Raw genomic sequence first — 944,117 nt, 5'->3', positions numbered from 1 at the left:
ACACGTGTCCAGTCGTTCACGGACCAGTGACGATCGATCGTGGTGCTAATCGTTCACTGGTGAAATGTGTGGTATATTGGCAGGTGGTTGAATTTTTAATCTCAGTCCTCGTTTCTCCAGGCGCTCAGTAATAATGCCATCTGCAAAAATTAATGGCAATGCAGAGATCACAAGTTTTAGTACCGCACGTTGTGATACCATTTAAAAAAAATTATATTTGTTCGTGGCGTCGGCCTCTGCAGATCCTTTGCCATTACTTTCACCATATGATAGGAACTTGCGTGTAAGTGTAATTGCGGAAGTGTAGAGTGTTGAATGTGAGGAAAGGGACGTTAAGGACGACCCAAACACCATACTCAAGGATGAATAAAACTATACCGAGTGAGATGGCCGTGCGGTTAGGGTCGCGCAGCTGTGAGCTTGTGATTGGGAGATAGTGGGTTCGAACCCCACTGTTGGCAACCCTGAGGATGGTTTCCGCGGTTTTCGTGTTGTCCTATTCCTATTTTCACTCCATCAAATGTACCTGGAGGCCAAAAGAAATAGAGGGAGCCAAGACAACGAGGGCTAGCCTCAGTTTCTAATGATTAAAAATAAGAAATATGGAACTAAACGAGACCATGGACCTAGTTACAAATAGATGATTGTTGGATGCAATTAATTAATTTACAGAGGCTTGCAGACTGAATGCCGAAAGGCACAATACTCTACATTGAAGATTATTATTGTTGCCATTGATGCTTTCACGGCCAGTACTTATAGACATGATATAGGCTTTTGGGCTTATACCGTGTCAAGAAAATAAAGTGAAATTCTCAAACGAGAAGCCTTTCTCGTGAACAGTCGATATTTTCTTCTGAAGACGCAGAGCAAAGTTCTCTGAGAAACGTAAAGAATTTCACCTCATTTTCTTGACACTGCATAAGCCCAATAGCCTACATCATGTATATAAGATTATTATTATTATTATTATTATTATTATTATTATTATTATTATTATTATTATTATTATTATTATTATTATTATTATTATTATTATTTTCTTTCTTAACCTGTTTACCGTCCAGGGTTGGTTTTTCCCTCGGACTCAGCGATGGATACCATCTCTACCGCCTCAAGAGCAGTGTCCTGGAGCGCGAGACTTTGAATCGAAGGGATACAACAGGGAAGGATGGCCAGTACCTTGCCGAGGCGGCCTCACCTGCTATGCTGATCAGGGGCCTTGTTGGGGGGATGGGAAGATTCGAAGGGATAGACAAGAAAGAGGGAAGGAAGCTGCCGTGGCCTTAAGATAGGTATACCATACCGGCATTTTCCTGGATGAGAAGTGGGAAACCACGGAAAACCACCTCGAGAATGGCTGAGGAAAGAATCGACCTCACTCCCCCCTCTCTATTCTGTTAACCTCCCGAGGCTGAGTGGAACCTGTTCCAGCCCTGGTACCACTTTTCAAATTTCGTGGCGGAGCCGGGAATCGAACCCGGGCATCCGGGGGTGGCAGATAATCACACTAACCACTACACCATAGAGGCGGATATTATTATTATTATTACTATTATTATTATTAATAATAATAATATTTAGTGTCCGGCTTCGTGGCTAAATGGATGGCAAGCTTGCCTTTGGTTCAAGGGGTCCCGGGTTTGATTCGAGGCCGGGCCGGAGATTTTAACTTTCATTGGTTAATTTTTCTCGCTCGGGGGCTGGGTGTTTCTGCCGTCTACAACATTAAAATTCATCTTAGGTAGGGACCATCCTGACAGACGAGCAGGTCGTCTATAAGAACTTCGAAGACCAGCACCAGCTCTCTACGAAGCCCACATACTATTATTTATTATTAGTTGCTACAATCTATTAATAACTCATACTTTTCTGCCTTTCTTAATCTGTTTACCCTCCAGGGTTGTTTTTTCCTCGGATTCAGCGAGGGATCCCACCTCTACCGCCTCAAGGGCAGTGTCCTGGAGCTTCAGACTCTGGGTCGGGATACAACTGGGGAGGATGACCAGTACCTCGCCCAGGCGGCCTTACCTGCTATGCTGAACAGGGCCTTTTCCGGGGAATGGGAAGATTGGAAGGGATAGACAAGGAACAGGGAAGGAAGCGGCCGTGGCATGAAGTTATGTTGCCTGGAGGAGAAGTGGGAAACGACGAAAAACCACTTCCAGGATGGCTGAGGTGGGAATCGAACCCCCTCTACTTAGTTGACCTCCCGAGGCTGAGTGGAACCCGTTCCAGCCCTCGTACCACTTTTCAAATTTTGTGGCAGAGCCGGGAATCGAACCCGGGCCTTCGGGGGTGGCAGCTAATCACACTAACCACTACACCACAGAGGCGGTCAATAACTCATACATCAGTTTTAAAAATTCAAGAATGGAATAAGCCAGAAGCATAGTGAACTTTGTACAAATATTTCATTATGTTTATCTCCTTACTCTGTTATGTCTATTGCGTCATAGTGCTTCCCAGTTGAATGAAACTACTGTGAATTAGTCTGCTCGAACAGAGCCTACGTCTTTCTGCCGACCCATGGCCCATAATGTTCATTTAGATTTCTTTTCCTTCTGGAGTGACAGCACATTGTTGACCCAACGGTCTGTGCCTTGGCCTACTTGTTGGTCTAAGAATGCAGTCAAGTGCTGTTCGGCCATGAGTCAATTCTACACGTCTTCCTTCCTCTTCCGGTCCCATTCGATTTATCGTGTTGTTCCATTAGCGGACTTCATTTCACGCGACGTAATCCTGTATAACCTTCCTCTATCAGCGCTTTGAAACATCCTCATTCATGACTTAGCTAGGTTCGGGTCCCAGTAATCGAAAATGTTTATGTCCCCAGAATAACTTCGGCCGGTACACAGGCCTACAAAGCGCAATACGTATTCATCAGAACAAACGCCTGCATCCAGTAAGTACCTCCCCACAGAATACCGACGGGGTAGTTGTGAATCCTGATAGATTTCACATGACTTTTGACAGGACGAAACTACTCACCGCGTTTGTTATAAATAATAATAATAATAATAATAATAATAATAATAATAATAATAATAATAATAATAATAATAATAATAATAATAATAATAATAATGTTATTTGGTTTACGTCCCACTACTACTTTTTAAGGTCTTCGGAGACGCCGAGGTGCCGGAATTTAGTCCCGCAGGAGTTCTTTTACATGCCAGTAAATCTACCGACACGGGGCTGTCGTATTCGAGCACCTTCAAATACCACCGGACTGAGCCAGGATCGAACCTGCCAAGTTGGGGTTAGAAGGCCAGCGCCTTAACCGTCTGCGCCAGTCAGTCCGGCTTATAAATATTTGTTCACTCCACAACAACCTTCAGTATGTGTTATTATTATTATTAATTTTATTATTATTATTATTATTATTATATTATTATTATTATTATTAGCCCGCCTGGTGTCCATGATCGTTAAGGTATTGAAGTCTAAACGGTCTGGTACCGTGGTTAGCCGGTTCGAGTCCCGTCGCTGGAAAAAGTAGGCAGAGTAGGGGAGGTGGTGGTATACAATTTCTAATCACTAGATTGCGTGCGGGTTTCATCCGCTCCCTTCTTTCTTTCTTTCTTTCTTAATCTGTTTACCCACCAGGGTTGGTTTTTCTCTCGGACTCAGCGAGGGATCCCACTTCTACCGCCTCAACGGTAGTGTCCTGGTGCGTGAGACATTGGGTCGGGGGATTCAACTGGGGAGAATGACCAGTACCTCGTCCAGGCGGCCTCACCTGCTATGTTGAACAGGGGCCTTGGTGGGGGATGGGAAGATTAGAAGGGATAGACAAGGAAGAGGGAAGGAAGCGGCCGTGGCCTTAAGTTAGGTACCATCCCGGAATTTGCCTGGAGAAGTGGGAAACCACTTTCAGGATGGCTGAGGTGGGAATCGAACCCACCTCTACTCAGTTGACCTACCGAGGCTAAATAAAACACGGTGTAGCAATAAGATATAGCCATACTTTCAGAATACATTCCTCACACGCAGAAGAAGAAAATATGTTATATAGACGTGGGTCCGGAACCGATTTATTTCCAAGTTAGAACTAATTTTCTACAACTCTACACACCACATTAATCGCTTGAATCGCACAGGAGCAGAACGTACCAGGATACCCCATGACGCTTTTTCTTACATGAAAAGTCCAAAATGTCCTCTGTTAGATTTGCGACATGCATTGTCCCACCGTCGCATTGACTCCCGGATGCGCTGATGTATCCCTGGAGTACTGCGTAATGGTCTCTTCGTTTTGTCTGGTTAAGTTGTAAAAGAAAACAACATACCTATGCAAGGAATTGACAAATATATATTTAAAAAACTTATATTTTACAATAAAACTACGTTTTTACATTACAACTAAGCAAGAAATAGACACATGTACACATTTACACTCACAGATCCCCAGAACACATCATATCTTCTCATCAAAGAAACCCCTCTTTCCTGCAAGTACACTTTTAATTATTCTCGGCATTCTCAGAAGGAGTTATTTTTAACACTGATGCAGGTATACTTTGCCAGGCATTCTGCAAGAGACCCACAGCTTTTCCGATGAAGAAAGACACTGTTTTTGGACTTGCCGATCCAACTCCTCCCACAGCACCTCAATTGGATTTAAGTTCGGGGTTGGAAGGCCATTCCATTAAAAACAATTGGCCAGAGTTTTGTTTGTGTTGCAGATAATTCATGCAATAGCGAGACATGTGTCTGGGGTCATTGTCTTGTTGGAGGACAAACCCACGTTGTTGTCCAGACAGAAGAGCATACATAACAAGATAGGATGGAATGGTAGCCGTTTTTGACCAGTGTTCCTTGAATTCGGTGCAGTCTGCCAACTCCACTGAATGTGAAACAGCCCCAAATCATCACAGAGCCCCTCCATGTTTCACTGTAGGTTTTTGTTATACAGTAGGATGCAATTATTTTTCCTATGCTGAACGTCGAACATAAACTCGTCGCCTTTGTACGAAAACCTTCGAAACTTGGTTACATTGATATATTCTGTCATTAAACAATCATTAAACATATTTGTGCGGGTACATATGTTTTGTTCGGAAACTTTTGGCCGGCAGTGTATATCAAGGAGCGGCGTAGCCAGGGTAGGGGTGCGGGGCGGGGTTACTGGGGGTTAGACCCCCCCCCTACCCCCATGGAATTTTTGCAAAAAAATAAATAAACATTCTGAGTTATAATTGTAGAACCAACAGATCTGTTGAATCTATTTCCTAAGAGGTATCAAAAGTTGGATGTTAGATTGTAAACTGAACATGTTCTTGTTCTGTATTTTATTGAAAGATTGTGTAGTGTACTGCAATCTAAATCTCAACATAATTCACTTGTATTAGTGCCCTTATAATGACAGGTCATGCATGCGCGCACCACACAAGTATCTACACTGTGTTTTACCATCATTTTGTAACTATAACCAACCACCACCATTGACCGATCCTGGCTACGCTACTGATATCAAGTGTAGTAAGTTATTATTTAGGCCAGGGTGAGTGGCTCAGACGGTTGTAGCGTTGGCCTTCTGAACCCAACTTGGCCGGTTCGATCCTGCCTTACCCTTAGTCACATGGTATTTGAAGAGGCTCGAATACGTCAGTCTCTTGTCAGTAAGTTTAATGGCACGTAAAAGAACACCTGCGGGACTAAATTCCGGCACCTCGGCGTCTTCGAAAAGCGTAAAAGTAGTTAGTGGGGCGTAAAAACGATTATTATTATTATTATTATTATTATTATTTTGGATTTAAAATGTTACGGTAATAATATTGTATGATAGGCTGCAAATATGACATAATTTAATTACTAATCAATGAATAAATGTCTCATTCTCATAAACAAAGAATTAAGTTTCAAAAGTATTCCAGCCGGGCTGAGTGGCTCAGACGGTTAAAGCGCTGGCCTTCTGACCCCAACTTGGCAGGTTCAATTCTGGCTCAGTCCGGTGGTATTTGAAGGTGCTCAAATATGTCAGCCTCGTGTCGGTAGATTTACTGGCACGTAAAAGAACTCCTGCGGGACTAAATTCCGGCACCTCGGCGTCTCCGAAAACCGTAAAAGAGTAGTAAGTGAGACGTAAAACAAATAACATTATTATTATTATTATTATTATTATTATTATTATTAAAAGTATTCCAAGTTTGCAGACTTGTTTTCCTTCAGTTATATACCCACGGCACTTAACGCCCTTGAAATGGCCTTGGCCTGCCCAGCGACCGCTGCTCAGCCCAAGGGCCTGCAGATTACGAAGGGTCGTGTGGTCAGCACGACGCATCCTCTCGGCCGTTATTCTGCGCTTTGGGGACCGGGGCCGCGATCTCACCGTCAGATAGCTCCTCAATTCTAATCACGTAGGCTGAGTGGACCTCGAACCAACCCTCAGGTCGAGAGAAAAATCCCTGACTTGGCCAGGAATCGAACCCTACACCACGGGGCCGGCCTTCAGTTATATAGAAGGCTTAAAATTTCACTGTATTTAAACCTTAAATCATTAGGCCTACCATGTTTAGCCATTTCTACCACATAAAGAAATAGAACACAGACTTTCTTCTCTATGTGTGGAATCGCCCACGGCCTGGCAACATTGTGGTGAATACAAAGGCGGTGGCTTGTTGTACGAAGATTAATGGCAAGGGTGTAGTGTGTTGTCGGCCGGTAATCTTGCCTGGCGTCATACGTCTGATTATTTTTCAAGTCCATGGTTGAAGTACAGCTAAAAGATAACGTAATGGACTTGAAGGAGGTCAGTGCCTGTAAAAGAGTTTCTCCTTCCGCTGAGAGAACTCCACCCAGTCAAAGGCACACATCCGGCTTCGATGATCATGATGATGATGTTATTTGCTTTACGTCCCACTAACTACTTTTACGGTCTTCGGAGACGCCGAGGTGCCAGAATTTTGTCCCGCAGGAGTTCTTTTACGTGCCAGTAAATCTACCGACACGAGGCTGTAGTATTTGAGCACCTTCAAATACTACCGGACTGAGCCAGGATCGAACCTGCCAATTTGGGGTTAGAAGGCCAGCGCCTTAACCGCCTGAGCCACTCAGCCCGGCGCATCCGGCTTCAGAGACTAGTTTAAAAATATAGAAATTACTTTATAGGTAGCTGATCTAAAATGTATTGTTGTGTTGCATGTGAGACTACATTCAGGTTCGAACCAGCATTCTCTGACACAGTCTTACGAGCGATTCTCAATCAATCAATCAATCAATCAATCAATCAATCAATCAATCAATCATTACTGATCTGCATTTAGGGCAGTCGCTCAGGTGGCAGATCCCCTATCTGTTGTTTTCCTAGCCTTTTCTTAAATGATTTTAAAATTGGAAATTTATTGAACATCTCCTTTACTAAGTTAATTCAATCCCTAACTCCCCATCTTATAAACGAATATTTGCCCCAGTTTGTCCTGTTCAATTCCAACTTTATCTTCATATTGTGATCATTCCTACTTTTAAAGACACCACTCAAACTTATTCGTCTACTGATGTCATTCCACGCCATCTCTCCACTGACAGCTCGGAACATACCACTTAGTCGAGCAACTCGTCTCCTTTCTCCCAAGTCTTCCCAGCCCAACTTTGCAACATTTTTGTATGCTACTCTTTTGTCGGAAAACACCAAGAACAAATCGAGCTGCTTTTCTTTGGATTTTTTCCAGTTCTTGAATCGAATAATCCTGGTGATGGTCCCATACACTGGAACCATACTCTAGTTGGACTCTTACCAGTGATTTATATGCCCTCTCCTTTACATCCTTACTACAACCCCTAAATACCCTCATAACCATGTACAGAGTTCTGTACCCTTTATTTACAATCATATTTTTATGTGATTACCCCAATGAAGATCTTTCCTTATATTAACACCTAGGTATTTACAATGATCCCCAAAAGGAACTTTCACCCCGTCAACGCAGTAATTAAAACTGAAAGGACTTTTCCTATTTGTGATTCTCACAACCTGACTTTTAACCCCCGTTTATCATCATGCTACTGTCCATCTCACAACATTATCGAGGTCATTTTGCAGTTGCTCACGATCTTGTAACGTATTTATTACTCTGTACAGAATAACATCATCTGAAAAAAGCCTTATCTCTGATTCCACTTCTTTACACATATCATTGATATATAAGTAAACATAAATGTCCAATAATACTGCCTTGAGGAATTCCCCTCTGAATGATTACAAAGCAAATCAAAGCAAAGCAAAGTCTTCTCCGTACAGGCCATGAAGGTCCTTGGAGGAGTGGAAGGTAAAGGCTTCCACTATCCGTAACCTCGGCACTTGACGGGGTAAAGTGGTTAGCTCTACCCCCGGCCGCCTTTGCCCCCAGGAATTAACCTGGTAATCATTTTTGGTGTAGGCTGAGTGAACCCCAGGGACATATGCACCATCGGAAGTGGAAATCTCAATTCTTAAATTTTACGACTTCCTGACGCTGATTTATTACAGGGTCAGATAAAGCTTCTCTTACTCTAATTATATGAATTCTATTTGCTAGAAATTTAGCCACTCTTTTTTCTAGTCCAGTTGCACACATTTTTGCCAGTAGTCTCTCATGATCTACCCTATCAAATGCCTTAGTTAGGTCAATCGCGATACAGTCCATTTGACCTCCTGAATCCAGAATATCTGCTATATCTTACTGGAATCCTACAAGTTGAGCTTCAGTGGAATAACCTTTCCTAAACCCAAACTGCCTTATATCAAACCAGTTATTAATTTTGCAATCATGTCTTATATATTCAGAAAGAAAGCTTTCCCAAAGCTTACCTACAATGCATGTCAAACTGACTGGCCTGTAATTTTTTGCTTTATGTCTATAACCCTTTCCTTTATATACAGGGGCTACTATAGCAACTCTCCATTCATTTGGTAAAGTTCCTTCATGCAAACAATAATCAAATATAAGTACTTCAGATATGGTACTATCTCCCAACCCATTGTCTTTAGTATATCTCCCGAAATCTTATCAATTCCAGCTGCTTTTCTAGTTTTCAACTTTTGTATCTTACTATAAATGTTATTGTTATAGGTAAATTTTAACACTTCTTTAGTATTAGTCACCTTCCCTATCTGGGCATTATCCTTGTAGCCAACTATCTTTACATACTGCTTAATGAATACTTCTGCCTTTTGAAGATCTTCGCATACACACTCCCCTTGTTCATAATGATTCCTGGAATGTCCTTCTTGTAACCTTATTTCTGCCTTATAGTACCTATATAAACTCTTCCATTTTTCACTAAAATTTGTATGATTGCCGATTAAGCTTGTCATCATGTTATCCTTAGCTGATTTATTTGCTAGATTCAATTTCCTAGTAAGTTCTTTCAATTTCTCCTTACTTCCACAGCCATTCCTAACTTATTTCTTTCCAACCTGCACCTCCTTAATATCTTTATTTCTCTGTTATAATATAGTGGATCTTTACCATTCCTTACCACCTTTGAAGGTACAAATCTATTTTCACATTCCTCAACAATTGCTTTTGTACCCGTAAAAATGTGTTCATATCTTTAAGGCGCTTGATATTAAATGAACGAGCATGATTCTTAATCAAAGGAGTGGCTTTATCATTGGAGCTGGTACAGAGAGAGGTATAGTTATCAATTTGAGGGATTATTTTGATAAATTGAGTTTATTGATCATCAAAAGCAAGTTCATATCACCTTCGTACAGCAGCGTGGAAGTGTCATGGCTGGTTGGTACCTCCAAGTCCTGGGATGGTGCTGGACATCGACTGGGCACGGACCACACCTGCTCGGATGAGGAGTTCTGGAATGTCTGGAGGTTCTGGAAATGTCTCGACGTTCTGGAAGTCTCGACGTTCTGGAATTTCCCGACGTTCTGGAATGTCTCGAAGATTGGCACACGTTCCTGGGTTCGATTCGAGACGTAATTCACACCTGAATTTCCTGCACGGCACTCCACACATTCAGGGCGCTGTCTGAACAGATATGACCCTTTAATTATGGTTACTGCACTCTAGATATTAAATCGAAACGTTCTGGAATAATCACTCGAAGAACAAGTACTGGTAGAAATGCAAGTTCATAATGCAAGCTCACTGTAAGTCAGAATGTTCTAGAGGATTACTGTCACTGCAGTCCTAAATGCATAGTTCTGAAGATTTAAAACATATTGGCAATGAACTGAATAAGTAGCACTCGGAAACTGTCCTGTTGCATTAATAAGCGAAGTGAATAGCCATTAAAGAAAATAATATTCGAAAGAAAAAGTCTGACTTCATAAATTATGGATCACTCAAAATACTGGAAAGTTCTAGGCTTTCGGGAAATGTGATATGCGTATTCCGAATTGTCACAGTCTTTAAGAATCAAAACATAAGTCCCTGTGCAGCACTTGGAAAGCATTGCATATTTCACAATTAAACGTAATGTTGAATGTCCCCTAAGTTCAATGTTCCAGAAATTGATTCAAAAATATAAGTTCGAATAAGTTCGAAACGTAAGTTCAATGCGATACACAACACACGTGAAATTCAATCGTCGTCGAATAAGTAAGTCCTTATGTAGCACTTCAAAAAAAAAGTTCCAATGTGTAGAAATAACAAAGTTCCAATGTGCCAAAATGTTAAAGTCCCAACACGACATTCGAAGAAAATAAGGTTCCGTGGTGTCGAAATGTTAAAGTCCCAACACGACACTCGAAGAAAATAAAGTTCCGATGACAATGTTCCAGTACGTCACCTTAAGAAAATAATAAAGTCTTATCGCGACACTTGGCGAAAATAACTAAGTTCCAATGAGACGCTTCAGAAAAAAAACAAAGTTCTTATATGGCACTTTAAGAAAATATCAAAGTCCAATCACGACACACGAAAAAAACAAAGTCCCAATGTGGCAATATGACAAAGTTCCAATACGATGCTCTCAAAAGTAAAGTCCCATTCAGGCACTTCAAGAATATGATAAAGTCCTGATACAGCACTTAGAGAAAATACCGGACTTGGATTTCGCAGACTGTCGACTAGAAGTTCGACACGCACAATACTTCTCCTGTCACCCGTGTCACAGAGACGGCGGAGTGACAGACACTGAATTCGTAGGTCGGGTGGTCTTCCTTTTATACACGTTCGCATGGAAGTGTCTAGAACTCGGGTACTGTTTACCCTAATAACTTCTATAATACTCGGTGGATTTTCTTGAAATCTTAGGAGACGATGTCCATTGTAAAGGCTTTTAAGTTGGCAGTGTCAAAATAGCGATAACTTAGCTTTTGAGGACGGGCTGGATCATTACCATATATGGTAGCGGATAGCTGGCTTACGGCGGCCACGTCACTCGCTGGGTACGTCACTGCGTTCGGCGGGCTGCCTACCTTCCATCTCGCGCGAAGTTCAACAAACATACTTCGGACTTCTGTCGTAGCGGTGTTCCCGGTACATGTCCCCCCTCTTAGGGCAAAGAAAATTCGACAAGGATTTTCTTTAGGCTTCTCTCTCGAAGTATGTTTTTAGGCTAGAAGCATTATATATTCCCTCGGCGGTTCCATGATGTGTGTTCTTGCTTATGCTCTGTATCTCCATACTATGGAATAGGGACGTCTTTTATAAGTGGAAGTATCCTTGACATCCAGATGATATTTAAAATCTCGGATCTCTCCGGGTTTATCATTGAACACGTCTGGATAAGTTTCGAAGATTTCCTCGACTGAATCCGCAACGTCTTTGTTGGCCACTGGGTCTTCAATCACACTGATTACGGAGCTGACATAGTCTGGACCGTCGTCGTACATCTCATCTATCAGGGGTACATCTTCGACGGGTCCCACTTCTTCGGGATCACCCTCTTCATCTCCGACTGGTGCAGCATCGCTATTTCCACCATCGAATTCTTCTTGCGGGGTATCTATCCCTTGTATCCGACCGTCGTCTCCTTCGATCAGCTGTAATTCTACAGGGTCAACGTTATAAAATGTAATGACATTTGCTGTGTAATCAATCACTCCTCCATATTTGATGAGAAAATCCGATCCAAGGATAACATTGAATTTCATCTGAGAGATTACTAGAAAAACATGCTCAAATTGAACATGTCCCACGACGAATTCCATAAAAATCTGTAGTTTACATTTAATGCACTTATCTGGAACAATCCCTTTGATCCTAAGTTGGGAAACAGGCATCATAAGTACATCACGTCTCTCCTTTATGGCTTCTAATAGTCTGGCTGAAATAAGTGAGGCTTGAGCTCCTGAATCTACCAATGACATAACTTTAATATTGCCAACCCTAATGGTGATTACTGGCAGGCTACGTTGGATTCTTGGCCTAGACGGTGTCATGTTTTCATGGAGTAGTTCCGAGTCCTCTACGTGCCAATAATGTACCTAAGTTACGCAGAGCGGCTCTTCCCTCCTTCCATTTTCAGGCAATCTTCTTAAGAAAACATTGGAGTTTTTTTCACCCGTTGTGTTAGGGTTCGGGGCAGGTGTTTCGTTTTTCTTACCAGCGGCTTGCTGATACTCTAGCGAGGCGGATCCTTCTTGATCCTCACTTTTCCGCTGTTCTTTCAAGTACTCTTGAGTATCTCGCCATCGTCTATTCAATTCATCTCGATAAGAAACCCTATCCTCTACTTGTTGGGCCTCTGTTGGCTTTTTCCATGTTAATCTATTTTGGTATGGCACTTTCCCTCGGTCCGGCCGTCCTTTATACCCTCGATATCGGGTAGGTGTGTTTCGTGATGTAGACCGTTCCTCTGGTACTTCCGGATCTGGACGTCCTTGTGTCACAATGGCGACAGGACTGGTAGTCATTTCTTTAGTCTTACTCCCTTTCGGTAAACATTGAGCTTGGGCTGTGTCCAATCTACGAAGTATCCCATCCATTTGTTCTAAAGATTGTATGTTAGCAGCTACCAAAATCTCCTGAACTTGGGCTGGGAATTGCAACGTGATCGCCTGGATCAGCTCTTGCTCAGGCAATGGTGGCTCCAAAAATTGCATCTTCTTAAGTTGCCCGATGAAATAACCTGAGTAACGGGATGTGTTTATAGAAGTATTGTACTTCTTAGTATACAACTGCAACTTAATTAAATGTTGCGTCTCTGAATTCCAAAAACGCTTCAATAGAGCTTCCTTGAATTCAGAATAAGTGTTAAAGCAAGATTTAAAAGCGGAATACCATGATAGAGCGCGTCCCTCTAGTAACTTGGAAACGACACGAAGCTGTCGATCGGGACTGATTTTAATTTCTTGAAAATATTCTTCAGTGTTGAGTAAAAATTTCCTAGCGGTGTATTCCTCCTTCCCAGAGAATTTAGCAGGTTTTTCATCGGTCATTCGGATGATAGTGGTAATGTTTGCGTTTTCATTAGTTTTTAATAGACTAGAAGAAAATAAGGGAGTATCCTTCAGTTCTAAATTAGAGACTTTACTACCAAGGGTTTCTATCTGTCCTTGTAGTTCTGTTTTAACATCCTTCACCTGTTGTTTAATAGTATCTTCTACTACCTTAACTTCATCTTGGAGATCCTTTTTTAATTCGGATACGTCTCGACATATACGCGTAACCTGAGTGTGTGTAGTATCTAATTGAGATGTAAATTTTTTATCAAACTCTCCCTGTTTACTCTTTATAAGACTGACTTCATTGTTTACTCTTTCAATGTCATTTTTAAGCGTATCTCTAAGGTTCTCCTGAATAGAGGCTATTTTAACCTGGGCTAAAGATAATTGTGAATGTGATTCCTGTAACTGAGCTTTTAAGCCTTCCATCTCTTTAGCAATTGCCTGAGAAGTGGGGAGAATGGCTTTGAAGTCATCTTTAAGAAGAGCTACAACTTGGGTTTTAATTTCTTCTTTCATGACCTCCATGTTACTTTTCAATTGGTCATTGATTTCGGAAAATTTTTCATCTGCCCTAGCGTTGGACTCTTTAAATTTTTGTTCAATGCGAGCACCAGCCTGAGTAAGCCTTTGTTCTAGGTTGGCATTCGCTTCTACAAACTTCTTATCTACTTCAGCATTAATTTGAACTACGGATTCCCTAAATTGACGTTCAAGATTAGAACTAGATTCATTAAGTTGACGTTCAAGATTAGAATTAGACTCATTTAATTGTTCTCTCAATGACTGTTCAAGATTAGAACTGGACTCAGTAAGTCGGTGTTCTAAGTTTTCATTTGCTACTTTCATACTAAGCCTAAGGGCTTCAATCGCTGCCATAATCTCCTCCATTTTATTAAAATATATAACGCTAGTACCAAGTACAGAAATAATGATTGACACACTTAAAAAAAAATTGAAAGATTTTCGAAACTTGCATTCAGTCAAAAGTTCAAAGTTTTAAGTCCTAGTGCCAATGTTTCAACACACATTAATTAAACCAAGTCTTTGCAAATCACCTCTACCAAATCACTTATATTATGCACTTATATTTCGGTTAAGTTAGTGTCCACTGAAATTTGAAAACACTCCTATTCTGATTGAATTTAGTCACCATAGTTTGAGCTGTATGTAAGTCTTTCATGTTAAGCTCCAATGAAATCTGGCCCCTAAAGGTGGGCGCCACGTATACTACCTCCTCTCTGTACCCGTAAAAATGTGTTCATATCTTTAAGGCGCTTGATATTAAATGAACGAGCATGATTCTTAATCAAGGGAGTGGCTTTATCATTGGTGCTGGTACAGAGAGGGGTATAGTTATCAATTTGAGAGATTATTTTGATAAATTGAGTTTATTGATCATCAAAAGCAAGTTCATATCACCTTCGTACAGCAGCGTGGAAGTGTCATGGCTGGTTGGTACCTCCAAGTCCTGGGATGGTGCTGGACATCGACTGGGCACGGACCACACCTGCTCGGATGAGGAGTTCTGGAATGTCTGGAGGTTCTGGAAATGTCTCGACGTTCTGGAAGTCTCGACGTTCTGGAATTTCCCGACGTTCTGGAATGTCTCGAAGATTGGCACACGTTCCTGGGTTCGATTCGAGACGTAATTCACACCTGAATTTCCTGCACGGCACTCCACACATTCAGGGCGCTGTCTGAACAGATATGACCCTTTAATTATGGTTACTGCACTCTAGATATTAAATCGAAACGTTCTGGAATAATCACTCGAAGAACAAGTACTGGTAGAAATGCAAGTTCATAATGCAAGCTCACTGTAAGTCAGAATGTTCTAGAGGATTACTGTCACTGCAGTCCTAAATGCATAGTTCTGAAGATTTAAAACATATTGGCAATGAACTGAATAAGTAGCACTCGGAAACTGTCCTGTTGCATTAATAAGCGAAGTGAATAGCCATTAAAGAAAATAATATTCGAAAGAAAAAGTCTGACTTCATAAATTATGGATCACTCAAAATACTGGAAAGTTCTAGGCTTTCGGGAAATGTGATATGCGTATTCCGAATTGTCACAGTCTTTAAGAATCAAAACATAAGTCCCTGTGCAGCACTTGGAAAGCATTGCATATTTCACAATTAAACGTAATGTTGAATGTCCCCTAAGTTCAATGTTCCAGAAATTGATTCAAAAATATAAGTTCGAATAAGTTCGAAACGTAAGTTCAATGCGATACACAACACACGTGAAATTCAATCGTCGTCGAATAAGTAAGTCCTTATGTGGCACTTCAAAAAAAAAGTTCCAATGTGTAGAAATAACAAAGTTCCAATGTGCCAAAATGTTAAAGTCCCAACACGACATTCGAAGAAAATAAGGTTCCGTGGTGTTGAAATGTTAAAGTCCCAACACGACACTCGAAGAAAATAAAGTTCCGATGACAATGTTCCAGTACGTCACCTTAAGAAAATAATAAAGTCTTATCGCGACACTTGGCGAAAATAACTAAGTTCCAATGAGACGCTTCAGAAAAAAAACAAAGTTCTTATTTGGCACTTTAAGAAAATATCAAAGTCCAATCACGACACACGAAAAAAACAAAGTCCTAATGTGGCAATATGACAAAGTTCCAGTACGATGCTCTCAAAAGTAAAGTCCCATTCAGGCACTTCAAGAATATGATAAAGTCCTGATACAGCACTTAGAGAAAATACCGGACTTGGATTTCGCAGAATGTCGACTAGAAGTTCGACACGCACAATACTTCTCCTGTCACCCGTGTCACAGAGACGGCGGAGTGACAGACACTGAATTCGTAGGTCGGGTGGTCTTCCTTTTATACACGTTCGCATGGAAGTGTCTAGAACTCGGGTACTGTCTACCCTAATAACTTCTATAATACTCGGTGGATTTTCTTGAAATCTTAGGAGATGATGTCCATTGTAAAGGCTTTTAAGTTGGCAGTGTCAAAATAGCGATAACTTAGCTTTTGAGGACGGGCTGGATCATTACCATATATGGTAGCGGATAGCTGGCTTACGGCGGCCACGTCACTCGCTGGGTACGTCACTGCGTTCGGCAGGCTGCCTACCTTCCATCTCGCGCGAAGTTCAACAAACATACTATACGCGCACTTTTTCTTGAGCCCGGAGCTCCCTAGTGCTGAATCGGTAGACCTCGGTTATCTTCGACATCCATATCGGCAACCTTTGAAACACAAACAATGAATTGCTTATTCATCGCTGTGCGACATCTGGCGTACACTTTGCAAACTAGTACTGTTGTTGTTTACACAGCAAAGCCAAACTATATAATTAATGCTAGTAACAAGATTCGCATTGAGCAATGTTATATAATGTTAAATAATGTATGTGTGACACAATTGTTGACGTAAGATAATAAATGTTTAGAAAATTCATATCGATCGATCATATTATCGATTCAATTTAGATTTCATTTCCATCCAGTTGGCAGTATAACCGGAACTGGCAGCACACCCTCCTTGCTCCTCACCCCGTAAAAATCGCGCTCAAGAAAAAGTGCGCGTATAGTACTTCGGACTTCTGTCGTAGCGGTGTTCCCGGTACACTTTAAACCCATCCCAGAGTCTGTTTACATTTTCATTTACCGTTTTCCACCGATCATAGTTACTTATTAGAAACTCCCTCATGCCTGTTTTATCAGCCATATGGTACTGCCTAATAGACCTAATTTTAATACCTTCATTTCTTTCACATTTATTTTTAACTACGACAAAAACAACTTCGTGATCACTAATACCATCTATTACTTCGGTTTCTCTATAGAGCTCATATGGTTTCACCAGCACCGCATCCGGAATGTTCTTCCCTCTAGTTGGTTCCATCACTTTCTGAATCAGTTGCCTTTCTCATATTAACTTATTTGCCATTTGTTGGTCATGCTTCCTGTCGTTCGCATTACCTTCGCAATTGACATTTGGTAAATTGAGATCACCCGCTACTATCACGTTCCTTTCCATATCGTTTCCCACATAGCTGATTATCTTATCAAATAATTTCTGAATCAGCGTCTGCGCTACCTTTTCACGGTCTGTACACTCCAAAGATATCAAGTTGCCTATTATCTTTAGAGATGAGCCTTACACCTTCTCTAGAGAACGCTTTCTACAACTTATAAGTTAGCCGTAAAAGTGCAATGTTTGTTTGGTTTCAACATGAACAAACTGTAAATAATAATAATAATAATAATAATAATAATAATAATAATAATAATAATAATAATAATAATAATAATAATAATAATAATAATAATAATAATAATAACAACAAAGCTATTGGTTTTATGTTCCACTAACTGCGTTCGTAGTTTCTAGAGACGAACATGTGACTTTTATTTCTTAGGAGTTCCTTTATGTGCCAGTAAATCTGTTGACACCAACCCTGGTGTATTTGCTATTGGCTTTACGTCGCACCGACACAGATAGGTCTTATGGCGACGATGGGACAGGAAACGGTTAGGACTGGGAAGGAAGCAGCCGTGGCCTTAATTACGGTACAGCCCCAGCATTTGCTTGGTGTGAAATGGGAAACCACGGAAAACCATCTTCAGGGCTGCCGACAGTGGGGTTCGAACCCACTATCTCCCGAATACTGGATACTGGCCGCACTTAAGCGACTGCAGCTATCGAGCTCGGTCCCTGGTGTATTTGAGCATCCTGAAATACCACCGGACTGAACCAGGATTGAAATCGCCAACTTGAATTCAAAAGACCATATATCACCATAGCAAGCGAAATTTTACCGGACGTTTCCTATGGCTGACTCAATGTTGTCAAGTGACACCGACTGTGCTACCAGAGGTGGTGGTGATTATTGTTTTAAGAGGAAGTACAACTAGTCAACCATCCTCTATATAACGCAAATCAGAGAAAAATGGAAGGGATCCGACACTTCGAAAAATTAAGATATCGGCCAAAGAAAAAGGCCACGATGGCGTGAAAATGAAAGACTCCCTAACCCTCGAATGTTCTAATAGCGTCGGGGTCGGAAAAGAATAAGAGTTGACCAAGGGAAGTCTGGTAGGTTAGATGAAAGTGAGGAGCCTGGCACAAGTAAGTGGAAGCAATGCCAGGACTCAGCAAAGGGCCCCGTGGTCGCCAACGCACGCTCCCAAGTTTAGAGCCCCTAGGGTCCATTTTAGTTGCCTCTTACGAAAAGCAGGTGATACTGTGGGGGTTATTCTACCGCCCCTACCCACAAGGAGAGATACGCCACCAGAGATCTTAACATGCCAACAATGACACGGTGTCTTAAGATTTCTGAAAGTTCTTCAATAAGTCGACATACACTCGCCATGGTCGATGGCAGCATCTTTCAGGGCCTGGATTGTAATGGTACGTCACATGAGGGGTCGAAATTGATATAAAAAGGTCTCTGTTAGTGTAAGATGGCGATACCATAACGGTTGTTCAACGATTGTTAGGGGAAAAGTTATGAGGTTTCCAAAATATGAACATTTTTTAATTTGCTCCACATCGACTTCAGAATTAAAATTCCGACGCATGACGCGTGAATCATTGAACAGAGAATATTACACCCAACATAACGGTGCCGTTGCAGTAGACTCAGGATCATTAGGACAGATGTTACATGGTGATTGTTATATAAGTTACCAAATCGTTATATGCTCGGACTACCGGGCGAGTTGGCCGTGCGCGTAGAGGCGCGCGGCTGTGAGCTTGCAGGGCTGTACCTTAATTAAGGCCACGGCCGCTTCCTTCCAACTCCTAGGCCTTTCCTATCCCATCGTCGCCATAAGACCTATCTGTGTCGGTGCGACGTAAAGCCCCTAGCAAAAAAAAAAAAATGCTCGGACGACTGTAATTAGTCATCCATTTCAGTAGGCGACCAGCTAGATACGCAATGAATAACATAATTAACATTGCAGCCTTGAAAAGTAATTAGTTGTATTTTTATTTATTCATTTATTTATTTAGGTGGAAGTGTAGTAAGCCGGCCCCGTGGTGTAAGGGTAGCGTGCCTCTCTCTTGCTCGGAGGCCCCAGGTTCGGTTCCCGGATCTGAGGGCTGGTTCGAGGTCCACTCAGCCTACGTGATTAGAATTAAGGAGCTATCTGACGGTGAGTTAGCGGCCCCGGTCTAGAAAGCCAAGAATCACGGCCGAGAGGATTCGTCGTGCTGACCACTCGACACCTCGTAAACTGCAGACCTTCGGGCTGAGCAGCAATCGCTTGGTAGGCCAACGCCCTTCTGGGCTGTAGTGCCATGGGGAAGAAGGAAGGAAATGTAGTAAGCTGTTTGGCCTATGCCAAAGACTTGGTCTTAATGGCAGGCTGTGTTGAAAGCCTGCAATCTAATATATTGGAATTTGAAAATATGATCAATGAATATGTATATGTATGTTCAGTCCACAGCCTGAAAGCTGTTTGGACCCTCAACAGATCCACCATTAGCTGTACATAGATGGCCTAGGTATCACTGAAGAGGCGTACTAGGGAAATGAGGAGTGAGGTAGTTTCCAGTTGTTTTCGTCGCTGAGCCAGAAGTTGCTATTACATTTCAATCTGCCAAGCCCACTGCAATGCAGGCATCAACTATGAGCAACATTTTCACACTATTCATAGTAGGGACTGACGACATGAAGAATGGTACTAGCATCGCTCATACCTCAGTCGCTTTCATCTTTTCAAAGCCAAGGATAAGACTGAGACAGATCAACGAAAGTAACAAAATTCCTCTAGCCCATACCAGAAGATATAGTGCACTGTAAACACAAGGTCTCTCCAGCAAAGGCAAGTACAATGCGTATCATATGAAAATTGACCTTTCCAAGACTATAATAATAATAATAATAATAATAATAATAATAATAATAATAATAATAATAATAATAATAATTGCTTTACGTCGCTTTACGTCCCACTAAGTACTTTTACGGTTTTCAGATACGCCCTTTCCAAAGCGATATCAGTGAGAAAGAAACCTAAGAGAAACAAATGCCAGGTTGGGAATACAAAACAGGAAATAACAGGTAAATAATTTCAAGTATTTATGATGTGCATTTTTCCCAGGATGGTAGTATCGTAAGTAAGATAAAATAAAGGTGCAGTAAAGCTAATGCAGTGAACTCTTGGTCGCGATCAACAGTATTCTGTAAGAAAGAAGTCTGCTCCCAGATGATACTGCCTTTGCACCGGTCTATTTTATAACCAACTTTGCTTTACGGATGTGAAATCTGGGTGGACTTAATAAGTTAGAGGTAACAGACATGAATGTAGCGAGAATGATCGCTGCTACAAACAGGTGGAAATAATGGTAGGAGGGTACTCAACATGAGGAAATAAATGTTAAGTTAGGAATGAATTCGATTGATGAAGCTGTACGCATTAATCGGTTTCGGTGGTGGGGTCATAGAAGGTGAATGGAGGAGGATAAGTTACCTAGGAGAGTAATGGGCTCAGTCATTGAGGGTAAAAGAAATAGAGGGAGACCAACATGATGATGGTTATACACAGTTTATAACGATTTAAAGATAAGAGGTATAGAACTATAAAGGCCACAGAGTTAGTTACAAATAGATGATTGTTGTGGCATTTAGAACATTCACAGAAGTTTGCAGACTGAACGCAGGAACAAATAACCGTATATAGGCTAATGAAGATGTATTTATTTATTTATTTATTTATTTATTTATTTATTTACGTGAAAGTTGCCCACTACTATGCCATTCATCTCTGTAGTCCACGAACCTGCTACGCAGGCGTAGCAGGGGGAGAGGTGATACTCCCACGTGGCGCGTCCCAGGTGGCGGATAGGGGGGTCCTAACCGGCTTGCGGGCAGACTTGAGGAAAATAAAATACCTCTCGCGGACCAAACACACACCTCCTGTGGGTGGGGGAGGCAAACGAAGAATTCACCCACGGTATCCCCTGCCTGTCGTAAGAGGCGACTGAAAGGGGCGACCAAGGGATGAATGAATTAGAACCATGAAACTACTCTTGATTCGTACCATCATGCGGGGAACACCATGGGTTGCATGTACTTGCGAGTAGTATCGCTAACTTGGTACGAAATAGGTTTGTGATTAGTTGCAGTAAAAAGCCTGGCCTGGTGGATTCCAGTACCCATGTGGGCAACACCGCGGGTCTGGGCGTAGCCTGTGAGTTGTACCACTATATGAGCGACACCGTGGGTCTGCGTTGCCTGTGATTAGTACTCACTATGTGAGAAACACCACGGGGCCCTTGGGACCGGCACCCGTGACTAGTACACCTAGGTGAGGAAACTCATCAGTTTGCGTTGGCTGTAAGCGGCGCCATTGTGTGCGAAACACCATAGGTCTGCGTTACCTGTACGAAGTACAATACTTGTGAGTAGTACCATCTTGTGTGGAACACCGTGAGTCTTCGCTACTTTTGATTAGTACCCCAAAATGACAAATACCATGGTTCTACTTTACTCGCGACATGTACCATTCTGTGGGGCCTTAGTCGTGGATTTTGCACCCCTATTGACATCAAGCATCATTGTGCTTTATAAGTGGTCCCTTGGTCAGTAATACTATTATTCACGATATTTTTTTGTGTCTGATCCACTGTTTTTGTTTGTTTGTTTGTTTGTTTGTTTGTTTTTTTTTTTTTTTTAGGGTTCATGTCCATCCATTCATTCTTCATGACATTTTTTATTTCATTTTGGTCAGTGGATGCGTTTGAAATTTTTGTTATTTCATTTCGTACCATTAGGGGCCGATGGCCTTCGATGTTAGGGCCCTTAAAACAACAAGCATCATCATCATCATCATCATCATCATCATCTCTGTAGTTATCATCGGTCACTTGGAAAGAAAATCGTATTGAACTATCCTATTTCGACCGAAGGCAGACTTGACCCGCGCGACGTTGTCACGAAAACCCAGCGGCACCGATCTTACCCGTATCTTTTTTTTCAAAGCTCTGTCTTACAGTTTTATGTACTTAAAAGTTTTCTGAAAGTCCAAATCATTTTTAACATCAAACCGTAGAAAAGAGTCGAGGGAAATCTTTGAGATATTCAGGAGATATAATATCTAACATGCTCCACTCTAACTTAGTAATATGCGTTCGTTGTTTCTCTTAAAACTTACTGTCATTTGTACCCGCAGCAAAGCGCACAGATAACATTAGTAGACAGTAAAACGGCAGAACGTCCGCCTCTGTGGTGTAACGGTTTGTGTGATTATCTGCCACCCCTGGAGGCTCGGGTTCGATTCCCGGCTCTGCCACGACATTTGAAAAGCGGTACGAGAGCTGGATTGGGGTCCACTCAGCCTAGAGAGGTCAACTGAATAGAAAATGGGGGTTCGATTCCTACCTCAAGCATCCTCGATGTGGTTTTCTGTGGTTTCCCACTTCTCCTTCAGGTATCTAAAGGCCACACCGCTTCCTTCCCTCTTCCTTGTCTATCTCTTCCGATCTTCTCATCCCCCACCAGGCCACTGTTCAGTGTAGAAGGTGAGGCAGCCTGGGTGAGGTACTGGTCCTCCTCACCAGTTATATCCGCGACTCACAGTCTCACGCTCCAGGACACTGCCTTTGAGGCGATATAGGTGGGAGTCCAAGAGATAAACCAACACTGGAGGGTAAACGGATTAAGAAAGAAAGAAGAAAACGGCAGAACACTTCTCTTAATCCGATTTCAATTTCGAGCCGTCCTGGTTTACGTACTCGCGACTAGACACAGTTGGAAATATACTGTTACAACAACTACGACATATTATGATACTCAATTTGAATTAATATCCTGCAGAAATTAATCAAAAGTTTGTTTCTTGACCATCCACGACGAAGATTAAAATCGATCAAAATACATATATAGAAGTAAAATAATTTATCCTTAGAGCTAGTTGCCAGGGTTTACGAATGCCAGCATGGCTCAGTTGCAACAACACTGCCGTGAGACATTTCCCACATCGAGGGAAAGATTGTTTAATATTTATTTGCGTGGGAACAAGTAGGGAAATACGCTATGTGGGAAATGTCCGAAGTCAGTGATAAATTTCACGGTTGCTAGTTACTCATGATTATTTTTCACTTAGCTAAACAGCACACAGGTTCTACATTTCTCGCGTAGATGTAGACTACTAGATATTCATTTCTTAACGAACATTAAGATCTGGACCGGGAAGCATTGTGAGAAAGAGACCAACTATCATTACCACTGTTGAGACTTACTCTAATTCAAATTGATTCGCCTAATTTTGTTTGCTGGGACCGGGCTGAGTGGCTCAGACGGTTGAGGCGCTGACCTTCTGACCCCAAATTGGCAGATTCAAACCTGGCTCAATCCGGTGGTATTTGAAGGTGCTCAAATCCATCAGCCCTGTGTCCGTAGACTTACTATCACGTAAAAAAACTTCTGCGCGACAAAATTCCGGCACCTCGACGTCTCCGAAAACCGTCGAAAGTAGTTAGTGGGACATAAAAAACATAAAAAATAGTTTTATTTGCTGGTGGTTTACTTCGTCTGCAAGGCATAGCCATGCGAACAAATGAAGCAGAGGAAGGCAGAATTGTCGGAACTGGCCGAGTAAACTCACCAAAGTGTAAAAGCTTGCATCGTAATAAACATAATCAAGATAGCGATCAATACTCTATCAGCACATTTGTCACCTGGGCACATGAGAAGCTACGTCACATCCAGCTTCATCCAGATAGAGGGAGGCATTTTGGAATATCTGTTATGCAGCCTGCACAGGATGGTTATTGGTTTTACATGTCCGACTCCTTGGCTGAACGGTACATGTTGAGGCCTTCGGTTCAGAGGGTCGCGGGTTCGACTCCCGGCCGGGTCGAGAATGTCAGTTGCGTCTGATTGATTCTTCTGGCGCGGGGACTGGCTGTTTGTGTTTTTCCCAACACTCTCCTCTTCATATTAAGACAGCACAATACACCACACTATGAACCAACTACAGAAAAACACAATTGTGATTACAACTCTCCATATAGGGTTGGCGTCAGGAAGAGCATTCGGTCGTAAAACAGGGCCACGTCCAATATGCGACACAGTTCGCACCCGTGACTCCACAGGTGTGAGAAAAGTGGTAGAAGGATTTTGGTTTTACGTCTCACTAACTAAATCTATATGGTTTTCGGAGAAGCCGAAGTGCCAGAATTTTGTCCCGCAGGAATTCTTTTACGTGCCAGTAAATCTACCGACATGAGACCGACATATCTGAGCACCTTCAAATACCACCTGCCAAGTTGGGCTCGGAAGGCTAGAGCTATACCGCCTGAGCTAATTAGCCCGGCGCATGATAACACACGACCTCTACATAAAGATTTTTTTCTAGGTAATCAAATGTGCCCCGTCGAACAACTGGAAACTTTTCGTAGTATCTGAGTGTGTGTTGATTGTGCCTATCACCAATTTACTTCGTATGACATTCCTTTTTACATTCTGCGGTTTTCGCTCGGTGCATTCCTACCGCCTTCTATATTAATCTGCAGTAGCTTCACTTTGACAGAATGGTCAGCTTAATGGCCTTCGACACCCAGCTGGACCGAGGATTTTAGTCAATCAATCAATCAATCAATCAATCAATCAATCAATCAATCAATCAATCAATCAATCAATCAATCAATCAATCAATCAATCAATCAATCAATCAATCAATCAATCAATCAATCAATCAATCAATACTGATCTGCATTTAGGGCAGTCGCCCAGGTGGCAGATTTCCTATCTGTTGTTTTCCTAGCCTTTTCCTAAATGATTTCAAAGAAATTGGAAATTTATTGAACGTCTCCCTTGGTAAGTTATTCCAATCCCTAACTCCCCTTCCTATAAATGAATATTTGCCCCAGTTTGTCCTCTTGAATTCCAACTTTATCTTCATATTGTGATCTTTCCTACTTTTATAGACGCCACTCAAACTTATTCGTCTACTAATGTCATTCCACGCCATTTCTCCGCTGACAGCTCGGAACATCCCACTTAGTCGAGCAGCTCTTCTTCTTTCTCTCAATTCTTCCCAACCCAAACTTTGCAACATTTTTGTAACGCTACTCTTTTGTCGGAAATCACCCAGAACAAATCGAGCTGCTTTTCTTTGGATTTTTTCCAGTTCTTGAATCAGGTAATCCTGGTGAGGGTCCCATACACTGGAACCATACTCTAGTTGGGGTCTTACCAGAGACTTATATGCCCTCTCCTTTACATCCTTACTACAACCCCTAAACACCCTCATAACCATGTGCAGAGATCTGTACCCTTTATTTACAATCCCATTTATGTGATTACCCCAGTGAAGATCTTTCCGTATATTAACACCCAGATACCTACAATGATCCCCAAAAGGAACTTTCACCCCATCAACAGAGTAATTAAAACTGAGAGGACTTTTCCTACTTGTGAAACTCACAACCTGACTTTTAACCCCGTTTATCAACATACCATTGCCTGCTGTCCATCTCACAACATTTTCGAGGTCACGTTGCAGTTGCTCACAATCTTGTAACTTATTTATCACTCTATAGAGAATAACATCATCCGCAAAAAGCCTTACCTCCGATTCCACTCCTTTACATATATCATTTATATATATAAGAAAACATAAAGGTCCGATAATACTACCTTGAGGAATTCCCCTCTTAATTATTACAGGGTCAGATAAAGCTTCACCTACTCTAATTCTCTGAGATCTATTTTCTAGAAATATAGCAACCCATTCGGTCACTCTTTTGTCTAGTCCACGTAAGATTAATTCCTGGATTCGATTCCCGGCTCTGCCTCGAAATTTGAAAAATGGTACGAGGGCTGGAAAGGGGTCCACTCAGCCTCGGGAGGTCAACTGAGTAGAGGTGGGTTCGATTCCCACCTCAGCCATCCTCGAAGTGTTTTTCCGTAGTTTCCCACTTCACCTCCAGGCAAATGCCGGGATGGTACCTAACTTAAGGCCACGGCCGCTTCCTTCCATCTTCCTTGTCTATCCCTTCCGATCTTCCCATCCCCTCACAAGGCCACTGTTCAGCATAACAGGTGAGGCCACCTGGGTGAGGTACTGGCCCCCCTCCACAATATCCACCCGACCCACAGTTTCACGCTCCAGGGCACTGCCCTCAAGGCGGTAGAGGTGGAATCCCTCGCTGAGTCCGAGGGAAAAACCAACCCTGGAGCTTCAGACTCTTTGGTCGGGGATACAACTGGGGAGTATGACCAGTACCTCGCCCAGGCGGCCTCACCTGCTATGCTGAACAGGGACCTTGTGGAGGGATGGGAAGATTGGAAGGGATAGGCAAGGAAGAGGGAAGGAAGCGGCCGTGGCCTTAAGTTAGGTACCATCCCGGCATTCGCCTGGAGGAGAAGTGGGAAACCACGGAAAACCACTTCCAGGATGGCTGAGGTGGGAATCGAACCCACCTCTACTCAGTTGACCTCCCGAGGCTGAGTGGACCCCGTTCCAGCCCTCGTACCACTTTTCAAATTTCGTGGCAGAGCCGGGAATCGAACCCGGACCTCCGGGGGTGGCAGCTAATCACGCTAACCACTACACCACCGAGGCGGACAAAGGAAGAAAGTAAATAATTAATTGTCATTTTCTACCTCAGTACTCATTCAATATTAGACAAACTTTTCTGATATCAAGTACGGAACACTTCGCAACCTTATGAGAATAAAATACGTATATCGTCTGATAATAATCCTATCCGTTCGTAATATATATAACTGTACAACACTATAAATTGAGACTATTTTGATCAATCCACGGAGGAATAGAATGAAGACTAAGTGTATTCATTCTCCGCCTCACATTGTAGTTAGCTGGATGCATGTTTCCGGTTACAGCGGAAACCACGGAACACGATACACGGCTGGAGATACCTGCGTGCGAGGTAAGCGGAGAATATTTCCTAAAACGGCTGCTTGTTGTTCGCCTGTGTGGTGTAGTGGTTAGTGTGATTCGATTCCCGGCTCTGCCAGGAAATTTCGAACGTGACACGACGGCTTTAAACGAGGTTCACTCAGCCTCGGGAAGTCTTTGCGAATGAGTGATCCGATCAAGTTTATTCTATGGGCAAACTGTATAATACCCCATGATGTTAATGCTCCATTTTACGCGGCGAACTTGACAGTATAACTGTTTTTATCATGGGAAGAAAAAAAATGATTCCAAGAAGCTGGCTGTGCTAGAAGTTGTCAAGGTGAAACGGGACATCCTTTATGGCAATTTTAAAAATAACCTCTCAAATGATGGCAAGCATCAATATTAACGAGATTACCGTCAACACATCCACACACAGAAGGAAATTCACCCTTCATTAGAAATTCCATCACTATATTATGTGGATCATCGGGTCAACATACTATGTTAGGAAAAATTACATTTACTATAACATCTACGACTTTGGTTAAGTTCTTTAAAAAATTGATTTTGATGTCCTATGTATTGCTGCTACAATGTGCAGCTGGGCACCATTTCCTAACCAATGTAAGCATATAAGAATTTGTTCTTTTTCGGAGATTGCCTTCTTTTTGCTGCATGTTTCAATAAATGACCGATCATTTCAAGAATATATGTAGTCAGCCTGTGTTAGGGTAATACGAAAACACTTGCGAAGTTCCGTCCAAGTGAGGTCATGAAAATTAATCCTGTCTTTGTACGTTCTCTTGTTGGATTCTTCATCACTGTCCTCACTTGATAAGAAAAGCTCTCGTCGTAACATGTTTATATCACTAAACCACAAAGAAACAACTTGTGTACATATTTGTTAATAACAGATGAAAACTCAATCATCTCTTTGCAAGATTTATGAAAACTTTTCACTTCATTTCTTTGCACTTTGCATTTCTGTACCAATGGAGGAACATAACAGGCTTGGAAAGTGAAAAGATTCTTAACTTTTCACTTTGCAAGCTAAAACTGAAAAGTGTTGGTGGAACGAAATCTGAACTGAAAAGTGGAAAGTGCAAAGTGAAAAGTTGCAAAGTTGTTTCGTGAAACAGGCTCCTGGAAAGTAAACGGATTAAGAAAGAAGCCTGCTTGTTACTGTAACTGCTAAACTTAGAGTATTTTATTACGAATAAGAAGCATATAAATGGGTATTTGACCGTTAGCGCCCCCTTTTGCGACTTTTAAAATGTATTTTACATTTTTTAATTCGTTTTACGTCATACCGACACAGATAGGTCTTATGGTGACGATGGGGTGGGAAAGGCCTAGGAGTGGGAAGGAAGCGGCCGTAGCCTTAATTAAGGTACAGCCCCAGCATTTGCCTGGTGTGAAAATGGGAAACCATGGAGAACCATCTTGAAGGCTGCCGACAGTGGGGTTCGAACCCACTATCTCCCGAATGCAAGCTCACAGCTGCGTTATCCTAACCGCACGGCCTTTTTAATGTTTATACTTTTCTTCGATATATCTTGTTATTCTTCAGAGGGTATAGTCCAATTGCATCATATGAACAACATTCTATCGATTTAGAAATACCCTGACTAAAACAAGGCTCAATTTTAGGCCAGAAATTCTTTGAAAAATACGCAATCATCAACTAGAATGCATCTGGAGATTGAGTAGTTTTTGTTTCAGTGTAGTTTGATTATGTCTTCACAGATCGAGATCCATAACAAGCCGGTACTTCCAAATACACTGCAACCCCAATTTAACATAATAACAGAGTAAATAGTCAAGTTGTTACAAATTTCGTAAGGCAGACTCGGAGGGTGGACGGCAATATGCCGTGTATGGGGACTGCTTTTTATTGTAGTGGAGGATAGTGTTGTATGTAGTCTCCGTCCCGGCCGTTAATCGAACCTTGGAACCTCTTATCCGAAGACGACTACGCTGTCCATTCACTCAAGGAACCGGGCAGTTATGTAGTTAATACCAGTTCATACAAACATTGATACTGTCCGACTCTTTGGCTGAATGGTCAACGCAGTGGTATTCGGTTTACTGGGCGATTCCCAGCCGGAATGGGGATTTCAACTTTGGTTCTTTGCTCTAATTCGGTGGCTGAGTGTTTGCGTTCGTCTATAGGGCCGGTTCTACCACCTACTGGTAAAGTAGTGCGTAACTTGCCGTCCGGATATTTCCGTTCGACCGCTCCCAGGTAGCGCTATCGGCAGCATAAATTGTGGTTAGTTACCCGGCGCGTGATTTATCGGCCACTTTGAAGGCCGGATAAGACTTTAACCTGCCGGCAAGTTTCGAGAGCTGAACATTATTAGCTGTATTTCTGGTGACATACAACTTAAATTAGCTTAGTATATTGATAAAAGCATGATACCGTAACAGTGATCGATATTGTATTGCAGGATTTTGAACACTAATGCAACGGTCAAACCAGCCTCTCGCAACGACGGCGTCGCGGACACGTTTTAAACGTCAAGCTTTCGCAAAGAAACTCTACAAGGACATAGAAAATGAAAAAGGAAAACCTACAACCTGTTTTCCAGTCATTGACCGGGTCAGGGATGGAATGAATGAAGCAGATATAGGCTATTAGTACGATAGGGTCGCCACTCCCAACGTGATTTATTAATGACTGATAGATGCTATGAAATGAGAATGGAGAGTGTTGCTGGAATGAAAGATGACGGGGAAAACCGGAGTAGTCGGAGATAAACCTGTCCCGCCTCCGCTTTGTCCAGCACAAATCTCACATGGAGTGACCGGGATTTGAACCACGGTATCCAGCTGTGAGAGGCCGGCGCGCTGCCGTCTGAGCCACGGAGGCTCCTACAAGGACATAGAATGAAAACCAATTTGAAAATCATCTCAAATGGGCTTTCTTCATCTCTTTACCCTCCAGGGTCGGGTTTTCCCTCGGACTCTACCACCTCAAGGGCAGTGTCCTGGAGCTTCAGACTCTGGGTCAGGGTATACGACTGGGGAGTATGACCAGTACTTCGCCCAGGCGGCCTCACCTGCTATGCTGAACAGGTGCCTTGTGGGGGAATGGGAAGTTTGGAAGGGATAGATAAGGAAGAGGGAAAGAAGCGGCCGTGGCCTTAAGTTACGTACCATCCCGGTATTTGCCTGGAGGAGAAGTGGGAAACCGTGGAAAACCACTTCCAGGATGGCTGAGGGGGGAATCGAACCCCCCTCTACTCAGTTGACCTCTCGAGGCTGAGAGGACCCCGTTCCAGCACTCGTACCACTTTTCAAATTTCGTGGCAGAGCCGGGAATCGAACCCGGCCCTTCGGGGGTGGAAGCTAATCACACTAACCACTACACCACAGAGGCGGACTCAAATGGGCTTTAATTTTCTTATTTTAATTTTTCAGTTTTCAGACACCGGTTATAAGTTACCGCGCTCACTTCGTAGTATAGGGTATGCAGATTCGAGTTCATTTAGCCGAATATTTTTTATTTTCTTTATTAGTATTGTATTCATCTGTATGCCTCCTTTCATACGTTCTTTGATGCTGCTACTTGTTGTTTTAAGGGGCCTAACATCGAAGGTTATCGGCCCCATACGTTCTTTGAAATGTTTAATCACAATATAATGTTTAATAGGAAAATGCTTTATATGTGTGCTACTTATAGAAAGTGATGTTATAATTCGTTCCAATCAGCATTATAGTAGTAAAGCATTTAGCCCATAGTTCTGTCACCCAGGTAGCATATTCCCTATCAGTTGTTTACCTAGTCTTATCGCAAGTGATTTCAAAGAAATTGGAAACGATTCCATTCCCGAATTCCTCTTCCTATGAATGGATATTTACCCCGATTAGTTCTTTACATTTACAGTATCTTCCAACTTTATCTTCATAAAGTTAAACATCAGAATGAAATGTAACATCAGTAAATGGAAGCATGTGGAAATGAGGTCACAGAGCTAGTTGCAAATAGACCGAGCTCGATAGCTGCAGTCGCTTAAGTGCTGCCAGTATCCAGTATTCGGGAGATACTAGGTTCGAATCCCACTGTCGGCAGCCCTGAAGATGGTTTTCTGTGGTTTCCCATTTTCACACCAGGCAAATGCTGGGGATGTACCTTAATTAAGGCCACGACCGCTTCCTTCCCACTCCTAGACCTTCCCTGTCCCATCTGTGTCGGTGCGACGTAAAGAAAAAAAAAAATTGCAAATAGAGGATCGTGGAGAATGGAGATACTTAATCAATTCACAGAAGCCTGCAGATAGAATGCTTAAAGACAGTAAGTCCATAAGGAAGATTTGTGTGTATATACGCATATAGAAGCGCGTAAAAGAGAGTTAAGAACAACGGCAGGGAACGAAAATAAGTTTTTAACTGTAAATTAGAAAGACGAATAGAACCTGCGTACCTTCCACTACGGAGCGAGCGACTTGACCAATCTACTACGAAAATACTATCCAAAACACTGCTTTACATGACAAGTTATAACCGGCGTAAGAAAATGTAATCTCGAGATTTTAATCCCAATTAGGTATTGATTTTGAAGCTCATAGATTAAAATCACGAAATCTTGACATAAATCGTTGTCCAGAACTCTTAAGACTCCCCTTATTAGGCTTTATGGTGACAATCAGCAGATGCAAGCACAGGAAAATAAGACAATCGAAATGAGCTTCATACATCTAACGATAGATAGCACCTCACTCGAAAGCGAGAAGTCGCTGAAAATCAGTCTAGGTCTAGCCAACCCCGTATATCGGTGTCTAGCTCCGAGTAGCTACCTAGCGCTTGTTCGGAGGTGGTTGCACGCAAGCCGAAGTACGTACCAGCTGATTTACACCCCCCAGATAGTTTACTTCCCGCGCAGCTGCCAGCCACGTTACCAGCAGATGGTAGAACTGGCCCCACAACTTTATGGGTTAGAGTAATAAATGTCACTATGTTCAGGACCTACGTAAGGCATCCGTCACATACACATTTTATCATAGACAGAGTTTACATCAGGCTTCTCAGAACAAGTCCTTTTGTGCTTATGTATCTGCCCGTAAGATTGGCTGCTTACAGCAGGCGCAGTAGAGACGAGTACGTTATGATCCCCTTCTATCCACGGCACAACAAACGGAAAACCCGATCTGCAGTGTGCGTATAAGAGGCTCTTCTTACCCTGTGCAGCACAGGCTCAGTATCAAGTACAAGTCAGTGCAACCCAATTCTCTGATGGCTGGACTAGAAGAATGCGGTACGTACTATTGTTATATTTTACTCAATCAGAATGGAATGTTTTATAACATAACCTTGACTCATACTATCAGTGTTGATTTGAAATTAATGGAGTCACTTAGTCACGATACTCCGATAGCTCTATTGTCTGGAACCAGGAATTTCATGGCAATAAAAACACACAAACTATTACAAATCGCAGACAGATACTATAGCAATAAAATCCCTAGTTCCCATTCAGCACTATGGAGTTCAGGGCTCAAGAAAAGGTTCGCGTACTATACACAAATGATTACAAACATTTTTTTATATTCATAATTGAAATAAAAACATGGTAATGAAAAAATACTAGTCCATACAGGTTTTCGGTGACCGTCGACGGTAAATGGCTAGAAATGAACAGAGGGGCCGATGACCTAGATGTTAGGCCCCTTTAACAACAAGCATCATCATAATCATCATCATCATCATCAGAAATGAACAGGTGGCGATGGTTGTCATGATTAATATCTCTCTCATTCTTTCATTCTCCTCAACCTGATGGTTGGTGGGTAGCATGTCTGTCCTCGTCCAACGACCTTCTATCCTGAGCCAGCTGCTTGATTAGTTGATATGGACGTCGCCCTTTAATGCCTTCGAGGAACCGTGCTTTTGGTCGTCCTCTTCTAGTCTTTCCTTCCAGTTTCCCTTCAAGCAGTGTGGTGCACCATGATGAATGGCGGTTAAATGTCCTATCTAACTGCATCTTCTTTTCACGATCATTTTCTCTAGACTGATGGTTTCTTTAGCTCTCTTGAGAACTTCTTCATTTGTTAGCCTGCGAGTCCAGGGAATTCGTAACATTCGACGTCAGCAGCACATTTCAAATGCATCTATTATTTTCTTATCAGCCTTTAATAGAGACCAGGTTTCAGAGCCTAGGTCGCAATGTTCCAAATGAAGCTCTTAATGAAATGCTTTCTTTTTATTGAAAGCTTCTTTAACCTGGGCTATTCGAGAACGGACGTCCTTTTCACACCTCCCATCAGATGTAATGATGCTTCCCGACTGAAATGATACAGTATAATACACAGCCTTGGAATTTATCTGGCATGAAAATGTGAAACAAAAGAAAATCATCTTCAGGGCTATAGACAGTAGGGGTTCGAAGTCATTATCTCCTTACAACTACATGGGCCCTTTGTCTACTCACTAGCCTATAATAATAATAATAATAATAATAATAATAATAATAATAATAATAATAATAATAATAATAATAATAATAATAATAATAATAATAATAATTGTTACCGGGCGAGTTAGGTGTGCGGTTAGGGGCGCGCAGCTGTGAGCTTGCATTTGGGAGATAGTGGGTTCGAACCCCACTGCCGGCAGCCCTGGAGATGGTTTTCCGTGGTTTCCCATTTTCACACCAGGCAAATGCTGGGGCTGTACCGTAATAAGACCACGGCCGATTCCTTCCCCTTCCTAGGCCTTTTCTATCCCATCGTCGCCATAAGACATATCTGTGTCGGTGCGACGTAAAGCAAATAGCAAAAAAAAAAAAAATAGCAAATTTTCGTGGCAGAGCCGGGAATCGAATCCGGGCCTTCGGGGGTGGCAGCTAATCACTACACCACACAGGCGGACAAGTGTAGTAATAATAATAATAATAATAATAATAATAATAATTTTTATTATTATTATAGTAATAAGCGTAATCGATGTTATTTGTTAATTGATATTAATTGCTAAAAAACAGTCAAGCTCTTGGCCTTTACAATCGTGAAATTACCAGCTTTTCACCCAGTGTAGCAGTGGTCTCATTGGTTGGATTGCCCCACGTTTTCAAAATGCTGGTGGCCAATGCGCCATTGAGATACGACTACTAAACTGAAGGGGGAGGCGGGCCTCTTAGACGGTGACGCCAGAGTACAGAGCATATGGGACAACAACCCACTCTGCATCTACCGACCCATTGAGACACCACTGGAAATCTCCTATGTAGGACAGTGCAGTGCTGGTGCACCAGGGGAAGTATGTACCTCCAGTTGTATAAAAGCCTGCATTTATGTCAACATTATTTGTTGTGCGTGACATTAAAACACAAAAGTAAATATCTTCACCTATTAATATTAATACAGCAATAATGAAACGCAAATCATATTCTCTTTAGTTCGTGAAACAGAAACTCGCAGCCATTATTACACACTGAGGCAATTGCCTCTCACTGCGACTTACAATCCGTCGACGAGAGGTCTGATCTTCGAGCTCTCGTCACAGACATGTGGCAAAATGAGAGCGAAAACCTCCATTGAACGTACCTGACAACGCTGTCTTAAGAAACCGCTCTGGCTCTATCCTTACTGTCAGCCCAAGAGGCTCTTAACTTGGGAACGTTGGTTGGCGACTACGGGGCTCTTAGCTGAGTCCTGGCATTGCTTCTACTTGCCTGTACCAGGCTCTTCACTTTCATATATCCTATCCAACCTCTATTGATCAGCTCTTGTTCTTTTCCGACCCCCATCGTATTCGAGGCCTAGGTATTCTTTCATTTTCACGCCCTTCGTAGCCCTGTCTTTCTTTGGCCGATACCTACATTTTTCGAAGTGTCGTATGCCTTCCATTTTCCCCTCTGATTGATGTTAATAAAGGATGGTTACCGAGTTGTACTTCCTCTTAAAACAACGATTACCACCAACACCACCACCACTTCAATGACACTTTCTCAAGTGTACTTGAAGTATGGATTCCCATATTAGTATTATTTATTTACCATGATTCTGTTCAGAAATATGGAAGGTCTAGAGAAAAAGGGTGATCCTCCATGTAGGCCTACATATAAAATGTTCCCTAGACCTACTCTATTTTATCATATCATCGTACGTTCTTTAAGGTAATAGAATAATGGCAATGAAAACCTTCAACCTGTTTTCCAGTCAATGACCGGGTCAGGGATGGAATGAATGAAGCCCCTATCTTGCGGCGAGGATAGGAATTGTGCCGGCTGCCGAAGCCTGTCGCACTCCTCTGGGGCAATGATTAATGACAGATGAAATGAAATGATAGTGGAGAGTGTTGCTGGAATGAAGGATGACAGGGAAAACCGGAGTACCCGGAGAAAAACCTGTCCCGCCTCCGCTTTGTCCAGCACAAATCTCACATGGAGTGACCGGGATTTGAACCACGGAACCCAGCGGTGAGAGGCTGCCGACTGAGCCACGGAGCTAAATAGAATAATAGAGTTCATATTTGAATGTTTATTTCATTCATTCGAAGATTGTTATTTCAGAACACCCAATTAATAATATTTTCAATTTATATAGAATCAGTGAATACTCCCATTCTGTGCTGGTTTTCGACAGTCTTGTACAATCTGAACTTCACGTGTGGTCTGACAAGAGCTAGTCACTGCTCTCTCAGCTATTTATCCTTGTTAGCACATCCACAAGGTTACACAGAGAACTGAGATAAGGCGCTCTAATTAACTGTTCTCACATTCCACTCGCTTTCACTAGTCTGACTCACTAGACTTGATGTAGACTCACAACAAAACTCAAACTTCACCTTTGGTCATGTAATAACAGGGTGGAGGTGGTAGTGGTGGTGGTGATTATTGTTTTAAGAGGAACCACAACTGGGCAACCATCCTCTTCCAGCAAAACTTAATTTAAGTATCAATAGAAGCTGTCTGTTGGTCGTCCACACTTTGTAGTCCATCCAAGAGCGCCAGACAGGGGCGTAACAAATGCGTTATGGCCCGCCTGGCGAAATAAAAATTCGCCCCCCCCCCCCCAAATAAAATGTAAAACCTATAAATAACTTGATATAAATTTAATTACAGCAGGTTGAAGCAATGCAATATATTGTCAAGTCATATGAATGAATGGATTATTCGTTATTGTAAGATCATTATTGTCCGGTATCGCGGTGTAGGGGGCAACGCGTCCGCACGTCACCCGGCGGCCGCGGGTTCGATTCCCAGCCGGGTCAGAGGGTTTTTAATTGAAAATGATTAATATCCCTGGCCTGGGGACTGGGTGTTTGTGTCGTCCTTAACTTTCCTTTCCTCACATTCAACACACTACACTTCCGCAATTCTTATTACACGCAGGTTTATATCATCTCTATAGATCTCTATAGGTCGACGTCCCGAACAAAAATCAATAAAAAAGATTATTATTAAATAATGCTTAATAAATGTTATTTGACTGCCTCCGTGGCTCAACGGGTAAGCTGCTGAACTACCAGACATGCAAATGGCAATGGTTACGTCTCAAAACTCACGAGTTTCAAAACTCACGGGCTAAAATTAGTAACAAATAGCATCAAAACTCATGACTACAAACTGGTAGCTAAAGTAAACATTCTAATGAGCCTCAAAATTCACGACTCCGGACAGCTGGTGCGTGCGATGACCGCACCACTGTTCGTTCATAACTTTAGTTGGTTTCATTTTTTTTATCGATTACAACACAGAAAAATATACGAACAAAATTAAATCAAAAGCTGTTCAAATAAAGTTTGAAAAATATCAAATCGTACAACTGATAAGCCTATTATTAACTTCACGCAAAGAGAGCTCGTTCGAAAGTGATTGAAAAATACACCAATTTCTTATTGGCATTACAAATTGTTCGTTCGTTCGTAATCTGTTTTCCCTCCAGGGTCGGTATTCCCTCGGACTCAGCGAGGGATCCCACCTCTACCGCCTCAAGGACAGTGTCCTGGAGCTTTAGACTCAGGGTCTGAGGATACAACTGGGGAGAATGACCAGTACCTCGCCCAGGTGGCCTCATTTGCTATGCTGAACAGGGGCCTTGTGGGGGATGGGAAGTTAGGAAGGGACAGACAAGGAAGAGGGAAGAAAGCGGCCGTGGCCTTAAGTTAGGTACCATCCCGGCATTTGCCTGGAGGAGAAGTGGGAAACCACGGAAAACCACTTCCAGACTGGCTGAGGAGGGAATCGAACCCCCCTCTACTCAGTTGACCTCTCGAGGCTGAGGGGACCCCGTTCCAGCCCTCGTACCACTTTTCAAATTTCGTGGCAGAGCCGGGAATCGAACCCGGACCTCCGGGGGTGGCAGCTAATCACGCTAACCGCTACACCACAGAGGCGGACGTAAACATTCTAATGAGTCTCAAAATTCGCGACTCCGGACAGCAGGTGTGTGCGATGGCCGCAGGAGGGATGAGGTGCGCGGTGACTCACGCACCAGGCCTCTCCGGAGACCACATACCATTATTATAAATTTATGCCAAAAGGTCCGGCTCCGTGACTAAATGGTTAGCGTGCTGGCCTTTGGACACAGGGGTCCCGGGTTCGATTCCCGGCAGGGTCGGGAATTTTAACCATCATTGGTTAGTTTCACCGGCGTATGTATGTGTCGTCTTCATCATTATTTCATCCTCGCCACGACGCGCAGGTCGCATACGGGAGTCAAATCAAAAGACCTGCATCTGGCAAGCCGAACTTGTCCTCGGACACTCCCGGCACTAAAAGCCCTACGCCATTTCATTTTTTTAATTTAATTTTAATTTAATTTTTTTAATGTCAAGTTTTAAGACCACAGCAAAATATTTTAATAATAAACCTCTGACACATTTTTTTTTTCAATTTCTGTACGTCGCACTGACACAGATAGGTCTTATGGTGACGATGGGATAGGAAAGGCATGTGAATGGAAAAGAAGCGGCTGTGGGCTTAATTAAGTTACCGGTATAGCTCCAGCATTTGCCTGGTGTGAAAATGGAAAACCACAGAAAACCATCTTCAGGACTGCCGACAATAGGGCTCGAACCCACTACGGCATCTCTCTGATGCAAGCTCACAGCTGCGCGCCCCTAACCGCACAGCCAACTCGCCCGGTCCTCTGACTCTTTCATTCTTCTTCTTCTTCTTCTTCTTCTTCTTAATCTGTTTACCATCCAGGGTCGGTTTTTCCCTCGGACTCAGCGAGGGATCCCCCTTCTACCGCCTCAAGGGCAGTGTCCTTTAGCTTCAGACTCTGGGTCGGGGGATACAATTGGGAGGATGACCAGTACCTCGCCCAGGCGGCCTCGCCTACTATGCTGAACAGGGGCCTTGCAGGGAGATTGGAAGATTGGAAGGGATAGACAAGGAAGGAAGGAAGCGGCAATGGCCTTAAGTTAGGTACCATCCCGGCATTTGCCTGGAGGAGAAGTGGAAAACCACGAAAACCACTTCCAGGATGGCTGAGGTGAGAATCGAACCCACGTCTACTCAGTTGACCTCCCGAGGCTGAGTGGACCCCGTTCCAGCCCTCGTATCACTTTTCAAATTTCGTGGCAGAGTCGGGAATCGAACCCGGGCCTCCGGGGGTGGCAGCTAATCACTACACCACAGAGGTGGACTGCTCTTCCATTCACCAACCCTTATTTTCTCCTGTGGGTTGGGATGGCAGAATAACATCCACAGTATTTTCTACCTGTCGTAAAAGCTGACTAAAGGGGGGCCCCGGCCGGGCTGAGTGGCTCAGACGGTTGAGGCGCTGGCCTTCTAACCCCAACTTGGCAGGTTCGATTCTGGCTCAGTCCGGTGGTATTTGAAAGTGCTCAAATACGTCAGCCTCGTGTCGGTAGATTTACTGGCACGTAAAAGAACTCCTGCGGGACTAAATTCCGACACCTCGGCGTCCCCGAAAACCGTAAAAGTAGTTAGTGGGACGTAAAGCAAAATAACATTATTATTAAAGGTGGCCCCAGGGGTTCTTATTTAAGAAAAGGCTGGATATTTTAGATAAAATTTAAATTTATTATTTGATAAATTTTGTGAGAGTAGTCAATACTATATAGCGTTGCACTTCGTGTAACCGCGTGGGCGCGTGATACAATATATTAATATATGCATTTTAAGTAATGGCATTTGAAAGTGTATGACTTATTCATACGCGTGGAGGATGAGTTCGTATTATTTTCGGAAAGCTTATAAGAAACCGCCCGTCGTATCCGCTCGCTTCCTGTAAGAGAATGGAGACAGGGCATTTTAATTTCCTTGCGATGAGATTGATGAGTTGATGACAACGTTAGGATTACTTTTCATTCGATTATTTCGAAAGCATTCACTATTCAATTGCCGCAGTCATTCTAATGGAATTTCAAATGAATACTCGAAAAAAATAATCGATTACTTTGTATTTGATCATCCCATCAGATGAATGTCTAAATTTTGAAACTAAATGAGTGAATTAACACTTAAATATGTCTTAATATAAAGTTCCTTGTTCAAGTAAATGCCGTCTTCTGGACGCATAATGGAACTAAGCCCCAGTACTACCGATTGGCAGTTTATTTTAACTAGCGGCAGGCAATATATGTGTAATGTTATGTCGTCCGGCTCCATGGATACATGATTAGCCTGGTGCCTTTGGTCCAAGGGATCTAGGGGGTCCCTGGTTCGATTCCCGGCTGTGATTTTAACTTTCATTTGTTAATTCCTATGGCTCGGGGACTGTATGTTTGTGCCGTCTCCAGCATTAGACTTCATGGATGGGGAGAAAGGCGTATTTCTATTTTTCGTAAGAGCTCATCTATTCGCTTATTTCAATCGATTATCCACCCGACACACCTAAGCCAAAAAAATATCCATAGCGCATCTGATTATTCTACGTAATATAACTGAATGATATTTGAAACTCATTCGATTATTTGATTATTTATTCGGTTATGTAAATAACCGGATGGAAGTTATTCGATTACTAAAAGTATTCGATTATCCCATCACTACTGTAGGATGGGCATTTATCCATTCAAAGAAGAACTGGCCCTGCTCGTTAGTTTTGAGGTTGGCCCAAGCTGGCCCTGCTCTTCTTGGAATTCGTGAATTTTGAGACTCGTAAATTTTGAGACTCGTGAATTTTGATACTCGTGAATTTTGAGATGAGTTCTGAGACGACACGACGGCAATTCTTCTGCCTACAATTTGTAAAAAACAAACTACTTCGACTGATGCTACAAAACTGACCTGATCATTTCCGTGCAGCGTGACAGGATATACAGGATGAAGCGAAATTCGCGCACTCGGGCGTCGCAGCGCGACTCCTCACATGCCAGCAATAAAAAATGTCTCTCACATAAGTTCGTCCTGCGAGTGCGCGAATTTCGGTTCATTCTGTATATTATATTTTCGCGAGGAGACCGAGGGGCCCCTTAAAGGCCCGGGCCCACCTCCATTGCAGGCCCTAAAATTGCACCCCTGGCGCCAGAATATGTTCCAGATAGTGAATTATTTTGAATAAAAATCCAAGAATCAGATATTCATTTATCTGATACAAGCTTTAAGGTTTCGACTCCATTTCTCTCAAACGAGATGTTGAAATATTTTTCGGAAATCAGAGAGCATTATGCAATCAGAGACCATTAGATAGCTCGATTTTATTCCTAAATGTCAATTGTCCGGTCTTATTGTTGAACTTGAAGGTATACAATTATGACTCAGTTATGCAACCACACAAATACTTCTTATGATGAACTATGGTGAACTACGTAAATTCAACAAAATAGTTTATATTGTTTCTGTAGTCCATAAATTTTTCTCTCTCCTTGTATCCAAAGCTGATAACAAAATTAGCTGTCTATAAAATGTTTAAAGGTTGTGAAATGATCGGCTGAGAGTTATACGATTTGTATTCCGAATTCCTCCAACTACTACGCGGTTCTTCACTGCTTTGACCGTTCGCTGGCGCCTGGACTGGCAGCCACAGTACATACAGTCATTTTGTTTTCAAGGCAAAATAAAACTGGCCCGGATAATATTTACAAGAGTCCTGACGCGTGATTCTCTTGTTAATGAACATGCTGAAAATTGCCACCGTTGACGTCATTGCAGCGCTATGCTCGATTTATCAGACTGTGAGACATGCGTAGCAATAGCTGTAGGATTACAGTCTTATTGCAGTACACCTGTTGCTCCGTCTTGCTGAAAATGTCCATACCGGGCGAGTTGGCCGTGCGGTTAGGGGCTGTGAGTTTGCATCCGGGAGATAGTGGGTTCGAACCCCACTGTCGGCAGCCCTGCAGATGGTTTTCCGTGGTTTCCCATGTTCACACCAGGCAAATGCTGGGGCTGTACCTTCCCACTCCTAGGCCTTTCCTATCCCTTCGTCGCCCATAAGACCTATCTGTGTCGGTGCGACGTAAAGCCAATTATCGTATGTATATTTAAAAGAAAGAAAATGTCCGAATAAACTACTCTATGCCACTTTGTGCTTTCATTACGGATGGTGGTAGCCTTGACTTCCCATTTCTTCAATGGCCTTCACAGGTTGTACAAAAATGGTTTTGCTTCTCTTCAGAAGAAAATGATTATTTGTAGATGGTATTATGAAACGATCATATTTTATGAGAATGGAATAACTTGCTCTAATTGCCTTGAGTTGGTACCTTCTTCTACTTCTACCATAAACATTATCTGCTAAGAAGGTGACGTCCCATTGCCCAGATCTCCATGCTGCCGGTATCGTCGAGAGGGGTGAGTGCACGTCAGCCTTCCCCCGTGTTCCTAGTTCCCAAGGACACAGGGGCCGCTCGGGTTATCTACGACCTGAGCGCCTGGACTCCATATATCAAACATCCCCCTTTCTCTCTCCAAGGCCCAGCGCCGGCTCTCACCTCTATTCCTGCTCATCACCTCGCTTGCAAGCTTGACTTGCGATCGGACTTCTTTCAAATCCCCATTTTCCGCGATACCCGGTAGTATTGGGTACTGAATGCATGATTCGAAGCAGTGTGCCGATTCATTCAAGTGTCCGAGTGAATCGATTCACAGGAACGGCGAGCTCACGGCACACGAATCAGCTTACATCCAGCGGACAATGCTGAGTGGCGCACTCACTGGACGTTGACGGGGAGCCGAGGTTCCGCTTCAGCGAGACAGTGAATCATGGCACATCGAAAGAATCGTGAACGAGCGCGGCTCAGTGAGACGCAAGACACACACGACTCCTTATCGTCTCACTGGACACGCGGAGAGCCGAGCTTCCGCTGCAGCGAGACATACTTACAGTGAGCCATGGCACACCGAAAGAATCGTGAACGAGCACGGCTCAGTGAGACACAAGATACACACGGCTCCTTATCGGCTCACTGGACAATGGCGGAGAGCCGAGCTTCCGCTGCAGCGAGACATATGGTGAGCCATGGTACACTGAAAGAATCGTATGCTATAATGGACTCTCGATCTCAGCTCATTTGAAAATAATACCCATTTGCATTCACTGTCCTCTTCTTACAGGGAGGTTGAAATAATAGATGGATTTATTTGCAGTGTTAAAAAGGTAGTCAAAACATAATTCTGAAGTAGCTAGTAAGTACGTAGGCTATTAGGTTATACTATTTATTAGTTTAATGAATCTTAGTATTATAACTTAGTTGACATTTGACAATTAAACTCGACTCTAGCTTGCCCTATGACCATGAGCCATGCTCATGACCACTCAAAAGTACCTGTTTTATATTGGGAAGAACGGCTCAGTATTCTCTCAGTTCATATGTCACATCGTTGCACAAGACTTCATTATATGTGGACAGACGCAATAACTTAACCAACAGTATGTTGAATCAGAAAACCAGCGGGCTACTGTACATCTGGGGTAGCCTATACAAAATACGACGATTTTGAAAATCCTCAGCTGATAGAAAAATACATATTTTCAAAAATGACTGAGCGAGTTGTCGTACGGTTAGTATCGCGTAGCTATGCGCTTGCATTCGGGGGATGGTGGGTTCGAATCCTACCGTCGGCAGCCGTTAAGATGTTTTTCCATAGTTTCCCCATTTTCACACCAGGAAATCCTGGGACTGTACCTTAATTCAGGCCATGGCTGCTACCTTCCTAATCCTAACCTTTCCCACCCTGCGTCGCCGGAAACCTTCGATGTATTAGAGTGACTAGCAATTTTTTCTAAGAAAGGAGTTCATAGTACGAAGACCAGATGGCAGCTGCGAGTGCTGAATGCTGTTGCTGCAATAGAAGCGGTGACTAATGTGCCGTGAATCGGATCACTGTATCGATTCAGTAATGTGAACGGAATCAAATGAATCGAATGTCTCATCACTAATACCCGGCACCCCTACGGTATCCTATACCGGGGGGTCCGGGATCGCTGAACTCGCCTGCCGATGGGGCATAGCCTGGCCCCATCAGTCATGCAACGCTGGGCCGTAGCAATGCAGCAGCTTCTTCATCAAGAGTTCGGTAACCAGATGACTCCCTATCTGGATGACTGGCTAATTCACAGTCCCAGTCTCACTGACGCTCTCATGCGCGAGATTGATGTATATCTCACCCACGTCTGGGCGTCACCCTCAACTATTCTAAGTCAGTGCTGCACCCGACTCTTATCTTGACCTACCTAGGGGTCACCATTGATATCCCTAGTCTGGAGGTGACTGTGCATAATGTCACCCAGCAACGCACCCTCTGCCTCGTGCGCGAGCTGCCCGACCTCACTCCTCATCAACTCCAACAGGCGGCGGGCTATTTCACTTGGCTCTGTTGGGTCATGGGATAGACCGTTTTCCCTGCGAAGCATATTCTAGCAGGCGACTTCTTCTGGGTGCGACGCCTCTTTACCCCTCAGTTCATCGCCAACCCACGCCAAATGGCATCTGGAACGCATCCCATCGCTTTGTACTCGGACGCCACTCCGCAGAGCATCGCAGCAGTATGTCCTCGCCTGGGTCAGGCTTGGGCCCAGGCATTCGAGCGGCCACACCGCATCAATGTGGCAGAGACGGCGGCAGCAGTGTTAGCAGTGCACCATTTCCTTCGAGAACCCGGCATGGATATGTTTGATCACCTTATTGTATATGCCGACAGCTCCGTGGCTCGATACACCATGCAATAGGGCCGCGGGGCTGACCTCCATTGTAATTCTTTCTTGCTTGATTTGTATCTCTATGTTTTGAATAAAGTAGCACAAAGGGGCATGCGCCTCTCGTGGCGCCTCATTGCTTCGGCCGATAATCCGGCGGACGCTCCCTCCCAGGAAGTGCTGGCTACAGTACACGCGAGCCTCGATTCTATATAAGGAGGCTTGCCCCGGGAGGGTCGTCAGTCGGCCGTCGGTCCGGGCAATGGGACGTCACCTTCTTTATGGTTTAAACTGTGTGTGGACATACTGGTTACCTTTAACAGTTTAGTAAAAGAATCGTGTCACGATGCGGACACCAGATATTATGCACCCAACACCGATCTTGAAATTATGCAACGGCTTTTCGATATACTGATGGGGATTTTCTGCTGCATAATGGCGCGTGTTCTGTGAGTTCACATACCGTGACAGGCTGAACGAAGCCTCATCTGAAGAAATGAAAAACTGAGGTTCCAAAAGTCCTGACTCCACTCAGAAACCACCGGCAGAACTCAACACGTGAAGGTTCGCCTGCACAACAGTAAATGTCTCATGTTATTAATATACTGTTAAATCACTCATCTTACTGTCCGACTCGTTGGCTGAATGGTCAGCGTATTGGCTTTCGGTTCAGAGGGTCCCGGGTTCGATTCCCGACCGAGTCGGGGATTTTGACCTTCATTCGTTAATTCCAGTGGCCCGGGGGCTGGGTATTTGTGCTGTCCCCAACATCCCTGCAACTCACACACCACACATGACACTATCCTCCACCACAATAACACGCAGTTACCTACACATGGCAGATGCCGCCCACCCTCATCGGAGGGTCTGCCTTACAAGGGCCGCACTCTGCTAGAAATAGCCACACGAAAATTTAAATTAACTCATCTTACTATTGATTTCAGTGGTTTCCCATCTTGAGTTGAGCCGTTGAGTGTGCATATATTCATTTTCAAAATATTTTCAGTATCCTTCAACATCGAGAACCACAGTATATGTTCGCAATGAATTGTTAGGGTAAAACGGAAGGCAACAAAGTAAAAATTGAATGGAAGTATACAATTATAAAATTATGTATAAGATATTTTGACGAGATGTAATTTAAATTGCTATTGTATATTTTAAATACTAACCATCCTATCGATTAATGTAAGGTTCGCATCTCAAAAATCTATGGTAATAATATTAATAATAATAATAATAATAATAATAATAATAATAATAATAATAATAATAATAATAATAATAATAATAATCTGAATGGATGACAAACGACTAACCGAATATATCATGGAATTAAAGTCCACTCCAAGTGGATAGAAGAGGTCAAGAGGGGTGCAGAAGAAGTTGGAATTATACTGCAGATGATCACAATAGAAGAGAGTTCAGAAGAAGAGTCGACAGTCTAAAATCGTTTGAACAGAATAAACTGAAATGGAGGCCAGAACGGATAATTTCCGAAAAGGAGAAAAATATGAGAAGTGAAAGAATGAAGAGGTTTTGGAAACAGAATAGAAGAAAGGCCAAGAAGCCTTCAGTTCTATGTGATCCATTGTTGGCCAAATTCGGGAACAAACAAAATTTAAATAATAATATATTTTCTCAACTACTGTGTGCAGATATTTTGATATGATACCATTTCGGCTGTCTACGTGTCAGTTTCGATGATCCGTTTTATTCTACCAGATAGAGAGTCGAATCTCTGCTGGGTGATCTAAGACTGAGTTTGAATTAATTGTATCGAATAAACACCAAATGCGTTGCCAGAGATCTACATGCTGACATCGTACGACATGGAGTTCTGAATAGACTTCTTTCCGCCCTTCAAAAATTCGACTGCGTACTTCTGCCGGCGATCTTGGGATCCGCAGGCCGACAATCTACCGTTGATCCTAAGAGGGAGCTAAATTCGCTAAAAAAAATTGTAACTTAATGTTCCTTATTTTCGTGCTGAAACATTGGTCACCTTACCACAGTGACACGTGAAACTCTAAGTGTCCTTTCTTCCTTTGTTCAAATGCACTGAACCATCCAAGTCGGTCCTGTGTACAATAAATAAGAGAACAAGCATATTTACCTATACTGTGTATGTCCTGCTGTGATGATAGACTGCGCCTGGTCTGCACCTGCTAACTGAACCTCCACAAGTGTCGCACTATCTCTGATCGTGGGACTTACCCACCAGTTCGCTGCTACTCAGTGTTTGATTGTTGAAGGAGCCACGGAACAGTGCTCTGATATAAACAGGACTCACTGGAAGAAACTAGCAAGAGAAAGCTTTCGTATGGCATGTGAGCTCAGGGTTCAGAATGTGTGGTAAAAATAGGGAATGTCCTGAGGCATTTGTATATAAAATAACTGTCTACAACGATCTGGGCGGCACGCAAAATGTAGACACCCTAGATTTAGATGCATCTCAAGTCATCAGACATTCATTCACAGGATTCGAGGAGGGAAAGAAATAGCATTTACCACATCTCCCCACTCTGAAAAGTTGACAGCAGACTATGTACGATCGCCGCACAAGATAATAACGCCCTTAAAGTAATAATAATAATAATAATAATAATAATAATAATAATAATAATAATAATAATAATAATAATAATAATAATAATAATAATAATCCGCCTCTGTGGTGTAGTGGTTAGTGTGATTAGCAGCCACGCCCTCCCTCCAGACGCCCGGGTTCGATTCTCGGCTCTGCCACGAAATTTGAAAAGTGGTACGACTGTTGAAACGGGATCCATTCAGCCTCGGGAGGTCAATTGAGTAGAGGGGGGTCCGATTCCCACTTCAGCCATCCTCGAAGTGAATTTCCGTGGTTTTCCACTTCTTTTCCAGGCAAATGCCGGGATGGTACCTAACATAAGGCCACGGCCGCTTCCTTCCCTCTTCCTGGTCTATCCCTTCCGATCTTCCCTTCCCCCCTACAAGGTCCCTGTTCAGCATAGCAGGTGAGGCCGCCTGGGCGAGGTACTGGTCCTCCTTTCCAGCCGTATCCCCGACCCAATGTCTCACGCTCCAGGACACTGCCCTTGAGATGTAAGAGGTGGGATCCCTCGCTGAGTCTGAAGGAAAAACCAACCCTGGAGGTAAAAAAGAGATATAAATAAATAAATAAATAAATAAATAAATAAATAAATAAATAAATAAATAAATAAATAAATAAATAAATAAATAATACAGTAACAATAATAGGTCCAGACTGGACTTCAAGAGCATTGACCCGATAATAGTTTGCCTAGCTTATGCAAACGATCTTGAGATATTCTCTGATTCCCTAGACAGTTAACTGTGGAAGAGGGGAAAATCAAAGGGGCAGAAATATTTAAGTACTTAGGCTAGTGCCTAACAAGTTTGAGAAGAAAGCATTCATATCCAGGATCAACAAGATAGAAGTAGTATACCAGCTAACTGCAACAAAAGATCAGTGTCCATCAACGCCAAGCTTAGGCAGTATTGTTCAGTCATTCGTCCAGAGACCCTGTATGCAACAGAATGCCTTGCATTGAGTCGAGTCTGATGAGAAGTTAGAAGTCACAGAAAGAAAAATTCTGAGAAAGATCCTAGGACCCAACAGAGGAAATGACGAATACAGGAGACGGCATAATAACGAATTGTACCTGCATGTGGGAAGGATAACAGACACCATTCAGAAAAGGAGAATCAATTATTATGGCCACATAACACGTATGCGCTTGCAGAGACTGACCAACCGGATCTTTTTCTACTTTGTAAACAAGAAAGTCAAGGGGCCCTGGTTCAATGAAGTTAAAAAAGACCTCCGATAAAAAGGGATTACACATGAAGACATCCACGAACGTGTTGCTCTCCAGAAGAAACTTCGAGCTTACCAGCAATTGCAACAAAAAGAAAAAGTTGAAAAAGGGCAAGAAGTGGCCTGTTGAAAGAAACGAGGCTCACAGAAAGTGAATGCGGGAATACCGGGGAAGAATTAAAGATCAAGGATGCAAATGGTTGAAATAACGTGCTCCTCAGCAGGCTGTAATAATAATAATAATAATAATAATAATAATAATAATAATAATAATAATAATAATAATAATAATTCGGCTCCATGGCTAAATGGTTAGCGTGATGGTCTTTGGTCCAGAGGGTCCCGGGTTCGATTCCCCGCCGGGTCGGAGATTTTAACCTTCATTGGTTATCTCCGATAGCTCGGGGGCTGGGTGTGTGTGCCAAATTCATTATTGGAATTCATCATAGGTAGGGCCCCTTCCTTATAGACGCCCAGGTCGCATATACGTCAGCTCGAAAGATCTGCACCAGGCCTCTTCGGAGGCCACACGCCGTAATAATAATAATTATTATTATTATTGTCCGCCTCTGTGGTGTAGTGTTTAGTGTGATTAGCTGCCACCCCCGGAGGTCCGGGTTCGATTCCCAGCTCCGTCACGAAAATTTGAAAAGTGGTACGAGGGCTGGAACGGGGTCCACTCAGCCTCGGGAGGTCAAATGAGTAGAGGTAGGTTCGATTCCCACCTCAGCCATCCTGGAAGTGGTTTTCCGTGGTTTCCCACTTCTCCTCCAGGCAAATGCCGGGATAGTACCTAACTTAAGGCCATGGCCACTTCCTTCCCTCTTCCTTGCCTATCCCTTCCAATCTCCCCATCACCCCATAAGGCCCCTGTTCAGCATAGCAGGTGAGGCGGCCTGGGTTAGGTACTGGTCATTCTTCCCAGTTGTATCGCCCGACTCAATGTCTCATGCTCCAGGACACTGCCCTTGAGGCGGTAGAGGTGGGATCCCTAGCTGAGTCCGAGGGAAAAACTAACCCTGGAGGGTAAACCAATTAAGAAAGAAAGAAAGAAAGAAAGAAAGAAGAAAATATTATTATTATTATTATTATTATTATTATTATTATTATCGTATGGATTTAGCTAACATCTGCAGGTATTTTAATTTTACGCCATCTGGCTGTTCGTCAATTTCGACGTTCCATTTTACTCTAGGCCTACTACATAGCCCAGTAAACCGAAACTGTCTTGGGCGTCTATGACTGAATTTTTATTAATCCTTTCGGGTAAACACCAAATGTGTCACCACAGATCTTTTACATGCCGAGATCGTACGACATGGAGTGTCGCATGGACTTTCTTCCACCTTTCAAAAATCCGACAACCTCTGCCGTGTTTGAACCCGCTATCTTGGGATCCGGAGGCCGACACTCTACAACTGATCCACAGAGAAAGCTAGATTTTCAATAATAATGATGCAATTTCTCAATTGCCATAGATTTTAAGGCGCCTGAAGCTGGAGATTTTGTCCCGCACGAGTTCTTTAACGTGCTGTGCTTCAACGTAATGTTTCGGATTTGTAGCATCTAGACTCTCCAAAATGTCACCATCCTCAACCGGTATAGAACTTGAAAACAAAATAATTAAGATTATACGACTGAGTCACTATTACAATTATTAATCCATTGATGTAAAGTCCGGGTTGTGATTTGAAGTAAAGTGTGTTTTGAATTGCTTACTGATTATTCCTGATTGTTACATGTAACAATAAAAAGTAGCTAACTGGAAACCATATTTTCCGTACCGAAGATCACATTAAGACACTACTTTACAGTATTAAATGTATTCTAGTGTGAAGTACTGAGATTAGGAACCTGACAGATAAATCAACACCGAGATCGGTAGCTGCAGTCGGGGTTCGTCCAGTAACCAGTAGTCGGGAGATAGTGGGTTCGAACCCCACTGTCGGCAGCCCTGAAGTTGGTTTCCCGTGGTTTCCCATTTTCGCACCAGGCAAATGCTGGGGCTGCACGGCCGCTTCCTTCTCAGTCCATGCCCTCTTCTGCTCCATCGTCGCCATAAGACCTCTCTGTGTAAAGCAACTTGTAAAAAAATCTTACTATATATATATAAATGGACGTGTGTGTGTGTGTGTGTGTGTGTAAATAACACATCTCCTCCTAAACGACTGGACAATTTCCACCAAACTTGGTACACTTATGACTTACTATCTGGAGACGAGCACTGTGGGGGTAAGCCATCACTAGCACCCTTAGGGGTGGGAGGTCAGGGGGGTTAGCTATAAACTAATCGAAAATAGTGTCGAATCCATAGTTTTCGGGGTCGCTGAGATAAATGGTAACACTCCCAATTTTTTAAAGCCGAAGTTCAGCCCCCTTTAGCGTGGGGGCGAGGGGGGAGTGAGATACAAAAATAATCGAAAATAGTGTCGAATTCATAGTTTTCTGGGGGGTGAGATGAATAGTAACATTCCGAAATTTTTGAAAGTCCAAGTCTGGCCTCCTTTGGCACAGGGGGTGAGAAAGGGTGAAAAAATAAATGGTCCAAAATGACTGAGATATTGGACGTATGTATGTTCCAGCGTGCTATCAACCAACATGTTTACAAGTATGACTTACTGCCTGGAATATACACTGACTGACAGAGCAAATGCAACACCAAGGAGGAGTGGTTCGAAAGGGATGAAAGTTGGGGGAAAAACAGAGTCGGCACGGAAGAATAATTGATGTTTATTTCAAACCGATATGCAGGTTACACAATGCGCACGGCATCGACTCAGTAGGATGTAGGACCACCGCGAGCGGCGATGCACGCAGAAACACGTCGAGGTACAGAGTCAATAAGAGTGCGGATGGTGTCCTGAGGGATGGTTCTCCATTCTCTGTCAACCATTTGCCACAGTTGGTCGTCCGTACGAGGCTGGGGCAAAGTTTGCAAACGGCGTCCAATGAGATCCCACACGTGTTCGATTGGTGAGAGATCCGGAGAGTACGCTGGCCACGGAAGCATCTGTACACCTCGTAGAGCCTGTTGGGAGATGCGAGCAGTGTGTGGGTGGGCATTATCCTGCTGAAACAGAGCATTGGGCAGCCCCTGAAGGTACGGGAGTGCCACCGGCCGCAGCACATGCTGCACGTAGCGGTGGCCATTTAACGTGCCTTGAATACGCACTAGAGGTGACGTGGAATCATACGCAATAGCGCCCCAAACCATGATGCCGCGTTGTCTAGCGGTAGGGCGCTCCACAGTTACTGCCGGATTTGACCTTTCTCCACGCCGACGCCACACTCGTCTGCGGTGACTATCACTGACAGAACAGAAGCGTGACTTATTGGAGAACACGACGTTCCGCCATTCCCTCATCCAAGTCGCTCTAGCCCGGCACCATGCCAGGCGTGCACGTCTATGCTGTGGAGTCAATGGTAGTCTTCTGAGCGGACGCCGGGAGTGCAGGCCTCCTTCAACCAATCGAAGGGAAATTGTTCTGGTCGATATTGGAACAGCCAGGGTGTCTTGCACATGCTGAAGAATGGCGGTTGACGTGGCGTGCGGGGCTGCCACCGCTTGGCGGCGGATGCGCCGATCCTCGCGTGCTGACGTCACTCGGGCTGCGCCTGGACCCCTCGCACGTGCCACATGTCCCTGCGCCAACCATCTTCGCCACAGGCGCTGCACCGTGGACACATCCCTATGGGTATCGGCTGCGATTTGACGAAGCGACCAATCTGCTCTTCTCAGCCCGATCACCATACCCCTCGTAAAGTCGTCTGTCTGCTGGAAATGCCTCCGTTGACGGCGGCCTGGCATTCTTAGCTATACACGTGTCCTGTGGCACACGACAACACGTTCTACAATGACTGTCGGCTGAGAAATCACGGTACGAAGTGGGCCATTCGCCAACGCCGTGTCCCATTTATCGTTCGCTACGTGCGCAGCACAGCGGCGCATTTCACATCATGAACATATCTCAGTGACGTCAGTCTACCCTGCAATTGGCATAAAGTTCTGACCACTCCTTCTTGGTGTTGCATTTGCTCTGTCAGTCAGTGTATACTGTGGGAGTAAGGCGCCCCTAGAACCACTAGGGAAAGGGGTGAAATATAATGCATATTAATAAATGGAAGTCGGTTCGGAGCAATCTATATATACAGTATTGTATATATAAATTAAGGTATAAAAAGAAAATAGGCGTGAGTTAATGAGACACTTCCAGGCACCTCAGAAACTTAAAACTTGGTACCAGAAAAAAATCGAATATTCTCAAAATTCCCTGAAGGGGCCATGCTGGGAGTTTGAAATTTGCATAAGAACGCTGTTGGGTATATTTACCTAAAACGATATCCTATAGGTTTCATGGGCTTAAAAGTTTCCTGAAAGTCCTAATTTTAACCCCCTCCCCATATCAAGAAGGGGGCAGACGAGCAATAAAATTGAAATTTGGCAGCCTGTAACCGAAGGAAAAATGACGAGATGTTTACAATTTTTATTTTTACTCCCGAAAAATATCGAAATTTTAATGACGGTACAGAGCTTCCCAAGATGAACTACAACCTATCAAACCTTAGTGCAGAATCCAACATGGCGGAAAAACTGGGCAACTGTCTGCTGTGGTAGGCAATTGGGCATTAATTCCTAATAATATAATTAACGCCGATAACGTTCATAATCTTCGTAAAGAAGAATTAGTACATGATATATAAATCATGTTTCCATAGTTAGAAAACATGAAATAAGTAGGAATTTGACCAACTTACATAACCCTACACCAGTACATCTGACAATGACAAAATGTAAATACTTTAATTAATATTCGTTGGTAAAACAACACACAACACATTACAAGAGAAACAAAAATCATCCAAAACAGTGAAATGTCATATCGTACTCAGTAGATAAGACTACTTTAAATATGCACATGACTCGCCAATATAATCCTACAGCCAGTACGCTTGAAAATGACAACATTAAACCAACATGTGTTGGTAAATCACATCAATGCACAACATATTACAAGAAAAACACAAATACACGGGACAATGAAATAACATTCTTAACAAATACACATTCACCAGCCTAATACTGCTTGAAATATGCAATTGAAGACGTATTTATAAAAAAATCATAATGATTGATAAAAACATTTGCTAACACCTTAATGCACTTTCATTGTTTTCAACTTTACACTGCACTGACACTCATCATCAAGGTTACATACACTATTCTCAATTAACTGAAATCCTAACACTACCGTACCAGTGTCTCTCTTTGATTCTGTAACTTAAGACATTCTGGTTTGTAACTGCTACTAATTAACACCTGGAAAAGTCTGAACACGTTGCAACACAAGGACATGACCAACAATGATGGACACTCCAAACCACCTCTCTTCACTATCTTTCACTATCCGCAAACAATTCATTTTCAGCCTGCAACATTGTAGTGCAAACATCACACGTTTTACATAATATTTCAATGACTTGCAAACTGGTGTAGCTGACAATGCAGACCAAAATCCACAGCGTTTTAAGGGGAAATGTGTGTTAAGTACTTCTTCTAATATAGGCTCTAACACATCTAAATTATCAATAATTCTATCATGGCTATTGATATAGACATTACGAGCAAAGTCTTTCAAAGAAAATTCACCAAGTTTCACAGACCTCATCTTCAATACACCTAGCACTTTGATCTCTATTTAAGACTCAAGAATTTGTTCCACAGAAGCATTAAGAACGCAACCACTCAATCTCCTGTAGACACCAAATCTTCCCTCTAAACTGTCTGTCTTCAATTTGGCAGTAAACACATAAGACCAGTGGTACTTATTGAAAATATATTTACAAATTCTATCACTGTGATAAGTGTGTGTGTCAAAGCAGTTTACATTTCACTTGTCAATCTTCCTTCTGTTTATGACATATGCCATAAGTCTATGTATGTTTTTAAACATGTAAAGAATGAAAGATTCATGTTATCAGGACCAGTAATTGAAGTAATATCTTCATTTATGGTATATGTACCTTTCATGGGATGCTGTTCATTACAGACTGACCACTATTTTTGAATTAATTTTAGAAATTGGATTGTGCCATCAGAAGCATCCACACCTTGACTTTTAAACAATTACAAACCAGCAATATTCTTATGATCAAAGACTTTACTGCTAATGATACATTCTGTTTCCACTTTTGTTGGATACAGAACCTTCCTAGATACATTTGAAGCCATTTTTTGTAACAATCTCTTCTCTGAATGAAACAACACTTTAAGGTCTGAAAATTTGGCCTCAGTAGTTGTAAATTTACAGACTGACTCTGTACCAACATCAACATTGACCACTTCACTTAAAACAGCAAATATCTTATCAACGTTTGATAAGAGAATGTAACAGCCCTTATCAGTAGTTCTGGAGAGTATCTTATTTGGTTAGTTATAGAGAGCTCTAACTTACTGTTCCAGGACAAATTTTATTTTACTAGTTCTCTCTGCATTAAAATCACAGTCTAACTCAAGTCCATTTTTCCGAAAGATTCATCAAAAAAAAAGTTTGTCAGTGAGACCAATATTATCACCAGAATAACTTGTGAGATGACTTACCAAAGTGTAAAACTTCGTCCATCTGTCACAGTTCAGATCTTCACAAGCATCATATTCAGATATAAACCTAAAATGGTCTGTAGGTAAACACACATTTTTGCGAAACACTTGAACTGCAAATGAACTTGAAACTTGAAACTCACTGATGGAACGTTAATAAATGACTCATCATCCACCTTCACAAACAATACATAATCTTCCTCCACTATTACAGTGAATGGTTTAAAGAATTTCTTCTGAACCTCACAGGTGAAAGAGGTAAAATAAGTAATTTTGTCACTTTCACACCACTTACTGAAATAACCTCTAAATACTAAAAGCATCACTAACACATTAAAAATATCTAGATAACCAATAAAAGAACCAATAAAAGGACACTGTTACACTATTCAATACACAAAAATAATCGGTGGAAAATTAAATCGCGAATTCCAGTGGCAAGATAACCTCAACCAACTACACACGTGAGCTGTATAAACCAAACTGAAAGTAAACATGGCCCCACACGCCGGCTACACGTGGCCCAATGTGGCAGGCATTTTGTCACGTATCGATATAATATGCATTCAGGTCTGATAGTATTGCAGTTGCTCTTGACTTTCCTTTCGAGGTATTTGGTGACAACACCATTCTAGAAGAAGAAGAAGAAGAAGAAGAAGAATTTGGTGGCTACACAGTAAGTCGTATCACAACACGGATGGCACAATCTCAATTCAATTTGGAGTGATCTGTAACTTTGGTCTTATGACTTTTTGTCGTATCTCTATCCCTTATACGTTAGATTTGTCTCTATTTCTAAACTGTATGTACATTTTGCACTTTTTACACGTATAAATGATAGCTTCAGCTTGGATCACTTAGAAGAAAGATAAGATCATCAAATTCTACACGAACATTGGCCCATCCAGTAGCCATATGTTAGCCAAATTATATGTTTGTAGCTGTCACATAAGTATCCGAAAAGTAATGCACTGTGTGAAAACATTACCGGTACTCAAAGTTTACACTATTCAACGTTTCTAACTCAGTCTTACCATTAAATAGGTCAGATACGAGAAAATTTCATAGGACCAGCCATTTAGATCGCTAAATGAGGCCAGAGGCGTCTTATCGTACACTCCGTTTTTCGATATGATGCACCGTTTAGCAGCAGTTATTGTGTAAATGAAGATAAACATACACATACTTTCATGTTTCGATTTATATTTATTCATTGAAGTAGATATGTAGCGGTCTAGAAAGGGTGTGTCTGCCATTGTAATTAATACTTTACAAATCAATAGTGACTGTCAGCAGGAGGACGTCTGCTATTGTAATCAGTACTCCCCAAATCGACTTTGACTGGCAGTAGTTTGTTTGCTATTTTGCTTTACGTTGCACCGACACAGAGGTCTTATGGCGACGATGGGATAAGAAAGGCTTAGGAATGGGTAGGAAGCGGCCGTGGCCTTAATTAAGGTACAGCCCCAGCATTTGCCTGGGGTGAAAATGGGAAACCACGGAAAACCATTTCAGGGCTGCCGACAGTGGGATTCGAACCCACTATCTCCCGGTTGCAAGCTCACAGCTGTGCGCTCCTAACCGCACGGCAAACTCGACCGGTCAGGCAGTAGTAATGGGGTTCTTCTCCAATTCCTGTGTACCATTGTAATGAATAATTCCCTTCTCGATTTGACTGGCTGAAGGCAAGGGAGCGTGCATTTTTTTCAAAACTCCTTTACCCGATTCTGTTTGGCAGTAGACAAGGATTCCCACCATTATAAAGAATTTTACCCACCTAAAACGACACTAACGTTAGGCATAGTGGCCTGCTATTATAATGGAAACTCACCAACTCGGTGTGACTGGCAGTAAGATGACTGGCATTAGGAAAAGTGGTCTGTCATTATAATGATAACAACACAACTCAATTTTGACTGGCAGTAGAGAAGGTGTCTGCCATTATAATAAATATTCTTCAAATGTAATCCGTATGGAAGTAGGAAATGGGGCCTGCCATTGTAACGAAAACTCCCCAAATCGATTTTGGCCGCACAGTAAGCAATGGGGCCTGCCATTAAATTAAAATTCCGAACTCCATTGTGAATGACAGTAGACAAGTAGACCTGCCGTTATTATTACAACTCCGCAACTCGCATTTTAAATTGGAAAGGTCAAAGACTATCTTCTTTAGGTGGGGTGGCATGTTGGATTTGAAGATTGAAGAATTTCTTCCGTAGGCTTGCCATTCTAGTTTGATACGTCGGAAGATTTCCGGTCTTAAGTCCCCTTTCATGTTTACAAGTTGCCCAAGATAGACAAATTCATTGACCTGTTGTAATGTGGTGTTTCCCACATGCAGCTTTCCTGCTGGGGCCCATTTGTTAAGCATCACTTTGGTTTTAGAAAGGTTCATGGATAGTCCCACTTTTTGACATACATACATACATACATACATACATACATACATACATACATACATACATACATACATACATACATACATACATACATACATACATACATACATACATACATACATACTTACATACATGTATACATACATACATACATACATACATACATACAAACATACATACATACATACATACAGACTGAACCCTTGAACTTACCGTTCCATCGTTGGTCGTCTGCCACAGCTGCTTCAATAGAGCAATATTGAACTCTTGGAATTTGGGGTCGTAGCGGGTTTATTTCTGTCACTACATTGACCACACGATGGGGTTCAGAAGAGAGCCTAACTACTTTAAATGAGGAGCAGAATGTGCCTAGGCTCCTAAAGTTTTATTCAATTAAATCACGACAAAAATATTTATTAAAATCAGCCATAAAAATCACTTAATCATTTATAATGTTTTAACGGAGTCACAATACATAACGTGAGTGGTATCTTCTTATTATAGTTTAAAATTTGTTTCAAAGAATGAAAATGTATTATAAAATTCGTGGACAGCAAAACTAGAAAACGAAACTAGAACTTGAAAATCGGGCACCATTAATCCAAAAGATAACTGAGAGTTAATCCACACGATCCATGGAAAATCTGACTTTCAACAAGTAGAATTCCAGATTTACATTTAATTAAGGTTATCCACCAGTCTGGTATCCTATCGGATATTGGAACATCCCCGAATGGATCCTTAATCGAACCAAATCGACTATCAGTTGCTTTGGATAGATTGCGAAATATTACTAGAAAGCATGGTGTTCATTACAAATTAATAGCAATGGTCACCATCAAAAATAAAATTCCACCATGTATTGTCATCTCCTGACGTCCTTAAGTTACAGAATAATCTCGATGCTGAAACATGCATCACCCAAACAGATGTTCAGAAGGAACCAACAACAACTTTATCCGAGGGGACCTTACGTTACGTCGTCCTGAAGGAACAAAACTGCGAAATGCAGGAAAACACTAATTAATTATGCATTTAGAAGAAATGCCAAACACTGAAGTTACAGAAAAGTGATAAGTCACTTGAAAATGTTCTTACTAAACCGACTTCCAGGTCATGAATACTTATGTCGTTAAGTTTATTAACATACAAGCCCACATTATAAACAAAGTAAAGGAATTATTTCCAATTTCTATAACTACGACTACCATTAAAAATCTGTCTACCTACACTTGTCCCATTAAATCAAACTGCAAGTAATCGGTAGACCAACGTCTCACCTAATATAAAGTGAAATAACGAAAATTGAAAATAAAATAGATTAACAGCTGACGAATCGAAACCACATTCGTAGCGAAAATCCAACATAAATCAACTAAGTGTCAACATACGGCACTATCAATAGATACCGGACATCCGAACAATAAATTTAAAAGTAAAGAAAAAGTAAATAGAAAAACGAAAGTTCATCGAACTTGAACACGTGCGGCTAAGCAGTAATGATCAATCTCCATTAGCTAGGTTCCCATGTTGGACAACCCTCACATTCATGCCACTACTGCTGCAACGCTATTATGGGAGCACCTTCTGGCTAGTAAGAATTATGCCGAAACATGGCCTGGATAATACCTGCTAACACTCTTCACATCCGTATTCACTGCTGCAGACACTAACATCGTTCAAGTCGATTCGCAAAAATGACTAACCTATGGCTTGACTATATACAGACGACGCCCTAATCCTGTCGTTAAGCCTACGTAGTGTCTACACATACTTAAATTTATATAATACAGGCAGCATCCAAAATCTATCGTTGAGCCTACTTTGGGATGTCTACACATCATTTATACTGTCAGGCGAAATCGAAACTTCAAATACAATCCCGGATATTTAAATCTAATCCTCGTTGAAACTCTAACACAATGAAATGAAATTCGCCACAGAGTGAACCGGAACCTGGAAATATAACTATGCCCATTTCTTCCAATAAAACGTGAAATCGAAATGAAACAACATGTCCGAAGTTCGCAAAATAAAAATGAAATCAACTCTCATTTAATTTTACGTAATATGACTGAAAAAAAGTAATCTTCACCATCACGAAATTCACAGCATAACTTAAGCGTGAGGCTCCAAATAGCCTTTCGTCTCACCGTTCCAAACATGCATTGCCATGAACTATCCAGAGAAGTAACTTCCAATCAATCTACTCAACCTAGACTATCATTCTGATAACATTCAATTTTCTCACCCGCAATGTTTCTAGTCAACGATAATTTCGTCTCGAAAAATACAGAATAGAATTCAGTTTATAATAATCAAGTAATACATTGACCGTGTGTCAGAATGTACTTTGTTCGTGAGGCCGACTATCACCAAATTGCGCTATGTTGGTTCTACATAGAATCGTCACTTGGACTTAATTGCCAAAACCTACAGTCTCATACAAAAGTAGTAACCATGGGAGAACGTTGACTTGTAATTAAAAAAGGCGTTGCAACCCAGTCAACTGTTCTGGATTGCTTACAGGGCATCGCTATCTTACACAGCCTATCTCAGAAATATTACATCTTAATATACAGCCTGTCACAAAATTCATCTCCATCGACAAACATAGCCTCTTATCCTCGGCTTCCTGTTCATTACACATCACTCATAAAATACAGACTTGCTCTGCCGTTAACATCTTCCTAACTATTCTCGTAATATTTCATTTCCATTACAATCCATCTCTTCCTGTTCGAAACTTTCGAATATACTGTATGTAATCCCCTGATCGACACCTTTATAAGAATTTCACAATTAACTTCTTTACGTTTCTCTGACCTCAAGAACAAAATAACATACCGTGCTTTTCTGTATCACAAATACACGATGTCACAAAATTTAGGTTTCCAAAAATAAATGTTAACTTTATCAGACTTCACTGGATTTCGGTATAAATCGCAAATTTCACTTGGCATTACTGTTGAATATGTAATTTATCATCTCAAATATTTCCTGACGTGAATATTAATTTTATTATTATTAATATTTTATTAATTTGATATTTTGACTTTATCACGCTCACCACGACTATTCTATCGTTATCATTATTGTAACGTTTATCAGCCTGAAAATATTTAATTGATTTTCACATTACAATATTTAAAACTTCCCACATTACATTAATTTTAAAATAAATTTTAAACACATTTTAGAGTTTCGCGTACTGACGTGAGTAATAGATACTTCGCTTCAACATTTTCCTATACATTTAATACATTTAATTTACACACGACACATAGTAATTTAATGGGACAAGCATGTACAATTCTAACTACCAGACATGAAAATAAAATTAAACAGACCTGATAATGCGTCGTAGACATAGGGCTCCTGGCTACATTTTAGCCAGCTCGTCTCAATCTCAGGCACACATGATTGAAGAGTACATTATTTTCTTAAATATTAATTATAAGTACATTGATTCTGCACTTTAATTGGTATAAAACACGTAAATAATGAATTATTCTGGATGCCCACTATATGTACGACTTCACTGTTCCTCGGAGAAAAATCAGCTATCCGTGAGAACTCCCCTCGTTCTCGCCTGTCGCCAGGTGGTCACAATATATGAGACCAGAAGCTTATCTTGGCCTGTTTATGTTTCCCTTCATTGACTGCAAAGATGCAAAGTAATTTAATGAATGCTCTCTATGCACTCGCGGTTTTTCATTTGCAGAAGTTCAGGAACTCTATGTCAGTTCCACTAAACATTTTATCTCGAACCAAAAAACTCAATAAATGTCACAAGTTTATTTGAAGAAACAGTTCAAGACCTCTACTTGATATTAACACGCCGCGGATCCACCCTCGCGACAACCGAGCAAGTGAGTGTAGCTACTGTCCAGAGGTAGGGATATTTATAGCTTTTCTAACGACGCTATCCTGGTCATGATGTCTTGTGGTGTAAGCATACCATTTGATAACCACGGGACCGATTTCTTTGAGATTCACCCTAAAAATCCCACCAAAATTCCAAGACATGATGGCGTTGTTTACTGATTTTTCGCCATGCTTTTAACGGGCGTAATTAATTTCGTGTAGGGGATGCCGCGCGCTTTCTGACTGCTTTACCTTGGCACGTGCTGCAAGGCTGGCGGTATGGACGTCAACATTTCTCCAGGCTTAATTGAAGACATTTCCCCCTGTAGATTTTAGCTTCATTTACATTTCTTACAACTCTTAATTATTTATTTCTCGGTTAATGATATTGCCGAGATCTCTCGCAATGAAGGTTTATTATATGGAAATTAATGATGTATTACTCGAAGTCGGCCGAAGTGTTCCGACACCGTCCGAATGGATGGCTCGCTCGCTCCCACGGTGACTTCTCCCGCCACGGGGGGTGATATGAGCTTGCAATAAAGAATTATGCATGCGCTCGTAGTTGCATCTTGTAGTTATAATTTTCCAGCTGCAATATTTATCAGGGTTAGAATTATGGTTTCAATACATAATTATAGACCGTTATGCCTTTCAGCGTTCAGTCTGCAAGCCTCTATGAATTTACTATACGTCGCCACATTCCTCCATTTGCAACTAGTACTGTGGCCACATTTACTTCTATACCTCTTATATTTAAATCGTTAGAAACAGAGACAAGCCATCGTCGTCTCGGTCTCCCTCTACTTCTTTTACTCTCAATTACAGAGTCCATTATTCTCATAGGTAACCTATCCTCCTCCATTCGCATCACATGACCCCAACACCAAAGCCGGTTTATGCGTACAGCTTCATCCATCGAGTTCATTCCTAACATAGCGTTTATCTCCTCATTCCGAGTATCCTCTTGCCATTGTTCCCACCTGTTTGTAACAGCAATCATTCTCGCTACTTTCAAGTCTGTTACTTCTAACTTATGAATAAGATATCCTGAGTCCACCCAACTTTCACTCCCATAAATCAAAATTGGTCTGAAAACAGACCAATGTAAAGATAGTTTCGTCTGGGAGCTGACTTCCTTCTTAAGAATACTGTTCATTGAAACTGCGAGCTCACTTCATTAGCTTTACTGCACCTTGATTCAATCTCACTTACTATATTACCATCCTGGGAGAGCACTCAACCTAAATACTTGAAATTATCTACCTGTTCTAGCTTTGTATCACAAATCTGACATTCAATTCTGTTGAATTTCTTACCTACTGACATCAATTTAGTCTTCGAAAGGCTAATTTTCATACCATACTTATTGCACCTATTTTCAAGTTCCAAGATATTAGACTGCAGGCTTTCGGCACAGTCTGTCATTAAGACCAAGTCGTCAGCATAGGCCAGACTGCTTACTACATTTCCACCTAACTGAATCCCTCCCTGCCAGTTTATACCTTTCAGCAGATGATCCATGTAAACTACGAACAACAAAGGTAAATGATTACAGCCTTGTCTAAACCCTGTAGTACCCTGAAGCAAGAACTCATTCTACCATCAATTCTGACTGCAGCCCAATTGTCAACATAAATGCCTTTGATTGATTGTCTAATCTACTCTTAATCCCATAGTCCCCTAGTATGAAGAACATCTTTTCCCTCGGTACCTTGTCATATGCTTTCTCTAGGTCTACGAAACATAAACACAACTGTCTATTCCTCTCGTAACATTTTTCAATTACCTTGTGCATACTGAAAATCTGATCCTGACAGCCCCTCTGTGGTCTGAAACCACACTCTCAACCACTGATCGCACCGTCCCTTCCAAGATGCTAGTGAATACTTTGCCCGGTATACTAATCAATGAGATACCTCGATAGTTGTTGCAATCCTCCCTGTTCCCTTGCTTGTATGCTTGTAATTACTGCTTTTGTTCAATCTGAAGGTACCTTACTAACACATCATACTAATTTTGTTACTCCTTGAAGCAATATCTTCTCTGCCTTCCGACTATACTTCACCATTTCAGGTCTAATTTCATCCATTCCTGCTGTTTTATGAAAAGGAGTTTACTTACCACCTTTTCCACTTTCTCAAGCGTAATTTCACCAAAAGTATTTTCCTTCTCCCCATGAGCTCGGTTGTTTGCGGCACCACCAGGAAAGAATTCCTTTTACGTTGAGAAGATTTTCAAAATATTCCCTCCACCTGTCCAGTGACTCCCTGGGATTTATTATGGGTTCACCTGACTTACCCCAAACACTGTTCATTTCCTTTTTACCTCCCTTCGTAAGATTCTTTATTACTGTCCAGAAAGGTTACCATGCTTCTTGATCTAACCTTTCCAAGTTATTACTAAAAATCTTCCCACGACTTCTTTTTGGATTCAACAACTATTTTTTCGCACTGTTTCTTTCATCTATGTACAATTCCCTCTTTGAATCAGCCCTTGTCTGGAGTCATTTCTGATAAGCCTTCTTTTTACGTTTATAAGCTGCTCTAACTTCGTCATTCCACCAAGATGTTCTTTTTCCCCTATCTTTACACACAGTTGTTCCAAGGCATTCCCTTTCTGTTTCTACTACAGCATCCCTGTATGCCACCCATTCTCTTTCTATATCCTGAACCTGCTTACTGTCCACTGTTCAGAACTTCTCACTAATCATGTACTTCTGTCTAATTTCCTCGTCCTGGAGATTTTCTACCCTTATTTTTTTTCAGACAGTATTCACTTTCTCCATCCTAGGCCTAGAGATACGTAGTTCACTACAGATCAGTTAGTGGTCTGTATCATCGAAAAATCTACGAAAACCCATACATTCCTAACAGATTTCCTGAATTCGAAGTCGGTTAAGATATAGTCTATTATGGATCTGGTATCCCTAGCCTCGCATGCGTAGCGGTGAATAGCCTTATGCTTGAAGAATGTATTCGTAACTGCTAAACCCATACTAGCACTGAAGTCCAGCAAACGCTTCCCCTTCCTATTATCTTCCGTATCTCCCCCACAATTACCAATCATCCTTTCGTATCCTTCACTTCTATTTCCAACTCTGGCATTGAAATCGCCCATTAGTACTATCCTATCCTTGCTGTTGACCCTGACTACAATGTCACTCAATATTCTTCATAAAACTTGTCAACTTCACCCTCATCTGCACTCTCCTTTGGATCTATTCGATAGGGAAAGGCTATGTGCCGACACTGAGTTTCACCCTCTCGCTTCCTACTATCATATATCACGTCATTCATCTCATTAACTCACCTGATGACGGTGAAGTCAGTAAAGGCAACCCATCGTAAAAACTCGCTACAAAGATTCATCCCACTTCATGCCCAACCCCGTAGAGAAACGGGACAAAGGTTGGACGTACATAAACAAATATATCTGACTCAACAAAAGAGGATGTTATGTTTTTTTGTCCCGCTAACTACTTTTACGGTCCTCGGAGACGCCGAGGGGCCGGAATGTTTTCCCGCAGGATTTCTTTTATGTGTCAGTAAATCTACCTACACGAGGTTGACTTATTTGAGAACCTTCAAATACCATTGGACTGAGCCAGATCGAACAGTGGCGACTGGTGCAGAAAATCAGTTGTGTGTGTAACCCGTCCCCCTCCAAAAATTAAAAAATATTTTGAAACATATCGGCATGCGATTTTCAAGAGGCTCTCCACTGAGTTTCCCACACTGAACAAACACTGAGCAAACAACCCCAACACATACACACATTCCTCATACAAAATTATATAACTAAACACACAATAACATCTGCAATGGTAAAATATTCACGAACTCAAACACTTAGTGTGAGCGCACAAAAACATAACTTCCCAATGTTACCAAAATCATTGAAATAAAACCAGCAACGTCGACACGTCATGTTTTATAGTGACATTTATAAACTAGGCATTTTATTAAAGAAAATCACAGTATCATGTCCTTATTTTGACATCATAAAAAGTACAATTTTTATAGTTCGTCGATTTACGAATGTGGCTTTGGAATTGGCAAGTTGGGAGTATTCTATCATATTTGGTATTAAAAGACGTGGCGGGAACAGCTGATGGTTAGCTCTACAGTATGTTGTTTTCCCGTTTGCTTTGAGCGATCCCCTCTAAAATACTACCGCTGAGTCAAGAGGGTGCCACCTGCCACGACCTCATTTCGATCGTAGTGCAATTGTGACTAGTGCTGTGGTCGAACGAAGAATCGCTGTGAACTGATGTCTTGGCGGTCTTGGCTGTTGTTTCCACAGCGTATCGGAAAAGTTGGACACTCATGCGCAAAAGGCAGAGTTCCTGCTTTCTGGCAAAAAGCTTAGAAATTTTCGCTGAGCTGTGATCTCACAGCCACCCGGCGTGGAGCACACGACTAGTTACCTGGTTGTGAGGGGAGTTGAATGATTTCCTATTCTTTGGTTGACGTCTTTCTCAATGCACTGTATTTGATTGTAGATAATATTTTAAAAGTAATTTATTTTTCAAATAGGCGATGTGCTGCAGCACTTCAGCACATAAGGTACGGCCGCCCCTGAGATCGAACCTGCCAAGTTGGGGTCAGAAGGCCAGCGCCTCAACCGCCTGAGCCACTCATCCCGGCGAGCCCCATAATGCACCAGCCGGCAGTTACCAATGCACATAGCTTTGTGGCCAGTTCTAAACTTTACATTCCTTACAGTTTTTCAAAAAGGAATAGCAGCCATATTTTCGTTTCCAACACAAAGCTGACAAATTAGTCTCTTTCGAGTCGTAATAGAACGCAAGTACGTTTTTAAGGGACGAAGAATACTGAAATGTTTCCATGCTTTGCACGTTGAATTCGGTAAAACCATCATCAGTCGAGGTATGTCTCATAGGAGATCTTTAATGTGTCAGAAGCTCACGACTTGGAATTACCGCATATAAACACCCTGAAATGCCACCGAGTTCAGCTAGAATCGAGCCCACCATCTTACGAACAGAAGGAAATTGGATAACCGACGATGCCATTTAGGTCGGCGCCAGTCTACCAACTGTCGGTTAGAAGATTTTTCTTTGGTGATAGACAATATTTACCCGAATTCGGGCTCTAAATTTTTTATTTATCGACTACAGTACATTCTTATACACTTCTAAGAAACTATGTCCAAATAGATTAATATCCTCTCTTTTCTTACTAGGACGTGAGAGGTATAGGCAATTTTTTCTTATCCTTTTCATTAGACGATATCCATTTCCATTTCTTGAGGAACAATCTCCTGTATTTACAGGCTGTCATTAAAAACAACGTAAAACATATAACATTTTATCTATACAGTTCTATTAATGAAAGAAAACTCTAAATTATGAAAGAGATATGGTAAACAGTATATTAAGTGCTGTAGAGGTGGTGTCTTGATGGAGCTGCGGATGACGGGATTCACAATTTCGGCCTTCGGGTATGAGCTTCATTGGAAGTTGGAAGCACTTACACGTGGCGATGAAGTGACGAAATACGGTACGACGAGCTCCCACCGTTGTCCCTATTATTTCAATTTCCTGATGGTAATGTGTAGTGGGTTCGTATTTTTAATTTATATGCAAACTAAATTAAAAATGCTATTTGTAATAATTTTGCTGATAACAGCGGATTGAGGTGACAATAAAATAATAAATATAGATAAAGCAATTTAGTGAATCATATACATTTGCCTATAACGAGACTAATCTAGTTAAGAAGAAATCTAAGACGATTGAATATCAGGTAGGGTATGCAAAATTTGAACAAGTTGATCATTTCAAGTACTTAGGTTGCGTTTTCTCCCAGAATAGTAAAGTATCAAATTAAACTTACATTAAATTAAAATGACATTTTGTTTGCGAGTGTTTCAACCTCGCACCGATTCAGGGCTTCTGTTGGTGATGGGAAGGAACCGGCCGTGTCCTTAATTAAGTTTCATCTCCAGCATTAGCCTGGTATGAAAAAGGGGGAACTACGGAAAATCACCATCAGGACTGCTGACGGTAGGGTTTGAACCCACTACCTCCTGAATGCAAGCTCACAGGTATATGATACAAACCGTGTAGCAAACTCAGTTGGTAATTAGAGTGTAGGAAAGTTAACGCAGTGAGTTCGTAGTTATCATGAACAGTATTCTGTAAAAAAGAAGTGAACTCTCGGACTTAATTATCTTCACAACTCCGGTGTACGGGAGCGAAAAATAGGCGGACTCGGGATATCTTATTCATAAGATGGATGTAGCGGACATGAAGATAAGCGAGAATTATTAGTGGTGTGAACATATGAGGGTAATGGCAAGAGGGAACTCGGAATGAGGGGATAAAGGTTGAGTTAGGAATGAACTCGATGACTGAAGCAGTGCGTACGAACCTGGTTCGGCGGTGAGGTCATGCGAGGTGAATGGGGGAGAATAACGGACTCGGCCGTGGAGGGTGAGAGAATTCAGTGGGAAATCAAGACGATGATAATTACACAATAGTTTTATTTAAATACTAGCCGAAGCACCCATCTTGGTGGGAAGGGACAGATTTCCACACAGCACACCTGAAATCGATATATATTTAGAACATGTAATGTACATGCTCAAGTGGGGAAACAGCAAGCTAACTTAAGAACCCCTGGTGAAAGACCGCTATTATCGGACAGTGTGTTTCGATTGTCAAAACTCGTGAGTAGCGTGAACATCGTTCGTCTTTCATAAATGATAAGTTCCACTTCAGAGATCTCCATGGCCCATAGTAGTATAATGGGAGAGTTCGGCGGCCACCGCCACCTCCGGCTCCCAGTGGCCACCTCCACCTCCACCTCAGCCAGAGGCCTCCCAGTGGCCACCTCCACCTCAGCCAGAGGCCTCTTCCAGTGCTGCCAACTTAACCTAACTAGCGCGAAATTTGAATTTGTAAACAAAGCCACGTGCTTTTTGACAGCTGACATCGACAACAACGCATCGCTAACCTCAGTACTGCCATCTTGACGGGCCTAAACCTCAGTAGTGCCAACTTAACCTAACTAGCTCGAGATAAACAAAGCCACGTGTTTTTTGACAACCACGTGCTTTTTGACAGATTTGTAAACAAAGCCACGTGCTTTTTGAAAGACAACAACGCATCGCTAACCTCAGTACTGCCATCTTGACGGGCCTAAACCTCAGTAGTGCCAACTTAACCTAACTAGCATGACGTAAACAAAGCCACGTGTTTTTTGACAGCCACGTGCTTTTTGACAGATTTGTAAACAAAGCCACGTGCTTTTTTGACAGACAACAACGCATCGCTAACCTCAGTACTGCCATCTTGACGGACCTAAACCTTAGTGGTACCAACTTAACCTCACTAGCGAGAGGTAAACAAAGCCACGTGCTTTTGACAGCTACATGCTTTTTGACAGCTGCCATCCGCCATCTTTGAGCACCGTGCTGCCCTCTTTCGTCACCTGTCATCGGCAGTGCTGCCATCTTGACGGGTCTAAACCTTAGTGCTACCAACTTAACCTAACTAGCGCGAGGTAAACAAAGCCACGTGTTTTTTGACAGCCGTCATCCGCCATCTTTAATCCATAGAGCACAGTGCTGCCCTCTTTAGCTACTTACCTTTGAAATGTGGTGGCGGATAATTTGAAAAATGCTTTTTGACAGCAGCCATATTGCATCGCAAACCTCAGTGCTGCCCTCTTTAGCTAGATACCTGTGGTAGCAGACAATTCCACGTGACAGCAGCCATCTTTAATCAAGAGAGCACCGTGCTGCCCTCTATGTGGTGGCGGCAAATTCCACGTGCTCTTGTTTGGAAACAAACTCACGTGCTTTTTTGACAGCTACCATCCACCATCTTTAATCAACAGAGCACAGTGCTGTACTCTTTAGCTAGATACCTTTGAAATGTGGTGGCGGCAATTTGAAAAATTCTATGTGCTCTTGTTGGGGAACAAAGCTACGTGCTTTTTTTGACAGCTGTCATCCGCCATCTTTAATCAATAGAGCACTGTGCTGCTATCATGCGGGCAATTTCGTTAGCTGTCATACGCCATCTTTAATCCAGAGAGAACAGTGCTGCCCTCTATGTGGTGGCGGCAAATTGAAAAATTCCACGTGCTCTTGTTTGAAAACATACTCACGTGCTTTTTTGACAGCTGTCATCCGCCATCTTTAATCCAGAGAGAACAGTGCTGCCCTCTATGTGGTGGCGGCAAATTGAAAAATTCCACGTGCTCTTGTTTGAAAACATACTCACGTGCTTTTTTGACAGCTGTCATCCGCCATCTTTAATCCAGAGAGAACAGTGCTGCACTCTATGTGGTGGCGGTAAATTCCATGTGCTTTACAAACCTATGTGCTTTTCTGACAGCTGTCATCCGCCATCTTTAATCTAGAGAGAACAGTGCTGCACTCTATGTGGTGGCGGCAAATTCCACGTGCTTTACAAACCTATGCGCTTTTCTGTCATCCACCATCTTTAATCTAGAGAGAACAGTGCTGCACTCTATGCGGTGGCGGCAAATTCTACGTGCTTTACAAACCTATGCGCTTTTCTGTCATCCACCATCTTTAATCTAGAGAGAACAGTGCTGCACTCTATGTGGTGGCGGCAAATTCTACGTGCTCTTATTTGGAAACAAATTCTACTCGCTCTTCAGCTGTCATCTACCATCTTTAATCAAGAGAGCACCGTGCTGCCCTCTTTGTGGTGGCGGATAATTTGAAAAAATTCTTTTCGACAAGCAGCCATCTTTAATCCAGAGAGAACAGTGCTGCCCTCTTTAGCTACTTACCTTTGAGGCGGTTAATTTGAAAAATTCTTTTCGACAAGCTGCCATCTTTAATCCAGAGAGAACAGTGCTGCCCTCTTTAGCTACTTACCTTTGAGGCGGTTAATTTGAAAAATTCTAGCTGCCATCTTTAATGAAAAGGGCATCGTGGTGCTATCTTGCGGGTAATATTTTACGTCACAGCTGTCATCCACCATCTTGCATTGCTAACCTTAGTGCTGCCCTCTTTAGCTACTTACCTTTGACAAGCTGTCACCCGCCATATTGCATCGCAAACCTCAGTGCTGCACTCGATGTGGTGGCGGATAACTTGAAAAAATATTTTTGACAAGCAGCCATCTTTAATCAACAGAGCACCGTGCTGCCATCTTTAGCTACCACCATCTTACATCGCTTACCTCGCTGCTGCACTCTATGTGATGGCGGTTAATTCGAACAAGTTTAATCACGCATCGGGTAAGCTAGAGTAAGCACGTGCTGCAGTGATGACGTTATCATGCATGTTTAAACCCGTTCGTTGACTAAAAGCTTTAGTCTTCGGAAACAGTGATAGAGTGTGGAGTGCAAACATGACGAAAACATTAATAGTTGATGTGCAAGGCTTTAAAGTAAACGGAAACAAGTTTGTGTTTAAAGAGGTGGCTGTGTTAGATTGCTGTGTGTTGTGGGCACCAAAACTTGTTAGTTTAGTATTTAGTCCACCGTTCCCTTACTGTTTGCAAACAGATGAAGATAAAAAGCAGACTCAGTGGATTGAAAACAATTTAGGTTTGAAGTGGGAAGAAAAAGGAATACCTTATCGTTTTCTACCTTTAATGATGAATGCACATTTGTCAAGAGCAGATCTTGTTCTTTTAAAGGGTTGTGAAAAGAAAGAATGGTTGCGTGATTTTCTACCATCATCATGTGAAGTTATCGACATGCATGAATTGGGGTGCCCATCATTTAAAACTCTTCTGAAAGAGCATAGTAGAGAAACAACTAAACAGTCTTTACAACATGTATGCATGCTCTTTGATTGGTTGTGTCGCAGTGCATGTCGGGAAGTGAACAACATATGTAAAGTGCAGTGTCGAAATAACCTTAGTGTAAAAGAAACATTTGTAGAGTAAAGACATCATGTCATTTCTAACAGATACTAAGTGTAACGCAGTTGAAAAGGCGATCGTAAAGTTTTATGCATGCAAAAAGAAACTAAACACTTTTACTGAAGAAGAGTTAAATGCATTACCAAAGGCATTTTTGGTCAATGTAGCTGCGAATGCTGTAAAGAAGATTTGGGATAAGGTGCCTCGTGAGTGGACTCAAGATCCTGTTTTGTCAGAGCTTCAAACGTGTAGTTTACATCATGAACACGTGAGTTTAGCTAGAAGACCTTCTGTGAGACAGTGCCGTACATGTCAACTAATTAAACTGTATCACGGACCTAAAACTAACGAGTTGTCTTCGCTTATAAACACTTATCATGGCTGTGGAGAGAGTAAACAAGGAAAAGGTGAAGAAACGTGCTGGGAGAAAGATGAGGAAGCATGTTGGGCGTGGACTCATCAATAGAGTGATTGATCTTCTTTTCTTCGTGCTTCATCTCCCCTGCGGCCCTAGAACACGTTCGCCTGATACGTAGTTACATGCTGCCTGCATAGAGTGTAGCTGTTAAAATCTGCTTCGTAAAGTTATGCTGTGTGTGTGTGTGTGTGTGTATGTGTTATTACCTAGTGCTTTAGCTGCTCAGAAGAATATAGCAGCACTTGTCGTTGTTGGTGCAATAAAACGAAAAACTGAGTGACAAAGACCGTAACATGAACAAAGGATAAAAATGTATGTATATAGTCTAAAATAAATATGAATTGTCAAAACATATTACAGGTGTTGTTTAATCCTACAGCATGTCTTAGTGACTTAGAAGAAAGGAAACGTAGAGGATTAAAAGAAAACACACATAAGATTTAAAGTACATCCTCTTTATTAATCCATGAATTAAAGCTGTTATTAAAACCAAGCCATTTAACATACAGTTTATTACCACGACGTCGAATAACACGTTCAACTAAATAGTGATCAGGATATTTTGTTTTCTGCAGTTCTTCGATGTAGAATCCTCCTTCAATAGGCTGTCCTCTGAGATCGCGAAGTAAATACGTAACTGGATTAGTAAGCTTAACACTTCTGATTTGAAAAATTTCAGTGCTCCAGTTAGGTGTGTATCCTTTTGCAAAGATAGACTTGTGTTTGCTGATGCGAACGAAATCACCTTCTTTAAAGCGATAGCGACGTGGATCAGCTGTTTTGATTACAAGATGAATAGCATCTAGACGAGGTGTATTCTTTGTAACAAGACGTGGCTTTGTTCCGATAGTGCGATGAGGTGTATCGTTGTAGGTAGATAAAAGTCTAGGTAGCAGATCAATCCAACGATATGAACCTTGCGCTGTAAATTCTCGCCACATCATTGTTTTGAGTGTACGATTAAAGCGTTCTACAACACTTGCCTTGAGATTACTGAACGTAGAGTAGTGTTGAATGCCAAGTAACTTGAGGTAAGAAGAAAAATCCTTGTTGTAAAACTCTTTACCTTGATCAGTTTGAAGAAGCCTTGGGCAGCGTTTCGATTCTTCAACAATATGTTTAAATGCTTCTTTAACTTGAGCTGCTGTTTTAGAACGCACGGGTTGTGCAAAAGCAAACTTTGAGTACACATCGATAACAGTAAGTAGATACTTATAGCCCTTATTACTAGAAGCATATGGAATCATTTCTACTAAGTCTGCTTGCCAGAGATCATCTTTTCCTCGTGTAATAACGCGTCTGCGACAGTAGGTGCGACGTGCTGGTTTATGTAACTCATGTGCGATGTTTACCTTTACAGGTGAGATCTTCTCTTGACGAGCCATTATAAAATAATACCGGCATAACGTAGTTCTCTTTCTATTTCTAGAATTTCTGATCCGTGACCAGTGTGACCAGCCTCTTGCGATGCTCTTAAAAGTTGTAATCGTTCAACGAGTAAGTTTGGGTCATTCCAGTATCTTACATCCACATACGGCAACAAAGGCTTGTAGATAACGTCTAGACTACGTGCAGTCGGAAACAGCTTAGAAATAAACTCACGATACTTGTAACTCTTATTCGCATTTACAGCTTCTGTTCTCTTGTAATTACGTCGTGTTGCATCGGTAGCAAAAAGTATTGCTTTATACTTTTTAAGATCATCTTGTAAAATTATATCCTTGTCAGGTATTCGTGAGAAAAGAAGTTCTAAGAGTCCTTTCGTAGGTTTATAGGTAACACCTTTTACAATGAGTTTGTTGCTATTAATCTTAACATTTGAATTTCCTATCCGGAAACAGTCATCTTCGTAGCGAATACCATAGGTAGTGTCAGTTTGTCCTGTAAAAAGTTTTTCTATATAAGGTGCAAAGAGAGATCCATAGGTATCTTGAATAAAAGTTCTAAACTGATTGCGATATTCTGGTGTAATCATAACCTCAGACAAAGATGGTAGATTTTGCGTCGATGTAGTAGGTGTTTCTGCAATAACATCTGTAGTTAAAAACTCAACACGCTTAGATGGTGATGCATCATTAAGTTCTTCTTCTTCTTCTTCTTCCTTATCTTCCTCTTCTTGATCTACATCCTGCTTCTTCTCTTCCGTATCTTCTTCATGCTTTTCTTCTTCATGCTTCTCTTTATGATATGATGTTTGCATAGAAGCAAAACTTGAAGTAGACTGCGGTAATGAAGTAGAATTAAAAATTTCTTTGAGTGGTGTACTTAGTTGTGTTTTTAAAAATAAATCCGTGTCTGCTTGAATACGTTTAAGCTCTTTAAATTTCCGTCGAATATTGTTTCGAGCTTGGATGATATGTTTTGTGATCTCCTTGCTAGATGTTAACATGATGGTGGTTTTTAATCAAGTAGTTACTGTAATTCTGTGTTAATGCATATAAAATGATCGAAACCCATGCGATATCGTCCATGCTGTACATCACTTTCTTTATCAATAACTAAAAAGCTGTAACGGTGTAATGACCAACATTTAGCACACATACGTTTAAAGTCATCGAATGTCATATCAGTGTTAACATGATCGTTATACACATGTCGCATGTTGCGCTCATCTTGCCGAAAAAGCACAATAACATTTGCGTTGTCGCGTATCAACTGCTTGGGCACACGAGAATAGGTTTGGCACAAATAGATGCAATCAACATATTTATGTCGACCCATACTAAAGAATGCACGAATAACGTTTTGCTGTTCTGTTGCGACATCATCAAAGATCATTAGAGAATTAGGAAGCACATCGTCTGGTGATGGTACTTGCTCATGTGAATTAAATTTAAAATATCTTATTCCATCTTTAACTAGATCGTGCATTACAGTTTGTAGAATAGTATATAGCGGCTGATAGAGTGACTTTGCGAAAACGTAAATATTCTCGAAGCGTATACCATTTACAGAAGTAATAAGTGTGAGTAAAAGATTTGTTTTACCGCATCCCGACGGACCTGATATAATACATCGCACAGTAAAAGGAAACAACGTTCCATGACGTTTTCTTGTAGTTGTACTAGAACTAGGTAAGAGATGTGGTACAATGTCGGTAACAGGTAGCGTGTCTTGCTGCTTTATAATCTTCATGATAACTGAATCATAAAGTACGTAATAGTAATATATATATATTAAACGAAACAAGAGGCAACGGTTAGTTTATGATTTGCTCTTGACTAGTAAAGTCGTGTCCAGCATGGTGAAACAACGATATCCAAACGACATGAAGAAGAACAAGAAAGTAAAAACTGTTGGATGGAAAGATGTTATAAAGGCTGCGCAAAAAGCTATTCGAGGGGAATACAATCCTCGTGTAGCTATTACTAAGGCGTTACGCGCAGCAAGAGCGAGAATTTCTCCAAAGTGCAGAGCAATATTTAGTAAACGTGCGCGAATTATTCCTGTACCAAAACGAGGAGGATTTCTTCCTGCGCTGTTTGCTGGCTTAGCAGCTTTAGGGTCATTGCTAGGTGGTGCTAGTGCTGTAGCGAGAACTGTCAAAGCTGTAGAAGAAGCGAAACAACAGTTGAAAGAGAGTGAACGTCATAACAAGACGATGGAGGCAATTGCGTTACGAGGCAAAGGTGTGAACATGAAGCTAGCGCCATACAAGAAAGGGCTTGGTATCTACATTTCTCCAAAAAACGTCTACTGAATGCACTGCCATATCGAGCTCTAACGCATGATGAAGTTTTTACGTTTGCTAAACAACTAGGAATTCATTATTTTCGAGGAGTGCATATGCGTGATCAACTACCAGCACGTCCACGTGAACGTGAAAGTGCCGTAATTAACTTGGACGACAGTCGTGGACCTGGAACTCATTACGTTGCTTATGTAAAACGTAAATCTAAAGTATGGTATTTTGATAGCTATGGAGATTTACCTCCTCCTTTTGAGCTCATACGTTATTTCGGAAGCAGTGCAGACATTGTTTACAATAAAAACCGTGTGCAAAACTTTAATACACGCATGTGCGGACGATTATGTCTTATATCAAACCCAGACAGTAGAGAAAGTGCATTAGTGTATGCGTGATGACGAACAGTGAAAGAACGTTTGCTGTACGTGGAGAAGGACCTGAAACAACCGTCTATTTTAATCCACCAATCGAACTTAGTTATCAGCCGCATAGTCTTGGACTAGTATCGTTTGAAAGCTACAATAAAATCTATAATGTGCGTGATGGTTTAAACAAGTTCTATTACGATGAGTATGTGCTAACACTACCCTCAGGTAGTTATACAGTAGATGATATTCACGACTATATTGAAAGTACGTTAATTGATCAGTTTGGGGAAGATAGTTTTAGTAATCATAATTACAAGTTCTCAATCACTATAAGCAACATTACGCACAAATGTGTTATTGAATCATCATTTAAGATTGACTTCAAATCACAACCTGATTCGATTGGACCACTGCTTGGATTTTCATCGAGGGAGCTCCTACCGAACGTACGTTACGAGTCTGATCAACCTATAAAACTCTTCGATGATTATAATGTGAACATTACTTGTAATATTATTACAGACTTGAATAGTAATCTACAACCTTCGCACGTCCTGCACGACTTTATTGTTACAGAGGAACGTGGATATACTATTTGTGAGAAACCAGCAGTAGTTCTTTATCATCCTGTGTCTGTAAAACACATTAGCAACATTACTCTTAGACTTGTAAATAAACATAATCAGCTTATTCATTTAGATCAGCACGCGTACGTAGCTTACAAACTACATCTTAAACCAGTATGAAAACCATCTATAAAACACGGTGTACATTCCGAAGGCATACTACATGTGTGCAGAGACTCATCGAGTTAACAGATACCCATAAGCAGATACTCCAAGATTTAGGATATACACTACTACAACAGAATGGAAGAAATGCTAGACATTACGAATACAGTAGAAAGTCGTGAAGGTGTAGTACGAAGTGAGCTTCATTCTTATCAACCTTTTACGTTTGGATTAAATAACAATGATGAAATTCATTTTATTATTAATCAACAAGATGTTTACACCTTACCACACGAAAGCTACCTCTATATTGAAGGACGATTAGAAAAGTCTGATGGAAGTGGACCAAGCACTTCACAACTAAACAACCATGCTCTAGCTTTTCTCTTTTCTGAAGCGCGATATGAAGTAAATAATGTTGAAATAGATCGAACGAAGAATGTTGGTATTACAAGCGCAATGAAACTCTACCCTTCTTTCTGTGATGAAGAAAGTAATCTTTTGCGGATGGCTGGATGGTGTCCAAAATCTACTAACAACTGGATGATTAATGAGGATGGAACTTTTACGGGTATGTAATCACTGAAACATATTTTTGGATTCGCAGAAGACTTTACACGTATTATAATCAACGTAAAACAAGAGCTTATTCTAATCCGTGATCGAAGTGATTACAATTCTCTTAAAGCAGTAGAAACACCTGTAGAATCGAAAATAACACTGCATCGTATACTGTGGCGGATCCCACATGTAACCTTATCTGATCGTGAAAAACTTCGATTGCTCAAGATTGTAGAAAATGATACACCATTACCTATACGTTTTAGAAGTTGGGAGCTGCATGAATATCCTGTGTTACCACCTACAAACAAGCATAGCTGGGCAGTTAAAACATCACGTTTTACTGAGAAGCCCTTGTACATTATTTTTGGATTTCAAACTAATCGTAAATTCAATCACGAAAAAGATAGCTCACTGTTTGATCACTGCAAATTAAGACACGTTAGACTATATCTCAATGGAATTACGTATCCCTACGAAAACATCGACATTAACTTTGAGAAAAATAAGTTTGGGATGCTCTATGACATGTTTTGTAAATTTCAATCATCGTATTATCAGAAAGAAGATCGTCCGCTATTTACACCTCAAGAATTTAAAAATAAAGCACCGATTGTAGTTATAGACTGCTCTTATCATGAAGAATCTATAAAAGAATCTCCAGTTGATATTCGTTTAGAATTTGAAACATCTGAAAACATTCCTGCTAACACAGCAGCCTATTGTCTTATTATTCATATGAGTGATGTTACTTACCATCCGCTAACGAATATTGTTACGAGACTATAAATAAGAATAGATCTTTATCATTTTCATTAGTGTGTGCTTCGACATCGTACGCTATGGAACAAAACTGTAAATGTGCATGCTGTTTGCATGCTCATACGCGACATCTTATTTATGTTTCACGAGTGAGTGAGGCTATTAAGATGTTCTATAAACGTAGATCATCGATGCCGAAACATCTTATTCAATACTTACCACCAGGATTTTTATATACGTACGCTGCCTCTTACGTACATAATTTTTGGGACATCCTTCCTCTACACAGTAAGATGTCAATCGAAGTAGCTTTATGCAGAACTTGTGAGCGACATTACAAGCATCGAGGAGAAAATGGTGATGATGATTGGGATGGACCAAATCCGAGGATTGAACACTGTACACAGTGTATGAATGAACTTTCTCTAGTACTTCATGATGATGATGATGATTCCGAAAAGGAATAACAGCAAGGTAAGAAGTACATGATCTTCTCTGTAAAGCATAACATACTTAGTATAATATATTTCTAAATGCTTTGTTTAATTTGAATGTTGCAGGAGGCATTTCGGAAGCATACGTTGTTAAGAAGCACACCAACCTTGTCAGCAGCAAAAACGAACACTGTTGTAGTACATTTGTAAATAAATATTTGATCGCATTCAAAAAATGTTGTACTTATTGCATTGCTTTACACCGACTTACTCTTAAGAAAAACGATCAGGTCTAAACATGCACAATGACGTCATCACAACAGCACTTGCTTACTCTAGCTTTCCCGATGCATGTTTAAACTCGTTCGAATTTACCGCTACCACATTCCTTTACATCGACTTACTCTTAAGAAAACGGACAAGTCTAAACATGTATGATGATGTCATCACAACAGCACGTGCTTACTCTAGCTTACCCGATGCGTGATTAAACTTGTTCGAATTAACCGCCATCACATAGAGTGCAGCAGCGAGGTAAGCGATGTAAGATGGTGGTAGCTAAAGATGGCAGCACGGTGCTCTGTTGATTAAAGATGGCTGCTTGTCAAAAATATTTTTTCAAGTTATCCGCCACCACATAGAGTGCAGCACTGAGGTTTGCGATGTAATATGGCGGGTGACAGCTTGTCAAAGGTAAGTAGCTAAAGAGGGCAGCACTAAGGTTAGCAATGCAAGATGGTGGATGACAGCTGTGACGTAAAATATTACCCGCAAGATAGCACCACGATGCCCTTTTCATTAAAGATGGCAGCTAGAATTTTTCAAATTAACCGCCTCAAAGGTAAGTAGCTAAAGAGGGCAGCACTGTTCTCTCTGGATTAAAGATGGCAGCTTGTCGAAAAGAATTTTTCAAATTAACCGCCTCAAAGGTAAGTAGCTAAAGAGGGCAGCACTGTTCTCTCTGGATTAAAGATGGCTGCTTGTCGAAAAGAATTTTTTCAAATTATCCGCCACCACAAAGAGGGCAGCACGGTGCTCTCTTGATTAAAGATGGTAGATGACAGCTGAAGAGCGAGTAGAATTTGTTTCCAAATAAGAGCACGTAGAATTTGCCGCCACCACATAGAGTGCAGCACTGTTCTCTCTAGATTAAAGATGGTGGATGACAGAAAAGCGCATAGGTTTGTAAAGCACGTAGAATTTGCCGCCACCGCATAGAGTGCAGCACTGTTCTCTCTAGATTAAAGATGGTGGATGACAGAAAAGCGCATAGGTTTGTAAAGCACGTGGAATTTGCCGCCACCACATAGAGTGCAGCACTGTTCTCTCTAGATTAAAGATGGCGGATGACAGCTGTCAGAAAAGCACATAGGTTTGTAAAGCACATGGAATTTACCGCCACCACATAGAGTGCAGCACTGTTCTCTCTGGATTAAAGATGGCGGATGACAGCTGTCAAAAAAGCACGTGAGTATGTTTTCAAACAAGAGCACGTGGAATTTTTCAATTTGCCGCCACCACATAGAGGGCAGCACTGTTCTCTCTGGATTAAAGATGGCGGATGACAGCTGTCAAAAAAGCACGTGAGTATGTTTTCAAACAAGAGCACGTGGAATTTTTCAATTTGCCGCCACCACATAGAGGGCAGCACTGTTCTCTCTGGATTAAAGATGGCGGATGACAGCTAACGAAATTGCCCGCATGATAGCAGCACAGTGCTCTATTGATTAAAGATGGCGGATGACAGCTGTCAAAAAAAGCACGTAGCTTTGTTCCCCAACAAGAGCACATAGAATTTTTCAAATTGCCGCCACCACATTTCAAAGGTATCTAGCTAAAGAGTACAGCACTGTGCTCTGTTGATTAAAGATGGTGGATGGTAGCTGTCAAAAAAGCACGTGAGTTTGTTTCCAAACAAGAGCACGTGGAATTTGCCGCCACCACATAGAGGGCAGCACGGTGCTCTCTTGATTAAAGATGGCTGCTGTCACGTGGAATTGTCTGCTACCACAGGTATCTAGCTAAAGAGGGCAGCACTGAGGTTTGCGATGCAATATGGCTGCTGTCAAAAAGCATTTTTCAAATTATCCGCCACCACATTTCAAAGGTAAGTAGCTAAAGAGGGCAGCACTGTGCTCTATGGATTAAAGATGGCGGATGACGGCTGTCAAAAAACACGTGGCTTTGTTTACCTCGCGCTAGTTAGGTTAAGTTGGTAGCACTAAGGTTTAGACCCGTCAAGATGGCAGCACTGCCGATGACAGGTGACGAAAGAGGGCAGCACGGTGCTCAAAGATGGCGGATGGCAGCTGTCAAAAAGCATGTAGCTGTCAAAAGCACGTGGCTTTGTTTACCTCTCGCTAGTGAGGTTAAGTTGGTACCACTAAGGTTTAGGTCCGTCAAGATGGCAGTACTGAGGTTAGCGATGCGTTGTTGTCTGTCAAAAAAGCACGTGGCTTTGTTTACAAATCTGTCAAAAAGCACGTGGCTGTCAAAAAACACGTGGCTTTGTTTACGTCATGCTAGTTAGGTTAAGTTGGCACTACTGAGGTTTAGGCCCGTCAAGATGGCAGTACTGAGGTTAGCGATGCGTTGTTGTCTTTCAAAAAGCACGTGGCTTTGTTTACAAATCTGTCAAAAAGCACGTGGTTGTCAAAAAACACGTGGCTTTGTTTATCTCGAGCTAGTTAGGTTAAGTTGGCACTACTGAGGTTTAGGCCCGTCAAGATGGCAGTACTGAGGTTAGCGATGCGTTGTTGTCGATGTCAGCTGTCAAAAAGCACGTGGCTTTGTTTACAAATTCAAATTTCGCGCTAGTTAGGTTAAGTTGGCAGCACTGGAAGAGGCCTCTGGCTGAGGTGGAGGTGGCCACTGGGAGGCCTCTGGCTGAGGTGGAGGTGGAGGTGGCCACTGGGAGCCGGAGGTGGCGGTGGCCGCCGAACTCTCCCATTATACTACTGCCCATGTACTATGTAACTTTTAACGAAGCTGGAAAGCTATGCGTCATTACCATTTTCTGAAAATTCCGCGCTATTGACCTTATCAATGTCGACAGTTAGTATCTTATCCCCGAGCCGTAGGAGTACGAGCAAAGCATGTATCTGACTCAACCGGGGACATAAAACAACGAGTTTGTCCAAATATTTATCGTTTGGTTAGTAGGTCGATGAGAGTTTTCAATTTCAAGTTCAATACACACGATATAATGTCACGACGATCATTGGGCGACTGACCATTTTAATCAGCATTTATTCCCACTTTGAGTTCATTGTAATTGTCATTGTAATGGAAAGATCAAGACAGTAATATGTACGCATGTAACCTATCCAATACATTCATGTACTGTATACAGCGAGGTCCTCAAGTGAGACTGTTTGAAAAGAAAGTTATCTCGCCCTGGCTTAGGATATCATTAAGGTGAATGTAGCTTTCTTGCTGAGTTCTTTTATATACCGACCATTCAGTCTCTATCTTCGCAAGCATGTCTACCCGGAAATGATCAGACATTTGACAACATAAGTGCCAGTAGGTTGTCTCAACTTGCGTAATCTGATAAGAATAAATAGTGAAATGCATTTTCTTTACATGAGGCTTTTGTTCTCTGGAAAGTCTCGCTTATCATATTCCTTCCACATCACCAACATGATTACCTTGTCTGTTGCTGATTGATTGCAGTGGTTTCGATGATAATCTCGTGAAAGTCACTCTCTGGCATGTTTCCTAGTCATCTTCAGCTGCTTCACATGCGGGCAGCTAGTGATTTGGAATTTGCTGTTGTAGAATCACACGGAGTAAAAGAAATGGCCAGAGCCTGCACGTGTCCCTTCTGAAAGAGAAATTTGACATTCCGGTGGATTATCTATAGGATCCAATTCAGTTTTGCAGGAGGACTAGCAAATTCCTTCTAATTCGTGCTTCCATTTGTGATCCATTTTGGGCTGATGAATGTACGTATTCGATGAGAGGATTATATACAAATATACTTCGCTGTTACTTCTAGGTTCAGTTGAGGTTGAGCTAAATGTTCTAACAATTACCAGCCTTGCTCTGTCTGCTTCTAAACGCCTGTGATCTTTACCACTGATCTCTGATCTCTGATCTGTGTTACTCAGCTAGTCGTCTCTCTTGTTCCTGCTGAGCATTCTGCATCTCGTATGTTGATGTTTAGCTATTTCTTCGTCCTGCAATTAATATTCCTCGGTGTTTTAATTTTCGTGTCTGAGTGAAATAGCTCTCCACTAGTTTTCAATGGAGCAATCCAACAATGTTTCCCTTAAACGGTACTATATAATCCTCTGAGAGCTGAACTTCTGCACATACTCTGAATCTCGAGCAGCGTTCTTCCTTCGTCTGTTGACAGAGAGCCTGCCTCACATTCTGAAGCATTTTTGTTGTGCTGAATGGATTAGATAGTAGAGCGCTGGCTAGCGACTAAGGTGGTAGGTTTGTGGATTTGAACCCACCGCAGTTTGGTGGTATTTGAAGAGGTTCCTATATGCCAGCCTCTAGCTGCATAAGTGAACACTTACGGCTCAGAATTTCTGGCTCTTCCGCGTCTTCGGATATCTTACAGTACTTAGTGAGATGTAAAAATAACAACATTCTGCAAGCTGAACCTGGCCTGCTATCAGCATCGCTCTCCAACGTCTTTCTAAATCTATCTGCATTCGAACCGGTCTCACGTTCGGAAGCATTATCAGACGCCCTAGACGTAGAATATGTTTTTAAAGCTTTGAACGATGACTTACCAAGGGTAACTCATTTTTAGTGGTCATGGTAAAAGGCACCAACTCTGAAAAGTGTCACAGCTTACCCACTGACTCTAAACAAGTTCCAATAAACGGTACGTTATGTGACTTCAGTGAAATCATAGACTACAAAAGAAAAAAATCCACGAAATAAATAGTGCATATCACTAAAGAAAAGGGAGTCCAGTTTTCAGGATTAGCTCTCCCATACATACGGATAAATTAATACACGTAACTGGAAAATTGAATATAATTGAGATAGGATAATGTATAAGATCACAGATGGTTAGAACACACATGTAAATACCATGTGCATGCACTGAAATAAATAAAATGTCCCTCACTAAATTCGGATCATATTAGTTACTGATTTTTGAAATCGGTAATAGAGGAGAAATTTAAGCTCATGGCGTGTTAAGTATTCATATACGATGACTGATTGTGTTATTACTTAAGCCTAAAAGGTAAGGCAGTGCTGGGAGAGACAATCAAGAAATTAAAGCAGGAAACGGAAATAGAGGGGAAGTACAGTATCAATCATAGCAATTGCTAGAAAACATCCTAGAGTATGAAGTAATAAGAGTACACTACACAGTACTGTTCAAATATTAACAGCCACGCTTAGCACTATTCGAATACGACTGTAACCGCCAAGCGTATTCCGCAACAAGCCCGCAGAAGGGCAACTTGTTGCCTCTCTCGCCTACTACCCTACGAACAACCATGAGCTTACACGAATGATGACAAACGTGGCATGACGTTACTTGTTTGCTGGCAAGTGGCCTAAGACGTTGCCATGGCAACCAGTAGACTCGCTGTCGAGCTGTGAGCGTGTCCGCCAGTGCGACAGAGTATAAATTCCGTAAAAACAGTAATTTTCTTCGTCATTTGAGGAGTAAGCAGAAATATGTACAGAACAATAAAGATCTAAAATGAATGGACGTTTCACGTATAGTCTACAGATTTTACAAAAAGTCAATAATATATGAGAAAATATTAAGTAACTCTCTTGGTCTTTCTCTAAACCCTAGACTATTAAGTGATGTTTGAATCGTAAACGTACCAAAATGTGCTCATGGATGAGTAGACTCCAAATATGAGTTTGGTAGAGATTCGTTGAACCGTTTTCCCGTGATGGTGAAGCAGACAAACAGACACAAAAGCCAAAAACCACTGATACAATCTTCAGTTAATTGAAACGAATACATATCTCAAAATATTCCTAAATAAGCAAATGCACAGACAGCAAATTCTTTCTTATTCGTACTTCCATTTAGGTGTAGAACTACAGTAAACGGGGCCATAGAATCAGCGGCAAATAGAGGATTGTGAATGCACATAGTTAATTCCCACAAAGGCTTGCTGGCTAAACGCTGAAAAGCAAGTTATACATGCACGTATGTATGTGTACACATTTATCTTAACGGATACTTTTTAAATATGCTTCAACCGTTAAGAAGTCCGGCTCCATGACTGATTGGTCAGCGTCCTGGTCTTCGGTTCAGAGGGCCCCGAATTCGATTCCCGACCGGACCGAGGAATTGAATTGCATAGGTTAATTTCTCTGGTTCGGAGACTGGATGTTTGTGTTGGTCTTAGTACACTTCTCTCCATATACACACAACACACCACACTACTAACCGCCACAGAAACATGCAATAATGGATACATGCCAAATTAGAGTTGGCGTTAGGAAGGGCATCTGTTCGTAAAAATTGGACCAATTCATATCAAATGCCGGCCTCAATAAATTGGGAATAAAGCCAGGAATGAGTAGTTAAGGAGCTACTAGGCCCATCCAGAAAGTAAATGCCGAATAATCCGCAAGGCGGCGTTGGTGCTTTGCGCGAGACAGTCTTGAGCAGGGGTGAAAGAGGAACCAGTGGCAACAGTCTGGTGCGTTTGCAGTTTTGTGGGTGCAGCTGTGTTAAGCTATACGAAGGTAAACATAGCTACTCTAATACAAACAGGCAGGCTCTTCTGCAGCAATTCGGGTGAGACATCTTCGATCATCCTCCACATTGCCCCGACAACGGGCTCAGCGACTTTCATCTCTTCCCTCAACTGAAATAGTTTCTGACTTGCCAACGTATTGTCAGCGACGCTACGTTTCAGATGGTGGTTAAATGAGGTTAGAGTCTTCGTCGGCACACTCATACGACAATGGCATTCAGAAGTTGGTGCCCCGCTACGACAAGGGTGGTTCACATGTAGAGAAGTAGGTAATGCATTACTGAATCCACAAAAATAAAAGAATAAAAATATTATCTTCTGATGTTTTTGTTTGCTATTACGATTCACTGAAACGTATTTCTTGGACGAGCCTCGTAGATAAATATTTAATAGGTCTCAAGAAATAGTTTAAGTGTCCTTTCTCAATATACTACTAATAATAATTACTAGGGTTCGGAAGTTTAACACCTAAAGAAGTACAAAATATGGAAGTAAATATGCCCGAAGACTTGTCAAATATGACTCAAAATGGTAAAAAAAAGAAAGACACGCATTTTAGGGATGGGCGGAAAGTATAAGAGTATTACTAACATTGAACGTGTCAAAAGGTGATTAGCGGTAATATAGCAGACACATTTAATATTGCAAACTGACAAGAGCTACAGTAGGTACGTTAAAACTTTTATACACTCATTCAGTATCATAGCCCTGAGATTCAGTTCTCACTCCTTTTTCCTAAAACAACAACCAAGAAAACGAGGTTTTTTTTTGTGTTGCTATTTGCTTTACGTCGCACCGACACAGATAGGTCTTATGGCGACGATGGGATAGGGAAGGCCTAGGAATGGGAAGGAAGCGGCCGTGATTTTCCTGGTGTGAAAATGGGAAACCACGGAAAACCATCTTCAAGGCTGCCGACAGTGAGGTTCGAAACCACTATCTCCCGATTACTGGATACTGGCTACACTTAAGCGACTGCAGCTATCGAGCTCCGTAAAAAAAAAAACGAAGTATTAGCATGCTGTTTGGTATCTGTCGGCGTACGTTCTTACAGCATCTCTTTTTCGGAATCAAGTCTTCTAAATATGTGACCTATAAATTTGGGGGAAAAGAAGGAAAAATACATCTACTACACTATTTTTAAATGCTTTGTTTGAACCTCGACGCAGATAAAATTTACCTTGTTAAAAATGACGCCTCAATGTATACAAAAACGCTCAAAATATAACCAAATATAACCAGGCAATACAAATAAAAATGGCGGAAATATGCATTTATATGAAACAATAAATTGCTTTAAACGGGGTCAGGGATCCATCATTCACAGTTATTTTTCAGATTTCGGGTAAAGTGACCTCAGGAAAGAAATATGACTTATCCTTAATATCCGAACCTTCATAAATATTGTGTGTTTAATGAAGCTCCAACTCCTCTCGATTTTGAGAGACCAGAAATAAAGCAATTTTGTACTAACCGGAGTTCTTTAATGTGATAGTATAAATCTACTGACCTGGTCTCACAGACTTCACCAATCTTGAGCTGCTAACCACTTGCACCAGGTCTCAATCTCACAACATCGAGTATAGGAGGCGATTATCTAACCAGACTTCAAAATACTGTACTGCACAAACAAGTTGTACCATGAAAGATAGTGTTAACAATGAAGGATTGGAGTTACGTTTCTAAGATATTATCATGTACATATTTGCTCGACGATAACAAGATTCTGATACCAGTACTGTTATTTTATATCTTCGTGCACATATTAGGCTAAACACAAATTCTGTTTCAATATGTGTGTGCTTCTAAAAGTGACATATAAACAATATTTTATTTTGCTATTTGCTTTACGTCACACCGACACAGATAGGTCTTACGGCGACGATGGGACAGGAAAGACCTAGGAATAGGAAGGAAGCGGCCGTGGCCTTAAGTAAGGTACAGCCCCAGCATTTTCCTGGTGTGAAAATGGGAAACCAGGGAAAACCATCTTCAGGCTGCTGACAGTGGGGTTCGAACCCACTATCTCCCGGATGCAAGCTCACAGCTGCGCGCCCCTAACCGCACGGCCAACTCGCCCGGTAATAAACCACACACACCTGTTCAGCTAGCCATTCTCACTGTCAGCACACGAACAAAAAAGGGTAATAATAATAATAATAATAATAATAATAATAATAATAATAATAATAATAATAATACCTTCCCTCTTCCTTGCCTATCCCTTCCAATCTTCCTATCTCCCAACAAGGCCCCTGTTCAGCATAGCAGGTGAGGCTGTCTCGGCGAGGCACTGGTCCTACTCTCTAGTTGTATCCCCCGACCAAAAGTCTCACGCTCCGGGACACTACACTTGAGGTGGTAAAGATGGGAGCCTTCGCTGTGTCAGAGGAAAAAAAAACAACTCTGGAAGGTAAACGGATCAAATAAATAAATAAATAAATAAATAAATAAATAAATAAATAAATAAATAAATAAATAAATAAATAAATAAATAATACATTTTTGGAATGCTAGAAGTTTCTAACATAATAAAGACAAAGACACCTCCATACAGGCCATGAAGGCCCTTGGAGGAGTGGAAGGTAAAGGCTTCCACCATTGTTAACCTCGACACGTGATGGGATAGAGTGGTTAGCTCTACGCCCGGCCGCCTTTGCCCTCAGGAATTAACCTGGTACTCATTTTTGGTGTAGTCTGAGTGAACCTCAGGGCCATATGCACCTCCAGAAGTGGAAATCTCGTTTCTTAAATTTAACGACTTCCTGACGGGGATTTGAACCCACGTCCTTCCGGGCGAACCGAGCACGCCTTTACCGCCTCGGCCAGGCAGCCCCTTTCTAACATAATAGTTATGGGAATAATCATTCGGGAAGTTCCAAAGTATCATGCTCAGTCTCACTAAGGACAAAAAATTATTATAATGTTATTGGTTTTACGGTTTTCAGAGACGCCGAGGTGCCGGAATTTTGTTACGCAGGAGTTCTTTTGCGTGCCAGTAGATCTACCAACACCGGGCTGGCGTATTTGACCACCTTCAAATACCACCGGACTGAACCAGGATCGAACCTGCCAACTTGGGCTCAGAAAGCCAGCGCCGTAACCGTCTGAGCCACTCAACCCCGCCTTCACAAAATGAAACGATATCTATCATTCTCTTTGCAAACTTTGGAATCATTCCAGCCTCGTGCGAAAATAATAACGGTGATCTCTTTAAGACAGCCGTTCTGTGAAGTATTGTAATTTTACTGACTACTTGTAACTAAAAATATTTCCAAGGTAACTGTAATTCAGCCCAATTACTTTTTTCTTGTACTCTTCTCATGACTGAATGTATGTACCATATTATGTTGACTTTGGTTAGAATAAGCTCTTACTTCAAATAATTTCTCACTAAATCTCCTAATTGTTTGCCTGCGGAGTCCACTAATACGCAATAACCACATTCCATGTCCGGCTTCTTGATTAAATGGTTAGCGTGCTGGCCTTTGGTCATAGGGGTCCCAGGTTCGATTCCCGGCAGGATCGGGAATTTTAACCATACGTGGTTAATTCCGCTGTCATGAGGGCTAGGTATACGTGTCGTCTTCATCGTCATTTCAACCTCATCACGACGCGCAGGTCGCCAGCGGGTGTCAATTCAAGCGAGCCAAGCATGTCTTCGGACGCTCTCGGAACAAAAAGCTATACGGCATCTCATTTTTACCACTTTCCATCCGGTACAGTATTTTAATGTCATAGTGAACTCAATGAAACTATAAGTCAGTGGCGGTTTCTGGTATAGCGCAATGGAGCAATGCACCTCCAGTTTATATCAAATTGTACTCAGCTACTTAATTTTCACGATTCCCTTGTCATTCTCAAAGCTCGTGCTAAGCCCATCTGTCCGTAATATACTCGTACTGGCTTTTAATTCATGTGAGCTGCGCATAGTCTGTGGCTGGAGACTCGTCTGGAATGAACCCCCATACAAGGCGGCATCTCCGTCCGTACTTAGGCGAAGGGACCAGTGAGGTGCGGGGGAAGTCTGTCAGCATTAAGGCAAGACCTGGATATCGCAGAAAAGAATATCCGTGGTGTAGGCATGCGCAGTATGCCACTCTCTCTCACGTCTGTCGCAAGTCGTGTTGTTGGGGTAAGAAAACTGTAATAGTATGTGCCTGCCATCTGTTGCCCTTACACGAATTTAACCAGGCAGCAGAGAATAGTGCACATAATTAGCGCTAGTGTTGAACAGCATCATTACTACCAAAAGTCATATTAAATTGCCAAATTCCAATTGATACCTTGTCCCAAATATTTCAATACTTACTAAACATCTATTCATTTGCCTTCTTTGGAATAATTACTTTTTTGGAGAGAAACATAGCTTAAAAATCATTGAGGCAAAGAGTAGCGGGAAGGTAATACCAATGAAAACGCTAATTGACCAGCTCACACTAGTTCTTAAAATTAAGTTACCAACATTGTGAAAAGTGCGAACATTCATTCCTATAGTTTCCTCGTGTTTTTCAAGTGTGAAACTAGTGTTTGTAAACGTTTGTACTTAGCAATTATCATAATTCGTAACATTATTGTACGCTGTGCAAGCGTGTGAGTGTTTTTCTGCACCGTTGTGCCGTTCTGAAACTTAATTTTTAGGATATAAAGAAGTTACAATCTTTTGTCCGTGTGCGTGTGTGTTTTTGTGCGTTGTAGTTACGTCCACAATCTTTGTGCCCCGGAAAGGTAAGGAGCTACAAAATGAGTTTGAACAGTGTCCAGATACTTAAGAAGACAAACTTTTCTTGTCTCTCTCTTGAGCGAAAACTTGAGATTAAGAATGCCGGGCGCCCAATGCCTGATCTTGTTATAACGAGGCAGACTAAAAGTAAAAGTAAAGAAATCGTGCGTAAATTCAGAATGGATATATACAAAAGAACCGAGTGGATCTGTGGGTGCGAAGTTACTAACAGGTTGTTTTGTTTTCCGTGTTTATGCTTCGTGAGTGATGAAAGCGAAGGGACTTGGACCAAAGTCGGAGTGGTAGATTTAGGACATTTGTCCCAAAAAATAAAGAAACACGAAAGTTCTTAATCTCATATGCTTGCCCAGTTAGAATTCGATCTTCTGGGAAAACACGATATCCGGCAGCAACTTGATTGTGCTTACAGGCAGTCTGTCGAAAGACACAACGATCAAGTACGGAAAAATCGTTATGTGCTGTCAAAAATTATCGACTGTGTAAAGTTCTGTGGCGCGTTTGAGTTGGCATTGCGCGGGCATGACGAAACAAGTGAATCGTCGAATCCTGGCATATTCCGAGGCCTCGTTAATTTTAGTTCTGAAATTGACGTTGCAATAAAGGACCATCTGTCCAAAGCTACTGTTTTCAAAGGCACCTCGAAAGACATTCAGAATGAACTGCTTTCGTGCATGTTTGAAATCTGTCGCGAGAAAATAAAGAAAGAAATCACAACTGCGCCCTTCATTTCGGTAATCGCAGACGAGACCACCGATATATCAACTACAGCACAATTAGTTATTGTACTGCGCTACGTTCTTCCCAACGGTAAGCCAGTTGAAAGATTTTGGGGTTTCCTCTCACCCGCTAGTCATGATGCTAAGACAATAGCAGAATGTTTAAAATCTTCTTTGAGCGATGTTGTTGATAGCCCAGATAAGTTAATTTCACAAAGTTACGATGGGGCGAATGTAATGAGTGGTCGCCATTCAGGAGTGCAAGCTCTCATCAGGGAAGATTTTAAGCATGCACATTATGTTCACTGTTATGCCCATTCTTTGAACTTAGTCATGGCACAAGCGACAAGCCAGAATACGGATGTCCGTATATTTTTTGCAGATTTAAGTGAAATCCCCAGCTTCTTTAATAACTCCCCGCAGCGATCAGGTGTATTGACCGAAGTAGTTGGTAGAAGAGTACCGTACCTCATGCTTCAAACACAAGGTGGAATTTTAAATCAAGGACCGTTGAAGTAGTTTACGAGAACAGAGATGCCCTCATCGAATGCCTGGATCAACTGGAAACTACCTCTCGACAGCCTAACACCATATCGCAAGCAAGAGGTTTGCGTTTAAAATTGGAGCACCCGTTATTTCAGTTCTGGTTGGCTGTTTTCCATCAGATAATGCCTCATGTGGACATTTTATACAGTCAGCTACAAAAGCGAAATTCAGATCCGTTGGAAGTCAAAGGCGCACTTTCAGGTTTCGAGGCTGCTATAAAAATGGTTCGGGAAAATAAAATTGACCACATCGCTGACGAACATGATATACTGCCCCCGCCAGTGAAGGTATCACGAGGGCCGCTGCGTACCTCGAAACGAGTTGCGGCAAAAGAAGTTTGTGACACAGTCATTCTTCAAGCAAAGGAACGGTTTCAATTCACAAACCACCTTCTTGCAGCAAACTTGTTTCAAGCTGAAAATTTCGGCAGCTTTGAGAAGCAGTTTCCCCACTCACTTCTGTACAAAGCGTGTGAGGCCTACCCATTTCTCGACAAACCGAAACTGAGAACCGAACTTGAAATATTATACATGAGAAATGATTTTCGAACTGTTTCTGGGGCTACGACTTTGTTGCAGTTTCTTTTAGAAAATAAGTTGCAGAGTGTCTTTGGTGAAAGCATAAAACTTTTAAATATAGTTATTACTATTCCCATGACGACATCTGAAGCAGAAAGGTGCTTCTCAACCCTGAAAAGAATAAAGACTTTCTTGCGCAGCACAATGACCGAGGATAGACTTAATGCTCTTGCTATGCTGTCAATTGAAAAGAACTTGGTTCGAGACTCTGTGGACTTCAACGAAGCAGTTATAGATAAATTTGCATCCCTCAAGGAGCGCAGGATGGATTTTTTGTATAAGCTGTCTACATAGGGTAAGTCGATTGTGAAACATTTCTAATTTTGCATGTGGTAAATATCAGCATGTATTGTCTGCTTCTCTCGTATTCGATCACATTTTCAAAACTTCTATCATCTTATTTTGGGAGGTTACGGCCCACGACGGAAGAGGTGGAGGGGGGGGGGTGCAATTTTTTTCTTCTGTTGAACCCCCAGTGATGAAAGTCACGCGCCGCCACTGCTATAGGTGCAGTCAATAAGAAGGAAGGAAGGAAGGAAGGAAGGAAGGAAGGAAGGAAGGAAGGAAGGAAGGAATGAAGGAGTAGGTTAACATCTGATATATTCAAGGCGCACTCGGGAACGTGTTCAAATGCGCCAAATAATAAAACAAAGGACCTTGAAACGTAAACAGAAGTGTACAGTTGGCAGGCCTGCCTCAGAAAATAGCGTTAGTGATCTTTTATCTCTCACGAAATACAGTACTTTTGCAGTCTTTAGAGACGCCAAGATGCCGGACCTTTGACCCACAGGAGTTCTTTTACGTGCCAGTAAAATCTACCGATACGAGATTGGCGTGTTTAAACACCTTCAAAGACCACCGAACTGAGCCGGGATCGAATCCACCAACTTGAACTCCGAGAAGATTAGTTCTTCTACCGTCTGAATCACTCAGGCCGGGCTGTGTGGCTCAGACGGGTGAGACGCTTGCCTTCTCACCCATGCTTAGCAGGTTCGATCCTGCCTCAGACCGGAGGTAATTGAAGAGGCTCAAATACGTCAGCCTCGTGTCGGTAGCTTTGCTGGCATGTAAAAGAACTCCTGCGGGACTAAATTCTGGTACCTCGGCGTCTCCGAAAGCCGTAACAGTAGTTAGCTGGACTGTTAGTCAAAGATAGTGTAGAAAGAACCAGAATCTCCCTATATGAACATTACTTCCGAAGCAATCTAGTTTATTTGGGTACAGTAGGTCATATTGTTCTCAGTGACTCCATTCCAGCAGCTTGTTTCATATCAGATTGGTTGGGTTGAGTGACTCGGGCGTTAGAGCGTTGGCTTTCCGAGTTCTTCGTTGTGGGTTCGATCTCGGTTCAGTTCAGTGGTACTTAAAGGTGCTCAAATATCCCAGCCTCCTGTCCGTAGATATACCGACACCAACGCCGAAGTCCGGCACCTCAGCGCTTCCGAAGTCCGTAAAAGCATTTGATGAGACGTAAACCATTAAAATGATTACCATGATTCATATCAGATGTTGTTTTACTTAGGCCTATGCTATCATTCACCGAAGAGGTTACGTAGACGAGATGGTAAAACCGTGTTCGGAACACCCGGAAGGTTATGGTGATTATTGTTTTAAGAGGAAGAACAACAACTGAGCAACCATCCTCAATTAACACTAATCAGAGAGAAAAATGGAGGAGGTCCAACACTTCGAAAAATTAAGGAATCGGCCAAATATATATATATATATATAACTGTCACAAAGTGTGTGAAAATGAAAGACTCTTTAGGCCTCGCAAACTAAATACCGTCGGGGTCAGAAGAGAACAATACTTGCTCAAAGAAGGTCGGACAGGAAATATTAAAGTGAGGAGACCGGCATAAACAAGTGGAAATGACTTCAGGCTCAGCACGGGCCCCGTGGCTGTCACCCACGCTCCCAAGTTGAGAGCCTCTGGGCCCCTTTTAGTCGCCTCTTACGACAGACAGGGGATATCGTGGATTTTATTTTACGCCGCCCACCACAGGGGGAGATAACCCGAAAGGACATGAGTTCTGTTCCTTGTCAGGACCAAGACATCTACTCGCCGAGAGGTACACGGTCATAAGGATTACTCAACTTCAACAGATATTATTATTTTGTTAATTCCTGAGGACAAATGTGGCTGGGCATAGAGCCAACTTATTTAACCAGCTTAGTGCCGATAATACAGATAATGGAAACCTTAGCTGCATCTTCTCCAAGGCTTTCAGTGGCCTGTACGGATATATCTGTGCTTGCACTGCAATTCGCTGTTGTCAGCAGCAATCAGACGTATAGCAATTTTAGAAATTTATGGCAATAATTTGATATCAGAAGAATCTTATGAATATAGATACCGAATGTGTCTGAACTTCGTTTGTTTCGTTTGTTACTCCATGTGATTAATTCCAAACTTGACTCATGAGCTCGAGTAATTGGCTGTTCCTTTCCAAACCCGTTTGTACCTAATATTTAAAGTGCTACAAGGCCTAAAAGTACGTAAAAACGTTAGACCATGTCGAGGTTTCAAGATCTTTGCGGTGTGATTCGGATTATTGTCATTCTGACTGCCGAGGAAATATCAATAGAGGAAGAACAAGAAAATCTATTACTCTATTTTTTATTTTATTTTACTTATTTAATTAATGAATGAATGAATTAATTAATTAATTTATTTATTTATTAGCGGGCGAGTTGACGCGCAGCTGTGAGCTTGCAACCGGGAGATAGTAGGCTCGAACCCCACTGTCGGCAGCCCTGAAGATGGTTTTCCGTGGTTTCCCATTTCCACACCAGGCAAATGCTGGGGCTGTACCTTAATTAAGGCCACGGGCACTTCCTTCCCACTTCTAGGCCTTTCTTATCCCATTGTTGTCATAACACCTGTATGTGTCGGTGCGACGTAAAACAAATTGAAGGAAAAACTATTTATTTATTTATTTATTTATTTATTTATTTATTTATTTATTTATTTATTTATTTATTTATTTATTTACTTGTCTATGAAAGAGCCTATCTCCAATTAAAACATATATTTAACACAAAGTTTACTAAAAGCAATTCGGTTCTAACGAAATTAACAGAAAAATAACAAAAAAAAATCATCATGAATTAAAGATGGTACCGTCAAATATCTAGGTGCAAAAGTAATGTCATAAAAATACTTCAGTTAAATGATAAGATTCAACAGTTGAATGTTCAACAACTCAGACGTAATTACGATTAATCAATAGCAACCCTTCGATACAAACTTACAATAATTGCAACAAACACTAACATTGTAAGTAATATCAAAATTGTAAGACTTATTTTTTCCTCCTTACCGTTCCTCAGTGACAGTGAACGAACTGCTTTCACTTGATGATTTATGGATTTCCATTGCCATATAAAGTATATCTCCGCTATGGAATGGAAAGAGACAGAGAGAAAAGCGCCAGCCAAAATTGACCTGGGTGAAACGTGAAAATATGCACCTGATACGCACTCATTTCTTTACTTAGTTCTCCAGTCATTGCATGAGAATATTCAATCCAAGAGATAACGTGAAAGGAACATTCATGTAGACCATCTCATACAGTGACTTTCACTTCATTCTCTTGTCCGACTGATACACTGATGTTACTGCCAGTCAATCTCTAGTTGGCGCCAGACTGAGTGGCTTAGACGGTAGAGAAGGTATATTAATACATGACGGGGAAATAACTGAAACGAGTGATTTTAACCCGCAAGTTTAATAAAGTCTAGAAGAAGATCGATAATGAAAACAATTGTGTTAAAGAATTATGTAGGGGACAGATAATAATAATAATAATAATAATAATAATAATAATAATAATAATAATAATAATAATAATAATAATAATAATAGCGTGTGGCCTCCGGAGAGGCCTGGTGCAGGTCTTTCGAGTTGACGCCTTATAGGCGATCTGCGTGTCTGCGAGGATGGGGCCCTACCGATGATGAATTCTAATGCTGAATACGGCATAAACACCCAGCCCCCGAGCCGTAGGAATTAACTTATGAAAGTTAAATTCCCCGACGCGGCCGGGAATCGAACCTGTAACCTCTTGGACCGAAGGACAGCATGCTAACCATTTAGCCATGGAGCCGGACTAGAGGACAGATAATTGCAACGAATATTGAGAGAGAGAGAGAGAGAGAGAGAGAGAGAGAGAGAGAGAGAGAGAGAGAGAGAGAGAGAGAGTACGTCCAACTCCTTGGTTGAATGGTCAGTGTAGTGGCCTTCGGTTCAAAGGGCCGTGAGTTCAATTCCTGGCTTGGACGGGAATTTTAACTGGGTATTGTTAATTCCTCTAGCTCGAGGACTAGGTATTTGTGCTCGTCTTAATCACCATAGAAACACGCAATAGCGGATGCAACCCTCCACACAGGGTTGTCGTCAGGGAAGATATTCAGCTGTAAAACTAGAGTAAATCCACAATAGTGCCGACTCTATTTATTTATTTATTTATTTATTTATTTATTCACATATTTTTCCGGTTTATAATAGGGCGAAACCACCCCAGTCACAATAAACCTACGCTATAATTACTTTAAGCATTATTTTAATTATATATTATAATCTAATCTAAAACTATTTCTAACATACATATTATACTGCAAAAACTCAAGCCACAGTGTTTAATTTGTCAGTGGGACATAGACCAGGAAGAAGGAGGGCAATTGCGTGGTATTAGTGCTGTGTTTGGAGTGCTTTTCTCCTACTCTGATTATGAGGGCACTGTTCTCCGGGACCCTCATCGGTACCAGCCGCCCTAAATGCATGACAAATAACCAGGCTGTAGCTTGATTGAGTAAATAATCCTTGTATGCTTATGAGTAGAGCTCCGATGTTTAGGCACTGAAAGATGCTAAAACAGACGGCCAAAAATGTAAAATATGCACTTCAGATTATTAAAAAAAAGTGGCGGTAGGCTGTCACTATTGTAACGGCCGCAGGGTTTCGAGGGTTTCGTAGACTTAAATATTTATCGCTGTTTCCGCTAACCTCCAAATGAGCGCGCGAGTCAACACAGCGCCATCGTATAGGGTATGCGTGTGACGTCGCATATTTAGCACAAATTTTGCCTTACTTCGATGCGCTATTTCATGACAATTCGCTTCATATTTACTTTCTTCTTCTTCTTCTTCTTCTGCTTCTTCTTTCTGTGCTAACGGCCGTAGCCGTCTTGAAACACCGGATCCCGTGAGATCTCCGAAGTTAAGCAATATTGGGCGTGGTCAAGTTTTGGATGGGTTGCCAGGCGCTGTTGGTGGGGGGTAAGGGAATGTCGTATGGCTTTTAGTGCCGAGATATCCCAGGACGGGTTCGGCTCGCCAGGTGCAGGTCTTTCTATTTGACTCCCGTAGGCGACCTGCGCGTCATGATGAGGATGAAATGATGATGAAGACAACACATACGCCCAGCCCCCGTGCCATTGGAATTAACCAATTAAGGTTAAAATCCCCGACCCGGCCTGGAATCGAACCCGGGACCCTCTGAACCGAAGGCCAGTACGCTGACCGTTCAGCCAACGAGTCGGACCTCTCGGCGATGTATACGTTCTACTCAAACACTAAAAGCGTCTTAAAATTTTCCTTTCCATGCACCCGTTTTCGAGGAACCGTCGGTAAATGCAGAGTGGGTCTTGGCCCTTAAGAGGCTACGGCTGGTCCGTGGTCCAACAGCTCTGCACTCTGACCGGCCAACCGAGCAGAGGAGGGGTGGCCACGGCTCTACCGTGGCTCTACGCCTCTGCATTCGGGAGACGGGCCAGGGCTGGACCTCACGGCTGGCCCCAACCGTCGGCTGTCCTGAGAATTGTTTTCCGTGGTTTTCCGTTCTCCTGCTCTAAGGCGAATGCCAGGACAGTTCCTAGTATAGGCCACGGCCGCCAACCTCCTCACCTCCGTGCATCTCCTTCACCAAAATGCGGGCGAGTTGGCCGTGCGGGTTAGGGTCGCGCAGCTGAGAGCTTGCATCCGGGAGATAGTGGGTTCGAACCCCACTGTCGGCGGCCCTGAAGATGGTTTTCCGTGGTTTCCCATTTTAACACCAGGCAAATGCTGGGGCTGTACCTTAATTAAGGCCACGGCCGCTTCCTTCCCATTCGTAAGCCTCTTCTATCCCATCGTCGCCAAAAGACCTCTCTGCGTCGGTGCGACGTAAAGCAAAAAAAGCATCAACGTCTAAAAGGCCCGCCTCTCCCTTCAGGGGAGGAATGAAAACATTTTAGTAGTAGTAGTTCGAGGAACGTAAGTCTACGTTAAAAGCCAATTTGAAATTATATCAATAATTTACATATTCTTACATAAGAACTTAAGAATTTACACTTTTATATTATATTGCACACTACCGCACGTCATTTCTTCAAAATATCAGTGTTTCAACTCACATTCCCCTCGCCGCATTAGAACAATAACATTATTACACAGTACCACGAGTTTATTTGGAAAACTCTCATGTCCATATTCTACTTCCAATCAGACAAAGTAGTTTTCATTACTAAAGAAGCCCATTCCACATGAACTAATGTAATGGGGAATATTTAAAACAAGACAGTGTAGATGGACTTACGTCGCCGGTTAATGAGAGATCACCTCTTGAAAAATTTGTCTTACTTCCTGGAATTCCAGATTTTCTGACGTAACACGTTTATATTTTTCACCGCGCAGCAAATTCGAATAGCACAGTTCTGTTCTGGAGAGGGTATCGTAATAAAAAGTGGGAAAATTAAATACAATAAAACCCCTTTATTACGCGCTTCATGGGACTGTGGTTTAAAGACGTAATAAGCAGGACAGCACTATAGACGGGAAATGATTTGTGACATGGGAAAATAATAGGAAAACAATATTTCAGTAATGTGTTTTAATTTAATGTGTTAATATCATTACATTATTATTATTATTATTATTATTATTATTATTATTATTATTATTATTATTATTATTACTACAGCACAGCAGGTTATTGTGCGTTACTGTAGTTCCGATGCAAAATGCAAATTTTATCTCATTTCCTATTAAAAATGTATTTGATTGATGCTTGTCGAGTGTGAATGTACCGGACGAGTTGGCTGTGCGGTTAGGGTTGCGCAGCTGTGAGCTTGTATCCGGGGGATAGTGGGTTCGAACCCCATTGTCGGCAGCCCTAAAGATGGTTTCCCGTTGTTTCCCATTTTCTCACCAGGCAAATGCTGGGACTGTACTTTAATTAAGGCCATGGCCGCTTCCTTCCCATTCCTAGGCCTTTCCTATCCCAACGTGGCCATAAGACCTATCTGTGTCGGTGCGACGTAAAGCAAATTTTAATAAAATGGTGAATGCTCTTTTTGCTTGGAACTGGCTGAAAGGAACATACGTTGTAATATGGTGAAGGCTGGAACAAAGAACATTCACCATTATGGCACTTTTAATATGTTCTATTTTCACTCTTCAATTCAGCCAAGATATCTGGGCTCTATTTATTACTATTTTCGTTGTTTGTTGCAAGTTGGTTTATGTCGCACCGACTCAGATAGGTCTTATGGCGACGATAGGACAGGAAAGTGCTGGGAGTGAGAAGGAAGCGGCCGTGGCCTTAATTAAGGTACAGCCGCAGCATTTGCCTGGTGTGAAAATGGGAAACCACGGAAAACCATCTTCAGGGCTGCCGACAGTGGGGTTCGAACCCGCTATCTCCCGAATACTGGATTCTGGCCTCACTTACGCGACTGCAGCTATCGAGCTCGGTATTACTATTTTCACGTGTGCGTAAGATGCGCACTATCAGAGTATCAAGAAACACCAATAATATATGGCCCGCTCACTTCTTTTACGGAGATGCTGAGGTGGAATTTTATACCTCACGTGTTCTTTTACGTGCTGGTAAATCTGCTGATTCTCAGCTTTTGGCTTTGAGTACCTTCTGAGACCAGCAGACTAAGCTAGCTCTTTAACTAAAATATGTAGGCTTCCATTCGGAAGACAATCAATCAATCAATCAATCAATCAATCAATCAATCAATCAATCAATCAATCAATCAATCAATCAATCAATCAATCAATCAATCAATCAATCAATCAATCAATCAATCAAACAATCAATCAATCAATCAATCAACACTGGTCTGCGTTTAGGGCTGTGGCAGATTCCCTATAGTTTGTTTCTCTAGTCTTTTCTTTACCGAGCTCGATAGCTGCAGTCGCTTAAGTGCGGCCAGTATCCAGTAATCGGAAGATAGTGGGTTCGAACCCCACTGTCGGCAGCCCTGAAGATGGTTTTCCGTGGTTTCCCATTTTCACACCATGCAAATGGGGCTGTACCTTAATTAAGGCCACGGCCGCTTCCTTCCCACTCGTAGACCTTTCCTATCCCATCGTCGCCGTAGGACCTATCCGTGTCAGTGCGACGTAAAGCAAAATAGCAAAAAAAAAGTCTTTTCTTAAATGATTTCAACCGGGTGAGTTGGCCGTGCGGTTAGGAGCGTGCAGCTGTGAGCTCGCATCCGGGAGATAGTGGGTTCGAACCCCACTGACGGCAGCCCTGAAGACGGTTTTCCGTGGTTCCTCATTTTCACACCAGGCAAATGCTGCGGCTGTACCTTAATTAAGGCCACGGCCGCTTCCTTCCCATTCCTAGGTCTTCCCTGTTCCATCGTCGCCATAAAACCTATCTGTGTCGGTGCGACGTAAAGCTAATAGAAAAAGAAAAGAAAATATTTCTAATAGGCTATGTGGTTCGAACCCCACTGTCGGCAGAACTGAAGATGGTTTTCCGCGGTTTCCCTGTATCGTTGCCAGGCAAATGCAGGGACCGTACTGTAATTTAGGCCACGGTCACTTCCTTCTCATTCCTAGCTCTGCCCTATCCCTTCGTCGCCGGAAGACCTGTCTGTGCCAGTGTGACGCAAAAAAATACATAAACAAGTGGAAACTTTGAGTTTGTTTTTCAGTAGTTAAGTTTAAATTGAACATCACCATAGTTTCGAGGATGAAGGTCTCTCAGGTAGTGAGTATACCGTATTTTGTTAATGGTGACTGTAATTCGGCCCGAGTATAATAAGCTACGAGTAAGACTATCTACTGAGTCTTTCCTTAATTCTATAGATCTAAGCAAGAATGCATTTACAGTCGAAGGATTTGAATTCTGGCCTGAGGACTGGAATGGGATTCACGGAATCTCGTGGGAACTACTGAGTAGCGGCCTGATACGAGAGGCTACGGACCCCGTCAGGGAAGTCAATGAATACGACTGAGGATATCGTCACGCAATATCTGAAGGCTGGGCAGCAGTCGTATTGACAGGCCAAGGCATAAATAGAGTGTTGCACGACGGGTTTTTGTTTAACAACGTATTAACTCATAGGTTTTCTGAAACTAGGGTCAGGACTGGGCAGAAAGCGGCCGTGAACCTAATTAAGGTACAGCCCCAGCATTTGCCTGGTTGCAGCCACACGACGTAAGCTGATGAAATCATGAACTTAACCGCTGGACTCCAGAAGAAGCACACCTACATAACTTTCCAAATCAAAAATCTCTCATGCATTGGCCGGTATTCAAATCGCGGTCGCCGTGCTGCTATGTAGTCTAAACTGACGTATGTATTTGTAAATCACCCGGAGGCCCCGGGTTCGATTCCCGGCCAGGTCAGGGATTTTTACCTGGACCTGAGGGCTGGTTCGAGGTCCACTCAGCCTACGTGATTAGAATTGAGGAGCTATCTGACGGTGAGATAGCGGCCCCGGTCTAGAAAACCAAGAATAACGGCCGAGAGGATTCGACGTGCTGACCCCACGACACCTCGTAATCTGCAGGCCTTCGAGCTGAGCAGCGGTCGCTTGGTAGGCCATGGCCCTTCAAGGGCTGTAGTGCCATGGGGTTTGGTTTTTTTTTATGTATTTGTAAATAATGAGGCAGAGAATAAATCGACAAAGCGACTCGAACTCACTTGCTGTCGAACTGCATTAGTAGTCAGCTTATTGGTGACAGTTATACTACATCGGCTGATGAGAGAAAGCTGCTGTATAACTTTCTACATTTACTTGGCGTATCTTCGAAGAAGATTTGTTCAGTATTCTTTCCTGAGTTTATGTCAAAGCCATAATTAGATTATGGAGGAGTACTGTTCGTACTATTACAATAACACATTCAACGTACAGTCGCTTAAAAATAAGTTTACCGAGCTCGATAGCTACAGTCGCCTAAGTGCGGCCAGTATCTAGTATTCGGGAGATAGTAGGTTCGAACCCCACTGTCGGCAGCCCTGAAGATGGTTTTCCGTGGTTTTCCATTTTCACACCAGGCAAATGCTGGGGCTGTACCTTAATTAAGGCCACGGCCGCGTCCTTCCCAGTCCCATCGTCGCCATAAGACTTATCTGTGTCGGTGCGACGTAAAGCCAATAGCAAAAAAACAAAAACAAAAACAAACGTAAGTGTATGGTATCGCAAAGTTCCTCGCAGGAGCACTTTCCTCAGAAACAATTGAACCTGTTAATATATGTTTGTTGTGAGTATCCACAGGGTTTATATCTAAATGGGAGGTGATTTATGTTTTGGTAATTAAAATTAAGTCCTGTCCGCCTCTGTGGTGTAGTGGTTAGTGTGATAGCTGCCACCCCCCGGAGGCCCGGGTTCGATTCCCGGCTTTGCCACGAAATTTGAAAAGTGGTACGAGGCCGACTGAATAGGGGGGAGGGATCGATTCCCACCTCAGCAATCCTCGAAATGGTTTTCCGTGGTTTCCCACTTCTCCTCGAGGCAAATGCCGGGATGGTGCCTAACTTAAAGCCACGGCCGCTTCCTTCTCTTTCCCTTGTCTACACATTCCACTCTTCCTATCCCCCACAATGCCCCCATTCAACATAGCAGGAGAGGCTACATGGGTGAAGTAATGGTCCTCGTAAACAGTTGTATCCCCGACTGAAAGTCTAACGTTCCAGGACGCTGCCCTTAGGCGGTAGAGGTGGGATCCCTCACTGAGTTCGAGGGAAAATCCAACCCTGGAGGGTAAACGATTTAAGACAGACATAAAGAAAGAAAGAAAGAAAAAAAGAAAGAAAGAAAGAAAGAAAGAAAGAAAATTAAGTCTGATAAAAAGTTAAATGCTTGGAACATGTAATACCATGCGCTCGTTTAAATACGACTATACAAATGATTGGCTTTCAATAAATATCCTTTCGGAGTGAAGCCTAGGTGCTAAGCCCTTAATCTCTAGTCGAACAATTTAATTTAAGGCCTTGCTGTCAGGTGACTACTCATACTATCATACAACGAAGTTTCATTTTTTTTAACTTCCTGATGTTGTCATTTGTCTAGACATGTATTGTTATGACTTATGATGTCTTTGAGTACACACTTATCCCTTGTACCTGATGTACGTATGTATGTATGTACGTATGATATTGTTTACATTGCGTAAATTAGTCAATGATTAAACAATGGTGATGTTATGAACAAATAATGAATACATTAGTCCTGTCCGACCTTTTGCCTGAATGGTCAGCGTTGAGGCTTTCCGTTCAGAGGGTCCCGAGTTCGATTCCCGATGCCTAGTCTGGCGCTGTGTTGCCCGGTAACAACAAACAACAGTTTAAACTCGTCCGTAATGCATTGCCTAGCCTTACGCTATCAAATGCTGTGTGATGTGACTGACGATCAGATACTCAAACGGCACCTTAAATCATTATCTCTATTTCAAAAATAAATTGTCCGATTTTGAACTTTTTTTTTGCTATTGGCTTTACGTCGCACCGACACAGATATGTCTTATGGCGACAATGGAACAGGAAAGGGCTAGGACTGGGAAGGAAGCTGCCGTGGCCTTAATTAAGGTACAGCCCCAGTATTTGCCTGGTGTGCCGATAGTGGGGTTCGAACCTACTATCCCCCGAATACTGGATACTGGCCGCACTTAAGCGACTGCAGCTATCGAGCTCGGTATTTTGAAAATACATCTTTGAACTCGTAACAATTTGATCCTTTACGCCAGCTGTATTCATTAATTCAACTCTAGTAAAAATGAAGCTGGTACCGATTTCTCCGTTGTTAATCATTCCACGGGAAAACGCAGTACATCTTATAGGAGCCTCTCATTACCATTTTAAGAATATGAGAACATCATATGGATATCTTCAACGGATTGGAAGTTATATGGCTGTAACAACTTGGGTGACTAACCCTGTATAGCACAGCTAAATCCGCATATCATTCCACTGTCATTTATAGTCAAATATGAATGCAATTGCAACACTGCTAACGTATTCCCATAGGAAATTCAGTGTCACTAACATTCCCAGAAGGGTCATCGTATTTGAAACAGTGCTATTGTCATCGTCATCGTCGTCATCTGTTTACCCTCCAGGTTCGGTTTTTCCCTCGGACTTAGCGAGGGATCCCACCTCTACCGCCTCAAGGGCAGTGTCCTGGAGCTTCAGACTCTTGGTCGGGGGATACAACTGGGGAGTATGACCAGTACCTCGCCCAGGCGGCCTCACCTGCTATGCTGAACAGGGGCCTTGTGGAGGGATGGGAAGATTGGAAGGGATAGGCAAGGAAGAGGGAAGGAAGCGGCCGTGGCCTTAAGGTAGGTACCATCCCGGCATTCGCCTGGAGGAGAAGTGGGAAACCACGGAAAACCACTTCCAGGATGGCTGAGGTGGGAATCGAACCCACCTCTACTCAGTTGACCTCCCGAGGCTGAGTGGACCCCGTTCCAGCCCTCGTACCACTTTTCAAATTTTCGTGGCAGAGCCGGGAATCGAACCCGGACCTCCGGGGTTGGCAGCTAATCACGCTAACCACTACACCACAGAGGCGGACCAGTGCTATTGTTCCTTACCTAAAAGGCTGCTAGCACTTCACATCCCGCTCCCTTCCCCAACCACAAATATACACCCACAACCAATATTCAGAATAATTCGATTTTGTTGCATAGATGGCTTAAGGTGTTCTCCTTCTATGTTCCAGGTGATGGGGTCGAATCTCGGTGCAGTCGACTGGAATTTTAAGAGCAATAAAATAGGTGAGATCTGTGAAAATCCACAACCTGTTTTCCGGTCATTGACCGGGCCAGGGATGTAATGAATGAAACTTATATAGGCTGTTATTACAATGGGGTCGCCGCTCCCAAGGTTATTTATTAATGAGTGATAAATGCTATGCAATGATAATGGAGAGTGTTGCTGGAATGAAAGATGACAGGGAAAACCGGAGTACCCGGAGAAAAACCTGTCCCGCCTCCGCTTTGTCCAGCACAAATCTCACATGGAGTGACCGGGATTTGAACCACGGTATCCAGCGGTGAGAGGCCGACGCGCTGCCGTCTGGGCCACGGAGGCTCCAGGTGAGACCTGTATCAGTAGATTTTCTAGTACGTTAAACATAAATAATTCAAAGGCAGGCATTTATACAAGTGGAGTAGTGCACCGTCACTGCATTGTCCTACATAAGAGGCTTGCAGTGGTGTCTCAACGGCGCACTAGCCGCCAGCGTCTTGGAAAGGTGTAGCAATATTATTATACATATAATTCGCTGGGGCCATCAAGCACCACGTTAAGTCTTGTTGCATTTGACACTGAACTTGGCCTTCTTTAGAGCCCAGATTTCCCTCATTCTTTGCGAGTGGGCCTGCTTACGCTCCTCTGTCCAAGGGGCACCGTGTCTTCTCTTCGGTTGCTCGTCTCGGTTTAGCCCGTTCGTCAATATTTTCTTGCGGAAGAGATCTCTGTTAAGGGCGTCTTCAGCTGAGATATGTAGCATTTGCAGGTCTTCTTTGGTATTTCTAAACCAGGGAATTGTGGTTTTGGGGTTTGAATAAAAAAAGTGAAAGATTTCTTTAGTTAACTTTCTTCCGTCCATTCTTTTCAGATGACCGTAAAATCGTGCCCGTCTTTTTCTGATTGTGTCGGTAATTTTCTCTATTTTGCTGTGGACTTCCTTGTTGGATCTCTTTTGATGGATTCCATTTCTGTACTTTGATCCCAAGATTCCTCTCACACTTTTGCGTTCTCTTTTCTCCAGTTTTTCAAGGAGTCCTTTGTTGGCATTTAGAGACAGGGTTTCGGCTGCATATAGCACTACTGGCTTCAGAACTGTTTCATAGTGACGTATCTTGGTGTTTTGGGAAAGGCATTTTTTATTGTAGATTGTGCGGGATGTTTGGTAGGCTATTTCCAGTTTGCGTACTCGCTCCTGAAGTGCTTCTTTGTCCAGTCCATTTTTCATGATGATCTCACCCAGGTATTTGAATTTGTCTACTCGGGTGATGTCCCCGTATTTTGTATGGAGTTTTAGTGGAGCCTCTTTGATGTTAGTCATTACTTCTGTTTTCTCAAACGATATCTGCAAACCAGTTTGTTCGGCAATTTCCTTTAAAATTTCAACTTGAGCTCTAGCGATTTCTATGTCGTTTGAGAGAACAGCAATATCATCGGCAAATGCTAAGCAGTCTGTTGCGATCCCCTTGGATTTGGTTCCTATTCTCAATGGACTGTAGTTGGTTTCCTGTAATCTCACCCGCCAGGTTCTGATGATCTTTTCAAGAACACAGTTGAAGAGTACCGGGGATAGCCCATCACCTTGTCGGACTCCTGTTTTGATGTCAAAGGAATGCGAGAGACATCCGTGGAACTTCACCTTGGATTTTGTATCGGTCAGGGTGGCTCTAATTAATGCCAGCAGTTTCAAATCAACTCTAAATTCATTTAAGATGTTTAACAGGACTTCCCGGTCAATGGAATCGTACGCTTTCTTAAAGTCCACAAAGACAGACACATACTGCTTGGACCTTAGTGTACAATATCTGATGATCGTTTTCAGATTTTGGATCTGTTCAGCTGTTGAGCGACCTTTTCTGAACCCTCCTTGGTATTCACCTATTTGATGTTCGACTTGTGCTTCCAAACGCTCCAGGATGGCAAGTGATAGAATTTTGTAAGTCACGGGTAGCAAAGATATTCCTCTGTAGTTGTTGATGATCTTCATGCTGCCTTTTTTGTGTAATGGATGAATCAAAGCTATCTTCCAATCTTCGGGTAGGGTTTCCTTGTTCCAGATTTCTTCTATTTGCTTTTGCAAGATATCAAGTGATTCCTCTGGGGCATATTTCCATAGTTCTGCTAGTACTGAGTCTTCCCCCGGCGCTTTGTTATTTTTGAGACGGGCAATGTGGCGCTTGATTTCTTATCTATCGGGTGGTCTGGAATCTGGGTACCTGAGTAAGGGTTCCTTGGTCTCAATGGCGCTTTGCGGCTTAGAGCAATTAAGTAAATTCTTGAAGTAATCTGCCAGAATGCTGCAATTTTCTTCATTTGACGTCGCCAATGTGCCGTCCTTTCGCTCAAAGCATAGAGATGGTGGTTTATAGTCAGTGAGTTTGCGTTTGAAGGCTCTGTAGTACTCTCTGCTTTCATTCTTCCTAAAGTTATGGTCTATCTTTTCAATGAGAGATTTTTCGTATTTACGTTTCTCAGTTCTGAACACCCTAGCTGCTTGGGCACGTTGGGTTTTGTAGGTTTCCCAATCATTTTCTGATTTCGTAGAGTAGTACTGTTTCCACGCATTGAGTCTTTCTTGGAGGACTGATTCGCAGGTACTATTCCACCAGGCATGCTTTTTGCTTCTCTTGATTTCTGCAACGTCTTTGGCGGCCTCAACAAGGAGACTTTTGGCGTTGTTTAAGTCACAGTCATTTGGTCTAGCCTTCTCCTGGAACTCCTCGACCCTTTGCCGAAGTTTATCATTGTCGAAGCGTGTGATCTGTTTGGTTGTCTTCCTTGTGTTTGCGGGAATTGGTTTGAATTTGATAAGAGACATATAATGATCTGAGGCCACATTGATGCCTTTCTTTACCTTGACATTCATAATCTCAGGGCTGTTTCTCCTGGAGATTGCAACATGATCAATTTGGAACTCTCCGAGAGCTTTGAACGGGAGAACGCCAAGTCATTTGCTTTCTGGGTAGATGGCGAAAGTGGGTCGACATGACCTGCAGGTTGTGATTTTCGCAAATGGACACCAGTCTTTTGCCGTTGGGATTTGTTCTTTTGTGAGCAGGGTAATTTCCTATAACTTTCTTGTACTTCTGTTCACGACCTAGTTGGGGATTGAAGTCACCCAAAAGAAGCTTGACATGGTGTTTGGGGATTTTGTTTAATTTTTCATCCAGTAGGTCCCAGAAATTATCAACTTCGTCTGGATCAGACTTGTTCTTATCGTTTGTAGGAGCATGTGCGTTAACTAGGGCGTAGGTTTTGTTCGCGCATTTAATTGTGAGTATAGACAATCTGTCATTCACAGGTTCGAAATTTGCAACCGATTTAAGGATCTTGGTTCTAACAGCAAACGCGGTCCCAAGCATCACAGCTATATTGAGGATTCCTCTTTGTGCTTTGCTCTTGAAAAATCGGTAGCCTTCGGATTCAAAAATCTCTTCATCTGGATACCTTGTTTCCTGTAGGGCCATTATGGATATCTGATTTTCGTGAAGAGCTTTGGTGAGGGTTTTCAGCTTGCCAGTTTGTGTAAGTGAATTTATGTTGAAAGTTGCTAGAAAGGTTTTAGATCTTGGCCCGAGTTTTTGACTCTTCGGGGTACACCGAGACGCTCCGACTCGTCTCTTGCATGATGTCGAGTCTCCCCCAGAATCCGAACGAGACTCGTGTGCCGTTATTATTATTATTATTATTATTATTATTATTATTATTATTATTATTATTATTATTATTGCGGACTTTCCGTGGAGCATAGAGGTATAATAAGGTGCGGGCATGAATGGGTGGACAGATAAAAGATCAAATCTGAATTTAAAACTCTAAAATTTGAAATTTTCTTTCTTTCTTTGTTTTTCTCTTTTCAGATTTTAAACTTTGTTAAACAATAACAAATAACAGTTGGATAAGCAGAAGTGGAGCTCTTCAGCTCATATAACAATAGTTATTTCAAAACCTAAGAATGATCAGGTACAAAAGACATAATGATTTTTAAGAGATGAGTTAAGTAGCTCAAACGTTACACTATTACAGAGAGCTCTGCTGTTCCAATCAATTACAAGTAAGCAGACGAGGCTCCAAAATTTACCACATTCTAAAGAGCGTATTTGCTCCACACACAGAAGACTATTCTCCAAAATTTACAAGAATCAAGCCTTTCCAAGGCACAGTGTAACTTTTACATTAGGTAAAATACAACAAATTTTCACTGTCTTATTCGCTCAACACTCTAAGTTACATTTAAATAAGAATAGTTAAACATTAACAGAGTGCCCATTCTACCTGGCCTTAGTGAAAAAAGAAGAGATTTACTATGTCGGCCGTAAACCAAAATGTTAGGAAGCGAAAACTTGCACTCCTTTGAAGTTCACTTGAAAATTCTTAAAATAATCTGTGGGCTTATGCCCTGAAGTTACAGAGGCTAAGCCTATACTACAGAGGCGAATAGATGGAGAAAAAATTTTAAAATACGAAAGGAAGAGTTAAATTTTAAGTTTACGAAATCATAGTCACCCCAATACCAAGTTGAATAGGAATTAAAAGAGGGTTCACACTCTTTATTCCCTAAGTTAGAATAAAGTCCTTAGACCTATTTCAATTTACATTGAAAGATTGAAATTTACATTATGAAAGAATTTTGAAACCTTCCCCTCAAGTTAGCTTTCTGAGGCTATTACATGATTAAAAGGTATCTGCCATCACCTTGAGCTGGTGGGCCTTCCGGAGATGGGCAAGGCAAGCCCTCTACCTCTTCTACGAACACACTTTAAACCTCTTGACTGTAGTGATCGAAAGACAACATGGCCCGAAAGGTCGCACCTTTTATAACGGAGAGAAAGGATCCAGAACTCTCTCGGCCGAAGCCCTGTACACACCCACAATTTCTATTGGTTGATTTAATAAATGTACAAAATTCCTGATTAGTGAAAATTTTAAGAAGGCGGGAAGAGATAGAAGTACTAGTAACCTTAGAACACCCAAACAATCTACAAACAATTCAGTTTAGAAAACTTATGAACACCAAAATTTTCTGGAAAATTAGTTGTCCATCCTTCCACCAGAGGGGGCACATAAGTCGACATTAGAGACATCTGACGATAAACGTTCGAGCTTCTTCCAATACACAGTTTGAAGTACAAGTTACAGATGGCCTTCTAAAAGGCGCTCAGTTTAAATGCACGGAGTAGGTGTACCTTCAGTACAGACCTCCACCCCCGGAAGTTCTTCCACGGTTGATACAGTTTTGAAATTTAGCATTTGAGAAAAATTTGAAATTAAGAGATCGAAGACAAAAAAATTGATGGAGAGTTCATTCACCAGATATTTTAAGAAAAATAATTCTCTGTGATTTGTGAAGTTGTCGAAGTCCGGATAGTTATGTCCAAGGTTGACAGCAGGAGCGGCCGCCTCTGCCGATGCCAGGGCGGTGTCCCCCGGACCTCCCAAGTACCCTCAGATACTTTTATCCCGCTATCTTGAGAGGGTTAGCCATAGTGATGGTCGCCACGGACCAAATCTGGAATTCTGCCCAATGATGAAGTGGGCGGTTGAGGTGCCGCGTACTGTCATTGCCACTAATGATGATGTCCAAGAATGTCGTAGTGAATTAGGATGGGCCAGAGCGAGGTGGGCCCTTACCCCACGCTAGTATCTCTCGCAAGTTGTTATGGCACAGCCTCAGATGACATTAGGGCACTGCAACTATAATTTCCTAGACAACAGTAACTGGTTTGATGGAGAGAGTTTGTTTTTTATTGGGGGTGCAGTTAAGGCGTACGGCATAGAGGGCGAGTGCGTGGAATTCAGGCTCGGGCTTGGAGGCAGGGGAAAGGCAATGACAGACGGGAAAGGAAAGAGAAAAAGTTACTGAAGGGAAGGTTTGTACAAAAAATAGAAAAGCAAAAATAATACATTACACACGTTCTACAGTTAACAGGAGCAGAAGGCCTCCTCTTTCAACCTTAAGGTTCTAAGCTGTTAAGGAAAGAAATGTAATTACATTCGCAATGCCATGACTTAGTGGCTTATACTGAACCTAGATTTATACAGGTTTTACTTCGGACAGATGAACCCTAAAGATCCTCTCTCTGTCTGGATTGCTCACCAAGGGAATGACCGGCGTTAAAAAATCCAGAATAATGCACAGTCCATGAAATCTGGGGGCAAGCTTGCATGTAGGTACGAAATTTTTTACCATGACTTGGTCTCCAACCTTTAAATTGTGGGTCTCCGTCCACGATCATATATTTCTTTCACTTTCTCATGAGAAGCTCTAAGATTACTTTTGGCTTTTCTCCACAGATTCCTGATATTATCGGGATCTATTGTCTCTGGCAAAATCTCGTTCATTGACCACGAATTGGAGAACGGCGTGTTAGGAATGAATTTAAACATGAGAGATGCAGGTCGAAACTTGTGTGACTCGTGAACTGCCGACTTGAATGCAAAAGATAACCAATGCAGCGAAGTATTCCACCTAGAATGGTCTTCATGATGAAAGGCGTTAAAGGCACATCGAAGATTACGGTTAACCCGCTAAGCAAGAGATGGCTGTGGGTAATAGGCGGATGTAGTTACATGTGAGATGGATAGGTTAAAACAAAATTTGCCTTGGCATTATCAGAGACTATATATTGACAAGGACCAAAAGTATAAAACCGTATTAAGGCAAGAAATTGTAGACTGAGCGGTGGTCAGCTTAGTCGGAAATAGCCATGAAAACCTAGTGTGTTATTCCGAGAGTAAAAAACTAAGTCGGATAGAGACAAACGTGATTACCGGTAACGAAATTGAACACAATGCATAAATGTTGTAAAATGTCAAAGGAATACGGTGCAGTGCGAAGTCGAAATGGTCAGGATCATAATGCCAGTGACTGTGATAAAATGAGAGTTCGAATTGTTAAAGCCACTGGTGTCTGGTTGGCCATTTTTGTTCTGTACTTAACATCTCTTCAGCGAGTACTAAATATACGTAACACGACCTAATAGGTTGAAAGTCGGTTTCGATTACAATGTGGTCGTGAAAATTCAATATTCATTGACTTGGCCCTCAACGGGCAACTTAAACGCATTCTACAGTGTGATGGTGGTAGTAGTACCAGACCTGTAGCTTAGATCCTTTCCAACAGAACAAAGATGGCCTACGACACCATAGCTCAACTGGTAGAGCAACCGACGCGAAGTCGGGAGGTTGTGGGTTCGGATCCCACTGGAGTCTGGTTGGCCATTTTTGTTCTGTACTTAACATCTCTTCAACGCGTACTAAATGTACGTAACACGACCTAATAGGTTGAAAGTCGGTTTAGAAGAAACTTATCTTTATCCTTAAGCTCAAATTCAGTGATACTTCGGAGATAGGCGCAATATATAGCATCTGTCCTAAGAAGAGAAGAACTACGATACTGACGCGAAATAATGTACATAAATAAGAATAATACCTTAATTAAACCTAAAAATTTCCCATGCAAGTTTGCATTAATTATTATATTTTTGATATTTTTTAATATTATGTATAAATGAGGTACTAGTTAATTTCAATGCTGATACTTTGTAAAATATGCAACAGATCTAACAGTGATCAATGGCAACGATTCAAGCTATCAAAGCAGGTTTAATTAATTAATTTTATAATTTCAATTCATTGATTTTATTTGTTTATTCATTATTTTTCTGAATAAATGATAATAGTTAAGACATACTTGGGTGTTATCCATAGCTTCGAAAATAATAAGGCACATCAGGATTAAGGTGTTTGCTAATTAATACTCCTGCGTTATAATGATAGGCTTTTAATCTATACTTCTTCAAAAGCAGGAAGGAAGTAACAAAGTTCTAACAAATTAGCAATGATCCAAGGTTTATTCTTCCTCTCAAAATACCAATGGTGTAAAAGGTTTAATGATGGTCTTGATATCATCTTCAAATATTCTTGTATACTTAGTGTACTGTCGACATGAATAAATATGGTCATCTGTTGTTCTCTGGGCGCAAGTGAGTGGGTGTGTGAGTGAGTGGAATCTCATACTGTGACCACCAAACAACAGTTTACGGCAAACTCAAGCGAGGTGTGCATCGCGAACTGACGGAAAGGACAGGCTGTATTCCACCACTCAAAGGGCGAGCAAGGAGCTACTTGGCTGGGGTTGACTGTTTATTTGTCCCATCCTCTGCCCTGTAAGTCTCAGTTGTTAGTAGAGCTATATTCTTGTACTAGCGAGACACGTGACTTGACACACTCAGTGATTGTGATTATGAAGTGCACAGTAACAGTTATCCATCATATACTACTACTGTCAGTTGCTGGGTTCCGTAGCCGTGCTGGAGGGGACAGACCATCTCCCGCGGGGAGAGAGGGTTAGTTTAACTGCTTGTGTCAGGGTAATTGTGTGCAGTTAGGACGACATATTTCTGGAGTGTGGTCACCCGTACGGTGAACACTCGGGCTATATTTTTTGGTTGGGCAGTACCACGCTGTCACTATAGCATGAGGCGTACTCGTCACCAGCTGTTTTTCTTTCTGCGAAGCCAAAACCTCACCAACTAACAGTATTTACATTCTATTGATTGATAAGGAACCTATACTGCTTCAAGGTCGGGAAGACACTATGATATTAATATGATTGAAAACACCACACAATGTCTAGTTCGCATGTACAATATTAGCAGACAAAGGAAAGAAAAATGATGAAAGTTTACTTTGGGGTAGTGCGAAAAGCATATAGAGTAACGGGAGGTGTGTTTGTGATGCAGGTAAATTCGTGATAAGTCTTTGAAAAAGTATCATGAATTTCCCTTTTGCAGACTAAGCATTTCAGCATTACTAATGTAACTATTCTGTTACTGAATTTACTAGTTGCTTGCTTTATCTAATTGAAGCTCACCAATTGCAGCTTCCGTTGAAGTCATCTGGTTTCCGTGGTTACTCGTTCTCTTCTTCTCGATGTAGAATTTGCTCCATGGACATCCTTCCTTCCTTCTCTGATATGGTACGGGCTATCGGGACTAGCACTCCCTAATTGCCTAGTCTTTAAATTAGACATTGGCCCTATACTTGTAAAAGCTGATGAGCGTTGATCGTATGAGGAGAAAATTCAGAGATATGAATTTTTCCATATTAGTAGAAATCTCAATCCAACTGAGCTATACTATTTATACGGTACAGACTTGTACCAAATTCCGCAGACTTGAACTAAACATAGTTCTTCGTCCAGAAGATTTACTGAATATAACACAAGCCGTAAGCTCGTTTCGTCTCACGCAGATCCGATAACATGACCGCATCTAAGTACTGTATCGAAGCGATAACACATTGTACAAAAATTACTATGTCGCGGAGCGACCACACACTGTTTCAAAAATCAATAACGTCGTTCACAGTAGATGTTCTAATAGTAGATAGGTTCACAGCAGAAGTAGTAGTTAGGTTGTTAGGCGCCGTTCTCGTGGTGAGAATCTCTATATATCCGGGCTCACCCCCACTCTTGGTAACAGTTCAATCTCAAAACTCATATACAACGAAGTATCTGATTCGATAGCTCGAATTATCAACTCCCCTTCTCTTCTTTCTTGATAAGTCCAGTAGGCGTGGCGATGATGTAGGTGACCAGCTTGCAAGCCTCGCGCGCGGGTCGCTGTTTACTAGCCTTGACTCATGAGTTAAACCCAGTGAGTCATGCAAACTTCCACGCTCAAGAATAACCTTTTCCGTATATACAAATATGAGATGAAATGACAACAACTATATTTCAACATATTAACCAAGTCCAATACATAATGAATTCCTATCTTTCATAATATAATAAAAAATAATAAATGATGTTATAATATATATAATATGATTGCAAAAACCTTATTTACAAATGCTTGACGTAGGATAAATATGTTATTACGAATAATTGCCGATGGCGGATAAACTTGATATCAAATGATATCGCGTAAAATGATATTATATTAAATTAGTAGGGCTGGAGAAGCCTGGACGGTTACACTAATAGTTCCCTGATTTCTCAACAGATGTCTCTAGCTAGTTGCATGGGTCTTCATCACTCTAGCGGACACATCATACTTGTTCAAAGATTTATCACGAACTTACCTCCCTTTACCTTTTGTAGGAGTTGTGTTTGAGCTTGCATCCTGGAGATAGTGGGTTCGAATCCCACTGTCGGGAGTCCTGAAGATGGTTTTCCGTGATTTCCCATTTTCACATCAGGCAAATGCTGGGGGCTGTACCTTAATTAGGGCCACGGCCGCTTCCTTCCAACTCCTAGGCCTTTTCTATCCCATCGTTGTCATATGACCTATCTGTTTCGAAGCGACGTAAAGCAACTAGCAAAAAACAAAAAAAACAAAACAAAAAAACAAAACCCTATAATAATGACTACCGTCAGCGATGGAGTAAGACAATTTAAATAAATAAATATTGTCTGCATTTAGGACTGCCGCCCAGGTGCCAGATTCTACATCAGTTGTTTATCTAGTCTTTTCTCAAATAATTTCAAAGAACTTGACAATTTATCGAAAGTGTATTTTAGTAAATTATTCCATTCCCTAATTCCTCTTGCTATACATAAATATTTGCTCCAATCTGTCCTCTTGAATTCCAACTTTTATCTTCATATCTTTTCTACCTTTGAAATCTCCACTCAAGCTTATTCGTCTACTAACGTCTTTCCTCGGCATCTCTCCACTGACATCTTGGAACGTACCGCTTAGTCGAGCAGCTCGTCTCCGTACTCCCAAGTCTTCCCAGACATTTTTGTTACAATTTTTTTTTTTTTTGCTATTTGCTTTACGTCGCACCGACACAGATATGTCTTATGGCGACGATGGGATAGGAAATACCTAGCAAGTGGAAGGAAGCGGCCGTGGCCTTAATTAAGGTACAGGCCCGGCATTTGCCTGGTGTGAAAATGGGAAACCACGGAAAACCATCTTCAGGGCTGCCGACAGTGGGGCTCGAACCCACTATCTCCCGATTACTGGATACTGGCCGCACTTAAGCGACTGCAGCTATCGAGCTCGGTGTTACAATTTTTACAGTTTGCTTTACGTTGTACCGACACAGATATGTCTTATGGTGACGATGGGAGAAGAAAGGGCTTGTAGTGGAAAGGAAGCGACCGTGGCCTTAATTAAGGTACATTTATCTCGTGTGAACATCGAAAACCATCTTCAGGGTTGCCAAAAGTGAGATTCGAACCCACTATCTCCCGAATGCAAGCTCACAGGTACGTGACTCAAGCCGCGTAGCCAAACACTGGGTCTTCCCAGCCCAAAATTTGCAACATTTTCGTAACACTACTCTTTTGTTGGATATCACCGACAACAGATCGTGCTACTTTCCTTTGGATCTTTTCCAGTTCTCATATCAAGTAGTCCTGGTGAGGATCCCATACTTTAATTGGGGTTTCACCAGAGCAGTAGCGTAGTCAGGATCGATCGATAGGGGAGTTGAAAAATCCACAGCCTGTTTCCAGTCATTCTACCGGGTCAGGAATGCAATGAATTAAGCCCCATCTAGCGGCGAGGATAGGAATTGTGCCGGCTGCCGAAGCGTGTCGCACTCCTCTGGAGCAATGATTCATGAATGACAGATGAAATGAAATGATACTGGAGAGTGCTGCTGGAATGAAATATGACATGGAAAACCGGAATACCCGGAGAAAAACCTGCCCCGTCTCCGCTTTGTCCAGCACAAATCTCACATGGAGTGACTGGGATTTGAACCACGGAACCCAGCGGTGAGAGGCCGGCGCGCTGCCGCCTGAGCCACGGAGGCTCTGATAGGGGAGTTATAGTTACAAAATTATGATAAAACACAATGAAGGTGCTTGCGCGTGCGTCATTATAAGGGCACTGATACAAGTGAATTATGTTGATATTGAGACTGAAGTGCCGGTGCACTACTAAATCACCGGGCGAGTTCGCCGTGAGGATAGGGGCACGCAGCTCTGAGCTTGCATCCGGGAGATAGTGGGTTCGAATCCCACTGTCGGCAGCCTTGAAGATGGTTTTCCGTGGTTTCCCACTTTCATATCATGCAAATGCTGGGGCTGTGCCTTAATTAAGTCAAGGGCCGCTTCCTTCCAACTCCTAGCCCTTTTGCTATCCCGTCGTTACCATGAGACCTATATGTGTTTTTTCTTTGCTAGTGGTTTTACGTCGCACTGACACAGCCGCACCATTTTCCTGGTGTGAAAATGGGAAACCACGGAAAACCATCTTCAGGGCTGCCGACAGTGGGATTCGAACCCACTATCTCCCGGATGCAAGCTCACAGCTGCGCACACCTGACCGCACGGTCAGCTCGCCCAGTATCCTATCTGTGTCGGTGCGACGTAAAGCCACTAGCAAAAAAAGAAAACACGACTAAATCTTAGATTAACGTACAGAAGAAGAAGAATATGATCAATATCAACAGTTTTACAACGAATGGCATATTCAGACTACAACCCAAAATACAATTTTCGAGGCTTCTTATAAGACGGATTCAAGAGATCCGTTGGTTTTTCAATTATGTCTCTGTGAATGTTCTAAAGAATAAACACATTGAATCGACTTTCACTTGTTCATTGCCAGTTTCTGTTTATTTTGTTTTGCAAACATTCCATGGGGGGAGATATTCTAACCCCTAGTAACATCCAGTAGCGGCGATTGGGAATTAGAAGTGGGGGAAGGGGGGCAAAAAAATATACAGACAACAGAAAGTAGCCGGGTTGTGGGATATAGCAGGCGGGGGTTATACGCATCAATACTGAACAAAAAAACTACAAAATGGTAAGTTTTTTATGCTCTTTGAGCGAATTTCGACAGAGAGGTAAAGGCTGACAATTTACTAACTTAAGTGCGGTAATAATAATTTTTTGAGATTTTGATTCAATACTATACAATAAGACTTTCACCGAAGAAACAATATTATTACACGTGTATTACAATCAAATAGATGTACTGCGTGATTATAACATTAAAAACACCATTTAATATTTGACTACACTCTAAGAAACTAACAGACAATATTAAAAGAGACTGCCAGATTAACGAATGCACGCGGCAAGCAGGCGAATCATATCTCAGTGTCCACGACCTTGACAAAAAATATACCCCTGCTACCCTTCCTCATAGCATTTGCGAAGTTTCCACTACTTGCTGTGGCGCTATACAAATCGATTAGCCGCGACGAACGACATTTTTTGCGTATTTACCAATAATAATTTTGTTAATAATTGAAAATTTGCACAAATTGCTTTTTTAATGATTCCTAGTTTCACCCGGCTAAATTGAAATAAAAATGTAGTCGCCTCTACTGGCAACATCCCCCGCCCCTCCCCACCAATACCTACGCCCCTCTACCAGAGTCTTATATGCCCTCTCCTTGCTCTGTCTTGAAAGCAATGCTGGGTTCTAAACTAATATCCACAAAGAAGAAATTTCTAGATTTCTTATTTCAGTAGATATAAGTTTTTTTTTGCTAGGGGCTTTACGTCGCACCGACACAGATAGGTCTTATGGCGACGATGGGACAGGAAAGGCCTAGGCTTTGGAAGGAAGTGGCAAGGCCTTAATTAAGGCACTGCCCCAGCATTTACCTGGTGTGAAAATGGGAAACCACGGAAAACCATCGTCAGGGCTGCCGCCAGTGGGATTCGAATCCACTATCTCCCGGATGCAAGCTCAGAGCCGGATATAATCTTTGACTAAGAGTATACTGTATATCCCCTGTGCTGGTTGGTCCCTAGGCAATTCTGAGTGAGTCTGAATTTCAGACATCTTCAGTACACGAGAGCATAGGCGACTGTATTGTTAGTTCCGGCCTTGGAACAGTACTCAAATATTGTTATTCTAGAACACGCTGAGTTTCTCTTCCTATGTTGGCAGCGTAGAGGTGAGAAAAGCGCGGGAACATCCTGTAATTCTTGGCAATGTCAAGAGCACGGAGACAAGGCTTTCTGAGGTATCTCACTCGAAGCTGCCTGCGGTCAAGCAGGTTCCAAGTAGGGCAGGAGAGTCGGTGGTGAAGGTGAATAGACGGCTATTCCGAGAGACTTACCTTCCAAGGAGCTACGCCTGTGATGTGAGAACGAGATTAAGTTGAAGACTATATGCCTTGCCGGCCGGGTTGAGTAACTCAGTCGGTATAGCACTGGTTTTCCGACCTCAAGTTGGTGGGTTCGATCCCCGCTCATTCCGGTGGAATCTGAAGGTGTTTAAATTCGTCGGTGCTGGCCCCGCGGTGTAGGGGTATCGTGCTTGCCCGGAGGCCCCGGGTTCGATTCCCTGCAAGGTCAGGGATGGTTCGAGGTCCACTCAGACTATCTGATGGTGAGATGTCGGCCCCTGTTTAGGAAGCCAAGAATAACAGCCGAGAGGATTCGTCGTGCTGACCCCTCAATACCTCATAATCTGCAGGCCTTCGGGCTGAGCAGCGGTCGCTTGTTTGGCAATGGCCCTTCGGGACTGTTGGGCCATGGGGTTGGTTCGTTCGTTCGTAATCTGTTTTCCCTCCAGGGTCGGTTTTTCCCTCGGACTGAGCGAGGGATCCCACCTCTACCGCATCAAGGGCAGTGTCCTGGAGCTTCAGACTCTGGGTCTGGGGATACAACTGGGGAGGATGACCAGTACCTCACCCAGGCGGCCTCACCTGCTATGCTGGACAGGGGCCTTGTGGGGGGATGGGAAGTTTGGAAGGGATAGACAAGAAAGGGGGAAGGAAGCGGCCGTGGTCTTAAGTTAGGTAATATCCCAGCATATGCCTGGAGGAGAAGTGGGAACCACGGAAAATCACTTCGAGGATGTCTAAAGAGGGAATTGAACCCCACTCTACTCAGTTGACCTTCCGAGGCTGAGTGGACCCCGTTCCAGCCCTCGTACCACTTTTCAAATTTCATGGCAGAGCCGGGAATCGAACTCGGGCCTCTGGGGGTGACAGCTAATCACACTAACTACTACACCACAGAGGCGGACATGGGGTTTGGTTTGGTTTAAATACTTCAGCCTAGTGTCGGTAGATTTACCGGCACGTAAAATAACGCGTGTGGGACATAATTCCGACACCTTCGCGTTTCCGAAAACTATGCAAATTGCCAGTGGTTCGTAAAACCAATAACATTATTATTATTATTATTATCATTATTATTAGGCCTAGTAGTAGTAGTAGTAGTAGTAGTAGTAGTAATAGTAGTAGTAGTAGTAGTAGTAGTAGTAATTTGTTACCGAGCGAGTGGTTACGCGGTTTGGTCATGTAGCTGTCACATTACACTCGGGAGATAATGGGTTCGAACCCCACTGTTGGCAGTCCTGAATAGCGTTTACAGTGGTTTCCCATTTTTACATCAGGCAAATACTGGGGCTGTACTTTCATCAAGGCCACGGTCGATTATTTCCCACTCTTAGCCCTTTCCAATCCCATCGTCGCCATAAAACCTACAATCGTGCTCTATTTAACAGTAATCAGAAGAGGTCTGATCCTTCGAAGAATGAGTGTGTTGGCAAAAGAAAGGGAAGGGTCAAGAAAGGTGTGGTAATTAAAGGCTCCCTAGGCTTTGCAATTCTAATATCGTCAGAGTCGGAAAAGAATAAGACGTGGTGGGATAGGAAAGTTGAAAGTGAGGGGTGTGTTATAAGTATGCTGTGTATTGAGTTCATTTGTCGGTGCATGTGCATTGACGATTGTACATCTTTTGTTTCCTGATTTGAAGGTTATTGTAGAGATCCTTCCCGACACTGAATTGAAATCTAAGATGTTGTCAATGACTGATTTATGCACTGCAAATCCTGTGCCAAACATTGTCGGCATTCCTCGTCTGGCAGCAGGGTTTCCTTTATATATAATGTAATTTTCTGCGTTGAAGTGGTTTTCATCGGCGAAACGTGTTTCTTGTATAGCAAGGATTTTGATCTGAAATTTTTCTAGTACATTTGTCGGCTGTTTAAGTTTGCCTAGCTTGACCAGCGTATTTCTGTGGCCAATGTCAAAAAACCTGTTTTTGAGTTATGAGCATTTGAAGTTTTGCTTGTAGTTTTCCAATGATATTTTCAACAACTAACTTTAAATAACTTTATACTTTCTTTGTGGAAGTCATCTTATAAAACGCTAATTTCTATCGTATTCTTTAAAAATTGCCAGGTCTCTATTCTTTATTGGTAATCTAACATTATTGGCAAGGGCTTATTTAATTAAACATTAACTGTTCGTTTAGTATTTAACAGAGACATTGGCCCTTTTAACATGTTGCAAGCCAGGATAAAACGCGTTTGTATGAGTTAATATTTCATTTTCGATAAAAAATGACATTGGCCCTTTTAGAACCAAGCCAATATAGTGTTTGCGAAGAGATTTTGGGAAGCTCCGACTCTTCTCCTTTTCATGATGTTCCTGGTCTTCCACAATCCGATGACCAGCGAAGTCCAGTAGTCCTGGGGTAGTGGATATATTTCCTGTTGTTCCATCATGATTTCTTCAAGTTGAAGGTGATTGTGGTGATCTCCGTTGGAGATCACAATTAGTAAAGACTTGATTGTTGAGATCAAGACAAATTTGTAACAGCCGATCCCACTTGGTGAATAGACGCTGACCATTAGCCGCTGTATGTCAGAACAGACACTAATGGGTGTAGACTTTTACTCTTATTGATCCCGAATAATAGGACGCCACTTCCGCCAACAACGCTGTTCCGAATTCCAGCTTCTCCACCGCAGTTACCGTTGTGGACTTAACTCATAACCCAGAGTTGGACCCTCCATATTTATGACCCCCGGAGGGAGGATGTCCCATTATTGTAAAAACCCCCAGGAATTGGGCTACCTGTTGGTCCGCGGATCCGAAGATCATCCCTATAGGGAACCCCCTATCCGCCACCCGGGGACGCGCTCTGAAGGGGTTAGGTTCCCCTGGTGTACTTAATGGAAGTTAACCCCATCCACAATGGATGAAGTTATTTGCAGATTATTATTATTATTATTATTATTATTATTATTATTATCGTATTATTATTCACGTGAAGTTACGGCCACCTTGTATACAAACGAAAATTATGGTCAGTGGCAGATCACCGGTCGATCTAAACTGCGTGGTGAAGTTGGATAGCCGCTCGCCTTCTGTACTGTAAGTTACTACATCGAATCCCTGTGCAATCCGTAGGCATTTAGGAGTGCGTAAGTGCCTAAGATACATGAAGCGATTATAGTTAAAAGGACATACTATACATAGCATTTTTATTAAAAGTTACTGTATGGCAAGGAGTTCCAACTGACGCACTCGGAAAAGGGACAATTGGAAGTGTTCTTTTACTCATGGAACTCACGTTCCCTTTTGATTTGTTAGTGACCTTTTCGGCTTAATACAAATTTTGTTTAATTTTGTACTTCGTTCCGAAAATCCTTCGTTGGATAAATAATTTTGTTTTATTTTATATTTCTTTTCTACTTAATTTGTTCAGAAAGGATGATTACCTGGTTGTACTTCCTCTTGAAACAACATTCATTACAACCACCACCACTTGGTCCGGCCGTGTTTCCATCCCAGCGCATCGTCTGCCGCTGTATGATCGTCAAATCTCTTCTTTCGTCGCTTCCTATTGTACTTTACCTTATTTGAGTAAGGGAAGGAATTCATCCACGGTATCCCCTGCCAATCGTACGAGACCAGTTCCACAAATATCGGCCGCGATTAGAAACATGAGAAGTCAGTGATGATATAATGTGGGAGTTTTTAGAATAATGTCCCTGTGATTCGGAATTCACGTAAAACTGGGGGTCCTGCCGCTGTGATCATGACATCAATATCAAAAGCAAAGTCACCTCCGTACAGGCTATGAAGGCCCTTGGAGGAGTGGAAGGTAAAGGCTTCTACCATCGTTAACCTCGGCACGTGATGGAGTAGAGTGGTTAGATATACGCCCGGTCGCCTTTGCCCCCAGGAATTAGCCTGGTACTCATTTTTGGTGTAGGCTGAGTGAACCTCAGGGCCATATGCACCTCCAGAAGTGGAAATCTTAAATTTTACGACTTCCTGACGGGGATTCGAACCCACGCCCTTCCGGGCGAACCGAGCACGCCTTTACTGCCTCGGCTAGGCAGCCCCTATATCAATATCAATAGCCATGTAAAATGACAAACTTTGTTATTTTAACTGCGAAGTCTATGAGAACGTTGCCCTGCCTGTACTAGGCTACACTTACCACCACCACCACCACCACTATTAAACTTACTTGAAAGTAGGGCATAACCTTGTCTCTCATGTTCGAAATGAGGCTCTACCTGTCTGTTGCCTACTCCTTCGTGCTGCAAGGGTTCTGCCGTTTTTCACAGAGCATTTTCTATTATAGATGTAAGTCACTACACCTACCAAACGGAGCGGCACCAGGAATGGAACATTGTAAACACTAACCCTTCAGTTCCATTTAAAGTAGCTGCCCCAGGTGTCTGAATGACAAGATATACAACCTTCAGTTCCACTGAGCTATGTTTACTTTTCTAAAACAGCAGTTCATTTTATGACTGTATCTTATGAGCATTTACTGAAAGTCCTGATTTTAACTCAGTTCAATTTTAGCAACATTTTAATCACTAGGAGATGAATTCTTGAATTATAAAGAACTTATTTATCGTATGCTGTTTCATACCATTCAGTTGACTTAGATTTCGAGTACCGAGCGAGTTGACCGTGTCGTTAGGGTCACGCAGCTGTGAACTTGCATTCGGGAGATAGTAGGTTCTAACCCCACTGTCGACAGTCCTGAAGGTGGTTTTCGGTGGTTTCCCATTTTAATTTCTCTGCTTCGTGTCAAACTAACAACGTTGCGAACTACAAACCAATGACATTCTACAAGCTAACGCCATGCCATGCCATGCCATCCCCATGTTCGATGCTTTGAGCCGTAGGCTCAATGCGAGAACTTTTTAGCCCGTCGACCGATACCGGTCTTGAGCGCTATGTCTTTAATATTTAATCCCATGGCTGTAAAATTGCTGGTGAATGGGGTTAGGGTGAGAATCTAGACAATCTTTGGCCAGAGTATGGCCGGGCGCGTGAGCGCTGTGTTACATAGTTAATTGTACAGTAGTGGCGCTAGGCACGTAGAAGAGAAAGTAAAATGCGCTAGGTGCGCGGAGAAGTTTACGTTACGAGTACCAGCGGTCTCTTGTGTTTGAGGCCGCGAGTATCGTAGGAGCCTAGATTGTGAATAAGAGGGTTACCACTTAGTGGGGCCTTCCTGTAGATTGTCTTGGCTAGGTTTATCATTCTCACCCTAACAGTGTCTATCTGACACAGGTCGTGGAGGTGGGTGATACGTGTATACCGATCGCAACCCGTAATAAGCCGCAGGGCCCGGTTCTGAACGGACTGCAGCCTACTCAGGTGGCAATCAGCGGCCACGCCCCATATAGGACAGGCATACTCGAGTAGCGGCCTAACCATCGTCGTGTACAGGAGGAGCCTGTTTTGTGGTGTGAGGCTGTTTTCAGCATAGATCAGAGGGAATAATTTTGATACCCTTGCATGGGCGGTGCCAGAAATGTTAGTTACATGCTGACGGTAGGTCAGTCCGCGGTCTAGGGTGACCCCCAGGTACTTGGCGCTGTCGGACCATCTGATTACCTCACCAAAGAAGTTCAGACCGCCCGCCAGTCTGCCGCGTCTCTTCGTGAAGAGCGTGGCCTGACATTTCCCTACATTAATTTTGATGCGCCACTTCTCGAGCCAGGGCTCGATAGTGGTCAGCGCTGTCTGAAGGTGGTGTTCGACTCTCGGGGCCTGCCATGAGACCGCGGACAGAGCTGTATCGTCAGCATATAAATATAGATTGACATTCTCAGGTTTTGGCATGTCGGAGGTATAGATTTTGAAAAGCACTGGGGAAATTACCCCACCCTGCGGTACTCCGGCTGTGATGGGGCGTGCTGTCGATAGCTCCTTGTTTACGGAGATTTGGAAGCTACGGTCGCTGAGGTAACTTGCGACTAATGCTGTGAGATACCCAGGGAAACCAAGGGTTCTTAGCTTATATACTAGTCCGTCATGCCAGACCTTGTCGAATGCCCTAGCGACGTCAAGAAAACAGACTCCTGTGTACCTGTTGTCGTTAAAGTTTTTCGTAATGTCCTCAGTCAGTCGTAGTAGTTGGTGAGTGGTGGAGTGGCCCTTCCTAAAGCCGAACTGCTCGTTCGGTTCTATATTGAGGTCGTCTATTACAGTCTGTAGGCGGGAGAGGAGAATAGCCTCAAACAGTTTGGAGATAACTGAGAGCAGGCTAATAGGTCTGTAGTTCTGTGGGAACGTCGGGTTAGCTGTTCCTTTTCTCAGCATTATAACCTTAGCCACTTTCCAGCAGGCTGGGAAGTGAGCAAAGCGAAATATTGCGTTGAAAAGTTTAGTCAGAAAAGTAATGGCCTTCTTAGGGAGATTCTTAAGGAAGGTAGATGAAATCCCATCCAGGCCGGGGGTTTTCCTGTTTTTCAGGCGCTGGATGTGACGTACTACCTCCCTGGTTGAAACAAATTTGAAGTCCCTAGGAAGGTCATTATCGTCATGTTCGAGGAGGCTGTCCTCGACCTCATCTATAAAGTCTTCGTCTGCTGGCTCCTCATTCGGAGAACACGTAGATTCGAACGTGTCTGCGAATGCCTCTGCCTTGTCTTTGTCTGAGTGGGCCACTCCACGTTGTCCGTGCAGTGGGGGTATGCCTGTCCTTTCACCTGTAAATTTACGTGCCATACGATAAATGGAGCCATCCGTAGAGCTTAACTCGGCCAACCTCGACTGGAATGCAGCTCGGCGATGGTGTTCCATTAGTACTCTAATGTTTCGCCGGTGTCTATTCCATAAGATCTTCATATTGGGGTCCCTGGTGACGTGCCACAGCTTCCTAACTCTATTCTTGAGCTTCAGAAGCTGGAGTACTGCAGAGGGGAGCGGGCGCCGTAGCGGGGGTCTGGTCTTCGGTCCCACGGAGGAAGTTTCAGCTGCATTCCTAATAGCTGTGGCAATTAGTTCAGCTTGGACGTCTGTGTCTTCCGAAGAGCGAATGCTGGGATTGCCTGTGATGTTCTCTGAGAGTGTGGTCCTGAAAAGCTGCCAGTCAATTTTCCTTCTATGTAGTGGGATGAGGGGGGGGTCGGAAAGGGGCGTGGCGTCTAGGGTGAGTAGGACGGGGCAATGATCGGAGTCTAGTGGGTCTTGGGTATAGAGATTAGGGTACATATTGAGGTTACGGGAGATAGCGATGTCTATTGTGTCAGGACGTAGGCCGGAGTAATGGTAGTGGGTGGGTTTATCGGGTGGGTGGGAGAGTAACTGATGTCTGTCCAAGTAGCTGGCAAGCTTCTTCCCACGGTCGTTGAGAACCCTGCTCTTCCATCTCGGATTCTTCGCATTGAAGTCCCCAGCTAGGATGATTCTAGGACGTCCATTATTTACTGAGTCGAGGTCGGCCGGGAAAAACTCTACATTGGGCGGTAGGTAACACGAGGCAACGGTCAGGGGTCCTTTACTGGTCTCAACCTCAACGAGGGTGGCTTCTAGGGTTCGAAGGTCGGCTGGAGTGGGTATGCGGGTATGAACTAAGGTGTTTTTAATGAAGATAGCTGTTCCCCCACCGTCACGATCACCGGGGCGATCGTTACGGTAGAGAGAATAGTTTGGAAGGAAGATCCGGTTTACAGGTTTGAGTTTAGTTTCCCCGATGAGGATGAGATCTAAACACATCTCCTTGGCAATCTGACTTAATTCAGTCATTTTTCCAAGGATCGAGTCCGCATTCCAATAAAGGATCCTTAACTGCTGGGGTCTCGTGTTCAGTCTACGGGCCATTGCTGAACCATTGGAGGGCTGCACTCATTATGACTTCCATTTGTTCTGACTTGGAAGTCGCGGCTTTGAGTCGAAGAAGAGTGGAGTGTATGAGGGAGAAGAGTGGCTTGATTGTGGGGTCAGACAGAAGTTTAAGGATATCTATGAAACCCCCCTCAGACGGGGAGGGGGAGGGGGTGGCGGTAGAGGTGGAGGGGGGGGGAGGGAAATTCTGTGGCGGAGAATATTGCAGTGGAGGTAGAGGAGCTGGGTGCGGGGTTCGATCCCATGCTCTGTGAGTATGTGACGTCATCCCGTCTCCAGGCCTGTCGCTGAGGGTCGATAGGTGCCGCTTCACGTCTCTTATTGCCAGGAAGACGTTGGTAGCTTGATTCTATAATGCGGCGGTACACACTACAGCCTCCGAAGTTGGCTGTGTGCGACTCGCCGCAATTGGCGCAGGTCGGCCGCTGTTCCCTGTCGTCTTTCCTGGGGCATTCTCCTGCCCGGTGGTTCTGGCCACAGATCACACATCTGATTAGACAGTGGCAACCTGACGTGCCGTGACCGAACCGCTGACATCGGAAACACTGGACGGGGCCTTGGGTTCCCCGGAAACGTTCCATCTTAACTGCTATTCCTTGGATGTGCTTGATTTCAAACACGGAGTTCTCCTGGGCGTTGGTCCCGTCGTACGTGACGAGGAACAGCGGCATTTTCTGTTTAGTTCTGTACGAAGTCAGTTGAACTACGGAAGATATCACGTAGCCTAGCTCTGTGAGTTCGGCCTTGATATCCTCTGTCACGTTGGTGGAGTGCAGCCCTCTAATAACTACCTTCCTGAAACGTTTCTCCAGGAGAGGACGAGTGTGGAACTCAGCTTGGTAATGTTTAACTAGTTCCGTCAGTAGCAGGTAGTCCTCTCTAGTGCGCGTGTCGACTCGCACCCCGTCGTGAAGAACTTTCATTCTATAATCGATCTCATTTTCTCGTAGAAGAGCGATGAGGTTATTCACGTCTTTCACATTCCTGATGTAGACAGGTGGAATATTGATGCGCCTAGGCTGAGGCTGGGCAGCAGCTGCCGTGGCAGGGGACGAGCCCCCGGGGGTGGCAGGAGTAGCTGAGGTTGAGGGTTGAGCGGTGGCGCTTGTCATTAAAGGGTTGGCAGTGGACTTGGGGGTGGTAGAGGTGGCAGAGATGGCGGAGGCGGGTTTGCGGACTTTCAGGTTAGTGTAGGAGGGAGTGTCTATTGAGGGGGAGTTAAACAGGGAAAATCTGTTCCTGGTAGTGATTGGTGCACGGTTGGACGTGAGCTTGATAGGGGTAGGAGGTGGGGAGCTCGTACCGTCGTTCTTTTTCTTCTTATTTTCCACTAGGATGAAGCCGACGTCTTCACTTGGTGGGTCAGTAAGTGGATTCGGCGAGGCATCAGGGCTCTCGGGGCTGTCGCGTTCGGGGTTTGAGTTGGCCGGCGAGGTGCGGCCGTTTTGCCGGAGCGATGACGTCATCGCTGCACTAGAGGGAGAAGGGGTCGCTGATGACCTGCTCACATTTGTCGTATGGCGAGTTGTGGCCCTCATTTCTGGCCCGTGCTTACCCTTAATTGAAACATTGACTTTCGGACCAACTTTGGTCATTTTGACTACAATTTAATAGCAAACATAAAGGAGTGACTCCTGCCGAGGTCAGGAGGCGTGTAAGAAAGGTGTGGGGCGGAACCTCACGAATACCTGCGCAATAGTACAGCCATATCCTAATTGCTAAAAATAGCAGTGGTTGTAGGGGGGGGGGGGTGTCAAACACGCCTGAGCGTGGACACAAGGAACCGCGCAGCGGCTTACCACTGTGAGACAAGGTTATGTTGACACCGTTAGGTTTCGGCGAGTCTCACAGTGGGACCGGCTAACGAACCCAGCTACGTTTGCAAGATATGTTGGCCGCTAGTCGACTAGAAAAATAATGGGGGGCCTGGGGCCGCCGCCTGGCGCTGAAGTGACACCTAACTACCAGCCAGGTGGCGGTAATCCCGCGGTGGACGTTAGGTATGCCACCTAGACCAGCGGAAGGCAGACCAAGTAGCCGTAAGACATGTTTTGCTCTTTTGGAGTTGCTCTTTTTCTGAATTAGGCTACTGGGCTGCTGTGCTGGTTAGGCGGGACAACCCGACAATTTGAGTTTGCCCGCACAGTGGCAGGCAGGCTGGCAGCTGGTTCTGGTGTCGTTGGCGACTGGTGTGGATATGCAGGACCGCAGATACCATTAGAAATTAAAAAGCCCCCTCCTCCCGCCGGGAAGAGGGGTTTGTTTCGGTTGCTAGTACCGGTGCGTAATTACGCTCCTCACCTAGCAGTTTAGTGGTTGTATTTTATAAGGTAAATTTTAATTGTTGTGTGGTATTATTGGTATTTTTGAGAAATAGCTATTTGTCTAATAAAAGGAATATCTAGTAATGAAAGTTCTTAGTCGTTGGGCACCCATCCACTGGGTGACCACGCAGAATGTTGCTTTAGTTTAATTGCGGTTGAGAATTTCTTAATAAGTGATGGTAGTTATTAATGTGGGTTGGATGGAGCTCTAGCGAGTCCTCCACCCTAATTATTGGGAGAAGCTATGTATTAATGTGTTTAAATGGTTAAATTTACTCGTTCGTTTAGTGTATGGCTGACACAGGAGTGTATGTTACAGATATGTGATTGGGGTGGAATGGTAGCCCATCCAGCCTTCAACCACGCCTATAGTTACCTTTATTGGGTAGAGGCATGTATCTGTGTCTTTAAGCAGTGACTGACATTTAGTAATCTTGTGATTACATTGCAACGAAAGTATGCTGGTGTTGATTTAAGTACAGCATGCGCGCCAGCGTTTGCATATATGAGCCTCAGGCGATGTTACTTGCCGCCACCCTGTTGCTCGCTGTGCGTGGGAGCAGAGGTTGCAAAAACAGCTGTTTTAAAAGTAGTTTTGGTGTTTAGGAGTGTTATTATGATATAAACGGTGACTTGCCCTGTTTATCTGTTCCTTAGTATGTCTTTAACAATAAGGATGTACTTAGGGCGTCTTTTTAGTGTGTCTTGAGGGTGAGCGTCGTAGTTTCCTAGTTGCTGTATGAGTGGGTTTGTGTGAGTTTGTGCTTGTCGGTAAAAGTTTTTAGTGAGTTTTATTGCGTAGTCCAGTAGATATGGTACTTGTGTTCTTATATGAGTGTCAGTGGTGCGTATTATTTTGTGTTTTACAGCTAGACGAAGTAACCAGTTTTGTATGCTTTGTAGCTTTTTGAGATTTGTTATGGAGATAGTACCTATTGCAGGCATAGCGTATGTTAGGATAGGCCTAATGAAGGTGGTGTATATGAGCACTGTGTTTTTCTGAGATAGTGTACTGTTTCTGTGTATGAGGGGGTATAATGTGAGTATTATACCTTTGGCCTTATGTATTGTGTTTTGTACGTGTTGGGTTAGTGTCAGGTTGGAGTCGAGTGTGACCCCTAGGTATGTCTGTGTTCGTGTCCATTCAATGTGTTGGTTGTGTATAGTGAATTGTTGTGTGGGTCTTATGCGACGTCGGGTGAAGAATAGGGCTTTAGTTTTGTTAGTGTTAACTGCAATTTTCCACTTTGTGAGCCATGGTTCCAGTAAAGTTAGGTGTTCCTGTACGTTCTGCATGGCGGTTTCTGGTTTGCGGCTTTTTGCAAGTATAGCTGTGTCGTCGGCGTAGATGGCTGTCATTGTGTTGTTTGTGAGGGGGATATCATTTATGTATACGAGGAATAAAATGGGGCCCAGTATACTGCCTTGGGCTACGCCCGCGTGCACGTCTACTAGGTCCGATTTCACTCCGTTAATGAATGTATAAAATTTACGGTCTTTTAAGTACTGATTTATTATTTTAATATAAGTTGGGTGGATATTTAGTTTTATTAGTTTGTAAATTAGACTTGGGTGGTGGACACGATCAAAGGCTTGTTTATAGTCAAGGAAAATTGCTGTGGTGGTTTGGTTGTGTTGGAATCCGTGTGTAATGTATTCAGTGACTCTGAGGAGCTGGTGTGTGGTAGAGTGTCCTTGGCGGAAGCCGTGTTGTTCGTTTATTATGTTATTATTAATTTTGTTGACTATCCTGAGATACAGTAGCCTCTCAAAGATTTTCGAGATCATGCTAAGGAGGCTGATTGGTCTGTAGTTCTCAGGTAGTCTTGGATTTTTGCCAGGTTTGGGGAAACAGATAATTTTGGCAATTTTCCATTGTTGAGGGAAGTATTCATGTTTAAGCATACTATTAAAAATTGATGTTAAGAGGTTTATCATGTTGCTGGTTAGGTGTTTTAATAACGGGTTGGGGATTCGGTCGTCCCCTGGGGCTTTGGCATTAGGTAGGTTTTTAAGTATGTTTTTAATTTCTATCGGTTTAAATGGAGGGATTTTTGAGCTGGTGGGCGTATGTAGGAAATTTTCGGTTGTTATTTTGACTTCATGATCATGCTGTTGATTTATTAGATGGTCGTTGGGTTTAAATTGCTCCTTGAGCGCATTAGCTAAGGTTTGAGCTTTTTCTTTGTTTGAGGTGGCTGTGTGGCCGTTAGGGTTGTTTAATGGGGGGATGTCTTTTTCAGTTTTAGTGAAGATTTTTGATAGTCGCCAAAGGTTTTTCGGATTTTTATTACTAGTATTTAGTTCTTTTAGTTTAGTGTTCCATTGACTATTACGGTATTTTATTATTTCCCGTTTACTTTTGGCATGAAGCCGGTTGAATTCAATTTTATGCTGGAGGGATTTAGTTCGCTGGTATTTAGTTCTGGCTCTGTTTTTGTCTTGAATTATTTGTATTATATGGTTGGGGAGTGTGTGAGGTTTGGGTGGTTGGTGATTTGTGCTGGCCCTAGCCGCGGTTATCAGAATGTTAGTGAAGGTTGTGATAGCGGTGTCTATTTCATGTGTCGTTGTGGGTTCTGGCAATGTGTTTACTTCGTGTAGGGAGTCGAGTTGTTTAGTGTACTCTTCCCAGTCTATTAGGGCAGCATTAATGTATTTAGGGTCGTATCTGTGTTGTATGTGTCCTCCTAGTTGTATGAGTACGGGGCGGTGGTCTGATCTGAGTGCTTGCATAGTGTCAATGGAGTAATTGTGAGGGATGTTTTGAACTATGGCTATGTCATTTGTGTCGGCATGTAGTGTATTATTTCTTGTGTAGTAGAAGGTCGGTTCAAGAGGGGCTGTGACAAAGTAGTTATTGTTTAAGTTGTGGTTGCGAAGTATGTTTCCGTTTCCATTTATTTGTTTACTATTCCAGTCAGTGTGTTTCGAGTTTAAATCGCCTGCAATAAGTACTTGTGGGTAAGTAAGTAGTAAATCGAGGTCTTGTGTTTTAAGGCGCTTTTGAGGGGGTAGATAGGCAGAGATGATTGTTGTGGTAGTATTATTGTTATCGTTAATCTGTATGGCTGTAGCTTCGAGGTTTTGCATGGCTGGTAGGTAGATGTGATTATGAGAAATATGACGTTTGATGGCTATGAGTGTACCTCCTCCGGCTCTTTCGCGGTCTGTCCTGTATATACAGTATTTTGGGAGACTAAATCTTTTCCTGGGAGTTAATTTAGTCTCTTGGAGGAGAATTATGTCTATATCGTTATCTGTAATGTATTTTAGTAGTTCAGTGCGTTTGGCGGGGTCGTTGATACCATTAGCGTTCCAGGTCGTTATGCTTAGTTTGTGTGTACCCATGATTCGCTAATGGCAGTTGAGAGGTCTGTAAAAACTTTGTTTAGGTTGTGTAGTATGTCAAGGAATTTAGTCATTATCTGATTGAGAGATGTTTGTAAGTTAGTGAGTGTGATTTGTAGTATTTGTGGTAGTGTTGTGTTTATTGGAGTGTGTACGAACTGTAGTGTGTGTGCGTTGGACGGAGGTATTGGGGGGTTGTTGAAATGTGGTGTTGGAGTTGCTGTGGTATTAGTTATGTTTGGTGTGGGGGCGGCATTTGGTTGCACTGGAGTGTTTGTAGTTATTGTTGAGAAAAGTGGTTTTTCCTTGGGCTTAGGGGCAACTGTTGAGGTTGATGGTAGTTGTTGTTGTTGTTTCAGCGCCGTCGTTGATGTTGATGGTAGTTGTTGTTGTTTTCGCGCTGGTGGGGACATGGTTTGTCGGCGGCGTGATGGCGAAGTAGGTGATATATGGGGAAATTCTTGGAGGCTGTTTATGTCGGGAGAATCATTTTCCCCTACTTCCAGGCTTAATACTTCGTATCTGTTTTTGGTGGTGATGGTATTTAATGTTGTTGGGGTACTGTTTGTTCGCACCAGATGGTTGGTGGGTGCTTGCTCGGGGTTATGAGTTTCTATTGGCTGTATTGCTTGGTCATTTTTGCGCCTTCGCTCTAGTTGTCTGAGGTAGACGGGGCATTGTCTGTAAGACGCAACATGCTTGGCGTTGCAGTTTGCACATTTGATTTCTTCGGGGAGTTTAGCAGTGCAATTATATGATTTGTGGGGCCCTGCGCATTTAACACACTTAGGGCTCATAGAGCAGTACTTATGTGAGTGATTTAGGGCTTGACAGTTGTAGCATTGTACGATGCGTTCTGTTGGGTTGGTGTGTTGCTTAGAGTCTTCAATGGTCACCGGGATATTGCAGAGTGTCTTAATGTCCCGTATACCTTGGTTATAGGGGAAATCATCGTATGTGACTGTGAACAGTGGTAATTTCTCTCTGTGTTGTACTACTGCTTCTCCTTCTTGGGTAGTTGCTTGTTTTGTTTTACTGATCTGGTATACATGTAATGGCTTAAATGAGTATTCCCTGATTCCTTCCATGATTTCTTCAGGGGACATATCTCTTGGCAGACCTCGAATTACTATGTATTTGTGATTGGTTTTAGTGAATGGATGAGTGAAGTAATTTATGTTCAGTTCAGTGAGTTTCTTAGTGATGGCGGCATGGTCGGTAACGGTTTGTACCTGGACTGTCCCGCCTTCTGCAGTAGGTTTTAGTGTATAGTTCGAGTTCTGAAGGGTGTCCTGTATGAAGGTTCTTAGGTCCTTCCATGTTTTTGAGGTTCTGATGTGTATTGGTGGCGGTGGCCTTTGAGTGCTAGGCTGGTTTCCCACCTTCGACATTACTGATGTAATTACTGTACTTAATGCTGAATTTTAATGATTGAACGGTGTGTGTTTAATTGATTGTTTGTCTGCAGCATCCGCAGCCGCCTCGGCTGGCGAGGGGCCCTAAGCCACGTGCTGGGCGCTGCGTCGAGCCAGGTATCGTTTTTATGAGTGGTGTCCCCACGACAAGGCTCGAGCCAGCGCACTGCGTGGGTGGTAGATTAAATGAAAATATACCCGCAGAGCGAGGTGGATCTCGTAGCCGCGCTGTTGTCTGCAGTGGCTCCGGAGGTGGTGGCAGCGCGGACCCCGCGAGCGGCAAGCGCCCCAGAGAGTCCCCAGGCGTCGAAGGTAGGCGTAGCAGTTTGGCGCAGTTTGTAGTAGCGGCGAGATGTCGAAGAGTGCTAAGCCCAAGCGCACTCCCTAGCCGTAGCTGGGTGGATGGCAGGACGATCGCTCGGGATCTAGTAGCCAGAGCCACACCTAAATTGCCCTGCAAAAGGAAGTGAGAGGAGATACAGCGAGTCACAGCCACGTCTGCCCTGCTCTCCGTCTTCCACCCGAATGTTCAATGTGTGAATGTGAATGTCGAATGTCGAATGAATCAATGAATGTGCAGGACCGCAGAATGGTGGTTACAGGACGGTATCCAGAAGATCGGACCGTCCTGTAAATTCCAAGATGGCGGCCGTTGCCGGTCGACCCTCGGAGTAGCTGGCGGCGAGCGAGCCGGGACTCGTGCTGGCAGGCAGTCCGGTGAAGCGCTCCAAGCGGCCGTGGGTGAATCAATGGCAGTGAATGGCTCCGTCAGTGAGTAATGGCTGGCTCCGAATGGCCGAATGATGGCTCGTAAATTTTGCGGGCCTCTGTGAATGGCTGTCTACAAGCTAACGTTACAAGCTAACGATGTTTAACGCACGATATTTAAGGTAGGTAGATAATACTGCGTTATTCAACTGTTTGTAGTTCGTGTAGCTGCCAATCTAGTGCCTATTTCCACCAAATCCAGTACCTTTTAATGTCTGCCTGGTGGACATTATTTCGACTTATATGTCTTTTTTCTTCTTTCGAGAGCTGGAGTCTGACGTTGGCGCTGGTGTAGCGAAAAATGGCGTTGTTGTCATGGCAAGGTAAGCAACGTTGACATGTTTATGGCGCTAAACCGACCGTTTATTTCTCATTGTCCCTTGGTGTCCCTTGCCGGCAATTTCTGTTTTATACACGTTTCCTGTTATATTATTGTGTGTGCGTAGTTTTTATTTCATTCCACGTGTGCACTTATTCTTTCTGCTATTCATAATTAGCTTACCATTAATTTATTCATATTTATTAGTGAAAAGTTACTTTGAAGTTATTTTAATTACAGTTGGTAGTGATTGTCATTGAGTTACGAACTGGTTATTCTGGTTGTTTTTTAATTATGCTTTGTGGTTCCTAGCATTTAATTATTCTGTTCCACGTCAAATATTCCCGTCGTGATTTTCTGATTTATATTTATGTGACGTGTTGATCAAATGTAGCTTTTGAGGAAAGGCAATGCGAAACAGGGGCGGTTTTTCAGGTGAAGTAGGTGAAGTGCCACTTCACTTATTACCGGGCGAGTTGGCCGTGCGCGTAGAGGCGCGCGGCTGTGAGCTTGCATCCGGGAGATAGTAGGTTCGAATCCGACTGTCGGCAGCCCTGAAGATGGTTTTCCGTGGTTTCCCATTTTCACACCAGACAAATGCTGGGGCTGTACCTTAATTAAGGCCACGGCCGCTTCCTTCCAACTCCTAGGTCTTTCCTATCCCATCGTCGCCATAAGGCCTGTCGGTGTCGGTGCGACGGAAAGCCCATAGCAAAACTTCACTTATTTTTACCATAATGAATTACTTAAATTTATTTTTCTTATGTCATTTGTTGGTTTTACGGAAAGAAAATGTTTTATTGTACGGCGTTTGGGGCACCTCATCACCTGATGAAAACCAGGGGAACTCACGAAAGCGCCGGCTGTCGGCCACAGTACTGCGCGAGTGAAGACGAGAGATTCCGCAGCTGGCCTCTACCTCCCAAGTGCTCCCTCCTAGCGCTTGGCCTTGGCGGTTGCCATGACAACTGTGACGTCACCCGCGTACTTTCCACATAGCGGAATGTGCTAGTGAAGTTGTCGGAAGAGCGGAATGTTTCGTCTTCCCTGCGTCATTCTGTGTGAGGTACGAGTACTTACGCCTCGTGGTTCATTCGTAGTGTTGTGCTGTTTTATTTAAATATGTATCCTATTTATGACATAGTGTGCATTTTATTATAAACACCATTTTCACGTTGGAGAAACGTTTTGATCGCCTTACTGAATCACTGCAAATTTGTGCTACGAAAGAAGTGAAACATTCCGGTAAATCTTACAATCTTAGTTTCAAACGATCGTGGTTTAAGGAATTTCCATGGTTGTGCTCCTCTCCAGCTCTACAAAAGTTATTTTGTTGGGCCTGCTTGCCTTTTATCAATAAAAATAACGTTTGGATTAAAGAAGGATTTTCAGCCTTTTTGAACATAACACGTTCTTTACATAAGCACTCAGACTCTGCAGAACATAAAATACGGCAGCTAGATTTCAAGACATTGGAAACAAACCAAAATACGATCTCTGATGTCCTGAAGGAAAATGCCGGACTGTATGTTGTAATTGTACAGTTCAGTGACAATGTACATTTAAATAGGCTTTTCCTACAGTTGGTAATTGATGCAGTGCTCTATTTAAGTAAGCAAGAACTAGCTTTTCGTGGTCATGACGAAACATTAAATTCAATAAATCGTGGTCACGTGCTGGACCCTCCGCCAGTCACAGGTACGAGGTACGAGTACAAAACAACCAAAGACAACACGTAGTTCCTAAATCTTGTCCTTCTCTGTGGTGTAGTGGTTAGTGTGATTAGCTGCCACCCTGGAGGCCCGGGTTCGATTCCCGGCTCTGCCACTAAATTTTAAAAGTGGTACGAGGGCTGGAACGGGGTCCACTCAGCCTCGGGAGATCAACTGAGTAGAGGTTGGCTCGATTCCCACCTCAGCCATCCTGGAAGTGGTTTTCCGTGGTTTCCCACTTCTCCTCCAGGCAAATGCCGGGATGGTACCTAACTTAAGGCCACGGCCGCTTCCTTCCCTCTTCCTTGTCTATCCCTTCCAATCTTCCCATCCCCCACCAAGGCCCCTGTTCAGCATAGCAGGTGAGGTACTGGTCATCCTCCACAGTTGTATCCCCCACCCAGAGTCTGAAGCTCCAGGACACTGTCCTTGAGGCGGTAGAGGTGGAATCCCTCGCTGAGTCCGAGGGAAAAACCAACCCTGGAGGGTAAACAGATTAAGAAAGAAAGAAGTTCCTAAATCTTCACCCTACTTTACAGCCAGGTGCCGCCACTGATGCGAAATATTTGAACTTACGACTAAGTTGTTATTCTCGTTAGCGTACTGGCCTTCGGTTCAGAGGGTCCCGGGTTCGATTCCCAACCGGGTCGGGGATTTTAACCTTCACTGGTTAATTCCAGTAGCCCGCGGGCTGGGTGTTTGTGCTGTCCCCAGCATCTCTGCAACTCACACACCACACATAACACTATCCTCCACCACAATAACACGCAGTTACCTACATATGGCCTTACAAGGGCTGCACTCGGCTAGGAATAGCCACACGAAATTATAACTTATAATAAATCTTTAGAGAATGATTCATGACTTTCAAAACAACGAGAGTTTGCGAAATAGGCGTGGCACTACCTATTCTTGGCGACATTATTTGGTAGTGTTTGTTTATTTCTGTAGTTCAGCTCAACTCCAACTCTGGAAAAAAGAGTATAGTTGTTAGTGGGATTTGTAGTGAATTCTGTCTAGTAACTAATGGAAATATAGTGACTTAAATTCAATTACTAGGCATTGTATCATAAAAGACTAAATTCGGAAGCATAAAACAATCCCTTCATAGAATGTATGGTTTCTTCATTAAGTTAGCAGAACATTTACTCAATACTTCTGTTGTTCCTGTTCATTGATTTAACATTAGCAATGACTTTTCAACATCAAAGAGTGTTAAAGAGACTTTACCTTCTCATATTCTCTCTGAGGTAGCCTGTGTCAATAATATGGCACCACTTCTTTACGTCTCATTTTAATGTACAGATTATTTCTACCATTAATAACCAACGACACAATCTGGGATTGGTGATATGGAAGTATACGAGTGAAACTAGATATTTGATGCGAAATTCTGATGCCGACGGAAGAAATCAATTGAAAACATTTAGCAGAACATTTACTCAATATTTGTACGGACTCTTCATGTTCAAACGAAGTGGGGTTGCCAAAATAATGAATTATATTTTTGTAGTTTTGCGGAAGTCTTTGTTGGAAAACACAGTGTTATCAGAACTATGCTCCTTCTTCACTTTTATTGGAAATGGAAAAATAAATACCATGGTAGAGCTCCATAACTAAATGGTTAGTGTGCTGGCTCTCTTTCACAGGGGACCCGGGTTCTATTCCTGGCAGGGTCGGGGAATTTAACCATCATTGGTTAATTTCGCTGGCACGGGGACTGGGTGTTTGTGTCGTCTTCATCATTTCATACTCATCACGACGCGCAGGTCGCCTACGGGAGTCAAATCAAAAGACCTGCACCTGGCGAGCCAAACTTGTCCTCGGAGACTCCCGGCACTAAAAGCCATACACCAATTAAAAAAAAAAAAAACATGGTAGATTTGTAAAATACAACGTCTTCTCCTCATTCTTAGCCTTTATCTAGCCACTACTGAACGTAGGCCTCTTCCATTATTTTCCAGTCTCTTCGATCCTGAGCCACCTAATACTACTGTGTTCCTACTGCCTTCCTTCCACTCCTAGCCCTTAGCTATCCTATCGTCGCCATAATACCTACCTGCGTTGGTGCGACGTAAAACCAGATTGTAAGCCGTCTGTTCTTTGGTCTTGTTATACTCCTTCTGTATTCCCACTGTCTCGAGTGAACAATCCTAGGAGTTCATCTGTTGGAATCTTGTTTTATCACGGGTTCTAGCCATAGCTATTTCAATCCTCTTTCTTCTACCGTTCAGCCTATCTTCATCGAACTTTATTTTTAGCGGAACTCTGGTGGATGTCGAGCAATGATTTAGTGAGAATTAGTTATTTCAAGTTGGCAGCACTTCTTGTAAACATTGATGTGATGGATTCATAAACATCCAAGTTTGAACTTTATACCCGTGTCTCTAAAAATTATTTTCGCTCTCTGATATTGTTCTTTAGCTCTTCCAGTGCAGTTTGATAGATGACTTTTAAGAGGGCTATGGACGATCACGTCGATCAGCATCTACTACAAATTAGGTGAGTATTCCTTTTAATCATTTGTAATGCCTTCGTTTACTGGGCAGTGGGTACTAAGTTTTATATAATCGTCCACAGTAAGCTGATAATTCATTTTCACTTTATTCCGCTGGAAACCCTAGTTTAAATCCCACCTAACAATCATTCTTCGGTACATAGAGGACTTGTGCTCCTAAGAGGGGAAATAGGGGTGGGAGGGTCGCTAACAATATTAAATCACGGGGAAGTGGTCGGGTGGGAAGGAAAATAATATCATCTGCCCAATCCATTATTATATTCCGTCACCCATACTAACAGCCGCTCAACCATACACCCTTCGACTCATCAAACAGGTACCCACCGTCTCAATCATCCACAATCATCCACCTTCAAACACAGCCCCATTCCATCATTGCTGGCCGGGCTGAGTGGCTCAGACGGTTGAGGCGCTGGCCTTCTGACCCCAACTTGGCAGGTTCTATCCTGGCTCAGTTCGGTGGTATTTGAAGGTACCCTAATACGTTAGCCTCGTGTCGGTAGATTTACTGGCACGTAAAAGAACCCGTGAGGGGCAACATTATGGCATCTCGGCGTCTCCGAAAACCGTAAAAGTAGTTAGTGGGACGTAAAGCCAATAACATTACTACCACAAGTCATACAAGAGTCTTCTCAAATACTCATCTTCATCCACCACACAGCCAAATAATATTATTTATTTATACACTTCGCCTTAACTAAGACGCCAACAATTCACTTTATAACAGTAAATATCTTTTATCCCACTGCACTCATTTTCTAAATAATCTCAACATCACCTCTTCTTCTGGCTAGAGAGACGATTTTTCCCTCTCGGTGGCCTGGCCCATCCCCCCGGCTTGGGAATGAAGGCGTTATTAGATATAATAGTATAGAATGTATTGCCATTAAACAATGTACGTTGTAATAGAAGAAATTCCAACAATCTATAAAAAATTGCTCTTTTAAAACATGACTATACTTATATACCATTGAACATCCTTCATCCCCTTGGAATATATACTGTACTATTTTATGCTATACTACAAGTAACATATCTACTACACATTTATATATTTATACACATATTTACACATCTTTAGTACTTTATACGAAGGTGCACCAATTTTTCTTCAAATTCCTGTAAACTTTAAATGCTGTTCCCCATCATCCAGCTTTTTAGTCTTTTGAAAGGATATCACAGACATATCTCTTAATTCCAATAGGAGCTTGTTAAAAAGTATCATTCCTGTGTGTTTTGATGTTTTTGGGTTTTCTTTAATCTAACATGAGGTGTTCCTGTATGATTTCTTCTTCTTGTGTTATGTTGATTTACCTCCTTACTTAATGGGTACCGGTAATTAAACAGGCTTTCTTTAATGCCCATTATGAATCGGTAAGGATATATTGAGGGAAGCGTCATTATTCCCAGTTCTCGGAAAATGGCCGTCTGAAATTCTCTTTATGCACCTGATTGCTTTCTTTTGCCATATAAAGATATCCTGAGCCTCTGTGGAATTCCCCCACATTATTGTTCCATACTGCAGATGTGATTGAAAGAAAGCGTAGTAAGCAGATATAATTTGAGGTTTGCTAACACAGTTCTTCAGTTTTCACATTTTAAAAAAAATACTCTGGACAGTTTCTACATAGTTGTTGAGTATGAACATTCCAGTTCAGTTATGAGTATAAATGGAATCCTAACGTTTTCCTCCCTAGACGTACTGTGAAACTTTCTTCAGTGTTATTGGAATTTAAGACCAATTCATTCCCCTTTAACCATGTCAATGATTCCTGAGAAACCTCTCCCTGTTTTGATTAACTACATTTCTAATTCTTTATCTGCTGTTATGAGAGTAATGTCATCTGCATAGAGTTCAGACTTGCCTGATAATTTCCCAGGAAAGTCACAAATATATATATATTAGACAAAGGACTACTGACCCTTGGACTACTCCTGCTGTTACTTGTAGTAACTCCGCGTGTTGATTGTCAGTATTGTTTTATATATATATTACTACCATCGCTATGTCTAAGTTCCCTAGGTGAATAAGAGGGAGAGATTCTGACTCATTATCAGGGCTCATATCTGGTTACCTAAAACATATGAAGGTAGTGCTGTGGACAGGAGACGGCTCTCCGGTTGATTGAATCGGAAAATGCGATTACAGTGCTCCTCCGGTGGTCTCCTGTACTACGAGCGGAGGCAAGGCAATTACGGAGCTTCCGCTTCCTGCTCACAGCACTACTTCCGACTGTGACGTATTGGGCGGTAATTTCAGACTTAGGCCTTCGTCCATGAACGTAGGCACCCTATAAATAGCGTTGCCGTCAGTGCCGAATCGTGACGTTTCAAATAGGAGGGTTTAAATACAAACACACTTAATATAAGTCTAAAATACACATACATATTTACACACCGAGCTCAATAGCTGCAGTCGCTTAAGTGCGACCAGTATCCAGTATTCGGGAGATAGTAGGTTCGAACCCCACTGTCGGCAGCCCTGAAAATGGTTTTCCGTGGTTCCCCATTTTCACACCAGGCAAATGCTGGGGCTGTACCTTAATTAAGGCCACGCCCGCTTCCTTCCCACTCCTAGCCCTTCCTTGTCCCATCGTCGCCATAAGACCTATCTGTGTCGGTGCGACGTAAAGCAACTAGCAAAAAACAAACAAACAAAAAAAACCATATTTACACATGCAAATATAAATATTAAAACTAGACTTACTTATGACAGATCCACCTTTCTTTCTTTCTTTCTTTCTTTCTTTCTTGGCGTCTCCGAAAACCGTAAAAGAGTATTTAGTGGGACGTAAAACAAATACCATAATTTATTATCTTTCTTTCTTTCTTTCTTTCTTTCTTTCTTTCTTTCTTTCTTTCTTCGGCTGTAGCAAATCTCTCGACAATAGCCAGCGCATTTTTACCTCTCATTTGTCATTACACTACTCACGAATATGTTTGATCTGTTTAATATAGAGAAATACCTTTCTCTTTCCACAGTACACATTGATATGGTTTTATTATTGATTTCAACAACAGCACATTCTGAAATAAAGACAGTGAATTATGTAGCTTCTTTTTCTCCAGAGAACTACATGCTACCCTTCTAGGCCACAGTTTGCTTGTGATCGAGGCTCTTTCATTACAGAAGGCCTTTTCTCCAAAGTCGGGCTGAATGACTCAGACGGTTGTGGTGCTGGCCTTCTGACCCCAACTTGGCAGGTTCAATCCTGGCTCAGTCCGGTGGTATTTGAAGGTGCTCAAATACATCAGCCTCGTGTCGGTGGATTTACTGGCACGTAATGGAACTTCTGCGAGACTAAATTCCGGCACTTCTGTGACGTCTCCAAAAATTGTAAAAGTAGTTAGTGGGACGTAAAGCCAATAATATTCTTCTTTTCTCCACAAAACATAGCCATGGGCAACGTTTGTAGACCTTGAATTTTAAACGTTTGCTCCACGGTCACATGAGTGTTGTGACCGGGAATTTATATATACGATTTTACGCTCTATACCGAAACCAGACTTTCTCAGTTTAGAAGTACTACTCACCTTCATTATGAGGTTAAAACCTATCCCCTCTATATATTATATTGAGAAGTAAAAATTAAAATATTACTGTTTATCCGGAATGCACGTGACCGCTGATTGCCTTTATACACAACGCTGAAACTTATCTATATCACTGACATGTACACTAAACCCCACAAAAGTGGCCGGGAAATACATACTTAATTTTATAATTCTCGAAATACGAGACGTAAACTTTGGCTTAAGAGATGATACTTTGAACCGTACCACCTTCACAATATGTTCTGAAATTAATAATGTTATTTAAAAGTCAGGTTGTGAGTTTCACAAATAGGTCAGTTTTAATTACTGTGTTGATGGGGTGAAAATTTCTTTAGGGGGATCACTGTAAGTACCAAGGTGTTAATATAAGGAATGATCTTCATTAGGGTAATCGCATAAATAGGATTGTAAATAAAGGGTACAGATCTCTGCACATGGTTATGAGGGTATTTAGGGATTGTAGTAAGGATGTACAGGAAGGGCATATACGTTTCTAGTAAGACCCCAACTAGAGTATGGTTCTAGTGTATGGGACCCACACCAGGATTACTTGTTTCAAGAACTAGAAAAATTTCAAAGAAAAGCAGCTCGATTTGTTCTGGGTGATTTCCGACAAAAGAGTAGCGTTACAAAAATGTTACAAAGTTTGGGCTGGGAAGACTTGGGAGAAAGGAGAGCTCGGTTAAGCGGTATCTTCTGAACTGTCAGTGGAGAGATAGCGTAGAATATTAGTAGACGATTACGTTTGAGTGATGTCTTTAAAGGTAGGAAAGATCACGATTCGAAGATAAAGTTGGAATGCAAGAAGACAAATTGGGGCAAATATTCATTTATAGGAAGGGGAGCTTGGGACTGGAATAACTTACCATGGGAGATGTTCAATAAATTTCCAATTTCTTTGTAATCATTTAAGAAAAGGCTAGGAAAACAACAGATAGGGAATCTGCCACCTGGGCGACTGCCCTAAATTCAGATCAGTAGTGATTGATTGATTGATTGATTGATTGATTATTGATTGATTGAATTCATATTCTTTGACAACCAATTTTTCTTTTACAAGATCGTATTGACGGTTTTTATTTTACAATAGAAAAGTTTTAATTACGTTCTCCTGTTCAATACATGTATCCATCTTTTGATGGAGTGATTTTTGAACAAACATGATCGCCTCATTTTGAGCCATCTTCAGTGAAAAAAAAAAAAAAAAAAAATTAAAAGCTACATGAATTGATTTTGAAAGATTATTATTAAAACCAATTTTTCTGAGGTTGAGTGTTCATATTTCTAATATTGGCATTACTTATTTACTGCAGACAGACACATTGTTTGTGGAAAGTTACGAAACTCAAAATGTGATAATAATAAAAGAAATAATAAAAGAAATAATAATAATAATAATAATAATAATAATAATAATAATAATAATAATAATAATAATAATAATAATGTTACTGTTTTTACGTCCCACTGACTACTTTTATGGTTTTCGGAGACGCCGAGGTGCCGGAATTGTTTCCCGCAGTTCTTTTACGTGCCAATAAATCTACCGATACGGGGCTATATTTGAGTACCTTCAAATACCACCGGACTGAGGCGGTATCGAACCTGCAAACTTGGGCTCAGAAAGGCAGTGCCTTAACCGTCTGAGCCATTCGTCCCGGAAAACTCAAAATGCTTCTGGATACTCAACCTATGTTTCGTGCAGAATACACCTAGTAGAAAACTAAATGGTAGAAAATGAAAGACGAACTCGTACTTGCCCATAAGAATTTGATAAAATAACGCGTCACGGGCGCTAACAATTAACTCATTAAGCATTGTTCTGAACTACAGTTTGAACGACTTGTTGAGTATTGTCTAATGTTTTACTGTACATTATTTCATTTAACAGAGGAGTGTCCAATGTTGGTAGAAATGTTTGAGATAACCATCCCGCAACAGACCTCCATAATACTGTTCTGTAGGTCAAGCAGTACCGGTACGTGACTTGCTCACAAATAATTTATCTCGTCCGGAACTGAAGAAAAATAAAAAGAAAGTCAGTGAGAGAAGAATGCGAGCAATACTTAACGTCTGTTAGACATCAGCTCCGACCGTGATAGTCTAGGACCATGATAGCACTGCTCTATTGGTCGTTAGTACGCGACTTGTTCACAAATAATTTTTTTCTCGTCCGGAACTGAATAAATTAAAAGGAAGTCAGTGACAGAACTATGCGAGTGAGGTATTTAACGTCTGTTAAACATCATCAGCTCCGGGTGCGATAGTCCAAGACCATGTTAATAATAATAATAATAATAATAATAATAATAATAATAATAATAATAATAATAATAATAATCATTGTACCGGAAGGTACACCTCAACCCCGTGAATTTAAATGAAGCGCCTTGAAGAACGCTATCTAACACATAAAGTGGCACATAAAAATTCTGTGTATTTATTTTTCCTGCCAATCATAGGCTTCTTGTAACTTTTCGACCGTCCAATAAAAATGAGAGGGTGTGTCTGGATTTAATCCAGAGCCTTCTCAAACCTTCCTCTCGGGTATAAAATCTGACGCCTTTTCGAGCTAACTTGTCTTATTGATCGTCGTGTTATTGAGTATGTGTGCTAAGAGAGGAGGCGGAGGCCTTATCCATCGGTAGACAGAACATCAGCTAAGGTAATGGCCACCATTTTTCTATCTCAGTAGTTATCTCTGCAAGCTGACTCGAGGGGAAGGTTCCAATCTTTAACTATGCAACAGTCAATTTACTAAAATGTAAACTTTCTTCCTTCTCATGTAAAAGTTCAAGTAAGTCAAAAGTTCTTAAACTGAAAACCAGAGATAGAGAGTGCGTTACCCTCTCGAGTTCCCCTTCAATTAGTCTTGAGGTGACTACGATTTTGTAACTGTTTCCACTATTGTAAATTGTAACTTAACTTGTCCATCGAGTCTCTCAGTAGTGTGGGATTAGCCTCTGCATCGTCGGGCCACAAGCCCAAGTGGGGTTTTAATCTTTGATTTCAAAGAGCGCAAGTTTCCGCCTCCATACATTTTTATTTTTGGCCCAGTAACTTTAACCTGTACTTTTCACGAAGGCCAAGTAAAATGGTACTCGATACCCCTGTATTATTTCTTCAAATATGACTGATAACAGTCTTGTTGAATGTAGGTTGTGCCTAGAGAGGCCAGAAACTGTAAATTTTATTGAGCAATGACGCTCTAATCTCTTAACTTAAAGGTTGCCTTGTGTAGGCTGTAAGGGTGTGTCTGGTATTAGTCCAGACCCTTCTCGAACCTTCCTCTCGGGTCTCCTTGGTAGAATTGTAGAGCATTGAGACTCTTTTCTTCAATTGTAAAATATATTTGTGTGAATATTGAATGGTGCATTTGGAAGGCCATAACTTGTAATATTTGGAGCAAAGTGCTCTTGACAATTGTGATTTAAATTTCTGTAAAACAAATTGGGGGATTCGTCTCCTTGCCTATCTAACTAAACGCAACAGCAGTGATGAAGGGACCTTGTAAATAGGAAGCTTGGAGCTCAAAGTGAAACTAACCATTTCTGGGTTTTTCTGTTTTTACGATTTTGTACCAAACTAGCTTTGTACCTGAAATCTTGTTCTTTCACCAAGTGAATAGTTTTGTTAAAATGTAATATCTGAAAAGAAATATAACCTTTATTTTTAAAGTTTTAAATTAATCTTTGACTATCGTAGATAGACCCATTCCAACCGGCACCTTCTTTCAGCTCTCTTTTCCACGGAAACTCCGTAACAATAATAATAATAATAATAATAATAATAATAATAATAATAATAATAATAATAATGCATTTGTTTTACGTCCCACAAAGTACTTTTACGGTTTTTCGAAGACACTAAGGTGCCGGAATTTGAATTCTATGGGGCAAGGAGTCACCCTCTTACACGGAGCGGAGACCCCAGGTTCTGTTCCTGGACAGGTCAGGAATTCTTACCTGGATCTGAGGGCTGGTTCGACGTCCCCTCAGCCCACCTATTAACAATTGGGCAGCTATCTGACGGCGGGATAACGGCTTTGTTTTTAGAAAGCCAAGAATAATGGCCGAAAGGATTCGTGGCACTGACCACGCGCCATACCGTAATTTTCAGGACATGGGGCTGAGCAGCGGTCTCTTTGTAGACCAAGGCCCATCAGGGCTATAGTACCGTGCGGTGTGCATTTTAAATACAGGTTCTCTCTTTTCCATTTCTATTTCCACAAATATATTTATTATCTATTATACTCTTTCATAATTATTTTGATGGAGGAATAATTTATGCAGTAGGTAAGGATGTTTATGATCACAGTTCCTCCGTGATTCCATTGTCTGAATTCTGCTTCAGTGTGAACATATAATTTATTGTTTTACAAACAATGTGAAGTAGACATTAGAACTTTCACATATATCCCAGTGTTATATTGTTCTGAGACGTCTGTGCGGATAGCTCACTGACCTAGGGCAAAGTACGTCCCCAGCAGTCGTTCGCCGTGACTACCATGTTTTCCACAACCCTCTCGAAGTGGCCAGCACCCTAAACACTGCTTGGCACTTTCTTCAGAGAACAGAAATATTCAAGCTTATTAGAAAAGTGTGTTTTGGACAAATGTATATATATAAGATTAGCCGGGCTGAGTAGCTCAGACGGTAGAGCGCTGGCTCAGTCCGGTGGTATTTGAAGGTGCTCAAATACGTCAGTCTCGTGTCGGTAGATTTACTGGATCACAATGAAATATTTGACATTTCGTAATGTTTCTCTTAATAAGAAATGTATGTTCAGTCTTCAGCCCTAAGGCTGGTTGGATACTCAACAGCTCTGCCATCAGCTGCCATACATGAAGAGGCGTACTAGGGAAATGAGCTGTGGGGTAGTTTCCCGTTTCTTTCCTCACCAAGCCAGAAGTTGCTATTACATATCAGTCTGCCAAGCCCACTGAAATGCATGCACCAACCGACCCTATGAGCAACATTTTCACACCATTCATTGCAGGGACTGGCTGCAGAAGGAATGGCATTACTAGCATCGCTCATACCTCAGTCACTTTCATAGCGTCAAAGCCAAGGATATGACAGAGACAGCTCAATGACAGTAACAAAATTGCTCTAGCCCACAGCAGAAGACATAGTGCACTGTAAACACTAGGTCCTGCCAGCAAAGGCACAATAAGAAATATATATTGAACCCATGACCTTTGTGCCATAAGAATTTTATGTATGAAAATTATTACAGGAGGCCCCATGTCAATTGTAATAGGAAGCTCGAAATTTTATATAGGCCTATATCTCGGGAGTGACACGTGGCAAGGAGGTAGCTACTTTCCGTCCCACGCTCTGAGATGTCACGTCATCCGCACGTGTCGGCAGTGGAAGGATACAGAAGAAAGTTTATGTTGAATAAAAATAATTAAATGAAAGAATTAGTGGTGAATGGGTTATAATGAGGGTCCTGTATTTATCTGTAAGACAATTGGTCTTCAGTAAGACGGATTTGAGACTGCTAAGCCATTTCTGGGGATTTTTTCAGATGGACGCGCGTGTCTAGCTTACCAACGCTAAATCGACAAAAAAGTAGTGCCTATCAAAGGAGGTCATTTAACCAGTTAATTTAATAGGAATAAATTTTAAATGTCCAGGAACACTACCGTTAGCAATGTAGCAAGTATGTGGTTACATCAAAAAACTCTTTTAAATACAGTTCATTTGAATCGAAAAAGTTACGCAAAATTTCTTGGCGGCAAAGGGAAAATGCCTGGAGAGAGGGGGTACTGTCTATAAATATAGAAGGGATGCCTTGTTGAAACCCCTGCATTTTGTATCGTGAGGCTGAAGACAGAGGGTTGAACTGTTCTGTAAATCGATCGACAAGTAAACTAAGTCCAACCAACAGATTTTAGCCGATGCGGCTGGGGTCTTGACTCCATGTGGAGATAGTTTATCTTTGAGCAGAAGTAATTGTATAAAAAGGACGGCCAACATACCGAAGAAGTATTTATAAATCTCTGTGTGGTAAGGAAAGTAATTCGTGTGCGGGTAATAAATACTATTAGTCGAGTGGGATCAATAAAAATGACAAGTGAAGGGCATTTCATTTTTTATGCTTTACTTCCAGGAAAAAGGAAGGGAAATGCAATGTACAGCCAAAAATGTAAAAATGGCTAAATAAATGACAGAGGGTCGCCGGTAAACCCAAAGATGAACGCTGGCGTGACTTGAGGTAGGTGACATGCCATCTTACCGCCTACTATATCTTGTTTCATGATGTCAAACGTGTGTGTATTTGAAGTGGGTATTTATGACGCAGTTGGTCACCCATATTGTTTCTTTGTGAATGTCAGAATATGACAAAAAAGGTCATCTGCTTTATTTTCTGCTTGGATAAATTTTTAAAGTATTGCGAAAGCCGTGTAATGTTGTAAAAGTTACTAATGAGGGTTTCGAAGTGATATCACGTCCAAGGTAGATCGTCATTTCTGGGTATTTTATTGCTTATATTTTGTGATGTCCAAATAAGATGTTTATTCGACGTAAAATTTTCTGTTGAAATTTTATGGAATTGGTGCGAAAGGGATCCGTGGTTACCCATTTTCAATCGGATGGAAGCGCTGTATGTAGTGTTGAGTAATGCAGATCGGTGAATTTGTCACGAAGTGTAACGTACTCTATGTCCGTTTAAACTGTGTCTGAGTGAAAATAATAACAGTAAATTTGTCAGTCATTTTCGTGAAAATCCAGTTTTAAAATAGAGATCATTTTATGTGAAGTTGTTCATTATTAAAGTATTGTGCGTTATTAGGCGTCGTGGATTCTAGTAAGGGTTTTTATTCAAGTTCCTTTGTTAGTGAGAGTCGTCGATTTTGAGAAACAGAGATTAGATTTGTCGTATGAGTTGAGATACGATTTGTGAATCAGATGATTGGAAGCCTGTAGATGATGCCGGGACTTTGTGGGAGCCCGAGGAAGATTTTATAATGTTTGGGAAGGAAAGTAGAGAATCCGCGCCGGTATTAATTTGCGACGTGTTCAGTTATTGTGGGACATTTTAAAGTAAATCTATGTACATATTTGGTTTGGTCAGAATATCGTATTTTGTTCTATTTTGCGAAGTCAAAGGGGTTCATTCTTTGAAGCCAGTCATGTATGACGATGACAGGTGTTTCATGTTGAAACTGACAGACAGAGGAGGGTCGTCTGTTTCGATACCGCCAGCTGATCGATAGGGGACATTTAGTATAACGGAAGACGTGTAGAGCGTTACGTATTGAAACGAGATTGCATTCTTGGCAGCGGATATCATTCACTGCGGGATCTAGTTGAAATTTCATCCGGAAATAACGTGTAGGTTATTAGATACTGTGAATTTGTTTAATTGAGATTGTAATGTATATCTGAAACCCTAAAGTTAGAGTATAATGAGCGAGGTTAGCCAATTTCAGGGTTATCCAATATATAAAGTGGTGGTAGTGACGATTGTTTGTTCGTGAGGGTGCACAAAGTTTATGAAATGTCATGACAAGATATGATATCGTAATCGGCTTACACTATACGGCGAGTTACTTTTGGTTTGTACTAGATTATTAGGGTTATCCAAGTATTAATAATGGCTAAGGTTAGGTTAGATTTAAAGTGTGATGATATGAAACAAGATATCATACTGGAAATGAATAATGTAAAGACATTTCCAGCTACAAAATAATGCCAGATGATAAATATTAAACATGAATTGAATATAACTACGTCAAACGTTGAGTAGGGACTTGTGAAAGAAACCACTCGTCCGTGAAGATAGAATGTGTTGTTCATTAAGATTTCATTAAATCATTTTTATTTAATTATTAAATTCAGTGGAACCGTATTTGTGAAATAACTTTAAAGCAGGCGAATAACTTGGAGATGCGTTCTGGAAAACTTAGTTTATTTTCTGGGAATATTTAAGTGTTAACGTAACGATTAAGGGAACATATCCGAAGGTAATGGATTTTACTGCCACAAAGTATTGTGAGCGTTGTTGTTGTTGCATTATTTGACTTTGATTGATTGAGCAGTAAATGTGCTGGGGTTAGTAAAGTGGAAAATTTGGTCATCAACCGATCTAACTTAATTGTGTTTAGCCTTCAGCTTAGAAACTTGGATGGTCATGGGGTCATCAACCTCAGGGACTTAGATTAGGGCCATATGCCACTGTAGCATCATTTTCCTTGCGTTCATCATCCACAATGACTTTAAAGTAACTTAGAAGTTTAGAGGTCGGTCCGTGACATAGTCGCAGGTCACATTGACTCAATTAATGGTCCATGCCGTATAACCACTGTGTGGCACACACCGATTGGATTGCCTTAATTATACCCAGAGTCCAGAGTTCGTGTTACGAGGGTTGGACCATCAAGAATCATTATGATGGTACATGTAGTCTCACATGGAAGCCGAATTAAAGGATTTCCAGACTTTCCTCTCTTTATTTAATAATCGAGACAATGGTTTCTAGTAAGGATGCACATCAGACAGTTAAGTTAAAGGCTCGAACCAGCGTTCGGTCCCTCTGTGCAAAAATGATTGTGGTGTTAAATGGACAAGATAGAGTCCGAATTATACATGGATTTCAAATTATTAGCTTCTTCAGTAAACTTTTCCAAAATAAAATACATATATTTTATGAATAGACCTTTGATTTGAGTAGATAGATTAGGATTGCTGAACCCTATCTTTTACCTCAGCAAGTGACGAAGAACGCGAAACGACCCAAGAGACAGATCTCATGAAAATTGTTGATAGGTAAGGAAGGTAGGTATCCTTTGTAGTGGACCAAAGGGATCAATATGTATAAAGAAAGTTGTAGGGGGTCCGGCGTCTGTAATTTCGTTTGTTTTTTCCAATTTTTCAGATATTTATCCGATTTAGGTCAAATCAAGACCGTGTCAGTCGTTTTTAGCTTTCGTGTCTGTTTGTCCGTCTCTTTCCACCATCACGGTGAAACGGCTGGATAGATCTCGACCAAACTTCATATAGAGAGTATACTTATCCAGGAGAAGGTTTAGATATGCAAATGATTTAAAAATCACTGAATAGACGGGGAGAGGTGTTATAGGGAAACCACAACAGTTTTCTTCCGATTTCTCGTATACTATTGACATTCTGTAAAATCCGTGGAGTATATGCGAAACGTCGCTTCATATTACACAACGTATGTTATGTATATAATTTCGCTTCGGCACTGGATACTCTTTCCTTTGAGGGAAATTTCCAAGCTGTTCAAATGTAGGCTATAACTTTTAGGCTCCGAAAAAATATCGAAATATGGAGGCATTTTCAAAAACAGTGCTGACCTTCGCTTCGTGGTAACTGCTTTCTAAACGCAAGTCGTTTCGCAAAGCATATTACACAATTGCTGCTCAATTTGGAGAGACTTAAACTTTGGCCCTATGCCTTATTGTCTTATCTCGATTCTTTATACTTTAGATAGCGCTACATTTCTCGATTATAATCAAATCTCTCCAACACGATTATGACTGGCATTAGGAAAAGGGGCTTCTCATTATAATGAAAACTGTCCATCTCTATTGTGAATGGCAGTTGGCAAGTGAGTCTGCAGTTTATAGTAGAAACTCCCGAACTCGATTTGAATGGCAGTAGAAAATGTGGCCTCCCATTATCATCAACATTTCCCCAACGTTCACCTTACATCGGAAACGACGTTTTGTTTCTCGGATAGCTCTAAGAGACATGCAATTTAATATATATATATATTTGCTATTGGCTTCACGTCGCACTGACACAGATAGGTCTTATGGCGACGATGGGACAGGAAAGGGCTAGGAATGGGAAGGAAGTGGCCGTGGCCTTAATTAAGGTACAGCCCCAGCATTTGCCTGGTGTGAAAATGGGAAACCACGGTAAACCATCTTCAGGGCTGACGACAGTGGGGTTCGAACCCACTATCTCCCGATTACTGGATACTGGCCGCACTTAAGCGACTGCAGCTATCGAGCTCCGTCAATTTAATATAATCTTACTCACTACGTGTACAGTAATTTACTTAGAAATCCGTATATAAGGTAGAATAACGTAGCGAAGTACGGGTACATTTGCTAGTTAGAAATAAATAAACAAGATTTTGCTTCCATTCAATGTCTGGTAATAGAAAACTTAGATAGTTGTACAGGAAGACGCAGCGAAAAGTCACCAGGCTGTGCAGGGGATGAGGTGAGAACAAATTGCCCGCAGTCCATTGTTAGACCCACCGGTAAGCTGCATAAGCGTGGACGGGTGTTTAGTTTCATTACGGTAAGCCTTAGTTACTAGTTATGAGTTAAGCATGAATGAAGTTGAAAACTAATGTAGATCTTACCTTTCATTAAAGCAGCTGTTGAAAATGATGCCCATTCGATACAAACGTTGCATCGAAGTAAAAATTTCCGAAACACTCGCTGTTCCTCCAGCTCTAAAATTTAACCTATTGGTCGTCTGATTTCATTCTTCAGAGTTTCAAAACTACGTGGATTGTTCTAGTACACTTTCTGTTTTTAAGTTCGTCACAAATAAAAATCACAAACAAATAAATTTGGGGAACGAGGGAGCCAAAATCTACGATCAATTTTATTCGCTCACCGGACTATAGCTCAGACCCTAGAGCGCGGGCCTTTTGAGCTAAGTGGTGGTGATTATTGTTTTAAGAGGAAGTACAACTAGGCAACCATCCTCTATATAACACTAATCAGAGAGAAAAAAATGGAAGGGGTCCGACACTTCGAAAAATGAAGATATCGGCCAAAGGAAGACAAGGGCCACGAAGGGCGTGAAAATGGAAGACTCCCTAGCCCTCGCAAACCTAATAGCGTCGGGGTCGGAAAAGAACAAGAGTTGACCAAGAGAGGTCAGATAGGATAGATGAAAGTGAGGAGCCTGACACAAGTAAGTGGAAGCAATGCCAGGACTCAGCTGAGGGCCCCGTGGTCGCCAACCCACGCTCCAAAGTTCAGACCCCCTGGGGTTTTGAGCTAAGTTGCTCGATTCCTGTTCAGTCTAATTGTATTTCAAGGTACTCAAGTACGTCAGCCTCGTGTCGGTAGATTTATTGGCACGTAAAAGAACTCGTGCGGGACATTCTGGCACCTTGGCGTAGTGGGACAAAAAACCAGTGTCACCATTTGTTTGTTATTATTAAAAATGCGCTCATCGAATACCTGTTCTAATGCCTGATGAGCTGTATGGGCAGTAACGTTATCCTTCCATTTCTTAAATTAACTTGGTTGTGTATTGTCTCGAAGGCATTGTAGCGCCACGGAAACGACTTCGACGTTCCGTCATACGATTTCTTCTTTAAAAGAAATATCTCGACTAGAAATATACGTTTTCCGGTAGCCTGCTATACGTCCACCATAACTAACGTACGTGTCGTTCAACAACAACGAGCGCTCAACGAGAACTCAACTCGTAAACTAAACACTCATTCCGTACGCTTACCGCTAACCATGTTCGCTGCACTGCCTGACCGCGCACTCTATCCCCGCCAATCAGGAGCAAAGCAAGCATTTCTCCAGTCCACCTGCGTGACAGCACCGGCTGAAGTGCTGCTAACTTTTCGCTTTCCCTACCACTCCCTGTAGATTAATAAACAGACTTTCTAAAAATGAATAAACAACTATTTTTAAAAAACAAACACGATATTAACTTTTCTTTTGCATACATAGTAATTTTACTAATTTTGTTTCGGTTGTAGAATGCGTAATCAAAATAGGACCACATGGAAGACAGTCAAAGCCATTACCACTAAACCTCTTGATTGCTATTAGCAGACAGGGAACAAATAATGGAAAAATACTATTTCAAGATGTTAATGATGTACTGTATTTGACAATATATCCGAATTATTCGCAGCGAGTGAAATTTCGCTCGAGGGCACGTAGATTCATGTAACTACAAAACAAAAATAATGCGAACTAGGTTTACATTGAGTATATCATCGTTCGGTTCTAAACCTTCAGCTCAATACTTAGACGCTCCATTGCAGGAGTAGGAAGGCGTGCTGTTCAGAGGTCAGACGTTCGAGTATCGGTGCCTACGAGTAATTCTCGGCTTAACTACGCGTGATATTACAGACGTCCCAGAAACATAGTTATATGAAAATGAAAATCTACACCGGGCGAGTTGGCCGTGCGCGTAGAGGCGCGCGGCTGTGAGCTTGCATCCGGGAGATAGTAGGTTCGAATCCCACTATCGGCAGCCCTGAAGATGGTTTTCCGTGGTTTCCCATTTTCACACCAGGCAAATGCTGGGGCTGTACCTTAATTAAGGCCACGGCCGCTTCCTTCCAACTCCTAGGCCTTTCCTATCCCATCGTCGCCATAAGACCTATCTGTGTCGGTGCGACGTAAAGCCCCTAGCAAAAAAAAAAAAAAATGAAAATCTACAACCTGATTTCCAGTCTTTGACCGGGTCAGGAATGTAATGAATGAACTAGATATAGGCTGTTATTACAATGGGGTCGCCACTCCCAAGGTGATTAGTAATGACTGATAAATGCTATGAAATGATAATGGAGAGTGTTACTGGAATGAAAGATGACAGGAAAAACCGGAGTACCCGGAGAAAAACCTGTCCCGCCTCCGTTTTGTCCAGCACAAATCTCACATGGAGTGACCGGGATTTGAACCACGGTACCCAGCGGTGAGAGGCCGACGCGCTGCCGTCTGAGCCACGGAGGCTCTAAACGTAGTTATAATACGAGTAAATTAGAATACCCTTATTATGGATGGCCATCAAGTGGGGAGAGTTTGTTTACCGGTGTTTATTTTACTTATTACTAACGGATATACATGGTCTCTCATATAAAGTAAGACCAAACACACGGTGTTTGCACTCTGCGCTACAGCAGCTCCCTCAGCCGAACTTACGTCGCGCGCGGCCGCCGTACTTTAAGCGTGAATGCAATTGTATATGAGATCATACCTTATGAAAGATGCTGGAAGTGTCGTCCTTCCTGGGTTGTACAGGCATTGTATCTGGTAACAACATTCTGGATGACGCGAGTGAGGTTTGCCAATGCAATGTTTCTGATTTCATTCGTAATGTTTTCTTTCAGTTTCTCCAATGTGTGAGGGTTTTTTCGGTACACATTTTCTTTCATTTTAGCTCACAAGTAAAGATCACACACTGTTAGATCCGGAAAACGAGGGGGAAATAGACCAGCACTGATCACTCTGTCCGCAAACACTTCCGAGATTGTAAGAAGGGAATCTTCTGCTGTATGAGCAGGGGCTGAATCTTGTTGAAACCACCCACGCGATTTTTCTTCTGCCCTTAACGGCGTCAAAATGTCATCTTGGTACCTCTCCGCATTTACTGTCGTCTCAAAAGATAGGTCCAATTATTCGTCTTGCATTAACAGCACAAAAAACACCAATCTTCCTATCATAATCAGGGACTTCATAAACACCATTCGGATTTTCTGCACGACAACAACGAGAGTTATGGCTGTTCACACGACCATTAAGATGAAACCAGAACTTTAACATACGAAAATACAGTGTTGCAATGTTAACTGTCTCACCTGAGATTCAAACTGGCGACTGATGTCTGCCAGGTCGAACACGTTCAGGTTGCTTGCAAGGTCAAGAACTATGCGCGCGCCTCCCATACTGGAGCTTACGTATCGGAGAGTAAAAACGCCGCTTCGACGGTCTTAGTTTATATGAGAGGCCCTGTATACGATATACACTACAAACTGTATTTGGTAATACTTGAGTTATTAATATTAGTACGACCCTAAAATCTGGATTTCTAAAGACATACTAAATCGTATATAGGACATATGTAAGTAAACTAATTATATATGGTAGAGTGCCCGGCTCCATGGCTGAATGGCCAGCGTTGATAGAGTCCTTGGTTCGGTTCCCGGCCGGGCTGGATATTTTAACTGCGTATATTGTCGCGGCCACCAAATTAGGCGGGTGAGGAAAACTGCGCTGTCGTCAGATATGGGAACGGCAAAGCGACAGATGGTCGAGAGTCGCATATCTCCGAGCACGGACTGGCAACGCTGATCGTGCAGTGCTGTCTAGTTGAAGTAGTGCAGTTCAAATGGATAGTGAATGTGAATTGATTTGGGCTCAAGTTAAGAGAGAAGTGGCAGAGAGGACCAAAACATTCAAAATAAAGGACGTAGAAAAACTCACGTCAGAAGCCATCGACCGTGTGACTGCTGCAAATTGGGAAAAGTGCTTCAATTGCACGGAAAATCTTCAATCAGACGATTGGGCCAACGTAATAGTAAGGGACGAAAGAATGGAACCATTCATCAGTGTAAATGACGACTCGACAGATAGTGAGATGTGTGATGACAGTGACTAACAATCTTTGACTGTCTTGAAGCTGGAACCCGATTCTTAATTCATTGTAAATTAATGTTAACCTATTCTTTAAAGTAGTTCTTTTTCCATATTACTCAGTACAATATACAGTATTCAAATATTTAAAGTTATAATGTAATAAAACTGATACGGATTAATATGTAATCCGAAAGTATTTACGGCGTCCTGCAGCCTGTGCTGGCGCGCGCGCTCCGAACTGCCTCAACCAGCGACATTTACATGATCGCTTTCCGGGCCATTTTCCAGGAAAATTACAAGACTCACGGAAATATGTTTCAGATAAAAAATATAAGTCAGGCAATTTTTTACGTTTTTTCCGCAGACAAAATTGTATTGGCTGAAAAAATAAAACCTTGGCCGCTTACTGAAATTTTCAATACATGATTCTATGGATTTAAATTTACTCGTTCAATATTTTATTTTTAATAATTATCTGAAGTGGTTTATATGGAAAATAGTTATACCACTGAAATCAGCAATCTTTTCTGAAGCTTGTAGTATAATTTGTTTTGAAACTTTGTATGAAGTAACATCAGGAGCTTGAGAGATAACAACTTGCCTCGCGCTCCAAAATGATGTGTTCGGTTCGCCAGTTGCTACATATCCTTGGCAACAGCGTAATTTCTCTGACCCGCCTAATTTGGTGGCCGCGACAATAGTTAATTGTACGGCTCAGTGTCTGGGTGTTTGTGTTTGTCCCAACACATTCCTCTTCATATCCACACATAACACAATACACTACCAACGACCACACAAACACTCCATAGTGAATACATTCATCCATATATACGTTTGGCGTTAGGATGGGCATCCGGCTGTAAAACCGGGCCAGATCGACATGTGCGACACAGTTCACACTCGCGATCACACCAGTGTGGGAAGAGTGGTAGAATAACAATGATAATGCACAGTATGTTGAGTCGTCAGTCCAAAGGATGACGGAATCCTCAACATTTTCACTACAGGAAAAGATGTCCTAGCGAAAGGAAGAGTGAGTTCTCCATTGCTTTTCACTACGAGTCAGAAGATGTTATTACTCATCAGTAGTGGCCGGATGTTTAGGGAGTAATAAATTAGAGTGTAAACTATTTGACTAATAGGGAGAGTAGCCTAACATGTATAGCGCTGGCCTTCTGAGCTGAAGTTGGCAGGTTCGATCCTGACTCAATCCGATGGTGTTTGAAGGTGCTTAAATAGACAGACCTCGTATCGATAGATTCGCAGGCACGTTAAAGAACTCCTGCGGGACAAAATTCCGGCACTTCGGCGTCTCTGAAAACAGTAAAAAGTAGTTAGAAGTACGTAAAACCAATAACATTATTATTATTATTATTATTATTATTATTATTATTATTATTATTATTATTATTATTATTATTATTATTATTATCCAATGGATAAATTATTAGCGTTCTGGGGTCCCGGGTTCGATTTACGGTCGGGTTAGGGATTTTAACTTTCATTAGTTAATTTCTATGGCTCGGGAGCTGGGTGTTTGTGCCGTCTTCAGCATTAGATTTCATATTTTGCAGGGCCCTATATCCTCACAGACGTGCAAGTCGCCTATACGGCGTCAAGTCGAAAGATCTGCACCCGGCCCCTCCGGAGGCCACACGCCAATAATAAATAAAAATAATATTTATTTATTTATTTATTTATTTATTTATTTATTTATTTATTTATTTATTTATTTATTTATTTCCTATCCTAACAGTTTGAACCATATTGTGCATGAGTATACTAGGGTTAAAATTCTGATAATTTTTTTTTTAATTATTGGTCCTTGACACAAAATTAGGTAACTAAATGGTTGAAGGTGTGGTGAATGAACTTAAAGAACTGTTTGTAGCAACAGGATTTTCAAAACAGATTGTATAATGGCTTTGAAAGTTCCACATTACAATTGGTTAGGTGACACTCAAGTTCAGATCTTGTCCTTCCAAACATGATACAGTCGAACAGTACATGGTCCACTGTTTGTGAAAATCCACAAAAGCACAAGTTAATCATCTGCAATGTTGACTTCGAAGCGTTCAGAGTAGCACTTAGACTTTCCATGGCCGGAGATAACTGAGTGAGAATAAATTCGGACATCAATGTTTTCCACTGGGGTCGGATAAATAATAATAATAATAATAATAATAATAATAATAATAATAATAATAATAATAATAATAATAATAATAATAATAATAATAATAATAATAATAATCCCAATCTTCCGCACTGTAGCGAGGGTAACATAACTTGTAGGGTTACTAATAGGCCAGGCCCCTAATGTTTATGCAACTACCATAGCAAAACTGTTGTCCGGGCTAGGGTATACTTGTTACTTGCGTCAGTAATTTGTATTGTGTGACCTATAAATGGCAAACATCCGAGCTTTACTCACCAGTCTATTAAGTCACTGATATGCACACACCAAACGACTTTACAAACGAGACCGTCACTCCATCTGTTATAGCAACTGACTGTGTCAAACTTCACTGTCAAAACCAAAGGTAAGACGTAAACTTAAACAGATCAATGGAAACAAGTTTACTCTAACATGCACTAAAGTCATAGTGCACAGTATAGATCTAGACCACGTGGTTTATTATCAAAGATGGACTTAGCTTACAGTACAGTGGGAGATGGAATTAATATGCCTAAAGGTATTCTTCTTCTTCAAGTGGCATCTCCTCACAGAAGACTGGTTATCATCATAGAGATTCTTGCTGCAATGCGAAACAGCTCAATAGTGGAACAGTTGAACCAAGTTTCCAGATTATCAATCCAAGAAATGAGTCTTCTTCCTGGTCTTCTTTTGCCTTGTACTCGTATCTTCCCTTGAATGACCAGCCTCTCATCACATGACCGAGGCATTGGAGCGTTCTGATTTTGAAAGTATTCAATATTTCCTTTCTCTTTTCCATTCACCTCATTACCTCATCGTTTGAGACCTTTATCTGTCCAATTCAACAGCAATATCCCTCTGGATGTCCATAACTTAAATGCCTCTACTCTGTCATTTCTCTTTTCTTACTGGCCCTGGTCTTAACTCCATAGAATAAGGTGAAGAAGATGTAGCATCTCAGAAGTCTAATTTTGATACAATATACAATTATTAATAATAAATTTCTGGCTCTGAAATATGCCTTTTTTTTTGTAGACAATTAGACTAGGAAGTTCGCAAACTGATTGAATTTACAAGACGATTGTGACTCGAAGCCAATGTTTCAAATCTCTTCTTTGCAGCTTGGGGCTCGTTAAAATAGCAAGCAACGCCATTATCTCAGTGGTTGTTGCAGCCGGTGCAAAATGTTGAAATCTCTCCCAGCAACAGATGTAGGAATAATGTTTTCTACATGCCGTTAATGAGCTTCCCTTAACGACAGAGATTATCTCCCTAATGATACAGACGACTAAACCTCCCGGCACATAACATTAGCAAGATGTTCTCCCCGTCATCACTCTTAATCAAGAAATTCCAAGATTAAAGATGTTTTAACATATCTTGCGTGGAGGAGTTCTTTACAGCTGACTGACTAGGCTCCTTTCACACTACACGGTTTCGACCGTACGGCAAAAAAACCGTACGGCGACATTCCATTAGTGGCGTGAAGAAGAGCATTAGACCTTTCACATTACACGGCACGGCGACCGTGCCGTTGCCGTGCCGTGTAGCAGCCGTGTCTTGCCACTGGAATGGACGGCTGCCGTTGACTCAGTGGCGCACGCAGCTAAATGCGTGCTTTCACACTGCACGGTTTTTTAATCGTACGGCAGCTCTCGAGCAGCTGTAGAGGAGATAACGCGAGGGTATCTAGACACAACTTATACGTATTGGTATCGTAGTGTTTTATTGTTTTACTTTGTTATTAAAATGTTCAGTGCATTGCTTTGTAGGATTTATCGTTGGTTTTGTGAAATGGCTGATGCAGATTCTGAAATTCTTATTACTCTGGTCCATTCTGGGACATAACGCTAGACATTTATACAGTAGTGGCGATTGTATTGGACGTGTGTGTTGGGGGGGAGGGGGGCGAAATGTACAAACAACAAAACGTACCCGGGTTTGTGGTGTATAGCGTGGGGGTGTCGGGGTGTGTATATACACCAAAACTTTTAAGAAAAGCTCAAAGTGGTAGGCTAATATCGACAGAGAGGTAAAGATTGTCAGACTACCAACTTAAGTGCGGTAATAGTTTTTTTTTTTTTTTTTAGATTTTGATTCAATCATCATCATCATCATCTGTTTATCCTCCAGGTTCGGTTTTGCCCTCGGACTCAGCGAGGGATCCCACCTCTACCGCCTCAAGGGCAGTGTTCTGGAGCTTCAGACTCTTGGTCGTGGGATACAACTGGGGAGAATGACCAGTACCTCGCCCAGGCGGCCTCATCTGCTATGCTGAACAGGGGCCTTGTGGAGGGATGGGAAGATCGGATGGGATAGGCAAGGAAGAGGGAAGGAAGCGGCCGTGGCCTTAAGTTAGGTACCATCCCGGCATTCGCCTGGAGGAGAAGTGGGAAACCACGGAAAACCACTTCGAGGATGGCTGAGGTGGGAATCGAACCCACCTCTACTCAGTTGACCTCCCGAGGCTGAGTGGACACCGTTCCAGCCCTCGTACCACTTTTCAAATTTCGTGGCAGAGCCGGGAATCGAACCTGGACCTCCGGGGGTGGCAGCTAATCACACGCTAACCACTACACCACAGAGACGGACTTTTGATTCAATACCATACAATAAAACTTTCATCAAAGGAACAATTTTACACATGCACTAAAATTAAACAGAAGTACGGTGTGATAATACAATTAAAATTCGTTTAGTATTTGACTACACACTACGAAACTAACACACTAACGAGATTTCCAGATAGACGAAAACGCGCGGCAAGCGAGTGAATCATACCTCAGCGTCCATGACCTTGGCAATAAAATATACCCCTGCCACCCTTCCTCACAGGACATGCAAAGTCTTCACTACTTGGTATGGCGCTATACAAATCGGTTAGCCGCGACAAACTACATTCTGTGCGTATTCCCGCTAGTAATTTTATTGATAATTAAAGAAAATAAAATAAAGATTTATCTGATAAGACAACAGGGCTTGTACAAATTGCTTTTTTAAACAATTAAATTAAGTCCTAGTTTCAGCCACCTAAAATGGAATAATAATGTAATGTCTTCTCCATTAAGGGGCTGCCTGACCGAGGCGGTAAAGGCGTGCTCGGTCCGCCCGGAAGGACGTGGGTTCGAATCCCCGTCAGGAAGTCGTAAAATTTAACAAACGAGATTTTCACTTCCGGAGGTGCATATGGCCCTGAGGTTCACTCAGCCTACTCCAAAAATGAGTACCAGGTTAATTCCTGGGGGCAAAGGCGGCCGGGCGTAGAGCTAACAATGGTGTAAGCCTTTACCTTCCACTCCTCCAAAGGCCTTCATGGCCTGTACGGATGTGTGTTTGTCTTTTTCCTCCACAAAGTGGAGCGGGGGCGATCGCACCCCCTCGCCCCCTAATCGCCGCTGCTGCATTTATAAAGATCCGAATGCGACAAGAAAAGCCTGGCGTGAAGTTTACTTAGAAATAAAACCAGATTTTGATCTAATTTAAGACAAAGAAAAAAGTGTGTTTGGTAACTTAAGTGTATTTTCAGTATATATATAGTGTATATTATTACATAATACAGATTCACAAATATATACTTATGATACAATTTCACAGTTTAATATTCAGCCACAAACTACTAATATTAAGAAATCATCCTATTATTAAAATGACTCTCTTGTATGACTAGCATCAAGACATGCACTGAGCTTCCCACGGCAAAAAAACCGTACGGCAAAAAAACCGTTGCAGTGTGAAAGCAACATCCACGGCGAAAGAGCCGTACGGTTTTTTTGCCGTACGGTCGAAACCGTGTAGTGTGAAAGGAGCGTAGATAAGTGAGATTACAAGCGCTTCCAAATTAAAATTATTCATTGTGAAAGATTTGGATTTTAATCTCTCATTAGCTGATGGACAATATTGTTCCTGTTGTTCATTAGGGGCGTAACAGTGTCGAAATTAACTGAAGGTTTTGCGGCCAGAATCCCCTTGCCGTTTGTAAAAGCAACCCAAATGAGCACATAAAGTTGTCTGTGGAATGAATATTCTCGGTTAGCACGAGTAACGTCATATTTGCGAGTCAGATGGCATATGCTCCCAGGGGGTCATGAGTTGTGAGCGTGAAGTGGTTACCGCGAGTAATGGTGGTGGTTAACGTTTTTTTCTTTTTTAAGAGTCAGTGCTACTGGGCAACCATCCTTTGTAAATAATAATGCGTGGGCTGAGTGGCTCAGACGGTTGAGGTGCTGGCCTTCTGACCCCAACATGGCAGGCTCGATCCTGGCTCAGTCGGGTGGTGTTTGTATTTGCCCAAATATGTCAGCCTCGTGTAGCTAAATTTACTGGCACGTAAAATAATTTCTGCGGGACTAAATTCCGGCACTTTGGCGTGTCCAAAAACCGTAAAAATGTAGTTAGTGGGACGTAAAGCAAATAACTTTTTTTAAACACTACTGAAGTAAGAAAAAGGAAGTGAGGTAGTCCTTCGAAGAATGAAGGTATCGGCAAACGAAGGGGAAGGGCCACGAAGGGCATGAAAATGAGAGACTCCTTTTAGGCTTCGCAAACCTAATGCTGTCGAGTTCGGAAGAGTACAAGAGTTGACCAAGAGAGGTGGGATGGGAAAGATGAAGGTGAGGAAACTGACGCATTTAAGTGGAAGTGGACTTAGCTAAGGGCCCCGTGGTTACCAACTCACGCTCCCAAAGTTCCATTTAAGTAACATCTTACGACAGGGAATGGATATCGTGGATGTACTCAACCACAAGGGGTGGTTACCACGAGACCCTAGCGGAGTAAAACATTGCTTCCACTCACGTATGCCAGGGAAGTATGGGGAAACGATCTTAGTCTTGACTCCTGGATCTTGTCTTTAACTCTATTCACTTTCACCCAGTCCTTTAGAGCCCTGTGCGGATATACAAAATATTATCCGCATCCGCAGTTTCTTCATTCGCACCCGCATCCGCATCCGCGAATGGTCGCCCGCGAATATTGTAAATATTTAATTACAGTATATTACACCCAAGGTATTGAAATGGATAGATTTGTTAACATAATACAATAGGCCTGATATCTGGCACCAGAACCTCTACAGTCACAAGTTTATGAGGGATTTTCTCTTGCGACAACTACCGACGTATTGACCTTAGTTCCTTTCTTACATTAATTGCGGGCAGGAGCCAATTAGGCTACAGCCATATTTACGGTTTTATGGCCTCAAACCTCTTTATATATCACCATTCTCCCATGCCACAAGCAAAAAAATGAGAGTACGCCTGAGTGGAAATTAATGAACTTCATTATTTAGAAATTATCTACAAAGTTATCCGCATCCGCCAAGACACTAATTCGCGGATATCCGCATCCGTACGGGTCTCTACTTATAACTTACTACCAAATAGGTTATAAAGATAACAGCGGAAACTCTCTCGAAAGTGCATAATTTTCCGACGAGACAGCGCCACTAGCACTATCTAGCGGTTCACAGTATAAAAACGAACAGTTGTCGATTGCTCCTTGTTGCTACTATGACACAATACTTGAACCGGAGATCTCGACATTTCACCTGTACACGAAAATGTATTGGTTTTAAGTTTTAAATAATTATGGAAGAGCTTTACAAGTACAAAATGTACAAGATGTTTATAACATTTTGTTAGTCACGAAATAAGGCATGAAAAGTAACATCCATTTTAGGCCTACAGCTAGACCAAAACTACTGGATTTTTCATGTGATAGCCTATTTACCATCTCCTTATTCTTACACTTATCCCCAACCCCGTCACCTCTCCTGGCCAGAGAGAAGGTGGCCCGCCCCACCCATTCTGGGTGGGGAATAAAAACATTCTCAGCAGCAGATAGCCTACTGTCTACAGTTTTCACCTATTTTATGAAGAGTGACAACAATATACATTCAAAAATAACTTAGCCTACTGTATACATGCTTTTTTTCCACAAATTAAAGTTTAGACATTACAAATGTCTGTAACAGTTTGCATACAAATACAGGCCAGGCAGACATATGTACTGACATCCATGCACATACCATAATTATATGTTATTATGTACATCCAAATGCACTTGAACATGAAATTACATATACGTTACTTCCTGTAATTAGGCATTTTTATTTTTCTGCTGAGACGTGTAGGAACCTTTGTTTTATTTACAAAAGCTTTATCGAGGACTGCAACGTATTTATAGGCCAACACGGAATAACAATTGTGCCACATACCTTCTACACTAACACATTCATTAAGCTCTTCACTAACTTGTCTTTGACACCTTGAGTGCTTTCACATACGAATTTATTTACATTATTCTGAAAAACAGTGGACATTTTAGAACACAACATGTGAGAATATTCACTGGGGAAAATCATGTTAATTGATTCATATTTCTTCACTAATATGCGGAAGATTTCAGAGTCATAGGAATTCAGTTCAAGTGACATCAAAACACTTTACACACATTGTGTGGCAGTCTTGAGATTGCCCAACCAATAATATATCTGTCTGCATTTCCCTGTGTAGTTTGCACATTACTGTCGATTATCTCATTTTCTTCATGACAATTAGGTCTCTTATCACAAATATTTAATCTTTCATTCACAGTGTAATTCATTTTCAAATAATTGTGCTTGGTTAGGAATACTGCAGCATCAGCCTCACAATTGCTGTCTTGTGATGGGGATAGTACGTTATTTATCATAATAGTTCTTAATGCACTGCGAAATTTAGATACATATGGAGTGACATTATTGCCCCCTTGAAATTAAATGGCGTATGGCTTTTAGTGCCGGGAGTGTACGAGGACAAGTTCGGCTCACCAGGTGCAGGTCTTCTGACTTGACGTCCGTAGGCGACCTGCGTCTTCATCATCATTTCATCCTCAATGATGGTTAAAATTCCCGACCGTGCCGGGAATCGAAGCCGGGACCCCTGTGACCAAAGGCCAGCACGCTAACCATTTAGCCATGGAGCCGGACATTGCCCCCTCTACCCCTGACAATGAAAAATATATTTTCCAGACAATCTTGTGTCAGTCTTCTAGTGAAGAGAAATTGAACATCAAATCGCTCCCTCAATTCTGACCACAAAAGCTTAAGAGCAGTGATATTATCTATCCAACCTTGATTATATATTGGGTTGAGTTTACTATTAGCACCTCTGTTTAACACAATGATCTGCCTTAGACATTTTTCAATTTCTATCAATTTTTATAGATGATTAGAATTACTGCAAAGGGGTTTTCTATGCTGCTTAGGGCTACTATATTTTGAGGAATTGAAGATGGAATATAGTATGTCACACATTTCATTGAAATCAGCTGTAATAACTGCAGAGGGTGGAAGAGATTTAAACTGAACATGTGCACCTTTATGACACAAGCAATAGAATGACTCAAAGTCTGAACAGCTAAACATACTCTCATTGGTGAAAAGGGAGGAAGTGAAATACATTGTTTTGTTCATTTTGGGGCTATTCTGGATACAATGGTTGAATCTTTGTTATACAATTATTCAATGTGAGACCAGTTACAAATTTCCCCTCCTACATTGAAATCATACCGTACTTCTTTAGATTGTTTCTCAGTTATTTAATCAAGTGGGGGGCATCATCGAAAAAGTACATATTTTCATCATTTATTTGAATATATGGTTTGTCTGAAGTGACCCCTAGAATTTTCCTCATTTTGACACTGTGTGTCCCTTGATCACAAACTACAATCTTGGGTACTAGTCCAATGCCCTGAATTTTCACTAATGCATTAATTAACATATCCTTAATAATCTGCCCTGACATGGCATTTCTGGTCAAATAATATCGTATGATTTGCTTGAAATTGAGGTACAGACCTTTAAACCATTATGACCAAAGCCTGATTACATAACTCTCTTTCAGTGACATTTATGTCAGACAAGATTTCTGAACCTGTGTCTACAAACTCTTTGAATATGTCATTTTGAGCACTATAGGTCAGCAGACACTTAAGATATATTTCATCGATTACCACAGGTACGACTTTTCCTTGGGATTTCATATTTTCACAGTTAATTTGTAACAAATCAAGAACCATGCAGTTTATACCAGGCTTTTCCTCTGAATTTTGTAGCCAACTTTTTAATGACTTAGTAGTAGGTAAACAAAAGTATGTCTGCAAGAACCGTATGATTTTGGAGAACAGAAATGCAAGGCCAAAGCAAAACTCTTATCTTTATATGAGTATCACCTCCCCTGAGCCTTTCTATACTTAAGTTTAGCCTGAAGTCTGATAAAGTTATCTGCTACATCACTACAAAAATTACCTTCACAATCACTAATAATATTATTTTCTGTAGTTTTACTCCTCATTTTAGTATGATTTAAACTACTTAGCCTAGCTTTCAACACACAATTCTGTTTCTTATATCTGGACACTGTTTTTTGCAACGATCTGCACTTTTTGCCGTTCGTGAATTCTATGTGCACTCTTCCTTAACTTCCTTAACTCACCACTTCACTTTTACCACACACTGTTGTTTCTGACTCCAGTTCCTCTTCTCTCTTCCTCTTCTTTGGGCTTCTCCTGGGCTTGATTTCCTTCGCAGATAGCAAAACTAAGGGGATAGATCCAGGCCAAAGTCTGAAAAGATCAATTAAAGTTAAAAAGCATTAAAACTATCTTATACAAAGTATACATAATCTCAAATCGTAATGTGTTCGAAATACTTACCCCTGACTTAATAAATTCTTGTTTCTAAAGTCTTTCTGTACAAAATGACCTGAACATACAATATAACTTTTGTTTAAATGTTTTGGTCCATCTCTTTTGAATATATAATCCAGGTCTACTCGTCTGCTCCGAATAACCTATTACTTGCATCTAATGAAATCAGTAATATCAATTAGTACATCACTTTCTACTGCCGTAAAATCAAGTATTCATTCTATATAAACTGAAGTTGTGTAAACATAAATCTAAGCAAACATCTAAACTCGTACTTACGTTTCTTTATTTTTTGGAAATCTGTAGAAAGACTTTGACGCACGTGGCCCTCTGTAATTATTGCAACCATATATAGCGTAAATACTGCCTATTCCAGCCATATTTTCTTTAAACAATTACATATTATTAACATTTGTCACTGAATTACTTCAGAGCTGTTGGTGCCCAGTTTTATATCTACACTGCGAGTCTCCAGAGTGAGCCACAGACGCTGTCACAAGTTTTCACGCCTACTTTCCGCTATTATCTTCATAACCTATTTGTTATTACTAGAGATGGGAATTATAGGCACGAATAGGTTAGAATGCAAAGTGTTTGAACTAGGCGCAAATGTTTTCTACCCGCACGACGGTCCTGCAATTAGATTTGCATAAATATTAGCGATCTGAAATATCAGAACCCCTAAAGTTTATGCAACTCATCTTACACAGTTGTTGAGCGGCTCGATGATACTTGCACCTTGTTCAAATACTTTGCATTCTAACCTATTCGTGCCTATAATTCCCATCTCTAGTTATTACTAGTCAATCATTTCATGGTTTCGCGCCTACAGTACAGGCAACTCAGCGTACACGCAAGTATTACAGTCAGTAACTTTATGGAGCGGCGCTTACAATGTAGCCTAACAGTGTACACCTGTGTACATACCACAGTCAATATGTTTGTGAACTAACACTGACATTTCAAGGATCACATAGTCTTTTGACCCGCCTTTTTGCGTCTTTTTCCGGTCGTGGTTATGCGGGCGATTTCGACTTGATCATCTCAAATGATTGGATAGCGGATTTGCACAATTTTTGGCAGAACTTGATATTTTCCTGTTGCTCAAACGACGACATTCTCAAGTTCCACCACTGACAACAAACTACCCTTCACAACAAAGATCGTAGTTTTTGCCTATAACTGTACGAAGCAACTGCTTCTTGCTGGGACTAGCGAAAACTGTCGCGACAACATCCTGTGGTACAAACTCTCCGCTGTAGTGCACCATAGCGACACTAGACGGCCAGTTTCATTTCTGATCCGATCTCTCCTTCACACGCCGCATGCCCGTCGTAGCGTTTTAATTTCTACCACCTCCAGCTTTCTTCCAGACGCTTTTGTCTTATGCTTGTTGTACAACATCAAATTTTCTTTCAGTTCAATACTTCACAAGAAAAGTAGTCAAATCTTGTAAAGATTGTTCAACATTGCTGAAGATTTGACAAAATTTGAAACGATTTTTGCAAGGTTTGATAACATGGAGGAAAGGCAAATAGCTGTTGTGGTTCTTGGACTAGTAGTGGAATACATTTTTTTAAATGAGAGAAATGCGCAATATATCATAATTTGCATGGGGAAAGTATTAATGAGGTTATCTTTAACATAATTTTTGCAATGTATTGACTGCCATAACAACATTTGCAATGGTTATGTTATATTGCATTTAGTCACATAAATTGAATAAAAATTATAGTAATGCAACAGAAATTAATATCCTATTACATGAAAACATACTGGAATTCAATAATAACAATAATAATAATAATAATAATAATAATAATAATATGCGAAGATCCTCATAAATCGACCATTGCTGACGGTCTTTACTTATAAGTTACCGTTCAGTAATAAACATAAAAAGCTCTCCACTTCCTGTCTATATTTAGAAAAAGTCCTTGTCACAGGGAAGGAAATATGAAAAATTAATTAATTAAAAATTAATGCCTTCCGCTATAGGTTAAACACTATGTCAACAATCGCTACCTTTTCAACAAGGCAACATCAAACTACGTCTTAAAAGAGGGATTGATGCTAAATAAATTAAACAAGCAGAGATCAAACTACGAACAGGCCAGGAATCAATTAGATTTCAAGCAAAGTGAACATTAAACAACGAATACTATAGGGATATCGAAAACGTCATTCATGATCACCAAGAAACAACATGACAACTATATACACTGACTGACAGTGACAATGCAACACCAAGGAGGAGTGGTTCGAAAGGGATGAAAGTTGGGGAAAAAACAGAGACGGCACGGATGAATAATTGATGTTTATTTCAAACCGATATGCAGGTTACACAATGCACACGGCATCGACTCAGTAGGATGTAGGACCACCGCGAGCGGCGATGCACGCAGAAACACGTCGAGGTACAGAGTCAATAAGAGTGCGGATGGTGTCCTGAGGGATGGTTCTCCATTCTCTGTCAACCATTTGCCACAGTTGGTCGTCCGTACGAGGCTGGGGCAGAGTTTGCAAACGGCGTCCAATGAGATCCCACACGTGTTCGATTGGTGAGAGATCCGGAGAGTACGCTGGCCACGGAAGCATCTGTACACCTCGTAGAGCCTGTTGGGAGATGCGAGCAGTGTGTGGGCGGGCATTATCCTGCTGAAACAGAGCATTGGGCAGCCCCTGAAGGTACGGGAGTGCCACCGGCCGCAGCACATGCTGCACGTAGCGGTGGGCATTTAACGTGCCTTGAATACGCACTAGACGTGACGTGGAATCATACGCAATAGCGCCCCAAACCATGATGCCGCGTTGTCTAGCGGTAGGGCGCTCCACAGTTACTGCCGGATTTGACCTTTCTCCACGCCGACGCCACACTCGTCTGCGGTGACTATCACTGACAGAACAGAAGCGTGACTCATCGGAGAACACGACGTTCCGCCATTCGCTCATCCAAGTCGCTCTAGCCCGGCACCATGCCAGGCGTGCACGTCTATGCTGTGGAGTCAATGGTAGTCTTCTGAGCGGACGCCGGGAGTGCAGGCCTCCTTCAACCAATCGACGGGAAATTGTTCTGGTCGATATTGGAACAGCCAGGGTGTCTTGCACATGCTGAAGAATGGCGGTTGACGTGGCGTGCGGGGCTGCGCCGATCCTCGCGTGCTGACGTCACTCGAGCTGCGCCTGGACCCCTCGCACGTGCCACATGTCCCTGCGCCAACCATCTTCGCCACAGGCGCTGCACCGTGGACACATCCCTATGGGTATCGGCTGCGATTTGACAAAGCGACCAACCTGCCCTTCTCAGCCCGATCACCATACCCCTCGTAAAGTCGTCTGTCTGCTGGAAATGCCTCCGTTGACGGCGGCCTGGCATTCTTAGCTATACACGTGTCTTGTGGCACACGACAACACGTTCTACAATGACTGTCGGCTGAGAAATCACGGTACGAAGTGGGCCATTCGCCAACGCCGTGTCCCATTTATCGTTCGCTACGTGCGCAGCACAGCGGCGCATTTCACATCATGAGCATACCTCAGTGACGTCAGTCTACCCTGCAATTGGCATAAAGTTCTGACCACTCCTTCTTGGTGTTGCATTTGCTCTGTCAGTCAGTGTAAAAAAATAATAGGGCGCAAGATCCCGACAATACCGGGGATACGCCCATGCTAGGCTGAGATTAAGAAAAGGGAAAAATTACAACCAAACGATATTAGAAGGTTAGATTTAGAAAAAGTCCTTGTCACAGGGAAGGAAATATGTAAAAGGGAAACGAGGGTCCACACTCGTACTTTCTTTGGAAGTTCATAATCCTTTTTGACACCTACATTAATCCTAAAAAAGGAAATTTAGCTTGAGAAACCCCTTCATTATTAAAATAGAAAAGTGAAAGTAGCTGCCCTAACCTTTTACATTATAAGATCACTAGGGACCTCCGTCGGCCACTAGATTTAAATAATCACATGACGTTTCAGAGACTAGAAGCTGCCGTTTTAATCATTTTGTTTTGGTACTGTACGGAGTCCACTGAATATAAGCACGGATGTGCCACATACTTAGCAATTAATACACATACAACATCCCCCTGTCATGAAGAAGCCATTTTTTGTTTTGATTCCCGCCCCGGCAATCCCAGCATGCCTAGCGGTATAGCGCGCACCGTTTATACTCGAATTCCATTGGTCAATTTTGTCAAAGACTTGGCAATTCTTTGATCGATTAGAACATGTTCTAATTCACTTTCAAGACTTTTGAAGACTTTTCAAGACTTGTCAAGTATTGCAAGTGATTTGAAAAGTAAACTTGTGAAGTATTGAAAATTCTTGTGAAGTTTTGTGAAGTCTTGAACATGACAAACATTTGATCGTGTACAACAGGCTTTACGTTAAGGTAGCCGAGCTGAGTGGCTCAGACGGTTGAGGCGCTGGCCTTCTGACCCCAACTTGGCAGGTTCCACTAGATTTAAATAATCACATGATGTTTCAGAGACTCGAAGCCTACCTTAAAATATAATGCCCCAGCGGACAGCTACTCGACCTTGGAGAGGTCCGCACTCCAGCAGATGACGATCAAAAATACACTGAACAAACGTGATCGGGGCAGTGAGATGGGCGCTGATTGGGCGCAGGCAGGGGCAATTAAAGAGAAATAAGCAGGTGTGCCAACTACTAACAGTTAAAATTCTCGCTAAAGGTTTACACAGCATCTCCTAGGTGGAAACACCAGTTGATGAAAGCAATGCGTATGAGCAGGCTAAGGGAACTGAACCAATAGCAATGGTATTTTGATGGAGCTCCGCGTTTCACCACTGGATGAAACTAAGACAAAATGTTTAAAGAGTTGTTTAACAGCAGAGGGGTACTCTTCTTCATGTCACACTAATAATAAAGGCGTGCTGTGGCCTCCGGTGAGGCCTGGTCCAGGTCTTTCGAGTTGACATCCTGTAGGCGACCTGTGCGTCTATGCAGATGAGGGTCCTATCGAATACGAATTCTAATGGCGTAGACGCCACAAATCCCCAACCCCAAACTAGAGGAATTAACCAGCGAAAGTTAAAAATTCCAGCCGGTAATCGAAACTGGGTCCCATTGGAGCAAAAGTCAGCATGCTAACCATTTAGCCATTGGAGCCGGACTATTTTGTATTGTTCAGTCTTATACCTCCACTATTCTGAGCAGATCTGCATTCCTCCAAAGACGCATCCAGTTCTCCAGACGATTCAGTTCACAATAAAATATCGTCGGCATACATCATGCTCCAACGGGCTTTTGAACTGATCCTTTCAGATAATGAGTCCTTAAAGATGGTAGACATTAGTGCACTAAATGTTGAATCTTGATTAAGTCCGACTTAGAAAATGAAACTTGTCCTGTACCTTACATAATTATGTACCGGTACTAATATTAGTGTACATATCATGGACTATCCTATTGTACTTCTCTGTAACTCCTTCATCCCGCATGTAATTTCATATCTCCTGTTGTGAAACCTTGTCGTATACTTTCTCCAAATTGATTGAACACACAGTGCAACTCTTTCTATCCTTCTCAGTAACGTTTCACCAGCTGACGCTGGGCAAATATGACCTGTGTTGTTCCTCGTCCAGGCATGAAGTCGAACTGTTTCATTGTGTGCCTCATCAAACTGATTCCTCAGTAGTTATTGCACGAGGCCACATTCCCTTTATTTCTATAGATGGCAACTAGAACACCCCTTCTCCAGTCATCTGGCATCCGTCCTGTTTGCATGATATTTCTGAATAACCTTTCAAGGAAAAAGTATTTCTTTGGTGTCCTGCGGGTTGGAGTGCGAAGGAAGCGATTGCGGCCTTAATCAAGGTACAGCTCAAGCATTTGCCTGGTGTGAAAATGGAAAACTACGGAAAACCACCTTCAGGGTAGCCGACAGTAGGGTTCGAATGTAAGCTCACAACTGCACTGCCAACTCGCATGGTTTAACGCCCTCTCTCTAACCGGAAGATTTGTGGGGGTTGGGAGAGATTTGATGGATATGGGAGGTTGGTGAATAGATGTGAGGGAAGGCATATATAAGTGTTGTTGGCCTCTTGGCTAAGTGCCTTATTTAATTTCATTAACGAGTATATAATTATATGTAAAACATGTATAAAACTGCATAAAAATTGTTTCAGATAACGTAACAAAGGAAATGGTTGGTGCTGAGTGTCGTGAGAGAAAGCTTCATGAATAATTAAAAGAAATTGCATAGGCTTGCTTACCTACATTATTGGCCTTTTAACAATGACTATCTGTTTTAGTAGACCTCTGACTATATACAAACATCTTTTCTACCGGGTGAGTTGGCCGTGCGGTTAGGAGCGCGCAGCTGTGAGCTCGCATCCGGCAGATAGTGGATTCGAATCTCACTTTCGGCAGCCCTGAAAATGGTTTTCCGTGGTTTCCCATGTTCACACCAGGCAAATGCTGGGGCTGTACCTTAATTAAGGCCACGTCCGCTTCCTTCCAATTCCTAGGCCTTTCCCGTCCCATCGTCGCCATAAGACCTATCTGTGTCGGTGCAACGTAAAGCAAAATAGCAAAAAAAAGAATCTTTTCTCTAAACTTAGCACAAACATGTTAGTACACGGTTATTAACATATATTAACACATATTAACTGTGACATTGAAATAACTTGTTGTTTTCCTTAAAACTCTGAATATAGGCCTACACAAGAATATTTTTACAACACATGGCAGTGGGTTCGAACCCCACTGTTGGCAGCCCTGAAGATGATTTTCCGTGGTTTACCATTTTCACACCAGGCAAATGGTGGGTCTGTACTTTAATTAAGGCCACGGCCGCTTTCCCTCACACCACTAGCCCTTTCCCGTTCCATCGTCGCCATAAGACCTGTCTGTGTCGGTGCGACGTAAAGCAACTTGTAAAAAAAAAAAAAAAAGCAGTATTTGTTATTTGTACAATGCTTAGATACAGAGCAGAAAGCTTGATACCCGATTAACATCGATGGCGGAGCCTTGCTTATATACTGTATTGAACCATTCTGTTCATGGACCAATAGTATAGATTTTAGTATTAGATATTGGGATTACATAAGACCACCCATGAAGTCATTGTCTTATAGTTTATTTCATAAAAGATTCCAGAAGAAGCGTTCTCGTGGGAAGAGAGCTAGAGCGTCATTATGAAAATCTCCAGAACCTCATTAAAGTGAGTTATGTCCCAAGCCAAGCCTCTTAATGAAGATTGGGGACGCTTCCCGGATCCCGGCAAAACTAACCTTCGGAGGGAAGAAGGTATTAAATTAATATCTTTGGTTACGAAAGAGATGCATTGGATCTGATACAAGAATTGCAACCTGCAAAATTTATGCTTAATTTTGATATGCATTAGTGCTGCACTCATAAATGCATTTGTTAAGTAGGGTACTTGACGTGCTTTGTGCGGGAAAACTTCGAGTCGCGGGCGCGCGTATCCTGCACGCGATCAAGCGGCGTGGCTACGCCAACTTGATTATAAATGCAAGGCCGCCTGGCACATCAGCTTCATTCTCTGACCGTAAGGCTGCTTGAACGAAGTTGTCATGCTGCAAGTCTGCGCCGCGAACAACGTTTTATCTTCGAGCTGCACATACAACTAGTACTACTGAATCTGCGAGGAAGTAAGTAATCAACTTGCATATTCAGCTAAATTCTTGATATTACCTGTGTTGGTATGCTATGGTGAGATGAGGTACTGCCTATTATAGACTGATGAACTAGTAGCTTCATATTTCTGTGAGGTCAAGTTGTAACTGACGTAATGCTAGAATAAATGTAGGCTCAGGGTAGTTCTTATACCACGACATGTTGTCCGAGTGAAAGAATAATAACAGTGTTACTAAGAGTGGTGAAGAAACTATAGTGTACCAGGTTTAAAATTCACAACAAGACTTGGTCAATGTAACGTGTGAGGCACGATAGTAGTGGAAACAGGCATCGAGTCTGGACAGTCTGTAATAAATGAATTTGTTTTCAGTTACCCCTGCATAAACCAGAACGAGCTTCTACATCATCATTGCGAGGAAGCCACAACGGGAGCTGAAGCCGGCACGACATCGGGAATCGATCCAGGAACGTTGGGCGTACCTGATCAGCGCGACGTCGAAGGGGACATCTTCCAACCATCTAAGGAACTGTACGAAGGAGTCACGCAAGATAGAATGTCTCCAATTGTTCACCAGTATCTGCTGCAAGCGTCGCAGTTTGTCATGATGTGGTAAATTCAGTGGTCCACAGGAAGGGCCGCTCCGTCATGTCATCAATCATATAAGGTCAGAGCTTTCCAATTCTGTTTCAAGCATGTCATTTAAATTTAGATAGGAATAGGGGGGCCGTCAGCCAACAGGTTAGTTTAGGGTAGGAAAATTCTTGGTAATAAAGAGCTAGGCCTCAAGCTCGAACCCCGTACATTAGGGTAGATGATAGTTTGTAGATTCCTTATTGGTGTGTTTATATTACATTTCGGTAGTATTATATTAGCGTACGTGTTATCTTCATGGGTCAGGTCGAACTCCCTTGGTCATGGTAGGTTAGTCAAACAGGCAGGCACTATTTATTGTGTCGCTTTAGGCATTTGTCTCTGCAGACGTAGGTTGTGTAGTTGAGACCAGGATTTACCCCGTAATTCACCTAGCTTTACTGACAGGGCGAGCGAGTCCGAATGTTTGAGAGATGTGGGCATTATGCATGTAGCTGACTGTATGAATTGATATGAGAGAGCCCCAGCACAGTTTGAGAGTGTATTGGATGCATTTGAGATGCCTTATTATGGCCATGTGACTATAGCTTACTGTATTGTGCCTTTGTATTATCAAGGTTAAGCCCATGGGAGGCGGAAATAAGATTTGTTATATTGCTGATGATATTGAGATGAGGGCGGATAGTGCGGAGAGTGCTTTTAGCGGCCAGATTATGTGAGGTACTTTGAAAGGCGAGGTTTCTTAGCACGCAGTCAGTCAGCTGGGCTCATAAATTGTGTGGACTGCCGCTTGTCGAGTGCACGGCTGGTGAGGGTTATTGTGCCTGACGTCACAGTCTTGAAACTTGGTTATATGGCTGTCTGTAGCTTGTCGAGTGTGTAAGGGGGAGAAGACGACCTTGATGTTTTGAACGCAGGGAGAGATTTTTGTTCTTTTTGTTCTACTTTAATTTTAACACTGGCCCGTTTGATACTGACCCCTTGGACATGTTGGTTGTGTTCCTTTTTATATTGTTTGTATATGAATATTCTACGCCTTACTCTTCATGGGACCAGGGTTCGAGACCGGGTCAGGACACTGTACTTTATGTGTTTATATTTGTTTGCACCGGGGTTCGATGGTACGAGGCGTAGTAAATTTTATGGAAATTACTGTTAGATGTGTATTTCAGCAGATATCCATTTTTCTAGATTTTATTACTTACACAATTGTAACATGCTTATTACAGCACAGCTGTTTCGTGAAGGCAGTGAACTGGTTGTCATCGGCTCAACATTATCTTTACCCCAATCATATTTGAAAGCTCTTATATTTGTAAATAGTATATTTTTATGTAATAAATCCCTGATTGTAAAACTTTGAATGCAGCGATGTTTTCTGTTAGATATTTTTTTCATTTATTTTAGCTGATTCTTACCTGATTAGTCACATATCCTAGTGTTTTATCTTAATATTGCCCTTTGTCCTCCCTTGTCATCCCTGAGAAGTGCGCGATTGTGCGGCCGAGCGTGGATATGTGTTCAGGTAAGACTATGTGCACAAGCTCACGTTTGTGAGAGTTCTTTTACTACTGTACTCTGGGTTCGAGACCGGCATTCGCCTGGCTGGAACTATAGGGTCCTGTAGGGCACAGTATACATACAGTACACAGATGCTTTTTTTATAACTTAGAACAATCTGCATAAACATAGACTTCTTCTCATAAAATATAAAAGCAAATATGATGTACATAATGATAATAAACGAAATAAGAAACGTCATACATTAATACTAATGGTAGAGGCTTGTCCAAATGCATACAATAATTTTATATAAATATCTTACAGTAATACGAAATTTGGCCCAGAGAATTTAATTATATTCAGTTCATAGAGGTATGAAATTGGAATATTTTGAGCTAACCAGTATTGAATACTTCACTACCGCAATTGCTTGAAGCTTACAATAGACTCAATACATTTTTATTATTCTTACCATAGAATATTTAAGTGATCATCCTTCTACAGTACACAATCTTACTTGCAAAATGTATTTTGAATTTACAGGCATACTATATCGGAACATTTATTACTAACCATAATTGAATGTATGAATAATATAAATGTTTATGACTTGCATAATATTCATATTGAATTAAAAATATCGGGCTTTATTTATATGAGCTTATTTCACAAAACAAACTTGCACCTGTGGTATGTAGATTGAATTTACAAAGATGCTATATTGGAACATTTATTACTCACCTAATGAACACATGATTAACGCAAATATTTAAGTCTTACGTAATAACGAAATTAGATTTAAACCCACGATATTTATTTAATATTTCTTTTTTAATTCTCTTTTTAATTTTTATTATTTTTTGAGTGGAAGATTATTTATATATAACATTCTTCTCACAATACATTTTTCGACCGGATAAAATTCTAATACCGGATTATGGAAGAAAGTGAACATTTAAAATAAACTTCAGACCGCTCTTTCTTCTTTCCTTTTTGTTTTTCCTCACGTACTTACTAGAAGAGTAATTACACAAAATGCTATATTATAGAATATAACCTAACTTACTAGTGTTACAAGAGTAAAGATTCAGCACGACATTGTATTATTTATTCTTCCTGTATTGTACCTGTAAAAGTGATTGACCATTCTGAAATGCTTAAATATTATTCCACATCATGCTTACCTCCTCTATTAAGCGTTGGTCTTCTTTTCGGACCTCGGTCCCCGTTTTCTCGTGATGCGCGTACATAGGCTACATGCAAAAAGAGACATAACGGAAATTTAAAATTTGCATATCCTCTTTACTGTATTCTGGTATGTGAGCGACACACAAATTTAAATCTACAGCCTGTTTCCAGTCATTCTACCGGGTCAGGAATGGAATGAATGAAGCCCCCATGTAGCGGCGTGGATAGGAATTGTGCCGGCTTTCGAAGCCTGTCGCACCCCTCTGAGGCAATGATTAATGACTGACAGATGAAATGAAATGATTTTGATGGGTGTTTCTGGAATGAGAGATGAGAGGGAAAACCGATGTACCCACAGAAAAACGTATTCTGTCTGCTTTGTCTGGGATTTGAGCCACGGAACCCAGCGGTGTGAGGCCGGCGCGAGCCACTGAGCCACGGAGGCTAGCGACACACAAACACCAGTTTAAAAATAATAAAACCAAGCTACAGGAAAAGCACTTTTATTATTTATATAGATGTTCCCACATGTGCGTTTATGGTTTCAAGAATGCTTTTTCATCATCAGCAGCATCATCTGTTTACCCTCCAGGTTCGGCTTTTCCCTCGGACTCAGCGAGGGATCCCACCTCTACCGCCTCAAGGGCAGTGTCCTGGAGCTTCAGATTCTTGGTCGGGGGATACGACTGGGGAGTATGACCAGTACCTCGCCCAGGCGGCCTCACCTGCTATGATGAACAGGGGCCTTGTAGGGGGATGGGAAGATTGGATGGGACAGGCAAGGAAGAGGGAAGGAAGCGGCCGTGGCCTTAAGTTAGGTACCATCCCGGCATTTGCTTGGAGGAGAAGTGGGAAACCACGGAAAACCACTTCCAGGATGGCTGAGGTGGGAATCGAACCCACCTTTACTCAGTTGACCTCCCGAGGCTTTGTGGACCCCGTTCCAGCCCTCGTACCACTTTTCAAATTTCGTGGCAGAGCCGGGAATCGAACCCGGACCTCCGGGGGTGGCAGCTAATCACGCTAACCACTACACCACAGAGGCGGCCAAGAATGCTTTTTAACTCCCAAAAGTTGAGTGATTTTATCAGAGAGGACATTCTGATGTCATCTGTTATATGAAATGTAAATAATCTCGTTCAAAACTGAACTGTAGAGTGCCGAGCAGTCATGACTCCTCGGCTGTCCGAGGAACTACCGCTGCAGCAGTTCAATAATAATAATAATAATAATAATAATAATAATAATAATAATAATAATAATAATAATAATAATAATAATAATAATAATAATAATGTTATTGGCTTTACGTCCCACTAACATTTTTTTTGGAGACGCCGAGGTGCCGGAATTTAGTCACGCAGGATGTCTTTTACGTGCCAGCAAATCTACTGACACGAGACTGACATAATTATTTGAGTACCCTCAAATACCACCGGACTGCGCCAGGATCGAACCTGCCAATTTGGGGTCGGAAGACCAGCGCTACAACGGTCTGAGCCACTCAGTTCGGCTACAGCAGTTCATGAATGTACAGTAGTATTACAATCTTTGGAACGAACTAACCCATCTGAACGACTCCCAGCTGGGAGTGGGAACGAAAGAGTTATAGTGGACGTCAAACTTGAGCTTTTTAACCTCTATACTCCTCCACGCATTCATGAACCGGACGTCCGCTGCGTTACCCCGTTGGAAGGAGAATTTTGTCCCGCAGCAAAGCGTAATTATAAATATCCCCACCTAGACAGATTGATGATGTTACGAGAACAATGGGGAACTACGAATATAGAGTACCAGCACAGTTTTATGAGAGGTCTGGTAACAATCTTCAGTAGATTCTGACCTTAATATAAGAGATCACTGGACACGAACATTAAATGTCCACAAGACACACGTGTTATGTTCCTACTGTGAGCTTTACGATAACTTTAACAAATGCAGGGTTCCCAGCAAAGATGGGAAGTGACTGAGTAAAAGTAATATAATTTCTTGTAACGAATACTTTTTAAATACATTTTTACTCTTAATCGTTACTTTTCCTAAAATGTAACTTTTACTCGTAATTTACTTCTTGTCCGCTTCTGTGGTGTAGTGATTAGAGTGATTATCTGCCACCCCCAGAGGACCGAGTTCGATTCACATATGCCACGAAAATTTGAAAAGTGGTACGAGTTCTGCAACGGGGTACACTCAGCCCCGGGAGGTCAACTGAGTAGAGAGGGGTTCGATTCCTACCTCAGCCATCCTCGAAGTGGTTTTCCGTGGTTTCCCACTTCTCCTCCCGACAAATGCCGGGATGGTACCTTAACTTAAGGACACGGCCTCCTCCTTCCCTCTTCCTTGTGTATCCCTTCCAAACTTCCCATCCCCCAACAAGGCCCCTGTTTAGCATAGCAGGTGAGGCTGCCTAGGTGGGGCAATGGTTCTCCCACCCAGTTGTATCACCGACCAAATGTCTCACGCTCCAGGTCACTGCCCTGGAGGCGGTAGAGGTGGAATCCCTCGCTGAGTCCGATGGAAAACCAACCCTGGAGGGTAAGTGGATTAAATAAATAAATCTATATATATAAAATAAGAGTTTTGTCTGTACATTGCTCAGAATTTGAAAAGAATGGTATTTCTGTATCGGTCATGTCCAAAGTAACAAGGAAATGCATTTTTTGCTTTTCCGTAATTTCTGTCTGTCTGTCTGTCTGTCTGTCTGTCTGTCTGCTCACGCATCACGAGAAAACGGCTGAAGAGAATTTAATGAAAATCGGAATGTAAAGTCGGGTGATGAACCACTACAATCTAGGCTGTAAATTATTTTATTCACGCTGAGTGAAATGGTAGTTTAGGGGAAGGTCTGACATTTAATTCTCAAATATTTATGTTATTAGTTGTCGTGTCTTAATGGAAATCGGTATGCAAAGTCGGGGTAATAAGTCGATATAATTTAGGCCGTAAATAATTGTTTTCACGCTGAGGGAAATCGCAGTTTAGGGGAATGCTTAAAATTTAATTTTCAAATATTTATATTATTAGCGGTGATATCTTAATTGAAATAGGTAGACAAAGATGGGAAATAAGCCGCTACAATATAGGCTATACATAATTGTATTCACGCTGAGAAAAATGGTAGTTTAGGGGAAGGCCTACAATTTAGTTCTGAAATATCTATGTATATAAAATAAGAGTTGTGTCTGTACATTGCTCAGAATTTGAAAAGAACGGTATTCCTGTATCGGTCACGTCCACGGTAACAAGGAAATGCATTTTTTACTTTTCATGAGAAAACGGCTGAAGAAATTTAATGAAAATCGGTATGTAAAATCGGATGATGAACCACTACAATCTAGGCTATAAATTATTTTATTCACGCTGAGTGAAATGGTAGTTAAGGGGAAGGCCTGAAATATAATTCTCAAATAAGTTATTTATGTTATTAGTGGTAGTATCGATAAATACTACATAACTAACATAACTTTAGTTATGTCGTAAGTTAGTGGTAGTTATGTAAGAAGTTGTTAAATTTCCGATCACTTACGTCTTATACATTGTTACCGTACCGCATATAATCACAGAGATATTCATGAATTCGGATTTTTGTTGCTAAGTTCATATCAGCGCCGAGTCAGGAGAAAATGGGTAAACAGAATTTAGTGAAAATAGGTATGTAAAATCTGAGAATAAGGAACTACAGTGTATGATATAAATAATTTTGTAAGACGCCCTAATATCACAGAGTCGAAAGAAAACTAATGTGAAGGCCTGCAATATATAAAGCTCATAAACTTTATCAACAATAACATTACATTGACCATTGTTTGTTGAGATGTGCTTTTTGTCTTCTGTTTCCGCTCATCCACGATAGATAGGATTACTGCAGCGTGCCGAGTTTTTTTTAAATTTGCTTTACGTCGCACCGACACAGGTGGGTCTTATGGCGACTATGGGATAGGAAAGGAATAGGGGTGTGAAGGAAACGGCCTAGGTACAGTCTAGTGTGACTGGTGTGAAAATGGGAAACCACGGAATACCATTCTCAGGGATGCCGGCAGTGGGGTTCGAATCCACTATCTCCCGGATGCAAGCTCACAGCTGCGCGCCTCTAACCACACGGCCAACTCACCTGGTCGTACCGAGTGTAACAGCCTGCCTGTATATTGGCGGGAAGTAGCTGGGGAGTTAGATAACTTTCTTCTTTAGCAGGCCATTCCTCTGGTTCATACATTTTCTGATATTACTGGTACGTAACACACTGGTTCATCATAGCATTCGAACTATTCAATCCCTACTCTGAGCCACTGATTGGAATGAGTAGTGTGCTATTTAACGGAATAATGACAGAGGAGTGTTCACGGCAGTCTGCGACCTGGTTGTTCCAGCTCTGGAACTTTGGACTGTTAGATCGGCACCGTAGTACTGTTCGTTGAAAGTGAGAAAGTGTGCGGTTTATCATTTGATCGAGTATTTTATATTATAACATTGCTTTCAATTGCTACATTCCTACTGGCATTTTTGTAATGACCTATGTTGAATTCAGTTAGAAAAAGCACCACGTCAGTCTTTCTGAGAATCCCGTAGCGAAGCACGGGTACATCAGCTAGTTAATAAATAAATAAATAAATAAATAAATAAATAAATAAATAAATAAATAATAACAATGTCCGTCTCTGTGGTGTAGTGGTTAGTAGAGGCCCGAGTTCGATTCCCGGCTCTGCCACAAAATTTGAAAAGTGGTACGAGGGCTGGAACGGGGTCCACTCAGCCTCGGGAGGTCAACTGAGTAGAGGTGGGTTCGATTCCCACCTCAGCCATCCTGGAAGTGGTTTTCCGTGGCTTCCCACTTCTCCAGGCGAATGCCGGGATGGTACCTAACTTAAGGCCACGGCCGCTTCCTTCCCTCTTCCTTGCCTATCCCTTCCAATCTTCCCATCCCTCCAGAAGGCCCCTGTTCAGCATAGGAGGTGAGGCCGCCTGGGCGAGGTACTGGTCATACTCCCCAGTGGTATCCCCCGACCAAGAGTCTGAAGCTCCAGGACACTGCCCTTGAGGCGGTAGAGGTGGGATCCCTCGCTCAGTCCGAGGGAAAAACCGACCCTGGAGGGTAAACAGATTAAGAAGAAGAAGAAGAAGAAGAAGAAGAAGAAATAACATTCTGTATGTCTGAATTCGGATCCAACACCTAGAACCAGTTGTTCATCCTCTCAGCATAATCACAAATATATTTAATCTTACTTAAACTCATTATTGCCCATTAATTTCCAGTTATGCGGTTTCATTTTTTCTCTATATTAGTTCCAATATAAATGAATCGTTTGTTCCAGAAACGACACTTCTCCAACGTACCAAATTGTTCAGAAAAGAGGAAAACTGTCTGTAGTGTGTAATGTCATATCTATCTTTCCGATATTTATTATGCTTATTCTACTAATGAAATGACTATGATAGATAGGTTATTTGTATCAATTAGTCCAATACGTTCCTTTACAGACTTTGTTGAAAATGGTGGAGACGTGCTCTTTCTGCAACAAACGCCATTATTGAGAATATAAGGAAGTGTAACATTGATTTTAATGTCATATCAATTTCAAAAGGAACTTTATCAAATAAAGTACAAATTTTGTACTGAGGAAATACAGTGTTTAAACCCATTATTTAATAGTTATTTGTAACACTTGTCCGCCTCTGTGGTGTAGTGGTTAGCGTGATTAGCTGCCACCCCCGGAGGCCCGGGTTCGATTCCCGGCTCTGCCACGAAATTTGAAAAGTGGTACGAGGGCTGGAACGGGGTCCACTCAGCCTCGGGAGGTCAACTGAGTAGAGGTGGGTTCGATTCCCACCTCAGCCATCCTGGAAGTGGTTTTCCGTGCTTTCCCACTTCTCCTCCAGGCGAATGCCGGGATGGTACCTAACAAGGCCACGGCCGCTTCCTTCCCTCTTCCTTGCCTATCCCTTCCAATATTCCCATCCTTCCATAAGGCCCCTGTTCAGCATAGCAGGTGAGGTCGCCTGGGCGAGGTACTAGTCATACTCCCCAGTTGTATCCCCGACCAAGAGTCTGAAGCTCCAGGACACTGCCCTTGAGGCGGTAGAGGTGGGATCCCTCGCTCAGTCCGAGGGAAAAACCGAACCTGAGGGTAAACAGATGATGATGATGATGATGATTTGTAACACTTACTTAATTGCACATATTATGATTAGACCACCTTGTATAGAAAAATAAACAGAAGAATACTCCTTTTATGTGCCTTTCCAAAGTTCGTAAAACAAAACAACACAATATAATACAAGTAACATGCAAGTCTCTTATCTTTGAACAATGCTTCTCACTTCTATTGCGCTGATGTTGCCCATGCAAACAGTTCATTATAAAACTCATGGTGTTCTTCTGGTATGTAAGATTCCAACTTCTTTATGTCTGCTAATTTCTTTTCATTCAGTGGAACACAGCCTTGTGGATAGGCAAGTCTAGTTGGTAACACGGGTTGCAGAAATAAGCAACTTGAAAGTATGAACGCACAGTACATCAATGCAGTATTTTCCTAAGACATAATTTGCCTCATACTGAAACTCCATAAATTGATTTAAATGAAACGAGACTTTTGCATCTCTTTTCACACCTCTTCCTAGCGACTGAAGTGAAATAAAAACAATACCTCTCCAGGAGGGGTTCTTTCTGCACAAAACGGAAACTTTCATTCGCGACTGACAGGCAGGGATATATGGTAGAAGTGTTTTTCATCATCATCATCATCATCTGTTTACCCTCCAGGTTCGGCTTTTCCCTCGGACTCGGCGAGGGATCCCACCTCTACCGCCTCAAGGGCAGTGTCCTGGAGCAGAAGTGTTTTTTCTGCACAAAATGGTAGCCCTTCGTGCATTAATCATGGCAGTATTAATAACTCATATAGTGTCAAAAAGTGGAGAAGTGCTGTTTCTGCAACAAACGATTCAAATTAGGGAGAATAAAACACTTCTAAGGAGGACATTACTTTATAGGTTACGAATGTTACGACCAACGGCAGAGAGTGACTGTGGGCTCGTGTTAAGACAAAGACCTGCGGCTCGTGAGAACGTAAGTTCGATTCCGAGATTGTGAGGAAATTTTTATTCAGTGCAAAAGTCTGGCCGAATTCCCAGTAATTTACAAACGATACCGTTCTTACATGCGCACTTAGAATTCTGTCGGGGCGAGATGTATTTATTGCGCATATATAGAGAATATATAGTCTATAGCTGTACATTTCGAATACGGCCTTCAAGAGTGCCTCGTGGTCTAGCGGTAACTGTACTCGCTTACAAAACGCAAACACTTGAGTTCGATCCTGGGAGTGATAAAGAATTTTTACTTGATAGTAAAGGTATATATAGTATAATAATTGAGTAAGAATGGAATGAGACTATCGGAACAGCCAAGAGGAAAAGCAAGATGGAGGATATCAGGGGACTTGAAGGACTTCAAAGGAAACATCGGAAATTCGATAAGATGTCAGAAATGGAAATTGTAAATTCAGAATGAAGAAGTCCTGGAGCAAGATGGGAGAGTGATTGGGTGCCGTAGACGGGTTCGGGCGAAAAATTGAGAGTAGCGCCTATGGCTTAGGCAACCTGGCTTAGCAGGGCTCAATGACCTATTTTTAAACAGGCCGACATAGAGTCCCCCCTGTAATTAAGACAGCTGGGGTAATGGCTCCGGTTAGCCCCTGGTGTCAGACGACTGCTCGCTTCGACGTGTTCCCAAGCCACTAACCCGCCCTTGGCCCTAACTTTATCAACAGACCAGAATACGATCATTTCATTCTAGTTGCCCATTGGCAGTTGAAGTCATGTGTCTAGGCATGCGCACTTAGGTAAATGTGGAACTTGGTAATATATAAGGGAAAACGTTTCAAGTACTTGCTATGTTGGCTGCCTAATTCACAGGCGCTGAACTCAAGTCTTTTTTAAGGAACTTAATAAAATTACAGTATATTCGAGTCTATGACGCCTACTTCATGTACATACTCTCAACTCAAGTGTTACTCTGTCCTCTGCTGGCCCCTTTCCACTGCCATCCGTCGCTATCACCCTTCTGCTTTACTCGACACGAAGACAAACTATTCCCTCATATTTTCAATGTTTCTTTTTTTCTTTTTATTACTGGCAATGTTTTATTCGAAGAACCACAAATCCACTATATTGATAATACTACTCTCCAATAAAAAATCACTTAGAATTCAATTACTGCAACTATCTCACTTTACCACCACGCAAAATATCTTACTTTTGCGTGAATCGGACTTCGTGAATCGAACATCTGACTTCTTACTTCATACACTAACCATCTCAATGACTTCGCCACTTACAAATGACTTCGGAATACTGAGTTGTAGGCATAATGGCAGTCGTTTGAGATGTATAGTGCCAAGTACCGTGTTACTTCACTGCACATGTCAGCATAAGTAGCTCACTACTAAATCAGGTAAGGTTTATTTGTAAATACATTAAACTCCCTGGCAGGCAACACTGTTACTTATTCACTTAAACAGTTCAATTCAATATACATTTTTGTACAACCTCTTGACCCCTTCGATAGGATTTTAGGGTTTATCCAGTGGTAATAACGAAATTTCTTCACTGTATTAGAATAATTATTTGATATTCAATATCAAAATATAGTAGGCAGCACACGCATGTTCACAGATGAGTTATTCATTTAGATGGCAATAGTAGTTGCCATTTTTTTTGGAGTCCAGTCTGATTTAGAATTATAATCGTCTGTAAAATGTATTCTTCCTAAAATAAATCTTTTAACTCTTTCTTTCTTAATCTGCTTATCCTCCAGGGTTGGTTTTCCCCTCGGACTCAGCGAGGGATCCCACCTCTATCGCCTCAAGGGCAGTGTCCTGGAGCTTCAGACTTTGGGTCAGAGGATACAGCTGGGGAGAATGACCAGTACCTTACCCAGGCTGCCTCACCTGCTAATCTGAACAGGGGCCTTAGTGGGGATGGGAAGATTGGAAGGGATAGACAAGGAAGAGGGAAGGAAGCGGCCGTGGCCTTAAGTTAGGAGAAGTAGGAAACCACGGAAAACCACTTCCAGGATGGCTGACGTGGGAATGGAACCCACCTCTACTCAGTCGACCTCCCGAGGCTGAGTGGACCCCGTTCCAGCCCTCATACCACTTTTCAAATTTCGTGGCAGAGCCTGGAATCGAACCCGGGCCTCCTGGGGTGGCAGCCAATCACGCTAACCACTTTTAACTCTTACTTACTTATTTACTTACTTACTTGCTGTTTGCTTTCCAGCCCATTAACACATTAATTAAAATTTCATTTTTGCCCTACTTTAAAACGTTACAAATGCCAATGATGTAAAACGTTGGTCAGCGTCTATACTCTATGAGTTCGAAGGACAGACAGTTCAATGGCAGCATTGGCCACGCAACCAATCGGTTTCTATAGTTTTCAACTTCAGCTTCAGACAAATGATGACCTCACAGGCTTCTATTCCTTGAGGAACCACAATCCACGTAAATTTATTGTTTTGTCATAAATTGTGAGACTACGAAGCAACTGGTTGATCTTTAAAATAAGCTTGAGTGTTAACTGATCACCAAGAATTTTCATCTACCTCGAGTGTTGAAGTAGAATTTGGAGGAAAATTAGACAAGCAAACACAAATTATGAATGTGATTGACAGTGTCATTGGTGGTCGGGGATATTGGAAGGGTCAATAAAATGACACATTTACTATTTTATTCATTTAATTACCATCAAAAATAAAATTATTAATGCAAAATCTGCGATACAGAGTATAACGAAATCCACAGCGCCAGTTTAAAACAAGGTATTGAATTATACAAATATGTATAACATCTTAATGACTCTTCTGAGTTACCGCTATCATTTAAGCCAGGTTTGTCAGATTTTACAATTGCCGAAGATTGACACTTTTCTAGCATACCGATACTTAAATTTATTTGAAGGGATACTGACATAGTCATACACAAGGTGTTGACAGCTAAATAAAACTTTTATATGAATTCTCCATTCATGAAATATTATTATTTATCTGCTTTAATGTTTAACGAGTGTATACGTTGCCCAACACCGGACTTGGTATTATCAACAAGTTTATTTTTTATTCTCAGAATGTAAACGTTGCTTGAACTGATGACATGACAGACTTTTAATAATAATTCACTCGCAAGGGTTTCAGACTTCATGAATTTGGAGGAAAAGTAGACAAGCAAAGACTAATGACGAGTGTGATTGACAGTGACAATGGTGGTCAGGGATATTAGGCAGGGTCAATAAAAAGTCATATTTGATATTTTATTCATTTAATAACCATCAAAAATAAAATTAGTAGTGAAAAATCTGGGATACAGAGGATAATGGAGTCAACAGTGCCATCTTAAAACAAGGTGTTGAATTATATAAATATTTATAACATCGTAAAGACTCTTCTGAGTTACCGCTATCCTTTAAGCCAGGTTTGCCAGATTTTAGAATCGCCGGAGATTGACACGTTTCCAGCATACAGATACTTAAATTTACTTTAAAGGACAGTGGCATAGCCATACACAAGGCCGACAGGTACATAAAGCTTTTATATGATTTCTGCATGTATGAAATATTAGTATTTATCTGCGTTATTGTCTGTTTAACGAAACTGTACATTGTCCCAAACTGGACTTGGCATTATCAACAAGTTTATTTTTTACTAGCTGTAGTACCCGGCGTTGTCCGGGTAGCTTTTGAATGTTTACCTTTAGTATTTGTATTTCCAGTTAAGTGTGAAGTGGATGCTTATTGATTTATTTTTGAGATATTGATTTTACGACCTATTATGTAGTTTTAGAGTTATTTAGATGTATCTGATTTCAGGTTTTAGATTATTTAATTTTCGTGTAAATCGTCGTCCTTGTGGAAGCTAGAATTGACTGGGAAGTATCTGATTCTTTCCAAAAGGAAAAAAGTAATAATTATATGTATTTACCCGTCACACTATACATAATGATGTACACAATTTCGGCAGTCATTGAGACTGTCACAATAAGCCTAATGAGCCCGAAAGCAGTGTATTCAACACTAATCTCGGTCATTTTATACTATATACTTTTAAGCCCTACTCAGATCCTGTCTCAATGGAGACTGAACGTGGACTTAAACGGTATCAAGAACATCACAGTTCATATAAGAGACACATGAACAATGGCTTTCGACATTCATATCGGTTATTTTCCATCATTTTTGCACGTCAGCCGCTCTCATTTCTCACACCCAGCGGAGGCTATGATTCTTCATCTCCATAGTATTTTTTCTAAGATGGTAAGTCATATGTGTACCAAGTTTCGTTGAGAGCAATTCTGGAACATACCCACATGCAGCACATCCATAATATTCGTTATATTTACATTCATTTTCACCCCCTCTCAAGTGATTGCGGCTGAAGTATGACAACCATCCAGAGTGTCACAGATCAACTCTGTGACCTTGTAAAGGAGTATTCGACATTAATATCAGTAAAACGTTTATTTTTATAGTTCACAATTTCCCGTAGGTGTGCTAGAGGTGTTTACCCCAACACTATTTTTTTTCAGATAGCAAGTCATGCGTGTACCAATTTTATATGAGGGCTATACTTAATGAAAAATACATCCTTATTTTTGGTCATTTTGAACATTTTCCTTTCCACCCTTCCTAATATCCATGCCGATAGGGGCTGAACAACGACAACCGGATTGTGATTATTCATCTCAGCGACCTCGAAAAGTATGGCTGTACCTTAATTAAGGCCACGGCCGCTTCCTTCCAATTCGTAGGCCTTTCGTATCCCATCGTCGTCGTAAGACATATCTGTGTCGGTACGACGTAAAGCAAATTGGCAAAAAAAAAAAAAAAAATAGAAATGAATGGATTCGACACAATTTTCGATTATTTGTATATATCATTCCCCCATCGTTCCCCCACCCCGAAGGAGGCTAAAATTAGACATTAAAAATTTCCGGCATGTCACTGTTCATCTCAGCGACAGCGAAAAGTATGGATTCAACACTACTTCTGATGACTTTTATATCTCACCCCCTCGCCCCCTACCCCTAAGTGTAGGTGGGGAGTCTAACTCCCACGTGGTTTGTCTCATGATAATAAAAATTCGGAGTGCCGCTATTCATCTCAGTGACCCCGAAAAGGATGGATTCTACACTATTTGCTATTACTTTGATATATCACTCCCCCCTCGCCCCCTACCCAAAAGGCGGCTGAATTTGGACTTGGAAAAATTTCGGAGTATCACTATTCATCTCATCGAATCCGAAAACGATGGATTCGACACTATTTTCGTATATTTTTATATGTGACCCCACTCGCCCCCCTCGCCCCCCGCCCCTATAGGAACATGGGGTGTCTTACCCATACGCGGATTGTCAAAAGAAATCCGGGGTGTCACTATTCATCTCAACGATCCGGAAAAGAATGGATTCAATACTATTTCCTATTACTTTTGTATATCACTCCCCCTCGCCCCCACCCAAAAAGTGGGCTGAATTTGGACTTGGAAAAATTCCGGTGTATCACTATTCATCTCAGCAAATCGAAAACGATGGATTCGACACTATTTTCGTATATTTTTATATGTGACCCCACTCGCCCCCCTCGCCCCCCGCCCCTATAGGAACATGGGGTGTCTTACCCCCACGCGGTTTGTCAAAAGAAATCTGGAGTGTCACTATTATTTTCAGCTACCCCGAAAAGGAGGGATTCGGCACTATTTCCTATTACTTTGATGTATCAGTTACCCCCTCGCCCCCACCCAAAAGGGGGCTCTATTTGGACTTGAAAAAATTCCGGAGTATCACTATTCATCTCAGCGAATCCAAAAACGATGGATTCGACACTATTTTCGTATATTTTTATATGTGAACCCCTGGCCCCCCCTTCGGGGTATCTTACCCCACGCCGTGTGTCAAAACAAATCCGAAGTGTCACTATTCATCTCAGCGAATCCGAAAACGATGGATTCGACACTATTTTCGTATATTTTGGTATGTGAACCCCCTCGGCCCCCGCCCTTAAGGGTACTTCGGGTGTCTTACCCCAACACGGCTTGGATTTAAAAATATTCAGGAGATTCAGTATTCATCTCAGTGACCACGAAAAGGACGGATTCGACATTATTTTCTATTATTTTGATATATCACTTCCCCCGCCCCCAAGCAAAAGGGGGCTGAATTTGGACTTGGAAAAATTCCGGAGTATCACTATCCATCTCAGCGAATCCGAACAGCATGGATTAGACACTATTTTCGTGTATTTTGATATGTGACCGCCTCGCCCCCCCTATGGGTATGTCGGGTGTCTAACCCCAACGCGGTTTGTCAAAAAAATCCGGAGTGTCACTATTCATCTCAGCGAACCCGTAAAAGATGGATTCGATACTATTTTCGATTATTTTGATATTTAATTCTCCCTCGCCCCCACCCCAAAGGGGGCTGAAAATTGACTTTAAAAATTCCGGAGTGTTACGATTCATTTCAGCGAGCACGAAAAGTCTGGATTCGACACTATTATCGAATATTTTATCTGTCACCCCCTCGCCCCCACCACTATTTTCTATTATATTGGCATATCACTCCCCCTCGCCCAAAAGGGGGATGAATTTGGACGTTGAAAAATTCGGGAGTATCACTATTCATCTCAGTGAATCAAAAAATGATGGATTCGACACTATTTTAGTATATTTTTTATGTAACCCCCAAGAACCCCACATCCATCCCAAAAGAGGCAGAAGTTGGACTTCAGAAAATTCCGGAATGTCACTCTTTATCTCAGCGACCATAAAAAGTATGGATTCGACACTATTTTCGAATATTTTAAATGTCACCCCCCTTGCGCCCCCCAGCCCCTAAGGGTACATGGGGTGCCTTACCTCCACGCAATTTGTCAAAAGAAATCTGGAGTGTCACTATTCATCTCAGCGATCCCGAAAAGGATGGATTCGACACCATTTCCTATTACTTTGATATATCACTTCCCCCTCGCCCCCTCCCAAAAGGGGGCTGAATTTGGACTTGAAAAAATTCGGGTGTATCACTATTCGTCTCAGTGAATCCAAAAATGATAGACTCGACATTATATTGGTATATTGTTATATGTGACCCCCCTGGCCCCCCGCGCCCCTAAGGGTACATGGGGTGTCTTACCCCAATGCGGGTTGTCAAAAAAAAATCCGGAGTGTCACTATTCTTCTCAGCGACCCCGAAAAAGGATGGATTCGATACTATTTTCAATTAATTTATATATATCACTCTCCCTCGCCCCCCATCCCAAAGGAGGCTGAATTTGGACTTTGAAAAATTCTGGAGTGTCACTATTCATCCCAGCGACCCCGAAAAGTATGGATTCGACACCATTTTAGAATATTTTTAAATATGACCCCCTCGCCCCCCACCCCTAAGGGTAGTTGGGGTGTCTGACCCCCACACGGTTTGTCTCCTGATACTAAGTCGTAAGTGTACCAAGTTTGGTGCAAATCGCTCCAGTGGTTTAGGAGGAGATGTAGTACATACATACATACATACAACGACATTTATATATATATATATATATATATATACATTCTCAGATGTTAAACATTGCTTGAACTCATGACATGACAGACTTTTAATAATAATTCACTCTCGATGGTTTCAGGCTTCATGAGTTTGGAGGAAAAGTAGACAAACAAACGCAAATTATGAATGTGATTAACAGTGACAGTGGAGATCAGGGATATTGGGCAAAGTCAATAAAAAGACGCATTTTATATTTTATTAATTTAATTACAATCAAAAATATAATTTGAAGTGCAAAATCTGGGATACAGAGGATAACGGAACTCACAGTGCCATCTTAAAACAAGATAATAAAATATAAAAATATTTCTAACATATTAAATGCTATACTGAGTTACCGCTAACGTTTAAACCAGGTTTGCCAGATTTTAGAATTGCCGAAGATTAGCTTTAAGGGACACTGGCATAGTCATACAAAAGGTCCACAGCTAAATAAAGCTTTTATATGATTTCTACATGTATGAAATATTAGTATTTATCTGCTTTATTGTTTTTTAACGAGTTTATACATTGTCCAACATTGGACTCGAAATTATCAACAAGATTTTTTCTAAGAATTTAAACATTGCTTGAACTCATGATATATGACATGACACGACATGGCCGAATTTTAATAATAATTCACTGTCAAACGTTTCATGCTTCATATTTTTTCCCTGAAAAACACATTAATCAGACTGAAAACTCTTTCTGAAGAGGCATTAGAATGAGGTATACAAAACACAAAAGGAAGATTTTTTTCTTCAACTGAGGAGCTTCATGTTAAAAAAAAGGCACCAAATTTCTGTCAGTTTCCTCCCAACAGAAATCTTCAATTCCAGGAATTTGGAACTCAGATATAATTTTTGAGATAAAATCAGGACCACTCGAAGATAAAAGTGGCAAATGACTTTCTATTATAGTCAAACTCAAAACGTAATTTATATTATGAAAGAAGTTGCAAGGGATGACAAAAGTATTAAAGTGGTGTACATTTTTTTTTATTAATTTGAGGCTGTTTGCATTCCCCCTAGATTCGAAGAGAGACATGTAAATTTTGTCTGGAATTCGAGACATGCCCCGCCAGATCGGGATGTCTGATAATATCTACATTCATTTGTTATACAGTTTCCTTTAGACAAAGATTCAGTCTCTTCGTACAGTTTTACTGAAGTAGGCTATGTTTGCGGTGAACACGGGAAATCTTATGTTCGATACATTCCGCAGAATCATGGTCCTCACAAAAACGATAACGGTCGCCATCTTAAAAGTATCTGAATTGTAACTTTGTCATCCCACATTTCCAGTGAGATTTTGGAGATGCCAGATTAATCAGACTGATCACTTACCAGGCGGAGGGGCCACCCGTGTTAACGCCCTGGGGCTATAGAGTCAAGCTCTGCATCCGCTGGGTGGACACCGTTTCACCCCTTCGTCCTTGATTAACATTCTGAATAATAATAATAATAATAATAATAATAATAATAATAATAATAATAATAATAATAATAATAATAATAATAATAATAATAATAATAATAATAATAATAATACTAATAATAATTCATATTTCGCTGTTTTTCCCACACTCTGCTGGGGTGGGGGGGTCGCGGGTCTGATCTGTGTCACACGTATGGACTTGGCTTCTCCAAAATGTTTGGAAAATTCTGGAAGATTGTGCATTTTGATGCAGAGTTGAACTTTGGAGACGTCGGTAATTAGAAATTATGTGAGTAATCAAAATTTAATTTTGTAATTAAACACTGATAAAAATGCCTGTGTGGCTGAGCCCGGTGGTATTTGAAGGTGCTCAAATACGTCAGCCTCGTGTCGGTAGATTTACTGGCACGTAAAACAACTCACGCGGGAGTAAATTCCGGCACCTAGGCGTCTCCAAAAACCGCAAAGAAAGGTAGTTAGTGGGACGTAAAGCCAATAACATTATTATTAAAAATGCCTGCACAAAGAAATAAAGGATTTCTTTTCAAGTTAGTGTACAATAGTTCTGTAAATACTGAGAAAGTGGCCCGCAAAATGTCTTCAGACGTTGTAACCTCTTGCTAATCAGCCTGTATTATTATTATTATTATTATTATTATTATTATCATCATCATCTTGCGTCAACCACCGAGTTTCACATCTTTTGATTGTGCTGCTATCTAGCAATGGAAGCAGAATTCTACTGATTGAATATTATGGCCGAGTGAATTTAACTCGGTTGACACCGAGTGAAGTCTTTAATATACCACCACCGCCACCAACAACAACAACAACAAACTGGAGTGCCAAGATTTTCAACTCATTGAAAATAGCGAGTACATCAGCTGGGGGTTGGACTGACATCATTATTTTATTTTACTACCACCTATTCAATACAATTCAAAATGTTAACGTATGACTTAAAAACATTGTTAAAATATAAGTTGATTAATTTAGAAACATTGTTTGTGATGAACTGTCAATTTTGCTTCAACATATCGTCGTTGCCGGGACGAAACCTCCTATGTGTTAATATTTTTGGAGATATACTGACCCGCAGCACATACATTACGAAGAGCGAGAATGCCTTGACAACTGTCACACAATATTGCACCTTAGATGACAGAACCTTACTGGCCAAAGTTCTAAGTTAAAATATTTCACATAGGAGGTTTTGTCCCAGCAACGACGATATGTCATTTTATAACATATTTTAGAATAATTTTTAACCAGGTACCTGGTAAAATTGAGGTTTTGATAATGACTGAGGATGCTCCATAAGAAGGGGCAAAACATGTCTCAATTATATATATATATATATATATATATGATACTTTCAATACGGACCTACAATGATTTTCATTACGTGTACCGACATCATCAGTCAGACACTCTACGATAATGCACTGACTCAGCTATCATGAGGACAAAATCATAGGTGAGAGTTAGTGAAACACCAGACTGTATTTAAATACAGCCAAGAATATTGCAGGAACAAGTACATTACTTACCTAAATTTGAGAACAGCATAAAATAGTTGTTACTTCCAAGCTTCATGTTGATTTTAGACCTTCTCAGCATACATCTACGAGTATCAACTTACCTTTCTTACTCTTCTTCTTGGCATTTAAATAGGGATTTCACCCAATTTAACATCCGGATGCCCTCATAACACCAACCATATGTGGAGGAATGTATTAATTATTGTGTGTTCCTGTGGTGGCTGGTAGTGCAATGTGTTGTAGGTAGATGAGGAGAAGTGTATGAAGACGAACACATACGGCCAGTCCCCAAGTGAGAGGTATTAACCATACACAGTTAAAATACTTAAAATACAGTCCTCTGAATTGAATGCCACCACAGAAAACTTTAGCCAAGGATCCCAAAGTTACTTACCTTTCTCTGTTCGAATATTTAGATCTGGGTAATTTCACCCAAGCCAAGGAATTACAAATTTTCTATTTTTTAGAGTATTACCAATGTATTGGGTTGTTCACAGAATTGTTTAACAGTGGAAATAGCAGAAAACCATGACAAATATTAGATCCATTTCTTCCTGTTTTGTGCTGATGCTTCTAATTCTTTGAGCTATCCTTCATCTTCATATTTCTCATGTGTCAAAGGAACTGTCATATATCCCACAACACAACAAGCACAGGTAACATCTTTACTGTAGGGCAAATTCAATAATTGGATATGTTTTGCTATGTATATCTATTTTTGGGATGATAATTCTATGGGTTTCTTTTCCTTGAAACAACAATCCCTGCCTTTCGTTTTACTTGCCTGAATAAGTTTAAAAAAATTAGGTCATGTACTGCACTGCTGTTTGAGAAGTTTAAAGACCAAGAAGGATATGCAGTAAGGATCCATTTTTTATTATTTATTAAATGAAAAGCGCACAATGTGCAAAAACAGTTTTTGTAGAGATGGTCAACTATGCTAATGCAAATTCTTATTATTGAGGTTGTCCTCATTTTGCAGTTTTGTGCATGGTATCTTTCACAACGGTCATTGCACAGGTTACATATACAGTCTTCGTTCGACTGGTGGAAGTTTTTTGTTTGGCAGAATCTGTGGTGAAATCTGTGAGTGGCGTGATATGGCTGTCCTGAACAGTAGCATTGCTGTACCCAATGATATTTGTTGAGGTTGTTGAATGTTGTAGATGGCTTTTATTGCTGCGGCTGCTCTTTCTTTGACGTGGATATTGTAGGATGTTAGAGTAGATTTATTATGAAATATTGAAGAAACAATTAGAATATATTCTGCTGCAATATGTACAAGTTATTCTTATTGTTTTTTCTGCTGTTAGTGCTGCTTTGTGTAAAAAAAAAAAAAAAAACTTTGAATATAGTGCTCAATAACACTGCTTGAAAGAGGAAAGAATGCTGTAGCTATCAGCTTGCATTCAAGAGATAGTGGGTTTGAGCAACACTCTTGCCAGCCTTGAAGATGGTTTTCCATAGATTCCCATTTTTACACCAGGCAAAAGCTGGGGGCTGTACTTAACTAAGGCAACAATTGCCTCCTTTCCATTCCTAGCCCTTTCTTACCTTGTTGTCGCCATAAAATGTGTCGGTGTGACGTAAAGCAAATTGTAGAAAAATGTCACTGTTACTAAGTCCAACATTATGATAACTGATCGAGCAGCTGCTTTTGAGTATCTTGGATTGAAAAATAAGTGACACAGGGGGCTCAGAGAAAGTTCACTCTAGGAGGAGTTGCTATGAGAAAACTCACTAAAATGTGGCAAAACCATGTAGTAACAAACAAGACGATACACCGGATGAAACCCTTGTGTTTGCTATCTTCTCATATGGCTGTGAGACTTAGACAGTGAAGGATACTAACAGGAGGTGCACTGATGCCTATGAAATCTGATGTTGGCGTTAAATGCTGTGCATACCTTGGACCACCTGAAGAACTAATTCGGCCATCATCGACAAATTCAAGATCCCTAAATGGCTTTTATCCATGTTGATCAGAGAATTCTCAGGTTTTTTGGCCACATTATGAGGCAGGAAGGAAGCACTCTGGAGAAAACCATCACGGAGGAAAAACTGAGGGCAGTAGACCACACAAAAGGCCTCCATTTTTGCTTTACATCGCACCGACACAGATAGGTCTTATGGCAAAAATGGGATAGGAAAGGGCTAGGAGTGGGAAAGCAGCAGCCATGGCCTTGATTAAGGTACAGCCCTGGCATTTGCCTGGTGTGAAAATGGGAAACCACGGAAAGCCATCTTTAGGGGTGCTGGCAGTGGGATTCGAACCCAAATGTAAGCTCACAGTTGCGTGACCCTAACCGCATGGCCAACTCGCTCGGTACAAAAGGCCTGCCAACAGATGGATAGGACAGGCGATGTCAGTCACCGGCTTGCCTCTTCAATGTGTTTTGAGGACAGCTGAGGACTATGGGATTGGGTCATGACACTGAGTAATGAGCTTAATGAATAATGATGATGTTGCTGATGAACATGGAAATTGTAGTTAATATGAACTGTCTGATAACCTATTTGCATGTGTTGTATGTATTTATATGTTAGGAAAGGTAGTGGCCATAGCAATGTTCTCATATGGCATCACTTTCCATTTCTAATTGATGCACTATTTTCTTCATCATCATCATCATCATCATCATGTCTGCTTGTAGTGGTCCTTTTTAATCTTTACCTCAAGCATTTGAAATATATTGTCAGTGTTCTGCCATTTTTGGACTTAGTGACGTCTAACAAGATGACAATGATATACGTAACACAATATGAAAGAATTTGCATGTAATATGAGTCTAGGAATAGAAACATATTACATGGGAGATAGATGGGTAGAGATGGTCTTAAACTCTCAATAAAACAGTTATTAATTACTGGGTGTTTATTACTGCACCTATTTTAAAGACACTTAAGTTACATTACAATCAACTTAAGTATACAGTAAAATCTTTACAACTTTTTAATGCCAAACATCATTAAAGTTTTAAATCAAAACTGATATGATACTTAACAATTTAAGGTCTCTGAGACCATACAGTACTAACACACTGCAGAATATCACAAGGAATAAAGTTATGTTACACAACTGAGATATAGGCCTTGTGGAACATGAATACATCAACTGTGTTACACTAAGAGGGCATAACCAACATTTTACACACTATTCATAAGATACTTTTGATTTATCCAGTATGAAAAGGTTTCAGACTTTGCAAGAGGGCATAACCAACATTTTACACGCTATTCATAAGATACTTTTGATTTATCCAGTATGAAAAGGTTTCAGACTTCATTTTCTGGTTTATAATTAAATTTAAAACTAGTTCTAACAGCCAATAAATCTGGAAAAACGTTTTATTTCAGTTTTCTTCGTCTATTCTTTAAGACGGTTTTGAAAATAACAAAGATTTTTAGTATTGTTGAAATGTCTAAGTTAGAGAGCAAACCAACAGTCTGTTAATCATTAACATGTTCGTGGCCAATGATGACACGTGTGCATCACGACTCCACCTTCACTTAGTGCCAATAACAACACACGTGTCACACTCTGTGCCAAAAATTAAAGCTCTTATTTCTGCTGGTACCTATGTAAACAAGCGGACATCTTGTCTGTGCATTGTTACGCTATTAATAAACATATTGCTCCAACTGGTCATTAGGTTGAGTGTTAGTTACCTGTATATCTGTAGTCGTTACAATTCAGTATAATTTTCTGCGATGTCAACAGAATAGTGAGGTTGCAGGGCCTTCTCAGTGGAAGAAGCATCGCCTCGTAGGCTGCCAAAATGTATGAAACCGCCTACAAGAATACGTTTTCACATTTTACCAGTAACTGTGCGGCTAAGAAGAATGAGCATAGATCACGGAAGCCGTGCAGACAGTGTTAGAAGAGGCGGCGGTGCAGGACTGCATGTTCTACTGTAGAGAGTGTACAAGACAGCCAGCCTTATGTCTTGAGCAATATTTCATGGAATTCCACAAAAGACAGAAGTAGTTGACTCTAAACAATGCCATATCTACCTGTGTTTGTTGCAGTGCACTGTTAGAGGCTACTGCATTGACTAGGTTCTCTGTACAGCGATTGTTCACACAGCAATAACATTGATTTTAGCACACAGCATTTTTGCCAGAAATGTTCATAAACGTCTGTTGTAGGAAAGTTACTGAACATCTACGACCGAACAAAACATTCTTTCCCCGATTCCACTTCATTACCTATGATGACACACATGCTGCGTCAAACGGCACTGCAGGCGAAAATCTCATCGGTAGTGCCACTGATGCATTGTGTGAGTCATGGCTGCCATGCACAGAAATATTATTGAAATAATTCAAATGATAATCTAAAATGGATAAGGACACAGAAATAAATTCTGTTGAGCAAGAAAAAGTATTATAGTAAAGGTTACCCATATTCAAGCACCTGTGAAACTGTTAATGTTACCATTTCCTGCTCTCCTCATTCTCTGTGTACAAGCTGAACAAGGCTGTTATGGCAAGTATCATAATCATTTACATTTACATGACAGGCCCTTGTGGGCATTGGCATTCCTCGGAAGTTTCTCCCTGCCTCTCCTATCCTGTGTGTTGCTCCTCCATTTCTTAATTCCCAGGATCCTTATGTCCTGATGCACACATTCCTCCCACCTCAGCTTTGCCCTATCAACTCTTCAAGAACCTTCTGGCAACATATTAAACCTTCATTATCCTGTTATAACGATCTTAATGCCTGCATCTTCTTCTTCTTACTCATTTTCTTCTATTTGCCCGAAAACGCATTTCAGAATTGTTATTCTTTCAAAGATACCAAGCAGTTCTTTCATCAGATCTCGACAGAGGCTGTATTTCTCTCACACAGACAGGTATTAGTTCTAATATTACAGAAAATATGTCTAATATTCAGCTTACATACTTTCTGACACATGCCAGATTTCTTTGACCTATCAGCTGATCTGTTTGGATATCAAATATCCAAGTAAATAGCCAATGTCAGCTCTTTAAAGATATACAATGAAGTTTTGACCCAAATGGAGACAGCCTAATATGACAAATTGTTCTAAGCATGCTGCTAGGAAAAGCATTGAAGATATAGATAGATATTTATTCTCTCATTCCTATTTTTCAAGCTTTATTGCTTGGCACTTCGTTGCCAACTCCTGCTCCTGTAGGTAAATGTTGATTAGCTCTTTTTGATTTGACACAGTTGATGTGTATGGAAATAAACACAGTCAAAGTAGAAACACTTAACATAATATTCCTTTTCCTTCAGTATTTGCGTACATCATGACAGGGTTTAGTAGGGAGGATTATATTTCAGAAGAATTTTTTGAATAATCCAATTCTCTTATGAGAACGTTTAAGTCAGCTTACTGCTAGTTAGCAAGACAAATTACATTATATAATTAATCACATTTAAAGAAAATTTATTTATTGAACTTCCAAGGTTTTAAGACAGGGTTAAATCTCCAGTTTTCTTTATTTTCATGGAGAAATTACTTCCTAAGGGATTTTACATTACTGGTATTTATTTGGAGGTTCTGCACTGCTTTGACCCATTACTGGCAGGATGGTGAACATTTGACCCACTATAAAAATTCTGATACTGTATCAAGATTCCATCAATTTAAAAAAAATATTACTTTCATTTTATAGTAGAAATCAGATTGCCGTATGTTCATATACCATTATGAGCTCCCATATACCCCCATACTTGTACCTCGTATAATCACAGAAAGAGGTAAAATAAGTTTATTAGAATTTTAAGCACTATATCAACCTAAGATAATTATTGATTTTTTTTTATTGACATTACAATAACTTCCAGTGGCTCTAAATCTACCACATGTTTCAGAGCACAATTTTGATCAAGTTCTTCTCATATGAAAAGTTGTAATTCAAAAGAAAAATTACTTGCAAGTAACTGGATGTACAAAATATGCTACAGAAATCCATTCCCAAATGGAACCTGAAATATTTGTTCTGAATGAGTAAATGCAAGATGCAAGGCTAGTGCATACCATGAAGGCCACTGCATAGGCTACTTAGAACCACCAGCAGTGCCAATGCACTATGAGAAACTTCATCTCTGTTTCAAAAATTGATGCTTGCTAGGTGTGCTAGTTACCAACTGATGAGCCCAAATTGGCACACTGGTGCAAAATACTGACAACAGGAATGAGTTAGCTTGAAAATTTATAATGTCCAATAACGAACCAATTATGTTGTACAAAATATTTCCAACAGCCACCAGTACATAAAAATTTTAAAACTATATTACAACTAATATAGTTGATTTTAGCTGTCACAGAAGAATCATTACCTTGGATTAGGTAGTGGTCACTGATTGTCTCGATAAAGAATACTGGAATGCATTTAAACATTGACAACCTGTACATAAGTAATATACATAAAACAATGACATGTTCCAAACAGAATGAAGAATGCAATAGTAGTTTAACTGATTTTAACTCCATATTACAACTATACTTGTACCTCCAGATTGTATTCTGGATTCTTCTCAGTAGAGTTATATCCTATTCACAAGGGAAAAAAAAAATTGCCTATGCATTCTTACAATTCTGACACAAACCTGCAGATGTCAACCCAGGCATAAAAACTTACTAGTTAGATTTTTGTTTCTATATCTACCGAATATAATTATTTCCTCATACATCTTATATTCATTTATCTTAAGGAAAATATATCATCTTTTTGCTACGCAAAAGTAATCTCCCTACTAAGTTTCTGCAAAATTTCAGTTGCACTCCTCTGCCAGAGAGTAACAAGATGTATTTCGATACATATACAGGGTCTTTCTTATAATCTAAGACCATCGAAGCAGCGCTTCTACTCTCCGATACCTAACCTGCATTATGGGAGGCGTGTGTATAGTTCTTGAACTTGCAAGCAGTTTGCACGTGTTCAACCTCATAAACATCAGTCACCAGTCTGCATCTCAGCTGTTAAGATGGTGAGACAGTTACCATTGCAACACCATATTTTTGTATGTAAAAGTTCTGGTTTCATCGTCTGAACAATCATGACTCTCGCTATTGGTGTGCAGAAAATCCTAATGGTATTTGAGAAGGTCCCTCATTATGATAGGAAGATTGATGTTTGGTGTGTTGTTAGTTCAAGATGAATAATTGGGCCTAATTTTTTTCAGGAGGATAATAAGTGCAGAGAAGTACCAAGATGACATTTTGATGCCATTCTTCCATCAGTTAACGGAAGAAGAGAAATCACGTGGGTGGTTTCAACAAGATTCATCCCCTGCTCATACAGCAGTAGATTCCCTTCTTACAATCTCGGGAGTGTTTGCAGACAGACTGATCAGTGATAGTCTATTTCCTTCTCGTTCTCCAGATCTAACAGTGTGCAATTTTTACTTGTGGGGTAAACTGAAAGAAAAAGTGTATCGAACACGTCCTGACACATTGCAGGAACTGAAAGAAATGTTACGAATGAAATGAGAAACATTACAGTGGCAAAACTCACTCGCGTCACCCAGAATGTGGTTACCAGATATAATGCCTGTATCACCCAGGAAGGACGAAACTTCCAGCATCTTTCATAAGAAAAGATTTCATATAAGATTGTACACAAGCTTAAATCAGGGTGGCCGCACGCGGCATAAGTTCAGCTGAGGCAGCTGCCGTAATGCAGAGTACAAACAGTGTGCGCTCGGTCTTAGCTTATGAGAGACGCTGCATTAGCCATTCTGCTAAACTGTAACAAATGATTCTATTATTAACTAATACATTCTTCTGCAGTATATAGCACCACTAAGCTTCAGGTCTCAAAAAAGAAAAGGAAATTATTAATAAATTTAGCTTCAAAGTATGTAAACATTTTATAACATGAGTTATATCTCTACAGCAAACACTTAAGGGAATGTGCAGTTTTTAAAATCTTGCTCTCTTGCACATTCAAGACAATACATTACATGCATACACAGTCTTAATTAATACAGGATGATATCTGAAAACTTAAAATAATGGAGTACACTAAGCTCTCCAGTTATTACATGCAACTTTATTTCACAAAGCTGAATTTCTACAGCAAGACTGATACTATTCATAAATGTAACGTTCAATAAAATTTACAAACATCTTAATGTACATTCTCCTTTCTAAATGTTCTATCAGAAGCCACATTTTCCTATCTCACGAATAATATCTAGAAGATACACTCTCTTCCTCTAGACTTAATATATTATCATAAAAGGATAAAAATAACATTATAAAGCCTATTTTATTTACATAACTTTTACAGTAGATTTACATTAACATTGCAGAAATATTCACAGCATTCCTTTAATATTATTACTATTTACAACTTTTCGTTACAAACGAGGCACTCGATACAAAAGAGAACACAACAGATGCAGTAAATCAAAACATACGGTTCATTCATTAGAGTTCTGCTTCATTTAAGTAATGGGTACTTCTCTTAAATGGAAAGCCCGCAACATAACGTTCCTTTAACAGAGGATAAAGATGAGCTTAAAGTCAGGTGGAAAAATAGCAACAATAATAATTATTTATTTTACTTTATCAACTGTATCAGATGATAACAATGACCGTACTCATGAAATTTCTTAATATATCCAGACAAGAGTTTAAGGGATGAAGGATCAATAAATATCAAAGCAACTGTCAGGCGACATCTAAATATAATATTTAACACTGAACATATTTAATTTTTACAAGTTATTCACATTTTCATTATTATTTTCCAAATATACTGTACACACAGTTAGAAGAGCAATATTTTAATTTTTATGGTATATAAAAGGTAAATGAGAACCATTTCTACAGGGTCATTCAAAAGTTTGCACAGAAACGGAGGTAGTCCACTGTGGGGTCAAAATATTCAGTAACTTTTGAATAGTAACGGTCTTAGACAAAACCCTTTGTCAGGGTAAGCTTGGGAATGTCAGAAGAAACATAATGGATAATTTATTGTTTATTTTTCCAAAATGCTCTACACTCCCAGCCAATTCAGAACTGACAATCAATGAAATGATAGTCTTTGGTGTATAGAGTGAAGTTAGACTCTAAATGTTGTTTACAGTATGTGTGCACACGACTATCACTTCATTGATTGTCAGTTCTGAATTGGTTAGGAATAGAGCATTTTTCAAAAATAAAGTAGCCTACTATACTGTTCCTGACATTCCCAGGCTTGTCCTGATACAGGGTTTTCCCCTTGAATATATATTCAGTAGCCTCCTTCACTTCGTGGAGAAAACATTATATTTTAATTCCCCTTTTAACCAGCTGGAACTAGAAATTATAGGAAAATTATAGAAAATTATAGAAAGAAAAAAAAAAGTAATTTGTACAAGCTTGTTGTCTTATCAGCCAATTCTTTCCTTTATTTTCTTTAATTAAACGAAATGTTTAGTGGAAATACATACAAAATGTTGTTCATTGCGGCTAACAGTTTTGTATAGTGCCACAACAATTAGAGGAGACTTTGCATGTGCTGTGAGGAAGGGTAGCAAGGGTATATTTTGTTTTTAAAAAAGTCATTGGACACTGAAAATTTAAGAAACGAGATTTCCACTTCCGGAGGTGCATATGGCCCTACACCAAAAATGAGTACCACATTAATTCCTGGGGGAAAAGGCGGCCGGGCGTAGAACTAACCACTGTACCCCATCACGTGCCGAGGTTAACAATGTTGGAAGCCTTTAAGGCCTAGGAGTTGGAAGGAAGCACCCATAGCATTTAATTAAGGTACAGCCCCAGCATTTGCCTAGTGTAAAATTGGGAAAGCACGTAAAACCATCTTCAGGGCTGCCAAAAGTGGGATTCGAACCCACTATCTCCAGGATGCGAGCTCACAGCTATGTACCCCTAACCGCATGGCCAACACGCGCGGTAGGTACTTTTTGTTGTCTGTACCCTCCACTTCCAATTCCCAATAGCCGCTACTGTACACATTCCTCTTCAAAAGTTGTTGTTCTTTGAACACTGTGGGCTACTGCAGTTTTTGTGCAAATCTTTTAAATCACCTGATATTGTAGCTGATAAGCTCAACATATTCTTTTTGTTATTTTATGCATTTAACATCCTTTTAATCAATTATGCATGTTCTTAGATATTTTCCCACAAGAAGTTTGTTAAACATGCCAACAAATTTCTATCAACATATATGTCAAATTTTAGACATACCTCTTTTCACAAACCAATTATGCCACAATTTTGATCCTACAATCATGAATAGAGGTGATGGAAATCACACCAAAATGTCATCAGAACCAATTTGGGTGCATTCATCTGTGATAATTCTTTACTTAAATTTTTTCTTCTTTTTTTCTATTTGCTTTACATCGCACCGACACAGATAGGTCTTTGGTGACTGTGGGATTGGAAAGGCCTAGGAATGGGAAGGAAGCGGCCGTGGCCTTAATTGAGGTACAGCCCCACTAACACGAATTTGGAAATGTCGAACCCTGGAGCTCTGCACAGTTTCGTATACAGTCGATTTGTCCACATGTTTTCAACACATTTCCATTGCCTCAGTAACAGGTATTACCACGTCTAGCCGCAGTTACAGCTGTGATTCGATCAGGCATGTTCAGGATACAATCTCGAATGTTCGAATGTTCTCTTGTGGTAAGAGCTCCAATTCTGCCTGGAGCGAAGCCTGAAGTTGAGCCAGTGTATCAGGGAATGACTCCTAACACATCTCTCAAGCATATCACAGACATGCTCTATTGACTTTAGGTGCGGGACTACAAGCAGGCCACATCATGTGCTCAATTCCAACTTCATGCAGGTACTCCCGTACCCAAACGGCAATGTGTGGACAAGCATTGCCATAAATCAGGATAAAGTTCTCGCTGATGACAGGTGCAAAAGGCACCATGCAGTCAGGCTTCAATTCTCGATGAATACAAGCTCCGTGCGTCCCAGCCCAGAGCCTCCACTTACCGGCGTCCTTGCAGAGAAAGTACAGGGTAAATAATATTCCCATACTTTCCCCATTCCATTTGGTGCCCTCAAACAGAATCTGGATTTATCCAGAAACAGTACTGAGCTCCACTGCTCCACAGATGAGTTTTGATGGATGCTGGTGAATTGCATCCGAGAAGCATGTGCAAGGTTTCAAATGGACTGTTATTAAATTTTGTCTGAAATACGCAGTGTTTCACTTTTCTTTTTTTGCTGGTGAGTGTACTTAAAAAATAAATTTACAAGATAGTTTTATTTCTCTTCTTATTGACGATCAGTTTTGGATAATATATTTTTATTTGAACTATCACTCTTCAGTAATCAGTGCCAGTTTGTCAAGATTATAAATAATTTACTTTAATTTAATATTGTGCACTATTTTTAAGCACCTAAAACTGATGTCTTTTTGCCCTGTTTTATTTATTGAGCCTTCATCTCTTATCTAAAATATTACGGTATGCTAGAATACATAAAACAAAGAATTCCTATGTAATCATAGCCTCATCAAGAAATGTATTCACAAAGCAGTATAAAATAGTATGAATCTCAAGAATATTATTTTATCAAAGGATTAGAATACTTTCTTTGCAGAGCAAAGCAGTATTGTCCAGATTTTTTGGGCACAAAAGGTGAAATATCTTTAGATATATTTATTGTGCAATACCTAAAATGTATTCCTAAAACACTAAAAACCACTAATACCACATCATAAACCTGTAAACTACCTCTGTCATTTGGCAAGCAACATTTATTTTTGGCACCCGTAAATGCCATCAACCTGAGCCAGAACCAATCAAGGGCTTAGAAGGCCAACTTTTAACCAACTAAGCTATATTATGCAGTCTAAATCAATGTCTAAATGTTAAAAAAATTCTTACATCAAAAACTTCAGACAGGTTATGCATCAGTAAAAGAACCTATTTCTTGACATTTCTAAATTTCTCTTGATAACTTATTTACCTATTCAATTACAGCGAACAGTCAAAGGGAGTATTGTCACAGTTGGTAGCATATTGTCAGCAGTTTTAAAACAAATTCAGCTTATTTGAAATCATACTGAAATTTATAAAAATGGTCAAGTACAGGATTCTTTTTTTAATCACAAAGATATTATCATTAATAGTAATTTTGGTTCATTCAGTTTTATTGATCACAAGGGATGATTTTGCACAATCTTTTAACTTGCCTGCAATTGTACTTGAGAAGTTCAACATATTTTTTGTTGCTGTATGCATTTAACAACCAATTATGCCATAATTTGTTCCTGCAATCATGAAATAATACAGCTGGCACGACTTCTGAAATGACCCGTGTTACAGAAAGCAAGCAGACATTTCAATTTAACGCCATCTGGCTGTCTGCTCATCAATTTCGACGTTCCGTTTTGCTCTAGGCCCCCACTAGATGGCAGACCGAGTAAACCGAAACTCTCTTGGGCGTCTATGGCTGAGATTTTAGTGAATTTTGTCGGGTAAACACTAAATGTGTCACCAGAGATCTTTTGCATGCCGACATCGTACGACATGGAGTGTCGAATGGACTTTTTTCTGCCCTTCAAAAATCCAACTACCTCTGCCGGGTTTGAACCCACTATCTTGGGATCTGGAGGCTGACACTCTACTGCTGATCCAGTACTGACAAGATTCATTTGACTGAGGAGAGTAATAATAATAATAATAATAATAATAATAATAATAATAATAATAAACAGCGGTCACTGCAGATAATATTGGTTTCACGTCTCGCTAACTACTTTTATGGTACCGGTATCTGGAGACACCGAGGTGCCAGAACTTTGTTTGTTAGGAGTTCCCTTATGTGCCAATAAGTCTACCAACACTAGGTTGGCTGGCATATTTGAGCACCTTCAAAACTCACCAGACTGAGCAAGGATAAAAACTTGGGTTTAGAAGGTCAGCCCACATATCATCGGGGCCACTCAGCCTAGAAGATAAGGCATTCAATTATGTAAGTGATACTATAAATGTGAAGAGTATGTTCTACTGGTGGCCACAAGTATCTCTAGAGTCTAGAGCATTTGTTCTCAATCTTTTATTGTTCATAGCACTTTGCCTTTTGTAGCAAGTTTCTGCAGCACACTAATGTAAGAGTTGTTAATTCAGTCTTGTATGCACACATTTCCTTCAGCAGTTGGTTGGTTGTAGGCTTACAATCATAATGCCATTTCTTTTGTATTTTGGTATGTTTGGATGTCATTAATTTGACTTGTGTTATATTATTTTGTTAATTATTATTGGTTTTTATGTGACAAAGTAGTGTGCTGCAGCACATCCTTTGAGACAGTTGCAATATTCACAGTATAGATACATTCCTGATTGAAAGGAGAAAACCTGAAAATGAATAGGTGATGGAATATAACAATTAGAACGAATCGATTCCAAATGTAAATGTCATAAAAGCAGTATAGAAGGAAACAAAGCAAAACCTAGCCCAAACTCCATGGTGCTACAGCACTAATGGGCCTTAACCAATCAAGAAACTGCTGCTCAGGACGAAGGCCAGCAGATTACATTGGTGAAGCGTGGTCAATCGAACGTATCCCCTTGGTCGCTATTCTTGTCTTTCTAGACCAGGACCATCATTTCACCACCAGATGTCAGATAGCTCCTCAATTGTAATCACAAAGACTGAGTGGACCTTGGAACCAGCCCACGGATCCAGGTAAGAATTTCTGACCTGGCTGGAAATCGAACCCAGGGCCTCTGGGTAAGAGGCAGGTACACTACCCCTATACAGCAGGGCCAGAAGAAGACAGTATATTTTATGAACAACACTATACAATATATTGAAGGTTTATATAAGCCATTCTTAAAAGTCAATGAATAGGTCTCGTTCATGAATGTTTAGATCTATAGCTCTGTGAGTAAGATTAAGCCTGTACTTGAAACCAATCAGCTGTTGGAATGTTTGTTTTCATGCTAGCTATGGAGGGTAACAAGTCGAAACTGACAGCAAGTATAGTAAAATGCAGCATGAACAGCAGACACAATAACAGACAACCTTTCAAGAACATTCATACACTATGACTAAAGTTGTCAACCACATATGAAGGTATTAACACATTTCAGAATTTTTGTTTCTGACAGGTAGGTTAGGTCAGATGTGAAGGGAATTGAATCCATAAACAAGTACTTCTTTCCATTTTCATCACTCTTTTTTTAACTTTTGATTATCCATGATAATTTGTAACTGTCAGGCTTTTCAGTCTGCTGAAACTAACTTTCAGTACATAAATTTATAAACTACCTGAAAAAGAAAACATATGGACTGATGACTCAAACAACAATAACATGGTAACAGTATTAAACCTGAAAAATAATCAACTTAATTTTGGACCCACACCAATGACAGAGCAATGGTTTTTCAAACACCTTGCAATGTATGCTGGTGTAGAGACAAAAGGAGGACATCTTCAAGATAAGTTCCGGATTTCAAGTTCCTAAGTATTTAAACATAAATATTTATTTCTAAATATTTGAGTGTAATTTGATAGGATCTGATGATGTTCTTTCAAGAAATAAACATGTCATTCTATTTTAATACTGCATTAGGCACGTCCTACAAGTAGCATCAGTGCTTGCGTCGTATATGAGAAATACATAAATAGAATCCATCTGTACAACCGCTATATAATATGTGGAAGATAGAAACTAACAAAAAGCACACTTTAAGGTTTATTTACAACATATCCATTGAAATATTGAGGAAAGGACATTGGCATTTTTGAAACAAACTAATTATGTGATTGTTCTTTTCACAGTCTTCAGGATCCTGATTGTAATGTTAATGGTTAGTCAAACAACTCACTGAATACAATACAGTTTTACAAATCTTCGTTTTCAATTTCAAAAGATCTTGAGGTGCGAGCACTAACACAATAAGTGGCATCGCATTGTGCTTATCACATGTATAGCTTACAGTGGTGTGCTAGCCGGCCAGTTTCTTGGGAAGGTGCGGTATCCAACTGCACTGGGGTGAAACACTGGTTATTCTTTTGATTATTGAATTTCCTGCATTTTATTTAATAATTAAATTCACAGCAAATTAAAATGCATTAGAAATGCATTGAAAGGATCTGATGGTGTTCTTTCAAAAACGAAATATCTAATTCTATTATTATTATTATTATTATTATTATTATTATTATTATTATTATTATTATTATTAACAAAAATACACACAATGTGCAAAATAAATGTCATTCTATTTTAAACTGCATTAGGTGCATCCTGAAAGTAGCTTCAGGGCTCAGAGATTCATAAATACAGGAATACTTTAAAAATTTATGCGTGTCGCATCTGCAAGATAAAGCTGGCAGCAGTTTGTGACATTTGTATTGCGTGTAGGTCACAACACTACCAGACGTCACCATTTCCGAGACAGGAGGCTAGTAGGGGAGATGGGCTTCTAGACTCAAGCAAGCTCAAGTTACAGCAAATAATCACCATCATATATCTCTCAGATGACACGTGACTAATGCAGTGTTAATTTTTATTCTTTTTCAGGTATAATACTATCACCATACGTTTTTTCTCTTACAGGTAGCTTATACATTTATTTACTCAAAGTTAAGTTTCACCAGACTGAAGAACTTAACAGTTACAAATTAAATGAGTGGAAACTAAAAAGAGATGGCTCCAGATATTACAAGATTATCCATGATAAGGCTGATATTGTAGTAATATACTTATTATGTTTAGTTTTAATTACAATTCAACAAATACCTTCACCTAAAGTCAAAGGAAAATGAGTAAGGAAGCCAGTGTGGAAATTGTTTCTCGTAGACCAAGACTGTTGCCAATGAGGGTGATGTCCATCCTCTTTACTGGTAATTTTTGCCCTTGACATAATAATACTGGACATTTTTCTATTAGTGGGGCACAGCCATGCAGTTTTCCTTTCATAAAACTATGTTCACCCTTTGTCATCATATTTTCCCATTTTAAGAGAAATGTTACACTGGCCAGTATATCTATTCCTTATAGAGGTTGCATATTCAAGGCAACAAAGGAATTTAAATTGCCAAGAATGATGCAGATTCAATTTTCTACATAGAAATCAAAGAAATTTTAAAAAAATGCATTCATTACCCTGAAATTTTTTCAGTATCAGCAAGATGGCCACATATAAAACTAATCATTGTAACCCAAGGTTATAAATAATGAAAGCCTATACCTCCCTCTCTCATGATACCAACGCATCATGTCTTACCTGCTACAACCTCTCATTCATGAAATCATAAAATCCAAAATTAATTCATCCCTTATAACTCCCTCTACCTCCCTTACTATTTACTACAGTACTGAATTTTTTGATTACCTCATCATGTGAAAAAACACCTCTCTACTAATTAGGCCATCACACATGTACAGCTTTGTACAAGGCATACATTTTTGATTTAGCCTTTATATTCTTGTTTTAACCCTCTATTTTATGAATTTTCTTATTAAATAAACATACAATACATATTATTTTTAATATTGTATAGGTGCTTATCATAAAATATGCTTTTTGGTACTAGAATTGTGTACCAGTATGATACTCTCGGGGAACTGTATGCTGTTATATACACACTCTACCTCAGCTATGACTCCCGAATAAAAATTCAGTTGAGCTGTGGCACAGGCTATGATTGGCTCTGTGTTACCGGTACATAAAAGTAACAACATACCTCAGCTTAAAGACTTACAGTGGGCAAACAGGAGCCAGATAATGGTCATCACCCTCTGGTGACATTGTGCAATAGAGGATTAAATACTCTACAGCAATTTTGCTTCCTCTTCATCACACCAATCCTCCTTGCTAAGTATATATGGTATCTGCAGCTTGTAACTTAGATAACTGAAATCCAACTTGTGTGACAAATGAACGACTGTATGACTGAAAATTAATGACATACATTTACTATTATTTTAAGGTGTCAGAGTGCAGGCTTTGGCCCTAAAAAAGGATATTAAATATACCAACACAGATATGTTAAATTTAAACACTTACAAATGCCAACCTACTATACCAGAATTTGATCATGATTTCTTGGGCATGCACAACTGCACCATACAGCTTTCAAAAAAACAACACAAAAGCAGTTGTAGTTATGAACCTAAAATACATAATATGTTACAAGAAATGTCTGTTCAAAATAAAAAGCTAATTGTGTATGTTACTTTCTCAATGTTCACCCTCAAAACAATAATTTTAAAAGAAATTTCAAATTTCAAAATAAATTTCAAATTTTAAATTTATCTTTCATCATTTTCCATTTACATACCAGTCAGAAACAAATATTGATGAATTTCAAAAGCAATGTATTTTTAAAAGTAAATATCTGAAGTCTGAATGAAACAGGGGAATTTAGTTGACAACTACAGACAGACTTTCCATAATTCTAATGAAACTGACCTCAAAAAAATGAAAAGAAAATCAACATTTATTTACATCTCTGAAGCAATGTTTTATACACCAAGTACGGGTACGCAACTATCCATTTGATACAATCCAACATTTTACACAACATCAGGAATGACCAAACAGTTGAATTGCTCTATTGACAACATATTTTTTTATGACAAACAGTTAAAATCCAAACCAGTATGCTGCCATTTTCAGCCATGAGGGAATTGCATTTTGAAGAGATGAAGTGGCTTGCGATACATGATGCTGTGCTGACGACAATCTGGTGGGGTAGACTGTAGAGTTGTAGCAGGTCTGAAGAATCCTGCATCGGAAGTCTGCGATATCACTTGTCGAGTACCTGTGGAAATTATTCTTGAAATTAGTTACAAATCTCCAGGAAAATGTCTTTTGAAAGAAAGAAAGAAAGAAAGAAAGAAATCAAATATTATTACTTTTATTTTGTCGTCAAAATCAGAAAGAGAAAAATGTTTAACTAAAGATTTCTACTACACAAAAAATATAGAGTTTTAAACATCTGTATATACAGGGTCCCTCTTATAAAACCACACTGTCCAGCGGCGTTTCTACTCTCTGAGACCTAAACAGCTGTACAGGAGGTGTGTGCATAGTTCTTCACCTTGCAAGGAGCGTGCATGTGTTTACCCTAGCATCAATAACCAGTCTGAATCTCAGCTGTTAAAATGGTGAGACAGTTATCATTGTAACACCGTATTTTTGTATGTAAAAGTTATTCTAAGTAAGAAACGGCTTGACGGGTACGCGATGCATTTGTTCAGCAATTTCCTGGTGCAGTGCCACCTTCATGAGCACAGATTCAAGTAATTTTAAATAAATTTGAAACTACTGGCTGAGTGCTCAATAAAAAAACATATGGCCGGGCTGAGTGGCCCAGACGGTTAAGGCGCTGGCCTTCTGACCCCAACTTGGCAGGTTCGATCCTGGCTCAGTCCGGTGGTATTTGAAGGTGCTCAAATACGTCAGCCTCATGTCGGTAGATTTACTGGCACGTAAAAGAACTCCTGCGGGACTAAATTCCGGCACCTCGGCGTCTCCGAAAACCGTAAAAGAGTAGTTAGTGGGACGTAAAACAAATAACATTATTATTATTATTAAAAAAACATATGCGCACATGAACAGTTTTAACAGAGGAAAAGCTAGATGATATTGGTGCGAATCTTGTGAACGGTCACCGAATAAATCACCCACAACATTAGCACAAGTAGGGGTTTCGGTTTCTTCTGAACACAGAGCTACAAAGCTGTTACACATCAAATCATACAGGTTCACACGAGACCATTGTTTAAAACCTGCTGCTCTAGCCACAAGAGCGAGATATTGTGAGTGGTATCTTTCATCATTAAATGATCGTTCTCCGATCCACTGCTTGTGTTCTTTTCGGATGAGGCCTGGTTTAATCTTAATGGTCGTATGAACAGTCATAACTCTCACTATTGGTGTGTAGAAAATCCTAATGGTGTTTACGCAGTCCCTCATTATGAAGGATAACACTTGCAGCATCTTTTATAAGGAAAGATTTCATACAAGATTGTATACACGCTTACAGCAGGGCGGCCACGCACAACGCAAGTCACCTTCAATTACTTTTTCAATGGACCGAAGATACGGATGAAGTGTTAGCACTTCTACTCTTGACAGTGAAGTCATGGATAAATTTTGCTATTGGTTCCAATCTCAGTCACAGAAGTTCTATGAGCAGGGTATTCACCACTTGGTGAAACGGTGAGAGAAGCACTTGTATAACATTGGAGATTAATTTTGAAATAAACCTTGTTAATTTTGTTCTGTGACCCCTGTTGTGTTTTAATTTGATACACCCTGATAAGGACCTTAATAACAGGAAATTGCAAATGACCCAAATTTAAATTTCATTTCTTGTAAAAATTTACAATGCTCCTAACACAAAGGTTCATTAATATCAATGCACTTGTTTTGCTATTGCCATTTCCAACAATATTTTTAGGATGTAGACTTAACCTGGAGTCTCTTAACTGTCTTTATTACAAATTATTATAGTCTTTGTTGCTAGTGGTTTAACATCGCATTAACAGACCTAGGTTTCTGGTGATACTAAGATGGGAAAGTAGCAGCTATGGCTTTTATTTACTGATAATACATCTACACTTCTTCTTCTTCTTCTTCTTCTTCTCCTTCTCCTTCTCCTTCTTCAGCACAGTCTCGCTTCAGTGCAAGGTCCACTAATCTAATCTTGGAACACCATTTATCATGGTCATATGCATCCTTGGTATGACAGCTGATAATAAATTTCACATCTGCATTGAATGTTTCCATTCAAAGCTGCTTTGGTCAACCATGGGGATGTCGACTGTCGACTTCTAGGTGATGGGGCATTGGTGACCATGGTCGGTCCAGTGCAAATTATATGACTAAATCACTGAAGTCTCCTTTGTTATATCTTGTCAACGACTGGCACAATGTTTATATATTTTTGACTTATTTCATTGTTCTGTATGTGATCAAGAAGGGAGAAGACTAGTGACTAGCAAGCCATCTTCATCTCTATCACACAGAGGCGGCACAGCTGATTTGGTGGTTGACCAGCACTCTCCTCCATGCAGTGCTACTCAGAAAGATCAATGTACGGTAGATCTTGGAGTTCAGTCAGACTGGCATCCTCTTGTTGCACAGAGATCCTGCGATTTCTCTCCATCGTAGCCAGATCACGCTAACTCTCGCTCACACTTTTACCATCAGTATTGCCACAACACTGTAGTGAGGATCCCAAGTAATGGATGTGAGTGACTTTCTTAAGTTCCTCGCTGTTTACCATGATGGAGCCTGCCCTGGGACTGGTTTATAGCTATTCACTTTTAGGAATGTTCATACAGAGAGTGAACTGCCTGGGATTGCCATGCCAGGGCTGAACTTCTCGTTGCAGTTCTTCTCTGGTGTTAGCTGTCAACATTATATTATCCACATAGAGTTGTAGATCTCAGGGAATTATAGGGAAACTTAACTGACACTCCAGCTGCACATCTCACTCCTTTTTTTTTTTTTACAAGCTGTTTTACGTCACACCAACACAGATAGGTCTTACGGCTACTATGGGGTAGGAAAGGGCTAGGAGTGGGAAGGAAGCAGCCACGGCCTAAATTAAGGTACAGTCCCAGCATTTTCCTGGTGTGAAAATGGGAATTCATGAAAAACCATCTTCAGGGCTGCCGACAGTGGGGTTTGAACCCACTATCTCCCGGATGCAAGCTCACAGCTGCCTGCCCCTCACTGCACGGCCAACTAACCTGGTACATCTCACTTTACTGCTGGTATTAATGTTCAACGTCTGAATCCAGTTTATAAACATTTCAGAAACCATGTAATCATGCAGTGCACACCAGATGAATAGACGGGACATGCAATCAAATGCCTTCTCCATCTCGAGGAAACTTTCCACGCTGCTGTTGCCTCTAGTAACTTCTTCAACTGAGATACAAGGAAGGGGAATAGCATGAAAATAGCCTTCCAGTATTGGCAGATGTTCATATTCGAGGATGGATATTTCTCGGAAATGCTATCAAAACTTATTACACTTTCAGCAGCCACTGTCCAGTTTAGCCCTTTATGCATATTCGAAACATGTTTTTAAAGTACCGGTAAGTACCATTTTTAAACATGGCCGTTGCAGTGCTTCAGTCATCATTTGGCACATGTGCGCTTAGTACGTACATCTGTAGACTAGCCATACACGCCATTATGGTAGTATTTGTTCGTGTTTACATTTCCTTGTGCATACTGAATATGCCTCTGACTATTAATGGTCCCGCCGAGTGTAAAGTACATACTGTGACTGGTTTTCTAAATGCAAAAGACATGGAAGCCGCTGAAATTCATCGGTATATTAGAGAAGTGTATTGGGAACACACTATGAGTAAAGGAATGGTAAGGAAATGGATTAGAGCAATTAAAGAAGGCTGTCCACGATAAGAAGCATAGTGGGTGATCATCTGTCATTACTGAAGACTTGGTGTAGAAAGGTGATGCAAAGGTTTGAGAAAACGGACGCTTCACAATTTTGTCGTTTAGTTATAAGTTGCCTGAAATTTCAAGGAGTGTTCTTTATGAAATTGTGGGAGAATGCTTGGATTATCAGAAGTTGTGCTCATGCTGGGTACCAAGGATGCTGATGGAGGTGCAAGTTTGAATTTTTCTTGAGTGGTACAGTACTGAAAGCGATGCATTCCTAAGCCGAATTGTCACCGGCAATGAAACATGGGTGGCTTATGTTACGTTGAAATCAAAACAGCAATCCATGGAATGGAGATACTCAACATCACCTAAGAAAGCGAAGTGCAAGCAAACAATTTCAGCTCAGAAGCTCATGTGTTTTGGGATAGGCAGAGTGTGTTGCTTGTGGATTTTTTGCACCGGGCTGACGCAGTAAGTGCCGAAACTTATTGTGAAACCTTGCATAAACTCCATCATGCAATCCAAAACAAACGGTTTGGCATGCTTAATTCAGAAGCTGGTTTCACGATATAAGTGCCTTAATGTGTTTGGAACTTATGCTGAGAAGTAGTTTAAGGTACAGGCTTAGGCCTACATGTAAAAATAACGTTTAAAAATTGCATTACTTTTTTTTTCTATGTCAAAACTGTACTTAATAAAAAAACCTGCCTCGTATAATGCTCAATATCCTGTGCTGCCAGAGCTTGAGTTAGTCAACAGATGCTTTTATTGTTTATCACCGTCCTTTGTGTCCGACTCGTTGGCTGAATGGTCAGCGTACTGGTCTTCGGTTCAGAGGGTCCCGGGTTCGATTCCCAGCCGGGTTGGGGGATTTTAACCTTCATTGGTTAATTTCAATGGCCCGGGGGCTGGGTGTTTGTGCTGTCCCCAACATCCCTGCAACTCGCACACCACACATAACACTATCCTCTACCACATTAACACGCAGTTACCTATACATGGCAGATGCCGCCCACCCTCATCGGAGGGTCTGCCTTACAAGGGCTGCACTCTGCTAGAAATAGCCACATGAAATTTAAAAAAAAAAAGTCCTTTGGGTCAAGCTGCTTGTACAGACTTTTGTTGTGGTCATCTCACTGGGCATTTTCTTTTCACAATGTTTCTTTAGCAGCTGACAAGTGGACAATTTCATGCACATATCTTTTAATACCTTTTAATGTATGGGACAAAAGATACATAGGTAACCGAACAGAGTGTTGGGCTGCCTTTGTTCTTATATACTGCCACTATAATACTGTAGTAGTAGGCCAATCCACTGGTGCATGGCCACAGTCTACATCATCATTTAAGAAGTCTGCCAGCCAGGTGGCAGTGGAGTTACAAAGTTCCTTCGGTTTCCACAGGACTGCCAGTAAATCATCAGGGCCTGGTAATTTGAAATTTTTCATTCTGTTGATGCCTCTAGTAAGTTCCACAACTGAGATTCAAAGGAGGTCACCAGCCTCTTCAGCCAACGTCATGCAGAGGGTATATAGAAGACAAAATAAACTAGTCAATTTTGTTCAGTCAAATTATATTTCTGCAACAAAAATGTTTCTTAATTTTGATGCAATAGCATAGCCATAGGGTGGATCATGAGAGACTACTGGCAAAAATGAGTGCTATTGGACTAGACAAAAGAGTGACTGAATGGGTTGCTATATTTCTAGAAAATAGATCTCCAAGAATTAGAGTAGGTGAAGCTTTATCTGACCCTGTAATAATTAAGAGGGGAATTCCTCAAGGTAAGGCTTTTTGCAGATGATGTCATTCTGTATAGAGTAATAAGATACAAGATTGTGAGCACTTACAACGTGACCTCGATAATGTTGTGAGATGGACAGCAGGCAATGGTATGTTGATAAACGGGGTTAAAAGTCAGGTTGTGAGTTTCACAAATAGGAAAAGTTCTCTCAGTTTTAATTACTGCATTGATGGGGTGAAAGTTCCTTTTGGGGATCATTGTAAGTATCTAGGTGTTAATATAAGGAAAGATCTTCAATGGGGTAATCACATAAATATGATTGTTAAAAAAGGGTACAGATCTCTGCACATGGTTATGAGGGTGTTTAAGAGTTGTAGTAAGGATGTAAGGTAAGGCCCCAACTAGAGTATGGTTCCAGTGTATAGGACCCTCACCAGGATTACCTGATTCAAGAACTGGAAAAAATCCAAAGAAAATCCGCTCAATATTTTCTGGGTGATTTTTGACAAAAGAGTAGCATTACAAAAATGTTGCAAAGTTTGGGCTGGGAAGAATTGGGAGAAAGAAGACGAGTTGCTCGACTAAGTGGTATGTAATACCAATATAATGGTCCATTATTGGACGTTATAAATTTTCCAGCTAACTCATTCCTGGTGCCAGTGTTTTGCCCCCGTATGCTAGGCTGGGCTCATCAGTTGGTACCTAACACACCTACCAAGACGCTGGTTAGTGCATACCGTGGAGGCCATTCCGTAGGCTACTTGAAGCCACCGGCAGTGCCAATGCATTATGAGAGACTTTGTCTCATTAACAGACCATTGTATTGGTATTACAAATTTACTCATTCAGGACATATAATTCAGATTATCGTCTCTAACATAAGTGGTATGTTCCATGCTGTCAGCGGAGAGATGGCGTGGGAGGACATTAGTAGGCAAATAAGTTTGAGTGGCGTCTCTAAAAGTAGGAAAGATCACAATATGAAGATAAAGTTGGAATTCAAGAGGACAAATTGGGGCAAATATTCATTTATACGAAGCGGAGTTAGGGATTGGAGTAACTTACCAAGGGAGAGGTTCAATAAATTTCCAATTTCTTTGAAATCATTTAAGAAAAGGCTAAGAAATAACAGATAGGGAATCCGCCACCTGGGCGACTGCCCTAAATGCCGATCAGTATCGATTGATTGACCGATGGGGTTGAGGATGGTTATAGTTGCAAAATGATGACAGAACATGATGGAGCTGCTTGTGCGTGTGTGGTGTGCGAGTGTCATAAGGACACTGTTACAAATAAATTATGTTGATATTCAGATTGCAATACTGGTACATTATAAAATCTTATATTAAAATACAGAACAAGAACAATATGATCGAGTAAACAGTTTTACGGCGAACAGTATGTGCAAAATACAATCTAAAATCTAACTTTCGAGGCTTCTTAGAAAATAGATTCAAGAAATCTGGTGGTTTTACAATTTTGTCTCTATGAATATTAAAAAGAACCAAGACTTTGAGTCAACTTTCACTTGTCCATTGTCAGTTTTTGTTTATTTCCTTTTATAAAAATTCCATTGGTGGGTTGTTCTAACACCCAGTAACCCCCACCCCCTGGCTATGCAATTGTTTTAATGGCAAATTTAGATGTTGTTTATATTAGTATAGGAAAGTAACAAACAAAAAAAAAAGAGAGAGAGAGCGAGAGCGAGAGAGAGAGAGAGAGGGGGGAATGAGAAAGGAACACCTAATGGGATGAACACAACGGCAGGTCAGTGTGGGAGCAACAGAAACAGGAGACGAGGACAAACATGCAAACAAAAACAAGACAAGGATAATCTCCACATCTTCACGCTGCCATCTTAGGCTTATCTGACTTTCTTCTTATGCTACACTTAACCCACATGAAGACTAAAGATCTGTCAAGATGGCCCCTAGGTGTGCGTTGATGTCCGCCCTTCTGATGAAGATGGGAGGCAGAAACAAGCTCACTGGGGGCTGAGAAGAGATGAATGTGGAAGAACTGGGGTTGAAGAGAGGGATGTGCTGGGGTTGTTAGCCTAGGCCTTGAATGTCCTAATATTACCAAGCCAGAAGAAAAAAAAAAAAAAATGATGGATCACTATCACCTAACCTCCTAAAACATATCAGCAATGAACAGCACTGTTTTTTGTAAATGTAAGTTTACCAACATTTTGCCAACTCATTTAATAACACAAGAAAATTTTGATATACCAGGCTTTTGAATTTGAAACTCCTGTTCTTTTATTTTTGAAAAATAGATATTTTCTACATGTATAAAAGAAATCAAAATGAAACATTAATGGAAAGGTAAAAGGAGTTTTAAAATGCTTTACTTTTCACAAAAGGCTTCCAAATTGCACTCATCACATTAGTGTTGTCATCTTCACGAGTTTGTTCCATACTCTTCATATCTATTGCCACATGCCTGCCTTTTAGAAGTCAGGAATTGTATGTTAAGCAATGAAGGAAACACTGGTAAGTCTATTTAGAAGCCATTGAAGACCAAAAGATATTCTTGGCTGGGAAAAAGAGAGTAAGGAAAAAGCCCCAGCAATAACAATAACCGACAACTGACTGCCTGTTATTGTTAGCAGTAGCGGCGATTAGTGGGGGCGAGGGGGGGCAGTCCCTCACTTTGTGGAGAATTTTTTTTCCACTTTAGCCGGCTGAAACTAGGAATTATTAAAACAAGCAATTTGTACAAGCCCTGTTGTCTTATCAGTTATTTTCTTTAATTATTAACAGAATTATCAGCGGAAATACGCTAAAAAATATCGTTCGTCGTGGCTAACGGATTTGTACAGTGCCACAGCAAGTAGTGGAGACTTTGCCTGTGCTGTGAGGAAGGGTAGCAGGGGTATTTTTTTGCCAGTTTGTGTTGTAGTCGAATACTAAATTATTTTAATTGGACAATCACGCCGTACTTCTATTTAATTGTAATACATGTGTAATATTGTATCTTTGGTAAAAGTTTTATTGTATAGTATTGAATCAAAATCTCAAAAAACTGTTATTACCGCACCTAAGTTGGTAAACTGTCAACCTTTGCCTCTCTGTCGAAATTCGCTCAGAAAACATTAAAAATCTTGCCATTTTGTAGTTTTTTCTTTCAGTTTTAGACGTATATACCCCCACCCCCACTCCCACCCCTACCGCGCTATATTCCACAAACCAGGTAGTTTTTGTTTTGTGTACAACTTTTTGCCCCTCCACTTCTAACTCCCAATCGCCACTAGCGATTGTTAGCTGAAGTGAACTCTGTCTCTTCTGCTGCTACTCAACTCAGTTGCATGGCATTACTATTGTTTAAACAATAGTGCATTATTATTTAAACATTTGGCCATTAGAACATGTCTCTCTGATGGTACCGGTACATATGGCACAATTGTAATTCAATTCATGTTTCATAGCCATACGAACAGCTGATTTTTCACCAGTATGTTCCCTGATATGTTACTATATTTATAACTGGCCAACAACAATAATTCAGAATGTATATATCACACCATAGTATGTGCTTTTCCATTTTGGTTCTAGGTTAAGTTTAACGGCTGATGATGACCCAACTGTCGGTCAAAACTAGTCCCTTTTGTACAAATATGTACATAAAACAGTAGTTTGTAAAAACAATTTGGCATTGATTAGCACTAAAACCTTTGCCATAGTCATCTAACATCAATACGGAACATGAAACTAATCTAATTTAATAACTTTGTTAGTCATTTAGAAATATGACCTTTGATATATCCTAAATCTTAGCCTATTGTCTACATTTATTATTTTATAGGGACAGTGTATTCACTCTCATGATCATCATTTTCAGTATAACATGAAAGAAAGGCTACATACATGTCAAGCTAAGACGAGGAACTGCAGCAGGAAGTCAGCTGGGTGAATGCGAGGCCAGCTGTGCCTTGCGACAGTTGCACAACCACTTGATGATGCGAGCATTTCGTTCAACGATGGATAACTGCTCTGCTGGGCGCTGCATATTCCCACTTGTTCCACCACTTTCTGGTCCCCATGCCACTGCAGAGTCTAGAGAACTAACGCTATCAAAAAATACAGGAGATGAGGAGCCTGAGAGTGGAGCTGATAAAGACCTGTGAAAAGAAAGATACAGATTTAAAATGTAGTCATTCGTTTTACGTTGCACCAACGGAAACAGATCTTATGACAACAATGGGACAGGAAAGAACTAGGACTGTGAAGGAAGTGACCATCTCCCCCAATACTAGCTTACAGCTACATGACCCACTGTGCATAGCCAACTCACTGGATTGGATGGACTTAAAACAGAAACACACAGTATCAAGACTAGAACAATTTAAGGGTATCTTAATAAATAACCATACAAAATCAAAAGAAAATTGTAGGAGTGATCACAGATGAGAAACATAACATGAGAGCACTTTTACTGAAGTAATGAAGGCCACCCACAATGGTGATGAATATGATAAGAGGATTATGTGTTTATGAATTGTTGATGTGCTATTTGAGTGACATAGTCGCATGCTCACAAAATAAATGTTTTATTCAACTCGGCAATGTTTACCTGATTTCAGGGACCGCGAAGTCAACCAAACTATCATGGCTACCTATACTAGCATACACTGCTCCATGTAGTCTAAGATGTAAAGCTGCTGCTGTCCAGGAATAAGTGAACTGGCAAACACACAAAAACTTCATGGGTAGGAATTGGAAGAACCTCCATCTCGTAAGACTATGTTCAAGAAGCCCACCATGGTTAATAGATCTGGCCTCTCTGGTATTTATTTCCAAAACAAAGACAAACAGAAGGAAATTTGGAGTGCTCTACTACCCACAAATAGCCACCTTGTCCATCAAATATCTGAGATATTCTCATTTGGTGCACTCTTGCAGAGAGAGTAGCCTCTCGTTACCAGTGTCGTGTCCAACTCCACGACTAAAAGGTTAGCATGCTGGCCTTTTGTTCAAGGGCACCTGGGTTCAATTCTCAGATAGGTTGGGGATTTTAACCATGAGTGGTTAATTCTATTGGCTCGGGGGATGGGTGTATGTGTGCCGTCTTCAGCATTAGAAATTCCTCATAGATAGGGACCCATCTTCAGACACACAGGTCGCCTATTAGGCGTCAACTCTAAAGACCTGCACTGGGCCTCTCCAGAGGTAGAGTTGTTGTTGTTTACTTCTTTCCCCCCCCCCCCCCCCCCGATTCTCTCCGCCTCTTGTAGCGGACTGCCGATATCCGTATTTTGGTACCATGTTCGGTATATTTAAGACATGTAATTTAGCTGTGTTTATTAATATATATTGCTTGTTAATTATGCGGGGAATAATACTCCCGCATCCCCTATGAAAGTGATTTGAACGAGATTGTTGTTTTAAATTGCAGCCTGCTGTGCTTGGCTATTCTCCTTGCCTCCATGGCAACATGCCACACCCCTTTTTTGGCTTATTGTTGGCCGTTTTCCCGTCCCTTCTGTTAGTGAGAGAACATTGTGACGGGAACTGCATGCAATGAACATTTGGAGTCTGTCACCTCGCAAGAGGCCACTGCTCTCATAGGCACGTAAAGTTGCGTGTCTTCAATGGGCTAGAAATCATCAAACATGGACAGTAACTGACTGGCGGAACGTAATGTGGTCTGACGAATCACACTTTTGCTTGTATTCCAATAACGCATGTCGTCGAGTGCACCGAAGGCCAAATGAAGCATTTCGTCCTGGATATGTGCAAGATCAGATTCAAGCCGGAGGTGGGTCTGTGATGTTTTGGGGTTGTTTTTTGTATCATGGATTGGCCTCACTCACTGAGGTGACCACTAAAATGAATCAGCATGTTTATTTAAACATTCTGTACGATTAGGTGTTGCCTTTCAGTCAACATCTGCATGATGAGTATGCTATTGATACCTCAATTTTTTTAAGATGACAACAGCAAAGTTCATCGGGCTGGATACATTTGTAACTGGTTTTATGAACACTCCCCCACCCTATTACATCTCGATTGACTTACAAAATCACCTGACTTGAACCCCACTGAAAATCTGTGGGACAGGTTGGAACAGCGGGTAAAACGCCGACATCAGCATCCGCATAATTTGGTGGAATTGCGCAATTAAATGCTCAGTGAGTGACTTAACCTGGATGTAAAGTACCTGCACAACCTTGTGGATTCACTTACTAACCGAATCCAGGCGGTTATCAAGTTCAGAGGCAGAGTTACATGGTATTAAATGATGCTTGTAATGATATCTACAGGGGTGACTAATTTTTTGTCCAGTGAGCTTACTATGCAACAATAACTCTAATCATGAAAACAATTACATACTATTTTCAGGAACTACTGCACCGATTCTAATTTTTTGTGGCTTTTGGCTTTACTAACCAGCATTTCGTCTTAGGTCTGACACTAGACTCATCAGAGTGGGATGTGTCAGATCCTACCCACTGACGCTGGGGTGTATGCAAGTGAACTTATCAGAAGCCCTTATAAGAGGCACAGACTGATAACTGCATACGGGAGATAAATCTCCACAATGGAATTATTTCCCACCGAGCAATTCCGAATGGAAAATTCTAAATTCCCATGGAGGGAATTAGATATTTTTCACCAATAGAGCATGTAAAAAATGCCAAACACCCACTTCCACTTTACCCGGCTCGAAACATTAGTATAAGCATAGCCCACAACCCACCCTGGTGAAAGTGGGCCCCACCCCGCGCCTTAACCCTCATGACCTAGATCAACATTAATGTTCTTCCCACTATACCCTAGACCAACTCCTAGGCTGAAATCCCCCTCCCCCACCCCCCACCCCACCATTTTCCAGGCCCCCACCCGATGGCGGTAACCCATAAGGAAAATAAGCTGTGACACCCTACCCACCACCCGAACTCCTATAACCCATAGATATCCCCCAATCCCCCCTCCCCCCCCCCAACGAAGCACAACGAGCCCTCATCGAAACTCCCCCTCACCAACCAAACAGCAGATGTAATCAATATATGTACTAATATAAGTCTCATATGTTTCAGAAGCAGTCTATCCTCAACAAGGCAAGAATGCACTATCTGTAAAAAATCAATACTGTAATTTAACATTTGTAAATAGTACAGCAGAAGTAACTGAAAAACCTTATAATGTAAATATGGCAAATTCACTAAATAACGCAAAACACTGTAGAAGTTGTAAATATGATAAAATCTTGTAAACATTTACTGTAAATAACCTATGTAAATAACAGCTATCCAAATAGTGTAAACATTGTAAATATTGTAAAAATAAGCAATCAATCACTGTAAATATCCTAATAGCCCCCCAATAAACTCAATAATAAAACCGGAGGCAAGGGATATATTTCCAAACAAAACTGTAAAGCCTTATATGCTCAAATCAACAACACAGCAAGAAGAATGAAAAATGTAAGAACCAAGAAGAACATTATAAAAACAAATTGTAAAACAGAAAAATTGTAAATTGTAAATATTCTGTATATACTGAAAAATATCAAATACTTAGCCGAGAGGTCAAAACCCCCTCTCAACTCCTTCACCGAATCAAAGCCCATCCCCCCCGCCCTCAAACCCAATCAATCCTCTAAACCCGCCGAATCTCCTGGCCAGAGAGAAGGCGTTACCTTCTAGGTGGCCAGCCCCTTCCCTTCGGGGAGGGAAATGAAACTTTCCCCCTAGTTCACCTGCATACACCCCAGCGTCATTGGATAGGGTCCGACACATCCCACTCTGATGAGTCTAGTGTCATACCTAAGACAAAACGCTGGTAATAGAGCAAACGCCTGAAAAGCCTTACATCTGATGTGTTTTTGACACTTTTGACATGCTCTGTTGGTGAAAAATATCTAATTCCCTCCATGGGAATTTAGAATTTTCCATTGGCTTTACGTCGCACTGACACAGATATGTCTTATGGCGACGAAGGGACAGGAAGGGGCTAGGACTGGGAAGAAAGCGACTGTGGCCTTAATTAAGGTACAGCCCCAGCATTTGCCTGGTGTGAAATTGGGAAACCACGGAAAACCATCTTCAGGGCTGCCAACAGCGGGGTTCGAACCTACTATCTCTCGAATACTGGATACTGGCCACACTTAAGCGACTGCAGCTATCGAGCTCGGTCTAAAAATTCTTTCACTAATACAAAAATACAATATCCCTGAGTGCTATAGGCTATATTTTTTTTCAAAACAATTTGAGGGGTGGGGGCAACGTGGGGAGATATAAAATACTAGGTTAATATAGGCGAAATATCAAATTTGTCGTACAAGGATGAGACAAAGCTCATTTTAAGTCCCTTGACACCAAGAACAAAACTCGGTAAGCCAACCGTTATTGAGATATTGGCACCACAGTACCCCTGCTCTAGGAAATGGATAAAGAAATGAACTGCCGTAACTATGGCAACATCAGCTCCAGTATGCTTACAGCAGCGAGATTATCTGCAAAACAGTATATCACAAAAACCTAACATGTTGAAGACATCAAAACTGGCATTTGGAATCACCTTTAAAAATAAAAAACACACATTTCTGTTTTCAGAAAATCCAATTAAGGGGTGTGGGCGGGGTGTGAAAAGATGTTAGGAAGGAATTGAATTCTTTATATGAGGACACATATACCTCAGAAACTTAAGATGCTACAGACGTTAAAACTGGTACATGGAATCTCTTAAAAACAAATGAACATAGTTTTTTTTTGGAAAATCCACTTAAGGCGGTAAAATAATTTTAAAAAAGCGGGTGAATTTATAAAATGAGTATCTTCTACTTCTACCGCTATTCCCACACCTGTGGGGTCGCGGTTGCGAACTGTATCACACATATGTAGATTTGGCCCTGTTTTACGGCAGGATGCCCTTCCTGACGCCAATCCCGTGTGTAGGGATGTAATTATTATTGCGTGTTCCTGTTGTGGTTGCTAATGTGGTGTGTTGAGTGAAAGTGTTGGGACAAACACGAACAACCTGTCCCTGCACCAGATGAATTAAGCATAAGCGATTAAAGCTCCCGACCCAGCTCGGAATCGAACCCGGGACCCTGAGAACCGAAGGCCTCAATGCTGACCACTCAGCCAAGGAGTGCGGCAGTTTTTAGAATGATTTTATCTACAGTATATCTCATAAACTTAACATTTTATAGACGTGAAAACTGGTATTTGAAATCCCCTCTAAAAATAAAGAAACACGTATTTTTTGTTTTCGGAAAATGAAATTGAGCTGGAGATCGAAAATAAGTGAAGAAGGAGTTGAATTCTCCTTATGAGAATACTTATATCTCAAAAATTAAGAAGTTACAGACATGAAAATTGGTATCTGGAATCTCCTTTAGAAATAAATAAACCCTTCCTTTTTTGACTTTAAAGAGGACTGTTTCTCACATGTAGAGTTCCAGGTCACATGTTCCAGATTTAGCTCAGCCAGTAACCTGGTCATATTAGCCCCAAAAGCCAATGCCACAAACAAGGTTTACAAAGAGGTTCTGGGGTAAATGAAATGCAATTTTTTGGTGAGTTTTTATACTTTAGGAATTTTCAGATAATGTCTTAGTGCAGTACTGAGGAACAATTAATTTTTATCAACTTACCAAATCTTCATGAGCAAAGCCGTAGGAAATGGCTAGTAATTAGATAAAAAGAGGAACTTCATTAAAATATCTATCAGGAAAAGAAAAAATATTCTGATAGATATAGAATCAATGAACTGACTGGGAATCAAACTTCTGTGACTTGCAAGTAAGAGCTAGCAGTTATACACCCTCTGATATGATGGCATGGTGAATAAACATGATCAGACCTGAAGTAATACAATATTCTCTACAATGTAGTGTTGCAACATTACATTTTTTAACTCTCTGAGAGGAACTTTACCACACAGGGTTTAGCTGGACATTCTGTTCAGTACCAGCTTGGCTTGCCACATACCTGAAATCACTTGTCTCCAGTCCTAACTGTTCAAAGAACCTCTCCAACTGCTCACTGGTTTGTGGTTCACTGGGCACAGACCTCTGGGCGGAATGCGGTGAACCTCGAGAATAACGATGACTGATGTCCGACTTAGATCTCAGAATAGGTCGGCGACGTTCTGGGATGTAAGTTCTATTAACAACCCTAAAATGATACAAAATAGATAAAATAAGTCACAATTTGGTAACTTCCCTTTGAAAATGATATGAAACAAAAATATTTCTTGCCAGTATTTCTGAACATCAGAGAAACTATCGTGTCATTTCACTAACTTTACAAGAAAGTGGAAAGAATCTGCTGAGGTGTATATTTTACTACCCTTAAGGCAGGTTGAATCAACAGTTCTGACCATATAAACTATTGTTAAGAGCCAATACGATAAGGAGTGCAGCGGATGGCATAAGGCTAAACTGTTGTATTATCACTTACCACTTGGCACCAACACAGATAGGTCTTATGGCAATGATGAGACATGAAGGGGCTAGGAGTGGGAAGGAAGCAGCTGTGGCCTTAATTAAGGAACAGCCCCAGTATTTGCCAGGTGTGAAAATGGGAAATCATGGAAAACCATCTTCAGGGCTGCTGTCAGTGGGGTTTGAAACCACTATCTCCCGAATACTGGATACTGGCCGCACTTAAGCAACTGCAGCTATCGAGCTCGGTAAAATTATTTGGTAATGTGACTTATAATCATAAGAATTTATGTAATGTCAAACAGGAAGATTACTTTCTTTAAATTTTAATTAGTGGTTACCAAAATTCGAAGGTGGTATGTAGAAGTAAAATGCCAATGTCCAATCATGAAGGAACAATTTCGGAATGGATAATATGACTGTATATAAATCCAATAGACAGAGAAAAACATTGATTTCATTTACGAGGGGTGTAATGTAGGGTGCACTGCCTGCACTTATCCACAGATTTTATATTGGAGGAGGTATCACAAGACACTAAAGGACAGAGGTATGGTTATGAATTAATGGAAGGTCTTCCAAAAATCATACTACGTGGTTTTTCAAATGACACAGTAATCATAGCAGATAATAAAGAAGATGCTATAACCCTTACAATATAGCAATTCATCATTTCCAAGAAACTGATTTAACTTTACAGTTACCATAAACATTGTTAATGGAAAACTTAATAACAGTCCATTACACTCAAATCCTAAGGATTTATTTTTCTTAAAAATTAATTTTAGGCAAGAATGAGGGATCTAATGAACTAAAAAAATAAAAAATATTTGGATCAGCAATGTGGGAGTCCTCTTTCGAAATTGGAGCAAACATTTACAGCAGGTAATCAGGTTATATTGCTGTCTGTTTTATAAGTTTTTCAAAATATTAATAAATTTAATATAAATCATTTCTTTAACAAAATTATAAACCATACCTGTGAAGAAATCATACTGCTTCCTATCGATACACCACATACAATGTTCAATGTTATATTCACCTAGGAAGTTTCAAGGACTAGATTTATGCAAGTTGCAATGGGAATCCTTCACTCAGCAGTGTAGTTCTTGTAATGTATTGCTCAAATCTAACAATACAATAAGCAATGTTTATCAGAGTTGGGTTTTTTTTTTTTTTTTTTTTGCTAGTTGTTTTACGTCGCACCGACACAGATAGGTCTTACGGCGACGATGGGACAAGGAAGAGCTAGGAGTGGGAAGGAAGCGGCCGTGGCCTTAATTAAGGTACAGCCCCAGCATTTGCCTGGCATGAAAATGGGAAACCACGGAAAACCATTTTCAGGGCTGCCGACAGTGGGGTTCGAACCTACTATCTCCCGAATACTGGATACTGGTCGCACTTAAGTGACTGCAACTATCGAGCTCGGTGAGTTGGGTATCAATGAAGTTACAAGTATAGAGACCTCCGAAGACATTAGAATGATCCTTAAGTATGAGGATTACAAAAAATGTTGCCAATTGCAAATCCATGGTAAAGGTGTGATTTGTTACCAGGAATGGCTTGGGACCAGGAAAGGTTTAGTCCAGAATGGTGTGACGCTTTAAAATTACACACAAACATAGCTCCAGTGAGGGCTCCCCATGACAGAAGTCAAGATGGCAACCACTGCAGACAATATAGCATGTTTGAAACTTCAGCACACATACTTGGCTCCTATCCACATGGAGAACTGTTAAGAAATACACAACACCATCACATAAGAACAAGGATAGCAACTTCTTTGGCAGAAAACAATTGGGAAGTTCACAAAGAAGTCCACTGTGTAGCTCAAAATGGTATTACACCAAGAGTGGATATAATTACCATCAATAAAGTCCAAAGAGTCTGCCTCATCATTAATCCCAGTGTGCTTCAAAACATGTATAGACCAAACAACAGCAGTCAACCAAGAGAAGAAAGAAATACTATATATGAAACAACTGCAGACTTCTTCAAACCTGCATGCAATTTAACGAGTGTCACAGTCATTGGACTGCTAGTGGGTTGCAGGGGTGCAATTTCAAGATTATTCCAACAATTTTGTTCTCATTTTTGTCCTGGAAATAATCTATATAAAGACGTGGCATTTTTAGCCTTAAGAGGCTCTCTTCACTTTCTAAGGAATAATCTTTATAACCAGCAATAAAGTCTTGGTCAAAATTTCTTAATCTTTCTAAATTTATAGATTTATATACTGTAGTAACACACTTTTTATGCTATACTTTGTACTGTGGTAACTCATAATTTGGGAAGTATGAATAAGTAAAATATATTACTTCAAGACAGACTGACTTTTCTTTTAGGTCAAGCTAATAATGTTTCTAAATCAGGACTAGTCCCTGCTACGACAACTTTGGTGGTGGTGGTTTTAAGAGGAAGTACAACTGCACAATCATCCTTATTGGCATAATATTAACAATGTTATTTACTTCACGTTCCACTATTTTTACAGTTTTCGGAGATGTCAAGGGCCCGGAATTCAGTCCCCCAGGAGTTGTTTTACATGCCAGTAAATCTACTGACACGAAGCTGATGTTTTTGAGCACCTTCATACGCAGTCTCACGGGATTGAACCAGGATCAAACCTGCCAAGTTGGGGCAGAAGGCCAGCCCTCAAACATCTGATGATGATGATGATGATGATGATGATGATGATGATGATGATGATGATGCTTGTTGTTTAAAGGGGCCTAACATCGAGGTCGGCCCCTAATGGTACGAAACGAGATGAAATGTTATGATAAATTAAAAGTTCAAAATCCTTCACTGACCAGAATTCAAAGCGTGAGGATGAAGAATAAGTGCCTCACATGCACAGAAGCTAGCACAAACAATTGTATTACTGACCAAGGGACTGCTTCTATAGCACGATGCTGAATATATTATTCGTGTAGTCGAAACGGGTCCAAAATCCAGGTCATCAGCGCCTCCTAATAGTACTTATCGCTAGGAAAGTAGAACCATGTTATTTGTCATTTGGCGGTACTAATCAAAAGTAGCGTAGACTTGCGGTATTCCACACATTATGGTACTATTCACAGGTAGTGTAATGCGCACACATAACACAGACCTATGGTGTTTCGCACACTGCGGCGTTATTTACAGCCAACGCAAACCTATGGCGTTCCTCACATAAGTGGACTAACCACAGGGACTCGTACTATCCCGTGGTATTCCTCACATAGTGGGAACTAAGCATAGGCAAGGCAGAACCATGGTGTCGCTCATCCCATGGTGTTGCTCATATAGGGGTACGAATCACAGGTACTGTAAGACCCACATCCTGATTCACACTGTCGCTACTAATCACAAACCTATTGCATACCTAACATAGTGGTCCTACGCGCAAGTAAATGCGACCCATGGTGTTCCCTGCGTGATGGTACTATTTACAAGTAGTCCCATGGTTCTAATTTGATCGTAACTTGGTCGCCCCTTTTAGTCGCCTCGTACGACAGGCAGGGGATACTGCGGGTGTATTCTACACGTGCGCCCCCCACCTGCAGGGGGAAGTGTGTTTGGTCCGCGAGAGGTATTTTATTTCCCTCAAGTTCGCCAGCAAGCCGGTTAGGAGCCCCCTATCTGCCACCTGGGACGCGCCACGTGGGAGTATCACCTCTCCCCCTGCTATGCCAGCATAGTAGGTTTGTGGCCTCAAACATCTAAGCCATTCAGCCAGGCATTAGCAGCTTCAAGACCTCAAACATGATATGTACCGTATTTCAACATATCCATAACTGTATTTCAACATATCTATAGATACTGGATACAGTGAAATATGGGATGCTGTGAAATGCTGAATGGCTTGAAATGAGGTTTGGTTTTTACTCCAGGGGTGTAAATGAATATAAGGAGAATAAAGTTTAATTGCTGTGCAATGCTGGTGACAATTGTTCCAAAAGAAAAGAAAAGAAAAGAAAAGAAAAGAAAAGAAAAGAAAACAATTAGATCAACAATCCCTCACTGTAATAACTGAATAAAGGAACAGGATAGTTTCAACCCTCTCTTATCATCATCATCATCATCATCATCGTCATCATCATTTTCCAGCTCCAGTTCCGGGTGTGGTGTACAAGCGCTCATCACTTCTTCGTGTCAAAGTGTAGTTTCTATTCCTCTATGTCCTCCCACTTGGCATTCCTCTTGCTGACCTCCGATTTCACTGTGTCTATCCATCTATTTCTTGGTCTCCCTACTAGCCTCTCCCCTTTTACTTCTCTGTCAAAGTAATTCCTTGCTGTTCTTGCTCCATCCATCCTCATAACATGCCCAAACCATTGCAGCCTGCATCCTCCTAAAAACTCTGAAACAGGTATTTTGATGCCAGCCTCCTTCCTGTTTACTTCATTTTTAATCTTGTCCTTCCTCATCTTTTTGTTCATTGTTCTCACATGAATTTCATTTCTGTTGACTGGATTTTACTATTTGCTTTGTTATGTAGGGTACATGTTTTGGGTCCATACATGAGAATCGGAATGTTTTTTTTTTTTGCTTTACGTCGCACCGACACAGGTAAGTCTTATGGCGACGATGGGACAGGGAAGGGCTAGGAGTGTGAAGGAAGCAGCCGTGGCCTTAATTAAGGTACAGCCCCAGCATTTGCCTGGTGTGAAAATGGGAAACCACGGAAAACCATCTTCAGGGCTGCTGACAGTGGGGTTCGAACCTACTATCTCTCGAATACTGGATACTGGCCGCACTTAAGCGACTGCAGCTATCGAGCTCGGTGAAGAAGGTATAAACATGGTCAGTTTTGCTTTCTGAGACATTTTATCATCCCAGAGTAGACTTCTCAATTGAATAGGACTCATAACGCTTCTCAATTTTATTTTAAGTATTTCTTGGTTTACAGGGTTATCCTTTGAAATGATACTTCCAAGGTATTTGAAGTTAGAAACAGACTGCAACAGAGTTCCCTGCAGGAAAATGTTTGAATCTGTGCCTTGCCTGTTGATAAGTTATTTCAACAGTTTTTATTTTACTCACTATAAAGAATAAAAATATTCAATAAAGTCAGAAAAGTGAAATTGCTTAGGCTTGCTGGGGGTCAGAAAGAGCTGGAGGTGTTCTATGACACAGGATTTGTCTACGAACAGTTAAACTGTTGTAATAGAATATTAATTCAGCTACTGGTAATACCATGAAATAAATTTAATGTAATACTGTATCCATTTTATGGAATACCAAACAAGTACCAATACAAGAAAACTAATAGAGTATTAATTTAATGTTGAAGGGTGTTACCTAAGTGGAATGGGTGAGGTAATGTCTTCTGCACCACTGTCACTGAAACTGCTGGACATATCTGCAGCCATCCTCTCGTTAGCTGAATCAATGGTCCTACCCACACTGAAACAGAAGGGATACATCAAATTAATTTCTATATTCTCTAAATTTCTTCTGGAAAAATATTTCTAATCTATCATCAAAATACTGTAGAAGGAAAAATAATGTACTTCACCAAATTCACCAGTCTTTCTTCAACAACCAAAACACAGAAAATAGATTTAGAAACATGCCACACTTTTCAATACAGTCACAAGTATCAGTATTTCTGCAATGGCTGTCTTACAAGAGTGAACAAAAGGTAATTTCTTTGCTGGTTGTATACCAGAATCAAGCTACACCTTGTCAATACAACCATTTCTGTCTATCATCAGCTGTAATGTGGCATAGATCTCACATCCCTTCTTTTTTAAATATCAATCAGGAAGGATCTGCCTTTTCCCTTCTTCCCTCATACCTGACCGTTGTGACATTACTATTCAGCACATACAGTATATGCCAGCCCCGTGGTGAGGGGTAGCGTGCCTGCCTCTTACCTGGAGGCCCCGGGTTATATTCCCAGCAAGGTCAGGAATTTTTACCTGCATCTGAGGGCTGGTTCGAGGTCCACTCAGCCTACGTGATTACAATTGAGGAGCTACCTGATGGTGAGATAGCGGCCCTGGTCTAGAAAGCCAAGAATAACGGCCGAGAGGATCTGTCGTGCTGACCACATGACACCTCGCAATCTGTAGGTCTTCGAGCTGAGCAGCAGTCGCTTGGAAGGCTATGGCCCAATATAAATGGTCCGTTATTGGACATTATAAATTTTCCAGCTAACTCATTCCTAGTTGCCAGCGTTTCCCCCCGTGTGCTAGGCTGGGCTCATCAGTTGGTACCCACACACGTACCAAGACGGTGGCCAGTGTATACTGTGGAGGCCACTGCTTAGGCTAATTGTAGCCACCGGCAGTGCCAATGCACTATGAGAGACTTTGTCTCATTACCAAAAATTGATGCCTGCTTGGCCATCAGATGATACAGATGTTGATTCCCATAGGGAATCTGAAATGTTTGTTCCGAATGAGTAAATTTACAATACCAATATAAATGGTCCGTTATTGGACCTATGAGACAAAGTCACCAATGAAACAAAGTCTCTCATAGCGCATTGGCACTGCTGGTGGCTACAATTAGCCTATGCAGTGGCCTACGCAGTGGCCTACGCAGTGGCCTCCACGGTATGCACTGGCCAGCGTCTTAGTAGGTGTGCTGGGTACCAACTGATGAGCCCAGCCCGGCACACGGGGGCGAAACGTTGGCAACCAGGAATGAGTTAGCTGGAAAATTTATAATGTCCAATAACGGACCATTTATATTGGCATTATAAATTTACTCATTTGGAACAAATATTTCAGATTCCCTATGGGAATCAACATCTGTATCAGGCTAAGGCTCTTCGAGCTGTTGCGTCATGGGGGTGTTTTTGGGGGGTATGCTGTACAGTATATACAAATCTGGTCAGACTAATAATTCTTTCATATCTAAACCTGTACTGGTTCTTCTGTAATTCTCAAGCAATCATTATAATTTCATTTTCAAAATATCCTAAAAATATTTTATGTGATATTAACAAAATAAGTACAGTGCCTCATTAGTTTCTTTGAGATTAATATGACTACTACTTTCAATGAATCAGAGGGCACTCATAAATTGTTTTGTAAGTTACCATATTCATCCTTGGGTTATAGAAGGAAGTCAAGTGTTCCTGGTTGGATTTGTTTGAACGAGAACGAGAAGCCATATGATGTGAATAAGGTATGGGGTTTAATTCCTGCCAGATACTTTTGTTGAGTGCCTATTATCCCACGGATGTCATCAGCATTGCCAACTTAGCAGATTTTCCGCTAAATTTGGCGGAATTAGAAGACTGTCGGCGGAGAAATATATCATTTAGCGGACAGCAGATTTTTTGGTGGAATTCTAGATTTATTATAGCGGAATTTAGTGTTTTATCCATTTTACATTTTTTTACAATTTGTACTCCAGTCTGTCTCTAAGCCATTCCGTCTTTCTTGTCAGGAGCTAGCAGTAACATGAGGAACCTGCTATTTGGATTTGATGTTATGAGATCATGGTATCATAAATTTGTAATGCGTGGGGAAAGGGTACTTATCTCTTAGTTGACGAATGACGACAGGTAATGAAACTGTGAGAGAGTAGCATTTATATATATGCTATGAAGGTAGACCATTTTTAATGAACTGGTCTGTTCTGTGTGTGGCCCTTGAGGTAGGGGATTCACCTAGTTTGCACCCGGCAGTAAAACGCCTACAAGTTTTAGCTCACCAGCTTGCAGGCAGGGGGTTAATCCCAGTGAATCTCACAGATCAGGTGAGTGCAGATATTTACTTGTATTATTATTATTATTATTATTATTATTATTATTATTATTATTATTATTATTATTATTGCTCGTTTGTATTGCTCATTATTTGAGATCAGATTTCTTGGCGGATTTTTAGTAGTATTTAGCGGATCTTGAAAATATAAGTTGGCAACATTGGATGTTATACTCTTATTCACTCCAGGAAAATTCTAGGACAGTACTTACAGAAGAATCCTGTTTATCTGAATCCCATTAATCTGGATATCTGGTTTAATGTATACATTAAACTCGCTCTTAAAAAAAATTATGTTAATCTAAGAGGATTTCACCAACAACATAAACATTCTTCAAAAGGCAAATATTTTGATAAGCTCCAAAATATTCTGAGCTAATTATCATTCATGTTTCACTTCCATACAATTTCACGCTTCAGATGAAAGTTTTCAACATCCTTCTAATTCCCAAATCACAGTTCGAAGTGAGCAAATTTCTTTTCTTAAGAAAGGCTTTCCTTGCTTGAGCTAGTCTGCATTTTATGTCCTCCTTACTTCTGCCACTGTTAGTTATTTTACTACCCAAGAAACAGTATTCATCTATTTCTTTTAAGACTTCATCTAATATTTCCTGCATCTCCCGACTTCGTTTGACTGCACTCCATTACTTTCGTTTTGGACTTATTTATTTTCATCTTGTACTCCTTCCCCAATACTCTGCCAATACCATTCAGCAATTTATCCAGATCATCTGCAGACTCAGATAAAATAACAATATCAGAAAATATCAGGGGTTTGATTTCCTCTCCTTGAATTGTGATTCCCTTTCCAAATTCCTCTTTGATTTCCTTTACTGCCTGTTCTATATGAACACTGATAGGAAAGGGGGGAAAACTAAAGCCTTGCCTCACTCCTTTCTGTATTGCTGTTTCTTTTTCAAAGCCCTCAAATCTTATCACTGCAGACTGATTTTTATACGGATTGTAGATAAATCTTCTTTCTCGATACTTGATTCCGATCACTTTCAGAATTTCAAATAGCTTAGTCCAATCAACATTATTGAATGACTTTTCTAGATCTGAATTATTTTATTTGCATTTATTGTTAAACTTGGATGTACAGCTTTGTACTCTTATCGTGTTCTAAAAGTATGGTAATATAAAATGTACTATATAAACTGTATTATTTATATAGTCAATTTTCTGGATCGGATCTGGTCCCGTTTGAGTCGAATGAAAAGAGTTATACTTCAATACAAATATAAGGTACCTTCCATGTGCTCGTTCCACAAATACAGACCTCCTATACGTCAGACAGCTAAGCTGAAAATACACTACATAAGCTACATAGCAGAGAGGTAACATTTCAACATGATCTGCTTAAAAGAAAGATACTTAATGGGAGCTGAAATGCTAAAACTGCCAAGTTCTTGTTATGAAATCTCATCAATTATTTTTGATTATTTAGATCCATTTTAGGCATCTATTGTAAGTTCACTGAATCACAATGAAGTGATCTTTCTAATTTGATTATGATATGTTATATTTTATTTTTTACTTTTGAGAGAAACAGTACTTAATTCACTCAGAAAATCTTTGCAGTGATTTTTAGTTCAGGGGTCCCTTTCTGTTGTTCAAATGTCAAAAGTTATCAAAGTAACGCATTATTTATAATTGTACAATGAACCACTAAATTCCAAACCAAGCCTACACATATTTATGGCAATGTTACCGACACTAATAAAGAAGCTGTTTCTACAAATCTGTGGAAATGAAAGCCTTCCCTGTCTTTTGATTTTGGAAATACAATTCTCTTAAGGGAAACATTGGAAAACTGGAGTTATTTTTATCTATAACTTGGTAAACACCCAACAACTTGTTACCATGTAACTGTAAGTTTGCATTCGGGAGATGATGGGTTTGATTCCTATCAACGGCAGCTGTGAAGATGCTTTTTCCACGGTTTCACACCAGGCAAATGCTGGGACTGAACTTTAATTAAAGTCACAGCTACTTCGTTCGAATTCCTAGCACTTTCCTATCCCATCATCACAGAAAACTTATAGTGCAATGTTAAACAGCAGAAAGAAAGAAAATAATTTCCATACCAAGTTCTTTTAATAAATCATAAGCCAATTTCAAATTTAATTAGGAAATTGCAAGCTTCTCTGTGGGAAAAAAAATTAACAATGCCAATTTTCTTTACTTCTGAAGTTCAAACTAACCCCCACCCCCCTTAAGGAAAACATTTGAGAGTTACAGCAATATTCAAACTCTCTGCTGGTGCAGAAGTTATTCTAAGATTCACTTACCTGTGCCTTTCAGGAGCAAGTTCCACCTCTATACATTCTCCTGGAGATGGACCTGCCCTGCCACTGTCTGGAGACTGGGGTCCATTCTTTGAAGTGTGTATAGCTTCAGGACTACCGGTACCTAGAGAAGCTGAAACAGGGAGTCATCTTTATTAGATTTTGACAAACAGAATTGAAGAAGTTCTAGAATTAAGACAAACACCTAAAAGAAACTACCCCTTAAAGTGTTTATGCTTTTATAATCACCAGAACAACTTGCAGAAAACAACAGCAATACAATACTTCAATTCATGAAAGTAGTAGTAGTAGTAGTAGTAGTAGTAGTAGTAGTAGTAGTAGTAGTAGTAGTAGTAGTAGTAGTAGTAGTAGTAGTAGTAGTACAGGGCGTACAATTAGGCAACCATACCCCACCTCGTAACTTATATTGGAAAGGAAAATTAAAGAAAGATGAGGGTCATGACGGGCATAAAAGTGGAAGACTTCCTAGGCCTCATGAACCTAATACCATCAGGGTCGGAAAAGATCAAGAGATAACCAAGGAAGGTCAGACCGGGGGGGAATTGAATGTCAGCAGCCTGAAAATAATAATGATACTACTGCTTTTGTGTTCCACATTAGCTACATTTTCCCTGCAGGTGTTCCTTCTTGCATGCTGGCGAGTCTACTGACATGAAGCTGACATATCTGAGCACCTTAAAAATGCCAATGGACCGAGCCGGGATCAAACCTGTCAAATTATGGTGAGAAGCCTTGGGCTTCTACTGTCTGAGCCACTCAGCTCATCTAACCTGACAGAATCATAAGTGGAAATAATGCCAGACATAGCTAGAGAAATCCTGGTCATCAATCCATGTTCCCAAGTTGAGAACCCATAGCGGATTTCCCTTTTTTAGCTATTTCTTCCGGTATTATACTACCCTGTACCATAAGGAGAAGACGACCTAGGCCTTGCTAACAGAATACCACTGGGGCTGCAGAGAAGCAGAGTTTAGGGAAATTGAAATTTAGGAGACTGACATAAGTTGAAGAGAGCCACATTAAGGTAGAAGTACAGTTTTCAATACTCCAGGTTCCTAAGTTGAGAACCCCTGACGGGAGTGGTTGTTATTTTAACACAAGCATGCCTAGGGTTTATAACCTTCCTATAATGCCCAAAGGGAGTCATTTTGACTCTACACTTGATTTTAACCCAGTTTACATGTATGAATGTGATATTTTTGTTTTTCTGTTTTCTATGATTTTTTCATAACTTGAACATTCTTTGATGCAGTCTCTAAAACAATTGTGAGTACAATAAGTGGAATTATAAGTTGTGTAATTATATTTTTGGTAGTTTTTGCAAAGTTTGTCAAGACATTGCATGGTAATTCGAGTTATGGTTTTTGAAGAGGATAAGTGCAAGAAATCAAATAATGAGCAACCATTTTATCTAAGTGTTAAAAATATGAGTTACATCAATAACTTGGTATAGAACCCTAGTTGTAAAAATTGTTACATAGATTGTACTTTTTACTATACTGTGAAAGGAATGAAGTAAGTATGAACAGTTCAACACACTACCAGTGGCCACTGCATTTCTTGACAGTCTCTAGTACAGATGGCAGTGCAAGATCCACAGACTGCTTCATTCTCCGCTTTAAAAAAAAAAAAAAAAAGCTATTTGTTGGGGGTGTCGATCTAGAAAGATCTTTTAGCCCTACTTGCACCATATGTGAGGAATCTGCGTGTATTTTGTAATATTTTGTAAATGGTGGAAGTGTAAAGTGTTGAATGTGAGGAAAGGAACGTTAAGGACGACACAAACACCCAGTCCCCAGGCCAGGGTTATTAATCATTTGCAATTAAAAACCCCTGATCCGGCCGGGAATCGAACCCGGGGCCGCCAGGTGACAGGCGGGGCCGGACCATTCTCCATTTACCTTGATGCACAGTAAGGGTCGTATCATAATTCTTGTAGACTTTTATTGAGTACAGCTTGTGTTTCATCGTTTTAAAACACAACAGTGTAACGTCATCCAAAACAATAATAAACTAAGCCATTACAGTGTTACGTTCTACACCCTGATTGTCTACTAATGTAAGTCAAAGTAACATGAGAAATTGTATGATTTGTATGCATATTTCTCTAGGAGTCAAAATGACTGCATTGGGCATCTAAGGTAAATTCAAAGATTACAAGAGTAATTTTTAATTAAAGGTGTTGGTATAATCCTCCACTTAAATGATGAAAAGTCACCAAACACACTTTTTGAATTCAGAAAATTACGGGCTACAGCAAACTAAGGAAATGACTGAGGAGTCAAACTGACTCCATCGGGCGTTCTAGTGTTAAGAGGAAGTACAACTGGGTGACCATCCTCTATTGACACTAATCAGAAGAGAGAGAGGAAGCTAGGTTTAACACTTCAAAGAATGAAGGGATCAGCATACCAAAAGTTACGGCCATGAAGGGCATAAAAATGGCAGACTCAAGAGTAGTTCAATGGGTGACTACATTTATAGAAAGTAGAACTCAGGGAATTAGAGTGGGTGAAGCATTATCTGATTCTGTAGAGATTAAGAGGAAGGGGTGGTGGGGAGACTTGTCCCACTGGGCAGAATGATTGGACCTTTACGTTTTCTTATGAATATAATGTTAAGAGTAAAGAACTGGATGATGTTATAGGGAAAGCCCTCTCAGTTGTAATTACTGTATTGATGTAGTGATGGTTCCTCACGGTGATCACTGGAAGTACCTAGGTGTCAATATAAAGAAAGATCTTCATTGGGGTAATCCCATAAACAATGTTGTAACTAAAGGTTACATATATCTTCATATGGTTATAAGTGCAGTTAGGGGTGGCTGTTAGGATGTATAAGTCACTGGTAAGACCCCAACCAGAGTATGATTTCACACTAGTATTATTTGATATAAGAACTGGAAAGGATCTGAAGGAAAGCAGCATGATTTGTTCAGAGTGATTTCTGACTAAAGAGTAATGTTACTTAAATGTTACAAACTTTAAGCTAGGAATACTTGGAAGTAAGGAGACAAGCTGCTTGACTAAGTGGTATGTTACAGGTCATTATCCTCATGGTTAATCCATATTGAATACTGTTATTAACAACAATTATAATAGGAAATCCCTTTGATATTCAATTGAAAAATTCGCAGCGATGGTCCAATTCTACGAACTTGAGGGTCCTGAAAAGGACCACACATCTCCTCATTCGCTCTTTGACCGAGAGGTCATTTCCGATAGTTCGGTCTCATCTTGCCGCTGTTGCTTTCTTAGCACAACCCGGCGGACACAAGTAGGGCAGTGTAGTGGTTAAACCTACGGATGTGAACAATAAATAATTTCTTATTTAATTTATTTTCCGGGTTGAACCGTGTTGTACTTGTATGCATATCACGTACAGTTTGCCGACGTTTCCACCAGTAAAAGACACAATAGAATTACAGGCCCCCGGAGTGTATCACATTGAATATAGCTGCGGAGCTTGTTATGTAGGTGAGACAAAACGTCTGATCTCCACCCGCCTAAAAGAACATATCCATCACACCAAGAACCAAAACACAGATATTTCAGCAGTAGCCAAGCATTCCTACGAAACTAGGCACGGAATATCATTTGACAAGACCAAGATCCTAGCAGCTATCCCCTGGAATCTGGAAAGGAAAATCCGCGAGGCTATCGAAATCAAGAAACATCCGAATAACATAAATTTAGAAGAAGGATACAAAATCAGTAATTCTTGGATGCCCATCATTCATAGTTTAAGACATACAGACCACAACATAAACACACGAGCCGCAACCCCATTACATAACAGCGCGGGCAAGCCCCCACTACCTGGCTGTGACATAAACTTTCCAGAAGCCTCGCGAGACAGCCAGGGCTTACGTCAGCCAGATAGGCTAGGATATAAAAGGCCAAGATCAAGGCCACTCTAGTAGTGTAATTTCTGCCTGGGAGACTGATTACCTCGGATCGAGTAGGGGTATTTCAGTCGCCTTGACAAAGAATACTGCAATGTATTCGAAACGTCGGCAAACTGTACGTGATATGCGTACAAGTACAACACGGTTCAACCCGGAAAATAAATTAAATAATTCTTCACACCGTGGAAGCTTCACTTCTAAAATAAATAATTTCTTATTATAATTGTTGTTAAGTGGTATGTTCCAAGCTGTCAATGGAGAGATGGTAGGAAATTACATTAGTAGATGAATAAGCTTGAGAGGAGCTTTTAAAGGTAGGAAAGATAAAGTTAGAATTCAAGAGGACAAATGGGGAGGGGGGGGGGAGAAAAAGTATTAATGTAAGAGAAGAGTAATTAGGAATAATTTATCAAGGGATATGTTTGATAAATTTCAAACTTCTTTGAAATCATTTAGGAAAAGACAAGGTAAACAACTGATAGGGAATCTACCACCTGAGCGACAGCCCTAAACGCAGATCAACGATGACTGATCGATTAACTCCCTAGGTCTCGCAAACTTAGTACTGTTGAGGTCAGAAAGGAACAAGAGTTGACCAAGGGAGTCAGATATGAGCCTGGTACAAGTAAGTGGAAACAATACCAGACTCTGAAAATAAATCAATGTATGTGTGTAATTTTGGATTATGTGGTGGTAAGCAAGTAACATTCCCACTGGTTTGAATGTAAACATGGGCGCCCGCAGGATCTTTTCCAGGGGAGGGCACATTAACAATTTTCTTGAATATAAAAACCAATATAACGTCAGCAACATTAAACTGTTACAGAAACTTCCAGTTATAACATATGCTAGATGACTGTCAGTAATTTCAGTTTATTAAATAATCTGGTATGATATTAAACAATTGAACATCAACATTTTTAGAATTCCAGGGGGGGGCAAGTGCCCCCCCTTGCCCCCCCTTGCGGGCGCCCATGAATGTAAATCTAACAAAACTGAGCTTATGGGAGTAGGGAAAGGTCATATGTAGGTCAGAAAACTTAGAAAGTCTCAAAACAGTTTGTTTTGGATGGTACACATGCTTACCCTAATTGGTGTATTGGGATATAAAGTAAGGTTCATCAGAACTGGGAATCAACTATGAGTAGCTAGCTTAGACAACATGATGATGTAGTCTACTGTAAACACATCTGACCACAATCATTTTGCAAGAAGATCATTCTATGATTACTTCTGTCAGAACTTGTCAATATTCAGAACATCTTAATATATTGTCTCTACATTATCCTTTCTGATTTTTCACAACTTAATTTCTTCTTGGGTTGTTTCCATTTCCATGGTTACCATGAAAGTTTCCAATAATATAATGGAACAACTCCATAAGCCAACCCAACAATGGGATCTCCTGTCAGTGGACATCAGAGGAATGTCTAGCAACTCTGCTTTTAAACATGAATGAAGCATTTAGTTGCGACCTTTCAACTTCCACTTCTTCTCTTCCTTCCTCTCCATCATCATTCCTCTCTTCCTTTTAACACGTTGACTGCCAGGACACATAGCAAGAAATGTCCCGGTGGCCAAAGCATTTTTTCTAAAAGGCATGTAGTAAATAAGCAGTAAAGCAAAATTCGAAGTGATATTTCACTTAAGTGTTCAATGTACGTACGAAATACAATAAAAATTCTCAGCACCCCGAGGTACCGCCGTGGCCCCACAGAAAAGTTCACTGCATGGTTTTGCCTAGACGGCCAGAGCGGTACCAGAAGCTTGCATCGCATGATAGTACACATTGTAGATAACAGAGTGTGCCACGATTTGTTTACTAGCGCTTAGGACTACAATCGCAAGGCACTCATTCTTTTACAGTAGGGTGTGTGTGAAATACTTGCGAGATATTTCTAAGTTATTTTACTAGTGAATGGAGAGGTTAGTTATAAAAATGAAACCGTTTTCTTCTCGAACTCGGAAAATAATGACGCTAGCCCTTCAGTATGAGATCTCTGGTAAGTAGTGTCCATGTCAAACTGGTCTATTACATTTTGCAACACAAATAACTCTTCACCAAATTAAATTTGAAGGATATTTATTTCCTATTTACTCCTTGCCAAATGCTCAGCGGTAATGTAAAATTTTGTTATGTTGTCAATACAAATACGCTCATTTTTACGCTATATTTATTGCGATAACCGTAGAAATCAGCTCAGGTATGGGTGCAACAGTTTGGAAGGAATCAGTGTGGCCTATTGATTAGGTAAGCATAAGCTTGGGGTGAAAATGGGAAATCACAGAAATCCATAACCAGGTTTCCCAACAGTAGTGTTCTAACCCACAATCTCCAAAATCTTGAGCTTGCGAGTTAGCTAACCCGGCACACCTAAGCGCATGGCTAAACTGATTGGACAAATACTCACATATTGCCGATAAAAGGAGGTTGGATTAATAAAAAATAAAGATTATATTTTGGAAACCAAGCATGCCAGAATTTGTTCCGAGGCCATAGCGGTACGCTAGCATAGCGAATTCAACGGCTCAGCGGTCCGCCGGCCCGGCAGGGAAAGTCAAATAGCAACACCTGTCAGCGGTACTTTGTACCGCCGTGGCCTCGTGAGACACTCACTCAGCGGTACAATGTACCGCTCTGGCAGCCAACGTGTTAAGTGATTATTTTCTTCCCCTTCAATTTCCTTCTTTCACCAATATATTAAAAGGAATATTTTAGTACCTTTTTGAAATACAAATATTTTTCTTATTTTTTTAATTAGTAAATTTACTTAAGCATTACTACCATTACCATTTTTTTCTTTCTTTCTTTCTTTCTTTCCTTCTTCTTCTTCTTCTTCTTCCTCTTCTTCCTCTTCTTCTTCTTCTTCTTCTTCTTCTTCTTCAGTTGTTACTAGTAATGGCGTAATTGGTTAAGACTGGTTAAGTGTAAGGAAGGGAATATATCCCTGACTTTGCCAGAATAAATAAAACTAAGTCAATATTATACACCTAGAACAGGGTAGTAAATATTCTATTACTGAAAGAAAAATAACATTTTGATATTAACCTCCATTATAAATGATAATGATGATGATTATAAAATTATACATATTTACACTAGCTTCACTACTCTTTTCCCAATGAGGATCAATTACCTTGCTGTAAAGCTTGCCATATAGCAGAAAGCACTCCAGTAAGATAATTTATTTCTCCTTGAAAAAGATAAGGTGAAGAAAGTCCAACTCTGTACCAGTTGATATTATTCACATCTGGAGTACTTAGTCCTTAGATTTACCTCCAATTTTCTAAGGTCTGGACACTGATATTACAACTAATGTAGATAATTCTCTATTTTTAGAATGATCCAATTATTGAGGTAGATGCAACTAATGTAGATAATTCTCTATTATTAGAATGATCCAATTATTGAGGTAGATGCAACTAATGTAGATAATTCTCTATTTTTAGAATGATCCAATTATTGAGGTAGATGCAACTAATGTAGATAATTCTCTATTATTAGAATGATCCAATTATTGAGGTAGATGCAGCACACCCAACTTTTTTATGAAGTTATCAGCTGTTCAAAATTATCAAATAAAATAATAATAATATTTGCTTTACGTCCCGCTAACTTCTTTCACAGTTTCCAGAGATGCCGAAGTGCCAGAATTAACTCACAGGAGTTCTTTTAAGAACCAGTAAATCTACCGACATAAGGATGATGTATTTTGAGCACTTCAAATACCACCGGACTGAGCCAGGATCAAACCTGCCAAGTTGGGATCAGAAGGCCAGCACCTCAACTGTCTGCACCACTCAGCCTGGCTTCAAATACACTACAGCACCCAGCCATGCTATAAATTCTGCCCATAGTCTACAGAGGTTCTTATAATAAAAAGTTTGATTTGTACACCTGCAGGAGCATGTGCTATAAAAGTGATATTATAATCGAAGGCTCTGCAAAGGAAGCAGTTGAAGTTCAGTTAATGTGTGGTTGACATGGAGTGCAGAGGAAAATATAACTGTATCACACGTTATATAGGTGCAACAAGACTTCAGCGGAGATGTACTGTGTACTGAATCATTACAAGATACAACAAGATAATCTGTGTTGATGATGGGGCCAAAAGGGGTTGATTATGTAAGGCAAGAATACTGGTAATCATCAAAGCTATTGCCAAGAAAATTTGAGAAAAATTCACAAGCAAAGACTCATGGCATGGGATATCAAGATCCCACCACTAATTATGTCACGTATCATTAAGGAAATATACGGCCAGAGTATACCAAAGAAGCACAGGGCAGTGACTACATCAGATAAGAACCACAAGAGTGAAGTGACTCTTTTAGAAATGAGGAAATGGCAGTCAGTGCCAAATTCTCTTCAAGAATGAGAAACTTTTTTACTGTAAAAGAAAAGCTGAAGTGGGAAAATCCACAAGAGAAATAGGTTTGTAATACAGTTATTCAATGTTTTTCAATTAAACAAATGCATTGCATACATTTACTACTAAAGACAGCAACAAAATGAGATAAGAGTAAAGTTTAGGCGGCCAAATTTCCTTCGAGGTATCGTAGGGAAAATAAAAGATAGGATCAGAAAAGAAGAGATTAGGGAAAGATTGGAGTTTCAAAACTACAAGATAGGATAGAAACAAGCAAGGTGGAATGGTATGGACACATGATGTGAACTGGAGAAGGCCAAGTTCCAAAGAAAGTATTTACAGAGAAACTATCTGAAAGAGGAACTTTCAGGAAGGCGTCAAAAGTGGTGGACAGATACAGTGGAGAGAGGAGGTGAGACAGAAGAAATAATGGAAGCAGGAAAAGAGTGGTGGAGAGACAGATAATGATGGAGGTCTTTGATTCATAACCAGGCCTGGGAGAGAACTGGAAATGCAAACAAAGAAGAAGAAGAAGTATATACAGTAGAAATGGTGTGTATTCTCATTCAAAGAACAAAAATTTAATGAATAAAAGTTAATGAACATGTAATAAAACTTTGGCATACAAATCTTCGTACATATTCTAAATAAAATACCAACCTACAAATGCAACGTTTAAATTGGTCTTTTTCATCCATCACAATAACAAAACCATCCTTAAGCACAAACTAAAAAAATTAGTCCTTGTTATTCATTAAAACCATTCCATATGCCTCTGTGGATCCATGGTAGAGTGTCGGCCTCAGGATCCTAAGATAGCGGGTTCAAACCCGGCAGAGGTAGTCGGATTTTTGAAGGGCGGAAGAAAGTCCATTCGACACTCCATGTCGTACGATGTCAGCATGTAAAAGGTCTCTGGTGATACATTTGGTATTTACCCGACAAAATTAATTAAATCTCAGCCATAGACACCCAAGAGAGATCTGGTTTACTCTGTCTGCCATCTAGCGGACCTAGAGTAAAACGGAACATCAAAAATGATGAGCAGACAGCCAGATGGCGTCAAATCGAAATGTCTGCACACGATAGCTGAGGCCATGCGATTATTATTATTATTATTATTATTATTATTATTATTATTATTATTATTATTATTATTATTATTTATATGCCCATTTTAACTTTAGATTAACAAAAAAGGAGAGAAAAGAAATTCAGAAATTACTTGCAATTAACAGAAGTAATAAAGGACATGTGTCTTAAAAACACATCATTCCAATTTCAAATTTAAAAAATATCAACTCCCATCTGGAACTGCAACTCCTTGCAAGTAATTCTGCCAGTGCCCACAATTGAGTGTGTATTCTCAGTTCTTGTTTACAGATGATGGTCCTTTACACAAGATAATTCAGTAAAATCATAAGTAACGGAAAGGAACAAGTACAGCAATATAACAGCATAGGCTTTCAAGGGCGGCATCTCAATAAATATAGAAGAAATTTTCCAGGGTCATTGGTCGTGCTTGAATTCGGTTCCTAGCTGTATTCATTTTACCAGAAACTGTGCCCTACATTTTCAAGGGTCAACAAACAACAACAATCATCAATGATTTGCATTTAGGGTGGTCGCCCAGATGGCGGATTCCCTATCAACTGTTTACTTCATATTTACATTTACCGGTATTTATAATTGTTTACCTAGCATTTAAAAAAAAATAATTTCCACGAATGTGGAAATTTATCGAGCATTTATCTTGATAATTTATTCCAATCCCTTACTCCTCGTCCTATAAATGAATATTTGCCCCAGTCTGTTCTCTGGAATTCCAACTTTATCTTCATATTATAATCTTTCCTACTTTTAAAAGCTACGCTCAAGCTTAATCTTCTTAAGTCATTTCACGCCAACTCACCAATGACAGCTCAAAACATACCACACTTGATAAAGATGTTGATTCCCACAGGGAACCTGAAATATTTGTTCTGAATGAGTAAATTTATAATACCAATATAGTTGGTATTACATACTGCACAGTCTAGCATCTCGTCTCCTTACTCCCCAGTCTTCCCAGCCCAAAGTTTGCAACATTTTAGTAACACTACTCCTTTGTCGGAAATCACCCAGAACAAATTGTGCTGCTTTCCTTTGAATATTTTCTAGTTCTCATATCAAGTAGTCCTGGTGAGGCTCCCATACACTGGAGCCATACTCTAACTGCAGTCTTACCAGAGACTTATACACACTCTCCTTTACATCCTTACTACATCCCTGAATACTCTCATAAACATGTGAAGTGATCTGTAATCTTTCTTAACTACCTCGTTATTATGATTACCACAACGAAGATCATTCCTTATATTAAAACCTAGGTACTTACATGGTTTCCCATGAGATAATATAACCCCATCAACACAATAATTAAAACTGAGAGGACTTTTCCACCTGGTGAAACTTATAACTTGTCTTTTAATCCCATTTACATTCATACCACTGTAAAGCTCATGGACTGGAATCCAGGCTAGCCATAAGAAACAACAATAACAACAACAACCACCACCACCACCATTGTTTACTGTCTATCTCACTACATTGTTGAAGTCCCCCTGCAGTTGCTGGCAATCCTCCAACTCATTTACTACTCTATACAGTACAACATCATCCGCAAATAGCCTTATCTGTCATTCCACATCTTTCCTCATATCATTTATACATATGAGAAAACATAAAGGTCCAATAATACTTCCATGCAGGACCCCCCTTTTAATCATTACAGGATCAGATAACGCTTCACCTACTCTAATTCTCTGAGTTCTATTTTCTAGAAATGTAGCCACACATTCAACACTCTTTTGTCTACTCCAATTGTCCTAATTATTTTTTTGTAATCTCCCATGAGCTACCCTATCAAAAGCCTTTAATAGGTCAATAGCAATACAGGGTTCTCTTCTCTTCAAAGTTTTGTAGTCCTGGACTGTCTCCTGTGAATCTTATCTGATGTAAAGCTATTATTAGTCACTGTCCTGTGCATCCTTGGTATGCTCCAATTGCAGGCACAGTTTGTGGTGAAAAGTTAGGACCTAGAAGCTCAATTGAACCAAGAAATGTAGTACCGGTATTTGACCAATTCCAAGAATCATATCCTTATGAAAGTGAAGCCTCAAAGGCAAAATCACTGATGAAATGTCAGATAACATTTGGAACCCAAACCCTTTTCATTCAAAGCATTCACTCTTTACTCATAGCTAAAAAAGCTTCACATAATCTGATATGGACAAAGCAAAGATTATTCCTGTATCCACAACTCTTATTTTGCACAAATTCATAAATATCACTGCTGATACAACTGCTCCATATTGAATGATATCATGTAGATGTTCACCTTTTGGAAATAAGAATATTACAATGTTTTATTCGCATAATACCACAATTCCAATTTGTAGCTATTTTGTTCACATATTCACCACATGTACTTTTTAATAAAATGTTAGTTTTACACAGTGCTTTTTTTTTGTAAGAAAAAAGGTGGGGGTATTCAACCAAACTTTTTCATTAACTGAATCTCACACTTTGTTCATATTTCCAGATGTACTGTCTTCTTCCCTTCCAAAGGTACTGACTTTACCACTCCTCTATGCTGCAGATATTTTAATTTCCATTTGTTTTTCTGGCTTTAAACTTGTAACATCATGGCACAGCTTATAACCTAGCATGTCCATTTTTTTTTTGCATTAAGCCACTCATTTCTCTGGAAGAAGTCTTTTTTTTTTTTTTTTATAGTTAATGTCCAGCAATCGGGCCCATCATTGTCAGCATTGTTTCCCTCTTGAACTGCAGTAAATCTATCAGTACTTGCAATGTTCTCTTCACATTTACATGATTCACTGTTCACAGGTTCAGACAACGCTTCAAAAGATCATCATACTTTCTGTTACTGTGCACCAGTACAAAATAATTAGCTCTCTTACTCATTTAACTTCTCTCTAACTTGTGAACCACTTGCACCCCTCTGATCCTACTAAATAACTATGAACTTGCTTGCCTCGGCAGCACAAAACAAGAGTTTATGCTTTTCAAATTATTTTAAAACAACAAAAGCAGTTAAATTTAAACATACATTAACCAAAGATTAATTATGCTGGTTAGCTATATACTAGTTGTTTGCTGCTACATTGGCATTAATGGCACTTGGTGCAATACCAATACAGTTGGTCCATTATTGGACCTTATACATTTTCCAGCTAACTCATTCCCGGTTGCCAGCCTTTTGCCCAAGTGTGCTAATTTGGGCTCATCAGTAGGTAAATTGCACACCTACCAAGATGCATGGCTTGTGCATACTGTGAATGGCAGGTTATAGAAACTTCATGTGCTCACACAGAAGTGCAACAAGAGCACATGAGCAAGCTTGATTATAAACCAAAACTTACTATGTACCTTATCAGTTATGTTTAAAAAAACTAAATACTACTCCCTGTTTATAAAGTACTGAAGGTATAAATATAAATGATACTCACTGAAAACAACCCTCTGAGATCGAGCGCCAGGCGAACTGTTGCTGGACCCATGTCGACGACTCTTCTGGGTATGGACACTGGAGGAGAGTGTGCTCATGGCGGAGCCCAAAGAACGCCGGCAGTGCCTGCTGCTGCAGCATGGAACACACCCACACTGCCCTGAATGCCTCTTGCTTCTACATTAGAATAGCATGCACATATTAGTTTTAGCATGCATAGTATTAAAGACTGCTATTACTTGACTGACCACATGCATCATATCCTTATAACCACTGAAATAATAAGATTCTGAAAAGAAAGTTACCTGAATATAACTCAGACAACATATGACATTACATATAGCTATCACAGGCACTCAGATTCAGTCGTTAGTTTGAGACAAACATGTGTCCAGATTCAACAAGTGTGTCAGCTGCTTTATATCATTATTGACTACAGGACATCTTAATCTACTGAGCAAGTGGCCGTGTGGTTTGTGTTGTGCAGCTGTGAGCTTGCTTTTGGGAGATAGTGGTTCAAATCCCACTGCTGGCAGCCCTGGAGATGGTTTTCCATGGTTTCCCATTTTCACACCAGGCAAATTCTAGGTCTGTACCTTAATTAAGGCCATTGCCACTTCCTTCCTACACCTAGACCTTGCTATCTCATCATCGCCACAAGGCCTATCTGTGTTGGTGCAATGTAAAAAAAACTTGTTGGAGGTTGGTGTCGTAAGCTTTAATGATTAAAAATGGATTCTTTATCAATTGAAACATGTGTTAGAATTGTATCTTTAAAATACTGGGAGGATGGTTGCCTAGTTTTACTTCTTAAAACAATAATCACCACCACCACCACCATTTAATTACTGGTTGATAGTGGTGGCTTTTTAATGGGAAAAACAAGGATATCACCAGCCTCTCCTCACTTTTTGAACAGTATGCACCAATGACCCAAAACAAATACAGCATAAAATTTTATATACAGAGTGGCCCACTTAAACGTTTCACCGCAGATATATCTGGAACAACAAGAGATATTGAAAAATGACTTTCACAGGCATGAAGGCAGGGAAGGGGCTAATTAAAGTAAATACTATGAGTCAGTCAAAAACGTAGGAAAATAGTATTTTCAACATCAACTTACGTTTTTTTAAAATAAGAGAAGGGTTTCCTGCCACAGCAAAAGGATATATAAATAACGGTTTTTCTCTTGCGTGTTTTATTTACCTACACAGTACATTGAAGTACTCTGTACTGTACTACTTCAGAATGTACATAATTCGTACAGCAAAGTTACTGTAACGAAATTCTCTTATTTTCATCCCTCTTGATAGCAGTGCAAATAGCATTAAGTATAGCGCCTGACGCATTGTAGTTCGGCAATCATATCGCGAGTAAGAGGACCGTGAGATTCGTGCTGGAATCTCAGGATGTGCAACTGCTGCGCGTTTTGTTTATCTCAAGCGTCAACTTCACGTTGCAATATCTCGGGATGTAATTGACCTATTGCGATGAAACAAACGCCATTACTTGTGTGATTTTCCATATTAACGACTGCTTACGAAATAATACAGGGTGTCCATTAAAAAAAAACGTAAGTTGGTGTTGAAAATACTATTTTCCTATGTTTTTGACTGGCTCATAGTATTTACTTTAATTAGCCCCTTCCCTGCCTTCATGCCTGTGAAAGTCATTTTTCAATATCTCTTGTTCCAGATATATTTGCGGTGAAACGTTTAAGTGGGCCACCCTGTATTTTAGTATATATATATGGATTTTAAAATACAATATTCATAGTGCAGAGGTCCCCCAGTCTGCACAGTCTAAATTTAAACTTAAAATCTCACCAACCTAATTTTGCAAGTTAATTTGCTATTTGTTTTATGTTTTACTGATACCGATAGATCTTAAGGGGACAGTGAGATAGGACAGGGCTAGTAGTAGGAAGGAAGCAACCATGAGCTCAATTAAGGTACAGCCTGAAGATATGCTTGGTGTGAAAATAGGAAAACACTGAAAATCATGGTCAGGGTTGCTGACAGTGAGATTCAAACCCACTATTTTCCAAATGCAAGCTGACAGCTACATGACACAAACCGTGTAGCCAACTTGTTTGGCTACTTAAAAGCAAGCTTGTAGCTTCACACAACTCTTGATATTGTGATATGGTACCTCCAGTTTTAGGAGGAATCTGAACAACTGGTATGTGACCTTCCTTTTCAAAAATCCACATGCACTGGCTGAAATCTGATACATAATATTACTAGCTAGACAATTATATTTACTATTACAATATCATTTTCTCCATTGTTTTAACTACCAATACTCCCATGCTACTTTCTCTACTGGCAACATAAGCATGGCATATCAGAAAACTACCATAACATAAAATTTAACTAGAAAGAGATAGCTAACATCCAAATTAATTTTATGGTATAAGTCCAGACATGCAATGTTACTTACTGATCAAAACATTTCAATCAGATTTGCACAGAGATACAACTCTTTTTATAGCTGCCTAGTATGCTTAGTTGACCTGGAAGGATGTGGGTTTGATTCCACATGGGAAATTAAAAAAATGTAGCTATGATGTTACTATTTCTGGAGAGGTTCATTTAGTCTTCACCAAAAATGAGTGACAGATTAATTACTGTGGGCATAGATCTAACCAGTCTATCCCACTTAATGCCAAGGTTACAAATAACGGAACCCATTAACTTCAACTCTTCCAGGGGCCATCATAATCTGTATGGGGTCAATCAATCAATCAATCAATCAATCAATCAATCAATCAATCAATCAATCAATCAATCAATCAATCAATCAATCAATCAATCAATCAATCAATCAATCAATCAATCAATCAATCAATCAATCAATCAATCAATCAATCAATCAATCAATCAATCAATCAATCAATCAATCAATCAATCAATCAATCAATCAATCAATCAATCAATCAATCAATCAATCAATCAATCAATCAATCAATCAATCAATCAATCAATCAATCAATCAATCAATCAATCAATCAATCAATCAATCAATCAATCAATCAATCAATCAATCAATCAATCAATCAATCAATCAATCAATCAATCAATCAATCAATCAATCAATCAATCAATCAATCAATCAATCAATCAATCAATCAATCAATCAATCAATCAATCAATCAATCAATCAATCAATCAATCAATCAATCAATCAATCAATCAATCAATCAATCAATCAATCAATCAATCAATCAATCAATCAATCAATCAATCAATCAATCAATCAATCAATCAATCAATCAATCAATCAATCAATCAATCAATCAATCAATCAATCAATCAATCAATCAAATGCATTTAGAATTGTCACCCAGCCTTTTCTTAAATGTGTTCAAAGAGCTTGGAAATTTATCAAACATTTACCTTGATAAATTATTGAACTTTCTTCTTCCACATCATATAAATGAACATTTGCCCCAATTTTTCCTCTTGTATTCCAACTTTAGCTTCATATTATGTTCATTCCTACAATTAAGAACTCAACTCAAGCTTATTTGTCTCTTATGTCATTCCATGTCATCTCTCCACTGACAGCTCAGAACACACTGCTTAGTCAAGCATCTCGTCTCCTAACTTCCAAGTCTTCTCAGCACGAAGTCTGCAAGGTTTTTGTAACAATGCTCTTTTGTTGGAAATTACTAAGAACAAATCATACTGCTTTACTTGGGATTTTTGCTTGTGATCCACTAAATCAGAGCCATACTTATTGTGTGCTAGTTGCAAAGTTAACTCGTACTCTTACATCTAGAACTGTATGATTAGTGGGTTGTATTTCAGAGTTGTCTAATTCATGTTCAGTGAGTACCAAGGGCAGATTTCTCTACTAAATGTTGTTGAGCAACGGATGCTGAGGCTATTTTCAAATATTCTCCTCTTTGTATGCATATAATTAGGACTACACATCATCTTTCCAGCAGTTGATATTTTGTGGCACTAGTAATGAACAAATGGTTTCATCTCTTCAAATCATACACAGCATACGTGAGACAACTGATACTATATGACGAAAAGGAACAACTATGCACTGTTGTCGCAGAAGACTGTTTTCCTTTAAAATTCAACATATCATTACCAGGCCATCCAGATGCGGCAAGACAAATCTCACACTCACTACCTCTTCAAAAGGTATGTGCTCACAGAATAATTATTTACATTTTTGCAAAGTCACTATCAACTGCTGTATATGGTCTTCTTCATAGCATCAAAGTGTCAAGAATAGGATTACTTTACTGAAATATTGTTTACAAGGAAAAGTGACTACTAAAAAGATAACAGCAATACAGCTTCACTATACAAATTTCATTGTATTCGTGCCAAGTGCATATTTACTTGAAAACTTGCCTATAATCAATGAAAAACTTTAAGCCTGTGTGCCTTAGTTTCATTGAATTTTTGGTCATTCCACTACTGTATTGCATCCAGATCTAAAATACTGAACCTCAGGTACAGAACTATATTGAAATTATACAGAATTTCTTTTGCATTTTTAGCAAATGAAAAATAAGTCAAAATAGAGTGAAGAAATATACCTGACTGATCGCGAGTCACTGGTGTCAGTGGATGATGGTGGACTGGTGGGCTGAGGACCAGCATGTAGGTCTGGCAGGGATTTGTGGTGCACACTGCATGTGACGGGAGAACTTCGTGGACACGAATTACTTCGCATAAATGGTCGCTCATCTCCAGCCACCTTAAATAAATAAATAATTGAATAATTAAACAAACAAACAAACAAACAAACAAAGAAACAAACAAACAAACAAACAAATAAATAAATAAATAAATAAATAAATAAATAAATAAATGCTCATAGTTGAAAGAGAAGGCAAAGTGTTAGAGTTGTCCCATGATAAGAGATCCTTAAGCACCAGTGACTCTATTCTGAAATGACAATGAACTTGCCAAGATTAGATTTCACAAATATGACGCAGGAAATGGAGTCCCTCGTCAAATTAATGTGCTACACAGCCAGCCATTCACAAAAGCAAATACGTACTTCTAGTCATCCTCCAAGTGTTTCCTTTTCCTCGGTGTTCCCACTTGTCAAACATATCGGGAACCTTTCCCAAGCCCAAATATAATTACAACAGCAAATTCTAGTACCCACAAATCACCAGACGAACTAGATGGTTGTAATTATATATTGTCGCTAGCTCATACAAAATGCAATAACATAAACAAAAGAAATGGGAAACATGTTAGGTCGTATCGTTGACAATATCTGAAGTCCATGCATCACAAACTTTTCTCCAAGTCCATATCAAACTCTGGATTTTGCTCCAATGCTTTCACTGGTTAACTTCTTTCACCTGCTGAAGCAGAGATTCCTTCTTAAATACATTTACAAGGTCAGATCAAAATGTTTCAGGTCTATCTCTGTTGACGAAAAGGAATATTTTGTACCTCAGATTGAACATCACCTTCAAATAGTCGCCTTGTGCAGGAACTGCTGAAATGCGGCCTGGAAATCATTTTGCGTGGGAGTCCAGAACCATTTGGGATTCGCGCGGGATCTCGGCAATGGGCCTTTCGGCTGCACCTTCATCTTTAGGGAAAAGAAGAAGTCGGTAGGACAAAGAAATGATAGGGTTCTTCCATTGCGACGACTGCCGTTTTGTTTCAGACCCAAGATTTGTCACCGGTGATAATCCTCTATGTGAAAGATGGATCATCCGCTGCACGCTTACTGAGAACTTGGTACACTTGCTGTACGATTTTTCTTCCACTCAGGGGTCTGCAAGCGACACGCCGCATGTTTAATTCCTGCACTGGCCCGTACGGCACATCAGCAATGTCGCTGATCGTCCTCTGACGATCCTCAAGCACAATTTCCTGAATTCGTTCCACATTTTCGGGGGTGGTGCTCGTGGAAGGAATTTCCAGATCACTCCTCGTCTTCAACGGACGAGTGCCTACGCCACTTGAAACATTGCGTACGGCTCATTGCCTCATCCTCGTATGCTTGCCAAAGCATGTTCAATGTCTCTCTGTGGCCGATTTACTTACTTTAACGTAAATTTCACGTTGGCTCGTTCTTCCACCTCTCTGCCCATGATGTAATCACGGACCACACACACATGTTCACAAAAACACCACTTCCGATGACAACCTTCCGATTTCTCTAATAATAGTAATAAATAATAATAATCATAATAATAATCACCACCATCATTTATGGAATTTTGATTTGACGCCGTTGAAGCTGCCTGCTTGTCAATTTCAACGTTCTGTTTCTCGCTGCCGCAACGTCCTCTATTTGCTCAACCAATGGGAGAGTTTAAATGTAGGCCTACTTCATCGGGTACCGAAGATTACCTCTGCTGGGTTTTAAAGGATCCGGAGGCTGACACTAACAGTAGTAGAACTGCTCATTTTTGAAATAAGAGAATTAAGTTATGAAAACAATGGAAGTCTACTGATTTATTACTTTGTTTCCTGTAAAAGTAGCAACCAAAACCTGTTCAAGGTAGGGCTGGGAAGAGTTTGGGCAGCTGTCAGACATTCGAAGTCCTAGACCAACCAACTGTTAGTATTAGAAATTCTGGCAGAAATTATAAACATGATAAACCAGTGTCCAGGGTCAATATTTTCGAAGTCTCAGCTGCTCTACAGTAACAATGTAGCAAAATTTAAAAAAATAAAAAAAGGAAAAAAAAGAGAAAAGAAACCCAACATTTCCACAGCTCTTTTACGACTTCTGGTTTCAACTAGTGACAATTTTTTAAAAATTACATTTTGAAAGAAAATCTAGATATTCGCTGTATTCTTCTTCTTCTTCTTCTTCTTCTCCTCCTTGTAGATGATGTCTTAACAATAATGATGGCCACCACTGCTCGAATTGCTTCAGTTAGAGGTAATCCGTAATGTAAAATGTAAATTATATTCAAACATGTTCAATTTTCAATAATTTTTCTCTCATTTTTCTTATAATATTCTGAGTAAATTTAATTGTTTTAAAAATCTTTGTATATAATTTGCCTCTTTAATTAATGTACTAAGTGTCAATATTAATTTCCACTAACAGGAACTAAACGGTGCTCAATCTGATGCCATAGATTAAAACCCATGGTACATTTGGTTAAACAAAATTCAGGTGATGTCTGCATCGACACAGATCTCACAGAATGATATTTACACCGGTGTGATGACGAGAAACCCAATCTTGTCTCCTAAGAATGTAGCTGTCGGTCAGAATGTCCCAGCACCCATGGCACTTTAATTATTTTATGCGCACGCTAACTTACAATTGACACGAACTGTTCCCGAGATCAGTGCCATCTTATGTCAAAAGTTCATTAAGGAATTTTTTACTGTTAAACAATCGAAGGAAAATTACAATGATTCTCTGGAAGAAATCACCCTCGGCTTTGTTTTCCTGGTTTTGAAATGACTGACTGAAAAGGATACGTGACATAATTCTGCTAAACAATGTACCTGAAGAAGAAAATACCGCACATGAAGACAATGTGTTCAAAACAAGTCGAGTACTGTTAATTTCATGATTTCTGTTTCTATGACAGATATATTTTTTGAAATGTGCTTCAGGACAATTTCACTGCAGATCTTTCTTGTTTCAGGACAGTACTGTATTTATGAGGTGATTATTTGACTAGTACGTGTCAACATCATCCCGTAGATCTAGAGATGCATGTTTTGTTCTTCATTACACCTCATACGTACTACTTAGCACCTTTAGATTCTAGATTTTTGATGATATTTGGGTTCATTTCACTTGTGTCTTTTTCAATTTGATTTACGTCGCACTGACACAGATAGGTCTTATGGCGACGATGAGATAGGAAAGGGCTGGGAGTAGGAAGGAACCGGCCGTGGCCTTAAGGTACAGCCCCAGCATTTGCCTGGTATGAAAACGGGAAACCATGGGAAAACTATATTCAGGACTGCCGACAGTGGGGTTCGTGTTTTATATCTGCATACCAGTTTTGGTGGAGAGCTGAGTACCCTTCTTACTCTGCATTCGTATTATCCAATCAATGAATGTTTCATTACCAAACCAAACGGTCCATTAGGTTCTTGGTCCACAAAGACGACTGCTGCCCAGTCAGACAGCCTGTAGATATTGGTGGTCAGTGTGACGGTATCATCAGCCGTATTGCTTAGCTGCCTCCCGTATCAGACAGCTCCTAAAATGGCCTCACGGGGCTGCGCGAATCTCGTTTCAGCCCAGGAATCAAACCTGGGCATCCGGAAGAGAGTCAGGCATGTTACTTCTACACCACGGGGCTGGCTAATCTTTCATTATAGTAACTGAAGTCAAACAAGCTCTCATAGGTCATCTTTTACCTGTAAAGCCATAGTAGGATGTATTACCACGTGTATACTATTAGCTCTTACTGTACTTACTGTATATCTTACCAGATGCAGTAACCTATTATTCAGAGCCCCATCCTACAAATAAATCTCAACGTAACACATTTATTGCTGCTAATAAATGACTTAATTGTAAGTGGTTTCCTGGAGAGATTCTCATACGATCCACATACTTATAAGGATGTGTGTGACACTGCGAGACTTAGTCCTTATTGCACGCCATTTCACCATGTTTAAGAGAGGATTTACAGAAAGACTCGGCTATGAAGGGCTTATGGCTTTTGTTCACGGTGCACTATCCTTTGTAGCGAGTCCACATGGTACACTAAAATACGAGCTGATAACACGACGAAAGGCTCGATCCTGAAGAGAATATGACACAATATCCTATTGCAAGTAAAGCTTACAACTTTTAACATTAAGTCATAAACACAGAACAAATTTATATGCAGATCATCTTTTTACAGGAACCAATAATTATTCAAAATTTATATAATTTTTATGAATCAGGACATTTGGTATATAATAATGTGGTGTATTTCCATATTTTCTCTACATTTACCGTGTTATTTACAGTATACACCCTACCGCTCATTAATTTCAATACACCTAATAATTTACATCTAATTCTCTGTAGATACGGTTTAATGCCATGGTTATGCTTGAGTAAGCAAAGCAACACTTGTATAAACAAGTCAGGTTTGTGTGTTCGTTTTCATCTAGATGTAAAGTTACACCAAAGGAAAGTTGTGTACATAAAGCATAGATACGTGAGCTTGTATGTTGGTTTACCTAGTTGATGAATGAAGGCCAATTCGATACACCTCTGTTATACCCTCTTAGTGTTGTGATGTCCGCATTATACTTCAAGCATTGCTAAATACATACTATTTAGCTCCTGCATAATTATTCGAATTTAATTTTCTTGGTTCCTATTTCGTTCCTTAATGAGAGTTGACAGTGTGCACATCGTTATTATGGCTCCAAGAGGAGAGATATCCATAGAAAAACGTGCTTGAATTTTAGTACTCAGACAAGCAGGTGTATCAATTCGCTAAATTGCGAAACAATGTAGTGTGTCTATATGGGGAGTGCTATCTATCCTTCACCGCCAGACGACAACAGATAGCAATAAGGACAGACCACGACGAGGGCAACCTCGTAAAAAAAGTTAAAATTGTTTACAAATTTAACAGAAGTATTAGTAAGAGAAATAGGTTCAAAACAGCGGCACAAATTCGCGCAGAACTGTTAGAAATGAACAAGAAACAAATATCTGTTTCAACAGTAAAAGGGAGACTGATTGAAGACGGCTTGAAAAGATGTGTGGCAGCAAGGAGGCCTCTGATGAAACCCATAAATAAAAAGAAGAGACTCGAATGGGCTAGAAAAAGTCGTAATTGGAAACATGAAGAATGAAAGAAAGTGTTATTCTCGGATGAATCGAAACTCGAGATTTTTGGAACCTTTTTGCTAGTTGCTTTACGTCGGACCGACGCAGATAGGTCTTATGGCGACGATGGAACAGGAAAGGGCTAGGAGTGGGAAGGAAGCGGCCGTGGCCTTAATTAAGGTACAGCCCCAGCATTCGCGTGGTGTGAAAATGGGAAACCACGGAAAACCATCTTCAGGGCTGCCGATAGTGGGGTTCGAACCTACAATCTCCCGAATACTGGATACTGGCCGCACTTAAGCGACTGCAGCTATCGAGCTCGGTAGTTTTTTTTGAACCAGAAGGAGGAAATTTGTCTGCCGATTTGAAAGAGAAAAGGTGGCCCAGCAGTGCGTTCTACGTATGGTTAAACACGGTGGGGGTTCTATTATGGTTTGGGAGTGTTTTGTAGAAGATAAAGTTGGAGACATTGTGAAAATAGAAGGATGTATGGATCAGAAGCACTACGACGCATACTTCGGTATCATACAATACCATGTAGATTGCGCTTAATAGGAAAATGGTTCACTTTACAATAGGATAATGACCAAAAACATCGGTCAACGTTCTGTAAGAAGTACATTGCATAAAAGGAAAAAAACAGAAAGTACTGAGAGATATGGTCTGGTCGTCCCAAAGCTCGGACTGTAATTCATTGAAATGGTATGGGATGAAATGGACAGACTTATCAGGAAAGTTCATATATCCAGCAAGGAACACATCTGGAACGTTGTTAAGGATGTGTGGAATCATACAGACTTAAAATACCTACCAAACCTGATTGACCGGACGCCTCGAGTTTGTGAGGCAGTCAGTAAATCCAAGGGAGGATACTTTGATGAAAATAAAATACAACTACAGTGGAACCTTGGATTGCGAGCATAATTCGTTCCGGCAACATGCTCGTAATCCAAATCGCTCGTATATCAAAGCAAATTTTCCCATAAGAAAGTATTGAAACTCGGATGATTCGTCCACAACAGAAAAACATTTATTCGCATAACATTTCTAAAACAAAATATAACGTAAAACAATTAAACTGCACTTTACCTTACAATAGAATCATTGTTGGTGTGAGGGAGACTAGAGATGACATGAGAAGAGTTACTGTGTAGCACGAATTTCACTAACGGAATCACTGCTATCGGTTGGCTCATTGGAAGCGTTTTCTTTTCGTGCAACTTTAACGAGGAACCTGTCCAATGACTGTTGCTTTTGCCTCTTTTTGAGAATTACACGAAAATGTGACATTGCATTGTCATTGAACAGATTCATCCACTGTAATCATCTTCTTCTTCCGACCGAATTCCTTTTTAGCCTTCTTTTCGTTCACAGGGCCCATCGTTGCAGAACAGATATCACAAATGACAGAAACAAAACATGTACACTCGTTATTTAAAATATTTGCTCGTTTTGCAAAACACTCGTAAACCAAGTTACTCGCAATCCGAGGTTCCACGGTATTCTGTTTGTTTATATACTTATAGTTTTTGGAGAAATACATTTTGTTTTGTATTCATATCTGAAATACCAGATCATAGTCATGGTGTATTGAAATTATTGAGCGGTAGGGGATAAATAAAGCCTTTTGGGTTTATATTTTGTGAAATAAAACAACCCGCAGGAAAACTTGACGTTTCAGCATTATTATAAAACTCGTGATCTATTTGTGAGGAAGTGAAATAAGATCTTTGTGAAACGAAGTTTTAATGTAGTTTCATCACAAAGCATAAACCCAATAGATTATCATGTCCATTACTACGGGCCTGGAAAGTTTAAATTGAAATAATTTAATAATAATAAATACTGTTATTTTCTTTACGTCCCACTAACTAATTTTTAAGGTCTTCGGAGACGCCGAGGTGCTGGAATTTAGTCCCGCAGGAGTTCTTTTACGTGCCAATAAATCTACCGACACGGGGCTGTCGTATTTGAGCACCTTCAAATACCACCGGATTGAGCCAGGATCGAACCTGCCAAGTTGGGGTCAGAAGGCCAGCGCCTTAAGCGTATGAGCCACTCAGCCCGTCAATGAAATAATTTATAATTGTCTTGGAGAACATCAACAACGATGACAACGATTCTCAGCTTTAGAAAAGAAGAGCTGTAATAGAAAGGAAAGATTGAAATCTAAGCAGATATTTTTCCAAAATTAGAACCTTCATGTTACTTACCGTCTTAGCATCCTCGTCATCCCAAGAATCGCCAAGGAATACATTCTCTTTGGAGTCGGCGTTGAGTAGTCGCCGTAATTTGGTCTGTAGTTGATCGCTACCGGTCGAATGATGTGATCCTGAACGCCTCTGGGCGGCGGATACAAGCCTTGGGCTCTTGGGAGGTAATGCTGGTGGTGGGGCGGGGGTGGGAGCGGGCGTCCGTGGTACCGGAGCGGGCGGCGCAGAGGGGCTGAGAACTAACACATGCTGATGAATATCTGAAAACAATAACATAACTGCTTGTATTCTACAATACATGACTCAATGCAAGTACATTTCTTAAGTAAGTGTAGGAGTATCTATGAATTACGTCAGACATAACGATGGTTTGATACAGAAGTTTCCAATTTGTAAGGGCTCGAAGGCCACATTGGAGACCTTAGGCATGATTGTGATCTGCACGTTAATAATAGCCCAATTTCCGTAAAATTCCTTAAATATAACAGAGGTACCTGATGAAATAATAGTCATAGTTCAATCGAAATGAAAGTTTAATAATTTTAATGCTTAAAACTGTATTTTACAATTTTATGAAAGAGTGACATTAAAAATAAACACTATTACACCCGGGTAATTGAATTTTGAAGAGCACCCTACAATGTCAGTTAATTTAAATTAATATTTGAGAAATGACAAAAAAGTAAAAAAAATACCGAAAGACAAATTGAAATTAATAATGTAGCTGAAACAAAACTTAAAGAAGAACAATTTAGTGGAAATGGTGTCAAGGGAACAATGATATACAGTTGTAAGAGTCTTAAATCCCAACAATGTACTTCCAGGAGTACTTCACTGAAAATTTCTTCAAGTGTGCAGCACTGCGTATAAGCCAGTACTACCAATGAAAGAAAAATTGTAACCACTTCTTACACCAATAGCATTGCATGCTACGTTTCATAAAATGGCCACCGTGGTTAAGACCTAGCACCGACATCTATAAGGGCTCATTTTCCGCCGAAGTTTGGATTTTAATTCTTTAAATAAACAATCATCTATTCAGCCCAAGTGAATACTTAAAAACAGGAAATAACATTAAAGAATGAATTAGTTCTGACTTGAGTCTATAAAGGCTATACAAATTAATACATTCTTGAACGAGCTATGAAATAGTTTTTGTAAATTTTCTTGCCACTTCGAAACCCCTGTTTTAAAATTTGCAGAAAGTTCTGTCTGGAACTCTTTGTTTTATGATAGTGGGAGTAGAACTTTGGGTTGGGGAAAGAGGAAATTGGAACAGTAGAGATGTAGGTATGGAAAATGCATGTAAGCTTTGGGAAAGCATTCTTTCTGATTATATTAGACATTAATAACTGGTTTGACAGAAGGCAGTTTGCTTTGGGTTTAGGAAAGGTTATTCCACTGAAGCTCAGCTTGTAGGATTTCAGAAAGATATAGCAGATATCCTGGATTCAGGAGGCCAAATGGACTGTATTGCGATTGACCTATCTAAGGAATTTGATAGGGTAGATCATGAAAGACTACTGGCAAAAATGAGTGCAATTGGACTAGAAAAAAGGGTGACTGAATGGGTGGCTATATTTCTAGAAAATAGAACTCAGAGAAATAAGAGTAGGTGAAGCTTTATCCGATCCTGTAATAATTAAGTGGGGAATTCCTCAAGGCAGTATTATTGGACCTTTATGTTTTCTTATATATATCAATGATATATGTAAAGAAGTGGAATCAGAGATAAGGCTGTTTGCAGATTATGTTATTCTGTACAGAGTAATAAATAAGTTACAAGATCATGAGCGGCTGCAGGGTGACCTCTATAGTGTTGTGAGATGGACGGTGGGCAATGGTATGATGATAAACGAGGTTAAAAGTCAGGTTGTGTGTTTCACAAATAGGAGAAGTCCTATCAGTTTTAATTACTGCGTTGATGGGGTGAAAGTTCCTCTTGGGGATCATTGTAAGTACCTAGGTGTTAATATAAGAAAAGACCTTCATTGGGGTAATCACATAAACATGATTGTTAATAAAGGGTACAGATCTCTGCACATGGTTATGAGGGTATTTAGGGGTTGTAGTAAGGGGAAGGGCATATAAGTCTCTGGTAAGACCCCAACTAGAGTATGGTTCCAGTGTATGGGACCCTCACCAGCATTACCTGATTCAAGAACTGGTAAAAATCAAAAGAAAAACAGCTCGATTTGTTCTGGGTGATTTCCGACAAAAGAGTAGAGTTACAAAAATGTTGCAAAGTTTGGGCTGGGAAGAACTGGGAGAAAGAAGACGAGCTGCTCTATTAAGTGGTATGTTCCGAGTTGTTAGTGGGGAGATGGCGTGGGAGGACATCAGTAGACGAATGTTTGAGTGGTGTCTTTACAAGTAGGAAAGATCACAATATGATGATAAAGTTGGAATTCAAGAGGACAAATTGGGGCAAATATTCGTTTATAGGAAGGGGAGTTAGGGATTAGAATAACTTACCAAGGGAAATGTTCAATAATTTTCCAATTTCTTTGGAATCATTTAAGAAAAGGCTAGGAAAACAACAGATAGGGAATCTGCCACCTGGGCGACTGTCCTAAATGCAGATCAGTAGTGATTGATTGATTAATTTTTTTGTTTTGATAATACAAGCTTGGCAGGGAGAAAATCAAATTCGGCTGCACTCAAAGAGGTCAATGAAGACCGAATACTGTTCAGCGTAATGAATGAAAGAAAAATAAAATTCATTGGCCACTTGATACAGAATAACAATTTTCTTCTGAACATCATGAACGAGAGGAAGATTAAGAGGAAGAGGGCGGATGAGAAGGAAAGAGTGTATGTGGACAAGGTCAAGAGTATGATGGTGTTCACAAAACAAGAATTAAAAAGACTGGAGGCAAGAAATAGAATGGACTGGCTGTAACAACAAGGTGAAGCAAAAACTCCTGGCGGTAGGCAACCTCTTCAACACCTTTACGGTTTGGGTTGCATTTGAGGCTGCGAAAAGTCACAACAGTGTGACTGTAGTAATACGAGAACTAATGCTAGTGTCTTTCAGACTAGAGATATTCTACTCTTTCGTGTCTAATGAAAAGTGAAAAGGCTGTAACGTTGCGGTCTTGACGCATTTTTACTCATACGCTCAAAATTTGCCGATCTTGTTGCTCACTGGTCTATGTTTTCTGTGAATTTCACTGTTTAAGCCAAAAAACATTCCTTTTTTTTTTTACGAAGATACTTTTGCATAAGAGAAGCTGTTGAACAACGTTTAATTAGAAACAATATCTTCTAGTATTATGTAGCTCGAAATGAAAGATGATTAGCGCTATGCAAAGTGCCGTTTATTAATTTAAATTAGGTAACCTAAAATTTATAGCATGTATTTCTAGGACGTAAAAATTGCGTTCTTGTTCACACCCTCTTTAATATTATTAACTTTTTCCTTCTTTTAGTTTTTGTCAACAGCTCTTAATTTTTATATTGTTTATATCACAAGTGTATTTGTTATATATTTCATTAGCCGAATTTCTGGTCGGAAGATAAAAAAAATCATTCATAAAAGAAGGTCTGAGAGTAAATATGAACGAGAGCAGCCTGATACTAAGAATTCCAGACACAGTTGGCTCCTCGAGGTCACCAATAATCTAAAGCAAGCTTGTTGTCTTTTAGTGACTGTTGATAAAATGATCATAGCCACGGGACCCCTTACTTTATGAGGAATCTAAACCGCAGGTATCTGATTTTTGATTTGAAAAATACCATATGCACCGGTTCGGATTCTAAACTCGCCTTCCTTGGTTGTATGCCAGCGACGTTGTCAATGAGCTATCTGTACCTCCACGCCAAGTCATACGGGTTGTGAGTCCCTGTCTAAGGCACCAATACGAGATCAAGTGTAGCTGATACCAACGTCTCATCAGTTTATACTCAAAGGTAGAGGGTTGATTCTATACTTACATCGGGATTCCGAGTCGCTGCGGGTACGTGGGCCACGCAAGAACACTGTGTCCACCGCCGAGGATGTAACCTGCAGATGTCCAGTATGCTTCAGTTGCTGTTGTCGATCTAGTACCGTTTCTGACTTCACGTAGAAAGCCTTTGACTCTTGTAGCAACTCTACGGCACTTTTCCGTTTCGCTGCAACAGAAAAACACGTCATAAACCATCTGCTAGATCGAGGGAATGAAATTTGAATAATTACAAAACTTAGAATAATCTTTATAGAAAAAGCCCACAAAGCACATCTAACAGCAGAGCTGTGTTTGCATCTCATACAGTGATACTGTATTATTATTATTATTATTATTATTATTATTATTATTATTGCTAGGGGCTTTACGTCGCACCGACACAGATAGGTCTTATGGCGACGATGGGATAGGAAAGGCCTAGAAGTTGTAAGGAAGCGGCCGTGGCCTTAATTAAGGTACAGCCCCAGCATTTGCCTGGTGTGAAAATGGGAAACCACGGAAAACCATTTTCAGGGCTGCCGATAGTGGGATTCGAACCTACTATCTCCCGGATGCAAGCTCACAGCCGCGCGCCTCTACACGCACGGCCAACTCGCCCGGTATTATTATTATTATTATTATTATTACTATTATTGTTATTATTGTTTAACATCCCTTCATTTTCATCAGTCAAACTGTGGGATGCAGAAGGGAGCAATACTACAGAATCATTTTACAAGATTTGCCGTTGTATGAAATCGCAAGCACTAGATTATTACGGTAAAACAAAGAAGATAGTAGAGGTAAAACATTACATATGTAGACCCTACATTTTTCTGGTAATCTGTTTTTCGCCGGACAGTCTCAGACAGGTCTTATGGCAACGATGGGATGGGTAGAAAGTGACCGCAGCCTTAGTTCGCAGCCTTAGTTAAGATACAGTTGCAGTATTTGTCTAGTTCATCTAACAAACTGTGAACTAACAGCTACAAGGCCCGAACCGCTTTGTCAACTTGTTCGGTTTGTGTGCATTTAATGGAGATAATCTCACTGGAAGTATTTAAGATGTGTATCATTGCATGGAGAACAATTGCACTCGTCGGACCACGGAGCCTACACGTTTGGACGCACTTCACAAAACTATAACACGACTGCTGGACAAAATATAGTGTATGCATTAAGATATTACGATTAATATGACAACTGGACGGATATATTCCAGGCCGAGAGAAGTAGCACGCTATGTCCTGCGGCCGTATAAGGACAGCGAAATAGCAAGTAACTCGGCAAGGTCATACTGCATGACCTATCCTCATATCTGTACGTGTTGTGGGCAACTATATACCTTTAAGGAGATACTTTCTGTGTCCGCAATATTGTATATGAAACTACCATAATTACCGTTAACACGCCCAACAACTGTTTAGCGACGCCTGCTTGTCAAAATTCTCTTTCAAGACAGGAAAATCATATATGTTGATCTTCATTTCTAAGGAGGGGACATCACGACCACGAGTGTACGTCTTGTAGCAGTGAAGGCCGTGAGTGTGTGGAGGTGGATGAAAATGCTGGCGGAGCAGCGACAATGTGTGCAGGCCAGCAACGAGGAAATCAACAGCGCTGGCGAAATGTTGAAGCTCGCGATAAGGAAGCTCCTGGAGAAATCTGATTAACATTGAAGTATGTGCGCAGAATGATCTGGAAGTGGAAAGTACGAGAATCTTCTGCAGGTCTTTATACAGAGCGAACCTGGTGATACCGAGCCAATCTTAAGTGAGTCTTTGTTGCAGGAGTCGACGCGTGAGAGAACTGCTGTGTGTGCGAGTGTATTGAGTACGAAAGACTCTGTCTAGTAAAACACTGAAACGCGAGTGACCTTTCAAATAAGTGTAAATAGTGGTTTAATAAATTTAGTAGACAGTAAAACATGCTATCTCTCTGTGCAGTAATTTTAGTTTTAAGGATCCTAACAACCACCCGCAGTATGTACAAAATCTACCTGATAACCTAGTGTATTCAGGAAAACTTAGTTCCAGGAATTAGATACTAGTAAAAGGATTAAAAATAGGTTACCTTTATGGGTGGGGGTGGTAGAATACATCAACGTCATCCCCTGCCTTGTCGTTAAGAGGCGACTAAAAGAGACCCCAGAGGCTGTTAACTTGGGATCATGGGTTAGCGACTAGGGGGCCCTTAAGTGAGTCCTGGCATTGCTTCCACTTGTATCACGATCCTCACTTTAATTTATCCTATCCGACCTCCCATGGTAAACTCTTGTTCTTTTCTGACCCCGAAGGTATTAGAATATTCGAGGTCTAGGGAGTCTCATTTTTTCACCCTTCGTGGCCCTTTAATTTCTTTGGCCGATACCTTCACTTTTTTCCCTCTGATTAGTGATAACAGAGGATGTTACCCAGTTACTTCCTCTTAAAGCAATAATCATCACCATCTCTTCCTTTTTTCTCTACTTAGTTTCAAGAGAAGTATGGTTCTCAGTAGCACTTACTCTAAACCCGTTTATCACAATCACTGCTACCATAGTCGTCGAAGGTTGACGAGACGCGGGATTGGACCACTCAGCGTTTGTTCCCTAATCCTCGTAGAACCTAGCCGGGTAATCAAAAATGTTCTCCGTATTCTTTATACCTACACAGAGTTATACCTCTCACATTCTGTAACATTCAAGCGTGTTCTCATTTGCCAACACGCGAGCCCACAGCATGCCGTCCTTTCATTGAATAATTACTTCTCATCCTGTGATATAAACAAGAGAGCTGAGCTACACTGTGTTGCATCGAGCGAAGGGTGAGGCGACATCTGGTTGAGGTTACGCTAGTTACACGTGTAGCTGTAGCAAAAACATTACGATGGTAATGATTATATTAGAAGCTTGGTATTCATTTCTTTAAACTAGTAGATGCCAAACAATCGCTGTCAATCTATTAGCAGAGAAAATGTGAAATACTCCCAGTAAGTCTAATTCAATTTATAACAAAGAAAAGGTTAAGACGGAAAAGTTGAATTAAAAATGCAAAACATAATAGCACAATAGGGGCTTACATTCAGGAGATGATGGATTCAAAACCCTATATCTGAGTAAGGATTTTTTGTATTTTCCTAGTTTCAAACGGGAGACTGCCAGGACTATACCTTAAGACCATGACCTCTACCTTACTAGTTTCTGCCTTTTCCAACCCCACGGTCAACGAAAAATCTTAATGTTATTGGCTTTACGTCACACTAGCTACTTTTACGGACTTTGGAGACACCGGGGTGCCGGAATAGAGTCCCGCATGAGTTCTTTTTCCGGCACCGTGGTGTAGGAGTAGCGTGCCTGCCCCGGGTTCGATTCCCGGCCAGGGCAGGGATTTTTACCTGGACATGAGGGCTGGTTCGAGGTCCACTCAACCTACGTGATTAGAATTGAGGAGCTATCTGACGGTGAGATAGCGGCCCCGGTCTAGAAAGCCAAGAATAACGGCCGAGAGGATTCGTCGTGCTGACCACACGACACCTCGTAATCTGCAGGCCTTCGAGCTGAGCAGCGGTCCTTGGTAGGCCAAGGCCCTTCAAGGGCTGTAGTGCTATGGGGCTTGGGTTTGGTATGAGTTCTTTTACTTACGTGCCAGTAAATCAACCGACACGAGGCTGACTTATTTGAGCACCTTCATATACCACCGGACTGAGCCAGGATTGAACCTGCCATGTTGGTGTCAGAAGGCCAGCGTCTCAACCGTCTGAGAGGAATAATTCCTTATCACTTTTAGCCTTTGTGCTCTTACGGTCGGTTTCATAGTGTTTCTATTGTGCATCGACAAGCGCATGCATCGTGTAACAACACCGAGACCCGAAGTGGAACTTAGAATATATTCACTATTCAAGCGCGGCCACATTATCTTTGAGAGTTATACCTCGTTAAAGGCCGCAGAAGAATGGCTATAACCATTGCATTGTTCAGTTAAAAACGTTTAACACAGTTCCATCAGATATGGAAAAAATGCAGTTCAATATACAATTGTGGTTAAACACTTTTTACTTAGTGTAGGAATGTTTGGAAGTTAAATTTTTATATATTTATTTAAATTACATATTGTTCTGAGTACGTGTGCATTTAAAGTTTCAGTTTATTTGAAAATGTTTATTGTTTGTAGCATACTTATAAAAACTGAATAAATATCATCATCATCATCATCATCATGATTAAAACGGAAATGTAGACGGAAGCATTGTGAACAGTTGAATCTGTCCTGTGCAGAGGAGGGTTTTTTTGGTAATAATATGCCAAGAAGACAAGGAATTTATATTGCTGACGCGATTTCATATCGTCAAAATACACGGTCACAGTTTTCTTTCTACATGTACGAAAACTCGCACAAAAGAATATAACCCAGATTATCTGTTCCAATATAAAATGTCATATCGGTTGAAACATTTATTAGTTCCATTTTTTTAGCGCACGAACAAATCTCATATCAGGTAAATATCGATAATACAAATACCAGAATCGTTATCGAATGGATATCATCTGCAGCTTTGGAATGCATATAGGCTTATAACTGCTGATGAAATACTTTTTCTACCGAATATTTTCATAATTAAAATGAAATAGCCAGTACTGTACCGCTCCATTACTGCAGTAATTTGTCATCATCATGGGATTTTATCTGTCGTTTCTTGATGTCTAAAGAAGGCTAAGGAATTGTATCTACTTTAGAAAGGAGATTCGAAACTCGTTGGCGTATCGTGACGTGTTGTGTGTTACCGATGCTTCTCTACGCTGTCAACGGATGGCCACTAAAAGCTTGGACTACAGGCCTTCAAAATGTAGATGTATCGTAGAATGTTCAAGGTCCCGCGGGTATACCACGTCACCAGCGAGGAAACACTCCGCCGTGCAGAGGCATCATATGCAATCTTAAACATCACAAAACGCAAGAAAGCAACCTAGGTTTGGTCGCATCCTTTGCTGGCGAGGCCTAGTGTTTACAGTGCACTATGTCTTCTGGTATGGCCTAGAGCAAATTTGTTACTTTCATTGATCTGTCTCAGTCTTATCCTTGGCTTTGACAAGATGAAAGTGACTGAGGTATGAGTGATGCTAGTAACGCAATTCCTTGAGCAGACAGTCCCTGGCTGGTGGCTGGTGTGAAAATGTTGCTCATAGGGTGGTAAATACATTTCAGTGGGCTTGGCAGACCGATATGAAACAGCAACGTCTGGATCGGTGAGGCAAGCAACGGGAAACCGAATCACTCATTTCCCTAGTACGCCTCTTCAGAGGCACCTAGGCCGTCTATGACAGCTAATAGTGGAGCTGCTATCCAATCAGCCTTCGGGCTGAGGCCTGAACATACTTCGGAAATGATAAATGTAGTCTGATACACCTGATCACAGAAAGCAGGAGAGGAGGAAAATGTGAACATGGGCGAAGATTACCCTGGAAGCGGATCCTCCGAAACTAGCTGAGAACAATCTGATACGACAAACACAAGATTAAAAAAAGGTATTCCACCATGATCGTCACCACACAGAACCTTCTAGAATTAGAAGGTTGAATAATTTGGTTAGAGAATACAACAAGATATTAACCAATCGTGATCTCCCCATCCATGAAGATGTTATCGTCAGATTCAGCCGCCTCAAATCAGGATCTCCTCCTATTCAAACAGCACAGGAACTTGTTAGGAGGGATTTCAATCCAGAAGCTGATTGGCAAACAAGAGTGGAACAGCGTAGCACCGACTCAATGGCAGACAATGTTCAATTATAAAAATCTTCCAGCTGGCTTTGCCCCGCAAAACATGGGTAGCCCTCAACAGAGTCCGTACTAACTATGGGAGATGTGGATCAATGATATTTAAATGGGGTATGAGCTCTTCTCCAGCCTGTGACTGTGGTGCAGTTAAGCAGACTATCGACCGTATTGTCACCGAATGCACTGGAAGGGCATTCGTTGGATCCATCCAGGAATGGGGTAGCTTCTGCTGAGGCCATACGATGGCTAGATAATTTAGATCTAATTTTTTGAACCCTTTTGCTTGCATGATTGTTTTCATTGTTATAATTTGTATATATTGTAATTATGTATGTAATATTTTGTACTTACTGTTTATGTATATTTAATCTTTGTATTGTTTTGTGTACCATGCGCTAATAATAATAATAATAATAATAATAATAATAATAATAATAATAATAATAATAATCCTTCTGTGATAAGAAGAAAAGAAGAAGACTGACTACGCTATCAAAGAGATTCGTGGATTAGAATAAATACGATGTCAAGAGCGAAGATCGAAATATTAGTACTAAAGGAAAGGAAAGAAACCATCGAGCGAGCGGCTGCCTTGCTTGGCGCATGTATCTGTCATCTTGAATTCAGGAGATATTAGGTTCCATTTTGACACCAGGCAAATGCTGGGGATGTACCTTAATTAAGGCCACGACCACTTCCTTTCCACTCCTAGCCCTTTCTTATCCCAATGTCGCCATAAGACCTATCCGTGTCTGTGAGAGGTAAAGGAAATTGTATATAAAAATTGTGAAGAAACCCAAATAAAAGCAATAGCCTGTGTGGTCAACACCCGTGAACCTGGGAGAAATATTTTGTCTACTACACCCGTTGACTAATCCTCAAATGAATTTCTCATTTCAATTCCGAAAAAAAAAACTTTGATGGAATTTTCTTCAAGGCTACTAGAGCACAGAATATTCTGACAGTTTTTTTTAATGAAATCCTCTGATAAGGGCAATAAATCTGAGGAAATCGGGGGTGTTATTTCTGTGGGCGGTAAGAGTCAAAGCACCCGTGTGTAGCGCCAGATATTGTGCGCATGGTAGTCGGCAATGCACCTTGTATGATGACTCATCCACAGTGGCGCACAGTACTCAGCACTTGGATAAACTAAACCCAAGGCTGAAGATCGTACGTTGTTTGCTTGAGGTTACCAGGTGGTTCCACACACCTTACGGGGATGATGTTGCTTGAAGGATGTTGTTCGGATCAAGGTTAATCGAAGAAACTTTGGACTCCAGTTATGGAGAAGAACTCTACCGTAGAAACTTCCATTCAGTCCGCAGAATGCTCAAGTGAAAGCCCAACGTTGCCCTGCTGTTTTTGTTTTCCTACACCGAGGTGTCAGTGCACAGTGCGAGAGGCGCAGGATGTGTTACGCAGCCTGGCGTACGTGCGGGTCAAATCAATCCTACTTGTATTACTTAGATTAATGTGCTAGTCAACAGGGAATTGGACTAAATTGGTGATGTACGGCTTGACGCCTTCCCCTGTATCCCAGTAAGTAATTGACCTAACAGGCAGATCTACGTCGTCACAGACAACAAGATTAGCGTCTCTCGATTACTTGAATTTTAACGCGTGGCTTGCTTTGTTTCTTACACACTCTCCCAACTCGTGAAGAGCGATACACTGTATAGTTGACATCTGCACGGGCCGAGATTCCTAGACCATGTCCGGTCGACCTGCGCCGAACACGAGAATATGTTATAGTCAGCGGTGGTGATTTTTCACTATAACGATATTAAGTTAAATGCTTATAAAGACTTTTACTTTTATATTTTCATTTCTCACGCCCTGATATTAAAAAAGACGCGATAACATGCGAAATTCTTCTTCTTCTTTCCTGGCCCACAATGTCCACTCCCAAGTATCACTCAGGGTCGGCTCTTCTGATCTTTAGAGCGTACTCCCTGCGAAAATTACATTAAAATGCGATATAAATGTGAAATCGATTTTTCAAATGAAACCTTACTAAGTTTTCTATTCTGGAGGGTTTGTGTATCCTTAGACTGCCTGCAAATGCAGTTACCTGTTAAGCTCAGATACTCAGAATTTGCTCAACAATCTCTGTAATGGATTTGCAGTCTACGAAGGTCCGGCTCCTTAGCTGAATGATCAGCATAGTGACTTTCCGTTCGGAGGGTCCTGAATTCGATTCTCAGCCAGGATTTTAAGCTTAAGTGGTTAATTCCCATGGTTCGGGGACTGGGTATTTGTTCTGTCCCCAATATCCCTGCAACTCATACACCACATACAACACGACCCTCCACTAAAATAACACGCAGTATCCTATATATAGCATATACCACCCACCCTCGTCGGACGGTCTGCCTTACAAGGGGTGCGCCAGGTTGGAACAGCCACACGAAATTTAATTATTAGTCTAGCAAGATTGTATATGCTGAAAATATTTCGGTAATTACAACTTAATTGTAATTGGAAGAACACAAATAAAGGAACAAAGTATTCTGGTATGTTCTATGACTTCCTTCAACAGTGTCACTGATTTATGAACACGTCTTAAGGTAATTTTGTGTATTTTATTTTTAGTTTTTTGATTTTGCATCAATAAACAAATTATATTTCTGTTATGTTCTAGCTTACATACATTTTTTTTGCTAGTTGCTTTACGTCGCACAGACACAGTTTAGGTCTTATGGCGACGATGCATGAATTTTAAACAAGCGCGTAATGTGATTGCACTTAATAAGTTTTAACATTATCTTTACGAACATGTGATTTTAATTTCACACTAATATTCTCGATATACTTTACCTCAAATTCTGTGTACTTCTTCAACGCGCTATAAAACGCAAATACCTGACCTGGTCGGAAATAGAACCGGGGACCACCAGGTAAGAGGCAGACACGCTACCACTACACTGCGGGGTCGGCGTATATCAGCCCGCTTGCCAATCATAAATTTCTGGCAGAACCGGGAATCGAACCCCCACCCTCAAGGAGCCAACTAATACTGCTTACCGTTCTACTACGGACGGGACACAGTGGGAGCCAACAATTCTGGATTTTTTCACACTTTTAAGCACTAATTCTATGTTCCACATTTTACAACTTTCTCCGAAGTCTATTTTGCACATGAACCCAAATTAATGTTATTTTGTTATTTTCTTTTTACGTCCTAAAAACTACTTTTCCGGTTTTCGGAGACGCCGAGGTGCCGGAATTTAGTCCCGCAGGAGTTCTTTTACGTGCCATTAAATCTACCGACACGAGATTGACGTATTTGAGCACCTTCAAATACCACCGGACTGACCCAGAATCGAACCTGCCAAGTTGGGGTCAGAAGGCCAGCGCCTCAACCGTCTGAGCCACTCAGCCCGGATGAAAACAAAAATATTGTCAGTTCAATATTTTTACAGCAACCAAACTTCACTCAACGCTTTGAACAGAGAAAAATTTAGCTTTGATTCTATCTCGAGATTTGTTTTATTTCCAAGTCTATTCCTGAATGCAACGCATTGTTCAACCTCCGTCTTAACTAAGAATTAGACGTGTATCCTGGCCAGATGGAGCTTTTCATTAGGTTCAAAGGTTCATTCACTAAGCGCCCTGTCACTAACAAGCCACTTTTTTTCCTGACAGCAATATCAAGAACTGTGCTGCTAGTAATTTCGTCTTCTTGGCTTGGGGGATAAGGGATCTATAACCAGCTCAGCTGTGTGCTTATTCGTAGTTTTAAGTTACTGTTGATATCATGATCATAGCTTCGGAAACTTCTATTTTATTTTGAATCCTAGCCAGAAGGGCGTGACTTCTTATTTGAAAATTCCCAGTGAATTCGTAGAGATTCGAATTGCGGAAAGAAGCCAGTGATGATATCACTCAGCTATCACGCACCCTGACAAACAGGGTTTTCTATTACTCCCACTCACTGTCTGTGTCGTTCTCACCGTTAACGGGTGGAATCGCTTGTGGCTGAAATAGCATCGGTTGAAGTCTGATTTATTCTGCATTGTTGCTGACAGACTGCGCGCAGATGGAAGTGTTACCAGAAACTACTCTTTTCTCCGACATATTCACCACGTGAATAAAGCGGTCCCTCAGTCTCCTTATCTTGTCCCTAGTACTTATGCAAACCGAACTTTCTCTTGGCTGACCCTGCCGGCTGTGCCCTGAGTGATAGGATTCGATTTCATTCTTCGGATGCCATTTGTAGATCAACCACCTTGTCCACTTGCCTGAAATGGGCAAATACATCTACTGTATACTGTATGTATAAATCATGTCCGTCTGCCTTCCGGAACATCACATCTAAACCGAACAGCAGAATTTCATGAGATTTGCACATACTTCCTCAGACGATTTTTTTTCAAGTTGCTGTATGTCGCACCGATACAGATAGGTCTTATGGCGCCGATGGGACAAGAAAGGGCCAGGAGTGGGAAGGAAGCGGCCGTGGCCTTAATTACTAAGGTACAGTACCAGCATTTGACTGGTGTGAAAATCGGAAACCACGGTAAACTATCTCAGGGTTGCCGATAGTGGCGTTCGAACCCACTTTATTCCGAATACTGGATACTGGCCGTACTTAAGTGACTGCAGCTATCGAGCTCGGTCAGAAGAAAGAATTGTTACGTGACAAACTATGTTTTATTAAACATTATTTATCAGAGATATATTATTTGGAAAACAGAACGGCGTTTATTCATACATAGGTATGTGTTCAACTTCAAGAAGTTTTATCACTTAAAACCAAAATAACTCTTAAACACTTCTACAAAAAATGAAGCCCACAGTGATTTCCTCCAGCAACTTCCTACAAAGAAAGGTAATACGAATTTTTTTCATAACTCTAATAACGATTTTCCAGGAAATTACGCCTGTAAGTGTTACAGGACATATTCAAGGGCACTGATCCTTTGATTGCTGCTAGGTAGATGAGGGGGATTTCTGCCAAAACTACGGGATCAATTGGGCCAGAATGCAATATTGGTAAATTCACGCATAGGCATATTTCCATTTTATAAAATGTAACCGATTCAAAAAAGGCAACCATTTATATGAAGGTACCTACTTAACTTCCACATGTTTTATGAACTACCAACCGAAATATAGTGAAAAATCGATAAGATGTTCCCTTCTGTTACGCTATTCCGGGTAATATGTGGTTTTTCCTATAGAAAGTCGTATAAAAAAACCCCTTATATCACACTTCACTCCCGTTTAAGTCGCTCTTTTCGAGGGAATTCTCTTCGGTTAATTTTTAGCAACGTTCAGAAGAAATTGAAAATTTTACTCTCTCTTCAAAGTATACCTGCAGACCTGATGCAAACTGTGAAGTATGTTGAAATTCAAACCTCGAAATCAGCGCATCTTAATCTCGCCACGGGGAGTCTGCTATGTGTACACGGTAGACAAATGGACTAATACTGTACATTTCTTAAGAATGAAGCCTTATTTCCCAGAGTTTATGTAACTGAAAAGCGTTGACCTTTCAATGTGATACTACAGAGGCGAGGAGAATGCATCCACAGTCTCTTTCCAGTCTTTAGACCGGGTCAGGAATGGAATTAATGAATCCCCCATCTAGTGGCGAGAATAGGGATTGTTTCGGCTGCCGAAGCCAAAGCAATGATTAATGACTGACTGATGAAATGAAGTGATATTGCAGAGTGTTGGTGGAATGAAAAATGACAGGGTAAACCGGAGTACCCGGAAAAAACCTGACCCACCTCCGCTTTGTCCAGTACAAATCTCACATGGAGTGACCGGGATTTGAACCATGGAACCCAGTGGTTAGAGGCCGGTGCGCTGCCGGCTGAACCATGGAGACTCTGCGATTATGAGTGTGAAACGAAAAACTTTCCTTCTCTGATAAATAAGAAATGTTGCGAAAGCACGATGTAAACATTAATCTTAACCCGAAAGAGCTGGCTGTTTAGGCCTATTTAGTTCCTTTTTCGGGTTGAACCGTGTTGTTTTCTGTACTTTCCGTACAGTTTGCCAACGTTTCGAATACTTTGCAGTATTCTTTGTCAAGGCAACTGAAATACCCCTACTCGATCCGAGATAATCAGTCTCCCAGGCAGGTAATCAAACTAGTTTGAATCCTCGGCGTCCCCGGAAACCGTAAACGCAATTAGTGGAACGTAAAAGGATTATTATTATTATTATTATTATTATTATTATTATTATTATTATTATTATTATTATTGCCAACTGCCATACCATGTTGAATACATTGGTTCTCGTCCGATCAGTGCAGTTAAGCAACATCGGGCGTGGTCAGTACTTGGATGGATGACCGCTTGGGAACTCGACCTGCCGTTGGCTCAATTCTCTTTAGCCCGCCTAGTGGCCATGGTCATTACGGTTTAACATCGTGGTTAGCCGGTTCTAGTCCCGTTGGTCGAAAAATGTTTCACCATCAGAATGTTGGCCGGCAGGGTAGGAGAGGTGGTGGTATATAATTTCTGATCACTAGATTGCGTGCCAAAAGCCTGGATTAAATTTCAAACCTCTCCGCAGTGCTCATATGGAGTGAGGGCATATGACGCTGTTGATGGTGATTCGTCCGCCGGATTGGGACGTTAAGCCTTGAGCAGACTTCTTGGTGTTATTTGACAGGAGTAAGCAATGTGCCGGCACCCGGTTTTACCACCTCCCTTACTATCATTTATCATGTGTTTCATTTCATATCATTAACTCCTCTGTTGAGGTTGACGGCAGGAAGGGCATCGAGTTATAAAAACCCACCACGACAGATTCATCTCACCTCATACCCGCCTCCGTAAATAAACGGGACAAGGGTTGGAAAAATATAATAATAATAATAATAATAATAATAATAATAATAATAATAATAATAATAATAATAAAAGTACAGAAATGGAATCCATCAAAAGAGATCCAACAAGGAAGTCTATAGCAAAATAGAGAAAATTACCGACACAATCAGAAAAAGACGGGCACGATTTTACGGTCATCTGAAAAGAATGGGCGGAAGAAAGTTAACTAAAGAAATATTTCACTTTTTTGATTCGAACCCCAAAACCACAATTCCCTGGTTTAGAAATACCAAAAACGACCTGCAAATGCTACATATCTCAGCTGAAGACGCCCTTAACAGAGATCTCTTCCGCAAGAAAATATTGACGAACGGGCTAAACCGAGACGAGCAACCGAAGAGAAGACACGGTGCCTCTTGGACAGAGAAGCGTAAGCAGGCCCACTCACAAAGAATGAGGGAAATTTGGGCTCTAAAGAAGGCCAAGTTCAGTGTCAAATGCAACAAGACTTAACGCGGTCCTTGATGGCCCCAGCGAATAATAATAATAATAATAATAATAATAATAATAATAATAATAATAATAATAATAATAATAATAATAATAATAATAATTATATTATTATATTATATTATATTATATTATATTATATTTATTATATTATTATTATTATTATTATTATTATTATTATTATTCGCCGTTACTGAATCCTTGTACTTTTCAGCTTTGTGGTAATGCGGTCAGTTTAATAACACGTCACATTGACAACCTCCTAGCCGTAAACCAAGTCGTCATCCTAACCTCAAAGCAAGCCATTTCAATCGCAACATAGCCTTTTGCATTATTAGTAGCTAAGTACAAACGACGTCCTCACAAGGAAGGCCGTAGTCTCTCAGGTCGAGCCTTTGAAGTGGTTTCATTACCTTGCACGTGAACGCATTTGTTTTGAGAGCATACTACCCAGGTAACTCCAGCTTAATAGAGTATTGAAGCTTCTAGCATTTTAAAGAACCTCTTTTTTTTCCTTTTTTGAAAAGGTTAACTGCTTTTTATTCAAGCCTTTAGAAGCGGGGAGATCGTAGTACTATCCATTGACCAAACGCTCAAAATAACGCATCAAATGTAGCCATTATACATTCCAGTAGATATCCATAAACACAAACAAGGTATCAATACTGTATTTCATGGAGTATATTTAGCCATGTACGCGTCCATCCCTACTTACTACATACGAAGCATGAAGAACCACCAGAAAGTCATAAATGGCAATAATAATAATAATAATAATAATAATAATAATAATAATAATAATAATAATAATAATAATAATCATCATCATCGTCATCACCATCATCATCATCGTCGTCGTCATCGTCAGGACAGAAAAGGGCCAGGAGTGGAAAGGAAGCGGCCGTGGTTTCAATTGAGGCACAGTCTCAGCATCTGCCCGGTGCGAAAATGGGAAACCACTGCCGACAGTGGGGTTCGAACTCACTATCTCCCGAGTGAAAGCACACAGCTGTGCGCCCCTTTTCCTTCCCTTCATCACTAAATAACCTCGTGTCCTCTTCCCGAGGTGCAGCAGCTCTTTCCAGGCACACACCCAATGGAGGTGAGCTGCATGTAGACCTACTATTTTAGGCACACACACCTCTCCGGCCATTCTCAAATTTCTGGCAGTACAGGGAAACAAACTCAAGTCACAGGGGACGGCAGCTATTTGCGTTAACTGTTACGCTACGGAGGAGGACTTTCCCTCACTTAATAATCATTTAACAACTACGTCTTCAAGTGTTAAAAAGCAGCCACGTGACAGGAATTCGGCTCATACGGCATTCTTGAACATGCTTGTAGATCTAATGGCACGATTATTTAATCTTAAGACCTATTAGATGCTGATCAAATGTGGCATGATTTAATAATAATAATAATAATAATAATAATAATAATAATAATAATAATAATAATAATAATATCTTTGTTCCTGCAACTATTTTTACGGTTTTTTAAGTACCGAAATTTTGTCCCATAACAGGAGTTCTACTTGCCAGTATATCTGTTGACACGTAATTGGCGTATCTGAGCACTTTTTTTTTTTTTTGCAAGTTGCTTTACGTCGCACCGACAAAGATAGGTCTTATGGCGACGATGGGACAGGAGAGGGCTAAAAGTGGGAAGGAAACGGCCGGGGCCTTAATTAAGGTACAGCCCCAGCATTTGCCTGGTGTGAAAATGGGAAACCACGGAAGACCATTTTCAGGGCTGCCGACAGGGGGGTTCGAACCTAATATCTCCCGAATACTGGTTACTAGCCGCACTTAAGCGACTGCAGCTATCGAGCTCGGTATATCTGAGCACTTTAAAGCACTTCAAAGTACGGCTGGACTGATCCGGCATCGAACCCGTCAACTTGGGGTTAGGCAGGGGGTGCTAAACAGGAGATTTGATCTTGTACCTTTGAACATGTGTGACTATTACTCGCGCAAATTTTAGTGATATTTGGTGTTACGGGGGTGAGGAGTAAGGAGGGAGCTCTCCCGGTTCCGGTAATAGTGCCAACTGAATGGAAATGAAATCTGAATTGAATCGATAATATAATCGACTGATAGGAATTGTCTAAACCTGTATTACCTTAAGCCAACAACTGTGTCACACACACACACACATTATATACAACATTTCTCGATGCGAATCTTGTTCCTAGCATGAATTCTATAGTTTGGCTTTGCTGAGTAAATAGCAACAGTACCAGTACATAAAGTGTACGCCAGATGTCTCACAGCGATGCATAACCGATTCATAGTTTGTGTGTTTCAAAGGTTGCCAATACGAATCTCGAAGATAACCGAGTTCTACCGATTCAACACTAGGGAGCCCATATGTCACTAAAAGTTGTACGAGTAATACCTATTGCGTACAAGTACGACTGAAGGTTAAGAAACGATGAGCAAAACTGTTATCGTTAAACGAATACTGTAAAGATATCCCCAAACAGTCCATGGTGCCTTTGGAGGAATAGAACGTAAAGGCTTACACTATTCATATTGCGGTGGAATTAATGAAAGACAAACGCCATCAAATCTCTATTTATTTCGTCGCTAACTTATGAGACAAAGGTGAAATTATTACAATTACGCCTTGATTTGAACGCTATATCGTTGTGACACTATGGTTCTAACACGCTCTGCCAAAAGTCATCTCTAATACCGACATGTAAGAAATATGCCAGACGTATTCAGCACACGACGAATCCGGCGAATGTGCGGGCCAAGGAAGAAATGGAATATGTCAGCCATCCAATAATATTGTCGGGCATTTCGTGTCGCGCGTACACACGTTAGTATAGCCGAAGGTAAGGGACATTAATAGGTTTCTATAACTCAAAGATGTAACGGTGGCTGGTGGACGTATCTGAAACGTAAACTAGGCGCCAGGGGGACGGGAATCTAACGGCAACCCGTGCCACAACATCGGGTGCTGGATCGATGTGAAGATGCGTAACGCAGGACTCGTCCTGTCACCTCAGTACCATCACGCACACTTACCACAATCACGGTGCTGCAGATGAAAAACAATATCAAGTCCTACATTAAATTTCTACATACTGAATGTAACGTTCTAGGCACCTCTGTAACGTCATACGTCCGCGGTCTGCAGACTGAATTAGTAAAAACAATGTGTACCATGAACATATGCTCTAAAACTGCAGATATCATGAAATCATATGTGTGGAGTAAGGTTACTAAATAACACACTTGAATTATTAAGCGAGTTTTTGTGATGTGGCTGTACGATCCAACTATTCCCGACAGAACAACATTGTTTGACCTCACGTTAAATGGTGTGATAGAGTCATTAAGACCACTGGCATCGACGAGTTCGTCTCTTCTAGACGCAGAGGTTACAACCTCTCATCACAGTGACCATACTCAGATATTCAGAACAGCACAAGTGCATACAGCTACAGTATGTCGATGTCACAGTTCTCACGGTATCAAAGTCGACAACCTGCTGATACAGGTATCTATTCTTTGAACATGCATATTTAATAGTCCATACACACACACGGCAAGCAAACACACTTCCGCCATGTAACAGTAACAAAACGTTTTACTGAAGTTCAGCCCATATCTCGTAACGATTCCCAAATTACAAGCAATGGATTTGGTTCTTCTTTTCCTCTTTCCTTTCAAGAAATGGGTCCTCCCATTTCCAAGACCAACATTGTTTGTCCAACTTTCAACTTTAACGGTTCCATGTTCAGTAGGATGGTAAATGAAGGGTTGTCTTGGTAGACGATCAGAATGCATTCTTTTAACATGGCTGTACTACCGTATTTACGCGAATAATCCCCGCACCCTAACTTTAGGTAGGCTTATTTTGAAAAAAAGAAATGCCAACTTTGACGCAAAAACTGCATCTCAATTTCGTGCCTCAATTTTTTTTTTAATATTCGGGTATTATTCGCGTAAATACGGTATTTACTTCGACAGGATATTATATTTTCAGCCATACGTTATTTAACTCCTAGTATCTTTAAAAGTCTCACTTCTACAGCTTCTTTTCGTTATGTTCCTAATTTTCTTTAAACCCACGTTTCTTAGCTGACAAAGTAGGGGGGTTCCCATACTACGAAAAACGTAAAATTACGCAATTTCCTCAATTGTGACGACAGCTGAATGGCTAAAGGGTCCAGAAATGTTTCAAATTGTCAAACTAAAAACAAGTTTCGAAAGTGACTTCCGGCCTAAATGTAGTTCCGGAAAACAGCCTAAAATACCTTGTTTATTACTAAGTTTTCTTTCTGATTCAAATCCTAGCTAAATTAACTTATTTACATATTTATTTCTGTAATGTGTTCCTTGGTTCAATACCCTCAGGAGATTTTGATAGTTTTGAAAAATGTCCACGCCGAATGTAGTTGTAGGGGCTTGAATGAAACTCTACATTGACTCACATTAGCGCTCGTGGTGGTATAAAAAGGCAAACTGCTAATCTAATCGACCGGATAACGATGATTAAAAAAGGATCGTAATTTTTAGGAATAAATAACGAATATATTCTCATACTTTATCATACTTACCTAAAATATGTTGCTCATATTCCTAGGATGTTTTCAACATTGAGTGACCGTGGATTTTTAATAATAATAATAATAATAATAATAATAATAATAATAATAATAATAATAATAATAATAATAATAATAATAATAATAATAATACTATTTGTTTTACGTCCCACTAACTACTCTTACGGTTTTCGGAGACGCCGAGGTGCCGGAATTTAGTCCCGCAGGAGTTCTTTTACGTGCCAGTAAATCTACCGACACGAGGCTCACGTATTTGAGCCCCTTCAAATACCGCCGGACTGAGCTAGGATCGAACTTGCCAAGTTGGGGTCAGAGGGCCAGCGCTTCAACCGTCTGAGCCACTCAGCCCGGCCCGTGGATTTTTAAACTATTGTGATGCCGTAGGTTTATGTCTTTCCTCACTGATGGGTTTTAAGAAAACGAGAAAGGTAAAGAACAAAAGTTGTTGAAATGAGGCTTTTAACCGTCTCCAGCCCAAATTATTTCGAGTGATGGGAAGGGGTATTTTGGACTTCACACTGTTTTATGCCCTTTCTGATGTCAATGCTATGTGGAGGGATGTATACATTTCTGCGGTGCTTGTGTGTGTGTGTGTGTGTGTGTGTGTGTGTGTGTGTGTATGATGAATAGTGTATTGGGACAATCACCAACAACCAGTCACCTACTCAGAGAAATTAACCAGACGTGATTAAAATCTCCGAACCGGTCGGGAATCAAAAGCACTATCCTCTGAACCAAGGCCCTGACGCCAACCATTCAGCCAAGAGACCTGAATTAGACATTCCGACCTAATAACTGTTCCGCTCAAAATTTCTCAAATTAAAATTGAACTGTCTATGTCAATAATAATAATAATGTTATTTGATTTACGTCCCACTAACTACTTTTAAGGTCTTCGGAGACGACGAGGTGCCGGAATTTAGTCCCGCAGGAGTTCTTTTACGTGCCAGTAAATCTAATAACACGAGGCTGTCGTATTTGAGCACTTTCAAATACCACCGGACTGAGCCAGGATCGAACCTGCCAAGTTTGGGTTAGAAGGCCAGCGCCTTAACCGTCTGAGCCACTCAGCTCGGCTCTGTCTATATCAAAAGAGCCGACGGTCGTAGTCGTGTTGAAACACCGGATCCCGAAGTTAAGCAACATTGGGCGTGGTCAAGATTTGGATAGGTTGCCACGCGCTGTTGGTGGGGGTAAGGGAATGGAGGAGCGGAAAGGAACTGGCCACCCTGCCGTACGTAAACTCCGGCACAGGCACATCTCTGCGGAGGTTCGGGCCTGCCTTCGGGCAAAATACACCCTTACCTTACATCAAAAGAAACCAGAAAAAAAATCATTTTGATTCAATGAAAATAGATCCCAAACCGTTCAAAATATTTCATTCATGCAGGTGATCGGAAACAACGTGAACCGGGTATATGAGCGTTAGAAGGTTGGTCATACTGATAAAAAATTGAATAAATAATTCGATATCTCACACTGTTGGTTTCAGCCAGTGTCACCGTAGAGTGATTGGGGCGATCCTGTGAGCTCGGAGGTCTAGGTTCAAAACCCTCCCCTGGCGAAGTTTTATTCTTTGACTGGTGCTCTCAAGCCGGTCGTAAGCCACGTGCAGGTTTAGCAACGCCGCAACGCAAAGCCCATTTGAATTCACCAACGAAGCTATCTGATTGGCTATCTTCAGCAGGTGATAAATTGAAACGATGCGAAATATCGAATTAGTTTTTCAAATTATTTATCTGTATGACCAACGCTCTAATGATCATATACCCAGTTCACGTTGTTTCCGATCACTCTGTGCATCTAAGATGAGTTCAGAAATAGAGGGACATGGGCTTGGCAATTTCACTATATTTGGGAAAGACCATTTCAACTCCCTGTAGGTTTCATACCCTTCAATTTGGTGTCTCTTCAGAAAGATGAAGAAGAGACAACAAATATCTCTCAGAATGAATGCTTGCTAAGGAATGTCGGCTTCCCGACAGGATCGTAAAACCATTTCACACTCTAGCTCTACACACGAGCTGCCTTCCTCGTATTCATGGAAATGGGATTTGATGTTCTCTACGTCTATCGGTTTCTGCTTCAGTTGAGCTGCATTTAAGAGCATCCCACCGGGCTCTAGATGTGAATAAAAGACATGCAATGCTGGCAGTAGATGGAAATAACTCATCACATTCTCTCTACCACAGTCTACTGTCTGACAACGAATCAGTTTCGAGGTAATTCTCTGAGTAAATCAGGATTGCGCTGGAATCAGCTTGCAAAAGTGTAAACCACACTGACAAGCTGAGAAGGCTAGACACATTTGGGATTATAACCTAAGACCAATTGCTAGTCATTCAAGTGCAATATTCTGCGTCCGAGAGGCCAATAGCACAGGGAATCACACATTCTATAATAATAATAATAATAATAATAATAATAATAATAATAATAATAATAATAATGGAGTGTAGTCTCCGGAAAGGCCTGGTGCAGGTCTTCTCGAGTTGACGCCTAATAGGCGACCTGCACGTCTGTGAGAATGGGGCCCTACTGGTGGTGAATGTTAATGCCGAAGACATCCAACCCCCGAACCATAGGAATTAACCAATGAAGGTTAAAATCCCAGACTCAGGCGGTAATCGAACCCGGGACCCTTCGGAGCAAAGGCCAGCACGCTAACCAGTTAACCATGGAGCCGGTAATAATAATAATAATAATAATAATAATAATAATAATAATAATAATAATAATAATAATAATCCAGCCCATTGGCTGAATAGTCAGCATTGAGGCCTTTGGTTGAGAGGGTCCCGGGTTCAATTCCCGTCCTGGTCGGGGATTTTAATCGCGTCTGGTTGATTCCTGTGACTCGTGGCCTGGGCGTTTGCCCCAACACTCTCTTCATATTCCTCTCTCTCTATGTGTGTGTCAATAGCAACAGCGTGTTGGCATCTGAATATCAAGATCGCGGGTTCAAACCTGACAGTAGTAGCTGGTGTTTGAAGGGGGAGGAGAAAGATATCCATTCGACACTCCATATCGTACGATATCGAGATATAAAAGAAATCTTTGGTGACGCACACAGTGTTTAATTCAGCAATAGTTCACATAATATTTGCTATCTAGAAAAGTAAGAAGGAAAGTCAAATTGTCACACACGCAACCTCAATGGCGTTAAAACGAAGTACTTTCATTTGATAGCTGAGCTCAATGAGTACCGGTACCATTATTATTATTATTATTATTATTATTATTATTATTATTATTATTATTATTATTATTTAAAATCCACAGCCTGTTTGCAGTCGTTCGACCGGGGTCAGGAATCGAATGAATGAAGCCCCATCTAGGGGCTATCGAAGCCTGTCGCACTCTTCTGGGACAATGATAAATGCCTGATAGATGAAATGAAATGAAATTATATTGGAGTGTGTAGCTGGAATGAAGGATAGAGAAAACCGGTGTACCCGGAGAAAATCCTGTCCCGCCTCTCCGTTTTGTTGAGCACAAAATAATCTCACATGGAGTGACCGACATTTGAACTACGGAACCCAGCGGCGAGAAGCTGGTGCGCTGCCGCCTGGGCCACGGAGGTTCTATTATTATTATTATTATTATTATTATTATTATTATTATTATTATTATTATTATTATTATTATTATCATCATCATCATCTGACCACGGTTAAATTCACCATATGCGTGCAAACTTCCTGAGATAAATACGGAGCAGACTCTTGCACGAAAGAATCAAACATTTTATACCTCGTTCTGTACAACGTGCTACAGATACTTACAGCTGATCGCTTCCGTTTCGGAGAAGTTGATTTTTAGTACAAATACCCGATGTGATAGCAACCCCTCTCTCCTCTATCTGTGTAGCGGGACGGTCTATTCTCACTAGAGGTGAATACTGCAGGTTTCTATCAGAAGCAAATGAGCCTCCTTACGACTCGCTAGATGGGGGTTAGAAGCATTTTACCTGACGAGGGGAGGGGTATTTGTTGACGTTACGACGTCACTCACAGGAGAGCATTAATAAACTTTGGCGTTACATGTTGCTCGTTATTGAAAAGAGTGGGGGCATTATACATGGCCTTCAAATTAACAAGTTGCCGGCCGCGACCGTTTATTTACACCCGTAGCTGTAGTGCCATTACTTCCGGAACTCTCTGTACCCGAGGCCACTTGCGATGTGGAAGGAGGTGTGCTCGCTAACTATAAGGTCTCTGCAGCTGGCAACGTTTTAATTTGAAAACCACCGGGCGAGTTGGCCATGCAGTTAGGGGCGCGCAACTGTGAGCTTGCATCCGGGAGATAGTGGATTCGAACCTCACTGTCGGCAGCCCTGAAGATGGTTTTCCGTGGTTTCCCATTTTCACACAAGGCAAATGGTGGGGCTGTACCTTAATTAAGGCCACGGCCACTTCCTTCCCAGTCCTCGTCCGTTCCTAACCCATCGCCACCGTAAGACCTGTGTCGGTGCGACGTATAATAAATAAATAAATAAATAAATAAATAAATAAATAAATAAATAAATTTGAAAACTCTGCATTAAGAACGACTAAGAACGAGCCGGTAGATATGCATGAGTCGAAGAAATGGTTTCTTTTTTGCGTCACAATTTACGCAACAATTACCTGACAGTAGGAATGATCTTTTGGGAGGATTAGGGCAGTAAGTGAAAGTGTTACACCGTTCATGCTGGCGAGGGTACAAGAAAGTAATTATGAGGAGTATTGGTGCTTTGTGCACAATACAAGGATAGTATTTATAAAAAGATACATATTTTGTAAATAAAATGGTACTGCACAGTAATGAAATGGCAGTATTTACTACGTTTTCCTTATTTCCATTTCTCAGTTTCCCCCATTGGAATACAGTACATCGCCCCACTACAAACATAAAGCAGGAAGGTTGCCGGCACACAGGGTAATCGGGCTTAAAATCTACTTCTCTGAAGCATCTATTACTTTAGGAAACCCAACTTACAGTGCTTTATGCATCTGAAACAGCTGTACTAGGGTCATTTATAACCATTTGTTGTTGTATTTCTCTAATAAAACATAATTGCCGACCAATATAAACACTCTGGCAATGAATTTGCATAGTTCTATTATGTTAAGAAAGTAATAACCTGCGTTTAGAGCAATTTGTTGCAAATATCATTTAAACTCATTCTATAGAATAGGAAGTGAATCATTCTCTTGGAAAAATGTAAATAAACTTCTGTGTATTAATAAAATAGCCAAGTAGTACCAATGGTGTTTTCTTTTCAGTTGTGTTTGAAGTCTGCGATCTTTTTTTTTTTTTTTTTTTTGCCAATCACTTTTTGTCAGGAAGTTGATCTGTATTCATGAAGCCAGCATTTTGAAATTTATAGTGTACGTTGAACATCTATATTAGCACACTGAGCTAGCAATGCGTGACACTTTCAATTAAAATAAATTTTCAAAATTTATTGATCAAGCAATTTTGGGAAAATATTTATATCAAGGTATGTAATTAGGAAGGAAGGAAGGAAGGAAGGAAGGAAGAAAGGAAGGAAGGAAGGAAGGAAGTAAGGAAGGAAGGCTTTTGCTATGTACCCGTTCGTTGGCGTCTTCTACACAGATGTTTTAAGAAAGGCACAAGGTTCAATAAAAGCATGTATAAAGCGGAACAAAATCTTAACTTTGCAAAACTTCCAAAAAGTAGGAAAACAATTTCTTGGTGTTCTTCGACAAATAATAATTTCAACTAACATTGTGATTAGGTAAGTGGCTTCGATACTGATTTTCCATCGGGACGGTCGAGGTTCGATTCGCTATGTATTCCAGGTTGTAATTTTCATCTGAAAGATCACATTGCGTCTTAAAACTTCTACTCGAGTTAAAAATAAACGAGGGAGGCTCCAGTGTCCCAGAAGCAACTGGGCCAACCTGAAAGATTTTAGCTTTAAAAATCCATTAAAATACCAAATTACAATTAATATGGAAATTCAAAATTCGTAAAAATATATTCACCACGTGATTTTTCTACTGTAGTGTGTCTATTCCCCTTTAATCACTATAGGCATTACGAGACGACGAAGGGAGCATGGTAACTGAGTGACACTGTCATTGGTTTCTAATGAAGGTGATTGTGATTTGAATCTCAGCCAATACATGTGTGATATTTGAAATGCACACCCACGCGTTTCGAATTATACCTAAACGGCTATCATAATATCAAGTCCGGTAAAATTTGCTTCCGTTTAGAAGTGTTGTTCTCGTGCTAGTAAAACTGTCATACATCTATTTGCATTTAAACACTCTTGTATGCCATTTGATGGTGTCAGGATCCATTTACGATAAATTGAGCACCTGAGGTGAGTACCTAATCAACAAGGTTATGAAGATGAAACTAGTTTAACCATAATTATTTTGTAAGAATGGGAACATTACACTCTAATAACAGAAGAAGATTCCGGGGCGGTGTTGTGATTTTTCAAGTGATTTTGACGTTGTAATGGAACTTTAAAAGTTTTGTACCAGCTGTGATATGTGCGGGGATATAGTCACGGCCCCAGTACGCGGTCCGTTAACTCCTCACAAGTCACGGTCTCCTGAGTCCCAGGGTCATTTCCTTTTAGGAACGCTCATTAGAGGCACAAGCTTTATCAGTATTGGCAATTTTGAGCTCTAACAGCAATGGGAATTAAGGTCTCGGAAGCAGAAAGCGGAAACACTTTGACGGCCTTGTCCAGAAGTAGCCACTCAAGATTATCGGCAGAACTCGTGCTCGCGCAAGCAGTTCACATGTAACGAGGCTGTGTGGATATCCTCTTTAACTTGTGTAGTAGAAAATCATGGGAACAAAATATTTCACATCAGCTTCAAACAGGGACTTTGCGTTGGCGTCTTGGAAACCCAAAGGGAAAATATTTTGTAGTCTTATCCGTCGCTAACGGCTTAAGTTGCTGAAGACTTATTTGTATCAATACATTTCTTTAGTTGCAGATGATACTAGCTACATTCTCTAAGGATTTCAACATTGTTAATATTAATCGTTCTCCGAAGAGATTGGTGTTCTTTCTGGTTTCAGTAAATAAACCGGCCGGTACAGGTATTCATGATGATGATGATGATGATGATGATGCTTGTTGTTTAAAGAGGCCTAACATCGAGGTCATCGGCCCATAATGGTACGAAATGAGACGAAATGGAATGACAAATTAAAAGCCCAAAATTCTCCAATGACCAGAATTCAAAACGTGAGGACGAAGAATGAATGGATGGATATGAATTTAAAACAATCAGTGGATGCCACCCGCAATACCTTACATTCATAGAAACTGACGGAAAACCAATAGGATTACTGACCTAGGGACTGCTGCTAGAGCATAATACTGAATCGAGGATGCTTGCCGTCTAATGGGGGTCCAAAATCCAAGTTATCGGCCCCTCATAACGGTACTTATCGTTAGGAAAGTAGAACCATGGTATTTGTCATGTTGCGGTACTAATCAAAAGTAGCAGAGACTCGCGGTATTCCACACATTATGGTACTACTCACAGGTTATGAAATTCGACATATACTACAGACCTATGGTTTTTCTCACACTGCGGCGCCATTTACAGGCAACGCAACCCTATGGTGTTCATCACATAAGAGTACTAACCACAGAGACCTTCCGCTATCCCGTGGTGTTCCTCATATAGTGGGTACTAATCATAGGCAAGGCAGAACCATGGTAGCTATCATCCCATGGTCCTGCTCATACGGTGGTACTAATCACAGGTACTGTAAAAGCCGACCGCACGGTGCTCCTGTGTGCTACTAATCACAAACCTATTTCGTACCTAATATAGTGGTACTATGCGCAAGTAAAAGCGATCCTTGGTGTTCTCCGCGTGGTGGTACTGATCACAAGTAGTTTCATAGTTCTAATACAATCATCCCTTGGTCGCCCCTTTTAGTCGCCTCTCACGACAGGCAGGGGATACCGTGGGTGTATTATTCGTCTGCCTCCCCCACCCACAGGGGTAGTGTGTTTGGTCCGCGAGAGGTATTTTATTTCCCTCAAGTCCGCCGGCAAACCGGTTAGTAACCCCCTATCCGCCACCTGGGACGCGCCACGTGGGAGTATCACCTCTGGCGTAGCAGGTTCGTGGCAAGTATTCAAACTCTTTCAGTAAACTTACCCAAAATCCTTAAGTAGTACTGGTCAGTGCGTTGAGACGAGCGCAAACATCCAGTGCCCGAGTGAGAGAAAACAACCAAATGTACCTAAAATCGCCATCCTGGCTATGAATCATAACCAGGACCTTTTGAACTGAAGTTGAGAGTTCTACCATTCAGCCATGGAGCAGGATCTTCAGTGATTCATATATAAAATAAATGATATCTGAAGAAATCTTACTAAAAGCGTCTGGTTGTTGCAATTGTAAACTATCAGTTCGGGACAACACGGCTAACACTGACGTATTCTTACTGTACGCGAATATTGTTCAAGAAGCTGGTTTCTAAAATCGGTAAGTATTTCAATATTAAGTCCCCTTTTGAGTGGGATAATACCGAGAATCACCGAACGAGTTTTGATGCAGTTTTCATGTTTGACTGAACATTCAACGACGAAATTTTAGGTGTATAAATCAAAATCCTACGAGAAAAGGATGACGAGCAGTAGCTATTTTAGTTAAATAAGTAAAGAAAGTGGCTATCCAAGCACTTTCTTAGGCTACGCTGCCTAAATCGTCGACAATAGTGCGCAAGTATAAGTGGAAACATTGCTGAACTTAAAAAGTTCTAACATCCGGGACGGTATATACCTGTTTGTAAAAGGGAGTTCTCAAGAAGTGCGCCGGTCTCTCAACGCTGGGTTCCGTGGTTAAAATCCCGGTCACTCCATGTGAGATTTGTGCTGGCCAAAGCGGAGATGGGACAGTTTTTCTCCGGGTAATCTGGTTTTCCCTGTCATCTTTCATTCCAGTGACATTCTCCAATATAATTTTATTTCACCTGTCAGTCATCAATTATTGCCCCAGAGGAGTGCGACAGGCTTCGGCATCCGGAACAGTTTCTATCCTCGCCACTAAGTGGGGGCTTCATTAATTCCATTCCTGACCCGGTTGAAACTGGAAACAGGTTGTGGATGTTCACTTTCAATTTGAGTTTAATTATGTAATCCTTATAGAATTAAATTGCTCATTCACTGTAATAACCTTATAGATTTAAAAAATCCCTTGAGGTAGGCCTGTATCATTTGCGTGAATGCGTTGTGTGTTATTGTCTTTTTAGTAAAAAACGCAGAGGTAAAGGAGAAAGGAGCGAGCCAACAGGCAGGTGGCCAGAAAGATCTTGGAAAAAACACCATAGTGAGCTACGAACATGCATCAGAAGGAAAACAACTGAAGTCGTCTACAGGGAAATCTTAAAAGGCCTATCGTATCATACGCTAAACCGCTCCCGTACGAAGCCGGAGTGGGCCACTAGAATATTTTTTAAATGATAAAATAGGCTTAAATACCCCCTTGTATCTGCTTCCTGTTAGAGAAAAATATAAAAAATTTAAGCTGATGACAAGTTTAGTCTTTAAATGTATGGGAACAAATCGAGATGCCAAAATTGGAAATACGAATTAAACAAGGCTGCCCTCTTTCTCCTTATTTCTTAGATATGTTCATCAAAGAAGCCATCACAGTAATCGAGGAGAAAACAGCTGGGATTAAAATTAATGGCAAACAAGTACATTCATAAGATTCACTGATGATACTGGAAGAGGCAAAGGTGTGCAGGGAATGCTCAACTTGTTAGCTGGAATTTCAGGCAAATGTAACATTAAATTAATCAAATAAAAGTAATTAAAACCACAGTATTATGTAAATGCAGGGAAACAGACATAAAAATTGGTTGCGATAAAATAAAAATCTGGAGACCCTGGAATGAACTACATTTCTAACAGGGTCTCTCTATCTTGATTCTGGATGCCTATTTCTCCTTATTTCTTCGATGTGTTAATCGAAGAAGCTATCACAGTCATCGAGGAGAAAACAGCTGGGATTAAAATTAATGGTAAACAAGTACTTTACATTTCACTGATGATACTGGAATAAAGAAGCAACGGTATGCAGGGAATGCAACTCAAGTTGTCTACAGGGAAATCTTAGAAGGCGTATTGCCATAAATGCTAAGCCGCTCACGTACGAAAACGATCCTGGTTGCAGGTTCGAAACACGTCAGCACATTATTAGTATTACACGACCTAACATACCCAAAATTATATATTAAGTGAAACAATTTTGTTACCTTGGAAACCTAATCAAGAGTGACAACCAGAGTACCAGAAGTCACGATAAGGATACAGTGGCAAAGTCTTCGAAGATAAAAAGCATCTGCTGCCAACAAACACATAGATATTCAGACTCAGAAGACCTTTGCGAAAACCTTTTAAAGGAGCGTGATTTTGTACGATCGTGAACGATGAACATTAGAGGAAAAGGAAAAGAAAGGGTTAGATACAGTTGAAATGTGGATCTGAAGGAGAATGCGAAGAATAGGTTGGACTGAAATGAAGAGCAATACCGAAGTTCTTAGAGAGAGAGGAGGAAAGGGAAGTCTCTAGTAACTGAATTAAACTTTATTAGTCACCTTCTGTAGCATAAGTTCTTTGCATCACTGAAGGAAGAATTTTTGGAAAGATAGGAAGAGGACGACCCAAAGTGTCTTATTTCGACAGCCTGTTCCAGAGGATGAAAGACATACGCTAAGTTTAAAAGGCTGAATCAAGGCAGACATCTATGGTTGCGGTGACAACGCTTAGCTTTTAGAATGTTCATCTATTATACAGTATGTTTGATATCAAAATGTATCAAATTACGCGTTGTGTTATTGCAGCAACATAATCAGCTTCACTTCTTTGTTGTGATATTCTCGTTTTCTATGCATATCTGTCTGTGTATGTGTGTGGTTCTACCCCCTCTTACCTGGAGTTCCTGGATCATCCGAGGATTTTAATCCTGGTCTTAAGACAGGTAAGCTCACTCAATATCGTGAGTCCAACGCAGGAGCTGTCTGAAAGTGAGAAGCCATAAACCTCGTCTAAACTGCCACGCAATACGGTTTAAGAACATTGCCACACCGAGAAAGTGACACACCCACCATCTGCAATCCATCTGATAGGACAGCCTCGCCTTGGAAAGAGTAGGTTCTTAATGCACTAAGGAATCAGGGTTTCTTGTGGTTTCCTATTTGTTGTGTGATTAATGAAATGCATCCGGAGTTTTGAGGAAGGCACCATTGCACCATTACATCATTCTTATTCGCTTGAATAATACAATGAGAAAGCAGAGGAATATTTAAGTGATGTTTGGGGATAGGATTCATCCGCGCCACAGCGCAAGAGCTTTAAGGTAGTGAGCTACCTCCTTTGTCCTGATATTTCCCCCATTTTTTGGCATCAGCTCTCCTAAAACACAATGTCCAGAGCTTACGTCTCTGGGCATCTGTGTAGTAAGGTGTAATTCTCATGTCTTTGTTGATTAAGAACTCTCACGATGTCAGGGGTCTACGCTGTTTCCTTGTTTTTGAGAGGATGACTTCAACTCTCCGTGTCATATGGTCTTCAAATATTACAATATGTCTTAGCATTTTCATCACTTTGACATGGAGTTTCTACCATAGATAACGTCTGTTCTAACAAGTGCCTTGTCAACTAACTCGCTGAGCAACACAGATTTAAACATTTTCAAGTACATTCTCTGAAAGAGCCTGTTATAGGTATTGGCTTTTTTCATGAATGCCTGTGTCTTAACGACTTGTATGGATGAAAATGTGACGTCTAACCCGTATCCTCCTGATTCCCAAAACCACAACACTAGAGAACCCCACCCCCTACATGATGGAGCTAGCAACTGGTGCGGCTCCTCGGCCGAATGGTCAGCGTAGTGGCCTTTGGTTTGGGAGAGGGGGGGGGGGGGTCGATTCCTGCACGGGTCAGAGATTTTAATTTCATCTGGTTAATTTCTCTGGCTCGGGGACTGGGTGTTTGTGCGCGTCTTAAATTGTAAGTTCAATTCAATTCATAATTAATTAATAATAAGATTATCACTACCAGTTGGCCAAATGGTATATAACCAAAGGTTAAATTTTAAAAAATAAAAACCTAGCAACTGTGGGATTAAAATGTAGGGACTATATCTCTTAGCCTCCGTGGCTCAGGCTGCAGCGCACGGCCTCTTACTGCTGGGTTCTGTGGTTCAAATCACGGTCACTCCACGTGAGACTTGTGCTGGAAGAAGCGCAGGCAGGACAGGTTTTCCTCCGGGTACTCCGGTTTTTCCTGTCATCATTCATTCCGGCAACACACTCCAATATTTCATTTCATCTGCTAGTCATTAATCACTGCCCCAGAGGAGTGCAACAGGCTTCGGCAGCCGGCACAATTCATATCCTAGCCGCTAGATGGGAGCATCATTCATTCATTCATTCAGTGATATTATTATTATTATTATTATTATTATTATTATTATTATTATTATTATTATTATTATTATTATTATTATTATTATTATGCAGTAACAGACTCTGATGAAAAGGAGTGAAAAGTTCGGCGTATGGTCCTGCGATGAGATATGCTATGCGTAGACATTTGGGGTACTTTCATTGACAGCCCCTGTATGTATGCAACACTTCCTCCACAATCGCACAGCGAGTTAGACGATACCTGTTACTCGCTATTTTCTAACCCATGACTGTTTGAAAGAGGACATATCCCTGTCATTTCCAGGAGATATCACAGTGCAATAATTATGTCGTGTGAAGGAACGTCTTTAGATCAGCTCACGACTGCTGATAGAGAGGCAATGGGCACGGTCAAGAAAACCAGGTAATACAGTGAGGGATGTCGTCACGCTGACCACGTGAAAATCCAACATCTTCAGATCACTTGGCAGAAAGTTCATCTAACCTCACCTCACCTCACCTCATACTCGACCCCGTATAGAAACGGGACAGGTGTTGGACAAACATTATTATTATTATTATTATTATTATTATTATTATTATTATTATTATTATTATTATTGTGATTAGGGAATCGAGGATAGCGGCTCCCTTTTCATAGAAGACAATAATTAATTTTGCACAGGATTGGAAAGGAAAGTTTTCATCTACTGGAAGAATAGAAAGATCAAGACATCTTGATTAACAGCAGTAATCAAAGACATGGAGGGACGGGAGTAAGGGAAACTGACATCAATGACCGATCACATCTCCGAAAGATAATGACTCAAACGAGGTTAGAGGAAAATAACTCCCTGTATATTCAGAAAATGAATGGATCAATTAATAATAATAATAATAATAATAATAATAATAATAATAATAATAATAATAATAATAATAATAATACAACTTTTTGAGAAACTATGCGAACACCTACAGTGGGTTGACTTTAATCTAAGATGCCTCATACCATTTCCAGAAAATATAACACGGTGACTATACTGTGGAACAGAAAATAAATAGCACTGATAAATTTCACTGAAAATAGTTAAAAGGAGACCTAACCTACAGGGTTCAGTTGGGACTCCGGTAATAGTGAGGACAATGGCATGTACGCTGACTAATAATAATTCTGTGCTAGCTCGCTCTCTACATTAAATGTCACATGGGACTGGTGTAAACGGACAGAATAAATTTTAATTTCCGACGTTATGAGAGGAGGGGGAATAGCGCACGCACATTTCGAATTTACACGAACAGAGCCATATTTACCGTGCAGCGCACCTGTACTTTTACTGCAGAAGCCAACCAGAGAATTAAGGTTATTTCCTTGGCTTCAAAAGTGAGGAGAGTTACTATAGCCAGAACCATTCACTGGGAAGGAAGTGAACGAGGCGTTAATTAAGGTACAGCCTCAACATTTGCCTGGTGTGAAAATGGAAAACCACAGAAAACAATCTTCAGGGCTACCGACTGTTGGGTTCGAACTCACTATCTCCCGAATGCAAGTTCACAGCTGCGTGACCCAAACAACGGTCCAGGGATCGAACCCGTAAGCTTGAGCTCAGAAGGCCAGTGCTCTATCGTCCAAGCTACTCATCCCGACTTGTGCGTTAAATGAATTCTGATTTCGCCATGCATGAACATAGTGTATTTCAATAAGGTTATTTGCATGAATAATGACATATGTCTGTATAATTTTAAGTGAAGGTAAGCTGTAGAGTTTCTGCGGAGTCTAAGTGTTGTGTTACCACTGCGCTGTTGTCTGCGTCACCACTGTAGAGCGGGCAGCCCTCTTATCAGGCGTCAAGGGTCCAACGATAACCTAGAACTGACTCGATGGTCGTTGGTCATCTAACTTGGCTTCTCAGTATTATTCCTCTAAAAATCGACCTCAATTCTGTAGATACACAGTATATATCGTTCTTTGTGGCCTTTTTCTCAGTTATTTGGAGTCGATACTAGAGATGGATTTGACTCTGTTTTAGACTGGATGGCCTTTCTGACTCTAATCCTTTGTGGAGCGATGTACTTACTACTGTGTGTTTCTGTGGTGGTTGATAGTGTGGTATATTGTGTTTTGTGTAGATGAGGTATGAATACAAACACAAGCATCCAATGCCACAGTCAATTCTCGGCGCCATCGGGAATATATATATTCATATTTCAATAAATTTTTTTTGTGAATTCACTCTGCGTTTGGTGTATTTTGTAGACGTTTTCAGCATACGTACTTGGAAACCAATGTGCGAAAACTAGGTCAGTCTGATTATAAAAAGAACACTTTATTTAGGACGTAGCAATCAAAGGATACCCTTTTCAAGGTGCATAGCATTTCAAAATTCTTTAATGTATTGGGGCTTGCAAATATCAAAGAGATAATGATGGAATGTTAATTTTAGATTGGGAGCTGTAAAAGACCACCATGGTCTCTGTTTAGTATGGTGTCAAATCTATCAACCAAAACATGAAATACATCGGACTTTGGTAGTGCAATTATCTTTTTGATATATGAAATGGTTTTAAATCTACATTAAGAAAATACAAAAAAATATCCATCTCTGAACAGGCCATGGAGATACCTATAGGAATGGAAGGTAAGGGTATTTTTTATCCCAATCCTGGACACTAAGAGTGACTATGCTCGACTGCCTTTGCACTCAGCAATCAACCTGAAACGTATTTCTGCTGAAGGCTGAGTAAGTCCCACTATTTCTAAATTTTCTTCGTTATTAAATGGTATCGAGCTAGATCCTTCCGGGAGAAACGAGCTCGTCTTTACAGCCGCGGCTATAAAATAACAACCACTACAAGATTCTTCTCAATTTGCATTGGGAAATTTATTGCACCGTATCTTCATTAGACGACGTTATGACGTGGAAGTAAATGGTGGAGATAAATTATATGATTTATGAGAGCTTTATGAAGTCGGGATCATTAAGAGGAGTTCTCTCCTGACAGGTAAAGTGTTTAAGAGTTCACTGCTTTAGTTCTAATTCGTTTTCTCAAAATATATTCTAATGCTCTAGAATCCACAGATTCTACCGTTTTAAATTCTTCTCGTACCTTCTACATATATTAAAGACGGGAAGTATTTTTCCCTTATAGAATATCAATTATAATTTGCGTAAGAATATTTTATCCACTACTTCAAAATATATATGCCTTTAAATGCCCATGTATGCAGCTTGCCCATTCTGTCACATCTTGCTCATTTCTTGCTCATTTCCCTAAACTTTCATTTTTATATACGGTTTTCATCATAGTGCAAAAACGATTGAAGATACTTGCAAGAAATTCTGTATGGTGGTGTTCTACTTATAAGAGCAACGTGATCAATGTTTTTTCCTTTGAGTGGTGGAGGTAGTGATTATTGTTTTAAGAGGAACTACAACTAGGCAGTCAACCTCTATTAACACTGATCAGAGGGAAAATGTGGAAGGGGTCCGACACTTCGAAGAATGAAGGTATTGCCTAAAGAAACACAAGGGCCATGAAAGGCGTGAAATTTAAAACTCCATAGGATTTGAAAACCTAACTAATATCATCTGGGATGGAAAAGAACAAGAGTTGACCAAGGGAGGTCGGTCAGGATATATGAACGTGAGGAACCTGACACAAGTAACTGGAAGCAATATCAGGACTCAGCTAAGCGTCCCTGTCATATTTCATTCCAGCAACACACTCCAATATCATTTCATTTCATCTGTCAGTCATCTGGGTCGTAAAAGAACAAAGGTTGACCAAGGGAGGTCGGCTTCGGCAGTCGGCACAGTTCCTATCCTCGCCGCTAGATGGGGCTTCCTTCATCCCATTCTTGACCAGATGAACGACTTGAAAAAGGTGGTGGATTTTCATTACGTAATGTTAACATTACATTTTAAATCTAGGAACTAGTTTCGGCCTTGGCTGGTTATCATCAGTCATAATACAAAACTGTACTAATATATCTAGTAACTAAAACAAATGGACAAACATACACGAATGATGTTAAAAGATATTAAGATCTAAAATCCTTAGAGCCGGGCTGAGTGGCTCAGACGGTTGAGGTGCTGCCCTTCTGACCCCAACTTGGCTGGTTCGATCCTGACTCAGACCGGTGGTATTTGAAGGTGCTCAAATACGTCAGTCTCGTGTCGGTAGATTTACTGGGACGTAAGTGAATTCCTGCGGGACTAAATTCCGGCACCTCGGCGTCTCCGAAAACCGGGAAAATAGTAAGTGGGACGTAAAGAAAATAACATTAATATTATTAAACTCCTTAGGTGCGTTGTGTCATGTTAAAATATTTCATTGTTGCTTCCTGTAAAATATCTTGAAAATGCTGAAGAAGTTCCTCTATTGGAAGTTGTCAGTGGTTGAGTCAGGGACGGCACACGAAGATATGTATAAATAGCTGGCACGTTCTTAGATTACAACTGGTAGAGATTCGCAATTCAGTGCGCCGCCGTAAAACCTATCTATGTCGAATTGTAAAAAACAAAAACAAAAAACAAACAAAAACAAACATGTATTTCCGGTCATACGTAGTGGGATGTCAGAATGGGCCGAGTTTACTTCAGGTTAAAGAACGGTACTAGGAAAGATTCATTATGGAAGTACCAAATAGTAGAACAATGTTAGCTGTCGTTGATACGTTCCAACATACGGAATCAGTTTTATGTCAACGAAAGGGTATCACAGGGCTCCCGAGAACCGTTACCACAAACGAGGGTCATTGAACGATTTCAACAGTTGTTATAGTCCCAAAAGCAGCGGAGTTACGTACCCTTCTGCGACTCTTTGGAGGTCATCTTATTCACGACTATCCGAAATATTGCCCCAGACTGTGACGAGGCAGAAAAGAACGCTACGCAAAATCAAAGCCCGGAGAAGTGACGAACATGTAGTCGGTCTAAATAAATTTGACAAGTCAGTTGTTTGCAAATAATTACAGGAATTTTATGAAGAGAAAGAAGTAAATTCAAAGTGTCCAGAAAGTACTTAACGCGGGGTCCATCCATCCATTATCTAAAGGTTAAGCCTTGTCGCTGCAGCCACATCCCACGGTATCCAGCAGTCCTTTTCATCGTGACATAGGAAGCAACACCCAGCTGAGTGATTATATTCCTAAGGTATGAGAGACGTGGTCTTCCTCTCGACTTCTTCCCTAGGACCTTTCCTTCGAAGACATTCTGGAGAAAGGTGTCATGTCGTAGGACGTTTCCAAGAAATTTAGCGTTCCTTTGCTCTATTGAATAAATCAAGGTGCACTCATCAAATCAAATCTCATTCAAAATTTGGATAGTAGTCTTTTTTCCTGTAACGCGGGGTAGATAAGTATTAATTTCCCTGGAACGAAAGAGTTATTTTAGGAATACTGAAGGGAATATGAAAGAGTTATTGCTAATTGTATTTAAAATATGTTATGAAATTACACATTTTTCAAGTTTACTTCACATGCGTACCACAAAAAATAATTATTTTATGTCTTGTGTTGGATGACTGTCTTCTTGGCGAACACAGTTCTTTCTTACACCAGTCCCCTTTTTTGCCCATTCCTACGAAATCCCGATCCTACGCGTTCACGTCACATCATAGTACCACTTTCATGCACTTCTTAACACCACCTTAGCACGTACAAAACCAAATAGGGATCACTGGAAATGTTTTGATTTTTTATTTGCAATTTGCTTTACGTCGCACCGAAACAGATAGGTCTTATGGAGACGATGAGATAGGACAGGGAAGGAAGCTGCCGTGACCTTAATTAAGGTAAACCACGGAAAATGATCTTTGGGGCTACCAACAGTGGGGTTCGAACCCACCCCACTATCTTTCGAATGCAAGTTGATATCTACGTGACCAAAACCGCGCAGCCACTTGCTCGGTCACTAGAAACGTAAATGCATTTCTATAGACCTCGCATCAAAACGGTAATGATTTCTGGAACGGGTAATACAGAATATAACTTGAATTTTTAAAGTCTGAACATACTTAATGATTAGTAATGAACGTACAATCGCTCAAGAAAAGAATGAATGCATGACACTGAAGAAGTCCTTCGCAGATACACTTTTCTTAGAAGCTACAAAACCTATAGACATGTTTGTTGCGGATACCTACAGAGTTTATAACTACAGTATATGGGAATTTAATTATATTTTTATAACAATTACAATTTAATATTACAAGGGGCGATCAAAAAGTTTCCGTTTGACGGAGTAATAAATCGGGATGTCCATCAGGCAAAATCGCCGTAAGCACTGAGGCACTCATCCCACCGACGCACCAGGCTGAAGAGCCTCGTGAGGTAAAACACCGCGTCCTGCTGCGTGAAGAAGTCCGTAACCGACTAATGCAAATCCTCGTCCGACAAGAAACGCTGACCCTTCAAGGCCTTTTTGAGGGGGCCGAAGGCGTGATAATCGCATGGAGAGAGATTAAGACTATAGAACGGGTGCTCGAGCGTCTCCCACTTGAGCTGGCGTACCTCCCAGGTCGACCGGCGTCTTGTGTCGAAACGCGACCCGCACGGAATTTGGTGCACCATTCTACAACGATGGTTTTCGACAGACATGATTCCCCATACACAGTCTTCATTCTCCGATGGATGTCTACCGGTGTTTGTCCTTCCGCAGCCAAGAACAGAATAACAGCACTTTGGTCCTGTTTGGACGCATTTGGTAATAACGTCGCCACAATTACGTGGCCGCATTTAACGCACGCACCTCGCTACAATCTCTGTGCCTACATGCCCGTGCTTATATACCCGCATCACAGTCGCGCTACGTTGCATGTCCGCTGCAGCAACGCGCTCAAACGGAAACCTTTTTGATCACGCCTTATATATGCGAGGAACGCACAATACTAAATGATCATTATTTTTTACTGACAGTCTGTTATATATGCAAAATTTTGTTTAAGTGGTATTTGTAGTTGGTGACCTAAAAAAGGTGTACGTGCTTGTATAAGGCAATGACTCACTCCCTCCCTGTTCTCCTTTTTCTAACGCCTAGCTCACAGCACATGAAAATGCACGTCAGAAACAAGTTAATTGAAGACTTTTGTTCTAAAACAAAGGCCTAATTCTCAGATTTAATTTAATCTTCCAGACGAGGGAATTACGGGCCTCCATATCACACGTGCAGCGCAGGAAGTTGGGGATATTGATTTTTATTTCGCTGATGTATCGCACGCAGTACCGTACGAGGAAGGGGGACGAGGTGAAATATGGGGAACACACGACCCGTAATCCGCAAACTAGACCACGCCACATTACATGCTGACAAATAAATTCTAACACTTGCAGGATAAATACAGCGGTCATTAAGCTTGGCCGCATTTCATTTTGAAGAACCCAGAAAACATTGCGGCCTACCCTAACGTTGTGAAAGGACCATTCTCTGTAGGCAGTAATTTTAAGTTATAATGAGGTTTAAAGTACCTAAAGGTAAAAAAAAAAACAGAAGCGTACATAATTAGAGATTTAGAAACATTTGCGGTACTTTGTTGTGCGCGGAAATAGCGTCATCTGTTTGAGCTCCCTAATGGTTGAAAGACTCGCCACAAGTTATTTTTCAAATAACCTCTGGAAATTAATTTATTGTTTTAATTTATTTTAATTATATCTCGTTCTTCTTTCCAGAACGGAAAGAAAACTGACTTTCCATGGTGTGAATAAGGACCAATGTTACCAATCTGAGAGGTACGTTAGCTAATGTTCGGGAAGTTATGCGCTACTGTGCCAAGAGCGATGCTACGTTCAGCGCTGAGTTGTTACAAGATTACTGAATGGATGCCAAATGAGTTGACGCAAGTGTGGAGAGTGAAGAGGTCTTAAAGGTTAACAGGGTACCCTTCCCAATCGATCTGCCAGATATTAAGGTTGGCGAGAGGTACAGTTTATTAATATATATTCCATGCAGGAAAGAATCCACTGACCGCAATAAGTTGAAGACGTAGAAGTATAACACAAAGAGTATCATGCCGTCAGTGCATCCAACTCTAGAGATGTCCCTCAGCGGCCACGCTGTGCACGTATGATGGTTTATCTTCTGTTTCATACTTTCTGCGAGGAGTTTCTTTCATATTTACGGAGAAATCATAATGATGCGTGTACTCATATCGGGTGACTACGACGGATGTTCCCACTGCCAGTCGCGTATGAAGGATGCTGCTGCGTCCTTGACAGTAAGTACCACCGGGCGAGTTGACTGTGTGGCTAGGGGTGGGCAGCTGTGAGCTTGCATTTGGGTTCGAACCCCACTGTCGGCAGCACTGAAGATGATTTTCCGTTGTTTTTTATTTTCACACTAGGCAAATGCTGGGGCTGTACATTAATGAAGGCTACGCCCGCTTCCTTCAAAATTCTAGCCCTTTCCTCTGATGTAGTCGCCATAAGACCTATCCGTGTCAGTGCGACGTAAAGCAAATTGCGGAAAGAAAAAAGTACCGTCACTTTCTTCTGAGTGCGGGGTGAAAGTAGTGTTCCAAGGACAAAAACTGGCAGGTGTACGTTGTGTTGACTGTCTCCTTTCGAGGTGTATGCAATAGTGCAATATGATCCCATGGTTTCCATGCTCCACAATTAATATCTCCTTCACGCCACAACCTAGAGCAGCGCCCATTGCTTGGACTGCCATGTGATTATAATCTCTCCGCCAAAACGAAAGCTCGGGGAACTAAAGTATTTTTTTACGTGACTTGATTTATTGTGCTCACAATCCTGGAACTTACAGAATGGATGTGAATAGTTAAGGGGTTTAGCTGCTTGCTTCTACAATGGACGGCCAATGGATCCTGGGTTCGCATTTCCAGCTCACATATCATGAGACGTCAGGATGGCAACCAACCTGAAAATCCTTTGGATAACACCCCGCCTCGTCTCCCCCCCCTAAAAGAGCCAAGGAGGCTCTAGCGAGCCGTGAAATACCTGTGATCATTTAAGGGAAGTTGAGTCACGGAACTTGGAGTTGTTGCTATTTTATATAGTCACCTTTTCCCGGAAGGTGTCGAGGCCCTTCAGTTATTTCTGGTACAAACTGGGCGAGCCGTTTAACTTCTGGTAAAGTATTTCTATTGAAAGCTAGATGACCGACCGAGTTGGCCGTGTGGTTAGGGGCACGCAGCTGTGAGCCTACATTCGAGAGATAGTGGGTTAGTAGATGATGGTTCTCCGTGGTTTCCATTTTCACACCAGGCAAATGCTGGGGCGGTACCTTAACTAAGGCCACGGCCGCTTCCTTCCCACTCCTATCCCTTTTCTGTCCCATCGACGCCATAAGACCTATCTATGTCGGTTCATCGAAAAAGCAACTCGCAAAAAAGAAGCCAGATACCCAATGATCCTATCCTAGATTTGATCTTTCTGTTACACCTGTTCCTTCTGGGCTTTGGATTGTTCTTCCCTAACAAATGGCCAGTCCGGCTCTATGGCAAAGTGGCCAATATCTTAGCCTTCGGTCTTCCTGGCCGCGTGTTCGATTCCGGCCGGGTCGACGGATTTTAATTGCAAACGGCTAATTCCCTCGGTTTGAGAACTGTGTATTTTTCCTGTCCCCAACATCCCTGCAATTAAAATATCTGTACAACACTGTTCTCAACCACACTAACGTGCAGTTTCCTATATACCCTCGTCCAAGGGTCTACTTTACAAGGGATGCAACCAGGCTAGCAATAGCCACACAAAAATAATAATTACAGGTAAGAACTCAATTTATGAGGCAATGTACTATTCAAAGTTTAAGAATGAAATTCACAAAGCACCAGTCTTCAATTTTGTACTATTAAGTACGTAATACAGTCTATAAAGGATAAGAATTATTATTATTAGCCGATAGTCTGTCTACAACTGGGAGGAAGTGATTTCAGTGTCTTCATACCTCACCTTAATTTTATAAAACGTCGCCATAAGACATATGTGTCGGTGCGACGTAAAGCCAATAGCAAATATATTATATATATATAATAGTTATGTGACGAAATGCCACGGATAGAGACCATATTAAATCCTTAGGTAATTAGTGTATAGAATATGGTAGTTTGGAGTAGGTTCTATAACTTAAGTTACGAAATCAACTGGAAGTATATTCTAACCGTGATGGATAACGTTTTCCTGTTTAATTTATTTGTACATTATATTCTTGGTGAATATCTTTTCACTTCCTCTGAGCAAAACATCTTGATCTGATCCGTTAATGGTTTGAACTTTGGCATCACCCAGCCTGCTGGCTCTAGATAATGCGAGCCTTACATTATTTTCATGTCAAACGGAAGTCTGTTCCTTCTATATATTCCAGCGACCATTGTATCAGTTTTCTGACCACGTCTTGAGATAAATGAACACATACTGCGAGTTTCCGAAGAAGATTCGTCAATATACAATATCTTCCTCAAAATTTCATAGCTTTGGGATAGCGCCTCCAACCCCCACCTTGTTTTCTTGTTTATTTGCTGTAAATATTCCTGTCATAGGGAATGTTGGCTGTGTAAATGTCAAACATATATTTCGTAGATGATGAATTCTCATTCCAGAAGAGTTATAATTCCGGAAATTTGGATGTCCGTTGTGTGCTTATGATATCGGAAAAGCAGATAGGAAATCTCTGCAGTCAATTAAATTAGAATGTTGCTGGGCTTCTTCATAAACAATAGGAACTGAAGCTGAGCACATATTTGACAGGTGTAGGCCTTGATCTAGCGAAGCCTTTCTCAGATTTACTCTGTTATAAACTTGAATGACATGGCCATTGGAGTAGGCCTATATACTTATCCAGTACGTTAAAGCTATTCGAGTTAGATTCCCCTTAAGAATTTGAATGTGAGGCTCACTATGTATGCAACAAATTCCCGCGTATTAATGAAAAATACGCCTTGCAGCCTGAAGTCTGAATGCATGGCACGCCATCGTTGCACCTGTGAAATACTCACCCGCAACACAAACATCAGAAAGAGCGATAATTCTTTGAAATATTTGCACAATATTGAAACTTAAGTGACAGAACCTTCCCAGCCAAATTCCGAAGCTGAAATATTTTACATAGGCCTAGCGGTTTTCGGAGGTCAACGACGACGTATTACATGAAATATGTTACGCGCGACTCCTCCAGTGTGTGGGAAAAGCAGCAGAAGATGTCATTAAATGTGTTAGTGTGATCGCTGAATATACCATTCGTTTCAATTAGCAAATTGTTAGTGAACAATACAGTGAACTCTGATGTTTCAAAAGCCCATTCTCTTGGCTTTAAGACAGCTGTATTAATCAGTAATGAAAGAATTACAACTAGAACTATAAAAGATAAGAATGGCAGGTAGGAACTCGATTTATGAGAATGAAATTCACAAAGCACCAGTCTTTAATTTTGTACTTTTTAGTACGTAAGAAAAGCTATTAAGGATAAGAGCTATAGCTAAGAACTCAATTTAAGGTGTCAATATCCTCCTTAAGGGACTATAACAGAACAAATACCATCAAGTGCCAAACAATTCTGTACGTATTACATAAGCAATCAGAACTGCAACGAGTACGAATTACAGCCATAAATTTAATCGAAGTTAATAAGGCAAGGAAAATGAATACTAAAAAAGTACATTCGTGTCCTCAACTCGAGATGGGACATTTCTTCTCGTGCGCACCCCGCAGTGGAGGTGAGATGCGCGTACTTTTTTAAAAGCATATGCGATACCTTCGACCGATCTTACATTTCTAGCACCCCCTGTGGTTGCGGGCCGCAGATAAAAAATACACCCATAGTATCCCCTGCCTGGTGACTAAAAGGGGCGACCAAGGGATAATGAAATTAGAACCATGAGACTACTTGTGATTAGTACCATTAAGCGAGGAATACCATGGGTCGACGTTACTTGCGACTAGTACCACCTTGCGAGCAAAACCATTGGCCTACATTACATTGGAGCAGTATCATTATGCGAGGAACACTTGCTTGTTGTTTAAAGGGGCCTAACATCGAGGTCATCGGCCCCTAATGGTACGAAATGAGACGAAAAATGACAAATTAAAAATCCAAAATCTTCCACTGACAAGTCAAAACGCGAGGACGATGGATGGATGGATGGATGGATGGATGGATGGATGGATGGGTGGGTGTGATGGGATGGGATGGATATGAATTTAAAACGATCAGTGGATCCGACCCACAGTGCCTCACATGCGCAGAAGCTGGCGTAACACAGTAGTATTACTGACCAAGGGACTGCTTCTATAGCACGATTTTGAAACAATGACGCTTGTAGTCGAAAGGAGTCCAAAACCCAAGTCATCGGCGGTACTAATCAAGCGTTGCGTAGACTCGCGGTATTCCACACATTATGGTACTACTCAGAGGTAATGAAATTCGCATATGTATTACAGACCTAATGTGTATCGCACATTGCGGCGCCACTGACAGGCAACGCAAACCTATGGTGTTCCTCATCTAAGTGTACTCACCACAGGGACTTGTACAATCCCGTGGTGTTCCTCATATAGTGGGTACTAATCATAGGCAAGCCATAACCATGGGTTCCGTCATCTCATGGTGTCGCTCATAGAGTGCTACTAATCACAAACCTATTTTGTACCTAACATAGTGGTCCTACGCGCAAGGAAAAGCGACTCATAGTGTTCCCGGAGTGGTGGTACTAATCACAAAGACTTTCATGGTTCTAATACAGGGCGAAGCGAAATTCGCGCACTCGGGCGTCGCAGCGCGACTCCTCACATGCCAGCAATAAAAAAATGTTTCTCACAAAAGTTCGTCCTGCGAGTATATCGGGCAGAAAAAGAACGTTGAAGAGTGGCAATCTGGCAACACTCTTACCACATGTAGGATAACTACCTCTGTCAGCACAGACTAGTCGTGATGTACAGTTGGTGCAGTGGATAGAGTTTTGGGTTAGCATGCAGGAGCTCGAGGGTTCGATCCTCGGTTGAGGCGCACTTTTTTATTTGCTAATTTCCTTCGGACACTACATACTGTAATACAGTAAGACAACGTTTCTTAGGTCACATGTATCCTACATTTACAAAATTTAGTAAAGCTGAACACCTTGTAACGCATGTAATAGATGAAGAGGTGCGAACAAATTCACGCCCACGACGTGGAAAGGGCGTCTTTCAAAGCTGACCAATGAAAACGAATGTTCGTCCATTTCTAGGATCGTAGTATGTAAGTGCAAATGGTTTCTAGAGGACCCGCTGCAATCGTTGTTGACGATTAAGATGCCAGATACCATACCACCTGGACTACATTTACGAAATAAAAAACGCCTCAAACCAGGATCGACCCCCTCGACCTCCTGCATGCTAACCCAGAACTCTATCCACTGCACCAACTGTACATCACGACTATTGTGTGCTGACAGAGGTAGTTACGCTACATCTGGTTACAGTGTTGCCAGATTGCCACTCTTCAACGTCCTTTTCCTCCCGGATATACTCGCAGAAGGAACTTCTGTGAGAGACATTTTTTTATTGCTGGTATATGAGGAGTCGCGCTGCGACGCCCGAGTGCGCGAATTTCGCTTCACCCTGTATAATCATCCCTTGGTCGCTCCTTTTAGTCGCCTCTTACGACAGGCAGGGGATACCGTGGGTGTATTCCTCGTCTGCGTCCCCCACTTACAGGGGGTTTCGCGAGGAACACTACGGGTCTGCGCGTTGCTTGTGATAAGTGTCATCGTGTGTATTCCACTATTCGGTTGCACTGTGTTCAGAATGGGTCTGCGTTACCTATGAGTAGTACCACTTTAGGAGAAACATTATGGGTGTACGTTGCCTGTGATTAGTTCCACTATGTGAGAAACACCACGGGTTTGGCTGGCGCCCGTCATTAGTACCAGTATGGAGTAAAACCATGGGTCTGCGTTGCCCGAGAGTAGAAGTGCCATTTTGTGAGGAATACATTGGGTTTGTGTTGCCTGTGGGAGTTGCCATAATGTGTGATAAACCATGGGTCTACGTTGCTTATGATTAGTACCACTATGTGTGAGTAACACCACAGTAATACCGGCGCTCGTGACTAGTCCAACTACGTGACGAACACCACGTTTCTGCGTTGCTTGCGAGTAGTACCCTTGTGCACCATAAGTGTTTATTACCTGTAAGTGGTGCGATTGTGTGTAACATACCATGGGTATACATTACCTGTGATTAGTACCACCATGTCCAGCTCCATGGCTAAATGGTTAGCGTGCTGGCCTTTGGTCACAGGGGTACCGGGTTCGATTCCTGGTAGGATCGGGAATTTTAATCATAATTGGTTAATTCTTCTGGCACGGGGACTGGGTGCAAGTGCCGTTTTTGTCATCATTCCATCCTCGTAACGACGCGCAGGTCGCCTAAGGGAGTCAAATAAAAGGACCTCCACCAGGTCTCTCCGGAGGCCACAGGCTATTATTATTATTATTATTAGGCCTATTATTATTATTATTATTATTATTATTATTATTATTATTATTATTATTATTATTATTATTATTATTATTATTATTTAGTACCATCATGTGAGAAACACCATAAGTCTACGTTACCTGGGGGAACACCATGGTTCTGTTTTACTGGTGATTAGTACCATTGTGAGAGGCCGGTGATCTGGATTTTGGATTTTCATCATCATTCGTTTTAGATTCTAGTCAGTGGATACATTTTGAAATTTAAATTTCGCTTCGTTCACCTCGTATCATTAGGGGCCGATGCCCTAGTTGTTCGTCCCCTTTAAACAACACATATCATAATAATCATCATCAAATTTCTAGCACTACCGAGAGCCGAATCCAGGTCTCCGAGGACGGCAGTCAACAGAGCTGAAAATGAAATGGCGTATGGCTTTTAGTGCCGGGAGTGTCCGAGGACAAGTTCGGCTCGCCAGATGCAGTTCTTTTGATTCGACTCCCGTAGGCGACCTGCACGTCATGATGAGGATGAATTGATGATGATGACGACACATACACCCAGCCCCGATGCCAGCGAAATTAACCAATTAAGGTTAAAATTCCCGACCCTGCCGGGAATCGAACCCGGGACCCCTTTGGCCAAAGGCCAGCACGCTAACCATTTAGCCATGGAGCCGGACAGTCAACAGAGCTAATCGTTACACAGTGGGGGTGGACAGAATGAGTACTGCAACCGCCTGATAGCGCTCGCATTTGCTATAAAGTAAGATGATGGGACAATGAGACGGCGATACACTCTAACCCAGTCCTGTCGAACACGGCGCCTGCGGGTAACCGTTTTTTATAGCACCCCCCTAATGCAGCATTAATTATACCACCTTTAACCGTAGCGAAAAGTTTAGGATTTTTTTGAACGTACAAGTAATTGTTAAATTTCTCCTTGACATTCGCATGATTGTGATTCATTTCTTTATCTTCTTACTTTTAGCTGCATTCCTTCCACGGACCACTCCCTCTGATATTTCACAATATTCTCTCAAGTGCTGTGTGCGTTGGAAGTACACCATGTATTGTAACAACTATGTTAATTTTATTGTTATTTGTTTTACATCGCACCGACACAGACGGGTATTATAGCGACGATGGGATAGGAACGGCCTAGGAATGGGAAGGAAGCGGCCGTGGTCTTAATTTAGGTACAGCCCCAGCATTTGCCTGGTGTGAAAATGGGAAACCACGGAAAACCATATTCAGGGCTGCCGACAGTGGGGTTCGAACCCACTATCTCCCGGATGCAAGCTCACAGCTGCGCACTCCTAACCGCACGGCTAAGTCACCCGGTCTGTTAATTTTAAACCCTACTTCCTTTTGAGTGCCTGGAGATATACAGAACGACTGGGGAATGAGGTAAATATATTGACACTGTTTTCCAGTTAGAACATCTTTCAGCAAACGATCCCATTGCGAATATTCCATCAATTCTTCATTATAAACACTGTTAGAAAGCATCTGCTGTTCACGGCACCCTCGGTTGAATTCAGACTGTATCGTGACAAGAAACAGTGTGCTAGTTATCTACAGAAGGTCGTTCGGGATCTCTGGTGACGAGTTTGAAGGCTGCTGGCGGCGCTGTTATCAACTTGAACACGTCAAAACGGGGAGTGAGATTCACGTTCGTACTGAGAACGTATGTGTAGAGTTTTGTGACATTAGCTGTAACGATGCCGAAGCGGATTGACCCTTACTGGGAGGGCTACATAACAGCCCTTTCCGATGCTAATATAGCTAAGCTGCAATCCAAGGATTATGCAAAAAGCGTAATTTATTGATATCAAAGAACGGGATCAATGCTGCATTGAATAAAAAAGGCAAAGGCCGACGGGGCTTAATTCCAGAGAGAAAAAAACCAGGCAAATCCAGGACCAGCCACCAGCCGCACACCAGAAGTGGTGAGGAAAGTGAAAGTGAAGGCCCTTGTCTCAGCTGGTAACCCTGCCTCCCAAACGGACTATAGCACGTAAGTTAGGGATGTCTGTTTCAACAGTTAACACCATAATCAACACGGACCTGTTATTAGAAAGCGACATAAGAATCGAGTTCACAAGCTGCTGCCTCGTCACATTTCGGAACGTCGCAAAAACGCAAGAAAGCTATATGAGGGCTATCTGGCAGGGGACAGATGGAAAAATGTAGTGACATTAGACGAAGCATATGTGTACCTTAGTAACTGTAACAAACCCCGCTCGATTTACTACCGTCCTAGAGGCATTTTTTGTCAAACATTGTATAAAGAATGCCAATGGGTTTCATGAGCATCGCTGGATACTGCTACAATGGCAAGTTAACGATTACCGGGCGAGTTGGCCGTGCGTGTAGAGGCGCGCGGCTGTGAGCTTGCATCCGGGAGATAGTAGGTTCGAATCCCACTATCGGCAGCCCTGAAAATGGTTTTCCGTGGTTTCCCATTTTCACACCAGGCAAATGCTGGGGCTGTACCTTAATTAAGGCCACGGCCGCTTCCTTCCAACTCCTAGGCCTTTCCTATCCCATCGTCGCCATAAGACCTATCTGTGTCGGTGCGACGTAAAGCCCCTAGCAAAAAAAAAAAAAAAAAAAAAAAAAAAAAAAAGTTAACGATTCGCGCCGTGTCGCTAATAATGTGAAGGTGAACCCTACATACTATCAGCAAGAGGTTTTCGATACCCATTTACAACACAGATATCCCAGCACTGTATGGTAGGGCGAATAATCAGGTATGGGTACATCAAGATAAAGCATCCAGCCACACCTGTCGTTCGACTCGTCTGTTCTTAGAGAGAATGGAGATGGAAACTGGAATCCATAAAATTCCTTTTACTGACATTCCGGTGAAGGCACCCGATGGGTCACCCATGGACTTCCGTGCATTTGGACTCCTAAAAACGGTCTTAAGCAATAGATGTCCCCGCACTATGAATGCTCTCTGGAAAGTTTGTCAGAAGGAGTGAGATAAGATAGACATGCTAGCTCTGCGAAAAAATCTGCTGCATTGGAAATTACGTTGTCGGCCTACAGCCAGAAATGCTGGCTTTCCAAATGAGCATGATCATTTGTAGAGACATGGCTTTTCATCCTTCGAACATCTTCCCCAGATATCCCGAACGACCTTCTACATAAGTGCATTTTATTAATGTTCCAATATTATTATTATTATTATTATTATTATTATTGTTTCACACAGCCAAACTCGTATTTTACGTGGAATGCAAACCAGATGAACGTAACTTTTCAACTACATACAATATTCCGCAGACTTGCGTCTGAGCTGTAAAGAATATGAAGTTCAGGTTTTATTACGCCCCAGTTTTCAATAACTATCTTATATTTAATTCCTGAAGATGCTGGAATCTTATTCGCTCGCATTGCTTCTACATTATAAAGCGCGCCACTTTATCTTTCTCACACGGCAAGCTTTAGGATCCAAACTGGAGACACTTTATTACGAATTTAATCCTTAAACCACTTGGCTCTAATTAACTTCCATCTCTCCACTTCAAAAATGTGATACCAACACAATTACAGGGTATAATTAAGTACCAGCAGAGTTCAACAGCTGGCGTTACATTTGGAAACATTCACTCTGCAGGGCAGCGAGACGGCGGGCGCGGTGTGTTCAGAGCACAAATAAGGTCTTGAAGTAATCTATTACTGGTAGCAGTCAGCCACGAGAAGATAAATGGCAGTTAATTCCATTATCAGGCAGGGCAGTAGGCTGACTGCACATGCACACGACCTTATTCCCGGTCAAGGCTACGGTAGCTTCAACAGCGACCAAGAAAAGTTCCAACAGAGAAAGAACTTTCTGCATTGCTAATGCACTACTAAACAACACAGTTCTTTCACTCTTTCACCCTTTCCTGTCCCATCGTCGCTATAAGACCTATCTGTGTCGGTGCGACGTAAAGCAACTAGCAGAGCACTTTAAGAATGGCATGGAGATTTAAAACTAGCGATTTCTGTGGACAGCTAAGGAAATCTATTCATAGTATTTTTGTACAGACGCTCGAACTCTTAGGTTTACGGATTATGGCTTTTAATTTGGGCTTCCGAGTTACCTCATGTTAGGCGTGTTTACACACACATAAATATATGGGAGGTTATATAATTTCATTTGAGGAGCTAAGAACATTGTAGTTTACAATTCACCGGGCGAGTTGGCCGTGCGCGTAGAGGCGCGCGGCTGTGAGCTTGCATCCGGGAGATAGTAGGTTCGAATCCCACTATCGGCAGCCCTGAAGATGGTTTTCCGTGGTTTCCCATTTTCACACCAGGCAAATGCTGGGGCTGTACCTTAATTAAGGCCACGGCCGCTTCCTTCCAGCTCCTAGGCCTTTCCTATCCCATCGTCGCCATAAGACCTATCTGTGTCGGTGCGACGTAAAGCCCCCAGCAAAAAAAGTTTACAATTCTATGTTTTTGTGATTAATTTATGATAATATTTTTGAAATATATTGGAACATCACTATAGATAAGTTGATCAAGTATTTAGCATGGAATTTTAAATTAAAATATGTTAATAAAATTGCCAATGAAAAACTGAAGACGACTCGTATGAAGTAATTAAAATGGACTATTTCCTGCGACTGCGGTGTTGTTGGATTGCCATACATGTTATTACCATCGTGTTCAGAAGTACTGCCGCTATGAAATGACATAAAAGGATACCATTAGTAGAGAGAAAATCATCCATCACATCAAGCCAGGCTGTAGCATTAAAGAGCCAGGAATATATTTGTACGAACAGAAAAATAAGCACTGTCACTGTGGCGTGTGCACTTATAATTTACTAGAGCTACCCCGGGGAAGGAAGTAGCTGTGGCTTTGAGGAAGGTACCAGCGGAAAGGCATAACTACATAGAGAGCTTTGACATTATATTAAATGAATATTCATGAAATTCCCTTTTGTGACCCCCTCTAAATATGGTGAACCTTCTTGAGAGCAGTGGTTAAACTGTCGTTGCACTCAATTAATGAAAAGGAACTCTTGCTACACGACTGTATTATGTACGGGAATAGCGGAAATGCAGCGTGCCAAGAATATAAATGCAGTGGAGCATCTGGTTGTAATTAGTCTTGCTTCATCGGACAACTCGCTCGGACGGGACATGTCACGACATTCATTTTCCTGTCAAACTTTTCCCTGCAATCAGATCAATGCCATTAATTGTTCATGTCAGAATGTAATCTTGGATTAATCATTCTGACTCCAATTTGAAATTAGTTAGCAGATTCAGTGATGTTATCAGAGAAATTGGAATTGTAAATGCTTCCGTCAAACGATAGCAACAAGGGAGCTTGGGGTGGCGACCTAAATGGTTTACCTCACCGAAAGAGTTCGGGTGTAACATTAGGACCAGCAGGTCCTGAAATTCCTTCAAGAGGCCCCACAGATTTCTCGCAAAAACATATATATCTAGCCTAATGTGACTCGGCACAGAAACGGTCAGAAGACCAGATCACGACGCAATAGTCTTTCTTTTTACAATTTTTACGAAGAGGAATTGCCATTTGGTTACATCTAGAAGCAGTTAAGAATGTAACACAGCACATTTGTAAAGAATACTTGGCCCTTGCCCTCTCATACAACACCGCGACATGCACATCACAAAAGACATTCAGTAAATTATTCATAAAGAATTACAGCAATGAAAACCGGTAACAAAATATCATTTTTCAATTACAAAATGATACTTTCTTGATATGTATTGTACCTGAGATCATATTATGCACAACATTTACTTATCATTTGACTTCTTTCACACATTCATTCGACAACAATGTATAATTCCAACAATAACTTGATGCAGTAATAATCAGTCAGCTCAATTTCGAACGAGCTCTCTTTGCAAGAAAGTGTACTTATGCCACGCTTACAAATTGTGTGGTTTGATATTTTAAAACATTTATTTGAACAGTTTTTGATTTAATTTTGTCGTACATTTTTCTGGGTTGTAATCGAATAAATCATTATAACTGTTAGTTCAATAACGCTTACAGATTATAGTTCTGTAATTACTGAAAAAATGAAACCAATTTTAAGTACGAATATCTGAGTGGTGTACGGTTGCGTTGGCAGGTCAGCAGCTTAGTCGTTAAACCACGGAGGCAGTCAAATAAAACCTGTTAAAACCTTATTTTTTTAATAATCTTAGAATACTGAATAATCACTTTGTTCATATAATTTGACAACATATTGCGTTAGTTCTACTTGCTGTAATTACGTCTCAGTTAGTTATTCATAGGTTTTACATTTTATTTGGGGGGGGGGGCGAATTTTTGGTTCGGCATGCGGGTCCATAATCACATTCGTTACTGTTGTGTGTGTCCTCCACGCTCAAACTCCGCGCCTACAAGCTCCGCAACTCGCCGCATCACCGATGTTTCCAGAGCCTACGAGAGGACTGCACTGCGCCTGGCATGCTAGTCTGTGACGTCAGCCAGCGCTATATAAGGAGCGACGTTCCTCGCCTTACCGAGGACTAGTGGTGGGGACGGAGCGGAGCGGAGCGGAGCAGTTGTTGTGACGTCATTACCCGGTAGTACCGAGTAAACTACCGAGTGAATGTAATGTGGCGGCACGTTTAAATACGTTATTGGTATGGCAACGTAAATTCAATGCCCTTTTCTCACAACATAACCATTTTGCTGAATACAGCAATGTTGCTTTCTGCTGGAGAAGCCGCCCTGCGCATTTCATCCTTGTGATGCCTCTTGATATAATCCCACAAATTTGATACGCCACCACCCGTCAAGTAAATGCGGCCGCAAAATTTGCATTTTGCTTATTTTTATCACCAGTAATTTCAAAGAAATGCCATGCATCAGACGGTTTTCGTGGCATTTGTGGTACAAATTTCTGTAAAAATTTATGCAATTCCTTAAATTTTCTAAAACATGAATACCATCTCAAAATGGGATTAAATATCAAACTAATGCCACAATTATTATCTACTATGCTTTGTATTATCTACAAACCATAACAGGCGGAGGAAATATAGACGCAAATTAAGAAACACAGACTGAATACAGGCATAATACTCTTACAAGGGGTGGCCACGACGTTCGGATCACGGAGTATCTTCAAACTTTGTACACATTTAGTAGTCCATTAGGACAAGATAATGTGCAAGTAGTAAGGTGTACTACTAAGGCGTTCTCGAGAAAATCTGAAGATAAGTTTTCGCGTCGAATATGTACCGGTGCGTTGCGAACATTGCGTGAAACGGTGGTGGTCGAGTGGTTAGCGTTCAAGCTCCGTAAGCGCTGGCTCGCTGGATCGAGTCCCGCGTGTTGTTTTGTTTTTCAACACTGGTCAAATTCTTTCATATACATTACAATTCAAAGGTAATATACTGAAAAAAAGGTATATTTGCATCAACGTTATTGGATTTCCAATGTTATTTGGCTCTTTAGTAATGTTTATCATTACAAAAAATATTTTTCTTTCTTTCTTTCTTTCTTTCTTTATCTGTTTACCCTCCAGGGTCGGTTTTTCCCTCGGACTCAGCGAGGAATCCCACCTCTACCGCCTCAAGGGCGGTGTCCTGGAGCGCGAGAGTTTGGGTCGAGTATACAACTGGGTAGGATGACCAGTACCTCGCCCAGGTGACCTCACCTGCTATGCTGAACAGGAGCCTTGTGGAGAGATGGGAAGATTGGAAGGGATAGGCAAGGAAGAGGGAAGGAAGTGGCCGTGGCCTTACATTAGGTAGGGGCCTACATCCCGGCATTTACCCGGAGGAGAAATAAATGGGAATCTACGGAAAACCACTTCGAGGATGGCTGAGGAGGGAATCGAACCCCCATCTACTCAGGTGACCTCCCGGGGCTGAGTGGACCCCGTTCCTGCCCTTGTACCACTTTTCAAATTTCGTGGCAGAGCCGGGAATCAAACCCGGGCATCTGGGGGTGGCAGCCAATCACACGAACCACTCCACGACAGAGGTGGACTACAAAACAAATATATCATTTATAATTATCAACAAGTAAACGGCCCAATGCATAAAGTATTCCTGAAAAGGTATGCCTGTCGCGATTTGTGAAATCCCTCATACCTGACAGTGAAATCGAGTAAGGTACCCGGAACTGCTTTGCACCTGGACGCTCTGACCTGCAATATATATGAAAGAATATGACCAGTGTTGAAAAACAAAAAGTGAAAAGCGAGACTCGATCCAGTTATCCAGCGATTACGGAGCTTGAACGCTAACCACTCGACCACCGCCACCTCGTGCTCCTGACTGCAACGCACCGGTACACATTCGACGCGAAAATTCTCTTGCTATTTTCTTGAGAACGCTTTAATAGTACGCCTTACTATTTGCACATTATCTTGTCCTAATAGACTACTAAAAGTTTACAAAATTTGAAGATGATCCGTGATCTCAACGTCGTGGTCTGCCCTTGTTAAACACTTGTCGTGCGCTACACTGTGCTCTGGTCCTCCGCGAGTACTTACAGTTGTAAGCGGAGGGGATCGGTGCTGCGCTCTACCGCTACAACCGGATTACTCATCGGTATTACTCGCTCCGTCCCCACCTCTACCGAGGACTACCCAGTGTCCAACGGCCAGCTCACACTGCAAGTCAAAGACGGAGGCATTCCTCTTAAAAATGTGTCTTGAACAGGTGGACAGATCGCTGGTTGTGAGGTCTCACCTCCGGACATTGCCTCATCTTCCCTGATGCCCGTAGCCACGTCGAGCCCTGAGTCACGCATTGTGCTACACTCTCAAGTCCTCACCTGTGCTCCGACGACTATCTTAGCATTCTGCGAATTAAGATATTGATGTAAGTTCCTTGCAAGTCTAAGTCCAATACTAGCATTATACTAACGTGACTCTCTCTACAAGTTACACTTGTTTTCCCACAACAGATAGTTTCGACTATCCAACGATATTTCCCAGTGGAATAGACTATCTCCTCAAGATAGGTGTAAATGTGTATATAGGACTCTCTCCCTCTGTAAATATATATTCGTGCCACAGACTTTCAGTCTATCACTTAATAACAAGATTAACTGCGTGCAATCAATCAAGCTTCAAGACAAGTTTCATTATATTTCTTGTAAATACTCTATAAAACTATTTAAGCAATAAACTGTATGTTGTGTTACTGTATACCAAGATCCTTGTATACAACAGTTACCCTCCTGGGTGTGGTCATTTGTGATCAGTACAGAGACGCGTTCTTCATTCGCTGCTCATAGTAAAGTTAAACGTCAACTTTGAACACGATCACTTTGTGAATTGAAACCCTTCTCTCGTACATTTACTTTTTCTTTTCAGAAACAGATGTTTTTGGCACCAGAAAAGGTAAATTTTTCATTGTTCTCTCCGGTGTACAGTATTTCTCGTTAGCAGCTAATACTGTACATGCGAACCAGATGTTATGGTGCTGAGTATAATTTCAAGGGTAAGTGCCACTGGGGAACCATTCTCTACTAACACTAATCAGACAAAAAATTGTCCCGCTTCCGTATTCTAACTGGTAGCAGGATATCGTGTACGTTCCCGGTACTGCCAGAGATATAAGATTAAGGTTAAAAAGATATATGCAGCTCACCTCCCTGCAGTGAGGCATATTTTTATGACAATGCTAGTAAGGTAAATAATGAAGTTATTCTACAAATTAGTGGAAACGACAGTCTACTATATCGGACGTCATCACGTAGTTGCTCTAGGGCGCCGGTGTTACTTGCGCCGCTCGGGACGGCTGTTTGTCACGTGACAAGAGAGCAGCGGACAGGCGGGTTGCATACCGTGGCCGTACTATACTTGCCGCTTGGAAATACTCCCATATGAACAACAGCTTTTATAATAATAATAATAATAATAATAATAATAATAATAATAATAATAATAATAATAATAATTTGGAACATGGTTCATGTGAGACGAATAGGACACAGATTACAGAGTATAACAGGACAAGAAAATTATTCAATGACAATTTTTTTTTGCTAGTTGCTTTACGTCGCGCCGACACAGATAGGTCTTATGGCGACGATGGGACAGGGAAGGGCTGGGAGTGGGAAGGAAGCGGCCATGGCCTTAATTAAGGTACAGCCCCAGCATTTGCCTGGTGTGAAAATGGGAAACCACGGAAAACCATCTTCAGGGCTGCCGACAGTGGGGTTCGAACCTACTATCTCCCGAATACTGGATACTGGCTGCACTTAAGCGACTGCAGCTATCGAGCTCGATAACTGAAGTTTTGGGACACGTACATTTACCGAGAGAAAATACAATTTATGTGATTTGTACATATTCTCTGCACTCTCATTAACATACCTTTCAATATTTGAATGTCATTTATGACTATGGCAACAAATTAAACACGCGAACTGACACGTATCACCGGTGTATTCCTCCTTCACGGGACGTTTGGGCTAGTTTAGATAGTATTGTATCAATGTTTTGTACTAAACTCATCGTTTGCGTACTGGCAAGTCGCAAAGCGTGGTAAACGAACATAAAATTCAGTCAAACTTTGTGTTTGCAAACCCCTATTTCTTTTGAGTATCACATTGTAAGTCAATCAGTTCTAGCTGCAGTTCTTGTCTAAAAGTTTGCACATCCACTGAGAAGGGCATAGCGAACACCTGCACATCCTTTTCTAATGCCTGAATATCGTGAAACCTACTCTCAAAACGTCATTAAAACCTCTTTATATTATTTTTTTGTGATTAAATATTTTATTACATATTAAACATTTTGCTGTATTATTCTCTTGAATTATTGAACACTATTATTCCCAGGAAGGTTTGGACCTTTTTGGCCTACGCTGTGCTGAACTCTCTTCCATAGAAAATGCAACATTAACCGACTAGATTTGAACGTCGTGTGGTGTGAGGGTAAAGACGGAAATACACTACTGTCACCTCACATGAGTTCATGCCTATTGTGTCGCAATCTGACCTGTCGAGAACGATGTGCTATACCTTTGCGCCACTGACCTGCAGTACATACTACGTCATGCACTTCCCCTACTTGCTCGCTAAGCTGCTCTCGTTCCTCGAGAGCGGGGAGCAAATTGTCTCCGAAGGCATTGCGCTCTCTACTGACGATGCCTTTTATGACTCTGTTATGGAAAAGCGAAGGTTTCAAGAGGACCATGAGGTAAAATAGAGTAATTTTAACTAGAACTTGGTAAACATCAAGAACTTCTTTGTGGAACGAGTTTATTAGTAAATGGTACACCAATTTAATCGGGAAATTATAACTTTCTTCGAATAATTAAAATCTTAAATAGGGGTCATGCGCGGTGATTGGAGGAGGACATGTTACCTACGAGAAAAACTGTATTTGTATTTATTGAACATAACAGGCGAATTAACCCCGATACATGTTCACAAGGATAAGTAACAACAAAAGGAGAGAAGAGAAAAACTGACTGGGCTATCGAGGGCAAAGAAACAAAAACAAAGGGAGACCAAGACGACGATAGTAAAACATGATTTTTATAACTTAACCACAAAAGGTGAGGAACTTAGCAAGACAACAGCGCTTATTAGAAAAAAAGTATTTTGGAGGCGTTTAGGTAACTCAAAAGGGCCTTGAAGACAGAACAATGAAAGGCAGTCTATAAAAATATAATAATCTATTAATAAAGATGTATTTATTTATTTATTTATTTGTTTATTGACCCCGTTAGCTAATTTTAGCAAGGGTACAGTATGTATATACATCGTTGCATGTCTCCTTAATGCTTTATATGTATAGGCCAATATTTGAAATATATATTATTTTTTTACAATTTATTTTACGTCGCACCGACACAGATAGGTCTTACGGCGACGATGGGATAGGAAAGACCTAGGAGTGGGAAGAAAGAGGCTGTGGCCTTGATTAAGGTACAGTTCCAATATTTGCCTGGTGTGAAAATGGGAAGCCACGGAAAAACATCTTCATGGCTGCCGACAGTGGGATTCGAACCACTATCTCCCAGATGCAAGCTCACAACTGCGAGCCCAAAAACGCATGGCCAACTCGCCCGGTATATAATAAAGTAAATGATTTAGTTCTTTCGATTTTTGAAACACTATTACATAGAGCTTCGTTAATATTATTTTCATTTTCGGGAACTTCGAGAGTTTGACAAAGAAGTGTAATGAAATTAAATAATTAAAGAAATGAGGAATGACATAAATTACATAATTTCCTTTGCTTTTAGCGCAATATTACGGGCTGTTTTTTTTTTTTGCTAGGGGCTTTACGTCGCACCGACACAGATAGGTCTTATGGCGACGATGGGATAGGAAAGGCCTAGGAGTTGGAAGGAAGCGACCGTGGCCTTAATTAAGGTACAGCCCCAGCATTTGCCTGGTGTGAAAATGGGAAACCACGGAAAACCATCTTCAGGGCTGCCGATAGTGGGATTCGAACCTACTATCTCCCGGATGCAAGCTCGCAGCCGCGCGCCTCTACGCGCACGGCCAACTCGCCCGGTATTACGGGCTGTAACAGAGGTGCTTATATTTTGAAAACCAAGACCAACTCCATCTATGCTCTGCACTGGTTGTATGGTCAGAGAGAGAGAGAGAGAGAGTATTACTGTTCGCTGATCGGATGTGTAAATCCCGATGTTACATATTAAAATCAAATACATTACAATACATAAAATACCATTTTGCAGAATCGTGAATTTACTATAAACATCGAATATTCATTAGAACACCGCAAATATGAAAAGAGCTTACTTGCTACCGAACAAAAATAATTACAGTCTATGATAACAAAACCATTAATTAACGTAAAATATATTACGATGTGTGCAGAACACACAAACCTCCGAAATAAATTGTTTTATATTTAACAATTTATCAACCACGGTTTAAATTTAATTTATTCTCAGCTTACAATATTTGCATCGTTCACTCCGTTTGCATAGTACATACTTTTAGCTCCGTTTGTAGCACTTCTTAATTAAAAAAATCATTTAATGTGGCTACGAAGATAATGATACAAATAATTCTTTGCACAATGGGTTGAAATATATTTTGTTAATGTTTTCGCCAGTGTAGCTTTAGGAATTGCAGTTTCGATTCCACTACCGTATTTTTCGTATGAAGCACAGCAAATCTCGAAACTTGCCACATTTTATTCTATTGGTTTAACACAGGTAAGTTTTTGGTGACGTTGGGTTGAGAAATAGCTGGGTAGCACCCATGGCTCAAATTAAGGTACAGTTCCAGCATTGGGTCTAGTGTATTACTGAATAATGGAATATTCATTAGAATACTGCAAACATGAAAAGTGATCACTTGTTTGGTACCTAACAAAAATAATTTCATTCTATAACACAACCATTCATTAACGTAAAATATATTACGATGTGTACAGAACAACAATCTTTAGAACTACCCAGGGAGGGATCCGAACCTATCGTCACACTCTGAATGAAGGCTTACTGGCACATAACCCAACCATGTGACGCGTGATCAGCGCGACGAATGCTCTCTCGAGCTATATTAGCTCCTCAACTGTAACACAGGGAATGTTCCCCGATAACGAATGCCTAAATTTGTTACCAAAGAATGAATGCTAAATATGAATGAGAATAAAGATGCTATATGACCTACCGAGTAGAGTGGTCAAACTACGACTATAGAGCCAAACTCTGCATTCGGTAGACGAGAGGGTTCGAACCCTAGCGTCGGCTGTCCTGAGATTGGTTTTCTGTAGTTTCCCATTTTCACTTCCAGCCAAATGTCTATTCATAAGCCACAGTGGATTCCTTCGACCTCCTTACCCAATTTTATTCGTCATCATTCATTTCATCTTCGCTGACTCCTCAACCGAGGTTGGTGTCAGGTCGAAGAACCTTCCACATAATTCCATCTCAGCTTATTCCCGACCCGACATCAATCAATCAATCAATCAATCAATCAATCAATCAATCAATCAATCAATCAATCAATCAATCAATCAATCAATCAATCAATCAATCAATCAATCAATCAATCAATCAATCAATCAATCAATCAATCAATCAATCAATCAATCAATCTCTAAAGGCTAATGCCTTGTCGATGCAACATGTATCTTCTTTCATTGGCTGATCGTTTCAGTTTCATGTAATTGTCACAAACTAACCTCTTCTTGATGTCGTCCAAATACTTCAGCCTAGGTCTTCCTATTCCTTTCTTTCCCAGCAGTTTTCCTTCAAGAATGTTAGTGATGAAAGTGTTGTGTCTGATGACATGTCAAATAAATTTTAATTTCCTGTTTTCCATTTCCTTTAATAATCTTCTTTAACTTCCCTTAAAACTTCCAGGTTGGTTTTTCTTTCCGTCCAGCTCGTACGAGTTGAACATGCAATAAAATTAACTGTACACAATTTTAATAAAACAGCTATATATTTTGCTTCCTTAAAACTGATGCCAATTATTCTTGAAAGTTACTGCACTCTATCTCCTGGCTCCTATTATTTTTACAAAGATCTTCCTCTATAACATCTAGCCATCTAATTATGGGTCTTCCTTTCCCTCTATGACTATCAGGCTTACCCGGGAACACATATTTCTACACCTGTATTTCCTAGCATTCTCATCAAGTTAACCAGTTCAGCTTCCTGACCTTATGAAGGTTAAAGTATCAGGTGAATTGCATTTACTGCGCAATTCCTGATCCATTCTTATACGTCAATCATCGTTCTCAAACTGTGCATACTTCCCTTGATAGTTTCCTCTCCCGTATTCTGAGCATTTATTCAGTCTTCCCCATCACTGTCCATGCTTATGCACAGTATACTACTACAGGTCTTATGACTCCCATATATAGGTCAGAATATAACTTATTTATAAAAGTTCAGTAGACTGTCTGTATTGTAACGGGTGCAGGGTTTTTAGAGTTTCGCAGATTTACTTATTAAATTGTTTTCGTTGTTTCAATTCCTCATAGTAACGCCTATTACACTCTTTTCGTTTAATTTCTTTCATTCCTGCATTATTCACTTATCTATTTTCAACTCTTAGTTTTGCAAGTTTTTCCCGAATCCTAATCAGATCTTTCCCTTCCATTATTAAATTCGTTATTCTTTACAACTGACCACGATATACTCACAACGACAGCTAACCTCCAACTGAGCGCGCGAGTGAACACAGCGCCATCTTTGAACAGTGTATGAGTGTGACGTCACATGTTTACCACACATTTTGCCATAATTTGAAGCGCTATTTCATGAAAACTTCGTTTCAGACTTTCAACATATATTTTTCGACAGGTAGCCTCCTCTTGTATCTGTCATCTTAGGCATTAAACATAATTTTAAGTTAAATACACTCGCCGATACTCGCGTTCTTTCCATATACCCGTTGTCGGGGTACGTAAGTCTACGTTAAAAATGACTTTTATATGATGACCGCGGCTGCTCTGTGGGACTGACTTCCTGGCTTCACTGCAACATGTGTATTCATCCGAGCAATGGGAATGGTGCGTAGTGTGAGAGCTATGCGGTCCCTTGTCGCCAGGCCAGCGGGAATCTACCGCATGCATACATGCATGAACAGCTGTATACCACGGCTTGATGGACGACTGATGACAGCGTCTCCTGCCATTGTTATGAAGATCAGTCATTTTCATACGAGGCCTCAAGTGGCCAATTGTAGGCTACAGCATCATGACATTCTAGTTCAGACACTTCAGTAACAAACAGGGCAGAAAACTATGACAAACAGGAAATAAGCAAGCGGAGAAATAAAGAAATTTAACAGTTTAATGAAGAATATTAATATAGGATCTTACAACTAGTGTTGCAGGGTAAGATAGAAGTCCTACTCAGGCCTGGTCGAAGAACAACTTCCTGGATGATGAACATCAAGAAGAGGAACGGCATGAGTACGGTTTCAATTCTCAGCTTAGCAACCTTGAAAACAAGTATTACTACGATGATCTCCAACCTTAGGTGAAGGCAAAATAAGAAGAGGAAGAGCAAGGAGAAGCAGAATAAAAGGTAGTAATAAGATTGGAACCTCACGTTTCCGGACGACATCGTAATATTTACCAAATTACGTCACAAATGCAAGTAGAATTGAACTCAAGGAGAAAAAACGTTCGTAGACAAATAATGAACACGACAAACATGATACCGAACTGTTGCAGTGAATATACGAGCCTGGGCCAGAAAGAAAGAAGGAAAGAAAGAAAGAAAGAAAGAAAGAAAGAAAGAAAGAAAGAAAGAAAGAAAGAAAGAAAGAAAGAAAGAAAGAAAGAAAGGAACATAGAGATCTGAAGAATAATAAGACACATCAGAAGTAAATTTTTGTTGGAATTTCTCTGCACTGGAATTCTTACATGTCTCTAAATCTAGCGACACGAGGCTGACGTGTTTGAGTTCCTTCAGGCTGAGCCGTGATGGAATCCTCCAGCCTGACCTCAGAAGACTAGCGTTCTACCGCCTGAGCTACTCAGCCTGGCTATTGAGAGAGTATCATAGGTAAAAGAACGATTCGGAGGAAGTTAGCGCAATCACCCTACACAGAATGCTAGTCTGGGATTAGTACGCTTTCGAAATCATTTCTTACTAATAGCTTCTCCAGCACGATCACATCATCTATTTTGAAGTGTAATGAAGATAGTTGAAGGATTTTGATTGAACATTCTACAGAACTAGAACTAATGTACAACTATGGCAGCGAAGGACAGTTGTGTGCACCGGCTGCCAATTGCACTTCTCGTATGCAACCCGCAGAACAGCTCAGTAAGAGGGGTGGTGGAGTGGAGAGGGTTTATGAGGACACCTGCTTGGAGGTTTGCTAGTACAGATCCCGGCATCCAGCTGTGCACTTGCGTATTCTCCACCTCATGCATACTTGAGCGTATTGCCACGATACAAGGATCTGGCGTAGAGATGTCTGATATAACACACTAGTCTGAATGCGAAGCGGTGTGTTCCCTCAAGTTCCTCGTATAATCTCTAACAGTGTTGCAAGGCAAATAATTATACTAAGTGACGACGGCCGCGCAAATTACTTCCTCGCGTGATCCTATTCGAGGACACTGCCAGGTGGTATTTATTCGCTCCAGGAAAGATCCAATGGCCTAATTCATTTTAAAAAATAATTTAAGTAATTTTTAATATAAAGAGAAAAGCATGTCAAATGTAATCAGAAAAGCATGTAACTTACTGCAATTTTACGTAAACTAAGATTATTTTTACGATATTTAGACCAGAACAATTGCGACTGGACTGGGGGGGAAAAGTAGGTAGATGTCCGAATTATATCATTCAGAAATATTTTTGTCATTGGTCTTTCAGTTTACCCAGAAATTGAACATCTAAACTTCACTAACCGGGATCCTTCACGCGTACTAGAAGACACGGCATTTTCGGTTTTCATTATTTATACGGGTCAGTTATATTAAAATGGCGAACAAAATAATGATTATTGTGATGGTGATGATTGTTTACAGAGGATAAACAATGAGTTCAACAGTCCCTGGGCTATTAAAATCCTTTCAATTACGGAGTCCCACTGGTAAGCTAAAATGAGATGAGGTGAGATGGCAGCGGGTCCAGCGAATATGCGATGTCTATACAATCTATAACCGTACAAAGGTGTAACAATGTTTAATGAGGAAGTGCTCTCTAGCGGTTACAAGCGCGCCTGTGTTGGGAAAGCTGCTGTAGTCCGCGTCAAAATTTCCTGACCGACACGTATTCCACACGATCCTCGCACTACTAATCACCCCTCTCTTACTGCTGCGTTGCTATAGGCAGGTGCACAGCTAGGTGCAATAACATGTAACTCATATAATTTATAGGCCTCTAAGCTAGGCCAGTTCTAGATGAGACAGAACATTTAAATTGCCGGAATTATGGAACAGAGAGTGCCGGATATTTTGAAAAAGTGTTGAAGCCACGGATACCACGCTGGTGAGTAGTTCATTTAGCAAGGTCGCGTGCCCTCAGCCCAAGTAACTGTTAATGCATTCAAACACAGTCTGTAGGTATCTCAGAGTACTGAAAAGGGAGAAAATCCCAGCCAGTACATTTATATCAAAACTAATTTGGCCACGTCAGAAAATAAGAAAATTATATTGATTAGAGTCAAGTTGCAAGATTACATTACGCTTTATTTTATGGCTTCCCAGAATGTTATTCTATCGATGACCCGAAGAACAATATGAAGATGTTAAGATAAGGGCAAAGGTAGTCGTTCCTATCTTCGAGATCTGCGCGCTGGAGATCAATCGCCCGGCAGCTTGTGTCCCCTCTAACTGTCATAGTCTCCGCCTCCATGGCTCCCGGCCAGGTCGGCGATTTTAACCTTCATTGGTTAATTCAGATAGTTTGGGGACTTGATGTATATGCCATCTTCAACATTAGAATTCGTCACAGATAGGCCCCCATTGTCACAGACACGCAGGTCACCTGTCAGGTGTCAATTCGAATGAGTTTCACCAGGACTTGCGGCAGGCTACACGCCGTTATTTTACTGCCATAGTGAAGTTTTCAAAATCATATTATTTTGCATTAACAATATAATTATCCTTTATAATTATTATAATTCTTAATCATTCCTAAAGCTACCCATCCAGTATCACTCATACTTAATATGTCTTTCGGCGTGAACCTCGTGTGCAGTATTTACTAGAAATAGGCGTACTAGAAGTAAAGGGTTATTCATGAAATTTGTTTTACGTCGCACCGACACAGACAGCTATCATGGTGACGTTGGGGTAGGAAAGGGTTGGGCTAGGAAAGAAGCGACCGCGGCCTTAATTAAGGTACAGCCCAGAGTTTACATGTGTGAAAATGTGAACACTAAAAACTATCTTCAGGGTTCGAACTCATAATCTCCCGAAAGCAAACTGACAACTACGTGACTCGAATCACGTAGTCAATTCGCTCGGCATTTGACGGCATCTACAGTTCAAATTCCAACTGCCACACACCTAATCATTTAAAATGCAATACTACGAGAGAAACGAGATTTTTCGGAAAAGACAATGGCATCCTGTTCATCCCGTTATACAAGGAGTTGTAAGTACCAAGTTGTAACCGTCCAGGCTTCTCCAGCCCTACTAATTTAATATAATATTTTACGCGATATCATTTGATATCAAGTTTATCCGCCATCGGCAATTATTCGTAATAACATATTTATTCAACGTCAATCATTTGTAATCAAGGCATTTTGGAATCATATTGTATATATGATAACATCGTTTTAGTATTTAAATTATTATATTATGTAGGATAAGAATTCATTATGTTGTAAATACGGTCAATATGTTGAGACATAGTTGTTTTCATTTCATCTCATGTTTGTGTATACGGAGGGTTATTCTTGAAGCTTGGGATTTTGCGTGAGTCATGGGTTTATTTTATGACCAAGGCTAGTAAACAGCGACCCGTGCGCGAGGCTTGCAAGCTGGTCAGCTATATCATAGCTACGCCTTCTGGACTTGTCGAGGAAGAAGAGAAAGGGAGTTGATGCTTCGATCTATCGAATCAGATACTTCGTTGTATGAGTTTTGAGACTGAACTGTTACCAAGAGTGGGGGTGAGCCCGGATATATACTAATTCTCAACACGAGAACGGAACCTTACGACCTTACAACCTTACTACGTGAACTCCATCACGAGTACTTATACTGTGAACATCTACTTTGTACGACGTGATTTGATTGTTGATACAGTGTGTAGTCGCTCCGCGACATAGTTACTTTTGTACAATGTGTTATCGCTTCGATACAGTACTCAGCTGCGGTAATTTTATCGGATCTACGAGAAACGAAACAAGCTTATGGCTTGTGTGATATTCAGTAAATATTGTGGACGAAGAACTATGTTTAGTTCAAGTCTACGGAATTTTGGTACAAGTCTGTACCGTATAAATAATATAGCTCAGTTGGTTTGAGATTTCTACTAATATGGAAAAATTCATATCTCTGAATTTTCTCCTCATACGATCAACGCTGATCAGTTTTTACAAGTATACGGCCAATGTATATTTTAAAGACTAGGCAAATAGGGAGTGTTAGTCCAGATAGCCCGTACCATATCAGAGAAGGAAGGAAGGATGTCCATGGAGCAAATTCAACATCGAGAAGAAGAGAACGAGTAACCACGGAAACCAGATGACTTCAACGGAAGCTGCAATTGGTGAGCTTCAATTAGATAAAGCAAGCAATAGTAAATTCAGTAAATTATAAATTCCTCCACGCTTTAAGGAAACTTTTCTGATTCATCTCATTTTTTTGTATAATAAATTCATTTGTATTTTATATTGCGTTAATTTTCTTTCTTAAGCGATACTTAATGGTTAATTATTTAAAATCCTACCCCTGTCTCTATGCTAGTAAATATAAATTTTGGTTTACAGTTTTATTTAAAACTGTAACCATGGCGCCCAAACATTACACAGAGAAATGGGGAACCATGGAATGTTAATTGTTTCTATTTGCGTGGCAATTTGCGGGCAAGCCACAAATAGTTTATTTAATATTCATGTGTCCCAAGATAATAACTTTCATCTCCTCAAGTGTCTTGACGAGAGGGAACAGTTACAAAGTGAAGCACCAGAAGCTATAGTATGAATTCAAGCTCGCCGAAGCAAACGGTAACTTGAGGAAATGCATCACTCAAATAAGCAAAGTGACGTAATTATCAATTCCCATTGAGCTTAGAAAATGTGTCCTATTGTGTGGTGGTATGATCAAAACTAAACCCCATGTCGCAACAGCCCCAAAGGGCCATGGCCTACCAAGTGACCGCTCCTCAGCCCGAAGGCCTGCTGGTTAAACGGTGTCGTGTGGTCGCCGCAACGAATCCTTTCGGCCGTTATTCTTGGCTTTCTGAACAGAGGTCGCTATCTCACACCGTCACATAGCTCTTTAGTTTTAGTGCATGTAAGCTGAGTTGATATGGCCTCCGTGGCTCAGGCGGTAGCACGCCGGCCTCTCACGCTGGATACCGTGGTTCAAATCCCGGTCACTCCATGCGAGATTTGTGCTGGACAAAGCGGAGGCAGGACAGGTTTTTCTCCTGGTACTCCGGTTTTCCCTGTCATCTTTCATTCCAGCAACACTCTCCATTAACATTTCATCTGTCAGTCATTTATCATTGCCCCAGAGGAGTGCGACAGGCTTCAGCAGGCGGCACATTTCCTATCCTTGCCGCTAGATGGAGGCTTCATTCATTCCATTCCTGACGCGGTCGAATGACTGGAAACAAGCTGTGGATTTTCATTTTCAAGATGAGTTGATCTCGAAGCATCCCTCAGATCCAGGTAAAAGTCACTGACCTGGTCGGGAATCGAACACAGTGCCTCCGGGTAAGAGGCAGGCACGTTACCCTTAATACTGCGGGGCCGGCTGGTGGTACGACGGGGCCACTGAAATCCACTATGTCGGTGAATTCATCCCTCTTGCATGATTACCGATTGACATCGTCCCTAGCTTCTTACAAAGACAGGCATATTTCAAATCCCAGTCAATATATATGCGAGTTTTGCAATGGAAGTCGTGTCTCTGTGGTTTGAATATTGCGTGGTGGTTCTCATGCATATCTTGTCATATACAGAACTAATAATAATAATAATAATAATAATAATAATAAAGGTTAAAGTAAAGTATTCATACACAGCGGCACCGTTGTAGGCTTAACCATTGCTTCACAATAAGATTGATAACCGTTCCAAAAGGGAACCGAAACTGAGAAACAGATACCCTAAGAATAACAAGTAGTATTACACACAGATTATTATTATTATTATTATTATTATTATTATTATTATATTCAGAACTGAAGCACTGCGATAAGGACTTTTGTTGAATTTGTTAGAAGATGTCGTATGGTGATGTATTTTACGTCACACCGACATAGGTCTTATCGTGACGATGGGATAGGAAAGAGCTAGGAATGAGAAGAAAGCGTCCGTGGGCTTAATTTCATTGCATTTTCTTGGTGCGAAAATGGAAAACCATTGAAAATGGCATTACAGTATTAATATTTCAGTGTATTCATTATTTTAGCTTTAATAATTTCTCATACATGCATACGTTATTTCATCACCAGAAAAAATTGACTGAGACGGATTAATTTCAACTAGTTTTCGAATGGAAAACCCAAGTTGCCATCGAGTATTTATTATCGCGTTAGTTCTCCGAATACAGGTAGGGTAATGTTAAGCATCGTAATATAACCCAATCTATAACCAGGAACATAGTGTAAAGTATCCGACTCGTTGGCTGAACGGTCAGCGTACTGGCCTTCGGTTCAGAGGGTCCCGGGTTCGATTCCCGGCCGGGTCGGAAATTTTTACCTTAATTGGTTAATTCCAATGGCCCAAGGGCTGGGTGTATGTGTTGTCTTCATCATCATTTCATCCTCATCACGACGCGCAGGTCGCCTACAGGAGTCAAATAGTAAGACCTGCACCTGGCGAGCCGAACCCGTTCTGGGATATCCCGGCACTAAAAGTCATACGACATTTCATTTTTCATAGTGTAAAGTTTTTGTTTTATTTTGTTTTCTTGTTATAGTGGAAGCCATTTCTCTTAAGTTGCAACTTAGGTAATATGTAAGTCTGAGGTTCCTCAATCTGTCAAAAACTAATTCGGGATAAAATGAATTAAATAATACCAATAAACAAGCCAGCCAGCATAACGCCAATGACGGCGCATTACACCACATTGCACCTCTAACTGAACTAGAGAGGAAGCAACCGTGGAATAGGCTACGTCATTATCATAAATTATAGTTATAACATAAGACTACGACAATTATTAGAAGGGTACACACAGAATTAAAACAAATTTCTTTACACTTCTTAATAATATTGATCTATTCATAATTTTCACAAATAATAATAATAATAAGTGTAATTTGATAAAATCTGATGATGCTCTTTTAAGAACGAAATACGCCATTTTGGTTTTGTAGTATCTTTTTCAAGTATAAACTGTTATTTAAAGTTTTCTTTTACAGGCGTTATCGAAATTTGTTTTATCCTGAATTAGTTTCCGACAGACTGAAGAACATCACAGTTATTTGGTACCTTAACCTAACCTATAATAAGTGTGCCATCTTTAGTACTAAGTGCGCTGTGAACTAAGACACGGCAAACAAAGCAAGAGAGCTGAGCTATTCACCTTTGAGATCGCGCGTAGCGAGCTGATGATTATCATCACATGCTAGAACTTTCAAAGCGAGCTCAGCTCTCGATTATATTTGCGCTTCGTAAAGGTAGATTTGTGGCGCTTAAAGCAGCAGTGGGAAGTTCTGGGAGAGGAATATCGAATATTTTGAATGACAGTTCTCCACATTAATTAATCAAACTCTTCCACAACGTGAAACACAGTAAATTTGGTGAACCTCAGATTGCAATCAACAGAGGCTGTCAGAAGCGCACGTCTGACGGTGTGTGTGTGTGTGTGTGTGTAGGTATGTTGTTTCGAAAGCGGAAATCCAGGATTAATTCCCAGATATTATCTGTTAATATACTGAGCGAGACAATACGATGTCGCTATATCATGAATATGTGAAACTATGTGCGGGTACTTTTATTAAAGAAATTAAATTAATAATATAGCAGACTGCTTTATCGTAGTTCTCTCTGTCAATTAAGTTTCTCTATCTCACAATCTGAAATTTCCTTTGAACAAGAGATGAGGTTTTATAATCTGATCAACACATTTAAGTAAAAACGCTATACTGTACAAGAGAAAATAGCTGGTGTAAATTGATTATAGTACTCTAAAGAAAGAATACGAACATTCTGCAATACATAGCTCCAGTAATAATAATAATAATAATAATAATAATAATAATAATAATAATAATAATAATAATAATAATAATAATAATAGTTACGGATATTCCGTGACTCAGAGGATTAGGAAGCGCCTGGGTTGAATGGACAAGGAATTACTTAGAGCAACTTTTAATATAACAAATTTGGAAATTTTAGTTTTTTATGGATATAAAATCTGAATGAATCACAAACAATAGAACAAGTTATTAATGAGCTTGTCAGCTCTAACAATATCTGGGACTTGAAAGTCCGAACATCAGGTACAAAATTTTAAGATAGTTTAACAAGTAGATAGTTTACATGGGGAGGAGCATTATTGCTCCAGACAGGTACAACATATTTTTACAAGAGCAAGATTTGCTCCGATAAGTTACACTACATAGGAGTCTGCGCTCCAAATATATCATAGTCTAGCCTCTCAGAGGCATCAGTTTCGTATGGCGCACTAAAATTTCACCAGACCACCTATCGGTTGGCCTCACGTTAAAGTATTCATAGACAGTGGCGCCGTCGCACAGTGGGTAATTTCTAGCATCCAGCCGTCCAAAAATAAAATTTTCAACCCTTGTCTTTGGTGCGCATTTTCTGTGAGTCGTGTTTATAAGACTCTTGGATACAGTAATTAAGTATTGAAAAGTCGCGCTGTCTCATTATCTAATCTCACCGAAGGCCTAAAGTGGCTCTCCTCTGTTAGGGCATTATATTCTGGCGAGGCGAGCGTGCAGTTATTATTATGATGTGAGGGCTCAGTAAAGACGTCAGAACTAATATTTCTTTAGTTTGAAATGTGATTATATTAGATGAAGGTATGTATTTTATATAGCATGTAGCATTTTTTGAAAATGACTATACTGTTGTCCGGAACATCCACTTAAAATTCAGGTACACGATGTCCACCAAGCGCTATCTAATTATACAAATTTGAGCTGACTTTCAAAACGGATTGCCTTTGATTTCCGCAATGAAAGCCGTTTGGATGAGTTATCTATACTTTAATGAATAGAAAACTGTGACTTTTCGCTGCGACCAGGCGCGACCATGAGAGTAATTAATTTTTTTCAGAAGTCATGTACTTTGTAACCCGGAGGTCGGTTTTCGAGCTGTTGAGGAACAGCAGGGAATATAAGCGGAACGATGATATTGCGAATATTGTAATTGAACATTTAGGCTTTTAGGATTGTTCCTAGGATATATCCAAGTCAATAAGGAAATATGTCAGTATTTTGTGTGCTAAAATTCAATCACGCTGGACAAAATATAAAGGGGACAAATTGCTGAAGTACAATAAAAGTTGGTTCGAGCAGAGAATGAGCCTTGCAGAAGGATGTGTATCACAACAATGCCAAGATGAGCCTGCCGGTACTATAGCTCATTTCATGTTAAGAAAACAGTATTGTTCTTATGCCAACAGGGTTGCCATATCGAACAGCCCTGCTCAACGCCATCACGGGAAAACGGCGGCACATAAATTTGTGAAATTCAGTACGTAAGTTTAGACAATAGGCTGAAGAAACTAAGCTACAAGTTACTTTTATGAACTAAAGGGGACGTGGGGTTTACAGGGGCCACTTTTGGTTTGTACAGAATCAGAGGTAAACTACGGCATATAAGAAACCTCAGCACTGAAATAAGGAAAATTGCGAGAGAAAATAGACAAATAATTTTATGGGCTCAAGGGGCGGGGGATGTATTTAATTGCATTTATTAAATATATCCAGACAATAGCTAGAAAACAGACGCACTAAATAAGTACTGCAGATGACTACAAAGGATCACAGTATTAATGTTAAAGAAACGAATCACACACGTAGGCTTTTCGCATAACTCTCATTCAACAAAATATATTTACGCACTGATTTAAAGCCTAAAATACACGCGCAATAAATAAATACTGTAGATGACTTCACTACAGAAGTTCAGGGAGGAAACGCGTCTATTGGTTCATATCCGAAGCAGAGTGCTGGCAATACCAATGATGGAAACCGCTAGAAGATTCTTCAGAGAGGCTTCCACTTCTGCGGATATTACTGAAGTAGATATAAATTTAATAAACCATCTACGTGCCATCGTAGAAACTCTTTCGTGTGGGTATGCCATTGATAAAGTAACATTTGGCATGTACGCAAAGGAAACTATACAATTGTGCTTACAAAAATACAAATCTTACTACATGCCTATAAGCTTTGCACAAACTCTTGGGTCATGGAGAGGAAGTCATTAGGCACTGTATTATACCTATTGGACAACTCTCCGAGGGAGCCCAGGAGACCAGAAATAAAGATAATAGGAAACCTTCCAGAAAGACACAAATACTCGGACCCTTATATTACCAGCTTTGGGAAATCAAGGAGGAGGAAGTTGATTCCGCTTTCACGAGACGTGCTCAACTTACTGTCTGAGCCTCCTGTATCTGGTTCTGCTGAAGGAGATAACAGTGACGATAGCGATTCTGATGTAACTGCATCTAATGAATAAATTGTTTGGGAAGTACATGTATTCCTGTATCTGTTTTTAAACATTCTAAACAGCATGTCCCACTATTAACATCTATTTAATTTCTTAAAGCTATAACGAAAAAGGTTACGAATTCTATTCCTGACGTAGTAATTTGTTCTTTGTACTTGATTGACCACACACTTAATTATCTGCAATAATAGCAGTTACATACTAAGTTTTATGTAAATCGGTCCATTAGTTTCCGAGATACGATTTCTGGCCGGCTAGATTCTTGAAATTACGCAGTGTGCGTTGTAGGCTTATCCATTGCTTCACAATAAGATTGATAACCGTTCCAAAAGGGAACCGAAACTGAGAAACAGATACCCTAAGAATAACAAGTCTGTTACAGAGGCAGCATTGCCCATACTACGTGGTCTTAATGATAAAAGAAAAGGTTGCACATAACCAACCAAAAAACAAAAGCCAAGGAGGCGAAACGGTAGCACTCTTTATATACATTTCTAAAACCCTAAAGTGGGCTTACGGCCTGAAGATACAGAGGCTAATTCTTTACTACAGCCTGGGGGGGGGGGGAGTGACTAAAGGAGGAACATTTAATGCTAAGACCAGACTTATAAAATTTTGAGGTTGAAAGCTTTAGTTACCCAATGCAAGATTGAATGGAAAACTACAGGGTCATCACTCTTCGTTCCCTTACATTACGTAGAGTTCTGCTCAAAGCTTAACGTCTCCATCCAACGGATGTGGATGCGCCATTATCAACAGTGTCATAGCCTATGCCTTCACCTCACATGCGCACTGCCGATAAGTCTGGAATTGAATCCAGGTTTTTGGCACCCAATCTAATGATCACAAATTGTATATTACCACTTCTCCTAAGTTTTTGACCTAGTTGACACAGACATACTACATTTCAGACTATTTAAGCTCAATCTTTCGAAGGGTGCAAGCCGTACGATTTTGGCATGTAAAAGATTTCTGGTGACTCATTTGGCATTTAACCGATAAAATTAAATACCTCAGCAATAGTTCACCGGGCAGAGAACAGATATATTCTGCTATCTGGTAGTGTAAAACCAAACGTCGAAATTGACGCTAAGGCATGCTAAATGGCAAACAATTGAAAGCCCAAACACGCTGTTTGTGGCTATACGATTGTTATTATATCGAATTCGTTGTATTTTCCAATAAATACTCAAATACATGCATATCCTGTAATTTATCCCACCGCTCACTCTTACTGAAGTGTGCCTGGAACAGAGGTTGAAAATCTCCTGTAGAACTATACTTCTTTGTGCATTTTTAGGTAAGATCTGTTTACAAGTGCATATCAATATACTCACGATACAATACATGTAGTCATCTTGGCCGCCAGACTTCTGCTTACCTGAAACAGAGAAAGAAATTACTTATCAATAAACTGTATCAAGAAAAAGAGTAAAAAACCACAGTTATAGTCCTTCAGGCGAGCAACCCAATGTTGAAAACATCCTAGGGATATGAGCTACGAATTATAGGCAAGAAAAACACAAAGTATGACAATATATTCTTTATTTATTTCTAAAAATTACGATCCTTTTCTTAATCATCGTTATCCGGTCGATTGGATTAGCAGTTTGCCTTTCTTTTTACCACTAGGAGCGCTAAGCCCTTATAACTAAATTCGGTGTGGAAATTTTTCAAAAATTAAAAGATGTCTGAGGGCGCGTCGGCCTCTTACCGCTGGATACCGTGGTTCAAATCCCGGTCACTCCATGTGAGATTTGTGCTGGACAAAGCGGAGGCGGGACAGGTTTTTCTCCGGGTACTCCGGTTTTCCCTGTCATCTTTCATTCCAGCAACACTCTCCATTCTCATTTCATAGCATCTATCACTCATTAATAAATCACTTTGGGAGTGGCGACCTCATCGGTTAGGGGTGCGCAGCTGTGAGCTTGCATCCGGGAGACAGTGGGTTCGAACCCCACTGCCGGCAGCCCTGAAGATGGTTTTTCGTGGTTTCCCATTTTCACACCAGGCACATGCTGGGGATGTACCTTAGTTTAACCTATATGTCTCGATGCGACGTAAAGAAAATCGTAAAAAAAAATGTGCATCCCAGAACTTACAGATATGACATTTTTAACAACAGAGAAAGACCAGTTTGTGCGACAATCCCCTATCACGACCGTTAATTGGGGGGGGGGGGGAGTACGGACATTTGCGGTCACTGATATATACTTGTGGCCACTCACAGAAACACCCCTGCAGTCACAAGAGATTTGCGGTCAGTGCAGCAGGTGGTGGGGCTTATTAGCTTTAACTCGGGGTGTCTCCGCTAACCTGCCTGGGCTCCTGCTCGCTCGCTTCGAAAACATTTTTCTCTCGCGCTCATTATTTAGAAACTGATACCTTCAGCCATCATTGTGCACATTTTATATGTATGAGAAAGAGAAAGTATAGGGAAAGTCAATATGGAATTGTCACCTGGTTGTGTCTGAAGGGGAACCAGTCATGTCAGGTTTTTGGAAACAAGTAATTCTGCAGTTTATAAACAAAGTATAAAACATACCAATGTATACTGTGTTGAAAGTTGGATTAGATCAAATGACGGGTTTTTCAGTAGCAATGTCTTCAAATTGACGCATGGTTGAAACACACTTAAAAACGCATACATTTTGCGTTCCACCTGCACTAAAAAAAAATATTAATATAATTACAAATTTAAAAACCTAACGTAAAATTAAACTTGAAATGAAGCGAAGAAAGTGACGATATCATTGTATTTTCTGTACGCCTATTGGTTATTTGATGAACAACCTCCAAACTCGAATACATATAATAATTGGGTCGACAAAAATGTATATATTTTAAAATGCTGATTCCAATCACACTTTATGCAGAATGTTAGTCTAGAACGAGCGAACAGGAAGTCAGGCACGTTAGCGGAGATATCCTGAGATTAAGCTAATAAGGCCCATCCCCTGCTGCAGTGGGCGCAAATCTCCTGTGGCTGCTGAGGAATTTCTGTGAGTGGACAAAAGTTCATCTCGGTGACTGCAAATGTCCGGTGGTCGCTAATATCCGTGACCGCAAATATCCGGCAACCATTGGCGGTCCCTTCGGAGTTGTTATAACCGGTTTCGACTGTACTTGTGTTTTCAAGAAACATTTATTAGTTCTTCATCTCCTGAAGAGCTTTAAGGATGGAGAGTGGGAAAATTCCTTTCCCTTGTCAGTTCTGGAACAACTATTTTGAAGTAATTGAAGACGATGTTACCACTTTGAGTTGAATTAGATCTTGTCGTGCTCTTACCAAGCTGTAAAATGGAAGTAAGACAATTAGGTGTGAAGGGTTAAGCAGCGAATCTTTAAAAGCTTAAATCTGTCTCCTCCACAGCGTTCAGAGAGAAGACAAAAGGCAAGATACCGCCACAGAACAGGCTGTTATGTCGAACAGAGCTGGACAGCCAACCTGCCGACATTATCCACTCGGATTAATCGAGCTGGCGGTGCGGTCAGCGAGGCATAGCTGTGACCTTGCGTTCGAGAGATGGTGGGTTCGAATCTCACCGTCAACTGTCCTGAAAATGGAAGTAAAATACATTTAATTATTTGTCATAACTCTGTACAGAGTTCTACTGCACATTAAAGAGACACTATGCATGAATTGAATAAATGAATGGCTGAATGAATGATTAATACTTGAATAAATGAATGATTGCATGGCAATGTATTCATGCATGAATTAACACCTCTCCCAGTCACGGATAACCACCAACCGAGGAGAGAGCATTCCTAATTGAATGAGTCGAATGAATACATGGATGAATTAATGAATGCATGAATTGATTAATTAAATATATTAGGCCTATAACTACGAAGCACCGGCAGCTACGGAGAAACTATCCCATTCAGAATGAATGAATCAGTCCTGAAGATGATTTTCGGCGGTTTCCCATTTTCACACCAGGCAAATGCTGGGGCTGTACCTTAATTAAGGCCAGGACCGCTACTTTCAAAGTCGTAGTCCTTTCCCATCCGCGCGTCGTCGAAAACCCTCAACGTAGTAGTACGATGTTAAGCCACTAGCGGTGAGACGCGCCGAGTCTCGTTTCACAAGAGAGACGTCCGAGGTAGTGATGGGCGAATTCGGGATCAAAATGTCAAATAATTCTGTTCTTTAAAGTTCTCTATGCATCTTGAGTCCTGAAAAAGATTCGAAAGAGGCAATGTCAGGGTCAAAGCGCAGGTTTTGACGTAACATACCAAATTAAGTACACTGACTGACAGAGCAAATGCAACACCAAGAAGGAGTGGTCAGAACTTTATGCCAATTGCAGGGTAGACAGACGTCACTGAGGTATGCTCATGATGTGAAATGCGCCGCTGTGCTGCGCACGTAGCGAACGATAAATGGGACACGGCGTTGGCGAATGGCCCACTTCGTACCGTGATTTCTCAGCCGACAGTCATTGTAGAACGTGTTGTCGTGTGCCACAGGACACGTGTATAGCTAAGAATGCCAGGCCGCCGTCAACGGAGGCATTTCCAGCAGACAGACGACTTTACGAGGGGTATGGTGATCGGGCTGAGAAGGGCAGGTTGGTCGCTTCGTCAAATCGCAGCCGATACCCATAGGGATGTGTCCACGGTGCAGCGCCTGTGGCGAAGATGGTTGGCGCAGGGACATGTGGTACGTGCGAGGGGTCCAGGCGCAGCCCGAGTGACGTCAGCACGCGAGGATCGGCGCATCCGCCGCCAAGCGGTGGCAGCCCCGCACGCCACGTCAACCGCCATTCTTCAGCATGTGCAAGACACCCTGGCTGTTCCAATATCGACCAGAACAATTTCCCGTCGATTGGTTGAAGGAGGCCTGCACTCCCGGCGTCCGCTCAGAAGACTACCATTGACTCCACAGCATAGACGTGCACGCCTGGCATGGTGCCGGGCTAGAGCGACTTGGATGAGGGAATGGCGGAACGTCGTGTTCTCCGATGAGTCACGCTTCTGTTCTGTCAGTGATAGTCACCGCAGACGAGTGTGGCGTCGGCGTGGAGAAAGGTCAAATCCGGCAGTAACTGTGGAGCACCCTACCGCTAGACAACGCGGCATCATGGTTTGGGGCGCTATTGTGTATGATTCCACGTCACCTCTAGTGCGTATTCAAGGCACGTTAAATGCCCACCGCTACGTGCAGCATGTGCTGCGGCCGGTGGCACTCCCGTACCTTCAGGGGCTGCCCAATGCTCTGTTTCAGCAGGATAATGCCCGCCCACACACTGCTCGCATCTCCCAACAGGCTCTACGAGGTGTACAGATGCTTCCGTGGCCAGCGTACTCTCCGGATCTCTCACCAATCGAACACGTGTGGGATCTCATTGGACGCCGTTTGCAAACTCTGCCCCAGCCTCGTAAGGACGACCAACTGTGGCAAATGGTTGACAGAGAATGGAGAACCATCCCTCAGGACACCATCCGCACTCTTATTGACTCTGTACCTCGACGTGTTTCTGCGTGCATCGCCGCTCGCGGTGGTCCTACATCCTACTGAGTCGATGCCGTGCGCATTGTGTAACCTGCATATCGGTTTGAAATAAACATCAATTATTCGTCCGTGCCGTCTCTGTTTTTTCCCCAACTTTCATCCCTTTCGAACCACTCCTTCTTGGTGTTGCATTTGCTCTGTCAGTCAGTGTATTTAGTTAGTCTGGGTTTGGAATGTTTTAGTTAGTCTGGGTTTGGAATGTTTAACACTTTATTTCTTAATTCAGAACAGATTTACATACCTTCAAGATCATCATCATCATCATCGTCATCATCTGCAGTTTCCAGCTGTTGGCCGGGTCTGCTTATCTTCAAGACCAACAGTTCCAAATATTTTTCTTCCAGCATAGGATTTTCTTCTTCATAAGAGATGTCAAGAGCTGCGACGTGTATGGCGACCATACTCCAGAAGGCGACCGCGCACGAATGGAAGCCTGTATATCTATCGCATGAGATGCTGAGATTTTCAATCAAAGGTTCCACTTTTATAATACTGATCTTATGTTTCTTATCACAACATTAATGATATTATCGGAACATGTTTCGTCCATAACTGTGGACATCTTGAGCTGAATGTATACAAGTAAAAATAAGACGAGGCTATTACAATACATTAAAAATTAAAATACGATTCGGAATGCCGAATGCGTCAATGTAAAATATACGACATGTTTCAAGAAATTTCAAGGGAAATATTAAAATAATGGATCAATGTTAATGGCATATCCTTTTAAGCTGAAAATGCTGGTATAAGCGTCAGTAGCGCACAAAAGTTCCGTTGGAAGTCTGTCTGTTGGACAAGCTCTTCAGGTATCAAACACAATACACCAGTACGAGTTGTTTTGTTTCGTATTGTTGCAGGGAAATGAACAGGCGTAACATTTTATTTGAACGGTCAACGAGGATGACAGGTTGAGCCCATAGTTGAGGAGGTGGTAGTCCCGTGTGTGCTAAGGTAAGCACTTTCGTGTGCTACTGACGCTTATACCAGCATTTTCAGCTTAAATGGCTATGGCATTAGCATAGATCTATTATTTTAATATTTCTTTAAACACGTCGGAGATTTTACACTGACGTATTCGGCATTCTGAATCTATTTTAATTTTTGATGTGTTTTTAATGGCCTTGTCTTATTTTTACTTATTTATACATTCGGCTGAAGATGTCCACAGTTATGGGCGAAACATGTTCCGATAATTATTAATGTTGATTTGATTAAAACCATAGTATCAGTATTGTAAAATTAGAGTACTTGATTGAGCATCTCACAAGAATATAATATCAACAATACGGGCTTTATGATGGAATTAATTTCATGCAATGAGATGCAATATCTCTTTTGATGTCGCCGCTGGTTTTCTTCGGATTGATGATGCTGATTCTTCAGATCACGACATAATCTCTGGCCGTAGTTTTTCTTCTTATTCACACTGCCTAGTTCTTGGCGTGTCCACGATCCCCCCGTTGTCTTCATGCAAATTGATCATTCTTGAAACACTAGACATCCAGACTCCATATATTCACTCAGAGCAACCATTTTTGCTCCTTTACGGTGTGCGATATGGCAAATAAAAGGTTTAAAAAAAATCTCTGGAAAGTGATCTTGGATGGAAGTAAGTAGTAACATCTCTAGATGTAAATTCAGGCTGAACAAATAAAAGAGAGGTCCGTTAAATTAATAATACATTCGGATTCATTGTTATACCATTCTTAAATGAGAGGTGTCAGCAACAGTGCAATGTAATGTGTAAAATAACATTCTTGTCTGCCCGAACTAATCTGCACAGTATCGTATACCAATGAAAGTAGGTTTAATTAATTAATTAATTAATTAATTATTAATCCATTAATTATTTAATTCATTATTTTATTTATTTCATCCACTTATATCTATTAACAAATCTTTAATAAAAAGGAAAAACTTGTTAATATATATACAAGTGTCTCTAATCCATAAATAATAATATTTATTTAGTACTGTATATTCACTCCCTCCCTTCCCCGTTGAAGTTGGTTGGTTAATTAATAAACGAGTGCCCTGCCTCATAAAACTTTAAAAAGTACTTAATAAAAGGGGTCCACGAAGCCCCGTGTGTTGTCAATCACATTAATATAAGTAGGCGTAATAGGGTTAAATACCACCGGACTGACCAGGGATGGAACCCACCAACCTGGGCTCAGAAAGCTAGCAGTCTATTGTCTGAGGCACTCAGCCTCGCCTTGAACCTATGGGGAAAATGAGGTAGCGAATTTGGGTAATTATTAACAACAGGACGTAAATTATTATTATTATTTTAATTTGCGAATTGACCACTTAGGATCATGCTACAATTTCTTTTTTCTTTGTTTGGAGTTTCTTCTTCCTTCAGTACTCCTTCATACAGGCTCTATGCTGTTTCTTCTATCCGTAAGTTCAGACTCTTCCCGTCTTTGCAGTTCTTTCGACTTGAAACCTTTCTAAACTATTATTATTATTATTATTATTATTATTATTAATATTATTAATATTATTAAAACAAACATCACCGGCTTATCCGAGGTATTTATAGCCAGGGTTTTTAAGACTGGATGACCTTTCCGACATCACGCGAACTTTTCGGTGAAAAAAAAAAAAGTTCATCCAGGAATCTAATCTCAGACACCAAGGTAGGCAGCCAGCAACTCAGCCACTAGGCTAGTCGCTGCAGTCTTTGCTTGTATCACGCACTGTTTAAACATTCTTGTGTATGTTTGCTATCGAAGAACACGCTCTGCGTTTTGCGGTGGACAGTTAGTAGAATACGGTAGGAACAATAGCAGGTTATGTGAACACTATTTTGCGGTCATTGTGTAGTAATACTTGCGGTTTAATTATAGCCTTATCTGTATATAAACCGAAATCAGGCCACTCCGAACGGCCTAAAGTTCCATTAACATAAATCATGGTGGCTTAACTAATTTATAAAAATAAATTCATAAGGCAGAAGATACAAAAAAATATGTTCAGTATTAGACGATGTGACGGTAGTTTGTGGGTGGATGGAGCAAACCAACGGAGTTATCAGCCCCTCTTTACAATTACGTTATTAGTTTTATGGCCTGGTCAACAGCCCATAGACTGTTTTTAGGCATCTCTCCATTCCTCAATAATAATAATAATAATAATAATAATAATAATAATAATAATAATAAAAATAATAATAATAATAATCTATATCTCTGAATGCAAAAATTATACACTATTTCACTGTCATCCGGTCAGAGGCTCTATATGCAGCGGAATGTCTCGCCATGAACAAAAAAGGCACGATGGATAAAATGGAGGCCAAGGAAAGAAATATTTTGAGAAAAATCTTAGGTCCAGTCAAATACAGCGGTGAGTTTAGGAGACGGCAGAACCAGAAGTTGTACTTGCATGTGGAGAAAATAACCAATGTGATGCGAAAAAGGCGGATTACTTTTTATGGACACATGGCTCGAATGAAGTCAGCACGGTTAACCAACCGCATTTTCACTTTCCTCCAAGAGAAAAAGGCAAAGGGGGCAGGGTTCAGTGAGGTACAGAATGATCTGCAGGAGATTGGGATCTCATTTGAAGATATCCAGGAGCGAGACCCAATTAAGAAAAAAACTCCAAAACATCAGAGTTTCCAACGAAAGCCGAATCCGAAAACTGGAAAGGCATGGACGAAAGAGCGAAAGGTGCAACACCGCATACGGATGAAGGAATACTGAACCAACATTAAAGCTCAAAGGAAACAGTTGAAATGGCGTGGTCCTTAGTTGGCCGAAACGAAACAAGAAATAATGATGGCTATACGTCCCAGTAACTACTTTGACCGTTTTCGAAAGCGCCGAGGTGCCGAAATGTATTCCCACAGGAGTTCCTTTTCGTGCCACTAAATCTACTGGCACGAGGCTGACATATATGGGCACCTTCAAATACCACCGGACTGAGCCAGGATCGAATCTGCCAAGTTGGGGTCAGAAGGCCAGCGCTTCAACCGTCTGAGCCACTCAGCCCAGCCGTCTATTCAGTTCTTCAGCATTTTCTGTGATGTTCATTAACAAGGGGCAATCCCGCGTCAATCCTATTGCCAATATTGGCCGGTCCAGTTTTATTTTGTCCACCCGGTACATTTTTACGGCCGGAGAAGCCGACTCAGCCAGGATCGAACCCATCAACCTGAGTTCAGAAAGTCTACGCTATAGCATCTGAGCTACTTAGTCCGTTACACCTCTTAACACGAATCGCAGAAATAGGAAAAGTTGACCATTCAAAAAGTGAAGATATCGGCTATGGAAAAAGAAAGAATTGCGCTATTGAAGGTAGGAAAAATAATGAATGTGATTCTCAAGCTTACTGTCTTTGTCACAAGAGCTGCCTAAGGCAAGTAGAATAGGATAAATAAAAGTGGGGAGCCTGGCGCAAGCACGCAATCAGCAGCTGAAAATGCAGTAAACGTTCGATAAGACGCTCTCGTTTATTAAGCTATCCCGGGTAAAACACGCCTTTTGCACGGTTCCTGGACATTTCTTCTTCTTCTTCTTCTTCTTCTTCTTCTTCTTCTTCTTCCGAGGACGCCGTCTACCTATGCAGATTGACTACCCAGTTGCTTATGATTACTCACGAAACAGTGGCGCGGTAGAATCATTTCCTCCAGGAAGATATTATAAATATCACATCATTCCCGTTTAAGGCTCTCTTTCTCGAGAGAATATTCTCAGATCGATTTTTAGTGAAGTTCAGAAGAAACGAAACATTTTTTCTTCTGTGTCGCAAGTGTAACAACAGACCTGAAGAAAACTTTACCATTCATGAGAAAAGTCCTTGAAGGAATTCGGACTGCAAGCATGTCCGGCCATATGTACTGGCACTAATGTCCGTCCTGAAAACAGTTATCACGTATCTAGTATTCCATCTGCATGAATAAATGGAAGACTGCTGTTTTCTTTATTTCGTAAAATTCTTGGTCTCTTTACCGTAATATTGCTGTTTCGAAATTGTCAATGGTGGTAACATTTCTGAAGCTTGGTAGAGGGGATCTTGAACCTTTTTTTTTTTTTTTTGCTAGGGGCTTGACGTCGCACCGACACAGATATGTCTTATGGCGACGATGGGATAGGAAAGGCTTAAGAGTTGGAAGGAAGCGGCCGTGGCCTTAATTAACGTACAGCCCCAGCATTTGCCTGGTGTGAAAATGGGAAACCACGGAAAACCATTTTCAGGGCTGCCGATAGTGGGATTCGAACCTACTATCTCCCGGATGTCTTGAAACTCTGTCGTCTACATTCCTTCGCTTGGCGCCTGATAACTTTAATCCAAGGGTAAGAGCATTTTGCTGCTGTCTGTTCCACGAGACAGCGGAAGTGTCAACTCTTTCTGTCGCGCTTCCTCGTGACATAATTATGACGTTGGCAATTACTTCCCGTGATTCACTGTGGTCAGTTCTACCTTTCTTCCAAACGCCAGGTACAAAGGGCGCTAGAAAAGTTTTGCAATGTGACTGAACGCTTTAGACTTATTTAAAATAATTTTCACCACACTCAATACACTTCTTCATAAGTCGAAACCAGTCACTGATCCAACTCTGCCACTTTTCTTCGGTTACATTTTCACACGTTTGATCCCATGCTGCCAGGAGCTCCCCGTCGGATGCAAAACGCCGCCCTTTCAGCTTCATCTTCACTTCTGGGAAGAGTGCGAAGTCCCATGGGGCAAGATCAGGGCTGTATGGAGGGTGATCAAGCAAAGTCAACCCTGATCTGGCAAGAAAATCCATTGGTAGATAAGCACGATGTGCTGGAGCATTGTCGAGATGCAAGAGCCAAGTGTTGAGCAATGACCTTGGACGGAGCTGCTTGAGAGCCTGGATGACCTGAGGCAGACAAGTCTCACTGTACCACTTCGCAGTAACTGTCCTTTGTGTTTCTAGCACAACCCGAGTCAGGATGCCCCGTTTAGTGAAGCATACTGCAATCATTTTCTTCACTGATCTTGACTTTCACACAGTCACAGGAGTACCCTCATATTCAATCAGCCACACCTTGTTCTGGGATTTTGTTGGGACATAGTAATAATAAAGCCGAGTTTCGTCACCTGTAACGATGCTATTGACGTTACGCAAAGTCCCATTTTCAAACTGTTTTAGCATTTTTCGGCACCATTTCACTCGATGATGTACCCTTTGTTCCTCTGAAAGTGAATGGGGCACCCAAAGGGAACAAACCTTTCTAACATGGAGATGGATGTGTAGAATTTAATGAATAGCTGGTGCAGGGGTGTGGAGGGTCTCTTCTGCCTGCCGATATGTCAACTGCTTCTCTTGCTGCAACATTTCCCTCACAGCTCCAATGTTTTCCTCAGTCACTGATTCAGAAGGTCGCCCAGAACGAAGATCGTCTTCAACCCCAAAATTTCCCCTCTGGAACTCTTTGAACCAGCGGAAAATTGTTGTCCGATGTGGATAGTCTTTCCCCAGCACAGGCGTCATTTCCTCCAGGCACGGGATATTGCGCGATATTCACCTTTAGACCACAATGACATCTTAACTTGCTTTCAATCCCACTGCTTGGTAACAACTGGAGTGAAGGTCGCGCCTTGCTGTCTCCTAGACCGGTTTTCACCCCTTTTCATCCCTTACCATAACAGGGGTGTCCAGCCAGAAATCCACCGCCTGCTAATAAGAACATCATCGCTCGCTCGACCAATACTTTTACGATGGTCGGACAACATGCGCAGCCATTAGCAGCCCCTGGATCAATCTCCCGCCGCACACTATCAGGACAGACTTGACCTACAGAGCTTTTCTCTCGAATACAGGACTAGCAGAGTACGTTGACATTCGAACATCGCAATCCGCTTATCTTAAGTCTCGTCGGGGGGAGTTTGCATGTGTACAGAGTACACAGATGGACTTATACTGTAGACGCGTGGAGAGGCCAATTAATTTTTGTTTGTTAACAAGTTAGTACATACCAACGAAGAAATCATGGACAAGGAAGTGAGAGAAGGAACCTTTTTCATAACATCCCTTACTGGTTTACCTGGATAGTGCTGAGATTGTCTTTCAGTTGTGTTCAGTCGACTGGGAAATTTGAATTGTAACTCAAAATAAGCTCACTGTTAAAAATATCAACATATTGAAGGTTTTACATGTAAGTACAATAACGTCTATAGGGCAGTGGTAAACAACGTCTTCTCTTAAACTTCTGTCTGGTTTCATCTATAAAGTTCAACAATGGAGAACAGCCATTCACAAGACGGTATGACAAAGGATTTTCAAGGAACTCGCAAAGTCTACCTTGAAATGTATGGTCCAGTGCTTCTTAAAACCATATGAAGATTCTTCCTGCCCACCGTTTGTCATTTTACAGGAAGACTAGACCTTAAATAAATATATTTAATCTATACATAAAACAAGCAAGTGGCTGCACGGTTTGCATCATGCAGATATCAGCTTGCATTCGGGAGATAGTGGATTCGATCCCCACTGTCAGCAGTCCTCAAGATGATTTTCCGTGGTTTCCCATTTTCACATTAGGAAAATGCTGAGTCCATAACTTAAGGCCACGGCTGCTTCCTTCCCACTCCCAGCCCTTTCCCATCCCATCGTCACCATAAGACCTATCTGCGCCGGTGCGACGTGAACCAAAATATCTGTACAAACACTGAATTTGAGATCTCCGTGGTAAAAGCGCAGGAAAATTAATTGTCCCATAAAACAGTTATAAATAATAGGTCAATAATACCTAATCCCGAAGCAGAAGAATTAGAAGAATTACTTAGGAGCCGGACGAGTTTAAATGAAAACATTCGTTATAATTTGCTCTAAACGCTGCTTGTCACTTTGCTGACACAATAGAACTAAGCCTATGACAGGATGTGTTCAATTATTCAGTGTTGGCTGGCAGTACAATATGTCCTGTGTAAGTGAAGCGTTTCATTTCTATATATGGAGGGGTGTACTGAGTGTTTCTGTGGTGGTTTATACTACGATGCGCTGTGTGGAAATGAAGATGTGTATTGCCAACGTGTCTATTGTACTGGATACATGTAAATTAATGAATGTACGTTTGTTTGCTCGCATATCTACCTCTTACACGGGGACCCCCGGGTTAGATTCCCGGCCAAGTCAGGGATTTTTATCTGGATCTGAAGCCTAGTTGGAGGTCCACTTAGCCTAAATGTTTACCAGGACCAGGATTTAGACGACCTAAATGTTTTTTAAAATGATCTATATAACGACTGAAAAATCCAGTAAAAAGATCCGAAAACTAAAAAAAAAAAAAAAAAAGACAAATTTTTGATGAAATTTTACAATCAATTTACTAACTCAGTTGGTATAACCTGTATTTATGTTATATACATTATAATAAGCTCTTGGGCTTATGCTGTGATCAAGAAAACAAGGTAAAATTCTTTATGTTTCGCAGATAAATTTTCTCCGCGTCTTCAGAAGAAAATCTCGACTTTTCGCGAAAAAACTTCTCCAACTGGAGGTGTCTCTCCTGGAATACGGACATTTCCAGAAGTAAGTGTTGAACAAAGTTTCTTTATTCCCCAGAATGACAAAGCGTTGTGAAGATTCTCAAGTCTCCATATTCATCCTCACTTAAAGTTGCGAAATTATCCAATACCACACGCGTAAATGCTTCAAAATCCTCAAACATGTAAGAAAAGGAATAAAAAGTATAACATAGCCTAATAAATTTGATGAAATGACCGACTAATGACATATAATTTTAGAAATTGACCTTTTCTTTCTTAGTCTGTTTATCCTCAAGGGTTGGTTTTTCCCTCAGACTCTGCGAGGGATCCCACCTCTACCGCCTCAAGGACAGTGTCCTGGAGCGTGAGATATTGGGTTGGGGATACAATGGGGAGGGTGACCAGTACCTCGCCAGGCGGCCTCATCTGCTATGCTGAACAGGGGCCTTAGTGGGAGATGGGAAGATTGGAAGGGACAGACAAGGAAGAGGGAAGGAAGCGGCCGTGGTCTTAAGTTAGGTACCATCCCAGTACATGCCTGGAGGAAAAGTGGGAAACCACGGAAAACCACTTCCAGGATGGCTCTACTCAGCTGACCTCCTGAGGCTAAGTGGACCCCATTCCAGCCCTCGTACCACTTTTCAAATTTCGTGGCAGAGCCGGGAATCGAACTCGGACCTCCGGGGGTGGCAGCTAATCACACTAACCACTACACCACAGAGGCGGACTAGAAAGTGACCTAAAAACACAAAATGCCAAAAATAAAAGGGCATAAAATTACCTAATAAATTAGCATTTCTACAATGTGGAAACTACGATTAGGATTTCTGTACAAGTTTGCAATATCTATTGTGAACCAATTAAAAGATGAGATGTCATCAAAATTCTAGTCCTGGTGGTTACAGTTAGGAGTCATCTGACGTTGAGATGGCGGCTTCGGTCAGGACGTCAAGAATAACGGTGAAGAAGATTTGTCGTGCCGATCACACGACACGTCGTAATTTGCAGGCCCTGGGGCTGAGCAGCGGTCACTTGGTAGGCCACGGCCCTTGCGGCTGTTGCGCCATGGTGTATGTTTTTTGTTTAGATCTCATCCCGAAGGCTAGTTGGATCCACAACAGATCCAGCATCATAGACATCCCAGCTATCAATGAGGAGACGTACTAGGCAAATAAGGAGTGATGTTTCACTTTGCCTTCCTCACTAAGCTAAAAGTTTCTAGTACAAATCAGTCTGTGAAGCGCGATGAAATTTTCTTACCAAGCGGAAGGTTCACACCGTTTGACTGGCTGCATAAGGTCAAAGACAAGGATGAGGCTAAAGCGAGCAATTAAAGTAATACATTTGTTGTACCTCACATGAAAATACTGTAAAAATTATGGGCCGATTGCAGAAACGATGACTAGGATTAAGCGTTAGACAACGTCTAAGTCGATCACAACCTTCCAATTCATAAACAATGTTCAGCCGGAATTTAGCTAGACATCGTTTCCAGTTTCAACACTGGTTTGAAAATGGAAACAGAATTACCTTCCATGCAACTCATTGCTTGTCGCAAGCAATGAAATTCGTCGGTGCATCCACCAAACGTTTTTCAGTCGTCGTCTTCGTATTCATTACTCAATGTTATTAACTGATAATTCGGAACTTTTCCTCGGACTAAACTGCGGAGCTAGCAAGAAAGAAAGAAAGATGTTATGTGGACATTACCTTTGAGAAGCTCTAGCTGCCTCCTGCTTGACACACACACAGTAAGATGACGATCAATTGGCCAAGAGACGTGAAAATCCGCAGTTTATAAACCCTCAGGGAAGGTTCGAGATCATTCATCAAGACACACACATAGAATGTTATTGGTTGAGTTCAAAAGTGACTCTCAGAATCGGAGAAGAAGCCCGTGAGAGGTGGAAAATTAATTACAGAAATTTGGGATTGGCTAGATTCCAAACTGGCGGAAAGAAAAGATAAATATTGCCAACCCAAAAATAAATGAACATCAATTAGTAAAAAAAAACTTATGAATACAAAACTTCTTTAAATCAAAAGTTCTTTCACTTAGCACCAGGGTGCATGATCATAGGTTTTGGTAGACACACCTGTGGAAGAATGTCCAAACTTCTTGATGAATGGCAAACAAAACAAGTAGAAATACAATCAGTTCAGGAAACTTCACAACGACAAAATTACATCAGATTTTAGTGATGACATCATCTGAGTAAAGTTCTAAGTAGGTATAGTTACAATTTCACTGTTTCACCAGTAGAGGAGTTCTTTTAGGCGCTAGATTTAAATGCGCGACGTTAGGGTGTACCTCCCGATACAAAAACTATTACAAATATTGAACCCCCGAGTTACAGGAATCAACCAGACGTGAATAAAATACTCGCCCCACCGACCGAGAATCGAACTCAGAGCCCTCTGCATTGAAGGCGACTAGGCTGACCATTCAGCCAAGGAGCCGGGCATGCTTAGTTATAGAGTAAAACACGACATATTCTATTACGAAAGTTGACCCCGATCTCATATAAGCTCAGTTTTGTTCTTTCCGAATATAAGTGGAGACAACGCAGCACTTTGCTGGGGCTCGGTATCGTCAAATTATGAGCCACCGAAAAAAAAAATCTGACGAGAACATGCTGCTGGGGAATGAAGACTTCGTCGGAAGACAAAAGATATGAAGAAGGGTGATCGAGTAAGCGGGAAGTGAGAAGTGTGCATTAAGTTCCAGGTGTACGATAAATGAAGCGGGCAGCCTGCAGGTGCCAGGTGTAGGCACGCGCCGCGGGTCACGTGACGTGAAACATACGGCATGCGATCGTCGTTCTGCACCAGCGAGGTGCGTTCCCTTTCTTACTTCAAGCGGAACAGACAAGAGGGCAATCCAAGAACTGGAAACTCGTCAGCCAGTTGCAATGGGAGGAATAAACTAGAATAATACAGTCGCAGCGCTATACTGGAATTGTGCCGGCAATGTTCCGAGTTTCTAGACAACTTAACGCAATAACCGCGACGCCCTTACGACCGGCAGAACACATAATACTAAGCATTGCTTATGTTTAAAGCAAGGATAAAGATAACAGTTGTGGAAGAATATGACGCTGAATTCCTGAAGTATTGCGACAGTAAATGGCACTAACATCAAGATAATAATAATAATAATAATAATAATAATAATAATAATAGTAATAATAATAATAATACTTATTTTACGTTCCGGGATGCAATAAACAGATCAAAGTCTACGGCGCTATAGTCCTAATGTGCCCTGGTCTACCAAGCGACCACTGCTCAGCGCAATTGCCTGCAGATGAGGTGATGCGTGGTCAGCGCGATTAATCCCCCCGGCCATTATTCTTGGCTCTCTAGAAGAGGCCCGCTAGTTCGTCGTTAGAATGTCCCTCAAGTGTTCTCGCGTAAGATGAGTAGACCTCGAACCCAGCCCTCGGGTCCTGGGCAGGAATCGAACCTGGGGCTATCCGGTAAGAGGCAGGTTCGCAAACCACTAGACCGTGGGGCTGGCCGTTCTACTAACTACTTGTACGATTTTTCGGAGGTGCCAGCGAGCCGGATTCTTGTCCCGCAGGAGTTATTTTACGTGCCAATAAATCTCCCAACACGAGGAATGCGTAGCCTATTGTCTTTGATCAGCTTTAAATAATAATAATAATAATAATAATAATAATAATAATAATAATAATAATAATAATAATAATAATAATAATAATAATAAGTGTGTGATCTCCGGAGAGGCCTGGTGCAGGTTTTTCGAGTTGACGCTGTATAAGCGATCTGCGCGTCTGTGAGGATGAGGCCCAACCTATGATTAATTCTAACTATGAAGATTTCACACACACCCAGACCCCGAACCATCGCAATTAACCAGTGAAGATTAAAATCTCCGTTCCGGCTGGGAATCGAACCCGGGACCCGCTAGACCAAAGGCCAACACGCTAACCATTTAACAATGGAGCCGAATGATCAGCTTTAAATACATAGCCGAGATCGAACTCGCTAATTTACGTTCAGAAGACAGACATTTCTTCCTTCTGAACCAGTCAGCCTAACTGGACATAAATTTAATACTATAACTTATTTATTAAAATTGTTATACACTGACTTCCTCTAAGATAACATGTACGAGCTATAAATATAAATAATTGTTTTTGAAAAGGTATTTTTATGTTATTTGTTAATATATATATTTTTAAGAAGTCGCATTATAGATACATGAAAATTAAAAATTTCTGTCTGTTGAGAAATAATGAGGTCTTAAAGAGATAAAACAATAGTCAGGCACATTTGATTGGGTAGCCGTTAATAAGTCACTAATTTAGGTCGTTTTAACCTCTACAGTAAGGGAGAAAATCTCTTAACACAGAAAGAATAAAATAAGTTCCCTCCAAACTAATAACTCCTCACTACTGATGTAAATTCACAGCACGACTTCGTTGAAGAAATACACAGTTACAATGCATTCCATTAAAATTAAATTTCCGTCTGAAGCACCAAGATAACGAGAATTAAGTTTGCAGATATATTCAAATTGCTTAGAAATGCCGAGAACAAAAGAACCAGAATTATCCAGAAGTCACTGGAATACTACCGACTTCTTCGTATAAGAGTAATCTTTAGAATACCTACGTGACATTCTATGAGGCAGATAATTAATCTCTCTAAACCACTGAATGGTGGTCAGAGCTCTATGGCGTTCTGCCTACCACGTCAGCAACAAAATGTCAGCTGAGCTTTAACATTGAATTAATTTAACTAGACAGGACGGTAAGTCTCACGAGTCTGCAGTTTTAGTCCCTCTGAGCTCTGCCACACAGGAAATGGCGGAAATAAGCAGGTGGAGCTTCGTTGAATGTTCGTGACTCATGTGGCAACGTCAAAAATGTCCTGGGGCTGCTTCAGAACAAGTCACCTAGCATATGCATTAACTCCCAAGAACTAGTCTTTGTCCTTTATATACACATCTCAACAAGTGTTTGGAATGGGTGCGTGTGAATAGCACCAAAGTTGTTTCTAAATGATGATTATTATTGTTTAAAGGGGCCTAAAATCTAAGGTCATCGGCCCTGTCTCTAATTGAACGAGCTGTTGAAATGAAGACATGAAGAGTGCACTACGATGAATATGGTAAACAAAATTGAGGTTGGTAATAATTACCTTCCCTTCCGCTTTGAGATCAGAACATACGTTCTGTAGCCAGTCATTCACACGTGGCAACTCTCACAGTTTTCGCAGCCGTAAATTGGTGGCTTCTGAAATGGACGAGTCAAAACGGATAACTTTTCATGATCGTTGAAGACTAAGAACTCCCGAGTGATACACAAGCTGTGTCTAAAAAGTGCAGTGAATGGACCGATATCGCAATGGCAACGTGTAGTAACACTGTGTGGATGAACGAATGAATAGAGAGACATCTCGAGAAGCGCCACGTAGCGTTGAACACACAGAATTAAAGCAGGTTAGTCTGCTGCAACATGTTGAACGTAGTGCACGCGAAAACTCGTGTCTCTATGCAATGGAGCAACGCATAAAGATCATATTTTGTTACAAATTGGGAGAGACGGCGACGGAAATGCATGCGATGCTGTTGCGAGTGCACGGAACAGAAACCTACAGGGCTGGCTTTTCGAGTTCTTAAACGTCATTTCGCACGGCTGTGGGCATAGTTTCGTCTCAAGCCAACGTTGCGTAGCTTCATTACCGTATTTCGACAACACTTTCTTGGTCGCCCAGACGGGCGATAACCAGCAACCAGCAACCCTTCACGTCGAAGTGGAAGGCGAAGTTGGTGACGTCCTAGGTGCTGCTCGTATACCATGCAATGCCCATGTGGTGCTAACTTGTGCAATTCTTTACATTCTTTATATGGTAAATTGAGGAGATGCCCATCGACCAGCTGATCATTTCTATCTCCATGGAACGAAACTGACTTTCATCGTTTATGTTGGACTGCTGGCATTCAGGTCCATACAGTGCAACTGGTCGGATTATTGCTCAGTACATCTTCGACTTTACGCGAAGAGGTGTTCTATTGTCAAAGCATTTCCCAGTGAATTCCTTCCAGTGCTTGCACGTTCGCATTCCTTTGCTAATGCCGTAGTGTCTTTACGAAGCTCATTTCCGTCACATGGATGGAGCGATCACTTGGATTACTTTCCGGTGTTTCGTCTTCCTGATGCTCAGAGTGAGTCCATGCAAAAAGTGGTTGTTCCATTCTTCAACCTCGGATTTGCAACTGTGCTTGGGCGGTGTCTACGAGCGCGATATCGTAGTCCCGAGTGTTGTTGATGATGATGATGATGATGATGAGCTACGGTGACAGTACTGAGCCCTACATTCACAGGGAAGCTGTCTGAGGTTCTGACGACAGAGCGTACCGGACTGCTGGTGTTCGTGTACAACATTCTGACCCAGCTGATAAGCTGCTCCGACACGCTTGGTCACGATGTGTATACCAGATCAGCTGATGAGGAACATGGTCGAAGGCCTTCTAGAAACATCCTTACAATATGAAATGAAATGGCGTATGGCTTTTAGTGCCGGGAGTGGCCGAGGACATGTTTGACTCGCCAGGTGCAGGTCTTTTGAACTGACGCCCGTAGGCCGTCGTGATGAGGATGAAATGATGATGAAGACGATACATACACCCAGCCCCCGTGCCAGCGGAATTAAGCAATTATCGTTAAAACTCCCGACCCTGCCGGGAATCGAACCCGGGACCCCTGTGACCAAATGCCAGCAAGCTAACCATTTATCCATGGAATCAGACTTTACAATATGAATATGTTTGAAGTGAGAAAATGCATCAAGAAGTCTGTACTGCTGACTAATAACATGTATGTGGTATAATGATTTCCTTTACCTAAATTCAGCAAAATTCTACCAAGAAAATGTTCCGGTTATCGCCGAGGTGTAGGAACCTACCGATCCTGGACTCGTGTCATACGCGAGGCGTGACCGAGACAATATCTCAAATGAATGTAATAGGGAAAGGAAGTGACCACTTACCTACCTACCTTTCTTGCTTTCTTCGTTGCGGGTTCTGAAGGTCTACTCTAAACTGTCAGCAGCGCTCAGGGAATCATAACGAATCTCAATAACAACGAAACCTCCTCAGTTTATACCTCAGATATCGATATGAACCTCAGTCGACAAGAAGTACATTTTATTCATATTTTCTCTGCAAAATTTCAGTTGTGTATGGAGTACGTAGTAGAACTTCACTTATTGTTTGTATAACTTTTTGTGCATTGAACATCTGCATACTAGCTAAACGTAATCATTTTGATATGCAAGCATACAAAGCTGAAATTTCAGACGGGCGAGTTGGCCGTGCGGTTAGGGGTGCGCAGCTATGAGCTTGCATCCGGGAGATATTTGGTTCGAATCCCACTGTCGGCCGCTCTGAAGATGGTTTGTGGCAGTTTCCCATTTTCACACCATGCGAATGCGGGGGATGTACCTTAATTAAGGCCATGGTCAGTTCCTTTCCTAGTCCTAGCCATTTCCTATCCCATCGTCGCCATAAGGCCTCTCTGTGTCTGTGCGACGTAAAGCCACTAGCAAAAAAAGACAGTGACCAAAAATTGGCTTACAGATATTGCATTTGTATTCTTTAATAATTTCGAACAAGTTAGAAAATGAGACACTGATAAATTCTTGGGAGTTACCAATTAATAGAGAAAATGGCAGAGAGAATGGGTTGCATGGTATCACGTCAAACCTAATTTCGATCCAAAGCCCAACCAGTACACTCTCAGGATTATGAACTTGCAGGAACAGGGATAATCGAGACTAAGTGGAGAAAATAAGCAGGGCAGTTAATGAAATGACAGTTTTGATTAGGAATAATTGTGCGGAAGGACGCACTAATGATGTAACGACCGAGGAGGAAGATAGCATTATCGGCTATCATATTGATTAGCAGAGCGTATGGAAGCTTAATTGTTCGGCAGGCAATTTTCATGTTTTTATTAGATATCTGGATATCAGTAATAAATGGCCTATGAAATTATTTCCATTTAGTTTTATATTTGGTTGGACAGGCACTGTGTTGATGGAATTCTCGATACAACTCTGTTTAACAGAGTACTGGTTTAAATGATCGCGTTAGATGCGCTGGCAGAGTCGCTGGTGATTTCACTTGCAGACCTACCTTATGCAGATCATAGCCTCCTGAACTATGTCTCTGTCATCGTCATCAACACCACCACCATCCTCGCATTTTTCCCCAGGTACAAATGGTCTGCATTCTTAACCTCTGACGATCCGTAGCTTTCCGAGGGTTGAGTTTTACGAGACACATCGTATGTCTCTCTGTTCAGCCAACATGTTTGTGGTCCACGTACTGTTGATGTTTATACTATTATTATTATTATTATTATTATTATTATTATTATTATTATTATGGGCAAAAGATCTTTCTAGGTCAACGTCCCGAATAAATTGCATTAAAATAATAATAATAATAATAATAATAATAATAATAATAATAATAATAATAATAATAATAATAATAATTTAATAATAATGATAATTATTATTAATAATAATAATTATTATTATTATTATTTTGCAATTTGCTTTACGTCGCACCGACACAGATAGGTCTTATGGCGACGATGGGATAGGAATGGGCTAGGAGTGGGAATGAATTTCATGTTTTTGGTCCGTATTGAACTGAGAATAATATATAAGTAATAATAATTTTGTGAATATATTGTATTGAAAAGGTGGAAACATTTACGTTATTATTATTATTACTTATATATTAGGAGTGGGAATGAAGCAGCCGTGATCGTAATTAAGGTACAGCCCCAACATTTGCCTCTTGTGAAAATGGGAAAAACCACGGAAAACCATCTTCAGGGCTGATGACCGTGTAGTTAGAACCCACTGTCTCCCGAATGCAAGCTCACTGCTGAGCGGATCTAACCGTACGGACACTTGCTCGGTATGTTTATTTTAAATTTATTGCTTACTTCGTTGAATGTACTGAAGGTCTAAACAGTCAGCAACTCTCACGGGGTCCTAACGACTCTCAATAACAAGGAACCCTTCAGTCGACAAGTAGTACTGTTTATTCACATTTTCCCTACAAAATTTCAGTTGTGTATGGTATAGCCTATGTAGTACAACGTAATTTATTGTTTTCATAACTTCTTGTGTATTGAACATCTGCGTACTAACTAAACACTCATTTTGATAATAAAAGCACACAGAGTTATATTGCACCACAATTTATGTCCCACCTTCACAAAAGTGGAAGAGACTCGCATTCATCATAATGAAGATCACCTAATTTCTGGAACTACTGTTCGTTGCCTCGAAAGAGGCTAAATTACAAAACAACATGCTAGTACTCTATGTGCAAATACGATTTTTTAAATACGCGACAAGTCAATTTTCAAACATTAAAAAAACTTCTGCCGTATACAGTACTTAGACAAAATGTTTATTGCAATGCCTTTTTCTCTGTTGGGAAACGGGAAGATCCTCTCTTGAAAATCTATCCGTTTCAGTTCGTATAATGGAAAATGAACTTTAAAGGTGATCTGACTCAAACAGGTAAACGTCAATAATATGAAAAAGATCTATCGACGCAACACAAGGTCACAACATCGTAGCTGAACAAGTTTCTTATTGGCAGATAACCCGCGCAACGAAGCTGTCTGAAAAGTTGCCTATGAATCGCGGGTTTGTAAGGTAAGATTTCTTTGTTTCTTTCTTTCGTGGTCTCTTTCTAATCATATGTGCTTGGAAATAATCTGGATTAAGCCCATTGGTATGACCTATTGCCCTTTCTGACGTATGTTGAGGGATGTATTCTATACTGTGTGTTTCTGTGACGACGCTCAGGCTGCGAACTGAACCAGGGGCCCCTCTGAATTGAAGACCAGTATGCTGACCATTCAGCCAAAGAGCCATCAACAGTGAATGGTTCTTTCGAAGAAATTTTAAATATGCAAATTAAATATATATATTAAATATGCACATTTAAACTAAAACATCACACACGTAACGACTAAACGAAGTATCAACTAATTCAAAGAAAGCACGGTTTCTAAGAATAAAGAGAATTGCCCATTAATGAGAACATGAAGGAAATTGTATCTTATGCCGATTAATTCACGCGGGACTGTACATCAGATTCCACATTTCTCACACAGGGTGTACAATGTAAAATGGAAACGCTTTGTCATAGAAAGATTTAATGGTCTATTCAATGTATGACACTTTTCCAATACATGTGTATGCTTATCTCTACCAGCGATTACGCTAATTTTAAATGTTTCGTACAATTGGCGTAGTTGGTAAAAATTGCACAGCTTTGTGAAGTTCCTCTCAAGCGCAAATACAACAAAGCCAGATGCGAGTGGAATATTTCATTTCCATTTGCTCCCATGAAAGCATGCATACTGTACGTTCCTTGATAAACATCAGTGCAGTGTATGGTTTACCCACGGGTATTGTTTCTGCATAACCCCCAGGCAATGGAATCCATATTTTTTGGAAATAGGAGGATGGGGTGGAATTCAGAGTGCTTTGTCCAGTTTGCAGACATATGTTCATAACACACACGATCGGCAAACATAAAATATACGTTCCCAATTAATGAAATAAGGTAAAGGAACAGTGAATTTGACTCCTTTTATGAGCTTTGTTCCTAGAAACTTGTTAATTATTATATATTTAGTTTGAATAAACAAACAAACAAACAAACAAACAAACAAACAAACAAATAAATAATTAATAATTTTACGTCCTGCTAATTATTTTACGGTTTTTCGAAATGCAGTTGCCGGAGTTTTGTCCCACAGAATTTCTTTTACGTGTCAGAAATTCTACCAACGCGACGATGGCGTATTCGATCACCCTCAAATAGTACCGAACTGAGTCGGGATCGAACCTGTCAACTTGGACTGAGAAGACCAGCGTTTTAACATCTACGCCACTCAGACCGGTAATAATAATAATAATAATAATAATAATAATAATAATAATAATAATAAAAATAATTAGCCAGGCGCAGTAGAAATCTTCGGAAATCGAACCCAGAACCCTCTGGCAGATATCCGCTACGCTGATTATCCTTTAATGCATTATATTTCATAAAATCTTAACTTGTACTTCTATAGCGTTTACGCGTTATTATTTCTTTACAATTTGTTTTACCTAGGAACGACACAGATAGGTATTATGGTGACGATGGCATAGGAAAGGGATAAGGATGAGAAGGAAGCTTCCGTGGCCTTAAGGTACAACCCCAGCGTTTGTCTGGTGTAAAAATGGAAAACCACGGAAAACCATCTTCAGGGCTGTCGACAGTAAGGTTCGAACCCACCATCTGGCAAATGCAAGCTCACAGCTGCTACCGCATGGCCAACTCCCTCGGTCTATAGCGTTTATAGAAGAAGATAATTGTCTTCATTTGCTGGATAATCTGTGATAAAGTGAAAAGCAGTACTGAAATAACGTCCAAAATTATTCGGAATTAAAATAATAAAAGTCGCTCGCTGTGGAACATTCGCTGATGCTTATTTTAGGCGATAGGGGGCAGCACAGCCATCGGTTTCGTGCAATTTGGTGTATACCTTAACATTTCCCCCCTTCTTTTCTAGTGGAAGGTCGTAATAATTCATGCAGGTTTTCGGCAATGAGATCCAGAAAAAGGTTAGATAAGCAGCTGCGGCTTTAATTAAGATCCAGCCCCAATATTTATCTGGCGTGAAAATAAGAAACCACAGAAACCATTTTCGGTGTAGGTTTACAGTTACACAACCCGTACCACGTAGCTAACTCACACGGTTACGATAATCGTATTTGATGTCTGATTCCGTAGCGTAATGGTTAGAGCTACTAGCTGGCGTCCTCGGAGGCCCTGTTTCGATTTCTGGCACTACCAGGAATTTAAGAATGGCTGGTATGTGGTTGAAATAGCACATGTACTCACTTCCATTGGGAGTGAGCCTGAAGAGAGTTGTAGGCCTACCACCTCGGCAGCTTTTACTGTATAATCCTGTCATAACATCTACTACTGTTGAGCTTGGGATGAGAAATTTAATTACAAGTACTGTAAGTTAATATTGGTGCTATTTATGAAAGATATCCCAGCCTGGCCAGAGAAGGGCTACCTTCTGAATGGCCCGCACCTCACCTTCGGGGAGTGGAATGAAAAAACTTTCCTAGGTCTTAGATATCACAGATCAAACCCTGCCCTCCAAACCCTTGGTGCAACAGCCCCGAAGGGCCATGGCCTACCTAGCAACCGCTGCTCAGCCCCAAGGGCTGCAGATTACGAGGTGCCGTGTAGTCAGCACGGGGAATTCTCTCGGCCGTTATTCTTGGCTATCTAGACCGGGTCATCCATTTCACCGTGTAAATGCTTCTCAGTTGTAATCACGTAGGCTGAGTGGACCTCAAACCGCCCTCAGATCCAAGTAAAAATCACTGACCTGGCCGCGAATCGAACCCGGGCCCTCCGGGTAAAAGGTAGACACGTTACCCCTACAACACGAGACCGGCATCACAGCTCAACTTAACTCAATCACAGAGTATCTTAATGCATTCTATTATATAGGACTGGAGAAACGGCAGGAGACTAACATAATGTTACATCGGGTTAGAATTTGTTTTAGAAAAAACAAATGCGTAAGGAGTGAGCAATGGATTGACCGAGAAGAACACGTAGTTGTCCGAGTACGGTCCTGCTGAGCTGGAGATTGTATCAGTGGAGGAAGGATCATTAACACGTAGACCATCTACCCCTTGTTTCTCTGTGTCAGGTAGCAATTTGACAGCATGATCATGTATAAACTGTTAGCGAAAGACGTTACGCGAACTGGAGGAGAATGACTCAAATTCTACAAATTTTCCCATATTTCCGACATTCATCCCCTTATGAATCAAGAAAGAAAGTCTTAATATAATAAACTTATGCTTGTTGTTTAAAGGGGCCTAACATCTAAGGTCATCGGCCTCTATAATAAACTTCAGCTTTAAATGCAAAGGAAATGTATTAATTGAAAAAATGAGATAGTGTCCGGTTGTTCCGGATAGGCTCGGAAAACTACTGAACCGATTGAGCCGAAATTTGGTAAGGATGTGGCTTAAAATACCAACTCAGACAAGGGATACTTTTGATTTTGGTGTATTTCACCGTTTCGAACTAGTAGGGGATTTTACATGGGTATGTCCCAAATTTGGGCGATTTTTTTACTAAATCAACTAAAATAACGGCAAACGTTGGCCCTATCGATAAATGAAGAGCACCCTGTAGCCTTGAAATTCCATTTCTTTTCTTACAAGAAACGTCATAAAGCATTTTTATCGTAACTGACGGTTTTTGAGAAAATCCAGCTTTCTTGTGTTTTTGACTGTGTTCGCCTTCACTAATGAATAGGCTACTCATTTCGCACTTCGCCAGCTGATCAATGAGCGCGCCATTCTGCGGAAAGCGTAAGGAGGCTACAGTTGTACTGTTGCGAGTGTTAAGCGTGCTATGGCCTCTAGTTTATTTGTATATTCCGTGTTTCTATCTTTTTAATACTGGGTAGGTTTAGGATCCATATTATTATTATTATTAAGAATTAAGAACTACATCACAATTGAGAAATATCCCGGTGGCAAATAGCACTCACAGTAGTATGATACTAAAGTAAAGTTAAAACATAATCGCCCAACAACAACAACAACAACAACAACAACACGCAATTTCATGGAAAGAAAATATTGCAACTAATTTAACATTCTAAATCCAGAATCATCATATACAAATTCACGCAAACTTAAGTATTTCCAGTGCTTAACACTACAACACAGTCATATACAAATTCACACATACCTTAAATAATTCAGATGCCTTTAATACCACAATTTACAGTGGGTTGCTAAAATATGACACCATCACATAGAAATTCTCATACAAATTACAGAATGGTGGAGTCTATTCTTGAAGCATCTTACATTTCTGAGAAAAGGCTCTAAGACCGCTGCTGGTGATGCATTCCAATAATCAATTATAATTCATTATAATTCATGTTTCGTGTTGCGTCATTATCTAGAAAACCAGCATTTCAGTCATGACCAGGTTTAGGTTGCGTGCTCTTGAGTGTCAAGTGGGCATAACCTATATCTTTATGTACCCGATGTGAAGGTCGTAAATATTGTCTACAAGAGTGTTTTGTAAGAGAGATATATACAGTGCGGGCCATCTTGATTTAACCACTTGCTCATAAATCCGTACGAAGAGTGGGTACTTAAGCTAGCAGTTTATAAATCATACTATATATATTATTTTTATTTCCTTCTAACTAATTAAATTTATCAGATGCTCACCTGGATCATCACAACATGTATACCTTTGTAAGGATTTGGAGATAAATTTCCTGTTTATACCATAGATTCATAGGGTGGATACCGACTTGATATCGACAACTGACAAGGGAAAGGCGGGAACCGGGGAATCACAGATCTTACGTAAATTTCGCACACACGTTAAATGAGCCAAGTATAACACAACGGACAAAACAGTTCTTTCGGAAATTAACTCATGCCACCGACAGAAAGCGTTAAAAGTTCGCATGTTTGAATTGGCGCGCAGGACTGCGGCGCGTTCTGGGTTCACTCGTCGAGGGACCGCGTCACTGGTTTTCTTTTCTAATCCGTTAGTAATTGCGTAGCACGACGTAAATTGACGTAGGTGCATTATCAGAAATAATATAATTCCTGCACTGATTGTGAGTCAATAAAGACAACAGAATAAGATTAATCAGTATAAAAAGGGACGTTACACACGAAAGCACGTTGCTCCTTATAGCTTCCAACGCAAAAATGCCTGTGCCTATGTTGATTACGACTATACTAACAACCAATAGTCCCATACAACGACTATAACAGTATGTCAGCCAAATCAGCTGTTGGAAAGTGCGACTTGCGGGTAGGGTATGGAGAAGCGCCCTGCATAGCCGAGCGCGCTGATTCCAACGCTTTCTGTAGGTCGCACGAGTTAATTTCCAAAAGAAATATTTTGGTCATTATGTTTTATTGGCTCATTTAACGTGTGTGCAAAATGTACGAAAGATCGGCGATTCCCCGGTACGCTCCCTTGCCCCGTGAGACAAGTCGGCCGACATGGCGACGTATTGTCCACTCGGTCCCACAATATTTTTATGCGAATGACGATGGCACGAGTCCGATAAAAGAGTTAGAGAGAGTGATCAGATATGCTTTACTCCGGTGCATGCAGTGCTTTTCTTATGGGCGAGCTTCCCCCTCGCCCGCCGCACGCTAGAAGCGGATGGCACGGTATGTCATCGAATGTTTTGTTCCCTGACCCCGGTCTATGTTTTGTAGAAGATCAGAGAATAATTGATCTCCAGGTTATACAACAATGAGTTTTGATAGATTCGATATTCCAGCATAGCTTGTGGTTCCAGAACTAGTTCCTTCACCCATCTAAGAACCTATAATCGCCAACACTGATGCACTCGGAAGAAATAATTAGTAGTCTATAGTCGGCAGCGAGAGAATGCCTGTGATGACTGGGTAGCTGAAAGTGATTATTGTGTAGAGTAAAATTTTCGCCATTGACAACTGGAGTCGTAAGAAAATGAGTACGGACAAATAAGTATACAATTATACTTTATTACATACATATTGGACAGGTGTCAAGAGTCAGAAGGTTCCTGAATACTGACCGAGTCAGTAAAACGTATTCTGTGCAACTACCATTGTTCTACTGAAGTAAGATAATAATAATAATAATAATAATAATGATAATAACAATAACAGGGACAGGTATTAATTTAGAACTAATATGCAAAAGCTGCTAGTATTCGGCTCTTTCAGTGAATGTTCAATGTTGAAGTCTTCGGTTCATAGGGTCCCGAGTTCGATTCACTGTGGGGTCGAGAATTTTAATCACTTCTGGTTAATTTCTTGGCCTCGGCCAGAAAGCGAAGGAAGGTATTGATTCGTAGACTAAGGAGAACCGAGCTCGATAGCTGCAGTCGCTTAAGTGCGGCCACTGTCGGCACCCCTGAATATAGTTTTCTGTGGTTTCCCACTTTCACACCATGCAATTAAGACCATGGTTGCTTCCTTCCCACTGCTAGCCCTTTCCTGGCTCATGGTCGCCATAAGACATATCTGTGTCGGTGCGACGTAAAGCAACTTAAAGCAAGAATACTTAAGAGATAATGGCGGGACGTGGAGGCTACCACACGAAGAAGATCTAAGACTCTGAAGACGAGATTGGTTGTTAACACGCAGTACATAGAGGTTCAAGTCGAATGAAAAGAGAGAGAAAATTATTCTACTCGGAAGGTGATCAGAGAAAGGTCTGCAAACATGATAGATTCAGGAATACGTTGCACCCCGAGTGCAATGAAGCTAAGTATTTTATTTGCACTGTTTATACATGTTGTATGAGAATCAACTACGAGACAGCTGATGACGGCGAAGGGCGGTAACTCTATTTTCAACAGGAATCCCAGATGTCTTTCAGTAGAGTTATGTAAACCTCTTGGCATATGTTTTTTTTGTTTATTTCCTCACTATTGCCGACATGTCTTGCCAATGGCATCTTCCGAGAGTTTTGTACCTTTCGTGCTGTAAATTCACATTTGCCTGAGGTTTATTGATTATCCCAAGAGTTTCCCCGCAAGCGATTCACAGTTTCAGAACTAATACGGGATAAATGGAGTGCTGACGGTTTTGTTGATGACACCTGCTGCCATCCCACAGTTTGATCACGCAACCAAAGTGCCAAAGTGGTTGCCTGTACGTGCAGGTGCTATATGGTCTACTGAGCAGGTGGGAAGCTGGGCCATATGGGGATGTCAAGTCACAGCTGGAAATACAGGGCTATGTACCCTCGTTATAAAGCGTTATGACGCTCTAAACGGAGTCACGGTCCTTTATCGCGATGAGGCCAATAGGTAGCTCCGACAAACCCCTTCATGATAACACGGGCGAGTAATTACGAAAAATGAGATAATTTTTAGGCTTCATAATGTGTGAGGTAGGTTTATGGTGTGCTTGGGCTGTTCTCTTAACTGCGATGCAATAATAATAATAATAATAATAATAATAATAATAATAATAATAATAATAATAATAATAATAATTGTACCGGTTGATAGACCTATACGCCGCACATTTGAATTTTCCGCCTTAAAGTTCTCCTCTACCGTTGAAACTCTGAACTTTGAAACTGAATTAATTCTACCGTTTATCTGAAGATGTCACTGTGTTAATTTCGAATTGTTTTTGTTTACTAATTATCAAGAAGTGTGGACATTCTCTCACAGATGTCTCTATCAAAAACTATGATCATGCACCCTGGTGCGAAGTGAAGGAACTTTCCTTGAAGATATTTTGTATTCATAAGTTGTTGTCTTTACTAAATTTCGTTCTTTCGTTGGTGGGTTGGCAATATTAATCCTTTCCGCCTGTTTTGAATTTACCCAATCAGTAATTTCTGTAATTAATTCCCCCCCCCCCCAATCACAGGTTTCTTCATTTTTTGACTTGTGACTTTTAGCCGACCAATAAACGCATGTAGGTGTGTTAATTATTCATGAAAGGTCTCGAATCTTCCGCGAGGGTATAAAGCTGCTGATTTTCTGGTCTCTCGGCCACTCGTACAACATCTAGCTTAGTGTATGGAGGAATAGCAGGAGGCGGGAAGCGCCTCTTTCATCAGTCAGCGGCCCTTCAAAAAGGTAATGGCCGTTTAACATCTTTAATTTCTTGCTAGCTCAGCAGTTTAATCCTCGGGGAAGGTCCGAAACCGTTTTGATGTAACCTATATCATTTCGATGTAAAATTTTCATGTTACGTTAACTGTAAATCGGGGATAGAGAGTGCCTTACCCTCTTGAACTCCCCTTCATTTTGATCTGAGGTGACTACGTTTTCATAACCGATTTTCTTCTCTTTCCTAATGTATTAAAATTTTCTTATACGAGTTACCTCCCTAGTGTGGGAATAGCCCCTGTTGAATCGGCCTAGCGCCACTTGGGTTTTAACAAGCTTTCATGTAGGAGTGCAAGTACTCGCCTCCATTCATCTTTGTATTTTGGGCCATTGACTTAACCCGTTTTGTTTTCCTTCCCGCGAAGGACCAGTAGATTGGGTACGAGATACCCCTGTTTATATTTGTAAGTTCTGCTTTGATGGCAGTTAATGGTAAAGTCTGGTATTGCCTTTAATAGGCTTGAAAGATTGAGAGCGGGTCAGCTCTTTCTGGTATTTTGAAAGGTGCCTCTAGGAGGCTTGACATTACTAGGTGGGAGCAAGTGCTCCATGAAATTAGGGGCTTTCTGCCCTTTGGTATTTTGTGGTTGTAAGCTGAGAGCTCAAGGATTGTGAAATTGGGGCTCGAAGCCCAGGATTTGTAAGGGCCCCTTAACTTGTGCTTTCGTTTGTAAAGTTATAATTGTACCTGATTTTCTTCATTGTTATTTCAACTAGTGAAAATATGTTAATTCTTGTTGTCTATTGAAAATATAACCTTTATTTAAATATTTAATTCATCTTTCGGACTTGTAGTTGGACCCATTTCAGCCCGCACCTTCTTTCACCTCTGCTGTTCCACAGATACCTCGGAACAATAATAATAACAATAATAATAATAATAATAATAATAATAATAATAATAATAATAATAATAATAATATTTTTATCACCTAACAAAGGTTTGTTAGTTTATTACTCACCTTGAAAAAATTTAGAGTATCTCAAAAGAACACAGAAAATACAAACAAAGGTCTTGGTTCTGGGGTTGAAATACTGATATTCAGTAACTGAAATCGATGAGAAAGCAACGGGATACTATGTATTTTCTCAGTTCATTAATATACATCTCAGTGACGTCTAGCTTCTAAGAAAGTTGGGTTTGTTCACTGAGGAATCAGCATACAAACGCCAACAACCTGCGGCAGAATTAGATTACGCTTCCTTTGTTATAGAAGGCCAACAGCTGGGTTTGATTGTTTCACTGTACTTGACTTTAATACAAAATTCACCACTAAAGTGAACCTATAACCAACATAATAATTCGACCTCAATGTTTCTAAGATTTAATCCCACAACAACACAGTGCATTCACTGCAGTGAATGCATTTAGAGTATCTCAACAACAACACAGAATATTAAACAGAGGTCTTTGTTTCGGAGACTGAATATTATTCTTCAAACTGTATCACTGTGTAGAATAGAATACTGTCTTGTATATGTAATCACCACTCCGAGAGCTAATTGTTTGTGGACTGTAGGAGCATAAACAAAAATAACAGAATAAATTAGTAACTCCCGTTTTATACGGAGATTTCTGTAATTTACGAACGAATTTCATGAACAGTTTGACTATTAACTGAATTAATTACATTCTCCGTACAATATAAACATGCATGTTATTTCACATTTATGACTTAGGGGGAATTAACAACGTGGACACTGTTTTTCAAACATTTTGACTTCATGATGACAGGTTTTATGTTAATGTCATAAAGACCGGGCGAGTTGGCCGTGCGCGTAGAGGCGCGCGGCTGTGAGCTTGCATCCGGGAGATAGTAGGTTCGAATCCCACTATCGGCAGCCCTGAAAATGGTTTTCCGTGGTTTCCCATTTTCACACCAGGAAAATGCTAGGGCTGTACCTTAATTAAGGCCACGGCCGCTTCCTTCCAACTCCTAGGCCTTTCCTATCCCATCGTCGCCATAAGACCTATCTGTGTCGGTGCGACGTAAAGCCCATAGCAAAAGAAATGTCATAAAGTACTGAAAATGCTAAAACGTCATCGAGATAATATGGTTCATGACGGAAACAATTTCTAAACTGTTGTTCACGATGATGAGGCATTTCGGTGTACGACACGAAACCATTACTAACGAGGGAACACATACATGTGTTTCACTCGGATTCGGTTGAAATTTGGTAGGAATATTCGTGGGAGGCAGTATAATGTTAAGGTGAAAACTGCATGTGCCCAGCGCAAGTTTAAACGCCAAAATTGAACAAATAAATAGTCGTAAAATTAGAAGTGCTGCGGGAGTATTGGGTGTGGCGGAGAGGTAGGGAGGAGCGAAGCAGCGGACGTGAGCCAACCGGGCTGCATCGAGCTGCGCCAGTAGCCAGGCAGCGTATAGTTAGCGCGTTCCCCGTAACTTCCCGATCAGATGTGCAAAACGTAAATATGAAAACAGCACATGAAACAAGTGTACAAAGGACGATGTTTGAACAACGATGCTAATTAGGTTTGAAAAATTACAATGAGTAACAAGAACTCGGGCGTGAATTTTTCACACCTTATCCAGTGATTCACTCTGAATTTCGGATTATTTGTCAGACAATTCACTTGCCTTGTTAGAGGTTACTTTCGAACCCATGACTGCTGGGCTTCGAGCATCGGAGTATAAGTCTCGAATGTATGTTGGATGAAAGTTTGGTGCTTGTGGCATTGATTGAGCGTGTAAGTGGGATACGTGATTGTAATTTCTGTGCGTGTGTCGGGCTCGTAGCCCAGTATGTTCTTTTGGTCTATTAATTTACAGTGTAGTTGTATGTTGAAAAAATTGGAAATAGGTTCGAGAGAACGTTAACATTACGTTGAAGAGAATGTTCAACAGAAATAACTTTGTAATTCGTTGTAAAAGTACGCACCGATTGGAGAATTTTCTTTCGGAGCATTATACAACTTTTTTTTAAATGTACGGGATGTCTTCCGAATTGAATGGGGTTATATTTCTTTTATTGCTGAGTCAAGTCTGTAGTCAGTGAAGTCAGGAGTGTTGTTCATGTTGACGGGGGTCTTCGAATACTACTGGATTGTTCGAGCGGTGAGCCAATACCACTGACTTGTGTTGTGTGGTAGACAGTACGACGAGCAGTATTGAGAACTGTGCAGTGCATAAATGGAAACTATGTGATTGTTTTAATAGTGTGCAAAGACAGTAAAAGCGGTGTGCTGAGTTGGTGTGAGTTAATAGAGGGAAAACTGTGAATAAACGTATCTGTGTAGTGTGTAAGAATTAGTAGCTGAAAAATTATAGTCACAGAGTTTAAACGCTATCAGCAGTTGTGTTTTTAATTACCAACCCCTCCACGTAACAATACGTTTGTTTAATACATACTTTGTCAATAAACTTGCGCAGATCTATAACATTAGGAAAGTGACAAGCAAAGTTTAGGGTAATTAATTTTGAATGTTATCATTTCAACTAACTGTAAAATCATAGACGTAAACCCTTCATTGGCAAAGTGTAAATAATAATAATAATAATAATAATAATAATAATAATAATAATAATGAACTGAGGCGGACCTCCAAGAAATGAATATCACAGACTACATCGCAGAAGATCGTAGAGCCTTTAGTACAATAATAGTCAGGAAGCACAAATTCGTGGAGAAACCTAAAAAGAAAACTGGTATGCAGTTGTCCACAGAACGCAAGATGCAACACAGTGCATTCATGAAGAGATTTTGAGAGGATAAGGAGAAAACCTTGCCTGCTGTCATTTCTTGATGGATACAGTACTTTTGTATCCATGTATTGGCACAGGCCAGAGTAAAGTGTAGCTTCCACCGAAGTCCCAGTCTCATCCATGGCTGTGACAATATGGAAGCTGTTGGGGTATGAGTGGTGCTGAGTAATGACATTCAGAGCACGACTAGTGCATCTGAGTATTATGAAAGGTGTTGCTCATAGGGTCAGTCGTGCTGCAATAGCACATTCTGACCCAGTGAGGAAAGCAATGGCAAACTACCTCACTCCTCATCTTGTTTAGTACACCTCATTTTGGTGCTGCCATTGGGTTTTTGCGGTTTCCTTATAACCGCATAACCTTTGGTGGTGCTATTTGAGGATCCAACCAGCCTCTGGGCTGATGACCTAACAGACAGACAGACAGACAGACAGACAGACAGAAAACCACCAGACTAACGAACAAGTTCAAACGCGCTCTTTGAATGGGAATAATAATAATAATAATAATAATAATAATAATAATAATAATAATAATAATAATAATAATCATCATCATCATCATCATCATCATCATCATATGGCCTCAGCTACCGTATGCAGGCATTTTAATCTGACGCCATCTGGCTGCTTGCTCGTCAATTTCGACGTTGCATTTTACTCGAGGCCTAATATATTGCAGATTATACCAAATCTTTCTTGGGCGTCTATGGCTGAGTTTAATTAATTTTGTCGGGTGAACACCAATTGTATAACTAAAGATCTTCCACATGCCGACGTCGTACGACGTGGAGTGTAGAATGGATTTCTGAGCGCCCTTCAAAAATCCGACTAATGCTACCGGGATTGAACCTGCTATCTTGGGATTTGTAGGTAAACCTCCGTGCATTAATTAGTCGAAAAATCTCCGTAAAATGTGTTCCTTTCTTTCGGTGGTGACTGTACTCGGGGACTTAGTAATTTTCTGCCGATCAGATTTTATGCCAGGATGTGTACCCGATATTGGGGCCACGGCCTCTTCCTTCCAATTTCTTATTATTCCCTAGTGAATCAGAAATGTAGGTCTACAATCCACTAGACACACCTTCACATGTAGCTGGGCGCACACTCGTATTTGTATAGTGGTGCCTATCCCAGCTGTGACAAGCCCAGCGTGTGTATTAACTTTCAGATCTGGAGATCTAGTCTTGGATGTATTGAAGTAATTTTAATTCTAACGTTACTTTCTTTTAAAAAAATTCGTAAGTCATCACACAGTAAATTCCCTACGTACATAGGGCAGATGACCCCAGTGCTCCGAAACTCTTGCAATAACGGCATAGGAAAGATGTTATGGCTAGTTATTTTTCTGTGCTTCTCAAAGCTAGCGTATTATGGCCATTTATTACATAAATACGTAGTACACAACTGAAGTTCACTTCTTTCCTTTGCCGTAGTTGCAAGGAGTTTGGAACACTGCGGTTGAAATAAATTGCAGATAAAACAAGACATGAAGCGACTGTGGCCCTAAGGAAAATGGGAAACAATCTTCGGAAATGCCGACGCGGGGATTGTATTCAGACCCACCATATCACGATTGCAGACTCACAGTTACACAAGCCGTAACTGTGATGACGCCAACTTTGTTGCCGGCCATCCTTAAACTCGCTCCAAATCAACTATTGTATGCTGGGAATGCGTAGCATTGACAGCAAAGTACGTTCAACATTTTGAGCTGCTTCCTCATGAGCAAGCCACTCTTCGAATATCTAGCCTACTGAGCACAGGGCTCTCCAACATAAGGATTCGGCACCGGTAACTCGTGAATGTATGCTCATTTCACAGGGTAATGCTTGCCCACGTGTGACAAGTCATTCCAAAGGCATCCTTATACTGTACATCTTCACTGGGATACATAGATCCATTCCTCTACTTACCCTGACCTTTGGCCTGTGGGTTGCCACCTGCTTCGGGCATTGGGCAACTAGCTTTGATTTGAGACCTCTGATGACAACATTCAATAAAATCTTTGTACAGATCTTTTTCGACCTTAAGGTTAAAAACGTTTATGGCAAGGGTATTTATGATTATACCGGTTCTTAAAGTAGAAAAAGTGATTCAGCAAGACTGTGCATATTTCCCTAAATAAGTGTGTGTTATACAAGTCTTGAATGAATAGTCACTGTCGAAGCCTTAGGTTCAGAGGTTCCTAGGTTCGATTCCAAGCGGCGTCTGATTAATTCTTTTAACACGGAGACTTTCATATTGACAACACATCACACTGCCAACCACCTGGAAGAAAACAAAATAGTCAATTCCTTCACGTGGGGTTGGCGTCAGGAAGAGTAATTTGCCGTAAAGTCCACATGTTTGCTACAGCTCGCATCCATAACCAAAGAAGAAGTGTGCTGTACAGAATCTGTGGCCTTCGGTTCCACACTGTCCATTTTTATTGCTTGGAAAAAAGTAAAATAAAATTTAAAAATTCACGAAGAGGAACTTGGCTGGTAACTGCGGAAATAAATATAAAATACGAACCGGGAGAGAAACGGCTGTTGAACAGTATAATTAAACTCCAGTTTCAGTTGAAACTCACGAAACGACTGCAATAAACTGTCTTTCACTAGTTGTGCAATGCCAAACTGGAACGATGGAGTGATAAATACCGTTAGTTTGTAATTCACAGTTTAAAATGTAATGAAACAAATGGAGCGTTCAGTGGCCACACATGTGACTTGTGCCCGGAAGTGACGCGCCTGCTACCAGCCGGAAGTGGAGTCTCGTATAGCAGGTGTTCCTTTGACCTAATCAATAATGCATTGTATGTCATTAGCCTGCTCTGGTCTTCCGTTAGTCATATGGTGCACTAATAGGCAAAGTTAACTTGCATTAAGGCGCAATATATTTCTGATACACCCTTGTGCAACTTAATGTTGAGTTTTACGAAGTAGTTTATCTCTCAAAGGCTCACAATTTCAAATGACTGAATGGAAACCCCGTAATAACGAGCTGTATTCCATATAGACGTCCTTTACTTTCTCGTAGTTTTTCTTTTGAACGTCGCAGTAAAATATAGCAATTGAGGCTTTCACGGCCGGCATTACAAATCATGTCGGTATTTTGCGGGCTTGAAGGCCCGGGTTCCGACTGACTTCGATAGCTGCAAAGCTCACAGTCGGAACCCTTAACAATGCCGAACCCAGTCTTCGATGAAATGTCGCGTCCATCACACCCTCCTGGACCACGGGAAATAATGACATGGTTTGTCGCACCAACATATTTGTCCGATGCAAGGATTGGGAAGTGATAGGACTGGGATGGTAGCTACTGTGACCCTAATTAAGGTACAGGCCCGAAATTTTCATTGACGTGAAAATGAGAAACCACGGGAAATCATTTTCAGAGCTGCCGACAGTGCGATTCGAGCCCACTATCTCCCGGATACAAGCTCACAGCCGCGCAGCTCTACGCGCACGGCCAACTCGCCCGGTAATAAGGAGAGAGTATTATAATTTTTATCGTAATAAATGATCTGATGTATGTATTCTATAATAATCCGTATTACATCAGATGACGTTGCTATACTATCGGAAAGCCCAGAGGTCGCAATCATCCAAATTAATCTCTTGGAAAGATTTGCCAGGCAAACAGGACTGAAGATCTAAAAAAAGATCAAATTCGTAACGAATATCAAACATGGACCGAAGTTCGTCGAAACAAACAGAAGTCGGATTGCTGGATTCAAGAAGTTCAAGTATCTTGTGAGAAAACGCAAATACAGGAGAATGGACTATAAACTGCCGCAGTGGAAGATCGGACCTCAAAAATGGAGAGAGCATATGGATTAACAAAAGATATCCACAATAAGCAGTGCATATTTTGGAATGCCACAAAAGAACAGAATGCCAGTATGCCAGTGAATCCCTGACCATGAACTACAAGTTGGAAGAAGCTAGAGGTCTTAGAAAGAAGAAACCTCAGAAAAATTATGGGCGCTGTCCAGAACGAAGGCAGACAGAAACTTAGGAGCAGCAAAGAAGTTTAGCAGAAGGCGGAGAAAATATCAGACAAATAATAATAATAATAATAATAATAATAATAATAATAATAATAATAATAATAATAATCATCATAATAATAAAAAGCTTGCACAGCTCTCTGGCCGCATTAAACCTGCATCATCACACATACGTTGAACTACAGAAAGCCACCCTCCTGAGCACCTGCCACATTGTGAGAAAGTTCCTAGGAACGACTTTTCCTCTGACTTACTCCAAACAGCATGAAGTTCTAGGCTGCAGTTCCAGTAATACTGAAGAACATATTCCCAAAACGGGGAGATAAGAAGTTGTTTGAAGTTGTTTGTATTTATTGTATAAATGTATATGTTGTAATTATTTCTGTTGTAAATATTTGTAGATGTATGTACCTATAGTTTCATAATCAAGAGGGCGACTCCTTGCTTAGGCCGAGTCGGCCCATTATGTTACAGGCACAATCCGAGCCTTCCTAAAATAATAATAATAATAATAATAATAATAATAATAATAATAATAATAATAATAAAAATTATAATTAATAATGATTATGATAACAACTAAGGTACAGCCACAGCATTCGTCTGGTGTGAACATGGGAAACAACGGAAAACATTAAATAGTTTTAAAAGTTAGAATGTGGGAATTTTGTTCCCAAATAGCTTTACAACGAGCCAGCGATATGGAGTTGTCAAATTTAGTTAGTTTTAAATGCAATCGACTTTCTTCAACCGAGGAGGAGAAGTAAAACGAGAAGAGAAGTACAATCCCCCGAAAGTTAACAGATATCGGTGAATTATCTTGACTTTCTTCAGCAACTTCAATGTCTCTTTTGTTCTCACTATTTCCCAAATCTTTAAAAATGTATCCTTCGGCTGGTCGATAAATAATACCGTTCACATACAACATGATAAATACTATCATAAATTCCAACGCAGAGTGACGATATACTATCAGAGTTTGGAATATAATTCAACTCTCAACAGTACAAAAAACTGATAGCTCTTGACAGCTGGTGAAAGTAAATTTTACCGTCAAATTATTTTTATAATGGAATCTGTCCTATGACAACGTCCGTCCATATTTTTTGAGAGTGAACTCGGCAGTGGGAGTTTAATAACATATTATAGTGTATAATATGGTCTTTACGCTCTGTAGTTCGCTCACACAAGCGAAGACCGTGAACTTAATACTCGATCGCCGTGCAGCGTCGTGAAAGTTTGATTCTGTTATCGCTCCTACCTTGGCTGCGTATCTTATGTTTATAAATTACTAGCTAAGACATTGTACGACATCATACTTTGTTTTTTTCCGCCTCGGCATTCGAGAACTAGGTTTTCAGCAACCTCCCCTGGCCATTTATGATTCAATCTTCCCGTTATTTTTTGAGTGATCGTTCTTTCGCGGACTGTTCTCAGTTTCATTAGTCATCTTCATTATTAATATGTACTGATGACGAAGCAGTTCTTCACCTTATAAATCAATCACGATAACAATGTCCATAATCGCCAGTTAATTCGTTACCACGGCAACTGAACAATATTACAAATTGAGCGTAGATGGACTTAGCAATAAAGGAAAATTCAAATATTAATAATGTTGATTTTACGTTCCACTAAATACTTCAATGGTTTTTGGAGATGTCGAGGTGCCGAAAGTTTGTTCTTCAGGAGTTCTTTAACGTGCCAGTAAATATATCGACACAAGGCTGACGTATTTGATTATCTTCAAATATCACCGCACTGAGCTAGGATCGAACCTGCCAAACTGGGATCAGAAGGCCAGCACTTTACCGTCTGAGCCACTCATCCCGGCAAATTCTAAAATTCTTAATATCTCTATTATAATGGAACGTACTGTAAATATACGTTACATATGAAAATAAATGATCGAAAAGTGTATTTTCTATAACTTTTGGTATGTAATCGATGTGTCCCAACTATTCACTTCCATATAGCTGATTAAAAACATTTATTGGATGCGGTACTCTTTTTCATCATGGCAATCTGTAAATCCCGCAGTAAGGTTTTGAAATAAAAATAGGTGTTGGTCTAACTAAATTTTGCCTGACGAAAAAAACGAAGTACCCAGAAGAAATGGTCGGATGTCAATATAAATTCGTACACGCACACACCATCGGCGGTATGTAGTTGCAATTCTCTGCGACAGGTAAAACGGCCACCAGAGTATTTTTCGTGGTAAGTGTTTTCATCAAGCCTGGTAAGGTATACAAGAGGCGTGAACAGAGTCAGATGTTGAGTGATCACTAGCACCTGACAGAATTTGAAAGGAGCCTCATTGTGGGATTCCATTTGGCCGGCTAGTTGAATCGTGCAATATCCAGATTTGTGGGGTATTTGGATATGACAGTGGTCCGATGTTGGGCTGCATGGGAATGTGAGGGCAGGCATACTCGCGTCAAGGTTCCGGTTGACCACGTCTGACCACAGTCTACCGCTGATCCATAGAAGGAGCTAAGTGTAGAGGTAGAAGTATCAGTAATTAATTGGACCGTGATGATTTGCCCTGATACTTCATATAAAAGTTTTCAAGAAGTAAACCTTAGAAATAAACAACATTGATGACTGTTCACGGTAAGCTTCAGAAGCTAACAGCTTTTCCTATGGCTTCTTTGTCCTCTCATGGTATCTCATAAAAGGAAAATATCACCGAGAAGAGCTCCCTCATACGATTGTTGCAGAATCGATTTTTTTTTCTTTTACAGAACATGACAATAGACCTTATAGCTCACTTGGGGTTCTCCACGTGTCTTCGGAACTTTCTTCTGAATATCCAAAGCTATTCGTGCACCCCGGAAAGGGAGTTCATTGCATTTGAAAGGGATGGAGGGAAAAGAAATGGGTTCATTTTAATATTAAATACGTGAAGAGAATTAAGTTGGGCCTTAAGGCCCTTAGATTCCAGACTGCTCATCAATAATGCGGACGAAACGGCCACCTGCGTATCCGCTGTGGCAATCAGCTGAAGGAAACTTCGTGAAGAGCGAGGGACGTGACACTCTACCCCAACACCGCGCAGATCCAGTGAACACACCTATATCTACAGCCTGTGAATCACGGCATATTACAACTTGGCTGAATGGGAGATGCACAATTTGAAGTGTCAAAGAATTGCCTTTCTTTCGTAAATTGTATTCCGTAGTCGAGTTATATTTTTTTCTGATCCCTTCTTTCTAAGTTTGCCGGGATCAACGGAACACACAGTTTAGGATCTAAGAAGGCTATTCAAGGCCTTTCCTGGATACCTTACCTGTCTCCACGTGCTGGTGATACTAAGAATCGCACCCAAACTCCCCGGAATTCGATCTCGGACACTCGGATTGGAAGCTAGACCATTAAACTCTCTATGACCCGTACTCTAAATCCAGACGTTCTAATTGCAAACTTTATTATAAGGCAAACTTTTTAACACGCCGGGGTTTCGGAATTTTGTCTCGCAGGCTGACGTATTGGAACAACACCTAAAAACAGCGAATCGAGGCGGTATTGAACTCGCACACTGGGGCTTACAAATCACGCGTTCCACTGTCTGAGCCAGTCGACTGGGCGTACATTTTACGGTTCTGCACTCAGCGAAAGTAGCTTCACAAATACATCGAGCATGGAACGTTTCAATCAGAACAGCCTTCCCCATGTGTCTTTAGGTCGAGGAGATGTAGGCTCAAACTTTGCTCTCCACATGGCGCAGCGACTAACAAACGTACACTTTGAGCAGCCCTGTGGTATATGGTCTGCACAGTGCATCTGAGCCACATTTCTGATTTATATTCCAAGTTTTGAGTGTGAAAGAGGCGTTTCATTAGGACGCGATACAATCTTGCCTGACTTGTGAGAATATTACAGAGAATTATGCAACTTTGTGGAGAGACGTTACTATCATTATATCATTTCTTTTATGTTATTTTAGTTCCACTTATTCATTTGATCACATCTGTTTTCTTTCATTTGCGTAGGCAGTAATTTTCTCTCCTATATGTTTCTACAATGTTTTTATGCCTTCTTTTACCACGCAATGGTGATAAGCAGAAATGGAATTGTAGGCAGGGCGGAAAGAGCCAGCTAATTCATTCGTTGTACGATGATAAGGTCTGATGTATAAACAGTGTTAATATTCAGGTCGTGGCTTGGGCGTACAAACACTGCGTGGCCCAGACTGAGTACCCAGGGAGCATGCTATTGTAGACAAAGACGAGCGTCCAAAACCTTGTAAAAATATTAAGCAACAAGCTCCGTATCTAAACAGACGAATTACTCAAGCTTACTTTCAGAAATCAGTTCGTTACAATATACGCTTCTGAACGGTTCTCTCCGTTATATTTTCTACCTGTCGGGCCGAGTGGCTCAGGCGGTTAAGGCGCTGGCCTTCTGACCCCAACTTGGCAGGTTCGATCCTGGCTCAGTCCGGTGGTATTTGAAGGTGCTCAAATACGTCAGCCTCGTGTCAGTAGTTTTACTGGCACGTAAAAGAACTCCTGCTGGACTAAATTCCGGCACCTCGGCGTCTCCGAAAACCGTAAAAGAGTTGTTAGTGGGGCGTAAAACAAATAACATTATTATTATTATTTTCTACTTAGAACCATCACATATCAAAGGATAAGTTATCAAAGAAAGACGGGGGTGGAACTGGGGAGAACACAGAAAAACAGGAAGAAATGAAATGTATCGAAGTAAAAACGGAGGATGAAATGTAAGTTGAAGAGAAAAAAGAAAAGAAGAACGTACAGGAGAAGGGAATAAGCAATAGAGAAAGAATGAAAAATAGGAGAATGCATAAATAAGGAAGCAAGAACGATGGGACGGAATTCTAAAAGTCGGGAGAGGAGAATAAAACAAACAGTGACAGAATAAAGTCAATGAGAAGGAAGAAGAGAGGAAGCAAACCAGAGAAATATAATTTGAAACAAAGAACAAGGAGAAGGAAAACAAAAGAATAAATGAAAGAAAATAAGAAAGTGAAGGAGGAGATGCAAACAAAACACAGGAGATAAAAAGTAGGAATATGAGGTGGAACAAGGATGTGGAGACTATTATTATATAGAAAGTGGCGATAGAAATAGAGAGAGGCCTAGTTAGCGCTCCTGCAAAAACAGTAACAGAATTTAGATATTCTAGCCGCTTGCACGCATAGGCCCTAAAAGAGAAGATGTGGTACACACTCAATAAATGATCATTCGTTCTGTTGCATTCCAAATTAACTACTTCCGGATACAAACGAATTGTATTGTCTGCGTTCATTAGTCCTGGACCAATATCGTTTCCAACAAAACGTAATGAGAACTTCCCAGCACTAGAAATAATCTCCTCAGCTTATTTCAAATACAACGAAATCCACTTCGTTTATTAAGGCCATCTGTTGAAAAATATTGTTCCAGCAGAATAATTACTTCAGTAAACTCCGCACTCGGCGGTAAGCTCCCTCAGATATCCAATCAGTTAAAACAGATCTCAAAGAGAATTTAACATAGCAGCCAATTGGAAAATTCGTAGCGAGGTCTTTTATTATGCGTGACTGGGACAAATTCGTACTCAGGCACTTATCTTCACAACTGTAGATCTATCATGAAGCTTCTAGCTCATCTGATACTGAAATTGCCGCATATAACAAGACCTCGTTAACTCTTCCCTACTTCTATCTATCTTAATCTGTTTACCCTCCAGGGTTGGCTTTTCCCTCGGACTCTGCGAGGGATCCCACCTCTACCGCCTCAAGGGCAGTGTCCTGGAGTTTCAGACATTGGGTCGGGGATACAACTGGGGAGAATGACCAGTACCTCGCCCAGGCGGCTTCACCTGCTATGCTGAACAGGGGCCTTGTGGAGGGATGGGAAGATTGGAAGGGATAGACAAGGAAGAGGGAAGGAAGCGGCCGTGGCCTTAAGTGAGGTACCATCCCGGCATTTGCTTGGAGGAGAAGTGGGAAACCACGGAAAACCACTTCCAGGATGGCTGAGGTGGGAATCGAACCCACCTCTACTCAGTTGACCTCCCGAGGCTGAGTGGACCCCGTTCCAGCCCTCGTACCACTTTTGAAATTTCGTGGCAGAGCCGGGAATCGAACCCGGACCTCAGGGGGTGGCAGCTAATCACGCTAACCACTACACCACAGAGGCGGACTCTTCCCTACTTACCAAATGAAAATTACCGACCTGGTTACCACTAGCAATGGACATCTGGATTCGGGAGGCAGCAGGGTTCCAGTACCTAATTCGACCATACTAGAAATGAATTTCAGGGGAATAATTCGCATATTAAATATCAGAGATCGGTTAAATAATAATAATAATAATAATAATAATAATAATAATAATAATAATAATAATAATAATAATTACGGTTTTTGGAGATGCTGAGGCAATGAAATGTTGTCCACAAGATTTATTTCACTTTAAGTGCTGCTAATTCTGTCGACATGAGGTTAGCGTATTTGAGCACCTTAAAATGCCACCGGAGTAATGTGAGATCGAGCCCGTCAACTTGGACTACCGTCTAAGCCACACAATCCGGCTCGATGGTGCATTGTTTGGTGCCTGTGGCACTATCTATCGAAAAGTTGTGAAATCCTTGCCGAAGAAATTCGTAAACACAATTATGGAGATAATTATTCCTCATTCTAGGGCCAAAATACAGCATCATAATTATACACTGTAAAGAAGTAAGACTCCAAATATTCTTGAAAAACAAAATTTATGATTAAGTTTTATATTATCCAAAATGTCAAACATTAATGTACTGGTATCGTAATATTTACTTTATTATTTCAGAAGATATTTAGAAAAAGGGTCTGAACTATGTGCAATGCCTTATGTATTAAACTAAGTATAAAATTGTGCTTGTTCATAGTCGTGAAAATTAACCACAAAATTAGATACGTATTAAAAAATGAAATCAGATTCTTGTGTAATTCCGAATAAACTCCTCAATATTCGTGGGTATGGTATCTGACTAAAATTGTCACTGGCTTCTCATCATGAAAGCCGCGGTTTGAATTCCGGCCATTGCATTTGAGATTTATGAAATGAAAAGTTGCGTTCCTAGAAGCGTGTTCTACGTAAACGTGGAGGTCCTGTGGCTGCAATCACGGTATAAATAAGCAGTTATGTAGATGTCTGAAAAACCTGCACTGCAAAGGTTGTTTCGTAACTAGGAAAACGTGAAAAGGTGCGAGGCGAAAATAGTATGTGTTTGCCTTAACCGAAAAGCATACGAAATTACTGTGTTAATGGAAGTAATTTACCGAGCAAGTGGTGGCGTGGTTTGGGTGATGGAACTATCAGATTGCATTTCGGAGATAGTGGATTCCAACCCCACTGTCGGCAGTCATGAAGATGGTTTTCCGTGGTTTCCCGTTTTCAAATCAGGCAAATGCTGGAGCTGTACCCTGATTAAGACCAAGGTCGCTTCTTTGCCAATCCTAGCTCTTTCCTATCCCATCGTCGCCATAAGACCTATCTGTGTCGGTGCGATGTAAAGCATGTTGTAAAAGAATAAAAAACGAAAGGTGAGGGACTGGACACATTTTTATAATTAGGAAAGAGATTGTTAGAGTAACAATACAGTGTTCAGTCACACAACAAAGTTAACCTAATTACACGAGACTTCACAGTTGGCATTCTTGATCAGCCGTCTATGGCAGCTTCAGTTTTACAACTGTAAGCCTATGATACGATCATTTAAACAAATAACGTAAGCGCCAAGTCGATAACACGGTAGGATATTTATTTCCTTGATATATAGCCTAGTGATAAATACTCATTCCTAAATCATTAGTTGAATTAACTGGCTGTGGCATAACGGGCAGAGGTCGGAGGAACTGTTAAGGATGGAGAAACTCCATTCGCTACTCCATATTTACATTGTCGGCATGGAAACAATCCCTGGAGAAACATTAGGTATTTACTAATCAAAATTACTTGAAATATCCACAATAGGTCGCCCAATAGAATTCTGATTTCTCTGTGATCTGGCTGAATAAAACGGAACGTCGAAACTAGTCTAAATGGTGCCAAATCAAAATGTCTGTATAGTGTGCCAGAGACAATATTATTATTATTATTCTTATTATTATTATACATGGTAAATATTTAGGTGTTAAACTGTCATAGTTCGTGGATTAGATTCAGCCCGGCCACCTACGTAGTGTAACAGATAGTGCTAATATGCCCGGGTTCGCTTCCCTGTACTGTCTGAATTTGAAAATTGGCAAGAGGGCTGGTGTGTGGTTAGAAAGATCGGGATGGGACCTAAATGTACATTTTCAGCCCGATGTATAATTCATTGGCACCACTGCTGTTACAATCATGACAATCCGTGTCTGCAGGTGTATGTTTAACTTTCATTAGTCCTATTGGTCTAGGAATTGCATAGCCACCACGGGGTGAAGACTGTTAATGTTCCATTATAGAGGCTTGAAATATCCTCGTCCTCAGTTCTCGCTAGTATTAATAAACAGCTGAATTGGAATTTTCTCAGGTGCACCGTCATGCAGTGAGTTATTTATGAGAGAGATGTCAGCGCGCTGTCCAGCTTCTTGGCTGAGTTATCAGCGTCACAACCTTCGGTTTACAGGAATCTGGGGCGAGCTGGCGGTGCGGTTAGGGGCGCGCAGCTGTGAGCTTGTATCCGGGAGATAGTGGGTTCGATTCCAACTGTCGGCAGCCCTGAATATCGTTTTCCGTGGTTTCCTGTTTACACACCAGGCAAATGCTGGGGGCAGTACCTTAATTAAGGCCACGGCCGCTTCCTTCCCACTCCTAAGCCTTTCGTATCCCACTGTCGCCGTAAGACCTCTGTGTCGGAGCGACATAAAACAAATTGTAAAAAGACAGGTTTCTGGGCTAGATTCCCGGCTGCGTTGGAGCTTTTATCCGGGTATGGTTAGCTCCTCTGGGTCGAGGACTGGGTGTTTGTCTCAACAAACAACTCTTCATTGATAAGCAACACTACGCTACTAATCACCAGAGGAGCACGCAATGGTGAATACATCTCTCCATGAGGAATGGCATCCAGCCGTTAAACGGAGTTAAGTCCAGGTGCGGAGGACAGTTCACACCAGCGACCCAACGAGGGTGCGGGAAAAACGACAGAAAAGGAAATAAATATATCGAGGAACTGAAACATACTGTACTACTACTTCTTCCTATGCTGCTTTACCCCACACCTGTGGGGTCGCGGGTGAGAACGGTATCGCACATGTGGATGTGGCCTTGTTTATAACCGGCTGCCCTTCGTGACGCAAACGCTACTTGGAGGGATGTATTCACTATTGCATGTTTGGTAGTGTGGTGTGTTGTCCGAATATGAAGACGTGAGTTTTAGAATAATTAATCAGAAACGATTAAAATCCACGACCAGTCAGGGAATCGAACCTGGGACCATCTGAACCAAAGGCCTCAACGATGACCATTCAGCCAAGGAGTCGGACAATGATGCTTCAACATCTCTAAACTTTTTGAATCCCAAGAATCAATTATAGTAAGCTTGTTACTTTCGATGAGACCGAGCTCGATAGCTGGAGTCGCGTAAGTGTGGCCAGTATCCAGTATTCGGGAGATAATGGGTTCGAACCCCACTGCCGGCAGCCCTGAATATTGTTTTCCGTTGTTTCCCATTTTCACAGCAGGCAAATGCTGCGGCTGTACCTTAATAAAGGCCACGGCCGCTTCCTTCCCATTCCCTTGCGTGCACCTGTCAGCGCGCCCTGCAGCCGGACAATGGGGCCTAATTGCAACCATGAGAACGCCGCCCAAACCAGAACTGAGCCACCACCCGCCTGGACACAACCTTGTTGACATGCAGGATCCATAGTTTCATGGGGCATACGCCACACTCTCACGCGCCCATCAGCTCGATAAAACTGGAACCGGAATTCATTTGACCATACCACACTCCGCCACTGTTCCATGGTCCACTGCCGATGTTCGCGGGTCCCAGCACACCGTTGCGCTCTGTGTCGAGGTGTCACCAAAGGGACAGGAGTTGGTCGTCGGCCGATGCAGTCTATGCGGTGCAGTTGCCTCCTTACAGTCCTGGTAGAAATGGGTTCGTGACTCACAACATTCAACTGGGCCTTGATCTGACACACAGTAGCCCGTCGAGCGCCCAGTCGAGGCGACGTGATGCCAATTCGTTAAACAGCTCTGGTCTTCCCATGCGGCGTGCGAAGATGATCATCTTACGTTCAAAGTCGCTTAAATCGCACCGTGTTGCCTTCTTCACGACACTGGTGTCTGCGACAGACTGCTGAGCTACGTCGCAGCTAGTCGCACGCTCAGGTGTCATACACGGCACATTTTCTAACGGGACACTTCTTCCCGTGACTTTTGGCCACGCAGTGTAGATTGCATTTGTAGGTATCTGCTGTAGTTAAAGTTATGTGTGTTATTGATAGGTTTTATACAATTAATCTGAGGAGGTCCTATTTTGTTTTCTGCGGGCGGGTCCGTATCATGTCCGTTACGCCTCTGACTACCACCACCATGATATAGAGGTCAGACTCCTAATGCTGGGGACACAGTTCCTTCCTGTATACCAGAGTCTCTCAAACGCCCAAAATTCACGCGTGCATACAGCGGCGCAGCGTTACTGTGCACAGTGCATCGGTCCCGCTCGGCTCGCCTCGGAATAACGCTTCGTCTCTGGGCTACTCGGCTAAGCTCGGCTCATCTCGGCTCGGAGCAAGTGAGAAAGAGGGAGACAGGGGGAGCGAGCGAGACAGGCGTGGGGAAAGAGACAGCGCTATTGCTCCAAATCGAGGAGTGGGGGCCTGCACTCTGGTCAACCAAGCAAAGTCGTCTTTTGCACTGTGCACAGTGCATGCACCAGGCGCATGCACTCAGAGGCCTTGCGTCTATACAGTGAGATACTGAAACTGTTGTCGCACGCCTTGTAGAATTGGGGTGTCCAATTTGTAGGGGCTTGAGGGGCCCCACTGGAAACCTTAGGCATGATCACGGACTGCACTTCGATAATAGGATCATTTTCGTAAAATTTCGCAAATAGAACACAGGTACTAGTACGAAATAATATGCATAGTTCAATTGAAACGGAGGTTGAGGTTGCTTAAAACACTATTATACAGTTGCATAACAGAGTGAAAATTAAACAAACAGTATTCTACCCAGGGCAACTGAACTTGGAAGAAGAGCACCCAACAACGTCAGTTCATTTGAATTAATGTTTGACAAATTACAAAATGAAAATAAATAAAGACAAACAAATTAATCATGTAGTCAAAACAAAACATAAAGGACAATTTAGTGTGAAGGGAACTGTGATGCACCGTTGCGAGGGCCTGGAATCCCAGAAATATACTTCCCTAAAAATTCCTTCGAGTGTGCAGCACTCCGTACCCGCGAGTTCTACCAATTAGAAAAGAACGAAGACTTGTAACCGGTTCCTACACCAATGCAATTTAAGTATTTATTGGTATCCACTGAATGCTACGTTGCATAAAAAGTCCCCAATGAGGTTCACATGGAGATCAAGATTTGGTATGGATTCCACAGCCATTTTTGTAATGGCATTTGTGAGGGCTTATTTTCCGACGAAGTTTGGATTTTAATTTTTTAAATAAAAATAATATATCCAAACCAAGTGAATACTTAAAAACAGGAAATAAGATTAAAGAGTGAATTAGTTCTGACTTGGGTCTATAATACATTTTTGAACGATGTATGAAGTTTCTTGATAAACTTAATTCACATTTCTTAAAATGTATATTTTTTAAAAGCCCTCGCGTGCCGCTATTTCGAAACCCCTGATGTGGAAGTATTCCACGTGAAAAGTGCAAGCGATACGCGAATAAACTCCGCATTAAGATCCTCCAGTTTCAAACGATGGTAGTTTCGTAGCCTGATACATGCTCGCTTGTCATCGCATTTCTCTGATCTCATCAGAAGTAAAAGGACATGCTGCAATGCGGTTCACGATCAGACATAAGTCATAAAGAGTGAAAATGTCGTCTGTTTACTGAGTGACAAAATGGTTCCCAGGTTTCATTTTAGAACTTACTGTTTATAGACCGTGAAGATCACCTAACATACTTTTTTTTTACGACCCTTCTTTACTATACTCGGGCCAGTTAAATTTCTCCTTTAAATACCTTCCACGTGAAACAGCTGTTTATATTATCGGGTTTACTCGCGTTATAAACTGAAGAGCAATTTGGACGGAATATAAGAAGCTAATTTATGTGCAATTCCGTTCTCATGGCACCGAAATTGTAGAAGAGATGTTAATGTTCTATAAAATATACACATACTGTGTTCACTAAAAATAATTACGTACAGATGGCATTTAATACCCTTGTGTATTATAGTTAGGGGCTGCCTGGCCGAGGCGGTAAAGGCGTGCTCGGATCGCCCGGAAGGACGTGGGTTCAAATCCCGTCAGTAAGTCGTAAAATTTAAGAAACGAGATTTCCACTTCCGGAGGTTCACTCAGCCTACACCAAAAATGAGTACCAGGTTAATTCCTGGGGGCAAAGGTGGCCGGGCGTAGAGCTAACCACTCTACCCCATCAGGTGCCGAGGTTAAGGATAGTGGAAGCCTTTACCTTCCATAGTGGAAGCCTTTACCTTCCAAACATCCAAGGGCCTTCATAGCCTGTACAGAGTCGACTCGTTGGGTGAACGGTTAGCGTACTGGCCTTCGGTTCAGAGGGTCCCTGGTTCGATTCCCGGCCGGGTCGGGGATTTTAACCTTAATTGGTTAATTCCAATGGCACAAGGGCTGGGTGTATGTGTTGTCTTCATCATTTCATCCTCATCACGACACGCAGGTCGTCTATGGGTGTCAAATAGAAAGACCTGCACCTGGCGAGCCGAACCCGTCCTGGGATATCCCGGCACTACATTTCATTTCATTTTGCCTGTACAGAGATGACTATGCTTTGCTTTTATGTATTATAGTTAAGAAAAGGCGACATGTTATGTCTTCCACCAAATGCATACCATTAACCAACCTTCTTGGTGGCCGAATGAGTAGTAACAGTGTTGTGTGAAAGCAAACGTGACATTTTTGCTAGTTACTGTAGGTCTTATGGCAACGATGAGACAGGAAAGATCTAGGAATGGGAAGGAAGCGACCGTGGCCTTAAGGTACAGCCCCAGCATTTGCCTGGTGTGAAAATGAGAAACCACGGAAAACCGTCTTCAGGGCTGCCGACAGTGCGGTTCGAACCCACTATCTCCTGGATGCGAGCTCACAGCTGCGCGCTGCTAGCCGCACGGCCAACTCGCCCGGCAAACATGACAGAGGTTATGCTAACGGGTCAGAGGGAGATGAATAAACTGACAGTAGATGATTTTAAGCAGCCTTTTGATTCGGAGTTACGCAGTAGAGAAAAAGACATGTAAATGTGGGGCTAATTCCAAACGTCTGGACGTAAGAGGTGAACTATCGTAAATGCAGAGACGACGATTTTTTTCAGGTTGATTAGGTTTTACTTGTGCCTTCTTATTTGTTAATTACTGTGTGTGTTTCTTTCGCAGGAATGAAGATAAGCTATGTGACACTAGTGCATGTGCAAGGAGAAACTTTTTTTTTTTTTTGCTGTTTGCTTTACGTCGCACCGACACAGATATGTCTTTGGCGACGATGGGAGGAAAGGCCTAGGAAATGGAAGGATGCGGCCGTGGCCTTATAAGGAGAAACCAGCGATAAGCAACGGTAAGCGCTCATAAAACGGTTCAACCGTATGCCATTTTCCACACTCTTCATCGTATTGGCTCTTACGATAATTTACTACGGTCAGAACTGTCGATTTGACCTGCCTTAAAGGTAGTAAAATATGCGCCTCAGCAACTTCATTCTGTTCTCCTTTAAGCTAATGAAATATCACGATATTTTACCTCTGACGACTAGATATAAAATTGGAGACGATAATAGAGTATGTCGGGAGAATGCTGCGCATGCTTACGCACTCTGATGGATCAAAATTAAACCATACCCTATTATCGGCAACATTGAAACGGAAAGCGGTGGAGAACTTTTTCGTTAGTCTGATGACAGTGTCACGAAACGAACTGATAAATAGACAGACGAAAGGACTGCCAGCTGAAGATCTCTCCTGCGTTACGTGAAATGCATTGGCTAACTGGTTGACGTGCTGGCCTTTAGTCACTGGGGTCGCGGGTTTGATTCCTGGCCGGGGGCTGGGTGTTTGTGTTCGTCTTAAATGTATAAGTTCAATTCATCAAGTCAATTCATAATTAATAATTAGAAACACACACAATTGTAGCTGGCTAAACGGCGTTAAGACCGAAAGCCAAAATTAAAAAAGAAGTGAAATGCATCAAGAAAATTACAACCATTACTTCCTAAAACACTAGAAGAGGTTCATACAAAAATTCAATAAATGCAGTACATACTAAACAACCGAAAATAATTTAAGTTAGTAAATAATCTTTCTTTCTTTCATTCTATCTTAATCCGTTTACCTTCCAGGGTTGGTTTTTCCCTCGGACTCAGCCCAGGATCCCACCTCTACCGCCTCAAGGGGAGTGTTCTGGAGGGTGAAACTTTAGTTTACAACTGGGAAGGAGGACCAATACCTCGCCCAGACGGCCTCACCTGCTATGCTGAACAGGGGCCTTATGGGGGAATGGGAAGACTAGAAGGGATAAGCAAAGCAGAGGGAAGGAAGCGGCCGTGACCTAACGTTAGGTACCATCCCGGCATTTAAAACGAGAAGTGAGAAACCACGGAAAACCACTAGAGGATGGCTCAGGAGGGAATCGAACCCCTCTCTACTCAGTTGACCTTCCGAGGCTGAGTGGGATCCGTTCCAGCCCTCGTACCACTTTTCGAATTTCGTAGCAGAGCCGGGAAACGAACCCGGCCCTCCGGGGGTGGAAGCTAAACACACTAACTTCTACACTACAGAGGCGAAGAGCATTAAAACGAATCCTGAGTGAAACAGAGAGATAATATCTTTTTGCACCCAGACGAGTTTACATCGCCATTACAGGGTAATGTTTGCGAATGCAGACAAGTTTACGTGTCAGATTCAAACTACCGATTTCCTTCGAACTAGTTTACATTGCCCCTAAGAATATGATCATTTCTGGGGGAAGTAGAAGAAGAAAACATCCTTTCTAAACTCTAAACAGGGAAGAAAGGAAGAGATTCGATACTTCGAACAATGGATGCATTGGAAAAAGAAATGGAAGGCCCACGAAGGTTTGAAAATGAAAAATGTCACGACCTTACAAACATGTGCTAATCAAGGAGTCCAGATTGGAAATACTAAAGTAAGCAGCCTGAAAGAAGTATGCGCCTCTTTATTGCCAACTCGAAGTTACTAACAACACAATAAATTATTATTCGAATACATTATTTGATAATATAATTTGAATTTATCAGTATAAACTCACGATATCGCTCAAAAAAACTGCAGTGCAGCTGATTAAGATATGAAGTGCCTAACACTAACGAAGTTAACTACTGCCATGGTCTAGGTTTGTAGCAACTATTAACTTTCATATTATGCTGTTGAAAAAATGATTGAATTCAGCCTTCTAATTACTGTTGATACTCACCTCAAACATGATATTTTCATCCATACGAACGTCGAAATTCCTGCAGATGGAATCGTATCAAATGAACCATGGTAGCAATGTTTTCATTAGCTCTTGACAAAAAGCATGGATTTCATACGTAAAATGGAACGCAGCAGGTATTGTTGATATTATATTAAGCAAAGTGTGTACTGTATTATGGGAGTTATAATAGAATGCTTGACTTATTTGTTGTGAAATTGATAGCATTAAGCGAGACAAAAAGATAAAAGCATGAAGCATGAAACCGCTTGTGAAATATGAGGGGCGATCAAAAAGTTTCCGTTCGATGACCGTACAATCCTGAATCGGGATGCTATTCAGGCAAAATCGCCGTCAGTATTGAGGCACTCATCCCACTGACGCACCAGTTTGAAGTTCCCCGTGCGGTAAAACACCGTGTCCTGCTGCACATCTTAGTCCGACAGAAAATGTCAACACTTGAAGGCTTTTTGAGGGGACTGAAGGCGTAATAATCGCACGGGGAGAGATCAGGACTGCCGGGCGGGTGCTCGAATGTGTCCCCACTTGAGTTGTTGTTGTCCGTTATAGAAGAGGCTGGCCTACCAGATCGACCGGCTTCTTGTGTCGAAACGTGGCCCACACGGAACTTCGTGCACCATTCAACAACGGTGGTTTTTGACACACGTGCTGCCCCATACACAGTGTTCAATCTCCGCTGGATATTCACCGGTGTTTGTCCTTCGGCAGCCAAGAACAGAATTACAGCACGCTGGTCCTGTTTGGACGCACCCTGGCACGACACGACTGCCACACCCATCCCTTTGTCTATATGTCCGTGCTTATACACCCGCATCGCAGTCGGGCTACTTTCATGTCCGCTGCAGCAACGCCCTCAAACGGAAACGTTTTTAATCACTTATTATTTCAGTTTAGAACTCTGCCTCGTAAGGATCTGTCATCCAAGGTTCATTATTGTGCCGTGAACTTCAAAGGTTCGGCTCCATGGCTAAATATTGTTAGCATGTTGGCGTTTGGCCCAGAGGTCTCGAGTTCGATTCCCGACCGGGTCGGATGTGGCGTCCTCAAAGAGGCGCAGGTCACCTACAAGGTGTCCACTCGAAAGACCTGCACCAGAACTCTTCAGAGGCCACATGCCATTATTTAGTAACTTCCAAATATTCTCGTTCCTAAGGGAACAGTTTGGATATAAAATAGATATTTTGGTCATTTTGGAAAAAATAAAAGGCCAAAATTTAAGGGATTAAGTTTCTTCTTTCTTGTCACGAAGTTATTCCGTTGAATTAAAACAATTTATCACACTAGTAATGCTTTGTTTGCCAGTCCGCACATAGCAGAAATGGACGTGGCGTCTGCTTTGCTTTAAATTTCCCGCCAATTCTAATTTTACATATTGTTCCCATTTTCTTCCATAATACTCTGACAAATGTAACAAAATTTGCATGGTACATGTATCACAGTTATGTTAGGAAACATGTGTAGGGAAATTTTGATTGCAGAATTATTTCAAGTAGTAGGGTTTTCTTAAATTCAAAATCTTAGAACATAAAAATTACACAAACTTTAGTACAATAAATATCCTTATATAAACTATGTACAGAAAAATGTATATACAGTGCTTTTTAAAGAAGTATTATCTACCTAATTACAATTTTTCATTAACATCTCAAATTTTATGATAAAATGAGTTAAAATTTTCAAAAAATATTTTTGGCAAAACTATTCATTTTATATAAAATACATTTTCGTGATATGCGTCTTTTTTAGGTGCCATTTCCACGAAGTTTCGTCAAAATCCGTGCATTAGGTAAAAATATCTGTATCTCCAGACTGTCCCCAGAGGATCTGTGTTGCGGGTCAGTATTTCTCTTACATCGTCACATAGCGGTTTTTGCAGGCGCAACGTCGATGGGTCCATACAAACTACCTCCTTCGCTTCCAGGCCAGGTTTACAGTCTTACACTACCAAGTAATACACACCTCAAAAATGTTTTGCACCACTCAGATTGCTGAGGTACTAGGTTGCTTATGATCCAACAAAGTATGGGAACTACAGTACATGCACTTTTTTTCTGTAATGATTGCTTTGAAGAATACACATAAACCTGTGAACATTACATTACACTATTTGGCATAGTGCATCTATCTATCAAACCTGGAAATCACAATCTGCGTCGCAGTATAGTACTGCTTCATCCCGTACATTGAAGGATGTTTTGCTCATTCGTAAAATGTTGCTCGTCTGGAGGATGAGACTACCCTTGTACCACCTACTCTTCGACAGCAGCCCTCCGGAGGCTGTCCAGGGTGAGAAATGGGCCCCTACGTTTCCACACGATCTGTTTCAGCTGGCCCTGGGTATGTTCAACGGGAATCATTCAAGCAGATACCGCAGAAAATTCTGTCAGATTAATTTGGGCCTCCCTGAATAAGATGTTAATATGACGGGAGTTGCGCGTACACGCACTGCCGTCTTACAGAACAAACCTCTTGTCAGTATGGCCCAAAAATAGGTTGGATGATTCAATTCCGGTATTGTACACATGTTATGGTGTACTTAACGACGATGAGTTACGTCCGACGTCCGTATATAAAGCCGACCCAAAACATAACGCATCAGTCTCACTTCTGGATCCGTGGTATGCTATATATGATTAGTCTGGCGTACTCTCTCCACAACCCTCCTCCGACGATTGTCACGCTTTAGACAAATTCTGTACTTATTAAGTGAAGAAGATCTGACGCGAAGATGCCAGGTTCTATTTCATGTTTTCCCTTACCCATATGCACCTAGCACCACGTTGTTAGGATATACGTGCAGATACTCGCCAAGGAACTCCTGAGTATGCGTGAGCTCTGTGGAGATGATTCTGGATTATATGAGTAGATACAGACCTCGCAGTTGTTATCAAGAAGTCATCACTGACACCGGATGCGTGATTCGGGCATGAAAGAACAGTGGAATACCGAATGTAAACTGTTTTGAAAATTTAAAAATACTGAACATTCGATTTAGAAAAATCCGCCAACGGAACGCCACTGCGCAATCTTCTCATTTCTGGAGAGTCAAAATTCGCCGTCATCAAGCTTCCATTTTTGACCACGGGCCATCACTATTTATTTATTTATTTATTTATTTATTTATTTATGCCTTTTTCAGTGGCGAAGTTAGGGCTCGAGGCCCCCCTCTTCCACTTAACCACATACTAATCAAAATCATAAATAAATTACTGAGATATTTAAAATAGTTAAAACAAAAAATTAATAGAATTGAGAATAAATTTAAATACATTACTAAGTTAATAATAAAACTAATTAATAGCAAAAACTCTTAATAAAGACTAATCCTCAGGCGCGCACACATTCATACTTCAGCCCTTCACTTAGTTGTCCTCAGCAGGTAGTCTCGGCAGGTGACCAACCTTGGTAAAGAACTACGAAAACGATCTGAAATATTTTGACTCCTAATCCATGCTTGCGGCTTTGACCTTTCAGGAGATACGCCCACACATGTCTTAAGCGCAGCGAAAAATCGAACAAGTTAACTCGTATCACGATTTCCCCTTTTATCCCCGCTGGACGACTTCGCACGCAAAACCGATAACGTTCTCGTATTCCCTGCAACAGAAAACAAGAATTATCTTTCGTTAGTATTTTTCTACAATATCCCCGGGGAATTCTTAGGTTTCGCAAATCAACGTAGAGAACCCAGGTGATATTTTCGAGTTCCGAACTTGTCGGGTCAATTTCCGAACTACATATTCGATTTCGACGTTCTTAGTGTCATCGTGAAGTCCTTCCCTTCTTCTTTCCAACGGCGTAAATTTCTTGAAAATCGGTTATCGTCCAACAGGAAGAGGTGAGCCGAAACGCGTGAGACGAAGACAAGATTTCGTGCCGATTAAACCCTTTTCAGACATAGAATGGGGTCGCCGTTTTTTTTTCTGAAAATAGGTCCTATCAATTTCTTTCAGCTCACTGAAAATGATCGCGCAGTGGCGTTCCGTTGGCGGATTTTTCAAAGGCGAATGTTCAATATTTTAAAATTTTCTGAACAGCTCACACTCGGTATTCCACTGTTCTTTCATGCCCGAATCACGCATCCGGTGTCGGTTTTCCGAAATAAATTCGTTGTCATGTTCCTCTGAACACATCCTCTCGCTGTATCTTTATAGTCTATACAAAATACACGCATGAGCAACTGAATTACATATTGCTGCCGTAGCGGGCAAATGGCGCTGCGCTCGGCGTGTTGAATGTAATAATAGGGCGTGGCATGTAACAGCTGACTACAGCGCATTTGATCGCGGCCAATCTCTGAATTCGTGCAGGTCCTGGACTTTCCTAGGACTACCATATCAAGAGAGTGTACCATGAGGACGTGGATTCGGGCAAAACCACAACCGACACGTTGATGGCAGAGATCGCCGTTGGTCGTATTAGGTTAAATATAAGTTCCACTTACTAAGAGGGAATAATGCTAGGGAGGAGAATAAAAATTCCGCCATTCAACATCACATGTTTCTGTGTACCTCCTAAAACCTCCACAACGCAACCAAGACACTGATAAAACCTCCTGGATATTCATTGTTAAGCTCAGCCTTTACTACTGCATGCGATACCCGAAAATCACGTCTGCAACGGTAGAATGTGATGGACTAAAGGCCTGTTTTCACATGTAGGACTGTGCTTCGGCTGTGGTTCGACCGTGCTACGGCGGTGTCGCCTACTCCGTCTTTTCACATGTAGGACTGTGCTGCGACTGTGCTGTGGGCATGTGGTCCTTGTTCATTGCATCTGTGCTCACAGGTTGGAGATATGGATCCGAACGAAGAAGACGTAGTTATTGCCTGCGCAGCGTACATTGTTTTACAACAAAAGAAGAATAAATATAAAGGCATTCATGTTGTTGAACTAAACTTATCACTTGTTCGTCCATCTTTAAGGAAGACAACTGCGCCACACCTACTACTGCAAACTATCACACAATGTATCTAAACCAACGAACACAGTACTCAGACAGCGCATTGCGCACACTATGTTATTCTGTGCTCGTTGGTCACTGGATCACGTACGCCCGAGTGCTTCCGATTACTACCGAAATAAGACGGAAGTCCGGCTTGGCGACACTAGGGCGACCGTTTCTAATTTTCACATGTGGTACTGTGCTGAGACCAGGCGACGACTGTGTGGGCCGTAATCGCTCTGCTTGGCGATCCATGACAGCACGGTACCAACACGGTAGGGACACAGTCCTACATGTGAAAATACTCAACTGCTGTTCAATGCAAATGGAATGGTTTATACTGTTTGGCGATTGCGGACGTCACAGCACGGTCGAAGCACAGTCGCAGCACAGTCCTACATGTGAAAACAGGCCTTAACCTGGTTATTGTGTGACGTGGTGTCGGTCGGTGTTGTAACGGCGCGCCGGTAATGGCGCGAGGGTTGAGCACTTGTGTTTGTGCTTTGAACGTACTGATTGTCAAGCGAGCTCGTGAGAGTATAGTTACATGGACAAATTCTTACAAAGCTTTGTCTCAACAGCTGAGGTCGAAAACTTTGAACAAAGGGGATAACTAAATTCAATGTATGCATCGACTGCAATTCAACAACGTATTAATCACAGAATACATTATTATATGTTATTATGTTTAAGTTTTTGTGAAATAAGATTACCCAAACGTAAAGAGACTGCCCAGAAAGCTTGGCTGGGGGTAAGACGCGAAGAGAAGGCGTGGTATGGAGCACAGTATGGCTAAATGTATGTTATTCTGTAAAGTATTTTAATGTTTTCGAATAAATTCTTCCAAGAATTACAGGTGACATTACCATTCACAATAACTTTCTATGAAGATATAATTAGATAAATATAAGTCAATTGCTCTTAACAAACCATAAACCAACAATTCTATAAAGAGTATACTAAATTTAGCATTGTCTTACAAAATTAAAAAGTGGCTTTTTCAGAAGGATATACCTTAATCTATAACGATTTATTTACCATTTGAGTCTATAAAATATTTGGGAAGATCGATCCACTTAAATACAGCCGAATTACCTCTGTCAACAATATTTTCCAGGTCATCAATTTTTTTCAGGGTCCTCTACTGGGATTGAATCATGCGTACTACAAGTTTTGTTTTTATACTACGGATACAAATATACATTGTATTTTAAACATCTCCATCAAACATTCTTCCATAACTCTCTCCGGAATAACATTTCCTGAGCATTTCCTTTTGCACGAGTTGGCTGCGTCCGTGTCTATATTATATGGTCATCAGGAAATATCTCGAATCAGTAAAGTCAAGTCGTACCACATGAACGGCCGTCTCTATCAGTTTCATGACCGTCACCGCTAGATGGCACTATAAGTTTCATATGACTGATGCCGGATGGCAGTGAGAGTGCCCGTGTAGACGCTACACTTGTTCTTTGAGAAGATAGAGTCTAGGCAAGCGAAGGCGTTTTGTTGTCTCCAATTCGGCAAGGCAGAGTCTGTAATTATAGTGCAGCACGAGTTTTGAAGACAGTACAGAATCGCTCCTTCACTGCCAGAAAGCCTTCGTCGCTGGCATCGACAGCTTCATGACACATTGGACGCACGGGAGCCCGCGGATCGCCTCTCCGATCTCCGTAGTGCACAAATCACTCATGTCAAACGTTTTTCTCGGCCGGGTGGCCTACATCTCTAATCGCAGCCCAGCCGAGCTCAAAAAAGCACAAATAGGCAGACGCCTAGTTGGCAGTCGCCTCCCCAATACCATGCCCTATCTACTCCTCCCCTGGGTAGATCTCTCTATCCCAGAGACAGAAATACAGCAAGCACTTAAAACACAATATGCCCAAGTTGTAAAATCCCTTCGTTTAATAGATGGCCGAACGAAGAGACCTTCAGAGCACATCTTACTACAAGTCATGACCGACCAAGAAGTGCACCGCCTAATACTGCAGGGAGTCAACCTCAGGAACTACAACTACGTGGTAATAACACCGCCACAGAACATCATCGACCAACTTCAAGCCAAACCTGAATTAATTCCCATCCTCCACGAGCCTCCAATAAAGACAAAACCATTGCCACTCTCCCACCCTATCACAACCACTACCACAACCTTCATAACCACTACCAGCACCCATGCCACAACCATAACCACCACCAGCACACCCTGCCACTCCTTCCCGGTCATGACATCAACCCTCCCCCCCCCCCTCCCATCTACCAACCCCCCAGTCCACAGCAAACAACGTCCGAAATAACTCTGCAGGACTATACCGCTGACCACGTAACACCATCCGAACAAGAGTACTACACCGACCGAGCAACGCCGACCGAGCAGCCACCATCTCCCATGTCCATCCACAGCTGTGTACTGCGTGGCATCAACCCGGACATCCCTACAAGAGACATCATTCAGGAACTCCGCACTGCAGGCATCCCAGTGAAGAAGGCCATAAGGATCCGAAATAACCATGGCCCTACCTATATGGTCCGCCTGCAACTACCATCGGAACGAGATGTACAACAACTCATCAACAAAGGAGCACAAATTTACGGCGAACATCACCGAGTGGAACCCTCCTTTTCACCGCCCCCATCCACCCGCCAACCATCAGCCACTATGCATCCCCGCCCCCGGCCACCCCCCACACAAATTCCACCATATCACCAAGCTCTCCCACCTCTCCCTCACTCCAGCCCTTACCAGCCGCCCACACCCTCACTGGATCTCCTCCACTTCCTCATCCTGTCCCTTCACAACTGTACCACCACCCTTCATCTCCTAACCTCACACCTGCTCCCAACCATGGTCATCCCACCATACCCACAGTCAAACCTAATCCCAAATCACATATACTAAAATTGTAACCCCTAGCATAACACCAAAATTGTAAACCAAATGTAAATATGAAACACCATTGTATCTATGTAACACCATTGTATCTCCAAATGTAAATATGTAACACCATTGTATCTAACCTAATAAAAAGCACAAGAGCAGAGACTGCACACTTAGCCAAGGGGCCAAACTCCTTCACATCTCCAAATTCCAAAGCTACTTCCCTCTTAACTTCAAACCCCCATCAAATCCCCAAACCCCGCCAAATCTCCTGGCCAGAGAGAAGGCGTAACCTTCTAGGTGGCCCGCCCCTCCCCTTCGGGGAGGGGAATGAAACCATCCCCCATGGTCCTTGGAGCCCGCGATTATGACACAGTACTCTTGGCCCTCTCGCACTCCAAACATCACACCATGTCACTTCCTTATGGAAATATGCCAAATATTAAAGAACGTCTTAATATTCCATCATAGAAGGGCTGAGTGGATTAGACGGTTGAGGCGCTGGCCTTCTGATCCCAACTTGGCAGGCTCGATCCTGGCTCAGTCCGGTGGTATTTGAAGGTGTTCAAATACGACAGCCTCGTGTTGGTAGATTTACTTGCATCTAAAAGACATCCTGTGGGACTAAATGCCGGCACCTCAGCGTCTCCGAAAACCGTAAAAGTAGTTAGTGGGACGTAAAGCAAAATAACATTATTATTCCATCATAACTTGTTGATTCGGAGGGGCTCAGAACCAGCATTACGGCTGCAGTGCATTCTGTGACGAAATCAGACACTTTGGGATGAACTCAGCTGGGGATGTCATCGGTGGAGGGCAACTGAAAATCTGTAACTATGGAGAGTGAAACAAGTGACTGGTTGATTGTTGTTGTTTAAAGGGGCCTAACATCGAGGTCATCGGCCCCTAATGGTAAGAAATGAGACGAAATGAAATGAAAACTTGAAAAGTCCAAAATCCTCCACTGACCAGAATTCAAAGCGTGAGGACGAAGAATGAATGGACGGATATGAATTTAAAACGATCAGTGGATCCGACTATTCACAGGCAGTGTAATGCGCGCATGTAACACAGACCTATGATGTTTCGCACATTGCGGCGCTATTTACAGGCAACGCAAACCTATGGCGTTCCTCACTTAAGTGGACTAACCCCAGGGACTCGTACTATCGCGTGCAATTCCTCACATAGTGGGAACTGAGCACAGGTAAGGCAGAACCATGGTGTCACTAATCCCATGGTGTCACTCATATAAGGGGACGAATTACAGGTACTGTAGGACCCATCTCCTGATTCACACACTGTCGCTACTAATCACAAATCTATTGCGTACCTAACATAGTGGTACTACGCGTAAGTAAATGCGACCCATGGTGTTCCCTGCGTGATGGTACTAATTACAAGTAGTCTCATGGTTCTAATTGAATCATCCCTTGGTCGCCGCTTTTAGTCGCCTCTTACGACAGGCAGGGGATACCGTGGGTGTATTCTTCCTCTGCGTACCCTACCCACAGAGGAGAGTAAAACAAGAAGACTTACGTAATAGTATGTAATTTGTTTGGTAAATTTAACATATTTGTATCTCAAATCGGATCATTCGTCTTGAAAGAACCGGTAATAAGCAACTGAAGATTAGCCTATTTGAGATAAATACGGAAAATATTCTTCTCCCTTAATTCTATAATAAAATTTTGAGTGTCCGATACACGCGAGTGAATACGGTAATAACTTACGGGTTTCAGTCAATGAACACGTGATAAATCTTAAAATAACTTGGACGTGTGTAAACGTCCAATAAAGAACTTAAAAACACGCATTAGGTAAAATCAAAACAAGTAAATAAAAATAAAATAGTAACATCAATAACGTTTAGAACACTGACGTGAAACTAAAAAAGGACACAAAAGGATGCGAGAGATAAGCTACATGAAATAAGAGCCTGGAAGAGAAAGTCATATTAGGCGATTAGCTGTGGACACTCGCCGATAACTGATTCATAGAAAAAAGGTTCGCCTGCTAAGTCTTCAGCTCGGAGGCTGGCTGGATCCTCGAATAATACCACAAAGAATACCACAAAAACCTACGGCAGTAACATAAAGAGACGTAAAAGGCATGATTTAAAGAGGTAGTTTGCCATTGCTTTCCTCACTGGGCTAAAAAATTCCATTGCGGTAAGACTGACCCCAAGAATAACACCTTTCGTAACATTCGGATGCAATAATTGTGTCCCAAAAGTCATCACTCATATCTCAGCAGCTACCATACTCTCATAGCCATAAATGAAATAGACTACGGTGAAAGCTACATTTTCCTTTGGCGTGTGCTCAGAGAATACTGCATCCATCCGAAAGTAGCCACAGGCGGAGTAATAAGGTATAACTGTACTATTTAGTACAATTATAATGAAATTTGTTGTAAATTAAATTTTAAACTATTTTTAGATCTTGAAGGGAGATATTTAGAAGTTTCATTCCCTGTTCCCTTACAACCTACTATTCAAATCTGAATTTGGAAACAATGTTATTTGCTTTACGTCCCACTAACTACTTCTACGATTTTCGGAGACTCCGAGGTGCTGGAATTTAGTCCAGCGGGAGTTCTTTTACGTGCCAGTAAATCTACCGACACGAGACTGACGTATCTGAGCACCTTCAAATACCAATGGACTGAACTACGATCGAACCTGCCAAGCTGGGGGTCAGAAGGCCAGCGCCTCAACCGTCTGAGCCACTCAGTCCGGCGAATTTAGAAACAAATTGTACTCTAGCAGTGAATGACATCCCAGTTTAGTTTAAGTTTCACCATTTTCAACACTAATGGAGACTAGACACACAGGCAGACATGGATCTATTTAAGCCGAAACGAATTCCAGTTTCTGAGTGTCAACAGGTGGAAAATGTTAATGGTGTACTCGGACAATAAGTATGTTTGCTACAATTAAATCCGAGAAACTGATACGTTAAACATGTATTCGTCTTGGCTTAAATTTCAGCAACTCTGAGTGAATTCTGTAATTTTTCAAACAATATTTACTACTATTGGTTTGACCCAAATTTGGAATATATAACTATAACGCAACAATCACACTATCCGCGTAATTCACAAATATGCAAGTGGGATATCGTTCATCTCTATGATCACTGACACGCATCTGAAACTTTATTTTACGTGCTTTTTATTTGATGCACTAGCTGCGGCACCTTTACCACCAGTTAGCAGGTCTCAGGTACGCGCTCGTCAACAAGTAGGCTTTCATTGCGGATCTCAGACGCGTGTTTATCACAAGTAGGCCTTCACTGCGGACCTATGCCATTAACTTTTATTACAAAGACACGGCTCGGTAGAAAGGTACCGAAACGAAGAATGTGTAAGCGATACAGAGAAGAGAATATTATGTTATCTGATGCTCTCTTTTCTTTGCCTTCCTGTACACTCGGTTGATTCTCACTACGGTCGAACATCGGCACGTCTATTTGACGCAGACCAATTCACGGAATGCCTTTTGAATTCGTAAACGATTAGTCGCAGTTATGGATTGTGAGCTGTCGAAAGAGAGGCTACCAACTCAATCCTGATCAAACGACCTGTGTCAAAAAGCACGTTACTGTTCATCTCACTGAGGCGGCAGTTCAAAGCGCGCTTCCAATTTAAATACTCCGTCAGTTTTTAAGCATTGAAATTTCGACCAGCGCGTTCAATATAACATATTATATAAAAGTGTCACCTTATAAAGAGCTCAGACAGTGACACTGAATTGAAGAAGAGCTGTTGCAACAGAAGATGCAAGTGTTTCGTAAGTACGAAGCAGAGTTATTAGACTTACGGCATCACGTTCGTGAACCCTATGCAGCAAAAAAAAAGAGAAAAAGGACAATTAAATATTCTTTAGTTGCGCTGGTACAGTATGTTCAAAATGTGTACCATCACTTGCCACACATTGTTCATAAGGTTTTTGAAGATTATTGAACTTGATGATGAACAAAGCTTGCTGTAAGGACACAAAAATGGCGTTATCTTCTCGTGCAATCCGGGAATATCGCGTGACTCTGCTGCGCCTAACTTTCTGTTGTTAGGCATCCCAACGAACGTCACAGGTGTGTTGGTCGATTCTCCTTTGTCGTATACTAAGCAATATTCACCTTTAAAACACTTACTGCGTTACCACAGCAAGAAGTTTGCAAAAGCATATATGTGGCAGGTATTAACCAATGCATCAAGCTGTAATGTGGTTATTTAAAGAGTAGGTGCCAATTATAAGCTTTCGATTGCATATGAAATTAACGCTAAAAGCGATGGCATACTGATAAAAAAACGTGTATGAGTTTAAATCTGGGAGTAGTTTTATAACTAGTACGCTTTCTGACAAGCTCGAGGTAAGCCGTCGTGGTGCCATGGACTAAGCACAGACGTGCTGACGCCCGTGCCGTTGGTAAGTGGGTTCGAATCAGACGAACGCTAAGTATTTTTATTCACATTTTAAACTTTGAGGATCAAGTAAAAAGCCATTCATGCTACATTCGACCATTCATGTTCAATGTGTACTGGCCTGACTGTTGGTGCAGCCTAGCAGTGCTGGTCATTTTTTCACTATGTATTCAACGATCAGTATGTTAACACGCTCCTCATCTACGGTTAATCAGCCCACAGGAAGCACAGCGCCTGTACTACGAACGATTTAGACGAAGATAAATAAATAAATAAATAAATAAATAAATAAATAAATAAATAAATAAATAAATAAATAAATAAATAAATAAATAAATAAATAAATAAATAAATAAATAAATAAATAAATAAATAAATAAATAAATAAATAAATAAATAAATAAATAAATAAATAAATAAATAAATAAATAAATAAATAAACAGTTGCTATGGAAACTTGAATAGCAGATGAGCAATAATTTTAGTGTCGGTTGTTTTGCTCAATACTGTACATTACGTTACAACAGTGGCAAGGGGTGAATGTAACGCTTATAACAGTCACTAGAAGTTTTAAATACAAAATGAAACTGCGTCGTTAATCGAGATTAAATACTCTATGTTCGTGTATTATTAACAGGCGGCAGCGCATCGGCCTCTCACCGCTGGATTCCGTGGTTCAAATCCCGGTCACTCCATGTGAGATTTGTGCTGGACAAAGCGGAGGCGGGACAGGTTTTTCTCCGGGTACTCCGGTTTTCCCTGTCATCTTTCATTCCAGAAACACTCTCCAATATAATTTCATTTTATCTGTCAGTCACTAAACATTGCCCCAGAGGAGTGCGACAGACCTCGGCAGCGGGCACAATTCCTATGCTCGCCGCAAGATGGGGGCTTCATTCATTCCATCCCTGACCCGGCCACTGACTGGAAAACAGGTTGTAGGTTTTCATTTACAGAAGAATGAAGAAAAATGATGAAGCCAAGAGGAGAGAAAAACAGTTTGATTTTCGAAGACGTGTAGGAACACGCGAAAGCAATATTAACTCTGCACCCGATCTATGCCTTAATAGCGTAACGGTTAGCAAAATTAGCTGCCGTCCTTGGAGGCTCGTGTTCGATTCCCGGTATTGCCAGAGATTTAAGAAAGAAAGGAGTACCGGCAAGTGGTTAAAATGGTGCCTAAAAAGAGATGCCCCACCTCGGGCTGAGGACACGACTTTCCTTTTATCTTAGAGGTTCGAATTATGAAGGGCAAACCCACGTACATGGCTTTTATGGATCAACAATAGACATTCGATAATACATTATATTTTCCCTTTTTACAATTTGCTTTACATCGCACCGACACAGATAGGTTTTATGGCGACGATGGGATAGGAAGGGGTTAGGAGTGGGAAGGAAGATGCAGTGTCCTTAATTAAGGAACAGCCCCAGCATTTGCCCGGTGTGAAAATTGGAAAACCATCTTCAGGGCTGCCAACAGTGGGGTTCGAACCCACTATCTCCCGAACGCAAGCTCACAACAGTGCAGCCCAAACCGCACGGCTAACTCGCTCGGTACTAGCCCAAGTAAGTCCTTTCTTATTAACAAAAATTGCTCTCTTCAAACATAAATACGCACATTATATGTTTTTGAAGACTTTTGTGTGGAGCGTGACATTTTATGGAAGAGAGAAAGAAGGATAAGACGATTCGGCGAAAATTTGATCTGAAGAACAGCTGAAAATAATAATAATAATAATAATAATAATAATAATAATAATAATAATAATAATAATAATAATAATAATCAGTATATACTAGACTATCAATAAAACGAGATGGTCTTAGTTAATATGTTTGTTGCGGATTTGCTCGAGAACTACCGATCCGATTGAGCTGATATTTAAGGATATAGCTTTTAATCTCATGACAATGAAGGAATAAATTTAATTCTACAGGGTTATGTCCAAAATGTGGGCCATTTTTGCCGTACACCAATTCAACTAACGGGTAAACGGCTGGCTATATCATAAACTGAAGTGCACCATGTGGCCTTCAAGTTAATTTTTCTACAAGGAATATCATATGCATTTTCTTCGTAACTTTAACGGTTTTCGAGAAAATTCAGCTTTCTTGTGTTTCTTGGCTATAGTTGTCTCCACTAATGAATAGGCTACTCATTTCGCACGTAAGTAGGGGTCTCGTGAAGCCAATATTCATCAACATTTGTGTAAAAATGGTATCAAACTGGAAAATGAACTGATCATAATTATGGCTCATATGTCTGTCGGTCATGGCCATTCATCAACGGTTCCTAATTTTAGATGACCGCCATCCCCCTATGGGTGGGGGTGGTAGAATAACACCCACGGTATCCCCTGCCTGTCTTAAGAGGGGACTAAAAGGAGCCCCAGGTGCTCTGAACTTTGGAGCGTGGGTTGGCGACCACGGGGCCCTTAGCTGAGTAGTGGCATTGCTTCCACTTAGTTGTGCCAGGCTGCTCACTTTCATCTATCCTACCTGACCTCCCTTGGTCAACTCTTGTTCTTTTCCGACCCCGACGGTATTAGGTTTGCGAGGGCCAGGGAGTCTTTCATTTTCACGCCCTTCGTGGCCCTTGTCTTCCTTTCGCCGATATCTACATTTTTCGAAGTGTTGGATCCCTTCCATTCTTCTCTCTAGTTGTACTTCCTCTTAAAACAATAATCACCAACATAACTTAGATGACCGCCAACCGTAGGAATAAAAAGGTTAACATAGGATGGAGAGTTGCATCATATAAGCTATGTTTGAAGTAGAATACGTTCATAGTTTCGGAGCGGTGTTCGGCCCCATGAGCGTTGCAGGAGTCCCAGCGGACACATTTAACACTGTAAAAACCAAAATATCCCTGTCTAAAATTCGAGTACGGGCATTTGCTTCGAATCGAACTAAGTTTCAACAACTCACCCTAAATTTTAGACATGAGCACTGTATGTCTGCTAATAAATAGAGCCCTTACAAATCTTTCGATATCTCGAAGGTGAACTCTGTAATTCACTAATAACAAAAATATGAAATGAAAACCTACAACCTGTTTTTCGGTCATTAAACGGGTCAGGAATGGAATGAATGAATCATATATAGGCTATTAATACGATGGGGTCGCCACTCCCAAAGTGATTTAGTAATGACTGGTAGGTGCTATGAAATGAGAATGGAGACTGTTGACAGGGAAAACCGAAGTACCCGGAGAAAAACCTGCCCCGCCTCCGCTTTGTCCAGCACAAATCTCAAATGGAATGACCGGGATTTGGACCATGGTGTCCAGCGGTGAGAGGCCGACGCGCTGCCGCCTGAGCCAAGGAGGCTCCCACTATTAACAAAAATAACTCAACACAAATCTTTCTCAAACTCGAATAAGAACACTGCACATTCGCTAACAAAGGCGCACAGCACAGAGGCTCTCTTGAATTTAACGCACCTCTGATGGGTTACCAGAGGGCAATTCCGTAGAGGATTCTCTACTTTTCTCAGCAATTTCCAATTTGCCCCGACACTAGAAGCATCATTTAGTAACGCTGCTGGAGAGGAAAGGGGATCGAAACATTCAGCTCGGAGCTCCAATCTGTAAAGCTCAGAGACAGTCGTTGTAAACAATGATAGTCCCCAACTCACAGCACAGTAGCAGCCACGCACTTTTATGAACATTTTCGTGTTAAGAGCAAGTGATTACAATTCTGACACATACTACCCCAGGACGGGAGACAAAAGGAGGTTCCAATAGCGGAAAGGGAGGAATATTTCCTCTCATTCTACTGGTCACCTACAGAGTGCACTGAAAATAACTATTCATAGCTTTGGAAATTCTGACCATCGTGGACAGCTTTGAACAGAGTTACGTTGTGGTGTGTCAAGGACCAAATCAAACCGGAAGAGATGGTGTTTCGTACATGACGAACACTGTGACTGCGGAGGAATTGAAGACCAGATTCATCTTTGCCGATATCTCAACTGTACTGCAAGCACCAGCCATTCTCATATCATCAAACGTGTCATACTGGCAATTTAAAAAAAAAGAATTGGCTTTACGTCGCACTAAGACAGGTAAGTCCTATGGCGACGGTGAGATGGAAAAGGGCTAGAAGAGGGAAGGGAATGGCCGTGGTCTTAATTAAGGTACAGCCTGGTGTGAAAATGTGAACAACGGAAAACCATCTTCAGCGCTGCCGACAGTGGGGTTCGAACCAACTATCTCCCGAATGCAAGCTCACAGCTGCGCACCCCTAACAGAACGGCCAACTCACTCTGTTGGCCATCTTTTGGAACCAGTAAAATATCTTAGAATGCATGGAAACAACTAAAGACGAGTACGCTGTCAGACTTTACGGACTCTTGGTAAAAGAGAAAACATAAGTTTATCCTTTGATGATGATGGTGATGATGATGATGATGATGATGATGATGCTTGTTGTTTTAAGGGGCCTAACATCTAGTTTATCCTTTAACAATGCAATAAAAAGGGGTTAGTTGTGATTACCCTCCTTATTTTGTTATGCCAAACCAAACTATGAGTAACATCCTTATGCACTCCATCCTCAGACCAGTCTCAGATGCGGAAATATCTACATTCAATCACCACTAATCTCCATTTAGGACAGTCGCCCATAGGACAGATTCCCTATCTGTTTTTACCTAGTCTTTTCTTAAATAATTGCAAGGAATTTGGAAATTTATTATTGGTAAATTATTCCAGTCCCTAACTCCTCTTCCTATAAACTAATATTTGCCCCAATTTTTCCTTCTGAATTTCAACGTTATATTCATACTGTGATCTTTCCGACCACTTTTAAAACCTCCACTCAGACTTATTTGTCTACTAATGCCATTCCACGCCATTTCTCCATTGACAGCTCGGAACATACCTCTTAGTCGAGCAGCTCGTCTCTTTCTCCCAAGTCTACAAACCAATAATGGCAATTGCAAGGTTGTTGTAGCGTTCCATATTCTACATTTCTCGGCGTCGTGTTGTTTCGGTTGTCCCGCATGAAGTGAATTCAGAAACTTATCTCAAAAAAACAATTTAGTATATTTTTTCAACAATATTCCCAAGATCACAACTTCAGACATAACTGCCTTACAACGCAGACAGGCTCACTGTCACTTGATCCAGTTGAGAAGGTTAATATGAATGAGGATACGGCAGGTTCATATGTTAGACCTCATAACAAGAGCCGTCTATAGCAAGGAAAATCACATCAGTCTGTGAGCGACACTAACTCAAAACCGCCATCCCTTAAAAGTTTATTACGCGTCATGTTGCTTGCTACATGGAAAATTCCTCATCACTTTGGAACAATTCGCGAAGTTTATTAATTCACATTCCTGTATCAACGTGGTTAATCCAAAGAAGTGCCTAGGGAGGCAAAACCTGTCACGAACAATGCTTAACAAAGTTGGAACCTCAAGGAATTTGAAGTTGGCTTGTAGCAACAGAAGTAAAAACTTTGGACCTACATTTTGGACTTAAAGCTAGAAATGAGTTCGCACAGCCTCGTGAAACCAACAGAAGAGCTGCTTGATATGAGCCGCAGCGTACTCGGTCACGAAAGCCAAGCACTGCATCTGAGGATGCCATCACGCTGACCACGTGGCAGTTCAATATCTGCAGGCTGGACAGCAGTGGTCCTGGTAGACCAAGGCCCTTAATATGTTATGCATATCACGGGAAAGGAAGAGGAAAGGAACACTTAGAAATAAAATAGCTATTGTTTACAGTAGTGATTAGAAACTGAAGTGAAAGATATAAAACAGCAAGGAAGTTGGCTTGTAGTCGTATGTGGCTGGTGGTATCATACAGCCAGCCCCGTGGTGTAAGGGTGGAGTGACTGCCTCTTACCCAAAGGCTCCGGGTTTGATTTAAAGAAGCAAGTCCAGGGATTTTAATTCTGAATTGAGGATTGGAATGGAGATTAATCAGATTTTTGAGTCTAACTGATGAGTAAGCAGATGCGAGAGGTGGCAAATCCGGTTAAGAAAGCCAAGCTATACGGCTGTGAGTGTCGTTACTCTGGCCATGTGGTGGGCAGCAGTAGTCTTGGCAGCCCAAGGATTTAATGGGCAGTTCTTTGTAGTTTTCTTGATATCATGATCAAAGACACGGTAAAAAGACTTATCCACTGGGACGTAATATTACAAACAACATACTGAATGGCCGGGATTCGAACTGAGACTGCTTTGCTGACCATGAAATATACAGGATGACCCGAGAAGAGAGGGAAGTATTGTAGGATGTATTAGTAGTGGTCACTGTGATCAAAAAGGTTCATACGAACATGGGGTCAGTATGAGACGGTTGAACAGATAGCCTTGATGGAACGTAAATATTGATAACCTGTTATGTTAGTTTTTGGTGTATATCTCTTTATTTATGGTGGTAACATTCTCTGGCCACCCACGTCTCCCGCCCTCAAGCCCTTAGATTGTTGTTTATGGTGTTGGGTGAAGAGTGAAGTCTGCAGAAGAAAAATTAATACATAAGATGAACTGCTCGCTCGCATAATGGATGCTTTTGATGGCGCAAGGGAATGTCACGATGAACTTCGACGGACAACATGTCATATTCTTCAGTGAGTTGACAAATACACTAAGATCAATGGTGGGATCTTTGGGAACTTATTGTGAAATGATTGTCACAGGACCACAAAATGGTACGACATGAAATAAGGAGGTTGGTACTGTAATCTTGTTATTACTGCTATGGAGAAAAAAGAGAAACATAAAAGCAATTAAATCAATAAACTTATTTTCCCAGTTTATCAATGTTTACATTCAAACAGGGCTATCTCGATAACCCTATCATAGGTACCCCATGTGCATATGGCGCCTTTTGATCACTCAATGACCAGTACTTTCACATTCTAGAATATTGCCCTTTCCTCCTCGGTCAGCCTGTATACAATTTTCTTACGAGATGAAATAAACACTAATCTTAGGGGTTGAGGTTGAGGTCGGGAGACGTGGGTGGCCAGATCATGTTACTACCATAAATAAAGAGAAATACACCAAAAAACTAATATAACAGGTTATCAATACTTACGTTCCATCAAGGCTATCTCTTCAAGAAAGATAAGAGTTTGTTAGTCTGCACTAGAGTTTGATCTCGGAAACAGTTTCAATCTGTCGGATTTCAGTTTTTTAACCATTATAAAGTTTATTTCTTCAAGATTACTATATAAGTATGTTAGCTTATCGGGGGAGCGGTTAGATTTTTAAAAGAGTAGAGCAAGGCGGAAAAATTGTGAATCGAGGATCCTCAGAAGTAAATATGCTAAGCGAAACAGTAATATAATAATAATAATAATGATCGTATGGCCTCAGCTACCGTGTGCAGACATTTCAATTTGACGCCATCTGGCTGTCTGCTCGTCAGTTTCGACGTTCCGTTTTACTCTAGGCCCACTAGATGGCAGACAGAGTAAACCGGATATCTTTGGGCGTCTATGGCTGAGATTTAATGAATTTTGTCGGGTAAATACCAAATGTATCACGAGAGATCTTTTACATGCCGACATCGTACGACATGGAGTGTCGAATGGACTTTTTTCCGCCCTTCAAAAATCCGACTACCTCTGCCGGGTTTTAACCCGCTATCTTGGGATCCGGACGCCGACACTCTACCACGGATCCACAGAGGCAGGTAGTGAAACAGTTATCTCTCTTAATAAATGGAGCCCACCAATTGAAATAAAAAAAATCAGTTTTATAAAAAGTAGTTCATATGCATTTCCTTCCTTACTACCAATTTTCCAAGTGAAGTATGCCCTACTTTTCTGTCTTCTGACGTATGCCTTATCTGACGAATACCAAAATAACGGGCAAATTATTCCAAAATCATCATACATGCTGGATTTAGATTTCCTACAAAGATGTCGATTTGCAGTTTCTTCCTAACAGTATGCCAGATAATTGCTCTTTTACGAGTTAAAGGAGCATTTCGAGCATACGGTTCGGAGGGCTCGCACGTCGATTAGGGTATCTATTAGTGGTGCCAATCGAGTTAGAAAAACTTCGTTAAGATGGAAGGCGGGGTGCAATGGAAGAAAATACAGAACAAGGCCAAGAAATGGACCTCTAGGGCCATTAAGGTGAATATACTACCTACTATACCACGTTAGGAGTACAAATAATGTTGCAAGGTGACAGAAATTCATACACACTAATTGACGTGGGCACCGAGGTGACAGCTGAAGCTTGACCGAGATGCTGATCGGAAGTTAAGTATTGCGGAATTGTACTGATCAAAAATAATGACGTCCGATTGAGGTATATAAACTCAGTAGTAAAAAAAAAAAAAAAAAACCCAAGAGTGTTTCGTCCCAGTGTGGCTTGGACTGATCAGCTGGAAGCCGCACCTTTTCAAAACACTGGTGGTCTAGCGCACCGGATTGGGTGAAACACTGGTGCTTTCGCGACTGAGTTTCCTGAATTTATTTAGCTACGTCAATCGCAGGCTATTATTTTTGGTCACGATAGCCTAGCAGGGCATATATAGCAAGTGGAGATACATATCTCGCTCAGTATGTAGGCACTGCATTGCGATTATCACAGGATAACTTGTGGCGGTTTTGGGGTTGGTGGATGCAGGGTGGGTCTCGGCCCCCAAGTGGCCATGGCTGGTCCGTGGTCCAACAGCTCTGCACTCTGACCAGCCAACCGAGCAAACGAGGGAGTGGCCACGGCTCTACCATGCCTCTACGCCTCTACACTTGGGAGACGGGACAGGGCTGGACCTCACGGCTAAGCCCCCAACCGTCGGCTGTACTGAGAATGGTTTTCCGTGGTTTTCCATTCTCCTGCACTAAGACGAATGCCAGGACAGTTCCTAGTACAGGCCACGGCCGACAACCCTCTCACCTTCTCCGATACGAATCTCCTGGCGTAAGAGACTGCGTCACAGTCTAGGAGGCCCGCCTCCCCCTTCAGGGAGGAATGAAAACAATTAGAAGTAGTAGTAGTTTCGCTACCGGCGTGCTAGTCGGCCAGAGTCTTGGAAAGGTGGGTCTCCAACTGCTGAACCCAAGCCGTACTGGGTCGAAACATTGGTGATTTTGCGATGTAATGTATTATTCTGTTTACTATTGTTGCCAACAGTGTCCAATTAAATTTTGCAATTCTGACGTCAATTCGGGCAGAGCCGCGAGTATAAAATACAGAATGCATTCTTCCTAGGGTCACAAAAACAAAGACACCCCTTTTTCCCCGTCCTAGAAATGACCTCTATGTAGTTCTCTCGCATTAACTCCAATGATTGCTTAGAAGTTGGTAAAAGTAAAATTGTATATTACTTTAGTATAGAAGGTTGTCTTTCACATACATCCCAATTCTTGTGAAATTTAGATTTGCGAGTGACATGTAAAGTGTTTTGCGGAGTGGAAACTCTTCACTAGTGTATATTATCTGACAAGCCTCATGTAACATGTAGCTGAAGCGTCTCAGAGGGCAAACTTTGGTATATGGTAATAAAACTCGGCTCTCCAATCTTCATACTGCTGGGCCAAGTAGTTTATGACTGTTGTTATGAAACACCACACAAGTGTGATAACTACATACATAATGGAATGATCTTATACAGCAGGGGTCAGCAGCAGTGCAGAGGTCAGCGGGGTCTTCCGGGGCTCTTATCATATCCATCCATAACAACAACAATACGCTTCACTTGGGGGTCTGCTCGCTGATGTATTCCACAACTTTGAAACTAATATTCAGTTGAAACGCAGAAGTTACGATGTTGATACGCCGTACGGTAGCAAAGTTACTTACACTGAAATTTGATGGGCTAGGAGATGCTAATTTTATGTCCCTTCACGGAGACTTGTGTTTAGTTATATAAGAAGCATTTTTCACATTTACAGGACTATTAAGTAAAAAAAAAAAAAAAAAAAAAAAAAATGTGCATAATAGATAGCAAACCGCAAATCACATGTTACTGCCATCTTGGAAAAGAAATATAATGTATTACTCGATTTTAAAAGTGTAAAGCAGTAAATGAATAACCAAGTGGCAGTGCTTTCGATCACTCCTCCATACCGCGCACAGATACACGCATGAACAGAAATGGTGTCCCGCTATAAACAACGCATGGAGTCCCCCCACCTCCTCGCTTAACCCATTACTGCAGATAGACAGCTCGCTACAAGACTACTGTGATTGATGATGATGATGATGCTTGTTGTTTAAAGGGGCCTAATATCTAGGTCATCAGCTCCTATGGTACGAAATGAGACGAAATGGGGTTACAATTTAAAAGTACAAAATTCATCCACTGACCCGAATTCAAAACGTGATGATGAGGAATGAATTGATGAATATGAATTTAAAACAAGCAGTGGATAAGACGCGCAATGCCTCACATTCCCAGAAAAAAAATTGTTACTGACCAAGGGATTGCTTCCAAAGCCCAATCCTGAATCGATGGTACTTGTCTGAATGGGTCAATACCTATGTCAACGATCCCACATAATGGCACTTATCGGTACTAAAGGAGAACCATGATATTTCTCAAGCTGCGGTACTAATCAAAGGTAGCGTAAACTCACGGTGTTCCAAACATTAAGGTACTACTCACAAGTATTGTACTTCGTACAGGTAACGCAGACCTGTGGTGTTTCTCACACAATGGCGCCACTCATAGCCAACGCAAACCTATGAGGTTCCTCACCTACGTGTACTAATCACGGGCGCCGGCATTCCAATGGTGTTCCTCACATAGTGGGTACTAATCCCTGGCAACGCAGACCCACGGTGTCGCTCATGTAGTGCTACAACTCACAGGCAACGCCCAGACCCGTGGTGTTGCTCACATGGGTACTGGAAACCCATACTGAACCCCGCTTGAGTGCTATGAATCACAAAACTATTCAGTACCTAAGAGAGTGGTACTACCCGCAAGTGAAAGCGACCCATGGCGTTCCGCGCGTGATGGTACTAATCAAAAGTAGTTTCATAGTTCTAATACAATCAGCCCTTAGTCGCCCCTTGTAGTGGACTCTCACGACAGGCAGGGGACACCGTGGGTGTATTATTCGTCTGCCTCCCCCACACACAGGGGGTGTGTGTTTGGTCCACGAGAGGTATTTATTTAAGTCCGCCGGCAAGCCGGTTAGGACACCCCTATCCGCCACCTGGGACGCGCCACGTGAGATTATCACCTCTCCCCCTGCTACGCCTGCGAAGCAGATTCCTACTGTGATTGAAATGGGCACAGTGGTGGTTGCATAGCAACATATATACTCAGCCTTGAGCACTACCTGTTCACACCATTCCCCTCCTTTTCGGTATTGGAGAGGCCTTTAACACTACCCTTTCCCTCCCCCCCTTCCTTTTCAGTACAGGGGCGGGGCAGTGTTGATTGTTTATGTCGGAACACCATTTCTGTGCACGCGTATTCACCTAACATCTTGTATCCTCTACCAATATTACGGTTAGGATGACAGTTTTGCCAGATGCGGTCTAATAATAAGTCTCAGTTCATAGAGAATGTTAGTGTTTTACATTTTATATTGCCCTGATGTACCTCCCTCGGTAGATCAGTACTAGAATGCCCGACTCACGAGTTCAAATTTTAAAGGGTAGTCAATAATCTTGGCAGTTCATGCTATTGTTATTGTTATACATGGTATAGCTTCAAAAACACGATAACAAGGGCTGGCATGGATAAAGTTTATATTATTTTGTTATACACAGTCAAAGAGCACTGATAAGCCTTACCATTCAACATAGTCACCATTCTTGTCCACGAACTTGTTCAAGAGGTATACCAAGGTATCCAATGCCGGCATGGAAGAAATATGCATCTGGCTCCTAAAACCATATCATGACTGCATGCTGAACGGCCATATCGTCGTTAAATCGCTTACCATCCAGGTGCTTCTTCAACGGCCCAAGGAGGTGGAAATCAGATCGCTGTTGGCTGCGTGTGGCCTGGCACTGTCGTGCAACAACACGACGCGTGTTGAGAAAAGTCCAGGTTGATTTATGTGAATTGCTACCCATAAACATGCCCAAGTGTTACAGTTATGGGCAATATTCGCTGTCGCTCCCCTGGTGAGGAAATACACAATCCCGCGACCTTGGCACCCACTGATTTTTAACTCTTCGGAACGCGGAAAAAGGCACCGGGATGATAAGATATTCAACGACGACACAGCCATTCAATTTGCCGTAATAACGTGGCTTCACGGACTGGACGCAGATTTCCTCCATGCAGTTACCGGTGCCTTGGTGTGCCGCTGAAACAAGTGCTTGGACAAGAATGATGAATACGTTGTACAGCAATGTCTATCAGTGTCCTTCTACCGTGTATCCTCGTATGAGCTCTTTGTTACCTTATTTTTTGAAACGCCTTTGTATTAAGCACCACTGGTGGTCAACTGAGTATTAGTCGAAAAAATAAATTCATTCATATGATACTTTCCCTACAATTTACTCTACGTAGCATCGGCATAGATAAGTTTTATGGCGACGATGGGATAGGAAACGGTTTGGAGTAGGAAGGAAAGACTGTGTCCTTAATTAAGGTAGAGCACCAACATTTTCCTGATGTGAAAATGGGAAACCTGGGTTGCCGACAGTGGGGTTCGAACCATTCATTCATAGGAAGTGCCCTGAAGAATTCCACTTTTGCTGCTAGACAGAACACAATTAGAATGTCGAAACTGATAGGCAGGCCAGCTACATGACACACCATTTTAGATTGCTTGCAACATGCGGATAGGAAAGGGCTAGGAGTGTGAAGGAAGTGGCCGTGGCCATAAGGTACAGCCTAGTGTGAAAATGGAAAACCACGGAAAACCATCTTCAGGGAAGCCGATAGTGGGGTTCGAATCCACTATCTCCCGCATGCAGGATAACATCAGGTCGCACTCAACTAACGAATTATTATTATTATTATTATTATTATTATTATTATTATTATTATTATTATTATTATTATGGACTGCTATTTCAATTCAACATCCATACAGTCCTCGGGCCCAATTATTCCACTACTCCCAGGAGATGAGCAGGAAGGTATCATGTGTCTGATTTAAGATTACCTCCTCGCAACCTGGAAGCAACCACAAAAGCCTAACGAGAAGCGGAGTGTAATAGGAAGCCAGAGCCGCACTAACAATGCTTCAGAGGCTTAAGTCATTTCCCTTCTCCTTAATGAAAGAAAATAGCACTCTCAATGAAACGTATTTTCTTCTAATGAATCTTAGGAATAAGTTTCATATTATGAAGACGCACAATCATCAAACCACCTCGTTTCAGAAGTTGGGGACTCTATTTTATGATAACATTGAGCGCTACGTTGAGAGGAGCTTTGGTTAAGCAGATTTTTCAACGATTGTTAATAATCTACGTAGATACAAAGAGTGGGATTTGCTCTCCCCTTTTGATACTCTTTGGTGTGCCGGAAATAGAATAAGTTAAATAAATAAGAATGGAACAACAAAAAGGGAGAGTTTACAATATTACTTGCTTTTCTCTACGTTCCATCTCACCGACGGAGATAGGTCTCAGAGCGAGGATGGGATAGGATTGGGAAGGAAGCGACCGTGGCCTTCATTACGGTACAGCCCCAGCATTTGCCTGGTGTGAAAATGGGAAACCACGGAAAACCATCTTCAGGGCTGCCGACAGTGGGGTTCGAACCCACTATCTCCCGAATACTGGATACTGGCCGCACTTAAGCGACTGCAGCTATCGAGCTCGGTGAGAGTACTAAAGAAGGCCCGGTGTTTCCCAAAAGAGTTAAGAGATGGTAACCTGCAATTATATTAGCGGCTAGACGAACAGCTAACGTTCCTGGGCGAATGGTCCAAACTGTCCTGAAAAACAGACCTTCCGACATGTTGCTTATTGCAGTCGATCACCATACAAAATATGCTGAAAGAAAACTTGCAGAAATCTTTGAATTCTACGAATCAAGTAATGGAAACCGCGTACTATTATCACAGTTTGTTCGTCTCCATTCTTCTAATACCGTGGCGAAAAAATCCCTCAAAATCTCCGCTCTTTTGGCAGGAAGTTGTTAATAATAATAATAATAATAATAATAATAATAATAATAATAATAATAATAATAATAATAATAATATTGATTTTACATCTCGCTAACAACTGTTATGGACTTCGGAGACACAGAGCTACCGAAATCCTCGTCCCATAGACGTCCTTTCTATATGCTCGTAAAACTACTGACACGAGGCTTGTGTATTTGAGCATTTTCAAATTCACCGGACTAAGCCGGGATCGAAACGTGGGCTCAGAATCTGAAACACACAGCGCGGCTTAATACCTCTAAATTCCAGCGACCTCGGCCAGCATCGAACCCGGTAACTTTTAAACAGAAGAACTTTTAAACTTAAGAATGATGGTTGTGGTAATCACTCTTTTAAGAGGAAGTACAGATGGGCAACCACTCTCCAACAATGACTTAGTGACTGCACGATGGCCATCAGCTCTGTGAGTTCAGTGTTTGTGTGAAATCTGCCTGACTTTGGTATTTTTAACTGATCGGAGAGAAATGTTCAAGTATTTGATTAAAAAAACCAAACCAAACTCCATGGCACTACAGCCCTTGAAGGGCCTTGGCCTACGAAGCTACCGCTGCTAAGCCCAAAAGCCTACAGATTACGAGGTGTCGTATGGTCAGCACGACGAATCCTCTAAGCCGTTATTCTTGGCTTTCTAGACCGGAGCCGCTGCCTCACCGTCAGATATCTCCTCAATTCTAATCACGTAGGCTGAGTGGACCTCGAACCAGCCCTCAGGTCGAGGTAAAAATCCCTGCCCTGGCCGGTAATCTAACCCGGGGCCTTAGGGTAAGAGGCATGCACGCTACCCCTACACCACTGGGCCGGCTATTTTATAAAAGCACTATTATATCCGTATATCTGCAATGGAAGACACGGAATGATATATCCAGAATTCGAACCTGGCATTCGTGGAAACTAGACACCGTGACGGCTTATAAAAGTGATAAAAGTAAATTCCTCTAGAATACATACAGTTGACTCGAATGAATATAAGAGTGAATGAAGAGTGAATGAAACAAAAAAAAATACGTATTAAATTTAAGTGTCTTAGGCTATCCTATTTACGTTTTTCTTATTTAAAGCTATGAACTGTTCCTAGAAATAGATAACCGAGCTCGATAGCTGCAGTCGCTTAAGTGCGGCCAGTATCCAGTATTCGGGAGATAGTAGGTTCGAATCCCACTGTCGGCAGCCCTGAAGATGGTTTTCCGTGGTTTCCCATTTTCACACCAGAGAAAAAAAGAAATAGATAACACAGAACATGGTTTTTAGTGAACACAGATTCTAAAATAGTAACATTCAGTTAATTCCCTTTTGCCTCATTAGAATTTTTCCCTTTAAACTAGTTAGTAGATATATTCCTTGGCTATTGATCTGATGTGTTTCTGTTATTGTCCACACACTATTTATCCCATAATGTTTTCATCAGTAGTAATCTTAGTTAATGGTATTATTGTTACTGCTTATCTGACATACACTTCTTATCTCGTAAACTGTAATTGATTACTATGATATTTTTATTAATGCTGTAAAAGTTTAAAAATTGTAAGTGGTTAAGTGTAAGAGAGGGCTAAAAGCCCTAAATTCGCAAATAAATAAATAAATAAATAAATAAATAAATAAATAAATAAATAAATAAATAAATAAATAAATAAATAAATAAATAAATAAATAAATAAATAAATAAATAAACTATCCTGATCAACCTCCCAGTGAATATATAATAACGTCTATCCACATCATATGCTCACCGCAGATTATATGACACCATACACGTTTAACTCACTCTCTCCCTGGCTTTACTTCCATAAAAGCGATTTCGGCTTCATTTTATGTAACTTAAAAATAAAACCCTTTCCCCAAACTAAGTTATTATCTTATTAAAGTCGCGGAACCATACCGCCTACGTAATGTGAAGTGGAATATATGGAGAGTCTCACAGTCGAGTTTGTAGCCTAGTTAACTAAAGTGTCTCTCTAAACGGACTAACGGTGGTCTTTTAATCTGTTTAACTGTAGACGTTAATGCTGTGAACGACTAGGAAAATGTATGGAAAGCTGAGAGAAGGAGAACTTACTTCTAACAGAAAGTGGGTCGAGAAAACCGTACAAAGCGGCCATCAAACTGCAGGATCCCATTACGTGAATAAATATTTATGAACGGTCTTAAGTTCATCATGAAACTTTTAGGAATAATAAATAACAATAGTTGATAATCCTTTATCACATGGGTTATTTCTATCATTGAAACACATGATCTTCCTTTACATTAAGATAAAAAAGACAAACCTTTAGTTCTTAATATGCCCAGATAAACAACACAAGCAGGTGCCAACCATTTCTGTCTCTTTTGGAGCCATTTCTTTTACTGCACACATTACCAGGCTGTTAAAAATTAAAAATTACTACGGAGCGAGTTGACCGTGCGATTATGGGCGTGCAGCTGTGAGCTTGCATGCGGGAGATGGAGGGTTCGCACCCCACTGCCGGCAGCCCTGAAGGTGGTGTTCCGTGGTTTCCTATTTTCACAACAGGTGAATGCTGGTGTTTAAGTACGGTGCTACTGTTGGAAGGCACTTAATTATCCTACCCTGGGACTGACCGATAATCCTCTGTTTGGACAATTGACGAAATTGAAAAGGATTATGAACAGACGAATAATTCCATCGAACCGTCATCCCCTGATGTCAAGCACCTGACCTAAATATCCTTTGCATTGGTTGATTTTGATCGATATTAAATGCTTATTGCTATTTTTTTCCATTCTGGCAAGATGGTTTTTCTTACGTGTACACAGACAAATACAAGCCTAGGTCTATATTGGTCAACATTACAACATAACCAAAGCACCAGAACTGGCACTGCTGGAGATAATTTTTTCTGTATAAACGTGACTTCACATTCGAAACTCGTCGATGTATCGTGATGTTACATTACCGGAGTTGCTTCAAAGTGCCGAAGTTTGGACACTTAAAAGCTTCACCAATGAGCCGAATGAAGGATTTTGAAATATGCATGTATCGCAAGATGTTGAAAATCCCAAAGGAAGATCATATCACCAACGAAGTGGTACCTACTCCAACGTGCCGGGAAATCATGGGAAGTCTTAACCCTTGCAAAACGCATCGGAAGCAGCCTAATCAGTCCCATCTTCCTAAACGACAAATACAGCCTGATGCAACTCATGAAAGAAGGGAAACAAATATGAGGGCAGAAACAATTATGCTGCGTGCAGAACTCCCGAGTGGTTCGATATCGACTATACGCTATAACACTACAGACTATATCGACTATATTGCGAGCTCAACATAGGAGAAATTGCCCAAGAGCAGCCACAAGAAGAAGAAGAAGAAGAAGAAGAAGAAGAAGAAGAAACATACCTACGAGATGAAAGCCTTGACATACTGTGACGACGAATGTTTAAACAAATGTGCGGACTATGAGTAAAGATGGATATTGGTCAAAAGTCATGGTTAACTGCCTTAGTCGATTTTGCCCCGATTGCAATTTTAAAAAAATACTCTACCCTCTGACGGGAAAGAGACGACATGAATATTTAATCCGTTAGCCTACGAGGTAGTAATTTTAGCCATGGATGCTTACTTACTTGAGCAGACTGGAGCAATGTAGGCATTCTAAGGCTTCTGAGGAATATCCACTGTACGTAGACGCGCATTCCACTCCCAGATTACTGAAATAACTGCGTGACACAGGCTTAAGTGCCGCATTCCAGAGTTCCCATAAGTAGAGTTGTGCATATCTTACCTGTCAATAACTGAGGAGAGAAGGAAGGGTATTCCACAGCCACCTGCCTTCCCATGACAAAGAAAGAACGAAAGAAAGAAAGAAAGAAAGAAAGAAAGAAAGAAAGAAAGAAAGAAAGAAAGAAAACTTAAGAAGGAAAGTAGTAGCAGCAGCAGCAGCAGTAGTAGTAGTAGTATAGTGGAGGCCACATGGCATTTAAAGGATATTATTCTTAAACTGGAAGAAATGCTTTAATAAGGCTTCCTCATTTCACTATCAAAATTAAACCAATAAATTGATCAGAATTCAAACTACGGTCGCCTTAATGAGAAGCCAAAAACGATGCCACTATGCTACGACTCCTCTAGTCTGGTTTAAAATGTCCACCATTTTGAATAAGAGACATTTCAATAATAATAATAATAATAATAATAATAATAATAATAATAATAATAGCTGTGTGTCCCACTAATTACTTTAACGGATTTCGAAGACGCAAAGGGCTGGAATTTTGTCCCGCAGGATTTCTTTTACGTGCCTGTAAATTCACCGACTCGATGCTGATGTATTTGAGCACCTTCAAATACCAACGGACTGAGCGAGGATCGAACCTGCCAAGTTGGGTTGAGAAGGCCAGCGCTCTATCGTCTGAGCTCCTCAGCTCGGTACAGTTCAACATTACCTTAAGGAAAATAAGGTTCCAGCTAAAATGAGTAGACATTTCATTGAGTTTGATTTTAGACATGCAAAATTTAATAATATTAATGACATATTTAAAAAAATAGTCAAAACGATGTACTGATACTGTTATATTTTAAGGAGGACAATTTTGGTTACGAAGTCCTAGGATCTCTTCAAACAAGAACAAGAGATTGAAATTTATATAAAGGAAATAAATGCGACACAAAACTAAAAGGATAACCCAGTATGAACACAAACAAGAATATTCGAGAAAAACGAATTGACGAGACACAACGAGAGGGGTGGGGATTATAACTGCGAACGGTTAATTCCTCAAACTCGGGGACTAGGTGTTTGTGTTATTCTGAACACGCTTCTCTATTTCCACATGACTCTCTAGTAACCACCACATAGAAAAGCAATAGTGAATAAAACCCTCCACACACGGTTGGCGTTAGGAAGGGCATCCAGCAGTGAAACAGCGCCAAATCCATATATATATGTTGACCCCATTAGAATTATAAAGACACTTTGTTTAAAGTGTTCTGTTATGGTTCCATTTTATGAAAAAATGTTAAATTAACATTTTTCAAACATAACAAAATACTTAGCCACACATGTACTGTACTTACAGACATTTCCCTGAAAAATACACTATGTCTACAGACTTACAATTTTCAGTCCTAAGTCTCCTAACTTCATAAGAGTCTAATGGGAAATGTTCACACATCATCTGACTTACCTGTCGGGTCTTTGTAGAATGTACATACTTACTCGTATTATAAATAATTTCCTTTTTAACATTCAGACATCACAAACCGCACAGAGGCAAATTTTCGCTAAACTTATGACGACCTAATAATAATAATAATAATAATAATAATAATAATAATAATAATAATAATAATAATATGAAGAAAAACGAAACGACAGTCCGTTGGTCTTTCTTTCAACAATCACGTGTTCAATAAACGTTAACCCCACGAGAAATTATTGGTGTACAAACGGGAGGCTAGACAGTTTTTCTACAGGACATCCAGTGTTCGGTTGTATGTCATGAATACATAATCATCTATAATAGCCTTAGAGGCTTACGACAGGTCTCGCGAACTGGCGAGAAAATCTAGGCACTATATTATTTTTGAACTTTTTTACAATTAGCTTTACGTCGCACTGAAACAGGTCGTATGGCGATGATGGCTGGAAAGGCCTAGAAGTGGGAAGGAAGCGGCCATGGCCTTAATAAGGTACAGTCCCAGCATTTGCTTTGCGTGAAAATGGGGAAACCACGGAAAACCCTCTTCAGGACTGCCGACAGTTGGGTTCGAACCCACTATCTCCCGAATACTGGATACTGACCGCACTTAAGCGAATCCAGCTATCAAGCTCGGTCCGCTTGTTATTTTTACTGGAGAAAAATTAAATATTATTGTGTGGATTAAATGGTCAACGTGTTGGCCTTAGCTTCAGATTGCCCAAAGTTGGATTCCAGGCCAGGGTGGGGATTATAACTCCGAACGGTTAATTCTTCTAACTCGGGGACTAGGTATTTGTGTTAGTTTGTGTTGTTCTGAACACGCTTCTCTATTTCCAGACGACTCTCTAGTAACCACCACAGAGAAAAGCAATAGTGAATAAAACCCTCCACACACAGTTGGCGTTAGGAAGGGCATCCAGCAGTGAAACAGCGCCAAATCCATATATATGTGTTGACCCCATTAGAATTTGGAAATGGTGAGTGAATGATCATTATTATGGTTGTTATTATTATCCCCGGGATACTGCAATGTATCTACAGTTGCAACTGAAAGAGAATCATTTCAGCAGATCGGGGATTTAACTGATCAAATGCTACCTGATGGTATAGCTCATCGCCGACATGGAACAGCTCTTTTACCATATTCATGAAATAATTCCTCCCACGCAGTTCAATCTAACTTCGATATGCATGAAAGCTGTAAATATTTAAGGATTCAACTTCTAGTAAGATGGAGTTTGTTAGCGCAACCGCTGTGAGGAGGTCCACGGGCTCTCTGGTGTGGTGCTGACAGCTCGAGAACCAGCTGATAAAAGATAAGTCCCGCAGCACTACGAAGCAAACGACCACAGTGGGTCTGGTGAGTACATGGGATATTACTCTGCCTTTCAGCTATTCTGGGTGTGGGAACAGACTCTCTGATATGACAGTCTTCTATCCTATCTTGTCTCATACCATACACCCATTATACTATTCAAGTTCGAGGGCGACGATGCAAGTTACGCCCTCTATACACGGAGCTATTCATTAGAAACTGATTGCTAACTCGAGTTTCTCGCCAATAACTTGAAGGCCACAATTTCATAGAATGCCACACACAGAACTACCGGGCAGTAATCCGTCAGTACGCGTAATTAAGGTCGTAATATTGAATGGAGCATTCTGGCATTTCTTACAGGGAGGTTCGTTTACTACCTGCCTGGGCGGGAATAAGGGATTAAGCGGTATGGTTTCCATGGAAACTTAGGCTAGTCCACTGCGGTTGCCATGGAGATAAGCCTACTGGCCAGCTCATGTTGGAGTTGCCAAACCTCTCTTACTTCTGAGTTTTGTACAACAGAACACAGCGCTCTGAACGAACGAACAAGTGAGCCGGAAGCGAGGGGAGGGAGAAAGGAATGCAGGAATGTGGCAACAGCGTGCATTGGCACGTGCAATGCTCCTCCCTACAGCCGTATCTGTCAGAATGCTTCTTTCAGTATTACGGATATAATTTGGGATCAGTTCCAGGTAATTCACCGAGCGGTCGCCAGTGAGTTTAGTTTCTCAGTTCCTAGTGATCAAGTGCGTTTTTATGATGGAGAATGGCAGGCGAAAAAAGCTGCGCCAAGTCCATATAGCCGTGTTTGGTCATACTAAAGAAATAACTAACAGACGTGCCAAGTTTCAAAGGCAAAAACTCTGGAGATTTCTTTTGCGGCATAACCCGACATGTACATCATTGATGGCGTAATTTTGAAGAATATTTAACACATACTACTCAATTAAGTAATTCTCTTATTAATTAATTAAAACTGAAACATTGCATTTACTTTATAAGTACTGAAATACTGCATGTATCTGGGATTTAGAACACATGAATGTTCATTGTAACTGCCTTAGATCCCTTTTTACATTTCTGAACTAAATTTATGCTCAAAGCACTGGCCGGTGCTTGTTGTTTAAAGGAGCCTAATATCTAGGTCATCGGCCCCTAAAGGCACGAAATGTAATGACAAATTAAAAGTCCAAAATCCTCCACTGACCCGAATTCAAAACGTGAGGACGAGGAATGAATGGATGGATATGAATTTAAAACAATCACTGGAGCCGACCTGCAATGCCTCAAATTCACAGAAACTAACGTAAAACAATAGTATTACTGACCAAGGGACTGCTTCTAAAACACAATACTGAATCGATAATGCTTGTACTCGAAAGGGGTCCAAAATCCTTGTCATCGGCCCCTCATAATGGTACTTATCGCTAAGAAAGTAAAACCATGGTAATTGTCATGTTGCGACTCTAATCAAAAGTAGCGTAGACACATTACGGTACTACTCACATGTAATGAAATTCGCACATGTTATATATACCTATAGTGTTTCGCACATTGCGGCACCATTTACAGGCAATGTAAACCTATGATGTTCATCACATAGGGACTCATACTATCCCGTGGTGTTCCTCAAATAGTGGGTATTAACACGTTCCCTGCGGCAGTGAATTTCGATGACTTAATGTTACGTCGTATCGGCCCACCGGTGACCCGATGCTGCCTTTAGTTATTATCGGTTCGGGTCACCGGTGACCTGACGAATTTGACTTTGTTTACTCCCTAGTATTAAATCCTAAAGAATGCAAGTGCACTTGTTGTGTGCGTTATTGTTGAGGAGACATTCCAGTGTATTTATCTGTGCGACAGTGTTCCGATTCAACAATTGCGTGAAACAGAAATGACCCCGGAAATAATTGGGTCACCGGTGGGCCGATCAAAACTAGCAGTATGCCTCGATCCTTCACTTCAATTGGAACACTATGTTGCCATTAGTTAACAGAAATTCGTAACTAGGACGTAGTTACTTACTTCGCAATTATGGGAAATTCGCACCGACGGATAAGAGTAACATGTTTCGGGGCACATGGTGACCCGAACCGCACGGAACGTAATATAGGCCCACCCCAGTGCTGTCCTAACCCTCTTTCTTTTCCGTGCCACCGGTGTGTCAGAATGTGAAAGCTCCATACCTAAAAAATGACTTGAAATTGCTTGTAAATATTATATACGGAAGATAGTAAATATGTCAATAACTATTCCAATAACCTCTATTGGCTTTCCTAAGAGCAATGTAGAAAGCAGATATCAGAAGGGTGGTACTCCTTAAACAACAATCTACTATCTGCGGGCAGCAACACTCTATTCTTCATTCACCGTAACCGCGCCAAGCGATTCCCGCGTAAAAATTTAGGTCAGACAACAATCGGGACTCAGGGTGACCCGAAGCGATATGAATGGAAGATGAAAAAAACTTCTTTCGGGTCACCGGTGGGCCGATCAAAACTAGCAGTATGCCTCGATCCTTTGCTTCAATTGGAACACTATGTTGCCATTAGTTAACGGAAATTCGTAACTAGGACGTAGTTACTTACTTCGCAATTCTGGGAAGTTCGCACCGACGGATAAGAGTAACATGTTTCGGGGCACATGGTGACCCGAACCGCACGGAACGTGTTAATCATAGGCAAGCCAGAACCATGGTGTCGCTCCTAAAGAGGTACTAATCACAGGTACTGTAAAAGCCGGCAACGCACTCTGTTGCTACTCATCACAAACTTATTTTGTACCTAACATAGTGGTACTACGCGCAAGTAAAAGCGACCCATGATGAATCATCATCAACAGTGTCATATGAATTCACTTCACATGAACACTACGGAGAGTTTTGGAACTGACCCGAGGCTTTTGGCATTCAACATAGAGGTTAGGCATAGTATATCACCGTTTCTCCTACCCTCCCGGCCCACATTCTGATGGTGACTGTGATTTTCCATTAACGAGACTCGAACCAGATAATTACGGAGTCATACCATAAATGCTTGGCGCCTTAACGATCATTGCTACGAGAGTATTTACCAATACTCTTCTACCGCAAGTGATTTCAGGAGACACACGTCGCATTTGTAGATCGTTTAATTAATTATAAACCCTCCAGATTGTGTGGAAACGAACAATATGCTTATTTGTCATAGTGCATGATTTCCGTGAAAATCCGCAATTAATGAATTTCGCGAGGACGCCACAAATAATTCACTAAAGTGAACGTAAACACAAACAAATTTTATGGAAAGGTGGATAGGTATGCAACTTGCAATACACGCCCGATGAGCACACGAACATCCCTGATCTCATGAAGCAGTCTTTGAGGTGATATCGTCATTGCGCCTGGAAAAACCGCTATGTGATAATGCTGTTGCATAAGTACTGACCCACACCACATCTATCATCAAGAACTAGAATATTCTTTGAACATACTCGCACAATATTGAACAATAAATTACAGAATCTTACCGGCCAAATTTCTAAGCTGAAATATTTCACTTATTGGTTTCTAAAGCTGTAACGATAAAATGAAATGGCGTATGGCTCTTAGTGCCGGGAGTGTTCGAGGACAAGTTCGGCTCGCCAGATGCAGGTCTTTGGATTTGACCCCCGAAGGTGACCTGCGCGTCGTGATGAGGATGAAATGATGATGAAGTCGACACATACACCCAGCCTCCGTGCCAGCGAAATTAACCAATTATTGTTAAAATTCCCGACCCTGACGGGAATCGAACCCGAGACCCCTGTGACCAAAGGCCAGCACGCTAACCATTTAGCCATGGATCCGGACAGCTGTAACGATGATGTTCAGTAACTACGAGAGTCCATATGATTAGAAAAAAGGAATAATTATTTTACAACTCTAAGTTTGAGAATGTACGCAGGGTTTCCGAGTTGGTTTTCCACCTGTACGGGCGAGGTTCGAATCACTGTAGATCTAGGTTTGGAATTTCTTGAAAAATCACATGGAGTCAAGAAGGGAATGCAGCCTTAAAACCTCAGGAAAATCCCAGAATGAACGAGTGTGTCAAGAGACCCCAGAAATATTCTGTAAATATCGAGTTCCCTAGACATTCCAATAATGGCAGGATCCTAAGATATGAACCAATGCTTCAATCTCACCGCATCGCCTGCAGTTATCGTCCTTGGATCTGCCTAGAACAGTAACTACATTTAACTTATTCCTTCACGGATATTCTTGGATTTCTAGATCTGGGCCGTTATCTCATTGTTATATACTATATCTCCTAAGTTCTCACGTAGACTAAGTGGACCTCTAAACAGGCCTGATATCCAGGTAAAAATACCATACCTGGCTAGGAATCGAACCCGGAGTTTCCGGGTAAGAGGTAGGCTCACTACCTGAAGACCACGAGCCTGACATTCCCCAGTACTTAGATTATAACAATTAAAAATGTAAATGAGGATGGACTACAGTAAATATTACAGATGAAGGATGAAAAAATGGCCCCTTGACTCATTGCCAAGATGCTCACGAATGGCCGTGGGCTTAAGGTACAGTTCCAGCATTTTCCTGGTGTGAAAATGGGAAACAATGGAAACCCATCTTCAGGACTGCCGACAGATGGATTCTAACCCACTATCTCCCGAATATTGGATACTGGCCGCACTTAAGCGACTCCAGCTATCGAGCTCAGTGTGTGTGAATTAAATGTCTAAATATAAATCTTTTGATGTAGATGGGGTCAAGTTTTTGACCACTGCACAGAGTCTATCTTTATTCGCTGCTGCTCATGATAATTCGGAGCCCAATTTGATCATTTTCTGAATTATAACTATGATACATCGTGAAAAGTAAATACCACCATCTTTCTATTCAGAGGCAATTACTTATCGCATCACTCGGTGAACTTTCCACAGTCCTCCTGTTGACAAGATCTTTTATTAGCAGGTAATAATGGTCTTCTTGTCTGACTCTGACGGTGTTGGGTTGGCAAGGCCACGGAGCTTACGTGGCACTAACTTTTCCCGATATCTCTACCCTTCAAACTGTCGTGCCTCTTGGTTTTTCTTTCTGATTAATTGTAAGAGAGGAAGTTGTAACTGTTCCCTCTCTTCATCAAAACACTTGGGGAGATGAAAGTTATTATCTTGGGACACATGAATATTAAATAAACTATTTGTGGCTTGCCCGCAAATTGCCACGCAAATAGAAACAATTAACATTCCATGGTTCCCCATTTCTCTATGTTATGTTTGGGCGCCATGGTTACAGTTTTAAACAAAACTGTAAACCAAAATTTATATTTACTAGCATAGAGACTTATACTTAGATCACAGGGGTAGGATTTTAAATAATTAACAATTAAGTATCGCTTAAGGAAGAAAATTAACGCAATATAAAATACAAATGAATTTATTATACAAAAAAATGAGATGAATCGGAAAAGTTTCCTTAAAGCGTGGAGGAATTTAGAATTTAATTTACTGAATTTACTTATTGCTTGCTTTATCTAATTGAAGCTCACCAATTGCAGCTTCCGTTGACGTCATCTGGTTTCCGTGGTTACTCGTTCTCTTCTTCTCGATGTAGACTTTGCTCCATGGACATCCTTCCTTCCTTCTCTGATATGGTACGGGCTATCTGGACTAGCACTCCCTGCTTGCCTAGTCTTTAAATTAGACATTGACCCTATACTTGTAAAAACTGATTAGCGTTGATCGTATGAGGAGAACATTCTGAGATATGAATTTTTCCATATTAGTAGAAATCTCGATCCAACTGAGCTATACTATTTATACGGTACAGACTTGTACCAATTCCCGTAGACTTGAAAATAAACATAGTTCTTCGTCCAGAATATTTACTGAAAATAACACAAGCCGTAAGCTTGTTTCGTGTCACGCAGATCCGATAACATTACCGCACCTAAGTACTGTATCGAAGCGATAATACATTTTACAAAAATAACTCTGTCGCGGAGCGACCACACACTGTTTCAAAAATCAAATAACGTCGTTCAAAGTAGATGTTCACAGTAGAAGTAGTAGTGATGGAGCATCTCGTAGTCAGGTTGTCAGGTCGTAAGGTCCCGTTCTCGTTTTGAGAATCAGTATACCGGGTGGTACAGCTGCCCCTATTTTTTCCCGAATATACATGCAACCAGCTAGGACGTAAATGCCTCTTAGTCCCATCTTGCGCAACACCTTACAGCAATGTTATGTGCAGTTAACCCGATGTAGACTTCTCCGCACAATGGAAAAATGGTACAAGAGGCAGTAAGTGAGGTCCATCTCAAAAACACTGTACCATTGAATGTAGAGCGGTGTCCAATACTCTACTAATTTTTACGAAATGTTACTATACTGTACAAACCATAAACACGCCTATAGCTGTCGGTAGAGAATTGCGCACCTGGTTGGTCCAAGAGGCCATTTTCTTTTGATAGAAAGGGCGGTCGTGGTATCATAGAAAACGTTTTTTTTTTGCTAGCGGCTTTACGTCGCACCGACACAGATAGGTCTTATGGCGACGATGGGATAGGAAAGGCCTAGGAGTTGGAAGGAAGCGGCCGTGGCCTTAATTAAGGTACAGCCCCAGCATTTGCCTGGTGCGAAAATGGGAAACCACGGAAAACCATCTTCAGGGCTGCCGATAGTCATAGAAAACGTGATAGGGTAAGACCAATTACAGACATGTCAATGCACCACCATTTTGTACAGTCTCATCACATCGAAATTGATAGAAACGTGTTTTGAACTGTAGTTTATAATCTGTGGCACGCAAATGCTGTACAGCAGATGTGATAGCTTACGCCATGTAATTACTATCGTTAGAGGGATCAAAAAAGGCATAAAGCGGGACCATAAGGCTGTAACTCATCAGTAACTTGTCGAAGCGGGAACTTCCGCTCTCCTCGTGAATACAGAGTTACAAGGATGGCGCTTGTACGTTGCAAATAGCTGCGCGGAATTACGTATGGAAGACGTACCTCGATAGGTTACTTGAAGCAGGAAGGGTTCCAACCATTCTTGAGTCATGCATTTTTTAATGTCATTTCGTATTCGCCTAGGCATCGTTTACGAAGACCTTTCTGAAGTCTCCGATATTCTTCTATGGAAGTTATAATAAACAGGTATCATAAATATCGCCATACACGCACCGATTGTGAATACCACCTGAAACATAACGCTGGACTCATTCAACCAAGTAACGCGTAGAAAATGGTTGCAACTATCTGGGCGTAAGAGAGACGCGATTCTTTAGTTCACTGTGGTGTTTGCACATTCGAGTTCAGAACTTTTAACATCAACGATCAGTATCGAAGCGATAGCCTAGGTAATTCCATTAGTACAGAGCTACGAGACCAATTCTTTGTCGCCTGCAGTGGCTACATGGCACCAATCGCAGCGAGCATACGATATGTTAGCAGGCATTTAGAGTTCGAATCTAGTTACGAGCTTTTTAATTTTATTTTTATATTATACTTGTAAGGCCATTCGTAATAAATATTTAACGTTCTTGTCTCAAAAGTAATTTGCCACTTTTACAAAGAAAGCATACATACGAAAGGAATAATAACACGCGACTTCCATATGACAAACGACTACAGGGAATGAAGCGCATTGCACGTGTTGTCAACATTCTGACCCACCCATTCAACCAAGCAACTGCGCACGTTCGACTCGAAGACCAACTAACAGTGGTCCACACTTCATACGTAGGGCACATGAAACAGCATATCGTAATCCTAGCAGCAACGTGTGAGCACGTACTGTACGGTTAGCACGAAAGCAAACATTATGTATTCACGGGATGATTATGTGAATATGGTACTACTTTATGGAGAAGCAAGGCAAAATGCACGGGAAGCCAGACGCTTGTATCAAGAACGATTTCCTGGACGAAGGCTGCCAACTGCAGATACATTTCGACGTGTTGAAAGACGGTTGCGTGCAACGGGGTCATTTCATACATTACCCCCCGTTCGGGATGCTCCAGTGAGTCTGGAAATAACGACGAAGCTGTTCAAAATGCAATTGCATACAACCCGCACACAAGCTCACGGGCCATAGGAAATGAACTGAACATCAGTCATGTATCTGTACTGCGAATATTGCACCGCCATAAATTCTACCCTTTCCATCAACAGCTGCACCAGGAACTTCACGGAGATGACTTTCCAAAACGGATAGAATTTTCGCAATGGATATTACAAAGAGTTGAAGCTGATGCGAATTTCTTAATGGACATTCTCTTTAGTGATGAATCCAGATTTCACAACAACGGAACTGTTAATCGTCACAACTTCCATTACTGGAGCGTTGAAAATCCTCACTGGATCAGGGGAGCTCGATTTCAGGTACAATGGGGTGTCAACGTGTGGTGCGGGATACTAGGTGACAAGATAATTGGACCATATTTCTTCGAAGGAAACCTCACGGGACGACGCTATCTAGGGTTTTTTCGTGAGTACCTCCCACTCTTACTGGAGGATGTGCCCCTTATGATACGGTTACGGATGTGGTTCCAGCAGGATGGAGCTCCCCCACACTGGTCGTTGGCAGTACGGAACCACTTGCATAGGACATATCCTGGACGATGGATTGGACGAGGGGGTCCGGTCACATGGCCGGCTAGATCACCTGACCTTACTCCACTCGACTTTTTCCTCTGGGGTTATTTAAAGGAAAGAGTCTATGAGCAGGAGCCTGAGAGCCCGAATCATTTACGGCGGCTCATCACGGAAGCCTGCAGGCAGATTCCACCACATATGTTGCAGCAAGCAAGAATGTCTCTCCTCCACCGTGCTCAGATGTGCATTAACGAAGCAGGTGGTCATTTTGAACATTTGCTTCATTAATCGAATGTCCATGCATAAGCCCATCGCACCGCTGTCGGTACAATCTCACTTTATTGCAAATAGCTCTTTTAAGAGCTCCTTAAAAACAAACATAGCTGAGTACCTGCAATATGAGAACTGATCATGATTTAGATTTGTCGTGAACAACACGACTCTCACGAACATCAACAACGCAATAAAAATATTCGTCGTACACAGGACTCGAACCGCCTACTAACGAACACCGGTACTCTCCTCTAACTTTTAACAAGCTCGGCTATCACGGGTTGCTGTTTAGCGCTGTTGTGTTGCTGCCACTTCTAGTCATTCACCAATAATATTCTCTGTACAGGACGTTTCTGCGACACATAATTTTCACGATTCTTTACCATCAATCGGTATTTTATCATTAATGCTGATTTGCTTGACACGAATAAACGAATTATGGAAGCGTTGTAAGAGCAGACATTGTAGTGAGTAGTCAAGGTGAATATTTTTAGGTTTGACTATAATCTGCGGGTTGCATAAAACTGCGTGAATAGGGGCAGCTGTACCACCCGGTATATCCGGGCTCACCCCCACTCTCGGTAACAGTTCAATCTCAAAACTCATATACAACGAAGTATCTGATTCGATAGATCGAAGCATCAACTCCCTTTCTCTTCTTCCTGGACAAGTCCAGAAGGCGTGGCGATGATATAGCTGACCAGCTTGCAAGCCTCGCGCACGGGTCGCTGTTTACTAGCCTTGGTCATAAAATAAACCCATGACTCACGCAAAATCCCAAGCATCAAGAATAACCCTCCGTATACACAAATATGAGATGAAATGAAAACAACTATGTCAACATATTGCCCGTATTTACAACATAATGAATTCTTATCCTACATAATATAATAATTTAAATAATAAAACGATGTTATCATATATACAGTATTATTCCAAAAAGCCTTGATTACAAATGATTGACGCTGAATAAATATGTTATTACAAATAATTGCCGATGGCGGATAAACTTGATATCAAATGATATCGTGTAAAACGATATTATATTAAATTAGTAGGGCTGGGGAAGCCTGAACGGTTACAAAGCTGACAGTTTTACTTCCTCTTAAAACAATAAATACCACATATTACTACTAAGCTGATCGTAGTGTACTACTTATGAAGAAGCGCAGCAAGAGTTTAACGAAAAGTCAGATTTTCTTGTTATGTGTTTCAACGACAACACCACCGCACTTTTCCAAACTCAGAGTTAACGGATTTCACGTAAGCGTCTAATACATAAAAGATTATTAAAATTGACTGGGAGTATGAAGGCAGTAAAGAACGGGGAAATTTACTTTTACTATTGCGAGTTGGTTAATATTCTCTCCTAATAAATATTCCTGTTTTAAAGACAGTACAGTGAGCCACCTGGTGCCTCAATTACTCCACACAATACGAGAGTTCATATGGCTTTACTGCAACGCACGCCTATAAGCTTACCAATTATAAAGCTGGACAGAGCGCAGACATCCGCCCGCGCAAATGACCATGGATGTGTTAATAAAAATAGAGGTAGAATTTTCTACATCTGCAAGTCGATTCCAACTATTTCTCGTTAAGAATCCAATATAGGCCTACTTCAATAGCAGCACTCATAATCTGATGAGCTTTACAATAATTTAGTTCGACTAAATATGACATCGTGTAGGAACACATGAGGTTACAGTACTAGCTGAGAATAGAAGATTAGTTCCAACCCTGGTTCATTTATATAAGAATGTGAATGTAACAGTCTAAATGTATGAATATTATGTATCTTGGGGGATATGAGGGGTTACGTTGAAAAATCTGCCAAACGACATTTTAAAATTAAAAGATAAACAATACTAAACTTCTACTCAAAAAACTCAAAATGGGGGAACTCATTGTCATTAGCAATCTGTATAAACATTCAGAATAGTGCGAGATCTGAATTATTACTGCCAATAATTTTCAGCATTTTATAAATTGTTAGTTTTGAAACTGAGGCAGGGAACGTTAATTAATTAATGTTTCATAATTAATAACTTAATGTTACAGGCTCAGGCATCTATTAAAAGTTATATACCAACCAAGTACACTACCACCATCCCTTCCGATGTTTTTTAACAGATAGGTCTTATGGCGACAATGGGAAAGGAAAGGCCTAGGAGTTGGAAGGAAGCGGCCATGGCCTTAATTAATGCACAGCCCCAGCATTTGCCTCGAGTGAAAATTGGAAACCACAGAAAACCATCTTCAGAGCTGCCGACAACGGAGTTCGAACTTCCAGTTATTATTATTATTATTATTATTATTATTATTATTATTATTATTATTATTATTATTATTATTATTATTATTATTATTATTATTATACGCATTCTAAAATAAAGTAAATTCTGTGAGCGCCTCTAAATACCACCGGACTGATCCGGAATTGAACCTGTCAACTTGGACTCAGATCGTGGTTTACTTCTGATGAAACGAAGCAAGGTTTCCGCGAAAAGTCGTATATTCTAGTTGTTTGGCCCATTTCACGAGATATAAACATAAACGACTGCCTACTAGGAATGTAAAACTGAGACATTATAACGCAGTAGTCAGACCATCAGTCCTCTATGCAGCAGAATGCCTATCCCTAACTAAAAAGACCCCACTGAGAGCCCAACAATGAGCTCTACCAGCAACAAGAAAACCTCATAGATGCCTTCAGAAGGAAACGTCTGACCTTTTATGGACACCTATACAGAATGGATCCTAATAGATTATCCCATAAGATCTTCAAAGTTGCTAACAAAGGCAAAGCTACTGGATTCCCCTGGACCAAACAAGTGGACAAAGATCTTTCAGAGCTTAATATTAATCAAGCTGCCATTACTGACAGGAATGCATACCGTTTAATAGTCAAAACTAAACCTTTCCTAACATCCCTTATATCAGCTAGCCACAAAGGAGCCGGGAATTGGTCAGAGGAGCGCAGGAGAGAATTCAGCGAGAAAATGAAGGAATACTGGGCCAACAGGAAGGCCCAAGAGACCGCTAAGAACACAACCCAGTACACCAAAAGGGGTAGACGACGGCAAAAACACAGCTAGAACACAAGCATCGTGGTCCACAGTTGGTCTAAACGCAAAGAAAATAAATAAATAAATAAATAAATAAATAAATAAATAAATAAATAAATAAATAAATGACAATTTTCAGATTCCTCGGTAAGTGATAATCCTGCAGTAAAACTACAGACACAGCCTTTCGTATTCGAACAGCTTGCTAGGCACAGGTGGTGAAAGAGTGGCAACGAAAACAAATACTAAGGACTTTCGTCTAGATATCACTATCACGAAATGTTTCAGGGGATAAGAATAGAAGCAATTTTTCATTTCAAACGCAGTATTTGCGTGAAGTGTTACAGTCAAAGCCCTAAATCGACTACACGTAACATTGCTTGGATTCTTCGCAAGTTGGCTAACTGAGCAGAACCAGAATGTGAAATAAAGCCGAGTTCAATTTTAATTCTTGTTTTGGTTGGCCAGAACGCCAATTAACCACGTGAGCGAGGCCGATGTCCACCGTTCTGAAAGAGGAATTCGTTAATTCGCAGTCAATTTCAGATAGGTTTAATGAAATATCTTCAAAGAGCAGTACAATCGAATCAGATTTAATTGGAGGTCAAGAATTTACCAGGTACTTCTCGACTAGAAAATGTTTAACAAGTCGATGTAAGTGCAGACCATCTAATAGGTTATGTAGCTCCAAATGTCAAAACTGGTAAGACTGCACAAATAAGCAGAATAAGAGGTATTCTCACACTACTAACTTAATCTCATTTACATAACTTCTAACTCAAAAGACTGGCATACAATATGCGCATTCTCAGAATGCTTTAGCCCTTCTGATAATCTCCTCAAATGTATGCTTAAAATTAATTAATTATATTGTGAATATAGTAAATAGCTTTCAGCAATTATGTTTTTAGCAACTATAAAAGTTATAAAAACTCAAGACTTCAGAAATAATAGGATGCTAAAGGAATAGTTTTTGGATCGTTTATCTGTTTCAGATATGTCTTCAATCGAAAATGCTTTTAATTATACAGGGTAGCCGAAAATAAAGTAACCGAAGATGGTATGCGACGTATCACATTAAAACCATTTTCTTTTAGTACAGATTTCTAAACGAGTTTAAACGAGCCTCCGTGGTTCAGGCGATTGCGCACCGGCCTCTCACTGCTGGGTTCCGCAGTCCAGATACCGGTCACTCCATGTGAGATTTGTGCTAGACAAAGAGGAGATGGGGCAGTTATTATTCGGGTACTCCGGTTTTCCCTGTCTTCTTTCATTCCAGAAACACTCTCCATATCATTTCATTTCATTAATCACTATCCCAGAGGAGTGCGACAGGCTTCGGTAGCCGGCACAATTCGTATCGTCGCCGCTAGATAGAACTTCAATCATTCAATTCCTCATCTGGTCGAATAACTAGAAACAGGCTGTAGATTTTCATTTTCTACTATGCTACAGTGTCTAGCAGAGCGTGCTCGACTGAGGAACATTATTTTCACACCTAGGGGCTGTAATAAATGCTAAACCAACGTAGAAACTTGTGCTGGAGGGTTTCAAAAAATAGTTCCAACAACCATTACTACTTCTTATTATTCTTTTCCTACATCTTTTTCTCACACCTGCGTTGCACATGTGGATTTGTCCCAGTTTTACGGCCGGATACCCATTCTGACGCCGATCCTACATGGAGGAATGTAAGCACTATTGCGTGTTTCTGTGGTGGTTGGTAGTGTGAGGTTTGTTTGAAGATGATGAGGAGAGTGTTGGGACGGACACATACACCCAGTCCTCGAGCCAGAAGAATTGATCAGAAGCGATTAAAATCCCCGACCCGGCCGGGAATCGATCGCGGGACCCTCTGAACCGAAGGCCAGTACGCTGACCATTCAGCCAACGAGTCGTACCTCCAACAACCATTAGGCCCTACCACTGAGAAAGGTTAATTCTCCATTGAGTGATCATGTTTATGTGGACAAGTTCAGTAGAGAATCATAACAGAGGGAAGTCTGGAAGGTCGAGAATCACAAGAACCAATGACGACACTGTTCAAGCGCTGCAAAAAGTTCTCTCTTCTGCACCGAGAAGTGAGCGACAAAATTAAAGAGAATTCAGTATAGCATGTTCAACGTATAATTGGCGATATTGGAGAGCATTCCTATCTAATTCAGCTTATTTCAAGAGTTGAAGAAACCAGACTACGCAGCACGAGTCCAATATTGTGCACGTGTTGTGTTCAATGGGAGACAAGAATCTGAGTACCTCCAAAACTGATGATCGTCTGACGAACATGATGTGCTAGTGCGTGGCCATATCAATAAGTATATCGTTCGTTTTCTTGGTTGCGAACAACTTGCTGAATGTGCGCAGGGACAATAACATAGGGTCCTATGCAGTGGTCCGTACCTCATTGAGGATGCACTTGGAAACAGAATTAACGTAACATAAGAAGTATACCGGGATTAAGTTACTGTATGTTTTCAGAGGGATTAGGAAACAGTTTGTACAATGAACAGCCTTGATAGGTCCAAAAGCTATTTCCCGGTAGGTTGATTTCTAAACACTCCAGTTTTCCACATCCTTCACGATGCCCTGATTTGTCGCGGAAACTCAACGAGTGAAGATTCATGTCTATTCCTCGTATTCAGTACGAACTTCGTGGAAATATAGAAACAGTTCTGCACAGTGTAACTGGGGAGCAGTGTGTTGCTATAGTTACTAGGAAGATAAGCCCTAAGGAGCATGTCTCACAACGTGGTGAAAAACATGCAGAATAGATAGTTGTGCGATAAGTAGGGCCTCGTTCTGTTCGCCGTTGTGCTTAGAACACATACCAGAAATGATCTGTCATCTAAGGTTCAGCACTGCAGGAACTGTATCAACTAATTTTCGTTCTATGTGATTCATGTGCTGCGGGTCAGTATTTATTCCCTCAACATTGTCACATAGCGATATTTCGAGGCGCAACGACGATATGTCGTATTTTCTGTGGCAATACGACAGCTTCAGAATTTATCTCGAGAGAATCCAGATCTCAAGTTGTATTTATTTTGACTATGTATCAAATAACTACAAAATGGAACGAAAGAACTAATAATAAAAGCGCACAAATTTAAAGGTTGCTCATAACCTGTGCCGAGAACGAACCTTTCAACATGGAAATACACCGTTTTATTTTGGCGTTGAAACTATTTAGGCCATACTCTCCAAATATGTCGTCTGTCTGATTCATCAGAATAACACAGTTCCGTAAATGTAATACTGAAGGTAAATGAAGTACGGTGTTACAGCAAAGAAGCTATAAAGAATTTTGAGCATAACCAAGCCATGAGCAGACTTAGCAACACCGACTCGTAAAGCCCATTTGAATTCGCTCGCGAAGCGATCTGATTGGCTAACTTCAGCAGCTGATAAAATGACTACGGTGCGAGATATGAACGTAATTTTTTCAATTCACTTATTAATATGACCAAAGTTCTAACGCTCATATACTCGGAGTAAGTTGTTTCCGACCACCCTGTATTAACTAACCAGAGACGTCTAAACAAAAAAGAAATATTTTCCTCTACTCAGAAGTAAATAGGGGCTGCCTGGCCGAAGCGGTAAAGGCGTGCTTGGTTCGCCCGGAAGGACGTGTGTTCGAATCCCCGTCAGGAAGTCGTAAAATTTAAGAAACGAGATTTCCACTTCCGGAGGTGCAAATGGCCCTGAGGTTCACTCAGCCTACACCAAAAATGAGTACCAGGTTAATTCCTGCGGGCAAAGGCGGCCGGGCGTAGAGCTAACCACTCTACCCCATCAAGTGCCGAGGTTACGAATGGTTGAAGCCTTTACCTTTCACCCCTCCAAAGGCCTTCACGTCCTGTACGGTGATGACTTAGCTTTGCTTTTACTCAAAAGTAAATATTTAAGCGGTAAAATAAAGGCCCCAGAATTCTACATCCATTCAGTGACACCACGATCGATATGAGGAGAATTCAATTCGTGCATTAGGTTATCGCTAATGGCTAAGCCCAGTTAATGGGTCACAGAGATCATCTGGAGGGTAAATGCATTTTCATGTCTCGGTAAATGACACACACACACATACAAAAGCGAATCCAGTCCACAACTTTCAGACTTGCACTGAATGCATGAATTTCCAGTTCCCAATCTCCGAGCAATAATAATAATAATAATAATAATAATAATAATAATAATAATAATAATAATAATAATAATAATAATAATAATAATAATAATCGTGAGTGGAAAAAATCTGGTTCTTTCTAATTACTGAAATCCTCTGTATCATTTAATTGGTTCAGAAACAGAGGTAAAACCAATCTAAATAATTTTAATTGCGAAGTGACGGGCACATTTTTAATTGGAGAGTGATGTGTAGCTGGTTTAATTACGGTTTTGTAAATCGGTATAAATCATCAGTTAATTGATATCGAACACATTCGCGCTTCTCAAGCACGTCGTTTTATTGCAAAATGCCTGCCTGTTTAAATATGACATATTTAATTAATATTAACATTTAATTAAAATAAATTCGCATTAAATCTGCTGAAATTACCACACTCCTAATGGCAGTTCAAGGCATGCAATTCTAACCGAAGAATAATTATCCATATTCCAGTCTCAGTATCCCTAGGTATCTACGTGTTCACGAACTCTTCCAGGAGAATAAGTAAGAATTAGTTTCCTTTGTATCTGAAGTGACTTCGTTTCAAGTCCAGAGGTTAGGAGTTTCTGTGTATGTTTGCCTCAGATTAACCATACAGAAGCCGAAAATAAGCTTGGTTCAATTTGTGTCGTTTTGTTTCGAAGGAAAACAGCATGACAGCAGTTTCCCGAAATGCCGTATTTTAGTTGTCGGATAATTACATTGCGTACTAGAAATATTATATTATTAGTATACACAGTTGCTTGAAACAGGAATTGTTAAATATTGCCGTTAATATAAATTGTATGGAATACTTGGAAGTAAGAAATTATGGGCGAAATATAATTTCCAATCCTTTTTTAGCATGCTGTGAATAATAATGAGGATATCAGCGATTATTACATTTTCACAAATTTCCAAACAGTTCAGCAAATATCAGTTCAATCTAAGAACTATACAAAAAAGGAAGTAGGAAATGCAGTTTCTGATTGCTTATGACTTACGTTTTTACCGTACGAACTATGGAAGAGGAGATGTTCACTAATTTTAGATTTTTTACACCAAATCCGTCAATAATTGATATACTATGGAAAGTTGCTTCTGACGTTCCTCACATCAAGAAAAGAAATGCAGTAATAACAATGCCCGTCATGTTAAGCGACGTAGAAATAATGAGTACGATTTTCTACCAAGGTTTTCCATACTCTCCAGGATAAATCAGGAATAGTTCTTTTTTTTACAAGTTGCTTTACGACGCACCGACACAGATCGATCTTATGGAGACATGGGCAGGAAAGGATTAGGAGTGGGAAGGACGCGGCCGTTGCCTTAATTAAGGTACAGCCCCAGCATTTGCCTGGTGTGAAAATGGGAAACCACGGAAAAGAACCTTCAAGATTGCCGACAGTGGGACTCGAATCCACTATATCACGAATACTAGATACTGGCCACACTTAAGTGACTGCAGATATCGAGCTTGGTAAATCAGGAATAGTACCTACTGTATCTAAAGTCCCAATGCACTTTCTCATACTAGACACACACTATTTCGAAATACACACTGAAGTACACGGATATGATGGCCTAAAATGTCCTCAAACTGAACAACAATAATATTACACGTCAGATAGGATCAGAATTGTTATCTTGAGAAAATTACAGTGACTAATCGATTATACCACCGATATCAGCGGTCTTTTTCAGTTATTCCGAATCATTTTGTAGTTTCTTTCTTTGCTATTGGTTTAATGTGAGACTTACTCTATTAGGTTCCAGGCGACTAAGAGATATGAAAAGTTCTAGGACTAAGAAGGAAGCTTTAATTACGACACAGCCCCAGAATTTGCCTGACATGAAAATGTAAAACCATGGACAGTCATCGTCACTGCTGACAATGTTGGAGGGTGGTTTCGAACCCACCATCTCCCGAACGCAAGCTCATAGCTAAGCCACCCGTACTACGTAGGCAACTTATGATGCGATTATAGCCACAGGACCTCCAGTTCTATGGTACGGGGAATATGAACCACAAAGATCTGGCGTTTCCTTTCAAAAATTCCACATGACTTGATCGGGATTCGAACGTCGGCCGACTTGGTGAGAACTCCACCAAGATATACTCCCCACAGCCCCAAATTAGTTATTCCAACTGCGTAACATATTTTTCCCTTTTTTTCCTATACAGTTGTGTTCTCTCTGGTGGCACAGCATAGGCCAGAACAAAATGTAGCTTCCAGTGATGTCTGAGTCTCATTTATGACTGTAACAGTATGGAAGTTGAAGTGTGGTTGGTGTTGAGTAATGGCTTTCGGAGCATAGTTAAGCAATGGAAAACTAAATCATTTCACATTTTGCCTTGTACGTGGTTTCTCTGTAACCACCCAGTCTTTGGTGGTACTATTTGAAGACCCAATCAGCATCCGGACTGTACTCTAAACATGCATGTAGTTGCGCAATGCACGTCTTCGTTTATGTCAAAGATATGAAACTTAGGAGAAAAAAATGTTTAACTTACAAGACTGGATTTTTTTTTACGTGTATTAATTTTTGGGTGTCCTCAGAAACTCTCAACGTGTGAAACAAATTTGTTGTACCATATTTTTCATATTAACTGTCAAATGCACAGTTCCTACGAGTACCCACGGCCGGTCTGCCAAGCCTTTCGCCCTCCCAGTACCTTTCACTGCCTTTCATTTCCTCCGACTGGAGAACATCATTCTATCATTCAGTGAAATGACTGTAAATAACGCTTGTTAAATAGGACCATCAGCAAAGAAAACAACGGTTTCGATCGTAACACATGTAATGATTTTCACTAAATTTTATACACGTCTGCATTAGAGGTATATGCTATAAGTTTTAGGATTTTCTTTAGTACGTTTGAGTGTACTGAAGAAAAAAAAGTAGTATATTTATGTTTCCAAATCTTGAGGCAGTCAACAAAATGACACAGAATTTCAAGATTATTTTACTTGGAAAACTACCAAACAATTTTAATTTCTTTTGCTCTTAATGTAAAGATCTACGGAACAGGAAAGAGTATAACTACAAATTATCTATCAAATCAAAGTCCACATACATTCTGACGACTTGAGAGTGATTATTGTTGTGTTGTTAAAGCTCCACCCTTCTATTATAAACCTTAACAAATACAGAAGATCCTGGTTCCGTCCGGTGGTATTCAGAAGGTGCTCAAATACGTCAGCCTCGTGTCTGTGATTTTACTGGCACGTAAAAGAACTCCTGCGTGACTAAATTCCGGCATCTCGACGTCTCCGGAAACCGTAAAAGTCGTTCATGGGACGTAACGCCATTATTATTATTATTATTATTATTCTTTCGAATGGGCCACCAGAGGACCACGTGCCAATTTCAATTCCTTCTTCTTTGTTCTTTCCTTTTCTTCCAGTACGCTTTCATCTGTTCACTATGTTTCTTCTTTCTGTCTTCAGACCACTTTGAACCAGTCGTTTTTACTTTCCTACCTTGGAATCCTTCTATTTTCAATACTTTTAACCGAAAGCCTTCTCTATTATTTATTTCTTCTGTTGTTATATTGTTTTTTTCTAAATCCTTTCTTACTTCGTTGACCCAGCTTGTCGTTGATTTCTTACTCCACAAATATCTGAAAATCTTACTGGTTAATCTACTATCTTGCATTCGATATATTATTATATATTATTATTATTATTATTATTATTATTATTAACTCTGGGAGTCAAATCTATCGGTGTCCTGAAACCCTGATCGGAGCTATAGCACCAGTGAAATATGAAGAGAACGAACAGTCGGCTAACTTTGCTAACGATATTATTTGAATGTTACCCATTATCTTTGTTGTGTGATGCTTTCGTATGCGATCCGACGATATTCTATTCTCTGTAACTGGACTAAGCGCTAAAATACATTTACTTTCCATTTCACACAACACTTCTGTTTTTAAATCACCTCCCAGTTTACAACGAATATGAAACACTAAGAGACAAAAAAGAAACCAGCTGTGTGTTATGTAAAATTTAATCTCTCTTCTTTTTTCTCTGGGTCACAAGCAGATACACCGCCAGAAAATGTTATTCACAGAAATACTGGTGTTGTCTCGCGCTCTCATGCGGATGAAATTCACTGCGAAGTTAAACGCCCAGAAATAACACAAGTGTTATGAGCTCTAATTTCATTTCACGGATTTACTAGGTCTTATAATTCCATTATACTTACTGCACGAACAGTGGAGGATAACTGCAGTAGGAAACACGTGGTGCAGATTCTGCTTTCTTACCTGAAACAAAGTAGAATGCTATGTTACATATTATACGAGGTATGATCCAAATAATCAACGATTTTATGTATCGTTTTTATTGTGAATACTTAAAAAACATCGATGCACAAGTCTTTCAAAGTAATGTCTTTGGATGACTGTATAATTATTACGGGGTGGCTGTTGTTGAAATGCTATCCTTGTTTCCTTTGCTCTAGGATGTTTCTCAGTAGTATAGAAATTCGTTATAGGGGAAACAGGGGTAATTAGAACATGGGGTAATTAGATCATCATATAAATACCATATGTAGGAAAATAAAATACAAAATTGATAGGGAATTACATCTTAAGGTTGTTCAGAATCTGTGTCATATTTCATTGGATAATATTAATTGTTATAAAATTTATAAGTATTCCTATTTTAGCATGATAATGTTCTAATTACCCCTGGTTCCCGTACGATATAAAGAAGGATAACAACACGTTTTTAATTTGTATTCTTTTAAATTCTTTGACAATTTGGGATGATCGGTCATTATTTCAACTTTCAACAAGGTTTTAGGTCACTATGTAGCATTTTGATGAATTTATAGATCATTTAAAAATATTTCTTTAAATTTATGCATGTATTCTTTATTTTCAGACTTATAAAACTCCACAAGCGACAATAATAAAACATATTTTTTTCCGATTTGGTTAAATTTGCTAAATACATTTCATGACTAAGCAAACTGACTAGCAGTTGTTGGTGACTGAGAAAGGGTAAGGGAAGAATTTATACCTGTGAGTCTTGTGTTTCCAAGATATGTGCGAAACACAATACAGAACTCCGATAATTAGGAGAAAGTATTTCCTAATGTGTCTAAAGCACAAGAAATGCACTAGCCTTCGCATCCGCCCCTATAGCCAGTCATTCCGCACCTCGTACCTCAAGGCCAAGAACAAATGGAAACAACAATTATATTAACTTCACGTTCGAGCAGAGTTGTGAGCAAGAAAAATGCTAAAAGTGAAATTACGAAACAGAGCATTTTTAATTCAGCTAGTGAATGAATTTTGAAAACACGTCTTTAGAACATATAGGCGTGGTTTGGTTTGTAAACTGCGTTGCGTTAAAGTGAATGCGGAAAGGATGATAGTTTTACAACAGCCCATTAAACGAAAACCACATACAGTGGGTCAAGAAAGTATTTGCACTCCCAGTATTGTATGTATAACTGCAAAGAAAAAGGCAATATTTCTATTACAAATTACATTTGGTCATAGCTTATGACCAGCAAAGAAGTAATACGCATTTGGACGTTTTAACTAACAAGCATTACAAAAAGAACAGAAAACAACGTAATATCTCATGTCTAAAAAGTATTTGCTTCTATTCAGCAAAACGTTACGACGAAGGTGATAGTTGACGTTCATTTTACTCCACTGTACTGCACGTCGCAGCACCAGCGGTCAGCGCATGTTTGTATCTAGAACGGTGAACATGAGTCCGAAAACTAGAGAGCTTTCGAGATCTCTGCGAGATAGAATTGTGTGGTTGCGTCAACAAGGCAAGGCAAAAGCTATCGTGAAATAGGGACAACTATTTCATAGTGCGTTAGGTTATTAAAAGACATGAAGAAACCGATGTCACAGTAAATAAGCATTGATCAGGCCGTCCGCGAGCACTTACTAATAGGGAGCGCCGGCAAATTATAAGGGAAGTGACAAAGAACCCCTTTACAAGTTCTCAAACAACTTCACATATTGCCACAACATCTGGTAAAAGTATTAATCCGAAGACAGTAAGAAATGTATTGCATAGCGCACAATTGCGCGGTAGAACTGTTGTAACCAAGGTTGAAGTTTACAGAACACAACTTTTATTGCTTCACTTTATGATATTTACACAAATAACAGAAATTTATTTTGAAGCAAAAAGGAATATTGAATCTTGAGAAAAGTTTGTCTTTATACAATATGTACAGGTTTGCAGTCTTTATATACACTTCTATCTTGAAAAGATAGTCTTTGTGAATTGACACGTTGATAGTCGAGAACTATCTGGCACACTAACATAAATGTTCATGAGAGTCCTTGTTTGTTGAAGTGCCTGAATTCCTAAAAAGCAAGTTCAATTGATTGAAGAAATTCCACCTAGCGAAACTAAGGGAGCTTGCATAAGTTAGGGAATGAAAATGGCTTGTAAAAGAATTACGGAACATAGGCAGCGGAAACAGGTAAGGGAGCGGTGACCAGAGGTGAAACCTCGTACTGCCAGAAATTCAGTCCACCTGGTCGAAGCACATTTTCAAGAGGAGTAGCCTCCGTGCTCGACGTAGGGTGTATTCTGGAGCTGGACACCGGGGCAAGTGGGCGAGTAAGCAGGCAGGGAGCTCCTATTTATAGTACACTCGATGGTCAGGCACGCGCACTGAGGGCTGCGCGTCGAAGCTAGCAGAATGATACACAGGCGCGCGTGCAGCTGGCTGCGGAGCGAGAAAGGGAGCGCCGGACATACAACAAGAACACCAAGGAAAAAATCATTCATCAGTGAGGTTAATCGACAGAAGCGCTTATAGACTAATCTGCTAGAACCCATGTAAACAAGCTCCCGGAGTTTTGAAAAACTGTAATTTTCTCCGATGAAAGTAAGCTAACTCTTTTCGGGTCTGATGGAAAGGGCTTCGTGTGGCGAAAAGCAAATACTGAACTCTGTTCAAAGAATCTGCGAGCTAATGTGAAACATGGAGGTGGCAACGTCATGATACTGCTTGGGATACACGAATGTGATTTCTGTACAATGTCCGTAGAAGGCTCAACACATCTCCCCAGTCCCCGGACATTAACCCCTTTGAAAATTTATGGCATATATTGGATGTGGAAGTGAGAAAAGGGCATGTTTCCAGAAAACGTCAATTGATAGAGGCATTGTACGAAGAATGGTACAAGATCTCATCAAACTGCACACAAACGTTGGTAGCATCAATGACAAGAAGATTACAAGCCGTGATCGACGCAAATGGAACTCATACAAAATTCTGATATGCATACGTTTCTTTGTATGATACAATTCTGTTATTTGTTTTGAACGTATGCAAATCTTTTTTGACATTAGAATTTACGTGTGTTTGTGGTTCTTTCCATTATGCTTGTTTAAGCCTTGAAAATGAGTAATAGGGTCATAAGCTATGACCTAATAACATTTGTAATAGAAATATTGTCTTTTCTTTGAAGTTATACATAAAATTCTGCATGTGCAATTACTTTTTTGACCCAATGTATGAAAGCTGTAGCGAGTAAAAAGAACAAGTATTCCGAGGTTCTTCGAGGGCAAAGTCCATCTAGAAAATCATTATGTCGAAATTTATATACAACTCCAAGTAAATTAGGATATAATTATTTCTGTAAAAGAAAAGATCGCTGTGTAGTGAACAGAACAACGTTATATTTATTGTAAAACTATTGTTTACACAGTCACCAGAATTGAATTTAGCCAAATATTTCAAAGCCTTTATTATTTTATAGCATTTTTATATGAATTTAATGGCATTTTATTGATCATTTTTAGTGATTTTAGGTCAACAACATCCAGCCCTTAATAATTATAGACTTATATTTGCATTGGAGAAATTTCTGCTGGAAGACAACTTTTCTAACTTCCCGTAATACTCCCGGCGATGTTCATTTTCATCTCATTTTTATTACAGTTGGGATACTTACAAAAAAGGAACGGTAGTGTACGGCTACGGAAGCTAGAAATTATTAAAAACTTGAATTATGTAGGGACCATTAAGCAGCAATGACAGAAGGGTACACCTGAAAATGAGAGCACAAATGACAGGAGTAAGTGCTATGGCTAGTATAAAAATATAGGGAAGAAGAATGTGCAATATGGAATATAAAATCAGGAAATCTTATAGTCCACTTATAAAATGAAAGTTGTTGCATGGAGCAGAAATTTGAGGTTTAGGTGATGGAATTGTAGCAACTGGATGTAAGGAAAATTGGCAAGCAGAACTTCAAATAGTAGAGTGAAAATGCTGTTTGAAGAGATAAGTATAGGGACAAATATTATTAAACGAACAGTTAAATACAGGTTGAGACTAAAAAGCTTAGACGGGAGGTGAAATTCTGTGAACAGCGTGAAGGCATGAAATGAAACATGTGAAGGAGATTAGAAGATGGACAGTGTAAAGCAAACTACTAGATGTAGGAATGGGATACTATTGGAAATTATCAACGAGTAATAGGAGATTGTGTTAAAAGATGGTCTTTGAAAAGAGGTAAAATCGCATGGGTGTACGTTAGGTGAACAAGGGAAAGTTAAAATAAAGAAATTTGATGTTTCATGAGAAATACTGGGGCTAGTAAGACCGTTGTACGGATACATTGTCATGAAGAGGGGACATTGTCGCTTGTGACCAGTAAGACTCTTGCAAACGCTGTAAAATATTTTGTACTCAGCAGTGAACAATTCCATATAAATTTAAAAAAGAAACACACAGCTTGACTTTACCTTTGCTGTGACCCAGCCAGATTTTCTTTGCAGTAAAGACAGTTACTGCCATTAGCGATATTTTCACGCTGCTCTCGCACACATACAAGCTCCTTCTGTGTACTAGTGGTAGACTGTCTGCCTCCGAATTACGAGATCGCGGGTTCGAACCTGGCAGAGGTACTCGGATGTTTGAAGGACGGAAAGCAGCCCATTCTGCACTTCATATCCTACGATACTGCTGGCATGTAAAAGACGGTGACGCACATGGTGTTCACCGGGCAAAATTACAAGTTATTCTAACTTTTGTCATAGCATAAAATTAGTAAGTTCTTTTCTTGACTGTGTAAAAGTGCCGTTCTGTTCGTCGAACTGATACAGTGTTACATGTCTGTTCTGCGGTACTGTTTTATCAACAACTTAAAGTTGATCGACGACCACTTTCTTCGAATTTTACCGTCATTTAAGCCTCTGTAAATTCGCTGCATCACGCCCGAATTTCTTGGACGTACACGAATACAATCCTCCTTTGAATGCTGACTGGTTTCGTGTTTATGACCGCAGAAACCAGACACTTAATTGTTATACGGACCTCCTCACGTTACCACTCATTTTGTAACTGTTGTTGTGGCGCGGTTCTGGTTTATTGGCTTGTACAGTGGTGCGCTATCTATCGGTGTGGCTACAAAGTATCAGATGCATGTTAACTTGTTCCCGAGCAGTTAAAAAGAATGGGAAAATACTACTTACCCTCGTATATATGAGTTGTATAGATATTTGTCTCTTGATATTCCTCCTCGGTTAACTTCGATTTAGGCAGGGAAGTGATTCATAAAAGACAGATAGGAAGAGAACTGTCATTTCTTTATTGGATTTACCCTTCCAACTCCACCAAATAAAAAACATTGAAAAGTAATTCCCAGACAATAGGAAAAGAATCTCGTAGAACAGTCTGATAATTCTAATATCCTCAAACAGAACAATTGAGAGACGAGTCTGCCGAATGGGAGTTCGATAATATTCCTTTCCAGAGAAAGTCATAGTTGAAATATTGTGTGCCTTGACTGGCTGCGTAGCGCAATTGGTTAGGAAACTGCACTCAACGTTCAAAGTAGTGGCTTTGATCGCCAACACAGCCGTCTGAAATTTTTAAGGACCAAATTTAAAATACATTTCTAATCGGTATACATACCACTCCCTCACACAGACGGTCAGTCACTACTCACGATATTTCTGGAATCTCGCAACCGAAGAGAGCGAAATTTCACATTGAGATTATTCACGGCATGAGTAAGAGATATGAAACCTTTTTGAAAAATCCAAGTGTAGAAATACGAATTGTAATATCACGAAAAATCGACAATATTTCGGAGCGCAAGGTTGCCAGCAACTATTCAATTTTATGCTTCATGGTTGCGCTGATAAGTCTTGGACTGCTGTAATAGTGGTATTCCTTTGAATACCCTAAGAACGGGGGAAGATATTTTCTTTTATTATTTCTACATGTAAACAATTAATAACAGAAAACCTCCACGCTAAAAACGGGCGTAAGTTCTGGAGAAGGATGTTTACAAATATAAAACTAAAAATGATCACTGGTTTAACGTCTCACCGACTTAGACAGTCTTGTGGTGAAAAATGGTTAGGACTGAGAATTAAAGAGTCCGTGGCCTTAATTAAGCCACATCATTTGCCTGGTGTGAAAATGGGAATCCATGGAAAACCATTTTCAGGGCCGCCAACAATGGAGTTTGAACCCAGTATCCCCAATCGTAAGCTCTCAACTACATGACGCATACAGTGTAGCCAACTCGCTCGGTAAAAAAGAACTAAAATAATTTTGTAAATTAATCTTACTTCAGGTGATATGAGTTGTTCCCAAAATAGGATACTCTGTCTCAAACGTATCATTACGTATTTTACTATACAGTATAGAGAAATCTATATTGATTTCTATGCGTGACAAAACTAGGGTTGCCATAAGGTTCAGGATGAAATTCAGGACACCAACATCGATAAGTTCCAAACAGTGCCACAGACTCCTCGGGAGCACTTGCCCCTATGCAAATAGTGGTACGGGGACGCAATAGTGTTTTTGCTCCAGTAAAAATATTTGATATGCTGTTCGTAGTTTACATGGATCATCTGCTGAAAGGTATAAAATGGCAGGGAGGGATTCAGTTAGATGGAAATGTAGTAAGCAGTTTGGCCTATGCTGACGACTTGGTCTTAATGGAAGACTGTGCCGAAAGCCTGCAGTCTAATATCTTGAAACTTGAAAATAGGTGCAATGAGTATGGTATGAAAATTAGCCTCTCGAAGACTAAATTGATGTCGGTAGGTAAGAAATTCAACAGAATTGAATGTCAGATTGGTGATACAAAGCTAGAACAGGTGGATAATTTCAAGTATTTAGGTTGTGTGTTCTCTCAGGGTGGTAATATAGTAAGTGAGATTGAATCAAGGTGTAGTAAAGCTAATGCAGTGAGCTCGCAGTTGCGATCAGCAGTATTGTGTAAGAAGGAGTTCAGCTCCCAGACGAAACCATCCTTACATCGGTCTGTTTTCAGACCAACTTTGCTTTACGGGAGCGAAAGCTGGATGGACTCAGGATATCTTATTCATAAGTTAGAAGTAACAGACATGAAAGTAGCAAGAACGACTGCTGGTACAAACAGGTGGGAACAATGGCAGGAGGGTACTCGGAATGAGGAGATAAAGGCTAATTTAGGAATTAACTCGATGGATGAAGCTGTACGCATAAACCCGCTTCGGTGGTGGGGTCATGTGAGGCGAATGGAGGAGGACAGGTTACCTAGGAGAACAATGGACTCTGCTATGGAGGGTAAGAGAAGTAGAGGGAGACCAAGACGACGATGGTTAGACTCGGTTTCTAACGATTTAAAGATAAGAGGTAGGCCTATAGAACTAAATGAGGCCACAATACTAGTTGCAAATCGAGGATTGTGGCGACGTTTAGTAAATTCACAGAGGCTTGCAGACTGAACGCTGAAAGGCATAACAGTCTATAATGATAATGTATGTATGTATGCATGTATGTACACCCTTGCCCCCGTGCTCAAGGCCAAAAGTTAGCGCCTATGGTTCCAACGAGTGTATCTGGGTCATTCCATGTGAACTGTCCCATCCATTACCAAAATACACACTTGTTACATGATGTTAATGTTAAAAATCAAATAGAGAAATAATAAGAAATACCTTTCTTTTCAGTCAGGACGTAGAGAAACATCCTACTTCTTCAGGACGTATGGAAATCCTAGACAAAACGTGCATTTATAGCACACTAAAGTATCATGTATTCCTGTCACGAACGTCAAGCAGCAAGTCGGAGGATTTCCTCACGTTGAGCATATGACACTACAATATCTCCTGTTCACCTGACTGGACATCAGTCGTCTTGTCAAGCTAACACCCAAAAAATTGGTTGTATGCGCATATTAAGGAGCACGAACCATTTATTACTAAGAAAAACCGAAAATTATTCGTAAATAAGTATTTTGTGCTGCTAGGCGTACAGAAGGTGAAGCGGTATAGGTACTGTATTATACTGTAATTGCACCGAGCTCGATAGCTGCAGTCGCTTAAGTGCGGCCAGTATCCAGTATTCGGGAGATAGTAGGCTCGAACCCCACTGTCAGCAGCCCTGAAAGTGGTTTTCCGTGGTTTTCCATTTTCACACCAGGCAAATGTTGAGGCTGTACCTTAATTAAGGCCACGGCCGCTTCCTTCTCACTCCTAGCCCTTCCCTGTCCCATCGTCGCCATAAGACCTATTTCTGTCGGTGCGACGTAAAGCAACTAGCGCAAAAAAAAAAAACCCACAAAAACTGTAATTGTAGCAAACTGTTGAGTTCGTGGAGAATATGGACTATTAGAGAGATAGATTTATTAAAGAAATAAATCGTCCGTGCTCCAATAAGGGTGACCGTTCAGATCCGGAATACAGTCAGGTTACAATTTCAATATAGTTTTCAAAACATGAAGAAGTGGAAATGTAACTGTGGAAATGAATGATTTGTAGAGAATCCCTCAGTATCTGTATTAGTATTTTTTTAATTCGAAGACTGGAACTTTAAAATTTTGTAGTAATGTCGATGTCTTAACTAGGGAAGGTGCCTCTTGTTCCGAGTAGCAGGCCTGTAACAATCTACCGACCGATGGGCATTTTATATTTTGCTGATAGCAAGCAAGCAAGGAACATAAAGAGCTTGTTGATATAAGAAATATATTTCCACAACTAGCAACAAAATATCTTACTTCATAAGATTCAGTAATTAATTTTGATCTTTAAATAATTTAAAAATGAATTAGATTACTGTCCTCAATAGGTCATTGAAATTTAATAGCTGAAATGCAATTAGATTTTCTGTTACAACTAAAACGCCCTCCGTTAGCATTGATGCATGCACGTACTCAATACTCCACGGAAACATGAGCGCATTCGTGATTCAATGCGAAGGCGGGGGATGGGGTTGATGTATCTCTGGAGTATTGCGTATGTACACGTGGGATTCTTTTTTTTTATTTGCTAGTAGCTTTAAGTCGCTCCGACACAGATAGGTCATATGGCGACGATGGGATAAGAAAGGCCTATGAGTTGGAAGGAAGCGGCCATGGCCTTAATTAAGGTACAGCCCCAGCATTTGCCTGGTGTAAAAATGGGAAACCACGGAAAACCATCCTCAGGTCTGCCGTCAGTGGGGTTCCAACCCACTATCTGCCGAATTCAAGCTCACAGCTCGCGACCCTAACCGCACGGCCAACTCACCCGGTCACACGCGGGATTCAACTCGACTGCGGGTTGATGCATGTATGAATGTTAACGGAGGGCATTTTGAACATTTAATGTAAGAAAGAGTTTCCTGTGGTATGCTGGTATGTTCTGTTTCTGTGCGTTTCCCATGATTAGTATACTACGTAGAGTTGTAGAAAATGAGTTGTAACTTAGAAATAAAGCGTTTACAGATCCATATCCATATAAAATATTTTCTTTTTCTACGTGTGAAGAATTTGTACTGAAAGTTTGTCCTGCTAGATTTTTACACCCTGTGTAATCATCTGCTTTAAAAAAATATTAAATTTATTATACGTCGCACCGACGCAGGTAAGTTATGGCGACGATCGGATAGGAAAGGGGTAGGAGTGGGAAGGAAGCAGTCGGGCCTTAATAGAATCGATTATTTCAGAAAGAAGTCAAATGCCAAAAAATGGAAAAATGAGTTAATGGCAGAATATGTTATTAAGAGGATATACGCACATTTTGGTGCTGAAACCAGTCAAGAAACGTCGTCCTATAATGGTCAGGCATTACGCCGAATTTCGTATTTAGTTCAGAAACCAGTTAAGTGACACCGCTTTGTTGGTTTCTGCGGTAAACTGCTGGTACCTTTCCGGTTGGCGCTACTGTTCTGAATCCAGAATAATCAGTTGTTCACCTGTTTTTGTTGTCATTGTTGTGTTTCTGAAATAGCATGTTCCTAGTTTTGTGAACAACTGATTCAAAAAAGTGTTTCTTTTGTTTAGTGCTGTGTTTTTTTATATTCATAGTGATATGTCTGAAAATTCAGAAGCGGGGTTCGAATACCACTGCCGGCAGCCCTGAAGATGGTTTTTCCGTGGTTTCTCATTTTCACACCAGGCAAATGCTGGGGCTGTAACTTAATTTAGGCCACGGACGCTTCCTTCCAACTCCTAGGCCGTTTCTATCCCGTCGTCGCCATAAGACCTATCTGTGTCAGTGCGACGTAAAGCCACTAGCAAAAAAAAAAAAAAAAAAAAAAATCAGAAGACGGACCTGTATCTAAAAAGGAAACGAGGACTGGTAGACAAACAAACTCACACGCGTAATATTATTCGGAATGCAAAAAAGGAGAAGGTTACATTTCTTACTCAGACAAGGAAGTACCTGGTCTGAGCTCTACATTATTCTTTGTTACTGTTTGTTTTAGATGCCCATCAATATCAACAAGACACGTGAACTAAATGCCTTAAAACCTTACCTGATGGAATATGAACACTTTTATGACAGCATTTACAATGGCCTACTACAGAGACAGAATGTGCAGTGGAGTTTGTTTATGAGGATTGATTACCTCTTGTCATGATGAGCAGGCATTGCTGATTTCATCCTTTTGTATCAGCAATACAGTCTAAACCTATTAAAATATATATATTTTTAACAAATATGGGGTTTATGACAAAATCCCTTCAAAAGTCATGAATTATCCCATAAAAATATGTTTGCAACACTCGTTTTTTAAGAAACCAGTTAAGTGAAAAGTTTTCCGTTTTTTTACAGCATAGTTAATAAGCACAACATATTTTTCCTTAGATAGAAATTATTAAGAGATATAATACTTTCAAGCTAAGATATTAAAACCCCCACCATAACATTTTGTCTGATGCTAGACAGTTTTTTCATTTTCCCAAAAATGACAGACTTGGCGCTTGACTGGTTTCTGAAATAATCGATTCAATTATGGTACAGGTCCAGCATTTTCCTGATGTGAAAATCGGAAACCACGGAAAACCATCTTCTGGGCTGCCGACAGTGGGGTTCGAACCCACTATCTGCCGAATGCAAGCTCACAGCTCGCGACCCTAACCGTACAGCCAACTCTCTCTGTCATCTGCATTTCAGTAGAAAATTGCCGTGATCACTCTCCAAATGAATGTTTCGCTCATACGAAGTTCTGTTAAACATTCTTTAACTTTTAGGCACTGTAGCATAAGTATGGCCTCCCTCCAAGCTAATGGTGCGTTTCTCTCCCTGGGCGTACGCTCGCCTAAGGGGGGAGAGGAGGGATGGAAAGTACTTGTTAAATGACAACTCACACCGGGCAAATGCTGGGGCTGTACCTTAATTAAGGCCATGACCGCTTCCTTCCCATTCCTAATCCTTTCCTGTCCACTGTCGCCATAAGACTTATCTGTGTCGGTGCGACGTAAAGCAGATTGGAAAGTATATGTACATAAATGACCAGAAATCCCTTTAGGCCTACTCAGGACAGGTGCGCGAGATTTTCTATGTCCGAGATGGTACTTTCCACTCTTAATGTGTTCATAGCGCCTAAGGTTAATGTTAATGTTAATGAATTATCGCATGCAAGTAAGGAGCAACATTATTGGGGGCTCAAACTGTATAGACTTTGAGTATAGTCTTTTTTATTTTTATTTTTACAAGTAGAGTAATCTAGTAACTGTGCGGTCGGAAGCTGTTCAAGCGTAACGTTCGTTGTACTCTGTTGGTGCTGGGGGAGGAACTGAGCTGTATCATTATTCCATTTGAAGTTGTCTCACCCTCGCTCCCCCTACGAGTGACGCACGTGCCACTCTGAGAGTCCGCGCTTCGAATCTCTCATTAGTATAGGCCATGTGCGCTGTGCTGTATGAACTAATACCAGCATGACACACTCCACCAACTGTTATGATTGATGGAAATAGCGATGGGCCTTTTTTCGACTGAATAACGAAATATCTATAATATACGAGACATGAATGAAAAGGAAGCCAGGCATTAGGACAAGTTTTTTCCAGGAGGTTTTACTTTTTCAAGATAAGATGGGTGTAGCCTGGCATGGAAATGCATGCACTCTACCGTTCAATTCTGAAAACAACACTATAGGGTTTGTAGCTCCTAATAGCAGTTTTCTGAAGAAATTAATTGGAAATTTAAATTAAACCTATCAATATGTTGACCCTTTTAGTGTCACGCTTTCTACATATATAAGCCATCTATTCAGCGTTTTTGGAGAAAAATGCAACTATTGGATATATTTATCTGTGAACTTTCTATAAAAAACGAAGTAGATCAAGGAGGAAACCTCTTTTGTTAGTAACCTTAATTTGCTAAAAGCGCCGTATTGACACATTTCTTACACACATAACGTAATTCAACCTCCGTGGTTCAGGTGGCAGCTAGTCGCCCTCTAACAGCTGGGTTCCGTGGTTCAAATCCAGGTCACTCCAAGCGAGACATCTGCTGGACAAAGCGGGGGCGGGGCAGTGTTTTCTCCGGGTACTCTGATTTCCCGTCATCCTTCATTCCAGCAACACTCTCCCAAATAATTTCTTTTCATTTGTCAGTCACTAATCAATGACCCAGAGAACTTCGGCAACCGGCACAATTCCTATCCTCGCCACTAGATAGGGGCATACATACATTACATACCTGACCCGGTCGAATGACTGGAAACAGGCTGTGGATTTCCATTTTCATAACGTGATTCCAGTCTTCTGACTCTTTTCTAGCTGAGTATGAATAAACTACGTAATAACTCTTCTCTCGCTTGAGACAAACTCCCTAAAAGTTGCTGTATTTCGTGAGTGGTTTTATTAGGGGACAGAATGTTGAATGACCAGTGACCTCCATTGCCAATATAAACGTGGCATTTTCCACAGCTATTTCTGTTAAATTATCTGATTTTAAGAAGTAATTTTGAATTGCGATGTTTTATTTCCATTCATATTACATATGGAAATGTTACACGTTGTCATATGCGGCAGCGCGTAACTGTAGGAAATAAATACACATTTTACTTGAACTTAACGAAACATTTGCTTTGGTTACTAAAGAACTAAATCTCATGGATATCAAACTTCAAAGTTGATGACAAAGTAAGCTTTGAACGTACATATACAGTCTTGGGAGTGACTGAGTTAAAACTAAAGGTGGTTCGGGGATTTATTTTCAGTGGTAACTCTTACCTTACGTGAATCTGAATAGGGTTTCATGACGATAGAATCTATTGGCATTTGGTTGCTAATATGAACAAGATAACTGCCTACGGATTATTCTATCTCTCAATCCCTTTACGTGTCCGTCTCATGGATAAGTGGTGAGCGTACTGGACTTAGGTCCAAGGGGTCCGGATTTCGATTCCCGATGGTTCGGGTTCTGGGTGTGAGTGTTTGGCATTAGAATTCATTATAGATAGGCCCCATCCTCACAGATGCGCAGGTCGCCTATATAATGTCAACTCTGAAGATCTGCACAACGCCTCGCCGGATACCACACGCATTATAATTATTTTCCCCATGGCGCAACAGCCCGGAAGGGCCAAGAGACTGCTGCTCAGCCCAAGGCCTGCAGATTAAGAGGTGTCGTGTGGTCAGTACGACGAATCCTCTCGGCCATTATTCTTAGCTTTCTAGACCGGGACCTCGACTGTAATTACGTAGGCTGAGTGGACCACGAACCAGCCCTCAGATCCAGGTAAAAATCCCTAAACTGGCCGAGAATCGAAGCCGGGGCCTCATGGTAAGAGGAAGACATGCTACCCTACACCGCGGCTCCGGTAAATAATATCTTCCTTCCTTAATCTGTTTACCCTCCAGGGTCGGTTTTCCCCTCGCACACATCGAGGGATCGCACCTCTACCGCCTCAAGGGCAGTGTCCTGGATCTTCAGACTATGGATCGGGGAAACAACTGGGGAGGATGACCAGTACCTCGCCCAGGCGTCCTCACCTGCTGTCCTGAACAGGAGCCTTGTGAAGGGATGAGAAGATTGGCAAGGACAGGCAAGGAAGAGGGAAGGAAGCGGCCGTGGCCTTAAGTTACAGTAGGTACCATCCTGGCATTTTTTTGGAGGTGAAGTGGGAAACCACGAAAAACCACTTCCAGGATGGTTGAGGTGGGAATCGAATCCACCTCCACTCAATTGAGCTCCGGAGGCTGAGTGGACCCCGTTCAAGCCCTCGTACCACTTTTCAAATTTCGTGGCAGAGCCGGGAATCGAACCCGCGCTTCCGGGGGTGGCAGCTAATCACACTAACCACTACACCACAGAGGAGGACAATAATAATAATAATAATAATAATAATAATAATAATAATAATAATAATAATAATAATAATAAACGCGTGTATTTTGATTTATACTACTTCCCCCATGAGGAGGCAGCCACAAGAACAATATATGTCGTGGTTTTCCGTGGTTTCCCATTTTCACACCAGGCAAATGCTGGGGCTGTACCTTAATTAAGGCCACGGCCACTTCCAACTCCTAGGCCTTTCCTATCCCATCGTCGCCATAAGACCTATCTGTGTCGGTGCGACGTAAAGCCCCTCGCAAAAAATATATATATATATATGTCGACTACACAGTATTTTGTCTTCTAAGTTACTGGTGAGTTTGCTAGTGTGCCGAATAGAAATAACCATCACAAGGCTCGGGAAGAAATTTGGAATGTGGCATGATGTATGGTTCTTCAAATGGTATATAAATGATTGCGGAGTGTGGTTATTGAACCTCGTATTGCAGCGATAGCGATGTCTTGAAGTCGTGTCCGGTTGAGACCGAGATAATCACATAGCTGTACAAGAAATTTAGAGATTTTGCCTCGAGCTCCGATCATGAGTCTATGGACGGATATATTGTCTAGGTGATATTTGTCTTTATAGTAGTTCATGATTGGCTGGGAAATCGACTTCTCGTCGTCCACTTCTTCGGCCTGGCCAATGTGCGACTCGAAGCGTATTGTGGGATCTAAGATTAGTCCTTGCTTGCTAGTTGGTTGAAAGGCTAGCATGTCAATACGCCTGTTACTCCCATCGGCAGCTAGGCCAGAAACCTGTTCGTGCACCGTGATACCGTGATCTCTAAGCGAATTCGCGATCATGTGACTGACGAACTCATCAGCACTCAGCCCAAATCATCATACAATTTTTTGACGCAGTAGTGAATGATTCGCCAACAAACTACGAACGTTGTCAAAGGACAGTTATTAGAGGCAGAAGTAATTTACGATCTAGCGATATTCCAGGAGCTCGTATATTAATAGTTGTGGTAATAAAATTAACGGCACCTAGAATTGATGAGACCCCTGCTAAGTGGAGAGAGAAAATGGCTAAATCAACAGAAGCACCAGCATGAGCGACTGCAATGTATGAGAATACATCCGACAATGACAAAGATGAGAACGCAATGGTTTCGATGATGGTGACTGTTATATTTCGCGACAGTTAAACAATAGGTCAAGTGAGTGAACACAAAGTAGTGGCTCGGCATATTATGCTCCGCGACCACCAAAACAAGGCTTCTATCGATTTTCCGAAAGATTATTTAATAGAAGCACATAAGGTATGAACCAGGCATCCTGAGAAAAATAAAATCCTGAAACTCTTGATTCTTTGAATCTCAAGAAGGTCAACTGACAATATTAGTGACGTCACCTTAAAATTGGAAGCGTTACAAAGAATTGAGAGGCCGCGACCGGCCGGGCTGACTAGCTCATGTCGTACAGCGCTGCCCTTCTGAGCTCAGGTCTGTCCCAGCTCAGTCCAGTGGTGTTCGAAGGTGCTCAAATACGTCAGCTTGGTATCGGCAGATATATCGGCACGTAAAAAAAATAAAAGGATAAAATCTGGCACCTTGGCGTCTCCAGAAATTGTATAAATAGGTAGTGGGTTTAAAGCTGCTGCTATTATTTTTATTATTAATCGTTAGGGTCATAAAGTACCGCGATATCTCAACCGTTTGTCCTCCTGCGGACCCAACAGGTTTTCTTTGAGTGGTTCTCGGAGTTGAATATCTGTTTCTGTGATTGAAAAAAATGAAAATCCACAGCCTGTTTGCAGTCATTCGACCGGGTCGGCAATGAAATGAATGAAGCCCCCATCTAGCGGCGAGGATAAGAATTGTGCCGGCTGCCGAAGCCTGTCGCACTCCTCAGGGGCAATGCTTAATGAATGACAGATAAAATGAAATGATATTGGAGAGAGTTGCTGGAATTAATTATGACAGGGAAAACTGGAGTACCGGGAGAAAAATCTGTCCCGCCTCCCCTGGAGTGACCGGGATTTGAACCACGGAACCCAGCGGTGAGAGGCCGGCGCGCTGCATCCTGAGCCACGGAGACTCGATGTTTCTCTGATTACATACTTTTAAATATTCTTATAGATCTCCACCAACCATGGAGGAATTGTTTTGACACTTCTGAAGTAGAATAATAAACGTTTATAGATTTTTCAGCTGGCAATCTGAAGAGGTGAGCGTAAAATATTATCCTTTTCCGGATTATGCTTGGTATCTTTTCAGTATGGGTGTATATTTCTGAGTTGCTCCGAAGTCTGTAAACACCGTCTTTGAGGTTGAGACCAAGAATTTTACGGATAATCCTTCTTTCCTTAATTGTTATTGATTTTGATTCGTTATGTCCAACTAAGGAGCGAGTATGAACTTATTGGCACTAATTTGTTTTTTCTTTTTCTCTTCCCAACATTTCTTCACACTATCGCTGTGTTACTTTTTAACTTGTTCAGTCCATCCTGTATTTAGTGGGGTAGGCTTTACAGGAAATTTGTGTTTGTGAATTAAGGTTCTGAATTTCATTCCATCCTGATTGGTTTCCTCATTAATGCCAATTACATTTAGGTCTTCACTGAATTCTTTCAACGAATTGTTGTGATTTTTCATTGATAAGGCTAAGTTAAAAATTTTCTTTGTGAGGCTGTTATCCATTATTATTATATTATTATTATTATTATTGGGCATGGACAAAACGTCACTTTAAGACGCTCAAAAAGAAAACGTGAAGGAACTGCCACAAACAATCATGTTCATCATTTTGCAATCTGAAGGCACGAGAAATCGGTCTGGGATAATTCATGACCGTACCCTTCGAATTGCTCCTTTCATGAATTATCCAACAAGTTCAAATATCTTTACATCGGTCTGTTTTCAGACCAACTTTGCTTTACGGGAGCGAAAGCTGGGTGGACTCAGGATATCTTATTCATAAGTTAGAAGTAACAGACATGAAAGTAGCAAGAATGATTGCTGGTGCAAACAGGTGGGAACAATGGCAGGAGGGTACTCGAAATGAGGAGATAAAAGCTAATTTTGGAATGAACTCGATGGATGAAGCTGTACGCATAAACCGGATTCGGTGGTGGGGTCATGTGACGCGAATGGAGGAGGATAGGTTATCTAGGAGGATAATGGACTCTGTTATGGAGGGTAAGAGAAGTAGACGTAGACCAAGACGACGATGGTTAGACTCGGTTTCTAACGATTTCAAGATAAGAGGTATAGAACTAAATGAGGCCACAACACTAGTTGCAAATCGAGGATTGTGGCGACGTTTAGTAAATTCACAGAGGCTTGCAGACTGAATGCTGAAAGGCATAACAGTCTATAATGATTATGTATGTATGTATGTATGTATGTACGTATGTATGTATGTATGTTCAAATGTAAAGTCAACTGTGTGTGTTCGCCTAGATGGACCAGATTTGCGTGTGCTTTCCATGTCGAAGATAGTCTTTACTTCTCTAACGGAAATGAAGCATTGGACAAACAAAAGTCAAAAATTACAGCCAAAAGTACCAAATAGAAAGATTTAATGCGATTATAAAGGTAATAATAAATGGAGAGACAAGGGCAGTTCAGGCTCAACAGATTTAAGGGTGCCATGATATACGCAGCCACCAACCACCTGCCCTCACTCCACAATTCCTGCTCTAGAAGGGGAGAAAGCACAATTATACCACTCGCCAGTCGCAAATAAAATAGGGAGGATTAATCCAATATATGAAACGAACTGTGGGAAATGGGAAGATTAATAGCATTCAGGGATGCTCTTTTCCCTTACAGCCACAATTTAAAGTGGACCTCATATTTATTTCCACCGGAATGTTGAGGTGAAGTGTACATATTTCATGGTAGATACCATTTACCTGCTATACGCCGGCTAAAATTCCGTCACATGTAGTCTATAAAAATCCACAGTTCTAGCCCTTCAGGCAAGGAACTCATTGTTCAAAACATCCTAGGGATATGAGATGCGAATTTTGGGTAAATATAATAAAGTACGAGAATAACTTCTTTATTTATTCCTAAAAATTAAAATCCTTTTCTCAATCATCGTTATCCGGTCGACTGGATTAGCAGTTTGCCTTTTTCTACCACTACGAGCGCTAATGTGAATCAATGCATTGTTTCACTTAAGCACCACTGCGAGCGCTCATGCGAGTCAATGCAGAGTTTCATTTAAGCCCTTATAATACTACATTCAGTGTGGACAATTTTAAAATAAAAACACGCCTGAGGGTATTGAACCAAGGAATTCATTACAGAATGAATTATGCAAATAAGATAATTTGGCTAGGACTTGAATAAAAAACGAGTAAAAAAGTGATTTTAGTCTGATTTTCCGGTACTGCATTTAGGCCGGAAGTGATTTTCGAAATTTATATTTGTTTTGCTAATTGCTTTACGTCGCACTGACACAGATAGGTTTTATGGCGACGATGGGATAGAAAAGTACTAGGAATGGGAAGGAATCGGCCGTGGCCTTAATTAAGGTACAGATCCAGCATTTGTCTGGTGTAAAATGGGAAACCACGGAAAACCATCTTCAAGGCTGCCGGCAGTGGGATTCGAACCCACTATCTCCCGGATGCAAGCTTACAATTTGTATTTTTAGTTTGATAGAGCTATCCAAGACTCTGAAATATTTCCTGACCCTTTAGCCCTTCAACGTTTGGCGCATATGAGGAAATTGCTTAATTTAACGTTTTTCGTATTTGTATGAACAAAGTGAAGAGTGCGATGGAGTTCACAAGATACTAAGAAATAAGAAGGACGCGAAACCTACAACAGACTCGTTGCAACAACAAAGCAAAACGGATGGTGATAATCAAAGTGTGCCAGACCTGCTTATTGTTTATCTGGCGGTCGTTTCCTGTGTTAAAAATTACATACATACTGTATATGAGTTGATTATATTTGTAGGTACAGGATATATTATAAGTAGAATTTTGTAAACAATATAAATTTATTAAGGATGAGCTGTGTGTTTAATAGAAAAAAATTGTTAGCGTAAATTGTATAATATTGTATTCTAGGAAAATTTTCTTCTCTTGTTAATTTAAAATTTAGTGCTGGTTAATAACGTATTTTAGTGTACCATTTGCCACCGAGGTAGACACCTCATTTGTAAATAAAGATATTTTGATTTGATTTGATTCGATTTGATTATTGTTGAGTGCTGGCGACGTCCGTTTTCATTTAGAAGAGTCCTCAACCCTATTATCTACCGGGCTCGTGTTGCAGGAGTAAGGTGTCCACCTTCAACCAGGAGACCATGAGATCGATTCTTAGCTCATCCCAGATGGAGGGCAAGAACGCGGTTCGGTCATCCTACTGAGGCTGACTGAAATGTTGCCTGATATTAAGGGTAACTGAGTAGCTCGAGGGAGCCAAGCACTAAGGCCGAGGATGTTCTTAGATGACCACGTAACACTTAAATATTTACTCGTCATCCGGCTGCTAGGCAGCCGTAGTGGCAGGGCAAGCGTCTTGATGCCACACCTCCATGTAAGTGCCTAGCAGCTCAGATCCACACACATTTAAATTGTCGCAACACGTGAAATGCTTAGTTGAGGTAAAGGGCATTATGGAATGATCTACAAGCACTGAACTATACTTTTCTTCCTTCTTCCCAGTCAATAACACTGTCACTACCGCGACTAAAGCATCCCATCTGTATGTTTCTATCCATTAACTTTTATATGTAGAAATTCCGAAGTTTCAGCTCTCTCGATAACGTAACTTGCATATAAACCTCACGCAGGATTGTCTTTCCCAGTATGTTGCCCAGATTAAGATTTTATCCCAATATTTACATATTTGTTTACGAGTTCCATACTAACGTTGAGAAGGAAAGTATGTTAGGATAACAAAATTATATCATGGGAAATTAATAATCTATAAGCCCTAATAATAAACGGAAGTGGGGTCAATCCCCATTGACGGCAGCCCTGAAGACGGTTTTCCGCGGTTTTCAACTTCACGCCAGGCAAATGCTGGGGCTGTACCTTAATTACGGCCACAGGCACTTCCTTCCCACTCCTAAGACTGTCCTATCGCATCGTCGCCGTAAGGCCTATCTGTATCGGTGAGACGTAAAACAAATTGAATAAAAAGGAAGTGTGTACCGGTTTGTGAGCGATGCCAGACAAATCTACGGCACGCAGAGATCTGAAATTTTTAACATATTTGGATGGAAAGGGCTCCAAACACATCTCGATGCCGATGTTTGTATTTTCTCATTTGTTGGCGAGTTATGAACGAAAAAATGGGCGGAAAGCGTGTGTTAGGATATGATAATCCAAAATGCTGTCAGCAAGATTAAACGCATAGATTCACTGTCGCTAGGCAATGAACATAAGATAGGTAATAGGAAGCCATTTTCGGCCCCCGACAACGAGAAGTCATGTTCAGTCCGTGATATCCGGAATCGTTTATTTTTTATTTATTTTACTTCGCACCAATAGCCTAGAGATAGATCTTATGGCAACGATGGGACAGGAAAGGGCTGGGAGTGGGAAGAAAGCAGCCGTGGCCTTAATTAAAGTACAGCGTCGTGAAAAACTGAGAAACGACAGAAAAGCATCTTCACGGCTGCCAACAGTGGAGTTCGAACCTACAATATCCCGAGTGCAAGCTCACAGCTGCGCGACACTAACCGCACGGAAGTGTTTGTCTGTGTGATGCTCAGTCAAATCAACGGCAGGAAGAGTTCTGAAATTTTTAACATAGTTGGGCACAGCATTTCACCGGTTACACATGGCTGTGTCAAAGAGCAATTTTTGCTGAAATAAATAAATAAATAAATAAATAAATAAATAAATAAATAAATAAATAAATAAATAAATAAATAAATAAATAAATAAATAAATAAATAAATAAATATATAAATAAACAAATAAATAAATAAACAAATAAATAAATAAACAAATAAACAAATAAACAAATAAACAAATAAACAAATAAATAAATAAATAAATAAACAAATAAATAAATAAATAAATAAATAAATAAATAAATAAATATTAAATTAATTAATTAATTAATTAAAAAGCGAGAGGAGTGGTCACGCGCGTTAACGCGCTACGGCTATGATGCCAAGTTCTGCATTCATGAGTTGACTGGGTTCGAACCCCACCGTCGATTGTCTTGAGGATAGTTTTCAGTAGTTCCCTATTTTTACTTCCAGGAAAATGCCGGGACAGTCCCTATTCATACGTCACAACCGATTCTTCCACCTCCTTACCAAATTTCATCCATTATCCTTCATTTCATCCTCATTCGTTCCTCAACTGAGACTGGCGTCAGGAAGGCTGGAAAACATGCCATATGATTTCATCTCATCTCATACCCGAACCAGTATCAAGAAGCGGGACTAAAGGTTAGACATATATTATTATTATTATTATTATTATTATTATTCTTTTAAAACAAGACAGCCTCTCATACTTGTTCGCTAAATTAGGAGTTTATTTAGAACAAGCTCAATATGATGTCGATAGGATATCGAGACCACGAACGGCACAAAATTGTGGAGCCATAAAACCAGGACTGCCACATATTTTATCGTGATTTTGAACAAATAGGTCGGCAGGAAGCAGAGAGAAGATAAGAGGTTAAAATCAAAGTTTGTGCCATAAACTGGAGTAACTCCCGGCGGCAGGGCCAGGAAGCGCCAGAAGTCAATTGTTCGGCTGCACATGATGGATGGCACGCAGAGAAGAGTTCAGTCTCTTCCGGGATGTTATGTAAGCGCCATGAGTTTGAATCCTGCTCTTCACCGACTGTCATCCATAAATGATGGATCTTGTCCCGCCGGGTCTGTGGGCCGAGCGGGTTACAGCAATTAGCCTGATGAGTCACGTGAAGTGATCGGCAGGGGATCGCTGTGGAGTTAACGACAATCATTAAATGTTCTGAACTTGGTCAACAGAGAACTTTAAAGACAAACAGCGAAATGATACAGAAACTACTATGACCTATTTTTTATTATTTATTTTATGTCGTACCGACTCGGAGATGTCTTATGGCGACGTTGAGACGGGACAGGGAAGACTGCGAAAGAATAAGCCGTGGCCAGAATTTAGGTACAGTCCCAGCATTTGTCTGGTGCCAAAATGAGAACCTACGGTGCACAATCTTCAGGGATACCGACAAGGAGGTTCGAACCCACCACCTCCCGAATGCAAGGTGACAGCTAAATGCCTTGAGCAGCATAACTATTTCTCACTGTATCTGCCACAATATTAAAGATAGGACTGCGCAAATTTTGCTACGTGAAATTTCATGTGGCTATCTCTAGCCGAGTGCAGCCCTCGCAAGGCAGAGCCTCCATGTGTAGAAAACTGCATGTTATTGTGGTGGAGGATAGTGTTGTGTGTGGTGTGTGGGCTGCAGAGATGTTGGGGACAGCACAAATACCCAGCTCCCGAGCCACTGGACATAACCAATGAAGGTTAAACTCCCCGACCCGGCCGGGAATCGAAACCTGGACCCTCTGAACCGAAGTCCAGTACGCTGACCATTCAGCTAACGAGTCAGCTCTTTTCAGGCACACCCCCATTAGACGTGAGCTGCAGGTACCATTTCAACCACATACCAGCCCTCCTGCCATTCTTAAATTTCTGGCAGTACCGGGAATCGAACCCGGGACGGCAGCTAATAACACTAACCGTTACGCTACGGAGGCGACTACTTCGTTTCCTCGTTTGCTCAAGCACTTCTATTTTTAAATACTGAATTTCTCAAGGCGGTATAGAAACACGTAGTTACATACCATAGGTACACTCTTCTACTGAAGTACTCTTATTACTGACTCAAAATTTGTGTCACACATCAACATTTATTCAAAGCCATAGACAACTCTAGAATTGTTATTGATATTTATTATTTCAACGATTAATTAAATGGAAATAACAAGATCATACTTTTTAACAATTAATACAGCAATGTTCTAGAAATAGTAAATTTTGAAGCTACATTAAATACTGTAGAATTTTAGTGTCACAATTCAATCATAAATGAATATGAAAATTTCCATGTAGATATAGTATTTCACTTGTTATGTGTATCGAAAAGTGACAGTAATAAAAACAGTTTGTGGAAAACTGCAGTCAACACTGCTACACTCACTCGTATCAGAAAGAGACCAACATTTTATTTATTTATTTATTTATTTATTTATTTATTTATTTATTTATTTATTTATGTCGAATATGCGTTGTACAGACTTAAAGCTAAGGAATTGATTGACACATAATCTCATTTAATGATTTGCGTACTTTTATGGCACAGCTGTATTCTTTATCTGGCACGCCTGTTTTTCCCTCCCTGCTCTGTACGACGGGTACACAGCGGAATGACCCATACGAACCAAACATAAATAGCAGTTTCCTAATATCTGTAGATTGTAAATCGATACCATATGCGGTCTTCATTACTTATAACCCAGCTGTTGAACGGCCAGCCACCGCATTGCGGGCTCTGCTAGGGCAATGATTCAATAAACTTCTGTGCCATCACTTCCGATGTATAACGACAGAAAATTATGTTCCGGCAAATTTATATCCGATATTTGAACTGAATAGAACCAGAAATATATAATGAAAGAGCTTGCTAAAGCACATAGTATGTTTGAGCGTCGCTATTTACGTTGTAAGAACACAGTTTTGGATGGCGGCAGGGGAAGGGACACGCAATCCATAGTCCCCCTCACGGTCTTCTTGAGGATGATGTGGAGGTCGTGGAAAAATTGTCCAGCCTAATATTTCTACGATTATTGATATTTTTAATTATTTAATAGAAGATATATCAAAATTCAATAAGCTACCGCTACTTCAAGGGTGGATAGAAGAGACCGAAACAGTTTTAGTAATAACCATAGGCATGAAAGGAATTACTGACCGACAAAATCAGAAACTGTACTTTAGGGTATACATTAATTGTGACTCTCATTCTTAAAGAAAATCAATATTACACATTCAGTTAAACACGCCATGTCAGAATCCAGTAACTACTACTACTGAATGTTTTCATTCCTAAACTGAAGGTGGGAAGCGGGCCTCCTAGAAGGTGAAGCAGTCTCTCAGGCCAGGAGATTTGCATCGCAGAAGGTGAGAGTTGGCGGCCGTGGCTAATACTAGAAACTGTCCCGGCATTCGCCTTAGTGTAGGAGAATGGAAAACCACGGGACACGGGAAACCATTCTCAGGACAGCCGACGGTAGGGGACCAGCTCCCTGTCCGTCTGCAGAAAGCAGAGGCATGACCAACCCTCCTCTGTTCGGATGTTTGTAGCAGTATACATTATAGCCCATGCTTGGGGTCTTTGAACATGTACGACAGGCAGCGGTACCGAGTTGTAAAGGGTGTATTGAAGGAGGACGCACTTATGAACAGTTTTTGTAAAATATTACTTTTCATTTTTGATACATAATAGTTGTATTTTGAACCCCCTCAAAATGTACTTCAACTGTTATTTCCGACCTATGGTTTTTCCAAAAAAAAATCTGTCTCTTTTATCAACACTAGAAGTTTGAGTATCGAATTTTGATACACCCTGTGTCCACAATAACCAAAGGATGGTCAAGGTATGTAAGAGCACAGATAATCCCTTAAATAGAAGTATTTTTACCAACTGAATCGGTTATTTGAGAAAGCGCACATGTCCACTACTACTAGTTTTGAGAAAAGTGGAAAAACTGCCTGCCTACAGCTTCTACTGTTTGAAATTTGTCTGATTTTATACAAATTATTTATCAGATCCTTTGTAATCATTCTTATCATTTTCGAAAAGATATTTTTACAAAAAGAGTGATATGGGGACGGAAAGTTACTGGACATGGGTGATTTCTCAAACGAATAAATTCTTGATGGCAAAAAACATAACAAAGTGATCATATTTAATGATTACCAACACTACATATCACACTTTAATTATGTAATTAAATTTCATCTTCATACAACATTTAAGTTAAAATTCACAACATTTTTCAACAATGTCGGTCTTAACAATATCATTAATACAGTTACTCAGGGACATCCTCCCTGTTAACAATAACGCCAAGAGAATGTCTTGTTATGCGTGTTATTCAAGTTCGTCAGATATGTCCTGAATAATAATAATAATAATAATAATAATAATAATAATAATAATAATAATAATAATAATAATAATAATCTTACTTCAGAAGACTCAAAACGATTCTTCCTTGGTTGGTGGAAATCGATAAATATCTCTTAAAGTATGGACTCTCAGAAACAGACATTCATCTCCGAGAACCACTCAGACACAAACTTAGACAGGTTCACCATGAAGTTCCAGCTCGACTGAAGCATGTCCATTCTGATGCATGGAAGAAAGCACACCCGAAAGGATAAAAACCTGGTGGGCCCGCAAGAGGACAAACAGCTGAGATCTCACGGTCCTTAGTGGCCCTGACTATGAATAATAATAATAATAATAATAAATAAATAATAATGTTCTTTGAGTCATCAGTCCATAGACTGGTTTGATGCAACTCTCCATGCCAGTCTGCCCTGTTCTAACATGTTCATTTATATGTAACTACAGCATCCTACAACTGCTCTAATCTGCTTGTCATATTCATACCTTGGTCTACTCGTACCATTTTTACCGCTTGCACTTCACTCAGAAGCCAACTGAACAATTCCTGTGTGTCTATCCCTCTCTCTTCTTCTCGTCAAATTTAGACAAATCGATCTTCTCTCACCAATTCGGTTCAGTATCTCTTCATCCGTGATTCGATCTATCCATCTCACCTTCAGCATTCTGTAACTCCACATTTTCCACATTTCAAAAGATTTTATTCTCTTTCTTTTTAAGCTAGTCATCGTACCATGTTTCACTTCCATACAATGTCACGCTCCATATGAAAGCCTCCAAAAATATCTTTCTAATTCTTATATCAATGTTCGAAGTGACCAAATTTCTTTTCTTGAGAAAGCTCTTCCTTCATTATCAATAATAATAATGTAAATAATGAAATTATTCTATCATCATCTCATTGACTTATTATCTCTTATTATCTACTGGGTGATTCGAACGATCACCGATTCTGTTAAGTTGAGAAGTGAAGTAGTTGCTGAACACAGAGAATGCAAGTCTACAATCTGATGATGTCCAGCTCGTTAATCTTCTACAGCCAACACCTTGTTTAACAATTAAATATTTATTACAAAATGTGCCACATGTTTCCTCATACAATCTGACCATAACGTTCTATTTTCCGTTGTTTGTTCACTGATTGTAGCACGAGGTCTGTTATTAGTTTATTACCATCTGTAGTACGCAGGTATTCTGTATCTTTCGGGATCTAGAGCAACACGGAGCTTCCTCCTCAGATATAATACAGGACATCATGGAAAAGGCCATAAGAAGTAAATAGTAACTACCTCTCCTTCTGGTAGTTTATCATTGAAATGGGGCATAAGAAATCTAACCCCCGTTGTATGTGTTTCTGCAACTGTCGACACCTGTGTTATTAATACTCTAACCGAGCTCGATAGCTGCAGTCGCTTAAGTGCGGGCAGTATCCAGTAATCGGGAGATAGTGGGTTCGAGCCCCACTGTCGGCAGCCCTGAAGATGGTTTTCCGTGGTTTCCCATTTTCACACCAGGCAAATGCCGGGGCTGTACCTTAATTAAGGCCACGGCCGCTTCCTTCCACTTCCTAGGTCTTTCCTATCCCATCGTTGCCAAAGACCTATCTGTGTCGGTGCGACGTAAAACAAATAGAAAAAAAATTAATACTCTAGTACTTGTAAATGAAACTCTCAGAACCCGATATTCCTAGGTTCGCAGAATGCTTTGACAAACAGATAAATAGATCATGTACTGATATAGAATCATATTACCTTTAGAGAGCCAAGGAACATAGAGTATGGAAATCATAACTTGTACCGTAAGTTGGAATACTCGTACTCCATTTGACTGTTACTGGAATTAGGAGATAGAGTGGCGGTTTACTGTATATATAATACTAGCAAGATACCTATCCTTTGCTACGGTTTTAAACTGAATGCGCGTAGAGGCGCGCGGCTGTGAGCTTGCATCCGGGAGAATAGTAGGTTCGAATCCCACTATCGGCAGCCCTGAAAATGGTTTTTCGTGGTTTCCCATTTTCACACCAGGCAAATGCTGGGGCTGTACCTTAATTAAGGCCACAGCCGCTTCCTTCCAACTCCTAGGCCTTTCCTATCCCATCGTCGCCATAAGACCTATCTGTGTCGGCGCGACGTAAAGCCCCTAGCAAAAATAAACTGAATGCTATATTTCAAAGTTTTAAGTTCTGGAGAGTCCACTGTCGGCTCAGCAGGTAAAATACATCCTTGGTTCGTTCGTCAAACGATTTTCGAGGAATGATGATTTATTTTCGGATATAACACATATTTGAACCCCATAGAATTGTAATGTTTTAAAAACCCTTATTTAACATCTAGGACATAGACCTGTGAAATTTTAACTTCATACGTCGAACAGTAATGGAGGAATGAACGTTTTGTTTTAGGGGTGAAATTTTCTTTTTTTTTTTTCCATTTGCTTTACGTCGCACAGACTCAGATAGGCCGTATGGCGACGATTGTATAGAAAAGGCCTAGAAGTGGGAAGAAAGCGGCCGTGGGCTTAAGGTACAGCGCCAACATTTGTCTGGTGTGAAACCACGGGAAAAAAATTCTTATTATTAACATCTAGGAAGCATTGGCGTCTCCTAAAACCATAAAAATGCAGTTAGTGCGACGTAAAACTAGTTCAATTATTAAGCTCCCAACCTTCAAGTAAAATGTTAAGTTCGTAGGTGAAACTGTTTTGGAGGGACGAATTGTTTTGTTTCTGGAGCTAACCCCATTTAACCCGTTAAGGACGGAATATTTAAAAAGTCGTATTTCACACCTAGGATTTATAATATACTGTATACCACCATTTGGAGTCCGGCTCCATGACTAAATGGTTAGCGTGCTGGCCTTCGGTCACAGGGGTCCCGGGTTCGATTCCCGGCAGGGTCGGGAATTTTAACCATCATTGGTTAATTTCGCTGGGATGGGAGCTGGGTGTATGTGTTGTCTTAATCATCATTTCATCCTCATCACAACGCGAAGGTCGCCTACGGGAGTCAAATCGAAAGACCTGCACCTGGCGAGCCGAACTTGTCCTCGGACACTCCTGGCACTAAAAGCCATACGCCATTTCATTTTTACCACCATTTGGAATTTTGTCTTCGAACATTCATAGGTTTCGGAGGAATGATTATTTCTGTCACCAGCCCTCAGCCCATGGTCAAAACCTCTTAGGGAGTATAAATACCACTTCTTACTTAAAATCTAAGGCGTAGAGAAGCAACCATTATGTGAAATTTCAATCTCGTACGTCAAATGGTTTCAGAGATATGAATATTTATCTTCAGGCCTCGCCGAGCTGAGTGGCTCAGACGGTTAAGGCGCTGGCCTTCTAACCCCAACTTGGCAGGTTCGATCCTGGCTCAGTCCGGTGGTATTTGAAGGTGCTCAAATACGACAGCCCCGTGTCGATAGATTTACTGGCACGTAAAAGAACTCCTGCGGGACTAAATTCCGGCACCTCGGCGTCTCCGAAGACCTTAAAAAGTAGTTAGTGGGACGTAAAACAAATAACATTATTATTATCATCTTCAGGCCTCTCCCTTCCTCCCCCAGTCAAAATCCCTTAGGGGTGTATTGTTTTAAGATCAGTTGTATTTCATTTACGTCGCAGAATATCCAACATTTTTGTTTTAATGTTTGTACTTAAGTGGTAAGGTGTATTATCCAGTCAAAATTGCGTGGTCATGGTCTATGAACATTATATTCCAATTAATTTCCCATGATATTTCCTATTCACGCTGCATTTGAGCACTTCATAACACACTGAGGAATAGACCGTGTCGTTTGAAAGTGTATTGAGCGTTAGAATAACAAACATTATTATTATTATTATTATTATTATTATTATTATTATTATTATTATTATTATTATTATTATTTAACGACATACTAACACATCGAAGATTTTCGGCGACGGAAAGATGGACAAGGGCTAGGATTGAGAAGGTAGCAGCCGTGGCCCTTCGTGGGATTCGAAACCACTACCTACGGAATGCAAGATAACAGCTGCTTGACCCTAACCGTACAGCCAACTAGCTCGGCAAGAATTATTTTATTAGCTAACGTACTGATGATATGGTAAAATTTTCCTTCATGTTTGTAGCTTATTTTTTTTCTATTTGTTTTACGTCGCACCGACACAGATAGGGGCTGTACCTTAACTAAGGCCCCGGCCACTTCCTTCCAACTCCTAGCCCCTCCCTGTCCCATCGTCGCCATAAGACCTAACTGTGTCGGTGCGACGTAAAGCAAGTAGGAAAAAAAAAAACTTTTCTAGGGAATTAAAGTTGGCTAATGCACGCGAGATTTCTGAAATGAAAAGATGAGATCCTCTGGTTCGGATTCAACGAAAAATTGAACATCCCTTCGTTATGATTGTCATGAAAAACATCACTATGTTCATACAGAAGAAATCTATATATATATAAAGTAGCTTGTCCTGACTGACTGACTGTGTGACTGACTGATTCATCATCGCCGAGCCAAAACTACTGGACATAAAGAAATGAAATTTTGGGCATAGATTCATATTAAAATGTAGGTGCTCGCTAAGAGAGGATTTTTGGATATTCCGTCGCTAAGGGGGTGAAAAGGGGGGTGAAATTTTAAAATGAGTGTGTCTATATCTCAAAACTTTAAAAGTTTACAGATGTGAAAATTGGTATTTAGAATCTTCTTTAAAAATAAGGAAACACGTATTTTTTTGTTTTCAGACAATCCCGATAGGAGGGGTGAAAAAGGGGGAAAAAGGGGTTGAATGCCTTTAATCCGGATACGCTACTTATATCTCAGAAACTGAAGATATTACAGACCTCAAAATTGGTACTTTTGATCGCTGTGAAAAATAAAGAAACACATATTTTTTTGTTTTTGGAAAATCCAATTAATGCGAGGGTGAAAGGGGGGTGAATTTTTAAAATGAGTGCATCTATATCTCACAAGTTTTAAAGTTTAGAGATGTAAAAATTGGTATTTAGAATCTTCATTAAAAATAAAGGAACAAGTATTTTTTTGTTTTCGGAAAATCCCAATAGGAGGGGTGAAAAGGGGTGAAAAATGTGTTGAATGCCTTTAAAGAGAATACATATATCTCTGAAACTGAAGATATTACAGACCTCAAAATTGGTACTTTTGATCGCTTTCAAAAATAAACATATATTTTTTGTTTTTGGAAAATCCAATTAATGCGAGGGTGAAAAGGGGGTGAATTTTTAAAATGAGTGCATCTATATCTCAAAAGTTTTAAAGTTTAGAGATGTAAAAATTGGTATTTAGAATCTTCATTAAAAATAAAGGAACACGCATTTTTTTGTTTTCGAAAAATCCCAATAGGAGGGGTGAAAAGGGGTGAAAAATGGGTTGAATGCCTTTAAAGAGAATACATATATCTCAGAAACTGAAGATATTACAGACCTGAAAATTGGTACCTTTGATCTCTTTTAAAAATAAAGAAACACGTATTTTTTTGTTTTTGGAAAATCCAAATAATGGGGGTGAAAAGGGGGGTGAATTTTTAAAATTAGTGTATCTATATCTCAAAACGTTTAAAGTTTATAGATGTAAAATATGGTATTTAGAATCTCCTTTAAAAATAAAGAAACACGTTTTTTTGTTTTCGGAAAATCCCGATAGGAAGGGTGGAAAAGGGTGAAAAAGAGGTTGAATGCCTTTAACGAGGCTACTTATATTTCAGAACCTGAAGATATTACAGACCTGAAAATTGGTATTGGGGATCCACTTTAAAAATAAGAAAACACGTATATTTTCGTTTTTGAAAAATCCGGATAATGGGGGGGGGGTGAAAAAGGGGGTGAATTTTTAAAATGAATGTGTCTATATCTTAAAACTTTAAAAGTTTACAGATGTAAAAATTGGTATTTAGAATCTCCTTTAAAAGTAAAGGAATAAGTATTTTTTCGTTTTCTGTAAATCCCAATAGGAGGGGTGTAAAAGGGTGAATAGTGGGTTGAATGCCTTTAATGAGGATACATATATCTCAGAAACTGAATATATTACAGAACTAAAAATTTGTATATGGGATCTCCTTTAAAAATAAAGAAACGCGTATTCTCGGAAAATCCAATGAAAGGGGGTGGGGGGAAAGAATTCTGAAATTAATTGACTTAATTGTATGAGAATACATACATCTAATAAAAACTAAAGTTGTTACGGACGTGAAAATTGGTATTTTGATCTCCTTTAAAAACAAAGAAATACGCGTTTTATGGGGGAAACCATCTGGGGGGGGCGAGAGTGGAAAGGAGTTGAATTCCTTTCATGAGGACTCATAAATAAAAAACTGAAGAAGTTAGAGTCGTGATAATTGCTATTTAGAAGATCCTTTACTATTAAAGAAACAAGTATTTTTTGCCGGAAAATTCACTTAAGGGGGGGGGGGAGAAGTGTGAAAGGAAGTAAAAAAAGCGAATTATTTTTATGGGGATACTTATATCTCAAAACTCAAGGTAATAGACGTGAACACTGGGGTTTGGAATCTCCTTTAAACATAAAGAAACACTCCTTTTAATTTTTTTTGGCGGGGGTGGGGGGTAAATAAACTTAACGGCGGTGGGGTGTAAAAGGAGGTGAGACCAATTGATTTTGCTGTTCATAATGTACTTATAAGTAGCCTCCGTTGCTCAGGCGGCAGCGCGCCGGCCTCTCACAGCTGGGTTCCGTGGTTCAAATCCCGGTCACTCCATGTGACATTCGTGCTGGACAAAACGGAGGCGGGACAGGTTTTTCTCGGGATACTTCGCTTTTCCCTGTCATCATTCATTCCAGCAACACTGTCCAATATTTCATTTCACTTGTCATTCATCGATCATTGCCCCAGAGGAGTGCTTCGGCAGCCGGCACAATTCCTACTGTCGCCGCTAGATGGGGCTTTATTCATTCCATTCCTGACCCTGTCGAATGACTGGAAACAGGCTGTATATTTTCGATGTACTTATTCTGATCATAAACCGATCTTTTTAATCTTTCCTGGGTTCGTTTTCAACAGCCAACTTTTCCTTCGGAGAACGTTCTTATATTACAGGAGATTCTCCTGGCATATGAATAAAAATTTAAACACATTTGAAATAAACGATAGGAATGAGATTGACCGTCCAATTGTTCACCTCTATAATAAGGTCAATAATGCACGGAAGTATGTCATTCGTATCACCAGAAATCCCGCACACTTGCCTACGCGCGACATTGGTGCTGGTCACATTCTCAACAATAACAATGGCAGCAGATGTAATTTACCGCCAAGTAGCGGTCTTGCATCTTGCTGTGGGGTCCAGAACATCTATAATAATAATAATAATAATAATAATAATAATAATAATAATAATAATAATAATAATAATAATAATAATAATAATAATAATGTTCTGGACCGTCGTCAAATGTGCGGACCGCGGTGGAAACGGGTCCTGGACGGGTAATGACTAAGAATGCAGTCGGGCCGCGGGTTCAGTACCGCCAAGGCACCCAAGACGACACCACGCCGGATCTCCTGAAGGATTTGTTCCATATTAAAAATGCTTATAAGAAAAGATGGCAAAGATTTAGGGACCCAACTGACAGGGTGGAATACCTGGACCTAGCCTGGGAAGTACGAAATCGATTGCTGGAAATAAAGATTGAAAAATGGGAGGAAACTTGCCATAATCTATTAGAAAACGAGTCAGATCGCGAATTTTGGCGGATTCCCGCAGAAAACGATTCAGATCGCGAATTTCGGCTGATTATATATCTAAAACAACATTCAATTATAAATTTCAGTATAATACTGTAGCGAAGCACGGGTATCATGCTAGTCATCCTATAAACTCTTGCTCTCTCTCAATAATATTAGATTTACAAGGCCTAAGAGGTCTTTACTTCTCCATCTTCCATGGCTGTTCATCTCTAGTCTATACATTTAGACTTCGAGAAGTCAGACCTATATATCCAGCGATCAGTATTAGCGATTTTTCTGGCCATTTAACCTAAGTCCATCATCATCAGCATCTGAATCAATGGAATTCGTACCCTTAGTAGGAAAGTTTGGTCCACTTCGTCATCTCTCTCTTTCTCGAGGGCGTGAAGTTCAGTGAAAAGTGAGTTGTATATCACCAAGGCGACCGTGGTTCGAATCCCAGCCAATACACATGCGATTTTCGATATGGAAAATATTTAGATCTCGTAGGTAGGTTTCTTTCCTTCTTTCCTTCTGTATTCATCCTGTTTGATAATGTAAGTTTTGTATACCACTTTGGTTATTTTAGAAGAATACATTTCAACCGAAAGACACTACTCCAATGTCCTTCAAATGAAGTGTTCCACATTTTTCTTCAGCGAATGAGAGAACTTCAAGGTGGACGTTGCTGATTTATCGAACCTCACAACCACGACTTTACGGTCTCTCATAGATTGAGAATCGAAAGCTTTGAAGCTACTAACCATGCAACAATATAACTCAGGTATGTATTTTAACTCGTGACGCACCAAACCGTTAGGAACGGCTTTTTAGCGAGATGACCTGCAGATGCTGGAGTGAAATGACATCCTCATCCGTGCTGCTTGGCTCTCTTGACCGGGTTATCTGCCTCTCGTATCGTATCCGACCTGATTCCTGGGTTTCAACGAAGGGAATTCCCGAATCGATTACCTTGATTTAAGGAACGCACGTCCGAATTGATTCCTGGCTTCTAACGAAGGGAATTCCCGAATCGATTACAGAGATTTAAGGAACGCACGTCCGAATTGATTCCTGGCTTCTAATGAAGGGAATCCCCGAATCGATCACCGAGATTTAAGGAACGCACGTCCGAATCGGTTCATGACTTGTAATGAAGGGAATTCCCGAATCGATTACCGAGATTTAAGCAACGCACGTCCGAATTGATTCCTGGCCGATATGCCCATACTGATTCGCGATTGGGCGATTAAAGGAACAGAGCGTCCGAAATAATTCCATGGTATTTGGTCAATACAGTTTCCTTCCCATTTTTCACAGGCTTAGGACTGTCTATAGGTTATAGGCATGGTCTAAACAAGCGGCAATGCGGTAGTTGAGATTCTTCTTCTTCCAGCTTATCCCGTTCCATACAGGGTCGCTGTTTTTAATGAGCCTATTTAATTTCTTCCTGTCCTTTGCCAGGTCCTTATTTACATCTTTCTCTTCGAGGTGTTCGTAGTTTTATGATGATTATTATTATGATGATGGTAATGATGAGGAATGTTGTTTAAAGGGTGTCAACATCTAGGTCATCGGACCCTACCTTGCCAGATAATGATTTCCATGTTTACTTAAGCAGTTCTCCCTTCCTTTCGCCTTCAGCTTTAATCTTCACAACATTCTTCCCCATACAGTTCTCGTCCTTCCATACAACGTGACTGGCAGAGCCTGGCTTCTTGAATTTTCACTGCCACAGCTGCAACTTTCGCCGTTCTAATCCACTCGTTCCAGATTCTGCCTATCCTGGCCACTCCATACATCCATCAAAGCCTCCAGTTTGCATACTGCAAACATATTTTCTATTAAGAGACAATGTTTCAGTTGCATACGTCAGTCCTGGTCTCACTACCGTCTTATAAGCTTTACCTTTCTATCTCGCCGGTATTCTTCTGTCATATAACAATCCTGTCACCTTCTTCCATTTCATCCAGCCAGCCGGAATCCAATTACTTCTTTCTATACGTTTCCACTGTCTTCAACAATAGATTCCAGCCACCTGAAGTTTGTATTAATAATACATAATTTCGTGTGGCTATTTATAGCCGAGTGCAGCCCTTGTAAGGCAGACCATCCGATGATGGTGGGCGGCATCTGCCATGTGTAGGTAACTGCGGGTTATTGTGGTGGAGAATAGTGTTATGCGTGGTGTGTGAGTTGGAGGGATGCTGGCGACAGCACAAACACCCAGCCCCCTGGACAATGGATTTAACCAATGAAGGTTAAAGTCACCGACCCGGCCGGGAATCGAACCCGGGACCCTCTGAACTAAAGGCCAGTACGCTGACCATTCAGTCGAGTCGGACGTTTGTATTAATTAAATTAAATTATTCAGCGAGTAATTCGGAACCAAGGTTTTCCAGTTATGTTTCGTACTTTGATTTATCAAAATGAATTATATTGGCGATTGTCCGACTCCTTGGCTGAATGGTCAGCGTTGAGGCCTTCCGTTGAGAAGGTCCCAGGTTCTATTCCAGGCCGGGTTAGGGATTTTAATCGCTGTTGATTAATTCTCCCTGCTCGGGGACTACGTATTTGTGCTTGTTCCAAGACTCTCCTCTTTATATACAGCCACCACAGCACATTACCAATCACTACAAAAACACGCAATAGTGATTTCATCCTTCAATATAGGATTAGAACCGGGAAAGGCATCCGGCTGTTCAATAGAGCTAAATCCAAATGTGCGGCATAGTTCTCACCCTCGTCCACACAGCGTGGGAAAAGCGGTAATAGAATAAGAATAAGAAAAATAAGAATTATATTGGTGATTGTGCTGCTTATATGACATTCAGACAGAGATCCGGGTAAGGCGGGATAATGCAGGAATCATCATGATGATGATGATGATGTTTGTAATTTGTAACAGCTAGGTCATCGGCCCCTAATAGTACGAGGTGCAACGAAATGAGAAGGAAAACTGAAAAATGGGTCCACTGACTAGAATCTAAAACGAATGATGAAAAATATGTTTGGGAAACAAAAACAATCGGTGGAGCAATTCTCAATGTCTTAATTACTTTTTTTTGCTATTGGCTTTACGTCGCACCGATACAGGGAGGTCTTATGGCGACGATGGGACAGGAAAGGTATATGAGTGGGAAGGAAGCGGCCGTGGCCTTAGTTCAGGTACAGCCCCAGCATTTGCCTGGTATGAAAATGGGAAACCACGGAAAACCATCTTCAGGGCTGCCAACATTGAGGTTCGAACCCACTATCTCCAGAATACTAGATACTGGCCGCACTTAGGTGACTGCAGCTATCGAGCTCGGTGTCTTAATTAATGGGATGATGCTTATGATCTAAAGTGGTCCAAAATTCAGGTTACCGCCCCCTCACAATGGTACTAACCACTAGTAAAGTAGAACCATGGTGTACGTCCTACGATCACAGGTAACGTAGACTCGTGGTGTTTCTCGCATAGTGGTGATGTGGACCCATGATATGTCACACACAATGGCACCACTCACAGGTAACACAAGCCCATGGTGTTTCAGTACCCACAAGCAACGCAGACCCATGGTGCTCTGCACATAATGGGAATAATCAAGGGCTTCGGTATTCCCGTGGTGTTCCTCGCTTAGCGGAACTAATCACAGGTCACAATATACTCATACTCATGGTGTAATGGTACTATCCATAGGCCCACGGTATATCACATATTATGGCACCACACATAGGCAACTAAGAACCATGGTGTTTTTGATAAATGGTACTACGCCCATAGTAATCCTCCCCCATTGATATTTATCACAGATCCAGCTGAAGACCGTAGAGCAGGGCCTCTCAGGGTGCATGCGTTTGGTGCATGTACTGTGCACGGTGCAAAAGACGACTTCGCTTGGTTGACCAGAGTGCAGATCCCCCACTCCTCGATTTGGAGCAATTGCGCTGTCTCTCTCTTTCCCCACGCCTGTCTTACTCGCTCCCCCTGTCTCCCTCTTCTCCACACTTGCCCCGTAGCGCTCCAAATCCGAGCTGAGTTCCGCCGAGTAGAGCCGAGCTTAGCCGAGCAGCCCAAGGACAAAGCGTTGGTCCGAGACAAGCCGAGCGCGACCGATGCACAGTGCACGGAGCTCTTGCGCCTCGATTTGCACGCGTGAGATTTTGGGCGTTTGAGAGGCCTTGCCGTCGATGTTCGCGTTCCCTAGGTAGTAGTGATTATTGCTCTAAAAGGGAGCACAACCAAGCACATGTAGTAGAGCTAATCGCAAGTAAAGTTGATTCATGGTGTTCATCGCGTAATGGTACAAATCACAAGTAGTCTAATGGTTCTAATGTCATCATCATACAGGAATCAATTTGGACACAACTCAGAAACAGTGTGCCCAGACCTCAGTCAAGTAATATCCCTGTACTTGCCAGAGGCTCTAGGTAAAAAGCAGGCAGGCTAACCCTATAGAATGTCACGGAGTTGGCTATGTAATATTACTATCGTTTAAACTGATGGTTTCCTTCACCGAGACGCGAAGGAAATTATGACTGTGAAACAATTTCCTGCCTGTAATTAATATGAAGTAAAACGCTGGCCGGCTCTTAATTACCCCTCCTACTGAGCTTGAAATGTCACCCGCACCTGCCTCCACCTTCCTTGTCACAGCGGGCTCCAAAGAAAATATAGAATCCGTGTTAAAGACATTCCTCTCTCCATTACTTGGCTTATAGAACTTACATAATCTTTCCTGCTATTTACAACACCTTTTTAAATTTCCGTTAATATCCAGATAATTCCTTTACAACGACGATCTTTGTGAAGTGAAAGGGAATCTTTAAAATGTTTGCTTGTACATTGCCTGATTTACTCCGCAAATGATTTCTTGTAGAAAATAGAATAGATCCGCAAATATATCTAATACGACATAAGAATTGAAAATTCTCCACCTCGATCGAATCGAGTATTTAAATCCCCATGATAATAATAATAATAATAATAATAATAATAATAATAATAATAATAATAATAATAATAATAATAATAATCGAGTTATCTGACTACGTGCTTTGGATCATATAGCAGTGAGCCTGCATTATGAAGGCGATTCGAAATTCAAAATAGTCAGCCCTTAGCACTGTTTTTGTGGTTGCCCATTCTCAGACTAGGCAAATTCTGGGACTGTACCTAGTCCTTCCCTACACCATCGTCGCTAAAAGACTTGAGTCTGTGCAATATTAAATCACTTGTAAATAAATACTATTACTACAAATTGATTACTGTACATTTAAATGATCCCACTTGGTGGCCATGATCATTAAGGCGTCATGGTCCGACAACGTGGTTAGCTGGTTCAAGTCCTGTTGATGGTAAAAATTTCACCATCAGAGTGTTGGTCGGTCGGTTAGGAGATGTGGTGGTATACAATTTCTAATCACTAGATTGCTTGTCAAAAGCCTGGATTCAATTCCAAACTTCTCCGTAGTGTTCATATGGAGTGAGGGCATATGACGCTGTTGGACAGTGATTCGTCCGTCGGATGGAGACGTTAAGCCTTGAGCAGACCCTTGGTGCTATTCTACAGGAGTAGACTACATGCCGGCACCGGTTTTCACCCTCTCTCTTCCTACTATATATCACGTCATTCAATTTCATCTCTTTAACTTCTCTGAGGAGGCTGACGCCAGGAAGGGATCCGGTCGTACGAAGTTCCATCTTACTTCATACGCGATGTTTCCAATGTTTACTAACAGACGTCAGTGTGACGGAATATTTTGCCCGTCAGAATACTTCAGTCTGCTAGAAGCTATCACCAGTGGTCTTAAAATTTAGAAGCAGGCATGTTAGACATTAACCAATACTATTTTAATAGCGGCAGTACGTTAAACTGAAGTTTAGTTTTATTGTTGCCATGTACCGGAATTCTGAATATGTTCTTTCTATGGAATTGCTTGTTGTACTCGCGTTGTTGTTTTTGGTTAAACGTATGTCCAAAAAATCCGAAATTTCGAAATTGCTTTTTTGGGATAAATTACTTTGTGGACTTTGAACTTTCAAACGATACCCATAAGTTTGTCATCTCTCATTCCTTAGGGCACTGAATTCTGGAGAACTATAACAGAGTGGCAATGGCTTGGAAGCGAAAAAAAAACATTCTCCGTCTAGTCACCCTTAAATGTATTTTTCTTTTTTGAACTTGACTGCGGTGTTAATATATGCTCTTTAGATTGTCATTAGTTTGTTTTTGAGTTGCATATTTATATCTTCGAAGCAATTTCCCAAATGAAGTAATTTTTGGATATGTAAAACCCTTTTCCTGGAGAACTATTCTACATGAGAGCTGAAATTTTCAGTATCTATTAATGAAAGTGTACTTCGTGATTTAACATGGCTGATTTTAAAAATTTCATTTAGTACAAATTTTATGTATGAAAATGTGCAAGAAAATATTACAAAATTGTAACGGTGAGATTACAATTTCGTAAAATATGTGAAAATTATTTTCTAAAGAAATTGCTGTGTTAAATTAATCCCGGAGACATGTAGTATAAGTGTTGTAAATATGAAGGAGCTGAGTAAAATACGTCTCGAGAATGAGTACATCAAACTTCCAGAATTTAACATTGGAAGGATAGGACATACACCTTCCTCTTAATTATGTATTAACTGTACTTCATTATGACTTGTAATGTTAAGCTAATAATAAGCTGAACCTATACTATTGTAAGTCATAATGTTAAGCTCTGGAAATACGTAAGTTGTGTGTGAATTTGTGTACGATGTTTCTAGATTTAGAATGTTAAACTAGTAGTAATTCCTGAAATATTTTCTTTCCATGGATGTGCTTGTTGTACTCTTGTTGTTGTTGGGTAATTATGTTTTATTTTACTATCACTGTACTGTAAGTGACCATTGCCACCGGGATATTTCCCAATTGCGATGTATTTGTTAATAATAATAATAATAATAATAATAATAATAATAATAATAATAACAAAACCAACAACACTATATACTACTGATCAATCAATCAATCAATCAATCAATCAATCAATCAATCACCACTAATCTCCATTTAGAGCAGTCGCCCAGGTGGCAGATTCCTATCTTGTTGTTTACCTAGTCTTTTCTTAAATAACTGCAAAAAAATTGGAAATTTATTTAATAATATTAATTTACGATGGGAGATGTTCAATAAATTTTCACTTTCCACACTTTCACACCAGACAAATGATAGGGATGTACCTTAATTAAGGCTACGGTCACTTCCTTCTCAGTCCTATCCCATCCTCATTATAAAATAAATCGTGACTCGGTGAGTCTTAAAGCAAATAACAAAATTGATAATTAAATAAAAAAATGTAAATATAAATAAAAGAAGCTGTGTGACAGTGGAGTAGGGAAAATACTGATCCGCAGTAAACATGCTATTATGGAGGTTTGATAGAATTGTCAATATCCAGCCTCAAGTGACGAGTAAACTCCGATCAAATTTCATATTTAACATGCCGTTTCCTAAGCATAACGGCAATAACCTAACATCTAAGCGACAATAGATGAATGCCCTCTTTCTCATTAAAAATAAAAGTCAAAACTACCGAGTAGTGCGAATAGAAGCTGGTAGAACATGCTGGTCAACAGGTTACGGTCCAGTAAGAAACGTCCAACTATCCGGAATCCAAACAATAGGCGCGTGTAACCACGAGAGTAAGACCATACTTGCAGGACAGCCTGTATTTCCGTGTATGAGTGGAGTACCTTGTCAAGGACAAGCTCTGTGATCAAAGTCCATTAACCAGCAAAGAGGACTAGCTGGGCCACACTCTGGAGCGGACGACCTGGCAGGCGCGTGATCAACACCCAGCTGGTGAGCCTCCCACTGTACAAGGTCGTTGATCTGTGAAGTCTCCTCTAACAAATAGGAAATGTGTACTACCAAGTTATGTCCGGCTATTTCTGTCGCACTGCCCGACATTTTTGTTCTTTTGTTTATTTATTTACTCGTTTGCTTGTTTCCTTGTTTATTTGTTTGTTTGTTTGTTTGTTTGTTTGTTTGTTTGTTTGTTGAGTCCACAGACTTAAAGTTAGATCGATTCGCAATATATCCCACCGTTATTACATTCATATATCGTCGCTCCTATGCCAAAACCGCGAATGTGAAAATGCTCTTCCTATCCATTATTTCTCTCAAGAATGATCACGCCCCCTAGCCACATACTGATGTGCAGTCGTTCAGAACAAATATCGATTGAGTTAATTTTCCTATGCCAATATTTCAAGGGAAAAAAACCTTACTGTAGCGTACTGTAGGAATGTATGTTTGCGTGACAAATTTGCCCGATCCTAGAGTATGATGTATTTATGGCTCATTTTCCTTTAGAAACCCGCAAAGATAAATGAACTCAAAGAAAATTGTTCTCATGGACTGCATATCAATTTGAGGCTGGGAGGCGCGACTAAGTCGTAAGGGAAATAATGAGTAGAAAGCGCATTGTCATACAGGGGCGACTATATCTACATTACAGACCGATATCTCTCAGCAATCGGTCTGCAAAAGTACGTGATTGAACTATACGCCTCCACAATCCTCTATTTGCAACTAGCTCAGTGGCTTCTTTTAACTACACTTCTATTTTTAAATAATTGAACACCGGGTGAGTTGGTCTGCAGTTAGGGGCGCGCAGCTGTGAGCTTGCATCCGGGAGATAGTGGGTTTGAATCCCACTGTCGGCAGCCCTGAAGATGGTTTTCCGTGGTTTCCCATGTTCACGCCAGACAAATGCTGGGGCTGTACCTTAAGGCCACGACCGCTTCCTTCCCACTCCTAGCCTTTTCCTATCCCATCGTCGCCATAAGACCTCTCTGTGTCGGCGCGACGTAAAGCCACTAGCAAAAAAAAAAAAAAAATCGAGTATTTATCGTCACCTTGGTCTCACTTTGATGGTCTTACCTCCAAGCCCGAGATAATTAATCTCCTCCTTTCGCCGCACATGGCCCCAGTGCCGAAGCTACTTTATACTTACAGCTTCATCTACTGAGTTTATTCCCAAGTTAGTATCCATTTACTCGTTCTGGTGGCTCTTCTTACCATTGTTATCACCTGTTCGTACAGGCGATCATTCTCTCTGCCCTCATACCTAGTAAACGTCTCTCCTACTAACACAACAGGAGTAGAAAGTACACTACATACGCGCTAAAGTTCAATCATTGACGCCTGACTGAACCTTACCGCTAATGACCTCACCGGCTTCGGCGAAATACCTGAATAATTATGCAATTACTGCATTAATGGTATGCGAAAACACAGTTCGCTTTCAGATCGAATTCCCACTCATTTCCGATTTCAGGTAAAAATCCATTTTTAACCTCAACTACTCCTTTAAGTTTAGGGAATTTTTCTATTTGGCATAAAAGTCTCCAATTTTTAGGGTAGGAGAATCGAAAATATCGATACCGGTAGAGTCAACGGTTATAGAGAGAAAATGGTTTTACTTTATCCGCTTGAGTTTTCCGAGAAAATCGCCACTCTTAAGACGGTTTTTTGAAATCCACTTAGCAGGCGCCTTCGAACGACAGAACTGTTAAAATCGACCTGGCAGAACTCTAGAAGTAAGTGTTAACTTATGAAGTCTAAGCTATTTATATATATTGATAATGATGGAAACGATGATTATCTAGCAGAAGATGAATTAAATAAACAGATTTATATTAGAATCACTTGAGAACACGACGGTTGAGTAAAATAACTTCTCCACGAACCTGCTGCGCAGGCGTAGCAGGGGGAGAGGTGATACTCCCACGTGGCGCGTCCCAGGTGGCGGATAGGGGGGTCCTAACCGGCTTGCCGGAGGACTTGAGGGAAATAAAATACCTCTCGCGGACCCACACACACCCCCTGTGGGTGGGAGAGGCAGACGTATAATACACCCACGGTATCCCCTGCCTGTCGTGAGAGGCGACTGAAAGGGGCGACCAAGGGATGATTAGATTAGAACCATGAAACTACATGTGATTAGTACCACCACGCGGGGAACACCATGGCTCGCTATCACTTGCGCGTAGTACCACTATGTTAGGTACCAAATAGGTTTATGATTAGTAGCAATAAGGAGCACCGTGTGGTCAGGCTTTTACGGTACCTGAGATTAGTAGCACTATATGAGCGACACCACGGTTCTGGCTTGCCTATGATTAGTACCCACTATATAAGGAACACAACGGGATAGTACGAGTCCCTGTGGTTAGTACACGCATGTGATGAACACCATAGGTTTGCGCTACCTGTAAATGGCGCCGCTATGTGTGAAAAAACATAGGTCTGTATTACCTCTGCGAATTTCATTACCTGTGAGTAGTACCATAATGTGTGGAATACCGCGAGTCTACGATACTGTTGATTAGTACCACACCATGTCAAATACCATGGTTCTACTTTCCAAACGATAAGTACCATTATGAGAGTCCGATGACCTATATTTTGGACCCCTTTAGCTTGCAAGCATCATCGATTCAGTATTGAGCTATAGAATCAATCCCTTGGTCAGTATTACTATTGTTTTCCGTCAGTTTCTGAGATAGGCATTGCGGGTCGTCACCACTGATTGTTTTAACTTCATATTCATCCGTTCATTTTTCGTCCTCACGTTTTGAATTCTGGTCAGTGGAGGATTTTTAATTTTTATTTTGTCATTGCATTTCGTCCCATTTCGTACCATCAGGGACCGATGACCTCGATGTTAGGCCCCTTAAAACAACAAGCATCAAAATAACTTCTGGTGAGCTATTCCGAATATTTCAAGTTCCATTTCCGCTGTTATTGCATTATCAATAGATAAATTACACATTAGTAATACAATATTCCAGTCCTAAAATGTGAGACAAGACTGAATCTAAGATAAGGAGTGGAAGGAAAAAGATAACAGAAAACATAATTGATTCCACATTCCAGTACCTGTTGATAAGGTTTTTGGAGACTCCGAGGTCCCACAGGATTTCTATTGCGTGCCAGTAAATATATCGACACGAGCCTCACCTTCAAAGACCACTGGACTGGACCGGGATCGGTCTCGCCTACAGGGGCTCTTTTTTTTTTTTTTGCTTTACATCGCACCGACACAGATATGTCTTACGGCGACGATGGGATAGGAAAGGCCTAGGAATTGGAAGGAAGCGGCCGTGGCCTTAAGGTACAGCCCCGACATTTGCCTGGTGTGAAAATGGAAAACCACGGAAAACCATCTTCAGGGCTGCCGACAGTGGGGCTCGAACCCACGATCTCCCGATTACTGGATACTGGCCGCACTTAAGCGACTGCAGCTATCGAGCTCGGTTACAGGGGCTCTACCGTCTGAGTCACTCAACTATCTGCACATGGCTATGAGGGTATTTAGGGGTTGTAGTAAGGTTATAAAGGAGAGGGCTTCTAAGTCTCTGGTAAGATTCCCAACTAAAGTATGGTTATAGTGTATGGGACCCTCACCAGGATTACTTGATTCGAGAACTGGAAAAATCCAAATAGCAGCTCGTTTTGTTTTGGGTGATTTGCGATAAAAGGACAGCGTTACAAAAATGTTGCAACGTTTGGGCTGGAAAGATTTGGGAGAAAGGAGATGAGCTTCTCGACTATGTGGTATGTTCCAAGCTGTCAGTGGAGAGATGGCATGGAATGACATTAGTTGACGAATAAATTTGAGTGGTGTCTTTAAAAATAGGGAAGATCACAATATGAAGATAAAGTTGGAATTCAAGAGGACAAATTGGAGCAAATATTCATTTGTAGGAAGGATAGTTAGGGATTGGAATAACTTGCCAAGGTAGATGTTCAAGAAAATTTCCAATTCCTCTGCAATCATTTAAGGAAAGACTAGGAAATCAACAGATAGGGAATCTGTCACCTGGCGACTGCCCTAATTGCAAATCAGTAGTGATTGAGAACTTGGCGAAATAATAAATTAATTAATGGTACAAGGAAAATAGATTGTGTTGAAAGGATCCAATGTTTATTAGTTCAAAATTAGCTGTTAGTGGTAAGAAACTGTAATGGTACAGTATATTTACATCAATTAATACACCTAACCACATTTGTATCTTTTGGGTTGCAAACTAAATTCGTTCCGGTTAGCAGACGAATAGTGCCAAAAAGGCTGCAACCCGCCATAGCTCAGGCAGAAGAATTATTTACTAAGGCCAGTATAATTGCGGACCAGTTTAGTTGCGTGTAGTTTAGTTACCTAGTGAAAACAATCAATACTCTGAGACAGACAAATACTTTGTACTCATGTAACTTCAACGACATATTAGTGGGAGTAATACCAGCTGTCTGTCGAAGATAATAGTCTTTCTTCGGGCAAACATCGAATGGTTCACCTGAGATCTATTACACACAGAGAGTGAAATTAATTTTCTAATAATGTTATTGGCTTTACGTCCCACTAAACGCTTTTGCGGTTTTCGGAAAGTCCAAGGTGCCAAAATTTAGTACCACAGGAATTTTTTTATGTGCGAGTAAATCTACCGACACGAGGCTGACTTATTTGAGCAAGAAATCTAACTATGCCGGGTTCGAATCTAAGTTGTTAGGATCCCGAGGCCAACACGCTATCAGTGATACACAGAGGAAGGTATTTGCCCGGTATGAAATTTGAAAGCCATATAAATCGTTTTTCAAAGCTGTCGATCGTGGGGTTCGAAATCGCAGTCTTCCAAATATAAGATACACGACATATACCACTTGGTCGTTGTGTTCTCTGAGACAATTACAAGGACACTAATGAGAAATTATGGTAAAAAACTACATCTCCTTTTCTCCCTACCAAAACTATTGAAAGTTGTGCATACGTCTAAGTTTCTGGCTCGAATCAAGAATGCATTAGTCTCATAATTCCTAGACGCTGCATAGCTGGGGCAGTATAGGCGTATTCTGTTCACCCGAAAGGCTATGGGTTGGATTCCCCATCAGGCAGTTGAGTTATTTAGAAATGATTTTTCCACTAATGGATTTGCACATGACTGAGAAGGTACTGGTCGTAATCTTAGTACCGGAATTCGCATAGTATGAAAATGGGAAACTTTCGGCAGTCATCTTGAGGTATGTCGTCGTTGGGATCAACGTACCCATATTCGAAATAACTCCCGGTGGGGAAGTCTTGCGTGTACTGGTACCGATGCACATTTAAGCGCTCCTCATGCAGTCTGTTAAGAATTTCTCTTCAATGCAGACTACTGTATTTACAGCGAAACGACACGTACCACGCAGTAAACTCCTACGGAATTACACCTGCCTCACTTCACAGTATGGCGGGTTGCGGTTTTCCACGCCTACAAGCCTATGAGCTCAGGCGTTGTTTTCAGGATGGTACAAATCTGCCTTTCTTTTGAGAACTCTCTCCAGTTAGGGAAATAAAGGGTATAAGGTAGGGCCTGACCATGAAATTGGATTCCGGACTTGTTCTGGGATGTTAGCCCAGCCGTGTCTAACTCCTCTTGCTCGAGGACTTTACAGACATCTTCATTTTCATACAACACAATACACTTCAAATTACGACAGAAACAAGCAATAGTGGATGTATCCCTCCGCACAAGAGTGGAGTCAGGAAGGACATCCGGCCATAAAACTGGAGGGAATCCACTTTAGTGCTCGCCCTAGATAATTAGAAAAAAGTCACGACAAAGAAGAAAGGATTAGAGTGCCACTCTTTACACTCTACGTACCAAATATACACGACACCATTTAAAACGCTACGAACTAACGTTATATTATTATTATTATTATTATTATTATTATTATTATTATTATTATTATTATTAAGTACAATGTAGTTTATAAGATATCCCACTGCCGCCGTACCCTAACAATAGTACAGCAATGAAACAGAATGAAGTCATAAACTAAATACCAAGAAACATACATGAAAACAGAATATTACAAGAAATCATTACCGGTATACAAATGGATTTCGGATTTCCATGTCCGCACGTTCTCGAAATAGGCTTGTAACTTACTAAGAAGTGTTCACTATATACAGAAGAGATGTTAAGCACAGAATAGCAATGGCCAACCTGACATCAGAGGGATCCTAACCCACAACCTTCCGATTTCGCGTCGGGTGCTCTTACCAGTTGAATTATGGTGGCCTAGGTCATATTTTGTTCTCTTGAAACGATGTAAGCTACAGGTTAGACACTGCTGCCACTCTACTTGTGATAACAGTAGTGCCAGATCTTCAGCTTACATCCTTTCCAACAGTATAAAAATAAGCATAAAAGATAAGAATTTATTACGAGTGGAGTAACCAAATAATTGTTAGCAATTGCACAGGAATGTATAATATGAAATTTACAGAAAAAGGAAATCTAGATGTAGACAACATGCTCTACCTTTTAATAAACCACAACCCTACAGCTGCGCCATAAGCACGTCACTGTTATAGAACTTCTTTGACCAGGTTGTATTGCCTCTTGTCATAGATTTCTTACATGAAGGAACCTCAGCAAACAACAAGAAATTTGACAAAGGCACTAACTAGTAATGAATTTCGATCTTTCGGAATGGTATCTAAAATACATAAATGATTTTTTTAATTTTTTTTTTTTTTTGCTAGTTGCTTTACGTCGCACCGACACAGATAGGTCTTATGGCGACGATGGGACGGGGAAGGGCTAGGAAAGGGAAGGAAGTGGCCGTGGCCTTAATTAAGGTACAGCCCCAGCATTTGCCTGGTGTGAAAATGGGAAACCACGGAAAAACATTTCCAGGGCTGCCGGCAGTGGGGTTCGAACCTACTATCTCCCGAATACTGGATACTGGCCGCACTTAAGCGACTGCAGCTATCGAGCTCGGTATAAATAATTTTACGTAAGTGTCTAGCAAATTAAACTACGTCATCAGTCCTCAAGGTCATCATGGTTATTGTAAATTCGTGTTTGGCGATAGATTTATTAGGAGGCTCTGCTTATTTTTGCTTCTTGTTTGTGTTCCACACCAACATAAAGCTAACGACAGTCAAGCGGAAACGCTACTGAATTTTATTTCTTACTCTTAGGTAGATTTACACAAAATTGACACCAAAGTGGTCTCCCTTCAAAACGCTCTAGGTGCACGAAATTATTTTATGATGTGAATCTTAGTTGTTGAGATTAGGAAAGTCAGATTAATAATTGTTAGTATAATGCTTGTTGTTATTAATTGAAATGTTATATGTTTAACAACATTATTAGTAATAAGTCCTACCGCATCTTCAATTAAGCTATTTTTTTCTAGCGCTGACTCAAGGTATTTCTGAAAGTTCTGAACCAGTTGAACCCAATGCGGGTCAAGGCGCAACATATTGCCTGTTGAACTTCCGAGTGCCATATCTTTGCTTCTCTATGTTCTTGAGCAATGATTCAAAAACATACTCAATCTGCCATCTATTGACTACATTACTGAAGCTTGTGCTTGTTTATATCCACACGGGAAATGCTGTTAATTTGCTCTGTGTGTGAATGTTGTAACCGTGCTACAGGGTTACACATTTCATTCAGCATCCATTATAATGATTATCATTGACTGACCCGATACATTAGATTTTATATTCTGATTTTCATAATTTAGACTGTAGTATTAATTAGGTATCACGCACCTCATATCATCGAATCATTCGATTAACCCAATGCGGGTCAAGGCGCAATATATTGCGTGTTGGACTACTAAGTAATCATTATGAATGTAAATAAGTGAGATTTGTTGATATGAAAACAAAGTCATACAGTATTTTAACATGTAACTGAAGGCAGAAGAGGTGGCATGACATTGTGCAACCAAGGCTATGCTTAACCGATGTTGCCTAAGGCAAGAACGTTTCCGAGACAGCGGACAGTTTGTAACCGTTCATACGCGTGGGGAAGCTAGTAAGCCTTATGAGAAATTTTGTATTGCGCGTGGCCACGTCGTTTCGAGCTTGCTTCCGTATTCGCGAACTACCGTGTATCAGTGTGGAAGGGATGACGACGAAGACAAGAGACGCATGGACATGACGAGATTATTTAACTCTATGTAAGGATAGTGGAGCCGTCTAATATGAGTGGTAATTTGTATTGATCTGATGGAGAAGCAGCAGCAGCAGCAGCATCTAATTGCGAGGTAGAACGTCGCAATGCAAGTTTATTTCAGTATATTCACCAGAGGGTTGATGCCGTTTTCTGTAGATGTGCAGGCAGTATGTATCGACCTTTATAGATATATGCAGTTAATAGTCGCTAGCGTACTTCGAATTCTTCATTGAATTCTATTACGTAATTCGCGAACTTTGTTCGAGAATTGAATCATACGTAGATGCATATAATATCACATAACTATTGTCTGCCTGCTGTCATTTCTTGATGGATACAGTACTTTTGCATCCATCTCTTGGCACAGGCCAGAGTAAAGTGTAGCTTCCACCGAAGTCCCAGTCAACATCCATGGCTGTGACAATATGGAAGTTGCTGGGGTATAGGCAGTGCTGAGTAATGACATTCAGAGCACGACTAGTGCATATGAGTGTTATGAAGGGTGCTGCTCATAGGGTCAGTCGTGCTGTAATAGTACTTTCTGACCTAGTGAGGAAAGCAATGGCAAACTACCTCACTCCTCATCTTGCCTAGTACGCCTCATTTTGGTGCTGCCATTGGTTTTTGGGTATCCTTATAACCGCATAACCTTTGGTGGTGCTATTTGAGGATCCAACCAGCCTCTCGGCTGATGACCAATCAGACATAACTATTGTATTTATATCAAAAGTATCTATATTAGCTATAAGGACGTATGAAACTAGAGTAGATAGCATGCTAGAATATTACAGGTTCTTCAATGAATTCTTCCACTTTCTGACCATGAATATGAGAGGAAGTGACCACATGGAGGTCATTACACTGGGACTGGGAAAGTAGGCCAACTTCTGGTACGCAAGAAGATGAGATAACAGACTACAGCTTCCAACTACGAACCGCACGGGGTAGTTACAGGAGTACGAAGTTCAATAGCGGTGGCTGCAGACAAGGTAAATGCAGCATAAGACATGTTATGCATAAATAACATGAAGAAGGAATTAATAAGCGGCATTATAAAATTTAATTCATGTAAAATGCCAGTAGCTTCTTAAGTTGATATCAGGTTCCCTTGTAAGTAACAAAAAATCTCACGGGGTATTATATTATTCAATTAAAGTAATGCAAGTTGATTGTGATGTACAGTATAATCATGAGTTCAGTTTTTAAATAATAGTAATTGATTCAGTTTCCAAGTACAATCCTCAATTGTGGAAATGCGACCACAATCTACATCTGTCCTGATCCATATTCCTGTATATTGCCAGGTGTGGGAGTTTATCACCCCACGCCTTGAGAATAATAAATATAAGAGGCTTGCTCTAAAATTAGTTACTGACTACAGCAGCTGACGCTCATCTAAGTTAAAGAGTAATTGTGTGAATCGTAACAGTATTGGTAGGACAAATCACTATGTCTGACGAACATGGGCGCTCACAGTTGTGCTGAATTACTACTAGATAGTGAGAATGTGCTCGAAATTTTGATGAGTGATTTAAGTGAATATTCTGATTTTTACTACACGGATGAAGAAGTTGACGACTTACTTCCTGAAAATATAATAGAAGGTGAAAGAGTAAGTGATAGTGACTAGGAGTAATTACAACCCCATCTGCAATGAAACGCAAAACATTTTGTCGTGCACAGTTCGTGCAAAATGATTATCCGGGAATTCCTTTCTCAGCGTGAGTACAAACATGAACTGATGGATTACATCAGTCCATTTTGTAATTATTATTGAAATAATAATAATTCAATAATAATTACTTTTTTTTTTGCTAGGGGCTTTACGTCGCTCCGACACAGATAGGTCTTATGGCGACGATGGGACAGGAAAGGCCTAGGAGTTGGAAGGAAGCGGCCGTGGCCTTAATTAAGGTACAGCCCCAGCATTTGCCTGGTGTGAAAATGGGAAACCACGGAAAACCATCTTCAGGGCTGCCGATAGTGGGATTCGAACCTACTATCTCCCGGATGCAAGCTCACAGCCGCGCGCCTCAACGCGCACGGCCAACTCGCCCGGTAATAATAATTACTAAAACGGACTAATGTAATTGTGAAAGGACTGCATTGATTTGTGGGAATTACGCTGAGGGTCATATACACAAACATATAATAAAAGTATAACAATATCGGTCTTCTATTCCATTCATCCACACTCGTATATATTCTCTACTCATGCACTGTGATCATTATGAAGAAATTCTACAGTTCCTCCATTTCAATGATAACAGGTCTCTACCTCAAAATGACAAAATACTCCTGAAGAGAGAACCATAGGTCCATATTAGTGCAATGACTGTAACCACAAGCTGTGTACACAACACTAAAATTATTAATCATGAACATTGTGTGATTTTTCACTTTTTCATGTATGACCGCCGTTTTTTAGTATAATCTAATATGTGCCTCTACAGTAATTTATATTGGGGTATATTCATGAGCGTGCAAAAACCGAAATTTTCGGGTATGTCAGCGCTTTGAAAACCCGACCCTCCGGAGTATCCGACGGACTTCATGGCATGTCCAAGGGGTACGTTTAGAAATGGAATGGTGAGAGGGAAAACATTGTCATCTGGTTAGATCTTGGGGCCTTCAGGAGGTCTCCACGGGCAGGGCCGGTCGGGTCATCATCGGGAGGGTGGCCTTCTTCTCACCAGGGGTGATGACTCGGCCGGACAGTAGGTTTTTTATGTGGTGTTCTTTTCTTTTTGTCTTTGCCTATAATCTGTGGTGTTCTTTTCTTTCTTTGTATGTATATTAACTAATGTCTGTTTGTTTTAAAGTTAGTAGAAGTTGTGTGTGTGGCTAAAGTTGAACGCTGTTATTTTTCTCATTCAACGGATCAATTTGGTATTTGTTTACTGTGATCTAGAGAAAAATAATAATACTAATAAAAAACAAAGAATAAAGAAAACCCGACCCTCAAATCGGATAATACAAATTATGAACTACTTGTAGGTGTACGTTTGTGCAAACTCGGAATCTAATGAGTTCACAGTTAGTTTGACTAAAATGATAAAAAGGGAACCTTTTGAGGAAAAGCAAAGCTGGAAAGGGCGTGTCCAATTAAAAGGACGCACTCTGATTTAAACGACTCCCAGACCTTTGAAAATAGTCGTACACACAACATAATAAGATACCTCCATGTGACCCCAAAGTTTGGAGTTTCTGCAAGTGCCAACATCTCATTTGTTTCATTTCTAGTTTCTTGGGACCATTTTTTGGTGCAAAATCTTAGTAGTTTCCCCCACGTGCGTTTTATTTATCAACAGATGGCCCCATTTATTTGCGGTTCTCTTTTGGCTTTCTTCCTTGTTCAGAAATACAATTACAATTAACACAGTGAATAATTTGTTTTATGGTTCATGGCGGAACCTTGACGCTGAAATATTCTCTGTTTTATGTATTCCGAAATCCATTTTTGTCATGCACGACAGGGCAACAATGCATCTGTGTTTCATTCTGACAGTGTTATTGATTGACTAATGGATAATGAGAAAACCGTTTGGGTGTAAAGGACAGCGGAAATACACACGCCCAGCCCCATATATTATGAAACATCCAGCCTTTTGTTCCAGGCTAGCATTTGTCTCCCTCCGCATACACTGTACATACATTTCTACAGACCTCAACAATTAATAATTTGGACAGGTCGGCATGAAGAACGGCAGTATTCATAAAACAAGAGCTAAACATTTCCTTAACTGTGACACTTGAAACATTGAATGAGCTGAGAAGAATGGAAGAAACCAGAAAAGAAAGGAACAATTGTATCCAGGAAGGAAGGAAGGAAGGAAGGAAGGAAGGAAGGAAGGAAGGATTTGGAAGAAATATTGTGTGGAGGACAACTTGTCGGTACTCTTTAGCCTCAGTTATTCACTTTTATCTAAAATGACAGCCTTTGTTTATTATTATTATTATTATTATTATTATTATTATTATTATTATTATTATTATTATTATTATTATTATCATCTAGCATTCCAGAAAGGAGTGAGGCAAGGCTGCAGTTTGTCCCCTCACCTTTTCAATGTTTACATAGAACAGGCAGTAAAGGAAATCAAAGTGAAATTTGTAAAGGGAATCACAGTCCAAGGAGAGGAAATCAAAACCTTGAGATTTGCCGATGATATTGTTATTTTATCTGAGACTGCAGAAGATCTCGAGAAGTTGCTGAATGGTATGGATGAAGTCTTGGGTAAGGAGTACAAGATGAAAATAAATAAGTCCAAAACAAAAGTCATGTAGTGCAGTCGAACGAAGGCATGTGATGTAGGAAATATTAGATTAGGAAACGAAGTCTTAAAGGAAGTAGATGAATATTGTTACTTGGGTAGTAAAATAACTAACGATGGCAGAAGTAAGGAGGACATAAAATGCAGACTAGCACAAGCAAGGAAGAGTTTTCTTAAGAAAAGAAATTTGCTCACTTCAAACATTGATATCGGAATTAGAAAGATGTTTTTGAAGACTTTAGTGTGGAGCGTGGCATTGTATGGAAGTGAACCATGGACGATAACTAGCTCAGAAAGAAAGAGAATAGAAGCTTTTGAAATGTGGTGTTACAGAAGAATGCTGAAGGTGAGATGGATAGATCGAATCACGAATGAAGAGATACTGAATCGAATTGGTAAGAGGAGATCGATTTGGCTAAATTTGACGAGAAGAAGAGATAGAATGATAGGACACATCTTAAGACACCCAGGACTTGTTCAGTTGGTTTTTGAAGGAAGTGTAGGTGGAAAGAACGGTAGGGGTAGACCAAGGTATGAATATGACAACCAGATTAGAGCAGATGTAGGATGCAATAGTTACGTAGAAATGAAAAGGTTAGCACAGGATAGGGTGGCATGGAGAGCTGCATCAAACCAGTCTATGGACTGATGACTCAAACACACTACATATTAAAAGAGTTTACTAGAAACAGATTTAGCAAATCAGTCCGTCCGTTCTACTGGACCAATTTGCTACATTGCTGTTTTATTCTTTCCGGAATTATCTGCTGGTGAATCATGAACATTGACAGGACTCTAAGTTTAGCCAATATTGAGTAATCATAAAATAAAATCATTCAATAATCACTCCAATAATTGCAGGTGATAGCTTACCGTAACCCGCAATACATTGTGTATATAGCAGGTTGCTAAGCGACTAATGCTTTCATTAATATTCTGATATATGTGATTTTCATCCTTATTAATGTCATTGCATGCAGCCATGTCTGATTACTGCCTGTCAAGCCAGATCTGATCATGGAAGGATACTATTCCCTTTGATTCTCTAATCTTTCCCAGCTTCCAAACATATTCAACAGATGGCAGTGTGTTCCTAATAACTTACATGCTGGTGATAGAAAAAAGTCTACGTACAAACAGTTCTCAGCATGACATACGCCTTCGACATTATCTGGGAACACTTACTGAATGATAACCTAGCTACACTAGAAAGAGTGAAGGCCATGTAACTTTAAAAAAGTTCTCTGCCTCGCAAAAAACGCTCCTACGAGACCACAGACATATAGTCTGTGTTCGAGATTACCCCATGAGCTCACAATACAACCTTTCTATACAGAACTGCGATTAAAAGTAAAATTGCCTTCTACGACACAATACCAAGCTTCAATTCAAGAACTGCAGGATAAAAGAAAGCGAATATATGGGTAAATCTTTTACCGAACAGACGACATGATGACGTCAGAATGTATGATGATGATGCTTGTTGTTTAAAGGGGCCTAACATCTAGGTCATCGGCCCCTAATGGTAAGAAATGAGACGAAGAAATGAAATGACGAATTAAAAACCCAAAATCCTCCACTGATCACAATTCAAAACGCGAGGAGGATGGATGGATGGATGGATGAATGAATGAATGAATGAATGAATGGATGGATGGATGGATGGATATGAATTTAAAATGACCAGTGGAACCGACCCACAGTGCCTGACATGCACAGAAGCTGACGTAAAACAATAGTATTACTGACCGAGGGATACCGAATGGATGATCCAAGTCACTGGTCCCTCATAATGGTACTTATCGCTAGAAAAGTAGAACCATGGCAGTTGTCATGTTGCGGTACTAATCAAGAGTAGCGTAGACTCGCGGTATTCCACACAGTATGGTACTACTCACATGTATTACAGACCTACTGAGTTTCGCACATTGGGGCGCCATTGACAGGCAAAGAAAACCTACGGTGTTCATCACCCACTGTAAGTATACTAACCACAGGGACTCGTACTATCCCGTGGTGTTCCTCATCTAGTGGGTACTATTCATAGGCAAGCCAGGACCATGGGTTCCGTCATTCCATTGTGTCGTTCATATAGTGCTACTAATCACAGGTACCGTAAAAGCCGTCGCGCTCTCGTTTGCTACTATTCACAAACCTATTTGGTACCTAACATAGTGGTACTACGCGCAAGGAAAAGCGACCCATGGTGTTCCCCGCGTGGTGGTACTAATTACATGTGTCCTCATGGTTCTAATATAATCATCCCTTGGTCTCGCCCCTTTTAGTCGCCTCTTACGACAGGCAGGTGATACCGTGGGTGTATTCTTCGTCTGCGTCCCCCACCCACAGGGGGTCCGAATATCCGGCTTCATGGACACATGGTTAGCGTGCTGGCCTTTGGTCTAGAGGGTTTCGGGTTCGATTCCCGGTCGGGTCGGGGATTTTAACCTTCATTGGTTAACTCCAATGTCTCGGGGGCTGGGTGTGTGTGTGTGTCGTCTTCAGCATTATAATTCATCATAGGTAGGGCGCCATTCTCATAGACGCGCAGGTCGCATATGCGGCGTAAACTCGAAAGACCTGCACTCAGCCTCTTCGGAGGCCACACGACATTTTTACGGGGTCTGAATGGATGAATTCTGACTAAGAACTGCGGCATACCATAATGCGCTTCTGGTTAAAATGTCATAAAACCACTCAAAAGGGCAGGCAAAACAATATGACAACAACAGGCATATCAAGACGAGTTATCGGAGGAGCACGGGTTCTCCAGTTATTATTATTATTATTATTATTATTATTATTATTATTACTTTTTTAGAGACTGGCTGTTTGGCTGAATGGTTAATGTACGAACCTTCGGTTCCGAGGTTCCCCGGAACGATTCACAGCCGGGCTAGTAAATTGCTGGGCACGCAACATTTGAATAAATTCCTTCGCAGTGGGTAAGCATCAGGAAGGGCATCTACCCATGAAACAGGGACAAGACATCAATTGCCAGCAGGATTTAAGGACTGTGGTGATGAAATAAAGGGTGTTGAGAAGAAAATCGTTCAATGACTGATCAGTACTGCCATGGTAAGGAATAGGGGTGTCACATTTCAAGCATCAGGAAGGGCATCTACCCATGAAACTGGGACAAGACATCAAGTGCCAGCAGGATTTAATTACTGTGGTGATGAAATAAAGGATGTTCAGAAGAAAATCATTCGATGACTGGTCAGTACTGCCATCGTAAGGAATAGGGGTGTCACATTTCAAGAAATTACAGGCAGCCAATAATTTTATCTCGGAGAATATACATCTGTTTTCTCCTGGATGACAAGCCTTCCTGAAGCTCGATGTAAACTATGTCAGTCTTTGTGACGTTTCAGGTCATGGCAGTGAAATGAACGGGACATCCCATCATACAAGATGCATGAACGAGAAAGATGATGATGATGCTTGTTGTTTAAAGGGGCCTAACATCTAGGTCATCAGTCCCTAATGGTATGAAATGAGACGAAATGTAGTGACAATTTAAAAATCCAAAATCATCCACTGACCAGAATGCAAAACGTGATGATGAAGAAGGAATGGATGAATATGAATTTAAAACAATCAGTGGATCCGATCCGCAATGCCCCAGTTTCCCAGGAACTATCTTGAATCAATAATAGTATTGGCCAAGGGACCGCTTCTAAAGCACAATCCTGAATCGGTGATGCTGCTTGTCTAAAGGGGTTCAAAATCCAGGTCAACGGTCCCATATAAGGGTACTTATGGCTAGTAAAGTAGAATCATATTTCTTATGTTGCGGCACTAGTCAAAAGTAGCGTAGACTCACAGTGTTCCTCACCTTATGGTGCTACTCACAAGTATTGTACGTCGCACAGGTAACGCAGACCTATGGTGTTTCTCACATAATAGCGCCGCTCATAGGCAACGCCCAGACCCGTGGTGTTTCTCACTTAATGGTACTAATAACGGCCAACGTAAGCCCGTGATGTTTCGCATTTAGTGGTACTAATCACAGGTCCTGGGAACCCTAAGTGAACCACTCTCTGCCGCTACTAATCACAAAACTATTGAGTACCTAACATAGTGGTACTACTTCCTAGTAAAGGAGACCCATGGTGTTCCTCGAGTGATGGCACTTATCACAAGTAGTTTCATGGTTCTGATTCAATCATCCCTTGGTCACCCCTTTTAGTCGTCTCTTACGACAGGCATGGGCTAACGTGGGTGTAGTCTACGTATGTGTCCCCCACCCACAGCGGATGAATGAGAAAGAAACGGTAAGTCCTGTCCCTTCAATTCATTGGTGTTCAATAAGAGTTACCATTCAGTAAAATATTTACTCACCGAACTATTGAGCAAAAAGTGATATTAGTGTTTTGTAGCGGTTCACTCGCTAGATCACTCAGGAGATACCAGATTCGTAGCCAGATTCAAGAAAAATTCCAACACAGCCGTCATTATAGATCCTGCAATCAGGCACGAAGCAAACGCTCTCGACAAAGCGGGGGGTGTTGATAATGGAAAGGAGAATATTTATGAAGGCTGCGTTCTTCTCTTCAAGGTGAATTACAGCGCACGCTTCGGTGATCGGAATTTCGTTGTCCAAGGGCCTCTTGTTTGGTGTCAGAGGAGCTATATATCGATTCGTGAGTAATATTTTGACATCACTAGGCAGTGCTCTGGAGTGGAAGGCAATATTGCTGACAGTGTTGCCATTATTTAACATAACATGTATTCCAATAAACAATACACATGCTATTTTATTAATTAAGTCAATCTTTTTTAGTTCCACAAAATTGTCATTACACATGATTAAATTGGTATGTTAAGTTTATATCTTAAAACACCTTGTGTAGAACCAGCTTCATTGTGTTAATAAAGGATTTGTTCTTCTTCTTCTCATTATTATTATTTCGGTATGATGAATTGTTTTTGTAATATACAGTAGCCCTATACTTTTCACGTAATTATTTGAAGTAACGCTTTTGTTACGCACTAAATCTTTTAATTTAATTTTGTTGTCATGCTACTATAAACATGGATTACTATACAGACATCTTGTGATTTCAATTTATTTGTTAATAATAATAATAATAATAATAATAATAAAAGCCTCCGTGGCTCAGACGGCAGCGCGTCGGCCTCTCACCGCTGGATACCGTGGTTCAAATCCCGGTCACTCAATTTGAGATTTGTGCTGGACAAAGCGGAGGCGGGACAGGTTTTTCTCCGGGTACTCCGGTTTTCCCTGTCATCTTTCATTCCAGCAACACTCTCCATTCTCATTTCATAGCATCTATCAGTCATTAATAAATCACTTTGGGAGTGGCGACATCATCGTACTAATAGGCTATATCTGCTTCATTCATCACATCCCTGACCCGGTCATTGACTAGAAAACAGGTTGTAGGTTTTCATTTTCAATAATAATAATAATAATAATAATAATAATAATAATAATAATAATAATAATAATAATAATAATAATAATAGATATATCATGCCCTCTATGAACACAATATGTGCCCCAGTGCAAGTTAGAAGCCCTGAATCTAATTCATTTTACCCGTTGAGAGAGAGAGAGAGAGAGATTATATAAGCATGGAATTCATTTATAGAATTAAGTGAGGGTGGAAGAGACAAATAGTGCCGTTCTAATTCTTTGGAGAGCAACTTTACTATTCCATGTCCCCAGTCGATTGGCTCACTGGCTGTAAATTTGGGCCAAGTCTCGCCACGGACAAACAATGTTGCCTTGCATTAAAGGAAACGATCTTCCCATCTCTGCTCTCCTTTTTCTCCCAAGACGCTATAATCCATTGGCAAAGGACAGCAGGAAGAATGACCTAGATCCGCATCCACCCATGGCACGGGGCTCTTTGTACTGTATGGTACAGGGTGTTTTAAAATTATATCGATACAATATTTTCCCCATGTTTCTCCCGAAGAAATGGAAGCAGTACGTTTGTAGTTTCACGTTACTGTTAATTTCGTTATCATAGCATCGAGACTTCCGATTTTACGTGAAATCCGAACCAAAAGGACGCAATTTTCATTTGGAAAATCCTATATACATTGAACGGAATTCGAACCACAGGCGTCTTGCTGAGAAGCTAGTGACAACTCTACTCTGCTATCGTAAACGTGGATAAATAATCATTCTTCTTATTCTTCCGTGTCTATTGCTACCGTGGTGCAGCCGTTATACGGATGACCCTCCGAAGAGGGTAATAATAATAATAATAATAATAATAATAATAATAATAATTTACGTCCCACTAACTAGTGTGCCGATTTTTAAAGACACCGAGGTGTCAGAATTTAGTCCCACAGGAGTTCTGTTACGTGCCAGTAAATCTACCGACACGAGGTTTATATATTTGAGCACTTTCAAATACCACGGAACGAGAGTGAGTGGTGGAAGATAGCGTTGCGAGTGGTGTGCGTGTCACAGGAATGTCGGGGACAGCATAAACACCCAGTCCACGAGCCAAGGAAATACAATTTAAAATGCATTTCCACAACCCCGGTAGGGGTCGAATACACCATCTCCAAAATACAAGGTAACAGCTGCTCGCCCTAAAGCGATTTGACAACGAGCTGGGTTAAAACAACCCTGAAGGGACCACCAATCAACGGTCGTTATAAGAGATAGTTGCAAAAACCGGTGCGTTTGTTTCAAATGTCATATCTATGAGTTATACGCTGCACCCATAAATGATTAATTAACAGAATTAATTTAAAACTTCAAAAAACGCACCGGTAAGCGAAATAAGTAGCCTACTTACTTGTAGAGTAGAACTGCGAGGAATTTAATTGGCTTTCGCTTGAAGAGTAGGTCCATTGATCGGCACATTATTTGTTCTTTACTGTTTAACCATATGAGTAAATATTCTTCAAAATCTTTGGGCCGATTGCAGAAATGATGTCTAGTTTTAAGCCTTAGACAACGTCTACAGAAACAACGTCTAAATAGAGCACGATCTTCCACTGCATAAACAATGTTCAGTCGATGTTTAACTAGACATCGCTTAAAGTTTCAATATTGGTTTGAAAATGGAGGTAGAAGTATCTTTCATGTAACTCTTTGCTTGTCGCAACCAATGAAATTCGGCGGTGCGCGCGCCGAACGCCAGTCAGCTGTTTGGCTTCCTACACATTACTCAAATATGAGCATGACTTGCCCACAGATAAGAGTATCGTTTTCGGTGGATACTAAGGCGACACGCCACCGTACGGAGAAGTGTAGCTTTGATTATAGCGTTGTTACAGTGAGTGTAATCTACTCATAAATACGCTAGCTTCGACGAAGGGAAGATGAAGCCATGGTAAGTGTAACCGAGTGTGTTGTACGGGCCACATAGATGTAGCTTGTATTCTGGAGATCGTAAGTTCGAAACGCACCATCGGCAACCCTGAAGATTGTTTTTCACTATTTTTACACCAGGCAATAACTAGGGCTGTTATTATGGCCACGGCTCTTCTTCCCCAATTCTCTTTAAATAATACCACCATCACCACCACTTGCCTTTTCTTATCTGATAGTTGACTTCTCGTAGGCCATGACTTAAGATCAAGTGTAGTTTCTATGCGTCTTATCTCCATCTATACGTTAGAACTATGCTCCGTTTGTGGTTTTTAGGCAGTATTTTTGACACTGCATTAAGTGATTAGTATGTGTTAGTGTTATCTAGAGAGTTTATGATCGTTTATCACCTATTTTAGGCATACATATTTCTTACTGTCGTGCCCTAATTATCAGCCATATTGTTTTTGCGTGCATTCGATCCATAGACAACACTACGAAGAGAGAAACTTGATATACCGGTATAGGTTTACATTCTTTGCCTTAAGTGTCAGCCATTTTGATTGACTTGCCACCAATACCACGGTAGTCATGGAGAAGATGGACGCTATGTATGGCCTTCCCGATGTTTTTAAGACTCAGAGTCTACACTTCTGATTGCGGGGACAACGTTGCTTTTTTCTTTTGCTAGTTGTTTTACGTCGCACCGACACAGATAGGTCTTACGACGACGATGGGACAGGAAAGGGCGAGGAGTGGGAAGGAAGCGGCCGTGGCCTTAATTAAGGTACAACCCCAGCATTTGCCTGGTGTGAAAATGGGAAACCACGGAAAACCATTTTCAGGGCTGCCGACAGTGGGATTCGAACCTAATATCTCCCGAATACTGGATACTGGTCGCACTTAAGCGACTGCAGCTATCGAGCTCGGTGACAACGTTGCTCAACCTGAAATTTCCCTACACGTGTCCCCCGGGTGGTGCTAACTGAGGAACAACACTGTTTGCCAGATAATCCTTTGGATCTCCTGGCATAAATCACATCATACAATGGAATCTGATAGTTGCTGAAAACTTGATTATATATATAAAAACCCATACAACCTACTTTTTTAGTTTTCACTATTATGTGTGTTTACTTGGCAGTAAAAATATAAGTGAATCCCTCTCGGTTGATGCATGTGACAGCCCTCTGACGATCGGGACACGTAGTTCTGATATGTATGTAGTCTAAGTGACCTCTAATTCCATGGAAATTACCCCATGTGTATAATAAAATATATCGGTTGCCAAGAATTGTATTCAAGTTGACCGGACTATCTCTTTGTCAGTCTCAAAGAAACAAGTCTTGAGAACCGAAACCTTATTTTAAGATCTATCTCCCCGTACATGTCAAACGAATTACTGCGATTTCACAGTGGGCGACCTACAGAGAGGTCGTCGGAATAACCTTTCTTCCTGGAGTCGTCTCAACATGATAATACAAAATTGTTTCATGGTACATACCCATCTGATTGTGATCCACTCCTCTCATTTGAGGTTAAACACTTCTCTCAGCAGTGTTTAAATATGACCGGTTGAACATCGATTTTAGACAGTGTCTTAGTGCTAAATAACGTCTCTACAATGCGGCAGCCATACTTAGGCATTGTTTAATCGTTGACATCGTCTAAATACCGTTTCTGCAATCGGCCCTTTGTGTTCAGATATGATTTTTAAAGAATTTGCTTCGAAAAGAGACTTTTTCTCTCTCTGTCCTTCCTAACTGTAGAATGTGATCCACTCAATTCCTTCCTGATGCTGACATTTGCTTCCCCATTTTCCAATCGCCATACTTATTATGTGTGAGCTTTCTTCAATATTAAACAATTTTCATTTCTTTTGCAACGTCATCAAAGCGATAGCCTACCTTGATTATTTGACAGACCGATAGATTTGAAATCTACAATAATAAGAGTTACATTGTTGTCAGTAATCCCCAAATACGTGAAAAACATAAAATCAACATTGGACGTTATAGCGGATACATTTATCCGAAAATGTGATCGAAATGCGTCGTTTTAAACGATATGATATAAGCGACGTCGTACTAAGCGATTTTTAAATACAGTGTTTACATGGATTTAAACAGGACTTTAGATTTCACCGTCATATCAAATAAGTCGTTAAAAGCGACGTAGATATAAACTGTTTCAAATGTAAATGTATTTATTTACAATTTGGTTTACGTCGCACCGACACATAATAGGTCTTAAGGTGACGATGGGAGAGGGGTAGGAAGAAGCGACCGTGGCGTTAGTTAAGGTACAGCTCTCTCATTTTCCTGGTGTGAAAATGGGAAACCATCATCAGGACTGATGACAGTGGGGTTTGAAACCACTACCTCCAAAGTGCAAGCTAATAACTACGTGATGCAATCCATGCAGTCACTTGCTCGGTCAGCCGTATATAGGAAACTGCAAGTTATTGTGGTAGAAGGTAGCGTTGCGACATGAAATTTTATAAAATTGCATAGATTGGGGTCTACATTTCTTTCGACACGGTCCATCTGGCCATCGACATTCGAATAAAAATTACACAATAACTTGAGATCCTCCTCTCGTACAGACACCTTGTTTGAAGTCGGTCACTCTCCAAGGGTTGCAATACAAGTAAATTCCTTCACGGCTGGGTAGGCAGGGGTTGACAACGGAGGGGGCAAGCCCGGGGTGGAGAACAACATCCATTACTCATACACGGACAATAGATTTGTGTGCAAATTTCGAGTTAAAAAGAACGAAAAGGGAAAGGGGCAGTAAGTTTATTATCATGACGTATTTTTTCGTTGCATAATTCCATATTTTGAAATTAGTGCACGTCTAACTAGTTTATCGCGCATTCAAATGACATCATTCATTTTTACTGCTTCTAAAGATTCACATTCTACTCCTGACTTCTTATAATGTGCGTCAGAACAAATTAATGGAGAAAGATGAAAGAAGTAACACAGCGAAGTGCGCTCAGGAGTAACTGAACTAATAGGTTTAAGTGAACCATCTCTTAGCTGGTGTTTAGACCACCACATTTCAAAAAAACATGTAATTTATTTGTTTGCTTCTCACGAAGGATTTGCAAAGAATATTTAGGCTTATTGACTGGGAAATCATTAAATCATTATCATCTACACATCATCATCTAGTTGTTTAACGCTGCACCGTCACATGTTTAAGACCAAAGTGGGTAGGGAAAATAGCGGCCTTGGTCTTAATTAAGATTAACCCGGTATTTGTCGGATGTGAAAATGATAAAGAACAAAACTCGTTTTTAGGAATGTGGACGATTGAGTTTGATGAACCACCTTCTCAATACAAGCTCATACCTACACGGATCGCACCACGCTCTCTCTGTTCTCGGTACATTATTATTATTATTATTATTATTATTATTATTATTATTAGTTTACATACGACTTAAGCCTCTAAGGACTGCGTATTAACAACAAATCTTATTTCAGAGTCTAGATTTCGTTCGTCTGGTCGCTTTGATATCTTGGCACTATTTCCTTGTCTATCGATGAATTATTTTTCTCGTTCTTCTGCGCTCTGATTCCGATTTAAATTCCTAATGGATTTAGACAATCAGTTTAAATTCACCTGTCACTGATTTTATTTTCCAAGGTGCTAATGTGTCATAGGTGGTCGGTTCCTTAGCTGAATTGTCAGCGAATGAGCTTTGTTTCAGCGAGTCCTGTATTCGATTCCAGGAAAGATAGGGTATTTTTAACTGTGTATAGTTAAATCATCTAGCTCAGGGATTAGGTATTTGTGTTCATCTCAATAAACATCTCTTCAGTGTTCCGCCCACAACGTGCCCTTTGGGACCATCAACTGTACAGAGGCGCCTTCCAGGACGGACGGACGGACGGACACACACACACACACACACACACACACACACACACACACACACATATATATATATATATATATATATATATATATATATATATATATATATATATATATATATGGCCGATAAACCAAATGCTTGGTTCTACTGTAGTAATTCTTTGATCTGTGGTTGTGAAAGCACCTACTGACGCATCCCTTCATCTGAACAAAACATCACAGAACCAACCACCATAGAAACACGCGTTATGAATTCGTACATCCCTCCACATAGGTTGCCGCCATGAAGGATATCGAGACGTAAAACTGGCGCAAATCCACATCAAGTGCCGACTCTCATTAATTGGAAAACATGCCAGGGAGAAGGAAGAAACCGATCTGTCACAGATCTTGCTAAAATATTTCAAACTATCTAATTTTTTTCTACTTGTTTAACGTCGCAGGAACACATCGGCAACGGAAGGATGGGAAATTATTGGGAGGGTAGTGGCCGTGACCTTGATTAAGGAACAGTTCCAGCATTTACCCGGTGTGAAAATGGGAAACCACGGAAAATTCTGTTTAGGGTTGTCGATGGTGGAATGCGAACCCATTATCTCTCGAATACAAACTCACAGCTGCGCAACCGAAACCGCACGACCAACTCGCTCGGTTTGAGAAATTATCGAATGTAATAATAATAATAATAATAATAATAATAATAATAATAATAATAATAATAATAATTTGGCCTTAGCTACCTTGTGCAGGTATTTTTATTCGACGCTATTTGGCTGCCTGCTCGTCACATTCAACGTTTCGTTTTTCTAGGCCTTCTAGATGACAGAGTAAACGTAAACTCTCTTGGTCGTAATTAATTTTATCGGGTGGACACCAAATATGTCACCAGGAATCTTTTATATGACGACATATGGACTTTCTTCCGCCCTTCAAAAACGGCTCCCTCTCCCGAGTTTGAATCCGCTATCTTGGAATCCCGAGGCCGGCAGTGCCACTGATCCACACAGAGAGCTACTACCGTAACTTTGTTGCCTGTAGTCCGATTCTGATTTTCTTATTCTGATGTTATTCTAATTCTTATTCTGATTTTCTTATTCATATTATTATTCTGTATTATACAGTATAATGTTAATAATACTGTATTTTATTTATTTACTAGCAATTTTACCCGTGTTTCGTTACGGTATTCTACATTGTATGCGGATATCGAAGTAAATTACTGTACATGCAGTGATTACGATTTTTTAAATTGCACGTCTCTTGGCGTTATCCGAGAAACAGCATAGGCAGGTCCCCATACGTTGTTTCCAATGTAAAGTGTGAGTTGCGAAGTTGTGATGATAACGCCAGGCTCATTTGCCTACTGCCATTCATAATCGAGTTGGGACGTTTACATTATAATCGCAGGTCCACTTGCCTACTGCGCGGTCACAATCGATCTCGGGAGTTTCCATTACAATGGCAGGCCCCCTTTCCTACTTCCAGACGGATTATAGTTGAGAAGTTTTGATTATAATAGCAGGCAACTTCCCTGCTGCCCGTCAAAATTTTGTGCTGTTACACAATGGCAGGCCCTTTTTCCTACTGCCAGCCAGCTTACTGCAGCCACACCGAGTTTGTGAGTTTCCATTAAAATAGTAGGCCACTATGCCTAATGCTAGTCACATTTTAGATGGGTACTTTTTTATAATGGCGGGCACCCTTGCCTACATCCAAATACAATCGGGTAGGGGAGTTTTGAACAAAATTGCATGCTCCCTTGCCTTCTGCAAGTCAAATCGAGAAGGGAATTACTCATCACAATGGTAGGTCCTCCTTACCAATGCCAGTTACACAGGAGTTGGTGAACGACTCCATTCTTACTGCAACTCGAAGTCGATGTGGGGAGTACTAATTACAATAGCAGACACACTCTTTCACGATCGCTACAAATAACCATCAATGAATATATATAGATCGACATACGAAAGTATATGCATGTTTACAGTATTGCTGACCTTCATTTACAGATTCACTGCTGCTAAACGGTACGTCATGTCGACAAACGGATTGTACTATAAGACGCCATATTTAATGGTCCAAATTGCTTGCCCTATGGTATTTCCTTGTATCTCATCTATTCATGGGTCAGATTGAGTTAGAAACGTTGATTAGGGTGTAATTTGGGTACGATGTCTCACAGTGCATTACTTTTCGGAGAATTACGTGACAGCTACAAACATAGCATTTGGCTCACATATGGCTATTGGCTGGGCCAATTTCCATGTAGAATTTGATTATACTATCTTTCCTCTACGTGATTCAAAGTATGAATTATATGTGTAAAACTTACAAAACTTACCTGCAATCGAGAAATAGAGACAAATCTAACGTAAGTTATACGTGGTAGAGATACGACAAAAAAGTCTTAAGACCAAAGTTGTAGATCACTCCAAATTGAACGGAGATTGTGCCATCCGATTTGTGATAGGACTTACCGTTTAGCCACAAAATACGTTGAAACAACGGTCTGCACTGTCATTAAAATTGCTTCCATATTTCGATATTCTTCGGGGATAAAAAGTGAAAAATTTAAAGGTCTTGGAAGTTTTCTGTCTGTTACAGACTAAAACTTGTAATTTTGCCAAATTTCAATTTTCTGTCTCGTCTGGCAGATTGTGTCGCAATCTTGATTTTGGGGGAGGGGGATAAAAATCAGGACTTTCAGGAAACTAAAGCTATAAAATATGCAGATGGTCATTATTATCCCTTAAACGGATAGCTGTACGAACATTTCGCAAGAATAATCAATGTACACACACACGCTCGTTACGATTTAATTTATATTTAGATTTTTATTTATTATGATCATAACAAAACCTCAGGATAAGCACATTTCATTACGTACAAGTACAGAACAGCGTCGCCTGACGTCGAAGGAGGTACACTCTATTCTCTTTGGGAGATCAAACCAATCTAGCGCTACTCGTCCGCCAGAGGAAACTGTACATGTGTTAAGTGATGCCCCATGGTGTTATAACGCGACCCTCTAGACGCCCTTTAGAACATCCCTCACGGCGCAAGGGGCTCGTGAAATGCAGACCGGCACGCGGCTAGATTAGCACGCGAGGAAGACAGGTGCAAAATACGAACCCTGCAGGATTACAAACCAGTGTTAATAATGGAGCTAGAACCTAATGAGCTTTCTTCAGCACCGAGGACTCTACTGTAAATAACAAGCTAGTCGTCTCAAGTGTACCTAAATTAGTCTACAGTCTCCGGGATGACCTACTGCTCCGGGCACTGGCAATTCGCCAGCATTCATACTGTTCGCGGGCGTGCAGAAAATGTGTACATACAAACTTGTATAGAGGGTTCCAACAAAACAACTCGAGAATCAGAACCACGCCCTTGTCGTGCTATTATTATTATTATTATTATTATTATTATTATTATTATTATTATTATTATTATTGTCGGGCTCCATGGCTAAATGGTTAGCGTGCTGGCCTTTGGTCACAGGGGTACCGGGTTCAATTCCCGGCAGGGTCGGGAATTGTAACCATAATTGGTTAATTTCGCTGGCACGGGATCTGGGTGTGTGCGTCGTCTCCATCATCATTTCCTTCTCATCACGACGCGGAGGTCGCCTACGGGAGTCAAATCGAAAGAGCTGCATCTGGCGAGCCGAACTTGTCCTCGGACACTCCCAGCACTAAAAGACATACGCCATTATTATTATTATTATTATTATTATTATTATTATTATTATTATTATTATTATTTCTTCTGTTTGTTTTACGTTGCACCGACACCCACAGATCTTACGGCACCGCTGCAATAGGATATGGTTAGCACCTGGAAGGAAGCGACCGTGGTCTTAATTAAGGTACAACCTTATCTTTGCTCTGTGTGAAAGTCTGAAACCACGCAAAGCCATCTTCAGGGCTGTAGACAGTGGGGTTTGAACCCACCCTCTCCCAAATGCAAGCTCACAACTACGTGGCCAAAACCACGTGTTAATGCGCTAGGCTACGGAGACAAACTCTGCATTCGAGAGATGAGTGGGTTCGAACCTCATCACCGGCTGTCCTGAGAATGTTTTCCTGTTGTTTTCCATTTTCTCTTCCAGGCAAATGCCGGGAAAGTTTTTAACCATAGGCCACAGCCGATTCCTCCCACCTCCTTACACAATTTCATTCACCATAATTCATTTCTCCTGGCCAGAGAGGAGGAGTCGCCTTCTAGTTGGCCCGCCCCTCCCCTTCGTGGAGGGGAATGAAAACCTTCCCTAGGTCCTAGGTCTTAACTTATGTCATCTTCCTTAGCTCCTCAACACAGGTTTGTCGTCATGAAAGGCACTCGGCCGTAAGAAGCATGCAATATAAATTCATCTCACGTCGTCCCCAACCCCGTATAAACAGGACACAGGAGCAGGCCAAGCATTATTATTATTATTATTATTATTATTATTATTATTACTCAGAATGTTAACATATCACTACGGGCATGATTTTTCGCATTAATTTGTGTTCGATTTCGCGAGCGTTCGCGAAATAGGTCCTTTACCCATCGCTTGAATTCCAGTCATTTTCTAGAATTATTCATAAAAAGTCTCGTTGAAACGATTTGTGAATTATTTATGTGAAAGGTAGAGATATAAAGAGAAACAACATTCATCCATTCATTACTCCTTATGTAGTCTAGATTAGGACTATAATGTAACCCTAATCAAGATTACGTAACAAATTACCCTTTCACCTTACGTGACCATAGCTTTCAATATGTGGTCATGCCTTTAAGGGATTTCCTACAATATTAAAACGAAGTCCTCCGTGGCTCAGACGGCAGCGCGTCGGCCTTTCACCGCTGGATACCGTGGTTCAAATCCTGGTCACTCCATGTGAGATTTGTGCTGGACAAAGAGGAGGCGGGACAGGTTTTTCTCCGGGTACTCCGGTTTTCCCTGTCATCTTTCATTCCAGCAACACGCTCCATTCTCATTTCATAGCATTTATCACTCATTAATAAATCACTTTGGGAGTGGCGACCCCATCGTACTAACAGCGTATGTATGTTTCATTCATTACATCCCTGACCCGGTCAATGACTGGAAAACAGGTTGTAGGTTTTCATTTTTCCTTTTCATTTTCATTAAAACGAACAGGGCCCTAGCGAGGTGCGGTTAGGGGAGCGCAGTAGTGAGCTTGCACTCGAGAGATAGTGGGTCTGAACTACACTTTCGGCAGCCCTGAAGGTGGTTTTCCATGGTTTCCCATTTTCATTCCACTCAAATGCTGAGGCTGTACCTTAATGAAGGCCACAACCGGTTCCTTCACACTCCTAGCCCCTTCCCATCCCCTGTGTCAGTGCGATATGAAGGCACCTGCAAAACAAAACAAAAACGAACAGGTTCTTCTGTCGAATTGAAAACTCTTTATTCTGCCTTCTGTTTCCCTTCACACACGTGATATTGGAGTGCAATTTCAAGTTCGTTATTTTCCCTGAATTGCGCTCCAGTTTCGCACTTATCGCAAAACAAGTTCATTTCGCTTTAAACTGGCCTTATCGCTTTAATTCGCTGTAATTCGCGAAAACGAAATCACGTATTTCTTAACAAGAATTCGTTAAGATATCTGAAAAATATTTTTTGTCGTGTTTATCACCAATGCGAAAAAAATCACACCTCTACGTATCACTAACACAAACGACCTCCTCCTTCCCTTCTCCTAGACTATGCCAATATTATTTTGAAAAATGTCTACATCAGATAAAATATCAATATTAGTAAAAGTGGGGAAAAATCTATTAAGTTACATAAAAAGAAAATTGCGTGTATCTGTCTACATTCCGAATCGACAGAACGTGTAAAACGCTAGCCAGAATTTCATAATTGTACTAATATACTCAGAGGGAACTGTCAAATGTCGACCATGTTTAATTTCAAGACACTGTCTTGAAAATAAACTACTTGGGAAATTATTTGCAAAAATACGCGAAATGTTATAATGAGATGGTCTCTGTTCATTTTTCGCTCAATCCGGTCAATACTGCAGGACCAATTGAGTTGAAATTTCAGATCTTGTTCAAACATGTTGTGGATGTTTTAATCCGCTATAAAACAAAACAATGCACAAATGGTTAGTCCTATCATAAGATAAAACAATGGATGTACATAAAATTCAATTATCTAAAATAGAAGGTCACATATCTTTTCCATGTAAACTTTGAACGTTTTAAAGCACGCATTCCAGAGTAATTGAGCGAAGTCTATTAACGGTGAGCATCGCTGACATGGAAATAATGTACAATAGTTATAGCAACATACAAACTAACTTTGCGATAGCTGCGGTTGTTGTCATGATTGTTTTGATGAGATGAAAAACCGTGTGGTCATTAGCCCTTGTCGATCAGGAAGATAATGAAGTTTGCCATCAAAATGAGAAGACAGACGCGAACAAATTATCGCTCAATGAAATAGGAAAAAATAAAGCACCAAAGGGGATAGTAGACTGGAAATGAACGCTTCGAATGCTCTAATATCGCTGAGCCAGAAGATAAATTTGATGACCTACAGTGTCCTAACACTGATCAACAATAACGTAACAGTGACCGACTGTTCCTTGTTGAGGTGTGCTCTATCTCTTCCGCATATACTCAGCTCCGTTGGATGGTACTACTGCTCCTAACCCCTCAACAACAGGAACGGGTATACCTGGCAGGCAAAATAAAACTTTTTTTTGGCAAGTTGCTTTATGTCGCACCGACACAGATAGGTCTTATGGTGACGATAAGGCAGGGAAGGCCTAGGAATGGGAAGGAAGCGGCCGTGGCCTTAATTAAGGTACAGCCCCAGCATTTGCCTGATTTGAAAATGGGAAACCACGGAAAACCATCTTCAGGACTGCCGACAATGGGATTCGAACCAACTATCTCCCGGGTGCAAGCTTACAGCCGCGCGCCCCTAACCGCACAGCCAACTCGCCCGGTCACGCATGCTCTGTCCCGAGTACGTCCCCATTATGCATCAGAAAATCCCTATCAGTACGTCAAAACATCGTTGCATAATCTCAAGTTTGGTGCTTGGTGCGCAATATCCGGTGTCCGTATCGTAACACGATTCTTTCACCAAACTGTTAATGATAATCGGTATATCCGGACACTGTTCAATCCATGAACAACTGTATGAATATTTTCAGCAGGACAAAGCAACAGCACACACCAACTTGACATAGTCACGAGTGCATGGGTTGTTCGGTGAGGAGAGGAAAATCAGCAGAGGCATAGCAATCGACTGGCCACCTCGATCGCCTGGTCTCTCTCTCTCTCTCTCTCTCTCTCTCTCTCTCTCTCTCTCTCTCTCTCTCTCTGTGTGTGTGTGTGTGTGTGTGTGTGTGTGTGTATTTACCTGTAGGACAAACTGAAGGGTTTAGGTGTACTCCAACAATTCTCACACACTGGAAGAGCTTCAGCAGAACAATGAAAATGTTATTGCAGTTATCCCTCATGCGTACCTCACACTTCGATAAATCGAGCACACCGCTTCATCGACGTCAACGATGGCCATTTCTAGCATGTTCATTCACAAGGGTCGATTCCGCATCAGTCCTTCCAACCAGTACAACAGCTAGTATTGAATAAGACTGATAGTTCAGCTGTAAACAGCTGTTTATTGTAGCTGCTTGTACTGGTAATTATACACTTGTATTATCGTTATTTTATTTTCCTTTTATTTTTGCTATTTCTTTATGTCGCATCGACACAGATAGGTCTTATGGTGACGATAGGTCAGGAAAGGACTAGGAATGGGAAGAAAGCGGCCGTGGCCTTCAGGTACAGCTCTAGCATTTGCCTGGTGTGAAAATGGGAAACCATGGAAAACTACCTTCAGGGCTGTCGACAGTGGGGTTCGAACCCACTATCGCCCGGATGCGAGCTCACAGCTGCGCGCCCCTAACCGCACGCCCAACTCGCTCGGTAATTGCATTATTAGTCTCCATAAAAGAAAGTATTACATGGTAATAAGCACACTAGATGAATGATTCATTTGTATAGTTAAGAGTTGAGAAAGTCGAATCTTCAATCTTCCAGATAACAGCCTTAGAAGAATTTCATCTTCTAACCGAAGGAATTGGCGTCACTATGACGTATTTGGCAGACTTTTTTTTTCCTTTTACATCTTTTATCACTCAGCTTCACAGCAGCTGTCTGGGCGGATCCGAAGACTAAATCGGCTTGTAGCAGGTTATCTGATAAGCCTTCGCTCTCCTGGGCGGACGTTCTTTTTAGCACACCATTTCATTAACACTTTCCATTCCAAGGTACTGTATATTCACTGATATCGAACAGAATGATGTCAATTGTTTTACGGAAAAGTATGTTTACTTTTCTGGGAAGTTTATGGTGAACCCACTAAATTCTTATTCAACTCTCATTCTCCACAGTTCATCATACAAAATGTAGCTGGAATCGATCGAGAAATTTGTCCATCCAGGATGAGCATGGGATGTTACGTATTCTTTCAACATTTTTCTCTTCCATTCAGTGGAGTATTTTCGATCCCAAATTGCCCACAATATTGAGTAAGAACGACATTCTGAAAACAAAGGACATTTAATGAAGGAGAAAATGGGGTTATTATGACGACACGTGTACTTCAGATGGTTAAGAGCACACATATTCTTGTTTCTCATGTAACAGAAGCGAAAAAATTTGAAAAAGCGCATAGTTTAATTTATTAACTGCAATTATTTTGATTTAGGCTTTCACATTCGGATTAATTAGCTCTCAACATTCTGAACATGGTACATATTAACATACAATTCCATTAGAGAATATTTAATTATGTACTTATTTGCATTTTATTTGTTTACTTATTAATCTCAGAATGAAAGGCGTAACTGCCCACAGTGAAAATATAATAATAATAATAATAATAATAATAATAATAATAATAATAATAATAATAATAATAATGTTATTGGCTTTACGTCCCACTAACTACTTTTATGGTTTTCGGAGACGCCGAGGTGTCGAAATTTAGTCCCGCAGGATTTCTTTAACGTGCCAGTAAATGTACCGACAAGAGGCTATCGTATTTGAGCACCTCCGAATACCACAGGACTGAGCCAGGATCGAACCTGCCAAATTGGGGTGAGAAGGTCAATTTGTTTATTTACCGGATTGGTGTCCCAGACGGTACAGCGTTGTCTTTCAGCGTCAAAGTTGGGGGTTCGACCCTGGCTTAGTCCGGTGGTATTTGAAGATGTATAAATATGACAGAATAAGAATTAGACGACGAAGAAGAAGATACCGTGACGGTCATCTTCTGATCACTCGGGAGAATAGCAAGACTGATTGTCAAACAGACATTAAGATGTTTGCATGAAGCAGTGATATGATAACTCATCACGGAACACATAGTGGAAGGAGGATATGCACATGTAATGCATGTCAAGAGAATTTCAACGGAGGATAAGCTCAAGAAATTACAAGAAACGTCTACAACATTCAGAGAAGAAGCTATGGAAGAACGAAGAGTGCAAGTTTACGCTTTCACCAAGAAGGAACCCAAACCCTCACTGAGAAAAAAGTGTACACGTGTCAATAATGTACCAGTGCGTTCTTGCGTATTGTTGATCCAGAAAAACAATTGTATCCACTCGGGAGTGAGACTACACAAGTGTACAATATGCGGTAATACGTTATCATGAAACAAACTAGAGATTAATCAATATAATAATGCTCTTCAGGACCTGTTCACCTGATAAGTTAAACTGAGCATTGTCCCTGCATTGCAGGAGGCCGTAGCCCTTAGGGGATTCACACGGATAATTTATTTTTATTTTATTTATAAATATGACAGCTTCATGTCGATAGATTTACTGACAAGTAAAATAACTCGCGTGGAACAAAATTTCTCCACCTCGGCGTCTCTGAAAACCCTGACAGAAGTTATGTTTGTTGAGCACTCAGCCCCAAGGCTGGTTGGTGGTGATGATGATGCTTGTTGTTTAAAGGGGCATTACATCTAGGTCATTTGCCCTTCATGGTACGAAATGAGACGACATGGTATGATAATTTAAAAATGCATAATCCCCCACTGCCTAGAATTCGAAAACGTGAGGACCAAGAATGAATGGGTGGATATGAATTTAAAACAACCAGTAGATCCGACCCGCAATGCCCCACATTCCCAAGAACTAGCTTTAAACAATAGTATTACTGACCAAGGGACTGCTTCTAAAGCACAATACTGACTCGATGATGCTTGTAATCGAAACGGGTCCAAAATCCAGATCATCGGCCCCTCATAATAGTACTTATCGCTACGAAAATAGAGCCATGCCATGTGTCATGTTCCGGTACTAATCAAAAGTAGCGTAGACTCGCGGTATTCCACATATTATGGTACTATGCACAGGTAATGAAATTCACACATGGAATACAGACCTATGGTGTTTCGCACACTGCGGCGCTATTTACAGGCAACGCAAACCTATGGCGTTCCTCACAGAAGTGGACTAAACACAAGGACCCGCACTTTCCCCTGGTGTTCCTCACAGAGTGGGTACTAAGCATAGGCAAGGCAGAACCATGGTGTCGCTAATCCCATGGTGTTGCTCATATAGGGGTACGAATCACAAGTACTGTAAAAGCCGCCAACGCACTCTATTGCTACGAATCACAAACCTATTTTATACCTAACATAGTGGTACTACGCGCAAGTATAAGCGACCAATGGTGTTTCCCACGTGGTGGTACGAGTCACAAGTAGTGCCATGGTTCTAAGACAATCATCCCTTGGTCGCCCCTTTTAGTTGTCTCTTACGACAGGCAGGGGATACCGTGAGTGTATTTTTCGTCTGCGTCCCCCACCCACAGGGAGTTGTGTGTTTGGTCCGCGAGAGGTATTTTATTTCCCTCAAGTCCGCCGGCAAGCCGGTTAGGAACCCCCTATCCGCCACCTGGGACGCGCCACGTGGGATCACCTCTCCTCCTGCTACGCCAGTGTAGTAGGTTCGTGGAAGCCTGGTTGGATCCTCAAAAGCTCCACCATCAGCTGTCAGAGACGGCCTAGGCTGCGCTGAAGAGACTTTAAAGGAAAACGAGAATTGAAGTATTTACCACGAGAACTGAAGTATTTACCGTTGCTTTGCTCATCGAGCTGGAAGTTGCTATTACGTATCAGTCTGCCAAGCCCACTGAAATGCATCTACCAACCAACTGACTACGAGCGACTTTTTCACACCGTTCAAAACAGCGACTGGCGGTATAAAGAATGACATTAGTAGCATCACTTATATCTCAGTCACTTCCATGCGGTCAGAGCCAAGGGTAACCAGTCACGAAAGAAGCAAATTTGTTCTAGCCCGTAAAAAAAGACAGAGCACTAGGTCTCGCCACCAAAGGCAGAACTGTAGGTTTTTTTTTGCTAGTGGCTTTACGTCGCACCGACAAAGATAGGTCTTATGGCGACGATAGAATTGTAGTTAGTGACGTTGATCCCATAATTAAAAATAAAACGTTAATTTATTTACTTGTATTTAATAAATAATTTAATTATAGTGGTGATTATTTTCAATCACCTAGAAGTTCGCCCTTTTTTACTCACAGGAGAAAGATGTCGAACCTTTCGGTGTATGATGTACACATGTGAAAGGGAAGGGCCATGAAAGGCGTGAAAAGGACACTTCCAGAGTCTCACAGAATTAATAACGCCGGGGTCGAAAAGGAGAATAAGAGTTGACCAAGAGAGGACAGATAGGAAAGGTTAAATTGTTCAGTTGTCATACAACTTTGAGCACTTGCCTACGTTCGAAGACATCTAGATCTGATGACAAGAGGACGAAGAGGGAAATCTGGTTTAAATAATAATAATAATAATAATAATAATAATAATAATAATAATAATAATAATAATAATAATAATAGTACAACCGAGCGAGTTGGCTTTGCGATTTGTGCAGGAGATGGTGGGCTCAAATCTCACTGTCGGCAACACTGAAGCGATGTGTAATTATTTAGGAATAACCATTAAACCAGTATGAATTACAGGGAAAATTTTGACAACGTAGGTAGTATAAAAATAAATTTAAAATCAATTAGGAAACAAATAATTCGTAAGCTTGAAATATAGTGTATTACAACGCGCATTAATAACTCAAATTTCTCATGTCAAGCGTGAAATCTGTCTTTTTCAAGAAGATAACCAATGTGCTTGAAGTAACGAGGAGAGTGAGAGAAATGGAAAGTACAAATAATCCTCCAGTAGGAAAGGGAATACTATCCGTCATTATAAAAGTTTATATTTCGTATCAAATTATAACGGCACAGCTGTTCTCAATAAGTTCTTGTAGCAACTTGGAAAATACACACACACCATATTAAAGAAGATCCTTCTCCAGTATCAGTAAACTTTTCTGTCTTTAACGATGGACCCAAGAAAAACCAACTTCCTGATCCACGAGAAAAGGACAAAAATACATAGTTTATGAGAGATGAGAAGTACAGTATCACAATGATACAAATTATTATTATTATTATTATTATTATTATTATTATTATTATTATTATTATGTTCCGGTGTTTGTGTGGAACGCAGAGATGGTGAAAGAAGGTGCGGAATTGAATGGGTCTAACTACAACACCAAAAATTGAATTAAAACTTTAAAAGGTTATATTTCTTTTCCGAAAACAAACTTAATCTTTTTCACTGAGTGAACATAACATATCAGGTACAAAAGCAACCTTGAAACAAGACTAGGAAAATTCAAGACCAGTGAACTTTACAGAGTCTGGGCTTCAAGCCCGTAATTTTACAATTCCAGAGATACCGGATCTAGTTTACAAAATTTAAAAAATAAGGAACCATTAAGTCAAGGGCAGAAATCCCCTAAATCAAGAGCATTTGCTCCCTCAATTACAGTGTTAAGCCTTCCAGAGGCACCCTTCACAATTACAGAACTTGACAAGAGCTAACAGGCTCTCCGTTTCTTCCAGCCTACTCTCCGGCCTTCCATGGTCCAACTTACAAAGTGAAACAGGTGTATCTCGTACCCAACCTATAGGGCCTGTGCGGAAAAGAACAGGTTAAGTACGCGGCCCGAAACACAAACTGAATGGAGGCGTACCCTGCACTCCAGATAATGAAATATAAAACCCTACAGGGTTCTCAGCCGATGAAACAGGGCTATTCCCAAACCACTGAGATGGCTCGCATGGAAATTACTTTTTAACACATTGCAGAAGGAAAAACAGTTAATAAACGTAGTCACCTCAAACCAAGATGAAGGGGAGCTCGAGAGGGTAACTCACTCTCTATCCCCGATTTATAATTAAAGATTTCATGAAGCCAAAAGAAAAGTTACATTTTAGAAAAGTAGGTTACACAGTAAAGATTCGGACCTTCCCCTCGGAATAATTGGCGGAGGTAGCAAGAAATAATGAAGTTATGTGGCCATTACCTTGTAGATGTTCTAGCTGCCGACGAAAGAGGCCGCCCGCCTCCCGCTTAAACACACACACATTCAGCAAAACGACGATCAATTGGCCAGGAAACGTGAAAAGCCGCAGTTTATAAACCCTCAGGGAAGGTTCGAGATCATTTAAGACTAATCAGGACACACCCTCTTAATTTTTATTGGCTAACACAAAGTGAACAAGAAATGCAGGATTGGTTGAAAATTAATTACAAAAATTAGTGATTGGTTAGATTCAAAACTGGCGGAAAGAAAAGGAAGTATTGCCAACCCAAAAATAAATGAACATAGATCAGTTATGGACAACCTAGAAATACAAAACTTCCTTAAATTATAAGTTCTTACACCTTGCACCAGGGTGCATGATCATACTTTTTTGGTAGTGTCATCTGTGGAAGAATCTCCAAACTTCTTGATGAATGGGAAACAAAACAAGGAGAAATTCAGTCAGTTTAGGAAACTTCACAACAAAACAATTACTTCATTTTTCAGTGGTGACATCTTCTGACTAAAGTTCCAACTTCTTGTGTTATCAGTTTCACTGTTTGACCAATAGAGGAGTTCATTTAGGCGCTAATTTTGAATGCGCAGCGTTGAGGTGTCCCTCCCGGTACAATTATTATTATTATTATTATTATTATTATTATTATTATTATTATTATTATTATTATTTACAATTTGACTTCAGTCACACCGACACAGATAGGTCTTATGGCGACGATGGGATAGAAAAGGACTAGGAGTGGAAATAAATTGACCGTGGCTTGCATTGAGGTACAGCCCCGGCATTTGACTGGTGTGAAAATGGGAAACCACGGAAAACCACCCTAATGGCTGCCAACAGTGGAGTTAGAACCCGTTAACCCCCGAATACAAGCTCATAGCTACGTGACCCAGACCGCACAGCTACTTCCGTGATATTATTATTATTATTATTATTATTACTATTATTATTATTACTTTGCTTTCAAAATGCATTAAAGAAAAATGAATATCCGAGAAAAGTACAAGCCTTATAAGAATTTCGCCTAATATTATCGCGAAATCACGACGTCTAAGTATGATACATTGATAGCAGCAGAGTTGAAATGGTCGGAAATTCTATCTTCACTCACCCATTTGTGATCTGCATCTGGGACTGTCGCCCCGGTGGAAGATACCCTATGCATTCTTTTAACCTAGCCTTTTCTTATATGTTTGCAAAGAATTTGGAAATTTATCGAAATATCCTTGATAAATTATTCCACTCCATTACTCATCGTAATGCCCCAATTTGCCCTCTCGAATTCCAACTGTATCTTCACATTACGATCTTTCCTATTTTTAAAAGCTTCACTCAAGCTTATATGTCTACTAATGTCATTCCACGGCGCCTCTCCGCACCTCTCGGGATATACCACTTAGTCGAGCATCTCATCTCCTTTAGCCCAAATCTTCCCAGCCCAGAGTTCTTAGCATACGGAAGTGGCTGTATGCTAACTAGAAAATGGGATACTGATAACAGCAGAGTTATCATGGTCTGAAAATCTATATTCTCAGCAGAAGGAAGAGACTGTTTGCTAAACAGCGAATGGTGTAGTGATAGCGGCGTCCATCTCAGAGGTCAGACTTGGTTAATACACTGACCGATTGCCTCCCATGTGTGTGTGTGGGTACAGTAAACACGACAATCCTGCGGGTCATCGCACTTGGCCGCCAAGTAGAGTTCCTGGAGCAGAGAGCAGAGCAGACACAAAATAACATTTAACATCCCATCAAGTTGTCAATAGAGAGCTCACGTTTCGTCTACAATGGTATCCATACAATGGAGTTACCCGAAACATTTTAGTTATCCGGTTACCATCACTTAGTACATCTCCCCGTTAGAGACAATAGATACTAAAACACTCCCACGCATTTCAGGAATAACAAATCCCTTGCTGAGAAGGAATCCCACACACATCTGTTCGTCCGCAGAACATTCAATGTATTGTTAAACTCTAGTCAGATTTAGGCACGATGCTCTTTTTGCAGGCTATTCAAATCAATGCATAAAAGCTTCCTTTTTTACGGAAAAGGCCCAGATCCAATTCCCGGCGAGACCTTATGGTTTAACTTCTGTTATGGATTATAAAAAATGTGTTATTTTATTTGTGTTGCTTGTAGTTTAAAAGGGCCTAACATCGAGGTCATCGGCCCTGTTATTTTATTTACCTACCTCAGTCTCATCCGTGGCTTTGATAACATGAAATTAATTGAGGTATGAACAATTCTAGCAATATCATTTCTTATGCAGCCAGTCCCTGTTGCGAATGGTATGAAAGTTTAGTTCACAGGGTCAGTTACTATGCACTTTTCAGTGGGCTTGGCAGACTAACATGTAACACCACTTTCTGGATCAGTGAGGAATGCAACGGGAAACTATCTCACTCACTTCATCGTATGCCTCTTTAGTGGAGCTTAGAGCTGTGTGAGCAGATGGTAGAGCAATTGGGGATGCAACTATCCTTCGGAGGGAGTAGGCCTACTAAACGCACATTTCTGGAAAATTGAGCTGAAGACACACTTTCACTGATTTAATAATAATAATTATTATTATTTTCACGTCCCATCAACTGCGCTTACGTGGTCTCCAAAACCAAGCCATAGGCAGTATCTGGCTGGAAAGTTCTTCTTCTTCTTCTTCTTCTTCTTCTTCTTCTTGTTATTTGCTTTATGTCGCACCGACACAGATATATCTTATGAAGACGATTGGATAGGAAAAATCTAGGAGTGGGAACGAAGCTACCATGGCCTTAATTAAGGGACAGCCCCAGTATTTGCCTAGTGTGAAAATGGGAAACCACGGAAAAACATTTTCAGGGATGCTATCTCCCAAATGACACCAGTCCTCTTGGAAGGCCAAGGCCCTTAATGGGCTCTTTCACCAACTGTATTTGTCTGTTGGTTGGTTTGTTTGTTTGCAACTACTACTACGAATTTTGGAGATGCCGAAGTGCCGGAAACTTTCCTACAGACACGAGACTGGCGTATTTGAGCACCCTCAGATACTGTCGCAATGAGCTGGGATCGAAGCCGTTTAACTTGGATTCATAAAGCCAATGGTCTTCTCTCTGAGCCACTCAGCACGGTTCTTTTGTATTTTACGTTCTCTCATACAACGTGCCAGGCTGCCTGTTGCTGTACGCAGTATTTTTGCGTCTGTCTCTTGGCCGAGCACCGCCAGAGCTAACTGTAGCTTCTACTAAAGTCTCAATCTCATTTATGACTGTGACAATATGGAAACTGCTGAGGTATTGATTAATGACATCTGGATGTTATGAAAGGTGCTACTCATCGGACCGGTCGTGCTGAAATAGCCCTTTCTGGGCCAGCGAGGATAACAATAGCAACCTAACCTGCCCTGTACGTCAATGGCGCCGCCATTGGTTTTTTAAATATTTTTTTCTATAACTATTTTTTTCTATAACCACGTAACTTTTGCCATTTCAGGATCCAAACAACTTCTGTGCTGAAGAATTAAGACAGAGAACATAGCAAGGTTGATTACCTTGTTCTGTAACTATTTTTCAATACCAATAAATAATAATTTAATATCATAAATAAAAATATATAAATAAATAAAATATATAAATACATTAAATTACTCAAAAACATTGTTGTTGTTTGAGTCATCAGTCCATAGACTGGTTTGATGCAGATCGCCATGCCGCCCTATCCTGTGCTAACCTTTTCATTTCTACGTAACTATTGCATCCTACATCTGCTCTAATCTGTTTGTCATATTCATACCTTGGTCTACCCCTACCGTTCTTGCCACCTACACTTCCTTCAAAAACCAACTGAACAAGTCCTGGGTTTCTTAAGATGTGTCCTATCATTCTATCTCTTCTTCTCTTCAAATTTAGCCAAATCGATCTCCGCTCACCAATTCGATTCAGTATCTCTTCATTCGTGATTCGATCTATCCATCTCACCTTCAGCATTCTTCTGTAACACCACATTTCAAAAGCTTCTATTCTCTTTCTTTCTGAGCTAGTTATCGTCCATGTTTCACTTCCATACAATGCCACGCTCCACACTAAAGTCTTCAAAAACATCTTTCTAATTCCGACATCAATGTTTGAAGTGAGCAAATTTCTTTTCATAAGAAAGCTCTTCCTTGCTTGTGCTAGTCTGCATTTTATGTCCTCTTTACTTCTGCCATCGTTGGTTATTTTACTACCCAAGTAACAATATTCATCTACTTCCTTTAAGACTTCGTTTCCTAATCTAATATTTCCTACATCACCTGCCTTCGTTTGACTGCACTCCATTACTTTTGTTTTGGACTTATTTATTTTCATCTTGTACTCCTTACCTAAGACTTCATCCATACCATTCAGCAACTTCTCGAGATCTTCTGCAGTCTCATATAAAATAACAATATCATCCGCAAATCTCAAGGTTTTGATTTCCTCTCCTTGGACTGTGATTCCCTTTCCAAATTTCTCTTTGATTTCCTTTACTGCCTGTTCTATGTAAACATTGAAAAGGAGAGGGGACAAACTGCAGCCTTGCCTCACTCCTTTCTGGATTGCTGCTTATTTTTCAAAGCCCTCGATTCTTATCACTGCAGACTGATTTTTATACAGGTTGTAGATAATTCTTCGTTCTCGGTATCTGATCCCTATCATCTTCAGAATCATAAATAGCCTGGTCCAATCAACATTATCGAATGCCTTTTCTAGATCTACGAACGCCATGTACGTGGGCTTGTCCTTCTTGATTCGATCCTCTAAGATCAGACGTAAAGTCAGGATTGCTTCACGTGTTCCTACATTTCTTCTGAAGCCAAATTGATCTTCCCCCAACTCAGCTTCAACTTGTTTTTCCATTCTTCTGTAAATACGTGTTAAAATTTTGCAGGCATGAGATACTAAACTAATAGTGCGGTAGTTTTCACACCTGTCAGCACCGGCTTTCTTGGGAATAGGTATAACAACATTCTGCCGAAAATCGGATGGGACTTCTCCTGTCTCATATATCTTGCACACTAAATGAAATAACCTTACCATGCTGGTTTCTCCTAAGGCAGTCAGTAATTCAGAGGGAATATCATCAATTCCAGGTGCCTTGTTCCTATTTAGGTCACTCACAGCTCTGTCAAACTCTGACCTCAAAACTGGGTCTCCCATTTCATCAGCATCAACAGCCCCTTCATGTTCCAGAACAAAATTATCTACACCGTTACCTTGATACAACTGTTGGATATGCTCCTGCCATCTTTCTGCTTTGTCTTCTTTCCCTAGAAGTGGCTTTCCATCTGAGCTCTTAATATTCATGCACCTAGATTTCCTTTCTCCAAAGGTTTCTTTGATTTTCCTGTATGCAGCATCTACCTTTCCCAGGACCATACAGCCTTCGACATCCTTGCACTTCTCCTTCAGCCATTCTTCCTTAGCTACCTTGCACTTTCCACTTCATTCTTTAATCGCCTGTATTCTTTTCTGCCCTCTTCATTTCTAGCATTCTTGTATTTTCGTCGTTCATCAATCAGGTCTAGTATCTCCTGAGTTATCCACTGATTCTTAGTTGATCTTTTCTTCCTTCCTAACATTTCTTCAGCAGCCCTACTGACTTCATTTTTCATGACTCTCCACTCTTCCTCTACTGTGTTTCCTTCGGCCTTTTCATTTAGTCCTTGTGCAACATGTTCCTTGAAACAATCCATCACACTCTTTTCTTTCAACTTGTCTAGATCCAAACTTTTTGCATTCTTTCCTTTCTTCAATTTCTTCAACTTCAGATGGCATTTCATGACCAACAAGTTGTGGTCAGAGTCCACGTCTGCTCCTGGGAAAGTTTTGCAATCCAACACCTGGTTTCTGAATCTCTGCCTAATCATAATGAAGTCTATTTGATACCTTCTAGTGTCTCCAGGTCTCGTCCACGTATACAGCCGTCGTTTGTGGTGTTTGAACCAAGTATTGGCGAGGAGTAAATTATGGTCAGTGCAGAATTCAACCAGCCGACTTCCTCTTTCGTTCCTTTGTCCCAATCCAAATTCTCCTACTGTGCTACCTTCTCTTCCTTGGCCTACCACTGCGTTCCAGTCTCCCATCACAATTAGATTCTCGTCACCTTTGACATATTGTATTAAATCTTCTATCTCCTCATATATTCTTTCAATTTCTTCATCATCCGCTGAACTAGTAGGCATATAGACCTGCACTATTGTGGTGGGCATTGGTTTGGTGTCTATCTTAGTGACAATAATTCTTTCACTATGCTGGTCGTAGTAGCTTATCCGCTGCCCTATTTTCTTATTCATTATTAAACCAACTCCTGTATTATCCCTGTTTGATTTCGTGTTGATAATTCGGTAGTCGCCTGACCAAAAATCCTGTTCTTCCTGCCAACGTACTTCACTTATACCAACTACATCTAACTTTAGCCTATCCATGCCCCTTTTCAGATTCTCTAACCTACCACAACGATTCAAACTTCTAACATTCCACGCTCCGACTCGCAGAATGTCAGTATCCATCTTCCTGATGATCGCCCCCTCTCGTGTAGTCCCCACCCGGAGATCCGAATGGGGGACTAGTTTACCTCCGGAATATTTTACCCGGGAGGAAGCCATCATCAGTACATCATTCATACAGAGAGAGCTGCATGTCCTCGGGAGGTGGTTACGACTGTAGTTTCCCGTTGCTTTCAGCCGTGTAGCAGTATCAACACAGCTAAGCCATGTTGAGTATTATTACAAGGCCGTATCAGTCAATCATCTAGACTGCCACACTTGCAACTACCGAAAGGCTGCTACCCCCCTTTCGATGAACCATTCGTTAGTCTGGTCTCTCAACAGATACCCATCCGATATGGTTGCACCTGCGGCTCGGCTAACTGCATCATTGGGACACGCAAGCCTCCCCACCGCGGCAAGGTCACATGGTTCGTAGAGGAGGCTCAAAAACATAAATACTTGAAATAAAATGAATTAATAAAAATAATGTATCGAAATGTCCGTAGTATGGGCGCCAGAGTTCACCAGAATGGATCCCTCCAATTTAGATAGAGCATGATAATTCTTTATCTACCAGGTATTTATGAAGTTTTTGAGTGATTTAATGTATTTATATATTTTATTTATTTATTTATATATTTTATTTATGATATTAAATTATCATTTATTAGTACTGAAAAATAGTTAACTGGTATATAAAGAATTATCATGCTCTATCTAAATTCGAGGGATCCATTCTGGTGAACTCTGGCGCCCATACTACGGACATTTCGATTAATTATGTTTATTAATTTAATTTATTTCAAATATTTTATTCAGTTTTGAGTAATTTAATGTATTTATCGATTTTATTTATTCAGTTATTTATTATTATTATTATTATTATTATTATTATTATTATTATTATTATTATTATTAACAGTAAAGTGACAGTTCTTAGTTACATCGCCAGTGTCTCCGTCTCGAATTGGTTACGTACTTTTACAGGGCTTTGAGTGGCCTGATTACTTTCTCTCTCTCCCTGAATCCTAGGCACTTCTGTTCAAATATTGAAAATCGTGTTATCCAGCATGTTTCTAAAATGTGTGTTTATAAACAAGTGAAATATTTTCATGATTGTATTACGTTAGTATTACGTTTATTCCTTTCTTACTTTTTTAAAACACAATTTGCTTTACGTCGCACTGGCACAAATAGGTCTTATAACGACAACGGCGATAGGAAAGGGCTCGAAGTGGGATTGAAACAGTCGTGGCCTTAAGGTACAGTCCCAGCATTTGCCTGGTGTGAAAATGGAAACCACGGAAAACCACCTTCAGGGCTGCCGTCAGTGGGGTTTGAATCCACTATCTCCTGAATTCAAGCTCATAGCTGTGCGACCCTAACCGCAATGCCAACTTACTCGGTACACATATTTCTAAATTACCGTATTTTATTACATACATTAGTATGTAGAAACTGGAAGGTTTTCCGTATTGTATATTGTATGTATGTAGGGGCTGCCTGGCCGGGGCGGTAAGGGCGTGCTCGGTGCACCCGTAAGGACGCGGGTTCGATTCCCCGCCAGGAAGTCGAAAAATTTAATAAACGAGATTTCCACTTCGGAGGTGCACATGGCCCTGAGGTTAACTCAGCCTATAAAAAATGAGTACCAGGTTAATTCCTGGGGGCAAAGGTGGTCGGGCGAAGTGCTAACCACTCTACCCCACCAAACGCCGTGGTTATGGATAATGGAATCCTTTACCATCCACCCCTCCCAGGGCCTTTACGGCCTGTACGGAAATGCCGTAGCTTAGCTTATATTGCTTGTATATATATGTGTGTAAATTGCTCAGGAATTGTGGTTTAATTACCGACGCAGTTACCACAACCACGGGAAGTTCGTTGATCATCAGTGCTGAAGCACCCCGGATAGTTCGATGTCTATGTATTTGATATGGGAAACGATCAATCGTCTATCGTCTGTTAACGAATGAATATCATGTACAGTGTATTAGCATTGGTGGATTGTATATTAACTACTGTATCATGTTCTGAACGTGTTGTTAAACTGCTATACTTGCTAAACGTTTATGGTCTGCACGACTTGTGTTTGGAAAAAAAAAAAATGCTATTTGCTTTACGTCGCACCGACACAGATATGTCTTACGGCGACGATGGGAGAGGAAAAGCCTAGGAATTGGAAAGAGGCGATCGTGGCCTTAATTAAGGTACAACCCCAGCATTTGCCTGGTGTGAAAATGGGAAACCACGGAAAACCATCTTCAGGGCTGCCGACAGTGGGGCTCGAACCCACTATCTCCCGATTGCTGGATACTGGCCGCACTTAAGCTATCGAGCTCGGTTTTGGAAAAATTAACGTATATATAAACGAGTGTTAAAATAAGTGTGTGATGGAAAAGTACAGTATTGGAGATAGTATCTGTATGAAACCCGTGTATGTTTACACAGTTCACTTAAATCAATCGCTTTTGAACTTGTTCACAGTTGTCTGTTGATTACTACAAATGCTAGTAAATCGCAATCATCTTCAGCCGCTAAAGAAGAGGAGTTATGTTTTCCCATGTACTTTTATATGAGATTTAGCTTTGTTATGCATGTTCAAATGTTAGGGAAAAACTTTAATTTATTTTGTTCATTTACGCACGGTTAATATATTTGTTGTTAAATGTGTATGGATGAAACGTATGCGTGAATAATTCGATAATAGAATATAGCGTCGTTGCGCCTGAAAAAACCGCTATGTGAAAATTTTCAGCTTAGAACTTTGGCCGGTAAGGTTATGTCATTTAATGTTCAATATAATGCCAGTATATTCAAAGAATTCTCGCTCTTGATATACTGTATGTGCCGTGGGTCAGTATTTCTGCCACAACATTATCACATAGCGGTTTTCTCAGGCGCAACAACGATAGCTAGTTCAAGTCATTATGGAAGATATATTTCAGGTATATAACCTAGAGGCCTTTGCTGGCAAGATGTAGTGTTTACAGTGCACTATGTCTTCTGGTATGGGCTAGAATAAAATTGTTACTTCCATTGACCTGTCTCAGTCTTATACTTAGCTTTGACAATATGAAAGTGGCTGAGGTATGAGTGACGCTAGTAATGCCATTCCTTATGCAGCCAGTCCCTGCTATGAATGGTGTGAAAATGTCGTTCATAGGGTCGGTTGGTGCACGCATTTCAGTGGGCTTGGCAGACTGATATGCAATAGCAACTTCTGGCTCAGTGAGGAAAGCAACGGGAAACTACCGCACTCTTCATTTCCCTAGTACGCTTCTTCAGTGACACTTAGGCCATCTATGACAGCTAATGGCGAACCTGTTGAGGATCCAACCAGCCTTCGGGCTGAATACCCAACATACATACATACATACATACATACATACATACATACATACATACATATAACCTAGATACAGTTCCCACATACATACATATAACCTAGATACAGTTCCCACACTTACAGTCGTTTCCAGGGGCTTAGGTAAGGCCGGAATCAGATGTACCAGAACAAAGCCACATGCACACTTCCTGCGAGAAGAGATAATTATCATGGTCTATTAAAATTAAATTTGAGGGATCCGTTTTGGTGAACTCTGATGCTCAAATTTACGGATTATTATTATTATTATTATTATTATTATTATTATTATTATTATTATTTATTCTCATGTCGAGAGAACTTTAAAAGTATGTACATTAACAGCATTGCTCACCTTCACCAAGTCACAGATGCGTATACGAAGGTCTCCGCTTACCTGAAAAGAAGGAAAAAATCTTCTGTAAGTCTAGGAGAGTCTCACAAGAGAATATTTACATTTTATAAAGCATTGACAATGTATGCATTACATAAAGCATTATATGCTCTGAAGAGACGGATGAGGATGGCCGTGAAGAAAGATAGCGCACTCCCTCGTACTGAAGTATATTAGTGCCGCATATACTATACCCGTAAGTCTCAATCAGAAATGAATATAGAATGTAATATAAACACATTTATAATTTTAGCCCAATATCGAAAGAAACATCACTCTCCCTCCTCACGATCTCCGAGGTTAATCCTTGGGCTTCTACATGCGGAATAGCGGGTTTTATTTCGGCTGACGTCGTAGCAGTTGAGAGTGTTTGAATGCGGTAACTCCGTGTCGTCGGTTTTCAGCATGTTAAAGAATTGTGGGCAGAACTCGGACACCTCGACGTCTCTCGAAGCAAAGAAAAGGAAGTTAAAATACCATTATTTCTTCATCTTCCAGCCCTATTACTTTGGCTAGGCACTTTATCTGAATAGGCCCAGTTTCACGGCCAGCTGCAATTCTTGTCAACCCTATGTGGAGGGATGCACTAATTTTCCCTCTTTCTGTGGCGGTTGGTAGTGTGGGTGTGTTTTTTAAAATGAAGACTAACGTAAACACCCTGTTCCCGAGCCAGAGGAGGAATTAAACCAACATCTGCTAAAATTCCCAGCCCATCCGGGAATCGAACATGGGACCATCTGAACCGAAGACTGATGCGTTGACCATTCAGCCAGGGAGCCTGGCAAAACACCACCGCCACCAATAATAATAATAATAATAATAATAATAATAATAATAATAATAATAATAATAATAATAATAATAATAATAACACTGCATGGACGGAAGAAAAATCCTAACAAGAGGATGAATAGATTCTGGGAAGAGGAAAAAAGAAAAAAAAGAAATTTCAAAGCAAGTTCAATCGTGCTCCTTAGTTAGGCAACCAACTACCACAGAAACGCAATAGTAATTACATCCCTCCATAACGGGTTGGCGTCAGGAAGGGCGTCCGGCCGTAAAACAGGACCAATTCCACATGTGCGATAACTGGTGTTGATAAATTGGCAGAAGAAGAAGAAGAAGAAGAAGAAGAAGAAGAAGAAGAAGAAGAAGAAGAAGTGCTCCTTAGGGACAACGTTGCGAAAGTAAATACTGATTTTTTTACGTTCGAATAATTACTTTAGGCTGCGTATTTGAGAACCTTCATGCTAAGCACGGATCCGTCTCATATGGTTTGTGTGGAATGTAAAAGGTTCGCTAATCCATCTTTCTATTTAATGTTGAAAACAGTTCTTACCAAACAAAGTAGGGGTCTTCACACTACGAAAAACGTAAAATTAAGCAAATTCCTCAATTGTGCCGAAAGTTTAAGGGCTAAACGACACGGAAAGGTTTCAAATTGTGAGTCTTCGACAGCTCTATCAAACTAAAAAATAGTTCGAAAATCATTTCCTGTCTAAATGCAGTTCCGAAAAAAAAACCAGCCTAAAATCGTTTGTTTCTTTGCTCGCTTTCTTTTTATTCAAATCCTAGCCAAATTAACTCATTTACATCATGTGTTTCTTGATTCAACACCCACAGGTGTTTTTCGACTTGTCGTTTAGCCCTTCAACTTTCGGCACAATTGAGGAATTTCCTTAATTTTACGTTTTTCGTAGTATGAAGACCCCTACTTTGTTTGGTAAGAACTGTTTTCAACATTAAATAGAAAGATGGATTAGCGAACCTTTTACATTTACACCGAATGTGGTTATAAGGGCTTAAGTGAAACTCTGCATTGACTCACGTTAGCGCTCGTAGTGGTGCTTAAGTGAAACTCTGCATTGACTCACATTAGCGCTCGTAGTGGTAGAAAAAGGCAAACTGCTGGTATAAACGACCGGATAACGATGGTTAAGAAAAGGAACTTATTTTGATAAAACCTCTTTTTGTTTAAACCCAATAAGCTTGCGAGGCAATATGGCCCACCCCTCAACAATCTGGTGTTACGAACAGTAATTACTGCATGTGGGTATTACCTCTTGTCATATGAATACCTTTCGCATGTTCGGCGCGACTGTAAAGAGGTCTTTAATAGTATTATTGTAATTGCAGTGTTTATTCTTCATAGAACCAGTTCAAAAACGACTCAGTTTGTGATAATGAATGTATGAAAAAATACTCCTAAAAAGAAACGTAAGATGAGGAGTGAAATATCTTCAGAAGAAATGTGGAAACCGAGAAGAAAGAAGAGGTTTCAAGAAGAATGGCTTAGGATGAGAAGTTTAAGGGGTGGTTAAAGCGAGTGTCCGGAGCCGGAAATGAGAAATGTATAGAACGTAACGTCAAATTATCCTGTAGTAAAAGTGAACTGCGTTTTCTGCTACAACGCCAATCAATGCATTTGTATCAAAAAGTGAAAAACTATCTGAAAAAGTTAAGGAAGCTGAAATTAAATGATCCGCTTTCTTTGCTGAACACAACGTTGCGGTTCAATCGCTGGCCACCTTGTTCCCCTAATTAAAGATACTTTCCTTGGTCTGTCGTATTATACTTTATTTCAATGTATCGTACCTATGTCGAACCATTAGGTTTATGAAATTTTAGAGTTGTGGGAAAAATCCGATAGACGAAAGAAATTTCAGCAATGTGATGGGAATTTCTACTCGATGTATCTGGCAACAATGACACACTGATCAATGAATGTTCGAAAGAAGCAAACTTGAAAAGACGCTTAACTTCACTAAACACATGAGTCTTACTGTCCATATTCTCTGATCACAATGATCAGAAATTAGTCTGGGCAGAAACTCGGAAAAGCCAAGTGCCTTACTCATTAGTACATGGTTGCAACACGGATTGGTTCTCGGCACATCTTTACTGTACAGTCTTCTTTGCGCCAGTTCACCCATATGAAACAGAAAGAAGGCAACAACTCGCAGTGACTGAACAACCGAAATAACTGGTATACAAAAATCGTTATCGAGTTTAGGTTGACACACATTGCTCACTATTCAAATATCATCCAATTTGACTGAGCACCAATGAGTCTGGTTCGAGTCTGTGTAGACTCTTTCATCTATGAGTCCCTCTCTGTTCCAGGAAGCAGCTCGTTCTCCAATCAAACTAGCTGAGTAGTAAAGGTGGTGAGGTTAGGTATACTGTAATTTGACGGAATGAACTCAGATTCGTTCAGGGTGCGAACATACTGAAGATGCATCGCAGCTCGCGGTCGCGGTTTTCGTCGCGGTCGATAGAGGGTGAACATACCGGGGAGGTTTACCTTTCAGTGTTCTGAGAAGTGTTTACAGTGAGTGGACGTTATGTTTAGATCTCCGCGTTCAAGTAAAATATAATTTATCCTCCACTACTGAGCGTTTACAAGTATAGAATACATATTCAAGTGACAGAGGAGATAGTGATTCATTCTGCATAAGCACACGATGGTGGCTACTTTCAAATCAGTAAACCCGCCGGTGGAATGCTCATCCTATAAATAAAAGAAGGCAGGCGTTGGGGGAATATCACAACTTATTTGAAGAACTAAAACACCACGCGGACAGATTCCATTCATACATGAGAATGTCCCTTGAGACGTTCCAATACATTTACAGCAATGTGGAATCAAAAATTGATACTATGAAGTACAATAACTACCACACGAATACACACGAGAGCTCTGTGAACACCTGGATCAAGGACACAGTAGAACGGGGAGATACATCACGTGATCCCAATCCGGACAAGCCAATCACGAGCAAGCTACATCGATGCCTCCCGTTCTACAGCGATGGGAACACAAACTTTCTTGTCATCGCGCTAGACCTCCTGGTAAATCGCGATGGTGAATGGAAGCGAGCATCTTTGACATGAACTGTTCCATTTAAAACTGTTTGTTTGTGTTACCAGGAGGTGACATCGAGGCATCGACCGCGATGTAAACCGCGACCGCGAGCTGCGATGCATCTTCGGTATGTTCGTGCCCTTACAGTACATCAGGCATGTCGAAGTCACGAGCTGACTGACAACTCTGCGTGCACGAGAAACAGCTGTTGCGAGCGCTACTCCAGGATGTTATCAGACAGTGCAAGGCTGAGGGAGTGTACATTACACGTACTTCGTGCAATGCATGTATCTATTCATTCATACAAGGACATACATAATTAAATGTGTTCAACACGGCGAATGAACAAAACGCGTGAAACACCATGTTTTGTAATCACCGTGTACTAAGAAAATAATTACCATAAAGGTTCCCATAATATATTAAGTGAAAAATAACTCTCCTATGAACTGTTATGAAGCAGATTAATGCTGAATACTACGCCCAGGCACTGCGCTTACGGCGGGCGAGGTTTGCCACCCGTGCATTACATTTTCTGGAGAAGTAATTGACCGATTTTCAAAATAATCACGGTGCTGAATTTGTAATGTTTGTACGTTTAAGGCTATGTGTAGAAAAAAATCTAGTTCCATAAGAAACAAAGTACCATCATCCCAGAAAATTTACCATAAGTGACTGATTAGGAGCCCCTTGGTAATATTACTGAAAGTGAAAACAGAATGTCGATATCTTGAACTGTTCACGAGTTTTTGATTTTTTTTTCAATTTGCTTTACGTCGCACCGACACAGATAGGTCTTATGGCGATGATGGGATAGGAAGGGCTTACGAATGGGAAGGAAGTGACCGTGGCATTTATTAAGGTACATTCCCAGCATTTGCCTGGTGTGAAAATGAGAAACCACGGAAAACCATATTCAGGGCTGCCGACAGTGGGGTTTGAACTCACTGTTTCTCAAATGCAAGTCACAGCTGCGCGCCCCTAACCGCACGGCCAACTCGCCCGTTATCTGAGGTGGACAACTTAACTGAATAACCCTGTATATTATGAAAGTGGTTCAAGATCGCAGCCCGTCTCCTTGACTGAATGGTCAGCGTAGTGGCCATCGGGTCAGGGAGTCCTGGGTTCGAATCCCCACTGGCTCGGGGAATTTAACTTTGCCTAATTTCTCTAGCTCGGGGGCTAGATGTTTGTGTACGCCCTGATGCACATCTTCATTTACATACAGCACATTTCACTACTAACAACAATAGAGACACGCAACAGTGAATAGATCCCTTCACACAGGGTTGACGCCAGTAAGGACACCGGCCGTCAACATGGACTACATCTATTCGAAGTGGCGACGCCAGATGACTGGGGAAAGGCCAGGAAAAGGAAAGCCCGCAAGGATGGCATAAAGCTAGGATTATGAAGGTAGCGGCCGTGCTCTTAATTAAGATAGAACTAAACCGTTTCCTCTGTGTGAGAAGGAGAAGCCACGGAATACGATTTTCAGGGCTGCCGATGGAGGGATTCGAACCCACCATACCTCGTATGGAAGCTCACAGCTACCTTGCAGCGTAGCTAAATCGCTCATTTTTAATAATAATAATAATAATAATAATAATAATGAAAATCCACAGCCTGTTTCCAGTCCTTCGACCGGGTCAGGAATGGAATGAATGAAGCCCCCATCTAGCGGCAAGGATAGGAATTGTGCTGGCTGCCGAAACCTGTCGCACTCCTTTGGGGCAATGATTAATGAATGGCAGATTAAAGGAAATGTTATTGGAGAGTGTTGCTGGAATTAATTATGACAGGGAAAACCGGAGTACCCGGAGAAAAACCTGTTCCGCCTCTGCTTTGTCCAGCACAAATCTCACATGGAGTGACCGGGATTTGAACCACGCAACTCAGCGGTGAGAGGCCGGCGCGCTCCCGCCTGAGCCACGAAGGCTCATAATAATAATAATAATAATAATAATAATAATAATAATAATAATAATAATAATAATAATAATAATGTTTTTACATACCACTACTTTCACGGGTTTTTGGAGACGCCGATGTGCTAGAGTTTTATCACACAAGAGCTCTGTTTTGTAGCGATAAGTCTATCGACACGAAGCTGTTGTATTCGAGTGCCTTCAAATACCACCTCAATGTACCAGGATTGAACCTGCCACCTTGGGCTCAGAAAGCCCGCGCATCTACCGTCTTTGAAACACAGCCCGACATCAATATTCGGGTTAATCGCCAAGATAGACCGAAAGAAAATACGAAATTGTAAAAAGTAAACCCATCTCCCGCTATAACTGTAACTAATCCCCCTCGTTATTGAGTATTAACACAGCTCTCCACCGATGAAGATCATGATAGCGCGGGGAGTGTACTGTCTACTTCTCTATGAATCTGTGTGCGGGATCGTTTATGGGGTATTTTGCATTCCAACATTGCAGTTGCCCTACTTCTAACGACTGATGTTTGATCTCCAAGTTTCCATGGCGAATCTCTTACAAAAGCTTGACTTTAGTTCGACTTGTTTCAATCAGTAACAGCTACCCTATTAACCATTGAAAGAGGATTTGTTGCGCATCTATTGTCACGACTGGTTTCAGAACATCATTCTAGCACGCTTGTGGATTCTAGAACGGTAAACCTATGTTTGAATGGTCTCTGCGCTGGGGATTTAGCCAGACCATAATCCTATCACACAGCGCTGTCCTGGCCTGTGTCGATGAACAGGGGGAGGGGGTAGGTGCCTGAGCCATTGGCGAACAGAAATCGATAAAATCTTATGCAAATCGACCAACCCGGTACGTTCCCAGCTTCCAGTATGCCACGATTTTTTTTGTTGCCTCCGTGACAGCTGTGTAGCTCGCGATGAATTATTTTTAATATTTTAAATTGTAAATACCTCAAAAGTGTTAACGAAAATCGATGGTAAGCATTAGTTCAATTCAATAACGAATAGGTCCGTTCCACTCAGCGTTGTTTCAAGTCAGTGGAATAGAATTAAATATATCCAAGGCTCATTCATGATCCTGGTAAACTATATCCATAAGAAAGGTTACACGCAGTCAGTCAATAACATGAGGGTTGCTTTGCCGGGATAAGGAAATTACTAGATGGCGTTGAAACGGGGATTACTGGGAGAGAGATCACCGAAACGTGTGATGTCGATTAAAAATATTTCCACTTTCAGTCAGATTTCATATTGATGGATGTAATTGGGTACTGAAACAAATGGTTACCTCAAACTACTGTTTTCCCAATATTATCAAATACGATGACTTTTTTTTTGCTAGTTGTTTTTACGTCGCACCGACACAGATGGGTCTTATGGTGACGATGGGACAGGGAAGAGCTAGGAGTGGGAAGGAAGCGGCCGTGGTCTTAATTAAGGTACAGCCCCAGCATTTGCCTGGTGTGAAAATGGGAAACCACGGAAAACCATTTTCAGGGCTGCCGACAGTGGGGTTCGAACCTACTATCTCCCGAATACTAGACACGGGCCGCACTTTAGCGGCTGTAGCTATCGAGCTCGGTAGGATGACGTTAATGAGGTGTATTTTAATATTCTTCTCTCAGGTATACGCAGATTTTCTGCATTAGGATAACCAAGGCAATTTCTTTTTACTGGCTAATTTACATTTACTCGAAGGCAGAGAGGCAGGCTAATATCCATAGAAGTGCAATATATTTAGAAGAACGTAGACATGTTCTTTTATCGTCCCACTAAGGGAAGCGGGACTCCCCTAATTGAGTTTGAGTGTGCTCTCATATAGGCTATTTGAGTGTTGCATGCAGTGTCTCTGTTGTAAGGAAAGCAGAGGAATGTAATTATAAATCATAGATAAATAGTTCTATCTCAGGAATTAAACATTCAATTTATATAGATATATTAAATACAGGGCGCAGAAAAAAAATTCGTAAATTAAATGGGTTTTAAGGTCACCACACTCAGAAAGATAACCTAAGCTATGCTACGCTACGCAACCCAACGAAAAAAAATCGCTCCAATGAAGTTACATGTAATGCTAAGCTACGCTAACATAAGCAGTGCCAAGCTACATTGTACGGATCACCAAGGAAGCGATTTTCAAAACTGTTGCTAACTTCGCGCATGCGGACAATCACTTTTTTTCGGCGTCCAGCAAACAATCGTTTGTGTGTGCCTTTCGTGAATTACCTCAATACAGCAGCTGTTATATTGCTTAATTGTTTCTGTGCTTGTTAATTGTCATGAAAGGCAGACCAGAGGATAAAAGCCTGATTGAAGAGATACAAAAGTATACTTGTCTATCAAATTATGAAAAAGATATACCCATTAACGGAAGCTATTGGCAAGAAGTAAATGAAACCCTGAATTGATTGCACGTTTCATTTATTGCTTTTACATATATTTTTACCCACATTCTATAATTTTGGTACTTAATATTTTTTTTAATATATCATCCTCAGTAATAGAGAAAAGTTCATGAGACTACCTGATTTACACTTTTACATTTTTAATTCTTCATTATTTCCATGCAATGCTTGAAATCAAATGATGGAATTCACCACGAATTATTCTGCCTCCAATGTCACACACAAAACTAATGAAACTAGCCTCCTCTTCAACTAACCCGCACCGGGCGAGTTGGCCGTGCGATTAGCAGCGCGCAGCTGTGAGCTTGCATCCGGGAGATAGTGGGTTCGAATCCCACTGTCGGCAGCCCTGAAGATGGGTTTCCGTGGTTTCCCATTTTCACTCCAGGCAAATGCTGGGGCTGTACCTTAATTAAGGCCACAGCCGCTTCCTTCTCATTCCTAGGCCTTTCCTATCCCATCGTCGCCATAAGACCTATCTGTGTCGGTGCGACGTAAATCCACTAACAAAAAAAAAGCAATTAATCCGAAAAATTTAAACGACTGCCTAGCATAGTTTAGCTTAGCTTTTTATTCTTGACATTGCACAGCATAACTTGACATTGCTTAGCATACCTTAGCCTTCCTGTGTGATGGCATATAATGGGTTTTGTGAACCTAGAACCATAGTTCTGCATTGATTATTTTCGGCTGCTCACCTCCCAGACACTCGAGCAGCGTGACTTTCCTTCTCTGTTCCTTCTGCACATTGCGTCCGAAAAGCGCCGGGAATTTTCCAAAGAATAAGCGAATCATTGTTGCTTCTATGAGAATTGTGCCGCCAAGTTGGAGGGAGACATTTCGAACCCTGCTTTTAGCTACTGTAACGTTTGTGTGCAGGTATAACGTACATTAAAAGTAAACAGTGCGTCAAGTTTACGCTTGAGCATATGGGAGGTTGGCAGCCGATCTGAAATCCTTAGGTGCGCTTAGCTCCGAAACTAATCGCCGAAGATTTATGGTTCCTGTCTTCACAGTACTTGTACTTTACCATCTAACACTCCTTTAATTTACGAAACAAAGTTTTTCTGCATCCTGAACATTGCTCCATATATAGACATGTGAGCTTTATAGTGTTTGTTATCAACTTAGTTCTGAAGGCGGCACTTCACGCCACACGACACATGTAAAGGATCATTGGTGACGCACACAGAGTTTCTTTAACGTAATTAAAACTCAACCTTAGGATTCTTTCTCTTTTTTTCTTCGGAAGCATGTTAAGAAACTTCACATTTCCCTTTTCTTTCTTTCTTTCTTTCTTTCTTTCTTTCTTTCTTTCTTTCTTATTGGTTTTACGTCGCACTGGACACAGTTGATGAAGGCGATGGGATATGACAGTGTTAGAACTTGGGAAAATAGTAATAAAAATAGGCCTGATCACATCCCCTAGTTTCGGATCATCTGAAACTGAGGATAAAGAAATCATTTATTGTAATCCAAAATGTGTTTAGATACATGCATTTTTTCCCTTTTACTTCATGAGACATTACAATTAAACTTACTATTTCAATCCAATTTCTGAATTGTATTTTTTTCTTTAAAATGTATTTATTTTTCGCTAGACGTTAACAGAGATATAGTCTAGGACAAACATTTATCTTCCCCACTCGAAGGTGTATTACTGCCTAATTTTGTGTCACCAGTCTTTACACAGTTATCCTACAATTACAACATACATTTTAAATGAATTGAATGAATGAATTGGTGAATTAATGATTTCATGATTGAACTGTGTTCGTGCATGAATGAATGAATAAACACTCTTCTTATCCAGTCACGGAGAGCTACCAACTGGAGAGAGAGAGCATTCATTAATGAGTGAATAATAATAATAATAATAATAATAATAATAATAATAATAATAATAATAATAATAATAATAATAATAATAATCTATACTTCTATACTAATATTATAAAGAGGAAAAATTTGTTTGTTTGTAACGGATAGACTCAAAAACTACTGAACCGATTTTAAAGATTACTTCACCTATAGAAAGCTACATTGCCCGTGAGTAACATGGGCTGTATTTTATTTTCAAAACAATTCGAGGTGGGGGGCACGGAGGGGAGATATGGATGTGTGTGTGTGTGTGTGTGTGTGTGTAAATGACACATATCCTCCTAAACCACTGGAGCAAATTCACCAAACTTGGTACACTTATCAATTAGTATCAGGAGACAAACCGCGTGGGGGTAAGATACCCCTAGCACCCTTATGGGCAGGGGGCGAAGGGGATGGTATAAAAATATTCTAGAATAGTATCGAATCCATAGTTTTCGTGGTCGCTGAAATGAATAGTGACACTCCGAATTTTGTAAAGTTCATGTTCAGCCCCATTTGGGGTGAAGGTGAGTGGGGAGTGAGGTATAAAAGTAATCGAAAACAGTGTCGAATCTACAGTTTTCGGGGTCACTGAGATGAATGGTGACAATCCAGATTTTTTATCTCTTAGGGGTGGGGGGCGAGAGGGGGACAGTCTCATTGACAGTTGAAATCCTGTACATCGTATCTATAGTGCGACGGCTAAATACATTTGGTTATCACTATTAATTTTTGACAGGATCAAATACTTCTCAGTCGATTCGAAGTTTTACTCGAAAATTAAATAATCTATAATTTGAAATGAAACACATCTAAATAATTCTAAAACTAGATAATAGATCGTAACATATCAATCTGGAAGTCAAAAGGAAATTCTATAAAAATTCACTTCACACAACTAACTAAAGGTAAATATTCAGAAACTATCTGGGTAACGCCGGGTACTACAGCTAATAATAATAATAATAATAATAATAATAATAATAATAATAATAATAATAATAATAATAATAATAATTGCTTTACGACCCGCTAACTACTTTTGCAGTTTTCGGAGTTGCCGAGGTGCCGGTACTTAGTCTGGCAGGAGTTCATTTACGTGCCAGTAAATCTTCCGACACGAGGCTGACGTATTTGAGCACCTTCAAATACCACCGAGCTGAGCCAGGATTGAGCCTGCCAAGTTGAGGTCAGAAGACCAGTGCCTCAACCGTCTGAGCCACTCAGCCCGGCAGAACTTGGGAAATATGTGACCGTGCCCATAATTAAGATAGAGTCACCGCATTTTCCTGGTATGAAAATGGGACACCACGGATTATTTCTTCACGGTTGCCGACAGTGCAGTTCGAACCCAGCATGTCCCGAATAGAAGTTCACGACTATGTGAATTGAACAACGTGGTCAACTGCACACTTCTCTTCCCGCCAGGTGTCCAAGAAGGCCGTTACATACATGACATGTTGAATGTAGAGTTAATTTTACTATGAATAATTAACTGTTGCAAGGCCGTATGGAGATACTTCGCCTGTGGCCACTTGATGGTAACGCACTGGCACTGCGTGGTGTTCTTCCCTGCGATAGTGATATCAATCCAGCCTCCCAGCTATCTGTTCCTGTCACATGGTCCCTGTGGGGCGGTCTGTGTGTCCTCCGCAGCTGTCACATCGCTACTGCCATGGCCAAAAGTAGCGGCCACAATCATGTCATGAGGCTTGGGCACTCTACAGTTATTTTATAGTAAGCCACGTACTTTATTTTGTTATTAAATCTGAAGAAGTCTCCGCAAAATGCTGAGAGAAAACAAAAAGTGTGAAGAGTATGGAATGAGCATAAACAAGAAGAAAACTAAATTCATGATACTTGGGACTAAAGGTGAAACATCGACAATCAATATTGTTGTTGTTTGAGTCGTCAGTCCATAGACTGGTTTGATGCAGCCCTCCATGCCACCCTATCCTGTACTAACCTTTTCATTTCTACGTAACTATCTATTGCATGCTACATCTGCTCTAATCTGCTTGTCATATTCATACCTTGGTCTACCCCTACCGTTCTTACCACCTACACTTCCTTCAAAAACCAACTGAACAAGTCCTGGGTGTCTTAAGATGTGTCCTATCATTCTATCTCTTCTTCTCGTCAAATTTACCCAAATCGATCTCCTTTCGCCAATTCGATAGGGGGAGAAATTATTGAACAGGTGAATAAGTTCAAGTATCCTGGAAGTCTTGTGACAGAAGACCTTCACTCTATAACAGACATTAAAGCCAAAGAAAGTTTCAGCAAGAAGAAAAAACTGTTTTGTGGCCCGCTAGAGAAAGATCTGAGGAAGAGACTTGCAAGGTGTTACGTATGGAGTACAGCTCTATATGATGCTGAAACACCCATTAAGGAAGGAAGAACAGAGAAGAATAGAGGCATATGAGATGTGGATTTGGAGAAGAACTGAAGGAGTAAACTGGGAAGATATAATATCAAATGAGGGAGTTCTGAAGAGAGTGGGAGATGTGAGGAGCATGCTAACCGCAATCCAAAAATGAAATTAAATACTTCACAATACTTTACTACGAGTAGCAATGGAAGGGATGATAAAAGGAAGATGAGGAAGGGTAAGGAGACAATATCATTTATTAGACAGCATTAGAAAAAGAAAGGAAGATAATGTAGAAGTGAAGAAAAGGGCACAAGATCGAGGGATATGGAGGTCACAGCCATGACTGGACCTAACGGATTGCAGAACAACCTATGATGATGATTTCACCAACAGAAGATTTACTACAGATCTTAACGCATAATTAAGAATACACATTATTTCTTGCTTAACGTCACTAATACAAAGTAGTAGTAGTAGTAGTAGTAGTAGTAGGAGGAGGAGGAGGAGGAGGAGGGGGAGGAGGTTTGAAACTATCATGCAATAAGTTTTCCTATTTTCTGCTTTCCATATCAGAGTTGCCGTTTCGTGAATGTCGAGTCATTGCCTAACGTTCTGTGTCTTAAACAATCTTCTACGCCTACTTCGGCGTTTTTCTTCCATCTTGAAATGATCAGTTGTATCGGACCGAAACAAGCTGCTTTCTTGCGTTTTGCGAGGTTAAGACTTCACATTACTCCCTGACACGATGGAGCACTACCTCGATGGTGACGTGGCCTACTCACGGGATCTTTAATATTCTACGATACATATACATTTCAAAGGTCTGGAGTCTGTTCACTGATATGAGCACCACGTATAACTCAGTATATGTCTTCCTGGAAATCAAACTCTTGGCCCGTCCTGCTGCAACAGGAAATTGTCGGAATTTTCTTGCATTTGTGGGAGCAACCATTGATCTATGGACTGATCTTATGAATGCCTTTCTCACACCATTAACGGTCTCTTCATTCACTGGAGGACGGCCACTCCTTTCCTTAAGTCAAAAACAACCAATACTCACTAATTTTGCAATCCAGGCCTAAATAGCCTTCCTGCTTGGTGCTTCTTTATCATACTTACAAGGGGAGGTCGCCATGTGGTTCTATAGAGAAGTATTCAAATTGTGAGAATTTGCCGTCCATAAAAAATATTTTAGCCCTGTTCGAGAGTTTTTGCCAATGGGCCTCATTTTGTTCAAAATATAACGTTTAAAATCTATACTCAACTTTTGTAGCCTTATTCTCGCAGATCTCTCTGACTTGTCTTCGTGACGTAGTGGTTAGCGCACTGACGTTGGGAACTGAAGTTTCTGAGTTCGAACACGACCTTAACATATTATTTTCCTTTCTACCCCTTTATTTCTGTTTAATATCATGTTTTCGGTACAATATTTTTTAGGATTACATCAAATACGTCGTTATTTGATTTTTCTATTTACAATATTAAAAACTATTTGCATTACTGTTTACATCATTTATAATATCTGGCATATTTTCACTGTTCGTCTGACAATGAATCTCTTGAACTTGACTCATTATTACATTAATCTGGGTGGTATTTTTCATGGAAGCTTTGGAAACAAAGCATTTCGCGACGAGCACATTGAATAAATGCAGTTGAAAAGCAAGAATAACACTTTGAACTCTTTACTTCACGCGAAAAACAGACCTTGTTCACAAATAAAAAAAGATCAAGGTCGGACTCCAACTCGGAAACTTCATTTCTCAATGCCAATACGTTAGCGACTACGCCACGGAGACAAGTCGGAAATATCTGCGGGAATACAACTACAAAAGTTTGAAGATAGAATTTAAAGGTTCAATTTGGAAAAAATAATGCCCACTGGCAAAAACGCTCGAATAGGGATAAAACATTTCTTATGAAAGGCAAATCCTCAACATCTGAACACTTTTCTAGAAAGCCACATGGCGACCTCCCCTTGTTAGTTGTAAACTTCCGTTGCACATCTGTACCAATGTGTTCTTCCCCAAAAGTCGCCATGTTTATAAAATGCCAACTGCAATGAATGCGGAACTATGAACATTGCCTGCAACATTCAAACAAACTGCGGTGCATGCAGGAACTTCGGGCGTACGAGCATTGGCTCTAACATTCAAACAAAACCGCTTGCGTTCCTCTTTAATACGATATACATACGAATGATGTGCTATTTGTAGTTTTTGTGTAATCAATTAATAAATGTGTCAGCGAACGTTAGGGACTCCCTGTATCTGGACCTCATTCTTGTGTTAGCCAGCATCCTAGGTACTTGAATGTGACACTTTCAGTGGTGTCAAACGCAGTTAGTGGAAATATAGATAAACTAGCGAATGTACCCGTGCTTCGCTACGGTATTCTACATTGTAAGATTGTTTTAAAATTGCATGTCCCTTAGCGTTATCCGAGAAAGAGCATGGGGAGGTCCCCGTACGTTGTTTCCAATGTTAAGTGTTTGTTATGGATTTGTGATATAACGGCAGGCTCACTTGCCTACTGCCATTCACAATCGAGTTGGGAAGTTTACATTATAATTGCAGGCCCCATTGCCTACTATGCGGAGAGAATCGATTTGGGGAGTTTTCGTTAAAATGGCAGCCCCCCTTTCCTACTTCCACACAGATTACAGTTTTTATTATAATGGCAGGCAATTACCCTACTATCACTCGAAATTGAGTTGTGCAGTTATCATTATAATACCAGGCCCATTTTCCTACTTCCAGCCAGCTTATTGCCAGTCACACCAAGTTGGTGAGTTTCCATCAAAATAGCAGGCCACTATGCCTAATGCCAGTCATATTTTAGATGAGGACATTTCTTTATAATGGCGGACACCCTTGCCTACTGCCAAACACAATCGGGTAGGGGAGTTTTAAACAAAACTGCATGCTCACTTGCCTTCTGCAAGTCAAATCGAGAAGTGAACTATTCATTACAATTGTAGACCTTCCTTACTAATGACAGTTACACAGGAGTTGGAGAAGGAACCCTTTCATACTGCCAGTCAAAGTCGGTGTGGGGAGTACTGATTACAATAGCAGACCCACCCTTTCTCGATCGCTACAAATCGACATCAGTGAATATATATAGATCGACATACGAAAGTATATGCGTGTTTACAATATTGAATATTGAAGACCTTCATTTACAGATTAACTGCTACTAAACGTACGTCATATCGACAAAGGATTATACCATAAGACACGCCGGATTTAGTGGCCTAAATGGCTGGTCCTATGATATGTCATCTACTCTTGGGTCAGATTGAGTTAGAAACGTGGAACAGGGTAACGTTCTTGTAAGATTATCTCACATTACATTACTTTCCGGATACATACATAGCATTTGGCTCATATATGGCTACTGGGTGGGCCAATTTTCGTGAAGAGTTTGATGATTCTGTATTTCATATAAGTAATCGAAGGTATGAATTATGCATGTGAAAATTCCAAATTGACTTAACATCCATTAATAGAGAAAAATCAAACGTAAAAGGGATACAGATACGGCAAAAAGTCATAAGACCAAGGTTGTAGATCATTCCAAATTGAACGGAGATTGTGCAATCTGTTATGTGATAGGAATTTCCGAAGGTCTGCACCATCATTAAAATTGCCTGCATATTTCGATATTCATCGGGGATAAAAAGTGAAAAATTTAATGATCTTGGGTATTTTCCGTTCGTTACAGGCTAAAACGTATAATTTTGTCAAATTTCAATTATCTTCTTTTTCTTCTGGCAGATTATGCCGCAATGTGGATTTTGGGCGAGGCGGGTAAAAATTAGGACATTCAGGAAACTAAACCAAAAATTATGCAGATGGTCATTATTACCCCTTAAACGGAAAGCTGTACGAAAATTTCGCCAAAATAGTCAGTGTAGAGGCGCACAGTCGTTACGATTTGATTTATATAGATAAGGAATCTGCTCCATGTATAACACCTTTTTGGCTATGTCCGCTGGACTTAACCTGCAAAACTGACCATTCATGCTATCTCCCTTATTAATCCTCCTGACGAAACAATGCACATGAAAAAAAGGTTTAGAGGTGGAATTCCATCACGTTTGGTCGACTTCCAGTCAGGTTGGTCTTGTTCTGTATATATTGTGGAAGAGTAAAATCACCATTTGTTTTCCCTATACACCGCCAGTCCATTGTTCTTATGCTGAGCCCAAAATTTGAGCCCCTCCAGCGTGCCCCCTTCAGGGAATTTTGAGAATTTCCGATTTTTCTAGGGATCCTGGGGTCATCAGTTTCCCTCGTACCAAGTTTCAAATTTCTGAGATTTCTGGAAGTGCCTCATTAATTCACGTCTTTTTTCATTTTTAAATATTTATATATACATCGCTCCAGCCCGACTTGCTTTTATATATATAGATGACGGATAAGCATGAGCACGTTGAAAATTGCAGACTTCCACTTCGAGATTCATATCTCCTAAACGGTTTATGATATTAAGAAACGGTTTGCGCCATCAGACGCCTCATTTATCGCTCTACATGTTTGTTTCTAAACCATTTCCTAGTATCTCCCATATTAAGGGGGTAAATTGAGTTCAAATTTTGAATAGGGTGAAATTTGGGTGCATTTTTAACATTTTACATTACATTTTGCCTACTTATGTATAAGCTAGAATCATGAAATTTCGTACACATATGTCCATTAATCGTGCCAATGTGTGCACACAACGTGATGATCCTATCATTCTTATAAGTGTGTCAAACAATAAAATGTACTTGTAAAAATCACAAAATTTACGAACAATCCAGAAATACGGCCAAATTTAACGTATAAGGGAGAGAGATACGACAAAATGTCACAGGACCAAAGTTGTAGATCACTCCGAATTGAAGGGACATTGTGCCATCCGTTTTGTGATACGACTTACCGTTTAGCCAAAAAATAGCTCAAAAGGAATGTCTACACAGTCATTAAAATTGCCTCCATATTTCGATATCTTTGGGGTTAAAAAGTGAAAAATTTGAACACATTGGAATTTTCCCGTCGGTTAGGGACCAAAAGCTATAATTTCACCAAATTTCAATTGTCTACCTCGTCTCGCAGGTTGTGCCGCCATCTTGATTTGGGGGGATGGGGGATAAAAATGAGGAAATTCCCGAAAATGTTTAAGCCCACGAAACCTATAGGTTATCGTTTTGGATATACTATACGACTGTGTTCTTATGCTGAGCCCAAAATTTGAGCCCCCCCAGCGTGCCCCCTTCAGGGAATTTTGAGAATTTCCGATTTTTCTAGGGATCCTGGGGTCATCAGTTTCCCTCGTACCAAGTTTCAAATTTCTGAGATTTCTGGAAGTGCCTCATTAATTCACGTCTTTTTTCATTTTTAAATATTTATATATACATCGCTCCAGCCCGACTTGCTTTTATATATATAGATGACGGATAAGCATGAGCACGTTGAAAATTGCAGACTTCCACTTCGAGATTCATATCTCCTAAACGGTTTATGATATTAAGAAACGGTTTGCGCCATCAGACGCCTCATTTATCGCTCTACATGTTTGCTTCTAAACCATTTCCTAGTATCTCCCATATTAAGGGGGTAAATTGAGTTCAAATTTTGAATAGGGTGAAATTTGGGTGCATTTTTAACATTTTACATTACATTTTGCCTACTTATGTATAAGCTAGAATCATGAAATTTCGTACACATATGTCCATTAATCGTGCCTTTGTGTGCACACAACGTGATGATCCTATCATTCTTATAAGTGTGTCAAACAATAAAATGTACTTGTAAAAATCACCAAATTTACGAACAATCCAGAAATACGGCCAAATTTAACGTATAAGGGAGAGAGATACGACAAAATGTCACAGGACCAAAGTTGTAGATCACTCCGAATTGAAGGGACAATGTGCCATCCGTTTTGTGATACGACTTACCGTTTAGCCAAAAAATAGCTCAAAAGGAATGTCTGCACAGTCATTAAAATTGCCTCCATATTTCGATATCTTTGGGGTTAAAAAGTGAAAAATTTGAACACATTGGAATTTTCCCGTCGGATAGGGACCAAAAGCTATAATTTCACCAAATTTCAATTGTCTACCTCGTCTCGCAGGTTGTGCCGCCATCTTGATTTGGGGGGATGGGGGATAAAAATGAGGAAATTCCCGAAAATTTTTAAGCCCACGAAACCTATAGGTTATCGTTTTGGATATACTATACGACTGTGTTCTTATGCTGAGCCCAAAATTTGAGCCCCCCCAGCGTGCCCCCTTCAGGGAATTTTGAGAATTTCCGATTTTTCTAGGGATCCTGGGGTCATCAGTTTCCCACGTACCAAGTTTCAAATTTCTGAGATTTCTGGATGTGCCTCATTAATTCACGTCTTTTTTCATTTTTAAATATTTATATATACATCGCTCCAGCCCGACTTGCTTTTATATATATAGATGACGGATAAGCATGAGCACGTTGAAAATTGCAGACTTCCACTTCGAGATTCATATCTCCTAAACGGTTTATGATATTAAGAAACGGTTTGCGCCATCAGACGCCTCATTTATCGCTCTACATGTTTGTTTCTAAACCATTTCCTAGTATCTCCCATATTAAGGGGGTAAATTGAGTTCAAATTTTGAATAGGGTGAAATTTGGGTGCATTTTTAACATTTTACATTACATTTTGCCTACTTATGTATAAGCTAGAATCATGAAATTTCGTACACATATGTCCATTAATCGTGCCTTTGTGTGCACACAACGTGATGATCCTATCATTCTTATAAGTGTGTCAAACAATAAAATGTACTTGTAAAAATCACCAAATTTACGAACAATCCAGAAATACGGCCAAATTTAACGTATAAGGGAGAGAGATACGACAAAATGTCACAGGACCAAAGTTGTAGATCACTCCGAATTGAAGGGACAATGTGCCATCCGTTTTGTGATACGACTTACCGTTTAGCCAAAAAATAGCTCAAAAGGAATGTCTGCACAGTCATTAAAATTGCCTCCATATTTCGATATCTTTGGGGTTAAAAAGTGAAAAATTTGAACACATTGGAATTTTCCCGTCGGTTAGGGACCAAAAGCTATAATTTCACCAAATTTCAATTGTCTACCTCGTCTCGCAGGTTGTGCCGCCATCTTGATTTGGGGGGATGGGGGATAAAAATGAGGAAATTCCCGAAAATTTTTAAGCCCACGAAACCTATAGGTTATCGTTTTGGATATACTATACGACTGTGTTCTTATGCTGAGCCCAAAATTTGAGCCCCCCCAGCGTGCCCCCTTCAGGGAATTTTGAGAATTTCCGATTTTTCTAGGGATCCTGGGGTCATCAGTTTCCCTCGTACCAAGTTTCAAATTTCTGAGATTTCTGGAAGTGTCTCATTAATTCACGTCTTTTTTCATTTTTAAATATTTATATATACATCGCTCCAGCCCGACTTGCTTTTATATATATAGATATATTTTCTTCTTACTCCATTTCACTGTATTTCTTTCGCACAATAACAGGTCATTTTATCGTACTCGTGAAGCATATTCTAAACAGTACTGTATCATTTTTCTGTCGGACAAAGATGTTCCTTCTTCTTACTATATATTTCCGATTTCACTGCTGTAGCACCTTCTCCTTCCGTCTGTCTTCAGATCTACGCGCGCTCCGTAAACACAGTTCCGTTCGGGGTCAGTACGTGACCCATTACGTGATAAACTAGTGGTCCATTCTCTTACAAACACTCTCGAGACAAGGGGTACATTTTGAATTCTGTTGGTATGGCGACTTCCCTGAGGGAAGTACGTGGCAGGCCTTCGGGGATCTAATTCATTCCTATTGTTGAGACACATTCCTTCTCCTTTCCTCTTCATACTCCTCTATTTCAGCATTTTTTTTCTATAGAAGCACTAGAATATATTAACCAAGTAAATATTTATTTGTAGCTTATCCTAGGTATTTGTGTGGTCCCTGCAGCCACCTTTTCTCATTTTAGTCAGGTTTTGGCTACGAGTTTATGGCCGGATGTACTCTCTGACGAAACATGACTGTTCAGGTGAAAATTTCTACACGGAACCAATAGGGATTTGAACCTCGGATGTATGAATGGAAAATTAGCAGCTTAGCCACTGCAAGAATCGCGTCCCGCAATAGCCGGCCAATGAGGTTTGACATCTGGAAATTGGAGAAGAATTTTGTTAACTAGTGTGTACGTTCGTTATCTGAATTCATCCCAGAAACAAGTAATATTATCTGAGTCTGAACAACTGTAGTGGGTTCAGTTCAAGGCTGACTGGTCCTAGGGACTCATACAATCCGTCGTTGACAGAATGAGAAATAATACAACTTATCTTTTAAGCAAGTTCAGTCATGAACATTTTTCCGATTAAACCAATTTTCGTTATATAACATTTTTTTAAAATTATAGTCACCCAGACACACTTGGATTGTAAGCAAAAATTGTTTGGTTGAAAAACACGATTTCCCATTATATTATTCACTGAGCTAAACTGAAAGCGCCATAGGCCATAATTATTACCTGTGAAGCTGATAATAATAATAATAATAATAATAATAATAATAATAATAATAATAATAATAATAAAAACATTGCTCTTCACTCGAATAACGAAGGACGCCATCGTGGGACTACGAACGCTATTAACTACACGTTTCCACATTGATAGGTGACTCCACATTGCAGGTATCGGATTACTCGGCATTATCGTAAAATCGTACGGTAATACACGCTTTAAAATTATATTTGGAAGTCGATCATATAATCTACCTTCTCTACCTAAAACCATCAGATCTTCTGGTCGCGAGCGTAATGATGGATGACTCTGCCATTAAATTCTCGTACATCTTGTTGAATGAAGTATTTTTCAATCTCTCGCTCTTTCTTTGTATGCACACACCAGAACAGAATGTAGATTCTACTGGAGTCCCAGTCCCATTTAAAGATGACAGTGTGGAAGGCGCTAGGTATGGGTATTGTTGACTAGGGAAGAGTTATATCCTTATATCCTACCCTGACATTTTGGTGACATAACGGACGTGCCATATACAAACAACTAGCTCCCTGTTTCCAATGCAAGACACGACAATCTAAGCTGGAATCCTACTAGGCCGGATGGTAACGCTGCGCAGCTGGACATCCTTGCTTCACTGGTTAGCCGCCCGCTTGTATAGTCGTCCCCGTGTAAGGACGTACCCTAAGGGTGCAACCTTACCCTTTCTCCCCTGTAATATTAAAGTATTGATTTATAGTAACTTTTCTTGCTGTTGGGTCTTTTTCAGTGTCGGTAACCATACAGTTTAGGGACCCTACTTGCCGATACGACGTCTTACATTTACCGTTAATCTGGCACGTTGGCAACGTTCAATCACTGTTCTAGCGTGAATTGCGTGTTGCCACCGCATTGGTATTAAAGTCACTAATGATACATTTGCGATAATATTTAAAGAATATTTTCTTTTTCTGTGGGATTGTAAATCTATTTGGCTAATACCAGGTAAGTAGAATTGTGGCATGTTCGGATAATGCATTTAATAACATAGTTTGTGTGAAATGATGAGCACAACATTTTATTAATTACGTTCCTATTTCGTCCCATACTTATACGAACAGAATTCGATTGGGATGTCTAAGAAGGAAGAAAAATCCGCAAGAACTCCTCCGAAAAGGAAAGCAAGGTTACGGCCTTTACAAACATCAGGTCAAGAAATGCTTGTACATTGCTACGAGCAATTGAAACACGAACTACGACGAAGAAGGTATCAGTCGCAGTGATACGAAGCTAATGGCAAGAGTTTCATTATTAACTGGGGTAAGTGTTCGTTTTTATCTTGTTTCTATAAGTTTCTGACATAATGACAATCAGTTCAAATGGAGCAGTATTTCATTCTGAACCTAACCACCGCATTGGTATTAAAGTCACTAATGATACATTTGCGATAATATTTAAAGAATATTTTCTTTTTCTGTGGGATTGTAAATCTATTTGGCTAATACCAGGTAAGTAGAATTGTGGCATGTTCGGATAATGCATTTAATAACATAGTTTGCTACGAGCAATTGAAACACGAACTACGACGAAGAAGGTATCAGTCGCAGTGATACGAAGCTAATGGCAAGAGTTTCATTATTAACTGGGGTAAGTGTTCGTTTTTATCTTGTTTCTATAAGTTTCTGACATAATGACAAACAGTTCAAATGGAGCAGTATTTCATTCTGAACCTAACCTAACCTAATCATGTAGGCCTATACCATGTCTTGTGTCGACTTCGATACGGTTTGTAGACTTAACATTTGTGTATTCCTGTTGACGTACGGTGTATGTGTATGTAATATATTTCTGTGTGTGTATTCTTACAGGGTAGTGGTGAATATATATGTTATATATATATATATTATATTTTATTTAAAAATCTTAGAATAATTTATCTTCATCAGGTGTCTTTGGTTTCAAATGTGCATTTCTCTTTCAGGGTCGCCCACATACTCCTGGAATAAACCACACAAATCTGGACATGATGTTCAAGGAGTAATTCATCGACCTGTGTCTGAGGGAGGAAGACTGGTTATGGTTCATGCTGGAGCTTGGCAGAATGGTAAGCTTGAAGCTTGAAGATATAACCAGCCTGCAGGCTGAAAATATGCCCAGTAATCTCTCTCCTTACTGGTTACCGGTATTGAAGAGAGAAGGAAATGTTCGCGCAAAAGAAAGGGAAGTCATTGGATGTCTGGAACTTTCGAAAATCACACTGCAAAGATTTATTAAATAAATTGTATCGTTTAACACGCCCCTCTTTTCAAGAATATGGTTAGTACGCCTACTGTATATCAAAATAAAGACAGATACATGTAACATTAATTTGAGTGAGAAAGTGTGTTTATTTCCTTAATTCCCCATTAAGCGTGGAAACCGACTTAATTATGAATATTTTGATTTATTTCATCTTAACTTTTAGCATTTACTAGGGTAGGGACACATTCATTATCGGTGTTTACATTGAGGTTAGTTTGTTATTGTTATGTCTGGTGATTTTAATATGTAACCAGGCAGTTTGGCAGCAGTGATCAGCCATTACAAAAAAGAGAAAAAAAGAGCATCGGGCGGCGATATTTACTTTCTGGGGTATATCCTTACGCGGCGATTACTATACGTGTTATTCGTGAGTTTGATTCATGGCTTTCTGCTCGTCGCTCCACTGTTGACTTGCCCACGGCGAGGGCTGTACATTATAGCCTGTAGCAACTAGTATCACTTTATTGCTTACACGCGTAATTCAGGAGGTTTTTTTTGGAGGATTTGCGTTGGAAATAAGGAAGTTAATATTTTTGCATGTTTTCTTCTCGTAGCACATCGGTTTCAAGATAGGTTTCGGCATTAAGGGTGTGACCCTTCCCTTGTGAGTAAGGAGTTAGCGCCTACTCAGTTGGTCAGTTGCGCTGCAATAGCAGTTTCTAGCAGTGAGGAAGGCAATGGTAAAATATCTCATACATACACCTCATTATTGTACTACCACCGGATTATTCAGCCTCCTTGTAACCATTTAACCTTCGGTTATACTATCCGCTGATCATCACAGCCACTGTCCGGCTCCATGCCTAGATGGTAAGCGTGCTGGCCTTCGGTCACAGTGGTCCCGGGTTCGATTCCCGGCAGGGTCGAGAATTTCAACCATAATTGGTTAATTCCGCTGGCACGGGGGCTGGGTATATATGTCGTATTCATCATCATTTCATCCTCATCACGACGAGCAGGTCGCCTGCGGGCATCAAATCAAAAGACCTGCATCTGGCGAGCCGAACTTGTCCTCTGACACTCCCATCCCTAAAAGCCATACGCCATTTCATTTTTACCACAGCCACTGGACTGATAATTAATATTAATATGATTAATATTACACCAACTTATACAGATTTTCGGCGATGATGGTTTAGCCTTCACTTCAAATAAGATACAGCCCTAGAATTTGTCTGGTCTGAAAATGGGAATAACAGCTGACTGTGGGGTTCAGAAAATCACCCTCTCCCAAATGCAAGCTTACAGTTTTTTTTTGCTAGTGGCTTTACGTTGCACCGACACAGATAGGTCTTATGGCGACGATGGGATAGGAAAGGCCTGGGAGTTGGTAGGAAGTGAAATACATACTTACTTACTCTTTTTTTTTTTTTTTTTGCTAGTTGCTTTACGTCGCACCGACACAGATAGGTCTTATGGCGACGATGGGACAGGGAAGGGCTAGGAGTGGGAAGGAAGCGGCCGTGGCCTTAATTAAGGTACAGCCCCAGCATTTGCCTGGTGTGAAAATGGGAAACCAGGGAAAACCATTTTCAGGGCTGCCGACAGTGGGGTTTGAACCTACTATCTCCCGAATACTGGACACTGGCCGCACTTAAGCGACTGCAGCTATCGAGATACTCACTCACCTCACCTCACCTCACCTCACCTCACCACACTCACTCACTCACTCACTCACTCACTCACTCACTCACAGTCCCAGGGACCACAATAAGTATCATTATACATTCTGGCGTTTACTCACTTTTTGATTGATCCAGTAGGTTTTCATGAGCTGGCTGTGCCGAGCACGGCGTTCATCCGACCACTTTGCATCGGTTGTGCAATTCACATCCCAGAAAGTCCCAAAAGCCACGATGCTATTCATTCCACAATAGGCCTGCTAGTATTGAAATATCAGTAGAATCTGCTTGTAAATATTTACAAGTGTTCCTACGTACGAGAATTACTTTTGGAATGGAGTGCTTACATGTTATACTTATTATACTTGCTATAAGTAATGTTTTGTGTGTTCCTCTGTCTCCATATTTCCAGTTCCATTTTCATTCAACTCATAGATGATAGGTTAGAACTGTTTCCATCTCCGTGTGTGTATAAACAACCATGTTTGATTTGAGTAGTTATGTACGTTGAGTATTCAGCCCGAAGGCTGGTTTGATCCTCTACAGCTCCGCCATCATCCCTCATAGGTGGCGTAGGCGTCACCGAAGAGGCATACTAGGGAAATGAGGAGTGAAGTAGTTTCCCGTTGCTTTCTTCTCAGAGCCATGAGTTGCTTTTACTTATCAGTCTTCCAAGTGCACTGAAAGGCATGCACCAGCTGACCCTGCGAGTGATATTTTCATACCATTCATAAAGAGGAATGGTTGCATAAGGAATGGCATTACTAGCACAGTCACATTCATATTGTCAAAGACAAGGATGAGATTGAGACAGGTCAATGAAAGTAAAACATTTGTTGTAGTCCATACAGAAGACGCAGTGAGTGCGCTGTAAATACTTGGTCTCTCCAGCAATACAATACAATCAATACTGATCTGCATTTAGGGCAGTCGCCCAGGTGGCAGATTCCCCATCTGTTGCTTTCTTAGCCTTTTCCTAAATGGAAATTTATTGAACATCTCCCTTGGTAAGTTATTCCAGTCCCTAACTCCCCTTCCTATAAATTAATATTTGCCCCAGTTTGTCCTCTTGAATTCCAACTTTATCTTCATATTGTGATCTTTCCTACTTTTATAAACGCCATTCAAACTTATTCGTCTACTAATGTCATTCCACGCCATCTCTCCGCTGACAGCTCGGAACATACCACTGAGTCGAGCAGCTCTTTTTCTTTCTCTCAATTCTTCCCAACCCAAACATTGCAACATTTTTGTAACGCTACTCTTTTGTCGGAAATCACCCAGAACAAATCGAGCTGCTTTTCTTTGGATTTTTTCCAGTTCTTGAATCAGGTAATCCTGGTGAGGGTCCCATACACTGGAACCATACTCTAGTTGGGGTCTTACCAGAGACTTATATGCCCTCTCCTTTACATCCTTACTACAACCCCTAAACACCCTCATAACCATGTGCAGAGATCTGTACCCTTTATTTACAATCCCATTTATGTGATTACCCCAATGATCCTTCCTTATATTAATACATAGATACTTACAATGATCCCCAAAAGGAACTTTCACCCCATCAACGCAGTAATTAAAACTGAGAGGACTTTTCCTATTTGTGAAACTCACAACCTGACTTTTAACCCCGTTTATCAACATACCATTGCCTGCTGTCCATCTCACAACATTTTCGAGGTCACGTTGCAGTTGCTCACAATCTTGTAACTTATTTATCACTCTATAGAGAATAACATCATCCGCAAAAAGCCTTACCTCCGATTACACTCCTTTACTCATATCATTTATAAAACATATATAAGAAAACATAAAGGTCCAATAATACTGCCTTGAGGAATTCCCCTCTTAATTATTACAGGGTCAGATAAAGCTTCACCTACTCTAATTCTCTGAGATCTATTTTCTAGAAATATAGCAACCCATTCAGTCACTCTTTTGTCTAGTCCAATTGCACTCATTTTTGCCAGTAGTCTCCCATGATCCACCCTATCAAATGCTTTAGACAGGTCAATCGCGATACAGTCCATTTGACCTCCAGAATCCAAGATATCTGCTATATCTTGCTGGAATCCTACAAGTTGAGCTTCAGTGGAATAACCTTTCCTAAAACCGATTTGCCTTCTATCGAACCAGTTATTAATTTCACAAACATGTCTAATATAATCAGAAAGAATGCCTTCCCAAAGCTTACATACAATGCATGTCAAACTGGCATGTAATTTTCAGCTTTATGTCTATCACCCTTTCCTTTTTACACAGGGGCTGCTATAGCAACTCTCCATTCATCTGGTATAGCTCCTCCGACCAAATAATAATCAAATAAGTACTTCAGATATGGTACTATGGGTGGATTGCAGAAACGATGACTAGTTTCAACACTAAGACAACGTCTGGGCCGATGACCTTCGATGTTAGGCTCCTTTAAACAACAAGCATCATCATCATCATCATCATCATCATCATCATCATCATCATCATCAAGACAACGTCTACCTAATCAACGTCTAAATCGAGCACGATCGTCCATTGCATAAACAATGTTTAGCCGATGTTTAACTAGATATAATTTGAAGTTTCAATATTGGTTTGAAAATGGAGATAGACGCATCTTTCTTGCAACTCTTTGTTTGTCGCAACCAATGAAATTCTGTGTAGGTTGCCTGATTTAGTCATTATCTAGGTTGCTATTAGAGTTGTCAGATTTGTCTTTCACAGAACATAAGATCATAATTATTATGAAGATGCGGTGACGTTCCAAAGGATAATTTCATTTTCATGAATCTCTCTCTTTCCTGGACATTTTCCCAATGACGCAAATTTTTACGGCTGGATAACCATTCTGAGGCCAACCCTATATGAAGCGATATATTCGCTATTGCGTGTTTCTGTGGTGGTTAGTAGTGTGGTGTGCGGTATGTCAATGAACATATGTATTAAGACGATGACAATCTCACAGCCTGCGAACAAGAGGAATTAATGAATGATGGCTAAAATCCCCGATACGACCGTGAATCGAACCTTGGGCCCTCTGAATCTCCATTGATACCATCTTCTAGGCAATTAATGTGAAATCTATTTTACTAACATATTTTTGCATAAGAAAATCATGCGTAAGTTCGAGATACTCCCTCCAAAGACATGTAAATCACTTTTTAAAGTTATGTTCCAAACATGTTACACTGTGCATTCATGAGTACAAACTTTCAACTTTTCAACTGCTTATTTTATGCGAGCTGGGATGGTCGGCAATAACAAACGAGAAAATAAACACGAAACGGGAAATACTTTCCCCATTTTAGAGGAAATTCATGTGTTAAAATATTTAATTTCACCATGAATTGAATGTTTATGTATGAACCAACGAAATAAGTCTTTAATAGCACGAACATATCTTTATAAACCAACAAAACAATATGTATTCCATAAATAGGCTTACATATGTTTAAGCTCTTGGATATGTCGTATTCCATTCCTTTTTATGAATTAATATTCAGTGTTCATTACGTCTCAGAAGTTCGCGACACGCCCGTTGATAACTATTGCTATACAGATATTACTTCGGACTCCATAAAAATGTAATTAAAACACGACCTCCACTCTACCACACGGGAATAGACAAGTATAAAAATACCTCGGGGTGGAGTACTCTATGAACAGTCCTATCTTCCAGGAATGATATCAGATATACCAGCCAGGTTAAAAAATAGAAAATAATCTACTACCATGAGATCACAGAGATAGCAGATAATAATGTCAAAACATTGTCAAGGCCTAATATAAGGATGTGCCATTTTAACAGCCGGAACGGAGGTCATAGAATGTATTTTTTTAATAATCTACACGAATTCTTTTTTTTTTTTTTTGCTAGTTGCTTTACGTCGCACCGACACAGATAGGTCTTATGGCGACGATGGGACAGGAAAGGGCTAGGAGTGGGAAGGAAGCGGCCGTGGCTTTAATTAAGGTACAGCCCTAGCATTTGTCTGGTGTGAAAATGGGAAACCACGGAAAACACGAATTCTTGAATTCCCTTACATGAACTTATCTAATCTAACTTAACCCAACCGACGACAAGAGCGCTGCGCTGTTTCAGTTTGGACTCTGATAATGGCCATTCCAAGATTGAGAAAGCTCTCCCTATTATCACTCACTGTCGACCAGGTTCAAATAACTACACAAAATAAAATTATGGTAAATTTCAGTTGGATCTGGTATTCGTTCAGTCGGTCAGAAATTCCGAACCCACGAATTGACCTATAGAAAATATTTATGTCCTTACCGAGCTGAGTGGCTCAGACGTTTGAGGCGCTGGCCTTCTGACTCCAACTTGGCAGGTTCGATCCTGGCTCAGTCCAGTGGTATTTGAAAGTGATCAAATACGTCGGGCTCGTGTCGGTAGATTTACTGGCACGTAATAATTCCTGCACGACTAAAGTCCGGCACCTTGGTATCTCCGAAAAAGGAGTGGGGCGTAAAGCTAATAACATTATTATACTTAGGTACTCCGCACACTCCCAACCAAGCGTCACTTCATTAATCACAGTCAATAAATATGACCAAAATATGTCCACAAGTTTTCTTTTTTTTTTTTTTTTTTTTTTTTGTACTTAAAACAGAACTAATACTGCCTACTTCGATCATTCGGGTTCAGTTCGTCATCTAGCTCGGAATATATTTCCTGCATTGATCGTGTTTCCCATATGAAAACTGCAAACTTTCCATATGATGTGTATGCTTATTGACAGTTTTCTTTCTATCATTGTTACTGCATGTGATCATAACTCTTAGTAGGGTATTAATGTTCTGTTTCAGTCTGTAATTTTAACTTTGTTTTACGAGCACGACCGTAAATGACGAACACATTATCACAGAGATTTCTTTGCTACTTAATATAGGATTTTCTACTTCCACTTTACCAATAGAGGGATAGACTTCTGTACTTTTAGAACGGATTTAAATTATAGCACTTGATACAAACTGCCATAAACGCTACTTGTCACTTCCGTGACATAAGAGAACTACGCAAGGTTTTTAGTAATGTCTGAATTTTCCATGGATTAATTGTTCAGACACTTGTATTCATTGAATAAGATCGTGAGATCGAATAACGTCGCAGTCGGTGAGCAAAAGACCGCCTTAGCAGATTTACGATTATGAACATACACAGTTAAAAGATAGGGAACATGTTTTTGAACATATGCCATGCTCCACAAAACAATAACTCACACCCAGGTATATAAAAACAAAACTTTTATTTTTTTACCGTTGAGTATACAAAAGGACGTCGATGGATTCGCGTTCATTTTCAGAACACAAACGGAAATGTCCAAATAGGGGCGAAAACAAAGCGATAAGTCCTCCAGGATGGATTTTTATTACAGCTGGAGAGCTTCAGTATGGTGTATGTCCTCCACGAGCATTTATCACAGCTTGGCAATTACGTGGCATGCTCCGTATAAGTCGACGGAGGTCACGTTGCTTTATCAGGTACCATTCTTCAATGAGAGCCTGTTCGAGGTCTTGGAGAGTCTGTGGTGGAACAGGACGCCCACGAACACTTCTGTCAAGCCTATCCCACACATGCTCGATGGGATTAAGGTCGGGACTCGCTACTAGCCTTTCTATCTCTTGAATATCCAGTTCTCGCAAAACAGCTCTGGTGATGAGCCCTGGCATTGTCGTGCATGAGTACGAATTCAGAGCCAACACCGTATGCAGCAACCAACACATGATGTAGCAGTATCTGCTCGATGTACCCCGCAGTGGTAAGATTACCTCGGACGACAAGATCCGTACGGCCATCAATACTGATGCCACCCCACACCATCACAGAATTGGTCGCCTTCCTGGACAACATTTCCCTATATGGAGCGATATATTCGCTATTGCGCGTCAGTTATTCAACGCTTGTAGAATCGCTACCGTGAGACAGGCCAGTTCACAAGGAGGGTTGGACAAGGTCGTGGACGCACGACAAACCCACAGGATGTCCGATATATGCCCATCCGTGCGTTGCGGCTTCGTTCAGCAACTGCCAGAGAACTGCAACAAGACCTCAGGAGGATCACTGGAGTCACTGCGTCTGACCAGACAGTAAGGAACAGGTTAAGAGAAGTGTCCTTAAGACCCAGACGTCCTGTTTGAGTGCCCCGTTTAACGCAGCAGCATCACGCAGCTCGCCTTCTGTTTGCCCGTACCCACGTCAACTGGCGATTCCGCTACTGGAGACCTGTGTTGTTCACAGACGAGTCCAGATTTCCCCTGGCACAGCGTGATGGACGTCAACGTGTATGGAGACACCGTGGTGGGCAGTATATGCAAAATTTTGTATATCATGCGTAAGTTCGAGATGCTCCCTCGACCACCGCGCCACAGCGTCTCGCTTGATGGTACGTGGCATGCTAAACCTCTCTTAACTTTTTTTGACATTTTCATAAGAGCTTCTTTTCGAAAATGTTTGAGAGTTGCGCGCTATTACTTTGTCAGTATGTTTTTGTGATGTAGTACTACCAACCTACAAAGTTTGAACAAAATCGGTGATGCGATCATCGTGACCTCCCCTTGTAAGTTTTGCAATCCAGACTTTACTGGAGGTTACACTTCCTCTTAAATTCTTGCGCAATCACTTCCACATTCCGCACAGGTTTTCATGAATTGCGCTTCGCATAACACTCGACAATGTACACGCACAGTTTTATCGTGAGCACCATTTTGTGTTGCATTCAACTGGTCACTAAACATGTCTGCTCCTCTCATTCACTCACTCACACATAATGGCACAGCGACGTAGTCGGAAGATGCGTACGCGCAGATATGTGACAGCAACCGATTGGTGCATAGAAACCATGGTTTCCAGCATTTCCTGTGTGAGTCAGTTCTCCTGTTCATTAACAGGGGTCAATTCCGCATCAGTCTTAGAAATTTTTTCCAGGCCATTTTTTTTTTTTTTTTTTTTTTTGCTAGTTGCTTTACGTTGCGCCGACACAGATAGGTCTTATGGCGACGATGGGTCAGGGAAGGGCTGGGAGTGGGAAGGAAGCAGCCGTGGCCTTAATTAAGGTACAGCTCCAGCATTTGCCTGGTGTGAAAATGGGAAACCACGGAAAACCATTTTCAGGGCTGCTGACAGTGGGGTTCGAACCTACTATCTCCCGAATACTGGATACTGGCCGCACTTAAGCGACTGCAGCTATCGAGCTCGGTAGGCCACTTTTATTTTGTCCACTCCATACATACATACATACATACATACATACATACATACATACATACATACATACATACATAAACTACTGTTATACGTTTCCATTGCTTGGTTTGCAGACTTCTTTGACCACGAACCTACTACGCTGGCGTAGCAGGGGGAAAGGTGATACTCTCACGTGGCGCGTTCCAGGTGGCGGATAGGGGAGTCCTAACCGGCTTGCCGGCGGACTTGAGGGAAATAAAATACCTCTCGCGGACCAAACACACAACCCCCTGTGGATGGGGGACGCAGACTAAGAATACACCCACGGTATCCCCTGCCTGTCGTAAGAGGCAACTAAAAGGAGCGACCAAGGGATGATTGAATTAGAACCATTAAACTACTTTTGATTAGTACCACCACGCGGGGAACACCATGAGTCGCTTTTACTTGTGGGCAGTACCACTATGTTAGGTACCAAATAGGTTTGTGATTAGTAGCAAAAGAGTACGGTGCCAACTTTTACAGTACCTGTGATTAGTACCACTATACCTATTAGCGACACCATGGGATGCGCGACAAGATGGGTCTGCCATGCCTATGATTAGTACCCACTATATAAGGAACACCACAAGACAGCGCGAGTCCCTGTTGTTAGTACAGTTACGTGATGAACACCATAGGTTTGCCTTGCCTGTAAATGGCGTCGCAATGTGCGAAACACCATAGGTCTGTATTACATGTGCGAATTATATTACCTGTGAGTAGTGCCATACTGTGTGGAATACTGCGAGTCTACGCCACTTTTGATTAGTACTGCAACATGGCAACCACCATTTTTCTACTTTCCTAGCGATAATTACCATTATGAGGGGCCGATGACTTGGATTTTGGACCCCTTTAGCCTAAAAGCATCATCGATTCAGCATTATGCTATAGACACAGTCGCTTGGTCAGTAATACTATTATTTCACGTCAGTTTCTGTAAATGCGAGATATTGCCTGTCAGATCCACTCTTTGTTTTAAATTCATATCCATCCATTCATTCCTCGTCCTCACGTTTTGAAATCTGGTCAGTGGCTGATTTTGGACTTTTAATTGGTCATTCCATTTGGTCTCATTTCGTACCATTAGCGGCCGATGACCTAGACGTTAGGCCCCTTTAAACAACAAGCATCATCATCATCATCATCATCATCATCAGACTTCTTGGAATGAAGAATGCATCTCCACAACGCTGTGTTTGCAAGTAACAATATGGCGCCATTTAGTCGTGCACCCTTCACCTTGAATTCATTAAATACTATGTGTTCTTATAGATGGTTCTCCGCTTCTCCTACCCACCATGGTCGAGTCCTTTATTACTCTCCTAGGTAATCTATCCTCCGTTTGCCTCACATGAACACGTGGTAGAAACTAGTATAACTCAACAAGTAAACATTGAACATATTATCTATTAACGCAGTATTTTATCTGTTAGCAAATAAGCGTACTACCAATATGAGATTAATGCGCTGAAAGGACTATATATTTCGTGAAAAATACCGTTAAATTGAGGAATATCTACCTCTAATATTAGGATTTCCATTTCGTCAAAATCTCATGGTCTTAGAACATGTTGTTATTTATTATTTTCTGCATTTCAGCCGGAACGTGTTTAAATGCACTGCATTTTCCTTTATTCACTGTAAAATAAAGTTCACCCACCATCCAAGTCGCAGGCCAAATTGAAGTCCGAGATAGAGCTGAAAACAAAGAAGCAGATTATTGTCCGTTCTCCGTGCCCTTGTAGCTGTCCCAGATAACCCAGCAGCGAGTTATCTTCCTCCGTGACACCCTAGCCATGAGCTGGAGGTTCCGGCGGCAAGCAGCATGCGTTTAACACTACAGCTTTTTAAGACGGCTCTCCCAAACCGGTCACCAATTAATTACTCATAGACAAACCCCACACTGATCTCTTTATCTTGTATGAACCATGAATCAAATATTAGTTACTAGTGAGTTAGTCGGGTCTGTTTTCTCAAGTGGTGGTAGTGATACTTGTGTTAAGGGAAAATACAAGGTTGGCATTCATTCCTACTGTAATTAGTGGAGATAAAAGAATGAGGTTCTTGCGTAAAAAGGAAGTTATCGCCTTGAGAATGATACTAGCCATGTATGGCACTCTAGGCTTCATAAACCTAATACCGTCATTGTTGGCAGAGAACAAGAGAGTTGGCCAAGGAAAAGTAAAAGTGAGGAGCCTGCCTCGAGCAAATGGAAGCAATGTCAGACTCAACTAGGGACCCATGATCACTGCTTCACGCTCTCAAATTGAGAGCCTCTAGGACCATTTAGTACTCTGTTGATAGACAGGTTGTATTCTATCGCTCACCCGTAGGAAGTGAAGTCTGGCTGCTGGCTTTCTGTCTTTCTATTTAAGACTTACCAAGTCAAGAATGGATTTTAGGGTGCCTGCAGAATCCCCCGAGATGACTAAGGGTTTACACGGAGGTCTAAACTGATTTTAAAAAAATGGCGTATGGCTTTTAGTGCCGGGAGTGTCCGAGGACATGTTCGGCTCGCCAGGTGCAGGTCTTTTGATTTGACGCCCGTAGACGACCTGCGCGTCATGATGAAGATGAAATGATGATGAAGACGACACATACACCCAGCCCCCGTGCCAGCGAAATTAACCAATGAAGGTTAAAATTCCCGACCCTGCCGGGAATCGAACCCGGGACCCCTGTGACCAAAGGCCAGCACGCTAACCATTTAGCCATGGAGCCTGATTCTAAACTGATAATTTATTTTCGATGTATTGGTATTTCGGGAAGAAAACCTAGGATGGGGCTTTTACGTTGTTTGTCAGAAGTTACCCATGGAACAACAGTTCCTCGTAGAATCCCAACTATCGTAACGTGACTTTTCGGATTGAAAATCTCACGCCGAGCGATTTTGTTACACGGTACATGTGTAACTGTAAGCTTGACCGGGCGAGTTGGCCGTGCGGTTAGATGCATGCGGCTCTGAGCTTGCATCCGGGAGATAGTGGATTCGAATCCCACTATCGGCAGCCCTGATGGTTTTCCGTCGTTTCCCATTATCACACCAGGCAAATGCTGGGGCTGTACCTTAATTAAGGTCACGGCCGCTTCCTCAACTACGTAAGTTTCGTGCTGTAATATAATAAGCAAGTATAGTACTGAAGCTAAAAGTTAAACGGCACATAGTAAAGCAGTTCATAGAATGAAGAGCAGATGGCAGCAGCAAGCACTGAATGTTGTTGCTGCTGTCTTACCAGTGCACACTACACACGTGCAATAGGTTCGATGACTCTAATGAGCCGTCAATCGTTTCACTGTATCGATTCAGTAATGTGACCGGAATCAAATTAATCGATTCATTAAAATGAATCGAATAGCCCATCACTCTCTCACATAGTGGTACTAACCATCGGCAACGTAGACCCACGGTGTGTCGCTCATATAGCGGTACTAATCACAAGCAACGGAGACCTATAGTGTTCCTCACATAATGGTGCTAACCACAGGCTTCTCTCTTTTAGTCGCCTCTTACGGCAGTCAGGACAGGAGATACCGTGGGTGTATTCATCTGCGTCCCCCACCCGCAGGGGGTAGCAGAAGAAGGTCACAGCTTCTTCAGTTACAGCATCACAAGAGATATCGATGACAGGAACATTTGGTACCCTCTGATTTATCGACCATCAATAGATGAAAGCTACAGAATTAAAAACTTTATTATTGAAACTTATCTCACGTAAATTGAAGATATTGTTATATTTTTATGTCGACAACATTTCTCAGAGGAAAAGAAAAAAAGCTGATTTATCACACGAAGTAGGTTGGAATCAATAGCTTCTCATCGCCCGTTCCATTCTCTGTTTAAATTAAGAGCACAAATCATTTGAACTCTGTGCTAATGGCTGGCATACAACTGGTGGGTCGCTCTATTAAGAGATGTCATTTAACTGAAGTCGGGACGTCATTATTTCCCTGCCGGGTGATAGGAGCGCAGACGCGTCATTAACTGGAACAACGGCACCGCTAGACGCTTTCTGGGATTATCGCACACAATGCTCCAGTCATACTGATCTAAGTATTAATATTCAATTTGATATTGGCTAGCGTGGTGGATCAATTAGTTAAGCGTTCCCGTCCTATGCTTCGAGGTTGCAGCATCGAATTCCAGCACGGTCAGCTGAAAAGTCACGTTTTTTTAAGTCCTCTTGGTTTTGATTACTCTGTTTATGGGGTGATAGTACCCGATGGGGAAATCATATTAAGGAGGTTGTTAAGATAGGTTACACTGAACAAGTGGCTGTGCGGTTTGGATCGTGTAGCTATCAGCTTGCATTCCGAAGGTACTGGGTTCGAACCCCACTGTCGGCAGCCCTGAAGATGGTTTTCTATCTAAGCACCCAACAACCTGAAGGCAATAAACATGATAACCGCGGTGCGGAAGTCCTCTTTCTGGTCTTCACTCTTACCTCCTAAAGAGTGAAGCCTCCCCGCATTCAGGGTTTTCACTTTGTACCAAGTTTAAATTTGGTTCAAAGTTTAACCTTCTATATTGTAGGTTTAAACTGCTGTGTATATTCAGCCTTCTTGACATTTTATTAACGTATCTGTGATTTTCCTAGTAGAATGGTTAGTTTTGACTACCAGTACTGCAGTACCGTAGGCCTACTTAAATAGAAAACGTACTAAAATTAGAACGTAGTATTAGCCTTAGAAGTCCGCCCCTGTGGTGTAGTGGTTAGCGTGATTAGCTGCCACCCCCGGAGGTCCGGGTTCGATTCCCGGCTCTGCCACGAAATTTCAAAAGTGGTACGAGGGCTGGAACGGGGTCCACTCATCCTCGGGAGGTCAACTGAGTAGAGGTGGGTTCGATTCCCCCCTCAGCCATCCTCGAAGTGGTTTTCCGTGGTTTCCCACTTCTCCTCCAGGCAAATGCCGGGAAGGTACCTAACTTAAGGCCACGGCCGCTTCCTTCCCTCTTCCTTGTCTATCCCTTCCAATCTTCCCCATCCCTCGCAAGGCCCCTGTTCAGCATAGCAGGTGAGGTCGCCTGGGCGAGGTACTGGTCATTCTCCCCAGTTGTATCCCCCGACCAAGAGCCAGAAGCTCCAGGACACTGCCCTTGAAGGCGGTAGAGGTGGTATCCCTCGCTGAGTCCAAGGGAAAAACCGAACCTGGAGGGTAAACAGATGATGATGATGATGATGATGATGATGATGATGATTAGCCTTAGAAAACTGGAAGAATTTATTGAAGTGTTTGATTAATTAGGAAATAATTCTGATGTGCATTCCAACAAAAGTTTACAAATCTGGAAAATCGGCAAGGAATGTCTTGTATCAAAGAAGGATTCATTTAAAACGTCAGCTGTACGAAATAATGCAATGATTCTGGTTGCTGCAGGCATTTTTCTCATTAACAACAGAGACCACAGACCTTAAATTGCACTCTCCTTATAATATTATATAAAATACTGTTGGTGGCATGAAAATATTACTACATAAGTGGTGTAATACATTCGTTCTCCGTGTGGTGTCTGATGGCTGTGGTCGTTAAAGCGTTAGGTCAGCATCGTACGAAACCGTAATTAAACGGTTCGAATCCAGGTGGTCGGAAATATTTTTACCATCAGAGTGTTGGCCGGCACGGAAGGAGAGGGACTGGAAAACAATTTCTAATGGCTAGATTGCGTGCCAAAAGCCTGGATTCAATCCCGAACCTCTCTGCCGTGTTTATATGGACTGAGGGCATTGACGCTGTTGATGGTGATTCGTCCATCGGATGGCGACGCTAAGCCCTGAGTAGAGCCCTTGGTGCTATTCGGATAGCAGTAGGCTATGTCGACACTGGGGTTTACCCTCCCCATTCCTAACAATAATACTGTTTCTACGTCCCACTAACTACTTTTGACCGTTTTCGGAGACGCCGATATGCCGGGATTTTGTCCCGCATTAGTTCTTTTACGTGCCAGTAAGTCTACCGACACGAGGCTGACGTAGTTGAGCACCTTCAAATATCACCGGACTCAGCCAGGTTCGAACCTTCCAAGTTGTGTTCAGAAGTTCAGCGCCTCAACCGTCTGAGCCACTCAGTACGGCGCCCCTTCATACTATCATATATATTGTACTTCAATAAATATTTATGGGATCATAAAACTAATAAAGTGTTTCATGCTTGCTAGTAAACTAGTAATAAAATAAATTATAGTTAAGAACGTTTCATCCTAACTATTGCCAACATACCAGCAATATAACTATTAATGCTGTAGGAAGAAGAGTATTATGCATACAGTACTGCATACCCGAACTAGGTTATGTTATAAACGAGTGTAGAATCAAGTAATATATCTCCAAATAATACATCCTCACTGGTCTGTCTGCTGGATCCGAGGTTTGCGAGATTGATCCCGGCCGAGGGTGATGGATTTTAATAGGAGATAAATCTCGAGCATGCTTGGAATTTGTTTACTTGAAATTCACATAAATCTTGATTTTCTGAGGAAAGGAATATTGCTAAAAGAGCAGGATTTTAATATTTCAACGTTCCCGTGTGTTCCGTAAGACAATACAGACATCAAAAACACGTATTAGGCCCACGGTACTTGTTTATGCTAAAGCATGTTAGAGAATAATAAGAAATAAAAGTGCTCTCCAAGAAATTGTAGACAACAATGGGTAAAATTATACTACATAACACTTCGCATAAATGTAAACTATTTATTTATTTATTTATTTATTTATTTATTTATTTATTTATTTGTAGAGCTAATATCTCCCTGAATTTCTTCTTTATTCATTACGTACGATAGCATCAATTCGCCACAAACAGCTGATATTAATACAAAAATGTCGGTCATTGAATTACTTGGCTCTGATTGGCCAATTCCAATCGAGCATGCCTTCGACTATTCTTTCAGTGCAGCCAACGCTAGCGCAGACTTGACATCATTAGTTTAAACGGGCGAGCTGTCGTTTAAACTAAACGAGAGTCTGAAATTGGTGGAGAAAATGGACGCAGGTTTAAACTAGGTTCTAAAGTTAAACGGGTTTAATTTATACCAGGTTTAACTCGATTTGGAGAAAATGGCCCTAAGTGCATTGACCTCTGTCTGTCCTTACACGAAACCTCTGGCCACCAGAAACATTTCATATCGTACTAGATGATGACGAGACTAGTGCTCATCTAGTCATTCATTTTAAGAGAGAGTGAGATAATTAAATACTTTTAAATTTTAAGTGTGCAGCTACATAGGAAACTTAATTCGACTATTTCTTTTCGTCTTTATCCACTGTTCTTCCCACACCAAGGCGGGTTCGCGGGAGCGATCTGTATAGCATATATAGACCTCGCCGTATGAGGCGAGATGCATTTACTATTTCCTGTTTCTATGGGGGATTGGGAGTGTGTTATATGTCAATAAAGAGACGTGTATCAGGACGAACATAAATAGTCAGTCCCCGAGACAGGGCTATCAACTAGAAGTGGATAAAATATCCCATCCGACCGCGAATCGAACCCAGGGTCCTCTGAAACGAAGACCTCAATGCTGGCCACTCAGTCAAGGAGGTGGTAGTGTTCTTTTCTGTATACAATTATTTGTCGATTTCTTCTTCACTTCAACTTTTGGAAACGGATTGTCTGCCAGTAACAGGGTTAGGGGAAAATGCCATCATAGCGTTAAGGGGGTCATTAATAATTCTAAGAAATTATTGTTACATTTAGGTCACCATCTAAATTTCTCAAGTGTATTTCACTTCTAAAAATTGATGTAAAAGTATACTTTGTGGCAAGGCACATGAGAGGAAGTACTTCATAAAATAAAATATAAGCCTCTGCATATTTGATGTTTATTTTTGTATACGTTTTATTCGTTAGGAGTGGCTGGCAATTCGTTGTTTTTCTCTTAAAATAGCAGACACTACCCAGGGCGATGTTCAAAAGATTGAAGCTTTAAAATATTTAAGAGAGTTGTTAGATATAAGGAAAAATGGAAAACACGGAGTGGAGGTGAAATTAAATAAAATGAAGGCAGCCTACATGAAGGCTCTTGAGACATGCAATAGGAGAGCATTATCATGGGGAGCTAAGATCCGACACTGCCAGACAGTTGTAAGACCAGCAGTTTTATATACATGAGAAACAGTGAACTTGAGAAATAAAACCTCAAAACGAGAACTGGAGAAACTAGAACAAACGATAGGGAAGAATATTTCAGGACCCATTAAAAAGGAAGTAACATAGAAGCCCAGAAAAAATGAAGAAGTGCATAACAAGGTGGGCAAATTAATGGAAGTCATCAGGAAAAGGAAGCCGACTTTCTTCGATCATGTGTTCCGTATGTATGACAGCAGGGTGACGAAACAGATCCTAACACAAGTTTGGAATATCAAAGGTAAACACAGATGGCACCAAGCAGTGGTTGATGATCTAAGGCTGAGCAGGATAACATATCTTAAAACAAACAATCCAGGATTGGAGGCAAAGATAGGGAATCTGATTCATTTAGAAGAACCGATTCATTTGAAACGATTCACCAAAATGATTCGTTCATTTGATTCGTTCGTTTGAATCGTTCATTCGATTACAACGTGACGGAGAGCCGAAAAGCGAAAGCATGGACTCAGGTGGACCATTCCGCTATGTTCTTTATAACTGCTACTGCTATACAAGTTCACAAATTACAAGAAGTGAAATGTTCAAAGTACTTGCTAGCATTTTAACAACAATAATATCCCTTTTTAGAGGTTACAGTCGAAAAATGCTACACAACTCTCCGACTAATCCTTTCTAAACATAAGTAGCTACTATTCGAAACTATACGACAATCGAATTTGAAATTTATAGTAGATAATATTTTTGTGGCCATGATCCACACGTTAGTTCACGAGAACGGGAACGGGAACCTTGAAGTAAACTTAACCTAACATTTCGCAATGAGCTGGAAGTTTCGTGAAGTCTGTGACTTGAAACGACGTGATAAATTCTGGTTGAAAAAAAAAAATTCTTGTAAGGTTCGGTTAGGAGTATTTGACTTGTGAACCGGACTTTTAGTTCAGGTTAAATCAAAAATAACAGAGTCGTTCTTCACAAGTCATTGATTCAAAAATGGTGGATACTCGATTTGGCGATATGAATCAGAACGAACGAGGAACGAGGAACCAAGGAACGAGTTGCGGTTACCATCTTTCGATTCACAAACGCGTCCGTTCATTTCGTTCACTGAATCATGATTCAATCGTTCGGTGCAACGATTCGTTCATTATGAATCACACGTTTAGAATCTCCCCATCTCTAATTGGAGGGAACCTGAAGATGAGTTCAAACCTGGAAAACGAATTCCCAGTTCAGAGGACAGGAGAAATGCTCACATTAAGAGAATGAAGGGCATGAGGGCAAGAATACGTAAAAATGGTTGGAAACGTAAATAAACCTGCTTCAATGAGCCCGTAACAAAATTAAAAGAGCTTATTAGTTTTGCTTTAAACTGTGTTTATCATAATCTGCACACGAGTGGCATTCCTCAAATAAAACATCTTATTTACTTAATTTAAAATGTAATTTAGTACACATCGGCATATCTGAATCTGATCTCTCGTCCCACAACTTTTAACAAGATTGCACAAAGTAATGCTATTCTCGACTGAGAACTGTGTCACGCCATGTTCCTTATCACAGGTGGCCAGAGGTGGGGGTAGCAATAAGGCTAATGCAATACATCAAAGGGCAGGCTTAATATACGGCTCCGTGGAGATACAATCACAACAGTTTTCTCCCGTGGTCCGCGAACCACACGCCACGAGCTCCTCTCTCTCAACTTAGTGCACCATCGCGTGAGTATGCGTGCAAACCTTACATTAAACTTCAGAAAATTAAGTTTTGTCAACATCACGCTCTCTTCCCATTTCGCTCGTGCGCCACGTGTAAACGGGAATCATAATTTCCGGTGCTGTTAGGGAGAATGTTTGCAGCATGCGTACATCTTCTCTGATTGCTTCTACATGCGTACGTCTTCTGTGTACTGCAGCGTGTGAACTGCTGATCTATTCGATTACCATCCACGAATATCAAAAAATTCTAATATATTTTCTGGGGTATCCAGGCTTAATTTGAATATTGGCCGGGGATTTAAGGGCAGATGCACATCCTCCCACCATGTACTGGTGCAAGATAAAATAGTACTGAATTCTCCGAATTTGAAACAAGCATATCCCGACGATAGGCTACATCAGTGGCGTAATAAGCGTGGGTCAGTCAGGGCATGTGCCCTGGGCGCCAATTTAGACGGGACGGAAACAACATTCAAATAAATAAATAAATAAATAAATAAATAAATAAATAATCACGGACTGTTATGCCTTTCAGCACGATCTTCTATTTCACAGGAGGACAATGTGTGTGTCCCACTAATTCGCCTAACGGCATGCGTATGGGAAGAGCGGAGAGGGCTAACTTTTAATAGTTTGTACTGTAAAGACTAGATGGAGAAATATCTATATTATTAAAAGAGATTTACTAAAAACAGCCTTGGCAAATTCGTCCGTCCGTTCTACTGGACCGATTTGCTTCATTCTTATTTTATTCTCTCCAGAATTACCTGCCAGTGAATCATGAGATATTGATAGGTCTCTTAGTTCAGCTAACTTTGAGTAATCATAAAATCAAATCATTAAATGACCACTCCAATAACTGCAGGCGAAAGCTTAGCCTAATTCGCTATGCATTTTGTACTCTGTAGGTTGCTAAGCGACAAACACTTTCATTAATATTCTGATATATGTGATTTTCATCCTTAGCAATGCCATTGCATGCCGTCATGTTTGATTACTACCTGTCAAGCCAGAGAGTATAGACTTCTCTATCACGGAAGAATAGTATTCCCTGGTAAATACTCCGATTCTCAAACCTTTCCCAGCTTCCAAATATATTCAACAGATGGCAGACCGTTCCTAATAATTTACATGCTACTAAGAGAAATAATTCTACGTCCTAACATTAGACATTATCTGGGAACACCTATCGAAGGATAACCTAGCTACACTAGAAAGAGTGAAGGCCGTGTATCTTCAAAAAAGTTTTCTGACTGGCTAAAAACGCTCCTTCGAGACTAACGTATGAGATGACAAGACAACCGTTCCATATCGAAGAATTGCGATGAAAAATACCATTGCCTTCTACGACACAATACCAAGCTTTACATCAAGAACTGCAGGATAAAAGAGCGATGGGTAGAATTTTACTAAATGGACGTCATGATGACGCCAGAATGGATGAATTCTGACTACGAACTGTGGCATAACATAACGCGCTTCTTATTAAATGTTCATAAACTATTGTAAAGGGCGGGCAAGACAATATGACAATGACAGGCGTATCAAGACGAGTTATGTGACCTATTTATAATGAATGCTGCGGAGGGACACGGGTCCTCTAATAATAATAATAATAATAATAATCATAATAATAATAATAATAATAATAATAATAATAATAATGTTATTGGCTTTACGTCCCACTAATTACTTCTACGTTTTTTGGAGACACCGAGGTGCTGGAATTTAGTCCCGCATGAGTTGTTCTACGTACTAATAAATATACCGACATGAGGCTGACGTATCTGAGCACCTTCAAACACGACTGGACCGAGCCAGGAGATCGAACCTGCCAAGAAGGCCAGCGCCTCTATCGTCTAAACCACTCAGTCCGACATTAGATGGTATTATACGGGGACAAGGTGCAAGTAAACACACAGCAGTGTACCTGTGTGAGTATAATATGTTTACGCAATCCAGTCGTACAGTTCGTTCGTCATTCATTGTTTATAACAAGTTTTTATGTTGGTCTACAGTACTTCTACCAGTACTACAGTAGTAAAAGGAGTGTTTAGTTATTAAATGCCAAAATAATTATTTTTGTTTCTTACGCAAAACCTAATGAAATGAGTATAACTAAACGTATTTACTGTAGCACATGGCGTTTATACAATATAACTCATTTTGCTTGCTCATCATAATCGAATGCACTGAGTAGAACGAGACATTAAACACAGTAAAACTGTTAAAAGTTTAAACCTCTTCAAATATGCGCAATCTCACTACTTGTAACCGACAGCCATGCAAGCAGCTGCTAGGCTGCACCTTCCGTCAGAGCTCATACTCTGCCCTTTTCCCTGCCTCCGCTGAGCGCTGCTCATTCAGCCGAATTTTGCCCTTGTTTCTGACAAGCTTTGTCTCTTGGTTTAGTTCCATACCTCTTATCATTAAATCATTAGAAACAGCCAATTATCGCCGCCTTTACCTACCACTACTTCTCTTGCCCTTCATGATCGAGCCCATTATTCTCCTAGGTAACCTATCTCCCTCCATTCGTCCCACATAACCCCAACACCGAAGGTAGTTTATGCGTACCACTTCATTAATCGAGTTCACTCCTATCCGGTCATTTATTTCCTCATTCCGTTTGCCGCCGGGCTGAGTAGCTCAGGCGGAATAGCGCTGGCCTCCTGAACTCATGTTGGTGGGTTCGATCCCGGCTCAGTTCGGTTGTATTTTAAGGTGCTCAAATATGCCAGCATCGCGTAGACAGATTTACCGGCACGTAAAAGAGGTGCTGGAACTTAGTCCCGCAGTAGTTTTTATATGCCAGTAAATCTACTGACACGAGGCTGACGTATTTGAGCACTTTCAAATACCACCGGACTGAGCCCGGGTCGAACCTGCCAAGTTGGAGTCGGAAGGAAAGCGCCCTCAACCGTCTTAGTCACTCAGGTTGATTATTATTATTATTATTATTATTATTATTATTATTATTCTGCTATTGTACCAATCTCTATGTACCAGTGATCATTGTCGCTATTTTCGTGTCTGTTACTATCATTTATAAATAAGATAACATATTATCTAGCAATAAATAAAATATCCTCAGTACACAAAGATTTCACTCCCATACAACAATGTCGGTCTGATTCAATCTCACTACACTAATACACATACACATTCTTCTCTAGTGTTTTATTCCCGAAATGACATACAATTCTCTTAAGTTTCTTCGCTACTGATATTACTTTAGACCTGAAAATTCTAATGTTCATATCATACTCACTGCACCTGTAAGTGCTTAAATATTAGATTGCAGGTCTTCACCACACTCTGCTATCAAGACAATGCTGTCGGCATAGGCCAAACTGATTACTACTTTTCCACTTAACTGAATCTCCCACCCGTTACTGTATAACTTTCAGCAGATGATCCATGTCAACTATAAACAACAAGGTGAAAGATTACAGCACTGTCTAATCTTTGCAAGAACCTTGAACCAGGAACTCATTCTTCTATCGATTCTCACTACAGCCCAATTGTCAATAAATGTCTTCGATAGCGTGTAATAATCTGCTCTTAATCCCATAATCCCTACGGACGGTTAACGTCCTTTCTCTCTAGATGTACGAAACACAATTAACTGTCTATTCCTCTCGTAGTATTATTTTATTACCTGGCGCATACTGAAAATCGGGTCCTGGCTATGGACATTATGGTCTGAAAGGATTCTGGTTTCCTTCAGCTCTCTGAATCATTGATCATACCCTCGTTTCCAAAATGCCAGCCGACATTTTGCCTGATTTACTGATCAATGAAATACCTCGAGAGATGTTGCAATCCTTCCTCTTCGCCTGAACATGGATGGGTGCTCGGATCGATCAGGAGATACCTTACTAACATTTCATGCTAATTCTGTTACTCAATGAAGCAACTTCACCCATGCTTTTCCACTATATTTCACTATTTCGGGTCTAATTTGATCCATTCCTGCTGCTTTACGACAATGGAGTTTATTTAATACCCTTTCCACTTCCTTGAGCGTAATTTCATAACTATCATGATACTCCTCGCCATGAAATCGGTTATTCGCGACTTAAAGATTTCCTTTTACGTCGAGAAAAATCTTCAAAATATTCCTTCAATCTATCCAGTAATTTGCTGGTATCAATATTATGAGTTCACTTGATTTGCACAAAACACAAAAAAGATGTTATTGGCTTTACGTCCCACTAACTACTTTCACGGTTTCTGGAGGCCCCGAGGTGCCGGAGTTTAGTTCCGCAGGAGTCCTTTACGTGCCAGTGATTCTGCCGACACGGGGCTGACGCATTTGAGCACCTTCAAATACCACCGGATTGAGCCAGGATTGAATCTGTCATGTGGGGGCCAGAAAGCCAACGCCTCAACTGTCTGAGCCACTCAGCCCGGCGAAGAAACAAAAAAATAAACCACTTTATCTCCCTTCTCCCCCTCCTTCTTTCTTTATTACTCGCTTGAAAAGATTCCCGACCGCTTTCAAGCCTTTCCAGGTAATTACCTGAGTTTTCCCACCACTAATGCTTTGATGTGGCAATGATTTGTTTCGCTCAGTTTCATTCATCTGCGTTCAATTCTCTGTCTGCATCAGTCCTTTTTCGGAGGAATAATTTCTGATACGTCGCCTCTTCATCATTCCACCACGATGTTCGATTTTTCTCAATTTTACACAGAGTTTCTCCTAGGCATTGCCTTGATGTTTCTACTGGAGCATTTCTGATAAATAAGAAGAATATGAAAGTTTTGTGGGATTTAGCTCCTTTTCATTTATACATATGTTTCATTTGCATGGTACCGGTATCTCATTCAACGAGGCATACGCTGATGGCATTCCTCTCAAAACAACAAGTAAGACAAAGGCAGACTTCTTTGTAACATCGTTATGTATACAAAGATGCTCGGAGGTGAGAGGAATGGGGAGAAACAATTTTTGAGAAAAAATTGATCAGTTTGCCACAGTAAAAGTAAGAAAACGGTTTTCTTCAATTCTGTTTTAATTAAAGTCGAAGTAGCTATGATATGCAATAATTAAAACAAAAAGCCAATGACATTTGTAATTAAAGTACTTTTACTGTAAAATTTCAAATTTAATAAATCTTATTTTTAATTCAACTTTTACGGGTACTAAATCTTATGAGTTGTTTACATTCTTTCACCGCATTATAGATTTTTTTTGGCAAGTTGCTTTACGTCGCCCCGACACAAATAGGTCTTATGGGGCAATGGGACAGGAAATGGCTAGGAGTTGAAAGGAAGTGGCCGTGGCCTTAATTGAGGTACAGCCCCAGTATTTGCCAGCTGTGAAAATTGGAAACCACGGAAATCCACCTTCAGGGCTGCCGACAGGGCGGTTCGAACCCGCTATCTACCGAATATTTGATACCCGCCACACCTAAGCGACTGTAGTTATCGAGCTCGGTATTTAAATTTTTAAGCTACATCCTAATATCTCGGGGAGAGGGGGGGGGCGGTGGGGACACTATTTTGCTTGGTTACGTCAATGGATTAAATCACTATAGCGTACTGGTACCACGTAAGCACCAATAGATCTACTACCACTAATAGTCCATAACTATCTGTGTGGCTCATACAGCTTATCACGGTCCTTAGCCTGCCAAGCTGACTGCTCCCCAACCCTGCAGATAGTAAGAGTATCACATAGCATGGCGACTTCCTTATCCTTATTACTTCTCTTTCTTGGCTGGATCCACTGCCTCAGGTAAGACAAATCCTCAGTTCAACTCACGTAACTGAGTGAATTCTGTTCACTTGGACTAGCCTTGAGTCGAACCCGGGGCTTCGCGTAAGATACAGGTACCCTACCACTACACCACGGTACAGCCAATAATAATTTTAACGTTCAGTTATGTTATGACCACCTACGTTAAATAATTCCTGTCGTGAATTTATTTTAGTAATTATTTACTTTATAACCACCGAGGTTAAGTTATTCCAGTCGTGGACTGATTTTAGTAATAAGATACGTTACGACCACCGATATTATGTTCTGTCGTGAATTAATTTTGGTATTAAGTTACGTTATGGCCACCGATTCCTCTCATGAATTCATTTCAGTGATATGATGCGTTACGACCATACACTTTAAATTTCGTAAATTAATTTCAATGGCAAGTTACGAACACCCATGTAAAGTTATTCCTGACGTGAATTAATTTCAGTGACAGGTTGCATACGGATCCATTATAAATTGGTTTCATGCAGGTTTCAGCGAGATTCACTGATAATTATTATCAAATACAAGTTAGGTAGTATTCTCTAACACGAGACAGTTTATGTTATCTGTTTAAGAAGATCAATAGAAAATTATATCTATTGTAAGAATTGTCTCGCCAATTTTACTACCATCAGACCATCAACAAATTTCGAAACGATGCAATAATGTGCCACTATATTCAGTGCTCTGACGCACCAAGTTAAATAATTACCCTTTCTTATCTAACTCGTTATTTATACGCGATATTTAAGACCATTGTAGCTCGTAACAGAATTATTATTGAAGCAATGAACGTAAGAGCTGGTGCAAGTACCAGGTATATTGCTGTGTGTAATAAAGTGATGGCTATGGTGAAGGAAAATTCACGAAATTGATTCAACCAGACAGTGTATGGCGGGGAAGGTCATACTTGTACAAACTAACATCAGTACGCGTTGAAGCGTTACTTACCTTGTCAAGGAGCCCGGAATAAACACAGAACACAACTTTTAAATACGAATATCAATACGTATCTTTTGTTTTATAGGGAGATTTCTCTCCTCAATTTCTTGTAAGAGTATATAATCTTCCAATGCACTCTAACGTTCGTGGAGATTATCGAATACTTTGAAACGAATAAGGTGAACTACTTCTCGTGCTTTGTTAGTTTAGTCCGGTTGGAATTTTTTTACAGTTTGCTAGTCCGACTCGTTGGCTGAATTTTCAGCGTACTGGCCTTCGGTTCAGAGGGTCCCGGGTTCGATTCCCGGCCGGGTCGGGGATTTTAACCTTCATTGGTTAATTCCAATGGCCTGGGGGCTGGGTGTTTTTGCTGTCCCCAACAGGCCTGCAACTCACACACCAAATAGAACACTATCCTCCACCACAATAACACGCAGTTACCTACACATGGCACATGCCACCCACCCTCATTGGAGGGTCTGTCTTACAAGGGCTAGAAATATCCACACGAAATTATTACTTACAATTTGCTATACGTCGCACTAACACACACGGGTATTATGGCGACGATGGGATAGGAAAGACCTAGGAGTGGGAAAGAAGCGGCTGTGGGCTTAATTAAGGTACAGCCCTAGTATTTGCCCGGTGTGAAAATGGAAAACCACAGGAAACCATCTTCAGGGCGGCCAATCGTAGGGTTCGTACCCACTATCTCCCGGCTGCAAATCCGGTTGGAGTACTGGATCTTAAGGATCTTCGGAGGTAGTCGACACTAATCAAAGACAGAGTAGCTAACCAAGAGCTGATGCGAAGAAACATTTGAGGATTGAAAGATAGTTACACAAATAATATTAATTTTATATATGAATACAGTGTTAGTGTACAGATCACTTTTTGTGAAATATGTGTAAATACACTCAGCACAACAATGAGGGGAACATGTTTTTATTGCTGTGTAGAATCTTGACATACGGATTTGTGAAAAGAAACGCATGTTGATGAAGGAACTGCATGCGTTATTTAATTAGCAACAACAAAACCATCGCCATTGCATTTAACCATTAACCACAATTCGCAACACAACAGATGAACTACCACAATCACAATGTAAGGTTCTTGCTGAACAGTCTGCATACTCGGGCGATAGTTGTCTAATACCGCGCTGCACCTCTCCTAGCTTCAGTTACAGCTGCACACCTGCGTGGCATGCTGCGTATGTAACGTCTGCCTGTGGAATGGCGTCCCACTCCTCCACCAGTGTTTCACTGAGGTCGTGTAATGTTTGTGGGGCATTTTCGCGCTCCCGAATGCTTCCCTTCAACACATCGCACAAGTGCTCCAGTGAATTTAGGTCGGGACTCGTTGCAGGCCACTCCATCACAGAGATGTGCAATCGCTGGAGATGATCTCTGGTGTCTCGTGCAGTATGGGCTGTCGTATTGTCATGCATCAGCAAGAAAACAGGCCCTACACCAAGAGTACCAGGAGCAATATGGTCGTTCACGATGTCCCTGATGTACACTGCAGCATTCAGTCGGCCAGGTACCACCACAAGATCCGTACGATTATCAATCATGATCCCTCCCCACACCATGACCGATCCACCACCATGTCTGTCCTGCATAAGACCTTCAAAGAATCGCAGTCATTGTCGTCTCCACACGCGTTGACGGCCATCCGTACCATTTAATGTAAACTTGGACTCATCTGTGAACATTACTTGACGCCAGTGTCCCAGCTGCCACTGACGATGTTCTCTGGCAAATGCAAGACGAGCTCTGCGGTGTTCCCTAGTGAGGTGGGTTACACGAGCAGGTTTTCTAGAGCGTGTGTTATCCTCTCTGTATGGTCTGAACACACAGCTGAACGCCAGATGCTCTTGTAAGGTCACTTCGCAGTTCCCTGACACTGCTGGAGGGCGGGCGTAGTGCTGATAACCGTAGAAATCTGTCTTGTTGAGCGGTACTTATCCGTTTGCGACCTTGTCCACGGCGTCTAACAGACCCTCCTGTCTCCGCGTAACGATGTCAGAGCCTGTGCACAATGGATGGAGACACTGTGAGGTCGTAAGCCACATACCGCATTGTTTTCCCTTTTTGAGGCAGGGCAACAGCTCGGGACACGTTCGCCTCATGCCGACTGTCTCATTCACGAATAATGCGTATTAACGTCACCAATAGTGTGGCGAGAGTGGTTCGTGTACTGCGGACTACTTTGTATTGAGACCCGACGGTGATTGATTGATTGATGTCGTTGTTTAAAGAGACCTAACATCGAGGTCATCGGCCCCTAATAGTACGAAATGAGACGAAATGAAATGACAACTTAAAATTTCAAAATCCTCCACTGACCAGAATTCAAAGCATGACGACGAAGAATGAATGGGCGGAAGGATATGAATTTAAAACGATCAGTGGAACCGACCCACAGTGCCTCACATGCACAGAAGCTGCCACAAAACAATACTGTAGTATTACTGACCAACGGACTGCTTCTATAGCACGATGCTGAATCGATTTTGCTTATAGTCGAAACCTGTCCAAAATCCAAGTCATCAACCCCTCATAATGGTATTTATCGCTAGGAAAGTAGACCCATGCTATGTGTAATGTTACGGTACTAATCAAAAGTAGCGGAGACTCGCGGTATTCCACACATTATGGTACTATTCACAGTTAGTGTAATGGCGCACATGTAACACAGACCTATGGTGTTTCGCACATTGCGGCGCTATTTGCAGGCAACGCAAACCTATAAAGGCAAGCAAACCTATGGCGTTCCTCACACAAGTGGACTAACCACAGGGAGTCATACTATCCCGTGGAATTCCTCACATAGTGGGAACTGAGCATAGGTAAGGCAGAACCATTGTGTCGCTAATAACAAGCTGTCGCTCATATAGGGGTACAAATTACAGGTACTGTAGGACCCACCTCCTGATTCACACACTGTCGCTACTAATCACAAACCTATTGCGTACCTAACATAGTACTACGCGCAAGTAAATGCAACCCATAGTGTTCCCTGCGTGATGGCACTAATTACAAGTAGTTTCATGGTTCTAATTGGTCCATACCTTGGTCGCCCCTTTTAGTCACCTCTTACGACAGGCAGGGAATACCGTGGGCGAACTCTTCATCTGCCTCCCCCACCCACAGGGGGTGTGTGTCTGGTCCGCGAGAGGTATTTTATTTCCCTCAAGTCCGCCGGCAAGCCGGTTAGGTACCCCCTATCCGCCACCTGGGACGCGCCACGTGGCAGTATCACCTCTCCCCCTGCTACGCCGGCGTAGCAGGTTCGTGGAGACCCGACGGGACTGGAAGCATGTTTATGTTAAATAGGGTAACATTTACGCAATTAAATCACCGTGACTGCGTTACTGTGGTGTGTAGCAAATCGTATAAACCTGTACATATTTCATGTTCCACGACAAACTTTTACAGCATGTCAAACATTTGTTCCCCTAATTTTTGTGCTGAGTGTATTATTTTGTCTTGTATTAGCTTGGATTTTAAGTGGGCTCGAAAAGTAGCTTTGATGGAATATTCTGTATAGGATCGTGAGGGAACACGTGTTTCCGGATAATTTAGTCTATAATGCCCCATTTCATACAGCCATTTTATATCATTAAATGTTCGATATTCTCTGCGCTCTAGGGGAAGCCTCTATTGACTTCCATTGTTTTATGGCGACTGGCACACACACACAAATGATGCCATAAACAATAAAACATGTGACGTGTATAATTTACACTCCGACGTAGGCTAGTGTACACAGACACCGACCGAGTGGTTCACCGATGGCTAGAGCAAACTTAGAATTTTCCGCAATTATCATTTTAAAAATCCTACATGCAAAGACCAGGATTCGAACAGCGGACGTTTGCTGAAAATCCAGTGATGATGATACTCAGATATAAAAATCCCAAAATCAATGGGGCTGAGCATTTCATACCAAGGGACTGTCTGATTTACCAAGTTTGTCTGTTTCGAAGTGTGTGTTTGTAAATAAGGCGAAGGCAAGGGTGGCAGCAGCTATGTGAACTTCATAACTAAAGAATGACAAACAATATTCGTTTCCATCTTCTCTCTCTCTCTCTCTCTCTCTCTCTCTCTCTCTCTCTCTCTCTCTCTCTTTTCTCCGTCAGTTTAGTAGAGGTCCTTATCATCCTATGGATCACGTGCCTCCATTCAATTTTATTCTGTGCAGTTGCTTTCAGTTCAGCGATCGTCATGTCAGCATCTCCTTTGACGCTATCTAACAATGTGATCTTGGCCTCCCACTTCCTCTTTTGCCATCTACCACTGCGAGCATGATAGCGCTTTTTAATTTTTGTTTGTTTACGATTTGCTTTACGTCGCATCGGCATAGATAGGTCTTGTCTTTTGATTACAATGGGACAGAAAATGGCAAGTAGCGGGAAAGAAGCGACCATTGCCTTAATTTAGGTAGAGCCCTACCATTTGCCTGGTGTGAAAACGGGAAAACTACGGAAAACCATCGTCAGGGTTACTAGAGCATGACGTCGTTCTTTGAAGGAGGTAACTCTCATTTTGTTGCCAAAATAGGATAGCTTTTATCTCACTGTACTCACTTGCAAGGAGATATTTTGCTCGATCCGGTCCAAGATTTTCTTGTTACTAATTCTGGCAGTCCACACCGTGTTCTGAGCAGACATCAACAACACCAAGGCCAAATGCATCGAACTTTCTCCTGTCACATTCCTTCCTGGTACATGTTTCGTGACCAAAGATAGCTATACGGAAAACTAGCACTGGCTAGTTTGCATTTGGTTCTCTCACTGATGTTCCTGTTTTTCCAAATCGTGATCATAGTTGTGGAGCGCCTAATTTTATGCTCAATCCGAAAAACAGGGACGTGAATCATCATTTTTAAAATCCTGCATGCATTGACTAGGATTCGAACAGCGGAAGCTTGCTGAAAATCCAGTGATGGTGATATTCGTAGATTTCACTCATGTTACTACTACCGGAAACAAAATGTTCAAATGTTCTGGAGAAAATGAGTCCTAGCACAGTCGGTTGGCAATCAAGGGTTCTGGAGGCCTGTGTGTCGTTTATCTAACAATTTTCGGTGCATAATTCAATTCTTCTTCCTCTTTTTCTATTCATATTAAAGCCGGCCCAGGGGTAACGTGCCTGTCCCTTACCCGAAGGTCCCAGGTTCATTTCACTGCCAGGTCAGCGATTTTTACATGGATCTGAGGGCTCGTTCGAGACCAACTCAGCCTACGTGATTACAATAATTGAGGAGCTATCTTACGGTGATATGGTGGCCCCGATCTAGAAAGCCAAGAATAACGGCCGTGAGGATTAGTCGTGCTGATAACACGAACCCCCGTAATATGCAGGCCTTCGGGACGGGCAGCGATCGCTTAGTAAGCGATGGCTCTTCGGGGATATTGCGCTATGGCATTTTGTTTGGATTATTATTATTATTATTATTATTATTATTATTATTATTATTATTATTATTATTATTATTATTAAATTTGTCCTAAAATGGCAAAATATAGACATATTTCATCAACTTCTCCTGCAGCCATTTACCAGAAAAGTTCAGCCTAAGTGAGAGATTACTAATACAGACTCTTACACTCTACACGAAGTTTTCAAAGCTAAATGAAGAGCTTGTTGACGTAAGTCTCTTTCTTGAAACTTTTAATAAAGTGGCTAAACTGTGAGAATGGAAGAGACCCTCATGTATTTCGAATCTAAAATATTCCATTGATCTCCGCCGAGGTGTAGCGTGGAGTTGAGCTAAGGAGGATCGCGTGTCTTAGGGAGCAGCTCAACAGCTAAGCCTCCTGGTACTTCACACATTAACTTGGAGTAACTTATTTCCGAGTTGAAAGGAGGCGTTCTTGTACACAAAATGTGAAATAGTGCACCTTCACACACACATCTTGAAAACACGTAAGTTTTATAAGACCGATAATCCTCTCTTGGGACTCCGTAAGTAGTAGCTTGGGATTCCTGTAAGACGCCACTTGGAGTCTCCAGGAGAGGTCCACGGGAGTAGTCTCAATGGGTTTTAACAGAATATCGCTAAAATTTCTGCAATATATCCCTTGGGGGGTACCTTGAAGAGATCTGAGTAATTCTGTATGTGATTTCCAGGGATTCCATAAAAGATCGATTATGATGATTGCTGTTTAAAGCGGCCTAACAGCTAGGTCATCGGACCCTAATAGTACGAGGTGAACAAAACGATAATTAAAACTTCAAAATGTATCCACTGACTAGAATCTAAAACGAATGATGATGAAAAAATGATCGTGAAACAAAAACAATCAGTGGATCCGATTCACAATTTCTTCATTACTGGGATAATAATAATAATAATAATAATAATAATAATAATAATAATAATAATGGCGTATGGACTCCAGAGAGGCCTGGTGCAGGTCTTTTTCTAGTAGACGGCCTATTAGGCGACCTCCATGTATGTGAAGACGAGGGCCCTACCTAGGATGATTTCTAATGTTGAATACGCCGCACACACACCCAGCCCCCAAGCCATTGGAATTAACCAATTAAGGTTAAAATCCATGACCCGGCCGGGAATCGAACCCGGGACCCTCTGAAACGAAGGCCAGTAAGCTGACCCTGCAGCCAACGAGTCGGACAATTACTGGGATGATACTCATTATCTAATGGGGTCCAAAACGCAGGTCAGTGGCTCCTCATAATAGTACTATGGCGTTCCCCCTATAATGGTACTAATCACAGGTAATGTAGAGTCATGGTGTTTCTCGCATGGTGGTACTAATCACAGGTAATGTAGACCCATGGTATGTCACACCCAATGGCACCACTCACAGGTAACACAAACCTATGGTGTTTCGCACATAAGGGTACTGTCCGCAACCAAAGCAGACCCCTGGTGTTCCTCACTTTTAGTGGAACTAATCATAGGCAACACAGACCCACGGTGTACCACACATTATGGCAACGCCCACAGGCAACATAAAACCATGGTGTTCCTCACATAATGGTACTACTACTCTCAGGAAACGCAGACCCATGGTTTTACTCACATAGTGGTACTAGTCACGGGCGCCAGCCAAATCCGTGGTGTTTCTCACTTAGTGGCACTAATCACAGGCAACGTAGACCCATGGTGTTTCTCATAAAGTGGTACTACACATAGGAAACACAGACTCATTCTGAACATAGTGGAACATACCGGTGAATACACACGATGACCATTATCACAAACAACGCCCACACCTGTAGTGTTTCTCACATAATTGTACCGCTCCTATGTAACGCAGACCCATGGTTTTCCGCGCAATGTGGTATTAGTTGCAAGTAACGTCGACCCATTGTTCCCCGTACGTAATGGTACTACTCACACGTATTCTCATGGTTTTAACTTCATCATCCCTTGGTCGCCCCTTTTAGTCGCCACTTAAGACAGGCAGGGGATACCGTGGGTGTGTTCTTCGTCTTCGTTCCCCACCCACAGAGGTTCCGTAAGAGATGAGTCATAGCAATAAGACTAAAATAATTTCCATGAGTGCTCCATAGGTGTACCAAGAAGGTTACGAGGAATACGAAGACTTTCATGATTGGTGTCTGGAAGAACGGGTGAGGAATTTCGTAACTTAATGCGAGGATTTACTCACACGGTCTCGAGGAGTTCGGAGAGTGTACGTGAATATTTTCGAGAATAAGAGGGTACTAATTGTGTTTTCAGATGTTACAGAACATTTTCTCGAAGGGTATCACGAGTGTCTGGGGTAGTGTTTGGAGGATTCAAATAGTGGACTTTACGTGAGAATTTCGCGAGTAGTCTCCAGGGTTCGAATAATGGTTAAAAGGTATTTCACGAGTCGTCTCTAGAGATTCTGAGATAAGTTGAGAGGTATTCGACAGATCACCTCTGGATGTTCTGAGAGTAGTTTGAAGGTATTTGGCAGATTATTTTACAAGGTGCTTGACGTCGCACCGACACAGATACTGTAGGTCTTATGGCGGAGAGACAGGAAAGGGGTAGGAGTGGGAAAAAAGCAGGCGTGGCCTAAATTAAAGTATAGCCCCAGCATTTTCCTGGTGTGAAAATGGGAAACCACGGAAATCCATCTTCAGGGCTGCCGACAGTGGGATTCAAAACCATTATCTCCCTAATGCAAACTCACAGCAACGTGCCTCTAACCACACGGCCAACTCGCTCGGTGTATTTGGCAGCTAGTCTCAGGATGTTCTGAGAACAGTTGGCATATAGTCCCTAGATATTCTAAAAGTAGCTTGATAAGTATTAGAAGGGCAGTCTCTGAGTGGTCTGGGAGTTGTTGAGAGGAATTTGGCAGATTGTATCTGGGCTTTACAAAATCAGATCCGAGAGATTCTGTAGTGATCGTTAGGAGACCCTCTGCGGCGGTCAGGTGTTTCACCAAACGTTACCAATAGTTCCAGAAAACATGGCAATATAATTTAGCTAGAGAATGTAAAAGGTATACGGAGAAAGTCACTAAGGATTTCCATAAGAAATCAAGTATCGGTATGAAAAGCAAATGCTGTGAGACAAAATTCTAACATTTCGAATTTCGCAAAATCAGTTCGTAGGATGTAAAAACAATTATTATTATTATTATTATTATTATTATTATTATTATTATTATTATTATTATTAAGATCAAGTGAGTTGGTAACGTGAAAGACTGCGTGGCTCTAAACTTGCTTTCGGGAGGTGTCTGGTTCGAAATTTACCGTGGCAGCCCTGAAGATGGTTTTTGTGCTTTCCATTTTCACATTAGTCGAATGTTGGGGGAAGTAACTTATTTAAGTGCTTCCCTACAAATCTCAGTAATTTACTATTCGATGGTCATAAAAAAACCTGAAAGTATTAACAAAACATAAAAAGTATTATTACACGGGAAGGTCCGAGATCAGGACGGCGAACTAGGTAAAGCGGGGAATGGAGAAGACATAATTCCTTTACGGTCCACGAACTACTGCTGATGGTTTTCGGAGACGCTGAGGTGCCGGAATTCTTTCCCGCAGAAGTTCTTTTACGTGCCAGCAAATCTACCGATACGAGGCTGTATTTGAGCACCTTCAAATATCACCGGACTGGGCCAGGATCGAACCTGCGAAGTTGCGGTGAGAAACCGAGCGCCCCAACCGTCTGAGCCACTCAGCCTGACGGAGAAGATAAGTTATCTCACAGTCTTACCGCCATGCTCGATAATGCGCAGTTCGAACTGTTTAGTAGGGAGTCATTACTCTAAATGCTACATCTGAACTATGATGATGGGCTTTGGAAGCACTAATGTCTCGCATGAAATTTTCATTTAGATATATGGTGTACCTAGCTGGCTAATTTAAGCAGTATAGCCGATCTTGTTAGAGAAAAGCACGGAGTCGAAACAAATATTATTGAACTACAGGAGAGAAGGCAATGCCTTTTCTGTGCGGTGACCGACAAGGGTCAAAGAGTTCCACAGAGAAGAAGTGCCAATCTGTCACAACAAAACAGAGCAACGCATCTTCCTTCATTTCGTTAGTCGTCTTCACTTGTTGACAGTGAAGTTTTTTCAGTCTATCATACCATGATGTAGAAGTGTAGCGATGTATGAAAACAGGTATATAAATTAAAATATATATCGGCTGATTGGCTGAATAGTCAGCGAACTGGTCTTTGGTTCAGATATCCATGGGTTCGATTCCCAGCCGGGGCGGAGATTTTAACTGTATGTGGTGAATTTCGATTGCTTGGGGCTGGATATCTGTATCCTGTGGTACATTCCTCTTCATCTGCATACAATGCGCCAAATCACCAAGCACCGCAGAAACATGTACTAGTGAACACATCCCTTCATATACACGATATAGGCTTTTGGGCTTATGGCGTGTCAAGAAAATAAGGTGAAATTCTTCACGTTTCCAAGAGAACTGTGCTCTGCGTCATCAGAAGAAAATCTTGACTATCCAAGAGAAAGGCTTCTTAAACAATGAGCTTTTGAAATATAGATGTTATAATAGAAGTGGAAATGGTACGTTCATTCGTCACCAGATGGCTCTCCGGACGCGTCACAGCGCTAACGTTCGACGCGAAAGCTGCCCGAACCATCAAAATCAGTCTAAGAGAGTCACATAACATGTGCTGCGTCCGGAGAGCCATCTGGTGACGAATGAACGTACCATTTCCACTTCTATTATAACGTCAATTTCAAAAGATCATTGTTTAAGAAGCCTTTCTCTTGGACAGTCAAGATTTTCTTCTGATGACGCAGGGCACAGTTCTCTTAGAAACGTGAAGAATTTCACCTTATTTTCTTGACATGGCATAAGCCCAAAAGCCTATATAATATCTAAGTACGGCCCGTGAAAGCATCAATGGCAACATCCCTTCATATAGTTGAGTCAACAAGGCCATAAGTCCGTAAAACTGGGCCAAATTCTCATCAAGTGCCGACCCCAATAAAGTGGGAGATCAAGAAGAGAAATTGAAAACGACATAACTAATGAGGCGTTCCAAGGTACCCAGGAAACTTCAATCATAGTCTCAGAGAACTTCATACACCCACGATCCCGAGAAAACTCGAGAATTGCTGTAACTCCCCGAAAGAGTTGAGACTGGAAGATGTGGTTCAAGTTATGGCTCGGAAGAAAATCGGAACAAGTACACCAAATATAGCATATATTACACAATCGGAAACTTTTGCTTCCAAAGCGACCAACATTGCTGTTCGGAAGTGGAAGTTGGGTACTCTGAGGATACCTTACTCATAAGTTACTAATAAATAACATACATGGTCGTAGCGAGAACGACTGCTGGTACAAACTGGTGGAAACCACAACAAGACGGTACTTGCTATAAAGTGATAAACGCTACTGTCAGTTGGATATGAATTTTATGAATGGAGTTGTACGTACAAACTGGCTTCTGTGGCGGGGTTATATGAGGTGAATGGAAGAAAAGATAGGTTACTTAGGATGATGATAAACTCTGTCATGGATGGTAAGAGTAGCAAAGGGAGACCCCGGTGACGATGTTTAAGCCTATATTCGGTTTTTAATAATCTTCCTTTTTTTGCTAGGGGCTTTACGTCGCGCCGACACAGATAGGTCTTATGGCGACGATGGGATAGGAAAGGCCTAGGATTTGGAAGGAAGCGGCCGTGGCCTTAATTAAGGTACAGCCCTAGCATTTGCCTGGTGTGAAAATGGGAAACCACGGAAAACCATTTTCAGAGCTGCCGATAGTGGGATTCGAACCTACTATCTCCCGGATGCAAGCTCACAGCCGCGCGCCTCTACGCGCACGGCCAACTCGCCCGGTTTCAATAATCTGAAGAGGTGAGGAACCAAACGGTGCTACATTGCTAGTTGCAAATAGACGATCGTGGAGGCACGTAATCCGCAGAGACTTGCAGACTGAACGCTGAAAGGTACAACTGTCTATAATTATTGATATGCACAGTACACATGTATCTATGCATGTAAAAGAAGCAAAGTTTCTATACAACAGAGAACTGGAGATATATCTCAGTAGGCTATCAGTTCTGTGAAGGAACGAACATAATGGAAATGTAAGAGCAAGTTCATTTTCAGTTCCCTCAACTCTTGTTAATGTAACACAATGAGACATAAAAGAAGGTGAATGACTCCAGTCTCTGACATTAACTGCCCGGCGTGGCGGAGGTAAATAAGATATGAAAGTTAAAACCATTACACCCATCAAACGAGCAGTAAAGAGTGTAATTAGACTATCTACTGTAGTGTGCATACAGTTGAGCCTGTGTAGCATTAATGGAAGCATATACAAATTACGCATGGCTATTTATTGTACGGAAGAACCTCCGACGATGGTGGGTGGCATCAATCAATCAATCAATCAATCAATCAATCAATCAATCAATCAATCAATCTGACCAGGTGGCAGATTCCCTATCAGTTGTTTTCCTAGCCTTACTTAAATTACTGCAACGAATTTGGGAAATTTTCGAACATCTCCCTTGGTAAATTATTCCAATCCCTAATTCCTCTTGATATAAACGAATGTTTGCCCCAATTTGTCTACTTGAATTCCAACTTTCGTATTGTGGCTTCTCCTACTTCTAAAAACACCACTGAAACTTATTCGTCTACTAATGACATTCAACGCCATCTCTCCACTGACAGCTCGGAACATACCACTTAGTCGAGCAGCTCATCTCCTTTCTCCCAAGTCTTTCCAGCTCAAACTTTGCAACATTCTTCTAACGCTACTCTTATGTCGGAAATCAAGACTTTTTCCAGTTCTCAAATCAAGTAATTTTGGTGAGGACCCCATACACTGGAACCATACTCTATTTGGGGTCTTACTAGAAATTTGTTTGCCTTCTCCTTTACATCCTTACTACAACCCCTAAACACCCTCATAACCATGTGCAGAGATCTGTACCCTTTATTTACAATCCCATTAATGTGATCACCCCAATAAAGATCGTTCCTTATATTAACACCTGGGTACTTACAGTGATCCCCATAAGGAACTTTCACCCCATCAACGTAGTAATTAAAACTGAGAGGAGTTTTGCTATTTGTGAAACTCACAACCTGGCCCTTAATCCCGTTTATCATTATACCATTGCCTACTGTCCATTTCACAACATTATCGAGGTTATATTTCAGTTGCTCATACCATTGCCTACTGTCCATTTCACAACATTATCGAGGTTATATTTCAGTTGCTCACAATCTTATAAGTTTATAACATATTTATTACTCTATACTGAATAACATCATCAGCAGAAAGTCTTATCTTTGATTCCAGTTCTTTGCTCATATCCATTTATGTAATCGCGCCTGACGTTTTATGCTGTTAGGCATCACACCGAACGTCACTGGTGTCGTTATGGTCTATTCTCCTTTGCCTTATACAAAGCAACAATAGCCTTTAATCACTCACTGCACCATTACCTTTGCAAAAACATGTACCATATGCGACAGGCATTTACACAATGCATCAAACTGTCATACGGCAATGTAAAAATTACGTGCCATTTATGAGCTTTCAGCAAGGTATGAAATGAACGCTAAAAGCGATGGTACACTGATAGAAAACGTATGTGCATTTGTAAAGCGGAAGTAGTAGTATAGTCCATCTAGTAGGCTTTCTGGAAACCTAGTCGCTGGAGTCGCCGTGGTGTCATAGGTTCAGTGCGGTGCTGTTAATACAGCTGCGTTTGGAAGGTGGATTCGAATTCCAATTGAGCCTGTAAATTTTATTGTCATTTTCTACTTCTAGAATCATCCACAGAGCCAATGTATCCGAATGCCCTCGCGTCGTGGGCTATTTAATTAATTTATTTATTTTGGCACTGTTCTAGGCTAGGGCTGCTTATGTGGATGTTTTATAATCATAGCTGCACGAGGATATAATGGTTGGGGGTTTGAATCCGCTTGACTGAGCAACAGCCAGTAGGCGTAGAAAGTGTTCGAATAGACGGCCTTCTGCAGTAATGCACGTTTCAACACGCCGTCGAACTGCCATCTTGGTAGCATTGTAGGTGTTATGGATTCACACGCTTCCGTAAACAGGTTTCGAAGGCTTTCAGAATTTTCCGGCTGCTGAGCGTTCAAATAGCCCCATAAGAAGAAGTCCAGTGGCGTCAAATCGGGCGATCTAGCAGGCCAGGTGACAGGTCCTTCCCTTCCTATCCATCAACCGGGATGTATAACATTCAGGTATTTGCAATCATCTGCCGACATGTGAGGGGGAGCTCCGTCATGTTGAAACCATATTGTTACACGCTCACCCAGGGACACATCCTCTACCAGCAATGGTAGTTGGTCTTGAAGAAACTGTAGGCTCCTGTTAAATGGTCCCCAAGAAATATGATCCAATTAGGTGTGATCACCCAGAGTACCACACCAGACATTTACTCCTCATCGTGCATGAAATGCTGCCTGCCTTACCCACTGGGGATTTTCAACACGATTCACAGAGCCATTATTATGAAATCGTGTCTCGTCTAAAAATAAAATGTAAGATACAAATTCCGTATCATTTGCCACTTGCATCAGTATCCACGCACAGAAATGAACACGAGTTTCGAAATCTCGTCCGTGGAGTCCTTGATGTAGTTGCAGGTGATAAGGACGATAAAAGCCGGGATGCAATATCCCTATAACAGACGACAGGCTGATGTTGGCCTGTTGTGCTACTGTCCGGGTACTCGTGCACGGATTCTCTCGGAAAGTGTCCAAGACCATCTCAGCAGTTTCACTGGACGTAACTCTAACAGGACCTGTTCGGGAAAGTGATGAAGGTATACGCAAACGTCGCTCCACCCTCCTAAACGTATTTACGTTTGGTTGTTGTCCGTGCGTTCTCTCTTGCTTCACCGTAGATGAGGAGCATACCAACATACTCATCTGTTGAACACATTGCGAAGAAACGGCCAGGACCGCTAGGACCGCAAGTGTCAGGCCACTACACATTCAACAGGCATGCTATTGGTAGAATGTGGCACGAATGACCTCTTATTTGATCCTAAAAGTTTATAATGTGAATAAAAATATGTATCGCTCGTGGGATTCGAACCAACGCAACATGCGTCAACATGTCTGCGGTTAGTCCACTACACCAGGGTGACTGTTGCCTCAAGGTTATCAGAAAGCTTACTTGGCGTAAAACTACGTCCCGCTTCACAAACTCACACACGTTTTCTATCAGTATGCCATCGCTTTTAGCGATAATTTCATAACCAATCGAAAGCTTATAATTGGCACGTATATGTTGCACAACTGTATGACAGTTTGATGTATTATGTAAATACTTGTTGCATACATGTTTTTGCAAAAGTCGTGCAGTGATGACGCAGTAAGTGCTTTAAAGGCGACAGTAGCTTGGGATGCGGCAAAGGAAAATCGACCATCATCCTACAGACGTTCGTTGGGATGCCAAAAGCAGAAACGTCAGGCGCGGCTGACTCATCCGATATAAAAAAAAACAAAGGACCAATAATACTGCCTTGAGGAATTCCCCTCTTAATGATTACAGGATCAGGTAAAGCTTCACCTACACTAAGTCTAATTATACCGTGTATAGGATACTGTTTCTTATTGCAATGGAGGATGGTGTTGTGTATGAGTTTCAGGGATGTTTGAGACAGTACAAATACCCAATCCCCGGGCCAAGAGTATTAACCCGGGCGGGAATAGAACCCGGAGCCCTGTAAACCGAAGGCGACTACGATGAGCATTCAGCTATGGAGACGGACATTAATGGAAGTAAGATGTCGGAAGTTATATCATGCGAATTTGAACTTTCTAGAGGACATTACTACCGGAGCTGAGCACTTACTGAGTGCCTCTCGAAAAGTGACCAAAATATTGAAGTAGTCTAATAAATGCGTTACAGTATATGTATCACTTTAAGTCTAAAAAATGTTTCTGTATTATATTGTTTGTAAACAAGTAAATACAGGTCAAGATAAATACGCTATTTCAGCATCATTTCTTTAATTCTCACGTATCTCCAAATTGTTCCAGCATTCGTAATAATAATAATAATAATAATAATAATAATAATAATAATAATAATAATAATAATAATAATAATGCTTTTACGTCCCACTGACTACTTTTAGGAGACGCCGAGGTGTCCGGCAGGAGTTCTTTTTACGCGCCAGTAAATCTACCGACACGAGGCTGACGTATTTTGAGCACCTTCAAATACCACAGGACTGAGCCAGGATCAAACCTGCCAAGTTGGTGTCTGGCGCCTCAACCGTCTGAGCTACTCAGCCTGACATTCGTCATAGTGAAGAAAGAACTGTCTCCTTTTCCTTGACTGTAAAAAGAGGCGTCATGTTCGTTGAACACCTCTAAGTGATTCAGGTATTCGCTACTTCTACACTTAAACAGATTCCTTCCCCGTGTACAAACACAATCCTCATGTGAATGTTGACGAGTTCCACATTTTTTCCCGCCGGAAGAGGGATTTCTGCGGGGACGTCCTCAAGCGACCATTCCTTCAGAAACCACTATTTCGCAACTGTAACTATGCCAAGGTTCTGATTTACTAACTCGTGCATTTGTGCGCAGTTTATCAATGTGATAAAGTTGAAATGTGATAAAGTTGATCAGTTGAAGCGAGCTCAGTTTCTTTGATTCTGGACAACAAAATAATTAAACATGCTTTTTACACCCCCATAAAACGAGAATATTAGATATTTGGAAATCATTAACACTGAAAACCACCGCATATGATTAGATGCATATTAATGCCGGACTATATCTTCCTCTGAGGGAAAAATAATGATTATAGTGTTATTAACCTTACGTCTCACTACCTACTATTCATGGATTTCGGAGAGGGCAAAAGGTCCCACAATTTGTTCCGCAGGAGTTCTCTTACGTGCCAGTAAATCTACCGATGCGAGGCTGGCATATGTCAGCACTTTCAAATGCCATCGAACCGAATCAAGATCGAACTTGCCAGCTTGGAATCAGAATGTCGAGAAGAAAAATAAAGACCATTTCGCGGTTAGCCCAATTAGTCCTAATCAAATGGTAAGTAATTTGCTCAAGAAACATAATGTATCTAATATTAGAAAACAAAGAGTAGGTTCACAACATCATAACGTTATCACTGGTAAGGATTATGATCTCACAATACCTACCAACAAAACAAAGTCTTATTCCTTTAAGGCTGTGATAAATAATCTTTCAAATATTTAGAGTATTTCTCCACATGGACGTAAGGACGATACATTCAACTACAGATAATCTATAACCTTATACTACTGTAGAAACCAGAACAACTTCGATGAAGATAAGGCGGACACTGAATTAAAGATCTGAGACATTAGAGATGAGATTGCTTCGACCTTTTGTTGGGTACACAGTCGTCAACAACAACGCTCTATGTTCGCAAGACAGGTGGAAAAATATCTAATATGCTATCACTTTCTCTGAATGGATAATATTCGCTTTCCAGCTAAAATTCTCCTCATAATCCACAAATAAAATGCAGAGCAGGAAGACCCCATGAATGCGTGGTGTGAACGACTGAACAGGGAAGTAGAACTGCACTAGAATATGAACTGGGATTATTATTATTATTATTATTATTATTATTATTATTATTATTAAAGAGATTGAAACAATCAATCCCTGATAGGAGAGAAACCGCCTGCTGTTCGAAAATGATATCGCTTCAAATGTAGTGAATTACTTATTGTTCAAGAAAACTTATAGCCACTTTTAGAGCACGTGGCAGAAATTGAGTCGACTGGCTGTTCTTTGTAGTCTTTGTGTACTTCCAAAATATACAGTACATAGTTTGCTACTTAACGAACTTTCAGCACTGCCAAAAATGTATTACGCCGTGTAGTATGTACCTCGCCTGCACGTATTTGTTGTTGTCGTCGTCGTCCTCGTCAGCTACGTTGAAGCAAATGGAATGGATTCGAGTTCAAGTGCCATTTTCAAACGTATACAATTTAAATAGTTAACGAGAGAAAAACCGAGAATATCGAACGTTTTCAGTAAGTTTGAAAAAAAAAAATCTGAATACAGCTTTAAATATGAAGTACAGAGGAACCTCGAGAACTCAATTTTATTTCGAGTTATCGAAAATTCGAGATACAGCGAAATTCGCGCACTCGGGCGTCGCAGTGCGACTCCTCACATGCCAGCAATAACAAACTGTCTCTCACAAAATTTCGTCCTGCGAGTATATCAGGCAGGATAAGGACGTTGAAGAGTGGCAATCTGGCAACACTGTAACCACATGTACGGTAAGTACCTCTGTCAGCATTTACTATCCGTACGGTACAGTTGGTGCAGTGGATAGAATTTTTGGGTTGGCATGCAGGAGGTCGAGGGTTCGATCCTAGATTGAGGCGCAATTTTCTATTTGCTAATTTGCATAGGACATTACATACTGTAATACAGTAAGACATCGTACCTTAGGTCAAATGTATCCTACATTCACAATATTTTGTAACGCTGAACACAACAAATACTTTGTTAGGCCTACTGGTAACGTAAGCCCTAACGGAATGTAATGGACCTGAACGAGGCAAGAATAATAGTTGCTACTAATCTATGAGATCATTGGTGGAGGGTACGAAGAAAACAGGTTTCGCATCTAGTTTAGGAAGTGGTGCTAATAAATTCACGCCCACGACGTGGAAAGGGCATATTTCAAAGCTGACCAATGAAAACAATTGTTCGTCCATTTCTAGGATCGTAGTATGTAAGTGCAAATTGTTTCTAGAGGACCCGCTGCAATCGCTGTTGACGTTTAAGTTGCCGGATACCATACCACCTGGACTACATTTAAGAAATAAAAAACATACGCTTCAACCCAGGATCAACCCCTCGACATCCTGAATGCTAACCGAAAACTGTATCCACTGCACCAACTGTACAGCATAAAGAATATGTGCTGACAGAGGTAGTTACCCTACATTTGGTTACAGTGTTGCCAGTCTGCCACTCTTCAAAACCCTTTTTCTGCCGGATATACTCGAAGGACGAACTTTTGTGAGAGACATTTTTTATTGCTGGCATGTGAGGAGTCGCGTTGCGACGCCCGAGTGCGCGAATTTCACTTCATCCTGTATAGCGCATATTTCAATCATATGTACCTACGGGATTATATTGAATACACTATTTAAAAATATACTAACAAACTCGTATTTTACGGCAACGCTTCAATTGTGACCCTTATTTAAGTAACTTTTTTTGCCAGTTACTTTACGTCGCATCGATATAGACAGATTTTATGGCGACGATGGGACAGGAAAGGGCTGGGAGTGGGAAGGAAGCGGCCGTGGCCTTAATTAAGGTACAGCCCCAGCATTTGCCTGGTGTGAAAATGGGGAAACCACGGAAAACCATCTTCAGGGCTGCCGACAGTGTGGTTCGAACCTACTATCTCCCGAATACTGGATACTGGGCGCACTTAAGCGACTGCAGCTATCGAGCTCGGTATTTAAGTAACTTTAGAAGATAGAATATAGTAAATACAGTAGTGAAACATGAAACATGCTTCCGTTAACATCTTTGGAAAAAAATCGTTAGTTTTTTAACTGTTAACCGTATTTTCTTTCACATACAATTCAACAATATTTATTGCTTTGTGAAACACTGCCATTTACGTTCTACTGACTCTGTATGTAGATTCTTAACTACGTAGCCAAGATTCATAAATGGAGCTTGTCAACCACGACTTCGGGGGTTGCTTTCGTACGTGACCGGTAATGAACTCACACCCGAAAGCGACGAGGCTTTGCCGATTTTCCGATCACTAGAAGTTTGTTTTTCGGTTCCCGCATATTAGCTCCCAGCATCCCTGCAACCCTTTTTTTTCACTTGTTAAATGTTCCTCACAAACTACAAATGGTGTATTGCACAGTCAATATTGTACAAAATTCAAGTTACAGAGGTTTTTTTTTTCTTTTTTTTTTTTTCTTTAAGGGAGGACACATTTGCTTCGAGAAATCGAAAAATTCGTGGAACGGAATTTCGACTAATAGAAAAATGAATATACGTGAAGAATAATACAAACGGCCGGGAAATTGAAGTTTCCTCGAGATAATGAAAAGTCGAGTAATGGAGTTCGAGATATCGAGGTTCGACTGTGAAATTACCATCCAACTTTACAGCTATGAGGACACCAGCTGGTAAGAGCGCATGGAAGGAACAGGCTTCGGTAGGGAAATCAGAGTCTACTGCGCCAAAAAAGAAGTATGATGAATTTGTGAAGTCCGGTGTGTTGAAGGAAAGAACGGTTTAATAAAGAGATTCCTGACCTAACCAAACGTTTGCACGCCGAAAACAGCAACGATGGCCAATCTTACTTAAAAGGATACAGCTTATATCTGATTCTGCAATATGATTTAGATAACTCTTCTGAAGGAACTAACAATGAGGTCATCATTTCCACTTCAAAGAAACATGAGTACATGAGCTGCAAAATGTAACGTCCAGAACTTGGCTGAACGGTCAGCGTACTCGCCCGCCTTCGTTTCAGAGGGCTTCGATTCCGGGCTGGGTCGAGGTACTTTGATATTGAAAAACTGGCTCGGAAAATGGATGTTCGTATTGTCCCCAATATCCCTGAAGCTTATACATCACACACAACACTATCCAACACTAAAATACGCAGTCTCCCATACACGCCATATGCCACCTACCCACGTCGGAGAGTTTGCCTTACATGCGCTGCACCAGGCTAGTAATAGCCACACGAATACCGAAGAAAAAGAGGGGTTTCTGCGATTTAGAAGTTTGTTACTTATCTCAGGAAACTATTTATGAGATAATGAAAAGCATCTGATCTAACTGCAAATAAAATATTAAATATTTTTACTGACTGGCAGCTTGGAAACAAAACAAAACATTGCTTATTCATACAAATTAAGAAATCCATACATTCCATGCCTACAATATTTTTAATTTATAAAACTGAGCACGAAGTACACGATTACAATCATTTATAATTATGCGCCGCGTTCTACGACGATGTTAACCAACAGACTGCTGGGAGAGATATCGGATAGGAAATGTGATGTCAATTTTTTATTTATTTCATGAATATTCAATTTTCAAGACCGCATTGCAATTAAAATAAATTACGTCGTGTTCAGTACATACACTGCGCGTTAAAGAGATGTTAAGTACAGAACCAAAATGGCCAATCAGACACCAGTGGGGTCCGAACCCACAACTTTCCGATTTCGCGTAGACTGTTCTTCCAACTGAGCTATGGTGGCCAAGGTCATGTTCCGAAAAATACCGATATATGGAGGCAATTTAAATGACGGAGGAGACCTTCGTTTCGAGGTAATTGGTGGTATCACAAAACAGATAGTACAATCGCTCCTCAATTCGGAAAGATCTACAAATTTATTCCTATGAATTTTTGTCGTATCTCGATCCCTTATTCATTAGAGCTGCATTTCTCAATTATAATAAAATCCTCCCAACTCGATTGTGAGGGGCATTAGGAAAAGGAGCCTGTCTTTATAATGCAAATTCGCCATCTTCACTGTGAATAGCAGTAGGAAACACGGCCTGCTATTATCATCAAAACTCCCCAACCTTACATTGGAAACAGCGTATGAGGTCCTCCCCGTGGTGTTTCTCGGATAACGCCAATGGACATGCAATTTAATATAATCTTACTCACTGCGTGTACGGTAATTTACGTAGTAATCCATAGACAATGTAGAATACTGTAGCGAAGCATGGGTACATTTGCTAGTTGTGTAATATTAATCGAACCCTGCCAGAAAAAGCGAGAATATACTCACAGCGAACTTGATTCATGTGTGGAATATTGGCTTAGCAGACACTCGCACAGGAGGATAAATCATGGACCATGTACAGTACGTGAATTAGCAATGCATTACTCGTGTTTCATCTATCGGCATTATGATGCATTAATGAAATCGAAAGTCCATCAAAGCAACATTAATGAGTGGAGGCCCCAACAATAATTAGCGTGCGAGTCTCTTGACGTATGATGAAGATTATTCTGGTAGGTATCCCCCGCGAGCACTGCACACTCCCGCACCACCAATGATATAAAATATCAAGTGATACGACTTTAGGCAGTTTCCTTCCTAATATTTTCCTCGCTGTACACCTTCGTTCTCCTTCATATCCTAGAGTTCTCTATTCAATCCTTTAAATTGATAATAATAATATTAATAATAATTTTACGTCCCAATAACTACTATACTTTTATGGCTTTCGGAGTTGTCGGAATTTTGTGCCGCAGGAGTTCCTTGACGTGCCAGTAAATCTACCGACACGAGGCTGGCGTATTTGAGTACCTTCAAATACCACCGGACTGAGCAAGGATCGAACTTGTCAAGTTGGACTCAGAAGGCCAACGCTCTATCGTCTGAGCTACTCAGCCCAACTCATCCTTAGACAATAATCTTTCTTCTATTTCCTTTATGCTTTTCTGTCTCCTCATTCAATAATTTATTACATTCCTTCATGCTTCCATTCGTTACTGTCCTCCACCTTTCTCTGACATTTCGCTTGCATAATCTCTCTCCTTTTTCCTCCCCTATTTTACTAGTTTCTCTCGATGTTTCGTAGTTTCCCGTATACCCTTTTCTATTTATTCTGTACCAGCTGTGTGATGTAGGGGTAGAGCACCTAACTTTTACTCTGAGGTCCTGCTTTTGATTCTCGGACAGTCCAAGGCTCATAATTCTACACTGAGGTCTGAAAATGGTTTCACTCGGCTTCGTGAGACTAAATGAAGAACTATACGATACGAAAGGCAGTGGACCCTGTCAAGGACGCCAAATAATAGGCTGAGAATGTTGTCACACTGACCATGTGGCACTCGAGTATGTGCAGGACACTTGGTTGTGCAGTAATCGCCTTGGTAGGCCAAGGCACTTAATGGCTTATATGCACAATGTTTTTTTTTCTTTTGCATAGCGTAGTTGGTTAGACAGTCACATTCCGCGCTTCATATTGTGAGACAGACAGCAGAAGACTTATTTACAGACTTCCTTGTACGTTAAATATTTCCAGCATCACGTGTTAATTAATAGTAGTTAATGAGATATTATTCATTTTCTTTATATTCATATTATTATTATTAATATTATTATTAAACCTGTGGAAAACGCTCCATATTAAGTACAATAATGTATCAATCATTTATGAACAATTCGCGTGTAGTGACTACCATTACGTCAGTAAATTGGTAATAAAAACGAACAAAAATACGAACCCTGTGGCAAATACAGCCTAATAATAGCCTATGCCTATCAAGAAAAACTACAGCTCAGCTATATGGTATGTAGATATTGTAGACCATAGCTGTCCAACCTTTTGATACACTGGGATGCACGTGACACTTTTCTATGTAGGCACGGGTGCCGTTTAATAATAATAATAATAATAATAATAATAATAATAATAATAATAATAATAATAATAATAATAATAATAATATAGAAACATGTAGGCTAATGCTGACAATATTTTAACACACATTTAGTGTGAAATCTGGCATCGCATGCTCGCTGGAACTTAAGGTACAGTATTGCTCCTCACATTCACCATTACGTTCGTAACCATTTAATCATGATCACTATATAATGTAATAATGCTAATTAATAACTGATGTAAACTTTTCGCAATCAACATAAACAAAAACTGATGTTCTCTAAATATAAATAAAATTTAAATCTAAGTCAAAGAGAAGAGCAAATAAAATGAACTTACATATAAATAACACACTGATTCTTGTCACGATACAATCCAAATTCAACTGAGGATCCCATGAAACTGTTCCATAGCTGTGAACATCACATGCTTTGTAGGAATGTTGGAGAGGAAGGATTTATGAAAGATTCACAATGCGATCGTTTCCTGAAAGGTGTTCTCACTGGGAAATGCCAAGTGTGAACACATTTACTACATCCCTCAGCCTTTTTCTACAACGCCTAACACTCCACAGAAAGCAGGGATTATAATGTAAAGAGTTGTCACAATACACGGTATACTTCAAAATACAGAGCGAGAGAATATTCCGAAATGTCACACGCTATGGTATTTGGAATGAGTGCAGCAATGCAGAAAGAGGTGAACCAGAATTGTGGGAATGTGAGGGGAAAATGTACTCATTACCTGTGTGTTCAAAAATATTCCTGAACTTTTAGCTAGGGTTGAAGTTGGTATAACTAAATCTGTGTTTGGAGGGTGATAAATTATACCACCGCAGGGGCCCATTGCCTCGTACATCAGGCACTTCCGTAGTTAAAATCACGAGGAAGAGTCAACTTCGTCATAGCACTCTTATGAATTAAAATCCTTCGACGAGCCTACATTTGAACCCAAGTTCGCCGTGTAAGAGATGGTCTTAACTGACGCCAGGTAATCAGTTGTTCTTGACCGTGCCGGATGCCGAACACAAGCAACTGTTATACTCAAACAGCCTGAAACACCACTTACCTCTGTCGAGATCGAACTCGTTATAAGGTGATCAGAAGGACGATGAACAGACTATGACGCTAACGACGCTGTGCAGCAATGTGAGGGGGAGGAGTTGTAAACGATAAGAAAGAAGTTGCAAGCTTAAAAGAGAAACATGAAATATCTCCATCGCGTGCACTGTTCAGTGGTTCGATACCAGGCGCGTGTCACACGCTACCATAAACCCTTTGTAGACCGGCCCGCCAACACGAGCTGGAACGCGCGAACAATACACTCCCCGGACATTCTCGTATACAGAATTAGTGTATATGGCCCCCAATAACACGATGCAGGCACTACACAAAGTCAATTCGCATAAATTTGAACCTATCACCTGGAGATATGCTGTAATCACTCATGCGATTCTCTACAACGACCATTTTTCACTGTCAAACAGTGCAATGAAATGGCATTGAAACCCGTATGCATTATTATATTATTATAATCACGACTATTATTTTATTTATTTAATGGAATAGCATTTTTACAGAGCACGTTCTTGCTTCCTCTCCGCCCACATGTTTCATCCGTTCTGATCTCTGTCTTCGGAGCTGTGGTTGCTTTCTGTTTCTTTCTTGTTCATCCCTGAAGATCACGTTTTGAATTTTGTCTCTGAACAACTTCCTATTATGTGTATTTTTAATGTAAATATTTGCTCTTGAGGTCATTTAAAATTATCATTTCTTCTTTCTTTCTTTCTTTCTTTCTTTCTTTCTTCGTTAGGGTCTTCTAGAGACCACGAGACAATTTCAATGCTTCACCCTTTGTTGTTCCTTATTCTACAATACTCCTTCATCGGATCGCTATGCTTCCTTTCCCTCTCCTCGAGCTATTTTGAGCCTGTTTTCTTTCCCTCCCGTCGTTGGAATCCTTCCATTTTCAACAATTTCTTTCTAAAAATCTCTCTCTCTCTCTCTCTCTCTCTGTTGCTTATTTTTCCTTTATGTTGTTTCTTTCCAAATCATTCTTGACTTTATGAATCCAGGTTGTTGTTGACTTCTTGTTCCAGAGATATTTGAAGATATGTTTGGTTAAAACTGTTGTCATCCATTCTGTATAAATGTCCAAAAATATAAATCCTCTCTTCCGCATTTTATCTGTTACATTTCCTATGTTCCGGTTTATTTCATCATTACTTCTTGACTTCCAGAGTTCTGTAATTCTTAGTGGACCGAGTATTTTCCGTTTAATGTTTCTTTCCAGTACTTCTAATTTATTCAACTTGGAATTCAGTACTAGACACTCACTTGCGTATAGGCATTTCGGTTTGACTTCTGTGCTGTAGTGTTGTATTTTGAGGTTTTTGGAGAAACACTTTTTGTTGTAGATATTCCTAGTTATACCATATGCTCCTTCCATCTTGTGTATCCTTTCGTCTACCGTGGATTTACCGAACCATTTTCTTGAATTATTTCTCACAAATATTTTAATTTCTTTACCTTCCTTATTCGACCAATTTCCGTTATTAGAAATTATGGAGCATTTTTTACATTTGTCGTTTTAAAAAATTTCTACAGAAATTCTTAAACCTGTTCTGTTGGCTATTTCTTACAAGAGATTGACTTGTATTACTGCAATTTTCAGGTTTTCTGTAAGTATGGCAAAATCATCTGCAAATGGCAGACTGTTTATATCAACACCTCTGTTCTTTCTTCCCAGTGTTATTGGTGATGGCTTGTGTTCTTTTAGTTCTTATTCCAAATTATTACCATTTTCTCCAGAAAGCAATTGAATATTAGTGGACATAAACCATCATCTTGCCTTACACCTGTATTTATTCTGAATGGTTTAGATATTTCACCCATATATTTTACTTTTGATATGGTGTCTGTGAGAGTTTCACGGATTACGTTTGCCAGTTTGGTTTTAACTCCAAACTTCCGGATTATTTTATCTACAGTTTCCCTATTAACAGAGTCAAAAGCCTTTTTAACATCTATGAACATTACTACTATGTCTTTGGAGTTCATTAATCTGCGACGGATTATGGACTTCAGGTTGAATATCTGTTCCGAGCAAGATCTGCCCTTAATTATTACGATTATTATCATTAATATTATTAACAAATACAATGGAATTGGGAGGTACCTCGGCAGCAATACTTGGTTACAGTACCACGATGACGAAGTAAAATTAAAACATGAATTACATGACAACCACAACACTGACAAATGTAAATCAAACAGTTCCAAGCAGAGGTATTACTAGTATACTGAAACACTACCGACAGATGTCTCACGATTGGCAGACTGTATGCTTTTGTCGATCGTCATTTGTTCCTCTCTGTTTTTAATAGAATTTGCCTAGTTAATTGACGAAGTTAAAGTTTTAATATATCGCAAAGGCAGAAAAGAAAACAAGAAAACTGTGATGCCTGAATATTGCAGTGTTCCAATGTTCCAAAATCAAGGTCAATCGTATTCATACCATCAACTTTCTAAGGAAGAGCCCCTCCTTAAAAAGTGATAGCACGTGCTTCGTAGACAGGGCCTAAGGAATAAAAGTGTGACTCATGATATCAAGGTCTGCTCGAAGTATTTTGCAGTTGAAGTGAATGAGATAATTTATGCTAATTACGAAATAATTTCAAAATAAGTTAGTGAGGCTGTGATTAGTTAATGTGAAATATTTCAATCATTTTAGCCGGGCTGAGTAGATCGGGTGAAATTTAGTCCCGCAGGAAATCTTTTACGTGCCAGTAAATCGACCAACACGAGGCTGGCGTATTTGAGCACCTTCATTTACCACAAGACTGAGCCAGGATCGAACCTGCCAAGTTCAGGTCAGAAGGCCAGCGGGTAAACCGTCTGAGCCATTCAGCCTGTTGGTTTAGTTTTACGGTCAGATGCCTTTCCTCACGCCTAATCTATGAGGAGGAATGTATTCGCTATAGCGTCTTTCTGTTGTGGTTTATAGTGCAACGTAAGGTTTGTAAATAAACATATGCGTTACAACGAACCAAGTCTCCCAGCAAGAGGAATTAACCAGACGCAGTTGAAACCCTCAATGGGCCGAGAATCGAACCCGGGGTCATCTGAGCCAAAGGTCACTCACTATGCTGAACATTCAGCCAAGAAGCGGGACCGAAAGGACAAACACCAAATGAGTATAAACGTAGCAACATGCCAGCAGCGACTTGGTGCGAACAGACTGTTTATGTGTCACATTTAATTCAAAGCCATGCCTGTCAGCTTGCATTCGGGAGGTTGTGAGTTCGAATGTCACCGCCAGCATCCCTGATAATGATTTCCCGTGGTTTCCCCATTTACACACCAAGTAAATTCTGGGGCTGTACTTAAATGAAGTCCATGCCCGCTTCCCTCCCGATCCTAACCCTTGCGACGACGGGAACATTCAATGTCTTAATGCGACATTAAAAAGAAAATGTCAGCTGGTGGTTAACACTTTAACGTGCATGCTATTGGAGTACAAGTAATTGTCTAATTGTTTTAGGATCGTTTATAATTAGGGCTAATACAGTGATGACATGCAGTAATTTAATTGGTTCTCAAAAGACATTGCTAACTTGTACAGAAATCCTGACCATAGTTCCCATATTGAAGAGATGCTAATTCATTAGGCCTTCTTTTTGTCACTTTTTGCCATTTTGTATTTTTAGGTCATTTTATAAAATTGCACGTCATTATTTGGTCATTTTATAGAATTTATTAGACTAATTTATACCTTTTGAGTCAAAAGAGGATTCTGAACCATTTACGCGTGAGGTATTGTATGTTATCGCAACTTTAAGTATTTTTGTTTGTTTTGTTCTTCAGATGTTCTCGACTTGCCGGAACACACAACAGAAAAGACATTCAAGAGAAAAACTGAATTTGCAGTATTAAACAATTGGTTGATATGTTAACCAGTATTTGTGTGCAACTTCATCAAAGTACAAAATTAGATTAGGCATCCATTAAATTTATGTTAGTATAGAAAGAAGCGGTCTGTTTGCATTTGTTTGTGTGTTAAATTATGCCAACAACATAAATATAGGCTATACCAACTCAATTAGTTAACAGATTGTAAAATTTAATTTGAAATTTATACGTCATTTTTAAAAGGTTTTGGATAATTTTACTGAAGTTCTGCCGTCATTTTATATAGATCATTTCTTAAACATTTTGTAATGAATGGGAAAATAACTAAGGATTCTTTCCAATCTTAGTTTTATAAATCTCAGCAACTTCCATTCCACATTTATGTGGATTCACATATTCAGTTTTTATAGATCTACTGAGGAAAACCTTTCTGGATATATTGCAAAAGACGTACGTGGGTTTCATGTGTCGATAGCAACATTGTAATGCTTCTGGCATTGCAGAGATTTCTTTTTATAAAAATAATTATTACGCTGCGCTGTTATATGTGAGGTCCAAATGCTATGATGTAAAAAAACTCATTACTACTGAGGGACTTCCCCGCTTCCTGTATTTGCTTCCATGCTACAGGCAAACAAAGTGAAGAGAAGGTATTGGAATTCATTTTTATTACCGCCTTTCCTTTTGCTAGGACTTCCTTTTTTGTCGCATTCCAACAAGACTTGATTGAGGCAATAGGATTTTGTCGCCAACAAAGAGCTACAAATATCCAGACAAGACTGCCCGATATATTTCAGACTCTTTTAATTAAAAATGGTGGGTATTGACGATGTTTCCAGAGAAAGGAAGAAATAACTGAAATTCCTTGACGTACATAGTGGACTATCGTACAAAAGGGAAAAAGAGGATCGAATGGGATGAGGCAAAGTCACTGGTAAGTTAGGGGCGATATGACTAAAGAGTCGGAGTGAAGATAAAAGGCAGCACAGGTGTTGAATCGTTCCTCAAATATACTCGGTGTCCGTACCTCGCTACATTTAATAAAAGGAAGTAGCTGAATAAGTTCTGTGATCGCTGGAACGTGCGTCGTGTTCCATGAGATAAAAATGAATGAGCAGTTATCTGACCGATGACGAGGTAGTTTGAGAATAATTTAAGAAGTACACTTTCCAGAATTTTAAAGTGGTTTCTGAATTTCCGATCTGTACTCTGGAAATAATGGAAATTAACAATTATAAATATCTGTACAGGCACCATACGAGTAGCTACTTGGGTTAGACGACAAAACTTTATACATGATGATACTGTTAACTATTATATCCGAGTCTTTAAACGAAGCGAATACAACTATTTCTGAGAATGAGAGGTAAAAGAATACTGGAAGAAGGATTCTACGTTCACGTAGGACATTTTAAAAAAATAATGGAGCCAATTACGTGGGACAGTTTTTCAGAAATAATGTTTCAAATGAAATTTATTTTCTCCGAAACGATTTTTAAGGAGGAACATTTTATCCAAAAATGTATTTCAAGAGGAATAGCTTTTCAGTTCAAAAATTTATTTTTGAAAAAAAAATTAAAGTGAAAATTTTCCGACCGAGCTCGATAGCTGCAGTCGCTTAAGTGCGGCCAGTATCCAGTATTCGGGAGATAGTAGGTTCGAACTCCACTGTCGGCAGCCCTGAAAATGGTTTTCCGTGGTTTCCCATTTTCACATCAGGCAAATGCTGGGGCTGTACCTTAATTAAGGCCACGGCTGCTTCCTTCGCAATCCTAGCCCTTTCCTGTCTCATCGTCGCCATAAGACCTATCTGTGTCGGTGCGACGTAAAGCAACTAGCAAAAAAAAAAAAAAAATCCGGGGAGAATGACGTTCTAAAAGGAACAGTTTTCCAATACAGTACACTATTTTTAAAAGCGACGTTTTTCAAAAATAATATTATATGTGGAGTAATTTTCTGAAAATGTTTTAAGTAGCTTTCGAAATGATACTCTAATTGGAGCAATTTTTCAAAAATAATATTTAATTGAAATATTGAAGAAATACAATATCTTAAGTGGTAAAAGACTTCAAAAATATTTTACGTGGAACATTTTATGTATGGATTCAGCAAATACATGTATATTTTTAGCTTTTCTCAGCGTTCATGCAGTACTCTCAGTTTACGAGGAAATGTCCGCATCATTCAGCCGCCAGCCGACTTCCACTTTCCGGACCGTACAAAACATCCCAGCAATTTGTTCTTACCGAGGATTGTACCTGAATGTGTGTGCGACTGTTGCTTGTGTATTATTGTGTATATTACCTGTGTATTAAGTACTCGATTGGAAAATAAAGTATTCAGTGGAACAGGGAATTTGGTGGAATGTTACTTGAAGCATGGCTATGGAAGGTGCGTTAGGAAATTCGCCTGTAAATATTTTGACTCCACCACTCCTACAAAATCTTGTTTCCAGGTTGGTGAAAAAGTAGCATACAACAGGTTCAGTACGTGATGTACAGGGGAAAGTAAAGGGTCACGTTTAAACTGGAGATGGGGATATTCGGGTGCGGTTAGAAGCAATCCCCAGAAAAATCGCTCGTCTTTGGAGGAAACAAACACATCAATGGGGTCCGTCCACAAAGCTAATAGACTGCTGAAATGTCATTAGGTTTTGGGTTCCATCAGTTAATTGATAAGCAATCCCTTGCATATTTACCTCACCCTTTCTGCAGAAATATATTTTCTACCTTCCTCCAAATATTTAATACCCTTATAAAACTTGTCGTACTACGTAACAAAAAGCGCTAGATACGTATCTGATGCAGAGGGGCTGGTGTCGGTAAACATGAATTATTTACAAGGTATACATTTAAACGATTATGTGTCATATTGCTTCATGAAGCGCATTAGGAAATCATGACCTTTATCTACTACTGGTTTAACGTCACACTATCACACAGAATGTTTGGCATGCTCACACATTTCCACATTGGGCAAATGCTGATGGTGTACCTAAATTTAAGGCCACGGCCGTTACCTTTCCAATCCTAAAACTTTTCCAATCCTGAAATGATGACGATGTAATGTTTATTACAAATAGCTCTTGAACTTGTTCAAATTCCATCTGTTCTCCATTGTACCAGTATTAGCATCAGATTACTCACCAGTTTCTCTACACGGTGGTCAGAAACAACCTCAACCGGGTATATGTGTGTATGGTCTTACGACTGACGAAATTACAGCCATCCCGAGAAATCACACCGTAGGTTTCAGCCCGTATCACCGTAGTGCACTTGCTATGACGTGATCCTGTCAGCTCGGAGGTCCATGTTTCTATCCCACCCCGGGCGAAGGTTTTTCCTCGATTGGTACTTTCAAGCCGGTCTTAAGCCACGTTCATACTTAGCAACACCACCTCACAAAGCCCATTTGAATTCGCCCGCTAAGCGACCTGACTGGCTAAGTTCAGCAGCTGATAAAACAACGAAGGCGCTAGTTATTTATTTATATTTTTTCAAATTATTTATCAGCATGACAAACCCTCTACCGATCATATACCCGGCTCACGTTTTTCCGGCCAACCTGTATGTTCTACTTATATGCGCGTTAATCAGCTACAATATAAGGCGCCTTATGTACACTTGACAACACAAAAATTAATCAATGACCTAATACGGATTTTATAACCCAGTAACTACTTCCACAGTTTCCAGGGACGCTGATGTGCCGGATTTAAGTCCCACATGGGCTTTTTATTTACGGTTAAAAACTGCCGACACGAAGCTGGCGTATTTGAGCAGCTTCATATACCACCGGACTGTGCTGGAATCGAACTCCCTTGTCCTCAGAAGGCCAGAGTTTCTACAGTCTGAGCCACCTAACCCGGCGATTATTATTATTATTATTATTATTATTATTATTATTAAGCCTTAGTGGCTCAGGCGGCAGCGCGCTGGCCTCTCACCGCTGGATACCGTGGTTCAAATCCCGGTCACTCCATGTGAGATTTGTGCTGGACAAAGCGGAAGTAGGACAGGTTTTTCTCCGGGTACTCCTGTTTTCCCAGTCATATTTCATTTCAGCAACACTCTCCAGAATAATTTTATTTCATCTATCAGTCATTTATCATTGCCCCAGAGGAGTGCGACAGGCTTCGGCAGCCGGCACAGTTCCTATCCTCGCCGCTAGATAGGGCTTCACTAATTCCATTCCTGACCCGGTCGAATGACTTGGAAACACGCTGTGGATTTTCATTATTATTATTATTATTATTATTATTATTATTATTATTATTATTATTATTATTATTATTATTTGTAATTGATGGGATAAATGATCTGAGCCAAGATCGAACCCATAATTTAATGGCGTAATAGTTAAGCAACACTATCACTGGTCCTCATCAAGACAGTTCAAATCCCGGCAAATATATGTAGGATTCTATATATACATTTAAAATTCCATGTAAAATTTGGAGGGCTCGTGGGTATGACAGAACCGATAACAAAACTAAAAACATGCTTTGAATCCGTTATTTTGAGATGATGTGGTTAGTTAAGTCACTAAGGTGGATATGGCTGAATTAGTTACTTTACAGTACTAGAGAAGTTTTACCGAGCGAGAACAATAATAGTGTCCACTCGAAGTGAATATAGCTTTGCACAGAGACAATGAAGAGTAAAATTAATTCTTACACAAATCAGTGAAAAAATATTACTGATTTCTTTAGGATCTTTCTTTGTTCATTCACTCCGAGATTTAATAAATCTTTGTGCATTATTCCTTGGCAACCTCTGCCTATCCTTCAGTTGAACTCCCACCATGCCATTACTGCTGGGCGAGGTTCATATGAGGTGCAAAAGGTCACGGCAAGCGGTTTAGATCGGGATACTCCTGGCAATGTGACAACAACTGTATCATTTATCTCTATGGCTCCACTTTGCTATGTTTGGGCAGCTGCAGCAGAACCCCGAGAAAGTTATTTGCAGGAAACGGATGTGTATCTCATTCGCACTTGTCTTTTTATCTTTTCTTTACCACCCCGCACCCTTCTGTTGATTCTATATTTTATACGAACAATCGAATACAACATTTCTGTGTAAAACTGCCGCTTCACCAACAGCTTCCATACGAGGAAATTATCAACGAATTTTCTACTCCCATCCATGAACAGTTTCTAAGACACATCTGTTCATTAGTTTGCATGACAGGAAAAATGCTAGAAATGACGCTATCAATGATGCGAATTCTGCCCGGGTATATCAGCAGTTTCTACGCGACGAACGCCACTGGAAATAATCCTTTCAAAGTGGCGAATCCTTCCTCCTTTCATGTCTGTTTTATTGGACACTTCAGTCCACTGAGAGAATGCATAAATCTAACAAAGTTCCATGAGGAACTTAAACGAAGGTGGCATAGTTCTTGGGCACTCCCTTTGCTTAGGGTGCTACGTTTTCAAGCGCTCCTTTTGCTTGACATGCTAAGTTCCCGGACACTCCCTTTGCTTGAGGTGCTACGTTCTTGAGCGCTCCCTTCGCTAGAGGTGCTACGTTCTTGAGCGCTCCCTTCGCTAGAGGTGCTACGTTCTTGAGACCTCCCTTCGCTAGAGGTGCTACGTTCTTGAGCGCTCCCTCCGCTTGAGGTGCTACGTTCTTGAGCGCTCCCTTCGCTAGAGGTGCTACGTTCTTGAGCGCTCCCTTCGCTAGAGGTGCTACGTTCTTGAGACCTCCCTTCGCTAGAGGTGCTACGTTCTTGAGACCTCCCTTCGCTTGAGGTGCTACGTTCTTGAGCCCTCCCTTCGCTTGGGGTGCTACGTTCTTGAGCCCTCCCTTCGCTTGGGGTGCTACGTTCTTGAGCCCTCCCTTCGCTTGGGGTGCTACGTTCTTGAGCCCTCCCTTCGCTTGAGGTGTTACGTTCTTGAGCCCCCCCATTTTATCAAGGTGCCACGTTCTTGGGGTTCCCCTTTGCTTGGGGTACTACGTTCTTGAGCCCCGCTTTTTTTAGGTACTACGTTATTGGCCGCTTCTTTCGCTTTTGGTACTACGTTCTCGGACGCTCCCTTTGCTTGAGATGCTACGTTCTTGAGCGCTCCCTCCGCTTGAGGTGCTACGTTCTTGAGCGCTCCCTTCGCTTGAGGTGCTACGTTCTTGAACCCTCTCTTTTATTGAGCTACTACGTTCTTGGGCTCTCCCTTTGCTTGAAGTGCTACGTTATTGGGGTCTCCCTTCTCTTTTGGTACCACGTTCTCGGGCGCCCCTGCTCGTGACGGCCTACGTTCTTGGGCGCTCCTTTCGTTTTGGGTACTACGCTCTCCGGCGCTCCCTTTGCTTGAGGTGCTACGTTCGTGAGCGCTCCCTTTGCTTGCGGTACTATGGACGTAGTAGTCGGATCAACGTATTAAGCTGGTCAAGGATGCTGAAGTAATTGCTAGGGTTACTTTAATGTAACCATAGGTGTTGACGGAGCAGCTGACAATACAATTACAAACAGATAAGACCCTGGAGGAACAGATGACTTGAGGAGGACCGAGCAGGCACACTTCACAGGCGTTTACTCAATCGCGTTATCAGCTACAGTCTGCTGCAGTGGAATATTTTTGAAATACGTACATAAATGTGGCAGGAACACATTACGCTCCGGTTCAAAGTAGAATGCCTTGGAATTGTTTTTGTCATTTAATACCAATATGCAGAGAGATGAATCAGAACAAAATTTGCAAACTGGACCCCGCGATTGTAAAACCACAATCATTAATTAATAGACCGGTTTAATGACAAAATTGTTAGTATGCTGGACTTTGGTTCAAGGAGTCCGTGGTTCGATTTCCGGCCGGATCAGGGATTTTAACCTTAATTATTAATTTTACTCACTCGGGGACTGGGTATTTGTGCCGTCTTCGATGTTATAATTCATCTTAGATAAGGCCTTCAACAACATAGAATATATTCGCAATTCTTTAAATTGTATACAATTTTATACGTGTAACACAAAATTGTGAGAAATCCGCAGTATGGACGTATAGTCTATGACTTGCACGTCAAAAGAGAAGTCTCCATCTCAGAATTACTAGAATGTTTTTATTAAGTCCTTTACTTGCGTAAAATAGTCAGTTATTCAAATAATATAGGTCATTGCAGTTAACTGTATCGCCAGTAGATGGCCCTATGAAAGTTATCTCCGCTGATCTTTCTATGCCAGCCCGATAGAGGGCTCCGTGAAGTTGTCTATACAGATCTTTCTATGTTCTTTTTGCTAGGGGCTTTACGTCACACCGACACAGATAGGTCTTATGGCGACGATGGGATAGGGAAGGCCTAGGAGTTGGAAGGAAGCGGCCGTGGCCTTAATTAAGGTACAGCCCCAGCATTTGCCTGGTGTGAAAATGGGAAACCACGGAAAACCATTTTCAGGGCTGCCGATAGTGGGATTCGAACCTACTATCTCCCGGATGCAAGCTCACAGCCGCGCGCCTCTACGCGCACGGCTCTCTCTATGTTAGTCGGATAGATAACTGTGAAATCAAGTTATCACCAGAATGAATGTTGTTGCTCCGTATGACAAAATTATAAAGTCATTACAGGTGCTTCCAAGAATGAGATAATTTACCTACCTAGGATCTACTGACAGTAACCTACCTTTCAAATTAAAAAGTATCGGGCGAGTTGGCCGTGCGGTTAGAGGCGCGCGGCTGTGAACTTGCATCCGGGAGATAGTGGGTTCGAAGCCCACTGTCGGTAGCCCTGATGATAGTTTTCCGTGGTTTCCCATTTTCACACCAGGCAAATGCTGGGGCTGTACCTTAATTAAGGCCATGACCGCTTCCTTCCCACCCCTAGCCCTTTCCTATCTCATCGTCGCCGTAAACCTATCTGTGCCGGTGCGACTTAAAGCAAATTGTTGGTTGTTAAATTCAAAAGGAGGCAGTTTCCGTTACGTCTTGCTTTCGCAGTGATCATTAACAAAACACAAAGCAGAGGACTGAGAAGGAAGCAACCGCGGCCTTAATCGAGGTACAGTCCCAACATTTGTCTGGTGTGAGAACTGGAAACCACGGTAAAAATATCTTCAGAGCTGCCAACAGTTAGGTTCAAAACCTACCATCTCTAGCATGTAAGACCAGAGCTATGTGACTCAAAACGTGTGGCCAACTTTATCGGTGTGTTATAAAAACATTTTGTTCATATGACGTTACAATTCGTGACCCATCCCATTGGTGGCATGTGTTCTTGTGAAATTAAAAAAACGAAAATAATGGCTGGTAAAATTAAAAGTTAAAACATTCAAGCTCTTTAGTCTTTTTCATTCGCGAAATTACCAGTATTCGGTGCAGTGTAGCAGTGGGCTCATCAGTTGGATTGCCAGTTTGCAGTGGTGTCTCAGCGCCTCTCTAGCCGGCAGCATCATGGGAAGGTGTGACAATCAACATAACGAGCCCAATGTGAAACTGTGACAAAACGCTGGGAAGACCACGACTGAAAATCGTGAAGATCTTGAATATTTTAATATTGTCAATCGATTTTTTATTATGGTTTCTTTCTGTGAACTTCATTTTTGAAATGAAGAGTTTTTCGAGTTTATTTCAATTCATTGTCCTCCAGCCAAGTATTGTACCCCGTAGTCCGTTACGATCTCAGTCCGTTATTTGATCGGACGTCCATTAGATATTTCCCCAGCCTAGATATTGTATGGTTTGTTTCGCTATGCTTCGTCTGTCCATTCTCCCATCATTTCTCTTTCAGCTTTATCTCCGCGTGTTTACGTACTGCAGCTCGCGTTTCATTCTTGAAGGCAAATTGTGGTTTCTAAAATTTTCAGATTAATTAATTTAGTTACAAGTTTAATTAAATTTCTCTTGAAGCCAACCCTTTGTCTTTTTTTGCGCTATTTGCTTTACGTCGCACCGACCCAGATAGGTCTTATGGCGACGATGGGATAGGAAGGGCCTAGGAAAGGGAAGGAAGAGACCGTGGCCTTACGGTACAGCACTAGCATTTGCCTGGTCTGAAAATGGGAAACCACGGAAAAACCATCGTCAGGGCTGCCGACAGTGGGGTTCGAGCCGACTACCTCCCGGATGCAAGCTCACAGCCGCGCGCCTCTAACCCCACGGCCAAATCGCCCGGTGCTTTTTATTTGAAGCTGCAGTTTGATATTGGCACTTAGTTGATTTATGCTTATGTTTGTACATTTAAATTTATATTCCTGTTTCAGCCACAGTCCAGCTCCTTGACTGAATGACCAGCGTAGTTACCTTTACTACAGAGAGCTCCGGGTTCGATTCCCGATCAGGTCGGGTTGCCTATAGTTAGATTCCCTTAGTTAGGGGGCTGGGTGCTTGTGTTGTTCTTAATACACATCTTCATTTACATGTTACTACCACAGGCATAGGCAATAGTGAATATATCACTGCACACACGTTTGGCATCAGGAAAGAGACCCAGTCGTACAACTGGGATAAATCCGCACGATATGATGACCACAAGAAACTGGGAATAGTCCAGGAAGAATAAGGGAAAAAAAAAGAATATGCCTCATATCCTTTTGTTAAAAAATAACTGTTGTAAATTTTAAAATCCTCCACTTCTCCTTTTCTTTTCTTGGATTTGTATCCAATCCATTAAAGCCGACAGTCAGTGTGGATTTGTCACACTTTTATGGCCGGATGCCCTTCCTGACACCAAAACTTCCTTGAGGGATGTATTCAATATTGATGGTTTGTACAGTGCTGTGCTGTATATAGATGAAGAGAAGTGTACTGAGCGAAAAAGCCAGAAGAATTAACCATACGCAGGTAAAAACTTCGTTCCGCCCGGAAATCGATCTTGGGCCCTCTGAACCGAAAGCCACTATGCTGACCATTCAGCCAAGGAGCCGGTTTGAAATCCTCCTTTTCATTTACTTTATTCTGTAATACAAGAGTTTATGAGAAAGAAATAAAAGTTGTAATCGTCCAAGCGAAGTGGAAGGTTGTATAGTAAGCAAGTGAGGACATGGGGATCACAATTAAGCAATACCGAACGGCGATAGGTCGTTGGTACGGGCGCTGTGAGAACATAAAATGTTATAATACAATAATGCATGGGGGTAGGATTTGCAGAGCTCAAAACAGGGGACGCTAGCTGAAAAAGTTTGGAAACCACTCCGACTAGAACGAGTGGAGCTTTACCACCATTGTAGCTGTATGTCTTCGCTGAACTTCCGATACACAGAGGCGGAGAAGAACATGCACAGTGCGTGCGTGTGTGTTATATGTAATCATGTACCAAGTCTCACGTTCTCGGGCCTTCCGCTGTTGGTCGATGACTTCCTCAATTGACTCACTCCCCTACTTTCTAAGTAACCCTTTGCCCATTTACACAATCGGTTCTAGAGATAGGCTGTTTATCAACTGGATACGAATGCCTTCATTTCATAATCCTGTCCCTCGTGAAGTTTAGTCACACCTCTTGCTTCGGTTTTATTTGTCGCTGACACATTAATGACACCAACAAGGAAACTCTGTTACTTTATACTTTTCAGTGGATAATCGAAGTGCACAACAAAGCTGAAAGATTACAGCCCGGTCTAAGTACCTTGACCCAAGAACTCATTGTATTGTCTGTTCTTACCACATCCCCAATTGTCAACATAAATGCCAACTATTTCTCCAAAAGGAGAAGGAATTTATTATATCAGTTGCTTAACTGTACTCCGAGGTTCTATTTAGATACAGTTAGGAACCTTTTTTGTGGACCTTAAGAACACTACTCCTTAATGGCATAGTAACATACAGTACTTTGTAATTTGTTCCTTTCCAACTGTTTACTTCCATACAATTAATTTGTCTTGATTTCGGTACTCCTTGTTAAACGGCAATGTGTGTATGCTGCAGGAAGATCATGAAAGAAAAATAATCCAACTTCATGTAGATAAACTTGGTGAGTAAACGAATCCGTATCAGTTTGCATGTAAATGAACGTTCACTTTTTGTTTGTTTGTTTGTTTGTTTGTGAAAATACTGCCTTCCAGCGAAGGTAGCCGCTAAGGCTCAGTATACACTCATAAATATGTTAAGGATTAATGCAGATTATCCAATATGCACAATTCATAGCCATACTATATTCAACTAAGTCTAAAATGATGGTCGAAAATTTGGAATACATTTTTCAATAGGTACAGATAGTACAATTTCATCCCTTACAATAATGGGTTAGCCTAAACACTTCCAAAATTTCTCTAAGAATTCCAAAATAGTCCCCCCATCCCCTCCTTCTAGGATACCCAACGCTTCGATGTTAGCCAGATTTAACTTCTCATTTTAGTATGGAATGGTAGGATTATAAGTTACTTTCTTTCCACTGTCCATACCACAAAGTTGATCACTACCTACTTCTTGCATTTTATAGGTGTTGTACCTACAGGTTACTCTCAAACAACTGCTCAGTAGGTGAAAGTACTCCTATTCCATAAACATGGTAAGTTACTGTTCCTTTGAGTCCCTATCAATATAATGCACAATCGACAGACGAACAAACTTTCAGCGAAGAGGCACAACGGCAAGCCATCCGCAGCGCAGCGTATGTTGTGTCACGTCTTGTGTTCATTAGTACAGCAACTAACCACGCTGGGAAAGGACTGACAGCTGTCTCACTCAACAACTGTCCTGGTACAGAGCTTCTGCAACATAGTCCATACACAGTTAACGTGAAATGGATTCATAAATTGAGACTTTCTAACAGGGAATAGTGATAAATGAAATTTGTTAACTACAACAACAACAACAACAACAACTATTTTGTCCGAATCCAGATTTCACTTCTCTCGCATTGTGTCAATTTTGTAAATGTATATGACATAACTGGGGATGGTGATTTTTTGCAATAGTGATATTACGCGAAAAACTGATAAGGCTTGTTTACTTTTGTATTTTCACTTTTTATGACCTGTAAGCCACTTTTTAATGTTTGTTCAACATTTATTCCGTTTCTGTATTGGACTGCATGCATATGCTGGGGGCTGCTGTTCTTAAATATCCAGTTTGTCCAAAGAGATCAGCTGTGTATTTACGGTCCTACCAAGATGGTACATGTTCGAAGATATTTCAGTAACTACAATTTAAAGGTGATAAGAGAACACGCATGAAGGAACAACATGTTCAGATATGTTTTATTGTTTCCTTTTTTTCATATGCTTTACGTTGCACCAACACAGATAGGTCTTATGGCGACGATGGGATAAGAAAGGGATAGGAGTGGGAAGGAAGCGACCGTGGCCTTAAGATAGGTACTACCGCGGCATGCATATGGAGAAAAAGCGGGAAACCATGGAAAACCACTTCGAAGATGGCTGAGGTGGTAACCGAACGACATCTACTTAGCTGACCTCCCGAGGCTGAGACTTTGTACCATTTTCAAATTTCGTGGGAGGACCGAGAAACGATAGGGAACCTTCGGGGGTTTTAGCTAATCAGTTCCTTCAACACTGTCATCAATTCATGAACATGAGGTAGGTTACTTTTCTATATGTTACAATTCTGGTTTTGAATCATTATAAATTTATTTTTAATTAATTTATGCTTTAGTCTGTATTATTTTAAAACGAAGTCAAAAGTCAAAGTCATCTCCGTACAGGCCATGAAGGCCCTTGGAGGAGTGGAAGGTAAAGGCTTCCACTATCCGTAACCTCGGCACTTGATGCGGTAGAGTGGTTAGCTCTACGTCCGGCCGCCTTTGCTCCCAGGAATTAACCTGGTTCTCATTTTTGGTGTAGGCTGGGTGAACCTCAGGGCCATGTGCACCTTCGGAAGTGGCAATGTCGTGTCTTAAATTTTTCGACTTGCTGACCGAGTACGCCTTTACCACCTCAGCCAGGCAGACCCTATTTTAAAATAAATAATAATAATAATAATAATAATAATAATAATAATAATAATAATAATAATAATAATAATAATAATAATTCATGGAATTTTATTTTGCTATTACCTCTATGCTAATGCGATTTTCATATAATCAGTCGGTGGAGATAGAACTTATTTCCTTACACCTATTCAGTATCAAATAGCTACTATAAAGAAATTATACGTGTATTAATATCTCCAAATAATAAATATAGAATCCAAAATGGTAAATTCCTCAGTTAAAAACGGTAAATATTATACACACAAAATAAACTTTTTTCGGATATTATATTCTAGGACAACAATTCGAACAAGCTGAATCAACCTCTTGGTAGGATCCTGCAAGTACCACCCGGTTGAAAAGGTAAATTAAGTACACAGGACAGCAATGTTGTACTTACAAGGGAACATCCAAAATGGTGAAGTCGCCGATCGCGATGAAACTTAGCAAACACATTGAGGTACATGTAAAAACAATGCCAGCATCAATTTTAGGCGCCAACATTCATTAGCGCGTTAACTAAGGGGCCTAAAAGTTGCGACATTTCAAGTTCCGCGCGATCAGCGATGAATACCTGCTGGCCAATGCTAAGCCGGCACACACTTCCCGTCTGGAGACACACCCTCTGCACCGCCTTTTACCCTCCAAGTGGTTCTCCCCGGCACGTTCCCTTCCCTAACAAATAACTAAAATACATGTTGTTATGTGTATATGTACTGACAGGAACAACGGAGAACACAACTGTTCGTTTAAAAACAACGAGAGTGTTATCGGTAATGAAATGAAATGTCGTATGGCTTTTAGTGCCGGGATATCCCAGGACGGGTTCGGCTCGCCAAGTGCAGGTCTTTCTATTTGACACTCGTAGGCGACCTGCGCGCCGTGATGAGGATGAAATGATAATGAAGACAACACATACACCCAGCCCCCGTGCCGTAGGAATCCACCAATTAAGGTTACAATCCCCGACCCGGCCGGGAATCGAACGCGGGACCCTCTGAACCGAAGGCCAGTACGCTGACCGTTCAGCCAGCGAGTCGGACAGAGTTATCGGTATCAACATATCATAAACCTACAATTTCACATGCAGCGCAAAAGACCACGCTTCAATCTACGTTATTACGGCCTATGTCCGCAGTGTGACATCTCCCCGTGAGCGTCAAAACCTATTTGACAATAGTTGATTGCTTAACACACACCCTCAATCGCGTCATAAAGCTGCAGCTCCCGAAAGTTCAGCGGACCTTCTTCACCGTGACTTCGGTGCGTTGCTTGAAGATGAAAAATAATTCTGACACGCTCAGTGACATTGCCCTTAAGGACTCGTCGCAAACGTTTTCATAAATATTTCATAAAATGTAAACTGCCTATACAATGTGAAAATTCCAAGGGAGAGCTATGAGGAAGGCTGATAGCGTACGCAGTGTAGCACAGGTTCTGTTCGACAGCTAAGCAGGCGGCAGCGCGGGGAGAGTGATGCTGAACCAGGCGGGGCGGAGGGTTGGAGGAGCAGAGGTGCGGCACAAAGCAGTGTGCCAGCTTAGCATTGGCCAGCAGGTATTCATCGCTGATCGCGCGGAACTTGAACTGTCGCAACTTTTAGGGCCCTTAGTTAACGCGCTAATGAATGTTGGCGCCTAAAATTGATGCTGGCATTGTTTTTACATGTACCTCAATGTGTTTGCTAAGTTTCATCGCGATCGGCGACTACATCATTGTGGATGTTCCCTTGTTAGTACTTTGCATTCATATTTTGGATGGGATTTACTTCAGTTTCCAAGCCTTACGGCCAATAATCTAATGGTTCTTCCCTCAAAATAATTAACAAATCGACATTACTGCCACCATCTTCACAGGTTCTTAGGATAAAATTAACTAAATAAATGTTAAATGTTGTAGTAGAACGAAAATGTTTGCGAGAGAGTGATCGGATGCGAAAAACATTGCGTTTATTCTGATTCTATTACAATCACATTTGAATAGAACTAATATAGCGAAATAAAAGTACATGCATTGTAATATTATTACAAATTGATACATGCTAAAACATCAAATATTTAAAAATAAATATATATAATTCAAGATCAGAATAGTAAAAAGAACATAAACAAAATTAACCTATGGCATGCTCACAAATCGGTGATAATGTTGAAGGAAGTCACAAAACATACCTGAACATTTTGTTCCTTCAAGCGTGTTCTCTACCACCTTAAAGTTGTACTTATTGAAATATTTTCCAATATCCAGAATCTTGGTAAGACCGTCTGCGGTTCGAATCCCAGCCGATAAACATATTTTTGAAATGAAAGGTCACATCCCTGTTGTTCAAACTTTACTAATAGCCCTGCGGCTATGGTCACGATAGTCATGTAACACAACATGTTTAATTGCTTATTTAACGAAAGGAAAGGAATGTCAACCGTCAATTACAATATTTCATAGAGAGTGAAAAAATGCTGGAAATGTAAAATTAAGCAATTTCCTCAATTGTTGAGGGGCTAGATGAACCGGAAAGGTTCCAAATTATGAGCCTTGGATAGCTCTATCAAACTAAAATTCATAACCACCTGTAAATCTTCACAACTGTGCTATCTGATTTTAGGAAATTGAATGTTTTCCTCTTAACATCTGATTTTATGACGCTGTCAGATTAGAGTATTCATTAGCTGATTCATTTCCAAAAGTTATCCAAATCGATATATGGGCAATTTATGTAACATTCATGCTTAAGGGCTCTGGAGGCCGGTAACACTCCTTGGGAGTAGCGTGAGCACGAACCTATACTCTAGATACCCCAACAGGCCACGTGACCTGGCCCTCAAGAGAATTAGGAGGAATTGAAATGCTGTCAGGAAGCTGCTAAGTCACACGACAGGCGAAGGTTTACTCAAGAAGTAGTTCAGTCCCAGAAGATGGCTAAATATTGTAGCACGCCACCAACTAAGAAACGTCTCACCTAGAACTTAATTATTCATTTAGTAACTGGAAGTATTTTTATGTACTGTAGTAATTAAAATAGAATATTCATAGCTGAAGCAGGGGGAGATACCTCCATTCAATCAAATACTCGGGTTGAAAAGATATGGAGACAGATAAAATATCACTGAACAAATAAATGTGTACCTCAGTACATCATGATAGTGTTGTTTTTCTTTTTCTTTTTTCTTTCTAGTTGCTTTACGTCGCACCGACACAGATACGTCTTATGGCGACGATGGGATAGGAAAGGCCTAGGAAATGGAAGGAAGCGGCCGTGGCCTTAATTAAGGTACAGCCCCGGCATTTGCCTGGTGTGAAAATGGGAAAACACGGAAAACCATCTTCAGGGCTGCCGACAATGGGGCTCGAACCCACTATCTCCCGATTACTGGATAGTGGCCTCACTTAAGCGACTGCAGCTATCGAGCTCGGTATGATAGTGTGTACTACTCCAAATTCCAAGATTTATGGCCTCATAAAGACTGTGAAGGGCGAGAAAAATTCTCGGCACTCTCTCAAAACTGTTGACATTTCAAAAATCTCTGATGGCGCATTATTTGTCCATTCAACAAACACAATAATAATTAGCAGCTTAAACCGGTCTGGACTTCAATATTAAAAAAGCTGAGTTCATGGATTACATTAAGGGAGCCCCATCTACAATTCCACTATACTGCTAATAATAAGAGTCGGTGTGACATTTCTTAGAGGGTGGTCCGTTTACTGCCTGCCGAGGCGGGATAAAGGGAGTGGCTGTGTGGTTGCCATGGAAACGAGGGTGGGGCGACTGCGGTTGCCATGGAGATAAAACTTCAGGGCAGCTCGTCTTGCTGGGAGTTGCCAAACCTGTCACTGTCACTGATAAGAACCTGATTGTTTGTATAAGAGCGATCGCAAGTGGGACGACACCGCCTGGCTAGGTAGTCTACAACAGATCACAGCGGTCAGAATGAAGGAGGGAACAAGTGAGCCGGAAGCGAGGGGGTAACAGCATGTAGAAAGGAATGCTGGAATGTGGCAACATCGTGAAATGGCATGTGCAGTGCTCCTCCCTCCAACCTTAGCTGTCAGACACCAACTTTAGTTAAGTCTAGTATAGAAAGCATCATCATTCGTCAAGTCCCAACAGTCAAGCACCTAGGAGATTTGGTATCAGTCAGCGAGAGTGATACACTGGCAACAAACACCAGATGTGCAAAGTTACAGAGGGTCTGCCACTCCTGCAGGCGCATTTACACATTCAAATACACTGACTGACAGAGCAAATGCAACACCAAGAAGGAGTGGTCAGAACTTTATGCCAATTGCAGGGTAGACTGACGTCACTGAGGTATGCTCATGATGTGAAATGCGCCGCTGTGCTGCGCACGTAGCGAACGATAAATGGGACACGGCGTTGGCGAATGGCCCACTTCGTACCGTGATTTCTCAGCCGACGGTCATTGTAGAATGTGTTGTCGTGTGCCACAGGACACGTGTATAGCTAAGAATGCCAGGCCGCCGTCAACGGAGGCATTTCCAGCAGACAGACGACTTTACGAGGGGTATGGTGATCGGGCTGAGAAGGGCAGGTTGGTCGCTTCGTCAAATCGCAGCCGATACCCATAGGGATGTGTCCACGGTGCAGCGCCTGTGGCGAAGATGTTTGGCGCAGGGACATGTGGCACGTGCGAGGGGTCCAGGCGCAGCCCGAGTGACGTCAGCACGCGAGGATCGGCGCATCCGCCGCCAAGCGGTGGCAGCCCCGCACGCCACGTCAACCGCCATTCTTCAGCATGTACAAGACACCCTGGCTGTTCCAATATCGACCAGAACAATTTCCCGTCGATTGGTTGAAGGAGGCCTGCACTCCCGGCGTCCGCTCAGAAGACTACCATTGACTCCACAGCATAGACGTGCACGCCTGGCATGGTGCCGGGCTAGAGCGACTTGGATGAGGGAATGGCGGAACGTCGTGTTCTCCGATGAGTCACGCTTCTGTTCTGTCAGTGATAGTCACCGCAGACGAGTGTGGCGTCGGCGTGGAGAAAGGTCAAATCCGGCAGTAACTGTGGAGTGCCCTACCGCTAGACAACGCGGCATCATGGTTTGGGGCGCTATTGCGTATGATTCCACGTCACCTCTAGTGCGTATTCAAGGCACGTTAAATGCCCACCGCTACGTGCAGCATGTGCTGCGGCCGGTGGCACTCCCGTACCTTCAGGGGCTGCCCAATGCTCTGTTTCAGCAGGATAATGCCCGCCCACACACTGCTCGCATCTCCCAACAGGCTCTACGAGGTGTACAGATGCTTCCGTGGCCAGCGTACTCTCCGGATCTCTCACCAATCGAACACGTGTGGGATCTCATTGGACGCCGTTTGCAAACTCTGCCCCAGCCTCGTACGGACGACCAACTGTGGCAAATGGTTGACAGAGAATGGAGAACCATCCCTCAGGACACCATCCGCACTCTTATTGACTCTGTACCTCGACGTGTTTCTGCGTGCATCGCCGCTCGCGGTGGTCCTACATCCTACTGAGTCGATGCCGTGCGCATTGTGTAACCTGCATATCGGTTTGAAATAAACATCAATTATTCGTCCGTGCCGTCTCTGTTTTTTCGCCAACTTTCATCCCTTTCGAACCACTCCTTCTTGGTGTTGCATTTGCTGTCAGTCAGTGTACCTTTTCAAGAATCTTAAACATTACAACTCGGTAATAAGACCGTTGTGCTCTCTCCATCTGAATGTATCTTGATGACGAGAAAGGACCCACTCGGGGGAACAGAACTCAAGGAACGGAAAATCTTGGATATTTTTAATAATAATGTTGTTTTCTTTATGTCCCACTAACAACTTTAAATGGTTTTCGGAGACGCCGGGATGCTGGCGTTTGTCCCGCAGGAGTTCTTTTACGTGCCAGTAAATCTACCGACGCGAGGCTGACGTATTTGAGCATCTTCAAATACCACCGGAATGAGCCAGGATCGAATCTGCCAAGTTCGGGTCAGAAGGCCTGCGCCTCAACTGTCTGATCCACTCAGCACGGCGAAGGATACTTTTAGTGGGACGTAAGGTGGTTGTTATTATTGTTATTATTAAATGCAATGCTCAGTATTTCTGTATTTGCAGATATAAACTATTATTTAATATTGCACCAAGCACCAATATAGATAGATTTCCGGTCTCTCAGGAATAGAAAAGAGCTAGTTCTAACAATGCACCAGTTCATGGTCTTAAGGTACAGATCTGAATTTTCCTAACGTTAACGTGGTTTAAGAATTTTTTAAAGGCAATCGAGTGACCAGAGCCATCATCATCATCATCATCATCTCAGGCGGAGTTGTTGTTGGTTTCAGCATTCGACTATGCCTTGGCATACGTTAAGATCTGACCCAGTCAGTAGCCCAGGAATAGCTTATTGTTCTTACACTGGCTTGTTAGCGACGTTTTGCTCATGCCAAAATATATTATAGTAAAGAAAAAAAAGACATCTAAGCCGATCAAACTCTATATCTTCACCAGTTGCAGATGTCATATTGGCACTACTTCATATTGAACTTTGAAACGTCCTTGTATAGCTACTATAGTCTTGCCTTAACACGTCGTCCATTCTTCTATTGAGAAAAAAACAAACGGGATTACGGCCGCAAGTTTCCACGCAGAATACGTACTATGTGATAGGTATCGTCTAAATACAGGATCAGTCACTACGGGTTTGAAGTTTTGCTGTGGACATTTTTTGAAACATACTCTAAAGAATTTACGCATCTCAAAGATAAAGTCCATGTGCAATGACTATGCGATAGCCTATGGTAAGTAACGAGCCTCATCCTCCCCAGGATGCGGCTCCAGTGGCGCGGATCTCACCAATGACTATGCGATAGCCTATGGTAAGTAACGAGCCTCATCCTCCCCAGGATGCGGCTCCAGTGGCGCGGATCTCACCAATGACACTCGGCCACCTTCAATTTGAGGCACTTGTTAGGCATTAGTGATTGTGCACTTATTGGCATTCTGCAAGCCACTTTATCCTGAGAGCATCTTAGATCATTCTGAAGCCATTTATTATCCCTACGTAGCGACATGTTGCCAACAAGCAAACAAACAAACAAGCAAACAAATTTGTCCTACTTCTTTGTATCACAGTTTTCTCAAATATCCAGTATTTGATTTGTTTTGTTTTTTCTTCCGTATACTCGTGCAACTCCACTAAGAGAAATCAAATGACACCTCACACGACCTGCTAGCACGCCGCAAGAGCTACACTAATTGTTAGCTACGCAGGGCAGCAATTTTATTACCTCAAAGTTGGAGTGACATTGTACAACCCGATGATGTCATGCCGATATTAGACACTTGTTGATAGATACAGTGGTTCTCAAACACTCCCGCACATGTGCTATCTAGAAATTATTTCGATTTCGAAACTTTCATTTTGTAACGTTCACCGGGGCAAGTACGGTTCCGAAACTCTAGACGTATTCTAAGTGAAAAGTCCCTTGCTTGGAAAGCCGTTTGTTAGGCTGTGTACGACTTGTCCGACCCAACGAATTTGATTTTTTTATTATCATAACTTCGATGCTCTGCTATACGCCTATTCCAAGCACGATGTTTGCTTGGCGGTCCTCCTCTTTCTAAGACAGTGTTAATTATAGTTTTCCAGACCTTTTAAGTGTTTACTATAACTAGTCCAAGTTCCATATCCATAACAAAGTTCCGGTATTACTATAGCAGTGTAGACGTACACTGATGAGCATTTGAATTACAGACACTTGGTTAGTAGCGTGAAACACCTCCTTTCACCCTAATGACGACGACATCGATGCGGCGTGTCATGGATTCCACAAGTCTCTGGAAGCGTTGAGGAGCCACACTGATCCATGACCACTGCACATTCTTCCATAATACACAGAGATTGTTCGGAGCAGGTTTCAGGGCTTGAACATCCCTCTCGGCAGCATCCCAGATATTCTCAATGAGATCGAGGTTGGGTGACTTGGGGAGCCAGACTAGCAACCTCATGTCCGCCGAAATATTCATAGAAGCAATCTGCCTCGGTGGTCCAGTGAACAGTCTTGCTGTAGGTCAGATATTTTGCAGGGTGCTTAAGGCGTATAAATGGGTGGACATGATTTGACAGCAGCTTCATGTACCGTTCGCCAGCGAGGGACATTAGTAAATGGACCAGAGGCCCTATTCTAAATACATTTGAACAGTTAGCGTGCAAGAATACCACCACCACTGAACTGAACACTACACTGCTAGAAATAGGGATCCATTTATGATAGTCAACTCACTCGTACTCAGACACCGTTGTACACCAACTGGTACCTCAACTCATCTGTCCAGGCAACCATTTTCCATGCTTTGAAGAACCCAACGAAGACATTCCTTTGCCGATGTCAGTATTTGTGATCTGAGATATGCGGCGGCGAACAATGGTACTATCGGGACCATGACTTATGCACTACATTGCGAGGAAGTATTTTTGGATGCCTAACATTGCATTCGTGAGTGATCTGGTGCTCTGTGGCCCATCTATACGCTCTTATCATCGAAGCTACCCGACGGCGGCCGTGTACACCACAAGAGTTGATCCTGGCAGGGATAGTTTTTTAAAAAAAAACCGAATCCGCATACTCATGGTACATTCTTGACACAGTGGCCCGTGGTATTGCCAGTACGTCTGGTACCGACAATCTGGCCGCAATCGGAAGCACTGAGATCTCGTGCCTTGCCCATCCTGTAGGCCTTCTCATGCGGCCAGTACAAGGTTTGATGATCAAGTAGTCATGTACCACACCGTAATATTACATTCTCCGGGCCGACCACAGCGCCATTTCGCCATCTCTAATATCGATTTGCTTATTATTGTAATGCTTGGTCTGGATTACGAAGAAACTATTGAGGAGTCAGCCGAACGCAGCACTTGCGCATATGGGGTGACACTTTATTTCGGTGTTCGTGCTGGCATTTGTCGAGAGAAGGCTGCCAAGGTACGACAAATAAAACATATCCTCATATAGATAAAGAATATAAACATACTTACTCCTTCCAAACGTAGATTTCCATCCTCTATCGCAGCAACATAAAATAACCAATATCATTGATAAGTAGATCATCTTACCTGCAAAAGAGAGAGAAACAATCATTACAATATGAAGCAGATTACATTTTCGAGTGAAAGATGACAGACACAACAACAAAACATAAATAAAAATAATAATAATAATAATAATAATAATGTTAACTTTCTTTACGTCCCACTAACTACTTCGACGGTTTTCGGAGATTGTCGAAATATAATTTGATTCCTGTTCCTTTGAAGGGCCTAGCATCTTGGTCATCAGTCAGCCCTTGTTGCCGAAAAAATTGACTTGAATAAGATTCTATAAGCTCATAGGGTTAGTTGTGCTACAATAGCACTGTCTGGCCCAGTGAGGAAACTACCTCACTCCTCATCTTGCCTAGTACGCCTCATTTTGGTACTGCCATTGGTTTTTGTGGTTTCCCTATAACTGCATAGCCTTTGGTGATGCTATTTGAGCCTCTGGGCTGATGACCTAACAGACAGACAGAAGCCCCCATTTATTATGTAGTCACCTAGAAAGAGAATGAGCACGTGGTACTGTATGTTAATCGCACTTAACACTTTATTAGGACTAATTTTAAAGATTATAAAATTATAATTCACCCCCCCCCCATGTAGGTACAAACCAGGTGGATACTCACAAGAAGCATTTCTATAGGTTCACCTGTTTCTGAGAAAAGTGGAACACAAACAATACCATGCACTCATTTCATTTTTGAGAGACTGTACATACATGGGTCTCTCAAATTCAGACCCACGCTGCCATGTTTCAACACCGCAAACGCAGGCAAAGGGGTGGTGCCTAACCGGCTGCGTCAAACTGTCGACCACACTTCGATGAATCTATAAATCAATTGGCGGTTCTACATCAATCCAATGCTTTCGGCTTGTTGGCAGGAGGGTGTAGACCGCAAATCAATTCATCGATGCTCCACTCATAGTAATCTCAGCTTCAAATCAGTTCACTGTAGTCTCAACTGCTTGCCTTACAGCACTGTGTTGCGCAAACCCGACAAATAAACAAATAAATAAACAAATAAACAAACAAACAAACAAATAAATAAATAAATAATAATACCGGGCGAGTTGGCCGTCCGGTTAGTGGCGCGCAGCTGTAAGCTTGCATCCAGGAGATAGTGGGTCGAAACCCAACTGTCGGCAGCCCTGAAAATGGTTTTCCGTGGTTTCCTATTTTCACACCGGGCAAATGCTCGGGCTGTATCTTAATTAAGGCCACGGCCGATTCCTTCCCAGTCCTAGCCCTTTCTTATCCCACTGTCGTCATAAAACCTCTCTGTGTCTGTGCGGCGTAAAGAAAATTGTAAATAATAATAATAATAATAATAAGAAGAAGAAGAAGAAGAAGAAGAAGAAGAATCGTATGGCCGCATCTATCGTGTGGAGATATTTTCATAATTTTGACCTTCCATTTTCATTTATCAGATAACAGAGGTACCAAAACTCTGTACCGTAGCCTGATGGTTATAATTTTATTACTTCCTACGTCCAAATTTTTCTTTTTTTTGCTAGTTGCTTTACGTCGCACCGACACAGATAGGTCATATGGCGACGATGGGACAGGGAAGGGCTAGGAGTGGGAAGGAGGCGGCCGTGGCCTTAATTAAGGTACAGCCCCAGCATTTGCCTGGTGTGAAAATGGGAAACCATGGAAAACCATTTTCAGGGCTGCCGACAGTGGGGTTCGAACCTACTATCTCCCGAATACTGGATACTGGCCGCAATTAAGCGACTGCAGCTATCGAGCTGGGTCGTCCAAATTTTATAGCCCTCACACACCGAGGTGCCGGAATTTTGTCCCTCGGGAATTAGACCTCCGGCGCACTGACTTTTTTCTGCGGGCGATCTGGTTCGCACGCACTGGCAACTAAAAGGTTGCTGTGAAAAGGGATTTTATTGAAACTGTGTATATTAATTGTGCTCTCTTTTTACGACAAAGAAATCAAAGAAGAGAAGCATGGGTCCATCCAATAAAGAGCCACGGATGGGGAATCACGAAATTAGCGATACAAAAGGTTTCACGCGATATTATCTAGCAACCGTACAGGCTTGACGTATACAGTATTGGTGGATGGAAATGACTATACTTGACTCGAATTCTATACAGATGTTCTCTCGAAAATTATTTGTTACATGAAAATACATTAATCGTTATCGATTTCAGCTTCATTTACTGAAATAAATATTCATGATCATTTTATTTTCCCAAATTGAAATTTGACACCATTTTTACAAGAACAATGCAATAATGATAATCATATTAAAAGGACAATTCCAGGCAAATGCTGGGGCTGTACCTTAGTTAAGGCCACGGCCGCTTCCCTCCCATTCCTAGGCCTTTCCCGTCCCATCGTCGCCATAAGACCTATCAGTGTTGGTGCGACGTAAAGCAAAAAAAAAAAAAAGACAATTTTATAAATTGGGCAGCGGCTCAAGTTTAAGTGCTTTCAATTTTTGTCTCAATATTTTTTTCATTTTAGTATTATACATTGCCTGTCTTCTCTCAATTTTGATGAAAAAAAAAACCGCAGATATCCAGCAGCATCTCGTGGGATACTATTACACGGGAGTATGAGTAACTGCAAGCAACTCGTGCGCACACTCATACTTGAACATGCACAGTCTATAGTCAGCGGTGATCACCGATAACAGTTTCCTCACCCTCAGAATAGCACGTGGGGTTGTTTTTATGTTGCCGCAATTAACAAATCACTAGTGAGCGGTGTTCAATATAAGACAACGCGTTCGATTAAACATTAAAAAATAGCAAGTGGCGATAAAAATTTGCCAGTCTTCGGAAGGCATTACGTTAAGTTTCGGTAAATCTATCGGAACAAGAATAGTGTACTGAGTACCGTCAAGTACTATTGGACTGAGCCGACATCGAACTCGTCATCTCGGATACAGAAGGCTGGCGTTTCCATCATTTGAAACACTCAGCCCGACACCTTGATAGCGCTGGCGCGGGCGTCCAGTAACATGGCCTCAAACTCAAATGTTCAGCACGGTAATTACTGATTTGTCTTAGAAGAAAATAGAAGCGGCCTCATAACTCACCACAAAAACTGAAGATTCTCCAACAGAACAAAATCATTTTGGTACCGAATTCGAATGTATAAGTTGAATTTTTTGAAGTATTTTTGCTTGTTTATTAATTATTTATTATTATTATTATTATTATTATTATTATTATTATTATTATTTTGCTATTTGTTTAACGTCGCACTAAAACATCCAAGGTTTTCGGAAGTGGAGGGATGGGAAAGGGCTAGGATGGGCAAGGTAGCAGCCGAGGCCTTAAGGTATAGCCAGCATTTGCCTGGCGTGAAAATGGGAAACCACGGAATACCATTTTCATGGTTGCCGGCAGTGGAGTTCGAACCCACAATGTCTACAACGTAAGCTCACAGCTGTGCGCCCCTAAACGCACGGCCAACTCGCTCCGTATTATTATTATTATTATTATTATTATTATTATTATTATTATTATTATTACTATTATAGAAATGTAAGTGATGAGGGTGGCTACTAAGCTACGGCAGCTCAAATTGAGGCGATCGATTAGACAAACATCGACTCAGTCAACAAAATTTCTTGTGTGGAAAACTCGGCAACTGCAGGTCTCATCACAATCAGTAGTGTCCACATGTCGTCATGCCGTCCCAGTATGATTAACTTCCTAATTTGTGAGCTCCTGTGTTTTGTTGACCTCATTACAGCAGTCATGCACACACAGAACTGAATGGAACCAGGAACAATGCGACTGTCTATATTAGAGCGTCAAGTTGGCAACGTGTTTGTCATTTGACTAGTAAACTCACCGTGAGTCACCTTAACACATGAGGTAATACAGCAACTATCCACTTGAGCAGCACAAACATTTTTCCGATATATTGCACATTAAACTATTTCGGTCCTGGCACACAAAGATAACCTTCAGCTACGATACCACAGTAACTACTGGGTTGCCTGGGGATTTATTTTTTCTACAAATGGTGTGTTATTTGTAACAATAAAAAAAAGGAAAAATAAAATAGGGTAGTCTATATCAGGAGAGCCTCCGTGCTTCAGACGGCAGCGCGTCGGCCTCTCACCGCTGGATACCGTGGTTCAAATCCCGGTCACTCCATGTGAGATTTGTGCTGGATAAAGTGGAGGCGGGACAGGTTTTTCTCCGGGTACTCCGGTTTTCCGTGTCATGTTTAATTCCAGCAACATTTTTTTTTGCTAGGGGCTTTACGTCGCACCGACACAGATAGGTCTTATGGCGACGATGGGATAGGAAAGGCCTAAGAGTTGGAAGGAAGCGGCCGTGGCCTTAATTAAGGTACAGCCCCAGCATTTGCCTGGTGTGAAAATGGGAAACCACGGAAAACCATATTCAGGGCTGCCGATAGTGGGATACGAACCTACTATCTCCCGGATGCAAGCTCACAGCCGCGCGCCTCTACGCGCACGGCCAACTCGCCCGGTAATTCCAGCAACACTCTTCATTCTCATTTCATAGCATCTATCAGTCATTAATATGTATCACTTTGGGAGTGGCGACCCCATCGTACTAAAAGCCTATATATGAATCATTAATTACATCCCTGACCCGGTCAAAGACTGGAAAACAAGTTGTAGGTTTTCAGTCTATATCAGGACCCGGCCTCACGTTTCTGTTAACGACACGTGAATGGAGAGAGATGAACTAAAGATAGTGGTTTCAATTTCAGTACAGTATTACATTAAGAGACTTTCTCTAGATGTAATACTATTTATTACAATAAATGAAATAAATACTGTAGTTTTATAAGTTATTATAATTTTATTCATGAAAACGCTCCACGCGGCGTTGACAAGTAACACTATTTTTTGGAATCGCTATGAACCGCTTTTCTTATTGTCGTTTCCTCAAATTTCAGTAGAATAAATTCGCCATATGATTCAACACTCACAGGTTTACCCAAAAGTTTATAATTCAAACTCACAGCTATTACAACGTAGAAGTGTTATTAACTCTTTAAACAAGTTTTAGTTCACAACATTCTACATACAATTACTTTTATTTCATTTAACCTCCTGAGGCCTGGTATGCTTTTAAAAGGACACTGTTTAAAAATCGAATATAAAACGGGGGAAAAGTCCGCAGTTCAGGCAAACAACTCAATCTTGAAAACACCCTAAGGAATTCGAATTTTAGGTAAAGTAAATATAATAAAGTATGAGAGTATATTCTTTATTTATTCTTAGAAATTACAATAATTTTCTTAATCAGCGTTATCCGGTCGTTTAGATTAGCAGTTTGCCTTTTTCGACCACTACGAGCGCTAATGTGAGTCAATCCATTCACTTAACCCCTTATAACTATATTAGGTGTGGACATTTTTCAAAAAGAGGGTACTGAACCAAGGAACACATTGCAGAAAGAATCATGTAAATAATTCGGCTAGGATTTGAATCAAAAAGAAAACGAGTGAAGAAACAAGCGATTTTGAGCTGTTTTTCCGGAAGTATATTTAGGCCGGAAGTGATTTTCGAAATTTGTTTCTTTGAACTTGATAGACCTATCCGGGACTCTCAATTTGAAACCTCTCCGGGCCGTTTAGCCCTTCAACTTTCGGCTCAACTGAGGGAATTGCTTAATTATAAGTTTTTTGTAGTATGGGGGCCCCTAGTTTGTCTGCTAAGAAATATTTTCAATATTCAAATAAAAAATGATTATATGTTTGTGTTTCAATTTGTTTTAATTCATTAACTTTGCTTTGCCGGACGAAGCTGTACGCATAAATATGCTTCAGTGGTGGTGGTATGTTACCTAGGAGTATTATGGACTCTCTTACAGAGGATAAGAGAAGTAGAGGGAGACCAGGATGACGATGGTTAGACTCAGTTTCTGAATATGAATATCCACAGCCTGTTTCCAGCCATTCGACCGGGTCAGGAATGGAATGAATGAAGCCCCCATCTAGCGGCGAGATAGAAACTGTACCGGCTGCCGAAGCCTGTCGCACTCCTCTGGGACAACGATTAATGACTGACGGACGAAATGATATTGGGAGTGTATTGCTGAAACGAAAGATGACAGAGAAAACCTGCCACGCCCCCGATTTTTCCAGCACAAATCTTACATGGAGTGACCAGGATTTGAACCACGGAACCCACTGGTGGTATTATGTATGATACAAACTTTTATAGACTAATCATCATTCCATAGACTGGTTTGATGCAGCTCTCCGTGCACTCCAATCTGCGCTAACCTTTTCCTTTCTAAATAACTACTGCATCCTACATCTGCTCTAATCTGATTGTCATCGTCTATCCCTACCGTTCCTTACCGTCTACAACTCCCTCAAAAACCAACTGTACAAGTCCTGGGTGTCTTAATATGTGTCCTGTCATTCTGTCTCTTCTCGTCAAATTTAGACGAAATGATCTCCTCTCACCAATGCGATTCAGTATCCCTTCATTCGTGATTCGATCTGCCCGTCTCACATTCAGCATTTTTCTATAACACCACATTTCAAAAGCTTCAATTCTCTTTTTTTTTTTTTTTTCCTGAGCTAGTTATTGTCCATGCTTCACTTCCACACAGTGCCACGCTCCAGACGAGTCTTCGAAAACATCCTTATTCTCATATCAATGTTCGCAATGAGCAAATTTCTTTTCTTAAAGAATGGTCCGGCTTGTGCTATTCTGTAAGAAAATGTTATATAAGCTACATATCGTAAAATAAGGAAATACGTGTGTTCACCGATGTTCCTCATAACACTAATGTCACATCTTGTTTTATTTTAATCTGATTTACGTCGCAGTGACACAGATGGGTCTTTCGGCGACGATGGGATAGGAAAGGGCTGTGAGTGGGAAGGGCGCGACCGTGGCCTGAATTAAGGTACATCCCCAACATTTGCCTGATGTGAAAATGGAAAACCACGAAAACCATTTTTAGAGCTGCCAATAGTGGAGTTCGAACCCACTATCTCCCGAATTCAAGGTGATAGCTACCTACGTGATCCAGACCACGTGGCCACTTGCTCGGTACATATCGGTTCATCAAGTAGTCTACACTGTGAATCACCCATGATGATCAGTCCCAAGAAACAGAAGTTTCGACAACTGCCCACTTGATACAACCATGTACATATCTCTTATTTAATATTCCCTGTGTGCCTTCTAACAGTTGCACCTCATTACTTTACTGCTGCACCATGACGTGCTAAGTTCTCCTAAAATTGCACCAGCGCGAGGATCCACTGTCGTATGCCCGCTAACTCTCATGAGAATCAACGTGTTAAGACTAAGTGTTGGATCTTGCTCTGTAAAGGGATGAACATGCCAATAACGTTTCTCATATTTAAGCACTCTAAAATGCGAATCGAACTAGCGTGGGTTCCATACCATAACCTTGAGTGGTCAGGCGCTTATTTCTGAGCTTCTGATTGTAAGTCAGCCGCCGCCGACAACAACAAATTGTTCATTGAGAGGCAGTGAATACGGGGTACCAAAACTGAAGACTGTTGGAAGTGATGCAAAGCCAAACAGAGTTTCGAGGCAGTATTACACTACTAATAAGCTCTTACCATGGTACAGAGAGTAATGCACTCCTAACTTGTTAAGTAGTTGGGTGCGAGGTAACGCCCCGCCCCTACCCTTTCAACCACCAAGTTGCTCATCCACGTGAACTGTTTTAAGTGGTCTTAAAATTTCCCGCAGAGTTTCAAGAGCAATGTATTTATTTGGAGCAAAGCTGTAGGTAATGCTAGTATTAACTGAATTCCTTATCTTCATCTACAAATATGATTATTAATATATTTGTGTTTCTCCTTCATTTATTTATTTACTTATTTGTCTTACGGTAAATACCAGTTCTATTGAGAGAAATCAAAACTCGCTTAGCCACTTTCAGAAATCGTATTTTATGAAATACAGTTCTGTGGTGTAGTGGTTAGTGTGATTAGCTGCCACCCTCCCAAGGCCCGGGTTCGATTCCCGGCTCTGCCAAGAAATTTGAAAAGTGGCACGAGGGTTAGAACGGGGTATACTCAGCCTCGGAAGGTCAACTGAGTAGAGGGGTTTCTATTCTCACCTAAGCCATCCTGGAAGTGGTTTTCCGTAGTTTTCCACTTCTTCTCCAGGCAAATGCCGGAATGGTACGTAATTTAAGGCCACGGCTGCTTCCTTCCCTTTTCCTTGTCTATCCCTTCCGATCCTCCTATCCCCCGACAAGGCTCCTATTCAGCATAGCGGATGAGGCCGTCTGGGCGAGGTACTGGCCCTTCTCCCCGGCTATATCCACAGATCCAAAGTCTCATGTTCCAGGACACTACCCTTGAGAGGGTAGAGGTGGGATTGCTCTCTGAGTCCGAGGGAAAGCCAACCCTGGAAGGCAAAAGATAGAAAGAAAGAAAGAAAGAAAGAAAGAAAGAAAGAAAGAAAGAAAGAAAGAAAGAAAGAACTTCATGTAGTTTCATTGTTACTCGTTCGACTGTTAAGTTAAATGGCGGGGAAATTTAGAAATATTTATCTGTTATAACATTAATTCTATACTGATTTGATTTATAGGATCTAGGCAGCCTCCAGACTGAAGATTTAACAAACATACACGTATACAAAGGCTGTGTAAATTTTCGCAGTTTCTTCTTGTTAACGTATTTACAGAGTCACCCTTATAATTGTTTCTAATTTAACAGAATAATTTTAAATTTTAACATTTATTTTTGTTTCTCTAATGTTTGAACTCCAAAATGAAACGATCCCAGGAGAAAATCATTTACGATTATGCAGCACATCATGCTCATTCCCTTCGCCCTACCTCCATTCATAAAGATCCCCACTGTTCCTCGCCCCCTACAATACAATTAAATGGAAAATTAATTTCACGGCGCACTTTCTCTTTCGTGCAGACTGTAACGAGGGAGAGAATTGTTAAAGGGGAATACAGCTACAAGATATCGTGGGGGCAGGGAAATTGCCGGCGAAATGTCTTATACTTACTTCGGGTCGATGACATTATTTTACGTTTTCAAGGAGGAGTTGTCTCCTGAAGAGAGTACTGTTACAGCGAAATGCGTTTCCTCCAATTTAAAACAATTGCTAATGCTGAAGGCACTTCCTCACAACGAACGTTCTTAATAGTACCCGGGTAGAATGTTAGTAGATACTTATAGAAGCAACACAAGGGTCTAAGGACGTAAACACCACACCTCCCGACATTTCACCGTGTTGAATATCCCGTTTCTTCATTGGACCTACGACATAAGAGACGTTCAAGCTTCATAATTATAGTAAAATTCAGTAAACTCAGTTCTTCGGGCCAGTATACGAGAGATAATGCTCGAAATATCGTAAGAATGGGTAGCCACGTTTTATGAATGCACGGCTGAATGTGAGAATGAATGAAATAGTACTTAAGTACCAACTAAATAAATTCGTAAGTTAGTTGTATTAAGTTGCACTAATCACGTAGAGCATTAGTTTCCTAACTATAGAACCAATGGTGTATACTTATTATAACTTACTTGTTTGTTTTAAAATATTGTTAGGATCATCATATTACTCAATGTCATCTAGTTACACACAAAATGTTGTCAATATGTTATATACCCTCTTTCATTCCCATTGAGGATTGTTCGCTAAAAGCTGTTCTCCCCCATTACAATAATCATCAACGTGTCATAATCATCTTATAATTTGTAAGAAAAGAATTTAATCTTTAGCATATAATGTGTTTGGGTGTAAGAGAGGGCCAAGAGTCTTAACTATGCCACGTATAAATAAATAAATAAATAAATAAATAAATAAATAAATAAATAAATAAATAAATAAATATTATTTTCCCCATACACACTGTACCGGTGATAACTCTCGTACTTTCTGTTCGAGAACCACTCTAGAAGTGTGATATTTAACTCTTTATTATGTAGACTTTCAAAAACGTCCACGTTTTGAAAATCCACTACTATCAATCACTGTTCTGCACAAAACTCGTCAATCAGTTTGTACTCGAATTGCATGATCTGCCGTCAACTTAACAGACTAATGTTGCTTCTCGAAAATTTATTTTATTCTTTCTTTCTTTCTTTCTTTCTTTCTTTCTTTCTTTCTTTCTTTCTTTCTTTCTAAAAATTTTCAACTAATTTTATCTCATTAAACAGTTCTCTTTCACGTTTTTTCTGCCATGATGAGATAAAACTAAATACCATACACACCGATTAACAGCAGAAATTTTCACGGAGACACTGAACCGTCAACAATGTGTAGGGGGCATTCCAGGTGAAATCGGAAAGAAAACTAAGTTTTTAAAAATGTTGAAAGATAAAGGGTTTGGGGATATTCATTTCTGTGCAATATCAGTTTCCTCTGTTCAACGGTCTTAATAATAATAATAATAATAATAATAATAATAATAATAATAATAATAATAATAGCATATAGAGCCTTCGTGGCTCAGGCGGCAGCGTGCCAGCCTCTCGGCGCTGGGTTTCGTGGTTTAAATCCCGGTCACTCCATGTGAGATTTGTGCTGGACAAAGCGGAGGTAGGACAGGTTTATCTCCGGGTACTCCGGTTTCCCCTGTCATCATTCATTCCACCACCACACTCTAAAATTTCATTTCATCTCTCAGGCATTAATCATTGCCCGAAAAGAATGCGACAGGCCTCGGTAGCCGGCACAGTTCCTACCCTTGCCGCTAGATGGGGCTTCATTCATCCCATCCCTGACCCGGTTAAATGATTGGAAACAGGCTGTGGATTTTCACTTTCAATAATAGCGTGTGGTCCCCGGAGACACCTGGTGCAGGTCTTTCGAGATGATTCCCTATGGGTGACCTGCACGTATGTGAACCTGGTGCCCTAACTAAGATGAATTCTAATGTTGAAGACGGCACAGACACCTACCACCCTACCCAGGGGAATTACCCTATGTAATTTAAATTCCCCGAATCAGATGGGATTCGAACCAGGGACTCCTTCAACCAAAAGCCAGCATACTAACCATTTAGCCATGCAGCCGGGCAAGAGTCTTCATTACATTAAATGTTGAATATGGTGTATTTTTCCGATACTCAGATTTTTACAGAAATATTATCAACAAATAATTAAAGGAAGTATATTCATTTATTTACAGTTGTAAAAATAATACTATACAGAATACATCAATGCATTTTTGGAATTTAGTTATTTATTAATATGTCATAAAATCATATTTATTAAATTTGACCAAATTCTCCCCTTTAACAAAGTATTTTGAAAGGTGTTACAGTTTCCTCTTCAAAGCAGGAGATAGAATGAGTTCTCGAAACTCTAGGGTTAATCCCGTTATTGTATGAAAGTGAATTTATTTGGTCAGTTTTTGGACTCACACCCTAAACGAACTGCATTCTCTGAGCACTTCAGTTGAAACCGCTACTTGATTGTTGAGTAACTTTGTGCTGCTTCTGGGAGCTCAAACTCACTGTAGTAATTCTTTATTAATCTGTAATTGGTACATTATATAATTCATCGCCCAATAAATTTGACAAAGCAGATTTATTCAACAGCGTAAACTAAAGGCATTGATTTATTGGTATGGTTTTCTATCGTGGAATAAAATTTAACATTTTAATTATTATCTCGATAATATCGTAAACAACAAATGTGATTTTCATATTAGTAAAAATCCTATACTATATGAACTGAAAACGCAAACCTCTTTCAATTTTCTAATGGTAATTGAAATGTGGGTCTCTGAACTCATGAAATATAATATTATACGATAAATTTTACGACTTTTCCTATGAGCACTATCACAGTTAGGAAGAATTTATATAATACTGATGTTGAAGTTTCCCTCCGCTAGTCTTTCAACGTCCACTTCTGAACACAGGCCCCTTACAATTGTTTCCAAACCGTTCTGTCCTGGACAGCTCCAATGCAGTTTCTCCCCGCATGGCGCTAGATATCGTCTTGCCACTTCGTTTGATGTCTGCCAACTTTCCCTCGTGAATCATGGGGTCTCCACTGTACAACAGACGTGGTCCATTTGTTGTCAAAATGGCAAGCCCATTACCACTAGAATCGTGCCACTCGTTCCGTCAGATCTATAACTCCTGTTCTCAGAATATCCTGGTTCGGTATTCAGTCCCTCATGCTGACTCCCAGCATCGCCAGCTCCATCGTTCTCCGACAAATTCGGAGTCGATTTGATCTTTTGTGCGTTTAAGTTGCAGTTTCAAACCCCTAAGTTGCAAATGGTAGGATGCACATATTGTATACCATCCCTTTCAGTTTTATGAAGAAGTTTGATTCTCAGAGGTTGTAGCTGAGTTTACTGAATGCTGCCCAGGTCAAACAAATTCTTCTAGTAATATCGGCACTCTGGTTGTCTCTCCCAAGTTTAATATTGTGGCGTAGGTACATAAACGCACCAACATTCTCAAGGATCTGGCGGTTGATGGTAACTAACTTACATATTGTTTGGGCTCATTATTTTAGTTTTCTGCATGATATTTTCAGCCTAACAGTTTGGAGGGCTTCCTTCAATTCCTACAGCATTGGTTCCAGTTCACCAGCATCACTGCTGATGAAGACATCACCAGCAAAGCGTAGGAGACTTATTTACCGCCATCGTCGACACCCTTCCGGTCCCAGGCTAGTTCCTTGAACACGTCCTCCAACGCCAAGATAAATACCTTAGGAGAGAAGGTATCACCTTACCTAATACCTCTTTCAATTGGTCAACTGGAACTGTTCTTGTAATCCAGTTTCCTTCAATTTAGACGTGTAAAGTTCTACATATAATTAACAATTTTCGTAATTTGAAAGGATGTTCATTTCTTGCTGTTTTTTCTTTTCTTTTCAGACTTGATGTGGTATGCCGCACTGTTACATGGCGCGCGATTTATCGCTATCATAATAAACTAGGGTTCTTAACAGCTCAACTTAAAGAAAGCTTAGTCAGGGTTCCAAGTTGGGTGACTCGCCACCGATTGGGCTAATTTTACAGACGAGATGGCGCTCAATAATATCGTTTGGCGACTGGCGACACATTTGGACGGTATGCGAAAATGAAGGTTTTTCTTTGTTTTTAACAACATTGAACATATAATAATAATAATAATAATAATAATAATAATAATAATAATAATAATAATAATACACTTCTATCACAAAAAAGGCGATCGTTACTGTAGTGTTAGCGATTCCAATGAAAATGAAATGTCGTATGGCTTTCAGTACCGGGATATCCCAGGACGGGTTCGGCTCACAAGGTGCAGGTCTTTCTATTTGACTCCTGTAGGCGACCTGCGCGTCGTGATGAGGATGAAATGATGATGAAAACAACACATACACCCAGCCCCCGTGCCATTGGAATTAACTAATTAAGGTTAAAATCCCCGACCCGGCCGGGAATCGAACCCGGGACCCTCTGAACCGAAGGCCAGTACGCCGACCGTTCAGCCAACGAGTCGGACAGCGATTCCAATGTATTAAAGAAATGAACGGTTGTGAAACAATTTCTCTTTTCAGTCTTCGTTTGCATCTCAAATTTTGTGTATTGTTCCAAGGCCTCTAGTAAAAGTACAGAAGTAACTGGGAAAAGGAACGATGGACAGCTGGTTATTTTTTAAATAGGTACGATTACATTATTTTTACAAAATTAAGCCTACACATACACGGCATGTGCTGACGGAAAACTGTAATGAAAAATCAATCACCTGAAGAGAGCTCATAAAAATGGCTGCCTAATTTTAAATAATATATTATGTACAGAAAACCTGAAGAAAAAGAAGAATTTAGTGACGATAGTGATATGAATGTGAATAATTCCTTGCAAAAGTATTGAGAAGATATCCTGAGTGATGCGCTATTTCTATAAAATTAAATATAAGTTATTAGTGGAAATACATTTTAAAGGGTACGGGATTTTTAATCAATGTTAAAATACTTTCATTTAAAACGTTTTTTGTGACTTTTTGAGCCATCATGCATGTCTTGGAAACTAAATTGTAAATCAGTCTGGTACCACTGAGCCTAGTTCAAAAGTACGTACAATAATGTACACTACAATACATATATTTTTATGTTCTTTATTTTTAATTAGCTTTTAGATGCAGAAGTAATCCCCAATCAAGATAATCTACAAACTAATGATCGGGAGTACTGGATTCAAAATACTATTAATTATCAATATAAGCCTATTTGCCGGACAGGGGATAGTTACCTATTCGCACTTCTTGCGACAATTCACAGACTGTAATCGCACCACTGACAGTAAGATAGCTTGTCACAAATGATGAAATTGACAAAACTGGTCCTGTATAAATTTTAACAGCAGAGATTTGAGAAACATACGCTTTTAACGTTTGTTGTAAATTCACTGAACAGCTAGTTTTACGCTCCACGAACGATTTTTGCGGTTTTCGGTGACGCCAAGGTACCAGAATTTTGTTTCACGGGATTTCTTTCACGTGACATTAAATCCACCGACACGGGGATGACGTGTTTGTTCACCTTCACAAGGGCTACCACCTAACCCGGCCGGGAACAAACCCGACAGCTTGGGCTCTATCGTCGCCTATTCGGTATAATAGGTCTGTTCAAGATACTGTAAATACCCTTCGTCATATCAACCGACCATTACCATTAGTCTCTGGCCAAGAAAATAAGTTCGTTTCTTTGAATTCATTTTTTTTTTTTGCTACTGGCTTTACGTCGCACAGAGACAGGTATTATGGTGATGATGGGATAGGAAAGGGCTGAGAGGGCGAAGGAAGCGGCCGCGGGTAAAGCTCCAGCATTTGCCTGGTGTGGAAACGGGAAACCATGGAAATCCATCTTCAGGACTGCCGACAGTGGGATTCGAACCCTTTATTTCCCGGATGCAAGCTCACAACTGTGCGCCCTTAACCGCACGGCCAACTCGCCCGGTCTTTGAATTCAATATCCCTTCAACATGGAGGATGACTAAATGTCACTGAACAGAACTCACCCTCAAGTTGAAAGAATTACACAGAGACGAACATGGAGATAAGATTAGATAACGGGTCACCTTGCTGCTCCTGCGGTTATAACCTGATCCTTAAACCACATCCGTCAGACTCTACCTTTTCTTTTTCTTTTAACCATACTAATGTAACTCATCTGGAAGCGAAGATACCTGTGTGCTTCACCTCAAATGAACATAAGGATTTGTAGATGGGAAAACAACGTATATTCTACGCAATATTTTTTCTTGTTATCATGAAGGCTTCAGGAAGAGTGCAAAGAACTGTGAGGATTTCCAGTTATTCGTAATCTCGGCACAAGATGATAATAATAAATAATAATAATAATAATAATAATAATAATAATAATTGTACCGGGCGGTACACCTCCACGCCGCTTATTTAAAATTTGCGCCAATTGAAACTCCTCTGCTGGAGGAAGTCTGAACTTTATCTACGGTATTAATTTTCAAGTTTATCAGAAGATGTCACTACTGGGAAATGTTGTAGTTTCTGAACTGGGTCGTTTTCGACGCATTTTTGTTTCCCTATTGTAAGAAGTGTGAACTTTCTCTTCTAGAGGACACTACTGAAGATCAACAATAGTGCACCCTAGTGCGAAGTGAAAGAACTTTTTTGGAGAAATTTTTATTTCAAAAGTTTGTTTCTTGTTAAATTTCCTTCTGTTATTGTTTAAGTTGGCTGTATACCCCTTTCTTTCCCCTTGTTTTGTATTTAGCCAATCCCGAATTTTTAAAATTAATTTCTAACCAATCAGGTGTATCTTCTCCAAAGGGGATATGTTGCTGTACCCTAGCCAATAAAGTGATTGTGGGCGGATGTTTTCTTCCCTGAAACGCCTCGAACTTTCCGCGAGAGTATATAAACTGCTGATTTTGGGGTCTCTGGGCCACTTCTGTTCCATCTTTCAGTGTGTAAAGTACTTAGCAGGGGGCGGGAAGCGCCTCTTTCTTCGGGCAGCAGTTCAACAATAAGGTAATGGCCGTATAATAACTTCTTTTCTTGCTAGCTCAGCAGTTTAGCTCTCGGGGCGGGTCCGAAGCGTTTCCACCATGTAACTTTCCCTAAAATGTAAAGATACCTTGTATTTATTCTATCCTTTAAGCTACATATTGGGATAGAGAGTGCTTAACCCTCTCGAGCTCCCACTCATATTGTGTTGAGGTGAACGTATTTCTCACAACCGATTCTTCCTTAATGTAATGTAAATTGTTCTTTTCTAAAGTCACCTCTGTAGTATGGGATTAGCCCTTGCATTAGTGGCCTACAGCCAAATTAGGTTTTTTAACAAATGCATTAGGAGTGCAGTTCGCCTCCTCTCAAATTGGTATTTTAGAGGCCATGTAATTAATCTTTTCTCATTTAATAGGCCTCAGTAGGTTGGGTCTCTTACCCCTGTGTTTATGTCCTTAGAGGACAGCTTGAAAGTCAATTTTGGTGTGGTCTTTTATAGGCCAGAACATTGAGAGCGTTTTGCTCTTTTGAAATTTGATTTCTGTGTGCCTCGAGCAGGCTTTACTGTGTAATTTTTGAGCAAGTGCTCCTGGGCATGATTGGGGTCTTCTGCCCCTTTGTTGGATTCCTGTATATTGTAAAATTGGGCTACTTGTTCAAGTATTGTGGGTTTGGCTCTCGGAGCCCATCCGGTAACTCTGTAATTGTACATTCTCGAATAGTGGCCTTGCTACTCTGTACCTGCCATGCTTGTTATTTTTTTTTATTTTATAAAGAAAATATAACCTTGTTAAATTTTACACGAACTCTAATTTCGTAGCTTGAGACCCGTTCACACCCGCACCTTCTTTCACCTCTAACTACCACGGGATACTCCGTAACAATAATAATAATGCTATTTGTTTTACGTCCCGCTAACTACTTTTACGGTTTTCAGAGACGCCGAGGTGCTGGAATTTTGTCCCGCAGGAGTTCTTTTACGTGCCAGTAAATCTACCGACACGAGGCTGACGTACTTGAGCACCTTCAAATACCACCGGACTGCGCTAGGATCGAACCTGCCAAGTTGGGGTCAGAAGGCCAGCGTTTCAACCGCCTGAGCCACTCAGTCCGGCTGGCACAAGATGACAGAGTGATAATTAGGGCTCGAAAGTTGAGGAATTTTTTTTTTGTGTCCGAAAACTAGGCCCAATATAACATATGTTCAATCCGGGTCACTGGCCATAAAATTGTGGATTTTATTCGTACTGTTTTTGTCTTTTTTTGGCTTATTTGTGCAATTTTTTTAGCCTTTTCTAGGTTTTAACAGCTTTTCTTCCAATTCACCTTCTTTTGACCACATTCATACTGCCCGTTCTTAATTCCAGTCCTCGTTAGTTCATCCATTACCTCTTAAAAGTCCGTTCTCTGGTTGAACCACATCGGACAAGAGATCAAACAGAACGAAAATGAAATGAATAAATGAAACTAGTGCTTGATAAAAGAACAGGAGTATCAAACTTTGTGCAAGACAAGTGAAATATTGAAAGGATAAAATGCTAATGTGATTGTTTATGAAGAGGAGGAAGATCTCCCTTACTTCAAATATGAACCGTTAACATCCGTTGATGTTGAGAGAAGTTTCTCAATGATTCACATCGTGCTGTCTGAAAACCGATGAACCTGGAGATGACTACTGTGATGTACTGCAAAGTGCCAACTATTTCCGAATTCCAATTTCTGTAATCCTACAGTAGTGTGGTTAAACCAAATATAATGCTAATTATACAGTACTCGCTTCAATTTCTTTCTCAGGATGTCCACTGCGGGTTCGCTGAATTCATTCTAGGTGGAAAAAAATTCATTCTAAATTCTGGAAGTACATTTTTTTAGCAAACACCACACGGAATTACTTTTTTAATATATACTGTGTGAATGAAGTATTAGTTCACTCATAATTTTGCACTGTATGTTGAAGAACGCCAGACTTATGCATTTTTAAACATTATATTCCATTAAATACGTAATTAAAACAAATTATGAATGAATTTGGATCGCATATTTGCATACTGTTTGCTAGTTTTTTGGGCATTTTCTTGGATACTTTTTCTCTTTTTATCTTTTGTTAGGCAATTAATATGTCATCAACTTCCAAGCCCTAGTGATAACGTCTTCGCCCATCCGCCGAAAATTCGCAGAAATTAACCTTACACGTATGTTGCAAAACAAGCAATACTGAAATTACAAATATGCTCCGAACATCGAGAAACATCATCATAACAAGCAAGGTGTGACGACGGCATCTCGTGTCTAACTGCACCGGTACAGCATGTGTTCAAACTGTGGACCGTCACGTCTCACTGCATTGTTCGTAACGATCTTGTAGAATGTCGAACATATTGATGATCATAGGTTGCCGCCGAAAGGATACAAAAATTATTTCTCGTAATTCACGAACATTTCCAGGTGGGTCATCTGATCGTAAAACAGACTTATTCTTTATTTTTAATTCATTTTTGGGGATGCACGAGTAATTCCCAATCCACATAATCTGCACGCTAATGATCGGGAGTGCTGGATTCTAATTACTATTATTTATCAATATAACGTTTAGCCTACCTAATCTACCTAAGGGTAAGTGAGTTCGCCCCGATGCAGTCCCTCGAAGCTGCTTTAAGATCTGTGACTGAGCTGCGAGTCGAACACAGGCATACTGGATAGCAAGGCTCTACCTAGGCGCCTGCTGCAGAGACGTGTTAGGTTCTGGACATAAATACTTCCAATTCTTCTTATTCTTCTTCTTATTCTGTAAATCCATCCTGAGACAGGTACCAATTGGATAGTCTCTCTCCTGAGCATCTTGTTTCCGTTGTTCATAGCTTCTACCTTGCTTGACATCTATTTCTTCCCCTTCCATCAACGTCTGTTGAAGACAATTTATGTCTTGTATGTGACCCACCGAGAACATTTTACTCTTCCTTATCGTTTTCATCAGTTGTGCCTTCTCTCTCCTATTCTTAGCACCTCATTACTTCGCACTTTATCTGTCAACTTCACCTTTTCCATGCTTCCCTACAACCATATTTCAAAGCTTTCGAAACAACACTTTGTATCTTTTTTATTAATGCCCATGTTTTATTTCCAAACTCCACAAAACACTTTGCAAACTTCTTTTCTAAATTAATAGGGCTTACCTTAGACGTCAAAAGCCCTCTCGTCCTTTTGAAAGCTTTTCCCATTGATATTCTGCTTTTTACTTCTATACAGCTTCTATTGAAACAAACTTCCTAAATATCCGAATGATTTTACTTGTTCCAATTCTTTCCCTCTAGTGTTACAGAATGTTAACAGAAGTATCTTCGTTTCCTACTCTCATCACCTTAGTCTTGCCAATTTTGACCTTCATTCCGAGCTCTTTGCCCACTTTCAATATTTCTATCGGTTTTCAGTCGCACTAACTCCCACAGGAGCTCCATTACGTCCTGGCAAATCTACCGACACAAGCGGATGGTGAATTTTAGCACCTTACAGTATCACCTGACTGAGCCAGGATCAAACCCGCCAACTTGCACTCAGAAAACTAACGATCTACCCTGCGAACCACACAGCCCGGCGGGAATTAAATACACTCTTAAAATAGTACAGAGCGCAGTGTAGAGGTGGACAACAAGGGTAACAGTGTCCCAGACTACACAAGGGAGCCACATGGTTCACGCCTCAGTTCATTTGAACACAGCAGTCTTTGCTGAGCTTATTTGACGTATCATCAGAGTACTGCGCACGTATCGAATTGCTTTCTTCTTAACTAATTACCAACGTACACTGTCGGCCATAAGTTGAGCACAAGCAGTAAAACGGTACGCATTTGAAGGAGAATGTCACATGCTTCTTAAACCAACAAAGATTCGGAAAGATTTATTCCTTTTTGCTCATTCATTGTGATAAGATGTATAGTGATAATATCTTTTTTTCGCATTTGACCATCTGAGTACCACAGAAAGTAAGCCTGTGCATTCATCTTGAGCCTTCTTTCATTCACGTCCAGTAATTCTTCATCCTTTCACTTTGCTGTTTCCTTATCTCTTGTGTCCAGATGCAATTACAGTATTACATTTCCTCTTCTCCTTCTCTTGGAAACCCTTGAAATTTTTTATCAATCTTCTGATAGTTGTTCTATCCTGTATTATATTGTCTGTCGTATCTTTTCTTAATCCTTGGATCCACTGGTTGAAATTCTTGCTCTCGTAAACATGGTTAAACACTCGTTTTGTCAATTTGCCGGTATCCATCCTCATTTTGTGACCAAAAAGTGCAGTTCTCCTTTTCCGGATCGTGTCTGGCATCCTCTCATTTTCTTCGTCCTTGTATAGATCTTCATTCCTCCTATGTGTAAATTCTCCTTCCTTCGTTTTAAATGGTCCCTAGATTTTCCTCAATATATTCTCTTTTTTTTTCTCAATCTCTTCTATTTAATCGGTTTTCATAAAGAACGTGAATTCTGTGGTATACAGGCTCCCTGGTTTGATTTCTGTGTTGTAGTGTAATTTTAGTTTTCCTTCAAAGGCTCTTCTCATTGTAGGTATCTTTAGTGAGTTGTTGATGATGATGATGCTGCTTGTTTAAAGGGCCCCACCATTTAGGTCATCGGCCCCTAATGGTACGAAATGAGACGAACCCCAAAAACATCCACTGACCACAATTCAAAACGTGAGGACGAAGAATGAATGGATGGATGGATATGAATTTAAAACGATCAGTGGAACCGACCCACAGTGCCTCACATGCAAAGAAGCTGGCGTAGAACAATAGCAGTACTGACCATGGGACTGCTTATATAGCACAATACTGAATCAATGATGCTTGCAGTCGAAAGAAGTCCAAAATCAAAGTCAGAGGCCTCTCACATTGGTACTTACCACTAGGAAAGTAGAACCATGGTATTTGTTACGTTGCGGTACTAATCGAGAGTAGCGTAGACTCGCGGTATTCCATACATTATGGTACTACTCACAGATAATGAAATTCGCACATGTATTACAGACCTACGCTGTTTCGCACATTGCGGCGCCATTTACAGGCAACGCAAACCTATGATGTTCATCACATAAGGGTACTACCCACAGGTACTCGTACTATCCCGTGGTGTTCCTCATATAGTGGGTACTAATCATAGGCAAGCGAGAACCATGGGTTCCCTCATCCCATGGTGTCGCTCATATAGTGCTACTAATCATAGGTACTGTAAAAGCCGTCGAGCCCTCGTTTGCTACTAATCACAAACCTATTTGGTACCTAACATAGTGGTACTACACGCAAGTAAAAGCGAACCATGGTGTTCCACGCGTGGTGGTACAAATCACAAGCAGTGTCATGGTTCCATATAATCATCCCTTAGTCGCCCCCTTTAGTCGCCTCTTACGACAGGCAGGGGATACCGTGGGTGAATTCTTCGTCTGCGACCCCCACCCACGGGGGGTTGTGTGTTTGGTCCGCGAGAGGCATTTTATTTCCCTCAAGTACGCCAGCGTAGCAGGTTCGTGGTTTAGTGAGTTGGTATGCTAGTTCCAGTTTTCTTGCTCTTGATCTGTTCACTTCTTTATCGAGTCCATGAATCTGAATTATTTCATCTACCGGTAGGTATTTACATTCATTAACCTTTATTAACAATCAAGTAGAAAATTCACAGCTCTGTTTAAAAATGATTGTAGTGTTCTTCAAAGAGTTTGAAATGCCTGAAAGAAATCAATAATGGCAAGGCTCCGAACCGGTTGAACTGTAACGGAATAGTCATTGAACGGTGGAATGTGTACCTTGTCTCACAAGGAGAGGTAACAGCTATGGGGTAACCGATGTCGTTCAAAATTTAAAAGGTCGACCTGCGTAGAAAACTGATACGTGTCCAAAGATTTGAGCTTTTGTTCCTTATTTAAAAGGTGAAAAAGGTCCTTTAAACTGAACAGCCTACGTACCTGTCGGCAATCTTAGTATATCTGTATCACCGGTGGTCTAGTGTTCAGTGTTCCTGACATCCCGCAATGTAGCTGATTGCAACATTCCAGTTCATGTGCCGAAAGTGAAATATGCACCAGTCATGCCTCTTGATGCACAACGCTCCATCTCTGCTTATAAACTGACTGACAGACAAGCCGTAGTTTTGACATAAATACGATTTATGGCTGGGGGTCATCTGAAAATTTGCGTTACGGAAATTGTTAAATTTGTGACGGAAGTGTAACACTAACAACCGTACACGCTATGATGTAAGGTATGGATGGATGACCAGACGAGGTTACCTAGCAACCATGCACGCTGTGATGTAATGTACGAATGGATGGCCAGACAATGTTACCTAGCAACAGTGCACGCTGTGATGTAATGAATGAATGGATGGCCAGACGAGGTTACCTAGCAACCATGCACGCTGTGATGTAATGTATGAATGGATGGCCAGACAATGTTACCTAGCAACAGTGCACGCTGTGATGTAATGTATGAATGGATGGCCAGACAATGTTACCTAGCAACAGTGCACGCTGTGATGTAATGTATGAATGGATGGCCAGACAATGTTACCTAGCAACAGTGCACGCTGTGATGTAATGTATGAATGGATGGATGGCCAGACAGTGTTACCTAGCAACAGTGCACGCTGTGATGTAATGTATGAATGAATGGATGGCCAGACAATGTTACCTAGCAACAGTGCACGCTGTGATGTAATGTATGAATGGATGGATGGCCAGACAGTGTTACCTAGCAACAGTGCACGCTGTGATGTAATGTATGAATGGATGGATGGCCAGACAGTGTTACCTAGCAACAGTGCACGCTGTGATGTAATGTATGAATGAATGGATGGCCAGACAATGTTACCTAGCAACAGTGCACGCTGTGATGTAAGGTATGAATGAATGGATGGCCAGACGAGGTTACCTAGCAACCATGCACGCTGTGATGTAAGGTATGAATGAATGGATGGCCAGACAGTGTTACCTAGCAACAGTGCACGCTGTGATGTAAGGTATGAATGAATGGATGGCCAGACGAGGTTACCAAGCAACCGTGCACGCTGTGATGTAAGGTATGAATGGATGGCCAGACAATGTTACCTAGCAATCATGCAGGCTATGTCTTATGGCTGGTGGTCATCTGAAATTAGCAGCCGTTATTTTACCGAGAGACATTTATGATCATTTGACTTTCACAAAGGGAAAAGTGGTATCTTTTTTTTTTCTCTAGGAAACTTAAAGCAGGTTTAACAAATTTATTGCGAAGCTAACTATGGTATGAACTCATCTTTTGTGGAGTTTTAAATACATGTAATTTTAAGCGACAGTATCTTTGAGAAAGTTTAGTCGTTTATATAAACAGTTTGAACATTCAAGGACTATTTACTGCAGTCAAAATCGATGTATAGGTCTAATATTGATTTATTTGCCTATGCCAACAAATTTTGCTAATTTGTGGGCATTGCACTAATTATTTTTTTATGCTTATTAAGTTTTCGTACCTTATTTGCTGGCAGGAACTAGTGTTTACAGTGCACTATGTCTCCTTGTATGGGCTGGAGCAATTTTGTTACTTTCATTGATTGTCTGTCTTATCCTTGGCTTTGACAATATGAAAGTTACTGAGGTATGAGCGATGCTAGTAATGCGATTCCTTATGCAGCCAGTCCCTGCTATGAATGGTGTGAAAACGTTGCTCATAGGGTCGGTTGGTGCATTTCAGTGGGCTTGGCAGACTGATATGTAACAGCAACTTCTGGCTTGGTGAGGAAAGTAACGGGAAACTACCTCACTCCTCATTTCCCTAGTACGCCTCTTCATTGATGCCTAGAACATCTACGACAGCTGATAGCAGAGCTGTTGAGGATCCATCCAGCCTTAGGGCTGAAGACTGAACATACATACATACATACATACATACATACATACATGCTTTTAGAGACTATTTCATGTTTTTAAAGGTCAAATGAGGGACTGAAAGTCACCTGAATGAAAACTTTTAGGACTTAAAAATCAGCGGTTAGCTTATCAGTCTTGAACAGTTCTTCGTCTTTTTCTTCTCCTTAGAGGGTGTAATTTTTTCTCTGTTTCAGAGTTTCCGTATCACAGATGTCGAGTCACAGTTGGAGGTTCTTAGCCCAGAAGAGCTGGAATGTCGTAATTTTGCCCTCAAATGTTCTCAACAGGCTATGTGCTAGTGTTTTAATGACAAGGTAATCGCTTATTTATGCCCGCTCAAATCCCAATGATCTGCTATGGCGAGATTCGAAATCCCAACCTCCATCTAAGAAAGTGAGCTCGGAATGAAGACTTAACAAAATTTTCAGTTGAATGGCTGGTTATAAACGTTTTTAAGGCTAAGGAACCTTGACCATCGCAATTAACACTTTATTTCTGATCATCTCTTTCAAATGGGACGATGTAAATGGTGCTTCTTACGGTTTCATTCCATCTCCGCATCAAGTCACCACATCGGCTTTATCTGCGGTTCCGAGCGCCGGAAATTAATGGCAGAAAGGGAGTACGTGGGAGGGGTGGAGCAAAAAACCGGGAAGATACATATCTAAAAATAAACAGAAAAATGATGCGTCTTTACAGAAAGATGTGTACCATGGTTGAGAAAGGAAAAGAATAAAGTGAAAAGTATATGAGTTGCTTACAGAACTACCTCGAGTTCTCCTTCCACTCGGTGAACAGTTCAATGACAATATCCTCGAGATACAGTAGTAGCTACGTTCAGAATATTGATGATGATGATGATGATCATGCATGCATGCAGAAAATTTGAAGAAAGATTAGGCCTATGTTCATTCTTACATAAATGAAAAATTAAAGGAATACAGAGCGAGTTGGCTACACTGTTCCAATCATGCAGCTGTGAGTTTGCATTTGGGAGATGGTAGGTTTGAACCCCACCGTTGGCAGCCCTGAAGATGGTTTTCAATAGTTCCCCTTTTTAAACACCAGGCAACTGCTGAACCTTAATTAAGGCCACAGTCGCTATCTTCTCAGTCCTAACTCCTCCCTCTCCCATCGTCACCAAAAGACCTAAATGGCAAAAAAAAAAAAAAAAAAAAAAAAAATCCATGAATATGAGGAAGCATCACACATTTAGAGACCTCAAATTTTACGTGCAATCGAAACATTACAAAAATTCCCACTAGCAAAGGCCGGGGTTCGAGCCACAGAAGTTTTATTGAGAAGTTAGTGACTATGTCACTTGGCAATCACGCCCTCTCATACACCTACCGACCCTATGAGCAACATTTTCACACCATTCATAGCAGGGACTGGCTGCATAAGGAACGGCATTACTAGCATCGCTCATACCTCAGTCACTTTCATATTAAGGCGTGCTCGGTTCACCCGGAAGGACGTGAGTTCGATTCCCTTCAGGAAGCCGAAAAATTTAAGGAACGAGATGTCCACTTCCGGAGGTGCTAATGGTCCTGAGGTTCACTCAGCCTACACCAAAACTGAGTACCATGTTAATTGTTGGGGGGGAGGGGGCAAAGGTGGTCGGGAGTAAAGCTAACCATTCTACCCCATCAAGTGCCGGGGTTGCGTATAATGAAATCCTTTACCTTCCACCCCTCCAAGGGCCTTTACGGCCTGTACAGATTTTACTTTGCTTTGCTTCTTTATGCCATAATTATTTTATCCGGGCCATGAAGAGCGCTGAAAATTAGTTTGGATTAGCTTCTCCTCTTAAATAACAAATCGAGGACTCACTGGCGGTTGCCGCGTTCACTGTAGTCTTAATACGATCCTGCATGCCAACACGAACTGTATGTCATAGTACGGCTATTTCCATCATCAACCGCCAACAGGACTAGTATTGAATACATCAAGTTAAGTGCTAGAAGTTGGCATGCTAACCGCATATCCTGAAGTGTTTAATTGGTGAGAGGTCACCGACTTAGTCGGAGGATGTTAGCTCCACTTAATGTGGTCTAATTGCATGTTAATGGTTGATTAGAGAGTTATCCGCCATAGCGAGGTCAGAGGATACAAGTTTGTATTGAAATGTATGATGAAACTGAACTTCTTTTTTCTTACTACATTAAGAATTAGTTCATGATTGTAGAAAGAAAGAATGAATGAATAAACAGAATACTCTTTTCTCGCAATCACGGATGACCAGCAACTGAGGAGAGAATATTCATTCACTGAAATGAAATGGCGTATGGCTTTTAGTGCCGGGAGTGTCTGAGGACATGTTCGGCTCGCCAGGTGCACGTCTTTTGATTTGTCTCCCGTAGCCGACCTGCGAGTCGTGATGAGGATGAAATGATGATGAAGACAACACGTACACCCAGCCCCCGTGCCAGCGGAATTAACCAATGATGGTTAAAATTCCCGACCCTGCCCGCAATCGAACCCCGGACCCCTGTGACCAAAGGCCAGCACGCTAACCATTTAGCCATAGAGCCGGATATTGATTGAAGTAACTACAAATAACGCAGTTGGTTGTTAATCATTCAAAATACTAAATATATTCCGACTAACAAAATGTTACAAAAACAACTAAAACATACTTAAAAATATATCATAAATCCATCTTTGAAGTACCCTTAATAAAATTCGACAGACTTCTGAAATATTTTTTAGATTTTAAGTAGAGCATGTAATGGAATCTGGGTTATCCCTACAACTAGCTACATGCATCTTCTCTGATTTCACCTTCCTCAGATTTATTTTCGTATATTCCTGTGACAATATTTCATAGTTTTGCTGTTCTCCTTCTTGTACTTCATTCTTTGCTTAATAAAAAGAGCGCAAAGTTCAAGTTAATTTTCAATTTCACCTACCTCTTTCCCTCGTATTTTTCCTCTGATTTTTCTTGTTTCCTTCCAATCTTTCAGGAAGTGTTCCATTCCTATCTCTTTATTCCTTTAAATAGATTGATTTTCTTTATTTTCTTGTCTTACGACTTTAGTCTTATCCCTCTTATTTCCCTTTCAGTAAATATCTACTAGTATTCCCATGCTATTACATTTGGTCTTTATTTGTTGACTTTCTATGTCTTTCACTTTTTGGACCACCTTCTTACACAGTCTCTTAAGTCCATCTCTTAATATTGATTTGCCAACCTTATCACCTCCTATCTAGCCTTTTTTATGATTTGCTTTACGTCGCTCCGGCACAGAGAGGTCTTACAGCGTCGATGGGTTAGGAAAGGACTAGGGGTGGCCTCATGATGTGAAATTTGGAAACCATGGAAAAGCATCTTCAAGGCTGCCGACAGTGGGTTCGAATCCACTACCTCCCGAATACAAGCTGATAGCTACGTGACCCAAACCACGCGGCCGCTTGCTCCGTCTCTTATATATATATTTTGTTAGTTGCTTTACGTCGCACCGACACAAATAGGTCTTATTGCGACGATGGGACAGGAAAGGGCTAGGAGTGGGAGGAAAGCGGCAGTGGCCTTAATTAAGGTACAGCCCCAGCATTTGCCTGGTGTGAAAAGGGGAAACCACGGAAAACCATTTTCAGGGCTGCCGAAAGTGGGGTTCGAACCTACTATCTCCCGAATACTGGATACCGGTCGCACTTAAGCGACTGCAGCTATCGAGCTGGGTGACTCGGTTCTCTTTTATTTAGTATCATCCGACACTTAGCTATTCGCTTAACAATATCTGATCACATATTCAACTCTTCACACAACATTATGAGTGAATGTTAGTAAATTTAAGTGGTGCTGGGCTGAGTGGCTCAGACGGTTAAGGCGCTGGCCTTCTGACCCCAACTAGGCAGGTTCGATCCTGGCTCAGTCCGGTGGTATTTGAAGGTGCTCAAATACGTCAGCCTCGTGTCGGTAGATTTACTGGCACGTAAAAGAACTCCTGCGGGACTAAATTCCGGCACCTCGGCGTCTCCAAAAACCGTAAAAGAGTAGTTAGCGGGACGTAAAACAAATAACAGTAATTAAATTAAGTGACTTGATACTGCAATCATAAGCAAAGGAAACTATACAATTTTACGTCGAATGGAAAACACAATGAAGTTGCAATTTTGACATCTTACGTAGACAAGCATGCAATTGAATTTTGGTATTCGATTAGTAGGAATTTCACTGGGTTAGAAAAACTTACAAAACGGAAAAACGGAAAAAGGTAAAACGAAGCCAAATACTTCGGATTTGGCTTCTTTAAAATTTTGAACTTGTCATCGTTGTTAAATGTGATGGATAAAAATAATGTTACTGGTTTTACTTCCCAATAACTACCTTTGACAGTTTCCGGATATGTCAAGGTGCCAAACGTTTGTCCCACAGAAGTTCTTTTACATGCCAGTAAATCTCCCGAAACGAGGTTGACGTATTTTAGCAACTTCAAATACCGCACGACTGAGCCAGGATCGAACCTGCCACTCAGCCCGGCGTCTATAAGACTCTCACTAATTATTTAAGTTACGTCACAGAGACATACAGGTTTACGGTAAAGTGAAGGTGCGGCATTCGGTCGAGTTTTAATTTCCTGTGGCTATTTCTAGCAGAATGCAGTCCTTTAAGGCAGACCCTCCGATGAGGGTGGGCGGCATCTGCCATGTGTAGATAACTGCGTATTATTTTGGTGGAGGATAGTGTTATATGTGGTGTGTGAAATGCAGGGATGTTGGAGACAGCACAAACCCCCAGCCCCCGGGCCGCTGGAATTAACCAATGAAGGTTAAAATCCCCCACCCGACCGGGAATCGAACCTGTCACCCTCTGAACTGAAGGCCAGTACGCTGACCATTCAGCTAACGAGTCGGACATTCGGTCTAGTGTAAATATGGGAAACCACAGACAACCAACCATCTTCAGAGTCGTTCGAACACACCATCACAGCTACGCAGCCAACTTCGCTCGGTAGGGACTGTTATCTAGCCTTGGGAACAAATAGAGTTAGGATGTGAAACGTGAAGCAAATCAAATGTTTATAGAAGAGAACGTGTTTACAAGTAGGGGTCTAATAGCGTTGTAACACCATCAACTACGATTCAAGTAAGTGGTCAAATTGGACTGCATTAAGGCCTAATTACTGTACATTTGTAACGTCTACTTATAGAAACATACACCATCAGTCGTTTGCTCCTTATCAAAACAATGCTTTTTTTTAAATGTAGGAATTTGTAAATAAAATGACCGAGCGAGTTGGCCACGCTGTTAGGGACGCGCACCTGAGAACTTGCATTCCGGAGATAGTGGGCTCGAACCCCAGTGTCGGCAGCCCTGAAGATGCCTTTTCCATGGTTTCCAATTTTCTCACGAGATAAATACTCGGATTGCACCTTAATTAAGGCTACGGCCGCTTCCTTCCAACTGCTAGACCCATTTATTATCTCATCGTCGCTATATCTGTGTCGGTAGAAAAGTGAAGGACAAGAACGAGATCATTCGGGTCGTGTAGCTAAAAGTCAGAATTAGGAAGACGGTAAATTCCAAGCTCAACAGAGACAGACTTAAAGATAGATTTCCAGATTTTTTCAGACCACCTAACACTGCTTCTAAAAATAATATTAAGAGTTTAAAGCCTCTGTAAATGTTAGATTGTGACTGATGGCAGACTGACGGAATTTTACCCCTAGAGAGGATGTTTATACGTTACTGACATGATTCTCTGAAATCACCCTCTTAAATGTTAACAGCGGATAGATTAAATCCTACCACCTTGAATGTATAAAGCGAGAGCACCCGCTCCATATGCCTTTGCTTCAGGTTCGTTCATCACATGACCATTTGAGTGGCGGTAGTCAAAGACGCTTTACCTTGTAAGAATTCGTTCTCTCTAATACATAGCCTTCGGCTTGTTAATAAATCAAATGCTTTTACATTTTTATGAGAAATATTTTCCAAGGGAAAGTCTAGATAAAGTGAACTTCGCAATTAAAACATCTACCTTCAGAGAGCATTACTTATCTCCATGAATATTCGAAGGGAGTTTTGTACTGGGATTTCCTTATAAAGTAAATGTGCGCGTGAAGAAACATTCCTGATGCAACGCACGGAGAACACGACCTATTTCCTGATAGCTTGTACAGATTACGAGAATAGTCGAGGTGAAATGAGGAACATTGAATGGAGATTAATTTATTGCGTTATTTATCCTTAACACAGTTAATCCTGTTCGCACACCTACGTAGGTCAGTCAAAAATAAAGGTTTCCATGTTAGTTCTTCTCCTACTGGGGCTGAGTGACACAGACAGTGGAGCGTAGGTTGGCGGGTTCGATCCCGACTCAGTCCAGTAGTATCTGAAGCTGGTGAAACGGTATTTGCAGGTGCTGAAATATAACAGTCCATAGGGAAGATCTAGGCTACATACAAGGAAGACAGGAGGATATCATATGGGATTTGACAAGAGGTAAAGATGAGGATGCAAATACTGCGGATTGGGAGAATTATACTATTGAAGATATGAACGTTAAGCACAGCCAAGCTGATGTAGCTGCTGACACGTATGGATTTCAGAAGGAAAATCGTGTTGCCAAGATGATGTTTATATGAAAAATGTGCGATAATAGAAAAGGCCTAACTGACAATGGCATAGTATTGTGTTACATTTTAGTCTTTCATGTATTGAAAAACTGTTTTTCAGAGGCGTTTGTCTCCTACCCTTTTCTTTTTAATTTTCTATTTATAATTTGGCCGGCTCCGTGGTGTAGGAGTAGCCTGCCTGCCTCTTACCCGGACGCCCCGGGTTCGATTCCCGGCCAGGCCAGGGATTTTTACCTGGACCTGAGGGCTGGTTCGAGGTCCACTCAGCCTACGTGATTAGAATTGAGGAGCTATCTGACGGAGAGATAGCGGCCCCGATCTACAAAGCCAAGAATAACGGCCGAGAGAATCCGTCGTGCTAACCACACGACACCTCGTAATTTTCAGGCCTTCTGGCTGAGCAGCGGTCGCTTGGTAGGCCAAGGCCCTTCAAGGGCTGTAGTGCCATGGGGTTTGGTTTGGTTTTTTATTTATAATTTGCTTTATGTCGCACCGACAGAGATAGGTCTTACGGCGACTATGGGATAGGAGTCAGAAAATATCGGCTGTGGTCTTAAGGTAGGTAATTGCCTGGTATGAATATGGGAAACCACGAAAAACCATATTCAGGGCTGCCGACAGTGGGGTGCGAACCCACTGTCTCCCGAATGCAACCTCAGAGCTGCGTGAGCCCCTCTTTTTTCAATGTTACATAGAACAGGCGAAAAAGGAAATCAAACCATAATTAGGAAAATTAATCACAATCCAAGGAGAAAAAATCAAATCCGAGTCTGCGAGATATCTGAATAAATTACTGATGGACACAGTGTTGGAGAAGGAGCACAAGACGAATATAAATAAAGCAAAAACAAAGGTATTGGAGTGCAGTCGATCGAAGTTAGGCGATGAAGGAAATACTAGCTTAGGAAATGAAGTCTTAAAGGAAGTAAACGAATACTGTTCCCTAGCTAGTAGAATAATTAACGATGGTAGAAGTAAGGAGGACATAAAATGGAGACTAGCACAGGCAATGAAGTCCTTATTTCAAAAATTTGATCACTTCAAACATTGATATAGGAATTAGAATTATTTTTTTGAAAACTTTCTGTCAGGAGTGTGGCATTGTATGGAAGTGAAACATGGACAATATCTAGCACAGTAAGAAAGACCATGTAAGCTTTTGAAATGTGGTGTTACAGAAGAAAGCTGAAGATGAGATAGGCAGATCAAATCACGAATGATGGGACACTGAATAGAATTATTGAGAGCCACCAAAGACCACATGTCCCTTATACCAATATATTCAGAAGGTATCCCTGAACAACCTCTGAAATGTTGTCGGTGGAGTTCGGCTTTATCCTATATATATAGGATAAAGGATATACACTGTAAATATGATTTCTCAATACCAATATGTACGGGAAATTAACTGTATGTCTTCTGGTAATCTTTGTCATCAAAAAAACTTGCAAATATTGTAAAAAGTGTATCAAACAAAATGAGTTCTTGCTTTTGTATGTGCATGAAGTAATACAATCTCCATTACGTTAGTTCCTTGGATAAGAACTCGTAAGGCCATAGGGGTCTTATCATGACCAAGGTGATGTGCAAATAAGGTCGAAGACTAGAAAGTCGTCGTTGACATGCTAGGACGTGTGTTAACCTCGACTGATAACGTAAATGGCTTTGCCAGTAATTGTAGAACCTTGAATTATATATACCAATGGGCACAGGACAGGTTCTATTTCTGAACTCTAATAGATTACCAATACCACAAATATCAGAGCTGCATGCTATATATTCACGGTTTCAAAATTTCAGAGTAAAATAACCCTTACCTCAACACTCACGTTAAATTACGGAAATAATTCAAGATACTAAAATTTGTGTTTCTGGAAATATTTCGAAGTTTACGTAAATCTGTTCTTCACATGTTCCTTGTTTCCACCACCACTGGTTAGGTATTTTATGTTATTTTTTATTTTTATGTTGTGGTAGTAACAGAATCTTTCTACTGTCTTCAACATCTCTTCTACTGTTTATAGGGATGTCTAGTTGAGGCAGTAGTACCCAGTTCCCGCGGAAGTGAATTCAATTCCCTTTGGAGAGGCATTAAAGTATTATTATTATTATTATTATTATTATTATTATTATTATTATTATTATTATTATTATTATTATTGCTTAATTTTCATTGCAATTTAGTTAAGAACTGTGAGGACGAGAAAGCTAAAATTAAGTCTGGTATGACATGCTTCATCCGTCCTGAATGAGATTCTCTACGTGAAATTCCTATACTCACTTCAGGAAATTGATTTCTTAATTTCGGTTTATTAAGCATATAATAGAAACGAATACTAAATTAATTCCCCAAGACGACGGTAGGACACAGACTTTAACACTTCATCCCATTTAGTGCCGAGGTTACGGACAATCCTGCAGGGGCCTTCAATATTATGTACGGAAATTGGTTTATATATATGTTTATTGAACGAATCAACGAATTTTCGAAATTACGGGTTGCCATAGTGGAAGAAGTAAACTGCATTAAGATACAGACATTTTTTCTTAGAGAAATACAGCGGTAATATTGTTTTTAAATTATGGAAGGTCCGAACAAATGAGATCTCAGAATGTGTACAGATCAACGTATGGTGGTGGTAATTATGCTTTCAATGCTGATCATAAGCAGTTGAAAATTTTTCCAGAATTTCATGAATAAGGCAGGTATTGTGCCATGAGCACCAACCATTAGACCGAATGAAAATGGGAAACCACGGAAAACCGTCTTCAGGGCTGCGACAGTGGGATTCGAACCCACTATCTCCCGAATACTGGATAGTGGCCGCACTTAAGCGACCGCAGCTATCGAGCTTGGTTATGCAATCAATGATCTTGTGGTGACATGAGTTTCTCAGTACTTCGCCGCGGGGGCAAGAACCCAGTACGTGAGGCAGTGTTTATTTCTCTCTGGTGCATCTGCAACAGAGGTTTTCGCCCTGAGTTTATTTTGCAGTATTCCACTTCTGCCATTCAGTCGTCTGCGTACATGCCATGAAGACCCTGGGAAGGGGGAAGGTACAGGCTTCCACTATCCGTAATCTCGGCACTTGGTGGGGGTAAAGTGGTTGGCTCTACGCTCCGCCACCTTTGCCCCAGGCATTAACCTGGTACTCATTTTTGGTGTAGGCTGAGTGAACCTCAGGACCATGTAAAACTCCGGAAATGGAAATCTCGTTTCTTAAATTTTTCGACTTCCTGACGGGAAATCGAACCCAGGCCCTTTCGGATGAACCGAGCACGCCTTTACCGCATCGGCCAGGCAGTCCCTCACTTCTGAAATTAATCGTCTTTATATTATTTGAGCCTTTTTTTTTTTTTTTTTTTGCAGGAATCTGAATTATCATCTCCCATATCCTATTAAGGCAATGGCAGATTTTATTAGTGTATATTTTAATATATGATTGCCTTGTAGAGGGAATGGTTGTGGCCTTCACAAAGGATATCTGCAGTTGAAATAGGAAACCACACAACCCCATTTGAACAGCGCACGACAGCGGAACCTGTCCTAACCAGTCCGCCCAGTAGTGGCGAGAGTTCGAAACGGATGTAGTTTGTAAGATTAAGGATTCATATTTATTATATTGTGTCTCTGGTAGTTCACTCCTTACGTTGAAGTGGTAGGCGGGCCATCTGGAGAGTGACGCCCTCTCTCTGGCCAGGAAATGTGTGGTGATTTGAGGTGAGGTGAATCAATCTCTAGTTGTGTTGTATGGCTGTTTGCTTTCGAGGAGAAGTAAAAACTTTTCACAGAGAATTGTAAAACGCCGAAGTTAAGAAATCCATTTCCTGAAGTGAGTATAGGAATTTCATGTGAAAAATCTTACACCGAACGGTTGAAATATCACGTCATATCAGTCATAATTCTAGCTTCCTTATCCTCTCAGTTGTTAACTATATTATAATGAAAATTAAGCAATAATAATAATAATAATACATAATATTAATAATAATAATAATACACAAATTGGAGCCTTAAGGAAAATTGATGATGATGATGATGATGATGATGCTTTTGTTTTAAGGGGCCTAACATCGAAGGTCATCGGCCCCCTTAAGGAAAATTATGGGATCTCTCTGCATAACAGCATATACAACTTGAGACCAGTACAAGATTTAAACAAAACATCAGGAAAAGCAGATCATGCTTACAAGAAAAGAAGATTATTTGGTCATCTGTACAGACTGGACAAAGACAGTAACCAAACAAAATTTTTAACAGTACGCAAATAATAAACTAAACCAGCGTTTTTCAAAGAAGCCGAAGAAGATTTAGAACTACTCAACATTAAAAAAGAACAAATTGAAAAAAAGAACAAATTTGAAATAGAAATTAATTTAGGAAAGAAATATTTGATGGTAAATTTCCCGTGAAAACGAAGAAATCAGTTTACATGGGCGGAAGAAATAAACCAATAACACTAAGTAAGGATGAAGAAGTTTTTGGAAGACAAGAAGAAGTAAACTGTTTTATGTGGTCCTAAGATGGCGTAATCGAATGAATGAATGAATGAATGAGTGAGTGAGTAGAGTGAATAACAGTTTCAAGACCTTTCGATTGCTACAGATTTGAAGAGACGCCGAAATAGTGGTATTTTGTCCTGCAGAGTTCCTTAATGTTCCAGTAGCCAAGGGACTGAGTTGTACCATTAAAACTCCTTCAAATTCCATCGACCTTAGCAAGGATTCAACCTAATACCTTGCGAACAGCAGGACTGCAAATTACCCTCTGCGCCGCTGAGATCGGTGCAAGAGCGACTGCAAATAATCATGACGATTTTCTCATCTTAGATGTTTTGAAAAAGCTAAGCCTCTCATAAAATAATAGTTACAATGGAGACATTAGTCCTCTGGACGAAGTAACAGCGAGGTTGGTTAACCGCTCGTTTCTTGTGCTCTAGGTTATGAAATCATATTTTGGCAGTCGCCTGGATTCTGAGGGCACCTAACTTCAAGGAAACCATGTCCGTTGGCTAATACGGAACGATTTTAGGACACATTTCCACAGCATTACTCTCCAAGGACCGCAAGGATATGAGAACATTAAACGTTATCATGGTTATAATTACTATCATTTATTAGTTAGTTATAAAAATGTTTTTAACAAGCTGTAGGTGAGCGTGATCAAATTAAATGGAGTAAAGATGAGAGAGAAACCGTCTGGTTTGTGTGTAAGCTTGAACTTCTAACCCAGTTTGTTTTTATAGTGTAAAACAATGGTGGGAAATCTCTTGTCGCAGGTTGAACTTTTTTCATGATTTGCTGTTTGTTAGAATACCACTCAGCCCAGTCTCATTTCAAGGCAGAAGATAATTAGAAATTATAAAATGAGACAAGCGTAATGATTTAAACATGCTGTTCTGGGTAGACGTAGCTTCAGACGAAGATTTCGATTGTTGTTCTCATCAGTCTCATTTCTTCGACATTTCCAGCCCGATATGCGTAGCGTGCTGGGTTGCTAATGTCAAAGATCATAGATTCAATTTATCACGAAGTCAGTAAATTTTTGTAAACCCCAAATTTAATGGCATGCTGTGAAGTTCCTGTTTACACGTAAAATGTATTATTACTATGTTCGTATTACGAGAAGTCACGTGCATGCTGCGCATGCGCCAATCTCAAGTCTCAAGGCCTGACAATAAACACCGGTTCCGTTCGCGATGATTCTTTTTTTTTGTTGTTGCTATTTTCTTTACGTCACACCAACACAGAAATTTCCTGATTACTCGATACTGGCCGCACTTAAGCGACTGCAGCTATCGACCTCGGTGCGGTGATTCTTGTCAACTAAGGTGCTTCTGGGAAGTTTCAAATTCGCAGTGCAATTGCGCTTTAGTTACACAGTTACTGCAAGAACTGCATAATGAACAGTTTAATAATGAACACGCATCTCTTTCAGAGAGATCGCACTGTTTATCACGACTAATGTTTGTAGCTTAGTGTAGTAACTGTTACTCGTGTAGTACCTACAACCTGCCGCGACTTTTCGTGAGACGCAGATAGTAATGTCCGTTGTAACTGCTAATGGTCTGAAAACACGCTAAGGTGTTAGACGTTTCTCCCGCTTTCGAGATATCTAGAACAAGAAAATCATGCTCCTGCTTCAAACGTCCAAGTAGTAGTAGCTAATAATAATAATAATAATAATAATAATAATAATAATAATAATAATAATAATAATAATAATAATAATAATAATAATAATAATAATAACAATAATAATAATAATAATAATAATAATTACAATCTTTAAAATGTACACAAATATCGAAATAAAGTTCAACCTGTTGGTACAGCAACCGACACAAAATTGGGAGGTTGTGGGTTCGGATCCCGCTGGTAACCGTTTGACCATTTTTATTCTGTATTTAACACATATTCAACACATACTATGTAAGTATAACACGACCTAATAGGTTGAAAGTTGATTTCGAATACAATGCGGTCGTGAAAATTTAATATTCATACATAAACATCGTTCAACCCGTTAAGATAATACCGTATGCTTGGAAATAAGCTTCTAACTTCTCTCTTTGCTTCCACTTCTGTAATACCGCAACACACTTGAGAATTATACGCATATATGCTTTTAACTTGCCAGTGATGTACGTTTTGAATTCCTATCTGGGAACAGATTGTGGCGGGAGAAGATATTACCATATCTTAACTCGAGCAGTCACAGGCTGCGTTTCTCCCATTGTATAAATCCCTAACAATTGTTTGCTTATGTCGCGAGCTTAAGTTTGTCACCTAATTAAGTTAATTACTATAAAGAGCACCGTGGTACAGCTTTCGCTGTCATTTCTTCTCAGGTCACCAATTACCTTAACACATTTGTTCTATTTTTATCACCATTACAGGAACAAACATTTCTGGCCTTATCACTCTCATTACCCACACTCAACCAGAATATTCCTGATAGAATATCCTGACGTTTATGCCTAGTTATCAGCCCCAAGTTAGAATAGACCTCCAAGGAAGATTTTCTGTAACGCTTGTTTGAGTTTAACATGAGCCAGAGGGGAACAGAGTAGGATAAAGTGAGATTGCTTGCGTAGTGTACACAGGAGATGGGGCAAATAATTCACGTGATGTGAACAGGCAGAGCAGACATGCAGACAAGTTTGTACTTTTATTTTTAAACTACCTGCCCCTCCCTTCCCATATGCTGTATATAACCTGTTATAATGTGGAATGAAGAAGCGTTCTAATGGTGAAAGAATTGCAGAAATCTATTGAGTGGTTTCCGATATTACAGTCTATATACAAAGTCACAAAAACTCATCACCTTATAATATTAGAACAAATAATAATATTATTATTATTATAATAAAGGGGAGGTGAATATCGTGATTAGTGGCTTAACCAGTAATTTTATACCTGGATGACGGAAGTTCTAACCCCGGTCGATTTTTAGCTGGAATTTTCAAGAAGACACACTAATCAATTTTATCTCTCTGTTCCCCCTATGCGAGCAAGATAGCTCAGTGGCGTAAGTTCCACATAAAGCAGAGTATCTGGTGGTTATGGTTACGATATGAACAGTCAAGTAAAACTACAAACTCACTCGTTCGTTCTTCCTCTGTTCTTAGCGGAGCACGAAACTCTGCATGGTAGAATACTGAGCAACTCAACATTTCCTGATAAATACCTATAGGCCTACAAGTGGACCAGATATGCATGCTGGTAATTCCAAAATTTCTTACAAAAAGTGCCACTGCCAGAATTCGAACCATAAATCTGCGAAGGCCCAGGGTACAATGACCGACTAGTCTGCTGCTATCTGAACTGTGCACGTGGTCTGAACAAATATTGTTCTTGTAAATAATTCCTGTACGACGGTGAAACAGGGGCGTTTCCAGTATGTTCAGTAGAGTAACACATGCGGTAAGTTTTGGACATTTAGAAGCTTCCATCCTTTCGAAAAATATGTTTTCAAGTGCACTACATAAACACTGTTTAATTGGTCTGATTAACGCGAGGGATTAGGTGCGTCTTTCCACACGAAGTATCGGGGCTAGAATTGCAGTGGGTCCTTGGTTCGAATTGGCAAGTCATGCAATATGAGGAAAGGCGGGCCATTTCAAGCGCGCGGCCCTCGTGCTCTCAAGTCTGGGAGCGAGGCCCGAAGGAGACACGTAGCGAGTAAGTGGGAAGTAGAGAAGAGTACGTTACTGCAGAAATTTTAGCTATCCATTCAGCCATTAGTTATGGAATTGGTCACTTCTGAAGGATGCTAATACTTTCTAACTCACAGTGTGTTCTTCAAAACCTACAACATTCACGTTGGGACCCAACTTCAAGTCACTCCTTCAGACAAACAATTCGCTCGTATTTTACGAACTGCGGGTATCCATTCCTACCTTCTGTAAGGTTATTCGTAGTTACTTATCAAACATTATGTATAGAGATTTAGTTTTCATATTTAGCATGGAATCCTCAGTTTTCTTGGTGCTGGTGGTGACCGGCAGTGCCAGTGGTAGTAGTGGATTTGGGACGAGTTGCAATTGTTTATTACAGGGAAGATATAGCGATCTGATTATCCCTTCTAATCAGAGAAGAAATCTGAAGCCGTCTGAAATTTTAAATATTTAAGATCGACAAAAGAAAAGGAAGGACCATTGCCCCATGCCCAATACCGTCTCTTTCGGAAGAGAACAAGATTTTACAACAGGAGGTTGGATAAGAAAGATGAAGTACAGGGCACAAGAGTAAGTGGAAGCAATATCAGTCAGCTAGGAGCCTCGTGGTCTCTACTTCACGTGATTAAGCTGAGAACTCCAAGGGAATCCGTGCTTCTTTGATAACTGGTGTCTTATTATTCTCCCTCAAAGGCTAATTTTCTTCTACTCAACTCCTATTATTCTCAAATCTCTCACTAAATCATCCTGCTATCTCAAGTTTCTCTTTCCTCTTATCACCGTCAGATTTACATTACATGACTTTTGTTAGCAGCCCTCTTATCCGGCGTTCTTAAGAAATAACCTACCTATTTTTTTTATTCCAAAGGAGAGTGTCAGGGAATTAAGTACACTATTCATTAATTTACGATCCATTCTTAGCCACCATTCAGCACTTTTCTCGTACCTTTAGAATATCCTTGTCCAACTCCATAGCTAAATGGTTAGCACGCCGGCCTTTGGTTCAAGGGGTCCCGTTTCGATTCCCGACGGGGTCAGAGATTTCAACCTACAGTGGTTAATTCTTCCGGTTCGGGAGCTGGATATTTGTGCCGTTTTCAGAATTGTAATTCATCTTAGGCACGGCCCCATCCTCACAGATGCGCAGGGAGCCTAGAAGGCGTCAAACATAATTTATTTTGTCACCGGTCTGCCATATAAATATCTGTATATTGAGATCTTTGAGTAGGTGTATACATTTCATAAAACCGTACGCAGGAGCATATCTTGATACACTGTAGGCTACTAATGTTAAGAGTACAAAGATTCAGATAGTGGGTTCGAACCCCACTATCGGCAGCCCTGAAAATATTTTCCCTTGGTTTCCCATTTTCACAACCAGGTAATTACTGGAGCTGTTCCAAAACTAAGGACACGGCCACTTTCTTCCGACCCCTAGCCCTTTCCTATTCCACCGTCGCCGTAAGACCTATCTGTGTCGGTGCGACGTAAACAAAAGAACATAAAAAGAGATTCAGACAGCTATATTAAATTCTAAAGCACAGTTAAAAACTAAGACAGCGTCCTTCATGAATTCGGAGACATTTCATACGTTGGATATAAATAAGTTCAACATGGGGACACTGCTTTGGTGACAGTTTAATTAGGTCTGTTATGATAACCGAAGTCTTCATCTTGGGTATATTACAGTCATATTACAGTCCCCCAATGACGAAATATTCCCACGGTGAGTGCACTGAAATGAAGTGGCTTCGTGAGTCGCTATTTAGAGCACTGTGGAATTCACCAGACTTCCTCTATGATAGAACGCTCCATGCGATAAAAGAGATTGACGATGGGCAAAACCCATTTCCAAGTGATAATAGTCTACAGTATTTGCTGTTAGAAGGAAATAAAATATCACTCCGAGTTTCTCTTCATATCAATCCAAACACGCTATTAATTTCAGCAGTGTACTATGGGGCCCAGAATATCAAATTATAATATTAGTTTACCGTCCCGCTAACTAGTTTTACGGTTTCCGAAGACGCCGAGGTGCTGGAAATTCGTTCCACAGGGGTCATACTTTGTCATTTATATCCACTTCTGTAAAAGAAATTTTATTTCCGCCCCAAGACATGGGTCTGGTACAGTAGAACTCCGATTATCCGGAAAAAAAGGGGGGCGGAGCCACTTCGGTTGAAGCGGTTTTTTTTTTTTTCGGATGACACATGGTAAATATTTTCGAAAGTTAAATGTCGAAATAAAAATGCGTAAACTCTTAAGGAAAGGTGCATACTGTATATTACTATTAAAATGTTTACATAATATCACTCATTGTATATAATCACTGTTTTCTGAATTTTCTTGATGCAGCGCTGTCATGCAGCAGTGTCGCGCCACCGTTTAACCAACAATACATCAGCTGGTGTAGATTCATCGCTTTGTTCAACAAAGCCCAAAGCAATCTGAAATAATTAAACTTTTTTTGTTGCTATTGAACTGAATACTGTATACAGTAATGTTATTACAGCACTGCAATTAAAACGTGTGGTACTGTATTATTATTTTTTTTTTTTTGCAAGTTGCTTTACGTCGCACCGACACAGATAGGTCTTATGGAGACGATGGGACAGGGAAGGGCTAGGAGTGGGAAGGAAGCGGCCGTGGCCTTAATTAAGGTACAGCATTTGCCTGGTGTGAAAATGGGAAACACTGCCGACAGTGGGGTTGGGACCCAATATCTCCCGAATACTAGATACTGTCCGCACTTAAGCGACTGCAGCTATCGAGCTCGGTGTACTGTATTTTAATAAAAATTCGAACTCAATCTTACCTCCAATGCATTAAATCCATCATCTAATGTAACTCGATTCTCAGAACTGGTATTGTCAAGGTCGGAGTCGTCTGCATAATTTTCATGACGAATAATACAATAATAATAATAATAATAATAATAATAATAATAATAATAATAATAATAATAATAATAATAATAATAATAATAATAATAATAATAATACAGCAATAATAATTGCTGCTTGTTCAAGAAAAAATGTATCATGGAACGAACTAGAGGGTAAGAAACTCTTGTCTTATGCTACACGTGTATTCTGACATAAGTCATAATATAAAAATAGGGTTCGCCTAGTAGCTCTCAGCACATAGAGCAAGAGAATTAGTAATATCGACGACTAAGAACGAGAGGGTAAAAACAAAATATTAAAATACAATTTTGCCAAAGCATTTCCGTTAAGCCGGGTTCGGTTAAGCGAAGTTCGGTTAAGCAGGGTTCCACTGTACTTTCTTTTTGAAACAGGGAGTTCCGTTTTCAAAAAAATAAAAACACTTAATACTTTACTTATGTTCACATCATGTGTTTTCTGTTTTATCGGAAATATATGGCTAATAACAAATCTCAGATATCACAGTTTACACAAATAAAGATAATTACGACAGAACCGAATTCTAGTCCCCTATCAGTGTTAATCCAAGTTTGGCATTAGTTCAGTTCTTTCGAATTCAGGCATTCCTGACTCACAGTCACCCGAAAGACTCCTCTCTCCTGCTGTAATAAGCTTTCCTATCGTAGCCTGTCATTTCTGCGCTCCAGAAACAGCTGACGCAGACACGCCCGTGAATTTTTTATATTAATTCTTCGAGACTATTTATACAGTAACAAGATTCGAATTCTCCTCTGCAATGTTTTCAATAATCACGTTTCCACCACTCTTTAACAATGTCCTTTGTTAGGTTTGAAAATAGCACTTGAACTCTCTCTCATTTCAATCAACAACTCAGATCACAACACAACCAGAAATGGCGACGAGGCGAGGCATAGCATGACATTGAAATGCACGGCACACTTAGTGCTTTAAAATGTTTTCCGTTTAATAAGCTACTCATTTCAAGAGGTGAAGTACGTCATATGTGCTCATTAAAGACATATTTCAAGTATTATTTGCCATTATAAACCAAACTGTCCAGTTATATACAGAGTGATATTAGTGAAGGATATAAACAAAAACCGATCGAGATAGCCGTGCGGTTATGAGCGTACAGCTGTGAGCTTGCATTCGGAAGATAGTGGGATCGAACCCCAGTGTCGGCAGCCTTTGAAGACTGTTCTCTATGATTTTACATTTTCCCGTTTTCACACCAAGCAAATGCTGGGGCTGTACTTTAATTAAGGCCATGACCGCTTCCTTCCCACTCCTAAGCCCTTCCTATCCCATCGTCGCCATAAGATCTGTGTCGGAGCGACGTAAAGCCAATTGTAAATAATAATAATAATAATAATAATAGGCCGGGCTGAGAGGCTCAGACGGTTGAGGCGCTAGCCTTCTGATCCCAGCTTGGGAGGTTCGATCCTGGCTAAATCCGGTGGTATTTGAAGGTGCTCAAATACGTCAGCTTCGTGTCAATAGATTTACTGGCACGTAAAAGAACTCCTGCGGGACTAAATTCTGGCACCTCGGCGTCTCCGGAAACCGTAAAAGTATTTAGTAGGACGTAAAGAAAATAATAATAATAATAATAATACAGTAATAATAATTTTACTAAGCATCAGACAGTCTTAAATTTCTGCCACATGTATGAAATGTGCTTTTTTACTGCTACGTGGAAGGCATGAAAAAAAATCCAACAAGCTTGTAGTTATACATGAATGTTGATATTGTGATCATAGCGATGGAATCTCGGAACCACAGGACGTGACTTTTCATTTCAAAACTCAATATGCATATATGAAAAGACAAAAAATATAATGGATAAAACATGTTGGTTATCCAAAGCAGAGAACAGGGATATTCCTGATTTATACACAGTGATTTAAAAAAATGGAAATTGGAGTTGGTGATCGGATTTTCCTTTTCCATTACAAATTATAGAGAAATTTTATGATTTAGTTTTTCGAAACATTATTTAAAACATGCCTTACTTGTGAATCTATTAAGAGGAAGGTTGCTTGAAAGTGCCTTCTTTTATACCAATATAGTTAATTAATAACCTCTCGTGAAACTATTAATAAAACTAATAGGACGTTTTGATATAAAGAGCGTCGAGATTGTACCCCTCAAAATTGTCACACGTAGATTTTTGTGTTCAATTTATTAGCAGGTATTCGCCTTACGAAGAACTCTATACGAGATTACTTTAAGAGCTATTTAAATTATCCAAATTGGCACGAAGAAGGGTACGAGTTAGAGAACGGAATTCGTGAAATGAAGTTTCAAATGCGAGACCCATTTAAAATTACCTCGAAAATCGTTTCCAAAAGTGGGAAATGTCTTTATATTTTATGATGGGAATAGTATCATAATTACCTCATAACATTTCCGAACTTTTCTCAGTCCTATATCCCATACCTCCTCCTAGGCTACGGAAAAAAACAAGAAACGTTTGCGAAGTTATCTTTACACGAATGCTACAGGGACATAAAAAGCCCTTCATATTAAGAACTAGCAGACTAAGCAATGAGCTAGGAAAGAGATGGTGTAGGTAATAATAATAATAATAATAATAATAATAATAATAATAATAATAATAATAATAATAATAATAATGATGATGATGATTCTACGTCATACTAACTACTGTTGGTTTTCGAAGACTCCGAAGTGTCCGAATGGATACTAGACCCGCTCGGTCGAAGTAATATTTTACATGGAGACTTAAGACAAGGGTAAAATTTTAACAAGAATGGCGGGCTATGTTTGGAACTTGTATAACTTACCACTGGCTCTGTATCCCACCATTTGGTATTGTTTCTCAGGGCAGCTACTGGTACAAATGTTCGTCAGCTGTGCTGTGTCACTAAACATGTGACTGAATTCCTATGATCCACGCATTCTGCAGAGATGGGCCAATTGGATTCGTTCTTCGTGGCGTAACAATTTTCGCAGGTAACCATGAATTTGCGACCTTCTGATTTTTTTCTTGTCCATAGTTCTTAATACGGTACATCGAATGGTATCACTTTCCGATTGATAATCTTTTGAAATGGTTAAGTGCTATACAGAGGCAGTGAGTTTATATGCTGTAGAGATTGGTCCTAAACTCCACTAGTTGACCTCAGGTATTCGAAACGTGGTTTTATAGAATAATGTTCCGAATATCCTGGGTTGATAAGCTTTCAAATGTTGAAATTTCTATAAGAACAGATGCATAACGAGAACTCGGCTGAAAATTCTGAGGACCATAAAGCGCCAAAAATAATCTTGAGTATTACTGCTGTTTTAAGGGGTCCAACATATATATCATCGGCTCACGCCAAACTCTTATGTGTATGATAGGCAAATACCAACGAGCTGCTATATTTTATTCTTCAGTGTTAAGTGGATGAACATCGCGGTGCGATAGAAGACGAACACCGTAGCTCTACAACAACAAGGAGTGAACAGGCATTCGACCAACTAAACAGCTTTCCAGTATTTCTAATGACAGATGTAAACTTTCCAGATGGGCTGTCAAAACCAGGTGTAGTAGTAAGAAGAAGAAGCGGAAGAAGAAGAGCAAGAACTTAAAACTCATGGTAGAGGGGTCCAATGTATAAATCTTCGCAAGAAATAACCAGGTTAAAGCTATAGAATACTCACCGGAGCACCGTACGGTTCTCAGGCGAAATGAAATTTGTAGATCCTCGGTACATCTCGCTGGCGTCTGCAAATTAATCCCATTTTCTCGTCCACAGCCCGTTGGTGTAATTATATTAGAGAACGCTTCCCGTCCTGCTTACTCGTACCATTTCCCGCTTGTGACGTACGTATACATAATGCCCCGTCCTATCCTGTCGGAGATTCCATCCCACCTCGACCTAGATATTACAGTTTGTGAAGTTCTGCGTCCAGTTCCAAGGATATGCTCAGTAAATATATTTGAGAAATTTGTGCTTGACGAGTTTTTTTAAAAAATTATCGTCTGTTAAAGAACTTGAGGAAGTCACGCACACACCGAGCGGAGTGGCCGCGCTTCGGCTATGAAACAGAGCTCTGCATTCGGGAGACATGTGGGTTCGAACCCCAACGTCAACTGTCCTGAGAATGGTTTCCTCTCGTTTCACCATTTTCATTTCCAGGCAAATGCCAGGATAGTTCCTATTCATACGCCACAGTTAATTCCTTTCACCTCTGAACCAAATTTAATTCACCATCAACCATTTCATCCTAATTAGCCCCTAAACTGAGGTTGGAGTCAGGAAGGGTATCCGGCCGTAAAATCATGTCATGTGAAAAATTACTCGTCTCAACCCCGTACCGAGAAACGGGACTAAGGGATAGACACATAGGCAGTTACGTGCACATACGGTGAAGCCTATCTGATAACTTGTTTGGATATGGCTCTTATACCATGGAGTGTACGAATCCTGGCAGCCAGCTGTGCGCCTGGCTGTGACAACGCAGTGACAGGGGAGAGGTGATGAGCGATGCTGCGATCGCGCCGAATACACATCTGTCTGAAAACACTGTGCGCACTACAGTACGGTTTTGCACACAAACGTGCCTGTAATCATTTGGGGAGCAATGTCTCACTTAATACTAATATATTTTAAAAATGTATGGATTTTAAATTAGTGGCAGTTAAATTCGTAGTTTTATTTCTTGATTTCAGGCACTGAACATTCTTCAGTTACAGTGCTAACCTAGTACAGTGTGAATGCAATTTTGCATTTACAGCGTTAAATGAATATGGAATGCTTATAAGATCACCGGACCAAAAATTAGTCACCTCAGGAGTAATAATAACAAGCGTCACTTAATACCGCGTAAGTCCTACTCTAGACTCGATAACCGCCTGGATTCGATTAGGAAGCGAGTCCCCAAGGTTGTGTAGGTACGTCGCATCCAGGTTAAGCCACTCGCTGAGGATGTGTTAACGCAATTCTAGCAAATTGCTGACGTCGGCGTTTCAGCCGCTCTTCCAACATGTCCCACAGATTTTCAGTGGGGTTCAAGTCAGGTGATTTTGCAGGCCAATCGAGAGTAATAAAGTGGGGTAATGTTCATAAAACCAGCCACATATGCATCCATCCCGATGAACTTTGCTGTTTTCATCTTGACAAATCGGGGTTGACTGAAAGGCAACATCTGATCATCCATAATGTTTAAATGGATGATGGTGATGATGGTTTTAGCGTGCCTAACAGCTAGGTCATCGGCTTCCAATGGTACGAGGTGCAACGAAATGAAAGAAATTAAACTTCAGAATCCACTGACTAGAATCTAAAACGAACGGTGATTAATAAATTATCGTGAAACAAAACAATCAGTGGATCAAATTCACAATGGTGAATTACTGGCATTATGCTTATTATCTAAAAAGGTCCAAAATCAAGGTCACCGGCCCCTCATAATGGTAAAATCACTGGGAAAGCAGAACCATGGTTTTCCTCAAATAGCCGTACTAATCACAGGTAATGCAGACCCATGGTATGTCAGACATAATGGCACCACTCACAGGTAACACAAACCCATGGTTTTTCGCACATAAGGGTACTACTCACAAGGAACACAGACTCATGGTGCTCCTCACATAGTGGTACTAATCATAGGCAACGTAGACCCATGGCGTTTCTCATAAAATGGTACTACCCATAGGTAGCACAGATCTATTCTCAACACAGGGTAACAGACACATTTCAGCGCAGCGTTACGGCACATGGGAATTAGTCCGTGCAGCCAAATGCCCCCCCCCCCCGCACCACAGCTTCGGTAGAATACATAGGATGGTACTAACCACAGATCCGTGATGTTCCTCACATAAGGGTACCACTCCTACGTAACGTAGATCCATGGTGTTCCTCACATGGTGGTATCAATCGCAAGTAACGTCGACCCACGGTGTTCTCACGTAACGGTGCTAATCACAAGTATTCTCATGGTTCTAATTTCATCATCCCTTGGCCGCCCCATTACGACAGACAGGGGAAACCGTGGGTGTATTCTTCGTCTGCGCTCCCCACTCACAGGGGGTGAATGTTTAAATAAACATGCTCGTTCATGTTAGTGGGTCACCTCAGTGAGCGGGCCCAATCCATGATACGAAAAACACCCCCAAGTCATCAGACTCTCCGGCTTGAACCTGACCTTGCACACATCCAGGATGAAATGCTTCATTTGGCCTTCAGTACACTCGATGGGGTGAGTCATTGAAATACATGCAAAAAAACGTCATTCGTCAAACCACATTGCGTTCCGCCAGTCAGGTACTGTCCACATTCGATAATTACCAGCTTTATGTGCCTCTGTAAGCGAGGTGACCGGCTCCAAATGTTCATTGCATGCAGTTCTCTCCCTAACAGGTTGGGATGGACCTTTATTCACTGACTGCAGCAATTCCTGTCCGCTTTGAAAGCGATTTTCATTCACAAGCCGTGAAACGCATCCCCGGTCCATGTCAGTCAGGAACTATTTCCGACCACAAATCTGACGTCGTGTTTCGTGGCCACGTGTTGTACACGACTGCTTGTAGACACGCTGAATAGTCCACTCCGAATCTTCAACAAAGCCAGCAACTTCACGCACCGTATGGTTGTGGACGCGGCCAAACACGATTGCCCCTCTTTGCTACTCTATCACATCCTGATATCCAGCCGTGTTGACGTACACTTTCCGCTTGAAACATCAATGTTCACTGATCGCTCACATACAGTTAGTGCGCGTGCGGTTGAGCACGGGAGTCGTTCGCTGCGCCATCTGTACGTGCGTACTAGGATGTCTAAGTTTCTGACCGGTGAACTTATGCACAAAAATAAACATTACTTCAGACTTTTTAAAAGACTTATGTAAGTAAGTAACGTCCGGCTCCATGGATAACTGGTTAGCGTGCTGGCCTTTGGTCACAGAGGTCCCGCGTTCGATTTCCGGCGGGGTCGGGAATTTTAACCATCATTGGTTAATTTTCCTGGCACGGTGGCTGGGTGTATGTGTTGTCTTCATCATCATTTCATCCTCATCACGACGCGCAGGTCGCCTACGGGAGTCAAATCAAAAACCTTCACCTGGCGAGCCGAATCCGTCCTGGGATCTCCCGGAACTAAAAGCCATACGCCATTTCATTATTTTAAAGTAAGTAACCTTTATTTTCTCCCGATCTTACAGTTTTACCACGTAATCGATCTCAACGGAGAAAAATAGAAACCAACAATTAGAAAAACCAAGCAGAACTAGGAAAAATTACAAGAAAAAACAATCGAACCAAGACAATATCAGACATACACTATAAAGATACAATAATACTCCACGCTAGTGGACAAAACAAAACAGAAAAAGAAAAAAAAAACACTAGCATCGCGGCAAACTATACTGAATACAAAATACAAATTCAAAATAATGGCATCAAAAATAAACAATTTTACGCAATGGTTATTTACACAAGATTAATTAACCTCGATAGTTGTTGCGATACTTCCTATTGTTTGTAGATAGGTACAATTACTGCTGTCGTCCAATCAGAAGGTACCTGAATAAGATTCCACGCTAAGCGTCATGCCAAGAAATCGGCGTCAAACACAAACACACCGTGTGTTTCAGCCAGGTTCACCATAGCGATTTGTCAGCTCGGAGATACGTGTTCATATCCCTCCCCTGGAGAAGATTTTTCTTCGATTGATGCTCGCAAGCCTGTCTTAAGCCACGAGCAGATTTACCAACACTGCTACCCAAAGCCCATTTGAATTCGCCTGCGAAGCGGTCTGATTAGCTACAGTATTGTAAAGGTGGAATTATAAAATCTAAATTTTCACACTTTGACAATACGGGCTCTAATATGAAATTTATAAAGTGCAAAATTATTTCTCACCATGACCAACGTTCTAATGTTCAATATATCCAATTCACTTTGGTTTCCCACCACTCTGTATCGCAAGTGCAAATTAGCTTTTTACATTTTCCTTTGTTGCAAATGCATTTGCAGCCGACTGTTTGGCTTTTTTACCTAAAGCCAATAATATATATCTTGTATCGATTCATCGATAACGTGCCCATGTTATCGGCACCGCTGGTCCACGCACTCTCAATCTCCATTGTCATAGTATTGAATATTGAAGTCTCTAAAGTTCTTGAACGGCGAGAACGGCTCGTCGTGTATCTTTGTCAGTGACATCTCAACGAATGCTGGGTCTGAGTAGCTCAGGCGACAGAGCGCTGGTCTTCAGAGCCCAACTTGGCAGGTTCGATTCTTGCTCAGACCGGTTATATACCAAGGTGTTCAAATATATCAGTCTCGTGTCGCTAGATTAACCAGCATGTAAAAATCTCAACCGAGATAAAATTCCGGTATCCTGGCGTGTTTTTTTTTTTTTTACAATTTGCTTTACGTCGCACTGGCATGGCGACGATAGAGAGGAAAGGTCTAGCAGTGGGGAAAAAAGTGGCCGTGGCATAATTAAAGTAGAGCCCCAGCATTTTCTTGGTGTGTAAATGGGAAACCACGGAAAACCATCGCCAGAGCTTGCGGCAGTTACGTTATTACTGTATCACATGTGAATGATGATGATTCTAAATGGATTCAAAACCCAGAAGAAAATATTGTGACAGGATATCTCATACAGGCCTCTGCCGCAATTTGAGTTAGAAGTATTAACTTGAACCACTGGCGCATAAGAGATCTGTCATAAAAATACGCCTGTAATTCAGTCAGAGATAAAAAGTAGATGATCAGAGGGAAGACCAAAACTAATTACCATCGCACTTAGTACATGCATCAAATGCTCCAAATGATTAGTAGCTCTGCCACACCCTGCAGCAAATCTCATCACTCATTTTCAGCTATAACCTGCGAATAATTTTAATAACGGCGTGTGGCCTCCGAAGAGACCTGGTGCAGGTCTTTCGAGTTGACGCCATACAGACGACCTGCGCGTCTATAAGGATGGGGCCCTACCTGTGATGATTTCTAGTGATAAATACAGCACACACTCAGCCCCTGAGCCATCGAAACTAATCAATGAAGGTTAAAATCCCCAATCCGGCCGAGAATCGAACCCCGGACCCCTGGACGAAAAGTCAGCACCTTAACCATTTAGCCATAGAGCCAGATAACCTGTCAATAATTAAAAAAGAGTAGTATTACTGCTAAAGAGAACAATGGGGTTCGAACCGACCACCTTTCGAATGCCATCTTATAGCCCCATGATCTGTATCGCGAAGCTATCATCGTAGGTTATTATTATTATTATTATTATTATTATTATTATTATTAGGCTTAAAAGTATTAAGAGAGTGTATTCATCGATTATATACGTCTAAGAAACACACTTCTTGATATATATATATATATATACACATACGTGTATGTGTAACTCTGTGATGCTGACTGGAAGGCTTTCAGCCATCGAAACACGGATGTTTCCACAGAGTCTCACATCAAACTTATGATATGTGAAGGAATGAGAGGATGACAGCGTGAACACTATAAAAACTAACATTTGTGTGACAGACCATGGAAACGCTAGGAGGAGAGGAAGGTGAAGGCTTTCTCTATTCGCAATATCGGCACTAGGTTGGATAGAGTGGTTATCTGCAATGTATGACTGCCATTGCCCCCCTGGAATCACCCTGATAGTCGTTACTGTTGTAAAATCAGTAAATCTACGACCTCGTCGCCGTAAGACCTGTGTCGGTGCGACGTAAAACAACTTGTAAAAGAAATATCTATGACCCACATACCTCTTTTGAAGTGTAAATCGCGCACTTCTCTGAATTTTCGGCGGGGAAATGGGGTTCATGTCCTTGCGGAGGAATCGAGAGGTTGTTTGTCGCCTCGGTCAGGGTCCACAGCAATATGAGGTTGATTATAGTAATGTTGTTAGTTTTATTTTCCACTTCTACTTTTTGCGATTTTTTGGAGGCATTCAGGTGTCGGAATTTAGTTCTACACGAATTCTTTTACGGACCCGTTAAATCTACCGACACGAGTCTGTCGTACTTGAGCACCTCCAAATTTCATCGGACTGAGGCGGGATTGAAGCCGTCAACTTGAGCTCAGAAGGCCAGAGCTTCTACAGTCTGAGCTACACAGCTCGGCTTGTAAGACTGAGAAGCACCTGGTGAGTTAGTATGCCATTCATTTCTATAATAGGGATCCGGAACAGGGGAAATTTTGAAATTGTAAGAGCCGTTTAAATTCACAGCCAAATAAACCGTGCCCTTCCTCCCCATGACCTTAACCCAACTTGCTGGGATCGGCACTTTGTTGTGCGAATTTAGTCCAGTTTTACAGATGGATGCTTTCCCTGACGCCAACCCATTGCGTGTTTCAGTGGTAGTTTGTAGCGTGATGAGTTTATGCAAATGAAGACGTGTATTAAGATTAACAGAAACAAGCCCAAGAGCTAGAGGAATTAATTATACGCAGTTTAAATCCTTGAGCTGGCCGGGAATCGAACCTGCGGCCTTCTTAACCAAAGGCCGCTAAGCCAATGAACCGGTCAACGAATAAATCATGTTTTGTATTGAAATCCGTGATAAAGCGTCGAGTATCTAATGCAAATCATTCTCTTCATTCCTTTTATAGCAAAGATATACCTTCTTCATAGCGGCGTATCCTGTTCTAATTAGGACAGCTGATACACGTTACTCCCGGTATGAGCTATGATTACATAGTAGGGACGTTCAAGTGAAAGGCAGTTCCGGCACTTAACCCTATAACGCCGTACAAATAATGCAGGTACGACGACCAAACCCAAGCACTTCCTACCAACACTGTTGCGTGCTTTGACTCTACATTAGCTTCCAATAAAGCATCCTTAATGGACGTGTCAGGTGACGTAGTTGGATGTGTAAGCATTTTCCTACGATCCGAATGGCGTCCATTCTTGGAAATGTTCTCTCATTCGTTACAGACAAATAATACGTTTTGTAATATCCTGAGGAGGCTTTGTACAGGACCGCGTATTAACACTGAAAAATGGGGTGTATTAAACTTTTTTCCCCACAGCAACAGAAATGAATACTAAAAGGAAACTTAGTATGACAAACACATGATTCCTTAATAATATGCCTACATATTTAGAAATCATATGAACCTATGCCATAATATATAATTAATAATTCTAAATGGCGGTGTACCACGGTCATTACTTTGCCGTTTTCCTGATAATTTCCAAACACATGAATATTTTTATGTGATTTGTGTTATTATGATTAGTAATATTATAGCTACAACCTGTAGCCTACTAGAATCAGTGAAGTCCATAAAATATAAATAATTTTTCATAAATTTATTTTCAAACAGTCATTTTTCATTAATTTTATGTGTGAAAATATATTTTTTTAACTTAACCAGTGAAGCTAGCTCAATATTTTAGTATATCATCTTCTTTATGAAATATACAGGCATGAAAAATTTTAGCTTAATATCTTGAACATGTTCAGAGTTCTCAGGAAAACGGTTCTGAAAAACAAAAGTAACGGCAAACGAGCAACAAACTTGCCGATTAAGAGCTTGCTTGGGTGACATGTCTTCACATTTTTGGTCATAACTCTGTAATTATTGGAGATATTAACAAAAATTTTGCCCTATTATAAAAAGAAAAGTTCAGTTTTAAATGAAAAATAAATGGCAAAAAACAGCATTTTTGGTCGGTCAAAGGTGTTGGTCCCCCTTTAAGTGGGGGAAAACTAAGCGATATCATAAAGTAATTAAAGTATTTCTCATTGTAAAGAAGACTATGTATTGATGTAAAATTTTATTGAAATACAGTAGTTAAATATAGGTTTAAGAAGAAAGCCGTATTTTCCAATGTTGACTCGGTTAATTGTAACTTAAAATCTTTCCAATCTGTCAAACACACAAGTTCAATATAAATATTATACAACAACAAATATACTTCTTCTTTTCTTCTACCGCTTGTTCAAACACCTTGTGGAGTTGTGGGTGCGAACTGAGTCGCACATGTGGATTTGGCCTTGTTTTACGACTGCATTCTCTTCCTGACGCCAACCCGGTAATGAGGGATGTACTCTCTATTGCGTGTTTCTTTGGTGGTTGTTAGTGTGGTGTGTTTTGGGAGTATGAAGAGTAGAGTGTTGGGACAGACACAAACACCCAACCCCAGAGCCACAAGAATTAATCAGAAGCGATTAAAATCCCCGACCCGGCCGAGAATTGAACCCGGGACCCTCTGAACCGAAGGACAGTACGCTGACCATTCAGCCAACGAATCTGACAAATATACTACTGAACAAAGATACATACATTATCATTATAGACTGTTATGCCTTTCAGCGTTCAGTCTGCAAGCCTCTGTGAATTTACTAAACGTCGCCACAATCCTCGATTTGCAACTAGTGTCGTGGCCTCATTTAGTTCTATACCTCTTATCTTTAAATCGTTAGAAACCGAGTCTAACCATCGTCGTCTTGGTCTCCCTCTACTTCTCTTACCCTCTACAGCAGAGTCCATTATTCTCCTAAGTAACCTATCCTCCTCCATTCGCCTCACATGACCCCACCACCGAAGCCTGTTTATGGGTACAGCTTCATCCATCGAGTTCATTCCTAAATTAGCCTTAATCTCCTCATTCCGAGTACCCTCCTGCCATTGTTCCCACCTGTTTGTACCAGCAATCATTCTTGCTACTTTCCTGTCTGTTACTTCTAACTTATGAATAAGATATCCTGAGTCCACCCAGCTTTCGCTCCCGTACTACTGAACAAGGAATAAAAATACCGACTATTAAACAAATAATGACATGTTTCGTACCTGAAAGAACATCAGATTCTATCAAGTCACGCTCAATATTTGGAGATACACAGTATGTATCATAATTAATACCACGAATTGAAACAGCTGTAAGTACACGTTACTAGAAGAAAAAAAAGTAAACATGGATCCGCAAACGAGCTGTTCGCGAAATAATTTAGAATTTGCGGTTACCGGCCACCACTGACTTGATTGTTTTGTAAACATAACCCTAGTTAGGGAAAAGTACCAATACATATTAAGAAACGTTATTAGGTACTTTGGTAGAAGTGCACAAAAGTGAACAAAAAAAACCAGTCTGATTTAGTATGTTTCAGTTACTTTCTACAATAATTGTACAGTGTACTCCCTCATAGTCTAAAGAAGTGTTCAACGTGTCGTCCTTGTACCCGGATGCCGGCAATCCTGGAAGATTACGTCGCAGAAACCGAAGGTAAACCCTGGTTACCCGACTGTGCCACGTATTTCCGAAGAAATAGGTGGTGTGAAATGTACCGATACCGGTACGCTTAACTGCGCTCCTCACTCTGTCTGTAATGAGTGTATAATTCGTGTATTTTAATCATTATAGGTAGATTTTATCAGTATAATTTTATTTTTTCGTCTTGTTTTATCTGTATGTGTGTGTGTGTACGATATATGTCTGTGATGGCTTTGCTGGCGAGATGTAGTGTTTACAGTGCACTATGTCTTCTGGTATGGGCTGTATCAAATTTGTTACTTTCATTGAGCTGTCTCAGTCTCATCCTTACCGGGCGAGTTGGCCGTGCGCGTAGAGGCGCGCGGCTGTGAGCTTGCATCCGGGAGATAGTAGGTTCGAATCCCACTATCGGCAGCCCTGAAGATGGTTTTCCGTGGTTTCCCATTTTCACACCAGGCAAATGCTGGGGCTGTACCTAAATTAAGGCCACGGCCGCTTCCTTCCAACTCCTAGGCCTTTCCCATCCCATCGTCGCCATAAGACCTATCTGTGTCGGTGCGACGTAAAGCCCCTAGCAAAAAAAAAGTCTCATCCTTGGTTTTGACAATATGAAAGTGACTGAGGTATGAGTGATACTAGTAATACCATTGCTTATGCAGCCAGTCCCTGCTATGAATGGTGTGAAAATATCGCTCATAGGGTCGGTTGGTGCATGCATTTCAGTGGGCTTGGCAGACTGATATGTAATAGCAACGGCTGGCTCGGTGAGGAAAGCAACGGGAAACTACCTCACTCCTCATTTCCCTGGTACGCCTCTTCAGTGACGCCTAGGCTATTTATGACAGCTGTTGGCAGAGCTGTAGAGGATCAAACCAGCCTTCGGGCTGAATACCCAACATACACATGTGTGTGTGACCAGGGGAAGAGGCCATGTTACGTTGGCTGACACAGTAATTTGCAGTTTATATCGGTATGTGGTTCCGTCCATTGAGTTTGTTTGGTAACATCTACGGCCCAATAAGACGGCACTCCGGTTCACACAGTTGAAGAATTGGAGTAGAGACTTGTAAATGCTTTTCGAGAATTGAAAATCATTCAGGCATATTTCAAAGAATTCGAAACTTAATGCGGTGACGAGTATAGGCGTGAATCCGGATGCAAGGATGACACTTTGCACACTTCTTTTAACTACGAGCAAGTACATTGTACAGTCATTGTAACATCTAACAACTTCACTTCTACCAAAGTATCTAATAACTTTTCTTAATACCGGGCGAGTTGGCCGTGCGCGTAGAGGCGCGCGGCTGTGAGCTTGCATCCGGGAGATAGTAGGTTCGAATCCCACTATCGGCAGCCCTGAAAATGGTTTTCCGTGGTTTCCCATTTTCACACCAGGCAAATGCTGGGGCTGTACCTTAATTAAGGCCACGGCCGCTTCCTTCCAACTCCTAGGCCTTTCCTATCCCATCGCCGCCATAAGACCTATCTGTGTCGGTGCGACGTAAAGCCCATAGCAAAAAAACTTTTCTTAATGTTGTATTGGTACCTTTTCCTAACAAGAATGACGTTTACACACAAGTCAGTGGTGGCTGATAACCACGAATTCTAAATTATCCCACAAACGGCTCGTTTGTGGACCCATGTGTACCAACACTTTTTTACTTCTAGTATCGTGTATTTACAGCTGTTTCAATTTGCGCTATCAATTATGATACAGCCTGTATAAATGACGAGCTGCAGCCCTTGTGAGACTGACTCTCCGAAGAAGATCGGTGAAGTCTGCTGTATATAGGAACTGTACGGTGGTGAGATGGATAGTTAAGTGTTTAGCGGGATCAAGAATCGAACGCGGGACCGGAAGGTTCAAAGAACAACACGCTGAAAAGTCAGCCATGGAGCTGCATTCCCCATCTATCTTATGTGAAACAGGGTGAATTCCGATACATTAGTATAAAAGGTAGAGCCTCCGTGGCTCAGGTGGCAGTGCCCCGGCCTATCACCGCTGGGTTCCGTGGTTCAAATCCTGGTCACTCCATGTGAGATTTGTGCTGGGCAGAGCGAAGGCGGGACAGGTTTTTCTCCGGGTACTCCGCTTTTCCCTGTCATTTCATTCCAGCAACGCTCTCCGATATCATTTCATTTCATCTGTCATTCATTAATCATTGCCCCAGAGGAGTGCGACAGCCTTCGGCAACCGGCACAATTCCTATCCCCGCCGCTAGATGGGGCTTCATTCATTCCATTCTCGACCCGGTCGGATGACTGAAAACAGGCCGTGGATTTTTATTTTCAGTATAAAAGGTGTACATGCAAAATGTGCATGTATCTGTGGCGTAGGAGTGCTGATTTTTCTCCAAGCACGATATTACGCAAAAAGTTTATAAAGACTTTTATTTTTGTATTGCAATCTTCACAATCAGTAATCCACGTTTAATGTATATTGAATAAAGATAAAATGTGGAATTTAAAAATGCGAAATCTACAGTAAAAAGAAAATAAGCCAACCATTCTTTTTATTTTTTCAAATAAAATTTTAAAAAACTGTTCTGGAAACTTAAACACAGGAGTTCGTGCACCCTTGGAATACCATGTAGAATTTGCTCAAGTAGCTCCATAATGTATTTGGGGGTCCTATCAAGAGCGTAAATTCTGAAATATTTCAATGAACACAAATTAATTGTAAGTGATCAGGGAGAGAGAATACGTTCAGATATGTACGTATGAGTTATTCATGAAGATAATTTCATGAAGTGAATTTTCTAAATATACTTTTTATTATTGCTATTTTACTTCGATATAAATTTGGTTTTTCTATGTCATGCTTTAGCTTATAGCAGTTAAAAATAAACATAACATAATTTGATTAAAGTTCATGCAATTTGTTTGAGGTCTACGAGGAAGTCCATTGTGTAGCAGATGATGATAGCAATCGTCGCATCGCCATTAACTGCAACAGAAGTTCTGTTTAAATAGTGGATCCCAATATTCAATTTGAAGACTATTTCGCAGCCTAAAGAGTTCAACAGAGAGAAGAAAACTATATATGAGCCAGTAATTCCCTTCTTGAAAGTGTCGTATAACTTAGACAGAATCACCATAAAAGGCCTTTTTTTTTAGAGCCACAGGAACAAACAGGGAAACAAATTGGAAAAACAACTTCAAGATCAGGTTGTAAGAACCATAATAAAATGTTCAGTAGCAATCATCAGAAACCATCTGTACGGATGTCACAGCACTTGAAATTTTGCTAAGAAGCTACAGCTTTTTATTTTTTTTTATTTTGAAATTTCTGTACGTCGTAACGACACAGATCTTGTGGCTGCGATGAGATAGGAAAGGGCTAGGAGGGCGAAGGAAGCAGCCGTGGCCTTAAATACATCCCCAGTATTTGCCTGGTGTGAACATGGGAAACCACGGAAAATCATCTTCAGGGCTGCCGACAGTGGGGATCGAACCCACTATCTCCCGAATGCAAGCTCATCCTAGTCGCACAGCTAACTCGCTCGGTCGAAATGTATTACGAATACATGTAAATCACTTGTGTATTATTCTGAGTCTCATGGCAAGCACATTTTAATGCCAGATTAAATTATTATTACTCTCTATTAGGTTATGCAAACGCGATTTTAATTTCACGTTAATATTATTTTTCAAGATTTAATAGTGACGTGCAATATACTGTCACCATAGTGCGACACCATCTGTATGGCGTACACAGTACGTAATTAGCTTCTTCTGCCTGCACGTGTTTGCAGACTGATTACGTGTAATTGTTCTCTTTAAATGTTCACTGTTCGTGTATTTTTTTAAAAGTGATTGTGCGCTATTCTTCATCAATCGGCAATCCAAATAACTTGGGTCAGATATATAAATCCAGTCGTACCTCGATATTTCGAACTTCCATTACACGAATTTTCAGTATCTCGAAGTAACTTAAAATTGCCCGGCCGTTTGCCCTGTTCTTTACGTCTATTTATTTCTGTATTACTCGAAATTCTGTTACATGTATTTCTCGATTTCTCGAAGCAAGCATTTCCTCCCAATCCAATCAAACCCAATCCAATCAAATCAAATCAAATCAAATCCAATCAATCCATATTCTAAAGGCTAATGCCTTGTCGATGCAACCACTCTTTTTCTTCCATTGGCTGTTCGTTTCAGTTCCATGTAATTGACACAACCTAACCTCTTCTTGATGTCGTCCAAATACTTCATCCTAGGTCTTCCTCTGCCTTTCTTTTCCAGCACTTTCCCTTCAAGTATGTTATTGATGAAGATATTGTGCCTGATGACATGTCCAATAAATTTTAATTTCCTGTTTTCTATTTTCTTTAAAAATCGTCTCTCTTCTTTAACTTCCCTTAAGACTTCCAGGTTGGTTTTTCTTTCCGTCCAGCTCGTTCTGGTCATTTTCCGCCATATCCACATTTCAGCAGCTTCAAGTCGATTCCTTTCTAATTTACCCAGAGTTTAACTCTCACTTCCGTACTGAAGTGTACTCCATACAAATGATTTTGCAAAGGATTTTCTGACATCTGTGCTGGTTAAAATGTTTTTGTTGCTCATAAAAGCCTGTTTTGCCAATGCTATTCTTCCCTTTACTTCCAGGAAGCATCTGTTTCCTCCCTTGAAGCAACAAATGATCTGTAACTCGAATTTTGTGCAACACTAAGTGTGAAATACGGCATTTGTGCTTTGTGAGGAACAGTTAACAAGTAAAGAAAAGTTTATATAGTGATGCATGGAGATAATATGACGGGAACCGAAAAACTAAAATTTCTAAGGATCGGAAAATCGGCGAAGCCTCGCTGTTTCTCGGGTGTGAATTAATTACCGGCCACGTACGAAATCAACCTCCGAAGTAGCGGATGACAAGCTCCATTGACGAATCCCGGCTGCGTGGTATTGACGAGAAGTTTCAACGTGAAGGGAGGAAAGGTTAGCAGTAACAAACAGAAGAGACTAACGGATTTTTTCCTAAGTGTTAACCGAGGTATATTTTTTTTGTTTCACTACTATATGTGCTGTATCCCGTCTTCTAAAACGTTACTATAAGAAGGGTTATAATCAAAGTAATGCCGTAAAATAGAGTTCGTTTGTATATTTGTAAATACTATTAAAAATGTATTCAGTATAACCCCGTAGAGACATATGATTCAATTATGTGCTATACATGCTCAAAAACGGCATTCTCGATATCTCGAAATTTCGATACCTCGAAATGAAATTTAGCTCCCGACGTGATTCGAGATATCGTCGTTTCACTGTTAAAATAAAATAATACGATAAAATGTTAAATTTATACACTTTTTAAAACATGCTAATGTACTGATAAAGGTGTGAAATTTGTTTTCAAAACTGTAATAATTACCACCCCTATGGCATATACAAGTCTGAGCCGGACGTGAAATCGAGAGTTCGTAGTGGATTAAGAGGAGATCCGGCTGTCCCACGCAGCTATGTGTGCATTCTTATCAACATTCTCTAGTCTTATCACAGAGACCACTCCGGTGCCAGCAGGCACCATCGGACGAATAGCAGTGGCTCATATGCTACTGCAGCTCAGGCACAAGCAGATATCGAATGACGTTCGGTGCGTTCATTCATCATCTCAGTTTAAAAACTTGAGAAAAATGGGTATTATTTAATGCAATGTTTATCCACATTCGTTGTTGTTGTTACATATAAAGGCCTCGTGACATAGTTAACAGCACGTGCTGTGTGCAGTATTACCTACCGAAAATCAAAACAAACCTTAGCTCATTCATTCCCATTAAGTGTCTTAGCCTGCCAAGACACTGCTGCCTCAATGCTTTGCGGATATTGGAGTTACGTCGTTAGGGAGACTACATTCTCAGCTTAGAGGTTGTTTCTCGTGACCAAGTCCACTACCTTTCACATCAGACAGCCGTTCAGTTGGTCGCATGAGGCTGCGTAAGTACAGACCAGGAATTAAAATCCCTGGACTGCCCGGGAGTTCAACCTGGGGCCAATGCAATTGGGCTGACGTCTTCCTGACCACGATGCACTTACTTACTTACTTACTTACTTACTTACTTACTTACTTACTTACTTACTTACTTACTTACTTACTTACTTACTTACTTACTTACTTACTTACTTACTTACTTACTTACTTACTTACTTACTTACTTACTTACTTACTTACTTACTTACTTACTTACTTACTTACTTACTTACTTACTTACTTACTTACTTACTTACTTACTTACTTACTTACTTACTTACTTACTTACTTACTTACTTACTTACTTACTTACTTACTTACTTACTTACTTACTTACTTACTTACTTACTTACTTACTTACTTACTTACTTACTTACTTACTTACTTACTTACTTACTTACTTACTTACTTACTTACTTACTTACTTACTTACTTACTTACTTACTTACTTACTTACTTACTTACTTACTTACTTACTTACTTACTTACTTACTTACTTACTTACTTACTTACTTACTTACTTACTTACTTACTTACTTACTTACTTACTTACTTACTTACTTACTTACTTACTTACTTACTTACTTACTTACTTACTTACTTACTTACTTACTTACTTACTTACTTACTTACTTACTTACTTACTTACTTACTTACTTACTTACTTACTTACTTACTACTAATAATAATAATAATAATGTCGGCCTCCAGATATCTTTTGAAAAGAACTGCAACAAACAAGCACCAATATTCATGCAAAATTAAAATAGTATCACAAATACCTTCGTGAGACAATTCAGGAAAAAGCCAACGAAGTTATATGCCAACATGGAAAATGCATACCGACTAACACAAAATATCTAGAACAAAAAGTGTATCTCCAAGTACACAAACCTAAGATATTACAAAACCGGGCGAGTTGGCCGTGCGTGTAGAGGCGCGCGGCTGTGAGCTTGCATCCGGGAGATAGTAGGTTCGAATCCCACTATCGGCAGCCCTGAAGATGGTTTTCCGTGGTTTCCCATTTTCACACCAGGCAAATGCTGGGGCTGTACCTTAATTAAGGCCACGGCCGCTTCCTTCCAACTCCTAGGCCTTTCCTATCCCATCGTCGCCATAAGACCTATCTGTGTCTGTGCGACGTAAAGCCCGTAGCAAAAAAAAAAAAAAAAAAAAAGATATTACAAAACAGTCATTAAACCATAATGTCTACGTAGATAGGAAACGCTAATTTTGAACAGGAAAGCAGACACTGAAAATATTGAGGAAAAGGAACGGAAAATCATAAGAAAAGATGTAGGCCCAAAACTCGCAGGTAATTAATTAAACAATACACGCATATTCAGAGTGGCATTAGAAAACACAGGGTAGGATTCCATGGACGTATTAAAAGAATGGATCCAGACAGATTTACAAAACAAAACGTCGAATGCTATGAAAAGAGGAGTAAAGCCTAAACAGACACAGTGAAATGGACAGACGAAATCAAACCCGATCTGAAACAGACAGGAATTACAACCAGCAAGTGCCAAAACTAGATCATCTTCACATCCAAAATTCACAGGTTACAAGTTGACCAAGAGGAAGGACTAAAGAAGAAGACTGGAACGACCTCGTTTGAAGACAGGAAGGAAGCCCATAGTAAAAGATGGAAAGAAATATGGGCTCAGAGGAAGGCAAGCAAAAGTACGCCTGTAAGTAATTCGCACAATCCTAGTGGGCTCATTCTTCAGTTGATAAAAATTCCAACAGATGACAGAGTGCAGCTTAAGTAATACAATGTTTTTGACTCAGAGCCTAGAATATTATGTGCAAAGTTATTTTTCAATGGTTAATACTCAGCCAGCCCCGTGGTACAGGTAAGGGTAAGGAGCATGGCTTTTACCTTACCCAGAGATCCTGGATTCGATTACTGTCCACTCCAGGGATTTTACTTCTTGTTATAAAATAGTGAAAATTTTAAGAGCAATACTGATATAGCACCGATGTTTTATCACAATAATGGGACTTATGCCGAAAAACCTCAATGTTTACCGAAGACTGACTAACTTGTTTCTTCCTTCCTAGATTATATCTTTCGTGCCAGGCAGTAAAAGTATGTCATGGTGACTTATATTGGGTCCTCATAGTACTATTTACTTATTTAATTTTAAACAATTAGCGGAAGTAAACTATTATTAAACAATGAAAATACAATTTTCTGAAAAGTGCTGAAATATATTATTGATCTAGGCCTATTCACTGCAAACTCTCTATAATTAATACTGTCCCTGTTTTTAGAACTTCAGACTTATGCCCTGAAATGCAGCTACTTATATTCTTTAGCCCTTGCGCGAAAGATTTCTTCTCTGCTTTTTGATAATCTTATATGAATGAAACACATCACAGGAACTAATTTAGTGTTCAGCAATTTCTTTCCGAGATGGAGTTACGATCCAATATTTTATTCCCAAATATATGGACCTGTCTTTTGAACGAATAGGGCTGTAAAAATTGTGGTTGCTGCAAACGTCGTTCTTCTCGTAAATTTAAACGACAAAAATCTTTATGTAAGGGCAGTTTAGACACGATATGAACTGCGGTTTGGTTATATGTAGGTCAAGTCTTGTAGTAAAATACAGGGCTCATGAAAAGTGAATGTATACACTACACGCCAGCTTATCTTGCAAGGTGCCAGCGGGGGATATAAAATATTAACAAGTATTGGACCGTTATGGAATTTCTGGAAAGTTTACTCAGCGTTTTAAGGGGGCGGCTGTGGAGGACTGATTCGGAACATAGGGGTTCAAACCCCTTCCATCACTCTCGGAATGAGTCTACGTGTTTGAACCGTTAAATTCATGGTGTAGCATATCTGCAAAATATTTTCGAAAAATATGTGAGCGCCTCTGTAGGGAGATTTGTTGCCTAGTCGTGCTTCCCAAGTGCCCCATTGATGTTGGTTACTCAGTGGATGTCCGCGCTGTAGATTTACAGTACTATCTACTGATGAACAGGATCATGCTGCATTAAGTTGACGTATGGAATTCGCAATGCCTGAGTAAAACTCATTTTTGAAGAAGAAATATTCAACTGATCACTGACATAAGTGGAATACCAAACAAAACCTAAGCAAATTCCGGGGATGCTAGATGCTAGTGAGATTACATTGGTTTCTTGCACAATACGTGGTTTGTGCGTTTCAGTACAGACAAGAACTGCTAGACTACAGAGGTTTCCATCTGTAGCCTAGAGAAATCACATTGGTATTTTTGGTGATAATACAGTGCTCCTGAAGTGAGAAAAACACAGTAAGCTGCACTCTGGCTCATCTACTGTTTTATCAGTGATTGAACACACGCTGTGCATGCAAATCCTTTGTATCAAGTAAGTGGAAAGGAAAAAAGAACACTTGTTTAGGTATATAATATTACACAGTAGTAATGCCGATTGTGAAACGAATGTGTATCCATGAAATACCGTATACGCAACTTGCAAGGAAACTGTCTTACTGTATAAACTACCGACATGTAAATGAAAATTCACAACCCGCTTCCAATTACTTGATTAGGCCAGAATGAAATGAATTAAACCCCCTCTAGCGGGGACGATAGGAACTGTACCGGCTGCCGAAGTCTGTAACATTCCTCTGGGGCAATAATTAATGTCTGGCAGATTAAAATAAATGGTAGTGGGGAGTGTTGCTGGAAATAAATATGACAGGGAAAACCGGAGTACCCGAAAAAAAAGAAAAAAAAACATGTCCCACTTCCGCTTCGTCCAGCACAAATCTCACATAGAGAGACTGGGATTTAAACCACGGAGCCCATCGGCGGAAGGCCTGCGTGCTGCCGCCTGAACCACGAAAGATCGATTAAACTACCGGTATGGAATTTAAAAAAAATGTTTTTCCCTCGCTATAAACCTCCCACGGAATTCAAAAATAATCATAACAGATAGGGAATCAGACACCTGGGCGACTGCCCTAAGTGCAGATCAGGAGTGATTGATTGAAATATAAAAACAGGACTTTAAAGTTTAACATTTCGGTTGCAGAAGAATGCTGGGATGCTATTTATGACAGAGTTAGTGTCGACTACTTCACAACTGCAGTCAATAATACAAATATAAACAAATAAACAAACCCGTGGATTAGGGTCTCGACGTACCAATACGACTGCTGCCCTTCAGATACTGGAGTGTCACGAGATCTACGTGAAGATATCCTAGTCGTATTGCTCGGCTTTATTGAACTAAAATCCCTGGACTGGCCAGGGATCGAATTCAAAGCCTATAAATACACACATAAAATCACGAATTAGAGAAACAAACCGAAGCAAATCTATTTTTATCACAGGTCTGGAAGTTCTTAGGTGGAGTGAGGAAGGTAGACTTCCATAATTATTCTTCACCTGAGCAGTGGCATGCACCACTGCTTGTAAAAAACACTTGGCAAAGTGTAAGAAGATAAAGAAAAGATAAGTTGATTAATTAGCAACTTTAAAGTATCCTAGAAATGTATAATTTAGAAGCAACCAGAATTCCCAAATACCCCTTCTCTAAGAAGGCTCAAATTAGCAGCTCAGAAGCAAAACAATGTGTGTATTTTATGTGTATGTGTGTATTTTATTCGCCCAGTGGGAAATTCTTTCTCCAAGATAAGAACTTTTAGTTTTGGTGGCTTAAAAGTTGCCTCCAGTCCAAATTAATTTCTAACATCAAACCCCGATAAAGTGTTGTGAGGAATTTTCGAGATATTTAGGAGGTGTTGAGTTCTCAGCGCGGACCTACACATACTAGATCCACAGATCCACTTTTGGCTGTCACAGACTATGTATCACTGAAGGGTAAGAAAATGAGGAGTGAGGTAGTTACCCGTTGCTTTTTCTCGCCGAGTCAATACGTAGTGTTATGTATCACTCAGCCAAGCCTACTAAAATGTATATGCCAACTGACCCTATGAGCAACACTTTCGTACTATTCATCTCAGCGACTGGCTGCACTGAGAACTCAACGTTCACATTGTCAACCGAGACAGGCAACACATGTTATGGCCCAGATCAGAATATACCCTGGATTCTGCACGCCGTGTCTCGTCAGAGGTAGATGAGACATATTTAGGAGGTAAGGAAACATTAAAAAAATTCTCTTTGGGAAAATCAAATTGTCATAAATATTTATTCAAATAAAACGTGTGACGCGATGTTACCTAGCAAACATGCAGGCTGTGATGCGAAGTATTGATTGATGGCCATGATATATTCACGTTCTGTGCAGCTCTCTTCATACAGATCCATGGACTATGCAGCTCTCAAAGTACTGTTGCTAGGTAACATCGCATCACACATTCTGTTTCTGACACTATTTCGTTACACGAATTTTCGAATGCCCCCCAGCTCTAAGAAATTTTATGTCAAAAGATCCCCCCCCCCTACACACACACCTGCGTTTAAAAAAGATTAGACAGAATATTTATTCTCTGTTTCAACTGATCTTCTTGGGAGAAAATTCTGATAAAATAAAATGCTTCATACGTGCCCTAGACTCAACGGACGCAGAAGCCATCGCGCCGGCCAGCAATATTGTCTGTTAGGTCATCACCTCAGACTGGTTAAATCCTCAAACTGCATCACGAAAGGCTATGCAGCTATAGGAAAACCACAGAAGCCAATGTCAGCACCAAAATGAGGCGTACTAGGTAAGATAAGTGAAGTAGTTTGCCATTGCTTTCCTAATTGGGCCAGAGGGTGCTATTGTAGCACGACTGACCCTATGAACAATACCTTTCATAACACTCGGACGCATTGTTCGAGCTCTGAATGTCATGACTCAGCACTACTCATATCCCATCAGCTTCCATATTGTACAGCCATGCATGAGACGGCGACTTCGATGGAAGCTACACTTTACTCTGGCCTGTGCCAAGAGATGGATGCAAAAGTACTGCATCCATCTAGAAATGACAGCAGGCTGGCCCAACAATTACACAGCAACAAACATTTAGAGATTGCCTGAATATGATTCAGAGTTTGGAAGAAGTTGAGTGTTGAGGAGAATCTTGATAGATCTGCAAAAGACAAATTCGAATTAAATTTGAGGAACAATCCAGGTGTAGAAACCTGTGCAACGAACTCCCCTTACGAGTGCTGACGTGTGTGCGCTTCCGTCAGTTTCTGCAGACGTCGAGGAGTTTCGCTAAGATTTACCGAGGTCAAAACGCCAGCGACTTACTGTCAAAAACATTGAAATGTTGTGTGCAATCCAATGTAACGGGTTTATTAATTACTAGAATCCAGTAAATAGGATAAAAAAATTAATGTGACTGTTTTAAACCTTAATAACGTGATTTTATCAACACCTTTTTTGCACCTTTTGTATGTATTTTCAGAATGTTTTTTCCTCCTTTTCTGACCATACTTTTCATCTTAAAATCCTTTCCGTAGCAATATGTATTTATCGTTGAACTGTTATTTAAGACTCACTGAGTTTTACGTTCAGTGAAGCGCTTGGGTACCTCTAACTCTGTGCACGACCGCTGGTTCACAAGAGAAAGTGATATACCCGCTTACACTGAAAGGTAGTCTGTGAGGGTAAATAACTTGCGGAGGTGGTTCACGTGTATTGAGTTACTTCATTACCTCCCTTCCAGTGAACTTCATTCACAGACACTTAGTCGGCTTGGGAGCAGTAAAACCGGGACCGACGTGTTTAGAGCAACCACGCGCTGAGCTTCACCTGACACATTCCCACGCAAACGAATCCGGCTGTTCAGAATTACGAGACCAATTATTTAAGGAAAAGGTTGCTAGAGAGCGAAAATATTTAATGAAAATGCTTTAACCAAACGTAATACCAAAGCTAATTATCGTCGACGGTTTTGACGAAACATTTCTCAGGGAAGAAGAAATGGAAAGATGATGATGATTGATGGATGATTGTTGTTTAAAGGGGCCTAACATCTAGGTCATCGGCCCCTATTGGTACGAAATGAGACGAAATGGAATGACATATTAAAAGTCTAAAATTCTCCACTGACCAGAATTCAAAAGCGTGAGAACGAAGAATGAATGGATGGACATGAATTTAAAACAATCAGTGGATGCGACCCGTAAGGTCTCACATTCACATAAACTGACGTGATAAAATAGTATTACTGACCAAGGGACTGCTGCTATAGCATAACACAATCGATTATGCGTGCAGTCAACAGGGCGTCCTAAATCGAAGTTATCGGCCCCTCATAACGGTACTGATCGCTAGCAAAGTAGAACCATGGTATTTGTTCTGTTGCGGTACTAATCAAAAGTAGCAGAGACTTGCGGTATTCCAAACACTATTGTACTAGTCAGAGCTTATGAAATCCGACATAGAATACAGACCTATGCTTTTCTCACTTTGCGGCGCCATTTACAGGCAACGCAAACCTATGGTGTTCATCACATAAGAGTACTAACCACAGGGACCTCTCCCTATCCCGTGGTGTTCCTCATATAGTGGGTACTAATCATAGGCAAGGCAGAACCATAGTAGCTATCATCCCATGGTCCTGCTCATATGGTGGTACTAATCACAGGTACTGCAAAAGCCGACCGCACGGTGCTCCTGTGTGCTACTAATCACAAACCAAGTTCGTACCCAATGTAGTGGTACTACGCACAAGTAAAAGCAACCCTTGGTGTTCTCCGCGTGGTGATACTAATCACAAGTAGTTTCACGGTTCTAATACAATCAACCCTTGGTCGCCCCTTTTAGTCGCCTCTCACGACAGGCAGGGGATACCGTGGGTGTATTATTCTTCTGCCTCCCCCACCCACAGGAGGTGTGTGTTTGGTCCGCGAGAGGTATTTTATTTCCCTCAAGTCCGCCGGCAAACCGGTGAGGACCCCCCTATCCGCCACCTGGGACGCGCCACGTGGGAGTATCACCACTCCCCCTGCTACGCCTGCGTAGCAGGTTCGTGGGAAATGGAAAGATTGGAAAAAGGAATTTAGTGTCGAAATGGAGAGAATGAACTTCAAATAATATGCTGACAAGGTATGTGTCGCAGACTATTGTGGTTGTAACGGTAAGATACAGCCCTGAAAGAAACTAAGTAAAATATTACGATAAGAATCGAGTCACTACATAAAATAGCCGTTAGTGTCCCCGTCCCTGATTAATTTAAAGGATAGACTATTTTGGTGGTGTTTCGCCTGTCACTCATTAAGTTTTATTATAAACGATCATTTTCGTCCGTCCTCGCGAATAATTAAATCATAACAATTCTGGACAACCTGGACTAATTATTAAATATGAAATCAAATAATTGCTTGGTTCATTGTGTATTCCTTGACAAAAAGAGAGTAAATACTGCAACTCGAAGAGCAAACATCATACAAGGTACAGAGTAGTGGGTGTCTCCCCAGTTGGTGGGTATTCGAGACTGGGTGAGAAAAGGATTTATTCATTCATTTATACCTGAACACGATTCAATCATGGAATAATTCATTCGATTCAATTTATTCCTTCCCTCACTCATTAAATTCACCCATTCATGCAACTCTCTCCCCAGTTGGTGGCTATCGGTGATTGGGAGAGAAGAGTGTTTATTCAATCAGTCATAATTCGGTCATGAAATTATTCACTCACCAATTCATATAGGCACTCAGTCATTCTTTCAGTCATTCAATTCATTCAAAATATATGTTGTAATTGTAGGATAGCTCTATAAAGACTGATGATACAAAAGTAAGTACTAATACAACTTAGGGAGGGTAAGCTACATGTTTATCATAGACTATACGACTCTTAACGTGTAGAACAAAATAAATAACTAAATGAACATATAAATACATAAAATAAACTTGAAAGAAAATACTACAATTTAGAAACTGGATTGAAACAGTTAATAAATTTAATTGTAATGTTTAATGTAGTAATAGGGAAAAGAATGCACGTATCAGTACACATCTTGGATTACAATAAGTGATTACTCCCTACCCAGGTGATCCGAAACTGGGGGATGGGAATATTCTATTCTACACACCAGTGTAGTGTAGTGTCATACGCCATGCCCACAATTCTGATTGAAACATACACACCTCTTTACTAGAAAAACGAAAACTATAGATCATTTTGTGTACGAAATTTGATATAGAGAGGAAGAAAGATTAGCTCTATCAGATGAAGTTAAAAAATCAAAATGTGTTTAGTGTATAAGGCCATTTAATATATAGCCCTCGCGTTTGAACGGAGTGAAAACAGGAAAGCTGGCAAAATCATGTTCGGAGGTTTGAACCTATTAACACTGGAATGCTTGTCTACAGTTACATGATCAAAACCATGTGGTCAACTTGCACAGTCGTGTCGGACGTTTTATTGTACCTAATTCATGTCTACGTATTCTGAAATTTGCAATAATTGTGATGGATAACATCACAAGGGAATCAAGGCAGCACGTAGAAGGACACGCATTTACACAGCGTTAGTTTGGCTTCTTGGCTAAAGGACTAACATAGCTGCCTTCACGTTTTGTTAATTCTTCCTATTCGGGTACTGAGGGTTTATGTTCATCTAAATTCATTGCTTCTTGGCCTATTCAACTGTTGTGAATACATTAACGTGAGTCTCATCAACGTTGTCGAAAGTACAGTTTCATACTGGATATATCGTCTGAGAGAACCGAAACCAGAATTGTAAAATAATGAATTCCATCAGAACGTACGATCTATAGATAACAATCGAGCCACTACAGAAAACAGACGTTACTGTTTCTGTCTCTGATTCAGTAATGTAATTCATTATTATTATTATTATTATTATTATTATTATTATTATTTCGCCAGCGTGGCTCAGACGGCAGCGCTTCGGCCTCTCACCGCTGGATACCGTGGTTCAAATCCCGGTCGCTCCATGTGAGATTTGTGCTGGACAAAGCGGAGGCGGGACAGGTTTTTCTCCGGGTACTCCGGTTTTCCCTGTCATCTTTCATTCCAGCAACATTCTCCAGTATAACTTCATAGCATCTATCAGTCATTAATAAATCACTTTGGGAGTGGCGACCCCATCGTACTAATAGCCTATATATGATTCTTTCATCACATCCCTGCCCCGTCAATGACTGGAGAACAGGTTGTAGGTTTTCATTTTCTTTATTATTTCCTTTACAATCTGCTTTACGTCACACCAACACAGATAGGTCTTATGGCGACGATGGGATAGGAAACCCTGGTGCAATCGGTTCACCGCATAAAAGTCCTTAAATACCAGAGACGAGTATCAGTAGATTCACTGAAAAATTAAATAATCTTTTTCTAAGGCAAAATTCTGCAACTCTGCTTCTCATAAAATCAGTATTAATTGGAGACCATTATACGCATCATTATATAATAATAATAATAATAATAATAATAATAATAATAATAATAATAATAATAATAATAACAGACTGATTCCACTAACTACTTTACGGTTTTCAGAGACTCTGACGGACGAAATCTTGTCCCGTAGGAGTTACTTCATGTTCTGGTACCTTCAAACAGCCTCGACAGAGCCAAGAATGAACCTACCAACTTGGGGTGAGGAGACACAGCTCGGCAGTCTATGTGATACCCTATGTTTTTCCCGAACGTCTCACAAACTGGAAGTAGTCTTGTTGTTGTTGTTGTTGTTGTTTTTTACGTTTCTTCGATTATTATCGTAATATTGAAAGATGCAATCTGACAGTTCTTAGAGGAAGGTCCGTTTACTGCCGGAGGAGTTGGTTGGGGAGAAGGGAATATGAGATAAGCCTGCTGGCCGGCTTGTGTTGCTTGGAGTTGTCAAAACTCCCACTTCTGAGTTACGTACAACAGAACACAGCGGTCTGAACGAAGGAACAAGTGAGCTGGAAGTGAAGGGAAGAAAAAAGGAATGTGGCAACAGTGTGCTGCTGGAACTCTCAAAACGCTTCTTTAAATATTACCTGTATAATATCATAAGAGACGTTGGATGCAAGATAATTTTCCTGAGAAGTTGTTCTTGAACGTGTCCATACAATCGACTATGGATCAGTCACTTTAAAAACCAAACCAAACCCCATGGCACTACAGCCCTTGAAGGGCCTTGGCCTACCAAGCGACCGCTGCTCATCCTGAAGGCCTGCAGATAACGAGGTGTCGTGTGGTCAGCACGACGAATCCTCTCGGCCGTTATTCTTGGCTTTCGAGACCTGGGCCTCTATCTCACCGTCAGCTAGCTTCCCAATGCTAACCACGTAGGCTGAGTGGACCTCGAACCAGCCCTCAGGTCCAGGTAAAAAGCCCTGACCTGGCCGGAAATCGAACCCGGGGCCTCCGAGTAAGAGGCAGGCACGCTACCCCCACACCACGGGGCCGGGCCTCACATTAAGAATTCTTAAATTTTAGCCAACTGCCTTCAGCTCATTAACATACCGGGCGAGTTGGCCATGCGGTTAGGGGCATCCGCGAGATAGTGGGTTCGAATCCCACTTTCGGCAGCCCTGAAGGTGGTTTTCCGTGGTTTCCTATTTTCACACCAGGCAAGTGATGCTGGGGCTGTACCTTAATTAAGGCCACGGACGCTTCCTTCCATCTCCTAGGTCCTTTCCTTCCCATCGTCGCCATAAGACCTATTTGTGTCGGTGCGACGTAAAGCCACTAGCAAAAAAAAGCTCATTAAAACCTTGGCTGCCAAGACGACTGCTGCCCAGCCAGGTGGCCAATAGTTATTGGAGTTCACAGTGACCGGAGTGATTATATCCTCAACCTAATCGCCTGTTATTCTTGACCGGCTCTTTTGTCTCTTATATAAGCCAACTCACTATGACCTCACGTTAAAAATTCCAGGACCCGCTGGGAATAAAATACGTGGTTTTCAGGAAAGATACAGATCCGCTACCTATCTGTCTGGGCAATATGAGCTTATATTTGAAGTCCGAGATCAAAGACAATACTTCTAGACAGATATTTAAGGCAAACAGAAGTCAGGAAAAAAATGCACGCGCATTTCTAATAGGAAGGTATTCCATAGAGGAAAAGCAAATGTACTAAGAAATCAAAACATCAGTACAATGACAGACTATGATCAATAGCAAGCAATGGTAGTTAACAAGTAGGAGGAAGGGGGGGGGGGGAAACTAACTTCGGTGGAAAGCAAGGAGAATGAAAATCCCCGTTAGGGATTGAGGACTTCACTGATGCAGTAACAGCCGACCCACCTCACGCAACGTTCTTGTTTCCTGCGGTGACGTCATTATGGGAAACAAAAGAATGCCTCTGCAATAATTAAGGCATCTCATTATACAACACGGTGATGAGCCGTAACTCCACGACAGTGCAAATTTTGTAAAATAATTACGCACTATCAAGTTATCAGTGAAGAGCAACAGAGGAACAAAACTAAACAAGACATAAAAACAAAACTCAAATCGAGAAAATAGCGAAGCGAATAATGTTATTATCCATAAAGAATTGTTTCGTCTAAAAAAGTAGCTGATGTAGGTAAGATCCGGTTTAGTGAACATATCACAACAATCAGTTGCATATGCAAAATGTCACCGGAGGGTGTCATTTGTAAGATTGATTATTCAAATGCAATGTACTGGTATTTTAATAATGTTTCCTACTACTACAAATGATCCACTTATCTTGGAACCGGACCGGCAGCTGGGAGTGACTAAGCCGATAGCTGCGCGGGAGACTACCGGTTCTGGCTTTTTCTCGCAAAGCAGTTCGTTTCGTGTTTCAATGTGAGCAACACCTGAGTGTAATGTGAAGTGAGAATAATAATAATAATAATAATAATAATAATAATAATAATAAGCCCAATTATTCTTATTCCCCGTTGAGTGTTTATTTAAGTTTCGTATGTCCTCACTGTCCTCACAGAACCCGGTTGTGCTGTTAGATTTCAAGAGGAATTCCCAGGTGTTCGAGTATCAAGTCGTAGGATGATTCATACATTTTAATCACTTCCGTGAAATGTGAAATATTATGAAAAGAAGCGAAGAAGACGTTGAAGACATTGGACAACGCCTAAAAAAATTCTCCTATCCCTTAGCCGTCTTTTCAGCAAACGAGAATTTCTTATGGTTCCATACTAAGGGCTATAAAGTTACTTAATTTAAAACTTTATAAATTTACTGTGGTGCAAGACCTTAAACCGGGTGATCGTGTTTGTAGGATTAGGCTTAGTGAATGGATTTTGAATCAAGAGCATGACTGAGAAACTGATCCCAATCTCATTAACTTCTCAGACGAAGGGTAGTTTTACGTTAACTCTCAAATGAACCGATATCCGTGTGACGAAAGGCCTAATCTATTCCATGAGGAACCTCTTCATAACAAGAAATTAGGGGTGAGTATTTTTAAACGGCATTAGAATTTATCATGCAGTCACTCCAGCTTGCTCTCATATTGCCCGGCAGGCGGGAAGCGATAGCTTGTCGCCCTCAGCCTCAGCTGCGGTTCTGCGTTAATTGGATGACCTCCTCCTCCTCCTCCTACTACTACTACATTTGAAACACGCTAATGATATATTTTATGAATTAATAAAATTGCGGAACTTACTCAGGATGATTATATCAACAGACAACATGAGGCTGAATTCCACGATTTCCGGTACTTAATGAATATATACAGCTACACATTTTTGTCACTGCCATGGCGAATCATATCACAACGTCCAAACGGCGGCTTTTCTGTATTAGTTCATTCAACGCATCTTCTGATTTTGGAGTAATACTTAAGTATGTTCGAGAGTGTCTCAAATTTTTAACCGTGTATTTCCAGCGGTATTACGCAAAAGTTGTTAGATGGCGTAATGTCGAAAAATATTCTTCATTTGTGCACTTTGACACACGCAGCACAGCTAAAATTTCTAGCAGTGTCAATATGTTTGGAAAATGTTTAGTTTAGGCCTACACATAGCTAACGTATCTACCCGGTAACAACTCCTCCCCGCAACGTTTGTGAACGCAGCTCACAATGACTACCTTATCTGGAAAAGAAAATTGTGAGGTTGAGAGAACCTGCCAGAAGGCGTAACATACAGACACCGGGCGAGTCGGTCGTGCGGTTAGGGGCCCACAGCTGTGATCTTGCATCCGGGAGATAGTGGGTTCGAATCCTACTGTCCGCAATCCTGAACATGGTTTTCCGTGGTTTCCCATGTTCACACCAGGCAAATGCTGGGGTTGTACCTTAATTAAGGTCACGGCCGCTTCCTTCCAAATTCTAGCCCTTTCCTATCCCATCGTCGCCAAAAGACATATGTGTCTCTGTGACGTAAAGCCCCTAGCAAATATATATAGACAATCTACGATATGTCAAATTAAAATACCTGAATTACCTGCACTTGTGAACTGGGGCTATATGATTATTGTTAATCAGCTCTTGACTCAAACTGTATTTTAGTACAAGGTATTGATATGGTACTGAACTTTCAGGAATGTCTATAGATAATTCTTGACCAACGGCATAACCATACCGAAACAATGGATCCTGCGAAATCTCTGAACTCAAGCAACAGTGGTCGCGGAAATCCATTTCAAATTGGAAGCCCACCTGAACTGTTGGATAAAACAGGGGTGAAAAACTGCAAACCCTGCCACAAGGAATGTTAGGTTGAGACCTAACCAATGACACTTCCCTGCCCTAGCTAAAGGTACTGAATATTCACCGTCAACATCAAGGTTTGGAGTTTAATAAGACAGCTTACTTACAGAATGTAGAAACATTCATATGTTCACGCTGTATTCTGTGAAAAGCTTTGTCTAAAGTAGAGGGTATGGCGACGAAAACACATTTTCATTTAATAAAACTGTTTAGTGATAACACTGCATTTAAAACCTTTAAATGTATCTCCTCAGTGTTATAACACATCAAGATAGATGCTTCAGTATGTGAATCAGTACGCAAACAATTAGACTTCTGTTTCCATCGGATTACTTCTGAAGTCGGTGAATGTAATAATCCATCTGCGATTAGCCATAATTTTTGAAGTACTTTTATCTTTCCAAAATTAGTTACAAGATTTATAGGCTTCATTCTCCTTTCTTAATCGTTTTGTGATCATTAATTTCATGGCGCAGTGGAGGCTGAGAACAATACACAATATAACCAGAGGTAGTATTCCTCTTGCTAGTGGTTTAGCGTCGCGATAACACATCGAAGGCTTACGGTGACGCAACGATTGGAAGGTAGCGGCCTACAGTCCCATGAAGTAGGTTTTTACGATACAGAATCACTACGATGTGGTTACAACTTTAAGATGTTATGAAGTTCTAACCACATCGCTGTGTACTTAATATGTGGTATCAATACCGGTTGATGTTACTAAATTTGACTAAGGCCAGAATTTGGAAGGAACAGACTGTAGGCTATACGATTGATACCATCCCAGCATTCGTATGAAGTTGAAGGTAAATCACAGAAGGCCGAGGGTGAGATTTTAGACTACTTCTCTGCTCAAATATCCTACGTAAGGTTCAATGGACCCTGTTTAGTCCCCCAAACTAGTCCAACATTTGGTGAAGCCCCAATCCCTGAGAAAATGCGAGAGACTCATCTGCGAATGTATGGCCACGTGCTACGCAGAAACTGTTCTTCCGCTGCGAGAAGAGCATTAAACTTTAGTCCTGAGGGCCGCAGACCACGAGAGCGACCAAAGAAGAACACTCTGCGGGATGATATGCACGTGGCGAAAGTTCCTAAAGACACACAAGACCGCAGCAAGTGGAATAAATAAAAAAGTGCAAACAGCAGGCCTTGCAATTAAGCGGGATACATGCTAAGAAACACGTCCTAGCCAGAGTTCCCTCTGCAATGAGTCTTTAAACAATCCGAAGTAATTCCATGACTGTGTTTATTGCGTTAAGGGCATTAACAGCCTGCATATTATCAAACATATTTGTCATCAACATTTTCACTTGTGTTCCATTTAAAACTGTTGTTGGTCTTCGAATAGGTTTTGAGCAGCATAAAGCAATAAGCATATTTTAAGTTCATACTCAAATTTGAATAATGGAGTTAGCAACGTGAAATCTGCTAGTACTTTTGTAGTATTAATTATTCATTATTTATTTTCTCTTATTACGGGTCACTTGAAGATATGGAAGATTTCGGTGACTACTGAAAAGGAGAGATCCAGTGCAGCGAAGGTAGCGGCTGTGGATTCAATTTAATACAATTCGTGATACTAAAAATGATGGATTGAAAATTCTTTCTCAGAGTACAAGCTCGATCAAAAAGGAGGAGCACATTATCACAGACATTTCTTCATTAGTTAATACATGGATGAGTACATCTATTTTCTTAAACGAGTTTAAACCATAATATTCGCTACAAATCATTCTAAACGTTGCTAGTCCCTTTTCTAAAATATTGGAATTACGTAAATTTATTCGAAAATATATACTGGACGAATGTATATTAAGGAGTAGATAGGGAATATTTATTACGGTAAACCACAGCATCAGTTCAGGTACCAGTACACAACATGTGATGCTATTTCTTCCGTACAGAAGTCATCGTGGTCTTCGTATCAGAAAGTGTACAACTCCTGAATTTGCCTGGTATAATAAAGGGAAATAACTGAAAACTACTTAGGTATATTGAAAGCTGTCGAAGGGAAGATCGAACCTCTATTCTCTCAAACGCAAGTCTTCAGCTTCACGACCTTTACTGCAAAACCAATTCCGTTGGCAATACGATTGTAAGTTGTAGCTGAATACGGAAAGTATAAACTCGATTTTCAAGCTCTCTAGGATGGAGTGAAAACCTTCACATATACACAGGTATGGAACTTATTGTAGAAGTTCCCTCATGCAGTTCCTTCACCCACCCGCAGAGAAACAAATAATATGTCTTTCTGTGATGGGTTTAACTCCGTTTTAATGTTTTTCCTTAGAAAGATTTGCAATGTCTAAGAACTGATTATACGCTTCTCAAACTGTAGATCTCACAAGATTACTGGAGTAATAATTACAATATTTACAGCCTCTGAATGGATTTTTGTTTACAATTGGCTTTACGTCGCACCTACACAGATAGGTCTTATGGCGACGATGGGACAGGAAAGGGTATAGGAGTGGGAAGGAAGCGCCCGTGGCCTTAAGGTACAGCCTGGTGTGAAAAAGGGAAAATACGGAAAACAATCTTCGAACTCCACTGCCGACAGCCCTGAAGATAATTTCCCGTGATATCCCATTTTCACACAAGGAAAATGGTGGGGCTGTCTCTTAAGGCTTCCTTCCCACTCCTAGCCCTTTCGTAACCCATCGTCTCCATAAGACCTATCGGCGTCGATGTGACGTAATGAAAATTGTTTGTTTTAAAAATAATCTTTCACAGAGGTGTAAGATATAACCCAAACATTTGTCTCTCTGTCTTTCCAGGAAATTTTAGTCATTATATATAGCATTTAAAGGATAGCCGATTTATGTCTGAAGATAATATTAATAGGTCCATGTGCTTACGTATTTGTCAAGTCTGATATTTTTTTTTTCAATTAAGTGTATCTTGATATGACAAGACACTTGTCCAGCATTCTTAATCTTTCTGCACTTTTCCCCAAGATTTTGGGATGGGCACTTGAGCTGGATTTGGTCCAGTTTTAGGCCAGATAGTCTTCCTGACGCCAACCCTAAATAATAATAATAATAATAATAATAATAATAATAATAATAATAATAATAATAATAATAATAAAATGTTATTTGTTTTACGTCCCACTAAGTACTCTTTTACGGTTATCGGAGACGCCGAGGTGCCGGAATTTAGTCCCGCAGTTCTTTTACGTGCCTGTAAATCTACCGACACGAGGCTGACGTATTTGAGCACCTTCAAATACCACCGGACTGAGCCAGGATCGAACCTGCCAAGTTGGGGTCAGAAGGCCAGCGCCTTAACCATCTGAGACACTCAGCCCGGCCCAACCCTAAATAAAGGGATGTATTAATCATTGCGTGTTTCAGTGGTGGTTGGTAGTGAATTGTGTTTCGTATGAATGAAGAGAAGTATATTAAGACGCATATAAATATCCAGTTCCAGAACCAGAGATATTAATCATATGCAGTTAAAATCCCCGAGATGGTCAGTAATTGAACTCGGGGCCCTCCGAACTGAAGATCAGTACGCTGGACATTCCGTCCTGGAGCCGGACACATTCGTCCAACATAATGATTGTGAACACCGTCGCATATCTTAGCTCTTATGAAAACATCTGTAATTAAAAATCCTAAACAAAGTATAAGACACCTCACAAAAGAAAATAAAGAAGAGAAAGATAAGCACAGTACAGTTCTCTTTTCTTTTTGCTTGTGGTTTTACGTTCCACTAACGAAAGAGTGGTAAAGAGTTAGGATCGGGAATGCAGTGGCCGTGGTCTTAATTTAAGCACAGCCTCAGTATTTGCCTAGGGTAAAAATGAAAATCCATGGTAACTATCTCCAGGACATCTGGCGGTGAGATTCGAATCCCCCATGTCCAAAAGCAAGCTTACAGCTATGTGATCCGAACCACATAGCCAACTCGCTCAGTCTTGGCATTGTGATAGAGAAAGCCATCGTTTACTCTTCGTTCTTGGAAAAGTCTCTGTACTTAACCGTTAGAAGGGAAGGATCAAATGCATAAACAAAAGGAAAACAGGACACAAGACCAGCATATTTAATGGACATCCTACATAAACTACATTTATAATAGTTGACGAGAGGATACTAGAATCACCGAACTGTAATTCCCACGTCTTCTCACAGCTCAGTTATCATTTCACTACAGATCTAGGAGCTTGTACAGAGCTCGTAACTATTAATAAACAGTTGCTCTTCTTTTTAGCAAGTGCAGAGGGCCGCAAGTAATGTTGCAGATCCGCTACTTGAGTGTGTGTGTGTGTGTGTGTGTGTGTGTGTGTGTGTGTGTGTGATGCAAGAACCAGATGACGCTAACTGTAGCTGACACTGTGCACACATCCCCTCATGTATCGCTTGTAAACTGGCTTTCACAAGTCTCTAGTGTCATCGCTTCAGGCATGTGGCTGGATCGTGAATGGGAGGCCGGTAACACTTTTCAATGCAAAGAGCGCTGTGAAACTTGAAATTATTCTCCGTTTGTAAAAAAAACCCGCACTTTTATGCACAGAAATAACGGATATTGTTAGGATCTGAACGAGTGTATTGTTCTCTAGAGGCACAAGAAAGAATAACCAAAAAGTACTGTTAAAGTTGATCACATTAAGTTAAAAATAATAAAATCCTGTTCCCAACTGTACTAAACGTCTTCTGGGTAACTCACAAATGAGGATCGCAGAATTGTCGCCAAGAAGTCATGTTATTGCTTTTTAATTTATTTTTTACAAGTTACTTTACGACGCACCGACACCGATTAGATCTTATGGCGACGATGAGATAGTAAAGGGCTAGGAGTGGGAAGGAAGCGGTCGTGGTCTTATTTAAGGTACAGCCCCAGCATCTGTCTGGTGTGAAAATGGGAAACCACGGAAAACCATCTTCAGGGCTGCCGACAGTGGGCTTCAAACCTACTATCTCCCGAATACAAGCTCACATCTGCGAGACCCCACTTGCTCGGTGTGTTACTGGTTTTATGTCGCACTAACTAATTTTACGGTTTAAGAGACACCAAGATCCCGGCATTTTTCCGAAGGAGTTCTTTTACATGCCAGAAAATCTACAGAGACAAGGCTGATGTATTTGAAAATCTTCTAATAGCACCGACTGACCCAGGATCGAACCTACCAACTACGCGAACGAAGGCCAGGAAATTATCGGTTTTTGTGCCACTAAAATTTCACGATTTATAGAGACACCGAGGTGCCGGAATTTGGTCCCAATGAGTTACTTTCTAAGCCGAGAAATTTACTGACATGACACTGGCGTATGAGAACATATCCAAATACCACTGGGTTGATTAGGGATCCAACCTACCAACTTGGACTCAGAAGGGCAACGTTCTATCCTCTGAGGCACTTGGCTGGCTGTTTTGGGCTTTGGGTATAGGTTCAAGCTTGAATACCCATCTTGAAGTCAAGTGCTTTTTCTGGTGAGATGTCTTCCCTCGGATCTACTGGTACTTGAACTTAGGCCGTCTGAGTGGATAACCAGCAGCTAAGCCACAAGGTTAATAATTCCCCCCCTCACCCCCCCCCCCACCCCAAACTCCTCTTCGTATTTTAAAATTCATCTTCAACAACAGCACGAATCTCCAGCAATTCTTTGTACTGAAGAAACAGAACATCATTTCTTGTAATATGCAATCATGACTTTGTTCACTTCTTTACTTCAGACATTATTCTGTCCATTTTCAATTAACGTCTCACTGAACAAATATAGAGCTCATGAGAAGGAAATGTAATTACCTCAATTTTCTCGGAGCGAACATGTTATACACAAAATGACCTAGGGTGACTTCCGATATTAATAAAGGAAACTCATAAAGCGCTGTTCTCTCTTCTCTGGTGTTGAAAAAGGGAAGTAAACAAAATACAGCGACAAAGCGATAGGGGAGGAAAGGGCTCCGAAGAATCGTAACTGGGCGATGAACATTCCAAGAATGGAAGTCATGCATCACACGTAGGTTAGAGGTCACACACAGCCTGCAATGACCAAAATAAATATTCTTCTCTTTTATTTTCCTCTTCCACGGCTTTTACAACGTCCCGGTGGGATAGCGGGTACAATCTGTGTCGCATATTTGGACTTGGCCCTGTTTTAACACCGATTATCCTTCCTGACACCACAACAATGTAAATAAATCTTGACTAACAATGCCTTTTCTGGTAACGTCAACATGCAGCGTTTGCAGGCGAATCTGACGTCCTCTCCCAAGACAGCTCGCTTTACACCATACACGCGTATCATGCGGCATCACTCACGTATTGCTGTCCTGCGCCATCTGTCGGCCTGTTTGTGCACTCGTTGTTGGTGTGAATAAAACCCCACGTCATGTCAGGCATGTGTGGCCATTTGTATCTGGTGTCAATAAAACCCCATGACATGCCAATCATGTGTGTCATTTGTTACGATACTTCTTTAACTCCAATATTCCGTAAAATATTGAGTCACACCGTAGAATCTATGAAAAGAAGTGTGTTAGGATAAACACAAACACTCAGTCCCCAAGTCCGAGGAATTAACCAGACGTGACTGTACGTCTACCCTAGTCCCGTTTATCGATAGGGGTCACGGATGAGGAGAAATTACTTTATGACATGATTTTACGGTCAGATGCCCTTCCTGACGCCAACATCAGCAGAGGAAATGAATCGGTAAACTCGTGTCCTCATCCCGAGGTGGAACAGCTTTCTTCAGGCACACCCCAAATGGAAGTGAAGTGCGTTTTCCATTTTAACTGCGTACCAGCACTATTGCACAGTGCTTCTGTGGCTCAGGCGGGAGCGCGTCGACCTCTCACCGCTGGGTTCCGTGGCTGAAATCACGGTCACTCCAGGTGAGATTTGTGCTGGACGAAGCGGAGGCAGGGCAGGTTTTCTCCGGATACTCCGGTTTTCCCAGTCATCTTTCATTCCAGAAGCACTCTCAACTATCATTTCGTTCGTCAGTCATTAATCACTTCCTCAGAGATGTGAGACAGGCCTCGGCAGCCGGCACAATTCCTATCCTCGCCGCAAGATGGGGGCTTCATTCATTCCATCCCTGACCCGGTCAATGACTGGAAAACCGATCGCATGTTTTCATTCACCAGCACTATTGCCAATCTTAAATCTCCAACAGTATTGGGAATCGAACCCGAACCTCAGAGAACGGCAGCTAATAACGCTAACCGTTACACTACGGGGGCGGACATGAAGATGATGAATGAAAATGGGTAAGCAGGTGGAAGGAACTGGCTGTGGCCTATGAATAGGAACTGTCCCGACATTTGTCTGGAAGTGAAAATGGGGAGCCACAGAATCAATCAATCAATCAATCAATCAATCAATCAATCAATCAATCAATCAATCAATCAATCAATCACTACTGATCTGCATTTAGGCCAGTCGCCCAGGTGGCAGATTCCCTATCTGTTGTTTTCCTAGCCTTTTCTTAAATGATTGCAAAGAAATTGGAAATTTATTGAACATTTCCCTTGGTTATTCCAGTCCCTAACTTCCCTTCCCATAAATGAATATTTGCCCCAATTTGTCCTCTTGCATTCCAACTTTATCTTCATATTGTTATCTTTCTTACTTTTAGAGACACCACTGAAACTTACTCGTCTTGATGTCATTCCACGCCAACTCTCCACTGACAGCTCGGAACATACCTTTTAGTCGATCAGCTCGTCTCCTTTCTCCCAAGTCTTACTTTGCAACATTTTTGTAACGCCACTCTTTTGTCGGAAATCACTCAGAACAAATCGAGCTGATTTTCTTTGGATAAAAACTATTCTCAGGACAGCCTACTGTGGAGTTCGAACCCACGCATCTACCTAACGCAGAGCTTGGCTTCATTGCCGTAGTGCGTTAACATGCGAATTAACCAGGCGTGATTAAACCCGTGAAATGATTTCAAAAGAAGTTTTAAATTTATCGAACATTCCCTTTGGTGAATTATTCAATACCTAATTTCTCTTCCTAAGGACTAACCGAATATTTGCTCCAATTTGTCATCTTGAATTCCATCTTCAAATTTTGATCTTTTGACCATGTAAAGTACAATATTTTATTTCAAATTATGTTGAGATTATTTTTTAAATAATATTAAACTGAGCACAATACTCAGGATATGTTTGACCATTCAAAGAGTCGGCGCCATTCACGAGGGAGTCGATATCATTCAAGAATCAGTCGACATATGTTTTGACTCGCCCAGTGAAGCCTTCCTGTAAGAATCGTTACGTTCCACTTTCTACATTATTTTGAAGGTAAACATATGAAACTGGACTAGCATGAAACAAAATATACTTTCCCCACTGTGACAGGCATGCTCTTGTTCTAACAATAAAGTACACTGAGACGCAGTCAGAAACAGTTGTTAGACCCTTTGGTGATGACGGCACCAAATGCGTACAGTCGGTAGAACTGAAAATGAAAACAATAGTATAATCGATCATTTTATTATGAATTTTTGTGATGTACTTGTTTTCACACGTTTAATAATTGCAGTGCTGCTAAGTTTACTGGTAAATATGAAATAGTCTAAGATTTTAATTTCGTTAGTCATTGTTTCAACATCTTAGGAGTAAAATGATATTTCTTGAAAGTAATTAAAAACTATTTGAAGACAAAGCAGAGTGAGGCGAGTTCAGTTTCTTTGCAATTTCATCGTGAAAGGAACAAAGTAATGGGCGCCCCAAAGTTATTACGGAATTTTTCACAAAAGAAAGGTTAAAAAAAAGAGAAGGAAACATTCTTTGGTGGAGCTGATGGAATGTTCGTGAAATACTTCTCAACAGCTATTGGTTTAGAATGTAACTTTCTGCTGTAATTCTAACCACTTCAAAATTCCTCTGAAGTGAAGAAAAACACTGGCTTAGAATAATAATAATAATAATAATAATAATAATAATAATAATTTATTCAATTAGTTTTTAAGTCCATGTTATATCCAATGATTCTACGCATTTGTATACACACTACTTGCACACCATTTACGGTACCAGGACCGCCTCCATCTGGTCCATCATTGTTTGCAAGTCCTCCGTCCACAACTCGTTATCCAAGTTGCCTCGTCTGAAGTCGATTAGCACACTCTCACATGTTCTTTTTAGTACAATGGTCTGTAGGTAGGCCTGTAGCTGTTTGCTCACTTCCAATTTGTCCATGTGCTTCTTGAACAAGTTGGTAACTAGCTCGCCCCATGTTATTACCACAGGGACCATCGTCACCTTGGCCCCTAAGTGAGAGTTCGTTGGCTAGCATCTCGTACTTTCTTCCTTTAGTGGTTTCAGTCTGTTTTAGGATATTTTTGTTTGTGATTCCAACTTCAATTAATAGTATTTCATTCTTTACAAGGTCATGTATCATCAGATCCGGTTTATTGTGTTCAATGCGAAGCTCAGTCTGTATGATGACGTCTGACTTTATTCTAATTCGCTGATTGGATATGACATTTTCAACTTTATAGTTCTTTATTTTCTTAGAATTATTCAACCCATACTTTTTGGTGAACATGAAATGCAAGCATCTGACATCATTGTGGCGTTTCTTGTAGTCCAAATTAAGCATTCGTCCACATTGTGTTGCCAGGTGATCTAGTGTATTATTGCCCTGGTTGCAGTGTGGGCACCTCTGGAATATACTCCCATGACTAAAGAAGATGTTTCTGTCTTGTATCTTACAAAACATTCCTTCTTCCTGTGGAGATATATTCCCCCTCATTAGCCATAATTATGACTGTTTTACGTCAACAAATTTCTCCTGTTGTTCACGGAACAATGTGGAATGCATTGACTTAGCCATGATTCGATCCATTCGCATCTGTTTTTGTTTCTGCTTAACTACTTTTACCGTGACATCGTTTCCTTCCTCAATTAGGTACTTCCGTTTCAAATGTTCTTCAATCAGTCCAAGATGGGTTGCATTTCTTATTTCACTTTCTGCGATAAACTTCGTTCTTGTGTTTGTTGCCAAATATTTACATAGTTCTAGTAAAATCAATTCGGCCTTCTCAGAAATATTTTGTAGTCCTCTTCCTAACTCATGTCTTTTCAGGTACAGTCGTTCCATATTACCTGCTGTTCTGACGATATTATGCTCTCTCAAGATTCCTCTCACCTTCAGATCAATGTTGTTAAATTCTTCGTGCTCGTACGGGATCAGGCCAATATAATAGTTAACAGTTGATAACGCATACTCATTTATTGCTGCAAACAGGTTTCTCGCGTTCAACTTTGTTTGGCATACATTTGTTACCCGTGATTCGATCTTGTTGGCTATGATAACTTTATTCTCGGGTTTAATTACATTTCTCGAGTCTTCTAATATTCCTAGGTATTTGTATCCTTCCACGTCATTTACCTTCTCTCCAAAGATATGGTTCGAATTGATATTGTTCGCTGACTTTTGCTGATTGATTGTAAAACCCATGTTGTTGAGACATTGATTCGTCCACTGGCTCAGCTCGTTCAATGTCTGCACATCTTTGGCGAACAATTTAATGTCATCGATGAAAATGAGGTAGTTGCACTCAATTCTTCCATGTTCATCTGCTTGGATCTTCTCGCAGTTCTTATTTAAAATTCTGCTTAACGATTCCATAGCAATTACGAACAACTTGGGTGATAGAGCATCTCCTTGTAATATTCCTCTATTTATTTTCACGTCACCGACCACTTTATTTCCACATATTAATGTTGTTCTCTGTTTGTCAAGTGTTCTATTGACAAATTTAATGATGTTTTCTGGCATATGTATCTTCCGTAGGCATTCAATTAAGTATTCATGTGACAACGAATCATATGCTTTCTGAATGTCCACTAGTGTTGGCTACTGAATGTATGATTCGAAGCAGTGTATCGATTCATTCAAGTGTCCTAGTGAATCGATTCACAGGAACGGCGAGCTCACGGCACATGATTCAGCTTACTCCCAGCGGACAGTGCTGAGTGGCGCACTCACTGGACGTTGCCGGGGAGCCGAGCTTCCGCTGCAGCGAGACAGTGAATCAGTGAATCATGGCACATCGAAAGAATCGTGAACGAGCGCGGCTCAGTGAGACACATGATACACACGGCTCCTTATCGGCTCACTGGACACGCGGAGAGCCGAGCTTCCGCTGCAGCGAGACATACAGTGAGCCATAGCACATCGAAAGAATCGTGAACGAGCGCGGCTCAGTGAGACACAAGATACACACGGCTCCTTATCGGCTCACTGGACACGCGGAGAGCCGAGCTTCCGCTGCAGCGAGACATACAGTGAGCCATGCTACACTGAAAGAATCGTATGCTATAATGGACTCTCGAGCTCAGCTCATTTGAAAATAATACCCATTTGCATTCACTGTCCTCTTCTTACAGGGAGGTTTAAATAATAGATGGATTTATTTGCAGTGTTAAAAAGGTAGTCACAACATAATTCTGAAGTAGGTGGGCTATTAGGTTATACTATTTATTAGTTTAATGAATCTTAGTATTATAACTTAGTTGACATTTGACAATTAAACTCGACTCTAGCCTGCCCTATGACTATGAGTCATGCTCATGACCACTCAAAAGTACCTGTTTTATATTGGGAAGAACGGCTCAGTATTCTCTCAGTTCATATGTCACATCGTTGCACAAGACTTCAATCATATGTGGACAGACGCAATAACAGTATGTTGAATCAGAAAACCAGCGGGCTACTGTACATCTCGGGTAGCCTATAAAAAATATGACTATTAAAAAATCCTCAGCTGATAGAAAAATACTTTTTTTTAAATGACTGAGCGAGTTGTCGTGCGGTTAATATCGCGTGGCTATGCGCTTGCATTCGGGGGATGGTGGGTTCGAATCCCACCGTCGGCAACCGTTAAGATGATTTTTCCGTAGTTTCCCCATTTTCACACCAGGAAATGCTGGGCCTGTACCTTAATTCAGGTCATGGCTGCTACCTTCCTAATCCTAACCTTTCCCACCCTGCGTCACCGGAAACCTTCGATGTATTAGAGTAACTAGCATTTTTTCTAAGAAAGGAGTTCATAGTATGAAGACCAGATGGCAGCTGCGAGCACTAAATGCTGTTGCTGCTGTCTTACCAGCACATACTACACAGATGCAGTAGGAGCGGTGACCAATGAGCCGTGAATCGGATCATTGTATCGATTCAGTAACGTGAACGGAATCAAATGAATCGATTCAGTAAAATGAATCGAATGTCCCATCACTAATGTCCACCCAAGCAGTACACAATTTATTATTGTACTTTTCGTTTATGGTTTTGCTTATAAGTGCTTGTTCTTTAGCGCCTTGATATCGGTTGCGTGTTCCCATTTGATTACTTGAGATAATATTGTTCACGTCACAGAAATCATTGACTATTACCGTGAACACTTTGCTGATTAATTTGAATAAATTTGAAAGGCATGTAATTGGCCTCAGGAGCTGCGGTATGTTTGCATTCGGGACTTTTGGAATCAAATATGTTATCCCAGCAAAAAGCTCTTCGTCGATCAAGTCTGGGTTTTGGATTATTTCGTGGATTAGTTGTTCTAACCTCTCATGTAGTGCATACATCCTCTTAATAAAGTAATTATATACAAAATCAGGTCCTGTTGCTTTCCAGTTCGCAAGGTACTTTATACAACTGGATATGACCTCTTTTATCTTATCTCTATCCATATCTACCTCCACTTCCGCTGGACTTAGTTCTTGGATCAGTTGTTCATAATCTTGTCTTTCATCATATTGCCAAATTGTAGTCCAAAAGCGTTTGGTTTCTTCAAGATTAATATCTTCACTTACTGCCATCAGTGGCGTTCGAAGTTACTATTCCCCGAATGCAAGTTTACAGCTGGGCGACCCTAACCGCACGGCCAACTCGCTCGGTAAAACGAACTCTTTGATTTATCAGAAAATCTAGTGCTACAGGTGTCTCGTATTTAAGAACAAGTAGATAATCCTAGCAAGATAATGGTGGATGTATGTTGACGGTTAGCTAATGATGATATTGCTTTCACATACAGAGTTCGGTTCCTGATTATCCGTGTTCTCTAGTGCGTTTGCGAAAAAGCTATAAGTTTTCGAATTACATGTACCCATATGACTCACGGTATATGGATGCAAATGGTTTCACGGTTATTTCATTTGAAGATTTATAAATGTCTCCCAGTTATCCTTCCTATATTTCTATATTTATATTACTCGAACTACTGGTAAGAATATCTCTGCAAATGCTATGTAGTTTCTGTGGAAATTAAAACTCACTTTTAAAAAGAAAACGCTGTTTCGACCTGTCACAACACGCTTTGAAATACAGGAATAACGACTGGAAATTAGGCTATCAGTGGAGTACATCACAGAAAACTGTTTGAATGTTCAAGTCCGTATTGAGCTATCTGTACGTTTACTATGTATCAACTGTATGCCATTGTTAGGTTCCTGTGCATAGTTTCTCTATAATTTCCTTAAAATCAAGAGCTTTATGTCTGCAGATTTTTTCGGACTTTAGAATGCTCTTCCAAAACAAAATTCCATGACGAAGAAGTCTCTCAAGGTCACTGGAAATGCAAATAACATTGAACACATGACAATCAGCTCCACCGGGCGAGTTGGCCGTGCGCGTAGAGGCGCGCGGCTGTGAGCTTGCATCCGGGAGAGAGTAGGTTCGAATCCCACTATCGGCAGCCCTGAAGATGGTTTTCCGTGGTTTCCCATTTTCACCCCAGGCAAACGCTGGGGCTGTACCTTAATTAAGGCCACGGCCGCTTCCTTCCAACTCCTAGGCCTTTCCTATCCCATCGTCGCCATAAGACCTATTTGTGTCGGTGCGACGTAAAGCCCCTAGCAAAAAAAAAAAAAAAGTCAGCTCCTGCATAAACACGAATCAGGTAGGGACAAGCCACAATTTGTTGGGCAACTGTCAAGTCTTTAGCCCAGAGTCTGGTTGGATCCTTAAACATCAGCACCAAAGATTATGTGATTACGGGGAAAATGGATAAGACGATAGTTGTACCACCATGAGACGTACAAGATACGATGAGGAGCGAGGTAGTTTACCATTGGTTTCCTCACTGGGCCGGAAAGTTCTATTACAGCACAACCAGCCAGGCGCACTACTCGTCCAAATGTCATTAGGCTGCCTTCACACGTACTACTTTGCAGCCACACCACAACCACACAACAGTGGGTGGCTGTGGGTGGTCTGAAGCTCTTATGGAAATGCAATATTGCTTTCACACGTACCACATACTGCAGTCAAGTTCAACCACTGTCGCAATCTGTAGACATCGCCCACAAAAACGTCGGTGGTAGTGGTCGAACGCAATTCACACGGGCGACACGCCAACCACACGCTAGTGATAGTACTGCGAACCTCGCGCACACCTGCTCACTTTAGTCGTTCTCTCCGTTTCTAGCCGGTGATACTATGTACGCTCTAGAACTGCTGCAAAATGACGAACGAAAGTGACACCTTTGGCACGGAATTGTTGATCGAATATGTACGAAACTTACCACAAAAATTTGGGACTATAAAACTGCTCCTTATAGCAACAGAATAGAAAAGGCAAAAGTTCCTGTTTTCTATAATAGGATGAATCCAATAAACTCTATTAAGATGACGCCGTCTTCGTCGACGTAACAAAAACCACGACAATGCTTCCTCTTCGAAATCCATTTCAGTACTGTACTGTATGAAAAGAAATGTCGAGAGTGTCCGACGGCATTTTCGGCTCGCCAGGTGCAGGTCTTTTGATTTGACTCCCGCAGGCCACCTGCGCGTCGTGATGAGGATAAAATGATGGTGAAGACGACACACACCCGGCCCCGTGCCAGCGAAATTAAGCAATGATGGTTAAAATTCCCGACCCTGCCGGGAATCGAACCCGGGACCCCTGTGACCAAAGGCCAGCACGTTAACCATTCAGCCATGGATCCGGACACTGTACTCTATAATTACGGGTGTAGAGTAGTTGGAAAGATTGTGGTCGATACGAACTTCAAATAACCACAAAGAACGGACTCGTTGGCTGAATGGTTAGCATACTGGCCTTCGGTTGAGAGGCTCCCGGGTTAGATTCCCGGCCGGGTCGGGGATTTTAACCTTCATTGGTTAATTCGAATGGCCCGGGGGCTGGGTTTTTGTGCTGTCCCCAACTTCCCTGCAACTCACTACAATAACACGCAGTTACCTACACATGGCAGATGCCGCCCACCCTCATCGGAGGGTATGCCTTACAAGGGCTGCACTCTGCTAGAAATGGCCGCACGAAATTATTATTATAACCACGTAATTGGGGTTAAGTGGTCGATTTTAACCCCAGCTGAACCACTCAAGAACCAACGGTTTGCAGTTGCGAAGTGGTACGTGTGAAAGCAGCCTTAGTCACCACCACCCATACTTTAGCAGCTTCAATACCGTAAAAGCCATAGATAAGACTAAGCCTTCAGTGGAAGTTATATTTTTCTCTGCCACGGAAAAGATGCAAAGATTACTGAATCCATCAAGAAATAGCAACGAACAAGAGATAATGACTTTTAATCCCACTGCCAGGCGTTACTGAATTAATGTGCAGTTTCTCAGTTCAGCTTCAACAAAATGCTGGTCTAGTACCTTATTCTCTTAAAGACTTTTATTATGAAATAATATAGCAAATTTTGAGTTATTTATTAAGGTAGGAGACTTAATTACCCCCTCGAGTGTTCCGTGGATGCTTCACTGGTTGTATTCAAATGAAAATTGACAGCTGCCATGAGCATTAAAATCTTGGCATGCCAGTGAAGTGTGAATATTGCAGCTCCTCGGCTTCATACGAACGAGGTAATATAATCCACAAAGTCTTTAGTTTGCTGAGAGGACAGGTTATCCTGCTACCAGGCCTCCTTGTGACAGGACAAGGTCCCCAGTAGCTTACTGGTGGACGTCTTCAATTTTCTGACCCCATTCGCTCTAATGTCACCTTGCTGGTGACATCAAGGCTCCTTAAGACAAATTGCTTTAGTAATAAGATTATTTCTCCGGTGGCTGCAAACGAGATAAAGCAAGAGAGGGCAGGAAGAGACGCAGGGAACTCCACGATGTTCCTGTTACTAAAGCTGGAATTCACGAAGACGCTATATTACATCCATTATTCGAACGAGGTGTAAACATGGAAGCTTCAAGTCACAAATACCACATGGACGTGCTGAATACACGCTACTTATAGACTTCTTTACATTTAAAAGATGAGTGGACTGTTGTTGCTTTCTTCATTTCTTTTAAAAATTTAAAATATATTTTCTGTAACATGGGCTCTATTTTACGTTTTACCAACTACGTTTACGGTTTTCGAAGACTCCGAGGCGCTTGAATTTTGTATCCAAAGAGTTCATTTACGTGCCAGATAAATCTACCGACAGGAGGCTGACATATTTGAGCACTTTCAAATATCACCGGACTGAGCCAGGATCGAACATGCCAGCGCTCTACCATCCGAGCTATTCAGCCCGTTGCAGTTACGGTCACTCAGGATCCACTGAGGTAGAAACTTGGATTTGAAATAAGAAACTAGAGGAAAGCATTCGGATGAAGAACGAGTATGAGATTAAAATCGACTTCGTTTCTCGATTATGCTATCTGAGTAAGTGGAAAACGAACCTGGGGCAATGAAAGAGAAAATAGATCTCCCACGGTAACTTCACTTCTGATATACATTCTACTTATTGTTGCTCACACATGACTGATTCCCTTGCTGATGTCATATCACATCAGAAATCCGATTTTTTTTTTCATCGCCAACTACTGTAACTTCGAATAACAAAACTGTATTGTTGCTCGGTGTACAGTGATTCTTATATTAAACCACATATACTTACTAAGCAAACAGTGAATAATACTTTAGGTCGACTTCTCTTTCATTTAAAGTTAAAACTTCATGATTGTTCCGTATTGAATAGAGAAATAAGAAGATGTACAATATTATAGGGAAGGATCCACCTTTCAATACTCCGTAGTAAGTTGAACTAAAAAGTAGTTACAACCTGTTTATTGAGACCGGTTTCAACACATTTCAAGTGTCATCATCAGCCAATTAGCGAAGATCTTAAAACAACTAATACATTGAACACAGGCAAAAAATTAACATTGTATCATATCGTAGCAATTCAGTTAATGTTTAAAACACAATAATCACAGTCAAGAGAGTAAACAGAACATCACTATCTTGCCCTTAGCTGAGTCCTGGCATTGCTTCCACTTACTTGTGCCAGGCTCCTTACTTTCATCTATCCTGTCCGACCTCCCTTTGTCAACTCTTGTTCTTTTCCGACCCCGATGCTATTAGGTTTGCGAGGGCTAGGGAGTCTTTCATTTTCGCGCCCTTCGTGGCCCTTGTCTTCCTTTAACCGATATCTTCATTTTTCGAAGTGTCGGTTCTCTTCCTCTTTTTTCCTCGAATTAGTGTTATATAAAGGATTGTTGCCCAATTGTATTTCCTCTAATAACAATAACCACCACCACCATCACCACCCTCTAATAAATGTTCCCCACCCCCTTTCTCTATTTATCATTTCTTTATCAATTACTACAGCAAGTTGTTTCGAGTTGAACCTCGTATTTCTTTCATTATTTCTTCCTATTTTTTAATATATTTTTTTGGCTTTATTCTTTTTTTTAACGTTTTAAATTATTTTAAAACCTATATATCCACTTTGAATTTGACGAAATTAAATCCTACACTGTTTTCCTAAGACTTCAATTACGTCACCTTTTACTCTTCGGCCTGAGAAACAAATGCCTACAAGACCTGCCTAGCAACGACTTTACATAAGTGCATACTTGACCTGCTTATGAACTTCAACTATATTTGTTTTCGGCGCAAGATAGTGATGTCCTGTTTACTCTCTTGACTGTGATTATTAGAACATTAACTGAATTGCTACGATATGATACAATGTTAATTTTTTTGCCTGTGTTCAATGTATTAGTTGTTTTAAGATCTTCGCTAATTGGCTGATGATGACACTTGAAATGTGTTGAAACCGGTCCCAATAAACAGGTTGTAACTACTTTTTAGTTCAACTTACTACGGAGTATTGAAAGGTGGATCCTTCCCTATAATACTGTACATCTTCTGACTTCTCTTTCAGTTAGAAACTTGGCTGAGTGGAGCTGCCCCCCCCCCTCTCTCTCTCTCTCTCTCTCTCTCTCTCTCTCTCTCTCTCTCTCTCTCTCTCAATTTGCAACTCCGAGCCGGTGCCCTACCTAACACAGCAGTGGCACGTTCCTTTCCCTCGAGTTTTGTGTAACTTACCCCTTCACACGCCTGCACCGGAAATTAAGCAAGCCTCCACCTATCAGCAGCTTCTGTCTGGTAGACATGAGGCGCGCTACGACCCACTGTAGGCTATTTTATAGAAGATATACGCTCCTCTTTCGCTATTTTAATGGTTCACAAAGTGTGTAGACCTATAGAGGGTGGTCGGAAACAACGTAAAATGAAATGGCGTATGGCTTTTAGTGCCGGGAGTGTCCGAAAACATGTTCGGCTCGCCAGGTGCAAGTCTTTCGATTTGACACCCGTAGGCGACCTGCGGGTCGTAATGAGGATGAAATGATGATGAAGACGACGACAGCCTCTGTGCCAGTGAAATTAACCAATGATGGTTAAAATTCCCGACCCTGCCGGAAATCGAACCCAGGACCCCTGTGACCAAAGGCCAGCACACTAACCATTTAGCCATAGAGCCTGACGGAAACAACGTGAACCGGGTATATCAGCGTTATAGCGTTGGCTATACTGAGAGATAAACTGAAAAAGAAAACGTCGATATATCGCGCCGTTCTTATTTTATCAGCTGCTGAAGTTAGCCAATCAGATCGCTTCGCAGGTGAATTCAAATGGGCTTTACAAGGTGGTGTTGCGTGGCTTGGTCGGGCTTGAGAGTCATGTCGAGAAATGAGCATCAAACACCAACACACCGTGGGTTTTAGACAATGTCACCGTAGCGTGCTTGCTGTGGGCCGAGCCTAGCAGCAGGGAGCTCCTTGTTAAAGTCCCTCCCCTGGAGAAATTTATTTCTTCTATAGGCGCTCTCAAGCAGGTCATAAGCCACGTAAAGATTTAGCAACACCGTCTCGCAAAGCCCATCCGAAGTCACGCGCGAAGCGACCCGATTGGCATCTTATGACGGGCAGGGCATACCGTGGGTGCATTCTTCATCTGCGCCCCCCCAACCCCACCCACAGGGGTATTTTGGCATGATTGAGCAAAACTAGACACAGTCTCATTTTTAGGTATTGCGCGATAATTTTCGAACCATTTTGCAAATTATGTTTTTATATCAATGTTCTGATGTACAATATAGGCCTAATAGTAGTATCCCAGTTCTTTACGGCAGGGTTTCCCAAACGTTTTGTTTCTGAGGCCCCCTCAGCGTATCGCAAGCATGACCAAGCACCCCTAGCCACAGAATATGATACTGAATTCAGTAAACAAAAACAATTTTTTAATGTTACCATATATTTGATTTTATTCGTGTAATATAGGCCTAATAATTACTTTCTTTTAATTTAATTTCATTTACGTGAACATACTTTCTAAATACATAAAAATGTGACACTTGACTAGTAATTACAAGTATGGATCTGGAAACTTTCTTGAGAAAATTCACTTGGTGCAGTTATTCGATCACTGGAACGGACAGCGCTGTTTTCCAGAAACCAAGCATTTTACAAGTGTAGTCACTCGAACTGAAGGTAAGCGTCTACATTAGCTCTGGTTCTGTACTCCGTTTTCAGTTTTATGACAGCAGAAAATGTACACTCACACGCTTATCTTGTCAAGAAAGGTATCAAACGTTCGATTCATTGGCTGAATGGTCAGCGTTAAGGCCTTCGGTTTCCGGGTTCGATTCTCGGTCGGGTCGAGGATTTTAATCGCCTCTGATTAATTCTTCTGACCCGAAGACTGGGTGTTTGTCCCAACACTCTCTTCTTCGTGCTTAGACAACACACTACACTACTAACCACCACAGAAACACGCAATAGTGATTACATCCTTACATATAGGGTTAGCGTTAGGAAGGGCATCCGGCCGTAAAACAGGGCCAAATCCACTTGTACTGTACAGTTCGCACCCGCGACCCCACAGGTGTGGGAAAAGCGATAGAAAAAGAAGTAGAAGATGTCATGGATCCGGAAGTCGATCAAAGTCTCCAATGGTCTATGGTTGGCCATGTTTTGCTATTAATAGGGAACCTGATATTGTTCCAAAACTACATTTTCCTCGTCTCCCGTAACATTGTCCGTGAGTACTTACTTCGTTTCATGACGTTCAGCGAGTTTGCTGTGAAGGGAGTCGATTGGCTTATCAGACGTACAGCCATGCATCGTTTGGAGACTCTTTAATTTCATGGTTTCATACATTCGGTAGATAAAACATCGCTACACAACACACATACTGGGGTTTCTGTTCATATCCAATATGCCCAGTAGAGGCATTTATCGCCATATTTACGACGTTTCTGCACTTGTTGAGTTTTCCGGCTGGCGGATCAGGTTTCAAAAATACATTCAGTTACATCATTGTTCGAATGAGACGCACACTAACTACTCAAATTTTTCACTTTCGATCTGTAAATACTTACAACTTACATTATTACGTCGGACCCCTTGGATTATCGTCACGACCCCCCCGCCAATCCTCTCCCTGCTTCCACGGAGCAGAGTTTGGGAATGGCTTCTCTGCGGTATTCTTTGTGCAAAATTTCCTGAAGACTGACGTTATTTCTTTAAATGTATATAGCCAACTGAGTCCTTGCATTCTTTTAAAATGAGAAAGCTTTTAATTTCGGATGCCTTATACCAGTAAAAGTAGTAACAGTCCACTTGTTTTTTAACATTCAGATTTGCTCGGTTGGTGAATTCAGAATCATGCAGTATTATCGCAGAGGAAAAGGTTTCAAGCATTATATTTGCTAATATGTCCTAGTTTCACTCGCAATCATATTGCAGAGTATGGTGTTACCGTAATATACTTTCATGTAAATGCAACTGCACATGATTATGACTTCAGATATGCGTAGCATAACCTAGTTCTGTGCATTATATCAATAAGGCTTATCCCTCATAAATAATTCAGTGATATTAATGAAATACATGACATTTATATAGTGAAAATCCGTTTTCACCTAGTATTACAACATAAGGTACTTCGTTAGTCTGGCAGACAATTAATAACGTATTTCTGTAATGGCTGCAGTACTTCTACGTGTGTCCACTGATAGAGGGCAGAGCAATGTACAGGATGACCCAAAAGCCCGTTAACATTTTACGGGGCAATACTTCACGGAAATTTGAAGCTAGAGAGATAATAATTGACGCATATGATTGACAAGGCATGGGGTTTATTGACACCAAAATAAATTACACAAAATGACCAACAGATGGCACTTCGTACGATACACAAGCAATAATTAGCATAACAACCGAGGTGTTGCAAAGACGATGTTCTTTATGTCGGCAGTCATTCATCACAATACCTGTAGTCGAGGGACAATGTTGTGAACAGTACTGTACAGCATATCCGTAGATATAATGACGTCGGACGATCGCAGTAGACTTGCGACTTCAGATAATCCCACAACCAATAATCAGACGGATTGAGATCAGGGGATCGGGGAGACCAAGCATGGCGTGTCACGATTGCAGGCGCATCTCGCGTTCTCTCTCACGACAGCTCCTTTTTTATACGATACACGGGTCTCACGCGGCATCACTGACGTGTTGCTGTCCTGCGCCATCTGTTGGCATATCTGTGCACTCGTTAATGGGATCAATAAAACCCCATGCAATGCCAATCATTACCTCTCTACCTCCAATATTCCGTGAAGTATCGCCACGTCAAAAATTAACCGGCTTTTAGATCATCTGTATCTTTTACCACCGAGATATAGGTGGTGTTTAGTGTCATCTTTAAGCACGGGCTAACTGAGCACGGGCCAACGGTTTCCATTTAACTGGAGACCCTGGTGATAATTAGCGTAATAAAAAACGCAGTAACAAAGAATTATTTTATGTTAATGTCACGATACATTGTTAATTCGTAATAAATAATTTTAAAGTAATTACTTCGTATGAAAAAACCTTATGCATCAGCTGTAATTATAATTGTACTGGCCTAAAGCACATGGTACTGTTGGTTCACAGATCTCCTTTTACTCCTTGTCGATCTCCCCACTGAGATTTCAAAGTGGAAGGAAGAGTAGATACTTTCCGCTTTTCTAAATGAAAATGCATAAAAAAGGAACTTAGAAAAAAATACGGGCTAGGATAAGTTCAGTTCTCTCGTACTGATGAGTATGAAAAATGTACTTTTAAACAGTATGGGTTTTGATTATTTGCTCATCTGAAAAGTAATAAAAAATCGACGATTTTCTCTACAATTTTGTAAATACAGATTTTAATGTATTATTATAAAATGATATATAGCATAATTAATTTAAACAAACTCTGTGCATTTTTAATAAAATAATACTACCCCTTACACTGTATACAAAGGTAAAACTATGCCAATGTCCAGGGTCCCATACATACCAAAGAAGGCTATGATAGTGCTGATTGACGACATTCAGAGTACAACTAGCACTGTACCTGCAGATGCCGTGGAAGTTGTTACCGTACTTATTATAGAGCAGCGACTCCCAAATTGTGCGGGGGGGGGGGGGCGCAGTCCAAGCGGACAAAGTGCTGGAAAGTAGGTGCAGCATAGATAAAAATGAAAATTTGTTGGTATAAATTACCTGCCTCCATGGCTAAATGGGTCCCGACTTCGATTCCCGGGCGGGTCGGGGATTTTAACCTTCATTGGTTAATTTCAATGGCCCGGGGCTGGGTGTATGTGTGCATTCTTCATCATTAGAATTCATCATAGTTAGGGCCCCATCCTCATAGACGTTCAGGTCGCCTGTATGGCGTCAATTAGCACCAGACCTCACCGGAGGCCAACCACCATTAATTAATTCCCTGATATTTATTTTTAGAAATTCCTTTTATGATGATTCAGGAACTTCAGGAACATACGAACCACTGTGACAGTACTATCCATTACAAAATATTCACGTGTAATGGCCGGGATTTGATCCTCGGACGCACTCTCCTGCAAAGTAAGAAGTTTCTACAGTATCCACGTAGGGATGTTTAAATACTGTAATTGTTATTCCACAACATACATTTTGAATTCGTGCGTTGGACCTTGAAATAACTTACAATTCCAACACCTGCCTGATTGGGTAAAGAAAAAAATACTCAAGGCAACAGCTGTCAGCACCAGTATTCATATGTCGGATATCCGAACGGTGTCATTTGCCTGCTGAATAGTGAAGCACGTTTAGCACAGACTTCGTATCGCTTACTTTTTTCTCGAGAATCACCTTCTTAGATTTTGTGGCGTCGGCTCATTACTTACGCTCGATCTAAGATTTGAAAGAGGTTTTAAACCCGATGCTTTTCGTGACGTCATTAGCTCGTCCTAATGATAATCTCACCTAAGTCGCAGGGATTTGAACTCGGGACAATCGGGTTAGTGGCTGAGTGACAAGACAACTAGGTCAGCATAATGGACTCTTCTTATCGTTAAACTGTGATATTCTTAAGAGGATCAATATTTTATTTGCCTCCAGAATCTATCTTTTCTTATGTTGAAAATCGAAACGCTTTAAATTAGATTCTGTAGCCCCATTAGAATCAGATCTTGTAGAGAAATTAGACCGTCGCCGAATACCCGAGTTGGTGGAACTTTCAATCTCCTGCACAAAATAATAATAATAATAATAATAATAATAATAATAATAATAATAATAATAATAATAATAATAATAACATTGGCTTTACGGCCCACTATTTTTACGGTTTTCGGAGAGGCCCAGGTGCCGCTATATTGTCCCGCAGGAGTTCTTTTACGTGACAGTAAACCTACCTACCGACACGATGCTGACGTATTTGAGCACCTTCAAAACTGAGCCAGGATCGAACCTGGCAAGTTGAGGTCAGAAGGCCAGCGCCTCAACCGTCTGAGCCATTCATCCCGGCAACTGCACAAAAGAAAAGACAAAATTCTGACCATAAAACAAGGAAACTCGTAGTTTCCGGAGATTTTTAATATCTTGATTATTACCACGGTACTCACAGTTCATCGTGGAACCCGAACCACAGGGAAAGGAGTTATTCCAAATATCCCAGGCGCACTAGCCGGCATTCTAAACGCGGTCGCCTTGGTGAAAAGGCAGTGAATATGCTACTCTTCTAACACGCCCCTCAGACAGAATTCTCTCTGCAGTTACACTGTTATCTATTTCACTTTCAATTTCGCGGTTATTTCTTTCACCGAAGAAAACAAGTTGTTTACTGCGTGAAACTAACATCAATCTGTCTCTATATACACACACTAACAGGTTTTATAGTTCATTCGAGTAGAGAACGTGTTTAATGGAGCTGTGTGCTCATTGCCCCCGTCTTTAAAGCGTGGAGAGAGGTACGACACTGTAACTACGGAGCTGGCTATATTCCCATGAGATACTGCGTCCTTTCCTCAGCGCCGGTCGGAGAATTAAGTACCATTCACAAGCGATAAAAAGTGCTTGTAAACGGCAATTATATATTCTAGCCAAATAAGCGAGAAATACTGCAAAAAATGAATTGCTGCCTTCTGTATGATGATAAAACGTTACGACCGCGGAGATTGTTTATGTAATATTGATGAGAAATGGAGTATGTCAAGATACATAGCGCAGTTAGTAGAGCATACTTCTGCTCTCCATTTCGTACTGCTTGCTCTAAAATAAGAGTAATTATACATTGTAGAGAACACATGTGTGTTATTCGAACTGTGACAACAGATCTAAGAAGGTAAGACCCTGTCGCTGTTGAACTATTCATGGTAGCAGGCACTGTCCATTCAACATCAATAAGTGATGAACACCTATCAAATGATTTCCACTGTGGATCAGCGGTAGAGCGACGGCCTCCGGATTTCAAGGTCGTGGGTTCAAAAACCGACAGATATAGGTGAGTTTCCGAAGGGCGAGAAACCAAGTCCATTCCGCATTGCAATTCGGAGGATATCATGTAAAAGATATCTGGTGACACACTTGATATTTACCCAGCAAAATTAAAACTCATCCATAGGCCGCCCAAAAGAATTCCGTTTCTCTGCCCTCTCGTTGAGTAATACGGAACGTCGAAATAGACACGCTGGAAGCCTAGATGGCTACCAATCAAAACGCCAGTAAACGGTGGCCGAGAGCATACGATTCTTCTTCATATTACTACTACGTGGACGTGGGAACATAGGTCGTTTAGAGTTTCTTTTATTTCTTAATATTATTATTATTATTATTATTATTATTATTATTATTACGTCATACTAATTACTTTTACGGTTTTCGGAGACGCCCAGGTGTCAGAATTTAGTCCCGCAGGAGTTCATTTACGTTCCAGTAAATCTGCTGACACGATGCTGACGTATTTGAGCACCTTCAAATACCACCGGACTGAACCTGCCAAGATGGGGTCAGAAGGCCAGCGCCTCAACCGTCTTAGCCACTCAGCCCGGCTACATTTCACTGGAACAGTATCGTTTTCCAGTTACTAACTTATCTCTAAGTTTCGTACTTGGGTGTTAAGTCCACTCCGCTATGGAATTACACTCCACCCCTTTCAGACTTCAGTTGTCTGAATCTGCCGCAACAACGGCAATTCTTTTCTTCTTTGTGCTATTTTACTCGCACCGACTCGAACAGGTCTCTGGCGACAAGGGAAGTGAACGTGGCCTCAATTAAGGTACAGCCGTTTCGAACAAACGATCTCCCGAATAGGTAACAGTTACACATTTCCAGCCGCGTAGGCAACTCACTCGGTACAGCAGCAATCCTCATGGTGGTTTCTGCGGATTCTCCTCCCGTAGACTGTTCATAAATTAAGCTGGTTTGTAGCCTATTAAAATCCCGGTAAGTCTAATTGAATTCTAGGCAAACATTTACACTCCTGCACACTACTTTAAACCCCCAAATCACAAGGTTTATTGAACATTTTTCACACTGAAACGTGCACAAGAAATATGACCAAAGACGTTCGAATCTCATATTTTCTCCCGGCGTTGGTTTTTTTTTCACACCGTAGTGGGCTCGTGGTTGTGAACTGTTTCGTACATACGGCCTTCGCCCTGTTTTCCTACTCTAACCCAATGTAGAGCGATATATTCACTATTACGTGTTTCCGAGGCGGTTAGTAGTATGTTGTTACTGAATGAAGAGGAGTGCGATGGGACACACGCACATGTACCCAGTCACAGAGACACAGGAATTAACCATTAGCTCTGGAATGAAATCCGGGACCATCGAACCGAAGGCCTCAAAGCTATTCATTCAGCCAAGCAGCATACCCGAATCTCATTAAACAGCAAACATCATCTCCCATACTTATTCAAAGTTAATACTGCGTAATATTTTATAGATACCACAGTAACACAATGTTTACGCACATTTACATACACAACTGTACAGCGTTAGATCTGAAAGTGATGGGTGTCTATCTTCGTTTCAAGGGGAAGTACAATCAAATAATCATCATGTCTTAATTCCTAAGTGCCGATAATGTATACGTTAGACCCTTTAAACCATGAACATCAACGTCATCATGTCGTTAGATTTCAATCACGGAGATCTGACTGAGACTTAAATAACTCAATATTTTTAAAAGAATGAAAATTAAAATTTAAAACGACCAGAATAATTAAGAAAAATAATTGATTAAATGGTCTGAAGACATTTATGACAAATTTCCAATAATAATAATAATAATAATAATAATAATAATAATAATAATAATAGGAGCCTCCGTGGCTCAGACGGCAGCGCGTCGGCCTCTCACCGCTGGATACCGTGGATCAAATCCCGGTCACTCCATGTGAGATTTGTGCTGGACAAATCGGAGGCGGGACAGGTTTTTCTCCGGGTACTCCGGTTTTCCCTGTCATCTTTCATTCCAGCAACACTCTCCATTATCATTTCATAGCATTAATAAACCACCTTGGGAGTGGCGACCCCATTGTAATAACAGCCTATATATGTTTCATTCATCACATCCCTGACCCGGTCAATGACTGGAAAACAGGTTGTAGGTTTTCATTCATTCAATAATAATAATAATAATAATAATAATAATAATAATAATAATAATAATAATATGAAAAGAATGAACCCGGAGAGATTGGTGCACAAATTGGTAACTTTACAGGAAAAATAAAAACCTGACCCTCGCTGGCTGAAATAGGTGAACAAAGACATGCGGGTATAAGACCAGACGACATAATGGGGAGGACCATATTTAGGACGAAAGTTGCGGAGTTTAGGGATGATACAGAGAAAGAACCTGTTAAACCGCGGAACATCTCGGCGGAAGAATGGCTGGAAAGGAGCATGAGATTGAAAAACCTTTGGTTACAATGTAAACAAAAAGGTGAAAGCCTAAGAAAAGGAGGCAGGTAGTTTGTTTAACCGTAGTCCACAGTTGGCTGTATCGATATAAATAATAATAATAATAATAATAATAATAATAATAATAATAATAATAATAATAATAATAAACTTGAACGCATAAAAAACAAGGTGATTTTTAGATCAAGAATTAACAATTGGGAAGTTGACCAAGAGGAAAATCACGAAGAAAACGATCAGAGCAATGTACACCAAAAGGGAGAAAAAGATGATAACGGCGGTTGTTTAAAGGGGTCCAAGATCCAGGTCATCGATCCCAGAGAGAGATAGAAAAGAAGTCGATGGGCAAACAAATATCCCTTACTAATTTCTGTCGTCGTAATAATGGTAATTAATTTCACGAATTTAGTGATTCGATTGTCTTCAACTGCTACTAGTAAATCAAAAGGATCAAATAGGTGTATAGCATGTCAATGTCTTCCAAATTGGATTCACGAACGTACGGTCAAAACACTTTCCATTCCACTACAAAGCAGTCACACTGATCTGACGGGAGAATGTTTTGTTACGTAAATTTAAAGCCGCTAATGTGATTTAACTCTGGGGGAGACGGCATTCTGGCTGTAAGCGATGCCATGTTACAAACACAAACTGTTACCGGGTGAAATACTCATGAATAAAGCACACATTCGTAAAATACTCATTTGTTAGAATCCTTCCAAACGTTTACATATCCACTATCCAGGCGGCCGAATTTGACTACTGATTTCAAACGCTGATTTGAAGTAAATACAGTAAAGCAACATTAAATATATTCTATAAATTAGAGAGAAAGGCAACTTGGCAACGAGACAAAAATATTAAAAAATTATAGTGATGCGAAACATAAAAATTACAACAACTTGAAAACTGTGTGTCAATAGCGTTATTCAAGGATCATTGAGGATTGCAATGACATAACTGACGATAGTCCGTCTTTAAAAGTTGAACGTAATTTGTCTTTATGACTTTGTTACTAGAATAATGCGAGGAATTTTTAGAAATGATCGTTCATGTTCAATAGTGGATTCCTTTTCGTTTATCACTGTACGGAATAGTATGGTTTGTTAAGATGTGAATGTAAACAAATATTTATTTTCGGAATTTGCGAACATCAAGAAGCGATTTTATGTTGGCAGAGTCAGTAATACACAAAGTTTCCGAGTTAGTGCGAATTACAGTATTTTGGTCTTTTTATTTTTTTAAATCACGCTTATTTTTCTTATAAACCGTAATATAAGAACATGTAACAATAATAACTGTCAATTACCTAATTTAAAAAATACCGGTAAAATTAGAAATTCTACGGGACATGAAACCTATTCGACTTTCTAACATGAAACTTGACAGATCAAAACATGTAGAATACATTAATTTTCCAATACAACACTGAACAGATGATAATTATTGTAAATATAATTTTAACGTATTCGTGTACGACAATATTAAAACCATTTTCAATCGGCAACAATATTGTCCAGGCAGAATAAAGACAATCACTGTGCGTGTGGAACTGACCTACCTGTATCGAACATGGTTGCACTCCAAGATGAACATCGTCCAACACGCGGTCTACATCGCGCAAAGCACATCCATTCCGACTGCTTGCCACTGAGACTAAAATCACACTGACACAGGCAGCGGGGTCTATCGAACGCGCACGACTCCAGCGCCGCAGTTTACATGGTGGTTGCGCGCGGCACTAGGTTACGTTCGTTGAGTTAGGTTATGAGCGTGGCCCACTGGGGAAGAACCTATCCTCCAGGACTACAACATGAAAGAGGGAACAAAAAAAAAACAAACAAGCATTGGTTACAAAGGAAGCTGAGAAGTAGCGATGGTGAAGGATCTTCAAGGTAACAAAAGGCCTTGGTACTGAGTTATCGAGTGGACAAGAACCAAGGGGTAGATGAGAGGAAGGCGGCTACCAGATGCCAAGGACAGATCGACGCTGAAATGTGAGATGCACGCACAAGCAGCGAGGAAAGGTCGGGGTTCGAGACGCAGCTCCCATCAACATTCCATATCTGAGCTTGCAGTTAGATTAGTTACTTCTACATACAATGATCGTTGTTCGTCACTTCTCTGGGAGAGACTGATGGTGATTGCTGTTTTAAGAGGAAGCAGCTCTTAAGATGGTTTTCGGTGGTATCCCAATTTCACACCGGGCAAAGGCTGAGTCTGCACCTTAAATAAGGCCACGTCGGCTTCCTTTCCACTGCTAGGCCTTTCTTATCCCATCACCGCCATAATACCTACTTGTGTCGGTGTGACGTAAAGCAAAATTTAAAAATGATATAAAGATATTTATATAACACTAATCAGAGAGAAAAAAAATGAAACGGATCCGACACTTCGAAAAATGAAGATATCGGCCAAAGAAAGAGAAGGGCCACGAAGGGCTCAATGAAGGACTCCCTAGCCCTCGAGTGCTCTAATAGCGTCAGGGTTCGAAAAGAACAAGAGTTGACCAAGGGAGGTCGGATAGGATAGATGAAAGTGAGGAGCCTAGCACAAGTAAGTGGAAGCAATAGCAGGACTCAGCTATAGGCCACGTGGTCACAAACCCACGCTCCAAAGTTCAGAGCCTCGGGGACTCCTTTTAGTAGCCTTTTACGACAGGCAGGGTATACCACGGGTGTTATTCTACCGCCCTCACCCACACGGGGGCTCTGGGAGAGAGGAGTGTACGTATATTGCATGGCTGGTTTATACTGGAGTAGACAAATTACATAAATTTTAGTTAGCAAAGCGAGGAACATTTATACCTGCCTTACAATTAACTTTTGGCTGAGTGGCTCAGACGGTAGAACGTTGGTTTTCTAAATCCAAGTTGGAAGGTTCTATTCCGGCTCAGTCGACAGTAGAGGTATCTGAAGGTGCTCTCAAATACGCCTCTTTGGTGTCGGTGATTTACAGCACGTAGAAAACAGCAAAGGACAAAATTCTGGTACCACTCGTATCCGTAAATCGTGGCCGTGTGGTTTGGGGCGTGCAGCTGTGAGCTTGCATTCGGGAGATAGTGGGTTGGAACCCCACTGTCGGCAGCCCTGAGGATGGTTTTCCGTGGTTTCCCATTTTCACTCCACAGACAAGTGCTGGAGCTGTACCTTAATCAAGGCCACGGCCGCTTCCTTCCCACTCCCAGGACTTTCTTATCCCATCGTCGCCATAAAACCTCTCTGTGTCGGTGCGACGTAAAGCAATTGTCTTACCCGGATTTGAGGGCTAGTTCGAGGTCCGCTCAGGCTACGTTAGAGCAACTGTGGAGGTATCAGATACTGGGATAGTGCCAATGTTAGGCCCTTTTAAACAAGAAGCATCATCATCGATAGTGGGATAACGGCCCCAGGCTAGGAAGCCAAGAATACTGGGCGATAAGCTTGGTCGAGCTGACCACGCATCACCTAGTAATCTGCAGGCTTTCGGGCTGAGCAGCGGTCCTTTGGTGGACCAAGGTCTATCCGAGGTATAGCGCCATGAGGTAAACTTTGTTTATAACTGTGGATTAAAAACATTTCTTACTTGCTGTCGCACCGGTACCCGTCCTTGCCAGGTTAGGTTTGCTGTAACTGCAGCAGTAATATCGTCCAGCGGAGATGAGTAATAGCAGAAGAGATAAAAGGCATCTCAAATCACAAGAAGGTCAGTCCATGCAATATTATTGTGGATAATGTTTTAGGGATTTTTGCTAATGGTTCGCACTTGCACCTCGACGGTTTTCAGGGGCACAAGGACGTACTGGCCTACTAAGGATCACGTCTTCTCTATGCTTTGATCTTTGCCCAGTTCTCCTTCATTCGTTACCGGTGTTGCTCTTTTCTTTCTACCGTCCACGTCTTTCCCGTCTTCAGGTTTGGCCTTTCTTGAAAACCCTGGTGGTCTTTTAGTTTCCTCTTGAGTGGGTTGCGTTCTTGCATATCTTCATAAGCGATCCCCATCTCCTGTAGGCCCCTTTCCACCTCCTTGAGCCAAGTTGGCTGGGTCTTATTATCTTTAAAATAGGCAAAGATCTGGTTCGATAATCGTGTGGACTTCAATCTTAGCAAGTGGCCGTAAAATGCAATTCTCTTTCTCCGCATGACATCAGAGATCTTCTGGACATGAGTATACAGCTCATAGTTATCATCTTTGTCTTTAATTGGACCAAGAATTTTCCTTAAGATATTTCTCTCTTTAATTTCCAATTTTTCTATCAGGCCTTTCTTGTTCATAGGAAGGCATTCCGCTGCATACAAAGCCTCTGCTCTTATGACAGTGCAGTAATGTCTGAGTTTTGCGTTCAAGGATATGGGCTTTTTGTTGTAAAGCTCTTTGGTCAGTTGATATGCCATTTACATGTTATTAATGCGTGGCGCGAAAGCTTCTTTTTCAGAGATGTTAGGTTCTATCCAGTCGCCAAGATATTTAAACTTATCTGTCCGTTTGATTGTCCCCTGGTTTACTTTTAGCTCTCTTGGTGCTGTCTTAATGTTAGTTATGAATTGCGTTTTCTCCAAAGATATCTGGAGGCCTACATTTTCCGCCTGTGTCTTAAGGTGATTAATTTGCTTTGTACCCATGTCTAAAGAATCAAAGAAAATTGCTAGATCATCATTTATTATTATTATTATTATTATTATTGTTATTATTATTATTATGATGCAATTTGCTTTACGTCGCATCGAGACAGGTAAGTCTTATGGCGACGATGAGGTAGGAAAGGGCTAGGAGTGGGAAGTAAGTGACCGTGACCTTATTTAAGGTACAGCCCCAGCATTTGCCTAGTGTGAAAGTGAGAAACCACGGAAAATCATCTTCAGCGCAGCCGACAATGGGGTTCGAACCCACTACCACCTAAATGTAAGCTCACAGCTACGTGACCCTAATCGCGCGGCCAACTCGCTCGATAGGATTTAAGACACCGAAGGCCTTCACATTGTTTTCTTCCGGCTGCGTTGTATTAGACTATTAGGGCATTGGAGAATTAGACTTCCGTCCTCGTCTTTTATGATTCCTTCACCACACCCCGCCCCCTTCATTCTTCCAGTGATCATGCCTTTGCGATATCTCATTTTGATGGTAATCCTCACTATCTTCCTGATCAATAGAGGTTAATAACCTTGCGGTTCTCCTCCAGCTTATTAAAACATTCAAAACAACCATCACCGTTATCAGCTAGTTCGTTACCATGACGAATGAACAACATCAACGTCAGAAATTCTAGCCTTAGCAACAATAGCTTAAATTTGTGAATGTCTTCATTATTACAGTTTGTGTGGTAAGAAAGTATCCAACAGAAAAACTGAGATTTTATTTTTATTTTTTTAGAATGTGCTTAACGTTGCACCGACACAGATAGGTCTTGTGGCGACGATGGGATAGGAAAGAGCTAGGAGTGGTAAGGAAGTAGCCGTGGCCTTGATTAAGGTACAGCCCCAGCACTTGTCTGTGGAGTGAAAAAAGGAAACCACGGAAAAACCATCTTCAGGACTGCCGACAGTGGGGTTCGAACTTACCATCTCTCGAATGCAAGCCAATTCACTCCGTAGGAAATGTTGTAGAATTATTGTCATATAGACCTGCCGTCTGTTGTGGGTATCCACAGGGTTTGTACAGTATCTACGTAGGAGGTCAATTTTTTTTTTAATAATTCAAATTAGGTGTGATAAAACATTAAATGTGAGCACCATAGAACACCACGTACTCATTCTCTTTTTGAGTGACTGTAGACATTTATGATAGGAACAAAATTTCCGGAGATATTTGGAAATTGGTGAAAAAATCATAATTGCGAATATTTTCGTTATAAAGGTTCCGCTTGGTGTCATATCTTGATGGGTGCAGTATTTATGCATGGCTCGTGACACAGGTTAAAGCAAAATTTAGATTCCACCGAAGTTGCTAGACTCATAGGGTGAATCATGTAGCAGTAGATCTTGTTGGCCCGGTGAGGAAAGCAGGGCAAACTCCTCGTCTTGTCTAGTATGAATCAAGTAGCGAAATATTTAAGATTAAGCACTAAAATATTATATTTAGCAGCTCGCCTATTCAATAAATGTTATACATATATTTAGACAAACGTTAAAATTCACTATGTTACAACACAATATGTACAATAAACTGCTGAATAGCGAACACTACAGGGTGTTCTAAGCCGTTTAGTATGCCTCATTTTGGCGCCCGCATCGGTTTTTGAGGTTTCCCTACAACCGTATAACCTATGATGGTTCATTTCGAGTATACACCCAGCCTCTGGGCTGATGACCGGGCAGACTGACAGAAAGGCAAGAATCGTATACCAGACGAGTTGGCCGTGCGGTTAGGGGCGCGCGGCTGTGAGCTTGCATCCGGGAGACAGTGAGTTCGAATCCCACTGTTGGTAGCCCTGAAGATGGTTTTCCGTGGTTTTCCATTTTCACACCAGGCTGTCCCTTAATTAAGGCCACGGCCGCTTCCTTCCTATCCCTTCGTCGCCATAAGACCTATCTGTGTCGGTGCGACGTAAAGCCAATTGCAAGAAGAAGAAACATATAAGGTGGGGAACTATATTTTGCACAATTTCTATTACGCAGAGTTATTCTATGCAGCTAATATTAACGGAGAAATTTGACTTTCTTTTCCAAAGTTGGGCAAATCTGTCCTTTCTCAGTTAAATATTGTAACTTGGCGGGGTGGGTAGCTCAGGCTGTAGAGCGCTAGCCTTCTGAGCCTAACGTGGCAGGTTCGATTCTGGCTCAGTCCGGTGGTATTTGAAGGTGCTCAGCCTCGTGTCGGTACATTTACTGGCGGATGAAGGAACTCCTGTGGGAGAAAATTCCGACACCTCGGAATCTCCGAAAATCATAAAAATGTAGTTAGTAGGACGTAAAACAAATAACATGATTACATACTGCAGTTTCTCAGGCCGATGTCACGGCGATGAGATAGAAAACTCATGGAACTCGTTGATGATCTCCCTCTAAACATCTGCTATATCGAGTAATTTAAAATTACTGTTTTGTTCTACCTGTAAACTCACCTAGAAGTGATACACACTGAGTGTTTCACAGCCAATGAATATCTAAGTTACCCGGTGTACGACAGGTAGAGTAGGTGTACGCCAGGAAAGATCGGAAATGCATTTTCTACAACGTATTTCATAGCCTATACAAGTTTTCGGCAGACATATTATTAACAGAAGTGTTTAAGAACCATTTCTTTTTGGTAGTTGCTTTACGTCGCACCGACACAGGTCGTATGGCGACGATGGGACAGAGAAGGGCTAGGGGTGGGAAGGAAGCGGCCGTGGCCTTAATTAAGGTACAGCCCCAGCATTTGCCTGGTGTGAAAATGTGAAACCACGGAAACCATTTTCAGGGCTGCCGACAGTGGGGTTCGAACCTACTATCTCCCGAATACTGGATACTGGCCGCACTTAAGCGACTGCAGCTATCGAGCTCGGTAAGAACCATTTTAATCCACTAACAAATCCCTGCTCTATGAGATGAGAAAATCAAATGCATCTGATAACACAATCCTGCATTAATGAATTCCAAAGATGGAGTTTTTCAGTTTTGGGAACACGAATAGACAGACAGACAGACAGACAGACAGACAGACAGACAGACAGACAGACAGACAGACAGACAGACAGACAGACAGACAGACAGACAGACAGACAGACAGACAGACAGACAGACAGACAGACAGACAGACAGACAGACAGACAGACAGACAGACAGACAGACAGACAGACAGACAGACAGACAGACAGACAGACAGACAGACAGACAGACAGACAGACAGACAGGCCGGGCTGAGTAGCTCAGACGACACAGCACTGGCAGGTTCGATCCTGACTGGGTCCGGCTGTATTGGAAGGTATTCAAATACGTCAGTCTCGTGTCAGTAGCTTTACTGGTATGTTAAAGAATTACCACGTGACAAAATTATAACACCTCGCCTTCTCAGTAAAGTGTTAAAGTAGTTAGTGCGACGTAAAATCCATAGCATTATTATTAGGCAGACAAACACACGCACCAAAGGAAAAACCCCTTAGGATAGTATTAATCAGGTATGAAACGATTAATTGCCTGCATATTTTGCTGAGGTAATATGTACCTAATATATAGATACGTGAAACTTACGATTTTATTTATAGTATAGATATACTAGGCGAGACTTGCGGTACGGATTACTTAAAGGACGAGCTAAAACCGCGTACTGCTGCAACCTACGAGTATGAAGTTTAACTCCTTTTCCAGCCGATATGGAATTTATTATTATTATTATTATTATTATTATTATTATTATTATTATTATTATTATTATTATTATTATTATTATTATTATTATTATTATTATTATTATTATTATTATTATTATTATTATTATTATTATTGGCTTTACGCTCCACTAACTACTTTTACGTTTTCGGATGCACCGAGGGGCCGGAATTTTGTCCCGCCTTAACGTAAGAACATGCGCCGCGGATACATCGAGTCACGGTTGGTCACAGTGTTTTGAATTTTTGGCAGTGCTACAGAATTACACCAGTAGCTTTTAGAGATAACCAAAATAAACTGTGATAGCTTAATAAGCCCGCCTCTTCGTCACATCGAATAATGGATGAAATTAAAAAAAAAAACCGAATTGCTCATAAAAGATTAAATCACAAATTCACATCCATTCAAATGTAGTGTTATGGGGAAAATATTCCCATGTCGTATAAAGCTTTTTTATCTACAATTATCAGACAATTGCCATTCAAATTTGCAATTTCAGTATCGCAATTTTGTGACATTAATGTACAAACGTATGACCGTTCTGTTTTTTGTTTCCACTAGCGTCACAGAGTACTTCTACAAATGCAACCATTACAGTTAATATTGCTCCGTAATTGGAATTAGTACCATGTAAATGGTTCCTAATGTGACTCCTAACACATAGACAGAAATAAGAGAGCATGTCATAGAACAAATATCTTTACATTGTTACTCCATTATAATATGATAGGCCTACTTGCGGCATTTTGGTAAGAAACCTGTGACGTTAGTGAATATATCTAGCAGGCGCGGCCCATTCTACAGGGTCTCCCATATAAACTAAGACCGTCCAAGCGGATTTTTTACTCTCTGATACTTACGCTGTAGTATTGGAGGCACGCGCATAGTTTTTGGCCTTGCAAGCAGTGTGCTCGTGTTCGACCTCGCAAGCATCAGTCGCCAGTCCGAATCTCAGCTGTTACCATGGTGAGAGAGTTATCATTACAACACCGTATTTTCGCATGTAAAAGTTATTTTAATTATGAGTCGGCTCGACGGATACGCGATGTACTTGTTCAGGAATTTCCTGGTGAAGTGTGCTCTTAGTGCAAGACGAATAATTGGGCCTATTAGTTTCGAGACAGTAAAAGCAGAGAGGTACCAAGATGACATTTTGACGCCATTATTCCATCAGTTAACGGAAGAAGAAAAATCGCGTGGGTGGTTTCAACAATATTCAGCCCCTGCTCGTACAGCGGATAGAGTGATTGTGTTTGCAGATATAGTGATCAGTGCTGGTCTGTTTCCCCCTTGTTATCCAGATCTAACAGTGTGTGATTTTTAGCTGTGGGGTAAACTGAAAAAAGTCCTCACACATTGGAGGAAGAGAAAGAAAACATTACGAATGAAATCAGAAACAATATTTGGGTAGAGCTCACTCGCGTCAGACAGAATGTGGTTACCAGATACAATGCCTGTACAACGCAGGAAGGACGACACTTCCAACATCTTTCATAAGATAAGGTTTAAAATAAGACGGCCGCGCGCGGTATAAGTTCGGCAGAGGCAACTGCCGTAGCGCAGAGTACAAACACCATGCGTTCGGTTTGAGTTTATATGGGAGCACAGTGGTTCAGTGAACCCCCTAGCATTAATTGTCGGAGTAAAATGGTTAACAAAGAGCCTATTTCTTTAATTAATTAGCTCTCCGGAACCAGCGAAGTGGTTTAGTTTCAGGACTGTCGGTGCGGGACGGTGGGACGTAATGAGGGTGCGCAAGGCGAGGGACTATGAGGAGAGAGGAAAACATAGAAACTGGACCAGCGATAGACACGTTACAGCCTTGAAATTAGTCGAAGATCGCCTCAAAGCGCGCGATTAAAATTTGCCGTATGTGCTAGGTTTTGAAGGAATTTCAAATTCGCGATTTTGTGGTTCTGATAAGTAAATAACCGCAATGTTCCAGATTAATTTTGTAACTGAGATTTGTGTAGCACCAATAGGCGTACGTAGCCAAAGTTTATATAATTTTTCAATAATAATAATAATAATAATAATAATAATAATAATAATAATAATAATAATAATAATAATAATAATAATAATAATGCTACTCCGGAAAGCGTAAAAGTAGTTAGTGGAACGTAAAGCTATTGTTTTTTTTGCTAGTTGCTTTACGTCACAACGACACAGATATATCTTATGGCGACGATGGGACAGGAAAGGCCTAGGCATGGGAAGGAAGCGGCCGTGGCCTTAATTAACGTACAACCCCAGCATTTGCCTGGTGTGAAAATGAGAAACCACGGAAAACCATCACCAGGGCTGCCGAGAGTGGGGTTCGAACCCGCTATCTCCCGGATGCAAGCTCACACCTGCGCGTCCCTAATCGCACGGCCAACTCGTACGGTGTACGTATTTTTTATTATTATTATTATTATTATTATTAGTAGTAGTAGTAGTAGTAGTAGTATTACGTGTTTAACGTAAAGTAAACACATTCTTGAGGCAGGAACGTCTTCAAAAACTGGATCAGCTAAATTACTTGCAGTGCATGTTCTAAGGAAGGGTAAAGATATCATTTAGTTCTCTGCGTACCCCGTCGTGCACGGACTTCAAAATTTTCATCCGAACTGAAAGTCTTTCCTCCCAGTGACATGTGATAATTACTAGGGCCGAAGGCATTTGCTGTTGGTAGGTGGCCCCCTCCCCAATTCGTCTTACCCAGTCGTTCGACCTACTGCAAAATCACAGCACCATTCCCGCACCTATTGTACAGATATCACTTTCCCTCCTGTGAATGTTGGCGGGTTCTGTGTTTTATCACTAGAAAACTGAGGATCTCCACCTGTAACCACTCATTCAGTATTACGTCACGATGATGTACGGGGGCGGGTATGAAGTGAAATGAATTTTCGTAGCGAGTTTCTACGACGGGATGCCCTTCCTGACATCAACATCATCGGAGGAGTTAACGACGTGAAATGAATGACGTGGTATAAGATAGTAGGAAGGGAGAGGCTGAAGCTCGGTACCGGCATATAGCCTACTCCTATCGAACAGCACCAAACAAGGCTTACCGTTTCCATCCGACGGACGAATTATCAACGTCATATGTCCTCACTTCTTATGAATACTACAGAGAGGTTTGGAATTAAATCCAGGCATTTGGCAAACAATCTAATGATTATAAATTGTATACCACCACCTCCCCTACCATGCTGGCCAACATTCTGATGATGAAATTTTTTCGACCAACGGGATGCGAACCGGTTTACCGCGGTGTCAGACCATACAGAGCTGACGCTTTAAAGATCACAGTCCTATGTTTTAAGGGTCGTAGTGACGAGGTTCTGATCTTCCGACTTGTGTACTAACTGGTGCGTAATCTGTCAGTGTGACAACGTATTATCGGATACACACGTTGGAGCGAGCACTGTTCCTTTGTTTCTGAGCAATAAAACAGGGAAACTGAATTTTTCACTTACCCGTGTACTTTGTATTAAAACGGAAGAAGTCGGTTCCATGCCAGTGAAGCTGAAGTTATGAACAATAGGCCTATAACATTACTATTACGACAATCATGAGTGTGATCTGAACCCACAGTTCTCATTACCTGTGCTACTTGTACGAGAGAGCAGTCTTAAACACAGTATTAAAAACAGAGTCAAATTTCCCTTTGAGAAAAACCAAATTATCATAAATATATCTTTAAAGAATGGAAAAGTATTATTAATAAATACATGGCAATTGGGAAATATTCCAGTGGTAACGATCACCTACAGTAGTGTGAAAATAAAGTCGAAACATAATTACCCAACGACGACGACGACAACAACAACAACAACGAGAGTACAACCGGGCGAGTTGGCCGTGCGGTTTGTGGCCTCACAGCCGTGAGCTTGCATTCGGGAGATAGTGGGATCGAGCCCCACTGTCGGCAACCTTACAGATGGTTTTCCGTGGTTTCCCATTTCCACACCAGACATATGCTGGGGCGTACCTTAATTAAGGTCACGGCCGCTTCCTTCACACCCCTAGCCCTTTCCTATCCCATCGTCGCCATAAGACCTATCTGTGTCGGTGCGACGTACAGCAACTTGTAAAAAAAAAAAAAAAAAAACACAGAGAGAGAGAGAAAGGAGTACAACAAGCAATTCCATTATCATTCTAAATCCACTATCATCATTTACAAATTCACACAAAACTTTAGTATTTCCAGTGTTTAGCACTACGCCTTACAATACTATAAGTTGAGCTTACTACTAGCTTAACATTAGAAAGAAACCAAACCAAATCCCATGGCACTACAGCTCTTGAAGGGCATTGGCCTACCTAGCAACCGCTGCTCAGCCCGAAGGCCTGCAGATTACGAGGTGTCGTGTGGTCAGCACGACGAATCCTCTCGGCCGTTATTCTTGGCCGCTGTCTCACCCTCAGATAGCTCCTGAATTCTTATCAGGTAGGCTGAGTGAACCTAGAACCAGTCCTCAGGTCCAGGTAAAAATCCCTGACCTGACCAGGAATCCAACCTGGGGCCTCCGGGTAAGAGGCAGTCAAACTCCCCCTACACCACGGGGCTGGTTGCTTAGCATTACAAGTGATGATAAAGTTAAAACATAATTACCCAACAACAACAGCAGCAGCAAGAGTACAACAAGCAATTCCATGTAAAGAAAATATAATTTGACAACGATTAATTACCGAGCTCGATAGCTGCAGTCGTTTAAGTGCAGCCAGTATCCAGTAAGAGGGTGGTAAGGAGTTCGAATCCCACTGTCGGCAGCCCTGAATATGGTTTTTCCTTTCTCACACCAGGCAAATACTGGGATTGTACCTTAATTAAGGCCACGGACGCTTCCTTCCCACTCCTAGCCCTTTCCTATCCCATCGTCGCCATAAAACATATCTGTGTCGGTGCGACGTAACGTAACTTGAAAAAAAAAAAAAAAAAAAAAAAACGATTCATTTATTCCCATCTAACGAATCGTTTTCGAGAGACGCCTGTTTGGAATTTGGAGGCGACAAGTGTTAATGCATCGAAAGAGGGAACTAAGTCAGGGCCTATGAAATAATCAGTTCTGTAGAGTATGACGAGATGAGAGCCTTCTATATGTCCCTCGGTCATGGCCACCTCACACCACAGCCTGCACAGTTGCTAGGTAACATCGTGTCACACATTTTACATCACTAGAACCGTGACGAAAATGTTCAGATGACCCCCTGCCATTCGACATAATTATGTCAAATTGTGGCCGTGTTACAGGAGGAGGACCTAACAAAATGTCATGCAGTGAAATGTTTCATTGTCCAGTGCAACGAAACTTATCCGCAGCAACAGTAAAAATGTGAAGAAAATTCGAAACTCAAGAAGGGGTACACACATTCACTCCATTTGTGTGGACAAAAAAGACGGAACCGGTAGTCATTCTTCTTCTCCTTCTTCTTCTTCATTATCATCATCTTCTTCTTCATATTCTTGTGGTCTTTTCCAAAATTAAGCCCTGTTTTACGACCAGGTGTTCTTCCTCACTCCAGCCCTACGTGGAGGAATTCATTCACTGTTACGTGTTTCTGTGGTGGTTAGTATACCGGGAGGTACACCTCTAAGCCGCACATTTAAATCTTGCGCCTAGTAGAACTACTCTTCGGGAGAAATCGTGAGCTTGAAACTAGTCCTACTTCAACCTTTACTCAGAAGATGTCACTACAGTAACTGGACGTAATTTTCTTATTGTCAAGTTTCATGTACTGTATGATATTCTACGTGTTTTGTTTACAAGTCGTCAAGAAGTTTGGACCTTTTTCAACAGATATCACTGCTAATGCACCCTGGTGCGAAGTAGAAGAACCTTTTTTGAAGAAGTTTTGTATTCATAAGTTATTTGTTTACTAAATTATGTTAATTCATTTTTGGGTTGGCAATATTGATCTTTCTTTCCGCCTGTTTTGAATTTAGCCAATCATGAATTTCTGTAATTAATTTTCGGCCTATCACAGGCTTCTTCTTCGATTTTGTGTGTAACCTTACGGTAACTTATAAAGTGAGAGGGTGTGGCTTGATAATTCATGAAAGGTCTCGAACTTTCCCCGAGGGTTTATAAACTGTGGATTTTCACGTCTCTTGGCCATTTGATCGTCATCTAGCTTAGTGTGTGTGTCAAGCAGGAGGCGGGAGGCGCCTCTTCCATCAGGCAGTAGTTCTTCAGCAAGGTAATGGCCAGTTAACATCTTTATTTCTTGCTAGCTCCGCAGTTTAACCTGAGGGAAGGGTCCGAAACTTTAACCATGTAACCTACTTTTCTACAAATGTAATTTTCTGCCGGCTTATGTAAAAACCATAAAATATGTAACTGTAAATCGGGGATAGAGAGTGATATGCCCTCTAGAGCTCCCCTTCATTTTGGTTTGAGGTGACTATGTTTTGTAAATGATTTCCTTCCCTTCCGTAATGTCTTAATTCTTATACGAGTCACATCCATAGTTTGGGAATAGCCCCTGTTTCATCGGCCTAGTGCCCCTTAGGATTTAAGAATGCATATGTAGGAGTGCAAGTACACGCCTCCGTTCAATTTGTGTTTTGGGCCATTTACTTAGCCTGTTCTTTTCCGCTACGGCCCAATAGGGTGGGTGCTAGATACCCCTGTTTAAGATTTGTAAGTTGTGCCTTGATGACAAATGATTGTAATTTTCTGATATCGCCTTGAATATGCTTGGAAAACTGCGAGCCTGTTAGCTCTTTTTCAAAGCAAGATTACTGAATGCCTTTTGAAGGCTTGATATTGCGATTTGGGAGCCAGCACTCCATGTATTGAGGGATTTCTGCCCTCGTTATAAATTTGTACTCTTTTGTAATTTTGAGATGGGAGCTCCAAAATAGTAAAACTAGCGGGTTGTAGCCCAAGTGTGTTAAAGTTTTGAAATCTTGGATTTTTCTAAGTTTTATTTTTAAATTGCTATGTCATTGTTATCTCACTAAGTGACAATTGTTAACTTGTTGCTTTTTGAAAATATAACGTTCCATTTCAGTTTAAATTCCTTCTTGACATAGTAGTTGGACCCATTCTCCCCGGCACCTTCTTTCACCACTGCTGGTCCACGGGTAACCCCGTAACAGTTAGTAATGTAGTGTACTGTATATAAATGAAGATGTGCATCAAGACAATCAGATACGCCTAGTCCCCGAGTGAGAGAAATTAACTAAACGCGGCTAAAATCCTCGGTCCGGCCGGGAAGTGAACCTGGGGCACTATGAGCCAAAGGGCACTACGCTAACAATTCAGCCAAGGAAACAGACGGAAGTTGTACACATCCATTCTTCTTCTTCTTCTTCTGCCTCTACCGATTCCCCAAACCAGTCCCCGAGCCAGAAGAATTAATCACACGCGATTAAAATCCCGACTCAGCCGGGAATCGAACCCGGAACCATTTAAACCGAAGGCCTCAACGCTGACCGCTCAGCCAAGTCGCACACATACATTTAATACCGGGCGAGTTGGCCGTGCGGTTAGAGGCGCGCAGCTGTGAGCTTGCATCCGGGAGATAGTGGGTTCGAATCCCACTGTCGGCAGCCCTGAAGATGGTTTTTAGTGGTTTCCCATTTTCACACCAGGCAAATGCTGGGGCTGTAACTTAATTAAGGCCACGGCCGCTTCCTTCCAACTCCTAGGCCTTTCCTATCCCATCGTCGCCATAAGGGCTGGTTTACACGGGTAGAGTAGCGAGGCGAGTAGAGTGGATAGTAGAGCTACTAGCATCGTGTAAACGACCGGGATAGTAGCAAGTAGAGTAGAGTAGTTAGTAGGCAGTAGAGTAGAGTGGGTTTCCGCTGCGGTAAAGTAACTCTACCACTATCCTTCCCCCTCCACCGGAACCGAGCTCCGAGAGCTGGCGGAGAAGTCCGAGGACGTTCGATTTTTCAGCTGACGCGTCATTCGACTGCTGTATTTGCATGTGTGTACATACGATGGTATTACGTCGAGCGTTTATTTGGTGGCAAAATGAAGTGGACGGAAGAAGAAACTTGCAAATTTGTGGAGCTCTACAGCGAAAAAGAATGTTTATGGAACATAAACAGCGTTACTTATAGAAATAAGAATATGAGACGGGCGGCGGAAGAGGACTTGATTGCGAAAATGGGTAAAGAGGGTTTTGGGTTAATGGAACTGAAACAGAAAATAAAAAAAAAATTACGATGTACATACAATCAAATACTCATGAAAATACGAAGATCCAAGAAGTCTGGAGGTGGTCCCGCAGACATCTACACTCGAAGATGCAACATAAAATATAAACAAGTGTCAGCTGGATTTTCACTTAATATGAAGATTTCTCAAGTTTCAATGTTACACAGTGTGTTCATCATGTGTCTCGACATGTTTAAGTTAGGCAATACAATGGTGCAGGACTGTGTACATTAATCATATTAATAACATACATAGGGATCTTCTACATATCACTTGCCACTGCCGTTAATTTTCAGGAATAACAGTAATTTCCCCAACAAATTGAATAGTTTCCATATATTGTTTGGAATATCCAAAATAATTATTGTTTACAGTACAGTGTCAGATCTAGCAGCTTAAGCTCTACACCTGGGCCGTACAAGCAACGAACAAAAAAAAAAAAAAAAAAAGATCAGTAATTGGGATATTTATGGCGAAGAAGCTACTGCAAATTACGCCTACGCGAGCGTAATTTACAGTGTACGTATGGCCGGTTACGTCTCAAAACTCACGTGCAAAAATTAGTAGCAAATGGTATCAAAACTCACGACTGCAAACTAATAGCTAAATTAATATTCCAATGAGTCAAAATCCACGACTCCGGATAGCAGGTGCCTGCGATGACGGCAGGAGAGGTGAGGTGCGCGGTGACTCACTCACCAGGCCTCTCCTGAGGCCACGATACCATTAACATTAAATTTATATCAAAAGGAAAAATACGTTATATTACCTTTAAGACCACAGAAAAATGTTTTGATGATGATGATGATAATAATAATAATAATAATAATAATAATAATAATAATAATAATAATAATAATAATAATAATAATAATAATAATAATAATAATACACCTCTGTGTCATTCACCGACCATTATTTTCCCCTGTGTGTTGGGGTGGCAGAGTAACATCCATAGTATCCTCTGCCTATCGTAAGAGGTGACTAAAAGGGGCCCCAGGGGTACTTACATTTTTTAGCAAAGGCCCTTGTCTTTCTTTGCCCGAAACCTTCATTTTCTCGAAGTATGGGCCACCTTCCATTTTTTCCCTCTGATTAGTATTAATAGAGGATGGCTGCCCAGTTGCACTCCCTCTTAAAACAATAATCACCACCACCACCTTTTCCTTCATTGTTTTCAACACTTATTTATTTTTAATGAACCTTTCCACATTTTCTTGGCTGGGGAAAGAACCACCATCATAAAATATCATCAACATCAGCGCTGTGGAGTCTTTTTTAAGTCATATAGCAACAGAACGTCAAAGATAGCGATTGGCTACTTCGCTATATTTCAGATAAAATTCTGACACATTTTAATTTATGATTTTATAAATTTGGTGACCCAAGTAGTCAATACTACAAGTATATAACATTGCGTATCGTGTAATCGCGTGGGGGCGTGATGTAATATATTAATCTATGCTAAGTAAGGCCTCTGGGAGTACATGACTCAGTCATACGTGTGGAGCATGAGTTCATATTATTTTCGGAAAGCGTATCAGAGACCGTTCATCATACTCGCCCACTTTCTGAAGGGAATGGAGATAAGTAATTTAATTTCCCTGCGATGAGATTCATGACCAAATTAATCTCTAATGAAACTAAATGAGTGAATTAACAGTCGTAATATTTAATATCGGTAAAATAAAGTTTCTTATATAAGTAAATGACGTCTTCTGGCCTCATAATAGAACTAAGCCCCGGTAATTACTACCAACTGAAAATTTATTTTAACTAGCAGCAGGCAATATACCTACTTTAATTTTATGTCTTCCGGCTGCATGGATACATGGTTAGCATGCTGGTCTGTGGTCCAATGGGTCCAGGGAGTCCCAGGTTCGACTCCTGGCCGGGATTTTCACTTTCATTTGTTAATTCCTATGGCTCGGGAACTGAGTGTTTGTGCCGTCTTCAGCATTGGACTTCATGGATTGCAAAAAAAGAGGCGTATTTCTATTTTTCATCTATTCACATAATTCAATCGATTATCCATCCGACACACTTACACCGAAAAATGTATTCAGGACGCAACCGATTATTCTACGCGATATAACTGAATGATATTTGAAATTCATTTGATTATTTATTCCATTATTTAAATAACCGGATGGAAGCTATTTGATTTTTAAAAAAAATATCCGACTATATCATCACTAGTAGGGTGGGCACATATCCATTCAAAGAAGAACTGATCCTGCTCGTGAGGTTTGAGACTGGCCCAGATAGAGAAACCTATTCTTGCTAATCCTCTTCTTAGAATTCGTGAATTTTGATACTCGTGAGTTTTGAGACTCGTGTGTTCTGAGACGACACACTGATGGCCAATGGGTATTCTTTCTATAACTTTTGAAATGAATTCTGTAAAATTTCATTCGGATAAGATTTAGGTTGGCTGAAATAAAAAAAAAGAAAAAAAAAGAAAGAAATAGAAACATCACTACAGTCTAACTGGGGAAAGGAGCCCCCCATATTTCTCCAAATTGCCAAGTTCTCTCAGAATTAATGCCGATGCCCCGAGTGTATCTCTCCTACTAAGCCAGCCTCTTACCCATTCCCTTTTTTCCTCATTTACTTCTTCTTCTAACGCTTCACTAACCTCTTGCAGTAATATGTTTGTAAATGTCTTTAAACACTTCCTTACGATGTGCTTACGTCTTGACATGGTGCTACTACTGTACTCTACTCTACTGTATGACTCTACTCCCGTATGAACGATACGAGTGTCAACTCTACCAGACAGCGGTAGAGTAGAGTAACGTGGCTACTCTACTAACTACTCTACTCGCCTCGCTACTCTACCCGTGTAAACCAGCCCTTAGACCTTTCTGTGTCGGTGCGACGTAAAGCCAATAGCAACAAACATACCTTTAATAATAATAATAATAATAATAATAATAATAATAATAATAGCATAACCTCGCCGATCGTGCACAGGCATTTGGATCTGAGGCCATCGGACCTACCTCTACATCAATTTCGACATTCCGTTCTATTCTACCAGATGGCAAAGTAAACCGGGTCTCACTTGGGCGATCTGCTGCGATTTTCAATTAATTTTGTCAAGTAAACGTCAAATGTGTCAGCAGAAATATTTTACGCGCTGACATTGTACGACATGGAGTGTCCAATGGACATTTTTCTGCCCTTCAAACATCCCAATATTTCTGCCGGGTCTGAACCCCCGATCTCACGATCTGGAGACCGATATTCTTGTCACTGATCTACAGAGGGATCCACTGAAATATTTCCATGGTATAGAGTCAATGTCAATGAAGTGTGAACCAAACAAATGCATTCATTTTCGTTATGAATTTGCAGAGCATCGTGAGGTCGTTCATCAGCATCAGAGGTACGCCGACTTCTATCTATAGAACTCGTACGGTTGGGCCCAGCTGCTCCTCACAGTGAGGATGTATTAGTTATGACGAGCGTTTCGCAGTAATGAAGGCGAGGAACGTACAAACCAATCGATATCGAAGAAGAAATGTTTGTGCAGAATGTCTCTGTCCCTCATCCAACTGGCAATAATAATAATAATAATAATAATAATAATAATAATAATAATAATAATAATAATAATAATAATAATAATAATAATAATAATAATGTCCGCCTCTATGGTGTAGTGGTTGGCATGATTAGCTGCCACCCCGGAGGCCCGGGTTCGATTCTCGGCTCTGCCACAAACTTTGAAAAGTGGTACGAGGGCTGGAACGGGGTCTACTCAGCCTCGGAAGGTCAACTGAGTAGATGGAATTTCGATTCCCACCTCAGACATCCTCGAAGTGGTTTTCCGTGGTTTGCCACTTCTCTTTCAGGCAAATGCCGGGATGGTACCTACTTCAAGGCAACGGCCGCTTCCTTCTCTCTTCCTTCTCTATCACTTACAATCATCCCCTGGCCCCTGTTCAGCATAGCAGGTGAGGCTGACTGGACGATGTTCTGGTCCTCCTCCCCAGTTGTATCCCAGACCCAAAGTCTCACGCTCCAGGACACTGACCTTGAGGCGGTAGAGATGGCATCCCTCACTGAGTCTGAGAGAGGTAACCTGGAGGTAACAGATTAAGAAAGAAAGAAAGAAAGAAAGAAAGAAAGAAAGAAAGAAAGAAAGAAAGAATAATAATAAAAATAATAATAATAATAATAATAATAATAATAATAATAATAATAATAATAATAATAATAATAATACCACCACCCTCCATACCGCAGCCTACCAAGGGATTCCCGCTCAGCTCGAAGGTCTGCAAATTACAAGATCACGCGTGGCCACCGCGGTGATTCCCGACTGCCGTTATGCTTGGCTTTCTATGCCACCGAGGCCGTAATGTTACAGTCAAGACAGCTGTTCAATTGTTGTCACATAAGCCGACTGGAGATCAAACTAGCCCTCAGATTCAGGTAAAAACTCCTGACCTGACCGGGAATCAAACCCGGAGCCTTCTGGTAACAGGTAGGCTAGCTAACCCTAGACTGCAAAGACAGCAGGTAAAAATTCAACGATAAGTTAAATATTACCAATAACTTAACACCACCTAGCCAGTTGGCCGTGAGCTTGAATTCGAGAGATAGAGGGTTAGAATCCCACCGTCGGCAGCTGAAGATGGTTATCCGTGGTTTCCCAGTTTAACACCATGCAAATGCTGGGGTTGTACCTTAATTAAGGCCACGGCCGATACCCTCCCAACCCTAGCCCTTTCCCATCCCTCCAACGCCGAAAACCTCGATGTGTAATTGCGACGTTAAACAAGCAGCAAAGAAAAGAAAAAGAAAAGAAAAGAAAAGAAAAGAAAGAAAGAAAGAAAGAAAGAAAGAAAGAAAGAAAGAAAGAAAGAAAGAAATAACAACACCATTTACAGTGGACTGAGTGGTAGTGACCTACTACTAGCTTAAAATTGCAGATACACCACCATCAAAATACCATCCCTTATATCACATTTTAGTGTCTACTAACAGTAGAGTTATTAATTCACTCAGGTTCTTCCCTAGGGCCGACACTCTGGAGTAGTGGAGACTATTATATTTGGATTACTTATTAAATGAACAAACCTTTACCCACCATACATTTCAAGAGTCAGCATACTTGACTTTGGTTTACAGCACTTCGGCCGCGGACCAAGCTATTGAAATACTTGCTGAGAGCAACAATTTGGCTTTACGCTGACGGGCCTTTATTTGACAATTAACCCAGGCAACAAGTTAGAGGTATGTGCTGGTATAAAACCTCCATCCTAGCCCAGTGTGTGAACGAAGTCTTTGAAGCTGTCGTCGAAATATATTAGCGCGACTCTGTACACTGAAATAATAATAATAATAATAATAATAATAATAATAATAATAATAATAATAATAATAATAATAATAATAATAATAATAATAATAATAATAATAACTGTTGTTACGATGTTTTCAGTGGAGCAGAGAGGAAAAGAAGCGTGAGGGTGGCTAGACAAAGCAGGAACTAAAGATTACATTTTGAAAAATGAATTTGCCGAAATATATATTTTCTTTACTGAAGGAAAATCTTTTCAGAAAGCCGTACTAAAATAGAGTTTTAACAAGAGTAAATAAATAACAGACAAGCTTCGAAGCTTAGTTAATTAACAATCGGGGAGGAAGGGATCCTATTCTCATCTAAGACCAGACCAATAAAACCAAACCCTATGGCGCAAGAGCCTCGAAGGGCCTTGGCCTACCAAGCGATCGTTGCTCAGCTCGCAGGTCTGCAAATTACGGGGTGTCATGTGGTCAGCACGACGGATCATTTCGGCCGTTATTCTTGGCTTTCTATACCAGGGCGGCCAACTGATCGTCAGACAGCTCCTCAATTGTAATCACGTAGGCTGAGTAGACCTCTAATCAGCCCAGAGATGCAGGTAAAATCCATGACCTGGCCGGGAATCGAACCCGGGGCCTCACGGTAAGCCCCTACACCGCGGGGCCGGCAAACCAAGCCAATAGGCCTTACTAAAATAAAAATATTCGGCATAGATGAGATAGGTGAATCATGAGCACTTACGATTGAAATACCCCAGTAGTGGGAGTATAGTACCTTTGTTCGAAAAGCAAGAAGCAGGGACTTGCAGAACAAAGGTACCAAGAGGGGAATAGAACATTCAAAATGTGAATATTTACGTATCAGATGAGCCTCGAACACTGAACAACAATTTACAATTCACAGTTTACAATGGCCTAATGGGTCTCGAATTCACATTAGTTGCATGAATTTGCATAAATGAATTCACGTCAAAACACCTCTATTAGCAGAATACCACTTGATGCCCTTCAAAGTTTACACAGTTTTTACACCCGCTACCCTTATTTCACAGGGAAGCCACACCAAATAGTGGATTGAAAGATCCAGACATAGGAGCCGAACCTCATTCTATAAGGCCAAGAAATGGAAAAACAAGGTATAACGGAAAGGTCGAGAACAAAATGGAGGATCAACAACCCCAAGGACTCCTAGTACCAGATTAGTTATAAAATTTATACGCATAAGATTAAAAGAAGTGTTTTGACAGGTAGGGCTGGAGGGAGGAGCAACTGTAGTGCCATTGTACGGTGTTGCATATAACTCATAAATGAGAGGTTTGGCAACTCCAAGCAACACGAGCCGGCCAGCATGGCAACCGCAGTGGGTTCGCCCACGTTTCCATGGCAACCAAACTCCCTACTCTCTTGTCCCAACCCAGGCAGTCAGTAAACGGACCTCCCCATAAGAACTGTCCAGACGTATCTTTCAGTATTGCGACCATAATAGGGCATAAGGCTCGGAGACAAAGAGGATAAACCATGCTACTTGGTGGCTAAGAAAGGAAAAGTTTAAGTTCGAAAAAGAAGGTAGAAAGTGTATAATTAGAAAACGTAGTCACCCGGAAACAAAGTGAATAAGGGAAACGAGGATACACACTCGTGCGTACTTATATTTTACATAGACCTCGAAGGGATTTGAAGTCCGCAGAACGTCTAGAAAACCTACATTCTTAGTCCTAACGAAAATGAAAAAAACGCTACATTAAAATGTAACATTTTCATGCTATGGGGTACGCTGGAATTTTTCCTTTGTCACACTTAGATCACGTTCACTTTGCTAGGTGAAAGTTCTGCCTCCTACACTCGTAGCCCGTTTCCATGGATGGACTTCACTAACTCCTGAAGCAATCGCATAGATTTCAAACCTTTCAATCCAAGTATGAAAATATGGCCCTAATGCTGTAAATCGCGTATTTTTATACATCTATTTCTTAATGCATTGTAGGCCCATGCTCGTCCCTTAAATAAATAACTGGTGAGATGTGGTTTATAGAACTCCAACAAAAAATACAAACAGCCAGTGCTCGATGGATAATGTGGTTGGGGCTATGAAAACACATATAGCATGCAGTCAGGCAATTGGCAGTTACTGAGCGAGTTGGCCGCGGGGTTAGGGCCGCGCTGTTGTAGCTTGCACTCGGGAGATAGTGGGTTGAACCCCACTGTTGGCAGCCCTGAAGATGGTTTTCGGTGGTTTCCTATTTTCACACCAGGCAAATGCTGGGGATGTACCCTAATTAGGGCCACGGGCGCTTCATTCCCACTCCTATCCCATTTCCGCCATAAGACCTACCTGCGTCGCTGCGACGTAAAGCAAGTAGTAAAATAAACAAAAGAGACTGGCAGTTGACTAAGGTTTTTTTGCTAGTGGCTTTACGTCGCACCGACATAGATAGGTCTTATGGCGACGATGTGATAGGAAAGGCCTACTATTTGGAAGGAGGTGGCCGTTGGCTTACTTAAGGTAACCACGGAAAACCATCTTCAGGGTTGCCGACAGTGGGATTCGAACCCACTATCTCCCGGATGCAAGCTCACAGTAGCGCGCCTCTAACCGCACTGCCAACTCGTTCGGTGTTGCCTAAGTTAGCAGATATAATAACCGAAGCTTTGGTTTAAATTTACTGTCAATTGTTGTACATTAGCGGGTTACCGAAATCCAACTAGCCAAGAACGTAACATGTTTATGTCTCAGTAGTTTGATGTCATTTTTGCATACTGTGTGGGAATGGTATTTTACTGTAGTTTGGAAGTTTTTATATCGCACAACCTTGCTGTCCGCCTGACTTTCTGCCTGAGTCATTCGGATTTTAGAGGTCATCGCGCATGGTTGCATCCAGCTGGGCGAACCTGCTGAAGTTTTTACTTTTGGGTTATTGGGTATTATAGCTTACTGAAATGACCTGGAATTTTTACTGACCAGCTCATGCGGAATGATTTTCCCCATCAACGACCGGTGCAACAACCAGTAAAGCCTTCCCAACATAGGCCAAGAATGCCTCTGGAGAAGTGGAAGGTACACGTTTTCAGTATTCGTAATCTCAGTACTAAGATACACACACAGGTTATCACTTCGTAAATTTTAACCCATTTTTTTTTTGCTAGGGGCTTTACGTCGCACTGACACAGATAGGTCTTATGGAGACGATGGGATAGGAAAGGCCTAGGAGTTGGAAGGAAGCGGCCGTGGCCTTAATTAAGGTACAGCCCCAGCATTTGCCTGGTGTGAAAATGGGAAACCACGGAAAACCATCTTCAGGGCTGCCGATAGTGGGATTCGAACCTACTATCTCCCGGATGAAAGCTCACAGCCGCGCGCCTCTACGCGCACGGCCAACTCGCCCGGTAACCCAAAAATTAAGCTTGCACTTTCCTTAATACTCCTTTCTATTATTTTAATATACCACGATACACACGGGTTTTAGGGGACGCTTGGCTTGTAAAGACCTCGGATTGGGGATTTAGTGGCCGTAGTACTCAGAGCTGGAACCGATGAGGTTTGAACCCTTGCCCGCTCGAAACTTCTAAACCTAGCACTATCGCTGAAAATCCGCAACAATTAGTTAGCAAAATTAAATGAAGATGTCCAAGAAATCGGTATTACCGAAAATCATTCAAGATAGAACAAAATTTAGAAGCTTATTAAGCAAACATAAATTTGCAAAGAAACCCAAAAGAAAACTTACTGTATGGGCAGAAGAACGCAGAAAGGAACTCAGTGAACAAATGCAGAGATAAAAGGAAGAAAAGAAGAAACTTTGTGCGAGATAAGTTTACACGCACTCCTTAGTTGGGAATAATAATAATAATAATAATAATAATAATAATAATAATAATAATAATAATAACAGTTTGGAAGTTTATGACAGAAAGAAGTAGAACATATGCGAGTAAATGCCATAAAACTAGATATAAATTATCCATAAATTGTACAATATGACTTAAGCATTTTAGAGATAGGTAGCATGTATTAAAGTATTACTAACATTGAATGTGCCAAAAATTGATTAACGATAATACAGCACATCTAATCATGCAAACAGATTGAGCTACAGTAGGTACGTTAAAACTTTATACATTCATTCAGTATCATTGCCGTGAGGCGCAGTTCTCACTCTGTTTTACTAAAAAGGAGCAAACAACCACCCAAAGTATTAGCATGCTTTGTAGTATCTGTCGGCGTACCTTCGTGCAGCACCTTCTTTTATTTTCTTCAGAATAATGCCGTTTAAACCTGCTACCTGTCTATTTTGGGAAAAAAAGAAAATACATCCCCTACTGCACTTCGAAATCCTTTGTTTGAAACTCGACACAGATAACATGTACCTACCACGTTAAAATCGACGCCTCAATTTAAACAAAATTGCTCAAAATATGGCCAAGATGTGACCTTATATCAATGCAATCAGCAAACTATGACCAAAGCGATAAAAAATGGCCGAAATATGCATTTATATGCAACATAAAATTGCTTCAAACGGGTCAGGAACTCATCATTCAGTTATTTTTGAAATTTCAGGTAAAATGACCTCAGGAAAGGAAGTAAGACTTTTTCTTAACATCCGAACATTAATAATAATAATAATAATAATAATAATAATAATAATAATAATAATAATAATAATAATAGTACCACAGACAGAGCTCAACTGCTGCTGAAACTACGATATGCAGCCATGACTACATATGGAAAGAAGAACCTCTCGAGGAACGCCAAACTGCGACACTACATGATAACCATCAGGAATGCTGCATTATATGCAACTGAAACACTGACATTAGGCAAGAGAGCTTGCATACAATTGGAGAAGGAGGAAAGAAGAATCTTGAGACATATATGGGGCACCAAAAAGCAAGGTGAAATTTGGGTACACCGATCAAGGCAGGAACTATATGCGAGTATAGAACCAATCTCGAGTGTGATAAGAAAGAGAAGGTTAGGATTTGTTGGACATCTCATGAGGATGGATGACAGTAGGCTGACGAAGAAGATATGGAATGCAACCTGCTTAACTGGAAATAAGTGGATGCAGGAAGTCAGAGAAGATTGAGGGACTATTGGCATAAAGGAAAAATATCCACTGATGACAGTACAGGATAGGTCCAAACACAAAAAGCTCGTGGAAGGTCACAGATGGACAGACACCAGGATCCAGATTCAGATCACGGAAGCCGAGAGAAAGAGGAGGAGTGAGAGAATGAAGAGGTATTGGGAAGAAAGAAGACGTACCGAACAAGTCCCTCGTGATCCTCAGGGGTCGTAACGAACCTAATAATAATAATAATAATAATAATAATAATAATAATAATAATAATAATAATAATAATAATAATAATGAAATGGAGTGCTCTAAAGTAGTCTGCTTAAGAGCTTTTATAGAATTGAATACAGTGTACTGTGTACATCATTATCCAGTTACATACTAAGATCTGTTGAATGACATTGTGAGCTATCGATTTTCACGTATTCCGACATTCACTATCCGTCTCATAATGAATTCAACCCACATCTAAAGCACAATAGAATAGTCCAGTAAATCGATCTGATATAAAATTGCAACGGTAAATAATTTAATAAAGGCATTCCTAAACTTCTTCACGTGAACATTTTTATAGATTTGATCCATTATTGCGTAACAGTATGTAATTGCTCTGTATTCCAGATAAAGAAAAATAAACACTGAGTATTATGAAAAGGACCATTATTCCACTAATATTTAAAATTAGGATGGAGTATATCTCAATTCTGACTGTTCACCTTTATAAAGTCTACTCGAATTGCCTTCGGCTACGGGAGTTTTGCTGTATAGAACGACATCCTGTGATTCCAGATATAATTTCGAATTCTGAACATTACCCACCTCCCATTACGTAACATTTCTAGTAACAGTAGCTAAGTTTCATTCTTCGTAAAATAAAGCCGTGTACATTCGTCGCATCGATGCCCGGAGGCTGCTAACGAAGGCAGATGGGCGGAGTGAGTTAATCCTTACTTCACGAACTGAAATGCAACAAAACGTAACGACACCTTGCGGTCAGAGCAAAAGTTAAGAGTCTCTGCTCCGAAGTGAATATGCACAATGGTGGAAATAAAGGATATTGTAAACAGACTCTTAAAACTGAGATACTCTTGTGACAGTTCTAAATATAGCATAAAATATATCTTAGAGGCCAGAATGATAAAAACTTTACAGACGTATGTAACAAAATAAATCTATCACAAATGAGTTGATGAGAGTCCGAGATCATATCAAATGTAGCGGGAAATTTAATTACGATCGCAGGTCTCAAGTCAACTACACCTAAACATGATTCTTGGGGGAGATAAACTGGTAACTATGCAAATCAGGACACTGGTATGTGAAATTTACCATAGTCGCTCGGTAGGAAGAGGAGGAGGAGGATAGACACGAAGACGAAAATGTGGGTGGATATGAGGAAAAGTATAGGCATGGAGATGAAAAAGTGGGTGGTTATGAGGACAAGGATGGGCATGAAGAGGAAAAAGTGGGTGGTTATGGGGAGGATGATAGGCATGGAGAGGAGATGTGGGTGGTTATGAGGAGGAGGATATTTATGAAGATGAAAAAGTGGGTAGTTATGGGGAGGATAATGGGCATGGAGAGGAAAAAGTGGATAATTATAGGGAGGATGATAGGCATGGAGAGGAAAATGTCGGTGATTGTGAGGAGGATAGGCATAGAGGGGGGAAAAGTGGGTGGTTTTGGGAGGAGGACAGTCACGAAGAGGAAAAGTGCGGGTTATGAGAAGGAGGACAAGCATGAAGATAAAAAAGTAGGTGGTTATGAGGAGGAGGATAGGCATGGAGAAAAAGTGGGTGGTTATGAGGAGTACAGGCATGAAGATGAAAAAGTGGTGGTTATGAGGAGGAAGATAGGAATGAAGAGGAACAAGTGGGTGGTTATGAGGAGGAGGATAGGCACGAAAAGGAAAATGTGGGTGGTTATGAGGAGGAGGATAGGCACGAAAAGGAAAATGTGGGTGGTTATGAGGAGGAGGATAGGCATGAAGATGAAAAAGTAGGTGGTTATGAGAAGGAGGATAGGCACGAAAAGGAAAATGTGGGTGGTTATGAGGAGGAGGATAGGCATGAAGATGAAAAAGTAGGTGGTTATGAGAAGGAGTATAGGCATGAAGATGAAAAAGTAGGTGGTTATGAGGAGGAGGATAGGCATGGAGAAAAAGTGGGTGGTTATGAGGAGTACAGGCATGAAGATGAAAAAGTGGTGGTTATGAGGAGGAAGATAGGAATGAAGAGGAACAAGTGGGTGGTTATGAGGAGGAGGATAGGCACGAAAAGGAAAATGTGGGTGGTTATGAGGAGGAGGATAGGCACGAAAAGGAAAATGTGGGTGGTTATGAGGAGGAGGATAGGCATGAAGATGAAAAAGTAGGTGGTTATGAGAAGGAGGATAGGCACGAAAAGGAAAATGTGGGTGGTTATGAGGAGGAGGATAGGCATGAAGATGAAAAAGTAGGTGGTTATGAGAAGGAGTATAGGCATGAAGATGAAAAAGTAGGTGGTTATGAGGAGGAGGATAGGCACGAAGATGAAAAAGTAGGTGGTTATGAGAAGGAGGATAGGCACGAAAAGGAAAATGTGGGTGGTTATGAGGAGGAGGATAGGCACGAAAAGGAAAATGTGGGTGGTTATGAGGAGGAGGATAGGCACGAAAAGGAAAATGTGGGTGGTTATGAGGAGGAGGATAGGCACGAAAAGGAAAATGTGTGTGGTTATGAGGAGGAGCATAGGCACGAAAAGGAAAATGTGGGTGGTTATGAGGAGGAGGATAGGCATGAAGATGAAAAAGTAGGTGGTTATGAGAAGGAGGATAGGCACGAAAAGGAAAATGTGGGTGGTTATGAGGAGGAGGATAGGCATGAAGATGAAAAAGTAGGTGGTTATGAGGAGGAGGATAGGCACGAAAAGGAAAATGTGGGTGGTTATGAGGAGGAGGATAGGCACGAAAAGGAAAATGTGGGTGGTTATGAGGAGGAGGATAGGCATGGAGAAAAAGTGGGTGGTTATGAGGAGTACAGGCATGAAGATGAAAAAGTGGTGGTTATGAGGAGGAAGATAGGAATGAAGAGGAACAAGTGGGTGGTTATGATGAGGATAGGCACGAGGAGGAAAACGTGGGTGGTTAATGGGTGGAAGATGGTATAGAGAGGAAAAAGTGGGTGGTTATGAGGAGGATAGGCATGTAGAGGAAAAAGAGAGTGGTTATGAGGAGGAGGATAGACACGAAAATGAGAGGTGGGTGGTTATGGGGGAAAAGAGGAAATGTGGTTGGTTACTAGGAAGACATTAGGTGTAAAGAGGTCAAGACAAACGATCGTGATGACAATTCGTTTTACGTCGCACCGGCACAGATAGGTCTTACGGTGGCGATGGGATAGGAATGGGCTAGGAGTAGGAAGGAAGCGACCATGGCCTTATCTGTGGTAACGCCAAAGCATTTGCCTGGTGTGAAAAAAAGGAAACCGCGGAAAACCATATTCAGGGCTGCCGACAGTGGGATTCGAATTCACTATCTCACGAATGCAAGTTCGCAGCTGCGCGGCCCTAACCGTACGGCGAACTCGCTCGGTCGTTTTGAAGTTTATAGGTAGGAAGGAAAAGAAGTGGATAGTTAGGGGGAAGTGGATTTTTATTAGTAGTGAGTAAGGCACCTCGTAATCTGCAGGCCTTCGGGCTGAGCAGCAGCTGTTTGGCAGGCCAGGGTCCTTCGTGGCTGTTGTGCCATGGGGTTTATGTTCGGGTTTTGAGTAAGGAGGAGTTTGGAACATGAACGAACATCAGATCGAAGGAAAAGCAAAAGGAGAAGCATTACACGTGAAATCACCTTGTTTTGAATCCTGAAGATCCTGTGAACATGACCATGACGTGTATAGTTGCCAGTCATCTGCCTTCCTCTCTCTCCCCCTATCTCTATCTCTGCTTGGTGTTTAGCGTTCCTTATCTGGCATTCTCATTAGTGGCGAGGGAAGGCGTTTTAGTAGCAGTGGAATGTTTTTAAAGACTGTAATGTTATCAAGCGTCTCAAGCCAGAAGATTTAATAACGATGGTTAACGTCGACTACGAAAAGAGCTTGAACTTTCGACCTTTCTACTCGGCAAAAACGTAGGAGTTTCTGTTATGTTATATTTATATGCACTCATTCTAAATTATGTTCTATATGATATCCTTAAGTAATAAGCTAATTAAGAGAGAATGTTATTAAACTGAAGTTAATTAGGGAATATACTGAGAGAAGGTCAGCTTTTGTGTAAGGCGAAAACACGGTGCACCAGATAACAGAGCCATTCAGTGTTATGGAATCCAGACATTTACGCTGTCAAGACAATTAAATTACAAGTCTAGAGACGGAGGTAATGTTGCTTAATTGGAGACGTCAATTACGATTAGAAGAACGTTCCCGTCCGTTTCAGATCCATTTAGTAGAGCAATGTTGTGCTTCACAATGAGAGCCAAAATATTTTCCTTTCCTAAAGATTGAACAGCAAGACTGAAGGAATGATCTACAGTATGTGGCAAAACAACGAGCACTGAAATTACAAACATGCCTTGATCATCCGCAACCTTTCGTTTACGTGCCCTTAGATCTACAGACACGATGCTATCGTATTTGAGCACCTTCGAATACACCGGAATGAGCCAGGCTCGAACCTGCCAACTTGGAGGCAGAAGGCCAGAGCTATACCGTCTGAGTTACCCACTCAGGCATAATATTTATTAGTACGAACGAAGAAATTGCCGGGTCCCTGTACAGAGTCACTCACCTTGTCATGCTGTGGACAGCATAATATGTCGCACCTTGGGAAGAAGAGGCCCACAAGTGCAAAATGATACTTCTCAGATAATTGCAATGTAAGATTTACAAATGTCTATTAAATTCAGTTTTTAATCTATTTTATATATTTATATATTATGTATTTTATATATTTTAAATATATTTTAACATTCAAACATTGCAGTTTTCTCAGAAGTATCATTTTTGCATTTGTGGTCCTCTTTTTTTCCAAGATGCGATGTAGGAACAACGTGTGTGCTTTGGTGATCTGTTAACCTAATTGATCGTTCTAGCATATTTCATTGTAATCGATGTCCAGTCATGATAATGGATTCAATAATATTCGGCATTAGTTTCTTAAATGGAAGTCGTGTTCCATTGCAGAAAGGAGGAAGATTCATATTCCTGTGGCGGTACCACAATCTTAAGCTCCAAGTAGTTATTTGTCATTACTTGTCATGTCGATGGACTTGTAAATTTGTAGAATTCCAGGTAATTCTTGTAAAGGTTGCTTTTTGATTACGTTGAGAGCTTCATTTCTTGGAGCAAGAATTGCTCTTTGACACAGCTACTCGTGGTCGGTGAAATGATGGGCACACCTATGTTAAAAATTTCAGAGAAGTTAATTGCGTGCCGTAGATTTGGCAAGGCATCACGCACGCACGCCTACACGTACACACAATCCCTCTCTCTCGTCATTTTAATATTATAGATTATACATTTGCCTACATAATAACGAAAATTCCAGTAAATATGGTATGGGAAGAGACACTCCATATGTCGCATGGGTAAAAGAAATTAATATGTCGCCAAACTAAATATATTTTTAATTAAGGATTTTTTCATTTGAGTGGGCCGAGAGGAAGTAAAAACATTCCGCATTAGCTTCAGCTTCTCGCGGGAAGAGCACAGTTCATCGCAGACAAATTAAAACTACAACTTGGTGAATATGAGTTTCATTGGACTATGTAATGTGTACAGACTTGGCTACTTCAAGACTAGTTCATCCCTAGAACATTTGCCATAAGATATATAGGATGATTCAACTAAGTTGTTCACCTCAAATATCTTCTGATCCGTAAAAGGTATAGACATTATTTTTTCAAATTCTTAAATTTATTAAGGGGCTCATAAAATACTGTCCTATTCCTTTCGATCACATACGTAATTACCAAGAAACAGGTAGAAACTGTGTTCTTTAAAATGGGACTATACTAATTTCACTCAATGGAACAATTAAGAATCGAATGACAAGTTCAGTGATATGCTTACTTTATAAATCAGACGAGTATTTTTGGAAATAATGAAACATTTAGAATGTGTGGGTGTTAGAAAGCTTTGCTCTACTCGCTGTGATGTCCAGTGTATTGTCCTCCTCCAAGACTCACGCTTTGTTGATATACACACATACCGAACGTGATGGTATTGTGCTTTTCAAAATGTTTGATGGCCAGCCACACTCGTAAGAATAAAATTAGTAGAGACGTTCAAAAGAAACTTAATGGACGAGTTTTATTTCATTTTAAATATCAATGTGTAAATTATTTCAATTTTCTCAGGTTCGCCACCACTGAACTCGACCACTGCCGGTTGCTGACATGCATCGATCTTACATGTTGGCTTTAAGGAGGACCAAAGAGCCCAACAATAATGTTTTCCATTGATTCTGCATCCATTCTTCCCAATGACCATGTCATTAATTGGATTTTGAAATTGTTGATTTTATCTCATATACTATGTACTCATGAGAAGGACAATGAAGCCCTTAAATGATTTACAATTTCACTGTGTTATCTGGTCTTTTTCTGATTGAGTGGCAATGAAACAAAGCAGCTTTGTAACTCCGAAATGCTGTAGGCCTTCATCATACCTAGTGTTTTTTTCTCGGGCCCCCTCGATATATATGTGCGTTTATCAACAACAAGGCGTGAGTCAAGCACGAGAACTACGCGCCCGACATCAAGGCGAGTGACGCATCCCTTTCTATCTAATGCCTACAAATTTGAAACCCTTACATATCTCCAAAAGTACTCGTCGGATTAGAAAAATAAGCACATCACTGAATTTATCGCTCGATTCTTAATAATTGTTCTATTGGATGAAATTTGTGTAGTCCCATTAAAGAAAACACAGTTACTACCGGTTTCTCGGTAATTACGTATGTGATTGAGAGAAATAGGGCATTAGTTTAGGAGCCCTTTAATACAGTTTAAGAATTTGAAAACAGAATGCCTGTATCTTTAACGAATTAGAAGATGTTTGAGTTGGACAACTTAACTGAATCACCCTGTATAATATTAAAATGAAATTTTAATAACAGTCAAAATCATTATTATTTAGAATGGACATAAAACAAACAACGTGATTATTTATTAAGTAGCTGAGTTACCTGTCAAGCAGGGAAATGATTTTTAGGTACGAATAGGTTATAATACAAGGCGCAAGTGTCATCTGGTCGCTCTACAATTATGTAGGTGAGTTGCACACATTTTAGGGGTTCTGATAGTTCAGATCGCTAATATTTATGTAAATCTCACTGCAGAACCGTTGTTGGGTTAGACGATGCCGAGCGTATCATTGACGGAAGGGGAAAGATATTCAGCTGAAATGTATATACAAATAGAGCGTGTCATGCAGATGCTAAAAACAGCAGGCTATTTGAAGATTGGCTGATGATGGAAATCTTCTAACGCCAGTAGGAATACCATCCATCTCGCCTATGAATGTTTACCTCATCAAGACTCATGAATTTCGTCTTGAACATCGTTCGTCTTTCATATATGTCGAGTGTCATTTCCGAGACTCCTATGGTCCATGCACTTCATGTCTTTTACCACAGCTGGCAAACTCTGTGGCATTACCTACAACTGAAATTATTCCCGGTTGATGACATTATCAATGTCGGCGGTTAGTGTTTTACACAAACAATGCATCTTCCACTCAACCAAGGACAGAGCTCCTACAAATGTGTGTCCTTTGGTTAGTAAATGGATCAGAACTTCCAGTTTCAAGTGAAATACACGTGCTATAACGCCGTGATGATCATTGGGTGACTGACCATTTTAAACAGAATTTCATCCCAATTTGCGTTCATTGTAATTGTACTTTTTGTACATATTGCTTTGCGTCGCACTAACGCAGACAGGTCTTACGGCGACGATGGGATAGGAAATGGCTAGAAGTGGGAAGAAAGTGGTCGTGACGTTTATTAAGGTACAGTCCCAGCATTTGCCTGGTGTGAGGATGGAAAACCACGGTAAACCATCTTCAGGGCTGTCGATAGTGGGGTTCGAAACTACCATCTCCCGAATGCAAGCTCACAGCTGCACGCCCCTAAACGCACGGCCAACTCGCTCGGCCACGATAAAATTATGCTCAGGGCAATTCACTATGTATTACATGAAGATGATGATATAGAACAGATATCAATAGAATTATCAAACTGTACGATAACGTCAGTTTATAAACCACAAAATGTTCCATTTTACTTCTCCCAGTCCGGTAATCTTCTAGGAAGTAAGATCCATATTGTTATGGGTGACTTCAATAGCTACAGCTGCTTTTGGGGATATAGAGATGACAACGAAGATGGACTAGCTGTTACAAATTGGGCTGAAATGAATCACTTGTCTTTAATTCATAACAGCAACCTTCCACCGTCCTTCAATTGTGGCAGATGGAGACACGGATACAATCCTGATCTCATATTTGTTACTGATACCATATCCTACCAATGTGTAAAGGAAGTCTGTGAACCTATTCCTCATACTCAGCACAGACCAATTATGTGTCAGGTGTTCTCAGCGGTTCGACCTCAAATAATACCTTTTCGAAGAAGATACAATTTTCAAAAAGTTGACTAGGATAACTTCACCAAGAGTCTAGATGAAGCGATCTTGAACACTGATCCAAGTCTAGAATCATATGATAAGTTCACTGATGCTATCAAGAAATGTTCACGCAAGTCAATCCCACGTGGCTGCAGAACACAGTACATATAAGGTTTAGATCTTTGTGCAGTAAAAGATCAGGAAAAGTACATTTCGCTTTTTGAAGTGGATCCTTTTAGCGAAGAAACAATACAGGCTGGCAATAAACTGATAGTGACTGATGGTAAATTGAAAAGGGGACATTGGATTAATTTGATGGAAGAATTGGATATGTCGCAGAGCAGCATGAAAGCCTGGAGACTACTAAAACGCTTGAATAATGACCCCACCAAGGCATCTGTTCATTATAATGTATCCCCAAAATGAACTCGCCCATCAGATCTTGTTGAATGGCAAAGTTAAACGTAGAGCTAGACCACCAAAATTTCTAAGGAACATTGAGGATGAAATATGTGAAATGTCCAAACCTTTTGTTTTCGGGGAGCTGGAAAACGCCATCAAGATGTGTAAGAACAGAAAAGCACCTGGTCTAGCGACATTCTTATAGAGCAAATTGAACATTTTGGAAATGCTACCAAAGAATGGATACTCCAACTCTTCAATAACTGCCTGGAGAGCTGTCACATTCCAAAAATCTGGAGGAAGGCCAGAGTAGTTGTTATCCTTAAACCAGGCAAGGACCCTAATGACCCTAAGAACTTTCGACCGATCTCCCTTTTGTGTCACCTCTACAAGATCTTTGAAAGAATGCTTCTTAATCGTATTGCACCACCTGTGGAGGCTTTGTTAATCCCAGAGCAAGCTGGTTTTAGGCCAGGCATGAACTGTACTGCACAAGTAGTAAACCTAACACAGTATATAGAAGTTGGTTTTCAATCCCGAAAAATCACAGGAGTAGCGTTTTTAGACCTTTATTGTGCCTATGACACCGTACAACATCAAACCACGTTAAAAAACTGTACATCCTTACAAAGGATTTCAAGCTTATCAGAACTGTTGCTGCCCTTTTACAGAACCGGCGATTCATTATTGACTTTATTGGTCAGTGAAGTCGATGGAAAACGCAAAAAATGGTCTTCTTTAAGGAAGTGTGATAGCTCCCTTACTTTTCAATATATATACCAACGACCAGCCACATCCACCTCGTACTGAAAGCTTCCTATACGCTGATGATCTGGCCTTGGCTACTCAGAGTGAATGCTTTGAAAAAGTAGAAAACAATCTCACTTCAGCATTGGATATTTTGTCTCACTACTATGAGACCAATAATCTCAAATCAAACCCATCAAAAACTCAAGTATGTGCTTTCCATCTGAAGAAGAAACAAGCCTCAAGGAAGCTGCAAGTGAAGTGGAAGGACAAAATTCTAGAACATAATTACACACCGAAATACTTGGGTGTTACTTTGGATCGTTCTCTAACTTACAGGGAGCACTGTTCGAAAATCAAGGCAAAGGTATCCTCTCGGAACTCTCTGCTCCGTAAAGTGACAGGTTCAAAGTGGGGAGCCCACCCTCATACGGTAAGGACAACAGCCTTAGCACTTTGTTACTCAGCAGGGAAGTATGCTAGTCCCGTTTGGTATAAATCCGCACATGCTAGAAAGGTCGATGTCGCCCTGAATGAAACATGCAGACATATTACAGGATGTCTGAAACCAACACCAACAGAAAAATTGTACTCCCTTGCAGGAATAGCCCCTCCTGAGATCAGACGCAAAGTAGCTGCAAATGTGGAGAGGTTAAGGGCTTCTAGCAGCTCAGCACACCCCCTACATGGACACAAGCTACCACCAACTCGATTGAAGTCCAGGAACAGTTTTATGCACACCTCATCCCCCGCTAGAGCAGATGCAAGGAAGATCAGACATATACTCTGGAATCAGAAGATCCCTTTTCATCTAGAACGCTTAAAATTAGGCGAAAAACTTTCCCCTGGTCATGAAGAAACCTGGACTACATGGAATGCACTGAACAGACTACGAGCAGACGTTGGAAGATCAAAGGACAATATGAAGAAATGGGGCCTCCTGAAGGGCGAACAGTCCCTATGTGACTGCGGCGTGGTACAAACGACAAGGCACCTTATTAATTGCCGTCTATGCCCTGTTAAATGCTCAGAACTTGATATGGCACAGTGCTGTTAACGTGGCCAAATTCCGGGACAATATTTTGTAATAACTATTTAATTTATGTAACATTGTAATTTCATATATTTTATCTAATTTGTATCTGTAATCTATATTGTGCTACTGACACGAATAAACAATAATAACATGTTGCCAAACACTGTGCGTTGCTTTTGCGAATTCTTTTTTCGAAACTCGAAGTACAAGGTTCGATACCAAGGAAAATTAGCGAATAAAACAAGGTTAACGTAATGAACAACAAGACGTTACGCAGGGACTGGACAGGTTAGAAGGTAAGTCCGCGGATCGAACAGAACGAAAAAATGCATAGAAAATGCAATCCTGTTTTAAGTGACTTAAGGGCCGGAAATATCAGCATTCAGCAAAAATGGGTAAATCACGATATTCAGAGATAAAAGACCGGTAACAGTATAATAGTGCGGATAGGAAGTGGTGGATTAAAAGATAATTTAAAGCTTCAAAACAGTGAAATCCCCCCTTAGCCAAAGCTGTCGTTAAACCCTGTCGACCGGGCGAGTTGGCCGTGAGCGTAGAGGCGCGCGGCTGTGAGCTTGCATCCGGGAGATAGTAGGTTCGAATCCCACTATCGGCAGCCCTGAAAATGGTTTTCCGTGGTTTCCCATTTTCACACCAGGCAAATGCTGGGGCTGTACCTTAATTAAGGCCACGGCCGCTTCCTTCCAACTCCTAGGCCTTTCCTATCCCATCGTCGCCATAAGACCTATCTATGTCGGTGCGACGTAAAGCCCCTAGCAAAAAAGAAAAAAACCCTGTCGTAACTCTGGTGAGATCCCTCACAAAACGCTATCAGCTAGAGCGTTTTGTTTTGTTTTAATTTCACATCTCTTTGAGTTTTACTCCTCTGTCACTCACCCTGTATTCCGGTTTCTGCGGACAGAGTCTGGAATCTCAAGTTTGGGGTCTGATTGGTGGGAATGGGAATCGAAATGAGCAGGACTAGGATTTTGATGACGTGCCATCTCTTAATTGGTTCATAACAGACATTGATAACTTGCACAGAAATCCTGATCATAGTTCCCACATTGTAGAAATGCTAATTTATTAGGCTATTTCTGTCACTTTTTGGAATTTTGTATTTTAGGTCATTTTATAAAATTATAATTATTTGGTCATTTTATGGAATTTATTATACTATTTTATACTCTTTGAGTCTTTTTATTCCTTCTTTTGAAGTATTTACGCGTGTGGTATTAGATATTATCGCAACTTAAAACGAGGATGAGCACAGAGACTTGAGAATCTTCACACCGTTTTGTCAATCTGGCGACTAAAGGAACTTTGTTCACCACATACTTCTTGGGAATGTCCACATTCCAGGAGAGCATTACGTCACCAGCAGTATTTAAGACCGTCGGTTGTCCTCAGCTGTCCATTTTTAATTTTAGGTATTTTCCAAATTAAGTGTGGGCAGATTTGGTCCCAAGCAGCGACCCGAAAATACTGCACTACTATTAAGGGGGACGAAATTAACATCAAAGAGCCAGTCAGTAAAGAGAATTACGGAAGTCGGATGAGGTCGAATGTCAAAATGAATCAAGATTTATTACTTAACTCCAGAAAAAAGAAGTTTTGAACGACCTACGAAACAGTGGAGCCAGCAGCAGGTCACAGTGATAACAGCTGAAGAAGAAGGAACAAGAAGGATAAAAACTATTGGAGACTAATTATCGTACTATCCCTGGCACCTGAAGCAAGAAACTCCAAGATAAAGTGCAGCTTATTGAACTGCGGAACGAGGTAGCCTACAAGAAACGACTGGTGAATTTCTTAGCCAGGGTGAGAAAGATACAAATGGAGGCAATCACATGAAATGCAGGAATACCACGAGTGAGCGAAGAAATATCGCTCTGTAATTCACTGGACTCTTCTCCACTTGCCGAGAGGAGTAATACAAGGAAAACAAATTTCGCTAAGGAGGGGTGTTTGCTGGTTATCTTCCGTCAAGATATATTTTCTGATAGGAAAACTCAATCCCATATGATAAACACCCGTCGAATTTTCGATTCTTTGATTCTGTCATGTCCAACAGAAATTGATCGAGCATGACATCACTCTTCATGGAAAGGAAGCAGGCTCGTGGTTTAAGGATTTTCCGTCGGCCAATTTTGACACACTCGTGGATAATATTTCGTTTAAAATCGCAATCGACTTACGTCTTGGTTGCAAAATATGGCAGTCACATAAATGTAGGCCTATATGTAGAGTGGCAGTCGAAGTTTATGAACGCCATGCCCTAAGATTGCTGTTCGATTTTCAAGGCACTTTTCAATTAATGACATTATCAAAAGAGCTTTTAAGTCTATCGGTGTCCCTTCCGTCCAAGAACAGAGTGGAATTAGTCGCACAGACGGAAAACGCCCTGATGGTCTGGCTTTAGTCTCATGGAACAACGGGAGATCTCTCCTGTGGGATGCCACGTGTATCGATACTTTAGCACCATCTCATTTGCCTCACACTTGCAAGGCTGCTGGTTCTGCTGCAGAACTGGCCATGCGCAATAAGAGGGCGAAATACAGAGCAGTAATGGACAACTACATCTTCGTGGTATTCGCAGTCGAAACGATGGGGACCTGGTGTCAAGAGGCTAAAAGTCTGATTTCAGATATTGGCAAACAATTATCTTCAATCACTGGAGACTGTTCCTTAACAGAATTTTTGAGGCAGCGGGTAGGGATTATCCAGGGAGGTAATGCTGCCAGCGTTATGGGCACGTTTCCGGATAACGCTCCACTGGACGAAGTCTCTTATCTTACACCTTAGACTGTCGAGCTGGAGCGAAGCATTAGAAAAATTACAGTTGAAATATTGTTTCGTAATTATATAAATGTATGTAGTTGTCAGTTGGCTGATTTATTCAAACGAAAATTATATTTTTATCATTTTCATTTAAATAAATTAGCCTTTGGAGGAGCTTTACTCTGCTCGACCTTGGAAAATCTCAAGGCTCAATTCTTATGAGATGAGTCTCTTCAGGATCGGCTGCATCTATAATATTTTAATTTGTTAAATCCAGTAATAATGTTTCCGTCAAGACTTTTGCTCATTTTCCATGCATGGTGCTTTGTTCTTATTACTAGAATTAGTGCTTTTAACGGCAAAGGGGTCACAGTGCTCGCAATTGTTTGCCCTGAGTGTGGCAGCCACTAATATTATTTTTAAAAAAAGCTAAGATATCATTTTTATGTGGATTTCTGTCGTTGCCTTGTTAGTTTTTCTACACTTGCAGCAGTAACGTTGCCTAGCGGAGATGAGTGGCAGTCGGTCCGAGCACAGCTCAGTTGTCAATAGTCAGCAGGTGTATGTTATTGCTGATTTGGGTTTAGGATATTGTAAGCCATTGTCCCCGTATACGTGAGCGTGTCGATAAAATCGGTGTTGTACCACTGCGTCTATTGCAACTGCATTTTGGTAGGCAGGGGACGTGTACAAAGGACTATTTCCAGTATTTCCTTGCAGGTTCTGGAATATCTTTAGAGAAAATTACACTCAGTATAGACACATAATAATAATAATAATAATAATAATAATAATAATAATAATAATAATAATAATAATAATAATAATAATAATAATAATAAGAATAAGAATAATACCGAGCTCGATAGCTGCAGTCGCTTAAGTGCGGCCAGTATCCAGTAATTGGGAGATAGTGGGTTCGAGCCCCACTGTCGGCAGCCCTGAAGATGGTTTTCCGTGGTTTCACATTTTCACACCAGGCAAATGCCGGGGCTGTACCTTAATTAAGGTCACGGCCGCTTCCTTCCAATTCCTAGGCCTTCCCTACCCCATTGTCGCCATAAGACATATCTGTGTCGGTGCGACGTAAAGCAAATAGCAAAAAAAAAAAATTATATAATAATAATAACAATAATAATAATTGTGACAATAGTATGGCCACTCTCTGAGTTTTAAGTCCCGTTTAATTGACTGTCAGCAACATAACTAACGAAGACTGCTTGAAATCAACCAAATCAACTAAGTTTTATGTATCTTCACATATTTCCTCGCGCCAGCGGTTAGCACTACTGGCGGGAGCTATTACTCTCATTATCTCAAAATTCCTTTCAATATCGTGAGTAGCCTCGCGATTACTGGCAAACTCCGACTACCTTCAGACTCCAAAATGCAGTGAACACCGCGCGGAGGGCACAATATTCCGGGCCACATCGAGCGGTGGTCGCTGCGTGGAGGGTCTACTTTACTTATCACAGCATGTTTGTTTGGTTCATTACTAACAACACAGGGTCCAAGTTGGAGGCGACCTCTGTATAGACTCATTGAAAACAAACAAACAAACAAACAAACAAACAAACAAACAAACAAACAAAAAACAAATAAATAAATAAATAAATAAATAAATAAATAAATAAATATGTATATTCACAAGATATCACCACTGTTGATTCTAAGTGCCACCTAGTGTATTAACATGTAATTAACTTGTTCGGGAAATGCTCCTGTTTTGCGGTAGGCTGAACTGAGTTTTCATCTTTTTCAAAGTCGCCACTGCTGCCTAAATACGTAATTATCAGCCAATCAGCTCTGTTACTTATGATGTCATTTTCTTCCAATTAGCCACCCAGCTCGTCCTCATATGTAGTTGTGAGTCTGGGCGGTCGCAGAGTGGGCTTCGACCTACAGGTGGCCATGGCTGGTACGTTGTTTGACAGCTCTGCACTCCGACCGGCCAACCGAGCAGAGGAGGGGTGGCCACATTAGGGCGAATGCCGGGACAGTTCCTAGTATAAGCTACGGCCGTCAACCTCCTCACTTTATCCGAACATCTCCTTCACCGTATCAAATCTCCCTGGCCTGAGAGAGACGGCGTTAAACGGCGGAACGGAAACATGTGTTAAAAAAAACACCTTAAGTGTCAATTCGGATTGGGACTTTGAAAGTGCAATACTGAGTGAGGTCTCCTCCTGGGGGGCGGACGAGACTGGGACTAGCTACGGCGTACCAATAACAGTATAAGGCAAGGCAGAACTATCACCTATCAATGTAAACTTTATATGCGTGTGGCAGCGTTCCCCTTAGTATATAACTGTTTGATCGCGCTGCGTTTTCCTTCAGTTTTAATGTAGGGTTTTCTTCTTTTCATTAGGACTTAACATATACGCTTTCCAGGCAGTGTACGGACGTATGTAAAACCCTGGTGCAAAACCATAGACCAGCCCGTCGCTCATGAACTGTGGCCAATTTCTTCAATGAACACTCCACAGACATAAAGATGCTTGCCTAGTTCCGAAGATCAATCGACCGCAATCCTATTGAGCGCATCTGAGATGCTCTTGGGAGGGACCTGCACGCGCTGGACCATGCTGCGACCAACCTCTGTGCTTCATGAGATGTTGTGCGGCTTTCCAAACACCTTCGATATCTTGTAGAGTCCATGTCACGCCATGTCACGTCATCAGGGCGAAAGGGGGCGCAACACGCTACAAGCCAGGTGTGTCTAATTCAATTGCTCATCTGTTTATATCGGTTTCAGTATTGTGTGTAAAACGATTTATCGGATACCGAAGAACAAACAAAATCCCACGGCACAACAGCCGCGAAGAGCCATGGCCTACCAAGCGACCGCTGCTCAGCCGGAAGGCCTGCAGATTTTGAGGTGTCGTGCAGTCTGCACGACGAATACCCTCGGGAGTTATTCTTGGCGGGAAATGAAGAACAACCACAGGAAATATACTTTCTTAAAATTCATTAAAACAATGATAACGCCTACATTACTGTGTGGTTGTGAAAGCACAACTCGAAGATAAATCCAGAATCCAGATAGCTGAGCTGAAATTGTTATCCAGAGTTAAAGAGTAATACTCTATAATATAAATTAAGAATCTAGGACATAAAATCTGAAGATAATCCGACCAGGCGGGCAAAATAAAACTGGCTCAGAAAATATTTTCAATAGGACTGATGCGGGATTACCCCTTGTTAATGAACATCATAGAAGATGCTGGAAATGGTCTCATCTGAAGAAATGGAAAATGGAGGATCAAAAAATCCTGACTCCACTTCACTCAGAAACCACCACCGGCAGAAGTGAACACGCGAAGATTCCTCTGGATGTTTTAAAGCACGCACAGCAGTAAATTTGTAAGGATACAGATGCAGGTCTTTTTTAATAATGTTTCGACACGACGATCATTCAGTTCCCACTTGCACAGATAAACGGCGATTAGATTTCATCGTGTATGGTTCCAGGTTTTCCTTAACTCAAGCTGTGCTTTCTGGTGTTCGAACTCTTTTCGAATAGTTACGGATTTTACTCACTACAGATCCCGTTTCACGCTATTTTGCAAAAAAAGATTTGCTGGAGGTTTTACTAAAACACCTCCAGTCTTAAACTGTTGCACAAACAGTTGCGCAAAGACTTTCCACGAATCGTGCTTCGCATAACACTCGACAATGATCATCGACTGTTTGATCGTGGGTATCATTTTGTGTTACATTCAACTGGTCACTAAAGACGTCTGCTCCTCTCTCCATTCAACTGGTCACTAAAGACGTCTGCTCCTCTCTCTCACTCACACGTAATCATGACGAATACAATACGTAGTGTGATCACTCCGCTCTCTTAACATTGTCGTTGGAGGTCCTACGGATTATGGCGCTGCAGTCGCAAAAAACCAGCTGCAGCAACACGTGCGCCAAATTATCGACGAAGGTTATAGCGTGCGTGCGTGAAGTCATGGTAACTATTTTAACGCCTATCGAAGGAATTATTGTCTGTTTTGATATTTTACGAAAGTCTGTATCTGTGCAGTGTTTTAGTGTGGAATCAACATGTTTTCTATTATTTCGAGAAAATTTCGTACTCTTTCGTTCCTGATTGTAAATAGGGTTACGGAAGGTAGCATGATGGTAGACAATTTTTTATACTGCCAAAAGAAAATAATCTGTTTGCGAAGTGGGCGATAAGCAATTGTCAACCGAAAGCTGAATATGTGACCTGCACTTTTCGGCAGGTTTATTAACTTATAAGGGCAGACTGTTTCGTTGTGAACGGTAAAAGCAATGAGCTTCCTCGTGTGAGGTGGAAATTAAAACCAAGAGCGGTGCCTCACCTATTCACTGCGGTAAAATCGCGACAGGTACCCAGCAGGAATAGGAATGAAGTCAGGAACAAGAATCACGATGTGAGTGAAGCAGTAATAGTAACAGTGAGCGGTAAGGTTCAAGATCAGCCGAGTTGTAGTCAAATTCACAGCTAGTATTGTTCTCTTGCCGATGCCCAAAAGTCAATATTGTCTCTCAAAATGCGACTAAAGAACGCAGCTCGTAATTTAATACCAGCTAAATGTCTCTTTCCTCAGTGAAAGCTAGGATTAATTTACTACACGGGTAGATTAAGAACACGGAATATTTAATTTTTTATGTACTCTGTTTAAAAAATCTTTTCTTTAACTATGCAAAGCACAATACCGCTTTCGCTTCTCGTAATGTTCCATTTTATCTCGTGTGTTCTCTTATTAATATCCAAAGATATTTCTTCGTGGGAACTGAGAATATTATTTACAACTTCTTTTCCTACCGCTTTTTCCTACACCTGTGGGGTCGCGGGTGCGAACTGCGTCACACACACATATATGCATGTACGTATGTGTGTGTGTATTTATTTATTTATTTATTTATTTATTTATTTATTTATTTATTTATTTATTTATTTATTTATTTATTTATTTATTTATTTATTTATTTATTTATTTATTTATTTATTTATTTGGCCCTGTTTTACGGCCAGATGCCCTTCCTGACGCCAACCCTATATAGAGGGATGTAATCACTATTGCGTGTTTCTGTTGTGATTTATAGTGTAGTACGTTGTCTAAATGTGATGAGGAGAGTATTGGGGCGGACACATACTACACCCAGTCCCCGAACCAGAAGAATTAATCAGAAGCGATTAAAATCCCTGACTCGGCCGGGAATCGAACCCGGGACCCTCTGAACCGAAGGGCGGTACGCTGGTCATTCAGCCAACGAGTCGGACAGTATTATTCATAAGTCTAAACAATTGGGTGTTGTATTTGGTCATTCGCGTATCAGTGTAACCTCCACTAAAACAGTTGACCGTGTAGCGTTGGCAATTGGCTCTACTAGCGCCGCTCTGCGGGAGCGCGCTTGAACTCTGTGAGTGATCTCACGAGGTATTCTATTCGTCATGACGTAATGACACAGCAACGTACTCAGGACAGAGCATACGGGAGATGCACATTTGACAACAACCGATCGGTACATCGAAATCACGGTTTCCAGCATTTTCTGTGAGGGGCAGTTGTCCTGTTCGTTAACGAGGATCAATTCCGCGTCAGTCTTAAAAATATTTTCCGGGCCACTTTCAATTTGCACTTCCTGTATGTAAGCTATGGATTTAATGACAAAAAGTCTAAGATTGCAGACAAAAAACGGAGAAATTACTTGGAAAGAACGGATGTTAAACAAAACAGGTTACATATCAGTTAAAGGGAATAATAACATGAAGAATAATAAACGTTCCAGAGGACAACAAAGTGGAGTTGTTGCAGTAAAACACACTCAAATGCGAGACATAAGTATACTATTTCAGCAACTGAAGGACGACTAATTCTTCCCCTTCACCCACACTCTGGTGGAAAGTTGTATCACATGACTTACGGCCGGATGCCGTTCCTGACGCCAATCGTATGTAGAGAGATATTTTCACTACTGTGTCTACCTGTGGTGTCGTAGTGTGGTGTTTTGCGTTCATATGAAGAGTGTGTTGCGACGAACAAACATACCCAGCCCCCACACCACGGCACTTACTCAGACTCAGTGCCCAGCCTGAAATGAACTGAACCTGCGACGATCCGAAATGAATACTTCGACGCTCATCAAAATAAATGAGTTAAGATTATAGCTAAATCAATGATCACTCTTTACGAGAGGTGCTATTTTTGAAATATGGGTCACTGTTTTATATTTCAACATCCGAAGGTATATGAAATATGCTTGTAGTGGTGAAAAAGGGTTTATTCATTGCTATCCTGCGTCATAAAATCTCCACACACCAAATGAATGCTGAATTCTATTCAATTTCATGGCAAGCTTGAGCTTGAACGAGGGGATTGAAACATGTTACATCTAAAAAACTGTACAATATGTATGATCGGGAGTGCTGTGAGAACCATCAGCAACAAAAGCACAGACAAAATCGCACAAGCGCCTCACGTCCGCACTGTGAGTTACGATCAATTATAGAATTCAATTATGGTAGCGAGCCATTGTTAAATCAGGTCGAGCAGGACAATAATGTGTATCGCAGTGATAGTACGGTAGTATCAGCGAGTATGGGGCCAATAATGGTAGCGGACGTGATGAATATTCCCATCTACTACACAAGCACTATTACTCAGCATTGTGTCCCACTACTGATGTATCTCAGACAGACTTTAAATAATAAATAGTAAAATATCCTAGTCAATGATCACCGCTTTTTATAATCGGATCGGCTCACGTCGGGTGGATGTTGACTTGGAGGAGAGAGAATACCTGATTAATAGTGTTATTCTTCATAGACGAAATGAGGAACTTTAATTTCACTCCGTTACGACACTGACAACCGATAATTTCTGACGTTTCCAATCTAAACAGTCTACCTTATTTCAACGACACTCTTCCAGCCAACCACTTTTAATTATTCAAATCCGGAGTTATCTCTGGTCAAAACAGCAATAATTTTGAACAAAAGACTGGAAAATAACACAAATTTTTAGACAAAACTGAGTTTTTATTGTAAACTGTAAAATTCTTTCTTATTAGTTTGATTCTTACTGAACCCTTGAACTTACCATTCCATCGTTGGTCGGCCACGGCTGCTACAGTAGAACAATATAGAACTCTTAAATCATGGGTCGTTGCGGGAATAAATTCGGTCACGATCTTAACCAAACGATGGGGTTCAGAAGAGAGCCTAACTACTTGAAATGAGGAGCAAATATGTGTTTACTAACTTTTATTAAAATCGAAATGACACGACAACATTATTATTTTAACATAAATCCTTGAAATAATTTTTCTTAAATTATTCATTATTGAATGTTTCAAACGCAGTCACATTGCATAGCGCTGAATTATTTCTCACAATATCGAAGAGTTGCTTCGGAGAAATTAGTACATTAGTGGACAGCGAAACTGAAAAACTGAATAAGGAATGACCTGAAAACCGGGCACCTATTACTCCAAACGAGAACTGACAATTAATCCACACGATCCGTGGAAAATCTGACTTTCAACAAGTAGAACGCCTGATTTCCTCTCAATTAAGGTTATCCACCAGTCGAATACCCTTTACGGATACGGAACACCCGCCGAATGGACCCTTAATCGAACCAAATTGACTATCAGTTGCTTTGGATAGGTTGCGAAATATTATGGGAAAGCATGGTGTTCACTACGATTTAACAGCATCATTCACAACTGAAATAAAATTCCACCATGTATTTGTCATTCATGACACCCTTAAGTGATAAGGTAATCCCGATGCTAAATGTGCATCACCCAAACAGCTCTTCGGAAGGAACTAACAACAACATGATCCGCGAGGATCTTACGTTACGTCGTTCTAAAGGAACAAAACTGCGAAATGCAGGAAACACTTACTCATCACGCATTTAGGAGAAATGCCAAACACTGAAGTTAATTAAAAAGTGGTAAATCACTTGAAAAGTATTATTATCAAACCGATTTTCGGGTTAGAAATGGTTTTGTTACGCTTAATAAAATTACCAGTCCACATTGAAAAATACTACAGCTTTAAGGAATTCTTTCCTTTGAAAAACAATGACTACCATTACAGATCCATCTACTTATTGTTTGTCCCAACACACTACCTATAAAGTGATTACTTAATCGAATTCAACTACGAATAAAATGAAAGTACGACAAAGATTGAAAATAAAATAATATTACTGGCTGACGAATCGGAACCCCATTCGCAACTCAAGTCTCACACTAATACACTGAGTGTCCATATGCACACTATCAAAACGAAACGGACGTCAGAACGACTAAACAATTAAGTCCGTAAAATAAAATAACATATCGAAGTCATTAAAACTCAACAAGCATGGAGAAATACAGTAAAATATTTAATCTCCATCAGGTCTATATCCAATATTTGGGCAACCCTCATTCGCCGATAGCGGCCCCGTTATCTTAGGGAACACCTTCCAGCTGTTGGAGCTACGCACTAGTTGGCCTCATTATTACCGATCTAACCCTCTTCATATTTCATATTTTATTGTAGATGCTACCTTCGCCCAGGTCACTTGGCAAAAACAAAAGAAACATCTAATCTGAGACCTGAGTGTGTACAGCTGACATCCCAGACCTATCGTCGGGCTCACTTAAAATCTGTACATCCTAACACTAATCTCTATGTACACGATACCTTCCAAATTCTATCGTCGGGCGTGAACTAGGACGTCTCATCATCAGTAACTCCAAGGATAACATGTGACGTCCTAAATCTATGGTCGGGCGTAAAAATGGGTCGTACTACGCATCCCCTAGCATATCAGGCGAAGTAACAATTTCAAACCAACTCTGACATTTTAATACACATGGAACCACGTCTCTTACTATTAAACGAATGCAAGTCGGAAAATGCAGTAAGTCTCCATCTCGTTACAATACGTGAACTCGAAAATAAATATACGTGACGAACAATTCTCCAACTCAAACACAATCTCAGCCTGTGCAATGAAGTTTTAGGGAAGCAATGATAACTCCCAATACACATCTACCCTTTAGTGGATGTATTCAAAATAATAATCATCACTACCGCATTAGAAACTCTCAAATCGCCTACCGTCAATTCCAAATATTTATATCAATGACATATCCAGTGAAACGAAATTCAATACAACACCAACCATGTATTCTAAATGCTCTTTTATCCTTGAGGTCACATTATCTTAATATTCATACGGGCTTTACGTAACTAGTCACCTGACTTTTACTACCAAGATTTTTAACCTTTACTTGAGTCGTTTTCACTTGGGATCTTACTAGAAATCTACGGTGCCTCACACAGTAGTCGTCTCAAATTTCGGATTGGTAGCGGAATACTCTACAGCCTGTCACAATACAGCCTGTTTCCCAAATACTTCCTCGGCAAACATAGCCTGTCTCAAACTCATTCTCCTCGCCTTATCCCAGCGGTATCACTTAAAATCCAGGCTTCCTTTCACCTTCAATATTCCTATCCCTCTCATCTCCACATATATAAATTCTTCGCTCTCAATCCATTTTTCTTATATTTCCAAGACCCTTTTCATATTTCAATCCCCTAGTGAAAACAACAACCATTATAAAATACACCTCTTTACTTTACTGTTACTACACTTTCGGACCTCTAGAATCCAAGAACACACCGCTATTTTCCGTATCATTGATATACACGATGTCCCAAAATTTTACTTCCCATGAATAAATATAAATCTATCGAATTTCACCGGAATTTTCTAAATGCCTTCGATCCTTGTAAAATATCCTGGTTAAATGCACTTTTAACATAGAAAAATTTCTTTGTCTCGCGGTAGACATTATTATTATTATTATCGACAAACATTTCTGAATTCAACTGATATTTGAAATTAAGACATTCGCCACGACTATTTTACCATTATAGCTTTCCTAATTTTCCTCACTTTGGACAAAATCTCATAGAACATTAACACCAGATTTAAACGTCGCATTTTACAGTTTCTTGACGTGAAATTTACAAACTAAAATTTTCACACGCTGACCAAAATTATAACACTTTTCGCCTGATAATTACAAATATCAACCCGACAATCATCTTGAAAAATTTGTTGGGACAGAACAATAAAATCTAACTACAACATAATATAAATATAGACAGACCTGCAAAATGGCGTCATCCTCAGTATTCTGGCTACATTGTCGCCAGATGACCTCGTGCCTTTAGCCGTACATTTGTACAAATAGCATTATCTTCTCCAACAAAACAATCTTACAAACACTGCCTTTTTCACACGATATTAAATTACAACACAAATCACGCACTTTCCTCGTTATAATTTGTACCACGAACCTCCGTTGTTCTGCAGTCAACTGCGACTGTCTGCTTTCTTCCCAGAGTTGTCTCTCTGTCTCCCACAACACAACAGGTGTTCAACAGATAACGAAATCAGAACTACTCTGACTAGCTTCCCAACTCTCTTACCACTTTCAAACGCACATGAGGTGATACAATAAAATTTGCTGTGTACTTTAACAGACGCCTATACTTTCACAGTTTGTCGGCAAAAGTTCAGAAATTTTCTGTCACCTTCCCTTTCTAACCGAATATGTGGACCTCAGCCACGAACATGTACTAAGTTGTTTGTAGATCAATCTGGTACAATTTTCTGCTGACGACGGGCGTAAGCTACCACCGCTTCAAAAACCAGATCGACGCTGAAAAATATGCAGTGGGGGGGTTCCTTTTATAGTCTTAGGAGGGACGCTACACACACTACTAAGCTTGATTGCGTAATCTGCTAATTTCGCGTCCAATAGACCGATTTTTATGAGACTTGTTCCAGAATTCCGGACAGACTTGTGATTATTTTAGATGTTAATCTCATAATTTTACCACACTCGCAACAGGTGAAATAAATTATTTCTGCCCGGGCGTTTCGCGGGTTTTCTTCATCCATTGACCTTGGCACGTGGAGCTAGTCCACTGATCTGACGCGGATTTGTACTTAGGCTTAACTGCATTTATGTTTTACCCTGCGGTTCTGTCTTCACGTAGGGTTTAAGAATAATTTAGATTATTTATTTCTTCATTTAGTGTATTGCCAAAATCCCTCGTTACGCAGAATTCCGTGAATTTAAAGAATTATCGGGCACTCGAAGTCTGCCGAGGTGTCACGTATTTCACGAGCTTGCCGCGGGTGAGATCTTTCCCACGCGACATCGAGGCTCTAGGAGCGCAACATGGCTGCCCTCAAAAATAAAAGTAGCTTCTTGATTTGAAATAAATATTGAAAAAAAATAAAAAATATTTTTCTCATCGTAGAATTATGGGTTCATTACGTATTACTGTTTTACATGTACGTTTTAGTTCCTGTACATCAATCTGAAGGTGACGTCAACATAGGTCGAAATATGTCCTTTGTTACACGGGCCATGCAATTTAAGTGGTAATATTTCCATGTATTGAACAGGTGGACAATACATGACAATTTTTATTAAGAGATGTTTTAAAATATATTCTCTTAGAGAGTTGTTAATTTCTGTTCAAATTTGTTATGTACCGGGCGAGTTAGCCGTGAAATCAGGGGCACGCGGCAGCCCTGAACATGGTTTTCCGTGGTTTCCCATTTTCACACCAGGCAAATGCTGGGGCTGTACCGTAATTCAGGCCATGGCCACTTCCTTCCAACTCCTAGGCCCTTCCTATCCCATCGTCGCCATAAGACCTGTCTGTGTCGGTGCGACGTAAAGCAACTAGCAAATATATATATATCTGTTATGTAAAGAATAAGACCGAGCAAGTTGGCCGTATTGTTAAGATCGTGTAGCTGAGAGCTTACTTTGGGAGATGGTGGGTTCGAATTACATCGTCGACAGTCCTTAAGATGGTTTTCCGTAGTTTCCCATTTTCGCACCAAGAAAATTCTGGGGCTGTACCTTAATTCAGGAAACGCCCGCTATCTTCCCAATCGTAGCCCTTTCCCATCCTTGCGTTTCCGAAAATCTTCCACGTCGACGTTAAACAACTAAAAGTAAGTAGAAAGTAAATAGCAAACGTCATCACAAGAAACCTGTGTAAGGAGCGAGCGTACAACGTCATTTTTCAATTTGTTAATTAAGAGTGGTTACATATTTCACCGTCCTCATTAATTTCACACACCGAAGGCGTTTACTTTTGATTTGGATGGCGTGAACATTTGTGATCAGTTCAGTGACTCGTTTTTCATTCGTTAGTCAAGGTGTAAGTTGACAGTCTGCTTTGATCATTTTGTAAATTCCGATGATACTCACTTTGTGAAATGTATCTCCCATCTCCTAAAGATCGTTCTGTTGTTTAAAGGCAGATGATTTCTCTAAACACTGTCAGGACAAATCATAATATTGTCGAATAAATAAAATAGTAATGGTGGTAATAATTACACAGGCCGACTCCTTGGTTGAATGGTCAACGTTGAGGAGTTCGGTTAAAAGGGTCCCGGGTTCGATTCCCAGCCGGGTATGGGATTTTTATCGCATCTTATTAATTATTCTGGCTCGGGAACTGGTTGCTTGTGTTTGTCCCAACCACTCTCGTATTCATATTCAGACACACCACAGTACCAACCACCACAAAAAACACGCAATAGTCATTACATCGCTCCAAATAGAGTTGGCGTCGGAAAGAGTATCCAACCATAAAAAAGGACCAATCAACATGTGCACCCACGACCCGAACGGTGTGGGAAAAGTGGTGATAGATGAAGCATAGATTAAGAAGAAGAAATAATAATCACACACACACGGTTAAGATTCATTAAATGATATTGTTAATTAATATTAAATAATAATTAAAAATTAACAATAATTAATAATATTAATGATATTAATAATTACTATGAATAATTAATATTCATATTAAAATATTTAATGATAATTAATACTAATTCATTAATAGTAACATAATTAATATTAGTTAAATAATTAATTACAAAATGAGGCCGGAGTTTAATCCCCTGGTAGATGATATTAGGCATCAGGTGCGAGTAAAATGGTGTAGTAAAATATCATACATAAAAATGTTTCATTTCCTCGTTTGTATCTTTATGAAATACGTATGTTATTGATCTTAGTCCCGCAAACTACTCTAACGGTTTTCGGACTATAAAAATGAGACTTCATGGAAGTTCCTACTTCATACTTCTATTGGACACTCACTCTAAATACTACAGTTAGGGCCGGGTGCAGTTAGTGAGGTTCACTACAGTGTTACATAGTGAGGTGCACTCGTCAGTTGTAACAAGTACAGTATTCTCTTCCCCTGCCATGCGGGCTGCGGTCCACAGGCGCAATGAAGCTCTAGCGTTCCCCACAGGGATTTGTTTGTTTTGGTCTGCTCATTAATTACGTCCCTTCCAAGTATCTCGATTTCACGTTCTTACTTCTTAAGAGTAATACTAAATTATTGTCTAGATCTCTCTCCCTCTATACAAAATTCTGTTCTCTAACAAATTCTGTAATCTCTCTTCTCTGCTATTTCATTCTCCTTCCTTCTCCACAAAACACCCTCTCGCTTCTGAGCCTAGTAAAAGGGTTCCTCTTCTGTATCCTTTGAAAGCTGCATTTGATAAATACTCTTCCACAGCTAGACAAGCATATGCCATTTCTCCTGAGACACCGGAACTTTCTTAACAAGGGTACCTGGAAGGTGAAAAGCTTGCACCGTTTTGAAAGTTACATTAAAAACGAGATTTATATTCTCGAACAGTTGAATGTCTCTGGCTTTGTCTGTATGGTAGACTAGTATTTTGAAGGAATTTGCTGTAAAATATTCCAGTCTCTGCGGGTTTTCGCCAGTCTCTTCGAATTAATCAATGTTTTTCTTTAAAATGGCTCAGGATGTTTCGTGTAAGCTTTTCTTGGCTTACATAAAGATGGAATCTTCTCTTCCACATCGATTTCGCCGTTTATTATGTTCCTTTGTACTGAACCCTTGAACTTACCGTTCCATCGTTGGTCGTCTGCCTCGGCGACTTCAGTGTAGCAATATCGTACTCTTGGATCTTGGGGTCATTGCGAGTTTTTTTTCTGTCACTTCATCGACCAAACAATAGGGTTCAGAGGAGAGCATAACTACTTCAAATGAGCAAAAATGTGCTTACTAAAATATTTATTCACCGGGCGAGTTGGCCGTGCTCGTAGAGGCGCGCGGCTGTGAGCTTGCATCCGGGAGATAGTAGGTTCGAATCCCACTGTCGGCAGCCCTGAAGATGGTTTTCCGTGGTTTCCCATTTTCACACCAGGCAAATGCTGGGGCTGTACCTTAATTAAGACCACGGCCGCTTCCTTCCAACTCCTAGGCCTATCCTATCCCATCGTCGCCATAAGACCTATCTGTGTCGGTGCGACGTAAAGCCCCTAGCAAAAAAATATTTACTCAATGTAAATCACGATAATTTATTAATTAGATTGGCAATAAAAGTCACTTGAAATTTTCAGAACATATTTTAGCTCAGTCGCAATGCATAACGTGAGTGGTAAAGTTATATTGAGTTGGTTTATTACTGCCTTTCAGAGAATGAAAACGTAGTGTAAAATTCATAGACAACAAAAACCAGGAAACGAGAATAATACCTGAAAATTGGGTACCACTGATCCAAACGATAACTGAGAGTTAATCCACCCGATCCGTGGAAAATCTGACTTTCAAAAAGTAGAATTCCTGATTTACATTTGATTAAGGATATCCATCAGTCGACTATCCTATCAGATATTGGAACACCCCCAGAATGGATCCTTAATCGAACTAAACCGATTTTCAGGTGCTTTGGACAGGTTGCGAAATATTACACGAAAGCATGGTGTTCGTTACAAGTTAACAAAAGATGTTACAGTCAAAAATAAAATTCCACCATGTATTGTCATCTCATGACACCCTTAAGTTACAGAGAAATCCCGATGCTGAAACATGCATCACCCCAAACACACGTTCATGAAGACCCAACAAAACTTGATCCGAAGGAATCTTACGTTACGTCGTCCTGAAGAAACAAAACTGCGAAATACATTAAAACATTAATTCATTATGGATTTAGAAGAAATGCCTACACTGAAGTTAAAGAAGAGTGATAAGTCACTTGAAAATGTTGTTAATAAACCAAATTTCAGGTTAGGAAACAATTACGTCGTTAAATTTGTTAAAATGCAGGTCCACTATTTAACACAAATAATAGGAAATCTTTCCAATTTTCCATGACTACGACTACGATTACAAATCTACCTACCTACACTTTTCCCATTAAATTAAACTACAAGTGATCGGTAGATCAACGTCTCACATAAATAATGCGAATAACGAAAAATGAAAATAAAATATATATTAACAGCTGACGAATTGAAACCGCATTCGTAGTGTAAATCTTATAAAAATCAATTGAAAACACATGGCACTATCATAATATACCGGTAAAGTAAAGAAAAGTAAATACATATGAACAAAAATTCATCGAACTTGAACACGCGCGCCTAAGCAGTAATGATCAGTCTCCATTAGCCCGGTTTCCACGTGGAACAACACTTACATTCATGCCGCTACGGATGAAACGCCATTATGGGAGCACGTTCCGGCTAGTAAGAATTATGCCGAAACATGGCACATTCATATCCACTACTGCAAACACTAACATCGTTCAAGCTGATTCGCAAACATGACTAACCTATGACTTGACAATGTGCAGACGACGCCCTAATCCTGTCGTTAAGTCAGCGTTACTGTGTATACTCATCCTTAAGTTATATGATACACGCATGTTAACACTCCAAACAGGTATCACCGTGAACTGCCCAGTGAAATAACTTCCCATTGATTTACGCAAGCTAATTTATCATTCTAATAAATTCATTCTTCACACCCGCAATGTTTCTAGTCAGCGATAATTTTGTCTCGTAAAGGTACAGAACAGATTTCAATTTACAACAATCAAATATTATCTTGACCGTGTGTCAGATGTGTTTTGTTCGTGAGGTCGGCAATCACAAAAATATTCTTCGCTGGTATCAAATAGAACCGTCACTTAGAATTAATTGCCGTTGCCTACGGTCTTAATAATTATTATTAGGTTCGTTACGACCCCTGAGGATCACGAGTGACTTATTCGGTACGTCTTCTTTCTTCCCAATACCTTTTCATTCTCTCACTCCTCCTCTTTCTCTCGGCTTCTGTGATCTGAATCTGGATCCTGGTGTCTCCACGAGCTTTCTGTATTTGGACCTATCCTGTACTGTCATCAGTGGATATTTTTCCTTTATCCCTTTCAGACCTGAAAGAAAACTGGGGCGTGAATTTTTGTTTGTATGTCAAAAACTGACTAAAATGCTCCTCAATACTCATATTGATAGTTTATTTTACAAAATAAAAACTAACAGGACCCACACAATTGTGCGTATCAAAATTCAAAACCTCGTTGTATCACATACGATGATGTATCTTCAAAATTTACGATCACTAACCAATGTACACACTTCATTGAATATATTCCGGTATTCAGTAAAGCTTCTAGATTAATATGAACGCAATAAATAAATACTTACTTTTGGCACTACTGCTTCTCGTCATCTCGCCGATCAACTGTGCTTTTTAAACGCTTCTTCCTTCGCCCTGGCGGTCAAGCGCATACTAAAAACAATTGAAATAGACGCCACGTGTCCCGCACAATCACTGCAGTCCGGTCTAGCGCCGAAAAAACATCAAATACGGTCAGGGATAAACAAAATACGAACCCGCACAATTGTGCGTACTCGGTCTGAAAGGGTTATGCCAATAGTCTCTCAATCTTCTCTGACTTCCTGCATCCACTTATTTCCAGTTAAGCAGGTTGCATTCCATATCTTCTTCGTCAGCCTAATGTCATCCATCCTCATGAGATGTCCAACAAATCCTAACCTTCTCTTTCTTATCACACTCGAGATTGGTTTTATACTCGCATGTAGTTTCTGCCTTGATCTGTGTACCCAGATTTCACCTTGCTTTTTGGTGCCCCATATATGTCTCAAGATTCTTCTTTCCTCCTTCTCCAACGGTCTTAATAATAATAATAATAATAATAATAATAATAATAATAATAATAATAATAATAATAATAATAATAATAGGAGAAAGATCAACTTGTACTTAAAATATGCGTTACAACGCGCTCAATTGAATTTGACAACCTTTAAATTCATCGATCACTCTGGAATGCTACAGGACATCGTTCCTCTTAAACAGCCTGTCTCAGAAATGTTACATCTTAACCTATACACCATGTCACAAAATATCCTCTCCGTCGGAATACAGGGCCTCTTATCCTCGACATCCTGCGTATTCTACATCACTCATAAAATACAGGCTTACTCTGCCTTTATCATCTTCCTAACTATTCTCATAATATTTTACTTCCATGACAACCCATTTCCTTCTTGCTTGAAACTTTTTTAAATACAAGCGATCCCATGATCAAACAACTTTATAATGATCTCACAATTAACTTCTCGAAACTTTTCCTGACCTCAGGAGGAAAAGAGCATACCGTGATTTTCTGTATCACAAATACACGGTGTCACAAAATTTAAGTTTCCCAAAAATGCCAACTTATGATGTTCTTGACTGGATTTCGATATAAACCGCAAATCTAGCTTAACATTACTGCTGAAGACATAATTTATCATCTCAATTTTCATCTTGACGTTATTATTATTATTAGATAATTTGATATTTGACTTTATCACACTCATGACGGTTATTTTATCGTTATCATTACTGTAACTTTCACCGGCACGGACAATATTTCATTGATTTTCATTGCAATACTTTACTTTTACATTAAAAAAAGATATGTAAGTAAATTTTAGTCTCGCGCGCTGACTTAAAGAATAGACAATTCGCAACTACGATGGAATAACGACAAGACACTTCCTCATCATCGCAATATACTGATTACACATGCCACATGTACAACGCGATGTTATGATTTATTAAATAATTAATTAATTAATTTAAAGGGACAAGCATGTACATCTCAAACTGCAAAACATAATATTTAAGTTAGACAGACCTGCAATTGTAGTCGTTTGGCGTAGCATTATCTCGGCTTCATCTTGTGCCAGCCAACTCCGAATTAGCCCCTCATAATAGTAACTGACCGTGATACACAAGCTTATCTTGGCCAGCCCACAACAGTTTTCCCTTACCGATTACTGTTGTGCAGTCATTCCATTTGATGACCACTGGACCGATTTCTTCGAGACTCACTACAGAGATTCCACATATTTGTCCAGTCATGATGGTGTTGTTTGCTGATTTTTCGTGTTTTTTTAACGGGCGTAATTAATTAATTTCATGCATTAGGGTTCCCGTGTATTTTGACTGCATGTCCTTGACACGTGCGCACTATTCTTCCAGTATGTATGCCAAATTTTCTCCGAAACTAATTAAATACATTTCCTCCCTGCGGACTTTAGCTTCATCAAATATTTCTCCAAAATTCTTAATTACTTATTTCTTTGTCAATGACAGGGCCGAAATCTCTCGAAATGAGGGTTATTATCCAGAATTATGTTATTAATTACCCGAGGTCTTCCAAAATGTTCCGACCTCGTTCGAATTTGTGGGCCGCTCCCCGCTGTGAGTTGTCACGCCGCAGAACACGAGATGAGCTTGCAATAACAAATATGGTTGCAGTCCATCTTGTATTTGAAATTTTTTAGCAAGGTAGAATTATGGGTTCAGTACATTTGTTTGTTTGGCCTCTGTTTCCTTTGTCCACCGACATATCTACGTTCTAGAATCTACTTCGGGTCCTCCTTTCCTTCTTCTTTAGTTCTAACAGTCCTCTGCTGTTTAGGTTCAATATCTCAGCGGTATACGATTATTATTTGAAATTCTTATATTACTATAAGTATGTCTGATAAAGATACAGAATACACTGCAAGTGCTTTACAGTACAACCTTTTACGGCAACTATTATTACATAAATTAAATTTGAGGGGAAAGATAACGAGAAGGCGTGAGAAGTTAGTAACTTCGTTGCTAGATTTTCGTGAAGGCAGCTTGTAGTTCAAATCTTAGTCAAAGCAAATCAGATTTTCGAAACGGAAAGTCGTGTCTCAGTAATCTGAATTTCACTGGAAACTGTTAGATATTCTAGTTTATAAGGTAATATTAATAGTACTGTGCCATTACACTGTCCGAAATTGATAGTATATTGGAACTAAAATGGACGCAGTTGCCTTGGCATAAGTAAAAACGATGCATAAACTCAGTCATCTATGTTAATAAAATACAATATATGGTGTGATCGAGGCGGAAAGATCAAGGCGGCAGTGACTAAGACAAGTAAAAGTTTAGAATTGTTAAAACACTACTATTGATAAACTGCAAACTGAAAGAGCAAACCTGAACAACGATCGCATTGAGCTAGAGATACATATCGCGAGCAGCAAGTTAAGACTTAGAAATAAACTCAACGGATTTGAGAAAGAAGATTTGTGACATATATTAATTGAAGAACGCAGAAATACGAAACCGTAATAAAGCGGCGAGTTAAGAAGAAAGATAGCAAGAAAGGCTCATATTGCATCTTCAAATCGGCAAGGGACCACCACTGATACAATTACCAAGAAGGAAATCTTCAGGATACGGGAAATAACTAAATTAACACATAAAAATAGCAATTACAACACAAATATCTGAGATAAAGGCAGACATTTTGGTAGTCTACAAGCGTTATTAGAATTCAAGTTTAAACGACGGGCTTGATATTGAAGATAGCATGTTAGAAGGCTATGGAATCCGTATCATGACGCAATTGACTACATCTGTATTTATTTTTGTTGCATTTGCGCAAGACATGGCTTTCAAGAAGTTCTAAGAAGACGATGGCCCGATGTCCGGAGGAGACTAACCTTATTGACGGCATCGCAGAGCATCCTAATGACCAGTGAGAGGATGTAATTGCCGTGCCCGAACTACAGATGTCCTGGAGCATCTAATGCAATCCCGATGGAGCGGATGGAAAAAGATCTTATTAGCGCAGCAAGTTAAATAAATCTTGCAGATTTCAATATTATCTTTAACTTGTTGATGAATAAATGGTGAGGCGTTGTGATCGTCAAATTAGCTCAGATTTGTTAGATTCTCGCGAATTAATGATACATTTGTCAAAATGCAGGGACAACAGGTAGTCATCTGTACTGTATAACATAACCAGACCTTGGACATTTAATCAAATGATGAGGTCATTATATATGAATTATGAGATCTATAACGATATAATAGTTAAGATTGTCAGGGAGTAGGGGTTAATAACTTGTAATATGGAGATCGTACAGTGCCGTATAAGATCATAATTGGATTACGTGAGGATATGAGAGTAATATGAAGTGAAACAGAGATTGATTGAGAAGAAATGGATTAATCAAGTCGATAAATGATGGTTAGAGACTTCTGTGCATCAAGTTAAGATATATATGAAGGTTATATGCAAGTGAAAGAAAAAATATGATGCTGAGATGTGAAGAAAGTGACTTATCAATATTGAATGAATGTGATACATATTGTTCTGTCGATAAGGATGGAAATAATTTCTTATGAAAATAAAAGTAAGAAGGTTGACGCAGTCCAGGGTTAGTAATGTACTTGATACAATGATGTGTGATAGTTAATAGGTATTCCATGTCCAACATATATGAAAACGTATTATGAAGTCTATAAGGAGTTATGGCACTAGTAAATCATCGAGATAATTCATTGTAGGGAAAGTTGACTAGGATATTGATCAGAAATTAACTCATATCTCTACTATAAGTTGAATATTTGCTAAACAAGTAAACAGCACTTATTTAATTCTACGCACAAGTATGATACGTTTTTAATGTATAATTCAAGACGATAATGATTGATAGAGTCTTCATGAATAATACTGAATACCTATTTTAATAAATAACAGTACGTGAGGTGTTGGAATTTCATTAATTACCTGACGATATATTTCATAAGATGCATTTTATAATTGATCTAATTTGTAAGATTTATGAGATGAATGATATCTATTTGAGCTGAGAAGTAATAGTAGATATTAATATAGAAAATAGTGCATAATGTGGTTGACTTAATTTTTATATTTTTCCTGATGCATCCGTGAAACAGAACACCTGCATAATACATTTTATCCTCATCCAGAATAACCAAATAACTAAAAGAAGATATAATTACAAGAAGAAAAATAATTGATGCTGAAATATATGATTTCACAAGAAGATCTGTAAATATTTTGAGAAACTTTAGCGGAAGTAAGGGACATTTTCTTTCACAGATAACTAATGATACAAAGATATCCATGTAATCCATGTAATGAATTGAACCTTACAGAATTATTCCTATTTTCTATTGTATATAATTATTATTTCAACTTAATCAAAGATCTTTGATAAAACGATGGAGATTAATTACTATGAATTTTCAATGAAGATAATAATTCTTTTCAACAATATTCCATTTTATTCCTTAATTTTTTGATTTAACAAAAATATTGGCATTTATGTTCATACTTTAGTATAAGCATCGTAGTCATATAGTCATGCGTAATTTAAGATATTTTCGGAATTAGTTGACAATAACTGATAATTGGTGCGGTGGAGACGTCTATCGGCATTGGCGATAGATGGAATCTCCGTAGACCAGAATACCCTTCGCAAAATTTCTCCGAATCCACGAGAAGAAGATAAACGTTGATTAGAAATTGGACCTGAGCGAGCTAGTCTGTATAACTTCGCGACCCTCCCTGAACGAAGGAAAGGCGCAGTACGTAAAACTACAAGACTGATTAATGAAGTAACTAAAGAAATGTTAACAGAAAACCCAATACACGCTAAATAAATTAATGGGGAAAATACATGATTTTTAAGAAATGTGACAAAGTCTACTGCGAACTGGCTAAGAGGATGTGTTATCATTATGAGATCCTCATCTAAAGTGACTCTCATCTGTTTTCGAGCCTGATTCTTTCACCGTCAGGTTCTGTGGGTTAATTAGAGCTTTAGATCAGTCTTTATTGGACAACATTACAGTTGATATATTTGAAGTTGAGTTGAACGCTTCGTGTTTGAAGAGGGAGAAAATTCAATTAAATGCAATTTAATTGAATTCAATTTATTGACACTGGTTACAAAAGGGTAGGAAGCTCTTTAATGTAGTCACCCTGCATTATATGGAAATAGGGTAAATTACACAACCATTAATTTAAGCCTTATAAAGTAAGACATTTAAAAATAAAAGCTAACATGTTGGTTAATTTATCATTATAATTTAATATTCGTTCATTTATACCATATTTAAATACTGATTAACAATGAATAAATCTTTGCCAAATACAAGGTAGATATGAGCATAGCAGGTATGCAGCCAGTTATTTATTGATTTTCGTACAACGTTATTAATTTGTTTTGTACATTTTTCTTGGGATAAGCAGCAGATTAATTGGTATTGTGGTGTTCCACAGTCAGAAACGACTGATTATAAATCAGTTAGCCGTATAGTATCTAGGTGTGTCCATAACGTAGCTAGTGAATATGTTGTTTTGGTTGTAGGCAGATGACGTAACAATGAAATGTTTGGAAAGAGACGCCAGAGTTTGATTTGTTGCAATCTGTCGGACTACTATTTTCGCCTTACAGAGCAAGATGGCCGTGCGGTTAGGGTCTCGCAGCTATGAGCTTGCATTCGAGAGATAGTAGGTTCGAATCCCACCATCGGCAGCCCTAAGGATGGTTTTCCATGGTTTCCCATTTTCACACCACGTGAATGCTGGGGCTGTAGCTTAATTGAGGCCACGGCTGCTACCTTCCAAATCCTAGCCCTTTCCAATCATTCAGCCACCGAAAACCTTCGATGTATTAGTCCGACGTTAAACAAGTACAATAATAATAATAATAATAATAATAATAATAATAATAATAATAATAATAATAATAATAATAATAATAATAATAATAATAATAAGTCGTGCGTAGCATCTGGCGTTCATTTAGATTCAACCAGCCAAATTATTTGTAATATGGAGTTACGTGACTATGACAACTTACGTTTGGTAAGAGACATACGCCCGCATTATGTACCCTTTACAGCTGTATGCTCAGCGAGCTTGGAAGATCGCATATACTGAGAAAGCGTATTACAAATCTGAGACTATAGAGGACTGAATCAAGATTCTGCAAGAATTCAATGGGGAAGTGGCTATAGTTACGTCCCAGCTGCCCTATCACAGGAGACAATTCATTATATACCAAGTACATGAGGTATACAAGAAGAGAGAGAGAGAGAGAATTTACTGAATTTTATTTTATTTAATGTATTGTTAATTTACATACCACTGAGGGTGAAAAGACCCTTTATGCAGCGTCTTCATATAATATACAGGTTTATTAACATACTAACTACATTTTAATGATATTAACATAGTGAATTTAACATTAAACTTAACACTGAGTTAAAATGGAATAGAATGCTCCCCTCCCCTAGTCTCGTATCACCCGAAACTGGGGAGGGAGTGATCATTGGTCATTTACTGTACTCCAATATGATTTGGTAAATGCATATACAACATTAAACATTTGCAATTACACTTTTCAGGTTATTTATTTATTTATTTATTTATTTATTTATTTATTTCTTTATTTATTTATTTATTTATTTATTTATTTATTTTGTCCTAGACGTAAACCTCGTTATATATTCTGGGATATGCATGTGTATTACCCTCCCAAAGTTGTATTAGTGCTTAAATTGTCTACCTGTTGAAAAAGTACCTGAGTGCCTATAATTACCGGTAGTTCACATGCAGTTTAATAGTTAGCTTGAGAAAAAATGAACAGCGATCCTACAATACAACAATTTAGCTATTGCTAAATTTAATAATATCTTTACACCTACATGCAATTATGTATCTTTTCCTTCCCTATTTTCTCTTATTTTAATTTATTTTCCCACATTCCTCTTATGATATTGCAAAGTTTGCTGTTTTTTCCAGGTTCCTTCCATTCTCTGCCTAATAATTTAGCAATGGTGTAAAATTCATGTTCATTATCGACTTTACTTACACCCTTTCCATCTATATATTTCTCTCTTACCTTTCCTGTCTCTTTACAGTCTTTTAGTAAGTGAGCAAGTTCTACGTCCCTGTTGCATAAAATGCAGAGATTTTCCTCATTTTTTGTCTTAGAGCTTTACTCTTATACACTCCCATCAGCCAACAAAGTATCCCTCTCATTTCACTTCTTGTTAACATTTCAGTTCTTACTGTCATATTTTCACTTATTTTACAAAATGAAATAAAATTAAGATACCAAATACAGTAAAATTAAAACGTACATTACATAATAAATATGAAAACATGACATTAATACTATTTAATTATTTGAAGCAAAAGCAGGGAAAAGACAATTATCACTAAGAAATATATATATTTTTGATTGTAAGGCATACGAATGCGTGATCTCAGCCCCTTGCGTACTCCTCCTGGAAAGCAGATGTCAAGGACTGCTTTAGTTTAGTACAGTTAGTGTTATTTGCGAAACGGTGAAGATTAAAGACGTTAAAGATACGTAATGCAGTGCTAACAGAGGATTTTTTAAATTTAGAGGTACGATTGGGGGGAATGTGAAAGGGAGTTTTTGCAAACCTATTATTTCTTACGTACTGACTCCACAGAGAGAGAGTGGCAAATTTGGAGGAAGGTTATAAATATTAGATCAAAACATCATAAATAGTACAATTTGCTCGGAAAACAAATCCATGTTTCATTCGACCTATTTTATATTAGATTTGTCGAACACATCCCCATTGCATTATGTATTTTATTAATCAATGGTGAAACAGAACAGACTGTCACTGACTAATTGTGTAACATTTATTCAACACAGAGCATTAACCCGTCTCATTAATATTTTATGCCTCTCTATAAATTATTGATAACAGGAAATGAAGAGTGAAGTGAATATTTAAATATTTAAAGTAAAGAATGCAAATTGTACTTCACAGCGAGTGTATGACATGTCCACTCGCAGTCAGAATCAGCTGTGTACGGGAGATACAGAGAAGACACGCCTTCTTGTTCTTATTCCTTCACTTTATATGTAGTGTATCAGCCGTACAGTATCAGTCTTCCGATACCAAAATCGCGGATTTAAACCCGACAGAGTTAGTAATATTTTTGCAGGGTGAAAAGATGTTCATTCGGCACTCCATGTCGTACGACGTCGGCGAGAAAAAGATCCCTTGTAACATCATTTTTAGATATGTTAATAAGCTTTTGGACTTTGCCATATCAAGAAAACAATTTTAAATTCTTTAGGTTTTGGAGAGAACTTTGCTTCGCGTCTTCAGAAGAAGATTTTGAATTCAAACCTTCATTACTGGAAACGTCTTCCCCGAGAACAGTCGAGATTTTCTTCTGGAAACGAGGAGCAAATTTCTCTGCGAAACGTGAAGAATTTCACCTTGTTTTCTTGACACGGAAAAAGTCCAAACGCTTATTATCAATGTCTACAACTACGGGTCAATCCAAAGAACAAAATTTGTGTTTACCAGAAAACAATAGCTAAGTCAGCCATAGATCATCCAACAGAGATTCTGTTTCTCTGTCATTTGGTTGACTGAAACACAATATAAAACCTGACACGCAAGTAGAATAAAGGGCGTAACACTGAAAAGCCTGAACACAGTAACTAAGACCACACGCTTATAATGTTAATTTACAAGTTTTCATGAAAACACAAGAGCTTTTCAAATGGAACTGTACACGATGATTGGCCTTAAAGCATGACCTCTCTATGTAATAAAAGGGTCATCACTATTCTTTCCACTAACAAGCCTTCGGTGATCAAATATTCGCAGGAAATCAGTAGCGATGATGATGATGATGCTTGTTGTTTTAAGGGGCCTAACATCGAAGGTCATCGGCCCCGAAATCAGTAGCTGATCCGTCATAGTCCTATCATCATTCTAATAATAATAGTATTTGCTTTACATTCCATTAACTATTTTTAAGGTTTTCAGAGACGCAGAGGTTGCCAGAATTTAATCCCGCAGGAGTTCTTTTACGTGCCAGTAAATCTACCGGCAAGAGGCTGACGTATTTGAGCACATTCAAATACCATCGATCTGAACCAGGATCGAACCTGCCAAGTTGGCTCAGAAGAACAGCGCCTCAAACCGCCTGAGCCAATAAGACCGGCTTTCATCATTCTATAAAAAATAATCCATACGTTGATAGTTGATAATGGTCTCATAGTTGAACCTGCACGTATAATTATATTCGTTGTTTTTTTTTGTTTTTTTCGCTAGTTGCTTTACGTTGCATCGACACAGATATGTCTTATGGCGACGATGGGACAGGAAGGGGTTAGGAGTGGGAAGGATGCGGCCGTGGCCTTAATTAAGGTACAGACCCAGCATTTGCCTGGTGTGAAAATGGGAAACCACGGAAAACCATTTTCAGGGCTGTCGACAGTGGGATTCGAACCTATTATCTCCCGAATACTGGATACTGGCCGCACTTAAGCGACTGCAGCTATCGAGCTCGGTCGTTGTTATTTCAGGCTGGTTTCTGTTCTTATGGACTCGACAGAGTTCACAGCCTTACCGCAGGAATGTATTTTATCACTCTCCTTGTTCAATATTCGCCACAAACTAAAATTACCTACGGAGAGGCAGCTTGGTGCTTAGAGTTAACACTACTTGAAAAAAAAAAAAATAGTGGAAATCGGGTAAGGAATGAAATGGGTTATGAAAGACTGTCCGGGTCTGAAAAGAACGAAAGTTGATCCAGGGAGGTTTGACAGGAAATACGACAGAGGAGCCTGGCAGACGTTCGAGTGCATCTAAACAAATTAAAAAGAAACACTCATGTGTAGTAACTTTGTAGTAACTGTTCTACTTCTGGCTCAATGGTCAGCCTCGAGATCTTCAATTCAGAGGATCATGGAAACTATTCTCGGCCGAGTCGGGAATTGAAGCCGCTCTGATTAACTGCTCTGACTCAAGGACGGAATATTACGTTTTCTAGATACACTCAAGTAATTTTATACACACCACACTACACGCAACAATGAACACATCAGGAAGGGCATCCAGCCATAAAACTTGAAAGTTAAAAAAGTTAAAAATATATAGACGGGATCAGTGCTCGAAATATTTCACTGGTTCAGCACTGGAATAAGTTGAATAAGGGTTTCCACAGCAATTCTGTGAAGTTATCTCAAAAACATGTTCCGTTCATACGAACAAAATGAACATGTTTGGATTTATTGTTCTCTTCACTGCTATAAAATGTGCTGAATTTTCAAGCTCTGTGGGAAATAAATGCTACATACCAACTGCGATTCAGAGAAAAATATATCCTGGCCTTTCTTGTTGAAATGAAACAAGCCGCTCACGGCCTACTTCATATTGCGCCAGGATTACTCTCTGCTTTCCTCTTCATTTCGCCGAGCTTTAAATGAGTCCACAGCTCCGAATACTTGGCTGAGTGTGTGTGTGTCCTTCCTTTTATGCCTCGTGATTGAGGCTTCCCTTACCACAACAAACTGTGCTCTCGGAAGTGTTATCTCTTCATCATGGTGTAGCGAATTTACTTAAGTTTTATTCTAGAGAGGAAAGGGTATTTCATAGAAGTTAAAGTCTACTAAAAAGAAAGTGACAGGGGAAAAGTATTGCTTTTCAGCTTTGCCTTTGTTCCGTTCACGGGATATAGCAAGAGAGGTGTTAAACACGTGGGCTGGTAAGAGATGAGAATTAGCCCTCGATGGTGTGTACAATCGCAGACAAAGGAAAATCTCACTCACTTCTTCAAAGCATAGGAAGTTTTGAACGTTTGACATTAAAGTTCCATCTCTCCTCTCAGCGATCACGTACATCTGGTGTTAACAATGCACCATAAGCTTAGAGTGAGGTTATATATCTACTATTTTGTCTAACAGTTATATCTTTTATCAGGACTTAATACGAAAGAGAAATATTGATTTAGGCAGTGATCAATGGTATTTGATTGTACCGGGAGGTACACCCCAAAGCCGCGCATTCAAATTCAGCGCCTAAATGAACTCCTCGATTGGTAAAACAGTGAAACTGAAACTACACCAACTTAGAACTTTACTCAGAAAATGTCACCACAGAAATATGATGTACTTTTGTTATTGTAAAGTTTCCTAAACTGACTGAATTTCTCCTAGTTTTGTTTGCTATACATCAAGAAGTTTGGACATTTCTCCACAGATGACACTACAAAAAAACTATGATCACGCACCTTGGTGCAAAGTGGAAGAAGTTATAATTTAAAGAAGTTTTGTATTTCTAGATTTTTGTAACTGATTGATGTTCATTTATTTTTGGGTTGGCAATATTTCCTTTTCCTTTCCGCCAGTTTTGAATGTAGCCAATAAATAATTTCTGTAATTAATTTTCCACCTATCACAGGCTTCTTGTTCGATTTTGAGTGTTACTTTTGAACTTGACCAATAAAATTGAGAGGGTGGGGCTGGTTTAGTCTGGAATGATCTCGAAACTTCCCTGACGGTTTATACGCCTCCATTCAGTTTATGTTTCGGGCCATTTACTTAACCTGTACTTTTCCGCAAAGGCCCAATAGGTCGGGTACGAGATACCCCTGTTTCAATTGTAAGTTGGGCCATGAAAGACCAGAGAGTGTAAGATTTTTGAGGGCTGAAAGAAACGGAGAGTCGGGGAGCTCTTTTTCTAGCTTTGTAATTGTAAAGAGTGCCTCTGGAAGGCTAAATGTTGTAATTTTTGGAGCAAGTGTTCTTGATTTGGGGAGTTTATGCCCTTAACTTAATGGTTCCCAATTTTTAACTTGAATTGTGTAAACTGAATCCGGTATCTCCGGAATTGTAAAACTGGGGGCTTAAGGCCCAAAGTGTTAAGGTTCTGAATCTTGGATTTTTCCCAATCTTGTTTAATGATTGCTACTTGTACCTGTAATAAAAAAATTGTTAAGTTTGAAGTTCTGAAAATATAACCTTCAGTTTAAATTTTAAATTAATTTTGATATTGTAGTTAGACCCATTCAAGCCCGCACCTTCTTCCATCACTTCTGCGTTCCACTGAATACTTTTAACAATACTTCATATCAGCAAAAATTTCATTTCAGCATTTACCGCCATCACATGTAATTCATCGAGCAATTAAAAATAAGATCTAATTGTCAGTATAAAGTACACGTTTCAACATATTCGTACGAATATATTATTTTATGGGTTAGCAATACGTATTTATTAATAAAAAGTGATTACTCATGTCTTTTTAAAATTTGCTTTACGACGCACCGACACAGATTGGTCTTACGGCGACGATGCGGTAGGAAAGGTCTGGGAGTGAGAAGGAAGCGACCGTTGCCTTTATAATAGTACAGCACCAGCATTTTCCTGGTGTGAAATGGAAAACCACGGAAAACCATCTTCAGGGCTGCCGACAGTGGGGTTCGAACCTACTATCTCCCTGATGCAAGCTCACAGCTGCGTGTCTCTATCCGCACGGTCAACTCGCCTGGTTTACTCGTGTCTACTTTGTTTCTTGGTATTAAACAACAAGAAATACTGTCAAGTATACACATAAGGAAAATATAAACAGTAGTTCCTCAATCCAATTGTCGCATTCTGCTGTTTATAAGTAGCAGGATAAGTGTCCAACTTTCAAAATACCCTCGAGGGTATCATATCAACTGCGCCTATGACTATCACTGTTGTACGACTCACTCTGGTGGCCAAATAGGTTACCTGCCAAAGAGCCACTAAAGACAAACTGTCAGAAGTTGTCGACAATGCCAAGGAAAAGATAACGATATTTACGATTCAGTTGAGGAAGGATCATTTAAAGAACTTCAGTTTTATGAAAAATGAGTGCAGGGGTAAAATATTTTCCAGTACCGAGTGTTCTTTTTTATTTGCTATTTGTTTTACGTCGCACCGACACAGATAGGTCTTACGGCAACGATGGGATAGGAAAGGCCCAGGAATGGGAAGGAAACGGCCATAGCCTTAATTAAGGAACAGTCCCAGCATTTTCCTGGTGTGAAAGTGGGAAACTACGGAAAACCATCTTCAGGGCTGCCGACAGTGGGGTTCGAACTCACTATCTCGCGGATGCAAGCTCAAGGCTGCGCGCTCCTAACTGCACGGCCAACTCGCCCGTGCGTTCTGAAAAGCAACTACATGATATGCGCACGGAATTCCAAAGGATATTTAACGGAGTTCTAGCGGACCCAACTTGTATGGCATTTCCATTTGAGGAATAGCGAATTCCAGGCGCGAATTATCTCCGTTATAAAATATCAGAATTAATGGTAGAGGACCCAATAGTTGTAGAGGAAGGAATAGAAGAACAGCACTGCATCGTTACGTGAAGGCAACAGCTACTACTAGGATATATGAGTACATAAAATTATTGTCTAAAGAATCCTGTCCAAATATTAGAAAGGTATCCTTTCATATAACAATATATTTTTGATCTCATACCTTCGTCGATGAGTGTTGTCTGAAACGAATACAATTGACACTGAAGAGGCGAACCTACAAACAGATTATCATTTTATTGAAGGAATTGTGGAAATCATAAGCCACAGATCCTGAACTATTTTGGAGGGAAAGATGACACACTGAAATATGGAGAAAATGGGCATGATATATGAAGATTTCAAGCCACCGATTGGCGCATTGTTGGCGGAGCAGGTTTCTTATTTTTTGAAACGCCTTTGTACATTAGATAGTGGTATGGCCAGTTATGCCAATGAGGGGGAGATGTATGCAAATAAGATATACTGAAGTAGTTGTTCTATATTCGAAGAAGAATCTCTAGACGTTGATGCTATGCAAAGTAGAGCTTTTCATTAGGTACACTGAGAAAAGTAGCCTTACGAAACATGATTGTGTGTGAAAACGATCCATCAAATATTTTATTACAACTGGGTGGAGGAAATTGGATGTAGAGTCTACAGAGGGCACACATAATGTGACCATAATGTTGTGCCAGGAGCAGTAATCGTCTTCCTCGCTCGTGACACACGCCACACACTGTTACTCTGTTTACCACCCGTCTGAACGCTGGCTTACTCTGTCTACTTCTCTCACGTCAAACCGCGCTCTGGGAAAGCTTACTTATCCTTGAACATCTTACGAGAGGGATTTTGACATTTCATATAGAGGATTCTCAGGATATATCAGGAGACAGGAACTTTAAATGGAGAATGTTCTGTATTTTCGTACTGCAGTTTATCCATACATATGATCCTGCGAAAACTACGTGAGGCCTCAGCATGTGTAATTTAATAATAATAATAATAATAATAATAATAATAATAATAATAATAATAATAATAATAATAATAATAATAATAATAATAATAATTCTTAGTATGTACAGACAAAATTAAGACAGAATAGCATTTCAGTATTGGTCGTGTCCACAGTAAGAAGGAATGGCACTTTTAAATTTTCTGTCACGTCTGTCTGTCTGTCTGTATGTATGTACGCGCATCACAAAAAGATGGCTGAAGAGAACATAATTAAAATAGGTATGTAATGTCATGGAAGAAGGCACTACAATCTAGACTATAAATAATTTTATAATTTTATTCACGTTGAGTGAAAAGGTAGTTTAGGGGAAGACCTAAAATTCAATTTTCAAAAACGTATGTTATTAGAGGTCCTATCGATAAATACTACATAACTAAAGTTATACTGAGTTATATTTTCCATCATTTAAGTCTTATACATTTTTTTACTGTACCGGTACCGGATATAACAGAGATATTCATGAATTTCGATTGTTGTTGCTAAGTCCACATTAATGTTGTTGCTAAGTCCACATTAATGTCGAGCCACGAGAAAATTAGTGAACAGAATGTAATAATGACATTTGGTATGTAAAGTTCGGGAATACAGCACTACAGTCTAGGCTATAGGCCTAAATAACTTTAATCGCGCTGGATTAGATGGTAGTTTAGGGGAAAGCGCTTACAATCTAATGTTATACCCATGTTATTATGCAATTTAATAAAATCTTACTCATGACGTGTACATTTCATCTAGAATTCTGAATACAATGTAGAATTCCGTAGTGAAGTACGGGTACATCAGGTAGTAATAAGCAGCGCAGATCCGTCTCTGATAAGATATAGTGTTTACAGTATGTATGGGATAGAGTTCTGGTATGTTGCTTTCATAGATCTGCCTCGTTCTTTCCTTTGACTTCGACAATACGAAAGTGATCGAGTGCTGCGAGTAACACCTGCCATTTCCTGTGATGGATGGTATAAAATTTCATTCGAAGGGTCAGTAAGTATATACTCAAAACTTGTTTTTAATGGGACTATACTAATTTCACCCAATAGAGGCAAGTTCAGTGGTGAGCTTGTTTTGCAAATCCGGCAAGTGTTCCTGTAGATATTAAAGGGTTTCATAGCTTTCTCAGCATATATGCGGATGTATTGAACCATATCGCTCGGTATATTCGAACATGCGTTGTTTTCCAGGTACGTGTAAACCAAGTGAAATGGTTTGTGCCAAGGAGAAACTTACATAATAATGATGCACTGAACCACTTTTTGAGTGACTGTACATTGAAAACAAGTCCATCAGGGAATTTGTCCAGATGAACACAACTATGCTGGCGGATGAAACCTGTGTAGTCGGTTTAAAGAAGCAAAGCTGGTCATCAGTCATCAGTGACTCGGGCAACTGCGAAAAGGAGATTAAAGGCTTGTCATTCCAAGTAGAGCAGCCATGGTTAAACTAAGACCTGGCAGAACTAAGTGTCACCAGAAACTACTACAGTACACTCACGATCAAAGAATTCCGGGTGGCAAGGGAAACAGGTAACGTTCGGGCGTAGATTTTAGTTAATCCTGAGGATGGAGAAGATACAAACGGGGACAACGTGGCTTTGTGCTCTTACTGCTTCCTCAACCCCGTTTTTCCTCCTTTCTTCTTTGTTCATCAATCCACTTTGTGTGTTTTGCTCTCTGGCTATGCATACGGGCTATACTGGCTTTTGCTAATCAATGAAAACAATGGATTAACTATAATTTCATTGCGAATAATGTGCGCGATGTAGTTTATTATGTCCAATATGGATTCCATGAAAACACTTACTATCATACATTTATTTACAATCTCATTGTTTTTCTTCTTATTATTATTATACAATCTTCCTGCAACAGCTGCAGGTTGCCCAAGGACAAAGAGTACCTTAACAACAACAATAATGGATATAGATACAGTATGATTTTAAGTGTAGGGAAAATAGGGAGACACGTCAAACATATGAGGTCCACAAGCATAGTTCTTTTGAGATAATGATGGACTTCATGAGTGTGGTAATGACGATGTTATAGATGAAATCTCTATTCTGCCCAAAGGTATTGCAGAAGTTGACAAAAAATATAGTTATAGTTCCTCGAGCACCTAACATCAAGCCGATGGATGAGAGCTTATTTTTTTTTTGAGATTCTGAAGAATATTCTCCACTTACAAGTTTTTTGTCTGTGTCTTAATTTTTTAATGACATTTCATGCCTTTTAATTTCTCTCCCATTTCCCATAATTATGTAAAGAAGAAGTATGGTGTGATATTTCAGCATATATTTAAATGACCGAGCTCGATAGCTGCAGTCGCTTAGTTGCGGTCAGTATCCAGTATTCGGGAGATGGTAGGTTCGAATCCCACTGTCGGCAGCCCCGAAAATGGTTTTCCGTGGTTTCCCATTTTCACACCAGGCAAATGCTGGGGCTGTACCTTAATTAAGGCCACGGCCGCTTCCTTCCCACTCCTAGCCCTTTCCTGTTCCATCGTCGCCATAAGACCTATCTGTGTCGGTGCGACGTAAAGCAACTAGCAAAAAAAATATTTAAATGAAACACGAATCGCGTCACTGAGTTTTTGGTGAAGGTTACCTTGTTTCATCTTAATTTCTCGGGTTCAAAATTCAGATCCATGCATATTTTAGTGCAAAATATAGTAATTTTTTTGACAGCGCTCGCGAAAGTATTACGGCAGTTCAATTTAACAGGACCTATATTGACGAAAATAAGTGTCATTATTTCTTACAATTGTTGAGCGCTATGCCATTTGATAATAAAGTCGTGGTCGAGATTGCTAACAATTGAACACAAAAGGATTACCAAGGAACAGAAGAACAGAGTTGACATGTTTATCTTCGCTCTCTCTGTCTGTCTCCCCTCGTTCTTCAGTAGTGTGCATGTGTTGAGCTTCTACATGGACTTGTTCTGACCAATGAGAGACAGTGTAGGCAGGTACTTGGTGGTTCCGAGAGCTGTACACATCTCCTTGCCTGAAATGAATATTTCTGGCCACTAGTTTTAATGAAAGTCAGTGTACGTTTATTTGAATCTCTGGTGATCCCACGCGGCTGTTTGAACCAATGTGAGATTTTGACTTTTTTTTATAGCGTAAGCCTTTTAGTACCGGGAGTATCCGAAGACATTTTCGGTTCGCTAGTTCTGCGGCTGCTTTTCCTGGTACACCCCATGGGAGTGAGTTACATGCACCGGTGTGTGAGGGTATTGTCTGTGAGTTTAGATTTAATCGTACGGAGTAGGAATGAGAAGAAAGCAGCCGTGGCCCTGTGAAAGGAACCATACCGGTATTTAACTGGTGTTGATATGAGAAACACAGAAAACCATTTAGAGGATGGCCAACGTGGGATTTGAACCCACATTCTCTCAAGTTCAGAGCTAATAGACATAACTAAACGTGCCGCAACGGACTAAGCTAACGTGTTCGGTACCTGGACTGTAAAAGATTAAACAAGAGTCAAATTGATGCTTTCGAGATGACCGAGCTCGATAGCTGCAGTCGCTTAAGTGCGGCCAGTATCCAGTATTCGGGAGATAGTAGGTTCGAACCCCACTGTCGGCAGCCCTGAAAATGGTTTTCCGTGGTTTCCCATTTTCACACCAGGCAAATGCTGGGGCTGTACCTTAATTAAGGCCACGGCCGCTTCCTTCCCACTCTTAGCCCTTCCCTGTCCCATCGTCGCCACAAGACCTATCTGTGTCGGTGCGACGTAAAGCAACTAGCAAAAAAAAAAAAAAAAAAAAAGCTTTCGAGATGTGGTGTTGGCAGAAGATGCTACGAATAACATGGACGGAAAAAAGAACGATATTGTCCATCATAGAACAAAGTAATTTCCCGTGTGAGTGACAGCTATTTCCGGTTCCTTGGGCATATTTTGAGGAAGATAAAGTAAAATTTTGAAAATACTATTTTACAAGGCAAAGTAAAAGGCAGAATACCTCGAGAACGAACAATAAGTAGATGGTTCAATAATGCAGAGAATATAAATGGCCTATCCCTCTATGTTATACCAAGAAGAGCTGAATACCGCTGTGTGTGCCGACGTCTCGCCGGGAGCAACGAAATTAGGTTACAACGCTCAGCTATGTTTAAAACGACTAATGATCATGGTATCAATATCTCTGTTTCTAAAAATTCCATGAAAAAAATAGGAACATTATTGTTTCAAGAATCCCTTCATATCATATGCCAACGGCGTTAGCCGTGTTGAAACACCGGATCCCGTGAGATATCCGAAGTTAAGCAACATTGGGCGTGGTCAGGAGTTGGATTGGTTGCCACGCGCTGTTGGTGGGGGGTAAGGGAATGGAGGAGCGGAAAGGAACTGGCCACCCTACCGCACGTAAACTCCGGCTCAGGAACACCTCTGCGGAGGTTCGGACCTGCCTTCGGGCAGAAAAACCCTTACCTCATATCATATCATGAAAGAAGAATGTCGGTATCTTTAAGGCTTCTGGAGATATTTGAGGCGTACTTTCTTACTGACTCAACTTGTATATGCTCCATACATACATACATACATATATATATATATATTCATCTTCATTAAAGAACGCCATGCCTTGCCTTTCAGCGTTCATTCTGCTCGTCTCTATAAATTTACCAAACGACTCCACAATCCCCTATTTGTAATTAGCTATGTGGCCTCGTTTTGTTTCACACCTATTATCATTAAATCATTAACAGCTGAATCTACCTATCATGGGCTTTGTCTCCCTTGACTTCTTTTACCTTCAATGGCCAAATCCATCATTCTCCTAGGTAATGCATTCTCATCCATTCGCCTTACATAAACCTACCACTGCCGAAGGCGGTTAATACGTATAACTTCATCTGTCGAATTTTAAGTCACATTTCCAGTCTAGCCTCTTATTTCAAGCACCTTCCTGTCAATGTTTCTACCTGTTCTCACAATTTTCACGTCGATAGGTTAAGAATAAGATTTCCTGAGTCCACCTAGCTTTCACTCCCGTACAGTCTGAAAACAGATTCGACGGAAAGATAGTTTCGTCCGAGAACACTTCCTTCTTACAGAATACCGTTGATTAAACTGCGAGCTCACTGCATAAGTTTTGCTTCACCTCGGTTCAATTTCACTAGTATATTACCAACCTCGGAGAATACACATCCTGCGTCTTGAGCAAGAGAAAGTTTTCCGAAAATGTTTGAAACGTCCAAGTCTATCCGTACTATTATGAACGGTGTTCGAAAAGTGGAATGCAAAAGCACAAAGTGAGTAAAGGAATTGTTTCGGCTTTTGGTTGCAGAGTGGAGAAAGAGAGTGAGTCCTTGTGCACACAGCACAGCAGTAAGAAGGCTACAAGCACGGGATTTATTGTAATTGCCATCGGAAGTGGATTTTGCGATCGATCCAGCTTCCCTGCCTCTCGAGATCCCCCTACGTGCCGAGTTCCCATCAGGAGCGGTTGGCAAAAAGCTATCTCGCACATGCGTACTAAAATGTGACTTCTGGATTTGATGTGCGATAATTCATTTTTTTTTTGTTGAAAAATACGTATTGGGGCAGATATGGATGGCAAAGATATATCCCACATCAGTGAATTTATTGGATTTCTCGAGTGAAGAGACTCTCTCCGTTTTCAGCAGAAAGACTGCCTAGGCGAGGCGAAAAAGGCGTGCTCCGTTCACCTCGAATGGCATGGGTTGGATTACCGTTTAGGAAGTCGAAATATTTAGAAGCAAGATTTCCACTTCTGGATAGGCATGTGACCTCGAGGTTCACTCAGCCCACACAACAGATGAGTACCAGGATAATTCCCAGGAGCAAATATGGTCGGGCACAGAGGTTCTGTTCCACCTAGTGCCGAGGTTGCGGGCAGTGGAAGACTTTACCTTCCACTCCTCCAAGGCCCTTCAATGCCCGTAGTTTTAATATTGAAAACATTGATTAGCAGACAAAGTAGGGATACCCATACTACGAAAAACGTAAAATTAAGCAATTTCCTCAATTGTGCCGAAAGTTTAACGGCTAAAGATCTCACGTTGTGAGTCTTGGATAGCTTTCTCAAACAAAAATTCGAAAATCACTTCCGGTTTAAATGCACTTTCTGAAAAACAGTCTAAAATAGCTTATTTCTTTTCTCGTCCTTTTTTTTTGGTTCAAATCTTAGCCAAATTAACTTACCTGCAAAACTCTTTCTGTAATGCGTTCCTTGGTTCAATACCCTCAGGTTTTTTTTTTTGATATTTTGAAAAATGCCCAGAGCGAATATAATTATAAGGGCTTATAAGTCACTCTGCATTGACTCACATTAACGCCCTTCACATGTATGACTTCTCCGATATTAACAGGTCGGCAGACGGCACATGCAGCTCTTGAATAAAGTGGCTGATAAATGTCATTCTTACGATTACGGAAGTGGCGAGTAACTTGACAATGGCCACTGATTAATTGTGTGATCTATCACTTAAGAGTTTATGATTACATTAATAAGCCTGTCCTCTGCTCACTTCTGTTCAAAATAAAAAATCTTACTTTTAATTGAAATGCAAATTTATTTCATATACATTTCGGTTCCTTGGCTTGAATGGACATTATAATGTTCCTCGCTTCAATGGGCATTGGGTTGGAATCCCGGCCGGGTCGGCGATTTTAGACGCATCTGGTTAATTCTATGCCTTCAGGAGCCTGTGTCAGTGGTCATCTAAATACACTCATCTCCATTTACACACTATCGACCTCCACAGAAATGTGGAATAGTGAAAACATACCTCTGCTTAGGCTTAGCGCCAGGAAGAGCATTCAGCCGTAAAACTGGACTCAATTAACATTTAGTGCCAACTCCAAGTAATTGTAAAAACGTCACAGAGAGAGAGAGATAAATGCCACACATAGTTCTTCAACTAAACATTTTAGACAATAAATGAGAACTGAAGCAAAATGGCAGTTAATTAGCTGGGTTTTTTTTCAACGTAAAAGTACACAAAAGTGCCGCCAAACATTTCATGTGATGGATATACCTTATGTTGGCCGTTTTTCACTATTGAGAACTTTGTGAGGGGTACGGCGTGGCCTCTGAGAAGGTAACACCGTCTCTAAGGCAAAGGAAATTTGGAGCGTTGAATGATGTATTGAGAAAGTGAGGGGGTTGATAGCCCTGACCTATACTGGAAACTGTCTCAGCATTCGCCTCAGTGAAGGACAATGGAAAACAAGAGAAAACCATTCCCAGGACCGGCTCCCGTATACAGAGGTGTAGAGCCACGGTAGAATTGTAACCACCGCTCTTCTGCTCGGTTGATCCTTCGGACGACGGACTAGCCATGGCCTTTTGTAAGGCAAAATCTACTCTTCATCCGCCGACGAAAACTTTTAATTGCCATAATAATTACTATTAACAATACCAACCGATTTCATGTAACTTTTCTGTTCTGTTTCCGAAATTAAACTAATCTAATTGTATATCTAATTAGCGGCCCCTGTACCTGCGGGAAAACGCTAAGAAGAATTGTGTTAATTTTTTCCATCGCTATTTACTTTACATCACTAAAAATGTTATATACATTGTTATCGTTATGAAGTCGCTCCCTTTGTCGATCAGTGGTAGAATGCGGGTCTTTGAGTCCTAAAATCGTGGGTTTCAACAGGTCAGAAGTAGTCAGATTTTTGAAGGACGGAAAATGTCGATTGCAAAAATCATATCGTGCGATGTAAAGGATCTGTGGGAACGTGTTGGTTCTTTACCCAACGAAATAATTTTAAATCAGTAATATGCCAATTGATAGATTAACGATTTCCCAGCTATTCTGTAGAGGCAGCCTAAATGGTGCAAATAAAAAGCCGTCGTGAGCCATAAGATTATTATTATTATTATTATTATTATTATTATTATTATTATTATTATTATTATTATTATTATTATTATACTGCTTTTCCAACACCTGTGGGGTCGCGGTTGCTAACTGCGTCGCACACGCCGATGTGGCCCATTTTACGGCCGGATGCCCTTCCTGACGCCAGCCCTATGGGGAGGGATGTAATCACTATTGCATGTCCCGTGGTGGTTGGTAGTGTGGTGAGTTGTATGATTATGAAGAGTAAAGTGTTGGAACAAACATAAACACCCAGTTCCCGACCGAGTAATGTTAAGCAAACGCGATTGAAATCCCTGAACCGGGCGAGAATAGAAGCCGAGACCCTCTGGACCGAAGGCTTCAACAACGCTGACCATTCAGCGAAGTCGGACATTTTTATTATTATTAAACCTATGACTTTCATGACCTTGACGTGGTGGTGGGGCTTACGTGTTTCAAACATCCATTAATCTACGCTGGCGGTAGCTTAGCTAGAGGTAGGATCTCCTTTGCCGGACAAGGTGGTGGTTGGAAATCAGACTAAGAAGCAACTCTAATGGGAAGAGTGATTTCACAGCCGCAGTGCAGGCAGTCCCTCTAGGGCGAGGGTATGCCCGGAAAAGAGTACCCTGGTCCTCCAGCTTAGCGTTTCTGTTACAGCCCAGCCCCCTGTCAGGTAAAAGGGAACTGTTATGTATCTCAGAAAGAAATAAACCGGTCGGTTTGACGGGAAACAGCAATGATATCAGACATTGAGAAACAACGTGCAGATATTCCAGTTTAGACAGAGACGAAGAAAGGCAGAGGAAGTGAAAATCTTGCCAATACCAGCATATTTCGAGCGGTGTTGACAAGACTACACGGTCTAAAGCTGGGGTGTCCATTTTTGTCCAGAACAGATGGAAGAGAAGAACAAGAAATGGGAAGGACATTAATGAGTGGTTCTTGTAATTGGCGATTGGAATGTTTGGTAGTGAAGTAGTTATAATTATGCTCCTTGTGAGGATACTACCGTGGCTGATAAAGAGGAATATTTTGACCCCATCAGGGATAATATTATCTCAAAACCACGAAATGTTTCAGTGGGGGAATGAACAGTTGAGTTGGGTCTCGATCGAGTAATACCATTAATAATAATAATAATAATAATAATAATAATAATAATAATAATAATAATAATATAAGGCATTAAATGAAGTATGCGATCAGATTCAATGTGAAATTATGAATGTTTTAATAATAAGGATAACCATAAGTATATACGGATCCAACCAACAAGGAATTTAAGATCAATTATTGATGTAGTAATCATAAGACAGGACAGAAAAGCTTTTGCAGAACTGGAGTGTACGAGATCTTCATAACAGAGACGAGTTCAGCAGAAACTCATAGAACTGCAACATTGCTCTATGAAGATTTAAAATCACATTTATTACAAGCTTCTGAGGAGGTTCTTGGAATGGAAAAAGGAAGGAGGGGTGTTGAAGGGATGACTTTGACCTTAAGAGAAAGAGTTAAGGAAAAGAAGGTTCCTTACCAGTAATGGTTAAGTTCTGAAAGACAATCAATCAATCAATACTGATCTGCATTTAGGGCAGTCGCCCAGGTGGCAGATTCCTTATCTGTTGTTTTCCTAGCCTTTTCCTAAATGATTTCAAAGAAATTGGAAATTTATTGAACATCTCCCTTGGTAAGTTATTCCAATCCCTAACTCCCCTTCCTATAAATGAATATTTGCCCCAGTTTGTCCTCTTGAATTCCAACTTTATCTTCATATTGTGATCTTTCCTACTTTTATAAACGCCATTCAAACTTATTCGTCTACTAATGTCATTCCACGCCATCTCTCCGCTGACAGCTCGGAACATACCACTTAGTCGAGCAGCTCTTCTTCTTTCTCTCAATTCTTCCCAACCCAAACATTGAAACATTTTTGTAACGTACTCTTTTGTCGGAAATCACCCAGAACAAATCGAGCTGCTTTTCTTTGGATTTTTTCCAGTTCTTGAATCAGATAATCCTGGTGAGGGTCCTATACACTGGAACCATACTCTAGTTGGGGTCTTACCAGAGACTTATATGCCCTCTCCTTTACATCCTTACTACAACCCCTAAACACCCTCATAACCATGTGCAGAGATCTGTACCCTTTATTAACAATCCCATTTATGTGATTACCCCAATGAAGATCTTTCCTTATATTAACACCTAGATACTTACAATGATCCCCAAAAGGAACTTTCACCCCCATCAACGCAGTAATTAAAACTGAGAGGACTTTTCCTATTTGTGAAACTCACAACCTGACTTTTAACCCCGTTTGTCAACATACCATTGCCTGCTGCCCATCTCACAACATTTTCGAGGTCACGTTGCAGTTGCTCACAATCTTGTAACTTATTTATCACTCTATAGAGAATAACATCCGCAAAAAGCCTTACCTCCGATTCCACTCCTTTACTCATATCATTTATATATATAAGAAAACATAAAGGTCCGATAATACTGCCTTGAGGAATTCCCCTCTTAATTATTACAGGGTCAGATAAAGCTTCACCAACTCTAATTCTCTGAGATCTATTTTCTAGAAATATAGCAACCCATTCAGTCACTCTTTTGTCCAGTCCAATTGCACTCATTTTTGCCAGTAGTCTCCCATGATCCACCCTATCAAATGCTTTAGACAGGTCATTCGCGATACAGTCCATTTGACCTCCAGAATCCAAGATATCTGCTATATCTTGCTGGAATCCTATAAGTTGAGCTTCAGTGGAATAACCTTTCCTAAAACCGAATTGCCTTCTATCGAACCAGTTATTAATTTCACAAATATGTCTAATATAATCAGAAAGAATCCCTTCTCAAAGCTTACATACAATGCATGTCAAACTTACTGGCCTATAATTTTTCAGCTTTATGTCTATCACCCTTTCCTTTATACACAGGGGCTACTATAGCAACTCTCCATTCATCTGGTATAGCTCCCCCGACCAAACAATAATCAAATAAGTACTTCAGATATGGTACTATATCCCAACCCATTGTCTTTAGTATATCCCCAGAAATCTGATCAATTCCAGCCGCTTTTCTACTTTTCAACTTTTGTATCTTATTGTAAATGTCATTGTTATCATATGTAAATTTTATTACTTCTTTGGCCTTAGTCTCCTCCTCTATCTCGACATTATCCTTGTAACCAACAATCTTTACATACTGCTGACTGAATACTTCTGCCTTTTGAATGTCCTCACATACACACTCCCCTTGTTCATTTATTATTCCTGGAATGTCGTTCTTGGAACCTGTTACTGCCTTAAAATACCTATACATACCCTTCCATTTTTCACTAAAATTCGTATGACTGCCAATTATGCTTGCCATCATATTATCCTTAGCTGCCTTCTTTGCTAGATTCAATTTTCTAGTAAGTTCCTTCAATTTCTCCTTACTTCCACAGCCATTTCTAACTCTATTTCTTTCCAGTCTGCACCTCCTTCTTAGTCTCTTTATTTCTTTATTATAATAAGGTGGGTCTTTACCATTTCTTACCACCCTTAATGGTACAAACCTGTTTTCGCATTCCTCAACAATTTCTTTAAACCCATCCCAGAGTCTGTTTACATTTCTATTTACCGTTTTCCACCGATCATAGTTACTTTTTAGAAACTGCCTCATGCCTGCTTTATCAGCCATATGGTACTGCCTAACAATCCTACTTTTAAGACCTTCCTTTCTATCACATTTATTTTTAACTACCACAAAAACAGCTTCATGATCACTAATACCGTCTATTACTTCAGTTTCCCTATAGAGCTCATCTGGTTTTATCAGCACGACATCCAGGATATTTTTCCCTCTGGTTGGTTCCATCACTTTCTGAATCAGCTGTCCTTCCCATATTAATTTATTTGCCATTTGTTGGTCATGCTTCCTATCGTTCGCATTTCCTTCCCAATTGACATCTGGCAAATTCAGATCTCCCGCTACAATCACATTTATTTCCATATCGTTTCCCACATAGCTGACTATCCTATCAAATAATTCCGAATCCGCATCAGTGCTACCCTTTCCCGATCTGTACACTCCAAATATATCAAGTTGCCTATTATCTTTAGAAATGAGCCTTACACCTAGAATTTCATGTGTCTCATCTTTAACTTTTTCGTAGCTTACAAATTCTTCTCTCACCAGAATGAACACTCCCCCTCCCACCCTTCCTATCCTATCTCTACGATACACACTCCAGTGCCGTGAGAAAATTTCGGCATCCATTATATCATTTCTCAGCCATGATTCAACTCCTATCAAAATATCTGGTATATATATATATATATATTAAATTACTTAATTCTATTCCTTTCCTTACGATACTTCTACAGTTCAGCACCAACAATTTTATGTCATCCCTACTTGATTTCCAGTTCCCTGTTCCCTTATCACCGCTCCCTAGGCCATCCCGTTTCCCTGAATGTACCTCCCTATTACCCTTCCAAACAAATTTCCTAACTTATACGTACCACTGCGGTTTAAATGAAGGCCATCTGAGCGCAGATCCCTATCTCCAAGAGAATAGATGCCAGTATAACACAATTAAGAGAGAAGTACAAAGAAAGGTTATCGATCTAAAAAGGAGTCGTGGTAGAAGAAATGTGTCGAGTTAGAACATTTAATTGGATGTAATAGGACATCAGAAACTTCGCAGTTCTTATGTCAAGTGAGAGCTGCTACTACAACTAGAAGAGGCACTAACTAGAATGATTACCATTTCTGAATGGAAGATACATCTTGAAGCTCTTTTTACATAGGACAGACAAGAATATAGAGAAGAACAGGATGAAGTAGCAAATGGAAAAGTAGCTGCTCCTGGAGGTATAGGAATGAAATTATAGAAATGCGGAAGACTTAAGGTAGTAGCATCATTAGCAACTATCTTTAATAAACTGGTTAAAGGAGATGAAGACCCCCAGGAATGGAAGATATCACACATTACCACCGTATATAAGAAAGAGTATAGGAGAGATTAGGCTAATTATGTTGATCAGTAATATAGTAAGTAACTTATTAGAAAAGGTTGCACGTTCTTTTGTATCTCAGGAGCAGGAGGATTGTACTGCTGGGAAAATCTGTGTGGATAACGTATTTTGTGCACGTCAAATGTGCCAGAAAATGTCAAAAATTCTAGATCTTCATTTGGTGTTTATTGATATAGGAAAGACTTACGATTGTGTGCCAGGGAATGTTTGAGAATGTTGGAATGGATGGTGTAACAATAAAGTTGGTGAAAGAATGTACCGCAGATGCAAGGTACCTGTAAAAGTTGGTAATAAAATATCAGATAATTTTGAACAAGTATAGGGTTAAGACAATAGTGTTCTATGTCACCAACTGTGCTTAAGTCTCATTTAGAAGTTGTCCGTGGCTAATGGAGTAGGCAGTCCAGAAGAAGGGGCGTAGCCACGGGGGTGGGGGTAATGGGGGTTATAAGCCCCCATGGGAGTTTTACTTAGAAAAACAGAACATGGCAATAAACAATTAACTAAATAAACATTCACAGAGACGTAATTGTAAAATCAACAGATATGCTGAATATATTTTCTAAGAAGGCTCGAAAGTTGGATTTTAAATTGTAAACTGAACATACCATTCAATTTACAACTGTTCACCTTGATAATATTTTTGTTCTGTATTTTAATGTAAGATTTTGTAGTGTACTGCAACCTGAATATCAACATAATTCACTTATATCAGTGTCCTTATAATGGGTGACTAGTCTTGCATGCGCGCACCACACACGCATAAGCGCCTTCGGTATGTTCTATCATCATTTTGTAACTATAATCCCCTCCCATCGGCCAATCCTGGCTATGCAGAAGTTTCGGTGTGTCAGTACAGCATCAAAGCTTACATTCACTACTGTTTACTAACAATCGTGAACTTCTGGCTCTGGATAGGATGATGGATAGGATGATGCATGAATCAAATGAGAAAGTTAGTAGATGCATATAGGGCCTGGACACCGGAGATTAACAGTCAATATGGAGAACACAAAATACCTTCTTGTGTAAAGTGAGTAAGATGAGGATATGTATGAATTTCATGTTCGGCCAGGTGAAAAATGTGGATCTGTTCAAGTACTTGGGTTCACTAATGGACAAGACTGAACAGTTAGATGTGGATGTATGCCACAGAATAAGTCATCAATGCTAGTTATTAAATATTTACACGGCATCTTTTGGAATCGGCACACATCCAGACGAACAAAGAAAGTGGTGTTGCATTTTGAGGTTGAAAGCATTCTGACATATGGCTCTGAGTATTGGACACTGAACAAGAGACAAAGGAGTAAGATTGAGATTGTGGAAATGAATGTGCTATGGCGGACTATGAGAGCCACCCGCTTGGATCGACTGAGGAATGAAAATATAAGAATAGAGATATATGTGTGTGGAAGAGCCAGTTACGGGTTGGATTGATGCTCGAGCCCTGAGATGGTATGGAAATGTCCGACGAATGGAGGAACAGTGATGGCTACAGAGTTTGCTCAACTCAGGGAAAAGGTGTCGAGGGAGACTAAGGGCAACCCGGACGGGAGCAATAGCTAGAGCGATGGAAAGGAGAGGTCTATCCGAAGAAGACTGTCAGGAGAGGAATATGTAGCATCTGAGAACATACAACTGCTCAATAATGTAAACACCTGAAAAAGTAAAGTTATTATTATTATTAAATAATAATTATAATACTATTGGCTTTACGTCCCAGTAACTATTTTATCTGCTTTCAAAGACGCCAACGTGCCGGAATTTTGTTCCACGTGGGTTCTTTTACGTGCCATTAAATCTATCGACACGATGATGAAGTATTTGAGCACCTTCAAATACCACCAGGCTCAGCCAGGAACGAACCTGCCAAGTTGGGGTCAGAAGGACAGCGTCTCAACCGTCTGAGCCACTCAGCACGGCTATTATTATTATTATTATTATTATTATTATTATTATTATTATTATTATTACTATTATTATTATTATTCCTAGTTGAGGAGGAGTTTAGTATTCAGTTTTAGAAATTAAATTCATAACTGTACATTTGAAACAGTGATAATTATGAAAATATGAATGTGACCAAGACTTTCATTCATCAACTTAGAGGAGTGAGGCCGGCCAACAAATAGGGTAACGTCCTATCTCCGTAATTTTTTTCCATTGATATTACCGTTATGGAACTTCGTAGTTTTAAGTACACTGAGAATATAATTAACAAGTAAAAGGAGCTATTTATATCTTGTGAACAAACAAGCAGTCATATCTAGGTCCATCTTTTCTTCTATTTGTATCAAGCTCCTCTTTTACATTCCTTCCTTCAGATTTCTCGGTTATTGCACTCTTTTATCAAACTATCTCTAGTTTTTCCTTGTCTGCACATCCCAGAAGAATGCGCCTACCGATCTCTTTCTGTCATCGGAGTCATCTATCACTGAAAGAACTGTCATAATCTTTGGAGTTTGTTTAGTTTTAGTTGTGCCGTTAGCTGGAAGCATTAATTGCTATAACATAAAGGGAAAGAAATCCTTATTTAAAGTAAAGAGCTAATCCATTGTCAAATGTCAAGTCTATACTATTTGTTTCCTCTGTGTAATAACACTGTATTCGTTGAAATGGATGACGTTGACGCACTGATTGTGAAATGTCGAGATGTGAAACACAGCATCACTGGCTTCTAGTGCTTGCTCCTCTGTGATTGATAGTGAAGCTCGCTGTGGGCAGGTGAAGAGTCCTGTCAATACAGCATTGAGGGTGATGGGCAGACACCGACAGTAGAAAAAACCGGGCGGGCCAAACGTGGTTGCATCGACGAATATTACTAAACAATGTGAGTGGACCAACGACGGTCCTTTTCCGGTGGGTACAATGTCACTTGTAGAATGCAACCCGTAAGACAATTGGGAATGAATATATTCATTTTCTTGCTAGTAGGAATCGAATCCACTATCTCTCGGATGCAAGCTTACAGCCGCGCACCTCTAACCACACGGCCAACTCGCCCGGAGAAAACAGTAGTATAGTAAAGGGGAGTTTAGCAAGCACTATTTGAACGGAAGTTTTCCGGCACAATCGTGGACAAAGAAACACCTATCTCTCCGAAGTATAGGGATTTCTGGTCTTTTACCATGGACTTTCCATCTTTCCTCTTCTTTCCCTCCCTGCTGCGGCGAGCAAACCTCCAAATACTTCTAATAATTTTTTCTAAATGTTACGTTTTATCTTTAATAATGTTATTTTTTTACATAACACTAACTACTTTGGACGGTTTTCGGAGACTACAAGGTGCCAGAATTTTGTCCCGCAGTAGAACATTCACGTGCTAGTAAATCTACCGACACGAGGCTGACGTATTTGAGCACCTTCAAATACCACCGGACTGAGCCAGGACTGAACCTGCCAAGTTGGAGTCAGAATGCCAGGGCCTCAGTCCGGCTATTTTTAACTTTCTTGGCTGAGAAGTATCCTATAACATCAGCAAGAATTAGTAAACTGAACTAAATCACTGGGATTAACAACAAAAATCTAAAAAATGAAACGAAGAAAGAAACAGAATTAGAACTACTGTAGCGTACAACAGAGCTGTGTTTTACATAATTATGTGCTTCTGCTGAAAAACAGCCACTAATCACAAGTCGAACTTGTTTTACAGTTAAATGTTTCATTTGTGTTGCTCCCTTTAACTTGTCAAGTCATATCGTAGGCTTCTACTTTAGAAAGAATCTCTGTTGTAGACTCGTTGAGCATTTACTTGGTTTTGACTACCTTTATTTCGATAGTGATGACCATCAACTGCTAATCAAAAGTGGGATATTATATTTGTCTCAGAGTTTGAGCAGAACTTCAGAACTTCAGAAATTCAGCAGTGATCACTGCCAATGCTAATCAATTTCTAATTTGAAATACAATATGAACTGAACGTGAAAACATTTGTTTCGTATTCCAAGGTTGTGGTGTTCTGTTTATACCGTGTACAGCCAAAGTAAGGTACTTGTCAAGCTGGCCACAACAACAACCGGCAGAGGTAGTCAGATTTTTGAAAGGTGGGAAAATGTCTAGCCGGCCCCGTGGTGTAGGGATAGCGTGCCTGACTCTCGCCCGTAGGCCGCGGGTTCTATTCCCGGCCAGGTCAGGGATTTTTCTCTCGACCTGAGGGCTGTTTCGAGGTCCACTCAGCCTACGTGATTAGAATTGAGGAGCTATCTGACGGTGAGATGACGGGCCCGGTCTCGAAAGCCCAGAATAACGGCCGAGAGGATGCGTTATTGAGCAGCGGTCGCTGGGTGGGCCAAAGCTCTTTCAAGGGCCGTGGGATTTGCTTTTTTTTTTTTTAAATCTCCACTCAAAACTCTATGTCGTACGATGTTGGCATGTATATGATCTCCGGTGACACATTGGTGTTCACCCGACATTCATTAAAACGGCCGTAGACGACCAAGAGAGATTCGGTTTACTCTGCCATCTAGTAGCCTGAAAATAAAACGAAAACGAAACGTCGAAACTGACGAACAAGCAGCCATATGGCGCCGAATTAAATTGGAGAGGCTATTGGTTATTATTATTATTATTATTATTATTATTATTATTATTATTATTATTGTTTTCGAATGGGTCTGCTATGGACCACGTTAAGCATCATTCATTTACGGTTCTTCCTCTTTCGATCGGCCCAGTACTTCTTCATCCTTTCGGAGTGGGCTTCTTTACGTTCTCGTGACCAGTTGTTGCCGGTCCGTTTTTTGCTACTTTGATCTTGGAATTCCTTAATTTTGTTGATGATTTTTCTGTATTCCTGTCTGTTGTATACTACCTGCTGTGATATATTATTTTCCTCGATATCCTCCTTGACCCCTTTAAGCCAGCTAGTTTGTGTCTTCCTGTTCTCCATGTATTCCAGAATTCGCTTGGATGTTCTCTCTGGTGGCATTCTTTTAATGTGTCCGTAGAAGCAGAGTCTTCTCTTCTTGAAGGATGTTGTAATTTTTTCGGTCCTTTTGTATAGTTCCTCATTTAGTCGCAGTCTAAATTCTTGACCCACTTTCCTGGGCCCTAGTATCTTCCTCAAGATCTTCCTTTCTGTCTTTTCAATGTTTTCTAGTAAGCCCTTCCTGTTCAGTGGAATACATTCGATCGCATATAGACTTTCTGGTTTGATGACAGTGTTGTAATGTCTGATTTTTGCAGTGAATGAAACTGATTTTTTATTGTAGACATTTCGACAGAACTGGTGTGCTGCTTCCATCTTTCTTGCCCTTTCCTGTAATGCTATTCCTGGTAGTCCTGTTGGGGTTATCCATTCCCCAAGATATTTAAACTTCTGTACTCTTTTAATTGTTCCATACTTGGTGACAATATTTTGTGTCGGATCCTTTTTGTCCTGAATCATTAGTTCCGTCTTTTCGAAGGATATCTGAAGTCCCGTCTTTACAGCAGTCTCTTGAAGTGTTTCAATTTGTACCTTGGCTGTTTCAGTGTCTTCTGCCAGTATTGCCATATCATCTGCGAATGCTAGACAGTCAATTTTGACTCCAGATCTTCCCAGTGATATTCCATTTTCCACCCCTAATTCCGTCAGTCTCTTTCTCCACTCTCTGACCACTTTTTCAAGTATAACATTAAACAGGAGTGGTGAGATCCCGTCCCCTTGTCGGACACCTGTTTCGATCTTGAATGGATTTGACGACATACCCATAAACTTAACCTGTGATGTAGTGTCAGTGATGGTTTCTTTGATTAAGTTTCTAGTTTTTTATCTATCCCAAACTCTTCTAACGTGCTTATCAAGGTTGCTCTGTCGACTGAATCATAGGCTTTCTTAAAATCCACAAATACAATCACTAGATTTTTCGCTGTGAGTGCACGTAGTTGTATTATGGAGATTATGTTGAAAATTTGCTCGCTGCATGATCTCCCTTTCCGGAATCCTGCCTGGTATTCACCAATTCCTTTTCTATTATCCCTTCAGTCCTGTTTTGTAGTGCCTTGGATAGAATTTTAGAGGCAACTGGTGGCAATGATATTCCTCTGTAATTGTTAACGTTTGTTCTGTCTCCTTTTTGTGCAGCGGGTGTATTAATGATGTCTTCCATTCCTTTGGGATGCTCTCTGTCTGCCAAATCTCCTCAAACAGTGCTTCTAGCTGAGTCACTAAGTGTTCTCCGGCATATTTCAATAACTCTGCAAGTATTGAATCTTCACCTGACATCTTATTGTTCTTCAGTCCTGTTATTATTCCCCTGATTTCTTCTTTATTAGGTGGTTCTGAGTCCGGTGTCTGGTTCTTGGGTTTCTCAAACATTAGAGTTTCCTCAGGTTTTTTACATTTCAGTAGTTTCTGGAAATAATTTGCAAGGTGTTGGCAATTCTGTTCATTTCCAGTGATTAGATTTCCTTCGTCATCTTTGAACCATAGGGTTGGCGGTTTGTATCTTGTTAAGTTCCTCCTGAATGTCTGGTAGAAATTACGTGTATTGTTTTTCACGAAATCTTCTTCTAGTTTCTTTAGTTGCTGTGTGTCATAATGTTTCCGTTCACCTCATGGTTTTAGCTGTTGTTTTCCTTTGTGCTTTGAATGCCTCCCAGTCTTCTGGTTTCTTAGTTGAGTTCCATTTCTTCCATGTCTGAGCCCTTCTTTGTAGTGCTTCTTCGCAAACTTCATTCCACCACGGATGTTTCTTCTTTTTACTTCGTAGGATTGTTTGTTCTGCTGCTTGTTGTATTGATGTTACCATCTCAGTCCAACTGTGACTTTGAATCTTATTTATCCTGTTCTGGTATTCATTCACAGTCTGCTGATTGAACTTCAGATCTTCTATTCTGTATCTTGTAATTTTTGTACCACTACTTTTTCTCCTTTCTGGTGTTAATTTCATCTTAATTTTTGTCAGATAGTGGTCAGAGTCGAAGTTTGCTCCTCTAGTTACATGTACATCTTGAATTTCTCTGGAGTTTTCATAACTGATTGCAACATGGTCAATCTGAAATTCGCCCAGTAATTTGTTAGGTGATATCCATGTTGTTTGTTTCTTTGGCTTCTTCTGGAACTTGGTGGTCATGATGTTCAAATTGAATTTTTCACACAACTCTATCAACCTCTTACCATTCATGTTTGTCTTGCTGTGAGCCGTGAATTTTCCTGTGGTTCTTGATGGTTCATTCCTTCCAATTTGTGCATTGAAGTCTCCTACCAGAATTACAACATTTTTCTCTGGAGTATTTCCTAGGATTTCTTCCAGACCTTCCCAAAATGTTTCTACTTTCTGTGGATTTTGTTGGCTGTCCTTATTTATTGGTGCATGTGCATTTATTATTGTGTATTTCTTGTTCTTGTTTTTGAAAGTTAGTGTTGACATCCTTGGTGAGGTGGATTTGAATTCCGTTATCTTGTCTACCAGTGAATTGTGTACTACAAATGCTGTTCCAAACATCCAAAGACCTTTAGTGTTTTGTATTTTCTCTGCTGGTTTACCTTTATAAATCCTGTAGTTGTGTGTTTGTACCGTATTTTCGTCTCGGTATCTTGTTTCTTGTATAGCTAATATTTTCATCTCTTGTTCATCCATCATTTTAGTCAGTTCCATTTGTTTCCCTATTTTCAACATCGATTTTACATTCAGTGTCCCTATGAACGTTCTCTGTTTACATTTGTGATTTGTCTTTGGGATTCTAAGACCCTCCAACTGGTCTTGACTTGCGCAATGCTGCTGGACCCCCGGATCCGAATGCCCAGCTTCGGTAACTTCGCCACCACGAGGATATGAGTTACTCATTGCACCTTTCATGACTGATACTTGTTTAGAGCTTGTGCTTCTAGAAATTTGCATTTCCATCTGCTACGACTTGGTTCGCTGCACCAAGAAGTTTTCCAGGCCGCCCCTAACATGGGGAACAGACGCCACGGGAATGGCAGAGTGCTTTTTAGGCGGCACTCACTCGCCTTGTCACATTGCCGTCACTGGATTTATGTGGCATTTTTTAGAGACTATGGTGCCCTTCATGGTCCCACCACATCCTGGTGGCAATGCCGCTGATGATCCGGGACTGCTTATTTGTCAGGTTTCCCTGCTTATATCGCAGCTGCCCTCCATATCTGGAGGGATGCCCACTATTTAGTAGTAATAAAAATGACCCTATCGCAATGGCCAGTGTCCTTACACGCCTGTTGTAGGTTGTGTTTGCCAGAGTCACATTTATACGTTGCGGAAAAATGTAAATACTATATCTTGGAAGGTATGTATTCCCTCGTGTTTGCAGAAGTAAAGTGCGGAGGGAGGCGATAAGGGAAGGGGAAGACCGTTCCAGCCATAAATTACCACATCAGCGAGCACGAGTGTATGGGCGGGTTAACGTTTGTCCATTTCTGCTGAGGCCACTAAAGGAACGCTCTGAGGGTCAGCTATTGAACAGAGGTACAAGGAATTCGTGTGCATTCCATGTGCACAAAACTGATCGTGGGATACCGTGACACAATCGAAAAAATCAGGTTACAGTACCGCAAAAATTCAGTTTACAGTATAGCATATGAATGTGACAAATTAATCACACAGTGAGAATAACTACATGGCTCTAAGCTCTAAACGATGGCATATAAATCGTTCGTAAAAAGGAAGATTGTGTCTATCATAAATTTATCAAGCCGTCTTTTAATTTCTGACTTTACGAACACACCCATACGGTACTGGTGTGGCAGCACTGATGAACAGTACCACGAACACGGCCTATGGTACTGGTGTGGCAGCACTGATGAACAGTACCACGAACACGGCCTATATGGTGCTGGTGTGGCAGCACTGATGAACAGTACCACGAACACGGCCTATATGGTACTGGTGTGGCAGCACTGATGAACAGTACCACGAACACGGCCTATATGGTACTAGTGTGGCAGCACTGATGAACAGTACCACGAACACGGCCTATATGGTACTGGTGTGGCAGCACTGATGAACAGTACCACGAACACGGCCTATATGGTACTGGTGTGGCAGCACTGATGAACAGTACCACGAACACGGCCTATATGGTACTGGTGTGGCAGCACTGATGATTAGTACCACGAACACGGCCTATATGGTACTGGTGTGGCAGCACTGATGAACAGTACCACGAACACGGCCTATATGGTACTGGTGTGGCAGCACTGATGAACAGTACCACGAACACGGCCTATATGGTACTGGTGTGGCAGCACTGATGATTAGCACCACGAACACGGCCTATATGGTACTGGTGTGGCAGCACTGATGATTAGTACCACGAACACGGCCTATATGGTACTGGTGTGGCAGCACTGATGAACAGTACCACGAACACGGCCTATATGGTACTGGTGTGGCAGCACTGATGATTAGTACCACGAACACGGCCTATATGGTACTGGTGTGGCAGCACTGATGAACAGTACCACGAACACGGCCTATATGGTACTGGTGTGGCAGCACTGATGATTGGCACCACGAACACAGCTTATATGGTGCTGGTGTGGCAGCACTGATGATTAGCACCACGAACACGGCCTATATGGTACTGGCGTGGCAGCACTGATGAACAGTACCACGAACACGGCCTATATGGTACTGGTGTGGCAGCACTGATGATTAGTACCACGAACACGGCCTATATGGTACTGGTGTGGCAGCACTGATGAACAGTACCACGAACACGGCCTATATGGTACTGGTGTGGCAGCACTGATGAACAGCACCACGAACACGGCCTATATGGTACTGGTGTGGCAGCACTGATGAACAGCACCACGAACACGGCCTATATGGTACTGGTGTGGCAGCACTGATGAACAGTACCACGAACACGGCCTATATGGTACTGGTGTGGCAGCACTGATGATTAGTACCACGAACACGGCCTATATGGTACTGGTGTGGCAGCACTGATGAACAGTACCACGAACACGGCCTATATGGTACTGGTGTGGCAGCACTGATGAACAGTACCACGAACACGGCCTATATGGTACTGGTGTGGCAGCACTGATGAACAGCACCACGAACACGGCCTATATGGTACTGGTGTGGCAGCACTGATGAACAGTACCACGAACACGGCCTATATGGTACTGGTGTGGCAGCACTGATGAACAGCACCACGAACACGGCCTATATGGTACTGGTGTGGCAGCACTTATGAACAGTACCACGAACACGGCTTATATGGTACTGGTGTGGCAGCACTGATGAACAGTACCACGAACACGGCCTATATGGTACTGGTGTGGCAGCACTGATGAACAGTACCACGAACACGGCCTATATGGTACTGGTGTGGCAGCACTGATGAACAGCACCACGAACACGGCCTATATGGTACTGGTGTGGCAGCACTGATGAACAGTACCACGAACACGGCCTATATGGTACTGGTGTGGCAGCACTGATGATTAGTAGCACGAACACGGCTTATATGGTGCTAGTGTGCCAGATTGATGAACAGTAGGTATTGCCAGTGTAACAGTATACGTAGACGTTCTTCAGCGCGTCAGTACCAGTTCCGGCATCGAGCTTATGAAAACAATGACCATCCACAGGGTGCAATGCGTAGTCTGCTCTGTTAAAAACTATGTAGCTACATTATAGACTAACTTAGATGCTAATGAAGTTGAGTTTGCAAGAGGTGAACATACGCATGAACGTGAAAGCGAGCAGTGTATCGAAAATCATATAATTAGAAATAGTTTCAAATGCATAGCTGCAAAGAACCTGACTACACAACCACGTAAATTTATTAGTAAGGAACTTTTTAAGTCAAATACAAATAATATCCACAACGGAAACATTAACACTATTCGTGTATCCATGCACAGAGAACGAAAGAAATTACTACCACATTCAAAAAAGCAATTTAATGGATAACATCCATCTGTTCATGTGCTGACTGCTATGCTTAAGGAATTCCAGAGCGAAATATACACATCTATCACTTCTTTTCAGAAGATGAAAGTACAACAAGGACCTTTCGAAAAGTTATTCAGCTAGTACAATATCAAAACTACAGTAAACCAAAACTTTCTGACAGACCAGCCACAACAGCTCTGAAGAAAATGAGTGCTATGACGAATCCTTTGGAGAATGCAGTGCACGCCACACTTCTAGTGTAAGGTAAGATTTACTGCTCATTTGCGCTAATGATACGTCAACTTTTGCGGTACTGTAACCTTCCCATTTCAGTAAATGCAACGTACTTTTGCGTAAAAGTGCTGCACCGAGGAATTCGGATGGCTGTAAATTGGATAACCCACAACGTAGAAACAAACAAAAGAAATTAGATCAACGTGAATTTTTAAGGTACACTAAAATCTATCTCAGGTGGTGTATTCGCAAAGCCTGCAATCATAAAGCTTAGATATCCACGCTGTACGTTTGACTAACAAAATTACAACTAACTGGATCAGAGTACACAGTGGACATTACGGAAATGGACAGGCCGTTATTCTAGCTAATGTTGATTCCACAAGACAGGAGATTATAATATATCGTCGTTGCACCTTCGAAAACCACTGTGTGAAATATATTAGCTTAGAACTTTGGCCGGTAAGGTTCTGTTATCTAAGGTTCAAAGTTGTGCAAATATTGTCAAGGAATTCTCGCTCTTCATAATATATGTGCCGCGGGTCAGCATTTCTCTGAAACGTAGATCACATAGCGGTTTTTTTCAGATAACGGCGATAAGATAAGTTCACATTATCCTTATGTAAGTAGAAACTAAGAGACTTCTACACACACCCCTAGATTATACCGGGTGGTTCAGCGGACTTTTATTGTTTCTGGAGGTAGGCAACCAAACCAAAGCCTATATCATAGTAATTTCGAAAAACATGAGTACCTGTTCCTTTATGGCCTTAGTACAATCATAACATTCATATAATGCTCGCGAATATGGTAGAAATCATTAACGCCAGTGTTATTTCTCTTGCTTAAACTATAATGAATGTCTAAAGTGATCACAGTTGCGAATAACAGCATCTTACGTTTGGACAGGAAATGTCTATAAGCACTACAACGTGCTAGCTACGCAGCGCGGCTCGCGCTAGCTAAGGTGGCTAAATCACCCGTAATAACTATTGTATCAGCCAAGCTGTCTGGTTGTAGCTTCTATGCACAGGCTGGTAGACCATTTTCTTTTTCGTTTACAGTGACTGTAATATGGCCACATGTCATCCTCTTCTAAAGAATTTTTAGTAGGTCCTGAAAAGGAATGTTTTATCCGATGCTACGTAGCCAGGTTGGACTGCGACATGATGGTTTTTAGGTAGGAAGTAGGGTACACTGTATATTCAGCGTAACAAGTATTCAAAATGTTGAGCATCTTCGTTTATAGAGATTTCAGGACGACGTTTTAAAGCCACGTTGTAACATGTCAGGTGTAACAGCTTGGCATGCCTCGGTAATCAGTTGCCGAAGGCGACCAGGATCTTCAGGCTCCTGTGGTTACATTACCTGCTTTATGTAACGCCAGAGGAGGAAGTCAAGGACCAGTGAAACGGTCCGCCCTTTCCTATCAATTTATTTGGATATGAAGCATGAAGATGGTTCCGGACGACTACTGATCCGTGAGGTGGAGCCCCGTCCTGTTGAAACCACCTTCGTAATCACTCGCGCAGTGGCACGTTCTCCAGCAACTGTGGGAATTCATTCTGAAGAATGTTAGTTGTTCGTCGAAGTAATATGGTCCGATGAGAGAGTCACCTAAGATACCACACTAGACATTTACTCCCCACTGCATTTTAAATGGGCCCAGTCTTACCCAATGGAGATTATCCGCGCTCCAATAGTGCATATTGAGCCGATTCAAGACGCCAGTGTTATGAAATTGTGATTCTCCTGAAACCGGGACTCTTGACAAAAAGGCTGCGTTTTTTGTCACCCTGCCTAATTCCCATTGCCAAAATGTTACTCTAGCATCAAAATCACGTCCGTGTAGCTGCCGGTGTAACTGTCTAAATCGAACAACTATATTACTGGTATTAAGACACCTTGTAACACCAGCCCTTAATCGACTCGCCCAAAAATACAACATAGAAGTCGCTCTCTAGAGGATTATTAATTAAGTATGGCCGTTCGACATCGAAAGTTAATGTCCGTGTCAAAGTCTTCAATAATGCTTTACAGTAATAAAATTCAGGAAACTCAATCGTCAAAAGTTACCAGTGTTTCGCCCAGAGTGCGGCATGGGCTCATCAGTTGGATACCGCACCTTTTCCAAGACACTGGCCGGCTAGCACGCCGGTAGCGACACCACTGCAAGCCATACATGTGATAAGCACAATGCAGTGCCGACGTACTAGGGGAGAATTGCATCTCCACTTGCTATATTGCCCTCCCGGGCTAGCATGACCAAAATATGGCTTCCGATTGAGATAGCTAGAAATAAAATTCAGGAAACTCAATCGTCAAAAGTTACCAGTGGGCGAAACACTGTGTGTCTTGGAAAAGGTGCGGTATCCAACTGATGAGCCCATGCCGCACTCTGGGCGAAACACTGGTAACTTTTGACGATTGAGTTTCCTGAATTTTATTTCTAGCTACCTCAATCGGAAGCCATATTTTGGTAATGCTTTACAGTGTTCGTTTAACTTTACCATTACGGAGCACGTGGCATACATATTAATTTGACCGTACTCTCTCCATAAATTAGCAACAACTCAACGTACTCTTCATAGGAATACATCGTGAGAAAATCAATGTGCTGTGATGTGACCTCGTAGATGTGGATTATTATCTGTGAGAGCTGAACTCGGGAGGTTGTGAAATCGAATTCCATGTTGGCCGCCCTGAAAATGGTTTTCCTCAGTTTCCCATTTCCTCCACTAAGCAAATACCGGGACGGTACCTTAGTAAAAGACTAAGGCCGATTTCCTTCCCAATCCTTCCCCCACCCAACCTTAAGGGAAAGACGCCAAATCAGAGCGCATCCCTTAAAACCAATAGGAAAAATGAATAATGATTATTATTGTATCCCGCGAAACTGGAGCACCTCTGTCGTTCAAAAAATTTGCTTATTCTGGATTAGAACCACTACGCTGCCGATACTCACAGACCTCTTGCTCCAGCTCTTAACCGATTCGGCCACGAAGTCAACATGCACATTCCACGCTAGAGGTTTAGTACTTACGTTTGGCTGTTCCACCTCAAAAGTTAATATCAGTGTCAAAGTCTTCAGCGATGTTTTACAGTGTTCATTTAACTTCTTTAAATTACAGAACTTTTAGCATAACCTATTAATTCGATCATATTACGGGTACCTGCTTTATTTGAAGGGGCAATAAATCACATGTTTGTGGAATGGTCTTTTTAGCATTTGGCGCGGAATTGTGCATAGTAGATTTTCCTTTGCTAGGTCCATGGATCAATATACAGCGAAGACACACATGTAGTGGAGGGCCTTATCGACCATAAGGAAACATTTCAAGTTATTTCGTGTTCATAAAACTAAATTATAAGGATCTTTATGTTATATGCGTAATTTGGGTTGCCTATCTCCGAAAAAATAAGGGGCTGCTGAAACACTCGGTATATTGCACATATTCTTTCCAAAAGCCGCATTCACAAAACTGTTTTTTCCAGATGTGTATTGCCGACAGCACGAATGTACTCCACACATTCATCCTAAAACAATTCATATGTAATTACGAAATATCCCTTCAGTACTTTTACAGAATCAAGAAAGCCACGTCACCCATATGTTCCAGTGAATAAGAAACTCTGAAGACAGTCGATGCCATCACGCACGGAACAAGTTATCAGTACCCGTGGAGGACCAGAGCCTACTAGACAACAGGACACATTCTGAACCTAGGTGACTGAAATGCTAATCGCTTCTGCAGAACATACTAATGAACATGTCCTGTGAATATAAAGTGCCTATCTCTCGTCTTTCAATCTGGAGCAGATCGTATGGTCTTGCAATGAACAACACAAACATCAAAGTGATGAGTCGAGGCCGGATTTTGAGGCAGTAATAGGAATGCAAAGTTACGAAAGCGAGTAACAAGTAGGACGCTAGCCTGCACAACGGTTATGCTATGAAATTTGCATAAACATTATAATATGCACAGGCTATCAGAACCCCTAAAATGTATGTTACTCTTGCAACACTGTGGTAGATCGGGTTGCATAACACTGCCTGCTAACCGAACAAGTTTGCAATGTAACCTATTTAGAATGAAAATCCACAGCCTTTTACCAGTCATTGGACCGGGTTAGGAATGGGATGAATGTAGCCCCCACCTAGCGGCGAGGATAGGAACTGTGCCGCCTGCCGAGGCCTGTAGCACTCCTCTGGGGCATTGATTAATGAGTGACAGATGAAATTAATGATGTCGGAGAGTGTTGCTGGAATGAAATATGGCAGGGAAAATCGGATTATCCGGAGAAAACCTGTAACGCCTCCGCTTTGCCCAGCACAGATCTCACATGGAGTGACCGGGATTTGAATCACAGAACCCAGCGGTGAGAAGCCGGCGCGGTGCTCTAACCTGTTAATGTCTCAAAATCCGGACTCTAGAGATGAATGTAGACTAGATCACTAACAACAGACCCGACACCACATGAATAGCCGATTCCAAGGTTGTCAGTCCCTTCGAATAGCTGTGAACTATTATCACTTGTGAGATTGTGAGCCTGAGATCTGTTGACGCATTGTGATGGTGAGAAAATCAACAGCAGAACTAACTTGTATTTGGAATGACACCTCTATCACTATCCTGGTGTAAAATCTGAACTTCTCTATTGCTACTTATGCAGTGGACACTCGGACGATGAAAATGGCTGATTGGCGGTAAACTGACTCTCCGCAAATATGGTGGTATACGAAATTACACCGAATACCTTGGTTAGCATAGTATCCTTCTTTTCAGGAGGGCTAGAGTTCTGTGCGTCTGATTAATTCTTCTAGCCTGGGGCCGTCTGGATATAAATTTTCATTTACACACAGCACTACACTAAACTACACTACCAAGCACCAAGGAAATACGACATCCCTCCCAGAAGATTGGTGGCAGAATGAAAATCCGGTTGGAAAACTGGGCGTAATCTACAGACAGTACCCATCTCAAGTAATAATTGGAAAAGGATAGGAAGAAGAAGGAGACGAAGAAGATCGCATGCATTATTCGAGATCTGAACGTCGGTCGCCATTGTTACCATCATATCACAGCGCTATTTAGGAGCTCCAGGAAAGAGTGCTACTAGCTAGTTGCTTTACGCCGCACCGACACAGATAGGTCTTATGGCGACGATGGGACAGGGAAGGGCTAGGAGTGGGAAGGAAGCGGCCGTGGCCTTAATTAAAATACAGCCCCAGCATTTGCCTGGTGTGAAAATGGGAAACCACGGAAAACCATTTTCAGGGCTGCCGACAGTGGGGTTCGAACCTACTATCTCCCGAATACTGGATACTGGCCGCACTTAAGCGACTGAAGCTATCGAGCTCGGTAGGAAAAGAGTGAAACACATTAAGAGGAAAGGATATCGGTGTATTATAACGAAATATTTGTATAATATCGATGGCGTACAGGCCAAATGGCGTAAGCCACAAAAAGCAAATTTTTTGTTGTTTATTTGAATTCAATAAGATATCTAAGATTGCAATATACTGGAATATATAGTGTGGGATAATACAGGTTTATAAATTAATTCTTTTACGTTAAATTTGAGGGTTACGCCATTTGACTGAACTAAAATGAAATGGCGTATGTCTTTTAGTGCCGGGAATGTCCGAGGACATCTCAGGCTCGCCAGGTGCAGGTATTTATATTTGACGCCCGTAGGCGAGCTTAGCGTCGTGATGGGAATGAAATGATAATGAAGACGACACATACACCCAGACCCCATACCAGAGAAATTAACCAATGATGGTTAAAATTCACGACCCTGCCGGGAATCGAAGCCGGGATCCCTGCGACCAAAGGCCAGCACGATAACCATTTAGCCATGGAGCCGGACATTTGCCTGAACTGATACAACTCCAATGATGGTTACAACAATGTATATTTTGGGTTATACTAATTGGAATAAATAATAATGAGAGTGTTAAGTTGTTTATTATGTGGAAATGTGATCATTAATAGTAAGGAAAGTATTATAAAACACAAATTTTATATCATGACTTATTTAAATTAACCTCATAGAAATAATACTCAAATTCACAACTAAACTGAGTTAGCATCGTGTATTAATAAATACTTGTATACTGTATGACAAAAATACTATTATTAAATTATATAGTTAATTTTAGTGCAACTAAATCAGACACACTCATCAAAACAAAGAGAGACACTGTGTTACGCCATCTGGTTTGCGCGGGATTGTGAGTTCGAAAGAGCTGTCGCAACTGTAGTGGCTTCCGCCAATTGACTGCTACAACCTACTCTTAACTGAGGGTTACGACTAGTTGGTTGCGCCAAGTGGATTGTCTGACCTTGCCATGTGTGAGGTCACGCCATCGACTTTCTTATTCCTTTGTATGCATTGAAATAAGGTGTTGAGGTTCGCGCTAATTTACCAGAATGTGCGTTACAGTATTAACTACTTGATTCATACATAACCCTGATTTGTAAATTCAGGAGGGTTACGCCATTTGGCTTGTACACCATCGATATGTTTCACGAATAATTGGTAGTCCTATAAAAGAGACAATGCGAAAGTCATATGAAGTTGCCTCTCTACAGTATCTGCAACATAAGAATACATAAAATGGACTGTCCTTCCGGTTGGTCTAGGTTTGAGTTCCGACTCAGTGCCAAATTTATCATGGGTTTGATAAACTGAAAACGGTTGCATTCAGTTTAAGGTAACATAATTGACAAGAAAAGCAGATAAATAACCCTCTCTCGGTCATCCTAGAAGTGACCTTCCTTGGCGTCCTACTTCATCTCCAGACAAATACATGGATGGAACGTAAGACACACCGCTTCCCCACCAGCTACATTAAAATTAATGACATTATATTGTTAAAAGTTACCGGAGAGACTTCATTCATATTAAGTATATTGGGTTGTCTACTGCGATATCTCAAGCCCCGTATGTCAAGACAAAGAAAAAAATTGAAAATTGAGGTGCACAATATTCCTGCGCTGTGCAAGCATGTTAAGCTATGGATCACGAACTTGTAACAAAAAAAAAAAAGAGATTATCTTAAAGCAATCCTGGAATTGTTTCAGCGGATTGGATCTTTTGTAAACTTTCTTTTCTCTGCAATGTCTTAAAGAACAAGAACGAGTTAGATAGAAAGTTCTGGCAATAATTTTGTTTGCTGACCTCCCAGGCAAGCGACGAGGCTCTGCTATTTCGTCACGCGAGTCGCGGTGCCGGTATCAGCAAGGGATCTAAACGAGGATAGGAGGGACGCAATAAGATCACCCTCGCTCAGACGACGCAATACTACACTGAATCGTATTTGCGCTGAGAGAAAACAAATCCCCTCGAGTCCTTAATGGTGATAAGAGTTTACGAACCGACATTGTACACAGGGATATATTTTAAAGAAAAGAGAAGTGCCCTTTTGTTCATATGTCAGCGCTAGTTTGTTACCTAATCATGTTAAAAATAATGTCCCTGCTTAATTAAGAGCGACTGCAATGCTATTCTTACAACTTGAAAACTTCCTAAGGAGAATTATAAACTGTACGAAATTATGTTATTATAGGCTATTTAATTTAATCTCTGTAAATAAAATTGTGTTGTTTATACTTTATGGACATGATCATTATTTTGACTAATAAACTTTCCATGTCATAGACACCACCGGTATGTATGTATGTATGTATGTATGTATGTATGTATTTATTGCAGTCCTGCACTAAATGGTTGAGAAAAGCTCAAATAGCCAGCCCCTACGGACACCGTAGGCAACACGCATAACGATTGTGTCGTGCGGACTGCATAAATGAACAGACATAAGAAGAGAGGGTAATATGTTTTGCCATGAAAAATACAAAAGCTAGCTTTTAGTGCTACGTAACTATTGATATCGTGATTATAGGTTCAGGTTCAGTTTCTATATTGAAACCAAACCGTAGAGATGTTAATTCTCACCTACTATCCGCACACTTTATCTTGGTGCATTTACAACCTAGTGCTGAATCGGTCGACCTCGGCGATCTTCGAGATTCATACTGGCAACCTCTGAAACACAAACTATGAATCGCTTAAGCATCGTTGTGCGACATCTGGCGTAAACTTTACGTACTGGTACTGTTGTTGTTTACACATCAAAGTCAAAGTATAGAATTCATGCTAGGAACAAGATTCGCATCGAGAGATATGTTTTATAATGTTATATAATGTGTATGTGACATAGTTGTTGGCTTAAGATGATAACGGTTTAGAAATTTCATATCGATCGATTGGCTGAACGGTCAGCGTACTGGCCTTCGGTTCGGAGGGTCCCGGGTTCGATTCCCGGCCGGGTCGAGGATTTTAACCTTAATTGGTTAATTCCAATGGCACGGGGACTGGGTGTATGTGTCGTCTTCATCATCATTTCATCCTCATCACGACGCGCAGGTCACCTACGGGTGTCAAATAGAAAGACCTGCACCTGGCGAGCCGAACCCGTCCTGGGATATCCCGGCGCTAAAAGCCATACGACATTTCATTTCATCTTCTCGATTCAATTCAGATTTCATTTTCATTCAGTTGGCAGCACCAGGCAGCACTATCGATACCGGGACAGCTCCCTCCTTACTCCTCACCCCGTACACAAATGCATCAAGATAAAGTGTGCGGACAGTACAAAATCCCACATGCACTGGGTGCGATTCTAAATACGGCCGCCTTGGTGACAAGCCAGTGACTTTGCAACTCGGTTATCACTCCCTCCACACAAATTTATTTTTTATAATAATACCATTAGCTTTTAACTCTCACTACGTTCCATAATTCTGGAGACAATCAAGCGAAGGAATTTTGTCACACCAAAGTTCTTTTAGCCGATAGTAAAATCTACCAACACGAGGCTAGTGCATATCAAATACCCTGGACTGAAACAGGATCAAAGCCACCAATTTTGAAAATATTCCTCTGTTAATTCATAGAAACTTCGAAAGAATACATAGCTCAAGCTATGCGGTGCATGAAATAATTTGCTTAATTCTAATTTATTAATTAAATTAAAGGATAGGGGGATACAAAGACGACGAAGAAAAGACAAGGTTTATTTTTCCCATCACCCTACAGTAAACTTTCCATTGTTCCCCTATGAACAAGCAGGCAATACTGCGCTTGCAAACTCAGTGTTCTGTGGCGCTTTCATCGACATCAAAGGCGCATTGCTTACCGAACATTGAACTGCGATAGGTTCCTTGCAATGCTATTCTCATAACTTGAATACTTCCTAGGGAGAATTATGAACTGTACGGAGTTATTTTATTATAGGCCACTTCATTTAATCTCTGTAAATAAAACAGTATTAGCTGTGCTTTATGAACATTATCGCTATTTTGACTAATAAACTTTCCATGTCATAGACACCACCGATTCAATTTATGTATGCTGTACGTATTTATTGCAGTCCTGCACTAACTGGTAGAAAAAGCTCAAATATCCAACCCCTACGGACAATGTATGCAACACGCACAACGACAGTGTCATGCGGACTGCATACTTGACCGGTCACAGAATATTCGCGCCGTTCCGGGTATAAATAATTAAAACAAAATATGAATTGGTATTTCAGTACTCATTACGTATTTTGTGTATATATGTATGAAAGTTGAAATGCGAATTCCCTCCTAGTGGCGCTAAGACTTATAGTGAAATAATGTCCCTTTGACTGCTGATATCCTACGCAACTCGACCGGATTTGTGTGACCCTGCCGGTCATTTCCTGGCTGGTCGAACATATACTGGTCATTTGACCTGTTTTGCAGTTCTCTAGTATCTACGGATGTACGTTTGTACCATTATCATGTCAAAACGGCAGGGTAGAAGACTCGATATAGCCTGTATTTTACCGTACACGATGGGTGAACTGACATTGTGATGTTCAAATGAGGAAGGGGCGAAGAGTGAGAGCGATATGAAATGGCTCCATACCGATATTTTTAAAACGCTCCAATTTATTTAGATTTATTGAAAAAAAATTAAATATTCACTAATTCAAACTTTTATTGCCATGTCCAGCAACGGTGAGCTTTGCTGATGTGGAAATGTTGCTTACTCTTTGCGATGTGCATAACCGCATTATCAGTAACCCATTTTAACCAGGAAGACAATGTAGATTATTATCAATACGAGAAGAAACACGTGAAAGGAAGAGACTCGAAGGATGACAGGAAAATTATGATAATAATAATAATAATAATAATAATAATAATAATAATCATCATCATCATCATAATAATAATAATTATAGGGCCCGTGCTGCTCCAAAGTATTCGTTTTAAATAGGTCAAATAATGTATCCTGATATGAAATGCTTCATGATTTTGCCCGGGTATGATTTTCAACGTTTACCTTTATGATTGATGAAAATCCACAATTCGTTCCAGTCATTCGATCGGGTCAGGAAAGAAATTTCTGAAGCCCCATATCGTGGCGAGGACAGGAACTGGGCCGGCTACCGAAGCCTGTCGCACTCCTCTTGGGCAATGCTAAATGACTGACAGATGAAATGAAATGAAATGAAATGATACTGGAGAGTGTTGCTGGAATGAAAGATAACAGGGAAAACCGGAATACCCGGAGAAAAACCTTCCCACCTCCTCTTTATCCACTACAAACTCACATGGAGTGACCGGGATTTGAACCAAGAAACCCAGCGTAGAGAAGCTGGCGCTCTACAGCATGAACAACGGAGGCTCCCTTTTAGGATTAGGATTCATATTACTTAGTAATTATGTGTCAAGTTAATTTTTGTAGATTTTTGGCGTTGATTGATGTTTTACAAATTCTTTTGTAGTTTAAGAATTATTGTTGTGTGTTTAATTTAATTTTTTAGATTATTTTGTTTCACGTGTAAGTTCGCTGTTGTTGAAGCCCATACTTCCCATACTGTCAGGGAAGTAAATGATCATTTTAGACAAAGAATAAAAATAAGTGATAATTGTATATATTTACGCGTAGCGATATATATATGATGTTCACGATTCCAGATGTCATTGGGACTATCACCAATTAGCTTTGCGAATCCGAGTACTGTGGATTCAACACTAATCTCGGTCATTTAGACATTTTCTTTTTCAGCCGTTCTGACCCCCATATCGATGAAACCTGAACGTGGACTTGAACTGTATGCAGATTTTCACAATTCATCTCAGCAACACCGAAAACTATATATTCCACTCTATTATTATTCGCTTTCGATAATTTGTACATGTTATTTGAATTGCTAGGGATGTCTTGCCACACACGATTTTTCTCCGGATAGTAAGTCGTATGTGTTGAGAGTTACGCTGAATCATACACATATATAATCTCGCTGATTTTGGACATTTTCTTTTTCACCCCCTTTTCAACCCCAAATGCCCATAGATATTTGAACGGCATCCGGAACGTCACTAATCATTTCAGCGGCCCCGAAACTGTGGATTCAACACAATGATAGGTCGTTTTCGAAAATATATTCATGTCACTCCCTTTCTATTTCACCTCTAAGGCTACTGGGAGTGCCTTATCCCCACAGCATTTATCTCCGGATCGCATTAATTCATATGTGTACAAAATTAGGTTAAAATTACAATTTTACCTACAGAAGCCTGTCTTTTTTTGTCTTTTAAACTCGCCCATATCTTTACGTAAAGAAACTGCTCCTTACCTTTGTGCAACCCGCTAAGTATATTCATTTAGTGAATTGATTTTAGGATTATTCAATGTTGATTGAACTTAGAGACCTATAAATGCCTGATTATTCACCAGCGGATAATTCCGGCGAGAATAAAACAAGAATGAAGCGAATCGTACCAGAAGAACGAATGGGTGGACTGGACAAAGCAGTCTTAAGTAAACTTTTTGAAATATACAGATAATGGCGAGTGTTCTCCGAAGACGCCTAGTGTAGGTCTTCCGCGTTTACGCCGTATGAGCGACCTGCGGGGTTCTGACGAGGGGGCCCCTACCTAAGATATATTCGTTGAAGACGGCACAAAAACTCTGCCACCAATCCAGACGAATTAACCTGACTCGGTCGGGAATCGAACTCGGACTCCTTGTTGTAGTAGTATTTGTTGTTGTTATTATTTGCAAAATATATCAAAATTCTAGTTTTTAACCTTCATATTGTTATCCGTTCGGCTCCATGGCTAAATGATTAGCGTGCTGGCCTTTGGTCACAGGGGTCCCGGGTTCGATTTCCGGCAGGGTCGGGAATTTTAACCATCATTGGTTAATTTCGCTGGCACGGGAGATGGGTGTATGTGTTGTCTTCATCATCATTTCAACCTCATCACGACGCGCAGGTCGCCTACGGGTGTCAAATAAAAAGACCTGCACCTGGCGAGCCGAACCCGTCTTGGTATTTCCTGGCACTAAAAGTCATACGCCATTTCATTTCATTTATTGATTTACAATTTCTTTGATTAAGTCTTATGGCGACGATGAGATAACACAGGGCTATGAGTGGAAGGAAGCGACAGTGGGATTAATTAAGGTACAGCCCTAGCATTTGCCTGGTCTGAAAATAGGAAACAACGGAAAGCTATCTCCAGGGCTGCTGACAGTGGGATTCGAACTCACTATTTCCCGAATTCAAACTACACAGCTTCGTGACACTAACCGCGTAGCCACACGCTCGGTCAAGGTTTGGGTTCCGTAGCCGTGAGTTTCCTATGTTCACACTAGGCAAATGTACCTTAAGTAAGGCCACGGTCACTTCCACCCCAGTCTTAGCCCAGTCCGTATCGGTGAGACGTGAACCAAATAGTAAAAAGAGCGAGTTGGCCGTGCGGTTAGGGTCGCATAGATGTGAGCTTGCATTCGGAAGGTGGTGGGCTCGAATCCCATCGTCGGCAGCCCTGAAAATTGTTTTCCGTGATTTTCCAGTTTTACACCAAGCAAATACTGCGATTTTACATTAAATAAGGCCACAACCACTGCCTTCCCAATCCTAACCCTGTCCCATCCTTGTGTCGCTGGAACTGAAAGGAAACAAATCCAAATAGCATCGCATTTTTGTTTCCATATCGTCAACGAAAGAAACCCTGTATGTTCTATCTCTTCTCGCTGAACCTGTTATGTTTGCGTCGTCTGTCCTGAAATTTCACTCTTGCACTTTTGGATTCTGGCGGCATTCCATCTTGTCATAAGTGTCCTACTACGTCCAAAGTCCCCAAACCTGATTAACAATAACGTTACAGTGACTGACTGTTGTTAGACCCTTCTACTGCCTCTCATCTTCGCTACTTGGAATTATTGCTACAACTGTACGGAAACTAACCCTTCAACGACGGGTTTAACAGCTATGATGTAATATTAAATATGATTACCCTTCATCTGCTGGAACCTAAAATCCAGTTGCAGGCAGATAGTTGATATTTGGACTATACATTATGGTTTCCATTAGTGATTGACGTGATTTGAATCTCCAGATGCAGATACAATTCAATCTTCTCCCGCACGACAGAGACTGTGTTTTGCATCTTTGCCATGCTGCTGTTATCTCTCTAACAGGCGGTGACCCATACACTGACATGCTTCCATTATCTTGCTTAGCTAAAACGAACTCGGGACCACGGGGATAAACGTAGGTCGTGCGTGAGGCTGTGCGGTATTGTCTTATCGCCGCTGAGGCTTGTGGTCGCCTCTGCTTCAGGGAGACATGTACATAGAGTGATTCTGGTTGTTGTGCTTCCAGAGCTTCCCAACTGTCCACAAATGGCTGCCCAACTGTATGTCCATCACTACTCCATGGTACCAGGATATTTAGAACATCATCCTCTAAATAGGCTCGTGCTTCTGCCGTTTTTATTTCCGTTTTCCGTCTCAGCACATCTGTGAATTTATTGCACGTATTAACTCTATGTCTGTTAATGTTCATTCTTTCTAAGACAGAAATTATTCGAGAGGTATCACAACAATGTTTGCCTCAAAGTGACATGGAGAACTTAGGGAGCGTAGACTGGTTACCTAGGATCTTTGACCTCAGTCTGGCATTGCTTACACTTATTTGTGCAAGGGTTTTTAATACCAACTCGCTTGGTCAACTGTCTTTCTCCTAAGAGCTCGGCAAATGTAGGATTTTTTTGAGGCTTAGGAAGATTTTCATTTCCACCTCCTCTGAAGTCCTTCCACTTCTACACCAATTCCTTCATTCCTCGAAGGCCTAGAACTTTTCCGTCTTCCTTATCTTTGTTTCCTCTTTAAACAGCGGTCACATTGAACATCAACAACTATGAGATTCGAACCAAACTGTATGGATCCATGTCTATGAGTCCCGTTAGTTAGCACCCAAACAAGCCACGATATTCTGATCCAGGAAGGTAACTATAAGTTCTACAGTGCTGAAAAAAGTTTTGCATATTCTGGTTTAGGGCACTTTTAATATTTCAAGGTATATATACGTACATTATACATACATTACGAAGTTCTGTACAAAGAAATACAACATGCAGTCATGTATGCAAAAGCAACAGAAAGCAAGAAAAGCACAAGGAAGGTAATGTGGGAATTTCAAAACAAAATTATTGCCCATTGCATGTTAGATAACATCGTGTATAGCCTCCTCGGGTCCTGAAACATGCTTGGATACGCGATATACTCAGCACCAATGAATTCAACTAGATTCGGGAAGATTAACCCGCTCTTGGATAGCAGCATCAGTCAGTTGTTCAATGTTAGCAGGAGGACACAATTCATGTCCTCAGAATATGCTCGTGACGCTATTCACTGTATGCCATGCGTCTTAAAGAACTGACTGGCCACTTTGACTCAATGGGCACGAGCATTATCGTCCACTAATCTGAAACTCTCGCTTACAACTACACGTTGGATGATGTTATCTCTGTATAGCAGACCAGTCATGTTATACTGGATAGGCATTAGAGGCGTACGTTGACCAACATGATCCCATCCCAAAATATTATCGAATCTATTTGCAGCTGGAAGCGTTCCAGGTTGAAGGGCTCATTCCATCTCACATTGCGTTATCTCCGACTGCAATGATCCTGTTGTTCTTTTTTTGCTAGGGGATTTACGTCGCACCGACACAGATAGGTCTTATGGCGACGATGGGATAGGAAAGGCCTAGGAGTTGGAAGGAAGCGGCCGTGGCCTTAATTAAGGTACAGCCCCAGCACTTGCCTGGTGTGAAAATGGGAAACCACGGAAAACCATCTTCAGGGCTGCCGATAGTGGGATTCGAACCTACTATCTCCCGGATGCAAGCTCACAGCCGCGCGCCTCTACGCGCACGGCCAACTCGCCCGGTGATCCTGCTGTACGAGTGCAAATAACTGAAGATCATGTTCATGATGCCGTGGGCAATGAGTTGTTACCCACCTCACACGAACTGACCTATAATGTGGTTTTAAGTGAGATTTTGGCACATGCCTCCTTGATATCAATCCTCAACCCTGTCTGATCTGGCACATTCAGTCCTGTAACCCTCCAAAGATCTTAGCGGAACGAGATGGCAATAGCAATGGGCCTACGACGTGTTGAAAGCAATACACCTCACTGGGATTTGTTTTGCATGGGCGTTGTCTATCAGGAATCTTTTGTGTCTAACTGTAGTTTTTCAACTCTTCAGAAATCACTCTGACTCCAACTTGAGTGGTGGCATCCACTTGTCGCCATCCTTCTCGCAGTAATGTCAAAATTCGAATGTAGTCAGTAGCAGAAATGGGTATCCTTGCAATGTTTACCTCAGTCCTGCACGTACTGTCTATACACCACCGACCTTACAAGTGGTACAGGTAAACTGACGGACAGGACAAATGCCTCCAACCGGACAAACATAAAACCTGATCTGGATGAAACGTAACTATATATCTCAGATCAACCTACTGCCACTTCTCCATGGACGTAGTACTTTTGCATCTATTTCTTGACACAGGCCAGAGCAAAATGTAGCTTCCACCTAAATCCCAGTCTCATCCATGGCTGTGACAACATGGAAGCTGATGGGGTACGGGTGGTGCTGAATAAATGACATATCGTAATTTTCAAAACTTTTTTGTGTACTTTATTTGGGCACAGATGTTTAGAATCCAGTTTCTCTCAAATTTCCAATCGGTGGTCTGGCACACCAGATGCATGTTGGAGCATGATGAGGCCCAGGTTTTGTTGCGACAAAGTACGTAGTCGTGGGCGGGAAATTTCCTTCCTGTATATTTCTCCTTGCTCACCTCCTAAAGAATGATAGCAACATATTCTTACGTGGTAATGCGACTGTCAGCCGCACGGATCTGGTGTGTGAAGTGACCGCAATGCATGCACAGTTAAGTAAAAGGTGAAACCTGTCAGTCAAGATCACGGAGAATCACCCGTTCCAGGTAAAGACTGTCTGCCGAAGACTCGCTCTGAGAAGAAGAGAAGCTTTGTAATTCACTGTCAAGTATAACTGTGTATGTGTACTCATTGGGTTACTTTCGATTAAATTAGTTCAGTTAAATAGTCAGTCGTTTATTCGTAAAAATATAGGGACGAAAGAGCTCTAATGCCACTTTTAGGATTAAAAAGTGCTCACCAAATGTCCTCTTATACTTCCTTTAAATCCAAAAACAGGAATCCGAACCACAGGGACGAGACTTTCATTTTTAAAATCCAACATGCGTGAGCCGGTATCGGAGCCATGGCTACATAGCTTAGAAATTACCAATATGCTATGCTATACGGCTGTCGTGGAAAATCCTTCAGAATACTACATTTATATAGTGACGATAATTTCTGCAGTCTCTTTATTAACTCAGGTTACACCGACAATATTACTGTTGAGTACTCACCTAAGGCGTCCCAATACAAAATCTTTTTTCCGAAGTCCCTTGCTCATAAAATATATACTTACCTAATTCCATTTCTAACAACCTAATTTACCAAGCTCGACAGCTGCAGTCGCTTAGGTGCGGCCAGTTTCCAGTATTCGGGAGATAGTGGGTTCGAACCCCACTGTCGGCAGACCTGAAGATAGGTTTCCGTGGTTTCCCATTTGCACACCAAGCAAATGCCGGGGCTGTACCTTAATTAAGGCGATGGCCGCTTCCTTTCCACTCCTAGCCCTTTCCTGTCCCACCGTCGCCATAAGACCTATCTGTGTTGGTGTGACGCAAAGCAAATAGCAAAAAATACCACAACCTAATTCCATTTCTAACAACCTAATACCATTTATAACAAAGGAAAAGTGACCGACAATAAAGCGTAAACACCGCATCGCATCGAACTGACTAGGCCTATTCACGTTGCACCCAAGTCTAGTTCTATGAGAAATGTAAGCTGCTTACCTTCATCGAAATATCCTCTTCGGGAAGAATAAATTGTTCAACGTTCCCTCTTGCTTACCTGCAAAGAAAAAAAACACATTTAAATTAGAGAAGAATGGTAATGGATGTCACAAACAATTATAATTAAGTGATGAAACTCTGAGGATTATAATGGTGATGATGATGATGTTGATGTAAGTAAAGGCGAAGTTTTCTTTTGTTTCTCATTTTCACACTACGTGAGCATTAATTAAGGCCTCAGCCACTACCTCCCGAACCCTTTACCGTCTTTGCGTTGCCTAACAACTGAAGGGTTAGTGTGACGTCAAATTGCTTGGGAGCAAAGATTATAAAACATTGTAACTACAATTGTTTATCTTTTCTCTTTAAAATAATGATTTGGTGGTCCTCAAAACCGATACTTTTCTTATGTTATTGAGGGCATTTCCTAACTTGCTGACTAAATTTACAAACATATTAATCTGGATTTTACTTGAAAAATCTGAATATCTGGATTTAAAATGGAAATTATGAAAATTAACATTCATTAAATAAAATACACACTCGTCGAACCCTGTACTCACACTTACTTGTTACCTGCTTACTTACACATACGTTATTTGAAGGGCGCCAGCTGTCACTCAGTACAGCAATAATAGAATGGGACTCTTGACTATCTCTAGGGTGTGGGGTAATGAGCTTACTTTTGACAACATACCATATAAGTTCTGGGAAAAGGAGATTGGCGTTCGGTTTCCCCATTAATTTTGAGGTTAAGATATTTTACTTTCAATGAAATGAAACTATGAATTCGTTTGATAGAACAATATATATTCTTTAAATAATATATCAAAAAATAGTGAGTCTTGTTGCGATAAAACAGATGAAAATATGAAATTATGACATTGCAACAGAAAGAAACTAGGCATTAATTTAAATTCTTCTTGACCGGACATTTAACAATTTATACGAAATATTTCCCTCACTGATTCACTTGACTGTACCTTCAACACTTTGAGTGTAATTACGACGTAATCCATTGCTCTGGTGTTTACTGTAGATGTGTCACGCCTAACGTGGTGATACATCCTCGCGACTGCTTCTTCTCCATATCATCTGACTTCTTTGTAAGTCAATATGGTATGACCTCTTGGCAGGTCCAGGGTTGCCCTCTCTGACTCCTTGGTAAGCCTTGCGTCCGCGTCTTCCACTAAGTGACGGACCAACCATTTGGTCTCACTCTCTCAATGACCAATAATGGCTCACTGAGTCTTCTCCATCTCTCGTTCACACTGGTTGACTGGCCAACCAAGGCCTCTTGATCTAGTAGACTACTTCACTGTACTGCATCCGTATAAGTAATGACTGACGCTACAATGTGCATCCACCTTATATAGACGTTGGTTGACACAACTACGTAATCTCCAGAAATAACAATGACATACTCCCACCTACGCGACAGATATTACATCCAGTGGTGAAATAGCCCGGAGGCTGACTCTCTGAGCGCATATTCTAAATAAAAACGATGACGTAGCCATAACTTGGCAATGACTTGGCAGAATCGCCAGTGGTGTCGCAATATAACAACGTCACTTCCAATCTCTGATATATACAACAATTCTCACTGTACAGGTATTGAGTGTTATACTACACATACGTATATATGTATACATCTAAGTGCAATCTTGCAAGCAACAGGCAATTGCAAAATTGAATAAAACGGATAATTACAATAATAGTACAATATCACAGATAACATAATAATAATACTGACATAATAATAATAATAATAATAATAATAATAATAATAATAATAATAATAATAATAATACAGATAAAATCATACAATAATAAAAATACAGATATCATCTTGTAACGGGATTTGAACCGTTACAATTCGCCTCCCTCATAAATAAATCGAAGAACAAAGAATCGATTGATTTATGAACAAAATTATATATATATAACACTGACACATATAAACACTTTAAATAAGTATACAACAATAATTTTCTTTTTCAGCATCCATACATTTTATAATACATCACATATATGAGAATTCTTCTCGCACATTGTCATCGCAGTAACTGTCCAGTGTCCCATTCTCATACAATTCACAAGAGCATAGCCCTTAATTTAACACACACAAATAATTTCAATCAATATACAACATTCTTCTCCTTTTTTTTAACATATCAAAACTTTTTGTGAAATATCACTTATATGAGAACTGTTCTCGCATATTGTTATCGCAGTTAACTGTCCAATGTCCTGTTCTCCGTTTTTTTGTCACACAGTACATGACAATGTAGCACTTATTCTTCCAATACACCAATACGACACTTGGTTCACACGCAAATCGCAGATGTTAGTTTTATTTTGCCAGTTTCTCACAAAATATAATCATCTTACTCTTATTTCAACAAATCTCACGTGAAATACTTCTTTAAGTTCTTAATGTTGTAAGTACCGACAATCTTCCCTTCCTGATCTTTTAAGGAATATGCACACTTCCCGATACGGTTCACAATAGTGAAATACCCCTGATAAAAAATATAACTTCAACATATTTCCCGCCTCTGCAGATGATGAAATGGAACTCTGAGTAGCACTCTGTCACTCAAACGAATCAATTTTGCCCTTATAAACTTACATATCTCAAAAAAATCACATCCTACTTGGCAACAATAATTAAATAATCAATACTATAGCTACAAGATGGTTCAATTATTCCGTAATCCAGCACAATGTTCATTTGTTCTAAGACTTCACTAGCATTTTTAAGTTGAATGGGGTACTTACCTCCCACAAACGATCTATGGTCATTTACTACAAACTTATGTTCATATACGTGTTCTTCCTCACTTACCACTAAATACATCTCGATGCTTACCTAACATCGAACACAATTACTCCTCCTGTAATTCACTCAAATTACCTCACGTCACTGCCTCATACCGACTATCCCTCGGATACTGGTCGTACAGGCACGTAACACACCCAACAAAACATTTCCTCTGACTAGGAACAACTTCACTTACCTCTCATATATTTCAAAGAACACACGTCACCAACACACTTACCTCAGACCATCATAATTAACACGTACTTCTTTGCTAGATTACTCCCAGAACAAACACACACTACCTAAATTAAAGTCTATTCTACTTCCATGATTTGCAACCAAGTCAGCTCCTAAAACAACTGAATACACAAGTTCTGGTACAACAAGGCATGTCTGAAACTTACAATTATCTTTACTTATGATCGGTGCCGCTATCATTTTATTTACTCACTTTGACTCACCCAACGGCTGTTATAAGATCTGATAGTACCTTCACTTACCTTCTTCATATCACAATTTCCATCATCGGAGTTATTCCCTCACTACTTACATCACATTCTCGGCATTACAAGTACTTACATCACTTAACAGAACACTTCTTACGTCTACCTTACTACTATTAATTACTTCATTATCTACGACTACGTCATTACTTAAATATCTCACTTAACATTACTTAGGTCACAATCACACTATACTCTTAAATCTACTTTCACTACATAACTACTTATACTAAATACCGGTTCAACTTCCACCTTCAGACTGTTCACTTAATTTACCCGATTCCCTGTGAATCTGAAATACTCTGGCTCGATAACGACACATTGATAACCTTCATATTCAGACTATCACAGTCTCTCTGATAACTCAAATTCGTACGCCTCCCATCTTCCGATTCTCTCTGATTACTCCTCTGACCTTCTCTCTCATAACTCAAATACATACGCCTCCCATCTTCTGATTCTTTCTGATTACTATTCTGAACCTCTCTCTCATAACGCAAATACATACGCCTCCCATCTTCCAATTCTCTCTGGTTACTCCTCTGACCCCTATCACCAACAACACAACTATTAATCCTCTGCGGATCATGATCACCCCCTCTTCTCTGATACACGGCTAACATTTTTCCCCTTCTCTCTACTATACTACTTTTACCAGACATCATGCATTCTCTCTCACGCGCGCGCCCTTGCACACATTCTTCCCAAAGCCTATCAATGAACACTTTAAACTCCGCTGAATTAGACATATTATCCCAGTATACTCGAAAACATATTTTACTTTCACCGATAAAAACATTAGACAAAATCTCCAACACATATTCCCATTCAGTATTATTATTCCTCAACTTACTAGCAAATCTTTTCTCAACTATTTTCACAAACTCTATAGTATTAAACTGTTTTCCAGAAAACTTGGTTAAATCACGATCCCTACTGAACAAACCACTCGCCACTATCATTTCTCCCGTCATCTCACCTGCAAATTCAAATTCCTGCCGAATTACTCCCTGGCAGTTCTCAACGTCTTCTTCTTCTTCTTCCGCTGCTCTCTCAGCATTCTCTTCCACTATTCTCACGTCTTCCTGCAATTCTTCCTCTCTCTTTCTCACCTACTGTGATAGCGTTTCCTGTTCGTTCCGTAGTTCAGTGACCTCCACAAGTTTACTTTCAATTTGTTCATTTCTACTAATCTGTTCCCCCATCTCTTCCCCAACAGCATTGCAAATCTTGTCCAATCTCGTCTCGACTACCTCATGAATTTCTTCCCGATTACTAGAAATTTTATCACTTAATTCTACGATATTCCCTGAGAATGCTCCTTTGACATGCTCAATCTGAATATGAATATTGCTCCGATTCAACTTCATTTTACCTCCCATTTCAACACACTCTTCATATAGCCCATTTTCTAACTTAGATTCTAATTTAGATGTTTGATTATTTATCTCTAATATCTTAGTATCTATTTTACTAATGGTCACATTAAAATTTTCTTTATTACTGCCAATTAATTCTTCCATTTGTTTCTTATTATTTTCATTATTATTACTAATTAATTCTTTTATCTCTTTCATCTCTTTCTTATTATTTTCACTACTAGTATCAATCATTTTCTTACAGTTTTCATTATTAGTACTAATTAATTCTTTTATCTCTTTATTATTTTCACTACTACTACTACTAAAAAATTCTTTCATCTCTTTCTTATTATTTTCACTATTTGTATTTATTTGTTCCTTGAGCCCGGTCATTTGGGCCAACAGCAAATTTAGAATATCTTGGTTCATCCCCCCCACGATTTCCTTTTGAGTTTCAGTGTGCTTCTCAATTTCTGCACTTTCCTGAATTTCCTCAGAATTTTCCATCGTATTCACCTGCTCCCTACTCTGAATTTCACCTTGGATGCCCGCAGAAGCAATGACCTCGTCGTCACATGACTTGTTATTGCCTTCCTTGTCCATCTTTGGTTCACTAGTGATAGTACGCGATCTCAAATTAATTTCCCTCTTCAAATCCCTTGACATATCCCCAAAATACAAATATATATCACAAAATTACACTCTTGACATTTACCGGTAATAATTCCGTTAGCTTAAATGTGCATATTCTTCCCAAATGAACCTATGATATGCTGTCATTCAGACCAAATTCTGAATTTATTCGTGCACCACGTTGCGGAGCCACATTGAGGGCATTTCCTAACTTGCTGACTAAATTTACAAACATATTAATCTGGATTTTACTTGAAAAATCTGAATATCTGGATTTAAAATGGAAATTATGAAAATTAACATTCATTAAATAAAATACACACTCGTCGAACCCTGTACTCACACTTACTTGTTACCTGCTTACTTACACATACGTTATTTGAAGGGCGCCAGCTGTCACTCAGTACAGCAATAATAGAATGGGACTCTTGACTATCTCTAGGGTGTGGGGTAATGAGCTTACTTTTGACAACATACCATATAAGTTCTGGGAAAAGGAGATTGGCGTTCGGTTTCCCCATTAATTTTGAGGTTAAGATATTTTACTTTCAATGAAATGAAACTATGAATTCGTTTGATAGAACAATATATATTCTTTAAATAATATATCAAAAAATAGTGAGTCTTGTTGCGATAAAACAGATGAAAATATGAAATTATGGCATTGCAACAGAAAGAAACTAGGCATTAATTTAAATTCTTCTTGACCGGACATTTAACAATTTATACGAAATATTTCCCTCACTGATTCACTTGACTGTACCTTCAACACTTTGAGTGTAATTACGACGTAATCCATTGCTCTGGTGTTTACTGTAGATGTGTCACGCCTAACGTGGTGATACATCCTCGCGACTGCTTCTTCTCCATATCATCTGACTTCTTTGTAAGTCAATATGGTATGACCTCTTGGCAGGTCCAGGGTTGCCCTCTCTGACTCCTTGGTAAGCCTTGCGTCCGCGTCTTCCACTAAGTGACGGACCAACCATTTGGTCTCACTCTCTCAATGACCAATAATGGCTCACTGAGTCTTCTCCATCTCTCGTTCACACTGGTTGACTGGCCAACCAAGGCCTCTTGATCTAGTAGACTACTTCACTGTACTGCATCCGTATAAGTAATGACTGACGCTACAATGTGCATCCACCTTATATAGACGTTGGTTGACACAACTACGTAATCTCCAGAAATAACAATGACATACTCCCACCTACGCGACAGATATTACATCCAGTGGTGAAATAGCCCGGAGGCTGACTCTCTGAGCGCATATTCTAAATAAAAACGATGACGTAGCCATAACTTGGCAATGACTTGGCAGAATCGCCAGTGGTGTCGCAATATAACAACGTCACTTCCAATCTCTGATATATACAACAATTCTCACTGTACAGGTATTGAGTGTTATACTACACATACGTATATATGTATACATCTAAGTGCAATCTTGCAAGCAACAGGCAATTGCAAAATTGAATAAAACGGATAATTACAATAATAGTACAATATCACAGATAACATAATAATAATACTGACATACTAATAATAATAATAATAATAATAATAATAATAATAATAATAATAATAATAATAATAATACAGATAAAATCATACAATAATAAAAATACAGATATCATCTTGTAACGGGATTTGAACCGTTACATTATTAAGGAAGAGTATTATCATGGAGTAATAATTTAGCATACGAGTTTTCAGGTTTCTCTAGTTCAGTCGAGGATAGCATGTGAGGCAAAACTTCTCCTACATCTACAGAGGGAGGTCGGAAACAACGTGAAACGGATATATGAGCTATAGAGTCTTACCCTAGCTGAGCCTGACATAGCTTCAACACTTGTTCTCTTCCGACCCCGATATTGTTAGGTTTGCGAGACCCAGGGAGTCTTTCATTATCACACCCTTCGTGGTCCTTCCCTTTTTTTGCCGATACCTTCATTCTTCGAAGGTGCAGCCCTCTTCCAACTTCCCCCCTGATTAATATTAATGGAAGATGGTTGCCTAGATGTTCTTCCTCTTAAAACAATAATCACCACCACCAACTGTTTGGCTCCTAAGTCAGTCAGCGAAGCGGCCTTCGGTTTTGAGGGATCCAGTGTTCGATTCCCGGAGAATTTTTTTGCTAGTGGCTTTACGTCGCACCGACACAGATAGGTCTTATGGTGACGATGGGATAGGAAAGGCCTAGGAATTGGAGGGAAGTGGCCGTGGCCTTAATTAAGATACAGCCGCAGCATTTACCTGGTTTGAAAATGGGAAACCGCGGAAAACCATCTTTAGGGCTGCCGACAGTGGGATTCGAACCTATTATCTCCCGGATGCAAGCTCACAGCCGCGCGCTCCTAATCGCAAGGCCAACTCGCCCGGTCCCCGGAGATGTTAATCGTTCCAGGTTAATTAATCTGGCTCGGTGACTGAATATGCGCTTGGCTTAATATACACACAAAAGACACGCGCTAACATTCATCGCAAAAACATGCAAAAGTGAATATATGCGTCCACATAGCGTTGACCGCCAGGAAGGGCATCCGGCCAAACCAGTATATAGTGCTGACTCCAAGTAATTGGGAAAAAGGGCAATGAAGTAGAAGTAGAAAATAATTACAATAAGAAGGTAGCTGTCAGCGTCGAAACATGAAACCTGGACCCCAAAAGCTGCCACATTTTAAACTTATTGTAGAGTGTGAGGACCATGAAGATGACATCTTTCAACATTCGAAGCAGCTATACAGTCCAAAATCATTCTGATGTTGATGGTGACGATGGTGATGATGCTGATGAACATCAGCAATGATAGCATATTCAAAACTCAATACAAAGACGTATTTCTCTTAGGCTTACCATTAGAGTCATATAAAACTCAATTGTCTTGTATTAGTCAATCCACCAACATCTTAGTAAAATATTAATGTGGGTCATTTTAATCAAGTAAATGTTAGCTAATTAGCTTATTTCAACTTCAAAATACCAGTAAATAATAGTAAAATGTCAATAAATGCACGTCCAAATCTACTACGAAATTCCTCTCAGAGATTCGACACCTTGTTGAAAGGCTACGTGCAGAGATCAACTTTGAATCTAGACTACAAGGTTACCAGATAGAAACAGAAATCCTAAGTGAAACTGTAAAAGGTCAATTAAGGCAGCATTGGCTATGAGCTAGCGTGGACTCGTAACACACACTACCCACAATGTGGCAAGAGTGATTAACCTCATCGATATGAAGCAAGTGGATCTAATTGCTACTTCCAGTCTATTTAACCCGCGAGGATCCGATTTACGATTTCACAATCGAAAGTCACACCCGTTTATTTTATACCAGAATTTTCAAATTAGATGCGTTCATTGATAGTTCTCTTGTAAGGGATGGTGCTTTGTACTCACCCTGGGTCATTTTTTGCATAAATATTTTTAATATTTTGAAATACGTAATTATCGTTTAACATACTGAGCTTAACTTTTTCTTTGTGAAGATGCAATTTTACTGTTAAGTACTCATAAAGTTTTCCTTATTTCAAACTGTGCGCAAAGCATTCCCCCCTGTTGCGACCTTCGGTTCGAACTGTATCGCACATGTGGAATTAACACTGTTTTATGGCCAGATGACCTTTCTGACGCCAACCCTCCGTGGACGGGTGTGTTTACTACCTGCTTCCACCGGCAGTTTTACGCACGTTGTCATCGTTTCCTTTGAAAGAAAGATTTGAAGCTGAACGAGATACAAACGTATGACCTCCAACATGTCGAGAATGCGAGGACAGATTTGTTGTGGATGACGTGAGAACTACTTTATTTGCTAGTTGCTTTACGTCACACAGATAGGTCTTGTGTCGACGATGGGACAGGGAAGGGCTAGGAGTGGGAAGGAAGCGGCCGTGGCCTTAATTAAGGTACAGCCCTAGCATTTGCCTGGTGTGGAAATGGGAAACCACAGAAAATCATTTTCAGAGCTGCCGACAGTGGGGTTCGAACCTACTATCTCCCGAATACTGGATACTGGCCGCACTTAAGCGACTGCAGCTATGGAGCTCGGTGGAGCTACTTTAAATAGTATGGTAATGTTGGAGATTAGAGTCCAATATGGATAGTGAAAGCTACTTGAAAGAGATTTTGAACCGTATGACAGTACTGGAAGTATGTAGTTGTAATGCTACACTAATAATGAAAAGATGAGCACTTAAATGCCCACAACTTTGTAACTACAAAATAATACGCATTGATTTCCCAGGGTGTGAATATTCAATTTCCTTTTTGAACACTCGGTAGTCTCAATAAGCATAAAACTTTTAGTATCAGTGTATTAAACGCAAAATCCCAATTATTCAATTAAAGAAACAGTCGAATCACTTTGTATTAGAACACAAAAACAATATCACGCATATGTATAAATGTTGTGAAAGAATTCCAAAGTAAAAATGAAACTTTTCTTCATAGCACAGAACACTGAGCAGTCACTATAGATCCTGTATTATATACGCAATATCAATAATCTCTTTCGTAACTTATACAGCAGAATTACATTCCACAAATAAATACGCAAGCACAAGGATCATGGGACATAGTTAGATCATTAAAACTTCAGCTCTCGACAAAGTAACTTAATTGCGCTGGAAATGCTTATCTGAAGAAAGCCACAAAGTGGCGCCACATATCCGGCTTTATACTTCGTTAACGCAGCTGAACATATTTTATTTTATTAAGAAAGAAGCCATTCTTTTTCAGTTTCGACTTAGTTAACATAACTTTTAAGTTTATTCCGTCTCTGGAAGCACAAAATATAAAATGTATATGCTTCGATAGACTGAACATAAAAAACGTTATTCATGACAATATTGTGCACGAAACTAAGCGCAGTGTCCCGGACAACTTCTCTAGTTACGAAGAAAATCTATACGGATGTTTCTTATAGAATATAACATTCTGTATCCTGAATATTTCTCCTTTTTGATAATACTCTAACGTAACGGGGGTGATAATACAACTGGTATCTTTTATTTTTAAAACTACATTTAACTTACTACTATTAGTTATACACTAACACAATCTCACCAGTTACACAGTGTACACTCTCTCTCACACTAACATAGCACACTAGTTTCTCAATTTACGCTCTCCAGTACTACACAGTTAAAATCATGAACGTTGTGGACAGTCGAACTTCAGCTCTCGTTCATCGGTAGTATACTCAGCAGTCGTCGTTCAGTTACACATGCTGGTCTACCGCGCTTTCACGGCACTCACAAACTACAGAGAAAAACTGAACTCGCGGCGGAGCCGAACACAACTTCACGTTAGACACTCAACTGGAACAACTCCAACTGAACTTAACGGTCACACCAACAGTACTCTGTACTCCACGGCAACAGTCTCTCAGTACTCTACTACTAACACTGAACCGGCATTGAAGTGAACTCGATTTAACCCGACTGAGCTCGCCCAGTCCACCTTAAATAGGTCGGCATTAACAGCTGCGAATAACCCAGAAGGCGGATCCTCCTGGAGCAGTCTCGATCTACAGTTTCCTTGAGGTTCCTGGTAATCGTCAGAGATATCCAGAGATACGTCAGAGAGGGGCTGGCAATTCACTCCTGACTTGTCTTTCTTGAGCGAATGCCGCACTTCACGAGGGTGGGGACAACTTTTAACACCGGTGTCAACTCCTCGTGTGGGCCCAAGCTAGCTCACCCCTCCCTAGAGTTCGTCAAGGTTTAGCGGAAAAAAGGTGGACATCCCGTCACAATACTACCAGTTTTTCCAATACTTTGGTTTAGTTTATATACGTCGAAGCACATAAAAGCATATTTTCCTGGAAATTTCTTACAGATAGAAAGAAAATGCATACGATTATTCTTGTAGGAACATGATTTCTATGTACACTTGATGGGCTCTATCTTTGAGAAGGACTAACCGCTTAGACTGCATATTAACTCTTAGATGACTCAGGCGTATATTTTTCTCTAATTCGTGTCACATATTCTTTCCGCCGCTTGGCCCCAGCAAGAAATAGAGCGATTGTAAGTAGCATGTATCTTATTCAGGTCATACTCTAATCGTGTATGAAATTTCATCTAGATTCATCAAGTTGTTCGGACGTGATAGTTCCATAAACATGCTAACATACGTTCACATCTCACATTTATTATATTGGTAGGGATAGTGTGTTCTTGTGGTGCTTGGTTCTGTGGTGTTTTGTGTGTGTATGAACAGGAGTGTACTGAGATAAACACAAACACTCGGTCGCCGATTCGAAGGAATTGACTAGACGTAGTTTATATCCCCAACCCTGTCGGGAATCGATCATGGGGCCCTGTGAACAGAAGGCCTTCGAAGCTGACCATTCAGCGAAGGCGCCAGGCAAGGTAATCATTCCCTAGTGAATGCAATCGTCGGACACAAGGAAGAATGAATACACTGGCAATACTCTTGGCCGGGCAACTGCACTACTGTTAGAGGATTTAAGCATTAAATGTTGTACAATTTAAATTTCTTTGGTTCAGAACAACACGGAAAGTGTTTAATACGTACTAAACTTACTTAACCAAGCAATCAGTGTCCTATTATTTCCCCAGATTCTGAGCATTCAATTTGGCCACCTGACATCCCAGTGTCAACTCTTGTACTACAAGAAGGACGGCGTAAGCTTTACGAGGCTAAGGAGTTTTTCATACTCCCGTCCATCCCGGAGCTTCCTTCTATTTTACCGATATCGGCACTACTTGAGGGTCGGTCCACCTAAGTTTATGACTGAAACTGAAAGAGGATGATAATATTTTATTTTTCATTTAAGAACAATAGCCGATACCATCATCAATTTTTTCAAATAGCTCCCATATTATTGCCAGAATTTCGAACTGGATGTGGATTATGCTAAGTATAAAGAGCCAGTTCATTTACGGAGAAGAATCGAAATAATTTCAGGAGTCGAACATCTGCCAGATCTGTCGGGTTTCAACTAGAGGGAAGCAACTTCTATTCGAACACCCTCTGTGGATCAGTAGTAGAATATCGGCCTCCATACAAGATCAGGACTTCAAACTTGAGTCAAATGATTGGAAGGACCTGCATTCGACTCCATGTCGCACGATGTGGCATTGTAAAAGATTTCGTGCTTACCCGATAAAATGAACTAAAACTAAGCAGTAGGTCTCTCAATAGAGTTCATATTTCGCTAAATAATAATAATAATAATAATAATAATAATAATAATAATAATAATAATAATAATAATAATAATAATAATAATAATCAGTGCTACTTTACCGGGAGACAAGGTGCCGGTACTCACCATGTAGGTGCTATTACAGTAACTTCCACACTTATAACAAACTCCAACATACCCTTGTCGCCACCACCGACCTCTTTCTCTTGCAGGTTTTCTTTTCTTTTTCAAAATTACGCGTGAATGTTGCAAAGCCGATACAGAACCGATAGTCTCACACTGGAAACAATTGGAATGTGAGCAACTTTGCTGGCTGCGTTACCAACCTACAGAGCCTATGAAACATGAAAGTATGGTACAAACTTAATATTTATCTATTTATTTATTCGGGATACCGTCGAGGGAATTTTAACCACGACTCAGCGAGGGATCCCACTTCTACCGCCTCAAGGACAGTGTCCTGGAGCGTAAGACGTTTGGTAGGGGATACTACCGGCGAGGAGGACCAGTACTTCGCCCAGGTGGCGTCACATACTTTGCTGAACAGGGGCTTTGTGGTGGATGGGAAGATTAGAAGGGATGGGGAAAGATCAGGGAAGGAAGCGGCCGTTGTATTAAATTAGGTACCATCTCGGCATTTGCCTTGAGGAAATGTGGGACACCACATTCGAGGATGGCTGAGAAAGGAATCGAAACCCCTGTATTCAGTTGACTCCCGAGGCTGAGCGAATCCCGTCCCAGCCCTCGCGTAACAATTTTCAAATTTCGTGGCAGAGCCAGGAATCGAACCCGAGCCTCCAGGTGTGGGAGCTAATCACACTAACCACTACACCACAGAGGCGGACATGGTGAAAACTTGCGAGAATGAAAACTGAAAATTCAGATCGTGGACACAGTACGATCTGCCGGAATATTCACAATAAATCGCAGTTCTATTTTTAAAAACTTGGAAAAATAGGTGTCGGTACTGTATACCGTTGCGTACAGGCAGACAATAAAGTGCTGATGATAATTTTTATGTGGTTATTTTCCTAGTGATTAAACGTCGTCTGACCAAATTTTACACACTTTTTTGACGACAATGAGCTGGGAATATTCCATATTAATTACCACATTTTTGTGATATGGCAAAGAATGCAATCTCGGATGCACCGCATTGAACTTCTGTTGTAACGTTTATGTAGCCTATGGAAAGAAGTGTGACAAGGAAAGAAAGCAGAGAGATAGGAGACGCGATAAGACGCATTGTCTTATGCGGCGACTGCCAGCCGCAGCGAGAACCAGCACAAAACAACAAAGAGAAAACATTGGCACAAATCTTAAGACTGTCATATAAGACGTATTGATCTTGAGTTCTAGCACCAATATAAACATCACATTGAATTACTACATCTTTGCTGCTCTGCGGAATGGCACTAATTTCGAGAGTACGGTAAACGTGGAGGATAAAATTCAACTGCGAACGTACAAATCGTCAAGCAAAAGTAATTTTGAAACATGGTAGAAACACCCTGCTGTAGAATTAATTCAATTGAAAAAATAATGACGATTCTACATTTTCTTCCATGGAGGCCCGTTCTTTATGTCACGAATCATGATAACTGCTAATAAATTTAATTTCGTGTAATTATTTCTATCCGGGTGCAACCCTTGTAAGGCAGACCCCCTGATGAGGGTGGGCGGCATTTGCCATGTGTAGGTGACTGCGTGGTATTGTGGTAGAGTATAGTGTTATGTGTGCTGTGTGAGTTGCAGGGATGTTGGGGACAGCACAAATACCCAGCCCCCGAAACCACTGGAATTAACCAATGAAGGTTAAAATTCCCTATCCCGCCGGAAATCGAACCCAGGACCCTCTGGACGAAAGGCCAGCACCTAGCCAAGGCCAACTAGATATACAAGCCATAAGGCTCCCCCTCCACTTCGGGCGCTACGTCACACTAGTCGCCAGCCGCTTCACTTCTCGCCAGTGACTTGTAAGCTGATCTGAACCTCGCAGCAGTGAGGCTATCGATGGTGTTGAATGATTTAAACGTGTGTGAACATTGTGAATTATGGCCACGTCGTGTTGTATACCTGGTTGTAGAATCAACTACAGTTCAAAACAGCCTAATGTTTCAGTGTTTAAATTTCTTACTGGCGTGTTTCGGAAACAAAAGTGGATCATAGCCATCCATCGAACCGAATTCATCCCTTCAGCAAGCTCAGTTGTGTGCATAAAACACTTCGACGAAGTTTCGTAATTAGGGACGATTCCGTTAAAAGACCTGATGAGTCTCTTTAACTGTAAAACCTAACCATTTAAAACTCTCAAACGATGCTATTCGTAAGTTTTAAAATGTGCCTGCCTATCTGTATAAAAAATCTTCCAACAACGAACAAAAATCCTATTCAAAGACAAGAAGAAATTGAAAAACGGGAAAAGGAAGGAAAGAAAGAAAGCTGAGGAAGAATATGACAGGATCAAGGACTTGGATGACGTTCAGGGTAATTTCAGTATTAAACGCAAATTAGATTTGGACAAAGTTTCCGTCAACTTTAACAGCCAAAGTCTGTATTTTCAAAATGTATGTGACTGAGGAAAATATTCCGAAAATTGGTACTTCCTTAACATTAAACGAGGCTCTTGATTTTAAATCCATTAAACATGATATTTTCATGAGTTATAACCCTGATATACGTGCATTAGGTGATGAGGGCAAGATATTAAAATGGTCAAATTAGAAAAGTATTTATAACTTCCTGTTTAGACCTGCTCGTAACTCAAAAGTGACTGTCCACGACAAAATAGAATCTGTACACAAAATAATCGATGAAATTGAAAGTGAAGTTAATGAGTGTATCATTATTGATACATTATAATTTTTTTAAGGAACAGTTAAATATAACTTTTGCAGAGAAAGTATCTTACTCCTGTATTCTAATAACATGGTTCACTTCAATATTTTTCGCATTTCCTTGGGCGTAAAAGAAGATAAGACAGTCAACGTTTCTTACAATGCCCCACTTGGTTATTCACAGTCTTTTACTGCAAAACTAGGCACGGGAAATTCGGGTATTGATGATTCGCATTGGAATTACTTGAAAAAAGAAACTGAAATTGTTAAAGGAGCATGAAATATTTAGTAACTTGTTGAATGGAGTCTACATAAAACGTGAGCTGAACTATAAAGGACGAAAGGTTTTATTTTTGTTTTTGCTAGTGGCTTTACGTCGCACCGACACAGATAGGTCTTATGGCGACGATGGGATAGGAGAGGCATAACTGCTGGAAGGAAGCGGCCGTGGCCTTAATTAAGGTACAGCCCCATCATTTGCCTGGTGTGAAAATGGGAAACTACGGAAAACCTTCTTCAGGGCTGCCGACAGTGGGATTCGAACCCACTATCTCCCGATGCACGTTCACAGCCGCACGCCCCTAACCGCACGGCCAGATCGCCCGCTAGGAGGAAAGGTAGAGGGAGTTGCTTTTATTAGTAAAAGCGGAGAAAATAACACTACATTAGCTACAACTGCACAAACTTTTATGTTGTTATCCAGTCTTTAAAAAAATAAAGACGTTGTTGATTTGTTTCCATGTAAGAACCTAATGTGACATTTCTTAGAAGAACTAACTTTGCAAATCTTTAAAGTATTAACAGATAGTCCTATAGCTTATAAGGTAGCATGCATAATTTCTAATAATAACACGAAAATGTTTGAAAAGCTGTGCAAAAGCAATTTACAAACCACTTTTCAAAATCCATTCGATGAAACACACACACAAAAAAAATTGTTTGATACTGGTCATTTATTAAAATCTTAATAAATAACTGGCTTAATCAAACTGACAACTTATCCTCACTTTGACAACTCTGAGTCAGACAAAAAAAATGTCTGAGTCTATCTAGTGCGGCCTTGGCTTGCTCCTGCCCTGTACCAAAAGGTGTTGTACCAGACTCTTTTAGAGCTACAAAATGTAAACCTGTATACTAATGTTTTTACATGAGGATTCTCAGAGAAAAATTCTGACTTCGCTTGTCAACAATGTTCTGGAAAACGAAAATGTTTAAACATGCAGTGATTAAATAAATAGTTTTAAACATTTCGTTGACAGATGTATATACATCTTTTGTCATATATTATTGAATAACAATAGAAAAGTTACCGTAGATAAACTCAGCGCTGAGAAGAAGAAATCCTCAGGAAAATAAAAATGTACAAACTGAAACCTTAGGAATTCTTAGGTAAGTTTTAAGTTGCAGCTTAATATCTAAGAAAGGTTTCAGACTATTGTTGTGAATTGCCATCATGCATTTTCCTAGTAACATTAAAACTTTTTGTATACGTATTATGCGTTCTAATCTTTTAAAGATACCGTGTTGAGTTACAAGTGACAGATGTCATCATAATTTTACGTAAAGAAATGTACATGTACTGCCCTTCCATTTTTCTCCCCGCATAAAACTCGTGTAGTATACAAGCCTAAGTAAAGCCACAATTGAAGGAGTGTTCAATTTTATCGTTAAGGTTGAATAAATGAGCCGGCCCCCGTGGTGTAGGGGTAGCGTGCCTGCCTCTTACCCGGAGGCCCCGGGTTCGATTCCCGGCCAGGTCAGGGATTTTTACCTGGACCTGAGGGCTGGTTCGAGGTCTACTCAGCCTACGTGCTTAGAATTGAGGAGCTATCTGACGGTGAGATAGCGGCCCCGGTCTAGAAAGCCAAGAATAACGGCCGAGAGGATTCGTCGTGTTGACCACACGACACCTCGTAATCTGCAGGCTTTCGGGCTGAGCAGCGGTCGCTTGGTAGGCCAAGGCCCTTCAAGGGCTGTAGTGCCATGGGGTTTGGTTTGGTTTTGGTTGAATAAATGAACAATATCATGGTGAAAGTGAGAGCGGGCCCTACACTGCCATGCTGAACGCCAGCCACTAGCTTGACGTCACGGTCCGAGCCTTGTGGCTTGTCTATCTAGTGCGGCCTTGACCTAGCCATGGAACCGGACATGATAACTGCTGAGGAAATGGGAGACAGTGAACTTGGTTATAGAGACTGAACACTGCGGATGGCGAACCATTAAAATGAACCCTGGATATCCTATTCAGCAGTCTTCCTAGTCAATCATGTAAGTACGATCCATGTCTACAATAACGGGCCGTGAAAGGATCACTGGAAGCATGGCTAAATTGTTATAGCTATTCTAAGTTGCACAGATGGAAGGGTGTTGGCCTTCTGAACCGATTCGATCCCTGGTCAAACCGGAGATGATTGAAGCTGCTGAAATACGCCAGCCTCGTGTCGGCAGATCTACTGGCACGTAAATGAATCCCTGAGGGACAACATTCTGGCACTCCAGCGTCTCCGAAAAGAATAAATGTAGTAAGTGGGAGGTAAAACCGACATTATTATTATTATTATTATTATTATTATTATTATTATTATTATTATTCATCACAGGACGATTGTGTAGGAGTGCTAAAATCCGCGCAGATGGCGTGAGCCGCGATAGAAACATTCCTATAGCAATCAGCCTCACATCATGTGCTGGTATTTACCTGCGTATTAAAACAACTACTGTATATAGGATAGTCGGAAACAACTTGAACCGGGTATGTGAGCGTTAGAGGGTTGGTCATTCTGATAAATCATTTGAAAAAAAAAATCGACGTCTCGCAAAGTTGTCATTTTATTACCCAATCAGATCGCTTCGCGGATGAATTCAAATGGGTTTTGCGAGGCGGTGTTGCTAAATCTGTACGTGACTTAAGACCAGTAAGAGAGCACCAGTCTAAGAATGAAACTTCTCCAGGGGAGGCGTTTGAATACAGACCTCCGAGCTGTCGCGCCATGGCAAATACGCTATGGTGACAGAGGCTGAAACCAACTGTGTGTTTGTGTTTGATGCGGAGTTCTAGGCGTGGCTGTCAAGCTGGTTGTAAGTCACGTACAGATTAAGTAACACTACCGTGCAAATCAGATTTGAATCCGCCCGGGAAGCGATCTGATTGGCTAAATTAACGGTGTGAGATATCGAATTATTTCTTTCAAATAACCTCGTATTTATCAGTGTGCCAAACCATTTAACGCTCATATATCTGGTTCACATTTTTTCCGACCACCCTGAATGAGACATCGATAAAAACTTCATTCATCCCCACTCTCCCAGCACTTCACTGAAATCCTGTGTCTAAGCCAATGTTTACGGGAAGCTGCTGTAATTAGAACCGCTTTGTGCGGACCTTGTGCGCTCGCTGTGTTTCTCAATATTGGTTCTGCCATTAATTATATGGAAGTTCCTCAGCTTGTGTTCTTACGTGAACACCACAGGTTATAACGTACCGCCCTACAGATTACAGGTAATAAATTAAATAGATTGTGGGTTTTATTTCACAAACAATCCATTCCTATCTCAGTGAAGAAAGTTTTAATCTTAGGTGAGAACGATACAATACGTCCCTGGTGACACTCAGTTATTACGAACTCCTTACGAACGAACCTGTTCATCAGTGGGAGGATATTAAGAGGGATGCTGTGCGTCTTGTGATTACTGTGTATTAATCAAACAAATCAAATATTTATACTGAATATAATTTACCTTCTGCACATTTACGGTTATAAGTTGGTCAAACAGGCAGCCGCACCGATTAGAGCAATTGGAACTTAAAGTGCACATGCTATAAAAGTTAATGAAATATTTCCTTCAGGATGGTGTTCATTTCGAGGCCATTCAGGAAGTCAAATTTCATTAAAGTATTTTCCTACCTACTGGAAGGAAACTCCGACCTCAAAGCGTTAAGAGACTCCAGGGAGTCCTAAATTATGAATACAGCAATTTCTATCGGTACTTGTATACACTACATATTATGTTGAATTTGGTCAACATTTTTGAAACAATAATATGCATGTTATAGAAATCTTCATTCTCCGCCGTTTCTAGAAGTGTACGGTTTTACAACATTAAACTTGGTTGGTTACAGTTGATTCTAAACTTTAGGTGGTTAAGAAACATCATAATAATAACGTGAATTTTAAAGGATTTCTTTATCAGATTATTATTTTCTACATTTTACTTATTTGAAAAGTAAATAGCTCTGCGAACTTCAAGATGACCTCATGATTTTTAAACTAAATCTGAAACTACTTTACTACTGACAGTAAGATTTCTTTTGTATGTTTGCCCAAAAGTTCAATTAATCTACATGAATACCATTAAAAAATCAATTTCGTTTTCTGTATCTTCTAGTACAGTAATACAAATTATTTTACTACCAGATGTAGTCACATGAATGAATACCCAAAAAGTCACTTAATTTTCACTCATGTGGGAGTTCGGATTTTATTAAACGAACTGGGTAAATTTAAATAAATAAATAAATAAATAAATAAATAAATAAATAAATAAATAAATAAATAAATAAATAAATAAATAAATAAATAAATAAATAAATAAATAAATAAATCAATCAATCAATCAATCAATCAATCAACCAATCAATCAATCAATCAATCAATCGTTAGAGTTATATATTTCAAAATATGTGTAATCGCTCTAGTTTCTTCTAGAACTGAAAATGAAAATGAAAACCTACAACCTGTTTTCCAGTCATTGACCGGGTCAGAGATGTAATGAATGAATCATATATAGGCTATTATTACGATGGGGTCGCCACTCCCAAAGTGATATATATTAATGACTGATAGATGCTATGAAATGAGAATGGAGAGTGTTGCTGGAATGAAAGATGACAGGGAAAACCGGAGTACCCGGAAAAAAACCTGTCCCGCCTCCGCTTCGTCCAGCACAAATCTCACATGGAATGACCGGGATTTGAAGCACGGGATCCAGCGGTGAGAGGCCGACGCGCTGCCGTCTGAGCCACGGAGGCTCTCTTCTAGAACTATCCATCACTAAAATAATAACAATTTATCGCAGAAAAAATTAATTTTAGTATACCATCATCAGTGTAACTGACTGCAGACAGGTACCATCAGAACTGTGCCTTCCAACTGAGCACACACTCCGCAGTCTTTAAATCTGTTAACATTCCGATTCTTCTTCGTCCTCGACTCCTCTGTCCATTTAACTTCCCGACTGCAATAGTTTTCTTGTATAAATTCTCTTCTCGGCTTGTAACCTATACGACCAGCTTTCTCTTATCTCCAATATCTTCAATTTTCCCTTTCCTTCGTTATTACTTTTAAGAACTTTCTTACCCCTTGTCTTTAGTGTGTATTACTACCTTAACGTACTGATAGCGAACGACATGGAAATATAATTAATTGCTACCTACTTCAGTGCGAACTGAACCTGCTTTCAAGGCAGAAGAACGACAGCGACTATTCGAATGGACCATTGAGTTTGGCCGTAACAACTGAAGGGATGTGTGAACATACAATATTTATTATCACTATTATCAGACCTATTCATGATATAGGTCGCGGAAGTGAAATAAGGTTTTGGACACTCCCTTTCCAGCCTTAATCCTTTCATATCTTATTATTAACGAAAACCTGCAAGCTAGTGTGACACTGAACAGTTAACAAATAAAAAGACACCACTAGACCCGTAATATCGAAAGAAGCATTCTGACACTTAGGGCTGGAGAGAGGAGCATTGCACGTGCCTTTACACGGTGTTGCCACATTCCTGCATTCCGTTGTCCTTTCCTTCGCTTTCGGCTCGCTTGTCCGTTCGCTCGTTCAGCCCACTCAGAAGTGAGAGATTTGGCAACTCCAAGTAACTTCAGCCGGCCACCAGGCTTATCTCCATGGCAACCGCAGTGAGCGCGCCCACGTTTCCTGACAACCATATCTCCTACTCCCTTCGCCCCACCCACCCAGGCAGGCAGTGAACGGACCTCCCTCTAAGAACTGTCAGAATCTATTCCTTCAGTACTACGACTACAGAACCGGTAACAGATAATGAGTAGGCATCCTATACAAAGGTCATGCGCTCTAGTGACCTCCATCTACAAAATTCTGTTTGTACTCTGTGGGCTAGGAGATCTAATACAAGTGTATTTATAAATTACACGTCCTTGACTGAACCTGTCATAACGGAACCGAGGTATTTCAGCCATTACATTATCCCTGCTCGACCTGTAACAGACAGAGCAGGAGACGAATCTCGGAAGCATTATTAATCTCTCATTTCTGTGCGGTCAGCCTCTCTCTTCCTTCGTTTACTTTCCTGTGCATTTGAAGGCTCGTCGAGTTTCCAAAGGCTGAAATAAAATAAGTACCGTATAAATATTTAAATAAAGTTAGAAGAAAAAGATCTCTAGGGCGGTAGTCTAGAAAATACACTCATATCACTGAAGTTCAGTTGCAATCTTCTTTCTCGAGGAGAAATTTTTTCTTTATTCGATAAAGAATAACTTGATATCCTCTCTTTTGTCGAAGACTAAATTAGTATTCTCACGATGTTTTCACCTCCTACAGCTGACAAAGTATTGGTAATGAAAAAATAACAAGAAAATTCAATTATATTAGGTCAGTGGAAAATAAATCCTACCACCCATGAAGTTTCTACATTCCTCTCATACAGTAATTAGTTTATGACACTGAAAAACGTGTGTCCGAAATTAGAGAATGACATCGATTCTCAAACAAAATATTAATTTTGCGTGGAATGATATATTAATTATTAGGACAATTTGTAACAAACACTCACAGAGTTTATCACAACTTTTCGAAGCAGATTTCTTGGCTCGGGATAGCAAGTGAATCAGCTGGATCTACCAATATTTTGTTTTGCAGCCCAACAAATGTATGAGATAGTAGTGAGGTCGATATTTATCTGATAGCATCCCGGGTTTCTTTCCCTCCCTTGCTACTATAGTATATTACCTGATTCATTTCATTTCATTCATTTCTGTGGTGAGGTTGACGTCAGAAAGAGTATTCGGTCGTAAAAACTCGCTACGAAGATACATATCGCTCCATACCCTATCCGGTAGAGAAACGGGACATGGGTATGCAATACAGTGCATACATTACACACATATAGATTCAATTCTTAAACACAGACCATTGTGTGCCACACTGCACTGCTATACGCTCAGAATATAATCACTTCAGTCATACGCCAGGATTGCTCTTTATTTACGTCGCACCGACACAAATTGAAGGATTGGATGCAAGAACCAGGCAGCTCCATTTTTCTAAGTTTTCAGGAGCAAAAAACTGTGTAGAATAAGTATGAATGATGGTATAAATAATTATTTCTGTCAGTATGTTAATTATGACCTCCTTGATACATTTAGTCTGTATTGTAGCAGAATTTTCAATTTTCTTGTCTTTTATAGCAACAAATTAATTTTGGAGCCACCTGGTTCTTGAATAGAAAATGTTTAATTCAATGATTTCTGTGGTTTTACTTACCAAAAATTGTATTTTTGCAAAATAAATTACACTATTTCAATATGCAAACATTTCATAATAAGTCACAGAAATTTTAAGAACCCTGAATATTAAGTGTTATCCACTATTACAGTATGACAGTTGATGTTATTCACTTCCAGATGAGGTGTTCACATTATTTTCTCTTGATTGGCTGGTTATGTTGTTGTAATACTACTTGTCAGTGGGAGGTACATAGCGTTTGGCCAGTACCATTACATCCCGAAATTTTGCTTCCTTGATGTGCAGGGCTTCTGGATACAGTTTCTGACTCGCGTGAGGAAACTTTGGAGTACTGTTCTTTTTCAAGAGAGGAAACTCTTGAAGAGAAAAACCTGATGCGTTCATTGAACATTTAACAGTTCCACAAAATTATTACTATGAATAAACAACCGATATTTTGAAATGGAGAACTTATCTTTACCTACACCACTAACATTCTTCTTGAAGGATTCTTCAAAAGTACCTTTATAGTCTAGAAGTCTGTCTCTCTCAATTTGCTTGACAACAAATTTTGAGTTTGACCCTCTTTTGAGGTTCACATAGTCATTAGGAACATACAGTCTTTCTCTCTTCCGTTTTTCTTTTTCTACTATTCCGAAGCTTCGGCACCAGTGACGATGCACTGAACTAAAATCGATAGAAAAACCAGGTGGCTCCTGGAGCTGCCTTGTTCTTGCATTAAAATTATGATGAATGCCATCTCCATGTGGCTCCTTTTCCTTTGTATCGCCAATGGAAGTCATTGGAGATGAATGGTTTTTGCATAGAAAAGTGCGCCTATTTGTTTACATTCGATATATATGAAAATGTCCATTTTGACAAAAACTGGAGGTGCCTGGTTCTTGCAGCCAACCCTTTAATTAGTCTTATGGCAACGATGTGATAGGAAGGGCTAGGAGTGTGAAGGAAGTGGCCTTAGCCTTAATTAAGGAGCAGCCCCAGCATTTTGCTGGTGTGAAAATGGGAAACCACCGAAAACCATCTTCAGGGCTGTCGACAGTGGGGTTCGAATCCACTATCTCCCAAATGCAAGCTCACAGCTAACCGCATGGACATAAATAAAGGAGATTACCACTTCACGCATTTGCTAACGTAAATAACCATTGTTACCCACTACCTATCCCATGTTCGTCTGACCGTGATGACATATCAACCCTTTGTAGGGTCACATACGCTTTCAATCACTGAAACTGTCCATAAAAGAAGATATTTCACGTACTTTAAGAGATGGTAAAAACTAAATAATTCAAAATATAAGAGACGATCAAAAAGTTTCCGTTCGACGGTCGTAAAGGCCTGAATCGGGTTGCCAATCAGGCAAAATAAAATAGTAAAACTCCGTGTCCTGTTGCGTGAAGAAGTCCGTAACCGCCTGCGGCACATACCCATCCGGCAGGAAATGTCGATCCTTCAAGAACGTTTTGAGGGGACCGAAGGCGTGATAATCTCATGGGTATCCTCCGATGATTTGATCCTAACATGACCGATTACATTTTACTTAAAGACTGTTAACTCTTTCCTGCGGGTTTCGTAGTAAAGCGTAATGGAGTCGCACATTGTCTCCCCCGGGTTGCGTAGTGAAGCGTACTCGACTTTCAAACCGACTTCCTCTACCTTCTGTCTGCTAAACGTATAACTTTTTGGAAACAATGGATTCCCTACGCTTCCTAGATACAACTGGCATGCACGGAATCCTAAAATAAAGTATTCTTTTATACGTTTTCTTAGATAGAACAGACAGCTGACTGAATGTAAACACACTGCAGCAACGTGGCTGCCCATAACCAGTTGAGTGCGGAGGATATTTTTTACAAAGTAGATCAATATGTTGGCAAATGCAATTGTAGTGAGTTTGAAGATGTAGGTATGATATTAAAAATGGTATGGCAAGCATTTGGAACATGATATGAATTTGAGGGAAATCAAAATACGGCACAGGGCAGGAAATGTTCATTCAGGTACCGTCTCCTTTTAAAATATTAGGCCTACTTGTACAAAACGTAATTATCAGTTTTAATTCTCCAGTTAATTCTGTTTCGGACTATGAGCCTATACTTAATTACATAATATTCTAACTAATGTCAATTTATCTTCGAATCCTATTCAATAAAAATTGTTTATAATTTGTATGTCCGAGAGGAAGTATGATTTGCTATCTAAATAACTTCATACGACGGACCCCGAAAATGAAATAAATTGGGAGATTCAGGGTGAATGCCTGCGTTCTCTGCATTACCAAGAAAATAAGATCACCATCATGTCCAGCAAATCAGATTGACTTCAACAACAAGCAATTTAACAGTATGCACAATACTGGATGCTTCTTGATATAACACTTTAACCGGCGGAGGGGTTCTTACGTGTAAATAGGTGATCTCATTGTATCATTTTAGAATAACTATAGTGTATTTTCCATTGTTACAAAATTTGAAAGTGATATCTTAAATGGTTTTTACAGAATAAATTATTTAGTGAAGGTACTCCACAACTGTACCTGACAAGCAAATTATTACTTTAGGTTTCGCCAGACAGTGAGTCAAGGATAGTCCGTGGGAAAGGGTTAATATACAATTATTATTAATTTAACACTTCGGTTAAAAGGCTACTGTTTCACGAACATATTTCCAACATTTGTGTGATCAACTGTTAAAGACAAATTAACACGCTTCTGTGAGATTTATGAACGCATTTGACACTGAGCGTCTTTTTTCTCTATATATAAAGCGCCCAGAGCAGTATAATGGAACTGTATTTTGTCACACATGGAAAAATGTGAAAATTGATATACATCTCGAATTATTTTCGGGCATTCTTTCACTGTGGGGGAAGGGCCATAATGCCTTGCCAATGCCGCAGAAACACTTTGCACAATTCTAAACACTCTTTTGTCTTGCACTCATGCAGTCGCCTCCAATTAAATGAAAAGTGTGCCACACCTCATTACCTTCATATCATACCTTCTTTAATGATATCGCATTCTTTACGATGTCATAGATCAGTCAGTTGTGACTGGTTAGTATTTTCTATACCTAACTTGACGTGTAGTTCATCCCGATTAGACAGACGGCACCTCATGTAACGGGGGATTGCCAAAGCATTTCTTTCTAGCTTATCTTTGATTCATGAGATCTCCGATCGGGGGACAATAATGGCTTGGATAAAAAAGATGGAGACGTTAGTCTACGAGATGATTTTCATATCATATAAAAGGTATTTCAAAACGATTCATACTTTATCTTGTATGGCTCTCTCGGTTTACAGTAGAATCAATGAATATGATTACTTAGAATCAGTGCAATTGATTTATTCAATCTCCAGGTATTTATCCTATTTATCCTTCCTTGGCTTGCATAGTTATGCTGTTTTTTTACTAAGATCCCTGTTCTGTGAATTATTTTTTATTTATTTGCTGCAGACTTATTTCAGTGTCCTTCCTTTTTCTTCATGTCTGCTTATTATGTTATCGTTTCTACGTTGAGCTAAAGGTAGCGCTGATCCGATTGTTTCGTGTGTGTGATGAGTTTTTTGTGGGTTTTGATTGGAGACCTTTTATTTCTCTTCGGCTTCGACGTCTGACTTAAGCTTATGTTCTGTAATATGGTTTAATGCTGATGCTGTAAGATTCATGTTCGCATTGAAGTGCGATATGAATCCGTGTCATGCGGCGTGTAAGTTATTTTGGTTATGGTGTCGACTGGGTGAGCCAGGCCTATTTGCGGCGACCCAGATATCTGATCTGTGCTCTCAGATCAAGCTCATGAGCCACTGACTGATTCTTGTCATGCTGTTACGATTCTTATCGCAACGTGTCTTGATATATTATTTATTCATTCTGCTTCGCATATTTGGTCTCTGAGTGTGTGTGTGGGTGTAGTATGGTTATCGAACTTGTGTTATTTTTCAGTTTCTTAATATTTACTTTTCTCATTATCCTTATTTTATCTCGCTATTGCTTTCGGCTTGCTCAGCCGATTTACATGCTTATTTCGGGATTTTACTTCTATTTTACTTGTCTTATTTGACTCATTTTTATTTGTTTCCGTTACTATGGCTACTCCGTTTTAACCTCTTTGTTTTCCATATTTGTTTCCTTTTCTTCCAGCATTGCTTCACTGGCGTTTTGGATTTCTGGGGATACAGTCTATATGGAGATTGTTGGGAGCCATGTTTCTTTTTATAGAAGCCTTGACTTTATCTGGGAAGTCGTCATAATATTTTTCTTGTGTGAAAGCTGCTTCTTTCACCCCTTTATGACATCTGGGCTCTATGAAAGAAATACTTTGGATCACGTTTTAATTACCACTGGCTGATAATGATTGAATAAAATTTTATCACTTTTCATGATACCTCAGTTGCGACAGTTTAAAATTTCATGAGATCCAGTTTAATGAGTCAAACGACTCGATGTGAGTATCCGACTCCCTGTTTTTCCCCATTTTGCTTGTTGTATGTCCATATCTTAATCTTTTCTTGCTAAGCTTATGCCAATAAACCTTATTCGTTTTAACTGACCTCTGTTCTACGTTACTGTCTCTCTAGTTTGGGGACATGCCTTTTACACTTTGTTTCTCTAGTCTAAGAGGCCCTGATTCAGCTCCTGGCAGTTTCTAGCCAGTTTCGACCAATCCAGAGTAAATAGGTAGGTGGTGTAAGAGTATGAAGCATAATATCTAAGAACTATACACTACTCCTGCACTGAAGACACTAATAAGTTGCAATCTGTGTGCAAATCTAATGCATTTTCAATTTCTTCTAGCACCTTCTTCATTATGGCTTTGGTAACTTACATATCTTTGTAGAAAACCTTCTCCTGGCAACTCTAAAACAGCATTATTTCTTAGTATGGGTCATCCTTTGCCTTCTTCAGTTTATAGGTAGTTTTCATACAGAAGTACAGCTTCAAACGTACGTCTTGTAGATGCTGACATTTTGAAATTTTAACAGTTGTTAAGAGATAAACTAACATTATACAAGCCCTGTGTTATAACACAAGTGTTGTTAATTTGTTTGTTAACAATTCTTGATGAGACGGTCATTTTGTTAAATTGTGTGTTAAGTCTACTGAACAGCAGTGTTAACACTGAAAATTCGTTGAATTAACCGGCCCTCACTATTTCGTTTCTCTTCAAGAGATTTTCACGTTTTCATAAATACTTAAGTGACAGTTGGGCACCCTCGCTGGTTGGATGCTTAGCCTCTTCATAACAGCAAAAAGTATCCCCAAAAAATCCTATTTTCGATTTGTTAACTATTGTGAAACTACATTTGGCATCATTCTGAAAACTCTTTTGCTAGAAAGACAATGAATGGAAAATTCTCATAGTAAATTGTCATTACATTAAATACAAGATGATATTCAGTGTACTCGTGTTACACTTGAAACTGGTTTCCGAGACAAGAGATGGAGTAAATATTTGGCTCTTATCTTCAAACATCAATTGAGACAAGTGCTCTAGTGAGCAGCTTATGCTGTAAAACTCTGGCTTTTTAAGTCCAAGCTGATGGGTTCCGTTCCGACTCAGTCTGATGCTATTTCGGTCATATCTGTGTCTACGAAAACTATAAACATTAGTTAGTTCATTATCTTACTAGGCAAAATTTCGGCACTGCAGTACAGTGGTTAGCACTAGATTATTTATACGCATCCGAAACGTTACTACTGAAGTAGCAGGAAACTAGATTTTTTGCCTATTGAATGAATAATGAAAAAGTGACAAAATTATGAGTATACCTCCAACAGTTTACATTTGACTCAAAACCCGGAGTTGTTCTTGAATATATGAGTATCTTTGCCTGACAAATTATGGCTGGAAGAAATGAAAACTGTGCGGCAAGAAGCATTTATCATGCAACATATAGCAATAAAAATTATTTGTCAATAACTCTGAAATCAATTACCCGATCAATTCCAAATTTTGTTTGGGGCTATATCATATTAATATGAGCTTCTGTTTAAAATTTGGCTTTGATATGTCGTAAAATGTTGAAGTAAAAAATTTCAGTCACGACTCACCATAAGGAAAATCCTGGGGCCCAAAAAGCTACAACAGATGCAAATCGAAGTCTTTTAACATCACAGCGACTCAGTTAAACCTCTGTCCGACTCGTTGGCTGAATGATCAGCGTACTGGCCTTCGGTTCAGAGTGTCCCGGGTTCGATTCCAGGCCGACTCGGGGGTTTAACCTTCATTGGTTAATTCCAATAGCCCGGGGCTGGGTGTTTGTGCTGTCCCCAACATCCCTGTAACTCACACACCACACATAACACTGTCCTCCACCACAATAACACGCAGTTACCTACACATGGTAGATGCCGCCCACTCTCATCGGAGGATCTGCCTTACGAGGGCTGCACTCGGCAAGAAATAGCCACACGAAATTAAAATTAAGTTAGACCTTTAGGCGGCTATACGATAAGGAAGGGCTAGAACTGGGAAAGAAACGACCGTAACCTTATTCAAGGTACAAGCCTAGCATTTTCCTGATGTGAAAATGGGAAACCACGGGAAATCCTCTTCATGGCTGCCGATGGTGGGGTTTAAACCGATCATCTCCCAAATGCAAGATCAGCTATAAAACATGAACCTCGTAACCTATTCGCTTTGTAACAGCAGATGAATTCATATTCCGCCTGAGACCAAACTCAGAGCAGTACAAAATGTTTGAGAAGATGTCGACAACAACGGAGGTAAAGAGAATGTTATTTAATGGTTAGGTAGAACAGCAAAAATAATATCAAATTCCAGGAGAATAGGACAACGAGAGTCCCATGGCTGAAGAAAGTCCATGGCGACTTGTAAAAATTTGAGTTCAAAACACATAGCAGAAAATATTGGAAAATACATTCGTGAAAGCAAAGGATCTCTCCAAGGATAAATCAAGGAGAGCAATAAGGACATTTTCAAAAAGGAACAGACTAGGACGAGCATGAGAATGAAGGAATACTGAGAGAGTTGATCGTGCGGTTGGGGCGGGCAGATGGGAGTTCGAACCCCACTGTCGGCAGCCCTGAAGATGGTTTTCCCTGGTTTCCCCATTTTCAAATCAAGCACTTTCTTCCCACCTCTAATTCTTTCCTATTCCATTGTCGCCATAAGACCTATCTGTGTCGGTGTGAAGTAAAGCAACTTGTAAACAAATGTAAAAGATAACAGTGAAGGAATATTGATGAAATACGAAAGAAAACAATATAAAATAAAACGATGAGTTGTGTAATCGTAATTCATAGCTGGCTGAAACGAGTACCGAGGGAAAAGGTAAGGAAAAAGAAAGTATGACCTCAGCTTCAAAATGAATGATAGTGTTTGACAATAATACTACTGAAGTGAAAACCAAACAATGAAAAGTTTTTACATCATAACGGAAGCTATCGTGGTGAATATCAGATAACGGTTGACTGCAAGGGATGATATCAGTCTAAAGATCATAATAACTACAGTCTCGTGTGGCGGACTGCTAGGATGGGCCGTACTACGGTGGCGTGACTCACTACACTCAAGGCATTCTATCATTACAGTATTTCAGTAAGCAATATATCTTCCCAGACTGATGCTCAAGAACTTCAGTGTTATTCAAATGGCACAGAAATAATATTCTAATATTCGCCTAAAGTACCCTGGAAGATTTTAATTTATTCCTCTTCCTGTCTTAGATGTGATATTCTTCCCATCTTCTTTAAATTTTCATTATAAATTTGATTTTAATAACACACGTGAACGAAGCGGGTTGGAACGATATTTATGAATTATTAAATAGGTACAGAAAGATGCGAAATCGTAACGATAAACGATAAACATCGTTGAGGGAAACCAAAATCTAAATCATAGGAACATTGATTCAGATTTTAAAGTGTAACTTACGTCAAAATCACCATTGTAACCCTGTCATCTATGTGGCTGTATTTTTAATCCCGAGCCCCTCCCCCCCTGACCATCAATTGTTTTTTTTTGCCGTCAAGTACTGGGGTCTTTCAGCCATTTTTCGATACGCATTTTTATCCTAGGCAAGTGGAAAAATCTTCTCGCTTCCGGTAACCAGCTTCTCTATTTTGCATGCTTTCTCGTCCTTTTGATCCCTCTCGGCGTGCTTCCATCATGAGCTTAGGTTTTCCTTCAATGTCCATTGTTAACAAGTGGCCAACAATTGGAGTGCTTTCTTTCACACTACCTCCGATAATGACTTATACTCAAACCGTCCCTGATCCTTGTGTTGCGTCTTGATAAAATCGGATCCTATTTAATTTGAAATAGCATCCCCATCCTCATGTCTTTCCAGTTCAATCTTCCTTGGAGAACTATCCAGGTCCGACCTCTGAGTTTGCCGTGCTTTGGGAGCCTTTTAATGGGCCATCCTCGGCCTTACTCAATTACTTCATTCTTTTATTCCTTTGATAAAAAAAAACCGATGAAAATCGCATTCTTTGACTACAATTGGCTACAATCAATATAATTAATTCTGATAAGAGAATTTTTAAAGCTTGCTAATCAGTGATCAAAAGGGTGTAAAATTATTAGGAATTTCAACCAATCAGAGCAGTATATCCTCGCAATTTTATAGTTTTCGTTTTATTATAATTTCATCGTACCTAAGTAAACTTGAATTTAAGCACTGAAATAACTTTATTGCTCCTTTGACCTAAACAATCGTTGTCTTCAGCAACATATTTGACCATAATCCGCATAATCAACAGGATGAAACTCTGTTATTTTTCTCAAGCCGACAGCTGATATATTCGCAAACGCAAAAACAAGACAGTACATTTCCGTGCTTAAAGTTTTGTTCCTGAAGAGGTTACAGCCAGATCGTGGCATAACCAAATAAATGCCTAGATAATGCATTAGATTTCTTTTATATTTATTCACGTTTATTATCATTACTATAGCCCAAATATTTAAGCAATAACAGATTGGAATGCAAACTTACTAAAGCAAGTAACAAGTATACTCTAGACTGCACAACAATTCTGCTCTGAGATTTGCATAAACATTAGGGGCACCAGCCATTAGAACCCCTGCAAATTAGACGACACTTTATACTAGCCAAATTAGTTTGCATTCTAACGTATTACTGTCTAAATATCCGCGCACTAATCTTTACTTATTTAATTCTGTAGTTATTCGCTAAAAAAAAAAAAAACAACAACAACATGAACTCCACTTTTTCTCAAGATAAATTCACTCGCAACATTGATGCTCGCGAAATGATCGGTAATATATGGCTCACGTTATATTACTATAGATAAAATTATATAATCTCATGCAACTCGTTTAATGCCGATGCTAGAATATAAAGTCACATAGACCTTCAACCTTATTTGCTAGAACAACTGTGGCTCTGATGTTCTTCGCAATAATAATAATAATAATAATAATAATAATATACTATATTTAACATTTTCACCGAGCGAGTTGACCATGGGGTTAGGGGCGCGCAACTGTGAGTCTGAATTCGGGATATAGTGGGTTCGAACCACTGTCGCCAGCCCTGGCTTGCGCTGTACCTTAATTATGGCTACGGGCACTTTCTTACAACTCCCAGCCCTTTCTTATTCCATCGTCACCCTGAGACGTATCTGTGTCGATGCGAGCGACGTAAGACAAATTGCAACTTAAACAAACATATATATCTTTTCAAAGCTTTTTATGAGACACTAGAGTAATATAATTTTATTTTTGGAAGGAAATTTTCAACGTGCCACCAAATTTAATATTACTCTTCGGAAGAAACTGAGAAATCTGCAGTTTAAAACGTGAAAAATCCTACAATCCCGTGGAAAATCTGTCTCGTATTTTTAAGAACGGACACAGTCGAACAATTTGATCAGAACCAAAGAAGGAACTTAAACTTCCCAGTGGACTAATGCCATCAAAATGAACAGTAATATTGTGATAGCAGTACGAAGCGTTACCCAGAAGACCCCAAGAAAACCGTTGCAGTCACTTTAGTTAGACAGAAACCCTCACTCATGTTCTTGCTTTCTGCACGAAAGAGAAGGTACTGGGAAATAACAAGCATCACAGGTTCAGGAGTAGAATTTTTTTTTAAAAGTCTTGAATACTTGAAACCTATGGAGATGCGCATAGTATCTCTATCGATGGAACAAGTAAACGAGCAGATATTGTCGCATGAAGAGAAACATTGGCGTTGTTATTGATCCAGCAGTTTGGCTAAGGAAACTGATTCTGAAAAGAAACGACGAAGCCTGTTGTAAGTATTTTGAGGAGAAGTATCGCATAGCCGCCAGATGCTGAGAGGTGATTGGGTTGCTCGTCTGTGCCCGAGGATCTGTCACAAAATGTTCGCTTAATTTCTTCTTTGTTTCGGTATTCCAGTCACGTTTTTAAAAGACGAGGCTCCGTGGCTCAGGCGGCCTATCACCGCTGGATTCAGTGGTTCAAACCCCGGTCACTCCATGTGAGGTTTGTGCTGGATAAAGTGCAGGTGGGACAGATTTTTCTCAGGAAACTACGGCTTTCTCTGTTATCTTTCATTCCAGTAACAATTTCCAGTAACATTTCATTTCATCTGCCAGTCATTAATCATTGCCCCAGGGGAGTGCGACAGGCTTCGGCAGCCGGCACAATTCCTGTACTCGCCGCTAGATGAGGCGTTCATTCATTCCATTCCTGACCCGGTAAAATGACCGTAAACAAGGTGTAGATTTTTAAAAGATGCTTGTTTAGATATTTTATATAATTCACTTCTTCTACCACTTTTCCCTCACCTTGTGGGGCCGAGGGTGCGAACTGTGTCGCACTTTGGATGTGACCCTGTTTCACAGCCGGTTGGCCTTCCTTACACCAACAATATTTCGATGGATGTAATCACTACTACGTCTTTGTGTAGTGGTTAGTAGTGTGGCGAGTTGTCTGAATATGAAGAGGAGAGTGTTGGGACAAACACAAACAACCAGTCCCCGAGTCAGAAGAATTAACTATATGCCATTAAAATCCCCGAAACCAGGGGCCCTATGAACCGAAGGCCTCAACGCTGATAATTTAGCCGAGGAGTTGGACATTTTACATAATTCACTGTCATTAGTAAAGCACCATTTATATGGTACAGTACATGCAAACAAGAATGTATTCCGCGTCGGTGTTAGCTGTACACCTGGCAAATAACAGAATTCAACGTGCTGGGGCTGTACCTTAATTAAGGCCACGGCCGCTTGCTTCCAACTCCTAGGCCTTTCCTATCCCATCGTCGCCAAGAGACCTATCTGTGTCGGTGCGACGTAAAGCCTCTAGCAAAAAAAAAAAAAAAAAAAAAAAAAACAACAATCTGAAGATGGTACCACCCGGTACCCTTGTTCTAGGGAAGCTATCCCCTGTAGATTTTGTCTTCCTGCACGCTAAATATTGGATCGACTTCGTTAGGACTGCATACCACGACTTTGAGTAAAGGATGCGGATACCGAATTACAAGCTCAACACAATTCTTTCCACTGTTACAGCGCTATGTTTCCATGACCAAGAGAAACGTCTATCCTAGGGATATGGGCTACGAATTTTAGGTCAATAAAATATAAAAAGTATGGGAATATATTCTTTATTTATTCCTAAAAATTACAATTCTTTACTTAATCATTTTTATCCGGTCGATTAGATTAACAGTTTCCCTTTTCCTACCACTACGAACGCTAATGCGAGTCAATGCAGAGTTTCACTCAAGCCCTTATAACTATATTCGGTGTGGTGGACATTTTCAAAAAAATTCAAAACACGCCTGACGGTATTGAACCAAGGAACACATTAAAGAAGTAAATGATTTAATTTGGCTAGGATTTGAATACAAAAGAATACGAGTAAAGAAACAAGCGATTTTAAGGTTTTATTTCCGGAATGCGCTTAGGCCGGAATTGATTTTCGAAATGTGTTTCTTTAGTTTGATAGAGCTATTCAAGACTCACAATTTGAAAATTTTCCGGGCCGTTTAGCCTTTCAACTTCCGGTACAATTGAAAAAAATTCTTAATTTTACGTCTTTAAATGTATGGGAACCCCTACTTTGACTGCTAAGGAATGTTTTCAAGATGAAAAAATAAATGTCGTATGGCTTTTAGTGCCGGGATATCCCAGGACGGGTTCGGCTCGCCAGGTGCAGGTCTTTCTATTTGACTCCCGTAGGCGACCTGCGCGTCATGATGAGGATGAAAATGATGATGAAGACAACACATACACCCAGCCCCCGTGCCATTGGAATTAACCAATTAAGGTTAAAAACCCCGACCCGGCCGGGAATCGAACCCGGGACCCTCTGAACCGAAGGCCAGTACGCTGACCGTTCAGCCAACGAGTCGGACGTTTCAAGATTAAAAATTCTATATAAACATGGGTTCGGAAAAAGCGTACTTTTAGAGATAAGAGACACAGTCGTGGGCTGGAACTTCGATAGTTGTGGGTTATCTCATAGGTACCAGTACTGATGTAGGCCCACCCTCTGTTATACTTCAGGCTTATGATGGACATCGCGTGGAGTTACGAACAGGCTCGAAATGTCCGGTGTTGTCCGTACTGTCTGAAAGGATCTTAAAATTCTGACGTGAAGTGATGCTTCATCCTCCATAACCGTTGCGTACTTTGCTTAAAATAAATTCAACGGGTTTAGATCAGATGATCCTAGAGGCGAAAAAGTACGCATTTCCGAACCCATGTTCGTATATGCCTTTTTCCTTCTACATATGCAAAAAATCCACCCCTGAAAGTATGCCTTGTAGTTTTAAAACATTCTGTATATTGTCCTCTATATATTGATATCTTTAAGAATTTTTTTACGTTTGCAGCCATTAGAGACCAGTTTTCCTTGCAGCCCAGTAACGTTGCATTCGCTCTCTGGCTTCTTCACTACTTAGTCCAATTTTTTCAGATCTTCCCGACCTCCCTCAACCACTTATCACATGTGTTAGGTCTACTATCGAGTATGGAAAAACATTTCTTAGTCAAACACTTGTCTTTCATTCTAAATAGGTGGCCATAGAACTTGAGTCGTCGCTTCCTGATGGATTCCATCAGTCGTTCGGTCTTCTGATAGAGTTCCTCACGTCCTCGCAACCTGTATTGTCCAGCCACGATCTTTGGGCCCATTACTTTCAAAGGAACTTCCTCCGAACTCCTCAACTTTTCTCAGACCAGACTTTCCAGTAATTTGGTATTCTTCTTCTTCATCATCCGTTTACCCTCCAGGGTCGGGTTTCCCTCGGACTCGGCGAGGGATCCCACCTCTACCGCTTCGAGGGTAGTTCCCTGGATTTTCAGACTCTGGGTCGGGGGATACTACTGGGGAGGGTGTCCAGTACCTCGCCCAGGCAGCCTCACCTGCTATGCTGAAAAGGGCCTTATGGGGGGATGGGAAGTTTGGAAGGGATAGACAAGGAAGAGGGAAGGAAGCTGCCGTGGCCTTAAGTTAGATACCATCACGGCATTTGTCTGGAGGAAAGGTGGGAAACCACTGAAAACCACTTTCGGGGTGGCTAAGGTGAGAATCGAAACCCCTTCTACTCAGTTGACCTCCCGAGGATGAGTGGACCCCCTTCCAGCCCTCGTACCACTTTTCAAATTTCATGGCAGAGCCGGGAATCGAACCCGGGAGTGGCAGCTTATCACACTAACCACTACACCACCACATTTGGTAATCTTTCAGTATTTTTAATATAAGCTAAAATAAATTGTATACAATCCTTAACAAAATCTGTACAACTCGACATTTTCGTAATTCGACATCTCTCAGCTTTCAATACGTCCAGTTTGTGAGACTCTAATGTAGGGCCTACAAACAGTGGAGTACCTGTCCTGGCCAATTGCTCGCTGTGGATGTGGATGTGGATGTTAACATTTCATGTTCTTTTAATATTCGGGAAGCGCAATAATGTTGATGGAGGAAACATGTCATTTCCTCCTTACACTCAATGAGGGAGTCCTCGAATATGCGAAATCCGTTCAGAAGTCATTTATAGAGCCAACTGAGTTACCAGGAGCAACTTGGTTGTTAGGAGTCAAAGTTTAACTCTATGTTAATACTGAAGAACAAACTTTAGACTATTCATGTAGAAGGCTAGTGCATTAACCTGTAAACAGTTGCAACACTTCAGTACCATTATTATCCAGTAAGACAAATTATTATTATCACTAGAACCACAAAACTTGCCAACTTCATACTCGGCCTCCAGGTAGTCGGTTTTGTGAAAGGTATAAATACTATAAGTCTGTTCGATACTCCATGTCTAACGATGTCGGCATGTAAAATATCTGTGTTGATACATTTGGTGTTTACGCGACAAAATACATTAAAAATCTCAGCCATAGATGCCCAAGAAAGTTTCGGTTCACTCGATCTGCCATCTAGTAGGTCTAGAGTAAAACGGAACGTCGAAATTGATCAGCAGACAGCCAGATGGCGTCAAATTGAAATGTCTGCAGCTGGTAGCTGATGCCATATGATTATTATTAATGAAAATCCACAGCCTGTTACCAGTCATTCGACCGGGTCAGGAATGGAATCAATGAAGCTCCATTTAGCGGCGAGGATAGGAATTATAGCGGCTGCAGAAGCCTGTCGCATTCCTCTGGAGCAATGATTAATGAATGACAGATGAAATGAAATGATATTGGAGAGTGTTGCTGGAAGAAGTAGGACAGGGAAAACCGGAGTACCCAGAGAAAACCCTGTCCACCTCCGCTTTGCCCAGCACAAATCTCGCATGGAATGACCGGGATTTGAAACACGGAATCCAATGGTGAGAGTCTGCCGCCTGAGCCACGGAGGGTCCATGATTATTATTAATACCAGGGGATAATTCTTAGGAGCATAATGGAAATCATGTATTTATTGTTGATGTTTAAAGATGTTGTCACTCTTAGAGCCTGACGAACTGGTCGATGGCTTGCGCTCCCCAACCCCGTCCTGTACGAATGGATTTTCAAAGAACCTCTCTTCCCAACCGCAATCTTCACTCTGAGTGTACCCTAATTCAGACGCTTACACCAGCCACAAATAATTGATGGCAGATTTGAATACTGAACTCACACGAATCAACCGGGAAAGTATTGATCTAAATATACATTCTTTGTAGGAATGTATGTATGTCTGTCAGTAGGATTATATACTGACAGTACTGAAACTTCAAAAAATCACGTGCACGGATTTCCTGTGACGTAAATCAGTAGGGTACTGTGAGTGGCTGCTACCGTAGTTGGAAGTAAGAGGCGCATTAAGAGGAATTGGCCTCTTACCTTCTTCTTTGTGAAATATATTCTTATTACAGATTGCTTACATAAACTCCCTGTTCCCAGAGGTAGTCAATCCTCTCTGCTTTCCTAGAGGTTAGCGAACTGGAGTCACGCGTGCAACGTTCGGAATTCGATCCGGCCACAATCAGCAGGGTTTTGAAGGCTGAAAGCTCACTATTTCATCATAGTAGACAGAAAATAAAGGCGCTTAAGTGCACATAAAATAAATACGGGAAATATTCAAGTTCTCGACTTCGCTCTTATTTATCTTCCTTCTTATTTTCTTCAATCATTTAAACGACCTATCCTATCATCCGGCTCGAGGATGGAAATGGAATGGCTACTGGTACCGGTGTTCGAATTAAGCTCTGTCGTCATTTTTATGATGTAGTGATCTTTTATTGGACTTGGATTGCTTTAGCAATGAAATGGCGTATAGCTTTTAGTGCCGGGAGTGTCCGAAGACATGTTCGGCTCGCCGGGTGCAGATCTTTTTATTTGACTCCTGTAGGCGACCTGCGCGTCGTGATGAGGATGAAATGATGATAAAGACAACACATACACCCAGCCCCCGCGTCAGCGAAATTAACCACTGATGGTTAAAATTCCCGACCCCGGGAGCCCTGTAACCAAAGACCAGCACGCTAACCATTTAGCCATGGAGCCGGACGGTTATTTTGGGGAAAAAAAATCTTAGCGGACAAAGTGGGTGTCCCTATATTACGGAAAACGCAAAATTAAGCAATTTCCTTGAATTGTACCGAAAGTTGAAGGTCTAATGGGCCCGGAAAGGTTTCAAATCATTAGTCTTGAATAGCTCTATCATAGTAAAAAAAGAAATTTCGAAAATCACTTCTGGCCTAAATACAGTTCCGGAAAACAGCCGAAAATCGCTTGTTTCTTTACTCGTCTTCTTTTGATTCGAATCCTAGCCAAATTAACTTATTTACAAAATTGTTTCTTTAATTTGTTCCTTCGTTCAGTACCGTCAGGCATTTTTTTGATTTTTAGAAAAATGATCACACCGAATGTAGTGCTTAAGTGAAACTCTGTATTGACTCACATTAGCGCTCGTAGTGGTGCTTAAGTGAAACTCTGTATTGACTCACATTAGCGCTTGTAGTGGTGCTTAAGTGAAACTCTGTATTGACTCACATTAGCGCTCATAGTGGTGCTTAAGTGAAACTCTGTATTGACTCACATTAGCGCTCGTAGTGGTGCTTAAGTGAAACTCTGCATTGACTCACATTAGCGCTCGTAATGGTGCTTAAGTGAAACTCTGTATCGACTCACATTAGCGCTCGTAGTCGTGCTTAAGTGAAACTCTGTATTGACTCACATTAGCGCTCGTAGTGGTGCTTAAGTGAAACTCTGTATTGACTCACATTAGCGCTTGTAGTGGTGCTTAAGTGAAACTCTGTATTGACTCACATTAGCGCTCATAGTGGTGCATAAGTGAAACTCTGTATTGACTCACATTAGCGCTCGTAGTGGTGCTTAAGTGAAACTCTGTATTGACTCACATTAGCGCTCGTAGTGGTGCTTAAGTGAAACAATGCATTGACTTGCATTAGCGCTTGTAGTGGTGCCTAAGTGAAACAATGCATTGACTTGCATTAGCACTTGTAGTGGTGCTTAAGTGAAACAATGCATTGACTTGCATTAGCGCTTGTAGTGGTGCTTAAGTGAAACAATGCATTGACTTGTATTAGCGCTTGCAGTGGTGCTTAAGTGAAACAATGCATTGACTTTCATTAGCCCTTGTAGTGGTGCTTAAGTGAAACAATGCATTGACTTGTATTAGCGCTTGTAGTGGTGCTTAAGTGAAACTCTGTATTGACTCACATTAGCGCTCGTAGTGGTGCTTAAGTGAAACAATGCATTGACTTGCATTAGCGCTTGTGGTGGTGCTTAAGTGAAACAATGCATTGACTTGCATTAGCGCTTGTAGTGGTGCTTAAGTGAAACTCTGTATTGACTCACATTAGCGCTCGTAGTGTTGCTTAAGTGAAACTCTGTATTGACTCACATTAGCGCTCGTAGTGGTGCTTAAGTGAAAGTCTGTATTGACTCACATTAGCGCTTGTAGTGGTGCTTAAGTGAAACTCTGTATGGACACACATTAGCGCTCGTAGTGGTGCTTAAGTGAAACTCTGTATTGACTCACATTAGCGCTAGTAGTGGTGCTTAAGTGAAACTCTGTATTGACTCACATTAGCGCTCGTAGTGGTGCCTAAGTGAAACAATGCATTGACTTGCATTAGCGCTTGTAGTGGTGCCTAAGTGAAACAATGCATTGACTTGCATTAGCACTTGTAGTGGTGCTTAAGTGAAACAATGCATTGACTTGCATTAGCGCTTGTAGTGGTGCTTAAGTGAAACAATGCATTGACTTGTATTAGCGCTTGCAGTGGTGCTTAAGTGAAACAATGCATTGACTTGCATTAGCGCTTGTAGTGGTGCTTAAGTGAAACAATGCATTGACTTGTATTAGCGCTTGTAGTGGTGCTTAAGTGAAACTCTGTATTGACTCACATTAGCGCTCGTAGTGGTGCTTAAGTGAAACAATGCATTGACTTGCATTAGCGCTTGTAGTGGTGCTTAAGTGAAACAATGCATTGGCTTGCATTAGCGCTTGTAGTGGTGCTTAAGTGAAACTCTGTATTGACTCACATTAGCGCTCGTAGTGGTGCTTAAGTGAAACTCTGTATTGACTCACATTAGCGCTCGTAGTGGGGCTTAAGTGAAACTCTGTATTGACTCACATTAGCGCTCGTAGTGGTGCTTAAGTGAAACAATGCATTGACTTGCATTAGCGCTTATAGTGGTGCTTAAGTGAAACAATGCATTGACTTGCATTAGCGCTTGTAGTGGTGCTTAAGTGAAACAATGCATTGACTTGCATTAGCGCTTGTAGTGGTGCTTAAGTGAAACAATGCATTGACTTGCATTAGCGCTTATAGTGGTGCTTAAGTGAAACAATGCATTGACTTGCATTAGCGCTCGTAATGGTGCTTAAGTGAAGCAATGCACTGACTTGCATCAGCGCTGGTAGTGGTGCTTAAGTGAAACAATGCATTAACTTGCATTAGCGCTCGTAGTGGTGCTTAAGTGAAACAATGCATTGACTTGCATTAGCGCTCGTAGTGGTGCTTAAGAGAAACAATGCATTGCCTTGCATTAGCGCTTGTAGTGGTGCTTAAGTGAAACAATGGATTGACTTGCATTAGCGCTTGTAGTGGTGCTTAAGAGAAACAATGCATTGACTTGCATTAGCGCTCGTAGTGGTGCTTAAGTGAAACAATGCATTGACTTGCAATAGCGCTCGTAGTGGTGATTAAGTGAAACAATGCATTGACTTGCATTAGCGCTTGTAGTGGTGCTTAAGTGAAACAATGCATTGACTTGCATTAGCGCTTGTAGTGGTAGGAAAAGGGAAACTGTTAATATAATCGACCGGATAAAAATGATTAAGTAAAGAATTGTAATTTTTAGGAATAAATAAATAATATATTCCCATACTTTTTTATATTTTATTTACCTAAAATTCGTAGCCCATATCCCAAGGATGTTTTCAACATTGAGTTGCTTGGCTGAAGGGCTAGAACTGTGGATTTTTCCTTCTCTGTATTTTAAGAATCCAACCCTGAAATTATGCCGTGTATTTCTGAAGCACCCTGTGTAGTATAGGGCGAGACGCGCACGAGCTGCCGTCCTTCCTGCAGGACAGGTGTTTATTGAGGTCGCTGCCAACAACGTCCCCGTACACCCGTGGAAAAATCATAACTTCGGTGAATGGATAATAAGATTGAAAAACTTACCCCATTACAGTAAGTGTTCCTCCCTCAGTATGTAAACCGGCGCTGTAGCGTGTGATGATATTCCAGTTCATTCTCTGCAAATCATCCTCACGATTCTTCAAAATTTCTGTGCGAATTGCTTTTAAAAACCCATAGCACACGAAAATATACTATTCAACACCATTCAGAAGCCACGAATTGTACATAAGCCGGTCAATTACTGCTGTATAGGAAACAATCACGCTGTACTCTGCACGGAAGCTTATCGCAGAGACCATGGCATCACTGGCAAGACTCAATCTCTCATCTCTTATTTTTCCAGTTTATGATTGTCCATTTTACTTCCAAGTCCGTTGTAATTTTATTTACATGTTCCGCTTTATCCAGTTTCTTCAAGGCACCCAGTTCAGTTTCAATAGTCACACTGTGTTGTTTCTTCTTTTTTCACTCGATATTTTCACTGGCAACACTCAAATGGAAAACTTTTGAGCACCACGAATCATTTAGAAACAGCCAGTTCAATCCACGGTAAGTTTAACTGAAAGAAATTCATGCAAGAACTGCGTGTTAATCAATCTCGACAATTCATTTTTCGGTGAAAGTCGTCCTCATATAATGACCGTCAAAAATAGAAAGGAATGCTGTGAGCGATGAAAAACAGCACATTCGGAAATGCAAGTTGGTGGAGTGTGTAGTTTCTTTATTCGAGAGAACCACTTGCTGCTCCCCTTTCCCGGTCCCATCAGGCCTTTCCTCCGTCAAACATAACCAACCGGCAATACTGTATTTGTACACCATGCATGTTAAATGTCTACTCAACGGTCACATGGGGGTTGTGATCGGAAGCCGATGTATACGATTTTACGCTCGATCCCAAAGCCCGATTTACAAGCTTAAAACATGTATCCAGTGTATAACGTACTGAGAAGGAAAAGTTAAAATATTAAAGTTTATATGGAGGGCATGTTACCTGTGACTTTATGGGCCGGCCGCCACTGGCTTCTTGAGCGTGCTTCCAGCGCCTTCTGACCCTTCTGATTGAGAAAAGAACTTCTTTGATAGGAACGAATAATATATTTAGTTTTTATTCCCTACAGTTCGAGTTATGACATAAGTCGTGTGTTACCATATGATACACACATGTAGATGCATGTGCATTGTATATCGATGTGAATGAAGAGCATTTACAATGAAGACGTCTACTTGAGCAGAAGCAGAGTAGAGATCGTATACAGGTTGTGAATAGAATGGGAGGTTCTATACGGAAACACTCCTTTGATAAACTGGTTCCTTCTTACACACTTGGATTGCTAAAAGGATTCGTAGAAATGCAGTCTTGCACTAAAGAGAACAGTATGAATTGCTTTCTCACGGTACTTAACTGAAACTCCAGCGGGGAAGCCTGGATACAAGATCTCTTCAACCATCTTTCAAGAGCAATATGTTCTAAAGTTTCCTTTCCCCCAGCGTATTCATTTTACGTGTTTTATTTGTACGTTACTTTCCTCTGGGTTTTGATGAGTGGTTATTTGTTTGAAATAAGACCACTTGGGTAAATGATAATTATTGAGCTTCATAACAGACGAAACATCACTTGTAATTCCTTCATAAGATCTATTAGCACATGGGACTTCTGAAATGAAAAATCACGCCCCTGTTGATCGGATTCCACGCAAAACTAGATATTCCGCGACTATGATCATGATATCAACAGTCACGTAAAACTAAAATATTGGTTGCTAATATTCTACGAATTGTATCAAACGGCTGGCTTCAGACGGAGCACAAATTATAATAAGCAAGTTTTTACATAACGCCTGGAATATTGTAACTCTACAACGCTGTATTCAGGAAAACACATTACGAACTGCATTTATATTAAAAATATTAGAAGCCAACGTGAAATGTTCCAAGTATCCAACAAATTCACATATAAACTCAAGAAGCGGGAAATAGCGTATTTGAATTGAATGCCTCGATATTCAGAAGAAAACAGTGACCCCCGAGTACACCCCTATTACACCGTGCCTGATCACCGCAAAAATAATTAATGGAAAGAGTATAACTAGAACTGGCTATATAGCCTTTTTTTATGAGAAACGTAACATGCCATGTTATTCAAATTCCTTCACAAACAAACAATGGGAGCAACAATTCCAGCATACAAACGTTTACTATAGCGGAACGTACACTTGTGGAAGTGCATGCCACCACACGATACAATATTTGTTCCTCTGAATAAAGCAACGAATGCAGAACAAGCTACGAGCGGTATGTACAATAGAATTCAAGACTTGTAACGAACACCCCTTGTTCTTGCCAAATGAATTGTATCTGTTAACCTGTATGAACATGGTGTAATTGTTTATTTAAACAAAGTATGAGAAAACAGAACGGAAATCTAAATTCAAAAGAATATGGGAGAAGATCAATTTGGTATAAAACAGGCAGAGGAACTGGGAAAGCAACTCTACCTCAGCGTTTTATTTTAGAAAAAACGGTAGAATGAACTGAGAGACTTAAAATATTTATCTGTACAGTCCTTGGAATGAATGAATAGTGTGGCGGCTTTCGGTTCAGAAGGACCTGGTTTCGATTATAACTGCGTATGGTTAATTCTTTTGGTTTGGGACCTGGGTATTTGTGTTCGCCTAAACACACGTCTTTTCATCTACTTGCAACATAACACAACAGAAACACGCCGCAGTGCTCACATCCCTCGACACAGGGGTGACATCAAGAAGGGCATTCATCCGTAAAATTGGGTCGGATCTGTATTAAATGTCAACCCTAAAACAAAGCAACGAGCTCGATAGCTGTAGTCGCTGAAGTGCGGCCAGTATCCAGTAATCGGGAGATAGTGGGTTCGAGCCCCAATGTTGGCAGCCCTGAAGATGGTTTTCCGTGGTTTCCCATTTTCACACCAGGCAAATGCCGGGGCAGTACCATAATTAAGGCCAAGGCCGCTTCCTTCCACTTCCTAGGCCTTTCCTATCCCATCGTCGTCATAAGACATCTGTGTCGGTGCGACGTAAAGCAAAGCCCCAGGGGCTCTGAACTATGGAGCGTGGGTTGGCGACCACGGGGCCCTCAGCTGAGTCCTGGCATTGCTTCCACTTACTTGTGCCAGGCTCCTCACTTTTATCTATCCTATCCGACCTCCCTTGGTCAACTCTTGTTCTTTTCCGACCCCGACGCTATTAGGTTTGCGAGGGCTAGGGAGTCTTTCATTTTCACGCCCTTCGTGGCCCTTGTCTTCCTTTGGCCGATACCTTCATTTTTCGAAGTGTCGGACCCCTTCCATTTTTCTCTCTGATTAGTGTTATATAGAGGATGGTTGCCTAGTTGTACTTCCTCTTAAAACAATAATCACCACCACCACCACCGTAAAGCAAATAGAAAAAAAGGGAAAAGGCGAGGAAGAATGATAAGAAAAATACTCAGGTGGTATTCTTAATTTAGAGAAAACTTGAAAACTAGCAAATGTACGCGTGCTTCGCTATGGTATTCTACATTGTATACAGATTTCTACGTAAATTTTTCTACTCGCTGTGAGTAAGATTATAACAAATTGCATGTCTCTTAGCGCTATCCGAGAAACAAAACAGGAAGGACACCAAACGTTGTTTCCGATGAAAGGTGTGCATTGGGGAAGTTTCGATTATAATAGAAGGCCACATTTCCTATTGCCATTCACAATAGGGTTCGGGAATTTCTACTATAACGGCAGGACCACTTGCCAGCTGCCATTCACAGCGGAGAGTTTTTATGATCAAAACAGGCCCCTTTTCCTAATGACAGTCACAATCGAGTTGGAGAGATTTGATAATAATCGAGAAATACAGCGCTATCTAACGTATAAAGAATCGAGATACGACAATAAGTCATATGATAAAAGTTGAAGATCTCTCTAAATTGAGCTGCGATTGTGTAATCTGTTTTGTGATATGACTAGTCAGCAGTTGCCCTGAAAAAACTGCCTTCACATTTCGGTATTTTCCAGGGTCAAAGTGTTATACATTTGAGCATCTTGGAATGTTTCCACAGAGGAAAGGGTGTCCGGGTTTACGGATTAGCACTCGCAAACATACGGAGAAATTAAGGAAGGTGGTAATGCAGTTATGAAAGTTGAACTTAACAGAAAATAGGATTATAACTGGGGACAGACCGATAGGACAAATATGTAAATACCAAGTGAATGTAATGGAAAATGAAAAATCCCCCACTAAATTGTGATGATATGAATTACAGATATAAGAAGGCGGCACAAGAAGAGAAATTTAGGCGCAAGGATTCTTAGGTAAACAGATAAGAAGATGACTTATGGTGTTATTACTTAAGCCTAAAGAGGCAAGGCAGAGGCAGGAAATTAAAACGGAAAACAAAAGTAGCAGAGAAGTACAGTAATACTACAGAATGGCACCTTGACACCTCCCTCGCCTTTTACCCAAGGAACAACCACGAGTTTACAGGAATGATGACGAAAATGGCATTACGTTACATCATGCTGACAAGTAGCCAGAGACGTTTCGATGCTGACCGGTAGGCTCGTTGTCGCTCTGTCTGTCGCTCAATGCAGATCATGAAACCCGTAGAAGATAGTAATTCTCCGTAATATGAAGAGTAAGGGAAATTATGTACATAAAAAATTTTATACAATAAAGGGACGTTTCACATATAGTCCACGGATTTTACAGGATGTCAATACTATAAGAGAAAATGGAAGAAATCTGTTCTGGTTTACCCATACAGCCCCAATATATTCAGTGATTTTCAAATCATATACATACATAAACCTTCCCATGGATGAGTAAACTCCAAATATGAAGCTTGGTCGAGATCTATACAGTAGTTTCTCCGTGATGGTGGAACAAATAGACAAACACACACGAAAGCTAAAAACCGCTGATTCGGGGTTGAGTTGACTTAAAACGGACAAATATCTCAAAAATTGGCAAAACAAACTAAATTACAGACAGCGGACCTCCTACAACTTTATTTATATACATAAGCATGGGCACGTTTGTAGGTACAACCTTCATTTCCGGACTTATTACTTTTAAACGGTACGACATATCGACAAACTGATCCACCATCGGACGTCCCTTTTAGCGTTCTACATGGTCGACTCTATGATATTTTAACGTATCTCGTATATTTATGGGTTACATTGAGTTAGAAACGTTAAATAGAGTGAAATTTGGGTACCGTTTTCACACATTACTTTATTATTCGGATATCATGTGGCATCTGTTATCATAAAATTTGGCTAACATATGGCCACTGGTCTTGTCAATGTGCGTGCCTAATTTGATGATTCTCTCTTTCCTATAAGTATGTCAAACGATAACGTATACGTGTAAAAGGTACAAAATTAACTTAAACTTCAGAAATGCAACACTATCTAACGTACACGGGATCGAGATACGACAGAATGTCACAGGACAAAGGTTGTAGATCACTCTGAATCGAGCGGCGATCGTGGTATCTGTTTTGTGATACGACTTACAGTTTAGCCAAAAAATTACCCCGAAACGAAGCTATCCACCGTCACTAAAATTGCCTCCATATCTCGATATTATCCGGGGCCAACAAGTTATACATTTGAACAGCTTGGAATGTTTCCTCAAAGGAAATTGTGTCCAGGTGTCGGGATTAGCATTCAAATGCATACGGAGTAAGTAAGGAAGAAAGTAATAAAGTTAAGAATGTTGAAATTACTAGAAAATAGGATTATAACTGAGGACAGCCGGATAGGACAAGAAGGCCTATGTAAATATCAAGTAGTTGAATTGCAAAATGAAATGTCCCTCACTAAACTGTGATGATAAGAGTTACGGACACGGATATAAGAAGGCAGTAACAGAGGAGAAATTTACGCGCAAGGTTCCTAACGTAAACAGATAAGGAGATGACTTATGACTTACGGTGTTATTACTTAATTCTAAAGAGGCAAGACAGGGGCAAGACATTAAAGCGGAAAACAGAAATAGAAGAGAAATACAGTAAAAATTATAGCAAATGCCAGAAAATACCTCACGGTGTGAAATAATGGACTAAACTTCGCGGTACTGTTCAAATATTAACAGCCTCCTTATCGGCATTCGAAAAGGATTGTAGCCTCCATCTGTATTCCGCAAATACCCTGCAGAATGGCACCTTGACGTCTGTTCGCTTCTATCCAAGGAACAACCACGAGTTTACAGGAATTATGACAAGGCATTACGGTACTTCCCTGCTGGCAAGCAGCCATACATGTTGCCATGGTAAGCCGTAGGTTCCTTTGCGGTCTGTCGGTTACTCAATGCAGTACATGAAACCCGCAGAAAATAGTAATTTTCTCTGTCATTTGAAGAGTAAGCGAAATTATGTACATGAAAATTTGTTTAAAATGAAGGGGCGTTTCACACATAGTCCACGGATTTTACAAAAAATGAATAGTATAAAAGAAAACCTTCCCCTGGATGAATATACTCTAAATATGAAGTTCAATCGAGATCTATCCAGCCATGATTGTGGAACAAACAGACAAAGACAAAAACCAAGAACCACTGATACGGTCTTGAGTTGATCTAAAACAGATAAATATCTGAAAAATTGGCAAAACAAACGAAGTTACTGAAGTTACTATAGATAATGAAGAGTACAAGGATTGATCACAAGGATAGAAGAATGTTAGTTTTACTCCATAAAACAGAGCACCTTAATACAAGTAGACAAGTATGCTGCATACCCCAGGATAAAGAAAAAGCTACAACAATAAAGCCCACTTTCGCTGCATGTATTTAATGTATTTACTGATGATGCAAGTGAAATCGTGAAAGACAAAACCAAGAAAGTAAAGTAGAACGGACGTTTCATTGCAATATATATAATATTTTTCAATTGGATTTACGTCGCACATATACAGGTAGGTATTATGGCGACGATAAAGCAGGAAAGGGCCAGGAGTGGGAAGGAAGCGGCCATGACCTCAATTAGCCCCAGGATCTGCCTGGTGTAAAAATGGGGAACCACGGAAAATCATCTTCAGGACTGCCGACAGTGGTGTTCGAGCCCACTATCTTCCGAATGAACGCTCACCGCTGCGCACCCCTAACCGCACGGCCAACTCGCTCCGTACACTATATTTGAGGATGATATTATTGTTATAGCTGACCGACAGAAAGAAATGAAGATGATGTTTGAGAAATGATCGAAGGTTCTAACTCACTGGAAGCAGAACAGTAACACAAAGGACACAAAAGCATTGCTAGTTAATTCAAATGCCGAAGCAGCACTGAACGCAAACATTACCACTGAAAATTCTATGACAGATCTAGTGAAGCAATCCTCCTACCCTAGCAGTGAAATTACACAGAATAACAGGAGTACCAAAGAAATCAAAAGAAGAACTGATCTAGCAAACAAGGCGACCATTAATAAAAGAAACTGACCAGCAGGTACATTGCTATGGCACTGAAAAGAAATTTCATACGCCTTAGAGGTGGAGTGCTTCGCTATATGGTAGTGAGAGGTGGATGTCGGGAAAAAGAGACAAAATGAATGGGACCAACAGAGATTAAGCATGGAAAAGGATAACTTCATACTGCCTGCGCAGAAAGAGAATCATATGCGGATTTTATCAGAGAAGTATGGAAAAAAAAATTGGCCACAGGACACACCATAAATTTGTTTCTGAATGTCGTGAAGGAGAAAACTGATGGGAAGAGAGGAAGATAACGGCCAAACAAATACCGACGAAGTGACGAGTGCGACTGAGTTCACAAGATATGAATAGCTTAAGAGAGCGGCAAGAAGTAGTAGAGAGTGGCTACAACAACAAAAGTGACGCCTTCAGTGTGTGAATGCAAATTGGGAAGGAGTCGACCGTTACTGGTGTGAAAAGCACAATGCTGCAGTTTGCATTGCGGTCTGAGGTATTGTTGCTGTGGAAAAATTATCGATCATTTTCAATAATATATTAATGTTATCAAGCGGGAATACACTGACTTAGCAAATGTCATGGGATAATAACCTAATAGCGTGTGGGGCCTCCTCTGGCCCTGCGAACTGCAGTGAGACGCCGTGGAAGTGAGCCGACAAATCCCTGTTAGTCCTCTGGACGCAGCTGACACCAAATCGTTTGGAGAGCGGCCGCCAATGCTGGTCTGTTCGTGGGTGCAGGATCCATGGCACGGAGCCTGCGTTCCAGGACATCTCAGATATGCTCGATAGGGTTCATATCGGGGCTTCTGGGTGGCCATGGCAGTCGTTGGACCTCCGCTGCATGTTCCTGGAACCATTCCCGTGCGACGTGGGAGAGATGTGGCGGCGCGTTATCTTGAAACACCGCAGAACCGTCTGGGCGCTGGAAGGCCAAAACTGGGTGGAGATGGTCTCCGAGCAGCTCAACATACCACGTACCATTCAAAGTCTCTTCCAGAACAACTAGGGGGCCCATTCCATACCAGGAAAATGCACCCCAGACCATAACAGAGACACCAGCGCCCTAGACCACACCTTCAAGGCAGGCGGGATCCATCGCTTCATGTGGTCTTCGCCATACACGGTGCCTCCCATCGGCATGGTGCAGTTGAAATCGTGATTCGTCCGACCATATCACGTTACGCCATTGTTCCAGTGTCCATCCCTGGTGACTGGCGACAAATGCGCGTCATTGTGCCCGATGACGTTGGGTTAACAGTGGCACCCGTGTGCGGCGCCGGCTCCCATACCCCATATAACCCATGTTCCTACGGATTGTCCACTGAAAGACGTGTCTAGCACGGCCTGTGTTGAATTGAGCCGTGGTTTCTTGCACGGTTGCCCGTCTGTCACTAATAACAATCCGTCTCATATGTCGCCGGTCACGGTCATCGAGGGTGGCTGGACGGCCGGTCGTTCGTCTGTTGTGGACGGTGACACCCGCATTCAACCATTCACGATACACTCTGGACACGGTTGATCGTGTGAAGCCGAATTCTCGCACCACTTCCGAAATCGCACTTCTCATCCGTCGGGGACCGACCACCATACGCCGTTCGAACGGTGTCAGCTCACGACGACGTTCCACGTTACACCTGTCACATGCACAGCCACTGCTCACAAGGTCTCCTATACAACTGCCGCTGGCACAGGGGGCGTGTGGTGCGCAGACAACACACCTGCGCATCAGTGTTCCGTTATCCCCTGACATTTGCTCAGTCAGTGTATATCGATTATTATGGAGTGAAGTGTTTCATGTATCATTATCTACTGTATCATCGTAAGGCGAAATATAATGGAAGCAGAGACTTTTGCAATTTACTATCAATAATTATTACATTTATCACATTACATTTCATTATTTTTAAATAGTTAAACGGTTTCTTTTTCAAAATTTGTCAATGAATGTACTTCCAGTTGAAAAATGAAGTCTGAAATAAATTTTCTCCGTACAACAACTTAAGACCAGAAAAGTACAGGAAAATACTGAAGTCTACCGTTCTACCAATATTTTTCAAGAGTTTACGATTTCATATTTACCGAAATGTGGAAAAAATCAAATGATCATAAATATGTATTTTCATAAATGAAACTCAAATTGATAAGGGTTGATTTATTTGCAACTAACGAATCCTTTTCGTGAGAAATCTTTCTGGAATTTGTATTCGACAAGTGTACGATTCATTCAGTGCTTCGAAAAGGCAGAAACTGACTCAGGGCCTATGAAACTACTACGACCGAGCTCGGTAGCTGCACTCAGTATTCGGGAGATAGTTGGTTCGAACCCCACTGTCGGCAGCCCTGAACATGGTTTTCCACGGCTTTCCATTTTCACACCAGGCAAATGCTGGGGCTGTACCTTAATTAAGACCAGGCCGCTTCCTTCCCACTCCCAGCCTTTTCTTGTCCCATCTTCGCCATAAGACCTATCTGTGTCGGTGCGACGTAAAGTAACATGGAAAAACAGAACTGTATATATATATTCATTATAGTCCATAATGCCTTTCAATGTTCAGTCTACAAGCCTCTGTAGACCGCCACAATCCTCTGTTTTTAACTAGTTCTAGGGCCTCGTTTATTCTATACCTCTTTATCCTTAAATTGTTAGAAACTGAGTCTAACCATCGTCGTCTTGGGGTCCCTCTAGTTCTCTTACCCTTCATAACAGAGTCTATTATTCTCCTAGGTAACCTATCCTCCTCCATTCGATTCGCATCAACCCACCACCGAAGCCGGTTTATACGTACAGCTTCATCCATAGAGTTCATTCCTAACTTAGTCTTTATATCCTCATTCCGAGCACTCTCCTGCCATTGTTCCCACCTGTTTGTACCAGCAATCATTCTCACTACTTTCATGTCTGTTACTTTTAACTTACGAATACAATATCCTGAGTCCACCCAGCTTTCACTCCCATACAACAAAGCGTGCCTGAAAACAGACCTATGTAAAGATAGTTTCGTCCGGGAGCCAACTTCCTTCTTACAGAATACTGTTGATCGTAACTGCGAGCTCACTGCATTAGCGTTACTTCACCATGATTCACTGTCACTTACTATACTACCATCCTCTGACAACACACATCCTAAGAACTTGAAATGATCTACCTGTTCCAGCTTTGTATCCCCAATCTGACATTCACTTCTCTTGGATTTCTTTCCTACCGACATCCATTTAGTCTTTGAAGGGCTAATTTTCATACCACGAATGAAGTAATCAGTTATCTAGAGTAAGATGTGATGAGACCTGTTTGATAGAAAGAGCCTTTTATATGTGTCACAATCACGGCCATCCCTCAATACTTCACAACACAGCCTGCAAGATCACATTGACCACTTGTAGTCTATCGCCGCTCTTTGATACCATGTCTCTCAGACATGGCCGTCCATCAATACTTTACATCACCACCAGCTTGGTTGCTAAGTAACATCGTGTCACACATTTTGTGCTATTAATTTCATGACGCACATTTTCAGTTGGCCCTCAATTGTAAGACATATTTATGTCTATTAATGTTTTCACCTTTGAAGATAATTTATTAAATTAAACCAGTGTTTTTACCTCAATTTGCAGGTTTCTAAAACGACATTATTATTATTATTATTATTATTATTATTATTATTATTATTATTATTATTATTTAACAAGTGTCTTCGGAGTTTGGTTCATGTAGTTATCCGCTTGCAATCGGGATATAGTGTGTTCGAACCTCATTGTTGTCAGTTCTGAAGATGGTTTTCCGTGGTTTTCCATTTTCATACCAGGCAAATGCTGGGGCTGCACCTTAATTAAGACCACGGCTACTACGGCTGCGGACTCTTCCTTCCCATCCCGATCCCTTTCCTACCCTTTCGTCACCATAAGACCTATCTATGTCGGTGCGTCGTAAAACAATTTTTTTGTAGTGGCTTTACGTCGCACGTCTTATGGCGGCGATGGGATAGGAAAGGCCTAGGAGTTGGAAGGAAGCGGCCTTGGCCTTCATTAAGGTACAGCCCCAGCATTTGCCTGGTGTGAAAATGGGAAACCACGGAAAACCATCTTCAGGGCTGCCGACAGTGGGATTCAAACCCACTATCTCCCAGATGCAAGCTCACAGGCGCGTAAAACAATTAGCAACGATTATTATTATTATTATTATTATTATTATTATTATTATTATTATTATTATTATTATTATTATTATTATTATTATTCCTAACTTTCGTGCACGTTTACCTTCAATCCATGAAAAGTACCTGCTGAATTCAGCCAGCTTTCACTCACATACAATAGAGACAGCCTGAAAGCAGTGTGTAAAGGGATGCTTCCGTCTGCAAACTCACGTCTCTCTTACCTTTGATCTCAACGGCGAACACACAGCATTAGCCTTGCTACACCGTGACTCAAATTCACTTGCTGTATACTGCAGTTCTGAGAGAAGACACATCGTAAATTCTTAAGTGTCCCTCTCTTTCATTTTCGTTTTGCCTGTCGGATATTCAACCTTCTTATTATCTGCGCACTTTTTAGTGATAGATTTACACCCTAGTACTGAATCGGTCGACTTCGGTTATCTTCGAGATTCGTACTGGCGCCCTTTGAAACACAAACTAAGAATCGCTTATCATCGCTGTGCGACATCTGGCGTACACTTTAAGTACTCTCACTGTTGTTGTTTACACAGCAAAGCCATACTATAGAATTCATGCTAGGAACACGTTTCGCATCAGGAAATGTTATATAGTATTATATATTGTGTGTGTGACACAGTTGTTGGCGTAAGATAATAAAGGTTTAGAAAATTCATATCGATCGATCATATTATCGATTCAATTCAGATTTCATTTTCATTCAGTTGGCAGTACTACCGGAACCGGCAGTGCTCCCTTCTTACTCTTCAATCGAGTACAAAAATCTATCACTAAAAAGTGCGCGTACAATAGGTGTTTCCCCAACTGGCATCACTGTAGACCGAATTGACGTCACTGTAGACCGCGAAATGCTAATTTTTGTATCATATTCTCTACATTCCTCATCAAGTTCAAGAATATTAAACTGGAATTTGTTGAAATGTTGAACACATTTCTTAGCAGAGAAAGTAGGTGTCCCCACACTACGAAAAACGTAAAATTAAGAAATTTCCTCAATTGTACCGAAAGTTGAAGGGCTAAAGGGCCCGAAAAGATTTCAAATTGTGAGTTTTGGATAGCTCTATCAAAATAAAAGGCATATTTTGAAAATCTCTTCCGAGAAAAAAGCCTAAAATCGCTTGTTTTTAACTCGTTTTCTTTTTCATTCAAATCCTAGCCAACTTAACTTACTTACACAATTATTTCTGTGTTTTGTTCCTTAGTTCAATACCTTCAGGAGATTTTTGATCTTTTGAAAAATGGCCACACCGAATGTAATTATAAGGGCTTAAGTGAAACTCTGCATTGACTCGTATTAGCGTGCGTAGTGGTGCTTAAGTGAAACAATGCATTGACTCATAGTGGCACCCGTAGTGACAAGAAAAGGCAAACTGCTAGTCTAATTGAGTGGATGACGATGGTTAAGGAAAGTGTTGTCATTTTTAGGAAATAAATGTAGAATATAACATCATAATTCATCATATTTTTATTTACCTAAAATTTGTAGCTCATATCCCTAGGACGTTTTTAACATTGAGTTACTTGCCTTAAGGGCTAGTGGAATTTTCAGCACAGTTTGCTTTACGTATCCACAAAGACAGACACGAGATGCTGTCAGTTAGTACAATTATTTTTATTTACAATTATTTTAAACACACACATAACCTTGATCACTGCTGTCACAACAAAACAGTCACATCACCAAGCCACCATTTAAAGACAATTGCCAATCGCTGCACATGGAGAATACAAGGCTGAGACACAAATAAAACAGTTGACTGCTTGAAAGCATGTCCACACGTGGCCACAAGCATAACCTTCCTACACAATAACTCTCTTCCAACAACTCACTTAACAGTAACTATGGTAACTAACTTCACCGTCAAGATCGTCTCTTCCAGAAAGATACGTTACAAGCAATACCTTCGTGAAACTTCTAGAGTGCCTAATACAACGATTTTAATGTACGGAATATTTTCAATCATTCTAGTGCCTATTACCATTCTGGGAGTTACAATGTGATTCACAATTATGGATTACAAATTATATAATATATACAGGTAAGAATGTATTATATACAGGTTCTTACATTAGTTGAACTGATATAAATGTCTATGTACAGCACATGTTTCATGACATAACCTCACACACAATACGATCATTCGACTACGTAAATAATAATAGTAATACTAACTGGATGTAACACTTCATAGCCATACATACAAATAATAATAATAATAATAATAATAATAATAATAATAATAATAATAATAATAATAATAATAATAATAATAATAATAATAATAATAATAATTCCGCTCGACATTTGCATTAGTTACCCATGGGTGAGAGAATATTGTTTTCAAGTTATGACTATCGCACTTGCTTCATGCTATACAAAACACATCTGCTTTATCCCATGTTAGGTATTGAACTTCAGAACTGTTTTCCATTCCAGAACGAGTAAAAGAGATCTTTTCGCAATCTGACGTTAAACACTGTCTAATGTCCCCCGCTGAGGGAGCTGCGGTGGGGTGGGGAGTGAGGGGTGTTGATTGCCGTTACACGGCGCTCTGTAATTACAGATCCGGCATTTACTTACCGGTAGAGTGGCCGAGCGTGTAATGTTGTGGATCACTTGAACGCACAGGCTTCTAAATTGAAGGCAAGCCATTTGCAAGTGTCCTTGATGGGTAGCGTTATCAATTAAGTAATTACAAATTCTAGCTGATACAGCCTGGTCAAAAATATTATAGGACGTGATCATCATCATCATCATCATCATCATCATCATCATCATCATCATCATCATCATAATCATCATCACCATCATAATGACAATCTGATGAGTAAGTAGGCTGCAGTAAGGATATAGTCAGAATCATCTGTGTCACTGAATGTTTATCATATGTGTGCGTAGCAGATTGAGGTTCCCATTTCCCTCCTCCTCCTCTATCTTCTTATAATTAAGCTTGATCATCAGTCCCATGAAATTAAAATTTAAATTATTAACGGCTGACCTGTTTTCAAGTGTGTACATGATTAACCGGGCCGGAAAGCACGCTGATGATAACTGCAACAGATGGACATGAACTGATGTTTGTAGTTTAAAGCGGCCTAACATTTAGCTTATCAGCCCGTACGAAGACATGAAGTACTGACCATCAACTGGTGCTAGACGCACGTAACAGAATATACGATCTTTAAATCGACAAGACCAATTCCCAAGAACTGCAGACCTGACACAATAAGAATTGTCGGACATACTGTCACTAATATCGATGACTGTGAACCTGAAGTTCGTAGAGGCATTGTGATGGCGAAGAATTAAAGAACAATACTCGCTCGTAGTTATAAGGATACTTCCATTATTACAAAAACGAAACTAATCTTCGTAGCAATTAACGAAACTTAACATTAAAGATTCGAATCCTACATATTTCAATTTTTTTTTTGCATCGATATGATGTTTTAATACTTAGGCATGTTACATCATAACGTCTTCCTATTATGGTAAGGTGTTAAATCGGTTTGTTTTTGCTGTGCATACCAGAAAGGCCCATGTTTTCATGACATATTTATTTAAAAACGCCGGTTAGATGGGCTGCATAAAATAGAATTAGCAGGCGCAAAATAATCACCCGATACACACCTCTATATAAAAAAAAGGAATATTGTGGGATTAATCACGTTATGTGGTAGTGCTGGTGTAGTCATTTTATATGAGGTAGAGAGCATTGTATACATACAGGTAATTGAATTGTTTGTTTACAATACACCAGTTGTCACCGTCTACAGTCCGTGTTGAGCTTCGGGTGAACTATGCCGTTTAAGGTGAAGACTGGTTGCTGTGTATACAAGGCAGTGTGAGCTTCTGCTAGTATTTATATTTCATGTGCAATGAGTTTCTCCCTGTTTCACCCAGCCAAGATTATGGTTCGATTCAGGGTTGATATACACAAGCACCACTAACATACATTGTGGGTTTAACCCTAAGTGCAGTGACGTAAACGAGGAAACGATACTGTGACTGACAGACGTAGGGAAGGTCAACCCAGGGTGAAAACGCCACACCAAGATCGGTATATCCACGTAACAGTGCAGAGGAGACCAGCTTCGTCTGCTCAACAATTACAAGATAGCTCCTTGAGGGAAACCGTGTATCCGCACAAACTGTACACAATCCACTACATAGTGCCCAATTATGAGGTCATTTTGACCAACTTGATGTATTCCACAACGGAATCGTCATCACTAAAGCCCGGATTTTTATGCAGTAACAGGCTAGATTGCAAACTAATTTGGTTAGTAGGAAGTGTCGGCCACCCGCTCTTTCATAATGTACCAAGAGTAACATAAATTTTAGGGGTTCTGATAGGCCGTACCCCTAATGTTTATGCAAACTTTAAAGCATGGTCGTTGTGAAGGTAGACTATACTTGCTACTCGCTTCAGTAAGTTTGCATTCTAACCTATTAATGCATAAAAATCCGGGCTCTAGTCATCACGTTGAGAGAAGAATATGGATCATCCAACATCGGACGTTACTTAGGCCAGACACACGACGATAAAGGGCGTGAAAACGTAAAGGACGCTGCGGAATGTGCCAGCGCCCTAGGATCTGTTTATTCCGTCTGTCTCCGGGGAGATAGATGGTTCGTACTGTACCGATACCGGTGCGCCAATTGGCGCTCCTCTGTCGGTCAGTAATAACTTATATATTTATTTAATAATTTATTGCAGCCAATGGCCATGCACACAATAATTCACAATGATTAGATTAGGTAATTAAATTCCATAGAGTAAAAAGGTACAATGTCAGATAGTCATTGTCAGGTCTTTACTAGCAGTCACAGTTCCGCTTGTAAGCAAGTCCGTACATTGGTGCTCGTGTGTCCATGTGTTCCATCTGTGAGAGGACATTTAGAGCTGAACTCTGCCTCACACATATTGTAACGCACAGTGATGGGAGGCCGTTTGCTTGTCTAATTTGTGACACTGTATTGAGATCGCATTTGGCAGGGCACAGTGATGAAAAGTCTTCTGTCTGCCTAATTTGCAACACTCTGTTGAACATGCCTCGTCCGCTTGTAGGTGCACGCGGTTCCTCTTTACCAGTCTTTAGCGAGTGCGGTAATGGATATTGTTCTTGCGGTGCAGTTGATGAGGTGGTACCTGTGGCATTTTCCACCACAGAGCCGGCAGGTACATTCTTCGTCTGGTTCGTGGTATCCAGCGGTTTGGCATACCTTTCCGTGGAACCCGTGGACGGCGAATCGGGTGAAGGTGTGGCGTAGGTTGAAGCCTGGCCCTTTCCATATATTTATGAGTAATAGTTAAAGAGGTGCATGCATTATGACGTTGTGATACAATGTTTTGGGGTGTGACTATGCTTGGCTGCCGTAAACCTTTGATACCAATTTGTGGGATGTGATCTGCCCAGCAGTATACCGATCGAATTCTTCGACCATTTGTACAACCCTTCAGCGATGAATGTTGGGCTGAATTCATTTTCGTTGACGAAAATCTTCGCCCTCGTCAGTGAAGAACTTCGTGAGAGAGTCGGTATCAACTACATGAATTGGCCAGCTAATTCACCGAACATTAACTGCATTGAACATGACGAGCATAATTAGTTCCAGATGTGATTGTAAATTCGTTGCAGTACTAAGAATAAGAATTAATGATCTCAAGGTGCGTGCCCAAAACCTGACCAGTAAGATATGTATATGAGATGTTACATCGAATACTCTGATATACATAGAGCAAAAGTTAATGCAGAAGGGGTTTTACGTCGCACCGACACAGACAGGTCTTATGGTGACGATGGGATAGGAAAGAGCCAGGAGTTGGAAGGAAGCGGCTGTGGCCTTAATTAAGGTACAGCCCCAGCTTTTTCCTGGTGTGAAAATGGGAAACCATGGACAACCATCTTCAGGACTGCCGACAGTGGGATTCGAACCCACTATCTCACGGATGCAAGCTCACAGCCGCGCGCCTCTACCCGCACGGCCAACTCGCCCGGTCAGAAGATAAAGAGCCAAGAAACTAATTGAGGCGGACCAACAAGTAAGCCCAGCAGGAGATAAACTAACCTCTCAGGCAACAAGAAGACGCTTATGAGTAGGAGGAAAACAGACTAACAATGGTGCCTTGTGCATTTTTCAAGAGTCATTTACAACTTCGCTTACTGTGTTCATGCAAAGATAAAATGCAGGCATGCCTGCTTATCTAACAAGTACATTACATTATTAGTAGTAGTACTTAATATCCAGTTACAAACCCTATCTTACAAGTAGTATATTAGGGCTATAGATAGTGAGACTAAGTTAATACATAACAATTGAATTTAAAATGGAGATGACTTATAAATGAGTTGGAGTAATTTCACTTTATAACAGCATACTCTCTGAAATACCATAGTGAGAGGTGCTTGGTATTCGATATTACACATGTTTAAATGCATTAATAATTCATATCTTCTCCTTTCAAGAATTGGACACTAAACAATAAAATACGTGGAACAGTTTGTGGCATTTCATAGGAACAGCTGTACGGCTTCTGAATATTCATTAACAACTACATTAGTGTTATAACGCTTAATGTGCCTAGTTTTATCACTTAAGGAACGTCCGGCTCCATGGCTAAATGGTTAGTGTGCTGACCTTTGGTCCCGGGTTCGATTAGCGGCAGGGTCGGGAATTTTAACCTTAATTGGTTAATTTCGCTGGCACGGTGGCTGGGTGTATGTGTCGTTTTCATCATCATTTCATCTTCATCACGACGCGCAGGTCGCCTACGGGAGTCAAATGAAAAAGATCTGCATCTGGCGAGTCGAACTTGCCCTCGGACACTACCGGCACTAAAAGCCATACGCCATTTCATTTTAACTTGAAGGACATAATTTCAATATCCGATAAAGGCAAATTATGCAACTTCTGTTTTAGGAAAGGAGGATCCCTGAAGGAGTGAAATGAAGAGGTTTTGGTTCTCCAAGAATTAAACTGATATTCATTTCTGATTATGGTAGCTGAGCCTCAGAGCGAAATGCTTTTTCAGAAGACTCAACCTCTCTCTCTCTCTCCCTTCGTTAAGTATCGGGTGGATACTTGTCACATCTTATTACAAAACAGCAATGCCAGAGCTTGACTGTGTCATATTGTAAGTTGACCATGATGTTCTAATGCTGAGCTAGAGTGCGTTATTTGTTACTGACATTAGAACACACAACGAAATACGAACACGTACCCTCACACCATAGTTTTAAGGTGGTCGTGAATCAAACCTGGTTATCCCTACCCGAAATGTCAATGTTTGAAAATTTAAACGAGTAAATTTTTAGGAAACCTCACTAGAAATCTACCCCCACTCCACCCCTACTCACTCGAAACAAGGCAAGCACAATGTCGTTGATTTGGCTGAAAAAAGGTTACGCACTGTTTAGTTCACATGCGTGTAATTAGCTGTTTATGGAAAAGAAAGATGGAGACTTTATATTTTGCTGATATAAAAAGAATACATTTCTGAGTTAGAAGATGATCTAACATACACAGTAGAATTAAACCAGCAAGAGTTCTACAGTCCAATCAGCCCGGTGATTTGTCATAATAGCATAAAGTAAGGTACAATCGAGTACCGGTAAACAGTTTTAACAATGTGAAATTTCAAAAGTAAGACATATTTTAAATTTCCTAGAATTTTCCTAGAAAACTATTATTGGAATTGAGAGAAAACCTGTTCCCATCAAAGGGAATAGCTTATCGAAACATTTCTTAAAGATGCAAACGAATTTACGCTCTACTGCTTTTCCTCGTGTTACAAAAGCTGTTGTATATATTTTTTAATTAACAAATATATCACAATTGGGAGATATCCCGGTGGCAATGGTTATTTACCATAGTGTGATAATAAAGTAAAGTTAAAACATAATTACACAATAACAAACACAAGAGCACAATAAGCAATCCCATGGAAGGAAATTTATACAAGAAATACTACTAGTTTAATATTTTATAAATCCAGCATCATCTCATACAAATTCACACAGAACTTCAATATTTCCTGTGCTTAACACTACGGCTTACAATGCTATAGGTTGAGCTTACTACTAGCTTAACCTTACAAGTGATAATAAAGTTAAGACGTAACAACAACTACTTCTACTACTACTCTGCATCACTTGCTGCAATAGCACAGTTAAACCCATGCAGTTCATTTATCAAGAGTGTCTCTTTCACCAGAGCAACAGTTGATTATTGTAAGAGCTATATTCGAGTTCCATTTGTGGTAGCAATTTCATTTCCTGCCAGTATCAGGCCTTAGACTCACAGTTCAGCAGCAGAAGATAAAAGCCGTACACACAACAGCTATGTAACCAATGTATTCCAGTGAATTTATTGTATTTTAACAAGGGAAATATACACACAGCACACATTTATCGCAGCTTGTGCTATTAGAAATCTCATAACTCAGCGATGGCATTGTCCACAACTTAGAAGCAATTCAATATTCACTCCGTACAATGAAAACGGAGATTGTTTAAGAATACAGATACACAGGTTTTGCTGCAGGTTCAAATATTAATGGGTTTCAAGAAAACTAAATGTACTGCCATATTGCCTATGGAATGGATCGGGTAACATAGTAATGTTAATATACAGTACATATTAACCAGGGCCGTAGTGTTTCACAAATGAAAGGACCAAAATGTGTTCGCAAAAAACATTTATTCGATACGTCATTATTTCTTGTAGGTTTATTTAACATTTCGATTACTTTTCAATACATTTGTTTTGTTCCTAAGCACATTGTGTCAATTTACTTCAGACCGGGAATGGCAACTCGCACTACACAACGTGTCACTTAAGTTCCGAGTTTCGAATGCTTCTCTCCACATTATCGTAATGTCCACCGTCCCCCTGCCAAATATGTTAGAAATCACAAACATTATATATTTGTATTATTTATGTAGGATTAAAATACGAAATTTCGTACGAATAGAAAAATAATTTTACGAGGGCTGTTACTTTATTAGTGACAAGACTGTTATACAGTATGAACACCATGGAACGGAACCAGTGTTTCTCACGTCTGCACAGATTATGGTGGTATAGTTCCCTCAATTTCCTCGTTAACAACCGGCGACTCAAACTTTAAGCAGTACCACCGCCGACAGTAACCAGATTTATGACTGCCTACAGTCGCCTCTGTTGTGACCAATAGCAAGTGGCTCTTGACCAATAGCATGTTTGCCATTCTAGTGACAGTCCACGTGGAGTACTTCAAAAGCGTGCCCGTCCTAAAGCCGGCTCGCTTGTCAGGTTTCCAGTGTTGCACAGCTACACGCAGTTCTGTCCAGTCTTGCTGCTCGCTCTCAGAGGTTAAATAGTTATACTGGAGAGTTGACAACGCTGTGTCTCGAGTTGATGAATCCTGGCAGTCTGCGGACAAGGAATGTAAACACAGTCAGCCAGCTAGGCTTCAAAGGCGTGCCGGTCGTTAACGAGGAAATTGCAAGTACTATACCCAATTATCTTAGAGTACATGGACTCATCCATTCAACGCTCCGCGCATGCGCTGTGCGGCGAAGAATAGCAGCGTCTGTGAGAGACCAGTCAACTGGTTAGTATCAAAGATGTTCTCGAATCAGAAAGAGTCCAACTGGATTGTAACTGAATGTGGCCCCGGCCGTAATCCACGGCAGTGACATGAAGGTCTTCGTGAGGTGTACGGGGATTCGGCGTTGCCTTAGAGAACCGTGGCACGATGAGTCCAAGCCATCAGTGACGCACAATAGCGTGTGGCCCACATGCCTAGGCCGGTCACTCTGGTATCAGTGACGAGGATATTCACCTTGTTGGCGGGTTCTCCGGACTTGAACCTCTGTGATTTCGATGTACCGAAGATGAAGGAACTGCTTTGTGGTATCTGTTTCCGAAGTGTTCTCGGAGTTTTGCAAGCGACATGCCGCTTCTTTCATGCCATCCAGAATGGACGCTACTACAGGGATACTACGGCTGCCACATCGCTGGCAACGGGTTCTAGACAATGCTAGGGACTACACTGGCTGACTGTAGAAGTTTCATAGAGGTACTTCTTTTATATCGGTTTTACGGCCGAATGCCCTTTCTTACGCCAAGAGATGAATATAGTATCTTAAACTCAGTCGTCACAGGCTAACACTGAAGTTTAGCCAAAGTTTGGTACTCAGGTCAGTGAGTGATAATATCATTACACACAGAAGTGGTGCCTCAATATTTCGACAGTGATCGTTAATGTAATTGTTGCAATATCGATAATAATAATAATAATAATAATAATAATAATAATAATAATAATAATAATAATAATAATAATAATAATAATAATAATCGTATGCCCTCAACTACCGTGTGCAAGTATTTTAATTTGACGCCATCTGGCTGTCTGCTCGTCAATTCCAACGTCCCGTTTTACTCTAAGCCTAATAGACGGCAGAGTATTCCGAACCTCTTTTGGGCTTCTATGGCTGAATTGTAAGCAACAAATGTGTCACCAGGGATCTTTTAACATGCCAACATCGTACAACATGGAGTGCCAAATGGACTTTTTTCCGCCCTTCATAAATCCGACTACCTCTGCCGGGGTTGAACCCGCTATCTTGTGATGCGGAGGCCGACAATGTACCACTGATCTACAGACAATACAAACTGTTTGCAGAAGTTCTAGAGGTAACGTAGAATTGTCCCTCAGGCACCAATCACAAAGTGGAATACTGTAATGGTTTTCAGCTGGTCTTTTTCTTGATAAAATTCTCTCGTTTGCCCGTACTGAGTCTCTTCTCTGAATCTACTTCTTCAGGTTGGCTATCGTGCATCTCAAACTTGATCGTAGGGTCCAAGATTTATCCCTGAGACAATTTTGGTTTCAGAGCGATGATATCAATCCGCCCATTGCAATCCTCATTGGAGAGACCAAGTATCTCCTCAAATGTTTACACTTACACGTTAACACAAGATCACAGCTTAGAATTCTGCATAAATACTCTCTCATGAAAATAATTTACACTGGAATGTATTCAATCCTTAGAACTGATAGACAAACTTAAACGGATGGAAGACATCATTTTATATTCCCCATTTAGTGTAGAACTATACAGCGCGGAACTAACTCTCTCTATCTGTGTGTGTGTGTGTGTGTGTTTAATGACATATTCGTATTGACAGGGAAGAGTTATTTATGTTTAATGGGCCTATTTGTGATGCTGAAATGATGTTTACGAACGCGGTGACATATCATGATTATGTTCAAAGTCAACTATCATGTATAGTCAGTTCCAATTGTGAAAATCCTGGAGTGTAAATTAGTTAAATAGGTAACACGTGACGAGGTAAATAATAGCCTATGTATATAATATAAAAAACAAAAATTGCATGAACTAGTGTATTATGAATATCAAAAACCAAACGAAACCCTATGGCGTCGCCACCACCGTCTGAAAGCTCCTAAAATGTAATCACGTAGGCTGTGTGGACCTTGAACCAGCCCTCAGATCCAGGTAAAAATCACCGAACTGGCCGGGAAACGTCGAACCAGGGGCCACCGGGTAAGAGGCAAGCAAGCTAACCCTACACCACGGGGCCGGCATTATAAATATCAGTGCATCATATTTGATAACATTTATTGAATATTACGAAATGTATTTACTTATTTATTTAATTAATTATTCCTTGATTTGTATTGCTTGATGAAAAGCAATATTCTTCTCCTATTCAGGAAATGCCATACGACAAGGCCTACTGAACAGTATGACAATACAGTTAGAAATAAGAGTGTTCCGCAGATTCCGTGACTCACAGAGAGATAACAAGCGTATAGGTTGAATGACTGGACAAGGAATTAACTAGAGCAGAACTTAACAAATTTTGAAATTTTACTTCTTTCCCTCTTTTTATTTCTCTCTTCCTTTCTTAATCTGCAAACCCTCCAGGATTGGTTTTTCCCTCGGACTCAGCGAGGGATCCCACCTCTACCGCCTCAAGGGCAGTGTCGTGAAGCGTGAGACATTGGGTCGGGGGATACAACAGGGGAGAATGACCAGTACCTCGCCTAGGCGGCCTCACCTGCTATGCTGAACAGGGGCCTTGGTGGGGGATGGGAAGTGTGGAAAGGATCGACAAGGAAGAGGGAAGGAAGCGACCTTGGCCTTAAGTGAGGTACCATCCCGGCATTTGCCTGGAGGAGAAGTGGGAAACCACGGAAAAACACTTCCAGGATGGCTGAGGTGGGAATCGAGCCCACCTCTACTCTGTTGACCTCCCGAGGCTGAGTGGACCCCGTTCCAGCCCTCGTACCACTTTTCAAATTTCGTGGCAGAGCCGGGAATCGAACCCGGGCCTCCGGGGCTGGAAGCTAATCACACTAACCACTATACCACAAAGGCGGACCTTTCCCTCTTTTTCCTAGTTAAAAGATTGAGCAACATGAAATCTAAATGCATAACAACAATATTAATGAGCTCGTCAGCTCTAACAATTACAGGGACTTAGAAGTCCTAAAAACAGGTACAGAAACTTGTAAATTTAGCAAACACAGAAAAGAGGCTTATTGCTCTTAGCAGATACAGACTTTACAAGAGCACAATTTGATCCGATCATTTACACTACATGGGAGTCTGCGCTCCAATAATACCATAGTCCAGACTCCCACAGACATCAATTTCTTATGGCGCACTAAAGTTCCACCTGAGAAACTATCGGTTAACCTCACATTAACATATTTATACACAGTTGCTCGATGTCAGCTTATCCATTCCTCAACAGTCATATCATTCACTGTTCACAAAGGGAACTAACAGCAGAAACAATTACCGAATAAACAGGGGCATGATTGCCCATACTAAGTGGCCTTAATGACAAAAGGAAAAGTGTGGTTGTAACCGGCCATAAACAAAATGCAAGGAACGGAATCACCTGCACTCCTTCTAGAAATTTTGAAAATCCTAAGTGGGCTTATGGCCCAAAGATACAGAGGCCAATCCTATACTACACCGAGGTGACTAAATGAGAAACGTTAATGGCAAATAAGATTTAGAGGTTTTGACAACTTTAGTCTCCCCATGCAAGGTTGAATAGGATCCGGTAGAGGCTTGACACTCTTCGTTGTCTTTCCTTACCTATTTCCCAGTAGGAAATAGAACAGAGTCCTCAGACTTGCCGAAAATACTATATTTAAAGCAACAGATTTAGAAATTTACATTAATTAAAGTAGGTTTGAAACCTTCCTCTCAAACTATCCTCAGGAACTATCACATGTCTATGAACATTCTGCCATTACCTTGAATCGCAGAGCCTTCCTCACGCAGGCCGCGCCTCTACCTCCCGCCAGACACGCCGCATTCACAATAATTGGAGCAATTCAGACAATACGGCCCTAAAGCACCCTGCTTTTATAGTGCTTTTAAGGGGAAGCTTCCAGAACTCTTTAGTTATAGGCTGGATTTCTGTACACTCTCCAATTTTAATTGGCTATAGAAAATATTTACACGTCTCCGATAGGTTGATTACAATCGAAGGGGATCCAGCGGAAGTGTTGACAACTTCAATACATGAACAAAACAATGATTAGAAGTAAAGGTTTGCCAAGTGCAAAAATAAACATTCCTTTATGAAACAATTATAGTTTATACCGCTAACGGGAGCAAATAAACCGATGGTAGAGACATCTAACAGTTGAAGATCAAAGTTTCTTGTAGTTCACAAGTTTAAGTTTGTTTACACAGATGGCCTTATAGAAGGCGCACAGATTAAATAGCCGGGGAAGGTGTACCCCTGGTACAAATAGGATTTGAAAGCTCTTAAAAATACGGTCCGCCTCTGTCGTGTAGTGTTTAGTGTGATTAGCAGCGAACCCCTGGAGGCCCGGGTTCGATTCCCGGCTATACCACGAAATTTGCAAAGTGATACGAGGACTGGAACGGGGTCCACAGGTCAACTGAGTAGAGGGGGGTTCGATTCTCACCTCAGCCATCCTGGAAGTGGTTTCCCACTCCTCCTCCAGGCAAATGCCGGGATGGTACCTAACTTAACCGCCACGGCCGCTTCCTCCCATCCTCCTTATCTATCCCTTCCAATTTCCCATCCCCCCACAAGGCCCCTGTTCAGCATAGGGGATGAGGCCGCCTGGGCGAGGTACTGGTCCTCCTTCCTAGTTGTAACTTCCCAACCTAAGGTCTCACGCTCCAGGACACTGCCCTTGAGACGGTAGAGGTGGGATCCCTCGCTGAGTCCGAGGGAAAAACACACTGGAGGATAAACAGATAAGAAAAAGAAGAAGGAAATTCGACTATAATTCAGGATCCGATGATATGATGAATGTAAGATTGCAACTGGGCCCTTTAAAGTAGTCATTTCAATTCTTAGAAGAAAGGCGTTATCCTGATGGAAGACTTTAAAAAACAATTTACCTTACGTCATACCGACACAGATAGGTCTTATGGCGACTATGAGATAGGAAAGGGCTAGGACTGGGAAGGAAACGACCGTAGCCTTAAGTAAGGTACAGTTCCAGCATTTGTCTTGTGTTCAAATGGAAAACCACGGAAAACCGTCGTCAGGGTTGCCGATATAGGGGTTCGAACAACCTATCTCCCGAATGCAAGCTGATATCTATGAGACTCAAACCGCGCAGTCACTTTCTTGGTTCAGATCGAAGTCCTTGCAGAATGTAGCGAAGAAATCTGAGTTCGTACCTCTTGCAACAATCATCAACCCGATAATCTGAATACTGTCAAGTCGATACTTTGAATTGTTGTAAGAAATGAAAATGATGTAAGAAATGGATCCCTTCCCGGGTGATTGGAGTACGACACTGTTCATACGGTCGGTTCTATAATAGGCCTAGTAGGTATTTCGAAGCAGGATTGCTGGTCATCATGTCGAGGGCAGCAATCACTCTGCTGCTATGGTAGCTGGCGGTAAAGCACTGTTAATGTTCGTGTGTGTCACGAGCGTATCGTTTACAGTTCGAATTCTCCAACTGCGTAGCTCTTTTTATTAGTTCACAACCGTTCATTTAATTGTTGCCAATTTTCGTTCAGCATACCTGGTGGTATAGTAAAATTGACTGTGCTTTAGTACGTTGGGGCGCAGTACTGGCCTGTTAGTCATCCAGTATCGAATACAGCCGGGATGAGTATCTATGTGTCTATGTGTGACTAACACGGCTTATCACGTATGTACGCGGAACGCTATCCATGTCGGAGTCATCCTCACTACAATATATTTTTACACCTGGATCTCCTTCCTAGAGGGATAAGAATGTTAACAACACTTCACAGGCATGAGAATCGGTGAAATCACACGATCAGGATTTCAACATGAAGTATCGCATGACTAGAACCCACAAGCAGAGTCGTTTCTTTTGGCTGAACTAAGCAGCCAATTAGTACCTAAAATTTGGGAAATAAGTAGTACAATTTGCAAATGACTAAATTAGTAAAAAAGGATTCAAATCATCCTTCACTCATGCATCTTTCTTATTTTCATTTTGTACCAGAGTAGGCATATTTCATTTACATTCTACATTCCTGAAGCGTCAGATATCCTTATAACAAAGCTATAGTAAATAAACTAGATATAATCAGTATCAGTACGTAAACACTGACTGCGGACAACCTATTGTGTATGCCAGTGTCAGTCAGCATTATGCTGGACCCATTCTATCATGTAATAGGTGCATACTCTTCTTACAGGGAATGGTTATGTAGGATATAGGATTGTCTCCTCTTTTAATCCTCACTGACCCTGCGAAGATTTTGTTTTCCTCTTCTTCAGTGTGCGGAGAAAAACATGCCTACACACTCAAACCATACTTCTCGTACAAACAGGTCCAGTTTCATTCAGGTTGAGTAGCGAATATGATAAACAAGACTTAATGAATGAGAAGCACGGAGCTCATACCAAGGAGGATATCCTGGACGAAGACTACTGACTGCGGATCCCAAATTCATCTATGCATTTCAAGACCAAAATACACCAGGAATAAGGAAACCTACACATACCATGAACTTACTGAAGGATAAATTATCCTTATCAAGTCAGTTTACAGTTGAGACGAATATGAGGCGCAACTTTCTGAGTATAATATCACGCATAAACGAAAATTAACATATTGGAAAGATGTCTCTTGACTACTGAATGACGTGAGTTTCATAGTGTAAGTTAGAGGAATTGTATATGAGTGCAGCGCAACAAGTAAAGATGTGCATTGTGATACGTGGGAATCTTTCATACTTTATTTTGAATATCTCCCATTCGAGAAAATTCAGAATAGAGACAAGGGAAGAATATTGTTATTGATACTATTGCCAGTACTCTTCTCTTAATCTAGGGCCACTGAATTGGAATATATAATCTTCACTACAGATATCAAGAATTAACCTACTACAAGCATTCCGTATAGGTTGAAATTTGACGTTAAGAACTTTCGAAATTTCGTTAAAAATCACTGAGAAGTAAACCAAAAACGGCAGTACAAGTAGCTTACGAATGTGAATTGGCATGTACGATATGTTTCTTTGAGATGAGTGAATAACGGACACTGATTTACCGATAGTCATCTTTGTGTATTCTGTCTACGACTGCATGCTATTCATTAACTTATTAGTCCCAGTTTATGGACTGAACGACTTATTAAATAACAGTATTAGTGTACTAGACAAACTTGATAATAAAAAAATTCGTGTACTTCGTATAATGTCATGATCAAAGGAGAAATATCATCCTACCTCTTACCATCTACAGCTAGGCTAAGGAACCTCTTACTGTCATGCAAGGCGGTATTCCGCGCCTGTGTGGAAGAGACACCTTATGCAAGCTTTGCCGAACGCTTTCAAAGCGTCAGCCTTTGGATTTGAACTAAAGCCTATGCCTTACCGGTCCGAGATTGAAAGCACGACGCTCTCTTTTCACAGGAGACGCAGCGCAAGAGAAACTCATATTTCACCCTAGAAGCCTTTCCTTTAAAAGCAGTTCGATTATTCAGTGCTCGTATGTCATGCTCTTGCAATATCCCTGTGTAGACTGCGAAAGCACACTTGCCGTTATAACCAAAAAGCAAGATGATGTTAAGACCTCACACAATACAGAATTCCTGCATTTTTTGAAGAGCTGGTGGACTACTTCAGTTGATTTCAAGACTACGTTCTAGCTTTTAGAGTAACTTACGACAGGAAAGACACGGGGTGAATCATAATAATAATAATAAGAAGAAGAAGAATCATCATCATCATCATCATCATCTGTTTACCCTCCAGGTTCGGTTTTTCCCTCGGACTTTGCGAGGGATCCCACCTCTACCGCCTCAAGGGCAGTGTCCTGGAGCTTCAGACTATTGGTCGGGGGATACAACTGGGGAGTATGACCAGTACCTCGCCCAGGCGGCCTCACCTGCTATGCTGAACAGGGGCCTGGTGGAGGGATGGGAAGATTGGAAGGGATAGGCAAGGAAGAGGGAAGGAAGCGGCCGTGGCCTTAAGTGAGGTACCATCCCGGCATTCGCCTGGAGGGGAAGTGGGAAACCACGGAAAACCACTTCCAGGATGGCTGAGGTGGGAATCGAACCCACCTCTACTCAGTTGACCTCCCGAGGCTGAGTGGACTCCGTTCCAGCCCTCGTACCACTTTTCAAATATCGTGGCAGAGCCGGGAATCGAACCCGGGCCTCCGGGGGTGGCAGCTAATCACGCTAACCACTACACCACAGAGGCGGACATAATAATAATAATAATAATAATAATAATAATGAAAGAGATGCGGGTAAATGATATAAGACCAGAGGACAAAATAGAAAGGGTCATCCTTGGGAAGAAAGTTGCAGGTACAGGAAAGAACTTCTGAGTCTCAAAAGCAAAAGAACATTACTGATTATTTTTCGCCAATTGACAATAACTGACGTTTTGTATCATTTTCCTACCTCAAGCGTTTGCCAACAATAGACGTCATAAATAATGTTCATGTTGGCCTACTTTATTGATAAAAATGGTCAATGAGTGTGTAATTTGTTTGACAAATTCAGACAATATTGTGTATTCTGTATTATTAAATTTTTCGCTGTGCATTAAAGTGCCAAAATGTATTATACGTGTTTTCAGTTATCCGTGCGAATTTCTCCGGAGATTAGCTCGAATAATTGAGAGTTTGCTGTACATCTCATGAAAGGAAGTCGGACTGAATTAAACAGCCTACTGAACACTAGACATGATGGTCTTTCGTGTTTTTGTCCTGTGAAAAAACAAACCCGCTGAAAAACTTGCCGTATAGCGAACATCTTGCCGCGTTTACACACAATTAGAAGTGGATGTCGACTGTACTGAATGTTTTCAAACAGACTACTCTTCTAGGCTATAAATCAGCTGATATATGTATCTGATGACCCGTGGTTCTACAACATTCTCATAAATTGGAGATTCGAATAATAACAATACAGCCCAGTTTTAATTTCAAAATGTTTTGAGATTTCTTCAAGAAATATTATTATTATTATATTATTATTATTATTATTATTATTATTATTATTATTATTATTATATTATTATTATTATTATTATTATTATTATTATTATTATATTTTTCCGTGCTCAACAGAGGTAAGGAAGCGTGTGGTGAGAATGGCTGGACAAATCAAAGGATAAGTTACACTTACAAATATGGGAAAATGTTATTTCTTCCTTTTCTCACGGATTAAGAGATCTAACACAACATCTGCAAGTTAACAAGTTACAAGAGTTAGCTGAAATCTCAAAAAATAACCAGAAGAGCATTGGTGTTCAGTACATATTTTTTTTCTAGATTTATAGAGCTTGTCACCACCAATTACATAACAAAAGAGCTCGAAACTTCTAGAAGAGATACAACACTATTACTTGCTAACGAAAGCCACTTAAATTTTCCCCAGACTTCCCACGCTGCACAAATCACCTAGTGACCAAAATATTCACCTCGTATATAGGAAGATGGCAGAAACTTTTAGATGTTTTCTAACCAGAGTACTGATTGGACAACCTCAGGAAACTAGTAACGTTCATGATTGATGAATTATTTCACATTTTGACTACTGATAGGCGGATAGAATAGAGGTAGATTTGACAACTTCAGAAAAATAAATATGAACAACAGAATATAGATAGATTTATCAACATCTATGTATAACATTCTCCATGACAATTAATGGGCTTTGATCCCAATAGTGCGCTAATAACCGGATGGCCGAGCCATCTAACCATCGAAGGGGAAACTTTTAGAACGTCACAAAAGTACTTAGTTCTTATTAGAGATGGAAACAGTAGAAACGGCGAACAAAATAAATAGACGGAGATGCTGTACCCATTGCACACTTATTATTATTATTATTATTATTATTATTATTATTAAAATTATATTCTTCTTCCTCTAAGGACCACGATATTTAACTATTGCGTTTGGAGTGGGCTTTGATGTTTGCCCATTAATTGAAGGCATTTTAGAGCCAACTTCAGCAACTGAAATATATTGTATACGAGATGAAATTCGCTTATTATTTTAGTTTAGCCTTAAAATTAAACGACCTGACACAATTTTTTTTAAATAATTACGTAGATAAATGTTACATTCATCACAAAATATGTAATATTACTGTAAAATGAAAAACAGGGACCACAATTCGCCGACATTTTGGCCAGGCTCGTATTTGCGCACGGACGACATGGCCCCAGGCCCAGGGTGGCAAATTGTATTTTTTACTATTTCCTTTACGCCGCACCGACATAAATAGGTCTTATGACGGCGATGGGATTGGAGAGGCTTACGAGTGGGAACGAAGCGGCGTGGCTTTAACACGTTCACTGCGTATTTACAGAGCGTGACATACCCGCCAACCTGAGCAAAATATTTGTGTGGGACTCTTTAAAAGTTGTAATTATCGAAGTTTTGTACGTTGGTAGAATGAGTTCTATCAAACTCGTGGACTTATCCCACTCATGCGCCTGGTGTGTGATCCGCACGGTGGTTGAAATCGAGAAGTAATACTGGTCACCAGACGGATCACGCGCGTTGGTAGATTGCTGTGCATTATTTACCGCGGATAGCAAAAAATGCATAAAATATGTTACAGACATACATCATTATCACTATCACTATCACTATCAGCCATATTCAATCGTTTTTACGATGTGGCCTCTTTAAGTCCAAAGCAAGGTAGGTTTTCATGAGGTCTCTCCATCTGGGACGGTCTTGAGCGATGTTCTGCCAATTGATCCCAGTAATCTTCCGGATGTCTTTATCCCATCTGTCCGGTGGTCTTCCCCTTGGTCTGAGATGATCTTTCGGACACCACTCAAGCACAAGCTTTGTCCACCTACCATCAGTTCTCCGAGCAACATGGCCTGCCCACTGCCATTTTAGGGTAAATACCCTTTCTAAAATGTCACTGACCTTTGTGACTGACCTGATGTAATCTGCTCTCTTCCTGTCTTTCTTCGTCAAGCCTAGCATGAACCGTTCCATAGCTCTTTGGGTTGTTCTGAGTTTTTGCTTAACAAACTCGCTCAATGTCCAGGTTTCACAACCGTAAGTCAGTACGGGGAGAACACTCTGGTCAAAGACTATCTTCTTTAGGTGGGGTGGCATGTTGGATTTGAAGACTGAAGAATTTCTTCCGTAGGCTTGCCATCCTAGTTTGATACGTCGGAAGATTTCCGGTCTTAAGTCCCCTTTCATGTTTACAAGTTGCCCAAGATAGACAAATTCATTGACCTACAGACATACATATATACTCATATTTACACTTCTCTATTACAGAATTTGACAAACAAAAATGAAATACTTTGGCTAATTGGGTGGGTCTCGTGATGTTGAAGGAACCACATTGTCGGCCGTCAGAATAAAATATAAATACAATGATAACATAAACATCACGACGCAGTCAAAACTGATTACTCCACGTTCTTTCAAGTTACTTATAAACGTGATGAGGAATAAATAACAATTAGAAGTTCTTTCGTGTTACACACATATATGATGCAAGAATAAACGACAATTACAAGTTCAGTTCTTTTACTGAACATATTGCAGTAGTGGAATTTATTTATTTCAAAAGCGGAACCACTCATAATTCTCCTGAAGAATTAATAAACAGAAAATGCAGTGTCTTAGCTCTCATTGAAGTGGTCTTGTTGCTCAAGGATCCCATAAATGAATGATGACGTATGACGACAACTCTGGAGAGAAAATACGCGGGAAACAGAATACGCATGCGCAAATATGGCTACGGATGAATCTGCTAATAGACTGGACTTACACGATGTGTGGGATGACAATTAGAGTCTTTCTTACCATACGGGAAACCTGTGATTTACATTTCCTAGCAACCGTCCCATGACGCGCGTGTTCCGCATCTGCTTATAAATCCGCATTGAACGTGTTAACTATAGAACAGCCCCAGGATTTACCTGGTGTAAAAATGGGAAACCAATGAAAACCACCTTCAAGGCTGCCGACAGTTGGGTTCGAACCCACTATCTCCCAGATGCAATCTCACAGCTGCGTGGCCCTAAACGCACGGTCAACTCGCCCGGTAAACAAATATAAGTATATGTCAAACTCAGGAGCTATTGAATCACCTAGCTGTATTATAGATAAAAATGACCTTACTGTGGATTTTGAAAATGTGATATAAGTGTTCACTACCATAAAGGCAAGAAGAGAATAACTGCCAGGTGAATTTTTTGTTGTTGCTGTGGTAAATTAGACTTGGAAACCTGGTACCGATATTGTGGGGTACCGTATTCTTAAAGAAATAGTAGTTTTAATATTTTCTACCTTAATTGCGGTTCTCAAAAATCTTTAAATGTTGCGCTTGAAGAATACATGTCTGAAGACATGTACAAAGTAATTTGAGGCAGTCAAATATTTTCGGGCCCAGTGGTACAAAATACCTAAATACATACCTGGTTCGAGCCCTAGCGGTGAGCTAATGAGTATAAACAAGAGTTACAGGAGTAACTCCACGAAGATGATGCATCTCGTTCCTTTCTCTTATTAATCAGCGTGAACATTTGTTATGAGATGAACTGTTGTTTATTAAAAATTATTTTCTGCGCTATAATTAGAACCAGCGATATAATAATATTAAAGTGGAGGGATATTGAAATAGGCGTCATGCAGAGCAACACCGTGCTGGAATACTTGCTCAGTTCGGAGCATTAAAAAATTCAACTTCACACTTTCCATCTGTTTCACGTGAAGAATGGCCTTCGATTTTTCCGTGGGAATGTTCAGCTTCTTCAGCGACTTCTCTCATTCTTTTTTTTGGTCTAGGTCTTTCACGCTGGATATAAACTTCTCTGCCGGATAAGTTCAGAGAAGGAACCTCTTTATTCTTAAAGCTATCACCAGGAACATTGCGTGCGATTTTTTTTATCAACTTGCTTTACGTCGCACAGGCACAGATAGATCATATAGCAACGATGGGATAGGAAAGGGCTAGTAGTGGGAAGGAAACGACCGTATACTTAATTAAGCTACAGTCCCAGCATTTGCCTATTGTGATCATTGAAAACCACGGAAAACCATCTTCAAGACTGCCGATAGTCGGGTTCGAACCCGCTATCTCCCGAATGCAAGTTCATAGCTGCGCATACCTAACCGCATGAGGGTGACGTATCTGAGCACCTTCAAATACCACCGGACCGAGCCAGGATCGTACCTGCTAAGTTGGGGCCAGAAATCCAGCGCCTCACCCGGCTAACCTGAAGTTAAAATTTAATTAAGTATATAAAAGTCGTATAAAGTGAATGTTTAATTACATCCTTTTTCAACAGATGTTGCACAAAGAGGATTTCCAGCCTCAGTGCCACGCAAATTTTAAAGGAATTCAATGCAATTAGATTCAATTCAAAGTATTTCATTTCCATGGTACTCCAGCTTCTCTATATCCTCTATATCAAAGAGAACAAAAAAATATGTATACTGCCATAGCTTCTGTAGGTACTTAGATATCCGTGTAGAGATTATATACCTAGGTTTGAGACCATCAAGAATACGTGGCCCGAGAACACTTGGTACTCCATGGAATAGATGTTATATTACTTAGCGCACAACGAGCAGTGATGACGGGGTTTAGGAGCAAGAGAGGGAAATGGAACATGAGAACAGGATTTAATTATCAAATAGTGATACTGGGTCGTGTTACGCACAGACATAGCTGGGAACTACTTAGCAGATACAGTATCGTACAAGTGAACCGTTATGTTATCTCTCTCTCTCTTTCTTCTGTGAGTGATTTAACTTCGTGAAAACACAGGTAGATTTTAGCACTTCTGCGATACGAACTGACTTGGCCTGGGTAGTTAGCGGATTTGCTCCAATTACAGAATAGATGTAAAACCATGTCAGATCTGTGAACGATAAATATCGAATACACATCCCTGGAATGCAGTAAGATCACTGGACAAAACTTTAGTCACCCCTGGAGTAATCAGTACAAGCATTATTTAATACCGTGTGACCCCGCATCCGGACTTGATAACAGCCTAGATTCGGTTAGGAAGTGAGTTCGCGAAGTTGTGCAGGTATGGTTCATCCAGGTTAAGCCACTCTCTCAGGATTTGATCACTCATTTCCACCAAATTGCGGGGATGCTGATGTCGGCGTTGTACCCACTGTTCAAACACGTCCCACAGATTTTCAGTGGGGTTCAAGTCTGGTGATTTTGCAGGCCAGTCGAGCTGTAATAGGGTGGAGGAGTGTTCATTACACCAGTCACTTATCCGCACAGCCCAATGAACTGTTATCATCTTGAAAAATCGGGGTATCAAATAGCATACTCGTCATGCAGATGTTGACTGAAAGGCAACGAAAAACATCCCCAAAACATCACAGACTCACCAGCGACTTGAACCTGACCTTGCACACATCCAGGATGAAATGTTTCAAATGGCCTTCGGTGCACGTGCATAATTGGAATACAGATAAGAACGTGATTCGTCAGACCACATTACAGTAGGTTCCATCAGTCATCTACTGTCCACGTTCGATGATTTCTAGCCCATTGAAGGCGCACAGTTTTATGTGTGACCGACTCCAAATGTTCACTGCATGCAGTTCCCGTCGCAATGATCTCTCGCTGACAGGTTGGAATGGACCTTCATTCACTGACTGAAGCAATTCCTGTCGGGTTTGGAAGCGATTTTGATTTACAAGCCCTGAAAATCGTCTCCAAGCCCTCCCTGTCAGGATCATTTTACGACCACAATTGTGACGTCGTGTTTTGTGGCCACGTGTAGCACACCACTGTTGGTAGACACGCTGAACAGTCCGCTGCGAAACACCAACAAATCCAACAACTTCACGCACCGTATGGTCATGGATACGGCCGAACACGATTGTGCCTTTTTGCCACTCTGTCATATCATCTCATACACCCAAGTCGATATACACTGTTCTCTTTAAGCATCAATGTCGCACTGATCGCTAATGCTCACGCAGAGGCAGTGCGCGTGGGGTTGAGCACGAGACTCGTTCGCTGCGCCATCTGTACAGGTTTGACGATCCATCTGTGCTTGCTCACTAGAGTGACTTTTTGTCCGGCGAGCTTATTATACGTAGCTACGCGATTCGTACTGTGGAGCAACTGTGCTGATTAAATTTATGTTTAATCATGTTTTCTTCTGCCACTTTTTTCATACAACGGTGGGGTCGTGGGTTCAACCTATACTGTACATGTGAATTTGCTTGAGAATTTGTCATAAATCATTTCAATAGTACCTATTGAAGTTATTACCACCGTGGTTTTAACAGAGGAAATATTCATTGGTATGCAAATTTTCAGAGAATTCAACGTAATTCAGTTCAAAGTAATTAATTCCCCTGGCACTCCATCATCTCTATGTCACAGAGAACACTGAAAAAAAGAATTCAATGTAACATTATGGACAGCAATCAACATAGCATACTTTGAGAGGTGTAAACCCAATATCTGTCCTCTGAACCGTAAAGGATTAAGAGATGCCAGTAAATTCTTCACATGCATGTTAACACTATATACCAAACAAACTGAGTATAATTTCGATCTCGTACTCTTGGAGGTGAACCCCCAAAATTGTGTTAGGCAGTCAATTAAAGTTTAACAAGTATGCTTATATTGCAGTTATTGTTGTCGATGATCATGATGATGATGATGATGATGATGATGATATCGTTATGTATTTTCGGGTTATGATAAATCATACGACGCATTCCGAGTATATGCATAGACGTACTGATCATCTGTGCTAAGGTGGCATCTGCAGTGTTATATAACATTAAAATGATCTAGGCATTGAAATGTTTAAAAATATATATTTCATGAGGATCTCATTCCGATATTGCCAACGGCCGTAGCCGTGTTGAAACACCGGATCCGGTGAGATCTCCGAAGATAAGCAACATTGGGCGTGGTCAGGAGTTGGATGGGTTGCCACGCGCTGTTGGTGGGGGATAAGGGAATGGAGGAGCGGAAAGGAACTGGCCACCCTACCGCACGTAAACTCCGGCTCAGGAACACCTCTGCCGAGGTTCGGACCTGCCTTCGGGCAGAATAACATCTTACCTCATTCCGATATTTGTACAACTTATAGAATAATTATGTTCTGGACGGTCGCTATTAGCACTCGCACATCTCTTAGGGATACTACTTCCCATTTCCGGCCTAGAAGTTCGCAAATTATTGAAAAACATGATATAATATGAAATAATATAAATGCATGTATTTTATGCAATGAGCTTATAATTTTGCCAAGTATCGGTAATATCGATCAGCTTTTCCTGCATATGCATCACTTTGGGAAAACTGGTCTGAAGAACCACTTATCTATACCCCGCACGCTGTAGAGGATTTGTCTGTAACTCTGCACTCTATAAAATGTAGCATTATTTGCCATATATATTCCGTCCCACAGCGCGCTCTTCAAGTCTTACCACAAGATGCTAGCTAGAAATTGAGAGAACTCTGAATCAGGGCCTTGGTGAGACCGAAATATAAATCCAAATACATTTCACACCTTCATAGTCATAAAATAATTTTATAAAATTCTTAGAGCCTCGGTGGACAAGTAATTGCCTGTAGGCTGCGTATCATATGGTAAAAACACTGAATATGAATTTATTTATTTATGATGCGTGATGATGCTTGTTGTTTAAAGCGGCCTAACATATAGGTCATCGGCCCCTAATGATACCAAATTAGACGAAATGTAATGAAAATTTAAAAGTTTAAAATCATCAACTGACCAGAATAAAGAACGTGATGATGAAGAATGAATGGATGGATATGAATTTATAACAATCAGTGGATCCGACTCGCAATGCTCCACCTTCCCAGAAACTATCATAAACAAGAGTATTACTGACCAAGGGCCTGCTTCTAAAGCAAAATCCTGAATCGAGGATGCCTGTTGTCTAAAGGGGTCCAAAAACGTAATAATAATAATGTTATTTGCTTTACGTCCCACTAACTACTCTTTTTTAAGGTCTTCGGAGACGCCGAGGTGCCGGAATTTAGTCCCGCAGTAAATCTACCGACACGGGGCTGTCGTATTTGAGCACCTTCAAATACCACCGGACTGAGCCAGGATCGAACCTGCCAAGTTGGGGTTAGAAGGCCAGTGCCTTAACCGTCTGAGCCACTCAGCCCGGCGGTCCAAAAACATAACGCCCCTCATAACGGTACTTATCGCTAGTAATGTAGAACCATGGTATTTGTCATGTTGCGGGTCTAATCAAAAGTAGCTTAGACTCACTGTGTTCCACATATTATGGTACTACTCACAAGTATTGTACGTCGAACAGGTAACGCAGATCTATGGTGTTTCTCACATAAAGGCACCGCTCATAGGCAACGCAGACCCACGGTGTCACTCATACAGTGGTACTAATCACAGGCAATGCCCAGACCCGTGGTGTTTCTCACAATGGTACTAATCACGGGTACTGGTAAACCCACAGCGAACCACTCTCTGCTGCTACTAATGCCAAACGTATTGTGTACCTAAACATAGTGGTAGTACTCGCAAGTAAAGGCGACCCATGGTGTTCCCCGCGTGATGGTACTAATCACAAGTAGTTTCATGGTTCTAATACAATCATCCATCGGTCTCCCCTTTTAGTCGCCTCTTACGAGGCAAGGGATACCGTGGGTGTATTCTTCGTTTGCTTCCCCCACGCAAAGAGGGTAGACAGAGAGAAAAAAAGAGGAAGGGATCCGTCACTTCGAAAAATGAACGGACGAAGAAAGGCAAGGGCCAGGAGGAGCGTGAAAATGAAAGACTCCCTACGCCTCGAATGCTCTAATACCATCGGGGTCGGAAAAGAACCAGAGTTGGCGAAGGATAGATGGAAGTGAGGTGCCTGGCCCAACCCAAATAAGTGAAAGCAATGCTCGGACTCAGGTAAGGGCCCAGTGGTCGCCAACCCACGCTTCCTAGTTGAGAGCCCTTGGGGCCCCTTTTAGTCGCCCCTTACGAAAGGCAGGGGATACCGTGTGTGTATTCTTCGTCTGCATCCCCCATCCATATATAGCATCCACAGCATATATACCACCTACAGAGACATCCTCCATTTACAGATGGATTTTTTACAACATAATGCACATTATAAAGAACATAATTTGTAAACAACAAGAAAATAGTATTGTACAATGAAAACCATAAGAGAAAGAAAAAACAAACACCATAATAATACAACAAATTCAGTACGCTTGTTGTCTGCACCAGAATATTTGATATAAATATCAATGTTATTATACAGAGATACAATTTTTATAACATAATATTTTAACAGTCACATAAATCAAACCAAACCAAACCCAAACCCCTTGAAGGGCCTTGGCCTACCAAGCGACCGCTGCTCAGCCCGCAGGCCTGCAGATTACGAGGTGTCGTGTGGTCAGCACGAGGAATCCTCTCGGCCATTATTCTTGGCTACCTAGACCGGGGCCGCTATCTCACCGTCCGATAGCTCCTCAATTCTAATCACGCAGGCTGAGTGGACCTCGAACCAGCCCTCAGGTCCAGGTAAAAATCCCTGACCTGGCCGGGAATCGAACCCGGGGCCTCCGGGTGAGAGGCAAGCACGCTACCCCTACACCACGGGGCCGGCAATCACATAAATATCCGTTGTTTATTTAAAGTAACTAATAAATAAGATATAGTATTTGAGTTTTGATCAGTACATGTTATCTGCGTTAAACTACAGTTTCCACACGATGCATGAAGTCTCGAAGAGTCATATTAAAATCAATTCTCTGATTACATGCAGCAAAATTGTTAAAAAGATGACACATTCTAACTGCTGGAGAATTTTTGTGGCTCACTGTTTGAGTGTGTTCACAATAAAATGTTCGTCTTGTTCGTAAATTCAAAATGTTCACATTAATATTCACTCTAGCAAGTAACTCACTGTCATCACTCCCATTATTTAGGAGTTTGTACAAAAATATTTATTGCAGAGTATTCCTTGAAACTCATTTAGCAAGGTGTTTTGTAAAACCTTTACTTTCAGCGCTGAAGTATGATACGTTGTGTAATACAGAATGCGAAGAAACTTTTTCCGAACTTTCTAGATCTTATTTATATGGGACTGATAATGAGGGGTCCGCACAACACACGCAACACATGCCATTGCTCATAATTTTCTATCCTCACATTTAAATTAGGGCAGTTAATAGTCAATTTTATCGATGCCGATGCTTGATGTGTACATTTTCTTTGCCCTGTTCGTATGAAAATCAGTTAACGATGCAGTTTGTGAGCTTGGTAGGCAGCGACAATGACGTAATTGCCTTACATTCATTGTATTGGTCTGGCATGAAAATAAGAAACCATCTTCAACACTGTCGACGACTAGCTTCATGGCTGAATAGTCAGCGTTTTGGTCATCCGTCCTCAGTGCACTAGGTTTGATTCCCAACAGGGTGAAGGTATTTTAATCATAATCCGTTTGGTCCCTTGGCTTGTGGACCGGATACTTTTACCGTCCCCAACATTCCTACAACTCACACACAACGCTAACATCCACATCTCTAACACACAGTTTCCCATAGGAGAATAGCCACACGAAATAATAATAATAATAATAATAATAATAATAATAATAATAATAATAATAATAATAATAATAATAATAATAATAAAATGATAACAATAAATTCCATCGCTGATAGGGTTCGAACCTATGATCTTCAAGGTTCAAGATTACTGCTCCACGGCTCACATTACGTCGTCAACTCGTACGGTACCACGTAGTTGTTTTTTTTTTACATCAACAATATTGCCGCTGTATGAGTAACTGCACAATTCGTATTTTCACCAACAAACGGTTGACTATTTCTTTTGCTATTTATTTAAAGTCGTAGCGACACCGATATTCTTATGTCAACAATGGGACATGAAAGGGCAATGGGAAGGAAGCAAGCGTGGCAGGCCCTGATTAAGTTACAACTCAGAATTTTCCTGGTGTGTAAATGGATTTGATGATGATTATGATTGTCTAAAGGGGCCTCCTGCCCCTACTGGTATGAGGTGCAACGAAATGAAACGTTAATTAAAACTTCAAAATATCGACTGACTAGAATGTAAAACGAATAATGATGACAAAATGATCGTGAAACATGTCCTAATTACTGGGATAACACTCATTATCTAAAGGGGTCCAAAATCCAGGTCACTGGCCTCTCATAATGGTGTTCCTCCTAATCACAGATAACGCAGACTCATTGTGTTCCTCCTATAGTGGTACTAATCACAGGTAATGTAGACTCGTTGTGTTCCTCTTATAGTGGTACTAATCACAGGTAATGTAGACTCGTTGTGTTCCTCTTATAGTGGTACTAATCACAGGTAATGTAGACTCGTTGTGTTCCTCTTATAGTGGTACTAATCACAGGTAAGGCAGACACATTGTGTTCCTCCTATAGTGGTACTAATCACAGGTAACGCAGACTCATTGTGTTCCTCCTATAGTGGTACTAATCACAGGTAACGCAGACTCATTGTATTCCTCCTATAGTGGTACTAATCACAGGTAACGCAGACTCATTGTGTACCTCCTATAGTAGTACTAACCACAGGCAATGCAGACCCACGGTGTATCATACATTACGGTAACGCCCAGAGGCAGCACAAAATCCACGGTGTTTCTCACATAATGGTATTACTTATCTCAGGTTTTACTCACATCGCGGTACTAATCACAGGTGCAAGCCAAACCCGTAGTGTTTCTCACTTAGTGGCACCAATCACAGGCAACGTAGACCCATGGTGTTTCTCATAATAAAGTAGTAATACTCACAGGTAACGCAGACCCATTCTTAACACAGTGGAACCGAGCGGTGGAATACACACGGTGATACCACAAACAACCCTCAGACCCGTAGGGTTTCTCGCATAATGGTACTGCTCCTATTTAACGTAGACCCATGGTTTTCCTCGCGAGGTGGTGTTAGTCGCAAGTAACGTCGACCCATGGTGTTCCGCACGTGATAGTACTATTTACAAGTATTCTCATGGCTCTGATTTCATCATCCCTTGGTCGCCCTTTTTAGTCGCCTCTTACGACAGGCAGGGGATATCGTGGGTGTATTCTTCGTCCCACAGGTGGTGTGAATGGATTTAAGCCTACTATCTCTCCAATGAAAGTTGGTAGCTACGTGAAACAAATCACGTTGTCAGCTCATCGGCAATCCGGCAATCCTGACTGAATTACGCAATATTTAAGCACATGAAGCCGGTCATCTTGCAATATCCAGTATTCGGGAGATAGTGGGTTCGAACCCCACTGTCAGTAGCCCTGAAAATGGTTTTCCGTGGTTTCCCATATTCACACCAGGTAAATGCTGGGGCTGTACCTTAATTAAGACCACGGCCACTTCCTACCCACTCCTAGCCTTTCCCTATCCCATCGTCGCCATAAAACCTATCAGTGTCGGTGGGACGTAAAGCAACTTGTAAAAATAAAATAAAATAAAAGCTATTTGGAATGTGCCTGAAGAAACAGGCCAGTAGAACTTGCCTTTCAGGTGGCATAGTGCAAATTCGGCTTTAATCTCTTGTAACCTCTTATGATTCTCAATACACAAAATTCTCTAGTATGTGAGTCAATATTTCCTTAGATATACCCGTCTATCTTCCAAAGATGACACCAACATTTTTTTACGAAATGATTCGTTACTTTCTTTTTTAATTCAACCGAATCGCCGTTCAAACCTGTCAATATACTTTTCGGTACAGTCAGCCTCGGATCAATGGACCGCAAAACCCTGCGTCGTAAGAAGAATGGGAGAGCGTCTGGTGTGTCCAAACAAAAGCTTACGGATTTCCTAGGAGGTTAATTTCGACGGTTTTTTTTTTTTTTTTTTTTTTTTTTTTTTTGCTTATCATCGATTGTGTCTGTTAGCTAATTTGTAGCGCCTTTATTTTCCGTACAGCAGCTCATAGGTTGGTCATTCTGGATTCTATTTCTATTGTGTTGCGATGTTTTCGCTTTTTCCTGGACGACAGGCTATATATTTGTATACTAATTACGAAGCAAATGTATCTACGTTGTGTAATATGTTTTTCTGCTTTCCTCCTCTGTGCAGTTTCATGTAGGAGTGTATATGAGTGAGGCAACAAGAGTGAAAATGGTGGAACAGCTAACAGACGTAAAATACGACTTAAGGATTCAGGAACGAAACGGTCCAACAAGGAACTATCAACGTTTAAGTGTCCTAAAATTAATGTTTATATACCCAGTTAAGATTGTTTTTTAGTGTCGTCCTAATATTCTCCAAATTTTTGAGAAATCTTGTACTGAGATTAAAGTAACATAAACAGCGAATAATTTCGATACATATAAGGGAATATTTTAAGTCATTTCCTGCGAATTTCGTATTAATTCCTCTCCGATGTATCTTAATTATCATGTTACACTACTCGTATGACATTGTTAACCGTCACGTCTTTTGTTTTGTTTTAACGCATGTCTTTGTATTCTTTTGATATGGTGAGTTTTTGTTTATTAATTGATTGATATCGGGAGTGATATCTGAGTGGCATAGTCTCACCAATATGGCTGTAGTACGAATCCCATACAATGCATTTGGAATACTTGATATGGAAATTCACGTAATTTTGGTTAAGATTCCACATAAGACTGTAGGCATAGTGGCTGTGATCACAATACAGAGTGCCACCAAGGACTAGAAGCCTTTTGCTTCTTCTTCTTCTTCTTCTTATTTATTTATTTATTTATTTATTTATTTATTTATTTATTTATTTATTTATTTATTTATTTATTTATTTATTTATTTATTTATTTATTTATTTCGAACAGTTTCGTGGTAATTATATTCCAGAAATTATAGAGATTTTAGGAAATAAAAGCACAATAAACCTTAATTTACACTGCATTTTTACACAGAATTTGAACCCATAAATTTCTGGACATTTCCAGTCGTGGCAATGAGGACCGTCTTCTGCATGGTCTTGTAGAGGTTAGTGTTGACATCCAACTTCTTCAGTCCTTCCCTCAGAATTTTATGTACTCGAAAGGATAATTGGTACAGTTATCACCTGTTCATAGTGCCATAGTCTTTGAATATATCCTGCTAGTTGTGTATTTTTTTTCTTGATGTACTCGTAGTTTCTATGGAGGTTTCTGGTGTTCAGGACAGCTATGTCGATAAGAGTGGCACGTTTTATTCCCTTATCTAATACCACTATACCCGTATGTTGTGAAATAAAAATCCACAGTCTGTTTCCAGTCATTCGACCGGGTCAGGAATAGAATAAATGAAGCCCCATCTAGCAGCGAGGACAGGAAATGTGCCGGCTGCCGAAGCCTGTCGCACTCCTCTGGGGCGATGATTCATTAATGACAGATGAAATTAAATGATACTGGAGCGTGTTTCTGGAATGAAATATGACGGGGAAATCCGGAGTAGCCGGAGAAAAACCTGTCCCGCCTCCGCTCTGTCCAACACAAATCTCACATGGAGTGACCGGGATTTAGTCCGACTCGTTGGATGAATGGTCAGCGTACTGGCCTTCGGTTCAGAGGGTCCCGGGTTCAATTCGCGGCCGGGTCGGGGATTTTAACCTTCATTGGTTAATTCCAATGGCCCGGGGGCTGGGTGTTTGTGCTGTCCCCAACATCCCTGCAACTCACACACCACACATAACACTATCCTCCACAACAATAACACGCAGTTACCTACACATTGTAGATGCCGCCCACCCTCATCGGAGGGTCTGCCTTACAAGGGCTGCACTCGGCTAGAAATAGCCACACGAAATTAATTATTACCGGGATTTGAAACACGGAACCCAGCGCTGAGAGGCCGGCGCGCTGCCGCCTGAGCAACGTAGGCTTTATATCCGATCCGTTGCGGATATTTTTTTTTTCTACGGGCTTTACGTCGCACCGACACAGATAGGTCTTATGGCAACGATGGGATAGGAAAGGCCTAGGAGCTGGAAGGAAGCGGCCGTGGCCTTAATTAAGGTACAGCCCCAGCATTTGCCTGGTGTGAAAATGGGAAACCACGGAAAACCATCTTTAGGGCTGCCGATAGTGGGATTCGAACCTACTATCTACCGGATGCAAGCTCACAGCCGCGCGCCTCTATACGCACGGCCAACTCGCCCGGTATTATTATTATTATTATTATTATTATTATTATTATTATTATTATTATTATTATTATTATTATTATTATTATTATTATTATTATTATTATTATTATTATTATTATTATAAGCAATCGAAATTAATGTTGAGTGTTCACTGCTATGACTATGTTGGTCTCGAGGAAATTTCTCCTGAAAGTTTAAAGTCATAAATGTAATATCTCCTCTCCAGCACTTAAGAAGATGTCTACAAACCGTCGTATATGAGGCTAGAAAGTCATATCAGCAGAGAGTTCAAGGTGTGACTAATGCGCCCTCACATTCAAGAGGGAGGAAGATTATCCGGTGTCAGCAGTAGTTACAACCGAGTATCAAACTTGATGTGAATGGGAATAGCTCCTTTAAGGGTATCAAATACCACCCGGCAGACTCACCGGTCAAATGTGAAGCTCTCCGTCGTAAAAGGTGCCTTCACATTCCTCTCCTCAATAACTCCAAACGAATCTGTTCGTAATATTTTATGTACAAACATAAAAAGCAATCTACTCGATAGAATCTTACAGGCAATTCATGACATCAATGACACATCAACAGTAAGGAAATATGCGAATGTTGGAACTTTAATAGTGGCAACTATTGAATTACAACTGATACAAAAGAGATACATGTTACCAAGATCTACTGTCCTTCAAAGTAATCACCACCACATTGTGTACAACCCGTTGCCAACGATTTGGAAGTTCTAGGATACATTTAGAAGCACATGTTGTGTTGAAAGTTCAAATGGAACGGTCTACTGCCTGACGAATATCTGGAGCAGTTCTGAAGCGAATGCAATTGATTGTGCGTGAGGTCGTATATCACGACCGTGTCATCAAGGTCTTCAAGAGGCTTTCGGGGAATCTGCATTGCCTTACAGAACAGTGGCACGGTGTGTAAAAGCCTTCAGAGATGTTTCTCATGCCCAGGCACTCCTTCAGAATGTGAAGCACAGTCGTATGCACTCATCCAGTTTCTCGGGCCAGCTCCCGAATAGTATGGCGTCGATCTGTGGCCAGTAACGCGGCAAGAGCATGCACTCCTTCACTGACACTAGGACGATCTCTCCTATGAATGTCTGCCACATTTTGGCGTCCCTCATTGAAGGCTCTTTTAATCAACATGGTGAGTTCTGACGCGGCTCATTCCACTGGTATTTGAAGGTACGCTAGCATCGTAGATTCACTCGTCGTCGTCAACATCATCAATGTCTAAAGGCAAAGCCTTGTCTATGCAACCATAGCTCTCTGGCGTTAGCTCCTAGTTTCATTTCGTAGTAGGAAAAATAATGAAGATTCTGTATCAAGTCTTGAAGGAATTTTTTCCCTGGTACATAAGAAAACCTCCTGCAGGGCAAATTTCCAGCATGCAAAGCAGCATCAACAGCGACGACGAAATTATATTTGTTGTTATGAATCAATTTTATTTCTCAAGCTCCTACCCATGCCAATGCTGCTAATTTATGAATATTTTCGAGTAAACAATTTTTGTTTAATTTATTTTTAGGCCTTTGAATAATCAAGCCTATCTCAGTGGTATTATCGGTTAGTCGTTGTCCCTCTGTTTCTAAGGTATTGGATTTGATTCTGACCGAGATCGCAACATCTGCAGGCATCCAAATAATAGTAAAACTCCGTATTACTGGCTTCTGGTAAGTTAAATAACTCCAGCGGGGCAATATTCTGACATCTCGTCGTCTCTTACTAATAACACCAGCAACTGAAGAAACTTTAAAATGCCGGCCAGAGGAGCTTTCTGATCTCCAGCTTGTAGGTTCGATCCAGGCTCAGTCCTGTGGTATTTAAAGGTGCTCAAATACGTCAACCTGGTGTTGGTAGACATAGTGGGACGTGAAATAACTCCTGCGGGACTAAATTCCGGCACCTAGGCATCACCAAACCGTAAAAGTAGTTAGTGGGGCATAAAGTCCAATAACATTAGTATTATTAAGCTTTAAAAAATCCGTACAAAAATAAGATTCTTTTTCTTTTACTATCGGTATTCACATATCTTTAGGGTCGTAGCTTCGAACTGTGTAGCAAATTTGTTTGCCCTGTTTTACATCCGGAAGCCCTTCCTGACGCCAACCCTGTATGAGGGATGTGATCAATATTACGTTTTTCTGTGGTGATTGGTAGTGTAGTGTGTTGTCTGAATATGAAAATAAAAGTGTTGGGAGAAACACAATCACCCAGTCCCTGAGTCAGTAATTCGACTGACTCGGCCGGGCGTAGAGCTAACTACTCTATCAAGTGCCGAGGTTACGGATAGTGGATGCATGTACCTTTCACCCCTCCATGAGCCTTCATGGCCTGTATGGATATGACTTTGCTTTTGTTTTTTGTCAAGAGAGTAAGGACAAACTCTGGCAGATGTGATGAATCCCTGTATAAAATGGGATAAAACTGATTGCTGCGGTGTTGAAATACAAATTCACCACATAGATATTATATATATATCCTCTACGAGCCATTGCTAGTGATCTGGATGTGTTTATGGTGGAGCAGCAACAATTAGTTGAATTCACACATATATAAATATTTGTTTGTAAAGTTTCTATGCCGTTCTAGCATCAATTTTAATATCATCTATTGAAATACAATGTTTTTATGTAAATAGTTTCAACAACCGCAATATTTACTCTGTACTAGTAATATAACGCTAGCTAAATAAGTAAACAAATCAATAAATAATGATTTTGTTTCAGAGAGTTTGTTCTTATTGCGAAATATTCTTTTCTTTGTTAAAATATGTAGCGGAAATTCTGATACAATCAAGTTAAACGCATGGACTAGTCTACAGTACTGTCCTAAATATTACGGTTACTCCACGTTGTCTATACTATACACCATTAATATTAATGCTATTAGTTTTTACCTCCCACTAACTACTTTTACGCTTTTCGGAGACGCTGAGGTGCCGGAATTTAGTCCCGCAGGAGTTATTTTAATTGCCAATAAATCTACTGACACAAGGCTGACGTATATGATCATCTTCAAATACCACTGGACTGAGCCAGGATAGAACCTGCCAAACTCCGTCAGAAGATCTCAATCGTTTGAGCCACTCTGTCCGTCAATATACATTATTGTTCAGCTTCTTGTCTGGATTGTAAGCATTGTTCCATGAGCTGAAACACTTCTTAATTTAGTTAGTATTATAAGGGGCGGGTTATGTTGTTGTTGTTGTGCTCTTAATGAAAGCTAGCATGTTTTGTCATAGTTAACCTAAAAAAAGGTATCTGTCTATGAAATTGAAACTTCTGCTGTTTTGACACTTGACATATTTAAGAGCAACTTCCTTATACACTGAACTTGAACATCATTTACCTTCTCCAACTTACATAATTTACATATTTGATACAAGAAAATATTTTTATATACTGAGTTATTCAGAGATGTACACCTCAAATAAGTCGTGAACTACTAATGATACAATACATTCTGTTTTCACTTTACCTGCTTTCTACGACGATATTAAAGGTTAAATTATACAATACATCGTAGTGCATTTGCGGGCACCGGTATGCGTAGTAGGGCGAATACCTAGCTGTAAGAAGAAGGTGAAGGAAATCTTTATGTCAACAGGTAGCTCACTTTTCATTCGTAGTACGCATCGAACAGGACAGCTCCGGTTGGCAAATGAAGTACGTTTAAATACATTACAATTTCTCCAGAATTTCCGATTTTCAAAATAAGTACGACGCTGAATTCATAATATTTGAAAATTTAAGTCTAGGTCTAGAAAACAGTTTCTTAATAATAATAATAATAATAATAATAATAATAATAATAATAATAATAATAATAATAATAATAATAATAATTGGCTTCTGCGAGAATTTTGATCTAAAATTGATGTCAACCCATTTCCTGGCACTTCCACAAAAGAAAATGACATGGAGATCCCCGAACATGCATTTAGGAGAATTTCAACTAGACCATGTGGCTATTTCCAAGAAAAACCAAAAAGAAATTATGAACGTTAAAGTCAAAAAGGGAATTATTGACTCCGACCACCACCTATCTCTTGTTAAAGTAAAGTTTCAACCCAACAGGAAGAAAACCAAAACAATCAGGAACCCAAGAATCGACCCTGAATTTCTGAGACAGAACTCAGACAATTTCCTTGCGAATATCTCCAACGATGCTCCTTCAAACTGGCTAGAACTCAAGGACACACTCTTGAAAGCTTCACAAAACATCAGCAATCCCCCAAGGAAACGCAAACACAGGTGGTGGAATGACACCTGTGACAAGGCCATAGAAGTCAGAATTAGGTCCTGGCTAAACTGGAGTTCCCATAAAACTGATCAAAATCGTGATGAATTCTTCAAAACATAGAAACAAACCTCAAAAATCATCAGATCTGAAAAACGAAAATATGATCAAAACAGACTGGTAGAAATAGAAGATGATTTCAAGAAAAACAATACACGGAACTTCTACAGAACATTCAGAGAAGAATTATCCAATTACCAGGCACCTAGTCTCTGTTTCAAACGTACAGATGGGACTTTGGAAACAAGTAATAAGGGAAATTGTGAACTCCTAGCAAACCATTTCATGGACCTTTTAAACTGTGAATCTCCAAAGGAACAATTCACCTATGAAAAACCAACACCTAATCCAGATTCAGAACCCCCCACATTACAAGAAGTCAAACAAATAATCAGAGATTTAAAAGACAACAAAGCACCAGGAGAAGATGGAATAATCGCTGAAATGTTGAAAATTGGTGGTGACAAACTGGCCCAGAGTATTCAAAAAATCTTACAGGACATTTGGTTTTCTGAAGAAATTCCGGAGGATTGGAAATGCGCATTGATTCACCCACTTCACAAGAAAGGAGACAAATCAGATATTAACAACTACAGAGGAATTTCTCTCCTCTCACTCGTATATAAAATCTTCTCTAAAGCTCTACTTAATAGATTAGAGAAACAAACAGACCACCTGATTGGAGATTATCAGGCTGGATTCCGAAAAGGGAGATCCTGCGCAGAACAAATCCTAAACCTAAAAACCATACTACAGATTCGCAAAACCAAACAAACAGTAATCACCTTTGTTGACTTCAAAAAAGCGTATGATTCCATAGATCGGCAGACCCTGTTCAACATACTAGAGGAATTTCAAGTCGACAGGAAAACGAGGGAATTGATTAAACAAACTCTGACCAACACAACATCAAAAGTTAAGTTCTTGGGAGAAATTTCTGAACCGTTCGAAATCAGAACTGGCGTCCGACAGGGAGATGGACTATCCCCACTACTATTCAATTTAGTTTTGGAAAAAGTGATTCGTGAATGGAGAAAAGAAACTAAAGGTATAAACATTGGCAGACTTCTTAAAGACAAAATTCACCTTGACTGCTTAGCTTTCGCAGATGACCTTGCGATCCTTTCAAACAACAGACAAGAAGCAATCCAATCCATAGAAAAGTTGAATGAAATAGCCGCAAAAACCGGACTTCAAATTTCATTTGAAAAGACGCAGTTTATGGAAGGAACTAAATCAAGATTCGACAATCAACCATTAATCACCAACTGTGGAATAATTTCCCAAGTAGACAAATTCAAATATCTAGGTGAAATTATTCAGCCAGCAGGGTTAAATCAGGAAGCTAACAAAGAAAGAACTGCTAAACTGCAAAGGGCTTACAAAATCACATGGAACAGATACAACAAAAGATGTATATCAAAAAATGCAAAATTACGACACTACAATACAGTCATCAAACCAGAGGCACTTTATGCATCTGAAACACTGATCATTGGCGGCAGGTCACAAATGAAAAGCATTGGGAAATAAGAGAGGAAAATTCTCAGAAAAATCCTAGGACCAAAGTTCGAAAATGGAATTTGGATGAAAAAGAAACCACACGAAATTTTTCAATTCACAGAAAAAATCACAGATACCATCAGAAAGAGACGACTAAACTTCTACGGACACCTACACAGAATGGATAACAACAGGCTGACAAAGAAAATTCTAAATCTAGCTCTAACCCTGAAAATCCGCAACAATTGGTTAGCAGAAATTCATGAAGATCTACAAGAAATGGGTATTGAGGACGAAACCATTCAAGATAGAATGAAATTTAGAAGCTTAGTAAACAAACATAAATTTGCAGAGAAACCAACAAGAAAAAATACAGGCTGGACAGAAACACGCAGAAAGGAACACAGTGAAAAAATGAAGAAATATTGGGAAGAAAAGAAGAAGAAACATTGTGCAAAATAAGTTCAAACACGCTCCACAGCTGGGCACAACGAATCAAAAAAAAAATAATAATAATAATAATAATTGAATTACAAAATGTCTAATTTCCAGTATAAAAATCCTTCTCAAAATGTTATATTTGTAACGATCCAACTAATCTTAAAGTAACAATATTCCACTGGGCCCCTTCAAATAGAAGAACAATGGACCACACTATATCTTAGAGTGTGAAGTCCTTGGGCTTACGATTGGTGCTAGACGGATAATTCGTTAAGGAGACGCTTGACTTCCTAAGAATAAAATTAACATCATCTAGACCATAGCTGTCTCCGTGCTGAAAAAACCGCTAAGGATTCTTAGATAGCACTGATCTAAAAATGCCATGTATTAAATTTTATTTTTTCAATAAAATCAGGTCGACAAAATTCACCTGGTGGTTAACAATTGCAATCCTGGATCATAATACAAACGCTGCTTACACATAATTAAATTATTCGCTGTTAAATAATTAAAACTGTTACCAGTCACAATTTGTAATTACTTTGTATTCAACAATACATTTCAGAACTTACACTCTATCGTTAGGTAATGGCTGTAATAAATGCGTAACGCACATACTGTAGTCCGTACTTTTCAATGTAATAGTATACTATTCCGTGCACCAAATAAAGCAAGATTTAAATGTCACCAGTTCACCCCCTGAAACGCGTGGTGGAATACAAATTAATAAAAACTAGCGAACCCGTGTTATTCCGCAGTACTCGTTATATATAGATCAGATAACGTGTCTTGATTTAGAATTGCTCCATGCGCTGTCCGGGTACTTAATTGAACATTTACTTTTAGGATTTAGTTATGTGTCACGTGATTTTTTATAGATTTCTTTATTGTGACATTGATAGATATTTTATGATTTATTTTATAGTTTCAGAGTTATTGCTGTATGTTTAATTAGAAGTGTTAGCTTTAGATGATTTTGTTTCGCATGGAACGTTGTCCTTGTGGCAGCCCTTTTTGTGTGGGAAGCAGCTGGTCCTTTATAACAAATAATAAAAATAAGAAATTGTGCGTATTTACACGTCACGCTATGGATATGATGTACACGATTCCTACTGTCAGTGGGACTGTCGCCTATTACCCCAGAGAACCAGAAAACTGTGAATTCAACGCCGCTAGATCCATTCCATTCCCGACTCGCTCGAATGATTGGAAACAGGCTGTGGATTTTCATTAATTAATTAGGAGACTTATATTTTATTTCATATTAGTAGTGGCAATCAATTGGATTATCTCCCTCTGTCAAGATAAGAATATTATAATTTATGTTCTTTTTTGCTATTTGCTTTACGTCACACCGACACAATAGGTCTTATGGCGACGATGGGATAGGAAAGGCCTAGGAATGAGATGGAATAGGCCGTGGCCTTCACTAAGGTGCAGCCCCAGCATTTGACGGGTGTGAAAATGGGAAACCACGGAAAACCATCTTCAAGGCTGCCAACAGTGGGGTTCGAACCCACTATCTCTCGGATTCAAGCTCACAGTTGCGTGCCCCTAACCGCGCGGTATAATTGATAGACGGGGCACAACGAATTATGTCTATCACCTTACGAAAGCATCCCATGCCATTAAGTATAGCACTGGACAAAAAAAAAATGTCGTATGGCTTTTAGTGCCGGGATATCCCAGGAAGGGTTTGGCTCGCCATGTGCAGGTCTTTCTATTTGACTCCCGTAGGCGACCCGCGCGTCGTGATGAGGATGAAATGATGATGAAGGCAACACAT

At 40.8% G+C, this 944,117-nt stretch overlaps 1 protein-coding gene and 1 pseudogene across 1 annotated transcript; one reads left to right on the top strand and one right to left on the bottom strand.

Moving 5' to 3' along the window:
- Nucleotides 1-212,769: 212,769 nt before the first annotated feature.
- LOC136875668 (uncharacterized) lies at nucleotides 212,770-737,508 on the bottom strand. Its single transcript, XM_068228095.1, has 11 exons — nucleotides 737,442-737,508; nucleotides 327,873-327,993; nucleotides 267,632-267,811; nucleotides 263,696-263,955; nucleotides 256,288-256,448; nucleotides 251,722-251,897; nucleotides 238,913-239,042; nucleotides 234,199-234,303; nucleotides 228,458-228,643; nucleotides 222,387-222,640; nucleotides 212,770-213,168 (listed from the first exon to the last, which is right to left on the bottom strand). Exons 2-10 carry the CDS (start codon nucleotides 327,961-327,963, stop codon nucleotides 222,421-222,423), a joined length of 1,509 nt encoding a protein of 502 aa, XP_068084196.1. The 5' UTR covers nucleotides 327,964-327,993; nucleotides 737,442-737,508; the 3' UTR covers nucleotides 212,770-213,168; nucleotides 222,387-222,420.
- On the top strand, nucleotides 279,597-279,715 carry LOC136876558 (5S ribosomal RNA; annotated as a pseudogene).
- Nucleotides 737,509-944,117: the final 206,609 nt, after the last annotated feature.

The sequence above is a fragment of the Anabrus simplex genome, chromosome 6 (genome assembly GCF_040414725.1).
Source record: "Anabrus simplex isolate iqAnaSimp1 chromosome 6, ASM4041472v1, whole genome shotgun sequence".
Lineage (NCBI taxonomy): Eukaryota > Metazoa > Arthropoda > Insecta > Orthoptera > Tettigoniidae > Anabrus > Anabrus simplex.
The sequence above is the reverse complement of the archived record's forward strand: the minus strand, read 5'-3'. Positions and strand labels throughout refer to the sequence as shown.

Bases quoted from the DNA above. Each gene is read 5' to 3' on its own strand.
- LOC136875668 (XM_068228095.1), bottom strand. From the start codon at position 327,963: ATGCCGTTCCTCTTCTTGATGTTCATCATCCAGGAAGTTGTTCTTCGA. The intron at 256,449-263,695 runs GTAAGTAACATG...TATTTATTTAAG, and splicing joins ATGACGAGGATGCTAAGACG to GTGGCTGGAGATGAGCGACC. The intron at 239,043-251,721 runs GTGAGTATCATT...TCCCTGTTTCAG, and splicing joins ATCTCAGAGGGTTGTTTTCA to CTTCTCTAGGTACCGGTAGT.